Source organism: Oncorhynchus keta, chromosome 35 (genome assembly GCF_023373465.1).
Source record: "Oncorhynchus keta strain PuntledgeMale-10-30-2019 chromosome 35, Oket_V2, whole genome shotgun sequence".
NCBI classification, from domain to species: Eukaryota; Metazoa; Chordata; class Actinopteri; order Salmoniformes; family Salmonidae; genus Oncorhynchus; species Oncorhynchus keta.
The window spans coordinates 45,843,430-46,755,342 of record NC_068455.1 but is presented as its reverse complement, the minus strand read 5'-3'; the positions used below and the strand labels follow the sequence as shown (position 1 = coordinate 46,755,342).

Genomic DNA, 911,913 nt, shown 5'->3' with positions numbered 1-911,913 from the left:
CTCATATCCAAATATGTGCAACATACACTGAGTGTGCCAAACATTAGGAACACCTTTCTAATATTGAGCTGCACCCCGTTTTGCCCTTAGAACAGCCTCAATTTTTCGGGGCATGGACTACAAGGTGTCGAAAGCTTTCCACAGGGATGCTGGCCCATGTTGCCTCTAATGCTTACCACAGTTGTGTCATGTTTGCTGGATGTCCTTTAGGTGGTGGACCATTCTTGATACACACAGGAAACAGTTGAGCATGAAAAACGCAGCACTTCATTCTTTTGTCTTGGCTATTCACCCTCTGAATGACACACATACACAATCCATGTCTCAATTGCCTCAAGGCCTAAAATATTTATTTAACATGTCCTGTCCCCTTCAGTGGATTTGAAGTGGATTTAACAGGAGAGAACAATTGGGGATCATAGTTTCACCTGGATGCACCAGGTCAGTTTATGTGATGGAAAGAGTTCCTAATGTTTTGTACACTCAGTATATTGCCTTAATCTGACCGTTATAGCGATATAGTGGCACATGCTAGCCACTATAAGTTTGTGTTGCATACAGATCATCCCAAAGATGGGTTTGAGGTGGCCTCGTCGGATGTGGCAGGGCTTGCAAACCATTACAAACTACAAACATTTACATTACATTTAAGTCATTTAGCAGACGCTCTTATCCAGAGCGACTTACAAATTGGTGCATTCACCTTATGACATCCAGTGGAACAGCCACTTTACAATAGTGCATCTAAATCTTTTAAGGGGGGTGAGAAGGATTACTTTATCCTATCCTAGGTATTCCTTAAAGAGGTGGGGTTTCAGGTGTCTCCGGAAGGTGGTGATTGACTCCGCTGTCCTGGCGTCGTGGGGGAGTTTGTTCCACCATTGGGGGGCCAGAGCAGCGAACAGTTTTGACTGGGCTGAGCGGGAACTGTACTTCCTCAGTGGTAGGGAGGCGAGCAGGCCAGAGGTGGATGAACGCAGTGCCCTTGTTTGGGTGTAGGGACTGATCAGAGCCTGGAGGTACTGAGGTGCCGTTCCCCTCACAGCTCCGTAGGCAAGCACCATGGTCTTGTAGCGAATGCGAGCTTCAACAAAGGGAAGCACAGCCGAGAGCTGCCCAGTGACACAAGCCTACCAGACGAGCTAAACTACTTCTATGCTCGCTTCGATGAAAATAACACAAACATGCACGAGAGCATCAGCTGTTCCGGAAGACTGTGTGATCACGCTCACCGCAGCCAATGTAAGTAAGACCTTTAAACAGGTCTACATTCACAAGGCAGCAGGGCCAGACGATTACCAGGCCGTGTACTGCGAGCATGCGCTCACCAACTGGCAAGTGTCTTCACTGACATTTTCAACCAAACCCTGTCTGAGTCTGTAATACCAACATGTTTTAAGCAGACCACCATAGTGCCTGTGCCCAAGAACTCTAAGATAACCTGCCTAAATGACTACTGACTTGTAGCATTCACGTCTGTAGCCATGAAGTGCTTTGAAAGGCTAGTCATGGCTCACATCAACACCATTTTTCCAGAAACCCTAGACCCACTCCAGTTTGCATTACCACCCCAACAGATCCAGAGATGACGCATTCGCCATTGCACTCCACACTGCCTTTTCACAGCTGGACAAAAGGAACACCTATGCGAAAATGCTATTTATTGACTACAGCTCAGCGTTCAACACCATAGTGCCCTCAAAGCTCATCACTAAGCTAAGAACCCTGGGACTAAACACCTCCCTCTGCAACTGGATCCTGGACTTCCTGACGGGCTGCCCCCAGGTGGTAAGGGTAGGTAACAACATATCCGCCACGCTGATCCTTAACACAGGGGCCCCTCAGAGATGAGTGCTCTGTCCCATCCTATACTCCCTGTTCACTCATGACTGCATGGCCAGGAACGACTCCAACACCATCATTAAGTTTGCAGATGACACAACAGTGGTGACAGCCTGATCACAGACAACGACGAGACTATAGGGAGGAGGTGAGAAACGTGGCTGTGTGGTGCCAGGACAACAACCTCTCCCGCAATGTGATCAAGACAAAGGAGTTGATTGTGGACTACAGGAGAAGGAGGACCGAACATGCCCCTATTCTAATCGATGGGGCTGCAGTGGAGCAGGATGAGAGCTTCAAGTTCCTTGGTGTCCACATCACCAACAAATTAACATGGTCCGAGCACACCAAGACAGTAGTGAAGAGGACACGACAAAACCTATTTTTCCCCCAGGCGACTGAAAAGATTCAAAAGATTCTATAGCTGCACCATTGAGAGCATCCTGACTGGATGCATCACTGCCTGGTATGGCAACTGCTCAGCCTCCGACCGCAAGGCACTACAGAGGGTAGTGCGAACAGCCCAGTACATCACTGTGGCCAAGCTTCCTGCCATCCAGGACCTCTATACCAGCCGGTGTCAGGGGAAGGCCCTAAAAATTTCAAAGACTCCAGCCACCCTAGTGGCTAGGGTTCTACCTGCTACCGCACGGCAAGCGGTACCGGAGCCCCAGGTCTACATCCAAGAGGCTTCTTAACAGCTTCTACCCCTAAGCCATAAGACTCCTGAACATCTAATCAAATGGCTACCCAGACTATTTGCATTGCCCCCCCCTTCCCCTTCTTTTACACCGCTGCTACTCTCTGCTGTTATCATCTATGCACAGTCACTTTAATAACTCTACCTACATGTACATATTACCTCAAATAACCAGTGCCCCCACACATTGACTCTGTACCGGTATCTCCTGCATATAGTCTTGCTATTGTTATTTTACTGCCTCTCTTAAATTACCTTATACTTTTATTTCTTGTTCTTTTCCAGATTTTTTCAACTGCATTGTTGGTTAGGGGCTCTAAGTAAGCATTTCACTGCATTACACCTGTTGTATTCGGCACATGTGACTAATAAAATGTGATTTGATATGTTTAAAACTTTTTAGGTTACTACATGATTCCATATGTGTTATTTCATAGTGTTGATATCTTCACTATTATTCTACAATATAGAAAATAGTAAAAATAAAGAAAAACCCTTAAATGAGTAGGTGTGTCCAAACTTTTGATTGGTACTGTAGTTTGGGATAATTAACAGTAGCAGCAGTGTATGTGATGAGTCAAAATAATTTGTGCAAAAAGTGTCAACCGGACAGTTAAATAGTTAAATCTGGACTAAATATTTATCAGTCTTATGGCTTGGGGTTAGAAGCTGTTCAAGGTCCTGTTGGTCCCAGATTGTTGCATCAGTACTTCTTGCCTTGCGGTAGTAAAGAGAACAGTCGATACCTTGGGTGACTGGAGTCTTTCACTATTGACACTTTCCTGGTTTAGAGTTCCTGGATGGCAGGGAGCTTGGCTCCAGTGATATACTGGGCCATACGCACTACCCTCTGTAGCGCCTTGCGGTCAGATGTCAAGCAACTGTTGTTTACGAAGCATGTGACAAATACATTGTGATGTGATTTGATTTTGACATATGGTTGAGGTTGAGGGTACATATGGCTGAGGGATCATAGGGTGGACCCCCACAGATACTCAGACGAACTGGAAGAAATAGAAATGTTGGGACAAGCACCATTGTGGAATAACACCGCATAACATCGAGTGGCAAGATACTGTAGCTAGCTATGGCCACATGACTTACACAAAGGCTTTTGCGGCAGCATTTATCCTACCAGTTAACATATTTTCCCGGGAGGTTCGCCACCGGATTAAATGTTTGGTATTGTCATCATACCTTGCAACAGTAAGAAATCCTTTCCACCATTCTGAGGGAGACAGAGAGCAGGGACCAGGGAAGGGTGGATTGCTGTGTTAATTTGTCTTGAGAAGGTAGAGCCATAATGTCCTACACTGGCACTGATCTCGCAGTAATGAATGTTCTCCTGGTAATATTCTACAATGTTTACACTTGTTTCATGAGAAGAATCATGATAATGAAAATATTGCCCTGGCATTATGCATGCACAGAGCTTTTGATCACAATTTAAACATCCCCTAGACGCACACACACACACTCAATTTCCATCTCTCTCACACACACCTGAACTCTATATATGCAATTCTGTCTCTTTTTCTTGTTAAAGCATATAGCTAGGGGACTTTTGCCTGGCCTAAGGAAAGGATCAGTGCAGTACTGCTGTTCTAAAGTGAGCCTGCAACTTAATACAAGACTGAGGCCTCAAGGGTACCAATAGAGTCTGTAAAAGGACTACTGAGAAGTACCAAGGTTGCATCCCAAATGGTACCATTTTTCCTATAAAATGCCCTGGTCAAAGGTTGTGAGACACAGCCCATGTTCTTAGAAATATTAATCTAATTCCTGGATATGGAAAAGGGGAATCAAAAGTGTATTGAAATTATGTATTGAAACTCTTTTCAACTCGTTCAGTCAATAGTAAAAATATTTATAATAATTTTGTTCATTTGATTCAGTAATGATCAAAGCATAAAGGACCCCAATGAACTAACAACTCGAAACAATGATTCTACAAGCCTCTCGTCCACCATAGGGGCTTTATTGGAGCTGTCATGCGAACTGCACATTATTAATTCAGATTGGGCCCATCTGCTAACCTGGACCTCTAATAGACTTTCTTTGAATTAAATGCAACTTTTGATCCCTGGGACATTGGCAAGTGGGCTAACAGCTGGGCGTTGAGTTGGTTTAACAGTGAATGTTAGTTGACAATATTCACCTTTAATTCACAATCACCTTTGTCAAATGTTTTATAAGCCAATGTGCAGTATTTCTCTGAAAGCATAAGCATAAACTTGGTCAGAATCGTGGCACTGCTGAGATGAAAATGGCAGATGCTAGCAACGGGCATGTGAAACTGACAAAGAACCCAGCAAACATGACCCCATTGGCCTAGTGTGATAACTTGGTATAGGGTGGGCAATACACGTAGGGCTAATACCATGAGCTCATATTGGGGCACAAATAAGACCAATAAGGGCAGCCGATCCAAAGGGTGGGCTTTTTTAGGCAAAGTTAGGGCTGCCCTTACCAGAAATGGGCTGTCTACACAGGGCCAATACCTTGGGGCCATGAGCAAAGTCACATCAACCCAATGTGGGCAGCTCAAATGAGGGCAATATTTTTACCTGCATGTTTGCTGGGAAATACTATTTTATCTCTTCTTGAGGTAAGGCAACTTGTCTACAAAACTGAACATCATGCCATTTTCACACTCCACTGATGTGCATAACCATTATTACATACAGTGCATCATGAAACAGCATATTCTTCTGTAACAACATGCTTTTGAACTGTCTTATATTGTCATGTTGGTGCAACCCACACCCGAGTGTTACGTCTACTAGTGCCAAAATAATGCTAATAATAACTTAACTATACTAATTACTACGGTAATAACTATACCAACTAAGTAAATACTAATATTCACAAATTACTATTTGGCCAAGTTTGCTTAACATAGATCGTGAGTATGCCGTACTTAGCATCTGAGATCTTATTGGTGTGTTCAGATAAGTTTATCATACAGTTAAAATGATAAACCGTAGAATTTATTCAAAACATCTGCAGGCAATTTGGGATAAAAGAGATCTTACAGACACGATCAAATTCAAACAATTGCAATTTACAGTAATTAGAAAGCAATCATTATACTATTTCTCATATCGAGTCTTAACATCCCAATGAAGCTACAATGGTTTACGGGGTGCAGAATATGAAATAGCAACCCCTGTTTATTACCAATAAAACTGACAAATGGAAAGATGATACATGGTATTGAATGATAAAAAAACTTACGTGTTGATGCAGTACTAGTATCATAATGAGTGGTATTGGCCATATGGAAGTGAGAAATCTTAAGTTATGATAGTGTCATCATTTCCACATTAGAAACAAGTTATGATATTGATTTGTTGCTGGTACTTGTCATTGGGTGCATTCATTGTAGTTCGATCAGGGCACCGGGTTGTCAAAATGTGCACATGCTTGCCATTGGTCCTGAAGTGAAATGTCCACCTACCCAGGCCACCTCTGGAGATATTGTTGCAAAATATTTTTGAGGTAGAGATTTAAGTATTTTTCCAACCAAGGTATCACATGCACAGTATTCCCCCGAAAAGGATAAATAATCACAAGACCTACATTATAACCCAAAGAGTTCTAGTGATATTCTGCCACACATAATACAACAGGTTTCTTAAATCATAACAAGCTTGTCTGTACTGCTAAAATCCAGCTGGTCCCAAATCTGTAGCCCATACACTTCATGGGGGCAGTCCGTTTTTGTTACACAAAACATTCCTTGATAGATGAAGGGCTTTTGTAGGTCTTCTCTCTTCTCCTCTTTCCATCTCTCTTTCTTTCCCTTTAAAAATACCCGGGGGAAGCGATTAGATATGGTAAGATTTCACCAGACTTGTTTTTATTGAGTTCCCATGAGTCTTTGCTGCATCAAATGAGCCAATAAGAAGCTACAGTCACCACCTCGGCCTTGCGTGGGTGCTCTGCTTATGTCGGATTGGACAGTCCAGTGGGAGGTTAGGGTATGGACACATGTTCACCAAAGATGGTGGATAAATGAAGATGGTTCACTCAGGCCATTTACCATTGAAAAAAAGTAAATCATTTCGACTGCTCATGAATTAAATTTTACTAAATAAGTATATATAACACTGCCATTGTTAGAATCTTAATATCACAAACAGAACTGGAGTTATAACCATTTTAAGGATGGCATTTTCAATGTTTTTTTTCCATTGCCCCTCCTTGTCCCGACAGTAGGGCCTGCTCTGCTCCTTCTCCCAACAGTGGAAGGTGCCACGCCCATTTAATAATCACCCAGGTAATTGCCTCGACACTGAACCTAAACTTTACCGTAACTAATTTCACGCATATAACAACAGATTAAATACATTAAGTAAAGTATGATGGGGAGAAAGTGGGAGAATGGGTGAGTTGATGAACAAAGGGAAGCGAACAATGCATAATCATGAAATCACCAACTGTGAATGAAAAACAGGGCAGGCCAATCTATTGTATTGGTACAGTAAATTTTCATTATAATCTCAAAATGCAATGTCCCTATATCACTCTCTGAAATTAAAGCAGTCTTATCAGTTGACTCTGTCTTATTTGGAGTACACCGTTAGAGCGTGCGTATCATCTACAATGGCAAGAAGACCAAGACGAATGGATGCACATGCTGCGTTAACGCTGCTACAAGATCTGAATTAAACAGACTCAGATGGTGGGGAAGAAATTAATTATGATATCTCTGATTATTCTTCTGATTATATACCTCCGAGGCCAAAGAGCAAAAAAGTCAGACAGTACGCACTGAGCACACCACCAACTGAAATTGTGAGACAGAAAGGGATGGCACCGTTTGGATAGGGAAAGCTGGTGACAATGCTACGGGCCGATTATCAGCACAAAATGTCATCACTGAGAGAGCAGGCCCTACTAGAGTTGCAAATGTATACTAAATATGAATAATTCTTTACAAAGTAATTCAAGTATAAATTACCTAGAATACGATAGATTGCCATAGACTTTCTGTTAATTACCAAATTCTGTCAATTGATGTGTCGGAAGCGTTCATTTCAATCCTGTGTGTCTATGGAGCATTTGGTGGGAAGAACGTGTATCTGGAGAGATTCTGGTCAGACATGTTTTCTTTGGCAAACCATGTCACGTGTTCGCTTCAGAGAGATCATGCGTTACCTCTGTTTTGATGACAAAGAAACGAGAACATGATGCCTGGAGACAGACATTCACTATGGTATCCACATTTTAAATAATTGACTATTTTTGACTGCTATCATATGGACACATTCATTATAATGCCATTATTGCTTTTGTGCAGATTTTTCCTACTTATCTAGCACACTTGGCGCTGATAATGATGTTTAGGCTAATGATGTTTTCATAATTTGACCACACAATCTTGCTGAACCTGCACTGTAAAGCCCAAGACATTTTTTTATCGAGTACTTTTAACAAGTTGAACACAACTTGTTGAGCTCTACTAGTTAGGGATAGGCGGGATGCAAATGTCTCAACTGGCCAATTGCCAGGGAAAATACAGAGCGCCAGATTCAAATAAAATACTATAAAATTCAAACGTCAGATTTAAAAAATGCTTTTCGGCAAAGGCATAAGAAGCTATTATCTGATAGCCTGCACCATCTGCACCATCAGTAAACAAAGGGGTTAGCATATTTCAACCCTGCAGGCACTACACAAATTGCTGAAATAAAATATAAAACATGCATTACCTTTGACGAGCTTCTTTGACGAACAGCTTACAAAAAAATGCAATGTCACTAAAAATATTTCAAAAGTTGCCTATGAACTTTGCCAAAATATTTCATACTACTTTTGTAATACAACTTTAGGTATTTTTGAACGTTAATAATCAATGAAATTGTAGACGGGGCAATCTGTGTTCAATACAGGAATGAAAACAAACCAGCGCCACTTTTCAGGTCTTGCGCAACTCACAAAAGTTTACCAAGTTCCTAGTTGGCCTACTTCTTCATTGCACAAAGGAATAACCTCAACCAAATTCCAAAGACTGGTGACATCCAGTGGAAGCGGTTGGAACTGAAAACAGGTTTCTAAGAAATATCCCTTGGCAATAACATACAGGGAACAGAGAGAGGCAAAAAAAAGACAATTCTGAACAGTTAGTCCTCAGGGTTTTGCCTGCTACATAAGTTCTGTTATACTCTTTTCTATCCAAATCTATGAATAATATGCATATCTTATATTCTTGGCATGAGTAGCAGGAAGTTGAAATTGGGCAGGCTAATTCTGCCCCCTAGCCTCAAAAGGTTTTAACATGTTTATGTAATACTGACTAAAAACTAATTGAGAAGTTCTAGTTTTAAGCCCGTTCAATTGTCGCACGCTAGTTTGCAATTTCGACCTGTTCTTCTGTGTTCAATGAGCTTGCTTGAGCTAAGGTGGGAGGGGTGGCAATATCTAAGGTGCATCGTTAAAAACTTGCAATGTGCACGGGTGGGGATATTTAAGACCAACCAAACGCTGGTCTTAACAGTAATGTGGTTGATTATGGTATGGATTTTAAAATCAAAAGTGCAGCCTATCCAGCCTTGACGCACAGTGCCCATATGCACATGGAATAAGAGAGATGTGCTTTTTGTGCATGTATACCACGTATTAAGAAACACATACAAAAAAAAATCCCCATTTTGCCACATTTGATTAGAAACCAAGCAAATCCTCCCCTCCTGTCAATGAAGGCTGTTTTTTGTCTTTTACAATGCATTTGCTAAGTAGAGAGACTACTTTAAAATAAATCCTAATCACCAACTATTTATTATAAACAGAGCATCATTATTGGGAGCATCCCCTTTTTAATCTGTAGACTATTGTACATTATTTTAGCCAGCTCCTGTTATTATTTTAGTGTGTGTAAAACACCCTCCATGTAGGCTATGCCCATCATGGAACGAGAGGTGAAATGATCCGGTGACACTTGTATTTAGAAACAAGTTATTTTCCTGTAACAATTGTTTTTTTCCCATTACTTTGATTTAAAAAACATGCTCATGTGTGCGCGCATGTTGATTTTGTATATCCACATCAGAAGCGCTCCGAACACGCAGGTTGAAATATCAAAATGAACTCTGAACCAACTATATTAATTTGGGGACAGATTAAAACTCAGGAAACATTCATTGACATTTAGCTAGCTGCTGTTGCTAGCTAATTTGTCCTAATTTGTCTTGGGATATAAACATTGTGGTTGTTATGTTATCTAAAATGGATAAGGTATTTTGTTCTGGATCTGTGTAGAATTTTGAGTCACACAAAATTGTGTGTTCTCTACTCCGACAATTATTAATCCACAGATAAAAGGGATCTCCTTCATCAGTAGTCCTCTTCTTCTATGGGCTTTATATTGCAGTTGGCAACCAACTTTAAGGTGCATTTTTACCACCAACTGGACTGGAGTGTGGACCTCAGTTCATCTTTCAATCACCCACATGGGTATATGCTCCTAAAAATCTATGAGGATATGGGAGAGGCGGGACTTTGAACCAAGTTCTATTTTAGCACCTGACTCCGCAGGCGCTCGTTGGCAAATGTGAGCATTTTAGATGAAATTATTGAATAATATGTATGTATACATTTATTTTCCAACGCTCGTAATCACCCCACTCTCTCCCAATCCGGCAGTGGATACAGTTACTATTAGAAGTGTTAGCAGCTGATGTTATTCTTCAATAACACAGACACCAAAGTAAATCAGTGGGAGAAAAATAGGTTTATTCAAAGAGAACAAATCAAAGTTGTTATGCTCTGAAATAGACGACAGATGTTCCTTATTCCCTGTCCTCCGTGATTCTCCACAGAACAAAGTAACATGATGACATTTATAAACCAACCCTATTCTGTGGTTGACCACTTAGAATTCCTTGCAGTAAAATTGGGCCAATGGCCAAATAACAAGTATCCCATTTCAGGCTCAATGTATAGACCAATCGAACCAATGAGAACTTGCCACATGTAGCTTTGAGTCTAGGACTGATACCCCTACACAGATTCTAATCAGATGTTGAACTGAAAAATAACTATTTCCACTGATCGTTAATTCCCTATTGACCTCTAGTCCTCTGCGTTGTGTATTATCTTAAAATACTCTTACAGACGTTATAACATTAGAATGATCAACAAAGAGATTTAATGATGGTAGTCAAGGAACAATTGAGGCCTGGACAAATATAATTGACTCTGTAAAGATAATCTCAGCTAAAACCCACATACAAATAAACAAACAATATATAAAGCTCAACACATGCATTGCTACAAAGACTACAAAGACTCGTGTCTGTCTGCGATTTGAACCCCCCCGCCCCCCCTAAAAAAAGGAAATTAAAAAAGGTTGGTAAAATCTTTCAGGCTACCCTTACCCTACTATAATGAAAGCTGGTTCAACAGAAATGCATCTGGTGTAGGGTTGCAAAGCTAAGTTAACCAAAGTTACCGGAATCTTCATAATGTTTGGTTATTAACAGAAAATATGTGGCAATCTATTGTAATTTAGGTAATTTATACTTTAACAACTTTTAAAAAAATGTATTCATATATAGTATCCATTTTTAATCTGTGTCAATATTGTACATTAATGTGTAGTAGATAGACCATATGGTTAAAGAGAAAATAGCCTAATTAATGAAAAAGAAATCTAATCAACACTTCCAACTCCAGACATTTTTCACAACTGTTACCAGTTTGACACCAAAACATTGACAGCAAATACATACTGACAGAGTAAAATAAATAAAATTGTGTGAAATTAAATATAAACCCTCACATTGGGCAGCAGGGTAGCCTAGTGGTTAGAGCAGTATGCTTGTAACCAAAAGGTTGCAAGTTCAAATCCCTGAGACAAGGTACAAATTTGTTGTACTGCCCCTGAATAGGCAGTTAACACACTGTTCTGAAAATAAGAATTTGTTCCTAACTGACTTGCCTAGTTAAACAAAGGTAAAAATAAATATTAAAAACCAATGGAATTTACTAAGTTGAGCTAATGAGATGTGATTTTGCCTGGCATAGATAATGTGCTCACTCGTCAGGACACTGTTGTTCAGAGGAGCTAGCCGACAACACAGCAAACACAATAACTTCAAGCTGGAAAGACTGCAAACTAGTTGCACTTTACTTTGTTTTACCTTTTTTCAATTTACATTTCTTTGTATATATCCATAAAAATGATACCAGCTGATTCATAACTTTGACTGGCTGAAAAACGCTGCCTGCCCATCTGTCTCGTCCCAACTCCCAACACATTCATTACTATGGGACAGCTGGAGATCAAATTTGAATATTGAAACAATGTTGCAAATGTCTGAGAAACAGACACCAAGGTTTATACAAATCTCTGCTGTTGAAAACTAAATGTTAGACAAAAAGAAATGTAAAGATAAAGTCTTGCTGCTTTTTATAGTGGAGATCAAGTTCATAAAGTGCCTGGCTAGCTGATGAGACAGTGGATTGCGCAGTCAGATGGAACAGAGTAAACAGGCATTTTACCGTCATAGATTTAGCCGGTGGTAACTTATGGAATAGACACTACCTGGAATGCGGTTTTAACCAATCAGCATTCAGGATTAGACCCACCCGTTGTATAAATGTTTTACAGCTTTGTCATTCTATTTTTATTTAAATGTCACATATTTTACATATGTTAAGGCCACACAGAGGGCCAGAGATCATTGCAGTCACCTGTAAAAGTCTTAAATACCCAAAAGGGCCACTAGATGTCGTGTGATAGATTACATAAAATTATTGAAAGATACCAACATTCTGGTAGTCTACTAGTATAGCCAGAAAGTTTACAGTAGTACACATTCCCTTTGCAACACTAGTCTTCTTATCTTATCTTTCTTATCCTGGCCATGCATTAGCCAAGTAGCCTATCCATAAAATGTTTCTAAATATGACTAATTTCAGGAAACTAGGCGTATGTCACATGTTAATACTTCCTAGAGTCTTTTGAACATAAACATTTATGTTTTATCAAAATTAGTTTTTGGGCAAAAATCCCATCTGTAACATGTGAACTTTCCTGTGCCTTAATAACAAACTTGTATGCCATCTGTAAATACGAATAAAACATTTAAATTACGAGCCTAATTGGTTTAGCCACGGAAAAAGTGAGGGACCTTCCCATTAGCCATGATTGGCTGAGATAATGGATGGGCAGGACATGCCGAGGGATGAGTTCGGGTTGGTCTTCAATGTAGCATGCTTCTATCTATAACATGAGTTGCTCAGTATCTGTAGGTAATCATTTTTTTAATGCAGCTTTTTTTATATCCCGAAGAACTGTATAAGTGTTGCTAATGCTGTCCACTTTCTGGAGGACCGAGTTTTGACATCAGTGAAATGCCCAGTGGAAGCAGAGTATGATAGCTAAGGAGATGGAGTCGAAAAAAGAACATGCAGAAGAAGGCTGTTGTATTAAACACCTGCCTCTGGATTATTTCTTCAAACTAAGGGCAACCATGGCAGGTAGCCTAGTGGTTAGAGTGTTGTACTAGTAACCAAAAGGCTGCTAGATCAAATCCCTGAGCTGACAAGGTAAAAATATGTTGTTCTGCCCCTGAACAAGGCAGTTAACCCATTGTTCCTAGTATAGAATTAATAAGAATTTGTTCTTAACTGACTTGCCTAGTTCAATTTTTTTTATAAAAAATAAAAATGTCTGTGACAGAGAGGGAGAAGCATTCATCCATGTATATGGGTAAGAGAGTCTTGCTAGCTACATTTCCAGATATTTTAAGTTTCAAATTTAGTCAGAAAGTCGTTTTCATTGCTAGCTAGCTGACGTTACATCTATGATCTGTGTAGTAATATTATTTGCATCTCAGAACCATTTGCTTTCCTAGTTATAGCCTAATGTTAGCTAACATTGAACCTAGCTAGTTGGTTAGCGTTAGCTACCAGCATATTCTTGTAGGGGTACTAATATAATGAATTAGGACTATGTTTCATTGTTTAGCTAGCTCATTTCATTAAACTTTTTATTTGATAGTGTTTGTTTACCAGAGATGGTAATGTGAAGAAAAACATGACCTGCACCGAAGTCAAATTAGGATATAACGTTAGGGAAATGAGATTAGTGTCCAAGTTCTAAAATTCTCCAGTAAAATGCCTTGCTTTTATTTCGTCACACTCACAACCATAAGCTATATTTGTAATAAGCTCACCATTAACTTGTAAATAATGATCGTGTTGTGTGTATTTTCTTGTAATTACAAATTAGCTAAATTTAAGACGTTGTTAGTTATGATATGATCATTATTTGAACTGGCCATCCAGCCAATTTAATATTAGCTAGATAGCTAACTAAAAAGCAAGATACAAAACATTGTTTTGAATGTTGATTTTAGCTGACTAGTTAGATTGTCATATAATTAATACATTTTTAAACAGATGTGTTTATTGGTTATAAGTACAGCAGGTATGCTTTTTTAGACCACTAGAATGCTGATATCATGCAGCCTGTTATTTTTTGTGTTAATACTTTTTCATAATGACAATGACATGTTTGTGTAACATTAGTGTTAAGTATGAACTCGGACCCAGGCGCAGAGAAACACAGCAGGCAGAGGTAAGGGTAAATCCAGAATATTTACTTGAGGTATTCATAGCAAAACACGAGTACACTGAACCAAACATGAGTCCTGAGCAACTGGCCCAGTCCACAGAGGAACCTAAATAGTCATCCAGCAGATGATAAAAATAAGCCCAATCATGGCCACCTGGATACTAGAAGTAACCCAAGGGTGCTCTCCAGTGGCAACCTCAGGTAGTAGACTCAAGGGAGAAACCCTGACTTGTGACGTTTGTTGGACGACTGTCTACAGACATGTAGATAAACGTAGTATAAACCAGCCTTTAGTCTTGGAATCTTTGGTTGTTTAGTACATGATTATACTCACTCTGTATAGCACTTGGCTTCACGTGAATCCTTAAAAAGAAGAGTGGGGCTAAGCCTTAAGAGGGTGTGAACGATGCAGACAAAGAAGAGCTCTCCTGTAGGTGGTCCAAAACATTCAAAAGCCATTTTCTCAAAAGTGGGGTTACAAATGTATCAACTTTCAAAGCATAATTCATTTCCCATTGTTCCCCAACTGTAGAGTATGATATACTATTTTCTAGTCTCTACTTTTATCCAACGTAAAAAACACCATTTCAAATGTTGCTACATAAGACCAAATCGAGCCGGCCGGTCACAAATGGTCTACTCATGAGGCTTTTGCCCTCATGCTTCTGCATTATTCACAATTCACTTTTCTGCAGTGGATAGGCTACTCCATTTGACTTGTATCCATCTCCATTTCCAAATAATGCCTCTCGTCCAGTTACCAAAGATGCTCCCCCCAAACATATTCAAATGATTCAGTCCTATAATGCAATATCAACGGTAGGCTTAGGCTATTTGCTAATTGAGAACGTACCTCACACATACAATACAATTTACGGGAGCCTAGTATTTTTTATTTCAGGAGAAATGTGATGCGTAAAGGCCAATATTTGTTGAAGCCAAATACAACAATGTTGACTGTCAAGACTCCAAACATATTGAGCAAACACTGGATTTTTTTCTTCTCCTGTTGCTATTACTCGTTACTGTAGCCTATGCAATGTAATAAACTGTATCAATCCACACTAGACTAGGTAAAGACTATTCTGTGCCCCCAGCCGAATTGGAGTTGATGACAATCCAAAGACCATCAATAACCTACAGAACTTGAGACAACTGCATGCAGTATTAAGCCATGAAACGCTCATCACACCTATAATTCATCAAAACCCAGCTCTTTCATGCCACCGGCAGTTATTGCACTCATTATTCCCGCAGTGAAAATAGCAAAAATATTTCTGACACACCCCCAAACTATAGCTCTTACCACCGGCACTAAGATTTACAATTGCGTTAGCTTGATTAAAATAGAGCTTTAAGTCTCTTCTCTGACTGATGATCTTGGTAATGAACAATACGATGTGTGCAACATCAATCTGGGGTTCTCATCGCCCTCCCATTCCCGTCATGTTAATCATAATGCTTTCACTGATGTCTTCCTCTTGTGCCATTATGATTACGTGTGTGAGAAATCCCCAGTCTATTTCTGTCTGGGAATTCAATAGAGCATAGTCTGCCGCCTGATTGAAATGGATGTGTCGGGGGATGAGGAAGTAATAACCACATCACCACCAGAAGTTTTCTGAGGGGTATTACTTTTGTTGGATTGTAATTTAAACATTTTTTACCAACCATTGAATCCAGAATATTGAGTCAAACTTTTTTGGGAGGTTACTTCATAATAATCTCTGAATTTAGTTTTAGTAGCTGTCAATTCATGATACAAATATGGCAACATCATACTTGATATAATGATTTGAAAACACTAAACAATAATGTTAAAATAGGGTAAATATTAAGGGCTCTATTTTAACAAACCTAACAAAACTGTAACTCTAAACCCTGTTGGTAGCACTATAGGTTTGAGGGTGTGTCAGAAATATATCACAGCTGTTATTATGAGCCAAATAGCTGGCGGTGGAGCGAAAGGGCTGGGTTTTGATGAATAAACAAGTTGTAGGTGTGACAAGGACTGAGCCACTCAATGGCCAATCAAGACGTTCCATGGCTTAATACGTTTTGTCTCGTTCTATAGGATATTGAAAGTCTTTGCATTGTCATCATCTCCAACTGGGTGCATGGACTATTCTAGTCCTAGTCCATTGTGGATTGACCCTACAGTTTAGTAATGAGACTAGTAATGACTAGGTACAGACTAGTAATGAGTAATAAGAACAGTAAAATAGAGCACTGCAGGTAGGCCTCAGTGTGTGGGTGCATGACGAAGATGACACGCACCTGCTAGGTACACTTCAACTATGACAGACAAAATGAGAAAAAAAATCCAGAAAATCACATTGTAGGAATTGTAATTAATTTATTTGCAAATTATGGTGGAAAATAAGTATTTGGTCAATAACAAAAGTTTCTCAATACTTTGTTATATACCCTTTGTTGGCAATGACAGAGGTCAAACGTTTTCTGTAAGTCTTTCACAAGGTTTTCACACACTGTTGCTGGTATTTTGGCCCATTCCTCCATGCAGATCTCTAGAACAGTGATGTTTTGGGGCTGTTGCTGGGCAACACGGACTTTCAACTCCCTCCAAAGATCTTCTATGGGGTTGAGATCTGGAGACTGGCTAGGCCTCTCCAGGAACTTGAAATACTTCTTACGAAGCCACTCCTTCGTTGCCCGGGCGGTGTGTTTGGGATCATTGTCATGCTGAAAGACCCAGCCACGTTTCATCTTCAATGCCCTTGCTGATGGAAGGAGGTGTAACGGCGTTCTTCGTTTGTTGAAAGAGAGTCGGACCGAAATGCAGCGTGGTTGTTATTCATGTTCTTTAATGAATGAATCGCGATACATGAGATAACTTATACAAAACAAAACAACAAACGGAACGTGAAAACTAATTACAGCCTATCTGGTGAACACTACACAGACAGGAACAATCACCCACGAAATACAAAGTGAAACCCAGGCTACCTAAATACGGTTCCCAATCAGAGACAACGAGAATCACCTGACTCTGATTGAGAACCACCTCAGGCAGCCAACCTATGCTACACCCCTACTCAGCCGCAATCCCAATACCTACAAAAAAAAACAATACAAAACACAACATTAAACCCATGTCACACCCTGGCCTGACCAAATATATAATGAAAACACAAAACACTATGACCAAGGCGTGACAGAACCCCCCTCTAAGGTGCGGACTCCCGGACGCACCTCAAAACCATAGGGAGGGTCCGGGTGGGCGTCTGTCCATGGTGGCGGTTCCGGCTCGGGACGTGGACCCCACTCCATTAATGTCATAGTTCCTCCACTTCGCGTCCTGGGATAATCCACCCTCGCCGCCGACCATGGCCTAATAGTCCTCACCCAGAACCCCACTGAACTGAGGAAGCAGCTTGTGACTGAGGGGCAGCTCGGGACTGAGGCAGCTCGGGACTGAGGGGAAGCTCGGGACTGAGGGGCAGCTCGGGACTGAGGGGCAGCTCGGGACTGAGGGGCAGCTCGGGACTGATATTGTCTGATGTGTTGCCCTTATCTGACGATACATACTGTGGTTCCAGTGTGTTAGTGCAGGGTATTGAAATGGGTTTTGTCCCAGTGCCATTGCACTTTGTGAAAGTACACTCTGAGTTAATCAGTGGAATATTCAGAGTGGGGGTACGCCCTATGTTGCCAGTGAAAGGTGTGACCTTTATAATGGGTAACGATATTGCCGGAGGAAAGGTAGTACCCGTATTGGAAGTATTGGATAAAAGTGACCACTCTCTCTCGAATGAGCTGGCACAGAGTTATCCACATGTGTTCCCCGCTTGTGCTGTCACTCGTGCTCAGGCACGACAAGAGGGTGATGAGATAGATTTGTCGAACACTGTTCTGTTCAAAGAGGTTGATCAAGAGGATGGATTGTGTGATACCTCTGAGAAGCTGAGCACCTCTGACAAACAGCCCAGGAAAGAATCAAAGAACGTTGAACTTATTGCTGATGCAATACAGTTACCAGTCACTCATGAGCAGCTGATTGCTAACCAAAAGGTTGACAACAAGCTTGCTAAATGTTTTTCTAGTGTTGTCTCATTGGAAGATGTGAAGAAGAAGAACGTGGCTTACTTCATTGATGGTAATCTCCTCATGCGTAAATGGAAATCCCATGTTGACGCGGATGGAGATTGGAATGCTGTTTACCAAATAGTGATTCCTACAGCCTTTCGACAAAATGTGTTATCCCTTGCTCATGATCACCAGTGGTCTGGTCATTTAGGAATCACAAAAACGTATGATCGGATCCTTCGACATTTCTTTTGGCCGGGTTTAAAACAAGATGTGGCTCAGTTCTGTCGGACATGCCACACATGTCAGATAACAGGAAAACCAAATCAGGTTATTCCTCCCACTCCTCTTTGTCCCATACCTGTCATAGGTGAACCATTCGAGCATGTGGTGGTTGATTGTGTCGGACCGTTACCGAAGACAAAATCGGGTAACCAGTTTTTGTTAACGATAATGTGTATGGCTACAAGATACCCCGAGGCCATTCCTCTGAGAAGGATTACAGCCCCGGTAGTGAGTAAAGCCTTAATAAAATTCTTCACGACAATCGGGTTACCTAGGGTGGTACAAAGCGATCAAGGTACCAATTTCCTATCCAAGCTCTTCAGGCAGGTGTTAAAATCCTTGTCAATTACGCACCGTGTGTCAAGCGCCTATCACCCAGAGTCTCAGGGTGCACTTGAAAGATGGCATCAGACACTGAAGTCTATGCTACGTAAATATTGTTTGGAATCTGAGAAAGATTGGGATGAGGGAGTTCCTCTAGTTTTGTTTGCTGCTCGTGAAACTGTGCAGGAGTCCCTAGGTTTCAGCCCGGCTGAACTGGTGTTTGGTCACACAGTGAGAGGACCAATGAAAGTCCTTAAAGAACAGTTCTTGTCCCAAGAGTTGTGTACCAGAGATGAGAATGTGTTGGACTACGTTAGTCGCTTTCGTGAGCACCTACACCAAGCTTGTGCTCTCGCAAAGGAAGCTCTGTCTTCCTCACAGAGGAGCATGAAAAGACACTATGATAAAGAGGCTGTTTCTCATCCACTACAGCCAGGTGACCAAGTACTGGTGTTATTACCTGTTCCAGGATCTTCACTGTCAGCTCGTTTCTCGGGTCCTTATTTAATTGAAAAGAAAATAAGTGAAACTGACTATGTGCTTCAAACTCCTGATAGACAACGCCAATCTTGTGTGTGTCACATTAACATGTTGAAAGCTTACCACACCCGACCCATCACACAGTTAGAGAGTTCAAAAACAGAGGAAGGTACTGCTGTCTCCTCTGCTACTACTGCTATGATAGTGGACTGTCATATTGATGATGTTGATGGCTTGGAGTTGCACAATACTCAGCAGCAGTGTGTTAGATTGCCCAACTCAGAAATGCTGCTGTCTATCCAATCCGGTCTGGTTCATTTAACGGATGGACAGGCCAATGATATTGTGAGGCTACTACACAGTTTTCCATGTCTCTTTAATGACGTTCCTACTCGCACAAATGTGTTGGAACATGACATTAATGTTGGAAATGCTACACCTATCAAGCAACACCCATATCGTATCAACGCTTCCAAGAGGAAGATAATGAGGGATGAGGTGAGATATTTGTTGGAGAATGACCTGGCTAAGCCAAGTTCAAGCCCTTGGAGTTCTCCTTGCATTTTGGTTCCTAAACCTGATGGTACGTCCAGGTTATGTACAGATTATAGAAAGGTTAATTCTGTCACAATGCCAGATTCGTTCCCGTTACACCGACTGGACGACTGTATCGACACTATTGGTGCTGCTAAGTATGTAACTAAGTTAGACCTCTTAAAAGGTTACTGGCAGGTTCCGTTAACTTCACGTGCTTCTGAGATTTCTGCCTTTGTGACCCCAGACAACTTCCTACAGTACTCAGTCATGGCTTTTGGGATGCGAAATGCACCAGCCACCTTCCAACGACTGGTTAACTCCGTATTAGCTGGCGTTCCTAATTGTAGTGCATACCTTGACGACCTAGTGATTTATTCGTCTGAGTGGTCAGATCATGTTGACTCGCTAAGGGTAGTATGTGAACGGTTGGCAGCTGCTTCTCTAACCCTGAACTTGGAAAAGTGCGAGTTTGGGAAGGCTACTGTTACCTATCTCGGTAAAGAGGTTGGCCATGGACAGGTGCGCCCTGTTGATGCCAAGGTCTTGGCTATAACTGCATTCCCTGCACCTACCACCAGACGAGAGCTACGCCGCTTTTTAGGGATGGTTGGCTACTACTGTAGCTTCTGTAAAACTTTCTCTGCGGTAGTTGCTCCATTTTACCGATTTGCTTAGTCCGGCTAGATCATTTGTGTGGTCCCCTGATTGTAAGAGAGCTTTTGAATCAGCGAAAGCACTCTTATGTAGTAAACCTGTACTTGCTGCTCCAGATTTTGAACAACCGTTTAAACTTGAGGTAGATGCAGTGCCAGAGGTGCTGGTGCTGTTCTACTGCAGCAGGACAAGAGTGGAGTGGATCATCCCGTTTGTTATTTTTCACGTAAATTTAATAAATGTCAAACAAACTATGCGACAATAGAACAAGAAGCTCTTGCTTTGTTGTTGGCTCTGCAATACTTTGAAGTATATATTGGTTCCAGTGCCCTACCCGTGATTGTATATACTGACCATAACCCCTTAGTTTTTCTCTACCGAATGTACAACCAGAACCAGCGCCTTATGCGTTGGGCGCTGATTGTACAAAATTATAATTTGGAGATCCGCCACAAAAAGGGTTCTGATAATGTGTTGGCAGATGCTTTGTCTCATGTGTGAAAATGATTTCTGTATGTTTTGCAGGGTTGTTGCTTTGTTGTGAGTATTCATTGAAATACTGTAGTCGCAACCCCTAGGGTTGCTCTTTTAAGGGTGGGAGTGTTACGGATACAGTTATCCTGTGTGTGTGTATCCTGTGTGTGTTTCTTTTCTCTCCTTCTCCCCTCACAGGTGAAAATCATCACTCCACAATCAGTCAACAATCAATCATCAATCAGAAGACACACCTCCTCCTATTTCCTAACCTATCACAGTTCCTTCCCCATGGTTTAAAAACCCCATCATTTGTTTGTTCTAGAGCTCAATCTCTCTGTAATGCCATGTCTGTAGGTCTCTGTGTTTCACTCTCGCTTTGTGTCTTAACCTCTCTTTTGTTTAAGCACCTCATAGCACTTTGTCATCACCTGTGAGTATTGTTTTTGGTTATGGTGTTTGTTTGTTGCTGGTGGGAAAGGGGGAAACCAAGACAAATCGCCCATGGGCATACACTACCCGTAGGTGAACTTTGTTAAATAAACTAGTTAGAACTGGGCGGACCACCAACTGTATTTTTGGTTAGTTAGTTAGCTGTTGTTAAAGTAGGCTAGTCTAGCTTAGGGGTGTTTTTGAATACTTATTGTTTCTTTCCTTGGGTCCAGCTCAGCCCCTTTTCCTGCTCCCCCCATTACCGTGTGTTTATAAATAAACCTGGAGTTTGACGGTAGATTTCTGTTGTCGTGGTTATTTCGTTCACACTTTTACTTTGTCACAATAATCATTTGCATGAGTTATGTTACGGGTCTCATTACCATCCCCCCTAGACTGTCGGGCCAAAAGGGATTCGTAACACTCATGTTCTTTAATGAATGAATCGCGATACATGAAATAACTTATACAAAACAAAACAACAAACGGAACGTGAAAACTAATTACAGCCTATCTGGTGAACACTACACAGAGACAGGAACAATCACCCACGAAATACAAAGTGAAACCCAGGCTACCTAAATACGGTTCCCAATCAGAGACAACGAGAATCACCTGACTCTGAGAACCGCCTCAGGCAGCCAACCTATGCTACACCCCTACTCAGCCGCAATCCCAATACCTACAAAAAAAAAACAATACGAAACACAACATTAAACCCATGTCACACCCAATATATAACGAAAACAAAAAACACTATGACCAAGGCGTGACAGGAGGTTTTCACTCAAAATCTCACGATACATGGCGCCATTCATTCTTTCCTTTACACGGATCAGTCGTCCTGGTCGCTTTGCAGAAAAACAGCCCCAAAGAATTATGTTTCCACCCCCATGCTTCACAGTAGGTATGGTGATCTTTGGATGCAACTCAGCATCCTTTGTCCTCCAAACACGACGAGTTGAGGTTTTTACCAAAAAGTTATATTTTGGTTTCATCTGACCATATGACATTCTCCCAATCTTCTTCTGGATCATCCAAATGCTCTCTAGCAAACTTCAGATGGGCCTGGACATGTACTGGCTTAAGCAGGGGGACACGTCTGGCACTGCAGGATTTGAGTCCCTGGCGGCGTAGTGTGTTACTGATGGTAGACTTTGTTACTTTGGTCCCAGCTCTCTGCAAGTTATTCACTAGGTCCCCCCGTGTGGTTCTGGGATTTTTGCTCACCGTTCTTGTGATCATTTTGACCCCACGGGGTGAGATCTTGCCCCAGATCGAGGGAGATTATCAGTGGTCTTGTATGTCTTCCATTTCCTAATAATTGCTCCCTCAGTTGATTTCTTCAAACCAAGCTGCTTACTTATTGCAGATTCAGTCTTCCCAGCCTGGTGCAGGTCTACAATTTTGTTTCTGGTGTCCTTTGACAGCTCTTTGGTCTTGGCCATAGTGGAGTTTGGAGTGTGACTGTTTGAGGTTGTGGACAGGTGTCTTTTATACTGATAACAAGTTCAAACAGGTGCCAATAATACAGGTAACGAGTGGAGGACAGAGAAGCCTCTTAAAGAGGAAGTTACAGGTCTGTGAGAGCCAGAAATCTTGCTTGTTTGTAGGTGACCAAATACTTGTTTTCCACCATAATTTGCAAATAAATTCATAAAAAATCCTACAATGTGATTTTCTGGATTTTTTTCTCATGTTGTCTGTCATAGTTGAAGTGTACCTATGATGAACATTACAGGCCTCTCTCATCTTTTTAAGTGGGAGAACTTGCACAATTGGTGGCTGACTAAATACCTTTTTTTGCCACACTGTACTTCTTTCCGTATGAAAAATTATAGTTTAATTATATTTTAGGGTACCTGAGGATTGTAATAGGAACGTATTTTCACTAGTTTTAACAAAGTTTTGTGGTAGCTTTTTGGATTCCTTTCTCTGCATGTTGAACGAGTGGATTACTCAAATCAATGATTAGTTGGTTCTAGACTTTTTTGGTTATGAAGAAGGATTTTATCTAACAAAAAGACCATGCATGTTGTAGCTGGGACACTTTGTATTGCATATCAGAGGAAGATTTTCAAAAAGTAAGTGAATATTTAATTGGTATTTGTGATTTTACGAAGCCTGTGCTGGCTGAAAAATGTTTTGATCTGGGGCGCCGTCCTCAAACAATCGCATGGCATGTTTCCGCTGTAAAGCTTATTGTAAATTGTACAATGCAGTTAGATTAACAATAATGTAAGCTTTTAACTGATATAAGACACTTAATTTTATTATTATTTATTTGAAATGCGCGTCCTCTAATTTCACCGGAAGTTGTCGGCAGTTGGCGGGATGCCTATACCAGAGAGGTTTTAATAAGAAAGACACCTTACACATTGCCGCTGAACCAGCTTTCAAACTTCCAGACATGCTGCTTTGCTGTTTGTTGCTACTTGGCTACCTGCCAAAATGTTCCATTTTTACTTTTAATAACCGTTTAATCAAATGAACACATTTACCAGCATCTAAGTTTTTTCCTAAACTTTTTAACCCTGCTTTATCTGCACATGGTTCTACAGGACCTCCACCAGCCGAAAAAGCAAAGTAGTAACATTAACACTAAGCCATCTAATTGCAGTTGCTGTACTCATAATATACATGAAAACTGCCACTTATGGTGAGGATAGCTGTGTTGCAAACTCAACTTCATATACAATCAGGTAAGGGCAATTTAAGTATAGGAAAGGATTAAACAGTGTCTGTGCCACCTGTAAGTAAAGATAGTTGTATATATCCCCCCTCCCCTCAAGGCTTCTGTAAAAACATGTTGTAGGTATGCTCAACCGGTGTCGCTCATTCAGTCGACAGAAATGTTCAACCGGTTCTGAGGCCAAGCCTTCTCGGGCCTCTCCTCTACCCGTTACGGTGAAGTCTCCCACAATTAGCTCTGACAAATTGGCAACCTTAGTCTTTGGCGACTCCATTACGTGCAATATTAGACTTAAAAATAATCATCCAACACACTGTTTACCAAGGGGTAGGGCTACCGACATAAAGGATAATCCGTAGAGGGTGCTGGCTAAGGCTAAAACTGATGATCGTAGAGCATATAGGGATATTGTTATCCACGTCGGCACCAGCCATGTTAAGATTGTCGTGACTAATTTCATTAATCTGATGACTGTTATTTATCTTATCAACTGTGTTTAATTGTTACCCGATTAAATTAATCATGTAACAATTAACTCATTAGGAATATGGGGCACCACGAGAGTGGATCTTTAAATAGTAAACTCTAAAAGGTCCTTACCTATCACATCCATAAACTGTCAACTTATTGAATCATAACCTCTTATCATATCATCATTCTGAACAGTCATAACCTCTTGCATCTGCAAAAACCACAGACTTACAAATTGTTTTAATTATTTATTTACTAACTAACTAAATAGTAGCACAGGACAAACATACACACGTAATTCATTAGAAAAAGGTCCCTACCAGACTGACACAATATGGCAGGAGAGAGGGACAGGGAAATAATACATTTAGAAACTACTCTCACAGTAATCATATACTTAACACACGAACCGCCGCCAGTTTGGAGTAAGAAATCATGAATGTATTTACGTGTAAATGTCTTGGTTTGTCGTGTCATTCTGAACAGAACTGTAAAGTTGATTTCCCTTCCATTCATTCCTGAAGCTGCCTCTTTAAAGATAGGCTAAGCAACCGTGTCGATGGTTCCCATTGGGGTGATGAGAGTAGCGTGCAATGGTGATTTGACAAGAGTAGTAGAATAGTTCAGATTTCAGAGTTCAAACCACTTTGGACGTGAGATGCAGCTCGATGCCTTTCTGGTCTGATATGTTAATTCTTAACCCTTCATTTTATACAGTTCTTCAAAACACGCACTCTGAGCTCCCTCAAGGGGTGGTGACTACTCACTTGTACAAGGTTGCATTAACAATTTCCTCTTATGGTTTCTAAGATCACATCTCTCTCTTAATTAAATCTTCTTATAGCTTTGGGGCAGTATTTCAACATCTAGATGAGAAGCAAGCCCAAAGTAAACTGCCTGTTACTCAGGCCCAGAAGCTAGGATATGCATATAATTGGTAGATTTGGATAGAAAACACTAGAAAGTTTCCAAAAATGTTACAATAATGTCTGTGAGTATAACAGAACTGATATGACAGGCGAAAACCTGAGGAAAATCCATCCAGGCATTTTTTTTATGTGGGTATTTTCAATCGAATGCCTATAGAGTATCTAATGGGTAAGGACCCAGATTGCAGTTCCCATGACTTCCACTAGATGTCAACAGTCTTTAGACATTGTTTCAGGCTTGTTTTCTGAAAAATTAAGAACAATGAGACCTTTCTATCATTGGACTGAGGAAGAATTGCAGAGCTGGTTTGCGCGCGTGACCGAGTGCACACCGTTCGTTGTTTTTCCTTTCTATTGTTGGAGCGAGCGGTCGCATCGCACTTCGCTCCGCAGGTAGTATAACTTTTTCATTACATTTCATTACATTTCATTATAGTACAACGGTTGATTTGTCTAATCTTAGCAATTTCTTCTTAGCTAGCTACATAGCCGTCCTTGTATCAGAGATAATTGCATAATTATCGTATTTCGTCACCCTAACGTAGCCTTCACTGCTATTCGCCCAGCAGCTAGCAAACGCCCACAGATTAGCATCACTGTAGTGCTATTACACTATTACACTCAACTGAACGACTTGATTAGTTTAGTGTTAGCTAGCTACATAGCTGTCTTTGTATCCAAGATAATTGTGTAGTTTAGAGTGTGTAGTCTTGGAGTGATTATCTTAATTTACAGAGGTTCGCTAGCCAGCTATTTGTCGTCCTTAACGTAGGAGACTCTGCTAGCTAGCCAACAGCTAACAGCTAACAGCTAGCCAACGTCTACTGAATAGCACTCAACAACCCGGTCGCAGTCACAGGTAGTATCACATTTTCATTTAATTTCATTACAGTACAACGGTTTGATTTGTTTGATCGTAGCTAGCTACATAGCTACTGCTCTCTCTTCGTCCGCCCACGTGTTCTCGCACACCCGAGAGCTTCTGGTCAGCGGGGTGGTGGCACCGGGATCCTCATCTCTCCCAAGTGGTCATTCTCTCTTTCTCCCCTCACCCATCTGTCTATCGCCTCCTTTGAATTCCATGCTGTCACAGTTACCAGCCCTTTCAAGCTTAACATCCTTATCATTTATCGCCCTCCAGGTTCCCTCGGAGAGTTCATCAATGAGCTTGATACCTTGATAAGCTCCTTTCCTGAGGACGGCTCACCTCTCACAGTGCTGGGCGACTTTAACCTCCCCACGCCTACCTTTGACTCATTCCTCTCTGCCTCCTTCTTTCCACTCCTCTCCTCTTTTGACCTCACCCTCTCACCTTCCCCCCCTACTCACAAGGCAGGCAATACGCTCGACCTCATCTTTACTAGATGCTGTTCTTCCACTAACCTCATTGCAACTCCCCTCCAAGTCTCTGACCACTACCTCGTATCCTTTTCCCTCTCGCTCTCATCTAACACCTCCCACACGGCCCCTACTCGGATGGTATCGCGCCGTCCCAACCTTCGCTCTCTCTCCCCCGCTACTCTCTCCTCTTCCATCCTATCATCTCTTCCCTCTGCTCATACCTTCTCCAACCTATCTCCTGATTCTGCCTCCTCAACCCTCCTCTCCTCCCTTTCTGCATCCTTTGACTCTCTATGTCCCCTATCCTCCAGGCCGGCGCGGTCCTCCCCTCCCGCGGCTCGACGACTCATTGCGAGCTCACAGAACAGGGCTCCGGGCAGCTGAGCGGAAATGGAGGAAAACTCGCCTCCCTGCGGACCTGGCATCCTTTCACTCCCTCCTCTCTACATTTTCCTCCTCTGTCTCTGCTGCTAAAGCCATTTTCTACCACTCTAAATTCCAAGCATCTGCCTCTAACCCTAGGAAGCTCTTTGCCACCTTCTCCTCACTCCTGAATCCTCCTCCCCCTCCCCCCCCTCCTCCCTCTCTGCAGATGACTTCGTAAACCATTTTGAAAAGAAGGTCGACGACATCCGATCCTCGTTTGCTAAGTCAAACGGCACCGCTGGTTCTGCTCACACTGCCCTACCCTGTGCTGTGACCTCTTTCTCCCCTCTCTCTCCAGATGAAATCTCGCGTCTTGTGACGGCCGGCCGCCCAACAACCTGCCCGCTTGACCCTATCCCCTCCTCTCTTCTCCAGACCATTTCCGGAGACCTTCTCCCCTACCTCACCTCGCTCATCAACTCATCCCTGACCGCTGGCTACGTCCCTTCCGTCCTCAAGAGAGCGAGAGTTGCACCCCTTCTGAAAAAACCTACACTCAATCCCTCCGATGTCAACAACTACAGACCAGTATCCCTTCTTTCTTTTCTCTCCAAAACTCTTGAACGTGCCGTCCTTGGCCAGCTCTCCCGCTATCTCTCTCTGAATGACCTTCTTGATCCAAATCAGTCAGGTTTCAAGACTAGTCATTCAACTGAGACTGCTCTTCTCTGTATCACGGAGGCGCTCCGCACTGCTAAAGCTAACTCTCTCTCCTCTGCTCTCATCCTTCTAGACCTATCGGCTGCCTTCGATACTGTGAACCATCAGATCCTCCTCTCCACCCTCTCCGAGTTGGGCATCTCCGGCGCGGCCCACGCTTGGATTGCGTCCTACCTGACAGGTCGCTCCTACCAGGTGGCGTGGCGAGAATCTGTCTCCTCACCACGCGCTCTCACCACTGGTGTCCCCCAGGGCTCTGTTCTAGGCCCTCTCCTATTCTCGCTATACACCAAGTCACTTGGCTCTGTCATAACCTCACATGGTCTCTCCTATCATTGCTATGCAGACGACACACAATTAATCTTCTCCTTTCCCCCTTCTGATGACCAGGTGGCGAATCGCATCTCTGCATGTCTGGCAGACATATCAGTGTGGATGACGGATCACCACCTCAAGCTGAACCTCGGCAAGACGGAGATGCTCTTCCTCCCGGGGAAGGACTGCCCGTTCCATGATCTCGCCATCACGGTTGACAACTCCATTGTGTCCTCCTCCCAGAGCGCTAAGAACCTTGGCGTGATCCTGGACAACACCCTGTCGTTCTAAACTAACATCAAGGCGGTGGCCCATTCCTGTAGGTTCATGCTCTACAACATCCGCAGAGTACGACCCTGCCTCACACAGGAAGCGGCGCAGGTCCTAATCCAGGCACTTGTCATCTCCCGTCTGGACTACTGCAACTCGCTGTTGGCTGGGCTCCCTGCCTGTGCCATTAAACCCCTACAACTCATCCAGAACGCCGCAGCCCGTCTGGTGTTCAACCTTCCCAAGTTCTCTCACGTCACCCCGCTCCTCCGCTCTCTCCACTGGCTTCCAGTTGAAGCTCGCATCTGCTACAAGACCATGGTGCTTGCCTACGGAGCTGTGAGGGGAACAGCACCTCAGTACCTCCAGGCTCTGATCAGGCCCTACACCCAAACAAGGGCACTGCGTTCATCCACCTCTGGCCTGCTCGCCTCCCTACCACTGAGGAAGTACAGTTCCCGCTCAGCCCAGTCAAAACTGTTCGCTGCTCTGGCCCCCAATGGTGGAACAAACTCCTCACGACGCCAGGACAGCGGAGTCAATCACCACCTTCCGGAGACACCTGAAACCCCACCTCTTTAAGGAATACCTAGGATAGGATAAGTATTTCTTCTCACCCACCCCCTTTAAGATTTAGATGCACTATTGTAAGTGACTATTCTACTGGATGTCATAAGGTGAATGCACCAATTTGTAAGTCGCTCTGGATAAGAGCGTCTGCTAAATGACTTAAATGTAAATGTAAATGTATTGAATACGCTATTGTCCGATTTAAATATTATCAATTATTTAGACAATTGACAACCTGAGGATTAATTATAAACATCATTTGACATGTTTCGACGAACTTTACTGTTACTATTAGGATGTATTCGTCTGCATGTTTTGACCGCCTTTGAGCCAGTGGATTACTGAACAAAACATGGCAACAAAACGTGGCAAAAAAATTAATTTTTGGGATATAAAAGAGGGACTTTATCGAACAAAACTAACATTTATTGTGTAGATGGGACTCTTGTGACTGCAACCATATGAAGATCTTCAAAGATAAGTGATTAATTTTATCGCTATTTCCTGACTTTTGTAATTCCTTTACTTGGTTGTAAAATGTTTGTATGCTTTTGTAATCGGGGCGCTGTCCTCAAATAATCGCAAGGTATGCTTTCGCCGTGAAGCCTTTTTGAAATCTAAAAAAGCGGCTGGAAGTTAATCTTTAAGCCGAAGTATAACTCTTTTAATGATTGTTTATTATTACTATTTCTGTATTTGGAATTTGACGCTCTGCAATATCATCGGATGTTGTCGAGGTGGGTTGCTAGCGGAACGCCTTGCACCAGAAAGGTTAACAAAAACACAAATTATTTTTCATATAGTGGAGTCTGCCATTAGCACAGTCAGTGTAGTCAGCTCAGCTATCCCCATTGTGAATGTGTCTGTGCCTCGAGCTAGGTTAGGCAAAACTAAACATGGTGGTGTTTGCCTTAGCAATCTCACTGGAAAGAAGACCTCCTCAATTCCTTTCATTATTGAAAGAGATTGTGATATGTCACATCTAAAAATAGGGCTACTTAATGTTAGATCCCTCAGTTCCAAGGCAGTCATAGTCACTGAACTAGTCATAATGTTAATGTGATTGGCCTGACTGAAATTTGGCACAAGCCTGATGAATTTACTGTGTTAAATGAGGCTTCTCCTCCTGGTTACACTAATGACCATATCCTCTGCGAATCCCGCAAATTTACATTTACAACAGCAAAATAAAAGCTTCTAGTCATGAAATCTATGCAGCCTACTCATTTACGTTTTTAGCTACTGTTTACAGGCCTGGTGAAGTGAAATGAAAAAAATAACTATCTATATATTTTTTAAATTAATAATGGAAAAGTGGTGCGTGCATGTGTATTCACCCCCTTTGCTATGAAGCCCCTAAATAACATCTGGTGCAACCAATTACCTTCAGATGTCACACATTTAGTTAAATAAAGTCCACATGTGTGCAATCTGTGTCACATGATCTCAGTATATATACTGTACACACCTGCTCTGAAATTCCCCATAGTCTGCAACTCTACTACGCACCATCATGCAAATGGCACCTTGAACACCAAGGAGCTCTCCAAACAGGTCATGGACAAATTTGTGGAGAAGGACAGATCAGGGTTGGGTTATAAAAATAATCAGAAACTTTGAACATCCCACAGAGCACCATTAAATCCTAGTCAAAGCCCAGACCTCAATCCAATTGAGAATCTGTGGTATGACTTAAAGAACCCAACCAACTTGAAGGAGCTGGAGCAGTTTTGCCTTGAAGAATGGGCAAAAATCCCAGTGGCTAGGTGTGCCAAGCTTTTCGAGACATACCCCAAGAGACTTGCAGCTGTAATTGCTGCAAAATGTGACTCTACATAGTATTGACTTTGGGGGTGAATAGTTATGCACACTCAAGTTCTGTTTTCTGTCTTCTTGTTTGATTCACAAGAACAAATATTTTGCATCTTCAAAGTGGTAGGCATATTGTAGAAATCAAATGATTTTTATTCCCCCCCCCCCAAAAAAAACTATTTAAATTCCAGGTTGTAAGGCAACAAAATAGAACAATTGCCAAGGTCTTCATGTTGCCCCTTGCTTAGTGGTGTTGCAGACTCTGGGGCCTTTCAGAACATGTGTTTTTGTACTGATATCATGTGACCGATCAGGTGGACTTTATTTAACTAATTATGTGACTTTTGAATGTAATTGTTTGCACCAGATCTTATTTAGGGGCTTCATATCAAAGTTGGTGAATACATATGCATGCACCACTTTTCTGTATTTTATTATTTCCAAACAAGTTATTATTTTAATTTCACTTCACAATTTGGATTATTTTGTGTATGTTTATTAGATTAAATTAAAATTAAAATCAATTTAAATGACAGGTTGTAATGCAACAAAATATGAAAAACACCAAAGGGGGTGAATACTTTTGTAAGAGATTGTAAGGAAGTGGATGGTGGCAAATGTTTTACTTTTAAACTCAGACAAAACAGAGATGCTAGTTCTTAAGAACCAAAGATAACTGCTGTTGGATCTGCCAAATAATCTTGACGGTTGTACAGTCATCTCAAATAGAACAGAAGGACCTCAACATTACTCCGGATCCTGATCTCCCTTTTTGGACAGCTTTTTTTCCATCCTCGTAACATTTTTCTCCAAAAATGATGCAGAAAAACTAATCCATACTTTTGTCACTTCTAGATTAGACTACTCCAATGCTCTACTCTCTGGCTACCCGGATATATACTTAAATAAATGTCAGTTAGTGCTAAACACAGCTGCTAGAATCTTTGAATAGAACCCAAAAATGTGATCATATTACTCCAGTGCTAGCCTGGCTTACTGTTAAGGCTAAGCCTGATTTCAAGGTTTTACTGCAAACCTACAAAGCATTACGTGGACTTGCTCCTACCTATCTCTCTGATTTGGTCCCGCCATACATACCTACATGTGCACTAAGACGCAGGCCTCCTTATTGTCCCTAGAATTTCTAAGCAAACAGCTGGAGGCAGGGCTTTCCCCTATAGAGCTCCAATTTTATGATATGGTCAGCCTATCCATATGAGAGACGAAGACTCGGTCTCAACCTTTAAGTCTTTACTGAAGACTAATTTACTGACCCTATTATGGGGGCTGAGTCACTGGCTATATAGTGCACTTCCGTGCCGTTTCTCTGAGGGGTGCATCACTTGAGTGGGTTGAGTCACTGACGTGAACTTGCTCCTCCTCGGGCTCATGTCGTGGAAGAGATCTTCATGGGCTATACTCAGCCTTGTCTCATGGTAGTAAGTTGGTGGTCTGATGAAATCTTTCTAGTGGTTTGGGGGCTGTGCTCTGGCAAAGTGGGTGGGGTTATATCCTGCCTGGTTGGACCTGTCTGAGGGTATTGTTGGATGTAGCCACAGTGACCCCGACCCCAACTTTTAATAAAGCTTTGATTTATTTCAAAATAGTTTCACGAGCCAAACCCTTTATCAATAGTCTTGACAACTTGGTGAATCCATTGGGCATGACTAAACAAGTTGCCTTCATTGAGGCAGGTTGATGTTTATTGTAGTGAGTCTTGTCCTGGAGATAGAACTGCGTAATTTTCCCCTTAGGTCAGTGGCAAAAACAACATTTAGCTTTTTGATCTTAATTTAAGGTTAGCGTTAGACATTATGGTTAGCAGTGCGGTTAAGGTTAGTGTTAGGGTAAACATTTTTTGATTTATGACTGGCGTACCAGCAAGTTACCACCCTGCAGAGCTGCCTCCAGAACGAGATTCATGAAGAAAAATGCTAACCTGCTTCATTGAGAGGACTAGAGTTATGTTTGATTTTTTATCAAATTAAACAAAATGGGGAAAAACATGAGTTTGTTATGTTTATTAATTCAATGTTTATGGGAACAAAAAGCACACCTCTACTGTTTTATGGGCATTGTGCATCAGCCACTGCCTGTTCACCCCGCTATCATCCAGAAGGCAAGGTCAGTATAGGTGCATCAAAGCTAGGACCAGGAGACTGAAGAACAGCTTCTATCTCATGGCCATCAGACTGTTAAATATCCATCACCAGCACAGAGGCTGCTGCCCACATACTAAAGTGGACAATTGAAATCATTGGCCACTTTAATAATGTTTACATATTTTGCAATACTCATCTTGTATGTGCATACTGTATTCTATACTATCTATTGCATCTTAGCCTATGCCGCTCTGACATTGTTCATCGACAAATTTATATATTCTTATTCCATTTGTTTACTTAAATTTGTGTGTATTAGGTATTTGTTGTGAAATTGTTAGATATTGCTGCGCTATCGGAAATAGAAGCACAATAATTTCGCTACACTTGCAATAACATCTTGTAAACACGTGTCTGTGACCAATAAAATTTGATCTGATGATTTGTTTTGACCTTCTGTTGTTTAAATCCATGCCATATCCAACCACGTTACCGCTAAGACCAGCTTTCGATTGGTCTTAAATATCCCCACCATCACGTACTGAAATGGACACTTTAGTGCATGTTTTTAAGGACACACCTCAGATATTACTCCCCTCCTACCTCAGCGCAAGCGAGCTCATGTAAGGAAGGTCAATTACCAATCCTTGTGCTATGGTTTGAAAATAGAAGAGCACCGGCTTTAACAGGCTGAAATTGCAAATGAGCGTGCATTTGATAGTTGCGCTGGCTTAACGCCAGCCGACGATAGAGTTAAGAAAGGATTAAAGCTTCCCATTGGTCAACAAATTTTCACTGCTCAAACCGTTCACAAGTGGCCACAAAATCAATGGGAGAACATTTTTTAAATTCAAAGCAAGTCCCACTCCCATACCAGTAGAAAATTATGTTTTTTCGCACAGCAGGAAACAGTGAGGAGGTACAGTATGTTTTCCCATGATGGGAACCAATAGGTTATACCTCGACTCGGATCATGTTAGGGGATCTGCTCTGTGTCTCGACAAATTAATTCCCATCACTGTCTCCGGCCGCCAACCGCCTGTCCATCCATCCTAATAAGAAATGGATTATGCCTTAGTGAAACAATCTCCTCAGACAAATTAGGCGGAAAATGTATTATAATGTCGTAAAAACACGCTGCAGGGGAGAAAAGCCTTTCCCCATTCATTTCAACAGCCTGAGTCTATCAATAATAAGGACTGTGTTTATGATAATTATATTAATAATTCAATGAAATGAGTCGAGATTTGGTCGTTGGTCAAACCTGCAAAGCTAATTAAGTGTCAGAGCCTGAACTTTCCAATACAATAATCCACAAACCTTCAGACTATTACAGACAAGATTAAATGGTTCACAGTTAACCCTGAGGCTTTTACTTCAAATCGAACTTCTAGATCGCTAAAGTGCACAAAGGGGATTTTGCAAGCAAATAAGAATTGAGATGATGTTGCACATGCTGTTTTCCTGAACATGACGATACGCTCTCTCTCTCACTGTGAAGAAATTATTCATTTATAATCCTCACTGAGACAGGATTTTTGGTAACTGTGAATTGTGTAGCAAATGACTTCAACAGATAACATCATCAACTAACAAAAAATATGATCATGTACTTCAGTTTGTATTGACTGCTATGTGGGTATAATAAAAATAACTTTTAGCATAAATCTGTGATATTGTAGCAACTTTGCTGGTAGCTGGGAGCAGGGCACAAACACAGGTCCTAACATGCTATTTATTAAACCAAAGAGCTCTGACACATTGTTTGGGTCAATATGGAGCATTTACAGACATGGTCACTGGTTACTACATTTCCCCTCCCTCCAGAAACTCGTTCTCATACGTCAACCTTCTATCTCAAGCCCCTTCTCACCACTTTGTGGGTGCCCATTTAATGTTTTGACCACTGCCTCACTGAATAATATATTGATTAAATTAGGGGTGCTCTATCGATCTCTCCATACACCTGTCTGAACCTGCTATCCTAGAAGTCGTTTGAGCTGAGGTCAAAATGACGAGATTCATGATTCGGGTACATCGACTCTGGCCCAACCTATTGGTTTCTGGGACCAGTCCGAATGGTTTGAATGTGTTCGCATTCAAGTCATCGGGGGGAAGCAAATCCAGACTCATCATCGATAGCGTTTGGCCAGAACGATGTGGATGGGTAGGCAGGCAAATGGGTATACCTATAAACTGGTTGAGTCAATATTATTTCCATGTCATTTCAACAACAAAAAACAATCTCCTTCCTTCCTTCTTCCATGGAAAACTGACTCAATTTGCAAAAAAAAATGAAAATCACCCAACGTTTAACATAATTCCAACGACACCTGGTAAAAACATTTTATATTTTGTATTATTGTACTGTACAATAAACTGTTAATAAAAGAAGCTGCATAAGGCAGGCATGATAAAATGTAACTTAATGTGACTGACTCAAATGTGTCTGCGAATTCACCACCCAGTAACTAATTAATTAAAGTACTGTACATTATTTTAGGGCCATCTTTGTCAGTTCTGTCTGGCCATTTCCTCATTGTTACATCTGCTCCTGCCACACCCTCTACTTCTCATCCTGTGTCTCCCTAACCTGCCTCCAGCACACCTCTCTCTCTCTCTCTCTCTCTCTCTCTCTCTCTCTCTCTCTCTCTCTCTCTGAGTGTATGTGATTGTGTGAGTGCAGACAGGTGTGCTGGAGGCAGAGCAGATCCCCACCAGCTGCAACCTGTTCCATAATCAAGATCTCTACAAATACTCAGCCCTGCCACTTCCATGCTGCCAGATTGTAGCCTCTGCTCAGTCAGTCTGTGGTTCAAGCCATTTGTTCCTGCATAGATCTCATTATTCAGTTGAGCTTGTTTTTCCTTAGCTTGACAATGCTTTTCTCTCCGCTATAGTGCCGTCTGCTCTGGTCCCTGTCTCCAGTCCCTTGTCTTCCCTGCCCTGCTTCCCTGCCCTGGACCCCGCTCTACAGCTTCCTTGGATTGTGCTCCGAACCTGCTTACCCTGCCCCTACTCCCTTGTCCCAGCCTCAGTTCCTGGTTCCCTACTACCAGCCTGAGCTTCCCCTGACCTTGCACCCCATCTCCCCCTGCTTTTCAATAAATACCTTAGTTACCCTGTCCCAGTCTCCTCGTCCGCCACACATAACACTCATGGCCTTACATGGAATTAATAAGGTGTCGTAGTCGGTATCTACTGTACTTCACTGAGTAAAATAGTTTTGCATTATTCACCAACAATCCTTCATCGCATTTGAGGGCATGAAGGTCATGACTGTGCGAAGTTGCTGGATATTAGTAGGAACTGGAACAAGCTGTCGTACACAGTGATTCAGAGCATCCCAAACGTGCTCAATGGGTGACATGTCTGGTGAGTATGCAGGCCATGGAAGATCTGGGACATGTTCCACTTCCAGGAATTGTTTAAAGATTCTTGCGACATGGGGCCGTGCATTATCATGCTGAAACATGAGGCAATGGGCCTCAGGATCTCATCACTGTATCTCTGACTTAAAATGTATATTGATAAAATGCAATTATGTTCATTGTCCGTAGCCTATGCCTGTCCATACCATAACCACACTGGCACCACGGGGCACTCCGTTCACAACATTGACATCAGCAAACCGCTCGCCTACACAATGCTGTCTGCCATCTGCCCGGTACAGTTGAAACCGGGATTCATCATGAAGACCACATTTCTCCAGTGTGCCAGTGGCCATCGAAGGTGAGCATTTGCCCACTGAAGTCTCGGTTCCAACTTCTAACTGCAGTCAGGTCAAGACTCTGGGGAGGACAATGAGCAGGCAGATGAGCTTCCCTGAGATGGTTTCTGACAGTTTGTGCAGAAATTCTTCGGTTGTGCAAACCCACAGTTTCATCAGCTGTCCGGGTGGCTGATCTCAGATGATCCCGCAGGTGAAGAAGCCAGAAGTGGAGGTCCTGGGCTGTCATGTTTACACATGGTCTGCGGTTGTGTGTCCGGTTGGACGTACTGCCAAATTCTCTAAAATGACGTTGGAGGAGGCTTATGGTAGAGAAATGAACATACAATTATGTGTGCAAAAGCTCTGGTGGACATTCCTGCAGTCAGCATTCCAATTGCATGGCCCTTCAATCTGTGGCATTGTGATGTGACAAAACTCTACATTTTAAAGTGGTCTTTCATTCTCCCCAGCACAAGGTGCGCCTGTGTAATGGTCGTGCTGTTTTTTCCGCTTCGTGATATGCCACACATGAAATATATTGGCAAAGGAGAAATTCTCACTTATGTAAACACATTTGTGCACAAAATTTGAGAGAAATAAGCTTAGTGTGTATGGAAAATTTCTGGAATATTCTTATTTCAGCTCATGAAACTATACATATATTTTTGTTCAGTATATTTCAATCTGTGGCAATATCTATAGCCACTAGTGGCAAACGGTTTACCAGAAGCCATTTCTGTTGAAGACCAATCAGATGGATTAAAAACATCTGTTGGAAAATGGAAAATGGAAACCTAGCTGCCTAGCTGCCTACCAAAGTCATCCTGTGAGTGTCTTAACATGAGTATCTAATTAATTAAACTTCTTAATAAAATAAACTTAATACCTAGCCAGCAATGTCTTGTTTTATGGGATAGAGTTAAACAAATTTAGTTTATACCTGTTTAAATCTGACTGGCTAGCACTTAGCTGCAGTTGAATGTGGAAGTTTACATACACTTAGGTTGGAGTCATTAAAACTCGTTTTTCAACCACTCCACAAATTTATTGTTAACAAACTATAGTTTTGGAAAGATGGTTAGGACATCTAACTTTGTGCTTGATACAAGTCATTTTTCCTACAATTGTTTAAAGACAGATTATTTCACTTATAATTCACTGTATCACAATTACAATGGGTCAGAGGTTTACATACACTAAGTTGACTGTCCCTTTAAACAGCTTGGAAAATTCCAGAGAAGATTATGGCATGGCTTTAGAAGTTTCTGATAGGCTAATTGACATACCTTGAGGTAATTGCAGGTGTACCTGTGGATGTATTTCAAGGCCCACCTTCAAACTCAGTGCCTCTTTGCTTGACATCATGGGAAAATCTAAATAAATCAGCCAAGACCTCAGACAAAAAGTGTACGCCTGAAGGTACCATGTTCATCTGTACAAACAAAAGTACACAACTATAAACACCATGGGACCACGCAGCCGTCATACCACTCAGGAAGGAGATGTGTTCTGTCTCCTAGATGTTAACGTACTTTGGTGTGAAAAGTGCAAATCAATCCCAGAACAACAGCAAAGGACCTTGTGAAGATGCTCGGGAAAACAGGTACAAAAGTATCTACAGTGGGGCAAAAAAGTATTTAGTCAGACACCAATTGTGCAAGTTCTCCCACTGTAATTATCATAATAGGTACACTTCAACTATGACAGACAAAATGAGAAAAGGAAATCCAGAAAATCACATTGTAGGATTTTTTTATGAATGTATTTGCAAATTATGGTGGAAAATAAGTATTTGGTCATCTACAAACAAGCAAGATTTCTGGCTCTCACAGACCGGTCAAGGTGACCCAGGTCCTGTGTGTGAAGGGCTCCCCGCTCTGTGCTCTGTGCTCGTGGGTCAGAGCAACCCAGGCCCTGTGTTTCCAGGGCTCCCACTCTGCGCTCGTGGGTCAGAGCGACCCTGCCAGCCACTGGCGAGGCATATGCCATTGAGTGTAGTAGAGAGTCTGCGGGTGTGGCGAGGTTGTGCCTGGCTCCCCGCTCTGTGCTCTGCGCTCTTGGGTCAGAGCAAACCTGCCAGCCACTGGCGAGGCGTATGCCGTTGAGTGTAGTAGAGAGTCTGCGAGTGTGGCGAGGTTGGGCCTGGCTCCCCGCTCTGTGCTCTGTGCTCTGTGCTCTGCGCTCTGTGCTCGTGGGTCAGAGAGACCCTGGCCCTGTGTTTCCAGGGCTCCCGCTCTGTGCTCTAAGCTCACGGGTCAGAGCGACCCTGCCAGCCACTGGCGAGGCGTATGCCGTTGAGTGTAGTAGGGAGTCTGCGTGTGTGGCGAGGTTGTGCCTGGCTCTCCGCTCTGTGCTCTGCGCTCTGTGTTCTTGGGTCAGAGCGACCCTGCCAGCCACTGGCGAGGCCTATGCCGTTGAGTGTAGTAGACAGTCTGCGAGTGTGGCAAGGTTGTGCCTGGCTCCCTGCTCTGTGCTCTGTGCTCTTGGCTCAGAGCGACCCTGCCAGCCACTGGCGAGGCCTATGCCGTTGAGTGTAGTAGACAGTCTGCGAGTGTGGCGAGGTTGTGCCTGGCTCCCTGCTCTGTGCTCTGTGCTCTTGGCTCAGAGCGACCCTGCTAGCCACTGGCGAGGCGTATTCCGTTGAGTGTAGTAGAGTCCGCGAGTGTGGCGAGGTTGTAGGTCAACTGCACACGGCTACACACAAGCGAGCCTCGTGCATTTTCAGGTCTTGGTCTCCCGCGTAAGCCGGCCGGCCGTACGTAGAGAGGATACTAATATTGTCAGCGGCACACACACCCACCCACACACACACACACAAAGTTACCGGCGCCCTGCCCGTGCCAAGTGCACTGGCCGTGCGTTTTCTAGAACAGATCTTATCCAGCGTGGACCAAGAAGACTACTCCGATTCCCAGGAGGAGGAGGAGGAAGAGGAAGAGGTTTCAGAAGACGAAGACGGGATGGAATACAACTCCAAGCGCCGCGAGGTCGACGATGCTTCTTCTCCCTCTTCTGAGGAGTTCTTGACACATGCTTTTTTTGAGTGATATAATACGTGTATTGTCTTGAAGATTGCTAAGGTAAGCAAATGCTGGTATTATTCTCATACATGTCGCCCATACATTCCTTTTTTGTAACAATTAAATCTTTCATTGCTTTAAACTAGTAGCTAGCTCATCTTGATCATGTGTTATTCCTTCTCTCATTCTAGATACAATCAGTTACAAGGCAAAAATACAGATGGAAGCTTTCAAATAAATCGAGGACAGAGAAATATGTGAGCACTAGACAGGTCAAGGTTTCTTGCACTCATGGCTTTGAGAAGTTACTCTAAAACATTTTGTGTTGTTTGGATGGGTTGCAGGCATTGGGGCAATTGTTGGGTTGTTTTCTGTAAATACAGCAAGGTAGGGTTGTTGGTGCTGGGTTATTAAAGTTGTCCAATTCTCCCACCAACAGTGAGTCAGGTCCAACAGAATACTTGCATGTATTCTAGTTTTAGTTCCACTGAGTGACTGAGAAGTCCTGAATTTCCGCCTGACTGACATGCCCAAAGTAAACAGCCTGTTACCCAGGCCCGGAAGCCAGGATATGCATATATTGGTAGCATTGGATAGAAAACACTTTGACGTTTCGAAAACTGTTAAAATAATGTCTGGGACTATAACAGAATTTATATGGCAGGCAAAAAAATCTGAAGAAAAAAGTCACAGGCTCTTATAAGGAGGTCCCAGGCTCTTATAATGGAAACCTATTGTTCCTATGTAATTCCGGTTACCAGATTGCAATTCCACTAGATGTCAACAGTCTTTATTCCAGGTTTCAGGCTTGTTTCTAGAAAACAAGCAATAATTTAGAGTTTTAGTGAAGAGTGCTGTCGGGGCAGAATCAGAATTAGTTAGGTAACATTGATGCTTATGTGAGATATTTGTCATTAGAATGTCTTATTTTGGATAATACTGTTTGCAGTTTGCAGTTATCCCTTCTCTGACTAGGGCTTAGTCACATTGGGCCCCAGAGAGGGGAAAGGTTAGTCTTATGGGAATGTGTCTAACTATTTACATGTCCCCTATGAGATTGCTCTTATCTTGATTTAGTATATGACCTAAGAGGCTCACTGTCATTTCTGATCTTGTCCAGGAGGGGGTGTATTTGATATATGCCATTGGATGAGATAATGTTTTTGGTCCTAAGTGGTACCAAAAACGAGATAAGAACTTAGTTTAGGAGACCAAGCTGAACGATAATTTATAGCCAATGCTGTCTGACTATGTGTGTCTTTGCTATAAAGGATCTCCGTTGCCAATATGTAAGCACTCTCAGAGAATTCATTTATAGACACTGAATTGATCTGAGTGTAACAGGGTTGTGATGGAGCTCATATAATTAAAGATGGACTTTATGATAACTCTGACTTTTGTGTTTGCTCTCTCAAGATTTGGTAATACAGGAAATGTCCACGACAGAGCACCGGAAAATATCAGTCTTTCGGTGCACGCCTTACTAATTTTACTTTCCTATTGAACATATTACTTTCCGTATTAAATATTATAGTTTATTTACATTTTAGGGTACCTGACTAATAAATTGAAATGTCGTTTGACTTGTTTGGACAAAGTTTGGCGGTAGCTTTTTGAACTCCTTTGTCTGCATGTTGAACGAGTGTACTGAAATTGATAGCTCCAACTAAATGGACTTCTTGGGATATAAAGAAGGATTTTATCTAACAAAACGACCATTCATGTTGTAGCTGGGACCCTTGGGATTGCAAACATAGGAAGATTTTCAAAAGGAAGTGATTTATTTAATCACTATTTGTGATTTTGTGAAGCCTGTGCTGGTTGAAAAATATGTTGATGTGGTCGCAGTCCTCAGACAATTGCATGGTATGCTTTCGCTGTAAAGCCTAATGTAAATCGGACAACGCAGTTAGATTAAAAATTTAAGCTTTTAAATGATATAAGATACTTGTATGTTCATTAATGTTTAATATTACGATTATTTATTTAAATTGCGAGCCCTCCAATTTCACTGGATGTTGTCGACAAGTGTCCCGCTAGCGGAATATAGCTAAATGTACGTTTCTCTGTTGAGGTTTTGCTAGGTAACTAGCAAGCTAGCTATGTCAGTATCTGTAATGGTAGCTAGCTAAGTCTGACACTTCTTCTGGACGGTTTCAAACACTGTTTCACTTGTTAGATAATGTTAGGAAAATTACCATAGCTAGATTTTACTACTTCTCCAGCTGGGTTCATTTAACCAAGCTACTTGGCAGTCTTATCTCATGCTTGCATGGTGATTGAGTTAGCTAGCGTTACTGTACTTGTTTTCAATGGTTTCTGACATTGGCAGCTTTAGTCGGACTTGTGAAGTTGGGGAGGATGGATGCAAATTCTGTTAGCTAATGTTAGCTTGCTAATGTATGAGTTTACTTTCAATTTGATGTAGCCAAGTTAGCGTAGCCATGTTTCCAACATTTCTTTATTTCTGTACTTCAATGGAGAAGTCACGGACAATAAATGGGCAGCTTTGTAAAAATACGCTGAATGAGTGGAAACTGGACCTCTTTGATTACAAAGTTTGAGGGTAATTAAAAAGGAGAAATTCCTTTTTGAGAGTGGGGGGGGACAGATTGACCCTGTGTAAAACAGCATCTACGTCTTCCACATTGTCATCGATAACCAATTAATGGAAACTTGAAAGACTTAACTTCACCATAACCTCTTGAAACCATGCAGCCACTTTGGGACTAGAGACAGTACAGCTACCATCGATAGTCTGGCCTTAATTTGATCATACTTGCTTTATTGGTAATTTGCACAGATATCCTGTCATAGTGACCAACCTGACACACATATCATTGGCTGGGAGCATCTCATGGGCACTTAGGGGTAAAGTGCCTTGCTCAAGGGCACAGTAGCAGAAGGTAGTATACAGAGATATTGTAGCTGGTAAACCTCTAGCTGACGGATCACTCTCTGCAGATTTCCCCACAGGCAGCTTGGATGTTCGAATATCGGCCTGCCTTTCGGACATCAAAGTTACTGCCACCCCTGTTAATTGTGCTCTTTCCTCACTCCTTTTCTCAACCCTTCCCTCAAAGTACTTAATCTAGAAATGTTGGTGAAACTATCCCTTAAATCTCCCCCCTAGCGGTTAAGATCCTTAAGCCATTAACTGATAGGTCGCTGGTTTGAATCTCGGAGCCAGCAAGGTGGAAAATTCTGCCGTTCTGTCCTTGAGCAAGGTAATTATCCCCCAACAACAACGGCTTCCTGGAAGGCGTGGATGTCGATTAAGGCAGCCCCCTGCACCTGTCTGATTGGGAGGGGTTGGATTAAATGTAGAAGACACTTTGGTTAAATGCATCCAGATGTGCAACTGATTAGCTACCCCCTTTCACTCACTCTTTTGCAGCTGAAGAGATGGAACAGGAAATGCTCTTGCTGTTGGACGACTCGACTATAGCCTGAAGTTAAAGAAGAACATAAAAACATAACAAAAATTATAAACGAGAGGACGTCCTTGGGACACACACATGAATACATAGGACTGTGGACACATCAAGAGACACATAAAGCTTGAGCAGTAGTCGGGTCTTGCCAGGTACATGTTGAAAGATTTGTTTGTGTATTTTGAAAATGTATTATTTAAAGGAATTTATAAGAAATTGAATACTTTGTGACACAATAATGTCAAATGTGAGAGGACAGTCCAGGTGACTGAGCAACAACATCTGGCTGGCACATGTATTTGATTGAATCATTATTTAACTAGGCAGCCAGTTGAGAACACATTCTTATTTACAATAACAGTCTAGGAACAGTAACTGCCTTTTTCAGGGGAAGAACAACAGATTTTTACCTTGTCAGCTCAGGGATTTGATTTACTAGCAACCTTTCGGTTACTGGCCTAATGCTCTAACCACTAGGCTACCTGCCACCCCTGCTGTCACATGAAGGAGACCATGATCCAGAGGGCTCAGTGGACCAGACAGAATGGGGCCAAGACAATCGTGATAGTCTGAGAGTATTCACGTCTGTTGGATACTCCATTCATGATGGGTTATATTTTTTTAATGTTTTGGATTCTGTTTGTTGTTAACTAGCCTAGCTGATGGAACCCACATGACTCACAGCACAGGGAGAGCTGTGACCACACTGGTCTGAAAAGGAGGCTGGCTGAGTGCAATATTCACTCATAAATTGTGCGACAGGGTTTGATTTGTTCTAAAAAAAAAAACATTATTGGGTTGGGACCTCTCATTGTTTGGATTTGGAAATCGAATTGTTGCATTAGATGGGGGCGGAACTTGTGAGATGAGTGTGGCTGCGAGTGTAGGTGTTTGAGTGAGAAAGACAGGAGAGCCAACCAGTCAAAGCACAGCCCACTTCCTTATCTACGTATTGTGCTGACAACATCAAAGAGCCTTTCCAAACTGAGTTCAGCAGGTCTTCGAGAGTTAGGTGTTAGGTGTTATCCAGACGAATGATTAACTGCAACCCGAAAAGTAATTGCGTGTCTACTTTACTACAGAGTGCTCAGGACTTCTCCATTTTAAACTCACTGGGAGTTTGTGGTCTTCAAGGACAAAATACATTGCTTCTCCAGCTGAGAGAAACAGGCCCAATATCTTCTCTTTGAAGAGTTTGAAATTACCCTGCTGGTGATGCCTCAGATATTCATAGATGTTTTTCCTGAAACAAATAAGTTATTCACTAAACAATCTATTCTCCAGATCCACAAGGTAATATTGCTTTAAGACTTCTGCCAATGGTCCTCCCAACACCAGTCTACAAGATTGGCGGGAAGACATACTGATGCAGCTTCAAAGAGACCAGAAAGTCCTTCATGGACTTAAATAGTGCAAAGGCATGGGCAGATTGATGGGGAAATTAGATGATAGCATTCCAAAATCTGTTATGCATAACTGCACACTCCAAAACATTGTTGTGTAAATTAACCTATCAGTCCCAGACCCAAATTAATGATTCAAACAAGGATTGGGTATTTTATATTAATCTAAATAGCTATATAGTATTCAAAATAGATTGTGTGTGATTGTATTGGGAATGGTGGATACCCATAGAAATACATTTGGGCAGATGAACACCACTTGTGGCAGGAGCTGGATGAACCAGCTTCATTGGGGGATGGACACCTTGGCACTGGGGGCTCCCATTCGGAGTCAGTGTCACTGTGAAAGAAAATGTTCAGTTAGAATAGTTTCACATATGAGCCCTGTATCAACAGGTATAACAAACAGATATATATATATATATATATATATATATAGAGCACAGGGAACATACGGTTGAATATATTATTATAGACCTGCTAGATCTACTGTCTCATTTATATTATGACAAACCAGCTAGATCTACTGTCTTTATTATATTACAACAGACCAGCTGTATCTACTGTCTCCATTTCACTTTGGCCACAATCACATTCCCAGTGGGTCAGAAGATTACATACACTCATTTAGTATTTGGTAGCATTGCCTTTAAATTATTTAACTTGGGTCAAACATTTTGGGTAGCCTTCCACAAGCTTCCCACAATGATTTGGGTGAATTTTGGACCATTCCTCCTGACAGATTTGGTGTAACTAAGTCAGGTTTGTAGGCTTGCTCACACACGCTTTTTCAGTTCTGACCACAAATTTTGTATGGAATTGAGGTCAGGGTTTTGTGATGGCCACTCCAATACATTGATTTTGTTGTCCTTAACAAGACAAGTGTTTCAATCACTCAACAAATAAGTTGCAGTCATTAACTCGTTTATGTAAACTTCCAACTTCAACTGTAACTATTTGTTTTGCCATTTTGAAATGTACAGCGACAAAATTAAGAACTTGGGCCGTTCTTACAGTGCTCTCTCTGTACACCAAGTTAGAACCGTATGATAAAGAAAGGTTGCATATCAGCAGACAATGAAAGCTCTTACAATATTCGATAATTACATTTCTCTAAAACAGGTTACAGGTTACAGTAGAACAGTCAGAACAGTAGGCAAAATGAAGAGGGGTAAAATAGACCAAATGATTAGGGTGAGGCACATGGACTACAGCTTACTACACAACATACACTTAGTATTACTTTCTTAGCTACAGTATACAGGTGATTATGCAACTTCGGGCAGTTTGGCCGTGCAAACTTTCAGAAATTAAAACTTATTCAAACACCATTTTACCAGTATTGTACTTGTTTTGATTTGTCTAGAAACTATATCTGATAATGGTTGCAATCGTACTATTCAGGAATGTATATATTTGACCATTTTCCCAGACAGCCATACACAAATGTCATTTCCATCACGTCATTAAACATCAATTTTAGTTGAAAATGAAATATCATACAATTGATTTATAACGGATTTCTTATACATTTGTACATGAACTTGTATTGAATATTTTTTAAAGTGATTTTAAAAGTTTTCCTAATTTTAATAATTCAACACGATACCTGAATCTATACACTTGCCTTGGTGAAAGGTGAAAACAATTATTTATCATTAAAAATAATATATTTCCATCCAACCTTTTTATGAGATTATGAAAACAGCCATATTATTTCTGTATGTAAATTATACATAATATACTAATTTACCTCAAAATATGGGTTGTGATTGAAATGACAATGTGTGGTGGAAATGACATCTATGTAAAAAAAAACATATGAAGACAATATTTTATTGCAAACATTTTGAACAACAACCATTGTTAAACATTTCAGACGTATACTGGGTGGTAGGCCCATCACTCGCAAAGTGTACAGCAGTAGCCGATGGGCAGAGCTCAAGGAAGTAGGCCAGTGTTTTTGAGAGATGGGCCCAGAGAACATGCCGCATAGAAGAACTCAGTGAGCAAAGTGAAACTGTATCATTTGTGGTATATCCAACACAGGTGTGGAGGGTACCTGCTTGTGAGAATCACCAAAGTGAACTGCCTAGATTTCACTGGTGAATTTACACAGGTAGTTCTCTGCAAAGTCAATATGCACAATGATCTCCTCTTTCCCCAGATTCTCTTCATTCTCTCAGTTGAGTATTGGTGTCGTATGTTGTACACGTGCTTCCCCAACTTCTCTTTCAGTCTTTTGGAGAAGTCCTCCAATAGAATTTGCAATGTGCCACATACCTTTTCTTTTACTGTCAAATGTACAGTGAACTTCTCCATGTTTCCCTCTCTCTCTCTCTCTCTTCAGCTTTGTTTTTCCACTCAAACCACCAAGTCTGCTTACCAGCATAAAAGTCAGATGTTTTAAGCTCTTTTGCTTGGCAAAGGGAGAACTCTCTATACCTGCACTCTTTCTTCAGGTTCTCACAGCACAAAGACTCAATAACTTTCTCAATGTTGCTGCAGCTGATCACTTTGTGATACTGTAGTTTGTCCGCCATGAACTGGAGGTTGGCGTGGGGTTTGCAGAGGCATTGTGTCCCTATCGCGGACTGTTGGCTTGGCAACCCAAAAAGGACATCTTTTGCAGAATTCACAGTAGGAAATTTGAATTTCTTAATATTTCCTCTTAAACTTCTGATAAAGGTTCTGAATTGCGCCATTCAAGAAGTGCTTCTGCTTTTTCTTCTTGTTCCTCGTTAGTGTGTCCTTTTCCCCTGTTGCTCTGCTGTTGTCATCATGTTCATAGAATCTAGTGATTTTCTCTTCTGTGGCAGTGCTAATTCTGTTCTGTTGTTCCTGGAGTATTGAAGACTTGATGGCCTGTTTTCATTTGACCTCATTGCTTTAGCTGAAAATCCAAATTCTCTGTTTGCGGCTTTGACCAGGCCATACATTCTCAGGATGTTGCCTCTGAGAGTTTTTGAAGCCACTTGTTTGTCTTTGGCACTGCACATTTTTTAAATAGTTTTGTTTTAACTCTGCAATGATGGCATTTTGCAATAATAAAATCCTTCTGAAGCTCTTCGGAGTTCACTTCATTTGCTGTTCTGTATTTGTCTTTGGGGAATCTTGTCTATTAATTTTGTTCACCAGTCGATCATACCTTTTTTTTGTATTTTTCACTTTCCATAAAGCATTCTCAGGTTTGGCATTTGTCATACTAATACCTCTGTATGCTTTTGTGCGACCTCTTCCAACCTTTTTCCTTCCAGCAAGTATTCGACTTGTCATTCATGTTGCAGACGATGAGGAAGGGGTACCAGGGTGTGCATCAGGGGCAGGTATGTTAGCCTCATGTTCTGGCTGCAAGCCATCTGGTGACTGAGGTGGTGTGTTAGCTGATAGGTAGGTCTCCATTGCAACTGTTCTCTTTAAAGTCTGTCTTCTATTCCGTTGTTTACATTGTCATTGTCATCTTGTTTCTTTGTTCTCGCATTGTAAGCTCAGAGATAGATTTCACTTCTCCCTTCTCTTTTTTTCTTCCAGTATCTCTCCCTGTCTTTTTGCAGATGTTCCTGGTATCGTATAGGATATTTATTTTTATTTTGTTTCAATATGTCTGTGACCTCTGTGCTGTTTTATGTGGCATCTTCTAAAACTAAAGACAAATACTACTTAGTTTTTAACTTGTGCACACCTTGGAGCATTTTCTAGATTAAAATAATTTAAAACATGATTAAATAAGCCTGAGGTAAAAAAAAAAAGTTAAGTTTCTGATGGAAATGACATTTTTACAGTTTCTGTAGAAAATTGACAGACAGCTTAGCATGCTTTGATTAGTATTACAGCTAGCATATTGTTTACCTGAAATGCATAAAATATTTAAACAATTAAAAAGTTCTAACACAAATTAAAGAAATTATAGCCTTTTTGGAAATGACTGACAATTAAAATATTCTCTACACAAGCAATATTTACCTCTACTTTTCTTAATACGTTTGAGCAAATTTGTTGTGTTGGGGCAAGGTAGGGGTGGTATACAGAAGATAGCCCAATTTGATAAAAGACCAAGTCCATATTATGACTAGAACAGCTCAAATAAGCAAAGAGAAACAACAGTGTCACGTTTTGACCTTAGTTCTGTTATTATATCTTTGTTTTAGTATGGTCAAGGCGAACAGTCCATCATTACTTTAAGACATGCAGGTCAGTCAATCCAGAACATTTCTAGAACTTTGAAAGGTTCTTCAAGTTCAATCGCAAAACCATCAAGCGCTATGACGAAACTGGCTCTCATGAGGACCGACACAGGAAAGGAAGACCCAGAGTTACCTCTGCTGCAGAGGATACATTCATTAGAGTTACCAACCTCCGAAATTGCAGCCCAAATAAATGCTTCACAGAGTTCAAGTAACCGACATCAACAGTTCAGAGGAGACTGTGTGAATCAGGCATTCATGGTCAAGTAGCTGCAAAGAAACCACTACTAAAGGACACCAATAAGAAGAAGTTTGCTTGGGCCAAGAAACACGAGTAATGGACATTAGACCGGCGGAAATCTGTCCTTCGATCCGTCGTGTCTTTGTGAGACACGGAGTAGGTGAACGGATAATCTCTGCATGTGTGGTTCCCAGTGTGACACATGGAGGAGGAGGTGTGATGGTGTGGGGGTGCTTTGCTGGTGACACTGTCTAATTTGTTTAGAATTCAAGGCACACTTAACCAGCAAGGCTACCACAGCATTCTGCAGCAAAACGCCATCCCATCTGGTTATCGATTTGTGGGACAATCATTTGTTTCTCCACAGGACAGTGACTCAACATACCTTCGGGCTGTGTAAGGGCTATTTTTTCCAAAAAGAAGAGTGATGGAATGCTGCATCAGATGACCTGGCCTCCACAATCACCAATTGAGATGGTTGGATTGCAGTGTGAAGGAAAAGCAGCCAACAAGTGCTCAGCATATGTAAGAATTCCTTCAAGACTGTTGGAAAAGCATTCCAGGTGAAGCTGGTTGAGAAAATACCTGAAGCTGTCTTCAAGGCAAAGGGTGGCTACTCAAATATGAAATATATTTGGATTTGTTTAACCCTCTTTTGGTTACTAAATTATTCCAGATGTTTTATTTCATAGTTTTGATGTCTTCCCTATTATTCTACAATGTAGAAAATAGTAAAAATAAAGAAAAACCTTGAGTAAGTGTGTCCAAACTTTTGACTGGTACTGTATATGTATGCGGACGACTCACCACTTTACATGTCAGCTACTACAGCAAGTGAAATCACTGCAACACTTAACAAAGACCTGCTGTCAGTTTCAGAATGCCTGGCAAGAAATAAGTTGTCCTAAATATTACAAAAACTAGAAGCACTATATTTGCGACAAGTCATTCACTAAACCTTAAACCTCAACTAAATCTTGTAATGAATAATGTGGAAATTGAGCAAGTTGAGGAGACTAAACTGTTTAGAGTAACCCTGGATTGTAAACTGTAATGGCCTAAACATATTGATGCAACAGTAGTCTGTCAATTAAAAGCACTGCTCTGCCTTTTTTAACAACCGTATCAACAAAACAGGTCCTACAGGCCCTAGTTGTTTCATACCTGGACTAACTGCTCAGTCATGTAGTCAGGTGACTTGGGAAAATTACATCTGTCCCAGAACAGGGCATCACGGCTGGCCCTTAAATGTACACGTAGAGCTAACATTAATAATATGCATGTCAATCTCTCATGGCTCAAAGTAGAGGACAGATTGACTTCATCACTACTTGTTCTTGTGAAAAGTACTGACATGTTGAATACTCTCTGTCTAAACTACTAGCTCACAGCTCGGACACCCATGCATACACCACAAGACATGCCACCAGAGGCTTCAGCACAGTCCCCAAGTCCCGAACAGACTATGGGAGGTGCACAGTACTACTATATTCCATTCCACATCAACTATTCCAACTAAACTACTGAAAGAGCTACTACCTGTGCTTGGCCCTCCTATGTTGAACGTAATTAACAACTCCCTATCCATCAGATGTGTACCAAACTCACTAAAAGTGGCAGTAATAAAGCCTCTCTTGAAAAAGCCAAACCTTGACCCAGAAAATATTTAAAAAACTATCGGCCTATATCGAATCTCCCATTCCTCTCAATTTTTTTGAATAAGCTGTTGCGCAGCAACTCACTGCCTTCCTGAAGACACTGCCTTCCTGTATAGGAAATTGCTTCATTCTGGTTTTAGATCCCATCATAGCACTGAGACGGCACTTTTGAATGTGGTAAATTCCCTTTTAATGGCATCAGACCAAGGCTCTGCATCTGTTCTCGTGCTCCGAGGCCTTAATGCTGATTTTGATACCATCGATCACCACATTCTTTTGGAGAGATTGGAAACCCAAATTGGTCAACACGGACAAGTTCTGGCCTGATTTAGATCTTATCTGTCGGAAAGATATCAATATGTTTCTGTAGATGGTTTGTCCTCTGACAAATCAACTGTACATTTCGATGTTCCTCAAGGCTCCGCTTTAGGACCACTGTTGTTTTCACTATATATTTTACCTCTTGGTGATGTCATTTGGAAACATGATGTTAACTTTCACTGCTATGCGGACGCACAGCTGTACACTTCGATGAAACATGGTGAAGCCCAAAAATTGCCCTCCCTGGAAGCCTGTGTTTCAGACATAAGGAAGTGGATGACGGCAAATGTTCTATTTTTAAACTCGGACAAAACAGAGATGCTATTTCTAGGTCCCAAGAAACAAAGGGATCTTCTTTTGAATCTGACAATTAATCTTGATGGTTGTACAGTGGTCTCAAATTAAACTGTGAGGGCCTCGGCGTTACTCTGGACCCTGATCTCTCTTTTGACGAACATATCAAGACTGTTTCAAGGACAGCTTTTCCCATCTATATAACAATGCAAAAATTATCCAGAAAAATTCATCCATGATTTTGTCACTCCTAGGTTAGACTACTGCAATGCTCTACTTTCCAGCTACATGGATAAAGCACTAAATAATTTCAGTTAGTGCTACACAAGGCTGCTAGAATCTTGACTAGAACAAAATAATGTGATCATATTACTCCAGTGTTAGCCTCTCTACACTGGCTTCCTGTTAAGGCTAGGGCTGATTTCAAGGTTTTACTGCTAACCTACAAAGCATTACATGGGCTTGCTCCTTCCTATCTTTCTGATTTACCTACATGTACGCTACGGTCACAAGAAGCAGGCCTCCTTACTGTCCCTAGGAAACCTTAAGGGAACATTTTGACATTTGCTGTATGGTTAGTGAGAAAGTCCATATTGCAAATGTACGGTCTCTTACTAGACGTCCGAAAACGTTTGTAAAATTCGCAGTTGGCGTCGGGCCGTGCGGCAGGGCCGGACCTACCGGGAAGTCATCAAACAAACTTTCTCTGACATTCGGTATCCGTTTTATAAAAGAATAACATTTTGGTCATTTTTCCGCTGTCCCGGAAAATCCCACAAGAGGGCATAAGAAATCATATTGCAAATGTACAAAACATCACAAATCACGACGGGGCCTTATCTCCAAAACGGAAAATATTTCGAAGCCGTAACTTGGTGAACGTAGGTTTGGCATAATGGGCAGTTGGCCCCGAACCAGATGGCGTCTAGGCCTCAACGGTTTTTGAGTTATGGCCATTTCTCATTTAAAGGTCCAAAATGAAAATAGAGAAATAATTTTTCTGCTTCACGTCAAAGTCAAGGAGCCTCCGGTGTCAATAAAAAAAGAACCAGCCATTTATCTATCGTCATTTAAGAGAAATCGTACAATGACAAATTGGTGATGTTTAAAGATAGTTTTCTTTTTTTAAACAGTTACAGATCCAGTTGCAGGGTGTTCATACGAATCTTTTTAAAGTGTGCTGCGGAGCTCTGCGAGATTTCTGTGATTTTCTATGATTTTCTGAAATAAAACACACTCACTAAACCCTCCGTAAATAACTCAGTTCTTAACGTAAATACTTATAACTCAGGATTCTGTAAAAGCATACCCCAATCAGGATATGAGTTTATTTATAGCTTCCTGTGCCAACCGGAAGTGCCTTAAATGGTGTCATAGTTGCTGTTTCCAAGGGTTAAAAAAGTCAGATCTTTTCAAAACTTCATATGTGTGATTAGGCAACCCCCATGAACTGTAAGTCAGTCATTTCTACCAACAGATGTCAAAGAAAAGCTCTCTCACACACACACACACACACACACACACACACAGACACACACACACACAGCAAGGATGGAGTGACAAAACGTGGTGCTTAAAGACACACAAAGCCTGCAATGGCATTTCCATATTCTCTAGGCCGTGCCGAGTTCAACGAGATGCCCCGCTTGACCGTAGCTCACTCCGTCTAAGCACAGCGACCATTAGAAAAGTAGGCCCAAAATGAAGCCTGCCCCACAACTTTATTTGCTTTTGGGTGACACCGGCGGAACCGTTAAGTTTAGAAGGACAATTCAACCACAGTAATGTTCCTAAGGTCCTCCCGATCTGTGCAAGCCTAACCTTGACCATGTGGCATTAACCCTTAACAGTAAAACAGGTTTTTTTGATCTCACAGATTACAATGACATCTCTCCCCATAGGAATACATTGCCTGCTCCCCTAAATTCAACCTGGAGCCTATGTGGGTTAATAATGCCTTATGAACCTGTCTTCAATGCCAATCCATCAGGCCACTATGAGGTCTACTTGTGTCGATTCTAAGCTTCCCGAAGCAACCGGAATTGGTTAAAATCACAGTAAAAGTGTTTTGAAACACATAACCTGTCATTATGAAAATCACTGCATTCAACCCTGTGTAGATCAGTCAATTCTTAACTTAAAAACTTAAAACTCAGGATTCTGTAAGAGGCTACCTCAGTCAAGACATGTGTTTACCTATAGCTTCCTGTGCCAACCGGAAGTGCCTTTAATTGGGTCACACTGTCTGTTTTGAAGGGTTAGAAAAGTCACATCTTTCCAAAACTTCATATGTGTGACTAGGTAACCCTCCTGAACTGAAAATCAGTAATTTCTCCCAACAGATCTCAAAGAAATAGCTCCCTCACACACACACAAGAAGGATGGAGTGAAAACGTGTGGTGCTTAATGACCCAGAGAGCAGGCAATTGCATAATCCCTAGGCCATGCCGAGTTCAACTAGATATCCCGCTTGACCGTAGCTCGCTCGGTCGAAGTGTAGCGACCATTAGAATAGTAGGCACAAAATGAAGCCTGCCCCACAACGTCATTTGCTTTCGGGTGACAGTGAGAGAACCGTTAGGGGGAGAAGCACAATTCGACCTCAGGTACGTTCCTAAGGTCCTCCCGATCCGTGCAAGCCTAACCTTGACCGTGTGGCATTAACCCTTAACAGTTTACTTCAAACAGTTTGCATTGACTTCTCTCCCCATAGGAATACATTGCCTGCACCCCTAAATTCAACCTGAAGCCTATATGGGTTATGAATGCCGTATGAACCTGTCTTCGGTAACAGTCCATCAGGCCACTATGAGGTCTACCTGTGTTAATTCTAAGCTTCCTGGAACAACCGGAAGTGGTTAAAATCGCCCTAAAAGTGTATATCCATACCCTGCCTGCAGTTTGATAGACATGGTGCATTCAATCCTTTGTAAATCAGTCAGTTCCTAACGTAAAGACTTAACTCAGTATTCTGTAAAAGCATACCCCAATGAGGATGTGCGTTGACTTATAGCTTCCTGTGCCAACCGGAAGTGCCATAATTGGTGTCTCAGGGGCTGTTTCGAGGGGTTAAAAAAGGCAGATCTTTCCAAAACTTCATATATGTGATTAGGCAACCCCCATGAACTGTAAATCAGTAATTTTTCCCATAAAATTTCAAAGGAAAACTAAATCACAGTTTGTATCAGTTTGGTGTCAGAATGATATCTAATTGACTGATGGACGGTGACTTGCTGGTGACTCTTGTCCATTTGCAATATGTTTAAACAGTGAGGTACCATCACCAAAGCGACATTCTGAAATCAACCCTAACGAGCGATGGAGAAAAACCAGAATCACTGCCCAGCCATCCCGAGTTCATCGGGCCAGTCAATTTCGCATTCCTGCAGGATTTTTGAGCACGACAAATTCGTGATGGTAATTGCCCATCGAAACATATTGCAAATGCACGTGCCTTTGCAATATGATTCTATAGTGAAAAAACATCACCAAATGGACATGATGAAATCAACACAACGACTGATGGAAAGGAACAACTATCACTGCCCGGCCATCCTGTGTTCATCAGGTAAGTCAATTTTGCATTTCTTATGGCATTTGGCCCCCAAAAAAGTGACTTTTGACTTTGACTTTTGACTTCCAATGAAATCATATTGCAAATGGACAAATCATATTCCTTATGCACAAGTAAAAATATATATATATGATAATACAATTTTACAAAAGCATATTCATACAGTTCTTACGCATGATTAATTGACATAAAATCAAAACAATTTCGAAAAACACGGTCCACATTTTTACGAGGGTGATATGTTTTTTTTTTAAGTTCACATTTTAGACTTTTGACTTCCTATGAAATCATATTCCAAATGGAGAAAAGAAATGCCTTATGTACAAGTAAAAAAAATAAAAAATTTGACAAAAGTATATTCATACAGTTCTTACATATGTGTAATTGACAAAAAAAATCGAAAGAATTTCGAAACACGGTCCAGAAAGCACTTTGGGGGGTGATACGTTTTTGAAAAACAATTCACTTTTTGAAAATATTGCTTTTGGATGTTGACTTGTGTTGCATTTCCAATATGAAAAACCAAGGTGGAGTGCACTCCTGTTGGATTTTTAAAGTGTTACAACTGGCATTTGCCATATGGCATTTGCAATCAACTTTACACTAATCAACACCAGATTGGGTGGTATTGGACACCGTGTATATGATTTGTCCAATGCCAATGTTTTCCCATTCATTTTTGTCCATTTCAGGGGGGTAATTCCCTTACATTTCTAAGCAAACAGCTGGAGGCAGGGCTTTATCGTATAGAGCTCCATTTAAATGGAATGGTCTGCCTATCCATGTGAGAGATGCAGACTCGGTCTTCACCTTTAAGTCGTTATTTAAGACTCATCTCTTCAGTAGGTCCTATGATTGAGTGTAGTCTGGCCCAGGAGTATGAAGGTGAATGAAAGGCACTGGAGCAACGAACCACCCTTGCTGTCTCTGCCTGGCTGAGTAGGAGGAGTGCACCACTTGAGTGGGTTATACCTGGCCGTGCTGCTGCTCCAGTTTCAACTGTTCTGCCTGCGGCTATGGAACCCTGACCTGTTCACCGGACGTGCTACCTTATCCCAGACCTGCTGTTTTCAACTCTCTAGAGACAGCAGGAGCGGTAGAGATGCTCTGAATGATCACCTGTGAAAAGCCAACTGACATTCACTCCTGAAGTGCTAACCTGTTGCACCCTCTACAGCCACTGTGATTATTATTTTTAGACCCTGCTGTTTGTCTATAAACATTTGAACATCTTGGCCATTTTCTGTTATAATCTCCACCCGGCACAGCCAGAAGAGGACTGGCCACCCCTCATAGCCTGGTTCCTCTCTAGGTTTCGGCCTTTCTAATTAGTTTTTCCTAGCCACCGTGCTTCTACACCTGCATTGCTTGCTGTTTGGGGTTTTAGTCTGGGTGTCTGTACAGCACTTTGTGACATCAGCTGATGTCAGAAGGGCTTTATAAATACATTTGATTGAAATTTGATTGAAGTAACTCAAGCAAGCAGTAAAATCAGATTAGATTTTTTTTTTTTAATACATCCGATGGAACAGCACACAGGTACAAAAATAACATACACTATACACACCTGGTATGTGTGTTGTAGTAGCGGTTTGGCCGGAGGGCACACACAATGTATTGTGAAATCTGTTGGAAAATGTGTTTTAATTATTACAATTTGTATTAAAATGTACAGTGTGTTACAGCCTTAATTTTGGTTGGACCCTAGGAAGAGTAGCTGCTGCCTTGGCACCAGCTTATGAGGTTTCATAATAAATACTAATAAAAATAACAATAATTGCTTTCCTCTAGGGCCCCCCATGGGCCTGGGCACAGGGGCTTCAACCCTGCTGAGCACCTACATTAATACAGCCCTGCCGACAGGGGGAAGGCTGAGCTGAATATTCCATCACTCCTTTATCAGTTTAGGTGCTGTGACGGCTTACTCTGAGAATTGGATTTTCTACGACTTGAATAGATATCGCTTAGATGGTTGAGTTTCACAGGCTAGACGATGAGAAAGCTAATTACTTACCCCCAAGTAGACAATTTCAAGCTGTCAAGGGGCCCAAGAGAAAAGAAGGAAGTGAGAGAAAGAAAGATACATTGGAAAGGGGAAAGGCTTTTCTGTGATTTTTATGGACTGAGTTTAACAAGTGGTTTCCGTAACATTGTACAATCACAGAGTTTAAACACTGGTAGGGAAACCAATTACTTTGGCTTCTGAACATTACATTATGAATCATCAATCGTGCTTAAGTCATTATGGGGATAAAGTGTGGTGTGGCCTCAAAATATCTAACCAACCTGTCTCTATTCCAGTGCATATGGTCAACATGTTGAAATGCCCACATCACTGTGACTATGGCTGTTAATTATGTATTTGTAATAATCTGTAATACCCTACCCTTTAGTAATGTTGGTCTTTATTCTTTTCTCCGTTAATTTAATAAGTACGTAAGTACGTAAGGATTTACTGCGAAAGAATACGATGCGATCATCTGAGGATAGAGCCTCATAAAAAAACAACTATTTCAACCAGCACAAGTGTAACAAAATCAAATTGCAATAAAATAAATCTTTTAACTTTGACGATCTTCCTCTGTTTGCAATCCCAATGCTCATTGTTACACAATGAATGGTCTTTTGTTTGATAAAATCAATTTTTATAGCCTCACACAAAACATTTTGTGAACCGCTTGTGTCGTGAATTACGTCTCATTCAATTTTTGACGACACATTCCATGTAAATGCACACACTAAACGTGACTTTTGCAGTCATGTTTGGTTTTATTGCAATCAACTGGTTTAGTAGAAATTTAGTAGAAAGTGTAATGGAGCATTTGCTGTGAACTTTGACCTAATGGGAGGGAAAATAGTCAGTGTCGCAACAGAATGCCATTTTGAATGCCATTTCATGCATTTCTCTGTGGGTGCTATGGCTGTTCCAATCGGCCCCAGATGAAAACGAATGATCCAGTTGGAACGTTATTGGATATATATGATAATAACATCCTGAAGATTGATTCTGTACTTAGTTTGACCAGTTTATTCGACCTGGAATATATCTTTTGGAAGTTTTCGTGCAAGTTATCTTGGACCAGCAGTCAGTGATAGCAAATGCAGCTACTTGGACACTAGTATTGGACATTATGGAACAAAACAACAATTTATTGTGGAACTAGGACTCCTTGCACTACATTCTGATGAAAGATCATCAAAGGTAAGGGAATATTTATGCTGTCATTTCGTATTTCTGTTGACTCCAACATGTCGGAGAAATATTGTTAAGTCTGAGCGCCGTCTCAGATTATTGCAATGTTAGGCTTTTTCCGTAACATTTAACCTTTTGCTCCTACCTGGCACGCAGGCGTCCCATCTAGAGCTCTGGAAATGCAAATGCGCTACGCTAAATGCTAATAGTATTAGTTAAAACTCAAACGTTCATTAAAACACACATGCAGGGTACTGAATTAAAGCTACTCTCGTTGTGAATCCAGCCAACAAGTCAGATTTTTAAAATGCTTTTCGGCGAAAGCATGAGAAGCTATTATCTGATAGCATGCAACACCCCGAAATACCTGAATAACGTAAATGTAAACGTAAACAAAATAATTAGCATAGCCGGGGCTACACAAAACGTAGAAATAAAATATAAAACATTCATTACCTTTGACGAGCTTCTTTGTTGGCACTCCTAGATGTCCATAAACATCACTATTGGGTCTTTTTTTCGATTAAATCGGTCCATATATACCCTAAATATAATAATGAAAAGTGTGTGATCCTGGAATAAACAGCGTTTTAAAACGCAACGTCATTTTTTTTAATTAAAAAATTTGACGATAAACTTTCACAAAACACTTCGAAATACTTTTGTAATCCAACTTTAGGTATTAGTAAACGTTAATAATCTATCAAATTGATCACGGGGCGATGTGTATTCAATAGCTCCACGTCTTAATCATGGTCGGAAATCTCTCTGCCAAAACATCCTGTCGGAGACCGGAAGGAATGGGCTCTCTCTTACTCGTTTTACCAAGAAACAAAGCCCAGGCAATTGACAAGACTGGCGACATTGTGTGGAAGCTGTAGGACTTGCAATCTCAGCCCCATGTAATTTGGTTTCCCATAGACAATACATGCAAGTGGCGCATGGATATTTTTCCCAGTTTTCGGTGATCAGTTTTTCTTGCGCTTTTCGATGAAACACAGGCTCTGTTATAGTCACAGCCGTGATTTAACCAGTTTTAGAAACGTCAGAGTGTTTTCTATCCACACATACTAATCATATGCATATACTCTATTCCTGGCATGAGTAGCAGGATGCTGAAATGTTGCGCGATTTTTAACAGAATGTTCGAAAAAGTAGGGGGTAGGCTTAACAGGTTTTAAGTAACCATTTGTCTTATGTAACCATACCAAATGTTACGCCCTGGTCTTAGTATTTTGTGTTTTTCTTTATTATTTTGGTCAGGCCAGGGTGTGACATGGGTTATTTATGTGGTGTGTTTTGTCCTGGGGTTTTTTAGGTCATGGGATTGTGGCATAGTAGAGTTGTCTAGGTAAGTCTATGGTTGCCTAGAGTGGTTCTCAATCAGAGGCAGGTGTTTATCGTTGTCTATGATTGGGAACCATATTTAGGCAGCCATATTATTTGAGTGTTTCGTGGGTGATTGTTCCTCTCTGTTTGTTTGCACCAGATAGGGCTGTTCCGGGTTTTCACGTTTATTGTTTTTGTATACTGTTCGTGTTCATCTTTATTAAAGATGTATACAAATAACCACGCTGCATTTGGGTCCTCCTCTCTTTCGATGGAAGAAAACCTTAACACCAAACATAACATATCAAACTACGTGGAATGCTCGCGGGGATGCCGTTAACAATTGTGATTGCCTTTTTGCCTAGGAAGGAAGCGAAGTGTCCTTCACCAACTGCAACTCTCGGCCAAACCCTCCCTTCCGCTAATTTCACCCGTGTCTATCATGGTTAAAAAGCGCATACTGTATATTGCCAATTTTGACTTTGTGGCTGTGGAATCTAGTGGAAAACATTTCTCATCACGGTCTTTAAAATCACAGCACCAGTTTAAGCACATCCTTAATCAATGACAAAAACCCAAAACCAGGAACTACTGCTTCTAGAAAATCACATAATTCCACTTGAGCGTTGAAAGATTTTTCTGTCCACAAGATATTAAGCACGCAACTACTATCAAGCTTTGGACTCTACAAACTTGTTGGATGCATTTGAAGTGAGTTTTGGTTTCAAATTATTTTGTGCCCAATAGAATGAATGGTAAATTTGATTTGGTTTATTTAATTCATGCTCTCAGTCGACAGGGGTACGCACAATGCCGTTTATGGGGTACGCCAAATAAAAATGTGATTAACTTTTTTTTTAATAATCTTCACATTTCCAAAGAGTACATTTATATTTTCCAACGGGGCTATACATTTGGGTGAGGTTTTTTTCTCGCCAGAGTAGCCTCGTTTCTCTGCCAAAAATAAAATGAAACCATCTAGTGTTCAGCAAAATAACAACACAATGTCAAATACAGGTAGCCTAGTCAAATAATTAACATCCAATCACATTAACTGTTACTCTCTCGCGGGAACCCTTCACTCTTGCACGAAACATGGACAATTTGAAAAATAAGCCACAGGAGTTTTTGGAGCGAGAAAAAAGACGACTTTCACGTAGTAAGACATGTATAAAAGCAACAGATATCATTAAAATGAAGGGGCTAGAAGCGTCTTATATGGTTGGCTTCCAAGTGGCCTCCTACTATTGTGGAGGACTTAATTGTACCTGCTGCCGCGGATATGGCTGGAGGAAAAGGCGGAAAAAAAAAACTATACAGACCATGCATTCATCAAACAACACTGTTTCATAATGCATCAGTGACATGGCAGGAGATGTTTTGAATGAATTACTGCTTCGCATACAAGCCAGTGAATTATATGCGTTACAGCTGGATGAGTCAACAGATGTGGCGGGCACAGCTCCTGGTATATGTCCGTGTAACGGTTTTCTTCCGTTGAAGGAGAGGAGGACCAAAACGCAGCATGGTTAGAGTTCAACATGTTTAATCAAGACCATACACAAGAACACTACAAAATACAAATCAACAAATGTGAAAACCGAAACAGTCCTATCTGGTGGAATGACACAAAGACAGAAGACAACCACCCACAAAACCCAACACAAAACAGGCTACCTAAATATGGTTCCCAATCAGAGACAATGACAAACACCTGCCTCTGATTGGGAACCATATCAGGCCAAACAACAAACCCAACATAGCAACACGAAACGGAATGCCCACTCAGCTCACGTCCTGACCAACACTAAAACAAAGAAAACACAAAAGAACTATGGTCAGAACGTGACAGTCAGTTTCGTTTATGGGGCGTCAAGGTTAAGGTGACCCTCTCTCCTAGTGGCATGTTCGATGCCAATATAACGCAGAGACGAAATCGAGTGGCCTGCCTCGAGTGGCCTGCCTGTAAAGTTTTTACACCTGTTGGTGCTACGATGCTCTGAGATACGCACTTTTAATTCGAGCTTTGTTTTACCTACATAATTTTTACCACAAGGACAAGTTATAAGATAAATAACTGCCTTAGTGGAGCACGTAATAACATATTTTATTGGGATCAATTTCCCTGTTTGTGGGTGTTTGAAGGATCTACATTTATAAGTGCCATTGCATTGAGCACAGCCATTACATTTGTAATTTCCATCCAGTAGGGGCGCAAATAGACGTTGTTCAGGAATATCTTGGGATGGTAAATCAGAGTTTACCAATTGGTCTCTGAGATTTCTGCCCCGCGAGAATACAACCAAGGGAAGGTCCGAAAACACATTACCGAGACTATCATCGGATTTTAGGATGTGCCAATGTTTGTGAACAATTCCCTTAAGTTGATCAGAGCACTTTGAATAGCGGGTAGTTAGAACGCAAGAATGGTTCTTTTTGCGAGACTGACCTTGAAAATGGTAATGTCTCGTTTTTTCCCCCGTTTTTTTCTCAATGGCTATATTAATTTGATCATTCTTGTAGCCCCTCTCCTTGAACTTTATTTGCGTCTCAGCCATATTTCTGTCGAAATCGGATTGTTTTTTGCAAATTCTTTTGATTCGACAGAATTGGCTGTATTTTTCATGGGAAGTGGGTGACAACTATCAGCCCTCAACAAACTGTTACGATCAGTAGGCTTCCTGTAAAGATCAGTGTATAGAACATTATCTTCACACAAGATCAGAAGATCAAGGAAACTGATTTGACGTTTCTCAACCTGAATGATCTGAATCTAGGATTTACAACTATATTCAATGTGCAGGACAAAATTGAGGCTATGATTAAGAAGTTGGAGCTCTTTTCTTTCTGCGTTAACAAGGACAACACACAGGTCTTTCCATTATTGTTTAATTCTTTATGTGCAAATGAACTCAAGCTTACGGACAATGTCCAATGTGATATAGCGAAGTATCTGGGTGAGCTGGGTTGCCAATTACATAGTTACTTTCCAGAAATGGACAAAACAAAGCACTCTGGATTCGTTATCCCTTTCATGCCCTGTCTCCAGTCCACTTACCGATATCTGAACAAGAGAGCCACATTGAAATTGCAACCAGCAGTTCTGTGAAAATTGAATTTAATTCGTAGCCACTGCCAGATTTCCAGATAGGGCTGCGCTCAGAGTTTCTTGCCTTGGCAAATTGTGCAGATAAGACACCGATGCCCTTTGCAACCACGTACCTATGTGAGAGTGGATTCTTGGCCCTCACTAGCATGAAAACAAAATACTAAATACTGGCAGCTGGGGTGAAATAGGAGTGATTATGATAGAGGAATTGTACAGTAATTGTACAGCAATTTCATTAGGTAACATGAATACAAAGCTGTCGAGAGGTTAGAACTGGATGGGTTGCCAAAAGTCTGTGTAACCAACAGAAAGTCAGAGTCCCGAGTGGGGGAACAAACAGTTTGTCCCACGGTTGGGTAAAGAAAGTTTGTGGTCAACAAAGTATGCAGGAGTCATGAGGCAAATAGCAAAATGCACAATATACACTGCTCAAAAAAATAAAGGGAACACTAAAATAACACATCCTAGATCTGAATGAATGAAATATTCTTATTAAATACTTAATAAGTATCCAACTTTGATGTAATGTCCTTAAAACAAGTTAAAATGAGGCTCAGTAGTGTGTATGGCCTCCACGTGCCTGTATGACCTCCCTACAATGCCTGGGCATGCTCCTGATGAGGTGGCAGATGGTCTCCTGAGGGATCTCCTCCCAGACCTGGACTAAAGCATCCGCCAACTCCTGGACAGTCTGTCGTGCAACGTGGCGTTGGTGGATGGAGCGAGACATGATGTCCCAGATGTGCTCAATTGGATTCAGGTCTGGGGAACAGGCGGGCCAGTCCATAGCATCAATGCCTTCCTCTTGCAGGAACTGCTGACACACTCCAGCCACATGAGGTCTAGCAGTGTCCTGCATTAGGAGTAACCTAGGGCCAACCGCACCAGCATATGGTCTCACAAGGGGTCTGAGGATCTCATCTCGGTACCTAATGGCAGTCAGGCAACCTCTGGCGAGCACATGGAGGGCTGTGCGGCCCCCCAAAGAAATGCCACCCCACACCATGACTGACCCACCGCCAAACCAGTCATGCTGGAGGATGTTGCAGGCAGCAGAATGTTCTCCACAGCATCTCCAGATTGTCAAGTCTGTCACGTGCTCAGTGTGAACCTGCTTTCCTCTGTGAAGAGCACAGGGCGCCAGTGGCGAATTTGACAATCTTGGTGTTCTCTGGCAAATGCCAAACGTCCTGCACGGTGTTGGGCTGTAAGCACCACCCCCACCTGTGGACGTCGGGCCCTCATACCACCCTCATGGAGTCTGTTTCTGACCGTTTGAGCAGACACATGCACATTTGTGGCCTGCTGGAGGTAATTTTGCAGGGCTCTGGCAGTGCTCCTCCTGCTCCTCCTTGCACAAAGGCAGAGGTAGCGGTCCTGCTGCTGCCACTCCTTTATTGGAGGTGTCTTACTAATTGCCTCTAATTTCCACCTGTTGTCTATTCCATTTGCACAACAGCATGTGACATTTATTGTCAATCAGTGTTTCTTCCTAAGAGGACAGTTTGATTTCACAGAAGTGTGATTGACTTGGAGTTACATTGTGTTATTTCAGTGTTCCCTTTATTTTTTTGAGCAGTGTATATTTTTTTTAAACATAACGACTTGGGGCTAGCCATTGTAAGTTCAGAGTCACTCGTCCCAACAGTGCATGAGTGCTGGAGGTGAGTGAAAGCTCAGGAGAGAGGGGTGCATGTGGTGGGGTACCTGTACCAGACAGGGGAGACAGGCCAGGGCAGACAGTGAAGAGATCGCCAGGTGGAATCCAAGTAGCAGTGCAGCAGACAACGGGAGTAGGTGGCACACCCACTTGGGAGAAGATTTTATTTCTGGAGGCAGATTTCTTGTAGAAAATGCCAGTGAATGGTCTTTGAAAAACAGGAGAGGGCTTCAGAGGATGCTTAGTGCTAATTGAATTGGTATCTTGTCTGTCCTTGCAAGCCTGGGAGCTCAGTTCCAGGTCGGATGGTGTCCTCAGGTATTTGCTGTTTGTTTGCTAGCTTCTTGTGACTCCACATCCCGGGTCCAGGAGCATAATCATCGCCAGACATAAATCTTCTTAGAAAATCTTTCTATTCATGAAAATCACAAGTGAAATATATTGGAACACAGCTTAGCCTTTTGTTAATCACCCTGCCATCTCAGATTTTCAAAATATGCTTTACAGCCAAAGCTAGACAAGCATTTGTGTAAGTTTATCATAGACTAGCATAGCATTATACCTTGCTAGCAGCAGGCAACCTTGTCACGAAAATCAGAAAAGCAATCAAATTAAATCGTTTACCTTTGATGAACTTCGGATGTTTTCACTCGCGAGACTCCCAGTTAGATAGCCAAAGTTCATTTTTTCCCAAAATGTTATTTTTGTAGGCGAAATAGCTCTGTTTGTTCTTCACGTTTGGCTGAGAAATCGCCGGGAAATTGCAGTCACGAAAACTGCAAAAAATATTCAAAATTAGCTCCTTAATATCGACAGAAACATGGCAAACGTTGTTTATAATCAATCCTCAAGGTGTTTTTCTAATATCTATTCAATAATATATCCGTCGGGACAATTAGTTTTTCAGTAGGACCGATTGGAGTAATGGCTACCTCTGTATTTTACGCGAGTCACCCTGGGAGCCATCATGTGACCACTTACACAATGTAGCCGCCTACGGCTATTCTTCAACATAAATGTGTAAAACTACGTCACAATGCTGTAGAGACCTTGGGGAATACGTAGAAACCGTAAGCTAGTTGATAGCACATTCACAGCTCAATAGGGACTCATTGGAACGCAGCGCTTTCAAAATATGGGGCACTTCCAGATTGGATTTTTCTCAGGCTTTCGCCTGCAACATCAGTTCTGTTATACACACAGACAATATCTTTACAGTTTTGGAAACGTTAGAGTGTTTCTATCCAAATTGATCAATGTTATTGTTATGTTATTGATTATTATTATATTATTATTTGTGCCCTGGTCCTATTAGAGCTCTTTGTCACTTCCCACGAGCTGGGTTGTGACAAAAACTCATACTCATTCTGATATTTAATAAATGTATCGTATAGTGTGTGTGTGTGTGTGAGGCAGGCTTACAATGATGGCAAAAAACAACATTTGAGAGTGTGCTGGCTCTGGTGCTGGAGGGGTTACGCAGCTGGAGGTTGAATGTTTGAAGGGGTACGGGACTTTAAAAAGATTAAGAACCACTGATTTAGACAATACTTTGTGGATGCTACCATGATTCCAGATAATCCTAAAGGAATCAGGAATCATGATGAGTGAGAAAGTTAAGAGGGTCATAGATCATACCTCCAAGACATGCTAAACTCCCTTGTTATTAGTAATGGTGAGAGGTTAGCATGTCTTGGGAGTGTGATCTTTGATTCATTTAAGGATCATTCGTAATCATGCTAGCATCCACATTAATGTAGAACTGTTTAGAACTGTGGTCTCCAACAGGTAGATTGCGAGCTAACAGTAGCTCGCAACTAACTTATGAATAGCTGTACATGCATTTTTTTTATTTGTTCAATCGCAAACTGTCATAAACTTAAAGCTCCCAGCTACTATCCAATCAAATCCACATTGGCATTAACCCACCACTGGTTAACCACTATTGGCATAAAAAAAATATATATAAAGGAAACACAATATCTGCCAATTAATTTCCAGCAAATTTGCCCAATTTTCTTGTTTTTTTTGTCAAGACCTCAAAAATGGTCTTCTGATGTGATTTAAGCATTGACATGTACTCAGAATATAAATGTTTGTTGTTTCTCTATGGATACTTGTAATTTTGAGAGGAAAAAAACGAGATAAAAATCTAAAAAGCAAGAAAAATACAAAACAGAGAGAACCACATTCGGGAAAATACAAAATATAACTTTATGGGCCTGTCATGCCAAATACTGTTTATTAACCATTATTTTACCAGGCATATTGACAGAAATTACATCTCTTGTACACCAAGGACACGAGTTGCAGGGTAGAGGAGAAGAATGTGCCCATTTGAAAAATGTAAAAATAATGTGTAGCTCGCAACATAAAAAAACGTAGCTCTAATGCTAGAAAATGTTGGACGTAATTATATTCTTATTTACAATAAAAGTGACTCCAAAATGACACCACATATTATTTACCATTAATTTCTATTGGGCACAAAATAAATCTGAAGCACAACCAAAACGAACTGCAAATGCCTTCAATCAAAATCAAAAATTCATTTTTGGACCAATGGGTACAATAGTTGTGTAGATACCTCTCCAATGGTCCAAACCTCAAGTCTCCATCATAATCTATTCAAAAGTTATTGGAGTTTTTACCCTTGTAGGATTATCACATTTTAAAAACGAGTTTTTTTTCTTTAACTAGGCAAGCCAGTTACGAACAAATTCTTAGTTACAATAACAGCCTACTGGGGAATAGTGGGTTAACTGCCTCATTCAAGGGCAAAATGACAGATTTTTACCTTGTCAGCTCGGGGATTCGATCCAGCAACCTTTCAGTAACTGGCCGAATGCTCTAACTACTAACCTACTTGCCGCCCGGGGTAACTAAATCAAGTAGTCAAATATAGGATTATGTCAGCCAGGCTGGACACTATGAGAGAATTAAGGCTAGCTGACAGGCTCACTGTTTAACACGTCATCTTTCTTCTGAAATCTGGAGGACATAAACCATTATAGGAGGTAAGATAGATATTGATTTTGAAACATTTTAGTGTACGGTTTTCATATTGTGGAATTCCTGTTCTTAAGGTAAAAAATCTCAAAAACACGCAAACCTCTGAAATGTCAATGGAGCACTGACCGTACTGCGATCTTTTTAATTTATTTGTTTTTGATCTCAATGTCCATTATTCAGCATTTCCTCAAATATTATTTTTACATTTTCAACTTCATTTTTCATGTTTATTAAAAATGCTCTGAAGCAGGTTGTCATCAAGGATCTCTGTACTTTGCTCCCTTCATCTTACCCTCGATCCTGACTAGTTTCTAAGTCCCTGCTGCTGAAAGACATACCCACAGCATGATGCTGCCACCACCTTGCTTTACCATAGGGATGGTGCCAGGTTTCCTCCAAACATGACGCTTGGTATTCAGGCCAAAGTGTTCAATCTGGGTGTCATCAGACCAGTTTGCCTTCTGGCAAACTCCAAGCGGGCTGTCATGTGCCTTTTACTGAGAAGTGGCTTTCGTCTGGCCACTCTACCATAAAAGGCTTGATTGGTGGAGTGCTGCAGAGATGGTTGTCCTTTTGGAAGGTTCCCCCATTTCCACAGAGGAACTCTAGAGCTCTGTCAGAGTGACCATCAGGTTCTTGGTCACCTCCCTGACCAAGGCCTTTCTCCTCCGTTTGGCCAGGCTGCCAGCTCTTGGAAGAGTCTTGGTGGTTCCAAATTTCTTCCATTTAAGAATGATGGAGCCCACTGTGTCCTTCATGACCTTCAATGATGCAGAAATGTTTTGGTACCTTTCCCCAGATCTGTGCCTCGACACAATCCTGTCTCGGTGCTCTACGGACAATTGCTTCAACCTCGTGGCTTGGTTTTTGTTCTGACATGCATTGTCAACTGTGGGACCTTATATAGACAAGTGTGTGCTTTTCCAAATAATTTCCAAATAATTTCCAAAAAATTGAATTTACCACAGGTGGACTCCAATCATGTTGTCGAATTGAATACCTTTTTTTTAAACTTATGTAAAAAAGGTATTTAATTTTTTATACATTTGCAAAAAAACTTTTTTCTCTATGCGTTATAGGGTATTGTGTGTAGATTGATGAGGAAATTGTTTTATTTAATCAATTTTAGAATAAGGCTGTAATGTAACAAAGTTGAAAAAGTCAAGGGGTGTGAAAAGTTTTTAAATGCACTGTATATGATAATGGTGCATTTCTATGTTTTGTAGTGAGGACGATAAGTGTTTCCAATGACGTCATCGGTTTGCATCGTGTGGTTTTGACCAATTGTGAGTAGGCATTGTCAACCATGCTGAACAAAAATATGAACGCAACATGTTGGTCCCATGTTTCATGAGCTGAAATAAAAATGCTCCATATGCCCAAAATATATGCTCAAATTTGTTTACATCCCTGTTAGTGAGCGTTTCTCATTTGCCGAGATAATCCATCCACCTGACAGGTGAGGTATATCAAGAAGCTGATTAAATTGCATGATCACTTGAAAATCTATGACAAGACTTGAAAAATGGCTGTCTAGCAATGATCAATAACCAACTTGACAGAGCTTGAAGAATTTAAAAAAAGGATAATGTGCAAATATTCTGCAAAACCCTTAGAGACTTACCCCAAAAGACTCACAGTTGCTGCCCAAGGTGTATTGTAACATGTATTGATTCGGGGGTGTGAATACTTATGTAAATTAATATCTGTATTTCCTTTTCAATAAGTTGCTACATTTTCTAAAAACATGTTTTCACTGTCATTGTGGGGCATTGTGTGTAGATGGGTGAGAGAAAAACATGTATTTAATCCGTTTAGCGGGGGGGGATTGTGTGTAAGTGGAGAGTCTCCAGTGAAACTAAATTAGTCCAGGAGTCATACATACTGGAACTGAAGCTTGAGGGTTGATGTAATCTGAAAGTGGTTGACAGAGACTGGACTGGAGTTTGAAGGATGCAGACATTGGCGGGGCTCTGAATGCAGCTGACAGAGGTTGGACTGAACTGAACTAACTTTGAAGGAGGCAGACAGTGCAGATGGTGGCTGGGCTTTGAGTGCAGATGATAGCGGCTGGACTGGAGTTTTCTAAGAGGCAGAGACGAGCTGGACTCTGAAGATGGCTGACAGAGACTGGACATTGTCCTTTCTAGGCGGCAGACAGTGATGGGCTCTGAAGGTGGCTGACAGAGGCTGGACTGGACTTAAATAAATTATCCCCAAAAATATTTAGCGGATGTCACATATTGACTATGCGTTTGCAGATTTTTGTCTGCTCTAACTTGTCCAACCTTTCCTGGTGAACATTCGTCAGTCTCTTCTGTGTCATTGATGTTCTGAGGCATGTTTTCCGCCGTGCGGTCCTGTTCTGTGCCAATTGTAATGTTCCCTCTTTGTAGCACCTGACCACATGACTGGACAGTATTCCGGGTGCGACAAAACTAGGGCCTGTAGATCCTGCCTTGTTGATAGTTATGTTAAGAAGGCAGAGCAGCTCTTTATTATGGACAGACCTCTCCCCATCTTAGCTACTGTTGCATCAATTGTAAGTAAGCATTTGTTAGTAAGAATTTCACTGTTGTATTCGGCGCATGTGTACATTTGTTTTTGATTTGATCAATATGTTTTGACCATGATAGTTTACAATCTAGGGTTACTCCAAGCAGTTTATTCTCCTCAACTTGCTCAATTTCCATATTATTCATTTCAAGATTTAGTTGAGGTTTAGGGTTTAAGTTAAATGATTTGTCCCAACTACAAGGCTTTTAGTTTTGAAATATTTAGGAGTGACTTATTTCTTGCCACGCATTCTGCAACTGACTGCAGCTCTTTGATAAGTGTTGCAGTGATTTCACTTGCTGTGATAGCTGACGTGTACAGTGATGAGACATCAGCATACATAGAAACACAGGCTTTACTCACCAAAAAGTCTCACCAAGGTTTCTACTTGCTTGAATATACTTCTCACCTCTGGTACCATGTTCCTGATAATGTTAACCGCCAGCAGGTGCTGAATGTGTAGTTAGACTAAAGCATGACTAGCTGCACCAGCTCCCGAGTGGCAAAGCAGTCTAAGGCACTGTATCTCAGTGCTAGAAGAGTCACTACAAACCCTGGTCCGATACCAGGCTGTATCACAACCTGCCGTGATTGGGAGTCCCATAGGGCGGCGCACAATTTGCCCAGCGTCATCCGGGTTAGGTTTTAAACCTGACTTAAATAAAGGTTTAATAAAAAACCTGCAACGCCCCGGGCTCCAACTCTGGGTACTGGCTGGCCACACTATCAATTTCTCCAAAGATTTCTCCAAAGACCCCCGATGAAAACGTTCTGTGAATTGCACACATGTAGTATCTTAAGATGTTGAATTACTGCATGCTGTAGTATGATTCTTCAGCATCATGGACATGAGGCTCAGCAGGGCCTGAGAAACATTTCAGAGGGCGGCAGATGTGTGGCCTCTGAATAGACAACATGTCCAAGGAAGGGGTAATTTGAGTTGACAAATTGACTTATACAGTGAGCCAGTCACAGTGAAGAATGTCCTGTGTTACTGGCTAACCTATGAAGTTTACTTTAAAAGGACACATTTACAGAATTAGCCATTTTCACGATTCTATATGCATTGTGATTCAATACTTTGATTTTATTGCGATTCGATGTTCCAAAGATGTTGGGAAAGGGGATATCTAAATGTGTCTTCTGCAATTAACACAACCCAGATGAATCAGAGTAGTGGGGGGCTGCCTTAACACCTAAGGAGCAGTTGTTTTGGGGGGTAAACTGCCATACTCAAAGGTAGAACTGCAGAATTTTCCACCTTGCTGGCATTGGGGACTTGAACCACCAACTGTTCGTTACTGGCCCAACACTCTTAACCGCTAGGCTATCAGCTGCCCATGTGTCTGCTACAGAGAGACAAGAGAGAGCCATGAGAAAACAAGTTCTGATCAGTCGTGGAAATAAAAGTGCTGAAAACGTTCCTATTTATAAAGCAGATTGAGAACAAGCAATTGACAAGCACATTGTAAATGTAGGGCCTAGTTCTTTGTCCGGGTTAATAACCTGGGTGAAAAAGTATATAAGATAGGGCCTGTGGTTCTTTGTGGTTCTGTTTTGGTAACATTTCAGTATTGAATATCAAGTATTTTGATACTAAACCTGGTATTGGTATCAAAGTCAAAATGTTGGTATTGTGACAACACTACTTGGCAGGTAGCCCAACTCTTCTTAATGGCCTCCTCATTTACGTGCCATATAAGTTCACCACTGTCATACAATACTGGCAAGAAAAACAACAGAAGGAAATAGGAAATTCAGCAACTCTTGGAGGACAGTAGAACTTGAAAGAAGAGCTTATTTATTGCAAAAATTTAAATAAGTTATTTCAGCTCTTGGCATTCATTAAGGTATTTCATGAACAGATTAGACTTCACATGTGTAACTTGATTGTGCAACACTCATTTCATATGTATTCTTTATTTTTACCACTTTTTCTCCCCAAATTCACAATATCCAATTGGTAGCTACAGTCTTGTCTCATTGCTGAAACTCGAGTACGGACTCGGGAGAGGCGAAGGTTGAGAGTCGTGCATCCTCCGAAACATGACCCAACCAAGACGCACTGCTTCTTGACACAATGCCCGCTTAATCCAAAAGCCAGCCACCCCAATGTGTCAGAGGAAACACTGTACACCTGGGGACCATGTTAGCATGCACATGCAAAGCCCGCCACAGGAGTCGCTAGAAAGCAATGGAACAAGGACATCCCTGCATCGCCCCATGTGTCTCCGGTCGCAGCCAGCTGCGACAGAGCCTGGACTTGAACCAGGATCTCTAGCGGCACAGCTAGCACTGCTGTATAGCACTGCATTCTATCGTATTGTACTGTATCTTAGTCTATTCAACTGACTTTTCTTGTCTAAATATTTAAAAATTCTTAATTCCTTTCCTTTAGATTGTGTGTATTGTTATATATTACTGCACTGTTGGAGCTAGAAACACAAGCGTTTCGCTACACCCACAATAACATCTGCATGTGACAATTAACATTTGATTTGAGACTTGCACGTTATGTGCAAATGTTTGTGTGATTTTTTATTTTTGATCATTTTAAATATTGTGGACAGATTCCATCAATGTACTTGTCTGCATAATTTTCAATCACCCATATATTTTTGGGGTAAATATATATATATATATACAGTGGGGAGAACAAGTATTTTCTACACTGCCTATTTTGCAAGTTTTCCAACTTACAAAGCATGTAGAGGTCTGTAATTTATATCATAGGTACACTTCAACTGTGAGAGACGGAATCTAATACAAAAATCCAGAAAATCACTGTGTGATTTTTAAGTAATTCATTTGCATTTTATTGCATGACATAAGTATTTGATCACCACCAACCAGTAAGAATTCCAGCTTGGCAGTGTGTCAAAAACTTGTTCTCCCCACTGTACAGTATCTCTTAACACCAACCATATTAGATTTCTATTTGCCATATATTTTTCAACTGTGCTGTGATACTTCACAAAAGTACTGAACCGTTTTATTCTCGTAGTTTCTACAGAGTGTAAATTAAAGAAACATTTTTGCTTAAATAACTATTATATTATTGATTGATTGACTATGAATTTTCAAAATTACCCAGTATTGCTATCTGCAGCATTAGTTCAAGGTAAATGTTGCAATTCTTCAGCCATTCCTGGACCTGTGACCAAAAACGAGCTACATATGGACATTAAATGTTTGTGTGTTTGTGTGTGAAAGTTGGTGAGTGTGCACGTTTGCACATATGAGAAAAAAGTTTTGAATCTGCGAAACAGATGGAGACCTTACCAATGTGTGGTGTGTTATAATTGACCCGAAAACACTATCCACAAACACACAAGACAAGATAATTAGGCTAGCCAATGTCAGCAACATTTTATATATATGGTATATTATCAAATACATTCATTGTCAATCTAAAAAGTGTTCTTGAGTGTGCCAACTGTGTGTACATTGTGTGTGTTTGTGTGTCTGGTTGTATTCATCCTCAGATGGTTATGTTTATAATTTGCTGGCAAGTGTGGCAACATAATGCCTCTTTCTAAAACATTAGCTAGATTTCCATAATGTTGCAATATCTAACATACTCCAGGAAAGCTCCTGGGTGTGCAGGCTTTAACACACCACATTGTAAAAAATCTGTCGCTCAACATGACCTTTATCAGCTGACTGATTTTTCAGCAGGGCTGGAGGAAAATCCGGCACACCCAGTAGCTATCCCTTTTTTTTCAAGACCTCTGCAATCCGCCCTGGCATGCTGTCAATTAACTTTTGGGCCACATCCTGACTAATGGCAGCCCATTCTTGCATAATCAATGCTTGGGGTTTATGAGAATGTGTGGGGTTTTGTTTGTCCACCTGCCTCTTGAGGATTGACCACAAGCTCTCAAATGGGATTAATGTCTGGGGAGTTTCCTGGCCATGGACCCAAAATATCGACGTTTTGTTCCCCGAGCCACTTAGTTATCACTTTTGCCTTATGGCAAGGTGCTCCATCATGCTGGAAAATGCATTGTTCGTCACCAAACTGTTCCTGGATGGTTGGGAGAAGTTGCTCTCGGAGGATGTGTTGGTACCATTCTTTATTCATGGCTGTGTTCTTAGGCAAATTGTGAGTGAGCCCACTCCCTTGGCTGAGAAGCAACCCCACACATGAATGGTCTCAGGATGCTTTACTGTTGGCATGACACAAGACTGATGTTAGAGCTCACCTTGTCTTCTCCGGACAAGCATTGTTCCCGATGCCCCAAACAATCAGAAAGGGGATTAATCAGAGAAAATGACTACCTCAGTCCTCAGCAGTCCAATCCCTGTACCTTTTGCAGAATATCAGTCTGCCCTGATGTTTTTCCTGGAGAGAAGTGGCTTTTTTCCTGCACTTCTTGACACCAGGCCATCCTCCAAAAGGCTTTGCCTTACTGTGCGTGCAGATGCACTCACACCTGCCTGCTGCCATTCCTGAGCAAGCTCTGCATTGGTGGTGCCCCGATCCCGCAGTTGAATCAACTTTAGGAGACGGTCCTGGAGCTTGCTGGACTTTCATGAGCTCCCTGAAGCCCTCTTCACAACAATTGAACTGTTCTCCTTGAAGTTCTTGATGATCTGATAAGTAGTTGATTTAGGTGCAATCTTACTGGCAGCCATATCCTTGCCTGTCAAGCCCTTTTTGTGCAAAGCAATGATGATGGCACGTGTTCACGTGCAGGTAACCATGGTTGACAGAGGAAGAACAATGGTTCCAATTATTATTTGACCTCAATCAGCATGACAGAGTGATCTCCAGCCTTGTCCTCATCAACACTCACACCTGTGTTAATGAGAGAATCACTGACATGTCAGCTGTTCCTTTTGTGGCAGGGATGAAATGCAGTGGAAATGTTTTGGGGGGATTCAGTTCATTTGCATGGCAAAGAGGGACTTTGCAATTAATTGCATTTCATCTGATCACTCTTGATCACTCTTTATAACATTCTAGAGTATATGCAAATTGCCATCATACAAACTGAGGCAGCAGACTTTGTGAAAATGAATATTTGTGTCATTCTCAAAACTTTTGGCCACGACTGTAGTGTGGAAGTCTTTCAATCTAAATATTTTAAATTGGACCTATTCCAACAGATAGGGAAATCATAAATCAGACATGATGATTACAGCAAAGTAACCCAACTTTGCAAAACACATTTTCAACACTGTTATTGTTGGAAAAGGTAGCTAACGTTTAAACACCAAGAAAGGTCAGTGAAACCTTTTAGGTACTACTTGTACAAAGTGAGATGTCAGTGGAAAGATTAAATCTGTGATCAGTTTAACCATCCTACCGCCTTTCACAACATTTTGGCAAAGTTAGCTAGTTGGCTAACACATAGCTACCTGCGGTTAGCTTGTTAGCTATCAGACATCATGATGCTTCCACAAATTAATGTTCATGTCCATTCTAGTATTCTATGAAGAGTGTCTTTCAACTAAAATAACACAAGGTGAGTAATGTGGAGTAGCTAATAACTATGTTGGCTAGGAACTAAGTTGGTTACTGTAATTCCACTGTCACAGTTGATAACGTTACTATCAGTCTGACACTATCCACCACCATCTTAAAGACATAGATATAAAACTGCTTAAAAAACACCAATAATTTGTTACTAACATTAGCTTGTTATCCACGACCTGTTCGTTGTAGCTAGTTAGATAACCAACGTTATTCACTACCTAGCTAGCTACATACCATCAGAGATTTTACTGCAACAAATACCAACAAACCAATTTGATTGAAATCTTCACGTTAGTCTGGCATAACTTTCACATGCTTATCTTGATACACTCTTTCCTCACGGACGACCTGACAAATGTCTGATTTTCCATTATCTGATATACATTTGCACTTGGCAACATTCTGTGCAGGTATCAGCACTTGAAGACCCTGAGTAGATTTTGCTGAAGGTGGCCATTGAAGATGTTCACCAAATGATATATAACAGACACTTACAAATAGACATAGGTTAAACTTTTTCCTCACTGTGATAACAATGTACATGTACTGTACATCTGAGTGGATATAGCCAAACATGATTACCATTTTTTAAGCATCATAACATGCATAAGTGGCTCAAATAATTTCCATGGATACAATTACACATATCCTCTCTCTTGTGCTTTAGAAACCTCATAAGGGCAGAAGGTAATACCCAGATGTAGACACGGGAGGAGTCTTTGATGTTTATTGATAATCCAAAAGGGGTAGGCAAGAGAATAGTCGTGGACAGGCAAAAGGTCAAAACCAGTTCAGAGTACAGGAGGTACAAAGTGGCAGGTCAGGGCAGGCAGAATGTTCAGGCAGGCGGGTACAGAGTCCAGAAAACAGGCAAGGGTCAAAACCAGGAGGACTAGCAAAGGAGAATAGAAAAGGCAGGCGCACGGGAAAACCACGCTGGTTGACTTGGAACATACAAGACGATCTGGCACAGACAGACAGAAAACACTGGTTTTAACATTTGAACATCTTGGCCATGTTTTGTTATAATCTCCACCCGGCACAGCCAGAAGAGGACTGGCCACCCCACATAGCCTGGTTCCTCTCTAGGTTTCTTCCTAGGTTTTGGCCTTTCTAGGGAGTTTTTCCTAGCCACTGTGCTTCTACACCTGCATTGCTTGCTGTTTGGGGTTTTAGGCTGGGTTTCTGTACAGCACTTTGAGATATCAGCTGATGTATGAAGGGCTATATAAACAAATACATTTGAATTTGAAATACCCAGGGGATAATGGGGTAGATGGGTGACACCTGGACGGGGTGGAGACAAGGACAGGTGGAACAGATCAGGGTGTGACACCTCCTGCCTCTCATGTTAATGACCCTGTATAACTCAGTGTAACTGCATCCTTTTCTGTCACTCTGTAGCAGAAATATCCAATCAGGACAAGTTAACACAGTTAGTACACAACCAGGAATTGAATTCAGGTAATCAGTTAATATATTGGCATATTTTCACCATTATAAAATCATTCACTAAATCTAAACCCAAGGAATCAACAACTCCCTCTCATTCTACTGAACTCTCTATCCCTCCCAACTTTCACCCCGCTGTCTTGCATTCAGATGCCCTTGTATATCTAATACATTTTCAGTCTTGCAGCAATGAGCAATGAGTTGTAACACAACAAACATTTATAGCACTTGAGTTAATGAATAAGCCCTACCCGATTTTCAAATAAATTCCAATGTGTGTGTGTGTGTGTGTGTATGTATGTTTCTGTGTGCCTACATCTGTATTTTTGACTTTTTTTGTGATGTTGACTACTTTAAACGTCTTCTTCTCCAGTAGCCCCAATGAATGCACATCTTTAAACACACTATTTTCCAAAACTATCGCTGAAACAATACGGCTGTTATGAGCCAATGAGCTTGCATGAATGTTTTTTCCTGTCTAACAACGCCACATGACTCTAGTTCAAACGGGGTGCGGGGAGCACTCCTTTCAAAGTTAGCATTTTCAATCGCTTGTTATAGCAGTGACCATGTGGCCAATTGGCATGGTATTACATTAGAGGGTGTGGCCATTGGGCCTATACCATGTTTCTAAGTTACACAGTTCTGGGCTTTTTTTAAATCTCACAGGAATTAGCTTTTTTTCACCAAAAACAACAGAAAAGGGAACATGACAATAATTAAAGCAGCAAGCAGCATTGCCAAGGTTCAGACATGTGCCCACTGTGCCACCATCATCACAAATTGGAAATATTGCCCTAGGACACTGGCCCAGGCTGTAGAAAAAAACAGTAAGTCAGCATCGAATGACAGGATAGAAAAATAATTAGGGGCAGCATGTAGCCTAGTGGTTAGAGCGTTGGGTCAGTAACCAAAACGGTTGCTGGATCGAATCCCAGAGTAGACAAGATAAATCTGTTCTGCCCCTGAACAAGGCAATTAACCCACTGTTCCCTAGTATGCTGTTATTGTAAATAAGAATTTGGTCTTAACTGACTTGCCAGGTAAAATAATTGAAACTATGGAGCATAAAAAAGAAAAGACAAAATAACAGGTGTTGAAATTATAGTGAAATCTTACCAGCACAATATATAGCCACTACAACAGACATGACTTCTTACTAAATTAAACCATTTACATTATGTTAACCTGTTAAGTCGACCCTCTACTTTTTCGAACATTCTGTTAAAAATCGCGCAACATTTCAGCGCCCTGCTACTCAGGCCAGGAATATAGTATATGCATATGATTAGTATGTGTGGATAGAAAACACTCAGACGTTTATAAAACTGGTTAAATCACGGCTGTGACTATAACAGAACGTGCGTTTCATCGAAAAGTGCAGGAATATCTGATCACTGAAAATGGAAATAAATATCCATCGGCGACTTCAAGGAATTGTTCAAAGTGAATAGAATTAAATGAGGCCGAGGTTGCAGTGCCTACAGCTTCCACACGTTGTCTAGAGTCTTGTCATTTGATTCTCAATTGATTCTTGGTCTAACCGAATCAAGGGAATCGATTCCCTCCGGTCTCCGACCGGATGTTTTGGTCGAGCTCTCTCCAAGACATTTTTTTTCGAAACAGACACCTATAGAATTGACATCGCCTCCTGATGAATTTTATCGCTTATTAACGTGTACTAATACCTAAAGTTGCATTACAAAAGTATATCGAAGTGTTTTGTTAAAGTTTATCGTCGACTTTTTGAATTTTAAAAAATGACGTTACGTTATGAAACGCTATTTTTTTCCGTTTATCACACAGTCTTCATAGATCGATATCTAGGCTATATATGGACCGATTTAGGTAAGGAATGTTTTATATTTTATTTGTGCGGTTTGTGTAGCGACGACTATGCTAATTATTTTGTTTACGTCCCCTGCGGGTCTTTTGGGGTGTTACATGCTATCAGATAATAGCTTCTCATGCTTTCGCCGAAAAGCATTTTAAAAATCTGACTTGTTGCCTGGATTCACAACGAGTGTAGCTTTAATTCAATACCCTGCATGTGTATTTTAATGAACGTTTGAGTTTTAACTAATACTATTAGCATTTAGCGTAGCGCATTTGCATTTCCAGAGCTCTAGATGGGACGCCTGCGTGCCAGGTAAGGACCAAGAGGTTAAAGAGGTGAAGTCAAACTTTTCCAGCGGCCTTAACCAACTTCATAAAAGAAGGTTATTTTGTCGACTTCCAATGAAAGAGGACAAAACGGCGAGCTAGCAGCGAGGCAAATGGCATCACATTCGCCTGATGCGTGGTAACTTTCTGATCTAGCGGAAGTACTCCCAGAATAGCAGTGAACGGATTGGGGCTAATAGTTTTGTTACACATGTGAGAATGCCTAAAAAATGGGGTCGCAGAAGCCACTCGAAGATTGGCAAGACCAAAACATGTGTCCCACAGTCACTGGACTCTGATGGCATCTCAAATACTTGGGGTCAACATTTGGATATATTTTTGCCAATCTGTCATTTGACTAATGGAGACAGTGCAAAACTTTGAACTGAATGAGGTCATTCCTTATGCAAAATAATGAGGTGTGAATACGCTCTATTCTATGTTGCCATATGTCATCGGTTAGCTTGACAATCCTGTCTTGCTCCCATGCAGATGTTGTCATATAATCTGGAGATTGTGCCTTTCAGATATGGGTTATGATCTACGCACCTCTCAACTGGACACAAAGCAGGTAGGAGTGGAAATGAAGGGAAATGTTTTTTAACAAAGCTGTGAGTTTGGAGATACCTAAAAAAGGTAGATATTGTGAATATTATGGCCAACCCTCAGACTATCTAATAGGCATAGTATTTAGTAGTAGGCCTCCACAGGCCTACTTCATTTTGCTTGTTCAAGCAGGCAATCCATCATCATTTTCAAAGACTACTCATTGTCCAAATACCAAAGACCTGCTCCTCCAAACTGTTCATTCCTCCTATAATGTCATATCAACTGCAGCTTTTTAAAAAATCTGCCTTGCACATAGACAACGATACAATTGTGCCATGGAACAAGAGAAATTATTTATGATATTATGCTTATGACCCCATCCTATTTAGAAATATTGTTGGTGTTTTAATATGATTAAAAACCAAGCCCTCCGTAGGCTACCCTTACCCTAAGTCTACTTTAATGAAGGCTGGTTCAACAGCAATGCGTCCTGTCTTTTTTTTTATCCTGGCCTTGCAAAGTAGCCCCCCCAAAAAAGTATATTTAACGATAACTCCTTGACGCTACTCATCCCTTTAGCGGGATAATTGTCATCAACAAACTCTGAATTGCATAGTGCCACATTCAAATAATATTACTAAAAATATTTATAGTCATTAAATCACAAGTTGAATATAGCAAAACACAGTTTCGTCTTTTGTTAATCCACCTGTCGTATCAGATTTTGAAAATATGCTTTACAGCGAAAGCAATCGAAGCGTTTGTGTAAGTCTATTGATCGGTTGACAAAACATTATGAACACATAGCATCAAGTAGCTTGGTCACGAAAATCAGAAAAGCAATCAAATTAATCGTTTACCTTTGATGATCTTCGGATGTTTTCACTCACGAGACTTCCAGTTACACAATAAATGTTCCTTTTGTTCCATAACGATTATTTTTATATCCAAAATACCTCGGTTTGTTTGACTCGTTGTGTTCAGAAATCCACAGGAAAGAGCGGTCACGACGACGCAGACAAATTCCAAATAGTATCCGTAATGTCCACAGAAACATGTCAAATGTTTTTTATAATCAATCCTCAGGTTGTTTTTAAAATATATAATCGATAATATATCAACCGCAACTATCTTTTGCAGTAGGAGAGGGAAAGGCAATGGCTGCCCAAACTCTGTTCCACCAAGCAAAGCGCTGCTGGCACCCGGCCATACAATGACGCGATGTTATCTTTCTCGCTCATTTTTTCAAAATAAAAGCCTGAAACTATGTCTAAAGACTGTTGAAACCTTGAGGAAGCGATAGGAACAGAATCTGATTGATATCCCTTTAAATGGACAAAGGCAGGCTATGGAACATGGAGTTTTCAAAATAGAACCCAATTCCTGGTTTGATTTTCAATGGCAGCAGAGAACTGGAAGGAAAGGCGGCCAAATGAGGTGTTGGCTTTGGGGATGATCAGTGAGATAAACCTGCTGGAACGTGTGCTACGGGTTATCGTGACCAGTGAACTAAGATAAGGCGGAGCTTTACCTAGCATAGAAGATGACCTGGAGCCAGTGGGTCTGGCGACGAATATGTAGCGAGGGCCAGCCGACTAGAGCATACAGGTCGCAGTGGTGGGTGGTATAAGGTGATTTGGTAACAAAAAGGATGGCACTGTGACAGACTGCATCCAGTTTGCTGAGTAGAGTGTTGGAATCTATTTTGTAGAGGACATCGCCGAAGTTGAGCATCGGTAGGATAGTCAGTTTTACTAGGGTAAGTTTGGTGGCGTGAGTGAAGGAGGCTTTGTTGCGAAATAGAAAGCCGATTCTAGATTTGATTTTGGATTGGAGACTTTTAATATGAGTCTGGAAGGAGAGTTTAAAATCTAGCCAGACACCTGGGTATTTATAGTTGTCCACATGTTCTAGGTCAGAACCGTCCTGGGTGGTGATGCTAGTTGTGCGGGCGGGTGCGAGCAGCGAATGGTTGAAAAGCATGCATTTAGTTTTACTAGCGTTTCAGAGCAGTTGGAGGCCACGGAAGGAGTGTTGTATGGCATTGAAGCTCGTTTGGAGGTTAGTTAGCACAGTGTCCAAAGAAGGGACAGAAGTATACAGAATGGTGTCATCTGCGTAGAGGTGGATCAGGGAATCGCCCACAGCAAGAGCGACATCATTGATATATACAGAGAAAAGATTCGGCCCGAGAATTGAACCCTGTGGTACCCCAATATGTGTTATCTGTAGAATTTAAGCTGTATAGAAGCTGAAGCAGTTCATTTATAGTAAGAATAGTTCTGATTAATTGAGTAGGCTGCTATACACTGAGTGTACAAAACATTAGGAACACCTGCTCTTACCATGACATTGTCTGACCAGGTTAATCCAGGTGAAAGCTATGATCTCTTGTGGCAAAATCCTGCACGGAGCCTCTACCTTGCGCTGCCACTTTAAGAGCTCATCAGCAGTCAGGAAGGATAAAATAAAGATAGCTCTTCCAATCTCATTCCCAGACACTTACGCCCAACTGCGATGAAGGTCTGGTGGACCAACGCATCAAACTTGGCTTTCATTAGTTAGGGTTAGGTTTAAATTCACATTTTAAGAATATAAATTATGGAAATTTTGTCATAATTACAACTTGGGGCTGCCGAGTGGCGCAGCGGTGTCTATGGCACTGCAGCTCAGTGCTAGAGGTGTCATTACCGACACCCTGATTCAATTCCAGGCTGTATCACAACCAGCTGTGATTGGGAGTCCCATAAGTGGCACACTATTGGCCCAGTGTTGTTCGGGTTTGGCCAGGATAGGCTGTCTTTGTAAATAAGAATTTGTTCTTAATTGTCTTGCCTAGTTACATTTTTTAAAGAACTGGATGGAGAGGCCAAACCACCTCTCCAGTCTGTCCAGAAGGACATCATGGTCAACAGTGTCAAATGCAGCACTTAAATCTAAGAGTAAAAAGACATAGCTATTTGGCATCTGGGTTGGCTCAAAGATCATTTACCACTTTACAGTAACTAAGGCTGTCTCTCAAACTGTTTTGAAGAAGGTGGTGGGGATAGGATAGAGGAGGCAGTTAGAGGCTTAAATTGTGAAATCACTTTCCTGGGCATGTCTGTGTCAACCAGTGAAAATACATTCATAGAGCCTTTGCGTGGTAAGCTAGGGAACGTATCATCAAACTTCTCATCAGGTATTGCTTGACTGCTGGGAATCTTATCTCTGAAATATGCCGCAAACTCATCACATGTAGATGTGGATTAAAGTTCACAGGTTTGAAGGGGGTAGGATTTATCAGGCTACCAATGGTCGAGAAGAACACTCTCTAATTATTATTAGTGATCAAGATAGAAAAATGAGCCCGTCTGGCATTTCTAATTGCATTGTTAGAATGCCAAGTTACTCTCTCAGAATATCATAATTGTCACGGCCGTCTTCCTGGAAAGAATAAGTGGACCAAAGTGCAGCGTAATGAGTGTACATATTCCTTTTATTTATGTAACCAAGAAAACAAGGAAACGACAGTGAAGCTTAACTTCGGCTATAATGCCTCTAACAAAGTCAACTACCCACACTGAATGGAGGGAAAAGGGGCTACCTAAGTATGATTCCCAATCAGAGACAATGATAGACAGCTGTCCCTGATTGAGAACCATACCGGCCAAAACATAGAAAACAAAACATAGAATGCCCACCCAAATCACACCCTGACCAAACCAAAATAGACACATAAAAAGGCTCTCTTAGGTCAGGGCGTGACAATAATGGACCTGCAACTTTGACTTTCACCACTTCTGCTCTGCTTTCTGCAATTTCTCTTTAACTTCTTGACGCTACCCATCCCTTAAGTGGAATAATTGTCATCAGCAACCGTTGAATAGCATAGCGCCACAGTCAAATAATATTACTAAAAATATTAATATTCATGAAATCACAAGTGCAATATTGCAAAACACAGCTTAGTCTTTTGTTAATCCATCTAGATAGATGCTTTACAGCGAATGCAATCCAAGCGTTTGTGTAAGTTTATCGATCGCATGACAAAACATTAAGTACACTTAGCATCAGGTAGCTTGGTCACGAAAATCGGAAGAGGAAGCAAAAGGAAAAGGAATCTGGTTGTTATCCCTTTAAATGGAGCAATGGGAGGCTATGGAACATGGAGTTTTCAAAATAGAACCCACTTCCTGGTTTGATTTTTCTCAGGGTTTCGCATGCAATATCAGTTCTGTTATACTCACGGACAATATTTTGACAGTTTTGGAAACTTTAGAAGGTTTTCTATCCTAATATGTCATTTATATGCATATTCTAGCATCTGGTCCTGAGAAATAGGCCGTTTACTTTGGGAACGTTATTTTTCCAAAAATAAAAATAGCTAGCTTCAAGAAGTTAACCTTTCACATTTGAGATCCAAATATCTCTAACGGTCGCCCCAGCGTGAGTTGTTTTATGAAGTCAGAATGCACTCACTGTTCCAAAATGTGATTTGGCTGAAAAAAGTACCCAATTGAAACTGCCTATTTCTCAGGCCCAGAAACTAGAATATGCATATAATTGTCAGATTAGGATAGAAAACACTCTAAAGTAGCCAAAACTGTCAAAATATTGTCTGTGAGAATAACATAACTGATATCGCAGGTAAAAACCTGAGGAAAATCCAACAAGGAAGTGCTGTTTTTCCTGAAAGCTCTCTGTTCCATTGGATACCTTGACTCCATTTAAAGGGATATCAACCAGATTCCTTTTCCTAGGGCTTCCGCAAGGTGTGAACAGTCTTTAGACATAGTTTCAGGCTATTATTTTGAAAAATGAGCGAGAAAGAACCCATCGCGTCAGTGGATGGCAGGGTGCCAGCAGAGTTTTTCATGCGCAACAGCTTGGAACTGCCATTTTCTTTCTATTGAAGAAGCTACATTCCGGTTGACATATTATGGATTATATTTTGTAAAAATAACCTGAGGATTGATTATAAAAAACGTTTGACATGTTTCTACGAACATTACGGATACTATTTGGAATTGTTGTCTGCGATGTCGTGACCGCTCGAGCCTGTGGATTTCTGAACATAACGCGCCAACCAAATGGAGGTATTTGGATATGAAAATAATTTTTATGGAACAAAAGGAACATTTATTGTGTAACTCGGAGTCTCGTGAGTGCAAACATCCTAAGATCATCAAAGGTAAGCAATTTAATTCATTGCTTTTTGTAATAAGCTGTTTGTAATATTTTGTCTACTCTGAGTGATGTTCTTACATAAACGCTTGGTATGCTTTCGCCGAAAAGCTTTATTAAAATCTGACACGCCAGGTGGATTAACAACACGCTAAACTGTGTTTTGCTATATTGCACTTGTGATTTCATGAAAATGTAATATTTTCTGTCATTTAATTTGAATTTGGCGTGGTGCAATTCAGCAGATGTTGATGAAAATGATCCCGGTAACAGGATGGGTGCGTCAAGAAGTTAACACACGTTCCCTCCTAATTTTTTATAGGCTACGTTTCAACTCGTCAATTTAAAATATATTTTTTTTACAGATTCCATAGGCTGACCTAAAACAACACTGCCAGAGAAGAGGAAGACAGAGCGGTCTTCTGGTCAAGCTTCAGATGCATTCACACCACCCAACGCTTCAGAGTATATTACTCGCTAATGTCCAGTCTCTAGATAACAAGGTCGACAAAATCAGGGCAAGGGTTGCTTCCCAAAGACACATCAGGGATTGTAACATACTTTGTTTCACAGAAACATGGCTCTCTTGGGATATGCTGTAGGTACAGCCACCTGGATTCTTTGTGCATTGCAGGAATAAACATCTCTCCGGTTATTGTCACAGCCATGTATATCCCCCCTCAAGCCGATACCACGACGCCCCTCAAGGTACTTCACTGGACTTTATGCAAACTGGAAACCATACAGTATATCCTGAGGATACATTTATTGTAGCTTGGGACTTTAACAAAGTAAGATCGAGGTTATCTAAATTATATCAGCATATTGACGATAGCACTCGCGCTGGAAAAACACTGGATCACTGCTACTCTAACTTCTTCGATGCATACAAGGCCCTCCCCTCCCCTTCTTTTGGCAAATCTGACGACGACTCCATTTTCCTCCTCCCTTCCTATAGACAGAAACTCAAACAGGAAGAATATACACTAAGGACTATTTAACGGTGGTCTGACCAATCGGAATCCACGCTTCAAGATTGTTTTGATCACGAGCACTGGGATATGTTACATGTAGCCTCAGAGAATAATATCGACGTATGCGTTTATAAGGAACTGTATAGGAGATGTTATACCCACTGTGACTATTAAAACCTACCCTAACCAGAAACCGTGGATAGATGGCAGTATTCGCGCAAAACTGAAAGCGTGAACCACCGTATTTAACCATGGAAAGGAGACTAGGAATATGGACGAATACAAACAGTGTAGATATTCCCTCCACAAGGCAGTCAAACAAGCAAAATGTCAGTATAACGACAAAGTAGAGTCGCAATTCAACAGCTCAGACACGAGACGTATGTGGTTTGGTCTACAGACAAATCACGGACTACAAAAGGAAAACAAGCCATGTCACAGACACCGACGTCTTGCTTCCAGACAAACTAAACACCTTCTTTGCCCGCTTTGAAGATAATACAGTGCCACCGACTCGGCCCGCTACAATGACTGTGGAATCTACTTCTCTGTGGCCGACGTGAGTAAGACATTTTAACATGTTAACCCTCGCAAGGCTGCCAGCCCAGACAGCATCTCTAGCCGCGTCCTCAGAGCATGCACAGGCCAGCCCGCTTGTGTTAACGGACATATTCAATATCTCCCAATCCCAGTCTGATGTCCCCACATGCTTCAAGATGGCCACCATTGTTCCTCTACCCAAGAATACAAAGGTAACTTTTCTAAATGACTATCGCCCCGTAGCACTCTCATCTGTCATCATGAAATGCTTTGAGAGACTAGTCAAGGATCATATCAACTCCACCCTACCTGTCACACTAGACCCACTTCAATTTGCTTACCACCCCAATAGGTCCATAGATGACACAATAGCCACCACAATGCACACTGCCCTATCCCATCTGGACAAGAGGAATACCTATGTAAGAATGCTGTTCATTGACTATAGCTCAGCATTCAACACCATAGTACCCTCCAAGCTCATCATTAAGCTTGAGGCACTGGGAACTGCCCGCATCCTCCTTTCTTCGCGACCACTACGAGGTAAAATAGAGCCAAGCAACCAGCATACCAATGGACGTAATCAGATCAGAAGTTCTAGCAACAGCCCTAGTAACAGAAGCTAGAACTCATCGAATCCCATTGTGACGTAGGAGGGGACACTTTTCGTCATGGGGTTTTAGCCCTAGCACTTCCAGTTCTCTGCTGCCAATGACTGGAATTAATTGCAAAAATGACTTAAGCTGTTGTCATATCTCCCTCTCTATCTTTAACCACTCACTGTCAGAGCATTTCACAGGTCACTGCACCTGTACATAGCCCATCTGTAAATAGCCCATCCAACTACCTCATCCCCACACTGTTATTATATATTTTTTTCTCCTTTGCACCCCAGTATCTCTACTTGCACATTTATCTTCTGCACATCTATCACTCCAGTGTTAAATTACTAAATTGTAATTATTTTACCACTATGGCCTATTTATTGCCTTACCTCCCTTATTTTATCTAATTTGCACACACTGTATATAGACATTTCTATTGTGTTATTGACTGTATGTTGTATATTTCATGTGTAACTCTGTGTTGTTGTTTGTGTCGCACTGCTTTGCTCTATCTTGACCAGGTCGCAGTTGTAAATGAGAACTTGTTCTCAACTGGCCTACCTGGTTAAATAAAGGTGAAATAAAAAATTTAAATACAACTATGAAGCTTATTCAAATAATCAAAGCTTGATGATTGTAATCAGCTGTGTTGTGATAGGGCATAAAACAAACCATGTACCCAGGGGGGGCCCCAGCACCGAATTTGGGAAACCCTGGGATGGGACAGTGTGCAGTGCAATAGTGATTGTGTCGTCCGTGGATCTGTTTGTGCGATATGAGAATTGAAGTAGGTCTAGGGTGTCGGGTAAGGTGGAGCTGATATGGTCCTTAACTAGCCTCTAGAAGCACTTCATGATGATAGAAGTGAGTGCTACAGGGCAATAGTCATCTAGTTGAGTTACCTTCTCTTTCTTGGGTACAGGAACAATGGTGGACATCTTGAAGCAAGTGGGGACAACAGCCTGTGATATGGAGATATTTAATATGTCTGTAAACACTCATGTGAGCATACAAAAATGTTTTAAATGCTTGAGTATAGCCCATGTTGCCATCCACCCTCACATTGCACTCAGCAGGACTGCCACTCTCAGTGCCATTTGAAAACACCCACATGCCAGTCTGATAGCCCTAATACTCTACTCAATAGCAGTTGTCAAATATTGGCCAACACATTGCATTGTAAGGTGTGCCTTTTTCTGGGTACTTGGACAAACTAGAGCTATGATTCTATTTATTAATTTTGGCGTAACCACCTTGAAATTGCACACATGCACAAGGTTACACACTCAACTCCGCAGACACACAGTTAGCATAGTACATACCTACAAATACACACTCTTCCATAAATAACAACGTATACAAGATGGAAATTGCAGTGTGTGGGGTAACTATCTCTCTTCTGTTGCACCTCACCCATGCTCTTGTATTTGTGTCACACTAGTCTCTCATGACTTTCAAATGTGTGTGCGCTGTCACTTCATTATAAAAGCTTTTTTGTCCCTTTAGGGCCACTGTACATTTAGGATTTATGAGGAACAAAACATCTGGCGTGCTAGTTTTGTGTCACTGGACAATTCACGATTTCGGAATACATGTTGAGAATTTTTGCTTGGAGGATCAAAGAGTTTCTGCCCTGCAGTGCTCACATGAGATCAATTTTTTGGTGTATTTTATCCCCTTTCTCTCCCTAATTTCATGATATCCAACCTCATCACTGAAACTCCTCAATGTGCTCAGGAGACTTGAAAGTTGAGTCATGTGTCCTCTGAAGCATGACACATTTAACCACACCTGCTTAACCTGGAAGCCAGCCACACCAATGCGTCAGAGGAAACCCCATTCAACTGACGTTAGCCAGCCCGCCACAAGAAGTTGCTAGGGTGTGATGAGCCAAGTAAAACACTCCGGACAAACCCTCCCCTAACCTGGATGACACTGGGCAAATTATGAGCTGCCCTATGTGACACCTGGTCACGCCTAGTTGTGACACAGCCTGGAATCAAACCTGTGGCCATAGTGACACCTCAAGCACTGCAATGCAGTGCCTTAGACCGTTGCACCATTTAGTTCTTGATGCTGAGATTAGAACCAACATTCCCAACAACACCATGAAGCCACCATCAATACCATTACTGTATAGAAATCATCCACATACACATACACGCCTTTGGAATACAGCCCTGGTTTGTCACCATAAGAATGATCATAACAATGTAGATCATGATGATGATTATGCTATCATTCTCATACGGGATCTAAGGGAGAGAGGAGACCACTGTATTGCTCTTCAAATGGATCAATTGAAACGTGTATTAAGACTATATGTAGACTAGTGTCTTAAAAAGCACTTTACAGCTAAATACTATTAAGTGTGAGTCATACAGACCTTTGCTGGATGCACCTCTACCACCACACCAAGACTTTACCTGCCCTGCCTGTAACAGACAATAAGTATATTTACATGCACACTAATAATTCAATATGAAACTGATGGCAGTAGGCAGAATATGGCATTAGTCATGTAAACACCTTACTCTGCTTATCTTAATTGGCATAAAGTAATAATCTATGTAAGCAAACACGATTTAAACAACTTGTTTATTGTTGAATCTTTCAAATTATTAGGATATGTAAATAAATGCCTTAAAGGTGCACTATGCAGAAATCACTGCCATTTCTTAGTTGCTAAAATTGTATTAGCTCTCCTAATATCAGTTTATGGGACAAAACAAGCAAGTAGAGTGTAGAGAATCAGTGTACCATCTAAACCGTTGTAAAATATATTCTGCATATCCAAAAATCTTTTCAGCTGTATGAAGCTGAAGGGGTGGAAATGAGCCTTTCTCTCGAAAGGAAAAACTTGCATAATGGGTCATTTGACGCTGCTGCCACAGGGAGGCACCTCTCCCCCACTCAATATGACAGGTTATGACTACCTTTGGCAGCTCCATCATTCAGATTTGGACAACAAGGTACGTAAAATGTATAAATCGTTTTTATGTCTGTAATGATAATATTCACAATTTAGAGTATTTTTTCTGATTGATAAGTTGTTTTCAATTCATATCATCTGATCAACAAAATCTAAATTTTTAAAGTACAATATAATCCCTCCACCTGATAGGTGTGGTATATCAAGAAGCTGATTAAAAAGCATAATCATTACACATGTGCACCTTATGCTGGGGGACAATAAAAGGCCACTCTAAAATGTGCAGTTTTGTCACACAACACAATAACACATATGTCTAAAGTTTTGAGTGAGCGTGCAATTGGCATGCTGGCAGCAGGAATGTCCACCAGAGCTGTTGCCAAATAATTTAATATTAATTTCTCTTTAGAGAATTTGGCAGTATGTCCAACCAGCCTCACATCCGCAGACCATGTGTAACCACACCAGCCCAGGACCTCCACATCCGGCTTCTTCACCTGCAGGATTGTCTGAGACCAGCCACCTGGACAGCTGATGAAACTGTGGGTTTGCACAACCAAAGGATTTCTGCACAAACCGTTTAGAAACTGTCTCAGGGAAGCTCATCTGCGTGCTCATCGTCCTCACCAGGGTCTTGACCTGACTGCAGTTTGCGTCGTAACCGATATGCATGAATTTTAAAAATGTACAGTACCAGTCAAAAGTTTGCCAACCCCCGCCCACTAATTCATATCAATGATATCAATCAGCCTACAGACGATTTACTTCCAGCCTTGCTTGTGACTTTAAATTAACTGAAAACACTCCCCGGCAAGCCTCTTTAATAACAAACAGAGAGACAACAAAGTGTTATGGTTCTCCCAGCAGCTGTGCTTTAATTAAATGCCCACGAGGGTTTTCAGTTGTTTCAGCTGCAGCTGGAATAATTAGTTCAAATTAGCAACAATTTATTTACATAGCGAATGACGCACCTACATCCCCGTTCCATGTTCCCTCAAATTGAGGACAGTTAATGAGGTGTTGGAGGTCGCAGCGCCGCGACATTGAATTAGTAGAGCGACGCTGTACACTTCAGGGTTTTGATACTTCACATTGTGATTAACTGTGGCGGCAGGTTGGCTAAGAGCATTGGGCCAGTAACCGAAAGGTTGATGGTTCAAATCCCTATGCCGACTAGGTGAAAAATCTGTTGATATGGCCTTGAGCAAGGCACTTAACCCTCTATTGCCTTTCTTCTGTGCTGTGGTTATTTTGAGTTGTACTAGTAACAGCTGTAAAAATTATATACTACTCTTCGCTCTAATGCAGCCTATTAGAGAAAGCTGCTTACTGCCAACTGCAACAGTTATGTAAATTGTTAATGCCACCTTGAATACCGTTGAATCCCCCTTCTGTTTGAAAGGGAATTTTCTTCATTTATCTTGTGTCTAGAGGTGCCACCTTAGATAAAATCCAAAGCTGCAAGCAATGAAACCTGTCGACAGAGGATGAGAAAGGCCACCACTGCTGCCACCAGAGCTATTGCTACTGCTGTTTCCCGGGCAGCTTTGTCACTGTCATAATAGGAGGAGGAACTGGCTAATATATCCCTCCTTCCACAGCAGGGCTGCTACAGAAAGGATAGCCCAAGCTGAAAGTAAAGAAAGCTAGGGGGAATGGGGGACAGGGATGGAAGATGATGAAGAGGCAGCCCACACAAACATAGTGGCATTCCCTCCACCAGTAGTCTGATCCACTCGATAAGGTCTCCTGTCAGTCAAGCTAACTCTTGGGATACCGTGACATTTTAGGAGGAAAACAGTGTCTTTGTTGCTTTCCTGACCTTTCACAAAGGCTCTCACGACACAATGTTGTTGTCCTCTCAGCTGGTGGTGACACCACATGTGGGCAATATGGTCCAAAGCAGTTCTGATTCTTTACCGTTCCCCCGAAGTGTGCACTCGTACACTGCCCTTCATGTATTTAAAGGGAATGGACTAATGTAAGTAGTATGGTGGGAACTACCTTCAGCCCTGCTTGCACCAATCCAATGCTTTAGAATGAATGAGGAGGCGTGAACGAGTACACACTTCGGGAGAAGGTTAGAGAATGAGAATGCAGCCACTAACTCTGTTTTGGAGGAAAGAACCCCTGAATGTTGCTGGCACTGGTTTTTTCAGTCTTTTTTAAATCAAAGTTTGGGATTTTTAACAACTCATCAGAAATGTTGTGCGATCAAGTGTGTTATTTGCGTCTGTACGTTGTGTGTAAAAGATTTCTTCATTCTCATCACATGCACAAACAAATACAATGCATGACTGATCTGTCTTACAACTTTCTGTTATTGTCTTTTAGTGATTTCATTTTCGGTGGACTGAAAGTTGAAACCAATCTCTAGATTTGTATACATTCAAAATTAATAAGCACAGGTATGCTATGACTCCTACATCTATACAAAAATGAAGAATTGAAAGTCAGATTTTACTGCCAGTAAAATCTAAAATAGATTCCTTTGCCAACACTTCCACCTAGTGCAATGAAAAAAACTGTGCAAGGTTTATGTCAAATGTTAATTTCCTCAGTGCCATCCAGTCTCAAATTTCTCCCTAACCCTTTCCATAACCCCTCGATGTTTGCAGATCTGTAAGATCTGGATAGGTATAAGCAGTGCAGTTACTTCCACCTTAAACGATCTGCAGAAACAAAGGGTTAGGTCCAAGGGGGAGAGTTAGAGAATGATTTGTCTGGCGGATAAAAACATGATCATAGGATCATGAAAATGAAATTATTAGTACCCCCCACTGAACTTGATCAACTACTATTAATAAAATAGTTACCATCTTAGATAAGCTTGCCGATCATGATTTAAAAAAAAAATCAAATAAGAAATTAGTGTATCAAACTTTAATAATTGAACACATGGAATCAGGCCCAAATGGTTCAGTTTGGTAGAAGTGGAATTTTGATTTAAAGCCTCATTGAGAATAAATCATTTTACAGATTGTGGATACTAATGGGGGCCGATTCAGACGTAGGAAATGTACACCTTTCCTACGCACTTCTCAGTATTTGGTTTTCAGACTTATTCAGTCATGTAACATCCTCTGCAGGAGTGGCTACCTGATGTCATTCAACGGCTGAAAACCCGAGCGAGCACTTGTTGGCAAACAGATTTTCTCATGGTGTTTTCAATCAATAGGGGTTTCAGCTGATGTATCTCAAGCCCTTCATTTAAATACGGTGTACCTTTAAGTTAGACTTTTGTCGACAGACTCACTAGAAAATATTGAGAGAACGGGTTCAGAATACAACACACATGTTTTCCACCGCCAAGGAAGCTCAAGACTTCTTGGAGAAGCACATCAAATCCAACACACAAGGGGACAAGTTGGCAGATGGAAACCCCTTGACTGGCTCATTATTCAGGTGATACCCATGCACAATCACGAAGTCGAACCTATGGCTACGACGCTGCCCTCAGCACAAGACAAGACACCTCAAGTTTGGGTACAAGGAATAATATTACTGTTATTGCTGAGCATCGAACTTGTTATAATTATTTTGCCTATGGTCAAGGACATTTACACAGTGATGACAACACGCCAATTAATGAACAATGGAAAATATATGGAGGTGTCATATATACTCCAACTGTTTTCTTATGTGGCTACAGCACATTGAATCCATTTGGGATAAAAATGGCAATATAAGTTGGTAGCTATCTCCCTACTAATTTGTTTAATTTTGTATTTAAAAAATTATACCGGCAAGAAGAGATGGACAGGCACATGCACTTACCAATAGGATGCATGGGGAGTGATTAGCTCCGTTTTGTAATGACAAAACTGGTTATATGTAGAAACCAGACAACTTTGTTTAAATTTAGCCTCTATAACCGATAAATCAACATATCCCCAAGCAACTGGGAGAGTGTGAGCGATCAGTTATGTACAACTGCGACTCAATCAGTTGGTAAAGCGGCGCGGCGACAGGAATCCAACAAGCCATTGCTTCCCCAAGAGGAAAAGATAAGAAGACGCAAACGAGAGTAATGAACAGCTAAAGACTGTACAGGAAAACATAGCTAACATGCTCTCAATGCTCACCAAAACAAACTGCTACAAAAGAACATGCGCCTCAAAATAAAGTAAAGGCTATTGTGTCAGACACTCAAAAACAAGGTGTACGCATGAATGAACAAGATAACAAAATGTGCCTTTTGGAAACAAAGTTGCAAACTTTAGAAGATTAATTGGACCAGCAAGAAAACACAATGAGAACAAAACAACATGATAATATTGGTGTTGCCGGAAGACGAGTTAAAAGGAGACCTTTTTCGGCGTGAATGCTAAATAGACACGCATGGTAATCTTCAAACTGTGTAACTATCAAACCAAAATAAACATTCTGAGGGCATAATAGCCCTTGTTCGTTCATGCGTACACCTTGTTTTTGAGTGTCTGACACAATTGCTCTACTTTATTTTGAGGTGAATATTCTTTTGTTGCAGTTTGTTTGGATGAGCATATATATATATATATATATATATATATATATATATATATATATATATACACACACAGTGCCGTGCGAAAGTATTCGGCCCCCTTGAACTTTGCGACCTTTTGCCACATTTCAGGCTTCAAACATAAAGATATAAAACCGTATTTTTTTGTGAAGAATCAACAACAAGTGGGACACAATCATGAAGTGGAACGACATTTATTGGATATTTCAAACTTTTTTAACAAATCAAAAACTGAAAAATTGGGCGTGCAAAATTATTCAGCCCCCTTAAGTTAATACTTTGTAGCGCCACCTTTTGCTGCGATTACAGCTGTAAGTCGCTTGGGGTATGTCTCTATCAGTTTTGCACATCGAGAGACTGAAATTCTTTCCCATTCCTCCTTGCAAAACAGCTCGAGCTCAGTGAGGTTGGATGGAGAGCATTTGTGAACAGCAGTTTTCACTTCTTTCCACAGATTCTCGATTGGATTCAGGTCTGGACTTTGACTTGGCCATTCTAACACCTGGATATGTATATTTTTGAACCATTCCATTGTAGATTTTGCTTTATGTGTTGGATCATTGTCTTGTTGGAAGACAAATCTCCGTCCCAGTCTCAGGTCTTTTGCAGACTCCATCAGGTTTTCTTCCAGAATGGTCCTGTATTTGGCTCCATCCATCTTCCCGTCAATTTTAACCATCTTCCCTGTCCCTGCTGAAGAAAAGCAGGCCCAAACCATGATGCTGCCACCACCATGTTTGACAGTGGGGATGGTGTGTTCAGAGTGATGAGCTGTGTTGCTTTTACGCCAAACATAACGTTTTGCATTGTTGCCAAAAAGTTCAATTTTGGTTTCATCTGACCAGAGCACCTTCTTCCACATGTTTGGTGTGTCTCCCAGGTGGCTTGTGGCAAACTTTAAACAACACTTTTTATGGATATCTTTAAGAAATGGCTTTCTTCTTGCCACTCTTCCATAAAGGCCAGATTTGTACAATATACGACTGATTGTTGTCCTATGGACAGAGTCTCCCACCTCAGCTGTAGATCTTTGCAGTTCATCCAGAGTAATCATGGGCCTCTTGGCTGCATCTCTGATCAGTCTTCTCCTTGTATGAGCTGAAAATTTAGAGGGACGGCAAGGTCTTGGTAGATTTGCAGTGGTCTGATACTCCTTCCATTTCAATATTATCGCTTGCACAGTGCTCCTTGGGATGTTTAAAGCTTGGGAAATCTTTTTGTATCCAAATCCAGCTTTAAACTTCTTCACAACAGTATCTCGGACCTGCCTGGTGTGCCTTGTTCTTCATGATGCTCTCTGCGCTTTTAATGGACCTCTGAGACTATCACAGTGCAGGTGCATTTATACGGAGACTTGATTACACACAGGTGGATTGTATTTATCATCATTAGTCATTTAGGTCAACATTGGATCATTCGGAGATCCTCACTGAACTTCTGGAGAGAGTTTGCTGCACTGAAAGTAAAGGGGCTGAATAATTTTGCACGCCCAATTTTTCCGTTTTTGATTTGTTAAAAAAGTGTGAAATATCCAATAAATGTCGTTCCACTTCATGATTGTGTCCCACTTGTTGTTGATTCTTCACAAAAAAATACAGTTTTATATCTTTATGTTTGAAGCCTGAAATGTGGCAAAAGGTTGCAAAGTTCAAGGGGGCCGAATACTTTCGCAAGGCACTCTATATATATAAATGTGTTTTTGCTTTGTCATTATGGGGTATTGCGTGTAGATTGATGAGGGGATTTTTTAAAAATCCATTTTTAGAAAAGGGCTGTATAATGTTTCAAAATGTGGAAAAAGAGAAGGGGACTGAATACTTTGCCGAATGCACTGTACATTTCAATGCATGGAGAATGGTGTTATTTCAAACTTTATAAGAGCTATTGATGAGAGCTAGGTAAATGAGTAATTCATTTGAATAAGGGAATTGTGAATATATTGTTTTAAATGCTGTGCCATTATGCAGAATGTATATTCTACTGCCTTTTAACTTGCAGCGATGGGCACTCTCGAATGTCTTAATTATAGTCTACCCCGACTTTCTCTCTTTCCTATTTCTATCATGTTAAATAATAGCCACTATCGGTATCGACCGTCAGTAACCACACATATTCAACTGCCAATTTACTCTTCCATTTTGTGAAGCCTACATTATCATTCCATTTAATTACATTGTTTCGTTTACCTTGATTTACCTTGCTTCCTCTGTAAACGCCATTACGGCCATGTGGTCGTTTATGAGGAGAATGATTATAACAGTTGATAATTTAAAAAATAACACATCTAGACTAATTAAAATGGGTCGGATGCAGACCAAGCAGTAACAGTTTGAACCCGATGCATGGCCCAACAGTTGGCCGTGTCATCACACAGTTCCACGGTTAATGCAGGCAGGAGACGAGGGTACAGCCTACTATTGTACACTATTCTGCCTATTACAATTCCATGTACACTAAACTGTACTCTAAACATTACCATGGGTTGGAAACAAGGTTTTCCATCCGTTCCCATCCCCCCTAGCAACCAGGGTAGCTTGTAAGTCCTCCTCTCCCCAACCCTTCCCCTTGGGCCTAAGAACAAAGAAAATGAAAAGCATGGAAAAAAAGGTACATACAGTGCATACATTCATCCCCTTGGCGTTTTTCCTATTTTGTTGCATTACAACCTGTAATTTAAATTGATTTTTATTTGGATTTCATGTAATGGACATACACAAAATAGTCAAATTGTTTCAGTGAAATGAAAAAAAATGAAAAAAGCCCCTAAATAAGATCTGGTGCAACCATTTAGCTTCATTAAATAAAGTCCACCTGTGTGCAATCTACGTGTCACCTGATCTGTCACATGATCTCAGTGTATATATACACCTGTTCTGAAAGGCACCAGATTCTGCAAAACCACTAAGCAAGGGGCACCACCAAGCAAGCGGCACCCGGAAGACCAAGGAGCTCTCCAAACAGGTCAGGGACAAAGTACAGAAGTACAGAGAAGTACAGATCAGGGTTGGGTTAAGAAAATATCCAAAACGTTGAATACCCCATGTAGCACCATTAAATCCATTATTAAAAAATAGAAAGAATATGGAACCACATCAAGCCTGCAAAGAGAGGGTCGCCCACCAAAACCCACAGACCAGGCAAGGAGGGCATTAAAACTTCTTATGGCTGGGGGGCAGTATTGAGTAGCTTGGAATAATATAAGGTGCCCAGAGTAAACTGGACCTTTCAGCGTTCCTTAAGGTTCCGTTTTAGGACCAGTATTGTTTTCACAATATATTCTACCTCTTGGTGATGTCATTCAGAAACACAATGTCAACTTTCAGTGCTATGCAGACGACACACCACTACATTTCGATGAAACATGGTGAAGCCCAAAAATTGCCTTACTACATACGCTTGTGTTTCAGACAAAAGGAAGTGGATGGCGGCAAATGTTTTACTTTAAACTTCAAACAAAACAGAGATGCTAGTTCTAGGTCCCAAGAAACAGATCTGCTGTTGGATCTGACAATTAATCCTGATGGTTGTACAGTCATCTCAAATAAAACTGTCATGGACCTCTGCTTTACTCTGGACCCTGATCTCTCTTTTGAAGAACATATCAAGACCATTTCAAGGACCGATTTTTCCATCTACGTAACATTGCAAAAATCAGAAACTTTCTGTCCAAAAATTATGCAGAAAAATTAATCCATGCTTTTGTCAGTTCTAGGTTAGACTACTGCAATGCTCTACTTTCCGGCTACCCGGATAAAGCATGAAATAAACTTCTGTTAGTGCTAAATACGGCTGATAGAATCCTGACTAGAACCAAAAAATGGGATCATATTACTCCAGTGCTAGCCTCCCTACACTGGCTTCCTGTCAAAGCAATGGCTGATTTCAAGGTTTTACTGCTAACCTACAAAGCATTACATGGGCTTGCTCCTACCTATCTCTCTGATTTGGTCCTGCCGTACATACCTACACGTACGCTACGGTCACAAGACGCAGGCCTCCTAATTGTCCCTAGAATTTCTAAGCAAACAGCTGGAGGCAGGGCTTTCTCCTATAGAGCTGGTAACAGTCTGCCTACCCATGTCAGAGACGCAAACTCGGTCTCAACCTTTAAGTTCTTACTGAAGACTCATCTCTTCAGTGGGTCATATGATTGAGTGTAGTCTGGCCCAGGAGTGGGAAGGTGAAAGGAAAGGCTCTGGAGCAACGAACCGCCCTTGCTGTCTCCTGACCCCTCCTGTCTCAGCCTCCAGTATTTATGCTGGAGTAGTTTATGTGTCGGGGGGCTAGCGTCAGTTTGTTATATCTGGAGTACTTCTCCTGTCCTATCCGGTGTCCTGTGTGAATTTAAGCGTGCTCTCTCTAATTCTCTCTTTCTTTCTTTCTCTCTTTCGGAGGACCTGAGCCCTAGGACCATGCCTCAGGACTACCTTACATGATGACTCCTTGCTGTCCCCAGTCCACCTGGCCGTGCTGCTGCTCCAGTTTCAACTGTTCTGCCTTATTATTATTCGACCATGCTGGTCATTTATGAACATTTGAACATCTTGGCCATGTTCTGTTATAATCTCCACCCGGCACAGCCAGAAGAGGACTGGCCACATAGCCTGGTTCCTCTCTAGGTTTCTTCCTAGGCTTTGGCCTCTGGGGAGTTTTTCCTAGCCACCGTGCTTCTACACCTGCATTGCTTGCTGTTTGGGGTTTTAGGCTGAGTTTCTGTACAGCACTTTGAGATATCAGCTGATGTACGAAGGGCTATATAAATACATTTGATTTGATTTTGATTTTGGATGATAGCGGGGTGAGCAGACTGTGGCTCGGGTGGCTGATGTCCTTAATGATCTTTTTGGCCTTCCTGTGGCATTGGATGCTGTAGGTGTCCTGGAGGATAGGCAGTGTGCCCCCAATGATGCTCAAGGCAGACCACACAACCCTCTGGAGAGCCCTGTGTTTTTAATTTATATTCAACCTATATTTAACTAGGCAAGTCAGTTAAGAACAAATTCTTATTTACAATGACGGCTTACCCCAGCCAAACCCTCCCCTAACCCGGACGACACTGGGCCAATCTTGTGCTGCCCTATGGGACTCCTAATCATGGCAGGTTGTGATACAGGCCGGGAATGAACCCAGGTCTCTAGTGATGCTTCTAGCACTGCGATGCAGTGCCGTAGACCGCTGTGCCACTCAGGATCTCCGGTTTTGGGTGGTGCAGTTGCCGTACAAGGCCGGGATACAGCCCGACAGGATGCTCTCAATGGTGCATCTGTAAATGTTTAAGAGGATCTTAGGGGCCAGGTTGAAGAGGTGCTGTTCTTCACCACACTGTCTGTAATCCAGTCTCTGTGGTAAGGGGTCAAAGAAAAACCTACACCTTCAGAGAGTGCCTCAGAATGAGATAAAATGTTCCTATGAGGTAAGTTTTAACTCATGTTTTTATGTCCTTGTACAATTATAGTGTTATAACAAAACAAAAATATATTAATGGAAAGATAAAAGGGTTGTATGGGTTAGTATCCACATCAATGACAACATAGAGCTCATGTCACGTTCTGACCATAGTTATTTTGGCAAGGAAGCCCGAGTGGCAGCCCCAAAAATGTATTGGGGGGAGGCACACAGAGAGTGTGGCGAAGCCAGGTAGGAGACCTGCACCAACTTCCTGTGCTTACCGGAGAGCGAGAGAGACCGGGCAGGCACGGTGTTATGCTGTGGTGCGCACGGTGTCCCCAGTGCGGGTGCGTATCGGCCGGGCTAGAGTGGGCATCAAGCCAGGTGCCATGAAGCCGGCTCTATGCATCTCATCTCCAGTGCGTCTCCTTGGGCTGGCATAGATGGCATCAGCCTTACGCATGGTGTCCCCGGTTCACCGGCACAGCCCAGTGCGGGCTATTCCACCTGGCCGCACTGGCAGGGCGACCAGGAGCATTCAACCAGGTAAGGTTGGGCAGGTTGGTTCTCAAGAGCTCCAGGGCACCTGCACGGTCCGGTCTATCCAGTGCCGCCCCCCGCACCAGGCTGTCTCTCTGTCCTTTGTTTACGGGTGCTCCTGTCTTTCCAGAGCTGCTAGAGTCTCCCACCTGTCCAGAGCTGCTAGAGTCTCCCGCCTGTCCAGAGCTGCTAGTGTCTCCCGCCTGTCCAGAGCTGCTAGAGACTCCCGTCTGTCCAGAGCTGCTAGAGTCTCCCGTCGGTCCAGAGCTGCTAGAGTCTCCCGCCTGTCCAGAGCTGCTAGAGTCTCCCGTCTGTCCTGAGCCGCCAGAGCCGCCAGTCTGCAAGGAGCCGCCAGAGCCGCCAGTCTGCAAGGAGCCGCCAGAGCCGCCAGTCTGCAAGGAGCCGCCAGAGTCGCCAGTCTGCAAGGAGCCGCCAGAGTCGCCAGTCTGCAAGGAGCCGCCAGAGTCGCCAGTCTGCAAGGAGCCGCCAGAGTCGCCAGTCTGCAAGGAGCCGCCAGAGTCGCCAGTCTGCAAGGAGCCGCCAGAGTCGCCAGTCTGCAAGGAGCCGCCAGTCTGCAAGGAGCCGCCAGAGCCGCCAGTCTGCAAGGAGCCGCCAGAGCCGCCAGTCTGCAAGGAGCCGCCAGAGCCGCCAGTCTGCAAGGAGCCGCCAGAGCCGCCAGTCTGCAAGGATCCGCCAGAGCCGCCAGTCTGCAAGGATCCGCCAGAGCTACCTCTCGGTCCTGAGCTACCCCTCGGTCCTGAGCTACTCCTCGGTCCTGAGCTACCCCTCGGTCCTGAGCTACCACTCGGTCCTGAGCTACCTCTCAGTCCTGAGCTGCCCCTCAGTCCGGAGGAGTTTGTTTAGTCCAGTGGGGCCCTTTAGTAGGGTTGCCAATCCTAGGTCGGCGGAGAGGGTCGCCGTTCCTTGGAGGAGACTGAAGAGGACAAAGACTATGGTGGAGTGGGGTCCACGTCCTGCTCCAGAGCCGCCACAGCGGACATATGCCCACCCAGACCCTCCCCTATAGGTTCAGGTTTTGCAGCCGGAGTCCGCACCTTGGGGAGGTACTGTCACGTTCTGACCATAGTTCTTTTGTGTTTTCTTTGTATTGTGTTGGTCAGGACGTGAGCTGAGTGGGCATTCTATGTTGTATGTCTAGTTTGTCTATTTCTATGTTTGGCCTGATATGGTTCTCAATCAGAGGCAGGTGTTAGTCATTGTCTCTGATTGGGAACCATATTTAGGTAGCCTGTTTTGTGTTGGGTTTTGTGGGTGGTTGTCTTCTGTGTTTGTGTCTATGCACCAGATAGGACTGTTTCGGTTTTTTCACATTTGTTGTTTTGTATTTTGTAGTGTTCACGTTTATTGTCCTTATTAAACATGTTGAACACTAACCACAATGCATTTTTTGGTCCTCCTCTCATTCAACGGAAGAAAACCGTTACAGCTCAAGTCAAGTTTTTCTGTTATATACACTTGTGAAGTTATGTATACCCCAGATTGTTAAATATCAATGACAAAAACATACATGAATTACCGTCTGTGCCAGTTCCACGAAACCCCAGTAAAAGGGTTCAGGTCCATGTGATTAAAATAAAAAACCAACATCACACAATTATTTTAAAAAACACCTGGAGGACCTAAACCAAAGGCTTTCTGGTAGTTTCCAAAACACGCCAAATACAAAATAAATGAAAAAGGGAGCCTGAATGTGGATAATTGCTTTGGAAAATTGTGGGGAAGTCCCCTGCACTCAAAACAGTTACATAACTACCAAATAAGTTATGGTCAGATGGCATTTCATAAAGTAAAGAAATAAGGGCCACTTATGGTTTTCATTCCCCAATCACACTGCATGTATTTATTCCTCTGTTCCCCCTCATGTCTTTGTGTGAAATTGTTTGTGTTACGTGTTAATTGTTGACAAGCCAGACTGGTTTGCTTATACCGTGGTGTTCACGTAGATGTTTATTGTTAAACATAAATTATTTGTGACTGTTCTACATGTTTTGCACTTTTGCCTATGGGCTGGAGGTTTTAACGCAATTGCGTCCATCTGTTGGTTTTTTCTGCCTCAATAAAGTGTGCGCCTCTCCACAACTATCTGCTCTCCTGCACCTGACTTCGCTACCAGTATGCACACACTTGACAGCCCTATGAGACACCTGGTCTGGAATTGCCAAAGTGTTGACTTCATTCTACGCCTGACAGTCTGTGGTATTGCTATACAACAATGTGCGGGCAGTAACACAACTATACATGTCACTTCAACTCCAAAATATTAATTGATTGCCTTTTCAAATGAAAGTAGCATTGTGTGGCCAGTATAAAGTCAGATTACTAATTAGATTCACTCCGTGGAAATTGTCAAATATCTTGAAACACAGAAAATGGCTAATGGCAGCCCGGAACGCAACCATTGACTGTGAATGATTGCAGAAGGGGACACAGACAGGAGATTGTGCTGGTGAGAATGGAATAGGGCTCTGTCTGCAAACAATCACAGTCAATGGCCATGTTCCAGGCTGACTACATTACAGACACATGCCAGATCGGTGCCTGGATAGGTGTTTAACATATCAGCTAAACACAAATGATATAGCAATAAGATCCACGATTGCGCAGTCGATGACATGACATGCAATCAATGGTTGATGCAATTTTTGCATTGTGGTCGCCTTAGAAGGCTACCAAATGCTACGCTGACATTTAATTTAAGTAGAATAACATTATTTATCTCGAGGGGCCTTAATTTATGGTGTCAGACACATGCATCTGTGGTTGTTGGGAAAGATTTTGTGTTGGTATTGCTGTAACTGGTAGTGTAATGCGTGCGGGTTGCAGCTTCATAGATGTCTAGCAGTGCTAGTTGAAGGAGACAGGGATATACCAGGGATGCATTTCTAACTCTGTTATATTAGTTTGGATGATGTCCCCTTCCCTGTCCCTCAGGGGACGAAGGTTCATAGGTTACACCTTTCACGACACGTTCCTTGGAGATCCCCTTTTCTCTCACAGCCTCTTCCCCCTATTGGAGTAGACCGCCTTAGGACAGCCACAACTGCAGCTGAGGGAAAAGGAGAATATCAGTCCAAGAGGCTCCAGAACAACACCAGGAGATAGAAACAACAAGTCACGAAGGAAACGCTAGACAAGGTGACCGGGGTCTATGAACTTGTATTTATTTTCATACAAAAATATCTTTATCCATTCACCATGTTAAAATGGTTTCCTCTGTCCATGTAGAGATATTGCCATGCTAAAGTGGTAATGTTTGGGTTGATTAAAGGGAGAATAATATATATATATATATATTTTAATTATCTTCATATTTAATCGATTATGTCACCAAACTAACACAAGTGAAATAATTTTCTTTGTTCTTGTGCTTCCGGCTCAAAGTGAGGTAAGCGTGGATCAAGGCCACCCCCCAGTGGACAACGGATGACAGCGCAGGCGGCACTCAACACTGTCTATCCCGATTAACAGGCTGGCCAGACTGAGAGCTCGTCAACCTCCAACCCCTTTGGCTCCCACCCTGGGCCCAAACCCCCAGTCTTATCAGCTTCCCCTGGGGGATGATAGCAAAAATGAGACACAACAAAGACCCTGAGAGTGACCAAGAGGAGAGACCAGTGTGAGTGATTTATTTAATCAACTAATTATGTTTAATTGTTATCCGATTTAAATGAATCATGTAACAATTAACTCATTAGGAATTGGGGCACCACGAGAGTGGTTCTTTACTGACACAATAGTGTGGCTTGTTACAAAAGAGATAGAGAGAGGGAGACAGAGACATAATACTTTGGTACATTTAGAGGCTGACACGCTCTCTGAGCTCACTCAAGGGGAGGTGACTACTCACTTGTACAATGTTATAGAAACAATTTCCTCTTATGGTTTCTAAGATCACATTCCCATCTTAACAAATTCACATTCATCATTTTTCATATTTCATATTTCATATTTCATACACAACATAGAGGATGGAGACATGTAGTGTGTATACTTTTCAAGTTACAGAATTTACTTTATAACCTTTTTAATGACATCACAAAATAACAACCAAAATGATCTTATTATTATTCAGATCTCACCTCGTGGGGCATCAATGATCATGAGGAAGGTGAGGGATCAGCCCAGACCTACACTGCAGGACCTGGTCAATGACCTGAAGAGAGCTGGGGCCACAGTCTAAAAGAAACCCATTAGTAACACACTAGGCTGTCATAGATTAAATTCCTGCAGCATAAATCAAATCAAATCAAATGTTATTTGTCACATACACATGGTTAGCAGATGTGTAGCGAAATGCTTGTGCTTCTAGTTCCGACAATGCAGTAATAACCAACAAGTAATCTAACTAACAATTCCAAAACTACTACTACATTATTCATCTCATATGTATACGTATATACTGTACTCTATATCTTCTACTGCATCTTTATGTAATACATGTATCACTAGCCACTTTAACTATGCCACTTTGTTTACATACTCATCTTATATGTATATACTGTACTCGATACCATCTACTGCATCTTGCCTATGCCGCTCTGTACCATCACTCATTCATATATCTTTATGTACATATTCTTTATCCCCTTACACTTGTGTGTATAAGACAGTAGTTTTGGAATTGTTAGTTAGATTACTTGTTGGTTATTACTGCATTATCGGAACTAGAAGCACAAGCATTTCGCTACACTCGCATTAATGGTAGTGAAACTTTTACAAGAGGCTGCCAATTACAGTTAATAACAGTAGTCTTCTGGTTTTTACCCATAATGCAGTGCAATCTACAGCATTAATTCCATAAACACATTTAATACAGTGCAGTCAAAAATGTGATTTCCTGTATTTTATGTATTTTTCCACACTATGAGGTTGAATACAGTGAAATTGTGAAAAATGTCAATTGTGCCACAGTGCAGATCATCAGCGGTACAGATTGAATCAAGCTCAAAGACACTCACACAAAGTTCTTTAGATTCTCTGTTTTACTAGAAAACCACTAGGGCAAGATTAATGCTGCAAAACTGGTTTGTTTGGACGTTGCGGAACTATTCCCAGCCAAATGACACAAGGTGGGTGAGAGGGGAGCTTTGCATAAAAAAATTGAAGTTCTTTAAGGAGATTACGGCACAATGATGAGACATACAAGACTGATGGTGAATTTTCAAAACCATTCAAGTACCCTGACCCTTCCGTTTTGAGTTACAATGATTAACTGTTTTAAAATCATTATGTTTTCACTCTGATCTTGCTACTGTGAAGTCATAACACTAGATTTTGTGTGCCCTCTATTTTCCTCATCCAGGTAGCCAACAGTAGTATGTAGCTAGCTAATCCTTAACACATTATTCCACTATGACTAACAGTAGCTTGTTCTGCCCGGTGCTAACTGGTTGCTGACCAACCTGTGATATTTCTCTAATCCTCAAACCACCTCTTCATTTCACTCCCATAGGCTGGAGGACGAGCCAAACAGAGACGACAAGTCATGGGACAGCAAATCGGACTTTAGATGGAATGCCCGCTCTGCTTCGCACCCGGACCTATGCATTGTGGGTCAGAGCCTTACATTGTGAATGAGGGGGCTGGTTAGTGGAAGACCAAGTCGGATTACGAATTAGCAGGAGGATTTAATACTTTTACCATCAATTCCCATTATTAAAGTGGCTGGAGTTGAGTCAGTGTGTTGGCAGTAGCCACTCAATGTTAGTGGTGGCTGTTTTAACAGTCTGATGGCCGTGAGATAGAAGCTGTTTTTCAGTCTCTCGGTCCCAGCTTTGATGCACCTGTACTGACCTCGCCTTCTGGATGATAGCGGGGTGAACAAGCAGTGGCTCGGGTGGTTGTTGTCCTTGATGATCTTTATGGCCTTCCTGTAACATCGGGTGGTGTAGGTGTCCTGGAGGGCAGGTAGTTTGCCCCCGGTGATGCGTTGTGCAGACCTCACTACTCTCTGGAGAGCCTTAGGGTTGTGGGCGGAGCAGTTGCCGTACCAGGCGGTGATACAGCCCGCCAGGATGCTCTCGATTGTGCATCTGTAGAAGTTTGTGAGTGCTTTTGGTGACAAGCCGAATTTCTTCAGCTTCCTGAGGTTGAAGAGGCGCTGCTGCGCCTTCTTCACAATGCTGTCTGTGTGGGTGGACCAATTCAGTTTGTCTGTGATGTGTATGCCGAGGAACTTAAAACTTGCTACCCTCTCCACTACTGTTCCATCGATGTGGATAGGGGGGTGTTCCCTCTGCTGTTTCCTGAAGTCCACAATCATCTCCTTAGTTTTGTTGACGTTGAGTGTGAGGTTATTTTCCTGACACCACACTCCGAGGGCCCTCACCTCCTCCCTGTAGGCCATCTCGTCGTTGTTGGTAATCAAGCCTACCACTGTTGTGTCATCCGCAAACTTGATGATTGAGTTGGAGGCGTGCCGGGCCACGCAGTCGTGGGTGAACAGGGAGTACATGAGAGGGCTCAGAACGCACCCTTGTGGGGCCCCAGTGTTGAGGATCAGCGGGGTGGAGATGTTGTTGCCTACCCTCACCACCTGGGGGCGGCCCGTCAGGAAGTCCAGTACCCAGTTGCACAGGGCGGGGTCGAGACCCAGGGTCTCGAGCTTGATGACGAGCTTGGAGGGTACTCGGGTGAGTCACATGAAGCTTAGTAAATATCTCCTTGAAACGGCGGTGAAGTGGAAGAATATTTTCAGCAGCTGCTGACTTCTCTCTCCTCGATGCTCTCCTGCTCCAACTGTTCCGTTCTGTGTTTCACCGCCTCTGAATCCCCTAACCCCGAATAGATTTTCCCCTGTTCATACAGTGGCTTGCGAAAGTATTCACCCCCTTTGGCATTTTTCCTATTTTGTTTCGTTACAACCTGGAATTAAAATATATATTTTTGGGGCTTTGCATCATTTGATTTACACAACATGCCTACCACTTTGAAGATGCTAAATGTTTTTTGATTGTGAAACAAGCAAGAAATGTAAAAACAAACAACAACAACAAAAAAAAGAACTTGAGCATGCATAACTATTCACCCTCCTGTCACGGTTTTCTTTAGGTGAAGTAGAGGCGGACCAAAATGCAGCGTGGTTGTTATTCATTGTTCTTTAATAAAAAAAACTGTACACGAATAAACTAACAAAACAACAAATGTGCAAAAACCTAAAACAGTCCTATCTGGTGCAAAACACAGAGACAGGAACAATCACCCACAAACACACAGTGAAACCCAGGCTACCTAAATATGGTTCCCAATCAGAGACAATGACTAACACCTGCCTCTGATTGAGAACCATATCAGGCCAGACATAGAAATAGACAAACAAGACATCCAACATAGAATGCCCACTCAGATCACACCCTGACCAACCAAAACATAGAAACATACAAAGCAAACTATGGTCAGGGTGTGACACCCCCAAATTCAACAGTTTGTTGAGCCACCTTCTGCAGCAATTACAGCTGCAAGTCTCTTGGGATATGTCTCTATAAGCTTGGCACATCTAAACACTGGAATTTCCGCCCATTCTTCAAAGCAAAACTGCTCCAGCTCCTTCAAGTTGAATGGGTTCCGCTGGTGTACAGCAATCTTTAAGTCGTACCACAGATGCTCAATTGGATTGAGGTCTGGGCTTTGACTAGGCTATTCCAAGACATTTAAATGTTTCCCCATAAACCACTCAAGTGTTGCTTTAGCAGTATGCTTAGGATCATTGTCCTGCTGGAAGGTGGACCTCTGTCCCAGTCTCAAATCTCTGGAAGACTGAAACAGGTTTCCCTCAAGAATTTCCCTGTATTTAGCACCATCCATCATTCCTTAAATTCTGACCAGTTTCCCTGTCCCTGCCGATGAAAAACATCCTCACAGCATGATGCTGCCACCACCATGTTTCACTGTGGGGATAGTGTTCTCGGGGTGATGAGAGGTGTTGGGTTTGTGCCAGACATAGCATTTATCTTGATGGCCAAAAAGCTACATTTTAGTCTCATCTGACCAGAGTACCTTCTTCCATATGTTTGGGGAGTCTCCCGCATGCCTTTTGCTTTTTAAGCAATAACTTTTTTCTGGCCACTCTTCTGTAAAGCTCAGCTCTATGGAGTGTATGGCTTAAAGTGGTCCTATGGACAGATACTCCAATCACTGCTGTGGAGCTTTGCAGCTCCTTCAGGGTTATTTTTGTTCTCTTTGTTGCCTCTCTGATTAATGCCCTCTTTGTCTGGTCCGTGAGTTTTCGTGGGCGACCCTCTCTTGGCAGGTTTTTTGTGGTCCCATATTCTTTCTATTTTTGAATAATGGATTTAATGGTGCTCCGTGGGATGTTGAAAGTTTTGGATATTTGTATATAACCCAAGCCTGATCTGTACTTCTCCATAACTTTTTCCCTGACCTCTTTGGAGAGCTCCTTGGTCTTCATGGTGCCGCTTGCTTGGTGGTGCCCCTTGCTTAGTGGTGTTGCAGACGCTGGGGCCTCTCAGAACAGATGTATATATACTGAGATCATGTGACAGAACATGTGACAGTTAGATTGCACACTGATGGACTTTATTTAACTAATGATGTGTCTTCTGAAGCTAATTGGTTGCACCAGATCTTATTTAGGGGCTTCATAGCAAAGGGGGTGAATACATATATATGCATGCACCACTTTTCTGTTGTTTTTAAAAATTTCGCTTCACCAATTTGGACTATTCTGTTTATGTCCATTACATGAAATCCAAATAAAAATACATTTAAATTACAGGTTGTAATGCAACAAACACGCCAAGGGGGATGAATACTTTTGCAAGGCACTGTAGATCTAGGATTCTACCCAATCCCAATTTTAATGTATCTCTTTGTCTCTCTTTCACCCAACACAATATAGGTTTTGAATTAGTGTTGTAATGAATCCTCTTCTTTGGTTAAATACACTGTTCATTTATATATATATTTTTTAACGGTATTATACAATACAACTAATAGCAATGTACTACATTGTTGTAAATCGCAATGGTTATTTTAGGTGTAATTTGTAAATGATATCGTAAATTCCAATTAAATGTTGGTTTAACAGTACATTCATGTATTTCAAATGGTACTGCAATTCCACCCCACAGAATACAGTACCTTACCATGTTTTTGGAGCGGCAAAAACCTTTTTACCACATGATGCATGGTATTGTTGTTTCTGTCTCATCTACATATTTTGAGGCGTGCCTTGTAAGACTGCATTTGTTGCATCTGTAAGTGAAAGTACTGTACCAATTGATTTGTGGTTGTTGGTCCCAAACAATAAAATGTGTATAGGGGACATAATGGAGTGGCAGCAAGCTTACAACCTTTAATGGTTGAGTATTTCCCATGTCCTTGGTCTATTTTGCCCTGTACTCCCTGCAAGTTTGGAAACCTTTGCCAAGGCCTCTATAAGTGTAAGTGATATTAAAGAACACCTTCCTAATATTGAGTTACAGCTCTTTCTGCCCTCAGAAAAGCTTCAATTTGAAGGGGCATGGGCAAGAAGTTGTTGAAAGTGTTCTGCAGGGATGCAGGCCCATGTTGACTCCAATGTTTCACACAGTTGTGTCAAGATAAATCCTTTATAACTGGCTGTCCTTTGGGTGGTGGACCATTCTTGATACACACAGGAAACTGATCAGTGTGAAAAACCCAGCAGCTTGGCAGTTCTTGACACACTCAAACTGATGCGCCTGTCACCTACTACTGTAAAATACCCCGTTCAAAGGCACTTAACTCTTTTGACTTGCCCATTCAACCTCTGAATGGCACACATACACAATCCATGTCTCAATTGCCTCAAGGCTTACAGATACTTATTTAAGCTGTCTCCGCCCCTTCATCTACACTGATTGGATTTAACAGGATCATAGTTTTAGTTACCAAGTGTTCCTAATGTTTTGTACACTCAGTATACATATTTGATATGCTGTAATATGAAAATATATTACCTAGCAGCCAACCTGCTTGCACCAATCCCATGCTGTTACAGGTAAATACTGTAAAATACAAACCCCACCTTCCCTCAATGAATTTCATTCATTTATTCATTACAATTGCCGTTGAGCATAGAGCACATAGTCTTATGGCTATTGTGAAATGAATCAAGTCAATAGAATAGTTGAATGGAGCAGAAAGGACCATATGTGCTGACTATTTTTAAATAGAGGGGTACATGATGCACATGCCTTGTTCTTTCATTTGCAGTTTTTACTAAAACAGGATGATAATCGCCTCATGAAGACAGCCAATTCTTGGTTCATATTGTTTCCCTATTAGTGATCCCATACTGTGCTACAGCAGAGAGAGTTTTGACTACAAGGAGAGTGACAGGGGGCTTTTCCCTTCTTTGAGGAAAACAAATACTCATTGCAATATCCTAAATCATAGACATACCCTTCCTTTGATAAATTTGCATGTGAACACATCGATTTATGAATTGAAAGATATTAGAGCATACGACTAGTGGGAGCATACTACATTATTATTGGATTTTGAAAGAGAGAGATTTAGTTAGAGGGAAACATTGACACTCACCCGTGTGTGCTGATGGCTGGCTCACTCCCACAAGTCTCTGCGAATGAGATGATGATTGCCCTGGGTGGCAGGCTTAGACTGGGCCTCTAGTCTGAGTGGCTGCGTCGGATGAAAGGCTGTGGCCCTTGCACGGACATAGGGAGCCTGCCACAATCTCCCCAAGGAGAGGCCACTGGTGAAGTCTGTGGGGGGCGGGGTACGGGACAAGGCTGGACCTCAAACAGTGAGGGTGAGGCCGGGCAGAAAACAGAGCGAGCGTTACTTATTAACAGTTTTCTTAATACTTCTTGTTTATAGTTTTCACCAGCCTTGTCATTAGGCATACCTCTTGTTTTACCTTACATAAACAAGCCACCAAATATATATTGTTATCCTAGCTTAAGTTCAAGTTTAAGTCTTTTAAATCTTTGTTGAAGACCATTTTAGTTCACCTTCAGTGTCTAATCACCTCTTGATTTTCACCTAAAATGACACCCAAATATAACTGCCTGTAGCTCAGGCCCTGAATCTTGATACCATTTGAAAGGACTTTGAAACACTTAAGTTTGTGGAAATGTGAAAGGAATGTGGAAAAATATAACACATTAGATCTGTACCATCATCTTTGAAATACAAGAGAAAAGCCATAATGTATTGTTCCAGCCCAGGTAAAATGTAGATTATGGACACTAGATGGCAGCAGTGTATGTGCAAAGTTTTAGACTGATCCAATGAACCATTTCATTTCTGTTCAAAATGTTGTTCCAAGACTGCTCAAATGTGCCTAATTTGTTTATTAATAACTTTTCTAGTTCAAAACTGTGCACACTCCACTTCTATCTCTCTTTGATTTTTATTTTTTGTTTATACCTTCCGGAAACCTGCATCACCCACTGTGATACGGAATCGCTATCACCTTTAATTTTTATTTTATTTTTATGACACACTCAAGAACCTCCAGACGCTAACCAGCTAACTAGCTACAAGCTATTTAGTCATTGTTAGTTTTTTTTCTAAACCTGGATAACACTCGCCAGCCCAGCTTCCCTGCCCATCCACCGCTGCCCCCTGGACACTGATCTCTTGGCTACATAGCTGACGCACGCTGGACTGTCCATTAATCACGGTACTCCATTCTGCTTGTTTGTTTTATCTGTCGACCCAGTTGCCTAGTCAACGCCATTTTACCTGCTGTTTGTTGTGCTAGCTGATTAGCCTCGCCTACTGTTTTTAGCTAGCTTTCCCAATTCAACACCTGTGATTACTGTATACCTCGCTGTATGTCTCTCCCAAATGTCAATATGCCTTGTATACTGTTGTTCAGGTTAGTTATCATTGTTTTAGTTCACAATGGAGCCCCTAGATCCACTCTGCATACCCCTGTTACCTCCTTTGTCCCACCCCCCACACATGCGGTGACCTCACCCATTACAACCAGCATGTCCAGAGATACAACCTCTCTCATCATCACCCAGTGCCTGGGCTTACCTCCGCTGTACCCGCACCCCACCATACCCCTGTCTGCGCATTATGCCCTGAATATATTCTACCATGCCCAGAAACCTGCTCCTCTTATCCTCTGCCCCCAACGCTCTAGGCGACCAGTTTTGATAGCCTTTAGCCGCACCCTCATACTACTCCTTCTCTGTTCCGCGGGTGATGTGGAGGTAAACCCAGGCCCTGCATGTCCCCAGGTACCCTCATTTGTTGACTTCTGTGATCGAAAAGTCTTGGTTTTATGCATGTCAACATCAGAAGCCTCCTCCCTAAGTTTGTTTTACTCACTGCTTTAGCACACTCTGCTAACCCTGATGTCCTTGCCGTGTCTGAATCCTGGCTCAGGAAGGCCACCAAAATTCAGAGATTTCCATACCCAACTATAACATCTTCCGTCAAGATAGAACTGCCAAAGGGGGCGGAGTCGCAGTCTACTGCAGAGATAGCCTGCAAAGTAATGTCATACTTTCCAGGTCCATACCCAAACAGTTTGAACTACTAATTTTGAAAATTACTCTCTCCAGAAACAAGTCTCTCACTGTTGCCGCCTGCTACCGACCCCGTCAGCTCCCAGCTGTGCCCTGGACACCATTTGTGAATTGATCGCCCCCATCTAGCTTCAGAGTTTGTCCTGTTAGGTGACCTAAACTGGGATATGCTTAACACCCCGGCAGTCCTACAATCTAAGCTAGATGCCCTCAATCTCACGCAAATCATCAAGGAACCCACCAGGTACAACCCTAACTCTGTAAACAAGGGCACCCTCATAGACGTCATCCTGACCAACTGGCCCTCCAAATATACCTCCGCTGTCTTCAACCAGGATCTCAGCGATCACTGCCTCATCGCCTGTATCCGCCACGGAGCCGCAGTCAAACGACCACCCCTCATCACTGTCAAACGCTCCCTAAAACACTTCTGTGAGCAGGCCTTTCTAATCGACCTGGCCCGTGTATCCTGGAAGGACATTGACCTCATCCCGTCAGTTGAGGATGCCTGGTCATTCTTTAAAAGTAACTTCCTCACCATTTTGGATAAGCATGCTCCGTTCAAAAAATGCAGAACCAAGAACAGATACAGCCCTTGGTTCACCCCAGACCTGACTGCCCTCGACCAGCACAAAAACATCCTGTGGCGGACTGCAATAGCATCGAATAGCCCCGTGATATGCAACTGTTCAGGGAAGTCAGGAACCAATACACGCAGTCAGTCAGGAAAGCTAAGGCCAGCTTCTTCAGGCAAAAGTTTGCATCCTGTAGCTCCAACTCCAAAAAGTTCTGGGACACTGTGAAGTCCATGGAGAACAAGAGCACCTCCTCTCAGCTGCCCACTGCACTGAGGCTAGGAAACACGGTCTCCACCGATAAATCCATGATTATCGAAAACTTCAATAAGCACTTCTCAACGGCTGGCCATGCCTTCCGCCTGGCTACTCCAACCTCGGCCAACAGCTCCGCCCCGTAGTTCCTCACCCAAGCCTCTCCAGGTTCTCCTTACCCAAATCCAGATAGCAGATGTTCTGAAAGAGCTGCAAAACCTGGACCCGTACAAATCAGCTGGGCTTGACAATCTGGACCCGCTATTTCTGAAACTATCTGCCGCCATTGTCGCAACCCCTATCACCAGCCTGTTCAACCTCTCTTTCATATCGTCTGAGATCCCCAAGGATTGAAAGCTGCCGCAGTCATCCCCCTCTTCAAAGGAGGAGACACCCTGGACCCAAACTGCTATAGACCTATATCCATCCTGCCCTGCCTATCTAAGGTCTTCGAAAGCCAAGTCAACAAACAGGTCACTGACCATCTCGAATCCCACCGTACCTTCTCCGCTGTGCAATCTGGTTTCGAGCCGGTCACGGGTGCACCTCAGCCACACTCAAGGTACTAAATGATATCATAACCGCCATCGATAAAAGACAGTACTGTGCAGCCGTCTTCATCGACCTCGCCAAGGCTTTCGACTCTGTCAATCACCAAATTCTTATCGGCAGACTCAACAGCCTCGGTTTTTCGGATGACTGCCTTGCCTGGTTCACCAATTACTTTGCAGACAGAGTTCAGTGTGTCAAATCAGAGGGCATGCTGTCCGGTCCTCTGGCAGTCTCTATGGGGGTGCCACAGGGTTCAATTCTCGGGCCGACTCTTTTCTCTGTATATATCAATGATGTTGCTCTTGCCGCGGGCGATTCCCTGATCCACCTCTACGCAGACGACACCATTCTATATACTTTCGGCCCGTCATTGGACACTGTGCTATCAAACCTCCAAACGAGCTTCAATGCCATACAGCACTCCTTCCGTGGCCTCCAACTGCTCTTAAACGCGAGTAAAACCAAATGCATGCTTTTCAACCGATCGCTGCCTGCACCTGCATGCCCGACTAGCATCACCACCCTGGATGGTTCCAACCTTGAATATGTGGACATCTATAAGTACCTAGGTGTCTGGCTAGACTGCAAACTCTCCTTCCAGACTCACATCAAACATCTCCAATCAAAAATCAAATCCAGAGTCGGCTTTCTATTCCGCAACAAAGCCTCCTTCACTCACGCTGCCAAGCTTACCCTAGTAAAACTGACTATCCTACCGATCCTCGACTTCGGCGATGTCATCTACAAAATGGCTTCCAATACTCTACTCAGCAAACTGGATGCAGTCTATCACAGTGCCATCCGTTTTGTCACTAAAGCACCTTATACCACCCACCACTGCGACTTGTATGCTCTAGTCGGCTGGCCCTCACTACATATTCGTCGCCAGACCCACTGGCTCCAGGTCATTTACAAGTCCATGCTAGGTAAAGCTCCGCCTTATCTCAGTTCACTGGTCACGATGGCAACACCCATCCGTAGCACGCGCTCCAGCAGGTGTATCTCACTGATCATCCCTAAAGCCAACACCTCATTTGGCCGCCTTTCGTTCCAGTACTCTGCTGCCTGTGACTGGAACGAATTGCAAAAAATCGCTGAAGTTGGAGACTTTTATCTCCCTCACCAACTTCAAACATCAGCTATCCGAGCAGCTAACCGATCGCTGCAGCTGTACATAGTCTATAGGTAAATAGCTCACCCTTATTCACCTGCCTCATTCCCATACTGTTTTTATACTGTTTTTATTTATTTACTTTTCTGCTCTTTTGCACACCAATATCACCAATATCTCTACCTGTACATGCCCATCTGATCATTTATCACTCCAGTGTTAATCTGCAAAATTGTATTATTCGCCTACCTCCTCATGCCTTTTGCACACATTGTATATAGATTGCCCATTTTTTTCTACTGTGTTATTGACTAGTTAATTGTTTACTCCATGTGTAACTCTGTGTTGTCTGTTCACACTGCTATGCTTTATCTTGGCCAGGTCGCAGTTGCAAATGAGAACTTGTTCTCAACTAGCCTACCTGGTTAAATAAAGGTGAAATAAAAAAAAAAAAATACCATGGTATTATTTCACTGTAATAGCTACTGTAAATTGGACAGTGCAGTTAGATGAACAAGAATTTAAGCTTTCTGCCAATATCAGATATGTCCTGGGAAATGTTCTTGTTACTTACAACCTCATGCTAATCGCATTAGCCTACGTTAGCTCAAACCTCCCGTTCCTAAAGAAGCTTTTGTTTTAGGCTCACTGCAGTAAATATACCCACACTTCCCAAGAGGACTCTATTAATAGTGGGCCTGAAAGGGGAACACCTTTAATTCTATTCTCTGGTCGACTGTACTTCAGCCTCACTTGGATCAATATATTACACAAAAGGTGACAAGAGAAGAGATAAGAGGGTAGAAACAAGTGAGGAGAGGAGTGAGACGCTAATAAGCAAGTTCAGAAATATGGTAACAAAAGTATGTTCAAATGTTCAGTTCAGTAAGTCTTTATTGTTCCAGAAGGGGGAAAAATAAAACAGATATTTTACAACGTGAGTCCATAAACAACATTTACAAATGCGGAATAAATATATGTAATGATAAATACAGTATAATAAGGATTATAGGAAGTTCAAATATATGCAAAACAAGGCCAAAAGGTAAAGAAGTCAGTGGCACACAGAGCAGCAAGATTAATTTCACAACAAAATAAAATAGTTTAAATACAGAAAAAGTTGAATTATTAAAATGTAAATCAAACTTGCATAATATATTGATCATACACTCTAAACCCTGTCATTACTCAAAACTTTTGAGGAAACCCATTGCACTTAGTATATCTGTATATCTGAGTACAGTTACTTAAAGTGATTTTGTAGTCCTCACTTAAACCGATAGAGTCACTGTGATCCTGTAGGGAGTTCACATTTGAGGTGAATAAAAAATAAGCCCCAATATAATTTCCCTGTGGCCTTGCCTTTTCGAGTGAATTGTAGCACCCATGACTATATTTGTTAGTAACATGGATATGGTTGTTGAATTTGATCATTTTTAGCCTTGTGGCCTTCAACAAGTGAATTCCTAGGTGAATGTTATCATTATAATTAAATGTTTTATGACAATACCTTACATACAGTCAGGGATCGACTGGGAGTAAAAAAACAGCCCAGGACTTTGATCCAGACCAGCCCACCAGAACTGGCCCCCGTATACTCCCCCACGGCCGCCCTGCTAATGCACACACGACCAGTCCCTAATACAACCACCAAGCTGCATCACAACCATTGATCACCATTGCAGTACTACTTTAAAAAGGCTGCGGAACGCACACACACAAATGCTGCACATTGTTATAAAACCTCTACAGAAAACACACTGAATTTGTCATGATTGAACAACCTCACATCACATGAAGCCTTGAGTGAAAAAGAGATGCTAAAATATCCACAATACTCACTGAGACATAGAACTGTCTAACTGCTGCGCAGGGTCAGCTGGCTGGCTTTAAGTCATGGGAGTACACCTTCTAAAAAACAATGGTTGAACACCTCTCCAAACATAGAACGTAACCTGTAAGAGAGCAGAACAAGCCATCATGAGTCATGATTCATCTACATCACCTGAAGCTTAGAGTAAAAAAGAGATGCTAAAATATCCACAATACTCACTGAAACATAGAACTGTCTAACTGCTGCGCAGGGTCAGCTGGCTGGCTTTAAGTCATGGGAGTACACCTTCTAAAAAACAATGGTTGAACACCTCTCCAAACATAGAACGTAACCTGTAAGAGAGCAGAACAAGCCATCATGAGTCATGATTCATCTACATCACCTGAAGCCTTGAGTGAAAAAGAGATGCTAAAATATCCACAATACTCACTGAGACATAGAACTGTCTAACTGCTGCGCAGGGTCAGCTGGCTGGCTTTAAGTCATGGGAGTACACCTTCTAAAAAACAATGGTTGAACACCTCTCCAAACATAGAACGTAACCTGTAAGAGAGCAGAACAAGCCATCATGCTAAAATATCCACAATACTCACTGAAACATAGAACTGTCTAACTGCTGCTCAAGGTCAGCTGGCTGGCTTTACTCTGTCAAAGTATTGGACAGCAATATCACAGACAGGAAAAAGAGACATTAGAAATGTAGGAGTAAAATAATGGTAAGTAAGCAAGTTATAGGAAATATGTCACAACAGCTGGCTTTTCTCTGCAACTCTATGGATCACCATGTCAGTATCCAGGGCCATTAGGATGTCCTTCCCGGTGGCCATCAGCATGAAGGCCTCTAGGTGTTCTTGTGAGAGAGTGCTCTTGATATACTTTAAGGTAGAGAAACTTTACTCACAAGCTACCTGGGTAACAGAGAGGGTGAGTAGGAACTACCTGGGTTGCTGAGAGGGTGAGTAGGAACTACCTGGGTAACAGAGGGTGAGTAGGAACTACCTGGGTAACAGAGGGTGAGTAGGAACTACCTGGGTAACTGAGAGGGTGAGTAGGAACTACCTGGGTAACAGAGGGTGTGTAGGAACTACCTGGGTAACTGAGAGGGTGAGTAGGAACTACCTGGGTAACTGAGAGGGTGAGTAGGAACTACCTGGGTAACAGAGGGTGTGTAGGAACTAACTGGGTAACTGAGAGGGTGAGTAGGAACTACCTGGGTAACAGAGGGTGAGTAGGAACTGGTATCCAAGGCCAAGTATATGGTATGCATCAGTCAGCAGGTTGTACCGTCTCAGCATCTGCTAACAACACAGTGGAAATTCTTTGCAGCATGAGCAGCATTTATTATTCATTTCCACCAGGTCATCCTCCACTGTCCTGGTCATGTATTACTCCAATCCTGAACTTTCCCCATTTTTCCACTGTACAGCGAGGCTCTGCAAATTGTCAACAGTTGCTCTTGTAACAGTATGATTAAATTGTTAAATTCCAACATAAAATGGACATTATGCCACCTCCTGGTGGATTACTGTGTTTACATTGTCTAACACACTCAGTGATAAAGGTATGGGATTCTGGGTAATCCACAGCAGAATTATGGAGAATTGCTGTGAGTGAGTTGAAAATTGAATGGTCTAGGGACAGAAATATATAAAGTTGACATTAAATCATAAAACCCACATTTTACCTCGTACATTAGCAATTTATGTTTAGTAATTAATGTTGTTGGTTTAGTGTCAAATAAGCCACTCTATATGTTACTTGCCATGTGAGTTTTATGCTAGCTAACGAATGCATCTTCTTTAGGAGTGCCATTTGTATCCTGTCGACTACTGATCATTCATCCATACTGTGTGTGTCCCATCATTGCAGGTCATTTATGACAAATATATAAAATATATGTTTTATAAACTCATGAGCTCCAGCCAGCGCATTAGCCTGGTTTTGTTAGCTGAGGAAAATATGTGGTGCATTCTAGGTGTATTATATTTCTTCGCCACAAGAGTGTGACAGAGTAATTTTAGGTTAATTTGATTTCTTTTGATAATAAAAAGGATGATAGTTTATTCTGATGTTGTGAATATTGTCACGCCTTGGTCTTAGTATTTTGTGTTTTCTTTATTATTTGTTCAGGCCAGGGTGTGACATGGGGTTATTGTATTGTTCGTATTGGGGTTTGTAGTATTTGGGATCGCGGCTGATTAGGGGTGTTGTATAGGCCTGGCTGCCTGAGGCGGTTCTCAATCAGAGTCAGGTGATTCTCGTTGTCTCCGATTGGGAACCGTATTTAGGTAGCCTGGTTTCGCTTTGTATTTCGTGGGTGATTGTTCCTGTCTCTGTGTAGTTTCACCAGATAGGCTGTAATCAGGTTTTTCACGTTCCGTTTGTTGTTTTGTATTTTTGTATCGTTATTTCATGTGTCACTTTTTTCTATTAAAGTCATGAGTAACCACTATGCTGCATTTCGGTCCGACTCTCTTTCCACAAACGAAGAACGACGTTACAAATATGAGATTACACATGGAAACAATATTTATTATTGTTAAATGCACTATGACTTATGACTATGACTTAAATGCACTACGACACTATGACTATGAAAGACATTTCAATTGTTCTTTTGTCAGTATATTATACAGCAGATACATGGAGAATTGCTGTTTATATCCCGGCTATTACTCATCATTCATCCATACTGTGTGTCCCATGATTGTAGTTTTGGAAATAAAATAACTCCATTACTCCTTCCTGTGTTGACTCACAGACGGGACCAGGAAGGTCACATTGGTGCTGTGAGCCGGATCATCAATCAAGATTGGTGTTCCTATCTTCTCTGTCTACAGGCAGCGAGAGGAAACACAGATACATCTGTCATTTGTTAAAAAAAAAAATTTCATTTTGAGCTACAACAATGAGTTTAAACCGTATTGATTGTTCAGATCTGCTTACACCTGTCAATGTTGGTAGGGGAAGAGGTGTGTTGAGGTCACCTATTCCTTTCCCAACTGGTAGTCATTGTGTGTGTGTGTGTGGTGATGTCAATGTTAGTGAAATTGCAGGGGAAGTTCCTTTAGTCAGTGGGGACAATGCAGCTTCTCATGGTCATCATGTAGTCAACTCACCTAGGCCCCATGTTGTTAGCACCTCTACTCCTAACCACAAAGATGATTCAGTGCTAATAGGCCAGATGAGTACCATAGTCCAACAGATAATGCTATCAGCTAGCTGCTGTCCTATCTTGCACTTCAGCTCTAGTAGCCCAACAGGAGCTACAGCCACAAGCCAAAGTGAACCAAGACAGAGACCTGACCCTCCAGTTAGCCAAGTTCAGGACTTCTCCCAAGTCCAAGTAGTCACCCAAAGAAAGGTCTAAGAACCACCTTCCTTTAGAGGGGAGATCAGACACAATTACCTTTGATGAATGGGAAGAGGCCATGAAAAACGATATTAAAAAGGAGCACATGAAAATAGAGGAGCAAGCCGAACAGATTCTCATCCATCTGAAGGGTAGAACAAAAGATGTAGTCAAAATTGGAATCAAGAACAGTGACATTGACATTCTAGCTAACCCAGATGCCATCTATAGTGTCTTCAGGAAGCATTTTAGCTGCAGTCAATACTCATATATCCCACTTCAAGATTTTTACACAAATCTACTCAAAGAACAGGAGGACCCATATGAATAATGGCTAAGACTGAACCGTGCAGCAGACACTGCTACAGAAGGCTTGAAGGAACAGGGTAAGGCACATGAAGATCTTAGCACAGACATCACACACATGTTCATCAGGAACTGCCCAAGCAACGAACTAGCCTTCACGTTCAGAGCCAAAACAATTGACCAGTGGTCTGCACCTGAAGTACAAGATGTGTTAAAAGACTACCATGCAGAGATGAGCTTCAAAGCCACCGCAGAAGTACACAGAGAAACAAGTGAGAGTATCACAGTGAACAGAGTCGAGGTTAGTTCCACTTCAGTCCCAGCCGCAGATATACAGGAGCCACAGCAACCTAAGAGCTCAGATCACTGCTCTAGAGAGAGTAATTGATGTGCTAGAGAAGTTATTGCTGTGGAGCCTTAGACCAGCTCAAATCTCGGGGAAACGGACTGCTAGTAATCTACCCAAGATTGAAGGCCTGAATGCCACACCTTGTTCTGTGTGCAAAGATTGCACATACTCTGCTCTCACTCATTGCCGTGAGAATAGACTGTTCAGTGTCATTCAGCTCACCATTCTAGATGCAACTTTCCGAAGACGAAAATTGATCATGAGAGTAAACCTCCCAACACCACCACTGATGATATGGAAGATTGTGAGTCCCTATACAAGCTTTACAGCGATAGTATCCCTGACAACAAAAATGTAATTTTTCAAATGACACAGAATTCCAAGAGCTGACAGTTTATTTTACACACCAGTCTCTATTGGAAATGGCCCTACACTAAAAGCAATGATTGACAGTGGGTCAACGGCATGCACTCTGAGTAAGGGAGCCGAAGCAAGCCTTTTTACATTCCACTCCGGACATGAAAATATATTTGGCTGATGATGTTGTTATTGTTGGCTGTGGTGGTTACCCCTAAAGCAATGTATGATCTTGACTTCGCAGTTTACGGATGTAAAATCATTATCCCTGCACTAGCTGTGCCAGGCCAAGTTGACGAGATGATACCAATTTCGTGGTTTGTTAACAAGAAATTTGTAGAGTGGTTGAAAAACTAGTTTTAATGACTCCAACCTAAGGAAACTTCTGACTTCAACTGTGTATATTCTTTTATTTTATTTTTTGAATTTTACCATTTTTTCTCCCCAATTTCGTGGTATCCAATTGTTATCCAATCTTGTCTCATCGCTACAACTCCCGTACGGGCTCGGGAGAGACGAAGGTTGAAAGTCACGCGTCCTCTGATACACAACCCAACCAAGCCTGCAGTGCTTCTTAACTCAGCGCGCATCCAACCCGGAAGCCAGCCACACCAATGTGTAGGAGGAAACACAGTGCACCTGGCAACCTTGGTTAGCGTGCTCTGCGCCCGGCCCGCTACAGGAGTCGCTGGTGAGCGATGAGGCAAGGATATCCCTACCGGCCAAGCCCTCCCTAACCCGGATGACGCTAGGCCAATTGTGCGTCGCCCCACGGACCTCTCAGTCGCGGCCGGTTATGACAGCCTGGGCGCAAACCCAGAGTCTCTGGTGGCACAGCTGGCGCTGCAGTACAGCGCCCTTAACCACTGCGCCACCCGGGAGGCCCAAACTGTATATATTCTTAATCCATTCCTTACTTAGATTTACGTGTATTTTGGGTATATGTTGTGAAACTGTTAGATATTACTGCACTGTCGGAGCTAGAAAACTAAGCATTTCGCTATACCCGCAAAAACATCTGCTAAACACGTGTGTGACCATAAAGTACTTCTTTACTTTATGAAAAGCCATCTGACCTTGACTGTTCTGGTAGTTTTGTTAATTGTTTTGAGTGTGTAACAGTATAGCTTCTGTCCCTGTCCTCGCCCCTACCTAGGCTTGAACCAGGGACCCTCTGCACAGACAACAGTCACCCTCGAAGAATCGTTACCCATCGCGTCACAAAAGACACGGCCCTTGCAGAGCAAGGGGAACAACTACTTCAAGGTTTCAGAGAAGTGACGTCACCAATTGAAATGCTATTAGCGAGCACCACCGCTCACTAGCTAGCCATTTCACATTGGTTACACTCACCCTCCTCCTTTTCCGTAGCAACCAGTGATCCGGGTCACGGCACCAATGTAACAGTATAGCTTCCGTCCCTCTCCTCGCCCCTACCTGGGCTCAAACTAGGGACCCTATGCACACAGACAGTCACCCTCGAAGCATCTTTACCCATCGCGCCACAAAATGCACAGCCCTTGCAGAGCAAGGGGAAAAACTACTTCAAGGTTTCAGAGCGAGTGACGTCACTGATTGAAACGCTATTAGCGTGCACCACCGCTAACTAGCTAGCTATTTCACATCGGTTACAAGGGCATTTCCCCACAATTTGCCAAACCAAATGAGAAGATTGTAACAAACTTGCATTTAACCACATTCAGGCTCCCTTTTTCATTTATTTTGTGTGTGGAGTGTTTCAGAAACTACCAGAAAGCCTTAGGCTTAGGTCCTCCAGGTGTTTTCTTTAGTAATTGTGTGGTGTTTTTATTTTCATTTTAATCACATGGACCTCAACCTTTTTATCCCCTTTTACTGGGGGTTTCATCCAACACCGTCTTCTTGATGAATTCTGCCATACTGGTACTGGCGTCTGCCTGCAAAACAAAATAACATTACAATGCAATGTTCCACTGCATTAACCCCATACAGAAACCAGCATTATCCCCTGGACCAAAACTAGCCCTGACAACCTGTACCTCCCTACTCCCTGTGAAGGGAGTCCTTCCCGAGGTGTGAGCCTTGTCTGAGAGAGCAAATTGGAACAGAAAGGGGTGGAACTTGCACAGAGGGTAAATTCATGTAATTTTTTAAATGTATGATATTAACAAGCTGGGGAATACATAACCCATTTAACAACTCATCTATGGAAATGTACCTGGAATTCACAAGTATAGACAACTGAAAAACTTGACTTGAGTTCTATGTTGTCATTGATGTGGGTACTAACCCATACACCCTTGTATTCTGAAGAAATTGAAAGATACATTTGTTAACAGTATAATGTTATAAGGAGATCAACTTAATGGTATAAGGATGTAAAAAAAATAAAAAAGGATTTAACACTTACCTCATAGGAATGTTTTGTCTTGAGGTACTCTCTGTATGTGCAGGTTTCTCTTTGAGTCCTCACCTAGGTGATCACTGAGAGGTGGAGCCTTTGCCTACTTTATACCACAGGGTCTGTGGTGAAGTAACCAAAGGCTCCACCCCTCAGATCATGAAATGTGTTCTGAGCCACAGGTGCCCCAGGCTGCTAAATGAGAATAAACTGGGAAGTTCTGATGCGCTTATTTCTAGCAAGTGAATTGAACTCTCAAATGAATACACAAACACTGATACATTTGTGTTGGTTTTCTTAAAATAACAAAACAATGGACAAGACAATATTATGTAGACTATGGGCTATTCATGTTAAATTTGCAACAGGTTGGTTTGCGTAAAAAACGGATTATACACATAATCCATATTATGACCACTCTATGCAAGTCAAACACATTCAGTCTCAGTAGCAAGTTGACAGAAGTTTGCTACGACGGGTTGGTGTCACATCACACGGGTAGCTAAATTGTATTTTTTCTTTGGTTACGAGTTAGTGAACGCGAAGAAAATCTGCCCGTCCACAGCGTGCTGTCAGCCTGGCGCGCTGCTAATTTATGTGAATGCGGCTCTGAAAACATTAAGCGGTTTGACGCTGAAAATAATGCTGCGCAGTGCTAGGCTTGAATGTACAACGACCCAGTGTAGTTTAAAGCAACAGCTACAATCGGTACGTTCTGACTTGACCATCTTCCACCGAGCCTGAAAGACCGGAGAACGCAAAACGGAAGTGCGCATTTTGGAACATAAGTATGCTATGAACAACAATAGCGGCATCAGCGGTTCGCCTTCAAAATAAAAGTCTCAATTGAAACTATTACAAACGGGAAAAAGTATCAAATGTTATTTATTGCTGTTAAAGACCCGTAATAAAAGCTACGACACTAATATTTGTGAAACATCTTTACAGTTCTATTCTCTGAGTGTCACTGAATAAACTGATACCCCATTTCATGGACCCAAAATCAGCTGTACATTACAATATGAATGTCCAATACGCACAATAGGCTGAATAGTGAGTTGATTTCGCACAGTTCAAGTTCCGCAATAAGAGCTACAATCCAAATATTTGTGTAATTTGTCTAGAGTCTATTGATGTACCGTTGCGTCAATCTAAGTAACATAACAAAAAATCCCCATCAAAATCTGTCAATTTAATCTAGAGACGTCTCAATCCGCCTATGGCAACCTTCAGCATCTGCGGTGGAAGGTGGCCGAGCTACTATAGTGTTTGTCAGATCATGAGACATCCTTCTCACGAAAACATCTGTCGCGTCCGAACGGTTTGGCCTACAAACTAATATGACCACTCTATGGAAAATGAGACTCATGAACACAACTCATCTGAAGGTAAACTGTACCGGTTTAAATAATTTATGGAAGTATGGAGGTAGTTTTGTGCCGACCCAAAAAGGGGTTAAATATGTGTATATATTTCCTGAGTTTTGTTATTTCTCCTATATATAGGACAGACACAGAAACCTTATGATTTATTTTTTTACTGTCTTTTTTTTACATTTATGAATGTGTTATTCAGTGCGTTTCTAGGGGCTGTAGTAGTAAAGGCCAAATTCAATATTTTATAAAATATTTTTTTAAAATATATTTTTATACCTAAAGGGGTCCTATATTTCAAAATCAAATAGATACATGATCCATCGCCTCCTGAGTGGCGCAGTGTGTCTGTCGAAGCCGGCCGTGACCGGGAGACCCATGGGGCTGACACATTGACACATTGGTGCAGCTGGCTTCCGGGTTAAGTGGGTATTGTGTCAAGAAGCAGTGTGGCTTGGTTGGGTTGGGTTGTGTTTCGGGAGGGCGCATGGCTCTCGACCTTCGCCTCTCCCTAGTGCGTACGGGAGTTGCAGCAATGGGACAAGACTGTAACTACCAATTGGATAACATGAAATTGGGGAGAAAATAGGTTAAAAAACTAAAATAAATAGAAAAGATACATGATCCATTGTATGACCATCTTAAAACAATTCCATAATAATATATAATATATGCCATTTAGCAGACGCTTTTATCCAAAGCGACTTACAGTCAGTCATGTGTGCATACATTCTACGTATGGGTGGTCCCGGGGATCGAACACCATATGTCAGTTTAAGGTCCTAAAATCTGGGGATTATCATAGGCCCGATGTGGAGTTATCACATGATAAATCCTGGGTTCTCATGCCTTATTGCTTAAACAAATATTGTTTTAGCCTTATCTAGTACAATTGTTGCTTGATTTCACGATTTTTATCGGTTTGCATTCGTTTCAATGTGGGACTTTTATTTGGAAGCCGAATCGCAGATTCCACTATTGTTTCTCACAACACACACGTCAACATTAACATCGAGTTGAGGAATTTTGTTTCATCATCATGAGCATCCTGGACCAAATACATAGACAGATTGCTCACCGGTTACCTTTTCCATAGGAAGACTAGGTACTGTATGTCGTTCTCCCTAAAGTGTTTGACATTGCACCAATAGCTAGAGTGGTAAATTGGTACGAGATTGTGGTTTGTTGTTGTTTTTATGCGCAGCAAGCTTGGCCTGATCAGCTGTGGCCATTCATGCAGTTGTGTAGCTAGCTAACTGAGCGTAAATTAACGTTACCTTTTCATATCATTGTCATCCATTTAATATTTTGAGTAAGCATCACAATTTACTCGTGAATGACACCGTAGCTAGTATCTGCGAAAATGATCAGCAGTGTATGTGAATTGGTAACTTGTGTAGTTAGCGTCAACTACTGATGCAGAGCCTGTCTGCATGAAATGGACTAAGCTAGCAACCCGGTCTAGTCGAAATATTGTTTTCGTTTAGACCGGGTTGAATCTGACTATTGAGTCTTCTAGTCGATAAAATGCATATGATATTTACAGCTCACGCTTCACCAGGATCCATTGTGCTGGTTTGTGAAAGTATATTGACAAGATTATCATGTATCTTGCTGCTGCTAGCTAGCTAGCTGGAAATGACAAAACACCCAAATAGGCTATACAGGGCTTTTGGTAATTGTATAGATGGCCTGGTAAATAGTCAAAGAGCTATCCCACTTTGGAGTCCCTATTGCTAATGTAACGGATGTGAAACGGCTAGCTTTAGTTAGCGGTGTGATATTGAGTTCAGATATAGGCTCCCGAATGTCACAGCGGTCTAAGGCACTGCAACTCAGTGGTAGAGGTGTCACTACAGACCCCGGTTCGATTCCAGGCTGTATCACAACTGGCTGTGATTGGTAGTCCCATAGGGCGGTGCACAATTGCCCCAGCGTCGTTAGGGTTTGGCCGAGGTAGGCCACATTGTAAATAAGAATTTGTTCTTTAACTGACTTGCCTACTTAAATAAAGTAAAGTAATAAAATCCCGAAAGGACAATGTAGTGCCAGACCATGTCACCTGGAATATTTTTTTAATTTACTGGCCATTTGAAAAATGTAAAGACCCATATGCATTGGGGAGTCCACCCACGTTGCTCAGAATGACATAAATCATATTTAGATTATGGAAATTCATTTTAACAGAACACGCAACTCCTGTTATGAAGCAGCCAATAAACTTAATTTTCAAACATTTGACAAAATGCAATTCAGGGGAAAACTCCATCCTAAACATTGCACCTGGTGAGAGTTGTTTAATATGTGACAGAAAAGAAAATATAATTTAGAAACGTAGAAAGCGGGGGAATCTATCTAAAGATGCAACAACTAGGATGGGCTGCTAATATGACTAGGATTTTGCCTTTGGCTTTTGGACAGGGGAAAGAAATGTGATGAAAACCAATAGAACAGGAGAGAAATGGCATATGAGGAGTAAATAGAAATACATTTGCCTAAACAATATAATTATTCCTGTCTATACATAAATATTTCACCAGAAAGCATGACTTGGCCACAGATGAGTCAATTTTTATTTTATATAGCTGTGGATTGTTTCATATCATGCCAATTTGTGAAGCCCACAATTTGGGCAGAGTGCATGGCAATAGGCCTAGCTGATTGAGTTTCAGCTGTCAGTGAAAAGCATCTAAAATATGTATGAAGATAATGTCTTGAGACAAGAAGGAGGGGAGTTTGATGGAAATATAGGCTAGTCTCTCTCCAGAATGGCTCGGCTGTCCAATCAATTAATCAAATTGATTTATAAATCCTTTTTTATATCAGCCATTGTCTCAAAGTGCTATAGAGAAACTCAGCTGAAAACCCCAAACAGCAAGCAATGCAGATGTAGAAGCATGGTGGCTAGGAAAAACTCCCTAGAAAGGCAGGAACCTAGGAAAAAACCTGGAGAGAAGCCAGGCTCTGAGGGGTGACCAGTCCTCTTCTGGCTGTGCCGGGTGGAGATTATATCAGTACATGGCCAAGATGTTCAAACGTTCATAAATGACCAGCAGGGTCAAACAATAATAATAATCACAGTGGTTGTAGAGGGTGCAACAGGTCAGCACCTCAGGAGTAAATGTCAGTTCGTTTTTCATAGCCGAGCATTCAGAATTGGAGACAGCAGGTGTGGTAGAGGGAGCGATTCGAAAACAGCAGGTCCAGGACAATGTAGGTCGACCGATTAATCGGAATGGCCGATTAATTAGGGCCGATTTCAAGTTTTCATAACAATCGGAAATTGGTATTTTTGGGCGCCGTTTAAAAAAAAAAATATATATATATTTTTTAACACCTTTATTTAATCTTTATTTAACTAGGCAAGTCAGTTAAGAACTCATTCTTATTTTCAATGACGGCCTAGGAACGGTGGGTTAACTGCCTCGTTCAGGGGCAGAAAGACAGATTTTCACCTTGTCAGCTCGGGGGATCTAATCTTGCAACTTTACAGTTAACTAGTCCTAAGCAATAACGACCTGCCTCTCTCTCGTTGCACTCCACAAGGAGTAAGCCAAGGTAAGTTGCTAGCTGGCATTAAACTTGTCATAAAAAACAATCAATCATAATCACTAGTTAACTACACATGGTTGATGATATTACTAGATATTATCTAGCGCGTCCTGTGTTGCATATAATCTCACTGAGCGGTGGTAGGCAGAAGCAGGCGCGTAAACATTAATTCAAACAGCACTTTCGAGCGTTTTGCCAGCAGCTCTTCGTTGTGTGTCAAGCATTGCACTGTTTATGACTTCAAACCTATCAACCGAAGTGTGACTGAAGTGAAATGGCTGGCTAGTTAGCGCGCGCTAACAGCGTTTCAAACTTCACTCGCTCTGAGCCTTGGGGTGGTTGTTTCCCTTGCTCTGTATGGGTAACGCTGCTTCGATGTGGTGGCTGTTGTCGTTATGTTGCTGGTTCGAGCCCAGGGAGGGACGAGGAGAGGGACGGAAGCTGTACTGTTACACTGGCAATACTAATGTTCCTATAAGAACATCCAATCGTCAAAGGTTAATGAAATACAAATGGTATAGAGGGAAATAGTCCTATAATGACTGCAACCTAAAACTTCTCACCTGGGAATATTGAAGACTCATGTTAAAAGGAACTACCAGCTTTCATATGTTCTCATGTTCTGAGCAAGGAACTGAAACGTTAGCTTTCTTACATAGCACATATTGCACTTTTACGTTCTTCTCCACCACTTTGTTTTTGCATTATTTAAAACAGATTGAACATGTTACATTATCTACTTGAGGCTAATTAGATTTTATTGATGTATTAGAGTGATTCAGTATTGTTGTAATTGAGTTTTTTAAGAGAGAGAGAGAGAGAGAGAGAGAGAGAGAGAGAGAGAGAGAGAGAGAGAGAGAGAGAGAGAGAGAGAGAGATAGATCGGTATACATACATACATACATACATACATACATACATACATACATACATACATAAAGTTCGCACAGGACACCGGATAAGAATGGATTAATATTCCAGATATAACACACTGATCCAAGCATAAATACTGGAGGCTGAGACAGGAGGGGTCAGGAGACACTGTGGCCCCGTCCCCACCCACTTTGCCAAAGCACAGCCCCCACCACTAGAGGGATATTTTCAAACCACCAACTTACTACCCTGGGACAAGGCCGAATATAGGCCATGAAGATCTCCTTTTAACGGCACGAACCCGAGGGGGGCGCCAACCCGGACAGGAAGATCACGTCAGTGACTCAACCCACTCAAGTGACACACCCCTCCTAGGGACGGTTCAGGGGCAGAACAACAGATTTTTACCTTGTCAGCTCAGGGATTCAATCTACCAACCTTTCAGTTACTAGTCCAACGCTCCAACCACTAGGTTACCTGCCACCCAGTAAGCCAGTGACTCAGCCCCCGTAATAGGGTTAGAGGCAGAGACAGCAAGGGCGGTTCATTGCTCCAGTGCCTTTCCGTTCACTTTCACACCCCTGGGCCAGACTACACTCAATCATAGGACCTACTGAAGAGACGAGTCTTCAATAAAGACTTAAAGGTCGAGACAGAGTCTGCGTCTCTCACATGGGTAGGCAGACCATTCCATGAAAATGGAGTTCTATCGGAGAAAGCCCTGCCTCCATCTGTTTGCTTAGAAATTCTAGGGACAATAGGGAGGGCTGCGTCTTGTGACCGTAGTGTACGTGTAGGTATGTACTGTAGGACCAAATCAGAAAGATTGGTAGGAGCAAGCCCATGTAATGCTTTGTAGGTTAGCAGTAAAACCTTGAAATCAGCCCTAGCCTTAACAGGAAGCCAATGTAGAGAGGTTAGCACTGGAGTAATATGATAAAAGAAAATGCCAATTATTTCGCATTCATTGTGTGAATTGTGTTCCCTTTGATTGTTTATTTTTATTAGTTCCCCATGAGATATATCATCGGTACTAAACAAATGTAATGGGGAAAGGAGTAGCTCAATTAAAGACACATAGAAAGGGAGGCGGACAGGCTAAAGAGAGAGTAAAGAGAGAAATGCAATCGAAAGAACCTGAATTTTCCTTATATTTTTTTTTACAGTTTTTATTTGTCGGCTTTATGTATTTTGACTTATTTGAAGATTGAAGTTTATAGGTCTACTGCTGCATTGGCCTATAGGCTTTGAGTTCCATGCGCTCATTTCTTTAGCCGCCAATGGATCACGGTTTATTATTGTGTCCATATGGCAGAGGCTGGTGCTCTCGCATTAGTTTAATTTGAACTTTTAGAATTTTATCATTTTATTTCAGATTTTTATCATTAACCTCTTTGGGCTGGGGGCAGTATTGAGTAGCTTGGATGAATACGGTACCCAGAGTAAACTGCCTGCTACTCAGGCCCAGAATCTGAGAAATGCATATTATTAGTAGATTTGGATAGAAAACACTCTGAAGCTTCTAAAACTGTTTGAATGATGTCTGTGAGTATAACATAAGTCCTATGGCAGGCAAAAACCTCAGAAAAAATCCAAACAGGAAGTGGGAAATCTGAGGTTTGTAGTTCTTCAAGTGATTGCCTATCCAATATACAGTGTACATTTGGTCTTATTGCACTTCCTAAGGCTTCCACTAGATGTCAACAGTCTTTAGAACCTTGTTTCAAGCTTCTACTATGAAGGGGGAGCGAATAAGAGCTGTTTGAATCAGGGGTCTGGCAGAATGTTGTGAGTTTAGTCACTCGCTAGGCCGTGAGAGCGCGCTCCGTTCCTTTTAATTTCTGAAGACAAAGGAATTGTCCGATTGGAATATTATTGAAGATTTTTGATAAAAACATCCTAAAGATTGATTCTATACATCATTTGATATGTTTCTACGAACTGTAATGGAACTGTTTTGACTTTTCGTCTGGACTAAATGCCTGCGCCTTGTGATTTTGGATTTGTGAACTAAACGCGCAAACAAAAAGGAGGTATTTGGACATAAATGATGGACTTTATCGAACAAAACAAACATTTATTGTGGAACTGGAATTCCTAGGAGTGCATTCCGATGAAGATCATCAAATGTAAGTGAATATTTATCATGCTTTTTCTGACTTCTGTTGACTCCACAACATGGCGGGTATCTGTATGTCTTGTTTTGTTGGCTGAACGCTGTACTCAGATCATTCCATGGTGTGCTTTCTCTGTAAAGCTTTTTTGAAATCTGACACAGTGGTTGCATTAAGATGAAGTATATCTTTAATTCTATGCATAACACTTGTATTCTCATCAACATTTATGATGAGTATTCCTGTAAATTGATGTGGCTCTCTGCAAATTCACCGGATGTTTTGGAGGCAAAACATTACTAAACATAACTCGCCAATGTAAACTGAGATTTTTGGATATAAATATGAACTTTATCGAACAAAACATACATGTATTGTGCAACATGAAGTCCTATGAGTGCCATCTAATGAAGATCATCAAAGGTTAGTGATTAATTTTATCTCTATTTCTGCTTTTTGTGACTCCTTTCTTTGGCTGGAATAATGGCTGTTTTTTTGTGACTAGGCGCTGACCTAACATAATCGCATGGTATGCTTTCATCGTAAAGCCTTTTTGTAATTGGACACTGTGGTGGGATTAACAACAGTGTATCTTTAAAATGGTGTATAATACTTGTATGCTTGAGGAATTTTAAATTTGAGATTTCTTTTGTTTGAATTAGGCGCCCTGCACTTTCACTGGCTGTTGTCATATCGATCCCGTTAACAGGATTTCAGCCGTAAGAAGTTTTTAACCATGTGAGTGATTTTGAGAAACAAAAACGTTATATTGAAATTAAACTGTTCCACGAAGGTGTGCATATGAAAATCATAACTGGCATGCAGATCGGTGGAAATGGTATGATAAATTGTAAGCTTCCCCAAACTTGAAACTCATGCTCCGCCTTTGAAGTCTTTATAAAATAATTGCCTCCACATTTAAATGGTGGGATTTGCCTATAGACTACTTTGAAGCAAGGTAAGACATGCCTCATAATATGATGTAAAAGAGTCAGGTTTCAAACAATTAAGTAGGGCTGTGTTTTCAAAATGCGTACTGCCTCCAGCTCACATTGTAAAGTGGTGGTGACGCTCCGATAGCCTGTTGCCTGCACTTGAATTGTGAATGGGAGGCGCACTTCAATTAGGCTACCAGTTGAGGAAAATAAATAGTAGGCCTAGCTCTTTGTAAGTGTGCACCAAAAATGTTTTTGACATGGGATTGCATTTAGAATTGTTTGTCAATGAATGGGCTTATAAAAGCACATGTTTTACTCCAACTGCAACCAGCTGAGGAGCTGCAGCGGAAATCCAGCTCAAAAGGCTCTGTATGCTGTGCGTGTGTGATTAGTTGTGTTAGATATTCATCATGTAGCCTAAAAAAAATACACACACACCCATTTAAATCCACTTTATTACGCAAATTAAACTATAGGCCATTAATCATGATGGTCAAATGTATTACCATCAATGAATAAAAAGCATTATTTTGAAATGGGATTTTTTTTCTCTCAGTCATTTTTTGGGGCAACAGTTTTATCAACTTTTTAATATATATTTTTTTTATCAAAAGCCAGGAATCCCAGTTTTGTGTGTGTGTGACTGCTCTTTTGTTAATTTTGACCTAGCCCATGAGTGTGTCTTTGTGTAGTCTGTCTACCTAGGCAGAGGGGTGCCCTCCCTCATTAACAATGATCAGACCTAGGGCTTTCTGAGACTAGTGTGTGGCTGTGTGTGTGTCTTTATGTGCCTGGCATCAAAGAGGACAGGTTGCAGTGGAACATGTCTCCTTTTCTCTCTCAGTAGGGCTAGGCAGGATGTGTGGTTACCCAGGTGGTGCCACCTGACTGCTGTAGGCATTTCCATTGGCACCAATAAAGAACCTATACTAGGAGAGTAATTGAGTTAAACGCGTGTGTGTTGATATGTAGCCTTTTATAGCTTTTAAATAGATTCTACCTGAAACAATACAACAAAGACCTCTTAAATGCGCAACCAGAGGGCAAACAAAAGCTCACCCTCCATTTGGCAAATCTGACCATAATTATATGCATCTGATTCCTGCTTACAAGCAAAAGTTAAAGCAGGAAGAATCAGTGACTCTGTCTATTAAAAAAAGTGGTCAGATGAAGCACGTTATAAACTTCAGGACTGTTTTGCTAGCACAGACTGGAATATGTTTTGGGATTCTTCCGATGGCATTGAGGAGTACAACACATCAGTCACTGGCTTTATCAATAAGTACATCGATCCCACAGTGACTGTACGTACATACCCCAACCAGAAGTCATGGATTACAGACAACATTCGTACTGAGCTAAAGCTGCCACTAGAGCTGCCACTTTCAGGGGGCGGGACTTTAACCCGGAAGCTTATAAGAAATCGTGCTATACCCTCCGACTAACCATCAAACAGGCAAAGCGCCAATACAGGACTAAGATCGAACCATACTACATCGGCTCTGACACTCGTCGGATGTGGCAGGGCCTGCAAACTATTACAGACTACAAAGGGAAGCAGAGCTGCGAGCTGTCCAGTGACACAAGCATACCAGATGAGCTAAATTACTTCTATGCGTTCCCTCGAGGCAAGCAACGAGCATCAGCTGTTCTGGCGACTGTGTGATCACTCTCTCCGTAGCCGATGTGAGTCAGACCTTTAAACAGGTCAACATTCACAAGCCGCTGGGCCACATGGATTACCAGGACGTGTGCTCCGGGCATGTGCTGACCAACTGGCAGGTAGCCACGTCCGTAGCCATGAAGTGCTTTGAAAGGCTGATAATGGCTCACATTAATACCATTACCCCAGAAACCCTAGACCCACTCCAATTTGCATCCCGCTCAAACAGATCCACAGATGATGCAGTCTCTATTGCACTCCACACTGCCTTTTCCCACCTGGACAAAAGGAACACCTAAGCAAAAATGCTATTCATTGACTACAGCTCAGCATTCAACACCATAGTGGGTAGGGTAGGTAGCAACACATCTGCCACGCTGATCCCCAACACTAGAGCCCCTCAGGGGTGCGTGCTCAGTCCCCTCCTGTACTCTTTGTTCATCCACGACTGCATGGTTAGGCACGACTCCAACACCATCATTAAGTTTGCAGACGACACAACAGTGGTAGGCCTGATCAACGACGAGACAGCCTATAGGGAGGAGGTCAGAGACCTGGCCGGGTGGTGCCAGAATAACAACCTATCTCTCAACGTAATCAAGACAAAGGAGATGATTGTGGACTGCAGGAGAAGAAGGACAGAGTGCGACCCATTCTCATCGACGGGGCTCTAGTGGAGCAGGTTGAGAGCTTCAAGTGCCTTGGTGTCCACATCAACAACAAATTAGAATGGTTCAAACACAAGACAGTTGTGAAGAAGCCATGACAAACCTATTCCTACTCAGGAGACTGAAAAGAGTTGGCATGGGTCCTCAGATCCTTGAATGTTTCTACAGCTGCAACATCGAGAGCATCCTGACTGGTTGCATCACTGCCTGGTACTGGGACTGCTCAGCCGTGTACTGCAAGGCACTACAGAGGGTAGTGCGTATGACCCAGTACATCACTGGGGCTAAGTTGCCTGCCATCCAAGATCTCTACACCAGGCGGTTTGCTACTGGACTATTTCCATTGTGTCTCGCCACCCGCCAACCCCCCCTCTTTTACACAACTGCTACTTTCTTTTTATCATCTATGCATAATCTCTTTTAACTATACCTATATGTACATATTACCTCAATTAGCACGACTAACCTTGTGCCCCCGCACTTTGACTCTGTATTAGTGCCACCTGTATATAGCCTTGCTACTGTTATTTTCACTGTCATTTTACTGTTTTTTTTATTTTTATTTCTTTACTTATCTATTGTTTATCTAAAACCTTTTTTTAACATACATTTCACTTGGTTACGGCTTGTAAGTAAGCATTTCACTGTAACCTGTTGTATTTGGCGCACGCGATAAATAAACTTATATATGATTTGAAAATAAGAAAAGGTTCCATATCAAATTATACCATGCCAGGTTGGAGCGGATTGGTGCATTGTCCATTTACAATGTGGATGCTACAATGAGTACGGATAGTCAAATCAAATTTTATTTGTCACATGCGCCGAATACAATAGTTGTAGACCTTACCGTGAAATGCTTACTTACAAGCCCTTAACCAACAGTTCAAGAAATAGGGTTAATAAAATATTTAATAAATAAACCTAAAGTGAAAAAAAAAATCTATCAAAAAGTAATACAATACATAACAATAACAAGGCTATACACAAGGGGTACTGGTACCGAGTCAATGTGGGTTACAGGCTACAGGCTAACGGGTTACAGGCTAATCAAGTTAATTTGTAAAGTGACCTTGTAAAGTAGTGCTGAAATGAGTAATGATGAGTAAGAAAATTACAGAAGCACAAGTATCATACCCCCAAGACATGCTACCCCCCCCTGTTATTGTAATGGTGATAGTTTAGCATGTGTTGGGGGTATGCTTACTTTTTCACATGTCATTATTCCCCATTCATTCAGTACTATCTGTAATTCATGAATTAAGCATCCTCATTAATCTAAGAACATAGATTACATTTACATTTACATTTAAGTCATTTAGCAGACGCTCTTATCCAGAGCGACTTACAAATTGGTGCATACACCTTATGACATCCAGTGGAACAGCCACTTTACAATAGTGCATCTAAATCTTTTTAGGGGGGGTGAGAAGGATTACTTACCCTATCCTAGGTATTCCTTGAAGAGGTGGGGTTTCAGGTGTCTCCGGAAGGTGGTGATTGACTCCGCTGTCCTGGCGTCGTGAGGGAGTTTGTTCCACCATTGGGGGGCCAGAGCAGCGAACAGTTTTGACTGGGCTGAGCGGGAACTGTACTTCCTCAGTGGTAGGGAGGCGAGCAGGCCAGAGGTGGATGAACGCAGTGCCCTTGTTTGGGTGTAGGGCCTGATCAGAGCTACTCGCTACTCTTCATTGTTGCTCTTTATTTATTATTTAGTTTAGTAAAGTAAATATATTCTTATTTGTTAACTGCATTGTTGGTTAAGGGCTTGTAAGTAAGTGTTTCACTCTAAGGTGAAACCTGTTGTATTCCACGCATGTGACAAATACAATTTGATGTTTTATTCTTATTTACAATAAGTGACTCCGAAATCACACAATACATTAGAGCTAATTTCTATTGGGCATAAAATCATTTGGGACACAACCAAAACAAACAGCAAACGCTTCCAACAAGTTTGAAGATTCACAAGATGGATGTAATCATTGCGCACTAGGAATATGGGACCAAATACTACACTTTTGAATACTTTAATACACATATGGGAATTTGTCCCAATACTTTCGGTCGACGTAAATGAGGGGAGTATTTCTAAATGGTTCACCCGATATGGATGAAGATAGCCTGCACTTTAATCTTGTTATCATTGTATCATTTCAAGTCCAAAGTGCTGGAGTACAGAGCCAAAACAAGACAACCAAAAATGTGTCCCTGTCCCAATACTTTTGGAGCTCACTGTATGTGCTGTTGGTTGGAGTCAGCACTATTAAATGGGTCTGCTCTACACCAGGGCTTACATATCCCTATTTTCCACTATTAATTCTGTTGAAACCGGAATTGTGGTATAATAGTACACAGTAGCTCTTTTTTTATTCTAGTCAGTTGGAAAGGACCCTGTAGTTATACAACCACATTTTCTAACATGGTTTTTAATCCAACACAAACAACCACAGAATGTGTAGTGGTTGAACGTTTCCACTAAGTATATATTTTTTTAAGACAGGTGTGGCCTAAAATCCATGCAGTGGTGTTGGACTTGGACCAGGTGACCTTCTAAAACCTTTTAGAATTCCTGTTAGAAAAGTAATTGTGCATATAAATGGATAGGCCATTCGTTTAGGAGAATCAGACCTTTTTATTTGCATGCCGTTGCCTGCCATCCATTTTCTCATTTATGTTCTGCTTTGATAGCAATGATGATGAAATGGTACTAGGCTAGATGGATTCTGATGGTAAGATCTGAGCTAGTGTCTGGGCTTTAGCTCAGGGGGCTATCCGTTTTTATCACAATCAGTCACAATGTAGCATGTAGGCCAATGGTGTTTTTTCTTCTGGTCTGACAAGTCATCTGTAATGTACAGCACATGTGATAACTGCTGATGTAGCCTAAAACTTTTGATTGATTGGTAGATTATCATGACCCGTATTTATTACTCTGCTCTTGTCTGTGTGTCTATAGGCCCTGGGTGGGAGATGACCAAAGAGGATGTCCCGGTGCCACAGTCTTCAGAGGGGGACACTGACCTGGGCTGTCACAGCACGTTGTCCCACGGTGGTGTAGCGCGCCCCACTATCCACCAGGTGGCCTCGGCCCCCATGCCCACTGACTGCGGTAAGGAAACACAACATCACATGAAATTCAGATCTAAGTGTGTTGAAAGATTAAAGTGCATTTGAAACATTTCATTAGGCCTACACGTAAAAAAATGTAATGCACACACTCAAAGGCATACAAATGTCAGTCACACACACACACACGCACACACACACACACACACAGAGTACATACATCCTTTGATTGTTAATATAATCCTTAAAACCACACTGAGCTGACAAATATGAATGGATCTATTAACAAAAACTATAAGTCTGACATATACTGTATATCTGAAAAATGGCTGGATTCAGCTCGCTGTGGTGATTTCAATGGTGTGTATTATACTGCCATCCAGGGGACGTAAGTGGTACTACACCACCTCGTTTCATAAGTGTGCTTTGTACATTTTCATTGGCTCAGAGCTATAGCTATAGACAAACTTCTGTGTGAGGTAGAGTGAATTGCAAGGTGCCATTGAATGAGTCTCGACCGGGGCAATCCAAACTATGTATATTGTCTCTACGGCTCTCCAGACTTCTTAAAAGGCAAAATCAAAGAACATTTTAAATAAATATGCGTGTTTGTCTGATATGGACACAAGTTGTACCAAAATAAGTATCTGTGTTATGCACGTGAGTGAGGACCCAAAAGCGGTTTAACAGATACAGAGTCTTTTAATGTCAAATCACAGGGAAGACATAGATCCTCTTCAGATGTATAAAAATGGCAAAATAGACAACCCGCAGAGAGGGCGACAAAAGAATAATAAAGTCCCTCTGAATATGACAGAAGAGTCCCCTTCTTGCAGCAGAGGACAGTAGCTGGGTTAGAGTCCCCTTCTAGCAGCCGAGGATAATAGCTGGGTGAGCGGCGACAGACTGCTGGTCTCTCTGGGTAGGCGCGGGTCGTAGAGGACAGAGGTACCTGATCACATGTAGCATCAGAAGAACAGGTAGATTCCGACAGGACGGGACAAGGGTGAAGCAAACAAGACGATAGTTTGGTTCTGGCATGAGAAACTCAAACGAGAATCTGACAAAGACAGAAGCAGGAACAGAGAGAGAAATAGAGACCTAATCAGAGGGAAAAAGGGAACAGGTGGGAAAAGGGTGAACAAGGTAGTTAGAGAAGATGAGGGACAGCTGGGGGAAGGAAAGGAAGAGAAGGTAACCTAATACGACCAGCAGAGGGAGATTGAGTGAAGAGAAAGAACAGGAACAAGACATAATATGACAATACATGACAATCTGGGCCTTGTGAGTTGTATGGTGTACCATTTGTCCATGTCCGACAATGAAATTCATGGTACTATTGCCTCCAAAAAATTTATATATTTCAATTTTACAATAACTCAACTTCATACAGTGGTGTCTCCTTTACAAGTTGCAGTGTACTGCGGCGCAGCTTGCATGGTGCCGCAGAATTCCATGGCACGTTATTTAAATGTGAACCGCTGGTACCATTACCCCTGGTGAAAATACTTGAAGCCCTTGTGAGTGAACAGCTAAATGCGGTTTTATTTACCATCGGGCTTCAGGAAGAAGCATAGCACAATTATAGCAGTCATGAAGGTTTTAAATTATATCACTGAAGCCCTTGACAAAAAACAGCACTCTCTCTCTAAGGCTTTTGATACAGTTGATCATGCTATACTAAGGCAGAGATTGTCGAGTGTAGGTCTTTCAGAGCATGCAGTTGCATGGTTTGCTAACTATCTGATAGAACTCGGTGCACTCAATTTGATGGGCTTATGTCTGTTAAATTGTCTGTCTTTAATGGTGTGCCCCAAGGCTCTCTACTTGGTCCTCTCTTATTCACTATTTATATAAATGATTTAGATAAAAATGTCCAAAATGCGCAACTTCATTTTTATGCTGATGATACTGTTATTTACTGTTGGACCTCGTCTCAGAACTTGCAAACCGCTTTTTATACTGTTCAACATACTTTGTGTCAATTGAAGCTTATCCTTAATACTGACTGAACTAATGGTGTTTTCTAAAGCAAGAAATATACCTCTGAACCTTTCACCTATTACTAACTGTCAGGGCAAGGAGATTGAGGTTGTAACCTCATATAAATATCTTGGAATTTTAATTGATGACGGCCTCTTTTAAATTGCAAACAAAAAAATAAAAAATAATAATTGAAGCTGAAGCTGAAATTAGGATTTTATTTTAGGAATAAGGCCTGTTTTTCTTTTGAAGCCAGAAGGAGGATAGTATCAGCTACATTTGTGCCTTTACTAAACTATGGGGATATTTTATATATGAATGCTTCCACTCAGTGTTTGAGATCAATTGACACCCTTTACCATGGCACTTTGAGATTTATTTTAAACTGCAATACCCTTATGCACCACTGCACTTTGTATCCCAGGGTTGGCTGGCCTTCTCTAGTCAGTCGAATACTCAGGCACGGGTATACTTTTATTTACAAAGCCGTTTTGGGTTTACTACCTTTTTATTTGGGCATTTTTATTGTTCAGAAATGTGGTGGGTACTCTCTTCGTTCGCTGGACTTTATCCTGCTAACTGTTCCAAATGTCCGAACTGAATTTGGTAAAAGGGATTTTATGAACTCTGCGCCATTGTCTTGGAACGCCTTACAAAATACTTTTAAACTGGAAGAACTTGTCCCGATTGGTATTTTTAAATCACTGATGAATGATCTTGAGACTGATTCCCTGACCTGTCAATGTTTTTAATTGGCTGTTTTTGATTTTGTTATACTCTTGTGAATTCTATGGTTTTTACCAGATTACTTTGTGCTGCCTATCTTGGCCAGGACGCTCTTGAAAAAGATGTTTAAAATCTCAATGAGCCCTTCCTGATAAATATAGGTTAAATAAAGTAATTACTGCTAGTTTGACCACCAGAGGGCATCTTTGAGAAGCATTTGATAGCCTTCAATAATGGCTGTACTAGAGAATGCTGGTACGCGGGAAACTGGGGTTCAATTCCCCGACGGCAAGGAAGGAGTAGGCTGTCCTTAAAAATAAGAATTTGTTCTTAACTGATTCCATATATGTTATTTCATTGTTGTGATGTCTTCACTGTTATTCTTCAATGTAAAAACAAATGGAAAAACCCAGGAATGAGTAGGTTTGTCCAAACCTTTGACTATTACCTGCTTAATTAACGTGATCAATATTATGGTGTTTCTATTCCAAGAAAAACGAAAAACCCACTGGTTTTCCGTTTGGATAGAATGGAAAATATGGCACTGTACAGCGTGATGGTCGGGAGTACAGTACTGGGCTATTTTGCTAAAGAATCCCTGTGTCGTGTGGGCAGGGCACGCAGGAGACCGGGGTTCAATTCCCCGACAGGGAGGAAGGAGTAAGCTGTCCTTGTAAATAAGAATTTGTTCTTAACTGACTTGCCTAGTTAAGTAAAGGTTACACTAAGAGCATAACATTTCTACACCCTAATTGTAATTGTAGTCCAACCAATACGCAGATGTAGATTCAGTGAAAATAAAAATCTCATTGATTTATTAAGACCAAGTCCCCATGCTTGTCTCAGACCAGTGCAAAACGGTGCTAAAAGAGTTGTAGGCTATTACTTCAAATCCTATTGCTTCTAACTTCAATATGCTCTTTAACCTCTTGCTCCTACCCGACACGCAGGCGTCCCATCTGGAAATGCAAATGCGCTATGCTAAATGCTAATAGCACTCGTTAAAACTCAAACGTTCATTAAAACACACATGCACAAAATACACATGCACTGAATTAAAGCTACACTCGTTGTGAATCCAGGCAACAAGTCAGATTTTTAAAATGCTTTTCGGCGAAAGCATGAGAAGCTATTATCTGATAGCATGTAACACCCCAAAAGACCCGCAGGGGACGTAAACAAAATAATTAGCATAGTCGGCACTACACAAAACGCACAAATAAAATATAAAACATTCATTACCTTTGACCATATTCTTTGTTGGCACTCCTAGATGTCCCATAAACATCACTATTGGGTCTTTTTTTCGATTAAATCGGTCCATATATAGCCTAGATATCGATCTATGAAGACTGTGATCAAGGAAAAAAATAGCGTTTTATAACGTAACGTCATTTTTTTAAATAAAAAAAGTCGACGATAAACTTTCACAAAACACTTCAAAATACTTTTGTAAGTAAACGTTAATAAGCGATCAAATTGATCACGAGGCGATGTATATTCTATAACTGTACGTCTGGAAATAATGTCCGGGTAAATCTCAACCAAAATATCCGGTCGGAGACCGGAAGAAAGGCGCTACCTTGTGTCCGTTTGACCAAGAAACAAATCGTAGGCAAATGACAAGACTGTTGACATCGTGTGGAAGCTGTAGGTATTGCAACCTCGGCCCCATTTAATGTGGTTCACATTCAACAATGGGTTCTAGTGGCACATGGATATATTTTCGCATTTTCAGTGATCAGATTTTCCTGCGCTTTTCGATGAAACGCACGTTCTGTTATAGTCACAGCCGTGATTTAACCAGTTTTATAAACGTCTGAGTGTTTTCTATCCACACATACTAATCATATGCATATACTATATTCCTGGCATGAGTAGCAGGGCGCTGAAATGTTGCGCGATTTTTAACAGAATGTTCGAAAAAGTAGGGGGGAAGGAGTAACAGGTTAACCTCTTGATACTAGCCATCCCGGATCCGGGATCGTGAACTCCATAATATCGACTGAAACATGGCAAACGTTGTTTAGAACCAATCCTCAAGGTGTTTTTCACATATCTCTTCGATGATATATTGTTCGTGGAAGTATGCTTTCCCCTCTGAATCCCATGGCAAAATGCATGCAGCTGAAGATTACGCACCAATTTAGACAAAGGACACCGGGCGGACCCTTGGCAAATGTAGTCTCCTATGGCCAATCTTCCAATGATATGCCTACAAATACGTCACAATGCCGCAGACATCTTGGACGAACGGCAGAGAGCTTAGGCTCATTCATGGCACATTCACAGCCATATAAGGAGACGATGGGAAACAGAGCCTCAAAAATTCTGCTCATTTCCTGTTTGAGGTTTCATCTTGGCTTCGCCTGTAGCATGAGTTCTGTGGCACTCACAGATAATATCTTTGCAGTTTTGAAAACGTCAGAGTGTTTTCTTTCCAAAGCTGCCAATTATATGCATAGTCCTGCATCTTTTCGTGACAAAATATTGCGCTTAAAACGGGCACGTTTTTTTTATCCAATAATGACATAGCGCCCCCATAGGTTGAAGAGGTTTTTAACAGAAGCTCTTATTTAGAGCGACTTAGTCAGTGTTTACAACTAAGGTTGATAAGACAACCACCTATCAAAGCCATTGCAATTAAAACCTTACTTGCAGTCAGTGGTAGTAAGAAAAGACAAGTGCAAGTAAGTGATGGTGGCGTCATGGCTCTTTTCTCATCCACCCAGGTTCTTCTGTGATTCAGATGTCACAGTTGGTTAGAGCATGGTGCTCCGGGGCTACATTCACCAGAGCACAATGTTGTGGGATGTTCAGATATAACTATATTGTGTAGTACGAAGCTGCCTGTCATTGTAGAATAATAGTAGTAGAATAAGGAATCTCATCTGCTCTATTCGTGTCATTTCATATTGCCTTGGTTGTAGGTTTCACTTATTGTATGCACACGTACAGTCTACTGAATACATGTATTAATTGCAAGCAGACCTGGCTTTAAATATTAATCGAAATCGTTAATATATATTTTTAGCATTTGTTGTACCCTGTCTTGAGTGGCAGATGGGCGGGGTTTGCATTTTTTTGACTTTTCTATTGCTTCCATTTTGCCAGACATCCTCTATCAAGCCCATATTAAATATTTGAAATTATTTTAATTACTATTTGAACCCAGGGTGTATTCATTAATGCACACAGTTGCGAACCATAACAAAACGGAGCATATCTCATTAGACAAGTTCAGGTTAGTCTCTCCCCGTTTCGGCCATTTGCTTTAATTTGGTTCCTAGTGAATACACCCCAGGTCTCATTGCAAGTGACAGGATGAAAAGTGTCTTTCTGTTTTTGCTCTCGTTCCCTCCAGAGTTCTCCTTCTTTGACCCCGAGGAGCCCCAGTGCAGGGAGGTGCTGTTTGAGTCCAGCACCACGGTACCGGAGCTGTTCGCCGTACTCAGGCAGTGGGTGCCCCAGGTCCAGAAGAATATCAGCCTGATCGGCAATGAGGTGACCCTTATTCCTCCATTACACCTAGTTTGTGTCCCAAATGTCACCGTCTTCCCTATTTAGTGCCCTCAGGGTTCTGGTCAGAAGTAGTGCACTATATCAAGGGCATAGGGTGATATTTGGGACATATACTTAATATCTCTCCAGTTTAGTTCATTAAGATAACCTATTTGTTCAACCTCCTGGGGTTGTAGACAAAGAGACAACACAAAGGACATTGTTTGTGACGACCCTAATGCCTGATTCACACTATGGGGCTGACCCATAGTGTGCTGGCGTCAATATTTTCTTTTCCCATTGTCCATGCGTAATTAGGCCAAGCCAGTACGTCTCATTTTGGCTTTGCTCGATTTGGGTCTATAGTTTGAATCCGGCATCAGTCAGCCACGATCAGACATATTTTTTACACAAAAACATTCATTTGTATGATAAAATAACTATTCAGTGTAGCTAATCACCTGTGGAAAACATTTGTATTGATTTAAATACTGCAACATACTATACAGTACAGTGAGCTCTGATCTTGAAATCAAACGTAATCTCTCTCTTCCCCATGTCTTAGTGCTCAGTGTTGTGCCAGATTTCCCCCGCCCCCCCATTTTTTAAATTACTTTCTGTAGATAGTGTGGCAACTGGATAATTGACCCCCTGAGAAAGGGAACAACTCTGCCTCTGTCCTTAGGGAAATTTAGCATTCAGGCAGGTGGACATTTCTTTATGAATTCCAAAGCATACAACTTGCTTTAGTGATAACATAGCACTGCAAAAAAAAAGACCTCACAAATGACTTCCCACAACAAAAGTGATAGCCACCTTAGTTTGGGTTTCCAGCTTCTGAAGTTAGTATCGGTTCAGTGCTGTAAAATCCCTTGGTCTCAGACATTTCTAGGTTTTCATGGCTATTATTAGATCTGTGTTGCACATAGCTAACTGACTATTTAGACATAGCAGTGATGCTTATCGTTGCACCACTGTTAGATCCTAAAGAGAGGCTGTGGTGTGAATGACCGAGATGGCTTGACCGACATGAGCCTCCTGCACTACTGCTGCAAGGCGGGGGCACCCGGCATAGGTGAGTAGAGGGTAGTGTATATATAGGTGTGCATGCATGTGATTGAGTGTCTTGTTTGTCTGTCTGTCTCTCTCTCTCTCTGTCTATGAGAAATAATGTTTGAAAGGCTTAAAGTCTGCCCTGACATTGTGTACTGTGTTCAGCCATTGACCGACCGACTGTCCGTCTGTCTGTCTGTCCGTCCGTCTGTCTGAAATATTGTTTGAAGGCTTAAAAGTCTGCCCTGACATTGTGTACTGTAGTGTTCTGGCAGCCATTGTCCATCTGTCTCTCGCTGTCTCTCTGTCTATGAGAAATATTGTTTGAAAGGCTTAAAGTCTGCCCTGACATTGTGTACTGTAGTGTTCTGGCAGCCATTGTCCATCTGTCTCTCGCTGTCTCTCTGTCTATGAGAAATATTGTTTGAAAGGCTTAAAGTCTGCCCTGACATTGTGTACTGTAGTGTTCTGGCAGCCTTTGACCGTCTGTCTCTCTGTCTGTGAGAAATATTGTTTGAAAGGCTTAAAGTCTGCCCTGACATTGTGTACTGTAGTGTTCTGGCAGCCATTGACCTTCTGTCTGTCCCCTTAGGTGACGCAGACATGGCGGCCAGCTTCGCCCAGCAACTCCTGTCCCTGGGGGCAGAGCCTGGTCTGCGGTCGCGGTGGACCAACATGAGTGCCTTGCACTACGCCGCCTACTTCGATGTGCCCCAGCTCATCCGGGTGGTTCTGCACGCCTCCCAGCCCGGGGGTGAGGAAAGTGGAGATGGGATAGGGGATAAGAGAGGGAAGACACTTTGGGCTGGATAGATAAATTGTGGAACAGATAACTGGAGAGAATGCTACGAAGGGAAAGAAACTTTACTACCAACACTGTCATTTGATACTTTGTCCTCTGCAACCACACTCACATGATCTCAAACAATAAGGATTCAAGCTTCCAGTTTTCAGAATAGTACACTCATACAGTATGTGCAAAGGGAGTACTTGTGTAGGCAAATATGCTGAATAATCTGTAGGCAACAAAAAACGCACACCTGTTTAGGCGAGGTGCTAACTAGCGGAGTAGAACACATGAAAAAGAAAAGGAGAGCTGCACACTCTCGGAGCTCAGACGCAATCATTTTATAACCATTGTTTCAACAGACTGTGTCTGTCAAGGTATAATGACAAACACTGAGCTCCTAGAGTGTACGACTCTTACATTATTTTTCAAATATACTGAATAAACAGACACAAACAGTAAATAGACCACACTTACTGTTGTCTGTTCAAATAAAGAATAACTAAATACAATTTGCTGACTTTCAGCATGTCACACCTCTCTCTCTCTCCTTAAACTTTTTGTCTTCTTGTGATGATGAAGCATTGAGATATAAAGCACATTTCTGCAAAAGCAGACAATGAAGTGTTATTTAATCTAATTTGATTGGATCTATGAACTTGTTTCAGAGGTAGACACCACCTGCAGTGACTTTGACTTCGGCACGGCCCTGCACATTGCCGCCTCCAACCTGTGCTCCTCCGCAGTCAAGTGTCTGCTAGAACTGGGAGCTAACCCCACCTTCAGGGTATGTTCCCCAAATTGCCCTTCCCCTTGGATAAACACTTAGGGCTGATTTCCCAGACACTTTCAACAGAGAACCTAAATCGCTCTGTGCTGTACATTTGCCTGGGAAATGTGGTGTCAATGGGTACCTTCTGCTTCCTGTAACATAATTCAACTCAGCTGGTAGCTACCTGGTACCACCTACCTAACTAGCTTAGAGGCTGTTCAGCTGTCTCTCCTCACATTTGACTAATGTAAAACACAACTCAAGACCACTTTACTACCATTTTACCATAAACACAGTGCTGGCTTGATTTATAGGAGTGGGTTTTATTTAAATACACTCTCACACGCAAACACACATTTTACACATGCCTTCTCATTCATATAGAAAGTCTTCATTTCTACGCATGAATGTTCTCCATTCTACTCATGTATAGTCATAGTAAATGAATATACACACCACACACAGTCACACATACCGTCACACCTCCTTTCCACTCATCCCCCGCTCTCTCGAAATTATACCCCTCAGGAATGTGCAATCCTTGTGACACAAAGACCCCGTCGAGCAGATGTGTGTTTCTTCGCCACTGAAGGTGTCACACATCCCTCCTATGCCCGACTCTCGCTTCTTCGCTTTACCTTCCCCAACTCTCTCATTCAGTTCTCTCCCGCAGGTTTTTCCTGCAAATTAACAGCACTAATTTATCTCCGAAACCAATTTTACACCCCCTCGGTGCGAGTGGAGAGGAACGCAACACCAGATGAATTTTCATTGTTGATATTATTTACCCCGACTAAAAAGCCCGCTGTGTCTCGGAACAACCTGCGACTCCTGTTTAAGCATTTCAGGCCCAGAGGGGGGACAAGTAAAGAGTCTCTGTGGCTCAGTCTTTAGCTATCGAGAAATGTTCCTTGAACATTTTGGTTGGTTCTCAGGTAGAGGTAACTTTGCGAGGGAATGTTCAAGGCAATATGTTTGCGGAAACATTTTGTCATGGTCAAATGAAAACGATTGATTGATTGGTTAATTGCACTCTTTCAGATGCCCAGCCCATACCCCGATGACACTACTTGTACAGTATAAATAATAATAGACTTGTTCTATATAGCACTTTTCATTACAAGTAGAATCTAAGTAATTTTGATCTGGCAGTTCTTCGGTGATGGCCTTCCACAGCTTTAGAAGGTAGGCAGTTCGAAAAGGTAGTATCTTGAGCGGAGGGAGCATATATGGAGTTAGAGTTAGAAACATCTGACAAACAGGCCACAGAGTTCTTCATCGGGTACCTTGTCGTCTTCAATGTTCGCAGTCCCTCTTCTGTAGGTAGGCTGGATCGTCCACTACTGAAATGCAGCACCCACCTGGGTGATGCTTCGATGACTGAAAAGCATAAGTAAGACCATCACACCTCAGCAGTAATCTGGAAAAGCCCCCCTATGAGGCAAGCTTCTGCATCCCCTCACACCGCAGTCCACTTCCCTCTAGGAACCGGGGCAGGTGGCCAAAAAACTGATGCTGTTAATCTGGTGTTGCATAATCCAAATCATATTAGCTAGCTATATTAGCTTGCCAAGCAGAAACAAAACAGACTTGCCATAATCAGTCCTGCAATTCCGTGGATCACAACCAGGTATTACAGTTCATCTCTCAACAACTTATCAAAAAACAAAAAAAGTGAATAAAGAATGCAATAGAAAACACTTTGATTGCAGAGATGTAGGCAGAGGATATACGTTCTCACCCCCTCCCACTCTACTGTCCCTATAAATCTTATTTGAAGAAAAGCTCCTGTGTTAGTCCTCCATACTGCCATCCCCTCTGTTTGATTCAGTAAGGCTTGTGACTCACCACAGCACATCGTTATTCAGCGAGATCTGCGAGAGAGGTGATGGGAGTTCGTTCATGTTGTGAAAGGCACAGGCTTGGCAATTTTGAAGTTCGTAATCATCTCTCTGAGCCCGATCACAATCTGTCAATTAGAAAGATAGAGTTCATCAAGAAGTGTAGCTTCATGTGTATACTTCCAATAACATACCCGAGGAGGATAACTGTACGTTGTAGTTCTGCCTATTTTGGGGGGCAGGGAGCGTAGAGCTTATCCTTCCTCTGTAGTTTCACGTTTCTTTTTCATGTGCACAAGTGCAGTGTAATACCTTTTCTTGTTGTTATTTCTCAACAATGCAGTAATCAGTATCAATTGTACTATACAAATAGATCAAGTCAAGTAGAACAAAAGCAAACGAGAAATAGAAATAAGAAGAACACAAGAAAGTAAGTAAGCTCTATACATTGTCAGTTCCATGGTCAGTGCCAATACCATATTAATAATGTGCAGGGATACTGGAGTGATAGAGGTAGAAATGTATAGGGGTAAGGTGACTCGGCATCAGGATGTATTACAGAGTAGCAGAAGTGTATGCCAGTGTGTGTAGGGTCAGTATTTGTGTGTATGAGCAAATTAAGTGTTTGTGTGTGTTGGAGTGTCAGTGTTTGGGAGTGAGTGTGTAGAGTGTGCATAGAGTGAGTGTTTATAGAGACAGTGCAAAAAATATAAACAGACTAAAAGGGTCAATGCATATAGTCCATGTAGCCATTTTGGTAGATATTTAGCTTATGGCTTGAGGGTAGAAGCTGTTCAGGATACTGTTGGTGTCCGACTTGTTGCTCCAGTACCGCTTGCTCTGTGGAAGCAGAGAGAACAGTCTATGGGTTCTGGGCCTTCCTTTCACACCGCCTGATATGGAGGTCCTGGATGGCGGGGAGCTCAGCTCCAGTAATGTACTGGGCTGTCTGCACCACCCTCTGTAAGCACCATGCAATTGAGGGCGGTACAGTTGCCATACCAAGCAGTGATGCAGCCAGTCAAGATACTCTCAATGGTGCAGCTGTAGAACTTTTTAAGGATTTGAGGGCCCATGGCAAATCTTTTCAACCTCTTGAGGGAGAAGAGGCACTGTCGCGTCTTCTCTGCGACTGATTGCGTGTTTGTGGACCATTTTAAGTCCTTAGTGATTTGGACACAGGAACTTGAAGGTCTCGACCCGCTCCATTGCAGAGCCGTCGATGAAGATGATCGTGAATATGGCTGCCAGCTGTTCTGCACATGCTCTGGGAATGAGCCCTGCTATACTTTCCGGCCCTGCTGCCTTACGCCTGTTAACCTCATTAAAAACCTTACTCACGTCGACCTCGCAGAGCTAGATCACCCAGTCCCCTGGGTCAGCCGTTGCCCTTGTGCACGGCTCAAGAGTTTTGCATTTTTTTAAAGCATGCATTGAGTTCATCTGGTAGAAAGGCATCATTGGACAGATTACGGCTGGGTCTTCCTTTCTAATCTGTAATGCACTGTAGCCCCTGCCACATGCGTCAGGCGTCAAAGCCTGTGTAAAATGATTCAACCTTGTTCCTAGATTGTCCTTTTGCTTGTTTGATGGCTCTGCAGAGGGCGCAGCAGGACTTCTCGTACTTGTTTGTGTCCTCAGCCGTAGCCTCTGTGTTGGCTGCGCTAGCCCTGTGTGCCTAACCTGTGTGCCTAACCTTTTATTTTAGCATCAACCTCTGTGTTAATCTGGGGCTTTTGATTGGGGGAACAAGTTTTTGTGTATCACATTTACGATTTGGCCTCATTTGACGCAGTACACTAAACAGGCATTCGTTTGGAATACCAATCTCTTCAATGTGCTTTGAATTTCCCCTCTCATCTTAGACAAAGTGCTTTCTCATATAGGCTCACTCTGAGGCTTTTTGTCTCTGTAGCACTGCAAAGTGTATGCTGAGGGCTTTGCTTCAGCGGCTCCCTGATTTAACTCTGACATTTACTTTGAATAGAGACTTGCACCAGGTGAAATTGACAATGCGCCCTCATCCAGTGTTGTCCATATTTGCATTCAAATGGATTTGCCTCTATCATTTTGCCCATTCTGCCTCATTGGATATGTTTTATTTCATCACATGAGGGCAGCAGAGTGCTGGCGTATCTGTGAATCGATTCTGCTCCTTACACAACTAGAGTTTCGAGGAGAAAACTGATGTTTGATTTGGCACAGTGTACTTACTGGCTATACTTTTCAACCTCTCTCGAAAACAAGACTTGGTCTCCAAGGAGTACAAAGATCCAAGACTATGACAGTGCTAGAGGGCATAAACATTAATCGCCAGCTTAATACGTAAGCATGAAAGGGAAGCAGGGCAAAAATACATTGCTGCCTTTCTTTATTCCGAATTGACCTAGCTGTTACTAAGTCTATGAGCTGTCAAGAAACATGCTGTTGATATAAGTTGAACATTTTGCCTACTCCTTTTTCTCTTGCATTTTTTTGAAGGAGAATGCATTGTACTTTTATTCAGACAACAAGGAAAGGGTTAAGGTGAAGGAGCAGGAGCAGGTAAAGATATAGGACAGGATGTGGTTTGAACTTCTATTCCTGGGGATAATGTGTAGTCCAGAGTCAGACAGAAGTGGTAGCACTGCTAACTGCTCTGCTCTGTTTTTTGGTGTAATGACTTTTGGCTATTTCCACCAGTTTCTAATTTCTATGTTGGTTGTTTTTCAAGGGGTTTGTTAGCTCGGTCATTGGCACAGATCACCAGCCAGTCGAGATGCGATGCAGATTTCACCAAGTGTAGATCCTTTTGTACCGGTTTCCTCCAGCATCTTCACAAGGTCCTTTGCTGTTGTTCTGGGATTGATTTAAACTTTTCGCACCAAAGTACATTCATCTCTAGGAGACAGAGCGCGTCTCCTTCCTAAGCGGTATGATGGCTGCGTGGTCCCATGGTGTTTAAACTTGCATACTATTGTTTGTACAGATGAACTTGGTACCTTCAGGTGTTTGGAAATTGCTCCCAAGGTTGATCCAGACTTGTGGACGTCTATAATTTTTTTTCTGAGGTTTTTGCTGATTTCTTTTGATATTTCCCATGATGTCAAGCAAAGAGGCACTGAGTTTGAAGGTGCATTAGCTCGCCAGCTTTCGACTGAAACTGGTCCAGGTCAGTTGTTAGCACTAGCACAGGAACCATATCAGTCAGTGGCCGAAATTGCTATCTTGCTTCTTTGCCGAGCTACTCACCGTTACGAGAAAAAGCCTGTCCAAATGTATGTCCTGGCTCTGTTGGCTGCCTACTAGCTCCTCTTTCACATTTGAATAAAGGTTCAAGACGTGGTTTGATTTGCCTGCCCAACCTGCTATCTTGCTGCTATCTTCCACCGCAAGCCACCTACCCTTACAACCCCTCGGCAAACTACTGCCCATGTCACAAAGAATCCCTTCTCCCAATTAGAGAAGCTGACCGTTTCTCCCTGACCGCCGCCCATGGCAACTGTTGCTGTCGGAAACGGATGCCAAGAGATAAACAAACTATTTGTTTTGGTTGTTAGTCTTGTAACCAGACATGACATGTTAGGCAGACACCCTCCAGGTGGTATGAACATAACTTTAATGAAGGCTAACTTTGCAAAGTTCCGTATTTGGTTGTGATTATACGTGAGCTTTTATCTTCCCCGCGTCTCCTCTGAGCACTAAATGGAAAATATCTCAACACGCTAATTGGTCCGTCGATTCTCCTTTAACACCTGTCTGCAGTTAAAAGTGGCTACTGTAGGTAACTAGGTGCCCAGCTGGAAATGTAAAAGAGAACATGACAGAAGAGCTGCACTGGCAAGGTCAAAGGTTTTCCTAGGAATGAAAGTATGGAACTGAATTAAAGGTGGGAAGAATGGCAGTGGCAATGCCACACACCCATTGCCACTGCCATTTAAATTCATTCCTGGTCACCCTAAGGGCTGTTTTTAACACATCATAACTAGCATTGCGTTAACACCCATGGCCTGACTTTAAACACATTCCAGCTCACACATACAGTGCCTTTGGAAAGTATTCACACCCATTGACTTTTTCCACGTTTTGTTGTTTCAAAGTGGGATTAAAATTAATTTAATTAGCTTTATTTGTCAACAATCTACACATAATACTCAGTCAGTAGAGGACAAAAATATAACTATATATAAATAAAATAAAAGTATTCATCCCCCTGAGTTAGAATCACCTTTGGCAGCGAAATGTTGAAAAGGTCAAGGGGTGTGAATACTTTCTGAAGGCACACACACACACACACACTCTATCTCCAAAGACCTTAATGCACTAAGGATATGCTTTTGTACAACGACATGATAAATTACTTACATTCATATCATATCGACAGACATTACACATATACATCAATCAGCAGCGTGTCCATTAGCACAGTGTGAAAGGCAGGCTCTTGCAGAGAGCTCCTTTGACAATTCATAAAGAACCACTCGCCCCTCCAGAGGGGTTGGTGAGTGAGGTCCCAATTACTTCAGCAGCACCAATTCAAACGCCCTCCCTCGTCTATTACACCTCTGAAACCATCTCTCCTCTGACACCTCAGTGCTCTGACTGTCTCTCTGACAGTTATGAGGATCTCTGAGGCTTAGCCATTTCACTGAACCCCCAGGGTGTGTGCCCGCGTCAATGTACTGCACATGAAACACTGATCGGGTGTATTTTTGTTGGTAATGGTGGTAATCACGTCCAAACTTGAGTTTTCTAGACCTAAGTAGAACCACCAGTCTCATGAAGTGACATTGTTGTTAACTTTTTTGGAGGCTAATTTTTGCTCTATTACTACAGACAGCTGCTATTTTATAAATCAGCTGGGGATAAATTAGTCTACTTCAGTGTTGACTCTCTCTTCTATTCTTTTTTATTCTCTCACTCTCTCTGTACCCTCATTTATTTTCCTCTTCTTGCCCCATCTCTCTTCCCCCAGAACGAGAGGGGCCAGTGCCCGGCCGACGTGGTATCCGAGCCCTTGGACATGTTCTTGGAGATGGCGGACGCCGCCGCCCTGGCCAAGGAGCTGCGCAGCCTGCTGAGGGAGGCCCTTCCCCGGCCCTGTGCCCCCCTGACCCTCCCTGCCCAAGATCCATCAGGCCTCTCCGACAAGGCTCGGCACCAGCTCATCATCATGGGCATCCAGCTGGGCGACCGCGTGGTCATCGCCGGTCAGAAGGTAAGCGGCCAGTTCCATAGCCATCAAAGAAGGGTCTCAAATCCACAGACTGTCATTGGTTGATTGTCCATAACTGGTAGAGAAAAAAGGAGCCGTCTGCTTATTTGAGTGAACAGCTCATCTGCCAAGACAATTACTGATTGTAACTCTTAACAATATAGCACTCTGTGAAAGATCATGACACTCTAGCCCCAGGAAAATGTCTATGACAACACCATCTTTGGCGGTCAAGTATGTTTTTATACTTCTTAAGACAAGGGAAGGAAAAGAAAGGGATGATAAGGGATGTTCCTGCCTGAAGACACCCTCACTCCTACACGCACACACTCCAAACAGATTCTGAGTGCGCGCGTGTGCACACAGACAGACAGACAGGGCCCCCTCAAAGAATAAGCTATTAATGAATTCCCGCGCCACACTGAGAGCGAGAACGCCGGGCGTTGAGTTCACACAGATTGGCTAATCATAACCCTATTTTCTCCCTGCCGCTCTGGCGAGCCAGGCACTTTGATCTCTATTTTCTTTTAATTCATTTTTGTCCCCCCTCCTCTACGTGTTTGTAGTTTTGGACGCATCAAAACACGCTTGAGTTGCCGCGGGTTCTTGATAGGGGGGCCCGCCTTTACCTAAATACGCAGCCGTGCTCTCCCAAGGATGGACAGATAGAGGATGAAACAACCATATTGAGAGAGTCCTCCCCCCCACCCAATTTTTTTACTGACTATCTTTTGGAGTAGGTCCATGTTTGTTGGCTCTATAGCTGTTTAATGTGTGTGTGCATCTGTGTGTGTGTATTCAGGTGGGCACTCTACAGTTCTGCGGCAGCACCGAGTTCGCCGGCGGTCTTTGGGCCGGCGTGGAACTCGACCAAGCGGAGGGGAAGAATGACGGATCCGTCGCTGGAGTTCAGTACTTTTCCTGCCGCCTCAAACACGGTATGTCCGCTACAACCCCGACTGACAGTACTCCCTAAGCATTAATCAATCCAATCGCTGCGTATCACCATATACTCAGTCGATATCCTCCATCCGAAGCTATTAGGACCTATCGAACAAGTTGGTTGCTCAATGGCGTCTCACTATAGCAAGAGCTATTCTCCTCATGTGAGTTGTGAGTGAACATCTCAAATGGCTGTCCCAATCTGGTGTTTGGCCCATTTTGACCTCTTGCTCTCTGCTAAAAGCAATGAAATCTCTTTTTCTCTATCTCTTCTCACATTCTCCCCCCTGACAGGGATCTTTGCACCCCTGTCCAAGATCAGCAAACCCTCAGAGCGATGCAAAGCCAGCACCCAGAGAAGTGCCACCCCCATACGGCCCTCTCAGCGCATCAACCTGTCGCGCGTCACCTCCAAGATCAACACAGGTAACTTTCTCTGACAGGGACTTCAAATATTTGTACCATGTCAGTGGATGGATGGATAGGCTACAGGTTAAAGGATAGTTTGGCCTATAGTCCCTCGGGCCACAAAGACAAATGGACCTACCTGTGATGGAAAGCTCCCATTGTTATGAAAGCTTAGAGAAACTCCTGAGCCTGAGGGGCTGAGAGGTTGAGTTAGGGAGGTAGGGAGCGGAGTCGGACAGGTGGGAGAAGATGGAGAATGGCATAAAGGGAGGAGAGCCAATTTCCACTTCACCGTTTATCTCATTACACCCCCTCCAGGATGTGTTTTCTGGGGACCCATACACATTAATGCATTATTAGAGGCAACACATCACAGAAACACACACCTCGCCACCTCACCCTCCTTAATGACATTAGTTTTCGATGCAATGTCTCAACCCCCTTCCACCTCAATATGCTTCCACTGGCTGAGACATAACTCTGAAATTAATCCACTCTGGGCAGGGGGGGACTCTATAACACAAAGCCATGATTCAGACTGTAATGGTCATGTAAACCATAGCTTCTCCACCTCCCTGCTGCTCGGGGGTGGCTAGAAGAGGGGCCAATGACAAAGTCACAAACCCCATGAAAAGGGAGGAGACCTATCTCTGCTAACCAGATTTCTGCAAATGCCCGACGGAAAGGCGCAATGCCACCTCACCTGGGAATGAGTAGGTGTATCTGTCTGTCGGAGCTCTCCAGGGCAAAAGTCAAGTTCTCTCCCAAGCCTTGATTGGATTGTCTTGTCGTGGTGGCCTGCCTTTTTTGCTGCTTAACACATGGTTACGGAGAGCTGCCCACGGTGATGAGGCTTCTTCAGAGGAAAGATGGCAAGCCTTGGGTTTGGGGTCTCATCCTCTGGTGCTACTGCTTCTCACCATCTCTGCTAGCTTGTTGTTGTTGATAATAACCATCTTGACTAGGTCTGTGCCAGTCATGACATTTTGTCAAGACGGTTATTGTCATGCAACAGTCTCACGGTAATTGACCGTTAATTAACATACACACGTTTAGCATCTCCAGGCCTCCATGCATACAAGCTTTTGGAACATCTACATTTAAAAAAGTCTAATAGATAAATTGAATATACTGTGCACCATCACAAAATCAAATAAAATCAAATCAAATTGTATTTGTCACATACACATGGTTAGCAGATGTTAATGCGAGTGTAGCGAAATGCTTGTGCTTCTAGTTCCGACAATGCAGTAATAACCAACAAGTAATCTAGCTAACAATTCCAAAACTACTACCTGTACATAAAGATATATGAGTGAGTGATGGTACAGAGCGGCATAGGCAAGATACAGTAGATGGTATTGAGTGCAGTATATACATATGAGATGAGTATGTAAACAAAGTGGCATAGTTAAAGTGGCTAGTGATACATGTATTACATAAAGATGCAGTAGATGATATAGAGTACAGTATATACATATACATATGAGATGAATAATGTAGGGTATGTAAACATTATATTAGGTAGCATTGTTTAAAGTGGCAAGTGATATATTTTACATCATTTCCCATCAATTCCCATTATTAAAGTGGCTGAAGTTGAGTCAGTGTGTTGGCAGCAGCCACTCAATGTTAGTGATGGCTGTTTAACAGTCTGATGGCCTTGAGATAGAAGCTGTTTTTCAGTCTCTCGGTCCCAGCTTTGATGCACCTGTACTGACCTCGCCTTCTGGATGACAGCGGGGTGAACAGGCAGTGGCTCGAGTGGTTGTTGTCCTTGATGATCTTTATGGCCTTCCTGTGACATCGGGTGGTGTAGGTGTCCTGGAGGGCAGGTAGTTTGCCCCCGGTGATGCGTTGTGCAGACCTCACTACCCTCTGGAGAGCCTTACGGTTGTGGGCGGAGCAGTTGCCGTACCAGGCGGTGATACAGCCCGACAGGATGCTCTCGATTGTGCATCTGTAGAAGTTTGTGAGTACTTTTGGTGACAAGCCAAATTTCTTCAGCCTCCTGAGGTTGAAGAGGCGCTGCTGCGCCTTCTTCACGATGCTGTCTGTGTGGGTGGACCAATTCAGTTTGTCTGTGATGTGTACGCCGAGGAACTTAACTTACTACCCTCTCCACTACTGTCCCATCAATGTGGATAGGGGGGTGTTCCCTCTGCTGTTTCCTGAAGTCCACAATCATCTCCTTAGTTTTGTTGACGTTGAGTGTGAGGTTATTTTCCTGACACCACACTCCCGAGGGCCCCCACGTCCTCCCTGTAGGCCATCACAATAAATCCATTATTTATTTTAGGCAAGTATAAAGAAACGGTTTGATAAGAAGAACATTTATATCAGAAGAACAGAATGAGTACTGTATATTACTGTCTATGTGCCATAGCCTGTAGGCTTGTTCATTGTTTATTTCACCTTTATTTAACCAGGTACAACTGCTACCTGGCCAAGATAAAGCAACGCAGTTCGACACAAACAACACAGAGTTACACAAGGGATAAATCAAATTCAATTACACAATAGAAAAATCTATATGCAGTGTGTGCAAATGTAGTAAGATTAGGGAGGTAAGGCAATAAATAGGCCATAGTGGCGAAATAGTTACAATGTAGCAATTAACACTGGAGTATAGATGTGCAGAAGATGAATGTGCAAGTAGAGATACTGGGGTGAAAGGAGCAAAAAATAAATAATATGGGGATGAGGTAGTTGGGTGGGCTATTTAAAGATGGGCTGTGTACAGGTGCAATGATTGGTAAGCTGCTCTGACAGCTGGTGCTTAAAGTTAGTGAGGGAGATATGACTCCAGCTTCAGTGATATTTGCAATTCGTTCCAGTCATTGGCAGCAGAGAACTGGAAGGAAAGGGGGCCAAAGTAGGAGTTGGCTTTGGGGATAACCAGTGAAATATACCTGCTGGAGCGCGTGCTATGGGTGGGTGCTGCTATGGTGACCAGTGAGCTGAGATAAGGCGGGGCTTTACCTAGCAAAGACTTATAGATGACCTGTAGCCAGTGGGTTTGGCGATGAATATGTATCGAGGGCCAGCCAACGAGAGCATACAGGTCGCAGTGGTGGGTTGTATATGGGACTTTGGTGATAAAACGGATGGCACTGTGATAGACTACATCCAATTTGCTGAGTAGAGTGTTGGAGACTATTTTGTAAATGACATCGCCGAAGTCAAGGATCGGTAGGATAATCAGTTTTACGTGGGTATGTGAGTAAGCCGATGTGAGTAAGTTCTTTAGACAGGTCAACATTCACAAGGCCGCAGGCCCAGACAGATTACCAGGATGTGTACTGCGAGCATGCGCTGACCAACTAGCAAGTGTCTTCACTGACATTTTCAACATCTTCCTGTCTGAGTCTGTAATACCAACATGTTTTAAGCAGACCACCATAGTGCCTGTGTCCAAGAACACTAAGGTAACCTGCCTAAATGACGACCGACCCGTAGCACTCATGTCTATATCCATGAAGTGCTTTGAAAGGCTGGTCATGGCTCACATCAACACCATCATCCCAGAAACCCTAGACCACACTCCAATTTGCATACCGCCCCAACAGATCCACAGATGATGCCGTCTCTATTGCACTCCACACTGCCCTTTCCCACCTAGACAAAAGTAACACCTATGTGAGAATGCTATTCATTGACTACAGCTCAGTGTTCAACACCATAGTGCCCTCAAAGCTCATCATTAAGCTAAGGACTCTGGGACCAAACACATCCCTCTGCAACTGGATCCTGGACTTCCTTTCGGGCCGCCCCCAAGGTGGTAAGGGTAGGCAACAACACATCTGCCACTCTGATCCTCAAAACTGTGGCCCCTCAGGGGTGTGTGCTTAGTCCCCTCCTGAACTACTTGTTCAACCAAGACTGTATGGCCAAGCATGACTCCAACACCATTATTAAGTTTGCTAATTACACAAAAGTGGTACGCCTGATCACAGACAACGATGAAACAGCCTACAGTGGCTTGCGAAAGTGTTCACCCCCCTTGGCATTGTTCCTATTTTGTTTCCTTACAACCTGGACTTAAAACAGATTTTTGGGTGGTTTGTATCATTTGATCTACACAACATGCCTACCACTTTGAAGTTGCAAAATATTTTTTGCAACAAGAAATAAGACAAAAAAACAGAACTTGAGCGTGCATAACTATTCACCCCCCTGAAGTCAATACTTTGTAGAGCCACCTTTTGCAGCAATTACAGCTGCAAGTCTCTTCGGGTATGTCTATATAAGCTTGGCACATCTAGCCACTGGGATTTTTGCCCATTCTTCAAGGATAAACTGCTCCAGCTCCTTCAAGTTGGATAGGTTCCCCTGGTGTACAGCAATCTTTAAGTCATACTACAGATTCTCAATTGGATTGAGGTCTAAATGTTTCCCTTTAAACCACTCAATTGTTGCTTTAGCAGTATGCTTAAGGTCATTGTCCTGCTGTAAGGTGAACCTCCGTCCCAGTCTCAAATATCTAGGAGACTTTAACAGGTTTCCCTCAAGAATTTCCCTGTATTTAACACCATCCATCATTCCTTCAATTCTGACCAGTTTCCCAGTCCCTGCGATTGATTAACATCGTGTGGTGTGATAGTGTTCTCTGGGTGATGAGGTGTTGGGTATACGCGAGACATAGCGTTTTCCTTGTTGGCCAAAAAGCTACATTTTAGTCTCATCTGACCAGAGTACCTTCTTCCATATGTTTGGTGAGTCTCCCACATGCCTAAATGTGTTTGCTTATTTTTTCTTTAAGCAATGGCCTAGCTCTGTGGAGTGTACGGCTTAAAGTGGTCCTATGGACAGATACTCCAATCTCCGCTGTGGAGCTTTGCAGCTCCTTCAGGGTTGTCTTTGTTGCCTCTCTGATTAATGCCCTCATTGCCTGGTCCATGAGTTTTGGTGGGCGACCCTATCTTGGCAGGTTTGTTGTCGTGCCATATTCTTTCCATTTTTTAAATATTGGATTTAATGTGCTCCGTGGGATATTCAACGTTTCTGATATTTTTTTACAACCCAACCCTGATCTGTACTTCTCCACAACTTTGTCCCTGACCTGTTTGGAGAGCTCCTTGGTCATCATGGTGCCGCTTGCATGGTGGTGCCCCTTGCTTAGTGGTTTTGCAGACTCTGGGGCCTTTTGGAACTGGTTTATATATACTCAGATCATGTGACACTTGGATTGCACACAGGTGGACGTTATTTAACTAATTACGTGACTTCTGAAGGTAATTGGTTGCACCAGATCTTAATTAGGGGCTTCATAGCAAAGGGGGTGAATATATATGCACCACTTTTCCGTTTTGTAATTTTTTGAAACAAGTAATAGTTTTCACGTATATTACATGAAATCCATATAATAATACAGGTTGTAAATGCAACAAAATAGGAAAACACCAAAGTGGGTCAATACTTTTGCAAGGCACTGTATAGGGAGGAGGTTAGAGGCCTGGCAGTGTGGCGCCAGGAAATTAACTTCTCCCTCAATGTGTGTAAGACAAAGGAGCTGATTGTGAACTATAGGAAAAGGAGGGTATCAATTGGGCTGAAGTGGAGCCGGTCGATAGTTTCAAGTTCCTTCTTGTTCACATCACCAACTAACTATCATGGTCCAAACACAAGATAGTTGTGAAGAGGGCACGACAACACCTATTCCCCCTCAGGAGACAAGATTTGGCATGGGTCTCCAGATCCTCAAAAAGTTCTACAGCTGCACCACCGAGAGCATCCTGACCGGTTGCATCACCACCTGGTATGGCAAATGCTTGGCATCTGACCTTAATGTGCTACAGAAGGTAGTGCATACGGCCAGTACCTCACTGGGGCAAAGCTAACTGACATCCAGGACCTACAGTTGAAGTCGGAGGATTACGTACACCTGAGCCAAATACATTTAAACTCAGTATTACTGTCACGCCCTGACCTTAGTTATCTCTGTTTTCTTTATTATTTTGGTTAGGTCAGGGTGTGACTAGGGTGGGTATGTTAGTTTCTTGTCTAGGGTTTTTTATATATCTAAGGGTTTTGTAAGTCTAGGGGTATGTATGTCTATGGTGGCCTGAATTGGTTCCCAATCAGAGGCAGCTGTTTATCGTTGTCTCTGATTGGGGACCATATTTAGGTAGCCATCTACCATAGAGTATTTGTGGGTTCTTATTCTATGTTTAGTTGCCTGTCTGCACTGTCCGTATTAGCTTCACGTTAGTTCAGTGTTGCATTTCTTTAATAAATGAAGAATGTACGCTTACAACGTTGCACCTTCCATACAATGACCGTGACAATTTCACAATTTCTGACATTTAATCCTAGTAAAAAAAACTGTATTAGGTCAGTTAGGATCACCACTTTATATTAAGAATGTGAAATGTCAGAATAATAGTAGAGAGAATGATTTATTTCAGCTTTTATTTCTTTCATCACATTCCCAGTGGGTCAGAAGTTTACATACACTCAATTAGTATTTGGTAGCATTGCCTTTAAATTGTATAACTTGTGTCAAATGTTTTGGGTATCCTTCCACAAGCTTCCCACAATAAGTTGAATTTTGGCCTATTCCTCCTGACAGAGCTGGTGTAACTGAGTCAGGTTTGTAGGTCTCCTTGCTTGCACACACTTTTTCAGTTCTGCCCACAAATTCTCTATAGGATTGTGGTCATGGTTTTGTGATGGCCACTCCAACACCTTGACTTTGTTGTCCTTACGCCATTTTGCCACAAAATGCCTTTCAGGTTATGTCGATATAGGTCTCGTTTTACTGTGGATATAGATACTTTTGTACCTGTTTCCTCCAGCATCTTCACAAGGTTCTTTGCTGCTGTTCTGGGATTGCACTTCTCGCACCAAAGTATGTTCATCTCTAGGAGACCGAACTCGTCTCCTTCCTGAGCGGTATGATGGCTGCATGGTCCCATAGTGTTTATACTTGCGTACTATTATTTGTACAGATGAACGTGGTACCTTCAGGCATTTGGAAATTACGCCCAAGGATGAGCTAGACTTGTGGAGGCCTACAAAAAAAAATTCCGAGGTCTTGGCTGGTTTTCTTTTGATTTTCCCATGATGTCAAGCAAAGAGGCACTGAGTTTGAAGGAAGGCCTTGAAATACATCCACAAGTACACCTCCAATTGACTCAAATTATGTCAATTAGCCTATGAGATGCTTCTAAAGCCATGACATCATTTTCTGGAATTTTCCAAGCTGTTTATAGGCACTGTCAACTTAGTGTATGTAAACCTTTGACCCACTGGAATTGTGATACCGCAAATTCTAAGTGAAATAATATGTCTGTAAACAATTTTTGGTACAATGACTTGTGTCATGCACAAAGCAGATGTCGTAACCGACTTGCTAAAACTATAGTTTGTTAACAAAAAATTGTGGAGTGTTTGAAAAACGAGTTTTAATGACTCCAACCTAAGTGTATGTACACTTCCGACTTCAACTGTGTGTATACTAGACGATGTCAGAGAAAGGCCCAAAATATTGGGAAAATTTTATTTTTACACTGCTGCTACTTGCTTTTTTAAAATCTATGCATAGTCACTTTAGAAATTACCTAGACTAATCTGTACCCCCACACATTGACTATATTGTTTTCACCTTAGTTTATTTAGTAAATATTTTCTGAACTCTATTTCTTGAACTGCGTTGCTTTTTAAGGGCTTATAAGTTAGCATTTCACGGTAAGGTCTACTACACCTGTTGTATTCGGCGCATGTGACCTTTAAAATGTTTTTTTTTTTTTTTTTAAGCTCTGGTTAAATATCAAGCTTTGAAGTAATTTTAAGTACTCGGTTATTCATGTTCATCCCTACAAGGTACCTGTCAACCACTCAGCTTCACCATTCAACCATTTAGCATCAGACACCTAAAGGCTGAACTATGAGAAGAGGACCATTGTGGTGAAATCATTTCCTTGTATTGGATAACAATGAATGGCCGCTTCCACTGTCCTTGGAGTCAGTCGGGTCCGGTTTTGATTGGGGCTCTTGCGTGGGAGTGACCTCTCATTCGCATGATGTTGGAATCTCTCTGAGGGCCTTGGTGACCAGTGCTGCTTTTCAATATGTCTATTTTTGTTCTCCCACGCTCTCTATAGTCCCCTTCACTGCAATGTCACGCTGTCTTTTGTTACATTTGCATCACCAACTCTCTTTCTCTCTCTTTTGCTTATATTTCTGTGACTTTCACTCTTTCTTTCTCCTCAAATTGTTGGCAACCTTCCCGCTTTTCCTATGTTTTTCTTATTTTTGTCTCCGTTTCACTATCCTGTCCCCGTCAACTTTTCCTTCTCATTTTTCTTGTTGTGTTTCCTTTTCGCACTCTTGTCCCTGTCAAATTCTCATGTTCTCATTTTCTCTGTCAGATTTTGTCCCTTTATTTATTTGTCTACGTGTGGGGAAAAGGTTCTCCATCCACCCCAAAATCACCTGATAAACCAAAAAGCTGCCCAGTTCCTGAACAGGGCACAGATGACACCCCTGAGGCCAAGACAGGTACTATAGTCAAATTGGAATGGCCTGTCTTGCACTGTGTTTGGGAAGTATGAATTCTACTCAGAATGGGTTCCAAAGGCTTATCATACACTACCAGTCAAACGTTTCTACACACCCACTCATTCAAGGGTTTTTCTTTATTTTTACTATTGTCTATTTTCTACATTGTAGAATAATTGTCAAAACTATGAAATAACACATTTGGAATCATATATTAACCAAAAAAGTTTTAAACAAATATATTTTATATATATTGTAGAGTTTAGATTATTCAAAGTAGCCACCCTTTGCCTTGGTGACAGCTTTGCACATTCATTCTTGGCATTCTCTCAGCCAGCTTCACCTGGAATGTTTCCACATTGGCTGCTTTTCCTTCACTCTGCGTTCCAACTAATCCCAAACCATCTCAATTGGGTTGAAGTCAGGTGATTATGGAGGCCAGGTCATTTGATGCAACACTCCATCATAACTCCTTCTTCGTCAAATTGCCCTTACACAGCCTGGAGGTGTGTTTTGGGTCATTGTCCTGTTGAAAAACAAATGATAGTTCCACTAAATGCAAACCAGATGGGATGGCGTATCGCTGCAGAATGTTGTGGTAGCCTTGCTGGTTAAGTGTGCCTTGAATTGTAAATAAATCACTGCCAGTGTCACCAGCAAAGCACTATAACATTGTGGGAACCACATATGCTGAGATAATCCGTTCACCTGCTCTGCGTCTCAAGCAGATCTCTTCTTCTTATTGGTGGCCTTTAGTAGTGGCGTCTTTGCAGAAATTCGATGGCCTGTCTCATTTGAACCGTTGATGTTAAGATGTGTGTGTTACTTGAACTCTGAAGCATTTATTTGGCCTGCAATTTCTGAGGCGGGTAACTCTAATGAACATATCCTCTGCTGCAGAGGTAACTCTGGATCTTCCCAGAGTGTTTCATCTGAACATATGACATTCTCCCAATCTTCTTCTGGATCATCCAAATGCTCTCTAGCAAACTTCAGACGGGCCTGTACTGGTTTAAGCAGGGGGACACGTCTGGCACTGCAGGATTTGAGTCCCTGGCGGCGTAGTGTGTTACTGATGGTAGGCTTTGTTACTTTGGTCCCAGCTCTCTGCAGGTCATTCACTAGGTTTTGGGATTTTTGCTCACCGTTCTTGTGATCATTTTGACCCCACGGGGTGAGATCTTGCGTGAAGCCCCAGATTGAAGGAGATTATCAGTGGTCTTGTATGTCTTCCTTTTCCTAATAATTGCTCCCACAGTTGATTTCAAACCAACCTGCTTACCTATTGCAGATTCAGTCTTCCCAGCCTGGTGAAGGTCTACAATTTCGTTTCTGGTGTCCTTTGACAGCTCTTTGGTCTTGGCCATAGTGGAGTTTGGAGTGTGACTGTTTGAGGTTGTGGACAGGTGTCTTTTATACTGATAACAAGTTCAAACAGGTGCCATTAATACAGGTAACGAGTGGAGGACAGAGGAGCCTCTTAAAGAAGAAGTTACAGGTCTGTGAGAGCCAGAAATCTTGCTTGTTTGTAGGTGATCAAATACTTATTTTCCACCATAATTTGCAAATAAATTCATAAAAAATCCTGCAATGTGATTTTCTGGATTTTTTTCTCATTTTGTCTGTCATAGTTGAAGTGTACCTATGATGAAAATTACAGGCCTCTCATATTTTTAAGTGGGAGAACTTGCACAATTGGTGGCTGACTAAATACTTTTTTTGCCCCAATGTATGTTAATTGAGATTTCTGATGTTTTGAAAATGGCACCCTGCACTTTCACTGGCTGTTGTCATATCATCCCGTTAACGGTATTTCAGCCCAAAGAGGTTAAACAAGGCTTACGGAGACTTGCAACAGCTTATGGAGAAAGACACCAAACTTGACCTCAATTCTATTACCTTGTCTGACTATTGGAGGAAAGGCCTAATCCCCAGAGGACTCCGTATTATGAAGTTTCCAGCTAATGGAGCACAAGGTAAAACTGAATTTAGAGATAAATGGGAGGCTATTCTCAACAGGTGTTCTTTTGACCTAATGCTACTTCTAATATAAACATTTAAAAAGGACAGACAAGTTACTCCAAACAGAAATTGAATTAGTAAAAACGGAAAATCACATAACAGTGACAATTCTAACAAAGCACAATGTGATACGATCTTGAAAGTAGACTATTGCGATGGCAAGGTCTTTGCCTGGAGAAAACCAACCCACAAGAATTCAGAATCGCATCCACAGAGGTAGACTTGATCTGTTTCTTTCAACTTTCCAAGAGGTGACGATGAGCATCACCCCAGACACTCAGAGGCCAGCTCCTCCCAAGATTTTTTAGACCATGAAGAGGAGCCACACAGGTTCCTCAACGAGAGAGGGAGAGGACGCGTAAGTGGCTAACACGGAGGGGGGAGGAAGAAACCAAGACAATCCAACCACACGGAGCAGGACCAGAACAAGCCTGTGATCAACATTTCTGGAGAACCCCTTTCTGATGATTGTGTTAACGGTCTTGTCTAAAGGACTGTCCTTTGCACACACATACTCAACTAATTCATTAAATTCAAAGATTGACCTATTTTGCAAAACATCTATCCAACTACAGACACCAGTGTCTCAGGTCAGGTAGTTTCTGTGCCCTCAAAAACACCTTTTAAGCCCAAGTCCACATTTTGTCCCATCGTCCAGAATGCCACACTAAATACACTTGCCAAGAAAGTGCATTTTGATGTGGAGAATCTGTTTAAAGGTAAAATTTACTCTAACCAAACACAACGTAATCTTTCTAAGACATAGAGGAATGCAGTTCAATCATTGTACAAAAATGGACGGTTTGTGGTTAAAAAAAGCAGACAAAGATGGCGTTACAATAGTGTGGTAAAGACAAATATGTGACAGAAGCCTACCGTCAATTAGACAATGATTAATTCTACCAATCTCTTACCCTCATACCCTACAGAGGACCTAAAAACTGAATTGAAAGGGATCCTCACAGAAGCTAAGGAGAATGGCTACATTTCAGACAATGAGTTCAAATGTATTTTCAATGGCAGTCCGCGTGTGGCTTCTTTTTATCTTCTTCCAAAAGTCCACAAGAATCTTGAAAACCCCCCCAAGCAGACCAGTCATTAGTTTTTTTTTTTGTGGTAATGAAAGTCTGACAGAACCCATCTCTAAGTACATTGATTACTTTAAGCCTTTTCTGCCATCACCCCCAGCCTATCTTCAAGATACCACAGATGTGTTGAATAAAATTAAGGAACTGAACAATATGGGTACAGCTTCCTTTTTAGTCAACATGGATGTGGAGTCTCTATACCATTTGAACATGAACAAGGATTGGTAGGTATGCACCATTTCTTGAGTACCCGGCCTGAGACCCAGATGCCTCCTGCATAATTCCTTGTCTCACTGACTGAATGGACTTAATATCCTTGTCTTTCAGGACCGTATTTTTAAACAAGTCAAAGGATGTGCCATGGGAGCATGCTTTACAGCCCTTCCTACGCTGGTTTGTACTTGTGAAAATGACTTCATTTTGGATCCTTCTAATAACCAGTTATTTGATCGGATTATATGTTTGGGACATTGATGATGTTTGCCTGTTTTGGTCCGGCTCAGAAGATTAACTTATTTCCTTCCACCAATAACAGCATTAACCCTAACATCAAACTAACTATGGAGTACAGCAAGGATAACATACATTTTTTGGACTTTGACAAACATGTCAAAGGTTGTTTTGCACACATCAATCTTTAGGAAGCCTACAGATGGGAATATCATTCTGAGGGTAGACAGCTTTCACCCCAAAAGGCTAAAAGAGAACATTCCATATGGCCAATTCCAAAGAGTCCTCAGAATTTGCGATCTGGAAACAGACTACAGTGTCAAATCTGCTGAATTGGAGAATCACTTCTTGAATTGTGCCCTGAAATATACAGCTATATGGGCGGGACGACTTGACAGAGATAACTTGTTGCGTAGGGGAGTGCCTGGTGATACATCAGAGAGAGTGTACTTTGTTACAAAATACAGCACTGAAGCAGAGATCATTAAAAATAATTGGAGAATCATCCAAAGCGATACACTACTACGCCAAGTCTTCCCAGAGCAATAAGCTTTAAGAGATGTCCTACCCTAAATTGTCCTACAAATGAGTCCACAGCTATCTTCCTGGTGACTCTCAAAAAACTTTGCTAGATCACAAACCCAGGGTCTCTTTTAAATGCAACCATTGCAGAAATATTTCACAGAAAAAGTATTTTGTTGACACAGCTTCTAAAATATCAGCTTCTAAAATATCAAGCATTTAATTAACTGCAAAACCACTGATGTCATCTACAGATTGGAATGTCCACAGTGCAAGGTGCTCTACATTGGAAGGACAAAGGCCGCCTTAAGAACGCTTAGCGGAACACAAGTACGTCATCAGGGTAGGCAATAAAGACTACCCCATGGCAAGGCACTACAATTCCTTACACCGTGGCAACCCTGCCTCCCTACAAGCTATGGGTATTGATCATGTTCCGGCCTCAATTAGAAAAGAGGACCGTCTTAAACAGCTAAATCAATGGGAGTGTTTTTGGATTTACAAACTACAGGCCACTAAGTACCCTGGTTTAAATGAAGATATGGATTTCTCACCTTTCCTGCGGAGTCGTGATAGATCCATTTCCTGTCATCTAGTGGACATTTTGCTCTATTGCCCTCAGCTATGTTTAGACTGTTGTTGTCCATGTTTGCTGTGTTCTAGTGTACTATGGAATAGATGGCTCTCCTATTCTTGGCACTTTGCCCAGTCATATGTAAGGTTAGAACTACCTTTCTAGGCGTTTTGATGCTTGTAGCTGAATTATTTTGATAACATATCTACAGTATTTCACATTTTAATGTGTATAGTTTTGCTAACTAGTTGTTGTCCAAACTATTTTGTAACCACTCCCTCTTCAAATTGGGTCTGATTAGACAAATATGTTCAAAAGGGGACATTGTATTAACATTTCTTTGTACTCCCTGATGGTCATACAGTTGAAATGCGTCTGATTTTTAAATCTCTCTGGGATAGGGGGCAGTATTTTCACATCCGGATGAAATGCGTGCCCAAATAAACTGCCTGCTACACAGGCCCAGAAGCTAGGATATGCATATTATTAGATTTGGATAGATATGCATATTATTAGATTTGGATAGAAAACACTGTGAAGTTTCTAAAACTGTTTGAATAATGTTTGTGAGTATAACAGAACTGATTTGGCAGGTAAAACCCCGAGCACAATACATCCAGGGAAAACATTTTTGAGGTCAATCTGTTTTCAATGGCAAGCCCGTTTTAATAGAAATATGCTTGCAGTTCCTATGGCTTCCACCAGATGTCAACATTCTTTAGAAATGGGTTGATGTTTTTCCTTTTGAGTAATGAAGAAGTAGCCCTTTCCTTTCTGGAAGTCGAGCCAACTGGACTCTTTTGTTTGGGGCGCGCGACCTGAAGCTCGCTCCACTTTGATTTTATCCACTATTGAACACAGTTTATCCCGTCTTAAATTTGATCTGTTATCTACTTTTTAAAATACCTAAAGTTGGATTAGGAAAGTTGTTTGAAATGTTTGGACCAAGATTACAGATAATTTATTAAATAATTTGTAGTCATGTTGGGCGAGTTGGAACCAGTGTTCTTTCTGAATCAAACGCGCCAAATAAATTGACATTTTGGGGATATAACGACTGAATTAATCGAACAAAAGGACCATTTGTGATGTTTATGGGACATATTGGAGTGCCAACAGAAGAAGATCTCCAAAGGTAAGGCATGAATTATATCGTTATTTCTGAGTTTTGTGTTGCGCCTGGCGGGTTGAAATATGATTGTCATGTGTTTGTTTGTTGGGGTGCTGTCCTCAGATAATAGCATGGTTTGCTTTCACCATAAAGCCTTTTTGAAATCTGACACGGTGGCTGGATTACCAAGAAGTTAAGCTTTATTTTGCTGTATTTCACTTGTGATTGTATGAAAGTTAAATATTTATAATAATTTTATTTGAATTTGGTGCTCTGCCATTTTGCCGGATGTTGTCAAAACGATCCCGCTAACGGGATTTGATACATTAGAAGTTTTTTTTTTTTCAACCTTTGTTTCCGTTGAACATGTCATATAAATAAGGCATTTTAATTAATTATATGAAGAGTGCCTTGGTCCTCCTTTCTTTTTTGAAAACTGTTTCATTTTATCTCTGGGACCCTCAGGATGACAAATCAGAGCAAGATTACTGAATGTAAAGCACATTATTTACCTTCAGAGGTGAATGTATCAAACCAGTTGCTGTGATAAAATGTTTTATTGTTGTGCACAATCCTCAAACAATAGTATGGTATTTTTTTTGCTGTAATGGATACTGTAAATTGGACAGTGCAGTTAGATTAATATCATTATAATGTTTCCGCCCATATAAAACATGTCTATGTTCCGGAAAGTGGGCTGTTGTTTACAATATCATTCTAATCACATTATCGCATATTGAGCCACAACCGTACCGGTTTAGGGACAACGATAAAATGTATACAATGTCGATCCATTTAAGCAAGCTCTGAATTGCGTGCTTCATGGGATCCAGGGAATGATATAGATCTCATGGCAGACATGATTGAAATGGATGGTTTGGTATTAAGATTGTATGCACACACCCTGCTGTGTGATTTAGGGTGTAGAGAAAGAGCACTTCCTCTGTACGTGTCTTGCAAGCTTCGGTTGGAAGCTTGATGCACTGCTTGATCAAAGTGGTGTGCAGAGACTGATTTCTGGTAGTTTTCCTCAAGGCCTTACTACATTCATCTAAACATTGTCTTCTGATCGCATATCTTGTTTTTCCCATTTATATTATTTTGCTTATGGTGAATTATTAACTTTTACCTCTTCGTTAACTGTCCACTCCTTATTTTCCTCCCCCAGGTGCTCTCTCTCGTTCCCTCTCTTCCTCTTCATCCTCCCTGGACTCCAGACATGGCCTGACCGTGCAACCTCGGCCGTTTCCACGACAACGGCCTCCCGCAAGGCAGCGGCAGGAACGGCTTCAGCCCAGCTCCAAAACCATGCCCCCTCCGACCCGGTCTAATCCCAGCCCAAGCCTCATTGGTACTGCACTCTCGTGTCATAATTTCAAACCAATGAAATCCACCTACGTTGCTTTGAGTGATATCCATGTACCTTATATGGTGGAACCAGTTTAAAGTCGTAGAGGAGCCTTCATTTCGCTCTCTAATCCGATTATTAGTTAGTTACATTGACAATTGAGAGTCACATCGATGAGTGAGCTCTGTAGCAGTATAGCCGATAATTACTTTAGTATTGACCTTGAGGCCATGGTAATGTTGAGAGCTGAAATGACTATTATTATTATGTCCAGGAAGGTGCTTGAATAATAAGTCATAATTATGATGGTGGCATTAGAGAACATGATGGTGATTATTTTAATGGCTCCCCTGATGTTACAGCTGCTTACGGTGTTGGTAAAATCATTAATATTCTCCCTCCCCCTCCCATGTTCCAGTACCCCGGAGCCGGACTCCCTCGGCCAGTAGCTCTGTGTGTGACGGGCCTGAGGTGCGCCTAGGGGAGAGGGTGTTGGTGGTGGGCCAGAGAACAGGGGTGGTCCGCTTCTACGGCAAGACCAACTTTGCCCCAGGTCAGATCACTGTCTATACCCCAAACCCACTACACACATCATTCTACATCCACTGGTAACCATGAGAACTAGCATAATAACTACCATACTAACAGGGTTGCGGTCAATTATGTTTCAATTCAGTCAATACGGAAAGTGTATGAAATGACCGAGTCACCCATGATTCACCAAACAATATTTTGAAAGAGGAAGTTAAGTATTTTAAGCATGTTTTCATTTCAGTCTCCTCTATATCCACTACGACTCATGTGAAGGTCAAATTTCAGAGGAGGAACTTCTTGATGCAATTACAGCCTTTAAGTCTGGCAAAACTCCAGGGCTGGATGGCATACCTGTGGAGGTATACAGTGGCTTGCAAAAGTATTCACCCCCTTGACATTCTTCCTATTTTGTTGCCTTACAACCTGGAATTAAAATCGATTTTGGGGGCGGGGGGGTTGTATTGTTTGATATACACAACATTTCTAACACTTGAAGTTCCAAATATTTTTTTATTGTGAAATTAACAAGAACAAATACAAAAAATTAAAAACTTGAGCGTGCATAACTATTCACCCCCCGAAGTAAATACTTTGTAGAGACACCTTTTGTAGCAATTACAGCTGCAAGTCTCTTGGGGTGTGTCTATATAAGCTTGGCACATCTAGCCACTGGGATTGTTGCCCATTCTTCAAGGCAAAACTACTCCAGCTCCTTCAAGTTGGATGGGTTCTGCTGGTGTACAGCAATCTTTAAGTCATATCACTGATTCTCAATTGGATTGAGGTCTGAGCATTGACTAGGCCATTCCAAGACATTTAAATGTTTTCCATTAAACCACTCGAGTGTTGCTTTAGCAGTATGCTTAGTATCATTGTCCTGCTGGAAGGTGAACCTCCGCCCCCGTCTCAAATCTCTGAAAGACTGAAACAGGTTTCCCTCAAGAATTTCCCTGTATTTAGCTCCTTCCTTCAATTCTGACCAGTTTCCCAGTCCCTGCCAATGAAAAACATCCCCACAGCATGATGCTGGGTTTGCCAAAAAGCTCAGTTTTAGTCTCATCTGACCAGAGTACCTTCTTCCATATTTTTGGGGAGTCTCTCACATGCCTTTTGGCGAACATCAAACATGTTTGCTTATTATTTTCTTGACACTCTTCTGTAAAGCCCTGCTCTGTGGAGTGTATGGCTTAAAGTGGCCCTATGGACAGATACTCCAATCTCATCTGTGGATCTTTGCAGCTCCTTCAGGGTTATCTTTGGTCTCTTTGTTGCCTCGGATTAATGCCCTCCTTGCCTTGCCTGTTCTATAATTTTTGGTGGGCGGCCCTATCTTGGCAGGTTTGTTTGTGTGCCATATTCAATCAATCAAATTTTATTTATATAGCCCTTCGTACATCAGCTGATACCTCAAAGTGCTGTACAGAAACCCAGCCTAAAACCCCAAACAGCAAGCAATGCAGGTGTAGAAGCACGGTGGCTAGGAAAAACTCCCTAGAAAGGCCAAAACCTAGGAAGAAACCTAGAGAGGAACCAGGCTATGTGGGGTGGCCAGTCCTCTTCTGGCTGTGCCGGGTGGAGATTATAACAGAACATGGCCAAGATGTTCAAATGTTCATAAATGACCAGCATCGTCGAATAATAGTCAGGCAGAACAGTTGAAACTGGAGCAGCAGCATGGCCAGGTGGACTGGGGACAGCAAGGAGTCATCATGTCAGGGAGTCCTGGGGCACGGTCCTAGGGCTCAGGTCAGTTGAAACTGGAGCAGCAGCATGGCCAGGTGGACTGGGGACAGCAAGGAGACATCATGTCAGGTAGTCCTGGGGCATGGTCCTAGGGCTCAGGTCCTTACGAGAGAGAGAAAGAAAGAAGGAGAGAATTAGAGAACGCACACTTAGATTCACACAGGACACCGAATAGGACAGGAGAATTACTCCAGATATAACAAACTGACCCTAGCCCCCGACACAAACTACTGCAGCATAAATACTGGAGGCTGAGACAGGAGGGGTCAGGAGACACTGTGGCCCCATCCGAGGACACCCCGGACAGGGCCAAACAGGAAGGATATAACCCCACCCACTTTGCCAAAGCACAGCCCCCACACCACCATATTCTTTCCATTTTTTAATAATGGATATAATGGTGCTCCGTGGGATATTCAAAGTTTCTGATATTTTTATAACCAAACCCTGATCTGTACTTCTCCACAACTTTGTCCCTGACCTGTTTAGAGAGCTCCTTGGTCTTCATCGTACTGCTTGCTTGGTGGTGCCCCTTGCTTAGTGGTGTTGCCGACTCTGGGGCCCTTCAGAACAGGCGTGTATATATACTGAGATCATATGACAGATCATGTGACACTTAGATTGCACACAGGTGGACTTTATTTAACTAATTATATGTCTTCTGAAGGTAATTGGTTGCACCAGATCTTATTCAGGGGCTTCATAGCAAAGGGGGTGAATACATATGCACGCACCACTTTTCTTTTATTTTTTCTAGAATGTTTTGAAACAAGTTTTTTTTTAAATTTCATCTCACTTCACAAATGTGGAATCTTTTGTGTATGTCCATTACATGAAATCCAAATAAAAATATATTTAAATTACAGGTTGTAATGCAACAAAATAGGAAAACCGCCATGGGGGTGAATAGTTTTGCAAGGAACTGTACCAATCCTTTTTTTGATATACTCAGAGGACTGTTATTAGCATGTTTTAACCACTCATTTTTACTGAAACAGGGTCCAAGTTGTAAACATAAAGATCTAGTCCATTAAAAAAAATTGAGACCTTTTACACTTCTGTGTTGTGATGTAAAATGCGTAGCACATTAAAAAGGTGTTGTCAGATATTATTCATCCTAATCAGACATGTTTTTTACATGGACAATATTTTGGAGATTATGTAAGTACTGGAAACAATAGAACACTAATGGAAAACATGGAAAACCAGGCCTGGTATTCATAGCTCACTTTGAAAAGGCTTTTGATAAAGTTCTACTGGAGTTTATATATAAATGCCTGGAATATTTAAAGGTTTGAGAATCTCTTATAAAATGGGTTAAAGTTATGTATAGTAAATAATGGCTTCTTCTCAAAGTGTTGGAGTAAAACAAGGTTGTCCACTATCGGCATATCTATTTATTATTGCCATCGAAATGTTAGTTGTTTAAATCCAACCGATCCAACAATAATATCAAAGGGTTAGATATCCAGGGCATTAAAATAAATGTAATTGTAGGCTGATGTTGTCTTTTAAATCCATATTTTGGATCCCTCATAGATTATCTATTTTTTCTAGCCTCTCTGGATTACAACCGAATTATAATAATTTGTACTATATTATGTTTTGGATCACAACTTTTACATTATCGTGTAGTTTATCAATAAAATGTTCTCTTGGTGATGTGGACATACTCGGTATACATATCCCGAAAGAGAGTAATTATCTTAATAGAAAGGTAGCAAAGATAGATACGATCTTGCTTCCTTGGAAAGGAAAAACCTGTCTGCCTATGGAAAAATCACCCCGATTAACTCTTTAGTCATGTCGCAGTTTACCTATTTGCGTATGGTCTTGCTTATACCTGTTTTATTAACCTCTTGCTTCTACCTGGCACGCAGGCGTCCCATCTAGAGCTCTGGAAATGCAAATGCGCTACGCTAAATAGTATAGTATTAGTTAAAACTCAAACGTTCATTAAAATACACATGCAGGGTATTGAATTAAAGCTACACTCGTTGTGAATCCAGGCAACAAGTCAGATTTTTAAAATGCTTTTCGGCGAAAGCATGAGAAGCTATTATCTGATATCATGTAACACCACAAAAGACCCGCAGGGGACGTAAACAAAATAATTAGCATATTCGGCGCTACACAAACCGCACAATAAAATATAAAACATTCATTACCTTTGACCATCTTCTTTGTTGGCACTCCTAGATGTCCCATAATCACTATTGGGTCTTTTTTTTTCGATTAAATCGGTCCATATATAGCCTAGATATCGTTATATGTAGACTGTGTGATAAATGAAAAAAAATAGCGTTTCATAACGTAACGTCATTTTTTAAAATTCAAAAAGTCGGCGATAAACTTTCACAAAACACTTTGAAATACTTTTGTAATGCAACTTTAGGTATTAGTAAACGTTAATAAGCGATCAAATTAATCACGAGACGTAGTGTTTTCTATAGGGATCCATCTTGAAATATTGTCCGTCTATTTCTCAACCAAAATATCCGGTCGGAGACCGGAAGAAATGGGCTGTCTCTTGTTCGTTTGACCAAGAAACAAATCCTAGGCAAATGACAAGACTGTTGACATCGTGTGGAAGCTGTAGGTACTGCAACCTCAGCCATATTTAATGTCTTTCGCCCATAACAATGGGTTGAACCGGCGGATGGATATGTTTTTCCACTTTCAGTGATCAGATTTTCCTGCACTTTTCAATGAAACGCACGTTATGTTAAAGCCACAGCCGTGATTTAACCAGTTTTATAAACGTCTGAGTGTTTTCTATCCACACATACTAATCACATGCATATACTATATTCCTGGCATGAGTAGCAGGGCGCTGAAATGTTGCGAGATTTTTAACAGAATGTTCGAAAAAGTAGGGGGTAAGCTTAACAGGTTAATTATATGAGCTAAAAATATAACATTTTATTTGGAATGGCAAGGCAGACAAAATGTAAAGGGGCCTATTTTTAGAATATGAATTTGAAGAGCTGAAGACGTCAGTCATACAAAAGTTATACTTAAATCCAAACTGGTTCTCTAGAAATTAATAAGAATGTCTCACCCCATGTTCAAGAAAGGCCCTTTTCCCTTTATTCAGTTTATAACCTCTTACTTTCATTATTTGAAAATGAAATAATCTCCAAAATATTGCTATTTTAAAAACAAGCCATATAAAGTTGGTTGAAATTTCAGTTTAATCCACCAGAAAACACAGAACAAATAATGCAACAAATATTGTGCTTCAACTCAAAAAAAGGTATAATCTTTGTAAAGGATATCATAAATAGGACTTGTCAAGTTATGTCACACATGCAGCTAACTAAAATATATGGAAATGTCTGCTCTACTCAAAATTACAACCAACTAATTGCAGCATTACTGCAAATATGGAAGAGGCAAGTGGAAGAGGGAAAAGTAAGGAACTTCTCTGCCGGCCCTTCATTAGACCAAAATTGGTTAAATAAAATAGCGATGAATGGAAAAAAAGTATACCAGTTTAATTCAAGGACCAAAAAAATCACAACTTTGCCATATAAACTCAAGAAAAAAAGAAACGTCCTCTCACAGGCAACTGAGTTTATTTTCAGCAAATTTAACGTGTAAATATTTGTATGAACATGACAAGATTCAACAACTGAGACAAACTGAACAAGTTCCACAGACACTTAACTTACAGAAATGTAATAACGTGAACAAAGGGGTGGTCAAAATAAAAAGTGTCTGGTGTGGCCACCAGCTGCATTAAGTACTGCAGTGCATCTCCTCATCATGGACTGCACCAGATTTGCCAGTTCTGTGAGATGTTACCCCAGTCTTCCAACAAGGCACCTGCAATTTCCCGGACATTTCTGGGGAGAATGGCCCTAGCCTTCATCTTCCGATCCAACAGGTCCCAGACGTCCTCAATGGGATTGAGATCTGGGCACTTTGCTGGCCATGGAATAACACTGACATTCTGTCTTGCAGGAAATCACGCACAGAACGTGCAGTATGGCTGGTGGCATTGTCATGCTGGAGGGTCATGTCAGGATGAGCCTACAGGATGGGTACCACATGAGGGAGGAGGTTGTCTTCCCTGTAACGCACAGCGTTGAGATTGCCTAAAATGACAACAACCTCAGTCCGATGATGCTGTGACACACCGCCCCAGACCATGACAAATCAAATCAAATGACAAAACCATGACAAAACCTCCACCTCCAAATCGATCCTGCTCCAGAGTACAGGCCTCAGTGAAACGCTCATTCCTTCGACAATAAACACAAATCAAACCATCACCCCTGGTGAGACAAAACCGCGACTTGTCAGTGAAGAGCACTTTTTGCCAGTCCTGTCTGGTCCAGCGACGGTGGGTTTGTGCCCATAGGCAACATTGTTGCCGGTGATGTCTGGTGAGGACCTGCCTTAAAACAGGGCTACAATCCCTCAGTCCAGTCTCTCTCAGCCTATTGCGGACAGTCTGAGCTCTGATGGAGGGATTGTGCATTCCTGGTGTTACTCGGGCAGTTGTTGTTGCCATCCTGTACCTGTCCCGCAGGTGTGATGTTTGGATGTACCAATCCCGTGCAGATGTTGTTAGATGTGGTCTGCCACTGCGAGGATGATTAGCTGTCCTCGTTGTCTTAAGCGTCTCACTGTATGGACATTGCAATTTATTGCCCTGGCTACATCTGCAGTCCTTATGCCTACTTGCAGCATGCCTAAGGCATGTTCACGCAGATGAGCAGTGTTTTTCAGAGTCAGTAGAAAGGCCTCTTTTAGTGTCCTACGTTTTCATAACTGTGACCTTAATTGCCTACCGTCTGTAAGCTGTTAGTGTCTTAATGACCGTTCCACAGGTGCATATTCATTAATTGTTTATTGTTCATTGAACAAGCAATTGAACAATGCAGAGAGTGTGCAAAGCTGTCATCAAGGCAAAGGGTGGCTACTTTGAAGAATCTCATATAAAATGTATTTTGATTTGTATAACAGTTTTTTTGGTTAGTACATGATTTCATAGTTTTGATGTATTCACTATTATTCTACTACTATGTAGAAAATAGTAAAAATAGAGAAAAACCTTTTGAATGAGTAGGTGTTCTTAAACTTTTCACCAGTAGTGTGTATTTACAAAGAAATATGTGGGGGATTGGAAATGATGCAGACCATTATACAATCTATTCGCAATCTAAAAAGTGTTCTGAAATTCTACTGGCAAACGCTTACCTACATACACAAATCTATGGGGCCAAAGGTAAAATCCTTTAAATTCATTTTTATTTTTCGCAAACTGCCACCTAAAGGAAAGACATTGGGCTTGGGTGTGGTTATCGCATAATTGCAATACAGTGAGCTCCAATAGTATTGGGACAGTTACACAATTTTGGTTTTAGCTCTGTACCCCCACACTTTGGATTTGAAATGATACAATGACGTTATAGTGCAGACTGACAGATATAATTTGAAGGTATTTTCATCCATATTCGTTGAACTGTTTAGAAACTAAAGCACTTGTTATACATAGTCACTCCATTTAATTGGACCACAAGTATTGTGACAAATTTACTGCTGTGTATTAAAGTAGTTAAAAGTTTAGTTTTCGTCCCATATTCCTAGCACTGTTAACATCAAGCTTGTGACTCTACAAAGTTGTTGGATGCATTTGCTGTTTGCTTTGGTTGTTTTAGATTATTTTATGCCGAAATATAAATGAATGGTAAATAATGAATTTTGTCATTGGAGGAAACTTTTATTGTAAATAAGAATATAATGTGTTTATAAACACTTCTACATACATGTTAATACGACCATGATCACAATCCTGAATAATTTGTAAATAATGATGAGTAAAAAAGTTAGATGCACAAATATTACCCCCCCCCCCCAAAAAAATGCTTACCTCTTGGAGTATTATGATCGTGTCTATTTATTATACTAAAGGTGAGGGCGCTGTTGATTTTATGTGCATTTTACATTTACTTTTCACTGCATTTGTTGATAACTAATCTAGAAAAATACTCAGGATACATTCAGTAACATAAGAATATTCTTTCTAAATTTGGGGTATGTGCAAAATAAGAAAAATTATTACTAGCATTACACAGTTCCTAGTAATTTCAATGCAATTTTATGACTCAAAGAAGAGTCTTCAACTATAAGGTGCTTTTTTTTATTTTTTAGCTCTGCTGCTGAGGAACTACAGCAAGCAGACTTGTTTTCTTTGGAACACAGCCCTGCATCCCCACCATCATACAATTACTGTTGTTGTTTACACAATCCAACATTTTTCCATTATAAATCGCAATCTGGGTCAGGTGGGCATCATTTCAAAGCTTGTTATGTTGCTGACATGACTAGCTAAATTATAAAATACGATCTTAGTGTTAGGCTTTTACAAGGCAATTCAGAAAAAGGGTTAATGTTCTCCATCACTGCGATTAATTTCAGCTATATGGATTTAGATCCATAATAAAAATCTCCTGGGGGATAGGGGTTCAACGAAATATATTCCCAAATTCCCAAAGTATTCTCAAATACTTTATTTCTTGGTTACGCAGTGTGCACTGAACTGACATGCATGATTATTGCTGACACTCTGATGTTCAGATGAAGGGAATGAAATAGTCTGTAATCCGCTCCATTGCGGTGCTCAACTCAAACAGCGGTGTGTAGCCTACTCTAGCTGCTGGCAAAATAATTCAATGCCTCTACTTTTTCACTCAGGATGTAACTTTCCAGTGCTACTATTCTTGCCATGTAATGTTGTTATTAAAACTAAATCAGACATCCCCATAGTACAATAGTTTACCTATCTACCTAGTCGGCTTGTTCTGTGTTCTATGCGAGAGTCATGTGGAAGTAGGAGTGCTGAGGGTGCTACAGCACCCCCTGATAAATCAGAATTTATAAAAAGATTATAAAAAATGTGTAAGTATAACAAATGTTCACAAAAGTAGTGCACTGGGCCTTTATTACTTCTGTATGAGCAGACCAAAATAGTTGTCAGCAGCACTGGGAGAAAAAATTCTCACAGCATATCCAACCATTGTAATCTAGGTACAAAATTAAAATAAGGAGATGACAATTAGGATTTACAGGTAACATAGTATGATGTTCATTATAATTTACTTAATTCATTTTTAGCAATGTTGCTTTCAAAAAGGTTGCTGCTGTTCCCAAAGATAGACAGTACATGGTTGCTCTATGTATCATTGACCCTGGATAAGCTAAAGACTGGGCTAACACAGCTAACCTTTTAGGTCAATAATATGCTAATTTTGTAAACAATTTGCTGCCTTCATAATCCTGAGAGAAATTGAACTAGATAGTAGCTAGGTTAGCTGACTTTTCTCAAAACAAACATCATTCTGGCTAGCTACTTCATTTCACGCTTGCTAGCTTGTACACAGCCAAATATCACTCCAGAAACACAATGGGTAAATGGCGTTCTAAAATGTTTCATGGTGGAGACAAACAAGGGAGATAATGCAGGGGTTGAGGAGGAGGACGTTGAAGAACGAGTGAGAAGATGGAAGTGGATATGGAACTTGAGGTAAAACAACTGATGGATGGTTGGGCAGTGGGTATGGAGCTCGAGATAAAACAACAGAAAAGGTCACGAAATAGATGTTTCCGCAGTGATGATTTTTCATGACCACAACGCCCGCTTGCATTTTAAGGCCCGCCTTCCCACACCCATGATTTGTTGGGAGAGATGGCTGTCTGAAGAAGACCCATCTTAGACATGTTTTTGTTTGTTTTGTCGTCGTTGCCAAAATAATGTAATTGAAATCAGACCTTTGACACTAATGCCTACGGTCTGGTTTTTGGGACTATTTTGGGATTACACCCATGAGCAATCCCCAGGGTTAAATTCTCTACTGTATGGAGTATCGTCATACATAATATTAAGCATCATAGTACTGTATATTTGTTTTCTCACTTGTTTGTACTCCTGTTGCCAATGCCAAGGCATTTCCTACAAGCTGCCTTAATCAGGGTTAACAATTTGTTTTTAAACATGTTCACCAAGTCAGAAACAAACAGAGCTGGTTTTCAAGGGATTTTCATGTTTGCAAGTTTATGGCAAGTTGTTGATAGTATATTGAAGTATATCATGCTCTTAACACATGTTCTTTACATAGCGATTGCGGTTGCATTGAACATTTCCATTAGCATTGAGTAATAGTGGCAGCAGCATCACTTGACCTCCCCATTAGCAATATGGATTATGCAATGTATACATGATACGTAATATGCAGTGCCTACTGAAAGTCTACACACCACTTGCAGTATTCACATTTTGCTGCTTTATAATTAAGTCTAAAAAGGATTACATTTTTAAAAATCCTACAGATCTACCCAACCTTCTAAATTTTAAAAGTCAAAGATATTTCTAGAACATTTTCCTAATAAATACTTTTTTTTCTTTATGTCTTAGAGTTAATACTTGGTGGAAGCAACAGCTGTGAATAATTTTGAATAAGATAACAAACTTTATACAAACTTCCTGTTATTGCTAATGGATAGAGGTTAGTCTTGGGCGTTTGATCTTTGACCCTATAACTTTCTCACTATTGTTTATGATTCACTCAGGATTATCTGTAGTCATGGTAAAATCCACATTAATGTAAGAGTGTTTAGAAACATATTCGTATTTATAATAAAAGTGACCCCAAAATAACAGTACCTTATTTACCATACATTTCTATTGGGCACAAGTTAATCTGAAACACAACCAAAATCCAACAAAGTTGTCTCAAACTTGATGTAGTCAATCAATACGTGCTAGGAATATGGGAATCGTTAGTGGTGTCAGCAATTTTAACTCATACCTTTTTGAGGATAATAAGTATTACTTGTTTAAAAAAATCTATATCGCTGAGCAATTATATTAGTATAAAATATAATTTCAGACTTTTTTTGACCCTACAATGTGCATTCGGAAAGTAATCAGGCCCCTTGACTTTTTATGTTACAGCCTTAATCTAAAATATTATTCAGCCTTATTATTTTTCCTCATCAATCTAAACGCAATACCCCATAATGACAAAGTGAAAACTGTTTTTTAGAAATGTTAGCAAATGTATAAAAAAATGTAACCTCTCTGGGATATGTGGGACGGTAGCGTCCCACCTCGCCAACAGCCAGTGAAATTGCAGGGCGCCATATTCAAAACAACAGAAATCCCATAATTAAAATTCCTCAAACAAACAAGTATTTTACGCCATTATAAAGATGAACTTGTTGTAAATCCAGCCACATTGTCCGATTTCAGAAAGACTTTACGATGAAAGCACACCAAACGATTATGTTTGGTCAGCACGTAGTCACAGAAAAACACAGCCATTTTTCCAGCCAAAGAGAGGAGACACAAAAAGCAGAAATAGAGATAAAATTAATCACTAACCTTTGATGATCTTCATCAGATGACACTATAGGACTTCTTGTTACACAATACATGTATATTTTGTTCGATAAAGTAGATATTGATATCCAAAAATCTGAGTTTACATTGGCACGTTATGTTCAGTAGTTCCAAAACATCCGGTGGTTTTGCAGAGAGACACATCAATTTACAGAAATACTCATAATAAACATTGCTAACAGAAGTGTTATGAATGGAATTTTAGATCCACTTCTCCTTAATACAACTGCTGTGTCAGATTTAAGAAAACTTTATGGAAAAAGCACATCATGCAATAATCTGAGTACGGCGTTCAGACACAAAAATAAGCCATACAGATACACGCCATGTTGTGGAGTCAACAGAAGTCACAAATAGCATTGTAAATATTCACTTACCTTTGATGATATTCATCAGAATGCACTCCCAGGAATCCCAATTCCACAATAAATGTTTGTTTTTGTTCGAAATAGTCCATCATTTATGTCCAAATACCTCCTTTTTGTTTGCACGTTTAGCCCAGTAATCCAAATTCATGTGGCACGAGCACTAGGTCCAGGCGACAAGTCAAAAAGTCCCGTTACAGTTCGTAGAAACATGTCAAATGATGTAATCAATCTTTAGGATGTTTTTAGCATAAATCTTCAATAATGTTCCAACCGGAGAATTTGTTTGTCTTTAGAAATGCAATGGAACGCAGGTCGCTCTCAGGGGAGAGCCCGTGATTAGCTCATGGCAAACACCTGATTGAAAGAGCTCTCGTTCTCTCCCCCTTCATAGTATAGAAGCCTCAAACAAAGTTCTAAAGACTGTTGACATCTAGTGGAAGCCTTAGGAAGTACAATATGACCCCATAGACACTGTATATTCGATAGGCAATGAAAACTACAAATCTCAGATTTCCCACTTCCTGGTTGGATTTTTTCTTTTACACACACCTGTCTATATAAATCCCACAGTTGACAGTGCATGTCAGAGCAAAAACCAGGCCATGAGGTTGAAGGAATTGCCGTAGAGCTCCGAGACAGGATTGCGTCAAGGCACAGATCTGGGAAAGGGTACCAAAAAATGTGTCCAGCATTGAAGGTCCCCAAGAACACACTGGCCTCAATCATTCTTAAATGGAAGAAGTTTGGAACCACCAAGACTTCCTAGAGCTGTCCCCCCAGCCAAACTGAGCAATCGGGGGAGAAGGGCCTTGGCAAGGAAAGTAACCAAGAACCGGATGGTCACTCTGATACAGTTCTTGTGTGGAGATGGGAGAACCTTCCTGAAGGACAACCATCTCCACAGCGCTCCACAAATGAGGCCTTTATGGTAGAGTGGCCAGACGGAAGCCACTCCTCAGTAAAAGGGGCATGACAGTCCGCTTGGAGTTTGCCAAAAGACACCTAAAGGATTCTCAGACCATGAAGAACAAGATTCTCTGGTCTGATGAAACCAAGATTGAATCTTTGGCCTGAATGTTCAGTTTCATGTCTAGAGGAAACCTGGATGTTTTTCAGTGGCAGGGACTGGGAGACAAGTCAGGATCGAGGGAAAGATGAATGGAGGAAAGTACAGCGAGATCCTTGAAGAAAACCTGTTCCAGAGCGCTCAGGACCTCAGACTGGGGCGAAGGATCACCTTCCAACAGGACAATGACCCTAAGCACACAGACAAAACAACACAGGAGTGGCTTCGGGACAAGTCTCTGAATGTCCTTGAGTGGCCCAGCCAAAGCTCAGACTTGAACGTGATCAAAAATCTATTTTTTAGAGACCTGAAAATAGCTGTGCTATTGGGAGAAACTCACCAAATACAGGTGTGCCGAGCTTGTAGCGTCATACCCCAAAAGACTCAAAGCTGTAATCGATGCCAAAGTTGCTTCATCAAAGTACTGAGTAAAGGGTCTGAATACTTATGTAAATGGCATATTTCAGTAGCTTTTTTTTATGTACATTTGCAAAATGTGAAAAAAAGTTTTTTGCTATGTCATTATGGGGTATTATGTGTAGATTGATGAGGAAAAAACTATTTAATCCATTTTAGAGTAAGACTTTAACATGACAACCATTTGAAAAAGTCAAGGGGTCTGAATACTTTCTAAATGCACTGTAGCTCAGAATTTGAAGTATTTATTTTATACATTCATTATTGCTTATCTTTATTGAGTTTGTCTATAATTTCAGATCCCACTGTATATCATATACGTACATATAGCTATGATTGTGTTTTCTGTACTAGTGTTAAACTCTCCACTGGAGAAAATGTTTGGTATCACTTTACTTGAAATGTTATTGGAACACTACTCTGCAGGATCAATCCTTTAGATACACGAAAGCAAGAACTAGTTGGGTACTATTAAGTGACTGCTTTGGGAAGGTCTGTCTGTCATTCGGAACAACTTCGGTGCCACACAGTTTTGTTTTCGCTTCATTCAGCTATTTTCAAGGTGCTTTAAAAGGGCAATTCATTAAAATAATATATATTTCACCTTTATTTAATCAGGTATGCCAGTTGAGAACAAGTTTTCATTTACAACTGCGACCTGGTCAAGATAAAGCAAAGCAGTGAGACAAAAACAACAGAGTTACACATGGGATAAACAAACATACAGTCAATAACACAATAGAAAAATCTGTAGACAGTGTGTGCAAATGAAGTAAGGAGGTAAGGCAATAGGTAAGGCCATAGTGGCGAAGTAATTACAATTTAGAAATTAACTTGAGTGATAGATGTGCAGATGAGGATGTGCAAGTAGAATACTGGTGTGCAGAAGAGCAGAAAAAAATAAAATAATGAAATGAGGTATGTGGTTGGTTGGGTGGATGGGCTATTTATAGATGGGCTGTGTACAGTTGTAGCGATCGGTAAGCTGCTCTGACAGCTGATGCTTAACGTTAGTGAGGGAGATATACAGTTGAAGTCAGAAGTTTACATACACTTAGGTTAGAGTCATTAAAACTCGTTTTTCAACCACTCCACAAATTTCATGTTAACAAACTATAGTTTTGGCAAGTCAGTTAGGACATCTACTTTGTGCATGACACAAGTAATTTTTCCAACAATTGTTTACAGATTATTTAACTTATAATTCACTGTATCACAATTCCAGTGGGTCAGAAGCTTACATACACTTAGTTGACTGTGCCTTTAAACAGCTTGGAAAATCCCAGAAAATGATGTCATGGCTTTAGAAGCTTCTGATAGGCTAATTGACATAATTCCAGTCAATTGGAGGTGTACCCGTGGATGTATTTCCAGGCCTACCTTCAAATGCAGTGCCTTTTTGCTTGACATCATGGGAAAATCTAAAGAAATCAGCCAAGACCTCAGGAAAAAAAATGTAGACCTCCACAAGTCTGGATCATCCTTGGGAGCAATTTCCAAACGCCTGAAGGTACCACGTTCATCTGTACAAACAATATTACTTAAGTATAAACACCATGGGACCACACAGCCGTCATACCGCTTAGGAAGGAGACCCGTTCTGTCGCCTAGACATGAGCGTACTTTGGTGCGAAAAGTGCAAATAATTCCCAAAACAACAGCAAAGGACCTTGTGTCACACCCTGACCTTAGTATTCTTTGTTTTATTTGTTATTTTGGTTAGGTCAGGGTGTGACATGGGTGATGTATGTGTTTTTGGCTTGTCTAGGGGTTTTGTATGTTTATGGGGGTTATACCTATCTAGGTGTTTTTGTAAGTCTATGGTTGCCTAGATTGGTTCTCAATTAGAGGCAGCTGTCTATCATTGTCTCTGATTGGGAACCATATTTAGGCAGCCATATTATTTGGGTATTTTGTGGGTGATTGTTCCTGTTACCAGTGTTCCTATGTGTTAGTGTTCACGTTACGGGACTGTTTCGTCTTCGTTGATTTTGTCGGTTTATTGTTTTGTTCGTTGTTTAAAGTATCCCAATAAAATATGGATTATCATCACGCTGCATTTTGGTCCTCCTCTCTTTCACCCAAAGACAGTGGTTACACCTTGTGAAGATGCTGGAGGAAACCGGTGCAAACGTATCTATATCCACTGTAAAACTAGTACTAGCCGCTCAGCAAGGAAGAAGCCACTGCTCCAAAACCGCCATAAAAATTGTCAGACTACGGTTTATAACTGCACATGGGGACAAAGATCGTACTTTTTGAAGATCGTCCTTTTTTGTTCTCTGGTCTGATGAAACAAAAATAGAACGGTTTGGCCATAATGGCCATCGTTATGTTGTGGAGGAAAAAGGGGAGGCTTGCAAGCCGAAGAACACCACCCCAACCGTGAAGCACGGGGGTGGCAGCATCATGTTGTGGGGGTGCTTTGCTGCTGGAGGGACTGGTGCACTTCACAAAACAGATGCCATCATGAGGAATGAAAATTAACATCTCAAGACATCAGTCAGGAAGTTAAAGCTTGGTCGCAAATGGGTCTTCCAAATGGACAATGACCCCAAGCATACTTCCAAAGTTGTGGAAAAGAGGCTAAGGACAACAAAGTCAAGGAGTTGGAGTGGCCATCACAAAGCCCTGACATCAATCCTGTAGAACATTTGTGGGCAGAACTGAAAAAGTGCGTGCGAGCAAGGAGTCCTACAACCTGACACAGTTACACCAGCTCTGTCAGGGGGAATGGGCCAAAATTCACCCAACTTATTGTGGGAAGCTTGTGGAAGGCTACCTGAAATGTTTGACCCAAGTAAAACAATTTAAAGGCAATGCTACCAAATACTAATGGAGTGTATGTAAACTTCTGACCCACTGGGAATGTGATGAAAGAAACAAAAGCTGAAATAAATAATTCTCTCTACTATCATTCTGACATTTCACATTTTTTAAATAAAGTTGTGATCTTAACTGACCTAAGACTGGGAATATCTACTCTGATTAAATGTCAGGAATTGTGAAAAACTGTTTTTGGATAAGGTGTATGTAAACTTCCGACCTCAACTGTACATCCCTCCCAACCTTGTAGGCTTACCCAGTATCGGAGGCTTGGCTTGACAATCTCCAAATGTCGTTAACAATGGCAATTTTGACATGTTAATCTTGGTGGGGCAAACTCAACCAATATTTTTCAAATATTTTTTTGCCATTAAATCCACTGCACAACATGTATTATTTCATAATGCCTATTTGGTCTTAAAAGAAAGGAAAATACAATCACGAGCATCCACTTTTTTATGCAATATACCGACGCACAGACAGCACATTGCTCAAACAAAACAATCCTTGCAATATCAACTGGAATTACATGAGTCTATTAAGTCAAATCAAAATCCAACTGTCACATGCGCCGAATACAACAAGTGTATACTTTACCGTGAAATGCTTACTTACAAGCCCTTACCCAACAGTGCAGTTCAAGAAGAAAATATTTACCAAGTAGACTAAAATAAAATGTAATAATAAAAAGTAACACAATGAGGCTATATACAGGAAGCACCGGTGCCGAGTCAGTGTGCGGGGGTACAGGCTAGTTGAGGTCATCTGTACATGTAGGTGTGGGCAAAGTGACTATGCATAGATAACAACCCAACAGCGAGTAGCAGCAGTGTACAAAAGGGGGGAGGGCAATATAAATTGTCTGGTGGTGATTTTTATGAATTGTTTGGCAGTCTTATGGATTGTGGGTAGAAGCTCTTGAGGAGCCTTTTGGTCCTAGACTTGGCGCTCTGGTACTGCTTGCCGTGCGGTGGCAGAGAAAACACTCTATAACTTGGGTGACTTGAGTCTCTGACAATTTTATGGACTTTCCTTTGACACCGCTATTATATAGGTTCTGGATGGCATTCAAAGTATTCAGACCCCTTGACTTTTTCAACATTTTGTTAGGTTACAGCCTTATTCTAAAATGGATTTGAAAAAAAGTCCATATCAATCTACACACAATACCCCATGATGATGAAGCAAATTTTTTTTTGCAAATTTCTATTTAAAAATATTACATTTTTCACATAAGTATTCAGACCCTTTGCTATGAGACTTGAAATTGAGCTCAGGTGCATCTTGTTTCCACTGATCATCCTTAATATCTTTGTACATCTTGATTGGAGTCCACCTCTGGTAAATTCAATTGATTGGACATGATTTGGAAAGGCACACAACTGTCAACAGTAGAAAAGTTTGCACACACCTACTCATTCAAGGGTTTTTCTACATTGTAGAATAATAGTGAAGACATAAACTATGAAATAACACATGGAATCATGTAGTAAACATAAACGTGTTAAACAACATTTTACATTCTTTAAAGTAGCCACCCTTTGCCTTGATGACAGCTTTGCACACACTTGGCATTCTTTCAACCAGCTTCACCTGGAATGCTTTTCTTTGCAATTTCTCACATGGAATAGCCTTAATTTCTCAGAAGAATTATAGACTGATGAGTTTCAGAAGAAAGTTATTTGTTTCTGGCTATTTTGAGCCTGTAACCAAACCCACAAATGCTGATGTGCCAGATACTCAACTAGTCTAAAGAAGGACAGTTTTATTGCTTCTTTAATCAGAACAACAGTTTTCAGCTGTGCTAACATAATTGCTAAAGAGTTTTCTAATGATGAATTATCCTTTTAAAATTATAAACTTGCATTAGCTAACACAACATTCCATTGGAACACAGAAGTGGTGTTGCTGTACGCCTATGTAGATATTCCATTAAAAATAAACCGTTTCCAGCTACAATAGTCGTTTACAACATTAACAATGTCTTCACTGTATTTCCGAACAATTTTATGTTATTTTAATGGAATCATTTTTTGCTTTTCTTTCAAAAACAAGGACATTTCTAAGTGACCCCAAACTTTTGAACGGTAGTGTATTTTGATTTGCATGACACTTTTTTTTGGTTACTTCATGATTCCATTTGTTATTTCATAGTTCTGATGTCTTCGCTATTATTCTACAATGTAAAAAAGAATACAAATAAAGGAAAGCCCTGGAATGGGTAGGTGTGTCCTAACTTTTAACTGGTACTCTCTCATAGAAGATGAATAGAAGATAAGCTTAGGCCTAACCCCAGAGGGATAGAGATATGCTGGTGGCATGCTACGACACCGATGGCTACTGCGTCTGTAATACAGATATAGACAAAGGAAGGTCATTCGTTCATTTTCAATCTGAATTATTTGTATAAGGCATTGTAGTAGTTACTCTGGTAGGCCGGAAACCGTCTTCCTCAGCTCAAGTTCAGCTGTCGGAGTCAGTTGGTACTCAGTGGCAAACTGCCTTCATATCATAGGGCTGCTAAAGTTTAATAATAGCCACACCATACCAAACGTTTCTAAACTTTTTATTAGGGTAAAATCAGAAGTAAGTTAAGCCATTGTTTATAGGGAAGATATGATTAGAAGAGCAATTGTAAACCAGGGAAAAAAGCGCTACTCTCCCCAACCCCCCATTGGTCCTTAACGTCATCCTTTGGAATGCATCAAGCTGCTGAATCTTGTAGAAGACAGTTGTTTAAGAATGTAGATACATTGGTTATTGTAGACACAGCGTGCAAGAGGTTCTTCTACATGAATGCACTTACCCTTGTTTTGCATTGTGATATTTGCAATCAAGTATTGAATGCAAATATTGAAGGGGCAGCAGTAGCCTAGTGGTTAGTGTTGGGCCAGTAACCGAAAGGTTGCTGGATCGAATCTCCGAGCTGACAAGGTAAAAATCTGTCGTTCAGCCCCTGAACAAGGCAGTTAACCCACTGTTCCCCGGTAGGCCGTCATTGTAAATAAGAATTTGTTCTTAACTGACTTGCCAAGCAAAATAATAAAATGGATGGCCTCGAGAAGCTGCTTGATGGCCTCGAGAAACTGCTCTAATCATGGTTTGACTTTGACTGGCTGTCCGCCTCTTTTTCTATCTGTCCATCTGTCCCTCAGGGTTCTGGCTGGGGATCGAGCTGGACAAGCCCAGCGGGAAGAACGATGGCTCGGTCGGCGGGGTGAACTACTTCAGCTGTCCTCCCAAACATGGTGTCTTTGCCCCTCCATCGCGTGTACAGAGGTAAGTACATACCCCTCCTGGCTACTCCATTTTCTATTTGTAAACAACAAACAAAACAAATCTGGAAGGATTGTCTTTAATTATTTCTCACATTTAGAAATGGGTTTAGAGAAAAAAAATTAACCAAACCAAAGTTGCATCTGGTGAATGTCACTGGCACAATTACCATATAACCGTGTAACTGATGGTTATGGATGAAGACTGTGATGAAAATAAAATAACCGCCATATGTGGAATGAACAGCTCACTCAGGGCAACATGATGAAACTACGTGATGAAACTAGAAATAGAATGAATAGAACGGGCTTGGAACCTCTAACCCTGGAAATTTGACTGGTAAACTGAGTACACTCAAAATGGCTGTCTGTTATTGTATTGCAATCTTTTCCATGGTAATGTAGAATGTTCTTTCAAATTATTTCGTAGGAATTAATTAACACAATTTCAGTGCATATTAATGGGTACACTTACTGCTCTACTTCCTGCTTTGCTCCTATGGGTACGCTCACAATGGCCGCCAGTCCACCCATTATGACATCATTGACTTCAATGGGGATGCCAAATTCTATTCATTATATTTCTATGGCAGCACATGCACGTGAGAGTGGAGGAGAGGAGAACCTGTTTTTCTTTCTTTTTTTCAATTTGAGCGGTTATCACAGTGACATCAGTAATTTGGCAGGCCAATAACCATCATCCAAACTTCCATGACCATCACAGCGCTATTCATTACACTTATCAATATTTGGATGGCAGTAACAATGCCATTTGTCAGAGCTGTTGAAATATTTCATTTTTGCTTTCTTGAGGACACTGCTAACAGTCCAGATTGGTGATTTACTAGACCATGGGTGTCAAACAGGGACAGGAAGCTAAGGCCTATTCACAGCCGACTGGGCTGTGTTCATTACGAAACAGGGAAGGCCAAAGGGCTACCTGGGCTGGTCTGTCTGTTAGAAATATATACATCAAATTGTATTGGTCACGTACACGTTTAGCAGATGTTATTGCGGGTGTAGCGAAATGCTTGTGTTTCGAGCTCCAATAGTGCAGTAGTATCTAACAAGTAATATCTAACAATTTCACAACAATACACACAAATTTAAGTAAAGGAATGGAATTAAGAATATAAATATTTGGACGTGCAATGTCGGAGCGGCATAGACTAAAATGCAGTAGAATAGAATACAGTATATATGTATGAGATGAGTAGTGCAAAATATGTAAACATTAGTGTGTGTTGCAATTGTTCCAAGTGTTCCAATTATTAAAGTGACCAGTGATTTCAATTCTATGTACAGTTGAAGTCGTAAGTTTACATACACTTATGTTATAGTCATTAAAACACGTTTTTCAACCACTCCACAAATTCCTTTTAACAAACTATAGTTTTGGCAAGTCGATTAGCACATCTACTTTGTGCATGACACGATACATTTTTCCAACAATTGTTTACAGACAGATTATTTCACTTATAATTCACTGTATCACAATTCCAGTGGGTCAGATGTGTACATGTGGATGTATTTCAATGCCTACCTTCAAACTCGGTGCCTCTTTGCTTGACATCATGGGAAAATCAAACGAAATCAGCGCAAAACTGAAAGCACGTACCACCACATTGAATCATGGCAAGGTGACTGGGAATATGGCAGAAAACAAACACTGTAGTTATTTCCTCTGATAGGCAATCAAACAAGCAAAGTGTCAGTATAGAGACAAAGTGGAGTCGCAATTCAACGGCTCAGACACAAGACGTAAGTGGCAGGGTCTACGGACAATCACGGATTACAAAAAGAAAACCAGCCCTGTCACGGACATCGACGTCTTGCTTCCAGACAAGCTAAACACCTTCTTCGCCCGCTTTGAAGACAATACAGTGCCACAGACACGAACCGCTACCACGGACTGTGGGCTCACATTTTCCGTGGTCGGGGTGAGTAAAACATTTAAACGTGTTAACCCTCACAAGGCTGCCGGCCCAGACGGCATCCCTAGCCGTGTCCTGGCTGGTATGTTTACGGACATATTCTCTCCTTATCCCAGACTGCTGTCCCCACATGCTTCAAGATGGCCACCATATCACCTTCACCCTACCTGTCACCCTAGACCCACTTCAATTTGATTACAGCCCCAATAGGTCCACAGACGATGCAATCGCCATCACAATGCACACTGCCCTATCCGATATGGACAAGAGGAATACCTATGTAAGAATGCTGTTCATTGACTGCAGCATTCAACACCATAGTACCCTCCAAACTCATCATTAAGCTCAAGTCACTGGGTCTTCACCCCTCCCTGTGCAACTGGATCCTGGACTCTTTGACGGGCCACCCCCAGGTGGTGAAGGTAGGAAACAACATCTCCACTCCGCTGATCCTCAACACTGAGGCCCCACAAGGGTGCGTTCTCAGCCCCCTCCTGTACTCCCTGTAAACTCATGACTGTGTGGCCATGCACGCCTCCAACTCAATCATCAGATGACACAGCAGTGGTAGGCTTAATTACCAACAACGACGAGACAGCCTACAGGGAGGAGGTGAAGGCCCTCCGTCAGGAAAATAACCTGTCACTCAGGAAAATAACCTTTCACTCAATATCAGCAAAACTAAAGTGATGATCAAGGGACTTCAGGAAACAGCTGAGGGAGCACCCCCCTATCCACACCTACAAGACAGCAGTGGAGAAGGTGGAACGTTTTAAGTTTCTCGGGGTACATATCACTGACAAAATGAAATGGTCTACGCACACAGACAGTGTGGTGATGAAGGTGCATCAGCACCTCTTCAACCTCAGGAGGCTGAAAAAATGTGGCTTGTCACCGAAAACACTCACTAACTTTTACAGGTGCACAATCGAGAGCATCCTGTCTGGCTGTATCACCGCCTGGTACGGCAACTGCACCGCTCACAACCGCAGAGCTGGTGCAGTCTGCACATCGCATCACCGGGGGAAAACTACCTGCCCTTCAGTATACCTACAACACCCGAGTTCACAGGAAGGCAAAAAATGACAACCACCCGAGCCACTGCCTGTTCACCCCACTTCCATCCAGAAGGCGAGGTCCGTACAGGTGCGTCAAAGCTGGGACCCGAGAGATAGAAGATGTTTTTCAATCTCAACGCCATCAGATTGTTAAACAGCCACCACGAGCACAGAGAGGCGGCTGCCTACCTACAGACTTGATATCATTGGCCACTTTAAGAAATAAATCCACTTTAGGAATGTTTACATATCTCGCATTTTTTTATTTTTTTTATTTCACCTTTATTTAACCAGGTAGGCTAGTTGAGAACAAGTTCTCATTTGCAACTGCGACCTGGCCAAGATAAAGCATAGCAGTGTGAACAGACAATACAGAGTTACACATGGAGTAAACAATTAACAAGTCAATAACACAGTAGGGAAAAAAAGAGAGTCTATATACATTGTGTGCAAAAGGCATGAGGTAGGCAAGGTAGGCGAAAGAGGTAGGCGAATAATTACAATTTTGCAGATTAACACTGGAGTGATAAATGATCAGATGGTCATGTACAGGTAGAGATATTGGTGTGCAAAAGAGCAGAAAAGTAAATAAATAAAAACAGTATGGGGTAGGTAAAAATGGGTGGGCTATTTACCGATAGACTATGTACAGCTGCAGCGATCGGTTAGCTGCTCAGATAGCAGATGTTTGAAGTTGGTGGGGGAGATTTTTGCAATTCGTTCCAGTCACAGGCAGCAGAGAACTGTAACTGGAACGAAAGGCGGCCAAATGAAGTGTTGGCTTTAGGGATGATCAGTGAGATACACCTGCTGGAGCGCGTGCTACGGGTGGGTGTTGCCATCGTGACCAGTGAACTGAGATAAGGCAGAGCTTTACCTAGCATGGACTTGTAGATGACCTGGAGCCAGTGGGTCTGGCAACGAATATGTAGCGAGGGCCAGCCGACTAGAGCATACAGGTCGCAGTGGTGGGTGGTATAAGGTGCTTTAGTGACAAAACGGATGGCACTGTGATAAACTCCATCCAGTTTGCGGAGTAGAGTGTTGGAAGCAATTTTGTAGATGACATCGCCGAAGTCGAGGATCGGAAGGAGAGTCAGTTTTACTAGGGTAAGTTTGGCGGCGTGAGTGAAGGAGGCTTTGTTGCGGAATAGAAAGCCAACTCTAGATTTGATTTTCAATTGGAGATGTTTGATATGAGTCTGGAAGGAGAGTTTACAGTCTAGCCAGACACCTAGGTACTTAAAGATGTCCACATATTCAAGGTCGGAACCATCCAGGGTGGTGATGCTAGTCAGGCGTGCGGGTGCAGGCAGCGAACGGTTGAAAAGCATGCATTTGGTTTTACTAGCGTTTAAGAGCAGTTGGAGGCCACGAAAGGAGTGTTGTATGGCATTGAAGCTCGTTTGGAGGTTAGATAGCACAGTGTCCAAGGACGGGCCGGAAGTATATAGAATGGTGTCGTCTGCGTAGAGGTGGATCAGGGAATCGCCCGCAGCAAGAGCAACATCATTGATATATACAGAGAAAAGAGTCTGCCCGAGAATTGAACCCTGTGGCACCCCCATAGAGACTGCCAGAGGATCGGACAGCATGCCCCCCGATTTGACACACTGAACTCTGTCTGCAAAGTAGTTGGTGAACCAGGCAAGGCAGTCATCAGAAAAACCGAGGCTACTGAGTCTGCCGATAAGAATATGGTGATTGACAAGAGTTGAAAGCCTTGGAAGGTCGATGAAGACTGCTGCACAGTACTGTCTTTTATCGATGGCGGTTATGATATCTTGTACCGAGTTAGCTGGTTAGCTTCTGGAGGTTCTTGAATGTGTTCTAAAAATAATAGCGATTCCGTATCACATTGGGTGAGGCAGGTTACCGGAAGGTATAATCTAATTAAAAATCGAAAAGAGATTTAAAGTAAATATGGGTCCAGTGAGTGGCTGGGACGCGGCGATTCAGACAGTTAGCAGGCCTGTGCTAACAAGCTAACAGTTAGTAGGCCGGGGCTAAACAAGGAAGCAGTTAGCGGACCGGGGCTAAACAAGCTAGCAGGTAGCAGGCCGAATTAGCAAGCAAGGAGATAGCAAGGGCTAGAAAGTTAGCCTTTGGGGGACGTCGCAATGGGGTGAGTCTGTTTATGCCTCTTCATGCGGTGACATCGATAGACCGGTCGTGGGTCCGGATATTGTAGCCCAGGATACTTATCTCACATGTATATACTGTATACTGTTTTCTACACTATCTATTGCATCTTAGCCGCTCTCACTGCTCATCCATTATATTGTATATTTAAATATTCTTATCCCATTCCTTTACTAGATTGTGTGTATTAGGTTTTGTTGTGGAACTTGTTAGATATTAGGTTTTGTTGTGGGATTGTTAGATATTACCTGTTAGATACTGCTGCACTGTCGGATCTAGAATCATAAGCATTTCGCTAGACTCGCAATAATATCTGCTAACCATGTGTATGTGACCAATACTGTTTGATTTGACACATGGCTGGTTGAATGCCGAACTCTTCAATGCTGAAACATCAATCCATGGGTGAGACAGTGCCACTTTTTAATTTGTGCCTCAATCAAAATGAAAAAAGTAATGTTGCAAATTCAGCAGGCTGTGGTGTAAAATAAGCTTTTAAAAGTGTTGGCGTTATTTTATTAATTATTGTTAATGCTGTCTTTGGTGTGCTTATCAATGCACAAGCACCTTTTTCCTGCCGCTATCGCTTCTTGTGGAGCTTGTCGTGTGGTGGCCAGACGAATAATTCAGGATAAATGGAGTTAGCCCTGAGTTAGCCTGCCCCGGAGCAGGTTAGTTCTGAAGGCTTCATTGCCATAGAAATTAGCTGGCCACTTTCACGGTACTGGTTATTCCAGGTTGAACTCAAAGTTCCCTCGCTAACTCGTCAAACATTATTCGTAGTATAGAGCTCAGGAAGAAGCCCTCTCTGTTGCCGTCTCCTGTGTCCCACCGGCTACAGCACTGTGCTCCCAGTTCACCCCGAACAAGCTGATCGCTGTGTCTGTGAATGCATCCCCACACAAACACACACACAGGAGACATAACACTAAAACAATTAACAAACCAATCAATAATTATGAATTGATGATTCATCATAATAATATGCTAAGTGAGTAATGCACCAATGCATCACCGGGGGCAAACTACCTGCCCTCCAGGACACCTACAACACCCGATGTCACAGGAAGGCCAGATAGATCATCATGGACAATAACCACCCTAGCCACTGCCTGTTCACCCCGCTATCATCCAGAAGGCGAGGTCAGTACAGGTGCATCAAAGCTGGAACTGAAAGACTGAAAAACAGCTTCTATCTCAAGGCCATCAGACTGTTAAATAGCCATCACTAGCACATTAGAGGCTACTGCCCTATATACATAGACTTGAAATCACTGGCAACTTTAATAATGGAACACTAGTCACTTTATATTTTTCATTACTCATCATGTATGTACTGTATTCTATTCTACTGTATCTTAGTCTATGTCGCTCAGACATTGCTCGTCCAAATATTTATATATTCTTAATTCCATTCCTTTACTTAGATTTGTGTGTATTGCTGTGAAAAACTTAGATATTACTTGTTAGATATTACTGCACTGTTGGAGCTAGAAACACAAGCATTTCGCTACACCCGCAATAACATCTGCTAAACACGGGAAGGTGACCAATAACCTTTGATTTGAACAATAAAGCGAAGCAGCCACAACTGTCAGTAAGTGTCCATGATTGAGTCTTTTAATGAAGAGTTGGTGATAAAAATGTCCAGTTTGAGTGTTTTTTTGCAGCTCGTTCCAGTCGCTAGCTGCAGCGAACTGAAAAGACAAGCGACCCAGGGATGTGTGTGCTTTGGGTACCTTTAACAGAATGTGAATGGCAGAATGGGTGTTGTATGTGGAGTTTGAGGGCTGCAGAAGGTATCTCAGATAGGGGGGAGTGAGGTCTAAGAGGGTTTTATAAATAAGTATCAACCAGTGGGTCTTGCGACTGGTATACATAGATGACCAGTTTACAGAGGAGTATAGAGTGCAGTGATGTGTCCTATAAGGAGCATTGGTGGCAAATCTGATGGCCGAATGGTAAAGCACATCTAGCCGCTCGAGAGCACCCTCGCATGGGTAGGATGATCATCTGAATCAGGGTTAGTTTGGCAGCTGGGTTGAAAGAGGAGTGATTACGATAGAGGAAACTAAGTCTAGATATTACCTTAGACTGCAGTTTTGATATGTGCTGAGAGAAGGACAGTGTACCGTCTAGCCATACTCCCAAGTACTTGTATGAGGTGACTACCTAAAGCTCTAAACCCTCAGAAGTAGTAATCACACCGTTGGGGAGAGGGGCATTCCTCTTACCAACCACATTACCTTTGTTTTGTAGGTGTTCAGAACAAGGTTAAGAGCATAGAAAGCTTTTTGGACACTAAGAATGGGGAGGGACCAGCTGAGTATAAGACTGTATCATCTGCATATACATGGATGAGAGAGCTTCCTACTGCCTGAGCTATGTTGATGTAAATTGATAAGAGCGTGGGGACTAGGATCGAGCATTGGGGTACTCCCTTGGTGATTGGTGGCACCCTTGGTGACAGCAGGCACCAGGCAAAAGACCCCTCAGAGACACCAATACTCCTTAGCCGGCCCACAAGAATTTAATGGTCTACCGTATCAAAGGCTTTGGCCAAGTCAATAAAAATAGCAGCTCAATATTGCTTAGAATCAAGGGCAATGGTGACATAATTTAGGACCTTTAAGGTTGCAGTGACACATCCAAAACCTGAGCGGAAACCAGAGCCTTGTAGATGACCTGGAGCCAGTGGGTTTGACGACGAGTATGAAACAATGGCAGCCAACGAGAGTGTACAGGTCGCAGTGGTGGGTAATATATGGGGCTTTGGTGACAAAACGGATGGCACTGTGATAAACTGCATCCAATTTGTTGAGTAGAGTGTTGGAGGGTATTTTAATAGATGACATCGCCGAAGTCAAGGATCGGTATGATTTTACGAGGGTATGTTTGGCTGCATGAGTGAAGGATGCTTTGTTGAGAAATAGGAAGCCGATTCTAGATTGAATTTTGGATTGGAGATGCTTAATGTGAGTCTGGAAGGAGAGGTTACAGTCTAGCCAGACACCCAGGTATTTGTAGTTGTCCACATATTCTAAGTCAGAACGGTGGGATTCTAAGTTGTCGGTAATCTGTTTGTTGACTTGGCTTTCGAAGACCTTAGAAAGGCAGGGTAGGATAGATATAGGTCTGTAGCAATTTGGGTCTAGAGTGTCTCCCCCTTTGAAGAGGGGGATGACCGCGGCAGCTTTCCAATCTTTGCGAATCTCAGACGATACGAATGATGTTGAACAGGCTAATAATAGGGGTTGCAATAATTTCAGCAGATAGCTGACGTTCCTCTTTTGAATTTATCTGGATTTGGGTGAAGGAGAAATGGGGAGGCTTGGGCAAGTTGCCGTGGGGAGTGCAGGGCTGTTGACCGGGGTAGCCAGGTGGAAAGTATGGCCAGCCGTAGAAAAATGCTTATTGAAATTATCAATTATAGAGGATTTATCGGTGGTGACAGTTTTTCCTAGCCTCCGTGCAGTGGGGAGCTGGGAGGTGGTGCTCTTTTTCTCCATGTACTTTACAGTGTCCCAGAACTTTTTTGAGTTTGTGGTACAGGATGCAAATTTCTGCTTGAAAAAGCTGGCCTTAGCTTTCCTAACTGCCTGTGTATATTTGTTCCTGAAAGCCCTTAAGAAGTTAAAGTGCAGAAAACCTAGGCTTTTACAAGAGCAGATATCAGAGCACGAGTCAGAATTGGGGCTAGCAACAGTAGACGGGCCAGGGTGTGCATGCACATTTCCAGATATCATCAGCAGTAATACAATCAGGGCATGGCCAAGGACATGGAGAGCTCTGCAGTGTTGATTTATGACATTTGAATGTGCATTAGATGGCAACAAGATCATATTGTACAGCAATTTCATCAGGTAACATGAATACAAAGCCGGCAAGAGGTGGTTAAAATAGGTTGGGAGGCCAAGAGTCTGTGTAACCAATAGAGAGTCAGAGTCCCGAGTGTGAGAACAAACTGTCCCACAGTTAAGTAAACAAGCAAGTTCATAGTCAACAAAGCACGCAGGAGTCATGAGGCAAATGGCATAAAGCACAAGAAAAACATTTTACGACTTGGGGCTAGCCATTGTAAGTCCAGAGTCACTCGCCCCAACAGTGCGTGTGTACTGGAGGTGAGCTAAACCTCGCAAGAGAGGGGGCAGTGTGGCAGGCGTACCTGTACCAGACAGGGGGAGACAGGCCAGAGCAGATGGTAAACTAGCTAATGTAGCTAGCAAGTCTCTGTCCGCCATTTTTTCCACGTGGAAAAGGAGGTCGTTAGCGAGCTATATCTCTTCAGTTTCTGTGCATGGTCCTTTACGACATCCAAACAAAGTTGACCAGTGGCTGTTGTATTTTGGAGATTGCGAGGAGGTTATCTTCTGATGTGATCAAATGTGATTAAATACTTTCAAGTGATATCCTCTGGGTCCACATTGTACATTTTGTTATACAGTTGAAGTCGTAAGTTTACATACACTTATGTTATAGTCCACTCCACAAACCACTCCACAAATTCCTTTTAACAAACTATAGTTTTGGCAAGTCGATTAGCACATCTACTTTGTGCATGACACGATACATTTTTCCAACAATTGTTTACAGACAGATTATTTCACTTGTAATTTACTGTATCACAATTCCAGTGGGTCAGAAGTTTACATATACTAAGTTGACTGTGCCTTTAAACAGCTTGGAAAATCCCACAAAATTATGTCATGGCTTTAGAAGCTTCTAATTTGAGTCAATTACAGGTGTACCCATGGATGTATTTCAAGGCCTACCTTCAAACTCAGTGCCTCTTTGCTTGACATCATGGGAAAATCAAAAGAAATCAGCCAGGACCTCCACAAGTCTGTTTCATCCTTGCGAGCTATTTCCAAACCCCTGAAGGTACCGCGTTTGTTTGTACAAACAATAGTACGCAAGTATAAACACCATGGGACCACACAGCTGTCATACCACTCAGGAAGGAGACACATTCTGCCTCCTAGAGATGAACGTACTTTGATGTGAAAAGTGCAAATCAATCCCAGAACAACAGCAAAGGACCTTGTGAAGATGCTGGAGGAAACATGTACAAAAGTATATATATCCACAGCAAAATAAGTCCTATATCGACATAACCTGAAAGGCCACTCAGTAAGGAAGAAGCCACTGCTCCAAAACCACCATAAAAAAGCCAGACTATGGTTTGCAACTGCACATGGGGACAAAGATCGGACTTTTGGAGAAATGTCCTCTGGTCTGATGAAACAATCTGCTTGGCCATAATGACCATCATTATGTTTGGAGGAAAAAGAGGGAGGCTTGCAAGCCGAAGAACACCATCCAAACCGTAAAGCACGGGGATGGTAGCATCATGTTGTGGGGGTGCTTTGCTGCAGGAGGGACTAGTGCACTTCACAAAATAGATGGCCTCATGAGGAATGAAAATTATGTGGATATATTTAAGCAACATCTCAAGACATCATTCAGGAAGTTAAAAGCTTGGTCTCAAATGGATCTTCCAAATAGACAATGACTCCAAGCATAATTCCAAAGTTGTGGCAAAATGGCTTAAGAACAACAAAGTCAAGGTATTGGAGTGGCCATCACAAAGCCCTGACCTCAATCCTACAGAGAGTTTGTGGGCAGAGCTGGAAAAGTGTGTGGGAGCAAGGAGGCCTATAAACCTGACTCAGTCACACCAGCTCTGTCAGGAGGAATGGGACACAATTCACCCAACGTTTTGTGGGAGGCTTGTGGAAGGCTACCCAAAACGTTAGACCCAAGTTAAACAATTTAAAGGCAATGCTACCAATTACGAATGTATGTAAACTAGAGGTCGACCGATTATGATTTTTCAACGCCGTTACCGATACCGATTATTGGAGGACAGAAAAAAGGCCGATACCGATTAATCGTCCAATTTATTAAAAACAAAATGTGTGTGTGTGTATATATATGTGTGTGTGTGTGTGTGTGTGTGTGTGTGTGTATATATATATATATATATATATATATATATATATATATATACATTCCGATTAATCGGTCGACCTCTAATATAAACTTCTGACCCACTGGAAATGTGATGAAAGATATAATATCTGAAATAAATCATTTTCTGTACTATTATTCTGACATTTCACATTCTTAAAATAAAGTGTGTTTACATACACCTTAGCCAAATACATTTAAACGTCTGACTTCAAATGTCTGTTACCCAAAATAAATTCAATTCAATCAAAGCAACAATATATGCAATTTCAACTATTTATAATGCATAGTAATAATGTTTGGTGGCGAGACTTGTGCTATTAATACAAAAAATTGTTTAATTTCAATATCTTTTGTCCGAAGTAAAAAAAGAAATCCAGGAGATTCTAAAGCTAATTTGAGCTATGTACTAACAAGGCTTTTCAGCATAAGCAGCTTGACTACTAGAATAGTGTAGCTTTATTGATCAACTGTTCTTCAACAACAGATGTACTCACATTGGATGGGTTGATTAGGATTCAAACCTTCTCTCAATCAGCCTAATGCGTACTCTTCGAGTAGGTTTACCCCATTAATGTACTTGGTAATGTAAACATGTTTTTTCATGCAAGACATCATCCCATTCCACTCATTTAAACATTATGGGGAGGTTTTCCTGGACACAGAGTCAAGGAAGTTGATTCATTTGATTGAAGTTTCTTTTAAAGGTAGACGGCACTATACATGCGTATTTACTAGCAACCTATCAAGGAAGAGGAGTCAAGAAAAGGGGAAAGTAAGTCTTATTTGTTTTAGATGTTGAGATGGAATTGATGAGTTAAAAAAATATATCTCGTTCCTTCTCTCCGTCTACCCCCTTACATTTTCTTCCTCTCCCAGCTCCACACCTGCAATCATCTTTCTCTTTTTTCTTACTCTACTTTTACTTTGTGATGAGTAGAGTGTTTTTTTCTGAAAGGACTGGACTCCTTTTCTCATTCTTCCCCTAATTTTTTTCCCTAATTAACCTGCGGGGCAAGCGGGAAGCTCTGCTAAATCGAGGCTTGGGCTAATAGAGATCTTCCTCTCGCATTCTCTCCATCACTGAGAGCCAGAACAGCCACTCTTTCTCTCTCTCCTTCTTGCTATCTTTCTCTTCCTGTCAGCAGCTATCAGGACCCATTAGATAACAAATTGTGAGGCGTTACTTTTTTCTTCACATTTTTTCTGCTTTCTTTCATTCCCCCCTCCTCTCCTTTTCTGCTTTCCAAACAAGATAAGGCAGTTTTTTTGCTAAATTCTCCACTTCGCCTGCCTAAGTGGTAATGGTTTTCAAAGCTCCAGCTATTATCGCTGACACACAGCGGCAAACACATCCACCAAGTTGGACAGGCACCTTGTGCTGGGTTACCACATTTTTATTTTATTTTGTGTCTATTCGAGAGTTGATGAATGACAGGTGAGCGGTTCTGGGTCAATTCCATCTCAACTCATTCCATTCTGGAAATTAATGGATAATCACTGGTTTAATTGGAGAAATAGCCCATTATTTTAAATTTTGACTTTTTTCCTGCCCTATTCTTTTAGTGAATTTCAATTCATTCCCTGTGTAGTGAATACGCTCGAGTTGAAATGGAATTGACCCCAACCTTATACTGTAAGAGAAAGAGCTGCCGATTTTGTAGGGTGTTATTAAAGAAGGCTGCTGTTTCCGGAACTCAGTAAGGGCTTTAACGATTGTGTGTCTTAGACTTTAGTGTAAATGTTTTTTAATTTTATTTAACATTTTTCCACAGGATCCATGGCTCTATGGATTGTCTTTCAGAGCTGTCCTCCTCACGTCTCAACCGTCCTTTTGCTAGTGAGTTTTTGGCCTTGGTTTTTCCTTATTTATACATTTATTCTTGCAAACGCTGAGTAAACTTAATTAACGATGATAACATTTTAATGATGGAAAATGCAGTTGTCTTCATGTCACAATTATTTCGGTACCCTTCACTGTGTGTGTGTCCTTTGTATTTGTTTATGTTAGTATGTGTACTTCATATTTGTGAATCTGTCTATGTGTATTCACACACGTGTCTGTCATATTTCAGGAATCAGGCGCAGCTTCAGCACGTCGACGGCCATCGCTGCCCAGAAGGAGCAGAGCCAGAAGAGTACCGTCAACAGGTGGCTATTTTCTCATAAGCAATCTCCTCCACATTCCACGTGTCTGCATTTCTCCTCCCTGACCATTTCAGCTTTCTCCCTAATCCCCCCACCACCGGAGGTAAAATCAATAGTGGTCAGCAAAAATCGTTTTGGGGAATTGCCAATGCTCGATAGCAGGGTTATAAGGAGTATGAAAGCAATCCGAGATCAATCCCTTTCCTTCGCGTTCCTCTCCCTTTCTCGTTTTACATCTTTCTCTCAGCCCTCCCATTCCTTCCCTTCCTCCCTTTGCCACTCTCTTCATTCTTCCCAGTCCATTGTCTCACTTTCTCATTACACCCTCCTTTCACTATTTTTACTCTCCTTTCTCCATCCCGATTTCTAATCATCTTTCTCACGCTGCACTATTTCACCCTCTTTCTCTACCCTTTTACTCCTTCTCTTGCTTGCTGCCTTACGCTCTCCCTCTCTGCTACCCTACTCTGCTTCTCTCCCTCTACACTCACCCTTCTGTCCCTCTCTTTCTCTCTCCACCTCTAACCCCATTCATCCATCTTAATTCAATTTCAATTTAAGGGGCTGTAACATGGGAAACATGTTTACATTGCCAAAGCAAGTGAAATAGATCAAATAAATGAAATAAACTATAACAAAATCAGCAGTAAACATTACACTCACAAAAGTTCCAAAAGAATAAAGACATTTCAAATGTCATATTATGTCTATATAGTGTTGTAATGATGTGGAAATGTGACTGACCTGCTGAAATCGGTCTTATGTAGCGAAATCAGATTTTTTTATTTTTATATTGGATAGAAGTAGACTCACAGCTACAAAATTGTGTATCATACACTGCATTTTTTGAGGAACGATGGGAAAGTAATTCTGCTTTGAACGTTGATGAACTTGTAAACTGACGTTTGAGAAAAGAGCCTTTGAATGTTTTGGTACTTATTGGAGAGCTCTCCTTTGTCTACACCCATTCCAGGTAAACGGAAAGTGTCCAGATAAAAATATTTGACGCTTACCCAGACACACTTGTTTAAATTGATGCGTCATGTGAAAGAAATGCTATAACCCCCAGCCACATCCAATGGTGGAATTCCTTATATTAAACCATACGGCACAAGTAAAAAAAAAATCATTATTATTGATGGATAGCCAGGGGTGCACTCCAATACTCAGACATAATTTACAAACAAAGTGTTTGTGTTTAGTGAGTCTGCCAGATCAGATGCAGTAGGGATGACTGTTGAAGGAATTCTAAATTCCTCTGTTTTATTTCCCAATCAAAATTAAACACTTTGTCTATGCATTTAAGGGTTTGTAAGGCCCTAATATTTTATAAGAATGGACAGAGCCCCGGTCTTAAAAGTCAGGTAACAGCATTTAATTCAAGAGAGTACTGCTTCATACACATTTTGCCACAGGTTATAAACTGAAAATGACGTAAGCGTTTTCTAAATGTTCTATCTTTTCTTGACACTGGTAGAGAGGCCCTATAGTTCTCGAGCCTTCCCTCCTCGCCTAAAGCCAAGGTCAGTCAGTGTAGATAGCATTCTAGACAGTCTGGAGATAGTCCGTCCCTGCCATCTGGAGAGTTCATTCATTTGTACCAAGGCATTGTTCTGAACTCCTGACTATATTATATACAATTGGGAATGGGAGCAAGAGAGAAAATTCATACATGTACAGTACATAATAACATTTGGACTAGTCAGTCCTGATTGAAATGTATACATAATTAGTCATCATTGATAAAAATTCCCTTAACAATGACCAGGGATTTTCTCTTGATAAGTGTGTGAATTGGACAACTTTCCTGTCAAAATGTAAGGAACATGTATGGAGTAAAAAGTACCTTAAGAAAGAAAATAATGTAGTGATGTAAAAGTTCCCCAAAAATATAAATAGTAAAGAAATACTTGTAGTACTTTAAAGTATTTTTACTTAAGTACTTTACACCACTGCCCAAATGCCTTCACACCAGTGCATTAGCATACTTTATATACTGTTACACACTTAGTATAATCAACCCAGTAGTATCACATAGTATTCCATACATAAGTTAAGGCCATGCAACCTGAGTTGAAACCTGAGTGATGTTGATACGGTCACATGATATTGTCGTAGTATGTTACAAAATCATGTTACAACCACACATAGCAAAATATTGATATATAAAATGAATATTGCTAAGTATTGCTAAGTGGATGGGTCTCTACAGAAGGTGTAAACGGTACAGCCAAATGGTTACTGGCATAGTAACAATATCAGAAATAGTGTCAATAAAATAATATACAGGAACAATATCAACAACGATATCAGTGATAGACGAGGTAGTTGTATGCATACAATCAGGGGTAAAGTGGCTGGGCAGTAGGATAAAATAAAATAGTAGCAGGAGAGTCATTTGAATAGAGTAGTGCTGATGACTGGTCTGTCAGAACCACGCATGAACAATATATTCGGAGAGCCTGTTTCTGTCCTGCCCTTGACTTTGATGCAGGGCATATGATGTCCATAGCCTCCTCCTCGTTGAAAAACTCCCTGATCTTCTAAAAAGTGTCCAGTCCAGGTGGTGTTGTACAGGCAGACCAACTATGGGAGGAAGGATGTCAGCGTTGCGCAGCAACAGTCCGAACGCTCCTTAGCTACAAAAACACACGGCTCCAGAGCAATCGAAGCTGTAAAACAGGGAATAACAAACCAAAACATCACAAGAGATTACAACCTTGACCAGCATCAATTCATCTCCCAAGTTTAGATTAGATGAATATCCTCATGCAATGAAAATGATATTCACCTGAAATGCTGGTACTGCTTGATCTGTGGTACAGAGTCAGGTGTTGTTGCCAGCCAAAGCTTTCCACCAGCACCGTATCATTTTCCAGTCCAACCAGCTGTGTGATGTTGACCCCTGTCACGGTGCTGTCCTTCACAACACCAGCAATCTCAGACAAAGTGTTTACTCTGGTCTTTCTGAAGCGCTGCTTAATGAGGCCGAAGCACCTGTCGGGGGCAAACTTGGTGTGGCATATGATCAGGAAATGAAGGTCCAGACTGTGGCTAGTTCAGTTAGGGGCCCCCAGAGACAGAAATAATGTGATATCAATAAAAGTACAGCCAATCATGTTACAGGTTAATTAAATAATCAAAGCGGAAGTGTTGTCATCGATTCCTAGTAGAGACGCCACACTGCTGCTTTTGTCATATGGGATGGCAGCATATTTCCACCAAAGTGTTTGTGTCCTGAGTGGTGTCCATGTAATACTATTGCATTATCCTCCAAGTAGTTGTTGATGAAGTCCACCACTCGCTACAAGTCCTCATATTTTATCTACATTTATTCAACTCTAATTCTATATTTTTTGCAGAAGAACTCAGGAGCCCATGAGCTCACGCTTTTTCTCTCTTGCTCCCTCTCTCTTTATCTCTCCCTCTCCCCTCAGGTCACGTTCCAACTCCCACCGTCGGCGCTGGAGCACCCTGAGTGGTGGCTGGGGTCCGGGAACAGGTGGCACAGGAAGCTCCGGAGGAACCACTGCCACCACCACCACCACCACCTCGTCTGGCTCGGACGCGTCAGTGCGCCTCCACCTGGGCATGCAAGTGCTGCTGAGCAGTGCGAACGAGATGGCTCTGATCCGCTACATGGGCCAGGCTGACTTCGCCCCAGGCCTGTGGCTAGGCCTGGAGCTGCGCACCGCCAAGGGCAAGAATGATGGCCAGGTGGGCGGCCGCCGCTACTTCATGTGCCGCCCGGACTACGGCGTGCTGGTGAGGCCCAGCCGTGTCACCTACCGCGGCATTAATGGTGCCCGGCTAGTGGATGAGAACAGCTGAGGACACTAGGACCCAGGGGGTTGGGTTGGGTTAGGTGGGTGGGTGGGTGGGTGGGAAAGCAGTAGAGCGAGCATATCGGAGAAAAGTTTCTGTTTGTTTTCTTTTGGGGGGGGGGGGGTTGTTTTGCGATTTTCCCTTGTTTGTTTTTTCTTGGGTTTTGTGTTTGTTTCTTTTGCTCCTTGAAATGTCCCCCAAAAACAACACTACCTAATTAATGATTGTTATATACATTTAAGAAATGTTTTATTTTAAGATGTATGTTATGGTGGTGTGGCTAGCCTACATTTTAACGACACATCAGCTAGTTTGTCCTATTTACTTGCTGATTTACCTGTTTTGTTTTACCTGTTTACTCTACTCGTTGACCATCAATGGACACTAGAAAACTAGATATTACATTTAAAATTGAGACTACGAGAGTTGTCATGCTATTGAACACACTGTAGGTATGAGGCAACATACATTTTGATTGTCATAGATATGTTTGATAGGGTGGAATAAAATGATTTTCAGAAATATTTATACTTATAATTTTACTGTGTGATATGATTTAATTGATGGAAATGCACTTGATTGATGGAAAATGTGTATAAATCCGATACAGTAAATTAATACTTCCATTCTTCTTCCCTAAGCTCCCTCACTGTACTGTATGTAGAGATTTGAACTGATATCAAAGCTAACCTCTGGTCAGCAACGCAGCTAAGCACCTTAAAGCAAGACAATGTCCTAGTACAGAGGTACTAAAATATCCCCTGATTTGAGCACTTTGGAGTAAATGGATAAGGCTGTTCGTAATGATAATGCAGGGTTATCTGGATTCACTGCTGACTGTCCTAAATGAGCAAGAATGTGCACTGTGTTTGGCCAATACTGAATTTGAATTCACTGCCAACTTGTGCTGAATTGCTAATTGACCATCAGCTCCTACACCCTAGGCACTGCTGTGGATCTGAGTGGATTGGATGGGTGGAAGCAATATGGTAATAGGTTCACCTTGCCTTCTGATTGGCTGGGTAGAAATATTGCTTATACCTATCAATCGGTTTCAGATCTAGAGGAGTGCATAAAGGATATGGGCTAGGGGTTGATTTGGAATTCAGCCATATTCAGCCATTAATGCTATGGCACCACTTGAGTACTGGTATAGTGCCGTCAAGTGATGCCAATTTATACAAATATGGTCCTACACTGACGTGACACTCATAGGCCTATTGATGTATGCTACCTACTTTTGGTCAGATTGGACACCCCACTGGCTCTGTGACATAAGATTTGTCTAAAGATAACTTCCATCTGCACGACTGTTAATGACGTCTTATGTCGTGCTTATGACAAACTACAAAATGCTTTGTGAAAGCTGGTTTCCGTGAAGCGTATTCCAAAGTTATATACCGATAAAGATTACAGTCTTGACAAGTCAGCAGGCAACAAGCTATTGATTATATCTGTGGAGAAAAAAAAGAGACCTTATTTAACACAAGCTCCATGTGCCACCCAATAACAAAGGTAGAACGCAACAGTAGCCCAGATTCTGAATGCAATATACCATTGATCGGTCTGGTTGGGCCCTATGCAATTGAAATGTGTTGGCAGGACGAATCATGGTTGCCTGAGATATTCGCCTGAGGTTTGGCGATGAAAGAAGCTCGGTGGTATGAGTGCTAATTCAACTGCTCGTATCTCTTCTCTGTAGTCAGTTCTGTTATTTCTGTAACAGTCACCGTCGTAACAGTCAGGTCTGTTACGGTCATTGTTGTGGCAATTGAGACAATTGTGTAACAGTCATCACCTTTTCAGTCAATTCTGTAACACTGTTACTTAGTACTGTTGGGTTCTATGATGTCTTCTCAGGCGACACATGATCGGAAAGCCCAAGTTAAAATGCACTTGAAAGTCATTGGTTGCATTGTGTGTCTGCGCAGCGAAAGGGTTTCAGTATGGAATAGTGGCACGTAGTGTAAAAATTGTATTTGTAAAATGAATAAAGATTCTATTCTAATTTCACCGATAGTTTCTCTCTGTCTTTTGGATGCCTGTGCACCAAACCTCCCATGTGGGCGGACTGTCTATTAGCAAACACCTGAATGACTTAGCAAACTTTCCATCCCTGTTTTGCAGCGCATTCGGAAAGTATTCAGACCCCTTGACTTTTTCCACATTTTGTATAAAAAATGTCAAATTGAAATATCACATCTACATAAGTATTCAGACCCTTTACTCAGTACTTTGTTGAAGCACCTTTGGCAGCGATTACAGCCTCGAGTCACACCTCTATTTGGAGAGTTTATCCCATTCTTCTCTGCAGATCCTCTCAAGCTCTGTCAGGTTGGATGTGGAGCGTCGCTGCACAGCTATTTTCAGGTCTCTCCAGAGATGTTCAATCGGGTTAAGTCCAGGCTCTGGCTGGGCCACTCAAAGACATTCAGAGACTTTTCCCGAAGCCACTCCTACATTTTCTTGGCTGTGTGCTTAGGGTCATTGTCCTGTTGGAAGGTGAACCTTCGCCCCCCAGTCGGAGGTCCTGAGCGCTCTGGAGCAGGTTTTCATCAAGGATCTCTCTGTTCATCTTTCCCTCGATCCTGGAGGGTGCCAGGTTTCCTCCAGACGTGATCAATCTTGGTTTCATCAGACCAGAGAATCCTGTTTTTCATGGTCAGAGTCCTTTAGATGCCTTTTGCCAAACTCCAAGCGGGCTGTCATGTGCAATTTACAGAGGCGTGGTTTCCATCTGGCCTCTCTACCATAAAGGCCTGATTGATGGAGTGCTGCAGAGATGGTTTGGGATTATGGAAGTTTCTTTCTTCTCCATAGAGGAACTCTGGAGCTCTGTCAGAGTGACCATCAGGTTCTTGATCACCTCCCTGACCAAGGCCCTTCTCCCCCAATTGCTCAGTTTTGCCTGGCAGCCAACTCCAGGAAGAGTCTTGGTGGTTCCAAACTTCTTCCATTTTTGAATGATGGAGGCCACTGTGTTCTTGGGAACCTTCAATGCTGCAGAAATGTTTTGGTACCAATCCCCAGGTCTGAGCCTCGAAAAAATCCTGTCTTGGAGCGCTACGGAAAATTCCTTCGACCTCATAGCTTAGTTTTTGCTCTGTCATGCATTGTCAACTGTGGAACCTTATATAGAAAGGTGTGTGTCTTTCAAAATCATGTCCAGTCATTTACCACAGGTGGACTCCAATCAAGTTGTAGAAACATCTCAAAGATGATCAATGGAAAAGGATGCACCTGAGCTCAATTTTGACTCTCATAGCAAAGGGTCTGAATACTGATGTAAAGAAGGTTTTTTTTTTTTCTAATAAATTTGCCAATTTTTTTATTTAATATATTTTAATAACAAAATGTGGAAAAGCTCAAGGGAACTGAATACTTTCTGAATGCACTGTATATCTGATGAGAAGAGAGATGTCTGGGGGGGTTACACTTTTTGTTCGATTACAAAATAGGGCTCAACCGTTCTCATTTGGAGGCCAGATTCCATCAGTCCTGTAATAACATGGTTTATTCCCTTTATTTGTTGATTCAACTACTGCTCTGGCACACTGTTTTATACTGAAATACACAGCTCCTTCTAACTCAATGAAAAATATGCGAGTTTCCGGGATGCATGACTTTCCCAAGAAATATCTAAGTATGCCACTCTGAACAATTAAAGGCCTCTGTAACAATATTTACAGGATGTCCCTATTCAACTGGACAGTTGCTGTTTTTTGCATTTGCCACATGGACAAAAACAATATCTATCTGCTACTGTGTAAAATCCTGCAATGGATGTTTGAATCGAGCTGTATAAGGGCTCGATTCAATCCATAGCGCTAAAGATCCGTGCTACAGCGCAATAAAAATGGGAAGGCAATGTTCCCACGTTAGCGGAGACTGAATTCACGGTAGTCTGAGTGAGTTAAGTCAAGTCTGGCAGCAGCAACCAATAGTCATTATATAGTAATTTATTCATTTTGGCAGATGTCATCTGAAGGGCAACATACAGAGGTTACCAGTCATAGTACAATACATCATAATTACAACATGTTACAGATGCAATTCAGTTGGTTTTTACAAGGAGCAACGGAGTTCAGATGAGTGGCTGCAAAGAAACAGAAAATTATGTGAACACAACCACTGGAGATGAGCAAAAGTGCAACATGTTACTTGAACCCTCTATCATAAGCATAAACCTTGTTATCAAATGTTTTCACTACAACGGCTTGTAAAAGCTTTATGAAAGAGTGTTCAAGTAAAGGATTAACAACATAGCCAGGCAAACAACTGACACATTGGCACTTCCTGGATACACTCAAATCAACTTCATCTTAGCTTAGCATAGACTAGCACACATGTCCATTTGAGACTTAAGTACATGAAAGTTGATTCGCACTGTACATTAAAATGAATTCATAATCACAATATTTTTGAATGTATAAAAGCAGACTGCATTGACAGTGTTGAGGCTATGCACATTTGAATGTAAATGTAGACATGGTTGATCCTCACAAAATATTAGCCATAGATTTTTCACAAGTGGACCACAAGCAATTTGTATTCAAACCTTTCACTCAGAATACTTTATATTCTACAGTAGTCTTTCTTAAAATAGAAAAGATAAATTATGCAAATGTATTAACATTGAGTACTTTAAAATAGCAGTTTAGGGGTAAAGACCTATTCAGCAATGTTAAATATAGTTGCTGGGTAAGGCAAAGAAAAAAGTTATGAATCAAGAAAAGGTTGTTGAAAAAAGCCCCCCCGGCAAAAATGCCAACATTTCCTATTTTGAAAACACACATTCAAATTAAATTAATCTCCAACTATGTGTCCATGGAAGTTGATGGAACACTAATTTCTGTCTTTCCATAAGAGGGCCATAATATATACATATCAAAAATCTCCAATGAGAAATGGAAGGTAAACTTGCCTGAATAAACGGTATAAAGCCCCATAGTATTGTGCCTCGAATAACATTCTTTATCTCTCTTTCTTTCTCCCCCTTCTCCCTCCATCTCTTCCTCTCTCTCAAACACACAAGCATATGCACACACAGATGAATGCCCCTTACTCACGCACCTTAAAGTTCAAAAATAGCCACCCACATGCAGTGCTTATGGCACCATTACACCCCCCCAACAATTCCCGTTCACTCCCACCCTCATACCATAGCAACATTCAACTAGATGAGTACATTTAGTTTCCAACTATCTGAAATACCATTCATTGGTCAATTTAATTCGACATTGGACAAAAATTCCTGCTTCTAAAAAAATGCCAAATAGCTAACCAATGACAAATGATTTTGGCTATGGTTGGGTATAAGAAGTGGGTCCATTTAATAATATACAGAGTTCCCAAAATAATAAATAAATGAGAAGGCAGGCAAACATCAACAAACACTTTCATCTTCTCCGGAATCCAGTGTACGATTCTCACAATATTCTTGTAAAATATAATTTCTGATATTGTGAATCAACTGCCAAGGCCAGAAATCCCAAAGGAAATGGATGAACTGCAATGATTTGACGGCCAAATAAGTTAATTAATGCTACAGTCAGTTACACATCTGGCAGATGTGTATTGTTCTCAGTTACCATGTTCTACATGTTTTTGATTGTGAAACACAAACTGTTTGTTGCCCGAATGACTTGTGATGAAAGGCTGCATTGACATCTACAGAGCCACGAATATAAGCGGTCGACTCGTGAAAACATTGCGGATAAATTAACTTGTTCAACCAGATGGAAACATTTCACCCTGTCCTGTTACAATAGCTGACAACTCATTCAGCCCGCTCTCTTCGGATAGTGTATCACTCCCTTCGTGGCTACATTTTAGCAGGTGTTGCAAAATGTCCATCGTTCCTGTTTTTCTAGCCAATGGTCTTTGAAGCTCTACAATGTGCTTTAAAGTAACTGCCCAGTGAAAATCTAACTTTTATATTCTGTTAATGTTGTTGACTCGTCCGATACTTGTATTTGTGGCCAAAGCATGAATTGGGGGGGGCACTTCAAAACTCTCTTCAAAAGGAGGAGGATGAGCTGGCCAATCAGTGGGCTACTAACCTGAATATTGTTTATGACTGGTATAAGTCCACACCATTCTGTTGTTGGGGTACGCGCACACCATTCCAACACAGAAAAGTTACTTTTTAACATACTCATTTAACCATTTTTGGAAGGAAACCTATTTCTCTCATATTGTAAGTAATTATAAGTCAAATTTTATAGAAATCTGGAAACACTGGGCAGTTACTTTAACACCCATTGGTATTTCCGCAACCATTTTAGAGGTTATTTAACTTTTTTTTTATTTTATTTTTTATTTAACTCCGCAACCATTGGCCAGGTAAAAATGGGTCAATCCGATCTGTGGATGAAACCAAGGCGTCGAGACGGGAGGGGGGGGGGTGTCGTAAGGCGGCGGGTACTGTCCTGACACAATGTTGCACTGTGTACCATCTAGTCTGGTTGTACGCCTGTCTGCCTATACACATGGTCTCTGAGGTGAGAGACAAAAATAAAGATGGAGGTTGGGCTAAAGCACCGTGGCATTGTGGCCCTCCATCCGGGGCAGCCTGGGGTCCTGCACCGTCCCCATGGTGACCAGCAGCGGACGGCTGTCCTCGGCTTTGGCCGTCGTCGAGCAGCTCAGCGACAGCTGGGTCCCCTCCACTCCTCTCTGGAGGGCCACGGGTGGCGGGGGAGGAGGAGACGGGGGGAGTATGGGGGTTGACAGGGTTAGTGTGGTGGTGGGTCGCCTCCAGGGGCAACCCTTGCTCCTGGTAGCCGTAGCCGATGTTCCCGCAGGGGAAGTGGCGAAGTCTGAAGAGGGGGACTGGGGGGAGGGTGGCAGAATCTAACAGGAGCGGGGTAGGGGCAGTGATATCCGAGAAGGTGGCCTGGGGTGGGGGCGGAGGGGGCAAGAGGGGCTTGCAGAGCCCCTGCTGTTGCTGCTGATGTTGGTGGTGCAGGAGCTGCATCTGCTGTTGTTGATGCTGTTGCTGCTGTGGATGGAAGGGATACGGTGGCTGGAACTGCTGCTGCTTGTGCTGCTGTTGCTGGAGACCCAGGGCCCCCGCAGCCTCGGCCACAGTCCGCCCCTGGTACTCCTGCCCCTCGCCCGGAACCCTCCCACCTCCAAGCCCCCCACCTCCACTGCCCATGTCTCCCTGCCTTTGCTGCTGCTGCTTCCTCTGCTGCTGCTGGAGGAACCAGGAGCCATAGGTAGGGTTCCACAGGTTGGTGGGCTTCCCATTGTGACCATCCTTATCCTTAGGGTAGCCCTGGGTGAAGGCCAGATTAATGTGGCCCCCCTCTGGGTTGGGCTGCTGGGTGGAGATGGGGGGAGGCGCCTTGAAGGTGGAGATGAAGGAGGTGGCTGTGATGGTGGTTGTGGTGAATGTCTGAGGGTGGGGGTAGAACTGGGGTTGTTGCGCCATCATCTGGGGCTTGACAGTTTCGGGGGGTTGGCTGGAAAGGAGGAGGGGCTGCTTGACTCTTCGTTTCTCCTCGTTGGAGTCAGGGGCAGAGGGTGGCGGTGCAGGGCCCTCCCCGTCGGGCATCTGAGTGGACACCTGCAGGGGAGAGGCCGTGAGATCCTCAGGGCGCATGGGCACCCGCTCCTCCGCTTCGGGGAGGGGCCCATATTCCACAGGCAATGTAACAGTCACCACATCGGGGTCCTGGAGAGGATAGGGGAGCATTAGACACTAACAATGGCAAACAACGCGCAATGACATCATGAACATTACCGTTGTCTGAATTTGTAGAAAATGACACTACACAAGTAGAGTTCAAAATGTCAATTCTAATGCAACCATGATTGACTTTATTTAAGTAGATGACAGAAACAATCCCAAAAGGAATAAAGCTTTTACACACACAGACAGACGGGTTATGAGCTGTATCACATTTTAAAATAGCCATACATAATAAAATAACCTCTTGGCAGTTAAACAGACATTTAATACTTGAGAGCACAGTTCCAGTGCAGATGGGTGTTGACTCTCGATGTTCACACTCCCTACCTGTAAGCAGTAGTCAATCCTCTCCAAGATGGTGGAGAAGTTGGGCCTGTCCTCCGGTTGATGCTGCCAACTCTGTGTCATTATTCGGTATCTGAAACACATACACACATCACACACACACGACCACAAGCACATTCAAAAACCATATTTCCCCCTTCGATGATAATCATTTGACAGACACAAGTGCCGCCTCCCCGTCATAATACCACTCGACTGATTTAATACAAATCATTCTGAATTAAGTGTAATATCCCGCTAGTTTGAGTGATCACCGTTGAAAAGTCAGTCGGGGTACAACGGAATCCTGGGGTACCCCCCAAGACAGTGCAAAATCAAGCTTGTTTCTGAATTAGATTTGACTTGCAATCATTACTCTTGTGTAATATTCTTTGGCAAAGTGACATGCCTATTGTGAGCCCTTTTCGTGACGCAGATTAATTGTAACACATGGGAACTGTGTTTATTTTTCAAGGAAAAAACGTGGTGATACAAAGGCTAAAACTGACAGCCGCGAGAGTTCAAAGGAGAATTGGACAATAAAAGTGGTTTGTCATGCATGGAGTCGGCGTGAAAGATCAGCGATGGGCGAGAATGTGATGCAAGCTTGAGAAGTTTTTGGTATTTTGTGTGTTTGTTCGCTTGTATCCATGTGTATATCTGCATTCTATGTGTGTGCATGAGTGAAAACAGTATACTGTGAGGTTGTGTGTGTAATCTGTATGTAACAGAGTAAGCTCCATCCCTATGTGAGTGACAGTTCAGACAGGGATGGAAGTTGACTGAGTGACAGTTCACTTTCAATCTCAAGAAAGTGCTTCACTAGCACACATCTGCTACATGTGTTTGGGTGGTATGTGATTGGACTTACACAGGCCCTGGGCAGTTTTTGGGAGGGTCCATCCTTCCCCCGCTGGTGACAAACTCCAACACTTCCTGGTTACTGCGACTGGGATAGGGCATATAGCCCAGAGAGAAGATCTCCCATAGCAAAACACCAAAGGACCTGAGAGAAGGAAAGAGAGGTAGGAGGAAGAAGGAAAGTGAGAGGGGGGGAGTGAGAGGTAGGTGAGGGAGCAAGAGAGGAATAATTTGTATTTAGTTTTTAGACGGGAGAGAGAATCATAAATCTTAAGGGTGATAAGGGCAAAGTGAGGGGTGAAGAAGGGAGCGAGGAAGCCTAGTGGTTAATTTAATTTTAATTACTGAGCTGACAAGGTAAAAATCTGTAAAAATCTGTAAAAATCTGTTGTTCTGCCCCTGAACAAGGCAGTTAACCCACTGTTCCTAGCCCGTCATTGTAAATAAGAATTTGTTCTTAACTGACTTGCCTAGTTAAATACAGGTTACATTAAAAATAAAAAAGGAGGACAGCAGATAGAGTAAAAGAGAGGAGGCTTTCAAAAGGTGAAAAAGAGAAAGTTCCATTGAAGGACGGAAAAAGGGAGGTAATGAGACGGAAGGGTGAAATGAATGGAGTGACATTCAAGAGAACTGAGACATCATTGAGAGTGAGTTACAATGGAACGTACCACGTGTCTGTTTTGGATGTGAATATCCCCTCCATGAAAGCTTCGGGAGGCATCCACTTCACAGGCAGCATGGCGCGCCCACCCTTTCTGTAGTAGCTCGCCCTGTGTGGAGACAAAACCGTTTACACACACAGGGGGATCTTGTTAGACACGCTGCATGACTTTATTGAAAGCACAGCAGGTAGAAAAAAGGATGAAAACAGAACAGAAAGAAAAAGAGGAAAATAAATGAAGACAGAGCCCCTAGTTTGACTCCTAGTTATTCTTAAACCTCTGAAGACGAGCCACTTCCATTCCAGTTGGAAGAACTTAAGTGTTTTATCTCGGAACACTCAAAAGTTGGATTCTCCACCGACTGTAGTATAAAAGGAACATGGGTGTTAATAACACTCGGTGGAGACTAATTATCCTGAATGCCTGAGACATGCCATTAAGTTATCCTGACAATCACCTCTCACTATTGTTACAGCCCCCCTCGCCCCATTATTGTAACATAGGGGTTGAACAATAGTTCTATATATCTACAATAGTTCTATCTAGTTCTTCACTCATCGTGGAATTCTATGACAACGGTAGAGTCGTCATGACTGTCGATGTGCGCCAAGCTCCAGGTTTAAACTGCTACGTGCTGTCTGAGTTCCATCATGATTCAAATAGGTTACATTACAATAGGTTACATGAACAACTACATGAATGTGACAGAGGAAAGAAAGGTAAAGTAATGGCATGGAATAATGCAAAATGTAGGCTACAAATTTAAGGAAACTAACACTAATGCTACAGTTATAAATGTATGTGGGTATTACCAAAGTTTGACTCTGATAGTGGCTAATATTTAAAACTTCTTAGGGCTAGGCCCCTTTTTTCCCCATTTCCTCCTGAATGACGTGCCCAAATTAAACTGACTGTTGCTCAGGCCCTAAAGCCAGGATATGCATATAATTGGTACCATTGGAAAGGAAACACGTTGAAGTTTGTAGAATTGTTAAAACAATGTAAGAGAATATAACACAATAGATATGGTAGGAGAAAATCCAAAGAAAAACCAAACAGTTTATTTTTATTTTTTAGAGACCATCCTCTAAGATGGTGCAGAAACAAGAGCTTAGTGTTGACCCAGCTACATGCCATAATCCAGAAAGTAGCAAACAACAGAACATGAGCAGAGACTCTCCGTTCAAAAGAAATTAACAGCAGCATGGTGGAAATGGAAAGCAAGCCCACTTCCAGTCACACACACACAACTTCCCTGGAGTCACAAGTGGCACCAGACCTCACCAAGTACCTCCTACGACGTGAGATGGTGAGTTCCGGACTCCTGAAGTTTGATGATCGCCCTGAAAATTATTGGGCATGGAAAGCATCCTTTCTCAATGCGACCAGAGACTTGAATTTATCAGCCAGGGAAGAGTTAGATCTAATTACCAAGTGGCTAGGGGCAGAGTCGTCTGAGCAAGCAAACAGAATTAGATTTGTCCATATTTTCAACGCAACAGCAGGGCTTAACATGGTCTGGCAACGACTAGAAGAGTGCTATGGTACACCCGAAGTGATCGAGAATGCACTGTTGAAGAAAATTTATGATTTTCCAAAACTGGCTAACAAAGACAATCACAAACTAAGAGAACTAGGTGACATTCTTCTCGAACTGGAGTGTGCTAAAGTAGAAGGGTACCTTCCAGGCCTTGCTTATCTGGACACATCTTGGGGGGTAAACCCTATTGTAGAGAAACTTCCATTCAGTTTACAAGAAAAATGGATAGCACAGGGATCCAAATATAAGGAGGACTATCGGGTAGCATTCCCACCATTCTCGTTCTTCTCGAGATTCATCAGGAACCAGGCGAAAATTAGAAATGACCCCAGCTTCACCCTCTACACCTCAACTAACCAGGTGTCCATGAAAAGTGAGAAACCTGCCAGGTACAGCAGCAAGACACCTGTGACTGTATACAAGACAGATGTGTCATCTGAGGCCTCAGACCACCAAACCAAAACCAGTAAGACAAAGGTTGAAAACCCTGACCGTCACTGCCCAATACATAACAAGCTTCATCCTCTTAAAAGGTGTCGTGGGTTTAGATACAAAACTCTAGATGAGCGCAAATCATATCTCAAAGACAATGGCATTTGTTTCCGATGTTGTGGGTCAACTCAGCACAGAGCTAAAGACTGTAAGGTTTCAATCAAGTGCTCTGAGTGCGACAGCGACAGGCATCTTGCTGCTCTGCATCCAGGCCCAGCCCCTACAAATACAGACACCGCTACAGCAGAGACAGAGCATGGAGGGGAGCAAGGTGACGATGCTCTTCTATCTGTCACCTCAAAGTGTACAGAGATCTGTGGTGAGGCAGTCAATCCAAGATCATGTTCAAAAATATGCCTAGTCAAAGCTTATCCGGCTGGGAAAAGAGAGAAAGCTGTCACAATGTATGTAGTGCTTGATGAACAGAGTAACAAATCTCTGGCCAAGACAGAGTTTTTCAGTCTCTTCAACATCAATGACAACTCTGCTCCATACACCATGAAGACGTGTTCTGGGGTAACAGAGACTTCAGGCAGGAGAGCCGTCAACTTCATGGTGGAGTCTATAGATGGACACATGCAGCTCACTCTCCCTACTCTGATAGAGTGTGATATGATGCCAGACGATAGGATGGAGATTCCCTCCCCCGACATTGCGTATCATTTTCCCCATCTGCAACCAGTTATGGACAGAATTCCAGCTGTGGACCCAGACGCTCCCATCCTCCTGCTCTTAGGACGAGACATCTTAAGGGTACACAAGGTACGAGAGCAAATCAATGGGCCCCACGACACTCCTTATGCACAGCGACTCGACCTCGGGTGGGTCATTGTGGGTGAGGTCTGTCTGGGAACGGCTCACCGACCAGCCAATGTTAACGTGTTCAGGACAAACATACTTCAAAATGGTCGCACATCCTATCTGAGCCCTTGCCCTGACATCATCCAGGTAAAAGAGAACTACAACAGCGTAGCTCAGAAATACATCTCTCCCTCTACAGTGCACTCGAGAGATCCAAGCACAACTGTGAACACAGACAGCCTGGGATGTTCCGTGTTCGACAAAACACAAGACGATGATAAACAAGCACCATCAGTGGAGGACAAAGACTTCTTGGACATTATGGACAAACAGGTTTTCCAGGATGATGGAAACAACTGGGTGGCTCCATTACCCTTTCGCCCCACTAGACGTCGCCTTCCTAATAACAGGGAGCAGGCCATGAACCGTCTCACATCACTTCGCAGGACTTTAGACAAAAAGCCTGACATGAAGCGTCATTTTATTGACTTCATGCAAAAGATGCTGGATTAACGACCAAGCCGAACCTTCACAGCCACTAGAGGGAGACAAAGAATGTTGGTATCTGCCCATATTTGGTGTTTACCATCCACAAAAGCCTGAACAAATACGAGTAGTATTTGACTCCAGTGCTAAGTGTCAAGGCGTGTCACTTAACGATGTTCTGCTCAGTGGTCCAGACTTAAACAACACACTCTTGGGTGTCCTAATGCCTTTCCGCAAGGATTGCATTGCACTAACAGCAGATGTGCATCAAATGTTTTACTGTTTTGGTGTACGTGAGGATCACAGAGATTACTTAAGGTTTCTCTGGTATGAAGAAAACAACCCAGATAGAAACATAACTGAGTACAGGATGAAAGTCCATGTATTTGGGAACAGCCCTTCACCAGCCGTAGCCATCTACTGCATGAGACGAGCAGCGCTACAGGGTGAGAAGGAACACGGATCAGAACCCAAGCAATATGTAGTGAGGAACTTCTACGTCGCTGATGGTCTGACATCAGTAGCTACTACAGAAGAAGCTGTCAACATTCTAAGAAAAACACAAGCAATGTTGGCGGAGTCCAACATGAAACTACACAAGATAGCATCCAATAGCAAAACAGTTATGGAAGCCTTCCCCTATGGAGGACCGTGCGAAAGACTTAAAAGATCTGGACCTAGGAGTGGATCTACTCCCCTTTCAACGGAGTCTGGGACTTTCTTGGAACCTGGAAACAGACAGCTTCTCATTCCAGGTGTCCCACAATGAGAAGCATTTTACGCGGAGAGGCATCCTGTCCACAGTGAATAGTCTTTATGACCCCCTTGGGTTCGTGGCTCCAATAACAATGCAAGGTAAAGCCTTAATCAGAGAACTCTCTTCTAATCAGAGTGAGTGGGATGCCCCTCTTCCCACAGAAAAATAAGAGGAATGGAAAATGTGGAAGGAATCTTTGATGGAGTTGGAACATATGAATATACAGCGGACCTACATCCCAGTCTCCTTGTCTACCACTCAAAGAAGAGAGCTACACATCTTCTCGGATGCCTCTACAGTAGCCATAGGAGCGGTAGCCTACCTGAGAATTATTGACTCGGAAGATCAATGCCATGTTGGATTTGTCATGGGGAAATCAAAATTGGCCCCTCGTCCAGCCTACACTATCCCACGTCTAGAACTGTGTGCGGCTTTGCTAGCTGTTGAGATGTATGAAATGATCAAAGACGAAATTGACATTGATATACATGCAGTCAAGTTCTACACAGACAGTAAGATAGTTCTCGGTTATATCCACAATGTCACCAAAAGATTCTATGTTTATGTTGCCAATAGGATAACTCGCATCAGGAAGTCAACCTATCCAGATCAGTGGTGCTATATAAACACTGACAGCAATCCAGCAGACCATGCAACCAGGCCCATACTTGCTGCGCTCTTAAAACACACTAGTTGGTTCTCAGGTCCACCGTTCCTGACCCAAACAAACTAGAGTAAGCCTGAGAACATCAATTTTGACCTTGTAGAGCCTCACACAGATGCAGAGATTCGACCAGACGTCACTGTCTTTGCCTCTAAAGTTTCTGGAGCTCAACTCGGCTCTCATCGCTTTGAGAGGTTCTCAAGCTGGAAAGCTCTCAATCGAGCCACAGCACGACTCATTCATGTTGCAAGATCCTTCCATGAAGGTGCAGACAACACCAGCTGCAGAGGCTGGCATGACTGTAATAAACCATGCGGTACAAGTGAGTTGTCACAAGCCAAAACAGCAATCATTCACTGTGTGCAACATGAAGCCTTCAGAGAGGAATTCAAAAGCATTGAAAAAGGAAAACAGTGGAAGCAAGTCCAGTGTCTCGCTGACACCTTTTGGAAAAGGTGGAGACAGGAGTACCTGACAACGCTGCAGAGACGCAGAAAATGGACAGCAGAAAAGCCAAATGTAAAAGTGGAAGATGTTGTCTTATTGAAAGACAGTCAGGCACACAGAAATGACTGGCCAGTCTGGCTTGTGGTAAAAACCTTTCCCAGTACTGACAAAAAGGTTAGGAAAGTAGAACTAAAAATTGTCAAGCAAGGAGCTGCTAAGGTGTTTCTGTGACCAATCTCAGAGGTTGTTGTTCTTCTTTCTGAAGCATCCTAGAGACAAAAGATAAAAATAGAAAGGACATTATTTGTTTCTTGATATGTTTTATTTCATAGTGGTACAATTTAATTATACCAGGCGGGGAGTGTGCTGCCATCCTGTTAGAAGGTAACAGATTATTTTATTACAATGGTTAAATTGGATTTTCATTGTGTTCAATGGTGTTATTTGCCCCCTAGTGGCGCTTTCTGGTACTTAGAGAGACGATGTAAACGGGAAGTACAGAATTTGTTTTGCACGCATAGAGCAGCTACAAACAACGCTACGTTGCAGGTCTTTCAATGTAGTTATTTCTTGTCACGCTTCAGCCTTGGAAAAATATTTGTTTGTAAGTTCGATTCAAGCATTTAGCTAATGATAATAATCTTGTTATTGATAGTTGCTTACATATCAATGTTGGTTGCATTTACTCACAAATTGTAATGCCTTTAATGTATGTAGTTAGCTGTATTACTTTGCTCATGCGTCATGCAAACGAATTGTAAAATATACAATACTGTAGTTTTGTTACTGTTTCTAGTGTAATATGCTTTGTTATTCTACATAGATGGTTATACATTATTAGAGTAATGAAAGGAGCCAATTACCATATGGTTAACAATTAGCTATATGGTTTCGTTTGCTAAGTCAAATGACACCGCTGGTTCTGCTCACACTGCCCTACCCTGTGCTCTGACCTCTTTCTCCCCTCTCTCTCCAGATGAAATCTCGCGTCTTGTGACGGCCGGCCGCCCAACAACCTGCCCGCTTGACCCTATCCCCTCCTCTCTTCTCCAGACCATTTCCGGAGACCTTCTCCCTTACCTCACCTCGCTCATCAACTCATCCCTGACCGCTGGCTACGTCCCTTCCGTCTTCAAGAGAGCGAGAGTTGCACCCCTTCTGAAAAAACCTACACTCGATCCCTCCGATGTCAACAACTACAGACCAGTATCCCTTCTTTCTTTTCTCTCCAAAACTCTTGAACGTGCCGTCCTTGGCCAGCTCTACCGCTATCTCTCTCAGAATGACCTTCTTGATCCAAATCAGTCAGGTTTCAAGACTAGTCATTCAACTGAGACTGCTCTTCTCTGCATCACGGAGGCGCTCCACACTGCTAAAGCTAACTCTCTCTCCTCTGCTCTCATCCTTCTAGACCTATCGGCTGCCTTCGATACTGTGAACCATCAGATCCTCCTCTCCACCCTCTCCGAGTTGGGCATCTCCGGCGCGGCCCACGCTTGGATTGCTTGGATCGCTTGGATTGCGTCCTACCTGACAGGTCGCTCCTACCAGGTGGCGTGGCGAGAATCTGTCTCCTCACCACGAGCCCTCACCACTGGTGTCCCCCAAGGCTCTGTTCTAGGCCCTCTCCTATTCTCGCTATACACCAAGTCACTTGGCTCTGTCATAACCTCACATGGTCTCTCCTATCATTGCTATGCAGACGACACACAATTAATCTTCTCCTTTCCCCCTTCTGATGACCAGGTGGCGAATCGCATCTCTGCATGTCTGGCAGACATATCCGTGTGGATGACGGATCACCACCTCAAGCTGAACCTCGGCAAGACGGAGCTGCTCTTCCTCCCGGGAAGGACTGCCCGTTCCATGATCTCGCCATCACGGTTGACAACTCCATTGTGTCCTCCTCCCAGAGCGCTAAGAACCTTGGCGTGATCCTGGACAACACCCTGTCGTTCTCAACTAACATCAAGGCGGTGGCCCGTTCCTGTAGGTTCATGCTCTACAACATCCGCAGAGTACGACCCTGCCTCACACAGGAAGCGGCGCAGGTCCTAATCCAGGCACTTGTCGTCTCCCGTCTGGATTACTGCAACTCGCTGTTGGCTGGGCTCCCTGCCTGTGCCATTAAACCCCTACAACTCATCCAGAACGCCGCAGCCCGTCTGGTGTTCAACCTTCCCAAGTTCTCTCACGTCACCCCGCTCCTCCGCTCTCTCCACTGGCTTCCAGTTGAAGCTCGCATCCGCTACAAGACCATGGTGCTTGCCTACGGAGCTGTGAGGGGAACGGCACCTCAGTACCTCCAGGCTCTGATCAGGCCCTACACCCAAACAAGGGCACTGCGTTCATCCACCTCTGGCCTGCTCGCCTCCCTACCACTGAGGAAGTACAGTTCCCGCTCAGCCCAGTCAAAACTGTTCGCTGCTCTGGCCCCCCAATGGTGGAACAAACTCCCTCACGACGCCAGGACAGCAGAGTCAATCACCACCTTCCGGAGACACCTGAAACCCCACCTCTTTAAGGAATACCTAGGATAGGATAAGTAATCCTTCTCACCCCCCCCCCCCTAAAAGATTTAGATGCACTATTGTAAAGTGGCTGTTCCACTGGATGTCATAAGGTGAATGCACCAATTTGTAAGTCGCTCTGGATAAGAGCGTCTGCTAAATGACTTAAATGTAAAAATGTAAATGTAATGTTTGGCATCATGCCAGATGCATGGTACCTTAGCGCGTGCTTTGTATTTATGCAACTTCAAATGTTTAATCTACAGCTACAGTATGTCGGTGTGAATTGAACACTAAAGTATATTCTTTTCTGTATTTTGCAGTTTCACAACATAAACGTTTTCAATATATTCATTAACCTGTTCAGGATACCACGGTTTACTGCCCCTTCTGGAGGATTTGGGTACCCATATAAAACATGATACATTTTTGTCAAAAGTTGCTAATATATGCAAATAAAAAATATTATCGAATAGAAAACACTCTAAAGCTTTTAAAACCGTTTAAATTATGTCTCTATGTATAGCAGAACTCTCAAAATCTGCATTTTCCCAAAATATCTCTTCTCATCTGAAAAGTTGGGTCACCTTTGACCTCATCGCAAACACCCTTTCCAAACAGTCACAGCACCCGGAAGAGTCTCCACGTGTTCAGCGTGATCTCAGCTTTCAATGGGACTTCTCATTGTGAGAATCGCCTGCTCGAGAGTTTGAGCACGCGGTAAGCTCTCAGTCACTCAAAAAAACCTGTGCGCAATGGTCAAGTCCTCTCTCTTTTCCAAGATCGATTGAACAGTGCTTGTGTTTCTGTTTGTTCTCAAAATTGCTGTACACCTTTATAACATGTTAAAGCTTGATTATGAAGTTAGTTTGACAAGTTTACTCGACATATTATATATTCTTTCGAAGTTTTGGTGCGCAACCACTTCAATTTTGACTACATTTTACCAAAATCAGGCTATTTTGAGAGCCGAAAGACGCAGACTTGAAAACTGAATGCTAATTTGGTGAGTATAATCCCTTACAGGTCGTTTGATGGAAGAATAACAAAGGTAAGGGAATATTTAATGTATTCATTTTGGGTTTCTGTCGACTCCAAGATAGAGGAGTCATTATGCTACTGTGGGAGCGCCGACTCCATATTATAGTCTAGTGAACGCAAAATGTAACGTTAAAATTAAATGTAACAATGCAATTGCATTTAGAAGAAGTGTATCTTGCTATACATATGTAAAACATGCATATTTAGTCAAAGTTTATGATGTGTATTCCTTGTTAGCTGACGTTATTTGCCGGGGCTATCGTCATTTCTCAGGACATTTGGGTAGCATTTTTTGAACGATGCATCATTGTAAACAGAGATTTATGGATATATATAGCATATTATTGAAAAAAAATGAATGTACTGTGTAACATGTTATATTACTGTCATCTGATGAAGATTTCAAAAGGTTAGTGAAATGATTTTTCTTTTAATCCTGCGTTTGTTGATTGCATATTTTTTCCTACTTGGCTATGCTAATGAGCTATGTCTGCGGTGGTGGTTTGACATAAATATGTGCTATGTTTTCGCCGTAAAACATTTTAGAAATCTGACTTGCTGGCTAGATAAACAACTTGTTTATCTTTCATTTGAGCTATTTTACTTGTTAATGTGTGGAGGTTAAATATTTTTAGGAATATTTTTGCGCATTGTGCGTTATGGTAATGAGCTTGAGCTGTAGTCACGCTACCAGCAGAGGAATAAAACTCCCGAGCTGGTTAAATAAAAGTCACGCCTTGGGAGTTTTATTGAAGACTTAGTTGTTAGCTATCTGTCTAGTTTTGCATGGGAACACAACTCAAGGGCAGAATACTGACATTTCACATTCTTAAAATAAAGTAGCGATCCTAACTGACCTAAGGCAGGTAATTTTTACTCTGATTAAATTTCAGGAATTGTGAAAATGTATTTGGCTAAGGTGTATGTAAACTTCCGACTTCAACTGAAGATTATATAAGTGGTTAGGCATTTTCAACACACAATTGTTTCTTTTTAAGACTAGAAAAGAAGTAGTCAATTTCGACTCAACCCTCAGTCATGAAAGACTATCATGCATGTTGCTTTGTTTTGAGCCAAGTGTAGTCTTTCTTTGCTGACCTTATTACTGGACAGTAATCAAGATGCGACAAGATCAAAGCCTGAACAACTAGTACAGTTGATCTTTGTGTAAAAAAAAAATCAGAATATTTTTTTAATAACAGACATACATCTCAATTCAATTCAATTCAAGGGCTTTATTGGCATGGGAAACATGTGTTAACATTGCCAAAGGATCTCTCCATCTTCACAACAACTTTGTCAATATGACTTTACCATGATAACTGACCATCCAATGTTACTCCTATGAGTTCAGTTTCTTCAACTATAATCAACTGCAGTTTAGGTTTAGGTCTAGAATACTTTGAACCAAATACAGTGCTTTGGGTTTTAGATGTATTTAAGACCAGTTTATTGCAAATTACCCATTCTGACACTGACTGTAACTCCTTGCTTAGAGTCTCAGTGCCTGTAGGTGCTGATGTGTAGACTGTGCAATCATCAGCATAAAGTCATTTTCTCTTCTTGTAAGACAAGTGGCAAATAATTTGTAAAATAAAGAAGTGTAACACCCCAAGGCAGCGGCCCTGAGGGATGCCGCACTGTACATAGCTGATGTTAGAGAAGTTTCCATTGAAGAATTCTCTGAGTTTTATTGGATAAGTAACTCTCCAAGTGTGTGATGGCAAGTTCGTTTTTTCAATAACAAATCATGATCAATAACATCAAGTTAATAACATCTAGTTCATTTTATCTTTGTTTTCATTTCAACAATTTACAATATGTGAGGTGCTAGATGCCTTGCTTAAGATTGATGTAAAAGAAAATCAGCTGGAGCTGATATGCTTGATCCATTTTTGCTGCAGCTCTCTGCCCCTCTGATTGTTGAATCATTAATCCATATTTTTTACCTGAAAATTATATCTGGTTTGGATGGCGGCCCATGTACTCCCCCTTAACAAAGGTGGTGACACTTGTGACCTAAATAATTAAAACCCTAGTTTAGCTAGACTTCTTGTCTAGCTAAACTATTAGAAGCCTTGATTTATCAGGTAAGATCTTTCTTATCTTTGAAATGTATCCTAAATGTACATCAGTCGGGTTTTAGACCAGCACTATCTCTGCTGCATCCCTAGTTATAAATTATGTTATTAACTGTGTGGATAAAAGGCTGCATTGTGCTGCTCATCTTCATTGACCTGTTAAAGGCTTTCAATACTATTGATGACTCACTGCTAATTCAGAGGCATTCCTCAATTGGCCGAGAGCAGGCTACATATAACTGGTTTAAACATGACTTGACAGATAGAACTCGAAGCATATCTACGAATGGTGTTAAATCAGTTTTCTTGGATATTACGAAAGTTGTCCCGCATGGGTCGCTTCTGGGTCTTTGTTAACTGTTTTCATTAACAATATCGACTTATCTGTAAAAAATATATATAAATAAGTACAGTACCTGCACTTGTATGCCGTTGACACTGTTGTGTATGCTATTGCCGCCACGGTTGGCCAGGCTCTATCTGAACTACAGTCTGCCTTCATTGTATTACAGAAAAACTTTGTTGACCTGAAATTAGTACTGCATGCAGGTTAAACTAAGCATATATTGTTCTCTAGAGCGCATAAAAAGCTGTCTTTAATTAGCATATTGATGAGTTAGAAGCTGAGAATAAAAATTTGGCTTCTTCAATAGAAATAGAAGTGCCTCTCGCTAAATAGTAGAAAGCAGATTATTCAGTCAATGTTCCTATTGGTCCTAAACTATGACTGAAATTCACTTCATTAAAGCCGTCAGATACAGTTTATCATAGCGCACTGGGCTTTATTACGGGCAACAATTTTAGCATTCATCATTGCAATCTCTACCAGAAAGTTGGTTGGCACTCTTTGATGTCACGTCGGTTGATACATGTCTATGTTTTCAGTTATAAAGCCCTCTAGCTAAACGTCCCACTGTACCAAACATCCTTACTAAACATTAGACATACGAGTTACCACATCTGGTCTGTGGCCTGAATGCAAAGCACTATGTCTGGAGAAAACCAGCCACAGCTCATCGCCCATCTAACACCATCCCTACTGTGAAGCATGGTGGTGTCAGCATCATAATATGGGGATATTTTTCAGCTACAGGGACTGGGACACTGGTAAAGATAGAGGGAACAATGAATGGAGAAAAATACAGACCAATCCTTAATGAGAACCTGCTTCAGAGTGCAAACGACTTTAGACTGGGGCGAAGTTTTGGGACAGTCCCACTCTTTACATATTTTGTCATGTTTGGATAAAGGTGAAATGTAAATGAGAGAGTGCTGAAATAGCAGTAGGCCAGACTCGACCCATGCTTGCAGCAGTATATTGTACATGTGCTCGAGAGGCAGTAACCCAGACAGCCAGACCACAAAATTATACCTTCATAGTAGCTGGGTTTAAAGAGTGTGTGTGATGGCAGTACCTGTAAATGTCCCTGGCCATTCCAAAGTCCCCTATCTTGGCCACTCTCCCCTGTCCTTTGGTGGTCAGCAGGCAGTTCCGAGCTGCAATGTCCCTGCAAAGTAACAAGACAAGAAGAACCTTACAGAGGTGAGTGTGTGTGTGTTCAAATCACATTTTATTGGTCACATACACATATTTAGCAGATATTATTGCAAATGTAGCAAAATGCTTGTGTTCCTAGGCTCCAACAGTGCAGTAGTATCTAACAATACACACAAATCTCAAAGTAAAAGAATGGAAAAGAACGAAAAATATAAGTGTTAGGATGAACAATGTCGGAGTGTCATTGACTAGAATACAGTAGAATACAGTATATACATATGAAATTAGTAAAACAGTATGTAAACATTATTAAATTGACTAGTGTTCCACTATATAAGTGAACAGTAGAGCAGCAGTCTCTAAGGTGCAGGGTTGAGTAACCGGGTGGTAGCCGGCTAGTGACAGTTTCTAACTTCAGGGCAGGGTACTGGGTGGAGGCCGGCTAGTGATGGCTATTTAACAGTCTGGTGGCCTTGAGATAGAAGCTGTTTTTCAGTGTCTCGGTCCCAGCTTTAATGCAACTGTACTGACCTCGCCATCTGTATGATAGCGGGTTGAACAGGCCGTGGCTCAAGTGGTTGATGTCCTTGATGATCTTGTTGGCCTTCCTGTGACATTGGGTACTGTAGGTGTCCTGGAAGGCAGGCAGTGTGCTGCCAGTGATGCGTTGGGCAAACCACACTACCCTCAGGAGAGCCCTCCGGTTGCTGGCGGTGCAGTTGTCAAACCAGGCGGTGATATAGTGCGACAGGATGCTCTCAATTGTGCATCTGTAATAGTTTGTGAGGTTCTTAGGGGCCAAACTGTATTTGCACCTTCTTCACCACACTGTCTGTGTGGGTAGACCATTTCAGATTTTCAGTGATGTGTACGCTGAGGGACTTGAATCTTTTCACCTTCTCCCCTGCGGTTCTGTCGAGGTGAATCTAATATGGTGCCAGAGGAGGAGCCGGAGGAGATGGCTGCCGTATTACGACTTCCTAACCAATTGTGCTATTGTGTGTGTTTTTTCCAGTATTTGTAACTTATTTTGTACATAATGTTTCTGCCACTATCTCTTATGGGGTGGCAGGTAGCCTAGTAGTTAGAGCATTGGGCCAGTAACCTAAAGGTTGCTAGATCGAATCCCCGAGCTGACAAGGTAAAAATCTGTCGTTCTGCCCCTGAACAAGGCAGTTAACCCACTGTTCCTAGGCCGTTATTGTCATTAAGAATTTGTTCTTAACTGACTTGCCTAGTTAAATAAAAGTTAAACATTTTTTTAAAGGAGGACAGCAGATAGAGTAAATTATTGTAAATATGTTTTTCTCCTTTTTTCTTTAAAGGGGTGGATCAGCTTTAATATTGGGGATAGATTGTGGCTTCCATCAATGCAACTGTCTCCATAATTTCTAATCCCCCATATATTTATATGCTGGCACTATGCTGGTACTAAGACCGCACTCAAAAAGCTGTATAAGGCCATAAGCAAACAAGAAAACGCTCATCCAGAGGCGGCGCTCCTATTGGCCAGGGACTTTAATGCAGGGAAACTTAAATCCGTTTTACCTCATTTCTACCAGCATGTTAAATGTGCATCCAGAGGGGAAAAAAAACTCTAGACCACCTTTATTCCACACACAGATACGCATACAAAGCTCTCCCTCGCCCTCTATTTGGCAAATGTGACCATAATTATATTCTGCTGATACCTGCATACAAGCAAAAACTAAAGCAGGAAGCACCAGTGACTCGGTCAATAAAGAAGTGTCAGATGACACAGAAGCTAAACTACAGGACTGTTTTGCTAGCAGAGACTGAAATATGTTCCGGGATTCTTCTGATGACATTGAGGAGTACACAGCATCCGTCACTGGCTTCATCAATAAGTGCATCGATGACGATGTCCTCACAGTGACCGTACATACATATCCCAACCAGAAGCCATGGATTACAAGTAAAATCCGCACTGAGCTAAAGGGTAAAACTGCTGCTTTCAAGGAGCGGGACCTTAACCCGAATGCTTATAAGAAATCCCGCTATGCCCTCCGATGAACCATCAAACATGCAAAGCATCAATAGAGGACTATGATCGAATTGTACTACACCGGCTCTGACACTCGTCGGATGTGGCAAGGCTTGCAAACTATTACAGACTACAAAGGGAAGCACAGCCGAGAGCTGCCCAGTTATACGAGCCTACCAGACGAGCTAAATTACTTCTATGCTCGATTTGAAGCTAGCAACACTGAAGCATGAGAGCATCAGCTGTTCCGGACGACTGTGTGATCACACTCTCCGTAGCCGATGTAAGTAAGACCTTTAAACAGGTCAACATTCACAATTCCGCAGGGCCAGATGGATTACCAGGACGTGTACTCCGAGCATGTGCTGACCAACTGGCAAGTGTCTTCACTGACATTTTCAACCCTTCCCTAACTGAGTCTGCAATACCAACATGTTTTAAGCAGACCACCATAGTCCCTGTGCCCAAGATCACTAAGGTAACCTGCCTAAATGACAACCGGCCTGTAGCACTCACGTCTATAGCCATGAAGTGCTTTGAAAGGCAGGTCATGGCTCACATTGACACCATTATCCAAGAAACCCTAAACCCCCCCCAATTTGCATACCGCCCCAACAGATCCACAGATGATGCAATCTCTATTGTGATTGTCTCCACCCCCTCCAGGTGTCACTCATTTCCCCCACGGCGCTGGGTTTATCTTTGTGGAGAAGAAGGAAAAGACCCTGCGTCCGTGCATTGACTACCGGGGTCTTAATGATTTAACGATCAAGAATCGTTATCCCCTACCCCTCCTCTCCTCGGCCTTCGAACCACTCCAGGGAGCCACCATTTTTCCAAACTGGACCTTCGGAATGCCTACCACCTGGTTTGGATTTGCGAAGGAGATGAGTGGAAGACAGCCTTTAATACAGCCAGTGGACATTATGAGTACCAGGTCATGCCGTTTGGACTCACCAACGCCCCCGGTGTTTTTCAGGCTCTAGTAAACGATGTGCTCCGGGACATGCTAAACCGTTTCATGGTTGTTTACCTTGACAACATCCTGTTTTTTCCCGGTCTGCCCAATAACACGTTCTTCATGATAGACGAGTCGTTCAGCATCTCCTGGAGAACCAATTGTTTGTGAAGGCCGAGAAATGTGAGTTTCACCACTCAACAATCTCCTATCTAGGATATGTCATCGCTGATGGAAATGGATCAGGAAAAAGTGAAAGCGATGGTGGAGTGGCCTCAGCCTACGTCCAGGGTGCAGTTGCAACGTTTCCCGGGGTTTGCTAATTTCTACCGCCGTTTCATTCGGGGCTACAGAACTTCAGCGACCCCCCTCTCGGCACTCACCTCTCCCGAATTACCGCTCACATGGTCTCCAGCGGTTGACAAAGCCTTTGTGGACCTGAAACATCGGTTCACCACAGCACCCATCCTCGTCCATCCGGATCCATCCCGTCAATTTGTGGTAGAGGTTGATGCTTGTGATGTTGGAGTGGGGGCCATCCTGTCCGGCAGAGAGGAACTATGACGTTGGCAACAGAGAACTCCTGGCTGTCAAGTTGGAGCTGGAGGAGTGGAGGCATTGGCTGGAAAGAACAGCACTTCCTGGTCTGGACCGACTGTAAAAATGTGGAATATCTCAGTACAGCCAAGCTCCTTAACTCCAGGCAGGCCCGGTGGGCTTTATTGTTCACCAGTTTCAACTTCACCATTTCCTACTGCCCAGGGTCCAAAAATGTGAAGCCGGACGCCCTCTCCTGCATATACAGTTCCTCTGCCTCCTCTGCCACACCCTCGGAAACCATTCTCACTACCTTATGCCTTGCCCCTTCATTGGATTGAAACCTTGGTTCGCAAGGCCCAACGTTCCCAGCCGGAAGCTGAAGGGGGCCCGGCTAACCGGTTATTTGTTCGTAACTCTATCCGGTCCCGGGTTCTGGAATGGGCTCATTCCTCAAGGCTGACCTGTCATCCAGGTTCCCGTCGTACCCTAGCCTTCATCCGACAATGTTTCTGGTGGCCCACAGTGATTCCTGACATTTCTGCATTCATCACCTCATGCTCAGAACAAGACTCCACAGCAAGCTCCTTCGGGCCTCCTTAAACCACTACCTGTCCCTCATCGTCCCTGGTCCATATATCTCTCTGGACTTTGTCACTGTGCTCCCTCCGTCTGATGGCAACACTGTTATTCTGATGGTAGTGTATCGATTCTCCAAGGCCGCCCATTTCATCCCTATCCCCAAACTAACCTCAGCCAAGGAGACGACCCAGCTTATGGTGCAGCACATCTTCCCGATCCATGGACGTGGTCTCCGACCGGGATCCTCAGTTCTCGTCTCAGTTCTGGAAGGCAATCTGCACCCTTATTGGATCGTTGGCCAGCCTGTCCTCCAGATTTCATCCCCAATCCAACGGCCAGTCGGAGCTAGTAAATCAGGACCTAGAAACCACCCTGAGATGCCTGGTCTCAACCAACCCCACTACCTGGAGCCGATAACTGGTCTGGGTGGAGTATGCCTGGAACACCCTTCCCTGTTCGGCCACAGGACTCTCTCCTTTTGAGTGCTCTTTGGGGTATCAACCTCCAGTCTTCCCGGAACAAGAGCAGGAGGTCAGCGTACCCTCGGCCCAGTTGTTTGTCTGCTGCTGTCGACGTACCTGGAGAAGAGCTCAGGCGGCAATTCTCAAGACCAACTCCAGGTATCGTCGACAAGCGGATCGTCGTTGGACCCCTGCTCTCCGCTACCGCATAGGGTATTGCTTTCCACTCGGGACCTGCCCCTTCAGTTGGAGTCCCGCAAACTGGCCCCCGTTGCATTAGTCCTTTTCCCATCCACGTACCCTCCTTATTCACCCTACCTTATGTCTAGGATTAAGCCTGTGTCTCACAGTCCTTTGTCTTCTGTTTCTAAGCTCATCCCTCCCCCCTGGGTCATCGATGGCCAGCAAGAGTATACGGTGTGAGGCCTCCTGAGGGTTCGACCACGGGGCAGGGTTTTGGGAGGGTTATGGTTATTTAATTTTTCTGGCACCACTCCGTCAGGGACCTCACCTCCTTACCGGTTGGCTGTCTTCTAATTGTTGGTAATCAAGCCTACTACTGTTGTGTTGACTGCGAACTTGATGATTGACTGCGTGGCCACGCAGTCATGGGTGAACAGGGAGTACAGGAGGGGTCTGAGCATGCACGCTTGTGGGGCCCCTGTGTTGAGGATCAGCATAGCGGAGGTATTGTTCCCTACCTTCACCACATGGGGGTGGCCCGTCAGCAAGTCCAGGACCCAGTTGCATAGGTCAGGGTTCAGACCCAGGGCACAAGCTTAATGATGAGCTTGGAGGGTACTATAGTGTTGAAGGCTGAGCTTTAGTCAATAAGCAACATTCTTAGATTGCTATTCCTCTTGTCCAGATAGGGCAATGTGCAGGGTGACTGTGACTTTTTGTGAACGGGTGGTGTACCTAATAAACTGGCCGGTGAGTGCATGTGGACACCCATATGTTGTTGTAGTTTGAGAAAGTGTTTGCAACTGTTTGAGAGGGTGTGAATGTGGGGTCTGTGTCTTTGTGTGTTTGTTTGTGTGTGCGTGCGCACGTATGTGTGCTGGTATGTATAAGTGGGTAAGTGGGTAAAATGAGTTTGTGTGTGAGAAAGAGTATGTGTCTGACACTGCATATTATGCTGGTTTGACTATATGTGAACACTATGTGCACTATAAATACACAATAGTATGTGGACACCCATTCTAATTAATGGATTTGGATATTTCAGCCAGGTATATAAAATTGAGCACCCACCCATGCAATCTCCATAGACAAACATTAGCTGTAGAATGGCCTTACTGAAGAGCTCAGTGACTTTCAACATGGCACCGTCATAGGATGCCACCTTTCCAACAAGTCAGTTCGTCAAATTTCTGCCCTGCTGTTATGGCAGCAAATGGGGGACCAACTCTGTATTAAAGCCCATGATTTTGGAATGAGATGTTCGACAAGCAGGTGTCCACATACTTTTGGTCTTGTAGTGTAAGTCCATGTATGTTTTTCTACCATAGAAGGCCTACCGGTGTATAAACTGGTTCTCCTCCAGGTATTGGCATCCCTGTGCGATATCTCTGGCCACGTTGAGCAGGTCCACCATGGAGAGACTAGAGGGGTGCTCCTATAGAGACATACCAGACAGAGAGGGAGAGATCATACGCATACATACAGAGAGACATATACAGAGACACAAACAGGTGGGCAGACAGACAGACGGATGTACTGAAGAGCAGAGCAGCCAAACACTTTTGTTCTTCTGTTAGCTTTCAGACTGAAATATTTTAATCTACTCAATAAAGTACCCCTATACTCAAAAAAAAAAGGCTATTGAGGGGTTCTTTGTCAGTGGTGACCCTGCTGAAGAAAACAGCATACATTTCAAACTGGTCCATGCTGGTCTATTTTTTATTTTTTATTTATTTCACCTTTATTTGACCAGGTAGGCTTGTTGAGAAAAAGTTTGCATTTACAACTGCGACCTGGCCAAGATAAAGCAGTTTGACACATACCACAACACAGAGTTCCACATGGAATAAACAAACATACAGTCAATAATACAGTGGAAAAAAAGTATACAGTCGTGGCCAAAAACAAGCATTTCATAAGTGTCAAATGCTTTTACTGACAATTACATGAAGTTGATGCAAAGAGTCAATATTTGCAGTGTTGACCCTTCTTTTTCAAGACCTCTGCAGTCCGTTCTGGCATGCTGTCAATGAACTTCTGGGCCACATCATGACGGATGGCAGCCCATTCTTGCATAATCAATGCTTGAAGTTTATCAGAAATTGTAGGTTTTTGTTTGTCCACCCGCCTCTTGAGGATTGACCACAAGTTCTCAATGGGATTAAGGTCTGGGGAGTTTCCTGGCCACGGACGCAAAATATCGATGTTTTGTTCCCCGAGCCACTTCGTTATCACTTTTGCCTTATGGCAAGGTGCTCCATCATGCTGGAAAAGGCATTGTTCGTCACCAAACAGTTCCTGGATGGTTGGGAGAAGTTGCTCTCGGAGGATGTGTTGGTACCATTCTTTATTCATGGCTGCATTCGTAGGCACAATTGTGAGTGAGCCCACTCCCTTGGCTGAGAAGCAACCCCACACATGAATGGTGTCAGGATGCTTTACTGTTGGCATTATACAGGACTGATGGTAGCGCTCACCTTGTCTTCTCCGGACAAGCTTTTTTCCGGATGCCCCAAACAATCGGAAAGGGGATTCATCAGAGAAAATGACTTTACCCCAGTCCTCAGCAGTCCAATCCCTGTACCTTTTGCAGAATGTCAGTCTGTCCCTGATGTTTTTCTTGTAGAGAAGTGGCTTCTTTGCTGCCCTTCTTGACACCAGGCCATCCTCCAAAAGTCTTCGCCTCACTGTGTGTGCAGATGCAATCACACCTGCCTGCTGCCATTCCTGAGCAAGCTCTGTACTGGTGATGCCCCGATACCGCAGCTGAATCAACTTTAGGAGACGGTCCTGGAGCTTGCTGGACTTTCTTGGGCTCCCTGAAGCCTTCTTCACAACAATTGAACTGCTCTCCTTGAAGTTCTTGATGATCCGATAAATAGTTGATTTAGGTGCAATCTTACTGGCAGTCAGATCCTTGCCTGTCAAGCCCTTTTTGTGCAAAGCAATAATGATGGCACGTGTTCATGTGCAGGTAACCATGGTTGACAGAGGAAGAACAATGGTTCCAATTATTATTCGATCTCAATCAGCATGACAGAGTGATCTCCAGCCTTGTCCTCATCAACACTCACACCTGTGTTAATGAGAGAATCACTGACATGTCAGCTGGTCCTTTTGTGGCAGGGCTGAAATGCAGTGTAAATGTTTTTGGGGGATTCAGTACATTTGCATGTCAAAGAGGGACTTTGCAATTAATTGCATGTCATCTGATCACTCTTCAAAACTTTCTAGAGTTGTGAAAATGAATATTTGTATCATTCTCAAAACTTTTGGCCACGACTGTAGTGTGGAAGTCTTTCAATCTAAATATTTTAAATTGGACCTATTCCAACAGATAGGGAAATCATAAATCAGACATGATGATTACAGCAAAGTAACCCAACTTTGCAAAACACATTTTCAACACTGTTATTTTTGGAAAAGGTAGCTAACGTTTAAACACTTATCGAGAGACCTGAAAAGTTAAACATAGCGCTGTCACTGACTGACCAAGAAAGGTCAGTGAAACCATTTAGGTACTACTTGTACAAAGTGAGACTTCAGTGGAGAGATTAAATCTGTGATCAGTTTAACCATCCTACCATGCTCTCTACTGCTGGTGCCCCGATCCCGCAGCTAAATCAACTTTGCGCTTGCTGGACTTTCTTGGGCACCCTCAAGCCTTCTTCACAACAATTGAACCGCTCTCCTTGAATTTCTTGATGATCCGATAAATGGTTCATTTAGGTGAAATCGTACTGGCAGCAATGGATTGCAATTCATCTGATCACTCTTCATAACATTCTGGAGTATATGCAAATTGCAAACATAACAAACTGAGGCAGCAGACTTTGTGAAAATTAATATTTGTTTAATTCTCAAAAATTCTAGCCACGACTGTATATACAGTGTGTGCAAATGAGGTAAGGCAATACAATAGGCCATAGTGGCGAGGTGATAACGATATAGCAATTAAACAATGGAGTCATAGATGTGCAGAAGATGAATGCGCAAGTAGAGATACTGGGGTGCAAAGGAGCAAAATAAAAAAATAAAAATACAGTATGGAGATGAAGTAGTTAGATGGGCTGCTCTGACAGCTGGTGCTTGAAGTTAGTGAGGAAGAAAAGAGTCTCGGGCTTCAGCGATTTTTGCAATTCGTTCCAGTCATTGGCAGCAGAGAACTGGAAGGAAAGGCGACCAAAGTAAGTGTTGGTTTTGGGGATGACCAGTGAAATATACCTGCTGGAGCGCGTGCTACGGGTGGGTGTTGCCTTGGTGACCAGTGAACTGAGATAAGGTTGGGCTTTACCTAGCAAAGACTCATAGATGACCTGGAGCCAGTGGGTTTGGCAACGAATATGTAGTGTGGGTCAGCCAACAAGAGCATACAGGTCGCAGTGGTGGGTAATATATGGGGCTTTGGTGACAAAACGGATGGCACTGTGATAGACTACATCCAGTTTGCTGAGTAGATTGTTGGGGGCTATTTTGTAAATGACATTGCTGAAGTCAAGGATCGGTAGGATAGTCAGTTTTACGAGGGCGGCATGAGTGAAGGAGGCTTTGTTGCAGAATAGGAAGCTGCAGGGGGTGCTGAGATGTTTGCCGGGGTAGGGGTAGCCAGATGGAAAGCATGGCCAGCAGTGGAAAAATGCTTATTGAAATGATCGATTATCATAGATTTAGGGGTGGTGACAGTGTTTCCTATCCTCAGTGCAGTGGGCAGCTGAGAGGAGGTGCTCTTATTCTCCATGGACTTTACAGTGTCCCAGAACTTTTTTGAATTAGTGCTACAGGAAGCAAATTTCTGTTTGAAAAAGCTAGCCTTAGCTTTCTTAACTGACTGAGTATATTGGTTCCTGACTTCACTGAAAAGTTGCGTATCGCAGGGGCTATTCAATGCTAATGCAGAACGCCACAGGATGTTTTGTGGTGGTCAAGGGCAGTCTGGGGTGAACCAAGGGCTATATCTGTTCTTAGTTCTACAGTTTTTGAATGGGGCATGCTTATTTAAGATGGAGAGGAAAGCACTTTTGAAAAGAAACCAGGCATCCTCTATTGACGGGAGGGTGTTAAAAGTTAATTTGTGGAATTTCTTTCCTTCTTAATGCATTTGAGCCAATTAGTTGTTTTGTGACAAGATAGGGGTGGTATACAGAATATAACCCTATTTGGTAAAAGACCAAGTCCATATTATGGCAAGAACAGCACAAATAAGCAACGAGAAACAACAGTCACTTGAAGGTCAGTCAATCTAGAAAATGTCAAGTGCAGTCATAAAACCCATCAAGCGCTATGATGAAAGTGGCTCTCATGAGGACTGCCACAGGAAAGGAAGACCCAGGGTTACCTCTGCTGCAGAGGATAAGTTCATTAGAGTTAACTGCACCTCAGATTGCAGCCCGAAATAAATGCTTCACAGAGTTCAAGAAACAGACACATCTCAACATCAACTGTTCAGAGGAGATTGCGTTAATCAGGCCTTCATGGTCGAATTGCTGCACTACTAAAGGACAACAACTACAGAAATGATTTCACCGCAATCTGAGACGGTGTGTAGAAAATAGTTTTTTTGCACTTTTTGAGGTGGAGCGACCCATGAGACAGATAACATTTTTAGTTGAGCTAGATTAGTAGCAGCAAGAGAAGGTATTGGGAAAAAATGGTGACAAAGTGGTTTCTGTAAGAATTACAGGGTGGGGGACAGTTACCTTGGGGCCTTACCCCACACTTAAAGGTACCGACCAGTACCGGGTACGTTTTTATAATTTTATTTCACGAGGCAAGTCAGTTGAGAACAAATTCTTGTTTTCAATAACGGCCTAGGAACTACCTTTTTCAGGGACAAAATGACAGATTTCTACCTTGTAAGCTCGGGGTTTGATCTGGCAACCTCTGTGGTTACTAGTTTAATACTCTAACCACTAGGCTACCTGCCATACCGAACATTGTTTGACATAAGCGCATCTTTAGTATCCTATTACTATAGTAGCTGTATAACCTGTCATTGGTTCTACCTGGATCCAGAAGGTTCTGCATGAAAGGGTTATAAATGGAACTCAAAAGGGTTCCCCAATAGGGACATATGACAAAATCCTGTAACCAGAGGGTTCTTTGCAGAAAGCAATTTGGTTCCCCTACAGGGACAAAACAAAGAACCTCACCATGGTTCCTTGTGAGAGGGTTCGATGTCGCACCCAAAAGGGTTCCCCCATAGGGACAAATTACAGAATGTCCGACTCTATTGGTTCTTATCTTTAAATTCAGGTCACTGGCAATTCAGTTCACTGGCAACCAAGAGGTTTGGAGTTCAAATCCTAAAATTGACCCCCAATTAATCAGAATACAGCAGCATACTGTCCCTTATAGCAATAATATCTTAATCCAGCTCCTAAAATGTACTGTATTTTCACGACAACCAGTAGCAGGGACATTTTTAACAGTGTAATGAAGAACCCTCTGGTTATAGCAGTGTAATGAAGAACCATACAGTATCATTGGCTATACAAAGAACCAATATAAAGAGGTTCTCCACAGCCCAAAAATGTGTTCCCCTGCAAGGACAAAATTAAGTACCTTTTGTTCGGTACTTACTAGTTTATCCTAATGATGGCAAGCAAAGACCCATAACCAAGAATAACAAAGAACACATTGTAGCTTGTGTATTTGGCCCTCTCTGTGCATGCACCTTCTTGTTATATTTTGGCAAATGTAGTCAAACACACTTTTCAATATTTCAGAAATATCTGGTCCAAGGAACCATCTCCTGCTGTTGTGAGCAAGACACTTAGGGCAACATTTCCATGTCGCAAAAATACCTACGATGTGAACTAAAGTAATAATGCTATCAACTAACACACTGTTATAATTGAAATATACGGAACAAGCAAGCAACTCAACTGACCAGTCTGGGCCGCGTCTCTCTCAGGAAACTCTTGAGGTCTCCTCCAGCCATCAATTCCAGTAGGATGAAGCGTGGCAGGGCCTGAAGACTAACCCCTATACACCGCACTATGTTCTGGTGGCTGAATTTACTGCAGAGGAAGAGACAGAGAAAAGAGTGGGGGAAGGAATATGGAGAAAAGGGGGAGGGAGGATAGGGAATGGAGTAAGGAGAGAGGGGGAGGAAGGGAGGAGAGCCGGAAGGAGGGAGGAGAGAATAAACAATGGAGGAAGAAGGAGTAAAGAGAATGTGATGGATGGGGGGGGGTCAGAAATAAAAAGTTATTACATGGTTGTGGAAGAATGGTCTGCCATGGTAGGAGCATGTTTGTAATACTTCTTCAACCAAAAGCTTGTATGTGTGTGTGAGACTGTGTGTGAGTTTGTGTGTACGTGTGTGTGTTACCTGATAATGAGAGCCTCCATGAGAAAGTCGAGCTCATCCTGCTCAGAGCACACCTCAGGGAGTGTCTATATTAGACGTACACAGAAAATACAATGAGGTCATTCAGAAAGAACATAGACGATGTCTCACAGTACTAGGGAGCAATCTACACAATGGGGCTAATTTATCAACATATGCTTAACACTAGAACTGCTAAAGCAGTCATTTGGACTGCTCATTAATTATTTATTTTTACTACTCTGCCATTTTTAGTCATGCACCCCTAAATAAATCTACACTGAATGTACAAAACATGAATAACACCTTCTGCACCCCCCCTCAATCCCCATTTTTCCCTCAGAACAGCCTGAATTCGTGAAATGAATCATGACATATCTGATGCATATTCTTCTGATTTTGAGCCTCGGCCTGAATCTACAACTCTGAGGCATAAGCACAAAAAAAGCCAGAACGGTGCGCACTGAGCCACCAAATGAAACGGTGAGACAGGAGGGAGAAGGGGACAGCTTGGACAAAACAAGCCAGTGACTATGCTACTTGACGATTATTGGAATAAAACGTCTTCATTGAGGGAGCAGGCCCTACATCTTAAGCAAAGACAACATCAGAAACGCACTCACAAGCTTTTGTTGTTGATGTGACATGGACATGCTCCAACTGATGCCATTGCATGAAAAGGCACACAAATGTGCTGACAATAATTTACTATTTTTGACTGCTGTTATATCGACACGTATGTTCATTATAATTGCTTTTGTGCAGATTTTCACTATTTATCAAGCACACTTGGCACTTATAATGATGTTTAGGCTACTGATGTTTTTATCATTTGACCGCACGTCTTGCTGACCGTGAGTCTTGGTGGTTGGGGTATTGTTTTTTTTGCAGATATAAAAATGTGCTGTTCCCACGTTCCAACACATGCTTTCATAGATGTAACAAAGACACTTGAAACACTTGCATTTGTGTTTTACATAAAGCCTACAGTAACATAAACTAATGACAATACTATTGTGTTATTTGAAATAGTTTTGTATTGTATTCTAATGTCACCTAAGACCTTCATAAACACAAATAAATGATAATTGTTGTGATAGGATATACAATGCCTTGTAAAAGTATTCACCCCCTTTGGCAGTTTTTTCTGTTTTGTTGCATTACAACCTGTAATTTAAATATATTTTTTATTTTGATTTCATGTAATGGACACAAAATAGTCCAAATTGGTGAAGTGAAATAAAAAAAAAAAACCTGTTTCAATTTTTTTTATTGAAACGGAAAAGTGGTGTGTGCACATGTATTCACCCCCTTTGCTATGAAGCCCCTAAATAAGATCTGGTGCAACCAATTAGCTTCAGAAGTCACATAATTAGTTAGATTGCACACAAGTGGACTTTATTTAAGTGTCACATGATCTGTCACATGATCTCAGTATATATACACCTGTTCCGAAAGGCGCCAGAGTCTGCAACAACACTAAGCAAGGAGCACCACCAAGCGGCACCATGAAGACCAAGGAGCTCCCCAAATACGTCAGGGACAAAATTGTGGAGAAGTACAGATCAGGGTTGTGTTATAAAAAAATATCAGAAACTTTGAATATACCATGGAGCATCATTAAATCCATGATAAAAAATTGAAAGAATATGACACCACAACAAACCTGCCCCGAGAGGGTGCCTCCCACAAAAACTCATGGACCAGGCAAGGAGGACATTAATCAGAGAGGCAACAAAGAAAGCAAAGATAAACCTGAAGGAGCTGCAAAGCTCCACAGTGGAGATTGGAGGATCTATCCACGTAACCACTTTAAGCCGTACACTCCACAGAGCTGGGCATTACAGAAGAGTCGCCAGAAAAAAGCCATTGCTTAGATAAAAAAATAAGCAAACACGTTTGGTGTTCGTCAAAAGGCTTGTGGGAGACTCCCCAAACATATGGAAGAAGGTACTCTGGTCAGATTAGACTAAAATTGAGCTTTTTTGGCCATCAAGGAAAACGCTATGTCTGGCACAAACCCAACACTTCTCATCACCTCGAGAAGCATGGTGGTGGCAGCATCATGCTGTGGGGATGTTTTTCATCGGCAGGGACTGGGAAACTGGTCAGAATTGAAGGAATGATGTATGGAGCAAAATACAGGGAAATTCTTGAACGAAACCTGTTTCAGTCTTCCAGAGATTTGAGACATGGACGGAGGTTCACCTTCCAGCAGGAAAATTACCCTAATCATAATGCTAAAGCAGCACTCGAGTGTTTAAGGGAAAACATTAAAATGTCTTGGAATGGCCTAGCCAATGCCCAGACCTCAATCCAATTGAGAATCTGTGGTATGACGTAAATATTGCTGTTCACCAGTAGAACCCATCCAACTTGACAGAGCTGGAGCAGTTTTGCCTTGATGAATGGGCAAAGTTCCCAGTGGCTAGATGTGCCAAGCTTATAGAGACATACCCCAAGAGACTTTCAGCTGTAATTGCTGCAAAAGGTGGCTCTACAAAGTATTGACTTTGGGGGGATGAATAGTTATGCATGCTCAATTTTTCAGTTTTGTTGTCTTATTTCTTGTTTGTTTCACAAGAAAAAATGTTGCAACTTTAAAGTGTTAGGCATGTTGTGTAATTCAAATAATACAAAACAAATCCATAGGAAAAATCGGAAAAATGCCAAGGCGGGGTGAATACTTTTGCAAGGCACTGTATGCAAGTATTAATTATGCTGTTAGAATTTTGCTGTCAGAATGACTGCCATTAGATTGAAGGGGCCTCGAGGCCCAGCAGTCCTAGTTTTCAATTTTTATATATTTATATATATGTCTGTTTCGATGAAAAATGCATACCGGTATGCAAACCTGTAAGATTTCTCAAACTTGACTTCTTACCTGTTGTGAACCGTGTGTCAGGCTCCAGGTTTAAACTGCTACGCATGGTCTGCATTCCATAGTAACTCAAATAGGCTACATGTCCCAAATTATAGCACACCTTGTAATACGCTAGCCTAATATGGCCCACTGTTGCTAGCGATCCTTAGGATCGACCACACAAACGTGACAGAGGAAAAAGAAGGTAAACAAACGTTGTAATTGAATGATTAAAAAAATTTAAGGAAACTAACACTAAAGTGACAGTTTTGAATGTATGGTGTATAAGTGACGGTGGCTACCGTGATATGCTGATGTGCTTCAGTTTGCTGCCTTATGACTGGTTTCATATTTGTCTCCAGTGACCATAAGGTAAAATATATCTAAACCAATTGTCATTTATATTTAAAATCCCCTTATCCAAACGACTTACTAATTTACCAAGCTGTTATCAATAGCTCTTATCAGTTAGTAAATTACAGTGCACGGAGAATGGTTTTATTTATATAGGGAAAAAAGACACTTGATTTTGTTCCACTTGGATTTGTATTCATCGTTTCCTCATGTGTGAAGGTGGTGAAATTATGAGGTAATTAAGTCAAGGTCAGAATTCGGCTCATCTGAAGGCCACAATTTAATTTCTTTGATCTCCACCCCAAACTAATAGTGGGTGAATAGCATGCTGTTCTCATGCTTTAAGTTCAAAGTCAGACTACGCATTTAGAGAAAAGTGCATACAAAGGGAATTACATTCCATTCACGCAAGCTTAACTCAGGTCGGAATTCGCACCTTATTGAATAAAATGCTCATATGTACAAAATACACACACATTCTTGCTGATACTCGTGATGTTTGAGGCCCTGTATATTCTGTCTGTAAGTTGCTTGTTTGTTTGTTGTTTTGCTTTTTTGTTTGTGCCAGGGCTCACCTTAACTGCTACTTGCATGGGATTGGACTCTCCAGGTATCCCCACTGCCATCCCTTCATACACCTCACCGAAGGCACCATGTCCCAGTCCCCTAAACACACACACACACACACACACACACACACACACACACACACACACACACACACACACACACACACACACACACACTTAGTAATCTTTCTTTAGTCGAGGTCATTGATTACTGAGTGGAAGGAAAGTGGGCCTATGGACAGTATTGCAGCAGGTGGCTAGCTTAGCTTTTCACCGTGATGTACTATAACCTCTGACATCTGAAGTACTGACGCCTCCGAACAATAAATACCATGGCTTTCAGGAGTCACTGGGTCACCTGTAATGTTGGTGCTTTGTGAGAACATTGCATTGGGATTGTACAGGCAACTACCGTATGAAACTACCGTCTGTATAATATTAAAATAAGTTTGATCAGTTTTCAGATATTTGGAAGACATTTCCGACTTTAGCATGGAAGTCTATTTTACTGAATTGCTTTACTTTGCAAAGCAGAAGGAACAACTGACATTCCACTAAATGGCAGCAGAAGATATGCTTTCTGGTCCTGTGTGACTCAGTCGTAAGAGCATGGTGTTAGCAAATCAAAGGTCTTAGGTTCAATTCCTGCAGGGCTCACAAGCTAAAAATGTATGCACTCACTGTATTATGAGTCATATAAACGTGACTTCTAACCCTACTGAAAAAAAACATAGACCAGCATAGGCTGGTGACCAGCCTTCATATTGGTTTTGTTGGTGACCAGCCTTCGCTGTGTTTGGGACATTGGTTGCCAGCGTACCAGCATCAAGTCGATGCAAAAAGGCTATACTGTGCATGCGCTAATGCTGCTCTAAATTATTTTTACCAACAGGCGCCACTAGTGTACACTTTGTTGATAAAAGCCTTGAGTAAACTATTTTCAACAGAATTGGCTGGAAAGCCTCAATGCTTCAGGAAGCTTTGTTTCCCCATCACTACTTAACAAAAACATTGTTGATTCCATTTGAACTCATCTCATATTTTTTTATAGCCAATTAGTGATACTGAACATGAAATGCCCATGCTTTCAAAAGTCTGAGTTGCAAATTTACACTGAAAATATGTGATAATAATTTTAACCCCCACAGTGTTAAAGTAAACAATTTCTTAATGTGTATACAGTATGTGACCCACTGGAATAGTGTTAAGATAACACTTTTCAAAGTGTTAATACCCTAACACCCCAAGAGTCTTGGGTCCCTAACTCCATGGGTGTGGGAAATTCTGACTTAAATTCTGACTTTATTAGAGCTGATGCTGTTACACTACACTTTCTTAGAGCTTATGCTGTTACATTGTTGGGTGTAGTTTAAAACAACAACAACATATTCTAGTTATTTTTGTTGTGTTCCTCTGTCGCTCAGATGGTAAATCATGGCACTTTCAATCTCAGGTTAGAGGGTTCAATTCTCCGGACCAGCCATACGCAATACATTTATCCACGCTTGACTGCAAGTTGCTTTGGATAAAAGCATCTGCTAAAAAGAATATATTATATTGAAGTTGTTTATGACAAATTTTACAGGCTAGTTTACCTGGTGAGGGAGATGTTGCGTCGGGGCACCTCCTTCAGGTCGTTGACAGAGGCGGTCTTCCCAGCGAAGCAGTAGTTGGGGTTGTAGTCGGTCATGATGGTGGAGGCCCTCAGCTTGCTCAGTTTACAGTCTGGGCTCTGGAGCTCCAGCTGAATGGACTGTAGCTCTATGTGCTTCCGTCTGTACACTGCATAGACAAGAATATTAATATATTATGAGGAAACATGGACAGATATGTGAAGGGATGTAAAAATATGAGCAATGTCGGCATCCTGGATTATTTTGCACATAAATTGAAAGCAGTCATTCCCCTCCATGTGCAGTGCCCTTGTATGTTGTATTATCGTGTGTTGACTTAGTGTATTCCGTATGGTAGTGGGGTACTAGGACCACTGGGGGCCTATCCACAGGGGATGCTTGGGAAGACTTATGATATCATAGGCCTACAGGTAAAATGCACATGATGGGGTACTTCAGGGGTACTATGGGCAGAGCGAAATTCAGTTGGTGCTACAGTAACTGAAAAAGGATACGAACCACTGCTGTATGGTGACCTAAAAAAATATATTTCCATGCCAATGGAAAATCAAGTTATTGTATCGTGAAAGTTTCATGTCTCTAGGATCAACTGAAATCATTCAAAACCACTTGTGCATTTCATTTAATATGTGGTGATACTGTAGATGTATACTTTGTCAACAATGTGACAAAGTGAGCAGGAAGACATACAGTGCCTTGCGAAAGTATTCGGCCCCCTTGAACTTTGCGACCTTTTGCCACATTTCAGGCTTCAAACATAAAGATATAAAACTGTATTTTTTGTGAAGAATCAACAACAAGTGGGACACAATCATGAAGTGGAACAACATTTATTGGATATTTCAAACTTTTTTAACAAATCAAAAACTGAAAAATTGGGCGTGCAAAATTATTCAGCCCCTTTACTTTCAGTGCAGGATCGAGAGGTTAAAGAACAACCAGGCATCCTATACTGATGGGATGAGGTCAATTTCCTTCCAGGATACCCGGGCCTGCTCTCTGAAGTATTTTAGGGAGCGTTTGACAGTGATGAGGGATTGTCGTTTGAACGCGGACCCATTACGGACGCAAGCAATGGGGCAGTGATCGCTGAGATCCTGTTTGAAGACAGCAGAGGTGTATTTGGAGGGCAAGTTGGTCAGGATGATATCTATGAGGGTACCCATGTTTACAGATTCATGGTTATACCTGGTAGGTTCCTTGATAATTTGTGTGAGATTGAGGACATCTAGTTTAGATTGTAGGACGGCCTGGGTGTTAAGCATATCCCAGTTTAGGTCACCAAAAAGTACAAACTCTGAAAATAGATGGGGGGCAATCAATTCACATATGGTGTCCAGGTCACAACTGGAGGCTGAGGGGGGTCTATAACAAGCGGCAACAGTGAGAGACTTATTTATGGTAAGGTGGATTTTAAAAAGTAGAAGCTCGAACTGTTTGGGCACAGACCTGGATAGTAAGACAGAACTCTGGAGGCTCTCTCTGCAGTAGATTGCAACTCCGCCCCCTTTGGGAGTTCAATCTTCACGGAAAGTGTTGTAGTTGGGGATTGAGATTTCAGAATTTTTGGTGGCCTTCCTCAGCCAGGATTCAGACAAGGCTAGGACATCAGGATTGGCAGAGTAATTACAGTATTTCACATTAGATCGTCTCTAAGATTTCCAGGAATGTGGTTGTGAATATAGATCGCAACACCGCCCCCGTTGGTATTTCAGTCTTTTAGGTAACCATGTATTGCTAGCACTGTATCATCAAAGGTATTTTCTAAGTGAGTTTCAGATATAGTCAGAATATGAATGTCAGCTGTTACAGGCTGCATATGTTAATAGGAGCTATTTGTAGCACTTTTCTTGGTTGCTTGATTGTTTTTTAATGCTTTACTGGGAAGCTACTCAGAAGTAGACTTGCTCATATTATTTATATAGAGCAGATAGTGCAGGGTGAGCTGCACAAAGGGGTCTTCCTACTAGGGCACACCACCTCAGTCCTAACAGTGTAACTCTGGTTCATAGGCTCATTTGTACTGCATTCAAAAGCTGCCTTACTTGATTAAACTGTTACTCCTAACCCCCTACTTTTTTAGAACATTCTGTTAAAAATCGCACAACATTTCAGCGCCCTGCTACTCATGCCAGGAATATAGTATACGCATATGATTAGTATGTGTGGATAGAAAACACTCAGACGTTTACAAAACTGGTTAAATCACGGCTGTGACTATAACAGAACGTGCGTTTCATCGAAAAGCGCAGGAAAATCTGATCACTGAAAATGCGAAAATATATCCATGCGCCACTAGAACCCATTGTTGAATGTGAACCACATTAAATGGGGCCGAGGATGCAATACCTACAGCTTCCACACGATGTCAACAGTCTTGTCATTTGCCTACGATTTGTTTCTTGGTCAAACGGGCACAAGGTAGCGCCTTTCTTCCGGTCTCCGACCGAATATTTTGGTTGAGATTTACCCGGACATTATTTCCAGACGTACAGCTATAGAATATACATAAACTGCTACGCATGGTCTGCATTCCATAGTAACTCAAATAGGCTACATGTCCCAAATTATAGCACACCTTGTAATACGCTAGCCTAATATGGCCCACTGTTGCTAGCGATCCTTAGGATCGACCACACAAACGTGACAGAGGAAAAAGAAGGTAAACAAACGTTGTAATTGAATGATTAAAAAAATTTAAGGAAACTAACACTAAAGTGACAGTTTTGAATGTATGGTGTATAAGTGACGGTGGCTACCGTGATATGCTGATGTGCTTCAGTTTGCTGCCTTATGACTGGTTTCATATTTGTCTCCAGTGACCATAAGGTAAAATATATCTAAACCAATTGTCATTTATATTTAAAATCCCCTTATCCAAACGACTTACTAATTTACCAAGCTGTTATCAATAGCTCTTATCAGTTAGTAAATTACAGTGCACGGAGAATGGTTTTATTTATATAGGGAAAAAAGACACTTGATTTTGTTCCTCTTGGATTTGTATTCATCGTTTCCTCATGTGTGAAGGTGGTGAAATTATGAGGTAATTAAGTCAAGGTCAGAATTCGGCTCATCTGAAGGCCACAATTTAATTTCTTTGATCTCCACCCCAAACTAATAGTGGGTGAATAGCATGCTGTTCTCATGCTTTAAGTTCAAAGTCAGACTACGCATTTAGAGAAAAGTGCATACAAAGGGAATTACATTCCATTCACGCAAGCTTAACTCGGGTCGGAATTCGCACCTTATTGAATAAAATGCTCATATGTACAAAATACACACACATTCTTGCTGATACTCGTGATGTTTGAGGCCCTGTATATTCTGTCTGTAAGTTGCTTGTTTGTTTGTTGTTTTGCTTTTTTGTTTGTGCCAGGGCTCACCTTAACTGCTACTTGCATGGGATTGGACTCTCCAGGTATCCCCACTGCCATCCCTTCATACACTCTGGTTCATAGGCTCATTTGTACTGCATTCAAAAGCTGCCTTACTTGATTAAACTGTTACTCCTAACCCCCTACTTTTTTAGAACATTCTGTTAAAAATCGCACAACATTTCAGCGCCCTGCTACTCATGCCAGGAATATAGTATACGCATATGATTAGTATGTGTGGATAGAAAACACTCAGACGTTTACAAAACTGGTTAAATCACGGCTGTGACTATAACAGAACGTGCGTTTCATCGAAAAGCGCAGGAAAATCTGATCACTGAAAATGCGAAAATATATCCATGCGCCACTAGAACCCATTGTTGAATGTGAACCACATTAAATGGGGCCGAGGATGCAATACCTACAGCTTCCACACGATGTCAACAGTCTTGTCATTTGCCTACGATTTGTTTCTTGGTCAAACGGGCACAAGGTAGCGCCTTTCTTCCGGTCTCCGACCGAATATTTTGGTTGAGATTTACCCGGACATTATTTCCAGACGTACAGCTATAGAATATACATCGCCTCGTGATCAAGCTGATCGCTTATTAACGTTTACTAATACCTAAAGTTGCATTACAAAAGTATTTCGAAGTGTTTTGTGAAAGTTTATCGTCAACTTTTTTAATTTAAAAAAAATTACGTTACGTTATAAAACGCTATTTTTTTCCTTGATCACAGTCTTCATAGATCGATATCTAGGCTATATATGGACCGATTTAATCGAAAAAAAAGACCCAATAGTGATTATGGGACATCTAGGAGTGCCAACAAAGAAGATCGTCAAAGGTAATGAATGTTTTATATTTTATTAGTGCGGTTTGTGTAGCGACGACTATGCTAATTATTTTGTTTACATCCCCTGCGGGTCTTTTGGGGTGTTACATGCTATCAGATAATAGCTTCTCATGCTTTCGCCGAAAAGCATTTAAAAAATCTGACTTGTTGCCTGGATTCACAACGAGTGTAGCTTTAATTCAGTACCCTGCATGTGTATTTTAATGAACGTTTGAGTTTTAACGAGTGCTATTAGCATTTAGCGTAGCGCATTTGCATTTCCAGATGTCTAGATGGGACGCCTGCGTGTCGGGTAGGAGCAAGTGGTTAACAAAGGTATTCGGTGCAATTAGGGGCACATAAATGAAGTTACTTACATAGTGTTTGCCAATGCCCCTAGGATCATGTACATTAGATGCAGCATTATGAAGACTCATTGTCACAATGGTAGGGATTTACTGAGCTGGTCTTGGATCATTGAAATGTCATTGTTTCAATGCAGACTTGAAATGCGTGGAGCCAAGATGATTTGGATGGACTCCGTCATTCCTGTAGACTATCTTCTGTTTCCAGAAGGTGTCAAAGTTATCTATAAAAGTGAATCCAGCAGAGCTACAGTAATATTTTGCCAGCAGTAATCTTCACACCCGCGGCCCAACGATGGTCATGGACCTGAAATGATTGGCAGTTTTTTAGTCTTTTAATGCTAAAATCAGTTCTTTAAAATACATTTTTGAAATGTTCCAAGCCAGCCCTCCTGATGAGCTTCGAGGATCTGAACCCGTGGTAGAAGCCTCCGGAGAGGTAGACAGAACCGGGGACGAAGACGCAGGTACATCTGGATCTGATCTTGAATGGGAAGCCCCCAAGGAAGAAGGTGCCGGAACCTTTGGATCCAGGGTGGCAAAGGAGATATCTTTTGCCAGAGGAAGGTTTCTTCGTCTTTCACGGCGAGTGACGTACCTCCATGGCTGGTTGGTTGGGTCGAGAATAGCTCTGTTCTCCATGGAAGGGGGAGACCCCTTCGGGGATGAAACCCTGCTGAGCATCGGCCAGTAAGCTGTGGAGAGCGAAACTTCCACCAGACCAGAGCGGCGTCCGGCTACTTGGGTGGAAGAAAAAGAAAAGATAGGTGGGCGTGGATACCCCAGTACCATGTGTAGGTTTGCTACTTGCTTGCTATGAGTAGCCGCTTCACTCCTGTAGTCCTCTGCAAGCAAGCAGTTGCTACATTGAAAGTCAGCACTGTCCCGGAACAAAGCAAAGTAAAAACAGCTTCCGCAACGCTGGAAATGTTCAATAGCGACCTCCATTTGAAACCGCAGAGCGAGATAGGCTTTCGTGTCTATCACCCCATGTGGAATCTGGCAGGATCCTGGGACAGACAGCAGCGCTCACAGCAACTAAGCCCAACAGAGCCGCAGCATCCAAAACAAAGTACACTGCTCAAAAAATAAAGGGAACACTTAAACAACACAATGTAACTCCAAGTCAACCCCATTTCTGTGAAATCAAACTGTCCATTTAGGAAGCAACACTGATTGACAATAAATGTCACATGCTGTTGTGCAAATGGAATAGACAACAGGTGGAAATTATTGGCAATTAGCAAGACACCCCCAATAAAGGAGTGGTTCTGCACTTCTCAGTTCCTGTGCTTCCTGGCTGATGTTTTGGTCACTTTTGAATGCTTGCGGTGCTTTCACTCTAGTGGTAGCATGAGAAGGAGTCTACAATCCACACAAGTGGCTCAGGTAGTGCAGCTTATCCAGGACGGCACATCAGCTGTGGCAAGAAGGTTTGCTGTGTCTGTCAGCGTAGTGTCCAGAGCATGGAGGCGCTACCAGGAGACAGGCCAGTACATCAGGAGACGTGGAGGAGGCCGTAGGAGGGAAACAACCCAGCAGCAGGACCGCCTTTGTGCAAGGAGGAGCACTGCCAGAGCCCTGCAAAATGACCTCCAGCAGGCCACAAATGTGCATGTGTCTGCTCAAACGGTCAGAAACAGACTCCATGGGGGTGGTATGAGGGCCCAACGTCCACAGGTGGGGGTTGTGCTTACAGCCCAACACCGTGCAGGACGTTTGACATTTGCCAGAGAACACCAAGATTGGCAAATTCGCTACTGGCGCCCTGTGCTCTTCACAGATGAAAGCAGGTTCACACTGAGCACATGTGACAGACGTGACAGAGTCTGAAGAAGCCGTGGAGAACGTTCTGCTGCCTGCAACATCCTCCAGCATGACCGGTTTGGCGGTGGGTCAGTCATGGTGTGTGGTGGCATTTCTTTGGGGGGCCGCACAGCCCTCCATGTGCTCGCTAGAGGTAGCCTGACTGCCATTAGGTTCCGAGATGAGATCCTCAGACCCCTTGTGAGGTCATATGCTGGTGCGGTTGGCCCTGGGTTCCTCCTATTGCAAGACAATGCTAGACCTCATGTGGCTGGAGTGTGTCAGCAGTTCCTGCAAGAGGAAGGTATTGATGCTATGGACTGGCCCGCCCGTTCCCCAGACCTGAATCCAATTGAGCACATCTGGGACATCATGTCTCGCTCCATCCACCAAAGCCACGTTGCACCACAGACTGTCCAGGAGTTGGCGGATGCTTTTGTCCAGGTCTGGGAGGAGATCCCTCAGGAGACCATCTGCCACCTCATCAGGAGCATGCCCAGGCGCGGTAGGGAGGTCATACAGGCACGTGGAGGCCATCAGCCATTGATCCATCAAAGTACCTAGTCTGTGCGCATCAATCTTCCTGACTGTGTGTGTGTATGCACATACGCGTGCTTGTGCGCACATAACGTGTTCAAATGTAATGGTGTGTGTTGTGTTCTCACAGTATGTATAGATACCTACATGTTTTTAATATCCCTTACACCAACATTTGTGTGTTTGTGTGCCTGTGTGATTCCACGTAAGCTTGCGTGTGTGTGTGTGTGCACACAACTATAGGTGTGTATCCGTAGCATTTCACCACTCACTGATCATGACTCCAGACACAGCTAGCAGCAGGGCAGCGATCAGGGCTGAGGTCCCCACAGACAGACCCAGGGCCAGATGGGACAGGGAGGGCTGGGGTGGCAGCGGAGACACCTCTGCCAGGGGAGAGAAGAGTTCAGATCTGGTCAAGTACATCTTATTAGAAGATGTTGTGAATTTACTTTCAATCATCTGATGACTGTTATTTATCGAAATAACTAACTATCTTTAATTATTACCCAATTAAATGAATCATGTAACAATTAACTCATTAAGAATTTGGGGCACCACGAGAGTTGTTGGTTAAAGAGTTACCATCTCCCGAATTAAACTCTACCACATCCATAAAACAGTCAACGTATTAATCATAACCTCATATCATATCGTCATTCTGAACAGTTGTAACCTCCTGTAACTGCAAAAAGCCCAGCCTTACTAATTCAGTACTACACAAATGGGTTTAATTATTTATTTACTAGCTAACTAAATGATAACATAGGATAAACAAACACACTTAATACATTAGGATAAGGTCCCTAGCGGACTGACAACATATGGCGACATGTTACAAAGGAGATGTAGATAGAGAGAGAAAGAGACAATTATCGTTGATACATTTTAGGAACTACTCTCACAGTAATCATGTACTTTGCCCACGAACCACCGCCCGTTTGGAGTAAGAAATCATGAATATATTTACGTTTAAATGCCTTTGTTCACTGTGGATCTCTGTGGATCTCTGTCGGTACCAGCCCTCCTAAGGAAGGGTGTTGAGATTTCAGTGGAAAGCTTGTAAGGCTTTGATTGTTCAAAAGGGGTCCCCCCTACCATCTGTCTTCTACTGTTGTTCACTCTGGAAGATGCTCCTTGGATGATAGGCTAGCCAGCCGTTTCGACGGTTCCCATTAGTGATGAGAGTAGTTGAATACGGTGATTTGAGAAGGGTAGTAGAATAGAATGGTTTGAAGAGTAGTAGAATGGTCCCACTTAAATTTGCTTTTCTAGATATGTTCCTTCAGACAGCTAATCAGCTGCACCAGTGATGCACCAGTGATTTTCCAGGAGGGGAGTTTCTCTCCTCTACCTCGTGTTGTTAGATCGAACCACTTTGGACGTGAGCTGCAGCTAAAACGTCTCTCTGGTCTCCATGTTAATATCTTTATCATTTTATGCACTCTGGTCAACAGGGTTCTGTCAGGCTGACACGCTCTCTGACTTCACTCGGGGTGTGGCTACTTACTGTGCAATGTTTATAGGAGACAAATTATCTCTTATGGCTCCTAAAATCATATTCCCATTTTAGGAAAATACTTTCATAATTTGTCATATTTAAAGTACAACGTAGAGGATGGAGACTTCATATACCTAGTGTATATACTTTTCAAGTTACAGTAGGTGAGGCGTCAATCCCCCACCAGCTCCCTCCTCCCCTCTTCTGTGGGTGAGGGAGGGTTTGGTTATTGTGATCCATTGCCAAGCTGATCTGACCCATTCAGATCCTTACAGGACAGTCATGACAAAGAGCATCACAAAATTAAGTGAATATTAGTGATGAGCACAAGTTCTAATTGCTAATCCTATGGATGGATACAAATATGGAAAATCTATTCCAATATCAGCTGAATTGTTTTTCAATACGATAATGCTAGATATCGACTATATAAAAAACAAACTTTTCTGTTGACTTCCACAGCTCTGTTAAGTCCATACACCTGTTTGCCCATTGTGCCTGGTATGAATGATGTGAGAGCTATATCATATAAAATGTTCGATATTGGTGCCAACCACTACAGAATATATTGTTGTCGCAGTCATCTTTTGGTGTTGGATAATTTTTTTGTGTTGGCTCAGAATCTTTGTTTACCCAGACAAGAACCATAATAAACTTCTATTAGCGCCTGCATACGGCATATTATTTCAATATTTTACATGTGCTACACAATGGTCACCAATGGTATAGTCCACAAAATGCAAACTCCAAGGTCAGTCAAGCACACATTAAAATACTTTCAAGTACTAACCATTGAAGTTTTTAAAAGTATGTGACTTATGTTTTTGACCCAAGTCTGGAAAAGAAATATGGAACAATGATTTCACCTCTGCAAGCTATCCTAAGTATTGATCAAAATTGATTAATTGATCAAAAAAATTATAACAATTAGTGAATTATTACTACATCATTTAAAAAGCATTTCCTATGAGTAAGATTCAATAAAGTATATAACCCCTGCTAATAGATTACTTTTAAGTGGATGATTTAAGGAAGATTAATCATGTTTTAATTTATATGTAGAATTCTATTATAGTCATCAAATTGAGCAAGGCACATACATCTCTGATTGTTATATTACAAAGGTAGTGTGTGTTTGTGTGTTGTGTGTGTGTGTGTGTGTGTGTGTGTGTGTGTGTGTGTGTGTGTGTGTGTGTGTGTGTGTGTGTGTGTGTGTGTGTGTGTCTCTGACCTGTTGATGCATTGACACAAGAGACACCGTCGGGGGCAAGTTCGAGGTCCTCGTCACAGTAACACATTGTCCCCTCCTCGTTCTCATGACACTCGCCCGTCTCACAGTGGCTACAGTTCTGCACGGGGCAGATGATCACTTCTCCATCACTTTCCATCCCTATACACGCACAGACAAAGGAAATGGTCAACGGATATGCTCCTTGCAGATGTCTTACCGTATATGCTGCCCCTTTGCTTTATTCCTCAACCCACAATATACAATGTTACAGATGCAATAGCCTCCATATACTAGAATAGAAAATAATAGAATAGAATAGGCTGGGAGCAGCACAGTGTCAACTGTAGAGCAGTGCTTTGCTCAAGGGCACAACAGTAGTGAAAGGCACCTGGGAGCAGACACCAGCAGACCTCCGATTGCCAGTTCAATTACCACCTTCATCACCCTACCTGACGCCTGCCTGAAGATTGAACCAACAACCTTACTACTGGTCCGCCTCACTAACCTCTACCTTGCCAGTCGCCGCACTGTAGTCCATAGACTGTGTACTGTAATTTTCTCTCATTTCATCATCCGTTACCTTTCAGAGCATCCAGGAAGATATCTCCCTCTGGGTTAGTGAAAGAGGAACCGTCATCCCCGTCCTGCTTTGGGTCATTTGCTTCAGAGGTGCTGCCACCTAGAGAAAGTGAAGGGGATGGTTGTGGTAATAAAATGACATAATCAGTTCGCGAACTTACTACAGAGTACCTCCATGGTATATAGTAGGTGTCGAACTCATTCCACAAAGGGCTGATTGTCTGCAGGTTTTCGCTCCTCCTTTAAACTTGAATGATGAATTAAGGTCACTAATTAGTAAAGAACTCCCCTCACCTGGTTGTCTAGGTCTTCATTGAAAGGATAAATCAAAAACACGCAGACACTAGGCCCTCCATGGAGCTAGATTGACACCCCTGGTATGTACAGTAGAATTCATTTCATCTAAAGTGCTACCTGATGATATTATCTAATGATAAATAATGATAATAAAGTTTTATGGACCAACAATGACAAAGTGACAGATTGAAAATCTACATGACATCTACAATTCGGAAAGTATTCAGACCCCTTCACTTTTCCAAATTTTGTTACGTTACAGCCTTATTCTAAAATTGATTAAATAATGTTTTCCCCTCATCAGTCTACACACAATACCCCATAATGACAAAGCGAAAGCAGGTTCTTAGACATTTTTGCAAAGTTATTACAAATAAAAAATCATGAATACATTATTTACATAAGTATTCAAACCCTTTTCTATGAGACTCGAAATTGAGCTCAGGCGCATCCAGTTTCCATTGATCCTCCTTAAGATGTTCCTACAACTTGATTGGAGTCCACCTGTGGTAAATTCAATTGAAAGGCACACACCTGTCTATATAAAGGTCCCACGAATGCATGCCAGAGTAGAAACCAAGCCATGAGGTCGAAGGAACTGTACGTAGGGCTCCGAGACAGGATTGTGTAGAGGCACAGATCTGGGGAAGGGTACAAAAATATTTCTGCAGCATTGAAGGTCCCCAAGACCTCAGGGAGGTGACCAAGAACCCGATAGTCATTCTGACTGAGCTCCAGAGTTCCTCTGTGGAGATAGGAGAACCTTCCAGAAGGACAACCATCTCTGCAGCACTCCACCAATAAGACCTTAATTGTAAAGTGGCCAGACAGATGTCACTCCTCAGTAAAAGGCACATGACAGCCCGCTTGGAGTTTGCCAAAAGACACCTAAAGGACTCTCAGTCCATGAGAAACAAGATTATCTGATCTGATAAGGCCAAGATTGAACTCTTTGGCCTGAATGCCAAGCGTCACGTCTGAAAGAAACCTGACACCATCCCTACAGTGAAGCATGGTGGTGGCAGAATCATGCTGTTTTTGACTGGCAGGGACTGGGCGACTAGTCAGGATCGAGGGAAAGGTGAATGGAGTAAAGTACAGAGAGATCTTTGATGAAAACCTGCTCCAGAGCACTCAGGACCTCAGACTGAGGCTAAGGTTCACATTCCAACAGGACAACGACCCTAAGCACACAGCCAAGACAACGCAGGAGTGGCTTTGGGACAAGTCTCTGAATGTCCTTGAATGGCCCAGCCAGAGCCCGAACATTTCTGAAGAAACCTGAAAATAGCTGTGCCGCGACGCTCCCCATCCAACTAAATAGAGCTTGATAGGGTCTGCAGAGAATAATGGGAGAAACTGGGGTATCGTGTGTTGATTTATGAGGGGGAAAAAATATTTTATACATTTTAGAATAAGGCTGCAATGTAACAAAATGTCAAGGGGTCTGAATACTTTCCCGAATGCACTGCTTTATATTTTTATTTTTATTGTATTTAACCTTTATTTAACTAGGCAAGTCAGTTAAGAATAAATTATTATTTACCCTCCCCTAACCCGGATGACGCTGGGCCAATTGTGCGCCGGGATCGAACCGAGCTGTATATTCATATTACTATATACTGTATATTTACTGTATATATATTTTTACCTACCTCTATACCCCCCTCCTCCACCACCGGATGTACAGGGGCCTCCCCCTCCCCCGAAGCCCCCTCGGGTCTTCCAGCCCAACTTCTGGCAGGGTTGCCCCCCCTGGCCTCCAAGTATTAGGGGTCTCCCACCCAGAGACCCAGGGTTACTGTCATTCCAACCTCCGCCTCCACCTGCACACAGAAAGATACAAAGGACAAACACTAAGACAGTGGATTAAATCATGTGCACACATTTACTGACACCTTCTGGATAGCCAATCAATCAATGAACACTTGATCGATTGATTGATCGATTTCTGGACAGTCACAGTCCTTAAATGTTGCAAGCAAATCCTCACATGGGCACCATAATGTGGAGGATCATCCTCATATGGGTCACCAACATGTAGATAAAGGGTGTTATTATGTGATGGCAGATGGTAATATTATGATTAATTTGATTGAAACTCCCTAGCATCCACCGATTTACACTCAGGTTAATGTCTGAAATAGAATCAGGAATGTTTCCAGTGCTGAGCCAGAAAGACAGTAACCACCTCTGTATCTGATAGAGACTTGGCAGTAGTTTGTAGTAGGGGCCTCCACCTCTCCTCTCAAAACCATGCTCCGGCTCTAGTTAGCACGAAGACACCCACAATTAATCCTACACAAACTCTCCCAGCTCACATCTTGCCCTATTTTCTCCTCTTCTTTCCCACCAGTCAAATGAGTCAAACAAGTACATCCAAAACCTAACAAAAAATGAAAATCCTACGCCAGCAACAAACAGTAAACAGACCAGACAGAGCAAATGTATTATTTGCGCTCACCGGGCTACACTCACAGTAAGCCAAAGGCCTACTGAACAGCCTAATATGACTCACAATGAGTGAATAATGGATACAGAGATGTGTAAAAAATTACAGTAATGTAGAGGCGTTGTGTTTGCACCCCAGGTAGAAAAGGAGAGAGACAAATTGTGAAGTTAATAGGCATGCAAACCTGTCATCTTGTCCTGTCTTATTTTACTAGTAAGAAATATAAAAATTACTATGAACAGAGGTAGGGTCCTATGAAACTCACCTATTCTTTTGCCATGAATAGACCACAACCCTGGAGTACACCTAACACAGGAGTGTATTGTTTCCAATGCAACGTTCTACGGTCAATGTCTCCCATATAAAATGTATAAAAAACTTAACAAATAAACCAACTTTATACAATACTGTTAACAAAAATTGCCTATCCCCGCTAAAGCATACTCTAGCTGTAAGTACAAACAAGCCACATGGAAAAGGTATTTGAAACACATAATGGAGCACAAGACACTGAAAACACTGGATTGGGAGATGAAAGTGGTAAATAATTATATTGAGTTGTTAATAGAACTCAGTTGGGGAGCAAGCCTTTAAAAAGCTGTAGTTGTATTGAACTCAAACTGCACCAAGGGAGGGGGACACAGGGGGCCAGAATGGATTGGGGGCACACACTGAGGCAGATTCCCTCCAAAAACACACAGAACGAGCAAACAGACACCCACAAACACAGGCGCACACAGGCTGACACACACACAAACACAGGCGCACACAGGCTGACACACACACAAACACAGGCGCACACAGGCTGACACACACACAAACACAGGCGCACATAGGCAGGCACACACACACATACACATACACACACACACACACACACACACACACACACACACACACACACACACACACACACACACACACACACACACACACACACACACACACACACACACACACACACACACACACACACACACACACACACACACTGCACAACACAAAACACACAGTGTTGTTGGAAGTTTTACCTGCCGCTCCAGACTTCCCGTTACGCCCTGGTACAGTGGGGTCATCCATTAACTCATTCTGGCTGTCTGATTGGCTGCTGTACCCACGTCCACCACCTCCACCTGCGATGATCAGGGGGATGTGGACACCCCTCTCCACCTGTTACCATGGCAAATTAGTGTGTGTGACACCAATCTCTAACATATATTATACATTTAATGTGGGTGTGCCCAGACCCGCTTCAACCCAGCTTAATTTAAAAAAAGGCACAGGTGCTCAATCGAGGAAAGAAACAACAACATGTACTCTAAATGATCTAATATATCCCCTTTCATTTCCTTTCCTAACTTCCTTATCTTACTAGGGCTGTGTCGGTCATGAAATTTTGTCAGACGGTAACTGTTATACAAATGCTTGCAGGTCTTAGGGTAATTAACCGTTACTTAACATAAACACATTTAGTATCTCCAGGCCTCCACGCATGATGCGTGCATTTAGAACATCTGCATTTTTTAAAAGTCTAATAAATCCATTTAATATAGCCTACACCATCACAATAAATCCATTATTTATTTTAGGCCGGTCTAAAGAAACATTATGATGAGAGGAAAATTTATTTAAGAAGAACAGAATAGCATATTCTGAGTCGGCCTATTTTGTTATCTGGCTATGTGCAATGTCAATGGCAGCCTAGGCTGGAGACTAGTTCATTCAGCAGACAAGATATGCTTTGTGCCATTATTATTATTTCTTTTTACATCACATGACTTCATAGTAAGAAAAGTATAATTTAACTTAGCTGAATGAAATTGGAAGGATATTCTTCCCATTCCTGATTGAGTGCGCATATGTTTTCCTCTAAGACTTCCACAAGTGTCAGGAGACTCGTTTGAAGTCAGTACATCCGATTTGCCAACTCCTGTCTGTAGTTTTCGAACCGTTTGGGATACACACTAATATGACCCCTCTGTGCAAAGGTGAGACTCTCACAAACACTTACACATCGGTTGTTTTGCTCTAGGACACACTCACAAGACTCATCTGAATGCCCCCAATACCAGTTAAAAAATTAATGGAAGTATAAATGGAGACTTTTTTAGGGGAAAAATAAGGTGTTAAATGCATGTAAAAAAAATAACATTAAATAAATACATGTGTCCTGATCTTTCTAAAATCTCTCAGATATAGTGGTTCCTCAATTAAAGGTTTTGAGCTTATGCCATGACCGTCTGTGGTAGATGGTGTCAGATTGTGGTAAATTGTGTAATTCTCTCATTGCACCACACTATCACAAGGGGGAATTAGAATGCTGATCTATCGGTAGTCTAAACTGTGGCACAATTGACTATCTTTTCGTAAATTAATGGAGGTGTGAGTGTTTCAGTCCGAGAGTCGCTCTTCTCTGGCACTAGATTCCTGCATCAGGTCCCCAAAAAGTTGGTGGTCGTGGAGTTGAGAGAGAACTTGGGTAAATACAATTACACTTGACATGTGGACTGATTATTTTCGAAAAATAGGCACTGTGGGCTTTTGGTTTCTCTCCCTCTAAAAACAGAAATAAATAATTCTAAATAACAAACTTTATTCACCACAGTGTGAAAGAGTGATAGCCTCTCTATATAAAGTGAGTTTCTGAAAGTTCTTCTTTGCTGATGTGAAGAAGTAACTGAATGAAAGAGAGTGCAGCGAGAATATGGGGGGTGGTGTTGCCCATATTTTCAAGACCTGAGCTACTTAATTTATTTAAGAGATGTACTAGTTTATTTAGGCAATCTAATATATTTGTTTAGTCTTGGCCTATTTAGTAGGCTATTTTGCAGCATAAAGCTATATTTGTCAGCATAAAGCTGAGTGACTCACTCATCTGTGGCTTTGGATCAAAATAAATAAGTACCAATATTGTTCCTGATAGTCTTTAATAAAGAAATGTTTTGACCAAGTTAATCTGCTCATGTTGTGTGTGTTCAATCATTTGTGATATTGTGGTTATAATGAAGAATGTTAACAAAATAAATCAAATGAATCCTATTCATAATGAATAATCAAATGCCTTTTGCAAGTCTTTCATTTTTCCCTATTTATATTTTTGTAAGATTTGATTTAATCTTTGTAGACAATACAAAACATACACATACAAACTACAACTACATCACACCTGCCCAGATCCACCTGCTCACACCGCCATCTCCAGCGCCCGCATCACTCTCTGCCACATGGCCTCAAACTGCACCATTTTATTTCTCTCTGTCGCCCACATGCACTTTCAACATTTGGATAATAAAGCATTTCAAGGCGGACATTGGTTGATTTTCAGTTTTTAAGTATATGTATTTCAAGATGATTGACGAGAAAAGTATTGTCCAACGCATAGGGTATGGTATCTCTGCACCCTTATATGCCATGTCTTGAAATATGCAGACAGATGGATAAAAAGTTAATTTCCATTGTGATACTTCTGACAGCCACATTTCTAACTCCACCCATAACTTTTGGACTTAAAAACATTCCCAGAAGGCATGGATTATTATAACCTAATGCAAAATTAACCTGGTAATCGAGTTGAATTAACTACCAAAGACCTATGGGTTTAACCTTCTGAATAAATGATTATATTGAAGATAGAAGCCACCTCTTAATGAATTACAAGAGCCGATCCGTTACCCAACAAAATAATATACCTTTTTTTGTCTAATTGTTTTTATGACGACAGTCAGTAGGCTATTATTCCTCTTTTCCTGCATTAATTAATTTGTCTGCAAGCCCAAGAAATGTTTTCTGTTATTACATACAGACAGAAATGTTTTTGTGATACCAGCATTACGATCTGGAATACGACTTTCCCGAATTGGATCCTTTGTTCCTACTCCCCAATGCAATTGAATTGATTCCAAAGGCTGATCCAAAACACCTCCGGCGGAGAAGAGGTATTTGGAGTGGACTTCTAGTCCGACACAGGAGGCGCACACACCACCCACCACTTCAGAGTATATTACTCGCTAATGTTCAGTCTCTGGATAATAAAGTAGACCAGCTCAGGGAGAGAATCTCCATCCAGAGAGACATCAGGGATTGTAACACATACTCTGTTTCACAGAAACATGGCTCTCTCGGGATATACTGTCTTTGTCCATACAGCCAGCTGGGTTCTTAGTATATTGCGCAGAAATAAAGAACTCTCTTAGTATATCTTAGTATATTGCGCAGGAATAAAGAACTCTCTGGTAAGAAGAAAGGTAGGGGTGTATGTTTCATGATTAACCATTCATGGTGTGATTGTGATAACATACAGAAACTCAAGTAATTTTGTTCCCCCGACCTAGAATACCTCACAATCAAATGCTGTTACCTCCCAAGAAAATTTTCTTAGGTTACAGCCGTGTATATTCCCCCTCAAGCCGATACCACAATGGCTCAAAGAACTTCACTGGACTTTATGCAAACTGGGAAACACATATCCTGAGGGCGCATTTATTGTAGCTGGAGATTACAACAAAGCAAATTTGAGTAAAACACTACCGAAGTTATATCCACACATTGACTGTAGTACTCGAGCTGCTAAAACCCTTGACCACTGCCACTCCAAAATCTGGAATGCCTACAAGGCCCACCCCCGCCCTCCCTTAGGCAAATCTGATCACGGCTCCATTTTGCTCCTCCCTTCCTATAGGCAGAAACACAAACAGGAAGTACCCGTGCTAAGGAATATTCAACGCTGGTCTGACCAATCGGAATCTACGCTTGAAGATATATTCCAAGTAGCCTCTGAGAATAACATTGATGAATACACAGATACGGTGACTGAGTTTATCAAGAAGTGTATAGGAGATGTTGTACCCACTGTGACCATTAACTTCTTGCGACTAGGTGGCGCTATTAAAAACTTTGGATGAAAAACGTTCCCGTTTTAAACAAGATATTTCACAAAAAGATGCTCGTCTATGCATATAATTGACAGCTTTGGAAAGAAAACACTTTGATGTTTCCAAAACTGCAAAGATATTGTCTGTGAGTGCAACAGAACTGATGTTACAGGCGAAACCCAGATAAAAATCCTATCAGGAAGTGCCGTATTTTTTTTAACCGCCTCATGCCAATGACTCCTTATATGGCTGTGAATGAGCTACGAATGAGCTTACATTTTCCACGCATTCCCCAAGGTGTCTACAGCATTGTGACGTCTTTTTAGGCATTTCCATTGAAGAATGGCTGTAAGGGACCATATATAGCATGTGGTCACATGGTGTCTCCCGCAGAAAATCTTGCGTAAAATACTGAGGTAGCCATTTTTCCAATCGCTTCTTATGAGAAACCAATTGCCTCGACCAATATATTATTGAATATATTTGTTAAAAACACCTTGAGGATGGATCCTAAACAACGTTTGCCGTGTTTGTCGATATTATGTAGCTAATTTTAAAAAAAGTTTGGCGTTGTAGTAGTAGCATTTTTCGGTCGATTTCTCAGCCAATCATGATGAAGAAACGGGAGCTTTTTCACCTACAAAAATAATATTTTTGGAAAAAAGGAACATTTGCTATCTAACTGGGAGTCTCATGAGTGAAAGCATCCGAAGTTCTTCAAAGGTAAATTATTTAATTTGGTTGCTTTTGTTATTTTCGTGAAAATGTTGCCTGCTGCCAGCAGAGCCTAGCATAGCATTATGCCATGATAAACTTACACAAATGCTTGTCTAGCGTTGGCTGTGACGCATATTTTGAAAATCTGAGATGACAGTGTTGTTAACAAAAGGCTAAGCTTGTGTTTGAATATATTTTATTCATTTATTTGCGATTTTCATGAATAGGAAAAGTTTCTAGTGGTATTTATGTCTGCTGCGTTATGCTAATGCATTTGAGGCTATGATTACGCTCCCGGATACAGGTTTGCTAGTCGCTAAAGGTTAAAACCTACCCTAACCAGAAACCGTGGATAGATGTCAGCATTCGCGCAAAACTGAAAGTGCGACCAACTGCATTTAACCATGGCAAGGTGACTGGGAATATGGCCAAATACAAACAGTGTAGTTATTGCATCCAATCAAACAGGTAAAACGTTGGTATAGAGACAATTCTCCGTGGCCAATGTTAGTAAATCATTTAAGCGTGTTAAATTCTTTGGGATAGGGGGCAGCATTTCACTTTTGAATGAATAGCGTGCCCAGAGTGAACTGCCTCCTACTCAGTCCCATATGCTAATATATGCATATTAGTAGTAGTATTGAATAGAAAACACTCTGAAGTTTCTAAAACTGTGTGAATGATGTCTATGAGTATAACAGAACTCATATGGCAGGCAAACACCTGAGATAAAAATCCAAACAGGAAGTGGGAAATCTGAGGTTTGTAGATTTTGAACTCAGCTCCTATCGAATTCACAGTGGGATATGGGTTATGTTGCACTTCCTAAGGCTTCCACTAGATGTCAACCGTCTTTAGAACATTGTTTCAGGCTTCTCCTGTGAAGGGGGGCCAGATGTGAGCTGTTTGTCTAAGGGGTCTGCCAGCAGCCTCGTTCACAGTCACGCGCATTTCACATGAGAGGTATCTCTCGTTCCATTGTTTTTCTACAGACATCGGAATTCTCCGGTTGGAACATTATTGAACATTTATGATAAAAACATCCTAAAGACTGATTCTATACTTAGTTTGACAAGTTTCTTCGACCTGTAATATAACTTTTTGAACTTTTCATCCGACTGGACCTGAAGGCGCTGTTTGATTTGTTTACCAAATGCCCTAACAAAAGAAGCTATTTGAACATAAATGGACATAAATGATGGACATTATCGAACAAAACAAGCATTTATTGTGGAACTGCGATTCCTGGGAGTGCATTCTGTGAAAATCATCAAAGGTAAGTAAATATTTATAATGCTATTTGTGACTAATGTTGACTGCGCAGCATGGCAGACATTTCTTTTGGCTGGTTTGGGCTCTGAGCGCCATTCTCAGATTATGCTTTTTCCGTAAAGTTTTTTAAAAATCTGACACATCGGTTGCAACCTGTCTAGGACTGGGGTTCCGCTAGTGGAACACTCGCCAACAGCCAATGAAATCGCAGGTCGCCAAATACAAATCAACAGAAATCTCAGAAATCTAATTCCTCAAAAATACAAGTATTAGGCACCATTTTAAAGATAAAATTCTCATTAATCCAGCCACAGTGTCTGATTTCAAAAATGCTTTACAGCGAAAGCTCCACAAACAATTATGTTAGGTCACCACCAACTCACAGAAAAACCCAGCCATTTTTCCAGCCAAAGAGAGGAGTCACAAAAAGCACAAATAGAGATAAAATGAATCACTGCCCTTTGATGATCTTCATCAGATGACACTCATAGGACTACATGTTACACAATACATGTAGTTTTTGTTCGGTAAAGTTAATATTTTTATCCAAAAATCTTATTTTACATTGGCCTGTTATGGTCAGTAGTTCCAAAACATGCAGTGATATTGCAGAGAGCCACATGAATTCACAGAAATACTCATTATAAATGTTGATGAAAATTCAAGTGTTATGCATGGAACTTTGGATACACTTCTCCTTAACCCTCGCAAGGCTGCCAGCCCAGACGGCATCCTTAGCCGCGTCCCCAGAGCATGCGCAGACCAGCTAGCTGGAGTGTTTACGGACATATTCAATCTCTTCCTATCCTAGTCTGCTGTCTCCACTTGCTTCTATATGTGCGATCACTGTTCCTGTACCCGTAGCACTCACTTCTGTGATCATGAAGTGATTTGAGAGGCTAGCTAAGGATCATATCACCTCTACCATACCTGACACCCTAGACCCACTTCAATTTGCTTACCACCCCAATTGATCCACAGACGATGCAATCGCCATCACAATGCCCTATCCCATCTGGACAAGAGGCAGTGGTGTAAAGTACTTAACTAAAACTACAAATACTTCAATGTACTACTTGAATAGTTTTATGGGGTATCTGTACTTTTCTTAACTATTTACATTTTGGACAATTTTTACTTTTACTTCACTACATTCCTAAAGAAAATAATATACTTTTTACCACATTCGTTTTTTCCTGACACCCAAAAGTACTCATTACATTTTGAAAGCTTTGTCTGAAAGGAAAATGGTCCAATTCACGTACTTATCAAGAGAACATCCCTGCTCATCTCTTCTGCCTCTGATCTGGCGGACTTACGACAGACACATGCTTTATTTTTAAATTATGTCTGAGTGTTGGAGTGTGCCCCTGACTATCCGTAAATAAATAAAAAACAAGAAAATGGTGCTGTCCGGTTTGTTTAATATAATTTATTTAACTACGCAAGTGAGTTAAGAACAAATTCTTATTTTCAATGACGGCCTAGGAACAGTGGGTTAACTGCCTGTTCAGGGGCAGAACGACAGATTTGTACCTTGTCAGCTCGGGGATATGAACTTGCAACCTTGCGGTTATTAGTCCAACACTATAACCACTAGGCTGTTTACTTTTGATACACAAGTATATTTAAAACCAAATACTTTTAGACCTTTACTCAATAAGTATTTTACTGGGTGACTTTCACTTTTACTTGAGTAATGTTCTATTAAGGTGTCTTTACTTTTACTCAAGTACAACAATTAAGTACTTTCTCCACGACTGACAAGATGAATATGTATGGAAGAATGCTGTTCATTGACTATAGCTCAGCATTCAACACCATACCCTCCAAGCTCATCATTAAGCTCGGGCCCTGGGTCTGAACCACACCCTCTGCAACTGGGTCCTGGACTTCCTGACCGGCCTCCCCCAGCTGGTGGAGGTAGGAAACAACACTTCCACTTCACTGATCCTCAACACAGGGGCCCCACAAGGGTGTGTGCTCAGCCCCCTCCTGTGCTCCCTGTTCACCCATGACTGTGTGACCAAGCACGCCTCCAACTCAATCATCAAGTTTGCAGACGTCACAACAGTAGTAGGCCTGATTACCAACAATGACAAGACAGCCTACAGATGGGAGGTGAGTGCCCTGGGAGTGTGGTGCCAGGGAAACAAACTCTATCAATGTCGACAAAACAAAAGAGCTGATCGTGGACTTCAGGAAACAGCAGAGGATTTGAGGATTTGATTTTGATTTGGCTAAAAATAAGTAAGTAAGAACTGATTTCTTTCCCTTCACAATGCAATGCAGTACATTCACAACTCAATTCGCTTTAAAGAGCCTTCAAATATTAGAAAACAAATTAATATACCAAAACAATAACTTAAAAAACAGTGATGACATTGGATCTCTTCAAATTGCTGTACAGGAAAAGGATGTCATCCACCGTGTCTGGTCGCTCACTGCTGGCTTCTCTCTGAAACCACACATCCATCTGAAGGTGACACGTTAACCACACAATTACCAGGTGGACAGTAGGCCTCTTGAAGCGATAGAGGAAATCAACAAGATCCACAAGTATTCTTTCACAATAGCTGGCCTTATGTTAGTTTTGTGATGCACTGTCCCACTCCATGGTGGAAAACGTTCAGTCTTCATTTATGTAATGGGCTGTAAGGTACAAGTATTCTATTTTAGAACATCGGCAGTCCACATGTCAAGTGTAATTGAGCCATTGTATTTACCCAAATTCTCTTTCAACTCCGGGGCAACCCGCCTGATTGCAGGACTCTATTGCAATAGGAAAGAGACTGACAAACATTCACACCTCAATTAATTTACAAAGTATAGTCTAATAGCTTGACAATGTGTGAAAAATCCCCCAATTTGTGCAACAGTTTAGACTACTGATGCTGTGGTACGTCAGAGAGGAATCCTATTGTAACGTGTAGCCTAATGGCAAAAAAGGGCAAACTTGCAATGTATTCGATGCTTATTAAGCACTCTGAAGTTTTACATTTCTAACTCAATATCACAGACCATATTTTCCTTAACGAAAAATGCATCAACCCCTACATATATTTAACTGTATTATAGTCTATTATAATATATTGTCATTCTGTTGCCTATTGGAGTATTTGTTTCATATCCTACTGATTCCATGATCACCATGCCTCACGCAACCACAAAAGTTTGGATAAAGCAATTTCACAAATCTGGCTGTTTTTAAACTTTGCTATAATGTATAATGTATAGCTTTACACTTTTTTTTCATTATAACATACTCTCTGGTATTACTTATCCTTTATTTAGTATTGTTTACCTTGTTCCAAACTGGCAGATAGATTATGTTGTAATCTAACAGCACCTGTCTGTCATGCAACAGTATCTCTTGCACTTTTGAAAATGATTTTACACGAGGCCTATTTGACATGATATACAGTGGCTTGCGAAAGTATTCACCACCCTTGGCATTTTTCCTTTGTTGCCTTACAACCTGAAATTAAAATAGATTTTTGTGGGGTTTGTATCATTTGATTTACACAACATGCCTACCACTTTGAAGATGCAAAATATTTTTTATTGTGAAGCAAACAAGAAATAATACAACAAAAGAGAAAACGTGAGCGTGCATAACTATTCACCTCCCCAAAGTCAATACTTCGTAGAGCCAATTTATACAGAAATTACAGATGCAAGTCTCCTGGGGTATATCTCTAAGCTTGGCACATCAAGCCACTGGGATTTTTGCCCATTCTTCAAGGCAAAACTGCTCCAGCTCCTGTTAGTTGGATGGGTTCTGCTGGTGAAAAACAATCTTTATGTTATACCACAGATTCTCAATTGGATTGAAGTCTGGGCTTTGACTAGGCCATTCCAAGACATTTAAATGTTTCCCCTTAAACCACTCGAGTGTTGCTTTAGCAGTATGCCTAGGGTCATTGTCCTGCTGAAAAGTGAATCTCAGTCCCAGTCTCAAATCTCTGGACGACTGAAACAGGTTTCCCTCAAGAATTTCCTTGTATTTAGCGCCATCCATCGTTTCTTTAATTCTGACCAGTTTCCCATTCCCTGCCGATGAACAACCTCCCCACAGCATGATGCTGCCACCACCATATTGGGATGGTGTTCTCAGAGGGATGAGAGCTGTCGGGTTTGCGCCAGACATAGTGTTTTCCTTGATGGCCAAAAAGCTCAATTTTAGTCTCATCTGACCAGAGTACCTTCGTCCATATGTTTGGGAAGTCTCCCACATTCCTTTTGGCGAACACCAAACGTGTTTGCTTATTTTCTTTTTTTTTTAAATGACTTATTTTCTGGTGACTCTTCCGTAAAGCCCAGCTCTGTGGAGTGTACGGATCAAGTGGTCCTATGGACAAATACTCCAATCTTCGCTGTGGAGCTTTGTAGCTCCTTCAGGGTTATATTTGGTCTCTTTGTTGCCTCTCTGATTAATTCCCTCCTTGCCCGGTCCTTGAATTTTGGTGGGTGGCCCTCTCTTGGCAGGTTTGTTGTTATGTCATATTCTTTCAATTTTTTAATTATGGATTTAATTGTGCTCTGTGGGATGTTCAAAGTTTCAGATATTTTTTTACAACCCAAATCTGTACTTCTCCACAACTTTGTCGCTGACCTGTTTGGAGAGGTCCTTGGTCTTCATGGTGCCGTTTGCTTGGTGGTGCCCCTTGCTTAGTGGTGTTGCAGACTCTGGGACCTTTCAGAACAGGTGTACATATACTGAGATCATGTGAAAGATCATGTGACACTTAAATAAGGTCCACCTGTGTGCAATCTAACTAATTATGTGACTTCTGGAGGTAATTGGTTGCACCAGATCTTATTTAGGGGCTTCATAGCAAAGGGGGTGAATACATATGCATGCACCACTTTTCCGTTTTTTTTAAAGAACTTTTTGAAACAAGTTATTTTTTTCATTTCACTTCACCAATTTGGACTATTTTGTGTATGTCCATTACATGAAATCCAAATTAAAATCAATTTAAATTACAGGTTGTAATGCAACAAAATAGGAAAAACACCAAGGGGGATGAATACTTTCGCAAAGCACTGTACCTAAAATAATTATATCCACTAGACTAATAAAGAACATTTTTATTGTTATAGATTATTTAATTAACCTACTATATATCATGTCATTTCAAGTTATCCCTTTGGAGCAAATGCAAAAGCGATTTTGAGTTGTTGAATAGGAGTGACAAAATGTATTATAATTTAATTTGAATCAACTGAATGATGATGATGAAGAAGAAGAGAGTGATTGAATTTGGAACAGTAGTGGAAGAATTGCTCTTCTCTGTCCCACGCTCACACACACAAAAAAGCTGTCCGAAAAACCTATAACTTATTAAAGCTTATTACTTAATAATAAAACTTTTGTTACACTGTAAGGTTTTTATTGTAAGGGAAAATAAAATGGTCTGTTATATTCCATTACATTCTTACAATATGTGTTGACTGTATATACGCAAGTGATGTCTGCTAAATTAACAAGTTGATGGTGAAAACATGAAGCCTCTGCTACTAAGCACAGATATACATAAAAAAGGTTTCACATATTTTGAAGACCTGATCTATTTAATGTAGGTGTTTTATTTATTAAGAATATAAAGAATAACCTGGTGGCATTGGTAGAGTGTCTTGCGGAGAATGGAGTAAAAGTGCTCTGTACTGTAAGTACGCACCAACTCTGTGGACCAGGTGTAAATGGTTTAACAGCCTTTTCAATAAATTTGACTTAAAAAGAAGCTGTCCAACCTTGATGGTCTATCAGCAGGACAATAGATTCTTGCCGAGTTTAGGGACTTTAAATGTATTCATGGGTGTTTGCAAGGCATGCCACATCACCCGTCTCTTTGCTTAGCCCACCACATGCACTGTTTTCTAACCACATCTGGATGGATCCATAACTAATTACTATGGAAATAAGTATCACTGAATGTCAGAAATATTGGAATAAAGTAGACTAATGGAATTGAAGGCAACAACTTGTTGCTTACTGAAACAACCAAAGTCATCCAATTGTTATACAATTATTTGAAGCAACAGCCTACCCGCCCGCGTATGGTCAACTATTTCAGCGCTGCTTTGAGACAAGCATGGGGACTGGTCTTGATAAATCAATAATATTTTTATTTTCACTGAATCTCTGTTTGGGTATTGGTTAGGCTACAATTAGGGAGTGGAAATGTTAGGATTATTTTGCTCTTCACTCTCACTAGTAGCCTAGGCCTACTCCCGACTGATCACATTGTAGAGTGACACCTTTACCTAACGGAAACCCTGAGGCCTACATATGTTACTGTAAAATGGATTTTCATTTATTCTTGGAATATAAAAACCATAAAATTAATGCGTTTCACTCATTTAAATTGCTAACAGTATAAACAGCACAACAAATACAATAATAATCCCAAATAGTCTGTAGTCTGAAAAGGTTTTAAAGTCTCTAGTATAGCCAATATTATAAACAGCCAAATGCATTCGTTAATTCAATCGCTTTAGCCAACATGTTGTGATTTATAACAAATAAATGCTTTACTGTATTTAGAGACATGGATAAGTTGTATGCTGTGTGATGACATGCACAATTAAATGACTAATTGATTGATATACTGTATATTGAAGTAGGCCTTTTTGCCAATAAGTAAGTTACGTTAAAACAGCTAGAGTAAACAGGACTCGTATAGTGGTTCTTCCTATAAAAGTTGCAGCGTACTGCAGCACAGCTTGCGTTGTGCCAAATAATTATTTGGCATGTTGTTTAATTGCAAACTACTGGTACCATTAATGCTAGTTAGTGCTAGTTTGACCACCAGAGGGCATCTTTGAGAAGCATTTGATAGCCTTCAATAGTGGCTGTACTAGAGATTTTAAAACCTTTTTTGTAAGAACTTAGTATGGGACTGATTTTATGAAATGTTTCTTAATTGGATTAATGTTATGGTGCTTCTATTCCAAGAAAAACAAAAAACCCTCTGGGTTTCCGTTAGGATGGAACGGAAAATATGGCGATGTACAACGTGACGGTTGGAAGTAGGCTACAGTGCTGGGCTATTTAGCTAAAGAATCCCTGTGTCGTGTGTGGGCACTTGGGAGTCCGTGGTTCAATTCCCCGGCGGGGAGGAAGGCTGTCCTTGTAAATAATAATTTATTCTTAACTGATTCCATATGTGTTATTCTATAGTTATGATGTCTTCACTATTATTCAACAATGTAGAATGCACCATAAAATTGGTTGACAACCGCCATATAAAGTCCAAAGAAGTACAAAAGAAAGCCTGAGGAAGGAGGAGAGATGACGAGAAAGGAATTCGGTTTACCCTTTTATCTGTGGATTAGTTGTCGGAGTAGAGACCTTGTGCATTTCAGGTAAAATAACAACCAAATGTTTATATCCCAGGACAAATGAGCTAGCAACAGCAAGCCGGCTAGCTAAATTGCCATAAATGTTTAATGCTTTTCAACCTGTCCCCAAATTAATATAATTGGTGCAGAGATTTTTATGATATTTCAACCTGCATGTCCTGGTCGATGGCGCACACGTGCGTCCGATTTGGTCAGCCTGTAACGATGAGTTTTAAAAGCATGATAGGCCTACTCTTTTGATGATAAGTGTTTGATGTGATTTTCGAATGCATTTGTGTTGATGTCAGAGTGATTAGAGGGACAATAGAGAGCTGAGTACCAGACTATTAGCGGTTGTTAGTGAGTTGGGCACTACCAACGCATCAGCGCCAATCATGTACTGAGTGCATAGGAGGAGATTACTGTGACTCAACAGAGACGTGGAATTTGACTGCGGCCATGACTCAGGACTGCCAGAGTGGCGGTAATGCAGTCACCGCAACGGCCCTAATCCTTTCCAGACTCTTTTACTTCCATCCTTCACATCTGACAGTTGAAGGGCAACATGGAGGAGGCATACCCAATCTTTCCACCTATCAGGGATCAAGTAGGGCAAGAAAACAGGGAAAGCTTTGCGATGCAGCCTTTTCTCCTTACCTTGAACACATAGGTGGCTCCTCCTCCTCCGCCTCCGCCCCCTTTGACCTGTGTCTTCTTGTCCAATGGTGTCTGCTCTACACAGATCTTGTTCAGTGTCCCGTTGGTCTACCAATGATAATGGGGAGAGAGTGATACCCGAGTTTCTTTATACAGGGGAAAATAACACATTTGAGACACTGTACATCTGTATAATCCAGACTTCCTCACAAATCATGCATTGATATCAATGGAAGATGTTTGCCAAAGTCAAGTTCCAAGCTCATATATGTAGGTAGGATTGGGCCTTTACTAGCCTATTCCCAAGTGTCCAAGAGTGTCCAAGAGCATAGGAGCAAGTGTCCAAGAGCATAGGAGTACTACACATCATGTTTTATTCTACCCAATCTACCCATCACTGCCTTGGGCTATTGTAACAAATTAGAGATTTATCGAGAGCCAAACGACCAGCGGTGCTGATGACAGGTAATAGTAACCAGACAGTCAGTCCTCTTCATTCCAACCACGATACTTTCATCAATCTGGACTTCAGGCTCCTACAGCCAGAGCTGGAGAGGGAGGGGAGAGTTTGATTGACATCTGCAGGAGGAGAGGGGGCAATGGATTCCGACCTTGGCCAGTGCCCCATGGGAGGCCGTGGATTGCCAGAGCTCAATTTCACACAGAATTACCCCCCACCCCGCCCTCCTGCCCTAACCGACACCCTCCCACCTCTGGCTGTCGCTTTTGTGTGTGTGTGTGTGTGTGTGTGTGTGTGTGTGTGTGTGTGTGTGTGTGTGTGTGTGTGTGTGTGTGTGTGTGTGTGTGTGTGTGTGTGTGTGTGTGTGCGTGTGTGCGTGTGCGTGCGTGTGTGCGTGCGTGCGTGCGTGCGTGCGTAAGTGTTTAATATGGTGTGTAAAAGCCTAAAAGGATATTAATACTTCTACAGAGGGGAGGCTGTGAGGAACATAGAACACACCGGCACTCAACTAATCAGTTTAAAAGCCCCCTTTGAGAGTATCTACTCCCTTCAGGATTATAGACATGATAGAATTATAGACCTCAAGTGACTCCAAATGCATCTGGGCCACCTCTCAGCTTTTCATTTCAACGTTTTTCTCCAAGATATTTTGAGCCATTTTCCAAATGATTCCTGACTGAGAACTCCAAAGTATAAGACAACTCTGGGATGAGGCCAAAAACAAAATAATGGGCTGAGAGTAGGGGTGTAAACGTTTAAACAAAATTGGGATTCTTGATGTCAAAGAAATCATACCTAAACGAAAAACAATGTTTATTTGTTTTTTCCCCAGTTATCACAAAATATTATTTTCTGTGTTATAGGCTAAGTAGACGATTGGCTATAAAGGCCAGGGGAAAGTTGTGTAATTTAAATAAAACCAGAGAGGAAGAGTCAAACTTTAGATATACTTTGATGAATTTCTGAGGCATGCAAGACAAGACATTGCAAGATACAGATTACTTAGACATAAGCCCACGGTTCTTTCTGCCCCTTCCTCTCACTCCATCGTGCTGTCTCGTCTGCTTGCCTGTTCGTTCTCTTCACTAATGATGTGCATGTGTGTTCAGTAATCGGTCTGTTCCATGTAGAATATCCTAGTCTATTCATTGACGATAAGCCCTGCTTTACTGAAGTTGCGAGACATTGCAAGCCAAACAATTGCGAGATATAGCATTCCATTGTGAGATACAGCTTTTGGTTACCGTTAGATAGGCCTAGTGCACGGTTCTGACTGTCTGCCTGGAGGCAGACCTGACTTTATATTGTGCCCCTCCCCTCTCCCTCCATTCCTCTCAAGCTATCTCACTTTGAAAGATATAAGTGTTTGTGTTCTCCAAAGTACTGCAACTAATCACTCCTTTCCAAAAATACTGAATTTTAGGACTTGAGTCGATTCGTAGCAGAATTGAATCTTGACACTTAGAAATGGGAGTCGATATGCTAGGAGTCGAGGAATCAATTATTTTGGAGTCGACTCTCCACCACTACGTCATCCTCATCCACATTTGAGAAAATGGTAGAGAAAGGCAAGCGACAGCAGCGAAGTCCTGTATGGCAATACTTTGAGAAGTTAAATCAAGTGTCTTGCCATTTCCATTGTTAGACTGAGACTCTCACCTAGGGATGTGACAAATTGAAAATGTGGTGAGACCTAAACCGTTACTGGAAGCAGTGCGGCTGCATTGTGAATTCACGTAGAATTTTATGAATTTGTGTTATAATTTGAACAGAAAACGGATAAAAATTATGTTTAAACGTTAATAATTATTTTCCATTTCTCATCTTCCTAATGCGAGTAAATTCAATTCAACAATGTTTACAGTGGAAATGTCAAAGCCGTTTTGAGGACGTTCTTCTTTTGCCATATCCCTGAGACTTCAACATCACAGTTTGGATCGAGTTAGGCCATGCTGTAGTCTATAATAGGCTACTTTTGCACTTGTGAATAACTGACAGGATTGCGTATAGGTGTAAGTGATGAAGCAATGATTCCACCTGATTAATTAGAAAGCAAAATTAAGCCTTTACTATAGCCCCCCTGGCCTAAGAACCCTGGTTTAACCTGGGTTTGTCTTCAGTGTATTTGTTTTTTTTCCAAGTTATCAGACCTTCTTAGATACAGTCATCTTAGATAGGGCTCCTTAGTGGCTTTTGGGAAGTTGGTACTCACATTGGGGCAAGCGTCCTCTCCCTTTTGGCCCACCAGGAAATAAAGCAACTCGCCCTTCTGAAGCTGGAAGTCCGCTGTGAGTTGGACACCATGTGACTTTGTCATGGCCAATACACTGCGACCGCCAGCTGCCCCACAAGCTGTGATCCTGTTTTGGAAATACACATAAACAGAAAGGCATGACTTTGGTATTACTACTTTGTATGAACCAGCTGTACATAAGGCATTATAAATGCATTTATCACATTTGCTTTAACTTAAAGGTCTGATATGTAACTTTGTGGGCGACCCGACCAAATTCACATAGAAATGTGAGTTAAATATGTGTAATCCACATTGAAAGCAAAACTGATAAGCAGTAGATCCGTTCTATGTGCACTATTTCTATGCTTTTTCTTTTTTTGGTTCTACCTAGAACCATCTATATAGGGTTCTTCATAGAAACCCACAGTATATGGTTCTACCAAGAACAATTTTATCCTCTATATTTTTTTACCTGCGACCCTCAATGATGGGTTCTACTGAGAACCCTTTCATCTATGGAGGGTTTTTCCTAGAAAGCTCTATGAACGGTTCCACCAGCCTATTAGTCTTTAAAACTTGTTATGGCTGCAATCCCGATATCGGGATAAGTGTCATCAACAACCACTGAATAGAATAGCGCTACATACAGTAAATATTACTATAAATATTTATATTCATGAAATCACAAGTGCAACATAGGAAAACACAGTTTAGCCTTTTGTTAATCCACCTGTCGTGTCAGATTTTGAAATGATGCTTTACAGTGAAAGCAATCCAAGCGTTTGTGTAAGTTTATCGATCGTACGATAAAACAATATTAAGTACACTGAGCATTCAGGTAGCTCGGTCACGAAAATCAGAAAAGCAATCAAATTTATCGTTTACCTTTGATGATCTTCGGATGTTTTCACTCATGAGACTCCCAGTTACACAATAAATGTTCATTTTGTTCCATAAAGATTATTTTTATATCCAAAATACCTCCATTTGTTTGGCGTGTTATGTTCAGAAATCCACAGGAAAGAGCGGTCACGACAATGCAGACAAAAATTCCAAATAGTTTCCATAATGTCCACAGGAACATTTCAAACATTTTTTATAATCAATCCTCAGGTTGCTTTTAAAATATATAATTGATTATATATCAACCGCAAATGTCTTTCACAGTAGGAGAGGGGAAAACAGTGACTGTCCAAATTCTGTTGCGCGAGCAAAACTCATGTGACCACTTGACGCGATGTTATTTTTCTGGCTCATTTTTCAAAATAAAAGCCTGAAACTATGTCTGAAGACTGTTGACACCTTGAAGAAGCGATAGGAAAAGGAATCTGTTTCATATGGCGGGGCGGCAGGGTAGCCTAGTGGTTAGAGCATTGGACTAGTAACTGGAAGGTTGCGAGTTCAAAACCCCCGAGCTGACAAGGTACAAATCTGTCGTTCTGCCCCTGAACAGGAACCCACTGTTCCTAGGCAGTCATTGAAAATAAGCATTTCTTCTTAACTGACTTACCTGGTTAAATAAAGGTAAAAACATATATATCCCTTTAAATCCAGCAAAGGGAGGCTATGGAACATGGAGATTTCAAAATAGAAGCCGCTTCCTGTTTTGATTTTTTGATATCAGTTCTGTTATACTCACAGACAATATTTTGACAGTTTTGGAAACTTTGAGTGTTTTCTTTACAATACTAATAATACTATGCATATAATAGCAACTGAGGAGCTGGCCGTTTACAATGGGCACCTTTTCATCCAAGCTACTCAATACTGCCCCTGCAGCCATAAAAAGTTAAAATTACATAATATATGATGATGCATTTTTAAAATTTAGTTTACCTTTATTTAACCTCTTCAACCTTTGGGGGCGCTATTTCATTATTGGATTAAAAAACCTGCCCGTTTTAAGCGCAATATTTTGTCACAAAAAGATGCTCGACTATGCATATAATTGACAGCTTTGGAAAGAAAACACTCTGACGTTTCCAAAACTGCAAAGATATTATCTGTGAGTGCCCCAGAACTGATGCTACAGGCGAAACCAAGATGAAACTTCAAACAGGAAATGAGCAGGATTTTTTTGAGGCTCTGTTTGCCAATGTCTCCTTATATGGCTGTGAATGCGCCAGGAATGAGCCTGCCCTTTCTATCATTTCTCCAAGGTATCTGCAGCATTGTGACGTATTTGTAGGCATAACATTGGAAGATTGGCCATAACAGACTATATTTACCAGGTGTCCGCCCGGTGTCCTTTGTTGAAATTGCTGCGTAATCTACAAGCTGCACGCAGTCATCCAGTGATTTGAGAGGAGAGAGGAGACTTCCACGAACGATATATCATGAAGAGATATGTGAAAAACACCTTGAGGATTGATTCTAAACAACGTTTACGATGTTTCAGTCGATATTATGGAGTTAATTTGGAAAAAAGTTTGGCGTTATGATGATGGCAGAAAACGGAGCGATTTCTCCTGCACAAATAATCTTTCAGGAAAAACGGAACATTTGCTATCTAACTGAGAGTCTCCTCATTGAAAACATCCGAAGTTCTTCAAAGGTAAATGATTCATATTTGAATGCTTTTCTGGTTTTTGTGAAAATGTTGCCTGCTGAATGCTAACGCTAAATGCTACGCTAGCCTGCAATAGCTATCAATACTGTTACACAAATGCTTGTTTTGCTATGGTTGAGAAGCACATTTTTGAAAATCTGAGATGACAGTGTTGTTAACAAAAGGCTAAGCTTGAGAGCTAGCATTTTGATTTCATTTCATTTGGGATTTTCATGAATAGTTAACGTTGTGTTATGCTAATGAGCTTGCGAATAGGATTACACACCTGGATACAGGTTTTTTTCGTGGCTAAACGTGATGAACAAAACGGAGCGATTTCTCCTAAACAAATAATCTTTCAGGAAAAACTGAATATTTGCTATCTAACTGAGAGTCTCCTCATTGAAAACATCCGAAGTTCTTCAAAGGTAAATGATTTCATTTGAATGCTTTTCTGTTTTTTGTGAAAATGTTGCCTGCTGAATGCTAACGCTAAATGCTACGCTAGCTATCAATACTGTTACACAAATGCTTGTTTTGCTATGGTTGAGAAGCTTATTTTGAAAATCTGAGATGACAGTGTTGTTAACAAAAATCTAAGCTTGAGAGCTAGCATATTGATTTCATTTCATTTGCGATTTTCATGAATTGTTAACGTTGCGTTATGGTAATGAGCTTGAGGCTGTATTCACGATCCCGGATCCGGGATGGCTCGTCGCAACAGGTTAACTAGGCAAGTCAGTAAAGAACAAATTCTTACAGTCCTGGCCAAATGACACATGAGAATTACACAAATTTTCATTTTCACAAAGTCTGCTGCCTCAGTTTGTATGATGGCAATTTGCAAATACTCCAGAATGTTATGAAGAGTGATCTTGATGAATTGCAATACATTGCAAAGTCCCTCTTTGCCAAGCAAATTAACTGAATTCCCCAAAAACATTTCCACTGCATTACAGCCCTGCCACAAAAGGACCAGCTGACATCATGTCAGTGATTCTCTCGTAAATTTTTAGGGATCAAATCCCAGTAACGGGATCAATTTGACAACATCCGGTGAAATGGCAGGGCGCCAAATTCAAATTAAATTACTAGAAATATTAAACTTTAATGAAATCACACATGCAATACACCAAATTAAAGCGACTCTTGTTGTTAATCCAGCCAACATGTCAGATTTCAAAAAGGCGTTTTCGGTGAAAGTAAACCTTGTGATTATCTGAGGATAGCACCCCACCAAACAAACACATGACATACATATTTCAACCCGCCGGGCGCGACACAAAACTCAGAAATAACAATACAATTCATGCCTTACCTTTGAAGATCTTCTTTTATTGGCACTCCAAAATGTCCCATAAACATCACAAATGGTCCTTTTGTTTGAAAAATTCCATCGTTATATATCCAAAATGTCCATTTATTTGGTGTGTTTGATCCAGAAAAACACTGGTTCCAACTCCCGCAACATGACTACAAAATATTTAGTAAGTTACCTGTAAACTTGTTCCAAACATTTCAAACAACTTTCCTAATACAACTTTAGGTGTTTAACGTAAATAATCGATCAAATTTAAGACGGGATAAACTGTGTTCAATACTTGATGAAAACAAAGTGGAGCGTGCTTTCACCCGACCCCCGTTCTGAACTGCCCTACTTCTTCATTTCTCAAATGAAAAACATCAACCAATTTCTAAAGGCTGTTGACATCTAGTGGAAGCGATAGGAACTGCAAGCAAGTGCCTTAGAAATCCAGATCCCCATAGAAACCCCATTGAGTGACCTCAAAAATAAAACTTCCTGGATGGCTTGTCCTTGGGGTTTCACCTGCCAGATAAATTCTGTCATACTCACAGACATCATTCAAACTTAAGAGTATTTTCTATCCAAATCTACTAATAATATGCATATCCTAGCTTCTGGGCCTGAGCATCAGGCAGTTTACTTTGGGCATGCTTTTCATCCGGACTTGAAAATACCACCCCCTAGCCTTAAGAAGTTTTAACACAGGTGTGAGGGTTCATGAGGACAAGGCTGGAGATCAATCTGTCATGCTGATTGAGTTCGAATAACAGACTGGATGCTTCAAAAGGAGGGTGGTGCTTGGAATCATTGTTCAGTCAAACATGGTTACCTGCAAGGAAACACGTGCCGTCATCATTGCAATGCACCAAAAGGGCTTGACAGGTAAGGATATTGCTGCCAGTAAGATTGCACCTAAATCAACCATTTATCGGATCATCAAGAACTTCAAGGAGAGTGGTTCAATTGTTGTGAAGAAGGCTTCAGGGCGCTCAAGAAAGTCCAGCAAATGCCAGGACCGTTTCCTAAAGTTAATTATTCTGTGGGATCGGGGCACCACCCTTACAGAACTTGCTCATGAATAGCAGCAGGCAGGTGTGAGTGCATCTGCATGCACAGTGAGGCTAAGGCTTTTGGAGGATGGTCTGGTGTCAAGAAAGGCAGCAAAGAAGGCACTTCTCTCTGGGAAAAACATCAGGGACAGACTGATATTCTGCAAAAGGTACAGGGATTGGACTGCTGAGGCCTGGGGTAAAGACATTTTCTCTGATGAATCCCCTTTCCGAATGTTTGGGGCATCCGGAAAAAAGCTTGTCCGGAGAAGACAAGGTGAGCGATACCATTATTCCTGTGTCATGCCAACAGTAAAGCATCCTGAGACCATTCATGTGTGGGGTTGCTCCTCAGCCAAGGGAGTGGGCTCACTCCAATTTTGCCTAAGAACACAGCCATGAATAAAGAATGGTACCAACACAAGCAACTTCTTTAAAAAAATCCAGGAACAGTTTGGCGACAAACAAGGCCCTTTCCAGCATGATGGAGCACCTTGCCATAAGGCAAAAGTGGCTCGGAGAACAAAACATTGATATTTTGCGTCCGTGGCCAGGAAACTCCCCAGACCTTAATCCCATTGAGAATTTGTGGTCAATCGTCAAGAGGCGGGTGGACAAACAAAAACCCACAAATTCTGACAAACTGCAAGCGTTGATTACGCAATAATGGGCTGCCATCAGTCAGGACGTGGCCCAAAAGTTAATTGACAGCATGCCAGGGCGGATTGCAGAGGTCTTGAAAAAAAAGGGTCAACACTGCAAATATTGACTCTTTGACACTTGTAATTATACTTCAGTATTCCATAGTAACATCTGACAAAAATTTCTAAAGACAGTGAAGCAGCAAACTTTGTGGAAATTAATACTTGTGTCATTCTCAAAACTTTTGGCCACGACTAATTTCAATGACGGCCTTGATCAGGGACAGAACGACAGATTTTTAAATTGTCAGCTCGTGGATTAGATCTTGCAACCTTTCGGTTACAAGTCCAACGCTCTAACCGCTAGGCTACCTGTCACCCTATTACATACATTATCAGTCAAAGTTTAGACACACCTAATCATTTAAGTTTTTATTTTTATTTGGACTATTTTCTACATTGTAGAATAATAGTGAAGACATCAAAACTATGAAATAACTTATATGGAATCATGTAGTAACCATAAAAGTGTTCAAAGAAAGTGTTCTTCAAGGTAGCCACCCTTTGCACATTCTTGGCATTCTCAAAAACAGCTTCACCTGGAATGCTTTTCCAACAGTCTTGAAGAGTTCCCACATATGCTGAGCACCTGCTGTCTGCTTTTCCTTCACTCTGCGGTCCAAATCATCCCAAACCATCCCAATTGGGTTGAGGTTGGATGATTGTAGAGGCCAGGTCATCTGATGCAGCACTCCATCACTCTCCTTCTTGGTCAAAGAGCCCTTCACAGCCTGGAGGTGTGTTGGGTCATTGTGCAGTAGAAAAACAAATATTAGTCCCACTAAGTGCAAACCAAATGGGATGGCATATCACGGCATAATTCGGTGCTAGCCATGCTGGTACATGTGCATTGAATTCAAAATAAATCACAGACCGTATCACCAGCAAAGCACCTCCACACCATCACATCTCCTCCTCCGTGCTTCACGGTGGGAACCACACATGCGGAGATCATCTGCTCCCCTACTCTGTGTCTCACAAAGAAACAATTTGGACTCATCAGACCAAAGGACAGATTTCCACCGGTCTAATGTCCATTGCTTGTGTTTCTTGGCCCAAACAAGTCTCTTCTTCTTATTGGTGTCCTTTTGGAAGTGGTTTCTTTGCAACAATTTGAACATGAAGGCCTGATTCTCACAGTCTCCTCTGAACAGTTGCTGTTAAGATGTGTCTGTTACTTGAACTTATTTGGGCTGCAATTTCTGAGGCTGGTAACTCAAATGAACTTATCCTCTGCAGCAGAGGTAACTCTGATTCTTCCTTTCCTGTGTCTGTCCTCATGAGAGTGAGTTTCATAATAGCGTTTGATGGTTTTTGTGACTGCACTTGAAGAAACTTTCAAAGTTCTTGAAATTTTCCGGATTGACTGACCTTCATGTCTTCAAGTAATGATGGACTGTCAATTCTCTTTGCTTATTTGAGCTCTTCTTGCCATAATATGTACTTTGTCTTTTTCCAAATAGGGCTATCTTCTGTATACCACCCCTACCTTGTCACAACTCAACTGATTAGAAGGCCAGCATCCCAGAGTCGCCTCTTCACTGTTGACGTTGAGACTGATGTTTTGCGTGTACTATTTAATGATGCTGCCAGTTGAGGTTTTGTGAGGCATCTGTTTCTCAAGCTAGACACTCTAATGTACTTGCCTTCTTGCTCAGTTGTTCACCGGGGCCTCCCACTCCTCTTTCAATTCTGGTTAGGGCCAGTTTGTGCTGTTCTGTGACGTGAGTACCACACAGCATTGAACGAGATGTTCAGTTTCTTGTCTTGCATGGAATAGCCTTTATTTCTCAGAACAAGAATAGACTGATGAGTTTCAGAAGAAAATTATTTGTTTCTGGCCATTTTGAGCCTGTAATCGAACCCAGAAATGCTGATGCTCCAGATACTCAACTAGTCTAAAGATGGACAGTTTTATTGGTTCTTTAATCAGTTTTCAGCTGTGCTAATATAATTGCAAAAGGGTTTTCTAATGATCAATTAGCCTTTTAAAAAGATAAACTTGGATTAGCTAACAGAACGTGGCATTGGAACACAGGAGTGATGATTGCTGATAATGGGACTCTGTAAGCCTATGTAGATATTCCATAAAAAAGCATCTGTTTCCAGCTACAATAGTCATTTACAATGTCTACGCTCCATTTCATGTTATTATAATGGACAGACAAAATGGCCTTTCTTTCAGAAACAAGGACATTTCTGTCTGACCTCAAACTTTTGAACCATACTGTATATTTACAAGATGTATTATTATTAAGAATGTCAGCGGTTGTCTTACCTGTAGATGCCAGTCTCTGGTACCCTCCAGATTTGGATGCCTTTGAATGGGCTTCTGGTTGCCACATTAACATTGACATTGCTGTTCCGATAGGAGCTGGTACACTGGGTTGGGGTGGGCCCCTCTGAACCAACTGCCCCACAAGTGTGAAAGGCCCATTTCGTTGCTGTAAAACACATTGTTACACATCCATCAACATTTGTGTATGGACACGTACACACACATGAATACATTATGCACACACACGCACTCTCACACTCGCACACAAACTCATCACATTTATGTTTTATTTCACTTCAACAAGCAACTCCAATGCTCTATACTATCACACCATCAAACCCCAACACACTGAAAAGGCAGAAATAATTATGCATCCTGCTTGTCTGAGTCCTGATTATTCATGGCATTAATGAAATAAGCATCTCCATCATGTTTCACTGCATTAAGACATTCCAATGCTATTGTCACTGTCCAAAGAAAACTTCCACTTTTTGTCAATTTCTTTTTTGACATGATTTTTACTCTCTCAGTGTGACAGAACAGAATAATTGATGAATTCATGAACGCCAATACCCGTTGAAAGTCATTAAATGTCTGCAAAAAACGTAGAGTTTGCAAAAGTATTCACCTCCTTGGATTTTGTTGTCCACCTGGAATTTAAAAAAAAAAATTGGGGGTGTATCAGATTTACACAACATGCCTGACATTTTCAAGATGCAACATACAAGAATACAAAAACAGAAAACTTGAGCATGCATAACTATTCACCCCCAAAGTCAATACTTTGTAGAGCCACATTTTGCAGCAATTACAGCCGCAAGTCTCTTGAAATAGTTTTTTTTTTACATTCTTGACTCAGAGCTACAGAATGGAATAGCATATACGCATTTTGAGGAACAATCTCATCTGTAAACTCACCAGAAAAGGGCCTTTGAATGTTTTCTTCTCTTTGTCACTTTCAGCATTGTTCAATGGCTCGCATCTTTTTTCACTTGTGCTAAACAATCTAAAGATTTAGAATAAAAGTGGTAGCTCTTATGGAAAATCCAGGTAAACAAAAAGTACGGATAAAAAATATTTGATAAATATTAGATGACGCTTAACCAGACACACTTGTCTAAATTAATGGGTCATGTGAAATAAATTATTTAATCCCTAGCCACATCCAAATGGTGGAAAAAGTACTAAATTGTTATACTGAGTAAAAATATAAATCATTTCAAATTCTTATATTAAACCAGACTGCACAAGTCCAGTAACAAATACTTGTGGGGCAAGGAAAATGTATGGAGTAAAAGGTACATTATTTTCTTTATGAATGGAGTGAAGTAAAAGTTGCCAAAAATATAAATAGTAAAGTAATGTACAGATACCACAAAAAAACTACTTAAGTAGAACTTTAAAGTATTTTTACTTAAGTACTTTACACCACTGCCCAAATGCCTTCACACCAGTACATTGGCATAGTTTATACTGTTACACACACACTTATCACATAGTATTCCATACATAAAGTTTAAGGCCATGCAACCTGAGTTGAAATCTGAGTGATGCGCCATATATTTATGGGGTGGACATTTGATACGGTCACATGATATTGTTGTGGTATGTCACAAAATCATGTTACGACCACACATCAATATTCATTTTATATATCAATATTTTGCTAAGTCTTGCTAAGTGGATGGTCTTTACAGAAGGTGTAAACGGTACAGCCAAATGGTTACTTGCATAGTAGCAACATCAGAAATAGATTGTGTCAATTTAAATAAAATAGACAAGGACAATATCAATAACGATATCAGTGATAGACAAGGTAGTTATATGCATACAATCAGGGGTAAAGTGGCTGAACAGTAGGATAAAAAAAATAATTGTAGTAGCAACGTGTGATAGGAGAGAGTCGTGAATAGAGGCACTGCAGATAGTGCCTATGACTGCTCCGTCCAAACCACGCATGAACAAGGGAATCTATATTCGGAGAGCCTGTTTCTGGTGCAGGGCATGTGATGTCCATAGCCTCTTTGACGCAAAACTCCCTAAACTTGTCATAAAGATAGTTTGTCTAGCTGTGTCCAGTCCAGGTGGTGCTTTTACAGGGAGACCATCTATGGGAGGAAGGACGTCAGCGTAGTGCAGCAGCTAAAACCTGGTCCCGACAGTCAGAACGCTCCTTGGTGACGACAACACCAGGCTCCAGAGCATCGAAGCTGTAAAACAGGGAATAAAAAAATCAGAAGACATTACAACCTTGCACAACATCAATTCACCTCCCAAGTTTAGATAAGAATAACCTCATACAATTAAAATTATTTTTTACCTGAAGTGCTGGTGCTGCTTGATCTGTTGCTGTCAGCCATGGCTTTCCACTAGCACTGTACCATCCTCCAGTCCAACCAGCTGTGGGATGTTTACCCCTGTCACAGTGCTGTCCGTCACAACACCAGAAATCTTCGACAAAGTGTTCACTCTGGTCATTCTGAAGCGCTGCTTGATGAGGCCAAAGCATCAGTCAGGGGCAAACTTGGAGTGGCCTGTGATGTGAATGTCCAAATTGTGGTGGAGCTTGTGAAATGGTTCAGCAGACACAATACCAGAGCACAAACTTGTTCTTGTTTTGGCCACTGCAGTTATCACAATTCAGGTCCAAACGTGTTTTCCAATCTCCGTATTTGGTGAAGAAATGGTGCATGCATTTGACTGCGCTGCTGGCTTGTGCTCGCTCTCTTGTTGATGACTGTACGACTTTTTGGATTAGAGTAGCTAGCTAAAAAATGAACTATAATCCAAATCCATAGAGTAACGTTACTAGCAATACAAACTGATTGTCATAGCAAGCTAAAGTTAACCAAATAACCTTAGGTTTAATGTTAGTTAGCAAGCCAGCCATCGCTAACAGCTGGCTAGCTAACAGTAAGCTTTAGCTTGCAATGAAAAAAACTTTCTGACAAAATTAGAAAAGTATGATATCTGAATCTGTAGCTAGATTCTTACCTGTATACATGGATGAAAGCTTCATGGCAGACTGCAACCCCATTATTCAGACATCCTGTGTTTCCGTTTAGTTTGCACAGCTTGTTTGGCCCGTTGTGTTCCACTGATTTCAAAATGTATTCTTTTCAGAGTGAGAGAGTCAGCATTTGTTGTCCAAAAAAGTAGTCCATCACAGCTTTTTCCCACTGACCTTTGTCGATAGCACCTGATAAACTCAGGGCACCAATGTTATTGAGAGCAGTAGCAACATATTTGCAGTTCTTCATGGATAACGTTATATCTTTCAAAAAAACTGCAGTAGAAAGGATTATCTATGCATTATGAACAGCTCATTTTATAGACAAGATGCTACACTGCACCAAACTCATCTCTCGGCATGTCCAGCCCACTCATTAACTCAGCCAATCATAGCTAGCGGGAAGGTTGCTGCCTTTTTCTGTGGCTAAACCAACTAGGCTTGGAATTTAACAATTGTATTCAGAATTACAGATGACATACACGTTTGATATTAAGGCACATGAAAGTTCACATGTTCGAGAAGGCATTTCTACCAAAAACATTCAAAAGGCTCTCCTGTAAAGTCGTGACTTGCAACTTATGCCTAGTTTCCTGAATCGGGTAACATTTGGGTTCTCTCCCTGCTTGAAAAGTTTCAGCCAAGTATCTCACTATTTGCATGTTTTATGGACAAATGTTTTTGTTTTTTTAGGGGTGAAAGTAGTTTTTTCCACTGCTGTACTTTTTCTTATACTGTCCTGAGCATTAATGTACAATAATTCAAACTAGGATAGGTTACTTTTCGTCAATATATTTTGGCTAAACATTGACATGATTGAATTTCATTGTTATCTCATGCGAAGCACATGAGATTTTGTCATAGCTGCTGGGTTGGGGGCAATTGTAACATTTTAAAATTTACCTGAGCCAAGCAGCCGAATTATGAAAATAACTTTATGATTTTAGAATTTTTACATGAATTACACAGTGCTAAGTAAGTTGTTAACAGGTATTATTTGGGCACAATCAGACTATTCACATGTTTTGAGAGGAACCGAATGGCCATGCGCAAACAGGGGTGTTACTGTAAATATAGGTTACTTATGTAACAGTTGTTAAAGTACTGTGTGAATTTCACCAGGTTCATATATTAATATGTCATGTTGATTTGTTATCATGCATGCCTGCGTCCTGGGAGTAGGGGAGTGTGTACTTACGTTTTGCCCTGCGTGCTCAAATCATTTTGATGCACTATGAGAGGTAGGCCCGCTTTTTCTGTCATCTTTAGAAAAGTTAGATTATTTTAAGCACAAAGTCATACATACCGTGTGTTGTTCATGAATAATGTTGTACTTGTACACTCATAAGTGGATGGTATTGTGGATGGTATTGTTAAGATGTAATTGTACTTTTTAGGATGATATCAACATTCTGAATTCAACATGTGGTTAATAGCTAGCTAAGGTATTAGCAGGCTATTGTATGTGTGAACGATGGCCAGCTCCTTGAATGATCCCAGTTCCTCCTAGTGTGCATCTGTTGTAGAAAGAGGTGACAATTCGCTGAACATATGTGCTCTACAAATGTTTTATTTTCTTTTGGATGTAGGTATGTGGTTTTATCTATTTAAAATATATGTTATGTGTTGATGCATAATAAGGAGAAGCTGTACTAATTTTTGATGCACTATGAGTGAAAGAGGCAACGATTCTCAGAACATATGTGCTCATCAAATGTTTTCTTTTCTTTTGGATGCAGATGCAGGATGCAGAGAGTGAATTCTGCTTGATTAAAACTACCTGATCTCCAAAGTCCACGTCTATAGTCTCAATCAACCACACACAACGCAGAGTTACAGTGGTGCAGTACAGCACCGGTTCCACTTACATAGACATAATTATATTTCTTGCAAAATCAATACATATGTCTATGATAATATGATAATTCCTAACATGAAGTTAAGACTTTTCAGATTAAAATCAAATATTGTGATCCGACCGTCTTATGTACAGACCTTTACATGATATGAATGATTAGGAGATAGATGTATGTTTAAAAGATTACTGGCATAGTTCAAGTGGTCTCTGAGCAACAGAGTAAAAGACAAAACATTTTATAATTGCCCCTAGTCAAGCGGACATGCCCTCTTGTGGACCCAGTGACATCATTGCTGACAAGAGACTTGAGCTGTGATAAAAAAAAACACAGATAAACGAACAGTACTGCGAGTGACATTTACAGTAAAGGAGATTTATGCTTGAGTCAATATTTGCTGCATTTACAGTGAGCGCAATCTCCACAAACATCTGTGCAATTGCTTTTAAAAGTCTCTCGTTGTATCCAAATCTGCGTTGGAATAAATCCCAGACTTGGTATCTAAATTGTCATTTAGATATCTCCCCCACCTGTCAACACAAGCCCCAAAAACAGACATGAATATGAGGTTAGAGGGGCAAGATGTCACGCCCTGACCTTAGATATCTCTGTTTTCTATATATTTTAGTTAGGTCAGGGTGAGACAAGTGGGTACTCTAGTGTTGTATGTCTATGGTTTTGTATGTCTAGGGTTGTTGTAGGTCTAGCGAGTTTTGTATTTCTATGTTGGCCTGATATGGTTCACAATCAGAGACAGCTGTTTATCGTTGTTTCTGATTGGGGATCATATTTAGGCAGCCTTTTTTCCAACTTTCTGGTGTGGGATCTTGTCTACAGTTAGGTGCGTGTGTGCACACTAGTAGCTTCACGTTTCTTTTGGTTGTTTTGCTTCGGTGAGTTTCAGTTGATTAAAAATATGTGCAACTCTATTCACGCTGCGCCTTGGTCTTATCATTTCGACGAGCGTGACACAAGGACTCTAAACCATCCAGTGAAAGTAAATGGGTTCTTAAGCTGGTCTTCTTGCCACCAAACCAGATAAAGAAGCTGTACATACAATTTAGAACGTACTCTTAAGTAAAATGAGTGCAGTAAACAAACATACTAGTCGCAACATACTACATGTGCATTTTACCTCAATAACCTTGACTAACCAGTGCTCCCACACATTGACTCTGTACCGTTACCCCCTGTATATAGCCTCGTTACTGTCATTTTACTACTGCTCTTTAATTTTTTGTTAATTATTTTTTCCTTATCTATTTTTACTTAACACTTAATTTTCTTAAAATGGCATTGTTGGTTATGGGCTCGTAAGTAAGCATTTCTGTAACGATGTACGCTGAAAGTTGGGAAGCAAGTTCAGGGAGTGAATACATTTAACCAATAAATGAGCAAAACAAGAAACACAAACAACGCACCAACTTGAAATAATAACACCTGGGGAAGGAACCAAAGGGTGTGACATATATAGGGAAGGTAATCAAGGAGGTGATGGAGTCCAGGTGAGTGTCATGAGGCGCTGGTGCGTGTGAAGATGGACACAGGTGTGCGGGATAATGAGCAGCCTGATGACCTAGAGGCCGGAGAGGGAGCACACATGACAATTTCACTGTAAGGTCTACTAAACCTGTTGTTTTTGGCGCATGTGACAAATACAATTTGATCCATACTGAGAATGCGTCATCTAATGCGCAGTTGCGTTTATTCAGCTGTTGTCAAACACATGTATGCCACAGAAATGGCCAGTCCTACACACACTACATGCACACCTTCTCACACACACATGAACACCCTCTCTCTTTCTCTCTCTCTCACACACACACACACACACTGGTTTTTACTGTCCTTGCGGGGACAAACTGGCACATGCACAGATAGGGGTCTACCTGTGCCTGAGCACCTGCCCCTTTGCCCTCACATGTTTTTTTGTTGTTGTTCTGAACCCACTGCCCTCAATTCAGAATAGTCCTCTACACCATGTGTAGGCCTACAAAGGATCTATAGCTTCTTTAAAAAATGTGCCTAGCTGTGGATTGTGTAGCCCTCTCAGTGAACAGCATGCAGATGAAACAGAACTTTCAAAATATTTCAAATACCACCGTGGGACAACACAGGTTGGAAAGCAAATGGCTCCCGCTGAAAAGAGAAGACTAATCTGTCTGCTTCTGTAGGCTATCGTAATATTTGTTTGATCAACTTTAAAATAGCCTTATACAAAGTAAAACAAGAGAGAGGTAGGCTTTTAACATGAACGCATTGCATCATTGAGCTTTTTTAGGACTATAATTTCCTACTCATATTGTACAATATGTTGTGTCTCAGATTCTCAGTCTGTCAGTGCCAAATTAGCCTGTCATTTCGATTGTTTGTGGGTTAGATTATGCCAAAGTCTTCAGTCATGTAAAATTATGTGGAATTGCATGAAATGCGTTTATAAAAGGCCACATTCGTCCCCGACCTCGGCACATGTGTGACTTCTGTAAACTCTTCTTCTCTACTGCTCTATGCCAATATGCACATGTGCTGATATGCATGCAATGCTTTATTATAAACATGTTTTTATTTTTTCATCTCATGTGTTCAGTCACCCCTATCTCGTGCTCACCTTTTGTTCTGGCACCTCCCAATTGACAAATTATGCACAGATAGTCTAGACTCTAGCTTAATTAACGCCATATACAAAAATATTCACACTAAGCCAGCCAGCCATATATCATGATTTCGAAGATTATGAATATTATAAAGTTATTATTTAAGACCATTGAAGATTAATTACAATCAGTAAAACATTTTTTTTAGCTAGTTAACTACCAAATGTACGTGATTCATCAATGTCAATGATGGTCTACCCTTTTTTCTCAATGTCAATAATGTCATTAGGAGACAATGTAACTAGCTTGTTAATGAGTGTGTTGTTGCAGGAAAAATAGGCATATGCAACAACAACGAAAATATTAACTATAGGCAGTTAGTATGTTATGAATTTCGAGATATGAATTATGAAAGTCGCTAAAACAATTCAAGGTCAGGGGTGCTCTTTTTTCATTTTGGGCACCTGTTCTGAGAAAGGTCTTTGCAGAGCCCTGGGGACCAAACAATTGATTCCAAGTAAAAACCCTACTTTCTCTAACCCTAACCCTTAACATAACCATAACCCCAAACCCCTAACATTATTAACCCTAAACCTAACCCTAATTGTAACCCTAACCCTAAGCCTAACCTTAACCTCCATAACTCTCCCTGCAGAACCCTGGCACTGAATCATGACCTGGGCGAACAGCCCACACCTTAACCCTTTCCCTAATCTGAGTTCGTATCCCTATCCCCATCCCCGCCCTCCACCCTCAAACCTTTCCCTGACCCCCTGTGCCCATCCCCCCAACAGAGACAGAACTCCAGATTATACCTCTCATCAGCACCCTCTCAGACACAAACAAACTTCTTCACTCCAGACTCAAAGTCGCATTCACCCACACACAACAAACATTCCCCCCACTCCAGGACTTCAAACCTACACTACATGACCAAAAGTATGTAGACACCTATATAGCTTATCCCACCTTTTGCTAAAATACCACCTGGCTGGGGACTGTGCCCACCCAAAGATCTGAGTGAGAGAACATTTTTAGAAGAGCTGTGCACAGGCATAAAAGTTGGTCTAATTTACTTGAAACAAAAGTCTACTGAAGTGAGACTTTGTCCTTGTGTTTCTTGGCTATTTACATTGTTTTGTTCACAAGCTAGGTTGTTTTTCAATGTTTGAGTTTCAACTGCTAGGGAAGAGAAGACAACTCTGCTACTAGTCAAACTCTCAATCTCACAGGCACAAACACGAGGAGTCACGTTACCAGTCCTTAAAGGGGCATTGGTTTCATCTGTGATATTTTGGTTAAAAGATTCAGGTCCCCAAAAATGAAATAATATACTACATTACTTCTTACTTGTAATACATTTATTGTTTTAGAAACATTACAAAGCATGCTCATAATTTTGTTTTGGCAAGTAAAAAATCTGAGTGGCTGGTAGATTTTATAATCTACCTGCCACAGTGGCTGGTGGTTAAAAAATAATATTTTAGGCCCAGAATAATAGCTAAAATCCACTGGAAATGAACAACTTTAACAATGTATTTGAGCAACAACAAGTGCTCATTGTGAAAATGTATTATTGTTTTCAGTAAACATTGGAAACTAAATATAGCTTATATGTTGTCAACAATCTAAGCCAACCGTGTCTGTTTTGCCCCATAGTTAAGCACACGTCGGATTTGTTGCTAAACAACCAACCTGTCTATGTTAAAGGCCCAGTGGAGTCAAAAACTGGATTTCTGTGTGTTTTATATACACTGAGTATACAAAACATTAAAAACACCTGCCCTTTCCATGGCATAGACTGACCAGGTGAATCCAGGTGAAAGCTATGATTCCATATTGATGTTACTAAATCCACTTCAATCAGTGGAGATGAAGGGGAGAAGGCAGGATTTTTTAAGCCTTGAGACCATTGAGACATAGATTGTGTATGTGTGCCATTGAATGGTCAAGACAAAAGATTTAAGTACCTTTGAATGGGATCTGGTAGTAGGTGCCAGGAGCAATGGTTTGTGTCAAGAACTGCAAAGCTGCTGGGTTTTTCACACTAAACAGTTTCCCATGTGTATCAAGAAGGGTCCACCACCCAAAAGACATCCAGCCAACATGACACAACTGTGGGAAGAATTGGAGTCAACATGGACCAGCGTTCCTGTGGAACGTTTTAAACACCTTGTAGACTACCTTGCCCTGACGAATTGTGGCTGTTCTGAGGGCAAAAGGGAGTGCAACTCAATATTAGTTAATATTAGTTAATAGACCAGTAATAAAGAGAATTCCAAGCCTCTCTGCCAGTAAGAGCTAGTTTTATGTTTTCCCCTCCCCACTAAACCACTCCGAGTCAGTCCTAACAAAATTCTTGCTTCAGAAATTACTATTTGCTAAGAACACATTTTGTTTATTTTTGACCATTTTAATTGAAAACAATCACCGTACGGTACAGACCTGGAATAACTATCATTTTAACTATGCTTTGTGGAAAGTAACTATTTTTTTGAGGGAACAAATAGTTACTTTGGAGGTGACTACAAATATTTGTTTACATATCCCCAAAAAACATTACTTTTCAAAACTACTTGAATACAGATCTCAGAAAGTGACTACTTTTCAGAAACTACTGGATTGGCTGCCTTCAACAAATGTCAGGGTTCTATCTAGAACTGAATTCATGAAGATAGAAATAGAATGAAATAAGCACACACAATCACCTATACCAGGACTCTCTAACCCTGTTCCAGAAGAGCTACCGTCCTATAGGTTTTCACCTATACTATTTAGATCTATCCGACAGTCCTATTTTATCTACAGAATACATTTATAGCTGAACATTATGTAAATGTCCATTCTCGTAAATGTCCATTGCCCAAGGTGTACATAATAAAGTCAAAACAATTAACCAATTTTGTACAGCAAGTATGAATAAATTGTGCCGCTCAACTACTGTAAGACTCTTTTAAAATGGAAAGCTGCAATGTAGAAAATAGTACAAATAAAGAAAAACCTTGAATGAGTATGTGTGTCCAAACTTTTGACAGGTACTGTAAGTCCCGAAGATAAACCAACGAGTCAAAATACACGATTACCTTGACTATACTCCTGGAAAACGTCAATCATTGTTGCGTGCTGTTTAAAATTTCTCTAGTTCTCTAAAAGGAGCCAATTCCAGCTTACAATGTTAATTTATGCAGTAGAGGTTGGAAGAATCTAAGGTGGAAAATGTCAACTCGGTGAAACGAGCTACATTGACATTCTCTGGAGGCAAATTGGAGTGTTTTGCACTTCAAAACTGTCCGTCCTGCTCCATTTGATCCATAAATGAGACCTACCATTACACACGTGGTTATGGATGAATCCGGTAGGTGGCGCACTTACTTTATTTGAGGTAAAAGCAAGTGTGCCTTTTTTATAATATGTGTGGAGTGAGTGTAAATAGACTGCCTGGGTAACTGTGTGTGGGTCTGTGTGTTAGGTTGCGTGTTAATGTGCGTGTCAAGAGAGGAGAATGGAGAGAGGAGAGAGTGTCTTTATGTGTGGGAGTGGAGAACATTGTTCTAATTTGACATTCAGAGATAAAAATGTATAATCTTCCGTCTCAGACTGCTTTTCTGTATATTACAAATACAGCGCCTACGCCTGAGACACTCACAACTATACGACAACAGATGGACACTTACAGTCAGTTGGAGTAGGAAGGTCTGACAATGTTCTTGAGTTTCCATTGGACGGGGTGGTTGTTTTAATGTTCTGGTTGGTTGGTTTCAATGGCAGTTTAGTGGTGCCGGTTACCGTTGGAGGAAATTCACCATTGGCTGAGGGGAAAAACAGACAAATAACAACTTAGTGACATTCTTTGCTTACCATGCCTTTGCACAGCTCTCTTAATTTCCAAACAATTGGAGATAAGCAGGGTTGTGTTCATTAGTGACCATAAACCAAAGAAAGCAAACTGAGACAGATGAGGACTACCTGTACTTGTCCAATAAGAAACACTCATTTTCATTTCCGTTGTTAAACATTTTAAACATTTGTAGTTTTGAGCCCTAATGAACATGGTCCAGGTTTAAGCTTGGTGAATACTTGGCTGGATAACCCAATCTGAAGTTGCATGGTGTTGGTTTGTCCAATAGGGGGCACTCTTTCCTCAAGACCAATAGAGTTGGATATAGTGGTGGTGGTGGTGGGAAAGGTTGGGGGTGCTTAAATCCAACACCTTCCCATCTTCCTTCATCCCTAGGTGGGTAAGTACATTGGATCCGGGGCTTTCATACCACCAGCTCAACCCAATAAAGCATATAGACAGACCAACCACCTCAACCTACCCCAAGGCATTAGATCATAAAGCTCACAAGTGCCTTGATCTTTTCCCCCTCAATTTCTAACCTAGAAATACATATCCCAGGTAAAAGGGATGTTGATTAGGTATTGCTACTCTGGACATTAAGTACTAGACCTTGCAGAGGCTATGAATTGGGCCTGTGAGGAGGGCTATGATGATATGGGACTGCATACTGGACTTCTGCATACTGGACTTCTGGTTAAAACCCACACAGACTAGGGTGCAGTGGGAAAAAGAATAACACTCTTCCCAATAATCAGCTGCAAGGGCCAGGTGTAAATCCCCGTCTCTGAATGGTCTGTTCCCCAATCAGCAGCAGAGAAACTGGAAAGGCAAGATAGAAATAGCCAATCTGATTGTAAGAGTTTTGATGTTCCTCAAGAAATTATACGAACCAACCATACAAAAAAGGTTAAAAAAAACGTATGATCATTGAGTCACTATCAAAATGCTGATATAGTGATTGCAATTTCACGGTATTGTTACCAGCAGTGTAAACCAATGTGGTTAATAGTGTTCTAAACCATTGAAATTCTCCATTAAAAAAGTTTGAAGAACAGCTCCCAAGAACACAATGTCAGTGTCAGTTGTGCGACTGCGTCAGACTATTGTCGGAATCCTTGTCATATCCACGTGAGATCCATTCAAATGTTAATAGCCAGGTTATATCATACCTGCCTTTGTCACTCACATGTGAACATACTCTTTGAGCAAATGTGACATTTTGGCCATTAAATGGACTGTCGGATGTCTAAATTAGAATTTCATGAGCATTCCGGATGTCTCACCTTTACACATTTCTCTCAAATCCGATAATTTCCACTGAAAAGCCACAAAATGTTGTTTGACCATGATCAGAAATAAAAAAAACTCAGTTAGTAGACAAATGTCCTGTAAATTGTCAAATGACATTTTATTTGTCACATGCGCAGAATACAATAGTTGTAGACCTTACCGTGAAATGCTTACTTACAAGCCCTTAACCAGTTGAAGCTATGGGGGCGCTAATTTCATTATTGGATAAAAAAACGTGCCCGTTTTAAGCGCAATATTTTGTCACAAAAAGATGCTCGACTATGCATATAATTGCCAGCTTTGGAAAGAAAACACTCTGACGTTTTCAAAACTGCAAAGATATTATCTGTGGGTGCCCCAGAACTGATCTTACAGGCGAAACCAAGATGCAACTTCAAACAGGAAATGAGCAGGATTTTTGAGGCTCTGTTTTCCATTGTCTCCTTATATGGCTGTGAAAGCGCCACAAATTATAGCCTGCCCTTTCTATGGTTTCTCCAAGTTGTCTGCAGCATTGTGACGTATTTGTAGGCATATCATTGGAAGATTGGCCATAAGAGACTACATTTACCAGGTGTCCGCCCGGTGTCCTTTGTTGAAATTGTTGCGTAATCTCCAAGCTGCTCGCATTCATCCATGTGATTGAGAGAGAGAAGAGACTTCCAGGAATGATATATCATGAAGAGATATGTGAAAAACTCCTTGAGGATTGATTCTAAACAACGTTTACCATGTTTCAGTCGATATTATGGAATTAATGTGGAAGAAAGTTTGGCGTTTGGATGAATGAATTTTCTTTTTTTTTTGGTAGCCAAACAAGACGCAGAAAACGGACCGATTTCTCCTGCACAACTAATCTTTCAGGAAAACTGAACATTTGCTATTTAACTGAGAGTCTCCTCATTGAAAACATCCGAAGTTCTTCAAAGGTAAATGATTTATTGAATGTTTTTGCTGGTTTTTGTGAAAATGTTGCCTGCTGAATGCTAACGCTAAATGCTAATGCTAAATGCTAACGCTAAATGCTAAATGCTAGTTTGCTATGGTTGAGAAGCATATTTTGAAAATCTGAGATGACAGTGTTGTTAACAAAAGGCTAAGCTTGAGAGCAAATAGATTAATTTCATTTCATTTGCGATTTTCATGAATAGTTAACATTGCGTTATGGTAATGAGCTTGAGGCTGTATTCACGATCCCGGATCCGGGATGGCTCGACGCAAGAAGTTAACCAACAATGCAGTTTTAAGAAAAATAATTGTAATTTAAGAATATTTACTAAATTAACTAAAGTAAAAAATAAAAGAGCAACAATAAAATAACAATAACTAAGCTATATAGAGGGGGTACCGGTACCAAGTTAATGTGCGGGGCTACTAGTTAGTCGAGGTTATTGAGGTAATATGTACATGTAGGGTAAAGTGACTATGCATAGATAATAGATGATAAACAGCGAGTAGCAGCACTGTCTGCTCCTGGATGGCAGGAGGCTTGAGGCTTCAGGAAATAGTTTAATTCAATGAATGAATTAAATTGATAAATGAAGCAGTGCAAGCTTCCACATGCGCTCCCCCTCACCTGTCCACTGCAGCTCTTCCCAGGCCAGTGTAAATGTGTGTGTGTGTGCAAGCATGCGTGGGTGCATGCGTCTGTCTGTCTGTCTGTCTGTCTGTCTGTCTGTCTGTCTGTCTGTCTGTCTGTCTGTCTGTCTGTCTGTCTGTCTGTCTGTCTGTCTGTCTGTCTGTCTGTCTGTCTGTCTGTCTGTCTGTCACCCTCTGAATGCTCAGCTATAGCATGAAATGCCAACTGACATTTTCTCCTGAAGTGCTGACCTGTTGCACCCTCTATAACCTACAGTGGCAAGAAAAAGTTAATGAACCCTTTGGAATTTTTTTGCATAAATTTGTCATTACATTTGATCTTCATCTAAGTCACAACAATAGACAAACACAGTCTGCTTAAACTAATAACACACAAACAAAAAGTCTTTATTGAACACACAGTATAAATATTCACAGAGTGGAAAACGTATGTGAACCCTTGGATTTAATAACTGGTTGACCCTCATTTAGAAGCAATAACCTCAACCAAACATTTTCTGTAGTTGCGAATCAGACCTGCACACCGGTCAAGTAGAATTTTGGACCATTCCTCTTTACAAAACTGTTTCAGTACAGAAATATTCTTTGGATGTCTGGTGTCGAACAGCTCTCTTGAGGTCATGCCACAGCATCTCAATTGGGTGGAGGTCAGGAATCTGACTGAGCCACTCCAGAAGGCATATTTCCTTCTGTTGAAGACATCCTGTTGTTGATTTTTCTTCTGTGTTTTGGGTCGTTGTCCTGTTGCATCACCCAACTTCTGTTGAGCTACAATTGGTGGACAGATAGCCTTATATTCTCCTGCAAAATGTCTTGATAAACTTGGGAATTCATTTTTCTGTAGACGATAGCAAGCTGTCCAGGCCCTGAGGCGGGAAAGCAGTCCCAAACCATGACACTCCCTCCACCATACTTTACAGTTGGGATTAGGTTTTTGATGTTGGTGTGCTGTTCTTTTTTTTCTCCACACATAGTGTTGTGTGTTCCTTCCAAAGAACTTAACCTTTAGTTTCATCTGTCCCGAGAATATTTTGCCAGTAGCACTGTGGAACATCCAGGTGCTCTTTTGCGAACTTCAGACATGCAGCAATGTTGTTTTTGGACAGCAATCGGTTCTTCCGTGGTGTCCTCCCATGAACACCATTGTTGTTTAGTGTTTTACGTATGGTAGACTTGTCAACAGAGATGTTAGCATGTTTCAAAGATTTCTGTAAGACTAGCTGACACTAGGATTCTTCTTAACCTCATTGAGCACTGTGCTCTTGCAGTCAACTTTGCAAGACGGCCACTCCTAGGGAGAGTAGCAACAGTGCTGAACTTTCTCAATTTATAGACAATTTGTCTTACCAAGGACTGATGAACATCAAGGCTTTTAGAGATACTTTTGTAAGCACACTGTGTTTGTCCATTGTTGTGACTTAGATCAAGATCAGATCAAATTTTATGACAAATGTATGCAGAAATCCAGGTAATTCCAAAGGGTTCACATACTTTTTCTTGCCACTGTATGTGGTTATTATTTGACGACCCTGCTGTTCATCCATGAAGGTCAGAACAACTTGAAGAATGATCTGGCCTTAATGACCATGTACTCTTATAATCTTTATCAGGCAGAGTCAGAAGAGGACTGACCACCCATCAGAGCCTGGCTCCTCTCTAGGTTTCTTCCTAGGTTCCTGGCTTTCTAGGGAGTATTTCCTAGCCACCGTGTTTCTATAGCTGCATTGCTTACTTGTTGGGGTTTTATGCAGGGTTTCTGTATAAGCACTTTGTGACAACTGCTGTAAAAAGCACATAATAAATAAACTTGATTGATTGTCTTTCAGGAGACCAGTGTCCATAGTCATCAACTCACCAAAAAAAGGGTGCTTTGCAGGTCTAGATAGAGCCTTTTGCAGGGCCCTATATGAAGCTAGCCCGAGAACCTTTTTGGTTCTATTTCACGCCTTTTCTTCTAGCAGTGAAGCCACTGCTAGAGTAGTGGGCATTTTGTTCTATATTAAATGTCTTGCATTTAAAAACTGGAACGAGCTTATGATTTCAAAACATGTTCTGCTTTGGCTCAAGATGGTCAATCAGTTGCCTTTTAAAATGAAGAATGAAGTAGGGCTGGCCCTTTCTTCCAACATAATGCCACTAATTTAGACAACTTCCTTTAAAGATGGTCCTTTGTATTACTTACCACAGAGCAGCTTCTGAAAGAACAGCGCCTTTCTGTTCCAGATACATAATCTATCCATCTCTGGAAAATGCATTGAGGACTCTGTTTGGGACTAGCTCATCTGAATATCAAGTTGAGAGCCAACTGCATGTTTCTTAATTATGATGACAGGCCCCATTTGTTCACCACATCATGTCGGCTTGCCAGCTCTTGCCAGCTCGCCAAAAAACCAGATAATCCACTTTTTCCTCCACGCATAGTTCCACAGGCATTATGGGACATTGTAAAAAATGTCTACCTTTCATTTTTGTCTCTTTAATAATCTCCTAAAAACACCCTCCCCCTCGGTTCCCCTGACCTGGCTCTGCCATCACTACCTCCTCGAGCTGAACTGCTCTTGTTCATCATAATATGGCAAGGGGCTCCTGCCATGGCTGTGTGCGGTACGTACCGCTTCGAGTACAGTACATGCCTTTCGGTCTTAGCCATGCACTGACTGTAAAATTCTACTCAAGACCCAAACCCTGATGGAAAAAATGGGAAAGACATAAATTTTGATTGTCAGGTCAACACAAACAGTTAATATTTAAGATAATATTTTTAGTAATATTGACAACATTGTAACGGCGTTCTTCGTTTGTAGAATGAGAGTCGGACCGAAATGCAGCGTGGTGGTTACTCATGTCTTTAATGAAAGGAAAAAAGCGATACATGAAATAACTATAGAAATACGAAAACAACAAACGGAACGTGAAACCTATTACAGCCTATCTGGTGAAACTACACAGAGACAGGAACAATCACCCACAAAATACACAGCGAAACCAGGTTACCTAAATACGGTTCCCAATCAGAGACAACGAGAATCACCTGACTCTGATTGAGAACCAAGCCCATACAACACCCCTATCCCAATCCCAATATAAAAAACCCCAATACGAAATACAACAACATAAACCCATGTCACACCCTGGCCTGACCAAAAATATAACGAAAACACAAAATACAATGACCAAGGCGTGACAGAACCCCCCAAAAAAAAAAAACCATAGGGAGGGTCCGGGTGGGCGTCTGTCCATGGTGGCGGTTCCGGCTCGGGACGTGGACCCCACTCCATTAATGTCCTAGTTCCTCCCCTTCGCGTCCTGGGATAATCCACCCTCGCCGCCGACCATGGCCTAATAGTCCTCACCCAGAACCCCACTGAACTGAGGAGCAGCTCGTGACTGAGGGACAGCTCGTGACTGAGGGGCAGCTCGGGACTGAGGGGCAGCTCGGGACTGAGGGGCAGCTCGGGAATGAGGGGCAGCTCGGGACTGAGGGGCAGCTCGGGACTGAGGAAGCTCGGGGCTGAGGGGCACCTCGGGACTGAGGGGCAGCTCGGGACTGAGGGGCAGCTCGGGACTGAGGGGCAGCTCGGGACTGAGGGGCAGCCCGGAACTGAGGGGCAGCCCGGAACTGAGGGGAAGCCCAGTACTGAGAGGAAGCCCAGTACTGAGAGGAAGCCCAGTACTGAGATGAAGCTCAGGCAGGTAGTAGGCTCCGGTAGATCCTGGCTGGCTGGCGGATCTGGAAGATTCTGGTTGACTAGCAGATCTGGAAGAGACTTGTTGACTGGCAGATCTGGAAGAGACTGGTTGACTGGCAGATCTGGAAGAGACTGGTTGACTGGCAGATCTGGAAGATCATGGCTGACTGGCGGATCAAGCTGCTCTATGCAGACTGACAGCTCCTTGCAGACTGGCAGCTCTGGCTGCTTCATGCAGACTGACAGCTCTGGCTGCTTCATACAGACTGACATCTCTGGCTGCTTCATACAGACTGACAGCTCTGGCTGCTTCATACAGACTGACAGCTCTGACTGCTCCATGCAGGCTGACAGCTCTGATTGCTCCATGCAGGCTGGCAGCACCTTGCAGGCTGGCAGCACCTTGCAGACTAGCAGCTCCTTGCAGACTGGCAGCTCTGGCTGCTTCATACAGACTGACAGCTCTGGCTGCTTCATGCAGACTGACAGCACCTTGCAGGCTGACAGCTCCCTGCAGACTGGCAGCTCAGGCTGCTCCATGCAGACTGACAGCTCTGGCTGCTCCGAACAGGCAGGAGGCTCCGGCAGCGCTGTAGAGGAGGAAGGCTCTGATAGCACTGAACAGGCAGGAGACTCCAGTAGCGCAGGAGGGAAGGAAGGCTCTGGCTGTGCTGAACAGGCGAGAGACTCCGACAGCGCAGGAGGAAAGGAAGGCTCTGGCTGTGCTGAACAGGCGAGGCGCACAGAAGGCCTGGTGCGTGGTGCTGGAACTGGTGCTACAGGATCGAGGACACGCACAGGAAGCCTGGTGCGGGGAGCTGCTACCGGAGGACTGGTGTGTGGAGGTGGCTCTGGATAGACCGGACCGTGCAGGCGCACTGGAGCTCTTGAGCACCGAGCCTGCCCAAGCTTACCTGGCTCGATGCCCCCTCTAGCCCGGCCAATAGGAAGGGCTGGTATGTGCCGCACCGGGCTATGCACTCGCACTGGAAACACCGTGCGCTCCATAGCATAACACGGTGTCTGCCCGGTCTCTCTTGCCCACCGGTAAGCACAGGGATTTTGCGCAGGTCTCCTACCTGGCATAGCCATACTCCCTTTAAGTCCCCCCCAATATTTTTTTTGGGCTGCTTTTCGGGCTTCCTTGCCAACCGTGTTCCCTCGTATCATCGGCTCCTATCTCCGGCTGCCTCTGCTCTCCTTAGTGCCTCCACCTGTTCCCATGGGAGGCGATCTCTTCCGGCCAATATCTCCTCCCAAGTGTAACAACCTTTACCATCCAACACGTCTTCCCATGTCCATTCTCCGAATAATTCATCCTCCTTTTGCTGCTCCAGCTGTCGCTGCCTGTTTATACCAGCGCCTCTCCGCTTTAGCCGGCGTGTCTTTTTTTTGACTCCATTCGCCTATAGCCCTCTTCGCACTGTTCCAGCGAATCCCAGGCGGGCTACTGCACTCTCTCTGTGTCGGCCGCCCACCTGTCGATTTCTTCCCACGTCGTATACTCCATGCCTCTGCTATCCATAACGTCCTCCTTTTTCTGCTCCAGCTGTCGCTGCCTGTTAACACGCTGTTCGGTCCGAGTAGGGTGATTCTGTAACGGCGTTCTTCGTTTGTAGAATGAGAGTCGGACCGAAATGCAGCGTTGTGGTTACTCATGTCTTTAATGAAAGGAAAATAGCGATACATGAAATAACTACAGAAATACGAAAACAACAAATGGAACGTGAAACCTATTACAGCCTATCTGGTGAAACTACACAGAGACAGGAACAATCACCCACAAAATACACAGCGAAACCAGGTTACCTAAATACGATTCCCAATCAGAGACAACGAGAATCACCTGACTCTGATTGAGAACCGCCTCAGGCAGCCAAGCCCATACAACACCCCTACTCAGCTGCAATCCCAATAATACAAAAACCCCAATACGAAATACAACAACATAAACCCATGTCACACCCTGGCCTGACCAAAAATATAACGAAAACACAAAATACAACGACCAAGGCGTGACAAACATAGTGATTTTATGCTTAATTATTGGCCTCGTTTTTTTTGGCTTGGTCATTAAGAGGCCGAAGCCCCAAAAAACGAGGCCAATAAATTAAGAGGCCGAAGCCAAACGAAGTCTTGAGGGGTGGCTTAATGTGGGTGTCTCTTGTGTTTGTGTGTTTGCACGTGGCAAACGTTTGTACATTCACTCTGTCAAAACAGTACACAATTACACGAACACACCCTTTTAGATAACTTGAAACAGCTTAACTAGGTCTTGTGTCTTGAAGTCACCTAGGCAAGCTAGTGCTAGCCAACTTCTTTTGCCAATTACCTTCAGCCGGCTCATGTGGGAATGTGGCAAAATTGGTTTGACATTGGATAGCCTATCCCTGGGGCTAGTAAGACACTGTCAACAAATTACACAATGTAAATTGGACAATATATATTTTAGCTGTCTCATTAAATGCGTTCAGTATTTGTATATGAAATTTTACAATTTATAAGGAGTTTGAGGTTTTTAAGTAATTGAAATTTGGAGCTATTGACCTTTTAAAATACACTACTTGACCAAAGTATGTGGACACCTGCTCGTTGAAAATCTCATTCCAAAATCATTCACATCAAAATGGAGATGATTCACCGGAAAGATGTTGGAACATTGCTGCGGGACTTGCTTCCATTCAGTCACAAGATAATAATAGAGTAAGACCGGGCACTGATGTTGGCCGATCAGGCCTGGCTGGCAGTTGGTGTTAAATTGAATCTCAAAGGTGTTCGATGGGGTTGAGGGAAGGGCTTTGTGCAGGCCAGTCAAGTTCTTCCACATCAATCTCGACAAACCATTTCTGTATGGACCTTTCTCTGTGCACGGGAACATTGGCATGAGAGCAGGATTGAAATAAACCCTACCCAAGGAAAACTGTTATGGTACCCTTATTTGTGTGACATACCATTTTTTCCTATCATGATGTAAATCTCAGTTTTGGATGAGAGTGACTTTATGACCAAAATGATCTTATTTACCCATCTGGCTTTTTTTGTGTTGCTTTTGTGCTTTTCTTTCTTGCAATAACACTTGCAGTCATCTTTTCTTAATATTTTGTTGATAGTTTTTTAAGGAAAGTTTTACTTGCAATGTCTGTGAAATGTGGTTGTCTTACCAACTTAGTTGATTGCACTGACTGAGTCGCTCTGGATAAGAGTGTCTGATAAATGACCAAAATATACATGTATTAAATCAAATTAAGAAGAAGTGTAACTTTGTAACTATATGTAGAACATGTATATTTAGTCATGTTTATTGCTTGTTATCTGACGTTATCTGTCAGAGCTATCATCATCTCTCCGGACATTTGAGTAGCATTTTTTGAAATGTCGTCATTGTAAACAGAGATTTATGGATATAAATGGCATATTATTGAAAAAAATAAATGTATTGTGTAACATGTACTATTACTGTCATCTGATGAAGATTTTCAAAAGGTTAGTGAATGATTTATTTTTTAATCCTGCTTTTATAATTTTATATTTTCTGGGACAAAATGGCTGCCTCTCGTCTTTTGTTTCGGTGGTGGTCTAATATAAATATGTGCTATGTTTTCACCGTAAAACATTTTAGAAATCTGACTTGCTAGGTAGATGAAGAAGGTGTTTATCTTTCATTTGAGCTATTTGACTTGTTAATGTGTGGAGGTTAAATATTTCTAAGAATATTTTTTTGCATTTTGCATTATGGTAATGACCTTGAGCCGTAGTCACGATACCGGATCCGGGATGGGTCGCCGCAAGAAGTTAAACGTTATTGGTAACATAGACATGGTTAGCAGATGTTAATGCGAGTGTAGCGAAATTCTTGTGCTTCTAGTTCCAACCATGCAGTAATATCTAACAAGTAATCTAACAATTTCAAAACAACTACATTATACACACATGTGTAAAGGAATGAATAAGATGTAGTTGTGTAATGTAATGTGATATTACTAGCATGAATCTTTAAAAAGTCAATTTTTGACTACAATATTTAAAAGATTATGTTTCTGTAAATGTAATATCCCAATCCTTTGATATTGGCCCATATCATAATCAATCTACCGGGTGGTGGTCTACATATAAAACACCTCACTGCAACTTTGACTGAGAGGCAGAACTCATGTACAGTTGAAGTCAGAAGTTTACATACACCTTAGCCAAATATATTTAAAATCATTTTTTCTCACAATTCCTGACAGTTAATCCCAGTAAAAATTCCCTGTCTTAGGTCAGTTAGGATCACCACTTTATTTTAAGAATGTGAAACGTCAGAATAATATAATAATAATATATGCCATTTAGCTGACGCTTTTATCCAAAGCGACTTACAGTCATGTGTGCATACATTCTACGTATGGGTGGTCCCGGGAATCGAACCCACTACCCTGGCGTTACAAGCGCCGTGCTGTACCAACTGAGCCACAGAAGGACCACCATAGTAGAGAAAATGAATTATTTCAGCTTTTATTTCTTTCATCACATTCCCAGTGGGTCAGAAGTTTACATACACTTAATTAGTATTTGGTAGCATTTCCTTTAAATGGTTTAACTTGGGTCAAACGTTTCGAGTAGCCTTCCACAAGCTTCCCACAATAAGTTGACTGCATTTTGGCCCATTCCTCCTGACAGAGCTGGTGTAACTGAGTCAGGTTTGTAGGCCTCCTTGCTCGCTCACACTTTTTTCATTTTCTATAGGGTGGAGGTCAGGGCTTTGTGATGGCCACTCCAATACCTTGACTTTGTTGCCCTTAAGTCATTTTGTAACAACTTTGGAAGTATGCTTGGGGTCATTGTCCATTTGGAAGACTCATTTTTGATCAAGCTTTACCTTCCTGAATGATGTCTTGAGAAGTTGCTTCAATATATCCACATAATTTTCCAACCTCATGATGCCATCTATTTTGTGAAGTGCACCAGTCCCTCCTGCAGCAAAGCATCCCCACAACATGATGCTGCCACCCCCGTGCTTCACGGTTGGGATGGTGTTCTTCAGATTGCGAGCATCCCCCTTTTTCCTCCAAACATAACGACGGTCATTATGACCACACAGTTCTATTTTTGTTTCATCAGACCAGAGGACATTTCTCCAAAGAGTACGATCTTTGTCCTCATGTGCAGTTGCAAACCGTAGTCTGTTCCTGGTTTGTTGGGTGACAATCTCACTGAGCATCGAATTCAAAGCAGGCAGATGAACCAGTGAAACGACCCCCCAGAGCCTAATTATGTCTCTGTATGTAATTGAGTTTAGTCGGTTAAATCCCATACGTTTTGCCTTAATGACTGTCCGTCTTCCAACTGGCAACAGCTTCAGAGCTCCCCAGCTTGCTATTCTGGGCACAGTCACAGATTATCTATTTTATTGACCAGATACTCAAGTGCCCGCACTAACAATGAAAATACATTTCTTAAAATTGGAAGGTAGTCCGGAGGAGGCAAGATCAGGTGGGGCCAGTTCAAACAGGTACTTCAGAGCGTGAGGGAGAGAGTGAGGGATATACAGCATATTTTCTGCTGATTAGAGATGTGAGTATCATGTGTTGCTGTTTCTCCTCTGATTTTTTTCCATCTCAATTACCATATGGAGAAAGCGGGAAAGGTCAGCCAAGTCTTGACCTTTAAGAATATATATATATATATATATATATATATATATATATATATATATATATATATATATATATGTATAGCCAGTCAAAAGTTTGGACACACCTACTCATTCAAGGGGTTTTCTCAATTTTTACTATTTTCTACATTATAAAATAATAGTGAAGACATCAAAACTATGAAATAACACATATGGAATCATGTAGTAACCAAAAAAGTGTTAAACAAATAAAAAAACATTTTCAAAGTAGCCACTGTTTGCCTTGATGACCACCTTGCACACTCTTGGCATTCTCTCAACCAGCTTCATAAGGCTGTCACCTGGAATGCATTTAAATTAATAGGTGTGCCTTATTAAAAGTTAATTTGTGGAATGTATTTACTTCTTAATAATGCGTTTTAGCCAATCAGTTGTGTCGTGACAAGTTAGGGGTGGTATACAGAAGTTAGCCCTATTTGATCTTCTGATTTGGTTTAAGCATTGTTGTGGACTTAGAACATTAAAGTTGGTTGTGTTTCTACTTCTAATGTGTGATTTTGAGAGTGAAAACCTTAAAAGAAATGGGGGAAATCCAAAACATGGAAACCGTTTTTTTATTATGGCAAATAATGTATTGGCTGGCAATAAATGTATTGGCTGGTAAAAAAAATACCTCCCAGTGGCTGGTGAACTATTTTTTAGTCCCTGTTCATAAACTACCTCAGTAGCTATCAAGCTAACAATCTGGTTACTTTACCAGAGTATCTAAACATTTGGAGGCCCAGAAAAAAATGAAAAGGGACAACTTCTTTAGAAGATCAATGGTCATAGCAATGAATGAATGACTGATTTCTTGCATGTTGTCACTCACAAACTTGACACTCTTAAAGAGTGTACAATGTTCTTATGCACGACACAGTGCCTGGACACAGCCCTTAGCTGTGGTATATTGGCCCGTGGAGCCTTATTACTATTATAAATTGTTTACCAAAGTAATTAGGGCAGTAAAAATAAATGTTTTGTCGTACCTAGCATTCAGGGATGGAACCACCCAGTTTCTAATCATTTTTAGAGCAAGTGTGCTTCAAAAGTAGCTAGATTTCATATAGGCCAAATATGCTATATCTCAATCAATGAAACACCAGTGGTACCAATGATTTTTATTTTATTTAGAACCTTGACTACAATTGAAAAATTGAAACGGGCCAAAAATGTTTAAGTGTTTTAAGAGAGTTGGGCCGGAAACCAAAGGGTTTGAGTTACGAATCCCGTGCTGACTAGGTGAAAATTCTTAGCCCTAGTCGCTCAAGATAAGAGCATCTGCTAAATGATGTAATCATTTAAAATGACTTTCTAATTTCTATTTCATGTTTGACATTGCAAATAAGAATCTGTTCTTAAACCACTTTATGGGTTAAATCGTCTACTACTATTGACAGTCTGAAATTGTTGTTTTACAACCCTAAACAACAATACTTACAGGCCAGGAAGCAGTCCATACTGAAGGAGATGTTATCCAGACAAATCGCTGATCCTGGACCTGATCCATTATCAGTACTGAACTGGAGCCAGAACCTGAGGAGAAACACAATATGATCTCATTCAACTCTAGTATGAGATGAAGATGAAGTATGCCTGCTCCCAATGCAGATTCAAGTCTAAGACAAGATAAAGATAGAGTATGTTAAATGAGTGTAGATATCCTTGCAAAAAGTTTCTTGAGCGTAATGATATCCCTGTCTTATCCTCATCCTCGACTCAAGTTTTCTACTGGAATTAGTACATAAAGGAGTTCAAACATGACATGACTAAAATATTCTACGAGCACAACTACATACTTCAAAAGTAACATTGTTGATCACAATGATTTTTCTGACAGTACTAGAACATGTCATAAAGACCTCATGTAGAGAATGAGTGACTTCTGCCCTTACTGTAGTGTTCTATTAGAAACGGCAAATAGACAGAACACTGATGCATGACCTCAAAGACCAGTTTACATTACAGGACGAGGATATTTTTCAAGTCATAGTGAATTTCAGGTGGCTACTGTTCTTTTCCCTTCAATTTGCTAATGCAATTTAGTGTGCAATGCTGAGACAAAGGGAACAGAAAAGATACATGACAGACTACTGTAGAGAGACAACTTTGTTACTTTACTTTGTTACAGAATAAAATCCTATCAAAATCAAGACACTCATTTTTTCCTCCCATCTTGCGTTACAAAAATTTCTTCAAAATGTGGGCATTTTCTTGGTGGTCGAAATGCATCCTTTGTGACTCCTGATTGAGAATACATCTAAGTAATATTTAATTTGCATTTTATTTTACCTTTATTTAACTAGGCAAGTCATTTAAGAACAAATTTGTATTTTCAATGACGGCCTAGGAACAGTGGGTTGACTGCCTGTTCAGGGGCATAATGACATATTTGTACCTTGTCAGCTCAGGGTTATTGAACTTGCAACCTTTCGGTCACTAGTTCAACACTCTAACCACTAGGCTACCCTGCCGCCCCATGTGGAAGTGTTGGCCGTCTTTTTCATAGTACCCAAAAGGTTAATAAAGTAACTCCTAATTTAACTCCTAACTTGGCCTTCATCTACTTCCATACTGCCCTTCACAGTCCAACAACATGGGTCGCTACTACAACCTAACCTTTATCCACTGACTTCCCTATTCCTCTGTCTATATTTCAGAGATCCAGACCAAAGGTCATACCTTGAGTCCGGGCGAGGACACGCGTAAGGACACGCATTTTAATTAAGAACATGGGCAGAACAAACTCCATAAAACCGTGAATAAAAATATAATAACTCTCTGAGGATTGGGAATAGCACCAGCTCTGACGATAGAGAGTCCTCAATCAAGCACACAGAGATGAAACAAGCCGTACAGCTTTTTCTGATTTGATTTATTTCAGCTCCTCATAGTGAATAACTGAAAAATGCCATAGCTAATTGGAGGAAAAGGCAGAGGAGTGGAGGCCTCTGTATAGATTTTCACTTCCTTGTTTGTTTGTTTTTAAACAAGTGATACAGTGAGCGATAAGGTGAATATTGAATTCACCGCACAAGGCAAGTGAACAAATTGGGATTCATTACGTTTGCAGGGTGAAAGGGAGGGTTATCTTAAAATGGAATGTAAATGTTGAAAATCTGCATTTAGAAGGAAGAACTGAAGAAAAAAGCTATTCATTACTGTGTCTTTGGACCTGAGAGGCTATATGTATTTTTTCATCCCAAAAGAATACACAAAGCACATGCATCTCTGTGGTTTGCAGGTTCTTTTATGCTTTGACATGGTGCATGTTTCCAATGTAGTATGATTCTATAATCTCACCATCTAATGGTGCAGTGCCCCATATTGACCCTGTTAAATATTCATACACTTCACTTTGTTTGCCGAAGGCTGGGATTGGCCAAATCACTTGTCTCTTTCTCAATGGACCAAATTGATCCGCCGTACCAGTCAACAAGTCCATAGAGAGGAACGATAATGCGTCTCCAGCCTTTCTTGGTCTTGGGCTCATTGGCAGAGTACCACAGTCTGCGCTGCTCCTCTGGTCGTGTGCTGTTTTCCACCAGCCACAAAGACAGTGCCCTTCTCTGGCCACCTCCAGAACACATCAAGAAGCGTACCTGTTGGGGAGATAAAAAACGTAGGAGTATTATCAGAATAGGACTTGACTAAGACACACATTGACATCTCAAATCATTTGTTTGAACGCATCAGAGAAACCTCTTCTGATTTTTTTCTGAGACACATTTGATTTATTTCTCTTCTAGAATTACATTTCCATAAAAATAACAATCAAGGCAAGGGCTGATTTCAAGGTTTTACTGCTAACCTACAAAGCATTACATGGGCTTGCTCCTACCTATCTCTCTGATTTGGTCCTGCCGTACATACCTACACGTACACTACGGTCACAAGATGCAGGCCTCCTAATTGTCCCTAGAATTTCTAAGTAAACAGCTGGAGGCAGGGCTTTCTCCTATAGAGCTCCATTTTTATGCAATGGTCTGCCTACCCATGTGAGAGACGCAGACTCGGTCTCAACCTTTAGGTCTTTACTGAAGACTCATCTCTTCAGTGGGTCATACGATTGAGTGTAGTCTGGCCCAGGAGTATGAAGGTGAACGGAAAGGCTCTGGAGCAACGAACCGCCCTTGCTGTCTCGGCCTGGCCGGTTCCCCTCTTTCCACTGGGATTCTCTGCCTCTAACCCTATTACAGGGGCTGAGTCACTGGCTTACTAGGGCTCTTTCATACCGTCCCTAGGTGCGTCACTTGAGTGGATTGAGTCACTGAAGTGATCTTCCTGTCTGGGTTGGCACCCCCCCTTTGGGTTGTGCCGTGGCGGAAATCTTTGTGGGCTATACTCGGCCTTGTCTCAGGATGGTAAGTTGGTGGTTGAAGATATCCCTCTAGTGGTGTGGGGGCTGTGCTTTGGCAAAGTGGGTGGGGTTATATCCTTCCTGTTTGGCCCTGTCCGGGGGTGTCATCGGATGGGGCCACAGTGTCTCCTGACCCCTCCTGTCTCAGCTTCTAGTATTTATGCTGCAGTAATTGATGTGTCAGGGGGCTAGGGTCAGTATGTTTTATCTGGAGTACTTCTCCTGTCCTATCCGGTGTCCTGTGTGAATTTAAGTATGCTCTCTTTAATTCTCTCTTTCTTTCTATCTCTCTCTCGGAGGACCTGAGACCTAGGACCATGCCTCAGGACTACCTGACATGATGACTCCTTGCTGTCCCCAGTCCACCTGTCCGTGCTGCTGCTCCAGTTTCAACGTTTCTGCCTTAATATTATTATTTGACCATGCTGGTCATTTATGAACATCTGAACATCTTGGCCATGTTCTGTTATAACCTCGACCCAGCACAACCAGAAGAGGACTGGCCACCCCTCATAGCCTGGTTCCTCTCTACGTTTCTTCCTAGGTTTTGGCCTTTCTAGGGAGTTTTTCCTAGCCACCGTGCTTCTACACCTGCATTGCTTGCTGTTTGGGGTTTTAGGCTGGGTTTCTGTACAGCACTTTGAGATATCAGCTGATGTACGAAGGGCTATATAAATACATTTGATTTGATTTGATGCTCTACTGTCATAATTACTAGTTTAGAAGTAGTGTACCCACATCCAGTTACTTGCAGTTGCAGGGTACATCATGAAGATAAACACCTGCACTCTGTTGAATGTTCCCCAGTGTTATTAAATGCAACATTTTAACCTGAAATGTCTTCATCCAGCCAGACATTCAGGGAAGACATTTGGGTATAAAAAAAACATGTATCTAGATAAAACTGCAGGAGCAGTGTGCGGGTATCTGTCTTTATTTCATGAAAGTTAAACCTGCAGATTCATCAATTGTCTCAGCTGTACACTTTGCTATACACAGTTCCTGATTCATATTGCTCATATTCTTCTCAAACAAACTGCACAACATTCCACCTGACTAAATGCTATAGGGTTTCCCTCTGATAAAATGAGTAACTATAATTTCAATGATGTAGTATTAGGTATTCTATCGCAGTGTACCAACTCCCTCACTCAATAATCATTGATCCAGATTTCACCTTTGTGAAACTGTGAGAAGTTCCCCGACATCAAGATTATAGAAGTCAAACAGTGTTTGCCAGGCATTACTTTGAGGTGAACATGACCTGCAACTAATAACCAAGCCAATCTACTCTTGAGATTGGGCCCTGCGTCAGACAAACGAGACCGGCAGGTACCATCCATTGGACAGCTCAGGGTCGTGTAAGGGGAAAGATTGAGGTGCTAATCTGGAATCATGGCTAATCTTTGGGCCCTTGCCAAGGAACCACTGACTGCGGCTAGCTGGGCTGTAGCGGTGACGCGAGCACAGTTCAGGACTGATATCCCCATCCCCTTCTATGGACACCATACCAAATACCTCTAAATATGGACACTATACCAAATACCTCTAAATATGATATTGGCCCACTTGCCAGACACCTCCTATAAAGAGGCGGACGTTTACAACCATAGCCGTGGACTCACCCTGTCTAGACCTGACTAACAACCCCGCTGGACGCAGACTGACCAATAAGGTATGAATAATGCATTCCATATCGCCAGCCTCTTATTAATTGGGTTGACCTTGTGTCTGGAAATCCCCATGATAGCTTGCTAACCCGCCACTATTGGGGTTGGGACCAAATTTCATGCAATCTGTGCATTCAGGAAATAGTTGAATTCAATGAATTAATTAAATTGATAAATGAAGCAGTGCAAGCTTCCTCATGCGCTCCCCCTCACCTGTCCACTGCAGCTCTTCCCAGGCCAGTGGAAATGTGTGTGGATGTGCAAGCGTGCGTGGGTGCATGCGTCTGTCTGTCTGTCTGTCTGTCCGTCTGTCTGTCTGTCTGTCTGTCTGTCTGTCTGTCTGTCTGTCTGTCTGTCTGTCTGTCTGTCTGTTTGTTTTCCGGCAACTTACAAGGTAAACTAATAGTTAAATGGGGTGATATTGCTTCAAGATATTCAACAATAACTTTTAAATCCATTAGTTGAATTAAGGAGTAAGGAGAGCTCTGCTCATTATACCTACAAATAATTTTCAGTCTTTCGGCAATCCTGCTATCATCAAGAAATGTGTTTTTCAATAGTAATACTGCTCCATTTTTATTCCAGGTGTGCCTGTTTTCTTCCAGACTCTCCTGTCTAACATAATTAGTCTGTCCATTCATTCATGTTGTTGTTTGTGCTCCACACTTTCTGTGTCTCCATCCCAAAAGGCACCCTATTCCCTACATGGGTCCTGGTCAAAGGAAGTGCCCAATAAAGGAAATAAGGTGCCCTTTGGGACACACCCTGTGTGTAAGTCTGGTTGGTCAGACGTAAAAGACTACATCTGAACTATTTGTGCTATGCGCCTTAATCATAATTACCCAATGCTGAGTCTCCAAATGTGCACACAACGGGAGGGCATTGTGTGTGTGTATCTGTCTCTGTTTGTGTGTGTGTGTGTCTCTGAGTGTCTGGTATATCTGCCTCTCTGTGTGTGTGTGTGTCTCTGAGTGTCTGTATCTGTCTCTGTGTGTGTGCATCTGTCTCCCTCTCTCTCTCTGTGTGTGTGTGTGTGTGTGTGTGTGTGTGTGTGTGTGTGTGTGTGTGTGTGTGTGTGTGTGTGTGTGTGTGTGTGTGTGTGTGTGTGTGTGTGTGTGTGTGTGTGTGTGTGTGTGTGTGTGAGAGAGAGAGAGAGAGGGCTCTCACCTCACATCGAGAGTTCCGTAGGGGAGGGGGGAAGAGAGGGCTCCTGAGCAACGTTGACACCTGATGACCCTTGGACTGCCCTCCATCCACAATGAACATGGCACCTGGAAGGCACACACACACACGCACACGCATACATGCATACAAACAGATAAACAGACAGAACAGAAGATTATATGCACCCACACACACAAACAAGTACGTAAACACACAGAAAACCAGTTAAATATCTGTGCTTTGCAACAACAAAACAGTTCAATGACATGGCAGATTTTACAAAAACAATAGAGGTTGTGTTTTCTCTGTTATGCCCGAATTTGAGCATACAGTGTAGGCCTTACTTTGCATTACAGCCACTAAAGGCATTCGGTAAATTGATGATGACCAAGTCCAGAAACAACCCCTAGCCCCTATTCTCCAGAACTGGATTGGTACTGTATAAGCAATATGGTTCAGCTCTACTTTTTCCACATGTATACCTACATCTATCCAGTCATTTCAGATCTTCACAAGTGCTTTAGGGGTAATAGACTGCCTCGACGGTAGCTAGGGGTTGTGTACAGGGCTTGTGTTATCGACATCAGAATGGATGATTCACCTGAGGATGATGAACAGCTGGGCCGCACCCCCTTTGGCGGGGTGTGGACACGCCTCCAGGAGGATCCCTTGGCCGCTGTTGGCTGCCAACCGCACTCACCATCCTCGAAGGAGCAATAGCTGCCAATGAGAAACTGACCTGAGAGGGAGAGAAAGACAGAGAGAGCAAGAGAGGTAGAAAGAGGAGAAGAAAGTGAGTAGCCTTGTAGCTCAATTGACCTAGAGAGATACAGACAGACAGTGAGAGAGATGGAAGGGTGAAAGGGGAGAGACCAGAAGAAGGAGCAAAGATACAGGGGTTAATAATTTCAGAAAAAGTGAGAGAAAGAGCAAAAAAGGGCCCAACCAGCGCCCAACCAGCTTTTACACATATGAAAGAGATGTGTCGAAGAGAGAGGAGAAAGAAAAGGGGAGGATGAACAATTAATTATAGAAAAAAGGTTTGGTGATGCAAGCCTGCTGTCAATTGGGGGGTTGACTGCACTTTATATATACAGTGGGGGGAGTATTTAGTCAGCCACCAATTGTGCAAGTTCTCCCACTTAAAAAGATGAGAGAGGCCTGTAATTTTCATCCTAGGTACACTTCAACTATGACAGACAAAATGAGGGGAAAAAATGAGGGAAAAAAATCCAGAAAATCAGAAAACATTGTAGGATTTTTTTATGAATTTATTTGCAAATTATGGTGGAAAATAAGTATTTGGTCACCTACAAACAAGCAAGATTTCTGGCTCTCACAGACCTGTAACTTCTTCTTTAAGAGGCACTTCTGTCCTCCACTCGTTACCTGTATTAATGGCACCTGTTTGAACTTGTTATCAGTATAAAAGACACCTGTCCACGACCTCAAACAGTCACACTCCAAACTCCACTATGGCCAAGAACAAAGAGCTGTCAAAGGACACCAGAAACAAAATTGTAGACCTGCACCAGGCTGGGAAGACTGAATCTGCAATAGGTAAGCAGCTTGGTTTGAAGAAATCAACTGTGGGAGCAATTATTAGGAAATGGAAGACATCCCTCGATCTGGGGCTCCACGCAAGATCTCACCCCGTGGGGTCAAAATGATCACAAGAACGGTGAGCAAAAATCCCAGAACCAAAGTAACAAAGCCTACCATAAGTAACACACTACGCCGCCAGGGACTCAAATCCTGCAGTTCCAGACGTGTCCCCCTGCTTAAGCCATGTCCAGGCACGTCTGAAGTTTGATAGAGAGCATTTGGATGATGCAGAAGACGATTGGGAGAATGTCATATGGTCAGATGAAACCAAAATATAACTTTTTGGTCAAAACTCAACTCGTCATGTTTGGATGACAAAGAATGCTGAGTTGCATCCAAAGAACACCATACCTACTGTGAATAATGGGGGTGGAAACATCATGCTTTGTGGCTGTTTTTCTGCAAAGGGACCAGGACGACTGATCCGTGTAAAGGAAAGAATGAATGGGGCCATATATCGTGAGATTTAGAGTGAAAACCTCCTTCCATCAGCAAGGGCATTGAAGATGAAACGTGGCTGGGTCTTTCAGCATGACAATGATCCCAAACACATCGCCCGGGCAACGAAGGAGTGGCTTCGTAAGAAGCATTTCAAGGTTCTGGAGTGGCCTAGCCAGTCTCCAGATCTCAACCCCATAGAAAATCTTTGGAGGGAGTTGAAAGTCCATGTTGCCCAGCAACAGCCCCAAAACATCACTGCTCTAGAGGATATCTGCATGGAGGAATGGGCCAAAATACCAGCAACTGTGTGTGAAAACCTTGTGAAGACTTATAGAAAATGTTTGACCTCTGTCATTGCCAACAAAGGGTATATAACAAAGTATTCAGATAAACTTTTTTCATTGACCAAACACTTATTTTCCACCATAATTTGCAAATAAATTCATAAAAAATCCTAGAATGTAATTTTCTGGATTTCTTTCCCTCATTTTGTCTGTCATAGTTGAAGTGTACCTATGATGAAAATTACAGGCCTCTCTCATCTTTTTAAGTGGGAGAACTTGCACAATTGGTGGCTGACTAAATACTTTTTTGCCCCACTGTAGCAGTGGAGGCTCCTCAGAGGAGGAAGGGGAGGACCATCCTCCTGAGTGAAAAAAGAAAAAGGGAAACCTTTAAAAAAAGTAGTTAGTAGGATAAAAAGTTATCCTTTTTAGATAAAACTATACTAACTATATTCACGTCACCAAATAATTGACTAAAAAACAGCCTCTACAGCACTCTGGAGGGTAGCACCGTGGTGTAGCCGGAGGACAGCTAGCTTTTGTCCTCCTCTGGGTACATTGACTTCAGTACAAAACTTAGGAGGCACATGGTTCGCAGCCCCGTCCATAGACTTATATCGTCCGCCAACCTATCAGAGCTCTTGCAACATGAACTGACATGTTGTCCACACAATCAAATGAGTAGAGAATGAATCTAGCAGTGAAAGCATAAGCTACAGCTAGCTAGCAATGCAGTGCATACAATGTGGTGAGTATTTTACTCAAAGAGAGAGAAAGAATGGAATATGAATGACAGTCATCAATTATTCTGTAATAGAAATAAGGCAATGCTCAAAAAATAATCTTATCTTAAAAGAAAGTTGTATTACAAAAGTAGTTTGAAATGTCTTGGCAAAGTTTACAGGTAACTTTTGAGATATTTTGTAGTCATGTTGAGCAAGTTGGAACCGGTGTTTTTCTGGATCAAATGCGCCAAATAAATGGACATTTTGGATATATATCGACAGAATTAATCGAACAAAAGGACCATTTGTGATGTTTATGGGACATATTGGAGTACCAACAGAAGAAGCTTGTCAAAGGTAAGGCATGAATTATATTTTTATTTCTGCGTTTTGTGTAGCGCCTGCAGGTTTGAAATATGGTTTCTCTCTTTGTTTACTGTGGTGCTACCCTCAGATAATAGCATCGTTTGCTTTCGCCGAAAAGCCTTTTTGAAATCTGACATGTTGGCTGGATTCACAACATGTGTAGCTTTAATTTGCTATCTTGAATGTGTGATTTAATGAAAGTTTGATTTAAAGTAGTAATTTATTTGTATTTGGCGCTCTGCATTTTCCGGGGCTTTTGGCCAGGTGGGACGCCACATATCCCAGAGAGGTTAATAAATCCTCTTAGAGCTACCCCCTACTTTTTTCAATTTCCGCCTGAAGACATACCCAAATCTAACTGCCTGGAGCTCAGGCACAGAACCAAGGATATGCAAATTCTTGGTACCATTTGAATGAAAACACTCTGAAGTTTGTGTAAATGTGAAGTGAATGTAGGAGAATATAACACAATAGATCTGGTTTAGATAATACATTGTTGTATCATCATTTTTAAAATGAACAAGACAACAAACATTCAGATAGGATGATGGGGACAATTTCAGTGAAAAGCATAAGAGAGCAACAGAACAGAAAGTTTCAGAATGATAACTTCCAAAATGAGTGTGCTACATGACATTTATCATGAAATCACCAAGGTGTCCCACACAAGTAGCCCAAATGTACCCAAGTGGCCAAATTGGTCAAGTTATACATTTTGAATGGAATTACTATATACAAAATACCAAAATGGTATTCTAACAGACCTCCCCCCCAAAATGGAGAAAAAACATGAAAAAAATAGACACATTTACAAAATAACACTTTCAATATTTAGAAGAGCCTCAGTCCTCTACACAATAGTATGCTGCTGATGCCAGGTGCCATAGCACATCCATGCCTGCAGAAATACATTTGGGCAGATGAACACCACTTGTGGCAGGAGCTGGATGAACCAGCTTCAGTAGGGGACGGGCACCTTGGCACTGGGGGCTCCCATTCGGAGTCAGTGTCACTGTGAAAGAAAATGTTCAGTTAGAATAGTTTCACATATGAGCCCAGTATCAACAGGTATAATAATAAAAAATAAAAAAATAATAAAAATATATATATATATGATATGTTTATTATACCTGTTGATACAGGGCTCATATGTGAAACTATATATATAGAGTACAGGGAACATAAGGTTGAATATATTATTATAGACCTGCTAGATCTACTGTCTCATTTATATTATGACAGACCAGCTAGATCTACTGTCTCATTTATATTATGACAGACCAGCTAGATCTACTGTCTATTTTATATTACGACATTTCAGCTAGATCTACTGTCTCTATTATATTATGACAGACCAGCTAGATATACTGTCTTTATTATATTACAACATACCAGCTGTATCTACTGTCTCCATTTCACTTTGGCCATTGTGGGCCAGCCCTCCCCTCAACAGCCTCAAATAGGTTATTTCATTTCACAAATAATATTTAATATTATTCATTTCAAACAACAGCATTGGCATGAGAAAAACTTACCAGTCCAAAACGATGTCCTCTCCGTTCCAAAAATATTCCTCCATTTGGGAATCTCTAAATGAATCATCCTCCAACAATCTCTGTCTCATTTTCCCGATCAATTTCTTCAAAAATTGTGTGTAAATCTGTATATCTAGACTTAGATTTAGCTTTCCCTGACTTAGTCGCCATACTGATTGGAATATATAAACAGCTGAAGATGCGCTTTACCAAAACAACGCTATGTGTTTCTCCTTCCGGTATGAAACTTCAATAGCGAATGACCCTCTTTACGCCGGAGTTTACGACATGGGTTGGTCTTCCAACACATAAACATTGCATATTGCCGTTTACCTCAGCTCATTGGCTATCTACCCAGCTAGATTTCAAGACGATCAGTGATCATTGGGTTAAAATACAGGCAATCAACGAAACAGCGGTCATATCATTGTTGCACAATGATGTCATTACTTGTTGTCTTCAAATCGGTTTCTTTCAGTCAATATGTCCCGCGAAATGACCCATCAGGTTTGGTTGTGTTACAAACAAACCAGTTGATTGCAATGTAACCAAACATGAGTGGAAAAGTCACGTTTCGTGTGTGTATTTACATCGAATGTGTCGTCGAAAATGGAATGAGACGGAATTCACAACAGAAGCGGTTCACAAAATGTTTTGTGTTAGGCTGTAAAAATGGATTTTATCAAACAAAAGACCATTCATTTTGTAACAATGAGCATTTGGATTGCAAACAGAGGAAGATAGTCAAAGGTAAACAATTTATGTTATTGCAGTTTGTGATTTTGTTACGCCTGTGCTGGTTGAAATAGTTGTTTTTTTATGGGGCTCTATCCTCAGATAATCGCATCGTATTCTTTCGCAGTAAATCCTATTTTAAATTTGACAACGCAGTTGGATCAGCAAGATTCTAGGCTTTCGAAACATGTGAGACACTTGTATTTTCATGAATGTTTAATATGAATATGAATATTTATGTAGCGATCACCGTATGTTGTTGAATTTAATCCCGTTAACGGGTTCGGTGCGCAGAGAGGTTAACGTAAATAATCGATACATTGAAGACGGGATGATCTGTGTTCAATACAGGAAGAAAATAATAATATGCATATCTTATCTTCTGGGGATGAGTAGCAGGCAGTTGAATTTGGGCATGCATTTCATCCGGACGTGAAAATACTGCCCCCTGTCACCAAGATGTTAACTGGCACCGACCGCCACTGATATATAGCTGCCTAAAAGCCACTTCATAGGGGGAAGATAGTTGCCCAAGGCTTCTAGTAGGACAATTTGTCCTGTTTCACATTGACTCTACCAAGTCATCTCAGCAAGGATGCATGCTGCCAGCTCTAGCACTTTAAGGGCCTGTACCACTCATGCAGTTTGTTCCCATGCTGAAATAGTTCCTTCTGTAACTTGTTCTCTCTACACTAATTGGCACTGGATGACACAATTAAGTAGACACAAAGATACTCACAGGGAAGGGAACACACGTTCATGCACACACAAACACACGCACACATGCATGCAGACACACACACAAACACACACAACCAAATCAGCATCAGTGGCCACAAATGCAATTATATCTCTGTCTTCCACCGATTGATGATCAGTGAAGCCTCTGCTCTACTGTTGCGACTCATCTGCAGAGGCGAGGCAGAGCGAGAAAGGGAGGGTGGAAATTATGACCTATGACTGTAAACACATCGACCAGCATATTCTTTGATCCTCTAACGGGTTGATGTGTAAAAATGAATCCACCCCCCATCTTCAATATCAATGCCATAAATTCCTCTTGATTGAAATGAAATAGATAAATGATGAATTGATCATACGGAATAGGTTACACCCGAAGGGTAACATGGTGTGTTTTGGGACTCTGGAGTCGCTGGTAGATGGACACAAATGAAGGGCACAACTGCAAGTGACTGAGGAAGAGACAGGGATCAGAAAGAGAGAAATAGGAGGGAGAGAGAGATGGGACAGAGGGGGGAGCGAGAGAGCTGGGAGAGCTGGGAGAGGAGAGAGAGAGAGATGGGACAGAGGGGGAGAGAGGGAGAGGTGGGAGGGATGGAGAGAGCAAGCCATGGGAGAGCGAGCTCTAGTTCCCAACACAAATAGACTTTGTGCTTACCATCACGTTGCAATCCTCAGGACATAATTTGAGTGGAAAAGGGCAGGTGACTAATAAATCCATTGTTTATGGCATGAGAAGTAGAGTAATGTACAGTACTTTCCACTTCTCATGTCAAATAGAGTCAATCCACTAAATGAGATCAATGATGTAACTAGTGATAGTAACTAGTAACCACTGACAAATAACTACTCCACAATTGACAGGGTTGACTGGCACTATTTGAAGATGAGATACAACAGAGAAATTGCCACAAAGAGGAAGCTTCGGATGGGTAACAAGCTTCCAAATAATTTGTTGTGCACACCTCTCAAGTCACTCACTGTACAAAGGCAACGGTATCAACAATTCCAGTGAATCCCAAGCTGTGTAACCTCTGCACGCCACGCCTACCGATCTCCATGCGTTTCATGTTTTAAGTAGTGATTAATTCAACTGTCATGCAACGGTCGGTCTCTCTGGGGCATCTCCAGCACACGCCACATTCAAATGTACACTATGCCCCTGGGTTAGTGTGCTAGTCTAATTGGCATTGATAGCTTGATGGTACTAGGATCATTAGCAGGGAAAAAGCCATCAGGCCTGGGTTTTGAACCCTCACGTTAGCCTCTTATTTCGCTAGACCCCACGGTTCGCTGACCTATAGGCACAGGGAAGTGGCCATCATAGGCATGCTAATGTTATTTCTGGTCAGCTTCACATACATGTGCATGAATGTAGATTAATTTAAGGTAAATTAACATTCTGTATGTTTTTCCTGAAATTAATTTCAAATGTGTTTACAGAGATATGTACAGCGACACACATGCAATTATATACAATGCCTTCAGAGAGTATTCATACTCCTTTGCACACCTGGATTGTACAATATTTGTCCATTACAATTTTCAAAATTCTTCAAGCTCTGTCAAATTGGTTGTTGATCATTGCTAGACAACCATTTTCAAGTTTAGCCATAGGTACATTCTCACTGTCTTCTTGGTAAGCAACTCCAGTGTAAATTTAGCCTTGTGTTTTAGGTTATTATCCTGCTGAAAGTTTAATTAATCTCCCGGTGTCTGGTGGAAAGCACACTGAACCAGGTCTTCCTTGAGGACTTTGCCTCTGCTTAGCTCCATTTCTTTCTTGTCCTGAAAAACTCCCGACATGATGCAGCCACCACTATATAGAGAGTAGTACTGAGAGTATGTGTTGTATTGGATTTGCCAAACAAATCCAAAGCATGAATGCATTCACGCCCCAAAGCATGAATGCATTCTCTCCAAGAAGGCGTAGCAGTCGGACGTGTTTTTGTCTTGTCCCGTCTTGTCCCGTTTACATAGTCGTTTACCTCGTTTTCCTCTAATAATGAGGTAATTGAACCCAGGTGTGTAGGAAAACAAGACAAGAAAATGGAAAAATTAAACGTGGATCGGCAATGGCTAGAAAACCAGTGACATCGACCACCGAGTGCTGCCGAACAAGGAGAGAAACAGACTTCGGAGGAAGTCGTGACAGTACCCCCCCCCACCCCCCCATCCCCTTGATGCGCGGCCCCAGCAGCGCGCCGACACTTGGCCACGGGGACGACTCGGAGGGTGGTCCGGACGGAGACGGTGGAAATCCCGCAGCATTGAAGGGTTCAACACGTCCTCCACCAGGAACCCAGCATCTCTCCTCCGGACTGTACCCCTCCAACTCCACGAGGTACTGAAGGTCACTCGCCCGACACATTGAATCCAGTATGGAGCGAACGGAGTACACTGGGGCCACCTCGATGTCTAGAGGGGGCGGAGGAACCTCCCACACCTCAGACTCCTGGAGCGGACCAGCCACCACCGGCCTGAGGTGTGGGAGGTTCCTCCGCCCCCTCTAGACATCGAGGTGGTCCCAGTGTACTCTGTTCGCTCCATACTGGATTCAATCCGTCAGTGTACCTCGTGGAGTTGTTCCAGAGGAGATGCTATAACCATAACCTGTTAGACCTATAGGGGCAGTATTTCATTTTGGATAAAAAGAGCGTGCCCGTTTTAGCGCAATATTTTGTCACGAAAAGATGCTCGACTATGCTTGGAATTGATAGTTTTGGAAAGAAGACACTCTGACGTTTCCAGAACTGCAAAGATTTTCACTGTGAGTGCCATAGAACAATATCTACAGGCAAAACCAAGATGTTTGAGTGACCAGGAAATCAACAGGATTTCTGAAGGCACGTTTTCCATGATCTCCCAGGAATGAACGGACACTTCCTATCGTTTCCCAGGTGTCTGCAGCATTGTGACGTATTTGTAGGCATATCATTGGAAGATTGGCCATAAGAGCCTACAATTACCAAGTGTCCCGCATGGTGTCTGCGTGGAAATTGGTGCGCAAAAGTCAGGTCCCAGTATTTTTCCATCCGAATCAGAGAAGAATGCACGCTTCTAGGACTGGCATTTCAATGAAGAGATATATGACAAAACACCTTGAGGATTGATTCAAACAACGTTTTCCATGTTTCAGTCGATATTATGGAGTTAATTCGGAAAAAGTTCGACGTTTAGGTGACTGAATTTTCGGTTAGTTTCGGTAGCCAAATGCATAGTAACAAAGCGGAACGTTGTGTCCTACACAAGCATCTTTCAGGAAAAACTGGACATCTGCTATGTAACTGAGAGTCTCCTCATTGAAACATCTGAAGTTCTTCAAAGGTAAATTATTTTATTTGATCCCTTTGCTGGTTTTTGTGAATGTTGCGTGCTAAATGCTAACGCTAAATGCTAAGCTAGCTATCACCACTCTTACACAAATTATTGATTTTCTCTGGTTCTAAAGCATATTTTGAAAATCTGAGACGACAGGATTGTTAAGAAAAGGATAAGCTTGAGGACAGGCATATTTATTTCATTTATTTTGCAATTTTCAGAAATCGCTAATGTTGCGTTATGGTAATGAGCTTGAGGCTGTAGTCACGATCCCGGATCCGGGATGGGGTGGCCTAACAGGTTAAACACCTCGTTCAGTCTCCTCGGGACATTGAACAGCCCCACAAACTGTGGACCCAGCTTCCGGCAGTGCAGGTGGAGGGGTAGGTTTCGGGTCGAGAGCCAGACATCGGGGTCTCAATGCGGTGCCGATCTGCGTTCTCCTTTTCCCAGGGCACGAACGCCGCCCACTCCCCTGGCCGATCCTGGAAATAAGACCGCAGAAACCTACCCACATCCTGGCTAACTCTCTCCACCTGCCCGTTACTCTCAGGGTGAAAACCCGAGGTAAGGCTGTTCGAGACCCTCAGACGTTCCATGAACTCCCTCCAGACTCTCGAAGTGAACTGGGGACCCTGAACAGACACTATATCCTCAGGAACCCTGTAGTGTCGGAAGACGTGCTTTAACAAGGCCAACACAGTCTGTAGGGCAGTAGGGAGACCGGACAGAGGAAGGAAACGGCAGGAGTTAGAGAAACGATCCACAACACCCAGGATCGTGGTGTTTCCTTGTGATGGTGGGAGATTGACTCAGGAAATCGATCGACAGGTGCGACCATTGCCATCGTGGAATGGGTAAGGGGTGTAAATTACCTCTGGGCAGTTGCCTAGGAGCCTTACACTGCGCGCACACCGAGCAAAAGGAAACAAACCCTCATGTCCTTAGCCAAACTGTGCCACCAGTACTTCCCACTCAGACAGCGCACCGTCCAACCGATGCCTGGATGACCAGAGGAAGGTGAAGTGTGGTCACAATAGATCAGCCGGTCACAGACAGCAGACGGAACATACAGATGCCCAGCGGGACACTGGAGGGGAGCGGGCTCTGCACGTAACGCCTGCTCAGTGTCCGTGTCCAGCTCCCACACTACCGGTGACACCAGGCAGGAGGCCGGGAGTATGGGGGCGGGATCCATGGGCCGCTCCACTGTGTCATACAGCCGGGACAGTGCGTCTGCCTTCATGTTATGGGAACCCGGTCTGTACGAAAGTTTCAAAACAAAACAGGTGAAAGACATGGCCCACCTTGCCTGGGGAGGGATCAGTCTCCTCGCTGCCCGGATGTACTCCAGATTACGGTGGTCAGTCCAGATGAGAAAAGGGTGTTTAGCCCCCTCAAGCAAATGTCTCCACACCTTAAGTGCCTTGACGACAGCCAACAGCTCCCGGTCCCCCAAGTCATAGTTTCGCTCGCCGGGCTAAACTTCCTTGAGAAGAAGGCACAGGGACGGAGCTTCGGTGGCGTACCCGAGCGCTGAGAGAACACAGCTCCTATCCCAGCCTCGGACGTGTCCACCTCCACTATGAACGCCAAAGAGGGATACGGATGGACCAGCACGGGAGCAGAGGTAAACAGAGCCTTTAGTTGACCAAAAGCCCTGTTAGCCTCAGCCGACCACTGCAAACGTACCGGTCCCCCTTTCAGGAGTGAGGTAATGGGAGCCGCTACCTAACCAAAACCCCGGATAAACCTCCGATAGTAATTGGCAAACCCTAGAAACTGCTTCACCTCCTTTACCGTGGTGGGAGTCGGCCAATTACCCATCTCCACCCCCGAGGTGGAAATGCGGTACCCTGGGAAGGAGACGGACTGTTGGAAGAACAGGCATTTCTCAGCCTTGACGTACAGGTCATGCTCCAACAGTCGACCAAGCACCCTGCGCACCAGGGACACATGCTCAACGCGTGTAGCGGAGTATATCAGAATGTCATATACACTACTACACCCTGCCCGTGTAGGTCCCTGAAAATCTCTTGGAAGACTGATGGAGCATTCATCAACCCGTACGGCATGACGAGGTAATCATAATGCCCTGAGGTTGTACTGAACACCGTCTTCCACTCGTCTCCCTCCCAGATACACTGCATGTTGTAACCGCTCCTGAGACCAAATTTGGTGAAGAAGTGCGCCCCCCGTGAATTGACTTAATCGCAATGGCGACAAGAGGTAGCGGGTAACTGTACCTCCCAGTGATCTCATTTAGGCCTCTGTAGTCAATACATGGGCGTAGACCTCGATTCCTTCTTCTTCACAAAAAAGAAACTTGAGTAGGCGGGTGAAGTGGAGGACTGAATGTACCCCCGACGCAGGGATTCGGAAACATATAGCCGCCATCTCCCCCTGTGACAGGGGATACATGTGACTCCTGGTAATTGCGGCGTCTACCAGGAGATTTACCGCACAATCCCCCCGTCTTTGGGGTGGAATGCGCACGGTGGAGACCTGGTCTGGACTTTCCACTGTAGTAGCACCAACGGAAACCCCTAAACACCTCCCTCAGCACTCTCGCAACCACACCGTGAGAGCCCTCTGTTACCATGATATGGTGGGGTCATGACAAGCTAACTAGGGAAGGCCTAGTACCAAGGAAAGCACATGAGAGTCAATAAAGAAGAGACTGATTCTCTTCTCATGACCCCCCTGCGTCACCATGCCCAGGGGAATGGTAGCCTCCCTAATCAACCCGGACCCTAATGGTCGATTGTCCAGAGCGTGAACTGGGAAAGGCCTTACCACTGGAACAACAGGGATCCCTAAACTATGGGCAAATGCTCTTTCGATAAAATTCCCAGCTGCGCCTGAATTGACGAGCACCTTATGCTGGGAATGCGGGGAAAATTCAGGAAAGTAAACATGCACAAACAGGTGTACAACAAAGGGCTCTGGATGAGAGTGGTGCAGGCTCACCCGGGGTGACACCAGAGTGCCCTGCCTGCTCCCTCGACCCCTATAGAAACCAACCCGGCACCGACCAGCAGTGTGACCTCTTCGGCCACAGATGGTACACGTGAAGGCCCCTCCTTATTTGGTTACTACATGATTCCATATGTGTTTTTTCATCGTTTTGATGTCTTCACTATTATTCAACAATGTAGAAAATAGCAAAAATAAAGAAAAAACCTTGAATGAGTAGGAGTGTCCAAACTTTTGACTGGTACTGTACATGCATATTGAACTGCACACATGCGCACGCACACACTCACTCGCGCACACACGCACATACAGTGGGGAGAACAAGTATTTGATAACCTGCAAAATCGGCAGTGTTTCCTACTTACAAAGCATGTAGAGGTCTGTAATTTTTATCATAGGTACACTTCAACTGTGAGAGACGGAATCTAAAACAAAAATCCAGAAAATCACATTGTATGATCTTTAAGTTATTAATTTGCATTGTCCAGCCCCGTTGAAGGTTGCTAATGACCATCTGGATGATCCAGAGGAGGAATTGGAGAAGGTCATGTGGTCTAAACTCCACTCGTCGTGTTTGGAGGAAGAAAAGGGATGAGTACAACCCCAAAAACACCATCCCAACTGTGAAGCATGGAGGTGGAAACATCATTCTTTGGGGATGCTTTTCTGCAAAGGGGACAGAAAGAGTGCGCCATATTGAGGGGAGGATGGATGGGGCCATGTATCGTGAGATCTTGGCCAACAACCTCCCTTCCTCAGTAAGAGCATTGAAGATGGGTTGTGGCTGGGTCTTCCAGCATGACAACGACCCGAAACACACAGCCAGGGCAACTAAGGAGTGGCTCCGTAAGAAGCATCTCAAGGTCCTGGAGTGGCCTAGCCAGTCTCCAGACCTGAACCCAATAGAAAATCTTTGGAGGGAGCTGAAGGTCCGTATTGCCCAGTGACAGCCCCGAAACCTGAAGGATCTGGAGAAGGTCTGTATGGAGGAGTGGGCCAAAATCCCTGCAGCAGTGTGTGAAAACATGGTCAAGGTTTCTGTACCACAAATTAAGTCCTGCTTTTCTGATGTATGAAATACCTATGTCATGCAATACAATGCAAATTAATTTACTTAAAAATCATACAATGTGATTTTCTGGATTTTTGTTTTAGATTCCATCTCTCACAGTTGAAGTGTACCTATGATAAAAATTACAGACCTCTACGTGCTTTGTAAGTAGGAAAACCTGCAAAATCGGCAGTGTATCAAATACTTGTTCTCCCCACACATCACACAAACACACACAAACATCTTGTACCTAATTATTTTGAGGGTGCATTGATGGCCAAATTAAACTTATTTTAATTAATCATTTACATTTACATTTAAGTCATTTAGCAGACGCTCTTATCCAAACTTATTTTAATTAATCATGACTTAAAGAAGCATTATCTTCTATATTGTACAATTTAATAGAACTGTGGCCTGTGCATTTCAATGGGCATGATGGCCCTGCACACAGACGTCCAGCCAGCCAGAGACGTCCAGCAAATCCAACATTGGCATAAAACTGTTCCTTTGAGAAAACAAATGTGTTCCCGTAAATTATAAATAAGAACCTTTTTAAGGGTGAGAAATGCTAGCGATGTATGGTGTCGAAGTGGGAAACATTTATGCTCTGACTGCGCTCTGCAGTGCCTCTGTCGAGTAAGTTCAGGCAGCCGTAGTTGTGGGCTACGTCCCAAATGTCACTGTATAGGGCTGAGGTCAAATATAGTGTACTATATAGTGAAAAAACTGCCATTTGGTACATAGCCATAGCTGTGTAATGGCAGGCAGTCTGGGCACAACAGCTTCATTAAAGGAGCTCTCACCATGGTTGATCTATTTTGCCGCTTTACCAAGGTTGAGAGGATACTCGGCGCACGTGATACCCACACAAACAGACTTCAACCTCCATTACCCACAACAGACCCAGTCCAATGGTGAAGTACACTGAGCAAAAATATAAACACAACATGTAAAGTGTTGGTGCCATGTTACATGAGATGAAATAAAAATTCCCAGAAATACGGACAAAAAGCTAAGTTCTCTCAAATTTTGTGCACAAATTTGTTTACATCACTGTCAGTGAGCATTTCTCCTTTGCCAAGATAATCCATCCAACTGACAAGTGTGGCATATCAAGATGCTGATTAAACAGCATGATCATTACACAGGTGCACCTTGTAATGGGGACAATAAAAGCACACTTTAAAATGTGCAGTTTTGTCACACAACACAATGTCACATATGTCTCAAGTTTTGAGGGAGCATAAAGTTGGCATAATGACTGCAGGAAGGCCCACCAGAGCTGTTGCCAAAGAATTCAATGTTCATTCCTCAACCTGAAGTTGCCTCCATTGTCTTTTTGCCTTTTTGTTGCAAAAAAAATATTCTGATTGGCTGGGCCTGGCTCCCCAGTGGGTGGGGTGCAGCCCACCAATGGCTGCAGCCCTGCCCAGTCATGTGTAATCAATAGATTAGGGCCTAATTTATTTATTTATATTGTCTTACTTCCTTGTATGAATTGTAACTCAGAAAAATGTTGAAATTCTTGAATGTTTATATTTTTGTTCAGAATCGATCAGCTGTACTCACTGCACATGTCCCCTTCGTCGTCGCCGAGTGGGCAGTCCATCGTGAAGTCACACAACTGTCCCAGAGGGACCCCCGGGCCATGGTGACAATGGTACTGGCCCTGGAGGGGGATGTTGTGGAAAGGGGAGAGATCTGGAGAGAAGCAAAGAGAGCGAGACAGAAACACATCTGTCAACAGAGAGAAATTAATCATCATCACAATGACATGGTTGAGGCTTGAGGGTGTCATGAAATGGACACCGTAAACAAAACTGCTACCATGTACTATTTACAACAGAAAAGTGTAGTTTGCATAGATATACACACACATGTACTTTCACATATGATATTGTAACGACCCTGGGTTTATAAGCGCGGAAATCGACTCTGCCGCACGAGCATGCTTTTGCGGCACAGTCGATAGCGCGCCGGACCTCGGGCAAGAAGGTCAGGGTTTGAGACCTGCTCCCTGCCTGTTTCATTACCATGGTGTCAGAAGTGATCGGACCCTGCATCCACGACAGTGCGTGTGCTTGGCCGATGAGCGCGTTCCTGTAAGACGTAGAGTCGCAAGCTAGCGCGAGGACGCACTCTTTGAAAGGAGGGAGTTGTGTAATGACCCTGGGGTTTTCAGCGCGGAAATCGACTCTGCTGCACGAGCATGCTTTTGCGGCACGGCTCGAAGGTCGAGGGTTCGAGACCTGATCCCTGCTGTTTCATTACAATATGATCCCATGTTGTTGTGGAACGGGGAGGGATCTGGAAAAATCATAGAGAGAGATAGAAACACAGAGCAATGAGTGCTGGAGGTTAGTCTTGCGGTATTGCTGCCACCGTCAGATCACATACACTAAGTGTAAAAAACATTAGGAACATACTCTTTTAATGACATATACTGACCAGATGTATCCAGGCGAAAGCTATGAACCCTTATTGATGTCACTTCTTAAATCCACTTCAATCAGTGTAGATGAAAGGGAGGAGGCATGATAAAGAAGGATTTTAAAAGCCTCGAGACAATTGAGGCATGGATTGGTATGAGTGCCTATCATGGTAGCTGGGGCAGCAGGGTAGCCTAGTGGTTACAGTGTTGGACTAGCAACCAAAAGGTTGCAAGGTCAAATCCCTGAGCTGACAAGGTACATACAGTGCCTTGCGAAAGTATTCGGCCCCCTTGAACAGTCTTCCAAGTAAGTCTTTATCCGCATTATAGCAGGGGGTGTAAAGCCAAAACAAATACGTTTTTCCATTAGGAGACTATGATCAATAATGTCAAAAGCTGCACTGAAGTCTAACAAGACAGCCCCCACAATCATGTTATCATCAATTTCTCTCAGCCAATCATCAGTTATTTGTGTAAGTGCTCTGCTTGTTGAGTGTCCTTCCCAAGCATGCTGAAATTCTTTTGTCAATTTGTTTACTGTGAAATAACATTGTATCTGGTCAAACACAATTTTTTCCAGAGGTTTACTAAGTGTTGGTAACAGGCTGATTGGTCGGCTATTTGAGCCAGTAAAGGGGGCTTTACTATTATTCGGTACCTGTGAGTGTTTTAATCAATAAACGAAACACGAACAACGCACAGACATGAAACTTGTCACGGGCTTCCTCCTCTTCATCTTTAGAGGAGAGGCGAGAAGGATTGGAGGATCAAAATGCGGCGTGGTATGTGTTCATGATGAAATTTAATTAAGGAAACACTGAACACTGAAACACACTATATAAAACAATAAACAAATAACGACCGTGAAGCTAAATGAGAACTGTGATGACAAAAGCAATCAACATAGACAATCACCCACCAACAAACAGTGAAACCCAGGCTACCCAACTAATGACACCTGCCTCTGATTGAGAATCATACTAGGCCGAAACATACAAATCCCCAAATCATAGAAAAACAAACATAGACTGCCCACCCCAACTCACGCCCTGACCATACTAAATAAATACAAAAACAAAGGAAATAAAGGTCAGAAGGTGACAAAACTTAAACAATAACGCCTGGGGAAGGAACCAAAAGGAGTGACATATACAAGGAAGGAATCAGGGAGGTGATGGAGTTCAGGTGAGTGATGATATGCAGGTGCACGAAACAACAAGCAGCCTGGTGACCTAGAGGCCAGAGAGGTAGCACACGTGACAGTACCCCCTCCACGTCTCACGGCTCCAGCTGCAGGACGCTGACCAAAAGACGATCCCGGGGACCAGGAGTTGGACTGGTCACCTCCGCAGAGGTGAAGGAAACCTGTCAATCCGGCTGAGACACAGGAGCATGGTGACCTATAGCGCCGGAGAGAGAGCATACCTGACGGTACCCCCTTCCCGGCGCGTTCGGCTCCAGCCACAGGACGCCAACCCAGGGGACAATCCCGGGGACTAGGAGTGCACCGGTCACCCCTGATGATGCATGGGAACCTGTCGCCGGCTGGGACGCGTGAATCTGACAGGGGGCTGAGGCAGGGGAACCTGACGATCTAGCTGAGGCACGAGAGCCTGACGAGCTGGTGGAAGCAGGAGAGCCTAGCGATCTGGGGAGGGCATGAATTCCCGACGAGCCAGCTGAGGCAGGGGAGCCTGACGACCTGGCTGAGGCATGAGAGCCTGACGAGCCGGCTGAGGCATGAGAGCCTGACGCGCCGGCTGAGGCATGAGAGCTTGACGAGCCAGCGGAGGCAGGGGAGCCTGGCGATCTGGCTGAGGCATGGAAGCCTATTGCTACTCCCGACATCATTCCACCTGACACAAACAAATATAAACGCTCCCTGATGCTTCCCTTATGTGAGGCGTTATTTTGTAACAGTGTGTGCTGAAAGTCAGGAAGCAAGTTCAGGGATTGAGTGATTTAATTAATAAATGAAACACGAACAACGCACAGACATAAATCTGAAACAGAAACAAATATGTCTAGGGAAGGAACCAAAGGGAGTGACACATATAAGGAAGGTAATCAGGGAGGTGACCTAGATGCCGGAGAGGGAGCACAAGTGACAGTAGTGGAATGACTTTAGCTTCCCTCCCTGTGAAGGTGGTGTAGGGTACATCCCAACTGCAACCATGTAGCTACAACATGCAGGTGCAAATTGGTATGTTTTGCACAGGACTGGAAGAAAGTAAGGTGCTCACCTGGACCCCGTCCCAGCAAGTTGTCATTCCTGCTCCCTATCATGCACAGTTCTGTGCAGAGGCTGTCCTGAGGTTGAATGCATTCTACTCAACACACATGCTGCCATTTATTGTTGAGGAGTATCAGTCAGGCAGATTGTCACTGAGTGACAAATATATGCAACTCTGTAGAAGTATGTCGACAGATGTCTCTCCTGTTTGCAGATGCTATTAACAAATTGTTAAAAAGCCTGACTTAATGCGTCAACAGTCACAGTATTGTGGAAATTGTTTCTATGGCTTTGCTTTTTATTAATATTAATGAGTATGTAAAACAAATATTTCAGTTGTTTAATTAATTTAAGTGCATTTAACAACACTTTTAACACAACTTTAATACATATTGGGAAATCGACCCTGTGAATGGCATTTCACTGGTCAGTTCATTCAGCATCTTCATTAATGATATCACCACGCAGGTTACACAGGGCAGCACAAATTCCAAGTATTTTGTCCATTTTAGATGAGAGGTTGATTGGCACACGGTGACAGTACCCCCTCCACAACATTCGGCTCCAGCCGCAGGACGCTGAATTACGCGTTCCACATGAACCCTCACGTTAGCTATCCATTTTGTACATGTGGTGTCTTCCTCTGACAGATGTGTGCCTCTTTGTGAAGGCTGGAATTGTGACCTTCCTCTCGTGTAGCAGATCACGGTCAGCAATGACCTCATCACCTGGACAGAGGTACTCCAGGAACCCAGAATCCGATGTTACATATTTGTCGCTACATCTACCTTCATATGCTGAGGAAATGAATATCACAAGGTGCAATGGCCACCAGGTTTTTGATAGTGTTCTGGGTGTAGTAATGGCTGAATGACTATCCCCTTTTATCCAGATTCTTGCTCTTCTGTAAAGCAGTTTCTGAGCAGTTTGTTCCTGGGTAGTGGTCCTTAAAACATTGTGGCATTGTAGCACGGATGGTTTCCCTTGGCAACCATGGAATTTCCTCAGATTCTCTTCCATCATGTCAATCCAATAACGAATCACTCGACTGACAATACTCGACTGACAAAAACACCAAAACTTTCTGCACAAGTCCTGTTGCAGCATGTTGAGCTACAGCTCCATCAGTATCATCAAGAGTTGGTCTGTCAGGTCTAACTGAAAGCTGCCTTTGTAGAGGGATAGAAGACGTTCTGCCAGGGTAGAAAAGGCAGCAAGAGACAAGCCTGTATGCAGTCGACAGAGTGCTTCATTCCTCAGCAGGGTTTTGTAGAGAGATGTTGCTGGGCACTGTGTCCGTGCCTCACAGGTAGTGGGCTTTATATGATCATCTGAGTTGTAGTTGTGATCACTTAGAGATGGATCTTCCCATTGAGTTTGGGCATCCTTCTCTGAAGGCATATCCATTCCTTCTATTTGTGTTGGCCAATCTCCATTTTCAATTTGGTGAACACTTGAGCCTGTTGTGTCATCTGTTAAAACATTTGTATGGCTTGTTAAACAAGTCAATGTACAATTAACAACAAATCCGTACAATGAAACACCATACTGCATGAACGCTCCTAATAATATTTAATAATCATAATAATTAAGTACAGTATATATCAAATGGGATTTTTTTATTGAGTTGTATAGGAAATAAATGGTGCTATCATGAGACTGTGCTTAGATACAAGAGCAAGAGGGTGACACAAAATGAAAGCAGGCAAACTGCTCAAGCGTTTGGCTTTCCTGTCACTGATGACTGCCTGACCAACACACGATGCTTCTTCATGAGTGGAGCATCGCAGCCAAGCCATTTTTCTAGGTAAAGATGCTCCACCGTAGGCTTCTTGTCAAAGAAGTGGTAGGAGCACACAAAGGGATGTTTTGGTGGTTTCTTTAGGTTCAACGCTTTGATGCAGAGCCTCAAAGACTGCATCTTTAGGAGGTGGATGCGGGTCATATGGGGCTCCACAGGTACATTCAGATTGACATAGAGGTTGGTGTTCAAAACACTGTTGTTGTCTCCTCTTCATACTGAACATATAATGCTTGTCATGTTGAACGATTTTACGATTTTGTGCAGTTCTGCCAGTGTAAAACAATCAAGATCTGAAATAAAAGTACCACTTTTGCTGCTTTCGCCTCCCTCCACTAGCATGCGCTAGCATTGTTGGAAAGAGAAACACAATTGCAACTAACTCGCCGCGATCACTGTGACGTTCCAGAATAAGGCGTAATATGGGTATGGGGGTTCGACATGTAATGTCTTAAAAATGCTTTGAATGAATCATCACCTTTGAAAGCGCTGTCCATTTCGTTGTGTTATACTTTGAAACAACATCCACAACTACCATGCTTTCCACTCAGTTTCAACCTGCTGTTGAGCTTATTTCTTCAAATTGATCATCACAGTGAGGTGAGTTTTAAAATAATGTTACTGTTTTGATGATCAGTGTTTGATGTGATTTTTGATTGCATTTGCATTGATTTCATGGTGCTTAGCGGGACAATAGATCTCTGAGTACCAGGCCATTAGTGACCTGACGGTTCATAGCAAGTTGAGTACTACTAACGCATTGTTAGAATACCAACTTATTATAATAGGTAATAAATAATTGTAATATCCTGGAATACTGTGTAAAATGAAAACTATTAAAGAATACTATTATTTGCAGTATATAAACTTAATATGATAAACAGGAACAACGTTTATTCTTACGGGTAGCCAATAAAATATATCTGATAGCCACGCCCCTAACAAACCATGGCTCCTGGAAATAACAAAAGGATTAAATAAAATGTAAAGAAACTCTGTCATCAACATTGTAAAGTCTGTGACAAAGTATAACACAAGGATAATCCATAACTCTAGCCATAAATATCTGAATCCCATCTTTGACCCAACTCATCATAAATCACGCAAACTCTGACAGTCGCGTTTTACATACAGCGACGTTACCATAGGACAAGGACCACGTACAGTAGGGTGGCACAGGGGGATAGGATTTCTTACAAATGTGTGATGTCACCATGATACCATGGCCATCAGTCGTGAGCATTGAGATGGTAGGTGTGGAAAATTTGCATATCTATGCAAAACAGAAGCATCAGCAGACAGACTTGACTGAGTCGCAAATGGCACCCTATTCCCTAAGTAGTGCACTAGTTCTGACCAGGGCCCATAGGGACAAGGGTGACATTTGGAATGCAGCCTTGTAAAAACTGACAACTCGCTCTGAGTTCATCATCGGAAGCTGATGATCATAGATAAAGGGAGAACAAAAAGAAAAGCAGGAAGCTTGCTGATGGGGATCACTTTTTCCATTTACATAGGGAAGAAAGAAAGAGCGATATTATCGCGGATGGCTGCGTCCGTGTACTGTACCATAGTTTGCCCTTGATTTGTGTGAGACAATATAAGATTAAGTTAGGCCTGAAAACCTGAGAGTATGAGTACACACCAAAGAAACACCACAGACAGTGAGTTCTACACTTCCAATTGAATAAAAACCAGGTGGTGTAGGAATATAACGATGTATGTGTCATAGTATAAATGCAAATGACAAAAATTGCTCCAATAGATGTCTTTAGAACGATAAAACTCTTATGTCTTACTGTCAAATGTACAGCCAGCTAACTGTAGACCTAGTATGCGTCCCAAATGGCACCCTATGCTCCATATAGGGCACTATATAGGGAATAGGCTGCCATTTGGGACATATCTCTATGCTTTCCCCCCACCTGTTAGCACAGTAGGGTATACCCGCAAATAATGACTTTCTTCGCACAATGACCTTCAATTATGTTCAGAAAAACATCTCAGCAGTGACTGCCTCTTGTGTTAGGTCTTTATTTCTCCCAACGCTTGGCTAGAAAGCCTCATTTACATACAGTGAGAAACAAAACACCACCTCATGTAATCCCCATGGCAGTTAATGCTTTTCCCTAACATTAGGCAGAGTGAAAAGGCTTGCTAATGCTCAACTTGAGTTTAATCAGAACGACAATCTTAGTCAAAAGTATAATAGAAATAAGAGCTATGCGCCAGTGTTCTGTGTGTATTATGGGGGGGTCATATGTGAACTCTTTTGTATACAGTTAATTAAGTATAATAATATGGGCTTTTTATGGCCTTGAGTGTTTAGGTATGTTGACAGTAGCAATTATGTGATTCTGACTCCCTGGTTGCTCACTGTGAAGAACTGACAATTCCACAACTTGATTAGAAAACAAAACAGGATTTCTAGACCCTAATCTACACCTCATTATCACACCTCGCCTTGAGACATAGCTGTATAACACTTACTGTTGTAGTCCACAGCCAGGTATCATTAGCACCATCAACCCTCTTATAGAATTTGGAGCTAGGTATTTACCTGTCTCATCTGAGAGTTTCAGTATCGATTGAGTTTGAGGAGGCTATGTTGAAATCCAAAGCAGACCTCTACCTTTGACTTCAGTTCACAGAGCAACTGACTGTGACCAGGCAGACACATGCCTCCGAGCTGACCGCAGTTGGTCTGCCTTAATCACGCTTGTCAGATTCTGAAAATGCGGAAGGTGCGAGACAAAGCGGGAGGTGCAAGACAAATTGCCTAGGGGAGTCAGCGGTTTTTGTTATCCCAATCGCCCACGGCTCTGTGCTGGCTCTGAGGAATTATGTATGTGGGGAGGAAAAGGCAAAGCAATGACAGGAAAGGCCACTATGGCTGCCAAACCCCACTGACGAATGGCAACATTGTTGCCGAGTGGATTCTGTCTCATTCTGGAGAATGAGTAATATCTGTCCACTTGAAATGAGGACTCTCATCTCAGCTGGCAAAATTGATTGATGTTACAAACATAAAAATGAGGTCTGGTTGGAATAACATTGTTATGATTGTCAGATCAGATCAGATTGTCAGATCAGCTTGGCAATGGATGACAGTTGTCATGGTTCCCATTCTACTGCAGGTTGGGGTGACTCTTAGTTTTATTTTGATCACGGCTTCCGAGAACCCCCTTATTCTAGGGTACACCTGACTAGCGCTACATAAACCCCTACTCTCCTGATCCACGGGGCACCTACTAGACTGGGGTAAGATTTGCCAGAAAAAATGTCTAAAACCCCGACCTACAGCCTTGTCGGGTACCCCTGCATCCATTGAAGACCAATACTTCTCCTCTCTCCCGACTCAATACTTTGACCTCCGGGATGCCTTCAGTAAGAGGCAAGCCACCACCCTCCCTCATCATTGTCCATAAGACTGCGCCATAGAACTCCTACCTGGCTCCACCCCTCCCCGGGGCCATCTTTACTCCTTCTCGATCCCTTAAGCTGCAGTCATGGACAATTACATCCAGAACATGCTGGAGTCAGGTTTCTTTTGCACCTCAACATCCCCGGCTTGTGCAGGTTTCTTCTTTGTGGGAAAGAAGTATGGAGGTCTGCGTCCCTGCATCGACTACCGAGGGCTGAACAGGATCACGATTAAGAACTTTTACCCCGGATGTCCGCCACCTTGTAGCTGGCACAGGGGGCCCAATTCTTCACCAAACTTGACCTCCACAATGCTTACAATCTTGTGAGAATCAGGGGGGGAGATGAATGGAAAACTGCATTTAACACCCCTAGTGTCACCCGAGTATTTAGTCATGCAATTTGGATTATTGAACTCATCGGCAGTCTTCCAAGCATTGGTCAATGCTCTTTGGGATATGTTGAATCGGTTCGTCTTTGTTTACCTCTATGAACATCCTGGTCTTCTCCAAGACCCTTCCAGAACACATTCTGCACGTCCGCCAAGTCCTCAGGCGCCTCATGCAGAGTCAACTACATTGAGAAGTGTGAGTTCCATGTATCCAAAGTCTCTTTCCTGGGCCACATTTTCTGTACTGCCGGCATCCAAATGGACCCATTAAGGTTAGGGTGGTCACTGACTGGCCCTGTCCCGCCGAACTCAAACAAGTCCAGCAGTTCCTCAGGTTTGCCAATATTTACAGGCGTTTTATACAGAACTTTGGTACAGTGGCAGCACCTCTCACGGCCCTAACCCGCAAGTCCCCGACCCATTTTGGTTGGACCCCCGAGGCTGACAGGGCATTAATAGAGCTCAAGGGACGTTTCACCTCCGGACCCATCCTTGTTCAACCTACTCATCCCTTCGAGGTAGAGGTGGACACTTCAAACACTGGAGCAGGGGCGGTCTTTTCACAGTGGAACGAGGGGGACAAGAGAATGCACCCATGTGCCTTTCTTTCCAAGCAGTTTGCACCAGTGGAACGCAACTACGATGTAGGCAACCGGGAGCTCTTGGTAGTCTAGTGGGCCTTTGAGGGGTGAAACTCCGGTTAGACGGGGCATCCTTTCGTGATCTGGACAGACCATAAGAACTTGGTCTCCATTCAAGAAGCCAGGAGGTTAAACACTTGCCAGGCTATGTGGGCTCTGTTTTTTTTAACAGGTTCAACTTCACTCTAGTCTATAGCCCAGGATCCATGAATCAGAAAGCAGATGTCATGTCCCGCCAACACAATGCCTCTAACGAGGAGAGGGACTCCAAGCTCATCATCCCCAGCTCGTGCATTGTGGCTCCTGTCTTATGGAGTATAGAGACCATGGATCGACAAGCCCAGACCCGAGATCCTGACCCTGGCGGGGGTCCCACTAGCATACTTTAAGTTCCAAGATGAGCCCGTTCTCAAGTGCTACAATGGGGGAACTCCTCTAAATTAACTGGGCATTCAGGGGTTAATTGCACAATGGAGATCCTGAGGCGAAAACTCAGGTGGCCCTACATAATTGAAGATGTGAGATCCTTTGTTGCGGGCTGTTCCACCTGTGCCCAAAGTAAGTTCTCACGACAGGAACGGGCTGTGTTGTTCCAACCTCTGCCCATCCCCGGCCGTCACAACTGTAACCACACCTCTCTCACCCACAGAGGGGAGTAGGGAGCTGCTGGGGGGTTGACAGTTCACACCCTGTTGTAAGTTCAAGGAGCGAGAACATCCCTCTAAATTTCACAGAGGAATATGCTTGTCTACACAGAGGTTTCCCGCCAAAAAAACACGTTCTAAAGCGAATACTGGGACAATATTTCATAAGAACGATGGGAATGGTCTGTTGTTAGCTGTAGAAAAGTCATGTCATATTGGTTTTTATTTTGTGATGTCATTAAAAAAGGTTATAAAGGAAATACTGTAACTTGAAAAGTATATACACTACATGTAAGAAGTCTCCATCCTCTACGTTGTATATGACATATGAAAAATGATGAACATATTTTTGTTAAGATATGAATGTGTTTTTAGGAGCCATGAGATCATATGTCTCCTATAAACTTTGCATAGTAAGTAGCCACGCCCGAGTGAGGTCAGAGAGCGTGTCAGCCTGACAGAAATGTCCCTTTCTACCAGAGTGCATAAAAGGATCGGTAAAGAAATTAACACCAGACCAGGAAAGACGGAGAGCTATAGCCCATGTCTAAAGTGGTTTGAACTCTGAATATCAACACAAATCACTGGTACAGCTGATTAGCTGTCCCAAAAAAAGCTGTCCCTAGAAAATTGAATTTAAGTGGGACCACTGTACTACTCTCCTCACCCAATGGAACCATTGACACGGCTGGCTAGCCTATCTTCAAAGGAGCATCGTCCAGAGTGAACAACAGTAGAAAAGACTGGTCCGGACCCTTTCGGAAAATCAAAGCCTTACAAGTGTCACCTCTGAAAGGCCCATCCTCCTTCCTAAGGAGGCCTGGTTCCAACAGAGATAGATGGCGAATGAAGGCATTCACACGTAAATACATTCATGATTTCTTACTCCAAACAGGTGGCGGTTTGTGTGCAAAGTATATGATTACTGTGAGAATAGTTTCTCAAAGGTATCAACGAAAAGTGTCTCTTTCTCTCCCTCTCCATGTTGTTGTGTAAAAAGCCACCATGTTGTGTCATTCAGCTAAGGACCTTTTCCTAATGTGTTAAGTGTTTATGTTTATCATGTTATTATTTAGTTATCTAGTAAATAAATAATTAAACTGATTTGTGTAGTACTGAATCATAAGTAAGGCTGGGGTTTTAGCAGATGCAGGAGGTTACAACTGTTCAGAATGATGATATGATAAGAGGTAATGATTAACCTGTCTAGGACTCCAAATACAAATCAACAGAAATCAAATTTCTCAAATTTTAAAGATACAATTCTCGTTAATCCAGCCACAGTGTCTGATTTCAAAAATACTTTACAGCGAAAGCTCCACAAATGATTATGTTAGGTCATCACCAACTCACAGAAAAACCCAGCCATTTTTCCAGCCAAAGAGTCACAAAAAGCACAAATAGCACAAATAGAGATAAAAATGTATCACTATCCTTTGATGATCTTCATCAGATGACAATCATAGGACTTCATGTTACACAATACATGTATGTTTTGTTTGGTACAGTTCATATCTATATCCAAAAATCTTATTTTACATTGGCGTGTTACATTCAGTAGTTCCAAAACATGCAGTGATATTGCAGAGAGCCACATGAATTCACAGAAATACTCATAAATGTTGATGAAAATAAAAATTTTAGACATGGAAATATAGATACACTTTTCCTTAATGCAACCACTGTGTCAGATTTCAAAATAACTTTACGGAAAAAACATAATCTGAGAACGGCGCTCAGAGCCCAAACCAGCCAGAGAAATATCAGCCATCTTGGGTAGTCAACATTATTCATAAACAGCATTATAAATATTGACTTACCTTTGATGAGCTTCATCAGAACTTCCCCCAGAGGAATCGCAGTTCCACTACAAATACTTGTTTTGTTCGATAATGTCCATCATTTCTGTCCATTTCTGTCCAATAGCTTCTTTTGTTAGGGCGTTGGGTAAACAAATCCAAATACGCGATCTGGTCCATTCGGACGAAACGTTCAAAAATTATATTACAGGTCAAAGAAACTTGTCAAACTAAGTAGAGAATCAATCTTCAGGATGTTTTTATCATAAAAATTCAATAATTACATTTACATTTACATTTAAGTCATTTAGCAGACGCTCTTATCCAGAGCGACTTACAAATTGTTGAAAAGCAATGGAACGACAGATACCTCTCAAGTGAAAGCGCGTGACTGAGAATGAGGCTGTAGGCTGACCACTGACTCAAAGAGCTCCCATCCGGCTCCACATCACAGTAGAATCCTCATTCAAGTTTCTAAAAACTGTTGACATCTAGTAGAAGCCTTAGGAAGTGCAACATATCCCACAATATCCCACTGTGTATTCAATAGGGGTGAGTTCAAAAACTACAAATCTCAGATTTCCCACTTCCTGTTTGGAATTTCTCTCAGGTTTTTGCCTGCCATATGACTTCTGTTATACTCACATACATCATTCAAACAATTTTAGAAAGTTCCGAGTGTTTTCTATCCAATACTAATAATAATATGCATATATTAGCATCTGGGACGGAGTAGGAGGCAGTTCACTATGGGCATGCTATTCATCCAAAAGTGAAAATGCTGCCCCCTATCCCAAATAAGTTTTAATACATTGACTGTTTTATGGATGTGATAGGTAAAGACCTTTATAGTTTCATTCGGGAGATGGCAACTCTTTAAACAACCACTCTCGTGGTGCCTTAAATCCGAATGAGTTAATTGTTACATTATTAATTTAAATCGGGTAAAACTTAAACATAGTTAGTTGATTAGATAAATTACAGTCATCAGATTAATGTATGTGTGGTCGCGGGAATCGAAGCCACTACCCTGGTGTTACAAGTACCATACTCTATCAACAGAGCTACAAAGCAACACATGGCTCACTTTTTCTCATGCTGCTTAGGTCTAGGTCTCATGCCGCTTAGGTTTCACCTCAGGACGTAATTTCCAATATCACTACCCAGAATCAGGAAGCCACTGTTTCAGTCCTGCCATTTGATTTGTTATTTCCTGATGGTGTATTTCACAGCAGTCACCGGTGGACAACGTCTGTGGCAATAAGGAACATAGCTCGGCTCTCTTATGAAATGCTGATTGCCTGGTCCTGTTAAAGGGATGATGCGCTATGAGATTATTGCGAAACAAGGAATGATGTATCACTAGTAATCTAAAGCTTCTTTTTGCCGCTTATGATACCTGTTGCCATCATCAAGCTGTCAAAACGAGTGATGATAAGAATTCGTATATGATAGATTTGATGAGGTTAGTGTCAGTGGGGAGCAGTTATTGTTCTTTGAAAGGTGCCAAAACAGCCAACATTTAAGTAATGAACTAGAATATTAGACTCAATTAATATCATATAGTCTCAATAATGTTAGTCAGGCTGTTGACACTGACCTCACTGACCTTACTTCTTATAAATAGTATATATTATAAACATCAAGGTAATTTAAACTACAGATGTCGGATCTTAATTTGACCCCTTTCGTCGCAGGAGGAAAATAAACTTGCAGATGGAGGATTTTAATATATGAAGATAATATTTAGAATCGCTGCCAGGGAAGCAGGCTACAGCACATCTTGTGTGAATTCTTATGTCAATTATAATAAATGGACATATTTGCAGGGTGTAGATGTATTTTTTCTTAGGGAAAATCATTTTTTAATAAATTATTTTATTATATATTGAAGGCAAGCAATAGGCAGAATAAATTATTGGTTACTGCAGTGCCTTTGTGGTCCAGCGGTTTCCCTTGGCACACATGTGCCAGAGTCAGTATGTACAGTATGTATCATCAATAACATCTTCGGTATCATCAATATTCACCACTGTAACTTGGTGGTCTAAGCAGGCGAGTCTGGCTTCGAGCCTCATGAGTTCGATACCAGTGCTCTGCGATCTAGTGACACGACTTAATTGCATTTAATTCAATGTTTTCAAGAAGTTAAACGAATAGTCGGATAATTTATACATCATAGAAAAGAGTCTCAGCTCAACAAAATTGTCTTTGGATGGGCTCAAATGCATAAACATCTTGACTGCTTTATGAAATTAAATATTAAAGCCATACAATACAGGCTTTCAATCCACACCAAAGATCATAACTAAATTGACAAATTATACATAGCCTAACGATAAAGCCTGGGCAAGCATACACACTGGAGGAAAGTTTAGCATTCTACAGTACGCCTACAACTGTCAATCAACTGATATCTCAAATCAGGTCATCAACTCAGCCAGGAAACAGAAACAGTAGCCTATTATTTTCACACCATCATTGGAATATAATCAAATAACAAGAAGCCTACATAGATGGCACAAGATTATCGCCAGCGGATGTCTTGTTACATCATCAATATGCGCTAAATTAACCAGCACGCACAGCTGATCTCAATTGCAGCCGTTATTGGTCACCTCATTACCGCTCCCTAAAAAATGATGTCAGTGTTACTTAGTTCTGCCTGTGAAGAGGATATGAGTCGGTCATGGCCATGTGTTGAGGTAGCCATGTCTGCATACTCCAAAACCAGGGTCTGCCTTCTGCCCAAGACTGTAAAATGGTTTAAGACGTTGGTTGCTCCCGTGGGAGAGCTGGGTTCATATCCAACTTGTTACACTTGCAAGCAAAGCCTTTCAAGATACACTACTTGACCAACGGTATGTGGACATCTCATTGTCGAACATCTCATTCGAAAATCATGGAAAATAATATGGAGTTGGTCCCCCCCTTTGCTGCTATAACAGCCTCCACTCTTCTGGGAACGCTGTTCACTAGATGTTGGAGGATTACTGTGGGGACTTGCTTCCATTCAGCCACAAGAGCATTAGTGAGGTCAGGCACTGATGTTGGCCGATTAGGCCTGGCTCGCAGTCGGCATTACAATTCATCCCAAACGTGTTCGATGGGGTTGAGGTCAGGGCTCGGTGGAGGCCAGTCAAGTTCTTCCACACCTATATCGACAAACCATTTCTGTATGGACCTTGCGTTGTGCACTGGGGCATTGTCATGCTGAAACAGGAAAGTGCCTTCCCCAAAATGTTGCCACATAGTTGGAAGCACAGAATTGTCTAGAATATCATTGCGTTAAGATTTACCTTCACTGGAATAAAGGGGGCTAGCCCAAAACATGAAAAATAGGCAGGCATTTGGCATCATGTGATGCAGAATGCATCATACAGGGACGATTTCTGTATTTTGAAAGTTATAAATCTTGAAAATGTGATTGCTGACAAGAAAAACATTTTGGGACTACATTAACAATGGACAAACAAAACAAATAACAAAAGATTGTTTTAGGGCAGAATTTTCCTTTAACTCATCAAGCAAACCTACTATAAACAACTTGGAATAATACTTGGATGATGCTAATATGGATGTCCGGGTGTCCATACTAGGACAGCCTCTTAGTCTGTATGGATGCACAACCAAAATGCAACAGAACAAAAAAAAGAGGAGCACACCAACTCACATTTACCAAAAAATTTACATGTAACTGTGCTTGTGACATGCTCAGTATGACAAGTGAATAGACACAGATTGGGATCAGGCTGGTAAGTACATCTGGGGGCAATATTTTGATTGTAAAGGTCACGTAAAAACAAGTTCTAAGACCTCATTTGAATACAACTTTCACTGCGGCTGTGTTCAGAATTAAAAAGTGATTTGAATACTGACTGAGTAGGTAAGTTTGTTGAAGCATGCATCATAAAAGTCGATACAACAACAAGTCTGTGGCAGACACGAAAGTTCACTTCTGGGGTGATGCATTTCTGTTTTTGTCATTTGCCATGAGAGGGTGAATCACCTTAGTTTAATCACAATTATTGTGTCTGGCCTGAGGTCTGGGGAACCAATTGAAATCCATCACATCAAGCTCGTTCTTTAGCAAGCCTCTAATAAGAACCTTAGTTATCTTAATGCTATGGACATCCCTATTTGTGTTTTTCATTATAATGACTTAAAACCATTCGTGTGAGTCAATGAGTAGAAGTACTCTGGAGTTATATCATGAACTGAACCCTGTATTTTCTTGGCCGGTTGTAATTCCTTAATAATTTCCCTGTGCATTGTATGTCTTTATACTTTATATATCCATATCAATAAATGATTCACATATTCTTTCCTATCATATCCATGTTCTCTTTTCTTGTTTCAACCCTTTTCCCCATCCCCATTATCATCAATAAAGACAATGGTTTAATTTAAAGTCTCCTATTACATGGTAACATAATCATTGTCCAATAATTACTAAATAGTAGGGTTTCTTTGGGATTCATCAAAATAAACACCACTTTGTACTATTTGGTAGCAGTTATGTTGAATGAACTACCCGAAAGTACACATTTGTACCACAATATTTCCCTGTAAACACTAGGCAAACACCCGCTGAAACAGGACAGTAAAATGATGCTCTATCACTAGATCCTCACTGTATCTACAGTATATTGCTCTGGTTACCACCACATCAATGCTTTGTTTCCGTACTAGGCTATTCAATTAGTAGTTACCAATTGTGTTGAATGTACCAGAAAGTACCCATTTGTAACACAATGTTTAACTGTAAACACTAGGCAAATACTGTACCTGCCGAAAGAGTGAAATTAAGCACTACCACATGACTGCGTTGTTAACATACTGAGTTTTTCTCTGGGGTCTTCCCTCTCTCCAGGTGCCCCTTCACACAAGGGCGAACGCTTCACTCATTCAAATTCACTGGAGGCAGAATGGGGAGATATTCAGATTTACAGTTGGAGAGATCCTAAGATGGATGCCCCTGATGCTCCCTCTGGACAGCGGACAGGAGGCATTCAGTCAAGAATTCTATTAACTGTCCAGGGCCACGCTCGAATGGTCAGAGTAGATAGAGCCCAATCATGATCCATCTCTGTCAGAGGATGCCGCTCAGTAGGAGAAGAAGGGGGATATATGCCTGGTGCATTGCAAGTGTGGTGACCAATGTGACAAAATGGAAAAGGAACAGAAAGAAAAATCTTCCTTTCATTTTGAAATACTTTTGCGTACAATGTGTCTCAGAAATGACATGTTCATGGAATGAAATGGCTAGACTAACGTGGGCAAGCCAAGTCCTCTGTGAAGGATAGGAAGTTGGGAGAAAGGGGATAGCTAAAAGAAATACGAAGCTACCAAAAGTGTACAGAATGGCGAGGTACATCAAAGCACCACAGAATGGTGGGAGTGTGAAAGGGGTCATCTGTCTGTCTCTTTGTAAAGCCCCCTGTGCTACACAGAGTCGGCTTTGATACCTCGGTGGTCCAATGACCTTGATGTACGGCTCTCTCTTCGTTGGGTCACAGAGGACCTAGTGATGCTCCCTTTCAAAGGAAATAATCAGACAGATGGAGAGATTTTGAAGTATGGGGAGTTTTGAGACTTTTTGGGGTTGATCCAAATTCTGGTCTACTGAAGATCTGAAAGGGTTGCAGGGTTTATAGACATCCACCAAAGTGAAGTTATGAAAGTAATACTGTATGAGCTCATGAAATACTATTATGAACAAGCCACTTATCATGACCACTGTGTAAATACATGTGACATGTAATTGTAAGATGTACATGTGACATGTAATTCATTGTAAAATATTTTCTAATCTGACTGAATGCTAGGCTGATCCAGACATCTGTTCTAGTTGGCATTTGTCTTTGTATTAATATTCCACCCAGCTAGCCCAGGGCCATTGAAGACTTCCTCAATATCATCAAATAAGACCCACTGCTATAATTGCCTCCGAGAGGGTGGATTTGTAATACAAACTCAGTTTGTATTGGTAAAGAGGGGAACATTTCACAGAAGATGTTTGTGGAAGAGCCCAAGGGTAGCGGTCACAGGGATAGAAAAGGAGATGAGGCTGAGAACCGTGAGCTAAAGACTGGAGGGTGTATATTTTAGGAAGTTGTGGGTAAGTGAGATTTAAGGCAAAACATCATTAATTGATGCTATTAAGGTGATTGTTTATATGTTGCTGTCTTTTTGTGGGGTAAGCTGTAAGGTGGGATCTGAAATTATTGACACCCTTGATAAAGATGAGCAATTTCTTTTTTTAAATACTGAGCTACTGTACTCAGTCAAAGTTGCAGTCAGTTTTTTTTACATGCAGACCACCACCCGTTAGAGTGATTGTGATATGGGCCCATATCAAAGCATCGGGCTATTACATTTACAGAAACCTAATCTTTCAAATATAGTAGTCACAAATCGACTTTTTAAAAGAATCATGATAGTAATATCACATTACACATTACATGTATATTTTGGTCATTTAACAGACACTCTTATCCAGAGCGACTCAGTCAGTGCAATCAATTAAGTTGGTAAAACAACCACATTTCACAGACATTGCAAATAAAACTTTCCTTAAAAAAAAGCAATTATCAACAAATTATTAAGAAAAGATGACTGCAAGTGTTAGTGTAAGAAAGACAAGGACAAAAGCAACACAAAACAGCCTATATGTGTAAATAAGATCATTTTGGTCATAAAGTCAGTCTCATTCAAAACTGAGATTTACGACATGACAGGAAAAAATGCTACCAAATTCGATTTGAGTGTATTTAAGCTTCTGACCCCTTGGGAATGTGAAGAAAGAAATAAAAGCTGAAATAAATTATTCTCTCTACCAATAATCTGACATTTCTGACTTCAACTGTATATTGTATGCTAAAAATTGGGAAATTATATTATTTTAAACTAATATAATTGCTTAGAGAAACAGATTTTGTTTGACAAGTAATATAATTTTTTCTCAAAAACGTAGAGATCTAAATGATTGACACACCTGATATTAATACCTCACCTTTTATTTTTTTTATTTTTTTTACATTGGTTGTGAAATTAGACCACTTCTCCATAAAGAATATTTCAAGATCCTTGGTATGGTCTGCCATCTTCAATTCAAACCACAGATGCATATGCATCTTTCTTTGTCAAAAACCACTACTAGTGTGTGTGGCCAAAGAGCTCTATTTTCATGTCATCTGACCATAGCACCGAGTGCCAAGTGCCAATGCCGTTTAGCAAACTCCAGGTGTTTACATTTGATGGATGGCATGAAAATAAAGATGAATCTCAATCCAAAAAAGCAACATAAAAACTCTTTATATGTATCTTACATTTGCAGTAGGACAGACACGCGCACACACACACACACACACACACACACACACACACACACACACACACACACACACACACACACACACACACACACACACACACACACACACACACACACACACACACACACACACACACACACACACACACACACACACACACACACAGGAATTGTTTCTCTGTGCTCTAGTGCGTTTCTCTCCTACTACTTCCATTCACCAATACCCTCATCATGCATTGTAATTTTACAGGTCCGCTGATCACTATGTTCTCTCCACTTGGCTGAGCATATATCTACAAGACCAATGCATTTATTGATTCATGAATGTTTCACCAGTGGGCCTAACATTTACCAGGCTGATTGAGATCCCAGGTCAAAAGTAGTGCACTATGAAGGGAATTGGGTGCCGTTTTGGACGCAGACCTATGTCTGTACTTTATCTCACCAAGAAGATAGACACCTATTCTTGGTTTATTAGTGAAATTGAAAATATGTTTACAACTAGTTAACAATAGACTGGTGGTCTTGATTCCTGATCAATTCAAAGAGATGCTTGTATTGTGATAGAGGATGGTTATGAATGAGCGGCAACAGTCTATTGTAGCTCATTGTTGCTATCCTATGTGTAATTTGGTAGATCTCACAGTACAAGAGTACGCATCATGGTGCACATTCTGTACATGAGAAATATTTTGTTCCAAAGCAGTTACGACACAATATGCTTCAATGCCACACAGCCATTGCATTGGGATGAGTCTACAGTTCTCTATCAGTGTGGCCAGCCTCTTACCCTGCCACTACAACCTGTCCTTCCATCCATCCATATACACTCTTTCTACTCCACCACCAGTCTCCTAACTCATTTCACTCCCAAGGCTCCCCGGGATAGGAGTGATTGACGGGCCAGAGGACAATCTTCCGCCGCTGAGTACCTAATCACTGAGTATAGACTTGCAGTAACGCCACATTAGAGTCCAGCAGCTGCATGGTGTAAGGGTTAGGTAAATGGGCCAGGGAATAGGAGGTTAGAGGTTGAAGTCCCCCGAGGGGACTTGCTGCTGTCTTGTCAGAGGTACTTATCCATCTGTGAAAATGACAAGTGACAATGTGCAAGTAATAGAAATATCTTCAGAGTGAAACAAACTTGAAGTGTATAAACAGGAATTAACAAAAATGACAATTGATAATCTAGTGGCAACCAGAGTCAACGTCATGACAAAGACAGAGACAAACTGAAACACATTTGTTATTGCCACGATCTGTTAATGAACTCATCCATCAGTCTTTTCGCTAACAGTCCTGTTTGCTTCGTGCGAGACATACTTGAGGATGCTAACAGTGTGGAAGGCTGTGATTCTCCTGAATAACCAGCTAATCTGTATTCCAATATAGCAGCTGGTGAGAAATACAAATGTGTCACCGACGATATGCTCAAGACATTTCGACTTTTCAAAGGGAACGATGAGCGTAAGAGATAGATGTACGGGCACTCAAGTTGGTTTCTGGGTAATGAATGGGAATCACTTGTTGGCCCCTTGACAGATGAGTTAATTAGCATGGCAGAGGATGAAAAAAAACTTGACACATTGCTCAATTAATTTAGCCCGCATGGCTGTTAGCTGACGAATATCTTGTCTTTCACACAGCCACGGCTTGATTAATCGCTGTTCTTAAGTGCAGGGAAGATGCCTCAAAAGGAGGGAGCTTGTCAGAATGCAAATTGTACACTGTCAAACTCGCACAGACACGGAAACAAGCTCATAGACATATTTTTCTTATGAGGGGAGTCGATCAAGATTGGATTTACCTTAAAGGCACGGAAATCTGTAGGAATCAGATGAAAATAAGATGCTTCGTTTGAATGTTAATAATTATCACCTTTTAGATGTAAAGTCCCCTGTTTTGGTGGCCTGCGTGGTTATGGTACCGGTTCTGACTGACGTTTGCTTATAAATCAATACACTATATATACAAAAGTATGTGGACACCACTTGAAATTAGTGGATTTGGCTAATTCATACACACCCTTTGCTGACAGTTGTATAAAATCGAGCACACAGCTGTGCAATCTCCATAGACAAACGTTGGCAGTAGAACGGCCTTATTGAAGCGCTCAGTGACTTTCAACGTGGCACTGTCATAGGTTATCACCTTTCCAACAAGTCAGTTTGTCAAATATCTGCCATGCTAGAGCTGCCCCAGGCAATGTAAGTGCAGTTATTGTGAAGTGGAAACGTCTAGGAGCAACACAGCCGGCTCAGCCGCGAAGTGGTAGCCTACACAAGCTTACAGAAAGGGACTGCCTAGTGCTGAAGCGCGTAGCACGTAAAAATCGCCTGTCCCAGGTTTCAGCACAGTTGTTCGTCAGGAGCTTCATGAAATGGGTTTCCATTGCTGACAAGCCTAAGATCACCATCCGCAATACTGAGCGTCGCTCGCCGCCGTTGGAAACGCATTCTTTTGTGTGATGAATCACCCTTCACCATCTGGCAGTCCGACAGACGAATCTGGTGAACGCTACCTGCCTAAATGCACAGTGCCAATTGTAAAGTTTGGTATATCATATGACACAAAACGAAGCAACATATGATGCCAAATGCCTGGTTGTTTTGCATGGTTTGGGCTAGGCCCCTTAATTCCAATGAAGGGAATTCTTAACGCTACAGCATATGATGAGATTCTGACCAATATGTGCTTCCAAATTTGTAGCACAAACGAGGTCCATAAAGAAATGGTTTGTTGAGATTGGTGTGGAAGAAGTTGACTGGCCTGCACAGAACCCTGACCTCAACCCCACGGACACTTTTGGGATGAATTGGAACGCAGCCTGCGAGCCAGGCCTAATTGCCCAAAATCAGTGCCTGACCTCACTCATGCTCTTGTGGCTGAATGGAAGCTTGTCCCCGCAGCAATGTTCCAACATCTAGTGGAAAGCCTTCCCAGAAGAGTGGAGGCTGTTGATGCAGCAAATGGAAGACCAACTCCACATTAATGCCATGATTTTTGAATGAGATGTTCAACGAGTGGGTGTCCACATACTTTTGGTCATGTAATGCACGTGGACAGCATAGATCGAAATGGCTTGCATTGAGCGGTATCCCTGATTCTCACGGACACAGGAGTATGTAACTTCTGTCTGTGTGAAGCAGGATGTGAAATCTGACACAACTTGAAGCTCAGATGTCCCTCCTACCATTACATTCACTCTTCCGACTGTCCATCAACTCCTGGCAGAACCCTACGTACGTCACTATCAACAGAAATCCTACACCACTATCAACGGAAATCCCTACATTGTAACTCAGCAGGAGAGGGTGGTTTAGTCACTGTAGTAAATTCAGAGATATGTTTATGGCTTGTAATCTAAAATAATTCAGATTTTAAACAAAAAACACTTTCTGTTTGTCATAGATCGACAAGATTAATATGAGATGAAAGATGAGTTCCTAACGAGTTCAAGAAGCCCTGAGCTCTATGACAAGTTCACAGCGATGGGGGCAGATATTTTGATCAAGAGAGACCTTTTCTCTAAAACTAAATGTACAAATGTGTACAGAACCAGTCAAAGGTTTGGACACACCTACTCATTCAAGGATTTCTCTTTATGTGTATTATTTAGAATTATTTATTTAGAATAATAGTGAAAATATAAAAACTATGAAATAACACATATGGAATCATGTAGTAAACAAAAGGTATTAAACAAATCAAAATATATTTTATATTTGAGATTCTTCAAATAGCCAACCTTTGCCTTGATGACAGCTTTGCACACTCTTGGCATTCTCTCAACCAGCTTCACCTGGAACGCTTATCAAACAGTCTTGAAGGAGTTCCCAAATATGATGAGCACTTGTTGGCTGCTTTTCCTTCACTCTGCGGTCCAACTCATCCCAAACCATCTCAATTGGGTTGAGGTCAGGTGATTGTGGATGCCAGGTCATCTGATGCAGCACTCCGTCACTCTCCTTTTTGGTCAAATAGACCTTACACAGCCTGGAGGTGTGTTGGGTCATTGTCCAGTTGAAAAATAAATGACTGTTCCACTTAGCGCAAACCAGCTGTGATGGCGTATCGCTGAAGACTGCTGTGGTAGCCATATTTGTATCATATTTGTACTGTGTGCTTGAGCTTGTGTTCTCAAAAGTGACTGTCACGACTTCCGCCGACGTCGGTCCCTCTCCTTGTTCGGGCGGCATTCGGCGGTCAGCGTCGCCGGCCTTCTAGCCATTGCCGATCCACCTATCATTTTCCATTTGTCTTGCCTTCACACACATTGTTCCAATTCCATAATTACATGTTGTGACTTTAACCCTCTGTTTCCCCCATGTCCTTGTCCATAATTGTTTATTGTAAGTGTTTGTGCACGTTATGTCTGGCGTGCGAAGGGTTTTTGTCCCATTGTATATATTTATTGTTTTGTTCACAGTGATTTTGATTGTTAAATTGCTCCGTTGTAACACAGTCTTTGCTCTCCTGCGCCTGACTTCTCTGCCGCCAGTACGCACTCCTTACAGTGACTAACTATTTTTTATCAGAAAGGTGAGATTTCTTTCTTGGAGTATGCAGCACTATTAGTTATTGTTTATTGCCCTCGTGATAAATAATTACATTTTCAATTACATTTAGTAACATTTATGAGGTTTTAACATCTCTTGGCATAAGTGCTTGTGAAATCCGTAAAATTGATTTATCACAGCTGAAAATGAGGACCACAGATGTGAGACGACCAGAACAGTCTGCATATCTCAGCGTTTGCGGGTTGGAAATGGGAAAATATTTGATCTGAAGCACGATCGCTAATTCAAAGAACTGCTTTAAACTGAAGATACACACCACACAACGGATTAAAGCTTGGAGAGACATGCAGAGGTGGGTGGGTGTTGAAACATATCCAGGGCGGGCGTGTGTGTGTGTTGGCCCCAGAATGGGGCCATTGTGAGCTGCCCAACAGGAGAACAATTAGCCTTGTCTAATTTTTGGGATTTGCATAAGCAACAGCAACCTGTTCTGTTGTTGGAGGTCTGAGAAGCACTGGTACGCAATGAGTCATTAGGGATGAGTTGTTTGTGTGGAGGGGGTGTCTACGTGTGTTGGGATCATCAAATGCATTTTTACATTATCTGTAAAGTGCAGCATGTGGCAAAATGAGGAAGTAATACAAACAACAATACAGTCCTTGCATGTATGTTGCAAAGGTAATCAAACTTGTTAAAAGGTTTAAAAACAATTATAATGAATGCAGCAGTTGGACAATGGATAACGATTCTCCAAACTGTTTGAATTGTTTTAATCCATCAGGTATTGACTGAATTATAGCACATAAAACATTTTACTGGCAGAGACAAATAATGGATTTCGGGGACTTTAGGTATTACAATTATTGTAAAATGTCACAGTTTATTTTCTTAGAATGAACTCATGTTCTTCTCATGTTGGTATCAGGGATCTATTTTATATTTTGTGTTAAAATGAAGAAAATGTATTTGCATGAATTCATTTGGGTGCAATTGATACATTAACATAAAGGGGTGCACAGGCCTGCAACCACAAAAACAACCTCTGTCTAGGCCTACCTGCACTCACCTTCACTGTATAGACTGCCTCATTAATTACTGTTGTTTTCACGTTCTATTCAACAAGTGTGTCAATAGCAGGATACCCTCGGATTAAAAATCTGATTACACCTATCTATACATACTTTACATTGTTTGCGAGATCATACATAGGGTGTTTCTCAAAAATGCACACTACCGGGCTCTTAGAACGCAAATTGGAGCACGGGAGAGTCGGAGAATGAGTCCAAACCAAAGTAACAGCTCTGGTGGACCTTTCTGCAGTCAGCATGCCAACTGCACGCTCCCTTAAAACTTGAGGCATCTGTGGCATTGTGTTGTGTGACAAAATTGCACGTTTTAGAGAGCCCTTCAATTGTCCCCAGCACAAGGTGCAATGATCATGCTGTTAAATCAGCTTCTTGAAATGCCACACCTATCAGGTGGATGGATTATCTTGGCAAAGGGGAAATGTTCACTAACAGGGATGTAAACAAATTTGCGCACAAAGTTTGAGAGAAATAACCTAACACTTTACATGTTGTGTTTTATTTACGAAATAAATGTTCATATTTGAGTCAAATTAAATATGCCTTAATAGAATGTTTTATTTATTTTATTTCACCTTTATTTAACCAGGTAGGTCAGTTGAGAACAAGTTCTCATTTACAACTGCGACCTGGACAAGATAAAGCAAAGCAGTTCGACATATAAAAACACAGAGTTACACATGGAGTAAAACAAACATAGTCAATAATACAGTAGAAAAATAAGTCTATATACAATGTGAGCAAATGAGGTGAGATAAGGGAGGTAAAGGCAATACATAGGCCATGGTGGTGAAGTAAATACAATATAGCAATTAAAACACTGGAATGGTAGATTTGACAGTAGATGAGTGTGCAAAGTAGAAATACTGGGGTGCAAAGGAGCAAAATAAATAAATAAATACAGTAGGGAAAGAGGTAGTTGTTTGGGCTATTTATAGATGGGCTATGTACAGGTGCAGTTTTCTGTGAGCTGCTCTGACAGCTGGTGCTTAAAGCTAGTGAGGGAGATAAGTGTTTCCAGTTTCAGAGATTTTTGTAGTTCGTTCCAGTCATTGGCAGCAGAGAACTGGAAGGAGAGGCAGCCAAAGGAGGAATTGGCTTTGGGGGTGACAAGTGAGATATACCTGCTGGAACGTGTGCTACGGGTGGGTGCAGCTATGGTGACCAGTGAGCAGAGATAAGGCGGGACTTTACCTAGCAGGGTCTTGTAGATGTCACCTAGCAGCACAAGCTCTGAAGATAGATGGGGGGGCAATCAGTTCACATATGGTATGCAAAACACAGTTGGGGCAGAGGGTGGTCTATAGCAGGCGGCAACGGTGCGAGACTTGTTTTTAGAGAGGTGGATTTTTAAAGTAGAAGTTCAAATTGTTTGGGTACAGACCTGGATAGTAGGACAGAACTCTGCAGGCTATCATTGCAGTAGATTGCAACACCGCCCCCTTTGGCCGTTCTATCTTGTCTGAAAATGTTGTAGTTAGGGATGGAGATTTCTGAGTTTTTGGTGGTCTTCCTAAGCCAGGATTCAGACACGGCTAAGACACCCGGGTTGGCAGAGTGTGCTAAAGCAGTGAATAAAACAATAAAATAAAATGTTTACATGCATGAAACCAAGGCTTTTACGGTTACAGAAGTCATCAAAAGAGAGTGCCTGGGGAATAGGAGTGGAGCTAGACACTGCAGGGCCTGGATTCACCTCTACATCGCCAGAGGAACAGAGAAGGAGTAGGATAAGGGTACGGCTAAAAGCCATGAGAATTGGACGTCTCGGACATCCGGAACAAAGAGTAAAAGGACCAGGTTTCTGGTAGGCGATAAAATAGATTCAAGGTATAGTGTACAGACAAAGGTATGGTAGGATGTGAATACATTGGAGGTAAACCTAGGCATTGACTGATGATGAGAGAGATATTGTCTCTAGAAACATCATTGAAACCAGGTGATGTCATTGCATGTGTGGGTGGTGGAACTGAAGGGTTGGATAAGGTATAATGAGCAGTGCTAGAGGCTCTACAGTGAAATAAACCAATAAACACTAACCAGAACAGCAATGGACAAGGCATATTGACATTAAGGAGAGGCATGCTTAGCCGAGTGATCATAAGGGTTCCAGTGAGTAGTGAGATTGGTTGGGGTCACGGCGATTCAGACAGATAGCCGAGCCATGGGTAGCAAGCTAGCAGAAGATGGAGGTCTGTTTTTAGCCACCCCATGCATTTCCGTCAGTAGATTAGTGGGTTCCGTGTGGTAGAGGGGACCAATCCAATTTTCAAAATAGTTATAGTTATAGTGGCCCAAGAAGATTGTTCGATAAACCTGTTCAGATAGCAGCTGATATGCTCAAGATAGCTACGATTAGCGGGTCCAGAGCTTTTAAAAAAATATCTTTGAAAGACACAGGGTCCTGAAAAAGGGAGGTTTCTTTTTTGGCTGAGTTTACTTAAGTATTAAAAGTGTATTACATGTGTAAATTATTTTAAATTCCTTATGTTAAGAAAACCAGACAGCAACGATTTTCTTGTTTTTCAAATTTACGGATAGCCAGGGGCACACTCCAACTCTCAGACATAATTTAGAAACAAAGCATTTGTGTTTAGTGACTCCAGATCAGACGCAGTAGGTAGGATGAGGGATTTTCTCTTTAAGTTTGTGAATGAAACCATTTCCCTGTCCTGCTCAGCATTCAAAATTTAACTTTGGTGTCAGGGAAAATGTATGGAGTAGAAAGTACATTATTTTCTTTAAGAATGTAGTGGAGTACAATTGCAAGATGTCAAAAATAGAAATAGTAAAGTAAAGTAAAGTACAGATACCCCAAACTTTACACCACTGAGTGAAAGGTGGTTAACATAGTTGACAGAGTTTGGAAAATTCACTCAACTGACTTTTGTCTAATGTCTGTGCCCTAACAGTCTACTTCCATTGTGACGCTTGGTCAATTGAGCATGTAAATTCAATTCGAATATCCCATAAAGTATTTGTCCACATTCTGTTTCTCTGCTTTTATTGATGCACAATAGCTGCTGTGACAGTGGCTTGTCTGTTCCAATAACCAAAAGGGGAAACCAGCCATAACTCTACTGTAACTCTTTTGAAATCCACATTTTATACCACATTTCTTCAATATTATACACTTCCTCGAAACGTCAAAAGCAAAGGTCCCTACAATTCCGCGTAGAGCTCGGAGGAAATTGAATCAACGGGATTAACCTAATTTAAGGACCTCTCGAGGTTCACAGAGAGATATTATCCCCTGTAGCACGCCAACCCTGCATTTCATTCCACAACATATGGTAATGGGGTTTACATCCAGAACAGCAGCCGGAAAAATCTCCAGTTTGAAAAACATAGGCACTGCTTTTCAAACACCCTTAGAAGTAACATCAAAACATAGCTATGAAAGCAACAACTCTTTCCAAAGTTCACTGTATTCCCCAGAAGCTAATACATTACTAGCTAACTCAAGTAAGTGTTTTATTACAAAGACAAATGTACTAACCTGTTCACTTTTCAAATTTGAAAGAATAAATTATAACATTTAAATAATGTAAAATAATAAAAGATTACATTTATATTACGTAAATATTACATTTAAGCAACTTGTTCGGTTATTCTCTTTGTAATGTTCAACAAAGCAGACCATCGTGCTCAGAACATAAATGTCAATTTCACAAAAAGTTCAAATATACTGTAAGCAAGGAGCAACACTTTGACACTCGATTCGAGACTACAGAACAGTTAAAGAACAATTCAACTAGATGTAACATGCCTTCACAGACTTATATTTTCGTAAGCATTTGACATGTATTCACAATTAAATAGGGGAAACAGCAGAAGCTAACTTTCAGAGAGAATCAGCTATGTTATCTGCATACACAACATCACCACATGTATGTGGACACCTGCCTGTCGCACACCTCATTCTAAAATCATGGACATTAATAAGTGGAGTTGGTCCCCTCTTTTCTGCTACTATTTCTGCCTTCTGAAAGTATTCAGACCCCTTCCCTTTTCCACATGTTGTTACGTTACAACATTATTCTAAAATGGATTAAATAAAAGAAAATCATCAGCAATAGACACACACAATACTCCATATTGACAAAGTGAAAACAGGTTTTTAAAAATGTTTGCAAATATATATATATATATATATATTTACAAAATAATTCAGACCCTTTACTATGAGACTTGCAATTGAGCTCAGGTGCATCCTGTTTTCATTGATCACCCATGAGATATTTCTACAACTTTTTATTTATTTCACCCTTATTTTAACAGGTAAGTAGACTGAGAACTCATTCTCATTTACGGGGAATAGTTACAGGGGAGAGGAGGGATACATGAGCCAATTGTAAACTGGGGATGATTAGGTGACCATGATGGTATGAGGGCCAGATTGAGAATTTAGCCAGGACCAGGGTTAACACCCCGTTAAGTGCCATGGGATCTTTAGTGACCACAGAGAGTAAGGACACCCGTTTGACCAGAGGAAAGGGGGCCTCCTACTGGCCTTCCACCACCACTTCCAGCAGCATCTGGTCTCCCATCTAGGACCAACCCTGCTTAGCTTCAGAAGCAAGCCAGCAGTGGGGTGCAGGGTGGTATGCTGCTAGTAAATTAAATTGATTGGACATGATTTGGAAAGGCACCCACTTATCTATCCATATTTGGTCCTACAGTTGACAGTGCATGTCAGAGCAAAAAACAAGCCATGAGGTAGAAGGAATTGTACATAGAGCTCAGAGACAGGATTGTGTCAAGGCACAGATCTGGGGAAAGGTACCAAATAAATTCTGCAGCATTGAAGGTCCCCAAGAACACAGTGGCCTCCATCATTCTTAAATGAAAGAACTTTGGAACCACCAAGACTCTTCCTAGAACTAAGCAATCTGGGGAGAAGGGCCTTGGTCAGAGAGTTGAATAAGAACCCGATTGTCATTCTAACAGAGCTCTAGAGTTCCTCTGTGGAGATAGGAAAACCTTCCAGAAGGACAACCATCTCTGCAACACCCCACCAATCAGGCCTTTATGGTAGAGTGGCCAGACGGAAGCCACTCCTCAGTAAAAGACACATGACAGCCAGCTTGGAGTTTGCCAAAAGGCACCAAAAGACTGTGTTTTTCAGCGGAAGGGACTGGGATACTAGTCAGGATCAAGGCAAAGATAAATGGAGCAAAGTACAGAGAGATCCTTGATGATAACCTGTTCCAGAGCTCTCAGGACCATAGACTGGGGTGAGGTTCACCTTCCATCAAGACAATGACCATAAGCACACAGCCAAGACAACGCGGGACTGGCTTCGGGATAACTCCAACCTGACAGAGCTGGAGAGGATCTGCAGAGAAAAATGGGAGAAACTGCCCAAATACAGTTGGGCCAAGCTTGTAACGTCACACCCAAGAAGACTCAATGCAGTAATCGCAGCCAAATCTGCTTCAACAAAGTACTGGGTAAAGGGTCTGAATACATATGTGAAACGTTTTAAATTTGTTGTACACAGGCAAAAATGTAAAAAAAAACATTTCATGCTTTGTCATTATGGAGTATTGTGTGTAGATAGATGAGAATTGTTTTTTTTTTAAATTGTCCCTATACTTTCCGAAGGCACTGTATAACAGCCTCCACTCTTCTGGGAAGGCCATCCACTAGATGTTGTCCACATACTTTTGTATATTTTATTTATTTTACCAGGCAAGTTAGTTCAGAACAAATTCAATTACGGCCTAGGAACAGTGGGTTAACTGCCTGTTCAGGGGCAGAACGACAGATTTGTACCTTGTCAGCTCAAGGATTTGAACTTGAACCTTCCGGTTACTAGTCCAACGTTCTAACCACTAGGCTACCCTGCCACCCCAGGATAGCCAAGTTTAGATGTGGATATACAGCACACACTTGATGTAGACACTGCCCATAACCACAGATCTAACGTCAGATTGCACAACTCAAAATCCTAACCTTCACGATTAGAAACCATTAGTAGAACCAACATTTCTGACATTGGGTATGTCTTTTGATTAAACGATTAACCACTCCACAGTACAGTAGCATGCAGACACACAACACAGCAATTGCTAACATAAACGCTCACTTACCCATGGTGCAGTTGGTGGTGAAGCCCGGTTTGATCGTGGCGGTGGCATCCTGTTCGCTCGGCCGGTCATAGCTGGCTTGGATCCTGAAGGTCGCCATTCCACGGGACCCCAGGGTGAGGTGGACCACTGCCCAGCTGCCGAGTAAAGAGATGAGCATGAAGATCAGGGCGACTAGTAGACAACCCGGGCGACAGGGCCCCCCATGCCTACTGTAGGGGTAGGGAGTCAGGACAGGAGTTCCCTCTTCCTCCACCTGAGTTTCCCCCTCCGTGGAGGTCTCAGGAGAGGGGGTAGACTGGGTTCGTGTGGAGCATGTTGTGTTCGAGTCCCCCTCCTCCCCCTGCATTTTGGGAGGTTCCCCCTCATCCTTAGCCTGTTGGTGCATGCTCCTGCCGGGTAACTTGTGGACAAGCTTTTGGCGAAGCCTCTTACTAAAGCTGACAGGTGGTGTGCGTGGATGACACTCTGCACTTCAGTACCAGAGGTGGCAAAAATAGAGTGTGCAGGTGTGTGTGTGTCAGAGAGAGAGTCAGAAAGGGTGTGTGCATGCCACACACACCAATGCTAGCTCCTGTGTGCAAGGATATCCTGAAGCGAATGCTCTCTCCAGCAAGCCACCGCCTGCCTTTGTGTAGTTCAACGTGGTCCATAATTTTATTAAGCAAATTGCAGCTGATATCACTTTGGATTCGGGCTACTGACCAATGACTAATCCTTCCCACTCTCTCTCCTCCCTCCCCTTGCCCTCTCTTCCTCCCCCTCTCCCCTACCAAACCCCTATCACCATGCCTATTTTCTGTATTATTTCTTTATGACATACTGTATGCCTCTCCGCCCTCTATTGGATCAAAATTAACAACATGAGGAAGTACAGTAGCTTGTGGCTATTTAGTAAACACAATGCACACATACTGTAAACCACAACCACAACACTTCTAGTAAGTTGTACTGAAAGTCAATGAAAAGTCATTATTACTTCAAATGTTTGTGGTACTGACTCAAAACTAAATGAGAAGTCACAGCAGGTATATTTTTTGTAAGATCTGATAACTGAACTTTTTTTCCAGCTTGCTCTACTGCAGGTAGACTTTTTAGAATTGTTTTTAATATATGTGTTTTAGCCTGTACATTGAGTAATTGATTGGTTAAATGTTATGCTACACAATAAAATAAATATAATTTTTGCAACCGTTACTGAAATGGTTGTTCCAGTTTAAATGACTTAGGTAGTTTCCTCCCACTGTTCTTAACCCTGGCACTCATTATGAATGCAAGTTGTGGGTGAATACAAATTTCAACTGTTGGATAGCCTAACGCTTGATAGATTCCAACAGGAATTACACATCACTTTGCAAACCAGCATAATGCGATTTACAGTTAGGGTTGCAAGATTATGGTACATTTTTCCAGGTATTCCGGAAATTCTGTCTGGAAGTTTGGGAAAGTTTGCAACCCTACTTGCAGGTCTAATGTGGCCCCTTGACTTTTTCAAATTGTGTTAAGTTAAAGTCTAAAGACTCTGACCATGACAAACAAGATTCTGTGGTCTGATGAAACCAAGATTGAACTCTTTGGCCTGAATGTCAGGCGTAACGTCTAGAGTAAACCTGGCACCATCCTTACGGTGAAACAAGGTGGTGGCAGCATCATGCTGTGGTATCTTTTTCAGTGGCAGGGACTGGGGGATTAGTGAGGATCGAGGGAAAGACGAACGGAGCAAAGTACAGAGCGATCCTTGATGAAAACCTGCTCCAGAGAGCTAAGGACCTCCGACTGGGAAGTAGGTTCACCTTCCAACAGGACAATGATTCTAAGCACACAGCCAAGATAATGCAGGACTGGCTTCGGGATAAGTCTGAATGTCCTTGAGTGGCCCACCCAGAGCCCAGACTTGAACCCAATCGAACATCTCTCCAACCTGACAGAGCTGGAGAGGATCTGCAGAGAAGAATGGGAGAAACTCCCCAAATACCAGTGTGCCAAGCTTGTAGTGTCATACCCAAGAAGACTCAAGGCTGTAATTGCTGCCAAAGGTGCTTCAACAAAGCACTGAGTAAAATGTCTGAATAATTATGTAAATGTAATACATATTATAAAATTATAATCTTCATCATTACGGGGTATTGTGTGTAGATTGAAAATAGATATATTAAATACATTTTAGAAGGCTGTAATGTAATAACATGTGGAAAAAGTAAATTGGTCGGAATACTTTCCGAATGCACTGTCTGTAATCATTACATTTTAATGACAATATTCGCCTAGAAATACCACAGGACTGAAAATAAACGAATTCAACAACATTGTATTTGTTAGTGACAAAGACAGTCATGGGTGGTAACTCTACAATTCAATCGAAAAGACAAGGCACACTGGGAAATGATTGGAAGCTTGGCTTAGTGGGGGCATTAAATTGACGTACTTAAATACTTATTAAAAAAACTACATTTGTATTCCAGTTATAAGGCTCTATAAATGTCACTGAATGATGTATCAATGCATTTCCAGAAATTATTGAAAAAATCAAGGGTCTCAATGAAATAAATATGTGCAGTGTCACATGTTTAGTGTAAATTGTCACATGACCAGAGCTGTTTACTTCCTGGTTGAGAAGAGGATGGCTGCATCAAATCTCTCCTATCCCCTCCCCACATCCATCCACCTTCCAGCATAGTACATTATATGGGCTCTGGGAAAAAGAAAGAGGGGATTTCTGCATTGATAGAGAATAAGCTTTGTTATAAGGGGCCAATGCTAGGCAAGTCAGTTAAGAACAAATTCTTATTTACAATGACGGCCAAGGAACAGGGGGGTAACCTATCTTGGGTAGGGGGCAGTATTTTGAATTTTGGATGAATGAGGTGCCCAATGTAAACTGCCTGTTACTCAGGCGCAGAAGCTAGGATATGCATATGCATGGTAGTATTAGATAGAAAACAATCTAAAGTTTCCAAAACTGTTAACATATTGTCTGTGAGTATAACATAAATGATATGGCAGGTGAAAACCCGAGGCAAATCCATCCAGGAAGTGGGATTCTTTTGATGTGGGTACTTTTCTATTGAATGCCTATACAGTATCTAAATGGTTAGGACCCAGATTGCAGTTCCTATGGCTTCCACTAGATGTCAATGGTCTTTAGACATTGTTTTAGGCTTGTATTGTGAAAAATGCAGAGCTCGTTTGCGTGAGTGACCGATTGCATGCCGTTTGTTGTTTTTCCTTTCTATTGTATACGCTATTGTCCGGGTGAAATATGATCAATTATTTAGACAATAGACAACCTGAGGATTAATTATGTTTCACATGTTTCAATTAACTTTACCGGTACTATTAGGATGTATTCATCTGCATGTCGTGACCGCCTTTAGGCCAGTGGATTACTGAACAAATCGCGCCAACAAAACTGAGTTTTTGGGACATAGAGAGGGACATAATCGAACAAAACAAACATTTATTGTGTAACAGGGACTCTTGTGGCTGCAACCATATGAAGATCATCAAAGGTAAGTGATTAATTTTATCGCTATCTCTAACTTTCATGTCTCCTCTACTTGAAAATGTTTGTATGATTTTGTAAGCGGGGCGCTGTCCTCAGATAATCACATGGTATGCTTTTGCCGTAAAGCCTTTTTGAAATCTGACAAGGAGTTAATCTTTAAGCCGATGTGTAACACTTGTATTTTTATGAATGTTTAATTTGACTATTTCTGTATTTTGAATTTGGTGCTCTGCAATTTCACCGGATGTTGGCTCGCGTCCCACCTGCCCGCCCATAAGAAGTTTTAACTGCCTTGTTCAGGGGCAGAATGACAGACTTTTACCTTGTCAGCTCGGGGATTCAATCTAGCATCCTTTCAGTTACTGGCTCAAAGCTCTAACCAGTAGGCTACCAGCCGCCCCAATAAGAAAGAAATTAATTAAATAATTAAATAAGGTAAAAAGCAGATAAGTGTTTACCCTGTATACAGCAGCCTTGAGAGTGTGGAATAGAATAGAAGAGGGCAAGGCCAACTAGCATGCTGTAGTGTGTGTGGGTGTGTGTGTGTGTGTGTGTGGGGGGGGCTTATTGCTTATTGACAACCTAACTTAGAACACATTCTACGCATGTTCTTATTTTGTTCATCCCTTTCTTCTATTTGAATTTTAATGATCTATTCAAGAAAATCCATTCCACTGGCTAAATTATTCCAATGTGAATCTCTCTTACAAGAATACACAAAATATGCCAAGAGAGATTAGATATAATCGTATAATTTGTACGACATTACATGTACATAGTATTCTGTCTTGTGTGAAAGTTTATCTATTGAAGACCTCATATAAGCATTGCAAAGACTAACCTAAACATATATGATTCTAGATTTATGAATCTATATCAGTGTGCATGCACTGTAATACACATTTAATATCACATATTCCCATTTCAGTTCTCAAGAAATTGGAAAATAATTTGAATGCTAAAGTGTCTCTTTATTATGATATGAACAGAACCACTGAATATCATCACTCAAACATTTAAATCGAATGAATAGTGTGTCAATCGGTGCCCTGGCTTTCCCTTCCATATAAATAAGTAATGCGTTATAGAAATGATGATTATACACACACTAGCGTCATCTGAACAGACAGCTGATAATATTTCTCATTATGACTCTGAGGTTGCGTCCCAAATGACACCCTATTCCCAACATAGCGCGCTACTTTTGACCAGAGACCTATGGGCCCTGGATTGAAAGTAGTGCACTACAAAGGGAATAGAGTGCAATTTGAAAGTCAAACTCAGAAGGGAACGTAATGATAGCGACCACAGTGCTTTAAACCAACTGACCTTTGAGGCTCTGTGTACTCCCGCATTTCTTAAAAAGCCTATCCATTAACCACAATGTATCCTCATTGTACCGAAACAAAAACAGACAGATGGCTCTGTAGGCTAGACTACTGCCCTTTGCCAATTAATCAAATACATTTCATCATACTATTTCTATACTGTGTGTGAACATATAAACTCAGCAAAAAAATAAACATCCTCACTGTCAACTGCGTTTATTTTCAGCAACGTGTAAATAGTTGTATGAACATAACAAGATTCAACACCTGAGACATAAACTGAACAAGTTCCACAGACATGTTACTAACATAAATTTAATAATGTGTCCCTGAACAAAGGGGGTTCAAAATCAAAAGCAACAGTCAGCATCTGGTGTGGCCACCAGTTGCATTAAGTACTGCAGTGCATCTCCTCCTTATGGACTGCACCAGATTTGCCATGTCTTGCTGTGAGATGTTACCTCACCCTTACACTGAGGTACCTGCAAGTTCCCAGACATCTTTTTGGGGGAATGGCCCTAGCCATCACCCTCTGATCCAACAGGTCCCAGATGTGCTCAAAGGGATTGAGATCTGGGCTCTTCACTGGCCATGGCAGAACACTGACATTCCTGTCTTGCAGGAAATCACTCACAGAACGAGCAGTATGTGTGGTGGCATTGTCATGCTGGAGGATCATGTCAGGATGAGCCTGCAAGAAGGGTACCACATGAGGGAGGAGGAAGTCTTCTCTGTAACGCACAGTGTTGAGATTGCCTGCAATGACAACAAGCTCAGTCCAATGATGCTGTGACACACCGCCTCAGACCATGACGGACCCTCCACCACCAAATCAATCGCGCTCCAGAGTACAGGCCTCAGTGAAACGCTCATTCCTTTGATGATACATGGGAATCTGACCATCACCCCTGGTGAGACAAAACCGTGACCTGTCAGTGAAGAGCACTTTCTGCCGGTCCTGTCTAGTCCAGCGACGGTGGGTTTGTGCCCGTAGGTGACATTGTTGATGGTGATGTCTGGTGAAAACCTGCCTTACAACAGGACTACAAGCCCTCAGTCCAGCTTCTCTCAGCCTATTGCAGACAGTCTAATCACTGCTAGAGGGATTGTGTGTTCCTGGTGTCGGCAGTTGTTGTTGTCATCCTGTACCTGTCCCACAGGTGTGATGTTCGGATGTACCGATCTTGTGCAGGTGTTGTTATACGTGGTCTGCCACTGCAAGGACGATCAGTGGTCCGCCCTATCTCCCTGTAGCACTTTCTTAGACATCTCACAGTATGGATATTGACATGTATTGCCCTGGCCACATCTGCAGTCCGCATGCCTCCTTGCAGCATGCCGAAGGAACTTTCACGCAGATAAGCAGGGACCCTGGGCATCTTTCTTTTGGTGTTTTTCAGAGTCAGTAGAAAGGCCTCTTTAGTGTCCTAGGTTTTCATAACTGTGAACTTAATTGCCTAGTGTTTAAACCCTTTACAATGAAGATCTGTGCAGTTATTCAGATTTTTACGAATTATATTTGAAAACAGGGTCCTGAAAAAGGGACGTTTCTTTTTTTGCTGAGTTTGTATATACTGTATATAAAATCATATTTTACAGGGTATTTATTTTTGGCTAACGCAGTCTCGCTCTGTTTGTGGTAATTTGGCTGGATGGGGTTGTTAAGGTCATTACTGTATTGATCATGTTTGTTATGCCTGTCTCTCTTTTGCATTAGCTTTTTATCCATACACATTCGCTTGTGGGGTATGGGTCCAATGTCATTGACTAATGTGCTAGGAAGATAAACTCTTGCCCACCATCTTGTGTCTATGGTAACAACAGTGCAGTATATGGCTGGTATAGTAGGTCATGGTAGATAAATATCATAATATGCTAGGCCACAGTGTCTTTGGGTGACTGAACACGCACACACAGTCTTGTACAGCTAACCTTGTGGGGACACACAATTCAGTCCCATTCAAAATCCTTTTTCCCTAACCCCTAACCATTCAAAATCCTTTTTCCCTAACCCCTAACCATGACATCATCATTTAAAATAAAGTGAATAATCGAATTAGAATAAAACAAAAATCCCCATCAAAATACGTCAGTTTAAGCTAGAGATGTGGTTTTTTGCATTGGATGCTTGTCAATCCACCGTGTCAACAGATATTGCACTTCCGCATCTGCGGTGAAATGTTGCAGAGCTAGAGCGGTGTTTGTCAGTCCTTGAGGCACCCAGAAAATTGGTGTTCTCGTGAAAACGTCTGTAACATGTCAGTTGTTTTGATCTCGGAAGCCCACAAGACTCACCTGAAGGTCCCCCTTTACCAGTTTAAAAAATGAATGGAAGCACAGTGCATTCTGAAAGTATTCAGAACCCTTCCCTTTTTCCAAATGTTGTTACATTACAGCCTTATTCTAAAATGGATTAAATAAAACATTTATCAATCAACACACAATACCCCATAATGACAAAGCAAAAACAGGTTTTTAGAATTTTTGTCAAATTTATAAAACTTTTGTTATGAGATTCAAAATTGATTGATCAACCTTGAGATGTTTTTACAGCTTGATTGGAATCTACCTGTGGTAAATACAATTGATTGGACATGATTTGGAAAAGCACACACCTGTCTCTACGAGGTCCCACAGGTGACAGTGCAAAAACAAAGCCATGAGGTCGATTTAATTGATGGAAACCAAGACTCTTGTCAGGGCAGGTTTGCCGGTCATGACTTGCAGAAGGGACCTTTCTAGGGTGGCAGGTTATGAGAATTAGGTTAGGGTTAGCTAACATGCTTAAATTGTTCCCGACATGACTCAAACATACATTGCTACAACCAGGCCTGCCCTGAGAACAGTCTTTGTTTCCAGTAACACGATGCTGCAAACCCTAGAGCCTGGCAATCTCGCTAGCTAGCAACTAAACATTAACCTTTTCACGAGTTCAACGGTTTCCCCGCCGCAAGTTGTTTTTTGGACATGTCAGATTAACATTTTCAAAACATATTCCCAATACACACAAATCTAAGTAAAGGAATGTAAATAAGAATATATCAATATATGGATGATTAATGTCAGAGCGGTATTGTCACGCCTTGGTCATAGTATTTTGTGTTTTCGTTATATATTTGGTCAGGCCAGGGTGTGACATGGGTTTAAAATGTTGTGTTTCGTATTGGGTTTTTTGTAGGCATTGGGATTGCGGCTGAGTAGGGGTGTAGCATCGGTTTGGCTGCCTGAGGCGGTTCTCAATCAGAGTCAGGTGATTCTCGTTGTCTCTGATTGGGAACCATATTTAGGTAGCCGGGGTTTCACTGTGTATTTCGTGGGTGATTGTTCCTGTCTCTGTGTTAGTGTTCACCAGACTGGCTGTATAGGTTTTCACGTTCCGTTTTTTTTTTTTTGTATTTATAATAGTTATTTCATGTATCGCGATCATTCATTAAAGAACATGAGTAACAACCATGCTGCATTTTGGTCCGACTCTCTTTTGACAAACGAACGCCGTTACAGGTATACACTAAGATACAGTAGAATAGTATAGAATACGGTATATACAGTTGAAGTCAGAAGTTTAAATATGCTTAAGTTGAAGTCATTAAAACTAGTTTTTCAACCTCTCCACAAATTTCTTGTTAACAAACTATAGCTTTGGCAGGTTGGTTAGGACATCTACTTTGTGAATCACACAAGTACATTTTCCAACAACTGTTTACAGGCAGATTATTTCACTTATAATTTACTGTATATCAATTCCAGTGGGTCAGAATATTACATACACTAAGTTAACTGTGCCTTTAAACAGCTTGGAAAATTCCAGAAAATGATGTCAACGGCTTTAGAAGCTTCTGATAGGCTAATTGACATCACTTGAGTCAATTGGAGGTGTACCTGTGGATGTATTTCAAGGCCTACCTTCAAACTCAGTGCATCTTTGCTTAACATTATTGGAAATTTAAAAGAAATCATCCAAGACCTCAGACAAATATGCTAGACCTCCACAAGTCTGGTTCTTCCTTGGGAGCAATTTCCAAATGCCTCAAGGTACCACGTTCATCTGTACAAACAATAGTGCGCAAGTATAAACACCATGGAACCACGCAGCCGTCATACTGCTCAGGATGGAGATGCGTCGAGTAACAATGGTTGAGTGTTTTAGCAGCGCGAGTACTACAGTTGATATAACTTTTACAGCCTTTTACTCAGATTTGCTTTGTTAAAATCCACATCTACAATAAATGCAGCCTCAGGATATGGGGTTTCCAGTTTGCATAAAGTCCAGTGAAGTGTGTGTGTGTGGGGGGGGGGGTACACACTAGAATATAACCGGAGAAAATTATCTTCGGAGATAATACGGTCGGCATTTGATTGTGATGTATTCTAGGTCAAGTGAACAAAAGGACTTGAGTTCCTGTATGTTATCACAATTACACGATGAGTCGTTAATCATGATATATATATATATCCCCCGCCCTTCTTCCCAGAGAGATATTAATTCAGTTTGAGCTGGTCAACTTCATTATCCAGAGACTGAACATTTACGAGTAATATACCCGGAAGCCGTGGGTGGTGTGTGCGCCTCCTAAGTCAGACTAGAAGACCACTCCGAGTACCTCTCCTCGGCCGGTGTTGTTTTGGGTCGGCTTCTGGAATCAGTTCAATCCCCCTGGGGGGTGCGAACAAAGGATCTGCTTCGGAAAAGTTGTATTCCTGGTCGTAGTGCTGGTGAGTTACCGCCACTCGGATATCCAATAGTTCTTCCCAGCTGTATGCAATAACATCAAACAAATTCTGGGCTAACAATGTAAGAAATAGTAAATAAAAAAACAAAATACTGCAAATGTTCTTTAGAGCTAGAAGCGAGGCAGCCCTCTGTCGGCACCAAAGCAAGTGCCTTATTTTCTGTATATCATGTTTTTGTTTCTACTGTATGTATGTATGGAGCATAATGTCCATACAGTTTTATTCACTTTAAGTACTGGTGACAAATAATCCATTCCGATTATTGCATAGATTGTGATGGACACCTATGATCTGGGCAAAAATAATTTTTTGAAGGTTGTACTGATTATGAGCTATTTGCCAGCTATGTGTGGTGACATGTTTGTTCATATTATATAATGCATTCTGGGTGTCAAGTAAACGTCTCTCAGGCGAAAGATGTTATAATAAGATGAAGGAATGTTTCACTCATCTTTCAATTGAATGAAAGGAACACACCCCTTTCAACATACAGTGTGGCAAAAAAAGTATTTAGTCAGCCACCAATTCTGCAAGTTCTCCCACTTAAAAAGATGAGAGAGGCCTGTAATTGTCATCATAGGTACACTTCAACAAAATGAGAAAAAACAATCCAGAAAATCACATTGTAGGATTTTTAATTAATTTATTTGCAAATTATGGTGGAAAATAAGTATTTGGTCAATAACAAAAGTTTATCTCAATACTTTGTTATATACCTTTTGTTGGCAATGACAGAGGTCAAACTTTTTCTGTAAGTCTTCACAAGGCTCAACATAACGAAATTTTACCCTGAGACACACATACTTAAAAATACTTTGATCATGCAGGGACTGTGCATGGTTAATACAGTGGCTTTTTATATGCCTGAGATGAAATTGAGGCTAGAGGATGAGGTTGGTTGGTGGTTGGGACAATATTGCTAGTTTGGAGATTTCAGGATCAGGGTACCTATTAAAGCCACATTGATGTTAACTGTCAAATAGCAGTGCCAGGTGTGCCAAGAAAACTGTTGATAAGATCAACCGCTTTGACAAGCCAAAATTAAATGGGACACATTTTAACGTTATCTCTCGAGGGGGCTGGGAAACTGTTGCGCCCCTCCTTCAAATAGGGTGTGTGATTGGGAAGAGGTTGGTTGGGTTTGCTCTGTAGGGTCAAAGGGGAACCAATAGAAACTGCTAAATCTGACATGTTCAACTCAACATTCCGCAATAAAACAATCTTCCATTCAAAGTCAACTGTTATGACTGTTTGTTGTGGTCTCGACATCGAGCAGCATCTAAAATCACATCTCTCAAAGGACTGCAGATCTTTATTTCCCAGAAGTCATGAAAATTACACAGTTTGTTGACCACTATGAAGATTTGCTCAAGGCTAAGCATTAGCAATGTTGCTCACAGCTGAGTCACAAAAGCGATTGGGCTTTCCCGCCTTTCTGTGCGAAGCAAATTAGTCAGCTATTTCATTGTACATTTTTTCCACAGAGGATGAAAGGGAAGCGAAACAAACAGACCGAGGAGAGAGAAAAAAGGAGTCGACGAGGGATTCGTGTTGGGGTGGCAATTTTACATGCTCTAGAAACACTCACAAAAACAGAAAAGCAGCAGCTGATGAGACAGGCAGGAACATACAGTCCATGTCGCTTTCTATCAGCTCTCTTGAACCTCATTTCAAATTCTGGCCGGGTGAGGCTCAAAATAAGACACAGATCGAGGAGAGAGAGAAAGAAAGAAGAGAGATTTGCAGGCTCTGAAAGCCCCTAGGGAGTCTAGGAGAGGCTACACTTCCATTGAGTGCCAAATTGACCCCATGTCACAACTGACAAAACCCATTCAAAACCAAAACCCTTTTTAAGCCTTGTTCACACTGGCAGTTTGAAGTGACTCAAATCCTCTTTCTTTTTTTTTTTACATATCCGATTAAACTCATACATACAAATCTGATTCCTGACTCTTGTCTGAACGGCCAAATCAGATTTTCTTTATACTGTTATTTGATGTATCTTGTCGCTTGCAAGCTACTCTGTTGACAGTTTGACAATAACATGTGGTAGCTAGCTAGTTGACTGCTGTGGCTAGCCAAAAATGACACATTTTGAAAGTTAGATCTTATCCTTTGAAGCTTTGAAAGTTTTATTACCATTCAAAGCAGCTGGGAGACTTTCATGGCAGGCATTATTGTCACCTTAACTTGCAAAACAACATCTTCTGAGTGAAAGGAAGCCCCAGCACCACCACCACCACCACCACCACCAATCAGCCTACAAGCGTAGCCATGGCAGCAAATGACTACAATCTCAACACACACAGATACAATTTGGTCACTTGTAACTTTCTGTTTGGAAAGTCAGTATTCCAAAATGGAAAGCCTGCAGTTTCAACAAGGTTTTAGGGCTCCATCACATGCTCAGGGAACCACCTGGCTTCAAGTTCAGCTAAATTAGGCTGGCCTGGTTACAGTCATGACTATCCTGTGAGGACAATAATGGACCAGATCAGCTTGGCAAGGGCTGACAATAACCACACCATCTCCCACTCACAAAGGGGGGGAGGAGGGAACTGCCGGGTTGACAGCTCACACCCGTTCGTAAATTGAAGCAAGAGAGAACTGTCTTTGTTCAGACACCTTTGCCCGCCCAAAACTGTAATGTCCAAAACGTGGTTAATGTAACCAAAGAATTTGGGGAATGGTTAGTGGGGAGATGTATAAAACTGTCATATTGTTTTTCATTTTGTGATGTTATTAAAAACTATATGGACCAAATACCATATCTTGGAAAGGATACCCCTCAGCGGTGTGACAGCTGCGTGGTTCCATGGTGTTTATAATTCCGTTGTATTTTCTGTACAAATTAACTTGGTACCTTCAGGCGTTTGGAAATTGCCAATACTTTGTAGAAGCACTTTTTGAGTCGACTTGGGTATGTCTGTATCAGCTTTGCTTATCTGGATTTTGGGATTTTCTCCCATTCTTCCTTGCAGATTGTCTCAAGCTCTGTTAAATTAGATGGGACAGCAATCTTCAAGTCTTTCAACAGATTTTCAATTTGGATTCAAGTCTGGGCTTCGGCTTGTCTACTCAAGGACTTTCACATTCTTATTTTGTAGCCATTCCAGCTTTGCTTTGGCTGTTTGGGGTCATTGTCCTGTTGGAATGTAAATCTTCGCCCCAGTCTGAGGTCCTTTGCACTCTGAAACATGTTATATTCAAGGCTTTGCCTGTATTTGGCTCCATTCAATGTTCCCTCTATCATTACCAGTCTCCCAGTCCCTGCCACTGAAAAGCATCCCCATAGCATGATTCTGCCACCACCATGCATCACGGTAGGGTTGTAAGACATGTTTTCTCCATACATAGCATTTTGCATTCAGGCCAAAGAGTTCAATTTCTGTCTCATCAGAACCTTTTGCCTTTCACATGCCTTTTCGCAAACTCCCAGAGTGCTGTCATGTGCCTTTTTCTCAGGAGTGGCTTCCATATGGCGACTCTCCCATAAAGCCCCGATTGCTGAAGTGCTGTAGAGACTGTTGTCCTTCTGACAGGTTCTCCCATCTCAGCCAAGAAACTCTGTAGTTCTGTCGAAGTGGTTGTTGGGTTCTTGGTCACCTCCCTGACCAATGTCATTCTTGCACGATTGGTCAGACAGCCAGCTCTAGGCAGAGTCAGGGTAATTCCCAATGAATGAGACCACAGTGTTTTTGGAAACTTTCAACACTCTATAAATAGTTTTATATCTTTCCCCAGATATATGCCACATGTGGACTCCAATCAAGTTGTAGTGACATCTCAAGTATGATCAAAAGAAATTGGACGCTCCTGAGCCTAATTTATCAGTGTCATAGCAAATGGGTGTGAATACTTATGTAAATTATGTATTTTTGCACATTTTCAAAAACTTTACGTGTAGATTGGTGAGAATTTTTATTTAATACATTTTTTTATTCAGGCTGAAACAACAAAATGTAGAATAAGTCAAGTGGTATGAATACTGTCTGAGGGCACTGTAGATGCTTTGTTGCATAAAGGACGTATGAAATTATTACAGTTATTTGCACTCTGGTGAAGTCCTGTGGTGCATACTGCAGATTACTCATTGACCTAATGGCTGCAGTTACCTGAGTGTATCCTTGGTGGAAGACAACTCCATCATTCCCTCCTTCTCTCCACTCTCTAACTCTTAGTTACAATTATCTACCTATCTCCCTCTCAAGGAAACTTCTCAGTCATTCTTTTTGTTTGCTTCTATCCCTCTCATTATCTCAGTCTCCCTTCTGTTCATTATTTATCTCTCTCCTCTTGCTCGCTGTCACTCTTTATACCCCCTCTGTTTGAGTCTGCATCTCTGCTCTTCTGTCATCCCCCTCTGAACGGAAATTGCACCCGCTGATTTGGCCTTATTTTTTTCCGCTTGCTCCTCAACAAATGCTGGCGGCCATGACAGAAGCCAAATGTGTGTTGGCTTAGGGGTGTGTTTTGAAGTGGGTTTTTCTTGGGTCTGTCCTTGCCACCACCAAGACACACCCATCTGTCAGAACCTTGCCCGCACCTGTTTCCCCCTACTCAATCACAACAAACAAACCTCCTGCACATTGAATTCAATAACTACAGGCAGATGTATGGGGAAATGCCAGATGAAGCTTTGAATAGGTCAGTAGTCTACAAAGTAGTATGAGAAGAATGCAATTGCTGAATTTTATATAGATATTATTATTATTTTATATAGATATTAACTTTCAAATATAGTAGCAGGTCTATATAACAAACAACCCTTTACATAATACCATAGAAGCAGTGTTCTGCTAATATAACAATGTGCACATTCAAATATTTCAATGTCATTTCCAGCCGATACAGATACTGTGCCTATCTGCATTTTGTCTGGTGGTAATGGGGCTACCTTGGCAAACATGTCAGAGTGGTCATACCTTCCTGTGTGGTATCTTGGTGCAGAATACGAAGGGTTTCTCCCCATATTGACTGATACCATTCAATTCAATAATTAAAAAAGACAATACAAGTAAAAGTTGTGGCTAGTAAAATGTTTATGCCGATTGCCTGGTCTTTTTCCATTCAGAGACATCAGTATGAAGCCTGTCTATCAGTCTGGACTGTGCTGGCTCCAAACATGTTTCTGTGAACACATACACACAGTCACATTTCTATTACCAATGACAGTTAGGATAGGTAATATCTGACACACAATCAGGTACAATGTTGAAGTTAGAACAAGTCAGCCTAAGCCTACCTAATTATTTTCTCCCCATCGACGACTGTTGGTGAGCAGGCAAGATGTGAGGCTGGAGGTGAGGTCTTTGCATTAGCTGTAATTGTTGATGAAGCCATCTGCATCATCAGGGCACTATCAGAGGCCTCATGATGGCATATCCTATTCATACGAGTCCAAGGAACCTCTGGCAACACTGAAAGAGGTGTCACAATAATAGTTGTGTTGCATGGCACACTTTTATTATTTTTTGAAAATAGCAAGTGAACAGTGAATGGGATAATTTTGAGGTCGCTAAACCATTGCACTCACATTGCTGGACATGTTATGATACCCATCTTTTCTCTTTCTGGTAGGTCCTGGCATCCATTCATGAGCAAAGGATAGAGGATAGAAGAAAAAACGGACCCCTCTCACGCTGTACATTAAATTGTGACATGTCATGCCATAACGTGCATAATGCAACTCATTCTGTGTGGTACATCCTCTCCACCAGGTGTAGCACTTCTCTTGCAGTTAAAAAACAAGAAAGGGACAGGGACGGGGTCAGGGTAAGGGGGGATGGATACCTAGTCAGTTGTACAACTGAATGCATTAATTTTTTGCGACATCACTGCAAGCCATCATGACTCTCAAAAGTCACGACAGCCTCTGTTAACTTTAGCAGCGCCCCAAAACACAATTCAAATTCGAAACAAACCTTCTTAATAGGTATGTAATGACATGTTTTATTTACATTTAGAGGTGCTAAATTGGACAGATTGGGTGAAAAAAGCAATATCTCCCCCTTTCCCTATCACACATTAGGTTTCGCTTCCCCACCCACCATTTTTTTAAAGACCCGAAGGAGCTCTTTGCCTTCATCAATCATGATGATTGCAGAGACGGGCAGCATGAAGGTCTCGTCATTGATTTTTCTGGAAACGGGAGAAATAGTGCTTTAGAATATTACAGTTGACCTGGAAGAATTACATTTTTGGGGCGCTAAAATAAGGTATATTGTACGTTACAGCGCGATGTACAAAAGTGCTTTAGCTAACTATACTGTATCTAAAGTCAATCAGTCTACGTCACAATCATGACTAAATGTTTTCCTGCTAATTATTTGCCCTGCTTTTGAAATGTTATCGCGTTTCCAAGCCAAAACCGAGTTATATTTAGATAGTTTGGTTGCTAGCTAGCTAATGTTAGCTATGCTTGTGATGATAGTGATAATGATTATCAAAATATAACCACATAATCAGATGGTCGAATGGCAAAGAACATCTAAACGCTTGAGAGCAATGGTCAAATGGTAAAGAACATCTAGACGCTTGAGAGCACTCTTTCCTGCCAATCTATAAATTATGTCTCCGTAATCTAATTTAGCATGGGTAGGATGGTCATCTGAATCATGGTTAGTTTGGCAGCTGGGGTGAAAGAGGAGCAATTACGATAGAGGAAACCAAGTATAGATTTAACCTTAGCCTGCAGCTTTGATATGTGCTGAGAGAAGGACAGTGTACTGTCTAGCCATACTCCCAAGTACTTGTATTTGGTGACTACCTCAAGCTCCAAACCCTCAGAGGTAGTAATAACACCTGTGGGAAGAGGGGCATTCTTCTTAACCAACCACATGACCTTTGTTTTGGAGATGTTCAGAACAAGGTAAAAGGTAGAGAAAGCTTGTTGTAGAGCATTTAATAAAATCCGGGGAGGGGCCAGCTGAGTATAAGACTGCATCATCTGCATATAAATGGATGAAAGAGCTTCCTACTGGATTAAATTGTTTTGTTTTTTCCTCATCAATCTACACACAATACCCCATAATGACAAAGCAAAAACAGGTTTTTATAATTTTTGCAACAAACCTCCCTGGAAATATCAAATTTACATAAGTATTCAGACCCTTTACCCTCACAAACTTTTACAGATTAATAATTGAGAACATCCTGTCGGGCTGCATCACCGCCTGGTATGGCAAGGCTCCGCCCACAACCGCAAGGCTCTCCAGAGTGTGGTGCGGTCTGCACAACGTGTCACCCTCTGGGGCAAACTTCCTGCCATCCAGGACACCTACAGAACCCAATGTCACAGGAAGGCCAAAAAGATCAAGGACAACAACCACCCAAGTCACTGCTTGTTCACCCCGCTATCATCAAGAAGGCAGAGGTCAGTACAGGTGCATCAAAGCTGGGACCAAAAGACTGAAAAACAGCTTCTATCTCAAGGCCATCGGACTTTTAAACAGCCATCACTAACACAGAGAGGTTGCTGCCTACATACAGACTTAACATTATTGGCCACTTTATTAATGTCACTTTAATAATGTTTACATATCTTGCATTACTCATCTCATATGTATATACTGTATTTTATACCATCTATTTAATCTTGCCTATGCCGCTCTGTCATTGCTCGTCAATATACACTTCTCAAAAAAATAAAGGGAACACTAAAACAACACATCCTAGATCTGAATGAATGAAATATTCTTATTAAATACTTTTTTCTTTACATAGTTGAATGTGCTGACAACAAAATCACACAAAAATTATCAATGGAAATCAAATTGATCAACCCATGGAGGTCTGGATTTGGAGTCACACTCCTAATTAAAGTGGAAAACCACACTACAGGCTGATCCAACTTTGATGTAATGTCCTTAAAACAAGACAAAATGAGGCTCAGTAGTGTGTGTGGCCTCCGCGTGCCTGTATGACCCCACTACAGCTCCTGATGAGGTGGCAGATGGTCTCCTGAGGGATCTCCTCCCAGACCTGGACTAAAGCATCTGCCAACTCCTGGACAGTCTGTGCTGCAACGTGGCATTGGTGGATGGAGCGAGACATGATGTCCCAGATGTGCTCAATTGGATTCAGGTCTGGGGAACAGGAGGGCCAGTCCATAGCATCAATGCCCTCCTCTTGCAGGAACTGCTGACACACTTCAGCCACAGGAGGTCTAGCATTGTCTTAGGAGGAACCCAGGGCCAACCGCACCAGCATATGGTCTCACAAGGGGTCTGAGGATCTCATCTCAGTACCTAATAGCAGTCAGGCTACCTCTGGCGAGCACATGGAGGGCTGTGCGGCCCCCCAAAAAATGCCACCCCACACCATGACTGACCCACCGCCAAACCGGTCATGCTGGAGGATGTTGCAGGCAGCAGAACGTTCTCCACGGCGTCTCCAGACTGTCACGTCTGTCACATGTGCTCAGTATGAACCTGCTTTCATCTGTGAGGAGCACAGGGCGCCAGTGGCGAATGTGCCAATCTTGGTGTTCTCTGGCAAATGCCAAACGTCCTGCACGGTGTTGGGCTGTAAGCACAACCCCCACTTGTGGACGTCGGGCCCTCATACCACCATAATGGAGTCTGTTTCTGACCGTTGGAGCAGACACATGCACATTTGTGGCCTGCTGGAGGTCATTTTGCAGGGCTCTGGCAGTGCTCCTCCTGCTCCTCCTTGCTCAAAGGCGGAGGTAGCGGTCCTGCTGCTAGGTTGTTGCCCTCCTACGGCCTCCTCCACGTCTCCTGATGTACTGGCCTGTCTTCTGGTAGCGCCTCCATGCTCTGGACACTACGCTGACAGACACAGCAAAACTTCTTGCCACATCTCGCATTGATGTGACATTTATTGTCAATCAGTGTTGCTTCCTAAGTGGACAGTTTGATTTCACAGAAGTGTGATTGACTTGGAGTTACATTGTGTTGTTTAAGTGTTCTCTTTATTTTTTTGAGCAGTGTATTTATATGTTCTTATTCCTTTACTTACATTTGTGTGTATTAGGTAGTTGTTGTGGAATTGTTAGGTTACATGTTAGATATTGCTGCACTGTTGGAACTAGAAGCACAAGCATTTCGCTACACTCGCAATAACATCTGCTAAACATGTGTATGTGACCAATATGATTTGATTTGATCCTCTCAAGTTCTGTCAAGTTGACTGCACAGCTATTTTCTAGCACTCCAGAGATGTTTGATCTGGTTCAAGTCCGGGCTCTGGCTGGGCCACTCAAGGACATTCAGAGTCTTTTCCAGAAGCCACTCATGCGTTGTCTTGGCTGTGTGCTTAGGGTCATTGTCCTATTAGAAGGTGAACCTTCACCCCAGTCTGAGGTCCTGAGCATTCTGGAACAGGTTTCCTCCAGATGTGACGCTTGGCATTCAGACTTGTGTTTCCTTAGACCAGAGAATATTGTTCTCATGGTCTAAGTGTTTTTAGGTGCCTTTTGGCAAACTCCAAGCAGGCGTGGTGTGCAGATGTGGGTGGGCGTCTATTTGAATCAATCCATTGAATATCCACCACCAAAGTAAATCCAATATCAATTTGTTTAGGCAGGTCCTAAGAAACATTACAAAACTAAAACATGTATTTTCAACACAACAGAATGGCACATTTTGAGTTTAATAATGTTACGTCCAAATTAATGACATCTATATTTCATTATTTTGTTCTTAGACAAGACACCAGCCCCAATCACAGTCAACACACATACATTTTGTAGTAAGAATATAATGGAATATAACATCATAAAATACAAATATTCTTCCCACACCACTTGTGTCATGGGTACGTGTGGAACCGCTATCATATAAAAAGGTTATATTTTAAAACAGCCCAAGCCCATGCCTTTTGATCAGCATTTCATCTCTTTCCTACCCTCACTCCACTTTGTTAGGGAGAAAGCTTACATTAAGAGTATTTTCATCATGATACCGATAGAAAATTAGCAGCAATCCTATTTTCAAAAGCCTGTGAGTCTCGTGTTCATATTTCACAACCTTCAGGCTTATAGTTGCCTATACGCGACCGAGCAAAATAATAGGGCGACACTTGATTTGGCATACATTATTGCATGCTAAATGAGAAAACGAATACATGAGCTATACCACCTCCACTTATATGCACAGTACCAGAACAGTATGCAATGATATGTGCTGTGCATTGGTTCCATGAGAGAAGATAAGTACTCACATTAGTGGGTGCTGAGCTAATACACACAAAAACAGTTCTTAGGGATGCAGACACACATCCTACTCCCAAGTTCAAGCACTTGCCAGCCAGACTTATGTTCCCGACACATAACAGCAAATGAAATTGCAATGGCACATTAAACAAGGGCCTGTTGATCTACCTTACATAGCATATAATGAAAAATAGATCCTTAGAAACTCTCACTACTCATTTCAGTGATGAAAACATTGTAAGGGCCTAAAGTGTTATTCAATTACAAAGATGAAAGGAATATGGGGGAGAAAGCACATGACAACTGCTTGAACTTTTTAGGTTGAATTATGCCCCAAATTCAATTACTCTTCAACCTCATACATAAGTGAGCAAAAGGAAATTGCTCTACCAAATGACAGCTTTGGTGATTAGGGGAGGGTTGCGATGGGGGGGGCAAGAGCCTTCAATGTTCCGAGGTGATTTGGTGCATTTGTGTATGGTTTGCATTGCTCATAATTTTACTCCTGACATCTCGATTGCTTCCAATTATGTTGTACTTTTCCCACTTTAAACGTGTTTGCTCCCTTTTGAAAGGGAATATTTAAACTGTTATTTATCTCAAAAAGCATAAGCCCTCAGTGCTGTTTAAAAATAGTATGTTCCATATGTACATAGGAAGAACCAAACACAGTGGAGCTCTCTGTGTCTAGTGAAGAGCTAGCGAGCCCAACAATATGCTACAAAATAGGGTAGTCTCTTTGGTATTCCTTTTACATCTGACAGCTTTTAGACCACAGCCCATGGAAGCAAAGGGTTTAGTTGTACAGTAGGTGTGGTTGAATCATGTAATTTCATAGGGACTACCTACTCATGCTCCCTTAAAGGGTGATGAGAACATCACAATTATTCATATTAGTCAAAGGTTTGTCTACAATAAATGTATATGGTCATTTTTGGTATTGTCAACAACAAAATACTATGCAACTTTGTACTGCAGCATACTGTAAATTATGGTGCATTGTAGGAAAATGTGGTCGGGGAAAGAATTGCTGTATTTCGAAATGGTACTTTAATTCCACCCACATAATACACTAGTAGGTGCATGGTATTTTTGTTTCTGGCTAATTAACATATTTTGAGGCATGTCTTGTCGGTGGCTATACAGTGCCTTCAGAAAGTATTCACACCCCTTGACTTTTTCCACATTGTGTTGTGTTACAAAGTGGGATTAAAATGGATTGAATTGTTAATCATTGTCAATGATTTACACAAAATACTCTGCATTGTCAAAGTGTAAAAAAATCTTAATATTTGTAAAGAAAAAAAAAGAAAACACTGATATCTTCATAAGTAATTCAACCACCTAAGTCAATACAAGTTAGAATGACCTTTGGCAGTGATTACAGCTGTGAGTCTAAGAGTCTTTAATAAGAGTCTCTGAGAGCTCTCCACACTTGGATTGTCCAACATTTGCTCATTATTATTTTTTTAATTCTTCAAACTCTGTCAAATTGGTTGTTGGACAACCATTTTCAGGTCTTGCCATAGATTTTCAAGGAGAAACTAACTCAGCCACTCAGGAACATTCACTATCTTCTTGGTAAGCAACTCCAGTGTAGATTTGGCATTATGTTTTAGGTTATTATCCTGCTGAAAGGTGAATTCCTCTCACAATTCTGGTGGAAGGCAGACTGAACCAGGTATTTCTCTAGGACTTTGCTTGTGCTTAGATCCATTCAGTTTCTTTTTAATCCTTAAAAAATGTCCAATCCTTAACATTTACGGTGACTTGCGAAAGTATTCATCCCCCTTGGCATTTTTCCTATTTTGTTGCCAAAAAAAAATTGTGGGGGGTTGCATCATGTGATTTACACAACATGCCTACCACTTTGAAGATGCAAAATATGTTTTATTGTGAAACAAACAAGAAATAAGACGATAAAAAATGGAAAACTTGAGCGTGCAAAACTATTCACCCCCCCCCCAAAGACAATACTTTGTAGAGCCACCTTTTGCGGCAATTACAGTTGCAAGTCTCTTGGGGTATGTCTCTTTAATCTTGGCACATCTAGCCACTGGAATTTTTGCACATTCTTCAAGGCAAAGCTGCTCCAGCTCCTTCAAGTTGGATGGATTCTGCTGGTGTACAGCAATATATATATATCCCAGTCCCTGCCGATGAAAAACATCTCTGGGTGATGAGAGGGGTTGGGTTTGTGCCAGACATAGCGTTTTCCTTTATGGACAAAAAGCTACATTTTAGTCTCATCTGACCAGAGTACCTTCTTACATATGTCTGGGGAGTCTCCCAACATTTGGCGAACACCAAATGTTTTTTTATATATTTTTCTGGCTTTTTTGGCTTTTTTCCTGGCCACTCTTCCGTAAAGCCCAACTCTCTGGAGTGTATGGCTTAAAGTGGTCCTATGGACAGATACTCCAATCTCAGCTGTGGAGCTTTGCAGCAAATTCAGGGTTATCTTTGGTCTCTTTTTTGCCTATCTGATTAATGCCCTCCATGCCTGGTCTGTGCGTTTTGGTGGGCGGCCCTCTCTTGGCAGGTTTGTTGTTGTGCCATATTCTGTCAGTTTTTAATCATGGATTTAACGGTGCTCTGTGGGATGTTTAAAGTTTCAGATATTTTTTATAACTCAACCCTGATCTCTACATTTCCACAACTTTGTCCCTGACCTGTTTGGAGAGCTCCTTGGTCTTCATTGTGCCGCTTGCTTGGTGGTGCCCCTTGATTAGTGGTGTTGCAGACTCTGGGGCCTTTCAGTACAGGTGTATATTTACTGAGATCATGTGACACTTAGATTATACACAGGTAGACTGTATTCAACTAATTATGTGACTTGGTTGCACCATATTTGAGGGATTTCATTGCAGAGGGGGTGAATACATATGCATGCACCACTTTTTTTGTTGAATGTTTTGAAACAAGTATTTTTTTTTTCATTTCACTTCACCAATTTGGAGTATTTTGTGTATGTCCATTACATGAAATCCAAATAAAAATACATTTAAATTCAAATCAAATCAAATCAAATCAAATTTTATTTGTCACATACACATGGTTAGCAGATGTTAAATGCAAGTGTAGCGAAATGCTTGTAGGTTGTAACAGGTTACAGGTTGTAATGCAACAAAATAGGAAAAGGCTGAGGGGGATGAATACTTTTGCAAGGCACTGTACAAGCATATGTATAACATGATGCAGCCACCACTTTGCTTGAAAATATGGAGATTGGTATTCAGTAATGTGTTGTGTTGTATTTCCCCCAAACATAACACTTTGTACTCTGGACAAAAATGTTAATTACTTTACCACATTTTTTGCAGGATTACTTTAGTGCCTGGTTGCAAACAGGATTCATGTTTTCGAATCTTTTTTTTCTGTACAAGCTTCCTTCTTTTCACTCTGTCAATTAGGTTTGTATTGTGGAGTAACTACAATGTTATTGATCCATCATCAGTTTTCTCATATCACAGCCTTTAAACTCTGTAACTGTTTTGATGTTACCATTGGCCTCATGGTGAAATCCCTGAGTGGTTTCCTTTCTCTCCGTTAACTTAGTTAGGAAGGATGCCTGTATCTTTGTGGTGAGTGGGTGTATTGATACACCATGCAACATCTATTTAATTGATTTGGGTGTAATGCTTTTTAAATTCAGGCTGTCACACAACAAAATGTGGACAAATCAAGTGGTGTGAATATTTTCTGACGGCACTGTATACAATACACCATAGTTTAACTGCCCTCAAGCTCCAACCTCAAGACTATTACTATAATCTGTGAGATACAATATTTACATCCTTCTCCAAAGTGCTACATCTTGTGGGATAAAGGATGTATGATTGCAGTTAGTTTCACTCTGGTGATATACTGAATAGATTGCATAAAACATGGTGAATGAAGCCTCAGTGGCAGAGAAAAAGAGAGAAAGAGAGAGAGTTAGTGTGTAGAATGTATGGTGGAGTGAAGTTACAGACTGACAAGACTTCCTCCTAAATAATGCAGTGCATGAATCCATCTATTGGTTTAATCTCTCTCGATCCACATTATCTCATTCAAGTAGACTAAAACTGGGCCAGGATGACTGACATGTACTGCTGTGAAAGTATGAGACCCTGACACTTGTTAAACTTCTCTAGGATATGTGGGACGGTAGCGTCCCACCTCACCAGCAGCCAGTGAAATTGCAGGGCGCCAAATTCAAAACAACAGACATACCATCATTAAAAAGTATTTTAAAATTGTAAATCCAGCCACAGTGTCCAATTTCAAGTAGGCTTTACGGCGAAAGCACACGATATGATTATGTTTTGTCAGCCCCTAGTCACAGAAACCATACAGCCATTTTCCAGCCAAGCAGAGGGCTCACATAAATCCAAAATAGCGATTAAATTAATCACAAACCTTTGATGATCTTCATCAGATGGCACTCACAGGACTTCATGTTACACAATAAATGTGTGTTTTGTTCGATAAAGTTAATCTTTATGTCCAATAACCTCATTTGAAATTGGTGTGTTATGATCAGAAATGCATTGTCTCAAACAACCATCTGGTGAAAGTGCAGAGAGCCACATCAAATTACAGAAATACTCATAATAAACACTGATAAAAGATACAAGTGTTATGCATGGAAATATAGATACACTTCTCCTTAACCAGGTAGGCAAGTTCTCATTTACAACTGCGACCTGGCCAAGATAAAGCAAAGCAGTTTGACACATATACCAACACAGATTTACACATGGAGTAAAACAAACATACAGTCAATAATACAGTAAAAAAATAAGTCTATATACAATGTGAGCAAATGAGGAGAGATAAGGGAGGTAAAGGCAATAAATAGGCCATGGTGGCAAAGTAAATACAATATAGCAATTAAAATACTGGAATGGTAGATTTGACAGTAGATGAGTGTGCAAAGTAGAAATACTGGGGTGCAAAGGAGCAAAATAAATAAATAAATACAGTAGGGGAAGGGATAGTTGTTTGGGCTATTTATAGATGGGCTTCAGGTGCAGTGATCTGTGAGCTGCTCTGACAGCTGGTGCTTAAAGCTGGTGCTTAAAGCTCTGGATAAGAGCATCTGCTAAATGACTTAAATGTAAATGTAAAGCTAGTGAGGGAGATGTGTTTCCAGTTTCAGAGATTTTTGTTCCAGTCATTGGCAGCAGAGAACTGGAAGGAGAGGCAGCCAAAGGAGGAATTGGCTTTGGCGGTGACAAGTGAGATATACCTGCTGGAAGGTGTGCTACATGTGGTTGCAGCTATGGTGACCAGCGAGCAGAGATAAGGCTGGACTTTACCTAGCAGGGTCTTGTAGATGACATGGAGCCAGTGGGTTTGGCGACGAGTATGAAGCGAGGGCCAGCCAACGAGAGCGTACAGGTCGCAGTGGTGGGTAGTACAGTGGGGCAAAAAGTAGTTAGTCAGCCACCAATTGTGCAAGTTCTCCCACTTAAAAAAAATGAGAGAGACCTGTAATTTTCATCATAGGTACACTTCAACTATGACAGACAAAATGAGAAAAAAAAAATCCAGAAAAAAAATCCAGAAAATCACATTGTAGGATTTTTTATGAATTTAGAACAGTAGACGAAATTAAGAGGTGAAAATAGACCAAATTATTAGGGTGAGGCACGTTGAACGCCGTCAAATAACACTATATGAAGCATTAAATACGCTTTTAATATGACACGTCAAATAACACAATTATATTACAGAATGTTATGCCTGCTGAATTAGCAAGTGCAAGTCATGCACAACAACTACTATCACTGTCAAAGCTGTACAAAAACAGTAACCAAACAAGCACACACCGCGAATGATGTGTTTACAATAATGCGTTGGTAAAAATAGACCAAATTATTTGAGTGAGGCATATGGGCTACTAATAGCTTACTCCACAGCATACACTTATTATTACTTTGTCAGCTACAGTATACATTTCTCCCTGGAATATTACATAATTTATGCAGCAGTATACAAAACAATTTTGGGCTTACCTTGTGAAGGCGGCACAGCGGTCCTTCAATGGCAAATTTTGTCTTCAAAGTCTGGTATTCTCTGGATTTATGGTGATTCATGCAAATTAATTACTTAAAATCCTTTCTGGATTTTTGTTTTAGATTCCGTCTCTCACAGTTGAAGGGTACCTATGATAAAAATTACAGACCTCTACATGCTTTGTAAGTAGGAAAACCTGCAAAAATGTTAGTGTATCAAATACTTGTTCTCCCACTGTAAGTATTCAGACCCTTTGCTTTGAAACTTGAAATTGAGCTCAGGTGCATCCTGTTTACATTGATAATCCTTGAGATGTTTCTACAACTTGATTGGAGTCCACGTGTGGTAAATTCAATTGATTGGAGATGATTTGGAAAGACACACACCTGTCTATATAAGGTCCCACAGTTGACATTTCATGTCAGAGCAAAAACCAAGCCATGAGGTCGACGAAATGTCCGTAGAGCTCCGAGACAGGATTGTGTCGAGGCACAGATCTGGGGAAGCGTACATTAAAGGTCCACCAAGACTCTTCCTAGAGCTGGCTGCCCGGCCAAACTGAGCAATCAGGGAAGAAGGGGTCACCTCCCTTAGGTGACCAAGAACCCGATGGTCTCACTGAAAGAGCTCCAGAGTTCCTCTATGGACATGGGAGAGACTTCCAGAAGGACAACCATCTCTCCAGCACTCCACCAATCAGGCCTTTATGGTAGTGGCCAGACTGAAGCCACTCCTCAATAAAATCTACATGACAGCCCGCTTGGAGTTTGCCAAAAGGCACCTAAAAAGACTTACACCATGAGAACAATATTCTCTGGTCTAAGGAAACACAAGGCTGAATGCGAAGCGTCACATCTGGAGGAAACCTGTTCCAGAACGCTCAGGACTTCAGACTGGGGTGAAGGTTCACCTCCTAATAGGACAATGACCCAATGCACACAGCCAAGACAACGCATGAGTGGCTTCTGGAAAATACTCTGAATGTTCTTGAGTGGCCCAGCCAGAGCCCGGACTTGAACCCGATCAAACATCTCTGGAGAGACTAGAAAATAGCTGTGGAGCCAACCTGACAGAACTTGAGAGGATCAAACCAAATCGTATTGGTCACATACACATGGTTAGCAGATGTCTATTGATCCATATAGATTACAAAATAGTTGGGAAGAGATTTTCAATGGCGCATGGTTTATGGATTGACACAGAATTTTCCGTTCCTATTGTAGTCGCTGAAAGGAAAAATATGACCACCGTTTCTTGCACATGTAATTTTCCTTTCATAATGCATCCTTATCTACAAATGTATTATTATTATTATTAGATATTCTCACAGCGCACATTTGTAAATCCCGAACTCTGAAAGTAATTAGAAAGGTAGATACAAATTATTTGTGACATTGTGGTTACAATAAAGAATGTAAACAAGATGCTGTTTTTTATTTACAGTGGTGATGGACAGCTGGAGGCATTTTGAAAACAGGTTTTCACAAGTGTACTGTAGTACTGTAGCAGGTGTAGCCCATTATGCAAACAATGTTTCCTATTAGCAGGAAAACAGACTCTTCATAGCCCGGCTACTGTAGGTGTGAATATCCCCCAATTTGCAATGTATGGAAACACCATTGTATTGATCAAATTAATTAAGCTATATTTAAAATATATTAAAAACATTTTAAGTGTAGCTTAAAATGTCCGTCGGACTGTCAGATGGTGAAGCATGATTCATCACTCCAGAGAATGCATTTCTACTTCTCCAGAGTCCAATGGTGGCGAGCTTGACACCACTCCAGCCGACTCTTGCCATTGCACATGGTGATCTTAGGCTTGTGTGTGGCTACTCGGACATGGAAATGAATTTCATGAAGCACCCGACTAACAGTTCTTGTGCTGATGTTGCTTCCAGAAGTGGTTTGGAACTCGGTAGAGTGTTGCAAATGAGGACAGACGTGCTTCAGTACACTGCAGTCCCGTTCTGTGAGCTTGTGTGACCTACCACTTTGTGGCTGAGCTGTTGTTGCTCCTATATGTTTCCACTTCACAATAACAGCACTTACATCGACAGGGGCAGCTCTAGCAGGGCAGAAATTTGACGAACTGACTTGTTAGAAAGGTGGCATCCTATGACAGTGCCAAGTTGAAAGTCACTAAGCTCTTCAGTAAGGCCATTCTAGTGCCAATGTTTGTCTATGGAGATTGCATGGCTGTGTGCTCGATTTTATAAACCTGTCAGCAAAAGCTGTGGCTGAAATAGCCGAATCCACAAATTTTAAGGGGTGTCCACATACCTTTGTGTATATATAGTGTACCTTGAGGTGTACACCGTATTCTTGTTTGCGCTCAGATTTGAGATACTTGCTGTGAAGGTGCATGCAGTTTCAGAACAGATTGTCCATCGGCCTTAACCCACCACAACAGTGCTATCCCTATAGAGCAGAGGTTACCAAACTTTTTATAGTCACGTAAACCTTCAAACATTCAACCTCCAGCTGCGTACCCTCTCTATAGCACCAGGGTCAGCACACTAAATTGGCGCCGGAAGAAATGGCAGCAGTTTAACGGGCGCCCAACCAATTGTGCTATTATGTGATTTTTCTGCATTATTTGTAACTTATTTTGTACATAATGTTTCTGCAACTGTATCACTGTATCTTAACGGCAAAAAAGAGCTTCTGGATATCAGGACAGCGATCACTCACCTTGGATTACACAAAGATTTTTTCTTCAACAAGCAAGACGCACAGGACATTCTCCAAACACCCGACAGGGCCAACATCCCCGACATTTGAAAGAGGAAGAAACTCAGGTACAGGGGACACAGAGTAGGATGTCTCGTGAGGACCCGCAGAAGGCGAGTGGGAAAGCTGCCGTTATCGTCAATATTCCTCGCCAACCTGCAATCTTTGGACAATAAATTAGATGAGGTATGATCACAAATATCCTACCAACGGGACATCAAAAACTGTAATATACTATGTTTCATGGAATCATGGCTGAATAACGAGATGGGCCGGCAAGATAACAACAGCTGAGGAAATCTCTAGATTTTGCTTGCCTGAAGTAGATTATATTGTGATAAATTGCAGGCCACACTACTTGCCTAGAGAGTTTTCAGCTATACTTTTCGTGGCTGTTTATTTACCACCACAAACAGATGCTGGCACTAAGACCGCACTCAGTCAGCTGTATAAGGAAATAAGCAAACAGGAAACCACTCACCCAGTGGCGGCTCTCCTAGTGGCCAGTGACTTTAATGCAGAGAAACTTAAATCAGTTCTACCAAACTTCTATCGACATGTTAAATGTGCAACCAGAGGGAAAAAAATTCTAGATCACCTTTACTCCACACACAGAGACGCGTACAAAGCTCTCCCTCGCCCTCCATTTTGTAAATCCGACCACAACTCTATCCTCCTGATTCCTGCTTACAAGCAAAAATTAAAGCAGGAAGCACCAGTGACTCGGTCTATAAGAAAGAGGTCAGATGAAGCAGATGCTAAACTACAGGACTATTTTGCTATCACAGACTGAAACATGTTCCGGGATTCTTCCAATTACATTGAGGAGTAGACCACATCAGTCACTGGCTTTATCAATAAGTGCATTGAGGACGCTGTTCCCACAGTGACTGTACGTACATACCTCAAACAGAAGCCATGGAAAACAGGCAACATTCACACTGAGCTAAAGGGCAGAGCTGCCGCTTTCAAGGTGCAAGACTCTAACCCGGAAGCTTACAAGAAATCCTGCAATGCCCTGCGACGAACCATCAAACAGGCAAAGTGTCAATACAGGGCTAAGATTGAATCATACTACACCGGCTCTGACGCTCGTCTTATGTGGCCGGGCTTGCAAACTATTACAGACTACAAAGGGAAGCACAGCCGCGAGCTGCCCAGTGACACAAGCCTACCAGATGAGCTAAATCACTTCTATGCTCGCTTAGAGGCAAGCAACACTGAGGCATGCATGAGAGCATCAGCTGTTCCGGACGACTGTGTGACCACGCTCTCCGTAGCCGACGTGAGTAAGACCTTTAAACAGGTCGACATACACAAGGCAGTGGGGCCAGAGGGATTACCAGGACGTATACTCTGGGAATGTGCTAACCAAGGTGTCTTCACTGACATTTTCAACATGTCCCTGACTGAGTCTGTCATACCAACATGTTTCAAGCAGACCACCATAGTCCCTGTGCCCAAGAACACAAAGGCAACCTGATAAAAGACTACAGACCCGTGGCAGTCACATCTGTAGCCATGTAGTGCTTTGAGAGGCTGGTAATGGCTTACATCATTACCATTATCCCAGAAATCCTAGAACCACTCCAATTTGCATACCGCCCAAACAGATCCACAGATGACGCAATCTCTATTGCACTGCACACTGCCCTTTCCCACCTGGACAAATGGAACACTTATGTGAGAATGCTATTGACTACAGCTCAGCGTTCAACACCATAGTACCCTCAAAGCTCATCACAAAGCTAAGGATCCTGGGACTAAAACACCTATTGTTTTTATTTCTTTACTTACCTATTGTTCACCTAATACATTTTTTTGCACTATTGGTTAGAGCCTGTATGTAAGCATTTCACTGTAAGGTGAACCTGTTGTATTCGGCGCACGTGACAATTCAACTTTGATTTGATTTGACAATTATAATTTTTTTGCCATCATTGTAAGCCTGTCACACACACACTATACAATACATTTATTAAACATAAGAATGAGTGTGAGTTTTTGTCACAACCCGGCTCATGGGAAGTGACAACGAGCTCTTGTAGGACCGGAGCACAAATAATATAATAATAATCAATATTTTGCTCTTTATTTAAACATCTTACATATAAAACCTTATTTAAAATTTTCAATGAACAAATAACTCACCACATGTTAATGAGAAGGGTGTGCTTGAAAGGATGAACATAACTCTGCAATGTTGGGTTGAATTGGAGAGAGTCTCAGTCTTAAATAATTTTCCACACAGTCTGTGCCTGTATTTAGTATTCATGCTAGTGAGGGTAAACAACCAACTCTCACATAGGTACGTGGATGCAAAAGGCATCAGTGTCTTAACAGCGCGATTTGCCAAGGCAGGATACTCCAGAAATCTGGCAGCGGCTTCTGATTAAATTCAATTTTCACAGAACCACTTGTTGCAATTTCGATGAGGCTCTCTTGTTCAGATATCGGTAAGTGGACTGGAGGCAGGGCATGAAGCATAGCCTCAGCTTGAAAATCAGCTAGAAAGATGTGTCGGCATCGAGTAATTGTCTCTGGCCCCCTCCCAGTTAGGGGGAGTGATGATCTCTACAGCAGTCTCAACTCAATCGCTGGTTGAAAACTGTTTTCTGTCCCTCCCAAAAGATATAATTTGTCAATAATTGGCCCTCTTTCTGGCACTCACCCACAAACAGGACCAAGTCTGGCCTGCTGAGGAGTGACAGACTCCATCCTAGCTGGATGGGTGCTCTCATCTTATCTATGAACATAGACAGGGCTCTCACTCCTCTAGCTCCACAATGAGATAGCCAGCCTGCCAGCTTAGTGGAGTCTGCCACTAGCACAGTCAGTGTAGTCAGCTCAACTATCCCCATTGAGACTGTGTCTGTGCCTCGATCTAGGTTGGGCAAAACTGAACATGGTGTTGTTCGCCGGAGCAATCTCACTGGAATAAAGACCTCCTCCATTCCTGTCATTCTTGAAAGGATTGTGATATCTCACATCTTAAAATAGGGCTACTTAACGTTAGATCCCTCACTTCCAAGACAGTTATAGTCATTGAACTAATCTCTGATCATAATCTTGATGTGATTGGCATGACTGAAACATAGCTTAAGCCTAATGAATTTACTGTTTTAAATGAGGCCTGACCTCCTGTTTACACTAGTGAACATATCCCCCGGGCATCCTGCATTGCAGTGTTGACCCTTCTTTTTAAAGACCTCTGCAATCTGCCTTGGCATGCTGTCAATTAACCTCAATAGGGTAGGGGGCACTATTTTCACCTCCGGATGAAAAGCATGCCCAAAGTAAACTGCCTGCTGCTCAGGACCAGAGACTAGGATATGCATATAATTAGTAGATTTGGATAGAAAACACTCACGTTTCTAAAACTGTTAAAATAATGTCTGTGAGTATAACAGAACTGAAATGGCAGGCGAAAATCCATCCAGAAAGTGGTATTTTTTTATGTTTGTAGTTTTCCATTGACTGCCTATACAGACTCCATTGATTTAGGACTCAAATTTCACTCCCAATGGCTTCCACTAGATGTCAACAGTCTTAAGAAATGGTTTCAGGCTTGTATTCTGAAAAATGAGGGAGTAAGACCACTCTGAATGAGTGGACACTGCAGTGTCCCAGAGGTTTTTCATGCGAGCGACCGAGAGCGCACCTTTCTTGTTTTCCTTTTATATTGACAAAGCTTTTGTCCAGTTGAAATATTATTGATTATGACTAAAAAACAACCTGAGGATTGATTATATACATCGTTTGACATGTTTCTATGAACTTTACTGACACTTTTTGTCTGCCTGTTGTAACTGCCTTTGAGCCTGTGGATTACTGAACAAAACTCGAATAAAGCAGAGGTTTTTGGATATATAGAGGGATTTTATTGAACAAAACAAACATTTATTGAGTAAATGGGAGACTTGTGAGTGCAACAATATGAAGATCATCAAAGGGAAGTGATTAATTATACCGCTATTTCTGACTTGTGTAACTCCTCTACTTGGCTGGTAACTGTTTATAATGATTTGTCTGCTGGGCGCTGTTCTCAGATAATCGCATGGTATGCATTCGCCGTAAAGCTTTTTTGAAATCTGACACCGTGGTTGGATTAACAAGAAGTTCATCTTTAAACCTATCTATAACACTTGTATGTTTTTTATTAATTTTTATAATGAGTATTTATGTTTTGAATTTGGCGCTCTGCAATTTCACTGGATGTTGGCCAGGTGGGACGCTACCGTCTCACACCCCCTAGAGAGGTTAACTTCTGGGCCACATCCTGACTGATGGCAGCCCATTCTTGCATAATCAATGCTTGGAGTTTGTCAGAAATTGTGGGTTTTTGTTTGTCCACCCGCCTCTTGACGATTGACCACAAATTCTCAATGGGATAAAGGTCTTGGTAGTTTCCTGGCCATGGACCCAAAATATCAATGTTTGTTAGCACTTTTGCCTCATGGCAAGGTACTCTATCATGCTGGAAATGGCATTGTTCATCAGCAAACTGGTCTTGTATGGTTGGAAGAAGTTGCTCTCGGAGGATGTGTTGGTACCATTCTTTATTCATGGCTGTGTTCCTTGCAAAATAGTGAGTGAGCCCACTCCTTTGACTGAGAAGCAACCCCACACATGAATGGTGTCAGGATGCTTTACTGTTGGCATGACACAGGACTGATGGTAGCGCTCACCTTGTCTTTTTTCCGAATGCCCCCAAAAATTGAAAGGGGATTCATCAGAGAAAATTACTTTACCCCAGTCCTCAGCAGTCCAATCCCTGTACCTTTTGCAGAATATCAGTCTGTCCCTGATGTTTTTCCTGTAGAGAAGTGGCTTCTTTTCTGCCCTTCTTGACACCAGGCCATCCTCCAAAAGACTTTGCCTCACTGTGCATGCAGATGCACTCACACCTGCCTGCTGCCATTCCTGAGCAAGCTCTGTACTGTGGTGCCCTGATCCCGCAGCTGAATCAACTTTAGGAGATGGTCCTGCCACTTGCTGGACTTTCTTGGGCGCCATGAAGCCTTCTTCACAACAATTGAACCGCTCTCCTTAAAGTTCTTGATGATCCTATAAATGGTTGATTTAGGTGCAATTTTACTGGCAGCAATATCCTTGCCTGTGAAGCCCTTTTGTGTGCAAATCAATGATGACGGCATGTGTTTCCTTGCAGGTAACCATGGTTGACAGAGGAAGAACAATGATTCCAAGCACCACCCTCCTTTTGAAGTTTCCAGTCTATTATTCGAACTCAATCAGCATAACAGAGTGATCTTCAGCCTTGTCCTCGTCAACACTCACACCTGTGTTAACGAGAGAATTACTGACATTATATCAGCTGGTCCTTTTTTGGCAGGGCTGAAATGCACTGGAAATGTTTAGTTGGGATTCAGTTCATTTGCATGGCAAAGAGGAACTTTGCAATTAATTGCAATTAATCTGGTCACTCTTCGTAACATTCTGGAGTATATTTAAATTGTCATCATACAAACTGAGGCAGCAGACTTTGTGAAATTAATATTTGGCCACTACTGTAGTCTGGCCCAGGGGTGTGAAGGTGAACGGAAAGGCACTGGATCAACGAACTAGCCTTGCTATCTCTGCCTGGCCGGTTCCCCTCTCTCCTCTGGGATTCTCTGTCTCTAACCCTATTACGGGGGCTGAGTCACTGGCTTACTGGTGTTCTTCCATGCCGTCCCTAGGAGGGATGTGTCACTTGAGTGAGTTGAGTCACTGACGTGATCTTCTTGTCCGGGTTGGCGCCCCCCTCTGGTTTGTGTCGTGAGGGAGATCTTTGTGGTCTATGCTGTCTCAGGATAGTAAGTTGGTGGTTGAATATATCCCTCTAGTGGTGTGGGGTTATATCCTGCCTGGTTGGCCCTGTCTGGAGGTATAGTCGGAAGAGGCCACAGTGTCTCCTGACCCCTCCTGTCTGCAATAGTTTGTGTCGGGGGGTTAGGGTCTGGAGTATTTCTCCTGTCTTATCCGGTGTCCTGTGTGAATTTAGGTATGCACCCTCTAAATCTCTCTCTTTCTTCCTCTTTCTCTTCTCTCTGAGGACCTAAGCCCTAGGACCATGCCTCAGGACTACCTGTCCTGTTGACGACTTGCTGTCCCTAGTCCACCTGGTCATTTTGCTGCTCGTTTCAACTGTTCTGCCTGTGGCTATGGAACCCTGACCTGTTCACCGGACATGCTACCTTGTCTTGGACCTGCTGTTTTCTACCCTATCTCTCTACCACACCTGCTGTCTCGAACTCTGAATGATCGGCTATGAAAAGCCAACTAACATTTACTCCTGAGGTGCTGACCTGTTGCACCCTCTACAACAACTGCAATTGTTATTATTTGACCCTGCTGGTCTATGAACATTTGAACATCTTGGCCATGTACTGTTATAATCTCCACCCTGCACAGCCAGAAGAGGACTTGCCACCCCTGCCACCCCTCAAAGATATACTTCTCGTTAATCCAACCACAGTGTCCAATTTCAAAAAGGCTTTTCGGCGAAAGCAGAACAAACATATCGTTATGTTAGGTCAGCAACTAGTCAGAGAAAGCATTCAGCCATTTTGCAACCAAAGAGAGGTGTCACAAAAAAGCTGAAATATAGAAAAAATGAATGAAAGGTCTTTGACAATCTTCATCAGATGACACTCCCTGAACTCAATGTTACTCAATCAAGTTCATATCCAAAAACGTCAGTTTACATTGGCGCCATGTTCAGAAATGCCTCCCAAAAATCCAGAGAAATTTCAGAGCCACATCAAATAACAGAAATACTCATCATAAACATTGATGAAAGATACATGTTTTACATAGAATTAAAGATAAACTTGGTCTTAATGCAACCGCTGTGTCAGATTTCAAAAAAGCTTTATGGCAAAAGCACAATATTCAATAATCTGAGAACAGCGTTCAGCCACAAAAACAAGCCATACAGTTACCCGCCAAGTTGTGGAGTCAACAAAAGTCATAAATAACATTATAAATCTTCACTAACCTTTGCTGATCTTCGTCGGAATGCACTCCCAGGACACCCACAAGAAATGTTTGTTTTGTTCGATTACGTCCAAATACCTCCATTTGTTCGCGCGTTTAGTTCACTATTGCAAAGGCACAATGCGCGAGCGCAAAATCCAGACGAAAATTAAAAATAGTTCCATTAAAGGTTTGTAGAAACATGTCAAACGATGCTTACAATCAATCCTTAGGGTCTTTTTATAATAAATCTTCAATAATATTCCACACGGACAATAGCGAATTCATTACAGAGGAAAAAGAAGGCACGGCACGTCCGCGTGACCACGCTGTAAACAACCGATTGGCCTCAGCCTAGTCCACTTGTTGAAGCAGCTCTTATTCGACCACCTTCCACAATAGAAGCCTCAAACAACTTTCTAAAGACTGTTGACATCTGCTGGAAGCCTTGGGGAGTGCAATCTGGCCCCATAGACACAGCATATTGGATAGGCAATCACTTGAAACAACAAACCTCAGATTTCCCACTTCCATATTAGTTATGTTATACTCACAGACATCATTCAAACAGTTGTAGAAACTTCAGAATGTTTTCTATCCAATACTACTAAATATATGCATATATTAGCATCTGTGACAGAGTAGCAGGCAGTATATTCATCCAAGCTACTCAATACAGCCCCCGTCACCAAGAAGTTAATGCAGACAGAGAAGAGCTCCAACTTCTTAATCAGATCCTCAATTTTGTCCCACACATTGAATATAGTTGGGGAGAGTCACTGTAATCCTAGATTCAGATCATTCAGGAGAGAAAAAACATCATCCATATATGCCAGTCGTGTGAGAAACTCGTCATCATGCAAGCGGTCAGACGTGAAAATTATGGTCAGTAAAAAAAACTAAGCTCATCTTAATTTTAAAAAACATGTCAATACTTTGGTACGATACCAACACGAGCAACAGCTACTTTTGGCTACATGCGGACCTTTAGTGGAATTCCCGAGACAGAGTAATGTTTAATGTGATTGGATGTTCATTATTTAACTACCTTTATTTGACATTGTGTTACATTTTTATTTGGCATACCCCTGATGGCATTGCACGTATCCCCAGTTTGGGAACAATTGCTATAGAGGAACTACATAAAGTTTGTTGTTTCTTTTATTGTTGTTTCTTTTATTCTTACCCATGTTCTTGCTATAACAATTTTGAAAGGTTAGCACAATAAAAAAGTGGTGCGAAGCAAGGCCAATCTGGAGGACTTTACTTAAATTTGAACTGTTGCAAATCTCCAGAGAAGCTGCAAACAATCTCTAGAGCGCCTTCAAAATAAGGACCAAGGGCCCAACTCCAGCTCTGCTACAGTGCTTGCTTTCAGAGTTCAACACAGCATCCTGTGGAATCTATTTCAGTATAATGTAAATAGCCTGTTTTTCCCCTCCAGAGCTTACAGTCCTGGATGCTTCACAATGGTGATGCGCACCAGAAATCTCAAGAGGATTGCACATCTCATGCTTCCTATTTCTTGTATTACTGTTTTATCATGCAAGCCCAGTAGTGATCAAAAGCACAAGCGTATTCTGGTGTGGAGATGTGGAAACCCATGGAACACACGCAGGGAAGGTTCCGGGGAAGATTTATCATAGGCTCCCACTGCTGCAGTCGAGGGATTACATGTCAAAATAGGACCAGAGAGCAGATAATTCAGACAATGAGGATTGGGGAGAAGGGTACTCCAGGCGATATGGGACACAGCCAATAGAAAGGTTTGGATGACCTCTGACCCACTTGTTTTAGAATAGTGATAGCTGCCTATAAACCTGCCTGACATCATCAAGGTGAACTGTAGGGACAGACTGGCCCAGTGGAGTACCGCCAGAGGATACGAGCCTCACTAAATGGAATCTCCCCTGTGCTGTAGAAAAATACAAAAGGAGGACAGAATTCAGTTTCTTACTTAATGAACGGAAATACAGGCTACGGAGGGTGGGTTTACATTGCTACGCTTTATTGATGTTATGAGCTCATGCAGTCGTTTAAATGTCAGTTAATCATTACAGACGGTGATTCATTTAGATTAAAAGAAAAACCGTGGACTCATCTTTGATTTGAAGGATATAGTCATTTTTTAGATTGTAACAACACTAATCCCATCCAGGTTCTGATGGTTTGTTGATGTACATGGTTTGCGTGTGATTGAAATACTACACAAAGATTAATGAGCTCTCTGATATCATTAAAACAAAATTGTATTTGTCAAATGCTTCGTAAACAACAGGTGTGGACTAAATCTACCTATCTATCTAAATCTACCATTCCAGTGTTTTACTTGCTATATTGTATTTACTTTGCCACCATGGCCTTTTTTTTGCCTTTACCTCCCTTATCTCACCTCATTTGCTCACATCGTATATAGACTTGTTTATACTGTATTATTGACTGTATGTTTGTTTTACTCCATGTGTAACTCTGTGTCGTTGTAAGTGTCGAACTGCTTTGCTTTATCTTGGCCAGGTCGCAATTGTAAATGAGAACTTGTTCTCAACTTGCCTACCTGGTTAAATAAAGTTGAAATAAAAAAAATTAAAAAGTACAATTCTTACTTATGGGCCCTTCCAGACAATGTAGAGAGAAAGAAAATAGAGAAATAATAGAAAAGTAAAATATGTAATAACAAAAGTTTTAATAGCTACACAATGAGTGACAATAACTTGGCCATATACAAAGTGTACCAGTACCGAGTCGATGAGCAGTGGTACAAGGTAACTGAGGCAGATACTGTATGTACATATACAGTAACTAAAAATAAAGTGACAGTAAACTGTAGCAGCAGTGTATGTGACGATAAACAAATATATAACAGGTTAGTGCAAAAAGACAGTCCGGGTTGCTATTTGGTTAAATATTTAACTAACTATTTAACAATCTTATGGCTTGGGGGTAAAAACTGTTCAGGGTCCTGTTGGTTCCGGACTTGGTGCATTGGTAGTGCTTGCCATGCAGAAGTAGAGACAAAAGTCTATGACTTGGGTTGGCTGGAGTCTGACAATTTTTAGGACCTTCCTTTGACACCGCCTGGTATAGAGGTCCTGGATGGCAGGGAGCTCGGCCCCACTATCTTCTGTAGTGCCTTGCGGTCGGATGCCAAGCAGTTGACATACTAAACAGTGATGAAGCCGGTCAAGACGCTCTCAATGGTGCAGATGTAGAACCTTTTGAGGATCTTCTTCTTATAACTGTAAAATACGTTTGTGTGTTTTGTGTTAGAGAACATTTGCATATTTTCTAAAGGTCTCTCTTGATCAAAATGTCTGCCCCACTGCTATGTACTTCACACTCATTAGGAACCCGACTTTAATCTTTCATAATTCATCTTGTCCTTCTATGACAAACTGAACGTGTTTTTAATTTGAAATCCATTAATTATTTTAGATTACTTTGATGAAGTTGGCTATAAATCGAAAGTTTCAGACAATCATTAGGCCAGGGCAATTTAAGTGTAGGAAAGGATGATACAGCGTCTGTGCCACAAGTAAATACAGGTAGTAGTGTTAATCCCCCCGCATCCGGACAATTTTCTCATGGCTTCTGGAAATAAATGCTTTCGGCGTACTCAACCGATGTCGCTCATTCAGCCGATATAAACTTTTTTCTTTCCCCACTAAACAACAAGTCGGAGTCAGAACCCGAGCCTTCTTAGGTCTCTCCTCCACCCGTTACGGGGTCTGAGCCGCCGAAACCTCCCACCATTAGCTCTGACAAATTGAAAACCACAGTCATTGGCGACATTACCCACAATATTAGACTTAAAAATACATTGTTCACCAGGGGGCAGGGCTACCAAAGTAAAGGCTAATCTGAAGATGGTGCTGGCTGACGCTAAAACCTGTGAGTGTAGATGGTATAGGGATATTGTTATCCTCATCGGCACCAACAATGTTAAGATGAAACAATCAGAGGTCATCAAGCTCAACATAACTTCAGCGTATAACTTAGCTAGAAAGATGTGTTGGCATCGAGTAATTGTCTCTGGCCCCCTCCCAGTGATGAGCTCTACAGCAAATGCAAATGAAAACTGGTTTAAATTTGTTTTCTTCCAATTCTATAAGATACAATTTGTAGATATAGTAACTGGCCCTTTTTCGGGGACTTCCTCACAATCAGGACAAAGCCTGGCCTGCTGAAGAGTGACGAACACAATCCAAGCTGGAGGATTGCTCTCATCTTATCTATCAACACAGATAAGGCTGTAATTGTATTTGTCACATGCGCAAAGTACAACAGATCTTACAGTGAAATGCTTACTTAAAAGCCCTTACAATGCAGTTTAAAAAAATACCTCACAAAAAATGTCTCAAGCCTGAAGAATTGGCTATGTTAAATGAGGCCTTTCCTCCTCGTTACACTAGTGACCATATTATCCTCACATCCAGGAGGTGTTGCTAAATTTACGACAGCAAATCAAAATTTACCAAAAAATATGTCTGCATTTTCGTCTTTTGGGCTTCTAGTCATGACATCTATTCAGTCTACTCAATCACTTTTTTTATAGCTAATGTTTACAAGCCTCCTGAGCCGTATACAGCGTTCCTCACTGAGTTCCCTGAATTCCTATCGGACCTTGTAGTCATCGAAGATTACATTCAAATTATTACCTGGTTTAGATCTTAATTGTCGGAAAGATATCAATTAGTCTATGTGGATGGTTTGTCATCTGACAAATCAATCGCACTTTTCGGTGTTCCTCAAGATTTTAGGACCTCTGTTGTTTTCACTATGTATTCTACCTCTTGGTGATGTCCTTCGGGAAACACAATGTTAACTTTCAATGCTATATGGACAACCCACAGATGTACATTTTGATGAAACACGTTGAAACCCCAAAATAGCCTACCTTGGAAGCCTGTGTTTCAGACATAAGGGAGTGGATGGCGGCAAATGTTAAACTTTTAAACTCGGACAAAACAGAGATGCTAGTTCTAGGTCCCAAGAAACAGAGGTCTGCTGTTTGATCTAATAATTCATTTTGACAGTTGTCCTCTCAAATAAAACTGTGAAGGACCTCGGCGAACTCTGGACCCTGATCTCTCTTTTGACGAATATATCAAGGATATTATCAAGGATAATATTGAAGAATATTTCAAGGGCAGCTTATTTCCATCGTCGTAACATTGCAAAAATCAGAAACGTTTGGTCCTAAATTGATGCAGAAAAGCTCATCCATGCTACCCAGATAAAGCATTAAATAAACTTCAGTTAGTGCTAAATACGGCTGGTAGAATCTTGACTAGAACCAAAAAATAGGATCATATTACGAGAGTGATAGACACTCTACACTGACTTCCTGTTAAGACTAGGGCTGATTTCAAGGTTTACTGCAAACCTGTAAAGTATTATATGGATTTGCTCCTACCTATCTCTCCGATTTGTTCCTGCCGTACATACACTATATATACAAAAGTATGTGGACACCCCTTCAAATTACTGTATTTGACTATTTCAGCCACACCCGTTGCTACCAGGTGTAAAGAATTGTGCCCAAAGCCATGCAATCTCGATAGACAAACATTGGCAGTAGAATGGCCTTACTTGAAGAGCTCATTTAACATGACAGTCATAGGATGCCACCTATCCAACAAGACAGTTCGTCAAATTTCTGCCCTGCTAGAGCTGCCCCGGTCAACTGTAAGTGCTGTTAATGTGAAATGGAAACGTCTAGGAGGAGCGAAAGCTCAGCTGCGAAGTGGTAGGCCACACAACCTCACAGAACAGAACCGCCGAGTGCTGAAGCATGCAGGTCATAATAATCATCTGTCCTCAGTTGCAACACTCACTAGCGAATTCCAAATTGCCTCTGGAAGCAAGATCAGCACAAGAAATGTTCTTTGGGAGCTTCATGAAATGGATTTCCATGGCCGAGCAGCCACACAAGCCTAAGATGACAATGTGCAATGCAAAACGTTGGCTAGAGTGGTGTAAAGCTCACCTCCATTGGACTCTGGATCAGTGGAAACACTTTCTCTGGAGTGATGAATCGCTCTTCACCATCTAGCAGTCCGATGGACGAAGCTGGGTTTGACCGATGGCAGGAGAATGCTACCTGCCCAAATGCATAGTGCCAACTGTAAAGTTTGGTGGAGGAGGAGTCGTTCGGGCTAGGCCCCTTAGTTCCAGCGAAGAGCATACAGTGGGCTGTCATGTGACTTTTACTGAGAAGTTGCTTCCCACAAGCAGTATACCATCCCAGCACATGACCTCATGTTGCTTCCATCAAAACAAAAAATCTCCTTGAATCTGGAATAAAACTAGACGGTGCTCTTTTCACATGGTAAATGTTAATATCGAGGACAAAATATATTCCATGAATACTTTATTTTTATGTACACATATTGGCCACATATTTGTTGTTATTTGCATTCTAAGGTACTATGTCTTTTTTAGTCCCACAATTAGACTGCTTATTAAGAGTATTTTTCTTCTGTCACTTTCTCTTTATTAAACATTAACGTCTTTATTATGGCTAACAATGATGTTATGAAGGATTGTCCAGAAACACATGACTTATAATGGTTAAAGCTGCAATATGTAACTTTTTGGAGGACCTGACCAAATTCAGATAGAAATGTGGGTTATAGATCTGTCATTCGCATTGAAAGCAAATCTAAGTAGTGGTAGATCTTTTTATGTGTGTTATTTCTATACTTCCTGTTATTAAGTTTAGTTTTTGCATCTTTTACATTTGATTTTGTACAAACAGCTGATTATACAACATTTTGGGTTATGGAACACATATTTCACAGTGGTTTAGTTAGTACAATGATTCTCTACACAATACTTGCTTGTTTCATCACATAAAATGACATTTTAGCAACCAGGAAATGGCAGAGAGATTTCTGCAAGGTGCATCTTTAAATATTAATATCATACAGTGGACATCTGCGCCTGTAGGCCTATGCATGCAAAGCCCTGATGCATTAGGTGCTCAAATCTCAGACAAATTATTGTTTTAGGAAAGTAAAAAACAATATAACAATAGGCTATAAAGTTTTACATATGCTACACATCAAAAACACAGCAATAGTGTTTTTGTAATTTGTTATAGGCTGTATTTAAGGTCATGTAAATGTGGCTCATTTGGCCAATATCCCTTGTTTATTGATGGTGCCAGCTGCATGGGCGGACACCCTAATGGGTTACGTACCCAATACATATAGACAACTAATAAATGTAAGTCTTCCCAGTTATTTGTCCTGCGCCAAATCTTCCTAACAGAAACCCTGATATATAGTGTATACTGTAAAGTGCCTTCAGAAAGTATTCACATCCCTTGACTTTTTCAAAATGTTGTTGTGTTACAAAGTTGGATAAAAATGTATTTAATTGCCATTTTTTTGTCAACTATCTACATAAAATACTCTGTAATGTCAAAGTGGAAGAAAATGTCTAACATTTTAAAAACAAAACACTAATATATTTATCTTACATATGTATTAAACCTCCTGAGTCAATACATGTTAGAATCACCTGGGCTTTTCATAAAATAGATGTCAAAGATACTGGTTTCCCCTATCCATCTGTAATGAAGTTTTCAATAAATGCTTATGAAAAATCCTAACCTATCTGACAATAATAAAGAAATGCATTTTGGCGTCGTAGCATGTCGATGGCATCTCTCTTTCTCACTGGGGCTAGGCCTAAGCTTCTCTTCCTTTATAAATACATTTTTTAAGCTGCAATATGTAACTTTTTGAGAGACCTGACCAAATTCAAATATAAATCTGAGCTATAGATCAGTCATTCTCATTGTAAGCAAATCAAAGAAGTGGTAGATCTTTCATGTGTTTTATTTCTATACTTCCTGTTCTCAAATTTAGTTTTTGCGTCTTCTACATTTGGTTTTGTACACCGGCTTCAAACAGCTGAATATACAACATGGTGGGTAACGGAAAATATAATTTCACAGCGGTTTAGATAGTAAAATGATTCTCTACACAATACTTGCTTGTTTTGTCACATTAACTCAATTTAAGTGAACTATTAGAATTTTGGCAAACAGGAAATGGCAGAGCAATTTCTGCATAAAGCATTTTTGAATAAGAAAACCCTTTATTAAGGCTTAATATGTAACTAAGAAGTGATATTAAATGCCTTATTAGCTACTTATATACACTTATAAACTACAAATAAGTGCCTAATATATATGTGTATCTTAAAATAAAAGCAAGTGGTTGTGGTGACCTTTTCACCCCCCAGGCACAGAGTTACAGTATACATACTGGATTTTCTTAGTGTGTTGCATTATTGAAGTATTTTATATTGTGGCAACATGGTGATTGTATCATGCCATTAAGCCCACAAACATTTTGTTTGATGTCAGTTAGACTTGGGCTATTAGGAGTAGTACGATGAATTGCTCATAAAGATCAGATTGTGTACAGACTACCAACCAGTTCTGATTGAGAAATGATTCAATATAGGTCATGATGTAAAGCCAAGGAATCAGATGCAACACTTGGAGCCCAAAATTAATGTTGGATCAAATCAGAGTAATTAATGACAAAACAAGTCTATACTAGGCCGATTTGAACGTGGTAGCTCGAGGTAAATATGTTTTCCCGGAGAACACCATTTGCTGTTCTTGGCTTAATTTACATTATTAAAACCTGTGGAGACAAGAGACAGCTAATTTCCCCAATTAGCAGTGTGATTAAGGCAAGCAAGGGTGGTCAGGAGCAATGAAAAACCACAACCCCACCTCCCTCTCTCACCCATAACAGGTCAGATTACATACCCCTGACCAGACGAGGGTGTATGAAAATGTGCACAGGAGCCAAAGTAAATCCCCTCCTCTTAACACATTGTCTGCAAAGCCTGCATCTTGCATGACAAGGGACTGCTCTATAGAGAGATGGAGAAAGCCTAATGTGAAAGCTAAAAAGCTTGATTTGCATGAAAATGAACAGAGCATAGCTAAAGACACAATACAATTAACCTCTACGGAATCGATGTCTTCCCCCCACGGGACCGTTGAGCTAATGTGCGCTAATGTGATTTGAATGAGGCTGTAAGTAACAAGAACATTTCCCAGGACATAGACATATCTGATATGGGCAGAACACTTGGGCAGAATTCTTGTTAATATAACTGAACTGTCCAATTTACAGTACCTATTATAGTGAAAGAATACCATGCTATTGTTTGAGGAGAGTGCTCAGTTATGAACTTGAAAATGTATTAATAAACCAATTAGGCATATTTAGGCAGACTTGATACAACATTTTATCAGTCTAAAACATTGCACATACACTTCTGCCATCTAGTGGCCAAAATATAAATTGTGCCTAAACTGGAATAATACATTGTGGCCATTCACTTGCATTTCAAAGATGGAGAAAAAAAACATAATGTTTTTCTTTGTAATATCTTTTACCAGATCTAATGTGTTATTCTCTGACATTAATTTCACATTTAAACAGGGTATTTCCTTTCAAATGGTACCAAGAATATGCATATCCTTGCTTCAGGTCCAGAGCTACAGGCAGTTAAATTTGGGTATATAATTTTAGGTGAAAATTGAAAAAAAGGGGCATTCCCTTAACCAGTCAAAACAGTTTATGTATGAACCAAAGTAAATCCTGAAATCAAATAAGAAGATTACTAGCGCGTCCTTTACCCCTTTCTGGGGAATTTGGTACACTGAAATGGGTTGAAAATTTTAGTAGAGACCCTTGCCGTCCTCCGCAGACCTTTTTAGGTGTGAAATGTTTCTCAGTCAAAATAAGTTTTGTCTTACATTTCTATAGAAAATAATTCATCATAGCTACACTGCACTCAATGAAAAGTAATTATTAATAAAAATGTTTGTGATACTGACTCAACTGTGATACTGACCAGCACAAAAACATCCTGTGGCGTTCTGCATTAGCATCGAATAGCCCCCGTGATATGCTACTTTTCAGGGAAGTTAGGAACAAATATACACAGACAGTTAGAAAAGCTAAGGTAAGCTTTTTCAAACAGAAATTTGCCCCCTGTAGTACTAACTCAAAAAAGTTCTGGACACTGTATGGAGAATAAGGGCACCTCCTCCCAGCTGCCCACTGCTCTGAGGATAGGAAACACTGTCAACATCGATAAATCCACTATAATTGAGGATTTCAATAAGCATTTCTCTACGGCTGGCCATGCTTTCCACTTGGCTACCCCTACCCCGGTCAGCTGCCCGTCAAACCTCCACAGCAACCCGCCAAAGCCCCCGCCATTTCTCCTTTACCCAAATCCAGATAGCTGATGTTCTGAAAGCTGCAAAATCTGGACCCCTACAAATCTTCCGGGCTAGACATTCTGGACCCTCTCTTTCTAAAAAGATCTGCCGAAATTGTTGCAACCCCTATTACTAGCCTGTTCAACCTCCCTTTCTATCGTCTGAGATTCCCAAAGATTGGAAAGCTGCTGCGGTCATCCCCCTCTTCAAAGTGACACTAGACCCAAATTGCTACAGACCTATATCTATCCTACCATGTCTTTCTAAGGTCTTCAAAAGCCAAGTTAACAAACAGATTACTGACCATTTCAAATCCCACCATACCTTCTATGCTATGCAATCTGGTTTCAGAGCTGGTCATGGGTGCACCTCAGCCACGCTAAAGGTTATAAACAACATCATAACCGCCATCGATAAGAGACATTACTGTACAGCCGTATTCATCGACCTGGCCAAGGCTTTCAACTCTGTCAATCACACCATTCTTATTGGCAGACTCGACAGCCTTGGTTTCTCAAATGATTGCCTCGCCTGATTTACCAACTACTTCTCTGATAGAGTTCAGTGTGTCAAATCGGAGGGACTGTTGTCCGGTCCTCTGACAGTCTCTATGGGTGTGCCACAGGGTTCAATTCTCGGGCCAACTCTCTTTTCTGTATACATCAATGATGTTGCTCTTGCTGCTGGTGATTCTCTGATCCACCTCTACGCAGACGACACCATTCTGTATACTTCTGGCCCCTCCTTGGACACTGTGTTAACTAACCTCCAGGCGAGCTTCAATGCCATACAACAAATTTGTTTTATTTAGTATAGTATAGGATTCTGTTCTAGCATCCTAAATAATGCCATGGACTATGTTTTTATAGTCAACTAAGGGGAAGCATTATGTAAGATGCAAAAATATTCCAACTGATTATAGGCTACTGAAGCCAACAATCTTTCGCTGCACCACAGAGTTTTGAAGAAAACAGTGGAAAAAAATAACAACAATCCCACGCTGATATTTTTTGCTGACCAGCAGATGTCCCTAATGTGTATTGTGAACAGATAATGAAGCTCAGAGTAATGAACCATGTTTTTAGTACAATTTGGTCAAAGCGCTGAAGCCATCAGTAAGGTTTGAAAATGTTTAAAATTCCCTGGTTTACCATTAATCCCGGGTTGGAAGATTCCTGGAAATCCTCCAACCAGGATTTAATTTTAGTCTAGGAATTTTGCAACCCTACTTGTAGGCATTTAAACCATGATCTTCAGGCCACTGTATTAGGGTAAACTTAGGCTTCAAGATAAGGCATTATGAGATACTGTATGCATTGTCATAAATCATTTAATTATAATATCTGCCAAGGATTTCATTTCTTGAAGGCCACAGTACTGAACAAACAAATTCAACAATGATGTCTCTGTCACCAACACATACAGTCATGTGTGCTAACACTACAATACTCTTAAAAAGGCAAGACACACTAGGAAATGATATTGTCGGCATGGCTTTGTGGGGTCGTTACTCAATATTTTTAAGCTGATACAACAGGGTCACAGTGACTATCGGTTTGAGTAATGACAAAATCACTTTAAGTAACTGTACTCAGATATATTAAATGCAACGGGTTTCTTCAAATGTTTTGAGTAATGACATCACATTACAGTGTAGGAGTCAAAACTAATAAACTTCTCTTTTTCCTTCCTTCTACTAACTTGGTGGGTAATAAGATACGTTACCAGACTGCAATAAATAAAAAAATAGTCAAAGCAGATGCTCGCTTCCTATTATGCAAATCAGATATTCTGGGGGTTGTATTGACTAAGACATCCTACTGACTCATAGCGGGAGGAATTGCATTTCTTAAGATTTTTGCAGACTCACTCGGAAGACTCTCATGCACCACAACAAAGAACGTGGTGGTTCATGAGAGTCATCCAAGTGAGTAGGTGTTTAACCATAAGGGCGTTTTGTGCTTTTGGGCGCAATACGTGTAACCCAACATGCTTTGGCCCTGCAAAGACAAAATCAAGCTGCGAAGACGCAGGAGGTGTCAAATGTAATCAATGGGAGGTTCTTGGGATAAGGGCATGAGCTGAGCCAACAGATAGAATCTCATCTCACTCCGGCTTGCATCAGGGAAGGGAGCCCCTGAGCGATGGTTCTCCTACATAGGGATTTGCTGATTATCACTCTTCAATAGGCATATCAAACATGGCATAAGGAATCGTTCCCTCTTCAGTTTCCTTTCTTTCCTGATCACCGATAGTGCTTGATGCTTGGGGGAACATTTATCTGTTGCGGAAGCTGGTGTGGATTGGAAAGGAAGGGGTGGAGGGATGTTGATAGGAAGGCAAGGGAGGTGTTTGAGAGGTAGTTAGCAAGCACAATTGTTTCTGGCAGCTTGACCTTTCAAATCAGACCGTGGTTGAACCTGCTTCACCTCTGGGAATGCCAGTGGAGCCAACGCCAACTGAATGCAGAGCACTGCCTTACGAGCTCCGTGCCAACCGGCAAGGGAGTGGGCTCCAGATGTGACATGTCGCACCGAGGATTGGTTCAATGGGAACACCAAATAAATATAAAAAGAATGCATTAAACATGGGACAAACTCCTGGGAGAAGAAAGAGGATTGGAGCAGCAGATGTTGTGACCTATGCAGTCTATACTTCTCTCAGACCCAGGAAAAGTGACAGTGAGGAAAGTAGGGATAGTGGACTGTCCAGGGACCACAAATCCTTACTGGCAGGAACCAGGCATAGCTAACTGGTCTAACATTACACAATCTAATACCTATATAACGTACTAGACCATAATACTTTACTATAATAGTACAATAATTTGTTGGATAATATATTATATATATTTTTTTAGTTTGTAGTATACTACAGTGTATACTATATAATGTGTTTTTTCCAGGCCCAGTGTCTGGATTGTGCTGCTGTTCCTGAGGATGAGTAGGGTGTAGGAGTATGGGCTAGGATGAGTCAAGAAGACAAGCACGACCCTGGGACACTGGCAGAGGGGTGGAGGAGCTGTAAAGTGGTTAGGGACGGGAACGGAATGAAGCATTAACAATAGATCCCAGAATGCTTGATGATGCTGGGAAGTAGACAGGACAGTCTGGACACTAATGAGCAGTGATGGGCCTCCACCAGTTCACGGGGGCAGACTGGAGGGGGGAATTTCAGGCCATGTGCCAGTGCTTCTGGTAGGGCCATTTGGCTAGGACTGCCCTGCCAGCTCCTATGATGAGAAAAGTGCCAGGTGTGTGTGTAAATTGCAGATTATGGGGTCACCATCTTGTGGAAAAATTCTCTGTCGGGGGAATTACACAGCCCGCTAATCTAATCGGGCTTCCAAAAACCGAGCCTGACAAAAACCAGAGTTTACAACGTTACGCGTCAGGGGCTTCGGAAAAGTTCATTTATCTTGTGTGATGCGTCACCTTATGCGATATGTTAACTCCCACTGTTTGGAATCAACTTAATCTTGTCCAGACCCCATGGCTGGAGAAAAATCAGATGTGTTTATTCCAGGCCTGCAAATAGAATGAAAGAGACAGCTTTCTGCGAGCCGCCCCCCAGGCTCCTCTGATTTATACCTGAAAGCATAGTGTTATCAAGATAATAACAGATTTACTTTGCTTAAATCTAACTAGAGCTTGGAGAATAAACCAAAACATTATCAATACCGACCATTGATCGAGGACATTTTATTGATAACAATAATAATGATAAATAAACTTTACTAGAGGAATGTGAATTTTTAAATGAAGTAATATGGGCTATTGCTAACTGGACAATTGATAGCTAACATTCAAAGTAGTACTAGTAGTTTTAAGAGTAATTTTTATTTTTAAGTAACCTGTGTACATTGTTATTTATTGTTGAATTGATTATAGTCGTAATAATTCAGTCAATTTATTGTGATGCGGATTTTCTCCATACATCCCAGCTCTAAATCTGACACTAAAAAATTGATTGTGTTTGCCAAGGGAATTCAGCTTCACCATATTCTATGAAACCAAGGCTCTTAAATATGTGCTTTCAATAGTTGAGGTAAGTCAATCACTATTCAATTTTATCTTATTCTAATACAACCAAACTATTGCGTACGGTATATGAAAAGAGGTAATTTTCCCATACTTTCATTTTCATGAATCGTATACACTTATCCCAATCGTTTCGTCTTTGTCTCTGGGCATGTATATCTATTACATTACTTCCCCCTTCAGACATCATATTTGAAATGTAATCCATAGGTTATTTACAGGAGGTGTGGCCTATTAGGGGCATTGCTTTCTGGTAAATAGTTTTTTGTACGATTTTATTTGATATTTTATAAACAATACACAAAAACGACAACATCATACAAAACATCAACTACTTCACACCTGCACAGATTCACTAGAAAACACTGCCATCAGTTTCTGCCACATGGCCTGAAACTGCACCATTTTGTTTCTCTCTGTAGCCCATACACTTGACATATTTAAATAATTAATAATCAGATTTTTCCATTCTAATGTATTGACTGAAAGAAACCGATTTGAAGACAACAAGTAATGACATTATTGTGCACCAATGATATGATCGCTGTTTCGTTGATTGACTATATTTTAACCCAATGACCACTGATCGTCTTGAAATCTAACTGGGTAGATAGCCAATGAATGAGCAGAGGTAAACGGCAATATGCAATGTTTATGTGTTGGAAGACCAACCCATGTCTTAAACTCCGGCGTAAAAAGGGTCATTCGCCATTGAAGTTTCATACCGGAAGGAGCAACGCATGTTACGCACAGCATTGTTTTGGTAAAGCGTGTCTTCAGCTGTTTATATATCAATCTGTATGGCGACTAAGTCAGGGAAAGCTAAATCTAAGTCTAGATATACAGATGTACACAAAATTTTTAGGAGAAATTGATTGGGAAAATGAGACAGAGATTGTTGGAGGACGATTCATTTAGCGATTCCCAAATGGGGGAATATTTTTGGAACGGAGAGGACATCGTTTTGGACTGGTAAGTTTTTCTCATGCCAATGCTGTTGTTTGAAATTAATAATATAAAATATTATTTGTGAAATGAAATAGCCTATTTGAGGGGAGGGCAGACTCACAACAATGGCCAAAGTGAAATGGAGACAGTAGATACAGCTGGTCTGTTGTAATATAATAAAGATCTAGCAGGTCTATAATAATAATAATAAATTCAAACTTATGTTCCCTGTACTCTATATATATCTGTTGATTATACCTGTCGATACAGGGATCATATGTGAAACTATTCTAACTGAACATTCCAAGGTGTCCATCCCCAACTGAAGCTGGTTCATCCAGCTCCTGCCACAAGTGGTGTTCATCTGCCCAAATGTATTTCTGCAGGCATGGATGTGCTATGGCACCTGGTATCAGCAGCATACTATTGTGTAGAGGACTGAGGTTCTTCCAAATATTGAAAGTGTTATTTTGTAAATGTTTATATATATTTTTCTCATGTTTTTTCTCCACTTTGTTGGGGGGGGTGTTAGAATACCATTGGTATTTTGTATATAGTTATTTCATTCAACATGTATAATTTCACCAATTTAGCCACTTTGGTACATTTGGGCTACTTGTGTGGGACACCTTGGTGATTTCATGATTAAATGTCATGTAGCACACTCATTTTGGAAGTTAGCATTCTGAAACTTTGCACAAGTACTGTTGCTCTCTTATGGTTTTCACTGAAATTGTCCCCATCATCCTATCTGAATGTTAGGGTTAGGGTGAATGTTTTATCTTGTTCATTTTAAAGATGATGATACAACAACTAGATGTAAACCATCAATAGAAATTATAATGATTCTTCTATGTTGAGAGCAGAATATATCAGCTGTCCATCAAGCAGCCATTTTGTGATCCCACTTTTTCCTCATAGTAGTCACTTGAGGCGTAGTGGTTAGAGCGTTGGACTAGTAACCGGAAGGTTGCAAGTTCAAACCCCCGAGCTGACAAGGTACAAATCTGTCGTTCTGCCCCTGAACAGGCAGCTAACCCACTGTTCCTAGGCCGTCATTGAAAATAAGAATCTGTTCTTAACCGACTTGCCTAGTTAAATAAAGGTAAAACATATTTTTTTAACTTGCATTCCATTGCTCACGAAGACAAGAAAGAAGAACTTTATTGAAGCTATATGTGAAAAACATCCTAATGATTGATTCTGTACTTAGTTTCAAATGTTTCTTCGACCAGTAGTATCCCCTTTTTAAGTTTTTGGCCAATATAACGCTGATCAGAAGTAGCGTTTACATATGTATACCAAACACTCTAACAAAAGAAGGTATTTGGACATAAATAACGGACATTTTCGAACAAAACAAACATTTATTGTGGACCTAGGATTCCTGGAGTGCTTTCTGGTGTAGATCATCAAAGGTAAGGGAATATTTATCATGTAATGTCTTGTTTATGTTGATGCCATCTTTGCGGCTGTGGTGTTTTTAAATTGAGAGCGGTCTCATATTATTGCATGCATTTCTTTATCCTAAAATGTTTTGGGAAATCTGACACAGCGGTTGCATTAAGGAGAGGTATATAACTTGTATTATCATCTACATTTATGATGAGTATTTCTGTTGAATGATATGGCTATGCAAAATCACTTGATGGTTTTGGAACTAGTGAATCTAACGCGCCAATGTAAACTCAGATGTTTTTGACATAAATATGAACATGCATGTTTTGTGTAACATGAAGTCCTATGAGTGTCATCTGATGAAGATAATTCAAGGTTAGTGATTCATTTATCTTTATTTCTGGCTTTTGTGAAGGCTATATTTTGCTGGAAAATGGCTGTGCTTATTGTGGTTTGGTGGAGACCTAACATAATCGTTTGTAGTGCTTTCGCTGAAAAGCCTATTTGATAGCTTTTAATATAGGGTGCAACCTTTTTGCTATTAATGTATAAATATTCTTATGGATTTTATTATTGGACTTACGTCGACAATAGTATGATGGGGACTGGCTGCACGCGTTTTGCTCTGCTGAATCCCCTTTTAACGAAGGACGGATACCCTACAAACGTTAGATAATATTAACATATATTTATACTATATTTTTTTAATTATAAGAATATGGGCATTTGACATATTACCTAAAACAATCGTTGTCCCCGATTTTAAAAACATATAACCCTGTTTAATATTACAATAATATCCACACAATTCCCTGAAAATACCTAGCCTTCAAATCTAATATATTATTTTCACTAACTCACCTTCAGAAAGCTCCATGAGGAAGGATTCACAGATGGTCTTTTAGCTTTTCTGGGCTGCTGGCCTTGTCTGGAGTTGCGCTTTTCGTCGAACTTACAGAGTGGATCAGTTGTCACTCACTCTGCGGTCTTGGCTCAAAGGAGAGATATTAGGTAATGAGCTTACTGAGCGGGGGTGACGTTTTTTCGGGCGGCATCCCATATGCAAAAAAATGGCCATATAGTAACCCTGAATGTTAGAGACCCCTAAACCACAATCAACATATTTTGTCTGCCGGTATTTCCTTTTGATTTCCTACACCATCATGGGTAGCAGCTTGGGGGGTGTCCAATATAAATTTAAAGACATGGGTGGGGGTGGTTTGTATACGCGCTGATTAGAAATAACATCTGTTTGAAACAGTAGGAGGTTGTCTGGACAAGATACAGTGGGGGAGAACAAGTATTTGATACACTACCGATTTTGCATGTTTTCCCACTTACAAAGCATGTAGAGGTCTGTCATTTTTATCATAAGTACACTTCAACTGTGAGAAACGGAATCTAAAACAAGAATCCAGAAAATCATGTTGTATGATTTTTAAGTAATTCATTTTCATTTTATTGCATGACATAAGTATTTGATCACCTACCAACCATTAACAATTCCGGCTCTCACAGACCTGTTAGTTTTTCTTTAAGAAGCCCTCCTGTTCTCCACTCATTACCTGTATTAACTGCACCTGTTTGAACTCGTTACCTGTATAAAAGACACCTGTCCACACACTCAATCAGTCAGACGCCAACCTCTCCACAATGGCCAAGACCAGAGAGCTCTGTAAGGATATCAGGGATAAAATTGTAGACCTGCATAAGGCTGGGATGGGCTACAGGACAGTAGGTAAGCAGCTTGGTGAGAAGGCAACAACTGTTGGCGCAATTATTAGACAATGGAAGAAGTTCAAGATGATGGTCAATCACCCTCGGTCTGGGGCTCCATGCAAGATCTCACCTCGTGGGGCATCAATGATCATGAGGAAGGTGAGGGATCAGCCCAGAACTACACGGCAGTATCTGGTCATTGACCTGAATAGAGAGGTGACCACAGTCTCAAAGAAAACCATTAGTAACACACTACGCCGTCATGAATTAAAATCCTGCAGGCACGCAAGGTCCCCCTGCTCAAGCCAGTGCATGTCCAGGCCCGTCTGAAGTTTGCCAATAGCCATCTGGATGATCGAGAGGAGGAATGGGAGAAGGTCATGTGGTCTGATGAGACAAAAATAGAGCTTTTTGATCTAGACTCCACTCGGCGTGTTTGGAGGAAGAAGAAGTATGAGTACAACCCCAAGAACACCATCCCAACCGTGAAGCATGGAGGTGGAAACATCATTCTTTGGGGATGCTTTTCTGCAAAGGGGACAGCACGACTGAACCGTATTGAGGGGATGGGGCCATGTATCGCAAGATCTTGGCCAACAACCTCCTTCCCTCAGTAAGAGCATCGAAGATGGATCGTGGCTGGGTCTAACAGCATGACAATGATCCCAAACACACCACCCTGGCAGCAAAGGAGGGGCTTCGTAAGAAGCATTCCAAGGTCCTGGAGTGGCCTTGGAATGCTGGCCTTGGAGGTAATACTAAATAATTTTTTGCCCCACTGTATGTCCTCTTTCAGTAGTAAAGAAATCTGTCACGACTTCCGCCGAAGTCGGTCCCTCTCCTTGTTCGGGCGGCGTTCGGCGGTCGACGTCACCGGTCTTTTAGCCATCGCCGATCCACTTTTCATTTTCCATTTGTTTTGTCTTTGTTTTCTACACATCTGGTTTCTATTCACCAATTATATGTTCATTATTTATCCCTCGGTTTCCCACATGTTAGTGTGCGTGTTTATTGATTGTTCATGTCGGTTCTTGACGGGTGGTTATTGTTTGCCGGGTTATGTATTTTCTCCCGTTATTTTCGAGTGACTGGTATTTCTCCGCACCTTGAGTATTGTCTGGATACTGGTGCTGTCATGGAATTAAATACCCTGTACACTCACCTCTGCTCTCCTGCGCCTGATTCACTGCACCAGTTACCCACCGCCTGACAAAATCAGACCTTCTGTTGCGTGTCCGATAATCTTGTTTATATAGTAGTGGTTAAAACGTGCTAATAATGGTCCTCTGAGTATATAAAAACAAGTTTGGTGTACTTCCACTGGTATGCCATCCAGCCCTGGAGTTTTCCTGGACTTAACCTCTATAGGGTATGTGGGACGCTATAGCGTTCCACCTGGCCAACATCAAGTGAGATTGCAGTGCGCCAAATTCAAATACAGAAATATTCATTATAAAAATTCAGAAAAGATACAAATATTTGACATAGATTAACTTCTTGTGAATCCAACCACGGTGTCAGATTTAAAAAATGCTTTTACGGCGAAAGCAGACCTTATGAATATTTGAGAACACAGCCCAGCAGACAAATCATTACAAACAGTAACCAGCCAAGTAGAAGAGTTACACAAGTCAGAAAGAGATTAAATTAAACACTTACCTTTGATGTTTGCACTCAGAAGACATTAATCTATTCAATAAATGTTCCTTTTGTTCAATAAAGTCTCTTTATATCCAGAAACCTCCGTTTTGTTCGCATTTTCTTCAGCAATCCACAGGCTCAAACGCAGTCACAATAAGCAGACAAAGAAATCCAAATTGCATCCTTAAAGTTCATAGAAACATGTCAAACTATGTTTATAATCAATCCTCAGGTTGTTTTTAGCCTAAATAATCGATAATATTTCAACTGGACAATAACATTGTCAATATAAAATGTAAACAAGAAAGGCACTCTCTCGGTCGCACGCATGAAAAAGTTGTGTGACACGACAGGGTCCACTCATTCAGACTGCTCTTACTCCCTCATTTTTCAGAATACAAGCCTGAAACAATTTCTAAAGACTGTTGACATCTTGTGGAAGGCATAGGAACTGCAATTTGAGTCCGAAGTCAATGGATACTTTAATGGCATTGAATAGAAAACTACAAACAAAAACTACTTCCTGAATGGTTCCTGAAGGTTTTCGCCTACCAAATCAGTTATGTTTTACTCAGACATTATTTTAACAGTTTTGGAAACTTTTGTGTTTTCTATAGAAATCTACTAATTATATGCATATCCTATCTTCTGGGCCTGAGTAGAAGGTAGTTTAATTTGGGCATGCTTTTCATCCAAAATTCCAAATGCTGACCCCTACCCTAGAGAAGTTAAAGGCATCAAGAAGTTCCTCCTTCGTAATTTGAACTTCGCATGAGTCTTTCTGTACAGATGTTAATTTTACATTATAAATATTTTTAAAAATCCATACAATTAGCTTCGGTTAATGGAGATGGAGGAGAGTGAAATGAAATCATATTCTTAAAGTACTTCCTCTTTCAAAATATAATTTGGTGAATCATCCGTGACTCATCCTGTGATCATTTGTAACAAGTTTCAATACATTTGTTTTGGTAGCATTTCTATGGTGAAGATTGGTGCATTTTCCCCCATATTTCATCCAGTTCGCTTTATTTTTTATAATGTATTACAATGGATCTTTCTTGAATAAGTTCCTCCATTTCTTTTTCCTCTAACTTATTCTGTGCCTCTATGGTTGTCACAGCTGCCACCGATCCATTTTTCCTTTCGGTTGTGTCTGTCTATTGTTTACACCTGTGGCTTATTAGTTGATTTCGGTGGGTATATTTACCTCCGCTGCCTGCTAGTCTTTGTGCGGGATTGTGCGGGATTGTTTTATTTTTCTCACAGCAATTGTGCCGTTCGGCATAAGTTGAGGAGTAGAGGTTTCTTCCCTGTGTGTGTGGCGACCTCGTTTTGTTTCAGTCCGATGTTGTAGTTGAGTTGGGACTGCCTAAGAAACTATTTTGCCACGGACTTCCTTGCTCTCCTGCTCCCTGCACCTCCCTCCATTAGGAGGATCATAACAATGGTACAGTTTTTATTGCTACTGACTGTTCTGTTGGTCCTTCAATTTCCTTTGTTAAGATGAACTCTTTTGACCTGTCCCTTACAAAAAGCGGTTTTGCTGTACCTATGTTCTGTCGGAAAAAGTAAGTTATAAAATCCTGTGTCATAGTAATAAACAAGTTATCATCCAGTAAGCGTTGATTAAATTTCCAATATCCTCGCCCACATGGAAATTCTGTAAGAGTAATATATATGCCAATTATGTGATCCGACCGCACTCTGTCCCCTATCAACACTAACTTTTGGTGCCAGAGAGAATGACACAAGAAAGTAATCAAGACGACTGGCTTGATAAAGCCTCCGCCATGTATATCGCACTAGCTCAGGGTATTTAAGCCACCATATATCCACTAATTCCAATATACCCATGACATTCCTGATTTCCTTAAGTGCCTGAGGGTGATAGTTTGTAGTGTGATTTCCTTTACGGTGCATAGAGGTATTTAAAACTGTATTATAATCTCCCACCATAATAATAGAGCCTAGTGTTGCTTGTAGAGTTGATAAATTCTTATATATATTTTCAAAGAAGCTTGGATCATCATTATTTGGAACATATAAGTTAATAAGTCATATGTGTATTGTCCAATAACATATTTAAAATAATCCATCTACCTGATGATCTGTTTGGATAATTTGCACATTTGGATCAAAATTACTGTTAAGTAATATCATCACCCCTTTTTGAATTTATTTGCCCATGGGAAAAATATATTTCACTCCTCTAGTCCTTTTTCCACAAAACGTAATCTAAAATTGTTGAATGAGTTTTCTGTAAGCAATATATATTTATATTCCTTCTCCTTTAACCAGGAAAATACTGATATTATTTTCTTATCTGCTAAGCCATTACAGTTATAACTGTCTATAATTATTTCACCAATTACCATAATAAGACAATTACCTAGTTTCAATTATATGTATCATAATATCTGTTTGTAAACATACCATTATGTAGGAGAGTTAAAAAGGTTATTCCATCAAACTTCAAATTATTAGAACAGTACACAACGCAGAACATAACAACCAGGTTGAGGGTCAGTGGTAAAAAAGCCCGCGAACAGGAATATTCCAAGTTCAGACAGAAGGGGGGAGTCAGATCGCTATGATCGCCAGGAACTTGACTTTTGGTGTCTATTTTTAATTGTTGCGCTACTGGTGCTGCTTGATGAGTGTTAGGTAGGCATCTATAGTAGCTGAATGATGTTAACATCTTCGGGTTTTGTTTCATTAAATGTATTTTATTTCATCTGGGTGCTTGTGTCACCTACTAACACCCTGGTATTACCCATAGCTCCTGTTCTCCTCAGTCGGAGAAAACACAGAGAAAGGTATGTGTTGCAGATTACTCCTTTCTGGAAGTCCATAACGTGAAATAAATAAAACATCCCAAGGTTAATGCTGTATATATTGTTATAAGGGAGTGTGAGACTATTGAAACATGTAACTTTCAGAGTTGTGTTGTTGTTAATATAGTTTCCAGAGTGCTAAAAGTGCTGCTGTTGCTAGCTAGCATGCCTTTCTATGATGCAGACGGTTAGCTGAGCTGCCGACTGGTGCTGGCGTTGTATTATAGGAGATGTAGTTTTGGCCCTCTAAGGTCTGAATGGGATAGCTTGTTTGTGTTGCAGTGTTTTTGTACATGAGTTGTTGTATTTTGGTATTGTGAACACAAAGCATCTAGCAATGTATTGGGGATGTGAGACAGGATATGTGTTTTAACTTTCTTCATGCTCCTGTATTGAACAACTTGTCAGATGATGCATTGGAGACTGATGTGTTCCTGTCCTGTCTTTTCACAATACTATTGCAGGTATGGTTCTATTGTCTAAGAATTAAGATTATACATTTGTTGTATTAAGGACTGGTTATTATTTTATACAATACCTTATGGCTTTATGTATGAATGTGATTTGTGAGAGTCGTGTAAACGCAGAGAGAAAGAACAACTTGTCAGATGGTGCGTTGGAGACTGATGTGTTCCTGTCCTGTCTTTTCACAATACTATTGCAGATCAACATAAAAGCCAAAAAGACAGCCGTGGTGTCGCTCTTCATTTCTTGGTTCTCCTGTGGTATATATAAAGGCTGTTACAATTAAAAAGTAACATGATGATTGAATGTCTATATAGGTCTACCATGATATTTGCATTGCTACTAAGTAAACCTCAAATTGGTCCCCACTATTCCACCCACTAAAACCCCTCCTCATCCGAGTGTTGTTGTCATCCCAATGCCCAGCAGACCATCCTAGACCCCCCGGATCCCATGTCCCCCGGAGAGACTGGGACTCATCCTTCGAAAGAGCACACAGTGCCACCTACAGAACAGAAGTAGATCAACCGCCAAATGCATGTCCATCGCCCTCACCTCGATTTGTATTGTATATACAAATCGAGGTCTCTCGGAGGACCTGAGCCCTAGGACCATGCCTCAGGACTACCTGGCCTGATGACTCCTTGCTGTCTCCAGTCCACCTGGGCATGCTGCTGCTCCAGTTTCAACTGTTCTGCCAGCGGCTATGGAACCCTGACCTCTTCACCGGACGTGCTACCTGTCCCAGACCTGCTGTTTCAACTCTAGAGACAGCAGGAGCGGTAGAGATACTCTGAATGATTGGCTATGAAAGCCAACTGACATTTACTCCTGAGGTGCTGACCTGTTAAACCCTCTACAACCACTGTGATTATTATTTGACCCGGCTGGTCATCTATGAACATTTGAATATTTTGGCCATGTTCTGTTATAATCTCCACCTGGCATAGCAAGAAGAGGACTGGCCACCCCTCATAGCCTGGTCCTCTCTAGGTTTCCTCCTAGGTTCTGGCGATTCTAGAGAGTTTTTCCTAGCCACCTTGCTTTAACACCTGCATTGCTTACTGTTTGGGGTTTTAGGCTGGGTTTCTGTATAGCACTTTTTGACAACAGCTGATGGGCTTAATAAATACATTTGATTGATGGATATAGCCATTAAAAAATACAGATTTCTTTAAAAAATCTTGTTTATCTTATTTTCCATAATTAGCTATTCATATTTGTAGTAATGGTGGCAGTTTATGCAAAGGATTTTTACCTCTCACCAGTCTCACCATTACATTATGGCAAGCAATTATTATTTTAGCAACAATTATTGTGATTCATCCTATATTGTCCCTAACATCTTTTACTCCCTTGCAACAGTTGTGTGAACCACACAATCTCATACACACTCAACCCCTTTCCCTCACAATAACCATAGACTCAGATTCTCAACAGTTGCACCATCCCAGAGACCACCTGAAGAAACGTCTTGATTTACGAATGCATATACAGTTGCAGCTGTATGAGAAGGCCTGCAAAACTGAGCAAAACAAGGGGAGATTTGATTACCCATTGTCACGACCTAGGTGATGCAGGTTTCTCCTGGAACCTCCACATGGTCCACCGTAGTGACCATATTTCCAAGCATCTCTGCAGTCAGACCTTTGATTGTGCCACCAGGGCCAAACTAATATGCCCCCTCTCTGAATGTCAGAGTGTGACCCCCTCCCCATGGGTTACTGTAGCTAGTAATGCCAGCACTGCCACTGCCTGGGTGGGGGCACCCCACCGGAATAGACACCGGCTAGGTACAAGTTCATCAAGGTTCTCATTAGCAGCTTTGAGAATGTCCTCGTATATTATTCTCTCCCACCAGGAGAGCATGAGTAATCGAATACTCAAGTACTCGAACTGACGTCAAAAGTCTAACTTTAACCAGAGATAACTTTTTTTTCAAATGCTGTAAAACTGTTTGGTCTAAATGTTGTCTTGAAGACACTGTTCATTTGTTCCAACAATGAGCTGAAGTTCTGGAATGATTGCGTAATTTTAGGCTTAGCTACTTCGCGGCTGTCACTAGCTACCATAGCCATAAAGTCAAAATTGGCTATATAATTTAAATTCAGGAAAACAAACATGTGCTTTTTGGTCTTAAGGTTAGGTATAATATTGACAGTGTGATTCAGGTAAAGAAGGATTAAGGTTTATAATAAAATCTTAAGAAGCGAAATTGTGGAAACAGGCAGGGTTTTTTACTTGTGGCTGTGGTAACTAACGTTAGTGACGACCCTACTTTGCGAACTGTTTGTGGCGTTTAGAATTGGTTAACTTAGGCAAAAAATGGGCAACTTTGATTGGGGTGGGGGCAACAAAAACATTTAACTCGCCATAAAGGGAAGCAGTGGCTCGTGGGTCTGCATACCCACATCCATACAAATTTCTAAATTGCACCTTGTGTATTATATTATTCTAACTCTCAAAAGTAAGTTGAGACCCTCGACTCAGTTCCCGTCTGTATATTGAAAATAATTTGGTTTGTAACCTATAAAAATGTCTTAACTTACTAAATTGAGCCATGTTTCAAATTATCCCTCTTTGAGAATAACTGTTCCAAACATGAAATGCAAATCATTTCACACTACAGTGCATTCGGAAAATATTCAGACCTCTTCCCTTTTTCAACATTTTGTTACATTACAGCCTTATTCTTCAACGGATTAAATAAAAAAATGTTCCTCATCAATCTACAGACAATACCCCATAATGACAAACCGAAAACAGTTTTTTTTAATGCCTTTAATTAAACAGATTATCCTTATTTACATATGTATTCAGACCCTTTGCTATGAGACTAGAAATTGAGCTCATGATTTGGAAAGGAACACCCCTGTCTATATAAGGTCCCACAGTTGACAGTGCATGTCAGAGCAAAAACAAAGCCAGGAGGGCGAAGGAATTGTCCATAGCTCTAAGACTTTTCCCAGAGCTGGCTGCCTGGCCTAACTGAACAATGGGGTGAAGGGCCTTGGTCAGAGAGGTGACAAAGCTCCAGAGTTCCTCTGTGGAGTTTGGAGAACCTTTCAGAAGGATAACCATCTCTGCAGCACTCTACCAATCAGGCCTTTATGGTAGTTGCCAGACGGAAACCACTCCTTAGCAAAAGGCACATGACAGCCCGCTTGGAGTTTGCCAAAAGGCACCTAAAGGACTCAGACCATGAGAAACAAGATTGGTCTGATGAAACCAAGATTGAACACTGGCCTGAATGCCAAGCGTCACATCTGGAGGAAACCTGGCACCATCCATACGGTGAAGCATGGTGGTGGCAGCATCATGCTGTGGGGTTGATTTTCAGCGGCAGGGGGGACTGTGAACGGAGCAAAGTACAGAGAGACCCTTCATGAAAACCTGCTCCAGAGCGCTCAGGACCTCAGACTGGGGCGAAGGTTCACCAACCAACAGGACAACATCCCCTAAGCAAACAGCCAAGACAACGCAGGAGTGGCTTCAAGACAAGTCTCTGAATGTCCTTGAGTGGGCCAGCTAGAGCCTGGACTTGAACCCGATTGACCATCTCTGGAGATTCCTGAAAATAGCTGTGTAGTGACGCTCCCCATCCAACATGACAGATCTTCAGAGGATCTACAGAGAAGAATGCGAAAAACTACGCAAATACAGGTGTGCCAAGCTTGTAGCATCATACTCAAGAAGACTCGAGGCTGTAATCACTGCCAAAGGTCCTCTAACAAAGTACTGAGTAAAGAGTCTGAATATTTATGTGAAAGTGATATTTCTGTTTTTTATTTGCTTAAATTAGTTATTGTTGCACACTGTTGACTAAACTAAATAAACTATAAACTATACTATAAAACAACAATACATCTAAATAATGATAGTAAAAGGCCTTGGAGCACCTTAAATGAAATGTTGGTTAAAAGGGTCAACTCAACACTTTTACACACACACAGTTTGCGTTTCAAATGGAACCCTATTCCCTACATAGTGCAATACTTTTGGCCATACAGTATCAGAATCAATATTAACGCAACAGAGTCATCAAAGGCCTAGCCATGATGGTATGTCCACCTTTTTGACTCTGACAGGTGACAACTACTGCTCTGCAAGCTCAGGCTCACATCAACTGGTGTTACAGCAATGTCAAGAGTGCATTGGAATATTCCAGAGAGCATCGCAAGGATGTATTTGTTGTTGACAGCTTGGTTCCAATAGCCACACTACAAATAACTCCCCAATACATTGCTCCATTCTGAGTGGTTTGCTATTGTGGAAATGGGAACAAGGCCACAATCAAAGCTGAAAAATGGTAAGAGAACATTTGATTATGCTCAGTACAGTTGATAACGAAAATAACAATGGATTGAAATGGTGTAAATGTGTGTACTATTACGAGCATACCATAACCATTTGTAGCCGCTATACTTCTAGTCAAGACTTTTATAACTACCACAGAAACACAATAACCCAGCAATTAAAACACATTGGTAGATGCTAAATGAGGTATAGAAGGTAAACAGAAGGTGTTCTGTTGTTCTTAGCGGAGTGCTATTTGACCCCATGATACTTCTACACTTCAACAAACAGCTACCTGGCTACATTATAACAGGGGTTAAGGAATCTTCTGAGACCTATATGAAATTAATAGAATCAAAAAAACAATCGTGTTATTTTAAGTTTATAACTCTGATGTGGGGTTTTTGAAAGCTGAGTGTGTGTCTGTGTGAGTGTATCCAAAGGTTAATATCGGCACCCATAATCAAATCTCAGTTAGGCTATCACAAAAGGACTACCCATACGTATACACTTTTGTGCATGTGGTGGGTTTATGTGTGAGTCAAAGTACTGTACATACAATTGGTATGCTAAGCGTATGCCTCTGTTTAGTGTTTGAAAGTGTACACTGCCAATGCCCTGGGTAAAATGTGCACAGACACATGCCTCTTTACCGGTGCCAACCCTCTTTCATTTAGCAAACAAATAAAACGATCTAATTCGCCAAGGAAGATGTACAAAATTACAAAGCCAAACAGGTCATTTTAATGAGCGCACCAAACCCATGATCCTTACACACACTAAAGAACTATTATCTTTACATATTCACTTACTACTTCTTCATTTTGTTTATCATTCAAGCAGGAGGAATCTTAATGGAAAAATCCACTAAAAATACATTTTTGTGTTTTCTTTTATTAGTCCCAAAATGTTTTGCATGTCAGCAGGCAGTTTTCAAGATATTACACTTTCAAGAAGCAAAGTGTCACCGGCTACATCTTTATAATGATGCTAATTTCCCGGACAGCTTTTAAACAAGAGGCCCTACTGTATATAAATTATCGTTTCCAATTAAACATAGGTACAATATTTACTGATGCCAGGTACAATATCTATTTCAAATTAGGCTGCTCCGTTAATTGGTATATTGCCCTATTGCATTATTCCAAGTGATGGCAAAAAGTGAAACTAATTAAAGTGAGCATGCGACACTCCAATGAAGGAGAGACCCTATTCCCCGACTCAGGTAGCAACAGCTGATTGAAGAGGGAGAGAAAGTGGGAGAGGAGAGAGAGAAAGCAAGAGAGAGATGAGAAATTGACCACATTTACATGTGTTATGTTATATGAACATCATATCCCATTTACAATAACCCGAATAAGCTTGTATCCCGGTTATGAGAAACCTGATTAAGATAGCTGGAATATGCTGATCTTAGACAGAATAATGTGACATGCAAACAGAGCTGATTGACTGCTCGACACAAAATACCCATCATATCTGGCCCTGAGCCATCTTTGGCTACATGATTATTGCAGCTCAATGGGTGTAACTTTTGTTGACAATTTTTATACCTTTTGGAATCACGTTTTATAAAGAGGATGGGATCCACCCAAATCATGTGAGAGCCTGGATCCTTTCACAGCACTGTAAGGCTGCATTGAGACAATTACTTATCAATGACTCAAGCCCAGCTTAGCTAATCCTTACCATTGTGATGCAGAGTCGCCATAATGCCTCAGCAATTGTACACTACACCAGGGGCGTCAGTAGACACAATATGAGTAACCTAATTTATGTTCCTTTAACTGCCCTGAATGCCTCTACTGATCCTACAGCTATTGTATGCAGTAAACATGTGCCTATGAACCAGATTTATACTGTTAGCACTAAGATGGTGTGCCCTATGAGGAAGTACACTGTGAGCAGCTCACCCTGCACTAACATAATAAACATGAGCACATCTACTTCTGCTAACCTACCCAGCAAAGCAATAAAAGTAAGTAAGCATCCCTGAAGAAAAGTGCTCAAAATCGCCCATGTTAACATATGTACTTTAAGAAACAAGGTTCATGAAATCAGTAATTTGCTAGTAACAGAAGACATTCATATTCTGACTATCTCTGAAACTCACTTAGATAATACCTTTGATGATGCAGTGGTAGCAATACAAGGTTATGACATTTACAGAAAATATAGAAATGCCAATGGTGGAGGTTGTGGTTCTGTTTATATTCAGAACCACATTCCTGTAAAGATAAGAGAGGATTTCATGTTAAATACTGTTGATATAATATGGCTACAGGTTAATCTGCCTCACCTAAAACCCATTCTGGTGGGAAGCTCCTATAGACCACCAAGTGCTAACAATCAGTATCTGGATAACATGTGTGAAATGCTGGACAATGTATGTGATATCAACAGAGAGGTATATTTTCTGGGTGATTTAAATATTGACTGGCTTTAATCAAGCTGCCCACTCAATAAAAAGCTTCAAACTTTAACCAGTGCCTGCAACCTGGTTCAGGTTATCAGTCAACCTACCAGGGTAATTACAAACGGCACAATAATGAAATCAGCAACATTTATTGATCACATCTTAACTAATGCTGCAAAAATGTGCTTGAAAGCAGTATCTAGATCCATCGGATGTATAGATCACAATATAGCACCCGTATCTAGGAAAACCATAGTTCGAAAGGCTGGGCCTAATATAGTGTAGAAGAGGTCATACAATAGGCTTTGTAGTGATTCCTATGTTATTAATGTAAAGAATATCTGTTGGTCGGTGGTGTGTACTGAGGAGCAAACATACAATGCACTTGACATGTTTATGAAATTGCCTATTCCAGTTGCTAGTTCACCCATTAAGAAAACAACTGTAAAAACTGTTAAATCCATGTGGATTGATGAGGAATTGAGTAATTGTATGGTTGAGAGGGATGAGGCAAAAGGAATGGCAAATAAGTCTGGTACACAACCGATTGGCAAACTTATTGCAAATTGATAAATAATGTGACTAAACAGAATAAAAAAAGTTTAACTATACTATGAAACAAAGATAAATAAAATAATGATAGTAAAAAGCTTTGGAGCACCTTAAATGACATTTTGGGAAAGAAAGCTAACTCATCTCCATCATTCATTGAATCAGATGGCTAACTCATCACAAAACCAACTGATATTGCCAACTACTATATTTGTATTTTTGGAAAAAATTGCAAACTTCGGCATGACATGCCAGCAACAAAACGCTGAAACTACACATCCAAGTATATCTGACCAAATTATGAAAGACAAGCATTGTAATTTTAATCTCCATTTTTCTTGGAATAGAAACACCATAATATTAATCTAATTAATTAAGCAAGTATCAGTCAAAAGATTGGACACACCTACTCATTCCATGGATTTTCTTTATTTTGACTATTTTCTACAACTATGAAATAACACATATGGAATCAGTTAAGAACAAATTATTATTTACAAGACAGCCTACTCCTTCCTCCCCATCGGGGAATTGAACCTCGTTCTCACCTGCGTTTTTTAGTGCAGGTAGTTTACCCCTGGTGATGCGTTGGTCACCATGCTCTGCAGTTGCTGGCGGTGCAGTTGCTGTACCAGGCGGTGATACAGCCCAACAGGATGCTCTCAATTGTGCATCTGTAAATGTTTGTGAAGGTTTTAGAGGCCAAGACAAGTTTCTTCTGCCTCCTGATGAACTCAGTCACCCTATCTGTGTATTCGTCAATGTTATCTCAGAGGCAAACCGGAACATATCCCAGTGTGATCAAAGCAATCTTGAAGCATGGATTCCGATTGGTCAGGCCAACATTGAATAGACCTAAGTGAAGGGTACTTGCTGGTTGAGTTTCTGTCTGTAGGAAGGGAGGAGCAAAATGTCTAAGGGAGGGCGGGGGAGGGTCTTGTAGGCATTTCGAAAAGTTGAGTAGCAGTGTCCAATGTTTTTCAAGATCGAGTAGTACAGTCAATGTGTTGGTACACTTTTCCTCAAATTTGCTTTGTCAAAATCACCAGCTAAAATGAATGCGGCCTCAGATTATGTGGTTTCCAGTTTGCATACAGTCCAGTGTGGTTCTTTGAGGGTCGTCGTGGTATCGGCTTGAGGGGGAATATACATGGCTATCGCTATAACCGAAGAGATTGCTCTCGGGAGGTAATTCCACCTGCATTCCTGCATTTGTTTGTGAGGTATTCTAGGCCGGGTGAACAAAAGGACTTGAGTTTCTGCATGTTATCACACTATTAAGTTAATCATGAAACATGCACCCCCGCCATTCTTCTTCCTGTAGAGTTCTTTATTTCTGTCTGTGCGATGTACTGAGAACCCAGCTGGCTGTATGGACAGGGACAATATATTCCAAGACACATTTTTTTGTGAAAGAGTATGTTACAATCCCCGATGTCTCTCTGGAAGGAAATCCTCGCCCTGAGCTCGTTTACTTTGTTATCCAGAGACTGAACATTAGCGAGTAATATACTCAAATGGTTTGCACGCCTCGAATCGGACTAGAGGTCCACTCTGAATACTTCTTCTCCCCCGGTGGTGTTTTGGAGCTGCCTCTGGAATAAGTTTAATTGCCCTGGGTGTACAAACAAAGGATCCAATTCGGGGATTACAGGGATGTGACTGAATTTAGCATGCCTGAGGCACTTTCACGCAGATGGACAGGAAACCTGGATATCTTTCTTTTGGTGTTTTTCAGAGTCAGTAGAAAGGCCTCTTTAGTGTCCATAACTGTGACCTTAATTGCCTACTGTCTTTAAGCTGTTAGTGTCTTAACGACCATTCCACAGGTGCATGTTCATTCATTATTTTTGGTTCATAGAACAAGCTTGGGAAACAGTTTTTAAACCCTTTACAATGAAGATCTGTGAAGTTATTTTGATTTTTACGAATTGTCTTTGAAAGACAGGGTCCTGAAAAAGGGACATTTCTTTATTTGCTGAGTTTCTTTAATGAAGCTACCAGTTGAGGACTTGTGAGGAATCTGTTTCTCAAACTAGACACTCTAATGTACTTGTCCTCTTGCTCAGTTGTGCACCGGGGCCTCCCACTCCTCTTTCTATTCTGGTTAGAGTTTGCACTGTTCTGTGAAGGGAGAAGTTCACAGTGTTGTACAAGATCTTCAGTTTCTTGGCAATTTCTCGCATGTAATAACCTTAGTATCTCAGAACAAGAATGGACTGATGAGTTTCAAAAGAAAGGTATTTTTTTCTGGACATTTGTAGCCTGTAATTGAACCCACAAATGCAGACACTCCAGATTATGAACTAATCTAAAGGCCAGTTTTATTGCTTCTTTAAATCAGGACAATAGTTTTCAGTTGTGCGAACATAATTGCAAAAGGGTTTTCTAATGATCAACTAGCCTTTTAAAATGATAAACTTGGATTAGCTAACACAATTTGATGTTATTTTAATGGACAAAAATAAGCTTTTCATTCAAAAATAAGGACATTTTTGTGTGACCCCAAACTTTTGAACGGTAGTGTATATCCCAATGCCCCAGGCTAGTGATTTGGGACATTGCCCTGTGTAGGGTGCTGTCTTTCCGATGGGATGTTAAAACGGGTGTTCTGACTCTCTGTGGTTACTAAAGATCCCATGGCACTTATCGTAAGAGTATGGTGTTAACCCTTGTGTCCTGGCTAAATTCCCAATCTGGCCCTCATACTATCACGGTCACCTAATTATCCCCAGTTTACAATTGGCTCATTTATCCCCCCTTCTCTCCCCTGTAACTATTCCCCAGGTTGTTGCTGTAAATGAGAATGTGTTCTCAGTCAACTTTCTGGTAAAATAAGTGTTAAAAAAAAACTTCACCACCATCGGCTTGTCAACTTTCCTCATTTTGTCCTCATGTGGAGATGTTGTAATTCCATCCACAACTATGTTGTTTCCGCTTTGATTGTCCTTCGAGATAATCTGATTTCTCTGTCATTGTTATCATGGAGTCAAATACAGAACTGATGTCCTCTCAATGACTTAGATTGTAATTTTGCCATTCTCCTGTTTAAACTCATCAAACTGTTCTTTAGGTCCTGGACCTCTAGTCAGGTTGGCCATTTGTTTTATTGGTTGACTTCACCAGTATTTGGACACAACACTTGAAGCTATTTAGTGGTTGTTGCAACAACTGCTGGTAGAACTATTTTTGTTCATTTAAATCTTTAGGCCAGGGTCCTTTTTTCTCAATTTCCGCCTGACTGATGTTCCCAAAGTAAACTGCCTGTTGTTCAGGCCCTGAAGCCAAGATATGCATATAATTATCAACATTGGAAAGAAAACACTCTGAAGTTTGTAAAAATGTTAGAATAATGTAGGAGACTATAACACAATAGATATGGTAGGAGAAAATCCAAAGATAAACCAACCAGATTTATTTTTTTGAGAGCCCATGCTCTTCCAATGGAAAGTATAGGGAAATAATTAAATCTAGCTCCCAGTATGCAATTCCTATGACTGCCACTGGGTGTCAGCACTCAATGTTCAAGGTTCCAGGCTTGTGTCTTCGAAAATGAGTAAGAATAATTACTTGGAAATTGTGTATACGCGTGCACGATGAAGAGGAGACACACCATCTAATATAGTTTTCCTATTGAACATATTTCTTTCCGTATGAAATATTATAGTTTAATTACATTTTAGTGTACTTGATGATTAAATATAAACTTATTTTGAGTTGTTGAAACAAAGTTAAAACCTTTTACGGCTGCGGTCCCTGTACAGGGACCAAAATCAGCGGAAATTTCAGAGCGCCAACTGTAGTACTCGATAAAACTCAAACTTTCATTAAAACACACATGCAGGGTACTCAATTAAAGCTACACTCGTTGTGAATCTAGCCAACATGTCAGATTTGTAAAATGCTTTTCGGAGAAAGCATGAGAAGCTATTATCTGATAGCATTCCCCCCCCCCCCGAAATACCTGAACGAGACGCAAACAAAAGAATTAGCGTAGCCGGCGCTACACAAAACGCAGAAATAAAATATAAAACATTCATTACCTTTGACGAGCTTCTTTGTTGGCACTCCTATATGTCCCATAAACATCACAATTGGGTCTTTTTCCCGATTAAATCCGTCATTGTATACCCAAAATGTCCATTTAGGAAGCCCGTCTGATCCAGGAAAAAGCACCTTTCCAAAACGCAACGTCATTTTTTAAAATTAAAAAAGTTGCCTATAAACTTTTACAAAACACTTCAAACTACTTTTGTAAACCAACTTTAGGTATTAATAAACGTTAATAATAGATAAAATTGATCACGGGGCGATCTGTATTCGATAGCAGAAAGTCTTGAAATCATCGTCCATATTTTCCCTTTCATAACTTCCTTCGGTGTACCCCAAGACAGGAAGTGCCTATTCGTCATCCCACTAAGGATAAACTACCAATGAAATGCCAGTACTGGCGACATCGTGTGGAAGCTGTAGGCATTGTAAACGGGACTCTATCTATTTTGCCTTGCCGTAGACAATACTGGCGGATGGATATTTTTTTGTGTTTTTTGTGAACAGTTTTCCTCAGGATTTTTACTCCTAAACACGTTCTGTTTTAGCCACAGACATGATTTAACCAGTTTTAGAGACTTCAGAGTGTTTTCTATCCACACATACTAATCATATGCATATACTATATTCCTGGCATGAGTAGCAGGACGTTGAAATGTTGCGCGATTTTTAACAAAAAGCTGTGAAAATTCGCAGCATCCCTAACACTTGAAGCCATTTAGTGGTTGTTGCAACAACTGCTGGTAGAACTATTTTTGTTCATTTACATCTTCAGGCCAGGGTCCTTTTTTCTCAATTGGATAAGTAAAGTATTTTCTCTTCCAATGGAAAGTATAGGGAAATAATTAAATCTAGCTCCCAGTATGCAATTCCTATGACTGCCACTGGGTGTCAGCACTCAATGTTCAAGGTTCCAGGCTTGTGTCTTCGAAAATGAGTAAGAATAATGACTTGGAAATTGTGACTTGGAAATTGTGTATGCGCGTTCACGATGAAGAGGAGACACACCATCTAATATCGTTTTCCTATTGAACATACTTCTTTCCGTATTAAATATTATAGTTTAATTAAATTTTTGATGATTAAATTTAAACTTATTTTGAGTTGTTGAAACAAAGTTAAGAGGTAGATTTTTGGATTCCTATCTTGGCACGTTGAACATGTGGATTACTCAAATTGATGGCTCCAACTAAACAGACTTTTTGGGATATAAATAAGGATTTTATCTAACAAAACGACATTTTTTTGGGACCCTTTGGATGACAAATCAGAGGAATATTTTCAAAATTTAAGTAAATATTTAATCTCTATTTATGAATTCATGAAACCTGTGCCGGTGGAAAAATATTTTGATGTGGGGCACCATCCTCAAAGAATTGCATGGCATGCTTTCACTGTAAAGCCTACTGTAAATCAGACAGATTCACAAGAATATAGGCTTTTAACCGATATAAGACACTTCTATGTACCTAAATGTTTATTTGAATTGCGCGCCCTCCTGGTTCACCGGAAGTTGTCCTGCTAGCGGGACACCAAGCCTTAATTATAAGATCCTTCACCTATAATTTTATTTATTTTTATTTTACCAGGCAAGTCAGTTAAGAACACATTCTTATTTTCAATGACGGCCTGGGAACAGTGGGTTAACTGCCTGTTCAGGGGCAGAACGACAGATTTGTACCTTGTCAGCTCAGGGGTTTGAACTCACAACCTTCCGGTTACTAGTCCAACGCTCTAACCACTAGGCTACGCTGCCGCCCCAGAGACAAACAACTGTCCTTAACGGTACTCCCGTCTGCTTTGGTCTTTGTCATGGTAGCAACATAGATTAATAGCATAACCTTCGCAGCTCCAGACAGGGCAGGTCGCAGAGAATATTGGAAACAACAACAAACAGCATGGATCTAGACAGCCACAAGCCCGAGACAATCCTGGGTCCCAGACACAATGGCTAACCATGTCACAGGCTGCGTTCAAGTCCTCAAGAAAACTCCGCTAGCTTGATAGGCAGCTAGCTAGCAGCTAAGCTAGCTGCCACGCCAAGCAGCTCTTCAGACCCGTCCTTGGTCGGCAGGATCACTGGACAGATAGTAGCGGTCCCAGCAACTGATGCCAACAGCGACGTGGGCTACAAACTCAAAAGATGGAGAGCTAGCAAGCAAACTGTTTCAATAGACTTTTAAAACATTCCAAAACAACAAACTTACCAAAATAACAAACTGAGCTCTCTCGTTCCACAGGAAGTGACGCTTTGACTGTGACATGATAACTGTGAAAGGATGGGCTGAACAAATGCATTCTTAGTATTTCACTTTCAACCACAAGAAGACAAACTGAAATGCTATCAGAAACATGTTGGATCATTTTCCCCAATTTTTATTTCCTTATAAGCGGTCAACAAACTGATGTAATTTGGAAATTCTGCACGGAAATCTCCCCCGTCCTTACATGTCTTCGCTCTGTGTGAGAGAAACAGAAATGAAATATTTTTTTTTTTACTGATGTCTACTAGATTGTCGATGCATTCGTTCTATTGATTTATGAAAAATGTTCTGGTGAGCAAGGCTTTATTTAGTATTCTAAATCATCAAGTCATGAGAGACGAGAAGTAGCCTATAGGACTAAGAAATAGCCTGTCTTTTGAAGAAAAATATTTTGAAAAGAATCACACCACTGTCAAAAAAATTGTTACGCTGTAACTGGGCAAATTAGGAATATTGTGTTTATTCATGGATACCGGGATACTCGTGAGTGGGATATCAATGTTGCATGTAAACAGCTTATCCTGAATAAGACCTTAACAGGGATATAAGGTATTATCCGGGATACTCTGCGCATGTAAACGTGGTAAGCGTGAGAGTGGAGAGGCAAGAGAGGGGAATTTAAATGGATTCATAGGGAGAGTTTGGAGGGATAAAGAGCCTCGAAGCTGAGAAGTTGATGCATGGACATAGATATGGTGACAGATAGTGTAACGACAATGCTGGTAGACGGGAAGCAAGTGCAGGTAGAGTTTAATAATAACTGTAACAAAGAACAATGCAAGACAAGCCAGGTCTAGAGTACGGTCATGGAACAACATTAATACTGCCTGGGGAATAGACCTAACGGAGTGCCAGATATAGGGGAGTTAATGAGAGAGGAAATGGATTCCAGGTGAGCCTAATCATGAGGAGCAGGTGCACGTAATGATGCTTGCCAGGACCAGTGGTTAGTAAACAATCGACGTCGAACGCTGGAGGGGAGGAGCAGGAGTAGACGTGACAGAAACATTTGTGAGATACTGAATGAAAGCTAAGGAATGTCAAAGATAGGGAGGTTGAGGAATGAGAAATATACTGTATGTGGACAAATTACTTGCTTTGCCCTGCATGGGGTCTTGTGGATTTAAGCCACTGTGTAGCGACTGTAGGACTAACTAAGTGAAATTAATGAATCCATACTCTACAGTATTCTATATCGTCCAATTACTTTTTCTCTCCGCTGACCCTAACAGGAAGAGCCAAAGTCTATTGAACAGGTGGAACTCCCCAAGATTGGACCTCCAAGCTCAAGAGGAACCCAGTGTCAGAAAGATACATGTAAACATTGCCGAATAATTGGAAGCTAAACAAGTCGGATATAGATAATCCCAAAAATGGCAAGATTCAGTTTAAACGCCTTAGCATGACAGTTTAAAAGCCTTACCATATTAACTCTTACTATCAGAGAGCAAACAGATTATTCTGCCTCTTAGCAAGAAGAACCAACCTGAAATGAATCTCCATCCATGCACAGAGGAATAACCACAACATACGAGAATCACACCGTCTTGTGATCTATCGCCTCTCAATGTTTCTTGTCTGACAGTCTATAAACACCCAGATTACTCTAACACACATATTGTTGCATGTGAAGGAATCATAATACAAGCAATAAAGGGAATTGTCTGCCATTTCATCTGGGCTTTATTGGAAAGCTCATTTAGACACAAAAGCTCTGTGAGAATGAGTCGCCTTTGAGCGCCACTTTGATTATTGCAGCTCTGAAGCCCGTTTCATTATCATCAACCCTTCTCGGCTTTGTGTGTGGGTGACCATCAAAGTGGAACTGGCCTAGAATGTACTGTACCTAGATGGAGTTTCCAGTATGTATGAGAATGCCTGTGACTGTGTGTTCACGTGTGCGGGTGTGTGTCTGCACTGGTGTTTTTGAGGCAACAACACAAAATACACAGAACACAAGGCTGTTAAACTACTCTGGGTATACATAAAATATGTAATCTACGTCATGAGAAACAAGACGCTCTACTTTGAAGGTTACTTTTTAAATCTGTTCCTAATCAAATATAATTATTTACCCAAGTGGGAGATGAGATGGAGCCGAGGCTTTTTTAAACTTGATCTCATGCATAATTTGCATTTGAGAGTTATTCTGTCAGGCGTTGTGTTACGCATTTGAATACGTGATATCCACTTTCACACGGCATTCAGCTGTACACTGCACACCAATGCATTTATGCACTGTAATTGGATAATTTAGAAAACATACAGAGTTTTGGTCACATGACAGTCCCCAAGGCTCTGGGCAAACTAAGTGTTTCATTACCCACAGGACTGCACATTTTGTATCCAGCCCAGAAAATTGCACACCTGATTCAACTGAATGGCTTAATGAGTAATTGACTAGTTGAATCAGGTGTGTAATTCTGAGCTCTATTAAAAATGGAAAATTGTACAAGTCCTGTGAGTCCCCAGGACTGGAGTTGAGAAACTTGATGCAGAGTTAAAGGAGGAGTATCACAATGTTATTTGTACTTTGGTATGGATAGTTGCCGCACTCTGCTCATGTCTATGATTCCTTCAAAATAACAGTTGCCTTTGTGCACTTCAAAGTCAACTGTGCAACAATAAGAGAAAATAAAACCTCAAAGCAAGGGTACGTCAAGGTGCCAAAATTGAACGAGCTTTATTGCTCCAAAGAGGGGGGCAAAAGCTGGTAAAATATCCCATTTGGGTAGATCGATCGATCCACCTACACTTATGGAGAGAAGAGCCTAGGATAATAAATGCAGAATTATGTCTGTATATATTTGAATACAAATAGAGAGGATTTATCTATGGGAAGACAATAAGCCTCTTATTGATGCTCCTGCAGAGCGCATTGTATGTAATAGTTCTTCATGGGAGGAGACCAAGCCTTGAATGCAGAGATCATTTTGTCATTAATTCCCCAGAACCAGCAGAACCCCGATTGTTTGATCTATTGTGCCAAACAAGAGAATCGGGAGAGATTTCCCTCTTTAGAATTGCAGTGGAATTAACATATTGATTTTAATGTTTAAAAAGAATAAAAAAACAAGTGCCATGCCCTATGACATTATTATTATTACTACAGTATAGTTTATTATCAGTGGAGGAATTGATTCTTTTGTGAAAAGTTATTGTCATGTTATAATGCGCCGACAGCTGGATTTGTGAAAGAGATTCTGAAAATTCACCTTGGTCAAAGACAACATGGCTAGGAGTTCCCAAATAGAGGACATAGGGGAGAGTGGGGTACGTTGAGCCTTGTTTTACATTCTAGATCACCTGAGGAAGGCCCGCAGCATCATCAACCCCACACACCCAGGCCACGAGCTGTTCAGTCCCTTACCATCGTGCAGACGGTATATCAGAGCATGAGGTCTGATACCAACAGGCTCAGGGACAGTTTCTATCTTCAAGCCATCAGACTGCTGAACACTAAACTGGACTGATCAACTGCACTGATCTCCTCACTTTAGCACACATGCTATCATTCATGCACATACCCACACTGACATACAAATATACACACACTGCTACACACACACACACACACACACACACACACACACACACACACACACACACACACACACACATTCATCACAACTACTGCTACCAGACTATTATTGTGATAGCTAAATACTGCACCGTTTAACTTGTTGCATGAAGGGGGCATTATTTAGATTTTTTGGGATGAAAAACGTACCCATTTGAAACTGCCTATTTCTCAGGCCCAGAAACTAGAATATGTATATAATTGTCAGATTAGGATAGAAAACTCAAAAGTTTCCAAAACTGTCAAAATATTGTCTGTGAGTATAACAGAACTGATATTGCAGGCGAAAACCTGAGGAAAATCAAACCAGGAAGTGGCTTCTATTTTGAAAGCTCCATGTTCCATAGCCTGCCTTCGCTACATTTAAAGGGATATCAACCAGATTCCTTTTCCTATCGCTTCCTCAAGGTGTCAACAGTCTTTAGACATAGTTTCAGGCTTTTATTTTGAAAAATAAGCGAGAAAGGTAACATTGCGTCAGTGGATAGCTGGGTGTTCACATGAGTTTTGCTTGCACAACAGTGGGGCAGCCAATATCTCTCCCTCACCTATTGAAAAAGTGATTGTCCCGGTTGATATATTATCGATTATATATTTTAAAAACAACCTGAGGATTTATTATAAAAAAGTTTGACATGTTTCTGTGGACATTACGGATACTATTTGGAATTTTCGTCTGCAATGTCGTGACCGCTTGAGCCTGTTTGGTTTCTGAACATAAGGCGCCAAACAAAAGGAGGTATTTTGGATATACAAATAATCTTTATGGAACAAAAGGAACATTTATTGTGTAACTGGGAGTCTCGTGAGTGAAAACATCCGAAAATCATTAAAGGTAAGCGATTAATTTTTATTGATTTTCTGATTTTCGTGACCAAGCTACTTTGATGCTAGGTGTTCATAATGTTTGGTCTAGTGATCAATAAACTCACACAAACGCTTGGATTGCTTTTGCTGTAAAGCATATTTTCAAAATCTGACACGGCAGGTGGATTAACAACAAGCTAAGCTGTGTTTTGCTATATTGCACTTGTGATTTAATGAAAATGAAATATGTTTAGTAATTTTATTTGAATTTGGCGCACTGCAATTCAGCTGGTGTCCCGCTAACGGGATGGGTTACGTCAACTTGCCGCCAAATGCTCCCTTCCTCAAAACCTGTGTAAATATTGGACTACAAATTGTGCCTTCCTGTATTATACTTATGCTAAAGTGTTTATTATATTCTACTGAGCCATTTACTTTTTGTTCCTATTCTTATATTTTATTATTTCTTATTGCTGTTGCATTGTTGAGAAGGAATCTGCAAGTAAGCATTTCATTGGAAGGTGTGTACCACATGTATCCCTTACATACAACTAATAAAGCACAAAATCTTCTGCTCTGTAACATTAATAATGTGCTATCTTGAGTTCATATCCATGACACATTGCAAAAATAGTATGCATATTTTGTATAAAATGGACCAAATGTAATCATAATTCCTATAGGGTATTGTGGCCATAGGTTTAATTTACCCCATAGCCATTGAACTAAACCACCAAGGCAAACATTTTGAGTATGTTAACCCATACATTAGCCCGAGGATGAACTTTAATGCTACGTTTAGTACCTCATATTGTAGTTTATAGAGACCCCTTAACTGGTGTATAAAATAATCTACGTTGGTTAGATTTTTGGGGGACCTAATTTGCTGACCACTTTTTCCATGTGGTTTCTTCCTTTACAGACTCCATGAAATGACCTCTTCCAAAATATTTGGTTACATGATTCCTTTTGTGTATTGTTTCCTAGGAGGAAGGTGTGGCTCAACTAACCCTTTCATGTTGGTTATTCAATATATGCACTACCGGTCAAAGGTTTTAGAACACCTACCCATTCAAGGGTTTTTCTTCATTTGACTATTTTCTACATTGTAGAATAATAGTGAAGACATCAAAACTATGAAATAACACATATGGAATCATGTAGTAATCAAATAAGTGTTAAACATATCAATATATACAGTGCCTTGCGAAAGTATTCGGCCCCCTTGAACTTTGCGACCTTTTGCCACATTTCAGGCTTCAAACATAAAGATATAAAACTGTATTTTTTTGTGAAGAATCAACAACAAGTGGGACATAATCATGAAGTGGAACGACATTTATTGGATATTTCAAACTTTTTTAACAAATCAAAAACTGAAAAATTGGGCGTGCAAAATTATTCAGCCCCCTTAAGTTAATACTTTGTAGCGCCACCTTTTGCTGCGATTACAGCTGTAAGTCGCTTGGGGTATGTCTCTATCAGTTTTTCACATCGAGAGACTGACATTTTTTCCCATTCCTCCTTGCAAAACAGCTCGAGCTCAGTGAGGTTGGATGGAGAGCATTTGTGAACAGCAGTTTTCAGTTCTTCCACAGATTCTTGATTGGATTCAGGTCTGGACTTTGACTTGGCCATTCTAAAACCTGGATATGTTTATTTTTGAACCATTCCATTGTAGATTTTGCTTTATGTTTTGGATCATTGTCTTGTTGGAAGACAAATCTCCGTCCCAGTCTCAGGTCTTTTGCAGACTCCATCAGGTTTTCTTCCAGAATGGTCCTGTATTTGGCTCCATCCATCTTCCCATCAATTTTAACCATCTTCCCTGTCCCTGCTGAAGGAAAGCAGGCCCAAACCATGATGCTGCCACCACCATGTTTGACAGTGGGGATGGTGTGTTCAGGGTCATGAGCTGTGTTGCTTTTACGCCAAACATAACATTTTGCATTGTTGCCAAAAAGTTCAATTTTGGTTTCATCTGACCAGAGCACCTTCTTCCACATGTTTGGTGTGTCTCCCAGGTGGCTTGTGGCAAACTTTAAACAACACTTTTTATGGATATCTTTAAGAAATGGCTTTCTTCTTGACACTCTTCCATAAAGGCCAGATTTGTGCAATATACGACTGATTGTTGTCCTATGGACAGAGTGTCCCACCTCAGCTGTAGATCTCTGCAATTCATCCAGAGTGATCATGGGCCTCGTGGCTGCATCTCTGATCATTCTTCTCCTTGTATGAGCTGAAAGTTTAGAGGGACGGCCAGGTCTTGGTAGATTTTCAGTGGTCTGATACTCCTTCCATTTCAATATTATCACTTGCACAGTGCTCCTTGGGAAATCTTTTTGTATCCAAATCCGGCTTTAAACTTCTTCACAACAGTATCTCGGACCTCCCTGGTGTGTTCCTTGTTCTTCATGATGCTCTCTGCGCTTTTAACGGACCTCTGAGACTATCACAGTGCAGGTGCATTTATACGGAGACTTGATTACACACAGGTGGATTGTATTTATCATCATTAGTCATTTAGGTCAACATTGGATCATTCAGAGATCCTCACTGAACTTCTGGAGAGAGTTTGCTGCACTGAAAGTAAAGGGGCTGAATAATTTTGCACGCCCAATTTTTTAGTTTTTGATTTTTAAAAAAAGTTTGAAATATCCAATAAATGTCGTTCCACTTCATGTTTGTGTCCCACTTGTTGATTCTTCACAAAAAATACAGTTTTATATCTTTATGTTTGAAGCCTGAAATGTGGCAAAAGGTCGCAAAGTTCAAGGGGGCCGAATACTTTGGCAAGGCACTGTATTTTATATTTGAGATTCTTTGAAGTAGCCACCCTTTGCCTTGATGACAGGGTTTATATTCTTGGCATTCCCTCAACCAGCTTCATGAGGTAGTCACCTGGAATGCATTTCAATTAACAGGTGTACCTTGATAAAAGTTAATTTATGGAATTTCTTACCTTCGTAATGCGTTTGAGCCAATTAGTTGTGTTGTGACAAGATAGGGGTGGTATACCGAAGATAGCCCTAATTGGTAAAAGACCAAGTCCATATTATGGCAAGAACAGCTCAAAAAAAGGAAAGAGAAACGACAGTGCAAACATTACTTTAAGACATGAAGGTCAGTCAATCCGGAAAAGTGCAGTCGCAAAAACCATCAAACACTATGATGAAACTGGCTCTTATAAGGACCGCCACAGGAAATTAAGACCCAGAGTTACCTCTGCTGCAGAGGATAAGTTTATTAGAGTTACCAGCCTCAAAAATGGCAGCCCACATAAATGCTTCAAAGAGATCAAGTAATAGAATGTCATGGTTCCTCCTGGCACCAGAGGGTGGCAGAGACCGCCCTATAAACTTTTATTTGACTTAGGTGTGTCTTATTATTTCATGATTGTGTCCCTGTTAAACAAGGTGTGTTTCTGTTGTCCTTTGCAGAGGCTTGACTTGTTTACCTTTTGCATTTGTTTCCTGAGTTTGAGACTTGTTTGTTGTTTTTTTCAAGTGTAATGTGATCCTGCGACTACCGTAAAGTAAAGTAAAGTATTATGTTTATCCTTAACCGCTGATTCCTCGCCTGGTCTCTTCTATGCACCTGGGTCCAACCGTACCATGTAACAGCAAGCGTTTGCCACAACATGGACCCAGCAGAGATCACCCAGTAAGCATCAAGGAGCACTGTTAGGACAGCAGCAAGAACTGCTTACGCATATCTCCGGGACCCTTCGGGCAGAGTCCCTCCAACCACGGCACTCCCCCAACCCAGGAAGAGCCATTGCCCAGGTCTCATCACCCAGTGCTAAAGACGTTATCGTGGTTCCTCCAGGGAACCTGCACCGGGAACCCAAGATACCAGCCCCCGAGAGATATGACGGACACACGGGAGAATGCAAGGGGGTTCCTCACTCAGTGTTCTGTGGTCTTTGAGCTACAGTCCGCCTCATTCCACACCGATTGGGCCATGATCGCCTACATCATCTCTCCACACGCGTGCAAGGCCCTGGCGTGGGCAACGGCAGTATGCGAAAATCAGCCATCATCCTGCAGATCCATATTAGCCTTCACTGCCGAGCTGCGACGAGTCTTCGACCACCCAGTCGGTGGACGCCATTGAGTTCCCCACCCTCGCCGCCGAGAGTGGGTGGAATACGGAGGCCCTGGTTACCACTTTCCACCAGGGTCTGTCCAACTCCATCAAAGGTGAACTGGCCGCTCGGGAACTGGAAGAAGATCAAGTCCCTGATTAACGCTGGCACTCAAGATTGACAACCGCATCTGAGAACGGGTGAAACAGCACCCTTTTGACACCACTCCAGCATTCCGGTTTCCTGAGCACCCCAAGCCCAACGAGCCCAGCATGCCATCATAGAGTATCCCATGCAGCTGGGTCGTACACGTCTGAGCCCACAGGAGCGCGAATGCTGCTGCCTCTACGGCGGAGGTCTTGGCCATCTCTGTGCTACCTTCCCAGAGCTGACGGGAAATGCCAGGGCTTGCTAGGACAGGGGGAGATCCTGATGAGCTGTGCAGTTACCTCCCGGCTACCCAGTCACCATCTGTTACTACCCGCAACCCTCCACTGGGACAACCGTCAGCACCAGATTCAAGCCTTTGTGGACACCGGGGCCGCAGTTAATTTCATTGATCAAGACTTTGCCAGAGAGTTACAGATCCCCTGCGTTAAATGTCCCATCCCTCTGCAGATTGAAGCCCTATTGGCTCTGGTCAAGTGGAATATCAGACCAAGCCCATTCTACTGCAGATTGGGGTGAACCAGTGAGACTCTTAGTTTTCTGTTGATCACTTCTCCCGAGAACCCCCTTATCCTAGGGTACCCTTGGCTAGGTCTACATAACACACTAGTTTCCTGGTCCACGGGACACCTACTAGAGTGGGGTAAGGACTGCCAGACTAAATTTCTAAGACCCCCACCTTGCCATGTACTCCTGCATCCCTTGAAGACCGAAAATGTTCCGCTCCCCCTCCCGAATACTTTGACCTCCGGGAGGCCTTCAGTAAGAGGCAGGCCATCACCCTTCCCCCTCATCGTCCTTACGGCTGTGCTATAGAACTCCTACATGTCGCCACACCTCCCCTGGGAAGTCTGTAATCCCTCTCGACCCCTGATGCAGCAGTCATGTACAATTACATCTGGGAGTCATTGGAGGCAGGTTTCATTTGCCCCTCTACATCACCTGCTGGTGCAGGCTTCTTCTTCGTGGGGACGGAGGCTTGCATCCCTGCATCAACAACAAAGAGGCTGAACCAGATTACGATCTGTAATCGTTACCCTCTATCCCTGATGTCCTCCGCATTGGAGTTGGTCCAAGGGGCCCAATTCTTCACCAAACTGGAGCTCCGCAACGCTTACAATCTGGTGAGAATCAGAGAGGGAGATGAGTGGAAGACTTTAACTTCTTGGTGACAGGGGGGCAGTATTGAGTAGCTTGGATGAATAAGGTGTCCAGAGTAAACTGCCTGAGACTCTGTCCCAGATGCTAATATATGCACATTATTAGTAGTATTTGATAGAAAATACTCTGAAGTTTCTAAAACGGTTTGAATTATGTCTGTGAGTATAACAGAACTCATATGGCAGGCGAAAACCTGATACAAATCCACCAGGAAGTGGGAAATCTAAGGTTTGTAGTTTCATTTAAGTGATTGCCTATCCAATATGCTGTGTCTATGGGGCCAGATTGCACTTCCCAAGGCTTCCAGCAGATGTCAACAGTCTTTAGAAAGTTGTTTGAGGCTTCTGTTGTGAAGGGGGTCGAATAAGAGCTGTTTCAATAAGTGGACTAGGCTGAGGCCAATCAGTTGTTTACTGCGCGGTCAGGCGGACGCGCCGTGCCTCCTTTTTCCTCTGTAATGAATACGCTATTGTCTGGTTGGAATATTATTGAATATTTATTAGAAAAAGACCCTAAGGATTGATTGTAAACATCGTTTGACATGTTTCTACAAACTGTAATGGAACTCTTTTGACTTATCGTCTGGATTTTGCGCTCGTGCATTTTGCCTTTGGAATAGTGAACTAAACGCGCGACCAAAACGGGGTATTTTGACATAAATATGGACGTTATTGAACAAAATGAAAATTTCTTGTGGAAGTGGGAGTCCTGGGAGTGCATTCCGACGAAGATCAGCAAAGGTAAGTTAAGATTTATAATGCTATTTATGACTTTTGACTCCAAAATTTGGCGGGTAACTGTATGGCTTGCTTTTGTGGCTGAACGCTGTTCTCAGATTATTGAATATTGTGCTTTTGCCGTAAAGCTTTTTTGAAATCTGACACAGCGGTTGCCTTATGAACAAGTTTATCTTTAATTCTATGTAACACATATATCTTACATCAAAGTTTATGATGACTATTTCTGTTATTTGATGTGGCTCTCTGCAATTTCTCGGGATGTTTTGGAGGCATTTCTGAACATGGCGCCAATGTAAACTGACGTTTTTGGATATGAACTTGATCGAACAAACCATACATGTATTGTGTATTGGGAGTGTCAGCTGATGAAGATAGTCAAAGGTTAGTGATTAATTTGATCTATATTTCTGCTTTTTGTGACACCTCTCTTTGGTTGGAAAATGGCTGAATGCTTTCTGTGACTAGTTCCTGACTTAACATAACCAAAAGGTTGCAAGTTCGAATCCCCGAGCTGACAATGTACAAATCTGTCGTTCTGCCCCTGAACAGGCAGTTAACCCACTGTTCCTAGGCCATCATTGAAAATAAGAATTTGTTCTTAACTGACTTGCCTAGTTAAATAAAGGTAAAATAAAATTCTCCAAGACCCTTCCGGAACACATATTGCACGTCCTGAGACGCCTCCTGCATAGTCAACTATACATCAAGATAGAGAAGTGTGAGTTCCACATATCCCAGGTTTCCTTCCTGGGTCACATTTTCTCTACCGCAGACATCCAAATGGACCTCGTAAAGATTGAGGCAGTGGACGACTGGCCCCATTCCACATTGATCAAGCAGGTCCAGCGGTTACTCGCGTTTACCAATATTTACAGGCATTTTATACGCAACTTTGGTGTGGTGGCAGCGTCTCTCACGGTCCTAACCCGCAAGTCCCAGACCTGTTTTTGCTGGACTCCGAGGCTGACAGGGCATTCATGGAGCTCAAGGGACGTTTCACCTCTGGACCCATTCTCGTTCATCCTGATCCAACTTGTCCCTTTTTGGTGGAGGTGGACGCTGGAGCAGGGTTGGTCTTTTCACAGCGGAACGAGGAGGACAAGAAACTACAACCATAAGCCTTTCTCTCCAAGTGGTTCTCACCAGCGGAACGCAACTACGATGTAGGCAACCGGGAGCTCTAGGCAGTTAAGTGGGCCCTTGAGGGGTAGAGACACTGGTTGGAGGGGCAACTCATCTTTTCGCGATCTAGACGGACAATAAGAACTTGGTCTCCATTCAAGAAGCCAAGAGTTTGAATGCTCGCCAAGCCAGGAGGACTCTGTTCGATTTCACACTAGCTTATCGCCCGTGATCCAAGAATCCGAAAGCAGACGCCATGTCCCGCCAACCCAATGTCTCTAATAAGGAAAGGGACCCTGAGCCCATCATCCCCAGCTCACACACTGCGGCTGCTGTGATATGGAGTATTGAGACAATGGTCCCCAAGCCCAGACCCGAGAACCTGACCCCGACGGGGACCCACTAACAGACTTTACGTTCTGCGATCAGCCCGGTCCCGAGTACTACAATGTGGATGCTCCTCTAAATTAATTGGGCATTCAGGGGTTAATCGAAGACACTGGTTTTCTTGTGGCGGAATTTCTGGTGGCCCAACGTGATTGAGGATGTGAGACCCTTTGTTGCGACCTGTTCCATCTGTGCCCAAAGCAAATCCTCATGACAGCGACCGGCTGGGTTGTTCCAACCTCTGCCCATCCCCAGCCGGCCCTTGTCGGTTCTCCGAGGCTGCCCATTTCATCACCTTACCCAAGTTGCCTTAAGCGAAGGAGACCGCTGATCTCATGATTATCCATGTCTTTAGACTACACAGACATCCCTAGGACATTGTCCCAGATCATGGACCCCAGTTCATTGCATGGTATTGTAAGGCCTTCAGTTCCCTGTTGGGGGCATTGGTGAGTCTCTCCTCTGGGTTTCACCCTCAGTCAAATGGGCTAACTGAGCAGGCCAACCAGGAGCTGGAGAAGTTCCTTCGCTGCTTCGTCTCCACTCAGGCCAACAACTTGAGCAAGTTCCTCATCTATGTTCAAAACACACTGCTGAACCCGTCCACTGGACTGTCGCCGTTTGAGTGTCAGTTCGGATTCACCCCCCATTTCCTGAGGCCAAAGTGGTGGTGCCATCAGCCGAGGCATTCATTCGACGATATCGCTGCACCTGGATCAGAGCGCGATACTCCTTGCTCCACTCCTCTGCCCGACACCAACATCAGGAAAACCAGCACCAAACACCTCTTCAGCTCCACTGAGCTGTCCGGGTGTGGCTGTCCACCCGTGATCTACACTTAAAGGTTGACGCGCTGAAGCTCGCTACATATGACCATTCAAGATCCTGAGTCGCATCAACCTGGTCACCTCCAGCTTCCCCCAAGGTCCCCAAGAACACAGTGGCCTCCATTATTCTTAAATGGAAGTTTGGAACCACCAAGTCTCTTCCTAGAGCTGGCATCTGAGCAATCAGGGGATAAGGGCCTTGGTCAGGGAGGTGACCAAGAACCCAATGGTCAGTCTGACAAAGTACTCTAAGACCATGAGAAACAAGACTCTCTGGTCCGATGAAACCAAGATAGAACTCTTTGGCCTGAATACCAAGCATCAAGTATAGAGGAAAACTGGCACCATTCCTACGGTGAAGCATGGTGGTGGTAGCATCATGGTGTGGGATGTTTTTCAGTGGCATGGACTGGGAGACTGTTCATCTTACCCTCAATCCTGACTAGAGAAAAGAGAGATCCTTGATGAAAACCCACTCCAGAGCGCTCAGGACCTCAGAATGGGGTCCAAGGTTCACCTTCCAACAGGACAAGCACCCTAAGCACACAGCCAAGACAATGCAGGAGTGGCTCCAGGATAAGTCTCTGAATGTCCACGAGTGGCCCAGACAGAGCCTGGACTTGAACCTGATCGAGAGAGAACTGAAATTAGCTGTGCAGCGATGCTCCCGATCCAACCTGACAGGTGTGCCAAGCTTGAAGCGTCATACCCAAGAAGACTTGAGGCTGTAATCGCTGTGAAAGGTGCTTCAACAAAGTACTGAGTAAAGGGTTTGAATGCTTGTGTAAATGCTTGTGTAAAATTTCAGTTTTATTTTTCAAATGCATTTGTAAACACTTTTTGATTTGTCATTATGGGAAATTGTGTACAGATTGAGGGGGGACAATTTAATCCATTTTAAAATAAGGCTATAACTTAGCAAAATGTGGAAAAAGTCAAGGGGATCTGAATACTTTCCGAATGCACTGCACATACTATATAATTTTTACTGACAGTTATCTTTGTTTGTTTTTAATCCCATCCTTCAGCTATCCTCAACCTCTCCCATCTATCTCTGAAGACCATCCAGTTTTGATTTCTATTTTCCATAAATTTTCAACTGTGCTGTTTCACAAATGTTCTGAACCTATATACAGTTGAAGTCGGATGTTTACATATACTTACGTTGGAGTCATTAAAACTCGTTTTTCAACCACTCCACACATTTCTTGTTAACAAACTATAGTTTTGGCAAGTCGGTTAGCACATCGACTGTGTGCATGACACGTAATTTCTTAAAGACAGATTATTTAACTTATAATTCACTGTATCACAATTCCAGTGGGTGAGAAATTTACATACACTAAGCTGACTGTGCCTTCAAACAGCTTGGTATTTCCAGAAGATTATGTCATGGCTTTAGAAGCTTCTGATTGACTCAAATTATGTCAATTAACCTATTGTCACGTTCTGACCTTTATTTCCTTTGTTTTGTCATTATTTAATATGGTCAGGGCGTGAGTTGGGGTGGGCAGTCTATGTTTGTTTTTCTATGATTTGGGGATTTGTGTGTTTCGGCCTAGTATGGTTCTCAATCAGAGGCAGGTGTCATTAGTTGTCTCTGATTGAGAATCATACTTAGGTAGCCTGTGTGATTGTTCCTGTCTCTGTGTTTGCACCAGATAGGGCTGTTTAGGTTTTCTCACGTTTATTGTTTTTGTTAGTCTATTCATGTATAGTTTCCTTTATTAAAGAACCATGAATAGATCCACGCTGCATGTTGGTCCGCCTCTCCTTCAACTCAAGAAAACCGTTACACCTATTGGAAGTGTACCTTTGGATGTTTTTCAAGGCCTACCTTCAAACTCAGTGCTTCTTTGCTTGACATCATGGGAAAATCAAAATAAATCAGCAAAGACTGCAATTATCAAATGCCTGAAGGTACCACATTCATCTGTACAACAATAGGACACAAGTATAAACACCATGGGACCACGCAGCTGTCATACCGCTCAGGAAGGAGACGCGTTCTGTCTCCTAGAGATGAACGTACTTTGGTGCGAAAAGTGGTAATCAATCCCAGAGCAACAGCAATGGACCTTGTGAAGATGCTGGAGGAAACAGTTACAAAAATATATATATATCCACAGTAAAATGAGTCCTATATCGACATAACCTGAAAGGGCGCTCAGCAAGGAAGAAGCCACTGCTCCAAAACCACCATAAAAAAGCCAAACTATGGTTTGAACCTGCACATGGGGACAAAGATCGTACTTTTTAGAGAAATGTCCTCTGGTCTGATGAAACAAAAATAGAAATATTTGGCCATAATGACAGTCGTTATGTTTGGAGGAAAAACGGGGAGGTTTGTAGCCGAAGAACACCATCCCAAACGTGAATCACAGGGGTGGCAGCATCATGTTGTGGGGGTACTTTGCTGCAGGAGGGACTGGTGCACTTCACAAAATAGATGGCTTCATGGGGAATGAAAATTATGTGGATATATTGAAGCAACATCTCAAGACATCAGTCAGAAAGTTAAAGTTTGGTAGCAAGTGCGTCTTCCACATGGACAATGACGCACAGCATACTTCCAAAGCTGTGACAAAATGGCTTTAAGGACAACAAAGTCAAGGTATTGGAGAGGCCATCACAAAGCCCTGACCTCAATCCTATCGAAAATTTGTGGTCAGAACTGAAAAAGCGTGTGCGAGCAAGGAGGCCTACAAACCTAAATAAGTTACACCAGCTGTCAGGAGGAATGGGCCAACATTCATCCAACTTATTGTGGGAAGGTTGTGGAAGGCCACCCGAAATGTTTGACCCAAGTTAAACAATTTAAATGGCAATTCTACCAAATATTAATTGAGTGTATGTAAGCGTCTGACCCACTGGGAATGTGATGAAAGAAAGAAATCCTGAAATAAGTCATTCTCTCTACTATTTATTCTGACATTTAACATAAATTGGTTATCCTGACCTAAAACAGTGAATATTTACAAGAATCAAATGTCAAGAATTGTGATACAGTTTAAATGTATTTGGCTAAGCTGTATGTAAACCTCCACCTTCAACTGTGCATGGTTGTAGTCATTAAAAACTAATCACATAAGCACCTCTCTAAAGAGATAAGCCATGAAAGCTTTGTGATTTGCCTGAGATGTTAAATTGTCTGTCCTGTAAGAATTGAACCTGCAACATCGTGGCAATGACCCCGCTTCTTGCAGACTTGCACTAAAGGAGTGGGTCGGTGTCTTTCTTCCGTTCGATGCTAACATTGCACCTGTCTAACTCAGCTGAAAGAACTTGGTAGATTGACTAGAAGAAGAAAAACATGCTACATTAAGGAGTGGGAACTGCTGTGTTGTGTTCAGTGAGAGAGCTTCAGCTGAAGATAATGATAGTTGACAGGATTCGGCAGCTTTCCAGCCAAAGACAAGCAACCAAATTAGTTCATGCAATCTGCACCCCTTTTCCCCTCTCTTCTCAACTTCATTTTTTTCTTGGCATAGATAGCCAATCATAATAATCACAGTGGGACTTCCTCTTGTCGAAGTCGGTTGCCAGGGTCTTTTCATTAGCGAGAGATTTTGGCCTTCTAAAAAACTCTGGTGCGAGCTTTCTCATGTGCACATGTGCCCCATTTGAAGGTGTGAGCACACTGGCAGAGGGAAACAAACTCACATAAGTACACAAAGTCATTAGTATACACGCATGAACACATAAACCAATTTTTCAGTGAGCTCGACTGCATTGATCGGCAAATTAATGTAATGTTTATATTTACACCCTGCTGTTTAGTGATGTATTTTGAGTCAATCCCTAGCTGAATGATTTTGGAGCACCTGGCACTTCTTCATTCAAACAAACAACTATGGCAACATCTGAAAGCGAAAAACATTATTTGAATGAGAGCCAAAATTATTGTTTGGTTACCAGTTACTGTTAAAATGTCAAAACAAATTGTTTTTATGATCAACTGCTGCTAAATGTCAGCGTGGAAGAGGCAGTCAAAATAAGCCTAGGGGCATCCACAACAAATACTGTAGATCCATGGAAATGCACTGCATCAGCATTGTTACACACAAACTGAGCCTGAAGACTTCAGGTGAGGACAAGATACAAACTGGTGCTAGTAAACAATTGATAATGAACTCTGGTCAAAGTTCAGTCAGTCACCCACCGGCAGAGTCAGACAAAACAAAATATTGTGGGAATATCGATGCAAGGAAAATATGTTGACACATTTAGTAGCATACAGTAACAACAGTTTTCTGATGGAGTGCAAACATCTGGTAGAGAGTGGACCAGGTGCATGTTATAATTCAGAGAGCTAGCTGAAATACTGTAAAATGCAGCCATTGGTTTGAGATGGACGACATTGCAGTTGGTGTCTACAGACTGACGGATCTACAAATCACCTTGCACTGTAAAAAACTACTTCTATGTCGGTGATCAGCAACTGAGGAAGGGACGCTCTAGAACACAGCCATTGGAAATTAGACGATAAAGGCAGCTAGTGGGATAGGGAAAGATGATAACATGAAATAATGTGGGCAGAAAGACTTGGGTAAACACCCACTCTAAATCTATAGCTACGCTCAGACATGTTAAGGTTTTGATTGGAGTGCATCTTCTCTCTCAATGACAGCTCATTTCTCAATGACTTTATAGATGGGTAACTGAGTAACTGAACAAACCAGTGAGAAAATACAAGCAAGAGAAGCACATTGCGTCAGAACTACTGGTGGTGTTTCCATTTGGGATAAGTGAGGAATCTTAGGGGATACCAGAGCCAAATATTGAGAGAGATTGGTTTGGTTTCTATGTCTGATCTTGAGACTATGCTGCATTTACACAAGCAGCCCAATTCAATATCTGTTCAAGTCTCTGTATGGCTCTGGTACATACTCCAATCTGGCCATCGTCTAACAAGTTTCTCAACAAGCTCAACAAGATATGGTAGTGATTCACTACATGACCAAAAGTATGTGAAAACCTGCTCGTCGACCATCTCATTCCCAAATCATGGGCATTAATATGGAGTTGGTCCATCGTTTGCTCCTATAACAGCCTCTACTCTTATAGGAAGGCTTTCCACTAGACATTGGAACATTGCTGCGTGGAATTCCATTCAGCCACGAGCATTAGTGAGGTCGGGCACTGATGTTGGCCGATTTAAGCCTGGCTCACAGTCGGTGTTCCAATTCATTCCAAAGGTGGTCGATGTGGTTGAGATCAGGGCTTTGTGCAGGTCAGTCAAGGTCTTCCACCTTCTTCTCAACAACCTATTTCTGTATAGTCCTCACTTTGTGCACAGGGGCATTATAAAGGGGCATTATAATGCTGAAACAGGAAAGGGCCTTCCCCAAACAGTTGCCACAACGTTGGGAGCACAGAATCGTCTAGAATATCATTGTATGCTGTAAAGTTAAGATTTCCCTTCATTGGAACTAAGGGACCTAGTTGATCTTAGGCTTGTGTACGGCTGCTCGGCCATTGAAACCCATTCCATGAAGCTTCACACAAACAGTTATTGTGCTGATGTTGATTGCAGTGGGCAGTTTGGAACTCGGTAGTGAGTGTTGCAACCGAGGACAGATTATTTTTTACACGCTACGCACTTCAGCACTCAGCGGTCTCGTTCTGTGACCTTGTGTGGCCTACCACTTCACAGCTGAGCTGTTGTTGCTCCTAGACATTTCCACTTCACAACATCACTTATCTAGCACCTTTCCAAACTTACTTGTTGGAAAGGTAGCATCCTATGACGGTGGCACGTTGAAAGTCACTGAGCTCTTCAGTGGCCATGCCACTCTTCAAGGCCATGCTACTGCCAATGTTTGTCTACAGAGATTGCATGGCTGTGTGGCCAATTTTATACACCTGTCAGCAACAGGTGTGGCTGATATAACAGGATCCACTAATTTGAAGGGGTGTCCACATACTTTTGTATTTATACTGCACCAACCATCTGTTTAAATTGTTTCCCCCAGCAAAAAGTGGAACACGAAAATATCAAGGATAATGTCACCCAACTGTTATTATTAATAGGAAAGTGGTTGACATTTACAGTTGATTTACATGGTGGAAGTCTATCTTATCAATCAAGGTCGACGGGCTGTAATTATGGGTTTGGTAATGATTTGAAAGTGTACGTCTTTGTCAATAGTCGGGCCTGGCATTTGTCAGTGGCAGTGCTATATTCCTGGTTAGCTACCAATGTTGGAAAGAACATATTTGGTAAGCAGGTGTACATATACAGTAATTTTATGAAGATGGTGTAGTGAGGCTAGCACTAATCCCAAACGGTTTTGGTACACTAAAGTCCATGGAGAATAAGAGCACCTACTCCCAGTTGCCCACTGCACTGAGGATAGGAAACACTGTTATCACCGATAAATCTACGATAATCGATAATTTCAACAAGCATTTTTCCATGGCTGGCCATGCTTTTCACCTGGCTACCCCTACCCCGGCCAACATCTCAGCACCCCCTGCAGAAACTTGCCCAAGCCCCCCACCCCTGCTTCCCCTTCACCCAAATCCAGACATCTGATGTTCTGAAAGAGCTGCAAAATCTGGATCCCTACAAATCAGCTGGGCTGATGAATACATATTAGTCGCCAAACCCACTGGCTCCAGGTGATCTATTAGTCTTTGCTAGGTAAAGCCCCGCCTTATCTCAGCTTACTGGTCACCGTAGCACGCCCTCCAGCAGGAATATTTTACTGGTCATCCAAAGCCAACACTGATTTGGCCGCCTTTCCTTCCAGTTCTCTGCTGCCAATGACTGGAACGAATTGCAAAAATCACTGACGCTGGAGTCTTATATCTCGCTCTCTAACTTTAAGCATCGGCTGCCAGAGCAGCTTACCGATCACTGTACCTGTACACAGGCAATCTGTAAACAGCACACCCAACTACCTCAATCCCATACTGTTTACTTATCTTCTTGCTCTTTTGCACCCCAGTATCTCTACTTGCATATCATAATCTGCACATCCATCATTCCAGTGTTAATGCTAAATTGTAATTATTTCACTTCTATGGCCTATTTATTGCCTTTCCTCACTACTCTTCTACATTTGCACACACTGTACATAGATTTTCCTATTGTGTTATTGACTGTACATTTGTTCCTGTGTAACTCTGTGTTGTTTTTGTCACACTGCTTTGTTTCATCGTGGCCAGGTCGCAGTTGTAAATAACAACTTTTTCTCAACTGGCCTACCTGGTTAAATAAAGGTGAAATAAATGTTTTTAAAAGGTGCCAGTATATTGTGTAACTGTGTCATCCTGCATATGATTATAGTACAGGTGCTGACATTTTCACACACACACACACACACTTACATAAACTGCATACACATACACTACTGTATGGGGTCACTTAGAAAATCCATTAAAATAAGATAAAAAATACAATGTATTGTTGTAAATTACTATTGTAGCTGACTATTGTATTTAAATGTTGTAAATTACTATTGTAGCTGGAAACGGCAGAAGTAGTACACAGCGTTGTACGAGACCTTCAGTTTCTTGGCAATTTCTCAGAACAAGAATAAACTGACAAGTTTCAGAAGAAAGGTCTTTGTTTCTGGCCATTTTGAGTCTGTAATCGAACACTCAAATGCTGATGCTCCAGATACTCAATTAGTTTAAAGAAGGACATTTTTTGCTTTTTTAAATCAGAACAGTTTTCAGCTGTGGTAACATAATTGCAAAAGGGTTTTCTAATGATCAATTAGCCTTTTCAAATGATAAACTTGGATTAGCTAACACAACGTGCAATTGTAACACAGTAGTGATGGTTACTGATAACGGGCATCTGTCAATATTACATTAAAAATCAGCCATTTCCAGCTACAATAGTCATTTACAACGTCTACACTATTTCTGATCAATGTGATGTAATTTTCATGGACAAAAAATGTGCTTTTCTTTCAAAATCAAGGACATTTCTGTGTGACCCCAAACTTTTGAACGGGGGTGTAATTGAAATTGTATTGTGTGCATGTGTGTGTTTTCACAGGTAATTCCTCTTGCACATGGATGGCATGGTCAGTGAACTTCCAAACCAGAAAGAACTGCCCAGCCATCATTGAGAAATCCACTCAGGCCAAATACATGGCCAACTACACATAATCATCAGCATTCTTGGCTCCTTATAAATCCCTCACCACCTGGGTCTATAGGAGTCAAGAGAGAAGCCTCTTGTTTCAGGAGGACCTTCACTCATCCCTATCTGGCAACCCTCCCTGGTCCCAGGTGACACGGGTGCCACTCCAACAACCAGTAACACCTGATTGGACGGCTGAGAGGAGTTCATTTACGTATCTGGAGTGTGCCTACAAACCAGGGATGATAAGTCCCTCTGGACAGCTGGAAACCTTGTTTGTAACGCGCTTGCTAGAGAGGAGTTGAGGCAAAACAACCTGGACTCAGGGGTAGACGTAACATAGTAAATGTACACCCAAGATACTCCAATTAGTATGATATGTTACGAATTACAATTTGCATGATATGTTCTGAATTCTCAAAACATATACAGTATAATATAATAATAATATATGCCATTTAGCAGACGCTTTTATCCAAAGCGACTTACAGTCATGTGTGCATACATTCTACGTATGGGTGGTCCCGGGAATCGAACCCACTACCCTGGCGTTACAAGCGCCATGCTCTACCAGCTGTGCTACAGAAGGATGTTTACGAATTCCAATTTGTTGTCACTAACATTAGCCACATGGCTAGGTGGCTAACGCTAACTAGGGTTAGGGGTTAAGGTTAGGGAAAGGTTAACTAAAGTGCTAAAGTTAGCTAATTAGCTAAAATGCTGTTGTCCATCATGAGACTCAAACACGCAACCTTTGTGGTGTTAGAAATTTGTCTTATATACTATACATCCACTCTGACCAAACACCCTACTTCCGTTTTTGTCCTTCATTCTTATGTATACCAAATTTAACATATCATACTCATTTGAGTGTCCGGACATACTATATTATGTCTTGTCTACTGTATAAGACCAGGCTGGGGAAAATGGCCAGCCAACCTCCCCTGAGCCTCCACTCGGTTTCCCTGTTGACCAAAGATTACTTTTAGAATTAGAGCACCAGACTGCCCCTGCAGTCAAGAAGGGGGTGAGGGGAGACGACACGATAGGAACAGAAATCCAATTCCCCACTTCCTCATTTGCAGGTGAAATTCCGCAATATATTTGCTTTGGCTGAGCGGGCTAATGGGATAGAACAAGATGGGGCTTTGACATTGTCGTCAGGCAGCCAGGAGGAGCATGTGAGCCCATTCCATGTGTGAAAGCTTGAATGGCAAATATCAAAGGACTATGCTAACAAAATGTGGCAGGGGGTTTAGCTTGCCAAGTGTTTTAACTGTATAAATGTGGTTTAACATTCCATTGATGCGTCAAGAAGAGCCGAATAAGAGTGCTCTTGAGCTAAGACTGAAAAAACAAGTAAATACATACTCAGTTGGTAGAGCATGGTGCTTCTAATGCCAGGGTAGTGGGATCGATTCCCGGGACCACCCATACGTAAAATGTATGCACACAGTCGGTTCGGATAAAAGGTGTTTGCTTAATGGCATATATCACTATATTTTACAAACACACAAGCCATCCTGTACGCAAATAAATAATTAATCCTAATGCACATGCTTACAATTGAACATTTCAGCATTCAAGGCTGAAAATAGTTGGCAAATAATACACACAAATACAGTGGTGTATAGTACTTAAGTAAAAATGCTTTCAAGCTTTTTGTGGTATCTGTACTTTGTATATTTCTATATTTGATCTTTTACTTCACCACATTCCTAAAGAAAATAATACTTTTTCTCCATACATTTTCCCTGACAGCAAAAGTACATTTTGAATGACGATGCTGACTAAAAATGTACACTACAGACGGCTATATCGGTCCGCTAATACAGGACTAGTACAGGCCCAGTGCACTATTTTTGTGCTACAGCACCCTTGGCACCACTGCTTCCCGCTGTGGTCTCAATCTTAGCAGGACTTTCAAAATGGACATCATAGGCGCCAGACATACAGTACTACCAATGATGTGTAGTTCAGTGTACTTTGTTTTATTTTTCATGTCTTTGATACCTAAAAGGGTCCACCACAGAGGTGAGCAAATGAAAGTCTGCCGGTCATTCACTAGCAGGGAGGATATTAGACAACACCGGTGGTGTCCCCATTCAAAGTGCCCATGATACAAAACCTACTCTGAGATAGCACTTTGGACAGGGAGAACACAGTATTAGTATTTTCTACACATTTGCTTTGATAAGAAGGGCACATTAAGAAGGACAACTCCTACCCTACATTCGCTTCACGTCTGTTTTTTCAAGCATTCATTTGTTCACTCCACAAAAACGCTTCTCCTCAGTGCTTCGCCAAAGGTGATCAGCTAAACTAGTCGTTTGGCTGTGAAGAACTAAGAAACTGCTCCCTTGCAAATGTTCCCTCTGTGTTTCTTCTTATCCTTTCAAACTCAGCGGGGAGGAATACACAATTAGAGATAGTAAAGATGAGTAAAGATGAGAGAGGGAGAGTGTGAATGCGAAAAGAGAGGGGGTGTGGTGGATGAAAGTTTTGGGCTTACATAACCGTCTGGGAAGACAAAAAGCAGACCACATATTCAACGAGGCTTGCTAGGAGGAGAGAAAGAAGGACTTTTGCCCTCCGCTGTAACGGATCCGAAGTTGACAAGAGATCTCTCATTCAAGGACAGGCGGTTGTTTTTTCCATCAGTGTCTTTATATGAGGCTCAAATGTTTAATTTCTACATCTCAGACTTTGTTATGTTCTACCCACCAGGAGTCAGAGTAGCATCCCAAACAATTCTGTAAGAGACAGAGAAAGAAAGGAAGGGAGCGAGAGGGAGGGACAGATTAATAGAGAGACAGGCAGACAGAAAGATACAGAGGAATGAGGGGTGGAGGAATTTGAATGCAAGTTGAAAAAAGTGAGTGACAAATAGAGAGATTAGGTGGAACAGAGTGAGAAAGAGACATTGCACCATTAAAATTAATCTAGAAACTGTGACAGCAACAAGGGCAGAGAATGCAGGACAAGGGAAGCAGCATAAAGTATGATGTGTTACTGTCAGAATAAATTGCTGTAATTGTACAAGGTGAAAAAACAGCTGTTTCGGGGTAATCAAAAAACATAAAGCACTAATTCCAGAAAGAAAGAAAAATCACGGATGGGAAGTACACGCTGCCACGGACAGGCCAGGGATGAGCGAACCGCTTTGACACTGCAGTGTGGGGCTCTAATCCTCAGGGCACCCTACAATCTAGAATACTGATTCCTTCCCTTTGAGCTCCAGACAAGAATAAGGCTGGCCCTTTGAAATGCAGAGGGATTTCTATTCCAATCTACCAAAACTAAGTTGGGGAAATTTTGGTAGCACTTTAACACTAACAGGTATGTTAGTCCTTGTGATGCAGTTCTAATTTATTGCAAGACTCGTTGTATGCAACCATGGCCCCCTTAAAATGTATTATCTAATAATAATCGCAATTTAGAAAGTGTGGATGGGGGTTTGAAATCCTCATCCATCCCACATTCGATTAAGCCAGGGTCAGATGGATTTCTCTGGGTGCTTAATGTCCGTGAACCCACAGGACTGATTTGAAAATAGAAACACTTGTGCTTTTTATTCAAATTAAACAAAGTATTGAGTTAATCTGTTCAAAATGCAGACAGTTTCTCTGAAAGCAGACCTTTAATAACAAGTTCAACTACTTTTGTTTTTTCACTACCCATGGGTCAATGAAAAAGTGGGTAGGATTGCACACAAAGTAGACAGACTCCAATAATAGTTATTTTCTTGTAGCAGCAGGGGTAAAAGCTGTTCATACTCTCCACATGCAGGATTCAGAGGAACTAAGAACCAACTAAAGAAAAAGCAGATTCTGTGGAACCAGACGATGAGCAGAGACCAAGACTTAGGATGTACAGTGCCTTGCAAAATGATTCATCCCGCTTGGCATTTTACCTGTTTTGTTACATCACAACCTGTAATTTAAATAGATTTTTATTTGGATTTCATGTAATGGATATACACAAAATAGTCTAAATTATTGAAGTGAAATAAAAATAAAATAGAAATAGAAAAAAGTGGTGCATGCATATGTATTCACCCCTTTTGCTATGAAGCCCCTACATGATATATGATGCAACCAATTACCTTCAGAAGTCACATAATTAGATAAATAAAGTTCACCTGTGTGCAATCTAAGTGTCACATGATCTCAGTATATATACACCTGTTGTGAAAGGCCCCAGAGTCTGCAACACCACTAAGCAAGGGGAACCACCAAGCAAGCGGCAACATGAAGACCAAAGATAACCCTGAAGGAGCTGCTGAGATTGGAGTATCTGTCCATAGGACCACTTTAACACTCCACAGACCTGGGTTTCATGGAAGACTGGCCAGAAAAAAAGTAATTGCTTAAAGAAAAAGAAGAAATGTTTGGTTTTCACCAAAAGGCATATGGGATACTCCCCAAACATATGGAAGGTACCCTGGTTAGGACACAAAAATGTAGGTTTTTGGCCATCAAGGAAAACGCTATGTCTGGCGCAAACCCAACCCCTCTCATCACCCCGAGACACCATCCCCACAGTGAAGCATGGTGGTGGCAGCAGCATTATGCTGTGATTATTTTTTTCCATCAGCAGGGACTGGGAAACTGGTCAGAATTGACTTTTTTTTTTGGGGGGGGTGACCAGTTATGCACGCTCAAGTTCTGTTTGTCTTATTTCTTGTTTGTTTCACAAAAAATACTTAGCTTCTTCAAAGTGGTGGTCATTTTGTGTAAATCAGATGAGCCAGGTTGTAAAGCAACAGAATAGGCTATATGCCAAGGGGGTGAATTTTGCAAGCCATTGTATATTGTGATCACTACATCAAATGGATTTGGATATAGCTTTAAAGCAAATTCCAACAGCATTAGTAAAGATGTGATCAATACATGTTGATGATTTCATTCATGTGCTGTTTGTAAATACCTGAACCAGGTTGCAGGCACTGGTTACAGTTTGACGTTTTTTCTTGAGTGGGCAGCTTGATGAGAGCCAGTCAATATTTAAATCATCCACAATATATAATTCTCTGTTGATATAACATGCATTATTAAGTATTTCACACATACTGTATTATCCAGATACTGACTGTTAGCACTTGGTGGTCCATAGCAGCTTACCACCAGAATGGGTTTTTGGTGAGGCATTTGAATCTGTAGCCATATTACATCAACCGTACATAACATTAGTTCGTCTGTAAACTTTACAGGAATGTGGCTCTGAATATAGACTGCAGCCCGGTTGGCATTTCTGACTTTTCGGTAGATGTTATAACTGTGTATTGCTAACACTGTATCATTAAAGGTATTATCTAAGTGAGTTTCAGAAGAAGTCAGAATATGAATGTCATCTGTTACAAGCAAGTTATTGATTTCATGGACCTTGTCTGTCAAGCTGCATTCTTTAATGTGGGCTATTTTTTAGCACTTTTCTGGGTTGCTTGATTGTTTTTAATGCTTTTACTGGGAAGCTTATCAGAAGTAGAATTGCTCATGTTATTTATATTGGAGCTGATAGTGCAGGGTCAGCTACACAAAAGTGTTTCCTCCTACTAGGGCACACCGCCTCAGTGCTAACAGTGTCAATCTGTTTCATCTGCTCATGATTACTGCATACAATAGCTGTAGGATCAGAGGTATTCAGGGCAATTAGGGGGACAAATTAAGTTTACTTACATTGTGTCTGCCAACGCCCCTAGGATAATGTACATTTGATGGTAGGGATTAACTGATCTGGTCTTGGGTCATTGGTAAGTCATTGTTTCAATGCAGCCTTATCATCTTGGCTCCTGCCCACGTATGTTTTGGATGGACTCCTGTAGAGTATCTTCTGTTTCCAGAAAGTGTGAAAGTTATATATAAAAGTGATTCCAGTAGAGCTACAGTAATATTTTAGTTAGATGTGTAATACCAGTAGCCTGCTGAATCTATCACACCTGCGGCCCAATGATGTTATTGGACCTGAAATGATTGGCCGTTTTTTGGAGTCTTTAATGCTAAAATCAGTTCTTTAAAATACATGTTCTGATGTTCCGAGCTCGGCCTCCTCCTCCTCCTCCCGGCATCTGTCGTTGAACAGTTGGAAGCAGCCTTGTTACTGTATGTCCTGTACTCGTGCTCCTGTGTAGCACAGGGTTTTTGCATTGGGAACCGAGATGTTTCTCACCATAGTGATGCCGATGATGACAGCTGGTGATGTTGAATGAGCCGGTCTCCCAGGCAGCCTCACGGTGTGATGAGGGTGGGAGCTCTGAGGATCTGAACCTGGGGTAGAAGCCACCGGAGAGGGAGACAGAACAGAGGACCAAGACTCAGGTACCTCCAGATCCGATCTCGAATGGGAAGCCCGTAAGGAAGAAGGTGATGGAACCTCTGGATCCAGGGCGGTAAAGCCGTTTCTGGTCTGTTTCAGGTCCGGGCTTAACATCTCCAAGGAGCCCCGTTGCCAGAGGACGCCTTCTTTGACGTCTACGGAAAGTGACACATCTCCCTTGCTGGTTGGTTGGGTCGAGAAAACAGCTCCATTCTCCAGGGAAGGGGAGATCAATTTGGGGATGGAATCCTGCTGAGCACCGGCCAGTAGGCTGTGGAGAGCCGACACGGCGATGACACTTCCCCTAGAAGTGGCGTAAGAAAAAGAAAGTAGGCGGGTGTGGATTCCCCGTTAGCTTGTGCAGGTTTGCTACCTGCTGCTAAGAGTAGCCACTTCATCCCTGTAGTCGTCCGCAAGCAAGCAGTAGCTACATTGAAAGTCAGTGCGGTCCACATTGTCCAGGAACAAAGAAAAGTAAACACAGCTCCTGCTGCGCTGGAAGCGTTCAATAGCGACCTCCATTTGAAACCGCCGAGTCACCTAGAATAGCTGGGATTCCGTATCTCTCCCTACGCGGAATCTGGCAGGATCACGGGACAGACAGCAGCACTTACAGCAACTTAGCAAAACAGAGGCGCAGGATCCAAAATAAAAGTATATAAAAACACTGAGCTTTACAAAAACAAAAAAACGATGTCTCTCGTTCAGCTTTTGGTATTTCTGAGCCAGAAACACCAATAACATGCACCCACTAGTGGTAAAAAGGGTTTTGTCTCTCTAAAGATTTGGTACTATACTGTATTCTGTGGGGTTGAATTACAGTACCATTCAAAATACAGCAATTGTTTCCCTGTACACAATCATTTACAGCATGCATCAGTAAAACGTTTCAGAGTATTTTAGTTTTGATAATTCCCAATACATCAGGACTCAGGATAAGGCCCAAATGCAGACAGTTCGAATCACAGATGTTTATTAACAAAACAGGGGGCAGGCAAATCACAGGTCAAGGGCAGGCAGAGGTCATTAATCCAGGGCAGAGTCGGTAAGGTATAGAACGGCAGGCAGGCTCAGGGTCAGTGTCAGGGCAGGCAGAGTTCAGTTATCTAGGGCAGTGTCAGAAAGGTACAAGAATGGCAGGCAGGCAGAAAGGTCAAAAGAGGAAGAATTATGAAACAGGGACAAGAGAGAACATGAGTATGGGAAAAAACACGCTGCTAGGCTTGACGAGACAAGACGAACTGGCAACAGACAAACAGAAAACACAGGTATAAATGTACAGGGGATAATGTGGAAGAGGGGGGTGGAGACAAGCACAAGACAGGTGAAACAGATCAGGGTGTGACACAATATTAGCGTATATATATATATATATATATATATTACAGTTTTCCGTTAGTGTAACAATGGATAACAAAATCACTTCCAAACAGGCGGTATAGTTATTAGGTTTACGGAAAGGCAGTATGTATGAATGCTGTGATGTTATTGCTGTAACAATCGAAGAACATCATGTACCCAACAGTCAAATAAAAACCACGTAGTGCTCTGGTGACAATTCAGTACATCATAGCATGGCTTTACGCATTGCAATGGTTTTCTAGTATAGTAAAAGGTTATGTTAAGAGAGGCAACAGGGGCAGTGTGTTAACCAAGAATGGATCTAGTTGTTGCGATATTGTGTTTAGAGGTAGGTGAAGGAGTCAAGCGCAGGAGAGCAGAGATGTTGAAGTAACTTATTTTAATAGGTAAGTCCACAACAATAAGGTCAGGTACAATACCAAATAAGCGCCCACGACAAAAGAGAACACAGTTACTCACGGAAGGAGGAAAAACAATGCAATCGGTATATATGTGAAAATAACTGAGGCACAACCTCAACGAGCAACATGACACAAATAATCCCACACAAACCTAAGCAGGCAACAGGGGTAATTATACACACACACACACATTAAAGCAAATGAAACCAGGTGTGAAAGAACCAAAGACAAAACAATCTGAAAAGGAAAAATGGATCGGTGATGGCTAGTAGGCCGGCGACACCGACCGCTGCCTGAACAGTGAGAAGAACCACCTTCGGTGGAAGTCGTGATACTGTCAACATGGCATGGAGAAGGATTTTACTGTTCAGTATTTCTTTTAGGAAATAAAAATATTTCTTTATCCTGAACAAAAAACAGTTACATAAATGTTGCCATTGGCTTCTCTGAAAATGTCATTTTTGTCTCACCAGTCAGACAAAAACAACCCAACATGAAGCAGTGCAATATTTAACAAAAATGCAATCACTTTAGCGTTATTTATATATGCTCTTAAGTGATATAGAAGCTTTCATGCCTCGTAATTAAATCCATAATGGACTACTGACTAACAAGCCATGTACGTTCTTCTGCCTGTTTTAATTATTCTACAGGTGCCTACTGTACGTGCACTCTCCTGACACACATTAACTGTGAAACCAGCAGCTTTTTCTATTATACCAAAATGCTTGTTGTATGTTTATGACCACTCATTAGAAATGTGTTACGTTTCTGCTGTTGCCCACTGCTTTTGACAATGGAAGGTAACATTGAATGTATTGCTCCACCTATACCAGCAGTCACAGAAAGCACTCATGTTCCACTTCTGTGACATTGTGTCACGATCGTCTGAATGAATGGACCAAGGCGCAGCGTACTTAGTGTTCCACATGTTTAATAAATATGCAACTCACCAGAAGAACACGAAACGTGACGTTCTGGGCTGCTCACAGGCAGCTACACAAAAAGAAGATCCCACAAACAACAGGTGGGAAAAAAGGCTGCCTAAATATGATCCCCAATCAGAGACAACGATAGACAGCTGCCTCTGATTGGGAACCATACCAGGCCAACAAGGAAATAGAAAACATAGATTGCCCACCCTAGTCACACCCTGACCTAACCAAATAGAGAATTTAAAGGATCTCTGAGGTCAGGGCGTGACACATTGATGAAAATAGATTTGGATGGCTAAGTAAAGTGGCATCCTTTTCCTTGAGGTATGAAGTGCTGATGCTCCTGGGCCAATCAAATCCATTGGTAAATCAGTACCTTCGGGTCTCAGGGTTTTTGGGAAAGTTGGTTCGAATCTCAAATTCACAGAGAATGAGACAGACCTCATTAACCTTTGCTCTCATTTAGGGATAATGAACGTTACATGACCAAACTCTTGTCTTAAGGAAATTAGACCTCTGTTTAGGACTTCTGTTACCTTGAAGGACTGTGTGGTGAACAAAGAAAGTCCATTCATCATTCTGTCACGTCATGACCAGTGGTACATAATCCTGCCACCGTTCGCCTAACATGTCTATGTAACAGTATAATTTTAAACCGTCCCCTCGCCCATACCCGGGCGCGAACCAGGGACTTTCTGCACACAACGACAACAGTCACCCTCGAAGCATCGTTACCCATCGCTCCACAAGAGCCGCGGCCCTTGCAGAGCAAGGGGAAATACTACTTCAAGGTCTCAGAGCAAGTGACGTAACCGATTGAAACACTATTTAGCGCACACCGCTAACTAAGCTAGCCGTTTCACATCCGTTAAATCTACTTTACTTTGTCAGACCAAACCACATTGATGTACAGTACATCGGTAGAACATTGAATAATAAGAAGATCCATTGAAAAACAGAGGCTTTTTCTATTGAAAGTAGAGTTGATCTGAATATTTATGAAAAAAAGAGGCAAACTTCACAATGGACGTCAACTCTCAAAATGAGCCCTAGTCAAAAGTTTAGAGAATAGGGTGCCATTTGGGATACAGTGGCTTGTGAAAGTATTTACCTCCTTGGCATTTAGCCTATTTTGTTGCCTTACAACCTGAAATTATTATTTTTTTTTTTGGGGAGGGTTTGTATCATTTGATTTACACAACATGCCTACCACTTTGAAGATGCTTAATATTTATTGTGAAACAAACAAGAAACAAGACAAAAAAACGGAAAACTTGAGCGTGCATAACTATTCACCTCCCCAAGGTCAATGCTTTTAAAGCAAACTTTTGCAGCAATTACAGCTGCAAGTCTCTTGGGGTATGTCTATATAAGCTTGGCACATCTAGCCGCTGGGATTTTTGCCCATTCTTCAAGGCAAAACTGGTCCAGCTCCTTTAAGTTGGATAGGTTCTGCTGTTGTACAGCAATATTTAAGTCATACTACAAATTGTCCTGCTGGAAGGTGAACCTCTGTCCCAGACTCAAATCTCTGGAAGACTGAAACAGGTTTCACTCAAGAATTTCCCTGTATTTAGCGCCATCCCATCAATCCTTCAATTTTGACCAGTTTCCCAGTCCCTGCCGATGAAAAACATCTTCACAGCATAATGCTGCTGCCACCACCATGCTTCATTGTGGGGATGGTGTTCTCTGGGTGATGAGAGGGGTTGGGTTTGCGCCAGACATAGCGTTTTCCTTGATGGCCACATGCCTTTCGGCAAAAACCAAACGTCTTTTCTTATTTTTTTCTTTAAGCAATGGCTTTTTTTCTGGCCAATCTTCTGTAAAGCCTGGCTCTGTGGAATGTAAGTGGTCCTATGGACAGATACTCCAATCTCAGCTGTAGTGCTTTGCAGCACCTTCGGGGTTTGGTCTCTTTGTTGCCGCTCTGATTAATGCCCTCCTTTCCTGGTCCGTAAGTTTTGGTGTGCGGCCCTCTCTTGGCAGGGTTGTTGTTGTGCCATACTCTTTCCATTTTTTAGTAATGGCTTAACGGTGCGCTATGGGATGTTCAAAGTTTCTGATATTTTTTTATAACCCAACCCTGATCTGTACTTCTCCACAACTTTGTCCCTGACCTGTTTGGAGAGCTCCTTGGTCTTCATGGTGCCGCTTGCTTGGTGGTGCCCCTTGCTTAGTGGTGTTGTAGACTCTGGGGCCTTTCACAACAGTTGTAAGAAGATCATGTGCACTTAGATTGCACACAGGTTGACTTTCTTTAACAAATGATGTGACTTCTAAAGGTAATTGGTTGCACAAGTTCTTATTTAGGGGCTTCATAGCAAGGGGGTACATATGCATGCACCAATTTTGTTTATTTATTTTTTTACACATTTTTGAAACAAGTAACTTTTTTCATTTACTTCACCAATTTGGACTATTTTATGTATGTCCATTACATGATCTCTAAATAAAAATCTATTTATATTACAGGTTGTAACGCAACAAAATAGGAAAAACACCAAGAGGGATGAATCATTTTGCAAGGCACTGTAATAGCCATATATAGGAAAGCGTCACAGATCCCCCTTGGAATGCTGCTCATTCCGTTCACCAACTCTGGAGGTCTACGTCACCGGCCTTCTCGGCATCACTGAACTGGATTCATTACCACCAAACCCAGACTGTCTTGTCTCATTACGCACACCTGGTTGACATTCCCCCTAATTAGTATGTGTATATATCTGCCCTCTGTTCCCCATTGTCTTTGTCGGTTATTGTTTCCATGTCCATTGATCGTGTGAGTACTTGTACTATTTTATCGGCTTCCTTGCTACGTGTTATTATGAACTTGTTTTACGGGTTCGAACATCCCAACCATCATTGAGCAAATGCACAGGGCGCAGTACTTCTCAGAACTGAACTTGAGGAGTGCCTACAATCTGGAGCGCATTCGTGCAGGCCACAAATGGAAAATGGCCTATTCTTGTAATGCCTTCTGGCCTGTCTAATGCTCCTTCAGTCTTCCAAGCCTTTACTAACGAAGTGTTATGGGGCTTGTGGTTTGTATAGACAGCATTTTGGTCTATTCTTCTGACCGCGCCCAGCATGTCTCGTTTGTCAGGTCTGTGCTAGGATGACTGTTGGAGCATGATCTATATACCACTGCTCCCGTGCTGGCACATCCCGACCTCTCACTTCCCCTCATCGTCGAGGTGGATGCCCCCGAAGTAGGAGTCGGTGCAGTGCTGTCCCAGCGCACCGGATCCCCTCCAAAGCTGCGGCCCTGTGCCTTTTACTCCAAGCAATACCCACCCGTAGCATGCGCTGCAGCACATATATTTCACTGGTCATCCCCAAAGCAAACACCTCCTTTGGCAGCCTTTCTTTCCAGTTCTCTGCTGCCAATGACTGGAGCGAATTGCAAAAATCACAGAAGTTGGAGACTTATATCTCCCTCACTAACTTTAACTTCTGAGCATCTTACCATCTTACGCTAACTTTAAGCATCAGCTATCTGAGCAGCTTACCGATCGCTGCAGCTGTACACAGCCCATCTGTAAATAGTCCATCCAAATGACTACCTACCTAATCCCCATATTGTTTTTTTGCACACCAGTATTTCTACTTGCACATCATCAACTGCACATATCACTCCAGTGTACATTGCTAAATTGTAAATACTTCGCCACTATTGGCCGATGTATTGCCTTTATTTCATTTGCACATACTGTATACAGATTTTTCTATCGTGTTATTGACTGTACATTTGTTTATCCCATGTGTAACTCTGTGTCGTTGTTTTTGTTGCATTGCTTTACGTTATCTTGGTCAGGGGTGGCAGGGTAGCCTAGTGGACAGAGATGACAAGGTACACATCTGTCATTCTGCCTCTGAACAGGCAGTTAACCCACTCTTCCTAGGCCCTCATTGAAAATAATAATTTGTTCTTCTAACTGACTTGCCCTAGTTAAACAAAGTTTAAAAAGAATAAATAAAAAGGTTGCCGTTGTAAATGAAAACTTGTTCTCACCTGGCCTATCTGGTTAAAAAAGGTGAAATAAAAAAAATTAAAAAGCAGCTGAGCCTCACCCAGAGGAACTATGACGTAGGGGTCTAGGAACTATTGGCGGTCAAGAAGGCTCTCAAGGCATGGAGGCACTGGCTGGAAGGGTCCAAACATATTTTCCTGGTGTGGACGGACCACCTCAACCTGGAGTACATAAGGGTAGCGAAGAGTCTAAACCCAAGACAGGCCAGGTGGGCTCTATTCTTCGCCAGGTCCCAATTCCCGCTTTCGTATAGGCCAGGCTCGAAGAACGTGAAGGCGGACACTCTGTATCGCCTCTATGATGCAGAGAAGATGGAGCAGGAAGAGACGTAAACCCAGACGTCCCTCGCCAAGTTGGGCCACCAGTACTTCTCAGTCGGGCAGGCGATGGTACAGCCTATTTCAGGATGACCCAACACAGGCTCTGTGTGCACCCAGGTAAGGAGGCAGTCCCGCATACCCATGGGCACATAGGTGCAGATCTCCGGGCACTGTGAAGGTGCGAGTTCTGTACGCAGGGCCCGCCGTATGTTGGCATCCACATCCCACACCACGACGATGAGGGTCTCCTCTCTCTTCCTGCTCCATCTGTGCCCAGACTAAGACACACAGACACCTCCGTTATGGAAAGCTTCTTCTCCTGGCGGTTCCACAACAACACTGGTCTCACCTTCGGTGGACTTGTCACTGACCTTCCCCCTCCCAGGGGAACACCACCATTCTCATCGTTGTTGACCGGTTTTCCAAAGCTTGTCGCCCCCTTACTCTGCCTGGGCTCCCGTCAGCCGTGCAAACCACGGAGGCTCTTTTTACGCACGTCTTCCAGCACTACGAGATCCCGGAGGACATTGTGTCAGATCGTGGCCCTCAACTCACCTCACGCGTACGGAAACGTTCATGGAATGCCTGGGGGTCACGGTCAGTCTCACCTCCAGGTACTTCCCTCAAGCTAATGGTTAGGTGGAAAAGGTCAATCAGGAAGTGGGCAGGTTCCTGAGGTGTTACTGTCAGGGCCGGCTGGGGGAGTGGGCAGATTTTCTACCTTGGGCTGAGTACGCGCAACATTCCCTCCGCCACTCCTCCACTAACCTTACTCCTTTCCAGTGCCAGTTAGGGTATGAGCCAGGACTGGCACCTTGCTATCCGAGCCAGGCCCCTGCGGTGGATGAGTGGTTTTGGCGCGGTGAGGAGACACGGAAAACACCGCGCACACTACTCTCCAGCCAGCCGTGCGTCGGCATAAGGAACAGGCCGACCTCCACCCCAGTGAGGTGCCTGTCTTATGGTCAAAACATATTGAGACAACAGTAGGTAAGATGGGGAGAACCCTGTCCATAATAAAGTGCTGCACTGCCTTCTTAACACTTTCAACAAGGCAGGTCCTACAGGCCCTGATTTTAGTCGAACCTAGACTACTGTTCAGTAGTGTGGTCAGGTGCCACAAAGAGGGACTTGGGAAAACTGCAGTTGGCTCAGAACAGGGCACCTTAAAAGTACACAGAGAGCTGACATTAAGACAACCATGTCGATCTCTCATGGCTCAAAGTGGAAGAGATATTGACTTCATCATTACTTGTTTTTGTAAGAGGTGTTGACAAGCTAAAATACTAGCACACAACTCGGACACCCATGCATACCCCACAAGACATGCCACCAGAGGTCTCTTCACAGTCCCCAAGTCCAAAACAGACTATGGGAGGCGCACAGTACTACATGGAACCCTGAAGGAACTTCACTGGACCCTATGCAAACTGGAAACCATTTATCCTGAGGTTGCATTTATTGTAGCTGAGGATTTTAAACAAAGCAAATTTGAGAAAAAGGCTACCTAAATTCTATCAGCATACTGACTGTAGCAGAGGCACTGGAAAAACACTGGATCACTGCTACTCTAACTTTCGCGATGTATACAAGGCCCTCCTACGCCCTTCTTTCAGCAAATCTGACGACGACTCCATTTTGATCCTCCCTTCCTATAGGTAGAAACTTAAACAGGAAGTACCCATGCTAAGGACTATTCAATGCTGGTCTGACCAATCAATCCATGCTTCAAGATTGTTTTGATCATGCGGACAGGGATATGTTCTGGGTAGCCTCAGAGATTAAAAGACGTATACGCTGAGTGATTTTATAAGGAAGTATATAGGAGATGTTGTACCCACTATGACTATTAAAACCTACCCTAACCAGAAACCGTGGATAGATGGCGTCATTTGCGCAAAACTGAAATCGCGAAACAATGCATTCAACCATGGAAAGGGGGCAGGAATATGTGCTAACAGTGAAGTTACTCCCTCCGCAAGGCTTTCAAATAAGCATAATGTCAGTATAAAGACAAAGTGGAATTGCAATTCAACAGCTCAGACACGAGACGTATGTGGCAGGGTCTACTGACAATCACAGACTACAAAAGGACAACCAACCGCGTCACGGACACGGACGTCTTGCTTCCAGACAAACTAAACACCTTATTTGCCCTCTGAGGACAATACAGTGCCACCGACGTGGTCCGCTACCAAGGACTGTGGACTCTCCTTCTCCGTGTCCGACATGAGTAAGACATTTAAACATGTTAACCCTTGCAATGTTGCCGGCCCAGACAGCATCCCAAGCCGCATCCTCAGAGCATGCACAGACCAGAGTGTTTTCGGACCTATTCAATCTCTCCCTATCCCATTCTGGTGTCCCCACATGCTTCAATATGGCCACCAATGTTCCTGTACCCAAGAAAGCAAATGTAACTGAACTAAATGACTATTGCCTCGTGGCACTCACTTCTGTCATCATGAAGTGCTTTGAGAGACGAGTCATATCATCTTCACTTTACCTGTCATCCTAGACCCACTTCAATTTGCTTACCACCCCAATAGGTCCACAGACAATGCAATCGCCATCTCACTGAACACTGCCCTAACCCATCTGGACATGAGGAATAATTATGTAAGAATGCTGTTCATTGACCTAAAGCTCAAGATTCAACACCATAGTACCCTCCGAGCTCATCATTAAGCTTGAAGCCCTTAGTCTCAACCTTGCCCTGTGAAATTGGATCCTGGACTTCCTGACGGGCCGCCCCCCAGGTGGTGAAGTTTGGAAACATTTCCACTTTGCTGATCCTCAACACTGGGGCCCCACATGGGTGCGTGCTCAGGCCCCTCCTGTACTCCTTGTTCATCCATGACTGCGTGGCCATGCATGCCTCCAACTCAATCATTAAGTTTGCAGACGACACAACAGTTGTAGGCTTGATTACCAACAATGACGAGACAGACTACAGGGAAGAGGTGAGGGCACTCGGAGTATGGTTTCAGGAAAACAACCTCTCACTCATCATCACCAAAACAAGGTAGGTGATCGTGGACTTCAGAAAACAGCAGAGGGAGCACCTCCCTATCTACAACGACGGGACAGCATTGGAGAAGGTGGAAAGTTAAGTTCCTCTGCTTTCACATCACAGGCAAACTGAAATGGTCCACCCACACAGACATTGTGGTGAAGAAGGCACAACAGAGCCTCTTCAGCTTCAGGAGGCTGATGAAATTTGGCTTGTCTCCTAAAACCCACACAAACTTGAGAGCATCATGTCTGGCTGTATCACTGCCTGGTTTGGCAACTGCACCGCCCACAATTGCAGGGCTCTCCAGAGGGTGGTGCGGTCTGCACAGTACGTCACCGGGGGCACACTACCTGCCCTCCAGGACACCTGCAGAACCCAATGTCACTGGAAGGCCAAAAAGAACATTAATGACAACAACCCAAGCCACTGCCTGTTCACCCCGCATCAAAGTTGGGACTGAGACTGAAAAGCAGCTTATATCTCAAGGCCATCAGACTGTTAAACAGCCATCACTTACACAGAGAGGCTGCTACCTACATACAGACTTGAAATCATTAGCCACTTTAACAAATGGATCACTAGTCACCATAACACCACTTTAATAATGTTTACATATCCTACATTGCCATACCATCTACTGCATCTTGCCTATGCCGCACAGCCATTGCTCATCCATATATTCTTATTCAGCCCTCACATTTGTGTGTATAAGGTAGTTGTTGTGAGTTTATTAGATTACTTGTTAGATATTACTGCATTGTCGGAACTAGAAGCACCAGCATTTCACAACACTCGCATTACCATCGGCTAACCATGTGTATGTGTAAGTACTCTCAGCACACTCGTTACAGTAAGTACATTATTTACCTTCAGAGGTGAATGTTAAAACCAGTTGCTGTGATAAAAGTGATTTGTTGTGTTGCACTATCCTCAAACAATAGCATGTCATTTTTTCACTGTAATAGTTACTGTAAATTGGACAACGTAGTTAGATTAACCTGCATTTAAGCCTTCTGGCCATATAAGACATATCTTTGTCCCGGAAAGATGATGTAATGTGTAAACACTTCACAGAGCATCCAACCTGCTTGCACCAATCCCTTGTAATTACTGTGAAATCCAAACCCATCCCTTCAATGAATTTAATTAATTATTCCATTCATTCATTCAGGTAGTGTTAAATTTAAAAAAAAGTATAATACAATTTACAATATTGTACTGTCATTATTTGATACCGAATTAAAGTAGGTGTACTGCAATATGAAATACAGAAAGTTTCTTGCTGCAGAGCTGTGTCACGTCCTGACCTGAATTCCTTTTTTATGTCTCTATTTTAGTTTGGTCAGGGTGTGAGTTGGGGTGGGCATTCTATGTTTTGTTCTGTGTGTTGTATTGCTATGTGTTTGGCCTGGTATGGTTCCCAATCAGAGGCAGCTGTCAATCGTTGTCTCTGATTGAGAACCATACTTAGGGAGCCTGTTCCCACCTGTGTTTGTGGGTAGTTTTCTGTTTTTGTGTCTGCACCAGCCAGAACTGTTTTGGTTTCATTCATTCTCTTTGTTGTTTAATTATTCAGTGTTCAGTTCAAAATAAAAAGATGAACATGTACCACGCTGCACCTTGGTCCTCACCTTCAACCCACGACAGCCGTTACAAGCTGCCTGTAGCTACTGTCAAATTCATGGTATCCGCTTTACAGTGCATGTGAAAATAGGAGTCTAAGGTGGGTATCAGTGTGATTCATTGCATTCCTTTTCAAAGTGCACACTGCCTTGCATACTGCCATACTCACTTGCGATGCATAGTGACATACTTCCTAGGTTAAATGGGTGTTATCACACCACAGTGCATTCGGAAGGTATTCAGACTTCTTTACTTTTTACACATTTTGTTAAGTTACAGCCTTATTCTAAAATGTATTAAATTAGATTTGTTCCTCATCAATCTACACACAATACCCCATAATGACAAAGCAAAAACATAATTTACATAATTATTCAGACCCTTTACTCAGTACTTTGTTGAAGCACCTTTGGCAGTGTTTACAGCCTTGAGTCCAAACACACCAAGACAGTTGTGAAGAGGGCACAATAACACCTTTTCCCCCTCAGGAGACATGGGTCTCCAGATCCTTAACTGCACAATTGAAAGCATCCTGACCGGTTGCATCACCGCCTGGTATGGCAACTGCTCGTAGTGCGTACAGACCAGTACATCACTGGGGCCAAGCTTCAAGACATCCAGGACCTATATACTAGGCGGTGTCAGAGGAAATACCAAAAATTGTCAAAGACTCCACTCACCTAAGTCATAGACTGTTCTCTCTGCAACTGCACGTCAAGTGGTACCAGAGCGCCAAGTCTAGAACCAAAAGGCTCCTTAACAGCTTCTACCTCCAAGCCATAATACTGCTGAACAATTAATGAAAAGCTCATCCGGACTATTTACATTGACCACACCCCTTTGATTTTACAATGGTGCTACTCGCTGTTTATGCATAGTCACTTTACAAATTACCTCGACTAACCTGTACCCCGCACATTAACTGGGTACCGGTACCCCCTGTATATAGCCTCATTATTTATGTCATTTTCTTGTTACATTTTTTTAAATTTTAGTTTATTTAGTAAATATTTAACTATTTCTTGAACTGCATTGAACTGCACACGGCTAAGGGCTTGTAAGTAAGCATTTCACGGTAGGGTCTACACCTGTTGTATTCGGTGCATGTCTTCTTGGGTATGACGATACAAATTTGGCACACCTGAGTTTTTCTCAAATTTGGCACATTTGCAGAGTTTTTCTTAAATGTTTCTGTGCAGATCCTTTAAGGCTCTGTCAGGTTGGATGGGTAGCATCACAGCACAGCTATTTCCAGGTCTCTCCAAAAATTCAACTCTGGGCTCTGGTTGGGCCACTAGTGGACATTCAGAGACTTATCCTGGAGCCACTCCTGCATTGTCTTGGATGTGTGCTTAGGGTTGTTGTCCTGTTGGAAGGTTAACCTTCGCCCAGTCTGAGGTCCTGAGTGTTCTGTAGCATATTTCATCAAGGATAACTCTGTACTTTGCTCCGTTAATTTTTCCCTTGATCCTGACTAGTCTCCCAGTCCCTACCGCTGAAAATCATCCCCACACCATGATGCTGCCACCACCATGGTGCCAGGTTTCCTCCAGACGTGACGCTTGGCATTCAGGCCAAAGAGTTCAATCTTGGTTTCATCAGACCAGAAAATCTTTTAAGTGCCTTTTGGCAAACTCCAAGCAGGATGTCGTTTCAATGTTTACTGAAAGAGAAATGATACAATTTCTTCAACCTGAGAGTCATTGGCCTTAGCTAATTTTTTTTGAAGAACATGTCATAGAATTGAGTGCACACTGTGCACCCCCCGACACAATTATATTACATATGTGGTGTTCGGGTCCACTAGACCAGAAGGTAATAAAAGTGTGTGTGTAGGTAAAAATGAAAAAAAAAAAGATTTGCTGTGTGCCTTCCCTCTGTCTTCCTCCTCCCTGGGCCGGCTGTTTCAACATGTTTTTCCAATACATTATTTTGATATTGTAAACTTTGAAAGATTAAGAATTTTACAACGATGAGGATCATGTCTGTCAATTCGGTGACAGTGAGAGGGAAGAAGAGGATGAGATTGACCCTCAGCCAGCCCCAGGACCAGTCCCTCAGCATCCAACCCCAGGACCAGCCCATCAGCAACCAGCTCATTAGCAGCCTGAAGGAGGAGAAAATTGAATGTATATTTTTTTTATTGAATGGTCTTCTTGCCAAAGGAATGAGCCACCCCGCATAGCTTCCAATGTGATAAGGATGCAACCAGGGCCAACACGGAGGATGGTTATTCATGTGTAGGACATAAAGTCTTCTTTTGAACTGTTCATGCCAGACACCATACAGAAAATCATTCTGAACTGCACTAATTTTAAGGAAAGGTGTGTTTTTGGAGAAAGATGGATGGAATTGGACCAAACTCATTTACATGCCTACTTTGGGGTTCTTATCCTTGCTGGTGTTTTCAGATCCAATAGGGAATCCACAGAATCCCCGTGGGATGCAGAAACTGGGAGAGTTTTTCCGTGCAACAATGTCTCCAGAAAACTTCCACATTATTTACAGAATTATCCAATTCGATAACCAATACACCAGACCAGTTCGGCGGCAGAGAGACAAGCTAGCTGCAATAAGTGGGTGGACCGCCTTCCCCTGTATTACATCCCTGGGCCCAATGTTACTGTTGATGAGCATCTGATGTCGTTTAGGGGCAGTACATACCGTTTCAACCTGCAAAATTTGGAATCAAGATCTGGGATGCCCGTGATGCTGCTTCATCATGTGTATAAGGGGAAGCCAGATGGAGGAGCCCCTGAGAAGAACCAAGGGATGCAGGTTGTCCTGGATGAGACACAGGGACTCCGTGGCCACATCACATGCAATAACATTTTTTACCTTGCACAAGCTGGGACAGGAGCTCCGAGAAGACAATTTAGACAAGCTGGTGACTGGCTACAGCTATAAAAGAAGACTCCTATGCTAGCCACTTGTGATATTCTTCAACGTCTTGGACATCTCGGAGTACAACGCTTTCGTTATCTGGATGGTGTTGAACCCAGATTGGAACAGAGGGAAGCTCCAGAGGAGACGGTTCTTTCTCGAGGAGCTGGGCAAGGCATTGGTAACACCTCAAATCTAGGAGGCAACATATACCAAGGACCCCAGCTTCTGCAGCCATTGTGAGGATGCTGGTGCCCCATCCGCACAACCCACAGAACCAACAACTCCAGAAGTGTGAGTGTTGCATGTGTGTGTCTGACTCTCCTACCTTGGCCTGCTGTAACTATATATTTGAGTGAGAAATTCGTCAAATTCCTGAACTAAGTGTATTCATCATTCTAGATTGCAGCCGGTAGCAACAAGAAGAAATGCTGTGACGTGTGTGTGTGTGTGGACCCAAGAAGGACTGGAAGACACTGTACACATGCATCAAGTGCAAGATATACATTTGCCTAACACAGTAAAACTGTCCTCATGTGCTGTGGAGACTGGCCATAATTTGTGTTCAATGGGGCTCATTTATAATTTCCATAAAATACTCTGTAAAATTTGTCCTTCTAATTTCTTCAGTTCAAAGCCATAAACATCAATAGTGATGAAAGCCTGGTTTAATGTATATTTGTTCAAGATAAACATGATTTATTCTAACCATGACTTGATTAACGAATAGCGCTTTTATTGATAAATGTGATCTAGCAGAGGTAAATGGCAAATATTGACCATGTATGCTGTCTATATTGCTTATAATTGATAAGTCAACATCTAAGTATTTTTACATATTGTTATGGTTCTATTGTTTTAAAAACCCAACAAGGTTGTGGGTCCATCAGACCGGCAAACATTGGGTGAATAACAAGAACATGAGCACCCCAGAAATGTTAAGAATGATGGAGGCCACTGTGTTCTTTGTGCTCTTCAATGCTGCAGTAATTGTTTTGGTACCTTTCCCCAGATCTGTTCCTCTACAAAATCCTGTCTCGGCACTCTATGGACAATTCATTCATCCTCACGGCTTGGTTTTTGCTCTGACGTGCACTGTCAACTGTGAGACCTTAGACAGGTGTATGTGCTTTTCCAAGTCATGTCCAATCAATAGGATTTACCACAGATGGACTGCAATCAAGTTGTAGAAACATCTCAAGGATGATCAATGGCAACAGGATGCACCTGAAATCAATATCGAGTCTCATAGCAAAGGGTCTGAATACTTATGTAAATAAGGTATATCTGTTTTATTTTGAATGAATTTGCTCAAATTGATGAACCCGTTTTTGCTTTGTTGTTATGGGGTATTGTCTGTAAATTGATGAAGAATGTTTTTATTTAATCAATTTTAGAATAAGGCTGTAATGTAACAATGTGGAAAAAGGGAAGGAGTCTGAATACTTTTAACGAATGCACTGTGTATTGCCATAATGTCTTGCATTAACGGATCATAGCCTTACTGGACGTAGAAATTGTCCTGGAGCCAAGGGGAGAGAGCATGGTGTGTGTGTGTGTGCGCCTGTGTTTCGGTGCCTGCTCAGCTGAGGACAGCTTGACTGTCTTGGTCTAGAGCCAGTGTAAATGGTGGTGTGGGTGGGCCAGGACAGACAGACCGAGAGAGAGAGAGACTGACCATAATGAGATGTGGCAGAGGGGGTAATATATTATCCAGATCCGTGTAAGGGATAAGGCTGAACACTGACAACTAGTGATGTTACGTTTGATACCGGAGCTCCGAAGTAAGCGTTGGAAACGATAAGATGCTATCTTCGAAGCAGTGCCAATGCGTGTATTATTTATCAGAAGTGATACGAATGCACACATCCTTGTACACATGCATTTTACATTAACATTTATCATTTAGCAGACGCCCACCCAGAGCGACTTACAGTTAGTGCATTAATTCACTTTAAGATATCCGGGTGGGACAATCAAATATGCTTGCTAAAAAACATCCTTCCTTCATGACCTGAACTCTGTAAATTGGTATAGAACCAGCTTGATCCCCTCTCTTGAAAATCCTTGGACCTTCTGTTTTTACATTTCAGTGTTTTTTCAAGCATGTCCCCATACAGAAAAGGATCATTAAAACTGGTTCAGCCCCTGGTTCGACCGTGATCTGGCAGAGTTACTCCACCTCAAGAAGACCATTTGGGGAAAGGCACTCAAATAGTCAGGCTGACATGCTGTCATTCAGGCAAATGATAAGGCTATTTGGAAGGCCAAAGTGAGTTACTTTATTAGGGAACAGTTCTCTCTCTATGGGTCTAACTCCAAGAAGTTCAGAAAAATGGTGAAAGACCTGGAGATTATATCCTCCTCACAGCTGTCCGTATCCCTTAATGTTGATTATGTGTTTTTTACTGACAAGGAATGTGTGACTGAGCTCTTAAATCACCACTTCATTAAGTCAGCATTCCTATTTGACTCAGGCATGCCTCCTTGCCCGTCCAACATTTCCTCAACTCCCAGCCCTTCTAATGTGACTTTCCCTCTTTTCCCCCATTCCCCGCTACAGTATCTCCCGCAGGCAGTCACTGAGTCTGAGGTGCTAAAGGAGCTCCTTAAACTTGACCCCCAAAAATCATCTGGGTCAGATGGTTTAGATCCTTTGTTATTTAAGGTTGCAGCCCCTATCATGGCCTAGCCTGGCTCTCCACTCTGGGGAGGTTCCCATTCTCCCTCTTGAAACTAGGGGGTGGTATTTTCATTTTTGGAAAAATAACGTTCCCAAAGTAAACAGGCTATTTTGTCAGGACAAGATGCTAGAATATGCATATAATTGACAGCTTAGGATAGAAAACACTCTAAAGTTTCCAAAACTGTAAACATGTTGTCTGTGAGTATAACAGAACTGATATTGCAGGTGAAAGCATGAGAAAAATACAATCAGGAAGTGACTCATGTTTTGAAAGCTCTGCGTTCCTATGCATCCCTATTGAGCAGTGAATGGGCTATCAACCAGATGCAGTTTCACGCCTTCATGTTGAAGAATGAGCGTAAATGACTACATTGCGTAAGTATCCGGCTGAGGGCTCTCAGAGTAATTCTTGCGTAATAGACAGAGGTAGCTATTTTTCCTCCCGCTCTTACTGAAAATACAGCTGTCCTGGTGATATATTATCGAATAGATATTTGAAAAACACCTTGAGGATTGATTATAAACAACGTTTGCCATGTTTCTGTCGATATTATGGAGCTAATTTGGAATATTTTTTGGGGTTGTCGTGACCGCAATTTCCGGTCGAATTCTTAACCAAACATGAAGAACTAACGGAGCTATTTCTGCTACAAAAATTATATTTTTGGAAAAAAGGAACATTTGCTATCTAACTGGGAGTCTCGTGAGTGAAAACATCTGACGCTCATCAAAGGTAAACGATTTAATTTGATTGCTTTTCTGATTTTCGTGACCAGGTTGCCTGCTGCTAGCTAGGCATAATGCTATGCTAGGCTATCGATAAACTTACACAAATGATTGTCTTGCTTTGGCTGTAAAGCATAATTTCGAAATCTGAGATGACAGGGTGATTAACTTTTAAAAGGCTAAGCTGTTTTTCAATATATTTCACTTGTGATTTCATGAAATTGTTCTAGTAATATTTTTGTCCGTTGTGTTATGCTAATTAGTGTCAGTTGATGACAATTCTCCCGTATCTGGGAGAGGGAGTTCCAAGAGTTAAAGGGAGAGATCAAACGAATCCTAACTGTTTTAGGCCAAATGAGCAGCTTCCCACAATCATGGGCTTAAGGTGAGGCAGATGAACCTGTATCCATATTACTTCAACAGTATTTAACATGAGATCGTCTCTAAGCTTTACAGGAATGTGGATCTGACTATAGACCGCAACACCGACCCTGTTGGCATTTGTCATTTCGGTAAATGTTATAACCATGTATTGCAACCACTGTATCAAATGTATTATTATTATTAAGTGAGTTTCAGAGGAAGTCAGAATATGAATGTCATCTTTTACAAGCACGTTATTAACTTCATGGACCTTGTTTCTCAGGCTGCATATGTTAATATGGTATATGTTTAGCACTTTTCTGAGTTGCTTGATTATTTTAAAATTGTTATGGCTGGGGGCAGTATTGAGTAGCTTGGATGAATAAGGTGCCCAGAGTAAACTGCCTGCTCCTCAGTCCCAGTTGCTAATATATGCATATTATTTGTATATTTGGACATAAAACACTCAGAAGTTTCTAAAACTGTTTGAATGATGTTTGTGAGTATAACAGAACTCATATGGCAGGCAAAAACCTGAGAAAAAATCCAACCAGGAAGTGTGAAATCTGTGGTTGGTCGATTTTCAACTCAGCCCCTATTGAAGATACAGTGGGATATTGGTCATGTTGCGCTTCCTAAGGCTTCCACTAGATGTCAACTGTCTTTGGAAACTTGTTTGAGGCTTCTACTGTGAAGGGGGGAAGAATGAGAGAGGAATGAGTCAGAGGTCTGCCAGCAGCCACGAGCTGGTCATGCGCATTCACATGAGAGGTAGCTCCCGTTCCATTCCTTTTCTGAAGACAAAGGAATTCTCCGGTTGGAACATTATTGAAGATTAATGTTAAAAACATCCTAAGGATTGATTCTATACATCGTTTGACATGTTTCTACGGACTGTAACGGAACTTTTTGACATTATGTCTGCAACTAATGAACACACTTCGTGAGTTTTGATTTTTTTTCGAAACATGCTACAAAAGTAGCTATTTGGACATAAATGATGGACATTATCGAACAAATTATTGTGGAACTGGGATTCCTGGGAGTGCATTCCGATGAAGATCATCAAAGGTAAGTGAATATTTATAATGTTATTTCTGACTTCTGTTGACTGCACAATATGGCGGATATCTTTTTGGCCTGTTGGGTCTCTGAGCGCCATACTCAGATTATTGCATGGTTAGTTTTTTACGTAAAGCTTTTTTGAAATCTGACACAGAGGTTGCATTCAGGAGAAGTTTATCTATACTTATTTTCCACCATAATTTGCAAATAAATTCATTAAAAATCCTACAATGTGATTTTCTGGATTTTCTTTTCTCATTTTGTCTGTCATGGTTGAAGTGTACCAATGGTGAAAATTATAGGCCTCTCTCATCTTTTTAAGTAGGAGAACTTGCACAATTGGTGGCTGACTAAATACTTTTTTTGCCCAACTGTATGTAAACTTCTGACCCACTGGAATTGGGATAAAGTGAAATATGTCTGTAACCAATTGTTGTAAAGCTTACTTGTGTCATGCACAAAGTAGATGTCCTAACCGATTTGCCAAAACTATAGTTTGTTCACAATAAATTTGTGTAGTGGTTTAAAAACAAGTTTTACTGACTCCCACCTAGTAAACTTCCGACTTCAACTGTAATACTACACTGTTTGTATTCTGCCATATTAAAACTCCACCTTATCTCAGCTCACTGGTCACCATAACAACACCCACCCGTAGCACGCACTCCAGCAGGTATATCTCACTAGTCATCCCCAAAGCCAACACCTAATTTGGCCGCCTTTCCTTCCAGTTCTCTGCTGCCAATGACTGGAACGAATTGCAAAAATTGCTGAATTTGGAGACTTATTTCCCTCACTAACTTTAAGCATCATCTATCTGAGCAGCTTACCAATTGCTGCAGTTGTACACAGCCCATCTGTAAATAGCCCATCCAACTACCTACCTCATCTCCATATTGTTTCTTCATATTTACTTTTTTAGCTCTTTGGCACACCCGAATTTGTACTTGCACATCATGATCTGCACATCTATCACTCCAGCATTAATATTCTAAATTGTAATTACTTTGCTATTATTGGCGTATTTATTGCCTTACTCCATTTGAACACACAGGGTGGCAGGGTAGCCTAGTGGTTAGAGCTTTGGACTAGTAACCGAAAGTTTTCATGTTCAAATCCCCGAGCTGACAAGGTACAAATCTGTCGTTCTGCCCCTGAACAGGCAGTTAACCCACTGTGCCTTGGCCGTCATTGAAAATAAGAATTTGTTCTTAATAACTGACTTGCCTAGTTAAATAAAGGTAAAATAAAAAATAAATAAACACTGTTTATCGATTTATTTTGTGTTATTGACTGTACTTTTGTTTATCCCATGTGTAACTCTGTGTTGTTTTTTTGTCGCACTGTTTGTTTTTACTTGGCCAGGTCGCAGTTGTAAGTGAGAATTTGTTCTCTACTGGGCTACCTGGTTAAATAAAGGTGAAATAAAAAAAAATATATATATATTCTTAGTCACCTTACCATGGTTAAATGCGGTGTTTTGCGCGAATGCTGCCGCCTCTCCACGGTTTCTGGTTAGGGTAGGTTTTAAGTCACAGTGGGTACAACATATCCTGTACACTTCCTGATAAACTCAGTCACCGAATTAGTGTATTCCTCAATGTTATTCTCTGAAGCGGAACCCAGAACATATCCCAGTCCGCGTGATCGTGATGCTGGTAGCGCTGGTGAGTTACCGCCGCTCTGATATCCAATAGTTCTTCCCGGCTGTATGTAATAACCCCAAAAAGTCTGGGCTATCAATGTAAGAAATGCATTCTTAAAAAACACGATACTGTTAAGTTTCCAAAGAGCAAGAAGCGAAGCAGCCCTCTCTGTCAGTGCCAGTTTCAGTCCACTATGGAGAGTCAACACGGCTGTGACCAGAGCGGAGTCCGGCTACTGGGTGGAAGAAAAAGAAAAGTAGGCAAGCGTGGCTCAAATCAAAACACATTTTTTGTCACATGCGCCAAATGCAACCTTAGTGAAATTCTTACTTACAAGCCCTTAACCCACAATGAAGTTAAGAAAAAAGAAAAAAAGTCTGTAAATAAAGAGCAGCAGTAAATAAAATAACGAGGCTATATACAGGCGATACTGGTACAGACTCAATGTGTCATTGTGCAGGGGCACCGGTGTCGAGGTAACTGTGGAAATTATGTACATGCAGGTAATAAAATAATATAATATATGCCATTTAGCAGACGCTTTTATCCAAAGCGACTTACAGTCATGTGTGCATACATTCTACGTATGGGTGGTCCCGGGGATCGAACCCACTACCCTGGCGTTACAAGCGCCATGCTCTACCAACTGAGCTACAGGGTTATTAAAGTGGCTATGCATAGATAATAACAGAGTAGCAGCAGCGTATGTGGGGGGGAGGGTGCAAATAGTCTGGGTAGCCATTTGATTAGCTGTTCAGGAGTCTTATGGCTTGGGGGTAGAAGCTGTTTAGAAGCCTCTTGGCTTGGCGCACCAGTACAGCTTGACGTGTGGTAGCAGAGAGAACAGTCTATGACTAGGTTGGGTGGAATATTTGACAATTCTTAGGGCCTTCCTCTGACACCGCCTCGTATAGAGGGGGTGCGCACTACCCTTTGTAATGCCATGCGGTCGGAGGCCGAGTAGTTTCCATACCAGACAGTGATGCAACCGGTCAGGATGATCTCGATGGTGCAGCTTTAGAACCTTTTGAGGATCTGAGGACCCATGCCAAATCTTTTCAGTCTCCTGGTTTTGTTGTGCCCTCTTCACGACTGTCTTGTTGTGTTTGGACTGTGTTAGTTTGTTGGTGATGTGGTCGCCAAAGAACCTGAAGCTCTCAACCTGCTGGAGTTGTGTTTGGCCGTGCAGTCATGATTGAACTGGGAGTACAGGAGGGTACAGAGCATGCACCCCTGAGGGGCCCCGTGTTGAGGATCAGCGTGGTGGATGTGTTGTTATCTACCCTTACCACCTGGGGGCGGTCCGTCAGGAAGTCTAGGATCCAGTTGCAGAGGGAGGTGTTTAGTCCCAGGGGCCTTAGCTTCGTGATGAGCTTTGAGGGCACTATTGTGTTGAACGCTGAGCTGTAGTAAATGAAAAGCATTCTCACATAGGTGTTCCTTTTTTCCAAGTGGGGAAGGGCAGCGTGGAGTGCAATAGAGATTGTATGATCTGTGGATCTGTTGGTGCAGTATGCAAATTGCAGTGGGTCTGGGGTTTCTGGGATAATGGTGTTGATATGAGCCATGACCAGACTTTCAACACTTCATCGCTACGGACGTGAGTGCTACAGGTCGGTAGTCATTTAGGCAGGGTACCTTAGTGTTCTTATGCACAGGGACTATGGTGGTCTGCTTGAAACATGTTGGTATTACAGTTGAAAATGTCAGTGAAGACACTTGCCAGATGGTCAGCTTATGCTCGTAGTACATGTCCTGGTAATCTGTCTGGCCCTGCGGCCTTTTGAATGTTTAACCTCTCTAGAGTGCCAAATTCAAATGCAGAAATACTCAATTATAAAAATTCAGAAAACAAAACATATTTTACATAGGTTTAAAGATGAACTTCTTGGGAATCCAACCACGGTGTCAGATTTAAAAAATGCTTTACGGCGAAAGCATACCTTACGATTATTTGAGAACATAGCCCAGTTGACAAATTATTACAACCAGTAACCAGCCAAGCAGAAGCATTACAAAACTCAGAACTAGAGATAAAATTAATCCTTTACCTTTGATGATCTTCATATGGTGGCACTCAGAAGACATTCATTTAGTCAATAAATGTTCCTTTTGTTCGATAAACTCTCTTTATATCCAAGAACCTCCGTTTTGTTTGCGTGTTTTCTTCAGTAAACCACAGGCTCAAACGCAGTCAAAACAGGCAGACAGAAAATCCAAAATGCATCCGTAAAGTTCATAGAAACATGTCAAACAACGTTTATATTCAATCCTCAGGTTGTTTTTAGCCTAAATGATCTATAATATTTCAACCGGACAATAACGTAGTCAATATAAAAGGTAAACAAGAAATGCACTCTGTCGGGATTGCGCATGAAAAAGCTCTGTGACACATCAAGGTCCACTCATTCAGACTGGTCTTACTCCGTCATTTATAAGAATACAAGCCTGAATTTCAAAAGACTGCTGACATCTAGTGGAAGGCATAGGAACTGCTAATTGAGTCCTACGTCAATGGTTACATTAATGGCATTGAATAGAAAACGACAAAACAAAAACAAAAAATACTTCCTGAATGAATTTTTCTCAGGTTTTCGCCTGCCAAACCAGTTCTGTTATACTCACAGGCACTATTTTAACAGTTTTGGAAAGTGTTTTTTATGCATATCATATATTCTGGGCACGAGCAGCATGCCGTTTAATTTGGGCATGCTTTTCATCATAATTCCGAGTTATGGTCAGGTTTTCCAAATGGAGGGCGAGGGAGTGAACGCGGAGTGTACGCGGAGTGAAGGTGGACTACAATGTTTTTTCCCTTGTTCCCTTGTTGCACATTTAACATGCTGATGTAAAACTTAAATTGATTTAAGTTTCCCTGCATTAAAGTCACCGGCCATTAGGAGTGCCGCCTCTAGTTTAGCATTTTCCTGTTTGTTTATGGCGGAAAACAGCTAATTTAGTGCGGTTTTAGTGCCAACCTCGCTCTGTGGTGGTAGTTAGACAGCTAGGAAAAATACAGATCAACTATCTAGGTAGATAGTGTGGTCTACAGCTCGTCATGGATTCCCCAGTAGCTTGTGTAGGATTGTTACCTATTTCCTAAGAGTAGCCCCTTCGCCCCTGTAGTAGTCTGCAAGCGAGCAGTTGCTACATTGAAAGTCAGTGCGGTCCACATTGTCCAGGAACAAAGCAAAGTAAACACATCTCCTGCTGCACTGGAAGCATTCAATAGCGACCTCCATTTGAAACCGCCGAGGAACACGGGACAGACAGCAGCAATCTTTGCAACTAAGCCCAACAGAGCCGCAGAATACAATATAAAATTATATAAAAACATTTACAAGGAAACACTGTCAGATTTACAAAAACATTAAACCGAGGTCTCTCATTCAGCTTTCAAATAAACGTATGACCAAAACATACAATTCTAAACATAGTCATTTATAATGCTAATGCAGAGGCACCAAAAAATTGTCCAGTACTCCTATTGTATGCTGTTTTCATGTACATTCCCTTGTGTCTAAGCTTTTAAGGTGACTCAGGCGTTACTAATTTTTGTTAAGAAGTGCATCAGTGAACTCTATTCTATAATGTGTTAAAAAACAATAAAAATGCAGTTGTATATTGCTGCTGTTTGTCTGATATCCAACAGTCCATTTGTCAGCTCTGTTGACCACGAGAAAATGGGGTGAGGTACACTATTTTTTCAACTTTATTTAACCAGGTTGGCAAGTTGAGAACAAGTTCTCATTTACAATTGCGATCTGGCCAAGATAAAGCAAAGCAGTTCGACACATACAACGACACAGAGTTACACATGTAGTAAAACAAACATACAGTCAATAATACAGTAGTAAAATAAGTCTAAACACAATGTGAGCAAATGCGGTGAGATAAGGAAGGTAAAGGCAAAAAAAGGCCATGGTGGCAACGTAAATACAATATAGCAAGTAAAACACTGGAATGGTAGATTTGCAGTGGAATAATGTGCAAGGTAGAGATAGAAATAATGGGGTGCAAAGGAGCAACATAAATAAATACAGTAGGGGAGCGGTAGTTGTTTGGGCTAAATTATAGATGGGCTATGTACAGGTGCAGTAATCTGTGAGCTGCTCTGACAGCTGGTTCTTAAAGCTAGTGAGGGAGATAAATGTTTCCAGTTTCAGAGATTTTTGTCATTCTTTCCAGTCATTGGCAGCAGAGAACTGGAAGGAGAGGCAGCCAAATGAAGAATTGGTTTTGGGGGTGACCAGAGAGATATACCTGCTGGAGCGCATGCCCAGCGAGCTGAGATAATAATAATAATAATAATAATAAGGGGGACTTTACCTAGCAGGGTCTTGTAGATGACCTGGAGCCAGTGGGTTTGGCGACGAGTATGAAGCGAGGGCCAGCCAACGAGAGCATACAGGTCGCAGTGGTGGGTAGTATATGGGGCTGTGGTGACAAAACGGATGGCACTGTGATAGACTGCATCCAATTTATTGAGTAGGGTATTGGAGGCTATTTTGTAAATGACATCGCCGAAGTCGAGGATCGGTAGGATGGTCAGTTTTACACGGGTATGTTTGGCAGCATGAGTGAAGGATGATTTGTTGCGAAATAGGAAGCCAATTCTAGATTTAACTTTGGATTGGAGATGTTTGATGTGAGTCTGGAAGGAGAGTTTACAGTCTATCCAGACACCTTGGTATTTGTAGTTGTCCACATATTCTAAGTCAGAACCGTCCAGGGTAGTGATGTTGGACGGGTGGGCAGGTGCAAGCAGCTATCCCGGTTTAAGAGCATGCATTTAGTTTTACTTGTATTTAAGAGCAATTGGAGGCCATGGAAGGAGAGTTGTATGAGATTGAAAGCTCATCTGGAGGGTTGTTGATAACACAGTGTCCAAAGAAGGGCCAGAGTATACAGCATGGTGTCGTCTACGTAGAGGTGGATCAGAGACTCACGAGCAGCAAGAGCGACATCATTGATGTATACAGAGAAGAGAGTCAGTCCGAGAATTGAACCCTGTGTCACCCCATAGAGACAGCCAGAGGCCCGGACAACAGGCCCTCTGATTTGACACACTGAACTCTATCAGAGAAGTTGACAATCATTTGAGAAACCAAGGCTATCGAGTCTACCGATGAGGATGTGGTGATTGACAGAGTCTTGGCCAGACCAATGAAGACAGCTGCACAGTATTGTTTCTTATCGATGGTCGTTAAGATATCATCTAGGACCTTGAGCGTGGCTGAGGTGCACCCATGACCAGCTCGGAAACCAGATTGCATAGCGGAGAAGGTGCGGTGGGATTCGAAATGGTCAGTAATCTGTTTGTTGACTTGGCTTTTGAAGACCTTAGAAAGGCAGGGTAGGATAGATGTAGGTCTGTAGCAGTTTGTAGCCTGTTCAACCTCTCTTTCGACATGAAAGAGAGGTTGAACAAGCTAGTAATAAGGGTTGCAACAATTTCGGCAGAAATTCTTTAGAAAGAAAGGGTCCAGATTGTCTAGCCCGGCAGATTTGTAGGGGTCCAGATTTTGCTGCTCTTTCAGAAAATCCGCTGACTGGATTTGGGAGAAGGAGAAATGGTGAAGGCTTGGGCGAGTTGTTGTGGGGGCTGCATTGCTGTTGACCGGGGTAGGGGTAGCCAGGTGGAAAGCATGGCCAGCCATAGAAAAATGCTTATTGAAATTCTCAATTATATTGGATTTATCGGTGGTTAAAGTGTTTCCTATCCTTAGTGCAGTGGGCAGCTGGGAGGAGGTGTTCTTATTCTCCATGGACTTTACAGTGTCACAGAACTTTTTTGAGTTTGTGTTGGAGGAAGCAAATTTCTGCTTGAAAAAGCTAGCCTCTAACTGCCTGTGTATATTGGTTTCTAGCTTCCTTGAAAAGTTGCATATCACGGTGGCTGTTCGATGCTAATGCTTACGATGCTTTCGATGCTAATATTTACCTGGTCATCAATGACATGTGGTCCTTGTTTACCTTGTTACCTTGCAATGACCACAAGGGTGTTTCAAAGTTCTGCCAGTCAAGTTGAGCGCATGAATATACACTCCCCACCCACTCAGCCTGTTCTTTCAGGCTTCCTGATAGTTAGAGATGAGAGAAAATTTACAATTTGTTAAAAACTGGTGATATTTTGGTCAAAGCTATTTTTACTTGGGAAATAGGATGACAGTGCGGGACTTTTAAAGTAGATAGCAAAAACGAGTTAGCAAAAAGACAGTAGTAGACAACAATTTAAGACTAGTTATGTTCCAAAATGTGCACTTGCGTTCTCCCGTTCTTTCAAGGGTGATGTTCCAAGAACTCCTGAGAGAGCTTATCGTCTAGTATGTGAGAACGCAGAGCGCTTACAATCTCTTAAATATGAAACATACTTCCCATGATCTCAAACCTAAACTGGAAACTGCATCATCACGCAGCCGTCATCAACAAAGCTAGCTTTTATGCAATGTCTGCTTACATTGTACCCAATGTAGCAGCGTAAACAACTCGTGCTTGCAATTCAGTGAACAACTAATGGAAATAATTTAGCAACGAATAACAAGTAACAGAATCAATTTTCTCAGTACCTGTCAGTGAATTAAGCTTACACCATCCACATTTCTTGGTCTGCTGCTACATCATTGTGGACGTATGACAGCTAAGCTTTTATGCATTGTACAGAGGCTGAAGCAAAGAAAACTATTTTGCTTACTGTTTAAGAATGATAAATAGCCTGAATAATGGTGTTTCACTGTGAAGCTAATATTGAGTTGCATTAGGACTGCTGGTGTTTTATTTGCAATGAGCAGGCTTCCATTGTGATACATTCATACAACTATAACACCCATGCATATTATTAAATCAGACTTATTCACTATAGCTTGGTTTTATATTCACCTTATGCATTGATAACTAATTGATAGGGGACAACTAGACGAGAAGGCCTAAACTACTTCATCCTAATCTAAGATAAATGCATTGGATACAAAACACTGGCATAATATAAAGGAGGACATGTCGAATTTAATTATATGCATGCATATCAAACAGGAATATATTAAATGTATTCACCATTGTAATATTATTAATGCTTTTCTCTCTACTTGCAGGGGATTAGACAAATGCAGCCCCCAGAGCCTCAAAACCAGAACCGTGGGGAGACATCAACACTTCATTTTTATAAATATTAACCCTCATTCGTTATACTGTATCTGTGCATGAATCCATAGAAAACATTTTTTGTACAAAATAAGTCAAGTTGTATTAGTCGTATGTACAGGGTACACATGGTCCAAAGAAATAATACAAGATAGAAAAAAAATTAACATCCCCAAGTGAGGGACATCAACATTCAAAAGATTGTTCAGTACATGGCAAATGTTACGACAGCCACACATTTTTTTTAACACAGGACAGGAGTTTACAGGTTTTTGTTTCAGCCTTTCACCAACACTAATTGTGGTCGATGAATAGCTGAACATGGCGTTTAATAGGCAGGAATAAAACTTGCACACGGTGCAGTACCATGGGGACAGAAATCACCCAGCTCTGTATTTTAGAATGAGCTTCATAATGTATGTTACAATGAGCTGATAATTCTGCATGATAAGAGCATAACGTGTGGATCTACTTCTAACATAGTGATGTTGCATACTGCTGAATGGACTCCTTGATTTGACTCCTTCAATTTGTAAGTCGCTCTGGATAAGAGCGTCTGCTAAATGACTTAAATGTAAATGATGTAAATGAATGGACTCCTGACTAAACACAAGGGGAGGAGAAAATGACAAGAAGAAACAAACACTGCATGCATGTATTGACTGATCATATAAGAATGCACAAATAACTTGGCTGGATAGCAAGCCTACTGTAGATTGAACAGAGCACAGCCGGGTGCATTTGCTACATTTTTTTATCAGATTTTGTTCAAATGTCTTGTCTCCAAACCAGTTGGGCACGACCGGTTTGTCCTGCCAAGCCAATGCTATATGGGAGTGAAATTAACGCATTAGTTGCCATCTGCCCCTGAAAACAAATAGTAATTAAGAAAATACTTGCTACATTTGTCATTAGCTGGCTAACAAGCCCACCAATTCAGGAGAAAAAAAAAGAAAAAAAAACGTCCAGTTCTTCACAATTGACACAGCTGCTTTCATCCCTAAAGAGCTGATAACCAGGACGAGATCGCCTGCTAGCTAGCCATCGAGTCCAACAATCTAACTTAGCTTGGCGAGCAGGCTGATAAACAGCAGTGACTCAACATCTGAATAAAACATTGATATTGAAGTAGTTTGAACAATTTAACAAAATATTGTTAATAAATAAATGTAATACTTACTTTCTACCAAGTTATTTCATATTTCTCTGGAACATTTTGTCACAAGCAGGGATTTTTTTTGTGTCACAAGGTGTTACAGTGGGCGAAAAAGTATTTAGTCAGCCACCAATTGTGCAAGTTCTCCCACTTAAAAAGATGAGAGAGGACTGTAATTTTCATCATAGGTACACTTCAACTATGACAGACAAAATGAGAAGAAAAAAATCCAGAAATGTTTTAATGAATTTATTTGCAAATTATGGTGGAAAATAAGTACTCGTATGGAACTTCCGGTAAAATTAGTACATACAGTGCTTGCCTTTTCGTGTTATGTTTAGAATCTAAGAACTAAACACATATTAGAACACAGCTAAAATGTGCACTTCTCAGTCCTGGAGATAGCATAAGTACTCTAGCTATAGATAACACCACCCACAGACACAGACACACACACACCCTCCCTTCACCTGCACATATACACAAACCATCCTACCCTGCCTTTAAGGTCTTCGGAAGCCAAGTTAAACAGAACACTGGCCATTTCAAATCACACCGTACCTTCTACACTATGCAATCTGGTTTCCGAGCTGGTCTTGGATGCACCTCAGCCACGCTCAAGTTCCTAAACAATATCATAACCGCCATCGATAAGAGACAATACTGTGCAGCTGTATTCATCGACCTGGCCAAGGCTTTCGACTCTGTCAATCACCAAATTCTTGTCGGCAGACTCAACAGCCTTGGTTTCTCAAATGACTGCCTAGCCTGGTTCACCAACTACTTCTCTGACAGAGTTCCATGTGTCCTGTTATCCGGACCTCTGGCAGACTATCCGGACCTCTGTGTCCTGTTATCCAGACCTCTGGCAGACTCTATGGGGGTGCCACAGAGTTCATTTCTCGGGCCGACTCTCTTCTCTCTATACATCAATGATGTCGCTCTTGCTGCTGATGATTCTCTGATCCACCTCTACACAGACGTCACCATTCTGTATACTTCTGGCCCTTCTTTGAACACTGAGTTAACTAACCTCCAGAAGAGCTTCAATGCCATACAAGTCTCCTTCCGTGGCCTCTGGCTGCTCTTAAATGCAAGCTCTTCAACCGATTGCTGCCCACACCTGCCCGCCCACCCGGCATCACTACACTGGACGGTTCTGACTTAGAATATGTGGACAACTACAAATACCTAGGTGTCTGGTTAGACTAAACTCTCCTTCCAGATTCACATTAAGCATATTCAATCAAAAAATAAATCTAGAATTGGCTTCCTATTTCGCAACAAATCATCCTTCACTCATGCTGCCAAACATACCCTCGTAAAACTGACTATCCTACCAATCCTTGACTTCGGCGATGTCATTTAAAAAATAGCCTCCAACACTCTACTCAGCAAATTGAATGCAGTCTATCACAGTGCCATCCTTTTTGTCACCAAAGCCCCATATACCACCCACCACTGCGACCTGTATGGTCTCGTTGGCTGGCCCTCGCTTCATATTCGTCACTAAACCCACTGACTCCAGGTCTTCTATAAGTCTTTGCTAGGTAAAGCCCTGCCTTATCTCAGCTCACTGGTCACCATAGCAGCACCCACCCACAGCATGCACTCCAGCAGGTATATCTCACCATATTGTTATTTATTTAATGTATTTGCACCCCAGTTTCTCTACTTGCACACTTATCTTCTGCACATCACCCCAGTGTTTAACTTGCCATGCCGTAATAATTTCGCCACTGTGGCCTCAACAGTTGGCACCTCCTCTTTACATAAGACGTGCTAACCAACATTTTAGTTTTTCAACTACCAACCTAGATTTCTAGTCTGTTTTTGAAATTGGACCATCAGTGAGTGGAACAAATGTCTAATGATTCAGCCTTGCGGGTGATGCGCCTGAGGTGTGTCGCATTATTCTTAGTACCCCAGGCAAAATGGGACCTCAGGGGATTATGTTGTCATCTTATATAGATATGTATTCATTTTCTCCCCGTGACACACCTGTGAGTCACCCCCGTAGGAAGCTTATACTACCTTATAAAGTATTGCATGTCTCCAAAAAAGTTGACCGCAAATGCTATTAAAAATGAGTCACACACACTAGTAAATAGGGTCTAATACTTTCATAATACAAGTCTGGATGTATTCATTCCCAGTTATCCAACTAAATAAAGAAGAATCCAGCAGTGAACTTTATTTAACCCACCCTCTGAGCTAAAATCAAGGTTGTGTTCAAGTGCACAATATTTTGCTCCATATTGATTATTTAAGCTTGACAGCCATTACATAGAACATATTCATTGTTTCTTTCTCTATATGCTCCTCTGTGTGTGCGTGTCTGTGTGTGTGTTTATTGTACGCATCTCTTTCTCCATATGCTCCTGTGTGTGTTTCTCTCTCTACATGCTCCTTTGTGTGTGAGCGTGTGTTTCTTTCTCTATATGCTCCTTTATGTGTTCCTGTGCATGTGTGTGTTTCTTTCTCTATATGCTCCTGTGTGTGTGTGTGTGTGTGTGTGTGTGTGTGTGTGTGTGTGTGTGTGTGTGTGTGTGTGTGTGTGTGTGTGTGTGTGTGTGTGTGTGTGTGTGTGTGTGTGTGTGTGTGTGTGTGTGTGTGTGTGTGTGTGTGTGTGTGTGTGTGTGTGTGTGCAACTGTGTCCCTGGTGTGCATTTGGAGTCGGGCACACAACTACTCACGTAGACATGTTTGCCGGCGCACACAGAGGAGGACACACATTTATTTGTTTTTTTCTTTATGCAGCACCTTATTACTACTTGATGGATGTATTTACCTTTTTCCGTGCACACGCGCACACACACTTTCCTTTGGGATCCCTCATAATCGAATATGATTTCCCTCCAGGCATCACAGGTCCGGGTTGTTGTTGGTCTGGCTGGCCATGTGTCTGGAGATGGCTTAAGAAGCCGATCTGTGACTTGCAGAACTTGTCTCAGTGGGGCCAGGGATGGTTGGTCATGTGGCCAGGGCTAGTTGTTACTGGCACCGGAGTCTGTGCTTTGCGGCGTGCTCCCTTGCCGGCTGTTAATTCTCTTATTTTGACCTCATAGATTTGGGTTCCATTGTTGATTTGGGCATGGGTTTCCCTGTTTGGATTCTTATGGCATTTCTTCAGGTGTGCTTTGTGGTTGTCACAGAAACACTTTTCTGACCTCAAGAGGCATGGGATCCATCCCTGGGCTGGGAGTAGAAAATCTGTTTAGGAAGCCTTGTCACTCATTCTCAAGAGGTGAACTGCCCATCGGAGTTGTCTCATTACGATGGCTTCTATACTGGAGGAGTTGCTTCACTCCAAGACACTGATGTCTTCCTAGCTGATGTTAAGTATTTTCCTGAGACAACATTGGTGGAATCTTTCAAGAGGTTTGATGTGTTTATTGATATGCAGTCCAAGTTTCTGCACTGTATAACAGGGTAGGGATGATCACTGAGTGGTACACATCCACTCTGGTCCTGGTGGTAATGTCATGAGTGTGCCAAAGGCAGCACTAGCTCGAGCAATCTGATGTCGCATTTCATCATTGATTAGGATTTTGGTGGAGAGGTGTATACCTAGGTATGGAAAACTGGGAACGGTTTCAAGTATCGCATTTTTAGCAGTGATCTTGGGGAGTGGCAGGTGTACTCCCGGAACTTGCTGGAAGAGGATATTAGTTTTGCCTGTGTTGTGTAATACCCATCCTGCTGCATGCTTCTGTGAATATGTTAACGATGAACTGGAGCTTCTAAGGAGGCACTCACTTGGGCATCATCTCCATACTGAAATTTTACAACAGAAGGGGTTGTGGTTCTTCCCTTTTCTCTGAAACAGTTGATATTGAATATCTTCCCATCGGTCCTGTAGGTGATGCGAATGCCTCTGTGGAGTCTGGTCTCTGTCAGATGGAGCATTGCTCCAAGGAAGATGGAGAAGATGGTTGGTGCGATCATTGAGCCTTGCTTTTCTCCGGTCCTCATCTCGATTGGCTCTTTGGTTTCACTACTGGAGACAATGACAGCCTTCATACCGTCATGCAGGAGGCAGAGGAAGTTAACATTTTCAGGCAGACGTATCTCCGGTTAACAGAGTCAAAAGCCTTGGTCGGTCATACAAACACAAAGAATGGAAATGGAACTTTCAGCCCTTGCAATACCTGCACCTGATTGGCTGTCTGCATGCATGGATGAACACACATACACACTAATACAAGTGAGTTCCTCAAGTGTTCTTTAGGAAGGGTGATAGGGTTATTTAAGTAAGTATGGCTTCACATAGAACTTTGAGCCCTTCAATGGTTCTTTGCAGTTCACAAAAAAGGTTATATCATCTTTTAGTGGTAAATCAAATGTAGGGGCGATGGCTCGTTAGCAAATCTTGGGGCGTGGTTTGCTCACAGCTCTTGAATTGCAACCGTGAGTAAGAGTGTCATTCCAGTGTATGTAACCTGTTATGTCATGCCCAACAATTCCTCAGTTTCACTTTTGAATTTGATGTAGTTAATTCAGATTTTTAATGCACTAATTCTGTGTGGTCAAAGGGATAAAACAGAAACAACTGAAAGGTTAACGGTTTAGGCATTCATTCTGAGTATGGCTATGGTTTGGGGAAGACTCTGCAAACCAATCGATCTCATACCATCGAGTATCATCAAGTATTCTCACGGCTTGCTAGAGCATTGTTGACTGCTGTAGTGCAGTGGTATGAGCAGCGCACATCCGATCAAAGCATCTTGAGTTTGTGCCCAGCGCTAGGCAATCATTTTCAATTTTTTGGGTGAGTGCAGAGGAAGACATATATCGACATTCTTCAGACCTTTTCAAACATCAAAAATCAAAGTCTATTTCTAGTGGCTGGTTATAGTATGACCGTGACCAGTTACGGTGTCTTGTGAAAGACTCAAGTAAAGTCTTGTGTCAATTGAGAACTGTTGACTAAAGGAGTGGTACTCAATTCTCTCCTCAGGGAGCCCCAGTTGTTCCAGAGCTTGCACACCTGATTCAACTTGTCAATTAACACAATAATAATACCTATTGAATTTTAACAATTTTGTTTAACCTTTTTAACTAGGCAAGTCGGTTAAGAACAAACTCTTATTTACAATGACGGCATACCCAGGCCAAACCCTAACTTTATAATACGGCTAACCAGAATTTTAAAAAACTATGGTTCATCAAAAGTTTATTTGTAGGACCTTTGAGATTGAGAATGATTCTTTATAGTACCATTCTCCAAAAAGGGATCCGCTCTGATTATATTCCATAGAACCATTTTTTTATGTGTACAGTTCCACCTTGGCGGAGAGATGAAAACACAGTAAAGGGCATCAACGCCATCTTAATATTTTGGTTATGTTTCCCATTTGATTAGTTTCTGTGTTTTTAGGTCTTTATGTTGAAGTTGAATTCTTTGTTTGTAAACTCTTAGAAAAAGGGTTCCAAAAAGGTTCTTTGCAGAGGAATAGAGTTCTACCAAGAACAATTTATCCTTAGAACTGTTTTTGGAACACAAGAGTTCCTTGTAACCTAGAACCTTTCTCATCATTAGAAACGTTTTTGGTAGAAAGGGTTCTTTGATGATTCTTTGGAAGGCAAGAAGTGTTCTTCAGAAAGCAATAAGGGGCCCCTTCAGAATCTGAATAAGATGCTCGGCGGTCGACGTCGTCGGTCTTCTAGCCATCGCCGATCCATTTTTAATTTTCCACTTGTCTTGTTTTCCCACACACCTGGTTATCATTTTCCTCATTATGTGTTGTGTATTTAACCCTCTGTTTCCCTCATGTCTTTGTGTGGTATTGTTTATTTTGTTTCGTGTTATGCACACATTTGTCTGTTGCGCTGGGTTATGTTAACCCGTATTGTTATTTCGTTTTCACTTTGCCGTGTGCTTTTGGTTCACCTAAATAAAAGGCTCCGTTGGCTACCCAATATCTGCTCTCCTGCATCTGACTCCCTTACAGCCATTTAAGCATACCTGACAGTACCTGAGCATTAGTGTTTGACTCAGTGTTTAAAAGGATAGGTGTGAGAATGTTTTAAACTTTATCTAAATTATATGTGAATATTTGTACACACCAAATTGGCCAGTGTTACCTAGTTTTGATTTTTCAGTGTAACGTTTCTAGAGTTCATTCAGGAGTTAAATTCACTCAGTGGTGTAAATAACCATTGTGATTGTTTAATTCTTGCTCTGTGTAGAGTAAAACACTCAACCACACCCATCATTATCATATTGCTCAGCATGCTCTAAAGCAAGTTGATTTTTAGAATTGTTTGTTTCAATATGTGGGTTTTTGCATGTAGATTGATTGGTGGTTGATCTAATGCTCCACAAAGACAAATTACAAATGTTTCTAATCGAATCAAATCTGTTAGTAGTTAGACTTATTGAACCTGTTACTGAGATGTTTTTTCCAGTTTAGATGGTTTATGTAGTTTCATTTATCAATCTTACCTACCTTGGCAGTCATTCTGAATACAGGTTGCGGGTCATTAAACGTTCCAATTATTGAACATCCTCACTCTGGCTGGATTCCAATAGGAATTACACATTACTTTGCAAACCAGCATAATGTGATTTACAGGCCTAATCTGGTCTGTAAACGAGGAGCTTCCAAAAAGCACTGTGCTAGGTTATAACTAGGCCCGTAAATAAAGGCTTTATATTATACTGTATGTATTGTTATTTTAGGCTAGAGTTCTGTATAGCACTTTGTGACATCGGCTGATGTAAAAAGGGCTTTATAAATAAATGTGATTGATGAAGAGTTTGTTAAAGAATAATAAGCTTGGTGAAACCGTTCATAAAGGGTTATAGGAAGAACCATTCAAAGATAAAAGTATTCTTGCTAGAACCTTTAGATAATAAAAGGGTTCTTGGTAGAACCAAACCTCTTGGTGTTAGGGGGCAGTATTTTCATTTTTGGGGGAAAAAATTCCCGTTTTAAACAGGATATTTTGTCAGGTAAAGATGCTAGAATATGCATGTAATTGACAGCTTTGGATAGAAAACACTCTAACGTTTCCAAAACTGTAAAGATATTGTCTGTGAGTATAACAGAACTGATGTTGCAGGCGAAAGCCTGAGAAAAATCCAATCCGGAAGTGCCCAAGGTTTTGAAAGCGCTGCGTTCCAATGACTCCCTATTCAGCTGTGAATATACCATTAACGAGCTTACACTTTCTACGTATTCCCCAAGGTGTCTACAGCATTGTGACGTAGTTTTACACATTTCTGTTGAAGAATAGCCGTAGGCAGCCACATTGCATAAGTGGTCACATGGTGGCTCCGAGAGAGATTCTCGGATAAAATCGGTCCTAGTGAAAAACGAAATGTCCCGACGGATATATTATCGAATAGATATTAGAAAAACACATTGAGGATGGATTCTAAACAACGTTTACCATGTTTCTGTCGATATTATGGAGCTAATTTGGAATATTTTTCGGCATTGTGGTGACCACAATTTCCGGGCGATTTCTCAGCCAAACGTGAAGAACAAACTGAGCTATTTCTCCTACCAAAAATAATATTTTGGGAAAAAAATTAACTTTGGCTGTCTACCTGGGAGTCTCGTGAGTGAAAACATCCGGAGTTCATCAAAGGTAAACGATTTAATTTGATTGCTTTTCTGATTTCCGTGACAAGGTTGCCTGCTGCTAGCAAGGCATAATGCTATGCTAGGCTATGACTTACACAAATGCTTGTCTAGCGTTGGCTGTAAAGCATATTTGGAAAATCTGAGATGACAGGGTGATTAACAAAAGGCTAAGCTGTGTCTCAATATATTTAATTTGTGATTTTCATGAATAGGAACATTTTCTAGGGGTATTTATGTGCGCTGTGTTATGCTAATTCGTTTGAGGCTATGATTACGCTCCCGGATCCGGGATTGCTAGTCGCAAGAAGTTATTAAAACAATGGCAGACACCCAATTTAGTACTTGTAGTTGTGATCAGTGGGAATCCATCTAAATCGAGTAAAAACGTTCTTACAGCAACAATAAGTGTAATTACAATGTACTTTCAATTATTAAATATTTTGCAGGGTATATCAAAATGTCAGTTATCACAATGTTGTTATGAAGAAAAGTATTGTAATTACATGTTTCTACATGGGAACAAGCAATTTAACCTCTTGCGACGAGCAATCCCGGATCCGGTATCGTAATCATTGCCTCAAATGCATTAGCATAATTCAGAGGACATAAATACTAGAAACTAGAACCTAGAAACTTGTCCTATTCATGAAAATCGCAAATGAAATATATTCTGCTCTGTGGCACTCACAGACAATATCTTTGCAGTTTTAGAAACGTCAACGTTTGCTGTAGGATCGTAGTTCCAAATATGTCGTATTGGTTCATATAAATACAAGTTCCGATTCTATTGTTTTCGGCAAAATAGCGCTTACAGGGTTTGGTTGCATTTAAAGGGTCGGTATTGACCACAATTGTCTGCTATTTAAATTAATGAGGCAAAGTATCTGGCACCAGGTACTCCTGACTCCATTTCCTCTAGGGGGTACATGCTAAGAGTGAAAATCGTACAGTTGATATACTAATCAGATGTCTTTGAAGAGTTGAGTACTGCTTTCTTATTTTCTTTACCCAACCAGTGCATCCACTCAATAAAATGGAGATGCTTCTTTTTTGTAAATTATTCCGATTGCCCATTAGTCTCCACAGCGGTCCCTTTATTGTCTGCCACGTTCTTTAAATGTGTTGTGCGTGTGTGACATCCTATGTGAGGATCCACAAAGTTGTTTGTATAATTGGCCTTATTATATTAAGTATTATGCAGTGATGCACTTGTAATAATTAAAGCTAGAATGAATACTTGTAATTACTTAAAAGTACATTTTAGTACCTTTTTAGCCCACTAGACCCTTAGTGATTCTGAAAACCATGTTTTTCTGTCCCACACATTTATAATGGTTTCCTTTTGAAGTGCCCGACACATTTTGCAACAGTACTTTGGTTTACACTGAAAATGTGTTCTTTGTTCATCCATAACATGTCAGGTAAAAGGACTTATAAGCAATACAAGAAGATGGCCTCATCAGCAGAGGATGATGCCATAACCGAAGTGGTAGATGTCGATATCCCTAAGCAAGAGGTACAGGAACCAACAGTGGCTGGTCTAGATGACGATATACAGTGCATTCTGAAAGTGCATTTTGTTAGTTTAATCCATTTTAGAATAAGGTTGTAACGTTTTGTCCCCCTCATCAATCTACTTACAATACCCCATAATGACAAAGCAAATACGTATTATTAGACATTTCTGAAAATTAATTACGAATAAAAAAATGGAAATATCACATGTACATAAGTATTCAGGGTCTTTACCAAGTACTTTGTTGAAGCATCTTTGTCAGCGATCACAGTCTCAACTTTTCTTTGGTATGACACTACAAGCTAGGCACACCTGTATGGGGAGTCTCCCATTTTTCTCTGCAGATCCTCTCAAGCTCTGTCAGGTTGGATGGGAGCATCGCTGCACAGCTATTTTTATGGCCTGTCCAGAAATTTTCTCCATCTTTCTCTCGATCCTGATTAGTCTCCAGGTCCCTACCGTTGAAAAACATCCCCACACCATGATGGTGCCACCACAATGTTTCCCTGTAGGGATGGTGCCAGTTTTTCTCCAGTCGTAAAGCTTGGCATTTAGGCCAAAGAGTTCAATCTTGGTTTCATCGGACCAGAGAATCTTGTTTGTCATCCTCAGAGTCCTTTAGGTGCCTTTTGGCCAACTCAAAGCAGGCTCTCGTGCCTTTTACTGAGGAGTGGCTTCTGTCTGGTGTGGCTTCCGTTTGTGGAGTGGCTTCTGTTTGTGGAGTACAGCAGAGATGGTTGTCCTTCTGGAAGGTTCTCCCATCTCCACAGATGAACTCTGGAGCTCTGTTTGCAAACTGATATGTGACAAATATGAATGCCAAAATAACTTGTTTTGCTAAACAGGTGTTTGAGCCCCACCTTCCCTGAAAGACGGGTCACCACTGATTGTTACAACATCTGACGGAGTCCTAGCCTAGCTTATTTAAGTGATAATGCCAGAGAAGCCAGTGTTGAGGATATACAGTTGAATTCGGAAGTTTACAGATACATTTAAACTCAGTTTCACAATTCCTGACATTTAATCCGAGTAAGAATATCCTGTCTTAGGTCAGATAGGATCACCACTATTTTAAGAATGTGAAATGTCAGAATAATAGTAGAGAGCATAATTTATTTCAGCTTTATTTCTTTCATCACATTCCCAGTGGATCAGAAGTTTTACATACACTCAATTAGTATTTGGTAGCATTGCCTTTAAATTGTTTAACTTGCGTCCAATGTTTTGGGTAGCCTTCCACAAGCTTCCCACAATAAGTTGGGTGAATTTTGACCCATTCCTCCTGACAGAGCTGGTGCAACTGAGTCAGGTTTGTAGGCCTCCTTGCTCGCACACGCTTTTTCAGTTCTGCCCACAAATTTTCACCGGGATTGATGTCAGGGCTTTGTGATGGCCACTCCAATACCTTGACTTTGTTGTCCTTTTTGCCACAACTTTGGAAGTATGCTTGGGGTCATTGTCCATTTGGAAGACCCATTTGCGACCAAGCTTTAACTTCCTGACTGATGTCTTGAGATGTTGCTTCAATATTTCCACTTAATTTTTCTTCCTCATGATGCCATTTTGTTTGTGAAGTGCACCAGTCCATCCTGCAGCAAATCACCCCCACGCTTCAAGGTTGGGATGGTGTTCTTCGGCTTGCAAGCCTCCCCCTTTTTCCTCCAAACATAACGAATGTCATTATGGCCAAACAGTTCTATTTTTAAAGTACGATCTTTGTTCCCATGTGCAGTTGCAAACCGTAGTCTGGCTTTTTTTTGTGGTTTTGGAGCAGTGGCTTCTTCCTTGCTGAGCGGCCTTTCAGGTTATGTCGATATCGGACTCGTTTTAATGTGGATATTGATACTTTTGTACATGTTTCCTCCAGCATCTCCAGCATGAAGATACAATGTCCTTTGCTGTTGTTCTGGGATTGATTTGTACTTTTCTCACGAAAGTAGGTTCATCTCTAGGAGACAGAACGCGTCTCCTTCCTGAGCGGTATGACAGCGTTTATACTTGGGTACTATTGTTTTTACAGATGAACGTGGTGCCTTTAGGTGTTTGGAAATTGCTCCCAAGGATGATCCAGACTTGTGGATGTCTGCAATTATTTTTCTGATGTTTTAGCTCATTTCTTTGGATTTTCCCATTTTCCCATGATGTCAAGCAAAGAGGCACTATTATTATTATTATTATTATTTAATCTGTCTAAACAATTGTTGGAAAAATTACTTGTGTCATGCACAAAGTAGATGTCCTAACTGGCTTGCCAAAACTATAGTTTGCTATAAAGAAATTTGTGGAATGGTTGAAACGAGTTGTAATAACTCCAAGTGTACATAAACTTTCGACTTCAACTGTATGTGACCCGTTTCAGGAAATTGGGCATACTACTACTACTTCACAGGAGAGCAGTTTGAACTGTTAAAGCAGAAATGCTTTATCAAACATGTGAACTTTCATGTGCCTTAATAACAATCTATGCCATCTGTAAATACAAATACAATTGTTAAATCACGAGCCTAGTTGGTTAAGCCACAGAAAAAGCAGCAACTTTCCCGCTTGCCATGTTTGGCTGAAATAATAAGTGGGCTGGACATGCCGAGAGATGAGTTTGGATTGGTCTGTCAGATAGTTTTGTCTATTTGAGCTATTCAGTATGTGTAGGTAATCCTAATTAACGCAGCTTTTTATACATGTATCGTGTAGTAAAATTTAACCGTAGACTCCACTATGCAAGTATCCATTTTAATAGAATGGCACTGCAACAACTGTTTCAGAGCACACTCGTATGAGTGTACCAGAGTGCAAAATAACTGATGAATTTACACAAATGCTCAACACCGGTTGAATATGGCCGGTGTCAGTAAATGTCTGCAAAAAAAGCATAGGAGCACAGTTACAATCACCAACGCTCTGGATAACATGAAAACAGCCTAACCAGCTTTGCTAGGGTGAGTAAAATGGTCAGAGTCTGGGTAAGGGTTAAAGGGTAAGATGATTCTTATGTCATTGCACACAGTCAGCTTGAACCCTAGTGACTCGACACAACGGGCCAAGCAAGCTGTACAAACAAAACAGAATCGACACAGAACGTCTTACTTAATGAAAGGGGTTGCAGCCTGCCATTAAGCATTCATCCATGTATACAGGTAAGATTCTAGCTACTGTTTCAGATATTATAATTTCTAAGTTTCTAATTTTGTCAATTTTTTCATTGCAAGTTAAAGCTTAGCTGACGTTAGATGGCTGGCTCGCTAGCTAACATTACTTTTATGATCTGTGTGTGGTAACGTTCTCAGAATGCCATTATGCATGGCTAGTTAAAGCCTAATGTTAGCTACCATATAACCTATTTGGTTAACTTTAGATAGCTATGACTATCGGTTTGTACTGCTGGTACTCTATTGATTAGGATTATGGTTCATTGTTTAGCTAGCATGTCTAAACAAAAATATCTCTGGCATTTGTCTTTCAGCATCAGTAAAACACGGCTGACTTTCCTCCACCAGTCATACAAGGAGAATGGTCTAATGTCCCATCAAAAAGAGACCTAGCACAAGCAAGCAAAGGCAACAGCGCAGTCATCTACATGCACCATTTCTTCACCAACTATAGAGTTGGGGAAACACATGTGGACCTGAATTGTGATAACTGCAGTGGCAAAAACAAGAACAAGTTTGTGTTCTGGTATTGTGCCTGGCAGACCATGCACAAGCTCCTTCACAGTCTGGACATTCACTTCCTGATCACAGGCCACAGCAAGTCTACCCCCGGCTGGTGCTACGGCCTCACCAAGCAGCGCTTCAGAAAGACCAGAGTCAACACTTTGTCTGAGATTGCTGGTGTTGTGAAGGACAGCACTGTGACAGGGGGTCAACATCCCACAGCTGGTTTCACTGGAGGATGGTACAGTGCTCGTGGAAAGCTATGGCTGGCAACACCTGACTCCATACTTCAGGCTGCTGCCACAGATCAAGCAGTACCAGCACTTCAGGTGAAAATAATGTATTGCATTTTAAGAGGTTATTCTTCTTATCTACACTTGGGAGGTGAATTGATGTTCTGCAGGGTTGTAGTGTCTTGATTGTTTGTTGTTGTTATTCCGTTTTACAGCTTCGATGCTCTGGAGCCTGGTGTTGTCACAAAGGAGTAACATACAGTAGTGTATGACATACCATTTTGAAGCTCTGAGTCTCTACTTTTATCCAATGTAAAAAAAAACTCAACATTTAAGACCCATTTGAGCCGGTCAGTCACAGATGTGCTCACTCATCAGGACACTGTTGTTCAGAGGAGCTAGACAACAACACAGCTAACACAATCACTTCAAACAGAAGCTGTAAAGACTACAAACTAGCTGCACTTAATTTTGTTTGACTTTTTTCCAATTTACATTTCTTTGTATATATCAATCAAAATGATGCCAGCGGATTCATGATTTCGACTAGCTGAGAAATGCTGCCCGTCTCTCGTCTCCCGACACGTTCATTACTATGAGACAGCTGTAGATCTCATTTTAATATTGTTGCAAATGTCGGAGAGACCGACAGCAAGGATTATACAAATCTCCACTGTTGAAAATGAAATTTTAGTCTACAAGAAATGAGAAGATGCTTTTTATTGTGGATATCAAGTTTTTAAATTGCCTGGCTAGGCTGATGAGAGAGTGGATTGAGCAGTCAGATGGAACAGAGTAAATAGGCATTTTAACATCATAGATTTAGCTGGTGGTAACTTGTGGAATAGACACCGGCTGGAATGCGGTTTTAACCAATCAGCATTCAGGATTATACCCACCTGTTGTAAAATTAGGTGGTAGTGAATTATGTAGTTACATGTAACAAGGTTACATAATAGGATGCATTGCTAACATAATGCTACATTGGAGACTGCAAAAATGTTATTACAGAACATTAGTTACATTTGAAACAAGACATCTTGTAATTACATATACATAATCATTAATTACATATGTGGAATAACCTCAGACAAGCTGATTTGTAATTAGATATCCTTGTTCCACTTGTGTAATAAACTATACTGCTAAATCCTTAGAGTATAATTACATACTATTTACATAGTAATTACATATAACTACTATGTTATAAATAAATACTATTTAGTTACTGATTAATGTACTGGTCAAGTGTTACCAATATGGTAATCTGGACCCTGCCATATGCAATATAAGGACGCCATTTGACCATACTGTTTACACCTTCTGTATCCTGTGCATGTGACACAAACTTAGATTTTATTTGATGTAGTGTGTGTTTACCAGAGACGGCAATATGAATAACATGACCTGCACCAAAGTCAGATTAGGATATAGGCCAAGGACTAGATCAAGTGTATTTTTACCTGTAGTACTTCCTTATTGTAGGCTACTACTTTTACAACGTTTAGGTGTGACACTTGGTTTATTTACTACACTGCTCACTCTGTTTAGCGCATGTTCTCACATGCAAATTCTTAAAGAGATGGGTTCGGCTAAGGCTTAAGAGGGTGTGAACAATGCTGAATGGGTGTAAACAAAGAACAGCTCTCTAGTAGGTGTACCAAAACATTCAAGGGCCATTTTCTTAAGTGGGGTTATCAACTTTCAAAGCAGAATTACTCTCCCACTGTTCCTCAACTGCAGTGCATGATATACAATGTTTTGGGGCGTAGTACAACCACTTCCTATATGCTCCTGGAGGCAGTTTTATCCCCTGTTCTGACACTCACTTTCTGTGCAATATCCATCTCATCTATTGTTATACTTGATCTGTCAATGCAAGTAAAATTCTCTTTGAATACAGAAAACTAAATAAAAGTGTAATTCTGCTTACCCTGTGATGGGCGGCAGCATGTCAGTGGACAAGAGGGCTAGCGGATTTTTGTCCCTCTCAATGAGCCACACAGTGTAGCGTCCGCTCTGCAGGGGGTGCAGGAATACGGCCATGTCCATCCCACAGGGGTCCCAACCTCCCCACAGCCAGGGGCTCAGGACCCATGGACCTGCCAAGGCAGAGCCATTCACCCACAGGAACTGACCTGAAAAGTAGAAGGAGACGTTATCTCTTTCATTTGTCATTTGGTCATCTGTTACTTCCAATCCTTCAGCATTGATTTGATGTTTTTATTGTTTTGCTTTGTATGTCTCTTTCATGCCAATATAGCTTGAACTTGAGAGAACTCCTAGCCTCTACCCGCTAGACACTTCTGTAGATATGATACTATTGCTTAGGTGGACGCAATATGGCAAAATCTCCACCAGCCAGGGGACCGTGTGGAACTACTACTCTGCCTTTATTATTTCAGATCAACAAGAAATGCCAAGGGGAAAGGGCTATTGGGTAGTTTCTGGAGAGTATGAAGCGGGGTGGAGTGATTATTATTGTTATTATTAACAAGTGCATCTTAAATGTCAGCGTTATGGGTAGTGAGGCAACAAAATGATCCACGTGAACGCCACATGATATGCCAATCACTGACAGGTTTGCCATAATGGACTGTTATTGATTCAGTGATGTAACGAGAGCCCACGAGGGGACCACGCACCCTTTGTTGTGGTTGATGGATTACAGATATCCCCACATTCCAGACCAAGATTTACAGTTCTGTGACGGCACCCTCCTTTACAAGCAATCATGAGAACAAACAAACGACTCTTCCTTTCGCCTTTTATGACTCTGAATGGCCCTGAGGGGGGTCAGCAGACATAACATATGCCTTTGGCAAATCAGCAGACCGTCTTGTGATCTACATGTGTTACTGGGTAAATGACCAGCCAGGCTTTTGAGTACTGGGGATTTGTATCCCAAGAGGAGAGAAGAAGTCAAGATTTTCCACTCTTAGTAAAAGAAATTGCACCAATAGCACAAAGGACATTTAAACTTGTTTTCTGGACAATGCATCAAACCAAAAAAACTCATGACATGTTGATACTTGAAGCTTGAAGCATACTGTGAAATGTTTCGTAACCTTTCCTATATCATTAAAAAAGGTTTAATTAGTATTTGCTGTAATATCAAATGTATGAATTTGACCAAAAGCATGTTTAGTACCTACAGGCTACGTATTTCATCTTGCGGACAGTTAAACTGTTTTCTGTACAAGTAGAAACATTCTGGGAACACTTATGAGGAAATCTCAAATTTAGCTCATGAACATACTGGGAGTATCACTATAAATTACAGGACTTGCAAACATGTCATATCAAGTTTCTTCATAGTGTGGCCACACCAAGTTGAACTGAGTGATCAAATCTCCTTGGAAACCAAACACCGACCGACTTTTCTTATCCTACTCAGATGGAAGAAATCATCCCTGAGGGGATCCTGCGAGACGAGCTGACAGTTCGCAATCCATCTGGGCTGGGACCTGAAGGAGGGATTCATTGCATGGAAGCTGCTCTAATGGACTTCACTGAGGACTGGAAGAGAGGAACTGGGAATCACTCCTTCGGCTGTGAATTACTCCAGACCACTGGCTTCAGCTCCACTGGTGAGAGAGACTGGGACAACCATCCTCTATCCAATCCTAACAGAATCTCACTGAGAGGGAACAAGATACAAGTCATTTGCCTTGTTACATAATTCATATCCTATGAAAGTGGGCATTGTGTGTCTAAGGTGGTGGAAGTCATTGAGTAATTGTAAAACGGCAGGTCTAATCTGTCAATACTTGGTCAATACTGTCCCGGCATTGTTTACATTTGAATGCTAACTGAAGCGCTATAATTTTGTGGTTGTGAACACCTGTGTTGTTGTATTCTCTAACATTTTATTTTCCAATGAATATGATCATATTCTCAAAGCCCTGTGTATGTATTATTTTATTTGCCTGAGATTAGTACGGGAGCCATTCATATTGACCTGCGGAGACTTTCACCTCAATAACTGTTGTATCGTATCTGTTAACTACCTAACTGCCCAACTCATTTAGACTAGTAAATCAAACCTTAAATGAATTTGTGGCACTGAGTTAATTTGCGAGTGATTAAGTTCTTGAGGTTCCGGAGCTTGACGACTGTTCAGAATGTTGATTAAGACTATTGATGATATAGGATTAATGGTATAACGGTTAATGATTATCAGTAGTTGAGTCAATACGATTATTTTGGATAGGATAAACAAATTAAATCAAATAAATCAGACCAATGAATTATTCCAGTAATTAATCAAGAAATTATCTTGAATATTAATTAGCCAAAAGTCAGTGACACTTTAAGTTGCCTCTATTACTATGTAACTACACTGCAATAACCGCAAGGGCACAGGGTCTGGTATGCCATTGAGTGCTATCAGTTATTACACAATTGGAACAAGGAACGTGTAATTACACAACTACTTGCTGAAGGTAATTCCACGTGTAATTAATGTTATTAAACATTCTTGTTCCAATATGCAACTAATGTTTTGTAATTACACGTTTGAAAGTCACCTGTTAAATAACCCGAACCAAAATTGGACCTTGTTACATGTAACTACAAGGTGCCACTACCATCGAATCCACATATTAGGGTTGTTAAATAGGCTAGGACTGAGTAACAAAAATTGTAACAAGGCACACCCGGTCATATACCTACCCAGGAGCCCCAACTTCATGTAAAGTGAAACCCAGTAGGGTATAACCTTTCTTGGGGCTAGGCGTCCCGCTAGCGGGACAACTTCCGGAGCAACTGGAGGGCGCACAATTCAAAGAAATAATCATAAAAATGATGGATATTTAGGTACATACAAGTGTCTTATATCGGTTGAAAGCTTAAATTCTTGTTAATCTAACTGCTCTGTCCGATTTACAGTAGCTATTACGGCGAAAGCATGCCATGCGATTGTTTGAGAACGGCGTCCCACATCAAAATATGATGTTGTAGTTACAATGTAACAACCTTTGCAAAAAATAGCCAGCAAAAAGGAGACAGGAGAACATTTTTCAGTTAACTTTTTTTAATGGATGTGGCAAAGCATCATATTCAAACCATTCCAGACTCAAAGCAATAACTATTAGTAAAACATACTCACTAGTTAGTAAAACATACTAACACAGGGTGGTAAAGCTAGCTAGATAGCGTTCCCCGATTTTTCACGAATGAAGCAAGAGCTGAGCACTGCTAAGCACTGGCACAATGTCAGCACATTTTCCAACTTAGTCAATAAACTTTACAAAATCACCACAAAACTTATGAAACATTTAGTTAACCTCATAGTCCGACCCATCCCGCATGCGGTCGCGTTACTACAGCCTCAAGCTCATTACCATAACGCAACGTTAGCGATTTCTAAAAATCGCAAATGAAATGAAATAAATATGCCTGCTCTCAAGCTTATCCTTTTCTTAACAATCCTGTCGTCTCAGATTTTCAAAATATGCTTCAGAACCAGAGAAAATCAATAATTTGTGTAAGAGTGGTGATAGCTAGCTTAGCATTTAGCGTTAGCATTTAGCACGCAACATATTCACAAAAACCAGCAAAGGGATCAAATAAAATAATTTACCTTTGAAGAACTTCAGATGTTTCAATGAGGAGACTCTCAGTTACATAGCAGATGTCCAGTTTTTCCTGAAATATTCTTGTGTAGGACACAACGTTCCGTTTTGTTACTATGCATTTGGCTACCGAAACTAACCGAAAATTCAGTCACCTACACGTCAAACTTTTTTCCGAATTAACTCCATAATATCGACTGAAACATGGAAAACGTTGTTTGAATCAATCCTCAAGGTGTTTTGTCATATATCTCTTCATTGAAATGCCGTCCCTGGAAGCCTGCATTCTTCTCTGATTTGGATGGAAAAATACTGGTAGCTGACTTTTGCGCACCAATTTCCACGCAGACACCGTGCGGGACACTTGGCAATTGTAGTCTCTTATGGTCAATCTTCCAATGATATGCCTACAAATACGTCACAATGCTGCAGACACCTTGGGGAAACAAGAGAAAGTGTCCGTTCATTCCTGTCGCATTCACAGCCATATAAGGCGATCATGGAAAACGTAGCCTCAGAAATCCTGTTAATTTCCTGGTCGGTCAAACATCTTGGTTTTGCCTGAAGCATTTGTTCTAGGGCACTCACAGTGAAAATCTTTGCAGTTCTGGAAACGTCGGAGTGTCTTCTTTCCAAAACTATCAATTCCAAGCATAGTCGAGCATCTTTTCGTGACAAAATATTTCGCTTAAAACGGGCACGTCTTTTTATCCAAAAATGAAATACTGCCCCTATAGGACTAACATGTTAAGGGGTGATAAGTTTTTGACAAAAAAATCATTTTTTCAAAATTTTGCTTTTGGATGTTGACTTTGGTTACATTTCCAATATGAAAAACCAAGGTGGAACACATTCGCCACCTGTTGGATTTTTAAAGTGTTACAACTGGCAATTGCCATATGGCATTTGCAATACACTTTGCATGAATCAACGCCGAATTGGGTGGTATTGGACAATGTGTATATGGTTGTTTGTCCGATGCCAATGACTTCCCATTCATTTTTGTCCAATACAGGGGGGTATTCCCTTACATTGTTAACCTCTTCCTCCTACCCTCTACTTTTTCGAACATTCAAATCGCGCAACATTTCAGCGCCCTGCTACTCATGCCAGGAATATAGTATATGCATATGATTAGTATGTGTGGATAGAAAACACTCAGACGTTTATAAAACTGGTTAAATCACGGCTGTGACTTTAACAGAACGTGCGTTTCATTGGAAAGTGCAGGAAAATCTGATCACTGAAAGTGGAAAAATATATCCATCCGCCGCTTCAACCCATTGTTATGGGCAAAAGACATTAAATATGGCTGAGGTTGCAGTACCTACAGCTTCCACACGATGTCAACAGTCTTGTCATTTGCCTAGGATTTGTTTCTTGGTCAAACGAACAAGAGACAGCCCATTTCTTCCGGTCTCCGACCGTGTTATTTCAGAAAATCATAGAAAATCACAGAAATCTCGCAGAGCTCCGCTATTGATAGATGTCGTTTTGCATTGGTGACGTAACGGCACCAATTTACCTTGACCCGACATAGCATTTTCGCCCCCTCTACCGCCGCACAGCCCCTCCCTTTGTGTTTCTCTGCCTGTGTCTGCGCCATTGCCGTGTTTCACAGACAGCTTCTCCCACTCTAGTTCGCTGCAAAATTGAGTAGGAAAAGTCGCAACATGCTATTAAAATCATAGTGTGTCAAAACTGCACAAAGGCAGTCTGAAAAGTAGCTGAATTCTTCATTAAAATATTTAACCAAAATAAGTAATTGAGTCTTAAAACTCACTAAAAATAGTGACAACTTGGCAACGCTGGAGATCAGTTTGACACACCTCCTGGTGACAACTTCCTGGTGACAGGCTTATTTTTCTTATTTAGTGAAAAAAGGTATTATTATTATTTATTTTTTTATAAAGTGTGGGACACAATCATGAAGTGGAACGACATTTATTGGATATTTTAAACTTTTTTAACAAATCAAAAACTGAAAAATTGGGCGTGCAAAATTATATTATATTAATTATATACCCCAACCAACTTTTAGGCCCGAAAAGGAAGCCAGGACCTCAGGTGTACCCGACCACAACTTACAACCCCTTCAGCTTTTTCGGCTGTTTTTCACACAATCTGTTGTAGATTCGCTCGTGTCTAACACGAATAAGTATGGGGAGAGGAAGCAAGCAGGCAAAAAGGTAGTATGGAAGCCCATATCCATGTCAGACTTTTTCTGCTACCTTTCACTGGTCATCTACATGGGGCTGGTGAGGCTGAAATGCCTGAAGGACTACTGGGAAAACGTCATCTCTCTACCAAATGTCTTTCCCCATGACTGTTATGTCCTGCAAAAGGTTTCTGGTTCTCTCACAGGCGCTTCATATCAGTGACCCAAAGGTTGATGAATAGAATGAGGAGAGGCACAGCAACGTTTGATAGACATTGTTGAGGCCTGCAAGACGTACTTTCAGCCAGCCCAGAACGTGTCAATCGATGAGAGGATGGTAGCCTCAAAGGCCAGAATTGGCCTCAAACAATACATGAGAAACAAACCAACCAAGTGGGGTTACAAGCTGTTTGTGTTGGCTGAATCTGTGTGTGCCTACACATGCAATTTCTTTGTCTATGAGGGGAAGAACAGTTTTGCTACCGGTAAGGGACTTAGCTATGACTCTGTAATGGAGTTATTGGATTTTCAAATGCTAGGGAAGGGCTACAAACTGTGTGTGGATAACTTCTACACAAGCCCTACCCTGTTTGCAGACCTAAGGAAGTACTGACCTCGCCTTCTGGATGATAGCGGGGTGAACAGGCAGTGGCTCGGGTGGTTGTTGTCCTTGATGATCTTTATGGTCTTCCTGTGACATCGGATGGTGTAGGTGTCCTGGAGGGCAGGTAGTTTGCCCCCGGTGATGCGTTGTGCAGACCTCACTACCCTCTGGAGAGCCTTACGGTTGTGGGCGGAGCAGTTGCCGTACCAGGCCGTATACAGCCAGACAGGATGCTCTCGATTGTGCATCTGTAGAAGTTTGTGAGAGCTTTTGGTGACAAGCCGAATTTCTTCAGCCTCCTTTGTAAAGTGGATGTATACCAGAGAGGTGGTGATGTGCACAACAATCCACAAGTCCTTCAATGGGGATCATGTTGTCAGGCGTGTGAAGGACGGTGCCGAGGTATGGACCACCCAAAATGTCCCCATTCCAACTGCAGTAAAGGACTACAACAAGAGCATGGGAGGTGTGGCCCTGTCAGATGTGCTGATAGGCTATTACAATGTTCTACATAAGACAATAAAATGGTAGAAGACCTTCTATCATTTCATTGAATGCATTCAACCTACACCAGGAAATGGCTAAGAGCTGTGGAAAGCCCTTCCTCTCACAGAAAGCCTTCAGAGAGCAGCTCATCAAGGAGCTTGCTGGCTACAGCACCACTGCACCACACCCTGTCCCTTCTGCTCCTGCCACAAGTGTTCATCTGTCCAAATATATTTGTGCAGGCATGGATGTGCCTAAGGGCCAAAAGGGCACAGCATGGAGGCGTTGCTGTGTTGTTTGCAAGATGAAGTCCCCTATCACATGCACCACATGCTCGGTGACCCTCTGCTTTTTTACATCAGAAAGAGACTGCTATGGCATCTGGAATCAGCAGCAGAATATTGTGTAGAGCTTTGGCAAAGTGGGTGGGGTTATATGGCAAAGTGGGTGGGGGCTAGGGTCAGTATGTTGTATATGGATTACTTTTCCTGTCTTATCCGGTGTCTTGTGTGAATTTAAGTATGCTCTCACTTTTTCTCCTTCTTTCTCTCGGAGGACCTGAGCCCTTGGACCATGCTTCAGGACTACCTGCCATGATGACTCCTTGCTGTCCCCAGTCCACCCGGCCTTGCTGCTGTTCAAGTTTCAACTGTACTGCCTGCGGCTATGGAACCCTAAACTGTTCATTTTTACTCTTGAAGTGTTGTCCTGTTGCACCCTCTACAACCACTGTGATCTCCACCCGGCACAGCCAGAAGAGGACTGGCCACCCCTCATAGCCTGATTCCTCTGTAGGTTTCTTCCTAGGTTTTTTCCTTTCTAGGGAGGTTTTCCTAGCCACCGTGCTTCTACACCTGCATTGCTTGCGGTTTGGGGTTTTAGGCTGGGGCTATATAAATATATTTGATTTTATAGAGGACTGAGGGTCTTCCAAATATTGAAAGTGTGTAAATAGTTACCAATGTTATTTATGAAAATGTATATACTTTTTTTCATTTCTTTTTTTCAATAATTTATTTTCTCTTTTTCTTTCTCAATATTTTTTTGGGGGGTGTGTTAGAATACCATTTTGGTATTTTGTATATAGTTATTTGTTTCAAAATGTATACCTTCACCAATTTGGCCACTTGGGTACATTTGGGCAACTTGTGTGGGACACCTGGGTGACTTCATGATAAATGTCATGTAGCACACTCATTTTGGAAGTTATCATTCTGAAATTTTGCACAAGCACTGTTCCCCTCCTATATTTTTCACTGAAAAAGTCCCCATCATCCTATCTGAATGTTTGTTTTAACTTGTTCATTTTAAAGATGATGATACAAAAACAAATATTTTTATTATCTAAACCAGATCTATTGTGTTATATTCTCCTACGTTCAATTCACATTTACACAAACTTCAGAGTGTTTTCTATCAAATGGTACCAAGAATATGCATATCTTTGGTTAGATGTGGGTATGTCTTCAGGCAGAAATTGCACAAAGTAGGGGTGTAGCTCTACTAAGTTACTGACTGACTCGGCTATTTCTTATTCATATTTTTGGTGGTTTAATTTCAGATGAAGAGGGAGTTAGATCACTAGAAAAGCAGCATGCAGGGCCCGTATTCACAAAGCATCTCAGAGTAGGAGTACTGATTTAGGATCAGTTTTGCCTTTTATATCACAAACAATGAAAGGGTGAGCTGGTCCTAGATCACGATTCCTACTCTTAAGACACTTTGTGAATAGAGGCCCTGGATGAAAGCTGTTGCCCAATACCTTGCACAGCAGTCTTTCACCACAGGAACCTAGAGGTATTTCCGTCAATGAACTGAATATTTGTATGTGAATTTCCATATATCAATGACAATAACAAAAGGATTGAATTGATCAGCAACATGTGCAGTGAACATGACTTTGGCGATGGATGGTACATAATGCATTTATTGTCATCTCCCTATCAGGCCACTGCATGCTGTAACATGGGCTTGGATGGTGACACACATCTTCTTCAAGCTTCCTGACTGAATACTGGGGGTTTTCAGTGGTTCTAGAAGCAAGGGCCTTACCTGGGAGTACAGCAACAGTCTCTCTATCTCTCAGCCATTCTGTCAACAATTATTGTATTTAACCACTCAAATTCTTACTCCCTGCTATGTATGCAAGACCTCAAAACTTGAGACATCTGTGGCATTGTGTTGTGTGACAACTGCACATTTTAGAGTGGCCTTTTATTGTCCCTAGCACAAGGTGCACATGTCTAATGCGGTTTAATCAGCCTTTTGATATGCCACCCCTGTTTTCTTGGCAAGGGAGAAATGCTTACCAACAGGGATGTACTTGTGAAAGTATTCACCCCCTGTCACGGCCATAGTTGGTGGAAAAAGGTGAGGACCAAAGCGCAGCGTGGTATGTGTACTTGATGTTAATATTTAATGAATCAAACTGAACACTGAAATACAAAACAACAAAGTGATCGAACGAAGCCTAAACAGTTCTGTCTGGTGCAGAATACAAACACTCAACAGAAAACAATTACCCACAACTCAAGGGTGAAAACAAGCTACCCAAGTATGGTTCTCAATCAGGGACAACGATTGACAGCTGCCTCTGATTGAGAACCATACCAGGCCAAACACAGAAATCCCAAATCATAGAAAAAAGAACATAGAACATAGACTGCCCACCCCAACTCACGTCCTGACCATACTAAATCAAAGACAAAACAAAGGAACTAAGGTCAGAACGTGACACCTCCTTGGCATTTTTCCTATTTTGTTGCCTTACAACCTGGAATTAAAATGTATTTTGGGGGGGGGTTGTATCATTTAATTTACATAACATGCCTACCACTTTGAAGATGCAAAACATTTTTTATTGTGAAACAAACAAGAATCAAGACAAAAAAACAGACAACTTGAGCGTGCATAACTATTCAACCCCACAAAGTCAATACTTTGTAGAGCCACTTTTTGCAGCAATTACAGCTGCAAGTCTCTGGGGGTATGTCTCTGTAAGCTGCCCATTTTCTGCCCATTTTTTTTTAATTCAAAACTGCTCCAGCTTCGTTAAGTTGGATGGGTTCCGCTGGTGTACAGTAATCTTTGTAAGCCATAACACAGATTCTCAATTGAATTGAGGTATGGGCTTTGGCTAAGCCATTCCAAGACATTTAAATGTTTCCCCTTAGTGTTTCTTTAGCAGTATGTTTAGGGTCATTGTCCTGCTGGAAGGTGAACCTCCATCCCAGTCTCAAATCTCTGGAAGATAAACAGGTGTCCCTCAAGAATTTACCTGTATTTAGCTCCATCCATATTTTCTTCAATTCTGACCAGTTTCCCAGTCCCTGCCAATGAAAAACATCCCCACAGCATTAAGCTGCCACCACCATGCTTCACTGTGGGGATGGAGTTATCAGGGTGATGAGAGGTGTTGGGTTTGGCCCAGACATAGCGTTTTCCTTGATGGCCAAAAAGAAACATTTTAGTCTTATCTGACCAGAGTACCTTCTTCCATATGTTTGGGGAGTCTCCCACATTCCTTTTGGCGAACACCGAATTTTTTATTTTTTTGTTTTTCTTCAAAACGTCTTAAGGCTAGGGGCAGTATCCTGAATTTCCGGCTGACTGACGTGCAAAGTAAACTGCCTATTACTCAGGATCAGAAGTTAGGATATGCATATGGTAACATTGGATAGAAAACTCTCTGAAGTTTCTAAATCTGTTAAAATAATGTCTATAAGTATAACAGAACTGATTTGGCAGGCAAAAACCCGAGGAGGTTTTTTTTGGAGGTCACAGGCCTTTTCAATGCAAGCCTATGGGATATACAAAAAAATAGCTCCCAGATTGCAGTTCCTATGGCTTTCACTAGATGTCAACAGACTTTATACAGGGTTTCAGGCTTGTTTCTTGAAAAACAAACAAAAACTGGTAGTTTATCCAAGGGGTTCTCATCATGAAAGGTAGGCTTTTGGCGCGCGTGAATGAGGGTGCGCCCTTTCTTTATTTTCCTTTTCTATTGAACACCGTTCTTTCCGTCTGAAATAATATTATTTATTTACATATTAGGGTACCTGACGAATGATTAGAAACATTGTTTGACTAGTTTGGACGAAGGTTTTGGATTTCTTTGTATGTATGTTGAAGGAGTGGATTACTGAAATCAATGGCGTCAACTAAACTGACTTTTTTGGATATAAAGAAGAACTTTCATTGTGTAGCTGGGGCCCTTGGGATTGCAAACAGAAGAAGATCTTCAAGGGTAAGTTATTTATTTTATCGCTATTTGTGATTTTTGTGAAGCCTGTGCTTGTTGAAAAGGTATTTTGATGTGGGGCGCTGTCCTCAGGTAATCGTATGGTATGCTTTCGCCGTAAAGTCTTTTTGAAATCTGACAAGGCAGTTGGATTAACAAGAAGTTAATCTTTTTAATGATGTTCATGAATGTTAAATATTATGATTTTGTCATTTGAATATGGTACCATCCAATTTCACCGGATGTTGTCGAATTTGATCCCACTACCGGGATACGATCCCTAAGAGTTAAGCAATTACTTTTTTCTGGCCACTCTTCCGTAAAGCCCAGTTCTGTGGAGTGTATGGCTTAAAGTGGTCCTATGGACAGATACTCCAATCTCCGATATGGAGCTTTGCTGCTCCTTCAGGGTTATATTTGGTAGCCTCTCTGATTAATGGCCTACTTGCCTGGTCTGTGAGTTTTGACAGGTTTGTTGTTGTGCCACATTCTTTCCATTTGTTTATAATGGATTTAACGGTGCTCCGTGGGATGTTCAAAGTTTTGGATATTTTTGATAAGCCAACCCTGATCTGTACTTCTTAGAGTTATTTATAACTTGTCAGAAATGTCCAGATCAACTAGCCCATGTCAGCTAATAACTTTTATTTTGTATTTTTAGCCCATAGATATTGTTGTAATTATTTTCTCACTCAAATATCACATGAATACACATTAGACATGGCAAAATATATAGAATTGCAAGAAAATGTGTTTTAAAACTACACCATTTCCTTTGCACTCCATGTCAAAATGTGTAGAATTGCAGGAAATGAGCTTTAAACCTGCAAAATGATCAACACTAACAAGAGGGGTGTGAACAGTGTGTGTCATGAACAGTGCCGTTGCCCGTAGAAATAGAAGTGGTGTGCAGGATGTTCCCCAATGCTGGAAGGGGACCCTGAGTGGAAAGGTTTGGGAACCCCTGCTTTAGAGTTCCATAGCCCAGCTGTCACGCCCTGACCATGGAAAGCTGTTTATTCTTTATGTTGCTTGGGCGTGAGAGTGACTAGAGTGGGTCATCTCGGTGTATTGTATTTCTATGGTGGCCTGATATGGTTCCCAATCAGAGGCAGCTGTTTATCGCTGTCTCTGTTTGGGGATCATATTTAGGTAGCCATTTTTCCCATTGTTAGTTGTGGGGGAAAAAATGCAAGTTCGGTGCAAGAGCTGACTGGAGATGCAGCAAACATCTGCATACTTGATCCGGGGAAACACTTTGGAAGTGTATGCGCTCTCGTCGAAGAGAGACAACAAAAATTGTCCGCAACAGTGAAATGGGCAATTTCTATGTGAATTAATGAGGAGGCAGAAAACTGAACAAATAAAACTTCTTCAAAAATGATTTAAATTGGCAAGTTGAACATAGGCTATAGATAATTAGCAGGCAGCTTGCCTTGGTTTGAGGGCAGCACAGGTTAACTGTCCTACCCAGGAACAAGCAACTTAATGTAAAGTGAAACCCAGAAGGGTATAACCTTTATAATTACTATGTAGTGACACTATAGTTACATGTAACAAGGTCAGATTTTGGTTTGGTTTATTAACATAAAAATTCACAGGTGACTTTCAAATGTGTAATTACAAAACAGTTACATGGGGGAACAAGACAATATCTAATAACATCAGTAATTACACATGTGGAATAACCTTCAGCAAGTGGATGTGTAATTACACATTCCTTGTTCCAATTGTGTAATAACTGATAGAGAGGTACAATGTTATTACCATTGATTTACATAGTAATAGGGGCAGCTTAATGTAAGAGTTTACGACTCAGTTATTGGTACTGCAAATAGTGGATAGGACAAGACAAACCTGCTCAGGGATGGACTGGGACCAGATATCGGACTGGCATTTCTAACATACCAGCCCATTGTTTACCTTGAGTCCCCCACACTGGCCCATTTTTTAAAACCTTGATGCCCCCATTATTATCCAAATAATAATATTTATTATTTTCAAAAAACAAACAGGCCTACTGGTCTAAAGATAGACCAGCTTATCTGACATTTACCCTAAATGCCCTGTGGCCAGTCTGTTTCTGACCATGCTGATTTTCTAGTTCAAATGTAGGATAATTCATGCTCCATCACTATAATATTCATCACTATAATATTGTTAATTAGCCAAATAAATCATGTTTGGATTTATTGATACACAATTATGGTGCAATCACCTCTTGAGATAACATTTAATCTATATCGTTAATAGAAGTAGTAAAAACCACAAAGCCACAACATACCTAAGATAATATAGCAAGAACAATACCATTAAATATAGTGCTCTATACGAATGATCTGCAAGTAATGTAGACTATCAAAGCATGAATGCAGGACATATCCTATGTTCTGGGGCTGAAATGTTCTTAGATCAAAACTGGAATCATATAGAGACATGCCCATGAAACAACTTCAGTAGACTTCTCAAGGTTTTCTATTCAACATGAGAATTGGGGGTTACTTAAGGTCAGCTTTTTCAAAGTGAGACAAGTAATGCGTGAGAAAGCCATTAGCAAAGACTGAATTAGACTGAGTATTATCACTTGAAAAGCTGTACTTTATAACCAATGAAATTCAAATCGCATGCCAGATGCAAAAGCCTACTGTGATGTAAGTTTAATTTCCGCTGGCAAAGACCAAGAGTATAAAGACACAATGAACTCTTGACATTGAAATGCACATTTTTAGATATGGCTGAGATATGAGAACAATAACAAAGGGCCATTCATCTGGATATTACGGTGTCCATAAAAGGATTGCCTTTTACAAGAAGAAGACCTATAGCTCAAACTCAATCAACGCCATGACTAAGGAAAAACGAAAGAAAACAGTCAAATGAATAAAGAAAACAGAGGCTCTATATCAAGCGGTGTCTACAGGCTTTGATATGAAGTCCCCACTCTCCAACAGACTCATTGAGCTCATTCAATCAGGTAGTTCACCGGAAACAGCAGCGGGGTGAAAACTACAAAGGGTTTCTTTACCACTTTTTAAAGGAGAAAAATCCTATTTAATGCAGTAATAAAATGTCAGGGTGAGGGAGAGAGAGGAAATTTTCTTTTTTAAACGTGTTTTTCATTATTCCGAGTGAAATCCAACAAGGAATTAATGTGACATTGTTTTTTATTTATTTTGTTTTCCACTGAAGTGACGATGGGGAGCAGGAAACTTGCTCGGCTCTTGGATTTACAGATCTGAGAAAGCTGTCGTGAATTTATGACTTTGACAATTGTCGTTTTTCAGGTAGTTTTATTATTTTTTCATTTCCAGTTTGCATTTAATACTTGCTTGGCAAAGACATTGTAATATATCAGCTTCTGTGGTATCACAATGTATCAAATCCACCACACTAACTAGTATATGGACTGAACTGTGTGTCACTTGTGCACTCCCTCAACCACGCATGGACACCATGTGAGAAATGCTGTTACAAAAACATATGGAGAAGTGGATGGCGATGAATTGGAGACATGAAGGATCTGATGGGTGGGATTAGCAAGTACTGTCAATCAAAGCGTTATTAAAACCAATGAAAAACTTTGATGTGGAGCACTCAGTGTCTCTACATGGTCACACTGTTTAGTGACTGACAAGGCCTGATATTCCTACACTTAACATATTGCAGAGGTTTCTCTCCTTTCATCATTGCTGTGACAAGTTATGGTGCACTATGGGTATATATACTGCAGTTGTATTTTTGAATCCATTTGTATAGGCTATGCATTTTACTGTGGATAAATGACTTAATTAGCTGATTTTCTATGGCACACTTTTTATCTGCCTCTGGAGCTTACCACAAGAACATGATGACAATACCCAGAGGGCCAATGAGAACCGCTATGTCAACACATGGACATTCAGTCCCAAATCAATTAAAATACAGAGACTGAATTAAATTAGGCCTGAGCACAGTAGCGTAGCAATCAGTACCTTCAAAGTGTGTATTTGTTTCTGTACCATCTTGTACCTTTTTAAAGACAGATTTTTCCATTCCTATTATCCCTTTTGAAGGTGACCATTGTCTCCCAGAGGCTGTCGGGGACCATGGTGAATTCGGAGGCCCTCAATTTATGGTGCTCCTGCTAAGCCTTGTTTGTTTTTCTCTTCTGATGTGCATGATGTAGGGTACTCAGAGGCTCCCAACAACTTGGAGCCTCTGAGTATTAGGCTCTGAGTTTTCCAAAAAGTTTTGGAAAGCATCATCCAGTGTTTTCCTCATGGAGATGCTGAAAAATACCTGCTCAATACAATTATTTGCAGGTCACAGCTTTCACAACAAACTACAAAGTCGAAAACTAGAATTCCATTAGCAGATTTCTGCACCCTTCTCGCAGTGCTCTTGACATTGGCAAGAATTGCCTTTTTTCTGGTAATAATATTCCCTCCCTAAGCCTTATATAAAAAAGCTTTTTGGCTTATTCCAAAGTTGCAGCAAACAGGAATGGTTGAACAAACACTTTTGTCCATGGAAAATGGGAAGGCTTATGTTTGACATTCGTTCTTTGATAAAGCTGGGTATTTACTTAAGCAGTTGGGGTATAGTCAATTGCTTGAGTTGCTTACCCAACAGCTTCTTCCCCCACCTGTTCGTTCAAGTTTGAGTTCTGCTGTGCTCAGCCAGACTCATAACACCAGATTGTAGCTCAAAATGGCTGTCAGATAGCCAGGATGAACCAGCTTGATTGCTGTGTTCACCATTCTGTTTACTGCACATATCAGTTAGTGAAATTAAACAGCATGCAGCAATCAGGCTGGTTCCACCATCAGGCTGGATCTGACTAGCTGTCAGATCCAGTCCTAACCAAAGTACTCAAAGTGCCCGTTGATATTTACAATTCTATTTGAAATTTTTGCTTTTCCATCATGAAACAAAGCACCAACGTTTGTCTGGTCTTGCTGCAACAAGTCCACAATTTCCTCAAAGAGCCATTGATGATTTTGGTTTAAAAGGAAAACATTTTGTGGAAACAAATTAAATTCTCACAATTCTCTTGCTAGAGGGGAAACTGTCAATGTCCAAAGATTTGTACTCCATTTGCCACGCAAGCTCTTGTAAATTGGGTCATTTTGCCACACTTAATGGACTTTGTTATTTAGCTCTAGAGAGAAGACTTCTCATATTCAACAGTGGTTTTGGTGTATTACATGGATATTGTCCCCTGAAGCAAGTTAGCCTAACCCCAGAAGACAGTGCAGGGAATTAACATCCAAAGAGATAGCCACATCCCAAATAATTTACAACAAGCTAGTAAACACTTATCCTACAGTTTTCCTGTGCTGTTACTGATTCAAATCAAATAAAGCTCTTCTTGACAGCGCACCAAATCATTCCAATTTTTCTCAAGGACAGCATTGACTGAGATCATAACTGCAGCCCAAATGGCGCCCTATTCCCTTTATAGTGCACTACTTTGGATCAATATATAATCCCAGTCGAAGGCTGAAGGGAGAATTTTTTTTTAAATGTAGTTTTTCAAAAGACAATGCATTTTCCTTCTGAATGATCATGGGTTTTGACTATTCATAACATTTCTTAGTGCAAATTACAGTACATTATTGGAGTGCAGAAAATAGATCTTTCTGAAAGCTTTTTAACACACAGAAGCAAAGAAGCTGACTTGTTTCTCTCTCTAAATCTTGGCAATCATATTGTGGCAATAATTTTGCCATGATACAATATGAATTGAAAAGCCAGTGTGTTCATTTAGTTGTTCCACAGCACGTCATCACTGTTACATCACTCACCCGAATCCCAAGAACCTGTTCTGTTGGCTTATTATTATTTTCTCTATTTTGACTGACAGCTGTAACCTTCGATCTGTATTCATCCTTGTGGATGTAAGCCTCATGGCCAGCTGTTTTATGCACTAGTTACTTTCACATTGATGTTGATATAGGCGGAGTGTCCAATAGGCTAAGGGAAGATCAGCTTCCCCTAAAGTAAATTGAATTAGCCTAAATGATCTACATAATTACTTGTGCCTATACAGAAATGAATAAAATATTTCAAAATACTACACCAGAGAGCATGATTTGGCCACAGATGAGCATTAGCTTCTTGAAAAATTTGCTGTGTTGCTCACAATTTGGGCAGCAAATACAGTGGCAAGAAAAAGTATGTGAACCCTTTGGAATTACCTGGATTTCTGCCTAAATTGGTCATCAAATTTGACTTGATCTTCATCTATGTCACAACAATAGACAAACAGTGTGCTTAAGCTAATAACACACAAATTATTGTATTTTTCTTGTCTACATTGAACACATTTTTTGAACAGTGTGGGTTGGACAAAGTAATGACTTCTCCAAAAGCTAATTGGATGCAGGAGTCAGTGAACCTTGAGTCCAATCAACAAAAAACACAGAATTCGAGTTTGCTATTCACAAGAAGCATTGCCTGATGTGAAACATGCCTTGAACAAAGGAGATCTCAGAAGACCTAAGATTAAGACATGTTGACTTGCTGGAAAGGTTACAAAAGTATATCTAAAAACCTTGATGTTCATCAGTCCACGGCAGGACAAATTGTCTATAAATGGAGAAAGCTCAGCGCTGTTGTTACTCTCCCTAGGAGTGGCCGTCTGCAAAGATGACTGCAAGAGCACAGCGCAGAATCCTCAATGAGGTTAAAAAGAATCCTAGAGTGTCAGCTAAAGACTTACAGAAATCTCTGGAACATGCTAACGTCTCAGTTGACGAGTCTACGATACGTAAAACACTAAACAGGAATGATGTTCATGGGAGGACACCACGGAAGAAGCCACTGCTGTACAAAATAATATGTTTGCAAAAGTGCACCTGGATGTTCCACAGCGCTACTGTCAAAATATTCTGTGGACAGATGAAACTACAGTTGAGTTGTTTGGAAGGAACACAACACTATGTGTGGAGAAAAAAAGGCACAGCACACAACATCAAAACCTCATCCCAACTGTAAAGTATGGTGGAGGGAGATCATGGTTTGGGGCTGCTTTGCTGCCTCAGGGCCAGGACAGCTTGCTATCAACGGCGGAACAATTTATTCCCTAGTTTATCAAAACATTTAGCAGGAGAATGTAAGGCTATCTGTCCTCCAAATGAAGCTCAACAGAAGTTGGGTGATGCAACGGGACAACGACCCAATTCCTCCTGACCATTGTGCTGGTCTGATTCGCAACTACAGAAAACCTTTTGTTGAGGTTATTGCTGCCAAAGGATGGTCAACCAGTTATTAATTCACCCTGCAGTTAGTCATTCACCCTGCACTGTGAATGTTTAGACGGTGTGTTCAATGAAGACATGAAAACGTATAATTGTTTGTGTGTTATTAGTTTAAGCAGACTGTGTTTGTCTATTGTTGTGGCCTAGATGAAAACCAGATCACATTTGATGATGAATTTATGGAGAAATCCAGGTATTTCCAAAGGGTTCACATACTTTTTCTTGTCACTGTAGCCTACCAAATAGCTGATTATTTAGTTGCAATGGTCAGTGAAAAGCAGTTAAATAAGCCTATCGCAATATTTCAAAATACATTATTAGTAAAACATCTATTACTGAAAAGAGAGGACAAAGAAAAGGCTCTAATCTGTCTCAAAATTCTCAACTCCCAATTGAGCGAACAGTAATCTATTTTATTGGCACCAGCAGAGAGCATCTGGGTGAGTGCACATTCACTGTCTTTATCATTGCAACAGTACCACTGGAAAGTTTTTTTGGGGGACAATAATTTCCTCCTCCAGGCTAGATGGATGTCATATTATACAATTTGTGTCGCACCTTTTTGTAGATTAAATAGATTAAATGGTTGTTTTTACTGATGTTAATCACTGTCAGCAGAGTAGGCTACTTACTAATTTGTGTTATATGAAAAAATATGTTGCAGTCATATAATGTATAGTAGAAATGCATGAAATGTGTTAAAATCTCATTTTATTTGTCACATGCTTCATAAATAACAGGTGTAGACTAACAGTTAAATGCTTACTTACGGGCCTTTCCCAACAAGGCAGAGAGAAAGACATTTGAGAAATAATAGAAAAGTAAAACACGTAATAATAAAAGTAACAATAAATGCAAAATGAGTAATGACAACTTGGCTATATACATGGGGTACCTGTACTGAGTTGATGTGCAGGGGTACCATGTCATTTACGTAGACATGTACATGTAACTATGAATAAAGTGACACATGAAAAACAGTAGCAGCAGGGAATGTAATGAGCCAAAAGGTTTTGCGCAAAAAGGGTCAACGAAGATAGCTATTTGGTTATAACTATTTAGCCATCTTATGACTTGTGGGTAGAAGCTCTTCAGGGTCCTGGTGGTTCCAGACTTGCATCGGTAACGCTTCCATGCGGTAGAAGAGAGAACACTCAATAACTTGGGTGGCTGCAGTCTTAACATTTTTTGTGCCTTCCTCTGATACCACCTGGTATAGAGGTCCTGGATGGCAGGGAGCTCGGCCCCAGTGATGTACTGGACCGTACGCACTACCCTCTGTAGTGCCTTGCAGTCGGGATGACATACCAAGCGAGTGAAGATGCGCTCAATGGTGCAGCTGTAGAACTTTGTGAGGATCTGAGGGCCCATGCCAAATCTTTTCAGTCGCCTGAGGGGGAAGAGGGGTTGTTGTGCACTCTTCATGACTGTGTTGGTTTGGACCATGATAGATCCTTAGTTTTGTGGACACAGAGGAACTTGAAGCTCTCGACCCACTCCACTAGAGCCCTGTCGATGTGAATGGGGGTGTGATCGGCCCTCGATTACCTGTAGTACATGATCAGCTCTTTTGTGTTGCTGACGTTGAGGGAGAGGTTGTTGTCCTAGATTGCCTCATCTGTGGGTTAAGGCATTATGCAAATTGCCGTGGGTCTAAGGTATCTGGGATGATTGTGTTGAGGTAAGAAATTACCAGCCTTTCAAGGTTTCAGATGTGAGTGCTATGGGGCTATAGTCATTTAGACAGGTTGGCGTTCTTGGGCACAAGGCCAATAGTGGTCTGCTTGAAACATGTAGGTATAACAGACTGGGTCAGGGAAAAGTCAGGGAAAAGTTGAAAATGTCAGTTAAGACACCAACTTGTCAGCGCATGCTCTGAGTACAGATCCTGGTAATCCGTTTTGCCTTGCGGCCTTGTGAATGTTAACTTTTTTAACGGCCTTACTCATATCGGCTTAGGTCATCCGGAACAGCTGGTGCTCTCATGAATGGTTTAGTACTGCTTGCCTCAAAGCAAGCATAGAAGGCATTTAGCTTGTCTTGACCTTTTTTTAGGGGGGGGGGTCCCGAACTTAAGCTAAATGAGGGGGGAGGTAATGTTGGAGGTAAAAGGGCTAACAGAAAGAGCTAGCTCTAAGCATGTACTGGGTGACGCTATCTGTGGTGTTGGTCCTGGCGTTAGCTAGTCAACATTAGCCTCCTGGGCCAATCACCTAAATATTGCTAGTACACTGCAAACTGAAGACAAAGTGATTGTCATAGGCGAGGTATCTGGTTAGTTTTGCCTATTAACGTTAGTGTGATGTTGGATTAAGGGACTCACCCTGTGCAGAGGAAAAAGTAGTCATAGCTCCAGTATGGAGACCCGGGCTATGAATGTGCTTTTTGATGTTTAGCTGTGGAGCTAGCTAGTCCTGTCATAGCTAGCTAGCATTCACCCAGTGTGTCAGTATTCTAGTTACAGCAAGAACACTGCTCGGGTGCCTGGCGTGGGCCTCCCTGGCAAGGGGAAGCGGTAGCCATGACTCGGGAGAGTGAGCTTACAAGCATGTCGCAAACTGTACGCAGTAAACCTGAGAGAACCGCAAGTTGGAGTTTCTTTACAGGCTAGACGGCTCTCACGACCGCAGTACCGGAAGGTATTACTGGTCAGCCTCGCCAGCGAGGGTGCTGGAAAGCTAGATGGAGAAAATAATACTGCTGTGCAGGTAGAGAGCGAGCAAAGGAGCTAGTTCTAGTTGTGTGCTTCGCCGATCCTTAGCTGTGTAGCCAGCTACTCTTGGTGTTTAGCTAGCTATCATTACCCTCAAATGTTAGTAACCTAGCTATAGCAAGCACACTGCTAGCTGAAAATAATGTGCATTCTTTATTAGCTAGCTAGATTAGCTTAGAGTATGTCATCTTCAATGTCTCTTTCCTTTCTTCCATCGAGGTGGGTGTCACGCATTGGTCATAGTGTTTTGTGTTTTTGTTATATATTTGGTCAGGCCAGGGTGTGACATGGGTTTAATGTTGTGTTTCGTATTGTTTTTTTTGTTGTAGGTATTGGGATTGTGGCTGAGTAGGGGTGTAGCATAGGTTGGCTGCCTGAGGCGGTTCTCAATCAGAGTCAGGTGATTCTCGTTGTCTCTGACTGGGAACCGTATTTAGGTAGCCTGGGTTTCACTTTGTATTTCGTGGGTGATTGTTCCTGTCTCCGTGTTGTTGTTCACCAGACAGGCTGTATTAGATTCTCGTTCTGTTTGTTGTTTTTGTATAAGTTCTTTCATGTATCGTCATTTCTCTTCATTAAAGACATGAGTAACCACCACGCTGCATTTCGGTCTGACTCTCTTTCAACAAACGAAGAACGCTATTACAGAATCACCCACCACACACGGACCGAGTGGCGTGGTAACAGGCAGCAACAGCAGGAGCAGCAAAAGGAGTATGAATTATTCGGAGAATGGACATGGGAATACGTGTTGGATGGTAAAGGTTGTTACACTTGGGAGGAGATACTGGCCGGAAGAGATCGCCTCCCATGGGAACAGGTGGAGGCACTTAGGAGAGTAGAGGCAGCCGGAGATAGGAGCCGACGATACGAGGGAACACGGTTGGCAAGGAAGCCCGAAAAGCAGCCCCAAAAATTTATTGGAGGGGGGCTCATGGGGCTTACAGGGAGTATGGCTATGCCAGGTAGGAGACCTGCACAAACTCCCTGTGCTTACCGGGGGGCTAGAGAGACCAGGCAGGCACCGTGTTATGCTATGGAGCGCACAGTTTTTCCAGTGCGGGTGCATAGACCGGTGCGGTTCATACCAGCCCTTCGTATTGGCCGGGCTAGAGTGGGCATCGAGCCAGGTAAGGTTGGGCAGGCTCGGTGCTCAAGAGCTCCAGTGCGCCTGCACGGTCCGGTCTATCCAGAGCCACCTCCACACACCAATCCTCCGGTAGCAGCTACCCGCACCAGGCTTCCTGTGTGTGTCCTCGGCCCAGTACCACCAGTGCCAGCACCACGCATCAGGCCTACAGTGCGCCTCACCTCTCCTGCGCTGCCGGAGCCTCCCGCCTGTTCAGCGCTATCAGAGCCTTCCTCCTCTACAGCGCTGCTGGAGTCTCCTGTCTGTTCAGCTCTATCAGAGCCTTCCTTTCCTCCAGCGCTGTCGGAGTCTCCCGCCTGTTCAGCGCTTCTAGAGCCTTCCTCCTCTACAGCGCTGCCGGAGGCTCCTGCCTGTTCGGAGCAGCCTGAGCTGCCAGTCTGCATGAAGCAGCCAGAGCTGTCAGTCTGCAAGGAGCTGCCAGTCTGCAAGGAGCTGCCAGTCTGCAAGGTGCTGCCAGCCTGCATGGAGCAGTCAGAGCTGTCAGTCTGTATGAAGCAGCCAGAGCTGTCAGTCTGCATGAAGCAGCCAGAGCTGTCAGTCTGTATGAAAGCCAGAGCTGTCAGTCTGCATGAAGCAGCCAGAGCTGTCAGTCTGCAAAGAGCTGCCAGTCTGCAAGGTGCTGCCAGTCTGCATGGAGCAGCCAGAGCTGTCAGTCTGCATAGAGCAGCTAGATCCGCCAGTCAGCCATGACCTTCTAGATCTGCCAGTCAACCAGATTCTTCCAGATCTGCCAGTCAACCAGTCTCTTCCAGATCTGCCAGTCAACCAGAATCTTCCAGATCTGCTAGTCAACCAGAATCTTCCAGATCCACCAGCCAGCCAGGATCTACCGGAGCCTACTACCTGCCTGAGCTTCATCTCAGTACTGGGCTTCCTCTCAGTACTGGGCTTTCTCTCAGTACTGGGCTTTCTCTCAGTACTGGGCTGCCCCTCAGTTCCGAGCTGCCCCTCAGTCCCGAGCTGCCCCTCAGTCCCGAGCTGCCCCTCAGTCCCGAGCTTCCCCTCAGTCCCGAGCTTCCTCAGTCCCGAGCTGCCCCTCAGTTCTGAGCTGCCCCTCAGTCACGAGCTGCTCCTCAGTTCAGTGGGGTTCTGGGTGAGGACTATTAGGCCATGGTCGGCGGCGAGGGTGGATTATCCTAGGACGCGAAGGGGAGGAACTATGACATTTATGGAGTGGGGTCCACGTCCCGAGCCGGAACCGCCACCATGGACAGACGCCCACCCGGACCCTCCCTATGGTTTTGAGGTGCGTCCGGGAGTCCGCACCTTAGGGGGGGGGGGGGGGTTCTGTCACGCCTTGGTCATAGTGTTTTGTGTTTTCGTTATATATTTGGTCAGGCCAGGGTGTGACATGGGTTTAATGTTGTGTTTCGTATAGTTTTTTTTTGTAGGTATTGGGATTGCGGCTGAGTAGGGGTGTAGCATAGGTTGGCTGCCTGAGGCAGTTCTCAATCAGAGTCAGGTGATTCTCGTTGTCTCTGATTGGGAACAGTATTTAGGTAGCCTGGGTTTCACTTTGTATTTCGTGGGTGATTGTTCCTGTCTCCGTGTTGTTGTTCACCAGACAGGCTGTATTAGGTATTCTCGTTCCGTTTGTTGTTTTTGTATTTGTATAAGTTCTTTCATGTATCGTCATTTCTCTTCAATTAAAGACATGAGTAACCACCATGCTGCATTTCGGTCCGACTCTCTTTCAACAAACGAAGAACGCCGTTACAGTGGTAACAAGCGGCACCCGTCAAAAGTTGACACACCTACTCATTCAAGGGTTTTTCTTAATTCTGACTATTTTCTACATTGTAGAATAATAGTGAAGACATCCAAACTATGAAATAACACATATGGAATCATGTAGTAACCTAAATGTTTTAGATTCTTCAAAGTAGCCACCCTTTGCCTCGATGACAGCTTTGCACACAGAGGTAGTCCCTGGAATGCTTTTCCAACAGTCCTGAAGGAGTTCCCACATATGCTAAGTACTTGTTGGCTGCTTTTCTTTACACTGCAGTCCAACTCATCTCAGTTGGGTTGAGGTCAGGTGATTGTGGAGACCAGGTTACCAGATGCAGCACTCCATCACTCTCCTTGGTCAAATAGTCCTTACACAGTTTGGAGGTTCCACTGGGCCGTTTTTTTGTGTCTCAGTGCACCCATTGTCCCACCCATCAAGCTCAAATATGATAATTGCCCAATTTTCCTTGGTAAAGGTTATATCATACTACTGTTTTTATGGGGGATTATCTCTTGTGTTTGTTCGTGGTGGATCAACCATGTTAAATAACACCCGTGTAAGAAAGAGTACACAGCACATTCCCACCTACAGTAGGTCTAACGTCAAAGGTCAAATATCTTCTCTAACCCAGGGCCAGAGTTTAAAGTTGTTCTCCTTAAGCATATGAAAGATAGAACAGCCGGCAGAATTCAAATGCAATATATGATGAAAATAATAATAAGTGCTGGAAGTTCAGAAGTTAAAAAAAAAGTCATTTTCCCCATATTACCGTGTAAAGGAATAAAGTCCTTGTAAACGGTACCACATTCTACCTGAGTTTAGTTGTAGCAGGGTGTTGCGTTCCCTCTTCATAGAGGCGTGCGTAACATAACAATAACATTATGTTACGCACGCCTCTATGAAGAGGGAACGCAACACCCTGCTACAACTAAACTCTCCGTGACGTGAAAAAGGTATGGACTGTAGGTGCAAGTGAGAATGACAACAGGTAGAATGTGGTACCGTTTACAAGGACTTTATTCCTTTACACGGTAATATGGGGAAAAGGGGCTGGACGGAACCAAAGCAAAGAAAGTAAATCTCAAAGCCCCCCCTCTCCTATCTTACCTGCCTAACCACTTTTAACTAATTTACCTAACCAAAATACAGGGGGTGGTCCGCCCAGGTCTTACCTATTGTGCATAGACAATGAATATACTACGGGTATATGTATGCCCGCGGGCCTCTTGCCTAAGCACTCCCTAGGTGCCTTCCCCTTCTCCCCTGGGAACAAATGAAACAGAATATTAAACAATTTCACAAACAAACTAAGAAACAAAGGACATCAAATAAGCTCTATCTGAGCAACAAACTCACAAAACATACCAACTTCCCAGCAATGAACTCCCATCAAAATCAACCCCTAGCAAAATCTCTCTAGCAAAATATCTGCAATGACCTCCCAGCAAAACTCTCTCTCCTGAACAGAACACTGGCTTTTATATAGCTTCAGAATGAATGTGTAACTGGAGACAGCTGCGTCTTGACGAGGGGGCGGGGTCAGCTCTCCAATTAGCCATGGAGTCGACCAATCAGCTGCTTGAGGGATTTCAGGAAGCCATTTACTGAAATAAACACATGCAAAACACATGCAAATCCACAAACTACAACACATAAACTGGGGAACGTAACACGCCCACCACAAAAATTGCAAACCATGTTTTGCAATAACAAAAGCCAACGCATCCCCAGTTAGTAAACCCGTGACAGAGCGTCAGCAACCACATTCGCCGAGCCCTTCACATAAGCGATCTGTACATTATATCCTTGTACAATCAGAGCCCACCGCATAAGGCGGCGGTTCTGGTTATACATTTGTTTCAAGAACACCAATGGATTATGGTCCGTGAAGACCATTACAGGCAAGGCACTGGAACCCACATATACCTCAAAGAACTGTAAGGCAGAAAAACGTGCTGACAGAGATGAGCCAGGGATTGGCAACAAAACTAAAACTTGATCCCCTGGTGCAAATGAACGGCCAACAGCCTTTTTGTCACAATGCAACTTCATGCGTTTTTGAGACGAGGAGAGAGACTTTTGGGCTAATGCACATGCGGCGTGCAGTCTCCCGCATCTTACTGACATAATCCAACACATTGTTAGGGGCGCTACTGGGTGTAGGAGATAAGATATGCTCCTTCAAAACTTTCAGCGGACCCCGTGGGGTGTGTCCAAACACAAGGTCAGCAGGGCTGAACCCTAAGGACTCTTGTATCGTTTCCCTTATAGCAAATAGGACAAAGGGCACCCCCTCATCCCAATCAGTACTGGTATCCATACAAGACTTGCGTAGCATTGCCTTCAGTGTCTGATGCCAGCATTCTAGAGCCCCTTGACTCTCTGGATGATACGGACTGGAGACCTGATGGGAAATACACAATGTCTTTAACACATTTGAAAACAGTTTAGACATGAATCCCTGGATCATGGATCCCTGATCAGTTTGGATTACTTTATGGAGTCCAAACGTAGAGAAGAACTTCACCAGTGCCTTCACCACAGTCTTAGCCGTTATAGTACGGAGAGGAATAGCCTCTGGGTATCGAGTAGCACTGCACATTATTGTTAGTAGGAACTGGTTACCTGACCTGGTTTTCGGTAATGGACCTACACAATCAATTATCGCTCTTTCAAACGGTTCCCCCACCACAGGAATCGGGCAGAGCGGCGCTCGAGGAACTGTTTGATTCACTTTCCCAGTAAGTTGACATATGTGACATGTTTTACAAAATTGGACCACATCAGACTTCAAACCTGGCCAGAAGAAATGACGAAGGACCCGGTTATAAGTCTTTGTGATCCCCAAGTGTCCAGACCACGCCTGGTCATGGGCGAGTGACAGCACCTGCTGTCGGAACGGTGTAGGAACAACCACTTGACACACTTCACTCCAGTCATTAATGGTGTCATGAGATGCCCATTTACGCATCAAAACTCCTGCTTCCATAAAGTAGGCGGTCTCTCTAGTTTGAGCTTCCACAATGGAAATTACAGAAGCAAAACACTTGCGAAGACTGGTGTCTTCTTTTTGACATTCAATCACCTTCTCAGGGGTGACAGACACAAAAATGTCATGTAATTGGGGCACAATTTCGTTTTCCCGTGTCTTAGTTTTTACGGGGGTAAAAACTGTCGGCATTGCAGAAGGCATACTCGGTGCATTGTCTTCTACCTCAACATTCTCAAAAATAGAACTAGCCAAATCCACCACATCTCCTAGCTTGCGAGATTGTGCCCTCGTTAACACACAAGCAGGAAAAACATGTGGAAATGCTTGAACCCAATTCTCATCTGTAGTTCTGATTTCTGGCTTGTCTACTACCTCTAACACAGGAGTGACATTACCACCAGCAATATCATTCCCTAGTAGCAATGTAACTCCTTTTACTGGCAGTGTAGACACTACACCAACACGGAAACGTCCTGATACCAAGTCTGACACTAAGTGGACCCAGTGTAATGGTACGGGTACTGTTTTTGTCTCTATCCCCTGTAATATGACATGTGAGCCACAATACGTTTCAGGAGACCAGGGTAAAGCATCAGTAACGATTACTGACTGCGCCGCCCCGGTGTCTCGTAGGATTTGGATAGGTTTTTGATCAGCTTGTTCTCCTGTTAAGGAAACACAACCGGCGGAGATAAACGGAGCATAGACAGGATCCGGTTTCTCAAATGCTGAATTAATAACTAGATCCAATGGACGAGCCAAAGACTTGACTAAACCCAAACTTTTCATTTTTGGGGACGGTGACTGGGACTGTTGCGGTTTATTTTTCAAAACTGGGCAGTCCGCAATCACGTGACCCTTTTGGTGACAGTGAAAACATTCACGGATTTCATGAAAAGGCTTAGGGTTGTTAGAGGAAAAGCGACCTGAACGAGGAACTGATGACGTAATCGTCCGGCCTTCAAAACGTGGTGCATCAAAGACAGTCTTGTGTGTCAAAGCGTACTCATCTTCCAACACTGCTGCTTGGGCCAATGTCACCACTTTCCGTTCATTTAAATGAACTACAATTCTATCTGGGTGGTTGCTTTTAAAGTCCTCCAACAGCATCAACTCCCTAATATCAGCAAAGGTGTTAGCTTTGCTGGCTGAACACCAGCGACTAAACAGAGACTCTTTGTCCCTAGCAAATTCAACAAATGTACGGTGAGATGTTTTTTTGTGGTTCCTGAAGCGCTGCCTATAAGCTTCAGGCACCAACTCATTAGCCCGCAACACAGTAGTTTTAACTGTATTGTAGTGTAAACTGTCTTCCAGGGAGAGAGCAGCTACTACATCCTGTGCTTTCCCAGACAATTTACATTGTAACAGGAGCGGCCAAACCTCGAGTGGCCAATGCAGCGCAGCGGCCACACGCTCAAACGCAGAGAAATAAGAATCAACTTCCGACTCTCGGAATGGAGGGACGAAAGCTATGTTTTTACTCACATCGAAGTGGGCTTGATGATGAGCAGCTTGTGGAGTCGCACTGGAGCCAGCATCTAGCTCCAGTTGTCGGATCCTCACCTCCTTGTCAGCTTCTATTTTCCTAATTTCAAGTTCAAAATGCATCTGTCTCTCTTTATCTTTTTGCTCCATTTCTAACCGAGCCAGCCTCAGGATCCAATTGGGGCAATGTAAAAGGGGTACGAGGAACCCCTTCCTCCGCCCTGTCCTCCGACATCAGAAGGTCTACCCGTCTCCTCTCCTTGCAATGAGAGAATCCGTTCTCTCACTAAACCCTCCCTGACTAGCACCAAAAGCTCAGCCTTTAGGACTTTCTCAGGGACAACAAATCCATAATGGTCAGCTATAGCTATAAGGTCTACTTTACGAAACCTACCCAACCAATCAATAGAGGGCGCTTCAAAAAACTTGGAGATGGCTGAGGCAGCCATCTTATACAATGCAGTCTCCTGAACACACTAACTAAACAAGTCATCCAAACTCACAACCTACCATCACACCTCAATCACTAACCACAGAGAGCTCAGAGCAGCAGGGTCCGGTGGGTTTAATGGAAAAATCCCGGATGAGCCCCCATGAAAACCAACAGCAGTGTTTGAAAGTTTCCCTCTACTTGTAATAGTAGAGTTAACAATGTAAGAGTAATCGACAAACAGCCTATTCTCTTGAACTGTACCTACCCTCCACGGGAAGTAACTTAAAGGGATAGTTAAAGCCTAAATCAAAACCTGAACTTTGGAAGTAGTTAAAGTCAAATGCTCCTTACGACAGATTAACAAATTAGTTACAACACACTTAAAGTATTTGGAAATGGGGACATCAACTTTGTCTCGCAAATGAACAGACAGGTGTAAGGAGAGTTGTTTAGGATTTACTGAGGTAGAAACGGGTGGAAGAAAGTTACAGGTATAGAACATAAGGGAGTTTTTTTATACAGCCCAATGATCCGTACATCAACTGATTTAATTTTCATTACTTCAATTCATACCCGTGAGGTGGAAAGGAAGGAGTTAGAGACTATTAACGTGTAAAAGCAGCAAATAAAAGCAAACATGACAGAGATTTTTAAAGAGGGTTAGCGGGAGCAGCATTTACCTGAGGGAGCTAGCGCCGGACTAGCTGACAACCCAAGGAGGCAAGCGTCATCGCCGTTTCCTTCCTTCACTTAATGCCGTGAGAGATGCCACATAGGATGTCGACAGTGCCAGGCCTGTACGTTAATAAGCTGTGCACTCGGGCCAGGAAATGGGGAGAAAAAGACCAAGGAGGCTTATTTTTGTATTCATTTTCTTTAGCTACAGACTGCAAAAAAATCTACAATATTTTTTTATCTGGCCTAGGTTTGGCTGAGATTATCCAAGTGCGTATCCCAAAAACATTGCGCAAAACTTCGAGTTTGAGCTGAGAATGGAAAACATTAAATGAGTTCATATCACTTCCCTATCCTTCTAAACTCAGACCGAAACCGAAATAGAAAGTCATGTAAACGTTAGGTTATGTCCTGGGAATGTTCTTTGTTTGCCAGGGAGGCTTATTAACCTCATAGTCCGCCCCATCCCGCATGCGGTCGCGTTACTACAGCCTCAAGCTCATTACCATAACGCAACGTTAGCGATTTCTAAAAATTGCAAATGAAATGAAATAAATATGCCTGCTCTCAAGCTTATCCTTTTCTTAACAATCCTGTCGTCTCAGATTTTCAAAATATGCTTTAGAACCAGAGAAAATCAATAATTTGTGTAAGAGTGGTGATAGCTAGCTTAGCATTTAGCGTTAGCATTTAGCACGCAACATATTCACAAAAACCAGCAAAGGGATCAAATAAAATAATTTACCTTTGAAGAACTTCAGATGTTTCAATGAGGAGACTCTCAGTTACATAGCAGATGTCCAGTTTTTCCTGAAAGATTATTGTGTAGGACACAACGTTCCGTTTTGTTACTATGCATTTGGCTACCGAAACTAACCGAAAATTCAGTCACCTACACGTCAAACTTTTTTTCCGAATTAACTCCATAATATCGACTGAAACATGGAAAACGTTGTTTGAATCAATCCTCAAGGTGTTTGTTTTGTCATATATCTCTTCATTGAAATGCCGTCCCTGGAAGCCTGCATTCTTCTCTGATTCGGATGGAAAAATACTGGTAGCTGACTTTTGCGCACCAATTTCCACGCAGACACCGTGCGGGACACTTGGCAATTATAGTCTCTTATGGTCAATCTTCCAATGATATGCCTACAAATATGTCACAATGCTGCAGACACCTTGGGGAAACGATAGAAAGTGTCCGTTCATTCCTGTCGCATTCACAGCCATATAAGGCGATCATGGAAAACGTAGCTTCAGAAATCCTGTTCATTTCCTGGGCGCTCAAACATCTTGGTTTTGCCTGAAGCTTTTGTTCAACGGCACTCACAGTGAAAAAAAGTTCTGGAAACGTTAGAGTGTCTTCTTTCCAAAACTATCAATTCCAAGCATAGTCGAGCATCTTTTCGTGACAAAATATTGCGCTTAAAACAGGCACGTCTTTTTATCCAAAAATGAAATAATGCCCCTAGTGGACTAACAGGTTAATCATGGAATGATTTCATTTTACTTATTTTATCAAAGCAATGTTTTTTAATCTCTTTGATGAGTATGCTGTGTACGGTAATGTTACACAGTTCCTCCCTATTCTATAGGAGCTAATCAAAAGACAATTCCCAACATTTTGCAGGTGACAACTTAACCTGTTCAACCTATGGGGGCGCTATGTCATTATTGGATAAAAAGACGTGCCCGTTTTAAGCGCAATATTTTGTCACGAAAAGATGCTCGACTATGCATGGAATTGACAGCCTTGGAAAGACAAAACTCTGACGTCTCCAAAACTGCAAAGATATTGTCTGTGAGTGCCCCAGAACTAATGCAACAGGCGAAACCAAGATGAAGTTTCATACAGGAAATGCCCCAGATTCTGAAGGCGCTGTGTTCCAATGTCTCCTTATATGGCTGTGAATGCGCCAGGAATGAGCCTGCGGTTTCTGTCTATTCCCCGAGGTGTCTGCAGCATTGTGACGTGTTTGTAGGCATATCATTGGAAGATTGACCATAAGAGACTACATTTACCTGGTGTCCCGCCCGGTGTCCTGTGTGCGTAATCTGTAGGTCCATGCGCGTTCCATTTCTTCAGAAGAGAAAGTAAAATGACACGATGGATTTTATCGTCGATAGATATGTGAAAAACACCTTGAGGATTGATTCTAAACATCGGTTTGTAATGTTTCTGTCGATATTTGGAAAAAAGTTTGCGTTTTAATGACTTAATATATATATTTTTTTTCCCTCCCCAAATGTGATGAAAAAAACGGAGCGATTAGTCGACACAAATAATATTTTTTGTAAAAACGGAACATTTGCTATCTAACAGTCTCCTCATTGAAAACATCTGAAGTTCTTGAAAGGTAAATGATTTTATTTGAATGCTTTTCTGGTTTTTGTGGAAAATGTTGCATGCTGAATGCTAACGCTAAATGCTACGTTAGCCATCAATACTGTTACACAAATGCTTGTTTTGCAATGGTTGAGAAGCATATTTTGAAAATCTGAGATGACAGTGTTGTTAACAAAAGGCTAAGCTTGAGAGCAAATAGATTAATTTCATTTCATTTGCGATTTTCATGAATAGTTAACGTTGTGTTATGCTAATGAGCTTGCAGATAGATTTACACAATCCTGGATACAGTTTTTTTTTTCGTAGCTAAGCGTGACGCAGAAAACGTAGCGATTTGTCCTAAACAAATAATCTTTCAGGAAAAACTGAGCATTTGCTATCTGAGAGTCTCCTCATTGAAAACATCTGAAGTTCTTCAAAGGTAAATGATTTTATTTGAATGCTTTTCTGTTTTTTGTGGAAAATGTTGCATGCTGAATGCTAACGCTAAATGCTACGCTAAATGCTACGTTAGCAATCGATACTGTTACACAAATGCTTGTTTTGCAATGGTTGAGAAGCATATTTTGAAAATCTGAGATGACAGTGTTGTTAACAAAAGGCTAAGCTTGAGAGCAAATAGATGAATTTCATTTCATTTGCGATTTTCATGAATAGTTAACGTTGCGTTATGGTAATGAGCTTGAGGCTGTATTCACGATCCCGGATCCGGGATGGCTCGACGCAAGAAGTTAATCAAAGTGCAACACAACTTTAAAGGAACATCATAGCACAATCTATGGGGGACTGGCTTCTGTTTCAAATTTTGCCCAAATGTTCTTTGGGATGTAGTGGGACTCACGAAGGAAAAGTGGTAGTGGCTCAACTCAACGAGGCACTGGGAAAGGGGGAAGCGGGCACAAGATGCAAAAACAGGGAAATATATAAAGAATTGAAGACACCATGGCCTTTGTAGTTGAGACAAAAAGGAATTAATCCATAAAATAAGTGGAGCCGGAAACACACAGGAGGGCCCTGACAAACTCCTCACGGCGACAGATACCGGCCAAGGAACGCCGGCATGGTCATTTAATGGAAATAGGAGAGGAGAAGGAGGAGGGAGAATGTGGGGAGATGGTGCCCCTGGGAATGGCATTTGGAATCATGTGGAGCGTATCCCCGGAGGCAGGGATATCTATCTGATTTAAGTTACATTAGGAAAAGACACAGAGGTAATAACTGCATTTAGTGGACTCGCTCTTTTGTCTTCCTCTCTCCCTTGCCCTACAGATACAGACACACACACACGCAACCTCTTTGGATTCTCTCAAATTCCATCCACTCCTCTCTTTTTCCTCACATACACGTATACACACCATCTCCAGAATCTATATAAACCCATCTACTCACTGTCTCACACACACACACACACACACACACACACACACACACACACACACACACACACACACACACACACACACACACACACACACACACACACACACACACACACACACACACACACACACACACACACACACACACACACACCAGAAGCTTTCTGATCCATCCATTTGATCTCTCAAACTCCCTCTCTTTCTACCCCCAGCATATTTTCTGTCATCGCTTGATGACATATTGAGGAATAGTATGATGAATACCATTAATATTGCACTGAAGATGCAACAAGACATCAATTATTTACCTATGTGCTTTGAAACTCCCATCATGAACTGTGCATCACGTTTATGTTCTATTTCTCTTCAGTAGATTTGCAGTGAGCAAATGAGTGCACACATGTGAACTGTGAACAATGATTGTGCATGTGTGTTGATACTGTATGTGCTTCCCTGCTTATACACCTGTGTGTGTCTTCTATTTTAATGTCTATGTGTTGCGACTCAAGTATGGGTTTGCAAAATTCCAGTAACTTTCCCTAAATTCAACCCTAGAATCAAGACAGGGTAGCGAGGGGAGTTGGGCAGGGAAGTCGGCTGAGGTAAGGCCTTGATGGATCACTTTCCAGAGGGGCGTCAGCCACTCTCCCCTGCGTACACAGCCTAATGGTAGAGAGCCTCCCAAAGCTAGGCTAAGCTAAGCCAGTGTGCTAGAGCCGGTACCAGCCAACCCACGGGGTTATATGGAATGTGGGGGTAGGGAGTGTGTTTGCGAGTCTCACACACAGTAATTACGATACACACATACACACACAAAGTTATTGTGGCTAGGTGTCAGTCGGCAGACACAGAGGGTTTTGGGAGTGTGTATGTGTGGTAATATATGTGTACCATCCCACACAATGTAGCACCCAGAGGTTATATGGTAGGGTGTTTGTATGTGGGAGCATGTGTACTCCCCTATTACCTCACTTATATGTCTGTCAAGTGCATCTGCATGTGTTTCTCTCTACCACCTATGTGCCTCACACCGCCTCTATTCTTGTTTACCAATTCATCAGCATGCTTGCTCAACAATCATCTAATTGAAGAAACTTGACCAATTCAACCTTCTACATGCAGAGCACCACGTGACCCCCTGTCAGTGGCACATTCTGTCCTCCGGCAGACAAGACGCCAGGGCGATCACAGAGACAGTGGGAGACTGCTGAAATCTCGCAGTGCCATGCCTTGGCTGATTAGGAACTATTACCATGGGCTCCTCAGTCAAGCTCAACTAAACTCTGTTTATTATCAGATGGCAGCCTTCGTTTCCAATGCTGTGGGACACACATGCAGAAAGTAAACACTCAAAGTTGACAGCTATAACAGAGGGGCACAGGCTGCACTGCTTCACCTTTCAAGGGGGAGGGAGGACAGCTATAGGGGAGGGAGGAAGGTTTATGTGTGTTGTTTGATGGAGCCTCATGGGCATAATAATAGATTAATTAGGGATGTGTGGCATATGCACAAATGTGAAGGCACAAACACACACACATCTACCCCCCAAAGCATGGAAACAAAACCAACAAGAACGGTATCCTACAGGGAGGCTGCAAACAACAGCTGAAAAAAATCAATACCAAGTCAGCTGCTTGGCTTTTTTTATCGGAAGACACAGCTGGCTTCAACACATGTTAGAGACTGCCGAATATTAACACAAAAACCTGAAATTCAACGTTGTTCATAATTGGAAATACACACTTAACTATAGACTGGAAAAAATGCTGTTTCCGTTCTTCCATGGCATTTGAAATAAACCATTTGTTTTCTACAATATTAACACTTTCATTCTTAGAAATAAGGGTACGGTTAGGGTACAAAGTGTTTTTTGGGTTACAAAAAGATAGGTACACAATTATCTCACATGATACTGTTCGATACCTTTTAGGGTGCATGTACGGATAATCGACACGGAACAAAAATATGAACGCAACATGTAAAGTGTTGGTCCCATGTTTCATGAGCTGGGATAAAAGATCCCAGAAATTGCCCATACGCACGAAAAGCTTATTTCTCTCAAATGCTGTGCACAAACGTGTTTACAGTGCCTTGCAAAAGTATTCATCCCATTTTTCCTATTTTGTTCCTTTGTTTTCTCTTAGTTTTAGTACGGTCAGGGTGTGAGTTGGGGTGGGCAGTCTATGTTCCTTTTTCTTTGATTTGGGATTTCTGTGTTTGGCCTGGTATGGTTCTCAATCAGAGGCGTTGTTCCTGATTGAGAACTATACTTAGGTAGCCTGTTTTCACCCTTGAGTTGTGGGTGATTATTTTCCGTTTCAGTGTTTGCACCATTCGGGACTGTTTCGGTTTTCATTTTGATTCTCTTGTTCTTTTGTATTTTGTATTCCGTCTCATTAAATTATATTATGGATACATACCATGCTCCGCTTTGGTCCTTTATCCACCAACAACGGCCGTTACAGAATCACCCACCACAACTGGACCAAGCAGAGTGGTACCCAGGAACAGCGGGTTCAGGACTCCTGGACGTGGGAGGAGATCTTGGATGGCAAGGGACCCTGGGTACAGCCAGGCGAATATTGCCGCCCCAAGGCAGAGCTGGAGGCAGCGAAAGCCAAGAGGCGGCATTACGAGGAGCTAGCACGGCAGAACGGCTGGGACGAGAGGCAGCCCCAAAAATGTCTTGGGGGGTGGCACACGGGGAGTGTGGCTAAGTCAGGGAGGAGACCTGAGCCAACTCCCCATGCTTACTGTGGAGAGAGGTGGACCGTGCAGGCACAGAGTTATGCCGTGAGGCGCACGGTGTCCCAGGTGTGCAGGCATATCTCAGTGTGTTACATAGCATCGGCCGGGCTAGAGTGGGCATCGAGCCAGCCGGCTTAGCGCATCTGGTCTCTAGTGCGTCTCCTCGAGCATGGGTACATGGCACCAGCCCTACGCATGTTGTCCCCGGTTTGCCAGCACAGCCCAGTGCGATCTATTCCACCTCGCCGCACTGGCCAGGCTACGGGGAGCATCCAGTGCACCTCCGCAGTCCAGTGTATCCGGTGCCTCCTCCACGCACCAGCCGTCCGGTGGCAGCCCCCCGCTGTCTCTCCGTCTCCCCCCTACAGAGTCGCCCGTCTGTCCTGAGCTGCCAGAGCCGCCGGTCAGTCAGGAACTGCCAGAGCCGCCGGTCAGTCAGGAGCTGTCAGAGCCGCTGTAGTGGAAAATCGGATCAAATACAACGCATACCAGAACTTTGTGAAATCAATCAGGCTTTAATACAACAGTATAACAAGCCGGAGTGCTCCGCGGGACCCACCCCTTTCCAGAGCTCTCACTCTTCATTTTATACCCACACATACATCATCAGTTCATCCCCCAATGCAAATACAGTTACATCCCAATCCGTGCATCCTGCTTGTTCAGCCCAGTAATGCCCACATCTGCTTTCCTTCAGATTATAATGATGACAAGACCCTTTGCTTTGACCTAAAGATAATATACATCCCTCTTTCCTGTGGCCTGTGTTTAGACCCTGTAATTAACTCCATGTGTCCTTTTGTATGTGTCTTTCATCTCCTCTAGCTTTAGTGTGTCCAGCTGTTCTGGTGTCCATGTGTCACCTTCTCTTCATATGGTTGTCTAAGATCAAACAGACTTATGTGTCTCCCCTGTGATGTGATTGATGTCTCTAATCCATCAGATGGTCATTTGGCTGACCCCCTCCTTTGTATATCCCTCTGATCTTTGGCCTCCAGCTGGTCTAGGCATCTATGTGTCTGCATTTTTAGTGTTTCCAGCTGTCCCATACTCCCATGGCCTTTCTCTGGCTTCCTGCCCGATACAATAGACAATGCATTTTACCAGAACGGGAAATGAACCCATAAGTGTATCTTTCTCTTGTGTTACAATATTTATGTATATATTTTCTCCCATACCGCATGTCAGTCATGAGCTGCCAGAGCCGTTCGTTACTCAGATGCTCCCGGAATCACCCTTCACTCCGGACCTGCTGGATTCGCCCTTCACTCCGGAGCTGCCGGAGTCTCCCACCTGTCCGGTGCTGCCGGAATCTTTCGTCCATTTGGGACCCGTTGCTAGGGTCCCCAGTCCGGGGTCAGCAGCGAGGGTCGCCGCTCTAAAGAGGCCACGGAGGCGGGTTAAGAGGAGGACAAAGACTATGGTGGAGTGGGGTTCACGTCCCGCGCCAGAGCCGCCACCACGGAAAGACGCCCACCCAGACCCTCCCCTATGGGTTCAGGTTTTGCAGCCGGAGTCCGCACCGTTGGGGGAGGGGGGTACTGTCATGTTCTGATCTTAGTTCCTTTGTTTTGTCTTAGTTTTAGTATGGTCAGGGTATGAGTTGGGGTGGGCAGTCTATGTTCTTTTTTCTATGATTTGGGATTTCTGTGTTGGGACTGTTTCGGTTTTCATTTTGATTCTCTTGTTCTTTTTTATTCAGTCTCATTAAATTATATTATGGATACATACCACGCTGCGCTTTGGTCCTCACCTTCCACCAACAATGGCCGTTACAACAACCTGTAATTTAAATTGATTGTATTTGGATTTCATGTAATGGACATACACAAAATAATCTAAATTAGTGAAGGGAATTGAAAAAAACGACTTGTTAAAAAAAAATTAACAAATTTAAAAAATGAAAAGTTGTGCGTGTGTATGTATTCACCCCAATTGCAATGAAGCCCCTATATAAGATCTGGTGCAACCAATTACCTTTAGAAGTCACATAATTAGTTAAAACCTCTTACAGCTCCCCCCCTACTTTGTGCAATTCCACCTGAAGACATACCCAAATCTAACAGCCTGTAGCTCAGGCACAGAACCAAGGATGTGCATATTCTTGGTACCATTTGACAGAAAACACTCTGAAGTTTGTGTAAATGGGAATTGAATGTAGGAGAATAACACACAATAGATCTGGTTTAGATAAAACTATGAAAAAAAACATGTTTTTTATTTTTATTTTTGGATCATCATCTTTGAAATGAACAAGATAAAACAAACATTCAGATGTTGGGGACAATTGGGGACAATTTCAGTGAAAAATATAAGGGGACAACAGTACTTGTGCAAAGTTTCAGAATGATAACTTCCAAAATGAGTGTGTTACATGACATTTATCATGAAGTCACCCAGGTGTCCCACACAAGTAGCCCAAATGTACCCAAGTGGCCAAATTGGTGAAGGTATACATTTTGAAACACTATATACAAAATAACAAAATAGTATTCTAAACCCCCCCAAAAAAAAAAAAAAAAAAAACCTAGGAAGAAACCAAGAGAGGAACCAGGCTGTGCCGGGTGGAGATCACAGTGGTTGTAGAGGGTGCAACAGGACAGCACCTCAAGAGTAAAAATGAACAGTTTAGGGTTCCATAGCCGCAGGCAGAACAGTTGAAACTGGAACAGCGGCAAGGCCAGGTGGGCTGGGGACAGCAAGGAGTCATCATGCCAGGTAGTCCTTACGCCTGGTCCTAGGGCTCGGGTCCTCCGAGAGAGAGAAAGAGAGAATTAGAGAGAGCATACTTAAATTCACACAGGACACCGGATAAGACTCCCATTCGGAGTCAGTGTCACTGTGAAAGAAAATGTTCCGTTAGAATAGTTTCACATATGAGCCATGTATCAACAGGTATAATAAACAGATATATAGAGAGTTGAAAGTTGAATATATTATTATTACCTGCTAGATCTACTGTCTCTTTTATATTATGACATATCAGCTAGATCTACTGTATCTATTATATTATGACAGACCAGCTAGATCTACTGTCTTTATTATATTACAACAGACCAGCTGTATCTACTGTCTCCATTTCACTTTGGCCATTGATGTGGTCCTGCCCTCTCCTCAACAGCCTCAAATAGGCTATTTCATGTGGTTTGGGGTGGGGTGGCAGACACACGCATCTCACATTTCATGACATTAAATGTTTATATATTGCTTTTGAAATAAAATAAAAATCACAAATAATATTTTGTATTATTAATTAGCATGATAAGAACTTACCAGTCCAAAATGATGTCCTCTCCCGTTCAAAAAATATTCCTCCACAATCGCTAAATGAAGCATCCTACAAGAATCTCTGTCTCACCTTCCCAATCAATTTATTCTAAAGTTGTGTGTACATCTGTATATCTCGACTTGACTTAGTCGCCATAATGATTGATATATAAACAGCTGAATCTGCGTGTTCACAAAACATTGCAATGCGCAATATGTGTTTCTCCTTCCGGTATGAAAATTCAATAGCGCATGACTCTCTTTACGCTGGAGCTTACAACATGGGTTGGTCTTGCAACACATAAACATGGCGTATTGCCGATTAGCTCAGCGCATTGGCTATCTACCCAGCTAGAATTCAAGACGATCAGTGGTCATTGGGTTAAAAGACAGTCAATCAACGAAACAGCGGGCAAATCATTGGTGCACAATGATGTCATTACTTGTTGTCTTCAAATAGGTTTCTTTCAGTCAATACGCGAAATGGCCCATCAGGATTGATTGTGTTACAAACAAACCAGTTCATTGCAGTGAAACCAAACATGACTGGAAAAGTCACGTTCTGTGTGGGTGATTTACCTGGAATGTGTCGTCGAAAATGGAATGAGACAGAATTCACTACACAAGTGGTTCACAAAATGTTTTGTGTTTAGGCTATAAAAACGGATTTTATCAAACAAAAGATCATTCATTGTGAAACAATGAGCATTGGAATTTCAAACAAACGAAGATCGTCAAAGGTAAACAATTAATTTTATTGTAGTTTGTGATTTTGTTGCGCCTGTGCTGGTTGAAATAGTTGTTTTTTATGGGGCTCTATGCTCAGATAATCGCAGCGTATTCTTTCGCAGTAAATCATTTTTTGAATCTGACAACGCAGTTGGATTAGCAAGATTCTAGGCTTTCCATACATGTGAGACACTTGTATTTTTATGAATGTTTAATATGACTATTTATGTAGCGATCACCGTATGTTGTGGAACTTCAGCCCGCTAGCGGGTTCCATGCGCAGAGGGGTTAAATAAAGTCCACCTGTGTGCAATCTAGGTGTCACATGATCTGTCATATGATCTCAGTATATATACACCTGTTCTAAAAGGAGTCTGCAACACCACTTAACAAGGGGCACCACCAAGCAAGTGGCACCAACAAGACCGTGGAGCTCAGGGACAAAGTTGTGGAGAAGTACAGATCAGGGTTAGGTTATAAAAAAATATCCAAAACTTTGAACATCCCATAAATTGGGACTTAATTCATTCACTTTAAATGACTGATTTCCTTAATTGAACTATAACTCAGTAAAATCTATTACATTTCTGTTTCCAAGGGTACAAACATATTTTGTATCCACCATAAGGTACAATGATTTTTCACTGTGGTGATACCCTAAAAGGCAAATCTGTACGATCATCATCATCATATTTACCAGCATGCTCTACTGCAGGTTGATATTTTACAAATGTTTGGAAGTTTCCTGGAAATGAGAGGAAGTAAGCAGGAAATCTGAAAAGTTGCTGGAATTTTGCAACTCTACTTGCTGGTCTGATGTGACCTGTAAACCAACTTTCAGGACACTATTGTGAAGAAATATGACTCAACATATGAGATACATATTTAATAGTAATAAAATTCAAATACAGTCATGGGTAGTAACTCAACAATCCACTAGAAAGCAAGGTACACTGGGAAATTATATTGGAGGTGTGGGGGAGTGGCTTTCAGTTAGTTATTTTGGCCACCCATGAGTGGAAGTGTTGTACCAGTTCAAAGTGTATGAACCAATATGTTTTACTCATCAAAGTAACAACATGGTGTGGTCAAGGGATTAGTAATGTGTAGTCAGGACCTTGTTACCTATAACTTCAAAAATAGTCATGTTTTGGGGGTTTTACTTATTAACATCTTAACTTCTTCGATATAGGGGGCGCTCTTTTAATTTTTGGATAAAAAAACGTTCACGTTTTAAACAAGATATTTTGTCATGAAAAAATGCTCGACTATGCATATAATTGACAGCTTTGGAAAGAAAACACTCTGACGTTTCCAAAACTGCAAAGATATGATCTGTGAGTGCCACAGAACTGATACTACAGGCGAAACTAAGATGACATTTCAAACAGGAAATGCCCCAAATTTTGAAGGCACTGTGTTCCAATGTCTCCTTATATGGCTGTGAATGTGCAAGGAATGAGCCTACACTTTCTGTCGTTTCCCCAAGGTGTCTGCAGCATTGTGCCGTATTTGTAGGCATATCATTGGAAGATTGACCATATTTTTCCATTTGCTTCAGAGGAGAAACCCAACTGCCACGAATGACTTATCATCGAATAGATATATGTGAAAAACACCTTGAGGATTGATTATAAACAACGTTTGCCATGTTTCTGTCGATATTATGGAGTTAATTTGGGACAAAGTTTGGCATTGTAATGACTGAATTTTCTGGGGGTTTTCTTAGCCAAACGTGATGAACAAAACGGAGCGATTTCTCCTATACAAATAATATTTTTGGAAAAACTGAACATTTGCTATCTAACTGAGAGTCTCCTCATTGAAAACATCCGAAATTCTTCAAAGGTAAATTATTTTATTTGAATGCTTTTCTTGTTTTTGTGAAAATGTTGCCTGCTGAATGCTAGGCTTAATGCTATGCTAGCTATCAATACTCTTACACAAATGCTTGTGTAGCTATGGTTGAAAAGCATATTTAGAAAATCTGAGATGACAGTGTTGTTAACAAAAGGCTAAGCTTGTGAGCCAATATATTTATTTCATTTCATTTGTGATTTTCATGAACAGTTAACGTTGCGTTGTGCTAATGAGCTTGAGGCTATGATTACGCTCCCGGATACGGGATTGCTCGAAGTTAACGGATAGCTTGTAAACTACCCACAATGTACTATTTCGCAACGTCATATGGAGACTCTACAAACAACCAATCAGATTCCCCAGTTAACCCACAACAACTGCTCCCTGGGCTCCAATGACATGGATGTCAATTATAGCAGCACCCCCCCTCCCCCCACACACCTCTCTGATTCAGAGGGGTTGGGTTAAATGTGGAAGACACATTTCAGTTGAATGCATTCAGTTGTGTGACTGACTAGGTATCCCCCTTTCCCTTGATCCTGGTCGGATGCTGCACGCACCTGACTCTTCCTGCACCCGCAGGCTTGCTTCTGGCTAAAAAGTAAAGTGGAAAATCATTCCTGCCAGATAATTGTTTAATAATTTGTCTGTGCTTGCTTGCTTTTTGTCCTCCAATTAGTTTGGTCAACTTTTCAACCTGCGTGAAGTAGGCTACCAGAGTTGTTTAACCTTGACATAGGACTAACACGCTACAGTAGCTGACTGACTGTGCTGTTGTGAGCATTTCCATCTTCCTGGAGCCTTCATCCAATCGCAGTCTTATTGTTGATACTTCCCTTTGTCTCCTGCGTCCGATGCCGCCTCTGGGTTATTGCCTCTGGAACCTATCTACTTTGGATTTAACTCAATATATCGCTATTGGATTAGCTGACTCTCCCTCGGCTCTTTTTTGGTAGCTAACTCAGCGTCGGGAAGCCTCGTCTCTCTCTACTTTATATCTGCTGGATTTTTTTGTGTGTTCCGTAGGTTCCTGCCTGTGCTAGACTAGTTGGTGTCGTTCTCTGGCTTACTACTTAGCTATGTCGACCGTGGTGGTTGGCTAGCTAGGCTAGTTAGCTAGCTAGGCTAGCTAGCAGGCTAAAATAACTAACTTTAGCTAGTTGAATTGCTCGCTAAGATAACTGAATATACAGTACCTGTAACATTGTTTGATGGAGCTATATATTCCCAAAGCTTTGGTTTACTTCGATGTAGCTATAAGCTAAGTTTTAAGAGCAACTGGCTGGTTCTTGCAGTGCTAACATAACATTAGCAGGCTGGTAGGGCTAACGTTAGCAGGCTAGTAGGACTAATGTTAGCAGGCTAGTTGGCTAGCAACCATGCAAGTTTATTTGGAACAATAAATCATAATGTATTTGCTTGTGAGTTGGCTGAAAATGTAAATTAAATGCAAATGGTTTGGTTAGATTTTAAGTTATACATGTTAAGTTATTGCTGTCGGAGTTTACATTATAGAGAATAGGCTGGCTTGCCGGGTCCTCCATATTATGTCCTAACCCGCCAAAATATTTTCTGGCATTCTTCGGAATTCTGATAGATTTGATGTAATAACTAAAAAAAAATTGTGAGGTGTAACTTTAGAACATATACTAATGCAAATCCATATGTTAAATGTGGTTACGTTTATGCTACCTACCCTGTTTAAGTGGTGTATGGTAGAGGTACATTTTTGCCACTCGCAAGGAACAAATGGCTCTGTAACTGTGGTGGGATCCTATAAAGACAAATTGTTCGTTTTCTAAAGGCACTCTTTTCTACCTGTGGACTGTATGTAAAAAAAGGTATTGAGGTATGTGGAGTACTATTATGTACAGTACCAGTCAAAAGTTTGGACAGTTTGGACCTAATCGTTGAAGGGGTTTTCTTTGTTTTTACTTTTTTTTCCCTACATTGTAGAATAATAGTGAATACATCAAAACTATGAAGTAACACATATGGAAACATGTAGTAACCAAAAAAAGTGTTAAACAAATCCAAATCTATGTTATATTCAGATTCTTCAAAGTAGCCACCCTTTGCCTAATGACAACTTTGCACACTTGGCATTCTCTCAACCAGCTTCATGAGGTAGTCACCTGGAATATATTTCAATTAACAGGTATGCCTTGTTAAAAGTTAAGTTGTGGAATTTCTTTCCTTAATGTGTTTGAGCCAATCAGTTGTATTGTGACAAGGTAGGAGTGGTTTACAGAAGATGGGGCTATTTGGTAAAAGACCAAGTGATGAAACTGGCTCTCATGAGGACCGCCACAGGAAGACCCAGATTCACCTCTGTTGCCGAGAATAAGTTCATTAGAGTTACCAGTCTCAGAAATTGCAGCCCAAATCAATGCTTTACAGTGTTCAAGTAACACACATCTCAACATCAGCTGTACAGAGGAGACTGCGTGAATCAGACCTTCGAGTTCGAATTACTGCAAAGAAACCATTACTAAAGGACACCAATAAGAAGAGGAGTCTTGCTTGGGCCAAGAAACATGAGCAATGGACATTAGACTGGTGGAAATCTGTCCTTTGGTCTGATGAGCCGTGTAAAGTGACTGTTCCACTGGATGTCATAAGGTGAATGCACCAATTTGTAAGTCACTCTGGATAAGAGCGTCTGCTAAATGACTTAAATGTAAATGTAAATGTCTTTGTGAGATGCAGAGTAGGTGAACGGATTATCTCTCCATGTGTGGTTCCCACCGTGAAGCATGGAGGAGGAGGTGTGATGGTGCTTTGCTGGTGACAGTCTGATTTATTTAGAATTCAAGAAACACTTAACCAGCATGGCTACCAAAGCATTCTTCAGCGATACGCCATCCCATCTGGTTAGAGCTTAGTGGGACTATCATTTGTTTTTCAACAGTAAAATGAGAGTGATGGAGTACTGAATTAGATGACCTGGCCTTCACAAACACCCGACCTCAACCTGATTGAGATGGTTTGGGATGAGTTGGACTGCAGAGACAAGAAAAGCAGCCAACAAGTGCTTAGCATATGTGGGAACTCCTTCAAAACTGTTGGAAAAGCATTCCAGGTGAAGCTGGTTGAGAGAATGCCAAGAATGTACAAAGCTATCATCAAGGTACAATTGAAGTGTAACACTTTTTTGGTTACTACACGTTTCCATACTATGTGTTATTTCATAGTTTCATTTTATTCTACAATGTAGAAAATAGTAGAAATAAAGAAAAACCCTTGAATGAGTAGGTGTGTCCAAACTTTTGACTGGTACTGTACCTATAACTAAATGTGCAAAGGAGGTACCTTATAGACTATCACTACAGTGACAAGCATTTGTACAAATTTGAGAACTAATCTTTACATTTTAGTGTATAGCAATGATATCACCCATACACAACCCTACCCCCCCTCCTACTGCTGATACACACACACACAAACCACCTAGCCCTCCTCACACAAAATTAGCCCCCCTGATGATCTCGCAAATAGCACGTCCACAACAGTGTGTGATAATTACCCATCCCGCCAGACAGGAGCAGTTTCAATTATTTACCGCTAGGGCAGGCAACATCTCTTACAGCTTTGAGAAGAACAGGAGTGCATCCCAAATGGCAACCTGTTCCCAATTTACTGCACTAATTTTGACCAGGGCCATTGGGCTCTGGTTAAAATTAGAGCTCTATATAGGGAATAGGGTGCCATTTGGGACACAGTCCTGTGTTCACTAGGGTTTCTCTAACAAATGATCAGAGCGTATGTAGACGATGGAGCTGTGGATACCATACGCTCTGAAATGACTGTGGGCTACACTCAATCAAAGCAGCATTACCTGGAGAATTGAGAAAACAACATCCTTTAAAAGATTCTAGAGTCATGTACCAACCAAAATAATGTTTTTTGTCAATTTGAAAAAAAAAAAACAATCTCAATTGTAATTAAACATAATTTCTTGGTGCTCTGACGTCGTCTTGTTTTTGACTTAATCTCCAAAGCCCTGTTAGACATTTTGAGGGAACGATGAGCTGGGCCGGTTTGATCGACTACGATTTGAGGAAATCCACAAAAAAATTGTGTTTTGTGATCTGTCATCATCCAGCATGAGTATGGTTCGACTGGTCCCAATAGTGGCCATGCTCACGTGTAGCAGCTATTATCGATCGCTTTTCCCCATCTGAGCTGCCAACCTCTGTGCTTAGTCTGAAAGAGAAACCGCCTGTGCGTATGCATGCACACATGACAAGGATTTAAACAGAAGTGTATAGACACGAAGATATACACTTTTTCGGGGTCTGGGTAATAAATGTGAATCAGTCAAAGTCAGCTGTAGCCACAAAGAGGTCTGCCTAGTAGGCACTTGGCAGATGTTGTTCCCACTACATCTCTAATCAAAGTTATGCCCCAGACTATGAGCCTCATGATGGACTCCACAAAAAGTACTTGGTACCTTTCTTTAAGCTACACCTTAACAACATAGCAATACAATTAGTTATTCTTTATGTCTTCTCATGATATAGTTGGTTGTTTTCTTTGCTCATGTACCAGCCGCAGCTGTGCTCTGAAGAAGCCAGATTTTTTAAATGCGCTCCTCCGATAGCCAGTCATTCCTATCTCTCCAGCACTCCAAAAGGGGTTCTGCCCTGCTTGTGGGTGTGAATAACGTGATCCTCATAGCAATGTTGCTCCTGTTTCTCGAACACTGAGGTTACGGTGGATCGGAACCGGTGAGAGATATGCATCAGAACCTGAGGAGTTGGGGGTCAAAGGTTGGGTGAGTCACGCCAATCAGTAGAAAGTGGCTCAGATTGCATGTCCACACTAGCACACTAGGGAGAATTAAGCTATTTAGTGGGCATGCATTCTAAGTAGAATGGTTCTTGGAACTTAGCCAGAGCCTCCACGTCGGTGTACTGCTGCCTTAACTACAGGACACCAGCTTACCATTCAAGGCTCGTCCTCCTCCTTTAACCTCTAGTGCAGCTTTATAACACACACACAAGGGTGATTTATCAATGCAAAGGAGGTAAAATCCATGGTGGCCACAACCACTGAAAATGTCTAAGCTGAAAGACCACATATAAAGATTTGATGATAAATATCTAAATAAATGCAAAATAGGCTTTTTCCTAATTAAGTGCAAAGAATGCCGCGTTTGATCTACGGAGCCACTGTTGGCTCTGTGCATCTACGGACCTTACCAATTAATTTCTCACCTGAGGAATTTCTAGGAAAATAGTGAGAGATGTTCATTTATTTGAATTACAATCAGCCGGTGTGAGTCAAATTCGGAGAAATAATGACTACCTGTTGAGGACGAAAATAACACAGCTCCCTAATGCAATCTGCTCAGGCATGAGTTACTTTGTGAAATACGCTTCCTTACTTCTCTCCAGCAGATATTGGCAAAAACAGCCTAGCATACACAAATGAGACTCTTTTCGGGGGATTATAGATTTTTCTGTATTAGCAGCAGGTGGGAAAAGTCTTCGCGGAACCGATGGTGAGCAGAACTGCCATGTGCTTGCTGTTATTGACTAATATACCCTAACAAGAACTCTTACTATTCCCTTCCTCTTGTCATTACTTGTATTATTCACTGTTTGGCCTGTAGATCAATCTAGACTCCCACAAGCTACAGGAACTGGTGTTCCTGTCTATATTGAGAATAATTCAATATACCTCAAGTTCCTCTCCTTTTTTTCCAACTCTTGGCTCCAGGAGTACACGCCCCACATCAACAGATGGCAGTGTAGAGCAGAAGCATCAACAGGTCAACCATCTGGGTATCACTCCAGATGAGCTGGTGCTTCAGCTTAACCATGCATCAAACGATTTAATCAAGCCAATAGCACACCCAGTTGATTTCCTATCACCTCCCCCCTCTTTCCCTTAGTTTCTTTCTTTGGTAATGGCACTCTCGATTGCCGGGGACAATTACACCACGGGCTCAATTACACCATGGGCTCCGGGTGCAATCGAGCTCCAGCTCGGTCGCAAAGAGGGGGCGGTACTGGGCAAGGCTGCCCCCTCCCTCCCCTCGCTATCTGGGCTGGTGATATTCTGCAGCAGCCAGTCAGTCCATCACACTGGCATTTAGCACTGGGGTGATGGACAATTCTAATGGTCTGTCGGCCGCCTTATCAGTCCAGAGAGAGCCTGCTGGTCAGCGGAGACATGAGCCGACTCCAGAACGAGGTTGTCAATCTACATGTCTGACTGGAAGGTTTTTATTACGGCAAAGCTTTTCATGTTAAATGGTCTGAGTTTCTGTGAAGCAATGATATAACAAGGTATTTACAGGGTAGTTATATTGGCAGTACAGTAATTCTCAGAAGTTGTATAGCTGTAGTCTGCTGTGTTCTACCCATAATATATTTCACAATAGCTGCCAATGTAGCCGCTGTGAAAATATATTTATTTGACAATGAGTGGGACCAGATATGGTTATTTTTTGGGTTATCTGGGTGTTGAGAAGGGATTACATTGAGTCATGTGTTTCTTGATCAAACTTTCATATAGGGGATGATATGAAACATAATTAGTTAATGGAATGCATGGCTGTAAATTTTTTAATTAGGAAAGAATTAATAGATATGTGATTCATTTGGGGAATGCATGCCATGTCATGACCTCGGAGGAGTAAATGTTAACGTATTACCTCGTCATGTAATCTGATTTTATGTATGTATGATGGTGTCTTATTTCAAAAGCATTTCATCTGTTTTATTATGTAATAGTATGGAGTCAACCTTTTATCAACCTCAAGTGTCAGAGAGAGAGAGAAAATAGGGCGCATACCATTTCCTGTCAGATGGTTATTTTCTCTCAATCACTCTGTCACGCCCTGGTCGAAGTATTTTGTGTTTATCTTTATGTATTGGGTCAGGCCAGGGTGTGGCATGGGGTTTTTGTATTGTGGTGTGTTTTGTCTTGGGGTTTTGGTGTTAGTATTAGGATTGTAGCTTAGTGGGGTATCTAGCCAAGTCTATGGCTGTCTGGAGTGGTTCTCAATCAGAGGCAGGTGTTTATCGTTGTCTCTGATTGGGAACCATATTTAGGCAGCCATATTCTTTGAGTTTGTCGTGGGTGATTGTCCTTAGTGTCTTTGTTCCTGTCGCTGTGTTAGTTGACAAGTATAGGCTGTTTCAGTTTTCGTTACGTTTATTGTTTATTCGTGTTTACGTTGTTTATTAAACATGGATCGCAATCTACACACTGCGGTTTGGTCCGACTCTCCTTCACACCTAGAAAACCGTTACACACTCTCTCATACTCACAATCTCCCTCTTATATTTTTACTTACATCTTTCTTTCCATGCCTCAGATTGTCTCTATATCTCAGATTTATCATTTTTCTCTCTGTCTGTGTAAGTGACCCGTTCACTGTTGGTCTCATACTAAGCCACTTGCTCCCTCCTTTAACCTCTTCAACCTATGGGGGCGCTACATCATTATTGGATAAAAAACGTGCCCGTTTTAAGCGCAATATTTTGTCACGAAAAGATGCTCGACTATGCATATAATTGGCAGCTTTGGAAAGAAAACACTCTGACGTTTCCAAAACTGCAAAGAACATGACGCAGAAAACGGACCGATTTCTCCTGCATAACTAATCTTTCAGGAAAACTGAACATTCGCTATCTAACTGAGTCTCCTCATTGAAAACATCCGAAGTTATTCAAAGGTAAATGATTTATTGAATGTTTTTGCGAAAATGTTGCGTGCTAATGCTAACGTTAAACGCTAATGCTAAATGCTAACGCTTAATGCTAAATGCTAGTTTGCTATGGTTGAGAAGCATATTTTTGAAAATCTGAGATGACAGTGTTGTTAACAAAAGGCTAAGCTTGAGAGCTAGCATATTGATTTCATTTCATTTGCGATTTTCATGAATAGTTAACGTTGCGTTATGGTAATGTGCTTGAGGCTGTAGTCATGATCCCGGATCCGGGTTGGCTCGACGCAAGAAGTTAACCATCCAGAGCTATTTCTCTCTTTCGCTCTCTCTCTTAGTCCTGCATGGCCAATGTCAGCATCTGTGTTACCCTCTCTCATTCGCTCTCTGCAACTCTCACTCTGTCACGTTCGTCATATCGATGAGACCAAGGCGCAGCGTGATAAGAATACATACTTATTTTAATGAAGAATAAACACTGAACAAACTATACAAAACAACAAAAACATCCGTGAAGCTAATAACACGAGTGCTGACAGGCAACTACACATAGACAATAACCCACAAAACCAAAATGGAAATGGCAACCAAAATAGGATACCCAATCAGAGACAACGATAAACAGCTGTCTCTGATTGGGAACCAATTCAGGCCACCATAGACCTACATATACCTAGACATACCAAAACCCCATAGAATTACAAAAAATCCTAGACAAGACAAAAACACACCCTCGTCACACCCTGACCTAACCAAAATAATATAGAAAATAAAGATAACTAAGGTCAGGGCGTGACACACTCTTTATTTTGATCTGTCTCTCTCCAGCTCTTTTTTGCTCTCCCCAACACTCACTCAACAGTCTTTCTTTTACTCTCCCCCTTTGCTCGGCATCTCAATCTCTGTCCCTTGCTCTCTCTCTCTCTTTAGCTCTCCACTCTCTCTCATTCCCTCCCTCCCGTTAACCAAACCAGCGTTCCAAAGGCCCTGGCTGTGACTCGGGCCTTTGAAGGGTGTAAAAAAGAAGCCTTCACTGGTATCCCCAAGATTTCTTTATTTTCACGTCAAGAGTGGCACCCGGCGCTAGAGGCACTTCATGTATTATTTCAAAGATTAAAGCAACACAATCATAAGCAGAACAAGCAAGCATGACATGCGCACACACACACAACCTCACAAAGGAGAGAAGAAAATATGCTGAGAAGAACAGAGAGCCAGAGAGGGAGGGAAATTGAGACGTGTTCGCAAAGGAGCTGGGTTCTACTGTTCTTCTGGTGTTTCTGCGTTGCACCCCATTAGGACTATTGGATGAAACTTTAAACAGAGTTTAGCTGACAATTTCAGATTGGTCCTCGTTCAGACTGCCTTTGGTGTGTGTCAGTGTTTTGTTTTATCGTGGCATTCCCAGTACAAACTCAAAGACAAGTCTCTCAAAGCCTAACAATGTTCTGATGTGTCTGATGTGTTTGGTTAACTTGCGATGTGCTCAGACTCTGTTCCGAAGAGCCCCTCTCTCTTCGGATCCAATTTGAAGTGAGACACAGCCACACTAAAAAACATTGTGATACTACCATTGCGACCACCTTCAGGCATATACCCCCTAGGAACAACAGTTGCTTCCTTCCTGCCTCTCCATGGAAACTTTCTATATGAATCGCTTACCACCGGTTTCCTCCAGGGTAAATGCAACAGGCCTGCATACAAACCGTATACTGTCAGGCCTCAACTTTTCAACTCAAACAACTCCTATTTTCACTTATGATTCTCATCACCACCGTGCAAGACCACCTACTGAGCACTGTCGATAGCCCTGCATACAACCGGAGTACCATCTGTCCTCAACCTTTCAACTCGAACCACTTCTATGCTCACTAATCATTATCATCACCCATCTCCCCTAACACCCGTGATCCACAACCCACTTACCTCCTGCACTGACAACCTCAGCATGACAGGAAGTAGACTTGGACATTCTCTCGATGTAATTAGTGTCAGCGCTCAGTTCCTCCAAACTTCTGCCCATTCACCATCAAAGCTCTTGACTCAATTAAGACTGCCATCTTTGAAGTCCAAAATGAGACAAGGCAGGTAGCTCTCGTGGGAGATTTGTCAGGCTTTGCAACTGAAGTAATAGGGTCTAGCGCCTAGGGGTTTGCTACCATGTTGTGTGACACACTTTGTACATCAACGAGGCTTAGAAAGGGACTGCTACGCTACATGTAAACATGCGCATACAGTTAATTGATCACTGCTCGTCACAACACATATACGTGTTATAAGATGGTAAATAGTTTAGTTGAAAATGTGTGTTGCTGCCAGGTGCGATCTCGATTTGTACTTAGTGATAAACCACACACAGTACAACAGCTATTGTATATTACTGCATTTTCATGTTACCAACTGGGGTTCAAACTTGGAATCCTGCACGTCATGACTGATTTCATTTTATTTGTTAACCCTCACAGATTAAGCCCAGGCAAGGAGCTAATGCAAATATTCTGGCTCAGGCAAGGTCATCACACAATTATGGTTTCCCAGATACATATACTGTACAGCACTAAGGGCTGCTATGCTGTCTGTAGCTACTTCTCCCAGTGTTTTTTCACATGTAAATGTCGCCGTTAAGATGTTAAACAGTCTGCCTCACGCCATACTGCCTCTGGTTATTGCCTCACTCACAGATCCTTGCAGCTTATGCTCACAGCGACGTCTGTAGATCTAGATAACTCTAAATAATTATAGGACGGAGTGCCAAGGGACAGTTGCAGGACACATGCTAGGTTCTTCTGGCCATACTACAGTACATTTCAAATGAGAATGTGGCGGCTGTCGAATTATCAGCAGAGTGCAGGCCTGTCGTGTGTTTGCCTTCTTACTCTCCCTCTGCTGTAACAACCTGAATCCACACCAAAGTGTGTCACAGCTCCAAAAGCAAGGTAGTTGGATGTTTCTTTCATCGTGTACATTTCAAGTTCTCTTCACTTAAGACACAGAGAATAAAAGTACGGCTTTTTCAGAACAACATTGCTTCATAACACTCACTGATCCTCTAGTAATACTTGTGCTAATGTATTCTTTGAGCATGAAAAATTAAGGGGGCCTGTTTATTGACTGTTCGGAATCTACCCACTGGGCAAAAACTGGTTTGGTTGAATCGACATTGTTTCCAGGTCATTTCAATGTGAAAAACTGATTGGATTTGAAAAAAAGTCATCAACCTAAGGGAATTATGTGTTTTCCACCCAAAGTTACACCTAAATCCAATGACATGTGAAATGTTTTGTTGGTTCACGTTGAATTCAGGTTAGTTGACAACTCAACCAAATGTAAATCAGACGTTGAATTGACAGATCTGGCAACATCCTTCATCCCGACAACGTTAGCCCAAAGGCATTTCTTCCTCTGAACCAGAGGCAGAAGGCATGAGTCATCTCTTCGCATGAGAGTGAGATAGAGAGCATTGGTATATGTCCTCTCCAATAGTGTGTATTCATGGATGCAAAGGGGAAACAAGCTTCCCCCAAACATTTTACAATAAAAATATATACTTTTTAAAAATAATGTATCTTTTCATAATTTTGCTTCAATTCACAAGAGGCTGAATGTATCTCACCGGAGAAGGTATCTGAGTGAGTGAAACAGCTCCTCTCTGTCTCGGTATGTGTAGGCCATCTGTCTGATGCTGTCTGGTCAAAAACAGTATGACATTATTGCCATAGCATTGATTGCAAGGGAAAGGAAGCAAGGCCTCCCTTGATAAAAAAAGTATAAATAAGAGCCAATCAGCGTTGAGCTAAATTGAGTGAGCTCAACTGTGAAAGGCCAGTATGGATTTGGCTTCCCTCCAATAAGTCATGACAGAAACAACTTGAATTGCATTGTCCAGTGGGTAGGTAGCTAGCTAAAATTGTCCCTTTCCTAAATTAGCCATGGATGGCAATAGGGAGTTGGACTTGTGGTTTTACTTAATTCTCCGTACAATGATTATAACAGCAATTCTGATCCAACCACTAATTCATACATTGTGCCCCTGGCCTGAGAGGAAGTAAGTTTCATATGTAGCTAGATGTAGAAGGCTAATATTAACTAGCTAACATTGCCCATGAAAAGGAAGTTTGGGCTAGCGAGCAAGCATTTTAGCCAGGTAGACTAGAACAACAAAACAATTAAAGTGTGTACTGTATGACTGTTGCGTTAACATGAAAGAGAGGAGCATGACATTGTTTCTTTACAAGTAGGCTGAGTTAACATGTTTTTCCGACTTGCACGCACGCATGCATGCATGCATGCACACAACCCGGACACACACACACAGACACAAATCAGAACCATGGACAGCCACATCATATTTAGCTTTGGTTGATTGGACTAAATTGTTATATTTTAATTGTCACTGTATTAGACTAAGCAGAGGTGATTTGATGAGGTTGTTGTTTAATGGAGAGAAAATGTCGGAAATATTAACTTTCTTGACCACGTTGCAGGTCAATTAACTGCTTTTTACATGCAATATGAATTTTGGAATTCCCCGGACAGAGGTTACTCTCTGGTTTTGTGATGAAACAAAGGTGTGGTTGAATTTATTCTGTGACTGTGTCTTATTGTCTCGGCCTTCAGGCCAATATATCACGGCGAACAGGTTATAGAGCAAACAACGCAATTATCAAAACACATAGATTGTAATATGTTTGTTTTTTCTGGCTTGGCTTCCCCAGTGATTTAATCTCTCCCTTGCTCTGTCGCACTATCTGTATCTCGTCATCTCGCTCTCTCTTTCATGCCTTTCTCTCGACCTGGTCCGCCTGTCACCCCGGCGCTCCAGCAACCATGTTTTTATGTATTTATGTGTGTGGCACTAGAGAAAACGGCAGCGGGGAGAGAGAGCAAGGGAAAGTGAGAGAAAGAGAAGAAGAGCAAAGCCAGAGGCACACAGGATGTGACACTTGATCAATGAGGAGGAGCTTTGTTGAGGCCGACTCGGTGCACCGTCTGAGAGAGAGAGACCTGTCGTCAGCGAGGGAAGGAAAATAAGAGAATTAGGGGGAGACATAAAGGAAGAAGAGAGGTTCTTTCAAATTCTTTAGAAGCAAGGTTTACGTTTCTATCTTAAGGAACCCCGGGCGTGTACTTTCCTCCAGTAAAGTATTCAAAATGCAATCTTCCAGCTTTCAGGCTAGACTGGAAGAAAAATGTCTAAATATAGAAAATCATGTTTAACGAGCTGTAATAAAAGATCCCATAAATGTTCCACATGCACAAAAAGCTTATTTTTCGTAACTTTTGTGCACAAATTGGATCACATCCCTGTTAGCATTTCTCCTTTACCAAGATAATACATCCACCTGACACATGTGACATACCGAGAAGCTGATTAAACAGCAAGATCATTACAAGGACACACCTTGTGCTTGGGACAATAAAAGGCCACTCTAAAATATGCAGTTTTGTCACACAACACAATGCCATAGATGTCTCAAATTTTGAGAGTGCGTGCAATTGGCATGCTGACTGCAGGATTGCCCACCAAAGCTGTTGCCAGAGAATTGAATGTTAATTTCTTTACCATAAGCCGTTTTAGAGAATTTGTCAGTACGTCCAACCTGTCTGTAATAAAGCCTTTTTTGTGGTGAAAAACTTTTGTTTGACTGGGCCTGGCTTTCCAGTGGGTGAGCCTGGCTCCCAAGTGGCCTATGCCCACCCACTTGGTTAAAGGTTAAATATATATATATATTTTTTTAACCTTTAACCTTGGTTCAAGGGATTGAGAATGAGTTGCTTATTAGGCTATGCGGTATATCGATGTGTGCCCGATGCTGACCCTTAAATCTGATTCTCCGCTGGGCGCAAAATATTAAGAGCGCCTATAGGCTATTTAGTGTGGTCTCAATCAAATAATCCATAGCCTTAAGTGCATGTTAGGACAAGCAGAGCATATTTCTAAGATAGCTGCTGGGATGGTGTAAATAAATCTAGGCTGCATTATACACTGAAATAGATATTCCAACCCTGAGCTCCGGCCTGCTCTTGCTGCGTAGGTGTACAGTAGCAGTTCAGGAGAAGAGTCAAAGTTTTTTTTTAGAAAATATTTGTTTATTAGGCCTTGTCCAAACAATGCAATATATTGCGGGTGGATTAGCCTATAACCTGTTCAGTTTGAGAAGGAGAACACGATGATCAGAAGGAGGACCAGAGGTCAACTTTGATAGCTTGCTACAACTATAATTGACTTTAATAAAAACAATGATGTTTTTTGTCAGAGTTATTGACCTCATAATAACCCAGATTCTAATTAATTTCATTGTGGTGCTGAAACCTGGAAGAAGCAGCAACAGTAAATCGGAAATGGACACCTTATGGTGGTGAAAGTAAGCAAATTTGATTAGGCATAATTCATTTAAACCATCTTAAACCATCTGTCTTCATTTTAATTAGACTATACTAACAACAAGATGGCTTTGTGTTGGAGCCTATTACTTCCTATTTAACCCTCCTGTTGCGTTTGTTTCATGTTAATTAATTCTGTGTTCCCGGTCCAAAATGACAACCATTATAGCTGATTATAAATCCATAATAATACATATGATATCAGTTAATGTTGTGTTATAATTTTTTATCAACTTAAGTTCTTGTGAACATCACAGGTTTTTAACTTCTATTTGTGATTTATGTCCTGTAGGCCTCATTGACCTGAGCTAATACAATGTGTTTTAGTAAAAAAAGCATAATGTATGGATTATTTTGGCCCTGGGGTCAGCCTGATAACATTTTCAGCCTACAGCCGACCTCTCCTCTCAGGTAGGGATGAAGACCAGGACAAATTCCCATTCTTTGACCAAAATGCTAACAACAACCTCAGCAGGGCCCTCTTCCTCATCACTGGATTGTTCCACATCAGTTGTCTCTTGGTCTGGATCATATTCTGTGTTGTCTTCAACTTCTGACACTTCCTTCTCTAATGCATCTTCACTGTCAGTTTCCTGGCCTCTCTCCTCCTCACCAGTGTCATGATCAAAGATATGATCAAAGAGCCTCACATACAGTATATCAGTTGGTCATTGTGCTGCCACAGAATGAATTGTGAGCCTCAAAAAAGGCCTAAAAAAAGATGTATATACCAGAGCTGCGAGAAAAGTTCTATATATTATTGAAACAATGTTGCGATTGATTGTGAAAATGCCAAAAGGTGTGGTTCCTGTGGGGGTTGCCATGGAAGCCAAGAAGGGGTGTGTGTGTGTGTGTGTGTGTGTGTGTGTGTGTGTGTGTGTGTGTGTGTGTGTGTGTGTGTGTGTGTGTGTGTGTGTGTGTGTGTGTGTGTGTGTGTGTGTGTGTGTGTGTGTGTGCGTGCGTGCGTGCGTGCGTGCGTGCGTGCGTGCGTGCGTGCGTGCGTGCGCGTGCGTGCGTGCGTGCGTGCGTGCGTGCGTGCGTGCGTGTGTGTGTGTGTGTGTGCGTGTGTGTGTGTCAAACACACATGCATGTGGAGTCTGGGAGAGGAAGTGTGTCCATCTGATGAATGGGCATGTGCCTGAACTCAATTGTATACACTAATTGTAGTCTCACCCATTCATTTCTAATGATCAGTCATTTTTGACATGGAACACCACAGGTATACAAAAGTGAAATAAAACACCAAAATGTTATGACAATCATCAAAGTGTTTGTGTGTTCAGATGCACTGTGTGGACAAAGTCATGGAACCTTATGACAATCAGATCAAGTGAACTACATTTTACAGAGAGAAAACCGGAACACAACAGGAGGGTTAAAGAAATAAAAGGTAGGTCCTGGAGTGGCCTAGCCAGTCTCCAGATCTCAACCCCATAGAAAATCTTTGGAGGGAGTTGAAAGTTCGTGTTGCCCAGCATCAGCCCCAAAACATCACTGCTCTAGAGGAGATCTGCATGGAGGAATAGGTCAAAATACCAGCAACAGTGTGTAAAAACCTTGTGAAGACTTACAGAAAACGTGTCATTGCCAACAAAGGGTATATAACAAAGTATTGAGATAAACTTTTGTTATTGACCAAATATTTATTTTCCACCATAATTTGCAAATAAATTCATTAAAAATCCTACAATGTGATTTTCTGGATTTCTTTTCCTCATTTTGTCTGTCATAGTTGAAGTGTACCTATGATGAAAATTGCAGGCCTCTCTCATCTTTTTAAGTGGGAGAACTTGCACAATTGGTGGCTGACTAAATACTTTTTTGCCCCACTGTATATCTCTGTCCATTCTTAGCCTGTAATTTCATTAATCTGTGTGGTATTAAAACATATTCGGTTGATATGTCAAATGACGTAAAATTGCTTGAAATGTTTATAAAAAAGGCATTTTTTTCTCATACCTGTAAATACGATTACAGATTCATGCAATGCTTTTACTATAAAGGAGATCTTTCCACCCACGGTGGTCTGTGAACCAACAACCTTCTGGCCCACGGCGGTCAAAATTCCTGCATTGCCATGTAATGCTTACAGGATGAAGAACAGTTTCTAAAACTGCATATCTAATGATCTGGTCTGTCCAAGAAGTGAGGGTAAACAGTAGGCATTTTCTTTGCTATCCACTATGTTAAAATGATTATTTTGGGTATAGTGGAGGACCATCCATTTTCATATCAGAAAGGTCCGATTTTCTCCATGTAACCCTTACTATAAACAACGTTCACTCCCTTAGCAAACCAAATGCATTGCTGGAGCCCTGAGCACGATATAATTTATTTGACATAACTTACATTTCCTGTAGCTATACTTAACTCCCTTAAGCAGTGGCGTAGCATGGACCCCGTGCTACCCAAACGGTATGGAAAATCATACAGTCGGTATTTCGAAATAACCAATTATACGGTATATCGCCCAAGCCTCGTAAAGACGGAAGATTGGACTCTCTCTCTCTCTCTCTCTCTCTCTCTCTCTCTCTCTCTCTCTCTCTCTCTCTCTCTCTCTCTCTCTCTCTCTCTCTCTCTCTCTCTCTCTCTCTCTCTCTCTCTCTCTCTCTCTCTCTCTCTCTCTCTCTCATACACACAAACACACGTATCAATAACATTTACATTTAAGTCATTTAGTAGACGCTCTTATCCAGAGCGACTTACAAATTGGTGCATTCACCTTATGACATCCAGTGGAACAGCCACTTTACAATAGTGCATCTAAATCTTTTAAGGGGGGGGGGGGTGAGAAGGATTACTTTATCCTATCCTGGTGATTGACTCCGCTGTCCTGGCGTCGTGGGGGAGTTTGTTCCACCATTGGGGGGCCAGAGCAGCGAACAGTTTTGACTGGGCTAAGCGGGAACTGTACTTCCTCAGTGGTAGGGAGGCGAGCAGGCCAGAGGTGGATGAACGCAGTGCCCTTGTTTGGGTGTAGGGCCTGATCAGAGCCTGGAGGTACTGAGGTGCCGTTCCCCTCACAGCTCCGTAGGCAAGCACCATGGTCTTGTAGCGGATGCGAGCTTCAACTGGAAGCCAGTGGAGAGAGCGGAGGAGCGGGGTGACGTGAGAGAACTTGGGAAGGTTGAACACCAGACGGGCTGCGGCGTTCTGGATGAGTTGTAGGGGTTTAATGGCACAGGCAAGGAGCCCAGCCAACAGCGAGTTGCAGTAATCCAGACAGGAGATGACAAGTGCCTGGATTAGGACCTGCGCCGCTTCCTGTGTGAGGCAGGGTCGTACTCTGCGGATGTTGTAGAGCATGAACCTACAGGAACGGGCCACCGCCTTGATGTTAGTTGAGAACGACAGGGTGTTGTCCAGGATCACGCCAAGGTTCTTAGCGCTCTGGGAGGAGGACACAATGGAGTTGTCAACCGTGATGGCGAGATCATGGAACGGGCAGTCCTTCCCCGGGAGGAAGAGCAGCTCCGTCTTGCCGAGGTTCAGCTTGAGGTGGTGATCCGTCATCCACACTGATATGTCTGCCAGACATGCAGAGATGCGATTCGCCACCTGGTCATCAGAAGGGGGAAATTGGCACTGGGTAAGGACTGGAGATTGAGAACACACACAAAATCTTAGTTGAGAATAAAAGGATTGCTTATCTAACCCAGAGTGGGCATTGCTGCTGGTTCCCCAGGATAATGTCATTGAGAAAGGTGCTGAGCGAGGGGGGTTAGGTGGAGGAAAGGGGTAAGAGGGAAGGACAGAGAGGGTGGAGGGGACACAGGGAGATGCTAATCTGGATCTGGGTGCAGGAAGAGAAAGATATTGAGAGGGATAGTCATAAAGGAGAAAGAGAGAGTTATATAGAGATAAAAAGAGAGAGATACTGGCAGAAAGAGAGATGGAAAAAGTGATGGAAAACCTGGGCCAAACCAGGGGAGTGTAGCCGCCCCAAGGTGCAGCAGGAGAAGAGGCAACAGGAGCAGCTCAAAGAGGAATGGACATGGGAGGACGAACTGGACGGTAAAGGACCCTGGGCTCAGCCAGGAGAATATCGTCGCCCCAAAGAGGAGCTGGAGGCAGCGAAGGCGGAGAGGCGCTGGTATGAGGAGGCAGCACGGTGGCGCGGATGGAAGCCTGAGTGTCAGCCCCAAAAATTTATGCGCCAACTTCCTGTGCTTACCGCGGGGCCAGAGAGACCGGGCAGGCACCGTGTTATGCTGTGGAGCGCACGGTGTCTCCAGTGCGGGTGCATAGCCCGGTGCGGTACATACCAGCTCCTCGTATCGGCCGGGCTGGAGTGGGCATCGAGCCAAGAGCCATGAAGCCGGCTCTACTTATCTGGTCTCCAATGCGTCTCCTTGGGCCGGCTTACATGGCACCAGCCTTGCGCACGGTGTCCCCGGTTCGCCTGCATAGCCCAGTGCGGGCTATTCCACCTCGCCGCACTGGCAGGGTGACCGGGAGCATTCAACCAGGTAAGGTTGGGCAGGCTCGGTGCTCAAGAGCTCCAGTGCGCCTGCACGGTCCGGTCTATCCAGTACCACCTCCACGCACCAGCCCACCGGTGGCAGCTCCCCGCACCAGGCTTCCTGTGCGTGTCCTCTGCCCAGTACCACCAGTGCCAGCACCACGCATCAGCCCTACAGTGCGCCTCGCCTGTCCAGCGCTGCCAGAGCCTTCCTCCTCTCCAGCGCTGCCGGAGTCTCCCGCCTGTCCAGCGCTGCCGGAGCCTTCCTCCTCTCCAGCACTGCCGGAGTCTCCCGCCTGTCCAGCGCTGCCGGAGCCTTCCTCCTCGCCAGCGCTGCCGGAGTCTCCCGCCTGTCCAGCGCTGCCAGAGCTTTTCTCCTCTCCAGCGCTGCCGGAGTCTCCCGCCTCTCCAGCGCTGTCTGTCATGAGCCGCCAGAGTCTCCCGTCTGTCATGAGCCGCCAGAGTTTCCCGTCTGTCATGAGCCGCCAGAGTTTCCCGTCTGTCATGAGCCGCCAGAGTCTCCCGTCTGTCATGAGCCGCCAGAGTCTCCCGTCTGTCATGAGCCGCCAGAGTCTCCCGTCTGTCATGAGCCGCCAGAGTCTCCCGTCTGTCATGAGCCACCAGAGTCTCCCACCAGAGCAGCCAGAGTCGCCAGTCAGCATGGAGCACCCAGAGTCGCCAGTCAGCATGGAGCAGCCAGAGTCGCCAGTCAGCATGGAGCAGCCAGAGTCGCCAGTCAGCATGGAGCAGCCAGAGTCGCCAGTCAGCATGGAGCAGCCAGAGTCGCCAGTCAGCATGGAGCAGCCGGAGCCGCCAGCCAGCATGGAGCAGCCAGACCCACCAGTCAGCATGGAGCAGCCAGAGCCGCCAGCCAGCATGGAGCAGCCAGACCCACCAGTGAGCATGGAGCAGCCAGAGCCGCCAGTCTGCCAAGGTCCGCTAGAGCCGCCAGTCTGCCAGGATCCGCCAGAGCCGCCAGTCTGCCAGGATCCGCCAGTCAGCCAGGATCCGCCAGAGCCGCCAGTCAGCCAGGATCCGCCAGAGCCGCCAGTCAGCCAGGATCCGCCAGAGCCGCCAGTCAGCCAGGATCCGCCAGAGCCGCCAGTCAGCCAGGATCTGCCAGAGCCACCAGTCAGCCAGAGCCATCAACCTGCCTGAGCTTCCTCTCAGTCCTGAGCTTTCTATCAGTCTTGAGCTACCCCTCAGTCTTGAGCTACCCCTCAGTCTTGAGCTACCCCTCAGTCTTGAGCCACCCCTCAGTCCCGAGCTGTCCCTCAGTCCGGAGCTGCCCCTCAGTCCATTGGGGCCCTTGGTTAAGGTTAGTAGTCCAAGGTCGGCGGCGAGGGTCGCCAATCTAAGGACGCGAAGTAAGCGGACTAAGACTATGTTGGAGTGGGGTGCACGTCCCGCGCCAGAGCCGCCACCGTGGACGGACGCCGACCCAGACCCTACCCTATGGGTTTAGGTGTGCGGCCGGGAGTCCGCACCTTTGGGGGGGTACTGTCACGCCCTGGCCTTAGTATTTTGTGTTTTCTTCTTTATTTTAGTCAGGCCAGGGTATGACAAGGGTATTTATGTGGTGTGTTTTGTCTCTGTTTTTTTTTTTGTAGGTAATGGGATTGTGGTTAGTGAAGTAGTCTAGGTCAGTCTATGGTTGCCTGGAGTGGTTCTCAATCAGAGGCAGGTGTTTATCATTGTCTCTGATTGGGAACTACATTTAGGCAGCCATATTCTTTGAGTGTTTCGTGGGTGATTGTTCCTGTCTCTGTGTTTGTTGCACCAGATAGGGCTGTTTCGGTTTTTCACGTTTCTTGTTTTGTATATTGTTCGTATTTTTAATCTTTTATTGAAGATGTATAAAGATAACCACGCTGCATGTTGGTCCTCCTCTCTTTCAACGGAAGAAAACCGTAAGAAGAAAAAAAATTATTGCTGTAGTTCTGTCCTTGAACTGTTGTCTATTAACTTCTTCGATATAGGGGGCGCTCTTTTAATTTTTGGATGAAAAACGTTACCGTTTTAAACAAGATATTTTGTCACGAAAAGATGCTCAACTATGCATATAATTGACAGCTTTGGAAAGAAAACACTGATGTTTCCAAAACTGCAAAGATATTGTCTGTGAGTGCCACAGAACTGATGTTACAGAAAAAAAACAGATAAAAATACAATCAGGAAGTGCCGCATTTTTCGAAACCGCCTCATGGCAATGACACCTTATATGGCTGTGGAGGAGCTAGGAGTCAGCTTACCTTTTCCACATTTTCCCCAAGGTTTCTGCAGCATTGTGACGTATTTGTAGGCATATCATTGGAAGATTGACCCTAAAAGACTACATTTACCAGGTGGTCGCTTGGTGTCCTCCGTTGCAATTGTTGCGTAATCTCCAGCTGCAGTACTTTTCCGTTTGCTACTGAGGAGAAACCCAACTGCCACGAAGGATTTATCATCGAATAGATATGTGACAAACACCTTGAGGATGATTCTAAACATTGTTTGCCATGTTTCTGTCGATATTATGGAGTTAATTTGGAAAAAAAGTTCAGCGTTGTAGTGAATGAATTTTAGTTTTTTTTTTCTTAGCCAAAAGTGATGAACAAAACGGAGCGATTTCTCCTACACAAATAATATTTTTGGAAAAAATGAACATTTGCTATCTAACTGAGGATCTCCTCATTGAAAACATCCGAAGTTCTTCAAAGGTAAATGATTTTATTTGAATGCTTTTCTTGTTTTGTGAAAATGTTGCCTGCTGAATGCTAGGCTTAATGTTACGCGAGGCAATCAATACTCTTACACAAATGCTTGTGTAGCTTTGGTTGAAAAGCATATTTTGAAAATCTGAGATGACAGTGTTGTTAACAAAAGGCTAAGCTTGTGTTTGAATATATTTATTTCATTTCATTTGCGATTTTCATGAATAGGAAACGTTGCATTATGATAATGAGCTTGAGGCTATGATTACGCTCCTGGATACGGGATTGCTCGACGCTAGAGGTTAATGTTCTGTATTATGTCATGTTTTTGTGGACCCCAGGAATAGTAGCTGCTGCTTTTGCAACAGCTAATAGGGATCCTAATAAAATACCAAAATGAGTGGAATGGTATGTCTTACAGAGAGAAAAAAAGTACATTAAGGGGTAAACCTATTAAGAGTATGTATTAGGCTGGTTTGAATCCTTATCAACCCATTCAATGTGAGTACATCTGTTGTTGAAGTACAGTATATCAATAAAGCTCCAGTAGACAAACTGTTTATGATGAAAAGCCTTGTTAGTGCTTAGGTCAAATGAGCTTTTGAGTTTCCTGTCTTATTCGGCCTCAGACAAACGCTAATATTTCACTTAAAACACACTACCTTTCAAAAGTTTGGGCTCACTTAAAAATGTCCTTGTTTTTGAATGAAAAGCAAATGGTCAGTTAAAATGACATCAAATTAATCAGAAATACAGTGTAGACATTGTTAATATTGTAAATGACTATTGTAGCTGGACACTGATATTTTTCTTAATGAAAGGAATATCTACATAGGTGTACAGAGGCCCATTATCAGCAAGCATCACTCCTGTGTTCCAATGGCACATTGTGTTAGCTCATCCAAGTTTATAATTTTAAAAGGCTAATTGATCATTAGAAGACTATTTTGCAATTATGTTAGCACAGCTGAAAACTGTTGTCCTGATTAAAGAAGCAATAAAACTGACCTTCTTTAGATTAGTTGAGTATCTAGAGTATCAGCATTTGTGGGTTCGATTACAGATTACTTTCTTCTGAAACTCTATTCTATTCTTGTTATGAGAAAGGAAGGCAATTCCACGTGAGAAATTGCCAAGAAACTGAAGATCTGGTGCAATGCTGTGTACTACTCCCTTGAAGAAGAGTGAAGAGGCGACTCCGGGATGCTGGTCTTCTAGGCAGAGGTATCCTGTGTCCATTGTCTGTTCTTTTTCCCATCTTCCCATCTTAATCTTTTATTTTTATTGGCCAGTCTGAGATATGGCTTTTTCTTTGCAACTCTGTCTAGATTGGCCTCCATTGTTGTGCCAACCTGAAGCCTATTTATAGTCCTCAAACTCTGATTTAGCTAGAAGTGTTTTCACACATGAGTACTGGGTGTATGTAATCGGTAAATGAGTGTGGCATTTTGAATGGCAGTTTTTTCCAAACGAAACACAAGACCTGTTAGTTTTGAATGATGTGTCTAATGTAGAGAACTGTGTTCAGTGTTTTGCAAAAACTGTGTTATACACTTGCACACTGAGTTTAAAGCAGATCATGTGCTTGCAGTTTTACAGACTTGGTCTGAAGACTAGGTACATGAGTTAATGGTTTTACTGAGTGTGCCTCAAGTACCACTTTTAGTGTGTAAGCGATTGTAAAAAACTGTAATAGAAAATGACTCAAGTAAAAGTGATAATCACCCCCTAAAATACTACTTGAACATAGGTCTAAAAGTATTTGGTTTTAAATATACTTAAGTATAAAAAGTACATGTAATTGATAAACTATCCTTAAGTATCAAAAGAAAGTATAAATAATTTAAAAATCCTAATATTAAGCATGCCAGATGACACAATGTGTTTATTTATTTATTTACAGATAGCCAGGGACACTCAGACATCATTTACAAACTAAGCATTTGTGTTTAGTGAGTCCGCTAGATCAGAGGCAGTAGAGAAGACCAGGGATGTTCTCTTGATAAGTCTGTGAATTGGACCATGTTCCTGTCCTGCTAAGCATTCGAAATGTAACAAGTACTTTTGGGTGTCAGGGAACAGGTGTGGAGTAAAAAGTACATTATTTTATTTCGGAATGTTGTAAAAGGAAAAGTTGTCAAAAATATAAATAGTAAAGTACAAATAAACCAACAAGCAGTACTGAAAAAGTATTTTTACACCACTGCAGCCAACCTTGTCCACCAAATACCCACATGGGGCCAAGTTTTTCTCAGTTTGGTGCATAATGAACACGTCCCACTACAGCTATAACCTTTGGCAACAGAATAGACCCACTGTTGTTGTGTCAAGGAGGACATCCTCCCTCTAGTTTTTCCTCAGAATGGACAATGTTCATTGTTCTCAGGTCAGGTGCAAGACTTTTACACACTGTTCACAGCATGGCCACTGATGTAAGATCAGCAAAAGTCGCCTCCTCTGGGCTTTCCCAAAGAACGAGTGCTCCTGTCCTGCACTTGGAACAAGGAAACTTCATTACTTCCAGGCTTCTGCCACAATGATCAAGGCCCAGAGACGTAGGAGGGGAAATTCATGTGAATGAGTGCATTGAGATGGATATGATTGAATTGATATTCATTGATTGAGCCTCATGCTGCCTCCCCTACGCTACAGTGAGTTCAGAAGGTGGAGGAGGTTGTTGTTCACCCTACAGATGTAAACACACACACACACACACACAGAAATATACACCTAAACCAAAGCATAAACAAACCTGACAATACCTGACAAAAGTGTTGCCAGCCGCTAATTCAACTCGCTAGATCATTCTGATGATAGTATACTTTAATTTTACTTTATAAACCTCCCTGGTACCAGTGGGACGGTAAGCGTCCCACCTCGACAACAGCCAGTGAAATTGCAGGGCGCCAAATTCAAAACAGAAATCCCATAATTAAAATTCCTCAAACATACAAGTGTTATACACCATTTTAAAGACAAACGTCTTGTAAATCCAACCACAGTGTCCAATTTCAAAAAGGCTTTACGGCGAAAGCACACCATGCGATTATGTTAGGTCAGCGCTTAGTCACAGCAATCCATACAGCGCTTTCCCAGCCAAGGAGAGGGCTCACAAAAGTCAGAAATAGTGATTAAATGAATCACTAACCTTTTGATGATCTTCATCAGATGGCATTCACAGGACTTCATGTTACACAATAAATCTGTGTTTTGTTCGATAGAGTTCATCTTTATGTCCAAAAACCTCAGTTGAAATTGGCGCGTTATGTACAGTAATCATTGTCTCAAACAAACATCCTGTGAAATTTCAGAGAGCCACATCAAATTACAGAAATACTCATCATAAACATTGATGAAAAATACAGGTTTTATACATAGGATTAAAGATAAACATCTTGTTAATCCAGCCGCTGTGTCAGATTTCAAAAAGGCTTTACGGCAAAAGCACACCATGCGATTATGTTAGGTCAGCGCCTCGCCACAGAAAACCATACAGCCATTTTCCAACCAAGGAGAGGTGTCACAAAAGTCAGAAATAGTGATTAAATGAATCACTAACCTTTTGATGATCTTCATCAGATGGCATTCACAGGACTTCATGTTACACAATAAATCTGTGTTTTGTTCGATAGAGTTCATCTTTATGTCCAAAAACCTCAGTTGAAATTGGCGCGTTATGTACAGTAATCATTGTCTCAAACAAACATCCTGTGAAATTTCAGAGAGCCACATCAAATTACAGAAATACTCATCATAAACATTGATGAAAAATACAGGTTTTATACATAGGATTAAAGATAAACATCTTGTTAATCCAGCCGCTGTGTCAGATTTCAAAAAGGCTTTACGGCAAAAGCACACCATGCGATTATGTTAGGTCAGCGCCTCGCCACAGAAAACCATACAGCCATTTTCCAACCAAGGAGAGGTGTCACAAAAGTCAGAAATAGCATTAAAATTAATCACTTACCTGTGAAGATCTTCATCTGATGGCACTCCCAGGTCTCCATGTTAGACCATAAATGTTTGTTTTGTTCGATAATGTCCCTCTTTATGTCCAGAAATATCAATTTTGTTGGTGCGTTTAGTACAGTAATCCAAAGGCACAAAGCGCGCTCTCAACATCCAGACAAAAAGTCAAAAAAGTACAATAAAAGTTTGTAGAAACATGTCAAACGATGTTTAACATCAATCCTCAGGTTGTTTTTGTCATAAAAAAAAAAAATATATATTTCAACCAGACAAAAGCTTTGTCAGTAGAAAAGGAGAAACAAGATAGGCCCGATGCCGATCACACGCTGGACTCATGTCTGGAAATGTCCACTGTCCACTCATTGAAAGTGCTGTATCTCCCTCATTTTTCAGAGTTAAGGCCTGAAACAAAGCCTAAAGACTGGCCACATGTAGAAGAAGCCAAAGAGAGTGTGAACTGGGTCCTAAGTCTTTGTATGGTGGATAGGCTTCCAATGGAAAAACAGCCTTTCAAGATAATAGTACTTCCTGGATTGATTTTCCTCAGGTTTTGCCTGCCATATCAGTTCTGTTATACTCACAGTCATCATAACATCAGTTCTGTTGCACTCACAGACCATATCGTTGCAGTTTTGGAAACTTTAGAGTGTTTTCTATCCAAATCTACCAATTATATGCAAATCCCAGCTTCTGGGCCTGAGTAGCAGGCAGTTTAATTTGGGCACGCTTTAATCCAAAATTCCGAATGCTGCCCCCTACCCTAGTGAAGCCTTAATTATTTGTCCTTAATCATATACATATTCATCTCTATGTGGGGGGAGGGCATGATCATACAAACTACCTTTTGATAATACCAAGTTCAAACAGAGGGTGTGGGCGACACTTAACGTTTAAGACATGCACCAGAACGGCATCCATTTTAGGAAACCCTCAGTTTGAGGCTTGGCGCTAATGGGTGAGGCTTGGCACTGGTCTCCTAAAATGAACACTATACACACAAGTCACTGAACAAAGCTACAACCAAATGAAGTCATATCTCTGAAGTTGTATGAAGAACTGGGAAGGAATATGAATGAATTGAATATGCAGTTTGTGGAGTTGGATAAAGAGAGCAAAATGGTTCTTCATAAGGGTTTTACTCCCAGACATTTGAGTATTTCACTGTCTTGCACTGTGTCTCTGGTTGAAAGGTTTGACGAATTCTGTTTACTAGATGTGAGAGGTTTTTTTGGAGAGTAAAATTATCATTAGTAGGTACGTTAGATGCACTTGTTGTTAAGCACTCTAAGATAAAACTCAACTTCCCACATATTCTAATGTCTTCTTTATTTTTCTCTGTCAATTTCAATTTCAAGGATTTCCGTAAACAGATTGGGTTTGCAAGATGAAAAAGTCCAGCGGCAATATATATTTGTATAATGTCTTTGGAAAAATTAGGATGGCGCACCGTCCCCACGTTAGTGCAGCGCTAATAACTTCCTGAGCAAGAAAAATTAAGCCTGGTCTCAGATCTGTTTGTGCATTCTCACGCCAAACCTGGACCAGCCAAGGCTAGGAGAAATGCGCTCTGTCAATCTGGCCCTGTTGAACTACGTTGAGGCAACACAGATGGATCATGATTCTTTCAGGAGGGGCTCCGACTACAGCCCATCATATGTATTATGATTTGGCCTACTTGTTTCGATATATTTTTGATAAAGTCCAGTCAGGCAGACGGCAGCTCGCTAGGCCTGGAGTCCTGTTTACGCCTGCGAGACAGGGATGCGGTCGGTCAATAAGCCTGTCCAAAAATACGTTATTAAATCAGGGTGAAAATAAATGGGACAAATCAAATGCCAGAGGGAGTTTGCTGTCCTCGTTTACTCTCTGCCTGTCATTGGTGTGCCGCTCATTCTGTCTGTCTCTCTTTCCCTCTCACAGTCTTTCCTCTCTGTCTGTGTCTGGCTCCCCTTTATCTCTCTTTTTCTCACTGACTGTTCTTTCCCTGTCTTTTTCTTTGCATTTCTTTCTCTTTTACTCATGTTATCTCATTCTATTTCTCGCCTGTTTTTTCCCAGCTTGCTCCGACTCCTTCTCACTGTCGCTTACTGATATATCATTACCCATCAGTAGTCATACTTTGCTCAAACCATGAATAATGGAAGAAGGGGGGAAAGACTGAACATAAACATTTATGGTTTGTGTCAAGTTAGCTTATATCTCCCTGACAGTATTTCTTCTGGGAGAGCGGGAGACATAGAGGGACATGGACTTGTTAGTTCTCGGAAGATGAGGAGCTGTTCACACAGACAAAAGTGTTTGCGATAGAGAGATGAGAAAGGAAGAATGAAAAATAAATCAAGATTGTGTCGCTACGTGAAAAATGGATGTATGAATACTTTCTGAAGGCACTGTGTAAGCTGGACTGTGGTAAGCTCGCTTCTCTAAATCCTTGTTGATCAGCTGTGATCTCCACAGATCCCGTTTGAGCCTCCGCCAATACAGCAAAACACGAGTGTGGAACACAGATTGAGAACACACTTATTTCTGTTTCGATGTAGTTTAATTAAAATCTTAGACTTGAAAGACTGCCAATAAATTACAAAATAAATGTTGTCAGATAAAAAAATAAATAAAAAAAAATATATATATATATATATATGAATGTCAGATAACATTATGCAAACCGGCTACGTTGTTTTTCTTGTTGACATTCCTATACGACTTTGGTTTGGTGTAATCAAATTGATTTAGGATGAAGTCTAAAGAGTAGAGTGCATGACATTGAGATTTGGTTTGGTGCTTTGGGGACTTAAGATCTATCCTGAATTCAGTCATTGCAGGTTTTTCTGGAGATTTTCAGCTTTTTCAGAAGTGCGTTTGCTAGATGTCTCAAACAGATTATTTTACCTATATTAATTAACCCTTGTGTTGTCTTAAGGGTAAAAATTACCCACCTCTATATTTAACAGCAGAGAAAACCCCCTAAATTATATTTTTTCAACTTGAAATTTGATTACTTTTCTGAGAGTGACCCCAACATTAGAAAAAGTGGAACATCGCATTTGTTCATATTTCCATGAAAGCTGTACACCACCAGGGTACAAAGGTTGTCTTAGGGTCATTTTTGACCTGGCTGTTATAAAATCATTTACACACACACACACACACACACACACACACACACACACACACACACACACACACACACACACACACACACACACACACACACTAAAACACACACACACACACACACACACACACACACACACACACATTTACACACACACACACACACACACACACACACACACACACACACACACACACACACACACACAGATTGTGTGCTAATGATTGAACTCAGATAAAACTAAAACTTTCTTGTGCATGTCCAGCATCACCCCTCCACGACCCCACACGACTCAAGTTCTCAGACAAAATAAACATTTATTGAAAGCATTGTTTACTAATGGGGAATGCAATCAGAGGCGATAAAGGTGCTGCAGATGACAGTCCCCCCAGTTCTCTCTTTGCTGAAGCCACGAGTGCACGTTTCAGGGCCCAACAGGTTGTAGATCTGATTTTGTCCAGGAGGAACAAGAGAATAATGATTTAGAAGAGGTGGTATCTGAAGAAGAAAATGCGGAAGAATACAACCCAGAGCACGATGCATCATCTTCAGATGAAGAAGAAATCCCCCAAGCTGAAAGAGAGACATTTTTGTCAAAGAACAGAAAAATAACATGGTCCTTGTCACCATATGACAACCAGGGCAGGACGACAAATTTGGAGTGTTTCCGTAAATATGGAGACAACTGGAAAAGAATGGATGAGACTGACCTGCGTGCCTACATAGGGCTGCTAATCTTAGCGGGTGTGTATAGGTCCCGAGTCGAGGCTACATGTAGTCTCTGGGATGCAGAGTGCCACGATGCCACTGAAAGTCTTTCACCCTTTCTCAGGAATGCTACGATTTGATAACCTTGAAAAGGTTAAGACCTGCAAGACGTGTTAGAGACAAAGTGGGAGAAGTGGGTGGAGCGTCTGACATACCTCTACAACCCTGGGCCTGAAGTAACAGTGGATGGTGGTTCAACTGGTTCAATTCAGAGGTACATTTTCATTTTCATATCTGTAATGTAATTGATTTTCACTCTTAATTTTATTATGTATTGCTTTAATATCATTGTTTTCTGTGACACTGATAGTAATCTCTTTGGTAAAAAGGTCGATGTCCTTTCCGGCATTATATGCCCAGCAAGCCAGCAAAATATTGCACCAATATATGGGTGGCCTGTGATGCACAATCAAACTATGCTTGGAAGATGCAAGTCTACACAGGGAAGCCGACCAGCGGAGACCCGGAGAAGAACCAGGGGATGCGGGTTGTGCTTGATGTGACAGATGGACTGAGGGGACACAATGTCACGTGACAATTTCTTCACCTCTTGTGAACTCAGCCAGCATCTCCTGAAGAGAAAGATCACCATGGTTGGCACAGTTAGAAGGAACAAGCCTGAGTTCCCCCCTGCACTCCTCACAACAAGGGGGAGAGAGGGCTTCTCATCGAAGTTTGTCTTCACCCCCACCACCATTCTAGTTTCTTACCTCCCAAAGAGGAACTATAATGTGATCCTCCTGAGCACACTGCACAAAACGGCTGAGATCAGTGATCGTGAGGACAGGACGCCAGCCATCATCCTGGACTACAACCATAACAAAGGAGGCATGGACAACCTGGACAAGGTGATGAGAACTTTTACTCTGCATCTGCAGGAGGATGACTGCCCGCTGGCCCCTGGTCATCTTCCATAACATCATTGATGTGTCCTCATACAATGCCTTTGTGATACGGAACAAGATCAACCCTACCTGGATGCATGATAAGCGGAACAAGAGGAGGTTGTTCCTGGAGGAGCTGGGAAAGGCACTTGTAACCCCATACATTCAAAGAAGGGAGCACTTCCCCTGCACAACAGCCTCTGCAGCACTTGCAAAGCTGTTCAGGGGGCTGAATCTTGTCCTGATCCACTTGAGACTGCAGCTGGGGCAGGCAAGAGGAGGAGATGCCAATTCAATTCTACCCCCTAAAGAAGGACTGTAGTAAAACAAAGCAAAGTCCATGCACACACACTTACATACTGTTTTACATTTGCTAATTAGAGTGGATTGATTTATGTTCTTCAAGTTTTTGTTTTGTATCTATTCTTATTTTCTTATTCGTGTTGTTTATACACCTTGTGGGTGGGGGCAATGGTTTGAAAATTGGGAGAATGTAGTTGAATTCCTCATTGTACAGTATAAGTATATATCACTATTTTGCCAAAAACGTTCAAGACTGTTATTGTTTCCCTTCAATAAAATGCATTCAAAACTACTTCCTGCACATTTCTGCTACTTTCGTAGGCTATAGAAGTAATATCTATTGCAATTTTTTTTTTACACCTATGCAGTACCTTTAGCAATAATAAATAACCTCTATTTTAGTAAAGAAAACAATTATTACCGGTGTGTAAGAAAAAGGAGTGGTGTCCACTGATTAAATGCAGATTTTCTGCATTGTGAAGAGAGAAAACCCAGATATTCACAAAGTTTGTTATGAATGACAGGTTGTTTCTTCATGAAAATTAGATTTGGTGTTTAAAATTCAATTAAGCTGCTTTATTTTAGGGGTTTAGTGAAGGCGTGACATTTTTTTACCCTTCAGACATGGGGAGTATACAGAATGTTAAGACTACAAGGGTTAAGTGTCAACTCCTTCCATCACAAAACGCGACGCTGTGCACATCAAATATGCTTCCGAAAGGACAATGTTAAAAAAAACAATATTTTCAATAATTGAATTTCTGACTTCTGCCAGACTCATTTTCCCCTGAAAAGTTCACTTAGGTGCTGACACACGCAATTAAAATTCTATCAAGCCTCTTACCATTATATAATTAGTAAAAGCCCATACAGTTCACCCCTACAGAGTTTTCTTCCATTTAAATTACACATTTGAAAAGTCTGAACTTCTGCAGTCCATACTCTATAGTATTCCTTTAGTACCAACCCTGCAGGACTTCAAAGCAGTGCATGCTGCCCTTGTGAGTGGTTTGTGGGAGAGAAAGTTGGGATGACTATTGTGAAACTGTTCCAGGTCACTTGGGTCAGGTGAAGGCAAAGCATACCATTGGACTAGGGGACACAGTGAGCAGTGGTGTAAAATGCTAAGTAAAAGTAATTTAAAGTACGTCTTAAGTCGTTTTTGGCAGGTATCTGTACTTTATTTACATTTTTGACAACTTATACATTTAGTTCACTACATTCCTAAAGACAATCATGTACTTTTTACTCCATATTTTTGATGCTTAAGTATATTGTGCAAAGAAATATACTTTTGATGCTTAAGGATATTTCAAACCATATACTTTTAGACTTTTACTCAAGTAGTATTTTACTGAGTGACTTCACTTTTACTTGAGTAATTTTCTATTAATGTATCTTAACTTTTACTCAAGTATGATATTGGGTACTTTTCCCACCACTGACAGTGAGTAAGTGAGTGAGGTAGTGTAGGTTTTGCTCTCTGAGAATGACAACCAATAGACAAGTTCTTAGTGATCTGGCGGTTTGTCTTAATTTGTTGTGGTCCAGTTTATCAGACACAGATTAAGCCTAGTCATGATCTAAAAAGTTGTTTAAATTGAGAATCTCTGTTGAATTTTCTATTTAGTCTAGGAGTAGTCTTAATCTGTGTCCGAGAAACTGGCCCTTCATGATTTCACATTTTTCCATTTTGAACATAGGAGAAACCAAACTGCCACGAGGGACTTATCATCGAATAGATATGTGAAAAACACCTTGAGGATTGATTATAAACAACGTTTGCCATGTTTCTGTTGATATTATGGAGTTAATTTGGAAAAAAGTTTGCGTTGTAATGACTGAATTTTCTGGGTTTTTTCTTAGCCAAACGTAATGAACAAAACGGAGCGATTTCTCCTACACAAATAATCTTTTTTGAAAAACTGAACATTTGCTATCTAACTGAGAGTCTCCTCATTGAAAACATCCGAAGTTCTTCAAAGGTAAATGATTTTATTTGAATGCTTTTCTTGTTTTTGTGAAAATGTTGCCTGCTGAATGCTAGGCTTAATGCTATGCTAGCTATCAATACTCTTACACAAATGCTTGTGTAGCTATGGTTGAAAAGTATTTTTTGACAATTATCAATTGTTGTTTAGCTTCTGAACATGAGAGAGGAAGATTTTGAAAACAGCACAACAATCGAGAGAGAACAGGCACAGAGAGATCCTGAGAGTGACACACAGGGAACTGTAGAGGACGGTGGAGCAGTAAAGAGACCCCAGGCTGAAAGAAGGGAACGTGTTGACGAAGGTGCTGCTATAGCAGAAGCTATAATGGAACAAGCACACACTGAGGATGTTCAGGAGCCTCCAGACAATTCTAGGCGCTACCCAGAACGAAGGCACCGTCCACCAGACAGACTGGACATATAAACAAACAAACAAAAACAAACTGTTCAAGTCAAATTAAAAGATGCAAAATAACTACAATAACAACCCAATGTTTCAGTTGTGGTTTGGTAAAAGTAACTCTGATTGTATAAGAGAAGAAATGTTATGTTCTGTTAATTACTGATGTCCCCTTTAAGGATGGAGCACTCTTGGTCATGCGCAGTGTTGTTCTATGTTATTCTGGTACTAACTCGTTTTAGTAAATGTGAAGCTCCAGTTCAATTTCTTGTATTCAGAGTCGTTCTTATTATATACATAAGTACTAAGAGTTAAGACACTACATTAACAATCCCTTGAAAACAGCATGTAGTTGTCAATGGTTTTAGCATGTGTAATCAATGATCAGGTGACTCAAGAATGAGATTGATAACCATACAAAACTGTACAGCAGGAAATCTCTACTCAAAACAGCAACCCTCGAAGGTCTGTCTGGCAATGCAAATCAATTGTTGTTTGTCCAACTTCTTTCTCATTAACACTAACTTTCACAAAAATGTTCTAATTTAGTCAATGTACCTTAACGGGATAATTTGGGATTTAGGCCATGATAATCTTAATCCACTTCCCCAGAGTCAGATGAACTTGTTTTTGTGTCTCTGTGTCCAGTATGAAGGAAGGTAGAGGTCGTTTCTCGAGCCAATGCTAACTAGCGTTAGAGCAATGACTGGAAGTCTATGGGTCTCTACTAGCATGCTAACACACACCCATATACTTCCAGACATTGTGCTGATGGTAGTTAGCATTAGCTTGCGAACCTAACCCTAACTTCCTATATACTGGACACAGATGCATAAAACTGGTTTCACCAGTTCATCTGATTCTGGGGAAGTAGATAAAGGGCCTCATTGCCAAAATCCCGAAGTATCTCTTTATAACAATATCAGATTGTTTTCATGAAACAAAGCCAGAATTTAGAATTCTCTATATTTTACATGTACTTTCATTGGGTCCCTGAATATACTTTAGATTTTTTTTAAAATCCTCTGCAGGAAGTAACATTTGTAAATCAATCTAATTCATATGGGGCTTTTCCTTTTATAGTATCTTGTGTTTACTTTATTGCGTATTTAAAGTCCTGTTCCCTTGACACAGATAAAGCCTAGTTCTAAACTGTGAAGCATGTTCATGGGAGATACTCTATTTAAAATCATTTTTAATCCAGAAGTTAGCATTTACTGGAGCTGCCCTCCTGGCAATGTTTTCCTGGGGGAAGAAATGTATCACTATATCTCAATGGGAATTCCTGGTCTAAATAATGTCGATAAAACAGATATGAAAGTTTTTAAAAATCACAGCCTCTTTCAGTGGTCTCTACTTTTTCAAGGTCATTGGATCCCTTGACACACACTGTGGGATACAAACAATTCAAGCTATTCAATTAGCAGTACCTCCTCCCAGAATTGGGATTCAATAACAATTTGTTCAAATTAGAGGAAAGAAAACGATAAACCCATTCTCTACCCTATGGATGAGTGCGAGAATTCTGATGAAAGAAAAGAGGACAAGGCAGGGGAAATCCATAGGCCCCAAGCAGAATTAATGCAGCGGGAAATAAATCCACATTGTTTTCTATTCAGTAGAATAAGCATTTATAAGTGCTGAGGAGTTTGAATGTAATGTGAATCCAGTACAGTACAAAAGCCTGGGGAGCCAGGGCACAGGAAGATTGCAGAGAAGTCTTGAATTGCGCTTCAAACTAACCGTAGGCAATGGCTGGGAGGAAAAACACACAGTTTTGCCTTAGCATAATAACAATGTAACAATATCAAGAAAGTTGAATTGTAGACAAACTGAATATATTAATATTTAAAATGTGCATGGTAGCTCGGGAGTCAACAAACACTATTGAACTGCAAAATGTTTTAAAGTGTTTGTTTCTTCCCACGGAATGACTAGAGCTCCTTCTCATTGCTAAATCCCAGAGTGTGCTAGGTCACCAGAATAATATCCAGCTGACCTTTGCCAAACATAACTAATAATACACTTGTGAGCAGTTCTTATGGAACATTGCAGCTGGACAACCAGTTCTTAGATGTTAAATGTTTTTGGTTACTTATAAAACAAGATTGCCAAAGAGGCCATTGGAGAAAGAAAAAGGTTCCAGACCTAATCTCTTTTCCAGAAGTTGCTGACACAGTGAATAGCAAAAATCCCCCAAGTGTGACAAATGAGTTGTGTGTCACAGTGCTATGCCTACGCTCGCGTGCACACACACACATAAATATAAAACAAACCACTTGGGGTTACTTTTTAAAGCAACTCATTAGGTTACAACGTTACTGCCATTAAAAGTAAGAGTAAGTAACGGTGTAATGTAATTCGTTACATTACTTTTGTGTTACCAAGAACATAAAACCCTCTGAACATGCCTCAGGACACGATCAGGACACGCAGGTTGAAATATAAAAACAAACTCTGAACCAACTATATTAATTTGGGGTCAGGTTGAAACACATGAAATGTTCATGGCAGTTTAGCAAGCAAGCTTCCTGTTGCTAGTTCATTTGTCCTGGGACATAAACATTGGGTTGTTATTTTACCTGAAATGCACAAGGTCCTCTACTCCGACAATGAATCCACAGATAAAAGGGTAAACCGAGTTTGTTTCTAGTAATCGCGCCTCCTTCGGTCTTCTTCTTTGGACCTTATATGCCGGTATGCAAATAACTTTAAGGTGTATTACCACCACCAACTGGACTGGAGTGTGGATCTCAGTTCATCTTTCAATCACCCACGTGGGTATATACTCCTAAAAAAACAATGATATGGGCGAGAAGGGACTTGCGGCGCATCAAGCTTTAAAAATAGAACCAAGTTCTATTTTAATGCCTGGCTATGCAGACGCTCGTTGACGCATGCGAGCAGTTTGGATTAAATGATTGAATAAACATGTGTGTACATTTATTTTGCAGCGGTCACGCACATGAATCCAGCGGTGTGGTCAGCATGCCACACTGTCAGCAGCACTGACATCATAGGACATCATGGGAGAGATCGAGATCTCTGTCAGATTTCCTAATAGTTGTTTTAGTTGTTTTAGTAAAATGATCCGTGTATTTAGCATTATCCGTGTAATCGCATTATTATTTGGCATTTGTAGTTAAGCAGCCTATATTGAAACGTAACTGTTCCACAAAAAAAATGAGTGTTGGAGGAGAAATGGATACACATTATAATAATAAAGAAAGATGTATAAATAAGAGCGTTTCACCTGTCCTTCTGCTTGTCTCCTGCCCCCTCCAGGTGTAGCCCATTATCCCCTGTGTATTTATACCTGTGTTTTTTGTCTGTCTGTGCCAGTTTGTCTTGTTTGCCAAGTCAACCAGTGGTTTTTGTCTCAGCTCCTGCTTTTCCCCAGTCTCGCTTTTTCTCGCCCTCCTGGTTTTGACCCTTGCCTGTACTGACTGAGCCCGCCTGTCCTGATTCTGAGCCCGCCTGCCTGACCACTCTGCTTGAGCCTGACTGCCGTCCTGTACCTTTGCACCACCTCTGGATTATAGACCTCTGCCTACCCTGACCCTGACTGCCATCCTGTACCTTTGCCCCACCTCTGAATTACTGACCCCTGCCTGCCTTTGACCTGTCTTTTGCTGGCCCCCGTTGGATTATTAAACTGTTGTTAATTCGACGTAGTCGGTATCTGGGTCTTACCTTCAAAACTGATAAATAGCCTATGTCCAAGTGTTCTAAAGAAATTCCACATTAAACTATCGAAATGTGAATGCAAAGAAAAGTGTTGCAACACAACAAAATTCTATCTTGATCAATCCAACGCATCAACGAAACTTTTTCCATGAATCAAAACCAACATTTAAGCAGCTTTATGAAATTAAATATACATATTATAGCCATTAAATACAGGTGATTAGGTAACAACAAGCCCAACTTGAATTATCGACATAAAATTAAAAATAACGTGCAATAAACTGCTGACAATGAATGCAAACTGTCAGATAAAACGTAAAGATAATGCATTGAAATAAATAGCATGCAATCAAAATAATTACTTACAATCATCAAATAAGCATACGTTGTTCATTTAGTTCTCTCGAGGTGACAGGTTTAGCTGAACTGAAATCTAACTTTTGCTGCCATCCTCAGCGTCAACGGCAATGGGCTAGCATGGGTCTTTCTCCACCAGTTTTGTGGAACTGTGCTTGTCCTGATGGTCCTGCAGAATTAGTCATTTGGGTATAAAGTCTGAAAGAGGGGGAAGCCTCCCTAGTGAAAGTAAAACTCGAACAGTCATTGCAGTGAGTGCGGGTGATTTAGTCCATGGGGTTGCAAGGGCATTAATGGTCAAAGAGTTTTTGGGCTTCTTGATATTTTAAGTTGAATGTTAATTCAATGGCCTTAGAAGACTGCTTCATAGTCCAATATCCTTAGTGTCCACAGATTTTTGTTGTTGTTGCTTACCCAACCCCCTGAGACAAACGCACACACACTCAAGGGATTGGAAGCACAGTGTCAGCCAGGAGCTAGTGCCCCTGGAGCAGTCAAGGTCTTGCTGTTGAGTCGTGTTGTTTTGTAACTTTAGCCTAGTGGTTAAGAATGTTGGGCTAGAACGTTGGGCCAGTAACCGAAAGGCCACTGTTAGCATCCCAGAGCCACAAATCTGTCGAAGTGACCTTGAGAAAGACACTTATTCAGAAGGACTTACAGGAGCAATTCGGGTTAAGAGCGCCGCTAAATTATTTTTAAAAAATGTGCCTCTAAATCTGGCTAAGAATGGGGCTTCAGATATTTGACCTAACATATTCGTACTGCGGCTGTATGTATCAATCATCTCAGAGTACGAGTGCTTTTCTAGGTGCAAGTGTCCCCCCCCCCATAAGCATGGTAACAATTGAAAGGGAACAGTTTGGAGATTATGGGAAAATTATTAGACCAAAGTTGAGGACACAACAGTTCACTGGACAAGGCTCAATCCAAACAATACACTGTTGATTTTATCTGCAATTGTTGATAACGAAATCTAAAAATACTTTGGATACATTCAGTAACATGTGTCTAGAGTAATAGTCCTGGAAAATGTGGGGTAGGTGCAACCTAAGAGGGTTTGAGTGAGAGGACTAACTGGTGTCTAAGTGGCCACACACCTCTCAGGCCCTAAGTCCATTTTTATGACTCAAAGAAGTCTTCAACTATAAGGTGCTTTTTTTGAGCTCTCCTTGCTGTGCTGTTGAGGAACTATAGCAGGCGCAATCGTGGTTGTTTTGTTTGGATCACAGCCCTGGTCCCCCGCCATCACACAATTACTGTTGTTGTTTACGCAATCCAAAAACGGCCCATTATAAATCGCAATCTGGATCAAATGTGCATCATTTGAAAGCTTGTTCTATTGCCAGCATGACTAGCTAAGTCATAAAATATGATCTTGCAGTGTTAGGTTTCACAGGGTAATTCAGAGAAACTTAGCGTAATTGTGGAGTGCATAGAAAAGATGCGTGCATTCAGGAGCAAGTTTCACCGCAAATATCCTTCACAATAGATAAACATAGGCTCATTCTGTTCAAAACACCCTGGGGTATGACGCCATGTCATATTGTAACTGTACATCAAACAGGGATCATAAATGTTGACACTGTATATGACAGGTTTATGATATGGAAATGTGAAGTGCAACTTTGGACTCATGGGTGTTTTAGCTTGCTTTTTAACCACATAAAAGCAATATTTATTATAATCCTCAACGTCTCATCTTTCAAAATACATCTAGCCCTCTTCATTTAGAGAATTTCCCTCACAACAAAAAAGGTTGGCCAATTAGCGGGAGGGATGTGGGCAAATTCTTGTAGTGTGTGGTGCTGAAGTCCAGAACTTCTGTCAATCAAAACCTATACAGTGCTGTGAAGTGCAGAGCCTGAGCTCTGACATAATTTATAGCACTGTGTTCCAATTTAGGCACTCATCAGTAGGAATGGTATCAAAGAATGCTTCTTAAACACATTTACATATCCTAAACTAAGGCCCCGTTCACTTTTATTGCCAGACACATCGGTAAATTGTTTTAATTTTCAATTCCATAATAATAATTACTATATGTGGTGACAGCAGCTTGTGGCGACAGCTGAGGCTGGTGTTTATTAGAGGATCCGCCCATTCTTTTTCAATTTTCGCCTAAAATTACATCCCCAAATCTAACTGCCTGTAGCTCAGGCCCTGATGATATGCATATTCTTGGTACCATTTGAAAGGAAACACTTTGACGTTTGTGGAAATGTGAAAGGAATGTAGTTGAATATAACACAATAGATGTGGTAAAAGATAATACAAAGAAAATACCAACCGTTCTTGTGTAATTGTTTTGTACCATCATCTTTGAAATGCAAGAGAAAGGCCAAAATGTATTATTCCAGCCCAGGTGCAGTGTATGTGCAACGTTTTAGACTGATCCAATGGACCATTGAATTTTAGACTGATCCAATGAACCATTGCATTTCTGTTCAAAATATTGTATCTAGTCTGCCCAAATGTGCCTAATTTGTTAATTAGTAACTTTTCATGTTCAAAATTGTGTGCACTCTCCTCAAACAATAGCCTGATATTCTTTCACTGTAATAGCTACTCTAAATTGGACAGTGCAGTTAGATTAACAAGAATTTAAGCCCATATAATTTAAACCCATATCAGATATGTCCTGTGAAATGTTCTTGTTACTTCCAACCTCATGTTAATCGAATTAGCCTATGTTAGCTCAACCGTCCTGTGGAAGGGACACTGATCCCGAAGAAGTGAATTAATTGATTTATCTTGGGTCACTTCTCAACAATATCAATATTTTGTCTTGATTGCTAAACTGTTAGAGATTATAAAAGTACAACACTGGGCATTCAAAAGGCCTCACCTGGTCTGACTTTGCGCTCATCTAGTTCTAATCACACACTAATTTTATTTGTCGCCAATGTGATATTTACGGCCTATTCGTTTGGCTTGATTGAAGACACAACGGCCTCATTCACTGTCACGCCCTGGCCAGAGAGAGGTTTCTATGTTCATTTTCTAGGTTTCGAGTCGCCCGCCTGTCCTGCGCTGCCAGAGTCGCCCGCCTGTCCAGCGCTGACTGAGTCGCACGCCTGTCCGGCGCTGCCAGAGTCGCCCATCTGTCCAGGGCCCACTGCGAGGGTCCCCAGTCCGGGGTCGGCGACGAGGGTCTTCGCTCCAGAGGCGCCACCTAAGTGGGACAAGCCTAAGGTGGAGCGGGGTCCACGTCCCGCACCAGAACCACCGCCGTAAAGAAGAACCACCCGGACCCTCCCTTTAGGGTCAGGTTTTGTGGCCGGAGTCCGCACCTTTGGGGTGGAGGGGGTACTGTCACGCCCTGGCCAAAGACAGATTTGTATTCTGTATTTTGGTTTGGCCAGGGTGTGACTAGAGTGGTGACTATGTTAATTTTCTAGGTTTTATATTTCTTTGTTGTTTGGCCGAGTGTGGTTCTCAATCAGAGGCAGCTGTCTATCGTTGTCTCTGAGAACCATACTTAGGTAGCCTTTTACCACTGGGTTTTTGTGGGTAGTTGCGTTCTGTTTTTGTGTCTGCACTAGACAGAACTGTTTCGGTTGTTTTTATTGTTTGGCTATTCAGTGTTCAGTTCAACGAATAAAAGATGAACACGTACCACTCTGCACCTTGGTCCTCACCTTCTTCCACCAACGGCCGTTACATTCACACTTGGTTTCCAAACCTCTACCTCTTTATTAGGCACATTCTGGAGACCCAATGAGAGTCTGGCCTGCAGGGTATGGCCCTAAATGAGGGCCGTGGTGCCCCTCTAATTTCATTTTCATCTGTGAAAGGCAGTCGTCATTACTCTGGCTAATGTTCTGATCTGTTTTCACTCTGCCATGTCCAGACAATACCTTCCTTTCCTAGCCAACATGATAAACAGAATAGAATAGAATAACGTGTCCTATCATCCGCCCTTCCTTGACATCCTCCCTCATCCCTGCAGACAAACTTTTGACAGAGCTGCGGCAGTAGGAGAAACTCAGAGAGGTTTATAGTCAGTTTCAAAGACAAGACTCACAAAACCACACCAGAGTGATACATGTATACTTGTGACGCCTCCAAAAGGTGTTAGGGGGAAATACAGAGCTTTTCCATACAAAGGCTTTTCATTTTATTCTGGGAAAAGGCAACAAGTTCCCCATGAGAAATACCCTAATCCTTGTGAGGAGGTAGACAGGCTTAAGGGCACCCGCCATTGTTGAGCTGACGTCTTTATCTTTGATTCAACCAACTGTTGAGAAAAAAGAGAAGGACAAAGTGTGTGGAAGGTGAGAACAGGTGAGCAGGTTTCAAAACACGCAAGTAGTCTTCGATGCTGGATGCTTCAATGCCTCCCAGAAAGGTAAGAGTGAATAGAGAGCCAGCCCAAGATGCATGTTCCCAGGAGGAGCCAGAGTATGTCTGATCACAGCAAATGGAAAACCAGATTGCCACACGTCGGCATTAGAAGCACTATGTGTGTGTGTTTGTCTCTGTTGGTGTAGCCGTCAGTGTGTTTTTCTCTGTGTGTAGCCCTGCATGTTCGTGTGTATGTATATTTGTAGCCATACTGTATATGTGTACAATATACGGCCTTGTGTGTAACCCTACGTGTGTCCTCCACTCACACTCACCAAACAGGAACCACCTTGGGGAACCAACCATCAAATAACCAAATTAATAAAACACGCAAGAGGCGGTGGTTGGGGTACAGGTGTGACCATGTGCACCACCAGAGAGGGATTCTGGGAAAGACCTGATATACCCCTCAGCTTACATTTGAAGGACACTCAAACTCTCCAAGAGTGTACTACTTTTGACCAGAGCCCTATACAAAAGTAGTGCATTATATAAAGGAAATGGTGTCATTTGTTATGTAGAGTTCTCCACTGGAAGAAGATTCACTCTTACTATAAATGAGCTCCGATGCTCGAGTGCAAAAATCAACCAGGATAACTCCATGGATGAATGCAAGCTTTGGCTTTTACTTTGCCATTACACATGTCTCCCATTGGCTCAGGTGAAGATCTACAGTGGGGCAAAAAAATGAATTGTGCAAGTTCTCCGACTTTAAGAGATGATAGAGTCCTGTAATTTTCATCATAGGTACACTTCAACTATGACAGACAAAATGAGAGAGAAAAAAATCCAGAAAATCACATTGCAGGATTTTTTATGAATTTATTCACAAATTATGGTGGAAAATAAGTATTTGGTCACCTACAAACAAGCAAGATTTCTGGCTCTCACAGACCTGTAACTTCTTCTTTAAGAGGCTGTTCTCCACTCGTTACCTGTATTAATGGCACCTGTTTGAACTTGTTATCAGTATAGAAGACACCTGTCCACAACCTCAATCAGTCACACTCCAAACTCCACTATGGCCAAGACCAAAGAGCTGTCAAAGGATGCCAGAAACAAAATTGTAGACCTGCACCAGGCTGGGAAGACTGAATCTGCAATATGTAAGCAGCTTGGTTTGAAGAAATCAACTGTGGGAGCAAATATTAGGAAATGGAAGAAATACAAGACCACTGTTAATCTCCCTCTCCACGGGGCTCCATGCAAGATCTCACCCCGTGGGGTCAAAATTATCACAAGAACGGTGAGCAAAAATCCCAGAACCACACGGGGGGACCTAGTGAATGACCTGCAGAGAGCTGGGACCAAAGTAACAAAGCCTACCACCATCAACCACAGTGGCAGCATCATGACAATAACTAAGAATTCATACAGTTGTTATTGTTTTGAACAACCGTGCCGATATCAGTCATAAAGGTACATTAAATAAAGGGAATGACAGAGTTATTTTGATTGAGCCAGTTAGATAGCTGTTGTAATGAGAGGTCCTCTCAGGGGAAGGGTCACCAAGGGTTCAACAGGGGGAGCCAAATCTCTGCCCGACCAAAACAGTTTGCCCTCTAAATTCATTATATGGATGAGGAAATACAACATTTGGTAAAAAAGTAAATAAATTACTTGTTTGTAGGTGACCAAATACTTATTTTCCACCATAATTTGCAAATAAATTAATAAAAATCATACTATGTGATTTTCTGGATTTTTTTTCTAATTCTGTCTGTCATAGTTGAAGTGTACCTATGATGAAAATTACAGGCCTCTCTCACCTTTTTAAGTGGGCCATACAAGCTCATTGAATAGGACCGCCGAGTGCTGAAACTAGTTGCGCGTAAAAATCTTCTGTCTTCAGTTGCAACATTCACTACCGAGTTCCAAACTGACACTGGAAGCAACTTCAGCATAATAACTGTTCGTCGGGAGGTTCATAAAATGGGTTTCCATGGGCGAATAGCCTCACACAAGCTTAGGATCACCATACGCAATGTCAAGTGTTGTCTGGGGTGATGAATCAAGCTTCACCATCTGTCATTCCGACGGTCTAATCTGGTTTGGCGTATGCCAGGAGAACGCTACCTTCCCGAATATATAGTGCCAACTGTTAAGTTTGGTGGAGGAGGAATAATGGTCTGGGGATGTTTTTCATGGTTCGGGCTAGGACCCTTAGTTCCAGTGAAGGAACATCTTAATACCACAGTATACAATGACATGATAAATTATTTTGTGCTTCCAACTTTGTGACAACAGTTTGGGGAAAGCCGCTTCCTGTTTCAGAAAGACAACGCCCCCGTGCATAAAGCGAGGTCCATACAAAAATTGTTTGTTGAGATAGATGTGGAAGAACTTGACTGGCCTGCACAGAGCTGACTTCAACCCCATCAAACACCTTAGGGATTAATTGGAACACCAACTGCGAGCCAGGCCTAATCCCCCAACATCAGTTCCTTAGTGAGGTCCACTAATGCTTTTGTGGCTGAGTCCCTGCAGCAATGTTCCAACATCTAGTGGAAAGCCTTCTCAGAAGAATGGAGGCTGTTATAGCAGCAAAAGGGGGGACCAACTCCATATTATTGCTCATGATTTTGGAATGAGATTTTCGACAAGCGGGTGTTCACATACTTTTGGTCATGTAGTGTAGCTCACACTTTAGCCTTGTAGATGAATGACTAATTGTGGATGTACTGGCGGTATACTGTATGTGTGAGGATGACTTAGAGTGGCAAAAAAAAGTATGTGAACCCTTTGGAATTATCTGGATTTCTACGTAAATTGGTCCTAAAATTACAACTGATCTTCATCTAAGTCACAACATACAAACACCGTCTGCTTAAACTAATAACATACAAATTATTGTATTTTTCTTGTCTATATGGAATACATAATGTAATCATTCACAGTTTAGGTTGGAAAAAGTACGTGAACACCTAGGCTAATAACTTCTCCAAAACCTATTTGGAGTCCAACCAATGAGACGAGATTGGAGATGTTGGTTAGAGCTGCCCTGAGACCCAAGATTAATAAATGTTGACTTGCATAAATCTGGAAAGGGTTACAAAAGTATCTCTAAAAGCCTTGATGTTCATCAGTCCACGGTAAGACAAATTGTCTATAAATGGAGAAAGTTCAGCACTGTTGTTACTATCCCGAGGAGTGGCCGACATGCAAAGATGACTGCAAGAGCACAGCGCAGAATGCTCAATGAGGTTAAGAAGAATCCTAAAGTGTCAGCTAAAGATTTACAGAAACATCTGGAACTTGCTAACATCTCTGTTGACGAGTCTACGATACGTAAAACACTAAACAAGAATGGTGTTCATGGGAGGACACCACAAAAGAAGCCACTGCTGTCCAAAAGAAAACATTGCTGCACATCTGAAGTTCGCAAAAGAGCATCTGGATGTTCCACACTGCTCCTGGTAAAATATTATGTGGACAGATTAAACTAAAGTTTGTTTTTTTGGAAGGAACAGACAACACTGTGTGTGGAGAAAAAAAAGGCACAGCACACCAACATCAAAACCTCATCCTAACTGTAAAGTATAGTGAAGGTAGCCTCAGGGCCTGGACAGCTTGCTATCATCAACGGAAAAAATGAATTCCCAAGTTTATCAATACATTTTGCAGGAGAATGTAAGGCTATCTGTCCGCCAATTGAAGCTCAACAGAAGGTGGGTGATGCAACAGGACAACGACCCAAAATAGAAGTAAATCAACAACAGAATGGCTTCAACAGAAAAAAATAAGCCTAATGGAGGCCTGACCTCAACCCGATTGAGATGCTGTGGCATGACCTCGAGAGCGGTTCACACCAGACATCTCAAGAATATTGCTGAACTAAAACAGTTTTGGTAAGAGGAATGGTCCACAGTTTGGTTGAGGTTATTGCTGCCAAAGGAGGTTCAACCAGTTATTAAATCCAAGGGTTCACATACTTTTCCCACCCTGCACTGTGAATGTTTACACGGTGGGTTCAATAAAGACATGAAAACGTATAATTGTTTGTGTGCTATTAGTTTAAACAGACTGTGTTTGTCTATTGTTGTGACCTAGATGAAGATCAGATCAAATGTTATTTCCATTTATGCTGAAGTACAGGTGACTCCAAAGGGTTCACATACTTTTTATTGCCACTGTATTATGGCTGTATTGGAAGATTGTGTGAGATTATGTGGATTTTTTTAAGCCTACTTTCGATGAGTTTGAAAGTGCACATCACAACATCATGAGGTCTTTGATAATACTACAGGTCACATTATCCAATTTGCAGTCTACCAATCAGATTTCAGGAAAGGACCTCTACTGTAAACCATAACTGTCAACCTTTGCCAGTTATAAGATACTGTACATGTTTGCAAAGGGATGATAAACGTTCGAAAGCATTGAACAGAGCAGACATAGCCTGGTCCCAGATGTTTGTGCTGAATAAATGTATAGCCAATGCCTATGGAGTTGGTCAACTATAATAACCAATTGGCCTCAAGATTGAAATCGCTGTTTCAGCCAAAGCTCAACCTAAATCACCATGTACACATTTACCACTATACTTCCCTTCCTCCCTCTCACACACACACACATACACAACACAAATCCACCACAAACAAAGGGTTCCGGGACATCACCAATGTGGCGTGCGCTTGTTAATTCACCTACCACCTTCTAGCTCCTAGTCAACTTTGCATTTTGTTTTTATGTCTGTTATTTCTTAGTTCTCTAGTTCCTTGAGTGCTGCTGTGGTGTCGGCCTGAGTGGGGATGAAAGGAATGAGAGCCAGTGTTCTAGTCAGACTCTGTAGGAGGGCAAACCACCCACTACTTGCTAATATACAGTCTCTGGACAATAAGGTAGACAAACTCAGGGTGAGGATTTCCTTCCCGAGGGACATGAGAGATTGTAAAAATGTGTCTTACAGAGTCATTGCTCACGCAAGGTACACCTTCCTAGGCCATACGTCTGCTGGCTTGTCCGTACATTGCACAGACAGGAAGAACCCTCCAGGAAAATCAAAAAGTGGAGGAGTTTATGATTAATAACTCTTGGTGTGATTGTAAAAAAAGTACAAAAACTGAAAACCTTTTGCTATCCCAATCTGAAATACCTCTCCATCAAATGCCGACCCCATTACCTCCCAAGAAAATTCACATTGGTTATTGCCATGGCTGTTTATATCCCCCTCAAGCCGACACCACAGCGGCACTCAAGGCACTACACAGGACTTTGAGCAAACTGGAAACTGAAATCTTTCTTTGTGCTATTTTCTACATTGTAGAATAATAGTGAAGACATCAAAACTATGAAATAACACTTATGGAATCATGTAGTAACCAAAAGAGTGTTAAACAAATATATTTTATATTTGAGATTCGTCAAAAAAGGACCACCGTGCTTCTACACCTGCATTGCTTGCTGTTTGAGGTTTTAGGCTGGGTTTCTGTACAGCACTTTGATATATCAGCTGATGTAAGAAGGGCTATATAAATACATTTGATTTTATATTTTTAATATGTTACTTAAATTAACGCACAGGTGTTTCAATAGACTCTTAAGGATTTTTAAAGACCGGACTGTTTCTGACATTCATGATTTCTGATTTCTTGTTTCAAGTTTTGATTAATACTTGTTTCAAATTTGTACTGCACTGTTAGAAGCTAGTAACATAAGCATTTAGCTGCACCCACTATAACATTTACTAAGCTGTCTATGCGATCAATAAACTTTGGTGTGATTTGATATAATTGGACAGATTGCAGACTGTATTGTAATTACATCCCAACGAACATCAGGGATAATTCATTTTTTCCCCAGACTTCTCGTTTAAATGTATTTTGTAGCTTTAATTACTACCCCTTGTTTGAATTGTCTTTTCTAGTTAGTTACAGACTGAGTGAATGCAGGCTGACAGTGCATCTCCATGTCAGAGGTAATTGGCTGAGCAGGCATTAAGGCGGGCTGAACGGTGGTGGAGCGCCACCATCTGGAAGTGTAAAGAATTACACAACCTGCTTGGCTTTGTCATTTCATCCTCAAGATTGGGCAGTGTTTTCCAGACTGGGATCGTTGGCCGAACAAAAAGCCTGATGCATTTACATATCAATTGTATCTTTCAGTTCTGTTATATGAATGGAAATCTGACAGTAACTTGAGTGATAATCATTTCAGGTCATTTTCAGGTAAGGTTCAATTAAGGACATTCATTGTGAAATGAGTTGGAAGAAACATTCCCATACCCAGGGAGCACAGGTAATTGGGTAATTGATAATTCAGACAAAACGCATGGCGGCAGGATATATATTATTGAAAACGTTGTATAATGCAGGGAAAGAGTTAGGCTAGAGTTGACATTGCTGTGGAAAACGAGTGAGTGAATGAGCTCATTGTTGCTTAAAGCCCTCAAGGTTGATCAGTGCATTAGGAGCTAGAGGCTTTCAACAGCAACCAGGTGTCTATGGTATCTGGTTTCTCCAGTCCTCCATTGCTTTGGGGTAGATTAAAGGTGAATGCTTTAAATAACTAATCTATATTTTCTCATTAGTGGTGGATCGTAAAAAGGTTTGTTGATTCTAAAGGGTTGAAAAGGTTGGAGAGAAAAGTCTTCTGGTGTCTAAAGCTTTTGAATACAAGCATGTCTATCTCTCTCTGAGGCATAGCTCAAGAGTGTGGGAAGTACAGCTCTTACATTTACATTTACATTTAAGTCATTTAGCAGACGCTCTGCTCTGTGAATCATGGTTGGGGTCAATTCCATTGCCACTCATTTTTGTCATTTCTTTTCAATAAGAATTGGAATCTCAGTTTACTTTCTGAATGGACTGAATTGAAATGGAATTGACCCCAACCCCACTGTGAGTGAGCCTATATACCCTTGCTGAACATGTACACATCTGGGGAAAAGAGCAAAGCTTGATTGGGGTCTATGGTGGGTCACTTAATGTTTAGCCCCACAAACGAATCATATCACCCATCTGTGTGTAGTTGCCATTAGCACAGATGTTCCCATTCCAAATAGGAGGGAGTAAGTTCCAAATGCAGCCCTTTAAACATTTATAGAGTGAATGATTATGCATGTCAACATGCGCTAATAGGGTTTGCCACTGTCTTGTCATGGTACACTATGTCATCAGAGGTTTTAATATAGACTTTAAGGACCGGTTTCCTGGACACGGATTAAACATAGTCCTGGATTTGAATTGAGAATCTTTAGAATTTTTTTGAAATTTTTTGGATTTCAATTGAGAATGTAAACACTCCATTGACAGTGATTTTTAGTCCCGGACTAGTTCTGATAATATGTCTGGGAAACTGGCACAATTTTAGCCAGAATTCCCCTCAACCAAGTAAATCCACCTGTTACATTCTCTCTTTCATCACCTGTTTTCTGGTGAATGGAGAGGTTGGTTTTACTTTCATCGCAGAGAATGTAGCAATGTGGCCATCCTCACCACACACTGCCATGTATTCAAGCATGTTGGCATGGAGATACTGGGTCAACCGGCACTAGTTTCCATGTCCTGTTCCTGCCCGCCCCATCAGGTCATGAAAATAGAAAGTGGAGGTTGATGAGGATGATGGCCGGCGCTTCACCGAAATGCAAGGGCGAGCTAGTGGTGAACGGCAAAGCAAAACAAATTGCCTCCCATCCAAAGAAATACCTCTTAATTATTTGCCCAAATAGGAGCACTTTCTGGGGGGAAATAGTCGGCGGCTAGGGGTCATTTGTTCTTAGTGTGGCTGGAGCACCATCGATCAACTCAGACATAATCTCACAGAGCAGAGGCAGAAATAAACCTGGGAGATGGCAGTCTGGTCACACATTTTCTTCCAAATGGACAATGACCCCAACCATTCTTCCAAAGTTGTGGCAAAATGGCTTAAGGACAACAGAGTCAAGGTATTGGATTGGCCATCACAAAACCCTGATCTCAGTCCCATAGAACATTTGTGGGCTGAACTGAACATGTGCATGCGAGCAAGGAGGTCTACAGTACATACCTGATTCAGTTACACCAGCTCTTTCAGGAGGAATGGGACAAAATTCACCCAACTTATTGTGGGAAGCTTGTGGAAGGCTACCTGAAACGTTTGACCCAAGTTAAACAATTTAAAGGCAATGCTACAAAGTACTAATTGATTGTATGTAAACTTCTGACCCACTGGGAATGTGATGAAAGAAATAAAAGCTCAAATAATTCATTCTCTCTACTATTATTCTGACATTTCACATTCTGAAAAATAAAGTGGTGATCCTAACTGACCTAAAACAGGGAATTTTTACTTGGATTAAATGTCAGGAATTGTGAAAAACTGAGATTACATTTATTTGGCTGAGGTGTATGTAAACTTCCGACTTCAAATGTATTTACGTGAAAATGCCTTTGTTTGCCGTGTGTCTCTCCTAACCGGACTGCCTTGGAAAGGGGGTTCTCTGTTGTTCTCCTCTGCAGTCGTCCGGTATCTGGTAACTTGTCGTGTAGTGCCAGTGATTGATCGGGAGGTGACTTTATTGTCTCTACCTCGTGTTGAGATTCAGAATTCAAACCACTTTAAACGTGAGCTGCAGATCTATGTCTCTCTGGTCTTATACGTTAATTCTTAACCCATTATTTTATACAGTTCGTTCAAAGGGGCTGTTCTGACAGGCTGACACGCTCTCTGACCTCACTCAAGGGATGGTGACTACATACTGGGCACCAGTATAGAAACAATTTCCTCTTATATTTTCTAAAATCACATCCCTCTCTTAACAAAAACACGTTCATAATTTTTCATAGCAGGATGGAAACTTTGTGCATGTAGTATGTATACTTTCCATGTTACAGTATTTCCTTTTATAAGATTTGTAATGGCATCACAAAATAACACACACTATGACATTAGTGTTCTTTAGACCGCCTCTGACAATTCCCCACATTCTATGTTCGAAATATTTTTCCAGTATTTGCTTTAGAACATGTTAAGAGTTTTAGCGGGAAAAGTCTGTGAAACAAAGTCACATTCATCGGGTGAATTTGGGGAGGGAATTCCTCTGGTGAATTTAGGGAGGGGAACTTGAATCTTCTCTCTGTGATTTACAACAGGGTGCGAGGTGTTAACCCCCACTAGTTCCCTCCTACCCCACCAAAGCAGTCATTTGGACTCTGTGAGTGGAGTTAATTGATTACCCAAACGTCCATGGTCAGCTGCATTTGTTCTGGTCATAGTGACATAGCAATGAGAGATTCTACAATAGTCAATATCAGACCAAATTAGGCCAATCTTTCTCATCAATCTGTGACAACATTCATGCCAAAATTAAATGTTTTTGTATTTCACACTCTTGCAAATGCTTGTCTTGGCCTGCAAATCTTTTAATTATGTAAAATACTTTAGCATTTGACTTTGGCCACTTCCCAGACTAATACATTAAAAAGCACTGTTAGTGGATATTTAGACTGTTTGTGTGATATTTATTCAAATGTCCATTTCTCAGACCTAGGCTTAAATAGGATAGATATTTTCACAGAAATGTAATTGCTGCCACATTACCCATCCCAACGCATTACATGCATGATGGGTTGAGAGCAGCAAATGATCATCCGCAGCGCATAACTGCATTCCTGGAGCAGTTTTAGAGGTTATGTGCCTTGCTCAAGGGCACAACGGCAGTAGGTTGCACCTGGGATATTAATGCCAGGAACCCTCCAGTTGTCGTCTTAAATACAACCAGATTTTTCCGAGCAGCTTGGAATTCCAACCAACAACCCTCCTAAATGGCTACCGCCACCTCACTAGGTCTTTGAATGTACAGTATGTAATATGAAGACTCACAATGTACAATATGATTCAAGCAAGGTTACTCTCTAACCTCGAGGCCTTTGAGTGTAGAATATGACTCAACCAATTCTTTCCACTCAGTGACACATTTTCTTTTACTTTCTCATCCTGGTGTACAAATAAAGTGACTGCAAACACAACTATGCCACTCAACTCTTGGCTGACAAAGCAGCAGATGAAGATGAGTGTAGTGCCAGCCATGTGCCAGCCAAGATCCCAAAACAACAATCCCCCTTTGCCAGTAGCTAGATACCCCCTCAACACCAATTGTCATCTCTCTTGCCAGCCCAGCAATGCTTTTTGCTGCCCCTCTACTTTCCGAGAGAAAATCACTTCAGACAGATGACCTCGATCAGTAGGCACAGTGTACATAGAATCTCAACAAGGAGGTCCTCCCGGGTGGCGCAGTGGCCTAGGGCACTGCATCGCAGTGCTAGCTGTGCTACCGGGAGGTCCGTGGGGCGAAGCACAATTGGCCTAGCATCGTCCGGGTTAGGGAGGGCTTGGCCGGTAGGGATATCCTTGTCTCATTGCGGGCCGGGCGCAGTGCACGCTAACCAAGGTCGCCAGGTGCACGGTGTTTCCTCCGACACATTGGTGCGTCTGGCTTCCGGGTTGGATGTGCGCTGTGTTAAGAAGCAGTGCGGCACGGTTGGGTTGTGTTATGGAGGATGTCTCTCCCGAGCCCGTACGGAAGTTGTAGCGATGAGACAAGATAGTAATTACTCACAATTGGATACCATGAAATTGGTATGTAAAAAGGGTGTAAAAAGGGTGTAACAAAAAAATATATATTTAAAAAAATTATCTCAACAAGGCTTGCAATGGCTTTTATAACAGACAGACAAAATTATAAAAATAAATCCAGAAAATCACATTGTAGGATTTTTTATGAATTTATTTGCAAATGATGGTGGAAAATTAGTATTTGGTCAATAACAAAAGTTTATCTCAATACTTTGTTATATACCCTTTGTTGGCAATGACAGAGGTCAAACGTTTTCTGTAAGTCTGAGAAGCCTCTTAAAGAAGAAGTTACAAGTCTTTGAGAGCCAGAAATCTTGCTTGTTTGTTATTGACCAAATACTTTTTTTCCACCATAATTTGCAAATAAATTCATAAAAAATCCTACAATGTGATTTTCTGGATTTTGTTCTCTCAGTTTGTCTCTCATAGTTGAAGTGTACCTATGATGAAAATTACAGGCCTCTCTCATCTTTTTAAGTGGGAGAACTTGCACAACTGGTGGTTGACTAAATACTTTTTTGCCCCACTGTATGTGTGAGCTGTGCTAGAACAAAAGTCTACACACAATGCGGGTCTGTAGGACCAGGTTTGAAAAACAGTGTAGCGGGGATCAACCACAGTGACAGCATCATAACAATAACTAAGAATTCATACAGTTGTGATTGTTTAGAACAACCTTAACCGTGCCGATATCAGTCATAAAGGTACATTAAATAAAGGGAATGACAGAGTTATTTTGATTGAGCCAGTTAGATAGCTGTTGTAATGAGAGGTCCTCTCAGGGGAAGGGTCACCAAGGGTTCAACAGGGGGAGCCAAATCTCTGCCCGACCAAAACAGTTTGCCCTCTAAATTCATTATATGGATGAGGAAATACAACATTCGGTAAAAAAAAACCAAGTACAAGTAAATAAATGAATACATCGTTTGTACATTAATTACCAGCCTGAGTGAGAGTGGTGCCAATATCAACACGAGCTCGTCTGGAATCTAATTGGGCAGTGTACTCTAGAGACCCATTTGAATGGACGGTTATGAAAGCAATGCAGGAGCTGTGTAACTTTGAGTTAGTTTTATCATATGCCACAGATACCGTCAACCTTCACTTGAACTTTGGATGTTTCTTATTTAGACTTCAGAGGAATGGTTTCTGGCGTCTGTGAGAAAAAAACAAGAGCTAGTAAAAATCAATGTAATAGAAAACTACATCCCCCAAATTTAGCCTTTGAGATAATGCTGCTGCATCATCTTCCCTCCGCTCTATGTACTCCCTGACGACCTGCTTTTCCCTTTGAAGATAATTGCTTCACTAAATAATTTATTATCTCCCAATAGTACAAGCTAAGTCAATCTATTTGCTTGCAACTATGTGTCACAAACAGAAGAAGTGAGTGTGTGTCTGGCCTATGAAGTAATGCTTGACAATGTCACTGCATTGGCAGGTAAAGTTATTACATTTTTAAAGATGCAAAGGCCTGCATGCAAACAAGAATGTGTGTGTGTGTGTGTGTGTGTGTGTGTGTGTGTGTGTGTGTGTGTGTGTGTGTGTGTGTGTGTGTGTGTGTGTGTGTGTGTGTGTGTGTGTGTGTGTGTGTGTGTGTGTGTGTGTGTGTGTGTGCGTGTGTGTCTGTACGTGTGTGTGTGTGTGCTTGTGTGCGTGCACGCGCATGTGTCTGGTAGGCAAGGCAGGCATCTCAACTTCAATCCTAACCTACACCATAACAATAATGTGTCTCATCCCTAACCCAAATCCAACCTACACCCGATACCTGATCTAACCTGTTTACACTAGCACAGTATCCATACTACGACAGCTTCAATGAGTCCAGGATAATTGTTTCCCAAGAAAAGACCCCTTCAACGTTCACATGCTACATTTTCACAATACTCGTGATCTGATATTTGAGGCACTTTGTATTGAAAAAAAACTCACAATGCCTGAGGACATCATCAGGGGTGCGGTTTGATTATTCCTTGATTATCTCCTTGGTTCTGCCCTCAAGGTAAACAGTAAAACAGCAACAGCAGGTGGAGGAAAAGAGAAATGTTTTGTTATAGATGCACCCATCTCGGCTTCCTTCCTCCCCCCTCTATCTCTAGTTCTCTCTCTGTATATCTTCCTCTTTGTCGTAGCAAGGTTGAGGAGTCACACACTGTGCTCCTGCCCCCATTCAAACTCCAGATGACACTTTGAATCGCAAAACAACAAAGCTGGCTATGGGGCACTCTGTCGCTAAAAAACAAATCAATGGCCATGGCAAACAAGCAGCCTACTGGATATCTCCCCCCTGCCGGTGCCCCTCTAGGCCAGCTGATGCCTTTTCACCTTGGCGTGTGTGAACGAAAATCTATGTGTAATCATATTCACACAAATCCTCTGCAGTGGCAGTGGGGGGTAGACATCTGGAATTGAGAATGGCCCTCTCGGATCGAGGGGTTGCGAGAGAAGCCAAGCGCTTTGAAAATAATTGTATTTTTCATCAAGCTTGATTTCTTCTAAATCTCTGGACCTTAACAGAGGTGATTCATTTGTAATCTGCGCTATTCGCCACACCAGCCATGTCTCAGAGGAGACAAATCATATTGGGCTCAAAGATGGCTGCTTCGTTCAGTTGACCGGCTATGCAGATTTTCCCACTGTCACCTCCAGCCTTGCTATGATTTGTGCCAATGTCTCCTATTGCCACGGTGGACAAACACTTCCTGGTGCCCTCTGACACTGGACCCAGCCTTTGCAGTCACACAGCCTTAATTAACAATTCTACCCCATGATCCCTCTATGCTAATCGCCTGGCCAAAGACATCAGTGCCCCAAGCTATTGTCATTAGCCGCTCTAATATGCCTGTTCATCACCATGGGGGGAGAGTGGGATGCAGTGCAGTCACTTAGCATGCTATGCTAAGCCCTGCTGATGTGGATAAAGAGTCCCACCCTGAGTGGAATTAGATGTTGTTTAAGAGTACTTACACCAGGGCAAAGCAAATCAACATATGCTTCAATTACGTGTAGGCTTTGCATGTGCCAAGTCAGTAAGTCTTTGGTGAACCTCTAGGTAGTTTAAGTAGGTCTAAGACATGTGCTGTCTTAAAGTGGGTTGTCCGTACTATTAGAGCTAGATATAGAAGTGAGTCTATGTATGCCAAAGCAATTGTCCCAAAAACCACCCCCCTGCTTTATCAATGCTTGTGTGATAGGTCACCTGTTATTCTCACCTAAAAGCAGCTAGCCAGTATCGCAGGTTCCCAATGTAGTGCGACAGCCTCGAAGTTTAACTTTACCATAGAATAACGAAAGAGAGAAATAGCTTGTGCATTTCCCAGGATCATATTCATCCAACTTTTCAGCCCTTATTTCCATCCCTATAAATTGCAGGCGCCGGTGGAATGTACTGAGACAGCGGCTAATCATTCAAAGCACGCCCACCGCATTTGCCTGATCTGAAGGGTTGAGGTGATTATGCACATTTCCTTTGTGCTTATTTTACCTTCAGCCATGTATGGTGCACTCCTTTTTTTGTTACCCACGTGTAGATGACATTGATTGCCGCTGCCAGGTTGCAAGTGGTGGAAGTGCAAGTGGTGCGAGAGGCAGAGAGGGCCTGAACAGGTAACTGTTGAGCCGCCTGTGGCTTTAAAGTCAGATCACGTTAATTTGATCACCCTCGTGTAATTTATTTGTGTATTATTACAATTTAAAATTCCTGCATTGGGCACAAGCCCTACGTTCAACTGTCTTTGAGGCAGGTGCTACAATTATTTCAGTGAGAATTAATTATTAGGTTTCCTATCCGACCACATGCTGTTGTGGCTTCAGTATTTTACCAAAACTAAATGTATTATGTCTGACTTTATAGTCCACTGTGGCTAAACAAAATCAGAAAGTATCTGCTGTTAATATACGAGATATCATCTTTGATCACTTTGTCATTACGTTTGTTTGGGTTGTTTCCATTGTTGGTATCATTACCTTGCAATTTCAAAGACTTTACGGACTTTACGGAATTATCAGGCGAGTGTGGCAATTCAAAGAGATGTAACTGAATTGCATTGACTGACTGAGGCTTTGTAGAGCGTCTCCCTCTCTATACTTTATGGATTAACGTGGCCTTTTTTAATCTCAACCCATCATTTAGGATGCTTGAGGGGACATGGTAAATATCATTAGAACATGTAAGGAAGTGGGCACACCCTTCATTCTCACCATCATCTCTGGAGATGAGTTTTCTCCTCTTACAAACGCAAAGCTATGCTAAGAACATGACTGAGGCTTGGGAATAGTGGTGCTTTTGTACTCAAGTTTGAAATTATACAGACTACTACCATGAATGGTCTCCTTGGAGATACAGTGCATTCAGAAAGTATTCAGACCCCTTGACTTTTTCCACGTTTTGTTAAGTTACAGCCTTATTCTTAAATTGATTAAATAAATAAAAATGTCCTTAACCTGAAAACAGGTTAAGAATGTTTCGCAAAAAACAGAAATAGCTCATTTACACAAGTATTTGCTATGAGACTCGAAATTGAGCTAAGGTGCATCATGTTTCCATTGATCATCATTGAGATGTTTCTACAACTTGGTTGGAGTCCACTAGTGGTACATTCAAATGGTTGGGTATGATTTGGAAAGGCACACACCTGTCTATATAAGGTCCCACAGTTGACAGTGCATGTCAGAGCAAAAAACAAGCCATGACATCGAAGGAATTGTCCGTAGAGCTCAAAGACAGAATTGTGTCAAGGCACAGATCTGAGGAAGGGTACCAAAATATTTCTGAAGCATTCCATAATTCTTAAAACTTCTCCAGGATAGTAGGCAGCATTTGGAATTTTGGATGAAAAGCATGCCCAAATTCAACTGCCTGCTTACTCATCCCCAGAAGATAAGATATGCATAGTATTAGTAGATTTGGATAGAAAACACTCTTACATTTCTAAAACTGTTTGAATCATGATTGTGAGTATAACAGAACGTATGTAACAGGCGACACCTAGAGGACAAACCATTCAGATTTTTAAAAAATTTGAAGTCACTCTTTTTTTCAATGAGCTTTCATTGGGAATCCAGATTTCTAAGGGACTTGCTTGCAGTTCCTACAGCTTCCACTGGATGTCACCAGTCTTTAGAAACTGGTTGAGGTTTTTCCTTTGTGTAATGAAGAAGTAGCCCTGTTCAAAACGAGGGTCACTTCATGTGTACTGTTTGATAGAGGCGAGTGACCAGAAAGCTAGCGTCAATTTGTTTTCTTCCTTTATTGAACACAGATCATCCCATCTTCAATTTTATCGATTATTTACTTACAAAAATACCTAAAGTTGTATTACAAAAGTAGTTTTGGCAAAGTTTACAGGTAACTTTGAGATATTTTGTAGTTACGTTGCACAAGTTGGAACCAATGTTTTCTGGAACAAACGCTCCAAATAAATGGATATTTTGGATATATATCTACGGAATTAATAGAACAAAAGGACCATTTGAGATGTTTATGGGACATATTGGAGTGCCAACAGAAGAAGCTCGTCAAAGGTAAGGCATGATTTATATTTGTATTTCTGCGTTTTGTGTCTAGCCTGCAGGGTTGAAATATGTTTTCTCTCTTTTGTTTACGGAGGTGCTATCCTCAGATAATAGCATTGTTTGCTTTTGCCGAAAAGCCTTTTTAAAATCTGACATGTTGGCTGGATTCACAACACGTGTGGCTTTAATTTGGTATCTTACATGTGTGACTTCATGAAAGTTAGATTTTTCTGCATTTTTCTGCATTTTCTCTGGCTTTTGGCCAAGTGGGACGCTACCATTCCACATATCCCAGAGAGGTTCAATTGAAGAAGTTTGTAACCACCAAGACTCTTCCTAGAGCTGGCCGCCTGGCTAAACTGAGCTATCGGGGGAGAAGGGCCTTAGTCAGGGAGGTGACCAAGAACCTGATGGTCAACCTAACAGAGCTCCAGAGTTCATTCCAGAAGGACAACCATCTCTGCAGCACTCCACCAATCAGGCCTTTATGGTAGAGTGGCCAGACCGAATCCACTCCTCAGTAAAAGGTACATGACAGCCCACTTCGAGTTTGCCAAAGGGTACCTAAAGGACTCTCAGACGATGATAAACAATATTCTATGGTGTTATGAAACCAAGATTAAACTCTGGAGGAAACCTGCCACTATCCATACGGTGAAGCATGGTGCTGGCAGCATCATGCGGTGGTGATGTTTTTCAGCGGAAGGAACTGGGAGACTAGTCAGGAACGGAGAAAAATACAGAGCGATCCTTGATGAAAACCTGCTCCAGAGCACTCAGGACCTCAGACTGGGGTGAAGGTTCACCTTCCAACAGGACAGTGACCTTAAGCACGCAGCCAAGACAACTCAGAAATGGTTTCGGGACAAGTCTCTGAAAGACCTTGAGTGGCCTGCCAGAGGCCGGACTCGAACCCGATCTAGCATCTCTGAAGAGACCTGAAAATAGCTATGAAGCAACGCTCCCCATCCAATCTGACAGCTTGAGAGGATCTGCAGGGAAGAAATGGAAGAAACTCCCCAAATACAGGAGTTGCCAAGCTTGTAGCTCCATACCCAATTATTTAAGACTCAAAGCTGTAATCACTGCCAATGGTGCTTCAACAAAGTAAAGAGTAAATGGTCTAAATACTGTCATATGTCATATTTCAGTTTTTGCTTTGCCATTATGGGGTATTGTTTGTAGATTGATGAAGGGAAAAAAAACTATTTCATCCATTTCAGAATAAGGCTGTAACGTAACAAAAAAGTCAAGTGGTCTGCATACTTTCCGAATGCACTGTATATCAATAACACTCTGGAATTGAGTCTAAGTTTTCATGCATGTCGTGTAATATTCTACCTGAAGGTTTCACCCAGTTAAAAGCATCTCTGGTTACCTTCAGCCTTGTTCCGTGTTGTCCTTTTGTGTTCTCCTAGTGTAGTATTCTAACATTGAAAACCTCTATTCCTGTTGCACCACCGTAACCAAATGTCTTTGTTGAACCAAGGTTGTAAAAACAAACACAAAAGCAGCTTTTCCAAAGAGTGATTCCTGAACAAGCACACAGCAATTCTGAAAATAATCTTAGGTATGAGTGTTGGTTGTCACCTCTGTATGAAATACAATGTACAGTATCCAGTAAGTTCTGCTGAGACTGAGGCTGGCCTAATATGGACACTGTACTTCTGTATCATTTTAAAGTTGCTGAATGAAAGAGAAAATGATGTAGAAGGTACTTCCCCTGTTTCGGAGTTGCGATACCTTCATTCTTACCTTCCTCCCAGCCCTGTGTACTTCCTCCTTTCTTCTCCCTCCTCCCGTTCCCCTCTTCCCAAGGGTTCTCTGCCGCCACCACGCTCCATGTGAAATCCGGGTTATCCTCAGGCTGCGGGTGGTCACATGACTTCCTGTTGCCGGGGCACCCCGTATCTAAAGGAAGATGATATACAGTCAATTCACGGCATGTAGCTACTATGGGCGAACTGTGTCATGAATCATAAACAAAATGGCTGCATCTCAAGTCTTGAGTGGCCTCCTTCCCCTTGCCTTCTCTTTCAAGCACTGATCTGAAAATACAGGATGAAAGCAATATGGCTGGAGCTCCATTGTTGCACTCGGTCAGTTTGGATCAAGGAAAGCAGATAAGTAGAGGAAGCTGCTTTCGAGTATTGAGATGTACCCCATGTAGAAGTGCAGAAGATGAGGAGCAGGAGGAGTATGAAGATCAAAATGAGAAGTATGTTTTCAAAAGTGAGCTATTCTGTAAAGTTTAAACCCATCTGTGACAGTTTATAATTAACGGTGAGACACACGGGCTATACAAATTATTGTTGGAAGTGAACACAAAGGCAACAGGCAACTGCTTCAGAAATAATTTAATTTGTAGCGCACACGGAAACAATCCCTTCTCTGTAAGGTATTGCATAATCCACAAAGTCAAATTGCTGTTTTCCAGGGAAGGTTAGCATGCACCTATAGATTTTCAAACAATCTGCTGTTATTACAATAATAAACCATTCATAAAAGTATCACTCAGACAGACAATTGAACAGAGGTGGTGCACACTCCCTTCCTCTTTCCTTCGTTCCCTACCTATATCCATCCATCCATAAATTCATTGTTCCCTCCCGAGAGGATGGCCACCAGCAGAGAAACAGAGATGTCCCTGTGGCTTAGGTAACTGACAATCTCTCTTTTGGAGTGCTCTATCAGTTTCAAATGGTTTCTCGCCATGGGTTATTGTACAAAAAAGCCCCAAGCCAGAGTGAATCTATCAGCCTATCATTCAATCACCTCTCAGGGGTCCTGGCTGGCTGGACGCTTTACACAACGACATGCTGTGGCGGAAGACACAAAACATGACCTCATAGCTGTAAAGTCTGTTAACTGAGGTGTTTCTTGTTGCATCAGTGAACATCGTTAGATAGAAGCACATCCATAGATGTTTATCTTTGGTTCAGCATGAGTATGACTGTATACTGTGTGATATAAACATGTCCTGTATACACTAGTGTTACAGATACAGGTATCCTGTGTGTGTATCCTGCGTGTGTATTTCTTTTCTCTCCTTCTCCCTTCACAGGTGGCATTCATCATTCCCCAATCAGTCATCAATCAGTCGCTAATCAGAAGACACACCTCCTCCTGTTTCCATTACCCTATCACATTCCCTTTCCCTTGGTTTAAAAACCCTGTCTGTTGTTTGCTCTAAAGTGGCATCTCTCTGTCAATCTCTCGGTAGTTCTCTGGTTTTGTTTTCACTACTACATGTCACTTTGTCCCCCACCTGTGAGTATTGTTTTTGTTATTTTTGATGGTGGGAAAAGGGGGTACTAAGACCAGTCGCCCATGGGCATACACTACCCGTAGGTAAACTTTGTTTAAAAACACCGAGGTCACTTGGGGTTCACTCAACCATTTACTGGGCAGACTGTTTTTATGCCCCAAGCGTCTTCTCTCTTCTTTTTTTTCATCCGGTTCTTGTGTCTCTGTTTCTGTCAAAAGGTGTTCATTATTGCTAAATTCATTTTGTTTGGCAAAGGGATGTTTTTTTCAGAGAAGGTCAAGGTAAACACCATTTGTGTTTGGCCCTTGGTACAATGTCATTTAAGCTGGCATTCCGAATCGCATATAATTAAAATGGTGTTTCTAAAGAATTTAGACTCAGTTTTAGTGATGTGAAGGTTTTACTAGAATATGCAATATCCCAGGCCCAGATTTTCCCGTGTTTTAAATATTTCCAGCTGAGGTTGGAATGATACTGAGAAATTGTGATGGGATGGAATTTTAGCCTGACTGAAGACCTCTCTGCCAATAAAGGCTGGTTTTCAGGTTACATTCCTCTCATCAGGCTTTTCCAATTAATCCCCTCACTTAGACCAGTCCAAGCAAAACTCTTGCTTGAGAAATTGCTCTTTGCTATGGTCTCAACGAAGGGTATGGTTCGGGTACAGCATTGTTCCCAGGGGTACAAAAATATCAAAACACACAATGTACTTTCAGAGGTACACATCTCATATGGTACTGTTCATACCATTTTAGGGTACATGGGCCAATCTAGTACAATGGTACATTTCTGCACCCAATATTTTTAATTTAAAAAGGTACAATCATTACATACGCGCAAAAACCACCCATCCTACTTCCGGCGCCGACAGAGATGGCCGCCTCGCTTCGCGTTCCTAGGAAACTATGCATTTAAAAAAAAAAATATTACGTGTTATTTCTTACATTAGTACCCCAGGTCATCTTAGGTTTCATTACATACAGTCGAGAAGAACTACTGAATAGAAGATCAGTGTCAACTCACCATCAGTACGACCAGGAATATGATTTTTGCGACGCGGATCCTGTGTTCTGCCTTTCAACCAGGACAACGGAATGGATCTCATGCGGCGACCCCAAAAAAACGACTCAGAAACAGAGGGAAACGAGGCGGTCTTCTGGTCAGACTCCGGAGACGGGCACATCGTGGACCACTCCCGAGCATTCTTCTCGCCAATGTCCAGTCTCTTGACAACAAAGTTGATGAAATCCGAGCAAGGGGAGCATTCCAGAGGGACATCAGACTGTAACGTTCTTTGCTTCATGGAAACATGGCTCACTGGAGAGACTCTATCGGAGGCGGTGCAGCCAGCGGGTTTCTCCACGCATCGCGCCGACAGAAACAAACATCTTTCTGGTAAGAAGAGGGGCGGGGGCGTATGCCTTATGGCTAACGAGACATGGTGTGATGAAAGAAACATACAGGAACTCAAATCCTTCTGTTCACCTGCTTTAGAATTCCTCACAATCAAATGTCGACCACATTATCTACCAAGAGAATTCTCATCGATTATAATCACAGCCGTATATATCCCCACCCAAGCAGACACATCGATGGCTCTGAACAAACTTTATTTGACTCTTTGCAAACTGGAATCCATTTATCCGGAGGCTGCATTCATTGTAGCTGGGGATTTTAACAAGGCTAATCTGAAAACAAGACTCCCTAAATTTTATCAGCATATCGATTGCGCAACCAGGGGTGGAAAAACCTTGGATCATTGTTACTCTAACTTCCACGATGCATATAAGGCCCTGCCCCGCCCTCCTTTCGGAAAAGCTGACCACGACTCCATTTTGTTGATCCCTGCCTACAGACAGAAACTAAAAAAAGAAGCTCCCACGCTGAGGTCTGTCCAACGCTGGTCCGACCAAGCTGACTCCACACTCAGACTGCTTCCATCACGTGGACTGGGATATGTTTCGTATTGCGTCAGATAACAACATTGACGAATACGCTGATTCGGTGTGCGAGTTCATTAGAACGTGCGTTGATGTCGTTCCCATAGCAACGATAAAAACATTCCCTAACCAGAAACCGTGGATTGATGGCAGCATTCGCGTGAAACTGAAAGCGCAAACCACTGCTTTTAATCAGGGCAAGGTGACTGGTAACATGACCGAATACAAACAGTGCAGCTATTCCCTCCGCAAGGCTATCAAACAAGTTAAGCGTCAGTACAGAGACAAAGTAGAATCTCAATTCAACGGCTCAGACACGAGGCATGTGGCAGGGTCTACAGTCAATCACGGACTACAATAAGAAAACCAGCCCAGTCACGGACCAGGATGTCTTGCTCCTAGGCAGACTAAATAACTTTTTTTGCCCGCTTTGAGGACAATGCAGTGCTACTGACACGGCCTGCAACGAAAACATGAGGACTCTCGTTCACTGCAGCCGAGGTGAGTAAGACATGTAAACGTGTTAACCCTCGCAAGGCTGCAGGCCCAGACTGCATCCCCAGCCGCGCCCTCAGAGCATGCGCAGACCAGCTGGCCGGTGTGTTTACGGACATATTCAATCAATCCATATACCAGTCTGCTGTTCCCACATGCTTCAAGAGGGCCACCATTGTTCCTGTTCCCAAGAAAGCTAAGGTAACTGAGCTAAACGACTACCGCCCCGTAGCACTCACTTCCGTCATCATGAAGTGCTTTGAGAGACTAGTCAAGGACCATATCATCTCCACCCTACCTGACACCCTAGACTCACTCCAATTTGCTTACCGCCCAAATAGGTCCATAGACGATGCAATCTCAACCACACTGCACACTGCCCTAACCCATCTGGACAAGAGGAATACCTATGTGAGAACGCTGTTCATCGACTACAGCTCGGCATTTAAAACCATAGTACCCTCCAAGCTCGTCATCAAGCTCGAGACCCTGGGTACTGGACTTCCTGACGGGCCGCCCCCAGGTTGTGAGGGTAGGCAACAACCTCTCTACCCCGCTGATCCTCAACACTGGGGCCCCACAAGCATGCGTTCTGAGCCCTCTCCTGTACTCCCTGTTCACCCACGACTGCGTGGCCACGCACGCCTCCAACTCAATCATCAAGTTTGCGGACGACACAACAGTGGTAGGCTTGATTACCAACAACGACGAGACTGCCTACAGGGAGAAGGTGAGGGCCCTCGGAGTGTGGTGTCAGGAAAATAACCTCACACTCAACGTCAACAAAACTAAGGAGATGATTGTGGACTTCAGGAAACAGCAGAGGCAACACCCCCTATCCACATCGATGGAACAGCAGTGGAGAGGGTAGTAAGTTTTAAGTTCCTCTGCGTACACATCACAGACAAACTGAATTGGTCCACCCACACAGACCGCATCGTGAAGAAGGCGCAGCAGCGCCTCTTCAACCTCAGGAGGCTGAAGAAATTCGGCTTGTCAGCAAAAGCACTCACAAACTTCTACAGATGCACAATCAAGAGCATCCTGTCGGGCTGTATCACTGCCTGGTACGGCAACTGCTCCGCCCACAACCGTAAGGCTCTCCAGAGGGTAGTGAGGTCTGCACAACGCATCACCGAGGGCAAACTACCTGCCCTCCAGGACACCTACACCACCCAATGTTACAGGAAGGCCATAAAGATCATCAAGGACAACAACCACCCGAACCACTACCTGTTCACCCCGCTATCATCCAGAAGGCGAGGTCAGTACAGGTGCATCAAAGCTGGGACCGAGAGACAGCTATCTCAAGGCCATCAGACTGTTAAACAGCCACCACTAACATTGAGTGGCTGCTGCCAACACACTGACTCAACTCCAGCCACTTTAATAATGGGAATTGATGGGAAATGATGTAAAATATATCACTAGCCACTTTAAACAATGCTACCTAATATAATGTTACATACCCTACATTATTCATCTCATATGCATATGTATATACTGTACTCTCATCTACTGCATCCTTATGTAATACATGTATCACTAGCCACTAACTATGACACTTTGTTTACATACTCATCTCATATGTATATACTGTACTCGATACATCTACTGTATCTTGCCTATGCTGCTCTGTACCATCACTCATTCATATATCTTTATGTACATATTCTTTATCCCCTTACACTGTGTATAAGACAGTAGTTTTGGAATTGTTTGTTAGATTACTTGTTGGTTATTACTGCATTGTCGGAACTAGAAGCACAAGTATTTCGCTACACTCGCATTAACATCTGCTAACCATGTGTATGTGACAAATAAAATTATTTGATTTATATTTCCCAGCATGCTCTAAAGCAGGATCGTTTTTTGAATTGTTTCAATGTGTATTTTTGCGTGCACATTTACATTTCAGTCTTTTAGCAGACGCTCTTATCCAGAGCGACTTACCGATCTCATGCTACATAAAGATAAATATCACATTTTTCTAATCCAATCTGTTAGTAGTTGGATTTATTGCACCCGTTAATAAGATGGTTCTTCCCGTTCAGATGGTTTAGGTACTCTCATACATTTTTCTTACCTTTACGTTATTCTAAATTCAGGTGATTTAAAAGTTAACCAATTTGGATATCCTAAATCTGTCTGAAATACAATAAGAATGACATGTCACTTTGCAACCATGAGTTTCAGACCATTGTCTTGGAGTAAAACTTGGCTGTCAAAGAATGGCATTATGGTATACACTGAGTGTACAAAACATTGGGAGCACCTGCTCTTTTCATGACACAGACTGACCAGGTGAATACAGGTGAAAACTATGATCCCTTATTGATGTCACTTGTTAAATCCACTTCAATCAGTGTAGAGGAAGGGGAGGAGACAGGTTAACTGACTTGCCTAGTTAAATAAAGGTCTAAAAAAAATATTAAAAAATTGGCAAATCAGCACCCAAAAATACCAATTTCCGATTTGTTAACTTGAAATCGGCCCTAATTAATCGGCCAGTTCGAATTAATCGGTTGACCTCTATGTACCGACATTTGTTGTTTTTCTCAAATCTGCGATCTTGAGACAACACGCTGCATGATTTACAACTGTCCCATTGACGGAACGCCGATCCTGATCGATGTCTTGAGATGTTGCTTCAATATATCCACATTTTCCTTCCTCATGTTGCCATCTATTTTGTGAAGTGCACCAGTCCCTCCTGCAGCAAAGCACCTGCACAAAATGATGCTGCCACCCCCGTGCTTCACAGTTGGGATAGTGTTCTTTGGCTTGCAAGCCTCAACTGGCCAAACAGTTCTAATTTTGTTTCATCAGACCAGAGGACATTTCTCAAAAAAGTACGATCTTTGTCCCCATGTGCAGTTGCAAACCATAGTCAGGCTTTTTTTATGGTGGTTTTGGAGCAGTGACTTCTTCCTTGCTCAGCAGCATTTTAGGTTGTCGAAATAGGAATCCTTTTACTGTTGATATAGATAATGTTGTACCTGTTTCCTCCAGCATCTTCAGAAGGTCCTTTGCTGTTGTTCTGGGATTGATTTGCACTTCACACCAAAGTATGTTCATCTCTAGGAGACAGAAAGCGTCTCCTTCCTGAGCGGTATGATTGCTGCGTGGTCCCATGGTGTTTATACTTGCGTACTATTGTTTGTACAGATGAACGTGGTACCTTCAGGCGTTTTGAAATTCCTCCCAAGGATGAACCAGACTTGTGGAGGTCTACAATTTATTTTCTGACGTCTTGGCTGATTTATTTTGATTTTCCCATGATGGTTTTTACAAGAAATTTGGGGAGTGGTTGAAAATGAGTTTTAATGACTCCAACTTAAGTGTATGTAAATGTCTGCCTTCAACTGTATATACTATGGAACGCCGTTTGGGTCTTTGCGTGTCAAAACAGATACAGTAGCACTGTCAAAGCTGTACAAAAGTCGGCAAACAATCAAACATTGGCCATGAATGACGTGTTTACAATACCACGTTGGTAATAAAGCATAATTTCTCCAACTTCTGGGATAGCTAGCTTTAGCTTGGTACCTAGCTAGCAACAATACAACCAGCCTGAAAACAATGACCCATAGAAACTGCAGTGATTTTCATTATTCTTAGCAATGATTTAGGAATCCTTGTAAGTATTAGCTTGTTTGCCACTTGTTGTTCGCCTATTGAAATGTAACTTCAGTTCATGAAAATAAATAGCTAGCCAGCTACTTAACCCTGTTGCCCTAAGCTAACATTATAAGCAGCCAGCTAGCTTCATCTGGCTAGTGAGGCTCGACCGGACCGTGTTGAGAAGCTAGCCACAATAAGGATTAGCCACAATAGTGGACTTTGCGGTTTGCCTACCAAAATAAGTGACATTGACAGTGATGCAAATGAATACAAATAGTAGAATTATACCGAACTTTTATTTTGAAGGCTAACGGCAAAGTCCACTATTGTGGCTAGCTTCACATAGATGGGTCTGATCACCATTAATCAAATAAGAACTGTCTTATAAATTAGGGTTATCTAAGACATCTAATTTAATGGTTAAACAAAAACGTATTACCTTTTAAATGTGGAATGAACACAACCAGTTCACTGTGCACTAGCGCCATTTGATGAATGGAAAGAGACATCTGTTAAAAAACACCCACACATTTTATGACATTGGGCGATACGTGACAGCCACATGGATACTTTTTTTTAAACCATGACACCGATGTGGGGGTGTTTGTTTAATCTGGAATATGCTTTTATTTTATTATTTACCACTAGCAGTACAAATGCAATTTTAAACAAATAGGAGAAAGGTTCAATTAAGAGTTATGTAAAGACCCCCCCCACCACCCCCAAAGCTTGATTTCGCTGTATTTATGGGGACTCATATATAATTCACATGGTCTGAGACCCACCTGAGCCCCTTGTAATTTGCACTCTGGGTGCGTCCCATATTGCACCATTTTTCCCTAGTGTACTACTTTGACCAGGGCCCATTTGGCTTTAGTCAAAATTAGTGTACTATGTAGGGAATTGGTTGCCATTTGGGATGCATCCTCAGTGATTAGGTTAAATCAGTTGCTTACATTATAAGAAACAAGAACTACCCTAGTCCAAGGTTAACTTTCATATGAATGCCCCTTTGTGATAGGCTACTTTCCAGCTCAGCTAGTTTCTGTAAACTATTAGTCAACTAATGAACACCACTTTCCCATGCAAGGCCATTTCAACCTTTTAACACTACATTGAACGCAGAAACGTAACATACTTGCAGAAATATATATATATATTTTTTAACAACATAAGCTGAACATTTAACTTTATAAATAAATGTAATTTGATTTAATGCCCTTTTTACATCAGCAGATGTCATATAGCACTTATACAGAAACCCAGCCTAAAACCCCAAACAGCAAGCAATGCAGATGTAGAAGCACTTGATCCCTATCAGCATAAGGTGTATAAAACGCTACGTAGCAGGTGTCATTATTGGGTATCATGTCACATAACATACTGCACGTATTGATAATATAACGTGCAGTACGTATAATGATCACATAACATATGTATTGCTAACATGACATGCGTATAGTGTTCATATGTATAGATAGATTGCATTTAGATTACTGTTAGGGTGCTATTTGGTTGTTAATTGGATGTGCCATTGCTACTTTGCAACAACAATTGTAAGTCCTATTGTGACTTTGTAAAACATCGGACAACAGTTGAGTTATTAATGTTTGTCAAGAGACATAAACAAGAAGAACAATGGGTGAAATGCGACGGGAACAACTCTGTGACAGAAATCTCATTCACTGTCCGTAACAGTCTTTCACCTGTGTTTTTCCACTTGGCATAGAAGTTCATCCGTGCCATTATACATTTCTGGGTACAGTGTTAGCCTTAGATATTACATAAAAGCCATTATTTTCTGTGGTCCTTATAGGGTTATAATGAATAACTTCGGATTATTCTCCAAATAAATAGTCTCTTTCTGGATCTATTTACAGCCCTGCCTTTGTTAAGTTGCTGAATGGTCTCTCAGAACAACATCCACCCATATTAATTAAACTAAGGTTGCGACACAGATGGCACTCTAATTTCTTCACAGTGCACTACTTTACACTCATAGGCTCTGGTCAAAAGTAGTGCACTATATTGTCACACCCTGATCAGTTTCACCTGTCTTTGTGATCGTCTCCACAACCTCCTGGTGTTGCCCATTATCCCATGTCTATTTAGACCTGTGTTGCCAGTTCAAGCTAACCAGCTCTTGCTTTTTCCAGTTTCTCTCTTCTCGCCATCCTGGTTTTGACCCTTGCTTGTCCTGACTCCGAGCCCGCCTGTCTGACCACCCTGCCTGCCCCTGAGCCTGCCTGCCGACCTGTACCATTGCCTCCCTCGGGATTACCGACCTCTGCCTTACCCTGAGTCGGTACTGTTGCCCCACCTCTGGTTTACCAACCCCTGCCTGCCTTGGCCTGTTTATTGCCTGCCCCTGTTGGGATATTAAATATATTATGTGGGCTAGGCGTCCCGTCAGCGGGACACCTGTCGACAACTTTCGGTGAAATTGGATGGCGCGCAATTCAAATAAATAATCATCAAAATTATGGATAAATATTTAGATGCATACTAGGGTCTTATATCAGTTAACTCTTGTGGGACAGGGGGAAGCATTTTCACTTTTGGATGAATAGAGTGCCCAGAGTGAACTCTGTCCCAGATGCTAATATATGCTAATTTATTATTATTATTTATTATTGGATAGAAAACACTCTGAAGTTTATAAAACTGTTTGAATGATGTCTGTGAGTATAACAGAACTCATATGGCAGGCAAAAACGTGAGGAAAATCCAACCAGGAAGTGGGAAATCTGAGGTTTGTAGTTTTTCAAAGCTGTGAATAGTGTCTATAGAGTCAAATTGCACTTCCTACGGCTTCCACTAGATGTCAACTGTCTATAGAACCTTGTTTCAGGCATTTGCTATAAAGGAGGGACACATGAGACCTGTTTGAGTCTGTGGTCTGGCAGAGTGTCTCAGGTTTGACGTGCGCTCTCAACAGAGTTAGCTCTCGTTCCGGTGCTTTTCTTCAGACAGAGGAATTCTCCAGTTGGAACATTAACATTAACATATTGATATTTTATGTTAACATCCTAAAGATTGATTCCATACATTGTTTAACTTGTTTCTATGACCGGTAAGGGAACTTTTTGAGTTTTTGTCTCGACGAAGTGCTCCTACCTCATGAAGATGGATTACTGGGCTGAACACGCTAACAAAAAGTGTCTATTTGGACATAAATGTAACTTTATGGAGCAAATCTGTCATTTATTGTTGAACTGGGATTCCTGGGAGTGCCTTCTGATGAAGTGGATACGAGAGGGGGACGAGTGGAAGACCACCTTCAACATGGCCAGCGGCCACTACGAATATCTGGTCATGGCCTCACCAACGCCCCTGCGGTGTTCCATGTTCTGGAGAATGATGTTCTCCGCGACATGCTGATCTGGTTCGTCTTCGTCTACATTGATGACATCCTCGTCTTCTCCCTCTCCCTCCAAGAACATGTGATCCATGTCCGGCAGGTATTCCAGTGGCTTCTGCAGAACCAACTGTTCATTAAGGCAGAAAAGTGGGAGTTCGATTGCTCCACCATTCCGTTTCTGGGCTACATCATCTCTGTTGGGAGTGTCAAGATGGATCCTGAGAAGGTGAAAGTGGTGGTGGATTGGCCTCAGCCTACGTCCACCTGCAACGCTTCCTGGGGTTCTCCAACTTTTATTGCTGCTTTTCCGGGGTTACAGCACCCTGGCTTCCCCACTGTCTGCCCTCACCTCTACCAAGGTTCTGTTCACGTGGTCCTCCGCCACAGACCGGGCATTCAGGTATATTTTTTTAAAATGTATTTTACTTTATCTTTATTTAACTAGGCAAGTCAGTTAAGAACAAATTCTTATTTTCAATGACGGCCTAGTGGGTTAACTGCCTGTTCAGGGGCAGAACGACAGTTTTGTACCTTGTCAGCTCGGGGATTTGAACTTGCAACCTTCCGGTTACTAGTCAAATGCTCTAACCACTAGGCTACACTGCCGCCCCCCTCGACATTAATTCACCACGGCTCTGATCCTGCTTCATCCAGAACCTCCCTGTCAGTTCGTGGTGGAGGCCGATGCTTCGGACGTCGGAGGAGGGGCTGTTTGATTCCAACGTTCTGCCCTGGACCTTATGTTGCATCCCTGTGCCACCTTCTACCAGCGCCTCAACGCAACGGAGAGGAATTACAACGAGGGGAATCGGGAGCTTCTCTTGGTGAAGATTGCATTGGCGGAATGGAGGCACTGGCTCGACGGGGCGGAACATCCGTTCATTGTGTGGACCGACCACAAAAACCTGGAGAATCTCTGCTGCGCCTCAACTCCAGGCAAGTGAGATGGGCCCTGCTGTTTATCCAGTTCAACTTTTCCCTCTCCTACTAGCCAGGGTCCAAGAATGTCAAGCCGGATGCCCTGTGTCGCCATTATAACCCCATGGCTACCACCCCGGAGCCTGAGACCATCCTTCCCACCTCATGCCTGGTGACAGCACTCAGCTGGGTTATTGGGAAACAAGTCCTGGAGGCGCAGCAGTCCTAACCAAACACTAGAGGGGGGAGATAACCGGATGTTCGTGCCTGACGCTGTCCGCTCCGCGGTCCAGGAGTGGGCCCATTCCTCCAGGCTTGCCTGCCACCTAGGCTACTGGCAGACCCTTGCCTTCATGAGGCATTGCTTTGGGTAGCCTACCATGGTTCTGGACATCGCCACCTTTGTCGCCGCCTTCACGGTCTGTGCATTGAACAACACCCCTCGACAAGCTCCGGCTGGCCTTCTCCAACCTCTGCCGATCCCTCATCGCCCCTGGTCTCACATCTCCCTGGGCTTTGTCACGGGTCTCCCCCCGTCTGATTGCAACACCGCTATCCTGTCCATGGTGGATTGCTTTTCCAAGTCCGCCCACTTCATTCCTCTCCCCAAGAGACGGCCCAGCTCATGGTGCAGCATGTCTTCCGGATCCATGGACTGCCTGTGGACATGGTCTCCGACCGCGGCCCTCAGTTCTCGTCCCGGTTCTGGAAGGTGCTCTGCACCCTCTTTGGGTTGTCGGCCAGCCTGTCTTCCGGGTTCAACCCCCAGTCTATTGGCCAGTCAGAGTGAGCCAACCAGGACCTCGAGATCACCCTGCGCTGCCTGGTCTCTGCCAACCCAAACACCTGGAGCCAGCAGCTGCTGTGGGTGGAATACGCCCGCAACACCCTTTCCTGCTCTGCCACGGACCTATCACTGTTTGAGTGTTCCATGGGGTAACAGCCCCCACTCTTCCCTGAGCAGGAAGATGTCGGCATACCTTCTGCCCAGATGTTTGTCCGCCACTGTCATCGTATCTGGAGGAGAGCCCGGTCGGCCCTCCTCAAGACCACCTCCAGTTATCGACGACAAGCGGACCGCCATCGGACCCCGGCATCGTCTCGGGCAGAAGGTATGGCTATCCTCCCGGGATCTGCCCCTCCTGGTGGAATCCCATAAACTCTTACATTGTAAATGGTGCTGCTCATTGACTGTAAACATAATTGATAGTTTATTGTTAACAGTGCAGCAATTTCAATGTAAATGGTGTGAATGTTTCTAAACACATATGGTTATCCTGTGTGAATTCAGAATAATGTATTCGCTAGTAGTTCCATAACCCTTTACACTTGTACACGAGATAGAAATGGCAGATTTGGGCACTGACAAGTGCCTATATTGGAATGCAGTGGTTTTACAGTATCATGCTATAAATTACATCAGATCTCAGGCCCCATCCCAAAATTGGACAATTTAATTCAGTTATTTTTTTGTCTGAGTGATGGACATTCAGGATTATAATAAATATTGCTTTGATGTCATACAAGCAAGCCAAACACCTGTCCAAACACCTGCACTTCACATTTCCATATTGTAAAACACATGTCAAATACAGTGTTAATGTTTCTTATCACTGTTTGAGTTACAAGATGACATGGTGTAGATCTGGGTTTTCTGAACAGATTGAGCCTGTTTGTCTACTTTTAGGAAAATTCAAGTGTACACGTGAGCGTATTCATGACTGTTTTCTGTGCGCCTGTTTCTTTGAATCTCTTATTTTTACCAAGCTAGCAATAAAACAAGCTTTCCAATTATGCCCACCTGACCCAGATTGCGATTTATAATGGGCTGTTTTGAATTGTGTAAATGCCAATATTAGCCTCTCTAGGGTAGGGGGCAGCATTCGGAATTTTCGATGAAAAGCATGCCCAAATTAAACGGCCTGCTACTCAGGCCCAGAAGATATTATATGCATATAACTGGTAGATTTGGATAGAAATCGAAATTGTTAACCTCTTGGATTTAGGGGGCGCTATTTTAATTTTTGGATGAAAAAAAACTTTCCCGTTTTAAAACAAGATATTTTGTCATGAAAAAAGATGCTCGACTATGCATATGATTGACAGCTTTGTAAAGAAGACACTGACGTTTCCAAAACTGCAAAGATATTGTCTGTGAGTGCCACAGAACTAATGTTACAGGCGAAACCCAGATAAAAATCTAACCAGGAAGTGCCACATTTTTTTTTTAAACCGCCTCATGCCAATGACTCCTTATATGGCTGTGAATGAGCTACGAATGAGCTTCCGTTTTCCACGTCTTCCCCAAGGTGTCGACAGCATTTTGGCGTCTTTTTAGGCACTTCATTTTGAAGAATGGCTGTAAGGGACCATATATAGCATGTGGTCACATGGTGTCTCCTGCAGAAAACTTTGCGTAAAATACTGAGGTAGCCATTTTTCCAATCGCTTTTTATGAGAAACTAATTGTCTCGCTGGATATATTATCGAATATTTATGTTAAAAACACCTTGAGGATGGATCCTAAACAACGTTTGCTGTGTTTCTGTTGATATTATGGAGCAAATTTTGAAAAAGTTTGGCGTTATAGTTGTAGCATTTTCCGGATGATTTCTCAGCAATGCATGATGAAGAAACGAGAGCTATTTCGCCTACAAAAATAATATTTTGGGAAAAAAGGAACATTTGCTATCTAACTGGGAGTCTCCTGAGTGAAAGCATCTGAAGTTCTTCAAAGGTAAACTATTTAATTTGGTTGCTTTTCTTATTTTCGTGAAAATGTTGCCTGCTGCCAGCAGAGCCTAGCATAGCATTATGCCATGATAAACTTACATTACAGCCAACGCTAGACAAGCATTTGTGTAACGCATTTTGAAAATCTGAGATTACAGTGTTGTTAACAAAAGGCTAAGCTTGTGTTTGAATATTTTCATTTCATTTGCGATTTTCATGAATCGGAAAAGTTTCTAGGGGTATTTATGTCCGTTGCGTTATGCTAATGCGTTTGAGGCTATGATTACGCTCCCGGATATGGGTTTGCTTGTCGCAAGAGGTTTTAAAATAGTGTCTGAGTATAACAGAACTGATTAAGCAGGCGACAACCTGAGAAAGATCCATTCAGGAAGTTTTTTTTTTTTGTAGTTTTCTATTCAATGCCATTCCACTATCCATTGACTTAGGACTCCATTTGCAGTTCCTATGCCTTCCACAACAGTCTTTAGAAATCGTTTCAAGCTGGTATTACTTTTTACATTTTTACTTTTTTTTTATTTTATCCCTTTTTCTCCCCAATTTTGTGGTATCCAATTGTTGTAGTAGCTACTATCCTGTCTCATCGCTACAACTCCCGTACGGGCTCGGGAGAGACTAAGGTTGAAAGTCATGCGTCCTCCGATACACAACCCAACCAAGCCGCACTGCTTCTTAAAACAGCGCGCATCCAACCCGGAAGCCAGCCGCACCAATGTGTCAGGGGAAACACCGTGCACCTGGCGACCTTGGTTAGCGTGCACTGCGCCCGGCCCGCAACAGGAGTCGCTGGTGTGCGATGAGACAAGGATATCTCTGCCGGCCAAGCCCTCCCTAACCCGGATGACACTAGGCCAATTGTGCATCGTCCAACGGACCTCCCGGTCGTGGCCGGTTGCGACAGAGCCTGGGCACGATCCCAGGGTCTCTGGTGGCACAGCTGACGCTGCAGTACAGCGCCCTTCACCACTGCGCCACCCGGGAGGCCACAGGCTTGTATTCTTATAAATGAGGGAGTTAGACCAGTGAACGAGTGGACCCTAACGTGACCCTAAGTTTTTTTTTTTTCAGGCGCATGTGCATTTCTTGTTTACTTTTTATATTGATGACGTTATTGTCCGGTTGAAAGATTATAGATCATTTAGGCTAAAAAAGCAACCTGAGGTTTGAATATAAACATCGTTTGACATGTTTCTATGAACTTTACGGACACAATTTGGATTTTTTGACTGAGTTTGAGCCTGTGGATTACTGAAGAAAACGCGTTAACAAAACGGAGGTCTTTGGATATAAAGAGACTGCATCGAACAAAAGGAACATGTATTGAGTAAATTAACCTCTTGATTCTAGCCATCCTGGATCCGGGATCGTGAATACAGCCTCAAGCTCATTACCATAACGCAACGTTAACTATTCATGAAAATCGCAAATTAAATAAATATGCTAGCTCTCAAGCTTAGCCTTTTGTTAACAACACTGTCATCTCAGACTTTCAAAATATGCTTTTCAACCATAGCAAAACAAGTATTTGTAACAGTATTGATAGCTAGCGTAGCATTCAGCGGGCAACATTTTCACAAAAACAAAAGCATTCAAATAAAATCATTTACCTTTGAATAACTCAGTTAGATAGCAAATGTTCAGTTTTTCCTGAAAGGTTCTTTGTGTAGGAGAAATCGCTCCGTTTTGTTCGTCACGTTTGGCTACCAAAAAAAATGAAAATTCAGTCATCAAAACGCCGAACTTTTTTCCAAATTAACTCCATAATATCGACTGAAACATGGTAAATGTTGTTTAGAATCAATCCTTAATGGGTTTTTCACATCTCTTCGATGATATATCGTTCGTGGAAGTCTCCTCTCTCCTCTGAATCACATGGCTGAATGCGTGCAGCTGAAGATTACGCACCAATTTCGACAAAGAACACTGGGCGGACACCTGGTAAATGTAGTCTATGGCCAATCTTCCAATGATATGCCTACAAACACGTCACAATGCTGCAGACACCTTGGGGAAACGGCAGAACGTGTAGGCTCGTTCAGGGCGCATTCACAGCCATATAAGGAGACAATGGAAAACAGAGCCTCAAATTCTGCTCATTTCCTGTTTTGAAGTTTCATCTTGGTTTCGCCTGTAGCATCAGTTCTGTGGCACTCACAGATAATATCTTTGCAGTTTTGGAAACGTCAGTAATTTGCAAATATTAGTTCTAATTTTGTCTATCATAAGTGAAGTGTACCTATGATGAAAATGACAGGCCTCATCTTTTTAAGTGGGAGAACTTGCACAATTGGTGGCTGACTAAATACTTTTTTTGCCCCACTGTACAATGAAGATCTGTGAAGTTATTTAGATTTTTACGAATTATCTTTGAAAGACAGGGTCCTGAAAAAGGGACCTTTTTTCGCTGAGTTTAAGTGTGCTTGGCACAGCTATGAGAGCACAGCTATGAGAGCAAAAACATTTTTTAAATCACCTTAACATTGAAGACTTTAAAAAAACATTTTACCCCTTGTCTCCCCAATTTCGTGATATCCAATTGGTAGTTAGTCTTATCCCATCGCTGCAACTCCCGTATGGACTCGGGAGAGGGCGAAGATCGAGAGCCATGCATCCTCCGAAACATGACACAACAAGCCGCACTGCTTCTTGAGACACTGCACCACTCGGGAGGCCCTCAAAGACTTCTTTGAGTCATAAAAGTTTACTGAAATGACTTAGGATCTGTGCACACTTTCAAGAGGTGTGTGTGGCCACTTGGAGACACCAGTTAGTCATTTCCCTCAAACCCTTTTCTTATTATGCACCTACCCCACATTCCTATTGCATTTGACTGTGTTAAAAAGGGTCATGATTGCTTAATAACCCTTTCATGACACAATGACCCTGACCCCATTTATCAGGGGTAACAGAGATTGAACACCCTTGCTGCTTTTCAGAGTCAGGGGTCGTTTAGATACATACCTAAGGTGGCTATCTTGATTTAGAATACAAATTAAATTGCTACATTTGAGCCAGGCATCACAATGCACATTTTTCTCAAATCGAAAAACACTTCATGTATTTGCATTCGACAGTGCCTGATGCATCCTGAAAACGATTTGACAAATGTGCTTGTGAATTATTTAACTGGGATGATGAATATGTTTGTTCTTGATTACTACTGAATCGCTTGTGGGCTCCAGCTTTTTTTGTCTCGATTCTACTTTTTTATTGCCTGGTTCCTCTAGGGTAAACTCATCCACTGTCCTCTGAGATGGAGCCACACTGTCAAATATATACAGACAGACAGATGAGTAGTGAGTCCTCTTTGACAGACAGAGGAGACAATACAAGATGTGGATCGGATAAATGAAAAAAAGAGTAAATTCAGACTGCCGCACTGGGAGAACAAACATTTATGGTAATCATCTGGTCCTTGCTCTATTTTTGCTATCTGAAGATGGGTTTTTGATTTCCATCAATCTTGCTCTCAATTTATTACCGAGGCGACTGCCTGGATGCTGTGGCCTCAACCTAGGGTAGTAGTAGATGAGGGGAAGTGATTTGGGCAGGTTGGCGAGGAGAGAGAGAAATGGTAAAGACACGAGGGAGGATGAATGGTCAACTATTAACAAAGAGGTTGGATGATGATCAGGAATTGATCATTCAACCATACTTGACAGGTGTTGACACAGTGGCACCGCTTGAAGCTCCTCTGTCTGTAAGTCTCCATAAATTCCCACTGTCAAACATCCAACCAGATGTTGTGGCTCAAATTGTGACTCTTCAAGAACTGAGAACCCCACTACATAAGATGAGTTTCCCCCCCATTATAGTAGACCACTCCAAGTGTCCATTTGTGTCTGTCTCATCGCTGGCAATCATTGGCTGAATCGGGACAATCCATCTCGATCTGGAAAGAGTTGGAGAGAGAGCGCTGAAGTAGGAAAAGAGGGCGAAAGAGGAAGGAAGGGGGGGGGGGTTGCCCATGCTGCTGGTGGAAAGTGGCCATAATAAATGCCAGCGCCAAGCAGATGCTGTGGAGACAGCTAAGATCTATCACCGGGCCTGCAGAAGCACAGTAGTGCTCACCAGCCACCACCCTCTTCCATTCCCTTCCTCCCTCCACTCGGCTCCACTCTCCAGCTTGCCCCTATCAGCACTGTGCACCCCTGCCTGTTTCCTCACCGAACTGACATTATAGTTCGTCTTGTAGGTACAGTATTGGTTCGGAATAGCAAACAGAAGGCACTGTTTGTTTGCGCTCAACAGTACCCCATGCAACAATGCTTTCAACCATGCAAAAGATGTTAAGTGTTCTGGGCATGGTTAAAGCTCTGGGGCCGCATTCACAGAGTCAGAGGATGAGTGCTGATAGAGTCAGTTTTGTCTTTTAGATAATCATAAGATTATATGTCCAGGGGGGACCTGATTTTAGCACTTCTTCTCTGAGATTATTTTTGAAGATGGGCTTTTACTACTTTTTGTATTAAGGCTCATTTATCTCGCAATCGCCTCTGTTTTTTGCAACTGAACGTTTGCCAAACCCATACACATTGTCACCACACATAAAATTCTAGTGAGAGTCAACTACTATATGTTGGTCACCATTAAAGATTTGATTTCCCTCAACCCACAAGGGCCTTATTTGCAGAAGCATTCTCATTCCAAGCTGTTTTGGTCATTTGCACTTTTCATGTCTAGATGTTGTCTTTCTTATTGCCAGCTAACTCTCCTGATTCATCAATCTCGAATGCACAGGTGGTTGAGCCAAAGTTCCTGGGAGTCACAGGGAGGGAAGCGCTTCATAAACAGTACGTGGTGACAGTTTAGTGCCAGCCATCTCTGAAATAACACTTACAAAACCACCTCTGACCTCCAAGGGTCCACGAGGGTGAAAGTTCAACCTGGCTGAACCCTTGAGTCAGTGATTTGAATGTGCTGTAAGAGGCTAAGCTATAATGGATATATAGACAGACATACACTGAGTGTAGAAAAGATTAAGAACAACTTCCTAATATTGAGTTGCACCCTCTCATTTTGCCCTCATCACAGCCTCAATTCGTCGGGGTATAGACTCTACAAGGTGTCAAGCTCTACGAGGATGCTTGCAGGTATGCTTGCCCATTTTGACTCAGAATTACTTCCCACAGTTGTGTCAAATTGGCTGGATGCCCTTTGGGTGGTGGACCATTCTTGATACACAAGGAAAAACTGGTGAGTGTGAAAAACCCAGTAGTGTTGCAGTTCTTGACACAAACCGGTATGCCTGGGACCTACTACCAAACCCCATTCAAAGGCACTTAAATCTTTTGTCTTGCCCATTCACCCTCTGAATGGCACACATACACAGCCCATGTTTCATTTGTGTCCAGGCTTAAAAATACTTCTTTAACATGTCTCCTTCCCTTCATCTGCACTGATTGAAGTGGATTTACCAGCTGACATTAATAAGGGATCATAGCTTTCACATGGATTCACCTGGTCAGTCTGTCATAGAAAGTGTTCCTAATGTTTTGTATACTCAGTGTATATCCATGTATTGCACCTGAGTTTCAGTAACACTTGTTTCAGTAGAACTCGTTTCAGAGTATTTCCTTGTTTTAGTAACACTTGAAACACAATAACACTGGTTTTAAGTTACACTTCAGTTGAACTTGTTTCAGTTCAAATTCAGAGACTTCGAGAAAGAACATCCCAGAGGCTGCTAAATGTTAAATGTGCCAGGGATGGTGAAAAACAAAACCGCAAAGGGTAAAGGACGAATGAGACTGAGATGGTTATGGATGTTGTTGGAGAGCTGACGGCAAGCGCCACATCACATAAAGAGAGCGCCGTCTTTTTGGGACAGAGTGTGATAGGGCCTGTCAGTTAATCTTAGAGGCTCTGACAACAAAGCGCTAACTAGATGCTCACCTGACATTGGCGCTATGGCCTTGGGGGAGTTTAGCTCCTCCTCGGCCAGCCAGGAGAAGTTCCAGTAACCTCGTGGGACACCCAGTCCGGCTCGACCCACCAGCGACTCACCTTGAAGAAAGACGCATAAGACACGGTCATGATAATGCAACATGACAAACATATCGGGGGTTTTTTATCAAGGAGAACGGAATTACAGTCACCAATCTTTTCAATTACTTATTCAGATACACATGAAGGGAGGGGGATAGGCGAGAGAGGGATGAATAGTTGAAAGTGGTTAAAGGACACTTTTTAAACGAGTGGGGAAATCTCACTCCATTCGTAGTTTAATTTTTATTGGATAGGAAAGATTGAGGAGTTAGTGTGCTGAAATCGTCCCGTGGTGTGTCTGCATGCTCTGATAATGCACCATTGATTCATCTCAACTCATGCGGCTAAGTAGTCGAATTGACAGATGTTCTGTTCATAATTTGAATCCCAAATCTCTAGATACCTTTGTTCTCTACAACAACGAGGTGAAGGATCAAGCATAGGCAGCTCGTCTAATAGAAAGTAAATTGAATAACATTTGCCAAAATTATATAATTACTTCTGTCCGGCTGTCAGTGAAAAGCATAAAAAAGAGGCATAGGCCTATCGCAATATTTCAAAATGAAAAAAACAAAACAAAAGAAGACAACTCTGTCTGGTGGAAATTACAACATTCTATTATTCACATTACTTTATATTAGTACTTTCACACGTCTATTCTTCTGAGGAGCCTCTGAGGCTTAATGCTGACAGTTGATTGACGATGTCTTGGTGATAAAACCTAAAGACTGCATTCCATTCAATGATTAGTGTCTGTGTGAAATGTTGTTCTGTCTGCCGGTGCCAGGCAAATCCTCCCTCTAGTTTATTTCTCCCACATGGCAGATGGACACTGGACCTCATCATTTGAGGAAAAGGACCTAGTGTCCTATGTGACATTAGTATTTCTGTATAAACTATTAGTAAATGACCTAGAGACAGACATTTGGCACCATGTAAATCTTTTAGTCTGTTGCGTGAGAGCACAATTGTACCCTTGCATAATTGTACATATCTGTTCTTTGTCACAGACTCAGGAGGACAAGAAAGAGTTGTAACCTAACCCTGCTTATTTGGTCTCTCAGCGATCACTTAAGGGTGGTCATTGACCAGCTCCATTATTGCAATAATTAATAAAAGTTTGATTGTTTTGAAGAAATCTAAAAATATCTCTCCTTTGAATCACGAAAGTCTTTAGTTATCAACAGTAGCCTTTTTATTGGCACTAGCGGAGAGCATTAGTGCATATTCAATGTCTGTAGCATTGGGTGAGTCAGTGCCACTGGAAAGTTTTTTTTTTTTTTTTTTTTTTTTTTTTTTTTAGGATACAAATGTAGTCCTCACGACTAGATACAAAGCCATTGTAGAATTACTGTCTCCCCTTTTTGTAGGCCTAGATTAGATGTTTGCACTCAAGACGAGGCTGTTTTTATTGTTTGTCATTACCCTGTCATTTTTGTGGTATGAAAGATTTGGCTAATGTCTCCAGTCATGTAAAGCATTGTAGAATTGCATGAAATCTGTTTATTAAAAGGTCAAATGTTTTACAGATACTACAACGACAACAAAAGAAATCCTCTAGCTGGGGCTGAGCAAGAAAAGAGAAGGCAGGCATTGTTCTGAATTTTTTTTGTAGTGAGTAGGTTATGTTAGCCTTAATTATGACCATCCAATCTACTCATCAAGAACAGTAAGCTATGTTACATTAGTCTGCAAATGCGATGATATATTATTGCGATCTATCATAAATGAATTTATCATAAAGGTGGATTTTTTTTTTTTGGTGAAAAAAGTACTTCTCCAAACGTCATTGATGGGATGGGTTTCTAATGTTTCTACCCCAGTTCTATCACTGAAGAATCCTAAGAACAGCACTCCCTTAGTACTGAGGGATATTTGCGAAAATAAATACAAGTTCAGTCCTTTAGTCAAAACTCCAGAAACTACAGCATTAGTGTTATGTGATGAAAAGTAAGTTCCAAGGGGTCCCGAATGAGTTGGGTATAGGACAATAATAGCTGTTGTAATTACCTAAGGACATGTTTTTTATGACTTTCTATAACCCCTGAAACCCTGTCAACTTGGAGGCTAATTGGTTTGTGACCAATTTGTGGTCTAATGCTAAACAGGAGATGTGACGGTAGTTTGACAGTTGGAGAGGTGCAAAGTAATTAAGACCTGCTACGGGTCTTTCTTTTTTCTTTGTCGTTGCTGTGTTTCTTTTCCTCTCTTGTCTGTCTTGTGTTCTTTCTCTACATCTCTCCCCTCAGTACTCACAGTAGGAAGAGTGTATCCATGTCATTTCAGCAAGCTATGACAGCCACCATCTCAGATTGTTCTGACATTGTTTCTGTAGTTAGAATCGGGTTGGCATTCAGGAAATACAATTTTGTTGAAATATAATTTTATCTCTGAGATATTAAGCTAATTGATTGAACCCAAATCTGCTATTTTATTTGATAGGATTCATATAATATTCAATACAAATAATACCCAAATAGTACCCAATTTGGAACAAACTTATTTCTACCAATGAGTAAAACATAAAAAAATCCCCCAAATGGTCAAAAGCCACCCACGGACTCCCACGCCCCAGGCCCATCCCACCCCAACAACAGTATATAGTATCAGTTCTCTATGTTTGACAAGTAGTATGAAGCTGCGGCTTGGAATATTCCTTCTTCATGCTATCTCATGTATTCCCTGTGAATCTGGTGACGTCGTCCCCCCCCCCCCGTTCAGATACATATTACTTAACATAAAGTAGTCTGAAGGTACCAGGTTTTGACCACTATTTGCCACTGTTCCTGCTATACCGCTATGCTCTTTTATACATTTTGCTGGTCTCTTGTGTTTATTAAATAGATCATAACGTTTTCTTTGCAACTTTTGGTAGAAAACCAATAGCTTTGGATCAGGATGAAAATACATTGTGGTCATCCTCACAATTCAAGCCTGTCCGCTCTACTGTATACTGGTTGTTTGGGTGGGCTTGGGTTGTGGGGGGTCAGTGGGTGGCTTTTGACAAACAAACAAAACATGCATATTGGTAGGAAGAAATGTGGTCCAAATCGGATGTTGGGTACTATACATTAAAATGGCCAATTGTGGTGCAATCAATTATCTTAATTTCTGAGAGATCAAACTATATTTCAACAAAATAATGTTTTAGGAATGCTAATTGCAACTGTTAGTAACTACAGAAATATTCTGAGTGGGTGTAGAAATCCTCTTTCTTGTGCTTTATAAGTTGGAACGACCCATGACCGAAGTGCATCATTCAATACACTGTACCCTTAGAAAGCCCGGCAAACCAAAATCCTCTAATTTCAAATTCACACGAAAGGGGAGATTGATAGAAATTCATAGCATGAAATTCATAAGCCAGTGAGCACAGTGCATTTGCACCTTCAGTGGAGGCTGATCTCTCCAGTCCCTGTCCCTTAGCTTGACTTCTAAGCCTCTGTGTTTATATTAGAGCAACATTTTATATAGATAGTGCAGTATTGAGACACCAATGCACTCATGTGTACCATAGATTTGCACATTAATGTGAGTGCAGTTACAGATCTGATTTTTTTCCTCTTTGCCACTCTCTCTCTCCATACCCTCTATTAGGCTCATCGGACCCCTCAATAAGGCCAGCATGGCCATTATAATAAATGTTCTTTCTATTTTTACCACGTCTCTTCAGCCCATGTCAACCAGCTCTATCTGACTGCATTATTCAAAGCATTATTTATGAAGTGATGTTCGGAGGATCAACCCCTCCTCCCCCACATAGTCTATTCTGCAACAGACTCGATGGAGCTCACTACAGCTTCACCAAACTTCCATCAGGCGAACTGTGACACTTTTATTTTTTAAAAAGCCCAACAAGTGCTCCATAGATTGATCAATGAGGCTTGAACTGCACATAGTAAAAGCCTGCCACCTAAACACCCACTCACATACATAATAGACACACAGCCTTTCTGGAGCTGTGATCACAGGGGTTCTGAGGTAGAACACGATGGAATAACAACACTACACACACACAAACACCACAAAAACTGTGAAAATGCATGTTTGCAGATGAGACAAAAGATTGACCTCTGGTTACATAGATTACTGCCTAATAAATTGATTTGCTGTCTGGCCGTGATGGGTCATTAAATGCTGGTCAAAGTCAAACGGCAAAACGTCAGAGCCATTCTCGGATTTGCACCTCCAGTTCAACACAAAGGAGCTGTATTGATATCCATCAGGCATTCCTGACTCTTCTCTTAGCAGTCTGACTTCCAGCAGGCTTTCCTGCAGTCAAATGACCTAGTGGCCTCATGGGTGGAATACTAGTAAAACATTTCATTTCAAAATGAATAAACATTACTTCAAAAAACCTGCCGAACATTGGTTTTGTTACATTTCAGTCTTCTGTGATGTAATATTGGGATGCGAACTGTTGAGGTTGCTAAGGGGAGGACGGCTGGAACGGAGCCAATGGAAGGGCATCAAACCATGTGTTTGCTGTATTTGATACCATTCCACTAATTTTGCTCCAGCTATTACCACGAGCCGGTCCTCCCCAATTAAGGTGCCACCAACCTCCTGACATGGTACATGTGTATTCTGTTTAAGCCCATAGCCATGTGTGTGAGGTGTATACTTTTGTTTCAAAGTAGATTTGTTTAAGACTATCAAGAAACCCCTGTGACCCTGATTTAGCCCACTGCAGTAAAAGGTTCATTAAGAGCATTCCAAAATTTCAGAGCCCCTCCACCCTCACTCCCCTCTGTTCAATTCCTGGAATGTTACTACGATTAATGGGAAGGTATTAGAGGTCGACCGATTTAGGATTTTTCAACACCGATTTAAATCGGCCTATTTTTATTTATTTGTAATAATGACAATTGCAACAATACTGAATGAACACTTATTTTAACTTAATATAATACATACATAAAATCAATTTAGCCTCAAATAAATAATGAAACATGTTAAATTTGGTTTAAATAATGCAAAAACAACGTGTTGGAGAAGAAAGTGCAATATGTGCCATGTAAGAAAGCTAACGTTTAAGTTCCTTGCTCAGAACATGAGAACATATGAAAGCTGGTGGTTCCTTTTAACATGAGTCTTCAATATTCCCAGGTAAGAAGTTTTAGGTTGTAGTTATTATAGGACTAGTTCTCTCTATACCATTTGTATTTCATTAACCTTTGACTATTGGATGTTCTTATAGGCACTTTAGTATTGCCAGTGTAACAGTATAGCTTCCGTCCCTCTCCTCGCTCCTCCCTGGGCTCAAACCAGGAACACATCGACAACATCCACCCTTGAAGCAGAATTCCCCATGCAGAGCAAGGGGAACAACCACTTCAAGTCTCAGAGTGAGTGACGTTTGAAACTCTGTTTAGCGAGCACCCCGCTAACTAGCTAGCCATTTCACATCGGCCTAATCTCGGGAGTTGATAGGCTGGAAGTCATAAACATGCTTGACGCACAACGAAGAGCTGCTGGCAAAACGCACGACAGTGCTGTTTGAATGAATGATTACGAGCCTGCTGCTGCCTACCACCGCTCAGTCAGACTGCTCTATCAAATCATAGACTTAGTTAAAACATAATAACATGCAGAAATACGAGCCTTAGGTCGCTAATATGGTTGATTCCGGAAACTATCATCTCGAAAACACGATGTTTATTCTTTCAGTGAAATACGGAACCGTTCCGTATTTTATCTAAGGGGTGGCATCCATTAGTCTCAATATTCCTGTTACATTGCACAACCTTCAATATTATGTAAAATTCTGGCAATTTAGGCGGCCCAAACTGTTGCATATACATTGACTCTGCGTGCATTGAACGCAAGAGAAGTGACACAATTTCACCTGGTTAATATTGCCTGCTAACCTGGATTTCTTTTAGCTAAATGTGCAGGTTTAAAAATATATACTTCTGTTTATTGATTTTAAGAAAGGCATTGATGTACATGAAAGGCATTGATGTACATTGGAGCAACGATACGCACCACATCAATTATATGCAAAGCAGGACATGCTAGATACACTAGTAATATCATCAACCATGTGTAGTTAACTAGTGATTATGATTGATTGATTGTTTTTTTATAAGAAGTTTAATGCTAGCTAGCAACTTACATTTGGATTACTGCATTCGCGTAAAAGGCAGTCTCCTCGTGGAGTGCAATGAGAGGCAGGTGGTTAGAGCGTTGGACTAGTTAACTGTAAGGTTGCAAGATTAAATCCCCCGAGCTGACAAGGTGAAAATCTGTCGTTCTGCCCCTGAACGAGTCAGTTAACCCACTATTCCTAGGCCGTCATTGAAAATAAGAACGTGTTCTTAACTGACTTGCCTAGTTAAATAAAGGTGTAAAAAAATAAAATAAAAATTTAATCGGTGTCCAAAAATACTGATTTACGATTGTTATGAAAACTTGAAATCGGCCCTAATTAATAGGCCATTCCAATTAATCTGTTGACCTCTAGAAGGTATACACCCCAATACCCCTTGAGGCACTCAAGGGGTACTGCACCCAGGACATTTGCCAGGTATTCAGGCACAAGTCTTCATAAATTATCCATCACACAAAGCAAACTTAGCAAACTAACATGTACTGGATAATTTCTTTTGTTACAAAAAGCCCAAGTTTAAGAAATATAAGACACCTTATAAGCTATCGTGTCAACAACCATGTGTGCGCTTAACCATTCTCTCAAATGTTTGTTGCTACTGTGAAGAAGACAACCTATGAAATATTCCTTTCGATTAAATACTTGTTACATGCCTGCATCGTGTTGGGGGAAATCCGGCTTGAAACATAACATCTATGTATTTGGCACTCAGGAAACTAGCAAGCCAATGGCAGATTTACCATTAGGTAGAAGAGGCAATTGCCTCGGTCCTCAAATCATCAAGGGGCCTCATGAGCTGCGCAATTATTACAATCTTCCGCATCTGCAGTGGAAGGTGGCCGAGCTTCAGCGGTAATTCGTCAGACCAGGAGACATCCGGAAAATCACTCTTCTCACGAAAACGTCTGTAGCGTCCGAGCGGTTTGTGCTACACACTAATATGACCACTCTATGAAAAGTTGACTGTCACGAACCCGTTGGTGTTGCGCTAGAACTCCCACCGGACTCGTCTAAAAAGTAACCAACCCGGTGCCTGCTGAAAAATTAATGGAAGTGAATATGGCATTTTAGGTATAAAAGGTATATTCCATGACAAACACAATTAGATGAGCTTTCTTTTCTCTCAGATATAGGACAGAAACTTCAAAACATACTTCCCTTTGATTACATGTTTGACTTTTTTTCAATGTATGAATCTGTAATTCAATATGTTTCCATAGGCTAGTAGCAAATTAAAAACCATTTTTTTTAGACCTACAGGGGTCCTAAAATTACAAATCAAATAGTTAAATGATCGGTGGTATGACCACCATAAAACAATTCCATGTTAGCTTATTAGAAACCCAGCCCCGGGCCCTTTGACTCTAGGCCAGGGGGATACAATAAGCATTTCTTTAGCAAAAAGACAGGTGCTGCTGATAATACTGCCATCGTTGTTGAGGAAAAGGAAATGTGTGTGTGTAGCCCATGTATCTGATACTGTCTGGCCAAAAATATTATGGCATGTCATACATACTCTTTTTGGCCCGACAGCATTTGATACATGGGCTACATATTGCTAGTTTAACAAAACCAAAATGTAGATTAATATATAAATATGCAATTTCATTGAACTATCCCTATTCACTGAACTGAAAGCGTCAAAGTAAATAAAATACAATATAACCCAACAAGCGTCAAATTGGTAATGATTGCAAAGAAATACTCTGTCAAGCAGCAACACTTTTTTTTAAAATGTATTTAACCAATTGTTATACAAATGGATTAAATTTCCCCAAATTAGCATGTCTTTAAAAATGTGCAAACATTTTTAATAGTAATTTATTTTGTAAAATAAAAATAAAGTTAATTATATTAATAATTTAATCCATAGAAACATGTCAATAAAATGTTTCTTATTCGTTCAAAGTGGTCTATTTCTGTGACACTCAAGAGGCTGAAAAATTGTCAATTGAGATAATCTGGTCAACACAGGTCCAGTTGCATCTGAAAGATGAGACTCAACTTGGTATAGAGACATTAACTGGAAGCTAAATATTTTTGTTGTTGTTGTTATAATGTCACAAGCCCCAGGGGTCAAATTTGAGGTGGTCCATATCTATATATTTTCAAGGTTTTCATTTTTTTTTAGCCACCCCATTAGTAAACAAAATAATTATATAATTTTTCATTCCTCCATATCAACACAGAAATCATAGTAAATTGTGTGTGGGGGGGGTTGTCAGTGCTTAGTTGCTTCGGGTTTCGATATTATGATGTTTTTAGGGTTATGATTTTTTTTTTATGGTTAAGCAGTGATTCAACTCTTTCCCTACAGCTCTCCCATCCAAACAATAACACTTTCCTCTGTGACAAGACAGCTATATGATATGTTTGAGATCATGAAACAACCACTTGCCTCAAGCAAACCTTTTCATCTCGGCATACTGGATTTCTGTCTGAAGTTAATTTGCGCTTGAAGGGAGAGTTTGATTGTCAAATGAAGTGTGTTGTATCTTCAAAGGACATCCCCCACTAGATCCTCACATTTTAAGAGCCTATCACGGAGATTGATTCAAGCCTCTTTTTGAACGTCTGTTATTTGCCAGCAGGTGACGGGCATTATCAGGGCATAATCAGGGCTTTATCAGGGCATAATCAGGGCTTGTGTTCAATCAACTGACCACAGTTAGGTGTACAAGGGGATCCTAATTATTGTACACATTGCGTAGGATAAAAGATCAGTGGGTTTATGTAATGAGGGTGCAACATCTACAGTAGCAGTTTGTTGATATTGTGCCTAGTCATTTGCATAATTACTAGAAAAAAGGCTCTACAAGAATCGGCTGATATGATTAAGTAAAAAATGAATATGGCAATGACATGTTATGTCTGATTTAAGGCTCTATTCAATCCATATTGCGGAAGTTCAGCGGTAATGCATGATGAAATATAAGGGCAATGTTCCCGCGTTAGTGGAGACTGCATTCATTGTGAACACTGCCTATGTCGGCATACCCAACGCTGCCGTTCTGTCCTGCCGATGTATTGAAAAAAAACTGCTAAATTTCTATCACACAATCTGTAACGCTTCACCAATACAGATTGAATAGAGCCCCTGGTTATAATTAGTTTTTACAGTATGTACCTGTTGTGCAATGCATTGTGAGAATGTCATGAAATGGTGCCAGTGTGGCAATGCATGCTATTGTTACTTTGGAGTAACGAAGTAAAAGTAACCTGATATACTGTAAGAGTCTGATATACTGTAGCTGACAGTCATTGATACAGGACTCTGATATACTCTAGCTGACTTACAGTATACCAGAGTCCTGTATCAATGACAGTCAGCTACAGTATATCATAGTCCTGTATCAATGACCATCAGCTACAGTATATCAGACTCTTACAGTATACCAGAGTCCTGTATCAATGACAGTCTGATATGCTGTAGCTGACTGTCATTGATACAGGACGCTGATATACTGTAAGAGTCTGATACACTGTAGCTGACTGTCATTGATACAGGTGTCTGATATGGTGTAGCTGACTGCTTTCATTTGGACCATCTCAGCCATTGCTCTTGCTTGCTCTGAAAATGCTTATATGCCCGGTCTATAATGAAGCTTTGGCTTGAATGACAGACAGGGATCATTATTGCTATCTAGTTGTGATTGCTGGAACATGTCTTTGTACAATATAGACTCTGTACCTTGCAGTGGAGCAATAGGCACTTAAATCAATACTGGCTGTCACTATAATAACCAGTCAGTAACATTTCCAGTAAGCCCAATGATTACACTTCGAAGGAAGAAATCCAGGATGTCTTGCTCCCAGGCAGACTAAATAACTTTTTTGCCCGCTTTGAGGACAATAGAATGCCACTGACACGGCCCGCAACCAAAACCTGCAGACTCTCCTTCACTGCAGCCGACGTGAGTAAAACATTTAAACGTGTTAACCCTCGCAAGGCTGCAGGCCCAGACTGCATCCCCAGCCGCGCCCTCAGAGCATGCGCAGACCAGATGGCTGCTGTTCCCAGCATGAGCAGACCAGCTGGCTGCTGTTCCCACATGCTTCAAGAGGGCCACCATTGTACCTGTTCCTAAGAAAGCTAAGGTAACTGAGCTAAACGACTACCGCCCGTAGCACTCACTTCCGTCATCATGAAGTGCTTTGAGAGACTAGTGAAGGACCATATCACCTCCACCCTACCTGACACCCTAGACCCACTCCAATTTTCTTACCGCCCAAATAGGTCCACAGACGACACAATCGCAACCACACTGCACACTGCCCTAACCCATCTGGACAAGAGGAATACCTATGTGAGAATGCTGTTCATTGACTACAGCTCAGAATTTAACACCATAGTACCCTCCAAACTCGTCATCAAGCTCGAGACCCTGGGTCTCGACCCCGCCCAGTGCAACTGGGTACTGGACTTCCTGATGGGCCGCCCCCAGGTGGTGAGGGTAGGTAACATCTCCATCACGCTGATCCTCAACACTGGGGCCCCCACAAGTTCTGAGCCCTTTCCTGTACTCCCTGTTCACCCACGACTGTGTGGCCATGCACGCTTCCAACTCAATCATCAAGTTTGCGGATGACACTACAGTGATAGGCTTGATTACCAACAACGACGAGACGGCCTACAGGGAGGAGGTGAGGGCCCTCGGACTGTGGTGTCAGGAAAATAACCTCACACTCAACATAAACAAAACAAAGGTGACGATTGTGGACTTCAGGAAACAGCAGAGGGAGCACCACCTATCCACATCAATGGGACAGTAGTGGAGAGGGTAGTAAGTTTTAAGTTCTTCGGAGTACACATCACGGACAAACTGAATTGGTCCACCCACACAGACGGTGGTAAAGAAGACGCAGCAGTGCCTCTTCAACCTCAGGAGGCTGAAGAAATTTGGCTTGTCACCAAAAGCACTCTCAAACTTCTACAGATGCACAATCGAGAGCATCCTCTCGGGCTGTATCACCGGCTGGTACGGCAACTGCTCCGCCCACAACCGTTAGGCTCTCCAGAGGGTAATGAGGTCTGCACAACGGATCACCGGGGGCAAACTACCTGCCCTCCAGGACACCTATACCACCGGATGTCACATGAAGGCCATAAAGATCATCAAGGACAACAACCACCGAGCCACTGCCTGTTCACCCCGCTATCATCCAGAAGGCGAGGTCAGTACAGGTGCATTAAAGCTGGGACCGAGAGACTGAAAAACAGCTTCTATCTCAAGGCCATCAGACTGTTAAACAGCCACCACTAACATTGAGTGGCTGCTGCCAACACACTGACTCAACTCCAGCCACTTTAATAATGGGAATTGATGTAAAATATATCACTAGCCTCTTTAAACAATGCTACTTAATATAATGTTTACATTACTCATCTCATATGTATATACTGTACTATCATCTACTGCATCTTTATGTAATACATGTATCACTAGCCATTTTAAACTTGTCACTTTTGTTTACATACCCTACATTACTCATCTCAGATGTATATACTGTACTCGATACCATCTACTGCATCTTGCCTATACTGTTCTGTACCATCACTCATTCATATACTGTATCTTTATGTACATATTCTTCATCCCTTTACACTTGTGTGTATAAGATAGTAGTTTTGGAATTGTTAGGTTAGATTACTTGTTGATTATTACTGCATTGTCGGAACTAGAAGCACAAGCATTCCGCTACACTCGCATTAACATCTGCTAACCATGTGTATGTGACAAATAATTTGATATACATTGCTCTAGTATCAATCATAATCCATTTATCCTGTAAACCTAGCAAAGGAGCTGATCGAAGACTACAGGAAACTGAGGCGAGCACGCCCTCATGGGGCTGTAGTGGAGCGGATCCACATCACTAAGGAATTAACATGGTCCACAGACACCTACACAGTTCTGAAGAGGGCAGGACAATGCTTCTTCCCTCTCAGGAGGATGAAAAGATTTGGCATGGGCCCTCAGACCCTCAAAAAGTTCTACTGTTGCACCATTTAGAGCATCATGGCTGGCTCCATCACCGGTAAGTCAACTACAAAGCACCAGAACGCAAGGTGCTACAAAGGGTGGCAAGTATGGCCCAGTACAAGCCCTAGACCAGTGGTCACCAAACTACGGCCCGCGGGCCGGATACGGCCCGTCAGCACATTTGGCCCGGCCCTCTGAACAATACCAGAGACGCTATCGAATTTTTTTCCTATTTGGCCTCCAGAAAAAAAAATCCTAGGCCCGGCCCGGCCCAAGAGAGAACGGAATAATGGCGAAAAGGTTAGGTAAGAGAAAAATTGATTCAGAATGCAGGGTATTTAACCTGCAGTGGACAAACAATTATTTTTTTGTTAATTAACGCATTTCTTCATTTAAAAGTCAAAACGGTCCCAGAGCTGATCGACCCAGAATGGAAATGGCACCTCGCATTTTTAACAGACGTGACAGAAATACTTAACAGCCTTAACTTGCAGCTACAAGGCGAGGGGAAACTCATTTGCGACATGTATTCACACATAAAAGCATTTGAGGTGAAATTAGCCCTGCTTTTGGAACAAGTGAAAAGCGCAACTTCGTCCATCTTCCTGCTACCCAAAACCTGTCGACAGAGAACCCAGCGGTCCCGTTCCCAGCTGAAAAGTGCGTGGAAGCACTGGAAATGCTGAAGGCGGAGTTCGGTGTGCGATTCAGTGAACTACATGTTCATGCAAAAGAAATCCGTCTTTTTCAGAACCCCTTTGTTGCCGACATTGATGAAGCCCAGCCTTCATATCAGTTTGAGTTGGCTGAGTTACAGAACTGTGATGTTCTGAAAGACTCATTCAAGCCCAACAGTCTCATTGACTTCTATGCCGCCCTCCCAAACGACACATATCCAAACATCAAAAAACACGCAATGAAAATGTCCACAGTTTTTGGCAGCACGTATATCTGCGAGAGAACCTTTTCTCGCATGAAACTGCTGAAAACCCCGATGAGATCAAGATTGACAGATGAACATTTGCATCAGTGCTTGAGACTGGCTGTAACTAGAATGGAACCTGATATTCAACTTCTCACCAGCCAGATGCAGGCCCACAGTTCACACTGATGAACATGCATAGGTAAGCTCACTTTTCTGACTTGAATGAGTCATTCTGAGCATAAACAAATATAATCATAATAAAATCTACTGGGATAAAATCCATCTTTACAACCATACTGGTAGTGAAATGTATTGTGCTGTGTAGGTGCTGCTTCTTTTGTGGTTTTCACAGGGAAGTTGATGAGAGAGAGAGCTGCAAACAGCGGTGTCTACAAGCCTACTGGAACCTACAAAAGGATTATAAGGAAGGAACACAAGAACTTTAAGAGACTGCTCATATGTGTCAGAGAGATTCTGCTCTGACAACTGAGCTGAACTTTTATCTGTTAAGATTGTGCATGGCACGACAGAAAGTTAATGTTCCATGGCTTTTTTTTCTATGAAGAACCCAGAGAGAGTTATTTAGTTATTATTTATTTCCTGTTTTTTCTGTGAAGAACTCAGAGAGGGTTATTTAGTTATTATTTATTTCATTAATAGTGTTATTATTTGTTTCCTGACTTTTTTCTGTAAAGAACCTGGAAAGGGTTATTTGGTTGTGTGGCTTTCTGGAAAACAATACATTTTTTTAAGCTCCCCTACGATCGTCACACTTTTTCTGTTACAAACTGACACCGGCCCCCCATCAGAGAAGGGAAAAGTTATGTGGCCCTCACAGGAAAAAGTTTGGGGACCCCTGCCCTAGACTGTTCTCTCTGCTACTGCATGACTTGTGGTACCAATGCACCAAGTCTTGATCCAATAGGACACTGATTGAGCTTGTACCCCCAAGCCTTAACACTGCTAAATGGCTAATTAAATGGCTACCTGCTGCTGCTACTATCTTATCTATCCTGCTTCCTAGTCACTTCAACCCTACCTACAGTATGTACAAAGCTACCTCAATTACTTCTTACCCCTGCACATTGACTCAGTACTGGTACTCCCTGTATATAGCCATGTTATTTGTACTCATCATAGTTATTAACTCTGTATTTATTCCTTGTGTCACTATTTTTTTTTATTTTTTATATATATATCTTTTAATTGAGAAGGCCAGTAAGTAAGCATTTCACTGATATTCTACACATGTTGTTTGCGAAACATGTGACAAATGAAATTCAATTTGATTTAATATAAGGTGATTTTACACTTCAGCAAAACTGCCACAGGATAAATAAAGCCAACGTGCAATGGTTTATGCATCTCACTATTAGCAAACAAGGTGGATCAGTTGCAGGTGCTCGGGTTCCAATTGCTTCTGATAATTTGTGACTAATGAAAGCTTCTATTGAGCACACCTGTCACGCCCTGACCCTAGATTGCTTTGTATGTTTCTATTTTCCGTTTGATCAGGGTGTTATATGGGTGGGTATTCTATGTCTAGGTGTTTCTATGTTTAGGCCTGGTATGGTTCCCAATCAGAGGCAGCTGGTTATCGTTGTCTCTGAATGAGAACCATACTTAGGCAGCCTGTTCCCACTATGGGTGTGGGTAGTTGTTTTCTGTCTCTGCACCAGAAAGAACTGTTTCGTGTTGGTCTATTTTTTTTGTTTGTTATTTTGGTCGTAGTGTTCTGAGTTAAAATAAATATACATCATGAACACGAACGACGCTGCACTTTGGTCCTCTTCACCTTCTTCGAACCACGACAGCCGTTACTCCCTAACCCTGACCCTCATTAGGCCGGTGTTGTAACGGATTGCATGTATTACATGTAATTGGTTACATGGAAGGGATTACAAAAAACGATAACTGTAATCCATTACGTTACCAGCAAAAATATTGTAATCAGATTACAGATACTTTTGAAAAACTATTGCGGAAAAAATTGACACTTCTCGGTTTTCTCAATGACATTGAAATCCGCATTGAAAAAAGGTGCAAGTTTAAGTTTGTTTCAGCTAAGCGAGTCTGACCACAAGTCATAGACCATTATGATGACACACCAAATGTGTTTGATGGATTGCTGGAAAAGAGCAGGAATAGGCTTTTGTATGCTACAGTCCAAGCTATGTCTTCCAATGGTGTGACTGCTGTTGGCATCCAAAGATTATCGAACTTGAATAAACACTTGGAGGTAAGGATGAACAGTTGTGTAGTCTACGACGATATGGATATCATTTATTATTGATATCTACATAGCACATTGATGTGAATCGCACTACTGCTCTCTCATTTAGCTGTTTGCGCCTTATGGATTATGATTGTTGTGGTTGGCTGTTCACAAATATAAATGTGTATTTGAACCCAATAATGGTTGAATTCAAGAAGTTTAAGCTGCCTATCAATTATTGTTTTTGAAATCAGTGGACAGCCAGTGAAAAATGCACTCTTGCAACAGCTGCATAATGTGGACCTAATTCATGCTGAAAAAATAAATCCATAGGCCTAGTGGACACATGCTCAAACTTGCACACTTTTAAGGGGCAATCTGTAGATGCTAAATCCATTTTTCTGAGTTGTAAATTATATATACAGTACCAGTAAAAAGTTTGGACACACCTACTCATTCAAAGGTTTTTCTTTATTTTGACTATTTTATACATTGTAGAATAATAGTGAAGACATCAAAACTATATAAATAACACACAAGGAATCATGTAGTAAGCAAAAAAGTGTTAATGTTTTAAATATATTTTAGATTCTTCAAAGTACTGTCGCCACCCTTTGCCTTGAGTGCTTTGCACACTCTTGTCAAAGCATGCCATTCCATGAGCGAAGCATTTATTTTTCAACTCGAATCAATGAGCCCAATCAGTCCTCCATGACAAGAAAATAATGAACAACAGAATAGGGCTGGCTTATAAATTCTTAGTTTTCAGGTCATGCTCAGGTAAAACAATTTGGCTGATCTATACTTTCATATTTCCAAATTCTATACTTGAAGACAAAGGGGTATAACATTTATTGGAATGACTGGAATCTGTTTTTTAATGTAAAGATGTAATTGAATCATTATGCAGTAGAAAGCTATGGGTTAGAAGAAGCCTACATAACCAACCCATAAAGTAACATTTTACATCCATATATGGCCAGCTATGTAAACTTTAACTTTGATGCTGCAATAGATGTCGTTCAATTGCTAACATACATTTTTGTCTTCATCTAATGCCTCTTAAGAGGAAAGTAATCTAAAAGTAACTGAATGTTATCCGATTACGTTACTGAGTTTGGGTAATCCAAAAGTTACGTTACTGATTACAATTTTGGACAGGTAACTTGTAACTAACGGATTACATTTAGAAAGTAACCTAGCACCTCTCAATTCATTTATCAGAACAGCTGTCCTGATGTTGAGTGGCAGAGGGAAAACCAGCGGTTCTGGTGAAATATGCATTAAAGCTGTGCTTACATCAAATGGGTCTTTATTTCCTTTCAGGGATTCAAATGATTTGATGGCGTAATTACATGGTGCTCAATCTTTTATCATTACAGATAATGATGGTAATGGTGATAATGACTATGATAATGTTGGTGATGATGGTGGTGACAATGGGGAGATGTCTTCAACTCCCTCTCACGGTCTTTGTTGCAAATCTAAAAAAAAAACAAGAGATGTAGATTGCATCTGTTTTGAATGGTCTCGTACAATACTAACAGATCTGAAAATGTCACTCACAAACCTACAGGTCTGTCATTGACAATCCTAAAAGTCACATGCTAATTAGGTGAAAACTTGAAGAAATTGTATTTTAGGTGTCAAAATTAAGCATGCCATGCGGTCCTCTGTCTAATCTTACAGAAGGACTAATTAGATCTTAGTCCCATCCCCAGTCATTAGTACTGGATGACAAGCAGTGGGCTATTTCTATGGAGTGTCTGTCTGGAAGGTTATGGCTGATACCCAAATTGCACCCTATTCCCCATTATATTTTATAGATTACTCAAGATGCTATGACTGCTTTTAGTGTCTCAAAACAATTATTTGAGTGGTCCACAATGTCTTTTAAAACCTGTGTTTTTGTATTGTCAATGATTTACTATTGTGGAGTGACTAACTTTTCTATATCTACCTAACTTACAGTGGACGTGCTGCCTCACGTGACACGGCTCTAAGGCAGCCTTTCTTAAATTATGGGTTGCGACGTGTTAGGGTAAATTTATAATTATTTCATGAATTACTGGAATTGATTTGGCCAAGTGCAACTGCACAATCTGTACAGTGTTCTCTCTGCTTAGCAGCGGTCTCTGCTCAGTTTGGCAGCTGTGCAAGTGGGAGAGGTAGATCTGCCCGTGTGCTTCGCAGTTTACCGGATCTTTTTTTTCTGCGTTTTTCTTGAAGATCACTCCGCTACCCACAGCTGCAGCCGTGTTGTTCAGCAGCAGATGATGCCACTGACTTGTCATTCCCACTTGCCATCACTCACCGCTGTCATGGACTTATGCTAGTCACAAGGGCTGTGTTTCAAACAAAGTAGACAGCCCTCAGCCCTTGGGGTAATCCCCACGGCCATATTTGTGAAAGTACAAACAAATGTACAAACAAATGTAAATGAGTTAGAAATCATGCTACTAATGTACAAACATGTCTCATACTGATGTTTTTGTTTGGTTAGCTAATTAATCTGTTAGCTATCATACAGTAGGCCTATATTAATTATGATATAGTTAATAAGTAGACATGCAATCATAGTTGACTAACGCATATAAAGCACCCACTGAAAACAGTCATCGTGGGATGAACGGTGACAAATTTCCAGCCAAAGAGCGGTCCATTTAAAAATCATTCCTTCCTCCCTTGTCATATGTCATCAGAAGTGTCCACTTAATTTGAAGGCTGACAGGATAGGGTGTGTCTTTTAAGTGTTTGGAATGCAGCATATACAGTCGGGCAAAAAAAGTATTTAGTCAGCCACCAATTGTGCAAGTTCTCCCACTTAAAAAGATGAGAGAGGCCTGTAATTGTCATCATAGGTACACTTCACCTATGACAGACAAAATGAGAAAAAAAAAATTGTAGGATTTTTAATGAATTTATTTGCAAATTATGGTGGAAAATAAGTATGAAACTGAATCACGCTCAGGTGTTATGTACGCGCTAGCTCTGGTTCAGGGCATTATGTTTACCACTGTTGCTTTTGCAGCTAACACACTAACTAGCGCACGCTAGCTACTACACAACACAATACTAGCTAGCTAATACACCAAGGATGGGGTCAATTCCATTTCAATACTTGTCAATTCACACTGTAAACCAAATTCCAATGACTAATTCCTAAATGAAAAGCATCGCAGAGAATTGGAATTTAAATTTTAAGAGTACTTTCTGAATTGTCTGGAATTGAAAAGGCATTGACCCCAACCCAGTCGTGCGCATTACAGCTAGTACAACACTAGCTTCTAATTCTAAATGTAATTTCACCACCCGTGCTGTTGGTGGCGATAACCCACCATCCTCTCTGGTACCATTCGACCTGCCTGAGCACGTATGTCTAACAGCATCTGTATACTGAGAAAGGATCTGCTGAAGCCAGACCCTATTGGCCACAGCGGCACTGTATGAAAGTGAACATGATTTACCTCTGCGGCTTCCCTGCTCCCCCTTAATCGCAGAGTTAATGTAATGGGGGGGGGGCTTTTAAATAGTGGAGTGCCACTCCATAAATCTGGCCCAGTCTCCTGACCTTCCCTCTCCCTCCTCTCAATCTTCCCCTCGCTCGCTCTCTCTGATGCTGAGCCGACGCAATGGGACAGCTAGCACTAAATCATCGCAGGCACCCATCTATGGTTGGGTTACCACATCTAAGGGGTGCCCCTCTTTCTCTCTAAAGGTCTTTCTGAAGGGTGCCCCATCCAAACCCATTATGTTATTAATTGCTTCTATATTGTACCTATGTCCCTGCCTCCCAAATGTTCAAAGGGAACCACCTACAACACAACTGCCTGTGTAAACACATGTTCCAATAACCACACTAGTACTATTTAGAATGAATGGATTGGGCATGGTATGTTAGTATGGACATTGGAACGTAGCCTGAGCACAGGACTGCACCTATTTTACAGGATGTAACAAATCTGTAACTCCTTACAGAAAATCTTCTGCAGTTTTTTTATTGTTCAAAGTATTAAACCACTAATTAACCAAACTCTGGGTGGATGCCACTGCGTGTGCTGTATGTGACTACTTTAGGATAGTAATGGAAGATGAGAGTGTAAAAATCTAATTAAACTGTGAGTGTCAATTCGAAGGCTGAGCCAGGTATATTTTTGGAAGTAGTATTTTCTGTAGGAAAGAGAATGTTTGTTATAGTGGAGAGTTTATTGGGCATCACTGTGTGAACATCTGGATCTGTGAGTGGGAGAGTGTCTGGGGAATGGATGTGCATCGAGGGAGGAGTGATATGGTGTATGACGGGAGGTGCATGTGTAAAAGTCATGCTGCTTGTGAGTACCACTTTCCCCCGATTCGGCACATACCTGGCTCGAACCCGGGACCTCTGCTTCACAAACATGTGACCGTTCTCCTTCAAGAGTCTAATGGTCACCCCACTCAAAAGCTAGCTGTTGAGTGGCACAAACATGGACACTTATGGATGAGGACAATGTTTCACACATATCCATGTGCTACATTCACCCCTCAAATATAAGCAACAGAGCGACCCCAGCGCAATTGTAGATCTGGATCACGGCAAATGTGTAAAGGACATCAAGCTGCTTGATTAGCGAGTACCACTTCCTGGATCAAACCTGGGACCTCTGCTTCACAAACAAACGTGGCCATGCTTCCTCAAGCGTCTCTACCGGTAACGCCGCTCAAAAGCTAGCTCCCGTAGCATTAGCTGGAGGAGAACTGGTGTGTGTGTGTGTGTGTGTGTGTGTGTGTGTGTGTGTGTGTGTGTGAGAGAGAGAGTGTGTCACTGCCTGTGTATAATGAGAGGTGCACTTGCACAAACACACCGCACTCATCACAGACCGGTGTGTGTCCATCTCTGTCTGTGTGAGCCAGTCTCAGTACACAAGCCTATCACCAATATTGATCCACAGTCGGCTGCTGTGTGTGACTCTGATTAACACTGACTAAATACGCATCCAAATCGATGATGGCCCGAAGGGGCCAATGATAGCTACCCAGCCAAACACAAGCTGCTGTGCCATTACTGTGTCTGTAAAACACACACACACACAGTCTCCCCACTAACAAATTACCCAGACTCTTCCATTGAGAGAGCTGACAGGGCTAAAGAAAAAACTCTGCAATCCTCCAATAACTATGAGAGAATTACCAGCAATCATCATGATCCTACTGAGTCTGTGTTTTTAGTGTGGCTAAAGCTTACCTGAATGGATCGGGGCACCTATTTATTTGGATTGAAAATGACTGGAGATCAGGGATACTCAGGATAGCAGGGTTAACAATACAGTTGTCTGGATATACTGAACCAGTCAAAAGGTTAGACACACCCACTCATTTAAGGGTTTGTCTTTATTTTTTACATTGTAGAATAGTAGAGAAGACATCAATAAAATAACACATATGGAAGAAAAAAAAGTGTTAAGCTAATCAAAATATATTTTCTATTTGAGATGCTTCAAAGCAGCCACCCTTTGCCTTGATGACAGCTTTGCACACTCATGGCATTCTTTCAACCAGCTTCATGAGGTTGTCACCTGGAATGTATTTGAATTAACAGGTGTGGCTTGTTAAAAGTTCATTTGTGGGATTTCTTTCCTTCTTACTGCGTTTGAGCTAATCAGCTGTGTTGTGACAAGGGAGTGGTGGTATACAGAAGATAACCCTATTTGGTAAAAGACCAAGTCCATATTATGGCAAGAACAGCTCAAATAAGCAAAGAGAAATGACAGTCCATCATAACATTAAGACACGAAGGTCAGTCAATCCGGAACATTTCAAGTACTTTGAAAGTTCTTGAAGTGCAGTTGCAAAAACCATCCAGAGCTATGATGAAACTGGCTCTCATAAGGACTGCCATAGGAAAGGAAGACCCAGAGTTACCTCTGCTACAGAGGGTAAGTTCATTAGAGTTACCAGCCTCAGAAAATGCAGTCCCAAATAAATGCTTCACAGAGTTCAAGTAACAGACACATCTCAACATCAACTGTACAGAGGAGACTGTGTGAATTTGGCCTTCTTGGTTGAATAGCTAAAAAGCAACGACAACTAAAGGACACTAATAAGAAGAGACTTGCCTTGGCCAAGTAACACGAGCAATGGACATTAGACTGGTGGAAATCTGTCCTTTTTTCTGATGAGTCCAAATTTGAGATCTTTGGTTCCAACTGCCGTGTCTATGTGAGATGCAGAGTAGGTGACTGGATGATCTCCACAAGTGTGGTTCCCATTGTGAATCATGGAGGAGGTGGTGGGATGGTGTGGGAGTGCTTTGCTGGTGACATTTTCAGTGATTTATAGAGAATTCAAGGCACACTTAACCAGCACGGTTATCTAAGCATTCAGCACCAATACGCCATCCCATATGTTTTGAGCTTAGTGGGACTAAAATGTGTTTTTCAACAGGACAATGACCCAAAACACACCTCCAGGCTGTGTAAGGGTTATTTGACCAAGACGGAGTGTGATGGAGTGCTGCATCAGATGACCTGGCCTCCACAATCACCCGACCTCAACCTAAATGATTAGTTTGGTATGAGTTGGACCACAGAGTGAAGGAGAAGCAGCCAACAAGTGCTCAGCATATGTGGGAACTTCTTCAAGACTGTTGGAAAAGCATTCCAGGTGACTACCTCATGAAGCTGGTTGAGAGAATGCCAAGAGTGTGCAAAGCTGTCATCAAGGCAAAGGGTGGCTACTTTTAAGAATCTAAAATATTAAATAATATTAAATATATATATTTTTTTATATATACTTTTTTGGTTACAACATTATTCCATATGTGTTATTTTCATAGTTTTTATGTCTTCACTATTATTCTACAATGTAGAAAATAGTACAAATAAAGAAAATCCATTGAATGAGTGTCTAAAGTTTTGACTGGTACTCTATATGGAGGAAATAACAAGTGTCAATGTGAAATTTATGACGTGAAAAAAATATATGCATTTGCATGAGCATACACACACTTATTACACTTTATTGAATGATACTCTACATATATGCATATCCATATTAGTTATCAGTATTCTACATATAAAATGAAGAAAGATGCATGCATTTGCTCTCTCTCCCTCTCTCTCTGGCACACACACACACACACACACACACACACACACACACACGTATTAACACAAACTTGAATAACACTCACCGATACGAAATTATAGCAAATTATGCAAAGAGTCGAATACGAGAATACAAACAGGGTCATGTTTGGGTTATACAAGCACAACTTCAGTCACACATTTGCACACACATAATGTAAGATAATGTTCAGCAACCCCACCAGTCTAACATTTTCTTCTCAAATCCTCCTGTGGTGCAGAAAGTCTCCATGGTCTGCACTCTAACTTATCTTGCCTAACTAACTTAGGCCTAAGCACAATGCCACGTGCACACAAAATTACTTTCCCCTCCATCTGTCTGTCTGTTCTGTAAACATACGTTTACATTGCCAAATCAAGTGAAATAGACAATTAACAAAAGAGAAATAAACAATAAAAAAACAACAGTAAACATTACACTCACAAAAGTTCCAAAAGATTAAAGACATTTCAAATGTCATAGTGTGTATATATGCAGTGCTGTAATGACGTGCAAATAGTTAAAGTACAAAAGGGAAAATTAATAAGCAGAAATATAGGTTGTTTCACAATGGTGTTTGTTCTTCAATTTTCTTGTGGCAACAAGAACAGTTGTTGGGGGGGGGGATCTGGTCTTTAGGTCACCACTGACTAGCACAGATCCCTTGGCCTGGTAATGATTGATTTGATGAAGCTGTCTTCATTAAAGTGTGAGGATTTCGTTGCATTACAACCTGTAATTTAAAAGGATTTTTTGGGGGATTTCATGTAACGGGCATACACAAAATAGTCCAAATTGGTGAAGTGAAATGAAAAAAAAACTTGTTTCAGAAAATGTACAAAACAATTAAACGGTGGTGCATGGATATGTATTCACCCCTTTGCTATGAAGCCCCTAAATAAGATCTGGTGCAACCTATTACCTTCAGAAGTCAAATAATTATTTTAATAAAGTCCACCTGTGAGCAATATAAGTGTCACATGATCTGTCACATGATCTCAGTATATAAACCTGTTCTGAAAGGCCCCAGAACCTGCAACACCACTAAGCAAGGGGCACCACCAAGCAGGCGGCACCATGAAGACCAAGCAGCTTTCCAAACAGATCAGGGTTGGGTTAAAAAAAAATATCCAAAACTTTGAACATCCCACAGAGCACCGTTAAATCCATTATTAAAAAATGGAAAGAATCTGGCACAACAACAAACCTGCCAAGAGAGGGCCACCCACCAAAACTCACAGACCAGGCAAGGAGGTGCAAAGCTCCACAGCTGAGATTGGAGTATCTGTCCATAGGACCACTTTAAGCCATACACTCCACAGGCTGGGCTTTACAGAAGAGTGGCCAGAAATAAGCCATTGATTAAAGAAAAAAATAAGCAAAAACATTTGGTGTTCTCCAAAAGGCATGTGGGAGACTACCCAAACATATGGAAGAAGGTATTCTGCTAAGATGAAATTGAGCTTTTTGGACATCAAGGAAAACGCTATGTCTGGCGCAAACCCAACACCTTCCCCACAGTGAAGCATGGTGGTGGCACCTGTTTCAGTCTTCCAGAGATTTGAGACTGGGACGGAGGTTCACCTTCCAGCAGGACAGTGACCCTAAGCATACTGCTAAAGCAACACTCGAATGGTTTAAGGGGAAACATTTAAATGTCTTGGAATGGCCTAGTCAAAGCCCAGACCTCAATCCAATTGAGAATCTGTGGTATGACTTAAAGATTGCTGTACACCAGTGGAACCCATCCAACTTGAAGGAGCTGGAGCAGTTCTGCCTTGAAGAATGGGCAAAAATCCTAGTGGCTAGATGTGCCAAGCTTATAGAGTCATACCTCGAGAGACTTGCAGCTGTAATTGCTGCAAAAGGTAGCTCAACAAAGTATTGACCTTGAGGGAGGGGGGTGAATGGTTATGCACGCTCAAGTTCTGTTTTTTATCTTATTGCTTGTTTGTTTCACAATAAAACATATTTTTCATCTTCAAATTGGTAAGCATGTTGTGTAAATCAAATGATACAACCCCCCCCAAAATCTATTTTAATTCCAGGTTGTAAGGCAACAATATAGGAAAAATGCCAAGGGGGGTGAATACTTTCGCAAGTCACTGTAAGTTGCATGAGGACAGTTTTCTTCATGAAGATGTTTTCCTTTTGAATTTCTAGCCAAATGTAAAATATCCTGTTTTGATTCATTTAAAAGAGTTAGGTCTGCTCTATACCAAATTAGTCCCTTCCCTGTTTCACACCTGGTAGTTTGGTGGATGGGACTACCAGCTCTCTCTAACCTAGAGGGTAACCAGTGCGTCCATCTCCTCTAGAGGCATGTTGTTAGTCGTGTGGTTTGGCCTCAGACCAGTGAGTGTGAGCAGAGCATGCTGGGCATCTGATGCATGCCATCTCTCTGTTGCTGAAGCCAGACTTCTCACACCCCATAAACATCAAGATGGTCCCGGTAAAAGCAATCTACGCTGCTGGCATCTACCTGAACACCCCCTCCAAATCACCATCAACACAAATCACACCACCAGTCAACGTGGAGGGTGAGCTAAAGTAGTCAGCTGGGGTGGCGACTGGTACAAGAAGGCCCTGGTGTGTGCAGGCTTTTGATCAAGTCTAGCTGTATTTAACAAGCCTGATTCAAGGAATTGTGGTCTAAATTGAAGATTATGATGAGTTGGGTGATTTAATCATTTTACACAGGGAGAAAATGTACCTATCATCTCACTCAACATCACCAGGGTCATGTACAGGCGGTGGCCCGTTCCTGTAGGTTCATGCTCTACAACATCCGCAGAGTACGACCCTGCCTCACACAGGAAGCGGCGCAGGTCCTAATCCAGGCACTTGTCATCTCCCGTCTGGATTACTGCAACTCGCTGTTGGCTGGGCTCCCTGCCTGTGCCATTAAACCCCTACAACTCATCCAGAACGCCGCAGCCCGTCTGGTGTTCAACCTTCCCAAGTTCTCTCACGTCACCCCGCTCCTCCGCTCTCTCCACTGGCTTCCAGTTGAAGCTCGCATCCGCTACAAGACCATGGTGCTTGCCTACGGAGCTGCGAGGGGAACGGCACCTCAGTACCTCCAGGCTCTGATCAGGCCCTACACCCAAACAAGGGCACTGCGTTCATCCACCTCTGGCCTGCTCGCCTCCCTACCACTGAGGAAGTACAGTTCCCGCTCAGCCCAGTCAAAACTGTTCGCTGCTCTGGCTCCCCAATGGTGGAACACACTCCCTCACGACGCCAGGACAGCGGAGTCAATCACCACCTTCCGGAGACACCTGAAACCCCACCTCTTTAAGGAATACCTAGGATAGGATAAAGTAATCCTTCTCACCCCCCTTAAAAGATTTAGATGCACTATTGTAAAGTGGCTGTTCCACTGGATGTCATAAGGTGAATGCACCAATTTGTAAGTCGCTCTGGATAAGAGCGTCTGCTAAATGACTTAAATGTAAATGTAAATGTAATGTTCATTAGGCACCAAAACAGACTGAAACAGGGAGGGACTACCTGGTTAATTTCTGTTTTTCCATTTCAATACATTTTCAAATGTTTTCTGTTGCATACCCTTATGAACACCACTCAGGCAAGTACTATCCTGCAACGCACAAGGTTTAGCGAACAAGAGGGTGCCTACTGAACGAACACTTGCAGACTAGAATTCAAGACAGACATAAAGAAGAAGACACAGCACAGAACGAATCAGAGAAGATTGGCCAGACGAGGGTGAGACAGAAGAACAATCATAAATTACCTATTTTCCCTGCAGAGCTCTGGGTAAGTAGTCAGTGGACATCAGTTGAAAAAGCCCTGCATATGAATACAATGGAAAGAGGCATCAAAAGAAAGAGGGATAACCATGAAAGGGTATCAAAAAAGCAAACCATACTCAACAATTCCATCTGAGTCTGATGACTATGATTGACAGAGAGAGAGGATTTACAAATATATATTTTACAACCAGGTTGACTGTGTGCAACAATGGACTGGCAGGAGGAGAAAAAGGGGAGATGCGTGTAAAATCACCTTGCCCAAGGGTACACTACCGCTTCAAACAATCAATAGCCCTGAGGATTGATGCCAGAGCCCAGATTCATGCAGGGAGGGATACAGTATATCTGAAGTGGCTCAGCGCATCAGGCTGAGGAACAGGGAATAGCACCCCATCTGCCAAGCATAAGTCACCTATTATATTACACCCGTATCTGTAACACACTATCATACCATCCCAAACCGTCCCATGCTGGATACCATCTTTCCAGAACAGTTCCAGCAACTGTGACAGCCCAGTACAGCTTGGTTTGGTTTGGCCCTATTTTGTGAACCGGGCTACAGTTTCCTGGGAACCCACTTGCTTTTCCTTTGAAACTTACTCCTATTAACAGAATGGCCGAACTCAACTGTAACGTTTTGAAGTGTTCCAGGTAGAAACACATTTGTAAAGCTGGCATGTGTCTTCACGTCTGAAAATATTTCAAAGATACGTGATTCAGATGGTAATTCAGATGGCGAGAAAAGTGATTCAAGCTGATATGTAAACTAATGAGTTTCATTGAGGCTCAGTTGGAATGAGAACTCCACTCCAGTGATTAAGGTGATATTGATGGTTGAATTAATTCCTGATTGGCTAGCGGGAGACAGCCTTTGGAACTGTGCCTCCCACACCAAAAGCAATTCACATTAAAGATTTTACCCACCATTATCACCCTCCCCACACATACTCTGTCTCTCTCTCTTTCTCCCCACTATCAATTTTCCCCCTTGCTCTATTGCAGACATTCCAAATTGTGTAATCGTTCCCTGACTCCAGGCCATTTAAAGAAGGTGAGAATATAATTGCATCTTTGTACCTAAATGTACCTTTATCTCTGACAAGTGGGAGCTATAATTTACTGACCAAAAATATGAATGCAACATGTAAAGTGTTGCTCCTATGTTTCATTAACTCAAATAAAATATCCCAGAAATGTTCCATATGCATAAAACTATTTTTTCTCAAAAATGTAAGTGACCATTTATGATTTGGCAAGATAATCCATCAACCTGACGTGTGGCATATCAAGAAGCTAATTAAACAGCATGATCATTACACAGGTTGTGATGTGGACAATAAAAGGCCACTCTAAAATGTGAAGTTTTGTCACACAACACAAATCCACAGATGTCTTAAGTTTTGAGGGAGTTTGCAATTGGCCTGCAGAAAGGTCCACCAGAGCTGTTGCCAGAGACTTGAATGATAATTTCTCTACCAAAAGCCCCCACCAACGTCGTTTTTGAGAATTTGGCAGTACGTCTAACCGGCTTAACAACCGCAGACCACATGTAACCATGCCAGCCCAGGACCTTCTTCACCTGCTGTGGCCACTGAAGAAGTGTGATCTTTACAGATGAATCCCGGTTTCAACTGTTCCCTGACAAATGGCAGATGGTTTGCAGATGTCAATGTGAACAGAGTGCCCCGTGGTGGCGGTGGGGTTATGGGCAGGCATTAGCCACGCACATCGAACACAATTGCATTTTCGTGATGGAAATTTGAATGCACAGCATACCGTGAAGAGATCCTGAGTCCTATTGTCGTGCCATTCATCCTCCGCCATCACCTCATGTTTCAGCATGATAATGCACGGTCCCATGTCGCAAGGATCTGTACACAATTCCTGGAAGCTGAAAATGTCCCAGTTCTTCTATGGCCTGCATACTCACCAGACACGTCACCCATTGAGCATGTTTGGGATGCTCTGGATCGACGTATATGACAGTGTGTTCTAGTTCCCGCCAATACCCAGAAAGTTTGCACAGCCAATGAAGAGGTGTGGCACAACATTCCGCAGGCCACAATCAACAGCCTGATTAACTCTATGAGAAGGAAATGTGTCATGCTGCATGAGGCAAATGGTGGTCACCAGATACTGACTGGTTTTCTTATCCACCCCCCTATCTTTAAAAAAAAAGTATCTGTGACCAACAGATGCATATCTGTATTCCCAGTCAGATAAAATCCATAGATTATGGCCAAACTAATGTATTTCAAATGACTGATTTCCTCATATGAACTGTAACTCAGTAAAATCTTTGAAATTGTTGCATGTTGCATTTTTTGTTGTTGTTGTTGTTGTTGGTACATTAATCTGTATCCTTGACTATTTACGATGTCATGTCATTCCCATTAATTCCCATTCCCGTATATATTTTAATGAAAAGCACCATTCAAGCTTTCATAATATCTTCACCGTTGATGGCATTATGTTCTATTCCGATGAGCAATATTGATGACATTCACTGCAGTGGTAATTCTGATAACACTTGGAAACCAGGACACGAGTTCCAACAAGTAAGGCTGAGGTGAAAGCCTGTCAGAGCAGCAAGCAGGCAAGTATCAGCTGGCGTCACTCAATGCAACGTCAAAGGGAGATGAAAAATGGCAGGAGTCTGATCCCTGTACGGCGCCTTACCCCACAGCTACCATGATGGCAAGAGGGGCCTGGGACTTTAAAGTTGTCTAAGCGGGAGAGTGTTCAGCTTTGGTAATGTATTCATCAAAGAGGTACAGTTGAAGTCGGAAGTTTGCATACACCTTAGGCAAATACATTTAAACTCAGTTTTTCACAATTCCTGACGTTTAATCAGAGTAAAAATGTGATGTCTTGGTCAGTTAGGATCACCACTTTATTTTAAGAATGTGATATGTCAGAATAATTGAAGAGAGAATGATTTATTTCAGGTTGTACTTCTTTCATCACATTCCCAGTGGGTCAGAAGTTTACATACATTCCATTAGTATTTAGTAGCATTGCCTTTAAAATGTTTAACTTGGGCCAAACTTTTCGGGTAGCCTTCCACAGGCTTCCCACAATAAGTTGGGTGAATTTTGGCCCATTCCTCTTGACAGAGCTGGTGTAACTGAATCAGGTTTGTAGGCCTCCTTGCTCGCACGCACTTTTTCAGTTCTGCCCACAAATTTCTATAGAATTGAGGTCAGGGCTTTGTGATGGCCACTCCAAAACCTTGACTTTGTTGTCCAAGCCAAGTATGCTTGGGGTCATTGTCCATTTGGAAGACCCATTTGCAACCAAGCTTTAACTTCTGACTGATGTCTTGAGATTTTACTTCAAGATATCCACATAATTTTCCTTCCCTCATGATGCCATCTATTTTGTGAAGTGCACCAGTCCCTCCTGCAGCAAAACACCCCCACAACATGATGCTTTCACCCCCGGGCTTCACGGTTGGGATGGTGTTCTTCGGCTTGCAAGCCTCCCCCGTTTTCCGACAAACATAACGATGGCCATTATGGCCAAACAGTTCTACTTTTGTTTCATCAGACCGGAGGACATTTCTCCAAAAAGTATGATATATGTCCCCATGTGCAGTTGCAAACCGTAGTCTGGCTTTGTTATGGCGGTTTTGGAGCAGTGGCTTCTTCCTTGCTAAGCGGCATTTCAGGTTATGTAAATATTGGACTCGTTTTACTGTGGCTATAGACACTTTTGTACCTGATTCCTCTAGCATATTCACAAGGTCATTTGCTGTTCTTCTGGGATTGATTTGCACTTTTCACACCAAAGTACGTTCATCTCTAGGAGACAGAACGCGTCTCCTTCCTGAGCGGTATGACGGCTGTGTGGTCTACAATTTTTTTTCTGAGTTCTTGGCTGATTTCTTTTGATTTTCCTATGTCAAGCAAAGACGCACTAAGTTTGAAGTTAGGCCTTGAAATACATCACAGGTACACCTCCAATTGACTCCAAATGATTTCAGTTAGCGTATCAGAAGCTTATAAAGCCATGACATCATTTTCTGGAATTTTCCAAGCTGTGTAAAGGCACAGTCAACTTAGTGTATGTAAACTTCTGACCCACTGGAATTGTGATACAGTGAATTATAAGTGAAATAATCTGTCTGTAAACAATTGAAGTAGATGTCCTCACTGACTTGCCAAAACTATAGTTTGTTAACGAGAAATTTGTGGAGTGGTTGAAAAAGAGTTTTAATGACTCCAACCTAAGTGTATGTAAACTTCCGACTTCAACTCTATAATTTTACCTTTATTTAACCAGGCAAGTCAGTTAAGAACAAATTCTTATTTTCAATGACGGCCTAGGAACAGTGGGTTAACTGCCTGTTCAGAGGCAGAACGACAGATTTTTACCTTGTCAGCTCGGGGGTTTTAAACTTGCAACTTTCCGGTTACTAGTCCAACGCTCTAACCACTAGGCTACCTTGCCGCCTTTGATGGTGTCAAGGCCAAAGGGTGATGAGAATGTCTGATGATGAGGATGTTGTGTCAGGTGAGTAGGCAGCAATAAATTATGCACTTGGAGATGCACACACACACAGTGTACTCACTCACGTACAGTGACTTCGGAAAGTATTCAGACCCCTGGACTTTTTTCACATTTTGTTAGTTTATACAGCCCTATTCTAAAATGCATCCAATATAACTTTTTAATCAGCAATCCACACACAATACCCAATTAAGACAAAGCGAAAAACAAGTCTGACATTTCTGCAAATGTATTCAAAATAAAAAAAACAGAAATACCTTGTTTACATAATTATTCAGACCCTTTGCTACGAGACTTGAAATTGAGCTCAGGTGCATACTGTGCCCATTGATCATCCTTGAGATGTTTCTACAACTTGACTGGAGTCCATCTGTGGTCTATTTAATTGATTGGACATGATCTTGAAAGGAACACACGTGTCTACAGTCGTGGCCAAAAGTTTTGAGAATGACACAAATATTCAATTTCACAAAGTCTGCTGCCTCAGTTTGTATGATGGCAATTTGCATATACTGCAGAATGTTATGAAGAGTGATCACATGAATTGCAATTAATTGCAAAGTCCCTCTTTGCCATGCAAATGAACTGAATCCCCAAAAAACATTTCCACTGCAATTCAGCCCTGCCACAAAAGCAACAGCTGACATTATGTCAGTGATTCTCTCGTTAACACAGTTGTGAGTGTTGACGAGGACAAGACTGAAGATCACTCTGTCATGCTGATTGAGTTCGAATAACAGATTGGAAGCTTCAAATGTAGGGTGGTGCTTGGAATTATTGTTCTTCCTCTGTCAATCATGGTTACCTGCAAGGAAACACGTGCCGTCATCATTGCTTTGCATAAAAAGGGCTTCACATGCAAGGATATTGCTGCCAGTAAGATTGCACCTAAATCAACCATTTATCAGATCATCAAAAACTTCAAGGAGAGCGGTTCAATTGTTGTGAAGAAGGCTTTAGGGTGCCCAAGAAAGTCCAGCAAGCGCCAGGACCGTCTCCTAAAGTTGATTCAGCTGCGGGATCGGGTCACTACCATTACATAGCTTGCTCAGGAATGGCAGCAGGCAGGTGTGAGTGCATCTGCACACAGAGTGAGGCGAAGACTTTTGGAGGATGGCCTGGAGTCAAGAAGGGTAGCAAAGAAGCCACTTCTTTCCAGGAAAAGCATCAGGGACTGACTGATATTCTGCAAAAGGTACAGGGATTGGACTGATGAGGACTGGGATAAAGTCATTATCTCTGATGAATCCCCTTTCAAATTGTTTGGGGCATCGGGAAAAAAGCTTGTTCGGAGAAGACAAGGTGAGCGCTACCATCATGTGTCATTTACTGTGTCATGCCAACAGTAAAGCATCCTGAGACCATTCATGTGTGGGGTTGCTTCTCAGCCAAGGGAGTGGGCTCACTCACAATTTTGCAGAAGAACACAGCCATGAGTAAAGAATGGTACCAACACACCGTCCAGGAACAGTTTGGTGACGAACAAAGCCTTTTCCAGCATGATGGAGCACCTTGCCATAAGGCAGTAGTGATAACTAAGTGGCTCGAGGAAGAAAACATCGATATTTTGGGCCAGGAAACTCCCCAGACTTTAATCCCATTGAGAAGTTGTGGTCAATCCTCAGGAGGACTGTGGACAAACCAAAACCCACAAATTCTGACAAACTACAAGCATTGATTATGCAAGAATGGTCTGCCATCAGTCAGGATGTGGCCTAGAAGTTAATTGACAGCATGCCAGGGTGGATTGCAGAGGTCTTGAGAGAGAAAGGTCAACATTGCAAATATTGACTCTTTGCATCAACTTCATGTAATTGTCAATAAAAGCCTTTGACACGTATGAAATGCTTGTAATTATACTTTAGTATTCCATGGTAACATCTGACAAAAATATCTAAAGACACTGAAGCAACAAACTTTGTGAAAATTAATATTTGTGTCATTCTCAAAACTTTTGGCCACGACTGTATATGAGGTCCCACAGTTGACACTGCATGTCAGAGCAAAAACGAAGCCATGAGGTTGAAGGAATTGTCCGTAGAGCTCTGAGACAGGATTGTGTCCAGGCACACATCTTGGGAAGGGAACTATGGCAGTTCTGCAGCATTGAAGGTCCCGAGGAACACAGTGGCCTCCTACTCCAAATTTGGAACCACAAAGACTGTTCCTAGAGCTGACTGCCTGGCCAAATTGAGCAATTGGGGGAGAAGGGCAGGGAGGTGACCAAAAACCCAATGGTCACTCTGACAGAGTTCTAGAGTTCCTCTGTGAAGAGGAGAGAACCTTCCAGAAGGACAACCATCTCTGCAGCCCTCCACCAATCATGCCTTTATGGTAGAGTGGCCAGACAGAAGCCACTCCTCAGTAAAATACATATGATAGCCCACTTGGAGTTTGCCAAAAGGCACCTTAAACTCTCAGACCATGACAAACAATATTCTCTGGTCTGATGAAACCAAGATTGAACTCTTTGGCCTGAATGCAAAATGTCACATATGGAAGAAATCTGGCACCCTCCGTACGGCGAAGCATGGTGGTGGCAGCATTATGCTGTGGGAATGTTTTTCAGAGGCAGGGACTGAGAGACTAGTAAGGATTGAGGTTAAATTAACAGAGCAAAGTACAGAGAGACCCTTGACGATGATCTGCTCCAGAGCGCTCAGGACCTCAGACTGGAGCGAAGGTTCACCTTCCAACAGGACAATGAACCTAATCACACAGCCAAGACAACGCAGGAGTGGCTTCAGGACAAGTCTCTGAATGTCCTTGAGTGGCCCAGCCAGAGCCCGGACTTGAACCCGATCGAACATCTCTGGAAAGACCTGATAGCTGTGCAGCAATGCTTCCCATCCAAGCTGACAGAGCTTGAGAGGATCTGCAGAGAAGAATGGGAGAAACTCTCCAAATACAGGTGGGCCAAGCTTGTAGCATCATACACAAGAAGACTCGATACTCTAAACACTGCCAAAGTTGCTTCAACAAAGTACTCATTAGAGGCTTTTAATTCTTATGTAAAAGTGAAATTTAAGTTTTTTTATTTATTAACAGAAATGTCTAAAAAACATTTTTCTTTGTCTTCATGGGGTATTGTTTGTAGATTGATGTGGGGAAAAATCCAGTAGTTACTTTTAGAATAAGGCTGTAAACATAACAAAATGTGGAAAAAGTCAAGGGGTCTGAATACTTTCCGAAGGCACTGTATGTGCACACAAACAGCATATTCACAAGCTCATGTATTCACACACGTATACAGGAATGTTGGACATTCATTACACATACAACTTATGGTACCAACCCATGGTACACACATACACAGAAAAGGCTTCAGTTAAAGACACTTGAATGTACTCACACACACACAAGCACAGTAATCAAATGCAACATGAGAGAAGATGGGTCTAGCTAGGTACCAAGGGGCTCACCAAGGGCTGTGTCAGCGTTGGACTTGAGTAGCAACAGAGTGCTCCTCTATACGTGTAGCAAATTGCCTGGCAAAAAAAGAGAAAATGGTTACCTATTTTCTGGACCTCTGTGTGAAATAATTGAACCTGTTTGCTCCCTCCATGAGACCGGTGAGGAGTCTGAGATTCAAAAAGAGTCTCTCTGGGATTCTTTACACATACGCAGGCACCCAGACATTTCTAAGCCACCAAAATCAATATGTTGCTTCAAAGCCTCGTTCTGAAATAACAGCGATAAAAGCTGGGCTAGTGTTTAAACAAATCTGAAGAGGGAGTATATAATGTACTTTCTACATACACTTGAACTGATATATACAGTATAATTATTAGGATGGAGGAGTATTAACACGCTCCACGATCCTATTGTTACTTCTTACTTGCAACATTGTGTATAACAGGAAAGTTGGCCAGTGCATGAGTGCTCGGTGTCCTTCACCATCTGTATTTTCCTAACTTCCTTCCAAACACTTTCTCCACTGTGTTCTACTTTTCTATTTGTCTGTCTCTCCTGTCTCTCCGGATGCAGTGCGCAGTCTCGCTGAAGCCAACTCATCATGGACGGCCATCTATCCTTGCCCATCTAGACCCCTTAAAACTCTTCAGGATAAGGAGGAGGAAGAAGGAGAGCGATAAATTAAGTTAGAGTGGACGAAGTCCACCATATACAGAGAGTTAGCGATTAGCATTTAGCTCAATTAAATGCAACGCAAAGGACACAAAATTACCGCCGTCTTTAGATGGATGCTTATTTTACATTTCCTGTCTCTTTTAATTGGGCTGTAAGAGAACATCCATGAAGTTACATCCCTTTTATGGAAAAGAAAACTAACCCCCAAAACGAATTTGAGTGCTCAAAAGTTTTATAAAAATATGTAGTAATTAGTTGGTTAGGCTCTGTTCTTTCGTTTGCCTCTGACACAGATCATTGATAATGCAGTCATTAAATCCTAGACCAGTTGTAATTGGAAATGGTAGGAATTTAAAGCGTCCTTGGGGAGGCGAATATAGGGGAATAGAGCACCATTCGACAAGCTCTCTGCGGTTGTAATTCCGGCAGTACATGTAGAAATTCACCAAAATGACTAATCTGAGTTTGTTTCTGAAATGTGTCCTCCATTGTCATGATTTATTGGCAGAGTGTGTTATGGTAAAATGAGAGTGCAGTGGTAGAATATAAACATTATGATATGTACAGTATTTAATGTCTCACAGAGCAAAGATAGAACAGTGATATTATCTGTTACTTTGAGGTGGATGCATACAGATGTAGGATCTTAATTTGATCACTATTTTGTTTTTGAGAATGTTCCTGTGGCGCAGGAAATCCAGATGAGCTTCGTGATTTATATAAATTAATTGAAAACCCGCACTAACACACGGTTATATTAACAGTATTCCACTTTTCATGTAGACTTAGTTTGACCAGCTAATTCATTATGGACTAAACCTTCAAATCCTGTTGCTGCAGGATTATGTTGCTGAAACAACACAGGTCAAATTAAGATCCTACATCTGTATAAATAAATAAAGGTTAAATAATATAAAAAATATGTGTCAGGCTTTATACAAATGTCATAATGCACTGTGGTTGTTCTGTTGCTGCTTCAGTACTGCAATAATAAGCAATCAGTTGCAGCATTACTATCTCAAATGATAAGTGATAACCCAAATATTCGGACAAATCCCATTTCCATACTATATTTTGGCCCAAACAACTCACTTCGTCGTACAATTTGTAATGTTGGGGGAATGTATCCTAATTCTAGACCTTTATACACAATAGTGACACTTAAGCACTACCACCCATTCCTTTTGAAGGGAATAGCTTATCCTTTTCTAGGGCATTACATGACTTGAGTCCCCACATGTAACCCAGCTTGGTTTTTACTGACACTTGCTGCCTGGCCCATATCCTCTACCTTGGGGTTCCAGAACTGGCCTGCATCCCTATAGCCCAGGTGTGAACACACTCTCCCAACCCCAAGATCACTCGGCTGTGTCCTCATAAACAACCCTTCCACTGCCATCCACCATGCCACTTCCCCATAAACCACCATACTACTGCCATCCTATACTCCCACCATCTGACCAGCTATTTCAGCCAGTGAGGAACAGAGTTCCCAGCCTCCACTGGGAGACTGGAGTCCCCTGGAGTCCCCTCTGTGAGTGTGTGGATAAAACGTTGCCTGGCGCCTAGTTGCCCTCTTGTCAGCCCTAAAACCATTGATTTGTCAAACAATCGCTCCTAGCAGCTGTTCCCAGATCTGCCTGCTGAGCCAAGAGATCCATGGCGGCGGCCCTCCAATTCCCCTCACTGCTGCGACTCGGCTTCCACTCAGACACCATACGGATGGCCATACGAGCGCCTCCACCATGTCGCTGGTGAAGCCTAAACAGCCTGACAGCCCCATTTGTTGCCATAGGAGAGAGAAACACTCAGAGTTTCCAAGCACCGCCCAAGATTCTTCATCTAAAGGAGCCGCAGGCACAGCAAGCACTGTCATTTCTGGTGGGGAAATGACGATACTTCATTCGACCGCTACAATCGTGATGAACATAGATTCCCGGAGTCCTTTATTTTCAAAATAACTCGAATTGCCTCTAACCTGTCAATTAAGGGGCAGAGTCAAGATCTGGAATTTGTTACAATTCAATCACCACTCATAACACTCCGAATAATAGCAATAATGATAATAATATCATTATAATAATGATAATAATAATAATATTGACGGCATACAGAGTGTAAGGGTTTTAGTATGATTGGGAATGTAAAGAGTGAGGTGAAGTACCACTGATACATTACATTACCTCTAACTACATTGGCAGCCGATATCGCTCATATTTACTGACTCTACATAGAGAATCCATGAGGGATACAATCAGGAACAGATTCAGACCCAGGACACCAGGTGAGAGGACTCTGGAGAGTAATCAATCAAGTAATTACCAGGGAAAGAAGAGAAGCAGCAATGCTGCTGACCTCGAAGCTAGGATTTGAGGATCCCTGCTATAGAAGGAAGAGGAAGATGATAGGAGATAGGAAGGAGCTTAGACGTCTATCTTGAATTTTTGTTTTTATTAGATGTCTTACAAATACTCCCACTACACTACTTGTTTAGAAACCTTTGCTGTATACTACAGGAAAATAGAATTGACCCCATCTGACCTGATTTACCCATCTGGCTAAACAGAGTTCTCCATCTTCAGCGGCTTGGTTTTCAATTTCAACTTCACCATCTAATTTTCATCCCCCTCATCATTCTTTCGCTACATTCAAACCCCCTCTCTATCTTTTTTCTATTCCACATACACATCTCAGCTCGCTCTCACAGTCTCACGTCAGAATTAGGCATCCATGTTTCTCAAACATCAAATTCCGAAGTTCTTCCAAACCCTCATATTTTTATGAGTTAAAGGTTAAGTTTAGTCATTAAGTCTGAATGGATAAGGCACATATGTCAGAGTCAAGGCCCGCGGGCCACATCCGGCCCGCGAGAAGGTTTTTTTACGGCCCCTGGGATGATCTTGATTTATTATTAGAACCGGCCCGCAGACCGCAGCAAGCCGGCAGCCCGCAGATCTTTTACACGCACCAATACTACATTTCCCACAATGCAACGGTGACGCACCGAGCAGTAGGCTGCTTCATTTCAATATTTATTGGCACAGCAGTTGTCAGCATCACAGTAAAATTAACTTTCAGATACCCATCAAAAATGGCAAAACGGAAGGTGGACACTGAGAACCGGGGTTTCAAACAAGGTGGGAGTCGGAGTATTTGTTCACGGAGGTAGCTGGAAAACCTGTGTGTCTTCTGTGTGGAGAAAGTGTGGCGGTACTGAAAGAGTATAATCTGAGACGACATTATGAAACGAAACACGCGGACAAAAACAAGAATATGGACATGGAACAAAGGCTACAAAAGGCAGAGGAATTAAAACGAGGCCTCAAATCTCGACAGGCTCTGTTCAAAAAAGCCAAATCACAAGGCCAGGCTGCTGTCAAGGCCAGTTTTATTTTGGCAGAAGAGATCGCTAAATCAGCCCGGCCATTTACGGAGGGGGATTTCATCAAAAACTGCATGATTAAAGTTTGTGACGAAGTTTGCCCAGAAAAAAGGCAACTCTTTTTAAATGTGAGTCTGAGCAGAAACACCATTGCCGAGAGAGTAGACCAGTTGTCCATCAATCTAAAAGAGCAGCTTGTGAAAAAGGGAAAAGATTTCATTGCATATTCCTTGGCTGTGGATGAGAGCACCGACATTTCTGACATTGCCCAGTTGTCAATTTTCATCCGCGGAGTGGACTCCAGCCTAAGCGTGACAGAGGAGTTTTTGGCTTTACGTCCTATGCATGGCACAACTACGGGGCATGATTTGTATGAAGAGGTGTCAAGATGTGTAAATGAGATGGAGCTGCCTTGGGAAAAACTCGTGGGTTTGACAACCGACGGAGCACCTGCGATGTGTGGACACAGGAGCGGACTGGTGGCGAAGATACGGGAAAAGATGCAAGAGGAAAACGCGACAGGTGAGCTGACAGCTTATCATTGTATCATACACCAGGAAGCGTTGTGCGGTAAAGCCTTGAAAATGGAGCATGTAATGAGCATCATCACGCGCACAGTTAACTTTATCAGAGCCAAAGGTTTGAATCACCGCCAGTTCAAGGCATTTCTGACGGAGTTAGAAACGGAGCATGGTGATTTGCCTTATCACACAGAGGTGCGATGGCTAAGCCAGGGAAAGGTGCTTCAAAGATGTTTCGAGCTTCGTGAGGAGATTTGTCTGTTCTTGGACAGCAAAGGGAAAGACACAACACAACTCCGAGACGAAATGTTTCTGTGTGAAATGGCTTTTCTGTGTGACATTACGAGTCATCTGAATGCAATGAACTTGCAGCTGCAGGGTCGGGATCGTGTCATCTCTGATATGTACAGTACAGTGAAGGCATTTAAAACCAAACTGACTCTGTGGGAGACGCAGATGCGGAAAGAAAATTTGAGCCACTTTCCCAGCTGCCAGACCATGAAAGAGAAGCTCTCTACCAGTGCGTTCCCGAGCGCACAGTTGGCTGATAAAATAGGTATGCTTGCCGCTGACTTTCGACGCCGATTTGCTGACTTTGAAGCACAAAAAAGCAGGTTGGAACTGCTCGGTAACCCATTTGCTGTTGACGTGGAAAGCTCACCACCAAACCTCCAAATGGAGTTGATTGACCTCCAATGCAATGATGCACTGAGGGCAAAATATGCGGCAGTGGGTGCTGCGGAGTTCGCCCGTTTCCTCCCGACACAATGCCCCAGCTGCGCATCCAGGCTGCTCAAACGTTGTCTATGTTTGGCAGCACATACCTGTGTGAACAACTGTTTTCTTTGATGAACTTGAACAAAACATCACACAGAAGTCGACTTACTGCTGAACACCTCCACTCAATTCTGAGGATTTCCTCAGCTCAGAGCCTTACCCCGAACATTGATGAACTTGTGGAAAAGATGGGACACCACCAAGTATCACCCTCAACCTCAAACAAGTGAACATTACTGTGCAATCACATATTTAGAGTTTTTACTCAGTTCAAGTTTAAAAGTTAAAGTTTAATATTTGTTTTCACTGCATGTTACTTCTCCTTAAACAAAGTGTTGTTTTTGATTAATAGATTTTTGCACTTTATTTTATTGTATTTCAATCCAATTATATTTTAAAAATATTTCAGTTGAGTGGATGATAGAAAATTGCTATTATTGTTTTTTTCTTTGAAGTAAATTTAGCCCACTTTTGCTAAAATAGAAAATATAGGCTACTGATGGTGCCTTGAATATCGGTTTCTTTCATTTAATGTTCATGTTATGGGGATTTTTATATAAAGGAAATTTGTCTTTTGTGTCTGTTGAAAATTAAAGATTACTGACAGAGCCATAAGAAAATATTGCTTTATTTATCTGATCATATTGGAATATATTTGTTAGGTTTTCAGTAGGTTCAATTAGGTTCACTAGACTATATGCGTCATTTAAAAATGTTTCAATGAACATTCGAACAGTCCGGCCCTCGGCTTGTAGCTAAATTTTTTATTTGGCCCTCCGTCCATTTGACTTTGACACCCCTGGGATAAGGTAAGGGCTAATGCTTGGGATAGGCTTAATCTATGGCTAGATTCAAACATGCAACTTTCGGCACCAGAGGCCTCTGTACCATCTGCCATCCACAACACCCTAGCAAAACTAAAACCTACTTGAACGTAACAGCGCTCATTGTTGCCACTAGCCACCAGTTTCCAAGTAATCTCTCAACGTCCTCAGACATAGACATTGAATAATGACCTGTATCGCGGTTGACCTGGCTGACACATCTACCCATTTTCTCTAGCCTCCTATCTCAACCAGTGGAGGCTGCTGAAAGGCTCATAATAACGTCTGGAACGGCGCAAATGGAATGGCATGTATTTGAAAGCATTCCAATCATTCCACTTCAGCCATTACCACGAGCCCATCCTCCCCAATTAAGGTGCCACCAACCTCCTGTGATCTCAGCCTTTCTCCTCCTCTAACCTCCCTCTCTCCAGCCACTCTCCATTTCTCATTGTTTCTCTTTCCTAACATTTTATTGTCGGGCAGCCAATTCCAATGAAATTCCACCTTTCCCGCTTCATTCTTAATTGCGGCATGGATACGATGGACGGGTGCTTAATGTTGAAAAGTATTTTAGAGAGGAACCCTCTCGAAAACTTGGGGAGATTCCCTCCGTGCTAATGGCCTGCTGTTCCCTGCACCGGACCGGGGGTGGGCGGTGTGTGTGAGTGATGATGTGCTAGAGATTTCCTGGCAAGGTGACTGACCTTGCACTATCCATATTTGTAAACACGACGCGCCCGTACACAGGAAGCTGTGGCAAGGGTCGGGTATGTGTGGATGTAGTTACTAAAACCGTCTGAGCTTGGACATTGTTATCCTTACCTTGTCCCATGTTTATTATTTCATATTATGAGCATGTGCATTGGTTAGTTAGCTCGCTATGTGTTTACTTTGTGAATAATGTATTTGGAGCAGCTATTGTGGAACAGTCTGTAAGTACTCATTAATGTTTGGTGGTGTATCAGAGGTAGAAAGCTGGTTTTCTGCTGGCTACCGCAGTTGGAATCTCGAATAAAAATGCTGGTTCATGTTGCATTAGTAACGGGTGACGAATGCCATGGTCTTTATTTCTCCACTTATCATTGGTACAGCAGTTCACAGTTAGGCTTTGGTGCCTAGCTGAAGATCAGAACAAAACATTGATTTTACTTCATGTGAAATGTGAACCTTGCGATCCTCTGAGCGTTACACATTTCTGGTAGGAACAGGTTGTCAGCAGCATCAGCAGCATCTGTTCGGATGGGTGCAGAGCAGGATGTCGGCCTTCCCAGGCCTGAAGAACGTTTTAACATGTTCTAAATGGTCAAATGGTACCTATGTTTGATTGCAAATGCTACCTTTCAAATACTTTTACTTACTTTTACATAATACTTGTATTACATAATGTATTGTATTTCTGAATTAATGTCGTTATTTGCATTACAATTTGGGCAGAACTGCCATACAGAAAATTCTCCAGTGTTAAAAAATATACACTGACCGGATGAATCCAGGTGAAAGCCATGATCCCTTATTGATGTCACTTGTTAAATCCACTTTAATCAGTGTAGATAAAGGGGAGGAGATAGATTCAATAATAATTTATAAGCCTTGAAACAATTGAGATATGGATTGTCTATGTCTGATGAATGGGCAAGACAAAATATTTAAGTGCCTTTGAACGGGGTATGGTAGTAGGTGCCAGGCGCACCGGTTTGTGTCAAGAACTGCAACGCTGCTGGGTTTTTCACGCTCAACAGTTTCCCGTGTGTATCAAGTAAGGTCCACCACCCAAAGGACATCCAGCCAACTTGAGACAATGTGGGCCAGCATCATTGTGGAACGCTTTCGACACCTTGTAGAGTCAATGCCCTGATGCCCTCAATGCCCCGATGTTCTGGGGGCAAAGGGGAATGTGACTCAATATTAGGAAGGTGTTCTTAATGTTTTCTACACTGAGTGTATTCAGAATGACTGACAGGGTTTGGAAGACTAAGCATCCTAACTGGAACAACCATTTCAGTAACAGGTGCAACACGTAACATATTGAATTAGTTTAGAGAATGTTTCTAATTTATATAAAAGTAAATTGGACTGTCCCTGTAAAAATAAAAAATAAACTTAAACTTAAAACAATTCATTAATTAATCAATCAGCAAGCAGCCACTGACATTTTTCCCTTTCTACTCGTTTTGGTTAGCCTCTGAGGGGAGAAAAACTGAGTCACTTCTGGGCTTTCGATTGGTGCTACTTTCATAAGCATGAGAAGTTACATTTCAAATTCTTAGTCAAAACCTATTCAGTTATTCTAAAAGCTTTTGGACCATTGTAAAGGGTTTCATCATTGTATTAAATTCTTACCGTCTTCTAAAGCAAGGGTCTGAGTGACAGACCTCTCTGCTATGCAATTGTCTTCCCTCTATTTCCAAAATAACCAATTTGAGACACCATTGTTTCGCTCATCGCAACAGGCAGAAATGCATGACTGCCAAGGTATAGTTTAGCCCTTTTATCTTACAAAATGAGAGGCTAGTCTGGAAAGAGTTTTTAAAAAAGGGATGGGTGGGGATGTTTTCCAGGTAATGCTTCATGCCAATTTCTTTCCAAGAAAAACTGACCTAGTTTACATGCACACCAATATCCTGTTTTTGAGTTGACGCATATAAACATCATATCCTGTTTACAGTAACCCTGAAAAAAGCATGTATCCCAGTTATGAAAAACCGGGATAAGATACCTGGGATATGCAGATCTTAGAATGGATACTGTGGCATGTAAATCTCTGATTTCATTTACTGTAGTTTTTCGCGGTCTGTGCAGGCTCAGTTTCACATATCATGTGTGTTGTGTGATGTTTTTCCTCTGTCAAACATATCTCTTCAAAAAGTAGACTACATGCTCAGCTCGATCCACCACAATGTATTTTACTGATACTCTGCACTAGACCATATAGCCTGCTATCTACTTCACACCTAATTTAGTTTTCTGCTTATATTTCCGACATTTGGTAGGCCATTGTTTGTCATCTATAGTAAGATACATGCAGCTTTTCTTCTGTCATAACTTGTTGCCCCAGAGGACTAAATGAAGTAGTACTCACCAGAACAATTTCTTACGTCTATAGAATGAATAATCACCGGTAAAGTTGTCTGTTTTGTTTAGGAAACCAGGGAGAACACGCAATAACTCCAAAAGAATGGAAAGATCGGTCCGGTGCAAAATGTCCAAATGTCATCAGTTTGACGGTTTTAAGGAATTAAAAGCTGAGAAAACAATTAAACATGTTTCTGATAACACTTCAGTTTGTCTTGGGTGCATAACATTTTATGTGGTTTAAATACTCTCTCCTTGGATAACAGTGTCAAAGATAACACATTACACGCACATTTGCATTTCAGGGATACAGGGATACCAGTGAGCGGGATATAAAAGGTGCATGTAAACAGCTTATCCCAAATAAGACCTTAAGAAGGATATGAGCTACTATCCAGAATACTGTGCACATGTAAACGGTGACGGTGCCACGTTGAAAGTCACTGAACTCTTTAGTAAGGTTATTCTACTGTCAATGTTTGTCTATGGAGATCGCATAGCTGTGTGCTAAATTTTATACACCTGTCAGCAATGGGGGTGGCTGAAATAGCCTAATTCACTAATTTGAAGGGGTGTCCACATGTTTTTGTATAGTGTATCAAATCAGAGGGGGAGACAGGCAAGTGGGGAAAACAATGGGAAGGGTGGACACGGGGATCGAAATCATGGTCTCCAGGGTCTTACATGTGTCAGGAGTCAGACGCGTTCCACTCGGCCATGGGCTCTGCACGTCTGAAGCAATTCAAGCAGCTTGTCTATGTACTTTCCCCCTTCTGATGACCAGGTGGCGAATCGCATCTCTGCATGTCTGGCAGACATATCAGTGTGGATGACGGATCACCACCTCAAGCTGAACCTCGGCAAGACGGAACTGCTCTTCCTCCCGGGGAAGGACTGCCCGTTCCATGATCTCGCCATCACGGTTGACAACTCCATTGTGTCCTCCTCCCAGAGCGCTAAGAACCTTGGCGTGATCCTGGACAACACCCTGTCGTTCTCAACTAACATCAAGGCGGTGGCCCGTTCCTGTAGGTTCATGCTCTACAACATCCGCAGAGTACGACCCTGCCTCACACAGGAAGCGGCGCAGGTCCTAATCCAGGCACTTGTCATCTCCCGTCTGGATTACTGCAACTCGCTGTTGGCTGGGCTCCCTGCCTGTGCCATTAAACCCCTACAAGTCATCCAGAACGCCGCAGCCCGTCTGGTGTTCAACCTTCCCAAGTTCTCTCACGTCACCCCGCTCCTCCGCTCTCTCCACTGGCTTCCAGTTGAAGCTCGCATCCGCTACAAGACCATGGTGCTTGCCTACGGAGCTGTGAGGGGAACGGCACCTCAGTACCTCCAGGCTCTGATCAGGCCCTACACCCAAACAAGGGCACTGCGTTCATCCACCTCTGGCCTGCTCGCCTCCCTACCACTGAGGAAGTACAGTTCCCGCTCAGCCCAGTCAAAACTGTTCGCTGCTCTGGCCCCCCAATGGTGGAACAAACTCCCTCACTACGCCAGGACAGCGGAGTCAATCACCACCTTCCGGAGACACCTGAAACCCCACCTCTTTAAGGAATACCTAGGATAGGATAAAGTAATCCTTCTCACCCCCCCCCCCACCCCCCCCTTAAAATATTTAGATGCACTATTGTAAAGTGGCTGTTCCACTGGATGTCATAAGGTGAATGCACCAATTTGTAAGTCGCTCTGGATAAGAGCGTCTGCTAAATGACTTAAATGTAAAATGTTAATGTACATTGTTAGTCAATAGTAGGCCACCTGCTGAAGTGAACCTTTGTTGCTGACAGCAAACTAGACGGTGTTCCTTTGTGTGTCTCGAGGAGAACAAATACACTCTGACTCCACCAAGCCCTGATTGACATTTTTGTACAGAGACGCACACCACCGAGAGTCACGGTGGGTTAATTGCGAACAAAATGATGGCACACCTAGGCAAGTGGCTCATCCGCATTTCAGATGCATATGCTTTGTTCAGTTGTCAAAGTTATATCTGTACAAAGTGATTTTCACAGAAACAGATATTTTTCAGGATATATCTAAACATAGGCGACAGTGATGATATTGAGATATTTTGATATTGACATTTGTATTTGAACAATGCAGTGGCAAAATGTAGGTTTCATGACGTATTCTTAAATTCAATGTGGCACCATTTTTGTTCCAATGCCATCAATTTGACAATTTGCCAGCAACATACCACCCTGCATCCCACTGCTGGCTTGCTTCTGAAGCTAAGCAGATGGGAGACCAGATGATGCTGAAAGTGGTGTTGGAGGGTCAGTAGGGGGTACTCTTCCCTCTGGTCTTAAGATAAATGCCCTAGGGCAGTGAAGGGGACATCGCCCTGCGTAGGATGTCTTCTTCTGAATGGGATGTTAAACGAGTGTCCTGACTCTCTGTGGTTACTAGAAATTCCATGGCATTTATCGTAACATTAGGGTTGTTAACCCCGGTGTTCTGGCTAAATTCTCAAACTGGCACCCTTTCCATCATGACCACCTAATCATCCCACTCATTCCTAATTGGCATATATCACTCCTCACCTCTCCACCTGATAGCTGATGTGTGGTGAGCGTTCTGGAGCAAATCGGTTGACGTGCATCACCCAAGTGAATGCGACACATTTTGTGGTGGATGAGGTGCGCTTCCCCTTAGTATGTAAAGTTTTTTGGTGTCTAGAAAAGCTCTACTTTGGTCCAATCAATTATTATTAATTCTATCATAACCAAGCATGGCATGAATATGAATATCCAATGACAATCCACGATGAGTCATGCTGTCAGTGAATATTATTGAACTGTAGCTTGCCAACTACTGTGTCTTATCTACTTGTGAGGGGTGTGTAACCGGTGGCAGGGAAGTCAGACGCAGGAGAGCAGAACTAGGTAATAACCGGAGCAGTTTAATACCAAAACAAACGGCATAAAGAATCACAAGACATAGGTACAAAACCCGTCGCGCACCAGTCAACATGTACACAAGCACTTACAACAAACAATTCCACACAAAGACATGGAAGGAACAGAGGGTTAAATACACCACTTAATGAGGGTAATGAAAATCAGGTGTGTAGGAAAACAAGACAAAACAAATGGAAAATGAAAAGTGGATCGACGATGGCTAGAAGACCCGTTATGCAGATCGCCGAACGTCACCCAAACAAGGAGAGGAACCGACTTCGGTGGAAGTCGTGACATTACTACCAGTCCCCGTGTAAAGGACAGTGTGAGGTTGTTTCTCAGCAAAAGATACATAAACATGTATGAGGCCATCTAGTCTTTATAAATGCTTTTGAGGTGGATATCAGTACCGTCAAGAGAGGTTAAATAAATAGTAATTACTAAGAATAAAACCAGCATTTTACAACATGCCAGTCAACAATGTGTCACTCTCAAACACAATGTCATCCCCTTCCCACCTCGAGCCCAAACGGAGGGGATGTGACATACTGTACCGTCCCTGCAAACCACAATGACGCCATGAGTGAGCTAAGCGAGAATGAATGGTGTCACCTTAAACATGCTGCCTGTCTCTCACTGTTTTACCTCTGTACCGATGAAACACTGTACCATTTTCTTGTGTCATCCAAACACTAGTTCTCATAAATCGGCTCACAAAAACCCTCACAACCCCCACCCCTCATCACACCATCACTGCTGTCCCCCAACACCACCTCCCTCCCTCTCGTTAATTCCCAAACCCCACCCCCACCCCCAACTGAACACACCATTACTGCTAACCCCCAATAACTTCACTTCCCTGCATCCCTTCTATCCTTCCCTCTGATACATCGAAACCCGCTGCACTGCTGAGTCAGACCCCTTCCATGGACTATCCAGTTTTCCATACAGCATGCATGCTGCCAGAGGTTTTTGGCAGCCCAGATGTAAGTCTCCCCCCCTTAGTTCAGTGCCATGAGTCCTCCACCCATTTCTCACTGTTCCCTCTTCTCAGATGGATATTCACATGGGTGAAGGACACTGCCAGTGTGCTTTAAACACCCCATTATTCCTCCTAAATAGAGGTCATAGGTTTAGCCATTTGCAACCGCTAGCAATGTATTTAAGCCTGCTGTTAGCTAAGTGCGGGTGCCAGGTTCTCTCCCCAAGGGCAAAGAAGAGATATACCTGGGTAGTTGGCAGACAGTGTTAGGGGTGTGAAACGGATGGATGTATTTTCATCTGACGCTAATAAATAAAACAGGCTGCGCAATAGCAGAAACCCCCACCACCCCATTCCTGCCAAATAAAGGAAGTGAACGAGTGATAGTCGAAAAAAGGCAGAAATTATAAAGCTGCAACCAAAACAATAAACAGAGATAGAGTGCGAGATGGGTTACAATTGTTGCTATGTTTATGTGGAGTGTAAGTAACATGCATGTGACAACCCTGGTGGAAATTAAACAGCTGGCACCGGAACAATAGAATGACATGTGAGATGGGTTACATCTGTTGCTGTGTTCAATGGAGTGCAGGTGGCCTGAATGAGATTCAGCTTTTTGGATGTGGTTTGCAGACCAAAGAGGTCCTTCGGCAACTGATTTCATTGGTTGAAAATGGTTAAAGGTGCACTATGCAGAAATCATTCCACCATTTTCTGGTTGCTAAAATTCTAATAGTTCGCCTAATTTTAGTTCATGTATAGTGTGGAGAATCATTGTACCATCTAAACCGCTGTGAAATATATTTTCCATAACCAAAAATATTGCATTTTCATCTGTTTGAAGCTGGTGTACAAAACTGAAAGTGAAAGACGCAAAAACAAAACTAGGAAACAGAAATAGCACACACACAGTACATATCTACCGCTACTTAACTTGCTTTCAACGAGAATGACAGATCAGTATCTCAAATCTCTATGTGAATTTGGTTGGGTCTCCCAAAAAGTTACATATTGCAGCTTTAACATTGACGTAACTGATGTAACTGATTGTGACCTTTGACGCCTCAGTGGAATGTTACGTAGTGTAACTCCGATGTTCCTTTCCGTATATTTCAAGAATTCAATTACCTTTCATTGTGTTGCATACCTGTTACGAGCATTGAGCCAGTAACCGAAAGGTTTCTGTTTCAAGTCCCCGAGCCGACGAGGTGAAAAATCTCTCGACGTGTCCTTGAGAAAGGCACTTAACCCTAATTGCTCCTGTAAGTCGCTCTGGATAAGAGCGTCTGCTAAATGACTGAAATGAAATGTAAACTATGTATCCTGACACCTTCCCAAATGGCACCCTATTCACTATATATTGTACTACTTTTGACCAAAACCCATAGGGATCTGGTTAAAGGTAGTACACCATGTAAGAAATAGGATGCCATTTGGGATGCAGCTAATATAAGCAAATGAACCCTGAGTAAGAACAGTATTACTTAATGTCTATATTTAATCACTACTAATGAAGACACTGGCCTGACAAGATCCCACTTCTGACACCAAATGAAATGGTTGTGGGAACGGTAATGACCTCAGCATGCCACAAACCATTAACCTTGCATATAGCCCACCAACCAGGCTGTTAGCATAACAAGTCCAGATCAGTTGAGTGGTCACTGTATTGCTCTAATGGGTACTAAGATGTAGTAGAATACTAATGCCAGCTGATGGGATAAGTTAAACAGACACCCACGTAACATCTGCTGTGTAGGATTGCATAGGTCTTATCAACCACTTTTTTAAAGTTTTGGAAATGAAATACAGATCAAATGTACATAAGTATTCCTAACCCTGAGTCAATACCTGTTGGAGTCATCTATGTCAGAGTTTTCAGCTGTGAGTCTTTCTGGGTAAGTCTCTAAGAGCTTTGCACACCAGGGTTGTACAATATTTGCACATTATCATTTTGAAAATTATTCATCCTCTGTCAATATGGTGGATGATCATTTTCAAGGTCATCATTGATTTTCAAGCCGATTTAAGTCAAAACTGTAACTCGGCCACTCAGGAACATTGAATTTTGTCTTTGTAAGCAACTCCAGTGTATGCAGTATTTGGCCTTGTCTTTAGGTTATTGTTGTGCTGAAAGGTGAATTTATCTCGGAGTGTCTGTTGGAAAGCAGACTGAACTAGGTTTCCTTCTAGGATTTTGCCTGTGCTTAGCTCTATTCCATTTATTTTTATCCTAAAAATATCCATAGTTCTTGCAGATGACAAGCATATCCATAACATAATGCCGATAGCACCATGCTTGAAAATATGAAGAGTGATATTCAGTGATGTGTTGGATTTGCCCCAAACATAACGTTTTGTATTCAGGACATGAAGTTAATTTCTTTGCCACATATTTTGCAGTTTTACTTTAGTGCCATATTGCAAACAGGATGCATGATTTGGAATATTTTTATTCAGTACAGGCTTCCTTCTTTTCAGTAACTATACTGAACAAAAATATAAAACGCTACATGTAAAGAGCTGGTATAAAAGATCCCTGAAATGTTCCATATTTGTTTTACATCCCTGTTAGTGATTAGGGAGGGGGATGTTGAGGAGTATTTCTGTCTGTTATAAAGCCCTTTTGTGGGGAAAAACTCATTCTGATTGGCTGAGCCTGGCTCCCCAGTGGGTGGGCCATTGCCCCACCCCAACCCAACCATGGCTGCGCCCCTGCCCAGTCATGTGAAGTCCATAGATTAGTGCCTAATGAATTTATTTAAATTTACTGATTTCCTTCTATGAAGTGTAACTCAGTAAAATCTTTGAAATCGTTGCATGTTGCGTTTATATTTTTGTTCAGTATACAACTGGGCTTTCCAACCCTGTTCCTTGAGAGCTGCTGTCCTATAGGTATTCACTCCAACCCTAATCTGATTCTAATAATTAGCTGGTTGATAAACTGAAGCAGCAGTTACAACAGGGGTTAGAATAAAAAATGACAAAAGGGTAGCTCTCCAGGTACAGGGTTGGAGAATCCTGATCACTACAATGTTGTTGATTCATCCTAGGTTTTCTCCTATCATAGCCATTAAACTCTGTAACTGTTTTAAAGTCACAATTGGCTTCATGGTGAAATCTTTGAGTGGTTTATTTCCTCTCTGTCAACTGAGTTAAGAAGGATGCCTGTATCTTTGTAGTGGCTAGGTGTAATGATACACCATCCAAAGTGTAATTCATAATAATAATAATATAATATATGCCATTTAGCATAACTTCACACTGCACAAATGGATATTCAATTTAGGCTTTTTTTTACCCATCTACCAATAGGTGTCGTCCTTTGCCAGGCATTGGAAAACATTCCTGGTCTTTGTGGTTGAATCTGTGATTTGAATTCGCTGCTCAACTGAGGGACCTTACATATAATTGTATGTGTGGGGTACAGAGACTAATTAGTCATTAAAAAATCATGTTAAACCCTATTATTGTCCATGCAACTTACGTGACTTGAGCAAATGTGTATTTTTGCTATAACAAAGGGGTTGAGTAATTATTGACTCATGACATTTCAGCTTTTAATTTTTTATTAATTTGTAAACATTTCTAAAAACGTAATTCCACTTTATTATGGGGTATTGTGTTTAGGCCAGTGACACAACAAAATGTGGAAAAAGTTAAGAGGTGTGAATACTTTGAAGGCAGTAGGTATACAAAAACGCACACTCGCACATAGACATGCACACACATGTGAAATACAGCTTCTCTCACACATGTATTCTCTTGACCTCTGTCTTTACACACACACACACACACACACACACACACACACACACACACACACACACACACACACACACACACACACACACAAAAGCACACTGTCTCATAACACACACGACCCCACGCTGGCACACACCTACTCTTTCCCTTTCTTTCCCTCAATAATTAATGTTGTCCCGCAGGGCACTGCTAGTCTTGCCCGGTATGTGACCGCATGCAGGGATGCCACGCTTTGGAGCCATGCATCGAAGGAGGGGACAGAGAGAGAGAGAGGGAAATATGAGTTAGAGAGAGGATAAATTAGGGACGATAGAGGGAAATGAGGGGGAGGGAGGAGAAGGAAAGCATTCAGTGTGCTATCTCAGCTGCTGTGATTAAAACAATGCCTGAGTTTAACAGTAAAGCTAGCTAGGCATGGTGGTGGGAAGAAGTGGTCGGGTAGGGAATGCAGGCAACCAATCCCCTACCTCCCTGCAGTGTGCTGACTTGGCCCACCCAGTACATAAAGGGACTCCCACAGGTCTCCCTTGGTATGTGCTTTAATTTGATTTCATTATGGCTCCCCCTGCTCACCAAGGCATTAGGATACTATTTTTAAATGCTAATCAGCCAACTCCATTTGAAAGAGATAAGGATTTAATGATACAGTATTAGTGAGGGGAACGCATTAGTGTGTGTGGGAGGGGGGTCTGTGTGTGGGAGGATAAAAAGTGAGTAGGCCTGTGTGTGTGTTTTATACTCATAGAAAGTGTGCACGTGTGTGCATATTTCAATTTTTGGGCACTAAAATACTGGGATTTTGTGTCTGAGAATTTTGGATGGAGCCAAATCTTTTTAAGTGGGAGTCATCTGTTGCCGGAAGGATGACAACAGAAGTGCATCACCTGACAAAAAAGTGCACAAACAGTTGTTCTTTTTACAAATGCTACTGGTCCGACTATACTTCATTTGAGTTGCACTTTTGGTGGACAAAAAAAATTCAATGATTTATTGAAGGTCATACATGATTTCAACCGTGTTCATGCGTCTGACTGTCAACGTAGCCTTATACACTTACAATGAAAGAAATAGCAGTACATTGCATGATATTGCTCAGCAGAAGTAAGAACACCACTGCAAGTGATCTAGGTGTATATATATACACATTTATACAACTGGTGGGTCGAATCCTGAATGTTGATTGGTTAAAAACGCATTCCAAGTTACCACTGGCTAAATCTATGCCGTTAAAATGCCCATTTACTCTGTTCCATCTGACTGTGCAATCCACTGTCTCATCAGCCCAGCCAGGCAATTTATAAACTTGACCTCCAATATGAAAAGCATCTAGACATTATCTCACATTACTTTTAGACTAACATCTAGCTTTCAACAGCGGAGATTTGTATAAAACCTTGCTGTCTGTCTCGCCGACATTTGCAACATTGTTTCAATATACAAATTTGATCTCCAGCTGTCCCATAGTAATGAATGTGTCGGGAATCGGGACGAGACAAACAGGCAGCGTTTCTCAGCCAGTCGAAATCATGAATCACCTGGCATCATTTTTATGTATATGTACAAAGAAATGTAAATTGAAAAAAGGTCAAAACGAAGTGCAGCTAGTTTGCAGTCTTTCCAGCTTCAATTTGAAGTGATTGTGTTAGCTGTGTTGTTGGCTAATTCCTGACAAGAGAGCATATTTTCTATGCCAGGGGAAATCCTGCCTCATTGCTATGGATGCACCCAAATAAATGTCACAAGAAAACATCTTAATCCAACAGCTTCTGTTGATATTCTGGCTGCACTGTTTGATGTGACTGTAAATTAGTCGTGGTTGGCTAGCTAGCAAGCAAGGAACATTTAGAATGAATGACTGACTGGTTCAGGTCCATAGATACAGAACAAATGACCAGAAAGCTTAAGTAGCAACCCTAGATTTGTGTCAGGACTATATGTTGTGGAATGATGAAATAGTATTAATGAATTAATACAAAATAACGTAATGAAAGTCTGTTAATCATTATTTAAATATGTTGGTAACCCGTTGTTTAAAAGTGATAATGCCCTCGAAGCCAGTGTTTGGAGGATATTTTGGCACGGTTTCCCGGCCCTCAACTTCGTCTCGACTAATCTGGCATTATCACTTAATTTAAGTATTTAATTGGAAGGGTACCAGATAGCCAGCAGTTAAAATCTCAGGCAAGGATGGTCCCTATTCACCTCATTTTCAAACATTGCTATGGGCACAGCCAAACAATGGAAGTGATTGATTCGACTTCTGCTTTACTTCCCTACTGGAGCACTGGTGGCAAACTTGCCACAGTAAATTAGTTGAAGGAGTATAAAAGTCAAGTAAATAAGTGTAAGTGTTATTTATATTTATTTCAGTGTAGGGGGGGGGGGATCTTTATTTTTACAATTTTCTGCATTGTAGAATAATAGTGAAGACATTAAAACTATGAATAGTACATATTGTAGTAACCAAAAAAGTGTATATATTTTATATTTGAGATTCTTCAAAGTAGACACCCTTTGCCTTGATGACAGCTTTGCACACTCATGGCATACTCACAAACAGATTCATGAGGTTTCAATTAACAGGTGTGCCTTGTTAAAAGTTAATTAGGGGAATATCATTCCTTAATGCGTTTGAGCCGGTCAGTTGTGTTGTGACAAAGTAGGGGTGGTATACAGAAGATAGCTCTATTTGGATAAAATACCAAGTCCATATTATGGCAAGAACAGCTCAAATAAGCAAAGAGAAAAGACTTTAAAACATGAAAGTCAGTCAATCTGGAAAATTTCAAGAATTTTTACATTTTCTTCAAGTGCAGTCGCAAAAACCATCAAGCGCTATGATGAAACTGGCTCTCATGAGGACTGCCACAGGAAAGGAAGACCCAGAGTTACCTCTGCTGGAGAGGATAAGTTCATCAAATCAAATGTTATTTGTCACGTGCTGAATACAACAGGTGTAGACCTTATCGTGAAATGCTGACTTTACAAGCCCTTAACCAACAATGCAGTTCAAGAAAGAGTAAAAAAAATGTTTTACTAAATGAAGTAAAAAAATGTAATCAATCAAAACGTAACAATACATTTACATAACAATAACGAGGCTATATACAGGGGGTACCGGGTCAATGTGTGGGGGTACAGGTTAATTGAGGTCATTTGTAAAGCGAATATGCATAGATAATAAACAGCGAGTAGCAGTAGTGTAAAACAAAAGGGGGGTCAATGTAAATTGTCCAGGTGACCATTTGATTAGTTTAGTTGTTCAGCAGAGTTATGGCTTGGGGTAAAAGCTGTTAAGGAGCCTTTTGGTCCTAGACTTGGAGCTCCGGTACTGCTTGACGTGTGGTAGCAGATAGAACCGTCAATGACTTGAGTGACTGGGCCCTTTAACAATTTTTTGTGCCTTCCTCTGACACCGCCTAGAATATAGGTCCTGGATGTCAGGAAGCTTGGCCCCAGTGATGTACTGGGCCGTACGCACTACCCTCTGTAGCGACTTACAGTCAGATGCAGAGCAGTTGCCATACCAGGCGCTGATGCAAACAGTCAGGATGCTCTCGATGGTGCAGCTGTAGAACTTTATGAGAATCTGGGGACCCATGCCAAATCTTTTCAGTCTTCTGAGGGGAAAAATATGTTCTTGTGCCCTCTTCACAACTGTCTTCTTGTTTGGACCATGATAGTTTATTGGTGACGTGGACACCGAGTAACTTGAAACTCTCGACCCGCTCCACTTCAGTCCCATCGATGTTAATGGTCAGCTCCTTTGTCTTACTCACATTGAGTGAGAAGTTTTTGTCCTGGCACCACACTGTCAGGTCTCTGACCTCCTCCCTGTAGGCTGTCTCATTGTTGTTGGTGATCCGTCCTACCACAGCAAACTTAACGATGGTGTTGGAGTCATGCTTGGCCATGCAATTGTGGGTGAACAGGGAATACAGGAGAGGACAATGCATGCCTGAGGGGCCCCAGCGTTGAGGATCAGCGTGGCAGATGCGTTGTTGGCTACCCTTACCACCTGATTCAAGTTCAGGATCCAGTTGCAGAAGAAGGTGTTAAGTCCCAGGGTCCTTTGCTTATTGATGAGCTTTGAGGGCACTATGGTGTTGAACGCTGTGCTGTAGTCAATGAACAGCATCCTCACATAGGTGTTCCTTTTGTCCAGGTGGGAAAGGGCAGTGTGGAGTGCGATTGAGCTTGCATCATATGTGGATATGTTAGGGTGGTATGCAAATCGGAGTGGGTGTGGGTTTCTGGCATGATAGTGTTGTGAGCCATGACCAGCCTTTCAAAAGCATATCACGGCTACCGATGTGAGTTCTACGGGATGGGAATAATTTAGGCCGGTTACCTTCGCTTTCTTGGGCACAGGGACTACGTTGGTCTGTTGGAAACATGTAGGTATTACAGACTCGACCAGAGAGAGTTGAAAATGTCAGTGAAGACACTTGTCAGTTTGTCGGTGCATGCTTTGAGTACACATCCTGGTAATCCATCTGGTCCCACAGCTTTGTGAATATTGACCTGTTTAAAGGTCTTGCTCACATCGACTACGGAGATCGTGATCACACAGTCATCTGGGAAGCTGGTGCTCTCATGCATGCTTCTGCGTTGCTTGCCTCAAAGCGAGCATTAAAGCATTTTGCCTGTCATGTAGTCTCGCATCACTGGGCATCTCGTGGCTGGGTTTCCATTTGTAATCTGTAATAGTTTTCAAACCCTGCCACATCCGACGACAGTCAGAGCCGGTGTGGTATGATTCAATCTTCGTCCTATATTGATGCTTTACTGCTTGATGGTTCATCTGAGGGCATAGCGGGATTTCTTATAAGCGTCAAGATTAGTGTCCCGCTCCTTGAAAGTGGCAGCTCTAGCATTCATTAGAATAACTGCACCTCAGATTGCAGCCCAAATAAATGGTTCACGGATTTCAAGTAACAGACACATCAACATCAACTGTTCAGAAGAGACTGTGTGAATCAGGCCTTCATGGTCAACTTGCTGCAATGAAACCACTACTAAAAGACACCAGTAAGAAGAAGAGACAAGCTTGGGCCAGGAAACATGAGCAATGGACATTATACCGGCGGAAATCTGTCCTTTGGTCTGATATGTCCAAATTTGAGATTTTAGTTCCAACTGCCGTGTCTTTGTGAGACGCAGAGTAGGTGAACGGACGATCTCCGCATGTGTGGTTCCCACCGTGAAGCATGAAGAAAGCGGTGTGATGGTGTGGGGGTGCTTTGCTGGTATCACTCCATGATTTAGCCTGTGATTTATTTAGAATTCAAGGCATACTTAACCAGCATGTCTACCACAGCATTCAGCAGTCATACGCCATCCCATCTGTTTTGCGCTTAGTGGGACTATCAGTTGTATTTCAATGGGACAATGAAACACATCTCCAGGCTGTGTAAGGGCTATTTGGCCAAGCAAGAGTGCTGCACCTGGCCTCCACAATCACCCGACCTCAACCCAATTGAGATGGTTTTAGGTTGAGTTGGACCGCAGAGTGAAGGAAAAGCAGCCAACAAGTGCTCAGCATATGTAGGAACTCTTTAAAAAAACTGTTGAAAAAGCATTCCAGGTGAAGCTGGTTGAGAGAATTCCAAGAGTGTGCAACAAGGAAAAGGGTCGCTACTTTGAAGAATCTAAAATATTAAATATATTTAGGTTTTTTAAAACACTCTTTTGGTTACTACATGATTGAATATGTTATTTCATACGGAAGGGAACATTTTGACATTTGCCGTATGGTCGATGAGAAACTCCATATTGCAAATGTACGGTCCCTTACTAGGCGCCTGCGAACGTTTGTAAAATTCGCAGACGGAGGCGGGCCATGCACGGGAGTCAGATCGGTTTCCGTTTTATAACATTTTCAAATTTTCCCGGTAAATCCCACCAGAGGGCGAATCGTATGGAATCATATTGCAAATGTACAAACATCACCAATCACGATGTGGCCTTTTCTCCTAAACGGAAAATACTTTGAAGACGAAACTTGGTGAGCATAGGTTTGGCGTAATGGGCAGTTGGCCCCGAACAAGATGGCGTCAAGGCCTCAACGCTTTTTGAGTTATGGCCATTTTTCTGGGATTAAAGATCAAAAATGAACATAGAGCGCTAATTTGACTGCTTCACGTTAAAGTACATAAACCTACGGTGTCAGTAAAAAAAGAACCAGCCATTTATCTATCGTAATTTAAGAGAAATTGTACAGTGTACAATTGGTGATGTTCAAAAAAAGGTGTTTTTCCCCAAAAGAAGTTACATATCCAGTTGCAGCGTGTTCAGACAAATCTTTTTTAAGTGTGTTTCGGAGCTCTGCGAGATTTCTGTGATTTTCAATGATTTTCACATCTTTCCAAAACCTCATATTTGTGATTAGGCAACCCTCATGTACTGTAAATCAGCCATTTCTCCCAACAGATGTTAAAGAAAAGCTCTCTCACACACACACAGCAAGAATGGAGTGACAAAGTGCGGTGCTTAAAGACACTCAGAGCCTGCAATGGCATTACCATAATCTCTAGGCTGTGCCGAGTTCATTGAGATGCCCCTCTTGACCGTAGCTCGCTCAGTCTGAGTGCAGTGACCGTGAAAGAAAGAAGGCCCAAAATGAAGCCTGCACCTAAATTTCAGGTGCTTTTGGGTGACAGTGGGAGGACTGTTAGGGTGAGAAGCACAATTCGACCTCAGGAACATTCCCGGGGTCCTCCCGATCTGTGCAAGCTGAGCCTTGACCATGTGGCATTAACCCTTAACAGTTAAAAGAAGGTGTTTACATCAAACAGTTTGCATTGACTCTCCCCATAGGAATAGATTGCCTGCTCCACTAAATTCAACCTGAAGCCTATGTGGGTTATGAATGTCTTAAGAACCTGTTTTCGATTACAATCCATCAGGCCACTATGAGGTCTACCTGTGTTGATTCTAAGCTTCCTGGAGCAGCCGGATGTGGTTAAAATCACCCCAAAAAATGTTTTTCCATACCCAACCAGCAGTTTGTGATATATCATGCTTTCAACCCTGTGTAAATCAGTCAGTTCTTAACATATAGACTTAAAACTTAGGATTATGTCAAAGCATACCCCAATCAGGGTATGTGTTTACTTATAGCTTCCTGTGCCAACCGGAAGTTCCTTAAAATTATGTCATAGGGGCTGTTTCGAAGGGTTAAAAAGGTCAGATCTTTTCAAAACTTCATATGTGTGATTAGGCAACTCTCATGAACTGTAAATCAGTAGTATCTCCCAACAGATGTCAAAGAAAAGCTCTCTCTCACCCACACACACACACACACACACACACACACACACACACACACACACACACACACACACACACACACACACACACACACACACACACACACACACACACACACACACACACACACACACACACACACACACACAAACAGCAAGGATGGAGTGACAAACTACGGTGCTTAAAGACACTCAGAGCCTGCAATGGCATTACATAATATCTAGGCCTTGCCGAATTCAACGAGATGCCCCGCTTGACCGTAGCCCGCTTGCAGCGACCGTGAAAAAAAGAAGGCCCAAAATGATGCCTGGCTCTAAATTTCAGGGGCTTTTGGGGGACAGCGGCAGACAATTCAACCACAGGAATGTTCCTAAGGTCCTCCCGATCTGTGCAAGCCTAACATTGACAGTGTGGCAATAACCCTTAACAGTTAAAAGAAGGTGTTTACATCAAATAGTTTGCATTGACTTCTCTCCCCATAGGAATACATTGCCTGCACCCCCAAATTCAACCTGAAGCCTATTTAGGTTATTAATGCCTTATGAACCTGTCTTTGATGACAACTCATCAGGCTACTATGAGGTCTACCTGTGTCGATTCTAAGCTTCCTGAAGCAACCGGAAGTGATTAAATTCACCCTAAAATTGTTTTGATAAACATAACCTGCAATTGTGAAAAACACTGCATTCAACCCTGTGTAAATCAGTCAATTCTTAACATAAAGACTTACATCTCATGATTCTGTAAGAGCCTACCCCAATCAAGATATGTGTTTACTTATAGCTTCCTGTGCCATCCAGAAGTGCCTTAAAATGGTGTCATAGGTGCAGTTTTGAAGGGTTAAAAAGGTCAGATATTTTCAAAACTTCATATGTGTGATTAAGAAACCCTCACGAACTGTAAATCAGTCATTTCTCCCAACAGATGTGAAAGAAAAGCTCTCTCTCTCACACACACACACACACACACACACACACACACACACACACACACACACACACACACACACACACACACACACACACACACACACACACACACACACACACACACACACACACACACACACACACACACACACACACACAAACAGCAAGGATGGAGTGACAAACTACGGTGCTTAAAGGCACTCAGAGCCTGCAATGGCATTACCATAATATCTAGACACAGCAAGGATGGAGTGACACAGTGCGGTTGTTCTGAGCACCAAGCTAACTGGTTAATATTGGCTAGCTACCTCCAGACAGATGAGAGAATACCTCACTCTGACCATTTAACTCACCCTAGCAGAGCTGGTTAGGCTATTTTCATGTTATCCAGAATGATGGTGACTAACTGTGCAGCTGGCAACAACTGAATTACACTTTGTTGCAGACGTTTAATGACACCGGACATATTCAACGGGTGTTGAGCCTTCAAAAATGCACCAGTTATTCTGCGCTTTGGCACACTAAAACGAGTCTTTTGTTAAGAAATATAGCTAGATAGCTAGCTAGGTAAACAATGAATCCCAACGCATGACGTACTGTTAGTCAGTGAGCCAGCAAGCTAACGTTAGCTGGCTAACAGTACATTTGAAATGAAAATACTTTGTCAAAATTAGAGTGGAGTCTTTTGTTAAGACATGTAGCTAGCTAGCTATCTAAACAATGGACCATAATCACAACTGATGACTTTACTATACGGCATGAAACAGCAGGTAGCTAACCAACCAGGTTATAAGGCTATAACTAGTCAAGCAAATGTGTCTGAGATACGAAGAATAAGATCATACACATAATGTTAGCTAGTGACCCAGTCAGCTAAAGTTAGCTAGCTAACAGTACACTTGAAATGAAACCACTTTCTGTCTGATAGCTAGACTATCTTACCAGTATTCATCATGGTTGGACACGTCTCATGCCATGCATGGTTGCCTTAGTTTGACAATGTAATCCAGACTGGTGTTTTCTCCTCGAATTCCAGTGATTTCTAAACCCGGGCCTCCAGAAAGTGGAGAGCATACACAATGTCAGCTAGCTAACAGTACACTTTAACTTGACTTTAGGTTTATGCAGTTTTACTACGGAATATTCTTTTTTTAAAGCCGCGTTTGACACGATTTCCTAAACATTCTGACCAGCTCCAATAGACAGACGCGTGCTATATGGCAGATCAATCCAAACTCACCTCTCGGTATGTCCAGCCCACTCATTATCTCAGCCAATCATGGCTGTCATGGGTTGCTCCCTTTTTCTGTGGCTAAACCAACTATGCTCGTAATTTCACAATGTTATTCGTATTTACAGATGGCATACACGTTTGAAATTCTGGCACATGAAAGTTCACATGTTTGAGAAGACAATTCTGCCTAATAAAATACTTATTTTTTTTAAACATTCCAACAGCTCTCCTGTGAAGTCGTGACAAACATGTAGTTTTCTGAATTGGGTCACATATGTGTGTAAGTGTTTGTGTATATGTGTATTATACTATCCCATCATAAAAATGTATCCCCATTGCCCAATGAAATTCCTTCATCAATACCAAAATTCGACATTCGGCCTTGTACAGACTGCATAATGAAAGCAATGGTGTAATGTATCCCAAGAAATGTGAGCCTTGTTTTAAATGCATAAAGCTACTGTTGCCTACACAAAAAAAGGGCCTTTCTGACTACAAGTGCACCAGTATCCCAAAGTATTAAGTGAACACAAGCATAGTTAACAGTATTGGCATTAAATGTTTGCAGTTTGCATGTTTCAGTAATGATTAACATGGTTGCAAATCTCTGCTTGATTTCGTTTTTTGGTATATTTGGCATTTCTATACATATTATGCATTTCCATTGAAGAAAGCAAGAATTAATCAACACACTACTGTAAGTGAAAGGATGCTTGCAACCTGTTATAAAAAGGAAATTACTCTCTGTAAGTAAATGGTGAAAAATTCTCAGTCTGAATCCAAATTGGCTATGGGTTTCACAGCACAATAATGATACAAGTCATATCACCTTAAAAATGGTTTATTTACAACATATGGGGCATAATATGTTGGGAATAGTGGCATAGGAGAGTCTGAAATTAAATAAATACCATAACCAATGTTCAATGTCAGTAGCAATTCCCAGTAAGAAATGCTCAGTCTGAATCCATTCGGCTATGGGTTTCACAACCCTATAATAATGATACTATAATAATGAAGTTAAATCACCTTTAAAAAGTGGTATAGGACAGTCTGACATAACTCCTAACTTGTGTTCAGTCTTGGCCATTGAGAACCAAGGGGGGCCTAGCTTCGTCCTTCATGACTGGGAAAGGTCATAGAAGCCTAAGCCGTAGAAAATCCTACATCCATCTCATTTGATCAGGACAGGATGGATCAACAGTGATTCATATTACTGGTTTGCATCCTAAAAAAAGGATAGTTATGTTTTGCTGCATAACAGACTTACATTATTTCTCTACCCCATATGATGTTGATCATTGTCAGGTTATTTTACATGCCTGTATAAGCTTTAGTAACAAAATAACACCATGGTTCTAAACACTTTAAGCAGGTAGTTTGTAAATGTGTAGAATGTCTTTGTTTTGGGTCCATACTGGTAAGTTAACTTATGTAAATTAGACAGTCACAGAGGATTTTTCTTCTAAATAACTGGGCAGGGCATAGTGCTGTCCATTCAACGTCAGGCAACTTTGATGCAAGGCTTCATCACACCTGTAGTGACTACTTCTATCCGTCACGCCCAGTATTGCTTATCCATTGTTCACTAGATCAATGAAATTACACCCAACACAATGTTGAGTAACAGAATGCTTCCCACCACTTCATCACATAACTAGACGTGAGCTGGATGTGATCCGAACGCTGCCCCCAGTGTAGCGGAAGAAAGTGAAATCTGCAACAGGGACTCTAACTAGGGCTCATACGTGGCAAAGTGAGCTCTAACGGCCGTTGCCATGAAAGCCTAGTAGTCCTCTGGGCAGAGGCAGTAGGCCTAAAATGCTGGCATATGCCTTGTTACAATAGCCTAAGTATTTGACACGACTGTAATAATCATCATGAAACGGCCCTGGAAGAGCCATAAGTGTTAGCCAACATAATTAATTATTTTACATTAACCTGTTTAACTGCATTGACATGTCTTAATAATTGATCATAGTCCAGACTCGTTATAGTTGCAAATGCCATGCAGTTGCACCAGGGTAATTTAACCCAAGCAATTTTATTTTGGAGGTCATCTGTTTTCCCACATTTATTGATGAATTAATTTCCCATTATGAAAATGTATTCCCATTCCCAAATCAAATATCTTCATTGATACCACAAAAAAAAAAACGAATACAGCTTTTTACCCCAATCAGGCAACCCTCATAAATTTCGACATAGTATCCCAAACAAGCATAGAAAACAGCTTTGACATTAATATATACAGTGCCTTTTGAAGGTTTTCTTGACCCATTGACTTTTTACACATTTTGTTACGTTACATACAACCTTATTCTAAAATGTATTCAAATACCCCATAATACCCCATAATGACAAACAGGATTAGATATTTTTTTCATACCCAAGAAGACTTGAGGCTGTAATCACTGCCAAAGGTGCTTCAACAAAGTACTGAGGAAAGGGTCTGAATACTTATGTAAATGTATTGTTTTTTATTTATTTTGAATACATTTGCAAATATTTCTAAAAACCTGTTTTTTTTTGTCATTGTGGGATATTGTGCGTAGATTGATGAGGGAGGAAAACAAGTTAAAACATTTTAGAATAAGGCTGTAATATAAAATGTGGAAAAAGTCAAGTGGTCTGAACACTTTCCGAATGCACTGTATTTGCACGAATTGAATGTGAGATTGTGTTGATTGGGAATATTATGTTCAACCCTCAGAGTATCGAATGAGACAAATGTGTTATCAACAAATAGGTCACTAAAAAACACCAGACCATTCCTATGCCAGAATTGGAATGCTGTTTCAATCTGCGATGCTGGGAAAAGATGATTAGATGTTAATGGAGAGAAGCCACTTGCTTGTTTAAGGCTAAAATGATTTCGGAATTGGGACCAGATTTTAAGGGAGTTCTTAACAATGGGGTTCAAAACATAGGGGCAAAAAGGTTCATAAGCAGTGTGGAGCACAGTAACAAGACAGGAGAAGTTGGAAGACTAACTCCATGATAGCCCAAGTAGGACCATCCTTGTTTTCAAATGTAGAAACCTAGTAAACACATATAGATATATTTTCTGACCAGTAGTAGTATAACAAATTGGGAACGCCCAGCCCGTTTCCATTTTTCAACTGGTTGTCAATTCCTTTGTCTTCTTTTTCACTGTTCTCATCACTGTCTGTCCTGTGCAATTGTTTACAATGCATCAGTGCTACAATGTTATCATAACAGGCAAAAAGCGATTGTCTCCTCACCATTCCCCGACATGCATTGTCAATGCTGTAGTTCTGTTTTACCTTCAGCAATTAGCAAGACCAAGCCAACTTCTTTCCCCAAATAAACTATTAGTCCTAGTATAAAAATATCCTATAGCTTTTCCTGGGATTTCACAAGAAGAGGAATGGTCAATTGTAGATAGGCTATAGTCCAGGGGTAGGATTTGTTTCAAATAAGCACCACACCTGACCAACTGAGCTAATTAAATCAGTTAAATTATTGCCTTAAATCAACACAACTGGTCTTCCAGGTTGGTAAAATCTAAAACATGAAGTGCCTTCAGCGCTCCAGGACCAGGGTTGCCTATGAAAAAAATTAAGATTCTGGAACAATATTTCTGAAGAAAGCTCCTCCAGGCTGTGCTTTGTGGTCCCAGGGCACTCAAAGCTCCACTATTGATTAAGCCTAGGCCTACGTTTGTAGACAAGATAATTACTATACCTTGGCTACAACAACACAGTGCAATGGAGGAATGTATTATTGCTATCAGTGGATACACAATTATAGTCCATAGGCTGTAAAGTGAAGTAATTTGAATAACCGCTCAAACATTCTATTTTGTTTCATGCCGAAATGACTGCATAGGTCTACAGCACATATGTCAGAGTCAAGGCCCGCGGGCCACATCCGGCCCGCGAGAAGGTTTTTACGGCCCCTGGGATGATCTTGATTTATTATTAGAACCGGCCCGCAGACCGCAGCAAGCCGGCAGCCCGCAGATCTTTTACACGCACCAATACTACATTTCCCACAATGCAACGGTGACGCACCGAGCAGTAGGCTGCTTCATTTCAATATTTATTGGCACAGCAGTTGTCAGCATCACAGTAAAATTAACTTTCAGATACCCATCAAAAATGGCAAAACGGAAGGTGGACACTGAGAACCGGGGTTTCAAACAAGGTGGGAGTCGGAGTATTTGTTCACGGAGGTAGCTGGAAAACCTGTGTGTCTTCTGTGTGGAGAAAGTGTGGCGGTACTGAAAGAGTATAATCTGAGACGACATTATGAAACGAAACACGCGGACAAAAACAAGAATATGGACATGGAACAAAGGCTACAAAAGGCAGAGGAATTAAAACGAGGCCTCAAATCTCGACAGGCTCTGTTCAAAAAAGCCAAATCACAAGGCCAGGCTGCTGTCAAGGCCAGTTTTATTTTGGCAGAAGAGATCGCTAAATCAGCCCGGCCATTTACGGAGGGGGATTTCATCAAAAACTGCATGATTAAAGTTTGTGACGAAGTTTGCCCAGAAAAAAGGCAACTCTTTTTAAATGTGAGTCTGAGCAGAAACACCATTGCCGAGAGAGTAGACCAGTTGTCCATCAATCTAAAAGAGCAGCTTGTGAAAAAGGGAAAAGATTTCATTGCATATTCCTTGGCTGTGGATGAGAGCACCGACATTTCTGACATTGCCCAGTTGTCAATTTTCATCCGCGGAGTGGACTCCAGCCTAAGCGTGACAGAGGAGTTTTTGGCTTTACGTCCTATGCATGGCACAACTACGGGGCATGATTTGTATGAAGAGGTGTCAAGATGTGTAAATGAGATGGAGCTGCCTTGGGAAAAACTCGTGGGTTTGACAACCGACGGAGCACCTGCGATGTGTGGACACAGGAGCGGACTGGTGGCGAAGATACGGGAAAAGATGCAAGAGGAAAACGCGACAGGTGAGCTGACAGCTTATCATTGTATCATACACCAGGAAGCGTTGTGCGGTAAAGCCTTGAAAATGGAGCATGTAATGAGCATCATCACGCGCACAGTTAACTTTATCAGAGCCAAAGGTTTGAATCACCGCCAGTTCAAGGCATTTCTGACGGAGTTAGAAACGGAGCATGGTGATTTGCCTTATCACACAGAGGTGCGATGGCTAAGCCAGGGAAAGGTGCTTCAAAGATGTTTCGAGCTTCGTGAGGAGATTTGTCTGTTCTTGGACAGCAAAGGGAAAGACACAACACAACTCCGAGACGAAATAGGTTCACTAGACTATATGCGTCATTTAAAAATTTTTCAATGAACATTCGAACAGTCCGGCCCTCGGCTTGTAGCTAAATTTTTTATTTGGCCCTCCGTCCATTTGACTTTGACACCCCTGGTCTACAGCATCCAAGATCAAGCATGTATCTCTCGTCCAATAGGCTATTAGTAGGCTTAAAAAATGAGGCTAAATAATTGTTCAACAAGCTTTTGTAGTCTAGTTTTTGCTGGGACTCAACAAGAATTAAAAGGTATAGCCGCAGCAGTAGGCGTATTTGCAAAACAGAACAAAGACAGGCAGGTTCAAAATGTAGCCTACAGTCTAGGTTAGAAGCGTATACACATTAGCCCATAATTAAAATGCTTAATGTTAGGCTTCATACTGCAGTGAACATATGCAGTAAATTGACACAGTGAAATAAAAAAAGTTAACTTCTTATGGGCAGGCCAACATCCCATCACCTGGCCAACATCCTGTGAAATTGCAGAGCGCCAGATTCAAAATACAGAAATAGTCAAATGAAACATTTAGAAATATTCAAGTGTTATACATTGGCTTAAAGATTAACTTCTTGTTAATCCAGCCGCTTTGTCAGATTTCCAAAACAGCTTTAAGGCGAAAGCATACCATGCAATTATCTGAGGACAGCGCACCGCTTACAAAAACATACAAACATTTTCAAGCCAAGTAGAGGAGTCACAAAAGTCAGAAATAGCAATAAAATGTATCACTTACCTTTGATAAGCTTCATCTGGTTGTTGTCACAAGAGTCCCGGTTACACAATAAAAGTTTGTTTTGTTCGATAAAGTCCCTCTTTATGTCCCAAAAACTCACTTTTGCTTGCACGTTTTGTTCAGTAATCCACTGGCTCAATGGCGGTCACAACATGCAGACGAATACGTCCAAATAGTACCGGTAAAGTTTGTTCAAACAATGTTTTTTAGTAATCCTCAGGTTGTCTATTGTCTTTATAATTGAAAATATTTCAACCGGACAATAGCATATTCAATACAAAGGAAAAAGAACGGAGGGCGCATGCAAAAAGCTCTGGTTCATTTGACCGACCACTCAATGGTCATTTCTCCTAATTTTTCACAATAAAAGCCTGAAACAATGTCTAAAGACTGTTGACCTCTAGTGGAAGCTGTAGACATACTGTAAAGGCAGTCAATGGAAAAGTACCCACAACAAAAATATCCCACTTCCCACAGTTTTTTTGTTATACTCAGAGACATTATTTTAACAGTTTTGGAAACTTTAGTGTTTTCTATCCAATATTACCATGCATATGCATATCCTAGCTTCTGGGCCTGAGTAACAGGCAGTTTACATTGGGCACCTCATTCATCCAAAATTCAAAATACTGCCTCCTACCCAAGAGATGTTTTAAATCAGATAATGAAATCATAGGTAGCCTACACTATGTGCACTCCCTCCCAGTCCCCGGATACCAGCTAATTTTAAATGGACAAGAAATGTATCCTACCTAGGCTACAACAGCACAATGTAATGAAGAATGTTATTATTGTTTTCAAGTGAGTACAAAGCTTTTGAAAAGTCTGTAAACTGCAGTGAATAGTCTGTCATTTGAATAACCGCTCAAAAGCCTTGTGTTTTGAATGCATATTAATTTCTAAATAATTGCATATAGCCTGCTTGACTGGGCAACCATTTGATTCAGTTATGGGTTTTTAGCCTCAGCAGTTTTAGGCACATTAGCAGGCCAGTAATATGGTGTCGTTGTTCAGGATGTACTGTGGCTTGTGAAAGTATTCACCCGCCCTGGCATTTCCCTGTTTTGTTGCCTTACAACCTGGAATTAAAATAGATTTTTTGGGGGGGTTTGTATCATTTGATTTGATTTGGGGCGGCAGCGTAGCCTACTGGTTAGAGCGTTGGACTAGTAACCGAAGGGTTGCAAGTTCAAATCCCTGAGCTGACAAGGTACAAATCTGTAATTCTGACCCTGAACAAGGCAGTTAACCCACTGTTCCTAGGCCATCATTGAAAATAAGAATTTGTTCTTAACTGACTTGCCTAGTTAAATAAAAGGTCAAATAAAAAAATGTACACAACATGCCTACCACTTTGAAGGTGCAAAATATTTTTTATTGTGAAAAAAACAAGAAATAACACAAAAAAACTGAAAACTTGGGCGTGCATAAGTATCCACCCCCCCCCCCCAAACTCAAAACTTTGTAGAGCCACCAATTGCAGCATTTACAGCTGCAAGTCTCTTGGGGTATGTCTCTACATACTTTGCACATCTAGCCACTGGGATGTTTGCCCATTCTTCACGGCAGAACTGCTCCAACTGCTCCACCATGCTTAACTGTGGGGATGGCATTCTCGGGGGGATGAGAGATGTTGGATTTGCGCCAGACATAGTGTTTTCCTTGATGGCCAAAAAGCCCAATTTTAGTCTTATCTGACCAGAGTACCTTCTTCCATATGTTTGGGGAGTCTCCCACATGCATTTTGGCTAACACCAAACGTGTTTGTTATTTTTTTTCTTTCAACAAGGACTTTATGGCCACTCTTCCATCAAGCTCAACTCTGTGGAGTGTACGGCTGAAAGTGTTCCTATGGACAGATACTCCAATCTCCACTGTGGAGCTTTGCAGCTCCTTCAGGGTTATCTTTGGTCTCTTTGTTGCATTTTTTATTAATTCCCTCCTTGCCTGGCCCGTGAGTTTTGGTGGGAGGCCCTCTCTTGGCAGGTGCCATATTGTTTCCATTTTTTAATAATTGATTTAATTGTGCTCCGTAGGATGTTCAAAGTTCCACATATTTTTTTATAACCCAACCCTGATCTGTACTTCGCCACAACCTTGTCCGTGACCTGTTTTGAGAGCTCCTTGGTCTTCATGGTGCCGATTGCTTGGCGGTGCGGACTCTGGGGCCATTCGGAACAGTTGTATACATACTGAGATCATGTCACACTTAAATAAAGTCCACCTGTGTGCAATCTAACTAATTATGTGACCTCTGAAGGTAATTGGTTGCACCAGATCTTATTTAGGGGGCTTTTAATTGTTTTCATTTTTTAATTTCACCTTTATTTAACCAGGTAAGCTAGTTGAGAATAAGCTCTCATGTACAACTGCGACCTGGCCAAGATAAAGCAAGGCAGTGCGACACAAACAACAAGCGTACAGTCAATAATACAATAGATAAAAAAGAAAGTCTATGAACAGTGTGTGCAAATGGCGTGAGGAGGTAAGGCAATAAATAGGCCATAGTAGCGAAGTAATTACAATTTAGCAAATTAACACTGGAGTGATAGATGAGCAGATTGTGATGTGCAAGTAGAAATACTGGTGTGTAAAAGAGCAGAAATGTAAAATAAAAACATTATGGGGATGAGGTAGGTAGATTGGGTGGACTATTTACAGATGGGCTATGTAGAACTGCAGTGATCTGATGTTTAAAGTTAGTGAGGGAAATATAAGTCTCCAGCTTCAGCTTTTTTCAATTAGTTCCAGTCACTGGCAGCAGAGAACTGGAAGGAAAGGCAGCCAAAGGAAGTGTTGGCTTTGGGGATGACCAGTGAGATATACCTGTTGTGGCGCGTGCTACGGGTGGGTGTTGTTATCGTGACCAGTGAGCTGAGATAAGGCGGAGCTTTACCTAGCATAGACTTATAGATGACCAGTGGGTCTGGCGACGAATATGTAGCGAGGGCCAGCCGAATAGAGCATACATATAGCAGTAGTGGGTGGTATAAGGGGCTTTGGTGACAAAACTGATGGCACTGTGATAGACTGCATCCAGATTGCTGAGTAGAGTAGTTGAAGGTATGGTGGAATTCGAAATGGTCAGTATTCTGTTTATTAACTTGGCTTTCAAAGATATTAGAAAGACATGGTAGGATGGATATAGGTCTGTAATATTTTGGGTTTAGAGTGTCACCCCCTTTGAAGTGGGAGATGACCGCGGCAGCTTTCCAATCTTTAGGGATCTCGGACGATACGAAAGAGAGGTTGAACAGGCTAGTTAACAGGGGTTGCAACAATGGCGGCGGATAATTTTAGAAAGAGAGGGTCCAGATTGTCTAGCCCAGCTGATTTGTAGGGGTCCAGATTTTGCATCTCTTTGAGAACATCTGCATTCTGGATTTGGGTGAAGGAGAAGCTGGGGAAGCTTGGGCAAGTAGCTGTGGGGGGTGCGGAGCTGTTGGCTGGGGTTGGGGTAGCCAGGAGGAAAGCATGGCCAGCCGTAGAGAAATGCTTATTGAAATTCTTGATTGTCGTGGATTTATCGGTGGTGACAGTGTTACCTCAGCCTCAGTGCAGTGGGCAGCTGGGAGGAGCAAAGGGGTTGAATACATTTGCACGCACCACTTTTTTTAAACAAGTAATTTTTATCATTTCACTTCACCAATTTGGCCTATTTTGTGTATGTTCATTACTTGAAATCCAAATAAAAATCATTTAAAATTACAAAATTACAACAAAAAAGAAAACGCCAAGAGGTATGAATACTTTTGCAAGGCTTATGTTGAGATTTTAGTGGAGCGCATGTGAATTATGATCATGCGCGGAGGAAGTTGTATCCATACTTTCAGCATTTGGCTTCCGTGTTTTAAAAGTGTTCCAAAAAAAATGCGGTGGATACTACCGGCATTATGTAAAACTGTAATACCAACACAGAAGGAAGTAGATCGGAAGAGTCATTATGTTCACACAATGTCTTGATTGCAGCATTCGTAGGTCAATGTTTATTCTAAGCAACAATATTTATTCACAGTTTACTATATACTACGTCTGTCTGCTTGTTTTTTTTCACAAACACTGTAATAAAATGCAGGCATCATGGGACTAACCATTAATGCCTAATGCAGACCTGTGTTTATTAGTTATGCGACTGCTTTGTTTTTGGAGTTTGTGGATTAATAATCCATCAAATGTAAGACATGGCTGCATTTTAATGTATGGATAAATAGCATTAAACTAAAGTGACCGTGGCACAGTTGTGCCATTTCAGCACCATGGACACCACCATGGACACCTCCACTCAATCATTACCACACTGGCAAGTATGACGTGGCAGGTAGGCCAACGGTTTTAAGAGTGTTGGGCCAGGTTGCTGATTCGAATCCCTAAACTGACTAGGTGTAAATCTGTCCATGTGCCTGCCCTTGAGCAAGGCACTTAACCCTAATTGCTGTAAGTCGCTCTGGATAAGAGCATCTGCTAATTGACCTTTTTGTTATGAAAGCATCGACGCTATGAGGTTCATTGCTGCCATTTCAGCACCGTGGACAGCTCCACTCATTTCAGGACAGCACAAAGCTGTGCCACTCACACAGCAACAATCGATTCACCCCATAGTAACAGACTCTCTCATTTTAGGTGAGCTTGAGAACAGAAATTCAAAGCACATGCAGTTCGAGCAATGTGGTGACACTTCTCTCTTTCACTGGGTACAAGGACTGTGGGTGCTGAATGGAATCCACACACACACACACACGTAACAGATGTGAAACGGCTAGCACTTGCTCTGAGACCTTGAAGTACTGGTTACCCTTGCTCTGCAAGGGCCGCAGCTTTTGTGGGGCGATGGGTAACGATGCTTCGTGGGTGACTGTTGTTGATGTGTGCAGAGGGTCCCTGGTTCGCGCCCGGGTATGGGCGAGGGGACGGTCTGAAGTTGTACAGTGACATTGATGCTGTTGATCCAGATCACTGGTTGCTGTGGAAAAGGAGGAGGTCAAAAGGGGGGTGAGTGTAACGGATGTGAAATGGCTGGCTTAGTTAGCGGTGGTGCGCGCTAAATTGCGTTTCAATTGGTGACGTCACTTGCTCTGAGACCTTGAAGTAGTAGTTCCCCTTGCTCTGCAAGGGCTGTGGCTTTTGTGGAGCGATGGGTAACGATGCTTCGTGGGTGACTGTTGTTGATGTGTGCAGAGGGTCCCTGGTTCACGCCCGGGTATGGGCGAGGGGACGGTCTAAAGTTGTACTGTTACACACACACACACACGATAAAGACTTCAGCATTAACACTAACACCACTTCTTTATTTGACCATACATGTTGAGCATAATGGGAACAAATCCATGAAGGGCGTGTTTACTTGAAATGGGAAAATGTAGTGGTCATGCCTTGTTTCAAATGACCACGTATGTTGCCCCCCTGCAGCTTTAGAAGGTCACTGCCAAGGTTCAACCCGATACAAAAGTCTGAGATCAGAACAGAAGGTTATCTATGTTTTCTTTCTACAGTGAAGGACATATGGGTCACAATCACCATAACAAGATTTGAAGGTACTTTTTAAAGGAACTGTCTGATATCTGTTCAATGGTCATTTTAATTATTAATATTTAGCCATTAATTCTTGACGAATATAACATGAATGGGTCATGAGCGTTGTCTATATGAATTTGTTTTTCAATTAACAGAATGTACCTTTAAAGAAAGGTAGAAGGAAAAAAATTAAGGAAGCAGCAATACAGAAAGGCACATAAGGTGACTCAGAAATAAAAAGGAATAACAGAGATTGGAGTCTTGGCCCCCAAAAAGTCTATAATGTTAGTTCAGTCAATCTCACATTTACATTACATTTACATTTAAGTCGTTTAGCAGACGCTCTTATCCAGAGCGACTTACAAATTGGTGCATTCACCTTATGACATCCAGTGGAACAGCCACTTTACAATAGTGCATCTAAATCTTTTAAGGGGGGGGGGGTCTCCTCCTATTGATTTGTTACTGCAATTGTGGTAGCTTCACATTCTGTCCACTCACTGTTTTACTTCCCCAGAAAAGTACAGTGGCAAGCCTCATTGCCCCTCGTCGAGTTTCACATGAAGTTTAAAGTAAGAGGAGTTATGTAGGACTGGCACTGTACAATTCAATGCCAAACAAAGGATGGGATTTTGAATGAGTTCGGTTCAAGTACAATTGATGTATTCATCAGATGATGGAGAGTAACAGTGGGAAGGGTACATGAGGGGATTGAACCCAGATCACTCAACCACAGGCTCCTTACTAGCTTGTTTAAATCTCTGTAAACTATGTCAAAGGAAAAGCAACCGTGCATTTCCAGGCCTCATCAACAGCCATGTGGGGCAGCAGGGTAGCCTAGTGGTTGGAGCGTTGGACTAGTAACCAGAAGGTTGTGAGTTCAAACCCCTGAGCTGACAAGGTACAAATTTGTCCTTCTGCCCCTGAACAGGCAGTTAACCCACTGTTCCCAAGCCGTCATTGAAAATAAGAATTTGTTCTTAACTGACTTGCCTGGTTAAATAAAGGTCAAATTTAAATTAAAATGTTATTAAGGATGAACGAGGCGACATCAGTCCGGGAGAATTTGAGGGCGGCACCCTAAACCCTAGTTATTGTAATACTTTTGATCATAGGGCCTTGGTGAAAAGTAGTGCATTATATAGGGAATAGGGTGCCATTTGGGACGCAAGTCTCTTTGAATGATCTGTTCATTTCTTCCGCTTCTGCTTCCAACATATGACCCACTTTGAATGTAGCCCTACGAGGATGGGCGGTGTGACGAGAAGCCAAGAGGAAGGAAGGGGTGTCCTATTGGAATAATTCGGGTGGCAACTTTCATAACTCTGTTTGATTATTCGTTGCCTGTTCTATCATAGTGTGAGTCAGATGTAGAGATGCTGATAGTACGACTATCTCACCATTTCTCTCTGTCCGTCTTTCTCTCGCTCTCTGTCACCCTCTCAATTTCTCTGTCTATAGCTCTGACTCTCCAGCTCTCTCTTCCTGGCTCCTGTAAAAAGGCAGGTCATGCCTTTCCTCCATTTCCTGTTCCTCAATCACCCAGCCTGACAATCACCCAGCCTGTTGTCAATCTGAAAAAAGAGAACTCAAATGGGGGTAGAGGCTTTTTATGTGGGATGCATGCCTCTTTCAGAGAGGACTGTTCTTGGGGGGGTAGAAAGAAAAGGAGAAAGAGAGAAGCTCTAGATGTGTCTTTGAGATTTTCGTAGTAGTATCATCACCACAGATCAGTTGCAATATGCATAGAAAGTGAATATGGAACAAGCATTTCTAAAAGTAAACACAACGGGAGACACCAAGTCATTTTTTAAGACATGTAATTGACAAGTTAGCAGTTAGTTACTGCTCCAATAGTATTTAAAATCTATCTAAAACCACAGATCATATTGGCTAACTGTGTGGCAAAATATCTCTTCGCTAGCAGGCGTCTCCAGTGATGTAAACGTTTGTGACATATCCACTTTCCAAGTGTATTGATGCCATAAACCAATTTCCTCCAAACTATTTCAACCAAAACTTACTATTCATCAAAACATAACAGTTAATTAATTTCCTATTTGAATACTGTTGATTAGAAAAACAGTTCTGCTCAGTCTGTTCTTTCAATTACTGCTCAGAACTGAATGAATCCTTAAATAAAGCGAACTTATTCACTCTTCAAGGCTTAACATTTTAATTACACTGAAAAGGCATAAATGGGGGAGAACCGTACATTTTGAATAGAGACAATCAAATGGTCACACACTGAGTTTCACTAGCGGCAGTAGACCCAGCCAGGCGGTGAAATGTATGCTGGGAAAACAGGCAACCTGAGGTAAGTCTTTGGCTTGAGTTGACCTCGGAACCCATTGCAGTACATCTCACTTTGCAATTGGCAAACCATCCGACTTGGCGCCGCTCCCCTAGCCCTTGTGGCTCCCCTTTACTACTCTCTGCTCTGTACGAGATAACATCTGTCCTCGGTTGCCGAGCCCAGACAGATGGCAAACAGGGGGAGCGAGCCGGCGGAGAGAGAGCGAGGAAGAAAGCCTCCGGGGGGATTAAGCTGGTGGGGCCTACGCTGTCTGTCTTCACCCCGCTACAAATCTCCTCTTGATGGGGAAAACGAGTCTGGGGAGCGTGTCTGGGATCCAGGGCTATCAAGATCATGTTGGATGTAATTATCCAACGGAGGATGTCAGTGATGACTTGATTCCAGAGGAAACTGGCATAAATAACAACAGAAGAGCCGTTTTAGCGGTTACATAGAGAAATGTGCTAGGTGTAGTGGACTTATCTCCCCTTCTTCAATGGGCATCACTTTGTCTTCATTGATGTTGAAGGCTAGAGCCGATCAATATAATCTACTCTGTTGTTGAAGTACAGTAAATCAATAAAGCTACAGTACTCTTGCAGTAAAGCTGCTGATGCTGAAAAGCCTTGTTAACAATCAAATCAAAATCAAATCAAATTGTATTTGTCACATACACATGGTTAGCAGATGTTAGTGTGAGTGTAGTGAAATGCTTGTGCTTCTAGTTCCTACAAAGCAGTAATAACCAACAAGTAATCTAGCTAACAATTCCAAAACTACTACCTTATAGACACAAGTGTAAGGGGATAAAGAATATGTACATAAAGATATATGAATGAGTGATGGTACAGAGCGGCATAGGCAAGATACAGTAGATGGTATTGAGTGCAGTATATACATATGAGATGAGTATGTAAACAAAGTGGCATAGTTAAAGTGGCTAGTGATACATGTATTACAAAAGGATGCAGTAGATGATATAGAGTACACTATATACGTATACATATGAGATGAATAATGTAGGGTATGTAAACATTATATTAGGTAGCATTGTTTAAAGTGGCTAGTGATATATTTTACATAATTTCCCATCAATTCCCATTATTAAAGTGGCTGGAGTTGAGTCAGTGTGTTGGCAGCAGCCACTCAATTTTAGTGGTGGCTGTTTAACAGTCTGATGGCCTTGAGATAGAAGCTGTTTTTCAGTCTCTCGGTCCCAGCTTTGATGCACCTGTACTGACCTCGCCTTCTGGATGATAGCGGGGTGAACAGGCAGTGGCTCGGGTGGTTGCTGTCCTTGATGATCTTTATGGCCTTCCTGTGACATCGGGTGGTGTAGGTGTCCTGGAGGGCAGGTAGTTTGCCCCCGGTGATGTGTTGTGCAGACCTCACTACCCTCTGGACAGCCTTACGGTTGTGGGCAGAGCAGTTGCCGTACCAGGCGGTGATACAGCCCGACAGGATGCTCTCGATTGTGCATCTGTAGAAGTTTGTGAGTGCTTTTGGTGACAAGCCGAATTTCGGCTGAGGTTGAAGAGGCGCTGCTGCGCCTTCTTCACGATGCTGTCTGTGTGGGTGGACCAATTCAGTCTGTCTGTGATGTGTACGCCGAGGAACTTAAAACTTACTACCCCCTCCACTACTGTTCCATCTATGTGGATAGGGGGGTGTTCCCTCTGCTGTTTCCTGAAGTCCACAATCATCTCCTTAGATTTGTTGACGTTGAGTGTGAGGTTATTTTCCTGACACCACACTCCGAGGGCCCTCACCTCCTCCCTGTAGGCCGTCTCGTCGTTGTTGGTAATCAAGCCTACCACTGTTGTGTCATCCGCAAACTTGATGTTTGAGTTGGAGGTGTGCGTGGCCACGCAGTCGTGGGTGAACAGGGAGTACAGGAGAGGGCTCAGAACGCACCCTTGTGGGGCCCCAGTGTTGAGGATCAGCGGGGTGGAGATGTTGTTGCCTACCCTCACCACCTGGGGGAGGCCCGTCAGGAAGTCCAGTACCCAGTTGCACAGGGCGGGGTCGAGACCCAGGGTCTCGAGCTTAATGACGAGCTTGGAGGGCACTATGGTGTTAAATGCCGAGCTGTAGTCGATGAACAGCATTCACACATAGGTATTCCTCTTGTCCAGATGGGTTAGGGTATTGTGCAGTGTGGTTGAGATTGCATCGTCTGTGGACCTATTTGGGCGGTAAGCAAATTGGAGTGGGTCTAGGGTGTCAGGTAGGGTGGAGGTGATATGGTCCTTGACTAGTCTCTGAAAGCACTTCATGATGACGGAAGTGAGTGCTACGGGGCGGTAGTCGTTTAGCTCAGTTACCTTAGCTTTCTTGGGAACAGGAACAATGGTGGCCCTCTTGAAGCATGTGGGAACAACAGACTGGGATAGGGATTGATTGAATATGTCTGTAAACACACCAGCCAGCTGGTCTGCGCATGCTCTGAGGGCGCGGCTGGGGATGCCGTCTGGGCCTGCAGCCTTGCGAAGGTTGACACGTTTAAATGTTTTCCTCACGTCGGCTGCAGTGAAGGAGAGTCCGCATGTTTTAGTTGCGGGCAGTGTCAGTGGCACTGTATTGTCCTCAAAGCGGGCAAAAAAGTTATTTAGTCTGCCTGGGAGCAAGACATCCTGGTCCGTGACAGTGCTGGTTTTCTTTTTGTAATCCGTGATTGACTGTAGACCCTGCCACATACCTCTTGTGTCTGAGCCGTTGAATTGAGATTCTACTTTGTCTCTATACTGACGCTTAGCTTGTTTGATTGCCTTGCGGAGGGAATAGTTACACTGTTTGTATTCGGTCATGTTTCCAGTCACCTTGCCCTGATTAAAAGAAGTGGTTCGCGCTTTCAGTTTCACGCGAATGCTGCCATCAATCCACGGTTTCTGGTTGGGGAATGTTTTAATCGTTGCTATGGGAACGACATCTTCAATGCACGTTCTAATGAACTCGCACACCGAATCAGCGTATTCGTCAATGTTGTCGTCTGAAACAATACGGAACATATCCCTGTCCACGTGATGGAAGCAGTCTTGGAGTGTGGAATCAGATTGGTCGGACCAGCGTTGAACAGACATCAGCGCGTGAGCTTCTTGTTTTAGTTTCTGTCTGTAGGCAGGGATCAACTAAATGGAGTCGTGGTCAGCTTTTCCGAAAGGAGGGCGGGGCAGGGCCTTATATGCGTCGCGGAAGTTGGAATAGCAATGATCCAAGGTTTTTCCCGTCCTGGTTGCGCAATCGATATGCTGATAAAATTTAGGGAGTCTTGTTATCAGATTAGCCTTGTTAAAATCCCCAGCTACAATGAATGCAGCCTCCGGATATATGGATTCCAGTTTGCAAAGAGTCATATGGAACACTGGTCACGTTATTATTATTATTATTAATAATTATTAATGTTTATATATTTTGCATTGCTCAACTCACATGTATATACTGTCTTCTATACCATTCTACTGTATCTTATTCTATGCCGCTGTGACATTGCTCATCCAAATATTTCTATATTCTAATTCCATTCCTTTACTTTAGATGTGTGTATTGTTGTGAAATTGTTAGATATTATTGCAATGTTAGAGCTTGAAACACAAGCACTTCACTACACTCGCCATAACATCTGCTAAACACGTGTATGTGACAAATGAAATTTGATTTGATTTTTAGTACATAGGTCAAATTAGCTTCGTAATTTCTTGTCTTTATCGGCTTCTGACAAAAGCTAATATGTGACCTACTGGCTCAATTCAGTCGTAATGTAGCAAAGTATATTGTTTTTTTTTTATTTTTTACATTGGATGAAAGTACAGACTCAGAGCTAAAATAAATTGCATATCATACACTAGGGTTGATGAACAATGTAGAAGTAATTCTGCCCCGCGCTTTTGAGAAAATATTCTTTGAATATTTTGGTACACCCATTGGAGAGCTCTTCTTTGTCTACACCCATTCAGTATCGTTCACACCCTCTTAAACTATAGCCCTGTCCGTAATCTCAGAGCACTGTCAGATTGTCCGTTTGTAAATTCAGAGCATTCAGAGCGCACACTGGACGCACTGGCTGAGGAGTATGGTTGAGCTAAGCGTTCTGTCCTAACAGCAGCAGTCAAGCACCCATATTATGTCCCTTAATTTTTTTATTTATTATCTAACTCCAGGTTTTATCCCAGTAGGTCTGATAATAGTACAACTGAACAGTAGTCCAGGTGCGACAAAACTAGGGTTTAGTGAATGATTTGTCCCAAATACAATGCTTTTAGTTTTTATAATACTTAGGCCACCCATTCTGAAACTAACTGCAACTCTTTAAGTGTTGCAGTCATCTCAGTCACTGTAGTAGCTGATGTGTGTAGTGTTGAGTCATCCGCATACATAGACACACTGGTTATACTCAAAGTCAGTTGCATGTCGTTAGTAAAGATTGAAAAAAGTAATGGGCCAAGACAGGTGCCTTGGGGAATTCCTGATTCTACCTGGATTATGTTGGAGATGCTTCCATTAAAGAACACCCTCTGTGTTATATTAGACAGGTAACTCTTCATCCACAATATAGCAGGGGGTGTAAAGCCAGAACACAAGTTGTTCATGCTGCAGACTATGACGAATAATGTCAAAAGCTGCACTGAAGTCTGAAAAAACAGCCCCCCAAATATTTTTTAATCTTCAATTTCACAAAGCTAATCATCAGTCATTTGTGTAAGTGCTTTGCTTGTTGAATGTTTTCCATAAGCATGCTGACAGTCTGTTGTCCATTTGTTTCCTGTAAAATAGCATTGTATCTGGTCGAACATCTTTTCCCCTAAAGAAACAGGCTGATTGGTCTGCTATTTGAGCCAATAAAGGGGATTTACTAGTCTTAGGTAGCGGAATGACTTATGCTTCCCTCCAGGCCTGAGGGCACACACTTTCTAGTAGGCTTAAATTGAAGATATGGCAAATAGGAGATGCAAATAGGAGTGGCAATATCGTTGCTATTATCCTCTGTCATTTTCCATCCAAGTTGTCAGAACCGTTGGCTTGTAAATGTTGACAGAGAACAATCATTTAACAATTGATTGAATAAAATATGTAGTTTGCCTTTTTGTCCAAAACTTCATGTAACTTCATGTAATACTTTATATAATTTATATTTGTTTCATAGTATACTTGCTTCTTTTTATTCAGTTTAGTCACATAACGGGCCACCCCCAGGTGGTAAGGGTAGGCAAAATCATGTCTGCCACGCTGATCCTCAACACAAGGGCCCCTCAGGGGTGTGTACTTAGTTTGAAATAGGAAACCGATTCTGGATTAAATTTTTGATTGTAGATGCTTAATGTGAGTCTGGAAGGAGAGTTTACAGTCTAGCCAGACACCTATGTATTTGTAGTTATCCACGTATTCAGTCAGAGCCGTCCAGAGTAATGATGCTGGATGGGCAGGCAGGTGCAGGCAATGATCGGTTGAATAGCATGCATTTAATTTTAATTGCGTTTAAGAGCAGTTGGAAGGAGAATTGTATGGCATTGAAGCTCGTCTGGAGGTTAGTTAACACAGTGTCCAAAGAAGGGCCAGAAGTATACAGAATGGTCTCGTCTGCGTAGAGGTGAATTATAGAATCACCAGCAGCAAGAGCGACATAATTGATATATACAGAGAAGAGAGTCGGCCCGAGACTTGAACCCTGTGGCACTCCCATAGAGACTGCCAGAGGTCCGGACAATAGGCCCTCCGATTTGACACACTGAGCTCTATCAGAGAAGTAGTTGATGAACCAGGCGAGGCAATCATTTGAGAAACCAAGGCTGTTGAGTCTGCCAATAAGAATGTGGTGATTGACAGAGTTGAAAGCCTTTGCCCGGTCGATGAATAAAGCTGCACAGTAATGTTTCTTATCGATGGCAGTTATGATATCGGTAAGGACCTTGAGCCTGGCTGAGGTGCACCCATGACCAGCTCGGAAACCAGATTGCATAGCGGAAAAGGTACGATGTGATTCAAAATGGTAAGTAAACTGTTTGTTAAAACTTGGCTTTCGAAGACCTTAGAGATGCAGGGTAGGATATATATAGGTCTGTAGCAGTTTGGGTCTAGAGTGTCTCCCCCTTTGAAGAGGGGAATGACCGTGGCAGCTTTCCAATCTTTGGAAATCTCAGACGATACAAAAGAGAGGTTGAACAGGCTAGTAATAGGGGTTGCAACAATTTCGGCAGATAATTTAAGAAAGAGAGGATCCAGATTGTCTAGCCCGGTTGATTTGTAGGGGTCCAGATTTTGCAGCTCTTTCAGAACATCAGCTATCTGGATATGGGTGAAGGAGAAATGGTGGGGCCTTGGGCGGGTTGCTGTGGAGGGTGCCGGGCAGTTGACTGGGGTAGGGGTAGCCAGGTGGAAAGCATGGCCAGCCGTAGAGAAATGCTTATTAAAATTCTCAATTATAGTGGTTGTAACAGTGTTTGTCGGTTGTAACAGTGTTTCCTAGCCTCAGAGCAGTGGGTAGCTGGGATGAGGTGCTCTTATTCTCCATGGACTTTACAGTGTCCCAGAACTTTGAGTTTGCAGGATGCAAATTTCCGTTTAAAAAAGCTAGCCTTAGCTTTCCTAACTGCCTGTGTATATTGGTTCCTAACTTCCCTGAAAAGTTGCATATCACGGGGGCTATTCGATGCTAATGCAGAATGCCACAGGATGTTTTTGTGCTGGTCAAGGGCAGACAGGTCTGGAGTGAACCAAGGACTATACCTATTCCTGGTTCTACATTTTTTGAATGGGCATGCCTATTTAAGATGGTGAGGAAGGCACTTTTAAAGAATAACCAGGCATCCTCTTCTGTCGGGATGAGGTCAATGTCATTCCATGATACCCCGGCCAGGTCGATTAGAAAGGCCTGCTCGCAGAAGTGTTTTAGGGAGCGTTTGACAGTGATGAGGGGTGGTCGTTTGTTCGCAGACCCATTACAGATGCATGCAATGAGGCAGTGATCGCTGAGATCTTGGTTGAAAACAGCAGAGGTGTATTTGGAGGGTGAGTTAGTTAAGATGATATCTATGAGGGTGCCCGTGTTTATGGATTTGGGGTTATATCTGGTAGGTTCATTGATAAATTGTGTGAGATTAAGGGCATCAAGCTTAGATTGTAAGCATGTCCCAGTTTAGGTCACCTAGCAGCACGAGCTCAGAAGATAGATGAGGGGCAATCAAATCACATATGGTGTCGAGGGCACAGCTGGGGGCAGAAGGTGGTCTATAGCAAGCGGCAACGGTGAGAGACTTGTTTCTGGAAAGGTTCATTTTTAGAGACAGAACTCTGCAGGTTATCTTTGCAGTAAATTGCAACACCGCCCCTTTGGCAGTTCTATCTTGTCGGAAAATGTTATAGTTAGGAATGGAAATTTCAAGGTTTTTGGTGGTCTTCCTAAGCCAGGATTCAGACACGGTTAGGACATCTGGATTGGTGTAGTGTGCTAGGGCAGTGAATAAAACAGATGTAGGGAGGAAGCTTCTAATGTTAACATGCATGAAACCAAGGCTTTTACGGATGCAGAAGTCAACAAATGAGAGAACCTGGGGGATGGGAGTGGAGGTAGACACCGCAGGGTCTGGATTAACCTCTACATCACCGGAGGAACAGAGGAGGAGTAGGATAAGGGTGCGGCTAAAGGCTAACAGAACTGGACGCCTAGTACGTTCAGAACAGAGAGTAAAAGGAGCAGATTTCTGGGCACGGTAGAATATATTCAAGGCATAATGTACAGACAAAGGTATAGTAGGATGTGAATACAGTGGAGGTAAACCTGTGCATATAGTGATAATGAAAGAGATATTGCCTCTAGAAATAGCAGGTGATGTCACTGCGTGTGTGGGGGGTGGAACTCAATTGTTAGCCGAGGCGTGTTGAGCAGTGCTAGAGGCTCTACAGTGAAATAAAACAATAGTTACAAACCAGAACAGCAATCGACACGGCATGGTAACGTTAGGGAAAGGCATGCGTAGCCGGGTGATCATACAAGTCCAGTGCGTGGCTTCAAGCAGCTAGCGGCACGGGGCTAGCAGGCTAACAGAAAGGCCTTAGAAGGGTGACGCGACGGAGGGAAATCTGTTGTGCCCCCCTCGTGCAGTTACATCAGTGGACGGATCAGCAGGGCTCTGTGTGGTAAACCAGGCCAATTTAAAAAATATGTATAGTGGCCGAAGAAATATGTCCGAAGGGCCTCTTAAGTCAGCAGTCCAATGTGCTTAAGTTAGCTAGCAGGCCGCAGATTAGCGGCTGTGCGTTCAGGGGTCATTAGATGCTATAATTCCAGGAGGAAAAAAAATATCATAATAAAAATGTTTTAAATAAAAAAAATACTTAAAAATAGGTTCCGAGCTTGCGGTAGGAATCCGGGGATATCGAGAAGAATAAGTCCGAATAGCTCTGGTTTGAGTCATGCTGTACAGACTGGCGAGAGTTGTCCTGGATAAAGGGTAGCTGATGACCGCTAGCAATGGATAGCTGACTGCTAGCTAGTGGCTTCGGAATGTATTCAATGGGCCTCGTAAGCCAACAGTCCGTTGTGCTCCAGACAGCTAGCATTCGGGGGACGTTAGCTGCGAAGGTCGGAAGGTGAGAAGGTTCAGAGCTTGCGATAGGAATCCGGGGATATGGAGAGAAAAAAAATAGGTCCGGTATGCTCTGGTTGAATCGCGTTGTACAAACTGGTGGGAGCTTTCCGAGCTAAGGTTAGCTGACAAGTATATGTTGGAGAGATACAAGTAAGTAGCTAAATAAAATATGTTAGAGAAAAAGCAGGTCCACACCACGTTGGGTGAGGCGGGTTGCAGGAGAGTATTTTGAAATAAGTGTTTAGAAAAATAAATAAAAATATGCGAAGAAAAATATATAAAAATATATATACATGGGACACGACAAGACGAAGGACAAATGCGTCTGACTGCTAAGCCATCTTGGAATCCCTCATCAATGATGAGACAGCCTATAGGCAGGAGTTCAGAGAACTGGCAGTGTGGTGCCAGGACAACAACCTCTCCCTCAATGTGAGAAAGACAAAGGAGCTGATTGTGGACTACAGGAAAAGGCAGGCCGAACAGGCTCCCATTAACATCAACGAGGCTGTAGTGGAGCGGGTCGAGACCTTGACGTTTCTCGGTGTCCACATCACCAACGATCTATCATGGTCCAAACACACCAAGACCGTCGTGAAGAGGGCAAGACAAAACCTTTTCCCCTTCAGGAGACTGAAAAGATTTGGCATGGGTCCCCAGATCCTCAAAAAGTTATACAGCTGCACCATTGAGAGTATCCTGACAGTAAGGCGCTACAGAGGGTAGTACGCACAGCCCAGTACATCACTGGGGCCAAGCTTCCTGCAATCCAGGACCTCTATAATAGGCATTGTCAGAGTAAAGCCCATACAATTGTCAGAGACTCCAGTCACCCAAGTCATAGACTGTTTTATCTGCTACCGCACGGCAAGCAGTACCCTAGCACCAAGTCTAGGACCAAGAGGCTCCTTAACAGCTTCTACCCCCAAGGCATAAGACTGCTGAACAATTAATCAAATGGCCACCGGGCTATTACATTGACCACCCCCCCCATTTGTTTTGTACACTGCTGCTACTCGCTGTTTATTATCTATGCAAAGTGACTTCACTCTGTCGGGTAGGATTTATTTTTTACATGTATTTTTTATTTCACCTTTATTTAACCAGGTAGGCAAGTTGAGAACAAGTTCTCATTTACAATTGCGACCTGGCCAAGATAAAGCAAAGCAGTTCGACACATACAACGACACAGAGTTACACATGGAGTAAAATAAACATGCAGTCAATAATGCAGTAGAAACAAGTCTATATACGGCAACAAAAAAAAGGCCATGGTGGCAAAGTGGAGGATGGGGAGCCTTGCTGCAGTTGTCTAGTACAACTTCTCTGCAGACCACCTCCTACTCCCATCCGGGACATTGCAAAGTACCTTGCGTATGAGGATTGCCTCTTGGGACTATTCCAAGACTGTCCCATTTGCACAAGGGTGTGCAACATCTCTAAATTTGTGATCGGGACATTGTTGTCTGTGGAGCGGTAATTTGCCAACTGCTCATACCACAGATAGTGGGAGAGCCAGCCCCTCATTGGCAAAATTCCAGCTGTCAACCTTCACCTATCTGCTGCCATATAGTTCTCAGGACCATCTTTTATACAGATAGAGAAGGCAAGAACAGGAGATGTTCTTATGCTCAATTGCAATTTCAGTTGAAAAATCATGTAGTTAAAAGTCAAAGCCTACTAAGGTCTACTAAGCATCATATGGAATTGTTTTAAGATGGTCATACCATGGATCATTTAGCTATTTGATTTAGAATATTAGGACACATTTGGATAATTTAGGTCAAAAATATTTGATTAAATATTGAATTTGGCCTATACTACAATAGGGCATTGGATAAAACATTCATAAATGTAAAAAAAAATACAGTCAAAAAATAAATTAAGGTTTTGAAGTGTCTGTCCTATATCTACAGTAGAAGATATTAGAAAGCTCAGGAAATATATACATATTTTTTGGGGCACAAAACTACCTACATACCTTCATTCATTTGTATAGGTTACCTTCAGGCCAGTCTCGTGACACTTGTGGGGGTCGTAGAGCAAAATGGAGGACACCATTCGGACCCTATAGATGTTTTCTTGAGAAGACCGGTTTTCGGGATGTCTCATGGTCTGACAAACACCGCTGTAGCTCGGCCACCTTTCACCGCAGATGAGGATGTGGTGGATTGAGATGCAGCCCATGCAAAAACTGATATCTCTAGCTTAAACTGACAGGTTTTGATGGGGATTCATTTATTGTTATGTTTCTTTGATTGACGCATGGGTGAGTCAATAGACTCTTAAGGACTATGTCTTTACTCTTTACAGATGCAGACAGCTCTGTGCATGAAGACAATTTAACGCACCACATGTACAAATCACACCAGCTCCTACATGGTGCTGACTATTCTCTGTACACCAGGCAGAACTCATACAGTCCATGGCAAAGAGGGAGGAAGGGGTTGTCATTGGAGGGGACATGAGGGCAGACTCCCCGTGCCACTCAGGTTGGTGACACATAACCCCAAAATAGCTGTTCTTCCTGTGGTGCAGCTGTTGCCATGTTAACACAGGAATTACAATTCAGATGTTTTACACCACGTCCATTACTACAGTTCATGGCCCTGTGGTTAAAGGTAAGACGTTTGTACTTGATTTGAACTTGTCTAGTACAATGCCACCAATGGAATAGTTTCAAAAGTGTAAACTCTACTCCCAGTGAGAAAGCATAATTCCAACCAATTTTAAGTTGTGTTTCATCGAAGCAAATATTCTGTTGAGCATAGTGTGTAACTTCCAATGTATTCTTATTGTTAATATCACCTTATTAGATATCACCAGAAAAGTAGAAGCAGTAGCCAGGGACAAAGGGTGCCAGTCTGTGAAGAAGTGGATTGAGAGCATTAAAAACCACCTGTACTGGTCGGTATGGCAAGTGGGGTTAAAGAGGGTTGCCAGGTGGAGGTAAATCATATACAGAATGGCCATGACCACGAGGACACTCTTTTCCCCAAGTGCTTGCAACAAATGGCTGAAGCCTGGTATGTACTGTAATTATGATACCCATGCAACACAATTATAAAATATTCTAATCTGCATGGTTTTTATATCCTATTTCTAAAATTCTTCTTTTTACATTCTACTAATATTCTAGCGACCAAACCAACCTAATAGTTGGAGAAGCAGCTTCTCAACAAATGGCTACGAAAAGACGTCTCAAACCTGTCCCCTCACCACCCTTGAAGAGTTCCACAGTGTCTTTCTATGGTTTGCGCCAAAGAACCTTTATCATTTTAGGCTGTACCTGGCAGGATTACACTTGAATGAGAATGCAAACCGCAGCAACTGCAGAGGGAGTGCTGGATTTCGTGGGCAGCTTTCCCAACTCCAAAAAGGGGAAGCATTCCATGAAGCGGGTGAAAATTCCCCCAACATACCATGAATTCCAATAGTTTATTTATAATCTGTTAAATCATTTTGGATACACAAACATTCCAAAAATAAACATGATTTTTGTATATGCATATTTCCTGTAGACTACATTTCCAACATCCCCAAAAATGACACTGGAATATTTTAACATCCTAAATCAGAAAAGTAAAGGAAATTAAATTCATTACTCCTTAATCTAACATTTTCCTTTTCACAAACATTACAGGCTACATAGAAAGACTGCTGGATGTCCTCTTCATTGAGCTCATCCCTGATCCAGCACCATATGAGGAAAAGGTGTGTGAGCTCTCCATCCCAGAACCCCTGTGTGCCCAGTACGATAGACCTGACAAGGAGGAAGCCATAGCTTCAGCCATAGACCCTTCCACAAAAGGCACCAGAACATGTTAAAACATCTGTTTATGAAGAAGAAGATGAAGTAATAAGTGGTACACAAACACACACACATGCACTCTCACACACACACATCCCAATAAACTCTCTTTTTTTCTCTGTAGGTATCTCCATGGCCATTCCCATCCTAGGTCTGCGAGACCCCACTACGGTGTTCAAAGATGACAGCTGCCTGTTGACAGTTTTGTCCTGGTGGGCTCCTTCATAGCCTTCTCAGTCCCCCTCACCATCATGGTGATTAACAACTTCCTCAGTGCCTTGCAGACTGAAGCTATCTCTGCCTGGACCAGATGGTTTCCCTGCCCAAGTGCAGTGCCACCCCAACCCTGGGGTTCTTCCCACAGGCATTCCTTAGCCATCAACCTTCTGGTATACATTCAACAAGACATACCTTTCAGCCTTCTCCCGCTAAATACGCTCTCAGTATGGCCCAGAGAGGAAGCCTCTGCAGCACATACTGGTCAACACCATCCCTCCACTAGCAAACAACTTCACTCACCTGGCCCTGGAGGAAATGGGGTGGAAGAGAGGCGTGTGGGGCTGCCTTAATCGACATCCACGTCATTGGCACCCTGGAAGCAGTTGTTGTTGGGGGTTAACTGCCTTGCTCAAGGGCAGAACGGCAGACTTTTCCACTTTCCCGGCTCTGGGATTCGAAACCAGTGACCTTTCGGTTAAGGCCCAATGCTCTTAACCGCTAGGCCGCCTGCCACCCTGGAACAATCTTTCATTCTAATTACAATTTCAGACTACATTGATGCTTTGATGAACTACCTCTACATTGACTCTGGTGCTCATGCTGAGGAGCTCCAGCAAATGTCCATCCCTGAGAACCTGAAGCGGTTGAGAGACACCTCGATTTAGTTGAATCCTGTGTAGACTCCTTCAGTGTCGAAAAACTCCTGACGGATGCGGAGGAAGACACATGAAGGTATCACCACCATGTTCCTGCTGCCCAGGAACACCAAGCATCAGCACACAAAGCTCCGATGGGCCAAATACCTCAAGTGATATTAAAATATTTTTATATTAGTCTGTCATCAATAGTATCTCCATGTAATATGTGATATGTAATTATGCAAATAACACATAAGATGAGGTAATGTAACTTGATGTTTTATCTAAATGTTATCAGCCATCACCAGTACGCCATAAGCACCGCCAGTAAGCCACCTGCATGCCACCAGAACATCCAGTGTTCCACCAACACGCCAACAGCCACTTCTTGCCATGTGATCCTTACAAGTGAGTTGTTCAGTAATATTATCCATGTCATGTTCATTTAGGATAATCTCTACATGTACAGTATCTTGCCAATGTACCCTGTTATACATGCCTCCTGATAGTACCACCTGCCGTCAAACCTGTCCGATGCCAGAAGCTATCCTAGACCCCACAAGTAGCTCCCTTAATTAAGTAGGACAGCCTGATTCCTCTTCAACTATCCTGGCATGACTCGTGAGGTGAATACTCATTCACACAATATTAAAGCACACAAGAAACAAGTTTTTCTTGTATATGTTTTTTGTCATGTTTAGACCAAAGCCATGTTTTGACTACAGTGTGATCAGTTCTCTGGCTCAATAGTGTAAACTGCCATCCTTTTCTTGTCTCCCTCCCGACTCGGAAGTGTTACGGAGGTATTTGACTGTTGAAAGATAAAACCATCTAGGCATTGTTTATGTTGCTTTATCCTTCCCATGTGTTAGAAGTTGAGTGTGTAGATGAAGGAGAGGAGGTGTCAATTTGAATGTCTCTCTCTATCGCTACAGGATTGACTTCCTATCAGGAGTGGTGCCTATACATCATTCCAATCACTAGGTTTGCAAAGGGAGGGTATATTACAATAAACTAGCAGAATTTTGGTAAATGTCAAGGTATTTTTTGAATTTTAAAGGGGAAATCTGTAGTTGCTACATACATTTTTGGACTTATATTAAATGATATGTACCGATTGATTCTTGAAGAACATAACTTATAAATAAATGCCTCATGCACTTAGTTTAACTGTCGTTCCCCATGAGAACCCAAAATATAAGCTTGTTTTACTGCAATATGTGTAAACAAAGTAAATGTAAACCAACATTTACCTCAAAAAAGATATTGCTTCTAAACATGGTTAAAAGTGTAATTGTGATATAATGGATGGTCAGTCCTTTCATCCATAGCTCTGTCTATGAATTTCAGAATGGTAACATTTCTCCAGCTCCATCCCTCAGGGCGGGGATGACACTTTGTTATTGTTTCAACTGTTTATTACCGCTTAAACAGATGACATCTATTGCCTTTTTGGGTACTTCAGATTATCAAGGGTGTCTGTATTTCAGGTAGATCGCTCAAGAGTGACTTCAAAATTGGATGTCTATCCATGTCCCGAGGATATCAGGAAATTCCTTCAAAACTAGGGGCAACAGTGAGAGCTATCAAGAAGTCTTGGGTGGCGGATGGGTGTAATCCCATGACTGTGGATCAGAAGGTTGTATAGTCAGTCCCAGTGGTCGACAATTATTTTCTACCCCAAACCTTAACCCTTAAGAATGAGTGGCTAAACGTAATGTTTTAACCATATCCAAAACCTTTAACCTTCTAAATTTGACGTTTGGAGAAACGGGAAGATACTGAACAGGAGGAATCAACCCAGGGTGTCAAAAACACAAGAAATGTTACATTTGGCGCAACTTCAAAAATTGACCCATTGAGAAACGTGGATAAACGTCTAATTCTAAAGTGATATTGTGAGAGATATGGTCTGCATGGCCGTATCACATGTAAAATATCTAAAATAATCAAATAAGATCATTTTTAAATAAAAAAAGAGAATGACAAGGCTCTAAAACACTATCCTAAATATAAACCATGAACTTAGTGAATACCATTGGTGTTAAATGTGAGGGTTTCAGCTTGAAATATCCTTTATATATTTTACTATGTCAATGTATCTTTGTTGTATATGTTTTGCTGCCAAACTGGTGGTAATTGGAATAGTTAATTTAAAATAAGGCCGTTGTTGCTGCTTTCTTAATTAATTTGGCTATTTTCTCTTGAACCATATGGTATATTCACTAAACTAATGGGCAATATGGAAAAATGTAAAAGTTATTCAGGTATAAATTACCAAAGTTACCATAGATTGCCATAGCTTACTTGTTATTTTCCAAAGTTACCAAAGATTCTGATTACTTTGGAACATTTCCAGTAGCTTTGCAACCCTAACCATCACTATCCCTCTTGTCAAAGTCATGCACTGACGAGTATCTAAGAAACCTCATATATGCTTATGTATTCCTCCCTGTCTTCTGTCCTTCTGTTATACATCCCAGGCAGTGACAACTGATCGAATATGATGCTGCAACACTTATTGATACCAGCTAGTGTCCAAGTATGAGGAAAGGGATGTACTTTGACTTTTCACTCCACCATTTTCTCCCCCTCAATATCATGGTCTGTCAATTCTGTTGAGTATCTAAGAAACTGTATGTATGGATGTACGCAGTGCTTGTTGTTTTTTTGGGCTTCAAGGGAATGGGCGATTCTGGGGGCTGAGATAAATAGACGAGTCTGGCCTAGGTTTTAAAATGAAAGACAGCTATGACGCGTCCCTTATGACACCCTGTTCCCTACATAATGCTCTACTTTTGACCAAAGCCCAATAGACACTGGTCAAAAGATGTGCACTATCTAGGGCAGGGATGTACAACTCTTACTCTGCGAGGTCTGGAACCTGCTGAATTTCTATTCCACCTGATAATTAATTGCACTCATCTGTTGTCAAGTTCTAAATCCCTAATTAGAGGGGAACAATGACAAACTGCAGTGGAACTGGCTTCGAGGTCCAGAGTAGAGTTGGAAGGATCTAGGGTGCCATTTGGAACACCGCCCTAGAGCTCGAGGTGGTGTCTCACTATCAACTCGAAACACGAGGTGATGAGCCAGGTTGGGAACGAATGATAATGAGAAGAAGAAATGACTCTCTCTCTCCCTCTCTCCTCGAGCTACCCAGACACTGAAAGCAAGGCAAGGTAGCAAAAAAAGTTATTATCACACTTACAAAAATAAACCTGTCTGGGAAAAAGTGTGGGTATTATGTACTGTTTCTGTACTTCTAAATGCCAGTGACCTTATACTGTGTGTGAAATATGAAGACATAAATGCAATTTCAACAGGTGGCTAGGCAAATCGCATTTACGCTCTTCGCAGATAGCAAGATAGCAGGTCATCTGTGAGAAATAATGGTGCAATAACTCCTTTTCTGCATTTTTTTTGTGGACACAAATTAAGAGAGCAACGGCTTCTGGTCATTTTTGTATGATAAAAAAAGACTGACATAATAAGACCTTATTATTAACCCTTTGACACGTACGAACACACAGGTATGATCATTCTACAGTGGTCCCTGTAGCGTGCACTCAAACTGGTAAGATTAGAACACTTATTTAGAATGTCCAGTTATGATTAACACAACCGTCAGCATTTGACCTGGCCACACTGTTTAACAGAAACATTTTGCACAAACACAGTATTTTTACAAAGTTATGTCCTTCAATGTGAGCAGTCTATTTTTTGATGCACTGTTCAGACATTCACAGAAGTAGTGACAGCATAACACAATTCTCATCCAAACTGGAAAATATAGGCTACATTAGTCATAGTGCTAACTGAGGAAAGAGTGACCTAGCACAAGCAGTCAAATTAGCTGACTCTCGGCTGACAGAAACCATAAAATGAATTAGCTAATAGCAATTACTATTTACAATTCATCACATCACGGGTGAGTTCACCTGTGATCGAAGTAATTGAGTAACTCGTAAGTAATCCGACGATCGGTAGTTTGTGCACGCAGCCATTTTGTTTTTTTTCTCGTCAACCAAAGATAGGAGGTGACATGATGAGTTGGGTCTGTTTGCAGAATGCATGTTGAAGTGGGGGTATGCATCTTGAACTTCCGGAAGTTTACTCCTCGTTTTGTTATAACATCTTTGGTCTGACAGACGCATACAAGAGAACCAGAATGCATTCTATGATGTCAACAAACATGGTGCCACATATAGCTTAGCATTAGCTCATTATAATCAGTACAACCTTCAAAAAAGTATTTTACACACATCATGTGTCCATTAAAATCAATGCAGGAATCGGAATGCATGATTTGTGAACAGTGCCCCATGATGGCAGTGGGGTTATGGTATGGGCAGGCACAAACTACAGACAATGAACATAATTGCATTTAATCTATGTCAATTTGAATGCACTGTGATACTGTGACGAGATCCTGAGGCCCATTGTCGTGCCATTCATCCGCAGCCACCATCTCATGTTTCAGCATATAATGCACAGCCCCATGTACACAATTCCTGGAAGCTGAAAAGGTCCCAGTTCTTCCATGGCCTGCATACTCACCAGACATGTCATACATTGAGCACGTTTGGGCAGCTCTGTTCCAGTTCCCACCAATATCCAGCAATTTCACACAGCCACTGAAGAGGAGTGGGATAACATTCCACAGGCCACAATCAGCCTGATCAACATGGTGGCACATGGTGGTCACACCAGATACTGACTGGTTTTCTGATCCACATCCCAACCTTTTTTTTAAGGTATCTCTGATCTACAGATGCATATGTGTTCCCAGTCATGAACACCATCAATTAAAATCTTAGGGCTTAATTTATTTATTTCAATTGACTGATTTCCTTACATGAACTGTAACTCAGTAAAAAAAATTAAATGATTGCATGTTGCATTTATATTTTTGCTCAGTGTATATTTGGGAAATCTGAATTTAATACACTTGTGGAAAAGGTGCAAGACGAGAGAACAGAATGGAAAACAGCCTAACCCAAGCCATAATTCCACCATGTGTGAAGGGAGTTCTTCCCTCAGAGAAAGCTACAACACAATACTAATGAAAGGAACTGTGACTCAATAGCTTCACAGAAGCTGAACACCATTTCTGATTCCCAGCTGAATCTTTTTTAATGTCATGGAAGGCTGATATCAGAGTCTTGTTTATTAGAGTCCATCCCTTCCCTGTTTGTTTCAATCCATGTTATTCCATTTGGTGCCAAATGATCACGACACAGAAGTTGGGTGACAGGAATTCATTGCAGCATGGCCAAATGTGGAGGGAAAACTCAAAATCCCTCTGTGGGAGTACTCACACTCTGATTGGTGCTTTGGCCAATTATACCAATCACTCCAGTATGATAGGGCTAGACCAGTGGTGGCCAACCCTCCTCCTTCCTGGAAAGCTATTACCTGCGCAGGGAAAATTCAAAATCCCTCTGTGCCAGTACTCACCACTTTGATTCATCTTTTGGCCAATTAGACCAATCACTCCCGAGTGACGCAGTGGTCTAAGGCACTGCATGAGGCATCACTACAGACCCTGGTTTGATTCCAGGCTGTATCACAACCGGATGTGATTGGGAGTCCCATAGGGAAGCGCACAATTGGGGTTTGGCCGGTGAAGGTCGACATTGTAAATAAGAATTTGTTCTTAACTATCTTGCCTAATTACCCACGTGCCATCTCCTCATTGGTTATACCCACGTGGATGACTGAAAGACGAACGGAGGTCGGTGGTGGTAATACACTTTTTATGAAAGTTAGTTAGTAGTCTTCTCCTGGTAAGGGCTTTGTAATCATGGTAGATCACTAGTCAACATTTAACTAGCTGTTAATTAATTAAGGCAAAACCAAGGCAAATTAGAAGTGTTGTCATCTAATCCTTTTGACCGGGTTTTATTTTGCTGAAGATAGTGCTGTTGCTTTGTTGACTTTCTGATGAGACTATGCCATTTAGGAGGAGGAGACTCTGAAACCCCAGTTAACACTCTGTCCTTCATCTTTACTTTTAAAACACCATGGTTAACTCCAGTGTGTTAGCTCAATTTCCCCAGAGGCGTCAGTGTCAATCATTTATTGATTGTCGTGGAACGTATGGTCAGCCTACCGCAGCCAATTATTAATTATAGAACAATGGAAACCGTGGAGTCTCGGAAATTCATGGTGTCTGACTAAATTTGCTCTGGTCACCTCCGTGTCGACCACACTGAAGGAGATATCAGGTTTTCCTTTGGCCTTGTTTGAGTAGTGGTCCAGGAGAGTCTGGAGAACCTAATCCGGGAGAACCTTCTTGTCGTGGTTGAGAGAGAGATATGAAAGCAGCGAACCAGAGAGAAAGAGAGAGAGGACTTAAGGACAGTGTATTGCGAAGGTATTTACCCCCTTGGCATTTTTCCAATTCCGTTGCCTTACAACCTGGAATTAAAATGGATTTTTGGGGGGTTTGTATCATTTCATTTACACAACATGCCAATCACTTTGAAGATGCAACATTGTTTGGGGGGGTGAAACAAACAAGAACCAAGACAATAAAACAGAAAACTTTAGAGTGCATAACTATTCACCCGCCAAAGTCAATACTTTGTAGAGCCACCTTTTGCAGCAATTACAGCTGCAAGTATCTTGGGGTATGTCTCTATGAGCTTGGCACATCTAACCACTGCGTTTTTTGCCCATTCTTCAAGGTAAAACTGCTCCAGCTCCTTCAAGGTGGATGGATTCCGTTGGAGTACAGCAATCTTTAAGTCATACCACAGATTCTCAATTGGATTGAGGTCTGGGCTTTGACTAGGCCATTCAAAGACATTTAAATGTTTCCTCTTAAACCACTCGAGTGTTGCTTTCACAGAATGCTTAGGGTCGTTGTCCTGCTGGAAGGTGAACCTCCAGTCTCAAATCTCTGGAAGACTGAAACAGGTTTCCCTCCAGAATTTCCCTGTATTTAGCACCATCCATCATTCCTTCAATTCTTACCAGTTTCCCAGTCCCTAACAATGAAAAACATCCCCACAGCAATAGGGATTGTGTTCTTGGGGTGATGAGAGGTGTTGGGTTTGCGCCAGACAGACAGCGTATTCCTTGATGGCAAAAAAAGCTACATTTTAGTCTCATCTGACAAGAGCACCTTCTTTCATGTGTTTGAGGAGTCTCCCACATGCCTTTTGGCGAACAACAAACATGTTCGCTTGTTTTTTTCTTTAACCTCTCTCGGGTATGTGGGACACTAGGGTCCCATCTGGCCAACATCCAGTGAGGTTGCATGAGCAAATGCTCATTATTAAAATTCAGAAAACAAAACTTATTTTACATAGGTTTAAAGATGAACATCTTGTTAAACCAACCACAGTATATATAAAATGCTTTTCGGCGAAAGCATACCTAGCTCAGAACATACCTAGCCCAGAACATAGCCCAGTTGACAAATTATTAAACAGTAACCAGCCAAGCAGAAGCATTACAAAACTCATAAATAGAGAAAATTAATCCCTTACCTTTGATGATCTTCATATGGTGGCAATCAGAAGACATTAATTTACTCAATAAATGTTCCTTTTGTTCGATGAAGTCTCTTTATATACAAAAACATCAGTTTTCTTAGCGCGTTTTCTTCAGTAATCCACAGGCTCAAACTCAGTCAAAACAATCAAAACAATCAACAAATCCAAATTGTATCCGTAAAGTTCATAGAAACATGTCAAACGATGTTTATATTCAATCCTCAGGTTGATTGTTAGCCTAAATGATCTATAATATTTCAACCGGACAATAACGTCCTCAATATAAAAGGTAAACAAGAAATGCGCATGCGCTTGAAAAAAACTCTGCGTCACGTTAGGGTCCACTCGTTCAGACTGGTCTTACTCCCTCATTTATAAGAATACACGCCTGAAATTATGTCTAAAGACTGTTGGCATCTAATGGAAGGCATGGGAACTGCAAATGGAGTCATAAGTCAATGGATACTGGAATGGCATTGAATAGAAAACTACAAAACCAAAAAAAAGGTTTTCGCCTGCAAAATCAGTTATGTTATACTCACAGACACTATTTTAACAGTTTTGGAAACTTTAGAGTGATTTCTATCCAAATCACCAGTTATATGCATATCATATCTTCTGGGCCTGAGTAGCAGGCCATTTAATTTGGGCATGCTTTTCATCCAAAATTCTGAATGCTGCCCCCTACCCTAGAGAGGTTAAGCAATGGCTTTTTTTTCTGGCAACTCTTCCGTAAAGCCCAGCTCTGTGGAGTGTACGACTTAAAGTGGTCCTATGGACAGATACTCCAATCTCCACTGTGGAGCTTTCCTGCTCCTTCAGGGTTATCTTCAGTCTCTTTGTTGCCTCTGATTAATTCCGTGAGTTTTGGTGTTTGGCAGGTTTGTTGTGGTGCCATAGTCTTTCCATTTTTTTTAATGGATTTAATAGTGCTCCGTGTGATGTTCAAAGTTTCAGATATTTTTTAATAACCCAAACCTGATCTGTACTTCTCCACAACTTTGTCCCTGACCTGTTTGAAGAGCTCCTTGATCTTCATAATGCCGCTTGCTTGGTGGTGCCGCTTTCTTAGTGGTGTTACAGACTCTGGGGACTTTCAGAACAGGTGTATATATACTGAAATCATGTGACAGATCATGTGACACTTAAATTGCACAGAGGTGGACTTTATTTAACTTATTATGGAACTTCTGAAGGTAGTTGGTTGCACCAGATCTTATTTAGGGGCTTCATAGGAAAGGCGATGAAAACACATGCACGCACCACTTTTCCGTTTACATTTTTTTAGAATCTTTTGAAATAAGGAATTTAAAAAAAATTCACTTCACCAATTTGGACTGTTTTGTGTATGTCCATTACATGAATTCCAAATAAAAAATCCATTTAAATTACAGGTTGTAATGCAACAAAATAGGAAAAACGCCAAAGGGGGTGAATACTTTTGCAAGGCACTGCAGCTTGCCTCCATCACAGTTCTCTCTGCGACAGTGAACCAACCATCTCTTTCTTCTCCTCTCCTCACCAGCCAGGCCAGGCCGCGGCTACTATCTAGGGAAATAATTTAGTTAGTCAGAAACTTGAAGGCCTGTATGTCTCAGCCTCTCAGCCGCTGCATGTGAGCCATTGATAAAGCATAATCTCGGGGCCTCCGTGTCCCGACTCCGTGTCCCGACTCACTACTCTTCCAAAAGCCATCAGCTTTCTCTCTCTGCCATCAGCAGAGAGAGAAATAATGGCAGAGAGGAATGAGAGAAAACGGAAAAGAGAGCGAGAGAATAAAGGGAAAAAGATTGAGCTCCCTACAGGCTGTATGATTGGACATATATAAATTACTTCAGAAAGATATACACATGCAAATATACCAATATTTTGTACTTCAAACAAGAGTATAGTGTATTCAATTTGTAATAAACTATACCACCTCCGTTTTAAAGGATCATCCTTATTGCTCCATCATTTGCTGATGATCAAAACAGAATAAAATGAGTCATTGAAGAAGAGCGTGAATGGAACATGTGAATGTCATTTTCATTCATTTCTCAAAGTCAGATTGGGTTCATTCTAATTCCCCAATGAATGGTTATCAAGCAAAGATATCTAACAAAAGTATGTAGTGTACCTACCTATCTACTGTACCTACATCACATTAACCCACACATCTTGACTGCTATTCATTACGTTTACTTTGACCTTTGTGAAAGAAGCACCAATCTGAGCCCTCTCATTGAATAAATCCAAGTTGGGCCAATTAGATGAGGCACATTGGTGACAAGGTCATGGTGACAATGGCCGAACTGTGTATAGTACTCGATGCACCATACAAATAGAGTCATATAATTATATTATTATTTGTCTATTTTTTATGGTGTGTATCGCTCCACTCAAAAATAGGGTGCATACACAGCAAATTCTCCAGTGTTAAATTAACACACTACTTAGCGTAAAGCCTTATTTGCATATTTCCCAGAGTGCCTTGATTTTCGATTGAATTGTAGAGTTAGCACCCATGACTGTTAGTTACAAAGACGTGCTTGTTGCATTCATCTATGTTCAGTCCTGTGTACTTCACCAAGGGAGATCCTGAACAAATATGTAAACATTACAATGTAATTATTTAACACAATATGTGTTTCATGAGGCCTTATTTTGAGAGATTTACCCCAATTAAGTGGCCTGAAACTCATGGTTTACAGGCCACAGAAGGCCTGCAAGTCACATTATGCTAGTTTGCAAAGTAATATGTAATTGAAATTCATCCAGAGTGGGGCTATCCAATCTTTGGCATTTTTAATCACCAGCAACCTGCATTCAGAATGACTGCCAGGGTTGGGAAGACTATGATATGAGACATATTGTTTTAGTTTAGAAAATGTATGTCATTTATATTTGAGTAGCATAGGGTTAATTAATCCATCAGTGTACATGCAAAAATGTTGATATTGAAAGAAACATATTTTTTTTAAATATACCTGCAATAGAGCATGCTGGGAAATATGATAATGATGGGCGTAGTTTTGATTCAACTATGGTATTAACACTCCACGGGGGTTCTATTACACCAATGAGTGCTAATTTAACACTTACAGTGTTAATTGTTATGTTACACTGAAAAATCAACACTAGGTAACACTGGACTATTTGCTGTGTACTAAAACATGGGGCCATATGTATCAGATATCTTAGAGTAGGAGTGCTGATCTGAGGTCAGTTCCCCCCTGTCCATGTAGTGTTATTCATTATGATCTAAAAGTGATCCTAGACCAGCACTTCTACTCTGAGACCCTTGATAAATATGGGCCATGGTGTTTACAGTCCTGGATAGAAAATAATTTGCTTTTTCCCATTTTAGGAAAGGAAGTATCTGTGGAAGTAAGATTTGGTGGGTGTAATGTTGGCTCGGATTGTGCTGGAGATTGTAATGTAATCTGCCAACACTAATTTAGAGAAGCACCTTAAAGTACAAATCAGCTTTCTCAGGTGACATACCAAACTGCTAAATTTGCTCATTCATTAAAATCATGATACAATGAAGATGAACCTTTACTGGCATTATTAAGTCTACACCCTGCAGCAGAAATAGTAACAGAGACAGAGGCCCCACACATTAACCCAGCAAGCTTCCAACAAAACAAAACAGTGCTCGTGGCTGCACGACTTGTTAAACTTGACACAACAAATCATTTGTGAAGACCAATAGGCATGGCGTTCTCTTCGAGCAGGCCGGATGAGTGTGTACCCGAGCATCGCCAGTCATTTACATGCGGCAATTACAAAAGCAGAAGTTTTAAACAGAGAGACATGAACAATTCTGCCATCTTTGAAAAAGCTTATGTGCAGTCTCACGGCTGTGTGGGGCCTCTGTCTGTGTTACTACAGCCTAATCTGAGCCAAAATTCCACCAAATCTTACTTCCTTTCGAACATATACTTCCTTTCCTAAAATGGGAAAAGGAAAACATTTTTTCTTCTGGACTGTAAACACCATGGAAGCTAAGGGATAAAATGCTAATTTCACTGCCATGAAATCATGTTGAACTTCCCTGCACAATTTGTGCGAGCACTCTTTAGAAAATGCTCATCTTTTTTGAAGAGCTTATCCAACACACCGAATCCCTCTCCCCGTTGATACATTTTTATAGTCGGCACCACCTCAATGTAACATATTACTGTCGCAATAAACCAACCTCTCGTTTTTAGTTATTGTATATGACTCTGTTTCTTCTGTTTATAAAGAAAACACGATGTGACATTGCGAATACCTCATTATGTCTTTGTTCGGTTGTCAGTTGAGAAATAGAGACTCGTGCAAATGGCAGAATGCATGTTGATATGTACTGTAGGAATTTACATGTATAGCTTAATCACTACCCCATCCCACTCCCATGCCTCTACGTACAGTCAGGTCACCCGTGATAGAAGTCAGTATCGGACGTCCGTCCACGACGGAAGATGAAATGGAAACCAGACGATTTTGCTAGGTTGTTGTGGACGCGGATGAGCATAAGCATCTACCTCTGGTGCCAAAGGTTGCATGTTTGAATCTAGCGATAGAAAGTTGTTTTTGAGACTTTAATTTTAGCCTATCCCAAACCTTAATCCTTATCTTAACCATTCGGAGTTAATGCCTAACCTTAAGATTTCTGAGTTAATGCCTAAACTTAACCTTAAAGACTTCAAAATCTGACATTTGAAACAACTTTGAAATTTTACATTTGAGAAACATGGATGAACGTCTAATTCTGATGTGAGATTGTGAGAGCTTGTTGCTATGTAAGCCGTTTAACTCATCCTATCTTCCTAGCACAAAAGGTTAAATAGACTTTGAATTGTTCCCTCCCTTATTTTTCATTGCTCATTCTTAAAAATGAATTGGAAGTGGCATATTTACAAGATGATATTTAGGTAACTGGAAATAGTTTAGCACCATTGAAACACAATGGTGATGGATGGTAGGTGAGTTCGCCACCTACAACATAAAGTGCTTTGAGTAAGTAAAAATCTCTCTGTTTATCAATTATCTTAATATGTTATTGAGACAAAAAGTTCAAATGTATCAGTCAAAAGTTTGGACACACTTACTCATTCAAGGATTTTTCTTTATTTTTTTACTATTTTCTACATTGTAGAATAATAGTGAAGACATCAAACTATGAAATAACAGATAAGGAATAATGTAGTAACCAAAGAAATGTTAAACAAAAATATTTGAGATTCTTCAAATTAGCCACCCTTTGCTTGATGACAGCTTTGCACACTCTTGGCATTCTCTCAACAATACCTTGAATGTTTGTCCAACAGTCTTGAAGGAGTTCCTACATATGCTGAGCACTTGTTGACTGATTTTCCTTAACTCTGTGGTCCAATTCATCCCAAACCATCTCAATTGGGTTGAGGTAGGGTGATTGTGGAGGCCAGGTCATCTGATGCAGCACTCCATCACTCTCCTTCTTGGTCAAATAGCCCTTACACAGCCTGGAAGTGTGTTGGGTCATTGTCCTGTTGAAAAACAAATGATCCCCCTAAGCATAAAACAGATGGGATGGCATATCGCTGCAGAATGCTGTGGAAGCCATGCTGGTTAAGAGTGCCTTGAATTCTAAATAAATTACAGATAGTGTCACCAGCAAAGCAACCCCACACATCACACCTCCTCCTCCATGCTTCAGGTTTCTTTGCAGCAATTCGACCGTGAAAGTCTGATACACGCAGTCTCCTCTGAACAGTTGATGTTGAGATGTCTGTTACTTGAACTCTGTGAAGCATTTATTTGGGCTGCAATTTCTGAAGTGCAGTTAACTCTAATGAACTTACAAGTGCCTTGCAAAAGTATTCACCCCGCTTGAATTTTTTCCTATTTTGGTGCATTACAACCTGTAATTGAAATGGATTTTTATTTGTATTTCATGTAATGGACATGGTCCAAATTGGTGAAATGAAATGAAAAAAATACTTGTTTCAAAAGATTCTACAAAATGTCTAATGGAAAAGGGGTGCATTCATCTGTATTCACCCCCTTTGCTATGAAGCCCCTAAATAAGATCTGGTGCAACCAATTACCTTCAGAAGTCACATAATTAGTTAAATAAAGTCCACCTGTGTGCAATCTAAGTGTCACATGATTTCAGGATATATACACCTGTTCTGAAAGTCCCCAGAGTCTGCAACACCACTAAAAAATGGGCACCACCAAGCAAGCGGCACGATGAAGACCAGGGAGCTCTTCAAACAGGTCAGGGACAAAGTTGTGGAGAAGTACAGATCGGGGTTGGGTTATAAAAAAATATCAGAAACTTTGAACATCACACCGAGCAACATTAAATTCATTATTAAAAAATGGAAAGTATATGGCACCACAACAAACCTGCCAAGAGAGGGCCGCCCACCAAAATCCAAGGACCAGGCATGGAGGGAATTAATCAGAGGCAACAAAGAGACCAAATATGACCCTGGAGGAGCTTCAGAGCGCCATAGCGGAGATTGGAGTATCTCTGGGGATGTTTTTCATTGGCAGGGACTGGGAAACTGGTAAGAATTTAAGGAATGATGGATGGCACTAAATACAGGGAAATTATGGAGGGAAACCTGTTTGTCTTCCAGAGATTTGAGACTGGGTCAGAGGTTCACCTTCCAGCAGGACAATGACCCTAAGCATACATGCGAAAGCAACACTCGGGTGGATTAAGTGGAAACATTTAAATGTGTTGGATTGGCCTAGTCAAAGCCCAGACCTCAATACAATTGAGAATCTGTGGTATGACTTAAAGATTGCTGTAATCCAGCAGAACCCATCCAACTTGAAGGAGCTGGAGCGGTTTTGCTTCGAAGAATGTTAAACATCCCAGTGGCTAGATGTGCCAAGCTTATAGAGACATACCTTAAGAGACTTGTAGCTGTAATTGCTGCAAAAGGTGGCTCAACAAAGTATTGATTTTGGGGGTGAAGAGTTATGCACACTCAAGTTCTGTTTTTTTTGTCTTATTTCTTTTTTTTTTCATCCCAAAAATATTTTGCATCTTCAAAGTGGTAGGTATGTTGTGTAAATCAAATGATACAACCCCCCCCCAAAATACATTTTAATTACAGGTTGTAAGGCAACAAAATAGGAAAAATGCCAAGGGGGTGAATACTTTCGCAAGCCACTCTACATTTTTCCAGCAGCAGATTAAGAACGATGATGTCAAAAGCTGCACTGAAATCTAACCAGACAGCCCCCACAATATCATAAATTTCTCTCAGACAATCATCAGTCATTTGTGTAAGTGCCGTGCTTGTTGACTGTCCTTCCCTTCACACGTGCTGAAAGTCTGTTGTCAATTTGTTTACTGTGAAATGGCATTGTATGTGGTCAAACCTAATTTTTTCCAGAAGTTTGCTAAGGGTTGGTAACAGACTGATTGGTTGGCTATTTGAGCCAGTAAATGGGGCTTTACTATTTTTGGCTAGCGGAATGACTTTAGCTTCCCTCCGGGCATGAGTGCACACACTTTCTAGTAGGCTTATATTGAAGAAGTGGCAAATATGAGTGAAGAAATTGGCCGTTATTATCCTTAGTAATTTTCCATAAAGAAAGGTTGTCATACCCCGGTGGCTTGTCATTGTTGATAGACAACAATACTTTTTTCACCTCTTCCACACTGACTTTATGGAATTCAAAAGTACAATTCTTACCTTTCATAATTGGTCAGATATACTTAGATGTGTAGTGTCAGTGGTTGTTGCTGACATGTCATCCCTAAGTTTGTTTATCTTGCCAATGAAAAAGTAATTAAAGTAGTTGGCAAAACCATGTCATTGGGTTAAAATACAGTCAATCAACGAAACAGCGGTCATATCATTGGTGCACAATGATGTCATTACTTGTTGTCTTCAAATCGGTTTCTTTCAGTCAATACGTCCCGCGAAATGACCCATCAGGTTTGGTTGTGTTACAAACAAACCAGTTGATTGCAATGAAACCAAACATGACTGGAAAAGTCACGTTTAGTGTGTGTATTTACATCAAATGTGTCGTCAAATGGAATGACACGGAATTCACGACACAAGCGGTTCACAAAATGTTTCGTGATAGGCTATAAAAATGGATTTTATCAAACAAAAGACCATTCATTACACTTGTATTTTCATGAATGTTTAATATGACTATTTATGTAGCGATCACCGTATGTTGTCGAATTTAATCCTGCTAACGTGTTCGGTGCGCTGGGATGTTAAGAACAACAAAGTCAAGGTATTGGAGTGGCCATCACAAAGCCCTGACCTCAATCCAATAGAAAATGTTTGGGCAGAACTGAAAAAAGCTTGTGCAAGCAAGGAGGCCTACAAACCTGACCTAGTTACACCAGCTCTGTCAGGAGGAATGGGCCAAAATTCACCCAACTTATTGTGGGAAGCTTGTAGGAGGCTACCCGAAACGTTTGACCCAAGTTAAAAAATGTAAAGGCAATTTTACCAAATACTAATTGATGGTTTGTAAACTTCTGACCCGCTGGGAATGTGATGAAAGAAATAAAAGCTGAAAAAAAGCTGAAATAAATCATTCTCTCTACTATTATTCTGACATTTCACATTCTTAAAATAAAGTGGTGATCCTAACTGATTTAAGACTAGGATTAGATGTTAAATTGAATTGTGACAAACTGAGTTTAAATGTATTTGGCTAAGGTGTATGTAAACTTCTGATTTCAACTCCATGTGTTCAACCTGGGGGTTGTGTGTGAGAAAAGTCGATGAAATAATAGATTTAACAACATCAGTGGGAACACCGTGGGGGTGAAATTGGAGAACAACAAGCTTTCTGTGGAATTCTGGATAAGTTGCAGGTGTTTAATGGCATAAGCGGGGAGCCCAGTCAACAGCAAGTTGAAGTAATCCAGATGGGAGATGTCAAGTACCTGGATTAGGACATGTGCCACTTCCTGTCTAAGGTAGGATCATACTCTATGGATGTTGTTTAGCATGAACCAGTAGCGAGTTATTGCTTTGATGTTTGCGGAGAACAACAGGGTGTTGGCCAGGGTCACGCCAAGGTTCTTTGCACTTTGGAAGGGGGACACCGTAGAGTTGCCAGATGTGATTTAGAGGTCTTGGAGCGGGCAGGCCTTCCCCGGGAGGAAGAGCAGCTCCGTCTTTTTGAGGTTGAGCTTGAGGTGGTGGGCCGACATCCATGCCAAGATATCTGCCAAGTATGCAGAGATGCATGTCGCCACGTGGGTGTCAAAAGGAGGAAGGAGAAAAGTAGTTGAGTGTCTTCTGCATAGCACTAATAGGAGACCACGTAAGGAGCCAAGTGACTTGGTGTACAGAGAGAAGAGGGCCTAGAAACGAGTTCTTAGTGAGAGTGCATGGTGCAGACTCGTGATGTTACATTTGATACCGAAATCGCTAAGCAGCTAAATTTGCAGTGGGCCGATGTACACTAACGTTCAAAGTTTGGGGTCACTTAGAAATATATTTGTTTTTGAAAGAAAAGCAAATGTTTTGTCCATTAAAACTTCATCAGATGATACTCATAGGACTTCATGTTACACAATACATGTATGTTTTGTTCGATAACGTTCATATTATATTAAAAAAATCTGAGTTTACATTGGCGCGTTATGTTTAGTAGTTACAAAACATCTGGTGATTTTGCAGAGAGCCACATCAATTTACAGAAATACTAAATAAACATAATAAACATTAATAAAAGATACAAGTGTTATACATGGAACTTTAGATAGACTTCTCCTTAATGCAACTGCTGTGTCAGATTTAAAAAAAGCTCTTACCTAAAAAGCACACCATGCAATAATCTGAGTACAGCGCTCAGACAACAAAATCTAGCCATTCAGATATCCACCATGTCGTGGAGTCAACAGAAGTCAGAAATATAATTATAAATATTCACTTACCTTTGATGATCTTCATCAGAATGCACTCCCAGGAATCCCAGTTCCACAATAAATGTTTGATTTGTTTGATAAAGTCTATAATTTATGTCCAAATACCTCCTTTTTGATTGCGTGTTTAGCCCAGTAATCCAAATTCATGAGGCGCGATCACTAGGTCCAGACTAAAAGTTAAAAAGTTCCGTTACAGTCTGTGGAAACATGTCAAACAATGTGTAGAATCAATCTTTAGGATTTACATCTACTGTCTTTATTATATTATGACAGACCAGCTAGATCTACTGTCTCTACTATATTATGACAGACCAGCTAGATCTACTGTCTCTATTACAGAAATCTTCAATAATGTTCCAACCGGAGAATTCCTTTGTCTGTAGAATTGCAATTTGCTAACTCTCAGGTTAATGCGCTTGACCAGCTCATGCCTCTCTGGCAGACCTCTGACTCATTCCCCTCTAATTTGCACCCACTTCATAGTAGAAGCATTACACAAGGATCTAAAAACGGTTGCCATCTAGTGGAAGCCTTAGGAAGTGCAACATGACTCCATAGACACTGTGTATTGAAAACCTATAAACCTCAGATTTCCTACTTCCTGGTTGGATTTTTTCTCAGGTTTTTACCTGCAATATGCATTCTGTTATACTCACAGACATCATTCAAACAGTTTTAGAAACTTCAGAGTGTTTTCTATCCAAATACTAATATTATGCAATATATTAGCAACTGGGCCTGAGTAGCAGGCAGTTTACTCTAGGCATCTTATTCATCCAAGCTACTCAATACTGCCCCCCGCCATAACAAGTTAAAATAACATAAAATTGATCAGAAATACGTTGTAGACATTGTAAATGTTGGAAATGCCTATTGTAGCTGGAAATGGATGATTTGTAATGGAATATCTACATAGGCATACATAGGCCCATTATAAGCAACCATCACTCCTGTGTTCCAATGGCACGTTATGTCAGCTAATTCAAGGTTATCATTTTAAAAGGCTAATTGTTCATTCGAAAATTATGTAAGCACAGCTGAAAACTGTTGTCCTGATTAAAGAAGCAATAAATCTGGCCTTCTTTAGACTAGTTGAATATCTGGAGCATCAGCATTTGTGGGTTCGACTACAGGCTCAAAATGGCCAGAAACAAGTACCTTTCTTCTGAAATTCGGCAGTCTATTCATGTTCTGAGAAATGAAGGCCATTCCATTCGAGAAATTGTCAAGAAACTGAAGATCTCGTACAACTCAGTGTACTATTCCCTTCACAGAACAACGCAAACTGTCCCTAAACAGAATTGAAATAGGAGTGGGAGGCCCCAATGCACAACTAAGCAAGAGGTCAAGTACATTAGTCTCTAGTTTGAGAAACAACTGCCTCACAAGTCCTCAACTGGCTGATTCATTGAATAGCACCCGCAAAACACCAGTCTCTAAGTCAACAGTGAAGAGGAGACTCTGGGATGCTGGCCTTCTAGACAGAGTTCCTCTGTCCAGTGATTGTGTTCCTTTTCCCATCTTAATATTTTATTTTTATTGGCCAATCTGAGAAATGGCTTTTTCTTTGCAACTCTGCCTAGAAGGACAGCATCCCGGGGACGCCTCTTCACTGTTGATGTTGAGACTGGTGTTTTGCGGTACTATTTAATGAAGCTTCCAGTTGCCATTGGAACACATTGGAGCACAGGAGTGATGGTGGCTGATAATGGGCCTCTGTACTCCTATGTAGATATTCCATAAAAACTCTTCCGTTTCCAGCTACAATTGTCTTTTACAACATTAACAATGTCTACACTGTATTTCTGATTTATTTGATGTTATTTTAATGGACAAAAATGTGCTCTTCTTTCAGAAACAAGGACATTTCTAAGTGACCCCAAACTTTTGAACGGTAGTGTATATACAGTATTTGTAACACTGTTTTTACACAGTAGCCTACAAATGCATATACAACACTCTCATGTAATATGAGACACATTGTAAAGTGGGACCCATATTTCTTCTCTTACACTGATGTTTTTCGTCTTATTGCCTTTCATTCTTGTCTTAAAAATGTATATCACACAGGCAGCGTAGCCTAGTGGTTAGAGCGTTGGACTAGTAACCGGAAGGTTGCGAGTTCAAACCCCCGAGCTGACAAGGTACAAATCTGTTGTTCTGCCCCTGAACAGGCAGTTAACCCACTGTTCCCAGGCCGTCATTGAAAATAAGAATATGTTCTTAACTGACTTGCCTGGTTAAATAAAGGTAAAATAAAAAAAATTAAATTAAAAAAAGTACTTCAAATAATCCTTCTTCACTGTTCTATGGTACAAAGGGTCAATGACATTATGCTCCCTTGTAATCAATTCAATCTGAAAAAAGAGAAAATAATTTTGTGATTGATGTGCACTGAACAATGTCACATACTGTTGCAGACTTAAAGGTCAAACCAATTTCCGTTGTAGTCAATTCAGAAAAGGAATGTTTCTAATTGAAACAGTGTTCTGTTCTTCTTTATTTGCATTGAGGTCTTCTTCCCATAATGCCTTGTCCAATGGTCCGCGTGAATCCTGGGTTGAATTAACTGGACTCCAATGAAATTAATTGAACAACTGATTTACCTTTTTCTTTAGCTATTGAGGTATTGTGTCATGTCAATAAAAACTACATTTCCTGGCAATGCAAACGTCCAATGCACCTCAACAAATATACTACATCTAGAAATTGTCTTTGGCATTTTACCAAAAACTTTGGTATGCACTTATGTTTCTATTTCTTTGCAGTGGAATAACCACAGTAAACTACTGAAGATGAGCAGCAAAATATTATTTAAATAATACAAAGAAAATGCACAGTGTTTCATGGAAAGGAACATGGCATTGGCTCTTTGTCAGCTGGGTCAAAAGGATGATGGGTTTTTCATATTCACAATGTCATTCCTCTCTCTCTTTCTCTCCCCCTCTCTTTGACTCATACACAAACAGATCCTTGATGTGTGTAAACCTGAATAGGGCTGTTGCGGTGAGCATATTCCCACCACACCGGCGGTCGCAAGTCATGAAGGCAGTCAAATTCCATGTGACCGTTTAGTCACAGTAATTAGGCTTCTCCAAGCTGTGATGCTGCTGATGGTCATTAGTAGCCTACCAAACTTGCTAACTGTCTGGTATTCAGCACTCAATTGTCCCTCTAATCACTCTGACATCAATGCAATTGTGTTTGAAAATCTAATCAAACACTTAACAAGAGCCCATGTTGCTCAACATTTCTATAGGCTATGCAATTACGTGAGAAAACAGATTGAATACCTCTCCTAAAAAAGAGGATCCAATCAGTTTTTTATAGGCTAGGCCTACTATATTTATTTCTCAACTTTCCTAATATTAAGTACAATGTCTATCTTTACAACAGGAGGTTAGTCTACTTGTCTGACATGACAATTAACCACGGGAAAAGCATCCTCCATTCACTATTTAACTGCATAGATGACATGTATTTTTTTCCCGCTACCCCTGTTTCGAGACAGGTGCATGATTCGGGTCCAAATTCAAACATATATTATTTCGTATATATGTAAAGACAAGATTAAATCAATAATAGTCTCATGGGTGACAATATTAGCCTTACCTCCCTTATCTTACCTCATTTGCACACACTGTATATAGTCAATAATACAGTAGAAATTGTCTATGTTTGTTTATGTGTAACTCTGTTGTACATGTCGAACTGCTTTGCTTTATCTTGGCCAGGTTGCAGTTGTAAATGAAAACTAGCCTACCTGGTCAAATAAAGTGAAATAAAATAATAATTTAAAAAATCAATTGTGAATGATGCAAAGCATAAGAAACTGCCTTTTTTTTTGGCTACTTTTTCTAATCATAGTCGCACACCTCATGTAGTCTAGGCCATAGGCCAATTTGTTTTGATTAGGTTTGTAATCACAACTAAAGTGGCCAAATAACTTCTTAAAATTAAGAACATGAATCCACTTTACAAGGGGTTTAGAGACTAACTGGCATAAACAGCACAGAAGTTTCAAGTTCGGGGAAGATAATTTTCACCATAAAAATGCACCTTTATAATAAAAGCATTACTTGCATAATCACATTTGCAGTCACTTTTGATAATGGTGTTTTCCGCTAATGGAACATTCATGCTTATAGCCTATGTGTGCATTGCTGCGCTTATAATGTGAAGAAATAGCCTAATAGTTTATCAACATTTTCAGCCAACGTTCTGATCTGTTGTGTCAGCCAGTGGTTGTATTAATTTGGGATCTCTCGCATAACACAACTGTCCCAGACTATGTTTGGAATATTTATTTCTCACACAGAATAGAATAGGTTGACCTTTGTACCATGGGGGATAGTAGATTGATATAGGCTAGTGCTTTTGCTGTTCGTTAGGCCTACTCATTTTGTTGGCTGATGAAAAGTAAATGTGGACAGTTCTTCCAATATCTTCTATATGTCCCTCGGAATTGGATAAGGACAAGCGCAGTTGCGTCCTGATGTGTCTGTCTATACTTGTAGCCTGTGAAAAAGACCCAATCATGTGATGGAATGCTCAGCACTCACAGAGAAGGGTGCAATGGCCACTGGCCGCAAACAACATGTATTTTTTTAGGATGAATTACGGCTACACAAAGGGGATGCCGCCGTGAAATTCTAGGCATTATCAAGTGCTTGTCAAATTATGAATGCGTAACGGATGTAGTGTGCCTTTCAAGCAACTTTTTTCAAATGATCATTAGAGTCGCAATCATGCAGCCTTACAATGTATTAAAAATCAAAATTCTAAGCCAATCTTGTCTGCTAAGTGAACTAGTGTAGCCCACAGCCATTTGGCATAGCCAGATCAGGACAACTCAGAGCATGTTATTCTGTTCTTCTTAAATAGACAAAATTGTCTTCATATCGTGCGTCAAGACCTATCTAAAATAAATAATGGATTTATTGTGAAGATGTAGGCTATATTACATGAATTTATTAGACTTTTTCAAATGTACACATTCCGGAAGCCAGGAGATTCTACATGTGTTTATGTTAATTATGGTCAATTACTGTAAGACCGACAGTTACTTGTTTGACAATCACCGGCTGACAAAATGGCATGACCACCACAGCCTTTTCATGACCACCACAGCCCTAAGCCTGAACACGCAATATTAATATGGAAAGGCAAAGACACCACTCAATCCTCTGCATACATTACAGTTGCCAGTCATCCATCTCCCTCACCAACCAGATCTAAGAGTTCATACTGTATGGCACCGCTTTGGTCTCAAGAACACCTTGGCTGTTATCTGGAACGCTTTGGTCGTTTGACATCAGTTCTTTTTCAGAGCTGATCCGATTGGTCAAAGGACACAATTAGTGAAACAAATATCAGAATAATGATGCCTGTGTAAATGTAGCCTAAGAGTTTTGACATTTGTGTGTATGAGGGCCTGGTACACATCAGGGGTGTTAATAAGGTTGAAACATCACAGTTATTCAGGCACTAACAAGCCTTCCATTAGCCCCCCCAAAAAATGTTTTTGCTGCTCTTCATTATTCGCAACAAATACTGTACACACTCATGAGATGCTAGAAGCAATGCAGCAGGTCTAGAGGCAGATTAGCACCCCTGGAACAGGTGAGGGAGTGAAGTGCTCAAGGACACATGCAGTAGGCCGCACGTGAGATTCTGATTCCAGTAACCCTTCCTGTCACTAGCTCACAACCCCACCAAATCTTCCTGTCAGCCCTGGGACACAAACCGATAACCCTTTGGTAACTCATGCTTCTCTCTAACCTCAAGACAATCACCACCTGCCCATCATAGCCCTGATCTTTGTATTTGCGAATACGAATAAGCCCAACCTTCCCTTAAGGATATCAAACTGGGATTAATATAAAATTAGCAACCTATCGGAGCCCACACGCAGCGTGGATGTAGACAACCAGAGAGATAATCAAGATGAAACCAATTTGCACATGTCAATGGCGGTAATGTGGTGATAACAAAAATGAAATAGACGTAGATAAAGAGACTGGAGATAGAAAATAATCAAGGGAGTTTCTGGGGTTTAGTTTCCATATCTTTTTTTCCCATAAGCATTTTCAAGAGGCCAATTAAGACCGCCATGCTTTGTAATTCGGCAGTGATTACGGTGACATCAGTCATATTTAAGGAGACGAAGACACTTTCGAGGGAGGACCGGTGATGGTGAGACGATCATTAATTTGTTGACCAGGTGACTAATTGACTCACCCTTTCTGATCAGCAAAGTTATTCTGATTCAGGATGTTGCCTTCTTAGCGGCAGCTGTTGAAATGGCCTCAGGGAGCACGCCCCCAAATCCGTTTTGAATGGGATTTTTTCCATGCCTCTCCAAATGCCCTTGCTTATCTATTCAGCAGTCGGCTACCTGCGCTCTCATGCTTCAGTAAACACAGTTAATGGGAGCTTCAGCTTTGTTGATGAAAACTGAAGTAGGAAGAGAGCCCAGACATGCTAATGCAAACAGGGCCTTAGTCACTGTCGAAACCAACCACCGACCACTATCGATTTCTATGACTTTGGTAAACACAAATGGACACGGCAATCAAATGTTTTTTTAACATGTTATGGTGGCTTTTATTGCAAGTCACAATAATGGTTTATCGATATATATACAAAACATTTGCATTCTAGCATTGTCCAGTCAGTGCATTTACATCCCCTCAGACACAGTCCACAACGCTACACCAGCATAGGCATATCTGTGGAAACTTTTGCTTTTTCACAGCTTCTTCCTTGACCGATTTGCAATGAGTTAGTGCCGGTCCACTATATTTTTAGAAGTCCGATTTTGAAGTGCATCAAGATGATCCTGAAAGCTTGATGGCTGGCTGGCAATGGATGGGTGGAGGTGGTGGAGGACAGCGTTAGGAATGATGGAGTGAGAAGAAAGGAGAGAGAGAGAGAGGAGGTCATGGCTCCAGGTTTAAGGAGTTGCAGGCTTTGGAGAGAGACCGTTCTACTAATCCCTGGCAGTCAAGACTCGTTCAGCCTCAGAATCTCACTTCAAATGAGGTCTCTAGGGAGGAGTTAGCTCAGCACCTCTACACACACAGGTACACAAACACACCATCAGCCCTCTGGGAGAAGTGCCTCACACCACTTGCTTCATTTGCAGAACTTTCCTGACAGTGTACGAATACAGTACTCATGAGAGAGAGATCAAGGGAGGGAGAGAGATAATTAAGAGAGGGATATAGTGGAGAAATAGACTATGAAATACAGTAATCTTTCATTTGAGAAGGTAAAGATGGCGGAGAGATGATTGCACAGTGCAGTGAGTAAGATAAAAGGCTAACTAATCGGGCTCTATCTATTCAATCTTGACACTTTTCTTAACAAAAAAAAAAGTTTGGAAGAGAGAGAGATGACCTCTGCCTGCCAGTAAGAGAAAAAAAACATTGTCTGCAAGATCCAGAAAAAAAACAGACATTGAGCATGGTGAAGTTATTTATTGTGACCGGCTCGATTTGGTCTTTGAAATTGTGTTTTTTACATCGGATATCATAAACTCAGCAAAGAAAGAAACGTCCTCTCAGTGTCAACTGCGTTTATTTTTAGCAAACTTAACATGTGACAAGATTCAACAACTGAGACATAAACTGAACAAGTTCCACAGACATGTGACAAACATAAATTAATAATGTGTCACTGAATAAAGGGGGGGGGGTTCAAGATCAAAAGTAACAGTATGGCCACCAGCTGCATTAAGTACTGCAGTGCATCTCTTCCTCATGGACTGCACCAGATTTGCCGGTTCTTGCTGTGAGATGTTACCCCACTCTTCCACCAAGGCACCTGCAAGTTCCCGGACATTTCTGGGCGGAATGACCCTAGCCCTCACCCTCCGATCCTACAGGTCCCAGCCTGCAGGAAGGGTACCACATGAGGGAGGAGGATGTCTTCCCTGTAACACACAGCATTGGGATTGCCTGCAATAACAACAAGCTCAGTCTGATGATGCTGTGACACACCGCTCCAGACCATGACGGACCCTCCACCTCCAAATCGATCTCGCTCCAGAGTACAGGCTCCAGAGTACTCAATGTAACGCTCATTCCTTCGATTATAAACGCAAATCTGACCATCACCCCTGGTGAGACAGAACCGTGACTTTAAGTCGGGCAGTTGTTGTTGCAATCCTGTACCTGTCCCCAGGTGTGATGTTCGAATGTCCCGATCCTGTGTAGGTGTTGTTACACGTGCGAGGACGAACTGCGAGGACGATCAGCTGTCCATCCTGTCTCCCTGTAGCTCTGTTTTAGGCGTCTCAGTACAGACATTGTAATGTATTGCCCTGGCCACATCTGCAGTCCTCATGCCTCCTTGCAGCATGTCTAAGGCACGTTCACGCAGATGAGCAGGGACCCTGTGGCATCTTTCTTTTGGTGTTTTTCAGAGTCAGTGGAAAGACCTCTTTAGTGTTCTAAGTTTTCATAACTGTGACCTTAATTTCCTACCGTCTGTAAGCTGTTAGTCTTAATGACCGTTCCACAGGTGCATGTTCATGAATTGCTTATGGTTCATTGAACAAGCATGGGAAAAAGTGTTTAAACCCTTTAAAATGAAGATCTGTGAAGTTATTTGGATTTTTTAAAATTATCTGTGAAAGACAGGGTCCTGACAGGGTTTATATCATACCTCACAGTTGAGGAACAATGGGAAAGTAATTATAATTCTGCCTTGAAATTTGATAAACTTCTAACCTCACTTTTGAGAAAATGGTCTTTGAATGTTTTGGTACACCTACTGGAGAGCTGCTCTTTGTCTACCCCATTCAGAATCGTTCACACCCTCTTAAGTTTTAGCCCCGCCCATCTCTTTAAGGAGCGTTCAGAGCACACACTGGACGCTCTGGCTGAGGAGTAGGGTTGATCCGAGCGTTCTGTCCTAACAACAGCAGTCAAGCATGCAAGCTAGCTGGCTAACATTGGCTAGCTTGCTAGATACTTCCAGACACAAATGAGAGAACAGCTCACTCTGAACATTTTACCTGCCCTAACAGAGCTGGTTAGGCTGTTTTATGTTGTCTATAGCGTTGGTGACTGCAACTGTGCTGCTGGCAACAATTTAGTGATGTGTTTTTGTCAACGTTTACTGACACCGGCCATATTCAACGGGTGTTATGCGTTCGTAATTTCATTAGTTATTCTGAGCTCTGGCACACTCAAACAAGAGTGATCCAAATATCGGAATAGATAGTCAGAGTAAATTTACCAGCTACGTCTATCAACCTTTATCGCAGTGACATCATGAACATTTTATTGAAATGGTAACTTGCATAGTGGAGTCTTTTGTTAAGACATGTAGCTAGCTAGCTGAACAATGAACCATAATCCCAACTCATGACATTATTACCCTGCATGAATCTACAGGTAGTAAACCAACCAGGTTCCATGTTAGCTAGCTAACATTAGGCTATAACTTGCAAAGCAAATGGCTCTGAGATAGAAATAATATTACTGCACAGATCATACACAACGTTAGCTGGTGAGCCAGCTGACTTCTGTGGCTAAACCAACTCATAATTTTATTTATTTGTATTTACAGATGGCATACACGTGTGTTTTTAAGTCACATGAAAGTGCACATGTTCCAGAAGGTATTTCTGCCAAAATGGCCATTTTGATAAAAACATTTTTGCTTACGTTCAAACGGTGCTCCTGTGAAGTAGTGGCGCACGACATATGCCTAGTTTCCTGAAACTAGTCTAAATTATACTGAATGGTGTACACCCAGTCACTACCAAGATACAGGCGTCCTTCCTAACTCAGTTGCTGGAAAGGAAGGAAACCAAAGGGATATTACCAGGAGCCCAATGGTGACTTTAAAACAGTTACACAGTTTAATGGCGGTTATAGGAGAAAAGTGAGGATGGATCAACACCATGAATCACACAAACACAGCTTCTTACTATGCAATTGTTTCTGAAGAAAAAGGCCTGACTCCACTTTGGTCCTTATTTTGTTACCAATGGCGACTGTACACACAGACAGCTCTCCTCCCTCTTCTTGCAAGCGGTCAGCAGTCATTTCTTACTATATGTACGGTGGCCCCAAGGGGCAAAATAGCTAGAGTGAAGGTCTAAGCATTAATGGGATAGTTCACCCAATTTACAAAATGATTGATTTGTTTCCCTACCCGAACACAGTCAAAGTCTGGACAGGGGGATACTGCATTCTACATTTAGATTTTTTTTACCTTGTCACAGCCACCAAGAGTTAACTTTAGCATTTTCTAAAAATAAAAAAAACAATATACCAGCCAATGTAGCCCAAATTAGCACACCTTTATGTCTTTTCGAAAATCCTCTCACACTCACGTCAAACCAAGTCATTATTAAGCAACACAGTCATGTCAAAGTTACTTTAGTCCAATTAAACTGTACAGGAGCATATACTAGCCTGATGTATTGTAAGGAAAAGAAAACACGCTACATATTACAGTAGGCCTTTGGAATAATGCAAAACATATCCTTGACTCTATCCAGCAAAGCAAATGATGCCAGCCCACTGAATGAATGAAAAATGGATTGAATGGGCGATACTTCACAATCAAATTTAAATTAGGCCTAACTGAATGATGAGGGTTAAGAGGTTGATGTAATTTAGAACAACAATAGGGTGATGATTGAGGCAGTAGGGTAGTGTAGTGGTGAGAGCGTTGGACTAGTAATCAAAAGGTTGCAAGTTCATATCCCTGAGCTGACAAGGTACAAATATGTCATTCTGCCCCTGAACAGGCAGTCAACCCACTGTTCCTAGGCTGTCATTGAAAATAAGAATTTGTAAAAAAAATAATGATGTTGATACCATTTACGTTGTTGTCACATTCTGACCTTTGTTTTAGTATGGTCAGGGCGTGAGTTGGGGTCTGTTTGTTTTTCTATGTTGGTTGCTGTGTTCGGCCTAGTATGGTTCTCAATCAGAGGCAGGTGTCGTTAGTTGTCTCTGATTGTGAATCATACTTAGGTAGCCTTTTTCCACCTGTGTTTATTTTCTGTCTTTGTGTATGTCACCAGACAGGACTGTTTCAGTTTTAGTTCGTTCACTTTCACTTTATTGTTTTTTGTATTTCAGTGTTCAGTTTTGATTCATTAAATATTGCATCATGAACACTTACAATGCTGCAAATTGGTCCTCCGATCCTTCTCGCTAATCCTCCTCAGAAGAGGAGGACGAGATCCGTTGTAGAAACACCCACCAACCAAGGACCAAGCAGCGTGGTATCGGGCAGCAGCGATCTCCGGACTCCTGGACATGGGAGGAGATACTTGACGGCAAGGGACCTTGGGCACAGGCTGGGGAATATCGCCGCCCCAAGGCAGAGCTGGAGGCAGCGAAAGCTGAGCGGCGGCGAAATAAGGAGGCAGCACGGCAGCGCGACAGGCACGAGAGGCAGCCCCCCAATTTCTGGGGGGGGCGGCACACGGGGAGTTGGGCAAGAGTCAGGTTGGAGACCTGAGTCCACTCCTCGTGCTTATCGGAAGAAGCGCAGTACTGGTCAGGCACGCAGTACACCAGTACGCAGTACTGGTCAGGCATGCGGTCAAACGCACGGTGTCGCCGGTACGCGCTCATAGCCCGATGGGCTATAGGCCAGCCCCCCGCAAGTGCCATGCGAGAGTAGGCATCCAGCCAGGGCATGATGTGCCAGCCCAGCGTGTTTGGTCTCCAGTACGTCGTTTCGGTCCAGGCGCTGTGTGCTGTGTCTCCAAGGTGCTGGGAGGGTGCAGTGCGTTCTATGCCTGTGCTCCCCCCGTGCCGGGTGAATGTGGGTATTGAGCCGAAGGGAGAGGTGCGAGTGGTATGCACCAGAGCTCCAGTGCTTACCCACAGCCCGGTTCAACCTGTGCCTGCACTCGGGAGGGTCCGGGCTAAAGTGGGCATCCAGCCTGGAGGAGTGGCGCCAAGGCTGCGCACCAGAGCTCCAGTGCTCCCCCAAAGCCCGTTCCATCCGGTGCCTCCTCCATGCACCAGGCCTCCTGTAGGTCTGCCCAGCCTGGTGGGCCTGTGCCAGCCCCATGCACCAGGCTGTCTCTCTGTCTGTATTTCTTTATGGACTATTTATCAAGCATGTTTGTGCACCTTGCGGGTTGATTTACATCTGATGAATATGCTAAAGAGGACGACCGGCATTGTTCTATCGCAGGTATTTGTATGCTGAAAGGCCAGGCGGTTGTAGTGTTAACTACCATCATTGCTGAGTGGGTGAGGGACAGCAGTAAGGTTTGAGCCATCTGGTAGCAATGCCTGCGTTAAATGGAACTAGTCACAGTAATTAGGCTTCTCCAAGCTCTGATGCTGCTGATGGTCATTAGTAGCCTACCAAATGTGCTAACTGTCTGGTACTGGTCCTCCGCTCTCTCCACTGGCTTCCAGTTGAAGCTCGCATCCGCTACAAGACCATGGTGCTTGCCTACGGAGCTGTGAGGGGAACGGCACCTCAGTACCTCCAGGCTCTGATCAGGCCCTACACCCAAACAAGGGCACTGCGTTCATCCACCTCTGGCCTGCTCGCCTCCCTACCACTGAGGAAGTACAGTTCCCGCTCAGCCCAGTCAAAACTGTTCGCTGCTCTGGCCCCCAATGGTGGAACAAACTCCCCACGACGCCAGGACAGCGGAGTCAATCACCACCTTCCGGAGACACCTGAAACCCCACCTCTTTAAGGAATACCTAGGATAGGATAAAGTAATCCTTCTCACCCCCCTCCTTAAAAGATTTAGATGCACTATTGTAAAGTGGCTGTTCCACTGGATGTCATAAGGTGAATGCACCAATTTGTAAGTCGCTCTGGATAAGAGCGTCTGCTAAATGACTTAAATGTAAATGTAATGTAAATGTACTCAGCACTCAATTTTCCCTCTAATCACTCTGACATCAATGCAAACATGTTTGAAAAAATATAATCAAACACTTAACGAGACTCCATGAGCTTATGTTGTGCAACATTTCTATAGGGTATGCAATTACGTGTGATGGCCTCTACTAAAAAGAGAAGGATGCCATCAGCTTTTTATAGGCCTACTATATTTATTTCTCAACTTTCCTAATATTAAGCACCATTTTCATCTTTACAGGAGGTTAGACTACCTGGCTGGCATGAAAATTAACCACGGGAAAAGCATCCTCCTTTTGCTATTTAACCAAAAATGCAGATTTAAGAAAAATGTATGTAACAAACAAATAAAGAGCAGAGTCAATGTGCGGGGCAATTAGTCGAGGCAATTGAGGTAATATGTACCTGTAGGTGGAGTTATTAAAGTGACTGTGCATAGATAATAAAACAGAGAAGAAGCAGCGTAAAAAAAGTTGGGGAAAAGCAAATAGTCTGGTTAGCCATTTGATTAGATGTTCAGGAGTCTTATTGCTTGGGGGTAGAAGCTGTTTAGAAACCTCTTGGACCTAGACATGACGCTCCGGTAGTGCTTGCCATGCGGTAGCAGAGAGAACAGTCTATGACTAGTGTGGCTGGAGTCTTTGACAATTATTAGGGTCTTTTCTATACCGCCTGGTATAGAGGTCCTGGATGGCAGGAAGTTTTGCCCCAGTGATGTAATGGGCCATACACACTACCTCTGTAGTGCCTTGCGGTCGGACGCCGAGCAGTTGCAATACCAGGCAGTGATGCAACCAGTCAGAATGCTCTTGATGGTGCAGCTGTAGAACATTTTGAGGATCTGAGGACCCATGAAAATCTTTTCATTCTACTGAGGGGGAATGGGTTTTGTTGTGACCAGTTGTCTTGGTGTTCTTGGACCATGTTAGTTTGTTGGTGATTTGGGCACCAAGGAACATGAAGCTCTCAACCTGTTCCACTACAGCCCCGTCGATGACAATGGGGGCGTGCTCTGTCCTCCTTTTCCTGTAGTCCACAATCATCTTCTTTGTCTTGATCACGTCGAGGGAGGGGTTGTTGTTCTGGAACCACAAGGCCAGGTCTCGGACCTCCTCCCTACAAGCTGTCACGTTGTTGTCGGTGATCAGGCCTACCACTGTTGTGTAATCGGCAAACATAATGGTGTTGGAGTCATGCCTGGCCATGCAGTAATGACTGAACAGGGATTACAGGAATGGAATGAGCATGCACCCCTGAGGGGCCCCCGTGTTGAGGATCAGCATGGCGGATATGTTGTTACCTATCCTTACCACCTGGGGGTGGCACGTCAGGAAGTCCAGGATCCAGTTTCAGAGGGAGGTGTTTAGTCCCAGGGTCTTTAGCTTAGTGATGAGCTTTGAGGGCACTCTGGTGTTGAACTCTGAGCTGTAGTCAATGAATAGCATTCTCACATTGGTGGTATTTTTCTCCAGTTGTGAAAGGGCAGTGTGGAGTGCCATAGAGATGGCATCATCTGTGGATCTGTTGGGGCGGTATGAAAATTGGAGTGGGTCTAGAGTTTCTGGGATAATGGTGTTGATGTGAGCCATGACCTGCCTTTCAAAAGTATATTTCCAGTGGGTCAGAAGTTTACATACACTAAGTTGACTGTGCCTTCAAACAGCTTGGAAAATTACAGAACATGATGTCATGGCTTTAGAAGCTTCTGATGCGCTAATTGACATAATTTAACTCAATTGGAGGTGTACCTGTGGACATATTTCAAGGCCTACCTCCAAACCCAGTGCCTCTTTGCTTGACATCATGGGAAAATCAAAAGAAATCAGCCAGGACCTCAGAAAAAATATTGGAGACTTCCACAAGTCTTGTTCATCCTTGGGAGCAATTCCCAAATTCCTGAAGGTACCACGTTCATCTGTACAAACAGTAGTATGCAAGTATAAACACCATGGGACCACGCTGCCGTCATACCGCTCAGGAAGGAGATGCATTCTGTTTCCTAGAGATTAACTTACTTTGGTGAGAAAAGTGCAAATCAATCCCAGAACAGCAACAAAGGACCTTGTGCTGGAAAAAACATGTACAAAAGTATCTATATCCACAGTCAAATGAGTCCTATATCAACATAACCTGAAAGGCAACGAAGGAAGAAGCCACTGCTCCAAAACCACCATAAAAAAGCCAGACTACGTTTTGCAACTGTACATGGGGACAAAGATCGTACTTTTTGGAGAAATGTCCTCTGGTCTGATGAAACAAAAATAGAACTGTTTGGCCATCGTTATGTTTGTAGGAAAAGGGGGGAGGCTTGCAAGCCGAAGAACACCATCCCAACCATGAAGCACGGGGGTGGCAGCATCATGTTGTGGGGGTGCTTTGCTGCAATCCCAAATTGCTCAGTTACATAATGAATGGTTGTTTTGTTCGATAAAGTCCTTCCTTATGTCCCAAAAATGTCAATTTATTTGGTGCTTTTGATTCAGAAATACACCGGTTCCAACTCGCCTGTAAACTTTATCCAAACATTTCAAGCAACGTTTCTAATCCAACCTCAGGTACCCTAAAATGTAAATAATCGATAAAAGTTCAGACGGAATAATCTGTTTCCAATACCGAAGAAAAATAACAAGGAGTGTGCACCTGTTCACGAGCACGAAAAGACTACAGTCCTTCTGAGTGGCACATGGAAAGAATAGGACTACTTCTTCGTTTCTCAAAAGAAAAACATCGAACAATTTCTAAAGACTGTTGACATCTAGTAGAAGCCATAGGAACTGCAGTTTGGGTCCTAATAAATCGGGTTTCCCATAGAAAACAATTGGAAAATCCAATGACCTCAATTCTTATTTTTCCCTGGATGGATTGTCCTCGGGGTTCCGCCTGCCAAATCAGTTCCGTTATACTCACATACATTATTTTAACAGTTTTAGAAACTTTAGTGTTTTCTATCCAATTCTACCGATATATATATCGAAGCTAGCATATCCTAGCTTCTGGGCCTGAGTAACAGGCAGTTTACTTTGGGCACGCTTTTCATCCGGACGGCAAAATACTGCCCCCTAGCCTAGTTTGCTGGGGGAAAAAACACAGTTAACAGCGAGAGGACTTTTTTTATTTTGCTGAGTTTAGTTTGTTGCTAGAAAACCTGCCAATATGACAGCCAAATTATCAGTTGCTGAAAACAGCTGGTCAAACTAGAAATGTAATGTGAGAGGATTTGACAGCATAGCGCCACTTGTGACATGACTACAGTAGGGACTGGAGAAATTCACGTTCGTGGCTCACCATGTTTGTACATCAGATACTCCCCCAAAAATATCTCTCTGCAAAAACAAATCAATTGCTTCTGAACTAGTTACGTTTTTTTCCATTGGACCTGCGTTTGCAATGTATGCAATTTCAGTTTGTGTGCTTGTTGGTTTAGCTTTCTGTAACTTTGTAGCAAGTATGATCTGCATGTATATTGTGTCATAATTGCAAGGTGTCCCGATATCTTTTCCAACTGTCCCATTATCTGGTTTTAATGTCCGTCAGAAACAAGTATTCAACAGTGCTGTGGTATAAGCATAAATAGCTGTTCTGCTACAGTCTTCTCACTCTACTATTGTTGCACAGGATGCTGCTGAGGGGACGGCTCATACTAATGGCTGGAATGGAATGAATTGATACCATTCCATTTATGCCGTCCTAGCCATTAATATGTGCTCGTCAACCCAATTAAAGTGCCACCAGGCACCTGTGTGTGCAGTGCCATGTTTGAAAACCAATCTCTGACTTATGTTGCACCAGGGAGTAAACAGGTTTTCTGAAGGAATTCCCGGGCGTTCTAGCTAGAACGATCACAACACAATTGCGACTGCAAGGCTGATATGCAGGGAAATGACTTAGTGTAAATGCCAGTAGTTTCAGCCTCTGCCTTGTATTCCAGTTGTCTAGACCGCTGAAAACCCCTAAAGTGGTGTACCAACGCTTCACATTTCTGTGTCTCCCGCTAGTGTTTTATTTTTGAAAACATAAGCGATCCACAAAGTAAGCAGAGCAAGGATAATGTAAATCTCCCGATCCCATGAAATGTAAAATGAACAGAAATATTTATGGTCACATAAGCATTAGTCTTTGAAAACGAATCACGGAGGTAAAAAAGGGTGTGTGTGTGTGTGTGTGTGTGTGTGTGTGTGTGTGTGTGTGTGTGTGTGTGTGTGTGTGTGTGTGTGTGTGTGTGTGTGTGTGTGTGTGTGTGTGTGTGTGTGTGTGTGTGTGTGTGTGTGTGTGTGTGTGTGCAAGGGTGTGCGTGTGTGGGTCAGCAGAAAGACAACAATCCCCTGATTCCGCATCACTAAAAAACATTGTCAGCGTCTTCGCAACCTAGTTATTCAAAGCCAGAAACAAAACTGTGCACTGTCAGATAGAGAGGAAAGGTAGAGGGAGGGGAGGGAATGCAGAGTTAGCAATAGATGAAGGGAGCGAAGGGAGTGGGTTCCTGTTTGCTTTTAATTAGCTCTTATTTTTCATCAATCCCAGCAGAGTCATTGGTTGCGTCTCATATAGCACCATTTCCTCTAAATAGTGTACTACAATCAACCACAGCCCTATGGTTCCTGGTCAAAAGTAGTGCACTACAGATGGAATAGAGTGCCATTTAGGACGCACTCGCTATTTATGAGTTTGATCTTTGGGAAGTTTTCCTGGTGCCAACAAGCCAACGTTTTCTTTGTGACATTACTGACATCCGTAGTGGTTGCTGTTTGGGTGGGTACAGTTGCTATGTCGTACCTTAGAATTACTGGAATACAAGTTCATCAAAGAGGGAGTGGTGAAATCTGTAGATTAAAAAAATAACAATGGCACATGTGATGTCAGATGCCATTCCATAGACACGGCACTGGCAGCAGGGATATTTGTAATATTAAAAGACAGAAGGCTTTAGCTCAGCAGGTTCTTGCAGTCTTGTGGCATGCAGAAGACCTGGGTTCAAACCATGCATTTGTTTCACCTGTCTTTGTGCTTGTCTCCACCCCCCTGCTATCCTGCCTTCCTTTTTTTCAAGTTCTGTTTCCTAGTTCTCCCGGTTCTGACTATTCTGTCTGCCTTGACCCTGAGCCTGCTTGCCACCCTGTACCTGCTGGCTCTGACCTGATCATGAATCCCTGCCTGTTCTCGTCCTGCATTTTGCCTGCCCCGTGTTTTCAATAAATCATCTGAGAGCTGTACTATCCGCCTCCTGTGTCTGCATCTGGGTAATATCCTGAGTTGTGATAGAATTTGTTTATTTGTAGGGACATGTTAAGTAGGAGTGGTATGAATGAAGGAGAGTGGTAGTATAGCAGTTGTGCACCCATAGCAGCCATTATTGTAGGTTGAGGCAGAAGTAAGGAAGAGTTTGATTTTGAGTATTTGGTATGGCAATAGTTTGTTATGGAGTTTTGTTGTAGTAGCACAAGCAATGTTAGTAGTAGCAGATGTACTTTTGGGAGACAGTTCCTGACTGCCCTTGCAGCGTTCCATTTTCCAAATTGACCAATAACCATTGATATTTAATACATGGAAAATATATTTGGAATAGGCCTACTGTAGATAGCATATCACACATTTCAGTGTGGCATCATCACCTTCTCAAGGTTATTCCACTATGGTCAATAATATGAATTACATTGGCTTGCGGAAGTATTCACCCCCTTGTAATTTTTCCTATTTTGTTCCCTTACAACCTGATATTAAAATATATTTTTTGTATAATTTGATTTACACAACATGGCTACCACTACTTTTTGTGAAACAAACAAGAAATAAGACAAAAAAAACAGAACTTGAGCGTGCAGAACTATTCACCCCCCCCCCAAAGTCTATACTTTGTACAGCCACCTTATGCAGCAATTACAGCTGCAAGTCTCTTGTGGTATGTCTCTATAAGCTTGGCACATCTAGCCACTGGGATCTTTGCCCATTCTTCATGGCAAAACTGCTCCAGCTCCTTCAACTTGGATGGGTTCCACTGGTGTACAGCAATCTTTAAGTCATACCACAGATTCTCAATTGGATTGAGGTCTGGGCTTTGACTAGGCCATTCCAGGACATTTAAATGTTTCCCCACTTGAATGTTTAAACCACTTGAGTGTTGCTTTAGCAGTATGCTTTTGGTCATTGTCCTACTGGAAGGTGAACCTGCATCCTAGTCTCAAATCTCTGGAAGACAAACAGAAATTCACTCCAGAATTTCCCCGTTTTTAGCGCCATCTATAATTTCTTCAATTCTGACCATTTTTTCATTCCCTGCCATTGAAAAACATCCCCACAGCATGATGCTGCTCTGTGGAGTGTACGGCTTAAAGTGGTCCTATGGACAGATACTCCAATCTCCGCTGTGGAGCTTTGCAGCTCCTTCAGGGTTATCTTTGGTCTCTTTGTTGCCCCTCTGATTAATGCCCTCCTTGCCTGGTCCGTGAGTTTTGGTGTGCAAGTTTGTTAGCAGGTTTTTTGGCAGGTTTGTTTGGTGCCATATTCTTTCCATGTTTTAATAATGGATTTAATTGTACTCCATGGGAAGTTAAAAGTTTCTGATTTTTTTTACAACCCAAGCCTGATCTGTACTTCTCCACAACTTTGTCCCTGACCTGTTTGGAGAGCTCCTTGGTCTTCATGGTGCTGCTTGCTTGGTGGTGCCCCTTGCTTAGTGGTGTTGCAGACTCTGGAGCCTTTCAGAACAGGTATATATACTGAGATCATGTGACAGATTATGTGACACTTAAATAAAGTCCACCTGTGTGCAATCTAACTATGTGACTTCTGGAGGTAACTGGTCGCACCAAATCTTATTTAGGGGCTTCATAGCAAAGGGGGTGAATACATATGTACGCACCACTTTTCCTTTTTTACTTTGTTAAGTTATTTTTTTTCATTTAACCTCACCAATTTGGACTAGTGCTGCCACTCCAACAACATATACCTCTGGAGGCAGAAGTTCAATTCCCTCTTCTGCCACTCATCTACATCTCTATCATAAAGCTGTCCAAAAAAAACTTGAAAACCATTACAAATATATATTCAAAGAGTTCTGTGTGGTTATATGGTCCGAAAATGATACACCTCAGCAACAGGTATGTTTTTTAAAGTTTAACCTAAACTGGCATAATGCTCACACCATCATTGGCATTATCTTGACTCAATAATGAATAGAAGGGCGATGTGAAAAGATCATGAGAAAATATTTTGACCAAACCAATTGTCTTGAATCAGATGAACATATGCGAGCGGGCAGCCTTGCATAATTGAACGTCCAGACAGATAAGGCAAGGCAATGGAAAATATTGATGATATTTTGCCCTTCTTGGATCGGTGTCACAGCTAGAGGGACAACTTCCGGTGAAACGGGAGGGCGCATAATTCAAATAAATAACCATAAATATTATGGTTTTGAAAGATATAGGTACATATAAGTGTCTTATATCGGCTGAAAGTTTAAATTCTTGTTAATCTAACTGCACTGTCCGATTTAAAGTAGCTATTACAGCGAAAACATGCCGTGCGAATGTTTGAGGACGGCGCCCCACATTACAATATTTTTCCACCGGCACAGGTTTTATACATTCACATATAAAGATTAAATATTCACTTACTTTTTGAAAATCTTCCACTGATTTGTGATCAAAGGGTCCCAGCTATAACATGTAGTATCATTTTGTTAGATAAAATACTTATTTGTAGGATAGGGTGGCAGGTAGCCTAGTGGTTAGAGTGTATGACAACTAAATGAAAAGTTGTAAGATCAAATCCCCGAGCTGACAAGGTAAAAATCTGTCATTCTGCCCGAGCAAGGCAGTTAACCCACTGTTCCTAGGCCGTTGTTGAAAATAAGAATTCATTCTTAACTGACTTGCCTAGTAAAATAAAGGTAAAAAAATCTATATCCCAAAAAGTCAGTTTAGTTGGCACCATTGATTTGAGTAATCAACTTGCAGAGAAAGGAATCCGAAAACCTTCCCCTAAACTTAGTTTCAACAAGTCAAAACACGTTTTCTTTAAATTTTTTCTTACCATATCTAGTGTTTTATATTCTCTTTCATTATTTTAACATTTCTACAAACTTCAAAGTATTTTCTTTCCAATGGAACCAATTATATGCATATCCTGGCTTCAGGGCCTGAGCTACAGGCAGTTTACTTTGGGAACGTCATTCAAGTGGAAATGGAGAAAAAAGGCACCAAGCCCTAACACGGAACCCAAACCGGCTGCGCTCTTGCACTATCGTGAGCTATCGTGCATACATTTATTTTGCCCCCACCACACCAAACACGATCACGAAACGCAGGTTAAAATATCAAAACAAACTCTGAACAAATGACATTAATTTGGGGACAGGTCGAAAAGCATTAAACATGTATGGCAATTTAGCTAGTTAGCTTGCACTTGCTAGCTAATGTTAATTTGTCCTATTTAGCTAGCTTGCTCTTGCGAGCTAATTTGTCCTGGGATATAAACATTGAGTTGTTATTTTACCTGAAATGCACAAGGACCTATACTCCGACAATTAATCAACACATAAAACGGCCAACCGAATCATTTCTAGTCATCTCTCCTCCATCCAGGATTTTTCATTGTTTAATTTATATGGTGATCGCATCTAAACTTTAATTGTATTACCACGACGACAGGCAAAACAGTTCGTCTTTCAATCACCCACGTGGGTATAACCAATGAGGAGATGGCACATGGGTACCTGCTTCTATAAACCAATGAGGAGATGGGAGAGGCAGGAATTGCAGCGCGATCTGCGTCAGAAATAGGAATGAGTTCTATTTTAGCCCTTGGCGTCGCAGACGCTCATTGGCATGCGCGAGCAGTGTGGGTGCAATAATTGAATAACATGGATTTCTACATTTATTTAATGGCCCTCGCGTCAGCATGTAAGAAGTACCCACTTTTGAAAAACACATTTAACACGACCTTGGCCATTGCTGGTCTGAATTTGGGTTATGAGGGATATGAGTGTGGCATGAGTAAGATCCCACTGTACTTTTTACCTCCCCACACAAACTGAGAGTTTATGCCACTCACACTTGCATACACAGCGAACTCCTAGCGCATGCTAGCACATCTGGGGGTCATCACAATAGAAATGCAATGATGGAGAACGACTGAGTCATGCTTCAGTTGGCAGTTGGCAGAAAACAGACCACATTGAATTACAATTTACGAGGGAAATTAAGTTAAATCGGTTTTAAAATGAGTGTGTGTAATAAGCACGTTTTTTAAACATACCTAAATATATTTGCTATAATTATCTTGTTTTGTGGTTGATATTAAATAAATGATTAAGTCATAGAAATGTATAGTTTTTAACATAATCTGTACCTTATCTGGAAATTCATTTTAAATCATATTTACCACACTTTTTTACCTTTATTATGTTACAAGTCCAACTCTCTAACCACTAGGCTACCCTGCCGCCCCGCCCCGCCCCAGTTAAGAAGGTACAATATAAATCTAAACACAAAGTAGGACTGACAAACTATGAGGTGAATGAAATATATTAATTGCAGCAGGTTTTTCATCAGCCAATTGTAGTTTAAAGTTGGACATAGCCAAATTTAATGGCATAAATTGGTATTCTGAATCTCAGCCAAGGTTGTAGAGTCTAAAATGACCTGCTCTGATATGTAGACCTTTTGAAAAGTTTAGACAATTTTCAGTTCTTTGTTTCATTCCAGGTTAGAGACAGAGAATGACCTTGACGGAGACAGGACTAAAGAAGACTAGAAATGCTCACATGAATGCTTGTGCACACACACACACACACTCACACTGGAAAGTAAAACACAATAACCTATGTACACACTTCCACATCTTATGCATGCACCCAACTGAATTCATAAAATACACATACATTTTCCTTTGGCATACACACACACACTTCCTATGACACACAATTTAATTCTTATATATGGCACATACAGTATCTTCAAGTACATTTTCACAGGCATACAAAGTCAATGACACAGACACACTCCCACAGGTAATCCGGCAGGCTTTGATGAGGTGACAGTTGTTCTTCACGATGTCCCTCTCCAACAGATAGCTTTGTTGTTAGCCAGGGGGTTAGCCCGCTAGCAAGGCCACTCTGTACCGCACTCAGTCTTGTGTTTTCTCTCAGTTTTCACTCATATCTCTCTGAGGTCACAACAAGACAGGCCTATCCTCGGGCAGTTTCACCTGAAGGCCCCCTCCGCATAGTCTAGCCCACACAGAGCCAAGCCTCCAGCATCCCTACCACATTGTGTTTGTGCTTCAGAATGTCAGTGCACCAGGGCATCACTTGAGGCTGGGAACTATTTGCCTTTGCTCCAAGTTGACATGAAAAGGGGGTGTTGAAGCACAAAGTGTGTCTAAAAAAGTTTGATTCAGCTGTAAGTTTCCCTGAGGCAGAGAATGGGAAGGCTATACTCAACAAATAGAGCACAATGAGAGAGAGCGCAAGAGAGAGAGATCACAACAAACAAAGGTTGTGCTCCTCTGCTCAGTTGCTGACGCATGCCAGATCTTACAAAGCCTTGGTAGGTATTTTATGTATCAGCTGACTACATCATATGTTATATAAAGGCGTGGCATGCAACCATTGGTTGATGAGCGCAACGTCTGAGAAGGGGAACGCGATCATAGGCTTTCCAAACATTGGGCCGGCAGCCTAATTCAAGATGGAACCTATGGGTTGGACACACCTCCAACGACACCCGTACCTGCAGCCTGAAGCTGGTGTTTGGAGGATATTGGCATAGGCTAATATATCCTCCAAACACCAGCTTCGAGGGCATTATCACTTTTATACAATGGGTTACCAACATATTCAAATAATGATTTCCATATTTTCATTAAAAATGTTATTTTGATTAATTTGTTCATACCATTTAATCCTTCTACAAGATATAGTCCCAACACAAATCTAGGGTTGCTACCCAAGCCAACTGGTCGTTCATTCTATCGGTTCGGTTGCTAGAGACGTGACCCAGTCATTCAGTCTATTTGTTCTGTACGGTGTATCTATGGACGCGACATAGTCGTTCGTTCTAAATGTTCTATTGTCGTACTAGCTGGGAACATTCTTATCCCTTTCTTGCTAGCTAGCCAACTACGGCTAACTTAAAGTCAAGTCCAAAAGTGCAGCCAGAATAACAGCAATGTTGCTGCTTTAGCAATTTTATAGCTGTTTTCTAGTGACATTTATTTGGATACATTAATAAAAAAGGGGGAGGCAAGGGGTGGCAGCATCATGTTGTGGGGGTGCGTTGCTGCAGGATGGACTGGTGGACTTAGATAGCATCATGAGCAAGGAAAAGTATGTGGATATATTGAAGCAACATCTCAAGACATCAGTCAGGAAGTTAAACCTTGGTCACAAATGGGACTTCCAAATGGACAATGACCCCAAGCATACTTGCAAAGTTATGGAAAAATGGCTTAAGGACAACAAAGTCAAGGTATTGGAGTGGCCATCACAAAGCCGTGACCTCAATCCCTTAGAAAATGTGTGGGCAGAACTGAACAAGGAGGCCTACAAACCTGACTCAGTTAAACCAGCTCTGTCACGAGGAATGGGCCAAAATTCACCCAACTTATTGTGGGAAGCTTGTGGAAGGCTACCCAAAATGTTTGACCCAAGATAAACTATTTAAAGGGAATGCTACCAAATACTATTTGAGTGTATGTAAACTTCTGGCCCACTTAGAATGTGATGAAAGAAATACAAGCTGAAATAAATCATTCTCTCTGCTATTATTCTGACATTTCACATTGTTAAAATAAAATGGTGATCCTAACTGACCTAAGACAGGGAATTTTTACTAGGATTAAATGTCAGGAACTGTGAAAAACTGAGTTTAAATGTATTTGGCTGAGGTGTATGTAAACTTCCGACTTCAATTGTATATCCATAAAAATGATGCCAGCTGATTCATGATTTCGACTGGCTGAGAAACGCTGCCTACCTGTATGTCTCGCCCCGACTCCCAACACGTTCATTACTATGGGACAGCTGAAGATCGAATTTTAATATAGAAACAATGTTGCAGATGTCGGAGAGACAGACAGCAAGGTTTATAAAAATCTCCGCTGTTAAAAACAAAATGTTAGTCTAAAAGAAATGTGATGTCTAAATGCTTTTTATAGTGGAGATCAAGTTTACACATTTCTTGGTTGGGCTGAGACAGTGAATTGCACAGTCAGATGGAACAGAGTAAATAGGCATTTTTATGTCATAGATTTAGCCGGTGGACACCAGCTGGAATGTGGTATTAACCAATCAGCATTCAGAATTAGACCCACCTGTTATAATTTGTTTTATTGTCACATGCTTTGTAAACAACAGGTGTAGACTAACATTTATAATAATAATATTAGTCAAAAAAAATTGTAACAGGAGGAATACATACACAAGCCACCGGGCTCTGACAATCTAGATGGAAAATTACTAAGGATAATAGCAAACAATAATGCCACTCCTATTTGCCACATCTTCAATTTAACCCTACTAGAAAGTGTGTGCACTCAGGCCTGGAGGGAAGCTAAAGTCATTTCGCTACCCAAGAATTGTAAAGCCCCCTTTACTGGCTCAAATAGCCAACCAATCAGTCTGTTACCAACCCTTAGCAAACTTCTGGAAAAAAATGTGTTTGACCAGATACAATGCCATTTCACAGTAAACAAATTGACAACAGACTTTCATCACGCGTATAGAGAAGGACAGTCAACAAGCACGGCACTTACAAAAAATTACTGATGATTGGCTGAGAGAAATTGATGATAAAATAACTTTAGGCCTGTCTTGTTAGACTTCAGTGCAGCTTTTGACATTATCGATCATTGTATGCTGCTGGAAAAACCTGTTATGGCTTTACACCCCCTGCGATAATGTGGATAAAGTTACTTGTCTAACAGAACACAAAGGGTGTTCTTTAATGGAAGCCGCTCAAACATAATCCAGGTAGAAGCAGGAATTCCCCAGGGTAGCTGTTTAGGCCCATTGAAGCGTGTTTCATCAGAGAACGTGCTCCAGAGTGCAACAGCTATAAAATAACTAACGTGGTAGGTTGTGTGGGTTTTGACACTTATGTAGGTGTCATGACCAGCCATAATATAACACTATGTCAGCTGTTATGACATGGTTATCAAGTAAAGTGTTACCCAGTTTTGTTATATATCAGTCTTCTGTGATGTATATAAAGTGTTATATTGGGATGCAAACAAAAAATGTAATACATTTCAACTCTATATCTGACATGGTACATGTGTATTCTTTTTTAAGCCCACAACCATGTGTGAGGTGTATACTTTTGTTTCAAAGACTACCAAGAATCACGTTTTGTGACCCTGATTTAGCCCACTGCAGTAAAAGGTTAAAGACGTCTGCATCTACAGTTAGAGACATTAGCAACCCCCAAAAGAATAAGATCACTTAGAGAAAGTCTTCATGTCAATCTGGCCTCGAAAATCGCATAAGCATTATGTTCACACAACATGAAAACAGACTCGAAAAAGGTATTACACTACAGCATTCATTCATCACACTTCAATCAACCCCACCCAGCCACACAGATTAAGCACTGCTGCAAAGCTTAATGATGAACAGGCGTAAGTCAGTCAGATACTTTGAGCTTGTCTGGGGCCCCAGAGAGCCATGGGGCTCCATGTGGTGGCGCCCGCTCTCAGTCGGGGCTGTAATCACACGGCATGCATACTTCTCCTCCAGACCGCCAAGACAAGGCGAGGGGGGCGGGGAGGAATGAGGATGACCAAAGAGACTCACACTAGGACATCCGTGTCCGCGGTTTGGGCTAAGCCGCTTTTGGACCGAAGCTTTGACACCATTTTCAAAGCAGTGGCCTGCGCCCAATAGACGCTAAGCCCAGCGTTTGAGCCGGGAAGCAAGGCAGGCAAGCACTGGGTATAACAAAAAGGGAGGAGGTACAGAGGAAGAGTGAAAGAGAGCAAGAGAGAGAGAGATGGGATAGAGAGAGAGAGATAGAGAGAGAGGGTGGGGGGGGTAGGAAGGGGAGAGAAAGATAACACTGCTTCCATGAGCCATGGGGCAGCTGGGAGCTGGAGGAGTGAGAGACATTGAGCCGCTCAAACACACACATAGACACACACCATTTGGCCCCTCGGGCCAAAACTCCCTTGTGTGAATAATTGTATTTCAAATCCATGTGTTTGCATTCACTGTGTGTATGGCCTGGGAGAATTTGCAACAGCTTTCTCTCTCCTTCTTTCTATGCGTTTTCTTGCTCTGTCTCTCTCACTTGTATTTGCTCTATCACAGACTGTACAGTATCCCTCTCTGATGCTGATGAGAACGGAAAATGGGCCTGTCACGGTTTTCATATGGTGAAGGAGAGTCGGACCAAACTGCAGCGTGTCGATTGCGATCCATGTTTATTTAAACAAACGTAAACACGAACACTACAAAACAATAAATGAAAACCGAAAACAGCCTATACTTGTGTCAACTAACACAGCACAAGGACATCAAGACACTCAGGACAATCACCCACAATACAACCAAAGAATATGGCTGCCTAAATATGGTTCCCAATCAGAGACAACGATAAACACCTGCCTCTGATTGAGAACCACTTCAGACAGCCATAGACTCTCCTAGAACACCCCACTAAGCTACAATCCCACTAAGCTACACACCACATACAAAAACCCATGTCACATCCTGGCCTGACCAAATACATAAAGAAAAACACAAAATACTTCGACCAGGGCGTGACAGGGCCTGCTCTCTCTCTTTGGTAAACAGGGGAGAACCTGACTTCCTCTGACTCTGTGTCTCTCTCCTTGTATCTCTCTCTCTCTGTCACCCTCTCCATCTTTCTAGGTTAGGGCAACAAAGAGGTCCATGCTTTTTCTACAGCTCCCTTTCCCTTTTTCCCTTCATCTAGGGTTTAAATATCACCATCGACATGTCACGGTTGAAGGCCAATGCACACCAAATGGGGGGGATAAAACAGATGACTTCATTGACATTGTTGTAGACATTCCAACTGCTTGTGTCTTTTTCTTATGAAAGAAGGGAATGACGAGCGGCCAAAAATAAGAAATAACTAAGCTCTATAAATTGCTCCTCAATATAAAATATCCTTTAGGTTCTATCCCATGCACAGCAATGTAGCGAACCAATGCCTGTAGAGGAAGTGGAGGAACGGTTCCGTTTGTGGTCTCTATTCATTAAGAAATTAATTGCAAGTGAATGCATAAACAACGACAAGGGGAGGTCTCTGTCACAAGTTATCGTCCTTATCGTCCATATGTCATCCATTCCAAGTTTGCCACTACGGTGGCCTGAAGGCTCACTTGTCATTCTAAACGCATTTTAAGAAGATTAATCGATTTGATCTCTCTAATTGCAACCATTCCTACCTTCACCCATAATAAGACCCATCAGACAGTGAGGTTTATTTACTATCAACTCAGTGTGTGGATGCTAATATGATCAGCTAATGTGATTTGTCATAAACATGGTAAGACTTGATTTGGAGACATCTAGTTTGATAAAACTTCTGCATAGAACTCAATATGGATTAATCAAGATTGTCTTGCGATTTCTTCATTATAAAAAACAGAATTCCCTTGCTTTTGAATTAGCATCAGTTGTAATTAAGATTTAGAATTGTATGATATTAAGTGGGTCTTGAAAAAAATAGTCAGGTAATTAAGAAAACTTGGAACAGTTTTTGCCCTCGAGGCCAGAACTCCACAGCCCAAAATGTGCCCTCCCAAAACTGCTGCCAATTACACGAAAACTCCCTCACCTCTCTTTTGGTCTCTTTCTTTCTTATATTCTAACTCTAATTCTAAATCTCTCTAGTTCATTGTGGCAGTGGAATATGTGGCAAATTGCTGCTAACATTGTTTGAGTATAATAGTGATGTTACTAGCATGTACATGTAGAACACATGGCTATGCTCCGTAGTCCATACTGGCATCCAACTTAATGAAGCAATTAATTGTATTTGGCATGCATCCTAAGTGATATAATACTGTGGAAATTGGAGTGTTAGGATTGTGTATTGGAGGCGAAGTTAGGTGCAGGAGAGCAGAGTGTAGTGAACAAAAATTACAGCACAAAGTAACATATATAAATGTGCCCAAAACACAGAACATAGACAAAAAAAGTATGTGCGTAACAATATCCACAATATCAAAATACATGTAACACAAAACAATCCTACACAAAGACATGATGGGGAACAGAGGAATAAATACATATGAATTGATTGGGGAATGAAAACCAGGTGTGCAGGGAACAAGACAAAACAAATGGATACATGGAAAATGGAGTGGCGTGTCATAGCTGAATCAGAATTAGTTAGGTAACATTGATAAATAAGATGTTTTATTTACTTTCATAATATGCTTATGTGAGATACTTGTCATTAGGATGTCTTCTTTTGGACTATACTATTGGCAGTTGCATTTTCCTCTCTCTTCTCTAGGTAAAAGTCACTTGAGGCCCAGAGAGGGGAGAGGTCAGGCTTTGTCTTTTACATGTCTGGTAATAGGCAGAATATCAGAAAGAATATATCTGTGAAACCATGTGAAGGGCTCCACAATGTCTGTACTCCAGTCACTTCCTCCTTTTCCCATTGGGGGGAGGAGTATGGCAGTGTCTGGAACCATTGTATGTCCCCTCTGATGTTCAAACTTATCTTTCATAGTATATGACCTAGAGGCTCACTCCTCACAGGGAGCTTGTCCAGGGGTGGGTTGTATTTGAGATGGATGTATCTAGAATTGACAATTGATATATGCCATTGGATGAGGTAATGTTTTGGTGAAAGGAAGTACCAAGAACGAGAAGTAGAACCTCGTCTTAGAGAGCAAACTGAACGATAATTTATAGCTAATGCTATCTGGCTATGGGATACTCCTCTCTCAAGTAAAAGGCCCTTTGTGCAGTTTTCCTAAGACTTGTGGTTTGTCATGTCATCTCAATTGCCATTATGTTGACACTCTCAGAATTGATTTTTAGACACTGGATTTGTCTGAGAGTCACAGGGCTAGAGTGAAGCTCATATTATTAAAAAATGAAGTTTAAAGTATAACTCTGACTTGTGTGTGGTTTGTAAACTCTCCTTTCACTTGGTAATACAGGAAATTACCACGACAGGCGATGGCTAGAAAGCCGGTGACGTCGACCACCGAACTCCGCCTAAACAAGGAGAGGAGCCAACTTTGGTGGAAGTCGTGACACAGAGCCTATGTGTATACAAAAAAAAGAATGGTGCCGGAGGAGATGGCTGCCATTTTACGGGCTTAACAATTTTGTTATTGTGTGTGATTTTCAAGTTATTTGTAACTTATTTTGTACATAATGTTTGTGCTGCCGTCTCTTATGAGTATAATAGTGAAGACATCAACACTATGAAATAACACATATGGATCATGTAATCATGTAGTATTTTGGGTCATTGTCCTGTTGAAAAACAATTGATAGTTCCACTAAGTCCAAACCAGATGTGATGGCGTATCGCTGCAGAATGCAGTGTTAGCCATGTTAGTTAAGTGTGCCTTGAATTCTAAATAAATCAGACAGTCTCACCAGGAAAGCACACCCACACCACAAAACCTCTTCCTCCGTGCTTCACGGTGGGAAATGCAAATGTGGAAATCATCCGATCACCCACACGTGTCCCAAAAGTCACAGCGGTTGGAAGCATGCGTGTGTTCTGTGGCTCAGTTGGTAGAGCATGGCGCTTGTAACGCCAGGGTAGTGGGTTCAATTCCTGGGACCACCCATACGTAGAATGTATGCACACATGACTGTAAGTCGCTTTGGATAAAAGCGTCAGCTAAATGGCATATATTATTATTATTATAAGCAGAAATGTCCCATTTGGACTCCTGACCAAAGGACAAATGTCCAAAGGGCTAATGTCCATTGCTCGTGTTTATTGGCCCAAGCAAGTCTCCTCTTCTTATCGGTGTCCTTTAGTAGTGGTTTTGTTGCACAATTCGACCATGAAGGCCTGATTCAAACTCTCCTCTCCTCTGAGCAGTTGATGTTGACATGTGTCTGTTACTTGAACTCTGTGAAGCATTTATTTGCAATTTCTGAGGCTCCAATGAACTTATCCTCTGCAGCAGAGGTAACTCTGGGTGGGTCTTCCATTCCTGTGTTGATCCTCATGAGAGCCAGTTTCATTTTAGCGCTTGATGGTTATTGCAACTACACTTGAAGAAACTTTCAAAGTTCTTGAAATCTTTCTAAATCTAATGATGGACTGTCATTTCTCTTTGCCTATTTGAGCTGTTCTTGCCAAAGTATGGACTCTGTCTTTTACCAAATAGGGCTATCATTTGTATACCACCCCTACCTTGTCACAACACAACTTATTGGCTCAAACGCAATAAGAAATTACACAAATTAACAAGGCACACCTGTTAATTGAAATGCCTTCCAGGGTTTACCTCAGGAAGCTGTTTGAGAGAATGCCACGAGTGTGCAAAGCTGTCATCAAGGCATAGGGTGGCTATTTGAAGAATCTCAACTATAAAATATATTTTGATTTGTTACACACTTTTTTGGTTACTACATGATTCCATATATGTTATTTCATAGTTTTGATCTTTTCACTGTTATTCTACAATGTAGTTAATAGTAAAAATAAAGAAAAACCCTTGAATGAGTAGGTGTTCTAAAACTTTTGACCGATAGTGTATGTTGCGTTGCCTTGTAAGGATCCTACGGCGAGTAACCTGCCTCTACCAGCCGTCCTATTAGCCAATGTACAATGTACATTGGATAACAAAATAGGTGAGCTACAACCACGAATAGCCTGCCAATGGAACATTAAAAACTGTAATATCTTATGTTTCACTGAGTCGTGGCTGAACGCTGACATTGAGAAAATACAGCTGGCGGGGTTTATGCTGCATCGGCAAGATAGAATAGTTACCTACAGGAAGACAAGGGGTGGCGGTCTGTGTATATTTGTAAACACAGCTGGTGCACAAAATCTAATATTAAGGAAGTCTCAAGGTTTTGTTCACCTGAGGTAGAGTATCTCATGATAAGCTGTAGACCACAATATTTACCAAGAGACTTTTCATCTATATTTTTCATAGCTGCCTATATACCACCACAAACCGATGCTGCCACTAAGTCCGCACTCAATGAGCTGTATAAGACCATAAACAAACATGAAAACGCTAATCCAGAGGCGGCACTCCTAGTGCCGGGGACTTTAATGCAGGGAAACTTAAATCCAGTTTCCCTCATTTCTACCGGGATGTTAAATTTGCAACCAGAGGGAAAAAAACTCTGGACCACCTACTCCACACACAGAGACACTTTGGACACGTAATAAGCTCTCCCTCGCCCACCATTTGACAAATCCAACCATAATTCTAACCTCCTGATTCCTGCTTACAAGCCAAAACTAAAGCAGGAAGCACCAGAGACTCGGTCAATAAAGAAATGTCAGATGAAGCCGATGCTAAGCTACAGGACTGTTTTGCTAGCACAGACAGGAATATGTTCCGGGATTCTTACGGTGGCATTGAGGGGTACACCACATCAGTCACTGGCTTCATCAATAAATGCATTTATGTCGTTGTCCCCACAGTGACTGTAGGTACATACACCAAACAGAAGTCATGGATTACAGGCAACATCCGCACTGAGCTAAAGGGTAGAGCTGCCGCTTTCAAGGAGTGGGACTCTAACCCATACACTGAGAGGAATTCTCGCTATGCCCTTAGAGAAGCCATCAAACAGGCAAACCTTCAATACAGAACTAAGATTGAATCGTACTACATTGGCTCCGAGGCTCGTTGGATATAGCAGTGCTTGCAAACTATTACAGACTACAAAGGGAAGCACAACCACGAGCTGCCCAGTGACACAAGAATACCAGACCAGCTACATTACCTCTATGCTCGCTTCGAGGCAAGTAACATTGAAACATGCATGAGAGCATCAGCTGTTCCAGATGACTGTGTGATCAAGCTCTCTGTAAGTAAAACCTTTAAATAGGTCAACATTCACAAGGCCGCAGGGACAGACGGATTACCAGTACATGTACTCCAAGCATGTCTGACCAACTGGCAAGTGTCTTCACTGACATTTTCGAACTGAGTCTGTAATACCAACATGCTATTCATTGACTACAGCTCAGCGTTCAACACCATAGTGCCCTCAAAGCTCATCACCAAGCAAAGGACCATGGAAATAAAACACTTCCCTCTGCAACTCGATGCTGGATTCCTGACGGGCCGCACCCCAGGTGGTAAGCGTAGATAACAACACATCTGCCATGCTGATCCCCAACGAGGGAGCCCCTCAGGGGTGTGTTCTCAGTCCCCTCTGTACTCCCTGTTCACCCATGACTGCATGGCCAGGCACGACTCCAAAACAATCATTAAGTTTGCTGACCACACAACACTGGTAGGCCACATCAACGACAACAATGAGACTATGAGCCTATAGGGAGGAGGTCAGAGACATGGCCGTGTGGTGCCAGGATAACAACCTCTCCCTCAACGTGATCAAGACAAAGGAGATGGTTGTGGACTACAGGAAAAGGAGGACCGAGCACGCCCTCGGTCACGACAAAGCTTATTTTCCCTCAGGAGACTGAAAAGATTTGGCATGGGTCCTCAGATCCTGAAAAAGTTCTACAGCTGCACCATCAAGAGCATCCTGATGGGTTCCATCACTGTCTGGTGCCACCATGTCATAGACTGTTCTTTATGCTACCACACGGCAAGCGGTACCGGAGCGCCACGTCTAGGTCCAACAGGTCATAATCTATGCATGGTCACTTTAACTCTGCCTACATGTACATATTACCTCAATTACCTCGACTTACCTGTGCCCGCGCACATTGACTCTGTACCTCGTACTACCTGTATATAGCCTCGCTACTGTACTTTTACTGCTGCTCTTTAATTATTTGTTAATTGTATTTCTTCCATATGTATTTTTTACCTAACACTTATTTTTCTTAAAAGTGCATTGCCGGTTAAGGGTTTGTAAGTAAGCATTTTGTGTTTGGTGCATGTGACAAATAAAATTTGATTTGATATAGGGTCATTCCATTTGATTTCAATCCCTTTTTGAACTCACTCCTTTTGATTTGAACATAACTTTCCATACATATTTGAGCATGGTAGAAGTGGAAAGTTACTTTTTGGACATGAATGCCAAAACATTCAGGAGATAATAGTGCCCAAAATTTACCCCACCATACCATAAGACAACCATGTCTTCTTACTCATTGGAAAAGTTAAGCGGTTGAGCTTAATTAAACATTACGTAATTTCTTCATCTTTAACGTCAATTATCTAATTTTCTGACCCTATTTGACATAATCTGAGGTGTTTGTGTTTTGTCCGGCATCGGATGAGTAACAGCATGCTGTTTAATACGTCTGGGGTAGAGTTCTGTTTATGTGCGTGTTTCATACTAACACTGCCCAAAGGTGTGTACTTTAAAGAAAATACATATACTGTACGTGTGTGTGTGTGTGTGTGTGTGTGTGTGTGTGTGTGTGTGTGTGTGTGTGTGTGTGTGTGTGTGTGTGTGTGTGTGTGTGTGTGTGTGTGTGTGTGTGTGTGTGTGTGTGTGTGTGTGTGTGTGTGAGAGAGAGAGAAATACAACATGTTCATTGTATGTGCACAAGTTACTTCACATACACATTCCCCTTCCTTCCTTACCACTTCCTTGGCCTGCACTTAACCTACACCAGCAGCAGCAGTAGTTGTAGAAGGTGAGAGTGAGCGTTCAACGAGTATAATGTTGGAGTATTGACTCATCTCTAAGCTTTTTTCTTGCCACGGCAGCACAGCTACCTACTCACCGCCTGGGACACTAGAGAACCACATTCTACATCAGTGGAGTAAGACATGGGGAAGAAGGCCTCATTGTAATGGCTGGGAATGTAATGAATGGAACAGAAAAAACATGCAAAGACTGAATCCAAAGTGGTGCATTCATAAATGTTTTTAAAAAATGATCCTACTTCAAAAAAGAAAAATGCAATTCATTTGAATACATTTCATGCTGTTCCCTTCATTCCATTCAAGCCGTTCAATTCCATGTGCCCGTTCTCCTGATTTCGCCCTCTGTCAGCTGATGTCCATCTCAGCACTGCTGTACTCCATACAGAGCATGTATGACCCCCCTAAAAATGTCTTACTGTAACCTCATAATGATTCTGAATATATTTCAGCAAATTTAGAGTCAGTTTTAAACTTGTTACATAGAGATACATGAACTAATAGCCTACACATGTTACTTAATACTTACTTAAGACCACACATGCCATTGTATGTGAACTGCAGACTAACATGACTACAATAGATGAGAGTTCAGCGCGAACCCACACAGGCTCAGAGCTAGATTGTGTTCACTAGCAATGGGTCATTAGGGAACGAACTGGTATTTTTGGACAGATCATTTGGCTCCCCGAATAGCATACTGTTACTATTGCTTTTGAGCTCAAGACCATGATTATCTGCAATTTTAAAAACATTCTCTGAATATGGTAATTCCTCACTGCAGGACAATATAAAGTGAGGAGAGAGCATCATTCCGGTCCAAGCGCATTTTTGTAGTGCATAAAATACATTCTGGTAGCACTTTATAATTACTCCACGTAATAACACATTTATAATGGATTATTAATTTATTTATAATTTCTTAATCATTCCTCCCACATTTGTAAATGTTAGAGACCTAGTTACTCACACATTTCTAATCAACGTTAGTGTTAAATTCTTTAATAAGTATCGAAAGTGTTTGTTTTTTTAGACTTTATAAATATTTTGAGTGGCTAGTGTAAATTCTAACCAAAAAAATGGACATGCCCTTGGTAGACATTCCAGCAGTACCTGATGCTACTTAAGGTTTCAAAATGGCCCCTATAACATATCAATGCTTAAACAATAAGCACACAATACAGAGGATGTTTAAGAAAATATATTGAACATTTTATTAGAAAACAGTCTGATGTGAAGTGTGATGTGTATCTTCAGACACACTATGCTGAGTAAATAAAGTTTTTAGTCAGAAAATACTAACATAAGTGTTTCTTGGCAGTGACTTTTCTACCAAAACCAAAGTGTGGATTGCAGTCTAATCTCCACTAACCCAAAACTAAAATCAGAATTTGGTCAGCTGCTTGATTAAATTCTAGGTCCATACATGTTAGAAATTGAGTTCTGGTTGGTCTCCACCCTCTCAAAAGGAAGATGAAGCCACACACAAATACTTAACTAATGATTAGAAAATGGTTTATAAGTGTAACGTCGTTCTTCGTTTGTCGAAAGAGAGTCGGACCGAAATGCAGCGTGGTTGTTACTCATGTTCTTTAATGAATGAAATGACGATACATGAAAATAACGTAATATACAAAACACAAAACAACAAACGGAACATGAAACCTAATTACAGCCTATCTGGTGAAACTACACAGAGACAGGAACAATCAACCACGAAATACACAGTGACACCCCGGCTACCTAAATACGGTTCCCAATCAGAGACAATGAGAATCACCTGACTCTGATTGAGAACCGCAATCCCAGATACTACAAACCCCAATACGAAAATACAATAACCCCATGTCACACACTGGCCTGAACAAATAATTAAAGAAAACACAAAATACTAAGACCAAGGCGTGACAATAAGGACCTATATTAAACATCTTATGAATAAACTATTTACTAATCCATTATAAATGCTTTATTATGTTGTTATTGTAAAGTGCAGCCAAACATCTAAAAACATTTGCATTCCATCTAATAATTTGGTCAGGTATAAATTAATTTGATCTCACATGTCACAATCTGATGTCATGGCAGGCAGAGTTTTAGGTTTTACATTCGAGACTTCTGACTACTGAACAAAGAGCCATTTGGTAGCAAAATGAACGTCTCTATTAGCTGAACGGAGCCAAATGATCCAGCTCACCAAAAATACTTTGAATGCCCATCACTAGTGTTTCCACTTTTGCATTCTTGTGTCTCAATACTTTAGCCGCTACTACATATGCACACCTGTTAGCTTGTTTTTGTTCAGGTTTGTTAGGTGTTTCCCTGTTGAACACAAGCTGTTTCCACTGGTTAATGAATAATATGAATAGGTGTGCAGCCATTATCAAGATATGTTTTGACACTGTACCCAGTGTGCTAGCTGGAGTGAATTTGAAGCCCGTGAAAAAGGATATAGGAACTTCCATGCAAAGCTGGTCATTGTTTATGCAGCATCAGTGGACCTCTGGCTATTAAAATTAGCATGAAAAGCAATGATATATTCATAATAATCATCAAATGTACATGCTTTAAGGATACGAGGCTGTAATGATATAGTGGATTTAAAAACAACGATTGGTGGATGGCGGAGACTGCATGATATCCCGGCTTCTATATCGATAGCTGGGAGAATTTAAATGAAAAAAATAAATAACATTATTTCACCTTTATTTAGCCAGGTAGGCAAATTGAGAACAAGTTCTCATTTACAACTGCGACCTGGCCAAGAATAAAGCAAAGCAGTTTGACACATACAACAACAAAGTTACACATGGAATAAACAAAACATACAGTCAATAATACAGTTGAAGAAAATATATATACAGTGTGTGCAAATGAGGTAAGAAAAGGGAGGTAAGGCAATAAATAGGCCATGGTGGTGAAGTAATTACAATATACCAATTAGACACTAGAGTGATTGATGTGCAGAAGATGAATGTGCAAGTAGTAATACAGGGGTGCAAAAGAGCAAGATAAATAAATAAATACAGTATGGGGATGAGGTAGTTGGATGGGCTATTTACAGGTGCAATGATCTGTGAGCTGCTCAGACAGCTGGTGCTTAAAGCTAGTGAGGGAGGTAAGAGTCTCCAGCTTCAGTGATTTTTGCAATTAATTCAATTATTGGCAGCAGAGAACTGGAAGGAAAGGCGGCCAAAGGGGGAATTGGCTTTGGGGGTGATCAGAGAGATATACCTGTTGGAGTGAGTGCTACGGGTGGGTGCTGCTATGGTGACCAGTGAGCTGAGATAAGGCGGGGCTTTACCTATCAGAGACTTGTAGATGACCTGAAGCCAGTGGGTTTTTTCAACAAGTATGAAGCGAGGGCCAGCCAACGAGAGCGTGAGTGAAGGATGCTTTGTTTTGCTAATAGGAAGCCAATTCTAGATTTCATTTTGGATTGGAGATGCTTAATGTGAGTCTGGAAGGAGAGTTTACAGTCTAACCAGACAACTAGGTATTTGTAGTTCACATATTCTAAGTCAGAACCGTCCAGTGTAGTGATGCTGGGCGGGCGGGCAGGTGTGGGCAGTAATTGGTTGTAGAGCATGCATTCAGAATGCACACAGAATGGTGTCGTCTGTGTAGAGGTGGATCAGAGAATCTCCAGCAGCAAGAGCGACATCATTGATGTAAACATAGAAGAGAGTTGGCCAGAGAATTGAACCCTGTGGCACCCCCATAGAGACTGTCAGAGGTCCGGACAACATGCCCTCCAATTTTACACACTGAACTCTATCAAAGAAGTAGTTGGTGAACCAGGCGAGGCAGTCATTTGAGAAACCAAGGCTGTTTAGTCAGCCGATAAGAATGTGGTGATTGACAGAGTCAAAAGCCTTGGCCAGGTCGATGAATACGGCTGCACAGTAATGTCTCTTATCGATGGCAGTTACGATATCATTTAGGACCTTGAGCGAGGCTGAGGTGCACCCATGACCTGCTCTGAAACCAGATTACATAGCGGAGAAGGTATGGTGGGATTCGAAATGGTCGGTAATCTGTTTGTTAACTAGGCTTTCGAAGACAGGGCAGGGTAGGATAGATCTAGGTCTGTAGCAGTTTGGAAGGATAGATATCGTCTGGGTCTAGAGTGTCTCCCCCTTTGAAGAGGGGGGTGACCGTGGCAGCTTTACAATCTTTGGGAATCTCAGACGATAATAGGGGTTGCAACAATTTTGGCAGATCATTTTAGAAAAGAGGGTCCAGATTGTCTAACCCGGCTGATTTGTAGGGGTCCATATTTTGCAGCTCTTTCAGAACATCAGCTATCTGGATTTAGGTGAAGGAGAAATGGTGGGGGCTTGGGCGGGTTGCTGTGGAGGACGCCGGGTAGTTGACCGGGGTAGGGGTAGCCAGGTGGAAAGCATGCCTAGCCGTAAAGAAATGCTTATTGAAATTCTCAATTATATTGCATTTATCAGTAGTGACTGTGTTTCCTATTCTCAGTGCAGTGGGCAGCTGGGAGGAGGTGCTCTTATTCTTCATGGACTTTACAGTGTCCCAGAACTTTTTTGAGTTTGTACTACAGGATACAAATTTCTGTTTGAAAAAGCTAGCCTTAGCTTTCCTTACTGCCTGTGTAAATTGCTTCCTAACTTCCCTGAAAAGTTACATATCACGGGGGCTATTCAATGCTAATGCACAACACCACAGGATGTGTTTGTGCTGGTCAAGGGCAGACAGGTCTGGAGTGAACCTAGGTCTATATCTATTCCTGGTTCTACATTTTTTGAATGGACCATGCTTAGTTAAGATGGTGAGGAAGGCACTTTTAAAGAATAACCAGGCATCCTCTACTGACGGGATGAGGTCAATATCATTCCAGGATACCCCGGCCAGGTCGATTAGAAAGGCTTGTTCACTGAAGTGTTTTCGGGAGCGTTTGACAATGATGAGGGGTGGTCATTTGACCGCAGACCCATTACGGATGCAGGCAATAAGGCAGTGATTGCTGAGATCTTGGTTGAAAACAGCAGAGGTGTATTTGGAGGGTGAGTTAGTTAGGACGATATCTATGAGGGTGCCCGTGTTTACGGATGAGGGGTTGTAACTGGCAGGTTCATTGATCATTTGTGTGAGATTGATGGCATCAAGCTTAGATTGTAGGATGGCCGGGGTGTTAAGCATGTCCCAGTTTAGGTCACCTAGCAGCACGAGCTCAGAAGATAGATGGGGGGCAATCAATTCACATATGGTGTCCAGGGCACAGCTGGGGGCAGATGGTGGTCTATAATAGCAAGCGACAACGAGAGACTTGTTTGTGGAAAGGTAAATATTTTTAAGTAGAAGCTTGAATTGTTTTGGTGCTGACCTGGATAGTAAGACAGAACTCTGCGGGCTGTCTCTGCAGTAGATTGCAACACCGCCCCCTTTGGCAGTTCTATCTTGGCGGAAAATGTTATAGTGGACATTTCAGGGTTTTTGGTGATTTTCCTATGCCAGAAATATGATGGAACTGAGCAGGAACGTTTCAATCCCAGCAGTTCGGTGTCCTCCATTCCTTGGTGTAAACAACATTTTTAACTAGAGTGCATTTTCAAAATCACAGTGATTCCACAGCCCTTAACAGTGCTGCTAGGGCGCTGTTAAGATAATTCAAGCACTTCTTGTATTGAATTCTTATGAAATGCAACTTTTTCATTTATGACCGTCACAACAAAATGTTTTTGATGAAAAATATGTATAATTGTATCATTTGTATAAGTACGCTGAGGCTTTAACAAAGCGAGATGTTCGGCCTTGCTTCCTTTTCAAGGCAATGAAAGAGAATCTGCAGCTCTTTATTAGGCCCTCCCGTCTCCAGGGTAGACAGATTTGACAAGAGAACGGAGCCATCTTAAACAAAGAGAAATATTGAGCAAACAGTGCTGATGGTAGGAACTGTAACCCGGCATCGATGCTCAGACAAAAGACAATTTAACACTGCATATTTTCCCTCGACGAGAAGGCTAAATATGGCCTCCATACGGAACGGAAGATTCAATACAAAGGATCGTCTGATGTAAGAGATGTTCTTCTGTCGCCTACCTCGGTCGTGTTCAGTAGCAAGACGTGTTGTGATGTGTGTGTGTATATATATATATAATGCTAATATAATATATATATATATTAGCATTATTTGTTACCCAGCATAGACTGCTTATTGCAGTGGTAAAAATACTATTTCAAAAGAGGCCAAGAATAGAGAGAGAAAGTGGTCCTTCTGTAGCTCAGTTGGTAGAGCATGGCACTTGTAACGCCAGGGTAGTGGGTTCGATTCCTGGGATCACCCATACGTAGAATGTATGCACACATGACTGTAAGTCGCTTTGGATAAAAGTGTCTGCTAAATGGCATATATTATTATATATTAAAGTACACCCTGTTTGAGATGATGTCAGTTCAAAATACAAGAATCTCCATCAGACAATGAATGATATTTTTGGATGACATTTCCACTCTCAGCAGTTTGAAATGGTACTTCATCAGAAAAAAATTACCTCAATGATCAATCAAATTGGACTTAGGGTAGGATTATGTGTGGAGAGGGGCCCACCTCTGAGCAAAACCATCTTGTTTTTACTCTGCCTTTGAAGTTCTTCACGAGTCTAACAACGAAATGTATCAGTTGACCTCTCGTAATGTGATTTATAGATGATATATCACATGACATTTGTCATCTATAGAGAAGAGAGTGGGGGTCTGATAACTGAGTAATGTTATCAAACCTTCAGAAAAAAAATCTCAATTTTCAAATATACTCTATACTTGACCCTACAGAGTATCTGTTGTCATACTTTATTTCTATAGTCCCATATGGATGATCAACAGATAGTCATACTATCAACAAACTAATTGTTGATAAGCAAATGTTTGCTAAGATTAGGGTTAGGTTTGTGGATAGTTACACTCTACTCAGCAAACTGGATGCAGTTTATCACAGAGCCATCCGTTTTGTCACTAAAGCACCTTATACCACCCACCACTGCGACTTGTATGCTCTAGTCGGCTGGCCCTCGCTACATATTCGTCGCCAGACCCGCTGGCTCCAGGTCATCTACAAGTCCATGCTAGGTAAAGCTCCGCCTTATCTCAGTTCACTGGTCACGATGGCAACACCCATCCGTAGCACGCGCTCCAGCAGGTGTATCTCACTGATCATCCCTAAAGCCAACACCTCATTTGGCCGCCTTTCGTTCCAGTTCTCTGCTGCCTGTGACTGGAACGAATTGCAAAAATCGCTGAAGTTGGAGACTTTTATCTCCCTCACCAACTTCAAACATCTGCTATCTGAGCAGCTAACCGATCGCTGCATCTGTACATAGTCTATTGGTAAATAGCCCACCCATTTTCACCTACCTCATCCCCATACTGTTTTTATTTATTTACTTTTCTGCTCTTTTGCACACCAATATCTCTACCTTTACATGACCATCTGATCGTTTATCACTCCAGTGTTAATCTGCAAAATTGTAATTATTCACCTACCTCCTCATGCCTTTTGCACACAATCTATATAGACTCCCCTTTTTTCTACTGTGTTATTGACTTGTTAATTGTTTACTCCATGTGTAACTCTGTGTTGTCTGTTCACACTGCTATGCTTTATCTTGGCCAGGTCGCAGTTGCAAATGAGAACTTGTTCTCAACTAGCCTACCTGGTTAAATAAAGGTGAAATAAAAAAATTAAGTTGAAAAACAACAATACCCTACTTGAAAGGTTAAAGCTGATTGGTTGGGGGTCAACTAATCACAGTCCACCAGTCCATTGTGGTAATCATACAGTAGCAATCTGCTGTTGGTCATTTCTGCTGGAAGTGGTGTTGGATGGCTACTAGGAGGCACACTTTCCTCTGGTCCCCCAAAAATATCCTAATTCCCCACGGCAGTGATTGGGGATATTGTACTGTGTAGGGCGCTGTCTTTTGGATGGGATGTTAAACAGGTGTCCTGACTCTCTGTGTTCACTAAAGATCCCATGGCACTTATTGTAAGAGTAGGGTTGTTAACCCTGGTGCCCTGGCTAAATTCCCAATCTGGCCTTCATACCATCAATGGGGTGGTTGCAGCTCATCCCCAGCTTACTATTGTCTCATTTATCCCCTGTAACTAGTTCCCAGGTTGTTGCTGTAAATGAGAATGTGTTCTCAATCAACTTACCGGGTAAAATAAAACACATGGTTGGTCTGTTTTTAAACTCATTTTGTGTATGTTGGGCTCCCAAGTGGCGCAGCGGTCTGGCACTGCATCTCAGTGCTTGCGGTGTCACTACAGACACCCTCGTTCAAATCCAGGCTGTGTCACAACTGGCTGTGATTGGGAGTTCCATAGGGCGGCGCACAATTGGCCCAGCATCGTTCTGGTTTGGCCTGTGTAGGCTGTCATTGTAAATAAGAATTTGTTCTTAACTGACTTGCCTGGTTAAATAAAATGTATAATTAGATTGTCCAATCAAATAAAGGCTTTATAAGTTCTTTGAAACACAAGAAAGTACAGTCGTGAGATACTTCGCTCTGAGAAAGAAGGAATGAAGGCTGAAATTTTCTTAACTGTAATACACTGTAATATAAAGTCAAATTCAGCATGACTTAAGAGGCTTTTGTGCTCGCGGGGAACAGTGCCATGGCCTGTCAAAAAGACAAAGAGAGATAGCTCTCATTGTCTGCTCAGCTCATCACTGCTGGACGGGAAATTACATTAGGCGCAGCATCAGAATCTGCATGTTAGCACCAGGGGGCCGAAACCGATTTGGAGTGGATTAGCAGTCTTGTTACAGTTCATATAGCCAGCCTGTTATTTAATGAGGACTGGCCCCTATGGCAGAGATCCCAGACAGTTATAAGCAGACCGCGCTGCCAGACTCTGTGGCAGCTTGATATTGGGTAGTATGGAAACACAGGCAAGTGCACATTACTTGCAACACATTCAATTAAATCCCCACCTCCTCTGTGGAACAAAAAAATGGTGGTTGCTGTGATGGTGTTTGCACATGCCTCTATGGTGGAGATAAGTCAGAATGATGTTGCTTGTTTTTCCCCAGATATTCCCCTAAGGTGTATGTGTGGAACTTTTATCACAGTGGGCTGTTTTTTGCTGGCATTACTGGTTGCCTGAGTACCTACTCAAGTAAGGTAGGTCCAGTCCTTAAGAGTCTAAGCTGGGGGGTTCTACTAAGCTAACATATGGAATTGTTTTAAGATGGTCATACTAAGGATAGTGACATTCTAGACGATTCTGTGGTTACAACTTTGTGGCAAAAGTTTGGGATGGCCCTTTCCTGCTTCAGCATGACAATGCCCCTGTGCACAGAGCGAGGTCCATACAGAAATGGTTTGTCGAGATCGGTGCAGAAGAACTTGACTGGCCTGCACAGAACCCTGACCTCAACCCCATCGAACACCTTTGGGATGAATTAGAACGCAGACTGCGAGCCAGGCCTAATCGCCCAACATCAGTGCCCAACCTCACTGATGCTCTTCTGGCTGAATGGAAGCAAGTCCCCGCAGCAATGTTCCAACATCTTGTGGAAAGCCTTCCCTGAAGAGTGGAGGCAGTTATAGCAGCAAAGGGGAACCAACTCCATATTAATGCCCATGATTTTAGAATGAGATGTTTGACATGCAGGTGTCCATATACTTTTGGTCATGTAATGTGAAAGAAAGATAAGGAAAAAAACTTTTTTTACTCATATTAACAGAACATTTGGGGCACTAAACTACTTCCATACACTGAGTGTAAAAAACATTAGGAACTCCTTCCTAATATTCAGTTGCACCCCATTTTGGCTTCAATTCATCGGAAATGGACTCTACAAGGTGTCGAAAGTGTTCCACAGGGTTTCTGGCCGATGTTGACTCCAATGCTTCCCACAGTTGTGTCAAGGTGGTTGGATGTCCTATGGGTGATGGACCATACACATGGAAAACTGTTGAGCGTGAAAAACTCAGCAACGTTCAAAGACAATTTAATATTTTGTCTTGCCCGTTCACCCTCGGATTGTGTATGCGTGCCATTCAATGTCTCAATTGTCTCAAGGCTTAAAAATCCTTCTTTAACCAGTCTCCTCTTTATCTTTACTGATTGAAGTGGATTTAACAAGTGGCATCAATAAGGGATCATAGCTTTCACCTGGTCAGTCTATGTCATGGAAAGAGCATGTGTTCCTAATGTTTTGTACACTCAGTGTATACTTACATTATCTTTATTAACTGTTACCGCCTTCAGACGAGTCTTGACAGTCTCACCTTTCCATAGAGGGGTCATATTAGTGTGTTGCCCAAACTGTTCGGAATTTTTCGTGAGATGACCTATTTATATTTATAGACAAACACCACTGACAAACACCACTGTAGCTCGGCTACCTTCCACCGCAGATGCAGAAGGCCACCATTGGCAGATACCGAGGATTGAGACTCAGCCCATGCAAACAACTGATATATTTATCTTAGACAGATTTTGATGGGGATTCATTTATTATGCTAATGAGATTGACTCTAGGGGGCTAGACTACTTTATGGGTGTGAATTGTTTTGGATTAAATGTATGCTCAAAATAACTCATTGCCATTGGGATTTGCATAGTCCTTTTTTGTGGGAAAGCCAAGTAGTGTGTGATGTAGTAACTACAATTTTTAACGCTCCAAACTTGAACATTTCTCCCCCTTGAATATTCCTCCCCAGTATGGTGCCAAAAGGAATCATGGTACCTCTTGTAAACCCACACTTCAACTCCATCATCGGTGTGTGTGTGTTCCCCCAGAGAAGTAGTACCGTACGAGGGGAAGAGCAAAAGCAACTTTCCCTGAGTGCCTGGAGATGGCATCTTGGTGGCAGGGTTTCAGACGGATAAAATCCTAGTCACAGTTCTGTCCCCCTTCATAGTTGGCAGCCACAGACCAGTCGCCGCCACGCCTCATCAAACATAGTAAAAAAAGAGTTAAGTCTGAGGTGATGAAATATTCTTTAACCTCCTTCAGCCAGTCCCAATTCACCTCCTACCCCTCCTCCTTGGCCCTAGGCAGTTGATTGAGCTGCAAACATTGAAGGGCCAGGGCGAGGGGCAGAGAGTGTATTGGGTCTGCTATCACATTACACCATGCAAAGAAATATGCATTTTCATGCATATTGACTTAAACATAGGCAATTGAGCACTGCTGCTACAAATGATAGATAAAGTGATTACAAATTGTGCTATCTTTTCTCTCCTTCATAGAGATAAAAGCTACTTAAGGTATAACAACATGCATACGACCAATATAATCACACTGCAAAAGCAATGAGTCTTCTCAAAGGGTGAGGAATTGGCTGGAATTATTGGGTGAAATGGGTTCTTCGAAAGCCAATCCGTTTCGGCAGACGATCATCGATAATGACAGGTCTTAATCTGTCTTCAACAGGCATCTGCTGGTTCCCAGAATCCTTTTGGATTACTGCATGGCATATCGACAAAGAAAACCCAGACACTGGGGGCTTACATCATTATGCACAACAAATGACACGCGCTCAGTCGTTTCGACACATGGCATTTCTTTCTGTTATCACCGGCTTCCAGCTTGAGGTGTTACACTTCCTTATTCCCCTCTTTATGCAGCATATCAGAGACAGATAGGGACCTGAGAACTGGGAACAGTGGCTTGATTCATCAGGTGATAGGACCAAGAAAGTATTTTAATACTGTGGCCTCCTGAAAGGATCGAGCCAATTCCCCATTCCCCCAATATCACCAAGGAAACTCGAAATGGAGATGCAAGGAAACTCAGTATTTAAGAGGCAACAGAAATGTGAGCGCTCCCGATGCTCGGGTATTCAAACAGCACCTGCCTATCTCGGAACATCTCCAGACGACCGTATTACAATGGCTGGTTAAATAGTCATTTAGTATCGCCATCGAGGCATGCCCCAGATACCAATTAAGAGTGTCTTATTTGCGATTGAAACAACTGGAATCCTCTCATTTGAAGTAAGTAAGTCAGAAGGAAATACGATTTTCAGAGCAACAAAACATTAGAAGATGGCTATCACATTTGCTCTGATGTCTGCAAATCAAGTCATGTAGGGTGACTCATTCACCACTCCCCAACAGCTCTCCCTAGTGGCTGGGATGAAAACCAATAACCAAAACCAACAACTGACTCATTCAAGGGTTTTCAATATTTCTACTATTTTATTTATTGTAGAACCAGTGAAGACATCAACACTATGAAATAACACATATTGAATCATGTAGTAACCAAAAAAGTGTTAAACAAATCAAAATATATTCTAGATGTAATTGACATCCACATTTCTGGCTGCGGGAAGGGTGGCTAGAATCTCAAATATATTTTGATTTGTTAAACACTTTTTTCGTTATTACATAATTCCATATGTGTTTTTTTATGGTTTTTATGTCTTCTCTATTACTCTACAATGTAGAAAATAGTACAAATTAAGAGTAACCCTTGAATGATTATGTGTGTCCAAAATGTTGACTGGTACTCTATATTAAACAAATAAATGGTCACCCCTTATTATAGATACTTATTCAAGATGGATATTTACATATTGTAATGAGGGTTAGTTTGGGTTACCGGTGTCATGACGTGGCCCTCTTTGGGTTTAGCGAGTGCCTTCCCCGCTCTCCCTCTTACACCCAGGTTCGGTTATCTCAGGTCATAAATTCCTGGAGGAGACGCTCTCCCTCATGCAGTATAAAGAGAGGGTTCACAGTAGAACAAAGGAACTTCTACATCACAGAACTTCAGGACTGAACAATGTCCATGTTTTAGAGAATGTGTAAACGGTCGGTGGAGAATCCGGCTATGACCGGTCCATTTTGTTTAATGTTTGTGACCTCATTGAGAGACAATACCACATTAGCATAACTCTGTTTATACAAGAGTCTCCGTTATGAGATCTAAATATAGTATAAAATGAATGAGTAAAGTGATGTGTGATTTTAAACTGTTTAACCTCGCTAGGGTATGTGGGACGATAACGTCCCATCTGGCCAACATCCATTGAGATTGCAGAACGCTAAATTCAAATACAGAAATACCAATTTATAAAAATTCAGAAAACAAAACATATTTTACATAGGTTTAAATATTAACTTATTGTGAATCCAACCACGGTGTCAGATTTTTAAAAAGCTTTATGGCGAAAGCATACCTTACGATTATTTGAGAACATTTGACAAATTATTACAAACAGTAACCAGCCAAGCAGAAGCGTTACAAAACTCAGAAATAGAGATAAAAATTAATCCCTTACCTTTGATGATCTTCATATGGTGGCACTCACAAATTAATAAACTCAATAAATGTTCCTTTTGTCCGATAACGTCTCTTTATATCCAAAAACCTCTGTTTTGTTCCCGCGTTTTCTTCAGTAGTCCACAGGCTCAAACGCAGTCAAAACAGGCAGACACAAAAATCCAAATTGTATCCGTAAAGTTCATAGAAACATGTCAAACAATGTTTATATTCAATCGTCAGGCTGTTTTTAGCCTAAATGGTAATATTTCTACCGGACAATAACGTTGTCAATATAAAAGGTAAACAAGAAATGCATTTTCTCGGGATTGCGAATGCAAAAGCTCTGACACGTCAGGGTTCATTCATTCAGACTGGTCTGACTCCCTCTATCATAAGAATACAAGCCTGAAACAATTTCTAAAGACTGTTGACATCTAGTGGAAGGCATAGGAACTGCAAATGGAGTCCTAAGTCAATGGATACTGTAATGGAATTGAATAGAAAACTACAAAACCAGTTTTTTTCTCAGGTTTTCACATGCCAAATCAGTTCTATTATACTCACAGAAGCTATTTTAACAGTTTTTGAAACGTTTGAGTTTTTTCTATCCAAATATACCAGTTATATGCATATCATATCTTCTGGGCCTGAGTAACAGGCCGTTGAATTTGGGCATGCTTTTCATCCAAAATTCTGAATGCTGCCCCCTACCCTAGAGAGGTTAATGAAAGAATCCAATTCCCTTTGGAGTTTAACTAAGTCATTGGCCCGCCCCATGAGCACAGACATTGATCTGTTATTAGTTATTAGGAAAACTATAACTTTAATCTGAAGAGTTTCCTTGGTGCCCTGACTTCCTAGTTAATTACATTTACATGATTAGTTTAATCACGTAATAGTAATTAGAGAATTGATTTGATAAAATAACCGTCTTCAATTTAATGCCAAAGACACAACACTGGTAACTGATTCCTGTTAGCCAAGAGTAAATAAATAAGATGCATTGTGTAATATCCGTTTTGTTACAGTTTTGTATGGTGTGCACTCAAATTGACTTGTCAGGACGGTCGAGATATTCCAATTCCGTTTGAGCTCGAGTGCACCTACAACCGTAATCAGAGATTAAACCATCAGTTCGGAAATCTTACCTGTTGCCATGCGTGGTCTATGCCTAATCGAGCAAACCTGCCTAGCTGTGCCAATCTCCATCATGTGTGGATAAGAAGATAACTCCAGTAATAACTAAAAGTACAACAATATATCACACATACACTCACCCTTACGTCTGGCCACACACATACACACACCAGAGCAGACTTTTATTGCAGTGACCGTCGGCATGGCATCTGTCCCCTCCTTTTCCCAGAGGAGGTAATTTCATTGCTTTGTGGGGTCTATTTAGTGTAAATGATGGGGCAGAGGGATCAATAGTGTCCACTGGGAGGACACATGCATACATAATCACCCTTGCCTGTTATCAAGAGACAGAGAAACACACACACACACACACACACACACACACACACACACACACAAGGTACAGTATCAATCATACACAGACATGATATCATACACAGGCTCTCATCTCTCTTGTACACAGATTCATGCAAATGTCCAGCCTCTCAGCTCTCGCTCGCTCTCACACACATACACGTTTCCTCTCACAGGTCTGAAGTTAACATACACTTATGTGGAGTCATTAAAACTAGTTTTTCAACCACTCCACACATTTCTTGATAACAAACTATAGTTTTGGCAAGTCGGTTAGTACATCTACTTTGTGCATGACACACAAGTAATTTTTCTAACAATTGTTTATAGGCAGATTATTTCACTGTATCACAATTCCAGTGGGTTAGACGTTTACATACACTAAGTTGACTGTGCCTTCAAACAACTTGGAAAATTCCAGAAAATTATGTCATGGCTTTAGAAGTTTCTGATAGGCTAATTGACATCATTTGAGTTAATTGGAAGTGTACCTGTAGATGTATTTCAAGGCCTACCTTCAAGATCAGTGCCTCTTTGCTTGACATCATTGGAAAATCAAAAGAAATCAGCCAAGACCTCAGAAAACTAATTGTAGACCTCCACAAGTCTGATTCATCCTTGGGAGCTATTTACAAACACCTGAAGGTACGACATTCAGCTGTACAAACAATACAACGCAAGTTTAAACACCATGGGACCACGCATTCGTCATACCACTCAGGAAGGAGACACGTTCTGTCTCCCAGAGATGAACGTATTTTGGTGCAAAAAGTTCAAATCATTCCCGGAACAGCAGCAAAGGACCTTGTGAAGATGCTGGAGGAAACAGGTACAAAAGTATCTATATCCACAGTAAAACTATTTTATACGATTATATTGACATAACTTGAAAGGCCGCTCAGCAAGGAAGAAGCCACTGCTCCAAAACCACCATAAAAAAAGAAAGACTAAAGTTTGCAACTGTACGTGGGAGAAATGTCCACTGCTTTGCTACAGGAGGGACTGGTGCACTTCACCAAATAGATGGCATCATGAGGGGGGAAATTATGTGGATATATTGAAGCAATATCTCAAGACATCAGTCCGGAAGTTAAAGCTTGGTCGCAAATGGGTCTTCCAAATGGACAATGACCCCAAGCTTCATTCCAAAGTTGTGGCAAAATGGCTTAAGGACAACAAAGTCAAGGTGTTGGAGTGGCCATCACAAAGCCCTGACCTCAATCCTATAAAAAAATCTGTCAACTGAAAAAGAGTGTGTGAGAAAGGAGGCCTTACAAACCTGACTCAGTTACACCAGCTCTATCAGGAGGAATGGACCAAAATTCATCCAACTTATTGTGGGAAGTTTGTGGAAGGCTACCCGTAATGTTTGACCCAAATTAAACTATTTAAAAGGCAATGCTACCAAATACTAATTGCGTTTCTGTAAACTTCTGACCCATTGGGAATGTGATGAAAGAAAGAAAATCTGTAATGAATCATTCTGACATTTCACATCCTTAACATAAAGTGGTTATCCTAACTGACCTAAGACAGGGAATTTTTACTAGGATTACATTTCAGGAATTGTGACAGAGTTTAAATGTATTTGGCTAAGGTGTATGTAAGCTTCCGACTTCAACTGTATACTACACAGTCTCTCACACAAATCCTCACACACACACACACACAAGTCCACAGCAGCCATACGCTTATCACACACTCCTACACACACAAACACAGTCCAGATGCACCTAGGAGTGACAAAGAGTAAATGTCACACCTGCTGTGCGTTTACAGTGGAGGCTGTTGATATGGAGGGTGTAGAGATAGATTGTGCTCTGAGACCCGTCAGTGACCCTCTCTGGATGGCATAGATCTAATGTAATCACTGTGTACCTCTGTGTATTTATCTCTTTCCTCCACACATACTCACCTTTGAAATATTCAAAGAAAATCAGACAGACTCCTTTGAGTGTATGTATGGGTGCATGTGCGTGCGTAAGAGAGAAGAGAAAGAGAGAGAGCGAGAGCAAGTGCAAGAGAGGGAGTATATGCAAGTGTGTGTGATCTAGCTGAATACCTGGAGGGGAATTAGGAATGGCTTCCTTATCGTCAGCTAATTAAAGCTAAAGCAGGACACAGGAGTGACAGACAGAACAGAATCAAATTTAATCTAACACTTTCCTCTGTCATAAAGACATCATCTCAACAGATATACATTTTCTGAAGACTAGGTCTAGATCCCAAATGGATTCCAATTCTTTCTTTTTTACCAGGACCATAGGGTTCCCATAGGGTTCTGGTCAAAAGGAGTGCACTAGTTAGGTTGCGTCCCAAAGGGCACACTATTCCCTATGTCTGTTCTTTCAGAGTCTCTCTCTATTTATGAATTCCTCTCTCATTTTTGACATTTATCGATTGTAAATGGGCGGTTTGATTTTGTATTTTTGTGCTGTTTTTGGGGGGGAAACAACAATCAATCAATCAATCAAATTTTATTTATATAGCCCTTCGTACATCAGCTGATATCTCAAAGTGCTGTACAGAAACCCAGCCTAAAACCCCAAACAACAAGCAATGCAGGTGTAGAAGCACGGTGGCTAGGAAAAACTCCCTAGAAAGGCCAAAACCTAGGAAGAAACCTAGAGAGGAACCAGGCTATGTGGGGTGGCCAGTCCTCTTCTGGCTGTGCCGGGTGGAGATTATAACAGAACATGGCCAAGATGTTCAAATGTTCATAAATGACCAGCATGGTCAAATAATAGTAAGGCAGAACAGTTGAAACTGGAGCAGCTGCATGGCCAGGTGGACTGGGGACAGCAAGGAGTCATCATGTCAGGTAGTCCTGGGGCATGGTCCTAGGGCTCAGGTCAGTTGAAACTGGAGCAGCAGCATGGCCAGGTGGACTGGGGACAGCAAGGAGCCATCATGTCAGGTAGTGCTGGGGCATGGTCCTAGGGCTCAGGTCCTCCGAGAGAGAGAAAGAAAGAAGGAGAGAATTAGAGAACGCACACTTAGATTCACACAGGACACCGAATAGGACAGGAGAAGTACTCCAGATATAACAAACTGACCCTAGCCCCCGACACAAACTACTGCAGCATAAATACTGGAGGCTGAGACAGGAGGGGTCAGGAGACACTGTGGCCCCATCCGAGGACACCCCGGACAGGGCCAAACAGGAAGGATATAACCCCACCCACTTTGCCAAAGCACAGCCCCCACACCACTAGAGGGATATCTTCAACCACCAACTTACCATCCTGAGACAAGGCTCAGTATAGCCCACAAAGATCTCCGCCACGGCACAACCCAAGGGGGGCGCCAACCCAGACAGGATGACCACAACAGTGAATCAACCCACTCAGGTGACGCACCCCCTGCAGGGACGGCATGAGAGAGCCCCAGTAAGCCAGTGACTCAGCCCCTGTAATAGGGTTAGAGGCAGAGAATCCCAGTGGAAAGAGGGGAACTGGCCAGGCAGAGACAGCAAGGGCGGTTCGTTGCTCCAGAGCCTTTCCGTTCACCTTCCCACTCCTGGGCCAGACTATACTCAATCATATGACCCACTGAAGAGATGAGTCTTCAGTAAAGACTTAAAGGTTGAGACCGAGTTTGCGTCTCTGACATGGGTAGGCAGACCGTTAGATAAAAATGGAGCTCTATAGGAGAAAGCCCTGCCTCCAGCTGTTTGCTTAAAAATTCTAGGGACAATTAGGAGGCCTGCGTCTTGTGACCGTAGCGTACGTGTAGGTATGTACGGCAGGACCAAATCAGAGAGATAGGTAGGAGCAAGCCCATGTAATGTTTTGTAGGTTAGCAGTAAAACCTTGAAATCAGCCCTTGCTTTGACAGGAAGCCAGTGTAGAGAGGCTAGCACTGGAGTAATATGATCAATTTTTTTAGTTCTAGTCAGGATTCTAGCAGCCGTATTTAGCACTAACTGAAGTTTATTTAGTGCTTTATCCGGGTAGCCGGAAAGTAGAGCATTGCAGTAGTCTAACCTAGAAGTGACAAAAGCATGGATTAATTTTTCTGCATCATTTTTGGACAGAAAGTTTCTGATATTTGCAATATTACGTCGATGGAAAAAAAGCTGTCCTCGAAATGGTCTTGATATGTTCTTCAAAAGAGAGATCAGGGTCCAGAGTAACGCCGAGGTACTTCACAGTTTTATTTGAGACGACTGTACAACCATTAAGATTAATTGTCAGATTCAACAGAAGATCTCTTTGTTTCTTGGGACCTAGAACAAGCACCTCTGTTTTGTCCGAGTTTAATAGTAGAAAGTTTGCAGCCATCCACTTCCTTATGTCTGAAACACATGCTTCTAGCGAGGGCAATTTTGGAGCTTCACCATGTTTCATTGAAATGTACAGCTGTGTGTCATCCGCATAGCAGTGAAAGTTAACATTAGGTTTTCGAATAACATCCCCAAGAGGTAAAATGTATAGTGAAAACAATAGTGGTCCTAAAACAGAACCTTGAGGAACACCGAAATTTACAGTTGATTTGTCAGAGGACAAACCATTCACAGAGACAAACTGATATCTTTCCGACAGATAAGATCTAAACCAGGCCAGAACATGTCCGTGTAGACCAATTTGGGTTTCCAATCTCTCCAAAAGAATGTGGTGATCGATGGTATCAAAAGCAGCACTAAGGTCTAGGAGCACGAGGACAGATGCAGAGCCTCGGTCCGATACCATTACCACCTTCACAAGTGCCGTCTCAGTGCTATGATGGGGTCTAAAACCAGACTGAAGCAATTCGTATACATTGTTTGTCTTCAGGAAGGCAGTGAGTTGCTGCGCAACAGCCTTTTATACATTTTTTGAGAGGAATGGAAGATTCGATATAGGCCGATAGTTTTTTATATTTTCTGGGTCAAGGTTTGGCTTTTTCAAGAGAGGCTTTATTACTACCACTTTTAGTTTGGTACACATCCAGTGGATAGAGAGCCGTTTATTATGTTCAACATAGGAGGGCCAAGCACAGGAAGCAGCTCTTTCAGTAGTTTAGTTGTAATAGGGTCCAGTATGCAGCTTGAAGGTTTAGAGGCCATGATTATTTTCATCATTGTGTCAAGAGATATAGTACTAAAACACTTGAGCGTCTCTCTTGATCCTAGGTCCTGGCAGAGTTGTGCAGACTCAGGACAACTGAGGTTTGGAGGAATACGCAGGTTTAAAGAGGAGTCCGTAATTTGCTTTCTAATAATCATAATCTTTTCCTCAAAGAAGTTATTGAATTTATAACTGCTAAAGTGAAAGTCATCCTCTCTTGGGGAATGCTGCTTTTTAGTTAGCTTTGCGACAGTATCAAAAAGGAATTTCGGATTGTTCTTATTTTCCTCAATTAAGTTAGAAAAATAGGATGATCGAGCAGCAGTAAGGGCTCTTCGGTACTGCACGGTACCGTCTTTCCAAGCTAGTCGGAAGACTTCCAGTTTGGTGTGGCGCCATTTCCGTTCCAATTTTCTGTTAGCCTGCTTCAGAGCTCGGGTATTTTCTGTGTACCAGGGAGCTAGTTTCTTATGAGAAATGTTTTTAGTTTTTAGGGGTGCAACTGCATCTAGGGTATTGCGCAAGGTTAAATCGAGATCCTCAGTTAGGTGGTTAACTGATTTTTGTCCTCTGGCGTCCTTGGGTAGGCAGAGGGAGTCTGGAAGGGCATCAAGGAATCGTTGTGTTGTCTGTGAATTTATAGCACGACTTTTGATGGTCCTTGGTTGGGGTCTGAGCAGATTATTTGTTGCAATTGCAAACTTAATAAAATGGTGGTCCGATAGTCCAGGATTGAATGTATCTTTGTGAGGAAAAACATTAAGATCGACAACATTTATTCCATGGGACAAAACTAGGTCCAGCGTATGACTGTGACAGTGAGTGGGTCCAGAGACATGTTGGACAAAACCCACTGAGTCGATGATGGCTCCGAAAGCCTTTTGGAGTGGGTCTGTGGACTTTTCCATGTGAATATTAAAGTCACCAAAGATTAGAATATTATCTGCTATGACTACAAGGTCCGATAGGAATTCAGGGAACTCAGTGAGAAACGCTGTATATGGCCCAGGAGGCCTGTAAACAGTAGCTATAAAAAGTGATTGAGTCGGCTGCATAGATTTCATGACTAGAAGCTCAAAAGACGAAAATGTCATTTTTTGGGGGGGGGAATTGAAATTTGCTATCGTAAATGTTAGCAACACCTCTGCCTTTGCGGGATGCACGGGGGATATGGTCACTAGTGTAGCCAGGAGGTGAGGCCTCATTTAAAACAGTAAATTCATCAGGCTTAAGCCATGTTTCAGTCAGGCCAATCACATCAAGATTATGATCAGTGATTAGTTCATTGACTATAATTGCCTTTGAAGTAAGGGATCTAACATTAAGTAGCCCTATTTTGAGATGTGAGGTATCATGATCTCTTTCAGTAATGACAGGAATGGAGGTGGTCTTTATCCTAGTGAGATTGCTAAGGCGAACACCGCCATGTTTAGTTTTGCCCAAACACGGTCTCAATGGTGATAGCTGAGCTGACTACACTGACTGTGCTAGTGGCAGACTCCACTATGCTGGCAGGCTGGCTAACAGCCTGCTGCCTGGCCTGCACCCTATGTCATTGTGGAGCTCGAGGAGTTAGAGCCCTGTCTATGTTGGTAGATAAGATGAGAGCACCCCTCCAGCTAGGATGGAGTCCGTCACTCCTCAGCAGGTCAGGCTTGGTCCTGTTTGTGGGCGAGTCCCAGAAAGAGGGCCAGTTATTTACAATTCTATCTTTTGGGAGGGGCAGAAGACAGTTTTCAACCAGCGATTGAGTTGTGAGACTCTGCTGTAGAGCTAACTGGGAGGGGGCCAGAGACAATTACTCGATGCCGACACATCTTTCTAGCTGATATGCACGCAGAAGCTATGTTGCGCTTGGTGATCTCTGACTGTTTCATCCTAACATCGTTGGTGCCGACGTGGATAACAATATCTCTATACTCTCTACACTCGCCAGTTTTAGCTTTAGCCAGCACCATCTTCAGATTAGCCTTAACGTCAGTAGCCCTGCCCCCTGGTAAACAGTGTATGATCGCTGGATGATTCGTTTTAAGTCTAATACTGCGGGTAATGGAGTCGCCAATGACTAGAGTTTTCAATTTGTCAGAGCTAATGGTGGGAAGCTTCGGCGTCTCAGACCCCGTAACGGGAGGAGTAGAGACCAGAGAAGACTCGGCCTCTGACTCCGACCCGCTGCTTAATGGGGAAAACCGGTTGAAAGTTTCTGTCGGCTGAATGAGCGACACCGGTTGAGCTTTCCTACAGCATTTCCTTCCAGAAACCGTGAGAAAGTTGTCCGGCTGCGGGGACTGTGCCAGGGGATTTATACTACTATCTGTACTTACTGGTGGCACAGAAGCTTTTTCATCCTTTCCTACACTGAAATTACCCTTGCCTAACGATTGCGTCTGAAGCTGGGCTTGTAGCACAGCTATCCTCGCCGTAAGGCGAGTACAGCGACTACAATTAGAAGGCATCATGTTAATGTTACTACTTAGCTTCGGCTGTTGGAGGTCCTGACGAATCGTGTCCGGATAAAGCGTCCGAAGTGAAAAAGTTGAGGAAAAAATAAATAAATATATGAACGGTAATTAAAAAGTGAAAACCGTAAAGTTGTCAGGTAGCAAAATAGGTTGGCAACAAAATGCACAGCAACTCGAAAACAAGCCTGCAAGTTGTGACCGGAAATGACGTCCAAACCAGATATCCCAGAACAGGGTGAATCAGTTATCATTTCATTAGATACCACTTTTGGTGCAGGAGAGGATGGCTGAAGTTTTAACGTGCTCCTAACCAACTGTGTTATTTTGTTTGTTTGCGTTGTTTGTAACTTATCTTTGTAACTTATTTTGTACATAATATTGCTGCTGCCGTCTCTTATGACTGAAAAGATCTTCTGGACATCAGATCAGCGATTACTCACCACGAATTGGTAGAAGCTTTCCCGGGAACATGCCCATGCCCATGCGTGAAGAGAAGATGGAGAAAAAGGGGGCGGGGGTCGGGCTGCCTTCTGAGAATTTGAAGGCGAGCGAGTAATCCCCTACTGCCATCCGTTCTACTGGCAATCATTGGAGAAAAAAATCTATGACCTACGAGCAACATTAAACAACCAACGGGACATTAAAAACAATTATATTTTATGTTTCACCGAGTCGTGGCTGAACGATGGCAGGATAGAACAGCAGCCTCTGGTAAGACAAGGGGTCAAACATCAAACGAAGTCTCGAGGTTTCTCATAATAAGCTGTAAACCACACTATCTACCTAGAGAATTTATCTGTATTTTTCGTAGCTGCCTACATATCACCACAGACCGATGCTGGCACTAAGGCCACACTCAATGAGCTGTATACCTCCAAAAGCAAACAGGAAAACTCTCATCCAGAGGCGGCACTCCTAGTGGTCGGGGACTTTAATGCAGGGACACTTAAATCTGTTTTACCAAATTTCCACCAGAATGTTAACTATGCAACCAGAGGGAAAAAAAACTCTAGACCACCTTTACTCCACACAGAGATGCGTACGAAGCTCTCCCTAGCCCTCCATTTGACCATAATTCTATCCTCCTGATTCCTGCTTACAAGCAAAAATTAAAGCAGGAAGCACCAGTGACTGGGTCAATAAAAAAGTGTCAGATGAAGCAGATGCTAATAAGCTACAGGACATTTTTGCTAGCAGAGACAGGAACATGTTCTGATTCTTCTGATGGCATTGAGGAGTACACCACATCAGTCACAGGCTTCATCAATAAGTGCATCGATGACATCGTCCCCACAGTGACAGTACGTACATACCCCAACCAGAAGCCATGGATTACAGGCAACATCCTCACTGAGATAAAAGGTAGGGCTGCCAATTTCAAGGAGCGGGACCCGCAAGCTTATAAGAAATCCCGCTATTCCCTCTGACGAACCATCAAACAGGCAAAGCTTCAATAAAGGACTAAGTTCGAGTCGTACTACACTGGCTCAAACGCTTGTCAGATGTGGCAGGGCTTACAAACTATTACAGGCTACAAACGGAAGCACAGCCGAGAGCTGCCTAGTGACATGAGCCTACCAGATGAACTAAACTGCTTCAATGCTCACTTTCAAGGCAAATAACACAAACATGCACGAGAGCATCAGCTGTTCCAGATGAATGTGTGATCAAGCTCTCCGCAGCAGATGTAAGACTTTTAAACAGGTCAACATTCCCAAGGCCGCAGGGCCAAACGGATTTATGAGCATGTGCTGACCAACTGGCGAGTATCATCACTGACATTTTCAACCTCTCCCTGTTTGAGTCTGTAATACCAACATGTTTCAAGCAGACCACTATAGTCTCTGTGCCCAAGAACACTAAGGCAACCTGCCTAAACGACTACCAACCCGTAGCACTCACGTCTGAAGCCATGAATTGCTTTGAAAGGCCGTTCATGGCTCACATCAACACCATTATCCCAGAATCCCTAAACCCACTCCAATTTGCATACGGCTCTAACAGATCCACAGATGATGCAATCTCTTTTGCACTCCACACTGCCCTTTCCCACCTGGACAAAAGGAACAACTATGTAAGAATGATATTCATTGACTACAGCTCAGAGTTCAACACCATAGTGCCCTCAAAGCTCATCACTAAGCTAAAGACCCTGGGACTAAACACCTCCCTCTGCAACTGGATCCTAGACTGCGACGGGCCGCCCCCGGCTGGTAATTGTAGGTAACAACACATCCGCCACACTGATCCTCAACACAGGGGCCCCTCAGGGGTGCGTGCCTAGTCCTCTCCTGTACTCCCTGTTCACTCATTACTGCACGGCCAGGCATGACTCAAACACCATCATTAAGTTTGCAGATGAAACAAGTGGCAACGACGAGAAATGCTATAGGGAGGAGGTCAGAGACCTGGCCGTGTGGTGCCAGGACAACAACATTTCCCGTAACATGATCAAGACAAAGGAGATGATTGTGGATTACAGGAAAAACTGGACCGAGCATGCCCCCATTCTCATCGATGGGGCTGTAGTGGAGCAGGTTAAGAGCTTCAAGATCCTTGGTGTTCACATCACCAACAAACTAACATGGTCCAAGAACACCAAGACAGTCGTAAAGAGGGCACGAAAAAAACTATTCCCCCTCTGGAGACTGAAAACGTTTGTCATCGGTCCTCAGATCCTCAAAGGGTTCGACAGCTGCACCATCGAGAGCGTCCTGACTGGTTGCATCACAGCCTAGTATGGCAACTGCTCGGCCTCCAACCGCAAGGCACTACAGAGGGTAGTGCATACGGCCCAGTACATCACCGGGACCAAGCTTCCTGCCATCCAGGCTCTATACCAGGTGGTGTCAGAGAAAGGCCCTAAAAACTGTCAGACCCCAGCCACCCTAGTCATAGACTGTTCTCTCTGCTACCGCATGGCAAGCGGTACCGGAGCGGCAAGTCTAGGTCCAAGAGGCTTCTAAACAGCTTCTACCACCAAGCCATAAGACTCCTGAACATCTAATCAATTGGCTAACGCAGACTACCCCCCCCCCTGTACACTGCTGACACTCTCTTATCTATGCATCGTCACTTTAATAACTCTACCTACATATACATACTACCTCAATTACTTCAACTAACCGGTGCCCCCGCACATTAACTCTGTACCGGTACCCCTTGTATATAGCCTCGCTATTTTACTGTTGCTCTTTAAATATTTGCTCAGTTTTTTCTTATTTTTTACTGCATTGTTGGTTAGAGCCTGAAAGTAAGCATTCCACTGTAAGGTATGTAGTATTCGGCGCATGTGACAAATACAATTTGATTTGATTAGCCTCTGGCTTGAAACATAATTTAGTCTTTACAGTTTGGTTCAGCACGATCAAAGAACCCTAGATGCATCCCAAATGGCACTCTATTCCCTAGATAGTGTGCTACTTTTGACGAAAGCCCGATGGATACAAAGACATTTGCGAAATGGTATATTTACACTACATATTTAACTTCAGAAAGTATTCGCACCCCTTGACTTCTTCCACATTTTGTTGAGTTTCAGCCTGAATATAAAATAGATCAAATTGAGATTGTTTGTCAATGGACAACCCACAATACTCCATAATGTCAAAGTGGAATTATGATTTTTGAAATTCTTATAAAATGTATAAAATCTAAAGCTGAGTGAATAAGTGAGTGAATAAGTATACAAGCATTTTGTTATGGCAAACCTAAATAAGTTCAGGAGTAAAAATGTGCTAATCAAGTCATATGATTTTTTAATGACTATGTCATCGCTGTACCACACACATATAATTATCTGTCGAGCAGTGAATTTCAAAAACTGATTCAACCATAAAGACCAGGGAGGTTTTCCAATGCCTCGTAAAGAAGGGCATCTATTGGTAGGGAAAAGCAGACATTGAATATTCCTTTGAGCATGGTGAAGTTATTAATTACACTTCGGGTGGTGTGTCAATACACCCAGTCTATACAAAGATACAGGCGTCCTTCCTAACTCAGTTGCTGGAGAGGAAGGAAACCGCTCAGGATTTTTACATGAGGCCTTTGGTGACTTTAAATCAGTTAACGTTTAATGAATGGCTTGATAGGAGAGAACTGAAGATGGATCAAAAACATTGTAATGTCAAATCAAATCAAATTTTATTTGTCACTTACACATGGTTAGCAGGTGTTAATGCAAGTGTAGCGAAATGCTTCTAGTTCCGACAGTGCAGTAATATCTAACGATATAACCTAACGATTTCACAAAAACTACCTTATACACACAAGTGTAAAGGAATGAATACGAATATGTACATAAAAATATATAAATGAGTGATGGCCGAACCGCATAGGCAAGATGCAGTAGATGGTATAGAGTACAGTATATACATATGAGATGAGTAAATGTAGGGTGTGAAAACATATAAAGCAGCATTGTTTAATTTGGCTATATACATTACATCAAGATGGCAAGATGCAGTAGATGGTATAGCGTACGGTAAATACATATGAGATGAGTAATGTATGGTAAGTAAACATATAATATAAAGTGGCTAGTGATAAATAGATTACAGAAATGTTTCCATGATTGGTAAATGATACAGTGAATATAAGGAATCTTGTAGAGAATAAAAATATTCCAAAACATGCGTCCTGTTTGCAAATGGGCACTAAGGTAATTCTGAAAAAAAATGTCAAAGAATTCATTTTTTTTTGTCCTTAACCTTTTTACGTGTGAGTTCCAAAAATCTTTAACGGTCGCCACAGCGTGAGTTTATGCACGTGATGTCAGAATCCACTCACTGTTCCAAAATGTGGTTGTTACGCAACAGGACAGTTAACCTGCACTGCCCTCAAACCAAGACATGCTGCCTGCTAATTATTTATAGGCAATCTCTGTGTATATTTGTACTCTCTACTCTTAAATTCCCACTTTCTTTTCACATCCACAGTCCTGATGAATAGAATTGGTTTCATTCATCTGACAGTAATGATTATCCATTGTTACTGCAGACTGCTTCCTGTTCATCACGGACATCTTGAAGGCTTATGATGTGTTACCAGTACCACAGCAATTGTGAGGAGTACTAGTAGCTACAGTTGAAGTCGGAAGTTTACATACACTTAGGTTGGAGTCATTAAATCTTGTTTTTCAACCACTCCACAAATTTCTTGATAACAAACTATAGTTTTGGCAAGTCAGTTATGTCAAGCCCTGACCTTAGAGAGCCTTTTAATCTCTATTTGGTTTGGACAGGGTGTGATTTGGGGTGGGCATTCTATGTTACGTTATCTATGATTTTGTATTTCTATGTTTTGGCCGGGTATGGGTCTCAATCAGGGACAGCTGTCTATCGTTGTCTCTGATTGCGGACCATACTTAGGTAGCCTTTTTTCCCTCCTTTCTTTGTGGGAGGTTGACGTTGTTTAGGGCACATAGCATTCAACTTCACGGTTTGTTTGTGGTGTTTGTTTTTGTCGGCGTCATCTTAAATAAAGAAAATGTACGCTCGCCACGCTGCACCTTGGTCCTCCTCCATCAACAGCCGTGAGGACATCTACTTTGTGCATTACACAAGTAATTTTTCACAAACCCTGACCTCAGTCCTATAGAAAATTTGTGGGCAGAAGTGAAAAAGCGTGTGCGAGTAAGGAGACCTGACTAAGTTACAGCACTGTCAAGAGGAATGGGCCAAAATTCGCCCAACTTAATGTGGGATGCTTGTGGAAGGCTACCCGAAATGTTTGACCCTGTCACGTACATTGTTGTAAGAACTGGATCAAAATGCAGCGTGGTTTGGCTTCATCATCTTTATTACGTGAACTGGCAAAATACAATAAAGAACGTGAAGCTATGCAGTGCTCAAGACAACTATACACAAACAAGATCCCACAGCAAACAGGTGGGAAAAAGCTGCCAAAATATGATCCTCAATCAGAGACAACGATAGACAGCTGCCTCTGATTGGGAACCATACCAAGCCAACCTAGAAATAAAGAAACTAGAATGCCCACCCTAGTTATACCCCGACCTAACCAAAATAGAGAATAAAGGATATCTACGGTCAGGGTGTGACAGACCCAAGTTAAACAATTTAAAGACAATGCTACCAAATACTAATTGAGTGTATGTAAACTTCTGACCCACTGGGAATGTGATGAAAGAAATAAAAGTTTAAATAAATAATTCTCTACTATTATTCTGACATTTCACATTCTTAAAATAAAGTAGTGATCCTAACTGACCTAAGACAGGGCATTTTTACTTAGATTAAGTGTCAGGAATTGTGAAAAACTGAGTTTAAATGTGTTTGGGTAAGGTGTATTTAAACTTAGAGTAGTAGAGTAGAGTATTTACATAAGTACATTATACTCAATACCATATGTAATACGAGATGAATGGAAATCATCCTACTAATGGTATTTGACTATGATGATGTATTCACCTCACGGCACCGCCGGAGGACTTGAGTGAGACTACCTTTAATATGCATGCGATAGCGGAAACCTCACCATATTTGCAATATTCATGCAATCTGAAAGTGTATGGGTCAGTTGTGAAATATTCCAAACCCATTTCCCAAGAACACCTTTTTCCTAATTGGATCCGGAGATATGTTTTCTCCATCTCCTTTCCTCCTTCTCTTCCCACTCTCCAATGTGTTTGGGAGCAAGTTGGGACGGCGGCAGGCAACTGAGCTAACTGCATTAGCATCAATTTACTGGTGCGGCAGAGGACAGCTGTATACGACGATAGATGTATGACTCGGCGAGCACAGCAAAAAGTGTGTGCGAGAGAGAGAGAAAGTGTGTGTGTGTGTGGGAGAGAAATTGTGTGTGTATGTGTGGGTTGCTATATTCCATTCCTGTGTGGGATGGAGAAAGTGTGTGTGTTTGTATTCTTATTTATTATGGATCTCCATTAACTGCTGCCAAGGCAGCAACTAGTCTTCCTGGAGTCCAGCAAAATTAAGGCAGTTTATACCATTTTAAAAACATTACAATACATTCACAGATTTCACAACACACTGTGTGCCCTCAGGCCCCTACTCCACCACTATCACATTTACAGTACATAATCCATGTGTACATGTGTGTATAGTGTGCATGTGTCTGTGCCTATGTTTGTGTTGCCTCATAGCCCCCGCTGTTCCATAGGGTGTATTTTTTATCTGTTTTTTAAAATCTAATTTCACTGCTTGCATCAGTTACTTGATGTTGAATTGAGTTCCATGGAGTCATGGCTCTATGTAGTACTGTGCGTCTCCCATAGTCTGTTCTGGACTTGGGGACTGTGAAGAGACCTCTGGTGGCATGTCTTCCGGGGAATGCATGGGTGTCCGAGCTGTGCGCCAGCAGTTCAAACAGACAGCTCGGTGCATTCAACATGTCAATACCTCTCATAAAAACAAGTAGTAATGAAGTCAATCTCTCCTCCACTTTGAGCCAAGAGAGATTGACATGCATATTATTAATATTAGCTCTCTGTGTACATCCAAGGGCCAGCCGTGCTGCCCTGTTCTGAGCCAAAAAGTCATTTTTTGTGGCACCTGACCACATGACTGAACAGTAGTCCAGGAGTGACAAAACCAGGGCCTGTAGGAACGGCCTTGTTGATAGAGCTGTTAAGAAGGTAGAGCTGTGCTTTATTACTGATATACTTGTGCGAGTGCGAGTTGTCATTCTCTGCCGGAACGGGGCAGATTCGGGTAAAAAATAATTTACAAAAATTAAACTGCTGCAGGAAGTGCAGTCAGCTGGCAGTTGCTGAAGCTATACCTAACTACAACCATTTTATTTTAGTTTCTTACCTGTTGTTTCTCTTACTGAAAAGTTATGCTACCGAAATCCCTCATTTGTCTCTCCGTAGGAGAGACGATCATAATCGCATTCATTAATTGGTTATAACCACGGAACATCACTGTAACACATGCAGCAAAATGGATGAGAAGGTTGTGATGAAGGGTCTTGCCACAGGAAAATGTATATTGGTTGCTCAGGAGGGAAAGGGGAAGTCCTGTGCTTCTATTGTGGAGAGAGTAACCACCTACTCAATCGCTGTCCGATTCACCCCTCAAGAAGGGGTGACCACAAACCCTCCACTTCCGCCCGGGTAAACACCTCTACATTTTTGAATTTGACCAAAAGGCAGTTTTATCCCGGCTCTTCTTTCTGATAATTGGGTCACTCAGTTAGTGGAGGGACTAGTGGACTCGGGGGCCGCAGGTAGTTCCATTGACGACAATTGGCACAACAATTAGGAGTCAAACTAATCCCTGTTAATCCACCCCTTAGGATAAATGAGCTGGACGACAACCTTCCGGATCCTATCTTACAACCTTTCGGAACCCATCTTACATTGGTACCCCAGGTAATCTTAGGTTTAATTACATACAGTCGGGAGGAACTACTGGATTTAAGAGCAACGTCAACTCACCATCATTACGACCAGGAATACGACTTTCCCGAAGCGGATGCTCTGTTTTGCCCACCACCCAGGACAATGGATCGGATCCCAGCCGGCGAACCAAAACAACGACCCCGTAAAAGGGGCAGACAAAGCGGTCTTCTGGTCAGGCTCCAGAGATGGGCACATCGCGCACCGCTCCCGAGCATACTACTCGCCAATGTCCAGTTCCTTGACAACAAGGTTGATGAAATCTGAGCAAGGGTAGCATTCCAGAGAGACATAAGAGACTAACGTTCTTTGCTTCACGGAAACATGGCTCATTCGAGACACGCTATCAGAGGCGGTACAGCCAGCTGATTGCATCGCGCCGACAGAAACAAGCATATGATTATTAACGAGACGTGGTGTGATCATAACAACATACAGGAACTCCAGTCCTTCTGTTCACCTGACTTAGCCAGAAGGGGACTAGGGTTCCAATTTTGGAACACCCCCCCACGTTCAGCTGGAAGGTGGCGCATGGAACGCAAAAATATTCCAAAAAATATTTAACCTCCACACATTAACAAGTCCAATGGCTCAAATGAAAGATAAACACCTTGTTTATCTACCCAGCAAGTCAGATTTCTAAAATGTTTTACGGCGAAAACATAGCACATATTTATGTCAAACCACCACCGAAGACACAGCTAATTTGCATAGCCAAGTTGAAAAACATATGTAATCAACAAACGCAGGATTAAAAGAAAAATAATGCACTAACCTTTTGAAATCTTCATCAGATGACAGTAATATAACATGTTACACAGTACATTTGTTTTTTTCAATAATATGCTATATATATCCATAAATCTCTGTTTACAATGATGCATCGTTCAAAAAATGCTACTCAAATGTCCTGAAAATGACGATAGCTGGCAGATAACGTCAGCTAACAAGGAATACACATCATAAACTTTGACTAAATATGCATGTTCTACATATATATAGTTAGATACACTTCTTCTGAATGCAATCGCTGTGTTACATTTATTTTTAACGTTACAGGTTTCGTTCACTAGGCTATAATATGAGTCGACGCTCAAAAAGTAGCATTATGGCTCCTCTATCTTGGAGTCCACATAAACCCAAATTTACCACATAAATATTCCCTTACCTTTGCTGTTCTTCCATCAGAAGACCTGGAAGGAATTATACTTACCAAAAACAGCGTTTAGTTTTGCAGTCTGTGTCTTTCGGTTCTCAAACACGACACATTTCGGTTGAAATGTAGCCAAAAGTCAAGTGGATGCGCACCAAAACGTCGAACTTACATATTATATGTCGATTAAACTTGTCAAACTAACTTCATAATCAAGCTTTAACATGTTATAAAGGTGTACAGCAATCGTGAGGATGAACAGAAACGCATGCATTGTATAATCGATCTTGGAAAAAAGACAGGACCTGAGCAGAGCGCGCATAAAAGTGAACTGTTTTTTCGCGTGACCGAATGGTTTCGGCCCGCCAAAACTCTCGTGAGCGCGCGATTCTCACAATGAGAAGCCCCATTGAAAGCTGAGATCGCGCTGAAGACAAAGAGACTGTTCCCAGACCTGTAACTGCTTGGGGAGGGTGGGGGCGATGACGTCAAAGTTGGGCCAACTTTTATGAAGAGAGAGTTTGGGAGAATGACTGCCCTGAGAGTTCTGCTTTACATACAGACATAATTTAAATGGTTTTAGAAGCTTTAGAGTGTTTTCTATTCAATAATATTTTTTTATTTGCATATATTAGCAACTTTTGACAAAAAAAAATATAGTATAGCAGTAGACAGCGCTATCCCCAAGAGGTTAAAATTCCTCACAATCAAAATATAAATAAATATATAAATAATATGTCGACCCCATTATCTACCAAGAGAATTCTCTTCGATTATAATCACAGCCGCATATATTTCCCCCCAAGCAGACACATCCATGGCCCTGAACAAACTTTATTTAACTATGTACACTGGAAACCTCATATCCTGAGGCTGCATTCATTGTAGCTGGGGAATTTAAGAATCCAAAAAACAAGACTCCCTAAATTCTATCAGCATATCAATTGTGCTACCAGGGCTGGTTAAAGCCTGGATCATTGTTATTCTAACTTCCGCGACGCATATAAGGCCCTCCCCCGCCATCCTTTCGGAAAAACCACGACCACGACTCCATTTTGTTGCTACCTGCCTATAGACAGAGAGTAAAATAGGAAGCTCCCGCGCTCAGGTCTGTTCAACTCTGGTCCGACCGAACTGATTCCACACTTCAAGATTGCGATATGTTGGGCATTGCTTCAAACAAAAACTTGGACGAAAACGCTGATTCGGTGAGCGAGTTTATTAGCAAGTGCATCGGTGATGTCGTACCCAAAGCAACGATTAAAACATTCCCAAAGCAGAATCTGTGAATTGATGGCAGCATTTGCGCAAAACTGCTTTTAACCAGGGCAAGGTGACCGAATACAAACAGTGTAGCTATTCCCTCCGCAAGGCAATCAAACAAGCTAAACGTCAGTATAGAGACAAAGTAGAATCGCAATTCAAAGGCTCAGACATGAGAGGTATGTGGCAGTTTCTACAGTCAATCACGGATTACAAAAAGAAAACCAGCCCCGTAGCGGACCAGGATGTCCTGCTCCCAGACAGACTAAACAACTTCTTTACTCGTTTTGAGGACAATACAGTGCCACTGACACAGCCCGCTACCAAAATCTGTGGACTCTCCTTCACTGCAGCCGACGTGAGTAAAACATTTAAACGTGTTAACCCTCGCAAGGCTGCAGGCAAAAACAGCATCCCCAGCCGCGTCCTCAGAGCATGCACAGAACACACCTGTGTGTTTACGGACATATTCAATCAATCCCTATCCCAGTCTGCTGTTCCCACATGCTTCAAGAGGGCCACAATTGTTCCTGTTCCCAAGAAAGCTAAGGTAACTGAGCTAAATGACTACCGCCCTGTAGCACTCACTCCCGCCATCATGAAGTGCTTTGAGAGATTAGTCAAGGACCATATCACCTCCATCCTACCTGACACCCTAGATCCACTCCAATTTGTCACAGACGACGCAAATCGCAGCCACACTGCCCTCACCCATCTGGACAAGAGGAATACCTGTGTGAGAATGCTGTTCATCGACTACAGCTCAGCATTTAACACCACAGTACCCTCCAAACTCGTCATCAAGCTCGAGACCCTGGGTCTCGACCCCGCCCTGTGCAACTGGGTACAGGACTTCCTGACGGGCCGCCCCCAGGTGGTGAGGGTAGGTAGCATCTCCACCCTGCTGATCCTCAACACTGCGGCCCCACAAGGGTGCGTTCTGAGCCCTCTCCTGTACTCCCTGTTCACCCACGACTGCGTGGCCATGCACGCCTCCAACTCAATCATCAAGTTTGCGGACGACACTACAGTGGTAGGCTTGATTACCAACAACGACGAGACGGCCTACAGGGAGGAGGTGAGGGCCCTCGGAGTGTGGTGTCAGGAAAATAACCTCACACTCAACGTCAACTAAACAAAGGAGATGATCGTGGACTTTAGGAAACAGCAGAGGGAGCACCCCCCTATCCACATCGATGGGACAGTACCGGAGAGGGAAGTAAGTTCCTCGGCGTACACATCACGGACAAACTGAATGGATGCTTCCGTCCAAGATAGGCAAGATGTCTATGACCATGTGTGCACACTTTTATAGTCCATGGCTGTGCCACCATCAGAGGAACCAATGCGTCTCTGCCATCCCCCTCCAAGAGAATAGAGCTGGACTTTTCAGAAAATGTCACAGAGAATTCCAATGAAGAAGATGCGAACGGCCAGTACATCACTGTGGCCAAGCTTCCTGCCATTCAGGACCTACAGTATATAATAGGCGGTGTCAGAGGAAAGCCCATAAAATTGTCAGAGACTCCAGTCACGCAAGTAAGTTATAGACTGTTTTTTCTGCTATCTCAGGGCAAGCGGCACTGGAGCGCCAAGTCTAGGACGAAAAGGCTCCTCAACAGCTTCTACCCCCAGGCCATTAGACTGCTGAACAATTCATAAAAATCGCACCTGGACAATTTACATTCACCCCCCTTTTGTACACTGCTGCTACTCGCTGTTTGTTTGTTACCTATGCATAGTCACTTCGCCCCCACTTACATGTACAGATTACCTCAACTAGCCTGTACCCCTGCACACTGACTCGGTACCGGTGCCCCCTGTATATAGCCTTGTTATAGTTCATCTTATTGTGTTACTTTTTGTTTTAGCCTACTTGGTAAAACTTTTCTTCAACTGCACTGTTGGTTAAGGGGTTGTAAATAACCATTTCACGGTAAAGTCTACACTTGTTGTATTCGGCACGTGGCAAAACATTTTTGATTTGATTTGACAATGAGGTGACAAGATACACCACACAAAGGCCTGTGATGGCAGACGAAGGAGACCTGTTGGCCTGTGGAAGCACAGTATGTCCACGGCTAGCCAAGTTGACGAGAGATGGTAGCCCAATTATTCTGACATTTCCAATAGGTTGCCCAGCCTATTCAAACATGAATTAATTATTAATTTCCATTTTATTTCAGTTTGCCAGCGGCAAGAGGCGACTTTCTTTATCCCCATGACCACCAGCGATCCCTGGGGCACAGGGAGGGCCCCCCTGAATCTCTCCAAAGATAGGTATTATTCTGTTCTGTTATCTTAAGACTTAGGCCATAATAGTCTAATAATTATGCAAGGCTCCCTTAGTTATTTTATTTTCAAAATAAAAATACTGATTTATTTAAAGATATGACTGACTCAAACTTATGGACTACTATCAATAATAATAATAAAAACAAGAAGTAGTAAAATAAAAAAATCAATAACAAACAACAGCAAGGTGGGCTAGAACCGCATGTAGGTCTATAAGGTGCCAAATAGGGTGTTAAATGAAAGTTTGTGTGAAACGAAGCCTAGAGAGTCTGTTCTAACTGGAAAGTCTTTATTACAGAAAAATTATGAAACAGGCGGATTAATGTTCTTTAGCAGGCATGTGGTTCATTTGGGCCTATTCCCAATTATTCAAGATTACCTTTATTTCATTTTAAAATTGGAATGCTTCATTCATAATAAAAGATCCCAGAAATGTTCCATACGCACAAAAAAACATTTCTCCCAAATTTTGTGCACACATTTGTTTACATCCCTGTTACTGAGCATTTATCATTTGCCAACATAATCCATCCACCTGACTGGTGTGGCATATTAATAATCTGATTATACAGCATGATCATTACACAGGTGCAGTTTGACCTGGGGACAATAAAATAACTTTCCAAAATGGACAGCTGATGAAACTGTAGGTTTGCACAATCAAGGAATTTCTGCAAACTGACAGAAACCTTCTCAGGGAAGCTCATCTGCTTGCTCGTCATCCTCACCAGGGTCTTGATCTGAATGCAATTTAGCTTTGTATCCGACTTCAGTGGGAAAATGCTCACCTTCAATGGCCATTGGCAGACTGGAGGAATGTGCTCTTCAGGGATGAATCCTGGTATTAACTGTACCGGGCAGATGGCGTTGTGTGGGCTAGCGGTTTTCTGATGTCCAGGTTGTGAACAGAGTGCCCCATGGTGGCGGTGGGGTTATGGTTTGAGCAGGCATAAGCTACGGACAAAGAACACAGTTGCATTTTATCAATGGCAGATTGAATGCACGGAGATACCGTGGCGAGATCCTGAGGCCCATTGTCGTACCATTTATCAGCCGCCTTCACCTCATGTTTCAGCATGGCCCCATGTCGCAAGGATCTGTACACAATTCGTGGAAGCTGAAAATATCCCAGTTCTTACATGGCCTGCATACTCACCAGACATGTCACCCATTGAGCATGTTTGGGATGCTCTGGACATGTACGACAGCGTGTTCTAGTTCCCAACAATATCCAGCAACTTCGCAGAGCAATTGAAGAGGAACGTGGGGTCAACATTTCACAGGCCTCAATCAACAGCCTGATCAACTCTATGTAAAGGAGATGTGTAGCGCCACATGTGTCGCGCCGCATAGTGGTCATACCAGATACCGACTGATTGTCTAATGCACACCCATACATTTAAAAAAAATATCTGTGCCCAACAGATGCATATCTGTGGGTCAACATTCCACAGGCCTCAATCAACAACCTGATCAACTCTATGCAAAGGAGATGTGTCACGCCGCATAGTGATCACACCAGATACCAACTGATTGTCTAATGCACAACCATACATTTTTAAAAAATTATCTGTGACCAACAGATGCATATCTGTATTCCCAGTCATGTGAAATAAATATATTAGGGCCTAATTTATTTATTTCAATTGACTGATTTCTAAATGTGAACTACAACTCAGTAAAATCTTTGAAATTGTTGCATGTTGCATTTATATTTTTGTTCAGTGTACTGTAGTTGTAAGGGAGGCAGATATCGGCGCTTAATGTGTAAAAATGTTTTTGCCTTGCTTACATTAGTACCAATTAAGTTGACAACTCGAGGGGACTTGATTTGTGATCTGACTTAAAATTATTTAAAGTTGTCTCAGAAATATTAAAATCTGAAAGGGATCTACAGTTGAAGTCGGAAGTTTACATAAACTTAAGTTGGAGCCATTAAAACTAGCTTTTCAACCACTCCACACATTTCTTGTTAACAAACTATAGTTTTGGCAAGTCGGTTAGGATTTGCAGTTAGGTCATTATTTTTATAACAATTATTTACAGACAGATATTTTCACTGTATCACAATTCCAGTGGGTCAGAGGTTTACATACACTAATTTGACTGTGCCTTTAAAACATGTTAGGGCTAGGGTCCTTTTTTCTCAATTTACGCCTTTACGACTGACGCGCCCAAAGTAAACTGCCTGTTGCTCAGGCACTGAAGCCAGGATATGCATATATTTATTTATACCATTGGAAAGAAGACACTTCGAAGTTTGAAGAAATGTTAACATAATGTAGGAGACTATAACACAATAGATTTGGTAGGAGAAAATCAAAAGAAAAACCAACCTGAATCCTTTTTTGTTTTTGAGAGCCCATGCTCTTCCAATAGAACGTATAAGGAAAAAATGTAATCTAGCTTCCAGTAGGCATTTCCTGTTTCTTTCATTGGGTGTCAGTAGTCATTGTTCAAGGTTGTAGGCTTGTTTCTTCCAAAACGAGGAAGAAATATGTGTTTTACCACAGGGATACAGACTTGTGTATGCGCCGATACGAAGAGGACACGCACTGGCTAATATCATTTTCCTATTGAAAATAAAACATTTCCGTATGAAATATTATAGTTTACTTACATTTTAGGGTATCTGAGGATTAGATAGAAACGTATTTTGACATTTTTAACAAAGTTTAGAGTTAACGTTTTGGATTCCTTTTTCTGCGTGTTGAACGGGTGGATTACTCAAATCGATGGCGCCAACTAAACATGCTTTTTGGGGTATAAAGAACGATTTTATCTAACAACATGACACTACATGCTGTAGCTGGGTCACTTTGTATGACAAATAAGAGGAAGGTTTTCAAAAAGTAATTGATATTTAATCGCTATTTGTGAATTTATAAAACGTGTGCCGATAGAACAATATTTTCATGTGGGTCACCGTCCTCAAACAATCGCATGGTACGCTTTAGCTGTAAAGCCTACTGTAAATCAGACAGTGCAGTTGAATTAACAATAATTTAAGCTCTTAACCAATATAAGTAATTTGTTTGTACATATTTGTTTACTATAAAAAAATATATAATTATTTATTTGGATTGAGCGCCCTCCAGTTTCACCGGAAGTTGTCCCGCAAGCGGGATGCCTAGCCTTATACAGCTTGGAAAATTCCAGAAAATGTAATGGCTTTAGTTGCTTCTGATAGGCTAATTAACATAATTTGAGTCAATTGGAGGTGTACCTATGGATGTATTTCAAGGCCTAACTTCAAACTCAGTGCCTCTTTGCTTGACATCATGGGAAAATCAAAAGAAATACAAAAAAATTGTAGACCTCCACAAGTCTGGTTCATCCTTGGGAGCTATTTCCAAATGCCTGAAGGTGCCACGTTCATCTGTATAAACAATAGAAAGCAAGTATAAAACACCATGGGACCATGCAGCCGTCATACCGCTCAGGAAGGAGACACGTTCTGTCTCCTTGAGATGAACGTGCTTTGGTGTGACCTTGTGAAAATGCTTGAGGAATCAAGTACAAAAGTATCTATATATACAGTCAAATAAGTCCTATTTCGACATAACCTGGAAAGGCCCCTCAGCAAGGAAGAAGCCACTCCAAAACAACCATAAAAAAGCCAGACCACAGTTTGCTACTGCATATGGGGACAAAGATCATACTTTTTGGGGAAATGTCCTCTGGTCTGACGAAACAAAACTAGAACTGTTTGGCCAAAATTACCATCACTATGTTTGGAGGAAAAAGGGGGAGGCTTGCAAGCCGAAGAATACCATCCCAACCATGAAGCACGGGGTGGCAGCATCATGATGTGAGGGTGCTTTGCTGCAGGAGGGACTGGTGCACTTCACAAAATAGATGGCATCATGAGGGGGAAAATTAGATTAATATATTGAAGCAACATCTCAAGATGTTAACTTCAGTCAGGAAGTTAAAGCTTGGTCGCAACTGGGTCTTCCAAATGGACAATGACCCCAAGCATACTTTCAATGTTGTGGCAAAATGGCTTAACCACTCTGGTATATGTGGGATGCTAGCGTCCCACCTGGCCAAAAGCCAGTGAAAATGCAGAGCGCAAAATTCAAATAAATTACTATAAAAATCAAACTTTCATGAAATCACACATGTAAGATACCAAATTAAAGCTACACTTGTTGTGAATCCAGCCAACATGTCAGATTTCAAAAAGGCTTTTCCGCGAAAGCCAACGATGCTATTATCAGAGGACAGCACCTCTGTAAACAAAGAGAGAAACCATATTTCAACCCTGCAGGCGCGACACAAAACGCAGAAATATGTAGATAGAGGCGCGTGACCAGAAAGCTAGTGAACAGTACACTTCAAGTCACCCTCGTTCTGAACAGGGCCACTTCTTCATTACACAAAGGAAAAACCTCCACCAATTTCGAATTTCTGGAATCCCATTGAAAAGAGAGTGACCTCAAAAAATCTTGTTTGTCCTCGTGGTTTCGCCTGCTAAATAAGTTATGTTATACTCACAGACATGATTCAAACAGTTTTAGAAACTGCAGAGTGTTTTCTATCCAATACTAATAATATGCATATCTTATCTTCTGGGGATGAGTAGCAGGCAGTTGAATTTGGGCATGCATTTCATCCGGACATGAAAATACTGCCCCCTGTCGCCAAGAAGTTAAAGGACAGGTGACCATCGCAAAGCCCTGACCTCAATTCTATAGAAAATTTGTGGTCAGAACTGAAAAAGTGTGTGCGAGCATGGAGGTCTATAAACCTGACTCAGTTACACAAGCTCTGTCAGGAGGAATGGGCCAAAATTCCCCCAATTTATTGTGGGAAGTTTGTGGAAGGCTAGCTGAAATATTTGACCCAAGTTAATCAATTTAAAGGCAATGCTACCAAATACTAATTGAGTGTATGTAAACTTCTGACCCACTGGGAATGTGATGAAAGAAATAAAAGCTGAAATAAATCATCCTCTCTACTATTATTCTGACATTTCACATTCTTAAAATTAAGTGGTGATCCTAACTGACCTAAGACAGGGCATTTTTATTATGATTAAATGTCAGGAATTGTGAAAAACTGAGTTTAATACATTTGGCGATGGTGTATGTAAACTTCCAACTTCAACTGTATGTATACAGCAGGATCATTGTTATAACTACTTATCCTAGTCATTGTCATACTATTCTTTTTACCATTGTCACTGAGTAATTCCTTTTATGAAATGTTTATAGTAGACACTACACCCTAAAGCATTATACTAGCCTCTTAATCCTGTATGTAAGGACCTCCCTAATTCTTTGTGTATGTGCATGAATGTGTGGGTCTGTCTGTCGGTATGTCGGTATGTGCCCCACCTCCATCTGAGATCAATTAGACCTCTGGTACTGACCAGTGCCTGCATGAAAAGATCATAAACGCTGTTTCTCAGACACTCTTGGCTGGCAGAGGAAGCAATGGAGAAACACAATCAGGTACGGCCTCTGCCCACTCATCAAGCAATTAAGTGATAAACGGCCAACTCTATCTCCTCGGAAAGACACCAGACAGAAATAAAGGCAGTCATGGAATAGGCCAGAAAGGGGTTCTAAGATGCCAAGAATTCTGTGTGTTGGAGTTCATCCACGATCAAGCCTAAATGGATTGGGCGGACCGTTAATTGGACAACCTAAATACAGAGCGAATTATGATTATCATCCCCGCTGCTTGGAAGTCGATGCTTGTCAGTATTGTTGGTGGCTAGGTTGTTATCAATAAACGTTGAAGTAAGGTGGAAAAGTTCAATTTGCCTGCTGTGCACAAAGAGACCCCCAGCTCCACTAAAAAAGCAGGGACTGTGAAGAAACATAGGCATACAAACACATAACATACACTACCGTTCAAAAGTTGAATGTCCTTGTTTTTGAAAGGAAAGCATTTTTTTGTCCATTCAAATTACATCAAATTGATCAGAAATACAGTGTAGACATTGTAAACCTCTATAGGGTATGTGAGACGCTAGCGTCCCACCTGGCCAACATCCATTGAGATTGCAGAGCACTAAATTCAAATACAGAAATACTCATAAAAATTCAGAAAAGATAGAACTATTTTACATAGGTTAAAAAAAATGTACTTCTTGTGAATCCAACCACAGTGTCAGATTTCAAAAATGCTTTACGGCCAAAGCATTGGCTTACAATTATTTAAGAACATAGCCCAGCAGACAAATCATTACAAACAGTAGCCAGCCAAGTAGAAGAGTTACACAAGTCAGAAATAGAGACAATTAATCACTTACATTTGATGATCTTCATATGTTTGCACTCAAGACATTCATTTATTCAATAAATGTTCCTTTGGTTCGAAAAGTCTCTTTATATCCGAAAACCTCTGTTTTGGTCACGTTTTCTTCAGTAATCCACAGTTCATAGAAACATGTCAAACAATGTTTATTTTCAATCCTCAGGTTGTTTTTAGCCTAAATAATAGATCATATTTCAACCGGACAATAACGTTGTCAATATAAAAAGGTAAACAAGAAACTCTCTCGGTCACGCGCATGAAAAAGCTTTGTGACACGGCAGGGTCCACTCATTCAGACTGCTCTTACTCCCTCATTTTTTCAGAATACAAGCTTGAAATAATTTGTAAAGACTGTTGACATCTAGTGGAAGGCATAGGAACTGCAATTTGAGTCCTAAGTCAATGGATATTGTAATGGCATTGAATACAAAAAGAAAAATCCTACTTCCCGAATTGATTTTTCTCAGGTTTTCGCCTGCCAAATCAGTTCTGTTATACACAGACACTATTTTAACAGTTTTGGAAACGTTAGTGTTTTCTATCGAAATCTACTAATTATATGCATATCCTATCTTCTCGGCCTGAGTATAAGGCAGTTTAATTTGGGCATGCTTTTCATCCAAAATTCCAAATGCTGCCCCCTACCCTAGAGAAGTTAATGTTGTAAATTACTACTGTAGCTGAAAACGGCAGATTGTTTATGGAATATCAACATAGGCGTACAGAGAACCATTTTCAACAACCATCAATCCTGTGTTCCAATGGCACGTTGTGTTAGATAATCCAAGTTTATAATTTTAAAAGGCTAATTGATCATTAGAAAACCCTTTTGCAATTACGTGAGCACAGCTGAAAACTGTTGTACTGATTAAAGAAGCAATACAACTGTCCTTCTTTAGACTAGTTGAACTTCTGGAGCATCAGCAAGTGTGGGTTCGATTACAGACTCAAAATGGCCAGAAACAAATTTCTTCTGAAACTCGTTAGTCTATTCTTGTTCTGAGAAATTAAGGCTATTCCATGCGAGATATTGCCAAGAAACGGAAGATCTCATACAACGCTGTGTACTAGTCCCTTCACGGAACAACGCAACCTGGCCCTAACCAGAATAGAAAGAGGAGTGGGAGGCCCCGGTGCACAACTAATCAAGAGGACAAGTACATTAGAGTGTCTAGTTTGAGAAACAGATGCCTCACAAGTCCTCAACTGGCAGCTTCATTAAATAGTACCAGCAAAACACCAGTCTCAATGTCAACAGTGAAGTGGCGACTCCGGGATGCTGGCCTTCCAGGCAGAGTTGCAAAGAAAAAGCCAATATAAAGAAAAGATTAAGATGGGCAAAAGAACAAAGATTCTGGACAGAGGAAAATTGGATATATACTGGATATAAAAGCAACATCAACTTACCAACAATACGACCAGGAATATGTCTTTCCCGAAGCGGATCCTTTGTTCGGACCTCCACCCTGGACATGGTATCTTATCCCTGAGGCCGACCCAAAACAATGTGGTCGCTGCAGAAGAGGCAGATGGAGGGGCCTACTGGTCAGACTTAGAAGGCGAGCACACCACCCACCGCTTCCAAGCATATTACTCTCCACTGTCCAATCTCTAGACAACAAGTTGACAAAATTAGGGCACGAGTTGCTTTCCAGAGACACAGAGATTGTAACATACTCTCTTTCATGGAAACATGGCTCACTCGGGATATGTTGTCAGAGTCGGTACACCCACCCGGTTTCTATACGCATTGCGCCGACAGAAACAAACATTCTGGTAAGAAGAAGGGCGGGGGTGTATACCTTATGATTAACGACTGGTATAATCATAACAACATACAGGACCTCAAGTCCTTTGTTCACCTGAACTAGAATTCCTTACAATCAAATGCTGACCGCATTATCTACCAAAAGAATTCTCTTCGATTATAGTCACAGCCGTGTATATCCCCCCCAAGCAGATACCGATGATGACCCTGAAAGAATTTCACTGGACTCTATGTAAACTGGAAATCATATAGAGTGGGGCAAAAATGTATTTAGTCAGCCACCAATTGTGCAAGTTCTCACACTTAAAAAGATGAGTGTCCCCCTGCTTAAGCCAGTACATGTCCAGGCCCGTCTGAAGTTTGCTAGAGAGCATTTGGATGATCCAGAAGAAGATTGGGAGAATGTCATATGGTCAGATGAAACCAAAATAGAACTTTTTGGTAAAAACTCAACTCGCCGTGTTTGGAGGACAAAGAATGCTGAGTTGCATCCAAAGAACACCATACCTACTGTGAAGCATGGGGGTGGAAACATCATGCTTTGGGGCTGTTTTTCTGCAAAGGGACCAGGACAACTGATCCGTGTAAAGGAAAGAATGAATGGGGCTATGTATCGTGAGATTTTGAGTGAAAACATCCTTCCATCAGCAAGGGCTTTGAAGATGAAACGTGGCTGGGTCTTTCAGCATGACAATGATCCCAAACACACAGCCCAGGCAACGAAGGAGTGACTTCGTAAGAAACATTTCAAGGTCCTGGAGTGGCCTAGCCAGTCTCCAGATCTCAACCCCATAGAAAATCTTTGGAGGGAGTTGAAAGTCCGTGTTGCTGCATGGAGGAATGGGCCAAAATACCAGCAACTGTGTGTGAAAACCTTGTGAAGACTTACAGAAAACGTTTGACCTCTGTCATTGCCAATAAAGGGTATATAACAAAGTATTGAGAAACTTTTGTTACTGACCAAATACTTATTTTCCACCATAATTTGCAAATAAATTCATTAAAAATCCTACAATGTGATTTTCTTTCTCATTTTGTCTGTCATAGTTGAAGTGTACCTATGATGAAATTTACAGGCCTCTCTCATCTTTTTAAGTGGGAGAACTTGCACAATTGGTGGCTGACTAAATACTTTTTTGCCCCACTGTATATCACAGTCAACAAACAAGCGAATATGAGAAAGCCACTAGAAGATTTTAGCTTATTTCGACTCAGCTAGAGTGCTAGGTAAGTCAAAAATAATTGCTAAAACTTAGGTCTACACAAATTGAACTTTCCCCTTTAAAAGTATGGATCACAACTCTGCAACATATTGAGGAGGAACTCTGTCTCTTGCAGGTAAATTATCTCGAGATTCTCTAATGAATATAATTTGACTCAAGAAAAAAATATTGGCAACCCTGTCATTATCATCTATAGTGTGAATAGCATTAGCATCTTCGTTATCCTCTATACTATGATTGGAATTAGCATGGTAATTACCATACTCAAACAGGGTGCCATTGCTTTTATATACATGAATGCCATAGATAAAGAACTGTGTACGGCAAACTGTTTCATCATACGTTGGACCGCCTATTCACCATTGCTAATGGCATAATGCTAATTGGGTAAGGCTAATTCCTAAATGCACTGGTTGTTGCATAATAGGTTCTGCAAAGTGTAAAAAAGAACTAAGAATATCAAATCTAAGATGTCCTATTTTAATGAAGTATCTAACTCCCTTGAGAATATGGCGAAGCAACATTGGGCTAGTAATTCCAGTTGTATATCATCAGATGCAGTGAAAATCTGCCAAGAATTTGAAAAACCTAGTTGTGTAAGTAGAATTGAAAGAAAGGACGCAGGGTTAGGGGAAACAAAGTTGGGGAAAAGTTTGCTAGCCTGTAGAGAGTTGCATGTTGTACTCCCTGTGTGGTTTCTACATCCTGTTTGTGTCTGTATATGGGCCAGTTGGATAACACTTGCCTAGTTTTCCAGACACGCTACTTGTGCCCCACTGTCAACCACACAAATAGTGACTGTTCGCGGTCCAACTTCCCAAAACCAATCTAGGTCGTCTTTTATCCTTAGTCTTTCCTTCATTTTCCCCTGTGATTGCTTATTAGGAATGGATGTAGAGTGGCCACCTGTCCATTTTTCACCTGGGCCATCTGGTTTCCATCCTCACTTTCAAGTGACATCTCTAATCTAAAATATCACTTTGTGTAACTATGCATTTCTCAATAAGGGTTTTTCAGTGTGATGAATTCCATTATTGTAGTTAATTTATCCTGAATGCATTACTCTTTTTCTGATTATTAATTAGGAATAAGATTTGATTTGATTTATGTATTTTGTTGGTATCACAATGTCACAAATAATTGAACACATACTGTTCGGTACTTATTTATTTGATCCAAAGCCACAAATGAGTGAGTCACTCAGCTATATGCTGACAAATATAGCTTTATGCTGCAAAATAGCCTACTAAATAGGTCAAGCCTAAATAAACAAGTACATTTCATAAAGAAAACAACTAAATTAAATAGCTCAATGTCTTGAAAATATGGGCAACCTTTATCCACCTGTATCCTCGCTGGACTCTCATTCAGTTTCTTCCCCAAATCAGCATAGAAACACTCCATGTTTCAGAAACCCACTTTATATAGTATAGAGGGGCTATCAGTCTTTCCACACTGTGGTAAATAAAGTCAGTTTGCAATCTTATAATTCTTTCTGTCTGTTTTTTGAGAGAGATAAACCAAAAGCAATAGCATAATCAGCGTTCTATCTCCTCCTTGTGATAGTTTGACGCAATTTACCACAATCTGCCACAAAGCGTCGCGGCATGAGCTCAAAACCTTTAACTGGGGAACCACTGTACTTCCCCAGAGTCAGATGAACTCTTGGATACCATTTATGTCTCTGCATGCATTGCCAAAATCTCAAAGTATCTCTTTAAGTCTCATATCCAACATGCTTATAACACAGTCAACAAGCAAGCAAATATGTGACCCGTTTCAAGAAGCTAGGCATGTCACTACTTCACAGGAGAGGCATTTGAACGTTTAAATTTTAAAAAATTGCTTTCTAGAACATGTGAATTTTGATGTGCTTTAATAACAAATGTGTATTCCATCTGTAAATGCAAATACAATTGTTAAATTACGAGCCTAGTTGGTTTAGCCACGTAAAAATAAAGTAACTTTCCCGCTAGCCATGATTGGGTGAGATAATGGATGGGGTGGTCATGCCGAGAGATGAATTCGGATTGGTCTGCCATGTAGCATGCTTCTGTCTATAACATGATCAGCTCAGTATATGTAGATAATCCTTGCAACAGTGGCTTTTTTGAAATGCATAACGTTAGCCATGGAGAACTGCAAAAGTGTTGCTATTACTCTCAACAACATTGCTGACCAGAATTTAGCAGGCGCCATTGACAAAGATCAGTGAGAAAATGTTGGAGTGACTTGACACAATAACAGGACAAACAAGCTGTAGCAAGCTCCAAACCCAACGGAGAAGACATGCTGCCGTGAAGTGTTCATCCATGTATATGGGTAACAGTCTAGCTACATTTTCAAATATTATACATTTACATTTAGTCAGAAAGTTGTTTTCATTGCATGTTAGAGCATACTGTTAGTTAGCTAATGAACGTTAGCTTGCTAGCTCACTAGCTAACGTTCCGTGTTAAAAATCTATTTATATCACAGAAAGCAATTTACATTGCTAGTTATAGCCTAAAGTTTGTTAGCTTTAGCTACCTGCAGATTCATACTACACATCAATTCATGTGGCTAACTTTGACAATCAGTTTGTATTGCTAGTAGTATGGGTTGCACCCCTTCTGAAAAAACCTACACTCGATCCCTCCGATGTCAACAACTACAGACCAGTATCCCTTCTTTCTTTTCTCTCCAAAACTCTTGAACGTGCCGTCCTTGGCCAGCTCTCCCGCTATCTCTCTCAGAATGACCTTCTTGATCCAAATCAGTCAGGTTTCAAGACTAGTCATTCAACTGAGACTGCTCTTCTCTGTATCACGGAGGTGCTCCGCACTGCTAAAGCTAACTCTCTCTCCTCTGCTCTCATCCTTCTAGACCTATCGGCTGCCTTCGATACTGTGAACCATCAGATCCTCCTCTCCACCCTCTCCGAGTTGGGCATCTCCGGCGCGGCCCACGCTTGAATTGCGTCCTACCTGACAGGTCGCTCCTACCAGGTGGCGTGGCGAGAATCTGTCTCCTCACCACGCGCTCTCACCACTGGTGTCCCCAGGGCTCTGTTCTAGGCCCTCTCCTATTCTCGCTATACACCAAGTCACTTGGCTCTGTCATAACCTCACATGGTCTCTCCTATCATTGCTATGCAGACGACACACAATTAATCTTCTCCTTTCCCCCTTCTGATGACCAGGCGGCGAATCGCATCTCTGCATGTCTGGCAGACATATCAGTGTGGATGACGGATCACCACCTCAAGCTGAACCTCGGCAAGACGGAGCTGCTCTTCCTCCCGGGAAGGACTGCCCGTTCCATGATCTCGCCATCACGGTTGACAACTCCATTGTGTCCTCCTCCCAGAGCGCTAAGAACCTTGGCGTGATCCTGTCGTTCTCAACTAACATCAAGGCGGTGGCCCGTTCCTGTAGGTTCATGCTCTACAACATCCGCAGAGTACGACCCTGCCTCACACAGGAAGCGGCGCAGGTCCTAATCCAGGCACTTGTCATCTCCCGTCTGGATTACTGCAACTCGCTGTTGGCTGGGCTCCCTGCCTGTGCCATTAAACCCCTACAACTCATCCAGAACGCCGCAGCCCGTCTGGTGTTCAACCTTCCCAAGTTCTCTCACGTCACCCCGCTCCTCCGCTCTCTCCACTGGCTTCCAGTTGAAGCTCGCATCCGCTACAAGACCATGGTGCTTGCCTACGGAGCTGTGAGGGGAACGGCACCTCAGTACCTCCAGGCTCTGATCAGGCCCTACACCCAAACAAGGGCACTGCGTTCATCCACCTCTGGCCTGCTTGCCTCCCTACCACTGAGGAAGTACAGTTCCCGCTCAGCCCAGTCAAAACTGTTCGCTGCTCTGGCCCCCCAATGGTGGAACAAACTCCCTCACGACGCCAGGACAGCGGAGTCAATCACCACCTTCCGGAGACACCTGAAACCCCACCTCTTTAAGGAATACCTAGGATAGGATAAAGTCATCCTTCTCATCCAGAAAATTGCCCCCTTAAAAGATTTAGATGCACTATTGTAAAGTGGCTGTTCCACTGGATGTCATAAGGTGAATGCACCAATTTGTAAGTCGCTCTGGATAAGAGCGTCTGCTAAATGACTTAAATGTAAATGTAAATGGGTTGGGATTATGGCTAATGGTTTAGCTATCTAGCTAGCTATCTAACTAGCATGCGAGGAAAAGTGACAGAAATACATCTTCACTATCAAATAAGAGCAGCAGGATCAACGTACCAAGGGTAGACCAAGGCGCAGCGTCATTTGGGTTCATCATCATGTTTTTGAATGTGAACCAGCAACAAAAACAATAAAGTGAAACAAACAAACATACAGCCTTGTAGGGCTCAAAAGCAAGATCCCACAAACAACAGGTGGGAAAAGGCTACCTAAATATGATCCCCAATCAGAGACGATAGACAGCTGCCTCTGATTGGGAACCATACCAGGCCAACATATAAATACAAAAACTAGACTACGCATAGAAATAATAAACTAGAACACCCCCCAGTCAAACCCTGACCTACTCCACCATAGAAAATAAAGGCTTCCTATGGTCAGGAAGTGACAGCACTTCTCTTTCAGACAGGCAAACTAGCCAGTTGAGGTATTTAGACCATGCACATGACTGACTCAAAGTATGGTTTAGAAACTCTGACTTGCACATGAGAAACAAGTTTACTGGCAAAAAATACCAAAAATGATTGGATCATAATCATATCCAGAAAATTGCCCATATCTGTTACATTACTCGTTTTGTCCAACTACTCGACATACACCTAGTGTCTGGGTAAGCTCCATCTAATAATTATAAACTATTTATACAATATTATTTTCCGAACACTATCTAGTTTTGAATTTGCTACTTTGAAAATATGCAAGTAACCATTTCACTGTACTGTTTCCTTCTGTATCCTGTGCATGTGACAAATAAAGTTCGATTTGATTTGATATAGTGTGTGTTCACCAGAGATGGTAATGTGAAGAATAACATAACATGAACCAAAGTCAGATTAGGATATTAGGCCAAGGACTCGTTTTTCCCTTATTGTACTACTTTCACCACTTGTGACTAGGGGGCAGTATTTTAATTTTGGGAAAAATAACGTTCCCGTAGTAAACGGGATATTTTGTCAGGACAAGATGCTAGAATATGCATATAATTGACAGCTTAGGATAGAAAACACTCTAAAGTTTCCAAACTGTAAAAATATTGTCTGTGAGTATAACAGAACTGAAATTGTAGGCGAAAGCCTGAGAAAAATCCAATCTGAAAGTGCCTCATGTTTTGAAAGCGCTGCGTTCCAATGCGTCCCTATTGAGCAGTGAATGGGCTATCAACCAGATTACTTTTTCTCCATATTCCCCAAGGTGTCTACAGCATTGTGACGTAGTTTTACACATTTATGTTGAAGAATACCCGTAAGTGGCTACATTGCGCAACTGGTCACCTGATGGCTCCCAGAGTGATTCTTGCGTAAAATACAGAGGTAGCCATTATTCTAATCGGTCCTACTGAAAAACCAATTGTCCCGGTGGATATATATTGAATAGATATTTGAAAAACACCTTGAGGATTGAATATAAACAACATTTGCCATGTTTCTGTCGATATTATGGAGCTAATTTCAAATATGTTTCAGAGTTTTTGTGACTGCAATTTCCGGCCGATTTCTCAGCCAAAAGTGAAGAACAAACGGAGCTATTTCGCCTACAAAAATAATATTTTTGGAAAAAAGGAACATTGGCTATCTAACTGGGAGTCTCGTGAGTGAAAACATCCGAAGCTCATCAAAGGTAAATTATTTAATTTGATTGCTTTTCTGATTTCCGTGACCAAGTTACCTGCTGCTAGCTGGACAAAATGCTATGTTAGGCTATCGATAAACTTACACAAATGCTTGTCTAGCTTTTGCTGTAAAGCATATTTTGAAAATCTGAGATGACAGGGTGATTAGCAAAAGGCTAAGCTGTGTCTCAATATATTTCACTTGTGATTTTCATTAATAGGAATATTTTCTAGGAATATTTATGTCCGTTGCGTTATGCTAATTAGTGTCAGTCGATGATTACGCTCCCTCATGCGGGATGGGGAGTCACTAGAGGTTTTAAGCCTTGAAATTCTTTGGTTGTTTTCTCAAAAGTGGGGTTACAAGTTTATCATCTTTCAATGCAGAATTACTTTCCCATTGTTCGTCAACTGCAGTGTGTGAAATGGTGTATACCATTTTGTATCTCTAAGTCTCTACTTAAATCCAATGTAAAAAATTTGCTACAAAATACTTAATCGAGGCGCTCTATCACATATGAGAAAGCCACTGTCAAGCATTGACAGCATTTGGGGGGGGGGATTGAGTTGAGGTGTCATTGAATTTTAAAGAGTTGGTTACTTTAATTAATTAATTAATCATGTTTTTTTCTAAAGATATCACTCCTCTCGCCACTTGAGTTTCAGTCATGCAAAAAGTGAACATGGTGGATGTTCTAAAAACAGCTTTCAGGATCTGCAGTCTTGATACGTTCTCTTACATTATAAAACAGTATCTGGTTATAATACAAATCACATTCATAAAGTAACAGTTGTGTAGTAATAGACCTACAAAGCAATATTACTCACCAACTTCCATAAATCAATAACCAATCTAGTCATCTTTTTAAGGGAATTACCATGTTATTCTCTGATATAGGCATTATATAATAGAATAGAGGACACACCAAAACCCAGGGCTATAGTTGGCCCTGCTCCAGTGCCGTGTTAACCACTATTTGGGTGTTGGAACTTTTACTGGCCATTTACACTTAGTCCTTTTATTAACAAATGTTTGTGTGAAGGATAAAGGTAGCTCAGGGCCAGTTTTAACCCAAATAGCCCTGGGCTCTGTTAATGTAGTGTGAACAACCATTGAAACACATGTCAATAACACCATTGAAACAGAGTGTCAATAACCCCATCGAAACACACTTTATCGTTCCAAACAACAGCCATAATAATCTAAAGAGTGATATAGGAATGGCTCATGAAATAGTCTGTGGGCTCTGTGCCTGCAGAATCTCTGAGCTCTAACTGCAAAGCAGCGGTTGGATTTCAATTGAACAGCCAGCTGTTAGGGAAATGCAGCAGCAGATGAGAGCCTCAGAGTGACAAGGGGAAATTACAGTACATATTGGTTTTGTGTTATCGTATCTAATTGATTCCATATTCAACCAGTGGTTACTCGGTTTCTTTCACTTCAACGGGTAGCTGATCGTGGACTTCAGGAAACAGCAGGCGGAGCACCCCCCTATCCACATCGACAGGACCGCAGTGGAGAAGGTAAGTTTCTCACCGTACACATCAGTTACAAACTGAAATGGTCCACCCACACACCTCAGGATGCTGAAGAAATTTGTCTAGGCACCTAAAACCGTCACAAAACTTTTACAGATGCACAATTGAGAGCATCCTGTTGGGCTGTATGACCGCCTGGTACGGCAACTGCACCGCCTGCAGCCGTAGGGCTCTCCAGAGGGTGGTGCGGTCTGCCCAACACATCACCGGCGGCAAAATACCTGCCCTACAGGACACCTACAGCACCCAATGTCACAGGAAGGCCAAAAGGATCATCAAGGACAACACCTACCTGAGCCACTGCCTGTTCACCCCGCTATAATCCAGAAGGCGAGGTCAATACAAGTGCATCAAAGCTGGGACCGAGAAATTGAAAAGCAGCTTCTATCTCAAGGCCATCAGACTGTTAAATAGACATCAGTTGCACCGTAGAGGCTGCTGCCCTATATACATAGACTTGAAATCACTGGCCACTTTAATAATGTTTACATATTTTGCATTACTCATACTGTATTCTATTCTACTGTATCTTAGTCTATGCCGCTCCGACATTGCTCATCCAAATATTAATGTTTTTAATTCCAATCCTTTGGATTTGTGTGTGATGTGTGTATTGTTATTTGTTAGACATTACTGCACTGTTGGAGCTAGAAACACAAGCATTTCGCTACACTCGCAATAACATCTGCTAATCACCAATAACATTTTATTTTATTCTATTTTTTTTAGAATATAACCTTAAAGGTCTGGGGAAGAATGCCGGTTATAAGAGGGGATTGGACACTGGGGAGCTGTTGAAATGGATATCTGACAGATATTTGTTGTCGACTGTGTTGCTGATAATGTCAGTGTTATAGATATCCATTCTGTTAGGATCTGGGAAATTACGTAATTTCATTTGGCAATAACATAGGTTTTATGTCTTGGTGAGTTTTCCAAAAGCTTTGTAGCGAACAAGCCACTTTATTTATTTCAACAAACTCATAGAACATGAAAGTGCTTCATTTTGTCCACTTGACCATCAAACACACATTTTTACAATTGTTAGGCTGCTCACTGCTGTGGGGCTGGATCGTTGAAATACCTGAAACTGTAGTTATTGGCATTTGAGCTCCTGCATGAGATCCTTCATTTGAAAATATACCAGAATCTTGTAACGAACAAGACCTCTTGTGAAATATCTATGTCAATCTACAATATATATATCTATAGTGCCGTGAAAAGTTTTTGCATATTTTTGATACTAAATGTTATCAGATCTTCAACCAAAATGTAATGTTAGATAACGGGAACCTGCGTGAACAACTAACAACAATTTCATACTTATTTTATTTGTTTCATAAACTTAGTTAGGCAACACCCAATGTTCCTGTGTGAAAACATAATTGCTCCCTTACACTCAGTAACTGGTTGTGACATATTTAGCTGCAATGACTCCAACCAAATGCTTCCTGTAGTTGTTGATCAGTCGCTCACGTCACACTGGAAGAATTTTGGCCCACGCTTCCATGTAGAACTGCTGTAACTCAGTGACATTTGTGGGTTTTCAAACATGAACTGCTTGTTTCAAGTCCTACCACAAAATCTCAATTGGGGTTAGGTTAGGTTAGGACTTTGACTAGGCCATTCCAAAACTTAAAATGTGTTGCTTTTTAGCCATTTTCATGTAAACTTGACTGTGTGTTTTGAATCATTGTCTTGCTGCATGACCCTGCTGCGATTCAGCTTCAGCTCACAGACAGATGGCCTGACATTTTCCTGTGGAATAAATTCTCATAAAAAGCATAATTCCTTCTATTAAGGCAAGTCTTCCAGGTCCTGAGGCAGCAAAGAATCCCCAAACCATCACACTACCACCACCATGCTTGACCGTTGGCATGAGGTTCTTACTGTGGAATGCAGTGTTTGGTTTTCAGCAGGTATAATGGGACCCATGTCATCTAAAAAGTTATTATTTTGAATCATCTGTCCATATAACATTCTTCCAAGAGTCTTGATGATCATCCAGGTGATTCCAGGTGCTTTTTGGCAAACTTGAGTCAACTTTTTGGATGAGGTGGGTCCCGTTTTGCCATCCATCTAAGTGCAGCTGGGTCATGCAGCAAGACAATGATCCAAAACACACAAGCGAAAGGGGTCTGAGCTGGCAACCCTGAGATACCATATATAAAATCTGATGCCACGTTCAAAATCTCCGACTTCTGACTTCAGTGTGTTCACGACAACTGGGAACTCTGAAAAAACTAGCTCTGACTGGGAAAAATCTTTTTGAATGGTCATCCAACTCAGAATTCAAACTTGGGAACTCTGGCCTCTTTCTACAGCTCCAACTTCCCGACCTGAAGATCATTGAAAGCACCATACAGCACCATACAGAAGAATCCCTTTACCTCGGTTTTTTGGTCTGACACGATGCTTGCGTGACAACCAGAATGCATTGTAAAAACGACATGATATACGGAAAATAAGGCACTTACTTTGAGAGATGTGCAACATCTACATACTTGATCTGGGGAAACACTGGGGAAGTGCTTGGGCTCTCAAAGAGATAAGGTTGTCCGGCTCAGTAAAGCCTGAAACATAAATTGTCCGCAACAGTGAAATTGGTTACTTCTTATGTGAATTAATGGAAAATCAAACCTGTTCGAAAATAATTTAAAATTGACAAGTTGAAACATTGCCTATGGATGATTAGCAGGCAGCATGCCAACTGTCCTGTTACGAAACAATCACATTTTGGAGTAAAAGGTGTAAAAAAATAACTCACGCTGGGGCGACCGTTATAGATATTTGGAACTTGCGTGGAAAGGTAAAAGAAATAAAATAAGTACAAATGTTTTTTGTTATTTTCTAACATTAGGTTTCTGTTGATGATTTGATAACATTCAGTTTCAGAAATATGCAAAAATAGAGAAAATCAGAAAGGGAGGGGACATATTTTTCCATGGCACTATCATCCTTCATGATATAATTACCATTTAAAATAGCCATGCACGTGGCCTGGGGTGGACTAGTGGTGTTTGCCGCTGCCTTCGGAGCACACGTCTATACTAGTTCTGGCGTGAGTTTGAATCCAGTCAACACCCTTCTAGCACCACCATCTCTCCTCACTTTCCCATCTCTTCTCACTGTATCTGTCCAAAAGACTTGAAGTCTTAATAGCATGGTGGTCTAGCACTCTAAGCCACTGCCCCTTACACACGCAGATGCATGGGTGGAAAGGAAATGCAACCGCATCAAAAGTTTGTTTCTCATTTAGAACTTGAAAGAGAAATGATTTCATCACAAGCAACATTTCCTCGACTCTCTCCTTCCTAATCTATAGCCCAGCTAGTATTCATCTTCCTCTCCTTTTTAACTTCTCAGTCTGTCTTTCTGCCACTCGCTGTCAGTCCTTAACTCTACATCACACACACACACACACACACACACACACACACACACACACACACACACACACACACACACACACACACACACACACACACACACACACACACACACACACACACACACACACACACAACCCTCTCTCGCTGTCCTCTGCATTGAAGGACCAACTGCTGAGCTGAAAGAGGCATATTTGTTATATATTTCTGTGTGCCTGCGTGTGTATGCCTCTGTATGTGTGTTTGTGTATTATGTTCGCTCTTTAAAGCTGCATCAAACTCGTGCCTGTCAGATGTGGCAGAGAAGCCATCTCAAATCAAATAGAGCAGTTGACTCATAAGAGCACCCTCAACAGCTTTACTGGTTGACATGCAGGTAAATCTCCCGGGCAAACCATGAAGGTGCAGTTTCAATACAGACGGTCCCATTGCCCATTCCTTTGAAACATTCTCCTAAGGCATAGATATACCGTATGTGTGCAGCCAAAAATAATACACTTGTCAGGAAAGTGGTTTGGTTAAAATAAAGACGTCTGGTTTGACAGCAGGATGACATGACAAATCTTGTCAGCAAGATGCACCTTACTCAAGTAGGCCCCAAAACCACATAGGGAACTTAAAACACACAAACTCTGCCTGCATCCTAAATTATACCCTACTCCCTAAATAGTGCACTACTTACAACCAGAGCCCTATGGGCCCTGTTCAAAAGCAGTGCATTACGTAGGGAATAGAGTGTCATTTGGAACGCAACAACTGTGTCTACTGTATAGCACATAAATAAACTTATGGAAATCACAGTACTTTTCTGAAGTAAGAATTTGTTGAGTCAGGCCGATCATGTCTGTTCTCTTTTTTACGCCCAAAAAGACATGACTACAGATGAAACGGCAGCAATTTCAAAAGTCATCCATCCTAGGAAGATTAGTAACCTTGCCAGATGGAAGATAATGCGAGGGCCATAATTAATCATTGTATTCCCACAGGGTAAAACAAAGAAATGGATACCATTGTTAACACTCGGCATGAAGGGAATGCCGTAAGAGATCGGACGTGATGCCGTTTCTCACTTTAACAAGGATATAGATGGTTCTAACCCTTCCTTATACATTGATCACACATCAATTAATATCACACGTTGTGAAAGCTGTCACGGCCGAATGTCACTGTCAATAATTAGTCATTAATGAGTCTAAAATGGCACCCTATTCCCTATTTAGTGCACTACTTTTGACCAGGGACCACAGGGAAATGTTTTGTGCATTACTACAGAGATCATTGGTCAAAAGTAGTGCACCATGTAGAGAATAGGATGCCATTTGGGAAGCAGGCATTGTTTCCACTGCCTGCAAAAAAATGTCATAACTGCTACCTAGTCAAGTGTAAACAACCCAGTTAAAAACATTTGGCAAATAGATATCAAACTGGATGAACATCATAAATAGTTGGGAGAGGTTGAGGATAGAGGAAGGACTAAAAACAAACAAAAGATAACTCTTGTAAAAACTATTGTGTTCGTAAAATGTATATAGTGTGTTAAAGCTGGAGGTAGAAGCCTAAGTATTGTTGTTCATTAGTTTATTCCAATTAGGGGAGTGGTTGTAGAGTTAGCGGAAAATAATAAAGGAAAATATGTTTATAAAGAAATCTACTGGATATTCAGTACCGGTCAAAGGTTTGGACACCTCTACTAATTCAAAGGTTTTTCTTTATTTTGACTATTTTCTACATTGTAGAATAGTGAAGACATCAAAACTATGAAATAACGCATATGGAATCATGTAGTAACCAAATAAGTGTTAAACAAATCAAAATATATTTATGACAGCTTTGCACACTCTTGGCATTCTCTCAACCAGCTTCATGAGGTAGTCACCTGGAATGCATTTCAAATAACAAGTGTGTCATGTTAAAAGTTCATTTGTGGGATTTCTTTCCTTCTTCATGCGTTTGAGCCAATCAGTTGTGTTGTGACAAGGTAGGGGTGGCATACAGGAGATCAATGCCAAGAACATCTCAAATAAGCAAAGAGAAATGACAGTCCATCATTACTTTAAGACATTAAGGTCAGTCAATGTCACGACTTCTACCGAAGTCGGTCCCTCTCCTTGTTTGGGCGGCGTTCGGCGGTCGACGTCCTTCTAGCCACCGCCGATCCACTTTTCATTTTCCATTTGTTTTGTCTGTGTCTTACACACCTGACTTCACTCAGCCAATTACTCATTTATTATTTAACCCTCTGTTCACCATGTATTGTTTGCGAGTGATTGTTTATTGTATTTTCGGTCCGTCATGGTGTGCTCGTGATGTTACTTTGTACATTTGTCATTTTGAAAGCATCTTCAAGCGCAGTCGCAAAACCCATCAAGCGCTATGATGAAACTGTCTCTCATGAGGACCTCCACAGGAAAGGAAGACCCAGAGTTACCTCTGCTACAGAGGATAAGTTCATTAGAGTTAACAACCTCAGAAATTGCAGCCCAAATAAATGCTTCAGAGTTCCAGCAACAGACACATCTCAATATCAACTGTTCAGAGGAGACTGTGTGAATCAGGCCTTCATGGTCAAATTGCTGCAAAGAAACAACTACTAAAGGACACCAATAAGAAGAAGAGACTTGCTTTTGCCAAGAAACATGAGCAATGGACATTAGACCGTTGGAAATCTTTCCTTCGGTCTGTGAGTCCAAATGTTAGATTTTTGGTTCCAACCGCCATGTCTTTGTGAGACGCAAAGTAAGTGAACGGATCTCCAAATGTATAATTCCCACTGTGAAGCACGGAGGAAGAGGTGTGATGGTACTTTCCTGGTGACACTGTCTGATTTATTTAGAATTCAAGGCAATCAGCAGAGATACGCCATCCCATCTGATTTGCACTTAGGGACTATCATTTGTTTTTCAACAGGACAATGACCCAAAATACACCTCCAGGCTGTGTAAGGGCTATTTGATGAAGAAGGAGTGATGGAGTGCTGCATCAGATGAGCTGCCCTCCACAATCCCAGAACCTGTCACACCCGATCTGTTTCACCTGTTCCTGTGATTGCCTCCACCCCCTCCAGGTGTCGCTTATTTTCCCCAGTGTATTTATCCCTGTTTTTCCTGTCTCTCTGACAATTCGTCTTGTATGTTTTCAAGTCAACCAGCATTTTTCCCGTTATCCTGCATTCTCCTTTTTCTAGTCCTCCCAGTTTTGACCCTTGCCTGTTTCTGGACTCTGTACCTGCCTGACTTGACCATAAGCCTGTCTGTCACTCCGCACCTCCTGGATCTGGTTTTGACCTTTTTGCCTGTCCATGACCATTCTCTCTTCCCTTTGGATTAATAAACATTGTAAGACTCCAACCATCTGCCTCCTGTGTCTACATTTGGGTCTCGCTTTGTTACAACCTCAACCCAATTGTGATAGTTTGGGATGAGTTGGACCACAGAGTGAAGGAAAAACAGCCAACAAGTGCTCAGCATATGTGGGAACACCTTCAATACTGTTGGAAAAGTATTCCTTATGAAGCTGGTTGTGAGAATCCCAAGAGTATGCAGGGCTGTCACCAAGGCACAGTGTGGCTACTATAAAATAAAAATATATATAGACAGTTGAAGTCAGAAGTTTACATATACACTTAAGTTGGAGTCATTAAAACTTGTTTTTTAAACCACTCCACACATTTCTTGTTAACAAACTATAATTTTGGCAAGACGGTTAGGACATCTACTTTGTGCATGACACAAGTCATTTTTCCAACAATTGTTTAGACAGATTATTTAACTTATAATTTATATAATAGTTTCACAATTCCAGTGGGTCAGAAGTTTACATACACTACATTGACAGTGCCTTTAAACAGCTTGGTAAAATCCATAAAATGTCATGGCTTTAGAAGCTTCTGATAAATTATGTCAATTAGCCTGAGTCAGTTGGAGGTGGACCTATGGATGTATTTCAAGGCCTACCTTCAAACTCAGTGCCTCTTTGCTTGACATCATGGGAATATCTAAAGAAATCAGCAAAGACCTCAGAAAATTGTCAACCTCCACAAGTCTGGTTCATCCTTCGGAGCAATTTCCACACACCTGAAGGTGCCACGTTCATCTGTACAAACAATAGTACGCAAGTATAAATACCATGGGACAACGCAGCCGTCATACCGCTCAGGAAGGAGACACATTCTGTCTCCTAGAGATGAACGTACTTTGGTGCGAAGTGCCAATTAATCCCAGAAACAACAGCAAAGGACCTTGTGAAGATGCTGGAGGAAACGGGTACAAAAGTATCTATATCCAAAGTAAAATGAGACCTATATCGATATAACCTGAAAGGCCGATCAGCAAGGAAGAAGCCACTGCTCCAAATCCGCCATAAAAATCCAGACTACGGTTTGCAACTGCACATGGGGACAAAGATCGTACTTTTTGGAGAAATGTCCTCTGGTCTGATGAAACAAAAATAGAACTGTTTGGCCATAATGACCATCGTTATGTTTGGAGGAAAAAGGGGGAGGCTTGCAAGCCGAAGAACACCATCCCAACCGTGAAGCACAGGGGTGGCAGCATCATGTTGTGGCTATATTGAAGCAACATTTCAAGACATCAGTCAGGAAGTTAAAGCTTGGTCGCAAATGGGTCTCCAAATGGACAATGACCCCAAGCATACTTCCAAAGTTGTGGCAAAATGCTTCAGGACAACAAGGTCAGGGTATTGGAGTGGCCATCACAAAACCCTGACCTCAATCCCATAGAAAGGTTGTGGGCAGAACTGAAAAAGCATGTGAGAGTAAGGAGGCCTACAAACCTGACTCAGTTACACCAGCTCTGTCAGGAGGAATGGGCCAACATTCACCCAACTTATTGTGGGAAGCTTGTGGAAGGCTCCCCAAAATGTTTGACCTAATTTTAAAATTGTAAAGGCAATGGTACCAAATACTAATTGAGTATGTAAACTTCTGACCCACTGGGAATGTGATGAAATAAATAAAGCCTGAAATAAATCATTCTTTCTACTATTATTCTGACATTTCACATTCTTCAAATAAAGTGGTTATCCTAACTGAACTAAGACAGGGAATTTTTACTAGGATTAAATGTCAGAAATTGTGAAAAACTGAGTTTAAATGCATTTGTGTATGTAAACGTCCGACTGTATATATTTTAATTTGTTTAATACATTATTAATGTGTTATTTCATAGTTTTGATGTTGTCACTATTATTCTACAATATAGAAAATAGTTTTTTTTAAATAGAAAAACCTTTGAATGAGTAGGTGTGTCCAAATGTTTGACTGGTACTGTAGGAGGGTGTACTGTGTATATGTTTAAATATTTACCCCAAAAGTATATGGGAGTTTGGAAATGATACATTAATTACATTAATGGAAGTTATAATCTTTCTGCAATATTAAAGCTGATCTACCACCTAAACAAATGTACAAAGAAGTGGAGGCTCCTCAGAGGACAAAGGTAGGTCCATCCTCCTTAGTTAATTTCATTAAATTTTCATTTCTAAACATTTAAAAAGTTATCCTTTTTCGATAAAGCTATACTAAATACATTCACATATCACCAAATAAATTATTAAAACACAGCTTTTTTGCAATGAAGGTCTACAGTAGCCTCAACAGCACTCTGTTGGGTAGCACCATGGTGTAGCCGGAGGACAGCTAGCTTCCATCCTCTTCTTGGTACATTGACCTCAATACAAAACCTAGGAGGATTTTGGTTCTCACCCCCTTCCATAAACTAACACTAATTATGACAACTTCCGGAGGACGTCCTCCAACCTATCAGAGTTCTTGCAGCATGAACTGACATTGTCCACCCAATCAAATGATCAGAGAATGAACCAGGTACTGAAAGCATAAGCTACAGCTAGCTAGCATTGCATAAAATGTGAGTAGTTGACTGAAATAAAGAGAAAACAATAGTTTAACAGTTTAACAAATTAATTTCTTCGAAAATGGAGAAAAAAAGCGTCATTTGTTTTTACATCGAGTTCCAAGATGGTGTAGCAGTGCAGACGTACTTGTCGTTGTCACATTGTATTTTTGTGTATATATTTTAATATATTTCAATCTCTTTTTCCATTTTTAAATTAAATATACCTTCTGGCAACCCGTCTCACTCGATCCACTATTTTTAGACCTTATAGCTAGAACCTCCATCAGAAATATAACGGCCGTTGTTGGTGGAAGAAGGTGAGGACCAAGGTGCAGCATGGTATGTGTCCATATTTATTAAAATGAACACAGAAATAACCAAAATAACAAAGAGAAACAACCAAAAACAGTTCTGGCTGGTGCAGACACACAACAGAAAACAATCACCCACGAAACACAATAGAAAACAGGCTCCCTAAATATGGTTCTCAATCAGGGACAACGATTGACAGCTGCCTCTGATTGAGACCCAGGCCAAGCAAATCATAGAAAAACTAACATAGACAACCCACCCAACTCATGCCCTGACCATGCTAAAACAAAGACATAACAAAAGAACTAAGGTCAGAACGTGACAAGAAGCTAGCCATCAGATGCTAACCAGCTACTAGCTATTTAGGTTTTTTTAGCCACTGCTAGTGGCTTTTACCTCTAGCTCAGACACCAGCCGCTTTTACCCTGGATAATACCCGCCAGTCTGCACAGATATCAACCCCGCGCATATCAGGACTGCTTTTCTCCACCATTACTGGACATTATTCCAGATCCTCACAGCTAGCTAGCTGTTACCGAGTGGCCCAGCCCTGAAACTAGCCTTTGAACCAGGCCCATCTCCCGGTCTGCTCAGTGGACCCTATGATCACTCGGCTACAGAGCTGATGCCTCTCGTACTCTTCACTGACACATCTAGAAGCCACTACATCGCCGGATTCCTGCCGTAAGCTCTGGGCCTTTGCATCGGATCATCGCAACTAGCCAGCTACTACCGAGTGGCTATAGTGGCTAGCGCCCTTGTCCCGAAGCTAGCACCAATTAGCCTTGAGCCAGGCACATCTCCCAGCCAGCAAACAATATTACTCCAGCTACATTATCTCTTTTGCTAATTAGCCTGGACCCTTTGTCAACACGGAGCCCCGCAGATCCATCACGACTGGTCTGCCGACGTAATTCCATCCGATGTGCCCTCAACCGGCCTTTGTCGGATGTCGATGAAGACGCTTCTGCTATCCCCGGACTGCTAACTTTGTGAACGCCGTGACTCCTGCTTGCTAGCATAGTAACGACTTCCATTTCATCTATTGCTGTTCAATACACCCTATGATCACCTGGCTACATAGCTGATGTCTGCTGGACTGTTCATTAACCAAAACTACTCCATTTTGTTTGTTTTGTTTATTTGTCAGTCCCAGCCTCGAAATCAGGCCCTGTGTGTAGTTAACTGACCCTCTCATTGTATCTGTTGTTGTCTTAGCTGATCCGCTGTTGCTGTCTTAGCTCACTCTCCCAATCAACAACTGAGATTTGCTTTATGCCTCGCTTTATGTCTATCTATTGTCAATATGCCTTGTATACTGTTGTTTAGGGTAGGACCCCTAGCCCCAATCAACATGCCTCAAATACCTCTTTTGTCCCACCTCCCACATATGGGGTGACCTCACCTAGCATAACTAGTGCCTCCAGAGATGTACCCTCTCTTATCATCACTCAATGCCTAGGTTTACCTCCACTGTACCCGCATCCTACCATAACCTGTCTGTACATTATGCCCTGAATCTATTCTACCACGCCCAGAAATCTGCTCCTTTTATTATCTGTCCCCAACGCACTAGACGACCAGTTTTGATTGCCTTTAGCCGTACCCTCATCCTACTCCTCCTCTGTTCCTCAGGTGAATTAGAGGTTAACCCAGGCCCTGTGTGTCCCCAGGCACTCTCAATTGTTGACTTTTGTAACAGTTAAAGCCTTGGTTTCATGCATGTTATCAGAAGCCTCCACCCTAAGTTTGTTTAACTCACTGCTTTAGCACACGCCAACCCTGATGTCCTTGTCGTGTCTGAATCCTGGCTTAGGAAGGCCACAAAAATTCTGAGATTTCCATCCCCAACTACAACATTTTCCATCAAGATAGAACTGCCAAAGGGGAGGAGTTGCAATCTACTGTAGAGATGGCCTGCAAAGTTCTGTCATACTTTCCAGGTCTATGCCCAAACAGTTCAAGCTTCGAATTTAAAAAATGAATCTCTCCAGAAATAAATCTGTCACTGTTGCCATCTGTTATAGACCCCCCTCAGCTCACCAGCTGTGCCCTGGACACCATATGTGAATTGATTGTCCCCCCATCTATCTTCAGAGTTCGATCTGTTAGGTGACCTAAACTGGAATATTCTTAACACCCCTGCCGTCCTACAATCTAAGCTAGATGCCTTCAATCTCACACAAATCATCAAGGAACCCACCAGGTACAAACCTAAATCGGTAAACATGGGCACCATCAGAGATATTATCCTGACAAACATTTCTTCGAGCAGGCCTTTCCAATCGACCTGACCAGGGTATCCTGGAAGGATATTGACCTCATCCTGTCAGTTGAGGATGCCTGATTGTTCTTTAAAAGTAATTTCCTCACCATCTTAAATAAGCATGCCCCACTCAAAAAAGGTAGAACTGGTCCTTGGTTCACTCCAGAACTGTCTGCCCTCGAACAGCACGAAAACATCCTGTGGCAGACTGCACTAGCATCAAATAGTCCCCGCGATAATGCAACTATTCAGGGAAGCCAGGAACCAATACACATAGTCAGTTAGGAAAGCAAAGGCTAGTTGTTTAAAACAGACATTTGCATCCTGTAGCTCTAAAAGTCCATGGAGAATAAGAGCACCTCCTCCCAGCTGCCCACTGCACTGAGGCTAGGAAACACTGTCACCACCGATAAACCCCGGCCAACAGCTCCGCACCCCCCACAGCTACTTGCTCAAGCCTCCCCAGCTTCTCCTTCACCCAAATCCAGATCGCAGATGTTCTGAAAGAGCTGCAAAACCTGGACCCCTACAAATCAGCTGGGCTAGACAATCAGGACCCTCTGTAAAATTATCAGCCACCATTGTTGCAACCCCTATTACTAGCCTGTTCAACCTCTTTCGTATCGTCCGAGATTCCTAAAGATTGGAAAGCTGCCACAGTCATCCCCCTCTTCAAAGGGGGAGACACTCTAGACCCAAACTGTTGCAGACCTATGTCCATCCTGTCCTGCATTTCTAAAGTCTTCGAAAGCCACATTAAAAAGCAGATCACTGACCATTTTGAATCCCACCATACCTTCGCCGCTGTGCAATCCGGTTTCCGAGCTGGTCACGGGTGCACCTCAGCCACGCTCGAGGTACTAAACGATATCATACCCACCATGGATAATAGACAGTACTGTCCAGCAGTATTCATCGACCTGGCCAAGGCTTTCGACTGTCAATCACCATATTATTATCGGCAGACTCAACAGCCTCTCTATGGGGGTACCATAGGGTTCAATGTCGCTCTTGCTGCTGCTGATTCCTTAATCCACCTCTACGTAGATGACACCATTCTGTATACATCTGGCCCTTCTTTGGACACTGTTTTAAACGCTAGTAAAACTAAATGCATGCTCTTCAACCGATCGCTGCCCGCACCCACCCGACTAGCATCACTACTCTGGATGGTTCTGACTTAGAATATGTGGACAACTACAAATACCTAGGTGTCTGGCTAGACTGTAAACTCTCCTTCCAGACTCACATTAAGCATCTCCAATCCAAAATTAGAATCGGGTTCCAATTTCGAAGCAAAGAATCCTTCACTCACGCTGCCATACATACAGTACCCTCGTAAAACTGACTATCCTACCGATCCTCGACGATGTCATTCAAAAAATAGCCTCCAACACTACTCAGCAAACTGGATGCAGTCTATCACAGTGCCATCCGTTTTGTCACCAAAGCCCCATATACCACTCACCACTGAGACCTGCATGCTCGTCGGCTGGCCCTCGCTACATATTCGTCGCCAGACCCATTGGCTCCAGGTCATCTATAAGTCTTTGCTAGGTAAAGCTCCGCATTATCTCAGCTCACTGGTCACCATCACAACCACCTGTAGCACGCGCTCCAGCAGATATATCTCACTGGTCATCCCCAAAGCCAACACCCACTTTGGCTGCCTTTCCTTCCAGTTCTCTTCTGCCAATGACTGGAACGAATTGCAAACATCCCTGAAGTTGGAGACATATCTCCCTCACTAACTTTAAGCATCAGCTATCTGAGCAGCTTACCGATCGCTGCAGCTGTACATAGCCCATCTGTAAATAGCCCACTCAACTACCTACCTCATCCCCATAGTTATTATTTACTTTTTTGCACACCAGTAATAGATCTGCACATCTATTACTTCAGTGTTAATTTGCTAAATTTTAATTACTTCACTACTATGGCCTATATATTGCCTTACCTCCTTACTCCATTTGCACACACTGTATATAGATTTTTCTATTGTGTTATTGACTGTACTTTTGTTTATCCTGTGTAAGTCAGTGTTGTTATTTGTCACACTACTTTGCTTTATCTTGGCCAGGTCGCAGTTGTATATGAGAACTTGTTCTCAACTGGCCTACCATGTTAAATAAAGGTACATTTAAAAATAATAATACTTTCAGTTTCACTTAGCTAGCAAATGCATCTGGCTAGTTTAATTACTAAAACACCCTGCTCAAACAGAGGGATGCTATGTTAGCTAGCTGGCTATGACTATCCAACTCAACACTGGAACTCTTCCAAGTCAAAGTAAGCTTTCCGTTTTTAATGTAATGTATTCCCACCGGGGCCTGCTGGTGTAATTGCTTACTGACTATACACAAAGGTTACTGCATGATTGTTGGGTTGTATTTGTTCAGCTGATTCTATTGAAAAACATTTTTTAAACAGAAGAAAACGAAACAGGAATAAAAAAATACCTGAATTTGTCTAATAGAAACTCTAATTTGAATCTATTGGTTTAATGTTTGCACCCTAGATAAACGAGATGGAGGCAAGAGTGTGCAAAGCAGTATGTCCATGTGACACTGTTTGTCATCTCAAATCTCTCTCTCGACCTGTGTGCACTTACGTTGTAAACTTTCATTCATAGGCTAGTTGTAGCAATCTCATGATGGGTAGAGGGAAAATTTGAGTATCATGTAGTAGACTAAACCTATCAATGTTACATTGAACGGGGTGAATGGGTTATGAATGACAGTCATTAAACATGCTGTTATAGAAATAAGGCCATGTTCATGGATTTCTTTTTTCCTCCCGCATCATAAACGGCACTGACCACCACTGACATAGTCACACCCTACATAGCCACATGGGCATTGAAGCGTCATCAACAGAGCAGTTGCAAATTCCGTTCTTTCTATGTTAAAATGTGTTTGGCAAGCCAGAGAGATGGCCGCGGAGAGTGAGAGGACATGGGTAAGTTTATGACCGGTTCGTGATAAAAACCTTGTCTTAGTCGACTGATAATTTACAAGAGGATGGAATGAGAAAGTGGTGTCTAATAATACCTGAATTGTCACGTTCGTTTAGAGATGGATTAGACCAAGGTGCAGCGTGGTAGGCATACATCTTTCTTTTATTTAAATGACACAACAAAACAAAAAACTACAAAACCAAACATAAAGCTACATGCAGTGCAGAAAGCAACTACACACAAACAAGATCCCACAAACTAAGGTGGGAAACAAGGCTGCCTAAGTATGATCCCCAATCAGAGACAACGATAGACAGCTGCCTCTGATTGGAAACCATACCGGCCAACAAAGAAATAGAAAAACTAGAATGCCCATTCAAATAGAGAAATAAAAATGCTCTCTAAGGTCAGGGCATGACATGAATAGTATTTTAACCTACTACTTATTCTCAGTAAATACATCATACAGGCATGTTATGCAAAGCTATTTGTCACCTGACCTCACCTAGAGGTCATATTGAAATGTATACACAGAAGAAGTTAAGTTTAAGCTTAAAGCATACTTACAGTCATCATTATTATAGTTGAATGGTATTATATGTATAATACCATTTTACTGATCTGTAGTATGAAAGGAACACCTACTCAAAAATGCCCAGTATGATGTTGTTTTGGGTGTGTTTGGGTAACCAAACAACCAATTACTTCAGAAGTAAAAGAGCACTCATTAGAACAGCTGTAACAGTGTCATTTTATCTGAGAACTCCTTCGTGTACCCTCACAGTACACTCCATCTGTTATCGCTTTTCTCTTGTTTTCTGTCACTCTTTTTGTCTTTTACCTAAATTAGAATATAGCTTTATTTGTATGACCCACAAGGTACGAAAACCTAATTATGTATTTATGATGGTGTGTATAGACAGTATATGAATAGAAAAGGTGTGTACTGCAGTAGTTATATAGGAAAAGGCTTTACTAGAATACAGTATATACATATGAAGTGGGTAATGTAAACATTATTAAAATGACCAGTGTTCAATGATGATGTACTGTACGTAGGGCAGCAGTCTATAAGGTGCAGGGTAGAGTCCGGGGGGAAAGCCGGCTAGTAACAGAGACTAAGTTCAGGGAAGGGTACTGGGAGGAGGCCGGCTACTGGTGACTATAAAACAGTCTGATGTTGAGGATATAGAAGCTGTTTTTCAGTCTCTCAGTCCCAGCTTTGATGCACCTGTACTGTCTCCAATCTAGATGGTAGCGGTGTGAACAGGCCATGGCTAGGAGGTCCTTGATTATCTACTTGGCCTTCCTGTGACACCGGGTGCTGTAGACATCCTGGAAGGTAGGCATTGTGCTGATCGCGGCACCTTCTCTAGAGCCCTGCGTTTGCAAATGACGCAATTGCCGTACCAGACAGTGATACCATATCTTATTTCTATTACAGCATATTGGATGACTCTCATTCATATTCCATTCATTCATAGGCTACTACATGATACTCACATTTTCCCTATACCCATCATGAGGTTGCTACAACCTAGCCTATGAATGAAAGTTTACAAACATACACATTCAAATGTTTGGGGTCACATAAAAATGTCCTTGTTTTTTAAAGAAAATCTATTTTTTTCCCATTTCAAATAACATCAAATTGATCAGAAATACAGTGTAGACATTGTTAATGTTGTAAATTACTATTGTAGCTGGAAACTGCTGATATTTAATGGAATATCTACATAGGCATACAGAGGTCCATTATCAGCAACCATCACTCCTGTGTTCCAATGGCACATTGTGTTAGCTAATCCAAGTTTATCATTTTAAAAGGCTAATTGATCAGTAGAAAAGCCTTTTGCAATTATGTTAACACAGCTGAAAACTCCTAATTAAAGAAGCAATAAAACTGACCTTTAGACTAGTTGAGTATCTGGTGCATCCGCATTTGTGGGTTCGATTACAGGCTCAAAATGGCCAGAAACAAAGACCTGTCTTCTGAAACTCGTCAGTCTATTCCTGTTCTGAGAAATGAAGGCTATTTCATGCGAGAAATTGCCAAGAAACTGAAGATCTCGTACAACGCTGTGTACTATTCCCTTCACAGAACAGCGCAAAAAGGCTCTAACCAGAATAGAAAGAGGAGTGGGGGCCCCGGTGCACAACTGAGTAAGAGGACAAGTACATTAGAGTGTCTAGTTTGAGAAATAGTCCTCAAATGGCAGCATCATAAATAGTACCCGCAAAACACCAGTCTCAATGTCAACAGTGAAGAGGAGACTGGGATGCTGGCCTTCCAGGCAGAGTTCCTCTGTCCAGTGTCTGTGTTATTTTTCCCATCTTAATCTTTTCATTTTATTGGCCAGTCTGAGATATGTATTTTTCTTTGCAACTCTGCCTAGAAGGCCAGCATTCACTGTTGACAATGAGACTGAGTTTTGAAGAGGCCAAATTCCCTCACCATCACAGACTACACAACATGCAGACCTCACGATTTAACTTCAATCACTCTGTCTATAGAGAAACAAAAGGGTGGGTAGGGAGAGTGTACTGCTTCTTCTCCTTTGATGGCCTCTGTTTAATAAGAGTAAAAGCCGGGACCAGCTTTCTGCCCGGGCACAGGCATTAATTTGTCCTCTCCCGTTCATTTGTTGTTGTTTTTATTACTGCTCCAGCAACAGGCCGGCTTTCATCATCCAGCTGATGTAGCCCTGCTCAATAATAAAGCAGTAAGGGGGGCGAGATGAATGACCCGTGGGCCGGCGGGCCGATTCATAGCCCCACAGCCGAGCCCCAACATCTGTACTTCCTTCTGTAATATACTGTACACCAAATGATCTTTCTACAATTTGAGAAATGTTGGAATTGGAGCATTAAATCCAGTGCTCATATTCCACATTTGTCTTTATCATTCAATTATACATTTTCTTCTTCGTGTTCTTGGAAATGGAAGGAAATTCAATTGTATTTGGAGTTAAGCAGCTTGGTCTGAGAAAATTCTGTGCCAACTTTTTTCAGGCATGTGGGGTTCCTCAGGGATCGGTATCAGGCCAGCTCCACATTTAGTTTGGGTCAAGATAAGAACACATAAAAACGGGAGCTTGTTTCACATCAGTACACGGCTTAGGCCACTCTGGAGTCCAGAGCAGAGTAAAAAACCTCAGGATCAAACAGCTATCAGGCTTCCAGTTCCTTACAAAAATATCCCCCTTATCCCCTGAAGTCATTAGCTACAGTCAGTCTACTCCTCCTTAGTGGCCCTTTAGAATGGGCCAGTGCCCTGGCTGTTGGTTCCTGTTCTCAGGCCATGTTAAAGCCGTCACACTGCACAGCCATCAGTTCCAAGGCTCATGTACCTGTATTGTCCTGTCATTGTATAGCAGAACGAGATCTCCAGTGGCTCACTATTTCTCTGTGCGTGTGTGTGTGTGTGTGTGTGTGTGTGTGTGTGTGTGTGTGTGTGTGTGTGTGTGTGTGTGTGTGTGTGTGTGTGTGTGTGTGTGTGTGTGTGTGTGTGTGTGTGTGTGTGTGTGTGTGTGTGTGTGTGTGTGTGTGTGTGTGTGTGCGTCCCTACTTGCATGTGTGTGTGGGTTGGTTCATCTATCCTTGTGGGGAACTAAACTAAAATCCACAAATGTCCCCACTAGGAGAGTAAAATAAGGAAAATTCTCACTTTTGGGAACATCCCCATGAGGTCAAAGGCTATTTATAGCTTTGGGGTTCGATTTGATGTGATATATTAGGATCCCTATTAGCCAACGCCAATAGCGACAGCTAGTCTTACTGGGGTCCGACACATACCAAAAAATACATACACATATCATCTATCAGTTACACATACTGTGTCTTCAGAAAGTATTTAGACCCCTTGACTTTTTCCACATTTTGTTACATTACAGACTTATTCTAGAATGCATTAAATTGTTTTTTTCCTCATCAATCTACACACAATACCCCATAATGACAAAGCAAAAACATTTTTTATGTAATTTTAGCAAATGTATTGACGCTACAAGGTTGGCACACCAGTATTTGGGGAGTTTCTCCCATTCTTCCCTGCAGATCCTCTCAAGCTCTGTCAGGTTGGATGGGGAGTGTCGCTGCACAGCAATTTTCAGGTCTCTCCAGAGATCGGGTTCAAGTCCGGGCTCTGGCTGGGCCACTCATTAAGGATCTCTTTACTTTGCGCCGTTCATCTTTCCCTCGATCCTGACTAGTCTCCCAGCCCCTGCTTCTGAAAAACATCCCCACAACATGATGGGATGGGATGGGATGATAGGGATGGTGCCAGTTTTCTTCCAGATGTGACGCTTGTCATTCTGAGTTCAATTTTGCTTCCATCAGACCAGAGAATCTTGTTTCTCACGGTCTGAGTCTTTTAGGTGCCTTTTGGTAAACTCCAAGCAGGCTGTCATGTGCCTTTTACTGAAGAGGGGCTTCCGTCTGGCCACTCTACCATAAAGGCCTGGTTGGTAGAGTGCTGCGGAGATGGGAGAACCTTCCAGAAGGACAACCATCTCCACAGAGGATCTCTATCAGAGTGATCAACGGGAGCTTGGTCACCTCCCTGGCCAAGGCCCTTCTCCCCGGATTGCCCAGTTTGTGTGCGTGTGTGTGTGCATTTGTGTGTGTGCATTTGTGTGTGTGTGTGTGTGTGTGTGTGTGTGTCTGTGTCTGATCCATGTCAGCAAGGTCTCCAAATAGTCCCATTCCCTTTATTCACACCTGAACAGTAGGCCATCTAGTATGCATACCTATATGAAATGCATCTGAGGTTTCATTTAATGGTTTTCCTCCCGTCAGTCAAGGGATTTACCATGGATATTTGCCATCTATATCCTCCAATACGTGACAGTTGAATCGGGCGGTTCATTATTACTCAAGCCAGAATGTTAGATTGTAACATGAGCTCTTTCATAGCTAAATGTCATTGTCCCTTTCAAGGGACAGATTAGATATAGGTTTTTTCCACTATTCTCCAAGCTTGGCATTCATTCACAGAGTGAATTAAATCTGATCGATTTAAATCCGAATTTGACATCGACATCCACCCCTCCTCTCTTCCAAGGGCCTAAGCAAAAATCATATAACTTAGAAACCCTCCAATACATATGTGTATGCTTGATGTTTGATTGGTATCAAGTGGCAAACTGGAAGTCAGCCAAACTCACTTGCTGCCAATGGCCATGCGCTGGTTGACTTGTGTCTTCCCACTCCCCTTTTGTTTAATCGCAGCAGATGCTATCATAGCAAGGGGAAGACTTATCTCTCCAAGCACTTTAGGGTCAGCAAATTTCGTATTAGCGATAAGCAAAAGAGTCGCCGCAGTGCTATATTGACGACCACGCTTTCCACTAGGTGAATTAATTACCCTGGCCCTGTCACACTGCCAACCCTCTTTGTCTAGTCTTCATTTTTTTCTCTGTGCCTCTCTTTCTCTCTCTCTACCTCCCTTTTTTCCACTTAGCTCCAGAGCAGTAACAAGCAAGGTCAGGAGATGTCTAGGGAAACATTTAGTGGCGGGACAGGGGCCAGACTGAGCTTGGGCTGGAGGCAGATTCCCTGGACCGAATGCAAGCAAGCAAGGTTACCCCCGAAGTCGTCCAACTGGCATTAGTAGCGAAACACAGAGCTTTTTGATTTATCCATGTTGCACTGCTGATGTGGCCGCATCAAACCTGGCCACTGACTCCATGTTCTACTGTTCCAGCAGGACCAATGGCCGAAATGTACCCAGCTGCCTCAAAGAACCCCTCTGCTCCCTCGTGGACATCATAACCAAGACTGTTTCATTTTTTTAAAAATGCTTGTCGATTAGCCCTGAAGATATTCACATATTTTGACAAAAGGTTACTTGGTTAAATTAGAGAATGACTTGAATAATGAGTGTACAATACAATTACGTCAATGCAGGAGGTGGTGGGTTTGGGAAAATTCTAGTTGAATAGAGATGTTCAACAACACGTCCTGCTCGCCACATGCTGTAGTAGTGGGTCCTTACCCTGACAGTGACTGTACTCAAAGACACAAGCAAAACAAGAAAAACATGGGTTCAAATAAGGACAAAGCCTCTACAATGCCATTACCGAAGATGATTGATGTTAATTTGTCTATCACAACATGCAAACACATCTATTTAGACAGTCTTCAATTATTTACCAGTATAATCTGTGCTATCAAGTGTGGAGCGGGTACCTGCTTGCCTAATGCACTGAATTGAAACTTTGAGAAGCCACACTCATCTCGACTGAAAATGAACAGCAAAAATTCCTGACTTTCCAAACTTTTCTACGCGGAGTACACTCTTCGCTGCTCAAGCCAAGAAGATAAGTCGTCTGCTCGGAGACGTCGGAGAGGGAGTACAGAAACACTCTGTACACTGTATTCCGTCCCCATGATCCTCTCAACCTCTCCACGCCGCTGAGCACATTGGGGCGCACTCACCGGCGCACCCGCCATTCAGATAAGCACAAAAAGCTCCCCAAGCTGTTTGCAGGACAACAGGTACAGCAAGCTTTACAAAGAGATTTGGAGAATATCAGGGACAACTGAGTATTAATTGAGAGCATTAATTGAGAGTCAGGTGAACTACTGTTCTGTGGTCTGGGGAAATGCATCATCAAGTGAAGTTAGGATGCTGCAGAATGCACAGAACAAAGCAGTCATGCGCAGTGTTCTTGGTTGGTCATCAATCGATAGGATAATAAAAAAACATGCTTATTTTATTTACTAATAATCATCATTTAAAACGGCCAAGTTCTATTCACAACGGTACTCAGTTGGTAAGAGACAGACATTCCGTAAATACTAGAAATAGATTATTCACCATCTATGTGTTGTCCAGACAGAAAAGAGAAATAGGCAAAATAACATTTTGATTTAGAGCAATAAAGGAATGGAATAAATGAACTGAGCAAACTAGAAACCTTTCAATATTATTTTAAACCGATTTAAATATAATACATAGAAATGTTGTGGGACTATAGTAGATGAAGAATCAATATTTTTTAGATTGAGTATTTATTGGGTCATTATGTTAGTATATTATGTATGTTTCTAATAGTGTGTTATATGTGAAAATTTGTTCGTATTATAAATTGTATTTTAATGTTTCAGGACTCTTGGAAGATTAGTCCAAATGGGGACTAAAAGAGATCCAAATAAAATCCAAATCAAAGCCCCTCCAATGCCATTACTTGCCCCACTTCACCCCCTTCTGCACCCCTCATCTCTGCCCTAACCTCCCCCATCCATGCATTTAGAAGCTGGGAGCGAATTGATACGCACCTTGCCCTTGTCTCAAAAATGAGGTGTGTCTACGAGAGGGAAACGGAGGAGGAAAGGAGATTATTGTGGAAAATTATTGTGGAAACTGTGCCTTCCCCAGAAGCTACAGAATCTCCACTTTGCTGCTACTTCTTCCCCCTTTCATGGCGGATTGTATCCTGTTATAAGTGAGTTTTGGCCAGTGACAAGGATACGGCTCACACCGCTCCCCGCTCCTCGACAATACAATTACAGATCATAAAGGGAGCCGAGGAAGATGTATGAATGGAATCTAATATGAGGTGCATCATCATCGACAGACTACTTTCTCCCCCTCCACATCCCCATGTTCATGCTTGAGAGGGCATCATGAGAGGGTGTTAATTGTGACGACCGGCATCCACACAAACACACACTGCTTGATGTCCTACTACCCTTGGAGGGACGTTGGTGTGTTAATCCACTAAGCTACACAGATATACACAGGTGACCAGTTAATTAGGTACAACCATCTAGTACCGAGTCGGACCCCCCTTTGCCTCCAAAACAGAGTGATTTTTTGGGGAATGGACACTTTGCTCGATTGGTATCAAGGTACCTAAGCTGTGCCAGGAAAACATTCCCCACACCATTACACCACCGCCACTAGCCTGTACCGTTCACACCAGACAGGACGTGGCCATGGATTCATGCTGCATACGTCAAATCCTGACTCCATGACGCAACACGCACCGGGATTTGTCGGATCAGGCAATGTTTTCCCACTCCTCAATTGTCCAGGGTTGGTGATTGCGTGCCCACTGGAGCTGCTTCTTCTTGTTTTTAGCTGATAGGAATGGAACCCGGTGTGGTTGTTTTCTGCAATAGCCCAAGGGTCGGACGATTTGAGAATTCTAAAATGCCTTTCTGCACACCATTGTTGTACTGCACGGTTATTTGCCTGTCTGTGGCCCGCCTGTTACCTTGCATAATTCTTGCCATTCTCCTTCGACCTCTCATCGACGTGCTGTTTTCACCTACAGGTCTGCCACTGACTGGATTTTTTTTTTGTCGCACCATTCTCTATAAACCCTAAACACTGTCGTGCATGCAAAGCCCAGGAGGCTGGCCGTTTCTGAGGTACTGGAACCGGCGCGCCTGGCACCGACGAGCATACCACACTCAAAGTTGCTTAGGTCACTCATTTTGCCGATTCTAACGTCCAATTGAACAGTAACTGAATGGTTTGATGCTTGTCTGTCTGCTTTATATTACAAGCCATGGCCATGTGACTCACTGTCTGTAGGCACAAACCATTTTTGTGAACTGATTGGTTTACCTAATAAACTGGCCACTGAGTGTAGATAGCAAGTAAGTCTGTGTAACATTCTGACTTAACCATTAGCCTTGTGGGTGAGAGGAGCTTGATGTACTGTATCACGGCTAAGTTGGGCAAATGGGAGACATCTGTTGATTAATCTCGATTTACCCAGAACAAGGGATGGGCATTTGAAATAATTTATCTATTCAAACAATAGCATTACATTTTTTTGAAACTTTGTTTCAACTTGGATACTTGTTTGACGCGCAACCTGCAAACCTCGTACATGACTCAGGAGAGTCATGTGCATAGCTGCTGTAGCATGGCCGGGGAATGGGCAGGGGCTGGTGTTGTGTGTGACACTAGACTGAGATAGAGAAAAAGCAGCCACTGACTCGCACTAAATAGACAAACTTGTATATGCTATAGGTTATTTATCATACCATCTGGCAGTGCCTATCTTTACTGCATCAAATCGATGTAAAAAAAAAAGCTAGCTAAGATATTCGCTAGGCATGGCAGCTTGCTAACTAGGCTAGTTGAGGCTATTTCACTGCGTTCCCCGTCCATGTTTAGAACAACTCCATTTAGATGTAACAACAGCCTACCTGTCGGTTGCTCGTGGTAGCCTACTCCTTTATTTAGCTTACTCAATTCCGTCATTTTAATTGCATTTTGAATTGACTAGCGATCTCCTAAAAAAATGGAGCCATCAACAAGCTACACGCGTGAAACCTGTGTAGGCTATAGAGTATGTCTTTTTATGGGGCGCACGTCATCAAAATATCATTCAAAAGTTTGTTGTTTTATTAAATTAAGAATTTAAAATGCCCTTTCATTATCTCACACAATCATGGCTAGCGGGAAGGTTCGTGTATTTGTTTTGTGGCTAAACCAACTAGGCACGTAATTTAACAATTTGATTTGTATTTATGGATTTCTTATTAAGGCACATGTTCTAGAAGGCATTCCTGCCAAAAAATAAATGTTTACATTCAAATGGCGCTCCTGTGAAGTAGTGGCGTGTGACATACGCCTAGTTTCCTGAAACGAGTCACAAATATGGTACATGCACTGACAATCTCTGTCCTCCGGCTCCAACATGAATGCAGAAAAGGTCACATTTGTCAATGTGACACCACTGTTGCCCATTATGGCCAAGCAGAGGAAACGAGGTGTGCGCTGATGTCATGGCATTCTAAATTCCATACACATGAATGCACACACACACACACAAATCCATTGTAACACGCACATACCCTGTTCACAGAGGAAACTAGGTCTGTGGCATTCCAAATTACACACACACACATCATCTCCACCAATGTAACTCACACAAACACTGTCTGACTTCTTACATGCTGCACGTTACCTAATCCCTGAGCATTGTAAAGTGGGGCATCTCTGAAGAAAGGAGGGGCGGCTGCATAAATAAGCAATTGATGTGTGCCTCTTTCTCCATAACTAGCTTTAAACTAAAACTCCTGTGCCCCACCTTCCATATGCACAGTGCCATTAATCAAAAAAGTTGTTGGAAGTTCTCAAAGAACAAATAAAAAAGTGACGTAAGTAACTAAAACATCAGGGAACGGAGACAGGGGCGACTAGCCGACCACACAGTGGATAGAACCACAGTAGTCACCTTGAAATAAAGGATGTCGTCATATCAAATCATTGCTACAGCATTAAACAGAAGTGCAGTGATTTAACATCATTAGAAGCATTTGGCACCTGTACCATGTCAAGGTGTTTATCAATACCTCACCGTTTGGCAAGCTTTTCTGTTTTATACAAACTACACTGTTTGTATTCAGCCATATTCATATTGTACCTTGTCAGCTCAGGGATTTGAACTTGCAACCTTTCAGTTACTAGTCCAACGCTCTAACCACTAGGCTACCCTGCCACCCCAGAATAACAGTGGAGACATCAAAACTATAAAATAACACATATGGAATCATGAAGTTACCAAAAATGTTTTAAACAAATCTAAATATATTTTAGATTCTTCAAAGTATCCACCCTTTGCCTTGATGACAGCTTTGTATTCTCTCAACCAGCTTCATGAGGTAGTCACCTGGAATGCTTTTCCAACCGTCTTGAAGGAGTTCCCACATGCTGAGCACTTGTTGGCTGCTTTTCCTTCAATAATATATAATAATAATAATATATGCCATTTATCAGACGCTTTTATCCAAAGCGACTTACAGTCATGTGTGCATACATTCTACATATGGGTGGTCCCGGGGATTGAACCCACTACCCTGGCGTTACAAGCGCCATGCTCTACCAACTGAGCTACAGAAGCTGTGGTCCACCACATCCCAAACCATCTCATTCACACAAATCTAACAAAGGAATGGAATAAGGATATATAAATATATGGATGAGCAATAACAGAGCAGCATAGGTAAGATGCAATAGATGGTATAAAATACAGTATATACATATGAGAATAAGTGATGCAAAATATGTAAACGTTATTAAAATGGCATTATTAAAGTGATCCATTTAATAAAGTGGCCAATGATTTCAAGTATGTATGTAGGCAGCAGCCTCTCTGTGTCCCAGCTTTGATGCACCTGTGCTGACCTCGCCTTCTGGATGATAGCGGGGTGAACAGGCAGTGGCTCGGGTGGTTGTTGTCCTTGGTGATCTTTTGGCCTTCCCATTATATCGGGTGCTGTAGATGTCCTGGAGGGCATGTAGTTTGCCCCCGGTGAGGCGTTGTGCTGACCGCACCACCCTCTGGAGAGCCTTGCGGTTGTGGGCAGTACAGTTGCTGTAACTGGCGGTGATACAGCCCAACAGGATGCTCCCAATTGTGCATCTGTGAAGGTTTGTGAGGATTTTAAGTGACAAGACAAATTTCTTCAGCCTTCTGAGGTTGAAAAGTCGGTATGTAGGAAGCAGCCTCTCTGTGTTAGTGATGGCTGTTTAACAGTCTGACAGCATTGCAATAGAAGCTGTTTTTTAATCTCAGTCTTCTTCACCAACCTGTCTGTGTGGGTGAACAATTTCAGTTTGTCTGTGATGTGTACCCCGAGGAACTTAAAACTTTTCACTATCTCCACTGCTTTCCCATCTATGTGCATAGGGGGGTGCTCCCTCTGCTGTTTCCTGAAGTCCACAATCATCTCCTTTGTTTTGTTGACATTGAGTGAGAGGTTGTTTTACTGACACCACACTCTGAGTGCCCTCACCTAGGCTGTCTCGTCATTGTTGGTAATCAAGCCTACTACTGTTGTGTCGTCTGCAAACTTGATGATTGAGTTGGAGTCATGCATGGCCACACGGTCATGAGTGAACAGGGAGTACAGGAGGGGGCTGAGCACACACCCTTGTGGGACCTCAGTGTTGAGGATCAGCGAAGTGTTGTCACCAACCATCACCACCTGGGGGAGGCCCGTCAGGAAGTCCAAGACCCAATTGCACAGGGCGGGGTTGAGACCCAGAGGGCCTCAAGCTTAATGATGAGCTTGGAAGGTACCATGGTGTTGAATGCTGAGCTATAGTCAATGAACAGCATTCTTACATAGGTATTCTGCGTGAACAGATCGGATAGGACAGTGTGCAGTGTTATGGTGATTGCATCGTCTGTGGACCTATTGGGGCGGTAAGCAAATTGAAGTGGGTCTAGGGTGACAGGTAAAGTGGAGGTGAAATGATCCTTGACTTGCCTCTCAAAGCACTTCATGATGACAGAAGTGAGTCATTTAGTTCAGCTACCTTTGCCTTCTTAGGTACAGGAACAATGGTGGCCATCTTGAAGCATGTGGGGACAGTAGACTGGTATGAGAGAGATTGAATAATCCATAAACACACCACCCAGCTGCTCTGTGCATGCTCTGAGGGTGCGGCTAGGGATGCCATCTGGTCCGGCAGCCTTGCGACGTGGCTGGGTTTTCTTTTGTAGTCCATGATTGTCTGTAGACCCTGCCACATACGTCTCGTGTCTGAGCCGTTGAATTGCGACTCCACTTTGTCTCTACTGACATTTTGCTTGATTGATTGCCTTGCGGAGGGAATAACTACACTGTTTGTATTCGGCCATATTCCCAGTCACCTTTCAATGGTTAAATGCAGTGGTTGGCGCTTTCAGTTTTGCGCGAATGCCGCCATCTATCCACTGTTTCTGGTTAGGGTAGGTTTTAATAGTCACATTGGGTACAACATCTACTATGCACTTCCTTATAAACTCACTCACCGAATCAACATATAAATCAATATCATTCTCTGAGGCTACCCGGAACACCTCCCAGTCCAAGTGATCAAAACAATCTTGAAGCGTGGATTCCAATTGGTCAAACCAGCATTGTGCTTAGCACAGGTACATCCTGTTTGAGTTTCTGCCTATAGGAATGGAGGAACAAAGTGGAGTCGTGGTCAGATTTGCCGAAAGAAGGGAGAAGGAGGGCGTTGTATGCATTGTGGAAGTTAGAGTAGCAGTGATCCAAAGTTTTGCCAGCGCGAGTGCTACAGTCAATATGCTGATAGAATTTAGCTAGCTAGCCTTGTTCTCAAATTTGCTCTGTTACCATCCCCATCTACAATAAGTGCAGCCTCATGATATATGGTTTCCAGTTTGTATAAAGTCCAGTAAAGTTCCTTGAGGGCTGTCGTGGTATGATGGAATGGCGTATTGCTGCAGAATGCTGCGATAGCCATGCTGGTTAAGTGTGCCTTGAATTCTAAATGAATCACAGACACTGTCACGAGCAAAGCACCCACACACCATCACACCTTCTCCTCCATCCTTCACGGTGGGAACCACACATGTGGAGATCATCCGTTCAACTACTCATAGTCTCACAAAGACACGGCGGTTGGGAGCAAAAATTTAAAAAAATGGACTCATCAGACCAAAGGACAGATTTCCACCGGTTTAAGGTCCATTGCTTGTGTTTCTTGGCCCAAGCAAGTCTCTTCTTCTTATTGGTGTCCTTTAGTAGTGGTAACTTAGCTGCAATTCGACCATGAAGGCCTGAGTCACGCAGTCTCCTCTGAACAGTTGACGTTGTTATGTGTCTTGTTACTTGAACTCTGAGGTGCAATCTGAGGTGCAGTTAATTGTGGATTTCTGAGTTTAGCAACTCGAATGAAATTATCGCCTGCAGCAGAGGTAACTCTGGGTCTTCCTTTCCTGTGGCGGTCCTCATGAGAACCAGTTTCATTATAGCGCTTGGTGGTTTTTGTGACAGCACTTGAAGAAAGTTCTTGAAAGTTCCGGATTGGCTGAACTTCATGTCTTAAAGTAATGATGGACTGTCATTTCTCTTTACTTATTTGAGCTGTTCTTGCCATTTAAGCAAATAGGGATATCTTCTGTATACCCCCCTACCTTGTCACAACACAACTGATTGGCTCAAATGCATTAAGATGGAAAGAAATTCCACAAATTAACTTTTATCATGGCACACGTTTCATTTGAAATGTATTCCACACCTCATGAAGCTGGTTGAGAGAATACCACGTGTGCAAAGCTGTCATCAAGGCAAAGGGTGGCTACTTAGAAGAATGAAATATAAAATATATTTAGATTTGTTTTAAAAAATTTTGGGTTACTTCCTGATTCTATATGTGTTATTTCATAGTTTTGATGTATTCACTATATTATACAATGTAGAAAATAGTTCAAATAAAGAAAAGCCCTGGAATGAATAGGTGTGTCAACTTTTGACTGGTACTGTATCTATATTTCCTGAGTATTATATTTCTCCTAGATTTAGGACAGACACTTTTTGAAGTGTTTTTGAAACCTTGTTTCTTATGATTTTCTTGACTGAACTTTTAGACATTTTTTAATGTGTTATTCAATGCATTTCTATGGGCATTTATCAAATGTTTTTTCATATTTCTTTGATACATAAAGGGGTCCTAAAATTCCAAATCAAATAATTAAATGATCCATAGTACTGCCATCTTAAAACACTTCCAATTGCCAGCTTAGCACCCCCCTTCCCTCAACGACTTTGATTCAGTGATATGAGAAAACAGAATGGATCAACAACATTGTAGTTACTCCACAATACTAACCTAATTGGCAGAGTGAAAAGAAGGAAGCTGTAGAGAATTGAAATATTCAAAAACATGGATTCTGTTCAACTAGCTCTCACAGTCTCACTTCAGAGTTAGACGTTCATAGATGTTTCTCAAACCTCAAAGTTCAAAGTTTTTAAGGTTAAGTTCAGGCATTAGGGTTGAGGTTTGGGATATGCTTAAAACAAAAAGCAAAAAAATAGCTGTACATTGCTGGATTTGAACTTCCAACTGTTGAAATCAGAGGCAGATGCTTATGTTAATGCCCATCCACCATCCCCATTGCTCTAGCAAAACCAAAACCTACTTGAAGGTAACAGCGCTCACTGTTGCCCCTAGTGGCTGGTTCTAGGGAGAACCCTTTGCCTTACAAATAACCTTTGTCTTCCAAAAAGGGTTTTTCAGATCAAAACGGTTCTTGGTAGAACCCTATCCTTCAACAAAGACCCCTTTTTGGAAAACATTTTTTCTAAGAATGTAGGAGGCATGCATGGCGTACTAAAGCTGTGGGCTAACACCAACTTTAGCTATCTCTGATGTGCATCCAAAGTTCTAATTTCTCCATTATTATATTATGTTCCTTGGCGGATGTTTGTATGAGGCGATTAGCCTGTCTCTATCCAATCAGTGGGATTCAGATCTGAGTTTGACGGTGTTGGATTGGTTGGTTCAAGTCCTGGTGAAAAGGGAAGGTCTCTGAAAATCAAATAGGCTAAGAATGTATAGGAACACCCGACATGGGGGAACTGTGCTATCAGACCGAGCCAGCCCCACATTTTGCTTATCTGACAGGTTTGATTAAATTTTTCTAGGCCAGCCTCCCTCATCAAAGCGTTTAAGAAATTATGCTGATTACAGTGCACTGAAGACATGGGGAAGCACCCTGGAGTATTGAGTGCTAAGCATTCACTGAGATAATAGCTTAATTTGTGCTTGATCAAAATAAAGGCTGCTTGTTTAATCCCTAACCTATTGGTACTTATGTTGGATTGTTCAGGGAATTGATGAGGCCTTTTAGGCAGGTTCAGAAAGAAAAAATAAACTCATTAGCGCTACATAGCGGTAAATGAACAAAGACAGAGAATTCAGAGGTATTACTGCATAATACAATACATTCATGTGTGGCCCTATTGTAGACTATATGGGCTACAAATGAGGATACTTTGATTTGGAAGTTAAGTAAAGTCAATGTGGCCAAAATGAAAGAGAGAAAATAATTAGCTCTTTCATTTTTTATTTTATTTAACTAGGCAAATCAGTTAAGAACAAATTCTTATTTACTATGATGGCCACCACGGCAAAACACTGACGCCGCTGGGCCGATTGTGTGCCACCCTACGGAACATCCCAATCACAGCTGGATGTGATACAGACTGGATTTGATCCAAGGACTGTGGTGATGCCTCTTGCACTGAGATGCAGTGCCTTAGACAGCTGCGTCACCAGAAATGCAACTTGCGCAACAAGAGTGCACTATAATGTGATGCAAAACCATCACCACACACCTTATTTCATGGATAGACAACATGTGTAATGCATGAGTATAAGATGAGTCATTATTTCCTATTGATTGTGTAGCTCAACTCTTACATAAGCACTACTTATGCCACTTAACTCAGAAAGTAATACCACAGTGCCATCACTCTGGTTGACAACGTATCCATCCGCCATCTGATAACAAGTGCAGTAAATTGCCAAACCCAGGCCTGAAGCTATCATCAAGCCAACGACCCTTATCAAATCCAACAACACAATCAAACTGCAGTTTTCAGACAGGGCAACGAAACAAGCAACGGTGTGTGAGAACAAAATACATATCGTGACATATTAGGCTACTGTAAAGGTATCCAGCTCTTTCCACAAAAAAAGTTAAATAACACACAGTTTATAGGCCGTACTTATTCCTGTGTGTGTGTGTGTGTGTGTGTGTGTGTGTGTGTGTGTGTGTGTGTGTGTGTGAGAGAGAGAGAGACAGAGAAATTATGAGGAGGAGGGATCGATCTAAAACCTTACCTCCGGAGGCTATATGAAAAAAGAGGCGGGGGTCTGCTGCTCGTATCGCCGCAGTGTACTTGTCCTCTCTCCCGGGAACCTGTGCTTTCTTTTCTGGCATAAGCCGGACTCTTAGCCGGCCCCCTTCGGCGCCGAACCACCATTCCAAAATATTTGTTAGGTCAATTTCCAGGAAAAATACCGGGTCTTCCTCGTAGACTGCCAGTCCACCGCATCCCGTTTTAACCAAGTCCTCCCCAATTTCCACCACGACTTGATTCGATTTACGGCTGGCTTTCGTCAAACCCAAATGCAGAACTTTGGACAGCGGCCTCTTGTAGCCGTCCACCAGCACTGGTTCCGGAAGCTGTCCACCAGCACTGGTTGAATTCTCTGCCGCCATGCTATCGATTGCAACCAACTTTGGGTCAACAAAAGTAGCCACCGTTTTTTGTAAGGGAATGCAGTGCATCCTTAAATTAGCGCGCACCGTATAGCACCCACTAAAAGTCAGACAATCTCCGTTAAGTGGACGTTTAATCAACTCGGTAATGTAGTAGCGCAACAGAGAGGGCACTGCAAAATCCATGGCCAGGTTTTTCCTCTTAAGTCGGGAGTTGTAGGTCTGGTTGGAGTCTTTTTTGCTTCTGGCATCCCCGCTGCTGCTGCTGTTGCCAAGCCCCGCAGTGGGGAATGCAAGCCCTGCGGTGGTCATTTGCGAGGCGCACTGCCGCTCAGCAAGAAATGCCGCAGACCAAACGAACAAGTATAATATCCTGGTCGCCATGCTTGGAATCGAAAAATCTCCTTTTTGATTATGTTTTACCCCGGTTCCCTTCTCTTCTTTTTTCACGAACGCAGCACAAAATCAAAGCGCGAATCGATGATCATGCGGGCTCTGTAGTTCTGGCTCGTGCGCACCCGCGGCACATTCCCTTCACATCTGTTTGGTGATAGCGGTGACTGTTGCTACTAACCCTTCTTCGTTAAAGAACAAAAGTGCCATAATTTTTCCTCCCTAAATGATGTTCTTTGTCACGGGTATATCGCCCCAATTACTCTCTTACTGCAGGGCGCTGCTTGATATGCACTGGGTCCGCTCCAGTGGCTATCAAAGGCTCCCTGTGTGTCTCGTGGCACAGTTGTGGGGTACAAGTAGTCGTTTGCCAGCGAAGAGATACAGTATCGTTCTCTCCTGTCATAAATCTTCACTGACCATGTCAGTATTCAGCTAAATCTGTTTGAGCAATTCACCGAGCGCGAACCAATTTACTCCCAATGCTTCACCTCGATAAAGGCACCACGATGTCAAGCGGAAAGTGGAACTTTAAATCCTATTACAAAATATATTTCCCTCGAATAAGACTATACCTACGCTGTCGGGACGCAGTCTCTCCAATACTCTTTTCCGATGGCTTTTGCTGGCTTAAGTGCAAGAGATGAGTCACCTGGCTCCCTACATTCGTATTGTAAACTTACGTATGCATCCCCTTGACATCAGTGTAAAGCCAGATATCCTCGAATATGCGAATGAATATGAGACACATCTGTGCCAGAAAGTGTAGCCTCGGTCCGAGCGTCCGCCCGTTGAACCGCTGTTACAAACGTGTCGGGGAGCAGTATGCACCTTCAGATCAGTGTCAGCATCCGTTAAATCTCATTGAAATTATCCAGGCCAAATACTGAGCCAGAGCGGCGGTGCTCCTGAAAATACTCCTAATTAATTTCAATTAATCATTAACCCATTAGCAAGGAAATGATTTATTCACTACTCTCTCCAAATGTATCCTGCCTGAATTGGTAATTGTTTGGTGTAGCCAACCCATGAACAATTTTGTCTCACCAAGAGGGAAGATAATTAAGCAAGAGGTGAGGCATAGCCAATGTAAGACTTTTCTTTTTTGTAAGACTTTTCTGTAAATTCAACAGTAAAACACTGTCAAGTGCACAGTAAAATATTGTTTTACAGAATTAATGCAGCATGGGTAAAATTCTTAAAAATACTGTTAATAACTGTAATTGAAGAATATTAATGATGACATCACAACTATGTCTAGGGTGCATGGGGTCATCAAGGCAAAGAGGGGCTTCTTTGAATAATCCAAAATATAAAGTATATTTGGATTTCTTTAACACTTTTTTTGGTGACTATATGAATCCCTATGTGTTATTTCATAGTTTTGACATCTTCACTATTATTCTACAATGTAGAAAATATATTTTTTTAAGAAATAAAGAAAACCCTGGAATGAGTAGATGTGTCCAAACTTTTGACTGGTACTGTATATATACTGTTGAAGTCGGAAGTTTACATAATGTCACGTCCTGACCTTAGTTCCTTTTTTATGTCTCTATTTTAGGTTGGTAAGGGCGTGAGTTGGGTTGGGCATTCTATGTTTTGTTCTATGTTTGTATTTCTATGTGTTTTGCCTGGTACGGTTCCCAATCAGACGCAGCTGTCAATCGTTGTCTCTGATTGAGAACCACACTTAGGCTGTTTTCTGTTTTGTGTCTGCACCAGACAGAACTGTTTCGGTTTCATTTCGGTCTCTTGTTGTTTTTGTCATTCAGTGTTCTGTTCTATTAAATAATCATGAACACTTACCACGCTGCGCTTTGGTCCTCACCTTCTTCCACCAACGAAAACCGTTACAGAACCACCCACCACAACCGGACCAAGCAGCGTGGTAACCAGGAGCAGAGGGTTCTGGACTCCTGGACACGGGAGGAGATATTGGACGGTAAGGGACCCTGGGCACAGGCTGGGGAATATCGCCGCCCCTGGGAAGAGCTGGAGGCAGCTAAAGACGAGCGGCGGCGATATGAGGAGTTAGCACGGCAGCGCAACAGGGACAGCCCCAAAATAATATTGGGAGGGGGCACACGGGGAGTGTGGCTTTGTCGGGTAGGGGACCTGAGCCAACTCCCCGTGCTTACCGTGGAGAGAGGTTGACCGGGCAGGCACCGTGTTATGCGGTGAGGTGCACGGTGTCCCCAGTGTGCACGCATAGCCCGGTGCTCTACATTGCAGCTCCTCGCATCGGCCGGGCTAGAGTGGGCATCGAGCCAGGAGGAATGAAGCCGGCTCAGCGCATCTGGTCTCCAGTACGTCTCCTCGGCCCGGGATATATGGCACTAGCCCTACGCACGGTGTCCCCGGTTTGCCAGCACAGCCCAGTGAGGTCTGCTCCACCCCGCCGCACTTGCCGGGCTATCCAGCCAGGACAGGTTATGCAGGCTCGGTGCTCGAGACCTCCAGTGCGCCTCCATGGTCCAGTCCATACGGTGCCTCCTCCACGCACCAGGCCTCCTGTGGCAGCCCCACGCACCAGGCTGTCTCACCGTCTCCTCCCACCAGGTGCTCCCGCCTGTCCAGCGCTTCCAGAGTCTCCCTCCTGTCCAGCGCTTCCAGAGCCGCCCGTCAGTCAGGAGCTGCCAGAGCCGCCCATCAGTCAGGAGCTGCCAGAGCCGCCCGTCAGTCAGGAGCTGCCAGAGCCGCCCTTCACTCTGGCGCTGCCAGAGTCTCCCATCTATTCGGGGCCCGCTGAAAGGGTCCCCAGTCACCGCTCCAAAGGCACCACCAGAACCGCCACCGTGGACCATGCCCACCCAGACCCTCCCCTATGGGTTTAGGTTTTGCGGCCGGAGTCCCGCACTTTTGGGGGAGGGGGTACTGTCACATCCTGACCTTAGTTCCTTTTTTATGTCTCTATTATAGGTTGGTCAGGGCGTGAGTTGGGGTTGGCATTCTATGTTTGTATTTCTATGTGTTTGGCCTGGTATGGTTCCCAATCAGAGGCAGCTGTCAATCGCTGTCTCTGATTGAGAACCATACTTAGGCAGACTGGTTTCACCCTTGAGTTGTGGGTAGTTTTCTGTTTTGTGTCTGCACCAGACAAAACTGTTTCGGTTTCATTTCGGTCTCTTGTTGTTTTTGTCATTCAGTGTTCTATTAAATAATCATGAACACTTACCACGCTGCGCTTTGGTCCTCACCTTCTTCCACCAATGAAAACCGTTACACATACACTTAGGGTCATTAAAACTCTTTTGTTCAACCACTCCACAAATTTCTTGTTTGCAAACTATAGTTTTGGCAAGTTGGTTAGGACATCTAATTTGTGCATGACGCAAGTAATTTTTCCAACAATTGTTTACAGACAGATTATTTTACTTATAATTCACTGTATCACAATTCCAGTGGGTCAGAAGTTTACATACACTAGTTGACTGTGCCTATAAATAGATTGGAAAATTCCAGAAAATGATGTCATAGCTTTAGAAGCTTCTGATAGGCTAATTGACATAATTTGAATCAATTGGAGGTGGACCTGTGGATGTATTTCAAGGCCTACCTTCAAACTCAATGACTCTTTGCTTGACATCATGGGAATATCTAAAGAAATCAGCCAAGACCTCAGAAAAAACACTGTAGACCTCCACAAGTCTGGTTCATCATTGGGAGCAATTGCCAAATGCCTGAAGGTACCACGTTCATTTGTACAAACAATAGTACGCAAGTCTAAACACAATGGGACCACGCAGCCGTCAGACCGCTCAGGAAGGAGATGCGTTCTGTCTCCAAGAGATGAACGTACTTTGGTGAGAAAAAGTGCAAATCAATCTCAGAATAAGAGCAATGGATCTCGTGAAGAAGCTGGAGGAAACAGGTACAAAAGTATTTATACCCACAGTAAAACGAGTCCTATATCGACATAACCTGAAAGGCCGCTCAGCAAGAAAAAAGCCATTACTCAAAAACCGCCATAAAAAAGCCAGGCTACAGTTTGCAACTGCACATGGGGACAAAGATTGTACTTTTTGAAGAAATGTCCTCTGTTCTGATTAAACAAAAATAGAACTGTTTGGCCATAATGACCATCGTTATGTTTGGAGGAAAAGGGGGAGGCTTGCAAGCTGAAGAACACCATCCCAACTGCGGTGGGAGCATCATGTTGTAGGGGTACTTTGCTGCAGGAGGGACTTGTGCACTTCACAAAATAGATGGCATCTTGAGGTAGGAAAATGATGTAGATATATTGAAGCAACATCTCAAGACATCAGTCAGGAAGTTAAAGCTTGGTTGCAAATGGGTCTTTCAAATGGGCAATGACCCCAAGCATACTTCCAAAGTTGTGGCAAAATGGCTTAAGAACAACAAAGTCAAGGTATTAGAGTGGCCATCACAACGCCCTGACCTCAATTCTATTGAAAATTTGTAGGCAGAACTCAAACAGTGTGTGTGAGCAAGGAGGCCTACAAACCTGACTCGGTAACACCAGCTCTGTCAGAAGGAATGGGCCAAAATTCACCCAACGTATTGTGGGAAGCTTGTGGAAGGATACCAGAAACGTTTGACCCAAGTTAAACAATTTAAAGGCAATGCTACCAAATACTAATAGAGTATATTTAAACTTCTGACCCACTGGGAATGTGATGAAATAAATCAAATCTGAAATAAATAATTATCTCTAGTATTATTCTGACATTTCACATTCTTAAAATAAAGTGGTGACCCTAACTGACCTAAGACAGTGAATTTTTACTAAGATTACATTTCAGGAATTGTGAAAAACTGAGTTTTAATGTATTTGGCTAAGGTGTATGTAAACATCCATCTTCAACTGTATTACTAACACATTCATAATTTAACACAGAGCCTTGAGTACATACAAAATAAAGGGCTTACAAAAACTGGAATAGAAGTTTGTAAAAGGCTTAAACCTAGAGAAAGACTTTTCAATATTTTAACTACACTACTATAGTATGTTGTAGAGATATGTTTACCTCATCTGTATGTGGTCACTCTTATCCTACATCTTTGTCTGCTTATGACCCTATAACCCTGTGCTGCATTGCTGTCCTCAAGTACTGCCCAGTCTCTACGTGGCTCCAACCAGTTCAGCACCATGCCGCTAGCTTTTAAAACTGCGCTCACACACCTGATACCAATTTCCCCTGCAATACACTGAAATAGTAGAAATCAGAGAGGAGAAAACCACCAGTACTGTTTGTGCCACCTTTTAAAGAAAACGGCTTTCTTAAAGTGAAAGTTCACTCAAAACCATCCTCATATTTACTTCATTAATCCACTGTTAATACAATCCCAACTGCATGTCAGCAGTTAGTTTTCAAAATAGTATCCCTTTAAAAACACAGATTCATCATCTCACCTAGCTGTCAACAGATTCTACAGTCCCAGGGGTTATTATTGATTACTGGGTCTGAACCTAACATCTGATATGAATCAGCAGTGAGTTTCAGGCAGTCAATGGAGATCCCCTTGTCACCTGATCATCTTAAACAGTATGTTTCCTATTGGGTCGGTGAATGTGTGTGTGTGTTGGGTGCTTACAAGGCGCCTGTGCTGTAGACCGTGACCCAGTAACCCCCTCCATGAAATGCATTTTCCCAAGGGGTTTAGGGAGGGATTGTGGGGCTATGGCATTGTTTGATGGTTCCTTTGTAAAATGTGGGCTTCACAGATACTTTCCTCCTCTTCATCTGGCTTTGCTGCTTTGCTCCTCCATCTTCTCCATTTGTGCTGCTGCTCTGAAAGGTCATTGGTGATTTAATCGTGTTTGTGTCTGATTTTGTGTGTCTGTACACAGAGTGTTAGTTTGTGTGAATGCTCACACATTAATGTGTTTTTTTGCATTCAAGATTGTGTGTGTGTGTGTGTGTGTGTGTGTGTGTGTGTGTGTGTGTGTGTGTGTGTGTGTGTGTGTGTGTGTGTGTGTGTGTGTGTGTGTGTGTGTGTGTGTGTGTGTGTGTGTGTGTGTGTGTGTGTGTGTGTGTGTGTGTGTGTGTGTGTTTATGCATGTGTGTGTGTGTGTATATATGTGTGTATATGCTAGAGTAGATGTACATGCAACTTATCAAATTCATGTGCGTGTGACCAAGGCTGTTTTTCAATCACCTTCAATAACAAGCATTACAGAGACATGTTACGAGAAAGCTTATCTATAAACACACATACACAAACACAGAGCATCTGCTCATTCCGCATATGGTGCTTGTAACTTCTTAGGCAAGACGTGAAAGTCAAACCCACCAGCCAATTCCTTAAAAAACAGGCAGTCTTCTTTTTATGCCCCATATTCCTACTGTATCTGAGCATATTACATATTCGAGAAGACAAGCTGGTTTATTCATAGTTGAAGACTCTAAAGGAGAAAAGAAGGGAGGGGGACTCAACTCCATTCAATATCTTATCTGAGATTCTGTACACAGCTACAGTATTACCTACACTACCGTTCAAAAGTTGTCCTTGTTTTTGAAAGAAAAGCTCATTTTTTGTCCATTAAAATAACATCAAATTGATCAGAAATAGAGTGTAGACATTGTTAACGTATCCCGGAGTCGCCTATTCACTGTTGACGTTGAGACTGGTGTTTTGCGGGTACTATTTAAAGAGGCTGCCAGTTGAGGGCTTGTGAGGCATCTGTTTCTCAAACTAGACACTCTAATGTACTTGTCCTCTTGCACAGTTTTGCACCGGGGCCTCCCACTCCTCTTTCTATTCTGGTTAGAGACAGTTTGCGCTGTTATGTGAAGGGGGTAGTACACAGCGTTGAACGAGATCTTCAGTTGCTTGGCAATTTCTCACATGGAATAGCCTTCATTTCTCAGAACAACAATAGACTGATGAGTTTTCAGGAGAAAGTTATTTGTTTCTGGCCATTTTGAGCCTGTAATCGTACCCACAAATGCAGATGCTCCAGATACTCAACTTGTCTAAAGGCCAGTTTTATTGCTTCTTTAATCAGGACAACAGTTTGCAGCTGTGCTTACATAATTGCAAAATGGTTTCTAATTATCAATTAGCCTTATAAAATGATCAACTTGGAATAGCTAACACAACATGCCATTGGAACACAGGAGTGATGGTTGCTGATAATGGGCCTCTGTTCGCCTATGTAGATATTCCATTAAAGAATACAGAATAGGGTGCCATTTGGGGTGTAGCCTAGGGCATTAATACTTGGACACCTAGCTATCTTATGGGTAAATGCTTAGGGGTGCAACTGGACCCATTTGTCTAGAATGACAGAATTGGAGACGGCATGCTTAAAGTTGCATTAGCATATGCATAGCACAAACTATAATTGAAGACAAAGAGTTGAGGAGGATTGTTTAAAGCGGTGTAATCACTCATTGGAGAAAGCCAGTGTCTGTAGTAATTAATAAGAGATTCAGAGTTAAAGCTAGAAGTTGAATTGATTTTAAAGCACCCTTACCATAATGCCAACTCAGGCATAGCCTAAAAGTCCCATTCTTTACATGTATTGTTTTTGCATGTTTGTGATTGTAATGCATGGTGTGTGTGTGCATTTTGATGGTTGCTTTTCATTCATGGTGGGACTGTTACATGTAGGCCTACCCACCTCCACCAGGGGGGCTAAAGTTGCTTAGCCCCCAGTTCAAACTTGTGCCCCCTCAGTTTCAGTGTTATAGCCCTACATAAAAATAGCAAAAAAAGTTTAAGTTACTGGATGCCTGGTTAGCACCAAAAAAAATCTGCATCTCTGCTGCACTGTTAGCACAATGGACAGCGTGTGCTGCGGTGTGTAAGGAGGCTATGGAAAGCCACTAGGGCAGTCCTTTGCGTTTCTATAAAAAGTGGGGGGAAAATGCTTTTCTCTGTGGTAGGCTAAGTGGATAACATGATATGTTATTGAAAATGAACCCTCTTGAAACAGCTATTTATCTATCTGAATATTTTCTTCATTCTGTCTGGAAACAAGGTCTAATAGTGGATGAGACTATACAATTTAACAATGTAAAGAGTTTTTAAAATCAATTTCCCCAAAAACCAGAGGGGAAATGTCATTGCCATTCATCATATGCCTTGATGATACTTAGAAACGTATATTTACCATGTCAAAATCTCAATATTTTACATTATTTTAGGAATTATCTTAGGGCAGGGTAGCCTAGTGGTTAGAGCGTTGGACTAGTAACCGGAAGGTTGCAAGTTCAAATCCCCGAGCTGACAAGGTACAAATCTGTCGTTCTGCCCTTGAACAGGCAGTTAACCCACTGTTCCTAGGCTGTCATTGAAAATAAGAATTTGTTCTTAACTGACTTGCCTAGTTAAATAAAGATAAAATAAAAAAATAACAAGCGTCAACTGTAATTTAATACAGCTTTACCTCAAAAAAATATACTGTGGTGGAAATTACATTTCATATAAAACAGCTGATGAAAATTACCATGTCACAGTTGTAAATTTTATTTTACCTTTATTTAACCAGGCAAGTCAGTTAAGAACAAATTCTTACTGTCAATGACGGCCTAGGAACAGTGGGTTAACTGCCTGTTCAGGGGCAGCTCGGGGATTTGAACTTGCAACCTTCCGGTTACTAGTCCAAAGCTCTAACCACTAGGCTACCCTGCCGCCCCGAAGATATCGAAGATATAGAACACACCATTCAAAACCTCAAAAAACATGCCTCGACTTTAGCATTAGGCAGAAATACATGTGCAAGGTTGGAAACACTGGTTGACATTAAACAAATGATTGTTCACTGGCTGCAGTCTATTGATTCAGACTCATGAGACAGGTACATATGTGCTCACTCAAGATTAGGTTTTGCCCATAATACACTCCATTGCTTAATGAGAGAGCAAAATTCCTCCCAGATTGAGCCATCAAGCATCATATGCTGTTTTGTCACTGGATGAGGCTCAGGGACAAGCCCAAGCACATTCTTTGGCTGGTACCATACAATGTCCTCTCTCATTGGTCAAAATAATCATTTTGGCTCCCACACAACTCATCATCTTGAATAGAGCGCAGCGCTCTGCATCAACATCTTGTATAAACCAGGGTAAGGGTCTTCATCATGTTTCACAACACACCACTTTCCTCATGTACGTCTGCAATGGGCTGTATTGCTGTGCAGGTGGAAGTGAAAGGTTGTGCTTTTTCTGCCTCTGTTTATTCAATTATCACGGTCTGTGGGCCAAAACAATCACATAGATGTGGAGTCATTTGAGGGGCTATTAGTTCATCCTTCTGTAGCTGTAAGACTTCAGGTGAGAGTGGTGGTGTCTTCCTTGACAGGTATGACTCCATAACCACTATTTTCTGGATAGTTTATCGTCTGTTTCTTTGGTTTAATTTCTATGGCCTCGTTTTTTATCGCTGGGAGAGTTGGATTCAGTTCACCACTTTGTTTTCTCTTGAGGTTTCTTTCTTTGTGTTTCTTAAGATTCTCCTGGTATCTTATAGGAGCTTGTTTGATTTTGTTTATACACACTACATGAACAAAGGTATGTGGACACCAGCTCGTCGAACATCTCAGTCCAAAATCATGGGCATTAATATGGAGTTGGTCCCCCATTTGCTGTTACCACTCTTCCGGGAAGGCTTTCCACTAGATGTTGGAACATTGCTGCAGTGGACTTGCTTCCATTCAGCCATAAGAGAACTGATGTTGGGCGATCAGGCCTGGCTAGCAGTCGGCGTTCCAATTCATCCCAAAGGTGTTCGATGGGGTTGAAGTCAGGGCTCTGTGAAGGCCAGTCAAGTTCTTCCTCACCGATCTCGACAAACCATTTCTGTATGGATCTCTCTTTGTACACGGGGGCGTTGTCATGCTGAAACAGAAAAGGGCCTTCCTCAAACGGTTGCCACAAAGTTGGAAGCCCAGAAACATCTAGAATGTAATTGTATGCTTAAGCGTTAAGGTTTCCCTTCACTGGAACTAAGGGGCCTGGCCCGAACCATGAAAAACAGCTCCAGACCATTATTCCTCCTCCACCAAACTTTACGGTTGGCACTATGCATTCGGGCAGGTAGCGTTCTCATGGTATCCGCCAAAACCTAGATTAGTCTGTCGGACTGCCAGATGGTGAAACGTAATTCATCACTCAAAAGAACGCTCCAGAGTCCAATGGCAGCTAGCTTTACACTACTCCAGCAGACGCTTGGCATTGCGCATGGTGATCTTATGCTTGTGTGTGGCTGCTCGGCCATGGAAACCCATTTCATGAAGCTCCCGACAAACAGTTATTGTGCTGACGTTGCTTCCAGAGGCAATTTAGAACTCGGTAGTGAGTGTTGCAACCAAAGACAGATAATTTTTACGTGCTTCAGCACTCGGTGGTCCCGTTCTGTGAGCTTATTTGGCCTACCACTTGGCTGGCTGAGCCGTTGTTGCTCCTAGACATTTCCACTTCATAATAACTGCACTTACAATTGACTGGGGCAGCTCTAGCATGGCAGAAATTTGACGAACTGAATTGCTGGAAAGGTGGCATCCTATTATGACAGTCCATTCTATTGCCAATGTTTGTCTATGCAGATTTTATACACCTTTCAGCAACAGTAATCCACTCATTTAAATGGAATGTATGTCCTTGTCCTGTCCTTGGTTGATTTAGGGGGCGTCTTATAGAAAATAAAACATTGAAGTCAGTAACCATAGTATGTCACATAAATAGACATCAAAATCGCTCAATCATCCTAACATAATGCAACATGTGATGGTCTTGTTTACCAAATAAGTGTTCCCTTTCAACCTAACTGTCACGCCGTGACCTTAGAGAGCCTTTTTACGTCTCTATTTGGTTTGGTCAGGGTGTGATTTGGGTGGGCATTCTATGTGTTGTATTTCTTTGTGTTTGGCCGAGTGTGGTTCCCAATCAGAGGCAGCTTTCAATCTTTGTCTCTGATTGGGAATCATACTTAGGTAGCCTTTTTCCCCACCTATGTTGTGGGCTCTTGTCCTTGTATTGTTGCTGTTGAACCCTACAAGGCTGTACTTTCGTTGGTACTCTCTTTCTTGTTTTTCTGGTTATTAAAGAATATGATTAACCTACCCCACGCTGCATCTTGGTCCACTTCTTCAGACGAGCGTTACACTAACCATGATCATATATGTAATTTGTGTTTTTTCAGGTCTTAAGATAAGTAAAAGTGTATGAACTAATACATTTTGTCATTACCACCACATTCTGTCCTTTCCATCCATATTCATTGACATTTTTACAGTATTTGATCATAAATAGCAGGGATTCTAGCAGTCCAATCTCCAGTTGATCTGTTAGCATACAATGTATCCTAAACACATTATTAAAACATAATTTAAAAAATCCCCCAAAAATAGTAATGACGTATAATAAAAATATTATCTTCTCAAGTCATATTTACCTTTTAATTAATTTCCCAGCATCACATTTGAATCTCACTCCATGAAATACATGTTATCCACTGTCACTATTCATATCCATGGTAACCCAGTACACAACATAAAAAAAACATTATTATCATATAATTTGCTTGTCATGGTGGGAATGACACAATACTTAGAGACTAACATATTTCCCGAGTGGAGCAGTGGTCTAAGGCACTGCATCGCAGTGCTCGCTGTGCCACTAGAGATTTTGGGTTCGAGTCCAGGCTCTGTCGCAGCCGGCCGCAAACGGGAGACCCATGGGGCGGCACACAATCACTCCAGTGTTGTCCGTGTTAGGGCAGTGTTTGGCTGGCAGGGATGTTCTAGTCCCATCACGCACTAGTGACTCCTGTGGCAGGCCAAGCACAATGCACGGTTGCCAGGTGTGGCTGGCTTCTGGCTTAAGTGGGCATTGTGTCAAGAAGCAGTGCTGCTTGGCTGGGTTGTGTTTCAGAGGCTCACGACCTTTGCCTTGTCCCATCACTGAGTTGCAGTGATGGGACAAGGCTGTAACTACCAATTGGGGAGAAAAAGGGGTAAAGAAAAAAAGTTGGGGTGTGAGACAGAACAAAAACAGTGAAATCCAGACATGAAATTCTTTAGAAAATGTCATTTAAAAAACGTTGAAAGCTGGAAACAAAGGTGTAAGGTTATTTTAGTCTGTACTTAATGGATGTGGGGTCTAAATAAAGTCCCATATTTGTAAAATCACCTATAAAAGGGTGGGGTCAAGTTTACCAGTTCACCACCCTTGTGAAGACGTCGTGTTGGAGGCCAAATTGCCTCCTTCCTGCTTCTCTGCTGTTTCCATAGGGGGCGTTTTGCAGGAATATCTGCCCTATGATGGGGTGTATGAGGTTTTCATCCCGACATTGACTGACACTGAATTGATTATGGACGAGGTCTCTCCAGAGCCTGGAGAGGATAGGGTGTGCTCTGACACTTTCCCGGACTTGGAGAGAAAATTACTGCACTGTAAAATGTTCCTGGGTGTGGCACGGAAGTTGTGTCACTGCTAGTGTGTCTGGAGACAACTCCAGTGTTCACAGTGCATGTTTCGGGAGAGAAGGCAAACATTGTTTGGATAGCTGCAACACTTGTGATAAATAACTTATGGTTTATTTTATTGTATTGACCAGTTTAATGTAATTTTCTTTGTTGTCTTTGGAGAGCATGTGTCCGGTTTCTCCATCATGTTTACTTGTTAGGGCTAGGGTCTTTTTTCTCAATTTCCACCTCACGGACGTGCCCAAAGTAAACTTCCTGTTGCTCAGGGCCTGAAGCAGGGACATGCATATAATTGGTACCATTGGAAAGGAAACACTCTGAAGTTTGTAGAAATGTAACAATAATGTAGGACTATAACACAATAGATATGGTAGGAGAAAATCCAAAGAAAAACCAACCAGAGCTTTATTTTTGAGAGCCCATGCTCTTACAATGGAATGTATAGGGGGGGAAATGAATTCTAGGATGCAATTCCTATGGCTTCCACATGGTGCCAGCAGTCTATGTTCAAGGTTTCAGGCTTGTAACTTCCAAAACAAATGAGAAAGACCAGTTTTAGTACAGGGACGCAGTCTTGGAAATTTGTTCTTTGAACATACTACCTATTGAACATACTTCTTTCCGTATTAAATATTATAGTTTGATTACATTTTAGGGTATCTAAGGAGTCAATAGAAACTTATTTTGACTTGTTGAAACAAAGTTTAGGGGTAGATTTTCTGAATCCTATCTCCATGTTGAACGAGAGGATTACTCAAATCGATGGCGCCAACTAAACTGACTTTTTGGGATATAATGAAGGATTATCTAACAAAACGACACTACATGTTATAGCTGGGACTATTTGGATGACAAGTCAGAGGAAGATTTTCAAAAAGTAAGGAATATTTAATCGCTATTTGTCAATTTATGAAACCTGTGCCGGTGGAAAGATATTTTGATGTGGGGCACTGTCCTCAAACAATCGCATGGCATCTTTTCACTGTAAAGCCTACTGTAAATCAGACAAGAATCTAAGCTGTCAACCGATATAAGACACTTGTTTGTACCTAAATGTTTAATATCCATAATTTTTATGATTATTTATTTGAATTGCTTGCCCTCCAGTTTCACCGGAAGTTGTCCCGCTAGCGAACGCACACTGCTTTAGCTCACATAGAAGATAGCGCCAAGAATAGGTGTGGCAAATGTATTTAAATTCCGTTTCGGGATGTTTTACTTAGTTCACTTTTGAGTGACTGGAGGGGAGGCTGTATCTGAGCCTGGTAGACCCCGCCTGAGCTTTAGTGATTAAGACAGGGTTTGCCTGATGAGAGGCTTTTTCTTTTAAATTTAGAAGTCAGAACTTTATATATATTTGTAAATATCACTGTCATCTTTAAAACACCAGCACTGTGTACATAAATCCAACACTAATTTGCACCTCTACCTGCCTGTCTGCCTCCTGCTGAATCTTTGTCCTAGGAATTCTGGAACGCACCTACATTAAAAACTTCTTAGGGCTGCAATCCCGTTAATGGGATGACATGACAACAGCCAGTGAAAGTGCAGGGCGCCAAATTCAAAACAACAGAAATTTCATAATTAAAATTCCTCAAACATACATGTATCTTATACCATTTTAAAGGTAATCCTGTTGTTAATCCCACCACAGTGTCCGATTTCAAATAGGCTTTATAGTGAAAGCAACACAAACGATTATGTTAGGTCACCACCAAGCCAAAGAAAAACTCCAACCAAAGAGAGGAGTCACAAAAAAACACAAATAGAGATTAAATTAATCACTAACCTTTGATGATCTTCATCAGATGACACTCATAGGACTTCATGTTACACAATACATGTATGTTTTGTTTGATGAATATCATATTTATATAAAAAAATCAGAGTTTAAATTGGCGCGTTACAATCACTAGTTCCAAAAACATCCAGTGATTTTACATAGCCACATCAATTCAACAGAAATACTCATCATAAATGTAGATGATAATACAAGTTATACACATGGAATTATAGATATACCTGTCCTTAATGCAACCGCTGTGTCAGATGTCATAAAAACTTTACAGAAAAAGCAAACCATGCAATAATCTGAGACTCACAAAATAAAAAATAAAAAATAAATATAATTTTCCGCCATGTTGGAGTAAACAGAAACCAGAAATCACATTATAAATATTCCCTTACCTTTGATGATCTTCATCAGAATGCACTCCCAGGAATCCTAGTTCCACAATAAATGCTTGATTATGTTCGATAATGGCGTTAGGTACAACTATCCAAACGCTTGTGCAGGTCCTGCATAACTTCAGACAAAAACTTTAAAAAGTTATATCACAGGTCGAAAAAACATTTCAAACTAAGTATAGAATCATTCTTTAGGGTGTTGTTATCATAAATCTTCAATAAAGTTCCAACTGGAGAATTCCTTTGTGTCTAGAGAAGCAATGGAACGCAGGTCGATATCATGTGGAATGAGCGTGACCAGGAAATGGCTCTCTGCCAGTAACCTGACTCATTCAGCTCTTATTCAGGCCCACAATACAGTAGAAGCCTCATTCAAGTTTCTAAAGACGGTTGACATCTAGTGGAAGCCATGGGAAGTGCAACTTCATCCATATCCCACTGTGAATTCAATAGGGCCTGGGTTGAAAATCGACCAACCTTAGATTTCTCACTTCCTGTTTGGATTTCTTCTCAGGTTTTTGCCTGCCATATGAGTTCTGTTATACTCACAGACATCATTCAAACAGTTTTAGAAACTTCAGTGTTTTCTATCCAATACTAATAATAATATGCATATATTGAGCAGGCCGTTTACTCTGGGCACCTCTGGGCACCTTTCATCCAAGCTACTCAATACTGCCCTTGCAGCCATAAGACGTTATTAAGCTGATGCAGCACGTCAGATATAGGCTACTTCCGGGTTGGAGCGAGCGGTCGCATCGGCACTTCGCTCCGCAGGTAGTATAACTTTTTCATTACATTTCATTATAGTACAACGGTTTGATTTGTCTAATCTTAGCAATTTCTTCTTAGCTAGCTACATAGCCGTCTTTGTATCAAAGATAATTGCATAATTATCGTATTTCGTCGTCCTAACGTAGTCTTCACTGCTATTTGCCCAGCAGCTAGCCAGCTAGCCAGCTAGCAAACGCCCACCGATTAGCAGCACTGTAGTAACTATTACACTCAACTGAACGACTTGATTAGTGTAGTGTTAGCTAGCTACATAGCTGTCTTTGCTGTCTTCGTATCCAAGATAATTGTGTAGTTTAGAGTGTGTAGTCTTAGAGTGATTATCTTAATTTACCGAGGTTAGCTAGCCAGCTATTTGTCGTCCTTAACGTAGGAGACTCTGCTAGCTAGCCAACAGCTAACAGCTAACAGCTAGCCAACAACAACCCGGTCGCATTCCGCTTCGCTCCACAGGTATCACATTTTCATTTCATTTCATTACAGTACAACGGTTTGATTTGTTTGATCGTAGCTAGCTACATAGCTAGCTACATAGCCGTCTTTGTATCAAAGATAATTGTGTAGTCTAGAGCGATTTTCTAGGTTAGCTAGCCAGCTATTGTCGTTATTTTAACGCAACGTAACGTAAACAACACTGCTAGCTAGCCAGCTAGCCCCCGAATAGCAGCACTGCAGAAACTATTACACTCAACGGAACGACTTGATTAGTGTAGTGTCAACAACGCAGCCACTGCCAGCTAGCCTACTTCAGCAGTACTGTATCATTTTAATCATTTTAGTCAATAAGATTCTTGCTACGTAAGCTTAACTTTCTGAACATTCGAGACGTGTAGTCCACTTGTCATTCCAATCTCCTTTGCATTAGCGTAGCCTCTTCTGTAGCCTGTCAACTATGTGTCTGTCTATCCCTGTTCTCTCCTCTCTGCACAGACCATACAAACGCTCCACACCGCGTGGCCGCGGCCACCCTAATCTGGTGGTCCCAGCGCGCACGACCCACGTGGAGTTCCAGGTCTCCGGTAGCCTCTGGAACTGCCGATCTGCGGCCAACAAGGCAGAGTTCATCTCAGCCTATGCCTCCCTCCAGTCCCTCGACTTCTTGGCACTGACGGAAACATGGATCACCACAGACAACACTGCTACTCCTACTGCTCTCTCTTCGTCCGCCCACGTGTTCTCGCACACCCCGAGAGCTTCTGGTCAGCGGGGTGGTGGCACCGGGATCCTCATCTCTCCCAAGTGGTCATTCTCTCTTTCTCCCCTTACCCATCTGTCTATCGCCTCCTTTGAATTCCATGCTGTCACAGTTACCAGCCCTTTCAAGCTTAACATCCTTATCATTTATCGCCCTCCAGGTTCCCTCGGAGAGTTCATCAATGAGCTTGATACCTTGATAAGCTCCTTTCCTGAGGACGGCTCACCTCTCACAGTGCTGGGCGACTTTAACCTCCCCACGTCTACCTTTGACTCATTCCTCTCTGCCTCCTTCTTTCCACTCCTCTCCTCTTTTGACCTCACCCTCTCACCTTCCCCCCCTACTCACAAGGCAGGAAATACGCTCGACCTCATCTTTACGAGATGCTGTTCTTCCACTAACCTCATTGCAACTCCCCTCCAAGTCTCCGACCACTACCTTGTATCCTTTTCCCTCTCATCTAACACCTCCCACACTGCCCCTACTCGGATGGTATCGCGCCGTCCCAACCTTCGCTCTCTCTCCCCCGCTACTCTCTCCTCTTCCATCCTATCATCTCTTCCCTCTGCTCAAACCTTCTCCAACCTATCTCCTGATTCTGCCTCCTCAACCCTCCTCTCCTCCCTTTCTGCATCCTTTGACTCTCTATGTCCCCTATCCTCCAGGCCGGCTCGGTCCTCCCCTCCCGCCCCGTGGCTCGACGACTCATTGCGAGCTCACAGAACAGGGCTCCGGGCAGCCGAGCGGAAATGGAGGAAAACTCGCCTCCCTGCGGACCTGGCATCCTTTCACTCCCTCCTCTCTACATTTTCCTCCTCTGTCTCTGCTGCTAAAGCCATTTTCTACCACTCTAAATTCCAAGCATCTGCCTCTAGCCCTAGGAAGCTCTTTGCCACCTTCTCCTCCATCCTGAATCCTCCCCCCCTCCTCCCTCTCTGCAGATGACTTTGTCAACCATTTTGAAAAGAAGGTCGACGACATCCGATCCTCGTTTGCTAAGTCAAATGGCACCGCTGGTTCTGCTCACACTGCCCTACCCTGTGCTCTGACCTCTTTCTCCCTTCTCTCTCCAGATGAAATCTCGCGTCTTGTGACGGCCGGCCGCCCAACAACCTGCCCGCTTGACCCTATCCCCTCCTCTCTTCTCCAGACCATTTCCGGAGACCTTGTCCCTTACCTCACCTCGCTCATCAACTCATCCCTGACCGCTGGCTACGTCCCTTCCGTCTTCAAGAGAGCGAGAGTTGCACCCCTTCTGAAAAAACCTACACTCGATCCCTCCGATGTCAACAACTACAGACCAGTATCCCTTCTTTCTTTTCTCTCCAAAACTCTTGAACGTGCCGTCCTTGGCCAGCTCTCCCGCTATCTCTCTCTGAATGACCTTCTTGATCCAAATTAGTCAGGTTTCAAGACTAGTCACTCAACTGAGACTGCTCTTCTCTGTATCACGGAGGCGCTCCGCACCGCTAAAGCTAACTCTCTCTCCTCTGCTCTCATCCTTCTAGACCTATCGGCTGCCTTCGATACTGTGAACCATCAGATCCTCCTCTCCACCCTCTCCGAGTTGGGCATCTCCGGCGCGGCCCACGCTTGGAGTGCGTCCTACCTGACAGGTCGCTCCTACCAGGTGGCGTGGCGAGAATCTGTCTCCTCACCACGCGCTCTCACCACTGGTGTCCCCTGGGCTCTGTTCTAGGCCCTCTCCTATTCTCGCTATACACCAAGTCACTTGGCTCTGTCATAACCTCACATGGTCTCTCCTATCATTGCTATGCAGACGACACACAATTAATCTTCTCCTTTCCCCCTTCTGATGACCAGGTGGCGAATCGCATCTCTGCATGTCTGGCAGACATATCAGTGTGGATGACGGATCACCACCTCAAGCTGAACCTCGGCAAGACGGAGCTGCTCTTCCTCCCGGGAAGGACTGCCCGTTCCATGATCTCGCCATCACGGTTGACAACTCCATTGTGTCCTCCTCCCAGAGCGCTAAGAACCTTGGCGTGATCCTGGACAACACCCTGTCGTTCTCAACTAACATCAAGGCGGTGGCCCGTTCCTGTAGGTTCATGCTCTACAACATCCGCAGAGTACGACCCTGCCTCACACAGGAAGCGGCGCAGGTCCTAATCCAGGCACTTGTCATCTCCCGTCTGGATTACTGCAACTCGCTGTTGGCTGGGCTCCCTGCCTGTGCCATTAAACCCCTACAACTCATCCAGAACGCCGCAGCCCGTCTGGTGTTCAACCTTCCCAAGTTCTCTCACGTCACCCCGCTCCTCCGCTCTCTCCACTGGCTTCCAGTTGAAGCTCGCATCCGCTACAAGACCATGGTGCTTGCCTACGGAGCTGTGAGGGGAACGGCACCTCAGTACCTCCAGGCTCTGATCAGGCCCTACACCCAAACAAGGGCACTGCGTTCATCCACCTCTGGCCTGCTCGCCTCCCTACCACTGAGGAAGTACAGTTCCCGCTCAGCCCAGTCAAAACTGTTCGCTGCTCTGGCCCCCAATGGTGGAACAAACTCCCTCACGACGCCAGGACAGCGGAGTCAATCACCACCTTCCGGAGACACCTGAAACCCCACCTCTTTAAGGAATACCTAGGATAGGATAAGTAATCCTTCTCACCCCCCTTTAAGATTTAGATGCACTATTGTAAAGTGACTGTTCTACTGGATGTCATAAGGTGAATGCACCAATTTGTAAGTCGCTCTGGATAAGAGCGTCTGCTAAATGACTTAAATGTAAATGTAAATGCAAAAGCACTCATTGATCTCGGAGTCTCTGTATTTGAACTTCATGATTATTGTGGTATAGCATGATATAAGCAGAATTCAATATAATTCCAATGCAAGAACCACCCCAAAACTTAAACTGCCCTCTTAGTCACTTTATCCTTTATGAATGTACAGTATATTATATTTAATGCATGATCAACATTTCCTTAACAAAACATTCTAAATGAATGGGGGAATATGTTTGGATTAACTGTAACTTCACTGATGAATATACATTTTAAGGGGCATTGATAAACAATTGACACAATGAAACAAATCATTCTTTGCTAACAGCTATTGCTAACGTGCAGATGCTTTGGAAAACACTAGTGAAATGAATGACTTGTGTTTTATTGCACACCTTCCTCATAGTGTATGTAAAAGTAAGTGTTTAAAAAAGTGAACATTTGGTAAAAGCAACAGAGCACTCTGCTTCCTACCCTCGTACCCTGGTAGCTACTTCCTCCACTGAGTTCCGTTTGTGGTCACCACTAAAGTGTCAATGCCTGCTGGGGCAGAGATGTTTGATTGTGCTTGGGACCCAAAGTTTTCCCCTGAGCTCAATCCTTATGCCCTCTCCTCCTCCATCTCCTCAGTCCTTGTATATGCCCTGACACGTGTAGTGGGTAGAGGCGATTGAAGAGAGGTGTTGCGTCTCCCTCCAGCTGCGTTCCCAGCTCTGAATTGACAGTCATAATAATAATGATAATAATAATCTGGAGTAGGTCATCTTTTAAGGTTGACTCAGAGGTGCAGGGCGTGACCTTTGATAAGTGGCGTCTTCCGCGGAAGGCGACTTGAAAGATTTGGCTGTAAAAATCCTTGTTTATCTAAGTAACATAAAGAAAATATCCATCAAAAACTGATAATTTAAGCTAGAGATATCAGTTTTTGCATGGGCTGCATCTCAATCCACCACATCTGCCTATGTCCTCGTTTGTGGTGGAAGGTGTGGCCAAGCTGCCGCTGCGTTTGTCAGACCATGAGACATCTGTAAAATCGGTCTTCTCAAGAAAACATCTGCCCACGTCTGAACTGTTTTGGCTACAAACTAATATGACCACTCTGTGGAAAGACGAGATTCTCACAAACAAGATGGTGTTCTTTTGTGCCCCACAACTGTCACGGGACTCATCTGAAGGTAACCTGGTACCGGTTAAAAAAATAGTTTCTTGCCAACAAAAAAAGTAGTTAAATATGTGTCCAACAAATGTCAATATTTCCTGAGCTTTCTTATATCTCCGAGATATAGAACAGACACTTGAAAACCTTATTTCTTATGATATTTTTTGGAGTGTTTGTTTAGCCATTTATGAATGGGTTATTTCAATGTGTTTCTATGGGCTATTGTAGTAAAAGCATAATTCAATTTGTAATTAAATACTTTGTATTGCATTAGAGGTGCTAATATTCCAAATCAAATAGCTAAATTATACATAGTATGACCATCTTCCAATAATTCCATAAGTTATCTTAGTAGACTCCCCCAAAGGCTTAGACTTGAAGAGGTTAACTTTAGTCATATTTGTGATTGAGAGCCTGAGTGTGGATCTGACATCCTTTGTATATTTTAGCAATTGTCTCCAGTGAGTCACACGTTAGCAACATTAACATCCTCTTTGAGAACTGGACTGAACTACACTAGACTGTAACCTCAGATTCCAATAATAAAAATTGTTATTATGCTAATTTGTTCAGAGCAAGGTGCAGCAAAAAATTGATGTGTTTTGATAATACCCATCTGTCTTTCTATCCCCGTCGAGGCAGACAGACAGACGAAGCAGAGAGACTGACAGTACACAGTGTCATTTTCAGTTGATTAAATACCTTGGTGAGGATGCAATGTTTGGACTCCTCATGCTTAGTCATTCAGATAGGAGACCGCTAATGCTAATCAAAGGTGGCAAACTGACTTTTTTATAATGGCTAACTCAAAAGGGTCAACACATTCTGCTCTGCTGCATTCACTAAGTATCTATTAGTGACTTGGCTAACAATGCGCCTTTCTTTGCCAATGTGGAAACTGTCAGGGAGAATGAGAGAAGTTTTAGGTTACCAATGCAAAGGAAAACAAGACTTTCTTATTGGACAAATTCATGTAGGTCCCTCCCCGTTTCGAGCTGCTTGCTAACGTTTGGTTTCTTGTGAATAAACCCCTGAACACCCTTCAGAAAGTAAGGGAACTGTTTTTGGTCAGATTTGCGTAAATATACACTGAACAAAAATATAAACGCAACATGTAGATCCCATGTTTCATGAGCTGAAATAAAAAAAATCTCTGACATTTTCCATATGCAAAAAAAAAATGTTGTGCACAAATTTGTTTACATTCCTGTTGGTGAGCATTTAAAGTTTGCCAAGATAATCCATCCACCTGACAGGTGTGGCATATCAAGAAGCTGACAAAAGTGCACCTTGTGCTGGGGACAATAAAAGGCCACTTTAAAATGTGCAGTTTTACCACAAAACACAATGCCACAGATGTCTCAAGGTTTGAGGGAGCGTGCAATTGGCATTCTGACTACAGGAATGTCCACCAAAGCTGTTGCCAGAAAATGGAATGTTAATTTCTCTACCATAAGCTGCCTCCAATGTCGTTTTTAGAAAATGTGGATGTACGTCCAACCAGCTTCACCACTGCAAACCACCCCAGCCCAGGACATCTTCCCCTGAAGGATTGTCTGGGGGGGGGGGTGTTGAGGAGTGTTTCTGTCTGTAATAAAGCCCTTTCGTGGGGACAAACTCATTCTAATTGGCTGGGCCTGGCTCCCCAGTGGGTGGGCCTGGATGCCAATTGGGTGGACCTATGCCCTCAAAGGCCCACCCATGGCTGCACCCCTGCCCAGTTATGTGAAATCCGTAGATTGGGGCCTAATGCATTTATTTCAATTGACTGATTTCCTTATGTGAACTGTAACTCAGTAAAATTCATGTTGCATTATTATTTTTGTTCAGTATAGTATTCAGTGCTTTCCAATTCTCTCCTTAAGTACCCCAAACCATTCCATCTATTTGACCTATTCCAGCACAAGCACACCTGATTCAACCATTCAAGGGCTTGATGATTAATAGACCCAGTCGAATCAGGTGTGCTGGTGTTGGAATAAATCAAACAAACTGGGAGAACTTAAGGGAGGTTTGAGAAACACTTTTATTCTGGATGTCAAATGTCACACATAACGTGTTTGGTGACAGTCCAAGATGCAGTATGAACCAGTGGTGACAATCTGCTGAAGTGAATTCAGGTTTTGATCGTGGACATGTTTTTTTTAATGGTTGGATGAGAAAAGAGGAAAGGCGACCCCCATACTCAGGCCCTGTGTGTAGTTAACTGAGCCTCTCTGCCCGTTCATCGCCATTTTACCTGTTGTTGTTGTCTTAGCTGATTAGCTGTTGTCTTAGCTAGCTCTTCCAATCAACACCTGTGATTTGTTTTATGCCTCGCTTTATGTCTCTCTCTAATGTCAATATGCCTTGTATACTGTTGTTTAGAATAGTTAACATTGTTTTAGTTCACTGCGGAGCCCCTAGTCCCACTCAACATGCCTCGAATGCCTCTTTTATCCCGCCTCCCACACATGGGGTGACCTCACCCAGCATGGCTGGTGCGTCCAGAGATGCAACCTCTCTTATCGCCACTCAATGTCTAGGTTTACCTCCACTGAACCCGCACCCTACCCCTGTCTGTACATTATGTCCTGAATCTATCCTACCACGCCTAGAAATCTGCTCCTCTTATTATCTGTCACGAACACACTAGATGACCAGTTTTGATAGCCTTTAGCCGTACCCTCATCCTACTCCTCCTCTGTTCCTCGGGTGATGTAGAGGTTAAGCACAGCCCATCTGTAAATAGCCCATCCAATCCACCTACCTCATCCCCATATTGTTTGTATTGACTTTTTGCTCTTTTGCACACCACAATTTGTACTTGCACATCCTCATCTGCACATCTATCACTTCAGTGTTAATTTGCTAAATTGTAATTACTTCACTACTATGGCCTATTTATTGCCTTACCACCATTTGCACACACTGTATATAGACTTTTTCTATTGTGTTATTGACTATACGTTTGCTTATTCCATGTGTAACTCTGTGTTGTTGTTTGTGTCGCACTGTTTTGCTTTATTTTGGCCAGGTCGCAGTTGGAAATGAGAACTTGTTCTCAACTAGCCTATCTGGTTAAATAAAGGTGAAATAAAGAAATAAAAATATATGATAACCCCCCCCACCATTGTCTTCCTTCAGAGGCCCTTCTCCACTGTTTTCACCAGAGAGAGAAATCTGAAAGAATTTGTGATTGCCTTATCATCTTCGCCTTTCAGTGTGAACGCCTTATAAGGAATTCATTGCCTCGCTTATTCACTCGTCTCGCCCAGCTTTATTGAGAGAATTGATAAACTGACCACTTCCAAATAAATTAATCTCGTCCTGAAAAATAATTTTCTACAACCCCTTTTCCTGGCTCTCCCTATAGAAAATGGGCCCTAGAGGGTAAGTCTTTTTTTTTGTTGAAAAAGTGAACTGGTTCTTTCAGGTTTTGATGTGTTTAAAGGTCCAATGCAGCAGTTGCAGCAATGTAACAATGTACCTTGCTGGCCATATATGGATGTTACATTTTACTTTATGCGTTGGTTATGTAGGCTTTTTCTAACCCATCGCTTTATACTACATATAACAATAAGATTAACTTCAACTTTGGTTTTTAATGTAAAGATATATCAGAATTCCAGTCATTCCAATAAATATTATACCCCTTGATCTTCAAGAATAGGACTTGGAAATATGGTTGTTGTTTTATCTGAGCATGACCCCAAAACTAAGGACTTATTAGCCAGCCCTTCTCTGTTGTTTATGATTTTGTTGTCATGGGGGACTGATTACATTTTGATTCAAATTGGAAAATAAATGCTGCGCTCATGGAATGGCATGCTTTGAGCACTACAGAAACGTGCTATTTTCATGTGAAAAAGTAATGCCATATGCTGCATTTGCTATCGGCCTATTGTTTACCTTTTTGTTGGTGACACTTTAATATCTTGATAATATGCATCTGTTTAAAGGGCAAATCCACAGATGAAACAATAACAAAACATCACCTTGCCTCTGTTTTGGTAAAAGCTGAGGATTAGGCCTGGAGAAATGTAACCACTTTTAGATTAATAGACATCAAAATGATTGTTTTAACCATGTATGAGGCTATACAGTGTTTGTTTACTATTACAATGTTTACATACATTGGAGTAAAACAAGCTTATATTTTGGTTCTCAAGGAGTGTGAAAATTGAACTAAGCTCATGAGGCATTTCTAAGTTATATTCTTCAAGGATCAATTGATAAATATAGATCCTTGTAATTTATAAGTCCAAAAATGGATGTAGCAACTATAGATGGCCCCTTTTAAGCCTATCAAAAGTGTGCAAGTTTGAGCATGTATCCATTAGGCCGACAGATTTTTTTTTTTATCAGCATGAATTACATTGTGTCACGCCTGCTTAGGCTGCCCTTCATTATGCACACCTGTCACCATCATTACCCGCATCAGCGCTTCATTGGACTCACCTGGACTCCTTAACTTTATTGTTTGCCCCCTCTATATCTGTCTGTTCCTCCGTTTGTTTGCCTTTTCAGCATTAATGTTGTTTGGTTTCACCTGTCCAGATGCTGTGTATTCTGTTTCATGTCCTCTCATTTCCCAGCTCCTGTCCTTACAGATTGAACAATAAAATCCCCACCTTTATTCCATAGGCTGAGATCCAGACTAAGCAGCTGTTGCAAGAGCGCATTTTTCAGTTGCGGCCCACTGGTTTCAAAAACAATGATTGATAGGCAGTTTAAACTTCTTGAATTCAACCATTATTGGGTTCAAATAAACATTTATATTTCTGAACAGCCAACCACAACAATCATAATCCATAAGGCGCAAATAGCTAAATGAGAGAGCAGTAGTGTGATTCACATCAATGTGCTATGTAGATATCAATAATAAATTATATCCGTATCGTCGTAGACTACACAACTGTTCATCCTTACCTCCAAGCGTTTATTCAAGTTGGATAATCTTTGGATGCCAACAGCAGTCGCACCATTGGAAGACATAGCTTGGACTGTAGCCTACAAAAGCCTATTCCTGCTATTTTCCCGCGATCCATCAAACCCATTTGGTGTGTCAGCATAGTGGTCTCTGATTTGTGGTCAGACTCACTCAGATGGAACAAACTTAAACTTGCGCCTTTTTTCAATGGTGATTTGAATTTCATTGAGAAAACACGGAAGTGTCAAAGATTTTTATTCTCACAAACATCCTTTCTGAGTTCAAAACTAATCATGTAGTTTTTCGAAAGTATCTGTAATCTGATTACAATATTTTTCTGGTAACGTAATGGATTAGATTTAACGTTTTTAATGTTATATGCCACACTGTGAAGAAATTAAAGTATGTCATTCTATAGGAGAATTTATGAACTGAATCATCTTGTCACAGGAGGATTTGGTCTGGCTGCTGTAGCAGTCAGGTAATAACCACAACAGACTTTGCGACATTCGCAGAGACTTTTTCATGTCTGTGCAACAAGGAAACTGACAGTTGCAGCGACAGTCTACAGACATTCCACTGGAATATAAATTGTCTACATACATTTCGTTAAACCAAGTATAAACTGTCCTTAACTCTCTGGTGTATCCCTCCCTACCGTGGCACTCTGTGCATCTCCGCCTCTCTCTGTAACTCCCTCTTCCCCCCCTCTCTCTTTCAATTCTCTCTTTTTTGCTATCTCCCTACCCTCCCCGTCTTCCTGTCTCCTGGTAACAGAGGTAAACGAGCCTTATAAAGATGGTCTGTGCTGAGGAATACATATTGCAGGTGAAGTTTGCTCTGCATCGCTCTGGAGTTTTCATTACACCCAAATGAATCACAACAACAATGTCAACAACAACCGCACAGGCACCAGCTTATTACAAATGTGGTTACAAACTGACGCCCGCATGCACAAATGGAACATGGATGGCGGAGGAGTATGTAATATTTACACGGGCCGAAGGGGTGATGGCGATAAGAAATTACCCTGATTCCTGAGGTTTTGTCTTGTTCTGGTCCAAATTACAACTGGCTTAAACAGATGTGGCCCCAGCCTTGCTTTTCACATCTCTCTCTCTGTCTCTCACCAAACGGAAGAACACTACCTGGAATTGTCCAGTAACAAATAGTATATTTATGTTTTCTGTTGCAAAACGTTTTACCACAATGAACACAACCCAGCTTATGAAAAATTGAGTAAAGGAACATATGACTACTACGGTGTCCACTGCCTCAGTCTCAGCACGACTTCAATAGCTACCTCATATATTGTGTTGTGAACGTTTCTAACTGTACAGCTGCTGGATGGGTTGAATACTAATATGAACTGCTTGTTTATGGTCTCGCATGGATAGTGGATAGGCTACTGTTCTGACAGCAACAACCTTTTCCCCCCAACTTTCCCTGAAGGGTATTTTCCATTGCAGAGCAGACAGCTTGGAAGTACTAGGAACATACATTTTGACCACGGCCACCACAGTTCAGCAGGTCACTTCCCCATCGGATTCCATCTTGACCACCATCATTGTGGGCAGCTCGACAGAAAGAGATTTTGGCCTGCCTACGGTCTGTGGACTGACCAAGGTCCACTGTCAACCAGAAGCCGTATCCATGACAGTAACTCTCGCTTGCCCACGGTTCTGGCCAACTACTCCAATGTTGACACCATCGTCACTTACATAGGTTTTAAACAATAAAAACTCTTGTAGAAATGGCACTTTTGTTATTGTGAGTAACCCAATTTATGTTCCTTTAACTCTGCCTTCTAGTGAGTTTATACAAACTGTCAACTCCTACCATTCTGATATATTACAGACTGTCAGAAAATGTGGTTGTTGCGTTAACAATTTGGTTCTTATTCCAATGGTTACCTCGAGGCAGATTCCCCAGGGGCAGAGTGTCCCACACTCATTGAATATGGCACTTTTAAATGTTAGCACAATCGCTAGTAAAACCTTTCTCGTGAATTACCTCATTACTGAGTGCAAAGTTGATTGCATGTTTCTCACTGAAACATGGCTGTCTTCAGACTAGTGCTGCTCTTATTAAAGCCTACCCCCGGACTACAGATTTTCATACTCTATCAGAAAAGGGGAAAAGTGTGGGGGAACAGCGTCTATTTTTACTAATGCTCTCAGCTGTAAGGACATTTCATTTGGCGACTTTGGGTCTTTATAGCATCATGCTATAATGTTTAAATGTCAGCCACCAGTGCTGACCATTACCCGGTATAGGCCACCAAAGCACTGCCCCAATTTCTATACTGATTTCTATGAACTATTGTATATTGTCCTTGAGAACTATGATAAAATCATTGTGCTGGGTGATTTTAATATTCATGTTGACAAAGAAGCGATTGAATTGATGTATCTTTTGAGCTCTATGGACTTTATCCAACATATTACTGGGCCCACCCATAACCGCGGCCATACTCTGGACCTGGTTATTACCAAGGGGCTTTGTGTTGACATATCCTCTATTGTTGATGTTGTTTTATCTGATCACCACTGTGTATGTTTTACTACCTTGTTACCCATAGCACAGGGTAATACTGAACACATTAAGAAACGCTATCTTACCTCTGAAGTTGCTACAGATTTTATTGAGTGTATGAACAATATTCCATTACCTATTCTGTCTTCCTCTTGTGAAGATTTAGTTTAATGAGAAATTAAGGGCATCTGTTGATGCCATAGCTCCAGTAAAGTTGAAAAAGACCACATCTAAACAGAAAGTCCCCTGGATGAGTGAGGAAACAAATAAATTAAAGATAAATTGCAGAAAAGCAGAGCGGAACTGGAGAAAGTCAAAGTTGCAGTTCCATTATGGAATATACAGTGCATTCGGAAAGTATTCAGACCCCTTCCATTTGCCCACATTTTGTTATGTTAGTCTTATTTTTAAATGGATTAAATCAAATAAAAAAATCCTCAATCTACACACAATACCCCAAATTGACAAAGTGAAAACAGGTAGATTTTTTTTGCAAATGTATACAAATAAAAAATATATAATTTCCTTATTTACATAAGTTTTCAGACCCATGAGAGTCCAAATTAAGCTCAGGTTTATCACTGATCATACTTGAGATATATCTACAACTTGATTGGAGTCCACCTGTGGTAAATTCAATTGATTGGAAATTATTTGGAAAGGCACACACCTGTCTATATAAGGTCCCACAGTTGGCATTTACATGTCAGAGCAAAAACCAGGCCATGAGGTCGAAGGCATTGCCCGTAGAGCTCTGAGACAGGATTGTGTCAAGGCACAGATATGGGGAAGGGTACCAAAATATTTCTGAAGCATTAAAGGTCCCCAAGAACACAGTGATCCCCATCATTCACCAAGACTCTTCCTATAGCTGTCCGCCTGGCCAAACTGAGCAATGTGGGGAGAGGGGCTTTGGTCAGGGAGGATGGTCACTCTGACAGAGCTCAAGAGTTGCTCTGTGGAGATGGGAGAACCTTCCAGAAGGACAAACATCTCTGCAGGACTCCATCAATCAGGCCTTTATGGTAAAGCGCCAGACGGAAGTCACTCCTCAGTCAAAGCCATATGACAGCCTGCTTGGAGTTTGCTAAAAGGCACCTAAAGGACTCTCAGACCATGAGAAATAAGATTCTCTAGTCTGATGAAACCAAGATTGAACTCTTTGGCCTGAATGCCAAGCGTCATGTCTGGAGGAAACCTAGCGCCATCCATGGGAGCATTGTGATGGGAGCATTGTGGTGGCAACATCATGCTGTGGGGATGTTTTTCAGTGGCAGGTACTGGGAGACTAGTCAGGGTCGAAGGAAAGATGAATGGAGCAAAGTACAGAGATCATTGATGAAATCCTTCTCAGGACCTCAGACTGGGGTGAAGGTTCATCTTCCAACAGGAGAATGATCTTAAGCACACAGCCAAGACCATGCAGGAGTGGCATCTTGTCTCCGAATGTCCGTGAATGGCCCAGCCAGAGCCCAGACTTGAACCCGATCTAACATCTCTGGAGAGACCTGAAAATTCTGCAAAGAAGAATGGGAGAAACTCTCCAAATACCGGTGTGCCAAGCTAGTGTTTTGCATGCACTATTTAATGAAGCTGCCAGTTGAGGACTTGTGAGGTGTCTGCTTCTCAAACTTGACACTAATGTACTTGACCTCTTGCTCAGCTGTGCACCAGGTCCTCCCACTCCTATTTCTATTCTGGTTAGAGACAGTTTGTGCTGTTCTGTGAAGGGGGTAGTACACAAGGTTGTACGAGATCTTCAGTTTCTTGGCAATTTCCGCATGGAATAGCCTTAATTTCCCAGAACAACAATAGACTGACGAGTTTCAGAAGAAAGGTCTTGGTTTCTGGCCATTTTGAGCCTGTAATCAAACCCACAAATGCTGATGCTCCATAAACTCAACTGGTTTAAAGAAGGCCAGTTTTATTGCTTCTTTAGTTAGGAGTTTTCAGCTGTGTTAACATAATTGCAAAAGGCTTTTCTGCTGATCAATTAGCCTTTTAAAATGATCAACTTGGATTAGCAAACACAATGTGCCATTGGAACACAAGAGTGATGGTTGCTGATAATGGGCCTCTGTACACCTATGTAGATGTTCCATAAAAAAAACATATCAGCCGTTTCCAGCTAGAATAGACATTTACAACATTAACAATGTCTACACTGTATGTATGATCAATTTGATGTTATTTTAATGGACACAAAATGTGCTCTTTGAAAAAACAAGGACATTTAACTTTAGTGTATATATACACACACTCAGCAAAAAAAAAGAAACATCCTCCACTGTCAACTGCGTTTATTTTCAGTAAATATTTGTATGAACATAAAAAGATTCAACAACAGACAAACTGAGCAAGTTCCACATGTGACTTACAGAAATTGATTAATGGGTCCCTGAACAAAGGGTGTGGCAAAATCAAAAGTAACCGTCAGTATCTGGTGTGGCCACCGGCTGCATTAAGTACTGCAGTGCATCTCCTCCTCATGGACTGCACCAGATTTGCCCGTTCTTGCTGTGAGAGGTTACCCCACTCTTCCACCAAGGCACCTGCAAGTTCCCAGACATTTCTGGGGGGGGAATGGCCCTGGCCCCAGACGTGCTCAATGGGATTGAGGTCCCAGCTCTTCGCTGGCCATGGCAGAACCCTGACATTCCTGTCTTGCAGGAAATCACGCACAGAACAAGCAGTATGGCTGGTGGCATTGTCATGCTGGGGGGGGTCATGTCAGGATGAGCCTACAGGAAGGGTACCACATGGCTTTTATTTTATTTTTAATTCAAAATACAGATCAACAATTTTCCTTCTTACACCAGACAAAACAGAACACAGATATTAACGAGAAAATCCTGGAACAAACAAATATAAAAAAATAAAACAATTCTAGTGCAATTGCAATCACTCTTATTGTAATGATTTAGGAAAATGTTATTCTTGTTATTGTTCACAAGGGGTCACGGCCATCAACAGAAGAAGACCAAGGTGCAGCGTGGTGAGCGTACATATTCCTTTATTTATATGACACCGACAAAAACAATAAACAATCCAAAACAACCGTGAAGCTAAAGGTTATAGTGCCAACAAACAAAGACAACTTCCCACACTGAAAGGAGGGAAAGGGCGACCTAAGTATGGTTCCCAATCAGAGACAACGATAGACAACTCTCCCTGATTGAGAACCATACCCAGCCAAAACATAGAAATACAAAATCATAGAATACCCACCCCAAATCACACCCTGACCAAACCAAATAGAGACATAAAAAGGATCTAAGAGCAGGGCGTGACAGTACCCCCAAAGGTGCAGACTTCGGCCGCAAAACCTGAACCTATAGGGGAGGGTCTGGGTGGGAATCTATCCGTGGTGGCACCTCTGGTGCGGGGACCCTCCTTGCGTGCCCCGGACTGGGCACCCTCGTTGCAGGCCCCGGACTGGAGATCGTCGCTAGAGGCTTTGTGCCATGGATCATCACTGGAGGCTTCGTGCCCCATGGATCATCACTGGATTGGAGAGACACACAGGAGGCCTGGCTCTGGGAGCTGTCACAGGACTCACCAGTCTGGGGAGACATACAGGAGGCTTAGTGCGTAGAGCTGGCACAGGGACACAGTATGTGTAACTGCAAAGCATGGTGCCTGAAGGGTCACATGCTCCTTAAAGCGACTGTCTTGCTCCACACTCCAACCCCTCGAAACTCGTTCGTCCCTCTCCACTGCCAACCACTATTTGCTCAAACGGTCCAAGAATTCCTCCTCGGTCTCGGACTCACCCTTCAGCACCGATGCCTACATCATCTGCCACCCCCCAAAAAATATTTTTGGGCTTTCTCTCAGGTTTCCGTTGTGTCCTCTCCTCCTGACCATTCTGCTTGGTCCTTTGGTGGTGGGAAGTTCTGTCACGACCGTCAACAGAAGTAGACCAAGGCGCAGCGTGGTGAGCGTACATATTCCTTTATTTATATGACGCCGACAAAAACAATAAACAATCCAAAACAACCGTGATGCTAAAGGCTATAGTGCCAACAAACAAAGACAACTTCCCACACTGAAAGGAGGGAAAGGGCTACCTAAGTATGGTTACCAATCAGAGACAACGATAGACAGCTGAGAACCATACCTGGCCAAAACATAGAAATACAAAATCATAGAAAAAAAACATAGAATACCCACCCCAAATCACAACCTGACCAAACCAAATAGAGACATAAAAAGGATCTCGCAGGTCAGGGTGTGACACAAGGGTTAATGTTTTAATAAAATAGTTAAATTCACTCAAAATAATTGGTCATTTTGGTATAGAATTTGGAAATTTTTGTTTGTGTATGAAGTATTTGGCAACTGTAACGGGATTCTTCTGTTGAAGGAGAGGCGGACCAAAACGCAGCGTGGCTATTGTGATACATCTTTAATAAAGATGAAAATAGAACAATATACTAAAAACAAGAAAAAGTGACAAAACCGAAAACAGCCCTATCTGGTGTAACAAATACAAAGACAGGAACAATCACCCACAAACCCCAACACCAAACTGGCTACCTAATTATGGTTCCCAATCAGAGTCAATGACTAACACCTGCCTCTGATTGAGAACCATATCAGGCCAAACACAGAAACAGACAAACTAGACACACAACATAGAATACCCACTCAGATCACACCCTGACCAAACAAAACATAGAAACATACAAAGCAAACTATGGTCAGGGTGTGACAGCAACAAGAATTTTAAAAATCACAATCATTTCAGTGGTCTTGTTATCATTGCAATAGTAACATATTATGTCTCTCATGTCAATAATATAGGTAGTGTTCATAATGGTAAATAAGTATCTTATTGCAAATTTACATTTAAAGAACAATAGACAGATTCTCAATAGCCAGAAATGTGGATATCATAGATTTACATGGATATGTCTTATGTAACATTTTGAAGTGCACTTCCTTAACTTTGTTTGGTATACAGTATTTGTAAGGCCTTAACCATGCATTTTTCCAGACAATGTCAGGAATAAGCATGTTCCAGAAAAACGTTCCTCCCGGTGTAAGTTGGTTTTGTGAATGTAGAATTTGTCTTATATATTTATTACAACAAGATTTCTCAAGTAAGCCCACACCTTCCAATCTGACTTCTGGATAAACTTTGTGATCATTACCAAAGCTAAGATGAGTTTTCATTAATGTAGTTAGACCACTGGGAACAGCTTTGATAACAGAAATAAACTATCGGAAAGGTATTGGAAACTCTTTCAATATTATAAATTGTTCATGTGTGAGAATATTACCCTTGTTGTCAAAAACATCAAGAACAAAGTCAATATTCCTCTCATACCAGCTGGGGTAAAACAATTACTTATTCCTTACAATTATGTCTGAATTATTCCACAAAAGAGCTTCATGTGGGGAAAAATTGTGCAGGAAACATATTTTCCAGGCCATTAAAGCTTGTTGGTGAAACCTAGCCAATTTAGCAGGTAATCTTTCAGGAATATAATTACATTTCAGTAAAAATTGAAGACCTCCCAACTTATTAAGCACATTATTTGGAATTGGTATTGATCCAACATCTTTTCAACCAGTTTATCTTGAAAGTGTTATTTAAGTCAACAAAATCCAAAACTTCCAGACCGCCTTCAGCTCTTTTGTTTTTAGTTTGTGAGACTTGTTTTTCAAGTCAAGAAAGGTCTTATTGATCTCTTTACAAGTAGCAGGATTTACACATAACGATAATGAGGGGTACAGAAAACAAGACAGTCCCTCTGCCTTGGACAGAAGTACTCCCCCAAGTATAGAAAGATCTCTTTGAGGCCAATTATTGAATATACTTTTTGGTTTTCTTAATTTTAGGAGATACATTTAAATGTTGCCTGACTAAGTTGTTTTTTGACAGATGTATTCCTAAATATTTCATCAGAGTAAAAAAAACATAAGATTTCACATTTAGAAACATTTAGAAACATTCTGTTTTAATCCTGGTGCAATAGAAAATGCAGTTATAGCATCAAGGGCATAGGCGACCTGGTCTTTGGGTTAGGGTTAGGGTTAGGGTCAGCGAGTTGGGAAATTTTGATTTCTTTGTTAAAAATGGTTAAGCAATACAAATTTGTATTATATCTAGAGATAGAAGTTCCACAGCCAAAATGAATAAAAATGGCGAAATTGGGCATCCCTGTCATACACTTCCGTTGATACTGAATCTTTTGGAAGTATTAAGGTTTAGTAACACAGAACTATTTATATCTTTGTAAAACATGCAAATTACTTTGATAAAATTTTCACCAAATCCAAAAAGTTTAAGAGACCTAAAGATAAATAAATGTTCAATTGTGTCAAAGGCTTTACAGAAGTCCAAAAATAAGACAACCGCATCTGAGTCAATTGCATCTGAATAATCTATAAGGTCCAAGACTAAATGAATGTTAGAGTTTATGTGACGGCCCTTCATAAATCCTTTTTGTGTCTCATTTATAATGGTATCTATTCCTTTCTGAAATCCTTTGGCATAAACCAGAGCAATCAATTTGTAATCAATATTTGATCAAATAATTGGTCTCCAATTGTCAATGAGAGAAGGGTCTTTATCAGGCTTCGGAATCAATGAAATAAGGCCCTGTTTCATAGTGGAGACCATTTCCCCACTTAATGCAATCTTGAAACATATTAAAAATCGGGTCTTCTAGTAACTCCCAAAACTGTCTATAGAATTCAACTGACAGGCCATCAGGGCCAGGTGATTTCCCTTTTTCATTGAATTCAGAGCCTCTCTAATTTCTTCAATTGACACATGTAAATCGCAAACTGAGTGGAAATCATCCTCAATTACAGGGACATAATTCTGAATGTGGCAAATGTAGCTTTCACAACCATATTCCTGAAATTGAGAGCTGTAAAGGTTTTCATAAAATAATTTTCAAATTATATTGTAATGGGATCTTTGCATAACATATTGTTAATTTTGAGTGCTGGTATAGATTTTCTTTGGTAGTTTCTCTTTTCAAGTGCAAAAAAGTAACTAGTGTTTCTTTCCCCCTCTTCAATCCATTTTGCTCTTGACCTTACAAAGGCACCCTTTGCCAGATCTGTGTAAAGCTGTTCTAATTATAGTTGTAAAGACTTGAATAAAGACTACTCTTCTTCAGATAGATTATCTTTCTTTAGAAAACTGTCAAGCTTGCTCATCATCTCTTTTTCTCTAAGGTTCTTTAATTGCATCAGCTCTTTGGTGCGTTTAATGACTACCACTCTGACTGATTATTCAAAAAATTCCCATCTACTTCCATGACCCAAGTTCTTTCTTGCAAAAATATCTTTAGCTAATGTGTTCAATGACAGTAGTATCTTTAAGAAGTGTGTTGTTTAATTTCGAATATCCTTGAGTACCTTGATTTTTAAGTAGGTTGTAAATTCAGGGAAATCAAGTGATGATCAGAAAAGGGAGCCAACTGATGATCTACATCTATAACAAATTGTAACAAAAAATGGGACATTAGGAATAAATCTATTCTAGATTTCCATTACATAGTTTTGTTGGTCCAGGTACAACCCTTTGGATTGAGGCATCCTCAACACAGAGATCCTTGCATAATGTAGTTAGAATATTGCTATTTTGAGTGCTTTGATCAGCAGATGCTTCAGGTGTTTCATTAATATGTTCGTCAAAAGAGAGATCAGGGTCCAGAGTAATGCAGAGGTCCTTCACAGTTTTATTTGAGATGACTATACAACCATCAAGATTGTCAGATTCAACAGAAGATCTTTGTTTCTTGGGACCTATAACTAGCATTTACCGCCATCCACTTCCTTATGTCTGAAACACAGGCTTCCAGTAAGGGCAATTTTGGGGCTTCACCATGTTTCATCGAAATGTACAGCTGTGTGTCGTCCGCAAAGCAGTGAAAGTTGACATTGTGTTTCTGAATGACATCACCAAGAGGTAAAATATATAGTGAAAACAATAGTAGTCCTAAAATGGAGCCTTGAGGAATAATGTTCAGTTGATTTGACAAACCATCCACAGAGACAAATTGATATCTTTCCGACAGATAAGATCTAAACCAGGCCAGAACTTGTCAGTGTAGACCAATTTGGGTTTCCAATCTCTCCAAAAGAATGTGATGATCGATGGTATCAAAAGCAGGACTAAGGTCTAGCAGCACGAGGACAGATGCAGAGCCTCGGTCTGACGCCATTAAAAGGTAATTTACCATCTTCACAAGTGCAGTCTCAGTGCTATGATGGGGTTAAAACCAGACTGAAGCATTTCGTATACATTATTTGTCTTCAGGAAGGGAGTGAGTTGCTGTACAACAGCTTTTTCTAAAAATGTTTGAGAGGAATGGGAGATTTTATATAGTTTTTATATTTTCTGGGTCAAGGTTTGGCTTTTTCAAGAGAGGCTTTATTACTGTGAGTTTGGTACACATCTGGTGGATATTGATCCATTTATTATGTTCAGCATAGGAGGGCCAAGCACAGGAAGCAGCTCTTTCAGTATTTTAGTTGGAATAGGGTCTAGAATGCAGCTTGAAGTTTTAGAGGCCCATGACTATTTTCATCAATGTGTCAAGAGACATAGTATTAAAAAACGTGTGTCTCCCTTGATCCTAGGTCCTGGCAGTGTTGTGCAGACTCAAGGCAACTGAGCTTTGGAGAAATATACAGATTTAAAGACGAATCAGTCATTTGCTTTCTAATGTTTGTGATCTTTTCCTCAAAGAAGTTCATTCATTTATCACAAAGAATTTCCTTTCTTTGTTTTTAATAGTATTTGTAATTTACCCCTGAAAGTCATATTTTGCCATTCCATTATGTGGGTTGTCTTACAGTTGATGTAGCTTGTGTCATTGGGGCTAATAATGATGTGTATTATTATTTCACTTTCCATCTCCATTTGTCTTTCCACAATCATCAATCTGTAATGATAGACATTTTTGAAAATGTAACATCCACTCTGTCTGCACAGCTTCCCTGGCAACCACTGCAGCGGGAATGGCAAAGAAAGGGGTATATGCTGTGAAGCCTGTGAAGACAGACACATTTCAAATCTACATCAATCGAGCATTTCAGGCACACAAAAAATAAAAAGTGCACAGCCAGATATTGCATATTTCAAATTGAATGCTTCAAAAACACCAGAAACCACATTCTACAATGAGTAGATCACTACGTTAACGAATTGATATCATCAGAACATTTTCCTTTTTAAAAACATTACAGGCTACATAGACAGGCTCCAGGAGCTCCTCTTCAACAATGTCACCACTTGATCCAGTGGTGTATGTGGGGAAGCTATGCGAGCTGTCCATTCCAGGACCCCTGTATGCCCAGTGTGAGAGACGTGACGAGGAGGAGACAATAGTTGGATTTGTCTCCCACTTCAATTTTGGGGGTGACTGAAGCCAAGTGGGTGACTGAAGCTTGCTTGACTGAAGCGGGATGCATATGCCCGGCCTGCTTCAAAGAGGCACGATGACATCCCGGCCGGCCAAACCCTCCCCTAACCCGGACGAAGCTGGGCCAGTTGTGCGCCGCCTCATGGGTCTCCCGGGTAACAGGCCAGCTGCCATACAGCCTGGGATTGAACCCGGGTGTGTAGTGAAGCTTCTAGCACTGCAATGCAACGCCTTAGACCGCTGCACCACTCTGGAAGCCCAATGGGTTCACTTTTACATGATATCACATTGTGTTACTTTGTATTGTTTTTTAAAAGAATTCGGGCAGGATATGAGTGTTACAAATTGAACAAATCAATGCGTCCTTCACTCTGTAGGGTGGCCGTGTAACTATATTAGGCTTATGATGTCTTAACTATATTAGGCTTATGATGTCTCAACATTATTTCTCAACTTTATTTTTCATGAGTGAACATGTTGATCAATATTTTGGCTAGGCTGGCAAATTGTAAATGATCAAATACATTTCTGATCAATACATACAATTCTAGACATCTTGTCATTTATAATGCAGAGGCACCAATAAATTGTCCAGTACTCCTATTGTATGCTGTTTTCATGTACATTCCCTTATTCCCTAAGATTTTAAGGATTTATTCCCTAAACTTTTAAGGCTTTACTAATTATTGTGAAGTGTATCAGTGTATCAGCAAACTGTATTCTGTAATTACTTACAAAACAATAGAAATGCAATTGTGCATTGCTGCTGTTTGTCTGATATCCAACAGTCCATGGTCAGCTCTGGTGACCATGACATAATTTTGCTGAGAAAATGGATTGAGTCATACTATTTAACTATTTGTTGTTTACCTTTTAATCAATGACATGTGGCCCATTATTTACCATGTTACCTGGCAACGATCACAAGGGCGCTTCAAAGAGCTGTCATTCAAGGTGAGCTCATGAATATAAGCTTCCCGCCCACTCAGCCTGTTCTTTCGGGCTTCCTGATTGTTAGAGATGAGAGAAAAGGCCAATATCATAAATTCTGAGCATTTTAATAGTGTAAAAATATAATGGGTGGTGTTGTGGTCATTCAAAGGTTATTTTTTACTTGGGACATACATGTAGGAACACTGTGGGGGACCTTTAAAATGGGATAACTAAATTAATTTCTGGTTTCAAACAGTAGACAGGAGTAGACAGTGCTTCAATCAACCAAAATTCAATCAAAGTGAAAAATCTAAGGAACATCAAGAAAAATAGGTGCAACTCTCACTCACAATTTATATTTATTGGGATAGGCAGTTATGACAGAGAGGGAGAGAAATGTAGATTGAATGGGACACATAAATGAGCAGTGCTAACACATACTGAATATGTGCTGCAGGTTGCATTACCCACCAGATCAGCCTCAGGCACTGAAATGTCATGCTTTCAACCAAAAAAAGTATAATAAAATAATCAGCTATTGTCTTGTATGGTTAAAAATGCTAGCCATTTTTTGGGCAATGCAAGAATCCCCCATAAAAATTACTTGCACCCAGTTTCAGACCCCCAGGGGGTGTTTGTGGTGGGCCAACACGGCTGTGTTTGACTGTGTGACTGGTCATAGGGGTTAAGGTCTTCCCTCTTGTTATCCCTCTGTTCAGGCTCTGAAAATAATAGAAAAGGAAATGAAAAGACTGGCCAAGAGGGACATCAGAACAGAATGAGGCCGGTTGGATTTCTGTTAGGACTTTTAGAAAAGTATTCACCCCCCTTGGCATTTTTCCTATTTTGTTGCCTTACAACATGGAATTAAAATTGATTTTTAGAGGGTTTGTATTATATGATTTACACAACATGCCTACAACAATTTGACGATGCAAAATATTTTTTATTAAATAATAACAAAAAAAATGAAAACTTGAGCATGCGTAACTATTCACCCCTCCCCCACAGGTCAATATTTGTAGAGGCACCTTTTGCAGTAATTACAGATACAAGTCTCTTGGGGTGTCTCTATGAGCTTGGCAAATCTAGCCACTGGGATTTTTGCTGATTCAAAGCAAAACTGCTCCAGCTCCTTCAAGTTGGATGGTTTCCGCTGGTGTACAGCAATCTTAGGTCATACCCCAGATTCCCAATTAGTTTGAGGTCTGGGCTTTGACTAGGCCATTCCAAGACATTTAAATGTTTTCCCTTAAACCACCCATGTGTTGCTTTAGCAGTATGCTTAGGGTCATTGTCCTGCTGGTTGGTGAACCTCCATCCCAGTCTCAAATCTCTGGAAGACTGAAACAGGTTTCCCTCAAGAATTTCCCTGTATTTAGCGTCATCCATCATTCCTTCAATGCTGACCAGTTTCCCAGTCCCTGCCGATGAAAAACATCCCCACAGCATGATGCTGCCACCACCATGTTTCACTGTGGGGATGGTGTTCTCAGGATGTTGAGGTGTTGGGTTTGCGCCAGACATAGCATTTTCCTTGATGGCCAAAAAGCTCAATTTTAGTCTCTTCTGACCAGAGTACCTTCTTCCATATGTTTGGGGAGTCTCCCACATTCCTTTTGGCAAACACCAAACATGTTTGCTTATTTTTTTCTTTAAGCAATTACTTTTCTTCTGGCCACTGTTCCATAAAGCCTAGCTCTGTGGAGTGTACGGCTTAAAGTGGCCCGAAGGACAGATACTCCAATATCCGCTGTGGAGCTTTGCAGCTCCTTCAGATTATCTTTTGTCTCTTTGTTGCCTCTCTGATTAATGCCCTCCTTGCCTGGTCCGTGAGTTTTGGTGGGTGGCGCTCTCTTGGCAGGTTTGTTGTGGTGCCAAATTCTTTCCATTTTTTAATAATGGACTTAACGGTGCTCCGTGGGATGTTCAAAGTTTCAGATAATTTTTTATAACCCAACCGTGATCTCTATTTCTCCACAACTTTGTCCCTGACCTGTTCCTTGGTCTTCATGGTGCCGCTTGGGTGTTGGTTCTCCTTGCTTAGTGGTGTTGCAGACTCTGGGGGCTTTCAGAACAGGTGTGTGTATATATACACTGAGATCATGTGACACTTAGATTGCACACAGGTGGACTTTATTTATCTAATTATGTGACTTCTGAAGGTAATTGGTTGCACCAGATCTAATTTAGGGGCTTCATAGCAAAGGGGGTGAATACATATGCACTCACCACTTTTACATTTTACATTTTTTTAAACAAGTAATTTTTTTCATTTCACTTCAACAATTTGCACTATTTTGTGTATTACATGCATGAAATCCAAATTAAAAATCAATTTAAATTACAGGTTGTAATGCAACAATATCCAAAAAACGCCAAGGGGGATGAATAATTTTGCAAAGCACTGTATGCTCTTTGCAATTCAATCGCTGGGCATTATGCAAAAAAATAATAACTTCACTCACTCTCTATTGAAATTCAGAAAGATATCACAGCCAGATTTCCAGAAAAAAGCAATTGCACATGCTCCTTTTTTATTTTTTTTATTCATAAGATCTCCAAATTTCAGCCCCTACCCGTCTACTCCCCAGCCTATAATTGTTTTCGCTTCCAGTCATCGATTCATCCATCTTTAAAGGGGTGACACCCACCTACACCATTCCTGTCTGCATTCCGCCATTCCTCTGTTGTACCAGTGAGGCCATGAACAATTCATTAGCTCCCTGACAACCTGGCATGTCAGATCCTTGAGTGCCATAACCAAGGTGAAAGAGTGGGAAAGAGAAGGGAAGGAGATAGAGAAAATATCTAGATAAGTGGAGATGGTGCAAGATACTTAAATGAATAGTCTAATTGCCTTATTAACTTCTCTGGCCCAAACATGCTAACATTAGAGGATATCTAAATTGTTTAAGTTGAAGGTGGGGGAGAGCTGCCACAAAAATGAGGATAAAGGAATATCTATATCTACATGTACATATAGTTCTCTATCACAGTTTCTGCGTTGTTGCTCTAACGGAAATTTCATAAAAACTCACATATTCTGTTTGCAACGTGTTCCATGGCATGTGAAATTACCTGATTTAGGAACAAGAAATGCACTCCAAACAAACTTTTCAGGTGTTACTGAAAGTGAAGACGGATGGAATGCATTTTTTACTTTTTACAATTAAATTTGTTACAATGAAAACAAATATTGTATGATTTATTGTATATCTAAGTACATTTCCAGAGGGAAGCTCGAGTCAGACAAAACAGTATTGGTATGTACGTGATGGCCATCACTCCACCTGTAACGGCCGTTGGTGGAAGAAGGTGAGGACCAAGGTGCAGCGTGGTACGTGTTCATCTTTTATTCGTTGAACTGAACACTGAATAGCCAAACAATAAAGAGAACAACCGAATCAGTTCTGTCTGCTGCAGACACAGAAACAGAAAGCAATTACCCACAAAAACCCAGTGGGAAAAGGCTACCTAAGTATGGTTCACAATCTGAGACAACGATAGACAGCTGCCTCTGAGAACCACACCGGCCAAACAACAAAGAAATATAAAACCTAGAAAATGAACATAGAATGCCCACCCTAGTCACTCTCTGTCCTAACCAAAATAGAGAATAAAAACCTCTATGGCCAGGGCGTAACACCACCATCTGGGCAGACCAATGCTTTTGACAGTGACGCAACACTAACGTATGTCGGTGGTGTTACTAAATTATCTCAATGACATAACACTTACCTAAACTGAATGTACAAAACATTATGAACACCTGCTCTTTCCATGACAGACTGACCAGGTGAATGCTTTGTTCCCTTATCGATGTCACTTGTTAAATCCACCTCAATCATTGTAGATGAAAGGGAGGAGACAGGATAAAAAAAATGTTTTCAAGCCTTGAGACAATTGAGACATGGATGGTGTATGTATGCCATTCAGAGTGTGAATGGACAAGACAAACGATGTAACTGCCTTTGAATGGTAGTTGGTAGTTGGTGCCAGGCGCGCCGGTTTGAGTCAAGAACTGCAACGCTGCTGTTCTTTTCACACTCAACAATGTCCCGTGTGTGTCAAGAATGGTCTACCACCCAAAGGACATCCAGCCAACTTGACGCAACTGTAGGAACCATTGGAGTCAACATGGGCCAGCATGCCTTTGGAACGCTTTCGACACCTTGTAGAGACCATGCCCTGACGAGGTTTGTTCTCAGGGCAAAAGGCTGGGAGTGCAAATCAATATGAGAAAGGTGTTCTTAATGTTTTCTACACTCAGTGTATGTCAATGGCGTTACCAAATAATTGTTTTGCGATTATATGGTAATCCATCGAAATTCACTGTTGAATTAATAGTATATGTGACACAACTGTGAAATACTGTGACCCACCAATTAGGCAGCGTGAATGATCATCATAGCCAATCATGTTTTCCTTGCTAACCATTTCCCAGGCAATATGACAAGACTTTCTGAAACGTTTTTAAAACTCTTTCTTCTCTCTTTGAGATGCACACATCAAGTCTAATTGTTCTCAGTACTGACTCCATATCTTGATTTCTGTCACAGGAACCTTCAACAGACCTTATTTTCTCCTTCTTCTTTCCATTACACAAGGGAAAACCTCATTTGAGAGCCACTGAAGGGATGAGTTGTGGACTATTTTCCTCCATAAAGCAGAGTCAAAACTACACAGTGGTCTCTCTTGTTGGTGAGAAAAGCCTGTATTCCAGTTCGTGATACAAGGAAATGTTGATAATGGCTTTCTTTTGATCTGTGGTAGAGCCTTACAAAATGGCCCAAATGGAAAAATGTTCAATACTGTATACAGCACATTGATATGGATTGAATACACCAAGAAATGTAGTAATCATTTAACAGTGGCTATCGAATATGAATATGTATAGGTAACCCTTTTATCACTTGTTGCTGTTATGTACAGTATGTTAAAGTTTGTATCCCTCAAACTCAACTCTGGACCTCAAAGCCGGCAGGCCCAGACCTCGTAGGGTAAGAGTTGAATACCTATGGTCTATATGGTAAAAGCAACATATGCCTACCCTCAAATGTATATCTAATAAGCAGGCATTCAATTATTACTAGATGATGGTATAGAACAGTGCTACAGTTGACATAATTCTCATAATTACAACTGAAGTGAAAAGAAATATCAGACTTAAAATGTTCTTTACTGAGGGAGCACTGACAGCTCCTCTCCATCACACTCTGTTCTGGCTAGTTCTCTATCCTGTTCCCCCCAACGCCACTCGCCTCCAGGTGTATCATTGTGTCCTCAATACTTTACTAAAAAACAAACCACAGACCTTAGACCTAGGATGTATCCAAAATGGCACCCTATTCCCTTTATAGTACACTACTTTTGACCAGAGCACTATGGGGCTATAGCAAACAAATACATTGGGGATGATTCCAAATGGTAACCAACATACAGTGGGGAGAACAATTATTTGATGCACTGCCGATTTCACAGGTTTTCCTACTTATAAAGCATGTAGAGGGCTGTAATTTGTATCATAGGTACACTTCAACTGTGAGAGACGGAATCTAAAACAAAAATCCAGAAAATCACATTGTATGATTTTTAAGTAATTAATTTGCTCCATACAGACCTTCTCCAGATCCTTCAGGTTTCGGGGCTCCAGGACCTTGAGATGCTTCTTACGGAGCCACTCCTTAGTTGCCCTGGCTGTGTGTTTCGGGATGTTGTCATGCTGGAAGACCCAGCCACGACCCATCTTCAATGCTCTTACTGAGGGAAGGAGGTTGTTGGCCAAGATCTCGCGATACATGGCCCCATCCATCCTCCCCTCAATACGGTGAAGTCATCCTGTCCCCTTTGCAGAAAAGCATCCCCAAAGAATGATGTTTCCACCTCCATGCCGAACCCCTGAGACTGACTCACCGAACCCCTGGGGTTCGATCGAACCCAGGTTAAGAACCACTGTCCTAGGCATAATCAACTTCACCAAGCCGCTGGAAATCGAACGCGCCCACAGAACATCAACGCCGAAACCCCGGCCAGATGAGCCCCCACGAGCCGTCCTGATCAGGTTCCTCCGTTTCCAAGACAGAGAGAAGATACTGCAACTCGCAAGAGCCAAAGGGGACATCACCATCGATGGGAAGAGGGTCAGCCTTTTCCCAGATATGAGCGCGGATCTCGCCAGACGCCGCAAGCAGTTCAGACCTGCCGCCAAAGCACTGAAGGAGAAGAACATCACCGGCTACCTCATCCACCCTGCGCGGATGAAAGTTCAGTACAAAGGCCGAAGCCATCTCTTCAACACACCGGGAGAAGTGCACACTTTTCTCAAAGAACTGAGCAACGTCTGAGCCAGGACGGTCTCTCTGGGGGATAAAATGCAGTTCGTTTGTTTTCTCTTATCCGGATTGACCTGCTGGTATCTCCCGGTCACATTAATTGATTTGTACATTTTCAACTAACCGTATCTCCCGGGGTGAGTTCTATTACATTTACAGGAGAGTATATTTTGGTTTAGTCCATATCTACTGGGCGAAGCAATAAGTGGGTTTAGGCCCACTGCTTTCCCCCTCATTTATGTTAATCTTTCGTAAAAAGACTCAAGCATCCCTTAACATGGGCAGTAAATATTCAGCCATAAATATCTATTCACAACGTTTGTTTTCAATTTAGAGAGCTCGCAGGTTTTAGTTTACGCCAAGGTTTAGCTAGTAAGAGCAAGATGGAAAGCGAGCAGCAACGTATCTCTACAAGTGTATTCATGTTTGATTGTTGGGACTGTTGTTCTAGTCTGACAATCGGGGTGGGTGGGATTTTTATTATTTTTTCTTCCTTTTTTCTATGTTTATTGTTTCCTTCCTAAAGAGACACACAGGTCACTTTTGTGCTCAAACCAAAGTTGAAACATTTCCTAATTATCTGCATATGATAGATTCAGTTACATATTTGAAACCCAACCTATGCTTAATCCACTAAAATGTCACATTCAACGTAAAAGGTCTTAACAGCCCAATTAAAAGGAAAAGAGTCTATACATACCTTAAGAAATTAAAGGCTGACATTGTGTTTTTACAAGAAACACATCTTACAGCCAGTGAACACAAGAAATTGAAGAGGGAATGGGTAGGACAAGTTTTTGCATCCTCTTTTAACTCCAAAGCAAGAGGAACTGCAATTTTGATAAGTAGACACATCCCCTTCTGCGTCAACAACACCATCTCTGATCCCTCTGGCAGGTTTGTTTTGGTGCAGGGGCATATGTTTTCAGAGTCTTGGACCCTATTGAATATTTATGCTCCTAACTTCGATGACCATATGTTTATTCAGAATGTCTTCCTTCAGGTTGCTCAAGCACCACCAGGATGGCTACTGGTTGGAGGCGATTTTAATTTCTGCTTAGATACGGTTCTTGATAGGTCTTCTGATAAACCCTCACTTCTTACCAAAGCCGGCAAGCTCACCATGTCATCCATGAAAGATCTCAATTTACTAGACATCTGGAGACAGTTGCACCCACAGGATAGGCACTACTCTTTTTATTCACACCCACACAAGACACACACACGCATAGATAACTTTTTACTTTCGACACAACTGTTTCATAGAGTGTTAGATGTCGAGTATCTCCCCAGATTGCTTAGTGACCATTCTCCTCTGGTATTATCAATCTCCATTCCTACCAAGGTAAATGGAGCATATAGATGGAGACTAAATTCCACACTTCTAAAGCAACCTGAATGTTGTGCATTCATCAAAGAGCAGATCAATATTTTTTACTTTGACAAACAAACCCTCTGCTCCTGACAGCTTCATTCCTTGGGACACATTGAAGGCCTATCTGAGGGGACAGATTATTTCCTATACTAAAGGGCTGAAGAAAAAATACGTTGCGGAACTGAGTGCCCTTGAATCTGAAATCTCTGAGCTAGAGAAAACCTACCAAAGAGGCCCGACTAAAGATCTATACAGGCTTTTGGTAAATAAAAAACTTAAATATAATATTCTGAACACATATCAAGCTGAGAGGGCCATCACTAAATCAAAACAGCGTTATTATGAGCTTGGAGAGAAAGCTCACACAGTATTGGCATGGCAACTGAAAGCAGAGGAATGTAAGAGGACAATTAATGCCATAGAAACTCTTACTAAAGAGATATCTTTCGACCCTACTGAAATTAATAATACTTTTAAGAAATACTATGAAGACCTCTACACTTCCCAATCAAGCGATGATCTATCAGAGATAGACTCCTTTCTCTCCTCTCTCAACCTCCCATGCCTGTCAGGGGAAGACAGCGAGCGCCTGAGTGAACACTTCTCAGTTCCTGAATTGTTGGAGGCCATTAAATCCTTACCTTCTAATAAATCTCCTGGGGAGGATGGCTTCCCTCCAGAGTTCTATAAAGAATTTAGGGAGCTGTTGGTCCCCTACCTTATGGAGGTACTTAAAAAAGCCAGAGAAGACAACTGTAATCCACAAGAAAGGGAAAAACCGCTAAAGTGTGCCTCCTATAGACCAATCTCTCTCCTTAACACATATTGTAAACTGGTCACCAAGATGCTATCTAAGAGACTGGAGTCAAGTCTTCCCCTGTTGGTCAACCCAGATCAGACTGGCTTCATAATTAATAGATTGTCCTCCAATAATCTCAGAAGGTTCTTTGATATAATTCACCTTGCTAACAAAAACAAAATACCTAGAGTCGCAGTCTCCCTCGACGCTGAAAAGGCCTTTGATAGGGTTGAATGGCCATACCTCTTTCGCGTCTTGGAAAAGTTCGGTTTAGGTACCGTGTTTGTAAATTTGATAAAATCACTCTACAAATCTCCTAAAGCTAGGATTGCTACCAATGGGATTACTTCCTCCTCTTTCCCTCTTTATAGGGGGAACAGACAAGGTTGCCCAATTAGCCCCCACCTCTTTGCCCTCGCCATCGAACCGTTGGCTGAGGCTATTAGAACGTGCCCTGACATACATGGCTTTGAGTTGGGCCCCCATACCCATAAATTATCACTCTTTGCGGATGACCTTATCTTATTTCTAACAAACCCAGAACACTCACTCTCTCACTTGCAGATCCTACTACAGTGTTATAGTTCTTTCTCTGGATATAAGGTCAATTTTGATAAAAGCGAAATCTTACCGTTGTCAGTCTTTGACCATCATACCATCAAGCACAAGTTTCCTTTCAGATGGTCGCCTATGGGCTTCACATATTTGGGCATAATGGTGGATGGTAATCTGAACAACCTCTATAAACTCAATCTGGCCAGTTTGTTGCAAAAGGTGGAAGTTGACCTTTGTAAATGGATGGACTTACCTCTCACTCTACTGGGTAGAATCAATGTAATTAAAATGAATGTCCTGCCCAGGTTTCTATATCTGTTTCAATCTCTCCCTATCCCTGTTCCCGCAGCATTTTTTTCCTCTCTCGACAAGCTGACCAGACGGTTTATCTGGCACGGCAAAACCCCTAGGGTTGGCCTGGATAAACTGACCCTTGATTACAGTCAAGGGGGCTTAAACCTCCCCAATTTTAGAATGTACTACTGGGCTGCACAGTCTAGGTTTCTGGCTCAGAGGTTTGACAATGGTCCCTCTCCCTCATGGTTGAACATTGAAAAGCTTGAGGTAAATGAGGACACTGGGGCAGATTTGTTTTACAAATGGGACAGAAAATCTATAAAAACCATCACAGACAACCCTTTAATCATACATTCTGTCCTGGCATGGTGCAAACTGCATGAGCTGTTCGGACGAGGGGGATTCCTTTCCCCTAAAACCCCTTTATGGAACAATAGATTGATCCCTATGTTTTTCCAGAATAGTAACTTTAGACCATGGTCTGATAAGGGGATCACTCTTCTGGAACATTGTTACGAGGAGGGAGTTCTTATGTCTTTTGATCAGCTGAAACAGAAATACCACTTGCCTAACAGGGACTTCTTTAGCTACCTACAACTACGAAACTTTATTAGGGTGACTCTCAAGGGATAATGGAACCTACCTAAGATGTCACCTATTGAACAACTCTGCCACGCAGACCAACCACTGTTCAAGACCATTTCCCGTGTTTACAATGCTCTTATGTCAGGACTAACACTGCCTGGGCTAGATAAACCCCGACTAAGATGGGAGAAAGATCTTGGTATTGATCTTGATGAGGATCTATGGAGTGACCTATGCAGGGATGGAGTTACATCCACATTGAACTCCAGATACAGAATGATCCAGTTTAATTTCCTCCATTCCTCCTTCCTATATCACCCCATCTAGACTGCACAAGTTCAACCCAGATATCTCCTCCCTATGTTTTAGATGTGGCTCAGATGAAGGAACATTCCTCCATTCCACTTGGCAGTGTTCAAAACTACACGGTTTCTGGCAGGGGGTATGCGATACCATATCCTCAATTCACGGGGTTGCATTCCCTTTAGACCCGGAGGTCTGTCTACTGGGTAACTTTACTAACACCAATCTTAGGCAAAGCCATACTATAAAGCTAACAGAAATATTGCTAGCGATTGCCAAGAAATGTATTGCCTTGAAATGGAAATTGATTCCTCCCTGCCAGTTGCAATGTGGCTTTCGGAAGTTAATAGTTGTATCCCTTTGGAGAAAATCACTTACTGCTTGAGGAATAAGTTGAAGACATTTTACAGAATTTGGCAACCTTTTATTGACTATATCGAGAATCTCCCCCCACATCTCATTGATTGAATCTCTATATAATCCTCACATAATGTTTCACACGTAATGTATAATATGTAGCCTACGGCAGGTGATCCAATGTCTCGTTATTTTTTTATTATTGTATGTTTGTTTATGTAATTATAATTATAATTTATTTTTGTTACGTTCGTCTGATACTGTCACTTTGTCCTATTGTTGTCTAATATCTTTTCACTTTTGTTTTAAATGTTCTTAATTGGAAAATGCAAAAATATAATATTTTTTTAAAATAAAAAAATAAAAGAACCATGGCAAACGTTGTTTATAATCAATCTTCAAGGTGTTTTTCAAATATCCAATCGATAATATATCCACCGGGACAATAGGTTTTTCAGACCGATTAAAATAATGGCTACCTCTGTATTTTACGCGAGAGTCACTCTGAGAGTCATCAGGTGACCACTTACACAATGTAGCCGCTTATGGGTATTCTTCAACATAAATGCGTAAAACTACGTAACAATGCTGTAGACACCTTGGGGAATACGTAGAAAAAGTAATCTGGTTGATAGCCCATTCACTGCTCAATAGGGATGCTTTGGAACGCAGAGCTTTCAAAACACGAGGCACTTCCGGATTGGATTTTTCTCAGGCTTTCGCCTGCAATATCAGTTCTGTTATACTCACAGACAATATTTTTAAAGTTTTGGAAACTTTAGAGTGTTTTCTATCCTAAGCTGTCAATTATATGCATATTCTAGCATCTTGTCCCAACAAAATATCCTGTTTACTTTGGGTACCTTATTTTTCCAAAAATGAAAATACTGCTCCCTAGTCACTGGCTTTCATTAAGCTGCCCACTCTAAACAGTGCCTGCAACCTGGTTTAGGTTATCAGTCATCTTACCAGGGTTGTTACAAACAGCACAGGAATGAAATCATCAACATATATTGATCACATCTTTACTAAAGCTGTAGAAATGTGGTGTAACGCAGTCTCAAAATCCATCGGATGTAGCGATCCCAATATACAGTGGTTCTTCCTTTAAAAGTTGCGTCATACTGCAGCACAGCTTGTGGGGTGCCGCAGAATTCTATGGCACGTTATAAGGCTAGGCTTCCCGTTAGCGGGACAACTTCCGGTGAAATTGAGGGCGCTCAATTAAAATAAATAATCATAAATATTATGCATTTTAAACATTTAGGTACATAGTACAAGTGTCTTATATCGGTTAAAAGCAGTAGGCTTTACAGCAAAAGCATGGCATGCGATTGTTTGAGGACGGTAGCCCACATCAAAATATTTTTCCACCGGCACAGGTCTCATAAATTCACAAATATCGATTGAATGTTCACTTACTTTTGAAAATCTTCCTCTGATTTGTCATCCAAAGGGTCCCAACTACAACATGTACAGTCATGGCCAAAAGTTGAGAATGACACAAATATTAATTTTCACAAAGTCTGCTGCCTCAGTATCTTTAGATATTTTTGTCAGATGTTACTATGGAATACCAAAGTATAAATACAAGCATTTCATAAGTGTCAAAGGCTTTTATTGACAATTACATGAAGTTGATGCAAAGAGTCAATATTTGCAGTGTTGACCCTTCTTTTTCAAGACCTCTGCAATCCGCCCTGGCATGCTGTCAATTAACTTCTGGGCCACATCCTGACTGATGGCAGCCCATTCTTGCATAATCAATGCTTGGAGTTTGTCAGAATTTGTGGGTTTTTGTTTGTCTACTCGCCTCTTGAGAATTGACCACAAATTCTCAATGGGATTAAGTTCTGGGAGTTTCTGGCCATGGACCCAAAATATTGATGTTTTGTTCCCGAGCCACTTAGTTATCACTTTTGCCTTATGGCAAGGTGCTTCATCATGCTGAAAAGGATGCTTTACCGTTGGCATGACACAGGACTGATGGTAGCGCTCACCTTCTTGTCTTCTCCGGACAAGCTTTTTTTCAGGATGCCCCAAACAATCGGAAAAGAGATTTGTCAGGATTCACCTAGCGGTCATGATTTGGGGGCTGTACAAATGTTTGATGTATTAGAATAATTGTTTATGCTTATGTTATATTAATAGAAGCGGAGGGGTAATAAGACCCCTCCCTCCTTACATTTATAGGGTCCTAGACTAAAGATTAACAATATATATTCATTATATAGTTTTAGAATTGTTCCACAGTTGTTCGTTTTTTCTCTCTCTCTCTCTCTCTCTCTCTCTCTCTCTCTCTCTCTCTCTCAGAACTCTGCAGGGAGTGTGGGAGATAAGAGACTAGTTAGACATTCCACAATAGTGGACATCACTAAGGCGGGACTTGAGTTTAACAAAACAACTTGAGAACTTTTGTTTGATGTAGAACTTACTCGGAAACATGCGTGCTATCTTCCTGATTGTCAACTTATGTCTGCAATTGCATTAATAAAGGCTTTTAAATGATTTTATTAAATATAGTCTTAATGCTAATTTCAACAATGAGCCAATGATGATACCAAACAAACAAACCCTAACAGACCCTAACAGATTCCAGGCCATCCTCCAAAAGTCTTCGCCTCACTGTGCGTTCAGATGCACTCACACCTGAATGCTGCCATTTCTGAGCATGCTCTGTACTGGTGGTGCCCCGATCCCGCAGTTGAATCAACTTTAGGAGACGGTCCTGGCGCTTGCTGGACTTTCTTGGGTGCCCGAAAGCCTTTTTAACAACAATTGAACCGCTCTCCTTGAAGTTCTTGATGATCCGATAAATGGATGATTTGGGTGCAATCTTACTGACAGCAATATCCTTGCCTGTGAAGCCCTTTTTGTGCAAAGCAATGATGACGGTACGTGTTTCCTTGCAGGTAACCATGATTGACAGAGGAGAACAATGATTCCAAGCACCACCCTCCTTTTGAAGCTTACAGTCTGTTATTCAAACTCAATCAGCATGACAGAGTGATCTCCAGCCTTGTCCTCGTCAACACTCACACCTGTGTTAACGAGAGAATCACTGACATGATGTCAGCTGGTCCTTTTGTGGCAGGGCTGAAATGCAGTGGAAATGCTTTGGAGGGGATTCAGTTCATTTGCATGGCAAAAAGGGACTTTGCAATTAATTGCAATTCATCTGATCACTCTTCATAACATTCTGGAGTATATGCAAATTGCCATCATACAAACTGAGGCAGCAGACTTTGTGAAAATGTATCTTTGTGACATTCTCAAACGTTTTTGGCCACAACTGTAGTGTCATTTTGTTAGATAAAATCCTTCTTTATTCCCCAGAAAGTCTGTTTTGTTGGCACCATCGATTTGAGTATTCAAAATGCAGAGAAAGGAATCCTTGTTAAGCCATTTTGCTACAACTTTGGAAGTATGCTTGGGGTCATTGTCCATTTGGAAGACCCATTTGCGACCAAGCTTTAACTTTCTGACTGATGACTTGAGATGTTGCTTCCATATATCCACATCATTTTCCATCCTCTTGATGCCATCTATTTTGTGAAATGCACCAGTCCCTCCTGCAGCAAAGCACCCCCACATCATGATGCTGCCACCCCGTGCTTCACAGTTGGGATGGTGTTCTTCGGCTTGCAAGCCTCCCCCTTTTCGTCCAAATATAACGATGGTCATTATGGCCAAACTGTTCTATTTTTGTTTCATCAGACCTGAGGACATTTCTCCAAAAAGTACGATCTTTGTCCCCATGTGCAGCTGCAAACTGTAGTCTGGCTTTTTTTATAGCTGTTTTGGAGCAGTGGCTTCTTCCTTGCTGAGCGGCCTTTCAGGTTATGTCGATATAGGACTCGTTTTACTGTGGATATAGATACTTTTATACCTGTTTCCTCCAGCATCTTCACAAGGTCCTTTGCTGTTGTTCTGGATTTGATTTGCACTTTTCGCACCAAAGTACGTTCATCTTTAGGAGACAGAACGCGTCTTATTCCTGAGCGGTATAGCGTCTGTGTGGTCCCATGGTGTTTATACTTGCGTACAATTGTTTGTACAGATGAACGTAGTACCTTCAGGCATTTGGAAATTGCTCCCAAGGATGAACCAGACTTGTGGAGGTCTACAATTTTTTTTTTGAGGTCTTGGCTGATTTCTTTTGATTTTCCCATTATGTCAAGCAAAGAGGCACTGAGTTTGAAGGTAGGCCTTAAAATACATCCACAGGTACACCTCCAATTGACTCAAATGATGTCAATAAGCCTATCAGAAGATTCTAAAGCCATGATCTCATTTTCTGGAATTTTCCAAGCTGTTTAAAGGCACAGTCAACTTGGTGTATGTAAACTTCTAACCCACTGGAATTGTGATTCAGTGAATTATAAGTGAAATAATCTGTCTGTAAACAATTGTTGGAAAAATGACTTGTGTCATGCACGAAGAAGATGTCCTAACCGACTTTGTTAACAAGAAATTAGTGGAGTGGTTGAAAAATGAGTTTTCATGATTCCAACCTAAGTGTATGTAAACTTCCGACTTCAACTGTATACTCTGGTTCATCATTAAACTCCTAGACTGGGCTTCTGTGTCTGTTATCACTTTATGACCAGAGTTCGGTATCTGTTAATTTATGGCTAAGAGTCCCCCAAAAGGAACAGTTTTTCAGCTGAATTTTTATTTTTTATTTTTTTATATTTAACTTTAACACATTAACAAGTCCAATACAGCAAATGAAAGATAAACATCTTGTTAATCTACCCAAAGCGTCCAATTTTATAAATGTTTTACAGCGAAAAACACAACATATTTACATTTACATTTAAGTCATTTAGCAGACGCTCTTATCCAGAGCGACTTACAAATTGGTGCATTCACCTTATGACATCCAGTGGAACAGCCACTTTACAATAGTGCATCTAAATCTTTTAAGGGGGGTGAGAAGGATTACTTTATCCTATCCTAGGTATTCCTTAAAGAGGTGGGGTTTCAGGTGTCTCCGGAAGGTGGTGATTGACTCTGCTGTCCTGGCGTCGTGAGGGAGTGTGTTCCACCATTGGGGAGCCAGAGCAGCGAACAGTTTTGACTGGGCTGAGCGGGAACTGTACTTCCTCAGTGGTAGGGAGGCGAGCAGGCCAGAGGTGGATGAACGCAGTGCCCTTGTTTGGGTGTAGGGCCTGATCAGAGCCTGGAGGTACTGAGGTGCCGTTCCCATCACAGCTCCGTAGGCAAGCACCATGGTCTTGTAGCGGATGCGAGCTTCAACTGGAAGCCAGTGGAGAGAGCGGAGGAGCGGGGTGACGTGAGAGAACTTGGGAAGGTTGAACACCAGGCGGGCTGCGGCGTTCTGGATGAGTTGTAGGGGTTTAATGGCACAGGCAGGGAGCCCAGCCAACAGCGAGTTGCAGTAATCCAGACGGGAGATGACAAGTGCCTGGATTAGGACCTGCGCCCGCTTCCTGTGTGAGGCAGGGTCGTACTCTGCGGATGTTGTAGAGCATGAACCTACAGGAACGGGCCACCGCCTTGATGTTAGTTGAGAACGACAGGGTGTTGTCCAGGATCACGCCAAGGTTCTTAGCACTCTGGGAGGAGGACACAATGGAGTTGTCAACCGTGATGGCGAGATCATGGAACGGGCAGTCCTTCCCCGGGAGGAAGAGCAGCTCCGTCTTGCCGAGGTTCAGCTTGAGGTGGTGATCCGTCATCCACACTGATATGTCTGCCAGACATGCAGAGATGCGATTCACCACCTGGTCATCAGAAGGAGGAAAGGAGAAGATTAATTGTGTCGTCTGCATAGCAATGATAGGAGAGACCATGAGGTTATGACAGAGCCAAGTGACTTGGTGTATAGCGAGAATAGGAGAGGGCCTAGAACAGAGCCCTGGGGGACACCAGTGGTGAGAGCGCGTGGTGAGGAGACAGATTCTCGCCACGCCACCTGGTAGGAGCGACCTGTCAGGTAGGACGCAATCCAGCGTGGGCCGCGCCGGAGATGCCCAACTCGGAGAGGGTGGAGAGGAGGATCTGATGGTTCACAGTATCGAAGGCAGCCGATAGGTCTAGAAGGATGAGAGCAGAGGAGAGATAGTTAGCTTTAGCGGTGCGGAGCGCCTCCGTGATACAGAGAAGAGCAGTCTCAGTTGAATGACTAGTCTTGAAACCTGACTGATTTGGATCAAGAAGGTCATTCTGAGAGATAGCGGGAGAGCTGGCCAAGGACGGCACGTTCAAGAGTTTTGGAGAGAAAAGAAAGAAGGGATACTGGTCTGTAGTTGTTGACATCGGAGGGATCGAGTGTAGGTTTTTTCAGAAGGGGTGCAACTCTCGCTCTCTTGAAGACGGAAGGGACGTAGCCAGCGGTCAGGGATGAGTTGATGAGCGAGGTAAGGTAAGGGAGAAGGTCTCCGGAAATGGTCTGGAGAAGAGAGGAGGGGATAGGGTCAAGCGGGCAGGTTGTTGGGCGGCCGGCCGTCACAAGACGCGAGATTTCATCTGGAGAGAGAGGGGAGAAAGAGGTCAGAGCACCGGGTAGGGCAGTGTGAGCAGAACCAGCGGTGTCGTTTGACTCAGCAAACGAGGATCGGATGTCGTCGACCTTCTTTTCAAAATGGTTGACGAAGTCATCTGCAGAGAGGGAGGAGGGGGGGGGGAGGAGGATTCAGGAGGGAGGAGAAGGTGGCAAAGAGCTTCCTAGGGTTAGAGGCAGATTCTTGGAATTTAGAGTGGTAGAAAGTGGCTTTAGCAGCAGAGACAGAGGAGGAAAATGTAGAGAGGAGGGAGCGAAAGGATGCCAGGTCCGCAGGGAGGCGAGTTTTCCTCCATTTCCGCTCGGCTGCCCGGGAGCCTGTTCTGTGAGCTCGCAATGAGTCGTCGAGCCACGGAGCGGGAGGGGAGGACCGAGCCGGCCTGGAAGATAGGGGACATAGAACATATATGTTAGATCACCACCAAATTCAAAAACACACACAGCCATTTTTCACAGCCAAAGATAGTCACAAAAGCAGAAATATAGATAAAATGAATCACTAACCTTTGATTATCTCCATCCGATGACACTCATAGGACATCATGTTATACATGTATTGTGTGTTTTGTTCGATAATGTGCATATATATATAAAAAAACATCTCAGTTTACATTGGCGCGTTTACGTGAAGTAATGTTTTGATTCCAAAACATCCGGTGATTTTGCAGAAATACTCACAATAAACATTGATAAAAGATGCAAGTGTTATTCACATAAAGATAAACGTATCCTCTATGCAACCGCTGTGTCAGATTTAAAAACAACTTTACGGAAAAAGACTAATCTGAGAACGGTGCTCAGAACCCAAATTAGCCAAAGAAATAGCCGCCATTTTGGCATCAACAGAAGCTACAAAAAACACTATAAATATTCACTTACCTTTGAATATCTTCATCAGAAGGCAGTTCCAGGAATCCCAGTTCGACAATAAATAACTGATTTGTTCCATAAAGTTCCATAAAGCCCATCATTTAGCCACTTGTTGATAGCTTGTTCGGCCCAGCATTCAATCCTCAAAAAACACAAGCAATTCCTCCAGACAAAAACTCAAAAAGTTCCGTTACAGGTCGTAGAAACAAGTCAAATTATGTATGCAATCCATATTTAGGATGTTTTAAACATTAATCAGCAATAAGGTTCCAACCGGAGAATTTCATTGTCTGAAGAAAAGCATTGGAATGGGAGGACACTCTCTCGTGACCACGCGCAATGAGACCGAGGCTTTCTGCCAGACAACTCAGTAAAAGAGCTCCTATGAGCCGGTCCTTTATAGTAGAATCATACAACAAGAATCTAAAGACGGTGACATCTTGTGGAAGCCCTAGGAAGTGCATGCACATCCATATCTAAGATGGACTTCAAACGGCACTGTTTTGAAAATCGGGTTCTCACTTCCTGTTTGGATTTCTTCTAAGGTTTTTGTCTGCCATATGAGTTCTGTTATACTCTCAGACATAATGGGGCGGCAGGGTAGCCTAGCGGTCAGAGCGTTGGACTAGTAACCGGAAGGTTGCAAGTTCAAACCCCCGAGCTGAAAAGGTACAAATCTGTTGTTCTGCCCCTGAACAGGCAGTTAACCCACTGTTCCTAGCCTGTCATTGAAAATAAGAATTTGTTCTTAACTGACTTGCCTAGTTAAATAAAAAACAGTTTTAGAAACTTGTGTTTTCTATCCACCAGTAATAATAATATGCAAATACTCCCATCTGGGAAAGAGTAGGAGGCAGTTTACTCTTGGCATGCTTTTCATCCAAAAGTGAAAATGCTGCCCCCTAGCCCAAACAGGTTAACTCCCAGTGGCCTATCCACAAATTAGAGAGCAACAGACTCCGTTTAAATAATATAACTTATTTTGAACGAAAGCCAGGAATGTGTAAGTCACTCAGCCCTATGCTGTTCCTGCTTCTGTTGCCTCTTATCATTGTCCTGTTGGTTGTCAGACTGCACAATAATAAACATATACATTTAAAAGAGTTTAAAAAAAATCCAATTCAATAATATATTTGTACCACTGTAGATGCTGTGGTTTTATTTTTAGAATATGGTTCTCGGTTTACAGTAGTGATAGACAGATGGAGGCATTTTAAAAACATGTTGTTTTCAACATGTAGTACACTGAACTCTGCAAACGTTTCCACTCCGAGAATGGTATATTACTGTAATTAATACATTAATTCAATATATTAGAATACAAAAGAAGCCATCCACCCATGATGGGCTATTAGCAGGACAATAGGAAAGGAGGGTAGGGGGAGCATTGTCGTTAAAGTCACTGCACAGTAGCCTAATAAACATGCATTTTGAAATAGTATAATAAAAAATAGAATTCAATAACATATTTCTACCACGGTAGATGCTGTGTTTTTGGTTGATGGCCAATATTAAAAACAGTCAAATGCATTCGTGAATTCAATCGTTTTAGCTGACATGTTGCAGTTTATTCGTTGTTGAATTTTTAAGGTTCCTTTCTCTTCTCTGTGCTGGAGTTCTTTTAAGAATACAAAAGAATCCTTCGACAATAGACCCTTGCCGAGTTTAGGGACTTTAAATGTATTCGTCGGTGTTTGCGAGGCATGTCACTTCCCCCATCTCTTTTGCATGGCCCACCACATGCACTGTTTTCTAACCACATCTGGATGGATCCATGGTGAATTACTAGGGGAATAAATATCACTGAATGACAGACATTTTGGAATAAAGTAGGCTAATGAAAGCAACAAATTGTTGCTTAACCAGTTGCGACGAGCAAACCCGTATCCGGGAGCGTAATCATAGCCTCAAATGCATTAGCATAACACAACGGACATAAATACCCCTATAAACTTTTCCTATTCATGAAAATCGCAAATTAAACGAAATAAATATATTCAAACACAAGCTTAGCCTTTTGTTAACAACACTGTCATCTCAGATTTTCAAAATATGCATTACAGCCAACGCTAGACAAGCATTTGTGTAAGTTTATCATGGCATAATGCTATGCTAGGCTCTGCTGGCAGCAGGCAACATTTTCACAAAAATAAGAAAAGCAACCAAATTAAATAATTTACATTTGAAGAACTTCAGATGCTTTCACTCAGGAGACTCCCAGTTAGATAGCAGAAACAGAAAATCACATTGTGGGATTTTTTATGAATTTATTTGCAAATTATGGTGGAAAAAAAGCATTTGGTCAATAACAAAAGTTTATCTCAATACTTTGTTATATACCCTTTGTTGGCAATGACAGAGGTCAAACGTTTTCTGTAAATCTTCACAAGGTTTTCACACACTGTTGCTGGTATTTTGGCCCATTCCTCCATGCAGATCTCCTCTAGAGCAGTGATGTTTTGGGGCTGTTGTTGGGCAACACGGACTTTCAACTCTCTCCAAAGATTTTCTATGGGGTTGAGATCTGGAGACTGGCTAGGCCACTCCAGGACGTTGAAATGCTTTTTACGAAGCCACTCCTTCGTTGCCCGGGTGGTGTGTTTGGGATCATTGTCATGCTGAAAGACCCAGCCATGTTTCATCTTCAATGCCCTTGCTGATGGAAGGAGGTTTTCACTCAAAATCTCACGATACATCCCTGGCGGCGTAGTGTGTTACTGATGGTAGGCTTTGTTACTTTGGTCTCAGATCTCTGCAGGTCATTCAAGTCCCCCCGTGTGGTTCTGGGATTTTTGCTCACCGTTCTTGTGATCATTTTGACCCCACAGGGTGAGATCTTGCGTGGAGCCCCAGATCGAGGGAGATTATCAGTGGTCTTGTATGTCTTCCATTTCCTAATAATTGCTCCCACAGTTGATTTCTTGAAACCAAGCTGCTTACATATTGCAGATTCAGTCTTCCCAGCCTGGTGCAGGTCTACAATTTTGTTTCTGGTGTCCTTTGACAGCTCTTTGGTCTTGGCCATAGTGGAGTTTGGAGTGTGACTGTTTGAGGTTGTGGACAGGTGTCTTTTATACTGATAACAAGTTCAAACAGGTGCCATTAATACAGGTAACGAGTGGAGGACAGAGCAGCCTCTTAAAGAAGAAGTTACAGGTCTGTGAGAGCCAGAAATCTTGCTTGTTTGTAGGTGACCAAATACTTATTTTCCACCATAATTTGCAAAGAAATTCATTAAAAATCCTACAATGTGATTTTCTGAATTTATTTTTTTCTCATTTTGTCTGTCATAGTTGAAGTGTACCTATGCTGAAAATTACAGGCCTCTCTCATCTTTTTAAGTGGGAGAACTTGCACAATTGGTGACTGACTAAATACTTTTTTGCCCCACTGTAGTCAGTGTTAGGGGGAAAAATACTCAGAAAATATAGTTGACCAAACTACGAATGACTTCACGCTGGAAGAAGTTAAGCTACACTAAAGCTAACCTTAAAAACTAAAATTACTTTGGATGCAGTGAACCCCTTTTTCAAACTACTTTGTGATAATTTATCACATATAAATCTAAAATGTCATAGACTACAAATTGATCGTGTTGAACTCGTATATTTACAACAAAATAACTAGTGTGTAGTTTCAGTATTTATCTACACTGCCACATAGGCAAAAAAAAGTAATTAACTATTGAAAACACTACAAAGATTTTTGATTTAGTTCAACTACCACCAAGCTACTGCAAATGCATTTAACTTCCTAGTATTAGTGTTTGGATGTAAAATGTAATCCTCAATTCTAGAATACTGATGTATGCAGCATCAGAGGATATAATTGTGTGTGTGTGTGTGTGTGTGTGTGTGTGTGTGTGTGTGTGTGTGTGTGTGTGTGTGTGTGTGTGTGTGTGTGTGTGTGTGTGTGTGTGTGTGTGTGTGTGTGTGTGTGTGTGTGTGTGAGATCCCTTAAAAATCTGATCTAATACCATTTTAAATGTAGTGTTTTCATAGTACTTGCTGGTATTTGTGTATACACATACTTTTTTATATACAGTTGAAGTAGGAAGTTTACATACACCTTAGCCAAATACATTTAAACTCAGTTGTTCACAATTACTGACGTTTAATCCTTGTAAAAATGCACTGTCTTAGGTCAGTTAGGATCACCACTTTATTTTAAGAATGTGAAATGTCAGAATAATAGTAGAATGATTTATTTCAGCTTTTAATTCTTTCATCACATTCACAGGGGGTCAGAAGTTTACATACACTCAAATAGTATTTGGTAGCATTGCCTTTAAATTGTTTAACTTGGGTCAAATGTTTCAAGTAGCCTTCCACCAGCTTACCACAATAAGTTGGGTGAATTTTGGTCCATTCCTCCTGACAGAGCTGGTGTAACTGAGACAGGTTTCTAGGCCTCCTTGCTCGCACAAGCTTTTTCAGTTCTGCCTACAAATTTTCCATAGGATTGAGGTCAGGACTTTGTGATGGCCACTCCAATACATAGTCTTTGTTGTCCTTAAGCCATTTTGCCACAACTTTGGAAGTATGCTTGGGGTCATTGTCCATTTGGAAGACCCATTTGCGACTAAGCTTTAACTTCCTGACTGATGTCTTCAGATGTTGCTTCAATATATCCACATAATTTTCCTTCCTCGTGAAGCCATCTATTTTGTGAAGTGCACCAGTCCCTCCTGCAGAAAAGCACCCCCACAACATGATGCTGCCACCCCCGTGCTTCACGGTTGGGATGGTGTTCTTCAGCTTGCAAGCATCCCCATTTTTCCTCCAAACATGACGATGGTCATTATGGCCAAACAGTTCTA

At 41.9% G+C, this 911,913-nt stretch overlaps 3 protein-coding genes and 2 long non-coding RNA genes across 10 annotated transcripts; 1 reads left to right on the top strand and 4 right to left on the bottom strand.

The window, feature by feature from the left end:
• Nucleotides 1–116,222: 116,222 nt before the first annotated feature.
• On the bottom strand, nt 116,223–124,291 carry LOC118368560 (uncharacterized). Of its 2 annotated transcripts, XR_008093189.1 has the most exons (5): nt 123,538–124,291; nt 122,986–123,064; nt 117,215–117,327; nt 117,004–117,116; nt 116,223–116,905 (listed from the first exon to the last, which is right to left on the bottom strand). It is a non-coding gene; the product is annotated as an uncharacterized LOC118368560 (long non-coding RNA). The 2 variants fall into 2 exon arrangements; XR_004822370.1 differs by lacking the exons at nt 116,223–116,905; nt 117,004–117,116; nt 117,215–117,327 and adding an exon at nt 119,291–119,618.
• A 1,596-nt stretch (nt 124,292–125,887) lies between these two features.
• LOC118368558 (CAP-Gly domain-containing linker protein 4-like) lies at nt 125,888–209,330 on the top strand. 3 transcript variants are annotated; one of them, XM_035752752.2, is made up of 15 exons: nt 125,888–126,006; nt 137,669–137,821; nt 143,852–143,991; nt 144,970–145,063; nt 145,634–145,795; nt 146,497–146,615; nt 153,396–153,638; nt 154,438–154,573; nt 154,872–155,003; nt 170,423–170,605; nt 171,021–171,155; nt 190,121–190,244; nt 203,120–203,184; nt 203,420–203,495; nt 206,930–209,330. In XM_035752752.2, exons 2-15 carry the CDS (start codon nt 137,683–137,685, stop codon nt 207,321–207,323), a joined length of 2,142 nt encoding a protein of 713 aa, XP_035608645.1. In that variant the 5' UTR covers nt 125,888–126,006; nt 137,669–137,682; the 3' UTR covers nt 207,324–209,330. The 3 variants fall into 3 exon arrangements, with proteins under 3 accessions (XP_035608645.1, XP_052353046.1, XP_052353045.1); XM_052497085.1 differs by lacking the exon at nt 125,888–126,006 and adding an exon at nt 130,803–131,455; XM_052497086.1 differs by lacking the exons at nt 125,888–126,006; nt 190,121–190,244; nt 203,120–203,184; nt 203,420–203,495; nt 206,930–209,330 and adding exons at nt 130,793–131,455; nt 176,846–178,589.
• Nucleotides 146,825–151,831, bottom strand: LOC118368559 (uncharacterized). Its single transcript, XR_004822369.2, has 3 exons — nt 151,673–151,831; nt 148,449–148,569; nt 146,825–147,980 (listed from the first exon to the last, which is right to left on the bottom strand). It is a non-coding gene; the product is annotated as an uncharacterized LOC118368559 (long non-coding RNA).
• A 1,930-nt stretch (nt 209,331–211,260) lies between the features above and the next one.
• On the bottom strand, nt 211,261–256,988 carry LOC118368557 (ALK tyrosine kinase receptor-like). 3 transcript variants are annotated; one of them, XM_035752750.2, is made up of 13 exons: nt 256,894–256,988; nt 256,314–256,472; nt 253,854–253,967; nt 246,621–246,807; nt 245,032–245,122; nt 241,243–241,307; nt 240,799–240,928; nt 235,247–235,344; nt 229,101–229,193; nt 216,873–216,974; nt 216,212–216,346; nt 215,344–215,434; nt 211,261–214,998 (listed from the first exon to the last, which is right to left on the bottom strand). In XM_035752750.2, the coding sequence occupies exons 2-13, from the start codon at nt 256,468–256,470 to the stop codon at nt 213,640–213,642; spliced, it is 2,622 nt and encodes an 873-aa protein (XP_035608643.2). In that variant the 5' UTR covers nt 256,471–256,472; nt 256,894–256,988; the 3' UTR covers nt 211,261–213,639. The 3 variants fall into 3 exon arrangements, with proteins under 3 accessions (XP_035608643.2, XP_035608644.2, XP_052353044.1); XM_035752751.2 differs by lacking the exon at nt 256,894–256,988 and adding an exon at nt 256,702–256,836; XM_052497084.1 differs by lacking the exons at nt 245,032–245,122; nt 246,621–246,807; nt 253,854–253,967; nt 256,314–256,472; nt 256,894–256,988 and adding an exon at nt 250,046–250,099.
• Nucleotides 256,989–258,505: 1,517 nt separating this feature from the next.
• LOC118369133 (ALK tyrosine kinase receptor-like) lies at nt 258,506–851,450 on the bottom strand. Its single transcript, XM_035753612.2, has 17 exons — nt 850,062–851,450; nt 627,165–627,275; nt 606,668–606,823; nt 505,914–506,118; nt 361,992–362,125; nt 331,162–331,293; nt 316,411–316,548; nt 315,813–315,916; nt 312,045–312,217; nt 310,057–310,151; nt 296,218–296,352; nt 285,084–285,249; nt 277,178–277,325; nt 274,506–274,613; nt 260,673–260,811; nt 258,853–259,015; nt 258,506–258,548 (listed from the first exon to the last, which is right to left on the bottom strand). Exons 1-17 carry the CDS (start codon nt 850,825–850,827, stop codon nt 258,506–258,508), a joined length of 2,916 nt encoding a protein of 971 aa, XP_035609505.2. The 5' UTR covers nt 850,828–851,450.
• Between the last annotated feature and the right edge of the window lie 60,463 nt (nt 851,451–911,913).

Bases quoted from the DNA above. Each gene is read 5' to 3' on its own strand.
- LOC118368558 (XM_052497085.1), top strand. The intron at 153,639-154,437 runs GTAAGCGGCCAG...GTGTGTATTCAG, and splicing joins TGGTCATCGCCGGTCAGAAG to GTGGGCACTCTACAGTTCTG. The intron at 203,496-206,929 runs GTGGCTATTTTC...CTCTCCCCTCAG, and splicing joins CAGAAGAGTACCGTCAACAG to GTCACGTTCCAACTCCCACC.
- LOC118368557 (XM_035752750.2), bottom strand. From the start codon at position 256,470: ATGGAAAGTGATGGAGAAGTGATCATCTGCCCCGTGCAGAACTGTAGC. The intron at 240,929-241,242 runs GTAACACACACA...CTTCCTCTGCAG, and splicing joins ATGGAGGCTCTCATTATCAG to TAAATTCAGCCACCAGAACA. The intron at 229,194-235,246 runs GTAGGCCTTCTA...GTTACTTTGCAG, and splicing joins GAGAACCAGTTTATACACCG to GGACATTGCAGCTCGGAACT.
- LOC118369133 (XM_035753612.2), bottom strand. From the start codon at position 850,827: ATGGCGACCAGGATATTATACTTGTTCGTTTGGTCTGCGGCATTTCTT. The intron at 331,294-361,991 runs GTAAGTGAGCGT...GCTTCTCTCCAG, and splicing joins CACCACCAACTGCACCATGG to ATCTCTCCCCTTTCCACAAC. The intron at 296,353-310,056 runs GTAAGTATTGTT...TTTTCCCCTCAG, and splicing joins TATGGACTGCTTCCTGGCCT to CCAATGGTGAATTTCCTCCA.